This window comes from Loxodonta africana, chromosome 24 (assembly GCF_030014295.1).
Source record: "Loxodonta africana isolate mLoxAfr1 chromosome 24, mLoxAfr1.hap2, whole genome shotgun sequence".
Taxonomy (NCBI): Eukaryota; Metazoa; Chordata; class Mammalia; order Proboscidea; family Elephantidae; genus Loxodonta; species Loxodonta africana.
The window spans coordinates 7,896,731-9,050,163 of NC_087365.1; the positions used below are offsets into that span (position 1 = coordinate 7,896,731).

Here is a 1,153,433-nt window from a genome sequence, read left to right on the forward strand (position 1 = left end):
TGTAAAGTTTCACCTAAAGCACAATTAAAAAAAAAAAAAAGTCACTAAGAGATACAATGCAGAAATGTGGGCTGGATGGCAATACAGTTAATTATCTGGTCACCCAACCACAAAGTCTCTAGAATACATCTTTTCCTTTTAGGTTCCTTGGGCCCAAAACTTAACAGCTCTGGGTCTCTTCCTGCCTCAATCTATCCTGCAAAAACTGCTGACTTCATCTTTCTAACTTAGCCTCTGTCACACTCCCTGCCTCAACCAGATATAGCCTGACCTGACTTCCATTCTTCCCGTTCGAGAAAATACATTGGCTTTGGTATTCAGTAGAATTGGCAAGAGAAACATAGGGGTTATGAGACCAGGGAAATGACAAGATAGATAGCCAAAGATTTCTTAAACAGGACATTAAAAGCAAAAACAAGAATTTTAAAGCATAAACCATAAAAAGGGATAAACTGAACTTCATTAACATTAAGAACTTTTGTTCAACAAAACACATCATTAAACAAGTGAATGAACAAGTCACAGAACGGCAGAAGATAGCCTAAATACATATATTTTACATAGAACTTACATCCAGAAGATATAAAGAACCCCTGAAAACCAGCAAGAAAAAGATAAAAACAGATGTCAAATAGGAGCAAAAGATCTGGATGGGCACTTTACTAAAAAGACTACCTAAATGGCCAAAAAGGATATGAAAAGGCGTTCAGTAGTATTTCTTATCAGGAAAACCCAAATTAAAACCACAATGAGATAATCCCATGTACACACCCGACTGGATAAAATTAAAAAGACTGACCATATCAAGTTTTGAGAAAGATGAAGAACAATTGGAACCCTCATACACTGCTGATGGGAGTAAAAATTGGTCCAGCCACACTGGAAAACTGGAATATCTACTAATATCTATAAAAAAAAAATATCTATACCTGCCCTAAAACCAAAAAACCCAAACCTACTGCTGTCAAGTTGATTCCAACTCATAGCGACCCTACAAAACAGAGCAGAACTGCCCCATGGGGTTTCCAAGGAGAGGCTGGTGGATTCGAACTATTGACCTTTTGGTTAGCAGTGGAGCTCTTAACCACCGTGCCACCAGGGCTCCAAAACGAGTGCATACGTCTGCAAAAAGACCTATGTCCACAACCGCTTTTTTCATAATAGCCCAAACTAGAAGCAAACTAAATACTCATCAACAGGACAATGGATCAATAAATTTTTGTATATTCACACAATGGATAGATACTGATACATATAACAACATGGATGAATCTCAAAAACATTATGTTGTAACACTCATTGCAATCTCAGAGATGACAATGAATATGTAAAACATCTTATCCTAAGTAACAGTCCATAACAGCGTAGCTGAGGAGTCTTGAAAACACCTTACTTCCCACATGGTGATCAACTTGTATTCACGGAACAACAATTTCATTAACATTTAAAGCTATAGTTGAGTCAGTTGCCTTGTACCTAAAGGAAAGATGTATTCAGTATACTGAGAATAATCATAGAAGAGGTTAGTTAAAAAAAGGTAAGAATTTGGTACTGCCTCCACCTAATGGGGGGTAGCTTGCCCAGTACACCCTTGGAGGTATTTTCGTATAGTGGAAATGAATATCCCAGGCAATCAGACATCCATCTTATACCCCTTGCTCTGTCTTGATGCTCATAAGCAAAATCTGAATTATGTTTTGATGTCTTAAGTAGTTTTCCTACAAGACAAGGATATAATGAGTAGATGACAGGAGCTTTCTAGTCCAAAACACATATAGGTTTCTCATTGCAAATCAATGAATTGGCATTCTGGTTTGTACATCAGTTGTGTGAGTTTGGTTAGTAGAAGCCCATTTTCAGAAATGATCACCACCTGGATATACTAGTAAAAATCAACTTGATCATGCCACCCCCTGCAATTCTTCACTCCTCACTTTATCCACACCCTTTGCCATATGACTTTGTAGTTTCTCTCATCAGAGGCAGAGTTGGGCTTGATCGTGACCTGCTTTGAACAGTACAATAAGAGGTGTAAGCACAGTCTTTAGGAGTGCAGATGGAGTTGGGCTTGTTTTCACTAGTGTTTCTGCCACCACAATGAGAACACATCCTGGAGAACCCAGTGAGAATGACAGACATATGGTAAAGCAGACCTGACTCAACCCACATATTAGAGCCAAGCCCAGCTGAGCCCATCCTAGATCAGCTGAACCCTAGCCAACCTGCAGATATGAGAGTGAGAAAGAAAAGCTTTTGGATGTAATTCTCTGAGCGTTGGGGTACTTTGCTAAGCAACTGCAATCTGGTAGTAGTGTCGGAAGCCGTCTAACTTCAAGAGAAGAGAGAAAACCATCAGCACGAAGCTGATTCCTATGAGGTGGAGGTCAGATATACCTCCACTCTCTGACCTATTTACCAATTCTGACACCAGCCGTCCTACCCACAGCACTCTCTACTTCTCTGCTGGGTTTGACAATTAGTTGCAATGGCCACACAGAACTCACAGACCATACTCATCATTACGTGGTATATTAGGGAAGTAACAGGCTACAACTTGGGAGCAGGATCAACTTGTGACAGGAACAACTCAGGATACAGTTAGTCAGTAGGACAGCTTTCAATCCAGACAGCTCTTACCTCCTTCTTGGCTGTGCCTGCAGACTGGGACCTGCTCGGGCAAGAGTTACAGCTCTCTTGGTTCTGCTGTGAAGTACCCAAACCACCCCGACTCTGCCAGAAAGCCTCTTGCTCAAAGGCACTCGGTTCTCTGTGCTGTGGGTTGGCTAGCCCACTGCAGCCACCTTGTTCCATAGTCTGGGAAGCCCACCACTGCCATCTCTTGATGGTCTCCTGGTTTGCACCATCTCACACCATCTCATGCTGTCTCCAGTGTTACAGCTCTCTCTGTCTCCTGGTCTAAGAGGTTCTTAGCACAGGGACCCCAGGTCCGAAGGACATGCTCCACTCCAGGTTCTTCTTCTTGGTGGTAGTGAGGTCCCCCTCGACCTCTGTGAGATTAGCTCTTTTAAGCCTAGCAGGATGGCAAAACTGACCAATCCCCTTCATAGGCCACAGTCAACTTATTTGCATAGTAAACTGTCCAATCCTTGCAAGGGTTTTACACATCTTACTTGCATGGCAAACTGTCCCACCTTTGCAAGACTGTGGCTTAGCAAATCATCTTGGCAGAACTGCAAACCCAGGGCCAGAAAGGGCACACATAAAGAGAAACTCATTGCCCTGCATCAGCATTACTGAGACTATCACTAACTACTCCACACCCCCACCCCAGCCTAGTCTCACTGCAGCTGCCACAGTGTCTACACACCCCTGTAGTCACCTGCCCTGGAGCTCTTGGGAGTCCGGGTCCCTCTGGATCTCTGGCACCTGAGCTAGCCTCCCCTCTCCTCTATACCTGGCTCCAACCTTCACTTGTGTCTAGAACTCCTAAAACTGCACATCCTTCCTCCCCTCGGCCTGGTCCTCTTTGGTCCAGTGCCACTTCCACTGTGTGTGGGCCTCTTCCCCACCTTCATCTAACCTTTCCCAGGTTTTCTCTTTGCCCCTTCCTCCCTCCACTGTCCTCCCTGTCACCTCACACCTTGAGATCAGTGTCATATTGCAGTTCAGGCAAACGCCTTCTATCAGGCATTTCTATCCCCTGCCTGCACCCAGATAACGGCTTTTTTTTTTTAAGCACTTTTTTTTATGGTGGTGAAAATACACATAAAAAATATATGCTAATTCAACAATTTCTGCATGTATAATTCAGGGAAATTGATTACATTCAAGTCGTGCAACCATTCTCACTATCCTTTTCCAAATCATTCCACCACCATTAATATAAACTCTATGCCCCTTATGCAGAGGTTCCTCATGAGCACAATTAAGGGTTCTGTGATTCCCATTCTTCGCAGTGTTATCCATAGTTTGTTATGACCCACACAGTCGAATGCCTTTGCATAGTCAATGAAACACAGGTAAACATCCTTCTGGTATTCTCTGCTTTCAGCCAGGATCCATCTGACATCAGCAATGATATCCCTGGTTCCATGTCCTCTTCTGAAACCGGCCTGAATTTCTGGCAGTTCCCTGTCGATATACTGCTGCAGCCATTTTTAAATGATCTTCAACAAAATTTTGCTTGCGTGTGATATTACCGATATTGTTCGATAATTTCTGCATTCAGTTGGATCACCTTTCTTGGGAATAGGCATAAATGTGGATCTCTTCCAGGTGGTTGGCCAGGTACTTGTCTTCCAAATTTCTTGGCATAGATGAGTGAGCACTTCCAGCACTGCATCCTTTTGTTGAAACATCTCAATTGATACTCTGCCAATTCCAGGAGCCTTGTTTTTCGTCAATGCCTTCAGAGCAGCTTGGACTTCTTCCTTCAGTACCATCGGTTCCTGAACATATGCCACCTCTTGAAATGGCTGAACATCAACCAATTATTTTTGGTATGACGACTCTGTGTATTTCTTCCATTTTCTTTTGATGCTTCTTGCAGTGTTTAATATTTTCCCCATAGAACCCTTCAGTATTGCAACCCGAGGCCTGAATTTTTTCTTCAGTTCTTTCAGCTTGAGAAACACCGAGCACATTCTTCCCTTTTGGTTTTCTATCTCCAGGTCTTTGCATACGTCATTATAATATTTTGTCTTCTCGGGCTGCCCTTTGAAATCTTCTCTTCAGTTCTTTTATGTCATCATTTCTTCCTTCTGCTTTAGCTGCCCAAGATTCAGAAGAAAGTTTGAGAGTCTCCTCTGACAAATGAAAGCAGTTGTTCTGACCGAACAAGGGGATATTGAGTGGTTTAAAGTCAGGAAAGGTGTGCATCACGCTTGTATCCTTTCACCATACCTATTCAGACTGTATGCTGAGCAAATAGTCTGAGAAGCTGGACTGTATAAAGAAGAATGGGGCATCAGGATTGGAGGAAGACTCATTAACAACCTGGGTTATGCAGATGACACAACCTGGCTTGCTGTAAGTGAAGAGAACTTGAAGCACTTACTAATGAAGATCGAAGACCACAGCCTTCAGTATGGATTGCACCTCAACATAAAGAAAACAAAATGCTCACAACTGGACCAATAAGCAACATCATGATAAATGGAGAAAAGATTGAAGTTGTCAAGGATTTCATTTTACTTGGTTCCACAATCAACACCCATGGAAGCAGCAGTCAAGAAATCAAAAGACGCATTGCATTGGGCAAATCTGCTGCAAAGGACCTCTTTAAAGTGTTGAAGAGCAAAGACGTCACCTTGAAGACTAAGGTGTGCCTGACCCAAGCCATGGTATTTTCAATCACATCATATGCATGTGAAAGCTGGACAATGAATAAGGAACATGGAAGAACGGAAACCTTTGAATTGTGGTGTTGGCGAAGAATATTGAACATACCATGTACGGCCAAAAGAACGAACAAATCTCTCTTGGAAGAAGTACAACCAGAATGCTCCTTAGAAGCAAGGGCAGCAAGACTGTGTCTTACATACTTTAGACATGTCGTCAGGATGGATCAGTCCCTGGAGAAGGACATCATGCTTGGTAAAGTACAGAGTCAGCAGAAAAGCGGAAGACCTGCAACAAGATAGATTGACACAGTGGCTGCAACAATGGACTCAAGCATAACAACGACTGTGAAGATGGCACAGAACCGGGCAGTGTTTCATTCTGTGGAACACAGGGTCGCTGTGAGTTGGAACCAGCTCGACGGCACCTAATAATAAAAACATGCCCCATAATCAAAAACTCCCCACTTCCTCCTCCTGTCACCCCTCCTAGCCACCAATAATCTTTGATTTCTATATATTTGCCTGTTTCATATAAGTGAGATCATGTGGTATTTGTCCTTTTACAACTGACTGCTCAGCCTGATGTTTTCAAGCAGATAAACCAAAAACAAACAAAAAAAACCATTGCTGTTGAGTCAATTCTGACTCATAGCGGCCCTATAGGATAGAGTAGAACTGGCCCATAGGATTCCCATGCAGCAGCTGGCGGATTTGAACTGCTGACCTTTATGGTTAGCAGCCAAGCTCTTAACCACTGTGCCACCAGGGCACCTTCAAGCAGATAGTAGCTTTTTATAGAGCACTCAGAACTTGTTCCTACAACTGAGTAGACAACACCAGTGACAGTGTTGGGTGGAAAAGGCATAGGCGGAGGCTGAGCTGGAGCCACGGTTCCTCAAATCTCCTTTAATGGCTTGTGCTGTTCTGCGCAGCCCCTACCTGTTAACGTGACTGCTGCAAACATGAAAGTAAGATGACGCCAGTTGGCCGATTGTGAGAACTGTGGATGGCATTTCCCATGGGCTGATTTATAAAGTCTGCTTACATCCACTGTCTAGAATCCGCGCAGAGTCCACGGTGATGACGGGATACTCAGGAGAAACAGCCTCCACTGAGCCAGAGGCCAGCTGTGCCGGGCTGCTGCGCCTCACCTGCCAGCCCTCCTCACCGTGCCCCCTCAGGTGCCGTGAGAGTGAATGGATGCAAGAGGCCATCAAAAAATGGAGGGGGATCTCCCAATGGTAAGTCATCAGGATTGGTGCTGGATGAACCAAGCGTTTCCTGGGTGCGAGTTAAGCACTCCGCTACTAAGAGGTTGGCTGCTGGAGAGTCAAGTCTACCCAGAGGTGCCTTGGAAGAAAAGTCTGGGAATCTACTTCTGAAAAAATCAGCCATTAAAAACCCTACGGAGCTCAGTTCTACTCTGACACACAGGGTCACCGTGAGTCAGAACCGACCCTTGGGTTAATGGCCTCTGGTCTCCCCGAGGAGGCACGTTTCCGCGGGGCAGCCAGGCTGAAAGTTCATTAGGCACAAGGCCTGGAGCACAGCGTGGACCTTCTCTGAGGACTTCGAAATTTCTTTTAATGAAAACAGTCCCTTGTATAACACCAAAAAATAGAGGTAGGACGGGAAGAAACCTGCTTGCTCCCTGGGGACGCATCACAAGGGGCAAAGGGAAAATTCCTGTCCTTAAAACTGCGAGTTCTAGCCTCATCTGAAACTTCACATTTTCTGCATTTTGCTGTTCCAAGGCATTAAGAGACTTGTATTTTAATATAAAAACCACAAAACCCCAGCTTTTCTTTGTGCCGAGCCATTATCTGGCTCTTGGCAGACTTAAAATTCTTCCTTTTAAAACTATTTCCTTTCCGAGGTCAGCTGAAAGTCTGGTTCAAGCACCACATTGATAAAACTGAACACAGGACCCCTCTCAAAAGTCAGCAATTATGGGTCCCAGTAGAAAAAACACTCCGTGGTGCCAGGCTTCCGAGACGTCGTGCCTCAAATGTGACTTTGTGTCAGCGCAGCTGTAGCCACAGGCGAAAAGTTAAAAGACTTCTTTAAAAATGTTTCCCCTTCTGGCAGCACCCTCTCTGCAACGTGGGTGCAGACAGGCGGTCAGGCAGAGGGCAGGGGGCGCTCGCAGGGCGACCAGGTGGGCTGGCTCCCAGAACTACAATGGACAGGGTAGGACCTTCCCCTGAGCCACACATTGAATTCAGACATCTACCCCCCTGAACTGTGAGAAAATTAATTGTCTGTTCTCTAAAACCACCCACTTGTGGTATTTCTGTCACAGCAGTACTAGCAGGCTAAGCCATACCCTTAACATGAGACGAGGAGGCTCGCTGACTGACTCTGACAAGAGCAGACACACATCTCTGGCTGGTTTTAAGTCGACTCTTGAATGAAGTATAATATACACGTAGAAAAGCACACACATCATACATATATAAATTTTTTTAATATAGCTTGATGAATTCTCAAGAAGTTAATATAGCCACGTAACCAGCACCCAGGCCGAGGAACAAAACATTACCAGCCTCTCAGAAGCCCCGTCCCCTCCTTTCCACTGGCTTTTATCTTCTAAGCAAGTAGGAGTTAGTAAATGGCGGTCCATGGGCCAATCCAGCCCACCACCTGTTTTCGTAAATAAAGTCTTACTGGAACACAGCCACACTTGTTCATTTACGTAGTGCCTCTAGTGACCTTCACGCTACAATGGCAGAAGTAAGTGGTTGCAATGGATGTCTTACGGTTTGCGAAGTCCAACATATTTACTATCCGGACTTTGATGAAAAATGTTTGCCTGACCCCTGCTGCAGAGCAGCTGCCCAGTAGGGTATAATGTGAGCCACGAATGTAATTTTGAATTTCCTAGTAGTCACATTAAAAGAAAAAAAAAAAAAAACCAGAAAATTGATTTCGATAATATATTTTATTTAACCCAATATATCGAAAATATTATCATCTCAATATGTAATCAATATAAAACTTATTAACGAGATAGTTTATCTTTTGTTCACACTGTTTCCAAATCTGGTGTGGACTAACAGCACATCTCAGTTCACACTAGCCACCTGTCAAGTGCTCAAGAGTCCCGTGTTACCAGCGGCTACTGTGTTGAATGGTGAAGCTCTAGAACACCCCCTGGCTCTCCAAAGCTGGAGCTCCAGCACCTCTACCCCCTTGCTGATCCTACTGCCGGCCTGAGTGTCCTGGGTCTTGGGGGACTCCATTAGGCCAGCATGCTCTAGGGAGAGGGAATGTCAGCAGTGGGTGGGGGAGCACCATCAGGGCCAACAGAGACTTGGGTCTGGGACAACTCCCTAGGTTCCTTCCCTTCAACCACACATGCACTCATCCATGAGCTTCCCTGGTTCTTTAAAACGTGAATTAAAAATCTCACTCAGAAATCCTGCAGCCCCTAGTTGTAACCTATCCCAGGGACAAAGCAAGTGGAAGAGATGCCCAAACTGCCAGCTTAAGGGAAAGGACAGAATGAGCTGATGGGGAGCAGGGGAACCCTGCGGACTTCTGTTGGAGGAAAAATAATACTAGAAGCTGCAAACAAATGCTAAATGCTTTAGACAAAGGATGGAAAGAACAAGAGGGATGAATTGGTGAGCAGGTTCCAGGAAAGCCTCAGAATAATCCCTCGTTATTTATGGACTTATATATTTTTTAACAATCAATTGGGCCAACCTTGAACTGGCAGACTTTACCAGGCTGTGGAGCAGAATTCCAGACCTGGGAATGGGGCGAAGCGCAGGACATTAATGGGAGCTTCTTTCCAGTGTCATGTTCTGCCCCCCACTGGGAGATGGGCAGGAGCCCATCACTGCACCCGTGGACTGTACAATCCCCTAAACAGACGAAAAAGAAAAGGACACTCATGTCTGTCCCCATTTAGTTTGAATCAGCTTCTCACAGAAGAATTTATTGTACTGCCCCACCTCTTAGGAATATCTTCTGCAACTCAGCCACGCCCTTATTCTATTTAGCAACAGAAGAACGCTGACTGCACGCAAAACATTGATTTAATTTGGACTGCCTAAAGTTACAAAAACAAACAACAACAACAAAAACTGAGTAGTAATTTAAAAAATTAAGGGATGTCACTTACAAATCTCGATTTCTGGCATCTTTTGAAAAATGAAAACAACTGGAAACACAGATCCTGCATTCCCGCATGACAGCCATTGGCTGGATGGAGTGCCAGGTGCCCCACCCCCCCGACAGAGGACGCAGGCGCTCTCTAGCTGGCCACAGTCCCCACCATTCCCAGTCATGCACCCATTGACACGACTACCCATTTTTTTGAGCTTTTAACCCCTGCAGTAGATACATCCTTGGGACACCAAGATAACCTCTTTAAATTGTGACAGGTTAATGTTGAAAGTAAGACATATACATGAAAGTAAAACACTCACACGCAATGGGAAAAATTTTAGCAGAAGTAAAAACTAGTATTTACCAGATGTATATTCTGGTGGTTTCAATTTGACCCCCCAGTTTATATCTTGGTAGAAGAGTTGGTCCCAGATTCAGAGGCAAGCAATGTTCTTTTCATCCTTCAAATATCTGAGATGATAAAGTGTGTAGCACCGAACACTTGTGATTATAAATGGTTTTGAATCTTACCAGCCAAAGTGGAAAAACACTCCAGCAATGTGGCTTCTATAGTTATTTTCTCTTAAATTATTGTGGCATTGGATTCTGACATACTTGGGATTTAGACACTACTGACAACAGGTAATTAAGTTTATTCTTTCCACACCCCATTTAAGCCATTTGTGCTCTGAGGCTTGTTAATATGCCTAATAAATCATGTTGTATTAAAAGTTATTAATAGTTCATAAGCCACTACATGGCATGTTACAGAAAACTATAAAATGTATTCTTTATAAAATCAGCATCTTTTGGGGGGGACTTTTAAGGACTAAAAATTATTTTGTCAAAATAGTTTTCTACTAACAAGATCAGTTCTTCTTAGGAGAAACTCAAAGAAAGTAACTGTGTTCTTCCATGCTGCTTGCCATTTTATGTCTGAACATGATGGTGAGAGGTGGTGGTATAAACATAACCAACTAGATATGGCGGGCTGGGTTACACCTACCTGTCTTTAAATAGCTGTACCATCGGAAATGAGTCACCTCACTCTTCTGAGCCTCAGTTTCACTATATTTAACACAGAGTGGGTAGAATGGACTGGTGAATTCCAACATTTTTTAATACAGCAGAATTCTTTTGTTCAGGTGAAATCCAAGGTGGAAATTCTCTGGGTCAGAGGGGCTGATGGGTGGTCGTGCAGGGCCCTCACTTGGACCCTCTCCCTCCACTTACAGGCAGACCCATTGGGTCTCAAAGAACAGGCTGGGTGACGTGCTCAGGCCCTTTTCCAGGTTGCACAGTTTGTGAACCAAAGACCAAAATTGCCCAAAGTGGTTATGGAGAGCCTTCCAGAGCTAGACCAGTGTATCCCCACCTCCCCACAAAATTACCTACTGCTGTCAGGGACCTCAACAGCCCTGGATTATCCTTTATTTCACTGCCCTACACTCCTTTCTGCTTTTCTGAACCTTACCCACTCAAGTGCCTTCTCAAGCCCGCCTCCCCGAGAAGGCTTCTCCAAACACTCTGTGCCACCCTGACCTTACTTTTCTCTAGTCCCTTCTCAATCACAAAGCACTAACATGGCAGGGACCTTATTAGAAAATTGTCAAACATCCCAACAGGACCCCCGCCCAGAGGAGGCACAGAAGGTACCCTGGCTGAAGCCAGCTGAGCTCCATGTGGTTTTTAACTGGCCCTGCTTCTCCATATTGGTTACCATGCCTTTCACCATACATCAACTGAGGGGTCTCTCAAGGGGTTTGGTCTTTGCAAAGGTCACCTCTATCACACAATAAGCCCATTCGCAATGAGGAAACTGAGATCATCTTCAAAAATAAATATGCACACTTCCCAGTAGAGCAAGAGTAGGTTCTGCCTTTATGGTTTACATCATCATTTCAACACTGGCCTTTGTATTTCCCAAATTGGTAAAGCCTATGGTGTTGGTTTGTTACACCCAACCCTTGGGGAAGCTATAGATGGAATTCACCTTAACAGAACTGAAAGAACAAAAACTCACTCATTTCAAGGCAGCAATGCCAGAAAATCATCAAAATGTTTTTCTGATCAAGTCCTCGTGTGCTATGTATGAAGGTACATATGAACAAGTTCCTCCTACAAGGCAGCTACCTTGTTAGAGAATGAGAGGAGCCAAAGAAGAAAGAGGAGAGTGCTATAAAAGCCCCATGATGGAGATGAGAACTCTTATGTGACTTAGGTACACCAATGCTGATTACAGCACCAGTCACAATAACCAAAAGGTGGAAACAACCTAAATGTCCATCAACACGAACGGTTAAACAAAATGCGGCCTATACATGCAACGGAATATTACTCAGCCGTAAAGAGAAACGAAGTCTTGATGCATGCTACAACATGAATGAACCTTGAAAACATAGACATAGTGCGTGAAATAAGTCAGTCACAAAAGGAGAAATATCATATGACCTGACTTATATAAAATGGGCAAATGAATGGAACGACAACAACAAAACCAAACCCACTGCCATCAAGTCGATTTCGACTCATAGCTGCCCTACAGAACAGAGTAGAACTACTCCACAGGGTTTCCAAGGAGTGCCTTGGATTCAGACTGCCGACCTTTTGGCTAGCAGCCATTGTTCTTAACTACTATGTCATAATTTATTAGTGGTTATCTAGGTTAGAACGGAGGGGAGAAAGGAGAGTTTTTGCTCAGAGGGCACTGAGTTTCCGTTAATGGTGGTGGAATCATTTTGAACTGGATGGTGGTGATGTTCACACAACGTGATGAACATAACCATGTCACTGAAAAATACACATAAAAATGTTTCGGTTGGCAAATGCTTTGTTATATATGTATTTACAACAATAAAACAATTTTAAAAAGTTGACTCAGGTTTCAACTCTCAACAAAAAGTACCTTAATCCGTTTTAAAGTTTTTAAACCTGTAAGTTCTGGGAGGAAAAGCCACTCGTTGAGGGATTGCTTTGGGCAACTCCAAGTACAGAGAGGCCCGTGACAGACATCCATGGAGACGGACAGGTGAATGACTGTCTGGGGAATATGGAGTGACTGCTAACAGTTAGGAGGTTTATTTTGGGGTTGATGAAAATATTCTAGAATTAGGTAGTGGTGATAGCTGCAAAACTTTGTGAATATGCTGAAATCATCGAACTGCATATTTAACAAAAAGAATTGTACAGTATTGTGAACTATATTTCAATTTTTTTCTTAGTAGAAAAATGCAAAGGTCTAGTTAAAATTAAACCTACCATTAAACTGGATTGAATAAGTTAGTTAAGTAACCATTCTATTCACTCTATTCCTTCAGGGTATACTTCCGCACCTCTACTCCCCTGACACTGAACAAACGAGGCTCAGCTCACAGTACCTTACGCGGTGCACTGCAGTATGATCGGGCTCGTCTTAGACTGACTTATTGCAGGATCTGTTTAAAAAAAATACCTGAATGTAGGCAACAAAAGTCACTCCGTGTTTAAGAAGACAGAAATAGGCTCCTAATGAGAGAAGATGTGATTTTTAATTTTAAGCTAAAATCTCTGAATATGTTTTTGATTAAAAAAAAAAATGACCTGGTGACCAGTTTGTGGACTAATTTAGCCAGCGCAAAAAAGCGTTTTCTTTTTCTTGCTGACCACCTCCCCCCGCCCCAAAGTTTCAGATCTATTACAGAATTAAATAAACAAACGAGATGAAAACACAGGGTATATGTGTCCCTTCTCTGACAGGGAAGGTCATTTTCAGCACACTGTTAAAAAAAAAAAAGGAAGAAAAAGAAAAATAATCACAGAGAAAAACACTGATAGATTTAATCACCTAAAAATTAAATTATCTGTACATCGACAAACACAATTTTGTTTAGTAAACACAAAGCTCAAAATAAAAGCCTAGTTTAACATTTGCTGGGAACTTGACGAAAGATTATGCTTAACCTATAATTAGTTGAAATAGATCAAAAATAAAACTCTAATATCCTAATGGTGAAACCAGCAGAAATGATGAAAGAAAAAAAAAATTTTAACCACAAGATTAAAAAAAAAAACAAAAAAATGTAGTTAATTTGTGAATGTCGAAACTCCCTAGTAACAAGAATGGAAATTATGTTCACAATGAGAGACTGTTTCTCACTTGCGAAATCAGCCAAGACTAGGAAAGGGATACTACTCAAACCCGTTGACTTCTCAGAGCTTGTATCCACTCCCTCCCCCAAGGTATTTTAATTTTCTTTAAATAGATCTCCTTGTTTATTGGGTTAAATTAATTATCAATTATTTCTTCATTGCCACTATCACACCTATAGGCTTTGGAGTCAAAGTCTGTAATTTACTGTGTGTGTGTGTGCGTGTGTGTGCACGCGCGCGCGCGTGTGTGTGATTTCTGTGTATTGTGACTTAACGTCTCTGAGTCTGTGTCCTTATATGTAAAATGAGGATAATCCCAGTGCTCATTTCATAGCAGGGCTGTAAGGATTCATTGGAATCATATAAATAAAGCTTTCAGGGAAGTGTCTGCATATAAAATCAAACCAAACCCAGTGCTGTTGAGTCGATTCTGAATCATAGTGACCCCGTAGGACAGAGTAGAACTGCCCCATAGAGTTTCCAAGGAGCGCCTGGCGGATTTGAACTGCCGACCCTTGACCCTTTGGTTAGCAGCCGTAGCACTTAACCACTACGCCACCAGGGTTTCCTGTCTGCATATGGGATGCAATAAACTGTAGGGGCAAAATCGATGGGATAGCCATGGCGGTGCTCCTTTAACATGTTCCAATTCCTCTAGAGTGACTATCTCTTACTTGGAGAGGTATAAGATGCTAACACATTGTTTTTACACACCTTAAAATTTCACAGAAATCAACAAGCAATTTCCTGGAGAAAACGGTTAAGTTCAGCAAAATTACAAGCTGTTACCTATCAACACAAAAATCAATTGCATTACTTAGTTCAGTAACAGAATAGAAAACTCACCATTTTCCTACATCATGCTAGCTATGAAAATTAAATAGAGGAGGAAGTTATGTAATTCAGTAAACATAAGCATTCAGGAGTATCTAAACCTAATAGGAGAAATAAGGAAAGATTTAAATAAATGGAGCGAGATCATGTCCTCATAGGTCGTAGACTAAATATACTAAAGACGAAACAAACAAAAAAACCAAACCCATTGCCATTGAGTGGATTCTGACTTATAGTGACCGTATGCGACAGGGTAGAACTGGCCCCGCAGGGTTTCCGAGGCTGTAAATCTTTATGGGAGCAGACTGCCACATATTTCTCCCACGGAGCAGCTGGTGGGTTTGAACGCCCAACCTTTTGGCTAGCTTCCGAGCACTTGAACCACTGCACCACCAGGGCTCCTTCTAAAGATGAAGATACTTAATTTAATATAGAGCTTTAATGTCATTCCAATGAAAATATCCATGTAACTGTGAGGAATTAAGCTAATTAGTTCAGTTTTTCCAGAGAACAAGCTGGCAATATGTAATGAGAATCACAAATTTTTTCATAGTCTGATGACACCTACTTTTTAAGTTGCTGATTTGGGAGTTGAGGATAAATCCTCTAATTTTGTTTTGGTATGATGCTATAAAGAGGAAATAGGCACTTATAAATTCCCTCTAATTTTCATTAACTGGAACAGGAGTTTAAATGGAAGAAACAGGGAGGAAAAGGAACGTCCACTATGCTCAGTATTACAGCTGCTGCGGTGCTGAGTCTTCTTTTTTTTTTTTTAATTTTATTGTGGTGAAATATACTTAACAAAACATACATCTCAACAATCTTACATGTATGATTCAGTCACACTGTTTATGTTCTTCAAGTTGTGCAACCAACCATTCTTGCTATCCTTTTCCAAATCACTCCACTGCCATTAACAAAACTCAGTGCCCTCTAAGCAGACACTCCCCTTTACTCCCCGCTTCCCACCCCTCCTTGGAAACCGTATGGGGCAGTCCTACCCTGTCCTATAGGGTCGATATGAGTCGGAATCGACTCGACGGCAACGGTACCCACCCCTGGGAACCACTAATAATCCTTGGTTTCTATATATTTGCTTATTATTGAGATCATGTAGTATTTGTCCTTTTGTGACTGACATTTCTCTCAGTATTTTGTCAAGGTTCATCCATGTGGTGGCATGCATTAGGGCTTCGTTTCTCTTTATGCCTGAGTAGGATCCCATTATGTGTATATACCACATTTTGTTTATCCATTCGTCTACTGATGGACATTTAGGTTGTTTCCACCTTTTGGCTATTACGGAAAAGCAATGAACACTGGTATACATGTTTCTGTTTGTGTTCCTGCCTTCACTTCTCCTGGGTACAGAAGTAGGAATAAATTAATTTTTTAACCCACTTTGCCCAGAGGAGCCCAGGAAGGAGTGTGCAGAATAACAACTTGAACCCTGAGGTGTCAGAAGAAAAAGAAGGGGGTGCGGCCCAGCTCTGGAACGGTCTATCCTATACATGCTGTGGTGCAGCTCACTTAGGTCTCCCTCCACGTCTGAGGCCTTGGGGATGTGTCCTGTCACCCTCGACAGGCCAGGCAGCCCGATTACCACCCAGAGAATGCAGACAGCCACACCGCATCCCTAGCCCAGGGCCCACGGCTCAGAGGAGAGACCGGCAAAGACCATGGCTTTGTCACCAACTCTCATTCTTCACAAAGCAAGATGCATTCTCTTGCTTTTGCCAGAAGCCTTCCCCCCTGCAGTTCTTCTACAATTAAACCAGTTTACACGGAAGGAAGATTTTCTACTCCCCCTGGTTCACTAGATGGAGTACTTGAAAAACATTAAGTAATCCTGGCTTCCACCTAATTTTCCATTCAAAATTTGCTTTTATTCTCTGAGAAAGGTAATTGAGATGTATTTAAAGGAAAACATTTTTTTAGATAAACTGATTCTTTTTGCTTTCTTTTAACTAAATTTATCCTCCGTTATTTGCATTCAGATAACGATAATTTACTTCATAGGGTATATTTTTTAAAAGTTAAACTTTTAATTGCCCCGTACAAATGATGTGAAATTCCGTTTTCCCCCCTCTTTATAACTTAATGGACATTTATTTAGTTCCTTCATACCTGATCTTGTCTAAAGCAATATAATTGTGCTTATAGAAGATTAAAAAAAATATTCTGCCATCAAGGAAATTTTAATGAAGTTGAGGGAGAGAAAAATTTACATATTAGCTTCAAACAAGAGGGCAACATACACACACACACAAATATATACACACACATACATGTACAGACACGTATGCACATATATACATGTGTGTATACACCCACGGGAGCACATGTACACATATATTTTTCCCCACATGTGTAGACGCACACTCTCTACCACCCCACGTCCATATTACAGAGCATTTGGAATCAAGTCCTAAAGAGAATAGTGAGCATTATTGCATTTTCAAAATGGAAGATAACTTTCTTTTCCTGATTTTATATTTACAAAATCTTCAATATAATGACAACCAGAAGAGTCAGACACGCGTACCTCTGGCAACTCATAATTCAATGCCCTTCTCACCCATATTCTCATTTCACTCTTCAGCTTCTGTGGGGGTGGGGGAGACCGGGGCAGCCTGGCTGGGGGCAGACAAGGGCATAAGGCTGTCTGGCGGGTGGGTAAGCATGGGGTCACTGGAATCTTGCCTCTGCTGCTTATTGGCGGTGTGATTTGGCGTACCACCCACCCTCCAAGGAACCCTGGTGGCACAATGGTTACGTGCTCGGCTGCCAACCAAAAAGTTGGTGGTTCCAACCCACCCAGTGGCTCTGCAAGAGAAAGACTGGTGATTTGCTCCCGTAAAGATTACAGCCAAGAAATTCCTGTGGGGGCAGTTCTACCCTGTCACATGGGGGCACTGTGGGTCGGAATTGACTCGACAGCCCACGACAACATTCATCCTCCCGTACTCAGAGGAGTGCCTAGCACAAAGCAGGCGCTCGGAAGCATGGGCTGTGGTTCCTCGCTGCTGTTCTTGCTCCTAGGCAGCAACTACTTAGGCCAAAATGGGTCCCAGTGTCATCTTGCCAGTGAAACAAAAAGTCGCATTGAAAGATGTGAATTGGCTGACTTGTAACGTGCTGCTCATGCCAGTGGTCTCTGTGCTGCTCATTATAAATGGAAGTCTCTAGGAGTGGTTCCTGGGCTCGTCCTTTAATTAGGCTCTGACAATACTGGAGAGATTAGCAGGAGTCACTAACCGGGCTGTAACTAGTCCACACGAGGGGAAAATCCCCATGCCCTAGCTAAGGCTGCTCTGTGTCCATCTGACACGTATGTGTGGGTAGCCAGGGTCACACTGAGACTCACCGACTTAGACCAGGCTTAGTGTGCAGCAGGCTTATTCCGAAGCACCTTTGAGATCAACATCCGTGGATCGAGGGGAAGGGGGCAGGATTGGGCAGAGGGAGAAGTCAAGACGGAGTATAGGCTCAGCCAACTGCATGGGGAGTGCTGGGCTAGAACAACCATTCAGATGGTCCCAAGTCGGATCAAGATGGACAGATTTTTGTATCCCCACCTCCACCTCCCAACTATCAGTCAGTCACTGGATGTGGGTCTGCCTGATAAGGGCCGTGACCTTGGAACTAGGCAGATCTCTGCATCTGAGGTATCCCTGAGGGCCCAGCATAGAAGGCTGCCTCCCAGCAGTGGGCAACAGGTCCTTCCTTACAGGACAATGTTCCACGGTTAGGGTTTTCATTGGCTAGTTTTCAGAAGTAGTTTGTCAGGTCTGTCTTCTAGTCTGCTTAGTCTGGAAGCTCCACTGAGACCTGTCCACCATGGGTGATCCTGCTGGTATACAGCTGGCACAGCTTCCGGCATCACAGCAACACACAAGCCACCACAATATGACAAACCAACAAGTCCTTCCTTGAAGGGTGATTAGGGCAGTCATACATGCTTTATTCCAAAGCAACAGGAAATTCCAACCAAACCAAATGTAGGGTCCTGGAGAGTGAATTATAAACATTTGGTTGTCTGTTTTGCCCTGCCGGAAATAACATTACAAAGGATTGACATAATTGTTATATTAGGGTAAGCCTCTCACAGCACAGCAGGTGGTCTTCACCAGACTAAGCAAGAATGATGCATGAAAGAGGCCATGACGAATTCCAAGGTCATGCCATATAAGTGGAAAATGTTTTAAGGCTTGGTGTAAAAGTTAATGAATTGCTAACTTGGACTCAGAGGCCTTGTTAAAATAACATGTGAAGCACACTAAAGAAACCAGCAGCCTCACAACCCATATGCCCGGTCATTAGGATTGGTCTCAGCTGAGAAATAAATGGTTTTATAAAAATGATGTTTTAAAACACAAGTTTCATCATATCCTCCCTCCTCTAAAAAATAAATGCCTTCCCAGGGTCACATCTGCATGCCCCAAGTCTCTGAACACACTCCTCACACTTTGGTAGTGTCTTGCAGGATCATTCCAGTCTTCCCGACTTAGAATGCAAGAAAAAAACAAGAACACCATTTCCTCGTCTCCATGGAGCTGCGATGCAGTCACGTGGCTCAGGCTCTGCCAGTCAGGCACAGGGAGCCTGAGAAAATGCAGCTGTTTGGACACTATCACCACACAAAGAGCAGTGATGGGGGAAGTGACCAGTGGCGAGCCCAATAGAGCCCCTTGGAGTCAGTGAGACTGCCACGAATGAGACTTCGGTGGAGAGTGACGGAGCTGAGCGCGGAGGAAGACAAGCGTGCTACTATAAAGGCAGGACACCACAGCTCCAGGTCAAACGCAGACATGAGTGAGGATCCTGCCGCAGAGTCAGACACAATGACAGGAGTCAGAACTGACGGGGGAGCCAGTGGTTCACACGCATTCTCAATGTGGTTGATGCTCTTTTTTTTTCTTTCTTTCTTTTTAAGGTCAAATAAAATAGGTTTCATTAACAAAAAAATTTATTTCAGCAATATATACTTTAAAAGAAAATAAAAATATTTTTGATGGATATCAAACGTGAAGTTGGGGTAATGGATTTTAACCGCAGACTCATACCAGCCTCTGCATTAAGTTTATTTTCATTGCACAGAATAGAGAACACCCTGGTTCACATGGCTAAGCAGCTGCAGATTCTACTCCCTTTTAAATAATGGCTCTTCCATTCCCAGGGTACTCTGGTTGGCTGACACACTCTTGACCCAACTCGCGGACAGACTCAGCCCTCACAAGGCTGGCAAAGCAGTGGGAGGAACTGCTACTTTGGACCTACTTCCAGTGAACAAGGAGGGACTCACTGGAGAAGTGGTAGTGACGGGCACTATGCGAGAAAATTCTCAGGTCATCTTTATCTTCACAATAGCTGGGAATGGGAATCCTAGTAGGCTGAGAATTTTGTCGCTTATGAGCAGAGATTTTTTAAAATTTAAAGATGAACTGAAGTCTACAAAAAGGCTCCTCTTTCTCATCAAGTAGGATGGGAAGTTCTCAGAAATGAGGTTCTGACACCACGAACGCAAACAATAAGAAAGAGGGAAAAGCATCATAATAGGCTAATGTGTTTGCACAGAGAACTTGGCAATGAGCTCTCAGCTGGAAAGGATAAAAATATGGGAAAGAGTCTCCGAGGCATAGGTGAGTCCAAAACAACATGATAGATATATAAGAATAATGTCTAGAAGCCTAAAGCCCAGGAAAGAGGTGTCTTACAAAGAAAGCTAAATAAAACCATAAAAATAACTTCTTAAATGTGTTTTTGGAACTAGATAAGGCTGGCAGGCAGCAGAATACAAGAAAGGCAAGCCTACTAAACTCCTTATCCAATGGAGTCTTTAATACACGGAAGATGAACGAGTAAAGAAAAAAGCAAGATGGCAAGGCTGGGAAGAAGAGGCCAGCATTAACAACTGAATCCTAAATTGGATTGAATCCTAGTCCTCGAGGCAGTTTTAAGAGGCTATCTGAATAATCTATTGACATTTCCATTTTCCAAACTGGACTGATTACATACCAGTCTATGGTTAAAAATAAAAGGCATGTGAGATTATTTGTGTTGATCTTCAAACATTCATAGAGAATTGAAGAGGTGCTGGACAAAGTTTCTACATGTTAACCCGTTTTCAAAAAGAGGGAAGGCAGCAGTAGGCTCCTCCAGCTATGAAGCTATGGATTTAAGGGCCATTTTAGGTGAGATTCTGGTTTAGATTATTTGCAAGATAGTATGTCTTAGGCAACAAATGGTCATCCCCAGGGGTCACCTTGAGTTTCCAAAGACAAGCTATGTCATGTTAGTCCCACTTCTTATTTTACTGGTAGGGCTATTAGACTACAAAATTAAGAAAAAAATCTGTTATTAAGAAAAAAATCTGTTATCCATGGTTCTGAATTTAAAAAAAGGAACTGACAAATAATGACATCCTTTCGGCAAGAGGGAAAATCGTGTGTAAAAAGATGACAATACAAGAGTTAAATGTCTGTACACAAAGAGCCTGGGTTACGGATTTTTGTCAAACTGGAGCGCGCCCCAAGATTCCTCCCATGCCCTGTCCCATTCAGGATATTCATTAAAAAGTTAAACTCAGATAGGGATCACAAGCAGGTGAAGTGACAAATGGCATAAGGTAGAGAGAAATGGCAAATCTTGTATGTCTATGTTCCTTAAACATCAGTCATTCACATACTGCCTTCACTATTCTTGCCATGATGCACCACTGGGCTTAAGAATTTTCTTTAAAATGACTCACTTTTGTTGTTGTTGAGAATATACACAGCAAAACATACACCAATTCAACAGTTTCTACGTGTACAACTCAGTGACACTGACTACATTCTTTAAGTTGTGCAACCATTCTCACCCTCCTTTGCTGTATTCCTCCTCAACTGACATAAACTCACTGCCCCCCTTAGGTTCCTATCTATTCTTACAAGTTGCTTGTGTCAGTTTGATCCCATATAGATAGATCTTAAAAGGGCATAATGCTCAAGGCAGACATTTTTTACTAGTGAAGCTAAACTATTGTTTGGTTTTAAGATGACTTCAGAAGATATTGTTGGTTTAAGGTTTAAAGATTATCTCAGGGCAATAGCTTCAGGGGTTCATCCAGTATCCATGCCTCCAGAAAGTTTAGTGTCCGTGAGAATTTGAAACTTTGTTCTGCATTTTCCCCTTCTGATCAGGATTCTTCTACTGAATCTTTGATCAAAATGTTCAGTAATGGTAGCCAGGTACCATCCAGTTCTTCTGGTCTCATGGCAAAGGAGACAGTTGTTCACGGAGACAATTAGCCGCACATTCCATGTCCTCCTTCTATTCCTGACTCTCCTCCTTCCTCTGTTGCTCCAGGCAAATACAGACCAATTGTTGTGCCTTGGATGGCCGCTTGCAAGCTTTTAAGGCCCCGAGGAACTACACAAAGAATTAGGAGGTAGAGCAGAAGCACTAAATACCTTATTCTGCCAATTAACTGGGTTGTCCCATGAAACTATGACCCTAAACCTTCAAACCGAGGAACCAAATCCCAGGGAGGTATTTGGTTGTACACAAGCAGGCTTAGCAGCTATTTTTTTCTTTTTATCATTGTTGTAAATACATCTATCACACTTCCATCAATTCAACTTTTTACAGAGGTACAACTCATTGACAGCACTTGCAATAATGAGCTGTGCAATCCTACCCTTAATCAACGTGATTTTTCCAACGTTATAAACTGAAACTCAGTACTCCATAAGCGATAACCCTCCTTTCCCTCTGCCTCCCGCCCTTGGTAACCACCAATAAACTTTGGCCTCTGTACATTTGCCTTTCTTGCCTTTTTATATTAGTTAGGTCATACAATATTTATCTTTTTATCATTGTCTTATTTCACTCAGCATCATGTCTTCAAGCTCCACCCATATTGTATTAAGTATCAAGGCTTCCTTTCTCCTACTGGCTGAATAGTATTTCATTGTATGTATGTATGTATCACATTTTGTTTATCCATTCATCCACTGATGGGCATTTAGATTGCTGCCACCTTTCGGCTGTTGTGAATAGTGCTGCAATGAACATTGGTGTAGAGGTCTCTGTTCAAGTCTCTGCTTTCAAGTCTTCTGGGTATATGCCTAGGAGTGGAATTGCTGGGTCATATGTAGTTCTATTTTTAGTTTTTTGAAGAACCAACATGCTGTTTTCCAAAATGGCTGTACCAGTTTGCATTCCCATCAGCAATGTATAAGGGTTTCAATTTCCCCACATACTCACCAATATTTGTTATTTTCTGTTTCCCCCCCCCCCCTTATCTGAGTCATGTGGGGCATCTTATCTAGTGGGACTGAAATGGTATCCCATGTGGTTTTGGTTTTCATCTCTGATGGCTAATGACATTGAACATCTTTTCATGTGTTTGGTAGCCATTTGAATGTCCTCTTTAGCGAAATGTCTGTTTGAGTCCTTTGTCCATTTTATGATCAGGTTATTTGTCTTTTTGTTTTAAGTTGTTGAAGTTTTATACACATTTTAGTTATTAGATTCTTATCAGGTACATGGTTTTCAAAGACATTCTCCTGGTCTGTAGCTTGTCTTTTCACTTTTTTTTTTGTAAAGTCTTTTGATGAACAAAAGTTTTTAATTTTTATGAGGTCCCATTTATTTATTTTGTCTTTTGCCATTTCTGCTTTTGTTATTATATTAGATATATACAAAACCAACTGCCAACATTATTCTCAATGGAGAAAGGCTGAGACCCTTCCCCTTGAGGAGCCCTGGTTGCGTAGTAGTTAAGAGATTGGCTGCTAACCAAAAGCTGGGAGTTCAAATTCACCAGCCACTCCTTGGAAACCCTATGGGTTAGTTCTACTCTGTTTTACAGGGTCGCCATGAGTCAGAATTGACAGCAGCAGGTATGGTTTTATCAGTTTATCATTGTTGTGGGCTGCCTGCTGGGCGTTAACACTCCTCACTGGGAAGGTGCACCAGCCCAGTGAGGGGGACCCTGGTAGTCTGAAAACATCCCCTAAGAACTTGTGGCAGAGGATGCCCCAGCTTCAATCCTGGTTTTCAACCTGTCCAGTTCTCCGTTTCCCAAGATGTGCACTGAGGATAGGTGACACTTGGCCCACAACTCAGTCAACCATTCTTTTGTTCAGTAAACATGACTGGGTATCTCTAATATGCCAGGCAGGCAATGTTAGGTAAGAGGCATATCAGAATGAAGAGACATGGTCTCTGCCTTCCCCATCTACACACTTACCACAAGATCTCTGCTAAAATTCAAGTGCCCGGTGCAACCGAGACAGAAGGTGGAAAGAAAAATTCTTCTGGAGACCAGAAGAGCTTTCCAAAGAAGATGACCTCTGCATTCAGCCTGGAGGCTGAGCAGGCAGTGGAAGGGGTTCCAGGTGGAGAGAAAAGCATGAGAACTGACATACAGAAGTGAGAGGTGAGCAAGAGCTCTGGAGAAACCAGAAATCCAACATTGCCCACGACTGCTAGAGCTCAACGTGTCCTGTGGTAAGGGAACTGAAGGAGGACAGGGGAGAGGAGATCACAAAGGGTTCTATAGGTCATGCAAACATATTTGGATTTGATCTTGTGGGTGATGAGTAGGCACCACTGAAGTCTTCTGAGTAGGGGACTGACACTGTAGAGGACCGACCAAGAGGGGCAATGGAAGCAGAAAGACCTCTAAGGAGGCTACTGCAATAGCATGTGTGTGAGAGGACTGTTAAGGATGGGGCATGTATGTGAGACCTGTTTAGGGGGTACAGGATGTGAGTGCATGTGGGAGGTGGGAAAGGAAAAAGCATCTAATATTCAGGTTTCTTCCTTGAGAAACCGGGGTGGATGGTGGTGCAATTCACCAGAATAGAGAGAGTCTAGGAGGATGGCAGGTGTGGTTGAGGAAAACACAAAACAGTTCAACTTTGGGGCAGCTGAGTTTGAGGAGCCTGCTGAGTACCTGGGTGGTGCAAATGGTTAACACGCTCCCTGCTAACTGAAAGGTTGGAGGTTTGAGCTCACCAAGACATGCCTTGGAAGAAAGCCTGGCGAACTACTTCTGAAAATCAGCCATTGAAAACCCTGTGGAGCACAGTTCTACTCGGACACACATTGGGTTGCTCTAAGTTGGAATCAACTAGATGACAACTTGTTTTTTTTTTTTTGGTGGGTCACCCACGTGGAGATGGCCAAGAGATAGTTGTACATGTTTTTGGAGCTCAGGTGCCTAGTCAGAGGGTGGAGACACAGAAAGTAGGCAGAGTCACAAATGGATGAAATTCATGGTATAAAATTAGAGGGCTCAGGTAAACTAGTGGTTCTCAAAGTGCGGCCCCCAGACCACCATCACCTGCCGTGGTGGGCTGGAGTCTGCTCACATCGACTCCCAAGAGTCACTTGTTAATATCCAGGAATTCTGTGAGCTGGATGTTAAACCCTTGGTAGTCTGGTAAGAGTATTTATATTACATGGCAAATGCTACAATCAGGGTTGCTCTCCAACAGCCCCATTCCCTACACCCCACCGCCAGCTGGCTACCAGTATATCACTGAACTTTTTATAAATGCAAATTCTCCAGTGCTATCCAGGTCCACTGACTCTGCGGCCCTGCGTATGGGGCTCAGAAGGGGCCAGCCTGACATGGAACTCAGTGGAAGTGGGTGGGAAGCTGGGCCGCCCTCCTGGGGGACTCCAGGTCAAAGAGGACCCAGAAACACGCTCTTGAGATTGGCCAGCAACTCTCCAAATCTGTGATAGAATCAACATGCCCATTCACCTTGCCCATTCTTCCCATATTTCCTACATTTTTTTTGCCTGTTCTTCAAGGGAATTTAGGAAGAAAAGTGATGATTTAAGAAGTCTCTTGTGCATTTCTCTGCTTTTTGGTGTTAAAACAGAACTTGAGAATCTCACTAACAAAGAAAGGCTGAAATGGAATCGGTTAACTGGTGTCTGCTCATTTAGCGTTGACATGACCTCAGTTAGAAACAGGCTTTGTTTTCTGGTCACATCTACAAATAAATAATCACAACGCTGACCATCTAATCCTACTTGTCTGCTCTGCTCTGTCACAATCCCAATACACAGTTAAAACCAAAGAAATCATCAGTGAAAACCAGTGTTGATGTGAAAATGGCAATAAAGGGCCTGGAATACTGGGGACACATTTTAAGCTGTCTGTTTTGGCCTTTTGAATTAATGAGAACCATATAAGGCCACCATTTTAATATTTTTATATTATTAATTTGTAGTGTGTTACAGCAGAAAAAAGCACCAGACTAGAAATCCTGAGTTTTCATTTCTCTTATTTAGAAAAATCATTAAACCTCTGTGATTATTCATATAAAATGGAACATTTGGACCAGGTGTCATTTCTGGTCACAGCTCTGTTTTTGTTTTCAAAATGAAAATACTATAGTTATGATCACGTAATAAATATTCTTTGTAAATATTAAACCAACACAAAAGTATATGAATAAAAACTGAGAGGTCCTTCTAGCCCTTTCCCACCCAGAGATAAATTTCATTAACTGTGAAAGACATGCCCTTGGAGAACGTCTGCCTGTGAGTGGGCCTGTGTGCACTGCGCTGCTTCTCAGATACTCTTGTTAAGTCAGTTACCATACCAAAATATATTTTTCCTCTTTCTTTCTCTTCTCCTGTTATCTCTGATTTTGTGAATTTGTGCTTATAAAAATTCCCTTTCATTTTAGTGGGGTTTCAGTATCATTAAAGTAAATACATGTGTTCAGTATTTACAGGTTACAATTCAGGTTTAGGAACACCCAGGATACAGTTCTTCCATCAGGACAGCCTCTTCCCAGCTGTGTCCACAGGCACACGTCTCTCTGGCCCCTTGGCCTCTGCTCTGCTTGGGCAAGTGTTACAAAGCTATTTTAACTCTGCTGGTAGGTGCCTAGAGGCATCCCACTCCACCAGTAAGCCTCAGCCCAAAGGTACTCAACTCTAGCTCTACGGGTCGGCAATGCCAGCTTCACCAAGTACTCAGAGGCACCTCACTCCCCAGCAAGCCTCCTGCCTGAAGGCACTCAGCTTTCTCGCTCTGTGGGCTGGGAAGCCTACCACGTCATCCCCTGCCAGTCTCCTGGTTCTGCTGCCTCTGCTCCTGCCACTTCTCTGCTGTTGTTTCTTGCTGTCTTGCCATTATCAGTGTTATAGCTCTCTGTCTCCTCGGTCTAGGAAGGTCTTAGCACAGGGATCCCAGGTCCAAAGGATATGCTCCACTCCCAGCTCTTCTTCCATGGTGGTGGTAAGATTCTCCTTTTGTTCTAGAATTGGCTCCCTTTTAAGCCTAGTGGGATGGCAAAACTGACCAACCCCCTTGGTGGGCCACAACTACCTTATTTGCACAGTCCCACCCAATCACTCAGGTGGGAGTGACAAGACCATGGCAAGAAAGGCCACACAAAAGTGATCCATAGCTCCACAAATGTCCAAAGTACGTAAGACAAAGTCTTGCCAACCTGCCTTCTAAGGAGCATTCTGGCTGTATTTCTTCCAAAACAGAGTCATTCATTCTTCTGGCAGTCCACAGTATATTCAATATTCTTCAGCAACACCACAATTCAAAGGCATCCATTCTTCTTTAGTCTTTCTTACTCACTGTTCAGCTTTCACATGCATGTGAGGTGAATGAGAACACCATGGCTTGGGTTAGGCACACCAGCTACCAGTGAACACAGATTTTTCTAAATGATAAATCATAATATTTTAAGGTATTATTCTATGCAGCTTTGTTCTCTTTAATAATAAGTGATGATAATAAAGTCTGTTCCATAAATGGGAAATAGACAACAGACTATTAGATAAATACCAAAACAGGATTTTTGAATTAACCAAAATATGAAATAATTGAAAGACCAGCGAGAACAAACTTTATCTGAATTACACTGAAAGGAACTCCTCTTCCTCATGGTAACAGCCAAGAGTGACAAGATAAATAAAACTGAACATTCCAGTGAGAATGGAAACTGAAACAAGATAAGCTTTGTAAAAATCAGTGAGAATGGAAACTGAAACAAAATAGGCTTCAAAAAAATCAGTTTTATCAGAGTTCCCGTAGGACTGATTGTCCGGAGGGAGAGAGAGGGTGCCAGTCAGAGACCCAGTACATCTAATTGTGGAACACTGATCTATACAAACTAACCCTTAAGACCATCCACTTTCTTTCTTATTCCAAGTTCATCAAAAGCGCCTTTTGAGAAAACAGTGTATTTTCTTTGATGTACAAATTCCAAAACAAAAAGGAGTACTCCAGTTTCCACACCAGGCATTAGCTCCCATGGTAGCTCAATATACCGGCACTGAGGTTTACAGATGATCACACTATGAGTTGGAGGGAACAATCTCCCCTAAGGCTTGGGCATCCTCTAGTAGTTAACTGAGTTTCTACGCTTGTAAAGGCTTCTGGCCAATGTTCAGGCTACCTAGTTATTCATGACATTAGCAACAAGCGTGACTCGGACTTGTCATAAGTCACAAAATCCTGGTGATTTTAGCACTGGTAGGAACCTGAGCGATCACTGAGTACATGGATGGCAGATATCTGGTATGCTTTCTTCCTCCCTCCCGAGATTGCAAACATTAATAATCCATGGTGGCACTCTTTCTGCTGAGGTGCCTCAGAACCCTTCTCAGTAGAGCACTCCAGGCCTTCAAGTAGAGTTGCCCACTAACCTTATCGCATCAGTGAAGAGAGTGAGGCCTGGGAGACGAAACCACTTACCCAAGGTCTCACAGTTAGTTGGAGACAGAGCCGGGGTTAGAGCTCAGCTCTGCCTGTTCTCCAGTTAGAAGCACTCTCCTTGACAGTATGCCAACACCCACATTCTAATTCCAGGCAGGAAGGTTGCATGCTTTGTATTGCCCAGAGCTTCCGCGTAATTAACAGAACAGACAGATAATGTGTTTTCCATATTAAGAGTAGAATCATCCAGGCAAGAGCTCTGTTGTACCAACAGGATGGAGCTGGCAATCCTTTTTTATGCAAAGGTAAAGGAGTTGTACCTCCTGCACGTTCATCTAATATTTGGTGTTTGTGTGACCCAGTTCTACTTGCATGTCAACCATGTCCAACCCTTACCCAGTATGCAGTTTTCTGTTCACACTTCCACCTCTAATTTCCCATGGAAACAGACTCATAAGAAACCCGAGGCCTACAGTAAAAACAGTTTATTAATGTCACCTAGGACTCAGTCCACAATTTGGTCTTCTGACACCTTGTTTAGCCCCTGTAGCTGGTTGACAACTTGTCCTAGCTATTAAACTGCTCCGATTACTTAAAAGTACAGATGCTTTCAATTGGTCTCAACCCACCCGGATCAAAGGAGAATGAAGAACACCAACGACACAAGGTAATTACAAACCCAAGGGACAGAAAGGGCCACATAAACCAGAGGCTACATCAGCCTGAGACCAAAAGAGCTAGATGGTGCCCAGCTACAACCGATGACTGCCCTGACAGGGAACACAACAGAGAACCCCTGAGGGAGCAGGAGAGCAGTGGGATGCAGACCCCAAATTCTCACAAGACCAGACTTAATGGTCTGACTGAGACTGGAAGGACTCTGGTGGTCATGGCCCCCACACCTTCTGTTGGCCCGGGACAGGAACCATTCCCAAAGCCAACTCTTCAGACAGGGATTGGACTGGACAACAGGTTGGAGAGGGATGCTGGTGAGGAGTGAGCTTCTTGGATCAGGTGGATACTTGAGACTATGTTGGCATCTCCTGCCTGGAGGTAGATGAGAGGGTAGAGGGGGTTAGAAACTGGCGAAATGGACACAAAAAGAGGGAGTGGAGGGAGAGAATGGGCTGTCTCATTAGGGGGAGAGCAATTGGGAGTATGTAGCAAGATGTATATAATGTTTTTATGTGAGAGACTGACTTGATTCGTACACTTTCACTTAAAGCACAATAAAAATTATGAAAAAATTTAAAAAGTACAGAGGCTTTACTCTGACTGGGAACACCAAAGAGCTCTTCTGATGGCAGAGATAGTGGCCAAAGCACTCTTGGGCCACGTCATATCAAATGGAGGTAGAGTCGTGTCTACAACCTGGGGATAGGGTCAGCAAGTGGACCCTATAGAGAATAACTGAGTGAGAATAATTGATTGAGTATGATTAAGGTAAGACTTTAGGAACATCTTTAAACGTCTCAATTAGGGAGAAAAATCACTTCTCTTGATACTTTCTGAAATTAGACCTAAGTGGGTTGGAAAAAAATATTTTTGATATATATTAATCTGTTCCAAGGTTTTCAAAACTGTCCTGATATGTTCAGACTCATGCATCTAATGTTTTAGGGCACTATTCCCTGTGTCCACAAACATGATGCATGTGCAACGGGCAAGGGGCTCTGGCCAGCTCTTACATCTGCTCCTTGAGGGTAGAGGTGTGCCCCAGATGATTTATAACCAAATGAGACACTTGCCTGTACTTTATAATGTAGCGATGAATCCAAGGGCTGCTACTAACTCCAAACTAAGGCTTTATTATTTCCCCAAAGGAAGATGCTACAGTCATTTTCATCTTCCTTCTACAAACACAGGTTGGTGTGAGCAGATGTTGACTATGTGCTCAGTCCTGACCAATCAGCTTCCCGGAGGACCCTGTGGGGTAGCGTGCTTCTGAGGAAAGACAGGGCAATGAATCACAGCGCTCGGGAACAGGAAATACGACTGTGATTCACAGAAACCGCAAGAAAAGCTTTAGATTGGGGAAAACAACAACTAAAAATTAAAACCACCCTCACGCATCAGCAAATACCACACTGAGTGTATCTGTGTAACTTCCACTTTTTCAAAGTCCAAAGAAGAAAAACAAAGTAAGGTTTCGAAACAAAGCCTAAAAAAACTCATTGATGGCAAAATTGAACTAGTTCAGTGCATAATGTAATTACTTAAAAAAAATGAATTGTTTTTAAGGCAGTTGGCATTTGTGATAAGAACAAAGTAACCAATATATTATTTGTCACTCAGTTGCAAATGTTTTTATACACCTTCATGAATTTATTGATTCTTGTCAAACTCTTAAATTTTAACTTTACCTTTGCAGATAGAATTCTTGCCTAATTATAGGTCTTTTCTCAATTAGCATAATTTGATTTGTCAATAATGAATTAAGCAAAATAAGGGAGTGAAGTTGGACTCATTACAATCAAATCAATTAGAAAAAAAAACAAACAAGCTTCAAAGCTATTGGAATGAACCACTTGGGAAGCTGATGGAAGTAACGCGTAGAGCCATACAACTCGGCCTACGGCATGAGCTAATCCAGACCGTATGTGAGCACAAGTTTTCAGTTTCTTCTTCGGTGCTTAAATGAATAGATAAGAATTTGAACTGGTTAGTTAAAAAAAAACATGACCAGGTTTACAAAACACAAAACGGACAGAATTTGGTTTATGTCAGTGCCATAGATGGCCAGCTGGATTTTTAACATCAGTATAGCTACACCGAGGATTTCATTCTTCTTAGATCACCAATCGATGGCCATGGGATCAGCAGTCGAGAAATGAAACGACATATTGCAGTGGGCAAATCCGCAGCAAAAGACCTCTTTAAAATCTTGAAAAGTAAAGATATCACTTTGATGACTAAAGTACACCTGGCCCAAGCCATGGTTATTTTCAATCATCTCACATGCATGTGAATGCTAGACAATGAAAAAGAAAGACCAAAGAATTAACATGTATAAATCGTAGTACTGGTGAAGAATATTGAATATACCATGGACTGCCAGAAGAACAAACAAATCTGTCTCGGAGGAAGTACAGCCAGAATGCTCCTTAGAAGCGAGGATGGCAACTTCTTCAGGCTTACTTTGGACACGTCATCAGGAGGGGCCAACTGCTGGAGAAGGGCATCATGACTGATAAAGTAGAGGGTCAGCAAAAAAGAGGGAGACCCTTAATTAGACAGACTGGCACAATGGCTGCAACAATGGGCTCAAACCTAACAACGATTGTAAGGATCACGCAGGACTGGGCAGTGTTTCGTTCTGTTACACATAAGGTCACTATGAGTTAGCTCTGACTCAATGACACCTAACAACACAACAACACAGACCAGGGATTGAATGACTCTGAGAAGTGTAGGAATGGGAGGTTTTGGTTCAATGTCTTAGATGAGGGTGTTGTGCTATTACACCAGTTGTCGAGAACAGTTGTTACAACTGGCGGTAACGTCAGGCTATAAACATGTCATCTTCCTTCGGGGCCGTAATATAAATCAGTGAAAAGGCAGAGTCAGGCTTACAGAAGCACCAAGAGGGGGAAGAGGCAGGTGGGAGGAAGGAATAAGCGGGCAACATGGTCACCCATCCATGTACCACACATGTATACACATGTTCTGGGGCGTGGAGCCCCAGTGCAAATAGCCTGAGTCAGGCCTTAAAATAATATATTTTGGTCTGAGTTTTCCAGCTTGGGAGTCTCCTTGGGCAGAGCCAGCCGAATGACTATCAAATCCCCACTTTGTTTTATTGTGTGAACTTAAAAATACACATTTATACTATATTCAACAAAGCAAAAGAACATCAGAAAGAGCTTTCTGGCTTCAAAGGTTTTTGGTCTCTGTATCTCGCATCTAAATGCTACCATTTTCTGTCCTGACCTACTTAGCAAATTTTGCAATTCACCAACACTTGAAAAGATTTGACATCATTTAAAATTACCTATCAGGAAGGCATTTTATAAACATGTCTGGCCTTCTATAATTTATTTGTATTCCCAAACATCCTAAAATATGCCCAAACCACATCCAGATAACAAAGATTAGGTATTTTTCCAGTTGAACTTTTTAAAAAATATTTTATCGTGTTTTTGGTGAAAGTATACACAGGAAATTAGGTTCTCATTTAATAATTTCTGTACATATTATTCTAACCCTGGTGGCGTAATGGTTAAGTGCTACAGCTCTAACCAAAGGGTCGGCAGTTCGAATCCATCAGGCACTCCTTGGAAACTCTATGGGGCAGCTCTACTCTGGCCTATAGGGTTCCTTTGAGTCGGAATCGACTCGATGGCAGTGGGTTTGGTTTTTGGTATACATATTATTCAGTGAAATGGTTACATTCTTCATCATATATCAGCATTCTCACTATTTCCATTTGGTTGTTCTTTTTCCGTTAATCTAACTTCTCTGTCCCCTGCTGCGCCAGCCTTCTCATCTTTGGTCTAGGGTAAATGTTAACCATTTGGTTTCATCTAGATGATTCTTTTGAGGAGCACAGTACTCACGGATGATGTTATTTGTCATGGGCCATTCTGTCATTTGGCTGAAAAGGGACCTCTGGAAGTGGTTTGAGTTCCAAGTTTAAAGAGAATCTCAGGGTGATACCCTTAGGGGTTCATCTAATCTCTACCAGTCCGGTAAGTCTGGCCTTTTTTTTTAGGAGTTTCAGTTTTGTTCTACAATCTTTCCCCATTCGATCTGGGATCTTCTACTGGGTCCCTGGTCGGAACGGTCAGGGATGGTAGCCAGATGCCATCTAATTCTTCTGGTCTCAGGGTAGGTGATATCATTCTTTACATAGGCTATTGGTTGTGTAGAGAAGTTCCTTCTTTGAATCTCTGGTTTCCTTCATTCTCTTTAGCTCTGGACCAGTAGAGACTAACAGTTGTATTTTAGATGGCAGTTCGCAAGCTTTTAAGACCCCAGATGTTAGTCACCGAACTGGAATGTACAACATTGTCTTCATGGACTATATTATGCCAGTTGACTTAGTTGCCCCATGAGACTACGATTCTAAGCCTCAAACCCAGCAGACCCATCCCGTAAGGTGTTTGGTTGTTTAGGAAGTATTCATAACTATGTCTCTTATGTGCTTTATTTTATACTTGAAAATACATGCAGCACATATAAACATGCATATATATGTGCCCACAGTTATTTACATATGTCTTCCTGGACATATTTATATATCTATGTAACCAAACATGTATTTAGCTATTATTACTGTTGCAAAATTGTGTGTCCCCCAATGATTTTTTAAAAATTTTTTCAGATGATTATTCATTGACATTAGTTACATTCATTACAATTTGTCAGCATCCCCTCACTAAATGTGTCTATATCCTTCTATTTGTGCTCATTGGTCTTTACTGTGGTTGTGCTGTGCTCACTATTTCCACACTCGGAGCCACATTTCCCATCACCAAAAGTAACATGTCTCTATGTTCTAAAGTGTACTTATCCCTCCCACCTCTTCTTCCTGATAACCACCAATGAATACTGGTCTCTCTATATCTGTTCATGTCTTCTTATAAAAGAGGGATTGTATAATATTTGTCCTTATGTGCTTGACTTATTGCACTTAGCACTATGCGCTCCAGGTCCATCGATGTTATAACATGTTGCACAGAATCATCATTGTCCTTTATGATTGCCCAATATTCCATTACGTGTCTATCAGTTTGTTGTGCTGTGGGGGCTTGAACGTTGCTGTGATGCTGGAAGCTATGCCACCGGTATTCAGATACCAGCAGGGTCACCAATGGCAGACAGGTTTCAGCTGAGCTTCCAGACTAAGACAGATAGGAAGAAGGACCCGGCAGTCTACTTTTGAAAAGCATTAGCCAGTGAAAGCCTTATGAACAGCAGCAGAGCACTGTCTACTACAGTGACGGAAGATGAGGCCCCCCGCCCCCGGTTGGAAGGCACTCAAAATACAACTTGGGAAGACCTGCCTCCTAAAGTGGAGTTGACCTTAATGAGGCAGATGGAGGAAAGCTTTCGGGACCTTCATTTGCTGATGTGCCACCACTCAAACGTTCATTAATAATTGGAACCTGGAATGTACGAAGTATGAATCTAGGAAAATTTGAAACTGTCAAAAATGAAATGGAATGCATAAACATCAATATCCTAGGCATTAGTAAGCGCAAACGGATGGGTACTAGTATTTTGAATTGGAAAATCATATGGTCTACTATGTCCGGAATGACACCTTGAAGAGTAATGGCGTTGCATTCATTGTCAAAAAGAACATTTCAAGATCTATCCTGAAGTACAACGCTGTCAGTGATAAGATAATATCCATACACCTACAAGGAAAACCAGTTAATATGACTATTCTTCAAATTTACTCTACCACTAAGATGAAGAAATTGAAGATTTTTACCAGCTTCTGCAGTCTGAAATTGATCAAACATGCAATCAGGATGCACTGATAATTACCGGTGATTGGAATGTGAAAGTTGGAAACAAAGAAGGATCAGTAGGTAGAAAATATGGCCTTGGTGAGAGAAATGCCACAGACCGCATGATAGAATTCTGCAAGACCAACGACTTCTTCATTGCAAATACCTTTTTTCACCAACATAAACGGCATCTATACACATAGACCTCGCCAGATGGAATGCACGGGAATCAAATCGACTACATCTGTGGAAAGAAAAGATGGGAAAGGCCAGTATCATCAGTCAGAATAAGCCAGGGGCTGACTGCAGAACAGACCATCAATTACTCATATGCAAGTTCAAGTCAAAACTGAAGAAAATTGGAACAAGTTGATGAGAGCCAAAGTATGACCTTGAGTATATCCCACCTAAATTTAGAGACCATCTCAAGAATAGATTTGATGCATTGAACACTGATGACCAAAGACCAGATGAGTTGCAGAAAGACATCAAGGACATCATCCGTGAAGAAGGAACGAGGTCGTTGAAAAGACAAGAAAGAAAGAAAAGACCAAAATGGATGTCAGAAGAGACGCTGAAACTTGCTCTTGAACGTTGATTAGCTGAAGCAAAAGGAAGAAATGAAGAAGTGAAAGAACTGTACAGAACATTTCAAAGGGGGGCTCGAGAAGACAAAGTATTATAATAACAGGTGCAAAAATCTAGAGACAGAAAACCAAAAGGGAAGGACAGGCTCTGGATTTTTTTTTTTTTTTTTTAATAATTTTTACTGTGCTTTAAGTGAAAGTTTACAAATCAAGTCAGTCTGTTTTTATCATATATGGGTGTTGGACTTTGTCAAATGCCTTCCCTACATCAATTGATAAGATCATGTGGTTTTTGTCTTTTGTTTTATTTATATGGTGGATTACATTAATGCTTTTTCTAATATTAAACCAGCCTTGCATACCCGGTATAAATCCCACTTGGTCGTGGTGGATTATTTTTTTGATATGTTGTTGAATTCTATTGGCTAGAATTTCGCTGAGATTTTTGCATCTATGTTCATGAGGGATATAGGTCTGTAATTTTCTTTTTTTGTGGTGTCTTTACCTGGTTTTGGTATCAGGGAGATGGTGGCTTCATAGAATGAGTTAGGTAGTATTCCGTCATTTTCTATGCTTTGAAATACCTTTAGTAGTAGTGGTGTTAACTCTTCTCTGAAAGTTTGGTAGAGCTCTGCAGTGAAGCCATCCGGGCCAGGGCTTTTTTTTGTTGGAAGTTTTTTGATTACCGTTTCAATCTCTTTTCTTGTTATGGGTCTATTTAGTTGTTCTACTTCTGATTGCGTTAGTTTAGGTAGGTAGTGTTTTTCTAGGAATTCATCCATTTCTTCTGGGTTTGCAAATTTGTTAGAGTACAATTTTTCGTGATAATCTGATATGCTTCTTTTAATTTCAGTTGGGTCTGTTGTGATACGGCCCATCTCGTTTCTTATTCAGGTTGTTTCTTTCCTGTATTTCTTTATTCAGTCTGGCCAATGGTTTATCAATTTTGTTAATTTTTTCAAAGAACCAGCTTTTGGCTTTGTTAATTCTTTCAATTGTTTTTCTGTTCTCTATTTCATTTTTTAGTTCAGCTCTAATTTTTATTATTTGTTTTCTTCTGGTGCCTGATGCATTCTTTTGTTGCTCGCTTTCTATTTGTTCAAGTTGTAGGGATAGTTCTCTGATTTTGGCTCTTTCTTCTTTATGTATGTGTGCATTTATCGATCTAAATTGACCTCTGAGCACTGCTTTTGCTGTGTCCCACAGGTTTTGATAGGAAGTGTTTTCACTCTCGTTGCATTCTATGAATTTCTTTATTCCCTCCTTAATGTCTTCTATAACCCAGTCTTTTTTCAGCAGGGTATTGTTCAGTTTCCAAGTATTTGATTTCTTTTGATTTTTCTGTTACTGATTTCCACTTTTATGCCCTTGTGGTCTGAGAAGATGCTTTGTAATATTTCCATGTTTTGGATTCTGCAAAGGTTTGTTTTATGACCTAATATATGGTCTATTCTAGAGAATGCTCCATGTGCGCTAGAAAAAAAAGTACACTCTGTAGCTGTTGGGTGGGGTGTTCTGTATAAGTCTATGAGGTCAAGTTGGTTGACTGTAGCAATTAGGTCTTCCGTGTCTCTATTGAGCTTCTTACTGGATGTCCTGTCCTTCTCCGAAAGTGGTGTGTTGAAGTCTCCTACTATAATTGTGGAGGTGTCTATCTCACTTTTCAGTTCTGTTAAAGTTTGTTTTATGTATCTTGCAGCCCTGTCATTGGGTGCATAAATATTTAATATGGTTATATCTTCCTGGTCAATTGTCCCTTTAATCATTATGTAGTGTCCTTCTTTATCCTTTGTGGTGGATTTAACTTTAAAGTCTATTTTGTCAGAAACTACTATTGCTACTCCTGCTCTTTTTTGCTTGTTGTTTGCTTGATATATTTTTTTCCATCCTTTGAGTTTTAGTTTGTTTGTGTCTCTAAGTCTAAGGTGTGTCTCTTGCAGGCAGCATATAGACGGATCGTGTTTCTTTATCCAGTCTGAGACTCTGTCTCTTTATTGATGCATTTAGTCCATTTACATTCAGCGTAATTATAGATAAGTATGTGTTTAGTGCTGTCATTTTGATGCCTTTTTGTGTGTGTTGTTGACAATTTCATTTTTCCACTTACTTTTTTGTGCTGAGACATTTTTCTTTGTAAATTCTGTGTTCCTCATTTTCATAGTAGTTGAATTTATGTTTGCTGAGTCGGTATGTTTCTCTTGGTTTTTATTTTGAGTTATGGAATTGTTAGACCTCTTTGTGGTTACCTTAATATTTACCCCTATTTTTCTAAGTAAAAACCTAACTTGCATCGTCCTATATCGCCTTGCTTTCCTCTCTATAGGGCAGTTCTATGCCTCCTGTATTTAGTCCCTCTTTTTGATTATTGTGATCTTTTACATATTGACTTCAATGATTTCCCGTTTTGAGCAATTTTTTCTTTGTTTTTGTGATTTCCCTATTTGAGTTGATATCAGGATGTTCTGTTCTGTGACCTTGTGTTGTGCTGATATCTGATATTATTGATTTTTCTGACCAATTTCCTTTAGTATTTCTTGTAGCTTTGGTTTGGTTTTTGCAAGTTCTCTAAGCTTGTGTTTATCTGTAAATGTCTTAATTTCACCTTCATATTTGAGAGAGAGTTTTGCTGGATATATGATCCTTGGCTGGCAGTTTTTCTCCTTCAGTGCTCTATATATGTCATCCCATTGCCTTCTTGACTGCATGGTTTCTGCTGAGTAGTCTGAACTTATTGATTCTCCTTTGTAGGAGACCTTTCTTTTATCCCTGGCTGCTGTTAAAATTTTCTCTTTATCTTTGGTTTTGGCAAGTTTGATGATAATATGTCTTGGTGATTTTCTTTTTGGATCAATCTTATATGGGGTTCGATGAGCATCTTGGATAGATATCCTTTCGTCTTTCATGATGTCAGGGAAGTTTTCTGCCTACAGATCTTCAACTATTCTCTCTGTATTTTCTGTTATCCCTCCCTGTTCTGGAACTCCAATGACACGCAAGTTATTCTTCCTGATAGGGTCCCACATGATTCTTAGGGTTTCTTCATTTTTTTTTATTCTTTTATCTGATTTTTTTCCAGCTATATTGGTGTCAATTCCCTTATCCTCCAGGCCCCCCACTCTGCATTCCAATTGCTCGTTTGCTCCTCTGACTTCCTATTGAGTTGTCTAATTCTGTAATTTTACTGTTAATCTTTTGGATTTCTGAATGCTGTCTCTCTATGGATTCTTGTAGCTTATTAATTTTTCCACTATGTTCTTGAATAATCTTTTTGAGTTCTTCAACTGCTTTATCAGTGTGTTCCTTGGCTTTTTCTGCAGATTCCCTTATTTCATTTATGAGGTCATCTCTGATGTCTTGAAACATTCTGTAAATTAGTTTTTTATATTCTGCATCTGGCAATTCCAGGATTGTATCTTCATTTGGGAAAGATTTTGATTCTTTAATTTGGGGAGTTGTAGAAGCAATCATAGTCTGCTTCTTTATGTGGTTTGATATCGACTGCTGTCTCCGAGTCATCTATAAGATATCGTAGTGATTTATTTTATATTTGCTTACTGCGTCTTATCTTGTTTTGTTTTCTTTCAATATACATAGATGGGCTACTAGATTGTGCTGTCTTGATTGCTGTAGCCCTTAATCCACTTATGTCCTATTACCAGCTGGTTTGGGCTGTTACCAGATATATAAGCCTAAGAGTCCATTCACTATTCTTGAGTAGAATCTGATTTTGGGTTACCAAGTGTGTGGTGCAGACTGTCACCTATCCACCTAGAAGAGTAGTGGTGATAGTTGTGTGCACCAGATTCTAGTAGCAGCAGGAGGTCACACTCCGAGGGCGGGGGCAGGATGCTGACGGGCTTCCCCCAAGTGCCAGTGAGGTAGGTGTGTCTCTATTCCTAAAGCACTTTGGTGGGTGGGCTCTGCCGCTGTACCTTAGGCACCCAATGCATGTACCTCTACAGGTTGGTAGGTGTCACCATCCTCAGACCCCTAAGGCAGGAGGTTAGGTGGTCTGGGGGGAGCTTCAGCCCTGAGTTCCCCGTTGTGGGTCAGTGAGGGCTCTGTTCAATAAGCAGAGATATCAGACCTGGGAAACTTGTCTTTCCAGTAATCCGCTAAAACAATTACAGTCAGATCCCTATCAGAATTGCCTTTGCATTATAATAGCCACCTTGTTCCCTGCAGGGATGAAAGCCCAAGACTGTGAATCTCATATGCTTGGCTGTAGCTGGTTCTGTATTTTTAGCCCAATTTCGGGAAGTCAGGGAAGGATTTTTGGTCCCTTGGTTTTTTGTAGCTGCTTCTCTCAGGGCAGGAGAATGGGTTAGGAAAAGACCAAAAAAAAAAAAACCCTCAGAGCACTTCACTCTCTGGCTCAGGAAATTCCAATGTTAATGAAGTCACCTGGAAGGGGAGGGGAGGGTTCAGATAGATAGGAGAGAGTAGCACCCCGGAATATAGACAAAGTTACTTATCTTGCTTGGTGATGACTGATTTATCTGAGATTCCCGAGGGGTGTGTAGCCTGTGTGCGTTGGCTGGGTCAAGATTGCCCCCAAGGGTCAGGCCTGAGTCCTGTGCTTGTGCTGTCTCAGAAGCCGTGGTCAGTTCCTCCACTCCCAGTCCAAAGCCCAGTGCCAAGGTTTCCTGGCTGGGACACTGCACTCCAGGCTCCAAAATCAGTTGCTGCCTCCCGGTGACTTCTCCTCCTGTCAGCCGCATCACTGCACTGCCTGTGTGCACTGGCTGGACTTCCCCCGAGGTCACTTCTGGGGCCTAGGGCTGCATCCCGTGTTTGCGCCGTCTCACGATGCCGTGCTCAGCTCCCCTGCGCCCAGTCCAAAGCCCGGCACCAAGGTTTTCTGACTGGGACACTGGCTTCAGGCTCCGAAAACAGTCATTGCTTCCCTGTGGTTGCTCGTTCTCAGTCTCTGTCACTCAGGTCAACTCTTTAGATCTGTGTCTCATGGTCAGGGTTCGTAGATTGTCATGTACGTGATCGATTCACTTTGTTTTTCCAAGGTAGCTTCTACCTAGTCAGCCATCTTGGCCCCGCCTCCTGGATTTCTTAAGCTGAAAGAACTGAAGAAAAAGTCCAAGTCTTGAGTTGCAATTGTGAAGAGTTCTCTGGGGAAAATATTAAACGATGCAGGAAGCATCAAAAAAGATGGAAGGATTACAGAGCCATTATACTAAAAAGAATTGGTCAGTGTTCAACCATTTCAAGAGACAGCATAAGATCAGGAACTGATGGTACTGAAGGAAGAAGTCCAAACTTCACTGAGGGCACTGGCAAAAAGACAAAGGCTTCAGGAATTGATGGAACATCAACTGAGCTGTTTCAACAAATGGATGCAGCATTGTAAGTGCTCATTCATCTATGCCAAGATATTTGGAAGACAGCTACCTGGTCAACTGACTGTAAGAAATCCATATTTATGCCGCCTATTCCCAAGTATGGTGATCCAACCGAATGCAGAAATTATTGAGCAATATCATTAATATCACATGCAAGTAAAATTTTGCTGAAGATCATTCAAAAGTGGCTGTAGCAGTACACCAAAAGGGAACTGACAGAAATTCAGGCCAGACTGAGAAGAGGACGTGGAACCATGGATATCACTGCTGATGTCAGATGGATCCTGGCTGAAAGCAGAGAATACCAGAAGGATGTTTACCTGTGTTTTTGGCATTCGACTATGTGAATCATAACAAATTATGGACATCATTGAGAAGAATGGGAATTCCAGAACACTTAATTGTGCTCATGAGGAACCTGTACATTGAACAAGAAGCAGTCCTTTGAACAGTAAGGGGATACTGTGTGATTTAAAGTCAGGAAAGGTGAGCATCATGGATGTAGCCTTTTACCATACCTATTCAATCTGTATGCTGAGCAAATAATCGGAGCAGCTGGACTGTATGAAGAACAGGGCATCTGGATTGGAGGAAGACTCATTAACAACCTCCATTATGCTGATGATACAACCTTGCTTGTTGAAAGTAGAGGACTTGAAGCACTTACGGACAAAGATCAAAGACCTCGGCCTTCAGTATGGATTATATCTCAACATAAAGAAATAAAAAATCCTCAAAACTGGACCAACAGGCAACATCATGGTAAATGTAGAAAAGATTGAGGTTGCCAAGGATTTTATTTTACTTGGATCCACAATCAACACCCATGGAAGCAGAAGTCAAGAAATCAAAAGACACATTGTGCTGGGCAAATCTGTTGGGAAAGACCTCTATAAAGTGTTGAAAAGCAAAGAAGTCACCTTGAAGACTAAGGTGCACCTGACCCAAGCCGTGGTATTTTCAATCGCATCATATGCATATGAAAGCTGGACAATGAATAAGGAAGACAGAAGAAAAACTGACTCCTTTAAATTGTGGTGTTGGCCAAGAATACTGAATATACCATGGACTGCCAAAAGAATGAACAAATCTCTCTTGGAAGAAGCATAGCCAGAATGCTGGATGTAGAAACAAAGATGATGAGACTATTTCTCACATACCTCGGACATGTTATCAGGAGGGGTCGGTCCCAGGAGAAGGACACCATGCTTGGTAAAGCACAGGGTCAGTGAAGAAGAGGGAGATCCTCAATCAGATGGACTGACACAGTGGCTGCAACAACGGGCTCAAGCATAACAATGACTGTGAGCATGGCGCAGGACCGGGCAGTGTTTCATTCTGTAGTACATAGGGTCGCTATGAGTCGGAACTGACTCAAGGGCGCCTAACAACAACAGCAGTATTCCACTGTGTGTACGTGCCACAATTTGCACACCCATTCATCGGCTGATGGGCACTTCAGTTGTTTCCATTGTTTCGCTACTGTGAATAAAGCTGCAATGAACATAAGAGTGCATATACCTGGCTGTGTCAGCAGTTTCAGGTCTCTAGGGCATATTCCTAGGAATGAGATTGCTGGGTCTTAAGATAGCTCTATTTCTAGATTTTTGAGGAAGCATCAAACTGTTTTCCATAGTAATTGTACCATTTTACAGTCCCACCAGCAATGACTAAGGGTTCCAATCTCTCCACATTCTCAACAGCTTTTGTTGTTTTTTATTTTTTCAATCAGTGGTATTTTAGCCAGGGTGAGATGGTGTCTTGGTCATCCAGTGCTAAAACCCCAACCACTATAACAGAAATACTACAAGTGGACGGCGTTAACAAAGCTTATTCTCTCACAGTCCAGTAAGCTAGGAGTCTGAATTCAGGCACCAGCTTCAGGGGAAGGCTTTCTCTCTCTGTCGGCTCTGGAGGAAGGTCCTTGTCATCTGTCCTCCCCTTGGTCCAGAAGCATCTCAGCACAGGAACCTCAGGTCCAAAAGACGCACTCTGCTCCTGGTGCTGCTTTATTGGTGGTATAAATTTCCCACTCTCTGCTAGCTTCCCTTTCCTTTTATCTCCTGAGAGGTAAAAGGTGGTGCAGGCCACACCCCAGGGAAACTCCCTTTACACTGGACCAGGATGTGACCTGGTAAGGGTGTTACCATCTCACCCTAATACTTTTTAACCTAAAATTACAATTCCATCCTAACCCTCTCTAAGATAAAATTACAATCACAAAATAGAAGACAACCACACAATAGGGGGAATCATGGCCCAGCCAAATTGATACATACATTTTTTAGGGTACGGAATTCAGTGCGTGACAGATGGTATGTCACCGTAGTTTTGATTAGCATCTCTCTAATGGCTAATGATCATGAGCATCTTTTCATGTGTTTGTTGGCTGCTTGGACGTCTTCTTTGGTGAAGGTTCTGTTCATGTCTTTTGACCATTTTATAATTGGGTTGTTTGTCTTTTTGTTGTTGAGTTGTTGAAGTTTTCTATAAATTTTGGAGATTAGACCCTATCTGATGTCTTTTCTGAAATTTTTTTCCCAATCTGTAAGTTGTATTTTTACTCTTTTGATAATGCCTTGATGAGCAGAAGCTTATAATTTGTATGAGATCCCATTTATCTATTCTGTCTTCTATTTGTATGTTGTCCTATTTTTACAGAAGATTAAAAAAGATTAGGTCCCATAGTTTTCTCCCAGGAATTTTATGGTTTTAGGTTTGATGTTTAGGTCTTTGATCCATTTTTAGTTAGTTTTTGTGTATGGTGTGAGGTATGAGCCCTGCTACAATTTTCTCTGGGTGGATATCGAGTTTTGCCAGCAACATCTATTAAAGGGATTGTCTCTGCCCCCTGGATAGACTTTGATCCTTTGTCAAGGATCAGTGGTCCATAAATGTTTGGGTGTAGTTCTGAGTTCTCAATTCTATTCCACTGGTTTATGTGTCTATCGTTGAACCAGTACCAGGCTGTTTTGATTACAGTGGCCATATAGTATGTTTTGATATCAGGGAATGTGAGGCCTCCTGCTTTGTTCTTTTTCTTCAATGTTGCTTTGGCTATTCGGGGTTTCTTCCCTTTCCATATAAAGTTGGTCATTAGTTTTTCCATTTCAGTGAAAAATGTCAGTGGGATTTGTATTGGGATTGTATTGAATCTGTAGATCACTTCAGGTAGTACTGACATTTTCAATATATTAAGCCTTCCTATTTTTTTTTTTATCCATGAGCATGGGATGCCTTTCCATCTCTGTAGGCCTCTTTTAGTCTGTTGTAGCACTGCTTTATAAGCCTCATTGTATAAATTTTTTATGTCCCTGGTTAGGTTAATCCTTAGGAATTTTATTGATTTGGGGGCTATTGTAAATGGTGCTATTTTCTTGATTTCTTTTTTGGAGTAGTCTTTGTTCGTGAGAAGAACCCAAGTGATTTCTTTCTTTTTTTTTTTTAATTGTGTTTTAGGTGAAAGTTTACAGCACAAATTAGTTTCACATTCAAAAATTCAAAATCGGTTGCAATCTCCAAAATGTGTCAGCACTCTCCTCCTTTCCCTTTTCACCCTGGGTTCCCTGTGTCCATTCATCCCGTTTTCCTGTCCCTTTCTGCCTTCTCATCTTTGCTTTTGGGCCAATGTTGCCCATTTGGTCTCATATTCTAGATTGAACTAAGACACACATTCCTCACATGTGTTACTGTTCGTTTTACAGGTCTGTCTAATCTTTGGGTGAAAGGTGGACTTCAGTAAATTCAGTTTGGAGTTAGCAGAGTGTCTGGGGATCACAGTCTAGTGGGTTCCTCCAGTCTCTCAGACCAGTAAGTCTGGTCTTTTTTTGTGAATTTGGATTTTGTTCTACATTTTTCTCCTGCTCTGTTGGAACCCTCTATTGAAATCCCTGTCAGAGTGGTCGGTGGTGGTAGCTGGGCACCATCTAATTTTCCTGGGCTCAGGCTGGTGAAGGCTGTAGTCCATTATTCCTTTGGACTGATATTTTTCTTGTATCTTTGGTTTTCTTCATTCTCCTTTGCTCCCAGTCTAATGGAACCAATAGATATGTCTTAGATGGCTGCTCACAAGCTTTTAAGACCCCAGACACTACTCACCAAAGTTTAAATAGAACATTTTCTTTATGAACTATGTTATGCCAATTGACCTTGGTGTCCCCCAAGGCCCCAAATGATTTTTGTGTGTTGATCTTGTATCATGCAATGTTGCTAAATTCTTCTACTAGTTCCAGCAGTTTTCTTGTGGATCTTTAGGGTCTTCTACATGTAGGATCATGTCATCTGCAAATAGTGATAATTTTATTTCTTTTCCAATTTAGATGCCTTTTATTTGTCTTTCTTCTTATTGTTATCGCTAGGACTTCCAATACCATGTTGTCTTGCTCCCATGCTCAGAGGGAAGGTTCTCAGTCTTTCTCCATTGAGTATGATGTTGACTGTTGGTTTTTCATATATGCCCTTAATTATGTCCAGGAATTTCCCTTCTCTTTCTATTTTGCTGAGAGTTTTCATCAGAAAAGGTGTGGAATTTTATCAAATGCTTTTTCTGCGTCAATTCATATGATCACGTGGTTCTTTTCCTTTGTTTTATTCATGTGGTGGATTACATTGATTTTCTGATGTTGAACCACCCTTATAATCCTGCTATGAATCCCACTTGATCACAGTGTACATTTTTTTTTTTTTTTGCTATGTCTGTTGGCTAGAATTTTGTTGAAAATTTTTGCATCTATGTTCATAAGGGATATTGGTCTATAGTTTTCTTATTTTGTGATGTCTTTGCCTGGTTTCAGCATCAGGGTCATTCTGGCTTCATAGAAGGAGTTCAGCAGTGTTCTTTTCTCTTCTACATTTTTGAAGAGATTGAGTAGGATTGGTGTCAACTCTTCTCTGAATGTTTGGTAGAATTCCCCATTGCAGCCATCTGGTCCTGGGCTTTTTTTTTGTTGTTGTTAGTAGTTTTTGGATGATATCTTCCGTCTCTTCTTTTGTGATGGGTCTGTTTAAATTTTCTACCTCTGTGTGTGATAATCTGCATAGGTAGTGTGTTCCTAGGAATTTAACCATTTCCTCTAGATTTTCAAGTTTGTTGGAGTTTAATTTTTCATAGTAATCAGTTATGATGTCCTTTATCTCTGATAGATTGGTTGTAATATAACCAATTTCATTTCTTAATTTGCTTATTTGACGTTTCTGGTTTTTTTCTTTTGTCATTCTAGCTAGTGGTTTGTCTATTCTGTGGATCTCTTCAAAGAACCAACTTCTGGTTTTGTTAATTCTTTCAACTGTTTTTCTTTTTTCTAAATCATTTATTTCTGCCCTGATTTTTATTATTTTTTCTTTTCTGGTTGCCTTTGGCATCTTTTGCTCTTCCTTTTCTATTTGTTCAAGTTGTTTAAGTTAGTGATTTTGGATTTTTCTTTTTAATGTATGCATTTTTTACTATAAATTTCCCTCAGAATACTGCTTTTGCTGTGTCCCAAAGGTTTTGATATGTTGTATTTTCATTCCTGTTTGATTCTAGGAACTTCTTAATTTCACTTTTGATTTCTTGTAAGACTCAATAATTTTTTTAGTAGTGTATTATTTAGTTTCCATGTAATTTGTTTTTTCCTCTTATTTATCCTGTTGTTGATTTCTAGTTTCATAGTGTTATGGTCCAAGAAGATGCTTTGTATGATTTCAATCTTTTTAAGTTTGTTGAGACTTGTTTTGTGTCCTAGCATATGGTCTATTCTTCAAAATGATCCACGTGCACTGCAGAAGAATGTATATTGTTCTGATGCTGGGTGAAGTGTTCTGTCTATGTCCTTCAGGTCCAACTGACTTATGGTTTTATTTCTCAGTGTTTTTAGTGAGTCTCTTTTTAGATGTTCTACTTATAATTGAAAGTGGTATGTTTAAGTCCACTACTATTATTGTACAGTAGTTTATTTCTCCTTTCATATTAGTTAGAATTTGTTTCATGTATATATTGGTGCATTGCTGATAGGTGCATATTATGTCTTCTTGTTGAATTACCCTTTTATTATTATGTAATGTCCTTCTTTATCCCTTGTAATAGATTTTGATTTAAAGTCTGTTTTATCTGATATCACTATAGCCACCCCTGCTCTTTTTTGTTTACTGTTTGCATGGAATATTTTTTTTTCAGCCTGTTTATGTCCTTGTGTTTAAGGTGGGTTTCTAGTAGACAGCAAAGGATGGATCATGTTTTTTTATCCATTCTGCCAGTCTCTGCCTTTTGCATGAAGAGTTTAGACCATTTATATCTAAGGTTATTACTGAAAACAAACTGTCTACCTCACTCACTTGGTTCTTTGTTTTTTGAGTGTTTTGTATCTTGTTTGTTTATTATACCGATTATTCTGTTTTGCTTGTATTTGGGTGCTTTCTTGTAATAAGCCTTTTTGGTAACTTGCTTCTCTTCTCCAGAGTGTTTCTTTTTAGTGATTTCTTTAGTGGCTACCACGCATATTACATGAATTACAATTACTACAGTGTCTAGCGTAAGAATGATCCTACCTGCTAACATCAGGATGGGATTGGGTAACACCCCAAGCAGGGAACCCAGAAAGGGAGCTTATCTGAGGAAGCTCTAGCCGGTTTTTCTTAAGGTGGTGTAAATTTGCTGTGTGAGTTCATAGGCCGTGCAAGTGGGAGAGAGTGAACGAAGATCTTAACACTGTGTGAGAGTACTGTTGAACCTCAATGAGGCCCAAAACTAATGGACACTAGGACCAGGAAGAGTTGCAATGGCAACAGAGTGAGGGGTATGGTCCAGTCTGGCAGGCAAGCAGGAGGAGGCCCCTACTGGGGGACCATGGGTAGTGGGTTGCCAGTGGAGGAGCACTGGTGAGGGAAAGACTAAAAAATAATAAATACTCATTGTCAGCACAATAAAGTAGATCCCTCGTGTACACACTAGTGGAGACATCTGATGAAACACCACTCCCCCATACACGTGCATTAAATACCAGATAGCAAGCAAACAGATATCTTCAATTTTCCCATAATAAACAGAATAGAAAAATTAAAGAAAAGGTAACAAAATGGCTCAACCTCAACAAAAACTACTAAAAAACACAAAAGCATAAGAGAAGAAGGAACACTCTAAAGCAAAACATGAACAGGAAATCTCTCCTATGAAGACCAGAATATGCAAAGATCCAAAAAAGTAAAAAGAACTGGGTGGATATCTTCAGAAACCATACATCTCACAAGAATCTAATAACCAATATATAAAACTTTGATAACCTAACAACAGAAAGACAACCCCATTATAAAAGGACGAAGGACTTGAATAGACATTTCATCAAAGAGGACATTCAAGTGGCCACCAAACACATGAAAAAATACTCAGCATCATTAGCCATCAGAGAGATGAAAATCAAAACCACAATGATATACCATTTCATTCTTACTAGGATGTCTAAAAAAAGAAAAAAACCCAGAAAATAATAAATGTTGGCGAGAATGTGGGGAAATTGGAACCTTTATCAACTCCTGGTGGGAATGCAAAACGGTACGGCTTTTGTAGAAAACTGTGTGGCAGTTCCTCAAAAAAAACTAACAATAGAACTACCATATGATCCAGCAATTCCACGCCTATGTATCTCAAAGGCTTGAAAGCAGAGACTCAAAAAGAGACTTGTACACCAATGTTCATTGCAGCACTATTCACAATAGCCAACAGGTGGAAACAACCTAAATGCCCAACAGATGAATGAATAAACAAAATGTGGCACGTACATATAATGGAATACTACTCAGCCAGTAGGAGAAATAAAGTCTTGATACATGCCACAGTATGGATGGAGCTCAAAGATGTTATGCTGAGTAAAAAAAAAGCCAGTTACCCAAGGACAAATATTGTATGACCTTACTTTTATATAAAAAGACAAGAAAAACAAAATGTATAGAGACCCAAGTTTATAAGTGGTTATCAGGAGTGGGACAGAGCAGGGTGAAAGTAGGTTTACAGCGAGGAAAAATTGTATTGATTGAGGGTATGTTACACAGCTGATTACTGTAACTGCTGTCCATAAGTTGTAAAACTGTAAAAAGTTTAATTGGCAAAAGTTGTGTGACAGATATATTTAAAACAATGATAAAAAGAAAGAGTAGTTGCTGAGGCTGCTTATGTATGACCAAGCACCTCATGGGATTTATTCCCTGGTTTGGAGGTTTAGGATCATGGTTTCACAGGACACGACAGTTAATTGGCCTAATAACATGTTTAGTGCTTCTACCTCCTAGTTCATTGCATAGTGTCTGGGGTCTTAAAAGCCTGGGAATGGCCATCCAAGGCACAACAGTTGGTCTCTCTTCACCTGGAACAACAAAGGAAAAAGGAAGTCAGGAATAGGAGGGGCATGTGGAACGTGCAGCTAATTGTCTCCATGAACAACTGCCTCCTTTGCCATGAGACCAGAACTGGATGGTGCCTGCCTACCATTATGGAACGTTTTAATCAAGGATTCTATATAGGAATCCTGATCAAAAGGGGGAAATTTCAGAACGGAATTTAAAATTCTCATTGACCTAGACTTTCTGGGGTCATGGAAGGTGGATGAACCCCTGAAGCTACTGCCCTGAGATAATCTTTAAACTTTAAACCAAAAATACCCCCCCAAAGTCATATTAAAACCAAACAACAGTTTAGCTTAACTAGTGAAAAGATCCACCTTGAGCATTACGCTGTTTTAAGAACTATTCATATGGGACCAAATTGGCAACAGTAACTTGAAAGATTAGATAGGAACCTTCGGGGGCAGTGACTTTATGTTAATAAGGGAGGAACAACTCCGAAAAGGGGGGTGAGAATGTTCGCACAACTCAAAGAATGTAATCAATGTGGCTAAACCGTATATGTAAAAACTGTTGAACTGGTCTCTTTTGCTGTGTATATTCTCAAGAAAAAAATAAATAAATAAAATTTAGGAAAAAACACAAGTTTGTTATACAAAAATTAGAAAATAAGAATTTTTAAAATCTATAGCTCCATTTATTAATCCTCTAGAGTACATCCTTCCAGAATTATGCTCCCATCTGTCTCTAACTCCTTATTGTGTTTTATTTAATTTTATGTGTTTATCACAACCTGAAGGTCCCTCGGCTGTGCAGTTTGCAGTTGGCTACTAACTGAAAGGTTGGCAATTCAAATCCACCCAACAGCACTGCTGAAGAAAGGCCTGGCTATCTACTTCCTTAAAGTTTACAGCCATTGAAAACCCTATGGAGCACAGTTCTACTCTGAAATACATGGGGTTTCCATGTGTCAAAATCAACCAGACACAACCTGACATATGTGTTTATTTGCTTAATTATTTATTGTCTATCTCTCCCACTAGGATGTAATCCTCTTGGGGAAAAGCACTTTGCTACTTTTATTCGCTACGAAATCTCCTGAGCCTTGCACACTGCTTGGCACATATCAGGTATTGTCATGGATTGAACTGTGTTCCCCCAAAATATCTGTCAACTTGGCTAGGTCATGATTCCCAGTACCGTATGATTGTCTACCGTTTTATCATCTGATATGATCACTATGATGTAATAAGCTGGGTTACTGGCAGTGATATTGATGAGCTCTACAAGATTAGTGTCTTAAGCCAATCTCTTTTGAGATAAAAAGAAGTGAGCAGAGAGACATGGGGAGCCTCAGAGCAGTGCCAGTAGCAGAGCACATCCTTTGGACCTGAGGTTCCTGCACTGAGATGCTCCCAGACCAAGGGAAGACGGAGGACAAGGACCTTCCTCCAGAGGCAAGAGAGACAGCCTTCCCCTGGAGCTCGTGCCCTGAATTCAGACTTCTAGCCTACTGGACTGTGAGAGAATAAACTTCTTTTTGTTAAAGTGATCCACTTGCGGTATTTCTGTCATAGCAGCACTGGATGACCAAGACAGGTGTCCATCAAGGTTTATTGAACCAATGAAAGAACGGGTGAATAACTGACACTTACTAGATATTTGTGGAACTGAAAGTCAGTAAGTACAAGCCAACCTGGCCACAGTCAAAGAGATAGCAAGTGGATTGGAACATCTTTCTTTTTCATATCATTGGTTTTTTTTTTTTTTTTTTCTTTTTTCCTCTCCTCTGCTGTTGGCTAAGTAGTCCATTAATTTCTGTTTGAACTTGGTAAATTTAGCTACGGGTATATATTTGGTTCACTTTCACTATGTGAGAAATAATAGAAATAAGTAGTAGATTTAGTGGGAAGTGAAAAAGAGGCGAACCCCTATGAATGGGGCTGATTGTGCAAAAGGCCAGCGTGGAGTGGACTTACAGTGGAAAGTCTCCTGTGGTGCTGCATGGGTCTGCATTCAGGCTGTGAGAGGGGTGGTTGGATGGCTCTGCTCCATCCCTCTCTTCTTATAGTCTGGCCCTGCACTGTAAGGTGGATAGATGGCAAGGGCCCCTGGACCATGATGGATGGGAAAAGGCCAAGGAAACTGAGTGAGTTCTGCAGTACTGAAGAAAGGAAGATGACGATAATCCCTTTCATGTTTTTCTTTATCCAACATCTGGACTTTTTTTTTAATCACCAATTTCCCATTCAAAACAGGAAAAAGTAGTAAAGACAAAAAGTTTTTTAAAAAATTGATTTAATAAAGATCTAACGTATCAATTTTTGCCATACAATGACTATTTCTGGAAGATCTAAAACATGATCTCTCCTTTCCTGTTAATTATTCTATCTGAGTCTACAATCTAATGGGGGAGGAGAGGAAGGGGACAGGTAATGGGAGCCAGGATTTTTTTTAACTTTTTATTTGGAAATAATTTGAACTTAAAGAAAAAGTTGCAAGAATAGTCCAGAACCCTTACCGCTCAACAAGAAGACAAACAACTTAATACAAAAATGGGCAAAAAAAGAACAGGCACTTCATGAAAGAAGAGATACAAATGGCAAATAAGCACATAAAAGATGCTCAACATCTTTAGCCATGAGGGAGATGCAAATCAAAACAACAATAAGGTGCCAGTACCCACTTATCAAAATGATAAATAAAGACTGACAATACCAACTGTTGGTAAGGATGTGGAGAAACTGGACTCCTCATACATTGCTGGTGGGGATGTAAAATGGTACAGTCACTTTGGAAAACAGGTTGACAAATTCCTAGATAACTAAACATACATTTACCATACAGTCCAGAAATTCCACTCCTAGGTATCTACCAAGAGAAATAAAAATACGTGCCCACGTGAAAACTTGTACATCAATGATCGAATCGGCATCAGTCATAACAATATAACTAAAAACAATCCAAACGTCCATCAACTGTAGAATGTAACGTATCATTAATGTAATGTGACAACCTATATAATGGAATGCTAGTCAGCAATAAAAAGGAACAAACTACTGATACAAACTATAGGATGGATAAACCAAAAAAAAAAAAAAAAGTACACCGAGCAAAAGTAGCCAAAAGACTACACATTGTGTGATTCCATTTATATAAAATTTCTAGAAAACTGTATAAACTTACTAAAACACTGAAAATTGTACATTTAAGGATAGGTGAAATTTTAAGATATATAACTTTTACCCCAATTAATCTGTTTAAAAAAATTGGAGCATACTCTAAACATTGCTTGTAATGTGCTTTTTTTTATACCCAAAACTATAACTTGGAGATAGTTTCATGTCAGCACAATAGCTCTTCCTCTTTTTTTTTTTTTTTTCAGTGATTGCATAACATTCCATTGCAGGGCTGTTACAAAATTTAAATAAATTAAGTAGTCATGCAAAAAAAAAAAATGCTCTCCTTTCTTTATTCAGTTCAAAGACTTTGAGGTATTTAGCTTCTGTAGTGCTTAGTTTTTAAGGCTACAACACCCTACTTCCATTCCTCTGAAGATCCCAAGCACCCGATACTTTAATCCATCCAGAACACCCCAGCAGTGGATGCTGTTGGTGCCTCACCCATATCCCTGATGCACCAGCCATTCCCATACATGTCAAGGGGTTCCCTCTGCAAGTACCTGTGACTCACTTTCTGAAGACTGGTGACAGGAGCATACCTGGCTCACTCATGGACAGCCAGATGTGCCAGGGAATTATTGCCCTCTGGAATAGTTCCCACCCAATGACAGATGAGAGTTGGTGGATTAGTGTCCCAGCTCTCTCCCTTTCTGGGTGAAACAACCCCAAGATGAGGTCTAACACCATCCCACAGAGGCTCCCAGGACTGGGCCCCACTTTCCCGCAATGGTAACCTACATTTACACGCCACCAAGTAACATTTATTAATTAGCTCACACACCTTGCATCTTCTAGCCAATCCTTATACATACATGAAGATGGAAACAAGATATTTAGTCCACAGGCCATTTTAATGGAGTTAATAATGCATATGATTTCATTAATGGTTTAATGAGAAGGCTCTATCAGCTTAAATGAGGGGTGTCATTAAGACACAAGCATCGGGTTCTGTTTTCCTTCACTGTCTGCTTGGCCAACGCAGAGACACAGTATAAATAACTCAGCAGTGTTTGGAAAGGCATTTAAGCACTCAGGGCTTAGGTTTCTTCCATAGACCATCCACAGCCAAGAACACAACAGTCAAGCCACCCTTAGCATATGCTTTATGACTTATAACTTGCAAAAAGCATAAAACTGCAAGTCTTTTCCATGCTAACTTGGAAAAAGTCCTGTAAATTTATGGCTGTAAATTCCAACCAATATAAAAACTTTGCCTCTTCTTCCAGCTAAATTGTATTCATGCCAGAGGAGAGAGCGAATGTATCGGGAGAAGCAAATAAATGATATTTTTACAAAATTCCAAGCCTTCTCATGAAATGTAGGGAAATACACACATCAACATAACTGACAATTTATTCACTCTACTTGCTGCTCTTATTCCATTCTGATGAGCTTGAGCAACGAGTATGTACTGAGTCCAAGTGTGACCATTCAGGCAGCTGCTGAGGTGAAAAAGCATTTTCATTGCAGAAGGAACAAACTCAACAACTCCAAACACTTCATAAGTCTAAAATGAACAAAGCCATGGTACAAGATAAGGAACAAGCCCCACCTAAGGTCTAAGGTAACAAAAACATTTCTGGAACCTAAGGGTGTGCCGGTGTTAATAACCGTTTCATCTCCCGTTAATAACGAATTAGAGTATCGTGAAGAATTTTGGATTTTGCTCAAAGCGACAACTAAAACTGGCATTGGTAAACTTTTTATTTCATATTTTCCCAGTTTGGCAGAAGGCAGAGGAAGCATGGTAGACTGCCTTGTTGGCTTTAAGCCTAGACCAAGAGTAGAAATTCCTCCTGCAAAGGTGGAACTTCCCTGCCTCTTGACTTGGGCTCAGCCATATGACCTGCTTTGGGCAAGAGAGTAAGACTGAAGTGACAGTATGCCAGTTCCAAGTCTGGGCCTCAAGAAGCCTCTTGTGCTTCTGCTTGTCCTCCTGAACCTCTGCCACTGTCAGGAGGGCAGCTTCTCTCTGGTGGCCACTGCCCACATACCTTGACTTAGAATGTATTCAGGTGGAACAGACCTGAACCTAGACCTCACAAGAAGCCAAGCTTAGCTAGGCCTAAAGCCGCTGGAAGCGTCACCCAGCTGAACACAGCCTGAACTAGTCGACCCTCAGCTGCATGCATTAAAAAAAAATTTTATTTATTTATTTATTAATTAGCCCAGCCAAAATCAGCAGAGCTGTCCAGCTGAGCCCAACCTAGATCAGTCGAACTCCAGCCAACCCTCAGCGGCAGGAGCTAAATAAATGCTTATTATCAACTTCCCCCGCTGAGTTTGGGGTGGCTTGCTACACAGTAAGAGCCGGTGCAGAGAGCAAGGGGGAAGGTCAGGAAGCAAAGGGAAGGACTGTATTACAGGTTGTCCCTTTCTCCTCGTCTGGACACGTGGATGACAACATGCAGGATACAGCTATGAAGTTCATGATTGTTTTACACAGGTCCCCACACTTTCTCCCAAGAATACCTCAGCTTCCATGTCCCTTGGGAAAATTCCAAAGTGTGTCCTACAGATCTGTCACGGATCCCGCTGGAACTGGGCCAACTGCCCACCATGTAACTTGCTCATTGCTGCATCCTATATGGCCTCGTCCCTCTCTGCCCCATCCTCTCCCTCCCTCATTACACTGCAGGCACCTCCACCCATATAAATACCTGCACCCTAGTCCTTGACCCTAACTAGGACACAGCCTCGTTTTTACAAATAACAACTAACAACCATTGAGCACTTGAGTGGGCCAGACACACCACAACACATGAATGCCTTCACCTCTCAGTGCCTTAGCTTCCTCATCTGTAAAATGGGAGCAAAAATACCTGGCAGAGCTGTTGTGAGGACAAAGAATATGTAAAGGATTTGGCTCATAGCAAGCTTTCAAAAATGCTACTTATTTTCAAGAAAGGCTTGCTTATCCTTGTTATTATTCTACTTTTAAGCTACACCTGCTAGTGTTGGAAGGAACAGGGTAGGACTGAGAAGAATAAAGAGAATGAGAATAAATTCTACCTTCTTTTTTCACTAAGCTACTTTAAAATTCTCAGCCAGCTGATGGCAGCACTGGCCTTTAACTAAACACTCAGCAGGGCAAACTACAAGAAAAACAAAGCATTCTTCATCCACTGTATTTAGTTAGTGGAATCCCATTGCATCAAGGAGAGGAGCAACCTGAGAACCGGAGAATGAAAGAGAAGCACCTATGGGAGATGCCAGTCGGACTGTGCACCTCAGTGTTGTGGCTAAGGTGTGGGAGAAATTTCCAGAAACAGGTCTCAGCACAGACGTGAGTGGTGAAAACTTCAGTTGTGGCCAGGCGGCTAGGGCCTGCTCTAGACAGTGCCAGAGCAACCCTTGGGATAACACGATGGGGTAACGTGAAATTGTTGTTCGATGCCGCCAAAGTTGATTTCGACTCACAGCGACCCCACAGGACAGAGTAGAACTTCCCCATAGGGTTTCCCAGGCTGTAATCTTTATGGAAGCAGACTGCCAGGTCTTTCTATCTCAGAGTGATTGGATGGTTCAAACTGTCAACTTTTTGGTTAGCAGCAAAGCACTTAATCATTGTGCAACCCAGCCTTTGGAGGGCCTCGGGGGCTCAGCTAAGGGGGATCACCTAGCTGGTACTCAAAATTACCCGTTACCAATAGCCCAGACGAAGGTGAGAACAATTCCAAAGGTAACTGGCTCACTGTTGCCAATGAGTTCTCCACCAGTGATGTCATGCCACCAGCCCGCCCTTTCAGTCCCACACCCTCTAGCCCTCCCATCCACACTGCAGCAAGGGGGAAGGGAAAGGGGCTAAATGTTATCTTTGCAACTAACTGTGTAATCCTACGTGAGTTATGTAAGCCCTCAGTCTCCCCATCTGTGAAATGAAGATGATGTCAATCTCACTCTATAGGGCCTTCTGTGACCATTAAATGAGGGAATAAAAGCAGTGGCGGTGTTAAGACGCTGAGACTTGTAAACTGAAAAGCCTTCCTTAATTTCCACCTGGAAAAACACACAGGAAACAAACTTAGATCGTTTAACCTTTCCCCTTTCCCTTTTGGGGCTCCACCCCTACACGTCCAGCAAACAAAGCCCATCAGGCAAACCGTAATGGAAATCAAAACTTCGAAGGCAGGAAGATAAACAGAACTAGTGCTAACCCAGGTTTGTCAAATTTAGCAGAGGCCTCTCAACAGATTTAGTCAACAGAAGTGACTGCCTCACGCTAAACCTTTCATCTGGATGCTAACCCCTCATCGCCTGCCACCCTTTGTCATCAACAGAGGAGAAAGGAACAGTGAAGGAAAGGAAACTTTTTACTACCAATCACCAGCCCTGTGCTCTGCCCCCAGCTGGACCCAGGGCTCACGTCTACGGATTTAAGGGGATGGAGAAGGGGGGAATCTCCCATAGTTCTTCCTTTCTGGGTCCATCTCTTCTTACTATGTTCTTTTCTCAATCCTCTTGGATTTTGTCTTAATGTAACGCAAGTGGTTTCCTTTCCAACATCTCTATTGTTAATGTTTCATCCCCTTGGTAAAATATTTGTATTCTACTTGGTATTGAGAATTGTAAAGACGGCCATAATTCTCACTCTCCCCAGTATCTACACCCTTTACAATGTGGCTTTGTAGCTCCTCCTACCGAGAGCTGGAGTTTCTCTCCCCGCCTCTTGAATCTAGGCTGGCCTGTGTGCACTGCTTTGGCCAACTGAATGCAGCAGCGGGGACACTGCCTCACTTTCAAGCCTAAGCCTCAAGAAGCCTTTCACGGTCCCTCTCCTGGAATCCTCCTTCCATGGGAACAAGCTCAGGCTAAGCTGCCAGAGTAGGAAAGACATGCACAGCAGAGGTGAGCCATCCCAGCTAGAGGCCAGCCTAGGCCAGTCGGCTTCCAGCCAAGCTAAGTGTAGGGTCCAGTACTGGACATTCTAGATAATGCAAACATAATACTTGTTCACAGCTCTCAAGTAGCTGCAATCAGGTAGTGGACCAAAGACACCACACACACACACACACCCACACACAATTAAATACGAGGTCAAAAAGGCAGTACACGATTCCTCGGAGCAAAGGCCGACACAGACGCAGATGTCACGTACTTCTGCAAGCATACACAATCAGGGCTCCAAGGTTGCCCATCTGCTTCCTGCCCTTGAAAATACCTTCCACTTGGATCACAACCTAATTAAACGTCATAGCTGTGTCCCTGTTCCTGTTATTTATCTCATTCACTTGCATTTTATTAAGGTTATTTATAAAGTCAAACACAAAGAAGTTTCATCTAACAGGAAAGACACAGGAAGTGAAAAAGAAACCTTTATCCTTGAAAGACAAACCTTTACAATCAAGATACGGTTTGTCTTTCAAGGATAAAGGTTTCTTTTTCACTTCCTGTGTCTTTTACAATCAAGATAAGGACAGCTCATAGCTGCTCCACTCAGCATCAGCTGGGGCAGCCTGAAGGCTAGGGGCTGGAGCCCCCAAAAGACTCACTCACGTGCCTGGAGGCTGGTTCTTGTTCTCAGTGGGCTGTTGGGTGGCTGTTCACTGGAACACCTACACGTGGGCTTCCCCTGTGGCTTGGGCTTCCTCACAATACGGCTGCTGGGTCTTAAGGGTGAGCATCCCAAGAGAATGCAAGAGCCAGGAGGAAGTCACATTCTTTCTGTCAAAGGCTGTCTGCCACAGGGTCCCAACCAGACCCAGGGAAAGGTCAGCAGAATCCCAGCTTCATGGAGGAGTGGCAAGGTTCTGGAAAAGCAGCATTACTGCTGTGGCCATTTTGGGAAAATACAATCTGTTACTGTGACCTATACTGATATCCGTTTGATGCCAATTCCCTTTCAACATGGAGATCTATGATTCTATGAAATATAACATAAAGTGAAAAATGGGAAGGAGAAGAAAGGCAGTGGGAAAATGTATGACAAAAGGGAGAAAGAAGCAAGGTTTCTGTGATGGGAAGAGGCCCCACCAACAGAAGGCTACGTCCTCTCAGTAATGGGCCTTGTCTTCCCCAGGCGCCCCGTCTCTAGGATGAAGGCAGCGGCAGTGCCTCCCTCTGGTGGTGCTGTGAGAATTAAATGCACTAATACATGCAGAGTGCTTAGAACATTGCCTGGCACACAACTGCTGCTGTCCTTGGCTTGGCCCTGCAGCCACTGCATTATAAAACCCCTCAGGTACCTGGAAACAGGGGAAACTCTTCACTGACACTCCGCCAGAGAGAAGATACATCCACACCAACATGCTATAACTATGGCACACAGTGTCCCCGATCACATGAAAAACTTGGAGATGAGAGTCCTTGGCTGCCACACACTGGGCTTTATAATCTCGCTGTTACATACCCTTCACACCAGCGCCTCTTCTCTCCTGCTTCAGTCCAGTCCCAACGTCCCCAGCCTTCTAAAGTGTTTGCACATTTTCTTTTCTGGTAGAAGCTCAGAAGTGCGGATCTCACTTCACCATCTACAATATACAGAATCGACCACTTAGGGCTTTGTAGGCATTTGAAAAACGCTGCAGACCACCGCGCAGGAGAACCTGCTTCCCAGCCTGGTCATGGAGTGAGAAATTGATAGATGAGACCCCCGCAAGCAGCACTGCCTTCCTATTCTGACTCCCAGCCCCACCCTGGGCCCAGGTAACTGGACAGGAGGCTTTCTCCCCTAGAATGCTTTCTAAATTCCTGTGCCAATGTGCAGATTTTAAAAACTCCAAATGGTCTTTCACCAAAAAAAAAAAAAATAGGGCTAATCAGTAACAATCCCGTCTTCTCTATCAATTAAGTAACAGTTTGTTTTTCCCCTTCCCCCTGAGGCCACATCAGCCCTCCAACTATAAAGAGTCCTGCCATCTTCCAGTCCAGAACTTTGGACATGGGCCTAATCTGAATATGAAATTCTCAAATTACACCCACATTTCATTTTAACCATTTGTATCAATACCCTACCCTTTTCAAATTACCTAGACGAATGCAGTCCTCTTGCTTGCAAAGCAACAGGAAACAAACACAAAACACAAACAGTACATCAAAGTTCAAGTTCCCTTTGGGCATCGCAACTAACGGCTGTAGCCTGCATCCTCGGCTGACGTGAACACAGTTAAAATTTGGGATTATATCTTTCCAGATTGCTCCAACGCACCCAAATATCCAATCGCACACACAAACACGCGCCTGTATTTCTTTTCTACATAACTGCTAACTATGTGTCATCGGCGCCCTGCTTGTCCCATCCTCAGTGTATCGTATCAAACTCCCCACAGCAGTTAAGAAGACTATCTCATTCTTTTTACCTGTCCTGATATTCCTTAGTCTCCACTCCTCTGTCCAGCTCTGGTTCGATGCTGACGTCCTCTCCTGCCCCTCGTCCCCTCCTCTGCAGACGCCACCCCCTTCCTCGTACCTAGATTAGTGTTAGGGGTCTTCCCCAAAATGCCCTCCTTGCCCCTCCCCACTCACCTGAGAAGACTCAGTTCTCAGGACTGGAGGCAACATATTTGGGCTTGAATCCCAGCTGAATCTCTGGGGCGAATGACTTAACTCGGGTTCTTTTATGTGTAAACTGGGGATGATTACAGCACCTACCTCAAAGGGCTGTTCTAAAGATGGAGTGAAATAATCCACAACACACTTAGCCCAGTGCTGATTATTGAGTATGCTCGATAAATGTTAGCTGCCACCATCGTCAACATCAGTCGTCATCATCATCACCTTTTTGTTCGGTAATAATTTAAATCCCATTTTCTTTCCTAATCCAGATTTTCCTCTGAACTCCTACTTCACATGTATATTAAACAAACAACAAAAAACCCACTGCCGTCGAGTCGATTCCGACTCGCATATATAGGGCTACCGAAGTATAATCCCAATAAACTTTAAATTGCATTTACATCACCTCACAATATCTTCTGATCTTTGCCAATAGGTAAATAAGAAGCTGGCAGTTAATTTACCAGTCCACTGCATTCAGGGTGAGCCCCATAACCACACTGAGCCAAGGCAGCCCACTGAGTAAAGTTAAGTTATCCCTTTTAAGGGACAAAAATTCTAGTGCCCCTTCTTTACATTTTTTTATATTACAGTATTAAAAAACTATTAAATAAATTTTACATTATAATATTGAATAAATTATATTTAAATGTTATAACATTAATAAATAAAAAAATTTAAATACTAAATATTAATTAAATATTAAATGATTCTATTATAATATTGAATAATTAATAGTATAATATTAAAGTAACACAAATAAAATAACTAGGTATGTTATGCTCTCACTCTTAAGCAGTTACAAAACCAAGCACAATAATAAATTACATACAAACAAGAATGTAAGCCAACATCATTAGAAGTAACTAGAGTAATTTAGTGTGACAGATAATATTATTTTGCTGAAATTAAATCACTCCTTGCAACATGAATGTAGTGGAGTCGCATGTTCTGTGAGATAAAGGTCTAACATAAGAGAATAAATCAGAAATTACCCTTAAAGGTATTCAAGGTTTTATGATAAAATGGTATGTTTTCATTTAATTTTCTAATTGTTTGTTACTAGTATATAGAAGGAGCCCTGGTGGTCCAGTAGTTAAGACCTCGGCTGCTCACCAAACGGTCGGCAGTTCCAAACCACCAGCTGCTCCTCGGAAAGCCTGTGGGGCAGTCCTGTTCTGTGCTACAGGGTCACTATGAGTTGGAATCAACTCAACGGCAATGGTATATATATATATATATATATATATATATATATATATATATAAAACAACTTAATTTTTATATCTGGGCCTTGTTTCCAGATACCATGTGTCATGGATTGAATTGTGCCCCCCAAAAATATGTGCCAACTTGGTTACACCACGATTCTCAGTATTGTGTGGTTGTCCATTTTGTGATTGTAACTTTACGTTAAATAGAATTAAGGTGGGATTGTAACACCCTTACTAAGGTCACATCCTTGATCCAATGTTAAGGGGGTTTCCATGGGATGTGACCTGCACCACCTTTTATCCCTCAAGAGATAAAATGAAAGGGAAGCAAGCAGAAAGGGGGACCTCATACCACCAAGAAAGTAGCACTGGGAGCAGAGTGCATCCTTTGGACCCGGGGTTCCTGCCCAGAGAAACTCCTAGTTCAGGGGAAGACTGATGAGAAGCACCTTCCTCCAGAGCCGACAGAGAGAGAAAGCCTTCCCCTGGAGCTGATGCCCTGATTTGGGACTTGTAGTCTACTAGGACTGTGAGAAAATAAATTTCTGTTTGTTAAAGCCATCCACTTGTGGTATTTCTGTTACGTCAAGCCCAAGCCCGGTGCCATCGAGTTGATTCTTACTCATAGCGACGCTACAGGACAGAGTAGAACTGCCCCATAGGGTTTCCAAGGAGCTCCTGGTGGATTTGAACTGCCGACCTTTGGGTTAGCAGCTGTAGCTCTTCACCACTACACCCCCAGAGTTTCCATTATAGCAGCACTAAATAACTAAGACACCATGTAAAACCACTTACTACTTCAAATAGCTTGTGGATTCTGTTGGATTTTCTACATAGACAATCATGTCATCTCTGAGTAATAACAGTTTTAATTCTTGTTTTCCGATTTTAATCTTTTTTTCCCCCTTGCCCTGGTAGGATCACCAGTACAGCGTTGAATAAAAGTGGTGAAGGGGCATGCTTTGTTATGTTCCTTACCTCAGTGTGAAAGTATTCAGTATTTCACCATTAAATATGGTTTATACACACCCCTTACCAAATTAAGGTAATTTCCTTTTAATTCTATTTTGCTAAGAGCAAACTACGTATTTTTAATTTAAATGTTAAATTCTACAATAAAACATTGATACTTACTAGGACATTTTGGCAAAGGAGCTTAGCACTTTATGCTCTTGGCTGAGAAACTGTCTCCCCTCTCTGGGAAAAACTATCAGCTTGGGCAGGACAAGCAGGTCTGGAATTGTCCTGTCCACTGCATGCGGAAGTAACAGGGTAGCCACTGAAGACACAATTTAATTTAAACAAGCAATTTAATCTCAGGACTGCTTAACCAACTCCCTCTCACTAGATTTGGGTCTCTGGACCTGGGGCTTAAAATCATCAGAGCACACAGCTGGCACCAGCCTGAGCCCAGAAGAAATAGATGGTGCCCAGCTATTACCACCAATTGCTCTGACAGGGATCACAATAGAGGGTCCTGGACAGAGTGGGAAAGAACGTAGAACAAAACTCAAATTCAGAAAAAAAAAGATCAGACTTACTGGTCTGACAGAGGCTGGAGGAACCCCTGAGACTATGGCCCCCAGACACCCTGATAACTCAGAACTGACGCCACTCCTGAAGTCTACCTTTCAGCCAAAGACTAGACAGGCCTATAAAACAAAGACTAACACATGTGAGGAACATGCTTCTTAGTTCAATCAAGTATATGAGACCAAATGGGCAACATTTGCCCAAAAGCAGCCACGAGAAGGCAGGAAAGGACAGGAAACCTGGATGAACATACATGAGGAACCCGGGGAAGAAAGGGGGAGAGGGCTGACACACTGCAGGGATTGCAACCAATGTTACAAAATGATTTGTATATAAATTTTTAAATATGAAACTAATTTGTGTGGTAAACTTTCACCTAAAGCACAATAAAAATTTTTTTAAAATCATCAGGGCATATAATAGTGATAACAGTAGCTACCACTTACTGAGCACTCACTATATGCCTGATAATGTACTATGCCATTCACATATATTAGCTCATTCAATATTTGCAACAATTCTATGAAACAACAACTGGTAAGGAAAGAGAAGCACAGTGAGATTAATTTACTTGCCCGTGGTCATATAGCTAGTAAGGGGAGGAGCCAGGATTCAAACTCAGTCTGACTTCATAGCATTAGCCATTATACCATTAAGAACGAAGTCTTCATGTTACAGCCCTCTGTTTCAGGTCACTTCTTTTTCAAACGGCCTACAATGTTGATCACGTTTGCTCACTACGTAGTCAACCTGGGAAACTACCCAAGCTTAGGCTTCATTAGAAACCGGCTGTGTTCTTAGCTTTATCACATTTGAAGACAGAGTCAGTTCTCTTCAGCACCACGCCTTACCATTTACTTTTGCCAAAAGCAAAATAAAGGGTCCTCAATAAGTTAAACAGCATTATCATATGACACAGCAAATCTACTCCTAGTTATGTATCCAAGAGACTTGAAAGCAAGGACTCAAACAGATACCTGCATACCAATGTTCACAACAGCCAAAAAATGGAAACAACCCAAGCGTCCATCAACAGATGAATGGGTAGACCAAATGTGGTATATCCACACAATGTAATATTATTCACCCATAAAAAGGAATGAAGTACTCACATATGCTACAACATAGCTGAAACTTGAAAACACTATGCTAAGTAAAAGAAGTCAGACATAAAAGGCCACATATGTATGATTTCATTTATAGGAAATACCCAGAAGAGGCAAGTTCACAGACTCAAAAATCAGATTAGTAGTTGCCAGGGTCTGGGAGAAGGGGAGAAGAGGGAGTTACTACTTAGTGGGGAAGGGGGTCTCCTTTTGGGGTGATAAAAATTTTCTGGAACTGGATAGTGGTTGTGGTTGCACCACATTGTGAACAGACTAAATATCACTAAGAGTAAATTTTATGTTGTGTATATTTTAACACAATTCTTTTAAAAAAAGCAATAGATATTTTAAGCTTTGCAACTACAAAAGAGAAAATCACTTGAAAATAATTCAACTTTTTTTTTTTTCCTAGTGAAAAGGTTACTTTACAGGCTCAATATAAGGAGGAACACACATCTTCTCAAAAGAGACATGTTCTGGTGTACAACTTCCTCTTTAAAAAATTTCCAAAAAAAAATTACTACAAAAGATATCACATACAGTTATTACTCTTTCTCTAGAAACAGTTCTTATTCCTTATTCCCTTGTTGCATAACTAATGATTGCAAGATTGAGTGACTTAATACAACAATAATCATTTTAGAATCTTTTCAGTTTCTGCGAGTCTGGGATTCAGGAAGTACTTGGCTGGGTAGTTTTGGCTCGGGTCATTTCCAGACAGTAGCTGGAGCTAGAATAGTGGGGCTACGGATGGGGGATGGAGAGAGTGCACAGCTGGGACAGCTGAAAGTCTGGGTATCTCTCTTTTACTTCATGTAGTCTCAGGCTTCTTCATGTGGTCTCTCTGCATGGGCTAGTTTGGGCTTCCTTACAAGAGAAGCAGCCTCAGACCAGTCCAACTGCTTACATGGTAGCTCAGGGCTCCTGTAAAGGTACTCTAGAGAGTATGGGGGAGGTACACTACATCTTCTGACCTCAGTAGTCATGCAACACTATTTCTGCTGCATTATACCAGTTATAAGTGAAACAAAAATCCACAGAGATTCTAGGGGAGGGTACTAGACTTTAGCTCTTGATGAAGAGTGACAGGGTTTTAGAAGAACATGTAGGATGGGAGATATTGTTATGGCCATCTTTAGAAAAATACATCCTGTTGCACAGTCAAAAGTTGGCAATGAACTAACTTCAAATGTCACATTCATAAAGAAAAGATGCAAATAAAATAAGAAAGAGCTGACATTACAACTAACTTGACAGAAATAAAGAGAATTATGATAGAATATTATGAACAACTGTATGGCAATGAACTGGATAACCTAGATGAAATGCACAAATTCTTAGATGCACACAACCTACCCAAACTGACCAAGAGGAAATAGAAAGTCTCAACAGACCCATATTAAGTGAAGAGACTGAATCAGTGATCAAAAACTTCCCAACAACAAAAAAGTCCTGGACCAGATGGCTTGACTGCGGAATGCTACCATTTAGAGGAGAAGTGACACCAGTACTGTTTAAACTCTTCCAAAAGATAGAGAATGAAGGAATACTTCCTTATTCATTCTATGAATGAAATATAACCCTGATACCAAAACCAGATAAAGACACAACAAGATTAGAAAAGTACAGGCCAATATCCCTAATGAATTCAGACACAAAAATCCTCCAAAAAATGCTAGCAAACAAAATCCAACAGCACATTAAAAAGAGTCATACACCATTAACAAGAAGGGTTTATTCCAGGAATGCAGGGATGGTTCTTCATAAGAAAAATCAATCAATGTAATAAACCACATCAAAAGAAGAAAGGAAAAGGACCACATGATCATCTATGGATGCAGTAAAAGCACCTTTTCTTAAAGAAAACTCTAAAGAAGATTGGAATAGAAGAGAAATTCCTCAATATTACTCGGAGCATATATGAAAAACCAACAGGCATCATTATGCTTAATGAAGAAAGACTGAAAGCTTTCTCCCTTGAAATCGGGAGCAAGATAAGGGTGCCTGCTCTCACCACCTCTATTCAATATTGTATTAGAAGTCCTAGCCAGAGCAATAAGACAAGAAAAAGAAATAAAATGTACTCAGATTGTAAAAGGAGAAGTAAAATTATATCTATTCACAGATGATATGATAATATAGAGAAAAAAATCACAAAAAATCCTCAAGAAAACTTCTAGAGCTAACAGAGGAACTCAGAAAATTGCAGGGTGCAAGGTCAATAAACATAAGTCAGTTAGATTTCGATACACCACCAATGAGAAATCTAAAAGGGAAATTAGGGAAACAATTCCACTTATGATAACATCTAAGAGAATAAAATACCTAGGAATAAACTTAACTAGGAATGTAAAAGACTTATACAATGAAAATTACGAAACACTGCTGAAAAACGTATTAAAAAAGACTTAAATAAAGGGAAAGATGCTCCGTGCTCATGGATTGGAAGACTCAATACTGTTAAGGTGTAAATACTAGAAAAAGTGATATGTAGATTCAATGCAACCCGATAAAAATTCGAACAGCTTTCTTTACAACATGGAAAAACCAATTCTCAAATTTATATGGAATGGCAAGTGGCTTAAATAGCTAAAGCAATGTTGAAAGAGAACAACAAAGTAGGAGGACTCAGACTTCCTGATTTTAAAATATACTATACAACTATGGAGCCCTAGTGGCGCAATGGTTAAGTGTTCTGCTGCTAACCAAAAAATCAGCGGTTTGAATCTACCAGCTGCTCTTTGGAAACTCTATGGGGCAGTTTTACTCTGTCCTATAGAGTTGCTATGAGTTGGAATCAACTCGACAGCACTGGGTTTGGTTTTTGGTTTTTTATACAGCTACAGTTACACTTAAAAAAAAAAAAAATTTTTTTTTTTTTTTTTACAGTAATCAAAACAACCTGGTACTGGTATAGCAATAGACACATAGACCAATGAAATAGAATTAAGAGTTCAGAAACAAACGTACACATCTACAGTCTTCTGATTTTTTACAAGGGTGCTAAGTCCATTTGATGGGGAAAGGAGGGTCTTTTCAATAAACAGTGATGGGAAAAAATTAGATTTCCACATGTTGAAAAATGAAACAGGCTCCATGCATCACAGTGTATAAAAAAACAAATTCAAAATGGATTAAGAACCTAAATGTGCAAAACAAAACCATAAAATTCTTAGAAGAAAATACAGAGGCAATGCTGTTGGGCCTAGCTCTTAACAAGGGATTATCTAATATGATAACAAAAGCACAAACAGCAAAAGGCAAAATAAATCAATGGAACCTCATAAAAATTAAAAATTTTTGTTCATCAAAAGACTACCAAGAAAGTGAAAAGACAAGCTACCAATTGGAGAATATCTTTGGAAACCATATGTCCAATAAAAATCTAATAACCAAAATATGTATAAAACTTCAACAATTTAACAACAAAAAGACAAATAACCCAATCAAAAAAATGTACAAAGGACTTAATAGACATTTCACCAAAGAGGACATTCAAATGGCTACCAAACACATGAAAAGGTGCCCAACATCATTAGCCATCAGAGACATACAAATCAAAACCACAATGAGATACCAATTCACTCCCAGTAGGATGGCTAAGATTAAAAAAAAGAAGAAGAATAAATGTTGGTAAGGATGTGGGGAAATTGGAACCCTTATCCATTGCTGGTGGGAATGCAAAATGGTATAGCTGCTGTAGAAGACAGTGTGGCGGTTTCTCAAAAACGTAAAAATTGAACACCATACCAAAACCGAAACCCAAACCCACTGCCATCGAGTCGATTCCAACACACAGTGACCCTATAGGACAGAGCAGAGCTGCTCCATACGGTTTCCAAGAAGTGGATTCGAACTGCTGACCTTTTGTTTAGCAGCCAAGCTCTTAACCACTGCACCAACAGGGCTCCAGAACTACCATATGACCCTGCAATTCCACTCCTACATACATACCCAAAAGACCTGAAAACAGAGACTCAGAGACTTGAACACCAATGTTTATTGCAGCACTATTCACAATAGCCAAAAGGAGAAAAAAGGTAAATGTTCATCAAGAGGTGAACGAATAAACAAAATGTGGTACATACACACAACAGAACACTACTTAGAAAGTAGGAGAATGAAGTCTTGATACCTGCTACAGTGTGGATGGAGCTGGAAGACATTATGCTAACCGAAGTAAGTTAATCATAAAAGGACAAATTGACCTCACTTAACACAAAATGACAAAAAAGGCAAAGGTATAAATACCAAACTTTATTTGTGGTTAGCAGGAGTGGAAGGGAGGAAGGAATAGGTGGTTAACAGTGACTGAAAAACCACGTTGATTAAGGGTAGGGTCATACAGCCGATTACTGCAATTGCTGTCAATAAGCTGTACACCTGTAAAAAGTTGAATTGCCAAAAGTTGTGTGACAGATATCCTTGCTACAATGACAAAAAAAAAAAAAGTCATTGCTGAGGCTGCTTATGTACAACCAAAAACATAAAACTTCACACCAAGAAACCAAATTCTATGAGGTTTTCGATTGTACAGAAGCAGCCTCAGCAACTACTCTTTTTTTGTCATTTTGTTTAGGGGAATAGTTTCATGGAACATCCCAGTCAATTGGCCTAATAACGTGTTTAATGCTTGTGTTCTACCTCCTAGTTCGTTCCATAGTGCCTGGGGTTTTAAAAGCTTGCAAGCGTCCATCAAGGTACAACAATTGCTCTGTATTCATCTGGAGCAACAGAGAAAGACGGAAAGTTAGAAATAGTAGGAGGACATGGAATGTGTGGCTAACTGCCTCTGCCTCCAAATATAAAATAAACTAATACAATGACTTACAGATGGCTCAGAGACAACAGTCAATATCAAATCACATAAACAACCAGACCCTGATCACCTCAACAAGCTCTCAAAACAAAGAATCAAGGGATTTTCTGGATGAAGGTGCCTCCCTGGAATTACTGGATGCAGAACACAAAAGATTAATATACAGAACTCTTCAAGACATCAGGAAGGAGAACAGGCAATATGCAGACAATGCCAGGGAACACACAGATAAAGCAGTTGAAAAAATTCAAAAGGTTATTCAAGAACATAATGAAAAATTTAATAAGCTGCAAGAATCCATAGACAAGCATCAATCAGAAAGTCAGATGATTAACAATAAAATTACAGAAGTAGACAACTCAATAGAAAGTCAGAGGAGCAGAATTGAGGAAGTGGAAGGCAGAACTTGTGAGACTGAAGACAAAGCACTTGCCACCAATATACCTGAAGAAAAGTTAGATAAAAGAATTTAAAAAAATGAAGAAAACCTAAGAATCATGTGGGACTCTTTCAAGAGAAATAACCTACGAGTGACTGGAGTACCAGAACAGGAAGCGATAACAGAAAATACAGACAGAACTGTTGAAGATTTGTTGGTGGAAAACTTCCCTTATATTGTGAAAGATGAGAAGCTATCTATCCAAGATGCTCATTGAACTCCACGTAAGGTAGATCTTAAAAGAAAGTCACCAAGACATATTATAATCAAACTTGCAAAACCAAAAATAAAGAGAGAATTTTAAGAGCAGCTAAGGATAAACTAAAAGTGACCTACAAAGGAGAGTCAATAAAAATAAGCTCACACTATTTGACAGAAACCACGCACGCAAAAAGGCAGTGGGATGACTTATATAAAGCACTGAAGGAAAAAAAAATTGCCAGCCAAGAAGCATATATCCAGCAAAACTGTCATTCAAATGTGAAGGTGAAATTAGGACATTTCCAGATAAGCAGAAGTTTAGGGAATATGTAAAAACCAAACCAAAACTATAAGAAATACTAAAAGGCGTTCTCTGGCTAGAAATTCAATAATATCAGATATAAACCCAAGACTATAACACTGGATAGAGCAATCAGATGTCAACCCAGATAGAGAAATCCAAAAATAAATCAAGATTTAAAAAAAAAGGTCAAAATAGGGAAATGACAACTTCATTACGTAAAAGAAGATAACATTAAAACAATAAAGAGGGATGAAGTGTAGTCATAGATCTTCCATATCAAGAGGAAGACAAGGCAATATAAAGTAATAAAATTTAGGGTGAAACTTAGAAAAATAAGGGTAAATATTAAGGTAACCACAAAGGAGACTAACAATACTACGCATCAAAACAAAATACAAAAAAAAATACACACTCGGCAGAAACAAAATCAACTACAACAAATAAGAGGAAAAGAATATATACAGATAATCTACTCAGCACAAAAAATTAAGTGGGAAAAAGAAACTGTCAACAGCACACAAAAAAAGACATCAAAATGACAGCACTAAACTCACACCTATGCATAATTATGATGAATGGAAATGGACTAAATGCACAAATAAGGGACAGAGAGTGGCAGAATGGATAAAAAAAAAAGATCATCTATATGCTGCCTGCAAGAGACACACCTTAGACTTAGAGACACAAACAAACTAAAACTCAAAGGATGGAAAAAATATATCAAGCAAACAACACTCAAAAAAGAGCAGGAGTGGCAATATTAATTTCTGACACAATACACTTGAAAGTTAAAACCACCATAAATGATAAGGAAGGACACTATATAGTGATTAAGGGGATGATATTGGGGCAGTTCTACTCGGTCCTATAAGGTCGCCATGAGTCGGAATCAACTCAACGGCACTGGGTTTCTGGGTGGGTATACCAGGAGGATATAACCATATTAAATATTTATGCACCCAATGACAGGGATGCAAAATACATAAAGCAAACTCTAACAGCACTCAAAAGTGAGATAGACAGTGCCACAAAAAGTCTGACCATAAGGCCATAAAAGTAGAAATCAATAAAAGAAAAAGCAGGGAAAAGAAGTCAAACACTTGGAAACTGAACAATACCCTGCTCAAAAAAGGACTAGGTTATAGAAGAAATGAAGGATGGAATAAAGAAATTCATAGAATCCAATAAGAATGAAAACACTTCCTATCAGAACCTGTGGGACTCAGCAAAAGCAGTGCTCAGAGGTCAATTTATAGCAACAAATGCACACATACAAAAAGAAGAAAGGGCCAAAATCAAAGAATTATTCCTACAACTTGAATAAATAGAGAACAACAAAAGAAACCCTCAGGCAGCAGAAGAAAGCAATAATAAAAATTAGAGCAGAATTAAATGAAATAGAGAACAAAAAAATAACTGAAAGATTTAACAAAACCAAAAGCTAGTTCCATGAAAAAATTAACAAAATTCATAAACCACTGGACAAACTGACAAAAGAAAAATATGAGAAGAAGCAAATAATCTGAATAAGAGACGAGATGGGCAACATAACAACAGACACATTGGAAATTAAAACATTCATAATACATTACTACAAAAAATTGTACTCTAACAAATTTGAAAACCTAGAATAAATGGATGAATTCCTTGAAACACACGACCTACCTAAACTAACACAAATAGAGCTAGAACGAATAAATAAACTCATAACAAAAGAAGAGATTGAAAAGGTAATTAAAAAACTCCCCATGACAACAACAACAACAAAAAAAGCCCTGCCCCGGACCCTTTCACTGCATAGTTCTACCAAACGCTCAGAGAAGAGTTAACACCACTACTACTAAAGGTATTTCAGGGCATACAAAACGACGGAAAACTCCCAAACTCATTCTATGAAGCCAACATACCCCCGATACCAAAACCAGGTAAAGACACCACAAAAAAAAAAAAATTACAGACCTATATCCCTCATGAACTTAGATGTAAAAATCCTCAACAAAATTCCAGGAAATAGAATTTAACAACATAACAAAAAAATAATTCACCATGACCAAGTGGGATTTATACGAGGTATGCAAGGATGGTTCAACATGAGAAAACAATTAATGTAATCCATCATATAAATAAAAGACAAGAACCACATGATCTTATCAAACGATGCAGAAAAGGCACTTGACAAAGTTCAAAACTGATTCACAATAAAAACTCTCACCAAAATAGGAATAGAAGGAAAATTCCTCACCATAGCAAAGGGCATTTATACAAAGCTAAGAGCCAACATCATCCTAAATGGAGAGAGTCTAAAAGCATTCCCCTTGAAATCAGGAACCAGGTAAGGATGCACTTTATCAACACTCGTATTCAGCATTGTGCTGGACATCCTACCCAGAGCAATTAGACTAGATACAGAAATAAAGGACATCCAGATTGGTATGGAAGCAGTAAAAGTATCTCTATTTGCAGATGACATGATCTTATACACAGAAAACCCTCAAAAAAACTACTGAACCTAATAGGAGATTTCAGCAGAGTATCAGGATACAAGATAAACATACAAAAATCAGCTGGATTCCTCTACACCAACAAAAAGAACATTGAAGAGGAAATCACCAAATCAATACTATTTACAGTAGTCCCCAAGAAGATAAAATACTTAGGAATAAATTTTACCAGAGTTGTAAAAGATCTAAACAAAGAAAACTACATGACACTACAACAAGAGACCTACATAAGTGGAAAAACATACTTTGCTCATGGATAGGAAGACTTAACATTGTAAAAATGTCTATTCTACCAAAAGCCATCTATAGATACAATGCAATTCTGATCCAAATTCCAACAACATTTTTTAATGAGATGGAGAAACCAATCACCAACTTCATATGGAAGGGAAAGAGGTCCTGGATAAGTAAAGCACTACTGAAAAAGAACAAAGTGGGAGGCCTCACTCTACCTGATTTTAGAATCTATTATAATGCCACAGTAGTCAAAACAGCCTAGTACTGGTACAATAACAAATGCATAGACCAATGGAACAGAATTAAGAATCCAGACATAAATCCATGCACATATGAGTAGCTGATATTTGACAAAGGCCCAAAGTCAGTTAAACGGGGAAAAGACAGTCTCTTCAACAAATGGTGCTGGAATAACTGGGTATCCATCTGCAAAAAAAAGAAACCTCATACCATGCACAAAAACCAACACAAAATGGATCAAAGACCTAAAGATAAAATCTAAAACGATAAAGAACATGGAAGAAAATATAAGGACACTGGTAGGCGCCATAATACATGGCATGAACAGTATACAAAACATTACTAACAATGCAGAAGAGAAACTAGATAACTGGGAGCTCCTTAAATCAAACACCTATGCTCATACAAAGACTTCACCAAAAGAGTAAAAAGATTACCTACAGACTAGGAAAAAGTTTTTAGCTATGACATTTCTGATCAGCATCTGATCTCTAAAATCTACATGATACTGCAAAAACTCAACTACAAAAAGGCAAATAACTCAACTAAAAAATGGGCAAAAGATATGAACAGACACTTCACTAAAGAAGACATTCAGGTAGCTGACAGATACATGAGGAAATGTTCATAATCATTAGCCATTAGAGAAATGCAGATCAAAACTACAGTAAGATTCCCATCTCACTCCAACAAAGCTGGCATTAATCCAAAAAAAAACAAAATAATAAATGTTGGAGAGGCTGTGGAGAAATTGGGACACTTATACACTGCTGGTGGGAATGTAAAATGGTACAACCACTTTGGAAATCGATTTGGCACTTCCTTAACAACCTAGAAATAGAACTACCGTACCATCCAGCAATCCCATTCCTTGGAATATATCCTGGAGAAATAAGAGCCTTTACATGAAGATATATGCACACCCAAGTTCACTGCAGCACTGTTTACAATAGCAAAAAGATGGAAGCAACCAAGGTGCCCATCCAGGGATGAATGGAGGAATCTGGAAGACATTATGCTGAGGGAAATCAGTTATTTGTAAAAGGACAAATATTGTACAAGATGACTATTGTAAGAACTTGAAAAATGGTTTAAACAGAGAAGAAAATATTTTTTGATGGTTAAGAGAGCAGGGAGGAAGGGAAGGAGAGGGGTTTTCACTAATTAAAAAAAAAATTTAGATAGTAGATAAGAACTACTCTAGGTAAAGGGAAAGACAGCACACAACACAGGGGAGGTCAGCACAACTGAACTAAACCGAAAGCAAAGAAGTCTCCCAAATTAACTGAAGGCTTCGAAGGCCAGTGTAGCAGGGGCGGGAGTTTGGGGACCATGGCTTCAGGGGACATCTAAGTCAATTTGCATAATAAAATCTATTAAGAAAACATTCTGCATCCCACTTTGGAGAGTGGCATATTGGATCTTAAACACTAGCAAGCGGTCATCTAAGATGCATCAATTGGTCTCAACCCACCTGGAGCAAAGGAGAATGAAGAACACCAAAGACATAAGGTAATTATGAACCCAAGAGACAGAAAGGGTCACATAAACCAGACACTACATCAGCCTGTGACCAGAAGAACTATATGGTGCCGGTCTACAACCCATGATTGCTCTGACAGGGAAAACAACAGAGAACCCATGAGGCAGCAGGAAAGCAGTGGGATGCAGACCCAAATTCTCGTAAAAAGACCAGACTTAATGGTCTGACTGAGGCTAGAAGGACTCCAGAGGTCCCCAGACCTTCTGTTAGCCCAAGACAGGGATCATACCCAAAGCCAACTCTTCAGACAGGGATTGGACAGTTGTTGCTGTTCTTAGGCGCCGTCAAGTAGGCTCTGACTCATAGCCACCCCATGCACAACAGAACGAAACACTGCCCGGTCCTGAGTCATCCTTAAAATCGTTGTTATATTTGACCCCATTGTTGCAGCCACTGTGTCAATCCACCTCATTGAAGGTCTTCCTTTTTTACGCTGACCCTGTACTCTGCCAAGCATGATGTCCTTCTCCAGGCACTGATCCCTCCCGACAACATGTCCAAAGTATGCAAGACGCAGTCTCGCCATCCTTGCTTCTAAGGAGCATTCTGGTTGTACTTCTACCAAGGCAGATTTATTCATCCTTCTGGCAGTCAGTGGCATATTCAATATTCTTCGCCAAGACCACAATTCAAAGGCATCAATTCTTCTTCAGTCTTCCTTATTCATCATATGATGCAACTGAAAATACCATGGCTTGGGTCAGGCACACCTTGGTCTTCAAGGTGACATCCTTTGCAGCAGATTTACCCAACGCAATGCATCTTTTGATTTCTTGACTGCTGCTTCCAGGGCTGTTGATTGTGGATCCAAGTAAAATGAATTCCTTGACAATTTCAATCTTCTCTCCGTTTATCATGATGTTGCTCATTGGTCCAGTTGTGAGGATTTTTGTTTTCTTTACGTTGAGCTGCAATCCATACTGAAGGCTGTGGTCTTTGATCTTCATCAGTAAGTGCTTCAAGTCCTCTTCACCTTCAGCAAGCAAGGTTGTGTCATCTGCATAACACAGGTTGTTAATGAGTCCTCCTTCAATCCTGATGCCCCGTTCTTCTTCATATAGTCCAGCTTCCCGGATTATTTGCTCAGCATACAGATTGAATAGGTATGGTGAAAGAATACAACCCTGATGCACACCTTTCCTGACTTTAAACCAATCGGTATCCCCTTGTTCTGTCCGAACAACTGCCTCTTGATCTATGTAAAGGTTCCTCATGAGCACAATTAAGTGTTCTGGAATTCCCATTCTTCGCAATGTTATTCATAATTTGTTATAATCCACACAGTCGAATGCCTTTGCATAGTCAATAAAACACAGGTAAACATCCTTCTGGTATTCTCTGCTTTCAATCGGGATCCATCTGACATCAGCAATGATATCCCTGGTCCCATGTCCTCTTCTGAAACCAGCCTGAATTTCTGGCAGCTCCCTGTTGATATACTGCTGCACCTGTTTTTGAATGATCTTCAGCAAAATTTTGTTTGCATGTGATATTAATGATATTGTTCTGTAATTTCCACATTCGGTTGTATCACCTTTCTTGGGAATAGGCATAAATATGGATCTTTTCTAGTCAGTTGGCCAGAAAGCTGTCTTCCATATTTCTTGGCATAGACAAGCAAGCACCTCCAGCACTGCATCCATTTGTTGAAACATCTCAATTGATATTCCATCAATTCCTGGAGCCTTGTTTTTTGCCAATGCCTTCAGAGCAGCTTGGACTTCTTCCTTCAGTACCATCGGTTCTTCATCATATGCTACCTCTTGATGTGGTTGAACATCGACTAATTCTTTTTGGTATAATGACTCTGTGTATTCCTTCCATCTTCTTTTGATGCTTCCTGCGTCTTTTACTATTTTCCCCATAGAATCCTTCACTATTGCAACTCGAGGCTTGAATTTCTTCTTCAGTTCTTTCAGCTTGAGAAACACCAAGCGTGTTCCTGCCTTTTGGTTTTCCATTTCTAGATCTTTGCACATGTCATTATAATACTTGTCTTCTTGAGCTGCCCTTTGAAATCTTCTGTTCAGTTCTTTTACTTCATCAGTTCTTCCTTTTGCTTTAGCTGCTCGATGTTTGAGAGCAAGTTTCAGAGTCTCCTCTGACATCCATCTTGGTCTCTTCTTTCTTTCCTGTCTTTCCAATGATCTCTGGCCTTCTTCATGCACGATGTCCTTGATGTCATTCCACAACTCGTCCAGTCTTCAGTCACCAGTGTTCAATGCATCAAATCTATTCTTCAGATGGTCTCTAAATTCAGGTGGGATATAGTCAAGGTCGTATTTTGGCTCTTGTGGACTTGCTCTGATTTTCTTCACTTTTAGCTTGAACTTGCATATGAGCAATTGATGGTCTGTTCCAGTCATCCCCTGGCCTTGTTCTGACTGATGATATTGAGCTTTTCCATTGTCTCTTTCCACAGATGTAGTCAATTTGATTTCTGTGTGTTCCATCTGGCAAGGTCCATGTGTATAGTTGCAGTTAATGTTGGTGAAAGAAGGTATTTGCAACGAAGAAGTCGTTGGTCTTGCAAAATTCTATCATTTGATCTCCAGCTCCATTTCTATCACCAAGACCATATTTTCCAACTACTGATCCTTCTTCTTTGTTTCCAACTTTCACATTCCAATCGCCAGTAATTATCAATGCATGTTGACTGCATGTTCGATCAATTTCAGACTGCAGCAGCTGATAAAATTCTGTTTCTTCATCTTTGCCCCAGTGGTTGGAGAGTAAATTTGAATAACAGTCGTATTAACTGGTCTTCCTTGTAGGTGTATGGATATTATCCTATCACTGACAGCACTGTACTTCAGGATAGATCTTGAAATGTTATTTGATGATGAATGCAACACCATTCCTCTTCAAGATGTCATTCCCAGCATAGTAGACTATATGATTGACCAATTCAAAATGGCCAATACTAGTCCATTTCAGTTCACTAATGCCTAGGATATCTATGTTTATGTATTCCATTTCATTTTTGAGGATTTCTAATTTTCCTAGATTCGTACTTTGTACATTCCAGGTTCCAATTATTAATGGATGTTTGCAGCTGTTTCTTCTCATTTTGAGTCATGTCACATCAGCAAACGAAGGTCCCAAAAGCTTTACTCCACCCACATCATTAAGGTTGACTCTACTTTGAGGAGACAGCTCTTCCCCAGTCATCTTTTGAGTGCCTTCCAACCTGGGGGGCTCATCTTCCAGCACTATATCAGACAATGTTCCGCTGCTATTCATGAGGTTTTCACTGACTAATTCTTTTCAGAAGTAGACTGCCGGGTCCTTCTTCTTAGTCTGGAAGCTCAGCTGAAACCTGTCGTCAATGGATGACTCTGCTGGTATCTGAATACCGGTGGCATAGCTTCCAGCATCACGGCAACACGCAAGGCTCCACAGTATGACAAACTGACAGGCAGGTGGGGGTGGACTGGACTAAGGGATAGAAAATGATACTGGTGAAGAGTGAGCTCCTTGGATCACGTAGACATATGAGACTATTTGGGTAGCTCTTGTCTGGAGAAGAGATGAGAGGGCAGACTGGGGGAGAAGCTGGCCAAATAGAAACGAAAACAGAGAGTGGAGGAAAGGAGTATGCTGTCTCATTAGCGGGAGAGCAACTAGGAGTATATTGCAAGGTGTATAAAATTTTTTGTATGAGAGACCGGGTTTGTAAACTTTCACTTAATGCACAATAAAAAATTTTTTTAAATGGCATACTTTATTGTAGTCATCAATGCAATTTGGAAAGAGCTGAGTTTGATATATCTGAAATTTTGACATATTACCAAGGGTAACAAAACTCCTCGGAAAGTTTAATCTATTTAACAAGTACTACTTGATTCACCCTGGGAAAGTATTTGGCTACTTTCTACTGTCTCATTTAAAAAGAACTTGCAGAGCAAAAACTGTCACCAAAACTGGAGTTTCAAAATATTTCCCATTGGAAGAGTCGGTACAGTTGTTGTATGTATGGAATGCTTGTCTTGGCTGGGACTTAGGAAAGAAAGAACTGTGGGTAGGAAAAAGGCAACCTCACAAAAGGTTTGGTCAGTCTACTGTCCACTGGAACGCTGGTCCTATTGACAACATTGTTGTTGTTGGTTGCCATTGAGTCGGCTCCGACTCACAGAGACCTCATGTTGTTGTTGTTGTTAGGTGCCGCAGAGTCAGTTCCGACTCATAGCGACCCTATGGACAACACAATGAAACACTGCCCGGCCCTGCGCCACCCTTGCAATCATTGTTATGCTTGTCATGTATAACAGAATAAAACATTGCCCAGTTCTGTGCCATCTTCACAGTCAGATCACTGGTATGTTTGAGTCCACTGCTGTGGCTATTGGGTCAATCCATCTCATTAAGGGTTTCCCTTGTTTTCACTGACCCTCTTACTTTACCATATATGACGTCCTTTTCTAGCAACTGGCCTTTCCCAATGACATGTCCAAAGTAAGGGAGTCAAAGTCTTGCCATCTTCACTTTTAAGAAGCATTCTGGTTGTATGTCTTCTAAGGCTGCTTTGTTCATTCTTGGGCATTCCATGGGATATTCAATATTCTTCGCCAATACGACAACTCAAATGCATCAATTCTTCGGTCTTCCTTTTCCACTGTCCAGCTTTTGCACGCATATAAGGTAACTGCAAACACCACAGCTTGGCGTCTGAAGACTGAATTTCTTCTCCTGGAGTGCAGTCAGTTCTCATTTCACATTTTCCTGGGTTTTATCCACCTTATTTCTCCTTTTTTGTATGTTTGATTCAATGGTGTTGTTTTTTTAATATCTAAAAATGCTTATGTAAGGATATTTCATGTTGAACATTCTATTACCATTTTCTTCTGGGGTGTGTGCGTGTGTTTAGAAGGGGTGATAATATTTATCAGCCCAAATGTTTTGAACCTCAGTTTCTGTTTTCTTCTGATTGTAGCTTTGCCTGCATATTGTCTGACACTTTCTGTTCATGTTGTAGTGTGTTTTCTTCCTGGGCTAGCAGTAATAGTTGATGAACACAAGGAAAGGGCTTGGGTGGCTGACTAGGTTTCTTGAGTCAAGGGAGCCCTCTACTGTTGATAGAGTAAGCAGTGCTTCTTCTTGGAGGGGGTGTCTTCTGATTTGGGAATTCTGTACAGAACTCTTAATTTTATCCCTTATACCCTTCTTTCTTGTTACCAGGTCTCCAAGGGGCAAGTCCCCTCCTAGTTCCCCTCTTCTCTCCCAGAAGCGTCTCCTTTCCCGAGACTGTTGCTTCAAGTCCCACACACACTGAAGTATTCCCACTCGGGGTGGGACTTGTCTTCCCAGGGGCTGTTCTCTGGGCGGCATCACTCCAGACTTCTGTACTCCTGTCCTCTTTAACACATGTTCTCTGCCCTCTCAGCACAACGTTTCAGAGGGTCAGGTTCCAAATTCAGTGTTGCTAGATTTGGGTGTTTATGTCTCTATTTACAGGGAGTTTGAAGTTTATAGAATTCTATCTCCTAGTGATATTGAGATATTCTATCTCCTAGTGGTACTAAGGAAACCCTGGTGGCATTGTGGTTAAGAGCTACCACTGCTAACCAAAAGATCGTCAGTTTGAATCCACCAGGTGTGCTGTGGAAGCCCTGTGGGGTAGTTCTACTCTGTCCCATAGGGTCGCTCTGAGTTGGAATCAACTTGATGGCCATGGGTATGGGTAGTGATATTGAGGGCATGTGCTAAGTGGTTTTACTTGCTCTCTATGTTAATTTGAATGTCTGTTTATCTGCTTGCTTTGTGGAGTTATTTGCAGAGATCTGGATTTAGGCAACCACCATTAGTCTGCTGTAACTTAGGATCCTGTATGTTTACATAAGAACATCGTCCACTACTTTCACCTGAACTCAGTTACTCTCCACATTACAGGCACTGCTCAGTACAACAATGTATAAAAACCAAAAACCAAACCCACTGCCATCAAGTTGATTCCGACTCATAGTGACCCTATAGGACAGAGTAGAACTGCCCCATAGTTTCCAAGGATTGGCTGGAGGATTTGAACTGCCGACCTCTTGGTTAGCAGCTATAGCACTTAACCACTACACCAGCAGGGTTTCCACAACAATGTATATAACTTTTTAATCAAGGAACTTGTTCCACTAACTAACCTGCATTCTCTGTCTCTCTCTCACACACACACACACACACACACGACTATTAAAATCCTTTCTGACAACTAAAACATACCTGGAGCTAAAATTCTTAAACATCATCAGCCATCACCAAAACTGCCACCCTTCTGCCCCAACAGTATCAGCAAAGGGCAGGGTCCTTGGTAAAGTCTGCCATCTTGCACAAAATCACAGCTGAGAGATGTGATTGGAAAAGCCACGCTGATTTCCAGGTTGCCCTGGGATGACAAGCTCTGCCTAAACTCAGGTAATTTCCCAGAGGCCAGCAGCGCTCCCAACACCCTGGGTGCTGCCCTGCTCAGACAGGTGCTTCTCCCTCTTGTACCAACCTGTCTCCAACCCTATAGTAACCGCTGCTGGTGCCCATCCAAGCCCCTCTCCCCTGGACTTCCCTCTTGGGTACCAGTCCCCCTATTCCCAGACTGCCAGCACTTGCATCTCTGCCTAAGGGTCTCTGGCGATCAAAGCCGACTCTCCCCAGAAGTGCAGCAGCCTGAGGTGCTGGGAAGTAACCCCCAGAACCCCCACCCCCAGTGCATCACCAATGACTGAAGGGAGTGGGCGTATGAACACCCAGCAGAATTCAACCTGTCAGAGTCAGTGTCCACTGGCTCCCAGAGTTCCCAGCAGGGTTACACGCTAGTTATCCTCAGGGCTAAGCTGATTGATACCACACCCTGTATCGCTGCAACTTCTTCTGCCTCATTCCTCCCCCTCTTAGCGGCGTTTCCTGTGATCACTCCCAAATAATCTACTTGCCCTGGAATACATGCTCAGAGTCTACTTCTGAGGAACCCATATTCAGACAGTCCCCAGCTTGCGGTCTTCCTTCGGGGCTCCCAGAGTCACTTCCAGGTCAGAGGCAGGAAAACAGCTCCAAACCAGATTACCAATCCAAGCAGGGCAAGAACAAGAGGCAGCTTGGCATGCAGACGGGAGATCAGGAGGCCCAGGGACACTTAGAAGATCCTGGTGGGAGTGTGTGGGGTGGGAATGTGCGGGGCAGAGCCTGGACCTTTTCTCACCAAGCGATTTTTCTTGGTCTCTGGGGGCCACAGTAGGGGCCACAGTGCGGCCATGGCCACCATTCGGCCACTATTGAAAGCAGTGGTGGCAGTGTGGGCCCTCTGCATTCCATAAGGAAAGCCTGGGTCCAAGTAACTCTTCTATAGATAGCTGTGGAATGAATGAATAAGGAGGACTTCAGTTTGAGAAAACCACATGCTATATAGACTGAATTGTGCCCCCCAAAAATATGTGTTGTAAATCCTAACCCCTATAAACCTGTGGTTAAAACCTCATTTTGGAATGGGTTTTCTTTGTTAAGAGGCCATATTAGTGTGGGTGTATTTTAAGCCAATCACCTTTGAAACATAAAAAGAGCAGATGAGGAGAGAGAAGCAAACGGAGATGGGGAAGACAGATGCCATGCCACACGACCATCACCAAGGAGCCAGGTAAAACAGACGTGGACAGAGAGAAGGCCTTCACCTACACCTCATACCCTGAATTCCAACTTCTCCTAAACAGTGAGAAACTAAAGCTGTTTGTTAAAGCCACCCACTTGGATATTTCTGTTACAGCAGCACTAGATAACTAAGATACCACACCAATGCAAACCCTGTTAAAAATGGAAGGTTTTCCCAGTTATCACTCTAATATAATAGAAATATTTGTTTTTAGAATGTGGAAGAGGAACAAGACCACCAGGGTAAGCTCAAGCTGGATTTTGCAGAAATGCCCCACTGCCAACTTGGGGAACCCTAGAAAACTGAGCCCCGAGCACTAGCAGCCTCTCTGCCACGAGTTCCTGGGTGAGGAAGCAGCTGCCATATGTGGACAGATGGCCACTGTTCCCTCCCTTTGACAAAACACTACCAAGCACTCAGGTTCTCCTCCTGTGATGTATGCGGACTTGACATCCTGGCATCCACGTACACAGTGGGCCCCACTGAATACCTGGTGAGCAGCCATGACGCACATACATTTACACTCCCAGTATGGACTACCCCAGTGATGAAGTCGGATCATGTTTTAGAAGAGACCAGTCTGGCATGCAGATTGATGAGTGTGGCTCATGGCAAGTAAGGGCAAGGGAGGCACCGAGGACACGGGAGGAAAGGGTGAGCATTCACAGGCAGAACCAACACTTTCTTGAATTCTCAAAAACAGTCGTTAATTACATCAATGGTTATTTTTAAACTTTGCTATTTACACTAATCAACAATCATTTTTTTAATACACATTTGGTACCTGGCATTGGGTTAGGTGCTGGGCACACACCCAAGAACAGACCGGCTCCATCTGACCCTTCCCTCAAGGCGTTCATGGGAAACGCAGGACAATCTAGTGCCATCCATCCATTGAATATTTTACCAATAATAATTTTTTAATTCTTTACAGGTCACTTTGTCTGTGTCTTGGTTATCTAGTGCTGTTATAACAGAAATACCACAAGTGGATGGCTTTAGCAAAGATAAATTTATTCTCACAGTCTAGGAGGCTAGAAGTCCAAATTCAGGGTGCCAGTTCCAGGGGAAGGCTTTCTCTCTCTGGCAGCTCTGGGGGAAGGTCTTTGTCATCAGTCTTCCTCAGTGAAGGAGCTTTTTAGAGCAGGGACCCCACGTCCACAGGACGTGCTATTCTCCTGGCTCTTGTTTTTTGGTGGTGTGGGGTCCCCAGGTCTCTCCGATAGCTTCTCTCTTCTAGATCTCAAAAGAGACTGATTTAAAGCACAACCTAATCTTGCCTCATTAACTGCTACTAATCCCACCTCATTAACATCATAGAGGTAGGATTTACAACACATAGGAAAATCACACTGGATGACAAAATGTTGGACAATCACACAATACTGGGAATCATGGCCTAGCCAAATTGACACACATTTTGTGGACACACAATTCAATCCATGACGGTCTGATGTGCTCCTAAGGGTTCTGGCCATGTGCAGAGCCCAGATAAGGAAGGGTTAACCATTTAGACACTAAAACCTGAACAATTTAACAGGTTTTTGGAGGACTTTATTTAAAATGTATTTTAACGCGCCCTACCTTAGTAACCAGCCCATCTTGAGAAATGTAACCTCTCACTGATGACTAGACTTCGCAACCTTAGCTGTAAGCAGCATTATGGGTGTAAGTACAGGCTTTCTGGAGATTGACCACAGAAGAGTACCTGGAAATACCTTTCTTGGAAAAACAACAACAACAGTATATCATCGTACTTTGTAGTCATTTCCTCTCTCATAAAAACAAGGCAAAGGATATGCAGATGTGAAATTTCCAGGGTCATACAACACAGCTGCCTTCCTAAACAGATCCCCATAGCCAAGACATGAGGAGTTATCCCAACTCCTAGAAAGTCTTCTACTTCAAGATCATTATCAGTGTTTTCTCTCCTGGCAATAACATTTCTGCACCACATCCTTCCCTTTTTCAGTGCAAGGCAGCTTCCAGCCACAACAGCTCTCTCAGCGGCTCTGTGCCACGCGAGCAGATCCCACCTGGCCATGCAAGCAAGCTGGTCCTTCTCAGTCACGCATGCCCCCTCTCTGCCATGCACACTCCTTCAGGACAGACCTCCTCTTGGCCTCCTCTCAGCCCTCAGACCTGGCCCCCTCTTGGCCTTAGGGTTATAGCTCTCAGCACAGTCAGGGCATCTGCTGCTGCCAAAGGCAGGCCAGCTCGACCCACCACATTGCCGCTTGCTCTGTTCAGGCATCCACCTGCAGGGGCCCAGACTGCGCCTATTTCCCCTTTACAGGGTGCCTAGTGTCATTGGCACCTCCTGCCTGGGGGTCCCCAGCTCCACTCTGTGAGCCTAGTCACCCACCACCACCGTGGGCGGGTGTCAGGGTTTCCGAGGCCTGTACTGCTGCCGCCATTTCTCTGCCACTCGGTTCTACGGTGCTTGCCCCCATCTCTCTGCCACAGGGCTCCTTCTGGGCCTCCACTGTCTTCAGTGTTACGACCTTGACCCATATCACAGCCCTTTTAGGAAGTTCCCTCCCTCCTCCTTTCTCTCTTCTCTCTCCAAAAACCTTTGGTGGGGTTGGCTGCTTATATAAACAAATTCCTTGTCAATTTCAAGCCATGTTCCTCCCAGCAGGGCTACAAACCAACCAATTCCCTCAGTGGACTGCAAGTCACTCAAACCTATCGGGTAGATTTTCAAGCCACTATTTGAATAGCAAATTGACCAATCCCTTCAAGGTGTATAAAACAGACCAATCACAGGGCAGGCTGAGGCCCAAACAATCATTTTTAGCAGAATTGCACAACCAGGGCCAGAAAGGCCATATGTAAGAGAAACCCACTGCACTGCAGGTCACAACCATTGTCCAGTTGGGTCTCTCCTGATTTTCCCAAGACCTCACCACCCACCACTTTACCCTCTTAGCTTGGCAGGACCTGAGATCCAGTGGTAACCTCAGAGGTCACTGCAGAGCACTGGAAGAGAGCTGGCCAGATTAACGGGGTGCTTACACAGGGTTCACAGGTGTCCATGGGCAGAATCCAGGGAGTTCCACAAACATGGATGGGAAAACAGTTACATCTTGATTTTCAAAAGCCTCAATCTGAAACTTAGCATTTCCCACAGATCAGTCATGTTACTGGTATCTGTAAATACGTCGCCAAGAGAAGGCACAGGTATTTTCATATCACAGTACAATTGTTGCAGATATCTCCAAACATTGTTACACCCTCCACTACCTCAGAATCAAAGTAAGTATTACAGCCGCCAAAAATTGCTATTCAACGAATTAATAAACACATATATCTCACAAAAAGGATTTTTAAATATTTTAAATAACTATTTCAGTATCATTGGTTTCTTTATAATCCTATGTATTTGAAAACATTCTTCTAGGATGGGACCCATGGGCTTCACCAGATTGTCAAAGGCCCTGGAGTTGTAGGAAAGTCAGGAGGCCTTTGACACAATCCTCCTTCAGACTCGTCTGGTTTCTTTGGGCCTCAGTTTCTTTCTTGTACCCTGAGGGGCCCTCCAAGGTCCCAGAAGTTCTTCAACTCTCTGAATAGATTTCCTTCCTCCAAATGCCTCCAGCCTATGGCTCTATTGCTTGGTGTGGTTTTAGTTATGGCTGCTGGGGCTAGACAATTCCCAGATGGCCTCAGAGTGCTCCAAGTCCAGCATCTGCCCCAGGAGATGTGGTTTCAGACCTGTGTTTGGGATGCATCACAGAAAGACCACACTGGGCTTTCGATCAGCCAGTCCTGGTTTCCAGTCCCTGCTCTGACACCACTTCCTAGCTTTGTAACTTGAGACAAGTTTACTCATCTGTAAAATGGGGTTGATGGGACCTAGCTCACCAAACTATATGGGAATCCTAAATGAAGTAAAAGAAGCCCTGATGGCACAGTGGTTAAGCAACTGACTGCTAACCGAAAGGTTGGTGGTTCAAATCCACCAGCTGCTCCACGGGAGAAAAGACTTGGCAATCTACTCTTGTAAAGATTACAGCCTATGAAACCCTATGGGTCAGTTCTACTCTATCATATAGGGTTGCTATGAGTCGGAATTGACTCAACAGCACACAACAACACAAGAAATGGAGTAAAACAGATAAAAATCCCAGCACCAAGCCAAGAACATAGTTAACAGACCCAAAATATTAAAAATGCTAGTTACAAGAACTTGGGCACACAATTAGCAGCCCTAGTGGCGCAGTGGTTAAGTTCTTGGCTGCTAACTGAAAGGTCGAGCAGTTTGAACCCACCAGCCGCTCTGTGGGAAGAAGATGTGGCAGTCTGCTTCCGTAAAGATTTACAGCCTTGGAAACCCTATGGGGCAGCTCTACTCTGTCCTATAGGGTCACTATGAGTCAGAATCAAACGCAATGGGTTTGGTTTTTTGAGTTTGGCGGTATACATATAATTTAATTTTTCTAGGGCTCAGTTTCCCTTCTGTAAAATTAGGTGATAGGACTCAATCATTTTTAAAGTTGTTTGTTATTTAAAATCTTTGTCTATATAAACACTCATAAACTTTCATTCACTGTCCTCCTTGAACACTGAATACTATGCCTTTCACAGCACTGACAGGGGGTCATGCTCCTATAGACCATTTATAAACGCTCAGTGGTAACACCTTCTGCATTTCTAAAATTATTTCCTTTCCAAGCAAATCAGGTAGACCCCCGCACAAAGGCTTTCCCCCTCGCGAGTGAAATTATAGCTTCTGCAGCATTACTTTCCTTTCTAGAAATTTCATGAGGTTCAGAGGAAAAACACAAACCAGGAAGGCTGTGGACTAGACCACATGTTGACTGTAATCACAAGTCCTAAAACCAAAACCAAACCCAGTGCTGTCGAGTCGATTCCCACACATAGTGACCCTATAAGACAGAGTAGAACTGCCCCATGCAGTTTCCAAGGAGCGCCTGGCGGATTCGAACGGCTGACCCCTTGGCTAGCAGCCGTAGCACTTAACCACTACGCCACCAGGGTTTCCTCACAAGTCCCAATCCAAACCCCAGTGCCATCGACACAAGTCCCAAGCCTCCCAAAATTCAATGACAGTTTTGTTTGTGCCTAAAACAGTGAAATTTGGCTTTTAAAAAAAAGGGAAAATGAAAACCCAGGAATGACACAAAGCAAGCCTTTGCTCCACATGAGCATGTGCTTGTTAATTCATACTATCCCTGAATTCCTGTCGAATGAAAACTGCACCAGAGAAATGAAAGATCCCCTGTGAACAGGAAATCCCCAGTTTACTATAAAGGAGGCTTATTCTCCGCCAGGAACTAACACAAGGTGAGAGAAAACATTGGTGAATTGTTCTGTCCCAGTAAAGACTCTTTCTCGGTAGTTTACTTGCAGGTTTGGTTTTCAGTGGTCATCTCCTGAGACCACACAGGTAAGCGGAAGTCAGGGCTAATCAACAATCCACAAAAGCCGGTATAATCCCCTGAGGTAGGGTTTTATAGTAAGTGGAGTGTGAACTTTTAAATTCTAGGAGTGGAGGAAAAGGGGGTGAAGAATGCAGAACTAAGATTCCCAAACACCTTTCTCCTTTACAGGTGAGACTGGGGCTCTCCCAACCCCGGCTCCCCTCTGGATGGGACTCAGCCCCAGTCTTGAGGGGCTTGGGGCAGAGACCCGGGAGGGAAGGTGACAAGTAGCCACAGCAGAGGGGCTGCATGGGGTGATGAAGGGAAGGGGGTTCCTGGGCACAGAGGACCAGGCCACCAGCGGTAGGTGTAACCCCAGTCTTGGGGCACACCTCAGTCACAAGCTGATTCCCCATCTCCCAGGTCCCCCTAGCACAGCCCCAGGGCCTGGTCTGTCAGCCCCCTTCCCTTCCAGCTTCCCTGAGACTTCCAGGTCCTGGGCTCCACAGCCTCCCTGTGTTCTTAGTTCCTGAGTTCACAGCCCTGTTACAGGTTCTGCATTAAGGAACAAAACCAAAATGAGCAAAAAACCCAAAACACCACCAAAAACCCCATGCTGTCATTCATGATGGAGAAACCAGGATAAAAACATTCCCTCAGGAGCCTCCCATTCACGCCTCCACCTCCCTCCCTCTCCCCTCCCCCTATCTCCTTGGTTAACCAGAAGAAGGTTAATGGTAGACTTTGAGGCACACAAAAGTGTGAGGTCAGAGGATGGTGCGGAAAGTCTTCACAAAACTATAAAACATGATAAAAATATTTATCATCGTGATTTCTATTTCAGAGAGAAGCCATGAAACCAGATTTCCCGGGAGTTCACTACAGCGAAGTCTGCGCTGAGCTTGAGGCGTAAACAGCCTCAGGGGATGGGGCTCCTGAATACACTGAATCAGCCCACTGAGACTGAGCCCTATCTGGCCATGTGATACATTTGGCATGTAGGCCGCTGACTGCGGAACCCGAAACGGAACGACACATAGCTTGGCAGTTGGGAGTTAGCCTTTGCCATCAAATATACCTGGAGCCAAACCCTTTCCACCATTTATTCACTTGCTACGAGTGATTACTTATCCTAAGTGTGTTTTCCAAACGTAAATGGATAGGAGTACCCATGTTCAAGACTGGTAAAAGGCCCTGAGGGAATCTTTAAACCTTAAACTAAAACTAACCCCTGAAGTCATCTTCAAACTAAACTATAGGACAGAGTAGAACTGCCCCATACGGTTTTCAAGGAGTGGCTGGCTGGTGGATTCTAACTGCCAACCTCTGGTGAGCAGCTGAGCTCTTAACCACTGTGCCACCAGGGCTCCAACACTAAATGGTTTAGTTTAATTAGTGAAGAATGTTTGTCTTGATCATTTGCTCTTTTAAAGAATTATCTATAGTGATCAAATTGACAACAGCAACACGAAAAGTTAGATGAGAAGCTTAGGGGGCACTGAGCTTATGTTAATGGTGGTGAAATAGTTTGGAAAAGGGTGCTGCTCTAATAACAACACCGCGTGTCCAGTCCACGTTGCTATCTGGCTTCCTTTAGAGCAGAAATCAGGGTTTGCAACACTGAGCTCTTCACACTGCACCATCACTCCATCCTTTCAAGCAATCCTAGGATTCTCTCCCCTGCTTCCGTGAGCTGAAGCTCAGCTGCTTGGGGGTAGGAGGTGGGGCCAAGAGGAGGGGGAGAATTGATGGGTATCTGCCCTTGGTGGGTATCTGGCCGTGAACCTCAGGTTAGAAATGGAGAACCTGCAAGATCATGGAGGCGGTGCTGGTCAGGGGAAATTAAGGGCGTGGTGGTGAGTTTTATACAAAACTGAAGTATCCATTTTATTTTTAATATTAAAGTATATTTTGCCTATGAAACGATGATGATAGCAGAAGTCAGTCATTTTCCAACTGCTTATTTCATATTTTCTTCTGAAGGCTCAGGGACAGCTCAAAGTCAAGGAGCTCCAGGCTGAATTCACAGTCTTCCTCCCCACTGTGCTCAGCAAACTGTGTGCAAGCTAGGGATCCAGGAGCTGTTGCTGACTCCTCCCTCTTCCCCACCCACACAGCCCTCCAGTCCAACTCCACATCCTATAGATGCTGCGCTCTGAGCCAATCACAGTCAGCACCTTCTCCTCCTCATCCAAGCCGCCATCAACTCTCTATGGGATTCCTGCAATGGCCACCTACTAAGCTCCCAAATCTGATCTCCACGCTGCAGCCAAAGGGCCTTCCTGAAAGGCAAATCTGATCATAACCACCTCTGTTGAAATGCTTATGCAACTCCTCATTACTCAAGACCAAAGCCTTCATGTGGCTGACAAGGTGATGGATAGTCTGCCCAGCTCCCTCTCCCGGCTGACCCGGGCCACCGCCTCCTCATTCTCCCTGCTCCATTTGCTCCAGACCAGCACTGGCCAATGGAACTTTCTGCACCGATGGAAATGTTCTATATCTGTGCTGTCCAATACAGTAGCCAGTGGCCACATGTGGCTACTGAGCACCTGAAATGTTGTTACTGCAACTAAGGAACTGAGTTTTCAATTTTATTCAATTTAGATGAACTAGCCACATGTAGCTAGTGGCTACCACATTGGACAGTGCGGCTGTCTGGTCCTTTTGCAATTCCTCATGTTCACCTTCTTTACTCCTGCCTCCAAGCCTTGCACTCACCACTTCTTATTTCTGAAATGCCCTCCTCCCACCCACTTCACCTTTTCATTCTTCAGGACTTAAATGAAGCATCTTCCCTCATGGAAAGCTTCTGTGACCTCCTGGACAAGGTTGATTCCACTGTATGGTGTCTGGTCATACTATGGTGCCCTCCTTCCTAGCGCTTGTTGCATCTTCAACTCCATTCATACTTGTAAGATTATATGACACTGCCTTTCTCCCTGTTTGACATCAGAAGCTCCACAAGGCAAAGGTATCTGCTAAAGCCCCAGACCTAATGTAGTAGCTGACAGAAAGCTGGTCCTTGAGCAGGGTTTATGAAACCGGTGAGTGAACTTAGGTACAAGGACCACCTCCCTGATAATAACACTGGTCTTGAGCACAATGCCCTGAGCATAGTAGCACCATGCACTGCTTTCCATAAACACAAGGGAGACAGAACTTTCAGCCAATTTCTGACCTATGGCTGCTTCACAGAGATACACTGCTAGGCCTATAAACTCACACTCCACAATGTTGTTTCAGTAGTGACTGGGATAAGAATCACTGTATTACGAGAAACTTTGAAATTCCACTACCCGTCTCCCAAATACAGTCATTTGGCCTCCAGCATACTCTAAGCCAGCAGGAAGAAGAGGCTTAGGCTTGTCAAACACAGTTATCTCAAGATAACCTAACAGTCCTATCAAGAGTAGATAGTGAACAGGCAAATATACAGAGGCCAAAGTTTATTTGTGCTCACCAGGGATGGGAGGGCGTATGGGGAGTCATTGCGTAGGAAGCAGTGCATATCTGTTTACAGTGATAGAAAACTTGGCAATAGGTACTGGACACGGTTGCACAACATGATTAATGTTGTATCACTGAATTGTACATGTAGAATGTTGAATTGGCAAATGTATTATATATGTTTTTCACAAAAATTAAAAAATAAGAGTTGATCATGGAATTTACTCATAATCCACTGTGGTTTAATGGCCAGCACAGCCCCCAGATTGACGGCTGATAACCATCCATTTTGCTTGTCCATTTCTTTAAGCCTGGGTTCCCAATTCTGCTTTCACCCTCTCCTGAGAAGGTGCTGAGGGCCTCCTCGCCCTGGCAGAACAAGGCAGGACAGAGGGAACCCAGCAGGCATTTTGACCACTGAAAAACCCCTCACTCCTGAGTGCCTGACTCTGCTTGCTGATGCTGTCTATACACTGGCCCCATTTCCTGGCTACTTCATCAGTCTGTAATTCTGCGTCATAGTCACATTTCTACACGAAGGTATTCCGAAGACACATCATAAAGTAGTTAAGAAATTAGGTTCTGGTGTTGGACAGATCTAGTTTGGAATTGTGGCTCTTCTACTTCGAGCTTTGCAACCTTAGACAAGATACTTAACCTCTCTGTGCCTGATTCCACAATCTAGGGGGCAAAAAGAAGGAAAATAAAAGCACTTCATCTGTAATGAGGGCACGACACATGAAGCTTACTGCGATTCCAAAATGTGACCAGCATCTGTGAAGTCCTGAGCAGTATCTGGCACGTGGCAGGCACTCAATATGCGTTTGCTGCTGTGATTGTGAACTTGGAGTGCTTTGTCTGGTGAAGCTTAAGTCTCAGGCGACATCTAACAGGAGATTCACATGGCTCCTGGGCCAGCTTCATAGCGTGCAACCCGGGTTGTTGCATACGGCCCTACACTTAGAAGGGTCTCAGGCTTGATTTAATGCTCTGTTGTTGCCATCTTGAATTCCTGATTTTTGAATCAGGGGTCCCATACTTTGATTTTGCCCTGGGACCACAAATTCTGTGGCTCCTCCAGTCAGGTATTGGATTGAAAGCTCTTTCTCTCTATCCCTGCTGTAACCAGCATTTGCAGAAATCTCTCTTCAGGATATGCAAAGTGAATCCCAAAAGGGTCTGGACCCTTTCAGCATCTCACTCCCCAGCACTGTCCTTCAGCTCTTTCTATATGCTGTGTTTAAATTTTCAAATGTCTATCTTAATTGGGCACTACATGGCACTTGGTCTTATAAAAAATCTCTTTTGCAGAATTGTTTTCAGGGGTTGGAGAAAAGTATAAAGGAAAAGCAGTTTAGTGGTCATGTTCTTCCTGACACGGCCCCCACCCGCTGCCGCCCCACAGGAGGCACAGGGGCTCGGTGGTGTGACCGAGTATGAAAATGTTTGCTGCTCGAACTCTGGAAAGCTTTGTCAGAACATGGCATATTTTTATTTTCAGCCAAAAGGGATATCCCGGACTCTTCCACTGCCCTGATCAAGCCTTCCAGAATTTTCCTGCCTCAACTGTTTAATTCAACAAATATTCATTAAGCACCTACAAGGCACTGTCCTAGGTACTGAGGGTGCAAACCAAACCCATCACAACCAAGTCAATTCAGACTCATGGCCACCCTACAGGACGGGGTAGAACTGCCCCCACAGAGTTTCCAAGCAGTGGCTGGTGAATTTGAACTGCAGACCCTTAGGTTAGCAGCCCAGCTCTTAACCACTGCACTACTAGGGCTCCTCTGAGCGTGCAATGAGGGGAAAGACAGACAAAACTCTGCTCAGAATGTGTATCAGATGATATAAATGCTTGACAATAAGGCAGGGCATGGGGGTGGAGGGGCCATGTTACATAGGTGCTCAGGAAAACCCTCTCTGAAGTGGGGCATTTGAGTGAAGAACCTGGAGGATGTGGGGGCAAGTCACGTGGATATTGGGAGGGAGCACATTCCAGGCAAAAGGAAGAGCCAGTGCCAGGAACTGGCGGGGAGCAGGCTTACTGTGCCAGGGCCCGGCGGGGAGCAGACTTACTGTGCCAGGGCCTGGTGGGGAGCAGGCTTACTGTGCCAGGGCCTGGTGGGGAGCAGGCTTTCTGTGCCAAGCAACAGCAAGGAGGCCGGTGCAGCCAGAGCAGGGGAAACAGGCATCCAGACTGGTGGCAGGTGAGGAAGAGAGGTCAGCAGAGCCCGAATCATCAAGGGCAGTGTGCGCCGTGGGAAGGACTATGAATTTTACCCCAGGTGAGATGGAAATGGGAGAAGGATGTGAGCCAAGAAATGACACGTGACAGGTTTTTTAAATGATGGCTGTGAGCACAATTTGGAGAAAAACTGATGGAAGACAGGTACAAAGCAGGGAGCTCAGTTATGAGGCCAGGAGAGAGTCCAAGCGAGAGACTGACTGAGTTGGCGGCAGTGGGGATGGTCAGAAGTCGTCAGATTGGGTATACTTTGAAGGCAGAGCTGACAAAATCTGCTGATGGGCTGGATGCAAGGTACGGGGTTGGAGGGAGTTAAGGAGGATTCCAAGTCTGAGGCTCTGGAAGAACAGGGCTCCATTTACTGAGATGGGGAAACGGTGAGATGCTTGTACAGGGAAGGTAAGACGTTGTTTGGACACGGTTTGAGATTTCAGAGACCAGCAAGTGGCTCTATCGGGAAGACCGCTGGACATTGATAGAGTCTGCACTTCTGGAAACGTTCATCAGCTCCTAGGTGGTATTTAAGGTTTTCTGGCTAGCTGAGGTCACCATGGGGAGCATAAATCTGGAAGACAAGAGATCCCAGGACTGAGCTCCTAGGCACACCAATGTTTAGGGTCAAGGAAATGAGAAGGAGCTGGCAAAGGAGGCCAAAAAGGAAACTCCAATGAAGTAGGAAAATCAAGAGAAAGTGCTGTCCTGAAAGCCAAGTGCTTGTAAGACAGAGGGACAAGGACTGTCAGACGCTGCTGGTAAATCATGAGATAGGGGTCAGAAATAGACCCTTAGATTTGGTGACAAGGAGATCACCAATGACCTTAAGATCAGTCCAGGGCGCAAAATCTGGTTTGGAGTGGGTCTAGGAAAGGATGAAAGGAAAGGAATGGCGGACAGTACGTGCAGACACTCTTTTGAAGAGTTTTATTGCAAAGTGAAGCGGAGAAAAAGAGGTAGGAGCTGGTGGGGACTGCAGGGCCAGGGGAGGACTCTAAAGGTGGGAGATGTTACAATCTGACTGTCCCTGGGTGGAAATGACCCAGACAGAGGGGAAGAGAACTGTTGATTCAGGAGAGAGAGGAGACAATTGCTGGACTAAGTTCCTCAGTATACGGAAGAAGGTGGGACCCACTGCATAAGCAGAGGGATTGACCCTGGATAGGAGGACAAACGTTTATCCATTGCAACGGGAGAGGCAGCAAAGCATGCAGGGGCACGTGAATGCTGGTTGGTAGTTTTATGGTGGGAGGCATTAAGTTCTCCTGGTTAATTCTAGTTCCTCGGTGAAATAAGAAGGTCATCAGCTGAGAATGAAGAGGGTGGAAATATGTTGGAGGTTTGAGAAAGGAAGGAAAAAAAAAAAAAGACAGTTGCCATCAAGTCTATTCCGATTCATGGTGACTCATGTGTTTCAGAGTAGAACTGCACTCCACATGGTTGTCAATGTCCATGACCTTTTAGAAGTATTTTTCCAGGACATTCTTCTGAGGAGAAGGGAAGAAACAAAGTAAAGTAATTATCCAGGGCAAGCCCCATTAGTGGGTGGTGAAATCAATGAAGGGTGTCCACCCATGCATTTTAGGATAGGATCTGAGAGGATAGGGAAAAGGAGATGGAGTCACTGCTCAAAGTGATAGTAATGTTGTTGTTAGGTGCCGTCCAGTCAGTTCCGACTCATAGCAACCCCTTGTACCACAGAATGAAACACTGCCCCGTCCTCCGCCATCCTTATAACCAATGTTATGCTTGAGCCCACTGGTGCGGCCACTGTGTCAACCCATCTCATTGAGGGTCTTCCTTTTTTTCTGCTGACCCTGGTACTTTACTAAGCATGATGTCCTTCTCCAGGGACTGATCACTCCTGACAACATGTCCAAAGTATGTAAGACGCAGTCTCGCCATCCTTGCTTCTAAGGAGCATTCTGGTTGTATTTCTTCCAAGACAGATTTGTTCGTTCTTTTGGCAGTCCATGGTATATTCAATATTCTTCGCCAACACCACAATCCAAAGGCATCAATTCTTCTTCAGTCTTCCTTATTCACTGTCCAGCCTTCACATGCATATGATGCGATTGAAAATACCATGGCTTGGGTCAGGCGCACCTTAGTCTTCAAGGTGATATCTTTGCTCTTCAACACTTTAAAGAGGTCCTTTGTACCAGATTTGCCCAGTGCAATACATCTTTTGATTTCTTCACTGCTGCCTCCATGGCTGTTGATTGTGGATCCAAACAAAATGAAATCCTCGACAACTTCAATCTTGTCTCCTTTTATCATAATATGGCTTATTGGTCCAGTTGTGAGGGTTTTTGTTTTCTTTATGTTGAGGTGTAATCCATAGTGAAGGTTGTGGTCTTTGGTCTTCATTAGTAAGTTCTTCAAGTCCTCTTTACTTTCAGCAAGCAAGGTTCTGTCACCTGCATAACACAGGCTGTTAGCGAGTCTTCCTCCAATCCTGACGCCCTGTTCTTCTTCATACAGTGCAGCTTCCCAGATTATTTGCTCAGCATACAGACTGAATAGGTATGGTGAAAGGACATAACCCTGACACACACCTTTCCTGACTTTAAACCACTCAGTATCCCCTTGTTCTGTCTGAACAACTGCCTCTTGATCTGTGTACAGATTCCTCATGAGCACAATTAAGTGTTCTGGAATTCCCATTCTTTGCAATGTCATCCATAATTTGTTATGATTCACACAGTCGAACGCCTCTGCATAGTCCATAAAACACAGGTAAACATCCTTCTGGTATTCTCTGCTTTCAGCCGGGATCCATCTGACATCAGCAATGATATCCCTGGTTCCACATCCTCTTTTGAAGCCAGCCTGAATTTCTGGCAGTTCCCTGTCTATACACTGCTACAGCTGCTTTTCAATGATCTTCAGAAAAATTTTACTTGCGTGTGATATTAATGATACTGTTTGATCATTTCCGCGTTTGGCTGGATCACCTTTCTTGGGAATAGGCATAAATACGGATCTCTTCCAGTCAGTTGGGCCGGTTGCTGTCTTCCAAATATCTTGATATAGACGAGTGAGCACTTCCAGTGCTACAGCCGTTTGTTGAAATATCTCAGTTTATATTTTCCCAATTCCTGGAGCCTTGTTTTTCACCAGTGCCTTCAGTGCAGCTTGGACTTCCTCCTTCGGTACCATCGGTTCCCGATCATGTGCCACCTCTTGAAATGGCTGAATGTTGACTGATTCTTTTTGGTAAAATAACTCCGTGTAGTCCTTCCATCTTCTTCTGATGCTACCTGCGTTGTTTAATATTTTCCCCAAAGAATCCTTGAGTATTGGAACTGAAGGCTTCACCCTACTGGTATCTGAATACCAGTGGCACCGCTTCCAGCATCACAGCAACACGCAAGCCCCCATACTATGGCAAACTAACAGACATGTGGGGGATATATACATATACATATACATATATATAGCTCAGTAGCTGACCAAAAGGTTGGTGGTTCAAGTCCACCTAGAGGTGCCTCAGAAAGAGGGCATGGCAATCTACTCCCAGAATACCAGTCACTGGAAACCCTATGGAGCACAGTCCCACCCTGACACACACAAGCTGGAATTGGCTCAATATCAGGTGGTTATATCTATACATGTAGACAAGTAATTTTAAAAAAGTATGACAAAGACTGATCTGAAGGAGAGTGGATGGACTAGAAAGCCAAATAGGACCCCCTTGAGGCTGACAGCCATGGACACTTAATGTGGCTGTGGCTTTCCCAGTATGCCCATCTGTCTGGTAGAGGCGTGGCGTGATGGTTAATGTGCCAGCTTGGCCGGGCTATGATTCTCAGTGGTTTGGCAGACACTGTGTAATCACCTCCCATTTTGTCATCTGAGGTGAGCAGCCAATCAGTTGCAAGGGTAGCTTCCTTGGGGATGTGGCCGCCTCCAGTATATAAATGGATGTTCTGGCAAAGCTTGCTCTCTCTATATACGTATATACCCTGTACTCTTCTGGGCACCTGACCTCTGGTTCTTGGGGCATAAGCCTGAAGTCATGGATTCGCCAGCCCCCCAACCCTGGGACGTAAGCCTGCAGTCATGGATTCGCCAGCCCCGCAACCCTGGGACGTAAGCCTACAGTCATGGATTCACCAGCCCCCCAACCCTGGGACGTAAGCCTGCAGTCATGGATTCGCCAGCCCCCCAACCCTGGGACGTAAGCCTACAGTCATGGATTCACCAGCTCCCCAACCCTGGGACGTAAGCCTGCAGATCTTGGATTCCCCAGCCCCTGCAACGCTGTTAGCCATTTCCCTGAAGTAAATCTCTCTCTATATACTTGTATATACATTTCACAGGTTTTGCTCCTCTAGAGAATCGAGACTAAGACGCATGGACTACAAGCAGTGTGCTGAGCAGGGCTGGGTCTTAACCAGGGGGTAGCCTGAGAGAAACAGGCCAAGAGAATTAAGGTGGATGCCAAGGATCACTATAATCATGGCCATGGAATCTGAGCTGAGACAGAAGCACGTGAGGGACAGTGGCCAGGTGGCAGGGCCAGTGGACTGCAGGCCATGGTGGCGGCTGAGTCAAAGCAGTGCTACAAGGAAGAGCAAGATCTCTTATTTCCTTCTCAGGATTGAGGGCAAGGGGAATTGTGCTACCTTACCAATGTTCATTCTCAGAGATTTCCTGTTAAATGGTTTATAAAAATTTCTATGCTTTATCAGTCTGAGTGCTTTCTTTGTGTCTCTGTGCTGAGGTTTTCATACAGTGTATGCAGTTTTTTGGAATCAAATTGTATCAAATATTGGTCAATTTTCTCAGTTCTCCCTCAATTTTTTTTCCTCAAAGGCAGTTTTGTTCAATTGAATAGTGTGCAATCACTTAGTTGTACAGTCAACCTTCAACAACTATTGCTATATTTATCGATTTTTATCTCTGCTTCTAGAACGATATTTAGCTTATAAAGGCATCATAATCCTTGTGAAATATGACTCTTACTTCTTATACCAGGCTCTTTTTCTCTCTAGAATTAAATGCAACTTTCCCTAAAGCCTTCCGTACTTTGATTACACCTTCTCTCATGGAACGTATACATAATCCCCTAGAATGTTAAAGATAACCTAAGACCCAGAAGTTCAAATGTGTTTATGGGAAAAATGGTAGTTAAAATGTTACCTTCTCCTTTTGTGCTATTCAATTTCTTTTATCCTCATGGCTGATAACTTCCCCCCTTGTAATTATTGCTATGGTTTCTTGATTCTTAAACAAAATGAAAAATAGCTTAGAAAAAACTCAAAAAGGGATTGATTTCCCCACCTTAGTTCAGGAGTTCAGATGAGACCTTCTCATGAGACCTTGAACTATAATGTTTAAAATCTCATCTGATTCCCTATGGACCCACTATGTGATTCCAGCTTCTATGTCTCCATCATTACCCCAGCTGCTGCATTCACAGAGCAGCAGATGCCTGAATTCTCGCTTGAATTCTTCTATCACTGTAGGATCTACACATTGAATCACAACTCACTAATAACAATGTGCTTCGTCTCTAAGCCTCCCTGTGATTGGCTAGTGTGAAACGCAATTTACATATCCCACCATCTTATGCTTCCAATGGGCAGGGCAGTGCAACCCACCAGAGATGGGGCAGGGACAGTGCTGATGACCCTGGCACAGAAAGGGTGGAGGAGAAGGGAGGCATGTGAACTCCAACACTTACGTGCATGAATGGAGGAAGGACTGGACAAATGATGGGCCTGGACACTGAGGGTGTGCGTGGCTCTGTCCTGACACACGATTAGGAAATTCTCCTCCAGATGTTAACATTTTCCAGTTCTCAATGTCCCTTATCCTAAACCTCATCAGTTACTCTTCAAGGAACCTGAAGCCAACAATCATAGAAGGATATTTATATATTTATAGGCATCCTGTACTCGACTGTCAGTTTGTTGTACTGTGGTGGCTTGCATGTTGCTATGGTGCTGGAAGCTACGCTACCTGTATTTTAAATACCAGCAAGGTCACATATGGTGGACAGGTTTCAGCAGAGCTTCCAGACCGAGACAGACTAGGAAGAAAGGCCTGGCAATCTACCTCTGAAAATTAGCCAGTGAAAACCCTGTGGGTAACAACAGGACATTGACTGATGTAATGCTGGAAGATGAGCCCCGTGGAAGGCGCTGAAAATATGACTGGAGAAGAGCTGTCTCCTCAAAGTAGAGTCGATTTTCATGACACCGATGGAGTAATGCTTTCAGGACCTTCATTTCTCAAGATGAGAAGTGACAGCTGCAAACATCCATTCGTAACTGGAATGTGGATTGTACAAAGAAGTATGAATCAAGGAAAACTGGAATCATCAAAAATGAAATGGAACACATAAAAATCTGCAGCAGCAGGACAGGAAATAAATAAGCCTGTGAAGCATTAAAGGTGTCTTCCAGTGGGCAGGAGTGACCAGAATGGGCTAGTGAGGGTCAGTAAGACACTCCTGCTCATCACCCTGCCAGGAGCTCACAAGAACTGGAGGAAGGCACATTGTTTTAACTATCCGCTTGCCCACTTCCGCACAGTGGAGAACAAGCGTCCTCCACGTAGCAGGTGCTGTGATGCTCTGCCTTATCCCTGCTCCCCAGACCCCGCACCATTTTCCTGCACTATTTCACTCCCAAGCAGCACCCTTGTCTCTTTGTTTGCCTGCTTGCAGAGAGCTGAGTGTGCTTGGAGCAACACTTAACCAAAGTCCCCTGGCCTCAGCCTACAAACACTCAGCAGTTGGCATCTGATCTGGCTCCTCTGGTGGGCCCCGCACCGTGTCCCAAACTTCCCTGTGAAACTGAGCCCAATTCCTCTCTGGGGGTTTGCCTGATACCACATCCTTGCCCAGCTTCCTTCCCTCCCTGTCCCTTCTCCCCTCTCCTCTTCCATTTCCTAATAAATCATTTTTATATGAACCTTCATCTCAGGGTCTGCTTCTGGGGCGCCCAACCTGAGACAGAGACCTTCCACATCTCCTACAACAGACAAAAGAGCCTGAGATTCCCGTTAAATCAGAGACGAGGGCACATATACACCTAAAGACTTGAAAGCAGGGCCCCAGATCGTATGCATACACTAATGCTCACCACAGCGTTATTCACAATAGCCAGAGGTGGAAACAATCCAAGTGTCCACCAACAGATATGGATAAACAAAATGCAATCTAGCCACACAACAGAATGTAATTCAGCCATTCAGAGAAACGAAGTCCTGATACATCCTATGACACGGATGAACCTTGGAAACACTGTGCTGAGTGAAATGTCAGACACAAGGGTAAATGTTGTATGATCCCCCTTATATGAAATACCTAGAGCAGGCAAATGCGTAGAGACCAAACTTTACCAGCGGTTACCAGGGTCTGCAGGGAGAGAAGTATGGGGAATTATTGCTGAAGGAGGACTGAGTTTCTGTTTGGGGTGATGGGAAACTTCTGGGAAATGGACAGTAGTCACGGTGGTACAACGTGGTGAGTGTAATCAACGTCACTGAATTGCACACTTAAAAATGGCTAAGATGGCAATTGTATACCTATATATTTTACCACAATAGAACTTTTAAATACTGCACGATTCCTTGCAGGATCAGAGCATTGGTTCGTGGACTGGTCTGATAACGTTTCCTTGCCCAGACTCCCACCCCCTCACCACCCAACCTGACCCACCTGCCCCAGGTGCACAGTTCTCCCCTCCCTCCTGGGGCTGAAAGTCCTCCCTCCCAGCCCAGCCCGCACATTTCCTCCGTCCCAGTTTCTAAGCTGGAGCGCTTATGAGCTACGTGCCCTTACCCCAAGCGCACCACGCTCCACTTGCTTCTCATTCTTTGCACTCGTCCATCCTTCTGCCTGACCAAAACCGGCTGCCGTCGAATCAGTTCTGACTCATGGCGATCCCACGTGCTGCAGAGTAGAACTGCGCTCTATATGGTTTTCATAGCTGGGACCTTTCGGAAGTAGATCAACAGGCCCTTTTTTCTTCTGAGGTACCTCTGAGTGGGTTCGAACTACCAACCCTTCTGTTAGCAGCTGAGCTCTGAACTATTTGTACGACCCAGGGATTCCTCTTCTGCCTGACAGCCATTCAGTATTAGCTAACACCAGTTAACCCTTCCATCTTAGCTTAGACACCCTGCCGTTTGCAAATCTTTTTCTGACATCCCAGGCCACGGTGAAATGCCCCTTCTATACGCAACCACACTGATCTTCAACCGAGTGGGGTCTGGGGACCAGTCCTCAGCCTGCCCTTTGAAGTGGCTCCACCTCCAGTCTCAAGGAAATACCACTGATGAGAAGGGGATCACCTAGTGCGAACACTAAAAAGTAGGAGGTTATTTGTGCCGTTTTAGATCACACGCATAGCCTAAGGTCCCCCCTGTAAACTGTTTAGGGAAAGACATTAGCTAAAAATACTGAACGTAACTAGAGTACAGAACGTGCCAGGGAAGAACCGTCGGTAATAATGAGTACGCACCACCTGTCCGGCAGGCATGCCAGCGTACAGGGAGAACGGGTGTGGTGCCCAGTGGACAGATGGCCAGGACAGGCCGCCCAGTGTGGGGAAGGACTGGGCGCCACTGCCTCTGGCTGCCACGTCCAATATCGGACCTCACCCAATCCCGGGATACGGACCTTTGAGAAAGCCACCCAAAGGTGGAAAACCTTCGCTCCCCACCCTGACCTCACCTCCTCCTTTGCCTGGAAGAGTATGAAAACCTTTCTGACAGGTCTCACTGCTTCTTTTGGCAATGCCAAGCTAGCCAAGAGCCAGAGGCACCGTCCCACCTCCTTACCCCACCCCCCATCCCACCCTCCCCACGCAGATCCCTCCATTTGTTTAATAAAGGGAAGAGGGACAAAGGTCTTTTTAAAAAGGACAGAGGTCTCTGTCTTCGTTCTCACATTCGGATTCCTAAATCACCAAGGGGCAGAACGATTGCAAAGGAAAAGAATAAAAAATTTTAATTAAGGGTTTTCAAGTTCAAACACAATGCATGTGTATTTGGAAGTATCCCCTGCTGGGCCAGAAAGTCCTTGAGGGCAGGAATCATACCTTCTTTGCCAGGTACCCCCAACACAGTAAACATACGTGGTCTGAATAAACACACATAAATGTCTGCAAGCTTTAATTCAGCTTCTCAGTCTACTGGAAAAGGAGGATCAAAAACTATCTATCTGGTCTTCCAAAATTAGTGTTTGTTGTGTGCTGTCAAGCTGATTCCTACTCATAGAGAACTTACCTGGCAGGGTAAAACTGCCCCAAAGGGATTCCTAGGCTGTAATCTTTATAGGAGCAGATCACCAGGTCTTTTCTCCCGCAGAGCCTCTGGTGGGTTTCAACCACCAACCTTACAGCAGCTGAGCACTTAACCACTGTACCACCAGGGCTCCCTATATTAGTGTCTAAAACCCAAAAAACCAAACCTGTTGCCGTCGAGTCAATTTCGACTCATAGTGACCCTACAGGACAGAGTAGAACTTCCCCATAGAGTTTCCAAGGAGCGCCTGGTGGATTCAAACTGCTGACCTTCTGGTTAGCAGCCTGTAGTACTTAACCACTATGCCACCAGGGTTTCCATATTAGCAACTAGGCTAAAGTAATTCCAAATGAATTCCCCAGAGTAAAATAGTATGGGAAGAATTAATGGGTGGAACTGCCAAGACATTTTTTGGTGGGGAAAAAAAAAAGAGGAAAGGCAGAGAGTGGAGTAGGGACTTGGCCCTGCCAAATGGAGCTTGTACACAAAGCTGGAGGAAGGCAGATTTAGCCAACACACGATGCTGAGCCTGTGGGTAAACTCAGGGAAAATGAACGCCATTGCATTTTCATAACCCACATACCAAGGCTGACTACAAATGAATTTCCACAGTAATGTGTAAAGCTGAGCCACAGAAATGAGAATATAAATGTCTATCTGTTTGACTGAGGCTGTGGAAGGGCTTTCTATGCACAGAGGCAATGAATGAAATCGAAAGAAAAGTACCAACGTTTGTACTACACACTGCACTACACAATGTTTGTGCAATACATTAATAAGCTAAGGTTTCTGTCCAACACAAGTCGTGAGCGCTCAGGACCTGGGCCAGAAAGAGCTGGACAGTGCGGGTGAGTGCCTGTTAGACTCCATCCCAGGTGTCCTGGCACAGCGGGCGGGCGGAAGTCAGACAAAGCCCGATTGGCCCTCCAGAGAGCTGGTTTCTGGTTTCAGGCTGCTGCCAGGTGTGGGAGCTTGGATGACTTCCGGGGACTTAACTCAGTGGTTTACCTGCAATGTGACTCATACAGGTGGCCAGGCAGGAGAGACATGCGCCTCAATTCACATGTAAAAAGTATCCTTGTAATCACAGTTTAAATGCAATAGGGAGTTAGCTATGGCGGGGGGGGGGGGGGGGGGGGGCGGGGGCGGGGAATGTGATGACTTCTTCAAGAAAGGAAAAAAGTGCTTTACAAAAAAAACAAAGTTTATTTACCTAACTAATGTAATTAAACTAGCTAAATGCCCTCTCCTGACCTAGCAAATAAAATGGGATATGAAAACTATATCGTGTCTTTAACCCACTTACTCTGTTAACCTACTCAAGTAAAATAAAACTTCATTCAATACAAATCGTAATAAGACAAATGTTTCCACCAAGTCTGATTTAAAGAATGATTCAAGTTTTGAGAGTTTCAGGCTAGTGGGGAATTCCATGTTAACACGTCCACGACCATCACTTGACCAGATTTCACGCTCAGATAAAAAAAACCTCTATTAGTTTATTCCGTGACCTTATGCTTGGCCAGACGTCATGATCAGGCAAAAGTGACCTTCGTTAGTTTATTACGTGACTTCTGTACTTGGCCAGACATCACCCCCCAATAAAAATGAGACCAAAGCTCACAGCAGTTAAGTAGAACACCTCTTCAACTAGTTTCTTAACTTGGACACTATGAAACTTGGCAACATCATTTACGTGAAACTTACAGATGGTTTTAAAAAAACAAACAGCCCAGCTTTACAACCTTCCGTACATGAAACTGAGTCAGGGGTTCTCAGTCTCGGCTCATCGACTTTGGGCGGGGGCTGGTATTCACAGTTAGTGACAGCGGTTCTGGCAACCATAGATTCTTGCCCAGTATAAGACACTTCATGCAAGCTACGACTCCCGCAGCCTTACCAAAAAAACAGAAAAAAAGAAAGGGAAATCTGAGTTTATTTTCTTACAGTCCTCTACAAAATGTTTAGTCCTCTGTTTAGACTTTTCACCAAACCATTAAAAAAAAAAAAATTAAAAACCATTTCTACTTAAAAAAAAAAAGATGCCACCTAATCGTTCATTCATTCAATATCCAATAATGCTACTGTGTTGTTTTTCTATGGGCTGTGCTAACTTGAGCGGTTCTGTTCACGCTCTCAGCTGACACTCCACACTTCTCAGAAGAGATATTAAAATTATGTAACAACTGAGATAGCCAGAGCCCCAGCCAGTCAGAACAGACACTGCTCATAAACTACTGGTCTGTCCCAGCTTTTCAGGAGCGCGGGCTCTCCCGCCGCATCCGCCCTCTTTCTGACTCCACTGTCCCCGTCTCTGCCTGCTCCATGTTGGCTTCCAGGGCTCTGTCTTGGCCCCTGCCTGCTTGGCCTGTGGGCTTTCCCTGGGTAAGTCCATCAGCTCCCTGATTCCGCCCCCCTGTCTCGCAGTGACTCCCGCTGACTCCTCATGTTCACAGCAAATTTCCATCTAGGTAACATACGGGACTTTCAAACTCAACAGGTTAAAAGTCACACGGTATTTCCTCCCCACCCTGTTCCTTGGACACACCTGAGCGTGCACACACACGCACGCACGCACGCACACACACACACACTCACTCCTGAATGCCATGGCTTGGTTACTGATGCATCACCCATCCAGTCATCTTCTTCACCTCCCCTCTGCACCCCAACCACCCCAGCTGATAGGTCCATCTTCTCAAAATGCTTCAGCAAAGTGTCCTGCAGCCAAAGGAAGTGGGCAAACATTCCATACAATGACTTCATCCTAAAGAGTTCCAATGCACATTACCATAAAAAGCCTCTGAAAAGTCTTACAGTAAAGAACCTGCTTAACTTTAGCATTCCATCATTTATTTCACCCCTGTATTTCATAAGTAATTCTTCAGTAAACGTATACCCTAAAACACAGCTCGGTCAATTCTGCTCTAGACAAACGCTGCCTGGAGCATGCCTCTGAGCCAGCTGGGGGACAGGGCGTGCCGACTGCACCTGCAGCCCTGGGTCTGGCGCTGCTGGTTTGACTTCTGTAGGCCAGTGCTCTCACTTACAAAATGGACTACCAGTATTGTTTGAGAAACAATTGAGATACTACCTGTAAAAGCATTTTATAAACTGCTATAAAAATGCTGGTTATTATCTGCTTTTTTTAGAGGCATTACAGGTCTAAGGATGTATTTCTGCCTGTCTGGCTCCTCAAAATACATTTACAAAGGGATACTTCTGTTCATTCATTCGTTCCTAAGCGCTATGACTTGACCTCAGGAAGCTCACAGAAAGTGGGCAAGTGGGGCCGGTCCACAGGTACAAAATCATCTTGTACATCACTCAGATGGAAGGGATTCTGATAGTGCTGAGGAGGGCGTGCCTTACCAGGGACATGAGGAGGGAGACCAGGGAACCCTTCCCAGCTGGAGCCTTGAAGAATCTTGAAGAACCATCAGGAGGGTCGGATGTGCAAGGGGCCTCAGACACAATGCCGATACAATGCAAGGCGAGAGTATATAAAGAGTGGACCCAACTAAGGTGGGGACCCCCCCGCCCCAGTGTTGTGTGCCCTTACACACAGAAGAAATGACTCATTCATCTCTTCCAGGCAGAAGGGGATTTGGCCAAGCAAGGAGGGTGTTTCTAGAAAGTGTAACTCCTCTTTGGAGTGGGTAGGGGCCCTTAACTTTGGGGACGGGGGATAAGACTATCTCTAAACAAGTATACACCACAGCCTTAGAGGGAGTCACGCTCCCTCCAGTCTGCCCTAGTCAAGTGTGGGCAATTTTAGGTCTCTGCTTCCATAAGAGTCCCTGGGTGAAAACGGTTAATGCACTCAGCTGTTAACCAAAAGGTTGGAGGTTTGAGTCCACACACTGGCACCTTGGAAGAAAGACCTGGTGACCTACTTCCAAAATGTCAGCCATCGAAAACCCTGTGGAGCACAGTTCTCCTCTGACACACACGGGATGACCACGAGTCAGAATCAACTTGATGGCAGTGGGTTTTTAGGGGGCGTTGGTGACTCAGTGGTGGAATTCTCACCTCACATGTGACAGACCCAGGTCCGAGTCCTGGCCATGCACAGCCACCACCCGTCTGTCAGTGGATGCTTGCATGTCGCTACAATGCTAAACAGGTTTCAGCAGAGCTTTCAGACTAAAACAGACTAGGAAGAAAGATCTGGCAACCTACTTCTGAAAATCAGCCAACGAAAAGCCTACGGATCACAACCATCTGATCTGCAAGCAATCACCGGGATGGCGCAGGACCAGGCAGCATTTTGTTCCACTGTGCATGTGGCCACCATGAGCTGGGAGCCAACTCAAAGGCCGCTAATAACAACTACTTCCGTTCTGGTTTGCAGGATAATGTCTCCAGATAAAGGAGGTCCTGATGGGGTTGGGGAGCAGAGTCCTCAAGCCCCAAAGCTCCTGACAATGGGCCTTTTCCTAAGTCCCTGATGCAAAACCCACTGCGCACTGCCGTCGCTTCCGACTTATAGCGACCCTATAGGACAGAGCAGAACTGCCCCATAGAGCTTCCAAGGAGCGCCTGGCGGATTTGAACCGCCGACCTCTTGATTAGCAGCGCTGGCTCTTACCCACTAGGCCACCAGAGTTTCCCCCCGATGCGAGGCCCCTCCCAACCCATGATGATGATGCAGGATATGACGGTGCCAGGGCACCGGGAAGTGCAAGGGGTGCTCCGTGGGCCGGGGCCGCTGCCGTCCAGAGCCATGTAGGCACCTAGGCAAAAAGAGAACCCTGTGCCTCTGTATATACTTATAAAACAGCCTCCTATTTTGGAGCCAAGCAGAAAAAAATTGTAAGCACTCTACGGTCAAAAAGCATGACCATCTGTATACACAAAGCCGGCACTGCATGGTCTGTGTCCACGCCACTGTCAGCCCACATAAACCCAGATGGGGACAAGACATGCGGAGGGCCCACTGCACAATGACGCGGGGCACAACAAAAACCTGTCTTTATTTAGGTTCATCATGGGTTTTTTTAACATTAATTTTTATTTTTAAAAATACTGTATTAACATTATTTATCATAATTCTGAGTGCCGCCAAGTCTTTATTTTGGCTTCACTATTTACAAAGTCCTGCTGGTCGCAGTCTTTGTTACTGATTACAGGATGTTCCTAAGAAACCCTCAGTGCCTGCAAGAAAGTGCGGCTAAAGGGTGCGCGTTCCTGCGCAGCCTCGTCTGCAGAATTCGGAAAGCCCCAAGGACTTGAGAGCTTGGAGAGGAGATACGTCTCCTAAGCCCAGGGGCCGGTCGTGCCCTGCATTTCTTGGCAACAGATCTTAGACTTTAAAGGGTAACTTCGCATCCTGTTGACCCCAGGGCGCTGCGGGGCGCCCCCCAGCGGATGGGTGGGCGCCGCGCTGGGGGGAGCCGAGGCCAAGGGTGGAGGCCGAGTCCAGAGGGGGCGGGGCCGCAGAGTGAGACAGCGGCCCCGGCCCTTCCCGGCAGAGAACCCCGGCCCCTCCCCCGCCGGCTGCGCCCGTCATCAATCACTGCGACAGCCCACGCGCCCCCTGCCCGGACTTGCCGACCCTCCCGCGGGCCGGAGCCTGGGAGCCCGCGGGGCTGGAAGCGTCAGTCCTGCGCACAGCTGGGCGCACCTGACACCCTAGGTCTTCCCGCAGGTAGAGGCGGACAAAGTCCCTACCCAGCCGTCCGCCCCCTCCGCGCACACTCACAAACCCCAGCACTTGGAGCCACGGCGCCCGCACCCGCCGGCTGCCCCTCACCCTCCCCCCAGAGGTCAGCTACTCCCCCGCCACCACCCTGCCTCGCAGCGCTGGAAAGTCCCCCTGCCCTCCGCCCCTGCGCCCCACTCCCGGGCGCCCCCTTCCCCACCCGTGTCCCACGACCCCGAGGACACTCGCTCCGTCTCTCCCCAGGTCTCCCCCGAGGGGAGGAGAGCGAGAAGCGCACCACGCCAGCGCCCGGAGCCTGCGGCGCCGGGTGCGGGGCCGGGGGGGGTCTCGGCCGCCGCCGCCGCCCCTTACCTCGCGCGCGCCCTCCCTGCAGGTCTGGAGGCGGGGGTGACCGGTGGCCCCGCGGACAAGCGGGGGCTGGGCAGCCCGGCCCGGCGGGAGGAGGAGGAGGAAAGACGGAGAGAAGGAGGGGCGGAGGGGAGGGCCGAGCTTTGTGTCGGCCTCCTGCCCGCCCCCCGCTTAGCGCAGGCCAGTACCCCGCCCGGCTCGGGGAGGGTGGGACGGGGGCGACGGAGGGAGGTGGCGAGAAGGCGCCTGCGCGGCTGGGGTCTGGCCACCCCCGTCCCCTCCAGACGTCCAGCCCCCGCGCTTACCCGGTTACCAGGACCCCAGGCGGCAACGAGGACGAATTGGGACCCCAGGATTATCTAACGCGGAAGGAAACTTGGGGGCCCGGCCTACCCAGCCTCGGCGCCGCCGCCCCCTTCATCTCCGCTATCCGCAGAGCACCCGAGTTTGGTTCTTGGAGATTCCCCCCTTTCTCCTTTCTTTGCACTTACTGCGGAGCAAACCCAAACGCCGCACTCCAGGTCACCAGCCCCGCCGCCCAACTTCGGTGGCTGCACTCGGGAGGTCAGCGTTGGTGCGGGCGCTGCGCCCCGAGTGCACGTCGCGTCCCCGCCGCGGGTTGCTTTGCGTCGCTCTAGCTGCAGAGGGGCCGCCTGGGTTTGTTCCTGTGTGCGCTGAGCCGCCCAGCCTGCCCGGGCCCGGGGGAGGGAGGGCGGCAGGGAGGCGGAATGTGGTTTGGCTGCTGTGCCAGGAGACCTTTATAACCCCTATTAAAGGCGACACAGAAACCCAGGGAAGCAGGGCGCTGCGAGGCCGGTTCTCCACTAGGAACTGACTTCGGAGTCAGGCGGATCCCTGGTTGCTGGGTGAGAAAACGCCCCCGCGGAGGAGAGCATCTTCGGGGAATTAGTGCTGCCAGTGTTGGAGTTGCCCGAGTAGCCCCAGTCCCAAAGGGAGTCTCAAAGAGACACCTGTTTTGGACAGAAGTGGAAAATTAAGACAGAAGAAACGGACAAAGACCCGATTCTTGTGCTCTTCTGAGACTTCCGACCACTAGCAACAGAGGAGAGATGGATTTCATTGGTTTTGGTTCCTGTGAATCTCGCCCTCTAAATTCCCAAGATTAATTTATCATTTATAATTAGCTCAGCTCCCAGGGCACTTCTCTCTCTTCTAAGTTGTCCATTCAGTAAATAATTTAGCACATGCTCTGTGTCAGGCACTGTTCTAATGCTTGGAATACGTTGGGGAAAAAACAAAGGTCTCCCTGCCCTGATGGAGTGGGAGACAGACCTCAACCATGAACATCAATAAGTGGAAGAGATTGACGATATAGGACAAAAGAAAAAGAATAAAGAGGCCCAAGAGTGCTGGCCTGGGTGCAGGTTGCAGAATTAAACAGGTGGGTGGTGTCCATGAGAAGGTAGGATTTGAGCCAAGAATTAAAGGAGGCAAGGAAGGGAATGTCTGGGGGAAAGCACTGGGGCACAGGCTCTGACTGGCAGGGCCTAAGCTCTGACCCTGCATGAGCTGGGAGCTCCCGAGGGCTTGGAGCATGTTCCACCTTCTACTGCTGACAGATCAGCCTGATGCTGTAGCTAGAGCAGACTGCAATGGGCGAAGGTGGAAGCAGGGGACCAAGTAGGAGGAGACAGTGGGTCAGCAGTGCAGGTGGAGAGAGGTAGTTGGATTCTTCCTATTTTGGAGGTAGAGCTAACAAGAAGTACTAAGAGACTGGCCACAAGGGTAAAAGGAAGATGTGGGTCAAAATGCAGCCCTGACCCTTGTCCCTCCCCCTTTACTCTCTCCCTTAGCTCCACAGCTACTCGATTTTACAGAGAAGGTACCCAGGTAAATGCTGGAGATGCTTGGTCCCTGTTCCTGTCTTAATCATCTAGTGCTGCCATAACAGAAACACCGCAAGTGGACGGCTTTCACAAAGGGAAATGTATTTCTTACAGTCTAGTAGGCTAGAAGTCCAAATTCAGGGCATCAGCTCCAGAGGAAGGCTTTCTCTCTCTGTGGGCTCTGAAGGAAGGTCCTTGTCATCCATCTTCTATTGGACTGGGAGCATCTCAGCACAGGAACCTCGGGTCCAAAGGACGTGCTCTGCTCCCAGAGCTCCTTTCTTGGTGGTATGAGGTCCCCTGTCTCTCTGCTCACTTCTTTATTTTATGTCTCACGAGGTTGCCTGAAGACACAATCTAATCCTGTAGGTTAAGTCCTACCTCACTAACACAACTGCGGCCTATCCTCCGTCATTAACATCTCAGAGGCAGGATTTACAACATACAGGAAAATCACACAATACCAGGAATCATGACCCCACCCAACTGATACACACATTTTGCGGGGGACATAATTCAATCCATGACATTTCCTTTCTCCCCATTCTTTCCCCTTTCTTCTTTTCACTCAGCCTCCTTGAAAACATCCTTAATCTTGTAGACATTGCTCTATGGATGGCCCCACAGACTCAATCTGTTCTAAAATGTGGCATCCATTTGGCCCGCCCTCCCCAAGGAAACACCTTGCACTGTAGAAATGAATTTGGGGATTATTCATTTGGAAGCTATTTATGGGTATGATGTGCCAAAGGTCCCTGGGTGGTGCAAACTGTTTGCACTCATCTACTAACCTAAAGGTTCGCGGTTCACAATGGAACAGAATTGAGAATCCAGACATAAATCCACCCACATATGAGCAGCTGACATTTGACAAAGGCCCAAAGTCAGTTAAATGGAGAAAAGACACTCTTTAACAAATGGTGCTGGCATAACTCGATATCCATCTGAAAAAAAATAAAACAGACTCATACCTCACACCATGCACAAAAACAAGCTCAAAATGGAACAAAGACCTAAATATAAAATCTAAAATGATAAAGATCAGGGAAGAAAAAATAGGGACAACATCAGGAGCCCTAATACATGGCATAAACAGTATACAAAACATTACTAACAATGCAGAAGAGAAACCAGGTAACTGGGGGCTCCTAAAAATCAAACACCTATGCTCATCCAAAGACTTCACCAAAAGAGTAAAAAGACTACCTACAGACTAGGAAAAAGTTTTTAGCTATGACATTTCTGATCAACACCTGATCTCTCAAATCTACATGATACTGCAAAAACTCAACTACAAAAAGACAAATAACCCAATTAAAAAATGGGCAAAGGATATGAACAGGCACTTCACTAAAGAAGACATTCAGGTAGCTAACAGATACATGAGGAAATGCTCACGATCATTAGCCATTAGACAAATGCAAATCAAAACTACAATGAGATTCCATCTCACTCCAACAAGGCTGTCATTAATCCAAAAAACCATAAATGTTGGAGAGGCTGTGGAGAGACTAGAACACTTATACACTGCTGGTGAGAATGTAAAATGGTACAACCACTTTGGAAATCGATTTGGTGCTTCCTTAAAAAGCTAGAAATAGAATTACCATACGATCCAGCAATCCCACTCCTTGGAATATATCCTAGAGAAATAAGAACCTTTACATGAACAGATATATGCACAGCCACGTTCATTGCAGCACTGTTTACAATAGCAAAAAGATGGAAGCAACCAAGGTGCCCATCAACGGATGACTGGATAGATAAATTATGGTATATTCACACAATGGAGTATTACACATCAATAAAGAACAATGATGAATCCATGAAACATTTCATAACGTGGAGGAATCTGGAAAATATTATAAAACAAAACCCACTGCCATCGAGTCGATTCCAACTCATAGTGACCCTATAGGACAGAGTAGAACTGCCCCATAAAGTTTCCAAGGCATTATGCTGAGTGAAATTAGTCAGCTGCAAAAGGACAAATATTGTATAAGACCACTATTATAAGAACTCAAGAAATAGTTTAAACGGAGAAGAAAATATTCTTTGATGGTTACGAGAGGGGGAGGGAGGGAGGGAGAGGGGTTTTCACTAATTAGATAGTAGATAAGAATTATTTTAGGTGAAGGGAAAGACAACCACAATACAGGAGAGGTCAGCGCAACTGGACTAAACCAAAAGCAAAGAAGTTTCCTGAATAAACTGAATGCTTCGAAGGCCAGTGTAGCAGGGGCGGGGGTTTGGGGACCGTGATTTCAGGGAATGTCTAAGTCAATTGGCATAATAAAATCTATTAAGAAAACATTCTGCATCCCACTTTGGAGATTGGCTTCTGGGGTCTTAAACACTAGCAAGTGGCCGTCTAAGATGCATCAATTGGTCTCAACCTACCTGGAGCAAAGGAAAATGAAGAACACCAAAGATACAGGGTAATTATGAACCCAAGAGACAGAAAGGGCCACATAAACCAGAGACCACCTCAACCTGAGACCAGAAGAACTAGATGGTGCCCGTCTACAACCGATGACTGCCCTGACAGGGAACACAACAAAGAACCCCTGAGGGAGCAGGAGAGCAGTGGAATGCAGATCCCAAATTCTTGTAAAAAGACCAGATTTAAGGGTCTGACTGAGACTGGAATGACCCTGGAGGTCATGGTCCCCAGACCTTCTGTTAGCCCAAGGTAGGAACCATTCCTAAAGCTAACTCTTCATACAGGGATTGGACTGGACTATGGGACAGGCAACGATACTGGTGAAGAATAAGCTTCTTGGATGAAGCAGACACGTGAGACTATGTTGACATCTCCCATCTGAAGTGGAGATGAGAGGGTCGAGAGGGTCAGAAGCCGGCCGAATGGACATGAAAAGAGAGAGTGGAGGGAAGGAGTGTGCTGTCTCATTAAGGGGAGAGCAATTAGGAGTATATAGCAAGGTATTTATAAATTTTCGTATGACAGTCTGACTTGATTTGTAAATTTTCACTTAAAGCACAATAAAAATTAAAAAAAGGTTGGCGGTTCAAACTCACCCAGCAGCACCACAGAAGAAAGACCTGGCAATCTACTTCCATAAAGATTAGAGCCAAGAAAATCCTATGAAGGAGTTCTGCTCTGACACATGGAGTCAACATGAGTCAGAATTGGCTGAACAGCCACCAGCTTTTTTGGTTTTATGATGTGACAAGTGCAGTTGTTGGCATTGGGGCCACAGCAGGGAGCCAACCAGACAAAAAGCGCTGCTCTCATGGAGCTCACATACTGATGGGGAGAGAATGACACTAAACCAGATGAATCAGTAAAACGTTTGGTAGGGCTCATGGTAAGTGCCATGGAGTAAAACAACCTGGGAAGAGGAAGAGACAGTGCAGAAAACCAAAACCACGCCCGCTGACCTTCAGTGGATTCCGACTCATAGCCGCCCCGTGGGACAGAGTAAGCTGCCCCTAGAGTTTCCAGGGAGCAGCTGGTGGATTCAAACTGCCAACCTTTTGGTTAGCAGCCAAGCTCTTAACCACTGTGCCACCAGGGCTCCAGAAAGTGCAGAGGAAGTCGAATTTTAAAATAATAGCCGGAGAAAAATCCAGGGAAAACAACAGTAAAGTAAGTGACCTTAGACCTTTTTGACTGACCTCATTTTATGCCGGCTTGACCTCCCATCCCAGGATCCCTGGAGACTGGAGAGACCACGCCCTGCCAGCTGCAGAGAGCACAGGTTCTTCCAAGGCGCTTTTGCCAGTGGGGTACCAGCCGGCCAAGAAAGCGTCCTTTCTAATGAAGTTATTTCCCCTCTAAAGTAAAGCAAGCAGCGTTGGTTCTGGAAGCATTGCCCAGAGCTGGCCACGTTGCAGTTTGCGTTGCTTCTCAATTGAGCAGGATAACTAAAGGTGAGTGTCTGATGCACATGAAATGAACTGAAAAGAGCAGCTGGATACTGCAGGCTCTGAGCTAAAGAATGGCAATGATACTTACGGCAATTATTTCTTACTGGTCTGCTCTGGTTCTGTGTGACATGCTTGGTGCACATAACCTCGCTCAGCTCTCAGAACCACTCTGCAGCTGGGTAGAGGAATCAGGAGGAAGTTAACTAATTCCCTGGCGGGGGAGGACTACCTATTAATAAAAACAATAGATAAAACTATTTAAAAGAAAGATATAGTTAGGTATTGAAAATTATACCTTCTGCACATCATCAGAAAGCACAATCATATGAGATAAAAAATTGAGAAAATATTTGCAACAAAGATGACAATAAACCAAAACAAACAAACAAACAAAAAAAACAACAGACAAGTTGCTGTCAGCTCAACTCCAACTCAAAGTGACCCTGTAGGACAGAGTAGAGCTGCCTCCATAGGGTTTCCAAGGCCGTAAATCTTCACGGAAGCAGCCTGCCTAATCTTTCTCCCATAGAGCGGCTGGTCGTTTCAAACCACTGATGTTTTGGTTAGCAGCTGAGTGCTTAAGCACTGGGCCATCAGGGCTCCTCCAAAGATGACAATACATGGCAAATATTTAACCATATTAATAGTGAAATAATATAAAACATCATCTCTGAGAGTTAACATTTGTCATTTAGAGGCATGTGCGGAGGCTACTGGGGTGTGCCTGGGGCATAATCCACTGGTTACCTGCTGGGTCTGCAGAAAGACAGACATAGAGCCACTACTTATGCTGTTGGGGAGACCACAGTATCCTTGGGATACTTGACATCTCTGGAAACTTCTATGGAACTGAGTGTACCAAACCCTATCAAGACTGGGCATTGCTCTATACAGAATAACTCTGAGCTGGGAAAGGGCCTGCTTCAGGCAGGGGACCAGAACTTGGGGAAAAACCAACCCATATGGGTAGGAAATGCAGTTTCTCAAAAGGTGGGTCAAGACACACATCAGTAAGGTTAGAAGAAGGCCCTCTTGATTAAGAGGTGGTGGTCTTCATATCAGAGAAATTAGGAGTAGGAACTAGGAATGACCACAAGAGCATCCTATGGGAGTGATTTGCTTTTGGGGTACTTTCTCCATGCCTCATGGTGGATAGAATTTACAATTTCACCTCAGTAACGTTCTTCCTGTGAGGTTCCCAACCCTTGGGCCAAGTTTGGTAGGGCTGTGCTTTGCACAGTGTTGGCCCAGCAGATGTGCATCAAAGCCATTCTCTATGCCCCTCCTCACAAGAGGTTCAAACCACAACCTAGAGTGCAGTGAGCCACTGAGCTAAGGTCATTATCATGCCCCAACCCCACTGCAGCAGTCAAGTGCCTGGCTCAGCTGCAGGCAGGAGTCACCTCCCCTGCCCCCATCTCCTGCTCCGACACATGGGGCATTAGAGGGAAGAGGTGCTTAAGAAGAGGGGAATCTGAATGATGAAGTATAGATACATATTTTTTACCTGTATCTTTATTTCAAAATCTTAAGAAAAGAGTCAGTAATTATGTCTGGAGTGTGGGATTATTGAGACTTAAACTTTTCAAGTTTTATATATATATATACACATGCACATATAAATTGTTTGCTAAAAACATATTACATTGTTAATCAAAAAAGCATTAATTTTATTTATAGGGAGAATTCTATGCATAGAATTAGAAGCATAAGTATAAAAGCTAACATATATAAATATCCAATATTTTTATTTCTTCTTTGACCTTATTATTTAGATGTAAAAAAATAAGGGATAATGAATGTTGGCAAGGATGTGGGAAAATTGAAACCCTTATCCGTTCCTGGTAGGAATGCAGAATAATACAGCCACTGTGGAAAACAGCAAGTTGGTTCCTCAAAAAACTAAAAATAGAACTCCCATATGATCCAACAATTCTACTCCTAGGTGTACACAACAGACTTCAAAGAAGAGACTTAAAAAGAGACTTGTATCCAATGTTCATTTCAGCACTATTCACAATAGCCAAAAGGCGGGAACCACCTAAATGACCATCGACAGATAAATAAACAAAATGTGGCACATACAAACAATGGAATACCATGCAGCCAGTGGGAGAAATGAAGTCTCGATACATGCTACAGTATGGATGGAGGCTGAAGACATTATGCTGAGTGAAATAAGTTAATCACAAAAGGACAAATATTGTACAACCTCACTTATATAAAAAGTTAAGAACAGGCAAATGCATAGAGACCAAAGTTTATTAGTGGTTACCAGAGGTAGGCGGGAGAGGGAAGGGGGGGTCATTGCTTGTAGGGTACTGAGTTTCGATTTATGGCGATGGAAAAACTGTGTTAAGGGTAGGGTTGCACCACTGATTACTGTAAGTGCTATCAATAAGTTATATACCTGTAAAAAGTTAAATTGGCATAAGTTGTGTGATATATTTACAACAATGACAAAGAGTAGCTACTGGGGCTTCTTTGCACAACCAAACACCTCATTGGATTTGGTTCCTTGGTTTGAAGGTTTATTTTATGGTTTCATGGGACATCTTAGTTAATTGGCCTAATAATTTGTTTAGTGCTTCTGTTCTACCTCCTAGTTCATTGTGAAGTGCCTAGGGTCTTAAAAGCTTGCAAGCAGCCATCCAAGGTACAACATTTGGTTTCTGTTCACCTGGAGCAACAGAGGAAGAAGTAGAGTCAGAAACAGGAGAAGAAAAAAGAATGTGTGGCTAATTGCCTCCATGAACAACTGCCTCGTTTGCCACAAGACCAGAAGCACTGAAGGTGTCTGGCTACCATTACTGAACATTTTGATCAAAGATTCTATAGAAGAATCCTGATCAAAAGGGGGGAAATGCAAACAGAATTTAAAATTATAATGGAACCCAGCTTTTCTAGAGCCATGGAGGCTGGGAGAACCCCTGAAACTATTGCCCTGAGATGATCTTTAAATCTTAAACCAAAAATGTCCAATGAAGTTTTCTTAAAACCAAACAATAGTTTAGCTTAACTAGTAAAAAATGTCTGCCTTGAGCATTATGATCTTTTAAGAACTATCTATATGGGATCAAATTGACAGCAGCAATTGGAAAGATTAGATAGGAACCTTAGGAGGCAGTGAGTTTATGTTAATGGAGAAGGAACAACTCAGAGAAGGAAGGTGAGAATGGTTGCAAAACTCAAAAAATATAATCAATGTCGTTGAATTGTACATACAGAATCTGTTGAATTGCTGTGTATATTCTCAACAATAAAAAAAAAAAATTTGTAGAAACAAAATGTTTTTCTTTTTTTTTTTTTAAGATATTCTATTGGATTTGGCTTGCTAGTATTTCGTTGAGTATTTTGACATCAATATCCATAAGAAAAAAAAATTTTTTTTTTTTTTTATCCATAAGGGCTGTTGATCTGCAGTTTTACTTCCTTGCGGTGTCTATCTGTCTTTAGTATCCAGGTAATGCTGGTCTCATTAGATTAGTTAGGAAGTGTCCCCTCATCTTATATCTTTTGGAAGCGTTTGAGAAGGATTGGTATTAATTCTTCTTTAAACGTTTTTTCGAATTCACCAGTGAAGCTGTCTAGGTCTGGAATTTTCTTTGTCGAAAGGTTTTTTTTGGTTACTGATTCAATTTCTTCACTTGTTATGGGTCTTTATTTTTCTTCTGGGGTCCATTTAGGTGGTTTGTATGTGTTTTTGGAATTTGCCCATCTTATCTAGGTTATTTAATTTGTTGGCATACTATTGCTCGTAATAGTCTCTTAAAATCCTTTTTATTTCTGTACGGTTTATAGTAATGTCCCCACTTTCAGAGTTTTGTTGTGTCTTCCTTCTTTTCTTACACGTCAGTCTAGCTAAAGGCTTGTTGCTTTTGTTGATTCTCCATCGTTTTTCTCTTCTCCATTTCCTGTATCCTTGCTCTAATCTTTATGATTTTCTTCCCTCTGGTAGCTTAGGGGAAACCCTGGTGGTGTAGTGGTTAAGTGCTACGGCTGCTAACCAAAAGGTCAGTAGTTCAAATCCACCAGATGCTCCTTGGAAACTCCGTGGGGCAGTTCTACTCTGTCCTATAGGGTCACTATGAGTCAGAATTGACTTGACAGCAATGGGTTTGGTTTTTTTGGGGGTGGGGGTAGCTTAGCGCTTAGTTTGCTCTTCTTTTTCTAGGTCTTCGAGGTGACATTGGTTATTGATTTGAGATCTTTCTTCTCTTTTAATGGAGGCATTTACTGCTATAATTTTCCCTTTAAGTGTGCCCTTTTCTGCATCCAGTAAGTTTTGGTATGTTGTACTTTTGTTTTCATCTCTAAGTACTTTCTAATTTATCTAGAGATTTTTTTCACTTAATAGTATAATGTTTAATATCCACATATTTGTGAAATTTCCAATTTCCCTTCTGTTATTGATTTCTAGTTGCATTCCATTGTGGTTGCAGAAGATATTTTGTATTATTTCAATCTTTTAAAATTTACCGAGACTTGTTTTTTTGTTTTTTCAACCTAACATATAGTCTAGTCTATACTGGAGAATGATCAGTGTGCACTGAAGAAGAATATAGCTTGCGCTATTGTGGGGTAAAGTGTTCAATACATGCCTGTTAAGTCTAGTTGGTTTATAGTGTTGGTCAGATCCTTTATCTCCTTATTGTTTTTCTGCCTACGTGCTCTAGCCACTACTGAAAGTGGTATATTAAAATCTCCAGCATTTAGTGTAGAGCTGTTTATTTCTCCCTTCAATGCTGTCAATGTTTGCTTCATCTATTTGGGGCTCTCTTGTTAGATGCATATATAATTGTTATATCTTCTTAATGAATTGACCTTTTTATCATCATATGATGTCCTTCTTTGTTTTTTTATAACAGATTTTGACTTAAAGTCTATTTTGTTTAGCATTAAAAGAGCTACCCCAACTCTCTTTCATTACTATTTGCATGGAATAGTTTTTTCCTATTCTTTCACTTTCAACATTTTTATGTCTTTGGGCCTAAGCTATGTCTCTTTTAGACAGTATATAGTTGGATCTTTTTTTAATCCATTCTTCCATTTTGTGCCTTTTGATTGAAGTGTTTAATTCATTTATATTTACAGTAATTACCAATAAAAAAGGGATTACTTCTGCCATTTTGCTATTTGTTTTCTGTGTCTTATACCTATTTTGTCCATTTCCTCCAATACTGCCTTTTTTTTTTGTAGTGAACCATTTCCTTTCATGTGCATATTTTAGATATCATCTTTGCTGTTACCATGGGGATTACATTTACCATCCTAAATTTATAACAACCTAGTTTAAATTGATACCAACTTATCTTCAATAGCAACACACACACACACACAAACTCTGTGCCTATACTGTTCCTACCCCCCTTAATGTTTTTTTTTTTTTTTTTGATTTAGATTTACAGAACAAACAAGTTTCTCATTAAACAGTTAGTACACATATTATTTTATGACATTGGTTAACAACTCCATGACATGTCAACACTCTCCCTTCTTGAACTTGGGTTCCCTTTTACCAGCTTTCTTGTTCCCTCCTGCCTTCTAGTCCTTGCCCCTGGGCTGGTGTGTCACTTTAGTCTTGTTTTATTTTATGGGTCTGTCTAATCTTTGGCTAAAAGGGTGAACCTTGGGAGTGACTTCATTACTGAGCTAAAAGGCTGTCTGGGGGCCATACTCTTGGGGTTTCTCCAGTCTCTGGCAGACCAGTAAGCTTGATCTTTCTTTGTGAGTTAGAATTTTGTTCTACATTTTCCTCCAGCTCTGACTGGAACCCTCTCTTGTGATCCCTGTCAGAGCAGTCAGTGGTAGAACCTGGGCACCATGTAGTTGCACTGGACTCAGTCTGGTAGAGGCCGTGGCAGATGTGGTCTATTAGTCCTTTGGACTAATCTTTCCCTTGAATCTTTAGTTTTCTTCTTTCTCCCTTGCATTTGAAGGGGTGAGACCAGTGTTGTATCTTAGATGGCCACTCATAGGCTTTTAAGACCCCAGACGCTACTCATCAAAGTACAATGTAGAACATTTTCTTTATAAACTATGTTATGCCTTTTTTTTTTTTTTTTTAATCTTAGCCATTCTCATGGGAGTGAAATGGTATTTCATTGTGGTTTTGATTTGTGTCTCTCTGATGGCTAATGGTGTTGAGCATCTTTTCATGTGTTTTATGACCATTTGAATGTCCTCTTTGGGAACTGTCTATTCAAGTCCTTTGCCCAATTTATGATTGGGTTATTTGTCTTTTTGTTAAGTTTTTGAAGTTTTATATACACATTGTTTATTCCACTGGAATATTAAAATGATTATACACCTTGACCAACTGGGATTTTTTCCCAGGAATGCAAGGGTGGTTCAACATAAGAAAATCAATCAATGTAATATGCCATTAATAGAACAAAGAAAAAGAACCATATAATCATAATTTGACAAAACATCTTTTCATGATAAAAACTCAGCAGACTAAGAATATGAGGAAGATTCCTCAACATGGTAAAGGGAATTTATGTAAAACTCACACTAACGTCATAGTCAATGGAGAAAGACTGAGAGCTTTCCCTTTAAGATAAAAAACAAAACAGGGATGCCAACTTTCATCACTGCTGTTCAACATTGTGCTGGAAGTTCTATCATAGCAACTAGAGAAGAAAAAATAAAATAAAAGGCATTCCAACTGGAAAAGAAGTAACTATCTCTACTTGCAATGATATGACCCACTATATGTTTTTTGTGTACCATCCTTGATACTATATACAGAAAGTTACAAAGAATCCACAAGACAACTACTAGAGATTACATGTGAATTCAATAAAATTGCAGGGTATAAGATCAACACACAAAAATCAATTGTGTTTCTATATAACAGTAATGAACAAGCTGAAAAGGAAATCAAGAAATTCCATTTGGAATGTCATCTAAAGGAATAAATTACCTAGGAGTACATTTAACTAGGGAGAAGAAAGACTTATATACTGAAAATTATAAAATATTGCTGAATGAAATTAAAGAAAACTTAAATAAATGGAAAGACATTCTATGTTCATGAATTAGAAGACAATATTGTTAAGATGTCAGTACTACTTAAAGTAATCTATAGCTTTAACAAATTCCCTATCAAAATTCAGACAACCTTCTTTGTGGAAATGGAAATGCTGATTCACAAATTTATACGGAATTGCAAGGGGTCCCAAATAGCCAAAACAATCTTAAAAAAGAACAAAGTAGAATGACTCACACTTCCTGATTTCAAAATATACTATAAAGTAACCAAAATAGTTTGGTACTGATATAAGGATAGATACATAGATCAATGGAATAGTATTTAAAGTCCAGAAATAAACCCATACGTCTATGGCCAATTGATTTCTGATAAGAGTGCCAAATCCGTTCAACAGGGAAATAAAAGTTTAACAAAAGGTGCTGGGGCAACTCATTATCCATGCAAAAGAATCAAGTTGAACCTGTACCTCACACCACATGCAAAAACTAACTCAAAATGAACCAATGACCTAAATAAAACTGTTAGAACAAAATCTTCAGGTAGTTTCAAGACCTTGTTTTTGACAATGGATTCTTTGATATGACACCAATAGCACAAACAACAAAAGGAAAAAAATAAATTGGACTTAATCAAAATTAAAAAAAAAAAACTTTTGTCTATCAAAGGACTTTATCAATTCAGTGAAGCGATAACCTGCAGAATTGGAGAAAATATATCCAGAATTTATAAGGAACTTTTTTTTTTCCTATAGTTTAATAACAAAAAGACAAACAACCCAATTAAAACAAAAGGTTATAAAGAACTTGAATAAATATTTATTTGAATAAGATATACAAGTGGCTAATGCGCATATGAAAAGTTGCTCAACATCATTAGTCCTTTGTTGTGTTTTTAGTTGCTGTCAAGTCAGCTTTGACTCATGGAGACTTTATGTATAACATTACAAAACATTGCCAGGCCCTGCACCATCCTCACAATCATTGATATGTTTGAGCCCATTGTTGCAGCCACCATGTCAATTCATCTCACAGAGGGTTTCCCTTGTTTTTGCTGACCCTCTACTTTGCCAGAGGAGCCCTGGTGTCTCCATGGTTAAAAGCTCAGCTGTTAATCAAAAGGTCCCTGGGTAGACCAGCCACACTTTGGGAGAAAAGACCTGGCAATGCATTCCATGATGATTACAGCCTAAGAAGCCCTTTGGGGGCAGTTCTACTGTGTTCTGTAGGATCCCTATGAGTCGGAATTGACTTGACAGCACACAACATCTACTACTTTACCAAACATGATGTCCTTTTCTAGTAGCTCGTCTTTCCTCATAATGTGTCCAAAGTAAGCAAGATGAAGTCTCACCATCCTCTCTTCTAAGGAGTATTCTGGCTCGATTTCCTCCAAGACAGATTCTCCTGGCCATCCACAGTATACTCAATATTCTTTGCCAGCACCACACTTCGAAAATGTCAACTCTTCTTCCATTTTCCTTTTTCATTGTCCAGTTTTCACATACATATGAGGCAATTGCAAAGGCCATGGCTTGGGTCACGCACACTTTAGTTATGAAAGTAACATCTTGCTTTTTAATGCTTTAAAGTGGTCTTTTGCAGCAAATTTTTCCAATGAAATACATTTTTTGATTTTTTGACTACTGTTTCGATGGATGTTGATAGTTGATCCAAGTAGAAAGAAATCCTTGACAACTTCAATTTTTTTGTCATTTGTCATGATATAGTTTATTGGTCTAGTCGTGAGGAGCTTTGTTTTCTTTATGTTCAGGTGTAATCCATATTGAAGGCTATAGTCTTTGACCTTCATCGGTAAGTGCTTCAAGTCATCTTCACTTTCAGCAACCAAGGTTGTGTCATCTCCATATTACGGGTTGTTTATGAGTCTTCCTCCAATCCTGATCCCACATTCTTCTTCACATAGTACGGCTTTTTGGATTATTTGTTCAGCATACAGATTGAATAAGTAAGGTAAAAGGATACACCCCTGCCATACACCTTATCAGATTTTATATCATAAAGTATCCCCTTTTTCCGTTTGAACAACTGCCTCTTGACCAAGTTTTACATGAGCACAATTAAGTGTTCTGGAATTTCCACTCCTTATAATGTTGTTCATAATTTGTTATGATCCATACAGTTGAATGCCTATTCATAGTCACTAAAACACAGGTAAAAATCTTTCTGGAGTTCTCTGCATTGGCTAATATCCATCTGACATCAGCAATCATATCCCCCATTCCACATCCTCTTCTGAAACCAGCTTGAATTTCTAGCAGTTCCCTGTTGATCCTTGGCTGCAGACGGTTTTGAATTCTCTTCAGCAGAATTTTGCTGGCATGTGATGTTAATGACATTGTTCAGTAATCTCCACATTCTCCTTGACCATCTTTATTTGGAATGGGCAGGAATACGGACTGTTCCAGTTGGTTGGCCATGTAGCTGTTCTCCAAATTTCTTGGCATACATGAGTAAGTGCTTCCAGTGTTGCAACTCTTTGTTGAAGCATCTCAGTTGTTTTTCCATCAGTTCCTGGAGCCTGGTTTTTGCCAATGCGTTCAGTGCAGCTTAAATGCCTTCCTTCAGTCCCAGCTGTTCTTGATCACATGCTACCTCCTGAGATGGTGGAACATCTACCAATTCTTTTTGGTACGGTGCCTCTGTATATTCCTACAATCTTCTTTTGATGCTTCCTGAATCATTCAATTTTTTGTCCATAGACTCCTTCAATAGTGCAACTGAAAGCTTGGAATTTCTCTTCAGCTCTTTCATACTGAGAAATCCTGAGCGTGTTCTTTCCTCTTGGTTTTCTAACTCCAGGTCTTTGCACATTTCCTTGTAACACTTTACACTGTCTTCTTCAGCCACCCTTTGAAATATTCTGTTCAGCTCTTTTACTTCATGAATTCCTTTGTTCGCTTCAGTTACTCTGTGTGTAAGAGCAAGTTTGAGAATCTCTTCTGACACTCGTTTTGCTCTTTTCCTTCTTTACTGTCTTTTCAATGACCTCTTACTCATGTGTGATGCACTTAATGTCTTCCCACAACTCCTCTGGTCTTGGGTAATGCAAATCAAATCCACAAAGAGATACCACTTTACACACACTAGGATTGATAGTGTCAGAAAAATGAAAAATAACAAATACTTGCCAGGATGTGAAGGAATTGGGACCCTCAATCATTGTTGGAAATGTTGTACTGCTGTGTAAAACAGTTTGGTGGTTCCCCAAAAAGTTAAACATAGAATTACCATATTACCCAGGAATTCAACTCCTTGGTATAAACCCAAGAGACTTGAAAGCAGGGACTCAGACAGATACATGTACACCAATATTCATTGCAGCATTTCATCACAACAGCCAAAAGTTAGAAACAACCCAAGTGTCCATCAACAAATGAATGGATAAACAAAATTTGTCACATACATATAGGAATGGAATATTATTCAGTTCTAAAGAGAAATGAAGTTCTGATACATGCTACAACATGGATGAACCTTGAAAACATTATACTAAGTGAAGTCAGACAGTTGCAAAAGGACAAGTATTTTATGATCCCACTTATGTGAACCATCTGGAACAGGCAAATGCGTACAGACAGAAGTTCGTTAGCTGTTACCAGGGGCTGGGGAGGGAGGAGTGGGCAGTGAGCACCGGAAAGCTCCTGAGTTTCTATTTGGGGTGACAAAAAACTAACGGAAATAGATAGCGGTGACAGTTGCACAATGTGGTGAGTGTCATTAATCACACTGAAGGGCACACTTAAAAATGGCTAAAATGCCAACTTTTTCCTTATGCATATTTTGCCACAACAAATTTTTTTGTAAAAAGAAATAATCTTTCAATTTTAAATTTTAAAAATTCCGTATGTTTGAGTTTGTTGCTATTTGAATTCTGTTATTAATTTTCAGGCTTTTACATTGTGAACGAGGAATATAGCCTGTACAAATTCCACGTTTTGAAATTCACTGGGGCTTTCTTCTTGATCCAGTATATGCCCCATTTGAAAAAAATGCCATATTAATCAGAAAAGAAGGTGCATTAACCATCTACCATAATCTAGTTCTATACTTAGTATTTACCCACCGCTGTTGAGTGGATTCCGACTCATAACGACCCTATAGGACAGAGTAGAACTGCCCCTTAGGGTTCCCAAGGAGCGCCTGGTGGATTTGAACTGCCAACCTTTTGCTTAGCAGCAGTAGCTCTTAACCACTGTGCCGCCAGGGTTCCATACTTAGTGTATAGTACTTCAAAAACTGTTTATTATTGAACTTGGACATTAAACAAATTTTAATTCATTTTTAAAAATCATACTCCCTCAAATTATCTGTCATTTATTTTGATTGTTTTGTTGTCAGTCTCCCAGTTTGTATCCCACTTTGTCCCCACCCTCGTCACCTAGTAAAACACATTTAAGGCAGATGTGTTAAAATCTTCCATTACAACTGGAGTTCTGGCATTTTTCTTTGAATTTTCAACTCTGTATTTTTACATTTTCCTGCTGTTATGTGGTACATAAATATTCATGAGTAGTATAATTTCACTATGAATTGAATAGCTATCAATATAGTAAAACCTCCTTTACCCCCATTCAATGTGTTTCCCTTGATTTCTTCTTTGACTGAAATTTCTATCAGGACCCCTGCTTCTTTCATGTTTGTATTCACCTGATAATTTTTTGTCTGTTCCATGTTTTAAACCTTTCTGCATCATTTTGTTTTAGATGAGTCCTTTTGAAGCAATATAGACCATAACTGAATTTTATTTTTAAACCCAACTGAAGAATCTGATTTAATTTTTGTCATTTTGTCCCCTGCTTTCTGGGTTTCAAAAGGCCCTGCCATTTCCTAAGTTCTGTGTTTTTTTATTAAAACTTCTTTACTTTATCTCTCTGTATTATCCAGTTATTTGCAAAGTATACTTCTTGTCTTAACCATAGTGGTTCAGTCATCCCTTTATATTTCATATCTTTTAATTGTCTGCTTGGTAGTAGCCACTGTGCTAGGCACTGTGGGTAAAGGACTACATAAATGAAATCTTTCTCTCGAGGTGCTTACATCTAACAGAGGGACAGACATTAACAAATACACGTGGAGATTTACAGGGTAACGTGCGGCCATGAAAAAGTAAAAGAGTAATGTGACGGTGAGTGGCTGGAGGGCTGACTTTATTTGGGGGATCAGATGAGACCTCCCTAAGGCGGTTACTCATTGAACCTAAGGCTAATGGCAAGAAGGACCCAGCCAGGTAGGTATCTGGGGGAAAGTGTTCTAGTGTAGGCAGAAGGGACAGCTAGAGCCACGGCCCTAAGGTGGGAATGCCTGGGTGGCTTCAGGAAACAGAAAGAAGGCCACAGTAGCAGCAGCATAGGCACTTAGGGAGAGGTGGGGAGGAGTTCAGCAGGGCAGTGGCTCCATCTCATCTCCAGTTAGAAATTAACACAAAGTCAGCTGTGGGAGACTGGATCCTATGGAGGGGAGACAAAAAAGGTAACATTTTAGTCTCCAGGGGTCATGGAGGGTATAGAGGTAATGGATTACGTGTGGTGCTACCTACAGAAAAGTGGGCGAATCCAAGGTATGTTATGAAGGTCGAACCAGCTGGACATGTTCTTTTACATATCAGTCTTATATTACATATGGAACAGTTAAACTGAATTTAGCCATTGATAAATTTACTGAACTTGGAGGGTGTCTTAGTCATCTAGTACTGCCATAACAGAAATACCACAAGCGAATGGGTTTAACAAAGAGAAATTTGTTCTCTCACAAACAAGTAGGCTACAAAGCCCAAATTCAGGGTGTCATCTGCAGGGGAAGGCTTTCTGTCTCTGTCAGCTCTTGGAGGAAGATTCCTTGTCATCAATCTTCTCCAGTCAAGGAGTTCCTCAGGCACAGGAACCCCAGGTCCGAAGGGTGCCCTCTGCTCCTGGTGCTGCTTTCTTGGTGGTATGAGGTCCCCAACTCTCTGCTTGCTTCCCTTTCCTTCTATCTCTTGAGAGAAAAAAGGCAGTGCAGGCCCCACCCCTGGGAAACTCCCTTTACCTTGGATCAGGGAGGTGACCTGAGTATGGGTGGTGTTACAATACCACCTTAATCCTCTCAACATAAAATTGTAATCACAAAATGGAGGACAACCACTCATGGCCTAACCAAGTTGATACACACATTTTAGGGGGGACATAATTCAATCCATGACAGAGGTGACCTAAAATAGCAAATATTTGCTTCTATTAACTGAAAAAACATTGTCTCTTTTGAGAGTTTGAAAAATCAAAAGTTATACTGAACACTCTGGGTAGCATTTTTAAAAATGTGTGTGTGCATGTGTGTGGCGGGATATTGAAACTCCAACCGTTTTTGATGTGTGTTTCAGAGGCCTAGTCCCCGGAGCCTGCTGATGAAGCCCTTCTAGTGGGGAGGAGAGAAGTCACAATGGCGCTTAGGTTTTGACTTGAGCGCCTGGGTGCCTAGTGGTGCCATTTACAGAGACGGGGTAGAGCAGTTTTGAGGGGGTGGGCAATAGAGTTCTGGTTTTCTTTATTTGAAAACTACCTGTATTTCCAAAATTAAAAACATTCATGACTCTGCCCACGTATAATATGGACTTTATCTGCTCCCATTCCATGTTCCGCCCTCTCTTTTTTGTAGTCTTTGTTCATATACTCTGAAGTTCAGGGAAGATATTTGTATTATTAGATTATTATTTTTATGCTATATTACTTACCTTTTAAGAATTATTTTTATATTTGTATTCAGACTTCAATTCCATTCATAACAATTTAGATTTAATTCTACATTTAAACGTGTTTCAATATCTACTTGCCTATATATTATAATCTTGTCTTTGCCAATCTTTATTTTGATTAATCTTTTCATAGCTGAAATATAATTTAAATATTTTTTCAAGAAGGATGTAAGAGAGGTAAGTTTTCTCAGCATATGTGTTTCTGAGAAGGTCTTTCTTAGCCCTTCACAAACAAATGTGTGTGAATCTCAGTTGTTCATGGTAGATTACCTGCAAAGATGGCCCCTGACAGTTTCTTCCATCCCTGCATGTGCATACCACTCTTCCCCTCAATACACACAAAAAAAGCAAACCCATTGCCGTTGAGTCAATTCTGACTTGTAGCGACCTTGTAGGACAGACTAAAACTGCCCCATAATGTTTCCAAGGAGCGCCTGGTGAATTTGAACTGCTGACATTTTGGTTAGCAGCCATAGCTCTTAACCACTGTGCCACCAGGGTTTCCTTTCCATGAATAGGTGAGTCCATTTCTCCTCCCCTTGAATCTAACCTAGCCCTGTGATTTGTTTTGGGCAATAAAATGGCAAAAATCCTGGTGGCGTAGTGGTTAAGTTCTATGGCTCCTAACCAAAATGTCGGCAGTACGAATCCACCAAGTACTCTTTGGATACCCTATGTGGCAGTTATACTTTGTTCTGTAGGGTCACTATGAGTTGGAATCGACTTGGCGGCAATGCGTTTGGTTTGGTTTTTGGTATAATATGGCAAACGTGATGCTGTGTGACTTTTGGTTTAGGCCTTTAAAGGATTGGCAGCCTATTTTTCCCTTCATAGAATCCGCTGCCATATAAAGAATCTTGCATAAGCTACTAAATGATTAGGCACCGTGGGGAGAGAGAGGCCCAGAGAGCCTCCAGCCATTAAGCCACCCCAGGTGAGGCACCAGACATGTGAATATGCAAAGCCAGCTTGAATATTGTAGCCCTAGCAGAGCTTCCAGCTGAATGCAGCTGTATGAATGACCCCAGCTGACAGCCACATGGAGCCGAAGGACCACCAACTAAGTCTAGCCAACCCACATAGTGATGAAAAATAAGTAATTGTTGTTTTGAATCAGTATGTTTTGGGGTAGTCTGTTGCATAGCAATAGATTACTGATACCGTTTCTCTTAAAAACTCTAATATAGACATTGCTTCATTACTTTCTAACATTTTATCTTAGTGAGGAGAAGTCTAAGTTCAGCCTAATTGGTTTTTCCTTATTATTGGCACTGCTTTCAAATACTTTAAGAGTTTTTCTTAGTCTTTTTTTTTTTTTTTAATTTCTTATTGTACATTAGGTGAAAATTTACAGAGGAAATTAGTTTCTGATTAGATGGTTTGTCCGTAAAGAGTTCCGTAACACTGGTTTCATTCCCCACAGTGTTAGTACTCTCTCCACTTCTGTCCTAGTTTCCCTGTTTCCTCTCATCTTGATGTTCTATCCCTTCCTGTTTTCTCATTTCTGCCTTTGGGCAAATGTCACCCTTTTGATCTCAAATAATTGATTGTTCTAAGGAGCACATTTGTCTCAGTTGTAATTGTTTATTTTATGGGCCTATGTATGGTTTGGCGGAAAGGTGGTCTCTGGGAATGGCTTCGGTTCCAGTTTAGAAGGTTGTCTTAGGGCCATAGTCTTGGGGGTTCCTCCAGTCTCTGTCAGACCAGTAAATCTGGTCTTTTTTGTGCATTTGGTGTTTTGTTCTACAACTTTTCTTCTGCTCTGTTCAGGACCCTCTTCTGTGATCCCAGTCAGAGTGGTCAGTAGTGTAGCCGAGCACCATCTAGTTCTTCTGGTCTAGGAGTCATGTAGGCTGTGGTTCATGTGGTCCATTAGTTCATTGGACTAATTGCTTCCTTGAGTCTTTGGATTTCTTCACTCTCCTTTGCTCCATATGGTCAGAGACCAATAGATGTATCTTAGATGGCCACCTGCAAGTTTTTAAGACCCCAGAAACTACTCATCAAAGTAGGATGCAGAGCTTTATCTTTATGAACTATGTCGGGGCATTTAACATAGATGACCGCTGAGTCTGTGGTCCTTCACCTTCGAGCCTAGGAACTTCATCCTGTGAGGTGTTTTGTTATGTCTAAGAAGTTGCCCTGGCTATGGCACTTGTGTGCTCTATTGTCTATATTAATATACAAACAGCACCTACAGTTACGTAAGTAGAAATATCCACCACCAAATCTATATCTGCAGGTGGGTGTGTCCGCTTGCGCCCTCCCACACTTCTTGTTACACCTATCTGCCTATATATCCATTCGTAAATTAGTGTTTGTTAATACTGTTGTTTCAGGATTGTCTGTTGTTGTTGTTAGGTGCCATCAGCTTGGTTCTGACTCATAGTGAACCTATGTACAACAGAACAAAACACTACCTGGTCCTGTGCCATTCCCACAATTGTTATGTTTGAGCCCATTGTTGCAGCCACTGTGTCAATCCATCTCATTGAGGGTCTTCCCCTTTTTCACCGACCCTCTTCTTTACCAAGCTTGATGCCCTTCTCCAGGCACTGATCCCTCCTGATAACATGTCCCAAGTATACAAGACGAAGTCAGTCTCGCCATCCTTGCCTCAAAGGAGCATTTTGGTTTTACTTCCTCCTAGACAGATTTGTTCGTTCTTTTAGCAGTCCTAACCAAAAAAAGCCAAACTCATTGCTGTCGAGTCAATTCTGACTCATAGTGACCCTATAGGACAGAGTAGAACTGCCCCATGGGGTTTCCAAGAAGTGCCTGGTAGATTTGAACCGCCAAATTCTTGGTTAGGAGCGGTCACTCTTAAACATTATGCCAGCAGTTCATGGTATATTCAACATTCTTCGCCAACACCATAATTCAAAGGCATCAATTCTTCTTCGGTCTTCCTTATTCATTGTCCAGCTTTCACGTGCATATGAGGCGATTGAAAACACCATGGCTTGGGTCAGGTGTACCTTAGTTCTCAAAGTGACATCTTTGCTTTTAACATTTAAAGAGGCCTTTTGCAGCAGATTTGCCCAACGCAATGCTCAACAGCAGAGTTGGGACCATCTGGAGCCTAAAATAATTACTCTCTGGCCCTTTTAAAAAAATGTTTGCCGACTCCTACTCTGGGACAACTATAATTCTTAGATTGTATTACTCTTGTCTATATTAGCTGTCATGGCTTCCTCACCCACCACTTGCTCTTCAGCCCTGCTCCAATCTCTTCCCAACAGTAGATAGAAATGGCTTTTGTTGAAGTCTAACACTGCCTGGGATGTTGCCAAATCCATGGTCACTTGCCTCTCTTAGTTTTACTCCAAACCATTTATTTCTCCTGTCTTATTAAACCAATTTTCTCTTAGCTTCTGCACCCCTGTCGTGCTCTCTGGATCTGCTCCTACCTCTGGGCACCCCTTCTTTGTTCTCTTTCCATGGCTTCTCATGTACTATAAGGAGTTCCTGGGTGGTGCAAAGGGGTAAGGGCTCAACTATTATCTGAAAAGTTGGTGGTTCCAATCCCCTAGAGATGCCCCCAGAAGATAAGCCTGCCAATCTGCTTCCAAAAGGTCACAGCCTTGAAAACCTTATGGAGCAGTTCTACTCTGCAACTTGACAGCAATTGATAGCAACAACCTGTGCCACAGGACTCCAGCCAAGGCCCTCTCTTATCCCTTTTTTCCCTCTGATCTCTTCTTGTCTTTATACATATTCACTATCTCTGCATAATTCATTTGTTCCTCTGGCTTTAAACACCATGCCTGTACCAATGATCACAAATCTATAACCCCAGCCCTTACCTCTCATTGATCTCCAAACTTCTACCCTCGACTACCATCTTACATTTCTACACTTGGTGATACAGCAGCCACTTCAGTGTTATCCTTCCAGAGCTAGAACTCTTGATTTTCCCTCCCCAAACTTCCCTCTTTCAGTCTTCATTATCATCTCATTATTCTAATTTCCAGCTTTTCCTTTATTCCCAGCTACGAGCACATCAATAACTTCTGCTGCTCTGCCCACAAAATGCAGCCTGAATCTTTCTACTCTCTGCACCCCCATGGCTACCTCATAGTCCAAACCACCCATCACTTCATGTCCAAGCTCCTGCAGTAGCCCTCTGGCTGGAATCTTGCCTCCACTTCTGCCCCCCATTCTACACACAGCAGCCAGAATGATCTATTTAAAAGGGAAACCTGATCAAGTCGCTTTCTTTCTTAACCCTTTGGCTTCTCACTATTCTTAGAAGAAATCCCAAGTTTTTGCAATGGTCCATAAAATCCTCACACTTGGGTCTTGTGGCCCCTCTTTAACCTCATTTTCTGCTACTGTCCCCCGTCAGGCACTTCACTCCAGCCACACTGGCCTTCTTTTTGTCCCTTAACACATTGGACTTCAGGTCAGAGCCAGATTCAGAGCCTTTGCACTAGCCGCTTGTCTGCGTGGACCACCCTTCCCCTTGATCTTTGCATGTTTGTACAGCTGGTGTATATGCAGTTGGAAGACTGTACAAGCCTGAAGGTACTTTTATTATGTCCTCACAGTTCAATGTCAAGTTGGGCAGTCATAAAGTTATAAAGTTCCAGGTTGCAGTGGTATCATTAGGGTTGGTGCCACCTAGTGTGTTTACTCATGGTGTCGCCCCACCCCATGGCCCTCCTCCTATACCAGACCATGCAGAGTCCTTAGTAATGTGTTTGTACTTATGTTACTTCTCAATTGTAATTCCCCTGTCTCACTGGATGTAATGGCAATAGTAATAACATAAACTACTAGCAAAATTAGAATTAGACCTTTAAATTATCATACTCAAGCATAAATGTGTTTACATTTACATAGTTTCATATGGTTAAAGTGAAAATTCTGTAAGACAACAACAGTACAATCCAAAGTAAAAAGTGTTTAAGAACCACATCAAAATTATGTTCATTTTAACACTAAACTTTACCATTACATGAGGTACGTTAATGGATTAGGTTTGCATGATCAATAATGGCTCAAATAATGCAGAAGTTGTAGACAAATGCACATGGAAATATATTCCTAAATGAAACAATACCATACAAATAAACAGGAACAAATACACAAGCATTTTAGCACTTAGTGACCGTCCCGACTAAACCAGAACTTTCCTTTCCTGGCCTTCAAAGCTGCGAACTTGTGAATGACTTCATCGAAATCAATGCCTTTCTTCAGCTCATTCTTAAATGTGTCACTGCTTTTAAATCATAATTCAAACTTAAAGTCTGAAAATTTCACTAGAATCAGATATACATTTGCAAGACAGTGATGTTTTTAAAGAAAATTTTAAAAAGACTAAAAATATTTTAAACTGAATTTAGTAGTTAAGTTATATTCTAAACATATATCAAGAAACATCATTTCCCCCAATTCATGTTTTAAACTACAAATTTTTCTAGTTATCAAAAATTTTATAATTAGACCTCCAGAACCAGAGAAGAACGGTAAAAGCTTGGCAAAATCTAAGTACTTGTATATATTTTACTGCACCCTCCGACCCCAAGCTGGCTTGAGCAGCTGATTTCCCTGGGCCTGAGATAGGCCCTACTGAGTGCCTCCCAGCCTTGGAGAAGGAATAAATGCACAACTGGGGGAAAAAAATAATTTGTCAGCTCCGGCTAACTGGGGGAGCTCAGGACAGAAGCGGCTCCTGTCCAGGTATAAACGGTCCATGGACTTTGAAACGGTACATGGACTTTCCCCCTACATGGACCTGTGTGGGCCTATTCAGGAGAATAGTCCCTGGTTGGCAGGCTACAGTGGTTTCAGCTGTGCTGTGGAGAGGTGGGTGTTTGATGTTTGACATTGCTTTGCCTATTAAACAGGGTCCTCATCTACCCACATCAGAGGCTTAAGGACTGGTGGCTCCACTCAGGTCACCTAGCCACCTGCGATGGGGTCCAAGGATAACTGGTACCTCCCAGTCCCTACAAATAAAAACATTGGGTGCCCATGGTCCATCTGCAGAACCCACCCACCTGTATGCTTTAGGGAACAGGGACACGATTCCTCAGAGTCACTTGGGGGACAATTCTCAGCCCCCTGCCTTGTTCAGAGTGTGACCCACTGCTGCAACCAGATACCAGTACCTACACCAATCACCCTTGCCCCTCTAAGACTGAGGGACAGAGCCTGTACCACACACTTGATGATCACCTACTTGGACACCTGAGCTGAATTCATAGAAGAAATGTGAATGGACTCCTAGACGGATATACCTGATAACAGCTCTAGCCATCTGGGGACAGGCTGTCAGATTCCAAAGGTGAAAATAATCAAGTTAGCTCACTCAAGAAACCCATGTGGGCATATCAAAACAAAACAAAGAAGCTAGGATACGGTAAGCAAACATAAAATAAACTAATACAATAACTTATAGATGGCTCAGAGAAAACAGTCCATAAGAAGTCACATAAAGAAACAGACCACGATTGCCTCAACAAGCTCTCAAACAAAGGATCAAGGGATCTTCTAGATGAAAGTGCCTTCCTGGAATTACCGGAGGCAGAAAACAAAGGATTGATTTACAGAATCCTTCAAGACATCAGGAAGGAAATGAGGCAATATGCAGAACAAGCCAATGAACACACAGATAAAGCAGTCAAAGAAATTAAAAAGGTTATTCAGGAACATAATGAAAAATTCAATAGACCAGAAAAATCCATAGACAGACATCAATCAGAAATTCAGAAAATTAACCATAAAATTACAGAATTAGACAACTCAATAGAAAGTCAGAGCAGCAGAATTGAGCAAGTTGAAGGCAGAATTTGAGAACTTGAAGATCAAGCACTTGGCACCAACATATTTGAAGAAAACTCAGTTAAAAGAATTTTTTAAAAAAATGAAGAAACCTTAAGAATCATGTGGGACTCTATCAAGAGAAATAACCTACAATATTGAAGTACCAGAACAGGGAGGGATAACAGAAAATACAGAGAGAATTGTTGAAGATTTGATGGCAGAAAACTTCCCTAATATGGTGAAAGATGAGATGATATGTATCCAAGATGCTCATGGAACTCCACATAAGGTAGATTTTAAAAGAAAGTCACCAAGACATATTATAATCAAACTTGCCAAGACCAAAGATAAAGAGAGAATTTTAAGAGCAGGTAGGGATAAACGAAAAGTCAGTGAAAAGTCACCTACAAAGGAAAGCCCATAAGAATAAGCTTGGACTACTCCGCAGAAACCATGCAGGCAAGAAGGCAATGGGATGACTTATATAAAGCACTGATGGAAAAAAAATTACCAGCCAAGAATCATAGATCCAGCAAAACTGTCTCTCAAATATGAAGGTGAAATTAGGACATTTCCAGATAAACAGAAGTTTAGGGAATTTGTAAAATCCAAACCAAAACTACAAGAAATACTAAAAGGAGTTCTTTGGTTAAAAAAGCAATAATATAAGGCATCAACCCAAAACTAGAACACTGGCAGAGCAATCAGATGTCAACCCAGATAGGAAAATCACAAAAATAAATCAAGATTTAAAAAAAAAAAAAAAAAAAACGCTTGAAACAAGGAAACAGCGATGTTATTATGTAAAAGAAGACAACATTAAAACAATAAAGAGGGACTATGAAATGTAGTCATAGATCTTTCATATGGAGAGGAAGACAAGGTGACACAAAGAAATAAAATTTAGGTTTAAATTGAGAAAAATAGGGGTAAATATTACGGTAATCACAAAGGAGAGAAACTATGCTACACATCAAAATAAAATACAAGAAAAAAATGGAGACTCAGCAGAAAGAAAATCAACAACAATGAACATGAGGAAAGGACAATATATAAAGATAAACTACTCAGCACAAAAAATTAAGTGGGAAAAAGAAACCATCAACAACACACACAAAAAAAGACATCAAAATGATAGCACTAAATTCATACCTATCGATAATTACCCTGAATGTAAATGGTCTAAATGCACCAATAAAGAGACAGAGAGTGGCGGAATGGATTAGAAAACATGATCTATCTATACGCTGTGTACAAGAGACACACTTTAGACTTAGAGACACAAACAAACTAAAACTCAAAGGATGGAAAAAAACATATCGAGCAAACAACACTCAAAAAAGAGTAGGAATGGCAATATTAATTTCTAACAAAATAGACTTTAAAGTTAAATCCATCAAAAAGGATAAAGAAGGACACTATATAATGATTAAAGGGACAATATACCTGGAGGATATGACCATATTAAATATTTACGCACCCAATGACAGGGATGCAAGGTACATAAAACAAACTCTATCAGCACTGAAAAGTGAGATAGGCAGCTCCACAATAACAGTAGGAGACGTCAACACACTACTTTCAGTGAAGGACAGGATGTCCAGAAAGAAGCTCAATAAAGACACGGAAGATCTAAATGCCACAATCAACCAACTTGACCTCATAGACATATACAGGACACTTCACCCAACAGCAGCCAAGTATACTTTCTTTTCTAGTACACACGGAACGTTCTCTAGAATAGACCACATATTAGGTCATAAAGCAAGCCTTAGCAGAAACCAAAACACTGAAATATTGCAAAGCTTCTTCTCTGACCACAAGGCCATTAAAGTGGAAATCAACAAGAGAAAAAGCAGGGAATAGAATTCAAACACTTGGAAACTGAACAATACCCTGTTTAAAAAAGACTGGATTATATAAGACATTAAGGATGGGATAAAGAAATTCATAGAATCCAATTAGAATGAAAACATTTCCTATCAGAACTTTTGGGACACAGTGAAAGCAGTGCTCAGGGGTCAATTTACATCAATAAATGCACACATCCAAAGAGGAGAAAGGGCCAAAATTGAAGAATTATCCCTACAACTTGAACATTTAGAAAGAGAGTAACAAAAGAAACCCTTAGGCACCAGAAGAAAGCAAATAATAAAATTTAAAGCAGAATTAAATGAAATAGAAAACAGAAAAACAATTGAAAGAATTAACAAGACCAAAAGCTGGTTCTTTGAAAAAATCAACAAAATTGATAAACCACTGGCCAAACTGACAAAAGAAAAGCAGGAGAGGAAGCAAATAACCCAAATAAGAAATGAGATGGGCGATATTAACAACAGACGCAACTGAAATTGAAAGAATCATATCAGATTACTGTGAAAAACTACACTCAAACAAATTTGAAAACCTGGAAGAAATGGATGAATTCCTAGGAACACACTACCTACCTAAACTAACACAGAGGTAGAACACCTAAATAGACCCATAACAAGAGATTGAAACGGTAATCAAAAACCTCCCAACAAGAAAAAGCCCTGGCCTAGACGGCTTCACTGCAGAGCTCTACCAAACTTTCAGAGAAGAGTTAACACCACCACTACTAAAGGTATTTCAGAGCATAGAAAAGGACGGAATACTCCCAAACTCATTCTATGAATCCAGCGTATCCCTGATACCAAAACCAGGTAAATACACCACAAAAAAAGAAAAGTACAGACCTATATCCCTCATGAACTTAGATGCAAAAATCCTCAACAAAATTCTAGCCAATAGAATTCAAAATATATCAAAAAAATAATTCACCCTGACCAAGCTGGATTTATACCAGGTATGCAGAGATGGTTCAACATTAGAAAAACAATTAATGTAATCCATCATATAAATAAAAGAAAAGACAAGAATCACATGATCTTATCAATTGATGCAGAAAAGGCATTTGACAAAGTTCAACACATATTCATGATAAAAACTCTCAGCAAAATAGGAATAGAAAGAACATTCCTCAACATAATAAAGGGCATTTATACGAAGCCAATAGCCAACATCATCCTAAATGGAGAGAGTCTGAAAGCATTCCCCTTGAGATCGGGAACCAGACAAGGATGCCCTTTACCCCACTCTTATTCAACACTGTGCTGGAGGTCCTAGCTAAAGCAATCAGGCTAGATAAAGTAATAAAGGGCATCCAGATTGGTAAGGAAGAAGTAAAAGTATCTCTATTTGCAGATGACATGATCTTATACACAGAAAACCCTAAAGAGTCCTCAAGAAAACTATTGAAACTAAAAGAAGAGTTCAGCAGATTATCAGGATACAAGATAAACATACAAAAGTCAGTTGGATTCCTCTACACCAATAAAAAGAACATTGGAAAGGAAATCACCAAATCAATACCATTTACAGTAGCCCCCAAGAAGATAAAATACTTAAGAATAAATCTCACCAGAGATATAAAAGACTTATACAAAGAAAACTACAAAACACTTCTGCAAGAAACCAAAAAAGACCTACATAAGTGGAAGAACATACCTTGCTCATGGATAGGAAGGCTTAACATTGTAAAAATATCTATTCTACCAAAAGCGATCTATAGATTTAATGCAATTCTGATCCAAATTCCATCAACATTCTTTAATGAGCTGGAGAAACAAATCATCAACTTTATATGGAAGGGAAAGAGGCCCTGGATAAGTAAAGCATTACTAAAAAAAAGAACAAAGTGGGAGGCCTCACTCTACCTGATTTTAGAACCTATTGTACTGCTACAGTAGTCAAAACAGCCTGGTACTGGTACAATAACAGATACATAGACCAATGGAACCAAACTGAGAATCCAGACATAAATCCATCCGCATATGAGCAGTTGTTATTTGACAAAGGCCCAAAATCATTTGAACGGGGAAAAGACAGTCTTTTTCACAAAAAGTGCTGGCAGAACTGGATACCCACCTGCAAAAAAATGAAACAAAACCCATACCTCACACCATGTTCAAAATGGAACAAAGACCTAAATATAAAATCTAAAATGATAAAGATCGTGGAAGAAAAAATAGGGACAACATCAGGAGCCCTAATACATGGCATAAACAGTATATAAAACATTACTAACAATGCAGAAGAGAAACTAGATGACTGGGAGCTCCTAAAAATCAAACACCTATGCTCATCCAGAGACTTCGCCAAAAGAGTAAAAAGATTACCTACAGACTGGGAAAAAGTTTTTAGTTATGACATTTCCAACCAGCGTCTGATCTCTAAAATCTACACAGTAATGTAAAAACTCACCTACAAAAAGACAAATAACCCAATTAAAAAATGGGCAAAAGATATGAACAGACACTTCACTAAAGAAGACATTCAGGTAGCTGACAGATACATGGGGAAATGCTCACTATTATTAGCCATTAGAGAAATGCAAATCAAAACAACAATGAGATTCCATCTCACTCCAATGAGGTTGGCATTAATCCAAAAAACACAAAATAATAAATGTTCAAGAAGCTGTGGAGAGACTGGAACACTTATACACTGGTGGTGGGAATGTCAAATGGTATAAACACTTTGGAAATCAATTAGGCACTTCCTTAAAAAGCCAGATATAGAACGACCATACCATCCAGCAATCCCACTCCTTGGAATATATCCTAGAGAAATAAGAGCCTTTACATGAACAGATATAAGCATACCCATGTTCTTTGCAGCACTGTTTACAATAGCAAAAAGATGGAAGCAACCAAGGTGCCTATCAATGGAGGAATGGATAAATTATGGTATATTCACACAATGGAATACTATTCATCAATAAAGAACAGTGAGGAATCTGTGAAACATTTCATAACATGGAGGAATTTGGAAGGCATTTTGCTGAGTGAAATTAGCCAGTTGCAAAAGGACAAATATTGTATAAGACCACTATTATAAGAACTCAAGAAATAGTTTAAACGGAGAAGAAAATATTCTTTGATGGTTACAAGAGGGGGGAGGGAGGAAGGAAGGGAGAGGGGTATTCAATAATTAGATAGTAGATAAGAGCTACTTTAGGTGAAGGGAAAGACAACACACAATACAGGACAGGTCAGCACAACTGGACTAAACCAAAAGCAAAGAAGTTTCCTGAATAAACTGAATGCTTCAAAGGCCAGTATAGCAGGTTCAGGGGGTTCGGGACCATGGTTTCAGGGGACATCTAAGTCAATTGGCATAATAAAATCTATTAAGAAAATATTCTTTTTCCCACTTTGAAGAGTGCCGTCTTTGGTCTTAAATGGTAGCATGTGGCCATCTAAAGATGCATCAATTGGTCTCAACCCACTTGGAGCAAAGGATAATGAAGAACACCAAGGACACAAGGTAATTATGAACCTAAGAGACAGAAAGGGCCACATGAACCAGAGACTACATCAGCCTGAGACCAGAAGAACTAGATGGTGCCCAGCTACAACCGACGACTGCCCTGACAGGGAACACAACAGAGAACCCCTGAGGGAGCAGGAGAACAATGGGATGCAGACCCCGAATTCTTCTAAAAAGACCAGAGTTAATGGTCTGACTGAGACTAGAAGAACCCTGGAGGTGATGGTTCCCAGGCCTTCTGTTAACCTAAGACAGGAACCATTCCCAAAGCCAACTCTTCAGACAGGGATTGGACAGGACAATGGGATAGAAAAAGATGCTGGCGAAGAATGAGCTTCTTGGATCAAGTAGACACTTGAGACTGTATGTTGGCATCTTCTATTTGGAGGGGAGATGAGAGAGCAGAGGGGGTCAGAAGGTGGCAGAATGGACAACAGAAAAAAGAGTGGAGGGAAGGAGTGGCCTGCCTCATTAGGGGGAGAGCGATTAGCATATAGCAAGGTGTATATGGATTCTTGTATGATAGACTGACTTGTGCTTTAAGTGAAGTGTAAACTTTCACTTAAAGCACAATAAACATTTTTTAAAAGTTTTGTAATCAACAGTTGTTACTCATGTTAAGTTTATTATCAATTTTAATAATAGAATAATACATTATAAATATAGTTGTAAGTTGCTTAAATGTAACATTTCTTAGATTATATGAGTACTAACAACAAAATTGTTTTGTAAAATCTTTCTACATTGAATTACAACGTTATTAGTTACAACATTACCAGTAATGGAGTGGAAGGCTTTTAAAATTTTTTTTCCTTCTTTTCCTTTAATTACTACTTCATTCTCAAAACTTTTGATATAGGTTCACAAATACTAATTAGCTAAAACACTAGAAAATCTGACAAAATCAGCCGAGTATAAAAACAGTGGCAGCAAAGAAAACAGTAGTGCGAGCTTATAGCTGTGCAGGAAAAACCAGATGACTCGATGCCTGATTGTAATTGGGTAATAAATACAGCTCTGACCAGAGCAAGTTAGAAGTTTCAAAAAGTAACTTAGCACAAAATTTTAGCCTTGTAGGTACATTGACACCTGTATGCTGGGCTCATGAGAATTTTTTTTTGTTGTAATAACTAACTAACCCATCGCCATTGAGTTGATTCCAACTCACACTGACCCCATAGGACAGGGTAGAACTGCCCCACTGGGTTTCAGAGGCCGTAAATCTTTATGGAAGCGGACTGCCACATCTTTCTCCCACAAAGCAGCTGGTGGGTTTGAACCACTGACCTTTTGGTTAGCAGCCATGTGCTTAACCACTACACCACCAGGGCTCCTTTATATCTACTGGGATATTTTTATTAAAAGGTAATAAATTTCTGCTGAAATACTACACAAAACTTTTACAGACAGTCATTTTGGCGTCACTCCCTCTGCCAGCGTCCCCGGTGCAGTCCACAGCCCTGCACCCCCCTGGTGATGCCACTGCCCCGTTCAAAGTTACATGTATTCATCCTTCAAAGAAGTTATTCTGTTGTCTTCGTGAGCCTACTATTGCTGTTGAGAAGCCTGGATCAATTTAATTCTTGCTCCTTTCTGGGTGAACTGCTTTGGTAATCCGGAAACTTCTAAAATAATAGCTTTGCCTTCAATGTTTTCAAACTCCACTATAATGTGGTCAAAATAAATATATATTTTTTTTTTATCGTATCTAGTGAGGCACCTTATGTGCCCTTTTAATCTGTGGACTTTTGTCTTTTTTTTAATTCTAGGAAATTTGGCTTTGTTATTTCTTCGGATATTTTCTGCTCTGCTTCTGGATCTCCTCTTACCTGGGTCTGCGTTTTTGCTTCTGTGTTTCATGTCTTTTCACCTCTCTCCCATCTCTTGATTCTTCCCAGCTGCCTTCTTGAAGAGACCCGGGATCAGATCTTCCCTCTCACCCTTTCTTGGTCTGTATCCGCCTGCTCCTTTTTCCATCTGTGTTTTTGCAATGGTTGTTGTTAGTGGCCATTGAGTTGATTCAGAGCAGAACTGCTCCATAGGATTTTCAAGGCAGATTGCCAGGCCTGTCTTCAGAGGCCCCTCTGGGTACATTCGAACTGCTAGACTTTCAGTTGGTAATGGAGTGCTTAACCGTAGTTTTCTACGGTTAGTCTCTTTTTCATATCTAATGTTTCTGCTTATTTCTTTTTTTGTGTGAAATCTGACTTTTATTTCAAATGGCATTTCTTTCTCCACAGTCTTAATATTTTTATCATGCTTATTTAAGACATTTAGTCTATTTGTTCCAATAATTCTTCCTGTTACATTTGTTGTCTTTATTTTTGGCACTTGTACCCCTCACGCGTGTAACACTGTGAGCTCATGATATTCTGAGGGTACTGAGTATTCTGACTGTTATATGTTACAGGGAAGCGTGAAAGGTTAGCTCCAGTGTACGCTGGTCCTCATGAGTTTAAGGAGAGGTGTATAGTTTCCTATTGCTGCTCAATAAATTACCATAAATTTATTGTGTCTTCACAATAATTTAATGTGTCTTTGAACAGTGCACATTCATTATTTCACAGCTTCCTTGGGTCAGAAATGAGCACAGCTTAGCTGGGTCATCTGCTCAGGGTCTCGCCAGACTACCACCAAGGTGTTGGCTGGGGCTGTGGTTTATCTGAGATGCGGGGTCCTCTTCTAAGCTCATGTGGTCACTGGCAGAATTCATTCCCATGCAGCTGTATGACTGAGGCCTCAGCATCAAGAGGCCGCCCACAGTTTCCTGCCACAAGGCCCTTTCCATGGGCAGTTCACAGTATGGAAGCTTGCTTCTTCAGGGCCAGCAGGAGAGCTTCTCTCACTCTAATGCACTCTAGTGAGATGGAGATATTACGTATATCATAAATCAATATATTAACAATTAATAGTAATAATTGGTGTACATACTAATATCAATTAATATTATTAATCAATAACATCAACGTAATTATATGATAAATATTATGTATATAATTTTTTTTAATTATATATACATATGGAGCCCTGGTGGTGTTAGTGGTTAAGTGTTCGGCTGTTAACCAAAAGGTAAGCAGTTCGAATTTACCAGCTGCTGCTTGGAAACCCTATGGGGCAGTTCTACTCTGTCCTATAGGGTCACTATGAGTCAGAACCGACTCGGCAGCAAACGACAACATATATACTTATATTTTATACTTTTACATACATAGGAAACCCTAGTGGCATTTTTTTTTTTTTTTAGTGGCATAGTGGTTAAGTACTAAGGCTGCTAACCAAAAGATCAGCAGTTCGAATCCACCAGCCGCTCCTTGGAAACTCTATGGGACAGTTCTACTCTGTCCCATAGGGTCACTATAAGTCGGAATTGACTCAATATCAGTGGGTTTGGGTTTTTTTTGTACATACGTATATATCTCACAATGATGTATTCCACCACCTTCTTCATTTAACACTATCTAATCATTGGAGTGACACCGCATCATCTTTGACATGTTCTATTAGCAAGTCACAGGTCCCACCCACACTCAAGAGGAGGAGATTATAAGGGGTAACAACAGGGCAGAGATCATGGGTATAGAGAGGTCGGCCTCCACAATAAGGAGAGGATGGGCCCCAAGAGGAGTGCCTGGGCACTAGAGAACAATTTTGGTAACTCCCATTTACCGGCTCCACCAAACCACGCCCTGCTTGGTGCTTCATCTTTACGTTTTCTCTCTTAGAGAAGGTCGTTCACCCTAGTAGCCATGCCAGCCCTGGCTGGAGTCTGCAGGAAGGAAGTTCTAGGGCCTTTGGTCCCTGGGAGCCCTGTTTTTTGGTGCCCTGACATTCCCTCTCTAACAGCTGAGCTGTTGGGGCTGATTTTATGGGAAAGAAGCCAGTGACAACTGTTGCAAGGTAGCCAGGGAGAGAGACCAGGGCAGAAATTAGAAGATTTCTTTCTTTCCTTTTTTTTTTTAGGTCTTAGTGCTCTATCCACCCATCCCTCTACCCCCGGGAGGAAGAATTGATCTCCTAGTCCACTCCCTGGCTCTATAATGTTGTAAATGAAAAACTATCCCCCAAATATTATATACCTCCAGGGTCTTTCCTGTTGCTTCCACTGCTTCCTTTTTGTATGGGGTCCTACAACTCCAGCTGTGGGTCACTTCCCTGTTCTTCTCCCTGTATTAATGCTCTGTTCTTTTCTAGGGCAATGGGCCTCAACCTTGGCTGCCCATTACAATCACCTGGAGATGTCTACAGAGCCCTGATGCCCAGGCCATACCCAAGCCAATCAAATTAGAGTCTCTAGGGTGGGGCACAGGCATGAGCAGCTTTACAGCTTCCCAGATGATCCCAATATACAGCCAAAGCTCTAGAGGAGTCACTGTTCTAGAAGCTGTAGCCTTGAAATCAGTTCTCAACCTTGGCTACACACTAGAATCACCTAGAGAGCTGTAAAAAATACCAGTGCCTGGGCCCCACCCCTAAAGATCCTGTTTGCATTGGTCTGGGGTATAGCCTGGGCATCTCCCCAGGTGCAGCTGGTATGCAGCCAAGGTTGAGAACCACAGACTCTACATTCCTTCAGGAAGGTGCTCACAGGGAATGGGTCTCATTGCACTTCTCAGTAAGGGAACTTCTCCACTCCTGCCCCAGCCATCAAGTCGATTCGGACTCATAGCAACCCTATAGGACAGAGTAGATTCGAACTCCCGACCTTTTGGTTAGCAGCCAAGCTGTTAGTCACTGCACCATCAGGCCTCCAACGAAAAGGGCCTCAAAGGGGCAGAGGCCCTATTTTAAGTTTTATTTATAAAAGTGGTGGCCAGACCACCAGGATCTGTGCTACTTTTGTTCTGAAAGTTGAAATGATCAAGAATATTAATTCTAAGACAGATCAGATTCCTCACTTTTAGGAAAGATTTCCAAAGTAGTTGAAATTTCCCTTGGATACCACATTCTGCATGTGTTCTGCTGTTACAAGCAGTATGAAGAGAACGTTGTTCATGTCCTCCATCTGGTCGGTTGGCTTGTAATGCAGTCCCCGAATATCCCTTTGGTTTCAGCAATGAGATCACTGAGGCTAGGGTTGCCAGAGGAGACATCACAGAGAAGCTGAGCCATGAGCTGGGGCTGCAGGAAAGACGCAACTGGGCTGGAAGAGGAGGCTGAGGCTCACGCAGGGGAGGGGCAAGGCCAAGTGCATGAGGGTGGGAGTGTGCCTGGGTGCTGAATAACAGAGAACGTAATTCAATGAAAAAAGGAGAGGAGAAGAGAGGCTCCCATTGTCTCCGTCTGCTACACGTTTACTTTTACATGTGCACTCTACTCTATAAGCATAATTCAGTTTTCTAGACTTTGTGTATAGGATCGATGAACCAGGTTAACATCATTATGACTAGTGCTCACCATAGAAGACTCTTCTTCTCTGTGAGTTAAATGTCACTCTTCCTATGACATGTGAGGAGAATCTTTCTAGCCTCAAGTTCAAATGAACTCTTTTTTTTGCCTCCCTTCAATTCCTCAAAATCATGATCGTGCCATACGTCAGCTTGGTTCATATTTGAACCACCATTTTCTTAAAAACTCCCCCTGCCCCCGGTTTCTAATTGCCTTCCTTTTCTTCCCTCCCCCCGCCCTTTTTTTTTTTTAACAAAGAGAAGTTTATTCCTTCACAGTCCAATAGGCTAGAAATCTGAATTCAGGGCGCCAGCTCCAGGAGAAGTCTCTCTCTGTCAGCTCTGGAGGAAGAGTCCTTGTCATCAGTTGTCCCCCGGTCGAGGAGCTTCTCAGCCACATGGATCCCAGGTCCAAAGACGCGCTCTGCTCCCGGTGCTGCTTTTTTGGTAGTATGAGGTCCCCAACTCTCTGCTTGCTTCCCTTTCCTTTTTATCTCTTGAGAAATAAAAGGTGGTGCAGGCCACGCCCAAGGGAAACTCCCTTTACATTGATTGGATCAGGGATGTGACCTGGTGAGGGTATTACAATCCCAACCTAATCCTTTTAACTTAAAATTACAACCACAAAATGGAGGACAACCACAGAATACTGGGAATCATGGCCTAATCAAGTTGACACACAGATTTTTGGGGGGGGGAGGACATAATTCAATCCATGACATTCCACCCTTTGCCCCCCCAAAATCACATCCTCGCAACATGCAAAACATATTCATCCCATCGTATCATAGCAAATATTAACTCCAAGTCCAAAATCCAAAAATTCCTCTTCATCTGTGAAATCTAGAATACAGGTTATCTGCCTCCAAAAGTATAACGGCAGAACAGGCATAAGCTAGACTTTTCCACTACAAAAGGGAAAAACTGGAGGAAAAGAAGGGATACCAGGAACCAAGCAAGTCAGCAGAACACATTACATTAGCCCTCAAGGCTTCGAAAATAATTCCGTGTTCTCTGAGACAATTTATACAACGGCTCTGCCCTCCGGACTCTAGGTATTGGCCACACTCTCCAGATTCTGAGTGGAGGCCCCTCGGCCTGGCTTCAGCTCCGCCTTCCAGGTCCCCTGGGACAGCAACCTTGCTCCCTCAGCTTTAGGCGCACCATTCTCCTAGTCCACCTGAGTGGCGACTCCACCCTTAGAAACATCAGAGGCCGTGGCTCCAACCTTTGAAACCCCAGAGGTTGTTACCATACCTTTTGAGCCTGAGGCAGCTCAGCTTCTTGTGTTCATTGTCTCTTCAGCTTCTGCTTCCTGGTTTCTTGGCCTCTCAGCTCCTCAAGCCTCATTCCTCCACCTGCCCTGCTGGGGCAAGTGTTCCAAAGCTCTGTAGCTCCACCAATAAGTGCCCAGAGGCACCCTACTCCCCCAGGAAACCTCCTGCACACAGGCACTCAGCTCTCTTGCTCTGTAGGTCATCTCCAGTGCTGTCTGGCACTGGTCTCCTTGTTCTGCTGCTGTTGGTCCTCTGCCGCTGCCCCTGCTGCTCCTCTATCCATCACAGTTTCAAAACCGCTTCCACATTTTAGGTATCTGTTAGAGCAGCATCCCACTCTCTCGGTATCAAATTCTGTCTTAGTCATCTAGTGCTGCTATAACAGAAATACCACAAGTGGATGGCTTTAACGAGGAGAAGTTTATTCTCTCACAGCCCAATAGGCTAGAAGCCTGAATTCAGGGCACCGGCTCCGGGGGAAGCCTCTCTCTGTTGGCTCTGGAGGAAGATTCCTTGTCATCTGTCCTCCCCTGGTCAAGGAGCTTCTCAGGCACAGGGATCCCAGGTCCAAAGGATGCGCTCTTCTCTGAGTGCTGCTTTCTTGGTGGTATGAGGTCCCTGCCCCCCAGCCGCGGCCTTTTTTTAAATTGTTATTTATAGAGGACACTTACCATAACAGATCTCCAGGAATATATACTCTTCAGTCATACTAACTTTTACATTCCACTGAAGACCTGCTTCCAGGGACTTCTGTACTTCTAGATTGGTTATTTTCTAGACAACCGGGAACTATAATCCCAAAGCTTCTTTTCCCTCTATTCTGGGTCAGATTCACTCTTTTCTAGATCTCAATTTTTGTTTTCTCCTTCATTTACCTGCAAAAGGGCCCAAGAAGGCTAACTTGCAGAGTCTGTGTATGTCTGAAACATATTTAGCTTGTCCGCATGCTTGATCGATATCTTGGCTGAAGGTGACATTTTAGGCTCAAGATGCATTTCCCTCCTAATTTATTAGAAGGCATTTCTCCACTGTGCTTTACCATCTGGTGTTACTGAAAAGAGATTCAGTCAATGTGAATCTGGTTCTTCTTCCCCTTAGAATTCATCTGAATTTCTTTTCTTCTGAAAACTTCTCTTTATCCTCAAAATTGTAAAATTCACAGGAGTATGTCTGGGGCTGGAACTTTTCATTCATAGCTTCGTTGTATCCATCGGCATCCTGCTTTTGTCTTCATTAAATTTATTGTGCGCTCAGATTTCCTAACGAACATGTTATAGATCTCTTTGTTGTTAAGGATTTCATTGTTCTTGTGCTGTTCGGTCTCTATGAGTCAGAATTGACTCGACAGCAACGAGTTTGGTTTGGGGGTTTTTTGGTGCCCCTTTTAGGCATCCCTGGGTGGCACAGACAGCAAAAGCATTTGGCTGCTAACCAAAAGGTTGGTGTTCGAACCCACCCAGAGGCACCTCAGAAGTAAGGCCTTGTAATCTACTTCTGAAAGGTCATAGCTATTGAAAATCCTGTGGCTCTCCGTTCTACTGTGAAATAAATGCAGTCACCATGAGTCAGAGTTGACGCCGTAGCAACTGTTGTTGTTTTTCCTTTCTTTCTTTTTGTAGCTCTTTGCTTTGATTTTAGAGGGCTTGGGAAGGGGAGGGAGGTAAACGGATGTGGTCTGCCCTTTTGAATGCTACTTTTCCAGACACTTTGGACATGAAAGGAGAGGATGACCCTGAAAGACCAAGGGGCTTGGAGACCCTTGACTCACATCATGGTGAAACTCTGGCTGTCACAATGGCCTGAAGAAGTCATATCTGGGTGACTTTCCTGTGCTCAGGTCTTAAGCTAAATATGACATCACTTTTCTAGTTCAATATAAATAATTGGAAAATTTGTAATATCTTCTGAGTGATTTTCATAAGGCCCATGTTTATTCAAAGTATTAAATGAAGGATGGAAAAAAACAAAGGCAAATCACCGCGTGGACTCTAAGTCTCCAGCATTTCTGGAACGCCCATGATGCTGGCAGTGAATGTACCCCAGAATTCTTATATTCCAGAGCACTTTGTAGTTGGCAAGGGAGTTGCATCCTAAACTTAATGATAGTGTTACTTATCAGAGTATGAAATAATAAAAAATCGACGTATGGTAGCTGTGACCAGGCATTGTGTAAGGTGAAGCCCTCTGAAGCATGACCTTAAATGCCCCCTGCCTCTGGTAAGTCTTGATTAGGATCAGGCGGAATAATAGATCCCCTATAGAGGATGAGGGAATCTGTATCCCCTTTCCATGGTGGGGCCCAGCAAAGCGCGAAGACTCCTGGGTTTTCCTTCATTAAAGATGATGTGGGATCAGGTGAAGCATCTGTGAGGAGCATGGAGGCAGATGGGCCAACAACAGCTTTGTAGAATCACCTGGGTGGCAGCAGGGACCTGCATGGACCAATGAGGGAAGGCCAGAGAGAAACAGAGCATCTCAGCAGATGCCAGAGTAAATAAATAAAGATAACCATGGACCAGATACTCTCAGGATAGATCCCCAAGGCTTTGGATTGGGCAGTTATAGGAGAAACTGGCTGGAATTGACTAATACTCATTTCCTCCACAGGTCTCCTGTGCGGGGTTGTCTTTCAGAGTTATGTCTACTGTGCCCTTCTTTTGGTTCACATGATGATAGCTGAGGACATGACGCTCTAGAGCTACAAGATCTGTTGGGTGACTATTTGGGCCACTGTACACAGCCACATGCCTTGTATCACTGCTCACCTTCCAGATGTCCAAAGGCTAGGACTGTGATCATCCTATACATCTTGAGGATTTCTGCCACTGTCCCACCCTGGCCCAACCTCAGCCTCTGCACCTCCAAAGGAGCTCTGGATGCTTCTCCCTGTTGGAGAAAATGTTTCATAGGACGAACCCTCTCTCACCCTCCAGCTTGCCCTCTAGCTTGAGCCCTTAGTCCGCCTATGGAAGAACAAATGGAAGAAGTTGCAGAAGTCTTGGCCTCTCTTATCCATCCCATCTCCATCTCACAGCCCTGTGTCCAACCCTTGCCTCTAGCAGAATCACAGAGGAATCTGTTCTCATCCCGGGGGCTTGGTATGTGTATGTGTGTGTAGGTACCAGGGCAGCAGCTTTATGACCCTGGCATCTCCAGGTGCTACCTGGAATGGATCTCTCATGGAGACATTGTTTCAAAGGTAGCAAAATTGGAGTGTCCTCTTTGTACCTGTTTGTACCATGGCTCCAACCTGGAAAGAGGACACAGAAGAATATCGTGCTGGGAAATTTTCCCATGTCTACCCATAGCCACAACCCTTTCAAATACAGAAGTACAGGTGTATAAATACTTAAATTACTAGAGAAGAGAAAAATAAATATTCTCAGCTCTCTTAAACTTCTTATTTAATGCTCGCGAGCACCCAACCATGCCATGGTCAAGCAGGGTTTATGGGCTGGTGTGGTCATCTGATTCCCTTTCCTGACTCTGCTTGTACGCCCTCCAAGTTCCAGCCAGCTACTCAGAAAGAAAGCTTGGAACCTAAGCCAGCACTAAGTTTGGCGATGCGTGTAAACTCAAAACATTTTCTCCATAAAGACAGGCAGAGGACAAACTTTCTCAACAATGAAGCAGGAAGAGACAAGTTAGAAAATGACAACAGGATCTCAGCCTCTCCAATGGCTACTTCCAGGATTCAGACTCAGAAGTGAAAACCGTCGCCATTTTCTGGCCAGCATTCCAACGGGAGAATTCTAGGACAGTCAGCGGTCAGTTCTCAGACGTTGGTCTAACTAGATAGCTAGGTCAAATCACAGAGATTTGGGTGTTGATAAACTTGGTGTTGTTTCAGTGCAGTTGTCTGAATCGTTATCACAGTAAATGAAACGATAATTAGAATAGCCGAATGTAATAAATCTTGCTGTTATTCTTTGAATGACAGTGTCGTGAAATTTTCCTGTGTTTACCAATGGTTACATCTTTTACAAATACAGGAACACTAGTTTAAAACACTTAGATGACTAAAAAATGGAAACTCCTAAGTAAGAACATAAGAAGAAAGAGAGGGACAGGTGCAGGCAGTCCTCTATACTCCATGACAAAAGAAGACAGAAAAATAATATTCAGACGAGAATGAAAAATCAGTTTCTCTCTTTACGAAAGATAAACTTTGCTGGCTCCATCTTCTTTCAAGGTTAAAATTCTCATTAAGAGGAAAATAATATTTCAGAATGAACTTTCTACCTTTGTAATTCTTTAATTCCTTTCTGTCTTTTTAAACTGTCGAGTCCCAGAAGATAGGAATTAGCGAGTCTGACAGCTTGAGGGTTTTCCAATTTCACACTGTTACACACACATCTTAGGCTTAGAGTGAGAAGCATCACAGGACTTTTAATTAAATCGAAAGATGAAGCAGTGAACTTTTAATCCCACCCAGCAACACACTCCTGTTTCACTCTAACCTGTCTGCAGAGCATTCTCTTTTCAGTTGTTCCTGCTGTGCTTTCTTGAAGCTTCAAATGAAATGTGGGCACCAACCAAACCAAACCCATTGTCACTGAGTCGATTCCCACTCATGGCGACTCTATAGGACAGAGTAGAACTGTCCCTTAGAGTTTCCAAGGAGCTCCTGGTGGATTCGAACTGCTAACATTCTGCTAACCACTACGCCACCAGGGTTTCCGTGGGGGCACCAGGGAGTAGGAAAAAGGCAGGTACTCAGGTGGAAGAATCTAGGTACTTACTTGCATTAAGTTCCTTTAAATTGGTATCTCCATACCGTATTGAGGAGACTTCAAAAAGCAACATTTTAGGAAGGAGAAAGGCCATGTTTTTTCTGAAAATTCTAGAAAATTAGAGGAATTTCAGCCCTGTTTACTTGCAGCACATGTGAATGAACGTTCATGTATCATGAATGATTTCAATTGAAACCAAGAATAGTTTTACTTCATTGTCCACAATTTGGAAATAAGGCCAAGAGAGGGTTGGGGTTAAGGTTAGCTTGTCCTTTCGGTGTCATACTGGGACATTGTTCAACAGGCCCACCCAGGGATTATGGTATGATCTAGGAGAATGTAGCTCTGTTTAACTCACCATTATTGACTAAGAATCCAGTCTTCGTGGAGTTACACATTAACTTGCGGGATTTGTCTAAGAGGTGCAAACAATTTCTCTCAGGTAAAAAAGATTGCCATAGATTATGGTGTGATTGCCCTGGATATCATTAACCATTTTCATATCTAGCAATTTTCTTCTCACAGCCCCTATCAAACCAAATCAAACCCATTGACGTTGACTGACTCATAGCGACCCTATAGAACAGAGTAGAACTGCTCGATAGGGTTTCCAAGGAGCGGACGGTGGTTTTGAACTGCTGACCTTTTGGTTAGCAGCCATGCTCTTAACCACTGTGCCACATACCTATAAATACCTGGATCTTCAAAATGCTTTTTGAATTAGCTTTACTATCTTACTAATTCTCCTATTAATGAGATAATAAGTCTTAAACCCATATTTACTCTATTTTTGCATGAGAGTCATTTAAACAATTTTTGAACATTGTACTTGACACACTTGGGCTTTTTGCCTATGTGCTTGTTTGGGTGGTAGAATATAAGAGGTTGTTAATAAAAGCACCAATGGTGTGTTTTCTTGTGCCAGCCCTTGCCAGCCCTGGTAGAAAGCCATGAACCAAAACGCCTCACTGCTTTGCTGTGATACATGGGATAGGATAAAAAAGAATGCCAGGATAGAATGCATCATTTGTTTTCATCCTGTACTTTTTAGAAATGAAACTCTGTAATGATTGCTTAAAAACTTAGCTTCTGTATAAGAAGGGGAGTAGATGAGATGAACAGGTTAATACTCAGGCGTTTGGGTTAGATTTCTAGGGTACCTGTAACGGCCTCAGCAGGTGTGAAGGAGGCATTGAGAATCAAGTCCTAATTCTTCTGTTTTTCTTTTAAACTTGAATTCAAAATACCAGTTGCTGTTGAGTTGGCTCCAACTCATCGTGACCCCACGTGTGTCCAAGTAGAACTGTGTTCCATAGGGTTTTCAGTGGAAGATTTGTCACTGGACCTTTCTTGCGAGGAGCCTGTGGGTAGACTCACACCGCCAACCTTTAGGTTAGCAGCCAAGCATGTTAACTTACACCCCCCAGGGACTCTGTAACTTGGGTTAGGGTGCTAACGTGGAAGGGAGAGCTGGGGGTGCAGGTAGGGTAACAGGAATCCCTGGAAAAGGAAATCTCCACCCTAAGGAACGGTCAGGGGCTGTCTGTGCTGAACATCAGAACTCGGCGTGCAGAGAGCTGGGGTGAACCCCCCATCACACGCTGCAGAAGGACGGGACTCATTCTTGCGCACATGGCTGCTGTCTATTCGGTGGATGACTGTTGGTGCTCCCCTGGGCGAAGTGCCCCGTGGGCTGTCAGCTGCTGCTCCGCTTCCTGGCTGTGTTTGCTCTGGCGTCGCGCCTTGCCGCTGTCCAGCTGGGGCCCAATTATCATTTCAAAATTCACAGCGTAAACATCCTCCCAGTGGGACCTGTCCCCATACTTATTACAAAAAACTGCTGTTACATAAACCGCTCTCCTCCTTATTCTGTTCTTTGCCCCATTTTGCTAAATGCAACGCTTTTCTTGCCTTCAGTTTTATTATTTTTTTTACACACCCTCAAGGAGAAATCTCTCATAGGGAAAGCAAAGCAACGTCTTGTGGGGCTTTAGAAAGAAAGGCTTAGAACCAGTCCTTTCAAAACGGAAAGGAGACAGCCCTGTTAATTTAATCAGTACAACTCAGGGATTTCCAATATTAGCAAGACAGCTGCAGCTATCTGACATGGGGCCAAGTCTAAAGAAATGAGTGGGGTGACCTTGAAAATCAGGTGAGATACACCTGAGTTAAATCTTTGCCTTTTAACTGAATTCTCTAAAGCGACATAACTGCCCCCTCTGAACTGAAGGCTTATCAGAACTGAAATGTGGCTCTTTTGTGCCCTAACCATCACCTAGTTCACCCCCGACTTCCAGCGTGCTGCTCTCTGTAACTCGCGCCTGTCCCCATTCGGCAATTACTGTGGTATGTACCGATGTTGTTGCTGTTAGCTGTTAGCGTCAGTGGAGTTGGCTCTGACTCAGAGGTCCCATGCACAGTGAAAGGAAATGCTGCCTGGTCTTGTGACATCTCCATTAGTGGTTATGATCAGATTGTTGTGATGCATAGGGTTTTTATTAGCTTATTTTTTGGAAGTAGATTGCCAGGCCTTTCTTCCCAGATTGCCTTAGTCTGGAAGCTCTGCTGCGACCTGTTCTGAATCACAGCAACGTGCAAGCCTCCACTGACAGACGGGTGGTGATGAGTGTGAGTTGTGTTGGCTGGGCATCGAACCCCAGGTCTCCTGCATGGAAGGCGAGAGTTCTACCGCTGAGCCGCCACTGCCCCCCTGAGACCCTGATACCAGCGACAGTATAGAGTGACCTCCTGGCACAGGGCGTCTCTGTAAAGTGCCACGTGTCATCTGATGAGCAGAGCAGATGCCTTCTCAAACTTTAATGTTTATGCAAATCGCTGGGGGATCGTGTTAAAATGCGGGTTCTGAAGCAGTAGGTTTGGGACGGGCCTGAGATTCTGCATTTCTAACAAGCTCCCAGGTGATACTGATGCTGCTGACGCTGGTCCGCTGGTCCGGGCTGCACACTTAGCGAACTCTGCTCCGAGGCACACCAAGCACCCCGTGACGGGGCAAAGGCAGAATGGAAGAGATTAGGTGACCTTTCTTGGCCAGGTTAGCCCCTTCATACTCTCTACCTGCTCTGCCTCCCTGCAGCCAGTAATCACATGGGGATCTTTAAATGCAAATTTAAATTAACTGAAGTTAAACAAGATGGAAAAAATTGTTCCCTGGTTGTACTAGGCACATTTTTCCACCAATGTGCCCAACAGCCACATGCGGCTAGTGGCTTCCTTATTGGGCAGCACAGACATAGGCCATTTCCATCATCACAGAAAGTTCTACTAGTCAATGTTCTGTAGGAATTCCAAAAATCGTTTCTCATTCTCTTCAAATCTGCTGGTTCAAGGCCCACCGCACTTTGAGTAGCAAAGATCTCCAGGACACATAGCACGTCTTTTTGGATCTGCATGATAAAATACCCCAAAGTTTTCGGTAATACTTCTTTAAGCCGGTAATTCTGAACTGCGGATACATGTTGTAAACATCTGGGAAACCTTAAAAAAAATTCTGATGTGTGTTCTGTGGTGTGAAAGGTAACCTGATAACCCAGATCAAAATGGGTGTGTGTGGCAGGGTCTGGGCATCAGGGTTTTTAAATGCTCCCGGATGGCTGTAACCTGGGGCCAGGGTAAGCATCGTTATTTAGGCCGGAATTCACGGCCATTACCTGCCCTGACCTGGGCTTGTCGGATACATGCCTCCTGGGGACCCCTGCGGCCAAGGTAAGCATCATTATTTAGGCCGGAATTCACAGCCATTACCTGCCCTGACCTGGGCTTGTCAGATACGTGCCTCCCGGGCACCCCTGTGGCCAGCTGGAAGACGGCATGGCTTTGCCTACTCACACCTTTGTCAGTGTCTCCATTCTCAGCGCAAAGTCTCTGAGAAATGACTGCAGCTTTTAAAATCATTATTATTTTCTTTTTAAATTAGTTTCCCATTCAACAATTTATACACGAATTGTTTTGTGACTTTGGTTGCAATCCCCGCAGTATGTCAACATTCACCCCTTCCACATCCCAATTCCTCATTTCCATCCATTCATTTTTCCTGTCCCTTCCTGCCTTCTTGTCACTGCTTTTGGGTAGGTGTTAACCCTTTTGGTCTCGTATACATGATTTCACTAAGAAGGACGTTCCTTAAGTTGTTATTGTTTGTTTTATAGGCCTGTCTAGTCTTTGGCTGAAAGGTGGGCTTCAGGAGTGGCTTCAGGTCTGAGTAAAAGGATGTTGGGGGGCCATAGTATTGGGGGTTCCTCCAGTCTCTGTCAGACCAATTAGTCTGGTCTTTTTTATTTTGTGTGTGTGAATATGAATTTTGTTCTCCATTTTTCTCCCGCTCTGTCCGGGACCCTCTATCGTGGTCCCTGTCAGAGCGGTTCGTGGTGGCAGCCAGGCACCATCCAGTTGTGCTAGGCTTAGGCTGGTGGAGGGTGTGGTACTTGTGGTCCCCGAGTCCTTTGGACTAATACTTTCCTTGTGTCTTTGGTTTTCTTCAAAAACATACTACTCTTTTCAGTTCTAATAGGGACCGAGTAACTGCAGCAGGTAGGAGTACAGCCTCCTGAGTGAGACGCTACTGTGGAGTCCCATCTGAGAAGGGAGGCACTGCCGCCATGGAAGGCAGGCCAGCTCTCTTTTGACCTTTGTTTGCTTTAAGGTTCCCGAACTGAAACCTGAGTCACTTAGGGAAGGAGGGAAAGTAAAGCGTTTTTACGTGAACACTCGTCTTGACCAGTTACTGCTGAGTCAGTTCTGACTTGTGGCGACTGCGCGTGTGTCAGAGTTAAACTGTGCTCCGTGAGGTTTTCAGTGTCTGAGGCTTTGGACGTAGATGGCCAGGCCTTTCTTCGGGGGTGCCTCTGGTTGGACTCAAACTGCCAGCCTTCTTTTAGCCGCTGAATGCCTTATCTGTTTGTACCACCCGGGGAGTCCTAACATATTTCTTACACTCACTAATGTCCCTCTGAAGACACTTTCCGCCTATCTGTGGCCCCACTAACACCCCCTCACTGAGAAAGAAACAGCGCCTGGGTCAGTAGGCCAGTTACACAGTCACAGTTAAGCCGTTTTGTCTTTAGCTGGATTTGTCTCTCCAGCTAGGTCTACCAGGATGTGAGGAATACATTAGGGGTGCTCGTGAGATTAAAATTCCCTGTGTTGAGTGCATGAATTAAGAAATACGTTTTATAAATATTGAAAGGCCAAGTTTCCTGGTTTCTGTCTCATGCCTATGCAGCTGCATTCAGAAAGTGGGAGGTCGCGCGGAAAGGGCTGTTCACAAACAGTACTGGTTACAACACGGACAGCTCAGGCCTTTCGCTGGACTGGCATTTGTGCTGCAAAGATGGTGCAGTCCAGACGACCACGTAACAGTGAGAATCTGAGCCCAAAGTCACAGACCTCCTTGTCCCCAAAGCTCTGAACATTACTTTCTTTCCTGTTTTGTCCTCTTTTTGGCCAGCTGGCTGTCTGCTACCAGAGACTTTCTTTTTCAGATTGAAGTCCACTAGGAAACAGGGCCTGTTCTATACTGCAAACCACCTGGGGTTGAGTTGACTCTGAGTCGTGGTGACCCCACGTGTGACAGAGTCAAACGGTGTTCCATAAGGTTTTCAATGGTTGAGTTTTGGGAAGTGGATTGCCAGGCCTTTCTTCTGAGGCACCTCTGGGCAGACTTGAACCTCCAACCTTTCAGTTAGCAGCTGAGGGTGTTAACTGTTTGCACCACTCAGGGACTCCATTTAATATTGTACCTGTGTAGAATCCACTCAGTTTAAAGACAAAGTCTAGCAAACATCAAGGGACTCTTGATCACATAACACCCATGTGTGATCTCAGCAGAATATGGGTGACATCTCTCCCAGCTGCTCAGCCCTAGTTAGGGCGACCCTCACCAAGTGTGGGTGTCTGCTCTTGACCCTCACCAATGTTGGTATTTGCTCCTGCACCGTCACCAAGTGGGGGTCTCTTGCACTGGTGACCAGAAACAAAGCAAGTCACACAACAGACTTGCTTTGTGGTCTATGCCAAATAAAGGAACTGAGGTCTCCTTGGAAACCAGCAAACATGATATTTTACTAACATATTGTACACACTTAACCATTTACCACTCTGATTTTCTTTGGGGGCAGACTTACAATATTTAGTAACAGTTTTGAACTAAGCATTGTCATTTTTTCCAGGATGAGTCTGGGTAGAAAGTACGCTATGCGTGGACTGTTGGACATGAGCCGCTCTCCCCCAATCCTAACCGCCCCCCAACTACTATTAATTAAATACTTATGGCTTTGGGCATTTTTGCTTTGTTATGGTACCCATTTTGTCATTGTGCTACATCAAAAAATGAGTTTGAGGTGATCTGATGGCCATGAGACATTTAGAATACCCCAAAGAAATAAGTAAACTGTAACCAGTAATGGGTTTTAACCAGTAATGATTAACCTGTTTTCTCTGTTGTATTATAACTATTTGAAACACCCTTGTCCCCCAAATTCATTTACATGCACAAGAAAAGTCACATATGTGCAGTGTCCTTGAGTCTCAGAGTGTGTTTGAGTCCCTGTGGAGCTCATTAGCGATGGCTGGCTCTCTCGGCCATCAGGATCTAGGTTTGGCTCAGGGCGTCGCACTTTCCACCAGCTCTGCTGGGGCGTTCTGCTGCCTGTGGCCACCCACCCTGGGCCCCTCCAGCTCCTGCAATCCTTGCATTTGTGGAGTTCCCTGCCTCCCAGAACACAGGTCCTTCTGGTGGTTTCGATTTTCAGGGGCCCAGAACTCACCCCATGATCAGAAGATAAGAACAACGTATCCAGGCTGTTGCCAAGCAAAAAGCAGTTTCCCCACATCTCTTTTAAAATGAATGCGTGTGTTTAACCTCTGAAAACTAAAAATTCTTCGTGAGAATGATAAGGGGATGAGACTTAGCCAAAGAGATTTTTTCTTACAGAGGATCTCCAAAATTACATACATTGAAAAATTCCAGCGACAACAAAGATGGAATTCCAGCTACAGGTGAACTGAGACAACCAGAATGGCTTGTAAGCTATTTTATATTGAAACACAGGCCGGCTATCTTAGTCATCTAGTGCTGCTATAACAGAAATACCACAAGTGGATGGCTTCAACAAACAGCCGTTTCTCACAGTCTAGTAGGCTAGAAGTCCAAATTTAGGACGTCAGCTTCAGGGGAAGTCTTTCTCTGTTGGCGCTGGAGGAAGGTCCTTGTCATCAATCCCTGGTCTAGGAGCTTCTCAGCACAGAGACCCAGGTCCAAAGGACACGCTCTGCTCCTGGCACTACTTTCTTGGTGGTATGAGGCCCACCTGTCTCTCTGCTTGCTACTCTCTTAGATCTCAAAAGAGATTGATTTAAGACACAACTTAATCTTGCAGACTGAGTCCTGACTCATTAACATAACTGCCTCTAATCCTGCCTCATTAACATCATAGGAGTAGGTTTTACAACACATAGGAAAATCCCATCAGATGACAAAATGGTGGACAATCACACAATACTGGGGATTGTAGCCTAGCCAAACTGACATATATTTTGGAGGGAGACAATTCAATCCATGACATCAGCCTAAATGTTATCACAGCACAGTTCCTTTTTTTTTTTTTTTTTTTTTATTTCTGGAGGGAAAGCATCTTTTTCCGCAAACTGCATTACAGAGTGTCAGGGCTGAGGGAGCTCAGCTATGGTGTAGCCCAATGGGTTCACTTGGGAGACATCCCGGCATCTGGATGAGGTGTGGCTGGAACTCCTGCCCCTGAGCTCAGGGCCCTGGGTCCCCGGAATGATGGCTTTCAGAAAAGGATAATTCTGTGGCCACCACCTGTTCATTCAGAGTTGGAAAGTTGGGCTAGAAATGCTCCCACTTTTATTTCCTATATCCCAGAACCGGGGTAATCCATGAACCCCGTCCTCCTCTTTGGGGTCTCTGACGCTGTCTGTCAGCACTGCACCTCACCTGGCAGTGAGGACCCACTAAAAGCTCTCCTCTGGCCACCTGCAGGCCAGCAAAAGGGAGAAGTCAAGTCAGTCTCTGTAACACACAGAAAAACCAGGAATCAGCCGGACCGGTGCCAGGCATGAAGTGAGGTAGGGACAAAAACATGGCAGCACTTGAGACAGGGACTCACACTTTCCAGATGGCTGAATCACAGCAGAACTCCCTGAGGACACAGGAGTAAGTGGGAGGACACTCATTTCCTGACGAGGTGCAGGGGAAAGCTTTCCACTCATTTGGAAAGGCTGTCTTGTTCCAGAACTCATATTAGGGGCAGATTATTCAATAAACAAGGTAAACACAGGCTTACTTGTGCTTACTTACTAATCTGTAAGGAACAATTTCACATGGGTTTCCCTTTGAGGTGGCGTGGTGAAACCCATGTGAAATTGTTCACTACAGATAAGTAAGCACAAGTAAGCTTGTGCTTACCTTGCTTCTTGAATAATCTGCCCAGACTCACATACATAAATTGTGAAACCTCACGTGTAGCTAGCGCACCAAAGTTAAAGAACTACAGGACCATAATTCCTTTCTGAAACAAATACTAAAACAGAGTTTAAGATTTGGAATTGTGTTAGACTTCTCTGGAGAGTAGTGCAAATAATTCTATTGCCTCGCTCATCAAAGACACATTAGGTACCAATGCCTCTAATTAATTGATCTCCCTTGTTTGTGACAGATTTGCCTCATTTATAACAGATATATGAAGTTCTTGGCATGAGTAGTTATTTTTTTTCATGTTTTTCCTCCTAAAAAGCATCCCTGGTTAACATGTAGGTAGCCAATCAAATTCTGTCTTAAAGTGTAAAGCGGCTGCCTCTATTACCGGAAGAGAGCGGGTATTCAATTGTCTTCTGAAACAAGCGGGTCTCAGATTAGCAATGTTGTTGTTGGCTGCTGTCAAGTTGGCCCCCAACTCATGGCAACAACCTGTACAATGGGAATGGACCATTGTGATCCATGGGGCTTTCATTGATTGACTTTTTTTGGAAGTGGATTTCCAGGCCTTTCTTCCTAGTCTTAGTCTGGAAGTGCCACTGAAACCTGTTCAGCATCACAGTAATACTCCAGCCTCCACTGACAGACAGATGGCGGCTGCCCATGAAGTGCCTTGGCCGGGAACCAAACCTGGGTCTCCTGCACGAAGGATGAGAGTTCTACCACTGAACCACAGATCAACAATACTAATTGCTAATGTCATGGAGCACATTTCTTGCTTGGTAATGCCACCTGTAGGTGAGCCCTGCGTGGCGTCTTAGGTGATGCACTGTGCCTCCCTGCCACTGGCTGACACCCACCCTACACTGGCCAAGGTCAGACATGAGATGTATTTCTGGAGAGGAAGACTTGCCCACCCTTCTTTGCCCTCCCCAACCCTTGTCTATACATACCAATATCTAAACCCACTTTCTGACTTGGAGAAAAACTTTTAGTGGAGATGAAAATGCGGCTTTCAGCATGACCAATTTTGGCAACAGAGTTTGTCCCTGAAGGTTCTTGTGGATAGACCAAGACTCGTACCTGAGTGACGGTCTGATCGGAGACACAGCCAGGCCCCGTGTCTCACCTGTGACTCTCAACGATTTCCCACTTGGAATCTGATCCCTGGCCACAGCATGGGCGATGGAGGTTTCTAAGCTCCAGGCAGGGGTTGTTCGGCTGGGTGCAATTTGTGCTTGCTTCTAAGGCAAGACCAGGACAAGCGCACGTGCCGTTGTCTAAAGCACTGGGACCACCAAGGGCAACCCTGGGGCGAGCCTTTTTTTCCTGATCCATGATGTCTTTGTTAAATTGATTTTCATTAGATTTTTTAGATTAGATAGCTAGCTATGTGGTTTAATGTGGAAATACGACTTCATGTGCAAAAATTTCTCCCATATTCATTGTTACTTTCTCTTGTTGTCATTTAGGATTAATTTTTTTTTCACTTTGAATGAAGGTGGTGGTCACCTGCTCCCATTTCTGCTGAGCTAATATTCTACCCAGAACTTGGTTTTCCCATCTTTGTCTTAAGCCATTTACTTTGATCTGGTTTGGTCTTAATTTAAAGGTTGTTTTCAGCTGCCAACAGACAGACTGCAGGATGACAGAAAACGTACATGATCAAGAATTATCCATATTTATCTCCTTACCTTTAGCCATTCATAGATGTCAGTGGAATTAGGAAGAAGAAAGAATTTAAAAAGGAAAGACAGAGTAGATCTCTATAAGTGTGTGTTCGTAGACTGGTACCGATGGGGGCTGGCGTAGTTAAAATCTGGCGTTATGGGCAAAAGACATTATTTAGACCAGTGGCTCTCAAAGTGGGCCCAAGACCAGTAGCATCAGCATCTGGGAGTTGGTGAGAATGCAAATTCTTGGGCCTACACTCAGACGTACGAATCAGAAACTCAGGGATCGGGACGAGCAATCTGTATTTTAATAAGTCTCCAGGTGATCTGGATGCTTAAGTTTGAGAACCACTAGTTTAGATAATAAGATGAATAAATGCAGGCAAACAAATCATTTCATATATGAAGTTGGGCTGAATCTAATTTTTAAGCAACTGGAGGGGACAATTCCACCTGCTGTGACAGAAAATTTTTAGATATGTTTGTTGTTGTTTGGTGCTGTCAAGTCGATTCTGGCCCATAGCAACCCTATAGGACAGAGTAGAACTGCCCCATACGGTTTCCAAGGAGCGGCTGGTGGATTCGAACTGCCGACTTTTTGGTTAGCAGCCAAGCTCTTAACCACTGCACCACCAGGGCTCCTTAGCTATGCTAGAACTGGTATATTAGCGATATCCAGCAGACAAAATAAACTCGTCTAAAAAGAAAGCAGTAGGCATTTTGGTTCACACCCATTGCTGGCTAGAGCAAGGATAGCTGAACAGAGTAGGGGTTTAGTACCTAGCATTTGAAAAATGAATCGTCCCTCATCGATCCTGGGAGCGACATGAAACATGTGACTTACCATCTCAAAATTAAAGATATGAAACTTGGTACGTTTTTCCTGCAATAATGAAAAAATATTAGTTTTATGCTGAAAGCACCTTTGCCCACAAGTGTGTCTCTTCTTAACAATGAGCTGTAGGCTTCTTGCTCAACAGTACCCAAAAAACAACTAGGGATCCTGCGCGTCCTCATGGCGCACTTCATTCCAAGTTTTTGTGTGCAGTTTTCTGGAATCAGTTACTGGATCAATTGTCCCAACAAATCAGGTGTGACATCACCAAATTAATCTTTTGGTAAATAGGAAAAACCGGAAGTTATCTAAAAAAAAGAAACATCATTTATATGCATAGCTTTACGTAAATGAGTTGAAGTAGAACCTCCCTGCCACAAAATGGCATATATGCCAAAATTATAATCTTAAGTCTTTCCTCTCCCCCTACCTGTTGCAAAAAGAAAGACCAAAAACAAAATGAGTATTATCTACGGCTACTTACTATGTTTGAAGTCTCGACAGCTTGTCAAGAGTATTTGCTAAATTGTGGTTTAGTAAAAACGTCTTAATTTAATGGGACTACTGGGTATTTTTTACTGGGTATACCTCATTGAGAAAATAAGTGTCCTGTGTGCACTAGTAAGATTTAGGTGGAACTAAGCATAAACCCAATGGGAAGTCAGTCCTGGGGCAGGTAAGCCTCTCCCGGAGCCCATGGCTGCGGCTTATGGCTTTGCTGGAATCTTCATGGTACCTCACATCTCTGGACGAGGAGGAAATGAGCATGTGGCTTTTTATTTATCAGAGAAAAGTTTGCTGAGTCTGTCCCATTTCTCCAGTTGCATAACAACAGGCACTGGGTGTTTGGAAATGTTCCAAAGATCAATTGGATTGTTTTCGTTCACGGTTTGGTGTCAGACTGTGTGTGCGTGTATACTTAGCAGTCATTCCAGACTACATTAAATAAATGAGACTTATTAATTAGTATGAGACCACACAAAATCCAACATAGAAATGACCCATCTGATTAAAGATAGTTCACAATGGCTCAGAATAATGACTAGTTATCCTATGAATGGGATGTTGTTGTTGTTGTTAGGGGCTGTCGAGTCGGTTCCCACTCATGGTAACCCTACACAAAACAGAAGGAAATACTGCCCAGTCCTGCACCAACCTCACAATTGTTGCTATGCTTGAGCCCATCATTGTAGCCACAGAGTCAGTCTATCTCGTTGAGGGCCTTCCTCTTTTTCGTTGACCCTCTACTTTACCAATGGGATAGTTATCCTATTTTAAAAAGGCAAAAATAAATAAATCTTGGAAAAGGCAACATCACCCTCACGAACTCCACACTTCTACTTTTGCCTTACAATTTGCATATTTTCATGAACAATTAGTTAAAATTCTAAGGCTACTTTTGATCACACTTATTGCAGGTTAGATGTTATTCCTATTTTATATACCACAATTTCAAATGACCTGGATTTTACAATATTAATTACCTCTCTCTCTCTTTTTAAACATTTAGGCTGTTCTTAGAAGCCTGAGTGTTTAAAATGAATGCAAATTTGCTGTTTTGAGGTATGCAGGGCCTCAAATTGCTAGCATTCAAATTTATGATTGCAAAGTACAGGTATCTGAAGCAAAAGGCCTGGGAAAGCATAACAAACAACACTCACCCGTCTCTCCTCCACCCTAGGTCTTTCTGAATGTAAACATATACCAAACATGCACCTACAAAATGTACCTTAAAAGGCAGGGCTGGCACTTTCCTTTGGAATGGGACAGAAGCCATCTTTCCAGCGTGCCTGGACATGTTCCTTGGTGGCCTCAGGCACCCTGAGGCCTTGTCCTTTGATGGGCATGTTTACTGGCAGCCCCTTGGAAGCCCAGCCAAGCCGGGCACACATTCCCAGAAAAAGAGAATGTTCTCACGGTCCCTCCTTGTGGTGTCATCTATGGTGTGCCCCAGAGGACAAGCAAGCTCCCCAGAGCCCAGGACACCTCTTTCCTTCTAGAACACATGCAATGTTCAACTTGTGGATGAGACCGCAGCCTGGCAGAGGCCGGGAGGGGGAATGACACCACCTCGTCACAGAAGATAAGTGCGAGGGTTTCTCTAGTGATATTGTTAGGTGTGACATACTGAAGAAAGTTCTTCCCTCAACCATCCAAGCCCCTCCCAAATCCCAGCACTGAGAAGCACTGAAAATGGCAACATCAGCAATTTTGTACCACTGGCCAGCTGACTCATTTAGAACCATGCTCTCAACCAGCAATCCCAGACCCAGTCGTGGGTGGCTGCTCAGTTTACGCGTTCTGTTGCACGGTCTGGAGAGACAGGCTCAATTCTCATTTCAGAAAGGAAGCTCACAGCGCCTAGGCTGGCAGTCATTGTGCATGAAATACGGAAACCATCTTGCTCCAGAATGTTCTCCTTGAGAAATTTAGTATGGGACTACAGTTTCTAAACATTTCCCAGAAGGCATGTTCACCTATCAAACAAAAAAACCAAGATTCTCATCAAATATCATTGCTTAGGACTAAGAATAAAATAATTAAGACTAGTGTAACAAAATACTTAATATAAAAGTATCTTATGCTCCGTAGGCACCATTCGGCATGATGGAAATACCCTGCCCCCGACCAGGGTGTATTTGTAAAATGCACAAATGTGCAGGTAATGTATTCTAAGACTTTGAGTAGTACACACTCAAAGCAAAGCTAAGTCCCCGGTATTGTCCCAACCCCCAGGAATATATTTTTAAAATAGTTAAAAACAGTCGGAGCTGTGAATTAGCGGCTATTTTCCTCCTGATTCCTGTGGTCTAAATGAATTGTATTGAGTTTCAGGTGGAAACCCGATTGTTCGCTAACTTGGGTCTACTTTTAGGTCCAATAATTATTTCTCAAGAGTCACATAGGATAAGAACATGGTTTATTACAACTACATGTTACTGTCTCTTTCATGGAATCAGCTTTGGGGAAGTCTTAATTTTCATGATTGAAAACTAGCAAAAGAAGATAGGATGGAGGAGAACCTGAACATGGTTGAACATCGCCCTCCGTACTGGGATCCTCTTCCTGTCATGTACAGCTAAAAGAAAGGATTCCTAATACAATGTCCCGTGTATTCTACAGGACAACAGGCCCACAGTCCCTTGACCCCCACCATTTGCCAGCTGATACCTGCACTTTGCCAAGCACTTACAGCTTTCTAGGTGAGTCAACCCAGAAACTGTGAGAGTGCAAATGCCTGGCCACACAACAAGTGCACAATCATTTTACTTTCCCTGCCTAATCCTCAGCTCCCCGGGAGAGGAAGTACTGTGCTTGCTGGAGGAAGAATACAGAACAGAGAAGTTTATTTTACACTATCCATCCAAAGAAAACAATCGCCATAAACCAGTGCAAAATGTGCAACAGAGTCAGTAAGTGTGTCGTAACTCTGAAAGCCCAAACTGGTGATTTCCTCTCTGGTCCCTCCGTTGGGCGGGCGCCCCATGGACTAACGCTGGTCTCAGCTTGCACCGTAGACAGAAACGGTCAACCAATCTGTAGCAGGTTGTTTTTACAATTCATACCAGAATGTGTACAAGGGACGGGAGAAACCATACCGATGGAGAAATGGTCAGTGCTCAAAGTAAGTATGAGGGACAGCGCGGGCAAGAATCCACAGTTTCAATAAATACAGTGTAACAAGCATGGGTGTATCTCAATTCGGTGGAATTAGTCTGCATATTAACTCAGCATCATACAAAATCTAGCAGGGCTATTGAGCGGTGGTTGGCAAAAATGTTCACAATAACTTATGCCCTCGAGCAAGTCTGTGTTTAACACACCTGCGGCTTCAAAGGTATCAGTTTTCTGGTCTTCTTCCCTTGCCATCCCTCCAGGAGGGAAGGGGTGGAGCCAGGTCAGCTTGGCAGGGGTGTCCTGTAAGGAAGGACATTTGCCCAAGAGCCAGCCTTCGGGGTCCAGTGTATTCGATACGGAGCGGTGAACTGGGACTTTATCGACGATGTCTGTGCAAAGTGCGCTTTTCCCCTTTTCAAGAAACCAGTGTCTGTAACTCCTTCATGGAAAGCAGTGGTGGGCTCTGGGTCACCCCCTGTCACCCCAAATGCCAAGCAACAAGAGCATATCTCAGGGACTCAGAGTTGGGGAAGCTTCTACGTTGACTGCCTGGCACCCGATGGATGGATAGTTTAACCAGGCCACTCCGCCAAAGGCCTTGGGCAGGCTGGAACTATTGCTTGAAAAACTAGAAAGAACCTAGCAAGAAGTGGTGGTCATAATGGACATGTGGGAAGCTGTCTTCTTCCTTGGAAACCTCGTGCACCCCTACTAGGGGGCCCCTGGGAACTCCCACAGGGCTTCAGAGGCACCCTTGGGTATAAAATGTCATGCATGATCCTGGGGCCTTGCCCATCTGTTGCTTCAGTAAGCACTAAATCCAGGCATATTCTAGTGTACCTGAGATCAGTCCCAGGAGACACTGCAGGGCAACCTTTGGATCATTGACTAATCCAGAGCCCAGTGAAAGAAGATGTAAGAGAAGCTCTTGATCTCTGGAAGGAAGGAAAAAAAAGGGGGGGACCCCCAAAACAAAGCAACCCCCAAACCCAGTAACCTAAGGAATCACCTCAAAACAAAACAAAATCCCAAACACTCCCTTACAATCAACGCACCCTCTCATCTCTCTGTCTTCAACAGTCTCAGGTCATAAATTAGATTAGTCTTCCATCGAATAACTTAAAAACGGAGAAGGAATTGTAACAAGTTTTGCCTGGCTTGGGCCAGTTAGCAGCCAGTTTTTCTAGATTTCAGTCACTGTTCAAAAATGGAGATTGAAAAGTCATGTGGATGTTGGAAGTCTTCATACGGAGGAGTCAGGAGGGGCGGGCGAGAGGGCTGGTGGGACATAGGACCCGAGGAGGCGGAGGAGTGAGGGGTGAGGCAGGGGAGCCACTGCCCCCCAGGCAGGAATGGAGGCCTAAGAACAGCGGGGGAGAGACTGACTGACCCCAGCCCAGGCCACGTGCCTCGGTGTGGCCGGGTCTCATATTGCACAGAAAGAAGGAGCGGGCCTGGGCGGGCTGCCAGTGGATCAATGGTCCCCGCACATGGGCAAGTTCACAAAGGTGAACACGTTGAACTCTGTCATGATGGAGAAGCACAGGAACACGCCGTACAGGAAAAGACACCCACACCCGAGCTTCTTGTCCAACTGCCACTTGTTCAGGTGGACGCCAAACACCTGCAACGACAGAGCCTGGAGTTAGAGGTGGGCACCAGGAGGTGCAGCCCCAGCCAGAGGGCAGCCCAGGGGACACCAAACACCTGCAATGACAGAGCCCAGGGGAAGGGCTCCCCAGGGTGGACCTCAGGCAGGGCACCACTCTCTCTGAGGCCACAACATCGATCACCTGGACTGTAAATGGTCAGAACCAAGGAGAGTGGGAGTCGGTGTGACTGGCTGAGAGGAAATGACTCAAAAAACGAAAAGTGACGGGACTAATAAACATAGGACAGCAGCCACCATTCACCTGGACCCCAGTTCCATACCCTCAGTGCCTGGCATTGCCTGTTCTCCTCCACGCTCCCCAGGCCCACCACCTCTGGGAACATTCCATTCTCCCTCTGGCTCTCCCTGGGGGAAATGTTGCCCCACAACTCTCTCAGGTGTGGACACTTCTCTTCCACATTCCTGGAGGCAACAAAGCGTCCATTTTCCTTTTCATTGCTGCTTTCAAACCACTTTCTTCCTCTCCTCCCTACGACACTTGATTTGGAATCTAAAGTCTTCCAATTGTCACACTCCCTCCCTCCTGACTGCAGTCCACTCTCCAGGTCTAGGCAACCCCCACTCCCTGGAGATTTTGAGCATCTGCTCGTGGCCACGCTCTGCACCACTCTGTCACCCTTCTTAGTGATTTCAATATCCAACATCTTGTTCTCAAGTGCTGGTCCTCCTCCCGACCTCAGCCACTCATGCCCAAGGTCATGCCCCAGGCATGTCTGTCCAATACGGCATCTACTAGCTGCACATGGTGATTCAAATTTAAATTAATTAAAATAAGTTTAGTTAAAAAATTTCATTCCTCAGTTGCATTAGCACTTACACTAGCCACTTTACCCTACTGGATAGCACAGATACAGGCCATTTTCACCCTTCTAGGAACAGCCCTGCAGCCTAGATCTTGCCGTTGTTAATAACAGAATCATCTCTGGAATCTCACTGTTGAACATCTAACTTTCTGACTACCATCTCTGTCTTTCCAGGTCACTCTCTCTAGCACGCCAGCTCCAACAATCCTGTGAAACCCCTACGGCTGACAATTCACCGGTGACCACTGTCTCACAGTGCTTCACCCACCTGATATCCTGCTTAAATCCCACCAGCCATGGCTCTCTGGCATCCACCTCTTGCCTCGTCATCGTTGGTTGGTTGAGCAAGGTTGAACCCTTGGGTTCCAGCCAGCTTTTCCTCTACTCCGTGCCTGCGTCCATGAAGCTGAATGAGGCCAGAGGGAACACCCAGCCATGCTGACTAGTCTCACTCTAAATTCAGGACCTCAAACCTTAAGTGGCCATCAAGGCTCTCTGGCAACGACGCTGTATTTTCCTCATGCCCTCTCTCACTTTCCTAGATAACTATTTCACACCTCTTCTGTTTTTTCAAACCTCCAATATTCTCTTCTCGCCCTCACTCTCAGCTCACAACCTTTTCCTGTTTTCCTGAGCTCCCAGAACATCGACCCCCACCTTCTCTGCTAATGACGGCCCTAGTATGGCCAGTTCCTCCACTGTGAACTCGGTCCTGTCTCCCCTTACTGTTCCAGCACTTCTCCCGTCTCTTTAATCTATACCCCGACCCCACATATTGGATTATTACAATTGGCCTATAAGAATGCTATTATTTTTCTCATCTTAAACAACAACACTTTTTTCTTGACTTCCATTTCTCTCCTTCCTTTACAGCCACATAACTTGAAAGAGTTGTAAGTACCAGCTGTCTCCAATTTTACTCCTTCTATTTTTTATTCTCTGTTACCTTCTTCACTCAACTTCCTGGTCCCGACAGTCACAAAAACCAGCCTTATTAAGAGCACCAATGACTTTGCGTTTCTAAATCTAATAGCCATTACTCAGGGCTCATCTTACCCCTCAGCAGCATTTGACACAGCTGGTCACTTCCTCCACCTTGAAATTGTTTCTTCACTTGGCTTCCAGCCACCACACCCTCCTGGCTTTCATCCTACCTCTGTCGCTGCTCCTCCTCTGTTCTTTACCATCCTGACCTCTAAATGTTGGAGTGAACCAAGACTTTCATCTTGGGCCTCTTGTCTTTTGTCTATCACTCACCTTTGGCAATCTCATCCAGTTGCATGGCTTTATTTTTTTTTATAATCTGGTGTCTCCATCCTGGACCTTTCATCTGGACTCCCATGTTTCCGGTGGCTTTCTTGACCTCTCCCTTGGGTGTCAAGAGGCACTTCAAACTCAAGATGTTTGCGACTGCTTTTCCTCCCCAGGCCTACTTCTCTTCAGTCTTTCAACAACCCAGTTTCAACAGCCCAGGTAGTGCTTGGCCCATTTCGAATAGATTCCATGACTATAGCACAGTATAAGGAGAAGTGATGATCAAGCACAGTGGCTATGAGTGTGGACTCCAATATTAGACAGCTTGATTCTCCATTCACTCTTGGTGCTAACGTAGAGGAGTCACTTAACTTTTCTAGGCCTCAGTTGTTCATCTGTATAATGGGACTGATAATAGTGGCTACGTCATGGTGGTATGGTGAGATCCACATGGGAAAATACGTTCAAGGCAGTTACTATGATGCCTATCATTCAATGAGTGCTCACTAAATGCTGGCTATGACCACATTATACCAGACCTGAAGAGCATCCTAAACTATGAAAGAACAAATTACGCAGATTTTCGTTTCTGTGTATGGCAGTATTTGCTTTGAAAAACTTTTGTGACATTTGACCCATACCCTGATCTTATAAATTACTTCTCTTGCTTTCTGCCTGCCCTTCTGAATTCTTATTTTCTGGCATATGTGTGAATTCTTATTCTTTGGCATATGTATGTTAACAACATGCAGGTGTAATTCAATGAATATTTCATTGAAAAGTTAAGGAAAAAACATATTGCTTCTCAGTGCTTATTACAGTGAAAATACAACAGTATTCACGTGTTGTTATGAAATTTTTTTCCTCCAAATATGTCAGTTGAGTCAGGAATATTAAATTATATAAATGAATGCATTTGCCAAGATAGTGAAATTCCATAGAAATGCAGTGTGAATAACATAAATACATTTTTAGTCTCTGAGTATTGGTCAAATCCATATATCTGTGGATTTATTTATTTTTATTCAGCAACCTGGAACAGTCAGTTAATTGGAATCTACTCTTTTGTGACAAATCTTGCAGAAAAAGTGGAATTTCCCCTCTGCTTTTGATAAACAGTTTGTGCTTGACATGAGACAGGGCCATGATTCCCAGAGGAGGACTGGCTTCCTTTCAGAAAAGGAGAAGGGCTCCCTAGTGGGCTGGTTGGATCCACTTCTAGAAGAAACAGCCACAAGATGGGACATGTGGAGGCTGGTTCCTCCCACTTACCAGGAGGCCAAACCCATCTGGTGTCCAAACAAATGCTGTAGCCAAGAGCCCAAGGGGAAGCCAAACATGTGAACTCAGGAATGAGAGAGCTGCAAACCTACCGTGACAAAAACAGAGGCCAGGAGCAAGCCCACCGAGTAGATCAGTCCCCTGCTGTTCAGGCGAATCTGGAACAAAGGATTACGGAATGAGGCTTCACAAAAGTCATCTGCTTAATGCACGGCGCTCAGGCTACTCCTAGGAGCATTGATTCCAAATCCCTCCTCTAGGCTGGAAAAGCTGAGGGGAGCCTCAGCACCCACGTTCTGCAGCTTGTTATCAGGGACGAGTATTCTTTCTGAAACACCCAGGGCACGCCCTTGTCTTGGTCCACTCTCAGCCCAGTCCTTGCCCTTTGCCCTCAACTACAATGCCCCACCTGGGACTGTCCCACAGCCACTTTAATTCTCCATTGTGTGCTGCCTGGTTCTTGTCACTCAAAACACTTCCCTGTTGATTTGACCTCTGGGGAACTTTCCCTTTCTTGAACTCATACTACTTTTCGGGTAAATTTCATAACATTGATGATGGGAGCAGTATTTTGCATGGATTTTTAAATTTCTTTTGCCTGAACATGTCTGTGAGCTTCTCTCTAACTTGACAGGAAGAGGTGGCTGAGGTTGTTACAGGGAAAAAGCAAATCTAAAGAGTTAAAATTCTGTTTTGGGTATTTGTAAAAGGATTCTGTTTGTTTTTCACACTAATACAACCGGGCTAACAGCTATGCTTTAAAAATGAAGACAGAAAAGACTTTTAGAAATTGTATAGACCAGCTCCGTCCAGCAGAACTTTCTGTGACGATGTGAATGTTCTGTATCTGCTCTGTCCAATATGTTTGCCACTGGATACTTGTGGAAGCCCTGGTGGCACAGTGGTTAAGAGCTCAGCTGCTAATTAAAAGGTTGGCCGTTCAAATCCACCAACCGCACCTTGGAAATCCTATCTATCAAGTTGGGAATCAACTCAGCGGGTTTTTAGTTAGGCACATGTGGCTATTGAGCACTTGAAATAGGGCTAGTGCAACCAAGGGACAAAAATTTTCATCTTGTTTAACTTCAGTTAATTTAACTTTACATTTAAAGAGACATATGTGTGGCTATAGTGTTGGGTAGGGCAGGTAGAGAATATTAAGAGGCTGACTTGGCCAACAAAGATCATGGACTCTCTTTCACAGGGCAGAGAAGACACTGTTCTGTCTTTGACCTGGTCACAAGGTGCTGGAAATAGAAGGGTATGCCCTGAAACAGCAGTTCTCAAAGTATGGTACCTGGATCAGCATCACCTGGGAACTTGTGAGAAATGCAGAGTCCCAGGCCCTGCCCCGCCTCACACCTACCAAGTACTATCAATTCCAACTCCTAGCCGCCCTATAGGACACAGTGCAACTGCCCCACAGGGTTTCCAAGGCTGTAAGTCTTTATGGAAGCAGACTGCCACATCTTGCTCCCGAGAATCACCAACCTTTCAGTTAGCAGCCCAGCCCTTAATGACTGTGCCACCAGGACTCCTCTATGCCAGACCTACTGTATCAGAAATCTGGGAACGTGAGGCCCTCCAGCTGATCCTGATGCACAATAAAGCTGAAGAGTCGCTGACTTAGAGAAAGCACAAATCCTAAATCCATTCCTTCTGGACTGCAAGGCCTCTGGGGATGTAACGTTGGCATTATTTTTCACAAATTCTCTTGGAAACTGTTATGGGCATCCAGGCTTTGGGGACACAGCCCATGGCCACTGTACAGCATTCTGATGGTAGTGAACAGCTCACCTATGTTCATGGGAAGGAAAGCTGAGGTAGGTTGATTTGTGGAATCATTTTCATGAGAGAACTATGTTGGGCTCATGAATGAATAGGTGTGATTTGGGGTCCTTCTGACAAGGTGTGCTACCTCATGCCTCCGTTTCACCAGGGACGAGTCCTACACACTCTGAACATAAGGGGGTCTTCATAAGTGGTGTGTCAGTTCATCGTTCAGTATATCCTAAACAGCCAACCCAGGAGCACAACACATTTCACTAAGCAACGCTGTGTCACAGAGGAAATCAGCTGCAACACTTCTCTCTGCCGGCAGGCTCCCTGGGTGTCAGCCACATGCTGGGAAATGGCTCCCAACCACCAAATACCTTCTCAAGAATAAAGTGCTTGTAATAGCCTGTGGAGACGTGGTGTTTCAAATCATGTCTTGGTGACACCAAAGCAAGTGGCTGATCTGATTAATTCTGTGGGAAAAGTGGGGGATTGCCCTGTTCCAGGCCAGCTGCTAACATAGCTTCATGCAGACCTTTAGCCTGGCAGGGCCTGGGTTTTCCTCCTTGATTTGGCTGTGTTGGTGCAGAGAGGCCAGTACTGATGAATGCCTCGCAGATGCATGGTCATGAAAAGGATTCTCTCCCCAAAAACATTCTGTTCAAACCAGCTCTATGATGATCTCACAGGTACCCTGGCCAAGGCTGAGGGAGAGAGGTGGCTTCTCAGAAGAAGATGGCGGCCTGGAGCCCCGTGAGGAAGAGCCTGCCATGGCTGTCCTCAATCATGCGGTTCTTGGGACCAGCCTGGAACACAAACATGGGGCAATCTCTTTGCGCTCTTAGTTTTCAGCATGCATTGATTCTCCTAAGACTGGGGGCAGCACATCTCAGCCCTGTTCACCCTCTGAACTCTGGGGTCCAACCCTTGTCAGCAACAAGAATTGAGTCAAGTGTTTTCTTGCTGTTACGAAACTGAGAGCCAGAGAGCAAAGTTCTAAGCAGGAAACTTCTCTTTGACTAAGCCTTTTCCAAATTAATCATGTTAAACCCAAGCTTTTGAACCAGACTCTTCCTACACTCACATAAAGTCTAGAAGAACACTGCTGTTGACATTCTATGTCTGGCTCCAAAATAATGACAACTAATTCTTTTGGGGTTTCACGTCCTCACCTTCTTCTCTGCCATCTTCCTTTGGTGATGAACTGCTAAATGCAGCCAGGGGTGCGTCTTTGTTTTTTCATTGTTAATTTGAGGCCTGGGCCCTCTAAGTACCCATTTATTCCTTGCTGTCTGACCTCCACACTTCCACACGAGACAGTAGTCAGGGATTAGGGTTACTTCAGTTGCCTTTTGGTCCACCTCAAACACCTTCCAGCCATTGGGGTCTAGGAAGTTGTAGTTTGGGGAAGGGGCCGGCAAACTGCAGCCCATGGGCCAAATTTGGCCTGTCGCCTCTTTTATGGAAACCTAGTTTATGAGTTTACTTATTGTCTATGAATACTTTGTGCTAAAATGGCAGACTTGAGTAGTTTTGACAGGGAAGGTAGGCGGCCCACACAGCCGGAGATGTTTACCCTCTGGCCCTTTACAGAAAGTGTTTTCTGACCCTTGGCTTGGGGCATGGCTCCAGAACAAACCTCTGGATTTTGAATCTCCACTTGCCCACTCCCTTGCATATAATAATGGACAAGTCACTTAACTTCCCTAAACCTCAGCTTTGTGATGTATAAAATGGGAACAATACAGCTCCTACCTTATAGGGTGATTGTGAGGATAAACTAAATTAATTCACATTAAGAGCCTCGAACAGGTCCTGGCACATCATAAGTGCTCAGCAGTAAATGGGGGCCATTACTTCCAGTCTGGGGTTCCCCACCCATTCCCTGACACCCTTGCTTCTTCCTTATTAACTCATCACATAGTGGGTCCCTGATCATGCCTCACTAGACTGCAAGAGCAATGAGGGCAGGGACCACGCCTCTTCATATTCTGTCGGCACAGGGTGGGGCACAGACTGTGTGCTTGGTAAAAACCAAAAACCAAACCTGTTGCCATCAAGTCGATTCCGACTCACAGAGACCCTATAGGACAGAGCAGGACTGCCCCATAGAGTTTCCAAGGAGTGCCTGGTGGATTCGAACTGCCAACCTTTTGGTTAGCAGCCATAGCACTTAACCACTACGCCACCAGGGTTTCCAGTGTGCTTAGTAAGTAACTGGTGAATGAACAATGGATGTCCAGAAGGTGTAATCTGAATGTGGTTTAAAAAAATTCAGTGTTTCTGTGGGGCAGCATGGGTGGGTCAGAGAAAGGGTGGAAGCAGAGGGACTCTGGGTGCCACTTCCTGGATCATGTTTCAGTAGCAATGCAATCCCTGCCCCAAATTCCTTACCTTCGTTTTCATGAGCATGAATAGTCTTTTTTTTAACACACTTTTATTATGAAAGTTTTCAAGCATTCAGAAAAGTTGAATTATAGCATCTAATTTTTTAATGAACTTCCAAATAAGCTGCAGTTATCAGTACCCAAACCCACATAAACCCATTGCCATTCAGTCGACTCCTACTCATTTTGTTGTTGTTGTTAGGCTCCATCGAGTTGGTTCTGACTCATGGCGACCTTACGTACAACAGAATGAAACACTGCCCGGTCCGGCGCCATCCTCACAATCACTGCTATGCTTGAGCCCATCAAGGCATCCACTGGGTCAATCCATCTTGTTGAGGGTCTTCCTCTTTCACTGACCCTCTATTTTACCAAGCATGAGGTCCTTCTCCAGGGACTGGTCCCTCTGATAACGTGTCCAAGTTACGTGAGATGTAGTTTTGCCAACCTTGCTTCTAATGAGCATTCTGGCTATACTTCTTGCAAGACAGATTTCTTTGTTCTTCTGGTAGTTCATGGTATATTCCATATTCTTCTCCAACACCAAAATTCAAAGGCATCAGTTCTTTGCTCTTTCTTATTATTGTCCAGCTTTCACATGCATATGAGGCAATTGAAAACACTATGGCTTGGGTCAGGTGCACTTCAGTCCTTAAAGTGACAACTTTTCTTTTTAATACTTTAAAGAGGCCTTTTGCAACAGATTTGCCCAATGCAATACGTCATTTGATTTCCTGACTGCTTCTTCCATGGGAGTTGATTGCGAATCCAAGTAAAACGAAGTCCTTGAAACTTCAATATTTTCTCCATTTATCACGATGTTGCTTACCTGGTTCAGTCGTGAGAGTTTTTGTTTGTTGAGGTATAATCCATACTGAGGGCTGTAGTGTTTGATCTTCATCAGTAAGTGCTTCAAGTACTCTTCACTTTCAGCAAGGAAGGTTGTGTCATCTGCATATCATAGGTTGTTAATGAGTCTTCCTCCAATCCTGATGTCACTTTTTTCTTCATATAGTCCAGTTTCTTGAATTATTTGCTCAGCATAGAGATTGAATAAGTATGGTGAAAAGATACAACACTGAAGCTCACCTTTCCTGACTTCAAAACACGCAGTATCTTCTTGTCCTGTTCTAGTGACTGCCTCTTGGTCTATATACAGGTTCTGCATGAGCACAATGAAGTGTTCTGGTATTTCCATTCTTTGCAATGTTATCCATAATTTGTTATGATTCACACACTTGAATGCATAGTCAATAAAACACAGGTAAATATTTTTCTGGTATTCTCTGCTTTCAGCCAAGATCCATCTGATACCAGCAATGATATCTCTCATTCCCTGTCCTCTTCCGAATCTGGCTTGAATTTCTGGCAGTTCCCTGCCAATGTACTGCTGCAACCACTTTTGAATGATCTTCAGCATAATTTTACTTGTGAGTTATATTAATGATGTTGTTTGATAATTTCTGCATTCAGCTGGATCGCTTTCTCTGGGATGGGTACAAATATGGATCTCTTCCAGTTGGTTGACCAGGCACCTGTCCTCCAAATTTCTTGACATAGAGGAGTTAGCACCTCCAGCTCTGCATCCGTTTGCTGAAATATCTCAATTGGTATTCCGTCAGTTTCTGGAGCCTTGTTTTTTACCAACGCCTTCAGTGTACCTTGGACTGCTTTCTTCAGTCCCATCACTGGTCTGTCAGTTTGTTGCACTGTGGGGGCTGTGGGTTGCTGTGATACTGGAAGCTTTGCCACCAGTATTTCACACACCAGTAGGGTCACCCTTGTTGGACATGTTTCAATGGAGCTTCCAGGCTAAGACGGACTTGTAAGAAAAACCTGGCAGTCTACTTCTGAAAAAACTGACCAGTGAAAACCTTATGAATTACAGTGGAACATTTTCTGGTACTGTGCTGGAAAATAAGTCCTTCGGGTTTGAATGCACTCAAAATAAGTCTGGGAAAAAGCTGCCTCCTCAAAGTGGAGTCAACCTTAATGACATGGATGGAGTCAACCTTTCCGGACCTTTCTTTGCTGATATGGCATGACTCAAAATGAGAAAAAACAGCTGCAAACATCCATTAATATTTGGAACAAGGAATGTAGGAAGTGTGAATCTAGGAAAATTGAAAGTCATCAAAAATGAAATGGAATGCATAAAGATTGCTATCCTAGGCATAAGTGAGCTGAAATGGACTAGTGTTGGTCATTTTGAATTGAACAATCACATGGTCTTCTGTGATGAGAATGACAAACTGAAGAGGAATGGCATTGCATTCATTGTCAAAACAAATATTTCAAGATCTATCCTGGAGTACAATACTCTCCGTGACAGGATAATATCCATATGCCTACAAGGAAGATCAGTTAATATGACTATTATTCAAATATACACACTAAATACTAAGCCCAAAGATGAAGAAATTGGAGATTTTTACTGACTTCTACAGTCTGAAATTGATCAAACATGCAATCAAGATGCATTGATAATTAGTGGTGATTAGAATGCAAAAGTTGGAAACGAAGGAATAGTAGTTGGAAAATATGGCCTTGGTGACAGGAACGATGCCAGAGATCTCATGATAGAATTTTGTAAGACCAACAACTTCTTCACTGTAAATACTTTTTTTCACCAACACAAATGGCAACTACACACTTTGAACCCTGGTGGCATAGTGGTTAAGTGCTTGGCTGCTAACCAAAAGGTCGGCAGTTCAAATCTACCAGCACTCCTGGGAAACCCTATGGGACAGTTCTACTCTGTCCTATAGGGTCACTGTGAGTCTGAAGTGACTTGACAGCAACAAGTTTTTTGGAAACCCTGGTGGCATAGTGGTTAAGTGCTACAGCTGCTAACCAAAAGGTCAGCAGTTCGAATCCACCAGGTGCTCCTTGGAAACTCTGTAAGGCAGTTCTACTCTGTCCTATAGAGTCGCTATGAGTCAGAATCGACTACATGGCAACAGGTTTGGTCTTTTTTTTTTTACACACATGGACCTCATCGGATGGAATACACGGGAATCAAATTGACTATATATGTGGAAACAGATGATAGAGAAGCTCAATAGCATCAGTCAGAACAAGGCCAGGGGCTGACTGCAGAACAGATCATCAATTGCCCATATGTAAATTCAAGTTGAAGCTGAAGAAAATTAGACCAAGTTCATGATAGCCAAAATACGACCTTGAGTATATCTCACCTGAATCTAGAGACCATCTCAGGAACAGATTTGATGCATTGAACACTAATGACCAAAGACCCGATGAGTTGTGGAATGACATCAAGGACATCATACATGAAGAAAGCAAGAGGTCATTAAAAAGACAGGAAAGAAAGAAAAGACCAAAATGGATGTCAGAAGAGACTCTGAAACTTGCTCTTGAATGCAGAATAGCTAATGTGAATGGAAGAAATGACGAAGTAAATTAGCTGAGCAAAAGATTACAAAGAATGACTCGAGAAGACAAAGTATTGTAATGAAATGTGCCAAGACCTAGAGTTAGAAAACCAAAAGGGAAGAACATGCCCGGCATTTCTCAAGCTGAAAGGACCAAAGAAAAAATTCAAGCCTTGAGCTTCAGTGTTGAAGGATTCTATGGGGAAAATACTGAACATTGCAGGAAGCATCAAAAGAAGATGGAAGGAATACACTGAGTCACCGTACCAAAAAGAATTGGTCAACGTTCATCCATTTCAGGAGGTAGCATATGATCAAGAACCAACAGTACAGACGGGTAAGTCCAAAATTCACTGAAGGCATTGGTGAAAAACAAGTTCTGACTCAAAGAGACTCCGTAAGGGCAGGGTAGAACTGCCCCATATGGTTTCCAAGGTTATAAATCTTTGTGGAAGCAGACTGCCACATCTTTCTCCCGCAGAGCGGCCAGTGGGTTCAAACCTCTGACCTTTAGGTGAGCAGCTGAGCTCTTAACCATGCATCACCAGGGCTACTTGATACCAGTATATTTCACTTCTAAACATCTCAGCCTGTAACTCATTAGGTAGAGTTCAGTTGTAGTTCGGGAGTCTCTTATTTTTAGGTACAATTTTTATACAGGGAAATCCAGAAATCATTATTGTACCATTCGATGAGTTTTGAGGAATGCTTACACCAATGTACCTCAAACTCCAGGCACAATTTGAGCATTTCCACTGCCCTAGAAAGGTCTCTTGGGCCATCCCTGTCAGTCTCACTCAAAAAGAAAGGCAATCACTACTCTAAGTTTCTCTACCACGCTGGTTAGCCTGTCTGAGAACGTCATGTAAATGGCATCACACAGTATATGCTCTTTCATGTAAGGACTCTTCTGCTCTGCACAATGTTTTTAAGATTTGTTAGTGTTTTTCATCGCATCAATTGTTCATCTCTTTTTATAAATACACCATTGTTTAACTCTTCTCCCGTTGATGGACATCTGGCCTGCTTCCAGTTTTTGACTATTAGTGTGTATTGTTTTTATAATTCAAAAAAAAAAAAAAATGAGAAGAGCACTTCAAGGGCTCTTCCTCACCTATAGGGCAATGATTAATGAAGGTTTTCTTTACATTTACTGCTGCTCTACTGTGATCCAGCAACTCTGCTAAGGCCCTGTGTTCTCACCCTAATATCATCGCCTGTCTCCCTCCCGTCGCCTTTTAGCACCTATGTGAGGGAAGATGGTGCAGTTCGAATCCATCAGCTGCTTCTTGGAGACCCTGTGGGGCAGTTCTACTCTGTCCCGTAGGGTTGCTATGAGTCAGAATTGACTCAGTGGCAACAGGTTTGGGTTTACTTTTGGTGAGGTAAGATGGGTTTGGTGCCATCTGGCACTGGGAACCCTCTCCAGACTGAAGCCACTTGCCTCCCCACCTCTGGGACCTTCCAGTCGAGCCAGGTGGGGACATTCTCCCCTTGCCCCCCACTCCTCTGACAGAAGACCATTTGCCTCTCCAATCTCACTGGTCCAATCACTCCTGCTGACTTCGTCCTGCCTTTGCCTGTGTCACGATCTTGCCTCCCCAACTAGTCCAAATGCTGGGAGGGCAGATACCTGGGTCTTGAGGTTGCCTTCATTCCACACAGTGCCTAATTCTCCCCTGACTCATTTCCATACATTGTACATTTAGACAAGCACCTCCTCCTGATGTTGAGCGTGTGTGTGTATGCGAGTGTACATCGTGCATGTGAGTCTGTGTGCACGTGAGTGTGTGTTTGAGTGTGTACGCAGGGCAGGTGTAAGTGTACATTGTGCGTGTGTGTGTGTGTGTGTGTGTTTGAGTGTATGTGTGAGTGAGTGTGTGTGCTGCGAGGCAATGAGACTGAGTGGGAAGGGGCAAAAGTGGAGAGCTGGATAGGGAGACACTGTGGTGAGGATTGGCTTCGAGGTGATTTTTGTAAGTAACAAAGTAAGAGGGAACTAAAATTATTTTAATTGAGGCATAATTCACATAGAGTAAAATGCACAGATCTTTAAATGCACTCTTGGATGAGTTTTGACGAACGCATGTAACCATGAAACCCACACTTCAATGAGAATATAAAACATTTTCATCAACCCAGTAAGTTTCTTGGGGGCAGCAAATCTAATTCAACCCCCTCAAAGACCTAGTCTGAAAGACCTAGTTTTTTGAGACATTCCACACCAGAAAGCAGCACCAACCTCCATGTCTCTGGATTACCTTTGAGCTTCAACCCTGCAGAACCTTGAGCTAAACAATTCTTTCCCTCCTGCCACCTCACAGAGGCAAGGCACATTCCATGCAAACGCAGAAATCCCTGCAGCAATGCCAATCAGAGAGGTACAATTCAGATGGTCCCATTTTGACGTTTAACATTGTTTTTATTTCTTGCCTTCAAAAATATGCATTTTCATTCTCCAATCCTTCTTGGCGCTTGTTGCAGAGGAAGCAGGAAGCTGGCTGCTTTCAAAGTTGGCAGGAATTTGGCCTACAATGTGTGGATATTTTTAGCACAGATGTAAACATACATACCTGTTCATACATAATTTAACATGTGTATTGGTTCATAAAACTGTGCCTTGAATCCTATAGCGTTTGGGAACGCAAATCTTTCAGCTTCAAAGATTGGGACTTCTCCCATACTATAGCTTCCAATGGTCCCTTTCCAGAGCCTGAGGTCAGTCCCACCCAACCAGTGAATTCTTTTAGGGAAAATAAGAAGATGCTACATTTTTGCTAATTTATTTGTAACTTGGAATACATGCTGCAACTCGCTATGCATTTTCTTATGTGGGTCATTTTAACACTTGTTTGGTCAGGGTTCCAAATGGATGTGCCTAATGTTGGTTTTATGCTGTATAGTGTTACTGGGTGCAATCTCTTTCTGTGAACAATTAAATGAGATAAGAGAGCAAATAAGCCTACAGAAAAGAAGCAATTTAATGGCCGCTCACAACCTGAAGTACTTTCCTTTCCAAACACCAAACCAGTGGCATTGTTGACTCTGACTCATGGTGATGCCATACATGTCAGAGTAGAACTTTGCTCCATAGGGTTTTCAATGGCTGATTTTTCAGAAGTAGATTGCCAAGTCTTTCTTTCGAGGCATCTCTGGATGGCCTCAAATCTCCTTTAACCTTTCTGTTAGTAGCTGAATGAGTTAACCGTTTGTACCACCCAGAGACGCCTTTCCAAACACTGTGCTACATTTAATTCTCCTAGCACCTCTATGAGGTAAGGTGGGTTCAGTTCTCTCCATAAAGGTGGGACACCTGAGAGTCAGAGAGTTTGTTAAAGTACTTGGTCAAGGCCACGAGGCTGGTCAGAGGTCAGGCCTGCACTCAGAGTCAGGCTCGAGTTCTCTGGACTCTAAATTCCAGGACAGGGACAAAGCCTCCTGTTCACCTGCTGAAATCCTTCAGGGCTGGCACCTGGCTTTTCCCACCTACCCTTTCTGTAATGATTCTGGATGGATTGTAAGAATTGGATCCACCAACGTAGTAGATGCATCGGCAGCCCACCCTGTCCCTCGCACTTTACCATTCTGGCGTGCTCCAGCTAGTTCCTGCATCTGTGCCTGACAGCTTTTCTCTGAACCATGAAAGTACCAAGCAGTTAATAGCCCTAAAAACCACTCTCAACCAGTGACTCTCAGGAGTGGGTGTATAAACATCCCAGCTCTCTCTCTCTCTTTTAACAATATTTTATTGTGTTTTCAGTGAAGGTTTACACAGCATTTAGGGTCCCATTCAACAATTTCTACATGAGTTGTTCATTGGTTACATTCTTCACAATGTGTCAAAATTCTCATTATTTTCATTTCGGTTGTTCCATTTCTATTAATCTAGTTTCCCTGCCCCCTTACACTCTTATCTTTGTTTTAAAGTAATTGATGACTGTTTGGTCTCATGGTGATTTTTTTTAAGGTGCACAGTACTTACGGGTGATATTCATTATTTTTTGAGCCAACTTGTTATTTAGCTACAAGTGACCTCAGGAACAACCAGCTCTCTTGCCCTCAGATGGCATCACGCTTAGACATGTGCTGTATGCTGTTCTTAGAGTTCAAGGTGGCATTGAGAGCCTGTTGTATGCCAGGGTGGTAAGTGACTTGCTAATACCCTCTGTTGAATAGTTCTGATGGATGGCACGGAAGGTATAAGAGAAAGAATAACATCAAAGGTAATTTCTATTTCTTTGCTTGGACAACTAAGTGTGTCGTTGTGCCATTTATGGATATGGGGAAGACAGGATGGGGGATGGAGAATTTATTTAAGAGGAAATACCAAGAGTACCATTTAGGATAGAGTATGCTTGGTATGTCTGCAAGGCCTCCAAGTGGAGATGTCAAGTAAGCAGTGCAACAAATGGGTCTGAAGCCCAGAGGAGAGGTCTCAGTTGCAGATATAAACTTGGAGGGGGTTAAGAGCACCCTCTACTGGTGTCCCCTGCCCTTTCCTAGTAAGTAAGCTTCTTGCCCTTGAATCCCTGTCTCAGGATTGATTCACTTCTGGGAAACTAAACTGTGACAGTGAGATTGAATCAGCTTAGGCATGGATGTCCCAGGTAAATCCTTCCTTGGTGGAGCCTATAGGGACTGACCCTTCCTTCCCCCAAACAACACCTCATTTTTCTGACACAGCCCCTGAAATCCAAAGGTCAGGATTCATCTAAGGGGACTGGGCCGTGTTACTGTAGCTCTCAGGAGCTCTGTTAGAGCAACCTCAAGATGAACCATTCACTGAGATATCACCAAACAGTCCCCAAATTACCTGCCCAGGTCCTGTGGAGTAGAACGTAGACTGGCCTTGGTAGTGACGTGCTGGTAAGTGCTTAACAACAGGCATGTGCTGGTTTACATAGTCTAAGTATTCCCCGCCTTGGAAGATTTCAAAGTCCCAGTGTGACACTGAATGTGGAGTTGGAAGTTGTTGTTGCTGTTAGGTGCCGTTGAGTCAGTTCTGACTAATATTGAACAAAAGACTGCCCAGTCCTGCACCATCCTCACAATTGTTATGCTTCAGCCCGTTGTTGCAGCCACTGTGTCAGTCTACCTCATTAAGGGCCTTCCTCTTTTTCGCTGATGTCCTTCTCCAGGGACTGATCTCTTCTGATAACATGTCCAAACTATGTGAGATGTAGTCTTGCCATCCTTGCTTCTACATCCAGCCTTCTGGGTGTACTTCTTACAAGACAGATTTGTTTATTCTTTTGGCAGTCCATGGTATGGTCAATATTCTTTGCTAATACCATAATTCAAAGGCATCAATTCTTCTTTGGTCTTCCTTATTCACTGTCCAGCTTTCACACACACATGAAGTGATTGAAAACACTATGGCTTGGGTCAGGTGCACCTTAGTCTTCAAGGTGACATGTTTGCTTTTTAACATGTTAAAGAGGTCTTTGGCAGCAGATTTGCCTAATGCAATGCCTGTTTTGATTTCTTGACTGCTGCTTCCATGGGTGTTGACTGTGGATCCAAGGAAAATGACACCCTTCACAACTTCAATCTTTTCTCCATTTATCATGATGTTGCCTATTGGTCCAGTTGTGAGGATTTTTGTTTTCTTTATGTTGAGGTGTAATCCATACTGAAGGCTGTGCTCTTTAATCTTCATCAGTAAGTCCTTCAAGTCCTCTTCACTTTCAGCAAGCAAGGTCATATCATCTGCATGATGCAGGTTGTTAATGAGTCTTCCTTCAATCCTGATGCCCTTTTCTTCCTCATGTAGTTCAACTTCTCAGATTACTCGCTCAGTATACAGATTGAATAAGTGTGGTGAAAGGATACAACTTTGACACACACCTTTCCTGACTTTAAACCATGCAGTATCCACTTGTCCTGTCGGAACGACTGCCTTTTGATCTATGTACAGGTTCCTCATGAGCACAATTAAGTGTTCTGGAATTCCCATTCTTTGCAATGTTATCCATAATTTGTTATCATCCACACAGTCAAATGCCTTAGCACAGTCAATAAAACACAGTATCTCTGATATTCTCTGCTTTCAGCTAGGATCCATCTGACATCAGCAATGATATCCCTGGTTCCATGTCCTCTTCTGAATCCAGCTGGAATTTCTGGCAGTTCCCTGCTGATGTACTGCTGCAGCTGCTTTTGAATGATTTTACCTGCATGTGATATTAATGATATTGTTTGACGATTTCCACATTCAGTTGGATCACCTTTCTTTGGAATAGGCATAAATATGGATCTCTTATAGTCATTTGGCCAGGTAGCTGTTTTCCAAATTTCTTGGCATAGGTGAGTGAGCACTTCCAGCACTGCATCTGTTTGTTGAAACATCTCAACTGCTATTCCGTGAATTCCTGGATCCTTGTTTTTCTCCAATGCCTTCAGTGCAGCTTGGACCTCTTCCTTGAGAACCATTGGTTCCTGATCATATGCTGCCTCTTGAAATGGCTAAATGTCGACCAATTCTTTTTGGTATACTGATTCTGTGTATTCCTTCCATCTTCTTTTGATGCTTCCTGTGTCGTTTAATATTTTAACAGTTTAATAGTTGGAAGAGGTGCACACAATTGCCTCTTGAGAGCTGGTTCTAGCTGACTACAGCACCTGCCATCCCTGGGGGCTGGGGCAGGATTTTCAGGAAAAGGAAGACTGGTCCTGGCAGCTGGAGTAGTGTCCAGGTATTTGGGACCTGATTTTGGAATGGGTGCTAAAAATGGTGGGAAAGGAAGATGTAGGAGGCATCCCAAACTGATTGGTCCGTTGATTCATTCCACACAGGCCTCTGCTAGGTGCTGGAGAGGTCAAGCTGAGTAAGATATATTTCCTGCCCTCAGTTAGAGTTAGGGGAAGACATTCACATCAGAGATCATGGTCCCACGTGATTACAGAGACCCTAAATTTGGCTGGGGGTAGGCTTCTCAGAGGATGTGACAGCTTGGCTGAAAGAGCTGGCCTTTGAAGAAGGACTTTGGAAAAAGCCCTTTATACATTTGGCTGTTCTGTCCTTCTGGAAACATTCTCCTGCCTCCATGGATCCACTTTCTTCAGGTTCTCCCCCTTTCTGGTTGACTGCTCTTCAGTGTTCTTTGCTGATTTTTTTTTTTTTTTCTACTCAATATCAGGGTGTGATTCTGGGTTCTCTTCTTTTCTCTATTTATATGTACTTCCTTGATGAACTTTATGCTTTAAAAACCGTGTTTATGCTGTTAATCTCTCAAATTCATTTCCGTAACTGAGACCTCTCCTCTGAGCTTCAGACCCATTTGTTTCACTGCTTACTTGACATCTCCACCTGGATGCCCATGGATGTAGCAAACGTAACCTCTTCTAAGTGTAACTCTTGATATTTCCTCTTAAATATGATCCCCAACCCCCCATCCTGTCTTCCCCATCTCCATAAATAGCACCATAGTACACTTAGTTGTCTAAGTAAAGATAGAAGTTACCTTTGATCTTACTTTTTCCCTTATCCCCTCATGCCATCTATCAGCAGTTCTTATCAAGCTTCCCTAAACAGGATCTTCTTTTTTTCTCCCCCATATATACTCTCACCACCATAGCCCAAGTCATCAACAGTCACGAGGGCTTCTTAACTCACTCCTCTCTTAAACGCTTCCTTTCTTCTCATGCATTCCAAACAGCATCAAGTAGGATCTTAGAATTTAAATCAAATCATGCCAATACCTTGCTAAAATTCTCAGTGGCAGTTAGAATAAAACCCAAACTTTTCACAATGGCCAACAAAATCCTGGGTGACTAGGCCCTTGTCTCTCACAACTCACCTCCACATTAACAATTCTTCACTAGCTGTTATCAGCTCCTAGATTCTGCTGGTTGTTTTCTGCAGTCTCTTGCTCAGCCTCCTACTGCTCTCCAGCCTTACAGCCACTACTGAGGTAGAGTGAACTGTTGATCTCAGATCTTCCCTCCCCTGTAGTGGGGTTACATGTCCACATCCCCTGCACAGCCTCATCATGGGCAGAGGTATTTCCCTGTTTCTTGACTTCAGGCTTGGTCACGTGATATGCTTTGGCCAGTGGGATATTAGTGGACTTCACATGAACACAAGCTTGAAATGTATTTGCATAATTATGTGTGGCTTCTTGCACGCCTACCTTTCATCATGAGAAGAATGTGGGTCTGGAAGTCATGGGTTCAAGGAGAATTAGAGACACATGGAGCAGACCCATCTGAAGCTTGGACCCAAGCCTAGATCTGCCAACTCCCTGTCTACCTGCAGACGCATGAATGAGAAATATATATGCTAATTGATGTATGCTACCAAATTTTAGGGTGGTTTGTTAGTCAGCATTACAGCAGCAATAGCTAACTGATACAACTAGCCCAGTGCACCATACTTTTTCTTTTCTGGGTTACCCTCCAGCCTCACTCATCGTGTGCACCCCTCCCTGGTCCTCTTTGCATTCCTAGACACACCCCACCTCAGTGACTGCCTGGCAGTCCCCTTTCCCTAGAATACTCTCCGGCCTTCCATACATGACTCTTCACATGGCCAGCTCGTTCTGTCAGTCATGGCTCAGCACAGAACTTTACCTCCCTGTCTACCCAATCCAGAGGGACACCAGCCCCCACTCTCTGTCTCATCCCCCATCTCATTGTCTTCATAAAGCTTTCACTTTCCACAAACCAGTTTTGTATGGCTCCAGCCATTCTCCATGTAGTTGCCAGAATCCTCTTTCTAAAAGGCACGTATGATCACACCACTTCCCTCTTAGATACCCTTTATTTTTTCCATTATTGTGGTTTTTAATCTCCTTTACCACGTGGCCTCTCTTTGTCTCTGATTTCATTTCTTGCCACTTATCTCTCTACTTTTCAGCTCCCCACCTCTCACACTCTACCCTTCATCCATAGGTGCTGCCTTTGGCTCCCTCAGTGTATAAAGCTTTCTCGTATCTTGGCCTTTGTATGGGCTGTTCCTTCTGCTTAAAAAAAAAAAAAATACTCACGGCTCTCTACCCAATAATCTTGGGTCCCAGTAATTTCAGATTCTCAGAATAAGAATCATTTCCTCCCAAGCATTCTAGGCTCTCCAGCCTCCTGCCACACACAAGCCCTTAGCAGAGCATGTGCCACACTTCGTTTTGGAATTGCTTGATCAATTGCTCATCTCCTCCCATAGGCTGTGATTTCAGGAGCCCAGGACTGTGTCTGTCTTGCTTATTGCAGTATCCCCAACCACAGTTACCATTTGAGCACACAGCAAGCATTCAATTAATGCTTGATCAAAGAAAGAATAAACTAGGCAGAAGGTGTGGTTCACCTCTTTATATTTCTGTGGATTCTGGGGCCAGCACTCCTGAATGCTCTTGCATGAAAGACAAAAGGACTTTCTTTTTCCCTCTGTTGCTTTTTGGGTTTATTTCACATTTCTAAGTCCTAGCTTAGGAATCTGAGTTCTTCCCTGGCTTCCTGGAGCCTGCCTGGTAACATGCTTCGTTCTGCTGAAGTACACGGAACAGCTTGCTCATTGCCAGAATGAGAAGGAGTGCTCATTTTCCAAACTTTGACTTTTAGAAGTATTTCTTATTTCAGACACTTAATCAGTAAGCTGGCTTCTGAGCAAGCCACAAAGTGCTAAGAAATGTCAAAACCTGTAAAGCTGCATTCATTGCTTACTGCCAAGTGCCCGAACCTAACATCATGAACAAAACAGCTGTCTTGGTGGTAATTACCTGATAATTATGACTTGGAAATTCCACCACATCGAGATGGAAAAATCGCCTCAAAAATGTCAGCAGTCCATTGCTAGGTTGGGAGAGGCCATTAAGCTCACCCACGCAGCTCGGTTCTGATGTCAGATACACAGAAGATGTCATGGGGTTAACACCATGCTAGACGGAAGGGACTCCTGAGTTTTCTTTCAGAAATGAAGCCTTGCTCTTAGGAAAAGTGGGGGGTGTTGATGAGGGCAGACCAAAACACCTGTAGCAAACAAGCCCGTTGGTTTGTTTTTCCATGAACCTGGAAATATTTTTCCAAATAACTTCTCTGTATTGGCAGGAGGCTACAGGGTCAATGACCCCAGATGAGGCTGGCTTGGGGGGCTGGCACGTGAGGACACGTGCAGAAGGTGGACACATTCCCAGGAATCTGGACAAGAGGGTGATTCTCATGAAAGCTGCCCACTGGATCACAATCCAGAATGATTCCTCCAAAACCTTGGATGGAAACTCACTAGAGAAATACCACTAACCAAGGCCCAGGTCAGCTACTTTTTAGCTGCCAGAATGTTTGCGGGACTTTTAGAAAAATGGAATCTGGGAGTCAGGAGCTCTCTTCCCTTCCAGTTCATTCTTTGTATAAAGTTGAAGAGGCCACTTTAGATTTAACATGCAATTCTTGTCTTCTCTTCTGACAAGCATGCAAGCTTGGGGATGGATCCACCCCAACGATCAGCTCTCGTCCCCCAGTGGTCCCTGCAGTGCCTGCGCTGCAGCTGTCGGTGCCAGCTGCCCTTCACAATGGTGCTCTTTCCTTTCCCTTCAGTCTTTGGCAGTGCTCTGGGGAGAGAACACATCTGTGTGTCTTCTCTCTGCTCCTTTCTGGCTATGTGACTTAACCTCTCTGGGCCTTGGCTTTTGGATATGCAGGATGGGGATAAGAACAGCACCGCACTTAGAAAGAAACCTAAATACTCTGCCTTGCCTAGGTGCCCCCAGCTGGGGTCATGCGACCATGCAGTGGATGGCGGCCTTTCAGGGGCCAACCAGGGTATTTCTTCAGTTCCTCTCTTATGTGCGTCACTTAACACATAGTAAGACAAAGTGAGTACACAGATTTAGGACAAGAGCCATGAATGAGATAGAAACAAGGGCTGTCAGGAGAGATCCTGTTTGGTGTGTGCGTGCTGGGGGGCAGAGGAGTGGGGCTGGAAAGGTAAACTCAGTAAGGTGGCAGTTGAGAAAGCCCAGGAAGAAGCGATATCATTTTGAAATGAACAGGTGGGTGGAAGGTGAGCACATCTCAGGCAGAGGAGTCTGCAGGAGGAAAGATACCAGCAGGGGAAGTGCAGGGAGTACTTCGGGGGCAGTGAGTCCGAGGGGTCTAGTGTGGCTATAGTCCAACGTCCTGACAGTGAGGAGTCAAGGACGTAAGAGGTTAGCGCGCACGGTTGAGAGTCCTTTCCAGGACCAGCCTCTGTGGTGGGTACATTTCCTCTATAATCAGCTGAGGCCGAGTGGTCCTTCCACCACCTGTCCGTCAGTTTGCTGTACGGTGGTGGCTTCCATATTGTTATGATGCTGGAAGCTAGGCCGTAGGTATTTCAAATTCCAGCAGGGTCATCCATAGTGAACAGGTTCTACTGGAGCTTACAGACTAAGACAGACTAGAAAGAAAGTCCTGGAGATCTACTTCTGAAAGTCAGTCAATGAAAACCTTACGGCTCACAACAGAACGCTGTCCAATATGCAGGCATAGCTCAGAGATACTGCAGGTTTGGTTCCCGACCACCACAATAAAGCGAATATCACAATAAAGTGAGCGAGTCACATGAAGTTTCTGGTTTTCCAGTGCATGTAAATGTCATGTTTATAGTATACTGTATTCTATTAAGTATGCAATAGCATTGTCTGAAAAAACAATGCCCATATCTTAATTAAAAAATATTGTTAAAAAATGCTAACCATCATCTGAGCCTTCAGTGAGTCGTACTCTTTCTGCTGGTGGAGGGTCCTGCCTCGATGTTGATGGCTGCTGACTGATCAGGGTGGTGACTGCTGAAGGTTCGATTGGCTGTGGCAATTTCTTTAAATAAGACAACAATGAAGTTTGCCACATCAATTAGCTCTTCCTTTCCTGAAAGACTTCTCTGTAGCGTGTGATGCTGTTTGACAGCATTTTACTCACTGTAGAACTTATTTCAAAATTGGAGTCCATCCCCTCAAACCCTGCCACTGCTTTATCAACTACGCTTGTGTAATGTTCTAAATCCTTTATTGTTATTTCAACAATGTTCACAGCATCTTCAACAGCAGTAGATTCCATCTCAAGAAACCACTTTCTTTCTTCATCGATAAGAAGCAACTCCTCATCTGCAATCATGAGATTGCAGCAATTCAGTTATATCTTCAGGCTCCACTTCTCATTCTAGATCTCTTGCTATTTCCATCACACCTGCAGTTACTTTTTCCACTGAAGTCTGGAACCCATCAAAGTCATCCATAAGGATTGGAATCAACTTATTCCAAACTCCTGTTAATGGTGATATTTTAACCTCCTCCCATGAATCATGAATGAAGGTATCTAGAACGATGAATCCTTTCCAGAAGGTTTTCAATTTACTGTGCCCAGATGCCTCAGAGGAATCACTATCTATGGCAGTTATAGCCTTATGAAAATGTATTTCTTAAATAATAGACTTGAAAGCTGAAATTACTCCTTGATCCATGGGCTGTAGAATGGATATTGTGTCAGCAGGCATGAAAACAACATTCATCTCCTTGTACATCTCCATCAGAGCTCTTGGGCGACCAGGTGCATTGTCAATGAGGGGTAATTATTTTGAAAGGAATCTTTTTTTCTGAGCAGTAGGTCTCAACTGTTGTTGTTGTTAGGTGCTGTTGAGTTGGTTCCAGCTCATAGTGGCTCTATGTACAACAGAATGAAACACTGCCCAGTCCTGTGCCACCCTCATGATCATTGCTATGCTTAAGCCCATTGTTGCAGCCACTGTGTCAGTCCATCTTGTTGAGGGTCTTCCTCTTTTTTGCTGACCCTCTACTTTACCAAGCATGATGTCCTTCTCCAGGGACTGATCCCTCCTGATAACATGTCCAAAATATATGAGACATAGTCTCCCCAACCTTGCTTCTAAGGATTCTGGTTGTACTTCTTCCAAGACAGATTTGTTCATTCTTTTGGCAGTTCATGGTATAGTCAATATTCTTCTCCAACACCACAATTCAAAGCATCAATTCTTCAGTCTTCCTTATTCATCGTTCAGCTTTCACACGCATATGAGATGACTGAAAACACCATGGCTTGGGTAAGGTGCACCTTAGTATTTAAGGTGATACCTTTGCTTTTCAACACTTTAAAGAGGTCTTTTGCAGCGGATCTGCCCAGTGCAATGCATTGATAGATTTCTTGACTACTGCTTCCACGGCTGTTGATTGTGGATCTAAGTAAAATGAAATCCTTGGCAACTTCAATCTTTTCACCATTTATCACGATGTTGTTTATTGGTCCAGTTGTGAGGATTTTTGTTTTCTTTATGTTGAAATGTAATCCATATTGAAGGCTGTAGTTTTCGAACTTAATCAGTAAATGCTTCAAGTTCTTTCACTTTCAGCAACCAAGTTTGTGTTATCTGCATAACACAGGTTGTTAATGACTCTTCCTCCAATGCTGATGCCCCATTCTTCTTCATATAGTCCAGATTCTGGACTTTTTGCTCAGCATACAGATCGAATAGGTATGGTGAAAGATAAAACCCTGACGCACACCTTTTCTGACTTTAAACCACCCAGTATCTCCTTGTTCTGTTCTAACGACTGCCTCTTGATCTATGTACAGGTTCCTCAAGAGCACAATTAAGTGTTCTGGAATTCCCATTCTTCGCAATGTTATCCATGATTTGTTATGATTCACAGGGTCGAATACCTTTGCATAGTCAATAAAACACAGGTAAACATCCTTCTGGTATTCTCTGCTTTCAGCCAGGATCCATCTGACATCAGCAATGATATCCCTGGTTCCACATCCTCTTCTAAATCCTGATTGAATTTCTGGCAGTTCCCTGTTGATGTACTACTGCTTCCACTTTCGAATGATCTTCAGTGAAATTTTATTTGAGTGTAATTTTTTTTTTTTTGGTGATATTAATGAAAAAAAATGATATTGTTCGATAATTTCTGCATTAGGTTGGATCACCTTTCTTGGGAATAGGCATAAATATGGATCTCTTCCAGTCAGTTAGCCAGGTAGCTGTCTTCCAGATATCTTGAAATAGATGAGTGAGCACTTCTAGCAATGCAACCATTTGTTGAAACATCTCAATTGATACTCTGTCAATTCCTGGAGGCTTGTATTTCGTCAATGCCTTCAGTGTAGCTTGGACTTCTTCCTTCAATACCACCTGTGATGTTATTGTGTGTCAGCTTGGCTGGGTCATGATTCTCAGTGTTTATATGTGATCACTCCCATGATGGAATCTGCTGTGAGTAGTCAGTCAGTTGAAAGGGCGTTTCCTTGGGGGCGTGGCCTGCATCTGAATGTAGGCAGACCTGGCTTTTTGTTCACTCTGGATCCTGAGGCTGCCTCCTGTTCATTTGACCTCTGGTTCTTGGGAATTGAGCTATCAGATTATCTACAGATCTTGGGGCTCATCCATCTTCACAGCCTGAAAGAGGGAGCCCTTCTCTTTGACCTGCTGATTTTGGGTTCACCAGCCCCTGCAGCTACGTGAATCAAGAGAAGCCTCTATCCTGATCCATGATCTTGGGACGTTTCAGCCTCTACAACAGGTGAGCTGTTTCCTTGATATAAATCTCTCTCTCTATGTATTTATACCCTTTACTGGTTTTGCTTCTCTGGAGAACTCAGCCTAAGACACCGATTCCTGATCATATGCTACCTCCTGAAATTGACCAATTCTTTTTGGTATAGTGATTCTGTGTGTTTCTTCCATCTTCTTCTGATGCTTCCTGCATTGTTTAATGTTTTCCCCACAGAATCCTTCAATATTGCAACTTGAGGCTTGAATTTTTTCTTCAGTTCTTTCATCTTGAGAAATACAGACCATGTTCTTCCCTTTTGGTTTTCCATCTCCAGGTCTTTGCACATGCCACTATAATACTTTACTTTTTGTTCTCAAGCCACCCTTAGAAATCTTCTGTTTAGCTTTTACTTCATCATTTCTTCATTTCACTTTAGCTACTCAACATGCAAGTTTCAGAGTCCCTTCTGACATCCATTTTGGTCTTTTATTTTTTTCCTGTCTTTTTAATGACTTCTTGGTTTCTTCATGTATGATGTCCTTGATGTCATTCCACAACTCATCTGGTTTGTCCATTAGTGTTCAACGTGTCAAATCTTTCTTGAGATGGTCTCTAGATTCAGGTGGGAAATGCTCAAGGTCATACTTTGGCTCTAGTGGACTTGTTCTGATTTTCTTCAGTTTCAACTTGATCAGTTGATCGTCTGTTCTGCAGTTGGCCCCAACCTTGTTCTGACTGATGATATTGAGCTTTTCCATCGTCTCTTTCCACAGATGTAGTTGATTTGATTACTGTGTATCCCATCTGGTGAGGGTCACATGTATAGTCACCATTTATATTGGTGGAAAAAGGTACTTACAATGAAGAAGTTGTGGGTCTTGCAAAATCGTATCTTTCAATATCTGGCATAGTTTCTATCACCAAGGCCATGTTTTCCAACTACTGATTCTTCTTCTGTGCTTCCGACTTCAACATTTCAATCACCAGTAATTATCAATGCATTCTGATTTCACGTTTGATTAATTTCAGACTGCAGAAGTTGGTAAAAACTTCCCGCACATCTGTCAGTTCGTCATACCGTGGGGGCTTATGTGTTGCTGTGATGCTGGAAGCTATGCCACCAGTATTCAAATACCAGCAGGGTCACCCATGGCGGACAGGTTTCAGCTGAGCTTCTAGACTAAGACAGACTAGGAAGAAGGACCTGGCAGTTTATGTCTGAAAAGCATTAGCCAGTAAAAACCTTAAGAATAGCAGCAGAACATTGTCTGATACAGCGTCAGAAGATGAGCCCCTGAGTTTGGAAGGCACTCAATAGACGACTGGGGAAGAGTTGCCTCCTCAGAGTAGAGTCAACCTTAATGATGCGGATGGAGTCAAGCTTTCGGGATCTTCACTTGCTGATGTGGCATGACTTAAATGAGAAGAAACAGCTGCAAACATCCATTAATAACTGGTACAAAGTATAAATCTAGGAACATTGGAAATCATCAAAAATGAAATGGAATGCATTAACATCAATATCCTAGGCATTAGTGAGCTGAAATGGACTGGTATTGGCTATTCTGAATCGGACGAACGTGGTCTACTATGCCAGGAATGACAACTTGAAGAGGAATGTCATTGCATTCATGGTCAAAAAGAACATTTCAAGATCTATGCTGAAGTTCAACACTGTCAATGATAGTATAATATCCATATATCTACAAAGAATACCAGTTAATCTGACTATCATTCAAATTTATGCACCAACCACTAAGGCCAAAGAAAGTCTCAACAGTGGGCTTAAAGTATTAAGTAAGCCATGTTGTAAACAGATGTGCTGTCATCCAGGCTTTGTCGTTCCATTTATAGAGCACAGGCAGCATAGATTTAGCATAATTCCTAAGGGCTCTAGGATTTGCAGAACAGTAAATGTGCATTGGCTTCAACTTAAAGTCACCAGCTGCATTAGCTCCCAACGAGAGTCAGCCTGTGCTTTGAAGCTTTGAATCCAGGCGGACATTGACTTGTCCTCTCTAGCTATGGAAGTTCTCGATGGCATCTTCTTCCCATATGAGGCTGTCTTGTCCACACCGAATATCCGTTGTTCAGCGTAGCCTCCTTCACCGACTGTCTCAGCTGGATCTTCTGGAGAACTTACTGCACCTTCTACGTCAGCACTGGCTGCTCCACTTGCACTTTTATGTTATGGAGACGGCTTCTTTCCTTAAACCTCATGAACCAACCTCTGCTAGCTTCAAACTTTTCTTCAGCAGCTTCCTCACCTCTTTCAGCCTTCATAGAATTGAAGGGAATTAGGACCTTGCTCCGGATTAGGCTTTGGCTTAAGGGAATGTTACGGGTGGTTTGATCTTTTATCCAGACCACTAAAACTTTCTCCGTATCAGCACTAAGGCTGTTTTATCTTTCTTATCATTTGTGTGTTCACTGGAGTAGCACTTTTAATTTCCTTCAAGAACTTTTCCTTTGCACTCACAATTTGGCTAACTGTTTCACGCGAGAGGCCTAGCTCTTGGCCTGCCTCGGTTTTCGACATGCCTTCCTCACTAGGCTTAATCATGTCTAGCTTTGGATTTAAACTGAGAGGCTGTGTGACTCTTCCTTTCACTTGAACACTTAGGGGCCACTCTAGGGTTATTAATTGGCCTAACTTCAATATTGTCATGTCTCAAGGAATAGGGCGGCCCCAGGAGAGAGGGAGAGGGATGAGGGAACAGCCGGTTGGTGGAGCAGTCAGAACACACACAACATTTATCCATTAGGTTTGCCTTCTTGTATGGGTGCGGCTCCCAGCACCCTAAAACAATTCCAATAGTAACATCAAAGATCACTGATCACAGTGATAACAGATATCATAATAATGAAAAAGTTTGAAATATTGTGAGAATTACCAAAACGTGACACAGAGACACAAAGTGAGCACCCGCTGTTGGAAAAGTGGCCCTGATAGACTCACTCAATGCAGGGTTGCCACAGTCCTTCAATTTGTAAAAAACACAATATCCACGAAGAGCAATAAAGCGAAAGTGCAATAAAACGAGGTATGCCTGTAGTGCTGGAAGATGAGCCCCTGGGCTGGGAGGAGTTCAAAACGCACAGTGACGGCAACAATGGACTTGAGTATATCAATGATCGTGAAGATGGTGCAGGACTGGGGAGCAATTTGTTCTGTTGTATATGGGGTCGCCATGAGTCGGAGCTGACTCAGTGGCAGCTAACAACAACCAGTGGTCCTTATTCTTTGGTGTGAGGTCCAGCATTGAAACTCATGTTCCTGAATCTCATATAAAAGCCATCAAAAACATCATTTTCTGAATCCATATATAGATTTCGATGTCATCCTTTTCATTAATTGCCAAATGAACACCCACAGGATCTTGTTCCTGTCTACTCCCCCAACTTTGCCTCAAATCACGGCCCGCTCTCCTCACTCTGCTCCACTTACACTGGACTTCTTGTAGTTTCTTCAAGGTGCCAAGGGCATTTTTGCCTCAGGGCCTTTGCACTGGCTGTTCCTTTGGCTGGATTTTTTTCACTCCTCCTTGCCTCAATTTCCCTGTAGCTGGTTCCCTTTCATCATTCATATTTCAGTTCGAATTCAGCTGAGAGCAGTCTTTGCAGACCACCCACATCATTGCCTGACTTCAGAGACAACCGTGAGCCCTCCACTCCTTAGAACGCCGGCTGCTTCCTCCCATCTCTGTTTGTTCATCTTCACCTCGAGGGAAAATCCAGTGAACCAAAAGCATGCAGCCTTTCTGTATGGATTTTATTTCCAATACAAACAGCTGGGCTTACCTTCCCTAGCTGAAATGTCCGTTTGCTAAGCAACTCTGAAGACAAGCATCATCAGATAAAATGAGCCACAATGTTTTCTGCATAACACACAATTACTTACAACGGATTGTGCAGATGGAGTAAATTAACGCACAGTAAGAGATTTAGAGACATGCCCAGCTCTGGGTCGGATGGAAAAACTTGACACACTACACAGTTTTCTTCCCGATGCAGGAAGAAATCTCGAATTGCACTTTTGGACTGCGTCTAGGGGAGAAGTTTATATGTGTTGAGGGGGAACATTTTGGTGAGTCAGGAAATACCATCCACATCTACCCAGATGAGCAGTGTCACCAACCTACAAATTCACCTGAAGCCCTACTAAGCATGGCCTTGAGAAATGGCATGGGGCCAGCAGCACCTGTCTGGCTCTGTTGGGAGCTTTTATGGCACCATCCCCGGCAGAGAAGGCATCTTGTATTTTAGAAGCTGATAATTCTTTGTGCTCCTTCCATAACAAATAAAAGTGCTTTGCATGCAAAATAAATACACTAAAGTAGGGGCTGGCAATCGACGGCCCAAGAACCAAATCCCGCCCGCCTCATGTTTTTGTATAGCCCAAGAGCTAAGAAGGATTTTTAGACTTCTAAACGGTTGAAAAGAATCAGAAGAAGCAAAATATATCATGGCATGTGAAGACGATATGAAATTCAAATTTCAGTTTCTATAAATAAGCTATATTGGAGACAACCCTGTCTGTTCATTGACATTTTGTCTCTGGCTGCTTTCATGCAGTAATGGTAGAGCTGAAGAGCTGTGACAGACTCTATGGCCCACAAAGTCCAAAATGTGCGCTCTCTGGCCCTACACAGAAACAGTTTACTGACCTTGCACTACAGTCCTAAGTGTCCCCACAGCCTGGCTTTGGAAAGACTTTGATGAAGAGAATTTGTTTCCCCCTCAAATCGAACATTTTCATGCCTCCTTTGAGGCAAAGTCACAGTGGCCAAGGCCATTGAGAAAGAATTTGCGTAGCCTGGATTTAAGGAGAAGCGTGGAGAAAACCACTTACGTAGGATCCGTAATCCACTGCCAGTGTCTGCAGAGCCCAGGGGAGCCCTAGGCCAATCAGAATGTCGAATACGTTGCTCCCAATGGAGTTAGACACAGCCATGTCTCCCATGCCTGCAAGGAAAACAGGTCACTCGAGTGAGGGAGGTGGCCACAGGGGAGCACAGGGGCCACACGCTGGACACTTTCAGGCCTTGGGTCTGAGAGCCAGAGAGTCCTTTTGCCAGTTCCCATGCTTAGATCCCCCCCAGACCATCGCCATACAATGACTGCGATTACAAAATGCCAAAACCACGTTCTATCGAAATGTTGACCTTACATCAACTATGATCACTGATCCAATGTAAGTGATTCCAAAAACCACGAATGGTTCCAGAAGCTCTGAGGACTCCCTACAGAAAGAACAGAACCTCACCAGTTCTGTGAAGCAGCTCACTAGCTCACTTACAATCACCCTATCTCCTCTGCCCTGCACTCAGTTCCTCTTCTAAATCATGAAGGAATATTTTTAAAATAACGTCCTCAGTAGAAGTTCGTGTGGATTTCTTGAAGACACAAGGCTAAGTTTTATAGCTACACATTGTGTTTGTTTAAAACCCGACCCTCTAGCATATGTATCAGGCATATACATCCGAGGGGCTGCTGGGGAAGCGTGCCACATGGGGGGTCCACCTGGGCAGGTGAACTGTGAGCTTGGTTTTGAAGGAAGGAAGGGGCTGCCTCACACTAAAAGCTGACCTCTGGGTGCTGCAGCTGTGGAAGCTCATGTATGGGGTCTGTACTCCCTAAGCCCCAGTTCTATAAGAAGGGCGTACGTTGTCCCTATCTCAGAGCTGCTGTTAAAATGAAATGAGACAGTGCACCCGATATGTCTTCTTCAGCATGCAACACTCAGGAAGGGTTACCTACCGTTATATTTATTTCAGTTTCCAGTGATGGAGAGGCAGGAACACAACCTCCAGAAGGGGCTGTGGGCTGCTATCTAGAAAATGTCTCTGTCTTCCTCAAAGGTGCCTTGTTTCTGGCTCCTCTGTTCCCAGGAAGCCTCTGACCTACAAGGCTCTGAAGTCACCCTTCAGTCTTTCAAGCCAGAATCTGGTGCCCATGGATTGCCCCCAGGTAGGGAGGCCTTCCTTTCTCCCCGCACTGCACCCCCCCGCACCGCTCCGTGCACTCCTGGAGGCCCCACCTTGTCTGGCCACGATGAGGCTGGCCATGCAGTCAGGCACGCTGGTCCCAGCGGCCAGAAAGGTGATCCCCATGATGACATCAGGAATCCCCAGAGTGAAGCCGATGATGGTGACCTGGAAGGAGGAGAGGGGCGCTAAGCAGAGGTCCATCTCCAGCCCTTACTGCCTGATCAAGGCACAGGAAGGGTTACACTCTGGGCTGTCTCTCTGGGAGGCAATGTTTCTGCTCTCTGTATTAATACAGGGAATGTGGGACACTGGGATGCAGACCAAGGCTGCTGGCTCACGGAACAGTGCAGAACAGACCCCAAGATTTCCACCAAAAGATGGGCTGTTTTCACTTGTTCCTTTTAGGAGTGGTAGGGAAATAGAGTTCCCAGGAAGGCAACCTTGTGACAGACTATTTGAACTCAGGATGGTCCTGGGAGGCCCAGAGTGGATGGCTGCTGTGCTGTGCTTGGGATGGGAGCACCCTCGCTGGGGAGGTGTGATGGGGGCTTACTTTACACCACCCAGACTTCCCTGGTCAGAAAGGCCATCACCAGCTGACTGCTTTTCTCTCTCCCTTGAAGCCAGGTAGCAATGTCGTTGCCACTCTCCTTGTCAACGTTATTGTAATAGCTTATGTTCATTTAGTACGTGGGCGCGGTGCTGAGTGGTTTTCACTGAATTAATTTCCACAGCAACCCTATGGGGTAGATGCTATTATGATGCCATTTTTCAGATGAGGAAACTGAGGCTGGGGGAAGTATTCGCCCAAGTCACATGCTGCTAGTAAGTGGCAGAGGGGGATTCCAAAGGGGCAGTTGGGCTCATTTGCCTAGGTAGCCCCTCTTTTGAAACAGAAGGGGTTTTAGCCAGAGGGTAAGAACAAGATACTGAAACCTTTCTGCTGTTACAGAAATGAGCCCATTCGTGCCCCCAACTTCCACATGGGAAAGCTGAGAGGAAGGCCCTTGGTGAGACAGCGTGATCAAGGGGCCAGTGGCAAGAGAGGTAAGTGGAGATGCTGGCCTAAAAAGACAGTTTGCAAGAGCTGAAGCTATTAGGCATCACTTGATTGCCTCATTTTGTAGAAAATTGCAAGAAATGCAAACCACATGTTGTAAGTAGCACATTCTTCTCATGGGCCAGCTATGGAGAGAGATACCTATGTGGGAAACCCGGACTTCACTCCAAAGGCCATACTGGTCTCTCCCTCTCCAGAGGTTTGGGGAATGTTGGTTAAATCCCTTGAGATGCCTCACCTGCTCCCTTTCTGACCAGAGAACGCACCTTGGTGCTGAATCTAACTTAAGCATGGCCTCGGGGCTTTCTGGCTTCAGTCTCCAGGGAGGAAAGTGGGCTGGTGAAATATTTCTAAAATATTTCTCTTTCTTTGCTTGAGAAGCTGGCAGCCCTTGTCTCTCCTTTCTAACCTTCAATTCAGACCCCGCAGGACGTGGAAGGCAGTGGTGCTTCAGGTCTGTGCGAGCCATTAGGATTACGCTTGGGGGGATCTGGGGTTGGGGGAATTCATTATCCAGGTGGCTGGAATTAGGTCTCCTGCCTCTCTTTGTTTTCTCCCTTAAAAGCAAACCTGTTCCTGAGTTGATTCTGTGTGTGTACAACCACGTGCGTGTCAAAGTGGAACTGTGCTCCATAGGGTTTTCAATGCTGACTTTTCAGAAGTAGGTCACCACGTCTTTATTCTGAGGTGCCTCTAGGTGGACTCCAATCTCCAAACTTTTAATTAGCAGTTGAGCACGTTAACCATTTGCACCATCCAGGGTCTTTTTCTCCCTTACTTTTGGCCATTTCTCAGGACTTATCGGTCCCCCCACCAGATGAGAAGAAGGAAAGCAGAAGGAGGGTGAACCGCAGATTAGTAAACTAGTTGGCTTGTTAGTAAACTTCAGAAAAAACCACTGAGCCCTTGCAGTCAGGGACAGTGACACTGTTACCCAGACTTGGAACAGAAAGGGAATTCGATGCATATGTCAAATAAAAAAAAGTAATAATTGCAGAATGAGGGAGAGACCCTTAGCTGTGAGATACGGATTTTAAAGAACGTCGTCATTTTGTCTGCGACCCTGAAGGCAAGGGATAGTTATGAGTTAATAGAGTCAGGGTTACAAATTTGCTCTTGTCTCCAAATAATCTTTTCAAAACCCTTTCTTAACTCTTGAGTTTAATTCTCCAGAATTTATATTTCTGCTCAACACTCAAGCAAGATTAATTCAGATTTGCATAGCTTTCTCATGGCTTTTAATTTCTGCTCAACTCCAGTTCTACTGACTTGGGTTTGCTCTCCAGTAAAAAGAGTAATCAGAAACGGACAATGCATTCCGGACAGCTGGGTTTTCTAAAACTGCTTCACACCAGAGACTTTTTTTGAGCCACACGTTCACAACTGATGTCAATCGTGGGATCATTATTTTAGCCTCAGAAGGACCTTGGAGGGGTCACTGAGTCCAATGAACTCTTTCCGTGGTTGAGGAAAGTGAGACTGAGATCGAGCAGTGACTGTGATAGAGCAGACCCAGAAAAAAAAACCATCAGTCCCCAATTGCTCAAGTCTTTCCTCCGTGCTTTCTGCTTTACGACTCTGCTGTTCTGTCCGCTAAAGTGGGCAAAATACACGGGTAGACAGACAGACAGATAGGTAGGTAGATAGATAGATAGCTGATGCTGAGTCGGCTCTGACTCCTAGTGGCCTTATACACAACAGAACAAAATGCTGCGTGGTCCTCTGTCACCCTCACGACTGCCAGCATGTTCAATTCCATTGCTGCAGCTATTGTGCCAATCCATCTCACCAAGGGTCTCCCTTGGCCTCTTTAGCCCTCTACTTCACCGAATATGATGTCCTCCTCCAGTGATTGATCCCTCCGGATGACGTGTCCAAAGCTAGTGAGTCGAACAACGTTCTGTTGTGATCCACAGGCTTTTCATGACCTCATTTTCAGAAGGCCTTTCTTCCTAGTCTTAGTCTGGAAGCGCCAGTAAAACCCGTCCACCATGGGTGACCCTGTTGGTATTTGCAATACCAGTGGCATAGCTTCTAGCATCATGGCAACACGTAAACCTTCACAGTATGACAAACTGAGAGATGGGTGGGAGTAGGTGGAGTATACTTCCCCCACTCCACTGACGATGGACTTGGCCATTGGAGCGTGGGTGGGAGTGAGTGTGTCCGCTCCAAGCCGTGGTCCTAAGAGACACCCTGTGTCTCCACTTGTCCTCTTGCATGCCAGTAGTCAGCCATAAGAGCATTCCCCAATAGGCACTGGTCCAGGGAAAGTGAGCAAACCCATAGAGCAGACCTGAACCCAACCTGCTGCCTGAATCAGACTTGACCAGCTGTAGTCAAAGCAGAGCTGCTCAGCCAGCCCCACCTAAGAGTATTCAAACCATCAGCTGCAGACCTGTGAGCGTGGGAATGAATGCTGCGGTTCTCGACCACTGAGGTGAGGGGAGGTTTGTTAATGGCTGGAACCCCAAACCGCACTTCCCCCTTAGGAGTGGTTTTCTCTCCAGGGGTCTAGCAGGGCCAGGGTCCTCGACACACTCACCATCCACACCATCATGTAGGAGAAGGCTGCGATCCACAGCGTGGAGGAAGCGAACGTCACCATGAACCACTTCTCCCAGCGGGGCTTGTTGCAGTTGGGGACAGTGAAGTATAAGACAAAACTCAGGGGCCAGGTGAATGCCCATTTCACTGTTTCCAGTTTACCAGCTGGAAAAATAAAAAAAGGCAAAAAAATCAGCTTCGGGTCTCTGCTCTACCAGTCCTCAGCATAGCTTCCCCCCAGACACTCACATCCTAATTATTATACTGCTCTTTCCCTAAGGGACTCAAATGCCTTCCCACTGACAACAGAACAAGATGTAAAACAACACGTGGGATTAAAAAAATATATATCCATCGCCCACCTGCTAGCTATGCCTCCAGAATTAATAGATAATTCACTCTGAGCAAGGGGATGGCAATGGGTCAGATGGTGAAAGATGAGGAAAACAATCCTCAGGACACGGGCAGGGGTGCAGTGTGCGTGTGAATGTGCGTGTAGTATGTGTGTGCAGTGTATGTGCAGTGTTGCAGTGTCTGTGTGTGCTATGTGTGTACAGTGTGTGTACAGTGTGTGTGCACAGTGTGCAGTATGTGTGCAGTGTTACAGTGTGCAGTGTGTGTGTGCAGCATGTGCAGTGTGTGCTGCAGTGTGCAGTGTGTGTGCAGTGTCTGCACTGTGTGTGTGCAGTGTGCAGTATGTGTGTGTAGTGTGCAGTATGTGTGTGCAGTGTGCAGGGTGTGCAGTGTGCAGTATGTGTGTGTAATGTGCAGTGTGCAGTATGTGTGTGCGGTGCGTGTGTGCAGTGTGTGTGTGTACAATGTGTGTAGTGTGTGTGTGTGCAGTGTGGTCTGTATGTAAACCACCCATGTGCATCTGTTTTCCACGTGGATAAGTAAGCAAAATCTTTCCAGATTATGTGGGGTCAGTGGACATCAGCGGACACAGCGCCATCTAGTGGAACGGCTCAGCATTATATGTGTAAAAACCCCAAACCAAACCTTTTGCCCTGGAGTCAGTTCTGACTTAGGACAACCCCGTAAGGCAGTGTAGAACTACCCCATAGGGTACTCTCGGCTGTATTCTTTATGGAAGAAGATTGCCAGGCCTTTCTTCTGTAGCCCTGCTGGGTAGGTTCGAACTGCCAACCTTTAGATTAGCTCACTGAAATACTGAGAGATTATTTGAAGGCTCTCGTAGTTGTCAAAATGCTGGGCATGTGTCTCTGGAGCTGACATGGATTTGCATATTAAGGATCTCTGACTGCTTCACAGCTTGCTAACGCCCTGGTTCCACACAGAGGATGGCGGATCTGGCCTGTGACCCCGTCAGCTTCGCCTGTGCTGCCCGTGTCCTTTGCGTGTCAGAGACACCCACGAGCGCTTTTCTCCGTGAACGCCTTGGCCCGTGTCCTCAGATTCGGGACGCATACTAAGCCTCCTTTGGTCTTTCTTACCATTCTGCCTAATGCCGACTCGCAATGCCGACTCGCCTCTGGAAAGAGATACGCATACATATATCTACTTCCCACCTCCGCTGGAATACAGAACAGGCACCCCCAGCAAGTTCCCTATGTCCCCTTCCTATCAATCTCCCGTCCCTGTCAACACAGAGTAGTTTTTCCTGTTCTTGAATCTCAAATAAAGGAAGCAATATAGTATGTATTTTTATGTCTACCTTCTTTTATTCAATGTAATATTTCTTGAGATTCATTCACAGATTAGTATTTCCTTCCTTTCGATTGCGGCATAGTATTCCGTTGTATGAATATACCACAGTTTTAGGAGAGTATGACTAAAGTGGCCACGAACATTCTTGTACAGGTCTTTTCATGGGCATGTTTTCATTTCTCTTGGGGAAGAGAAATTCCACCCAGGAGTAGAATTGCTGAGGCATAGGGTGTGTGTCTATTTAACTTCATAAAGAACTGCCAAACAGTCTTCCAAAATGGTCATATGTACCATTTTATATTCCCATTAGAGTTAGGAAGAGTTTTTCAGTGATGCCATGTTGAACAATGATTAATAAAATGTTTAGTAACATTTATTCCCTGTGTTCATACCAATGCCCACTGTCCACTGCCGTCGAGTCGATTCATACCAATATCCAGTACTTATTTCATACATTTCTTACAGTAGCCTGTCCCCAAATAGTTTCCTAAGGCTGCATTAGAAAAGTTACATAAAATCATTTCTGCGCCCCCTGTTCTTCCCTGGACCACTAGTCTCTGGGGTGGGGGTGAGGACTACCCAAATTCCCTAAGATTCAGTTTCCTCATCTGTAAAATGTAGCTATGGGAGCACTGAGTTCAGAGTTTCCAGGAGAAATAAATGAGATTATACAAGGACAGGGAGTGAGACAAGGGAAGCCCGAAAGTCACTCCAGTAAAAAAAAAAAACCCGAGCCATTCCTGATTCTTCTTCCCTTTCTTTCATCCCCAACATCCGACTCTGGCTGCCTGCCAAGTGCATTCCCAATCTATTTGCATGTCACCACCCCCACAGCTTCCGCCTAGCCAGATGGCCTCATCTGTGACCTGGCCTAGGACCTGGCTTCCTCACTGACTCACAGCTTCCACTCCCGCCCCACCTCCACCCTTTCTCCATCACCAGCCAGAGGAATATTCTTGAAAAGCAAATCGGGCAATGCCACTTACCTGTTTTAAAACCTTCCACTGGCTTCCACTGCCCCTAGAATAAGACCAGCCCTGGTCAAGGGGCCCACAGGAGCCTGCCTGATTTGCCCCCACCCCTCCCACTCACGGCACTCCTGCAGCCCCAGCTTTCTTTCTGCTCTGTCATGTAGGCCACCTCACTGATCAAATGTCCCCTGACCCCTCAGGTCACCTCATCTAAACAAGACCCAACCCACCTCACTCACTTCTGTTTACTTCAGGGCAAGTTTTTCCTGTGTGAAATTATCAGGTTTATGTCTTTCCTCATTGATTTTTGGTCTTCCCCAAACTAGAAGAGAAACCCTCCGAGGACAGAAGACTCTAGTTTGTTCACTGTCATGGACTGAATTATGCGTCTGCCCCAAAATGTGTGTCTCAATTTGGCTGGGCCATGATTCCCAGTATTGTGTGGTTGTCCTTCATTTTGTGATTGTAATTTTAGGTTAAAGAGGATTAGGGTGGGATTGTAACACCCTTACTAAGGTCACATCCCTGATCCAATGTAAAGGGAGTTCCCTTGGGTTGTGGCCTGCACCACCTTCTATCTTACAAGAGATAAAAAGGAAGGGAGCAGAGAGTTGGGGGCCTCACACCACCAAGAAAGAAGCACCGGGAGCAGAGCACGTCCTTTGGACTGCGGTTCCTGCGAGGAGAAGCTCCTAGTCTAGGGGAAGATTGACGAGAAAGACCTTCCTCCAGAGGTGACAGAGAGAAAGTCTTCCCCTGGAGCTGACACCCTGAATTTGGACTTGTAGCCTACTAGACTGTGAGCAAATAAACGTCTCTTTGTTAAAGCCATCCACTTGTGGTATTTCTGTGACAGCAGCACTAGATGACTAAGACGGAATTTGGTACCGAGAATATGGTGCTGTTCTAACAGATAACTAAAATGTGGAAGCGGTTTTGAAACTGTGAATGGATGGAGGAGCAGCAGCAGCAGAGGACTGGCAGCAGCAGAACCATAAAATTAGTGGGAGACAGTGCTGGAGCCGACCCATGGAGCAAGAGAGCTGAATGCCTGTGTGTAGGAGACTTCCTGGTGGAGTGGGGTGCCTCCGGGCACTTATTGGTGAAGCTACAAAGCTTTGGAACACTTGCCCCAGCAGGACAGATGCGGATGTGAGGTCTGAGGAGCAGAGAGTCCAAGAAACCAGGAAGCAGAAGCTGAAGAGACAAGGAACACAAGAAGCTGAGCTGCCTTCGTCTCAAAAGGTGTGACCATGACCTCTGAGGTTTCAAATGGTGAAGCCACAGCCTCTGGTGTTTCTAAGGGTAGAGTCGCCACTCAGATGGACTGGGAGAATGGTGCGCCTAAAGCCAAGGGAGCAGAATGGCTGTCCCACTGGGCCTGGAAGGTGGAGCTGAAGCCCAGGGCTGAGGAGCCTCCACTCAGAATTCAGAGAGTGTGGCTAATATCTAGAGTCTGGAGGGTAGGGCTATTGTGTAAATTGTCTCAGAACAGAGGGTTATTTTCAAAGCCTTGAGGGCTAATGTAATGCGTTCTTCTGATTTGCTTGGTGCCTGTTATCCCTTCTTTTCCTCCAGTTTCTTCCGTTTGTAATGGAAATCTCTTGCTTGTGCCTGTTCTGCCATTGCACCTTTGCAGGAAGATACTTGTAGTCTAGATTTCATAGATGAAGAGGAATTTTTGGATTTTGGACTTGGAGTTATGACTTTTGCTATGATATGATGGGGTGAATATGTTTTGCATGTTGTTGCAAGGATGTGATTTTTGGGGGTCAAAGGGTGGAATGTCATGGATTGAATTACGTCCCCCCAAAAACGTGTGTATCAATTTGGCTGGGCCACGATTCCCAGTATTGTGTGGTTGTCCTCCATTTTGTGATTGTAATTTTATGTTAAAGAGGATTAGGGTGGGATCTAACACCCTTACTAAGGTCACATCCCTGATCCAAGATAAAGGAAATTTCCCTGGGGTGTGGCCTGTACCACCTTTTATCTTACAAGAGATAAAAGGGAAGGGAAGTGAGCAAGAGAGTTGGGGACCTCACACCACCAAGGAAGAAGCACTGGGAGCAGAGCGTGGCCTTTGAACCTGGGATTCCTGCAAGAAGCTCCTAGTCTAGGGGAAGACTGACGATAAAGACCTTCCTCCAGAGCTGACACAGAGAGAAAGTCTTCCCCTGGAGCTGACGCCCTGAATTTGGACTTCTAGACTACTAGACTGTGAGAAAATAAATTTCTCTTTGTTGAAGCCATTCACTTCTGGTACTTCTGTTATAGCAAAAGAGTGGAATAGCAGCACTTGATAATTAAGACATTTACCGTTGTATTTTTTTTCTTTTTTTACAGTTTTCTGCAGATGTATTTTTTTCTCATGCCTTATGAGTCAGGATCGACTTGAAGGCAATGGTTTTTTTTTTTTTAGCATTATTTGGTTAATTTTATTGTGCTTTAAAAAAATAATAATAATAATAATATTTTTTATTTTTTTTTTTTAGGTGAAAGTTTACAGTGCAAATTAGTTTCTCAATAAAAAATTGTTTTGTGACATTAGCTGCAATCCCTGCAATGTGTCAGCACTCTCCTCCTTTCCTTTATACCCTGGGTTCTCTGCATCCATTTGTCCGGGTTTCCTGTCCCTTCCTGCCTTCTCGTCTTTGCTTTTGGGCAGGTGTTGCCCATTTGCTCTTGTATACTTGACTGAACTAAGAATCATGTTCCTCAGGTGTGTTATTGTTTTTTTTATGTTGTTGTTAGGTGCCGTCGAGTGGGTTCCGACTCACAGCGACCCTATGCACAACAGAACGAAACACTGCCCGGTCCTGCGCCATCCTTACAATCGTTGTTATGCTTGAACTCATTGTTGTAGCCACTGCGTCAATCCACCTTGTTGAGGGTCTTCCTCTTTTCCGCTGACCCTGTACTCTGCCAAGCATGATGTCCTTCTCCAGGGACTCATCCCTCCTGACAACATGTCTAAAGAATGTAAGACGCAGTTTTGCCATCTTTGCCTCTAAGGAGCATTCTGGCCCCACTTCGTCCAAGACAGATTTGTTCGTTCTTTTGGCAGTCCATGGTATATTCAATATTCTTCACCAACACCACAATTCAAAAGTGTCAACTCTTCTTCGGTCTTCCTTATTCATTGTCCAGCTTTCACATGCATATGATGTGATTGAAAATACCGTGGCTTGGGTCCGGCGCACCTTAGCCTTCAAGGTGACATCTTTGCTCTTCAACACTTTGAAGAGGTTCTTTGCAGCAGATTTGCCCAATGCAGTGCGTCTTTTGATTTCTTGACTGCTGCTTCCATGGCTGTTGATTGTGGATCCAAGTAAAATGAAATGCTTGACAACTTCAGTCTTTTCTCCGTTTATCATGATGTTGCTTATTGGTCCAGTTGTGAGGATTTTTGTTTTCTTCATGTTGAGGTGTAATCCATGCTGCAGGCTGTGGTCTTTGATCTTCATTAGTAAGCGCTTCAAGTCCTCTTCACTTTCAGCAAGCAAGGTTGTGTCATCTGCATAACACATGTTGTTAATGAGTCTTCCTCCAATCCTGATGCCCCATTCTTCTTCATATAGTCCAGCTTGTCAGATTATTTGGTCAGCGTACGGATTGAATAGGTATGGTGAAGGAATACAACCCCAACGCATATCTTTTCTGACTTTAAACCAATCAGTATCCCCTTGTTCTGTCCGAACAACTGCCTCTTGATCTATGTAAAGGTTCCTCATGAGCACGATTAAGTGTTCTGGAATTCCCATTCTTCGCAGTGTTATCCATAGTTTGTTTTATAGGCCTGTCTAATTAATTTCTGGCTGAGAGGTAGACTTCGGGAATGGCTTCAGTTCTGAGTTAGCAGGGTGTCTGGGGGCCATAGTCTCAGAGGTTCCTCAAGTCAGACCATTAAGTCTGGTCTTTCTTTGTGAATTTAAATTTTATTCTACATTTTTCTCCTGCTCTGTCCAGAACACTCTATTGTGATCCCTGTCTAAGCTGCCTGTGGCGGTAGCCGGGCACCATCTAGTTCTGGGCTCAGGCTGGTGGAGGCTGTGGTTCATGTGGTCTACTATCCCTCTGGACTAATATTTTTCTTATGTGTTTGGTTTTTTTTTTTTTTTTTCATTCTCCTTTGCTCTGGATGTGATGGGACCAAGAGATGTATCTTAGATGGCTGCTCGAAAGCTTTTAAGACCCCAGACGCTACTCATCAAAATAGAATGTAGAACATTTTCTTTATGAACTATGGTATGCCAATTGACCTAGATGTCCCCCGAGACCATGGTCCCTAGCCTTCAGCGCCCGTAATTTGGTTCCTCAAGGTGTTTGGATGTGTCTAGGAAGCTCCTAGGAATTTGCTTTGGTCAAGTTGTGTGATTTTCCCTACGTTGTGTGTTGTCTTTCCCTTCACCAAAGTTAACACTTATCTACTATTTAGTGATTTCCCATCCTCACCCCTCCCCTCCCTTATAACCATCAAAGATTTTTTTTTCTTTGTGGAAACCTTATCATGAGTTTTCATAGTAGTGATCTCATACAATATTTGTCCTTTTGTGATTGACTTATTTCACTCAGCATAATGCCCTCCAGATTCACCCATGTTGTGAGATGTTTCACAGATTCACCATTGTTCTTTATTGTTGCATAGTATGCCATTGTGTGTATGTACCATAGTTTGTTTACCCATTCATTTGTTGATGGGCACTTAGGTTGTTTCTATCTTTTTGCTATTGTGAATAATGCTGCAACGAATATGGGTGTGCATATCTTTTCACGTGATGCTCTTAATTCCCAGGGATATATTCCTAAAAGTGGTACTGCTGCATCGTATGATATTTCTATTTCTAGTTTTTTAAGGAAGAGTCATACAATTTTCCATAGTGGTGGTGCCATTTTACATTCCCACCAGCAATGCATAAAAGTTCCAGTGTCTGCACAACTTCTCCCATGTTTGTTATTTTATGTTTTTTTTTTTTTTTTTATCAGTGACAGTAATGTTGGGGTGAGATGGTATCTTCTTGTAATTTTCATTTGCATTTCTCTATTAATTAATGATTGCTAGCATTTCCTCATGTGTCTGTTAGCTGCCTGAATGTCTTCTTCGGTGAAGTGTAAGTTCATATCCTTTGCCCATTGTTTAATTGGATTATTTGTCTTTTTGTCATTGAGGTGTTGAAGTATTTTATAGATTTTAGAGATCAGACTCTTGTTGAATATGTCATAGCCGAAAAAAATTTTTTTTTCCCAGTCTGTAGGTTCTCTTTTTATTCTTTTGGTCAAGTCTTTTGATGAGCTTAAGTGTTTAATTTTCAGGAACAACCAGTTATCTAGTTTATCTTCTGGTGTTCGTGCATTGCAGCCCTTAACCAATGCAGTGGTTAAGCATTTGACTGCTAACTGAAAGGTTGCAGTTTGAATCCACCATCAGCTGTTCCTTGGAAACCCTACGGGGCAGTTCTACTCTGTCCTATAGGGTCACTATGAGTTGGACTTGACAGCAATGGGTTGGTTTGTGCATTGTTAGTTATGATTCGTAGTGTATTTATGCCATGTGTTAGGACACCTAGCATTATCCCTATCTTTTCTTTTGTGATCTTTATTGTTTTAAGTTTTATATTTAGATCTTTGATCCACTTAGAGTTAGTTTTTGTGTGTGGTGTAAGGTATGGTTCCTGTTTCATGTTTTTACAGATGGACATCCAGTTTTGCCAGCACGATTTGTCTTTTCCCCATTTAATGGACTTTGGTCCTTTGTCAAAGATCAGCTGACCATAGGTGGATGAATCTATGTTCTCTATTCTGTTCCACTGCTCTGTGTGTCAGTCATTCTACCAGTACCAGGCTGTTTTGACTACCATGGGTGTATAACAGATTCTGTGATCAGGTAGTGTGAGGTCTTCTACCTTGTTCTTTTTCTTCAATAATGCTTTATCAGGGGTCTCTTTCCTTTCCATAAAAAGCTGATTAGTTTTTCCATCTTGCTAAAGAATGCTGTTGGTGTTTGGATCAGCTTTACATTATATCTATAGATCAATTTGGGTAGAGTTGACATTTTCACAATGTTAAGTCTTGCTATTCATGAACATATGTTTTTCCACTTATGTAGGTCTCTTTTGGTTTGTTGCAACAGTGTTTTATAGTTTTCTTTGTATAAGTCTTTTGCATCCCTGGTTGGATTATTGGTTCACTCTTTGATTTCTTCTAATTCCCAGTTGTTTTTAAGCAAGGTGTTATTCAGTTTCCATGTATTTGTTTTTTTTTTTTCCCCCTTGCTCTCCTGTTATGAATTTCTACTTTTATGTCATTGTGGCCAGAAAGAATACTTTGTATTGCTTCCATGTTTTGGATTTTCTTGAGAGTTGCTTTGTGCCCTAAAATGTGGTCTATTCTGGAGAATGTTCTATGTGCTTTGCAAAAGAATGTATATTTTTCTGTTGTTGGGTGGAGTGTTTTATATACGTCTGAGGTTGAGTTGGTTGATTATGGCCCTTAGATCTTCTGTACCTTTGCTGAGTTTCTTTCTAGTTGTTCTGTCCTTTATTGAGAGTGGTGTGTTGAAGTCTCCTACTATCACTGTGGAACTGTCTACTTCTCTTTTCAGTGCTGTCAGAGTTTGTTTTATGTATTTTGGAGCCCTGTTTTTGGGTGTGTAGGTATTTATTACAGTTATGTCTTCTTGGTGGATTGCTCCTTTAATCCTTATATGTCCTTCCTTCTCTTTTATGGTGGATTTTGTCTTATAGTCTATTTTATCTGACATTTATCTGCTGCTCTTTTTGGCTACTCGTTGCTTGACTTTTTTTTTCTATCTTTTGATTTTTAATATATTTATGTTTTTGTGCCTAAAATGTGACTCTTGTAGACAGCATATTGATGGTACATGCTTCTTTTATCCATTCTGTCCCTCTCTGTCTCTTTACGACTTTCATGATATTTGAAAAGTTTTCTGCCAGCAAATCTTCAACAATCCTCCCTGTGTTTTCCATTTTCTCTCCCTGTTCTGGAACTTTGATTACGTGCAAATTTTTGCTCTTGACTATGTCCCACATAATTGTTAGGTTTTCTCCATTCTTTTCTTTGGTTTTTCCTCAAAGTGGTGTCCACGGATTTGTTTTCAGTCTCACTGATTCTGTCATTCACTGTTTCTAATTTACTCCTAAAACATTGTATGGAGTTGTCAATTTCTGAAATTTGTTATCTTTTGGATTTCTAGTTGCTGTTTTTGTATGATTTCTAGTTGTTTATTTATTTTGATGTTGTGTTCTTGTATTATTTTCCTGAATTCTTCTATTGCTTCATCTGTGTTTTCCTTGATTTTGGCTGTTTTCATTGGTTTTGTCTGTGCTTTCCATGATTCTGTCTATTTTTCCTTGGTTTTGTCTGTGTTTTCTTTGATTTCTTTTCTAATTTCTTGGAGAGGCCTAAATATTAAAAAAAAATATTAGTCTTTTGAATTCCATATCAGGCAGTTCCAATGCCTTTTATTCTACTGGAAGGTTATCTGATTCTTTATTTTGGTCATTTGTTGAAGCTATTTTGTCCTCCTTTTTTATATGTTTTGATATTTTCTGTTGTCTCCAAGACACTAAGGTATCAACTTCTTTATTTATTGATTGCATGTTTGTTTGTTTCATCCTGTTCCATTGTTCTGTTTTGATATGTCAGGCTGACTGGCCAGGTGTGCTTTGCTGATTGCTCATCTATGGGCACATGATAGCTCTCACCATGTTATCTGGGTGGGCCGGGCAGCAGTGGTCAGGGAGAGCCCGCTTCACTGTACACTGGTTTGGTGAGGTGGCTGTGTGTGAACTGGGTAGGCACTGTCTGCCTCCTGATGTTGGTCCAATGATGTGACAGGATTCAAAGCCCCTTTCCAGATGGTGGGGGTGTCTGATGGGGAGTGGTATGGGCTTGTTTCCCATCATTCAATAGCTGGTCAAGTGGTGGAGGGGAGCTGCAGTGTGGGTCCTGTGCCATGGGTGGCCCTGAGTCCCGGTGGCACTCTAGCTGCGGTGATGTCACGGGGGCTGGTGGGAAGTGGGGAAGGTGGTGTATAGGGCTAGGTGGGAGGGAGAAAGAAAAGGAGGAAAGAGAAGAAAAAAATGGTGATGCAGCTGGTGCTGGTGAGTAGGGGTGGGGTGGAGCTGGGGAGGGGAGGTAGTGTACTGGGCCAGGTGGGATGGAGAGAGGAAAGAAAGAATAAAAAATGGCATGGCAGGAGCTGGTGGGTGGTGGTCTGGTGACTCTCTAGCTGTGTTGGTACTGGGAGGCCAGGGAGAAGGGTGGGAGGTGGCATATGGGGCTAGGTGGGAGGTAGAAAGAAAGAAAGAAAAAAAAATGGCAGTGTGGCTGGTGGCCAGCACAGCAGGGTCGGTGGGGAGGGAGGGGGTGTGGCATATGGATCTAGGTGGGAGGAAGAAAAAAAGGAAAAGAAAGAAAAACAAATGAAAAAAATGGTGTGGCTGAGTTGGTGGGTGGGGGTGGGGCAGACCCTGGGCAGCAGGGGGCCAGTGGCTTTCTAGCTGTGGTGGAGTGGTGGGGGCCAGCAGGAAGGGGGTTAGGTAGTGTACAGAACTAGATGGGAGGGAAAAGAAGTAAAAGAAGAAAAAGAAAAAAAAATGGCTGTGCCATGGGGGCGGGCAAGTGGGGGTGGGGTGGACCTGGGGACTTCTGGGGAGGGGAGGTGGTATATGCAGCTAGGTGTCAGGGAGAGTGAAAAAAAAAAAAAAGGAAAAAAATAGAAAAAAGAAAAGAAAAAATATGGCAGTGGGGTGGGAATTGACAGGAAAGGGGGGAGGTGGGAGGGAGAAAGGAAAGGAAGAAAGAAAGAAAAAACAGAAAAAAAGTCACACAGTAGGAGAGGCAGGGCGGGCCTGGTGGGTGGGTAGGGGACTTGTAGTATGGACCCTGGCAGTGGGGGCTGCCAGGATTGGGGGGGTTGCTTCTACTCAATAGAAGGGTGAGGGATGGGAAAGTGTTTCTCTAGTTACCAGGTGGTCTGTCTCCTGTTGAGAGCTCTGTGAAGTTGCCTTCCCATACTCCCTGTCTGGGGTCATTGCTGGCTGTGTTCCAAGATGGTGATGCTGTGCCATGTTACTTGGCAGGGTAGTATCTCCACTCCGTATCTATCCTTGTTCTGTGTTTTCCTTCAGTTTTTTCTTCCATTCAGTGTTTGATCTAGTTTTTTATCCCTTCATTTGATGCTTATGTTTCCAGGATTGACGATTGTATCTGTTTTGCTCAGTTTTTTGGGTCTTTGCTGCAGGGGGAAGGGATAGTACCTCTGTCTAGGGAGCCATGTTGGCTCTACCTCCTCACCATTCTATTTTGAATGCCTCAAATAGTGCAGGCCGTATAGTAGATGCTCATTAAATATTAATAATATTAACAGTAATAACGTTACTATGAAAAATATAATCAGATAGACTAAAGAAAATAATTTCTTTTTGTGAAGCTAAGGATATCCCACTTACAAGTACAGAATAAAGCAAAAAGAAACAATTATTATGAAATGGTAACAACAATCCTTCTTAAATTCTTTAAAAAAACGGAAGAGGAGGAAGCACTTCCTAACTTAGTCTATGAGGCCAGAATTACTCAGATACCAAAGCCAGACAAAGACACTACAAAAAAAAAGAAAGCTATTGATTAATATCCTTTTTAACACAGGTGTAAAAATCCTCAACAAAATACTAGCAAACTGAACCCCAAAGCATATTTAAATGATTATACACCTTAATCAAGTGGGGTTTATCCCAGGGATGCAAAGATGATTCAAGAGAAGAAAATCAATCAGCATAATCCCCCATGTTAATACAATGAACCACGTGATCACCTCAACTGATAGAGAAAAGACATTTGACAAAACCAACATCCCTCATGATAAAAAGACTCAGCACACTAGGAGTAGAAGGAAAAGTCCTCAACATGATTAAAAACATTTATGAGAAAGCCACAGCCCACATCGGACTCAACGGAGAAAGACTAAAACTTTCCCTCAAGACCAGGAACCACTGCTCGTCAACACTGTAACTTCTAGCCAGAGCAATTAGACAAGAAAAAGGAATAAAAGGCATCCAAACCAGAAAGGAAGAAGTAAAACTATCTCTATTCAAAAAAACAGTATCCTATATAAAGAAAGGAAACCCTGGTGGCATAGTGGTTAAGAGCTATCAATCAGTCAAAGGCAGCTGTTCAAATCCACCAGGTGCTCCTTGGAAACTCTATGGGACAGTTCTGCTCTGTCCTGTAGGGTCACTATGAGTCAGAATTCACTTGACTGCTACAGAAGTTTATACATATAGAAAATCCCAAAGAACCCACAGGAAAACTACTAGAGTTAACAAAGGAACTCAGCAAAGTTGCAAGGTACAAGATCAACTTGCAAAATTCTGTTGTGTTTCTATACACCAGCAAAGAACAATCCGAAAAGGAAATCAAGAAAACAATACGATTTACAATAACATCTAAAGGGTAAAATATCTAGGAATAAATTTAACCAGGGAAGGGAAAGCCTTGCACAATGAAAACTATAAAACATTATTGAAAGGAAAGGAAGAAGACCTGAACAAGTGGGAGACAGTCTGTGTTCATGGATTGGAAGAGTTAAGATGTCAATACTACCCAAAGCCATGTCTAAATTCAATGTAATCTCTATCAAAATTCCAACAGTGTTTTTTGAAGAAATGCAAGAGCCAGTCTTCCAATTCTATAGAATTGCAAGAGGTCCCAAATAGCCAAAAAATCGTGAAAAAGAAGAACAAAGTAAGAGGACTTACAGTTTCAGATTTCAAAATGTGCAATAAAAGTGCAGTCATCAAAACACTGGTATAAGGATAGACACATAGGCCAATGGAACAGAACTGAGAGTCCAGAAATAATCCCACACATCTATGACCAACTGATTTTCAACGATGGTGCCAAGGACATTTAACTGGTAGGAATAGTCTCTTCAACAAATGATGCTGGGACAAATAGTTATTCATATGCAAAAGAATGATGTTGGCCCCTCCTCACGCCATCTATGAAAATTTACTCAAAATGGCTCAATAACCTAAGAACTAAAACCATAAAACTTAGAAGAAAACATAGGGATAAAATTTTAAGACCTTGTTTTTGACAATGAATTATTAGATATGACACCAAAAGCATGAGCAACAAAAGACAAAATAGATTAATTGGATCTCATCAAAATTTAAAAAATTTGTCCATCCAAGGACTTTATCAACAAAATGAAGAGACAACCTACGGGTTGGCAGAAAATATTTAGGAATCATATATCTGGTAAGGGTTTAATATCCAGAATATATAAAGAACTCCTACAATTCAACAAAAACAACCCAATTAAAAAATAGGCAAAGGACTTAAATAGACATTTCTCCAGAGACAGACAAACAGCTAATAAACTGCATGAATAGGTGCTCAACACATTACTCATTAGGGAAATGCAAACCAAATCCACAATGAGAGGCTACTTCACACCTACTTAAAGACCAAAAACGACTAACCAAACCCACTGCCGCCAAGTCGATTCTGAGTCACAGCGACCCTACAGGACAGAGTGGAATTCCTTGAGCAACCAAGGGCTATAGTATGTGCTTTGCAAACTGTTTTTCAGGAGCAGGATAAGGCAGATAAGGATCCCATACATTAAAAAAAAAAAAAAAAATCAAACCAAACCCATTGGCGAAAAGTTGATTCTGACTCATGGCGAACCCATATGTTACAGAACAGAACTGCTTCCTAGGGTTTTCTTGGCTGTAATCTTTACAGAAGCAGGTCTCCAGGCCTTTCTTCCGCAGTGCTGCTGGGTGGGTTTGAACTGCCAACATTTCAGTTAGTAGTTAGTCCAGCACAAACCGTCTGTGCCACCCAGGTGCACACTGTAGTTAGTCTTAATTTCCATAAAGTTTTTCAATGGGTGATATATATAAAAAAAATATATGATATTTGTATATGTAGATATTACTGTACCTGTATTTATACTTGCATATATTTATAGGTTATATACATATAATAGGAAACCCTGGTGGCGTAGTGGTTAAGAGCTATGTCTGCGAACTAAAAGGTCAGCAATTCAAATCTACCAGGTGCTCCTTGGAAATCCTATGGGGCAGTTCTACTCTGTCTTATAGGTTTGTTATGAGTTGGAATCGACTTGACAGCAACAGTTTTTTTTAGTACATATAATATGCATAAACGGTTAACATGCTCAGCTGTTAATCAAAGGTTGTAGGTTCGAGTCCACCTAGAGGCCCCTCAGAAGAAAGGCCTGGCAACCAGCCATTGGAAACCCTGTGGAGCACAGTTCAACTCTGACAGACATGAATTGGAGTCGACTTAATGGTAACTGGTTATCATATACATATATGTATGTATGTATATATGAATAAAAAATATATATTTTTATTTATATATATATTATATATACATATATATGATTTTTTCATACGCTCCTTGGAAACCCTATAGGGCAGTTCTACTCTGTCCTATAGGGTTGCTATGAGTCGGAATGAACTCCACAGCAATGGGTTTGGTTTTTTTTTTTTTTTTTATATAATCATGTATGTGTTAATTATACTAAGGAAACACTGGTGGCATAATGGTTAAGTGCTACAGTTGCTAACCAACAGGTAAGCAGTTTGAATCCACAAGCCGCTCCTTGGAAGCTCTATGCGGTAGTTGTACCCTGTCCTATGGGGTGCTATGAGTTGGAATGGATTCAACAGCAACAGGCTTCGTTTGCTTTTTTTTAAAAATTATACTCACTATAGTCAAGTAGTCCTGGAGAGAAGAAAGCCCTGCAGACGGACGACGGAAGTGGAAAGCTCGTGCCCTTGGAGGATTACTACGAGGGAAAAATGCTCATCTTTTCAAGCCAAACCAACTTAACTCAGAGGACCCTAACACAAGGCTCCTAGGACTGAACCTTCCTAACTTCAGTGCTCTCTGCTGGCCTGAGTGGGACACTCTAGCCTGCCTACCCCTGAAATATGGTGTGCTTGCATTGAAATGGTTGTTCCTGAACAGGGAACATCAGGGGTGGAACTTACAAATAAGGTGCGTGGAACCCTAATAAAGGGATTGGTTCGTTTTGCCATCCTGCTAGGCTTGTGTGCTAGGCTTAAAGGAAGTCAATCCCAGAAGTGAAAATGGGACCTCACTACCATAAAGAAAGAAGAGCCAGGAGGTAGAACATGTCCTTTGGACCTGGGGTCTCTTTGCTGAGAACCTCCTAGACCCAGGAGACAGAGAGAGCTGTAACACCAGAGACGGTGTAAGGTGGTAAGAAGCAGTGGCAAAGAAATGGCAGCAGGAGAACCAGGAGACTGCCATAAGATGATGCAATGGCCTTCCCGGCCCATGGAGTAAGGCTACAGTGAGTGTGCTGACCCACGGAGCAAAAGAGAGCTGTCAGCCTTCAGACAGGAGGCTTCCTGATGGAGTGGGATGCCCCTGGGTGCTTGTCGATGGAGCTAAAGAGCTTTGTAACACTTGCCCACACAGGGCAGAGGCCAGGCCTGGGAGGGGCTGAGGGCAGAGGGCTGAGAGAGGAGGATTGTCCAGAGGGGGCTGAGAGGAGCCTGTCCTGAGTGGGCTGAGAGAAGCCTGTCCTGAGGGGACTGAGAGGAGGCCTGCCCTGAGGTGGCTGAGAGGAACCTGTCCTGAGGAGGCTGAGAGGAGCCTGTCCTGAGGGGGCCGAGAGGAGCCTGTCCTGAGGGGGCCGAGAGGAGCCTGTCCTGAGAGGGCTGAGAGGAATCTGTCCTGAGGGGGCTGAGAGGAGCTGAGAGAGCTGCCCCGCACTGAAGAAGGGAGACTTTGCCTATATGCCTCTTGATTCTGATCCTGAGCTGTAGCCTATTGATCCTGGTCCCAAGTTGTAACTAGATAAAAAAAAAAAAAAAGAACTTCCCTAAAAAACCTCATAACTGTGAGTACAGTCTCTGAGTTCTGTGTGGCCACTGCAATGAATCATGGAACTCAGCAGAGACAGAGAGTGCTGTGGGAGGGACAGCTGGTGTCAGAGTCGGTAAAAGGGCTGGAGAGGGGAGGTATGTCTGACCTCCACCACAGGAATCAGCGTTGGACTGACCTTGATTCTCATTATCCCTTTTGAAGTTAGACAAGTTCTGATGCTGCTGCTGGAACCTGACAATCCCAGATACTGTTCACGGAACTAGGAAGTTGAACATAAAATTTCTGAACTATATTGTGCCAATTGACTCAGTTGTCCCACAAGACTCTGGTTCTAATCCTTCAAACCCAGGAACCAGCCTTGGGCTGATGTCGCTGATTTTGATTCTTTTCCCCGCCTGGGAAGTTAGACGAAGAGGTCAGATGCCCCATGTTATTTTCACACTGTGTGACTCTAGTTCTCCAGTGCCCCCTACTCCAAGCGTGGCCCACGGACCAGCAGCATCAGTGTCACCTCCCGGGGGCTTGTTAGGAATGAGAATCTCGAGCCCTACCCCAGTCCCTCTGAATCGGGATGCCCAGGTGATCTGTGTGCACACTCACGTTTGAGAGGGCTGTGTAGAAGAACTTGGGATTCTACTTCCTGTCTGGAAGCTCGGGGCTCTGGGATGAAGCAGAGACCCTAAAGGGTGGAGAACACTATTTCTCCTCTTGTTTCTGTGCTTCAGGAAGGAGGCAGGGTGCCTGATGTGGCCCCCAACCCCCAGCTGCAGGATTAAACTGAGGGGTAGGACACCTGCAGCTGGGTCTTCTAATGTATCGAGGAGCCAATAAGATGTGACTGGAAGCCCTTGGGTCTCCATCACTGAGCAGCCTAATCACAGACACAGAGCAGTGGAGAGCAGACATTTTTAAGATACTTTGAAAATCATAGTTACGTCTGAGAGTTAGCTCATCTAGGAGAGAAAAAATGGGACGAGTGACCCAAAGGGAGTCTTTAGTCCACTAAGTAATAAGGTTCAGATATGAGAGCCAAACTATTTACCTCATCTCACACAGGCATCTTTAAATTGTCAACCTAAAGGGATGCCCTTGGAGATTCTGGGCTTCCGTGATGCTAAGACAGCATGTAGTGGCTTACAAAGTCTTCTATCAGCCTGTTTCTTTAATCAGTGAAAGACTGCAGCAAAATAAACATTTCTGGAACTTGGCTATGGCTGTCAACAGGGGCTCTACAAACAAGAGTTGTGGGAGGCAGAATTCTAACTCTTCTCCCCCCAAGATTCCATACTCCAATTCTTGGAACCTGTGCATATGATGAGCTATCACTCTCAGAAGTGTGTTATATGGCACAGCTGACCTTAGGACAGGGGGATTATCCAAGTAGGCCTGTTCTAACCACATGAGCCCTTAAAAGCAGAAGTCAGAGAAAGGTGGCAGAAGGGAAATCCAGGGAGAATAGAAACGTGGGAAGGAACTGACATGCCATTTCTGGTCTGATGGTGCAGGGGGTCAAGAGGCAAGGCATGAGGGGACCTCTAGGAGCAGTGAGCAGCCTCGGATGACAGCCAGCAAGGAAACAGGGATCTCAGTCCTACAACCGCAAGGAACTAAATTCTGCCAAGGACCTGAACAAACTTGGAAATGGATTTTTCCCAGAGCTTCCAGAAAGGAGGACAGCCCTGTTGATATCTTGAGTTCAGCCTTGTAGACCCTGGGCATCGAGCTATGGCATGCCAGACCCCTGACCTAAACAACCGCGAGCTGCTTGTCATAATTTGTTACATAGCATTAGAAAACTAATACAAGGTTTACAAAGGAAGAATGGTGTGTCTGGTCATTCAATACTCAAGAGGTTTTTGTTTTTGTTGATAGAGAAGAACATGGCCCAGAACTATATGTAAGGGTGACAAGGATGGATAAGGAGACAGTACACTTTTTCTATCAAGATAACTTATTCACAAGGAATGCTTTAACTCTGGCTGGGGGACTCGGGAGTTTGGTGTAAAGGAGTCTGTGTGGATATTTTCTCATTCGTTTTGGCAAGTACTTGACAGATGTTGAAGAGCTCTTAAGAGCCCTGCGGGGCAGACAAGCAGATCTGGTCTGGGTTTTACTTGCTGTCACCTGGACAGGCAGAGGGACTCTACAGAACAGAGAGACCTTGCATTCAAAAGAAGCCAGGCCCGGACCCTCCACACCTAAGTGCCACCACGGAACAGTCTTCCGTGCGGATTAAACAGTCCTTCCTCAGATAGTCCTCTTATAAATTCAGACATCCTGGAGAGGCTGTATATAGCTAGTTAAGCCTCACACACTTGATGGTGGATATGATTTGGACCAGTCTGTTCTTCCCTGAAATAGCCAGAAGCCTCTGCAGGGTCTAGCAAATAGGAGAATTCTCTGGATTTGGTCCACACATTCTGCTAAGGGGTGGGGTAGCTGACGAGGCTGCTGCGATGGCCAAATGCAGCAGTCAAGGGGGAAGGAAGCCATGTTGGTGGGTGCTGTCCTTAAAGTTTAACAGTCATCATCCCCTCCCCTTTCAAGGTACCAGGGAGACTTCACTTGGCCAGCCTCGTCCCTGGGTGGTGTAAATGGTTAACATGCTCAGCTGCTAACTGAAGGTTGGAAGTTTGAGTCTACCCACAGGAACCTCAGAGAAAGTCCTGGGGATCTACTTCCAAAAACTCAGTCATTGAAAACCCCTATGGAGCACAGCTCTACTCTGACACACACGGGGTCGCCATGTGTTGGACTCACAGCTCTACTCTGACACACACGGGGTCGCCATGTGTTGGACTCACAGCTCTACTCTGACACAGACGGGGTCGCCATGTGTTGGACTCAATTTAAGGGCAACGAGTTTTTAACTGGGATACCTTTTGCCCAAGTTCTTATCTCTTGTGGTGAACATTCTGGGGACAGCAGGTCATGGGAGAGAAGGGGCCTGAATGGGGTCAAGAGGCAGGAAGTGAGAAGGAGAATAAAGGCCAACTGGGACAGCTACAGGCTTCCCCCAGGACTGGTCTTGCTAGGATAGTTCCCAGGGCCAACTGAAATGGAATGGGTACATGGCGGTGAACCTCCTCACCCTTGAGCATCAAGCTGCCTTGCCGACAGAGGTTCCTCCTGAGCACCAAAAAATTCCACAGAACAGCTGAGAGAGGACCTTCTTCCATAAAAAGGCAACGCATTACACATTTAGTCAAAGATCCCAAATTTTGACCAAGGACCATATGCCACAACTTTGGTCATCTTTGGACCCTCTACAACAGAGTCCTGTCCATTGTAGAAACTCAATACAAATATCTTTATGCTCATATAGAGGTATTTCTTTGCACTGAATTACAAAAAATCATCAAAGTCAAGGGCACCCATGCAGTAGCTTCAAAAGAGCTCCCAACCTCAGCCCAGATGTAGGACCTCTTACAGGGGGGGTCGAACGGTGTGTATGGGCCTTCATCATCGTCCTCATCTTCCTCTTCCTCCTCGTCATTCTCATTGTTCTCATTGTCCTCGTTCTCATTCTCTGTCTCATGTCCAGCCTCGGCAATGATATCGTCCCTGTGGGTCCCGTTTACACTCCTGTCTGGGGCACTACTGGGCCCTGTCCCATTCTCCACAGTGTGCTTGATGGGGATTTTGATGGCCACCTCAGACTCTCCATTGGCATAAGTCCTGCTGTTTATTAGTCTTTGTCTCTGGAAAGAGAAAGGTATGCTCTTACCTGTGTCAAAGGGATTGCAAAGACTTTAAATCCAGAACCTGAGATCTTAGGATCTTTCCCAGGCAGTTGATAAGAAAATGATCCCATAAAACTATGGAGTCAAGTTTTAAAGGATTCCTCAAAGTAACAGCCAATTCAGACAACTTCCTTATGGAAGGAAGGATTAACGTTTTATAAACCATTGGACCTTCAAAACCCCTTTAGAGGAAAATGTCTGGGATGCACACTTGCTATTGGGGTTCTTGAGTCCCTGTACACTGTGGTGGTATCTTTCTTCTCTAGATTATAGGAATCCCTGGTATATATGTGAGAAAGCCAAGCAAACGTGTTTGGATTAATGTATCAATAAGGCTGCCACTCCAGAAAAAGGAATACACAGGAAAATTCAGGTCAGAGACTGTTACTTAAACCAAGGTAACTTGTACTTAGCAACTACTTATGGGCGAGTTTACACCAGGGAGTTTTATTCAAATTGAAGATGAAAAGAAAAAGGTACGTAAAAGAGGGACAGGGGAGCTTTTCTATACAACTGGAAGCCGGGCTGTATCTCTCAGAATGTGGAGGGAACATCAAGGACCAGGATACAAAGCTGGCCCAGTGAGCAAAGAGGTTGGGAAAATGGCCAAGCATATTATTGTGTGAAACTCTGAGTTAGGTGCTTCTACTTTCAAACCAGGAAACTATCTGCCCTTCCCAGAGCTCCACCTCCTCCCTCCTCCCCTGCCCCTCTCCAGTGACAAATGGGCTGTGCTTCCCCCAGGTACCTCATTGATCAACATGCGGCTGGCCATGGAGAGCCGGGTCTTGGGTGGAAAGTGGCTTGTGATCATGATTCGAAGTCCAGCCTCAGAGAAAGAGAGCTGGTGTGGGTATGCTGACAGCAGCTCATCCACCATGATCACTGACGCTTTGCGGTGGAAATTGGCTGGGAATGAAAGACATGAAATGAAATAAAACAACATGCATGCTGGGAGCAGCAAAGAGGCATTCACTCACTTTCCTTCATCTGTCCCTCTGTTTTTCTATCCCTCTGTCCCTTTCATCCTCCCATCTGGCAGTCCACTCCCCCTGCCCCCCATCCATCCGTCCGTCCGTCCGTCCGTCCGTCCGTCCATCCATCCGTCCACCCACCCATCCACCCATCCATCCACCCAGGGAGAGATGTAGTGAGCAAAATTTGAAGAAGAGTAAAAAATCTCCTCTACATTGGGTTCATTGATAGCCCTTTTGAAATAACTTGAAACAAGTTAAGCATCATTTACTGACATGGTAAGAGTAGATCACAACATAAGAGAATTCCTCACTGTCCTCAAAGGATTCTTTTCCCACCATTCAGATCTGGGGCACAGAAAAGACCCTCCCATCCCATTAACCTTTAGTAACCCCTTACACCCTTCAAATATCAGCAATATTCATACTGAGCTGCTAACTGCTACAGAATTGATTTTAGTGTCATGTGGAAGTGTACCGATTCTCCTAGGCCACCTATAGGTAGGGCTGACAAGGTGTGGGTGAGTGAGCCATCCACATTAGAGACTTGTGGTCCAGAAGACTTGGGTTAAACCCAGTTTATTGGGTGGCCTGAAAGAATGTCTCACCAAGGCCCAACCAAGCCCCCTCTCTAAGAATGAACAGTATTTGCACATTGTACCCGGGCAGCTGCTACAGCCTTTCCTAGTACTTCCTCCTGTTTTCTAAGCCATTAAACCTTGAAATAATCTCTGGAAACACTGAATGCTAATACGAGGAAGCTCCTTCTGGTTGCCTACGCATATTCCTTTTATGTTATAAACTACCCAGAAGGGAATAAACTAAATGAAATTCTCATGCGGAATGGCACTAAATAAGTCTTTTGTTAAACACGTACATAATCATTCAGGAAAATATGTCAAATATTTGATTTTCAATTTTTTTAATAATTACCCAGAAATTTCAAAGTGAAAAAAAAAAAATGAAAATAGCTACGTATTTTCTTCTTCTTATTTTTCCGATAAAGCAACCATGTAGAACCAAGAAGAAAAAAACCTACACATTTCGGGGGAAATAAAAACAAAAAAATTAAATGACAACTGGAACATGTTCCAGGCAAATTTAAATGATAATTTTCTATATCCCTCTAAGAAAGAATATTTTTATTGGAAAGCACTGTATAATCCTCTTTAATAAACCAACTGCTTTATAAGAATCTATTTACTGAGTAAAGAAGTGCTTTGGGGGAAAAAAAAGATAATTTTCTATCTCATTTTGCAGATAAGAAACTGAGGTAATGTAGTCTGAAAGTGAATTTGAATGTAATAATATTCTAACAATTATCGTTAGTTGAATATTATGCTAAAGTCTTTTATACACATTATCTCCTTTAATCATTACAATGATTCTATAAAGTAGGCAAAATCACCCCCATTTTGCAGAAAATAGGCTCAGAGAGGCTAAGTAACTTGCTTCATGGCCACACAGCCAAATGTGGCAAAACCAATACCTCAAAGCCCATGGCCTCCTCCCCTTTACCATCCTGTCCTCATTTCTCGTATCATCCCCAGCAAATGTGTTGCCCAAGAGCTTCCATGGGGCTTTCTGAGTTGGCTCATCACCATGTATAAGACTGCCCCATGATGTAGCCAAACAGAAGAGGGAGGACTGGAACCTTCCCTCTCCTAGTTCCCTCTCAGGGCAGGCAGCATCCTCTGAGGTCTGCTGCCATGCCCCGAGTGTGGCTCACATTCAGCACTTCCTTCTGGGACATAGGCATCTCCTTGGTTACCTTTCTTTAGTAGCACCACAGTTGCATCGCAATTGCTGCTGTCATCAATTTCAGCATTGTTGGCCAACCCGTTGACCATGTTCCCAGCACCTTTTGTCCTCCTTTCGAAGCACTGATGTATGGAAGCATTATACCTGAGCAAAGCAATCGGTGGAAAGAGTCCATCAGGGGTTGCTGTTTTTCATTTCCCAACTCCTGCAGGGTACACCCTGAAGCACTCTTAGCTGGATGGGACTCCATGGCTCAAGTTATATTATTGTTATTATTGTGTTAACCCATTTCCCTCACAATATACAATCTGTCCCATTTAACAGTTTAAGGATATATGGTCATTAGAAAATAAGAGAAAATCAACATCAACTGCTTTCTTCAGTGCACTCATGGCACTCTTCAACATCAGTGGCAGTGTCTTTGAGACTGAGGCCCCTTACTCAAAGTCTGAACATGGTAGGGCTTTGGTAAGACTCAGTTTGATGGCCCAGGTATACTTCATCTGGGCCTTGTCTCCAGGGCCTCTGCAGTCAGGGGCCTGGTGCACGTGAGAAGGAGAAGGTGTCCTTCCATGCCTCTACCCAGTGGCCATGCCTCATGGTCTACATGTTACAGGTTGTTTGGATGTCTGAGTCTCCATCTGTCTATGATTTCCTGAGGTCACAAGGAGGGAGCTTGTGGGTCTCCGTTACTGTTGTTCCATGATAGGAGGCCTGAAGGTCTCTAATCTTTATGGGAAAAAAAATCTGAACTATAACAGACAGAAAGATTGAGTGAAAACATACCCAGCAGATGCGTGTTGGAAGAAGCTTACACTAGAATAAGTTCCTAGTAAATAATAAATGCAATTTACAATATTTTGTAATGTAATTTAAAATAAAGTCCTATTATTATAAGAACAAGAAATTCTTAGAATGTTTTTGGCAGGGAAACTTCTTGTCCTTTTATCTTTGGTATCAGATTTCCAGAGTAATCCTAGAAATCCCAGAGTAATCACCTCGTATGCATGTGAAAGCTGGACAATGAAAAAGGAAGACCAAAGAAGAGCTGATGAATTTGAATTATGATGTTGGCAAAGAATATTAAATATACTATGGACTGCCAGGAGAATGCACAAATCTGTCTTGGAAAAAGTACAGCCAGAATGTTCCTTAGAAGCCAGGATGGTGAGGCTTTGTCTCATGTGTTTTGGACATGTTATCAGGAGGGACCAGTCCCTGGAAAAGGACATTATGCTTGGTAAAGTAGAGGACCAGTGAAAAAGAGGAAGAGCCTCAATGAGATGGATTGACACAGTGGCTGCAACAATGGGCTCAAGCATACCTACTATTGTGAGGATGGCACAGGATCAGGCAATGTTTTGTTCTGTTATACATAGGGTTGCTATGAGTTGGAGCTCACTTGATGGCACCTAACAAACAACAATCCTAGAAAATTCATGGGCAAAGACAGCCAGACAGAGTTCCATGAGACTATAGGCCACGACTGCTTTTCCCTCCATTCCAAATATCTAAAGGCCTCCATGGCTTCACTGGCCACAGGCAATGCATTGATAGTTCCCACCAGCATGACCTCCAGTCTACAACAGGAATGGTAGCCAGCAATGGCAGCTCTAATTGCTATCTGGTAATTGCAAACATCCTTAACCCTCCTCTTCCTCTTTTTCTGCTGAAGATACTGAAGCTCTGCGGTGTCCCTTCCAGCAACATCCTGTGTTTGGTTCTCCCGTCAGCTATGACAGCACCACGGGGGGTCTGCCTATGGGGACCCGACAACCATTGTGGCAGAGAAGGAGGGCCCTCTGTGGCAGGGCTTCTCTTCCACAAGCCTCTTACCCCGCTGCCTGGAGGCCTGCGATTCTTCCTGCATTGCATGAGGGGCAAGAGAAACTAGTCATAAGTGATGGGTGGTGGCTGTGACAGGGAAGTGGGCCGGCCAGTCCTGGGGGACTCTCATGATTCATGAGAGAAGGGGGTAGAGTTAGAACATCATGATTTTGCAATCCGAATGAAATAACAAATCCAGATATGGAGTATCAATGGCTGCAAACATCATAAAAAGAGAGACAAGCAGCCATCATGCACTGCCTGATGGCAGGACTCCACCACCTGGGACCTGGTATAACCTGAGACAGATCAATTACTGACATACAGGGGACAGAGTGCAGAGGAAGAGGTGCACTGCACCCTGGGGTGGGATCAACAATTCTAGACTGAGGAACAAACAACCCAGCCCAGCTTCTTCAAGGAGTCAACTGCAAGGCCAAAAGAAAAAAAAAAAAAAAAGAGAGAGATAGGTCTCTACAGATCAAAACACACTCAAAAGATGGAGCAACCAATTGCACTGCATAGAATTTATTTGGACCCTCATTTAAGGAAAAAAAAAAAAAAGGGGGAAGCAGGGCCAAGATGGCAGAGTAGTCAGATGCTTCCTGTTGTCCCTCTTACAACAAACATCTGAAAAAACCAAGTGAATCGATTGTATATGACAACCTAGGAGACCTGAACATCGAAGGCAAAGTTGAAGAATCAGGCTGAGTGGTAGACAGAGGGAGAGATGGTTGAGAAGCAGCGAGTGGCTGCCAGACCTAGCCTGGTGGGAACTGGCACCCTGCAGGCCAGATTGGCTGGCGCAAGTGGTGAGGCAAGCAGTGGAGCTTGGGACTCATTTTCTACATTGGGAGAGACCTGGGGGTGGAGAGTTTACGCAAGCCTCCTGAACCACTGACAAGTGGGGCTCAATCGGCAAAAGATAAGTACATGCATCTAACTTACCACTTAGATCAAAAAACACCCTTTTGGGAAGAACCTCACTCCCATTTATCTCCCCCCTCCCCGCTCTGCACCAGGTCCCGGGCTGGCTTCAGAGACTGCTGGGTCCCCTGGGCCAGACATAGGACCTGTCATGTGTTCTGAGCCATTCTCCCAGCCTTGGAGAGGGAACAATTTAACAAACAGGAAAAAATAACCTGCCAGCTCCCCAAGCCAGGAACTCAGGGAAGGCACAGCTCCACTGCCCTAGGCACAGGCATAAGGGGTCCACGGACTTTAAATGCTTTTCACCTTTGCATAGACCTGTGTGGGCCCATTTCAACAGTGTAGGCTCTCATTAGCACAGTACAACAGGTTATATACCTGAAGTCTAACTTCAACTGTATCAGCTATATGGTAGAGTGGCAGGTTCATGACATTTGATACTACTCTGCCTATTAAGCAGGGTCCTTACCTACACATATCAGGGGCCTGAGGACTGGTGGCTCCATCCACACCACCTGGCCACCTGAGACATGGCTCCAAGAATAAATGGTGCCTCCCAGTCCTTACAGGCAACAGCATTGGATGCCCACAGTCAAGCTGCAAAATCCACCCACCTATATGCTCTAGGGAACAGGGACACGCTTCCCTCACAGACACTCAGGGCAGCTGTCAGCCCCCTGCCTTTCTCAGCACATGACCCCCCCTACTGCAGCCAGACACTTGTGCCTACACCAATCACCCCTGCCCATCTAGAACTGTAGGTGGGAGCCTGCACTACACACTTGGTGACCAACTACCTGGACGCCCGAGTTGAATCCATACAAGAAAAGAAAATGGGCTCCTGGGCTCACATACCTAGTAACAGATCTAACCAACTGGTGCAGGATGTTACAGCTTTAAAGGTGCCGATAATCAAACTAGTTTGCATGAGCAGCTTATTTGAGCATATCAAAACTAAATAAAACAAGAAGCTAGGACACAGTAGAAAACCCTGGTGGCTCAGTGATTAAGGGCTACAACTGTTAACCAAAAGGTCGGCAGTTCAAATTCACCAGGCACTCCTTGGAAACTCTATGGGGCAGTTCTACTCTGTCTGATAGCGTCGCTATAAGTTGGAATCAACTTGACGGCAATAGGTCAATAGGTTAGGACATGGTAAGCAAACATAAAATAAATAAATAAATATAATAACTTATCAAATCACACAAAGAGGCAGACCATGATGGCTCCAGCAAGTTCCCAAAACAAAGGATCAAGGAATCTTCCGGAGGAAGACAACTTTCTGGAATTACTGGAGGTAGAATACAAAAGTTTAATACACAGAACTCTTCAAGAGGTCAGGAAAGAGGCCAGGCAAAACACAGAACAAGCCAAGGAACACAGAGACAAAGCAACAGAGAAACTTAGAAGATTAGAGAAGAGCATAACAACAAATTTAACAGGCTGCAGGAATCCACAGAGAGAGAGCAAACAGAAATCCAGAAGATTAACAATAAAATTTCAGATCTAGACAACTCAATAGAAAGTGACAGAAGCAGAATTGAGGCAATGGAAGTCAGAATTAGTGACAGTGAAGATAAAACACTTGACACCAACTTATTTGGGGAAAAATCAGACAAAAGAATTAAAAAAATGAAGAAATCCTAAAATTATGTGGGACTCTATGAAAAGGAATAACCTACAAGTAATTGGAGTACCAGAACAGGGAGGGATAACAGAAAATACAGAGAGAACTGTTGAAGACTTGTTGGCAGAAAACTTCCCTGATATGGTGAAAGATGAGAGGATACCTGTCCAAGATGCTCATCAAACCCCACACAAGGTAGGTCCCAAAAGAAAGTCACCAAGATGTATTATAATCAAACTTGCAAAACCAAAGATAAAGATTTTAAGAGTGGCAAGGAATAAATGAAAAGTCACCTACAAAGAAAGTCAATAAGACTAAGCTCAGACTACTACTCAGCAGAAACCATGCAGGCAAGAAAGCAATGGGATGATATATATAAGGCCTTGAAGGAAAAAACTGCCAGCCAAGAATTATATATACAGCAAAACTGTCTCTCAAATATGATGATGAAATTAGGGCATTTCTAGATAAACAGAAGTTTAGGGAATCTGTAAAAACCAAACCAAAATTACAATACTAAAGGGAGTCCTCTGGTTAGAAAATCAATAACATCAGAAAACAATCAAGACTAGAACACAGAACAGAGCAACCAGATATCAACCCAGACAGGGAAGTCACAAAAATAAATCAAAACTAAAACACTGAACTAGGGATACAGATACATCAATATGTAAAAGATGACAACATTAAAACCAAAAAAAGCAACTAAAAAATGTAGTCATAAATCCTTCACATGGAGAGCAAGTCGGGTGATATAAAAGAAATAAAAGATAGGTTTAAACTTAGAAAATAGGGGTGAATATTAAGGTAACCACAAAGGAAACTAACAATCCTACACATTAAAATAAAAAACAAGAAAAACATAAAGACTCAGCAAATACAAAATCAACGATAATGAAAAAGATGAAAAGAAAATACATAAAGAAAAATGACTCAGCGGAGAAAATTAAGTGGAACAAAGAAACTGTCAACAACACACACAAAAAAGACATCAAAAGGGCAGCACTAAACTCATAAAAACTATCAATAATTACACTGAATGTAAATGGACTAAGTGTGTCAATAATGAGACAGAGAGTGGCAGAATAGGTTAAAAAAAACACAGTCCGTCTATATGCTGCCTACAAGAGACACATCTTAGACTTAATGACACAAACACACGAAAACTCAAAGGATGCAAGAAAATATATCAAGCAAACAACAATCAAAAAAGAGCAAGAGTGGCAATATTAATCTCTAACAAAACATACTTTAAAGTAAAATCCACCACAAATGATAAGGAAGAACACTATATAATGATTAAAGGTCAATACATCAGGAGGACATAACCATAATAAATATTTATACACCCAATGACAGGGCTCCAAAATACATAAAACAAACTCTAACAACACTGAAAAGAGAGACAGCTCCACAATAATAGTAGGAGACTTCAACAAACCACTTTTGGTGAAGGACAGAACATCCAGAAAGAAGCTCAGTAAACACACAAAAGATCTAAATGCCACAATCAACTTACTTGACCTCATAGACATATACCAAACACTCCTCCCAACAGCAGCCAAGTATACTTTCTTTTCCAATGCACATGGAACAGTCTCCAGAATAGACCACACATTAGGCAATAAGCAAGCCTTAACAGAATCCAAAGCACTGGAATATTACAAAGCATCTTTTCTGACCATAAAACCATAAAAGTAGAAATCAATAACAGAAAAGGCAAGAAAAAAAAAATCAAACACATGGAAACTGAATAACATCTTGCTCAAAAATTACTGGGTTATAGAAGAAATTAAGGATGGAATAAAGAAATTCATAGAATCCAATGAGAATGAAAACGTATCCTACCAGAACCTTTGGGACACGGCAAAAGCAGTGCTCAGAGGTCAATTTATAGCAATAAATGCACACATTCAAAAAGAGGAAAGGACCAAAATCAAAACATTAACCATATGACTTGAACCAACAGAAAGAGAGCAGCAAAAGAAGCCCTCAGGCACCAGAAGAAAGCAGATAATAAAAATTAGAGCAGAATTAAATGAAATAGAGGATAGAAAAACAATTGAAAGAGTTAATAAGACCAAAAGCTGGTTCTTTAAAAAGATCAACAAAATTGATAAACCATTGGCCAACTGAAAAAAGGAAAACAAGACAGGAAGCAACCTGAATAAGAAATGAGATGGGCAATATCACAACAGGCCCAACTGAAATTAAAAGAATCATAACAGAATACTATGAAAAGTTGCACTCTCACAAATTTGAAAACCTAGAGGAAAAGGACAAATTTCTAGAAACACACTACCTACCTAAACTGACACAAACAGAGGACGAGCAACTAAATAAACCTATAACAAAAGAAGAGATTGATAAGGTAATTAAAAACCTCCCAACAACAACAACAACAACAAAGCCCTGGCCCTGATGGCTTCACTGGACAATTCTACCAAACTTTCAGAGAAGAGTTAACATGACCACATATTAGGTCATAAAACAAACCTTTGCAGAATCCAAATATTTTCACACAGTGGAATATTATGCAATGATAAAGAACAAAGATGAATCCGAGAAACATCTCACAACATGGATGAATCTGGAAGGCATTATGCTGTGTTAAATTAGTCAGTTATGAAAGGACAAATTTTGTATGAGACCACTAGCATAAGAACTCAAGAAAAGGTTTAAACACAGAAGAAAACATTCTTTGATGGTTACAAGGGTGGGGAGGGAGAGAGCAGGGTATTCACCAACTAGATAGTAGACAAAAATTATCTTAGGTGAAGGGAAGGACAACATACAATACAGGGGATGTCAGCACAACTGGACTAAACCAAAAGTTAAGAAGTTCCCTGAATACAACCAAACACTTCAAGAGATAAAGTAGCAGGGGTGGCGGTCTGGGGACCATGGTTTCAGGGGACATCTAGGTCAATTGGCATAACAAAGTTTATTAAGAAAATGTTCTGCATCCCACTTTGGTGAGTGGTGTCTGGGGTCTTAAAAGTTAGCAAGTGGCCATCTAAGATGCATCAATTGGTCCCAACCCACCTGGAGCAAAGGAGAATGAATAACACCAAAGACACAAGGAAAACATGAGCCCAAGGGACAGAAAGGGCCACATAAACCAGAGACTCTATCAGCCTAAGACCAGAGGAACTAGATGGTGCCCGGCTACCACCAATGATTGCCCTGACAGAGAGTCCCTGATGGAGCAGGAGAAAAGTGGGTTGCAGAACTCAAATTCTAGTAAAAAGACCAGACTTAATGGTCTGACTGAGACTGGAGGGACCCCAGAGGACATGGCCTCCAGACTCTCTGTTAGTCCAAAACTAAAATCATTCCTGAAGCCAGCTTTTCAGACAAAGATTGGACTGGACTGTAAGACATAAAATGATAGTGGTGAGGAGTGTGCTTCTTAGCGCAAGCAACCACATGAGACTATGTGGGCAGCCTCTGTCTGGAGGCGAGATGAGAAGGCAGAGGGGGACAGGAGCTGGCTTAACGGACACAAGAAATATGGGATGGAAAGGAGGAGTGTGCTGTCACATGATAGGGAGAGCAATTAGGTTCACATAACAATGTGTGTATAGTATTTTTGAATGAGAAACTAATTCGAACTGTAAACTTTTACTTAAACCCACCCCAGTGCCGTTGAGTCGATTCCGACTCATAGCGACCTTATAGGACAGAGCAGAACTGCCCCATAGGGTTTCCAAGATTAAAGCACAATAAAAAAACCCATAAAAATATTTATGACATTTATGAGATTAAAAGTTATAAAAAATGACATTTATGAGACAATTGAAAATTTGAATATTTGTTGGATATCTAATAGTATTAAGGAATTAGCATTAATTTTAGGTCTGATAATATTTTGGTCGTGTTAGAAATGAGTCCTGGTCTTTTAGAGACATATACTGAAGTTTTATGGATGAACTGATAGGGTGCCTAGGACTTCAGCATCATATGGGGGTAGGGAAATGGATGGCATGTGATTTTATAAATCAGATTTATGACTTGGCTAAGACAGTCCATGGGTTGATGGTTCTTGGGATGAAAATGGGTACGTGGGGTTTGTGACACTCTTCTGGCAACTTATGTATTCAAAATTCCCCATAATAAAAAGTTACCAAAAGGAAGCCATGAGAAATAAAAAAAAAAAAAGAGTAGATAAATTAACTAATAAATGAACGAACAAATGAACAAACAAACAAATAAATAAAGAAGATGGGTGACAGAAGCTGGCCTGGCCCTAGACAGGCTCCTTGGGTTTTTGTGAACAGGAGGTCCCGTCTCTCCCACTTTCAACCTCTCATCCTGTGGCTTCCCTTCTCCTTCTTGGTCCTCCCTCTCTGGTCTCTTCCAGACTTCTGTCCCTAGGTCCTGGGTGCCATGGCCAAGTGGTCTGTTGCTGGAAGTGCCCACTTTGTAGACTCAACGAGGAATGGCCTGCCCTACTGACACAGCTCTAGAGGAGAGGCAGAATCTCTGTCGTCTTGACTTGCAGCCCATTTTCCCCGTAGAAATGTTGTTTTTCGTGAGGCTCGGCTGTTAAAGTACAGCTATGTGCTATATACATGTGGGATACCTGGGTTTGAGTCCCGGCCAACGCACCTCACGTGCAGCCACCACCCATCTATTAGTGGAGGCTTGCATGGTGCTGTCACCCTGAACAGGTTTCAGTGTACCTTCCAGGCTAAGATGGACTAAGAAGAAAGGCCTGGCAACTACTTCAGAAAATCAGCCAATGAAAACAATGGTCCAGTCTGCAACTAAGCATGAGGACGGCCCGGGACCAGGCAGCATTTCATTCTGTTGTGCATGGAGTCACCAGGAGTAGGGCGGCCAATTCGATGGCAGCTAACAACAACAACATTTTATACATTTATTGGGGATTGATAACAGGAGAATAATACAGTAGAAAAGCACTTTTTCTAAACCAGGTGCTGGGATTACTGATAATGTAAATATGCTGTCATGTTCCATCCTCACAAAAACCCTTTGGGGTCGGACCTATTATGAATCCTGTTTTGTAGAAGAGGAAATTGAGGTTCCAAATGTCTGAATACCTTGGCCAAGGTCCCACGGCTAGTTAGGTGGCGAGTGGGATCTGCAGCCAGGGCAGAATGCAAAGCACTTGTTCTTCATTACCATTAACCGTGGACTAAACCCCAAAGAAGCACGCGGGATGTACAGAAACCATGTATGCCTCATGTACCCTTAAGATTTCTACCTGTCTGGCCAAACCAATCTTGTTTTTGACCTGCAGACAGAATGCTTAAAGTTATTTTGAAGCCATCTACCCAGGAGCCGGCTATTCTAATATATGCTGTTCTTAACTGTTGCTGCTGTTTTATATTTTTAATTGAGCGTTTTAAATTGGGTGCCTGCACCCTGAAGCTGTTTTATTGTAAAGCATGCAATGTTATAAATCAGATTTTGTAAAACCCAATGATCAAAGCCTCGGAGTGCAGAGGGGGAGGGCTCAAGAGCAGAGGTTTCAATTTAGAACTTAGGACCAGAATTTATGCAGAAAATTCCACGAGCACAGTAGCTTCCATTCCACATTTTGTTTGTATCCTGCTGGCCTAAACAGCTGAGACTTGGTAAGGCTGGGGCATCAGCAGAAACACGCCTCATTAGCTTCGACAATGGGTATGGTTTGGGACAGAGGAGAGGAATTGGGTATTGCGCTACCTTAATGCCTGCGTGCGTGCCTTGCCAATAACTCGGGGGTTTTTAGCAAGGCTTGGTACAGGGGTGTGATGGTCACAGAATCATACCAGCAAAATTTCTCAGCCCTCCTTTCCTTTAGACCGAATCTGTTTTTGGAGAAACCTCCTTATTCTATCAAGCCCTTGGTGAACTGTGAGGAAGTGAGAAGTCAGTAGGGAACACTCTTTCATTAAAATTCAAATTCAAGACCACGATCAATGTTGGGCATGTAGCAGGCACTCAGTGAATAATTTTGGGATGATTTACTGGTCCACCTTCTCAAAAGGGAAGGGAAGAGTCTTGGCTCTTTGGGAACACGAACTCAGAGCCTCAAAAAACTCATGGAAGCTTAAATAATCAAACCCAAAACACTGACGGAGTATGTGTGCATTGCTTGAGGCCTTGCCACTGTGGTACTGATTCACTGTATAGTTTCTGCTGTCAGAGACAGAGAGGACGGCTGTACTCATTAACAAGACTTTTCCTTTGAAGACTAGAAACTTTGGAAGGACTCTGGGCAAACTCTGGTTTTCTTGGGAACTCATGTATTGGAATTTTTAAATGGAAAGTGATTAGATTGTAAAAGCACCTGGTTTCGTCATCATTTACCTCACAGGTAGTACTCCATACCACAAGGCTATGTTTGGATAAGGTCCAACTCTGGAAATGTCCTCCTCCAGTAACAAGACCCATATACAGGGTGCACGCTTACCAGCAGTCAGCTCTTCTGGCTAATGTTGGGTGCCATATGGAGTAGGCTAGCAGCAGGTGGCTTATAGCTCACCCTGGATATCAGCCAAGCCAGCTCCTACCGTCACCATTCATGTCTCTCAGTTACAGGTGGCCAGAATTAATCAAGACAAACTTGATATGTCAATTCTAGACCACTACCTGATATGTCCAAACTGGCAATTTCTGATGCTTTCTACTTTCTTACTTCCTAGAGAAGGCAATCAGTCCAATGATCACATATGCTGGGGACAAGTATGGATTAATATGGAGGAAAAGGGACAGCTCTCATGGGGGCTGGCAGCCACACTACTGAATACCTGCATTATTTACCAACTCCTCATATCAATGATATTTAGTAAAAAGACGAACTGATAGGTTCACAGTACTAGTTCTTATATTTTACCCTAGAGTATGAGAGACATCACCAACATAGTCCTTAATACAAATGATTAGCTATCCAGACTCCAGGAGCAAAAAAATCATATGATGTGGTGGTTTTAAAGTATAACCACAAATTCTTTAAAACTCCTTACTTCAAAAGGTGAAGACCAATTCCCTTCCCCCTGAGTGTAGACCGGGCTTAGTGATTTGCTTCTAATAAACAGAACACGGTAGAAGTGATAGTGCCTGACTTCTGAGAGGAGATTATAGAAGGCATTGTGGGTTCTTTCTTGCTTTCTTTTTTGAATAACTTGCTCTGGAGGAAGCCAGCTGCCATGTTTGGAGGACACTCAAGCAGCCCTATGGAGAGGTCCACATGGTGAGGAACTGAGCCTGCTAGCCAATAGCCCGCACCATCTTGCCAGCCATGTGACTGTGCCATCTTGGAAGTGATCCTCCAGCTCTAGTCAAGAGGATGACTGCAGCCCTGGCCAACATCTTAACTGCATCTCATGAGAGACCCTGAGCTAGAACCATGCAGTTAAGCTACTCGTGGATTCTTGATTCTCAGAAACTGCGAGGTAATACATGTTTGTGGTTTTAAGCCATTAAATTTTGGGGGCAATTTGTCATACAATATGAATAACGGAAGTCTACAGATACCTGATCTGTGCCTTTAGTCACCTCTTAACTAGCTTTGTCCCCATCTTTCTTCACTCTATATAGAAGCATGTTACCTACTTTCTTTTTATGAACAGAGAGTGAAATCCAGCTAAAAGCTAGGTTGCCAGATCATGAAGAGGGGGCAAAGGTTCTAGAGATTTCTCAAGTGAAACATTTAAGCTTTGACTGCATCATCACATATGGGCTGGAAGGGTCATTGCTATGGGCACTACCCAAATTACAGTGATTCATAACAGGTTGCCAAGGGTGTCAAGTTTGCCTGTGATGACATGCGGTGAAAAACCCATCAGACCCTCCTCCCCCGACCCTTGCTCCTCTTTGCACATCATCACTAATGTTAAAGGTAGGAAACCATTTTGGGAAAAGAAAATATGAAAGTGTTTTACTTACTTCATGATGACAATGTAAATAAGATACATCAGGACAAGGACTAAAGACTCCCACCTGCATACAAACCAAGAACAGTTAGTTCAGAAAAGCCGCCATCGGCAGACAGGAAACACACCCACCTAGTCTGTAAAAACACCGTTGATGTGAACAGCAGTCAAATCTGCCAAGGGCGGCCAGGGCGAGGCAGACTCGCAGGCTGGTTATAGGTGCTTCCTGGTCTACAGACACTTTCTGTGCAGCATAACGTTTTCCATGGTGTTTCTCTTCGTTTCCCACCTGAAAGTAAAATGCCTCTTCCTCTCTATTATTCGCGCATCTAAGAGTTCCTTGACCACAGCAAGCCTGTCGTATGTATTGCTGGACGTAGATCTATGCTTATAAATTTGTCCACAGTTTAGTCGTTCACTGAAGTTATCTGGATATATTTACAAAGGGCAAACTAGAGGAACTGACGGGCACCTGAAAGATTGCTGGATACACAGGAGTTATATACACGGAGAAGGACAGAAGCAGAGCACCGGTCAGGGAAGGCAATGAAAGGAAGGAGGAGAACGAATAAGTGGGAAACAATTGAAGTAGAGGAAGCAAGAAATAACGGAACCCACTGGAATGTACCTTGAGCTTCTTATAATTTGAATACTTCTACAATTTTCTTCTTCTTTTTTTTTTTTAGTGTTTTCTATTTCCTTTCTACTGTCGTAAGTATATATATCACAAAAGACTTGCCATTTCAACATTTCTTACATACACATCTCAGTGACGCTCATTACCTTCATCGTGTTGTACAACCTTCACCACTGCAGTTTCCAAATTCCTATTTTAGTAGCTTACATGTAAAAGAAACAGGTAACTTGTTTTCTATGTTCCCTTTTGCTGTAGACTGAAATGAAGTGATTGAGGGAGTCATTTTTGTTTCAAGGAAAGGGTCCTGGAGAACGGCCCGATGAGGAAATTCCAAGTTATGCTTATCCTTCCTATTCTCTTTTCAGACTTCATGTCTAGAAACTTATCCTAGGGAAATATCTGGTCGGATATAAAAAAGAATACACATACAAGGTGTTTATAAAAGCAAAGAATTGGAAACAAACAAGATGGGTGTAAAATGGGGGTCTGGGTAAGTGAACGATGGGAAGTCTGTCCACACAATGAACTACCGCGCTCCCATTAAACACAGCCAAGCAGGTGTGTATCATCGGAAGTGTTCATGATGCACACCTGACAGAAGCAACCAGGGTGTCGAACCCCTCCAATGTCTGCTGTATTTCTTGGCTTCTCTCACAGCATATCTTCTCAAAGAGTTGGGTACATCCTACTTCTGTGCCTCCCATTTGCTTGGCAGGTTTCTCTAGTCTAATTTCCCCATCCATCAATCACCAAAACAACACACTTGCCAAGGTCATCAGTGACCTCCACCTACACAAACCCAGGGATGGTTCTCTGTCACCTGGCTCAATTTCTTGGCAGCATCTGAGAGTTGGCCACTTGCCCTACTTCATAAACACTTTCTTCTCTTGGCTTCCTAGAAGGCACACTTTCCTGGACCCCTAGCTTCTCTCTCGCCATCTCCTTTGGCCTCTTATACTTCCTCAGTTCAAGATTGACCCTCTTTTTTTTTTTTTTTTTAACCTACACTTTCTTCCTAGGTGGTCTCATCCAGGTCTACAGCTACAAATACCAAGTACATGATAATGACCCCCAATTTACACATCCACTCCACACCTCCCCCTGAGCTGTGGGTTCATATGCCCAACTGTCTCCTGGCATCTCCACCAGAAGTCTAAATGCAAGTCCAAAAGAATTCTTGATTCCCGCTGTCTGGCTGGGGGCTTTGCCATCTACCCTGCATCCAGACAAGTCCCAAATCCAGAAATCAATAAGGAACCCTTCTTGTCCCTCATCCCCACTTGTATTAGGACTCTACCTCCAAAATATTTTCTGATTCTGTCTGCTTCTGTCCTCCCTAGGGACTACTGCTACCTCCATCCTCTACCTGAGCCCCAGCCTCTGAACTGGTCCCTGCAGTGCTACCGGATCATGCCATTTCTCTGCTTAGAACTCTGCAATTGCTTTCCAACATATTTGAGAAAAAAATAACAGGCGCCCCTCTCCCCACAGAGGCTGGTCCTCTTCCCTCCTTCTCCACCTCATCTCCTGCCATCCTCCCACCCTACCTGGCTCCAACCACAGTGGCCTCTTTTTCTTTGCACACCCCAAGCTCTTTCCCTTTCCTGGGAGCTTCTGCATTTGCTGTTCCCTCTGCCAGAAATGCTCTTCGCCTCACTCTTGGCTGGGCCCTTTTATCCCACAGATATCAGCTTAAATGTCACCTCCTTCAAGAAGCCTTGCCTGTCTACCACTCCTCCACTTAGGATCACACGGCCCTGATCATGTCCTTTAAACAGTTTGTGATTATCCTGCATATTTATTGATCGGTACTTATTGTCTAACAGCATTTCCAACAGCCCCTTGACACCACTCCTTATACCTGCCACCTGCCCCAGCTATCCATTTTCTCATTTCAGGAGACTTAGAACTACTCCCTGATGCTGATTTTCCCCATACAGACACCCTTGGCCACCGGTCCCTCAGCTGCCCTCTCTCACCAGAGCACAGCAGCCCTTAGCCAGCCTCGAGCATCACCGTCTCTTCTCCACCAAGACCTCCCTCTCACTGGCCCTGAACTCTATTTCTGCTTCCTCCCCATCCGTGCCGGCTGTCGCTGCCTTCAAACTTCAATTTTCAGTTGCAAAAGGCCTCCGACAACCTGAGCGTGATTCTTATCAAAACCCACGTATGTGCTGCATAAACGTGGTGGGGAAAAGTGAGGTTTTATTTACAGCACCCATTTTGAAAGAGATACATTGATTTGGGAACATAGAGTATTTCCCAGTTTAAAAAACATGCTTCTTTTTCATATGATTTGAGGAACACATTTTATAGTCAGTTTTGTCAGAAATGATTGGTGATTTATGAATTAATTCTGCAGTCAGAGGTTATGAATGACTTCGAACTGTAAGCTGTTAGAGGAGAAAAAAATTCTGAACCATCATCTGAAGGGGTGTCACGTTATTGCTGAGACACATTCTCATAGCTGCAGTGAGAAGTGACCAGAAAATCAACAAACTTCAACAAACACTATGTTTAGGTTGATAAAGTTCAACACTTTGTAAACAGGTATACTCTTCCTAATTTTTTAGATTTTTTTTTTACCTTTTTCCTCAAAGTAAGCCCTTTCATTGCAATATTCAGATTAGGTTCTCTTCTGTCAAGCTCCAGAGATGCCTGTGAGATGGGGTGGCGGGGGCCTGGGGGGTCCCTGCTCTGGTTGAAATCTCAAACCGGCTTTGCTGGTGCCAGACTCAGCTCACCCTAGTCCTCCTCCAGAGGGACCATGCCGTCTCTCTGAGGCCTCCCTGCCACACCTGCTGTGCCCTCTGACTTTTTGCCTGATTGACTCAACGGCACTGGGTGATGGTTTTCTCATCAAACCTTGGCGAATGCTCCTCTGTGAAGCCTTCCCCCCACCACCCCCAGGCTGGCTGGGGTCCCCCTCCAATGTGTCCCAGGGTTGGCCCCACAATTACATGTCTACCAACTGCCTCCTCTCAAGCCTGCAGGCCATGCTTGGTTTTGACTTTGTCCCTAGTTTTTTTTTTGCAGTAGCAGGGCCTACATAAGGAGGTGCTTAGGGAATTGTTGCTGAATTGGACAGCATCCATGTCTAGACCTCTGAGGTCATCCATGCTGTGTCCCTTCTTTCCTGGAATTTCCCCCTAGAATTTGGGTGTCTTCTCTACCACTTCCACTTCCTGACCACACTCTCCCCTCCCTCCTCCCCTAGTTCTTCTCCAAGGACTCAGGCTTGTGGTGTATTTGGGATTTGTTTTTCCCTTCCCTTAAACTTCCATTCTGAACCTTCCAAACTGGTCCATGGTTCCTTTGCCCAGGAGTGTTCTTTACAGTATTGGAGGGCTGCTCTCTGTTCCTGCCTGGAGGACAAGACCCAATGTGTGGTCTTGTTCTCTAACACTGTCCAGGTAGACAGTTCCCAGATAGGGTCCCCAGGGTCTCTTTTCTCTTCCAAAGTCACAACTTGAGACTCAAGCAGACATAAAGACATTCTGAACCCCTTAGTCTCCTGAACAGCCTTCCAGACTCACTGAAGACACATCCAACGTCCTTCTGCAGCATCATGGGCCTCACTAGCTAGAGTCATGGATTCTGTATGCATCCCACAGTCGAAGCATGCATACAAATACTTGTGTGATGGTTAAGATTGTGTGTCAACTTGGCTGAGACATGATTTTCAGTGTTTATATGTGATCACTCCCATGATGGGATCTGTCGTGAGCAGCCAATCAGTTGAGAGGGAGTTTCCTTGGGGGTGTGGCCTGCATCCAAATATAAGGAGACGTTCAGGCTTTTTGCTTTCTCTGGATCCTGAGGCTGCCTCTGGTGTATCTGACCTCCTGTTCTTGGGACTTGAGCTATCAGCTTATCTGCCAATCTTGGGATCTGTAGATCCTCACAGCCTGTGAGTGGAGCCCTGCTCTCCGACCTGCCAGTCTTGGTTCGCCAGACCCCGCAGCTATGCGAATCATGAGAAGCCTTTCGGTCTTGCCTGCCAATCTTGGAATTCGTCGATATTCATAGCCTGAGAGTGGGAGCCCTGCTCTCCAACCTGCTGATCTTGGGTTCACTAGCCCCTGTAGCTACATGAATTGGGAGAAGCTATCCTAATCCATGGACTTTGGACGTTCCAGCCTCTATAATCGTGTGAGTTGTTTCTTTGATAGAAATCTCTCTCTCTCTATATTTATATGCTTTACTGGCTGTGCTTCTCTAGAGAACCCAGCCTAAGACAGGTTAGATCTTGGATGCCTTCTGATTTGAAATGACTTTTGGGGGAGGTACATAACTGAAAGATCCCAAGTAATATTCTGTTGCATCTTGCCTGTGAATAGAACCCACTATGTTGTGGCAGCAGGTGGAGACCCCTTGATCTCACTCCCTGGTCCAGAGGATGAATAATGATTGTTCTGAAGTTGTTATTCTATTCCCCCTGGTCACTTATTGGTCAAAGCAAACTCCATTGTGACCAATGAGACATAAAGTGAAGGATGCTGAATAAAATGACAGAGCTTCTTCCTTCTTCTTGCCTTCAATATATATTTCATGGCTGGAATTACAGCAGCTATCTTGGGACCATTAGAGAAACGCATAGCCATCCAGTGACCTACATCTGCTGTACTTGTTATGTGAGAAAAGTAAATCATTATTTGCTAACCCACTGTAGCTGGTTTTTCTATTACCTGCTGCTGAAAGCATTCCTGATTACCAGCCACCACTTGTCAGTTGGATGTGACTTATTTCAGAATGCTGAATCAGGGATGGTGAAGGAATCTAAAATGTGTACGATTGGGATGACTTGTCCGTGTGTATTTCTATTTAACAAAGCTAACTTCCTCCTAAACAGTACCCTACTTTCAAAATAAACACAATTGAAATTAGTTTCCCTTTGAAGATTTGGAGTGAATCAGTCACCTGCCTTGAAATCTCTAGGACACACTGGAAATGTTCTATGGCAAGGAACTGAATTCACTGCTTTAAAGTATTGTTGAAATATTACTGTTCTTTGATTGCGAATTGAAGAATCTGCTTTTAAAAGATAAATTCAGATAAACCTGCTCTTAGACAAACCCTCTCAACAAAATGAGTGCTCATGACTGGCTGGGTAAGAAGGCAGGCGATGTGAACGGTGAAAAATGTCTTAAACTTTACTATACTTGGCATCTGTCAAGCTAGGAGTTAAAAGCCCTGGAAGTTCTAAAGCAGTTACCAGCTTGTGCCACAAACATTCATTTCTCAGTCCCACTCATGCGAAAAATTCTCTCCATCAGCTGTCCACACAATGACAGTAATTACGTAGCAGCCCACACTCGGAACGATGCTATTCTGGTGCCTCGAAAGCCACCCACCCCCCAGTTGTTCCCATGAAGCAACCACCATGCTCAATTTATGACTCAGGCCAGACAGAACAAAACTTTCCAGGAATTTGCAACTCATGTATACCTGGGCCCCGGGCCCTTCCCCATAGCTCGCTGCAGAGGAGCGCTGGTGTGCAGGCCTGGGGCTCCCCTGTCTGTCACCACACAGAATCTGGAACCTTCAGAAGTCTCTGGGCTCGACCCCAGGACTGGGTCACCTAATGTTACAGGAGGTCTGGCCTTCTGAATGAAAGGGAGATAGACTGTCCCTTTCTTGCTCCATAACATCTAAAATATCCTACCAGATATCTAGAGGCTGTTGCTGTTGTCAGATGCTGTCTAGTCAATTCTGACTCATACTGACCCTACGTACAACAGAAAGAAACGCTGTCCGGTCCTGTGCCATCCACACAATCATTGCTATGTTTGAGCCATGGTTGTAGCTACTGTGTCAATCCATCTCATTGAGGGTCTTCCTCTTCTTCACTGACCTTCTACTTTACCAAGCATGATGTCCTTCTCCAGGGACTTGTCCCTCCTGATAACATGTCCAAAGTATGTGAGATGAAGTCTTACAATCCTTGCTTCCAAGGAGCATTCTGTCTGCACTTCTTCCAAGACAGATTTCTTTCTTCTGGTAGTCCATGGTACATTCAGTATTCTTTGCCAACGCCGTAATTCAAAGGCATCGATTCTTCTTCAGTCTTCCTTATTCGTTGTCTAGCTTTCCCACACATATGAGGCGATTGAAAATACCATGGCTTGGGTCAGGCACACCTTAGTTCTCAAGGTGACATCTTTGCTTTTTAACACTTTAAAGAGGTCTTTTGTAGCAGATTTGCCCAATGCAATACGTCATCTGATTTCTTGACTGCTGCTTCCTTGGGCATTAATTACGGATCCAAGTAAAATGAAATCCTTGACAACTTCAATATTTTCTCTGTTTAACATGATGTTGCTTACTGGTCCAGCTGTGAGGATTTTTGTTTTCTTTATGTTGAGGTGTAATCCATACTGAAGGCTGTAGTCTTTGATTTTCGTCAGTAAGTGCTTCAAGTCCGCTTCATTCTCAGTGTGCAAGGTTTCATCTGCATAACACAGGTTGTTAATGAGTCTTCCTCCAACTCTGATGCCTCATTCTTATTCATATAGTCCAACTTCTTGGATTATTTGCTTAGCATGCAGATTGAATAGGTATGGTGAACAGATTCAACCTTGATGCACACCTTGCCGGATTTTTAACAATGCAATATCCCCATGTTCTGTTCAAACAAGTACCTCTTGGTCTATGTACAGGCTCTTCAAGAGAATAGTTAAGTGTTCTGGAATTCCCACTCTTCACAACATTATCCATAATTCGTCATAATCCATACAGGCGAATGCTTTTGCACAGTCAGTAAAACACAGGTAAACACCTTTCCGTTATTCTCTGATTTCAGCCAAGATCCACGTGACATCAGCTATGATATTGCTCATTCTATGTCCTCTTTTGAATTCAATTTGAACTTCTGGCCTTCTGGCAGTTCCCTGTCAATGTACTGCTGCAACCATTTTTGAATTATATTCAGCAAAATTTTACTTGCGTGTGATATTAATGATTTTGTTCCATAATTTCCACACTCTGTTGACGGTCAGGACCAAAATAGGCTTATCACGAAGACTTTTAATCCAGCAATGCCAGGGAGTTGGTAGAAAAGAAAGCCCCCTCCAAGACGGACAGTAAACCACTCTTGGGTGTTCCTTCTGAGTGTTTCTCTGCACAAAAGCAGCAGAAAAATTTCTGAGATCAACTGTGATCATAACTTATTTACCTTTATAGCAGCATCATTAGCAAAGAGAATTAACATTTGGCCACACTTCAGCTCCACGATCTGCTCAGCAGGGCAGTATTGGGGCTAACCGTGCTATCAGTTTGAGCGAGAATGCTTCTGGGAGTTTCCTTGTGCTGCACTTAGTCCTCAGTGACATGAGGGGGTGTCACCACTCTGGTGGCCACATCCAGGACAATGCCACAAGGAGTCTCTCCCTCAACTCCAACCTGCATGTTCTGGGCATGTCAGTCGCTTTCAGCCTATGAGTCACTGTTACTCAAAAAATACTTCCTTTCTATTTTTATGAGTCAATATGGAGATTATGCATCTTAAAGCAAACTCTCCTACCTGCCTCCTCATCTTCCCTCTTGGACAGAAGAGAGAGATAGTTAGCAAACATTCTTCATACCCTGGAATAACACGTAACATTTATCTTCAATGCCCCCTGCCCCCAAAATTCTGAAAACAACAGAGGAGGCCCTGGGTGATACAAATGGTTACCACGTTTGGCTGCTAACTGAAAGGTTGGAGGTTTGAGTCCACACAACGGTGCCTCAGAAGAAAGGCCTGGTGATCTTCTTCTGAAAAACCAGTCATTGAAAATTTTGTGGAGCACAGTTCTACTCTGACGCACATGGGGCTGTCATGAGCCAGACTCGACTCCGTGGCAACCGGTGGTACTCGTCCTCAGGCCACTCCAACAAACAATGAGCACTCCTTGTCGCTAAAAGGGAAGCCTGTGGACTCTCTGCTTCTTCTAGCTCATTCTTAGCTTTTAACAACACCCTGCAGGTTGTCCACCACCAGTGCTGCACCAACCCCCGGGATGGTCTTTCATATTACTCTACTTCTACAGATCAGGTACTTGAAACAAAGTGATGAGGCTGCACCACGCAGTCCATTTCTCTTTCCATTTCTAACATGCTTCCTTGCTCAGAACCCATCTCAAAAATGGAGATTTGCACGGTTGGCCCAAATACAAATGTCTTCTCATTTATTTAGCTTGGGCAAAATTTTCTTAAAAAAAACAAAACAAAACAACAACAAAAAACGCTCATTTTTCAGAGCTCTAAGGTCTTTTTTAAGGCCAGGCAGAACTTTAATGGGCTAAGGGCTGCTCAAGTGCCTCTGGCTTCCTTAGATACACCTGGGATTTGGAATATGGAGGTGTGGTTTGGGGCACAATTTGAAACTATCTGTCCGATTTTAATAATGGCCTAGCAAACGGCTGGCTGTAGAAAGGCACAGCTCAGTCACGACGTCTAACTTGGATGAAAAGACACCTGGATATTAGGATCCCACAAGGAACGCCTGCCCCCGCCATCCTCACCCAAGAGAAGAGGTCTCTATGCCGAAAGCTAATTTCGTTTCCTTGTTGAGGTGGACAGAGGGTTCTCAAGAAGTTCTCGTTGTTCCAAACCTTCATGAATTTTCCCTTTCTCTCAACTCTGACTTGAGTCTTCAATATATTTGGCTTGGCAACATAACAAGGGGAAATTAGAGGGAAGGAGCAAAGAGGTACTTACCAGGAAACTTTTTCATCGTAAATGAACTGCAGAAAAAAAAAAAAAAAAAAGCATAGATTAGACACACATGTAGACACACACATGCACACACACACTCACACACTCACAAACACACAGCGTGGTTGAGGATGGCAAGTTGTCCATCCGAGTTGCTGGTATGGTGGTAGGCAGGGTTGGACTGGTCTGGAATAAAAGGCATCTGTGGTTTTTTGGGTGGGTAAGCTCCCCTCTGTACGTGTTTAGACTTCATTCAGTGTCAGTGGGAGGAGGCCTTGATACAGACTGGTAGGGCTATTGTGAAGGGAAGAAGCAACAGGTAATTCCATCCTTCGTCAATTTCCACCCAACAGTGGAGTGACGGGGAAGTGCCACCAGCCTGCCTTGTGAAGTACGATGTGTTGCAGAATCATAGATACCAGTGGGGATGTAGGAGCACTGTGGGACTTCCAAACACCAACACGTGTGTGCCACCTGTGAGATTCTTCCACAGCTCCGTGCACTTTGTGGCACCTTCACACTTCTAATACAAGCGATTGAACTTTGATGTGCTCAAAAGTTTTCCTTCAATTGACCTATTTTTGGCTTCCTCAATGTAATTTATTTTCAGAGCAAACTTTACATCACAACCAGAAGTAGAAAAGCAGCATAAATTGCCATGCATAGAAGGCGACTCTGGAGAACAAACGCAACATAAGCCAACAGTGTTTGAGAACTCTGGCTGCACACTGCTGGCTTCTCAAGCCCTGGGCCACAGACCTGGCCTCTTGTTCAGGAAGGAGATTAGTACCAGTCACAGCTGGCGAAAGACACACAAGCACCAAACTTAGGTCTTCTCCTCATCAATTAGGATGGAAAGAAAATACAGAGGGAATAACTAGCTCACAACAGGATTTCACTTATTTAACCCCTAATCCATACGCCAACTAAAATCACTTCTCGCTTTGGCGGGGGGGAGGGGGGAGTTATATAGCCAAACCCTTTGATACATACGAGTTAGTTCTAGACTCAGGCCCCAGCTCCCAACTGGTTGCTCTTTTCATGACACGACTTACCTGTCTAGATGGTGCGTTGCTCAAACCCAGTAGGAACACCTATATTTAATTCAGGCAGGAAGAGGAGGGCATGGTTCACAGCACTTTATTTCTACATTCATGAAACGTGGCTGCTTTGTGTATGCCCATCTCTATGAGTGGCTTCCCTTCAGAGGCATGGCTCCCTGGAGACTCTAAGGTGGACACTTGCAGGACAACCTGGGTGTAAAGCGTTGTTACAGTGTGTGGAGAGGTGGACTCTGCCAATGCCGCGACATCGCCTCAGTCCCCAGTGAGTAGTACGGCATCAGCTGTGTAGAGGTGGACAGAGAGCCTCAAAGAAGAGAAGGGTCTGGCTCACAAGGCACACCTAAGCAATGCACCCCAGTTATCATGAAGGTCCAAGGGAGAGGTTGACAGGGAAGAAGCCATGCTTCTTCATGACTTGCTTTTCTAACAAGCCATTGAAGGAGACCTTGTTGTTGTCATATTTTTTACTTTTGTCTTTGTTACCAGAGTCAACAAGTTGACACTTGGGTGAAAATGCTAAACCAGAAGAAGGGAAAGAGAATTAAAAATGAGTAAATAAAAGAAGCAATCACAGAGTCCAGGTTGGGTGATGTGGAATCCCCTCCCTGGAAGGAACTCCCAGCTCTTCGTGTATAATCACTAGCTTTTAAAAACTTGCTCAGAAGTCGTCAAACAGACCAAGTGATTGAAGATGGAAAACCTTTCCTAGTAATTGAAATTAATTCAATATTAGTCTTTGGTAGTGGGCTGGAACAATCAATTCGTAACCACTTGAGAGAACACAAGATAGCATAAAGAGTTTATTAGAGAGGCCAATTTAATTTTGTCTGATCAGAGCAGGCAGGCAATAATACACAACACTCAAGCAGCTTGTGTTGCTGTGGCTGGGTGCCGTTGTGTCGCTTCTGCCGCACAGGGTTTTCTTGGCTGTAATCTTTACAGAAGCAGATCACCAGGTCTTTCTCCGCGAGAGCTGCTGTGTGGGTTTGAACCTCCAACCTTTTGGTTGGTAGCTTACCCATTGCGCCACCAGGGTTCCTTAAGGCAGCTTTTAGGAAGCTTTTATTCGGTGTGGCCCTGTTGATGGTGGGGCATAGCCCCTGCAAAGGGGGACACTTGAAGTCCGTTTGCCCTGGGAGAAAGCACCCAGTTTGTGTGCTCGAGAAATCAGCTCTGGAGCCAATACAGTTTTAACTATTGATTTTTCCAGTGATCACATCAGTGGAAAAAAAAAAAAAAAATTGAGGATGGGCTTAAATGTACAAGGGACCCAAAACTGACTACAGAATTTACAGGGAACGCAAGAAACCAGAGGAAGGGTGGTCAGACCACGATGAGATTGGACAAGATGAACAATTAAGGCCAAAGCACCAGGAACCCAAACTCAAGAGGATGTGATGGCCAGGGAGGTGGGTCTGGGGATTAGGCTCAGGGAGGCGGCGGACCCGGATATAGAAACACAGATGATCGCACTACAAGGACTAACAACTTGTAGAGACCTGAAAACATGCAAACAACAAATGGAGTCTTCCCTTCTCTCTGCCTGGCAAGACGCTGCCCCTACCGCTGGCCCTCGAGAACACAGGACTTCATGGGAGGAGGCCTCCACATGGCCAGGAGGCCTCAGGTACCCGGTGGTGAATGAGCAGACAGTTTTTTTGTTTGTTTTTCAATTTTATGGTGGAGATATATCTACATATAGAGAGATATATATTTATATATATATAGACCTATCTATCTATATCACCACAATAAAATCTATGCATATATGTATATATAAAGTTTGCTATTTTAATCATTTTAAGTGTACAAGTTAGTGACATGGATTATGTTTACCATGTTATGCTACCATCACTATTACCTATTTCAAGATGTTTCTCATCACCCTTATCAGAAACTCAATTGCTCTTAACAGTTTGCTGTTGTTGTTGGTCAAGTCAAGCTCTGAATCACGGGACCTTACGTGTAACAGAAGGAAATGTGGTCCGGCCCCGTGCCATCTTCCTGACGGCTGGTATGTTTGAGTGCATTTGTTGTGGGAATTTTGTTAGTCCGTGTTATTGGACGAATCCCTCATGTTCACTGACTCTCTGCTTGACCAAACATGATGTCTTTGTCTAGGAATTGATATTTCCTGATGACATGCTCAAAGTAAGCAAGCTGAAGTCTTGCCACCCTCACTTCTAAGGCGTATTCTGGTTGTATTTCTTCTAAGACTGATTTGTATCCCCCCCTTCTCCTTGCCCACCTGCCCCTGGTAACCACCAATAAACTTTGGTCTCTAGGCACTTGCCTATTTTAGATATTTCATATAAGCAGGATCCCACAGTATTCGTCCGTCTGTGCCTGACTTATTCACTTGACAAACACAGTTTGTTTTTTATCCCTCTACTTCGACAGGATTGTGTAGAGAAAATCACAGGCTTCAGAAAAGAATAAGAAAACTGATGACAGAAACTAGAAATAAGGCCTTTAAAGGAAAATGTAAATGGAAACAGGCTTGTTTATCGTGAGAAGCTCGTGACTGGGAGGGCCATCAGCTGGCCCCGAGGATACGGTGGTGGGGCTGGAGGCGGTGGTGCAGCTCATTGTCACCTCTTAAACCGAAAGCCAAACCTGCTGCCGTCCAGTCAATTCTGACTCAGATCCACCTGACAGGAGAGAGTAGAGCTGCCCCATGGGGTTTCCAAGGAGCGGCTGGTGGATTGGAACCGCTGAGCTTTGGGTTAGCAGGTGAGCGCCCAACCAGCATACCACCAGGGCTGCTGTCACCCCTTAAAGGCCTGACTCTGAGGACAGTGGCACTGTCTGCATGGCAGGACCCTCCTGACAGCATGGGAACTGCTCTGTCTGAAAATCTGAGAATGACAAACGGAGCGTTGCTCTCCCTTGTCCTTGCGAGGATGGATTTGGTACTCCTTACAGATTTTACTGTGTGTAATTCTCTTAAGAGCTGCTCATCTCTCTGTATTTTAATGTTTTATCTGAGGGTAAAATAACAACTTCCCCACTCCTCATGGCAATATTACTATTATTATTCTCTTAAGAGCTGCTCATCTCTCTGTATTTTAATGTTTTATCTGAGGGTAAAATAACAACTTCCCCACTCCTCATGGCAATATTACTATTATTATTGTTAGGTGCCGTCAAGTCAGTTCTGACTCACAGAGACCCCGTAGGACAGAGTGGGACTGCCCCCAGAGGGTTTCCAAACAGCAGCTACTGGATTTCAACTGTCGACATTCTGGTTAGCAGCCAAGCTCTTAAACACTGTGGCACCAGGGCTCCCACAATATTACTAGTATAGAAGAAAACTTAAAATTACTTGGGCTTGTTTGTCTAAAACAGAAAACCTGGTGGCCTAGTGGTTAAGAGCTCGGCTGCTAACCCAAAAGGTCTGCAGTTTGAACCCTCCAGGGACTCCTTGGAAACCCTATGGGGCAGTTCCACTTTGTCCTATAGGGTTGCTATGAGTCAGAATCTAGTCAAAGGCAACAGTGTTTTTTGTTTTTGGTGTAGAACAAGAAACTGCACCCCGTTTCATACAGTCACCACTAGGTGGCGCTCACGTTCTAGCCCTGGCCCAAGGCTAACCCAACTGCCAAGGTGGTGAAGTTGGAGTGAGGTCAGTCCAATTCCTTTTTCGAAGCTCCATTAAATCTCCTGAAAGGAGGGGAAGCACCCCAGGACAGACAGCCTCTTGAAATAGCCTCAGCAAACCCACAGCTGTCCTGGGCCAGGTGATGTTCTGAGGCACGCTGCCTCTAGTGATCTGCACTTGTGGCCTTTGGAGCTGACCCAGCCCTTTTCCTGTTGGGGTTGGAGAACATGTGCTAGGTGAGCTGCTGTTCTGTCTATGCTCTGCTCCTGTGTGTGGGGCCAGTGCCGTGATTGCCCAGAGACCACACAGGTGTGCTAACCCATACCTGGGCCCCAGCTTTGCTAAGCACGGGCTGGTCAGGGGACCTGCTCTCTGGTCCAGTTGGAGCTCATCCAAAGCTACCCTTGGCTGCTCCCTAAGGTTCCCACATGCTCCACAGCTGAGCCAAATGTTAACAGACAGGAGTGAACTTGAAAAAAGCACTCTTTCCCTCCAGGCCTCAGAGAAACAGTTGGGTACCATGGAAACCAGTTTTTCAGTCCTGTGTCTAGAATCTTCCAAGCAAAACAGGCTTACATCAGGCAAGGCGAATTCCTGGACGTCAGAGCATCTCAGAGAACCCCCAAAGGAGTAACGGGCTCAAGATGTAGGGAAAAAGATAAGCCAGGGATTACCCCAGGGTGGAGGTGGGAGGAGAGGCTGGGCAGAGGCCCTCCCTGCTGAGCTGACAGGCTGGTGGCTGGTTCAACACTGACATGTCAGTCCCTGGGTCTGCTCACTGGGAATTATGATGGGGAAGCAGGGGCTGCCAAATTGCTAAATCTAAGAATTCACAGCCTGTATTATAATCACCGGCACCATTAGAGTTTAAATCAGTGAAACTAATAGGAGAAAACCACACCACCTCTTTCTTTCAAAGACTGAGACCTTAAAAATCTTCCCTCTCTTGCTACGTGCTAAATGGAAACAGCCCCGCTAGACCCTTGTCACTCAGTAGCTTGGGGTTCTCCTTGGAGATGTGTGCATGGAGTCCCAACCTTCTCATTTTGTGGCCAGGAGTGGCAGATGGCTTAGCTAAAGCCACGGTGATTTCATCTGAGGTGAAGAATCAGACAGAATGCACTAGAAAGCTGGCTGTTACGCCAGAAGATGGCCTCCAATCCAGGTAGGTGGCTGCAGGAGGGCAGGGATAAACAGGACCCAAAGGCAAGTCCTGAGCAGGGCTGGTCGTTTTATACAAATATATACGGGCGGGCTAGGAAAAAGGATGTGAGAATGAAGTTAGGATTTTGGACAATAATAGTTGTTAAGCCAAAGGGATTATGATTGCTAAGAAGTTCAAAAACAAAAACGAACAATTAAATCAGAATTTCCAAACAGTTCTTGTAAAAGAAGAGGGCTCTCCTATGTGCACTGAATTCCCCAGCACAGCTGACCCACTTCCCTGCTCGAGAGCAAACGCCATCTAGAGCCTTCACTCCCTAGTTTACACCAGCATCGTTCAGAGCAGGCCCTTCCTTCTGTCAGAGCAGGCATTCTGGGACAGGTGGCTTTGTGTGACTGTAGCTGGTTTGGTTGGTTGTCATTGTTAGTCACTTTCGACTCATAGCGACCCTATGTACATCAGAAGGAAACACTGCCCAGTCCTGTGCCATCCTCGTGATCTTTGCTTTGCTTGAGCCCACTGTTGCAGCCACTGTGTCAGTCCATTTCATGAGAGTCTTCCTCTTTTTCACTGACCCTCTATTCTACCGAGCGTTATGTCCTTCTCTAGGGATTGATCTCTCCTGATAACATGTCCAAAGTATGTGAGACAAAGTTTCACCTTCTTTGCTTCTAAGGAGCACTCTGGCTGTACTTCCTCCAAGGCAGATTTGTTGGTTCTTCTGGCAGTTCATGGTATATTCAATATTCCTCACCAACCCCACAATTCAAAGGCATCGATTCTTCGCCAGCCTTCCTTATTCACTGTCCAGCTTTCACGTGCATATGTGGTGACTGAAAACACCATGGTGTGGGTCAGGGGCACCTTGGTCTTTAAAACGATTTCAAGTGGTTTGGTTTAAGGAACTAAAAGTTCTCTCCGACATCCCCTGTGTTTTCATCGCATCTTCTAGCTCCCATAGTTACTCCCATTTTGCCAGCAGGAGAGCTGAAAGGTGATGGGCACAGTGACCATAAGACTTCAACGTCTCTAAACGGAGAGAGAAGAGGTTAACTTCCAGGTAGGAATGGGTTTGAGGGGGAAGCGGGGCAAGCAGAGGGGCAGGGCCAAGGAGGCTAGGTGAGAAACGAAGGGTCAGCATGATCTCTAAGAAAGGCGAGATACAGAGATTTCTGAACTGTTTAAGATTTATTTTTAATGAACAACTTCTAGGAGAGGGGTAGGTGAAGCTATTTCTCTCTGCCTAAAAAGGTGACTTTAAAATCAGTCACAGAGACAAGCATCATTAACAAGGGGATTGCATGGTGGGGATAAAGATAACTGTAAAGACTGAAGAGGCAAATTTTGTTGGGGGGACTTCTAGATTTTTAACTGGGGCAGTACAGCTATGCCATCTTAAATACTTGCCCTGGGAAGCCCGAGGTACTGTGGCTGTCTGGCCCTGGGCAAATCACTTGATATCTGTGGCCTTGGTTTTGCCGTGTGTGAAACGGGGTTCATCGGTGGCTAGCTTGCACAGTTGTGAGTATTAAGCTGGTAAATCTTTATGGACAGCTTCAACATAATAGTCAGTCCCATATTAGGGATCAAGTCTAGGTTTGTTAAAAATTATGGATGTCTGTGAGAAAGTGTGGTATATTTTCTATGAAAGGGCTTACTCTCTAGAACTGTGCTGTCTAGTATGGTACCTATTAGACACACGTAGCTACTGAAATTAAAATTAATTAGATTAAAAATTCAGTTCTTCAGTCTCACTAGCCACATTTCACATGCTCCATAGCCACATGTGGACAGTGCAGATGTAGAAGGCGTCCATCATGGCAGAAGCTGTGCCGGACAGCACTGCCTGGAGCATCGCCACGACAGCTGGGGCAGCAGGTTGGTCCCTCCCCATTCCCACTAAAGGGGATTGAAGGGAACACTTGGGGGCAAGTTTCCCACAAGAAGGAAAGGGAAGTGCTGCCTCGGACGAGCCTCACTGCTGTGCCAGTGCTCCGGTTGCCCCGCAGCAGGCCACCCGAGACTGGCAGATCAAGTAGACCCCTGGCGAATCTGGACTATGAGTTTGTCTCTCAGGCCCATTTCCTGCCGCCACCGGAGGAGGCTTGCCTGCTCTTGATGTTCACAATCCCCATTCTCAAGCAGAGATAAAGGGTAAAAATAAACTATTCCTTTTAGGGCAGCTGTTAGACTGACAATGTAATGAAGCATTTGCATTTATGCAAATTACATGATTATATAAATTACACTAACATTTCAATACGAGAAACTGTCAGCCTGCTGGAATCTGGAGACAGAGTAGGACTGGGAGGCAGGAGACGCCCATGGCCACAGCGCTTGTTGGGGGAACAGAGAGGCTGCAGGAGAGTCTACCATCATTTGTGGACTGTTGGCTGGCACACACAGGGACGCTCTCCAAAGAACCCAGGATGTCCCCAGGACCTAAGAGGTGAAAATTCTCTTGCAGAGAGTGGCTGGGCAAGCCTCATGGGCAGGGTGGAGTTTCTTCAAAGCCTGATGCTTCCTTTGATTCAGAGAACGTCACTAGGGTTAAAGGCGGTGCCTGATTGGGGTGGGGGGACAGAGTGCAGAGAGACAGGCACTCGGTGATTCTGAAATTATAGCCGCTTTAGACAATAACACGATCTTAATGTCTTCTGCCTGCTCCTTAAATTCCAAAGGCGAAGGGAGCTCCTTGTTCCTAAATTCACTGTTGGAAGCTCTAAGGTCTCAGAATGCATGTGCTAGCCTCATTCCTATTTCTTCACCTTTCTAGCCCTGTTTATGTCTCATCTGCACCAACTTACATCTCAGCTGTTTTACAATCCAGGTAGAAATGACACTGAACCCTGCCTGCCTTGGCAGCCACTGGTGCGTCACTGGAGAAGTCATCTCTCCTGCTCTCTGGGTCTCCAGCCCCAGAGTTCACCTGAATGGCCTTTTGATCCAGATGTGCACAGAAGCAGCATCTGGGCCCACTTAATCCTAACCTGCCCTCTGGGTGAACAAGCTCTTTATCATACATCTTAGGGAACTGGCTATTATCCCTTCTGAACATTCCAGAACCATAAAATGGGGAGAAGGTAAAAACCCCAAAGATAAAAAAAATAAATTGTTAGGGAAGGTTGGTAATTATTTCCTGGGTAGGAAGAAGAGCTTTTAAATAAAGGAATTTTAAGTGTGCCATTTCAGAGACCTGTAGAGAAGCTTAGTATCACACACAGAAGACAGGAAGAAAAATGGCTTTGTTACCCTGACATCAGGGTAAACACAGAAAGAGTTTGTTAGAGGAAACCTTGACAAACAGACGCAGAGTGTGTAAGCAGAAGCCCAGAAGTGGGGACATGGAAGAGATTTAGGGACACTGCAAAAATCTACTTTGCTAAGTGCTGCGCTTCTGGCTAACGCACTCGTGTCACTTATGGCTATTTTAAGCCCCATTTGAAGTGACACTGGGGATTTTGGCTATGATTTAATTGCTGTTGTTGTTAGGTGCTGTTGAGTCAGTTCTGTCTCATAGAGACCCTATGTACAACAGAACGAAACACTGCCCAGTCCTGCACCAGCCTCACAATTGTTGTTATGCTTGAGCCCACTGTTACAGCCACTGCGTCAATCCATCTCGTTGAGGGTCTTCCTCTTTTTTGCTGACCCTCTACTTTACCAAGCATAATGTCCTTCTCCAGGGACTGGATCCTTCTGATAACATGCCCAAAGTAGGTGGGATGAACTCTCGCCATTCTCGCTTCTAAGGAGCATTCTGGCTGTACTTCTTCCAAAATAGATTCCTTCGTTCTTCTGGTAGTCCGCAGGCACCAACTCTTCTTCGATCTCCCTTATTCATTGTCCGGCTTTCACATGCATATGATTCGATTTTGAAAATACCATGGGTTGGGTCAGGCACACCAGAGTCATCAAAGTCACATCTTTGCTTTTTCACACTTTAAAGAAATCTTTTGCAGCAGATTTGCCCAATGCAATGCATTGTTTGATTTCCTAACTGCTGCTTCCATGGTGTTGATTGTGGATCCAAGTAAAATGAAATCCTTGACAACTTCAAACTTTTCTCTGTTTATCATGATGTTGCTGATTGGTCCACTTGTGAGGATTTTTGTTTTCTTTATGTTGAGGTGTAATCCATACTGAAGGCCGTGGTCTGGTCTATGATCTTCATCAGTAAGTGCTTCAAGTCTCCTTCATTTTGTGCAAACAAGGTTGGGTTATCTGCAGATCATCGCAGGTTGTTAATGAGTCTTCCTCCATTCCTGATAGCACATTCTTCTTCATATAGTCCAGCTTCTAGGATTATTTGCTCAGCATACAGACTGAATAAGTATGATGAACAGATGTAATCCTGACACACACCTTTCCTGATTTTCGACCATGCAGTTTCCCTTGTTCTCTTTGAAGGACTGCCTTTTTCTTGGTCTATGCATAGGTTCCACATGAGCACAATTAAGTGTTCTGGAATTTCCACTCTTTGAAATGTTATACAATTTAATAAGAGTCAATAATTCACTTAGACTAAACATCAAAACTAAACCTATTGCTGTCGAGTTGATTTCGACTCATAGTGATCCTATAAAGGACAGAGTAGAACTGCCCCACAGGGTTTCCAAGGAATGGCTGGTGGATTTGAACTGTCGACCTTTTTGGTTAGCAGCCGAAATCTTAACCATTGCGCCACCAGGGCTCCTCTTAGACTAAGAGTAGTCAGAAATCCAGATAATTAAAGCTAGGCATCCAAAATTCCTGTACTTTGAAAATCTTGAAATTTACTCTAAAAACAATAAAAACATGCAACAGCTCACTGCCCTAAGGGAATGTTCTCTAACCATACTTAAAATTGTGTTTCTCAAAGTGTGGTGTGGTGCTACTGGCAACAGAATTATCTGGGATTGGGAAGATGCAATATCCTTCATCCTACCCAGGACCCCACCACTCATCTGTCATTTTATTGTACTGTGGCAGTGGGTGGAGGCCTGCACGTTGCTATAATGCAGGGACCTATGCTACTGGTATTTCAAATACCAGCAGGGTCACCCATGGTGGGAAGGTCTCAGTGGAGCGTCCAGACTAAGGTAGACCAGGAAGAAAGGCCTGGAGATCTACTTCAGAAAATTAGCCATTAAAAATCCTACGGATCACAACAGAATACTGTCTGACACATGAGGAAATGCTCATGATCACTAGCCATTAGAGAAATGCAAATCAAAAGCACAATGAGATACCATCTAACCCCAGCACTACTGGCACAAATAAAAAAAAAAAGAAAATGACAAATGTTGGAGAGACTGTGGGAAGACTGAAACTCTTATGCACTACTGGTGGGAATGCAAAATGATACAACCATTTTGGAAGATGATATGGCACTTACTTAGAAAGCTAGAAATAGAAATACCATATGATCCAGCAATCCCACTCCTAGGAATATATTCTAGAAAAATAACAGTTGTCACACGAATAGACAGATGCACACCCATGTTCACTGCAGCATTGTTCACAATAGCAAAAAGATGGAAACAACCTAGATTCCCATCAACAGATGAATGGATAAACAAACTATGGTTCATACACACAATGGAGTATTACACAACAATAAAGAACAAGGATGAATCTGAGAAGTATCTCACAACATGAATGAATCTGGAGGGCATCATGCTGAGTGAAATAAGTCAATTACAAAAGGACAAATATTGCATGAGACCTCTGCTATAAAAATTCATGAAAAGGTTTACACAAAAAACGAAACAATCTTTGATGGTTACGAGGGAGGGGAGAAGTGGGGATGGAAAAGCACTAAACAGACAATAGATAAGTGGTAACTTTGGTGAAGGTTAAGACAGTGCACAATCCTGGGGAAGCCAGCACAACTTGTACAAGGCAAGGTCATGGAAGCTCCACAGACACATCCAAACTCCCTGAGGGGTGGAATTGCTGGGCTGAGAGCTGTGGGGACCATGGCCTCCGGGAACATCTAACTCGACTGGCATAACATAGTTTATAAAAAAATGTTCTACGTTTTACTTTGGTGAGTGACGTCTGGGGTCTTAAAAGCCTGTGAATGGCCATCTAAGATCTTCCACTGGTCTCACCCCTATGGGAGCAAGGGAGAATGAAGAAAACTAAAGATACAAGGGAAAGATTAGTCCAAAGGACTAATGGACCACAACTACCATGGCCTCCACCAGACTGAGTCCAGTACAGCTAGACGGTACCCGGCTATCACCACTGACTGCGCTGACAGGGATCACAATAGAGGTTCCTGGACAGAGGCACACTCACAAAAAAAGACCAGACTTACTGGCCTGACTGGAGACTGGAGAAACCCCGAGAGTATGGCCCCCAGACACCCTTTTAGCTCAGTAATGAAGTCGCTCCTGAGGTTCAGCCTTCATTCAAAGATTAGACAGGCCCATAAAACAGAACGAGACTAAAGGGGCACACCAGGCCAGGGGCAAGCACTGGAAGACAGGAGGGGACAGGAAAGCTAGTAACAGTGAACCCAAGGTTGAGAAGGGGGAATGTTGACAGGTCGTGGGGTTTGTACCCAATGCCATAAAACAATATGTACTAACTGTTTAATGAGAAGCTAGTTTGTTCTGTAAACCTTCATCCAAAGTACAATTAAAAAAAAAAAAAAAAAGGGTCTTGCCCTGTATAGTGCTGGAAGATGAGCCTGCTAGGTTGGAAGGCACTCAAAATGCACAGTGGCCGAAACAATGGAGAGTGCATACCAATGATTGTGAAGATGGCACAGGCATTGTTTTACATGGTGTTGCCCTGGATTTGAGCCCACTTGACAGCAACTGACAACAATAACCCCAGGACCTCTGAATTACAATATTTGAATTCTGCATTTTACAGAAGATGCTGGGTATTTCCAATGCACATTGAAGTTGGAGAAACATCAGTCAGAATAAAAATAACCAAGATCTAACCTTCAGGGCTCAAACCTTGTCTTTCAGTGGAGAAATGCAATTTTTCTCAAAATCACAGAACTCTAGCCTTGACAACTGGCCTGCAAATATACAATCCAAATCTTCAGATAAGGGCAGTGATGCATTTCCTTTTCCGCTTTGTTGCCCTCTGACGGAAAGAAAGGGCTGCCCCAGCAGCTGGGGCATCCAGCTGGCGCGTGCTCTGTGATTTATACGCTGCACAAGAAGGGCTGCCAGGGTTTATGCCCAGAGACCAGGCTTGGGAGGATTTGGCAGCTTCAGCCTGAAGAAGCAAAACCTCTTAACTTTTTCACACATCATTATTAACAACCGCATTCGTTTTATCTTGGGCACGTCCAGATAAATCAACAGAAGACAAGTTTATTTCACACATGCTCCAGGAGGCGTCTAGGTTGAAAACTGGAACAGGAGCAAACGCCGGCCAATTAGCGTTTGGGCATGGAGATTGTTAGGTCTCTGCTTGACACAGTCTGCTCTGCCTCATCACCTTGTCTTTACAGAAGTGGTCATCTCTTTCTGGAGTTCAGCAAAGGAGACAGTTGCATGCATTTACATCATCCTCTAACCATGTATCTTGAAAACAGTAATTTTCAAAAATCACTCTAAAAAATCTCTAAAGGCGCAAGAGCTGAGTACGAAGTGACCAGTGTGGGCTTGCCCGTCGCAGGCCACGTACGCTGGCAAGAGTGGAGGTACCTGTCTGGTTCCTTGTTGAGAGTCTCATACCAAACATCACTTTATTGTCTTTGTATAGAGATTTATAATAAAATATTCTACAGGTAAGTGTTTTGTAAAACAGGTGAGTAGACCCTGTAGTGGATTGATTCCTGTTTTGTAGGTAAGAAAACTAAGACCCAGAGAGTTGATTTCCCCAGGATCACAGAGCTAGTGATCAGGGGACTAGAATTAGGAGTCAGATTCCCCAACTCCTATTTTGGGGTTCTTTCCGATTTGCTGCTCTCCTTCTTCTGGACGGCTCTGCTTGCCAAGCTAAGGAGCTTGGGTTTTCTTCCTACAGATGGCACGGAGTCACTGGTCAGTTAAACATGGGAATGGCGCTTGAGATGTTCTTTGTAGAGACATCACTTGGGCATCTCTGAGGATTGACTGGGGTGGCGAGGGCAGGGGGTAGGGGGCAGTGAGGCTACTACATTGCAACACCACCTAGGATGACCTGCAACACACAGCCCTGCATCAGCTCAGGCCAGAGCTGAGGAGATGAGAGATATGGAGTGGGCTACTGGGGAGACACAGTGGGGAGATTTTTCCCCATTGTTAATTCCCCTTTATTCACTTTAGAAGCATAAGCATGTTTCCTTCAGCATTTAATATTCCCTCAAATGAGTATACCATAATTAAATGGTTTCCTACGATACTTCTGGATATTGAAGTTGTGGTTTTTCTCCATGCTAACAAAATGCTCCAGCCATCACTTTATGCACGTAGCTCTCCTTAGCTGGATTATTTTTGGAATGATTACTGAGGTCAGATAAGAGTATTTATTCATTTGTTTCCCACTCTAACATCTGTATCAGTTCATGAGACTTCAGCAATGTATGCGTGAAACTAACTTGCTAACATGACCTGTTAACTGGACTTAACATGCTTGCTTATTTAATAGGCTTACATTATACTGGATTTGAATTTTCAGTTCTTTCGACTCCTTCGTGCACTACAGTATTTCTTCATATATTTGCCTAACAATTTCTGGTGACTTACATACAACTTCTTTCTTCATATTGCTTATCTGTGGTTGGCTTTTTAAAAAATAATTTATTTTACTTTTGTTGTTGTTGAGAATATGCACAGCAGAACATACACCAATGTAATAGTTTCTACATGTACAGTTCAGTGACATGGATTACATTCTTTGAGTTGTGCAACCATTCTCACCCTCCTTCTCTGAGTTGTTCCTCCTCCATTAACATAACCTCACTGCCCCCTAAGTTTCCTATCTAATTTTTTGAATTGCTGGTGTCAGCTCGATCTTATATAGACAGTTCTTAAAAGAGCACAATGCTAAAGGCAGACATTCTTTACTAGTTAAGGTAAACTATTGTTTGGTTTTAAGAAGACTTCAGGGAATATTTTTGGTTTAAGGTTTAAAGAATATCTCAAGGCAATAGTTTTAGGGGTTCACCCAGCCTCCATGGCTCCAGAAAGTCTAGATTCTATGAGAATTTTAAATTCCGTTCTACATTTCCCTCCTTTTGATAAAGATTCTTCTACAGCATCTTTGATCAAAATGTTTAATAATGATATCCGGACACCAACCAGTTCTTCTGGTCCAGTTGTTCCCAGAGGCAATTAGCCACATATCCATTTTCTCCTATTCCTGATGTTCCTTCTTCCTCTGTTGCTCCAGGTGAAGAGTGAACAACTGTTGTACCTTGGATGGCTGCTTGCAAGCTTTTAAGATCCTGGGCACTATGCAACGAACTACAAAGTAGAACAAATGCACCGAACACATTATCAGGCCAATTAACTGGGATGTCGCATGAAACTACGACCCTAAACCTCCAAACCAAAAAACCAAATCCCATGAGGTATTTGGTTGTACATAAAAAGCCTCAGCAGCTACACTTTTTTTGTCATTGTTTTAAGTATATCTATCACACAACTTTTGTCAATTCAACTTTTTATAGTTGAACAAGTTATTGGCAGCACTTACAATAATTGGCTGTGCAACCCTTCCCTTTGAAATAACGGGATTTTTCCATCACTGTAAACTGAAGCTCAGTACTCCATAAGCAATAGTTCACCCTTTGCCCCGTAACCACTAATAAATTTTGGTCTTTACACATTTGTCTCTTCTTGACTTTTTATATAACTGAGGTAATATAATATTTGCCCTTTTATGATTGACTTATTTCACTCAGCCTCATGTCTTCAAACCCCATCCATGCTGCAGCACGGATCAAGACTTCATTTCTCTTACTGGCTGAGTAGTATTCCATTGTGTGTAAATACTACAATTTGTTTATCCATTCATCCACTAATGGGCATTTAGATGGTTTCCATCTTTTGGCTATAGTGAATAGTGCTGCAGTGAACACTGGTGTACGAGTCTCTGCTTTCTTTTAGGTATAATACCTAGAAGTGGAATTGCTAGGTCATATGGTAGTTCCATTTTTAGTTTTTTGAGGAACCACTTCACTATTTTCCACAGCAGCTGTACCATTCTGCATTTCTATCAGCATTGGATAAGGGTTCCAATTTCCCCTTATCCTCGTCAACATTTGTTATTTTCTAATTTTGGTTTGTTTCTATCTTAGCCATCCTAGTGGGAGTGAAATGGTATCTCATTGTAGTTTTGATCTGCATCTCTCTGATGGCTAATGATGCCGAGCATCTTTTCATGTCTTTGGTGGCCATTTGAATATTCTCTTTGGTGAAATGTCTATTCAATTCCATTGCCCGTATTATGATTCAGTTATTTCTCTTTTTGCTGTTAAGTTGTTGAAGTTTTATATGTATTTTGGTTATTAGGTTCTTGTTGGATATATGGTTTCCAAAGACACTTTCCCACTCTGTAGCTTGTCTTTTCACTTTTTTGATGAACAAAAGATTTTAATTTTTATGAGGTCCTATTTATTTATTTTGTCTTTTGTTGTCTGTACTTTTTGTTATTACATTAGATAATCCATTATTAAAAAGCCAGGCCTGACTGAATTGCCCCTGCATTTTCTTCTAAGAATTTTATGGTTTTAGTTTTCCCATTTAGGTCCTTAATCCATCTGAATTTTTTTGTGTATGGTGTGAGGCATGCAGTGGGGAAATTTTTTTTTCCTTTTTTAATTGTACTTTAGATTAAGGTTTACAGAACAAACTAGTTTCTCATCAAACAGTTAGTACACACATTGTTGTATGACATTGGTTAACAACCCCACGACATTTCACACTCTCCCTGCTCAACCCTGGGCTCTGTATTACCAGGTTTCCTGTTCCCTCTTGCCTTCCAGTCCCTGCCCCAGGGCTGGCACGCCCCTTTAGTCTTGTTTTGTTCCATGGGCCTATTCAATCTTTGGCTGAAGGGTGAACCTCAGGAGTGACCTCATTACTGAGGTGAAGGGGTGCCAGGGGCCACACTCTCAGGCTTTCTCCAGTCTGTCAGGCCAGCAAGTCTGGTCTTTCTTTTTGAGTTAGAATTTTATTCTACATTTTCCTCCAGCTCTGTCTGTGACGCTCTGTTGTGATCCCTGTCAGAGCAGTCAGTGGTGGTAACTGGCACCATCTAGTTGTACTGGACTCAGTCTGGTAGAGGCCATGGTAGTTGTGGTCCATTAGTCAGTCCTTTGGACTAATCTTTCCCTTGTATCTTTAGTTTTCTTCATTCTCCCTTGCTCCTGAAGGGGTAAGACCATCTTAGATGGCTGCTCACAGGCTTTTAAGACCCCAGGTGCTACTCACCAAAGTAGAATGTAGAACATTTTCTTTATAAACTATGTTATGCCAATTGAGTTAGATGTTCCCTGAGACCATGGTCTCCACAGCCCTCAGCCCAGCAATTCAGTCCCTCAGGGAGTTTGGATGTATCTATGGAGCTACCATGACCCTGCCCTGTACAGGGTGTGCTGGCCTCCCCAGTATTGTGTACTGTCATACACTTCACCAAAGTTACCACTTATCTATTGTCTACTAAGTGTTTTTCCATTCCCACCCCGCCCCTCCCTTGTAACCATTAAAGATTGTTTCTTTTTGTTTATAAACCTTTTTGTAAGTTTTTACGATAGTGGTCTCATACAATATTTGTCCTTTTCTGGTTGACTTATTTCACTCAACATAAGGCTCTCCAGATTCTTCCGTGTTATAAAATGCTTCACAGATTCATCACTGGTCTTTATTATTGTGTAATGCTCCATTGTGTGTATGTACTACAGTTTGTTTATCCATTCTTCTGTCGATGGGGATCTATGCTGTTATCATCTTTTTGCTATTGTGAACAGTGCTGCAATGAACATGGGTGTGCATATTTCTATTCGTGTGATGACTCATTTCTTTAGGATATATTTCTAGGAGTGGGATTGCTGGATCATATGGTATTTCTATTTCGAGTTTTCTAAGGAAGCACCATATCATTTTCCAAAATGGTTGTATCATTTTGCATTCCCACCGGCAGTGCATAAGAGCTCCCATCTCCCAGTGGGGAGATTCTGATGAAGTGAAAATCCACGGTAATATTAAGCAATGTGGATATGGTGGGAGTTGCTAAAAAAAGGTCAATTTAATATCAATCCCAGGTCGGGTGCCTATGACAGAAATGGGTTGAAATACAGAAAGAATGTCCAGTTTTGGAAAAACATAGTACGTTCAGGTAAAGAGAGACATGTTGAGTTTGGGACATGAAGATGTCTAGTAGATACGACTGGGCTTCAGGGAGATGTCATTGCTGAGAATACAGATGTGGGGTTGTCAACACAAAGAATGGGCTCTGGGAGAAGGCGGATTGTCTGGGAGGGTGTACGGTGAGAGGAGGGGAGAAACAAGGCCCAAACCCTGGGACACTGACATTGAAGGGAGTTACAGAAAAGCCCATGACAGAAATGAGAAGAAATGGTCAGAAAGGCCCTGGACAAAGATGGGAGGAGTCCCCTGGAACCACATAACGCAAGTCAAAATTTTTGAGCACCAAACTATCAGGCTGCGGGCCTAGGTGATCAAGTAACTGGAAGAAAGAAAAACAGCCTCCATGTGTAGATATTCACTTATTGGTTCATTCATCATCCATGTTCTTAAACTCACTTCATGCAGATGAGCTGTACGTAACCCCAAGTAGTGAGAAAAATACTGTGTGGGCATTAAATAAAAAATGTTAATGATACATTGGTGTTTTTTAGGGAAAGGCCCTGCGGTCAGAGAATTTAGGTACCAAACACTTACCACGATAAGTGCAACCACAGACAGTGTGTAGTAAATTGAATCCCTCAGCAGGCACCAGGAGGAAAGAGCCACAACCTAAAGAAAAGGCAGAAAGAAATAGGGTATCAGACTATGAAAATGAGAAACCATGAGTCCTGCAGGCTCTGTCTGGTGGTAAACCAGGAATACGACTTGGCATTTCTGCTTTCCGTTCTTCAACCTGGAAACCCTGGTGGCATAGCAGTTAAGAGCTATGGCTCCTAACCAAAAGGTCGGCAGTTCGAATCCACCAGGCACTGCTTGGAAACTCTATGGGGCAGCTCTACTCTGCCCTATAGGGTCTCTATGAGTTGGTATTGACTTGATGGCAACGGGTTTAGTTTTGGGTTTTTGGTTCCTTGACCCAATCGATCTGCCAATCAATGTGTATTGATAGTCTGTAGGCAGATTAATCTGGATTTTCTGAGAAGCAAATGCCAAAATGGATTAAGCCTGTGACCATTTTATTAGGGGAAACACCCAGGAGAGATGACAGGAAGTCAGCTGGGGAAGCTGGGAGCATCGTGGCCCATGGTGCAAGTCTGAGTCCTGGGAAGGAGTGAGGGAGAGAGACTGGGTGGAAGCATCCTGGGCTGCTGTGCAGTTTAAGAAAGGTGCAGAAATGCTGAGGGGAGCCCTTGGTGAAAAGTCACCATCGGAGGAATCCTGTGTCTCCCAAGAACAGGCTACCTCCAAACCCCTAACGTTGGGGGTGAGAGGTGTACTTTCCCTGCACTTTGGTCAATAACTCTAATGCCTGCCGTGTGCACCCCACTCTTCTCCACGGACTGAGCCAGCAAAGCAGAGCATGGACAAGCCCTTCTGTAGTCCCCTGTGGCTTCTCTCATCTTCACTATATACCTGGCCTTGTTGGCACATGACCCCTGTTTAATAAGAATTTTTAAATGATTTATTTGTATACTGATTGGGAGAAACTGTTCTTCTTAGCAGTTGGAAATGCCCGTTTAAGGAGATGCGGCTCTGCTGAGTGGGGCCAAAGGCATTGCTGGAACCTAAGCCGTCCTCGGTGCTCTGCACCTAGACCCTGGCCGGAGGAGGAAGGCAGGGCAGCCAGGGCTGAGGCTCACACGGCGGAGGTCGGGGCCAGCGTGAGGAGCGGAGACGCCAGGTAAACACCCTTATTCTGGAGGAAGAGTCATTTCTCCCTGGTAAGTCCTGCAAAATATCTTTTTGAGGGATACATAGTATTTTTCCTTTTTTTACTATTTGGCTGAGTAGGTCCAGTTTTGGCAGACCCACACAAAGAAGGCTTAGGCTGGTCTACTCTGCTATGTCAGAAGGTGGCTCCTGGGCTGTCACCCACATCTTCCTTGCTCCTCCCTGGAAAAGTGTCAACTACCCTGTGGCCACAGGGCAGGTATCTGGCTGCCTTTGTCCTCAGCCTGGTGGGTGATAAAGGACCGTGCAAATGTCACCTCTTGGCCAGGTCCGTGACAGGCATATGCTGCACCAAACACAATATGAAAAGGGACTCCAAGGATAAGGACAGTCTTTCTAGCCTCCTCTCTCTATCTTGCTGTGACAGTCTAAAAAGAAAAGATCAGGCGAAGTCAAACCAGAGGAGGCCCCTGGATTCAAATAATGTGAAAGACAGGACTTAAATAGAACCATAAATGAATAATGAGGCCAGACGCTCTGCATTAACGCATTCTGCCCTTGTTATACAGACACAGGTATGTTCTGTTGCTAATTTTGATTTGCTAGGTTTTGTATTTGCAGATCTAAGTTACAGATGATGGGGTTTTCAAGAAAGGGAATGACACCACGAAAACCACTCCAACACAAATATAAAGTGTCCTATACCCTTTCATCAGTCTCTCCTGGTATTGCAATTCTTAGGGCCTGTTGTCGTCACTCACCATCTATGAAATAGATTAAACTGTTCATTTCCCAGCAGGTCCTAAAAGGTTGCGAATATTTATTCAATTTATTATAATTGTGCAAAGGAGCTTAAAATATGTGGCAAATATCAATTCTGAGTTTCTTTTAAAAAATCACTTGGGCTTTCAGTTAAAGATGGCAGACTGAACACATACAGTTACCTTTGTTGTTTCTTGTTACACTGCTAAGATAATAGCAGAGAGATGCTTTTTAAAATAAGACACAAGGCAAAGAGAATAGAAGATGCCGGGTATGGAACGCATTTGCAGAGGAAGATTTGGCCTTTTGCTCCTGTGGCCAGTGAATGAGGGCTGACCTCACTAAGAGGGATCACCTGGGAAGCTGGAGGCTCACTGGAGCTTCCGGGGCTGAAGAACAGTGAGCATGTCCCTGGGGATGCGCAAGCTCTGTGCTAAAGAACAACCCACCCCCTCCCTGTATTGTCTTAGGGTGGAGACATCAGCCTGAGAGCTAAGAGATTGGAAGGTTTATCCAAAGAGACTGGCACCAGACGTAGTAGAAACCCTGGCCTCTGTAGAAGGCAGAGCTGAGAGAAAACAGCAGCAGAGGCCAGGAGAAGCAGAGGCTGCCAACTTCTGAGCAGAGAAATGGCAGCAGAGTGGCCTGAAAGGAGTGGGTCAAGAATTGTAACACTCTTGGGACTGCAGAAGCAAGGCACCTGAGACCAGGAGTGGGCATGGGCAGCAGCAGAAACCCTGGCTGAAAGCTAGAGGTCCAGAGGTTGTGCTAGAGGGCCCATCTGAGACATAGTGGACCCGTCTGAGTCTCTAGGGGTGCCGTTCTAAGACAGGACTAGAGCCATTTTCTTAAAATCGTTGTCTCCTCAGGAGAGCCCCTCACCTAGCCCATTTCCTGAAGCTGTTTTTCTCCTCAGAACTTCTCTGAAAAGAAACATCCACCAGCTAGCCAGAACTGGCTAAAATGGGTCCTGCCCTCCATCTTGGCACTCGGATAACCTTTAGCTCATTAAATGCCTCATGCATGGTAAATTCTCTACCTCTGGGTGGAGAGCTAACATGCTAATGAGCAAAAATGGCTAACTTCCTCCTGCACAGGGAATCAAGCCCAGGCCCTAGAAAATGCTTACTCATTCTGGAATGCTCTGCACCTGTGTGCATGCTATTTTGTATTTTGTAACTGATCTTGCCTATATAAACCAGCCTCAATGAGCTGCCTGCGAGCAGTCTTGAAATGTACTTAGCCCCGACTGTCTCCTTGCTTGGCCAACCAATAAAGTTGCCTTTCATTCTCCCGAACTCCGTCTCTGTCTTTTTGGCCCTTGCCAGAGTCGCACTGAACAGAACCCGGAGCTCCTGGTAACAGTTCGAGGTGCTAGAGGGCCCATCTGAGGTGCTAGGGGCCTGTCTACTGATCCTGGGTACACCCTGTGTAGGGGTTGCCCTTAGAGCAGTTCTGCTTCAAGAGACACCAGCCCAAGACTGTCCTGAGGCTGCTGGTTGACAGATAAGCCAGAGGGAAGAGAGTCAGCCAAGAGATGTGCCAGCCCAGTGATGTGAGAGCAAACATTGATTCCTCACCATGAAACTGTCATTTAGGAGTGAACACCGATTCTTACATATTGCTTGCTGTCTCTCTATATTGTTTGCTGTGCACTATTCATGTGCTAACACTCAGGAAGCATCTTGGCTCTGATTGGATGGATGTGGCATTTATGAACACCTGTGAGTGCATCTCAGATGTGACGTGTGTGCACCACAGGAGAGATGACTGTAGCAACAAAAATTTGGAAGCTAGAAAGCAGAAGAACAATTGGTAATTCAGCTGGCCGTGGGGAAAGCTCTAGAAGCTTGAGTGAAGTTAGGCCTGAAAAGAGGATGAATGAAGAACTAAGAATTTAATTCCCAAATATCCTCCCTAACTTCAAACAGCCCAGTGACTGCCCATCCTTCACCTTAATAGAAAACAGGAGATGCAACATCTGAAGGAAACAGAGAAAACAGAGGGGAGGAAAGAATCTAATAAACAATTCAAGACAAAGCCCAGAGTTCAGGACATGCATTTATAGAGGGAAAGGGTCCTCTCAGTGTCTGGCACAAAAGACCAAAAAACGATGGATGCCAAGGTACATCAGAATTTTTAGAATGCTGGGGCAAAGGACAGATCCTGAAAACTACCAAGGTGGGGGTGGGGGCAGGTTTTATATAAATGATAAAAACCAGAATGACAACGTATTTTTCAACAAAAACTGGAAGCTAGAAGAAAATGGAGTAATGGCGTTCAAATGAGGGAGAAGAGGATTTAAACTGAGAATTCTATGCCTAACCAAATTATTAATTAAAAGTGTAAAAACAATAATTAAGAATGAGAAAATTATTCGTTAAAAGTGAGAAAAAAATTTTTTAGCTGTCTCAAAAGTTTACCTTTTCTCGAAAAGTGACTCAGAGGATGTGCTCCACCAAAAATAAGGGAGCAAACCATTTGCTACAAGAAATTATATGACAGTAAAGCACCACACCAGAGAGCCAGGAATCTGTGATAAGAGAAGTAAAGTTTGTCATACTGTGGTGGCTTGCATGTTGCTATGATTGCTGTTGTTGTTGTTAGGTGCTGTCGAGTTGGTTTTGACTCATAGCAACACTATGTATAACAGAATGAAACACTGCCCAGTCTTGTGCCATCCCCACAATTGCTGCTGTGTTTTGTTGCAGTCACCGTGTCAATCCTTCTTGTTGAGGGTCTTCCTCTTTTTCACTGACCCTCTACTTTACCAGGCATGATGTTCTTCTCCAGGGACCAGTTCTTCCTAGAATATATCCATACCTGGGCATCTGTAATCCTTATGGTGACTCCTTTCTGCTTTGATTGCTGACCTGAATACACCAGGGACTGATACTGGTAGCTAGGCTACCAGTATTTTAAATACCAGCAGGGTCACCTACAGTGGATAGGTTTCAGTGGAGTTTCCAGACTAAGACTAGGAAGAAGGGCCTGGCCATCTACTTCCAAAAATTAGCCAATGAAAACTCTACAGATCACAACAGAATATTGTCTGATATAGTGCTGGAAGATGAGCCCCTAGGTTGAAAAGCACTTAAAATACACAGTGTTCACAACAACGGACTCAATCATTAATAAATGATCATGAAGATGGCACAGGACCAGGCACCATTTCATTCTGTTGTACATGGGGTCGCCATGAGTTGGAGCCAACTCAGTGGCAATTAACAACAAAAACATTATCTAACCTAAACTTATGATAAAACTACTTGAGGAAGTTGGAGGGCTGGATAGTGGGGTGGGGTGAAGCTGAAAGAGACCTAAACTCTCTGCTTTCAAATGCCATTGATGACAATGGAGAATACTTGAAATTAAAAAATCAAGTAATTGCCTTCTAAGCATGTTATTTAGAAATATCAGGAACACCCAAAAGAATGCAAGTAGTTACCTCGAAAGACTGGGAATTTTGTGGGGTGGGAAGGGAAGGCTGCTGCTCTTCATAATAAGCCATTGAAAACTGGTTCCCTCTTTAAATTCTGGGCGTATAAAATTTTAATAAAAATAAAAACTAAAATTAAAAGTCAAACTACAACGAAGATTATCCACTTAGATTTACAGCTGCAGGATATACATCTTGCACTAGGCCTAAATGTCAAATTTGGGTAAAGAGTGATGTATTTTTCTTTCTTTATAACAAATAGAATCGTTTTTAATGCCGGACTGTTATCAAATTTCAGCCCCAGGTTCAAAGTCTCTACCACTACTTTCCACAGAAGTGATGAGCCAGAGCACACGTGGAAGGAGCTAAACCAGATAGTAATGCCTGTTCACACTTTAGATGGAATTAAAGGAAGGCATAAACTCCCAAACTGCTTACAGTTCTGCAGCACTGTTCATGAACGCTGTGATCATGAACTCATGCCTACCTCTACCTTGCCCTTCTGTGACCACCATTCAGCACAATAAACCAAAAAAAAAAAAAAAAAAAAATCATTTGCCACTGAGTTGATTCTGACTCATGTGTGTCAGAGTAGAACTGTGCTCCACAGGGTTGGAAGCAGGTGGCCAGGAACTTCTTCCAAGGTGTCTCTGTGAGAACTTGAACTTCCAACCCTTTGGTTAGCGGTAGAGTGTGTTAGTCATTTGTACTATTCAGGGACTCCATTCAACACAATAGCAAATATTTATCAGACACTTTTTGTAAATAAGGAAATTTAAAAGGGTAACCTCATTCAATCCTCAGAGAAACCTGTTACCCTCATTTGCTAGCAAATGAGGTTTGGTGAAAGCGAAGGACTTAACCAAAACTACACAGTAACAATGGGGTGCCAGGATTTGAAGTCAGGTAGCCCAGATCCCTATAAAGTGTGATACAGTGCCCCACTGGAGGCAAGGAGGAAGAACAGACATCCCGTATTTATCACTCCATCCCCATAAGGATCTCCTTCTCTTCATTACTTTAAGCCTCTAGGAGGGTGTATTAGAAGTGGTGGCCGAAGGGGAGAAACAGTAGAAGGGGGAGACACAAAAGGAGTGACCACAGCTCAGTTTCCAAAATAAACTGCTTTACAGAGATTCAGATATGCAACCAAAGCAGAAAAGAACCACCACAAAGACTACAGACACCCTAATGTATACATTCCAGGAAGAAGAGAATCAGCTAAAAAACTACTGTTCATTTAGCTAGTTTAGTTAAAAATTAAAAAAAAAATCAATGCAGCTCCTTGACAGGTGATATAACCACCATTTGATTGCATCTTTCACCTTCCACAAACATGAATACACTGATGCTACGGGGTCTAAGTGGTTCCCTCTGCTTCTCCATTAAAGTGTCTTTGATGTCCAGATGGAAACCAGTGACCAGATGGTGACTCAGGCCCTGAGCTGCATTTACTGGAGCAGAAGGTCATGTCAGCATCTCTACATCACAATGGGAGGCTCTTGGGCATCTGTTGGAGGAGGCGTTGGATGGCAGGTGCCACGCGACCCAGAGCAGGGAAAGGCTGACGAGAAGACAGCTCATCTTCTTCACACTTTTGCAAAATAACTGAAAGGAAGTCACGCTGGTGAAAAGACCAGACCGGGGGTCCTGGGAGAAAAGCAACGGCGAATAATCCTGCCCTGGACCTCATTAATCAATAATACAGATGGTACAGGTTACCAAAGGTCATACGCTTGCAAACTCCTTCATAAATTCAGGCAGGCTCTATTTTCCCCTACAGTCCTGGGAATCCCTCCCCGCTGGAATTTCAGCTTGACATTTCCGTTTCTGGAGTGTGTTTCACACATCCTCTGCTGATACGCAGCTGTACTTTCCTCCCTATAATTTCATTTAGTTTCAGAGCCGTATCATGCAAAAACAAAACAAATGAACAAAAAAAAATTCACACTTCTCAAACAGAAAAACAAATTCTCCTTTATTCAATGTTGAGTGATAATCTTTGGGAATTCTGGCTCCTTTTAATTCTTCTTGAGAAAACTATACATTTTATGTACATAAATATGTACTCCAAATTTATATATATTTCATTTATTTTCCGTGAAAGCTGTGATCCATGAAATTTTGTTGTACTTTCTTACTGCCACCTACCTAGAAGTTTGACATACTGTGGTGGCTTGTGCGTTGCTGTGATGCTGGAAGCTATGCAAAGGGTGTTTCAAATACCAGCAGAGTCATTCATGGTGGACAGGCTTCAGTGGAGCTTCCAGGCTAAGCCTTTTGATCTACTTCAGGAAATTAGCCAATGAAAACCTTACGATTCACAGAAAGACATTATCTGACTTATTTGCTTTGGATACATCACTAGGAGGGATCATTGTTAGAGACGGGTACCATGTCTGGTGAAGGAGAGGGTCAACGAGGACAAGGCAGACCCTTGGTGAGATGGATTGGCACAATAGCTGCAACAATGGCCTTGAACAAGCTGATGACTGTGAGGATGATGCAGGACGTGGATTGTTTCGCTCTGCTGTACATAAGGTCACCATGAGTCAGAGTCAACTTGATGGCAGCTATCTATCTATATAGGGATATATATGTTCTTGTACGCCATTGACTCAATTCCAACTCATAATGACCTTACAGGACATAGTAGAGCTGCCCCATGGGGTTTCCTAGGCTGTAATCTTTACAGGACAGAACACCGGATGTTTTCTCCTGCTGAGTGGCTGGTGAGTTCAAACCACTGACCTTTTGGTTAGCAACTGAGCACTTTACCAAGTGTGCAATCACATACATATTGTGTGTGTGTGTAAGTGTATATATACATATAGTATATACAGTGTAAGTATATGTATATATGTGACAATTATTCCTGATGAATATGGAATTTGGCATTGCAGACACATTTTAAAAGGCATAAGTACCCACCCTCAACTGGTGGGTACTTTGCCTTTTTTTTTTTTTTAATCTATCATAACAAACTGAACACCATAATAGTTACATGGCATAAAATATAAAACTGCTATCATTGCAGAAAAACGTTGTTATTTCACACAAATTTCATAGAGAAATCATAACAAGGAGTTTGGTTCCAAGCTTCTGAGCTGACATAATTGCTCCAGCCAATTCTCATCTTGGGACACATGCCATGGAATCTGGTGCAAAGATGAGGCTCTGGGTGTCACGAAGCAATGTGAAAAAGCCCAGGGGCCCCAAGGTTCAGAGCAGGTGACTGCCTGCTTGTGTTTCTCTTTCCACAGGGAAGGCTTGTACTCCCTGTCTGTTCATTATTCAAGTTAACTTCTTAAATATTTCTGTGGCATCCCCCTACCATGTGTCTGTCAGTTTGTCATACTGTGGTGGCTTGTGTGGTGCTGTGATACTACAAGCTTTGCCACTGGTATTTCAAATACCAGCAGGGTCACCCTTGACGGACAGGTTTCAGTGGAGCTTCCAGACTAAGATAGACTAAGAAGAAGAATCTGGCAGTCTATTTCTGAAAAAAAATTGGCCAGTGAAAACCTTAAGAATAGCAGCAGAACACTGTCTGATATGGTGTTGGAATATAAGTCCCTCAGGTTGGAAGTCATTCAAAATACAACTGGGGAAGAGTTGCCTCCTCAAAGTAGGGTCAATCTTAATAGCGTGGATAGAATCAAGCTTTCAGGACCTTCATCTGCTGATGTGGCACGACTCAAAATGAGAAGAAACAGCTGCCAACATCCATTAGTAATCAGGACGTGAAATGTACAAAGTATCAATCTAGGAAAATTAGAAGTTGTCAAAAATGAAACAAAACATGTAAAGATCAATATCCTGGGCATTAGTGAAATGGACCGGTATTGGCCATTTTGAGTCAGATAATCACATGGTCTACTATGCCAGGAATGACAAAATGAAGAGGAATGGTGTCACTGTCATCATAAAAAAGAACATTTCAAGATCTATCCTGAAGTACAACACTGTCAGTGAAAGGCTAATATCCATACACCTACAAGGAAGACCAGTTAATACGACTATTATTTAAATTTGCGAACCAATTGCTAAGGTCAAAGAAGAAGAAATTGAAGATTTTTACCAACTTCTGCAGTCTGAAATTGATCAAATATGCAATCAAGGTGCACTGATAATTACCGGTGATTGGAATGTGAAAGTTAGAATTGCTAGTTGAAAAATATGGCCTTGGTGATAGAAACAACGCTGGAAGATCATATGATAGAATTTTGCAAGACCAACAGCTTCATTGCAAATACCGTTTTTCAACAACATAAATGGTGACTATATTTTTAGGGTAAAGGGAAAGTTGACTCTTTTCATATTGCCTGCTTACCTCATGCTAAATGTTAACCATTGTTTTGGTTCTTTGGTCTGCTCAGAGTTTTTTTTTTTTCTTTGATTCTTATTTACTGAAATAATTTTCAACACGTGCATTACAATTTGGGGTGGGGAATATTTCTACAACATCAAAACTTTTGGCTTCTGTTGGAAAAACTTGATGTTTTGGCCACCTTGGGTATCTCACTTGCCACTGTGGAGCTAACCAGCTATGCCCTCATTAGACGGGGCTTTCATTCTTCAGCTGGCCACAGTACCCTTCACTCTTTATTGCTCTCCAACTCTAAAACCAGGAGTTATATGTCATACACTATTTTCTTTCTATTCTTGTTTTCCTTAGACATGACTACTTTGCTCATGTATTCTACATACCTGGTTCCTGGAGGAATATGCATCTGTGACCCCTGATCTAAAAGAATTATTGTAATTAGAATTGAGAAGGCTGAACACAACCAATGTATGTCATTTCTTAAAGGTCTGACCATCATGCTCAGGGATTTTTAAACTTTCTTGTGCTATGGATCCCTTGACACTTTGTGGACCTATCTGAGAGCATATTAAAAGGTATAAAATAAACAGAAAAACAATAGAGAGAATCAATAAAACCAAAAGTTGATTTTTTGAAAAGATCTATAAAATTGACAAACCTTTGGCTAGATGGCAAAATTAAAGAGAGAAGATGCAAATATCTAAAATTAGAAATGGAAGTGGGACATTTTGACTGATCCTACAGAAATGAAAAGGATTGTAAGTGAATACTATGAACAGTAGTGTGCCAACAAATTAGATAACTTGGAGGAAACAGACAAATTCCTTGAAACACATAAACTCCCTACCCTGACTCAAGAAAAAGCATGGTGCGTCACAATAGACCCATAACTAGTGAGGAGATTGACTCAGTAATTAAAACCTCCCAACAAAAAGTCCTGGACCAGATGGTTTCACTGGGGAATTCTATCAAACATTTATAGAAGAAGTGACTCCAATCCTATTCAAAAATTTCTGAAAATATAAAAGCAGAGGGAATGCTACCTAGCTCATTCTATGAGGTGAGCATTACCCTGATATCAAAGGCAGACAAAGACAACACAAGAAAACTACAGACCAATATTTCTTATGAAGATAGATGCAAAAATACTTAATAAAATACTAGTGAACTAAATCTAAAAACATACTAAAATGATCATACATCATGATTAAGAGGGATATATCCCAGGAATGCAAGGGTGTTTCAACATTAGGAATCAATCAATGAAAGGAGTTTGGGCAAGATGGTGAAGTGTGTGGTCGCTCCCATTAATCCCCAGAAACTAACCTACTGAACACTGAATAAAAAACAAACACAGACTGAGATCTCAGAACTCTAGATGGCAGCTGAGGTGTTGGAGAGTCAAGGTGAGTATAGAAATCAGGTAGAAGAGGAGCAAGGATGGCACAGAAGCTGCAAGAACCTACCCGCTAGCATCTGGAGCACGCACTCACTGCAGCCATTTTGGGACAAGGTTGGGCAACATCCCAAACAAAGAACACAGGATGTGAGCTGAACGGAGGAAGCTGTAGCCTGATTTTTAAGGCTTGGCAGATTGGCTGTGGGAGTTCACGAGCTGTGCACTTGGAATAGGGTGAAGGGAGACTGTGGCACTGTGCAGAATGCCGCTGAATCTTGCAGAGACTGGAGATGGATGGGCACAAGGACCAGGAGGAGCTGAAAAGGCACCAGGGTGAGAGGGCTACTACAGGTGGGAACACAGAGGGAAATGACCGACTCCCTGCCTGTGCATGAGTGCCCATGAGGGAAAGACATAGAGTGCTCCCCACCTTCACCATGAGAAAGCTTAACACCACAACTTAAATTAGCATCTGTGGTCAGCTAACATCCCCTGTGCATGCCTTCCGAACTCTAGGGACCAGGCACCCAGAACTCCTGAATCAGAGCTGAAAAACCTAAGGTTAAGAGTGTCCTTTAATGGTTCTTAGGTGAATATAGTGGAGGTAAATTAACCAATCATAATCAGAAAAATTTCCCACAAAAATAAAAAAGATTTTAAACTATATAAAAAAAAAAAATCGAAATCGCCCAAGTTCAATAAAAAATAGTAAAACACACAAAATCACAAGAAGGACCAATCAAAAGGAAAACCTGAATAAGAGGAAATTTCCCCTATGAAGGCCAGATTAAAGCAAAAAACAGAAAATTTTCAGGCAGTGGTGCTAAATATGTTTTAAAAAAGCCGAAAGCACACAGAAAAGTAATGGAGATCAGGAAAGAAATGAAGGAATAAATGCAAGACTCAGTAAGAAAACTGAAAACATAAAACAAACAAACAAAAGCCAAAGAGAACTACTGGAACTGAAGAATAAAGCAACTGAATTAGAGAAAGCAACAGAAACTCAACAATAGAGCTGAACAGACAAAAGTTAGAGTAAGTGAACTAGAAGACAAAATAACTGAACTTACCAAGTCTCAAAACAAAAAGAAAACAAATAACAATAAAACAAGAGAAAAGGAAAAAAAAAAAAAAGTGATCAAAGCCAAATGAAAATACAGGATTTAATTAAGAAATCTAACAGAATTTTTGGAATTCCAGAGCACCATGACAACAATAACGGCACAGAAAGAATTTTCCAGAGATACTTAGAATTTCCCAGACCTGAACACAGAACCAAGCCTGCAAATACAGGAAGCTACATGAGCCCCTCAATGTGTGTCTGTATTTGTGTTACTGTGGTGGCTTGTGTGGTGTGTGATACTGGAAGCTTTGCCACCAGTATTTCAAATACCAGCAGGGTCACCCTTGGTGGACAGGTTTCAGCAGAGCTTCCAGACAAAGACAGACTAGGAAGAAGGACCTAGAAATCTGCTTCTGAAAAGAATTGGTCAGTGAATACCTTATGAATAGTAGTAGAACATTGTCTGGTAACAGTGCTGGAAGATGAGTCCCTCAGGATGGAAGGCACTCAAAATACGACTGGGGATGAGATGTCTCCTCAAAGTAATGACGTGGATGGAGTCAAGCTTTTGGGTGCTTCATCTGCTTATGTGGCATGACTCAAAATGAGAAGATATAGCTGCAACCATCCATTAATAATTGGAATGTGGAATGTACAAAGTATGAATGTAGGAAAACTGGAAGTTGTCAAAAATGAAATGGAACACATAAAGATTGACATCCTAGGCATTAAACCCAGTGCTGCTGAGTTGATTCCGACTCATAGCGACCCTATAGGACAGAGTAGAGCTGCCCCATAGAGTTTCCAAGGGGTGCCTGGTAGATTCAAACTGCCAACCCTTTGGTTAGCGGCTATAGCACTTAACCACTACACCACCAGGGTTCCCAGGCATTAGTGAGCTGAAATGGACTGGTATTGGCCATTTTGAATCAGACACTCATATGGATTACCACACCAGGAATCACAAATTGAAGAAGAATGGTATTGCTTTCATTGTCAAAAAGAACATTTCAAGATCTATCCTGAAGTACAACACTATCATTGATAGGATAATACCCATACCCCTACAAGGAAGACCAGTTAATACGACTATTATTCAAAATTATGCACCAACTGCTACGGTCAAAGATGAAGAAGTTGGAGATTTTTACCAACTTCTGCAGTCTGAAATTGATCAAACATGCAATCAACGTGCATTGATAATTACTGGAGACTTGAATGTAAAAGTTGGAAACAAAGAACAAGGACTGCTAGTTGGAAAATAAGACCTTGGTGACAGAAGTGATGCTGGAAATCACATGACTGATAGAATTTTGCAAAACCAACAACTTCTTCATTGCAAATACCTTTTTTTCAACAATGTAAATAGCGACTATACAAGTGAACCTTGCCACACGGAACATACAGGAATCAAATCAACTACATCAATGGAAAGAGTAGGTGGAAACTCTCAATATCATCAGTCTGAACAAGGAATCAAATCAACTACATCAATGGAAAGAGTAGGTGGAAACTCTCAATATCATCAGTCTGAACAAGGCCAGGGGCCGACTATAAAATAGACCATCAATTGATCATATGCAAGTTCAAGGTGAAGTTGAAGAAAACTAGAACAAGTCCATGAAAGCCAAAGTATGACCTTGAGTATATCCCACTTGAATTTAGAGACCATCTCAAGAGTAGATTTGATGCATTGGACACTAATAATCAAGGATTAGATGAGTTGTGGAATGATATCATGGACATCATACATGAAGAAGCAAGAGGTCATTAAAAAGATAGGAAAGAAAGAAAAGACCAAAATGGATGTCAGAAGAGACTCTGAAAGATGCTCTTGAATGCAGAGTGGCTAAAATGAAAGGAAGAAATGAAGTAAAAGAGCTGAACAGAAGATATCAAAGGGTAGCTCAAGGAGACAAAGTAAATTATTACAACAAAATGTGCAAATACCTGGTGGTAGGAAACCAAAAAGGAAGGACACGCTCAGCATTTCTCAAGCTAAGAGAACTGAAGAAAAAATTCAAGCCTCAAGTTGCAATACTGAAGAATTCTACAGGAAAAATATTAAACGACGGAGGAAGCATCAAAAGAAGATGGAAAGAATGCACAGTGTCGCTGTACCAAAAAAAATTAGTTGACATTCAGTCCTTTCAGGAGATAGCATATGATCAGGAACCAGTGGTACTGAAAGAAGAAGTCCAAGCTGCACTGAAGGCAGTGGCAAAAAGCAGGGCTCCAGGTATTGATGGAATACCAATTGAGATGTTTCAATAAACGGATGCAGAGCTAGAAACACTCACTCTCTATGCCAAGAAACTCGGATGACAGCTAACTGGCCAACGGACTCGAAGAAGTTCATATTTGTACCCGTTCCAAACAAAGATGATCCAGCAGAATGCAGAAATTATTGAACAATATCATCAATATCACACACAAGTAAAATTTTGCTGAAGACCATTCAAAAGCAGTTGCAGCAGTACATCGACACAGAACCACCAGAAATTCAAGCTGGATTCTGAAGAGGATGGGGAACAAGGGATATCATTGCTGATGTCACATGCATCTCGGCTGAAAGCAGAGAATACCAGAAAGATGTCTACCTGTGTTTTATTGACTATGCAAATGTATTTGACTGTGTAGATCATAACAAAGTAGGGGTAAATTGCGAAGAATGGGAATTCCAGAGCACTTAATTGTGCTCATGCAGAACCTCTACATAGATAAGAGGCAGTCATTTGAACAGAGCAAGGGCATACTGCATGGCTTAAAATCAAGAAAGGTGTGTGTCGGGGTTTGCATCCTTTCACCATACTTATTCAATCTGTATGCAGAACAAATAATCCAAGAAGCTGGATATGTGAAGAATAATGTGGCTTTGGAAAGAGTTATTAACAACCTATGATATGCAGATGACACAACCTTCCTTGCTGGAAGCAAAGAAGACTTGAAGCACTTAATGATGAAGTTCAAAAACCTCAGCCTTCATTATTGATTACGCCTCAACATAAAGAAAACAAAAATCCTCCCAACTGGACCAATAAGCAAGAGCATGATAAACAGAAAAAAGATTGAAGTTGTCAAGGATTTCATTTTACTTGGATCCACAATTAATGCCCATGGAAGCAGCAGTCAGGAAACCAAACAATATATTGTATTGGACAAATTTGCTGCAAAAGACCTCTTTAAAGTGTTAAGATGCCACCTTGTGGACTAAGATTTGCCTGACACAAGCCGTAGTGTTTTCAATTTGCTCATATGCATCTGAAAGCTCAGCAATGAATAAGGAAAACAGAAAGAGAATTGATGCCTTTGAATTATGGTGTGGGAGAAGATTGAATATACCATGGACTGCCAGAAGAACGAACAAATCTGTCTTGGAAGAAGTATAGCCAGAATGCTCCTTAGAAGCAAGGATGGCGAAACTTCTCACGTACTTCGGACATGTTGCCTGGAAGGACCAGTCCCTGGAGAAGGACATCATGCTTGGTAAAGTAGAGGGTCAGTGAAAGAGAGGAAGATCTTCAATGAATGGATTGACACTCTGCAAGATGGGCAACAATTGTGAGGACGGCACAGGACTGGTCAGTGTTTCATTCTATTGTACCTAGGGTTGCTATGAATCGGAACCCACTCCATGGCACCTAACAGCAACAGGCCAGTTCCGCAAGTGCTATTCAAAGGATTTCTCCAAATGAAAGGGAAAGAACATTAAACAATTGCTCGATTCTATACATGGGGAAAATGAGAGAGAGGAAGAGAGAGAGATCTCCGAAAAACATAACAACAAGGGCAATTATAAGGACTAAGTACATGTTAATATGCGGGAATAAACTCAATAATATAATCCCACAAAAAATAAAACATTAAGTCTGTAAGAAATAAGTTCAAAGCAAACCTATTGGCTATAGGATGTACAAGGATGTTAATGGAGACTCACCAACAGAAATAGGGGAGAGAGGAGCATATCAGGAATAGATTAAATGTGTTAAGGTTGTATGTTATCTGTTGTTCATATGTTAAATGTTGTTGTGATTGTGTCATGTAATATGTGTGGTAACCAGTAGGAAATCACACAGAGAAAATACACAGAATAAAAGGAAGAAAGCGAAAAGGCTCATCACAAAAAGCAGCCAATTGCAAACAAAACCAGAAAATTGAGAATAAAAAAACAAAGAAGATACGCTCAAAAAACAAACAGCAAAATAAATGAGGTCGATATTTCATTCTCAGTAATAGCCTTCAATGTAAATGGTCTAAACGGTCCACACAAAAGACAGAGAGTGGTAGAACGGAAAAAAAGAAAAAAAAGATTCATCCTTTTGTTTTCTACAAGAAACTCACATTAGACATAAGGACACAAACAGATTGAAAAAAAAAAAAAAGATGAAAAAAAAATTCCATGTAACCAGTAAACAAAAAAGAGCAGGGGTGTTAATACCAGTATCAGATAAAATAAACTTTAAATCAAAATACATTACAAGAGTAAAGAAGGACATTTTTGTTGTTCGGTGCCACTGAGTCAGTTCTGACTCATAGTGACCCTATGTACAACAGAACGAAACTCTGCCAGGTCCTGCACCATCCTCACAATCATTGTTATGCTTAAGCCCCCTGTTGCAGCCACTGTGTCAATCCATCTCATTGAGGATCTTTTCTTTTTTGCTGACCCTCTACTTTACCAAGCATGATGTCCTTCTCCAAGAGCTGGTGCCTCCAGATAACATGTCCAAAGTACGTGAGAAGCATTGCCATTCTTACTTCTAAAGAGCATTCTGGCTACACTTCTTCCGAGACAGATTTGTTCGTTCTTCTGGCAGTCCGTGGTATATTCAATATTCTTCTCCCACACCATAATTCAAAGGCATCAATTCTCCTTTGGTCTTCCTTATTCATTGTTCAGCTTTTGCATGAATATGAAAAAAATGGCTTGGGTCGGGTGCACCTTAGTCCTCAAAGTGATATCTTTGCTTTTCAACACTTTAAAGAGGTCTTTTGCAGCAGATTTGGCCAACGCAATATGTCATTTGATTTCTTGACTCCTGCTTACACGGGTGTTGATTGTGGATCCAAGTAAAATGAAATCCTTGACAACTTTGATCTTTTCTCTCTTTGTAATGATGTTGCTTATTGGTCCAGTTGTGAGGATTTTATATTTTTTTTAAATGTTCGGGCACAATCTATAATGAAGGCTCTAGTCTTTGATCTTTATCAGTAAGTGCTTCAAGTCCTCTTCACTTTCAGTATGCAAGGTTGTGTCATCTCCACATCGAAGGTTGATAACGAGTCTTCTTCTAATCCTGATGCCCTGTTCTTCTTGAATTTCTGGCAGTTCCCTTTCAATGTACTGCTGCAACAGCTTTTGAATGATCTTTAGGAAAATTTTACTTGTGTATGACATTAATGATATTGTTTGACAATTTTCCCATTCTGTTAGATCACCTTTTATTCGAATGGGCACAAATATGGATTTCTTCCAGTTGGTTGGCCAGGTAACTGTCTTCCAAATTTCCTGACAAAGACTAGTGAGCACCTCCAGTGCGCAACCATTTGATGAAACATCTCAATCGGTATTCTGTCAATTCCTGGAGCCTTATTTTTCACCATTCCCTTCAGTGCAGCTTGAACTTCTTCCTTCAGTACCATCATATACTACCTGATCATATGCTGTCTCCTGAAATGGTTGAATGTCGACCAATTCTTTTTGGTACAGTGATGTTATGTATTCCTTCCATCTTCCTTTGATGTGTCCCGTGTCATTCAGTATTTTCCTCATAGAATCTTCCAATATTGAAACTTGAGGATTGAATTTTTTCTTCAGTTCTTTCAGCTTGAGAAATGCTAAGTGTGTTCTTTCCTTTTGGTTTTCTAGCTCCAGGTCTTCGCACATTTCATTATAATACTTTGTCTTCTCAAGCTGCCCTTTGAAATCTTATGTTCAGTTCTTTTACTTCATCATTTCTCCCTTTCATTTTAGCTACTGTATGTTCACGAGTCTCTTCTGACATCCATTTTTGTCTTTTCTTTCTTTCCTGTCTTTTTAATAACCTCTTGCTTTCTTCATGTATGATGTTCTTGATGTCATTCCACAACTCATCTGGTCTTTGGTCATTAGCGTTCAATGCATCAACTCTATTCTTCAGGATGGTCTCTAAATTTAGGTGGAATATACTCAAGGTCATATTTTGGCTTTTGTGGACTTGTTCTAATTTTCTTCAGCTTCAACTTGAACTTGCATATGAGCAATTGATGGTCTTTTCCACAGTTGGCCCCCACCTTATTCTGATTGATGTTATTGAGCTTCTCCATCATCTCTTTCCACAGATGTAGTCGATTTGATTGCTGTTTATTCCATCTGGTGAGGTCCAAATATATAGCCAGCATTTATGTTGTTGAGAAAAGGTATTTGCAATGAAGAAGTTGGTGGTCTTGCAAAATCCAATCATGTGATCTCCAGTGCCATTTCTATCAGCAAGGCCATATTTTCCAACAACTGATCCTTTTTCTTTGTTTCCAACTTCCATATTCCAACTAGCAGTAATTGTCAATGCACGTTGATTGCATGTTTAATCAATTTCAGACTGCGGGAGTTGGTAAAAACTTCAACTTCCTCATTTTTGGCATTAGTAGTTGCTGTGTAAATTTGAATAATAGTTGTATTAACTAGTCTTCTTTGTAGGTGTATGGATATTATCCTATCACTGACAGCACTGTACTTCCTGATAGATCTTGAAATGTTCTTTTTGATGATGAAAGCAACACCATTCCTCTTCAATTTTTCATTCCTGGCATAGCAGTACATATGATTGTCTGATTCAAAATGGCAAATACCAGTTCATTTCAGCTCACTAATGCCTAGGATATTGATCTTTATGTGGTCCATTTCATTTGTGACAATTTTTAATTTTCCTAGAGTCATACTTTGTACATTCCGTGTTTTGATTATTAATGGATGTTTACGGTTGTTTCTTCTCATTTTGATTCATGCCACATTAGCTGATGAAGGTCCCAAAATCTTGACTCTATCCATATCATTAAGGTCAAGTCTACTTTGAAAGGTCAACTCTACTTTGAGAAGGTAGCTCTTTCCCAGTTGTACTTTGAGTGCCTTCCAGCCTGAGGGCTCATCTTCGGCCACTATACCAAACAATGTTCTAATGTTATCCAAAAGTTTTCACTGGCCAATTTTTTCAGAAATTTACTGTCAGGTCCTTCTTCCTAGTCTGTGTTAGTCTGAAAGCTCCACTGAAATCTGTCCACCATGGGTGACCCTGCTGGTATTTGAAATACTGGTGACATAACTTTCAGCATCACAGTAACACATAAGGCACTCAGTATGACAAACTGACAGATGTATGGAGAAAGAAGGACATTACATAATAATAAAAGGCTCAATTCAGCAAGAAGCCATAAAAATTACAAAATATTTGCACCTAACAGCAAGGCTTCAAAATACATAAAAAAAAAATACTAATACGAAAGGAGAAACAGACAACTCCACAATAATATAAGACTTCAACATAACACTTTCATTTTTAGACAGAACATCTAAAAAGAACCCTAAGGGCACTGAGAATTCACATAAAACCATAAGCTGATTTGACCTAACAGGCACATATGGAACACTCCCCCCATCAACAGAACAACACATTTTTCTCTAGTGCACATGGATCATTTTCCAGGACAGACCACACTCTAGGACACAAAACAAGTCACAACACATTTTAAAAGACTGAAATCATACAAAGCATCTTTATGGACAATAATGGTATGCATTTAAGAAATCAACAAGAGGAAAAATAAGGAAAAAAATGAATATATGGAAAGTAAATAATACACTACTAAAAAACTATTGGGTCATAGAAGAAATAAAAAGTGAAATTAAGAAATTCTTAGAATCAAACGAAAATGAAAACAGAACATATCAAAACCTTTTGGACACAGCAAAAGCAGTACTCAGAGGGAAATTCATAGCAATAAATGCCTACATTAAAAAAGAAGAAAGATCCTAAGTCAATAATTTAAGGTCAACTTGAACAAATAGAAAAGGAAGAGCAAAAGAAGCCAAAAGCTACCAGAAAAATGGGAAAAATAAAGATCAGGGCAGAAATAAATGAAAGAGAAAATAGAAAACCAATGGAACAATCAAGAAAACCAGAAGTTGGTTCTTTGAAAAGACAAAACAGATAAACCACTGGCTAGGCTGAGGAAAGAAAAAAAAAAAAAAAAAAAGAAGAAGAAACACTTAACTAAATTAAGAAATGAAACGAGACATTACAACAGATCCAAGAGAGATAAAGAGGATCATAACAGATTACTATGAAAAATTGTACTCCAACAAAATTTGAAAAGCTAATGGAAACAGACGAATTCCCAGAAACACAATAACTATGAAAATTAACACAAACAGAAGTAGAAAATCTAAACAGACCCATTACAAAAGAAGAGATTGAAGATGTCATCAAAAAACTACCACCACCACCACCACCACCACCAAAAAGCCCAGAACTAGATGGCTACAATGGGGAATTCTACCAAACATTCAGAGAAGAGCTGACACCAATTCTACTCAATCTCTCCAAAAACATGGAAGAAGAAGGGACATTCTCTAACTCTTTCTATGAAACCAGCATAACTCTGATACCTAAAGCAGGCAAAGATATCACAAAAAAAGAACATTATAGGCCCATATCCTTTTTGAACCTAGATGCAAAAATTTTCAACAAAATTTTAGCCAACAGAATTCAGCAACATGTTAAAAAAAAAAAAACATACACCCTGATCAAGTGGGATTCATACCAGGATTACAAGGGTGGTTCAGAATTAGCAAACTGATCAATGTAATGCACCACATAAATAAAACAAAGGAAAAGAACTATATAATGGGACCGATTGATGCAGAAAAGGCATTTGATAAAATTCAAATAATTTTCCTGATAAAAACCTTCAGGAAATAGGAATAGAAGGAAAATTTCTCAACATAATTAAGGAAATATATGAAAAACCAACAGCCAACATTACACTCAATGGAGAAAGACTGAGAGCCCTCCCTTTGAGAACGGGAATGAGACAAGGATGCCCATTATCACCACTTTTATTCAATATTATACTGGAAGTCCTAGCTACAGCAATAAGGCGAGAAAGAGAAATAAAACATACAAATTGGAAAGGAAGAAGTAAAACTATATTTGCAGATGACTTGATCCTATACGTAGAAGGCACTAAAGAATCCTCAGGAAAACTCCTGGAACTAATAAAGAAATCAGCAACTTTGCAGGGTACCCACAAAGCCACTTGGGTACCTTCACACTAACAGAGCACTCTGAGAAAGAAATCAGCAACGTTGCAGGGTACCCACAAAGCCACTTGGGTACCTTCACACTAACAGAGCACCCTGAGAAAGAAATCAGCAACGTTGCAGGGTACCCACAAAGCCACTTGGGTACCTTCACACTAACAGAGCACTCTGAGAAAGAAATCAGCAACGTTGCAGGGTACCCACAAAGCCACTTGGGTACCTTCACACTAACAGAGCACCCTGAGAAAGAAATCAGCAACGTTGCAGGGTACACACAAAGCCACTTGGGTACCTTCACACTAACAGAGCACTCTGAGAAAGAAATCAGGAACACCACACCATTTACCAAAACCAAAACCAAGCCCAGTGCCGTCGAGTTGATCCCAACTCATAGCGACCCTATAGCCCTGAAAATCAATAAAATACCTAGGGATTAACCTAACCAGGGACATAAAAGACTTAGACAATGAAAATTATAAAACACTAGTACAAAACACTAAAAGACACCTACAAAAATGGAAAGACAGCCTGTGCTCATGGATCGGAAGACTTAATATAATGAAAATGTCAATTCTACTTAAAGCGATCTACAGGTACAGTGTAATCCTGATACACACTGCAACAACATTCTTTGCTGAAATGGAAAAACTAATAACCAGCTTCATGTGGAAAAGAAAGAAACCCCAAATAGCCAAAGCAATATTGAAAAAAAAAAAAAAAAGAAAGAAAGAACAAAGGAGGAGGCCTCACACTCACCGATGTGAAAACATACTATGCAGCCAGTGTAATCAAAACAGCCTGGTATTGGTTCAAGGATAGACACAAAGACCAATGGAATAGAACTGAGGACTCATAATTAAACCTAGCCGTCTATAGGTCAACTGATTTTTGACAAGGGGTCAAAGTCCATTCGATAGGGGCAATAACAGCCTCTTTAATAAATGGTGCTGTCAAAACTGGATATACAGTTGCATAAAAATGAAACAGCACTCATACCTTACACCATATACAAAAATAACTCAAAATGGATCAAAGACCTAAATGTTAAACCTAAAAGTATAAAATGCCTGGAAGAAAACAGAGAGAGAAAACTATAGGCCCTGATCTTTTGTAAAAACAAGATAACAAACATAACAACTAATGTATGAATAGAAGAAGACAAAACAGATAAATGGGACCACATAAAAATTAAAAACTTGGTTTCAAAATGTCATTAAAAGCCATTAACAAAAGAGTAAAAAGAAAACATACAGAATGGGAAAAAAAACTTTGGAAATGACATATCCAATAAGGGTCCAATCTCCAAAATTTATAGAAAACTTCAACAACTCAACAATAAAAAGACAAGCAACCCAATTATAAAATGGGCAAAGGACATGAATAGACCCTTTACCGGAGAAGACATCCAAGCAGGTACAATCACATGAAAATATGTTCACGATCATTAGCCACTAAACCAAAACCAAAACCAAAACAAACCCATTGCCATTGAGTCAATTCCAACTCATGGCAACCCTATAGGACAGAGTAGAACTGAAATAAAAACTACAATGAGATACCATCTCACCCTGGCTAAAATGGTGCTGATTGAAAAAAAAAAAAACAAAAAACAGGTAACAACAAATGTTAGTGAGGATATGTGGGTGATCAGAACCCTTTTCCACTGCTAGTGGAACTGTAAAACATTACAACCACTATGGAAAACGACACGGCATTTCCACAAAAAAACTAGAAATAGGACTACCCTATGATCCAGTAATCCCATTTCTAGGGATATACCCTAGAGACCTAAAAGTAATGACACGAACAGACACATGCATACCTATGTTCATTGCTGCTTTATTTACAATAACAAAAAATTGAAACAAGTGTCCGTCAGTGGATGAACAGGTAAGCAAAACATGGTACATATACATAATGCAATACTACACAACCATAAAGAGCAATGATGAGTCCACAAAACATATTATAACGTGGATGGACCTGGAGGGAATAATGCTAAGTGAAATAAGTCAAGCACATAAGGACAAATATTGTATGATCTCTCTTTTATAAGAAGACAAGAATACACATATCTAAAGTGACCAATGTTCATTGGTGGTTACCAGGGGAGGAGAAAAGGGAGGGGGAAGCACACTCTAGATTGTAGATACTCATTACCGTCAGTGTTGGGAAAAGTAGCACTGAATGTGGGTGTGGTGAGCACAGCATGACCAAAGTAAATGATACTTCTGAGAAGCACTCATGAGAAAAGGATGCCTGTACCAAAGAATTTGACGTATATAAGAGGGCAACAATTCCAACAAAGTACAAAAAATGAGTCTAGGATCACATATGGATGGGTGTAGGCATATACGAACATAGGCAGGTATAGGAGTATCTGTATGTACGTGTAAATACAGATACGTGTGGGCAGGTACACATATTCATTGAAGACACAACTATCGACACTCCTCAGACATCACCAAACACCTTCTGAGATCAGTTTTCTAGGTTTGAAAGCACAGGACTATAGTCTCATGGGACAACTCAGTCAATTGGCATAACGTAGTTCACAAAGTTCATCTTCTGCATCCTAGTGACTTGAATAGCGTCTGAGGTCTTAAAAGCTTGTGAGTGGTCACCTAAGAGACAACTATAGGTCCTCTACTCATCAGGCCCCAAAAAGCAAGAAGGTAACCGAAATCACAGAGAAGAAACAAATCTATAAGGCTGATAGCCTACGGGACCTCAACTATCCTGAGACCAGAAGAACTACATGGTGTCCAGCTACCACCACTCACCCATCTGGTTGGAGGCACAATAGATGATCCCAGTTAGAATCGGACAAAAATCCAGAACAAAACTCAAATTCTTAACAAAGGCCAGACTAACTGGACCACCTGATACTAGAGGACTCCCTAAGACTATTGCCCTGAAACACTCTTTAAATCTTGAACTAAACTATCCCGTGAGATTACCTTTTAGCAGAAAAGCAGAGTGACACACAAAATAAAGATATTATCCAATAGATTGGTGCTTTACTAAGAACAAAACAAAACAACAAAAACAAAAATCTGTATGAGTCCAAATGGTAAACATTTAATCCAAAGCAAAGATGAGGATAAGGAGGCAGGGAAACTAGAGTGCTGGAAATGGAACAACCAGAGCACAGATAAAGAGAATGTTGATATAACGCGGAAAATGGAACTAATGTCACTGATCACTTTGCGTGGAAATTGTCAAACAGGGACCTACCTTGCTGTGTAAACTTTCACCAAAATCACAATAAAATATTATTCAAAAACAACAATGATGCAAGGGTCAGGAAGGTTTAGAAGATTTAGCTGGGTAGAGATGAAAGGAACCAACCAGAAAAATTCAAATTTATATACATCAGGTTCCCATTTTTGTATTTTTAAATAATAGATAATGACATATGGCCTCTAAGTCAAAAAAACTCCAGCTAACAGCTATATACCATCTTCACTACTTACTATTTTTATTATGGCACCTTCTTTGAAGAAGACATTTGATTCTGAAAAGAAATGTCATGTCTATTTTTAGGAATTTTTTCCTACACAAAAGGTGATATAATAGAATTCGTAGAGGTACAGGTAGCGAAACAAGATTGTTCAATTCACAGATATAAGCTAAAAGTCCCTAAAATTTTCTTAAAATGTCTTATGCCGTCAGACCAAATTGAATCAGTTTATATATTGCTCTATATTGCTCATGCATAGACATAATTTATTTGTGATATAATGACTCAGATGTGGTGTTTGGCTAATAAATTCAACTTCCACACACACAAAAAATTCAATCAATCAGCGTAATACACCACACTAACAGAACTAAGGAAAAGAACCGCATGATCATCTCAATCAATGCAGAAAAGGCATTTGACAAAATTCAACACCCTTTCATGATAGAAACACCCAACAAGATAGAAATAGAAGGAAAATTCCCCACTATAATAAGGGCATTTATGAAAAACCCACAGCTAACATCATACTAAATGGAGAAAGAAGGAAAGCTTTTTTACATTAAGATCACGAACAAGACAGGGTTGCCCATCCTTACCACGGGTATTCACCATCACCCTAAAAGTCCTAGCCAGTGCAATTAGCCTGGGGCGGGGTGGGGAGGCGGGGGGCAGGTATCCAAATCAAGAAAGAGGAAGTAAAACTATCCCTTTTCAAAGATGTCCGAATCCCATACATAGAAAACCCCAAATAATTCACAAGAGCGCTATTCGAACTAACAAAGGAATCCAGCAAGGTGGCAGGGTAGAAAGTCAACACTCAAAAATCATTTGGGTTTCTATAAATTAGCAGTGAGAAGCGGAGAAAGAAATTATGAAAATGTTACCATTTACAAGGGCATCTAAAAGAATAAAGTACTAGGAATAAATTTAACCAGGCAGGAACACAAACAGAAACCTGTACATCGGTGTCCATTGCTGCAGTTTCCGTAATAGCCGGAAGGTGGAAATGACCTCAATGTCCATCAACAAATGAATGGGTAAACAAAATGTGGTGCATACACACAGCGGAACACTACTCGGCCATAAAGATCACGGAACGCCCCTCGGCCATAAAGATCACGGGACACTACTCGGCCATAAAGATCACGGGACACTGCTCGGCCATAAAGATCACGGAACACTACTCGGCCATAAAGATCACGGGACACTGCTCGGCCATAAAGATCACGGGACACTACTCGGCCATAAAGATCACGGAACACTACTCGGCCATAAAGATCACGGGACACTGCTCGGCCATAAAGATCACGGGACACTGCTCGGCCATAAAGATCACGCGACACTGCTCGGCCATAAAGATCACGGGACACTACTCGGCCATAAAGATCACGGGACACTGCTCGGCCATAAAGATCAGTGACGTTCTGATGCATGCCACAACATGGATGGACCCTGAAAACATTCTGAGCAAAATCAGTCAGTCACAAAAGGGCAAATACTGTATGATCTCAATAATAAGCTAATACATAGAAACCGAAGATTATTAGTGGTTACCAGAGTTGGAAGGAAGGAAGGGGGGAAAGGGGAGTGTCCGCTTAGGGAGCACTGAGTTTGTGTTAATAGTGGTGGAGTGACTTGGAAAAGGATAGTAAGAATGGCTGCACAACTTGCAGAATATAATCAACATTACTGAATTGTACATGTAGAAATTGTTGAGATGGCATATGTTTTAAGTATATTTTCATCACAGTAAAATTAAGAAAAATAAATAAAAAAGTTGTAAAATAACACAATTATAAAGAAACTGACTTACTGAAATTCAGTTATCAAAACATTGAAAAGTGGAGATATAGTAATATATGTGTTTCTTTACGAACAAGAATCAGTGAGTTTCCTTAACGTGAGAGGAGTCAGTCATTTCCAAGTAGTGATAAAATATCTTACATTTATATTGGGGACAAAACCATATTACTGCTAATTTTACTGTGGTTTGTTGTCTCATTCATGATGAAATGAAACGCCAAACCTAAGTGATGAGTAAAATTAGGGGTGTGATTTTTTTTTTTTTTCCTACGTAAGTTCACAGCTCTCTAATCTAAATCCTGGAAAATGGAAGCCCCGAGGTTGTGCCCCCTTTGAGTTATTGGATTCTGGTCATTATTTGCATGAAAATTTCGCCCACTAGAAAGGGGACAGTAGCTGATGTGGCTTTCTGCCCAGTCTGGCCATGCTGATAAGAATGTGGGTGGAAGAGGTGAAAACCAGTGGTCACAGCACTGTTTGGGGCTATCTGTAGATTTCAATTATGTGTGCTTTCTGTTTGTCCATTGTCACAGAGAAACTTGGCTACATTTAAACAGTTTTCTAGGAAGAGTTAAAGTGACTCACACACTGTCATTCTCCTGTCTCAAGCTGAAGGCACAGAAGGAAGTCTTCCTCCGAGGGCGAAGAGATGCCACCCTCTCCACAGCTGTGTGTCTCCTGCTGTTTGGCTCCCCAGCTGTGGACCCAGAGCCAGCAGCAGCAGCATCACCTGGGAGCTTGTCAGGAACGCGGAGCCGCAGCCGCCCACCAGACCTCCTGAATCAGACTCTGTGACTTGACAAGATCCCCACGTGGTTCCAGTGCACATCAAAGTTGGAGAAGCACTGGTTTGGACAACACAAAATTCCAGAGTCTGAGTCACACCTATCAACTGAAACAGGAAGGACAAGAGATTGGTAGAGTGGCCCATGGCAACAGCAAAAGGCTCCTGACCCCATGTCGTGGGGTCCAGATATAATGCAGTGGGCATGGACAGCCCTTTGGAGTATTTTGGCAGGACTCAATGGTGTGTGTTTGGGTTGCAACTGCAAATTAGAAGCACCCCTTACATGGGGTTTCTTATTTCACCTATTTCTAGCACCAACCCTGCTTAAGATGATGGAGAAATCACCCCTTTGTTCAATGTATATAACCATGCCAGAAAATCCCTGTCCACTTTCAACCTCTGAAAAGACAGTATAAAGAAATCCACACCAGAGAGGTACTGAGCTTATTAAGTCTATACCATCCAGGTTAGATACCAGGTATGTGCTAACCAGTTGCCATTGAGTTGATTCTGACTCGCAGCACACCCAAGTGTGTCAGAGTAGAACTGTGATCCACAGAATTTTCAATGGTTGATTTTTCAGAAGTGGATTGCCAGGCCTTTCTTCTGAGTTGCCTCCAGGGGGACTTGAACCTTCAACCTTATGGTTAGCAGCTGAGTGTATTAACTGTTTGCAGCACCCAGTGACACCCCAGGTATGCGAAGGGGCAAACATGCCCTCATTTTATCAATTAGAGAATCGAGAAAGGCAAACTTGGGGAGCCATTTCAGTGTCCTGACCTGGGACACACCAAGCATAATTTGGGGTCTCCAAAATGTTGTTGAGCTTCTCTGTGTGTAAAGTGCTGACAAAAAAGAAGTTAATATATATAATGTGAGTTCAGAAATCAGACAACCAAGACCGTGTATTCAAGCCTTTGGAAGTAAGACCCGGCCTAAGGCGTCTATATCACCACAACAGAGAAGCTGAATCTTTCACGCTGTCAGGTTCTAGTAATGGAATCCTGGGGGCAGATACTTTATTTACTTCTAGTCTCTCTGAAAATTAAAATGCTGAAAGCAAAGGGGGTGAAAAAACAGGGGAGCCAGCTATTTTTCAGTCCACAGGCTGGACAAATGTTTCTGTTTTATATATGGAAGGATCTAAGCTTCACCGACTCCATCAAGTTACAGAGAAGTGAAGAAAACGTTGCCGTGAGCTTTTAAAATTAAGATTTCTCCCTACTGTTTGACAAATATCAAGGGCTAGCCTGACTTATAATGGAGTATGTGTTCAAAGGACACAAGGGTGACTGTCGTCCCCAACCCAAGCCAGGCTGGAAGGAAGCACCTGTCCCCTCTCAGGTGTGCACGTAGGGTCACAGGGTCATGTTCTTTTCTTGGTGGTGTACAGTGGTATTTTTAGACTAAAAAATGCCGGTTGCTAAGTCTGAGTGTTTCCTCCAGCCCCAGTCGATCTGTCTGACATAATCTATTTTAAGCAAATTCTGTGACTCAGAGGAAGGGAGCAGGTGACGCTCGTGAGTCAGTCGTGCAGCCAGGGCAGATGGGACACAAGAACATTTCTTTAATGTGTGCGTGCAAGATATTTTTTCCCACATGAAAGAGGCTGAGAATTGAAGCCGTCACACGTCAGCACCATGCCTAGGCTTGATCTGTGGCAGACAACAGGGCAAGAGCTGAGAGACAGACCATGGCACTAAGGCAGCCAGTGAATCACCCAACTGACAAAACCCCTTCCCCAAAGAGCTGAATATTTTTAGCCAGACGCCTTGGGAGAGGTTAACTTATCTAAGTACTTCTGTTGATTTTTCACTTTGCACATGAAGGATGTAAAAACGGAGAGTAGTTAGTAACTTTGTTGTCACACGATCAGGAAGTGCACCAAACCGCAGTGTGGGAAGCGCAGTCAGAGGGATATGTACCCATAGGGTACACAGGAAGGTGAAAGAGGGGAGGATGGTCCCCATCCACTCCACCTGCAGCCTCCTTCCCATCTTTCCATCGCCCCACTTTTCAGAGTGCTTGGCCGGAGGTCCGGGGGCCTGAGCTCTCCACAGCTTCACCTTCACATGCTGTGTGATCAGGAGCAAGGCCTGTGCTCCTCCTCACTCAGCCTCTACCCGGACGGATACCGTTCACCCCAGGGTCCTGGCAGTCTGCAAAGACCCCTGCAGTGATGGATGAAACAACCCTACTGTTTACAGGTAGATAAAATGTTGGATAAAATGCCTGCACTAGCAATAAAGAGTATTTCTAAGTGATGGCTTTAAATGTAGAGTCCTATCTTACTCCCAGGCAGGGAAAGGCCTTCCTGGACTATTTGGGGCTGTCAGGGACCTGGCATCAGGCAGCTTCCCGGGAGGACACTGCCTGTAATAGAGCTTCTCCGTGTAAGAGCCAGCATTTAAAAATCAGGTATTACGTGCCAAATGCTGTGCCATTTGCCTTGGAATATTTTAATGTTTCCATTTTAAAAATGAGCAATGAGTTTATGAGGGTACATAACCTGCTTAAGGGTCACAGCTTGAAAGCGATAGAGCTACATACTGAGCCAGGTCTGGAAAACTGCCAAGGACACATGGTTAGCCCCTGGCTGCTGATTACCAAACTTACCTGATCATAAGATTGACCTGAGTCTGTCTGATAAATACAGATTCCTGGGCCCACCCAGACCTTCTGATCAGGATCTTTCAGGAGCCTGGTTCTCACTTTGGTGAATGTTAGAATCATGTGGAAGCGTTACGAAATGCTGATGACTGGGTTCCAACCCGCCCCGAGATTCTGCTTTCACAGAGCTGGGCTGAGCATTTGGAATTTAGATGCTCCCTAGGTGGTCCTAACAAGCAGCAGAGGTTGAGACCACTGCTCCCTCCTTCCATGACCTGTTAGGGCAAGTGATGTCTATGTAATCAGGAAAGAGGAACTACCCAGTCCCAAAGGAAGCCAAAGAAAATCCCATCTATGTGCATGAGATTTTGAAAAATAACTACAAATTTTATATACACTTCAAGATTATTTCAGAATCCATATACTTGTACTGCTGCTACCTCCCACTCAGCTTATGAAGTAGATCTGTTTTCATATCCTTTTTAGATTTATAAAAAAAAGTTTAATTTCAGAGTCATATCAGCATAAAAAACCAAACCTGTTGCCACCGACTTGATTCCGACTCATAGCGACCCTACAGGACACAGTAGAATTGCCCCATAGGGTTTCCAAGGAGCGGCTGGTAGATTTGAACTGCTGACCTTTTAGCAGTTAAGCTCTGAACAACTGCACCACCGTGGTGGCATCAGCATAAAAGAGGTGTGAAATTGTTGGGTGTAACTCCATAGCTGGGAAGGCCCAAAGGTTGGGGGCTAAAGGCTTGTTCACTCACATGACTGGTGGTTGATGTTGGCTGTCGACTGGGACTGAAGCTGCGGGCTAGTGACTGAACCCTACACGTGGCTGGACCCTACACATGGCCTCTCCATGTGGTCTGGGCTTCTTCCGGGTATGGCAGCCTCAAGGTCCCCTAATGGGGACTCAGGGCTCCAAAGATGAAACAAGTGTCCCAAGACAGTGAGGTGAAAGTTGTATGACATGGCATGGCCCGGCTTTGGATGTCACAGAACATCACTTTTACTTTAGTCATAACACTGATAAAATCTAATCCCTGGAACTTTTAAGTTGGACAATAGTATCGGCAAGATAATTTTAATCTGTTTCCCTTCAAATGAAATAACACTTAAAATAATAAAATGTTTAAATAAAATTTCCTAAGGATGTATTCTGTTGCATAAGTCAAGCATGTTTCCACAAATTATTTCCAATCTTGGGAGACAGAAGGATCATAAATTGAGTTTTCATAAATTTCTCCCTATTTCTAGCTGATTTAAATCAACAATCCACTGAAATTTATAGGTTTTGTATAAAATAAACTTTAAAAAGTATTTTTACTTCAAAAATAATATTGACAATTACGATTTAAAAAATTAAGCACAACAACTGAGTATAAAATAAATCTCCTGCCTCCTGCCCGCCAACTCACCAGAGGTAACGATTCTTACCACTTCTGCTTTGAGTTATCTTGGGTGTCACAAAACCAACTCCAAACAATCTGCTTTTACCTCTGTATCTTCTACTGACTTCTTGTAATTAAAGATGAGGAAATGACACACTCACACCTGCACTGTGGCAGAATGGTGACCACGGACCCAGGGCCAGAAGCCCTAGCTCAAATCCAAGCTGCAGCAGTTACTATTTGGGAAAGTTACTATGACCTTGGGAAAGCTATTATTTCATGCTTCTGTGCCTCAGTTGGAAGCCCTGGTGGTGTAGTGGTTAAGTGCTACGGCTGCTAACCAAAGGGTCCGCAGTTCGAATCTGCCAGGCACTCCTTGGAAACTCTATGGGGCAGTTCTACTCTGTCCTACAGGGTCGCTATGAGTCAGAATTGACTCGATGGCACTGGGTTTGGTGCCTCAGTTGGAAACCTGCTGGCCTAGCAGCTAAGAGCTCAGGCTGCTAACCAAAAGGTCAGCAGTTCGAATCTATCAGCTGCTTCTTGGAAACCCTATGGTCAGTTCTACTCTGTGCTAATATTGTCGCTATGAATCAGAATCAACTTGATAGCAATCGGTTTGGTTTGGTGTTTAGTGCCTCAGTTTACTCATCTACAAAAAGGAGATAACAATAGCCTCCCTCTGAAGGGTTACTAGGATCTCTGGTGGTGCAGTGGTTAAAGTTCTTGGCTGCTAACCGGAAGATCAGTACTATGAACCCATCAGCTGCTCTGTGGGGGAAAGATGTGGCAGTTTGCTTCCATAAAGATTTATAACCTTGCAAATCTCATGGGGCAGTTCTACTCTGTCCTACAGTGTCACTATGAGTCGAAACTAACTCAGTGGTGATGGGTCTGGTTCTTTCTTTCTCTCTTTCTTTGGTTTAAAGGGCTACTATGAGGATCCAATGAATTTATATATGTTTAGAGCCCTGTCTGGCACGTAATTATACAGTAAATGCGAGTTACTGTTGCTTCACTTCTCCCTTTCCCCTCCTCCTCCTTCTGATATATAAAAGTTAGTTCTCCTAGGCAATATGGTAATAAATGACTTTATTACCATATTAAAAATAATTCGATCATATTAAAAAATTAAATAGTAGTTAATGAAAAAAAAAACACTTGTCAGTTTGTCATATTGTGGTGGCTTGTATGTTGCTGTGATGTTGGAAGCTATGCCACCCATATTTCAAATACCAGCATGGTTACTCATGGTGGACAGGTTTTTGTGGAGCTTCCAGACTAAGATAGACTAGGGAAAAGTACCTGGGGATCTAATTCTGGAAAAAAAAGAAAATGAGCCCATGAAAACCTTATGGATAGCAGCGGAACACTATCTGACAGAGTGCTAAAAGATGAGCCCCTGAAGGCACTCAAAATATGACTGGGGAAGAGCTGTCTTCTCAAAGTAATGATGTGGATGGAGTAAAGCCTTTGGGACTGTTGTTTGCTGATATGGAATAACTTAAAATGAGAAGAAACAGCTGCAAACATCCATTAGTAATTGTAACATGGAATGTATGAAGTATGAATCAAGGAAAATTGGAAGTCATCAAAAACAAAATGGATCACTCGAAGATTGATATCCTAGGTATTAAAACACACACACACACACACACACACACACACACACACACACTCGTTCCTGTCGAGTCAATTCCTACTCATGACCACCCTACAGGACAGAGTAGAACTGTCTCATAGTGTTTCCAATCTTTACGGAAGCAGACTGCCACATCTTTCTCCTGTGGAGCAGCTGGTGAGTTCAAACCTCCAATTCTTCAGTTAACAACCGAGTTCTTAAATAATGTGTCACCGGGGCTCTTTATCCTACCCATTAGTGAGCTGAAAATGACTGGTGCTGGCCATTTTGAATCGGACAATCATATGGTCTACTGTGCCAGGATTGACAAACTGAAGAGGAACAGTGTCACATTCATTGTCAAGAAGAACATTTCAAGATCTATCCAGAAGAATAACAGTCAGTGATAGGATAATATCCATATGCCTACAAGGAAGACTAGTTAATATGACTATTATTCAAATTTATGCACCAGCCACTAATGCCAAAGATGAAGAAATCGAAGATTTTTACCAACTTCTGCAGTCTGAAATTGATCAAACATATAATCAAGATGCATTGATAATTACTGGTGATTGGAATGAGGAAGTTGGAAACAAAGAAGTACCAGTAGTTGGAAAATATGGCCTCTGGGGATAGAAATGATGATGGATATGATAGCATGATAGAATTTTACAAGACCAACAACTTATTCATTGGAAAAACCTTTTTTTGACAACATAGAAGACAACCATACACATGGACCTTGCTGGATGGAATACACAAAATCAAACTGACTATATCTGTGGAAAAAGATAATGGAGAAGCTCAATATCATCAGTCAGGACAAGACCAGGGGCTGACTGTGGAGAAGATCATTAATTGCTCATATGCAAGTTCAAGTTGAAGCTGAAGAACGTTAAAACAAGTTCCCAACAGCCAGCATATGACCTTGAGTATATCTCACCTGAATTTAGAGACCATCTCAAGAACAGATTTGATGCATTGATCACTAATGACCAAAGACCGGAAGAACTGTGGGGTGACATCAAGGACATCACACATGAAGAGAGCAAAAGATCATTAAAAAGACAGGAAGGGGAAAAAAAAAAAGGCCAAAATGGATGTCAGAAGAGACCCTGAAACTTGCTCTTGAATATGGAGTAGCTAATGTAAATGGATGAAATGATGCAGTAAAATATCTGAACAGAAGATTTCAAAGGGTGGCTCTAGAAGACAAAGTAAAGCATTATAATGAAATAATAAGACCTGAAAGAAATGAAGAAAAAATTCAAGTCTTGAGTTGCAATATTGAAGGATTCTATGGGCAAAATATTGAACGATGCAAGAAGCATTAAAAGAAGATGAAAGGAATACATGGAGTCTCTACGCCAAAAAGAATTGGTTGACATTCAATAATTTCAGGAGGTATCATATGATCAAGAACCAGGAGTACTGAAGGAAGAAGTCTGAGCTGCACTGAAGGCACTGGAGAAAAATAAGCCTTTAAGACTTGACAGAATAACAGTTGAGATGATTCAACAAAAAGTGCAAAACTAGAAGTACTCATTTGTCTATGCCAGGAAATTTGGAAGGCAGCAACCTGGCCAACCGACTGGAAGGGATTCATATTCGTGCATATTCCAAAGAAAGGTGATCCAATGGAATGTGGAAATTATTGAACAATATCATTAATATGACATGCAAGTAAAATAAGGCTGAAGGTAATTTAAAAGCAGTTGCAGCAGTACATCAACAAAGAATTGCCAGAAATTCGAGCCAGGTTCAGAAGACCTAGAAAGAGAGATATAACTGCTGATGTCAGATGGATCCTGGCTGAAAGCAGAGAATACCAGAAAGACATTTACCTGTGTTTTATTGACTATGCAAAGGCATTTGACTGTGGGTATCGTGGCAAATTATGGATAACACTGTGAAGAACGGTAATTTCAGAACAATTAATTGTGCTCGTGTGGAACCTGTATATAGACCAAGAGTCAGTCATTCAAACAGAACAAGGGTATAATGCATGGTTTAAAATCAGAAAAGGAGTGTGTCAGGGTTGTATCTTTTCATTATACTTATTCAATTTACATGGTAATCAAATACTCCGAGAAGCTGGACTATATGAAGAAGAACACAGTATCAGGATTAAAGAAAGACTCATTAACAACCTGCGATGTGTAGAGGACACAATCTTGCTTGCTGAAAGTGAAGAAGACTTGAAGCACTTACTGGTGAAGATCAAAGACTACAGCCTTCAGTATGGATTACACTTCGACATATAGAAAAGTCCTCACAACTTGACAAATAAGCAACATCATGATAAAGGGGGAAAAGACCAAAGTTTTCAAGGATTTTTACTTGGACCCACAATCAACACCCATGGAAGCAGCATTCGAGAAATCAAATGATGTATTGCATTGGGCGAGTCTGCTGCAAAAGACTTCATTAGAGTATTAAAAACCAAGATGTCACTTTCAGACTAAGGTGCACCTGACCCAAACCATGGTATTTTTAACCACGTTATATGCATGCAAAAGCTGGACAATGAATAAGCGAGACTGAAGGAGAATTGATGCCTTTGAATTATGGTGTTGGTGAAGAATATTGAATATACCATGGACTGCCAGAAGAGTGAGCAGATTTATCTTGGAAGAAGCGCAGCCAGAACGCTCCTGAGAAGCGAGGATGGCAAGACTTTGTCTCACGTACTTTGGACATGTTTTCAGGAGGGACTAGTCCTTGGAGAAGGGCATCATGCTTGGTAGACAGTCACTGAAAGAGGGGAAGGCCCTGAGTGAGACGGACTGACAGAGTGGCTGCAACAATGGGCTCAACCATACCACAATTGTGAGGATGGCGTAAGACCTGGCAACGTTTCGTTCTGCTATACATGCAGGGTCGTTATGAGTTGAAACTGACTAGACAGCACCTAACAACAACAAGGACAACGAAAAATAGTTGTTCCCTGTTTAACTCATTTCTGTCCGTGCTTCCCAGAAGTATACACTTCTAATTATTTTCATTTATTTTTTAATTTTAGTTCTTATTTCTATTATGCCAAATTAATGGATCATAATAGCTCTTCCTAGATTTACCCACTTCAGGTATCATCTATTGAATCCCATAATGAAGACTGAATATTTAGCTAATTTATATTACTCCCTACATCGTCTTTTCCTCCTAAAATTTGAGAGCTATATTAATATTATTATTAGGTCTAGGTTATCTTTTAAGGTTTCCTCTCTATTTCACATTCCATTAACTTTTGGGAGTATCTCTTGGTTCCATGATAATTAAAAAAAAAAAAAAAAGAAGGCAGAGATGTTCACGTCCCTGTCTCCCAGCCACCTCCTCACCCACTTCTACTTTTTAACTTCTTCTCTCAGGTATAACATTTTCAACATTTACATTTTGGTCTATCACCATCTTTCATTCATCTGTGTTTTTTCTAAAGATTGGCTCTAAATGTAGAAAAACAACAATTAGCAGTTTAATTATTATTACTAGTAAGCGAATACCATTCACTGCAGAGCCAAAGTGTGCTAGGACTGTCATTTTTTCTTAAGGGTCCAACATCATAACCCATTTGCCATTCAAAAGACAGTGCATTTATGTCAAGATGAAATAGAGTCTTGTCTTAAATACCAGTATTATTAAAAGGACTATTCCACACTTTAGTTTGTATTATATATTCTCAGTACCTGTCTTGGATCAATTTTCCTTGTGATTGAAAATGACATTTCTTTCCTTGTTGGGAGACTCAACATGTACCTTCTTCACTGTATTGCCAAAACGTGAAGACACACTTTTTTGAAAAATATGGCTTGCAATTAATTTCATTCTTCTTCTTGGAGGCTTTCTTTGAATTCCCTTTCTTTTCAAATTTGGACAATTTTCTTTTTAGGTCTGTTTGCTTACATGGATTTTTGTGACTTCTTTTCTACACTGGACTTCCATGTTAATTTTGCCATATATACATGTATATATTTTCAAGCTTTTACCTTCATTTTGTTAGAGAACATTCTCAGTAGTTTACTAGGTAAGGTTAAGTGAGAGATAAATTTCCAGCTTATGTTTGCTGGAAAATATAATTTGCTCTCATTTGATTGTGAGTCAAGCTAGTTATAGAATTCTAGATCCTTCATTATCCTTCACAAGACTCAAAATAGAGTTCGATTATTTCTAGTATTCAGTGTTGCTGATGAAAGTCTGATGTTTGTCTAATTCTATTCCTTTGTATAGGATCTATTTCTCTGAAATATTTAGGTTCTTTTTTAGCCTTTCAGTTTTGAAATTTCATGAAGATGTTTGTAGTTACAGACTTCTTTTTATTCCCTGTAATTGGCACTCTGCCAACTCATTCAATATGTATACTCACGTTTCCCTTCTATTTAGAGGAAATCTGCTGTTCTACATGTGTTTACTTCCTTTCTGCCAGTTTCTGTGCTCTCTTCCTCTGGAGCTTCCATTAGATTTCATATTTGAGCCCTTGGATTGATCCTGCATGTTTCTTAATTTTTCCATAAATTATTCTTTTTGTTTTGAATGCTGAATGCTACTATTCTTCCTTATGTCTCCCAATCTCTATTTTGCTCATTGCCATACCCATTATACTCTTTGAGTCCTTTTCATAATTTTTAATATTTTGAAAGTCACATTAAAAATTTTTAGAACATCTTTTTGTTTTAAACTAATTGCTCCATAACCCCTCCCCTCAACTTAAAAAAAAAAAAAAAAAACAGCTTGTCGTTGTTTTATGGCTTCAATATCCTGAAACTCTTTGAGGCTACTAATTAAATTCTTTTAAAAGTTAATTTCTATTACCTGAGTTATCTGTGATTATTTGATGGAATAGATATTCTTTTTGTTCATTTTGATCCTTCCTTTGGGAAGGATCCTCAAATGCACAGTAGTTTTTGGAAGCAAGTTGACCCATGCTTAATGTGTGAATTAATGACTAAGATGAATAATCTGGTAATTAGCATGAGTTTTCTCTACAGGTACACAGGCCTGTTGTTGTTAGGATCCATTGAGTCAGCTCTGACACGTAGCAACCCTATGCATAACAGAACGAAACACTGCCTGGTCCTGAGCCATCCTCACAATCGTTGCTATGCTTCAGCCCATTGTTACAGTCACTGTACCAATCCATCTCGTTGAGGGTCTTCCTCTCTTGCTGACCCTCTACTTTATCAGGCATGATTTCCTTTCCAGGAACTAGTCCCTCCTGACAACATGTTCAAAATGCATAACATGAAGTATTCTCATCCTTGCTTCTAAGGAGCAGTCTGGCTGTTCTTCTTCCAAGATCAGATTTGTTCATTCTGGCAGTCCACGGTATATTCAACATTCTTTGCCAACACAATAATTCAAAGGTATCAATTCTCTGGTCCTCCTTATTCATTGTCCAGCTTTTTCATGCATACAAGATGATTGAAAATACCATGGCTTGGGTCAGGCCCACCTTAGTCCTCAAAGTGACATCTTTGCTTTTTAACACTTTAAAGAAGAAGTCTTTTGCAGTAGATTTGCCCAATGCAATATGTTGTTTGATTTCCTCAAATTTCTCTGAATTGGAAGGCTGATTGCTGGTTCTGTGGTGCTACATAACATGTGTGGACAAGCAGGCTTCACTTTATGCTCTGTGGTCAGTTTTGTAAGCTCAGGATCTCCAAATGCCCAATTACAAAAGGGATGTAATACTTTAGTGTGCTTTGTTCGGACATTATGAAGATCCAGAGACACCTCAGAAATTTCTCTCTTCTTCTCAGTTACAAACTCTCATAGCTGAAGCCACAGACCTCCCTACACAGATTGTCACTTTAAAGACTAGTTTTCTATTTCTGCTTGGGAAAGCCACTGGTCAGTTGATATTGATGGGAAAAGAACTAATTCACTTCTCCCATGGTATGGTGGTTTTCAAACATGCTTATAAATTCTTTGACTCTCCTTTCATCAAGAGTTATGCATCTATGTCACCTCCTCTTGAACATGGGTGGGCTTGTGACTTTTTGACCAACAGGGTATGGCAGAAGTGGTGTTATATGAGTTTTGAGGCTAGGTCAGAAAAGGCCATGTTGTTGTTGTTAGGTGTCGTCAAGTTGGCTCCGACTCATAGTGACCCTATGCACAACAGAACAAAACACTGCCTGGTCCTGTGCCATCCTTACAATCGTTGTTATGCTTGAGCTCACTGTTGCAGCCACTGTGTCAATCTATCTTGTTGAGGGTCTTCCTCTTTTCTGCTGACCCTGTACTTTGCCAAGCATGATGTCCTTCTCCAGAGACTGATCCCTCCCGACAACATGTCCAAAGTATGTAAGACGCAGTCTCGCCATCCTTGCTTCTAAGGAGCATTCTGGTTATACTTCTTCTAAGAGATTTGTTCGTTCTTCTGGCTGTCCATGGTATAGTCCATATTCTTCCTCAACACCACAATTCAAAGGCATCAATTCTTCTTTGGTCTTCCTTATTCATTGTCCAGCTTTCACATGCATATGATGCCACTGAAAATACCATGGCTTGGGTTAGGCGCACCTTAGTCTTCAGGGTGACATCTTTGCTCTTCAACACTTTCAAGAGGTTCTTTGCAGCCAATTTACCCAATGCAATGCGTCTTTTGATTTCTTGACTGCTGCTTCCATGGCTGTTGATTGTGGATCCAAGTAAAATGAAATCTTTGACAACTTCAATTTTTTCTCCGTTTATCATGGTGTTGCTCATTGGTCCAACTGTGAGGATTTTTGTTTTCTTTATGTTGAGGTGCAATCCATACTGAAGGCTGTGGTCTTTGATCTTCATTGTTAAGTGCTTCAAGTCCTCTTCACTTTCAGCAAGCAAGGTTGTGTCATCTGCATAACGCAGGTTGTTAATGAGTCTTCCTCCAATCCTGACACCCCATTTTTCTTCATATAGTCCAGCTTCTTGGATTATTTGTTCAGCATACAGTTTGAATAGGTATGGTGAAAGAATACAACCCTGACACACACCTTTCCTGACTTTAAGCTGATCAGTATTCCCTTGTTCTGTCCGAACAATTGCCTCTTGATCTATATAAAGGTTCCTCATGAGCACAATTAAGTGTTCTGGAATTCCCATTCTTCACAACGTTATCCATAATTTTTTATGATCTGCACAGTCGAATGCCTTTGCATAGTCGATAGAACACAGGTAAACATCCTTCTGGTATTCTCTGCTTTCAGCCAGGATCCATCTGACATCAGCAATGATATCCCTGGTTCCACGTCCTCTTCTGAAACCAGCCTGAATTTCTGGCTGTTCCCTATGGATATACTGCTGCAGCCATTTTTGAATGATCTTCAGCAAAATTTTGCTCGCTTGTGATATTAATGATATTGTTCTATAATTTCCACATTTGGTTGGATCACCTGTCTTGGGAATAGGCATAAATATGGATGTCTTCCAGTCAGTTAGCCAGGAAGTTATCTTCCATATTTCTTGGTATAGATGAGTGAGCACCTCCAGTGCTGCATCTGTTTGTTGAAACATCTCCGTTGATATTCCATCAACTCCTGGAGCCTTGTTTTTCGCCAATGCCGTCAGAGCAGCTTGGACTTCTTCCTGATCATATGCTACCTCTTGAAATGGTTGAACATCGACTAATTCTTTTTGGTATAATGACTCTGTGTATTCCTTCCATCTTCTTTTGATGCTTCCTGCATCACTTAATATTCTCCCCATAGAAGTCTTCACTATTGCAACTCGAGGCTTGAATTTTTTCTTCAGTTCTTTCAGCTTGAGAAACACCAAGCGTGTTCTTCCCTTTTGGTTTTCCATTTCCAGCTCTTTGCACATGTCATTATAATACTTCACTTTGTCTTCTCGAGCCACCCTTTGAAATCTGTTCAGTTCTTTTACTTCATCAATTCTTCCTTTTGCTTTAGCTGCTCAACATTCGAGAGCAAATTTCAGAGTCTCCTCTGACATCCATCTTGGTCTTTTCTTTCTTTCCTGTCTTTTCAATGACCTCTTGCTTTCTTCATGTATAATGTCCTTGATGTCATTCCACAACTTGTACGGTCTTTGGTCACCAGTGTTCAATGTGTCAAATCTATTCTTCAGATGGTCTCTAAATTCAGGTGGGATATGCTCAAGGTCATATTTTGGCTCTCGTGAACTTGCTCTGATTTTCTTCAGTTTCGGCTTGAACTTGCATATGAGCAATTGATGGTCTGTTCCACAGTCAGCCCCTGGCCTTGTTCTGACTGATGATATTGAGCTTTTCCATCATTTCTTTCAAGACCTTCATTTGCTGATGTGGCATGACTCAAAATGAGAAGAAACAGCTGCAAACATCCATTAATAATTGGAACCTGGAATGTACGAAGTATGAATCTAGGAAAATTTAGAAATCGTCAAAAATGAAATGGAACACATAAACATCGAAATCCTAGGCATTAGTGAACTGAAATGGACTGGTATTGGCCATTTTGAATCGGACAATCATATCGTCTACTATGCTGGGAATGACAGCTTGAAGAGGAATGGTGTTGCATTCATCGTCAAAAAGAACATTTCAAGATCTATCCTGAAGTATAATGCTGTCAGTGATAGGATAATATCCATATGCCTACAAGGAAGACCAGTTAATATGACTATTATTCAAATTTATGCACCAACCACTAGGGCCAAAGATGAAGAAATAGAAGATTTTTATCAGCTGCTGCAGTCTGAAATTGATCAAATATGCAATCAAGATGCATTCATAATTACCGGTGATTTGAATGCGAAAGCTGGAGACAAAGAAGGATCAGTAGTTGGAAAATACGGCCTTTGTGATAGAAAAAATGCTGGAGATCAAATGATAGAATTTTGCAAGACTAACGACTTCTTCATTGCAAATACCTTCTTTCACCAACATAAATGGCAACTATACACATGGACCTCGCAGATGGAGCACACAGAAATCAAATTGACTACATCTGTGGAAAGAGATGATGGAAAAGGCCATGCGGTATGTCACACTTGCTGGAACACTCACTCTCCGAACCCTGAGCTCATGAAAGTAATCTGACTGCCCTGAGACTGCCATGCTCCGAGGAGGCCCAAGCCAAAAGTAGGTGTTTCAGATGACCGTTCCAGGTGAGCCCAGCTTTCAAGTCATCCAAGCTCAGTTGCCAAACACGTGAGTAAAGAATATTCCAGATGATTCCAGCCTCTAGTCATTCAAGTTACATCTAGCCATTCCAGTATTTCCAGTTGAGGCCCTAGACATTGTGGAACAGAGACGAGTCATCCCTGCTGCGCTCTCTCCAAATTCCTGAACCACAGAATTGTTGAGCAGAATAAAAGGGTTGTTTTACACCACTAAGTTTGGAGTGGCTAGTTACAAAGCAATAGATAATTGGGTACAAAGATAATCCTTTAATTAACTAATTACCCTGATAACTCTCTACCAATACTCACACACGATATCCTTTCTTGTTCTGTACTTGGAGCTCTGGGAGCTCCTCTAGGACCCGTATTCCTCGTCTCAACTTCAACCTTTTCCTGTGTGTGCTCTGAACTGAGCTTTCCCTGTTCCGGATCAATACAACCACCTTCGGTTCCTGTTCTCTATAGATTCATTAACACTTCTAGCCCACCATTGGTTTGCCTTCTTGGTCTCTGGGCAATGATGGATTCATTACCTCCATATCATGACTGTCATTTCAGCAACCCTGTGGGTGGAGAGGGAGGTAATGTGTCTCTTGACAACCAAGCATAGGGTAGTTCAAGCTAAGCGATAAACCCTCCACTCAGAAATGGGTATAACTCCTTAAAAATAAAAGACAAACAATCTAATTAAAACCCAGGCAAAGGACTTGAATAGCCATTGTCTGAAGAATATGTTCAAATGACAAATAAGCACCTGAAAAGATGTTCAATGTCATAAAGCATTAAGGAAACGCAATTAGAACCACAATGATATACTGCTTCACACCCGCTAGGGTGGCTATTATAAAAAAAACGGAAAATAACAACGGTTGGTGAGGGTGTGGAGAAGCTGGAACATTTGCACATTGCCGGTGGGAATGTAAAATGGTACAGCCACTGCAGAAAACTGGTTAGTGGTTTCTCAAAAAATTAAACACAAAAATATCACAGGATCCAGCAATTCCACTCCTAGGTATATACCCAAAAGAACTGAAAGCTCTTAATGGAAAAAACTGATACTTAAACAGTTGTTTGTATACCAATGTCCACTGAAGCATTACTCACAGTAGCCTAAAGGTAGAAATGACCCACATGCCTATCAACAGATGAATGGGTAAATAAAACATAGTACGTACATACCATGGAATATTATTCAGCCGTAAAGAGAAATGAAGTTCTGATACATGTTATGACATGGATAATCTGGAAAACATTATGCTCAGTGAATAAGTTAGGCATAAAAAAACAAATATTGCATGACTCCACTTATATGAAATATCTAGATTAGGCAAATGCATAGAGATAAAAGTTTATTAGCAGTTACCAGGAGTTGTGGGGAGGAGGGAATGAGTTATTGCTTAAGAGTTACTGAGTTTCCATATGGGCAGGTGAAACGCTTTTGGAAGTGGATAGTGATGGCGGTTGCACAACATTGTGAATATAATCAATGCCACTGAATGATACACTTAAAAAAAAATTAGACATGGTTAAAATGGCAAATCTTATGTTATATAAATTTTATGAAAAATAGTAAATTATACGTTACATGTTAATAAAATTTTAAAAAATGCTTAGTACAATGCATAGCACATTAAAAAATTGCTGCATTTTACAGCCATTAATGAATTAGAAATAGCCTGTGTCTATTTTTATGAAACAATACATGTGTAAATATTAAAAATGCATGCCATATGATTTTTTTTTCTAACCACACAAGCTGTGACAAGCTATCTGACTAATTTTCTTCCTATATTGTTAGATGGTGTTTTATTTATTGATTGGTTTTAAATAAACATGTTGAGGTATACTTTATAAGCAATAAAATGCATCCACTTACCTACGGACTGGAAAAAAGTTTTTAGCTATGACTTTTCCAATCAGCTCCTGGTCTCTCAAGTCTACATGATATTGCAAAAACTCAACTACAAAAAGGCAAATAACTCAACTAAAAAATGGGCAAAAGATATGAACAGACACTTCACTAAAGAAGACATTCGGGCAGCAAACAGATACATGAGGAAATGCTCACTATTATCAGCCATTAGACAAATGCAAATCAAAACTACAATGAGATTCCATCTCACTCCAACAAGGCTGGCATTAATCCAAAAAACACAATAATAAATGTTGGAGAAGTTGTAGAGAGACTGGAACACTTATACACTGCTGGTGGAAATGTAAAATGGTACAACCACTTTGGGAATCGATTTGGCGCTTCCTTAAAAAGCTAGAAATAGAGCTGCCACATGATCCAGCAATCCCACTCCTTGGAATATATCCTAGAGAGATAAGAGCCTTTACATGAACACATATATGCACACCCATGTTTATTGCAGCATTGTTTACAATAGCAAAAAGATGGAAGCAACCAATGTGCCCATGAACAGATGAATGGATAAATTATGGTATATTCAGACAATGGAATACTATGCATCAATGAAGAAGAATGATGAATCCATGAAACATTTCATAACATGGAGGAATCTGGAAGGCATTATGCTGAGTGAAATTAGTCAGTTGCAGAAGGACAAATATTGTATAAGATCACAATTATAAGAACCGAGAAACAGTTTAAACAGAGAAGAAAATATTCTTTGATAGTTACGAGACAGGGTAGGGAGGGGGAGTGGGAGAGGGTTATTCACTAATTGGATAGTAGATAAGAACTACTTTAGGTGAAGGGAAAGACAGCACACAATACAGGGGGAGGTCAGCACAACTGGACTAAACCAAAAGCAAAGAAGTTTCCCGAATAAACTGAATGCTTCCAAGGCCAGTGTAGCAGGGGTGGGGGTTTGGGGATCATGGTTTCAGGGGACATCTAAGTCAATTGGCATAATAAAATCTATTAAGATAACATTCTGCATCCCACTTTGGAGAGTGGTGTCTGGGGTCTTGAACACAAGCAAGTGGTCATCTAAGATGCATCAGTTGGTCTCAACCCGCCTGGAACAAAGGAGAATGAAGAACGCCAAAGACACAAGATAATTATGAGCCCAAGAGGCAGAAAGTCCACATAACCCGGAGACTACATCAGTCTGAGACCAGAAGAACTGGAGGTTGCCCAGCTACAACCGATGACTCCTCTGACAGGGAACACAACAGAGAACCCCTGAGAGAGCAGGAGAGCAGCAGGATGCAGACACCATATTCTTGTAAAAAGACCAGACTTAATGGTCTGACTGAGACTAGAAGGACCCCGGTGGTCATGGTGCCCAGACCTTCTGTTAGCCCAAGACAGGAACCATTCCCAAAGCCAACTTTTCAGACAGGGATTGGACTGGACAATAGGATAGAAAATGATACTGGTGAGGAGTGAGCTTCTTGGATCAAGTAGAAACATGAGACTATGTTGGTATCTCCTGTCTAGAGGGGAGATGGGAGGGTGGAAGGGGTCAGAAGCTGGCCGAATGGACTAGAAAATAGAGAGTGAAGGGAAGGACTGTACTGTCTCATTATGGGAAGAGCAATTAGGAATACATAGCAAGGTGTGTATAAATTTTTGTAAGAGAGACTGACTTGATTTTTAAACTTTTACTTAAAGCACAATAAAAATAAAAATAAAAAAAGAGAGTTTAGGCTTTATGGAAAACCTTGTTATATTTACATGTCAAAGAGAGGAGATGGTGACTGGGAAGAATGACTTGTGTGCAGCCGTACCACTCCTTGGACAGAACAACAGATGAATTGCATCTCAGTAGTAGGTACATCCGCGAATAGAAAGGATCCCCAAATGGGGGCTTCCATTTCATTAGACACTAATTGCCTATTACATTCAGACAGCTCACTGACATGGCCCAGCAGATCAGACAGCTCCTACCAGTTTGTACAGTCTTTAGGAGGGGTTCTCAGTTAGAAGTTGTGTGTAATGGATTGAATTGTGTCCCCCCCGAAATATGTGTGTCGACTTGGTTAGGCCATGATTCCCAGTATTGTGTGACTGTCCACCCTTTTGTCATCTGATATGATTTTCATACATGTTGTAAATCCCAACACTATGATGTTAATGAGAGGGATTAGCGGCAGTTATGTTGAGGAGATCTACAAGATTAGGTTTGTTTTAAGTCAATTTCTTTTGCGATATAAAAGAGAGAAGGGAGCAGAGAGAAATTTCTTTTGCGATATAAAAGAGAGAAGGGAGCAGAGAGATGGGGGACCTAATACCACCAAGAAAGCTATGCTGGAAGCACAGTTCGTCTTTTGGACCCGGGGTTCCTGCACTGAGAAGCTTCTAGTCCAGGGGAAGATTGATGACACGGACCGTCCTCCAGAGTTGACAGAGAAAGCCTTCCCCTGGAGCCGATGCCCTGAATTTGGGCCCTGAATTCTAGCCTTCTAGACTGTGAGAGAATAACTTCTGCTTGTTGAAGCTATCCATTTGTGGTATTTCTGTTATAGCAGCATTAGACGACTAAGACATTGGGGGATGCAAATTCTCATCCAAGATCTCCCCAAGTCTTCCTATGTGATCTTTTCATAGTATTTGCTTGCCTCAACTATATCATAAGGTAGGAACTATCGTTATCCCCATTTTTTTAGATGAGAAAACAGAGACATAGAGAATGCAGGCCCAAGTTCACAGAGCTAGTACACGGACTTCAACCCCGTTGGTATGATTCTGACCTATGCCACAGCTCATAGTCCTGGCTCTAACCTGATCCCTTTCAGCAGCAAGAGAGGAGGAATGATGTGAAGGCTCAGATGCCCACTGATTTGTAGAGTTCTCATGACCTCTCATGCCTCTTTAGATCCTTCCTCTTTCACTTCTCAGTGACACTCTCCCTCCCTTCCTGCTCTCCAATGACCTAAACCTAAACTCCACTGGCACACTCTGTGGGAGTCCCGAAAGTCCCATGGAAGGATTGCTGACAGGGGCCCTTGCTTGCCAGCACTGGTCTCTTCCTCTTCAGGCTCAGCAGAGAAAATGAGGAAAATGACTCCTATCCTAGGAGTTTATTCTAGATATTACATAACTTTTCTGGAGGACTTTCATGACCTAAACACAGCTCTTCTATTTAGGCATTTCGAAGTTTACTCACCTATCTGCAAGAAAAGGAGCCCTGGTGGTGCAACGTTTAAGTGTTTGGCTGCTAACCAAAATGTTGGTGGTTCTAACTTACCCTGCGGCTCCACGGGAGGAAGACCTGGTGGCAATCTGCTTCCGTAAAGATTACAGCCAAGAAAACCTTTTGGGGCAGTTCTACTCTGTCGCATGAGGTCACTGTGAGTTGAAAATTGACTCGATGGCACCCAACCACAACAACACATCCCAGGGGATGTTCACTTTCAAAGTGGGGAGGAATGATTGAATAGGAAATTGCTAGTAAATGAAACACCCAAGGACTTCTCAGTAGAATTGCAGGACTTAGGCAATAAAAAGAAACTTTCTTCCTTCACATCTGCACTGATCAGCCTGACTGTCAGTGCCTGGCAGTTGAAACGCTTGCGGGGCAGAACGGGGGTAATTTTCTGTCAGTGTTCAGGTTACTGTGTTGAAACAGTGCTGGCATCGAGGAATAAAGGTTTACAAGGAAGCGCTAAGTTTAATATCTCCTATGTTTCCCCAGGAAAACCTACTCAGAGCCCAGAGGAGGGGACCAAGCAACACTCGCTTACTCTTGAAGGAAGTTGCATTGTTACCCTAAAGATGAATTTGATTCTGTTCAATTCAACACTCATTTTTTTGGACACCTCTTATGTACAAAGTAAAAAAAAAAAAAAAAAAAAAACTTTTTGAGAAAAATATGGAAATTTCTGAACTTTATACCAGAAACATGAATTATCAAATTTATGTCACAATTTACATAAGGTCCCTTTAGGTTAACAACTGATCACAAACCTAAAGGTTGGCAGTTTGAACCCACCCAGCAGCTCCTGGAGAGAAAGACCTAGTAATCTGCTTCTGTAAAGATTACAGCCAAGAAAACCCTGTGGAGCAGTTCTACCCTGCCACACAGGGTCGCTAGGAGTTAGAATCAACTCAATGACTCCCAACAACAAGAAGTACCTAATATAAGCTGAAAAATAGTGTTTCACAAACACAAACAATATTAAAAGATAATAATGGTTACTAAAACAAATTGACAAACACTTTACAAAGCTATGGTCACATGGACTAAACTGATTGAAAAGTGAACAAACTATTCCCACAGGCAAATGTGAAGAAAAACAGAATTCAGCAAACATGGAGAAAGGGTCAATCCAAAAGAAATTTGAACCAGGTGAACAGATGAAAAATGTTTGAAGTGCGAGAGTGTTGCATTAAAATTCTTGGTGAGATGAAATAGAAAATGGGGACTCTATAGAAAAGATGTAAGTTTCTACTGGCATTCACTTGGGGCCAACTGTTCCTGAATAAATATACCCCTCTAGGGACAAATGACACAGTATATCTTTGTAATCACTTTGGCTCCGAGAAAGAATGAAACTATAGAAACTTGCAGGCTGGTATTATTGTTGCAGCTGTCATTGACAGCTGTTATTGGCAGCTGCAAATCCATCCCTTAGAAAGGAACTGACAGGTGGTACTTGCTGAGGATGGATCTCCACGGGGGTTGTCCTGGGAAATTAAGACCTTGAATTATTGCTGGTATGCTATTGGATTGATCATAACTGGTAGCCATCATAATATATTATATGATGTCAACATACTTTTATTACCATTTCATGCAATGATGTCCCACCACATACGGAGAAACTGAGAAAGAGACATGCCTTTTCTGAACTCCAGTTGCTCTTGTACTTCTCACTCCTTGGGGTGCCTTGATATGGTGAGGTCTGAATGGGGATCAAACCTTATATTTTCATTTCCAATAATAGATTATATAGCCTGGGTCCATCTGGCAGATTGCAAAAATGACCCAAGATTCTTTGACGCTCCTTGCATTAAGAGAGGGAATCTCCCTAACCCCCAACCACCTCTTGGATTTGGGCTGACCTGCTTTGAGCCATAGGATGCAGAAGACATGGTGGGGACCAGTTCTAAGTCTTGTGCTTTCACTTATGCTGGGAACCCTTCCACCACCATGTGGACAAGCCCGGGCTAGTCTGCTGGAGAATGTGAGGCACTGCTTCCCAAGCTGAGACACACAAACAAACCCAGCCAAGAACAGCCCACACCAGGAGGACCATTCCAATAAGCTGAGCTCCAATGGCTGATGCACAAAATTACGAGCTATATAAATCTGCTGGTGCTTTAAGCCACTAAATTCTGAGATAGTTTGTTACATGGCAGTAAATGATACTATACAGAACTCGCCAACTGAGTCAGAAGTCAACTAGTGTGAGCTGTGTGACTAACGCCCTGCTCATTTTCTCTTCCCAAGATCTGGATAAGTGCTCTAGTAAAACGCGTCAGACTAACTCTTCACTCAACTCTGGATTACTCTGTTCCATGCAACTTTACAATTCTTCCTATAAGGTGTTGGTTGCTGTCAGCTGCCATGGAGTCAACTCCGACTCCTGGCAACCTACGTACAACGGAACAAAACGTTGCCCGGTCCTGTATCATCCTCACAATTGCCACCATGTTTGAGTCCACTGTTATGGTATTTGTGCCAACCCATCTCACCAAGTGTCTCCCTTGCCCTCATTGGCCCTCTATTTCACCAAACATGATTTCATCCTCTGGCAACTGACCCCTTACGATGACGTATCCAAAGCAAGCAAGTTGGACGCTGTTTTGTTGTGGTCTGTAAGGTTTTCACTGGCTAATTTTTGGAAGTAGAACACCAGGCCTTTCTTCCTAGTCTGTTTTAGTCTGGAAGCTCCACTGAAACCTGTCCACCATGGGTAACCCTGCTGGTATTTGAAATGCCAGTGGCGTAGCTTCTAGCATCAGAGCAACATACCAGCCACCAGGGTATGACAAACTGACAGACAGGCGGTAGTCCTATAGGGTAGAATGTACTTTCCAGCCCCTTGACACTGGGCTTGGGGATAAGGCTTGCTTTGTACACTTGCTTTGAACTTGGAGTAGAAGTGGTGGTGTGCCAGCTCTGAGCCTAGAGCTAGAGGCCTAGATAGTTTCACTAGCCTTCTTTTGCTTCTGCCATAGCCATGAGAAGACCTTTCCCTGAGAAGCTGCTGCTGCCTCAACCTGCACCTCGGAATGAACAGACACATCAGAAATAAATGCTTAACGTTGTGTGGTTAGGGTTTTCGTTGGCTAATTTTTGGAAGCAGGTTGCCAGGCCTTTCTTCCTAGTCTTTTAGTCTGGAAGGTCTGCTGAAACCTGTCCACTGTGAGTGACCCTGCTGGTATGTGAAATCCTGATGGCATAGCTTCTAGCATCCCACATACACGTAAGCCACCACAGTATGACAAACTGATGAATAGGTCAGAAGATAGAAGAAGAATTGATGCACTTGAACTGTGGTGTTGGCAAACAATATTGAACAAACTGCGGACTACCGGAAGAAAGAACAAACCATTCTTAGAAGAAACACAACCAGAATGTTCCTGAGAAGTGAGGGTGGCCATACTTTGACTTGCTTGCTTTAGACACATTATTGGGAAAAACCCATCGCTAGAGAAGGACATCATGTTTGGTAAAGTAGATGGTCAGCGAAAACAAGGGAAACCCTCAGTGAGATGGACTGACACGCCAGCTGCAACAATGGACTCAAACATACCAATAATCATGAAGACGGCACAGGACTAGGCAATGCTTCGTTCTGTTATACGTAAGGTTGTCGTGAGTTGGTACCAACTCAGGAACAGCTCACAACAGCCACTGCTGGGTGCAGCTGAGATTTAGGGGTTGTTTGTCACACAGCAACAGTTGAGTCACACATCCAACTGTATTTTGACATAGCCAGCATAGCTGAACTGCCCAGACAATCAGGTGTTTCGGGCACTGTTCTGGGCCTTGGTTCCCGGATGCTGGGTCCATGGCTGCAAAAAAGTCCCTTGGGGGGCTTTGTAACAGTGACCTACAGAGGCCCAGGTGAGACCAAACCAAGAAGAGAGTCCAACCAAAGCATCAGAGACAAGGGAATGGCCAGAAAGGCCAACGCTGGTATAAGGCCTCACAGTAAGAGCTTAGAAGCGCCAAGGCAAAGTCAGCTCTTTAAGAAGAGTAGGAAATGAGATTTGGAGAGATGTTTTGAGGTCTTGGCTCTTCTGAGGGAGGTTTGTGGCCTGGCTCTCGGGAAGGAGTCATTAGGCAAGTTGAGAAAAAGAGACTTTTGTAGAGAAGAAAACACTCTCCTCAGCTCCCCCCTCCTTCCTGAGCCACAAGGATGTCACTGGCCACCAGGTACTTGTACCTGTCGGCATGGAGTTCAGTCCCGGGTGATACAGGTGTGGCCTCTCTTTTTAGGGATACAGATTTGCTCTTCTTCTCCAGGTGTGTTGCTCACAGTCTAGAAGGTGCCTTTTCTAGTTGCCACCTGGTATCAAGGCACACTGTGTGCTCAGGTTCAAGAACAGTGCTGTCCAACAGGACTTTGTGCCACAACAGAAATGTTCTGTAATCTGCACTGCCCAGTAGGGACGCCACCATACAGCACAGCACAGTTCTGGAGTGCAGTTTCCAGACTAAGCCCACTGTGTTACGAACCTTTAATAAATGTTACTAATTTAAAATCTAAGTCTGTTGACAGACCTGTTGTCATTGTTAGTTGCCTTCCAGTTGACCTCGACTCACAGCGACCCCGTATGTGTACAACAGAACTGCTCCATAGAGTTTTCAAAAGACGGGATCTTTCCAAAGCAGATAGCCAGAGATGTCTGCTGAGCAGCCTCTGGGTGGGTTTGAACTGCCGACCTTTTGACTAGCAGTTGAAAGGTCACCCCTTTGCGTCATCCAGCTTGCTGCCCCCTATTGCAGCTCCTGCTTCAGAGCTGAGTGTGCTGGGTGCTGATGGTCAACAGTCAAGGCTCTCAAGGTGAAGTTTCTAGTGCCAAGAAGCACTCACTTTGAGAAAGGTTTTATGGCCTGAGAGTTGTCACCATCAAAATAAAATGGACAAAACACTATGAAGCTGTGGGACCAGGCTTTCTAAGTCCCCAGGGCAAGTTATTCAAAGTACGGAGTGCCCAGCAGCTGCTGATCGAATGCCCTTCTCTTGCTCGATTAAAGGTCTGGATTCGAGTTACTGCCTTTGGTAGCTCTCCTTGTTTTTTTTTAAACAAACAAAACTTACTACTGAACTCACGTGAACTCATCTTCATGCTCGAGGGTTGGAAAATAATCTAGACTGATTGGAATAATAAGTTTTCTTTCAAATACTCTATTCCATGTGCAAATAAAGTTTAGCCAAAACCCTGGTACGTCGCTAACGGCCTTCCCAGGTGAATGACAATGAAAGTGTGTCCGATGAAGCTCTAGGAAACAGGTTTTTCACTTTCGTTTTTCTAATCAGAATCCAAGCCCATCCTTGAGGAGTGTGAATTGTGACTTCTGGTTTGATGACTGTCTTTGAGCACTGTCGCCAGCTCACCAAAGGGCACTCTGGATATCACCCAGTTCCCCTTTTTGTAGTCTTTTAAAACTATATTGACTCTCAGCTGTTGATACTGGAGCCATGTTCATTCCTATGCTGAGTCTCTGCTCACTTGGGTCGCCATCTCACCTCCTTTTTGCCACATCTTCTTGTCAGAACTCAGCTCCAGCCCCATCCTGCATCATGTCCTCTGTCCATTCTCATCCCATCTCCTCTGAAGGCTCACAGCACAGACATCCCGTGATCAGGTGATTCCACGCTTTTCTTCCTGTTTTCTCTGGGTCCCTGACTTCCCAAGTGCATAGGCGTGCCCTGAGGGAGGCTCCTCAGGACCCGTCCCTCCTCGCATCCTGCCTAGCGTGGGCACAAGGTTGGAGCTCAGTGAGTGTTCACAGTTGGGGCAGGAGTTGACACGAGTGACAGGGCTGTATTTACAGCCAGGATATTTGGCATTTCTGACTTTTAATACCTCCTGGTAATGACCTGTGTAGAGGAGTGTTTGTAAGGAGAGCACGTGGAGCAGGAGGTTTGAGGCAAGATGGAGAGAGCAGAAGACTGGAGACGCCCTACAGCCTGTTCTTTAATGTGTGGTCCAGGGTATGGCAGCCACAGAATCACCAGGACCTCATCATAAATGCAGAATCTCAGGTCCCAGCCCACACCTTCTGAATCAGAATCTGTATTTAGCCAGGCCCCCAGAGCTTTGTGGACACATTAAAAGTTGAAAAGCACTGGTCTAGAAGTAAACATAATACCCAAGGGACCTGACTGTACTAAGAAAGAATGCCTTACTGAACACGTTTAGGAATTAGACATTCTTCCTGAGGAGACCAGGACCAATGACTCTGACCTTAAAGAACTTCTAGATCTAGTTTTTTAAAACTTGGGTGAACAATATTAAGTGTTCTTAGTTGCAAAAACAAAAAACCCTTCCACTCTGGCCAATGTTAGTTCTAAGGACTAAGCAGGGCTGGTGAGGGGCAGATGGGGGCTCCATTCAAGGAGCTAAGAGATCTGGGGGAGAATAAACTCATTTGAAGCCACCAGCTTGACTATGTCAATTTCCATGGAAATCCACTAAAGTTCCCACATGAGTGCTGCCAAAGAGGAAGGTGCCCATGGGAAGATGCCCACCAAGAGGATCCTTACGGGTAGGAATTTGGTGGTTTTCTTTGGGGCTTTCTGAAATTATGTCATTTGCCTCCTTTTGCTACCCCCAAAGAATGAGGGTAAGAGTGTGGAAAAGAACTCTCTGTTGGCCTAGAAGAGAGCACAGAAAATCCTAAAGACACTTTTCAAGTCAAATTCACATCAGAAAGAAACTTTTCAGGTAAGAAACATGTTCTGAGCCAGTGATGTTTTCATTATGCGGGAAACTAAGGTAGGTTCCCTTGCGATATGTCTTCGGCTTTTCCAACATCTACTCTGGCAAACATAGGAGAGCTGGAAACCCCAACACTCTGTCTGCCTCTGTCTTTGCACGGCAGACTCGGAAGGAGGCCAGAGCTGCAGCTCCGTCCGGCATCCTTGCTATCCTTTCTGATCTCTCACTCTGGAGCAGAGCTGAAGTCCCAGTTCTCAGGTAAGGAACAAATGAATCACCATCCATCTGGTCTTCAAACTCAAGGCAGAAGATCCAATAATGTCCCAGCAGGCGGGCTCATCCATCTCTCCCATCAAAGCGCCGCGTATTACAATGACATCTGGCAACAGCTGATGTAGATTTTCCAGCTGCCTGCCCCCTGTGCGAACTGTTCCTCCTTGTAGATCTTTAACATCAAACCGCTGAGTGTCTACAATGTCATTTCTTATTCCTGCAGCCTCTTTCTCTCAGTAACGCCTACTATCTCACCGTATGTAAGGTCCTCGCATTGTGTAAGGCTGCAGAACGACCTGGTTTAGAAGAGCTTCAAGCATGAGATGCTCAAGTGCAATCATTAGTTCTTCAAGCTTCTCCCCAAAGAAGATTGACAGCAAACACACTCTTAAGACTCCCCAGCTTATCCTTTGTTTTATCCAAATGGGAGAAGAATCCTCATTTAATTTCATTTCTAACATACTGGATGCTCCACTAATGATAAAAAGATCTGCTTACCCAGTAAAGGTGAGATGCTGGGGGACCCTCAGGCTGCATGGTTTTGATGGGACGCCTAGTGCAGAATTAATAGTGTGGATCATGCAATGAGTTAGCTCAGGAAAAAAGTGGCTCAGTTCCTCAGAAAACGCAAAGATGGTCTTTTGGGGGCCTCGTGACCCTTTTGCTGGGTCCAGGGAATTTTTTTTTTTTTCTACCAAGTGTCCTAAAAGCATAGATGTCCCTAAGTGGTACAGATGATTAACTTGCTTAACTGCTAACTGAATGGTTGGAGGTTCGAGTTCACCCAGAAGAGACCTGGGAAGAGGGGCTTGTCTACCTACTTGTGAAAAAATCAGCTACTGAAAATTCTATGGAGCATAGTTCTACTCTGACACACATGGGGTCGCCATGAGTCAGTTGACTCAAAGGCAAAAAAAAAAAAACATAAGTATCCCCCCAATCTTTTCCTTCTTGATCAACCCTTGAAGATTTTCCCTAGATTTAATTTAATTTTCACCTATAACTTACCCCTTTCCCCACCAATCCATGGATTTGGTTCTCTAAGACCATCAACTGTCACGGGGCAATAAATAAAAGCTCCTTCTGGTGGTCTCCAACAACATAACACATCCAAAAGTTGTAGAGCTCATTATCATAGATCTGTGAGCCAATGGACCAAAGAGAAGGGTCATAGGAATTTCCTTGTTTAGAACCCCGGAGAAGTGCCTCACAAAGCCTGTCCCCAAGTGGTTGGATGTTATCTAAGCTGATGGTCCAGCTATGCCAGTTGCATAACAAATTACTCCAGAAAGTAGTCCATCAAACAACCCTTTTCATGCTCACATATCCTGTGGAACAATGGGGACAGCCTGTCTGCTCTCCTCGGCATCACTGGGGGTGGCTTGAGGGTCAGGGACAGGAGCCACCTGAAGATGGCTATCCACATGCCTGGCTTCTGGGCTAGAAAGAGTCAAATGGTTGGGGCAGGAACATCTGGGGCTGCTTGCGCACGACTTTCCATGTGGTCTCTCCAGCACAGTGGCTTCAGGGCAGCTGGACTTTTCATGGTAGCTCAGGCCTCCCAAGGTCCATGTCCCAAGAGAGAGAGCGAGCCCAGGGAAAGCCGTATCGGCTTTTAGGACCCAGCCTGGGAAGCCGTGCAGTGTCACCTTCATCTCATTTTGTTCGCTGGAGGGGAATTGCTGAGCCAGCCCTTCTTCAAGGAGACAGTGGTAGGACTCTACTCTTTGATCAGAGGAGGGTAAAAGAATGTGCTGGTGTGTCCAAATGCCCACAGGTGGGTAGGGGTGTGGGAGTGGGAGATGTGTGGGTGCTGGGAAGCAGCACTGGAGAGGGGGCTGCAAGCTCTGGCTTGCCCTGCCGTACTTTTACATTTTGATTTGCTGGCGTTTGAGCCATTTACCCCTCTCAGAAAGTGAAAGTAAAGGCCCACAAACCCCTTCTGAATCTGGAAGGAACTGGCATGCCCTGTCTCACAGTTCACTAAAATGAAGGAGTTTTGCCGTGAGAATCTGGGGTGACTGCCTCTGAAATAACAATCCAAGACATTGTTCTAACTCTTTCCTAACCCATGAGGTATTAGTTCATTGAATCCTCACAACAACGCCATGAGGCAGACACTGTTACAGTGCCTATTCTTCAGGTAAAGAAACAGAGTCACGAGAGGCTTAAAAAATACTTGCACCAGATCACTCAGGTAGTGAGGTGTGATGGAATCTGAACCCAGGCAGCCTGACACTCCTCTGTATTCTTAACTATTCCATTCCTGAGGATGGAAAATGGAAGAACACTCCCTGGGCGTTCTCATTAGTGACCTTCTTCCCCAATTCTCCTACCACCAGTAACAAAAGGAGCTCTGGTGGTATAGTGGTTAAACAGTAAATCAACTGCTAACCAAAAGGTCAGCAGTTCGAAACCACCAGCAGCTTTGCGAGAGAAAGATGTGGCAATCTGCTTCTGTAGAGATTTATAGCCTTGGAAGCCCTGTGGGGTCACTATGAGTCAGAATCAGCTTGATAGCAGTAGGTTTGGGTTTTTAGAAACAAATGTGTCTCAGCCAGGCTGGCACTCACTCCTGCCCTGCAAGTTTCCTAGTGGATGCTCAGTGGAAATTCTAGAAGGAGAAGCTAATTCAAAGGGAGGAAAAAGGAAACCTGAAACCAGATCATTTAAAATAGGATGAAGGGAGTTTGTAAGCCCCTGGGATCTGGTTGGGAAGCTAGAGATCAAAAGGAAAGGCCCACAGAGCTCTCTGGTCTGCTCATTACCACACTTTAGGTAACTGTAGCTCCTCGGGAATCCATGGCGGGGTGCCGTGCTCTTTATTAAACCCCTCTTCTTACAGCAGCTGCTGTGACACAGCTAAAAAGCGGATGGGGGCTGGGAGTGCTGGGAGATGTGGGTATGGGCATGGTTGGGGACAGCCCCTGGTCTCAAACCTCAGAAAAGGGGCCCCAAGCTGCCCTCCTGCTGCCGGTCTGGGGCCCAAACGGCATAGGTTTCACCACCGTTTGCCTCCAGACTTGCCTGAGGCAAATGTCACAGCTGGTATTCGCATGGCCTGTCTGAGGAGGAAAGACCTGGAAGCCAAGGCCAGCTCCACCAGAGACTTCACAGCCCTAATGCTTCACATCCTGGCTGCCATGTGGGGGAGGGCAGCAGCAGAAGGGCCCAGACACCTGTCTATGCTGCCATCTACCTGGGGGCTCCCTGCCCACATCTCCTTTGGGCCATACTCAGAGGTGCTCTAGGGATGTGTTGTCCTTTAGCTCCCAGGAGAGGTGTTGGTGGACACAGCACTTTGACAGGAAACCCAGTCTAGACTCACAGCTCACCAGAGTCCGGAGTTCAATGTCGTAGGTGCAAAGGACTTGCCCTGAGGAGCCTATGAAGCCAGTGCCATTTCTAATTTTGTCCCATAAGACTGTAAGCACCATGAAAGGCAAGGAGCATTTCTGTGTCACCTGGCCTGGAACCCCAGCATGGTGTCTGGCACGCCTTAAATTTCACTCAATATAAGGCCCACGAGGGTAGGGTTTCATCTGTTTGTTCACCACAAGTTAAAACAACAACAACAAAAACCTAGTTGCCATTAAGTTGATTTCAACTCACAGTGATCCCATGCGTGTCAGAGTGGAACTACGTTCCGTAAGGTTGTCAGTGGTTGATTTTTCGGAAGTAGATTACCAGGCCTCTCAAGATCCTCTGAGTAGACTCAAACCTCCTTCGGTTAGCAGCTGAGTGCCTCTACAGTTTGCGCTACGCAGGGCCTCCTCACCACGAGTTGTTGTTAGGTGCCGTCACGTTGGTTCAGACTCATAGCAACCCTATGTATAACAGAACGAAACACTGCCTCGTCCTGCACCATCCTCCCAGTTGTTGTTATGCTTGAGCCCAGTGTTGCAGCCACTGTGTCAATCCATCTCATTGAGGTTTCTTCCTCTTTTTCACCCACCCTGTACCTTACCAAGCATGAGGTCTTTCTCCAGGGAATGGTCCCTCCTGATAACATGTCCAAAGTGCATGGACAAAGTCTTGCCATCTTTGCTTCTAAGGAACATTTTGGCTGTACTTCTTCCAAGACAGATTTGTTTGTTTTTCTGGTAGCCCATGGTATTTTTTTTATGGTATACTCAGTGTTCTTTGCCAACACGTATTTCAAACGCATCAAGTTTTCTTTGGTTTTCCTTATTCATTGTCCAGCTCTCCCATATATATGAGGATATTGAAAATACCATGGCTTGGGTCAGGCATACCTTAGTTCTCAGAGTGACATCTTTGTTTTTTAACGCTTTAAAGAACTCTTTTGGAGTAGATTAGCCCAGTGCAATACATTGTCTGATTTCTTGACTGCTGCTTCCATGGGCATTGACTGTGGATCCAAGGAAAATGAAATGCTTGAAAATTTCAATATTTTCTCTGTTTATCATGATGTTGGTTATCTTGAAGGCTGTAGTCTTTGACTTTCATCAGTAAGTGATTCAAGTCCTCTTTGTTTTCCTTGGTTGTGTCATCTACATATTGTTAAGGTTAGAGCAGGTTGTTAATGAGTCTTCCTCCAATCCTGACGCCACATTATTTCTTCATATAGTCAAGCTTCTCGGACTATTTGCTCAGCATACAGACTGAATAATTACGGTGAAAGAATACGACCCTGACACACAACTTTCTTGATTTTAAACCACTCAGCACCCCTTTGTTCTGTTTGAATGGCTGCCTTTTGGTCTATGTACAGGCTCTGCATGAGCACAATGAAGTGTTCTGGAATTCCCATTCTTGGCAATGTTATCCATAATTTGTTATGATTCCAAAGTGTGATGGATCACTTTTTTGTGGTCTTTCTAGCCATGGTCTTATAACTCCCACACAAGTGATCGGGTAGGGCTGTGGAGATATGGTAATTGGGGCCCACCAAAGGGACTGGTCAGTTTTGCCATCCCGCTGGGCTTGAAATGAACCACCCAGAGGTAGGAAAGAGAGGACTCCACCATCAGCAAGAAAGAAGAGCCAGCACGTCCTTTGGACTCAGAGTCCCTGAGATGAGAAGCTCCTGGAACCAGGAGAGAGAAAGAGAGCTTGAAAAGCTGCAGCAGAGACCTGGCAGTAGAGACCTGGCAGCAGGAGACGTTGTAGTGGGCTTCCTGGCCCACGGAGAGAAAAAGCTGAGTGCCCTTGAATAGAGGTCTAGGGCCAAGGAGAAGCACACCTGTGAGCACGGCTGGGAAGAGGGTGTCCTGTTGGAAGAACTGTATCCTTGATTGTTGCCAAGCCTGAACTGAAACCTGTTACTTCCCTAACAAACCCCATAATCGTGAGTATGGTCTGTAAGTTCAGTGTGGCCACTGCAATGAATTATCAAACCCGGCAGAGAAGTAGAGAGTGCTGTGTGAGAGACGGTTGGTGTCAGAATTAGTAAAGGTGGCAGAGACTGGAGGCTTGTCTGGCCTCTGTCTCATAGAAGTCAGCCTTGTGCCGTTGATCTTGGTTCTCCTTCCTCCTTTTGAAGTTAGAGGAGGTCAGACCCTGTTCCCAAGTCATTTTTACAGATCTACAGAGTTGAATGCCTTTGGATAGACAATACAACACAGGTAAACATCTTTCTGGTATTCTCTGCTTTCAGTCAAGACCCATCTGACACCAGCAATGATATTCCTTGTTCCATGTCTTCTGAATCTGGCTTGAATTTCTGGCAGTTCCCTGTCAATGTACTGCTGCAACAATTTTTGAATTACTTTCAGAAAAATTTTACTCGTGTGTGATATTAATGATATTGTTCGATAATTTCTGCACTCCATTGGATCACCTTTCTTTGAAATGGGCATGAATATGGATTTCTTCCAGTTGGTTGGCCAGGTAGACGTCTTCCAAATTTCTTGGCACAGGCGAGTGAGTGCGTCCTGCGTTGCATCATTTGTTGAAATGTCTCAACTATTCCATCAATTCCTGGAGCCTTATTTTTTGCCAATGCCTTCAGTGCAGCTTGGACTTTTTCCTTCAATACCATCGGTTCTTGATTACATGCTACCTCCTGAAATGGTCGAACATCGATAGTTCTACTCTGTCCTATAGGGTCGCTATGAATCAGAATCAAGTCGATGGCAAGGGGTTTGGTTTTTTTGGTTTTAAGTTCATATGGAGCCCTAGTGGCACGGTAGTTAAGAGACAGGCCTCTAACCAAAAGGTCAGCAGTTTGATTCTACCAGCTGTTCCTTGGGAACCCTATGGGGCAGCTCTACTTTGTCCTACAGGGTTGCTAGGAGTCGGAATCAACTCGATGGCAATGGGTTTGGGTTTTTTTGGGACATTCATATATCATTTAATTTTATTTATTTATTTTCTCATTAAACAATTAACACACATATTATTCTCTGACATTGGTTGCCAACCCTGCAATATGTCAACACTCTCCCCTTTGGTTGCCCATTTCCATTCATCCAGCTTTCCTGTCCTCTCTTGCCTTCTCTTCCTTGCCCCTGGACTGGTGTGCGCATTTAATCTTGTACACATGGTTTAGCTACATGTATTATTGTCTGTTTTATAGGCATGTCTAATCTTTGGCTGAAGGGTGAACCTCAGGAGTGACTTTAGTACTGAGAAACCATATTCCTGGGGTTTCTCCAGTCTCCGTCAGACCAGTACGTTTGTTTGTTTGTTGAGTTTGAATTTTGTTCTACATTTCTCTCCAGCTCTATCTGGGATCCTCTACTGTGATCCCTGTCAGAGCAGTCAGTGGTGGTAGCCAGGTACCATCTAGTTGTGCTGGACTTGGTCTGGTGGAGGTTGTGGTAGTTGTGGTCCATTAGTCCTTCGAACTAATTTTTCCCTGTGTCTTTGGTTTTCTTTATTCTTCCTTGCTCCAGAAGGGGTGGGACCCTTTTGGATAAGTAGAGTATCTTATACATCTGCTCACAAGTTTTTAAGACTCCTGGGGGTGATTTTGATCACATAAACTTTTCATTCATAGTCCAAAAGCCTACTCTTTAGGTGGCCCCAGCAGCAGTAGACAGATCTAGGTCAGCTGTCTCAGGATGGACAAACAATGGCCTGAGAACTGGGAGGTCCACCACTATGTCACCAAGAACTCACCCCACCTTTTCCAACATATTGTCCCTGGACTGGATTTGAACATGAATCTGTCCAGAAGGGTCATAAGGCACATGTGGGAGACATGGGGATGTAACGTTCAAACCCCTTTCAAGGAAGGACTTGCTGCTCAGCTGCAGGGAGTGTGGTCAGCAGGCAGCCTCCAGCTGTCAGCCCCTCTGGGTCTGTCTCAGCTGCAGAGCCACCTTACTGAGGTCACGCCCAGCCTGGGGAGGACCATCCCACTAACTAAGCGAAGCACAGCCATTTTGGCCCAGGTGGGCTGTCTGTGTTCCAGATCTCTCTTCTGGGTTGGCTGAAGCTTTGTGAAGCCTGCATCACAGCCCATCTGTTTCTTCTCCATCCCCTGCCCTCCATAGGTGTTGATCTTTAAAACCACGTCTCACCCAACACTCTACCCGGTGTCTGCTTCCAGAGAACCGTATGTGATTAATTCATTCAGAATTTCTGGACTCTTACTTTGTATTTCCCTGACAGATTTTTTTTTTTTAAGACAAAAATGAAAGTATGACACGAAACCAAACCACCACAACAAAACCAACTATAACAGGAATTAAACCACTTGGTAGGAAAGATCCTCTATCCCACAGACATCTTTCTGAGGATGAAGCTAATGAACGCACAGTTTGTGAAATGAAAGCTTAAAAGATTATGGCTTTAACAAAAAGATTATGGCTTAGATGATGAACCAACCTGAGCACTTCACTAACAACACACACACACACACACAACAGCAAATTTCAATTTGTGTTGTTAAATGCTAACCCAGTGGATCATTTGATCTTCCTCAAACACTTTCCCTAATGCTTAGTGTTCTTAGCAGAGTGACCCAGGTCTAGTCCTAGGTCTGATGGTCACTGCTGTGTGGGCTTGGATGGCCCCTTTCCCCTCTGAGCACCAGTTCACTTGCCTAAGAAATGATGGGCTGGACCACGTGCTTTCTAAAGTCCTTGCCTGCTCTGGTTGTTCTTCTATGGCCATGACCTTCCCTAGCTTTCTTCCCTCTACATCCTCATTCCTCTGTATCCTCTTGCCCCTCTGGTATCCCTCCCACACACAAGGTCCACAGACATGCTTTCTATTTATATTTATGGACAGAGAAGTTAACATATTTCCTTGGGCTCTGAAAATTCACTTGTCAAAGTCAGATGAATAGCATTTGCGAAGCAGTAGTTCAGATTCAAATTTAGTGAGAGGCTTTAGGGCTTTATTGGAGCTTGAAATCCCCTACAATAAATTACTGTTTCTGCATTTCAGCACCAAATAATTTTTAAACACCCGGAGCTATGAAATAAAAAGTTATGGTCAATACCAACTGCTATTAGTTCTGCAGGCAGGCCCGAACCGCTGTCAGCCCCAGTCATCCCTGCTGTGAGAGAAGCTCATTTAGATTATGTAAGTCACCCTCTTCGAATCAACAGGCCCACAGCCAGCAGGAGCTGGAGATGACAAAGCCTGTGCACCCACTAGTACTGTGTCTACACAGAGCCCAGGTGGGCAGGTCAGCGCCCATCTCGGGCAGTGTGTTAGCACGGCTGGGCTGTGTTGTGGGCCCAGTTCACCTTAGGAAGGGAAAGAGCCACAGGCTTCTAGTTTGGCCAACTTTTCTTTGGTTGGCTGCCCACTGTGGCTAAAATTTAAGTCCAGCTGGGGATGTCATGTGACCTAACCTGAGGACATTTACATTCTTTAAGAAGGACCATTCCCAGGCTGGGAACTTGGGGCTGAGTGTCGGAACCAGCTTCAGAAAGCGGCACAACTGCTGAGAGCAAGGAGGATCAGAGAGGTGCTGCCTTCCTCTCTTCCTCCAAGAGGGCCTGACTGGTTTCATTCATGTCCCACCAAACCTCTTGCTGCTGCTTCCAGCCACTACTGAGTGGGAAACCAAAAAACCAAACCCATTGCCCTCAAGTTGATTCCGATTCATAGCAACCCTATAGGACAGAGTAGAACTGCCCCATAGGGTTTCCAAGGAGCACGTAGTGGATTCAAGCTGCCAGTCTTTGGTTATCAGCCATAGCTCTTAACCAATATGCCACCAGGGTTTCCTACTGAGTGGAGGAGCTGGAGAAAAAGCAGGTCTGATAGGTATGTTGTATGCCATCAAGTCGATTCTGACTCTTAGCAACCCTACATGACAGAGTAGAACTGCTCCATAGGGTTTCCTAGGCTATAATCTTTACGGGAGCAGATGGCCAAGTCTTTGCTCCCATGGAGCTGCTGGTGGGTTTGAACCACCAATGTTTTCATTAGCAGCCAGGCGCTTAACCATTGTGCCTACTGGGGCTCCTCATGTGTGTATACACACACACACATATATATATATACGTTAAGTTTTGCTTGTTTTATTTTGCTTTGGCAAGTTCAGCTAATTGACTCATCGAGAAAACTGAAGCTAAATAACCCAGTGATACGACTTGCTGGGAGAAGATGTTCGAAAATCACGCTGTTAAACAGATGTCAGAAAGCCTATGCTGTAAGGAATCTCTTTTCAAAAAAAAGGCAGCGCATGTTACGGCTCTGGATGAGCAAATCTGAGACAATTAGAGCAGCGGGCTTCTGGGATTGGATCTCCATCTCTTAATGGTGGTCAGTATAATTCACTAAGCATCATGAGGGTTAATTGATGTCAGCCTTCAGAAACTCATACACTGCTATTAAATTTTAGCACCAAGGCTACATTTTACTAAAAAAAGAAAATTCTTGTGGAGGAAGCTAAGCAGAAGTCCTAATCAGAAGCAGGCTATTTAGGCAGTGGATTTAAGTGATTTAAAAAATCACAAGAGAAAGAACTGGAAATAAACACAGTGTAAAAGTCTTTAAACGTCAGACAGTTGTGGCTGACCTGGGTGCATGTGGAGCTTCAATTGCATCTAATCACCCAAATGCATTATACAAATTTTGAAAATTACCTCTTTTCTGGGTCTTTGACCATTCCGCCCTGACTATGTTGGGAGTCCTGGAATTCAGGACCATTCGAGGGCTGAGATTAAATTAACATGGCCTGCGACTTTTCCTACTATTATTTGCTTGTCAAAAGTCAGATGCCGCTGGCAGCACTGCAGGGAGGTAAGAGCATGGACGTTTCTGTGAAACAGATGTCACTCTGATCCGTTGCTCTGCCATTTACTGGCAAATCCCTGATGTCTCCAAGCCAACTTCCTCATTTCTCAAATAGGGGTAACTTAGACTGCATTAGGTATCTCTTGCTGAGTAACAAATTGCCCCTAAACTTAACAACTTATAATAATAAACATTTATTATCCTACAGGGTTTCTGTGGGTCAGAAGCCTGGGGGCAGCCCAACTGAGTGGTTCTGGCCTGGCATCTTTTCTTAGGTTGCACTGAAGATGTTGGTTGCAGCTGCAGTCTGAAGGCTTGACTGGGGCTGGAGGATCTTCTTCTAGGGTGGCTCACTCACACGACAGGTAAGCTTGTGCTGACTCTTGGTAGGAGGCCTCAGCTTGTCACTGTGTAGACCTCTCCACAGGGCTTCTTGAGTGGCCTTACAACATGGTTGCCACTTTCCCCAGAGTGAACGATCCAAGGGAGAAAGGGAGGTGAAAGCTACCATGCCTTTTATGGTCAGCCTCAGAAGCCTCTCCCAGAAGATTCTGCTGGTTATGCAGGTCAGCCTTCTTCAGTGTGGGGCAGGATACATAAAGGCATGAATACCAGGGAGACAGGGTCAATGGGAGGCCATCTTGGAAGCTGGTTATCATGTCTGTCAAATATCCTCATTTTTCAAATTGGGACAACTTCACTTAGTTTCCAAGGTTGTTATGAGGAATAAATAAGGAAATAAATGTAATGCTCCTTGCACAATGCCTGGTTCTCCATAAAGCCTGTCCCCTTCTGCTAGGATTTACACCAATTCTCATCTGGGGAGAACCACAGAATTGGAGGTACACTCAATTTACCCACCATGGATAGTGTCTGAGGAGTAAGGGATGCTCAGGCTTAATAGAAATATGACAAATTGCAACTCAAAAGAAACACCTATGAGAGGCATACTTAGTTGTGGAAGATGAAGAAAGAAGTAGCCACTCTGCAGACAGTCCCAATTTCAAATATTCCAATTGTCCTTAATAAACCAATGGCAGTTTATCAGTGACACAAAGAAATGCAATATTTCAGCACCCAGGCTTGACTTCCCTATTTCACTTTTGTATCTGGGAATAGCATAAGCCTTGGTCAGACCAAGCCTTCCAATATGGGCATGGAATGGCGGGGAGAAAGGTTCCCAGGACGGGGAGCAAATATTAGAGCCTGGGACCAGCTAATCAAAATGATCCCCCAGAAGAGGGGGATGCTGAGATTTTAAAGCAAAGCAAAGCAGAGATTAGGAAGAAGACAACGGGGAGACGGTGGCTAAGGGAGCAGGGAGTGGGCTGCAGAGTCTTTGGAACCGGGCCAAATGCCCAGCAAAGGAGGCTCTTTGAAGTGAGGACACAGACCTAGAGAGAGAGGAGGATGTGCTGAGGGTAACGGTGGAATTCCTCAGAGCCTGCAATTTGAGCTCTTTTTTTGTTACTTGTTTAAAGTTTTATTGTGGTTAAACGTTAGAAAGTTTGCCAATTTCACCTTATTTAAGTGTATGATTCAGTGATGGTTAGGTTCACCGTATTGTGCTATCATCACCATTACCCGTTTCCAGAAGTTTTACATCACACCGAACAGAAACTCAGTACTCTTTCACCAATATCTCCCATCCCCTCCTTCTCCTGACTCCTGGCCACCACTGATAAACTTTAAAAGAAAATTATCTTATTTTTGTTGTTGTTGTTGAGAATATACACAGCAGAACATATACCAATTCAATAATTTCTACATGTACAATTCAGTGACAGTGGTCACGTTCTTCAAGTTGTGCGAACATTCTCACCCTCCTTTTCTAATTTGTTCCTCCCCCATTAACATAAACTCACTGCCCCCTAAGTTTCTTAATCTTTTCAGTTGCTGTTGTCAATTTTATCCCATGTAAACCGAAACCAAACCCACTGCCATCGAGTCGATTCCAACTCATAGAGACCTATAGGACAGAGTAGAACTGCCCCATAGGGTTTCCAAAGAGCACCTGGTGATTTGAACTGCTGACCTTTTGGTTAGCCTCCGTAGCTCTTACCCACTATGCCACCAGGGTTTCCTTATCTCATATAGGTAGATCTTAATAGAGCACAATACTCAAGGCAGACGTTCTTGACTAGTTAAGGTAAACATTGTTTGGTTTTAAGAAGATTTCAGGAGATACTTTTGGTTTAAGGTTTAAAGATTATTTCAGGGCAATAGTTTCAGAGGTTCACCCAGTCTCCATGGCTCCAGAAAATCACTAATAAACTTCTGTCTCTAGGCCTTTGCCTAATTTATATAGGTGGAGCCATGGAATATTCTTCCTTTTGTGTCTGACTTATTTCACTCAGCATGATGTTTTAAAGCCATATCCATATCACAGCAGTATCAGAATTTCATTTTTGTATGTACCCTATTTTGTTTACCCATTCATCTGTTGAGGGGTACTTGGACTGTTTTGACAGTTGTGAATAAACACTGCAACAAACATTGTTATGTAAGTATCCGATTGAGTCCTGGCTCTCAAGTCTCTTGGGCAATGCGGTAATTCTATGTTTAACTCTTTAAGGAACCACCAAACCGTTTCCTACAGTGGCCGCACCATTTACATTCCTACCAACAATGTACAAGGATGCCCATTCTGCCACAGTCTCACCAACACTTGTTAGTTTCTGTTTTTCTGATAATTACCATCCTAGTGGGGGTGAAGTGGAATCTCTTTGTGGTTTTGATTTGCATTTCCCTCATGACTAATGACGTGGAGAATCTTTTCATGTGCTATTTGCCATTTGTATATCTACTTTGGTGAAATGTCTACTTATGCTTTTTGTCCATTTTTCATTTGGGTTGTTTGTCTTTAGCTGTTGAGCTGTAGGAGCTCTTTACATATTCTGGATATTAAATTCCCTCATATATGTTTCCCAAATATTTTCTCCCCATCTGTATTTTATCTCTTCACATTGTTGATAAGTCCTTTGATACACAATTTCTTTTCATTTTCATTAAGTCCAATTTATCTATTTTTTCTCTTGTTGCTCACGTTTTTGGTGTCATCTCTAAGAATCCATTGACAAAAACAAGGCCTTCAGGCTTTACCCCTATGTTTTCTTCTAAGAGTTTTACGGTTTTAGTTCTTATATATAGATCATCGATCCATTTTGATTTTCTTATATGGTTTGAAATATGGGTCCAACTTTACTCTTTTTTATGTGGATAACCAGTAGTCCCAGCACCATTTATTGAAGAGACTATTCTTTCCCCCACTGGACGGACTTGTCACCCTTGTTGAACACTAAATGGCCATAGATATGGATTTCTGGGCACTTAATTTTTCCCATTGATCTATATGTCTATCCTTATACCAGTACCATACTGTTTGGATTACTACAGCTCTATGGTATGTTTGAAATCAAAAGTGTGGAGTCCCCTACATTTCTCTTCTTTTTCAAGATTTTTTGATTATTCAGGGCCCCTTGCCGTTCCATATAAATTTGAGGATTGACTTTTCCATTTCTGCAAAAAAGGAGGCTATTGGAATTTTGATAGAGATTATGGTGAATCTATAGATCACTTTGGGTAGTGATGACATCATGACAATATTTAATCTTTCAATATATGAACACATTGCATTTATTTAGGTCTTCTTTAACTTTCAGCAATGTTTTATAGCTTACCATGTGTGTCTTTTACTTCTCTGGTTGGTTAAATTTATTCCTACATAGTTTATTCTTTTAGAGGCTATTGTAAATGGCACTGTTTTGTTGATATCCTTTTCAGATTGTTCATTGCTGGTGTGTAGAAAAACAACTGATTTCTGAGTGTTGATCTTGTACCCTGTGAAAGTTTGCTGAAATTACTTGTTAGCTCTAATAGCTTTATTATGGATTCTTTGGGATTTTCTGTATATAGGATCATGTCATGTGCAAATAAGGACAGTTTTAGTTCTTTTTTTTAATTTGATGCCTTAATTTTTTTGTTTGTTTTTGCCTGATTGTCTCAGCTATAACTTATAGTACAACGTTGAATGTTCACCAACAGGACTACTGAAGACTCACAGTGGGATAATGCTGTAGATGTTCACCCATATGGCATTAGAACCATCTAACACCTCAAGAGAAAAAAAAAAAAAAGAGACTAGGTTAAAACCTGGATTTCCTGACTCTTTCCACTCCCTCTGACATCTCACCAACGACTATGCCCCCAAGTGCTGTAAGTTCCTAGAACGTTCCTGATTCCAACCAAACTCCTCATCAGGTCTTGAAGATGCCACTACCCAGCCCCTGCCTAGCTCCACAGTACTCCTGAGATCACTGCTCTCCAGCCACCCTCTGCTTCTTTCTGGCCCCCTAACTCACTGTCTCTCTGCCTTTGCACTAGCTATTCACTCTACCTGGAACATTCTAGATCTTCACATGGCTGGCTCCTTCTTACCATTCAGGTCTCAGCCCCAAGGTTCCTGCCTCAAAGGGGCCTTTGTTTCTCGCTCCATGTGTTGTGGTCTCTTTCCAGCCACCCACCCTGCTGGACACAGACAATACTCTGTATGACTACCTTCAGAGCACTTCCATTTGAGATCATCTTGACTTATCTGTTTGCTTGTTTATCATGTCTTCCTTCTACTGGAATATGAGCTGCAGTAGAGCAGGGGCCTGTCTAGTCTAGATCACTATCACGTCCCCAAACCCTAGTACCATCACTAACAAATTACTCACTGATTGAGTAAGTGACTGGACCACACTGGTGCTATCTGAGGATTGCAAAGATTCATACTGCCCTTCATGATATAATGGCCACTGGACCTGGTGGCACAGTGGTTAAGAGCTCAGCTGCTAACCAAAGGTTGGCAGTTTGAATCCACCAGCCGCTCCTTGGAAACCCTATGAAGCAGTTCTACGCTGTCCTATAGGGTCACTATGAGTCAGAATCGACTTGACAGCAACAGGTTTTGGTTTGGGATCTCCTTACACAGCCGTGCAGATCGGTGGGCCCAGTGCAGACCAAGGCGTAACCAAGATGACCGTGCAGCTGTTCTCTCCTGCATCAAACTCAGTGTGAGTGGCTCACAGGACAGCTGCAGGCAGTGCCCCAGGAATCCACGGCCTTCTTCTGCCTTCTGTGCACACTTAGTCCCAAAACTAACAAGGGTTTTTAGGAGTAAAAAGAGAACTGGAGGAAAAATATGTACCCACACTTGAAAGCTCCAGGAAACCTGTTCTTTCTTTCCACAGAAAAGGGACTTCCTGCCTTCAAATGAGTGCTAAGTGGTCTGACGATACCAGCCCCCTGGGAGAACAGGTGCTCAGGCTGTGAAGGATTTGTTCGCAAATACGAGGCCGTTCAGGGCCATTTGTGAAGTTTATTGATTCCATCTCTGAGGCCCCACAAACAACGTGAGAAATACCACCAATGACATGTTAGAATGGACTCTTCCCCATGTTGATCTTTTTCTCTGGAAAAGGAGATTAATCAGGGAACACCAAGCTGGTGAAGCAAAAACATCAATGTGTGATGTTCCCTCTGAGCTCCCTGGCCTAACAGGCACATCTGGCACTAGGCAGATACCTTGGAGTAGCCAGGAGTGTCCAGACCAAAACTCATGCAAAATTGAAGCCCAGGACTGGGGAACTTGGTTAAGGCATCCTAACTCTGGGCAGGAGTCCCTGGGTGGTACAAATGGTTAACAAGCTCAGCTGCTAATCAAAAGGCTGGTGGTATGAGTCCACCCAGAGGTGCCTTATAAGAAAGGTCTAGCAATCTACTTCCAAAAAATCAGCCAATGAAAACTCTATGGAGCACAGTTTTACTCTAATGCACACGGGGTCACCACTAGTTGGAACTGACTTGATGGCAACTGGTACTGGTAACTTTGGGCAACTCAGGCTCAGAGTCTTAATTATGTGCAAATAGCTTTTTGCTACTAGAATAGAACTTGGGGCTTTGTTATATAAACTTTGATTCCTTCACTGGTGCCATGTTGTGTGACTGCCTGACTTTAAACAAAGTGACAGTTCCAAAGAGGCTGAAACCCTGACTTTTACTACTGGGACCTAACTCCACATACGCCTAGAACTGCCAGGCTCCTCCTAAGAATTCCTTCACAGCTCAAACTGTGGTGTGGATGAGCCTGACCTTGGCTTGCTGGTGCTCTCAACGGCAGCAGCGAGGGGCCTGTTTTCAGAGCATGCTAGCTGGCCTTCACCTCAGGGCTCACCAGCTTGCTGACCCATGACCCAACATTTAGGGAGAGAACAGGGAACCCCTTATACCTTCAGCTATCTGCTTTGGACATGCCTTTGGGTGGTACAGGGCAGGAAACAGATTTCATGGATGCAGAGAGAAAACCCTTCGGATTTTGATGCTTGTGAGACAGGAATTTCCAAATCAAAACCATGCTTTGCCTAGGGACTGTTTTAGAAAAAGTAGTAGAGTGTGGTTAAAATATGAACTCTGGAGTTGGTCAGACGTGGGATCGTGTTGAGCAAATGAAAGTCCTATTTAGCAAGTATTTATGGACATTTTCTATGTGTCAGCAGTCTTCTAGGTGTTTCACATATAGGAACACGTCTGAACCTCAAAACAACCCTACTAGGTAGACATTATTATTCCCACTTAATAGATGAGGAAACGAGGGATGGCAAAGTAAGTAACTTCCAAAGTTCATACAGTCAAGATACGGGGAAGCCAGGATTTGAAATTGGGCAGCCAGCCTTCAGAACCACATCAAAAATTGAGCGCAGTGCTGTGTACATTCAATCCAATATGAATAACATTTCCTCCAGTCCCAGGCATTTAAATCCATTCTAAATGCCCTAACCAAGTAAATATAAATTTGTCAAGGGCCAGATTGGGATACATCTTGTATTAAACATTTGCTTCACTTAAAGTGTGCAAAGTACCATTTCATGAAAATCCATTTCATTTACGTAAGATGATAGACATGCAAAGTTCTTCTACTGTAAGAGAATTTAAGAAAAAATATTTTTAGAGTCAAATAGCACAAAACATTTTAGGTGGATATTCTTACCTTTTATGTGAAATTACAGAGCTGATTTTTTTTTTTTTTGGTAGCATTTAAAAAGGTTCTCAGAGACCCTCTTGAACCCCTTTCTTGAAGATTCATCTTAAGTATTCTCCTGGTACTTGGCTGCCTGGGCAGAATTTATATGAGTTTAGGGAGAGTTAGACCTCCAGGAAGGGTCTAGAGGCTGGAACTGGGGCAAGAAGAGTCTGACAGGGCTGGAAGATCAACCACTGTTTGGGGGAAAAGCAGCCTATTTTCTACCCTGAATTGGATGGCAATTTTGTACCAAGAATACTTAGGCCTCTCAGAAGAACACCTCTGAGCCTGCAATCTGGTCCCTGTGCTGTTATAGGTAGGCAGAGCAAAGCCAAGCCACCAAAGGACTCTGAAACAAATGTGTTTCCAAAGAAGAGAGCAAACATTTCCCCAGAGATGCCCTGGCGCCTTGATTCCCTGGGCCATATAAGAACATAAGTGCTCACTCCTTCCTCCTTGTCCTGAAGCACAGTGGACTCTCCCAGCAGACAGCATAAAGGCCTGGGCAGAATGGGCTGCACAGATTAACCAGGGCAGTCCCAGCTAGTGCCAGGCAGTGGAAAGACAAGCCTTCTGCAGTTGGTGCTGTAGAGTGTCACAGAATCATAGCATACTGGTATTACAAAGGACCTTAAAATTCATTTACTTCACACATTTAAATCCCTTCTAAATGCTCTAATCAAGGCACCTATAAACCTAGCTCGGGGTGGAGTCAATGGTGTCTAAAGGGAAACATTATCTTGTTTTTCACTCGTGACAACCACCTGGGTAGCCAGCTTCAGTACTTTCTATTAAAGGTTCTAAAACAAAAAGGTCCAAGGATATCCCGTATATGTATTCTTCTAGAGCAGATGGAAGAACTGTATCACGTTGCATGAGAGGCTCTTCCTTTCACTGAAACCTGTGTTCTTCTACAGCTTCCACCATGAGTGGCCCTTTGCCTACCCATGCCCAGCTGCCACGTATGTGCCCTGCAGAGATTAAGAGTACATGCTCTAGAGGAGGAGGGGACAAGATGATGAAGTAGTCAGATGCTTCCAGTGGCTCCTCTTACAACAAAGATCCCCCAAAACAAGAGAATTGATTATGTATTTGACAAGCTAGGAGCCTTGAACATCAAAGGCAAAGTTAAGAAATAAGACTGAGCGTCAGGGGGAGGGAGAGACAGTTCAGAAGCAGTGAGGAGTTGCCAGGCCTGACTTGGCGGGAACCGGTGCCCCTCAGCCCCGATCCCCTGGTGTGCCTGCAGCGGGGCTGGTGGTAGTGTGCAGGTCACAGTTTTCTCAGCCACAGACAGTGAGCGGCAAAGTCTACTCATGCATCGGGAATCAGTGAAGAACAGCACTCTCAGCAAAAGTTAAGTGCTCATGTATAATTTACTGCACGGACGTAAAAGCACCCCTGTCAAAAGAACTCTCTCCCATTTATCTGATTTCTCCTCCCTCTGCCCCAGGCCCCAAGCCAGCTTCAGTGACAGTCAATTTCCCTGGGCCTGAGATAGGTCCTGCTGTGCATCCTGAGCCATTCTCCCAGCCTTAGAGAAGAAACAAATTAACAAACGGGGAGAAAATAACCTGTCGGCTCCCCTAAGCTTGGAACTTAGGGCAGAAGTAGCTCCTGTCCAAGCACAAATGACCCAAGGACTTTGAATGCCTTTCACCCCTGCAAGGACCCACGTGGCCACATTTCAGTAGCTAGGCCTCTGTTGTTACAGTGCAAGGGTGTAGGTGCCTGAGGTCTGACTTAATTGTTTCAGCTGTGTGGTTGAAGAGGTGGGTTTTTGACATTTGACACCACTCTACCTATTAAGCAGGGTCCTCACCTACCCACATCAGGGGCCTGAGGACTGCTGGCTCCACCCACATCACCTAGCCACCCACAAAAGGGGTCCAAGGATAAGTGGTACCTCCCAGTCCTTACAGTTAAAAGCATTGCATGCCTATGGCAGAGCTGCAGAGCCACTCACCTGTGTGCTCTAGAGAAAAGGGATGCATCTTCCTCACAGACACTCGGGGGATGATTGTCGGCCCCCTGCCTTGCTCACAGTGTGATCCCCTGCTGCAACCAGAAACCTGTGCATACACCAATCATCACTGCTCCTCTAGGACCGTAGGTGAGGGCCTGTATCACACACTTGGTAACTGATTACCTGGACACCTGAGATGAATCCATACAAGAAAAGTGAATAGACTCCTAGGCTCATATAACTGGTAACAGCTCTAGCCATCTGAGGACAGGGCATTGGAGCTTCAAAGGCTCCAATAATGAAGTCAGCTTACTCCAGCAGCTTATTTGGGTATATTAAAACAAAACAAAGTAAGAAGCTAGGATACAGTAAAAGCAAACATAAAATAAATTAATACAATAACTTATAGATGGCTCAGAGACAACAGTCAACATGAAATCACATAAAGAAGCAGACCATGATCACTTCAACAAGCTCCCTCCCAAAAGAATCAAAGAATCTTCCAGATGAAGAGGTTTTCCTGGAATTAGCAGAGGTAGAATACAAAAGATTAATACACAGAACTCTTCAGGAGATCAGGCAAACTGCAGAACAAGCCAAGGAGCACACAGATAAAGCAGTTGAGGAAATTAAGACTGTTATTCAAAAGCATAATGAAAAATTCAATAGACTGCAAGAATCCCTAGAGAGACAGCAATCAGAAATTCAGAACATTAACAATAAAATTTCAGAATAGACAACCTGATAGAAAGTCAGAGGAGCAGATTTGAGGAAACAGAAGTCAGAATCAGTGAGACTGAAGATAAAACACTTGGCACCAATATATTCGAAGAAAAATCAGATAAAAGAATGGAAAAAAAATGAAGAAACACTAAGAATCATGTGGGACTTTAAATCAAGAGAAATAACCTATGACTGATTGGAGTATCAGAACAGGGAGCAATAACAGAAAATACAGACAGAATTGTTGAACATTTGTTGGCAGAAAACTTCCCTGCTATTATGAAAGATGAGAAGATATCTATCCAAGATTCTCATCAAACTCCACACAAGGGAGGTCCCAAAAGAAAGTCACCAAGACGTATTATAATCAAACTTGCCAAAACCAAAGATAAAGAGAAAATTTTAAGAGTGGCTAGGGATAAACGGAAAGTCACCTACAAAGGAGATTCAGTAAGAACGAGCTTCGGATACTCAGCAGAAACCATGCAGGCAAGAAGGCAATGGGATGACATACATAATAAGTCCCGAAGGAAGAAAACTGCCAGCCAAGGATCATATATCCAATAAAACTGTCTCTCAAATATGAAGGCAAAATTAGGGCATATTCAGATAAAGAGAAGTTCAGGGAGCTTGAAGAAACCAAACCAAAGCTACAAGAACTACTAAAGGGAGTCCTCTAGTTAGAAAATCAATGACATCAGATAACAACCTAAGACTAGAACATAGGACAAAGAAATCAGATATCAACCCAGGTAGGGAAATCACAAAACTAAATCAAGGTAAAAAATTACTCAAAACAGGGAAACACAGATGTCATTATGTAAGAGATGACAACATTAAATCAATAAAGAGGGACTAAAGATGTAGTAATAGATCTTTCATACAGAGAGGAAGTCCAGACTATATACAGAGATAAAAGTTTGGTTTAAACTTAGAAAAATAGGGTTAAGTAATAAGGCAACCACAAAGGAGATTAACAATCCTACACATGAAAATCAAATACAAGATAAACATAAAGACTCAGCAAAAACAAAATCAACAACAATAAAAACAGGAAAAGACAATATATAAAGAAAAACTACTCAGCACAAAAAATTAAGTGGAAAAAAGGAACTGCCAACAACACACAAAAAAGACATCAAAATGACATCACTAAACTCATAAAAAAAAAAATACCTATCCATAATTAAGCTGAATGTAATGGACTAAATGCACCAATAAAAAGACAGAGAGTAACAGAATGGATAAAAAAGCACCATCCATCTATATGCTGCCTACAAGAGACATGCCTTAGACTTAAAGACACAAACTAAAACTTTAAGGATGGAAAAAAATATATCAAGCAAACAAAATCAAAAAAGAGCAGGAGTGGCTATCCTAATTTCTGACAAAATAGACTTTAAAGTTAAATCCACCACAAAGGATAAGGAAGGACACTATATAATGATTAAAGGGACAATATACTAGGAGGATATTACCATATTAAATATTTATGTACCCAACAACAGAGCTTCAAGATACATAAAACACACTCTAACAGCACTGAAGAGTGAGATAGACAGCTCTACAACAATACTAGGAGACTTCCACATCCCTTTCAGTAAAGGATAGAACATCCAGAAAGAAGCTCAATAAAGACACGGAAGGTCTAACTGCCGCAATCAACCAACTTGACCTCACAGACATATACAGAACACTCCACCCAACAGCAAGCAAATATACTTTCCTTTCCAATGCTCATGGAACATTCTCTAGAATAGACCACATCTTAGATCATAAAGCAAGTCTTAACAGAATCCAAAACATTGAAATATTACAAAGCATCTTCTCTGTCCATAAAGTAGAAATCAATAACAGAAAAAGCAGGGAAAAGAAATCAAACATATGGAAACTAAACAACACCTTACTCAAAAAAGACTGGGGTGTAGAAGAAATAAAGATGGAATAAAGAAATTCATAGATTCCAATGAGAATGAAAACAAAAAAAACTTCCTATCAAAATCTTTGCGACACAGCTAGAGCAGTCCTCAGAGGTCAACTTATAGCAATAAATGCACACATCCAAAAAGAAGAAAGGACCAAAATCAAAGAACCACCGCCAACAACTTGAACGAATAGAAAGAGAGCAACAAAAGAAATCCTCAGGCACTAGAAGAAAACAAATAATAAAGATTAGAGTAGAATTAAATGAAATAGAGAAAAGAAAAACAATTGAAAGAGTTAACAAGACCAAAAGCTGGTTCTTTGAAAAGATTAAAAATTGACAAAGCCTTGGCCAGACTGACAAAAGAAAAACATAAGACAAAGCAAATAACCTGAACAAGAAATGAGATGGGCAATATCACAATAAAAGCAACTGAAATTAAAAGAATCATTAGATTACTATCAAAAATTGTACTCTAACAAACTTGAAAACCTAGAAAAAATGGACAAATTTCTAGAGATACACTACCTACCTAAACTAACACAAACAAAGGTAGAACAACTAAATAAACACTTAACAAAAGAAGAGATTGAAAAGATAATTAAAAAACTCCCAACAACAACAACAACAACAAAACCCTGGCCCTGACGGCTTTATAGGAGAATTTTACGAAACTTTCAGAGAAGAGTTAACACCACTACTACTACAGGTATTTCACAGCATAGAAAAGGATGGAATACTCCCAAACTCATTCTATGAAGCCAGCATTTCCTTGATACCAAAACCAGGTAAAGATACCACAAAAAAGAAAATTACAGACCTATATCCCTCACGAACTTAGATGCAAAAATCTTCAACAAAATTCTAGCCAATAGAATTCTGCAACATATTAAAAAAAAATTTTTTTTTCACATGACCAAGTGGGATTCACGCCAGGTATGCAGGGATGGTTCAACATTAGAAAAGCATCAATGTAATCCACCATATAAATAAAACAAAAGAGAAGAACCACATAATCTTATCAATTAATGCAGAGAAGGCATTTGACAAAGTCCAACACCCATTCATGATAAAAAGTCTCAGCAAAGTAGGAATGGAAGGAAAATTACTCAGCATAATAAAGGGCATATACAAAGCCAACAGCCAACATCATCTAAAATGGAGAAAGTCTGAAAGCATTCCCCTTGAGAAAGGGAACCAGACAAGGATGTCCTTTATTCAACATTGTGCTGGAGGTCCTAGCCAGAGCAATTAGGCCAGATAAAGAAATAAAGGGCATCCAGACTGGCAAAGAAGAAGTAAAAGTATCTCTATTTGCACACGACATGATCTTATACACAGGAAACACTAAGAAATCCTAAAGAAAACTACTGAAACTAATAGAAGAGTTCAGCAGAGTATCAGGATACAAGATAAACATACAAAAATCAGTTGGCTCCCTCTACACCAACAAGGAGAACGTCGGGGAGGAAATCAACAAATCAATACCATTTACAATTGCCCCCAAGAAGATAAAATACTTAGGAATAAATCTAACCAGAGATGTAAAAGACCTATACAAAGGAAACTACAAGACACTACTGCAAGAAACTAAAAGAGACCTACATAAGTGGAAAAACATACCTTGCTCATGGATAGGAAGACTCAACATTGTGAACATGTCAGTTCTACCCAAAGCAATCTATAGATACAATGCAATTCCAATCCAAATACCAATGACGTTTTTTAATGAGATGGAGAAAAAAATCACCAACTTCGTATGGAAGGGAAAGAGGATGCAAATAAGTAAAGAATTACTGAAGAAGAAGAATAAAGTGGGAGTCCTCATACTACCTGATTTTAGAACCTATTATACTGCCATGGTAGTCAAAACAGCCTGGTACTAGTACAACAACAGATATATAGACCAGTGGAACAGAATTGAGAATCCAGACATAAATCCAACCACATATGAGCAGCTGATATTGGACAAAGGCCCAAAGTCTGTTCAATGCGGAAAAGATAGTCTCTTTAATAAATGGCGCTGGCATAACTGGATATCCATCTGCAAAAAAATGAAACAAGACCCATACCTCACAACATGCACAAAAGCTAACTCAAAATGGATCAAAGATCTAAATAAATCTAAAACGATAAAGATTATGGAAGAAAAAATAGGGACAATGCAAGGAGCCCTAATATATATCATAAAGAGTATACGAAATATTACTAACAATGCACAAACACCAGAAGAGAAACTAGATAACTGGGAGCTCCTAAAAATCAAACACGTATGCTCATCCAAGGGCTTCACCAAAAGAGTAAAAAGATTACCTACAGACTGGGAAAAAGATTTTGGCTACGGTAATTCTGATCAGCGTCTGACCTCTAAAATCTACATGATACTGCAAAAACTCAAAAACAAAAAGACACGTAACCCAATTAAAAATGGGCAAAGAACATGAACAGGCACTTCACCAAAGAAGACATTCAGGCAGCTAACAGATACATGAGGAAATGCTCATGATCATTAGCCCTTAGAGAAATGCAAATCAAAACTACAATGAGATACCATCTCACTCCAACAAGGCTGGCATTAATCCAAAAAACACAAAAGGATGAATGTTGCAGAGGTTGTGGAGAGACTGGAACATTTATACACTGCTGGTGAAAATGTAAAACAGCAAGATGGCTGACTAGGTAGAAGCTACCTCGGATCCCTCTTGCAACAAAGACTCGGAAAAACAAGTGAATCGATCACGTACATGACAATCTACGAACCCTGACCGTCAAACACAGATCCAAAGAGTTGACCTGAGTGACAGAGGCTGAGAACGAACAACCACGGGGAAGCAGTGACTGTTTTCGGAGCCTGGAGCCAGCGTCCCAGTCAGGAAACCTCGGAGCCGAGCTTTAGACTGGGCACAGGGGAGCTGAGCACGGCATCCTGTGATGGCGCAAACATGGGGCGCAGCCCTAGCCCCCTGAACTGACCTCAGGGGAAGCCCAGCCAGTGCACACAGGCAGTGCAGCGATGCCGCTGACAGGAGGAGAAGTCACCGGGAGGCAGCGAATGGTTTTGGAGGCAGGAGTGTGGGGTCCCAGCCAAGGAACCTTGGTGCTGGGCTTTGGACTGGGAGCGAAGGAACTAACCGCGGCTTCTGAGACAGCGCAAGCATGGGATGGGGGCCTGACCCTTGGGGGCAATCTCTACCCAGCCAGCGCACACAGTTGATGTGCCCCCCTCGGGAATCTCAGATAAAACAGTCATCCCAAGCAAGATAAGTAACTTTGTCTATATTCCGGGGTGCTACTCTCTCCTAGTTATCTGAACCCTCCCCTCCCCTTCCCAGGTGGTTTCATTAACATTGGAATTTCCTGAGCCAGAGAGTGAATTGCACTGTGGTTTTTCTTTCTTTCTTTTTTTTTTTTTGGTCTTTTCCTAACCCATTCTCCTGGCCTGAGAGAAGCAGCTACAAAAAACCCAGGGACCAAAAATCCTTCCCTAATTGGACTAAAAACACAGAACCAGCTCCAGCCAAGCATATGTGATCCAGAGTCTTGGGCTTTCATCCCTACAGGGAACAAGGTGGCTATTATAATGCAAAGGCATTTCTGATAGGGATCTGACTGTAATTGTTTTAGCGGATTACTGGAAAGACGTTTCCCAGGTCTGATATCTCTGCATATTCAACAGAGCCCTCACTGACCCAAAACAGTTAACTCAGGGCTGAAGCTCCCCCCAGACCACCTAGCCTCCTGCCTTAGGGGTCTAAGGATGGTGACACCTACCAATCTGTAGAGGTACTTGCATTGGGGGCCTAAGGTACAGCTGCAGAGTGCACCCACCAAGGTGCTTTAGGAATAGAGACACACCTACCTCACTGACACTTGGGGGAACCCTGTCAGCATCCTGCCCCCCCTGGAGTGTGAACCCCTGCTGCTACTAGAATCTGGTGCACACAACTATCACCACTTCTTCTCTAGGTGGATAGGTGACAGTCTGCACCACACACTTGAGGACCCAAAATCAGATTCTACTCAAGAATAGTGAATGGACTCAGGCTTATATATCTGGTAACAGCCCAAACCAGCTGGTAATAGGACATAAGTGATTCAAGGGCTACAACAATCAAGACAGTGCAATCTAGTAGCCCATCTATGTATATTGAAAGAAAACAAAACAAGATAAGACTCAGTGAGCAAATATAGAATAAATCACTACAACATCTTAGTGATGGCTCGGAGACAGCAGTCGATATCAAACCACATAAAGAAGCAGACCATGATTGCTTCTATAACTCCCCAAAGTAAAGAATCAAAATCTTTCTCAAATGAAGATACAATCCTGGAATTGCCAGATACAGAATATAAAAAACTAATTTACAGAATGCTTCAAGACATCAGGGATGACCTCAGAAATGAAATAAGGCAATCTACAGAGAAAGCCAAGGAACACACTGATAAAGCAGTTGAAGAACTCAAAAAGATTATTCAAGAACATAGTGGAAAAATTAATAAGTTGCAAGAATCCATAGAGAGACAGCATTCTGAAATCCAAAAGATTAACAATAAAATTACAGAATTAGACAACGCAATAGAAAGTCAGAGGAGCAGACTCAAGCAATTAGAATGCAGAGTGGGAGATCTGGAGGACCAGGGAATTGACACCAATATAGCTGGAAAAAAAACAGATAAAAGAATTTAAAAAAATGAAGAAACCCTAAGAATCATGTGGGACTCTATCAAGAAGGATAACCTGCGTGTGATTGGAGTCCCAGAACAGGGAGGGATAACAGAAAATACAGAGAGAATAGTTGAAGATCTGTTGGCAGAAAACTTCCCTGACTCATCATGAAAGACAGAGGATATCTATCAAAGATGCTCATCGAACCCCATTTAAGATTGATCCAAAAAGAAAAACACCAAGACATATTATCATCAAACTTGCCAAAACCAAAGATAAACAGAAAATTTTAAAAGCAGCCAGGGATAAAAGAAAGGTCTCCTACAAAGGAGAATCAATAAGAATAAGTTCAGACTACTCAGCAGAAACCATGCAGTCAAGAAGGCAATGGAATGACATATATAGAGCACTGAAGGAGAAAAACTGCCAGCCAAGGATCATATATCCAGCAAAACTCTCTCTGAAATACGAAGGCGAAATTAAGACATTTACAGATAAACACAAGCTTAGAGAATTTGCAAAAACCAAACCAAAGCTACAAGAAATACTAAAGGAAATTGGTAAGAAAACCAATAATATCAGATACCAGCACAACACAAGGTCACAGAACAGATCACCTGATTTCAACTCAAATAGGAAAATCACAAAAACAAATAAGGATTAATTAAAAAAAAAAAAAACGGTCAAAACAGGGAATCATTGAAGTCAATATGTAAAAGATCACAATAATCAAAAAGAGGGACTAAGTACAGGTGGCATAGAACTGCCACATGGAGAGGGATACAAGGCGATATAGGACATTACAAGTTAGGTTTTTACTTAGAAAAATAGGCGTAAATATTAAGGTAACCACAAAGAGGTATAGCAACTCCATAACTCAAAATAAAAACCAAGAAAAACATAACGACTCAGCAAAAACAAAGTCAAATACTATGAAAATGAGGAACACACAATTTACAAAGGAAAACGTCTCAGCACAAAAAAAAAATAAGTGGAAAAATGAAATTGTCAACAACACACATAAAAAGGCATCAAAATGACAGCTCTAAACACATACTTATCTATAATTACGTTGAATGTAAATGGACTAAGTGCACCAATAAAGAGACAGAGAGTCTCAGAATGGATAAAGAAACACGATCCATCTATATGCTGCCTACAAGAGACACACCTTAGAGACAGAAACAAACTAAAACTCAAAGGATGGAAAAAAATATATCAAGCAAACAATAAGCAAAAAAGAAGAGGAGTAGCAATATTAATTTCTGACAAAATAGACTTTAGACTTAAATCCACCACAAAGGATAAAGAAGAACACTACATGATGATAAAAGGGACAATCGATCAGGAAGACATAACCATATTAAATATTTATGCACCCAATGACAGGGCTGCAAGATACATAAATCAAATTTTAACAGAACTGAAAAGTGAGATAGACACCTCCACAATTATAGTAGGAGACTGCAACACACCACTTTCGGAGAAGGACAGGACATCCAGTAAGAAGCTCAATAGAGACACGGAAGACCTAATTACAACAATCAACCAACTTGACCTCATTGACTTATACAGAACTCTCCACCCAACTGCTGCAAAGTATACTTTTTTTTCTAGCGCACAAGGAACATTCTCTAGAATAGACCACATATTAGGTCATAAAACAAACCTTTGCAGAATCCAAAACATCGAAATACTACAAAGCATCTTCTCAGACCACAAGGCCACGAAAGTGGAAATCAATAACAGAAAAATTAGGGAAAAGAAATAAATTCTTGGAAACTGAACAATACCCTGCTGAAAAAAGACTGGGTTATAGAAGACATTAAGGAGGCAATAAAGAAATTCATAGAATGCAATGAGGATGAAAACACTTCCTATCAAAACCTCTGGGACACAGCAAAAGCAGTGCTCAGAGGTCAATTTATATCAATAAATGCACACATAAAAAAAGAAGAAAGAGCCAAAATCAGAGAACTGTCCCTACAACTTGAACAAATAGAAAGTGAGCAACAAAAGAAGCCATCAGGTACCAGAAGAAAACAAATCATAAAAATTAGAGCTGAACTAAATGAATTAGAGAACAGAAAAACAATTGAAAGAATTAACAAAGCCAAAAGCTGGTTCTTTGAAAAAATTAACAAAATTGATAAACCATTGGCCAGACTGACTAAAGAAATATAGGAAAGGAAACAAATAACCCAAATAAGAAACGAGATGGGCCACATCACAACAGACCCAACTGAAATTAAAAGAATCATATCAGATTATTATGAAAAATTGTACTCTAACAAATTTGCAAACCTAGAAGAAATGGATGAATTCCTAGAAAAACACTACCTACCTAAACTAACACAATCAGAAGTAGAACAACTAAATAGACCCATAACAAAAAAAGAGATAGAAACGGTAATCAAGAAACTCCCAGTAAAAAAAAAGCCCTGGCCCGGACGGCTTCACTGCAGAGTTCTACCAAACTTTCAGAGAAGAGTTGACACCACTACTACTAAAGGTATTTCAAAGCATAGAAAATTATGGAATACTACCTAACTCATTCTATGAAGCCACCATTTCCCTGATACCAAAACCAGGTAAAGACACCACAAGAAAAGAAAATTACAGACCTATATCCCTCATGAACATAGATGCAAAAATCCTCAACAAAATTCTAGCCAATAGAATTCAACAACATATCAAAAAAATAATCCACCATGACCAAGTGGGATTTATACCAGGTATGCAAAAAAAAAAAAAACTTTTTTTTTCTTTTTTATGCAAGGCTGGTTTAATATTAGAAAAACCATTAAGGTAATCCACCATATAAATAAAACAAAAGACAAAAACCACATGATCTTATCAATTGATGAAGAAAAGGCATTTGACAAAGTCCAACATTCATTTATGATAAAAACTCTCAGCAAAATAGGAATTGAAGGAAAATTCCTCAACATAATAAAGGGCATACAAAGCTAACAGCCAACATCACTCTAAATGGAGAGAGCCTGAAAGCATTTCCCTTAAGAACGGGAACCAGACAAGGATGCCCATTATCACCGGTCTTATTCAACATTGTGCTAGAGGTCCTAGCCAGAGCAATTAGGCTAGACAAAGAAATAAAGGGCATCCGGATTGGCGAAGAGGAAGTAAAATTATCTCTACTTGTAGATGACATGATCTTATACACAGAAAACCCCAAGGAATCCTCCAGAAAACTACTGAAACTAATAGAAGAGTTTGGCAGAGTCTCAGGTTATAAGATAAACATAAAAAAATCACTTGGATTCCTCTACATCAACAAAAAGAACATCGAAGAGGAAATAACCAAATCAATATCATTCACAACAGCCCCCAAGAAGATAAAATAATTAGGAATAAATCTTAACAAAGATGTAAAAGACCTATACAAAGAAAACTACAAAGTACTACTACAAGAAACTGAAAAGGACCTACTTAAGTGGAAAAACATACCTTGCTCATGGATAGGAAGACTTAACATAGTAAAAATGTCTATTCTACCAAAAGCCATCTATACATACAATGCACTTCCGATCCAAATTCCAATGACATTTTTTAATGTGATGGAGAAACAAATTACCAACTTCATATGGAAGGGAAAGAAGCCACGGATAAGCAAAGCATTACTGAAAAAGAAGAAGAAAGTGGTAGGCCTCACTCTACCTGATTTCAGAACCTATTATACAGCCACAGTAGTCAAAACAGCCTGGTACTGGTCCAACAACAGGCACACAGATCAATGGAACAGAATTGAGAACCCAGATATAAATCCATCCACATATGAGCAGCTAATATTTGACAAAGGCCCAGTGTTAGTTAATTGGGGAAAAGATAGTCTTTTTAACAAATGGTGCTGGCATAACTGGATATCCATTCGCAAAAAAAATGAAACAGGACCCATACCTCACACCATGCACAAAAACTAACTCCAAGTGGATCAAAGACCTAAACATAAAGACTAAAATGATAAAGATCATGGAAGAAAAAATAGGGACAACGTTAGGAGCCCTAATACAAGGCATAAACAGAATACAAAACATTACCAAAAATGACGAAGAGAAACCAGATAATTGGGAGCTCCTAAAAATCAAACACCTATGCTCATCTAAGGACTTCACCAACAGACTAAAAAGACCACCTACAGACTGGGAAAGAATTTTCAGCTATGACATCTCTGACCAGCGTCTGATCTCTAAAATCTATATGATTCTGTTAAAACTCAACCACAAAAGGACAAACAACCCAATCAAGAAGTGGGCAGAGGATATGAACACGCACTTCACTAAAGAAGGTATTCAGGTGGCTAACAGATACATGAGAAAATGCTCTCGATCATTAGCCATTAGAGAAACGCAAATTAAAACTACGATGAGATTCCATCTCACACCAACAAGGCTGCCATTAATCCAAAAAACACAAAATAATAAATGTTGGAGAGGCTGCGGAGAGATTGGAACTCTTATACACTGCTGGTGGGAATGTAAAATGGTACAGCCACTTTGGAAATCGATCTGGCGTTTTCTTAAAAAGTTAGAAATAGAACTACCATACAACCCAGAAATCCCACACCTCGGAATATACCCTAGAGAAATAAGAGCCTTCACACGAACAGATATATGCATACCCATGTTTATTGCAGCTCTGTTTACAATAACAAAAAGCTGGAAGCAACCAAGGTGCCCATCAACAGATGAATGGTTAAATAAATTGTGGTACATTCACACAATGGAATACTACGCATCGATAAAGAACAGTGATGAATCTGCGAAACATTTCATAACATGGAGGAACCTGGAAGGCATTATGCTGAGCGAAATTATTCAGAAGCAAAAGGACAAATATTGTATAAGACCACTACTATAAGATCTTGAGAAATCGTATAAACTGAGAAGAACACATACTTTTGTGGTTACGAGGCGGGGAGGGAGGGAGGGTGGGAGAGGGTTATTTACTGATTAGCTAGTAGATAAGAACTACTTTAGGTGAAGGGAAGAACAATACTCAATACATGGAAGGTCAGCTCAACTGGACTGGACCAAAAGCAAAGAAGTTTCTGGGATAAACTGAATGCGGAGCAAGGGCGGGGGTTTGGGGACTATGGCTTAAGGGGACTTCTAAGTCAATTGGCAAAATAATTCTATTACGAAAACATTCTGCATCCCACTTTGAAATGTGGCGTCTGGGGTCTTAAATGCTAACAAGCGGCCATCTAAGATGCATCAATTGGTCTCAACCCACTTGGATCAAAGGAGAATGAAGAACACCGAGGTCACACGATAACTATGAGCCCAAGAGACAGAAAGGGCCACATGAACCAGAGACTTACATCATCCTGAGACCAGAAGAACTAGATGGTGCCCGGCCACAACCTATGACTGCCCTGACAGGGAGCACAACAGAGAATCCCTGAGGGAGCAGGAGATCAGTGGGATGCACACCCCAAAATCTCATAAAAAGACCAGACTTAATGGTCTGACTGAGACTAGAGGAATCCTGGCGGTCATGGTCCCCAAACCTTCTGTTGGCCCAGGACAGGAACCATTCCCGCAGACAACTCATCAGACATGGAAGGGACTGGACAATGGGTAGGAGAGAGATGATGATGAAGAGTGAGCTACTTGTATCAGGTGGACACTTGAGACTGTGTTGGCATCTCCTGTCTGGAGGGGAGATAGGAGGGTAGAGAGGGTTAGAAACTGGCAAAATGGTCATGAAAGGAGAGACTGGAAGGGCTGACTTGTTAGGGGGAGAGTAAGTGGGAGTATGGAGTAAGGTGTATATAAGCTCATATGTGACAGACTGACTTGTAAACGTTCACTTAAAGCTCAATAAAAATTATTAAAAAAAAAAAAGTAAAACGGTACAACCACTTTGGAAATCAATGTGGCGCTTCTTTAAAAATCTAGAAATAGAAGTACCATACGATGCGACAATCCCACTCCTTGGAAAATATATTCTAGAGTAATAAGAACCTTTACACGAACAGATATATGCCCCCAATGTTCAATGCAGCACAGTTTAAAACAGCAAAAAGATGGAGGCAACCAAGGTGTCCATCAACAGATGAATGGATAAATAAATTATGGTATATTTACATAACGGAATACTACACAACAATTAAGAACAGTCATGAATCTGTGAAACATCTCATAACATGGAGGAATCTGGAAGGTGTTATGCTGAGTGAAACCAGTCAGTTGCAAAAGGACGAGTACTGTATGAGACCACTACTATATGAACTCAAGAAAAAGTTTAAACACAGAAGAAAATATTCTTTGATGGTTACGAGGGTGGGGAGGGAGGGAGGGGTATTCACTAATTAGTTAGTAGACAAGAACTATTTTAGGTGAAGGGAAAGACAACACACAATACAGGAGAGGTTAACACCACTGGACTAAACCCAAAGCATGGAAGTTTCCTGAAATCCATCAAATGCTTTGAACCCCAGTATAGCAGGGGCGACGGTTTGGGGTCCATGGTTTCAGCAGACATCTAGGTCTATCAGCATAACAAAACGTATCAAGAAAATGTTCCGCATTCCACTTTGGTGAGTGGTGTTTTGGGCCTTAAACGCTAGCAATCCACCATCTAATATGCATCAATTGGTCTCAAGCCACCTGGAGCAAGGGAGAATGAAGAACACCAAAGACATAAGGTAAAGATTAGCCCAAGAGACAGAAAGGGCCACATAAACCAGAGACTACATCAGCCTGAAACCAGAGGAACTAGATGGTGCCTGTCTACCACAGATCATGGCCCTGACAGGGAAAACAAGAGAGAATCCCTGATGGAGCAGGAGAACAGTGGGATGCAGAGCTCAAATTCTCATAAAAAGACCAGACTTAATGTTCTGATGAGACTAGAGGGACCCTGGAGGTCATGGTCCCCAGACCCTTTGTTAGCCCAAGACTGGAACCCTTCCCAAAGCCAACTCTTCAGACAGGGATTGGACTGGATGATAAGACAGAAAATGATTCTGGTGAGGAGTGAGCTTCTTTGCTCAAGTAGACACATGAGACTATGTGGGCAACTCCTATCTGGAGCCGAGATGAGAAGGCAGAGGGGGATAGGAGCTGGTTCAATGCGCACGGGGAATAAAGGGTAGAGAGGAGGAGTGTGCTGTCTCTTTAGGGGGAGAGCAGCTAGGAGTACATAGCAAGGCATGTATAAGTTTTTGTATGACAAACTGACTTGATTTGTAAACTTAAAGCACAATTAAAAAAAAAAAAAGCACACTCTAGAACCAAGCTGCCTCATTCCAAATCCCAGCTCTGCTATTCCTGGGCGTGTGGTCTGGGCCAATTTCTCAATCCCCTACCCTGAGCTCTGTTTTCTCATCAGTAAAATGAGAAAGACAGAATCTTGACCATGGGGCTGATATAAAGATTAAATGAGTTAACACTATTCCATGTGTTAATGAATCCCAATAAAGATTAGCTAAGAATACTAAAATCATTCTTAAAGCAAGAACAGATAGTAACTGGGAGAAGGAAGCTGTATATTGCTAAAAAAAAAAAAAAAAAAGAAGAAGAAGAAAGCAAAGATGCTGTGGGGAGTCTGGGGCCCGAGTTTTCAGAAGCAGCATGCTGCAGTAATGACGGGCAGAGCAGGAGAGCGGAGAGACAAAAGCATTTATGTATAATGAGCAAAATCTTAAAACCATGAAGTCAGAGGCCTGATGTTGTCTACAGCTACACCAGCCTTGAGTCTCCCAGCTGCTGGCAACTGGATCAAGTGTCCTAATTCTAATTTGCCATACCTCAACTGTGGCCACAATTTCATCCAGGAAAAAAAATCACAAACAAGGAACAGTAAGGCCATTTTCCCTTCCCATCTCCCAGAGAGGGGCAACTCATGGATATCCACTACAGGGACAGGGAGAATGAAAGTTACTGTCCCTGGGTGGTGCAAATGGTTAAAAAGCTCAGCTCCTAATTGGGAGGTGGGAGGTTCGAATCCACCCAGAGGCACCCAGGAAGAAAGGCCTAGCGGTCTACTTCTGAAAAATCAGCCAGTAAAAACCCTATGGAACACAGTTCTACTCTGACACACACGAGTCAAAATCAACTACATGGCAGCTGGTTGACCCTGCCATGTTCAAGGAAAGCCACCCTTGGCTGGGTCAGATTTAATGAGGGACTCCAGGCTAACCTCTACCCATCTTACTTTGTCAGTGGAAGTCTGGCATTTGGCCCATAGGTTCTACCACTGTCTGCAAAGGTCTGCACATTATCTAGAAATGTTAACGGCACTCATTTCTTTCTCACTTGGAGATCCAGGCTCCGGTCCAGTCTTAAGGTTTCTATTTAAATGCAGGGATATATTTCCCCTGCAGGAAAGAGCAGCTGTATCAGGAGGCAGAAAGGCTGGCTTTACGTAAATAAAGAGAGATTGGCCTGGAATAAAAAGGACTGAAGTAGCAAAGTGTTTTGTTATAGTAAAAACAAAAAAAACAAAAAAAACACAAACTTTCCCTTGCGTCTCTCCCTGCTGTTCCATTTTAAAATTGGAAACCGAGACCCTAATTGCCTGATGGCTTTGCAAGCAGAGAAAAGGCTTGTCGGGAGCTCAGAGAATCTGGAGGAAAGAGATGCCATTGGTACAGTAGCCTGGTAGTGTCTGATAAAACATCCATGCTCTACCTGGACCTTAGGTAGAAAAGGGGTGAAAAGGTAAAGAAAAGGGTGACAGGAAACCCGATGGGTCAAGCCACAGTGATATTAAATGCTGTGGATTTCAGCCGTTTTCACCCTGCCTCACCCTGTGTGAATCATGACCCCTAGTGCTCTATGGAACTCCTAGGTTCTGACTGAAAATTCATAACGATGAGGCTGACATAGAGATGGGCAGGGCTGTCTTGGAGTTCAGGGTCAGGACATCTGAGGTCTAAGAAGAGCGAATCAGAACTGTCACCATAAGTGATACCCAGCAGTAGCAGTGGCTTAGTTAGAGAGCTGGGCTGCTCAGTGAGGCTGGGCTTGGCAGTGAATGACACAAGTTGCCAAGCAAAGTGGTCAGTGAATAAAGAATTGATGATCAAACTTCCAATTATAAAGTAAAATCTCACATTTTAGGTTATTTCTGCAACCCTACCAAGTTTCTAGATCACAGCAATGGCAGATGTCATACAGGTTAAATAATAAGTCAGCCGCTCTCTAAAAACAACTCTCTGAATTTCTCATGAGCCAATTTGTACTCATTTGTACAGTCGATAAATATTTATTGACTTGATAACACGGCTCACGACAAAAACGCAGAGTTTTCCATGATATTTCTCATTCCACCACCCCCATGTCCAACTGACCAGCAAGTCCTCTTAGTGCCACCTCCAAAAACGTTACACATATAACAACCACTTCTTATCTTTACTCCTGAAAACCCCAATCAAGACTCGTAATTTCTTGTCCAGCCTACTGTGCGCAATAGCTTTCCAACTGGTCTCCCTGCCACCGTCCTGCCCCCCAGAGCCCTTCCCCCAAAAGTATCAATCATATAACGTTACTCTACATTTAAAACTTTCCAGTGGCCCTCCACTGCACCCAAATCCTCACCACGTCCCTAAGGCCCGACACGACCCGGCCCCTGCCAGCCTCTCTCTCTGAGCTCTCTCTCGCACACACTCCCCCTTCTCCATCAGGCTCCAAACCAGCCTCTTTTGCTGATGCTCAAACATGCCAAGCTTGCTCTTGTCTGAATACCCACCACTCTTTCCACATGGAACTTTCTTCTCCCAGATCTCCATGTGGAGTCTCCTCCTCCTGATCTGAGCTTCTTTTTAGACACTTTCCCAGACCACCCTAGCTACAGCTGCTCCATCACCTTCTCCACTGCCATCTACTATCCCATTGCCAGTGTATTTCCTTCAAGAGCTTTTTTTTCTTTTACTATTATTTGATCATTTCTTGGCTTACTTGCTCTTTGCCTGTTTCCCCCACTGGTCTATGAACTCTGGGAGGCAGGAACCTTTCCTATACCTATACACATAGGCAATGAATGAAGCAAAAAACGAACGGGACGAAAAAGAATGAATCTGTTTCATGATTATGTCTTAAGTCCTGCCCAAGTATTTCCATTGTTTCAATCCATCTTGTCTTTCGTCTCCCTGGTAGCAAATTGTGACAGTCATCACTGCATCCCACTCACCACCTCCATCTCACACATTACTGAGCCTGTTACCTTTTACCATATAGTCATCCCCCACCCCACAACCCCATGTCAAGGTCAGTGTATCAATCCACCATTCACTTACTGAAGATCGATCTAGTGCTTACCGTGTACCAGGCACTGCTCTGGGTACTGAGGATACAGTAGGAACAAGACCAAGATGGCCACACTCTCATGATGCTTGCAGCAGAGTTTGGTGGTTCTCTCCTGGCCAAAAAGAGATTCCCTACACTCCTGTCACCTCCTGTCTATTAGGGTGTCATCCTGTGGTGGCTTGGGTGTTGTTATGATGCTGGAAGCTATGCCACCAGTATTCCAAATATCAGAAGCATCACCCATGATGGGCAGGTTTCAGCAGAGCTTCCAGGCTAAGGCAGACCAGGAAGAAAGGCCTTGTGACCTACTTCCAAAACTTATCTATGACAACCCTATGGATCACAAAAGAACACTGGCCAATACAGTGCTGGACGAGGAGCCTGCTAGGCTGGAAGGTACTCACAACACATAGTGGCTGCAGCAATGGACCAACGATGGTGAGGTGAGAGTAGAGCAGCACTGGGCAATGCTTTGTCGTCGTAAGCTGGGGTCCACGTGACAGTAACTGCAACAAGTGGAGGAGGAGTCTCCTCATGCCAAGGCTGGGGGAGCCCAGACCTGCTAGCACCTCTCACAGAGCTTGTGATGGGTATGTGGGCCCAAGACGGCAGAGTCCACTAGAAGAATCTGTGCACGCACTCAGCAGCGGGCACACATGGGTGCGTGCATTCCAGTGGGGGTGAGCTGTTTGCTGGCCTACCCTTCCCTTTTCACCCGATCATGCCCTCCTGTTTAGGGAGAGATGGAAAGGTGCTGAGCCATGAAGGAATGGGGGAACAGCCGCAATATGGAGGGCGTCTTACTGTAAAAGGACCCTGGTCTACGCTGACTCCTGCGAGCTGAGCTTGGGGGAGACTTAGCACGTCCACGCTGCTGTTGCTGTATCGCTGTGGTCCTGAAAGCCTCTCAGCTCACTGGTTCTGTGGCTGCCAAGTTACTTAACCTCTCTGAGCCTCAGATTCCTCTTTTGTATAAACAGAGTTATTGTGAGGATCAAATGAGTTCACGTGGGTAAAGCTGTAAGGACAGTGCCTGGCACAAAGAAAGAACTACATATGTGGTCCTTAAACAAAAAGAAATAAATAAAATGGACATCTGTCAGCCAGCCTGGCTTCTGTGCTCATTATGTTAACCCTTAAACTCCAGTCTCAGGTCCTTGAGGGGAGGTGGCCCATAGTTTAGATCTTTTTCTGTATTTCTACGAGTGGGTGGCTGGCTCTGGTTCAGGAAGCCTGGTGGTTCAGTGGTTAAAGAACTCGGCTGCTAACTGAAAGGTCAGCAGTTCGAACCCACCAGCCGCTTCACAGGAGAAAGATGTGGCAGTCTGCTTCTGTAAAGATTTACAGCCGTGGAAACCCTGTGGGGCAGTTCCACTCTGTCCTATAGGGTCACTATAAGTAGGAATTGACTTGACAGCAGTGGGTTTTTTTTTTTTTTTCTTTGGCTCTGGTCCACTTTGACAGGAGCCCACATTGTGAATTCCTACTCAGGGCCCCACATACCATGATGGGGGGCAGCATGGGAGACTCTGAGTTCCGGTGGGTATGATCATGGAGAGAAATGACATTTGTGTCCAAAAGATGGACTCTCCCCGGCCAGGGGTGATGCTCAGCTGTAATGGTTGTGAGGTTCTGGACTCCACGTAAATTGGAAGCCTTCTCTAACACCAACGATACCCTTTCCAAGGACATTGCCAGTGGCCTGAAACTCCACACACCTCGCTCGCTTTCAGGGAACGATGTGAGACTTAGTTACTGTGAAGGAATGGTCACCACCAGCCAGAGACTCCTAGTTTCCTCCTCCATTTCTGGAATGACCATCTCAGATTTCAGTTACTTCTAAACCCAGGTTTGCCAGACTAAAGGGAAGTGGCTTCTTCACTTTCTCCCACACAGTTGAAGGATGCTATTTCCTGTACCTCTGGCTGCAAGCCCAAATTTAAGCAACAAAATTAATAAAACATTCTTATGATCACTTTAAATCCTAATGGCCCTGCTCTCTATTGACTTGGAAATGAAAATAAAACACACAGAGGGTTCAGGGGATGGTGAGGGTAATAGTTAAGACATGGCCTGGGCCCCTGAATACAAAGAGGACAAAAACTCTAATTAAAACAGAGACAAGAGGTTTGAACAGACTCTCTGGTGAAGACGATGTATGGACCGCAAACAAGCACGCGAAAGATACTCAACATCATGAATCATCAGAGAGATGCAAGTTAAAACCACAGCGAGTACCATCAATACCCACTAGAATGCTAAAACTAAACAAACAAACGAGCTGGTAATGCCAGGTGCGGAGGGTGACGACGCTGAGTGACCGGGATCTCACATCTTGCTTGGGAATACGATACGGCTCAGCCATTCTGGAAGACTGCTTGGCAGTTTCTTGCAAACATACTTACCGTGGACCCAGCAGTGCCATGCCTAGGTATTTCCCCATAAGAAAGGAAAGCATATGTCCACCCAGAGCCGTGTCTCTGAATGTTTATGGAAACAGCACAAATGTCCTTCAACTGGTGAGTGGACAGACAAATCGTGGGACATGCGTGATATCAGATACTCCTTGGCAATAAGAAGGAACAAAACACTGATACACGCACTGACCTGAATTAATCTCAGAAACATTACGTCCAGTGAAAGAAGCCAGGGCAGAAGGTCTCGATTATATAGCACACTGGGTAAGGTCAAATTACAGGGACAGGGATCAGATCGATGGCTGCAAGGGGCTGGAAGTGGGGGAGTGGGTTGGCTACAAAGGGGTACAAGGGAATATCTTGGAGTGAGGAACTGTGCTGCATCTCAGCTCTGGTGGCAGTTGTACAGCTTCACACACTTGTGAAATTCATCAAGCTCCGTGCTTGTAAAGGATGAATTTGACCTCAAAAATCCTGACTTAAAAAAAAAAAAAGAAAGAAAAGAAACTGCTGGGGCTCAAATCGAGCTCAGCTACCAGCCATGTAGTCTTGAGGACGCTATTGAAGGTCTCCGTGCCTCAGGTTCTGCAAAGGTAAAATGGGATAATAACAGCACCTATGTCAAAAGCCTGTCATATTCAATGACCTACTATGTGCGACGTGCTAGAACGGTGTCTAGTGCAGAGTAAGTGCTTGTACACTGAGCTATTTTTGCCATCATTGTTACTATTACTATTATTAGTGGTAGGATCAAAGGATAGGTGAGAACACACTACTAGTAGTAGTATAGGTAAGTAGGGGAGCCCTGGTAGCGCAGTGATTAAAAGCTCAGCTGCTAACCAAAAGGTTGGCAGCTCGAATCCACCAGTCGCTCCTTGGAAACTCTATGGGGCAGTTCTACTCTGTCCTAGGAGGTCGCTATGAGTTGGACTTGGCTCAATGGCAATGGGTTTGTTTTGTTTTTGTTTTTTTGGTATAGGTAAGAAAGCTGAGACCCTGAGAGTGAAAGTGGCTTTTTTAAGTGCCTTACTTCTTGTCAAAAAGAATGGGTTTTTTTTGGAACCGACACCCACGTGGCAAGCGCAGAGATGCGCAGAACGGAGAAGCGGGAAACACAGCCCGTAGAAGAGAGGCAGACAGATCCGGTCTGAGCCTTTCTGCCAATGAGGTCCTCAGAGCAGTGCCTACCACAATCACCCCTCAGGGTACATGCTCCATTCTTCTCATCCTTTACCCAAGTCCTGTGTCTCCTCAGAGAAAGCACCGACCTCTGGGTTGCGCACTGTTCACAAAGGCTGTCTGCAGGCATCTGATTTGTTATGACTGTGGATGAGGCGAGTTGCATTTAGGACTTCCTGACTTGCACAGGTGTGGTGGACTGGTTGCTTCTGAAGGCAAGTGCGTCAGTAAAAGGCGGTATCATCCAAATGCGCCCATGCCTGGATACCCAGATGCAGAAACTTTGAGGGAAAATTTCTTTCCAGCAAGTTGAATGCGTGGCAGATGCAGATGGCACCCCGTCTATATCCCATGCGGTGGCTTCTTACTGCAAGCATTGGTGACTCTTGCCACTGTTGTGGCTCAACAGTTTGACTACTCCAGGAGCTGTCCCAATCAATTACTAATGGGAGCTGGAGGATAAATACCCCTTTTCCCCCTCCCAAGCGTGACCTCCCCTAGGCGTGTCCATCACAGTCTCCTCGAAGTGCCGGTAGGACTGTGCCTCAGCTTCCTATGATTGTAACCTGATCATTAAAACATCCTCTGTAGGCTTCTGTCCCTTGCCTGTCTCAACCCCACTCTCCTACCTGTGCCTCCTGGGGTCCCCTCTCAAGTAAGCTACTGGCACTTGAAGCTTTGTCTCAGTGTCTTCTTCTGAGGACCCAAACTTATAAACAAATTTCAGAGTTCAGGGCTTGGACCAAGTATATTATACTGTAGCCCAGTCTTAAAAAACACAGGCTTGAACATGTGCTTGAATACAAAATCTCTCATGTGCCACAGAAAGGCCCTTTTTGTCTTTTGGCTATCCCTTCTCTGTCACTACTCCTTCAGAGGTACTACTGGTATGAGCCAGACATTTACAGAGTGAGTATCTGTGTTCATGCTCTCTTCTGAGTTACAGGATACCACACAGGCTTTTTCCTGTAGTCATTTGTCTCTGCTTTGTACAATACGTAGGGGTCAGAAAGTATGCATCGGGGTGGAATTGATCACATTCCTTGGAGAAGAGAGGCATGGGTGGGTGGTCCTTGATTAACTAAGTCAATTGGTTAACTCCAGTTTCCACTATAATTGGCTCAGAGGTGATCAGTTGAAAAGAGTTGGCCCAATCAGACTTTTGTTTGATGATGCCAGGGTGGGGGGTAGGGAAGTAGGGTGGAGGAAGTTGGCAGAGAAACATTCTCTTTCCCGGTCAATGTGGTATGTGTACATGAGGCCTGAAACTGCTACAGCCATTTTATGCCATGAAGGAAAACAAGTATGAGGAAGGAAACTGCGGAAGTTTGAGTCAAGAGAATGAGAGAAAGTGGGCTGATCCCTGATCAAACCATGCCTGATGTCTATTTTCCTCTGGATTTTTCAGAGTCACTGGTAAATTCTCGTCATTAAGATGCCAGTTAGATGTTGTTTTTTTGTTACCTGAGACTGAAAGCCTCTTAACCAATCTAATCTTGAGTCTGAGAATGGATCAGACTCCAGGAGGTCATTTCGAGGAGGTAGAACAAGCTGGAATGGAACAAGGGCCGTGAGCCAAAGACAAGGCTAATGTAGAGACCTGGAGATGTCGGGGTGGGGGCTACAGAGGCAATCAAGACGGAGTAGTGCAGAGCTGGGCAAGTGACCTTGGTGGGATGCTGGGCTGGGAACTACTACAGTGTCTGTCAGGGAAAGACGAGATGTGGGGCCCTGGCAGGACCTGGCCGTGGGTGGAGGGACCAATGGGGAAAAGACAACTACTAGGGGACAGTAAGAGCTCAAGCAGAAGCCTAATGGGGCATCACAGGAGGCCATTTGTGCTGTCAGGGCCAACTACCCCAGGATGGCTGCCTCTTGCCCAGGGCCAAGCTTGGCCCAAGAATGTGAATGTGAGCCCAGCCTGCAGGTGGGCCTCAGGTAGGTACAGCAGGTTTCTGAATCAGTGCTCTGGGGTGAGGGCTGGGGCTCTGCAACCTAACAAGATCCCCCTGAGACAGGTGGCCTGCAGAAGACGCTGGGGAAATGCTACTCACCGGGTCAAACATGGAAGCATCCGGCTTCCTAGGCAAGGCCTTCTCCTGTACCTGCCTTCTCCTCCTTGCCTCTTTCATCTCCTTCCTCCGGGGGATGGCAGGACCCTGTCACTACTTTTAGGTCTGGCAACTAGTGGCCTGTGGTATTAAGCTTCCCTTCCCTCAGCCTCCAGCTTCCTGGGGAGTCTGGCTGCTTCCCCGAATTGGAATATGGTTGCGCGGTGGTGGGCTTCTTTTTTTTTTTTTCTGGGACAAGAAACCAGTCATGAAAGTGTACAGGGCAAACTGAGGAGGCTGTGGGCCTCTCACTGTGTCTGTTAGCTCGTATCTCCAACTGCGTGGGAGGGAGAAAGCCCAGCTGTGGGAGGTGCCGTCAGATGGTGACGGGAGCCCCTAGCTGAGCACTGGGGAGGGGAGAGGTTGAAGGACTCCATCCCTGACCTAGATCACCACCATTTAGCTGGCGTCCATTCTTCGCATTGTACCTGGCTCCTACACCCAGAACGTCCTACAGAACACAGAAGGGCTAATGTAATCCTGAGAACCCAATAGTAACAACTGGAGGTTTTAAATCATAGGTTCCCCAGTGGAGGGTGAATGGATTTAACAATCAGCAGATGTGGGCTTGAATCCAGGCTTAACCCCTTCATAGGAGCCTCCTAGGGGATCTGGTTCCTGTCTGTTAAAGAGGATAATGGCTTCTTAAAACTTAGTAGGTATATTTCTACGAATATTTATCGGGTGTCTAGTGTGGTACGTATCTACAGGAGATGCTTAATAAATGTGGCTACTATTTTTAACATTAAAGAAAACTCACTAAGCACAAGACACCCGGACCCAGGACTCTTACTCAGCCCCAGGGGCGTTGGGGATGAGGCCCAGCAGATGGGTTATTTTTAAACCCTTATTTTTGAGTTTGCAGCAAATGTTTGCCCGGCCCCACTCATATCTCCCCACCTTAACATTTCACGTCTGCACTCCTGACTTCTACCTGCCAGTCCCAACATCTCTTGGCCTGGGGATTTTTCTCTGGATCCCAAAGCCGCCCTGCCTGTGCCCAGCAAGTTGGAACGTCAAGGAATCAACGGCTTTCGGAAGCAGTCGTGAGCCAACGAGTAACAGGAGTTGGTGGGCAAGAACACCAGCTCTCCTGTCTGTCAGGTGGTATAACTTAGAGCCCTGCGTTCCACAGTCCCCCAGGGTTCCCGGAAGAAAGATGAGGCCCCAGTTTCCCACACTTGCTAACATACCCTTCATTGGCTCTCTTCTTCCTTGCCTCACTTCCTCACTGCTCTACTGGCATTTTTTGGGACCACCTTTCAAATGAACTACTTGCACTCAAATCGTTGCTTAGGGTCTCCTTCTGGGGAAACCCAAGCTAAGGCAGGCTTCAATTGTGATGTGCAGCCTCTGGGTGCTGCTTGGGCTTGTGTGAGAGAACCAGCGTGGGCAGAGTGCTATTTGAAGAAAGGCGAATCTCGCCAGGACTCGATGGAGCTTGCAAGGAACATCAGACACATTTCTAGGACGCCAGGAGGGCTGATGTTGGAGCTCTTTATTATAAACTGCAGCTATCCATCTGCCAGCCTGCAGCAGTCGGAATATGAAAGTCCTAATCTGGGATGCAGTTAAACTGTTTACTCTCTGTTTGTGGTTACGTATTTAAAGCATAACAGGCTCCAAATGGCAGATTTAAAATTCATAAGCGCATTGTTTTACAAATTTGGCACTAGTCCTTTGGATACAATATGTGAATTTATGCCGTCGCAAGACAATTGGATATTGCATAGAAAGTTTGAGGTTTTCCTTTTGTTATTATTTTTTATTTCTACATAAAGAAAATGTGCAGGACCACAGCCCTGTGAATATCTTTCAGGGATGCTGAGAACCACTCCATAAGCCACTTTCTAAGAAGCAATTTCCTTCTTGTCCCATAAAACTCCCCGAAGCACCTCAGGCGAACACAGAGCACTGGGCCTGTTTGCAAACTGCAAATGCAGCAGACATTTAATTACAGTGAATTCATCAAAACTCTAATTGAGACAGGAACTCAAACCTCACAGCTTAATTACTGTGATTTCAGATGGGTAGCAGACTCCGTCATGTGCAGCGCTTGATACCGGAACGCACGAGGGAGATGCCCGTGGCACTCATTACCAATTTTGCCAGCCCAACAAGAGTGTGGCGCAACCTAAACACAGTGCTAAGCGAGACCCAGGACTGGATTCCCATTGCCGCCCTCTGCTGTAATGTTTCACTGCACCAGCTCTGGACGCCTCGGAGGGCTCTTCTCCATGTTAGGTTGCGCAGCGTTTATGCCCTACTGATCTCTCTTTTCTTCCCACTGACCAGACAGTATGAAATTATCCATCTTCTGAGCGTCCTTCTATCAACATCTTCTCATTCTGATTTTCATTTCAAAGACCTTCTCTCTGACTTCCTTTTCCTTCTCTCTGGGCATGCCTTGAGTGTTAGATAAGTTCCACCAAGCTGCTGGCCAAATTATCACAGTGATCTAGGGTAGAATTTTGGAGGTGAGGACCTCAGAGATCAGTACTCTTCTGAAAGTTCCTAATGATGCCTAACTTTTACTGAACACTTACCATGCTGCTACTGCTGAACATGCTATGTTTCTTCCTCAAGGCAATGCTAGGAGCTAGGTACTTTTACACTCACTCAATAGATGAGGAAACCTAGAGTGGCTTAGAGGGGCTGAGTAACTTCTCCAAGGCCCCACAGCCAGAAAATGGCAGAGTCAGGATTCAAACCCAGGGCAGTTTGACTCCTGGGCCCATGTTCTTTCCCAAACCCCATTTTTCCTCTTCTGTAAAGACTTCAGGAATTCTACAAAGCCCTGCAAAAGAGGGGTGCCCTTGGAAAGGGAAGGGATGCCAGGAGGAAGGGCTGACACCCAAAGTCGTTGTATGGACTCTGGGCTCAGTCGTGGCTGTTACTTCTCTCCATGGCCACTTGGGGTTGGGAGACATGCCAAATAGGAGTGTTCCAAAGGAGCTAAGATGACCAATCACAACCTCAGTTGATGTTTAGGAGGCAATTTGCCTTTTATGCAGGTGTTCTAACCAAACTGGTGATTAACTGCATTGCTAATCAATTATGAAACACAAATGCACCCAAACCATTTCCTAAGTAATTAGTTGCTTGGCATTTACTAAACACTTCCTGGCTATTTGTTTAATTTCTTTACATTATTTCTTCCCCTGTGGGCTTGCTTTGGAATCAAGCTTCAGGTACAGATGAGTAATGGACTAATGACAGCACTAATAACGGCCAGGCTAATAACCGTACTGCTAATGGTGACAATGTTAATTAAGACAGTGCTGCCAGCAACAGACTCTCCTGCTACATTTGGTGATCCATCCCTGCAAGACGAGGAGAAGGTGTCCAACAGGAATCAGTGCCAGCCAAGTGCAAATGGCATCAAAGGCAAACACAGAGATGCATTTTTTTTTTTTTGTACCAACTACTTTTCTAGGAGTTTCTCAAAATCACAGTATGACGGGTCCACACAATCTAAGATTGAGATATAATTGACTAAAAGGATGAGAAAAAAGAAAATGTTCTATCTGCCCAATTGGGTAGAACCCAATCACCACTCATGGAAAAGGCTTTCCGGGAGGCACCTTCTCAGAAGTGCCCCATCCCTTGTGGGCTCCTGAGCCGGATTCCTGACGAGATAAAGATGTCACACGGAAGCAGCTAACCCAAGAGGCAACCTGGAGAAATCAATCTGCAGAAGGAGATGATGTCAGTAATAAATGCGGGCGTGGAGAACAGTAACAGTGCTCCCGAGTGTATCAGAGAAACTGCATTGGAGAAGTGGGCAGCACTGGGCATCCCTGGCCAGCTGACTGAAAGACAGAAGGTTCTGGAAAAGGGTATTATGAGATGGGCTCACCAGGACACCATGGCTCTTTTTATCCTTCAAACCAGCCGGCAGCCTCCAGCAGGACACGGCATCCTCTGTACTAAGGGAGTTGATTAGGACTACCAGCTTTCTAAGTGCGGAGTCCTTGAGTGTTGCAAGTGGTTAATGGCTCAACTGCTAACCAAAAGGTTAGAGGTTCGTGTCCACCCAGGAGCACCTCAGAAGAAAGGTCTGGTGACCTATTTCTGAAAAATCAGCCACGGAAAACCCTATGGAGCACAGTTCTTTTCTGATACACGAGGTCTCCATGAGTTGGAACTGACTTAACGATACTGGTTTTGGTTTTAAATACAGCGAGGTGGCCTCAGTGGGCTCCTAGAAGTCACTTTTTCTAGAAGATACTAAAGTCTTGGATGTTTAGGTAGAGAAAGGCAACAACCATTTTGTTTCTGAACAAGATGCCTATGGAAAACCTAGGAGATCAGAGCTGGGGGGACAGCTGCCAGCTCTCAGGTGCTGCTGCAGGCTACGAAGCCTGCAGCCACTGGCAGCCTCCACATTGCTCGGTGACTCCTGGGCTTCTTCTCATGACTTTCCAAAACAGGCACCAGCGCTCATGATGGACACAGGCCGTGACCTCCCCGCATGGTGCGGTAGTCTCTACGAGTGAAATTCAGGCACCTGAAGCCCTTCACAGCCCTAAGAAACAAGCTAAAGCAAACATGCAAATAAAATGCCAGATCACTGTAGGAAAAGAAAGACTGATTCCAAACTATGATCATTTCAAATGGGTTTCAGCAAAAAAAAAAAAAAAAATCTGTCTCTTCCTGCCTCTCTCTCTTTGTACTCTATTTTTATGGAGGCAAAAGCAGACATAAATTATCTCAGGTCATTTCAGTTGAAGTCAAAATGTGTCACAAGGGTTCTGAGCGGGACACCTTCAAACACATCACCTGCATTCTTCAGGCTGGTTATTTATTTAGGAGGACCTGGGTTCTCTAGACCCAGTCAACGTGGAGGCCAAAGAGCACTGGCGTGAGAGTTTTCCATTCAAGTTAGCAGCCTCCTGGGTTTGAGGTCCCAGCTCTGGCTGCCCTGCACCGCTGGGCACTGCTGCTGTGTTCCAGCAGAACCGTACACTGCCTCACCCTGGCCATCCCTCCCCAGCCACCACATCTGGCTGGCCCAAGTGAGCCACTAGCCTTACCTGCCCTGCAAAGAGTCCACAGACACCAATGATGCAGAGGATGTTGAACACGGCCGAGCCCACGATGGTCCCGACACCCACGTCACCCTTTGTGATGAAGACCCCTGAAACACAGACCCGCGTCAGCTGCTGCACCAGGGTAGGTGTGCCAGGCAGCGGAGGCATGGAAGGGGCACTAGCACTTGGTCTGGGACAAGTTCATGCAAAGGAGAAGTGCCACTTAACTAAAAATAATTGATATAATGGATAAGAAAATAATCGATATTAATGGAGCAGGAGGTTGATGCTTTGCTTGTTTGGGCTTCGGGGTTCTCAATCCCTGGTGGTGGCAGAGCTGCTGGATTCCCACTGGAAGGCCCTGTGTCCCCAGAGCCCCTTCCTTCAGAGGTGAGGGCTGAGATGCTCCCACGTCATCACCTACCTATGACAGATGTGAACAGCTCTGGGGCTGAGCTGCCAGCTGCCATGAACGTGGCCCCAGCCACATCTTCACTGAGGTGCAGGCGCTATAGGGAAGCAAAGAAAAACACAGATGAGTCAAGATTCCTGAGGCCCCGTGCCCTGAAAGGCAAAGACCAGGGCTTCAATGAGAGCGGTGGGATGGAGCCTGGGTCAGAGCTCAGGTTCTGCCTCCAGCCTCCTCCTCCCAGAGCTTGGCCAAGCCTCTGAACCACTGCCGGTCAAGCTCCTCTCACCACCTTCCTCAGGTGGGCAGGACTAGAGCAAGGACAGCATGTCCATAGCAGTTAACACTCCTGAGGAGGTCGGGGTCCCCACCCCAAACACCTCTGGGGCCATGCAGGTGACAGGACTGTGGGGAGTAGGCTGGTACAAGGCCACATAGCACATGTCCAAAGGCAGAAATGCTCAGATACTTTAATTTTTTGAGATGTGCCAATAATCCAGGTTTTTATGCAAAATGTCCTGAGTTTTGAAATACCGTGCTGATCTGCACGTTAAAGGAGGCCCGTGGTAACCACTCTGGAAGCCCTGGCTCTAGATGGCCACTCTGTGGAGGCTTTGGGAGCAGGTGGGTCATTCTCCTGAACCCACCTCGCCATCCTCAGTGCTGACTTGAAACTCCAGGGTTAGGAACAGTGGAAGAGGGTGTTGATGAGGCATCAGCCCTGCCAAGACACTCTACACTATCTGACTCTCCACGGTACCCTATTGCTAAACCGAAAGGTGATTTTCAGACAAGTATACATTAGAGGTTGGATAGCATGTTTGCATCTCGTCAGGATGAATAAAGTAAGCTGCTGTCAGTAAAGAGCCAGCCGCCCTCTGCCTTCCAGCCAGGAGAGGTTGGTTTCTGCTGCCTTCTTCCTTTCTAGCTGCTCCTTGGCTGCACTCCCTGGCTCAGCCTGGATGGGCAGCATGACCTCGGTGTGGCCCCTGGCGCCACCACCTGAGCTGTGTCTGCTGCAGCCTGGAGCCCTCGCTGAGGATTTGGACTTCCTCCTAGGTTCCTTTGCTGGCCACCGAGCAGCTAAACTGCACATGGGGTGCTGAGCAGGCCTGAAAGGTGCGGTGGTGCGGTGTACCCTGTGCAGACTCTCCCCAGGGCAGGAGCCTGTGAGGAAGGTAATGAAACAGAGCTCACAGCTCCAAGAGTGGTTGCAGGCACTGGCTGTGAGCCTTGCGTGGCTGACGCTCTCTCCAGCTTGGGGTCCTGGATGAGGTGGAGTCTAAACTTACACTGGGGTCATCTCCAGGTCCTCTCTCTTCTTCATCTCCATGTCCAATCACTTTGCTTCTTCCTCCAGGTCTCCTACACCCATTCCTCTCTCATCTGTAAATTGCTTCAGTCCTGGCAGCATCTCACTGGGGGTCTTAGAATCACTGGCTGGGGGATCTCCCTGCCTCTGGACTCTTCCTATATACCCTGACACAGCTGTCAAAGACCTTCCCTACCTCCCTCCTGAGTACTGAATAACTCCGAACGCCTGCCTAGCGCTCAGGGCTCCCCACATGGATTCAAGCCCCAGGCATCACCCTCCCTTGGTCCTATGGCTCAGACTCTTTTTTTGCCTCAAATACCCATCCTTGAAAGGCTCTGCCATAGAGATCCTCCAAGGGCTGCTCCAGTCCTCCTCTGCAACACCCTTCTCACTTCTCTCTTCCATTTTCTTTCCTCCCACCCACCATTTTTTTTCTGATTTCCCCTTTAAAGCATTTGAGACTGAGTGAGAGTTTTCCCCTTATGCTCTGATTTGTTGAAGGGCATGGCTTTCTCTCCCAACTCATCTTTCACTAAAGTTGAAAGCAACATCCTTCTGAGCTTGTCTCCTCCCCCTGCCCCAACTTCAGTTTAAGAACAACAATTCAGTACACAATATCACATCACTGAAAGGTGACGAGGGAAAGCAAAGGCAGGGAAACAGAAGCCAGAGTCGGAGAAGCTCCCTAGGCAACTGTGGGGCCACCCTCACCAGGATCCTCTTATCTTCTGAGACAGGGTAACTCCACATCCCTCAGAAGATGTAAACATACTGGGTCTCTAAATACATGTAAACTCTTTCCTCATTCTACCCAGCCTTCACAGGCATACCATTTCTGCGGTACTAGGATTGTTTAAGATGGAGGTATCCTGCATCTTCAGAGGAGACAGGCAGGGACCACGCTCCATTGCTAGACTGATCTTGCACATTCCTCTGGACTAACTGTGTGGGAGCTGGAAGAGCTCTGGAAGACGCCATCCAAGCTGAGGCCTCTCCTGTTTCCATCCCCCCGCTCTGGCTGTGGGTCCCACAGGTGAGCTAGTTCTAAGTAGGAGCATTGCCTGGCCCAAGTTTGTCTTTGCCAGTAGGGTAGAAGTGAGCATCAAGAGGCAGGGAGGCCAGGTGGATGAGTTCAAACCTGGGCTCCACCTTTAACTAGGTGTGTGACCTAGGCCAAGTTACTCAACTTCTCTGAACCCTGGTTTCCCGGTCTGTAAAGAAGGGATAATAATTGCCTCGTAGAGTTCTGGTGATGATTAAAGAGACATGTGGACATATTAACACTACATACATTGACCAACCAAGCTGTTTCTGGGACATCCCAGTTGCCACCGAGTCAGCTCCAGCTAATGGTAACCCATGTGTGTCAGAGTAGAGCTGCTCCACAGGGTATGCAATGGCTGATTTTTCTAAACTGCAAGGCTTTTCTTCTGAGGTGCCTCCGGGTGGACTCAAACTGCCAAACTTTCAGTTAGCAGTCCAGTGCGTTAACTGTTTACACCAACTAGGGTCTCTTTTGGCGTATCAGGGGCCCAATAAAACTTAACATTTTTTTTTCATTAAACATTTTCCTTCCTTTTCATTGTTCATTTCCTCTCCTTTTATCCTTAAAAACAAACAAAAAGCCTCACCCTTCCCCTCTTTTTATGCCCTTTCTAGGTCTCTGGTTGCCTCTTCCTATAAATGGGTGCGTAGGAGGCTTGCAGACTGTGTGGGCCCCTTGACCAAGCAGAGGACACTCTGACAACTGTATTTACATCTCTAGGACAGGGTCTTAACTATATTATTAGAAAAAAAGGAAAGTTGTGTGGGAGAGAGTAACTGTGCTTTGCATGAAGAAGAGGTCCCCGAACGGTTGTACTTCAGATATTATACATGACGCCAGTTACAGGTGCTTAACTGCTTCCTCCTCTTCTAGATAAGGCTGACCCTGCTCCCGAGTTAAATCAAGTTGATGGAAGGGACTCCGCCGTGCCCAGCGTCCACCTCGGACAGCGTCTCACCCGCCTCCTTCTCCTGCTTCCACACTCCCATTGCTCCTCTGTGGCTATTATGTAATGACCCATTTTTATTTTATTTTTTTCAAAGTACAAAAAACTAACAAGCTTCCAGGATATAGAAGAAACTGCTTAAGCTAGTGGTTCTCATGGTTCCTGGATCAGCAGCCTTGGTATCACTTGGGAACTTGTTAGAAATGAAATTCTTGCTTGTCCTAGCCCTCCCGGAGACTTTCCGAATCAGAAACTTGGGGGCGAGCAGGGGAGGGGTGGCAAAGTTTGAGAGGTACTGGCATAAAGAAACTTGAGTTCCAGATGGGAGGTGTGCCTGGGAGCAATCCCTTCTGAAAACCAGGATTCTGAATTAAGAATAACATAAAATAGAAAGCTTCCAGGTAAAGGAAACTACATTTCGAAGACAAAGAGATGAAAGAGGTGCAGAATGAAAGAGTTCTTGGTATGTTGAAGATTTTTGATGAAAGGGATTTAACTCAGGATTCAGCCTGGTGTTCACTGTGATGCCTTCTCACAGGGTCCCTTCCTGATCTCAATATCCAATTCTTTCATCTTTCACCTCTGGGGCCGTGGCTGTGCGCGTTTCTGTACAGACAGAGAGGAAGCGTGCTGAGGTGTGTGGCTGCAGGTGTCTGACTGTGAGGCCCCCACAAGCCACTGAGGAGGGCACGAGAGCAGAAGGAAACAGCGGAGAGGAGAATAGAGGAGATACAGGGAGAAAGGAAGAGTTTAAAAGAGGAAAACAAAATGGGGAAGAAGCCCACAAATAGTGCTTGTAGGTTATGTTCAATGGAGCAGGAGAAAGCTGGTCACTGGGGTTAAATTCTAACTATTCATCAGGACCACGGGATTCCAAGCAGGTTTACAGAGACTTGTACCGACGTTGTAGCCCATGACGCCCAAGCATGCTGATCCCTGGCATTCCCAGGATATGGTGCAGGCAAGGGCACTTGCAGAATCTCAGCTGAGGGGCCAGAGCCCACCTCGGGCCTCGGGGTCCTGAGAAGGAGTGGAACCCGGGGCTCGGGCACAGGGAGAGCAAGAGCACGTACCTCACAGATCTTTTCCAAGGAGGGCACGAAGAAGTCATCACACACGATGGCCAGTGCGTAGAACATGTACATGGCCTGAAAGAGAGGAGAGGAGAAGCGGTTGAAGTCACTCAGGGCAGAGTGGTGGGGGAGAGGGTCAGGTCTTCCCCACAAGCCAGAGAGCTTCAATACTGTCCTCCATCACCATGAATTCAAGAGCTTACTCATAGTGAGGACAAAGTCTGCGAGGCCCTCCATGTGTGACCTGACCCTGGCTGCCTCTCTGCCCTCATTGCCTACTACTCTGCCCCTTGTCCACCTCCTTGTCCCCCATATGCGCCACGTAGTCTCACCTGGGATTTTTAGAATCCCAAGTCCTTTGCACTTGTTCCCTCTACCTGGGAACAGTCTTCCCCCAGGTTCCACCTTGGTTCACTCCATCATGCCCTTCAAGTGGCTACTCAAACGTCCACCTAAGCCAAGGGCCTTGGACACCTCTCTCTCCCATTTTTCTCTGTCCTGCTTATCCTGCCTTATCTTTCTTTATCACGCATATAAACGCTACCGTGTTGCCACTGGGTTGGTTCTGACTTATGATAATCCCGTGCGCCACAGAGTAGCACTGCTCCGTAGGGTTTTCTTGGCTTTAATCTTTATGGAAGGAGTTACCCAGGCCCTTCCTCCATGGAGCCACTGAGTGGCTTCGAATTGCCAACCTTTAGGTTAGCAGCTAACTGCAAACCAATTGCACTACCCAGTGACCTTATATTCTATGTTCGTTTTATTTATTTGTTGTCTGTCTCCCTCATTAGAAGCCCATGAGGAAATTAACTATCCATCTCATTTTCTCCTGTATTTCCAGCACTTAGCACAAAATCTGGCTCATACAAAAAATAAATAAATAAATAAAAAACAAACCCTTCGCTGTCAAGTCAATTTTGACTCATAGCAACCCTATAGGACAGAGTAGAACTGCCCCATAGGGTTTCCAAGGCTGTGAATCTTTATGGAAACAGACTGTCACATCTTTCACCCACACAGTGGCTGGTGGGTCCCAATCGCCGACCTTCTGGGTAGAAACCAAGTCCTTAACCACTGCACCACCAGGGCTCCCTCCTGGTTCCTGGCAGGTGACTGCCTCCAGGTCTTTGATCAGCTATGCCCAAAAGGCATCCCTTGGAATTCTACCTTCTAACCAGAAATCACCTCTTTACCTTATCCCACCCATGTATCCATCCCCCAATCCTTCCTAACAAGACACCAGTTTTGTTGAAGTATCCACCATACCCCTCTGGAATGTGACTCGCCTTTCTCTCCAAACGTAGACACTAACTGGTGTAGACCAATCAGTGTGCAATATTGCTCTCGTGATGGTTTTGGTTCAGAGGTGGGCATATGACCTAGGCTAGCACAATCAAATGGAAGGAAAGGCCCCAGAGCCCTTGCCAGAGGGAGAGGTTTCTCACTATCTGGTGCTGGATGTGGGCAAGGAATCTGGGAACCCTAATATTGCTGCTGGCAGCCATATGGAGGGAAAACCTGACTTGAAATGAAATTGGCCTTGAGTCAGAAACTACCTGCACCCCTCATGACATCATTGATTCGGGATTTCATGAAATAACATGAACATTGTTTAAGACAGTTTCATTTGGAGTTTCCCTGTTACTTGCAGCCCAAAGCATCTCACAGATGTAGTGACTCATCTTTCTAGTTCCAGCACCCTCAGTAGTAGACTTCTTAGTTTTTGACATTCCAGCATCTTCTTCTTTTGGGAAATGCTCCATGGATGGGAGCCTTCAGTCATACTTCCTCACCTCTGGGACCACAGGAAGTACACACATGACCCAGGCTAGCTACCAGAATGTCCCATGCCCTGCCACACATTTGCAGGTGAACAAAGGTCTGCTAGGGGCCAAGCAGGTATTAACAGAGAAGCTGGGAGGGAGGCACTCTCTCGTTATGAGATAACCAGTGCTAAAGCAGCCCAAGGCTGGAGCTGCAGGAGGTCACTGCCATATAAACAAAGTGCGCCTGAGAATGCAGCTCACACAGCAAGAAGCCAAACCGAGACATGTGATGGGCAGAGAGAAGAGACTGACAGACACACTGGTGCCTAATGGTACCGTTTGAACACTGGCTCCAGCCTAGTCTAAAACAAAAATGGACTTTTCAGTTTCATAAGCCAATAATATGCTTTCGCACTTAAGCTCATTTGAGTTAATTTCTGTCACTTAAAATTATCCTTATGAAGCCTTCTTTAACAACCCAAGCCTGAAATGATCTCTCTGTCTTTGACTCTAGCACTAACTTAGCCACCCATCCCCTCTCTCCTTTTGTAAGGGCTTGTTTTCTTTTCACATGTATTTGTTTGGTCTCTTCAACCAGAATGGCAGATTCTAGAATACATCCTAACACTCGATTCTATGGAAATATCAGAAAAGTTCACAAAGATATATACACAGTGATATTCATTCCAAGCCTGCTGATTGCAACGTTGCTGATGCCAGATGGATCCTGGCTGAAAGAAGAGCATACCAGAAATATGTTGACCTGTGTTTTATTGACTATGCAAAGGCATTCAACTGTGTGGATCATAACAAGTATGGATAACATCATGAAGAATGGGAATTCCAGAACAGTTAATTGTGCTCATGAGGAACCTGTATGTAGATCGAGAGGCAGCTGTTCAAACAGAACAAGCAGATACTGCATGGTTGAAAGTCAGGAAAGGTGTGCATCAGGATTGTATCCTTTCACCATACTTACTCAATCTGTATGCTGAGCAAATAATCCCAGAAGCTGGACTATGTGAAGAAAAACGTAGCATCAGGATTGGAGGAAGACTCGTTAACAACCTGCATTATGCTGATGACACAACCTTCCTTGCTGACAGTGAAGAGGACTTGAAACATTTTGTGAAGATCAAAGATTAGCCTCCAGTATTGGTTACACCTCTACATAAAGAAAACGAAAATCCTCAGTACTGGATCAATAAGCAATATCATGACCAAGGGAGTAAATATTGAAGTTGTCAAGAATTTCATTTTACTTGGATCCACAACCAACACCCATGGAAGCAGCAGTCAAGAAATCAAAAGACTCATTGCATTGGGCAAATCTGCTGCAAAAGACCTTTTTCAAGTGTTAATAAGCAAAGATGTCACTCAAAGGACTAAGGTGCACCCGACCCAAGCCATGGTGTTTTCAATTGTTTCATATGCCTGTGAAAGCTGGACAACAAATAAGGAAGACTGAGGAAGAATTGATGCCTTTGCATTACGGTGTTGGTGAAGAATATTGAATATACCAAGAAATGTCAAAAGAATGAACAAATCTGTCTTGGAATAAGTACAGCCAGAATGTTCCTTAGAACTGAGGATGGCGAAACTTCATCTCACGTACTTTGGACATGTTAATCAGGAGGGATTAGTCTCTGGAGAGGGGCGTCACGCTTGGTAAAGTAGAGGGTCAGCAAAAAAGAGGAAGATCCTGGACGAGATGGATTGACCCAGTGGTGCAACAATGGGTTCAAGCATAACGATGACTATGAGGATGGCTCAGGACTGGACAGTGTTTTGTTCTGTTGTACACAGGGTGACTATGAATCGGAACCGACTTGATGGGACCCAACAACAACAATAACATATATCATGTGGGATGGCTTATATAAACTATGACCCATTATAAAATGAAATAATGTTAGAAAAGGCTATATAGAGCTATATTTAGTGACAAGGAATGTCATTCATGATACATTGCTAAATAAAAAATGTTATGAAATAGTATGTACAATCACTTTTTTATTAAATTGTGTATATATGTATATACATATATTACACACACATGTATATTTGCATATGTGAGTTTGTAATACCATAAAACAAGATAGGAGGTATATTTCTCCTTCAGTTGGTGTGACTCTATCTGTATTTTATAATTCCCATCTATATTTTGTAAGGATTCCTGGTGGCGCAGTGGTTAAGTGCTCAGCTGCTAACCGAAAGGTGGGCAGTTTGAACTCACCAGTCGCTCTAGAGAGAAAGATGTGACAGTTTGCGTCTGTACAGCCTTGTAAACCCTATTGGGCAGTTCTACTCTCTCCTATAGGGTCACTATGTGTCAGACTTGGCTTGCCAGCAATGGGTTTGGTTTTTGTTTTTTTTAATCTATATTTTCCTACGTTTTCACCCTGATTTTGTATTTCTTGCATGATTTTTGTAGGTGGTGGGAGATTTCAGAAGACTCCGCTTTACCCTTTTCTAATCTCTGTGGAGCCTGGGACGACTGGCAGGCAGAGAGAGCTCAAAAGGCGCTTTGTACTGATTCATCCATTCATAATCTGTACAGAATTATCTGCCAGTGGGTTTTTTGAAATGTCAATTTTTAAAAAACTAATGCTGCATGTGGATGAATCAGGAAATACATTCCCATATTGAAATAGACTCAAACTCTCTTTCTCCATACAGGTCAGTTAATTCAATTATATGCAGGCTTTATCATTATTTTGGAAAGGACACCCAAATTTAGTAATTGGAACCCAGGATTGCATATTTGTGAATTAACCAAGCTCCAAATAAGCTGTTCACAGCTGATATCTCAACACACTGAAACAGAGTCCATAAATCATCTCTCGGTACCAAAACAAAAACCAAACCCTTTGTCGTCAAGTCGATTCTGACTGATAGTGACACAGCAGAGCTACATAATAGGGTTTCCAAGGCTATAATCTTTATGGAAGCGGACCACCACATCTTTCTCCCTTGGACTGGCTGATGGGTTCGAACTGCCGACCTTCTGGTTAGCAGCTGAACTTTAAACCACTGCTCTACCAGGGCTCTATAAAGATTACAGCCTTGGAAACCATATGGGGCAGTTCTATCTGTCCCGTAAGATTGCTATGCGTCGGAGTCAGCTCAACGGCAACGGGTACTCTGTACAGAAGCAGACGGCCACATCTTTCTGCAGCGGAGCAGCTGGTGGGTTTGAACCGCTAACCTTTTTGTTGGCAGCCAAGCACTGTAACTACTGCACCAGCAGGACTCCTTCAGCTCTCAATATGTTCCAATGTTATGTACCGATCTTGTTTAGAGACAAGAAGCTCCATCAAACACGTAATACCAACACTTGGACTGGAACGTTAAATGAATAAATCTGTCAGGCTCTCAGCACTTTCCAGGGTGATGGTTACTGAAAGCCACATTAGTTCCCTTGTGTGAGGCGGTGTGGGGTGGGAACACCTCATCAATCAGGACACCTTATTGACAGAGCCCATCTGGACACCCGGGCAGGGCTGTAAGGTGGCCGCCTCCTTTCCCGATGCAGAGCACCTCCTGCCCTCTACGGCGGACCTGTACTTTTGGTTACACACAGCTCTGCTCTCCCTCTCCACCATGTTACCCACTGGAAAACCTGTCCCCAGGGGAAAAAAAATCAAACCAAACAAGCAAACAACCAAGGAACAACTCCATCATGCAAATTCAGACTTGAAGATGCAGAAAGCCTCCTAGAAATGCAATATTGATAGTACTACTGATAGAACTGGCACACGCATTTTGAAAAGTGACTCATTTTTAGATGAATTTGCACATTCCTATATTCCAATCAATTCTTCTAGCTTCCTTTTATCACAGTAACATCTTTGCTTTTGATGCATTCGAACTGTGGTGTTAGCAAAGAATACTGAATATACATGGACTTCCAAAATAAACAAACAACAACAACAACAAAAATCCTGAACAAATCCTTCTTAGAAGAAATACAACCAGAACGCTCCTTACAGACGAGGATGGTGAGACTTCAACTTGCTTACTTTGAACATGTCATCAGGAAAGACCAATCACTAGAAAAGGACATCATTCATGTTTGGTAAAAGTCAGGGTCAATGAAAATGAGGGCAACTCTCAATGAGATGGACTGACACGATAGCCACAACAATGGGCTCAAATATATTGACCATAAAGATGGCGCAGGAGTGGGCACCATTTTGTTGTTATACATAAGGTCGCCGTGAGTCAGAGCAGACTCGACAGCAAGCAATAACAGTATTTCCAAAGGATACAGTAATCTCATGGGTAATAATATTTGCCACTGTTTGCTGGGCCAGGAGTCCCAGGCATGTTCTAGGAACTTTACAAGGCGTACCTTACTTACTTCTTCCAACTCCTGTGGGAGCCACGAAGTTACTGGTCCCATTTCCCAGATGACTCAGAGATGTAAGTGACTTGCTTGAGGACACACAGCAGGGCTCTCTCCCATACCTTCCCAGGAAGCCCAGCTGCCACCTTGTATAGAGATCATTCAGAATCACCTATTTTCTAATTTCTAGCCCACCTACCAATAAGCTATTTTCTCCAACTGTACAGAGGGAGGGAGATTTTTTAGAATCCCAGCCATCTATTTTTCGGGGGACCAGCTGTCAGATTCACTGGTGTTCTTTATTAATACTATTATTTTTACAAGGTACACCACAAAATACAAGACAGGTTTGAACTCTCACAAGTGCTTGAGCTGGCCCAGCTCCCTGGGACAGCCAGAACGGGCTGTGATGCACCCTGGATCTGAGCTCCTTCGCCAGGTTATGGCAATCAGAACCAAGGAATGCCTGGAAAGTTCTGAAAATGATATATGGAGAGAAGAGAGAAGGGATTTATTTCAGCTTTAACTCAAGTCTCAGGGCCACAGGGGTATCTCTTCTTCTTTGTGACTGTGATAGTTAAGATTGTGTGTCAATTTAGCTAGGCCATGATTCTCAGTGTTTGGCAGTCATATAATGTTGCGATCACTTCCCTGTTGAGATTTGATATGTGATCACCCCCATGACCAGATCTGTTGTGAGTAGCCAATCAGTTGAAAGGGAGTTTCCTTGGGCATGTGGCCTGTATCCAAATATAAGCTGACAGTCTGGCAAGGCTTGGGAGCTTTTGCTCATTCTGGATCCTGCAGCTGGCTCATGTTCATCTGATCTCCAGTTCTTGAGACTTGAGCTAGCAGCTTACCTGGGGTCTTGCCTGCCAGTCTTGGGATTCATTGATCTTCACAGCCTGTGAACAAGAGCCCTGGTCTCCAACCTGCTGGTCTTGGGTTTGGCAGCCCTTACAGCTACAGGAATCAGGAGAAGCCTCTATCCTGATCTACAGACTTGGAATGTTCCAGTCTCTACAATCGTGTGAGCCATTTCCTTGATATAAATCTCTCTCTATATATATATTTATATGCTTTACTGGTTCTGGGTTCTCTAGGGAACCCAGCCTAAGACAGTGACCTTATCTGTGCCCTCAGTGTGGGGAATCTGTCATTCGGCGTTGACCATGTGTGGCCTGGACTGTAACCCACATTCTGGGCTCCCTTCTCTTTAAAGGTAGCAGCTGTGTCTCTTATGAGTTCACATCCACCCTGTCCCGGGGCAGTCTCACATGGAATGGAGGCTCCATTTGTATGCAATAAGTGGGTTTCAAAGAGGGTGGTGTTCATGGAGTAGCTGGCATCACCTTTGAAAGCATGGAGGGTAATGCCTAAGCAGCATTGAGTGGACACAAACAGCTACTGAAGACAGGCAGTCTGGAGTCTGAGAAGAAGCCCAGGGTAAGGTTAAGGATTTCAGATCAAGTCCTGGATTGGATACCTCCAGGCTGTATGACCTTGAGTGGCTTTTCTTACCTCTCTAAACCTTCAAGTTAGACATCATAGCATGCTGTCTATCTAGCTTACAAGGCTGTTGTAAAGAGTAAATAGAAAGGACAGATCCAACTCATCACCCTTTCTACTTGCCCTGAACTTGAGTGTGATATTTGGGATGGCAGCAGCCATCGTATGACCATGAGACAACAAGCACGAAGGTATAAACCAACGTGCTGAGGAGGCTAGAGCCCTGAGGACACTGTTCACCAGCTAAACTAACACCAGAAACCATCTTCTGCTGCACTTCTTCTTACTTGAGAAAATGAACCCCCTATTTGTGGGCAATGGGTGGGATTTGTTTCAGCCACTATTAATTAGTTTCTATACTTGCAGCATGTACCTCCCTAACTGGTATGGGGTATAGAGATTAATTCTTCTAGGCATGGGGCAGTGTAGTGAGGCCAGCAAAGCCTTCACAGAGGAAGTGGCTATTAAACTGGAATTCTGAAAAATGAATGCTATCACGTCAGGCAATTTCAAAGGTTGATGGGGATTAATGAAACTAGAGAACCTTGGCTACAGTGGTTGGACTGAAAAGTACCTGAGGTAACAGGAAATCACCATGGTCTCTGACTTAACGGAGGTGAACAGACTGTAGCGGAAATGTCAATACGCATTAGGGCTTCCGAGTTGTGAGAGCAAATGTATCTGAATGGCACGACATGAACCCTGCTGTTTTATGTGTATCTACAGTCAGCAGTTTTCACAGTTTGCTTTTACTACATCATCTGGATTCACGTCGCTCTGTCTTTAACTTCAACGAAGGTGGTGCTGGAGGCGCAGTTCCTAAGGAGATCTACAGTGCTCTGGCCATGCTGGAAATTGTTCTAAGTCTCCCAGGGAACATGGCTTAAATAATAATTTTAAGAAACTTCCTTGTTTTCTCTTCTGTATTTTTCATGGTTTAAAGTGATAGTATATGATTAGGCCTGTGAAAAAGTTCTTTCTTTTATAATCATTTTCCCACCGGACAGGTTTCAGATCTAACTCCCCGTGGTGCCTTGAAAGCGCTGACCACGCCTTCGTACTGGTACCACAACAGACATCATTCTTCAGGGAGCATTCACTGTTTTCAGTGATTAAAGAGATAAATGATTAGCCTCAGCCCAGACTAGGGTTCGAAACAAGAGAATCTGGGGGGCTGGGTTACAGGGAGGAGAAATATAGTGGATGCAATTGGTGCCCCTACCCCCGCCATGTTCTTCAGGCCTTACCAATTTAGAAAGCTCTGGCACACTTTCAAATGTCAGAATCTGCCTCAACTTTCTGCAAGACTTTTGATTTAATAACACAACCCAGTCAAGAAATGCTGGAGAAATAATGCTCTGGGAGCCATCAACCAATGAGTAATGGGAGTTGGTGTATCAATACCCCAGCTTCCTTGCTCCCTGGTGAGGGAACTCTATACTGTCTCTTAGGCTATCCGCAGTAGGATTAAGCTTCAAGTGCCCACAGTGTTATATGCTTTATTAGCAGCCTTCCCTTCCCCGTCCACTGTCTCACTCCTCTGCTGACAGTTTCCTTCACCTCCCAAGTAACCACTTGCAATCCACCTTGTCTCAGAGTCTGCTTCTGGGAGAACCCAAATTAAAACAAGAAGGAAGTGGATGAGGGAAGATTGTAGAGGAAATGAAATACAGTTTGAAACCAAGACAGGCCACTCTCCAAAACAACCATCTTTCTGAAGTCTAAGGGATTTTCCCTTGGTCCTACCCTCATGATCATTTTGCTAGGTGACATTCTGAAGGCTTTGGGAGCCATTGCCACCTAAAAGATTATGTTGGAGGGGCTCAAATTATATAGGGAATGAGTAGATGTTAAAGTACACTGTGCAATTAGCATAAATCCTATAATTATTTTAATTTAAAGGATCTTTGTGATGCCCAGATAGGCCATGCATGATGAGTGTTTCCAGAGGTCACTGCATTGGGGTCACTGTGACCAGCCTTGGAATGAGAGATATGCCTTTTCCAGAGAAATTTTTCAGCAGGGGAAACACCTTCCAGTTTTTCCTTTGTGCTTTCTTTCCCTTTCTATCCCTTTTTCCTTCCTCCAGATGCATCGTGCATGGTGTCCACTCCCTGCAAGACTGGCTCCTGGATCCTTGAGAAAGTCATTATTACTTTTGGCAATCTTCAGTTTCTCAAGAAAGTCGGGGTGATAATTCCTACTTCCCCTCAATATCCACTAAAAGGAGGGTATGGAGACAAGGTTGGTGTAGCTGGGCTGATGTCACGGTGGGCATACAACAAAAACGACTGATGTTCACAGGTTGTTCACTGCGTGCCAGGCACACACACACCCCACTCCCCCCACTGCTGCTGCGAGACGGGGTGCAAGGCTTCACCCAGCCTTACAGGTGGGAAACCGAGGCACAGGGAAGCTGAGTGACCTGGTTCAGGTCACACAGGCAGAAAGTGCAGAGCCAGGGTTTGAACCCAGGGGACTTGTCTCCTCACCACCACACCACACGCATTTCAGGAAAAGAACTGTCTGTGCTCTGTTTGAGGAACTTCTCTTCCACCAACCTCTAAAAGACCTCAAACTCCTCCGTGGAGACTCTCTTTAAGATGAGGGCTCTTAACCTGAGTCCGTGAACAAACCCCTACCCCAAGGGAGTCCTTAGAAATAATCCAGTTTGTTAACTAGGATGAGAGCAACTCACGTCTTTGTTCTCACTAACCTCTCACTGAAGTTCAGCATTTCCTTCCATTATGACTATAGGAAAAAAACCACAGAAGCATTGGCAAGGCTTGGGAATATATCCCCAGTGGAAATTGCAGGGATTTCATATCACATCACAGGTGCTGATAGTAGTGACCTCAAACTATCACTTATGCTCATTGCTGCTCCAAAAATAGTTATACACAGTACCAAGGAGCGGTCAGCACAACTGGACTAAACCAAATGCAAAGAAGTTTCCTGAATAAACTGAATGCTTTGAAGGCCAGAGAAACAGGGGCGGGGGCCTAGGGACCATGGTTTCAGGGGACATCTAGGTCAATAAGCATAACAAATGTATTAAGAAAACATTCTGCATCCCACTTTGGTGAGTGGCGCCTGGGGTCTTAAACACTAGCAAGCAGCCATCTAAGATGCGTCAATTGGTCTCAACCCACCTGGAGCAAAGGAGAATGAAGAACACCAAAGACACAAGGTAATTACAAGCCCAAGAGACAAGAAGGGTCACATAGATCATATATCTCCAGGGCTCCCATGCCCTCAGCCTCCAGCTAAACAAATGGGAGGAGCCACAGGAGATGGGGTGGTCTCCTAGGGTTCAGAGCAGTGCAGGGAAGAGTGACCAGCGGAAGTGGAGGTGCAAACATAGAAAAACTACTCAGCAATTCCATGGAGTGATGGAAATGAGAATAGGAGCAGGGATGGGAAAGGAGATCACAGGGGTAGGAGGACATGGGTAGGGGATACGATAGGTTCTTAAGACTAAGTTGACCATATACCCATCAAGACATCAACCCTTCATTACTTTCTTTCCCCCACTGAGGGTTTACGAAGTCTCACAATGAGAACACACACCAATCAGACACTGGCCACTCCAGAGAAAACAAGTTCCCAGGCACTTCCCACCCTCCAGGAGCCAAAGGACAGTTGTTTGAAGGTCACAGGGGTGATCCGCCAGAAACCCAGCACACAAAAGCTACTGGAGAGTCACACAAACCAGTAAAGTGGGTTCAGGGTGACTGGACGGAGTGTCAATGGTGTCTGCTAAACATGTGAACAGAGCATTTGATATTATAGGTAAACAGAGAGCTGTCCACTGAATTCCATGAGATCACAGAGGAGGAAAACCTCACCTAGGTTTTAGGGAGTGAGAGAACAGGTATGGTGAGATTATCTGAAGGAGGTGATGCTTGTATCTGAGGATATGAATAAGCATTCACCAAGCAAAGAAGTCGGGAAAGAACTGGTTAGACAAGAGAACAGCATGAGAGATTTGAGAGACACGGTGTCATAAATTAACACGATTTGTGCTGAAAACCACAAATTATACACCACTGCTGGAGTATAAATTGTGAGTGAGGAAGCAGAGGAAGATGAGGCTGGAGGGACAGGTGAATGTCAGTTTGGGGAAGGCCTCGTATGCTGCGCTGAGATATTTAGACACATTCATGTGGACTGTCTTGAACAGGAATCACGGTTGATCCTGCTAGATGAACCTAAGGATGATGGTGATGATGAAAACGCCAATAGTGGTGAGGGTGGTGGCTGTGACAGTGATGATGGCGATGATGGTGATTGCGATGTGACAATGATGGGGACAAGGATGGCGATGATGATGAGGGAGATGGTGGTGATGATGATGAACAGGAGGATGGTAATGTAATGAATAATGATGATAGTGGTGAAGATAATAGTGGACATTTACTGGGCTTCGAGCTGCTTCAAGGTTTAATTATTGTTATCCCCATTTTTTAGACAAGAAAACAGAGACACAGGGAATATAGGCCCAAGTTCACAGAGCCAGTATATGGAGTTCAACCCCACTGGTATGACTCTGACCCATGTCACAGTTCACAGTCCTGACTCTAACCCTAACTCTTTCAGCAGCAAGAAAGGAAGAATGGTTGAAGGCTCAGATGCCCATTGACTTGTAGAGTTCTCATGACCTCTCATACCTCTTTAGATTCTTCCTTCCCTTTCTTCCTCTCCCACTTCTTAATGACACTCTCCCTCCCTCCCCGCTCCCCATTGACCTAAACCTAAACCCCACTGGCATGCTCTGTGGGAGTCCCAAAAGTCCCCTGTAAAGACCACTGACAGGGCGCCTTGCGTGCCAGCACTGGTCTCTTCCTCTTCAGGCTCACCTGAGAAAATGAGGACAAAGACTCATATCCAGGGGTGTATTCTTGATATTACATAACTTAACTTTTCCGGAGGAATTTGATGACCTAACCACAGCTCTTCTATTTAGGCATTTTAAAGTTTACTCACCTATCTGCAAGAAAAGGAGCCCTGTTGGTGTAATGGTTAAGTGTTTGCCTGCTAATCAAAAGGTTGGTGAGGCAGTTGTCCATCATATAGGATCGCTATGAGTCCATCAACAGTAATCTTCAAGATGGTGGAACTCGTCACTTCAAGGTTGGTGAGAAACCTGCTTCTTGCCTACTAGTTTTTATTAGTAACCTGAGTTGAGCCTTTCTGAGGAAAACCATAATAGGGTAGGAATTTTCATGTTACAGTTAGACCTAAGCTTATTGCATAGTAGTATGCCTTTAAAGCACCAGGCTGGTTAAAGTTATCAAGACATTGGCATTCTTGTCTTTCTGTAATTTTCTTGTTATTCTCTCTCCAAACACAGTCTTGGGAGCTGGTGGGCACCACCACTCACAGATAACATCAAACAATGGAACTGCGAGCCAATCACAGACAAGCAACTGGGACTTCCAAAAACAGAACAGGCCTGCAATTTGTGCAGTCTGGGCAGGCTCATAAATTGGCGCCTCTTCACACCCATATTCTTTAAATATTTATTCAACATTTATTTAGTGGAGAAGGGAGGAGCAAACTAATCTGCTATAAATAAAAAAAATTATTATAGATAAAGCCTCTTACTAACTCATTTCTATTGGTGCAGGCACAGGCAATGTTCTGAAAAACATTCTGCAAAATTTCCCCATTTTTCTAGAGGGTCCTGGACAGAGGTGGAGAAAAATACAGGACAAAATTCTATCTCAAAAAGAAAGACCAGACTTGCTGGCATGACAGAGACTGGAGAAACCCTGAGAGTATGGCCCCCAGATACCTTTTTAGCTCAGTAATGAAGTCACTCCTGAGGTTTGCCCTTCAGCCAAAGACTGGACAGGCCCCTAAAACAAAGTGAGGCTAAAGGGCATACCGGCCAGGGGAAAGAACTGGAAGTCAGGAGGGGACAGGGAAGCTCGTAATAGGGAACACAAGGCCGAGGAGGGAGAGGGTTGATATGTTGTGGGGTTGTTAACCAATGTCATAAAACAATATGCGTACTAACTGTTTAATGAGAAACTAGTTTGTTCTGTAAACCTTCATCTAAAGTACAAAAAAAAAGAAAAAGTGAAAAAAAATTCTCCATTTTTCTGTAATTCTTACTGTCTTTTAAGTTTCTTCTGTGATTTTCTGAAGTAGGCAAATTTTTTGTGAATTATAAGTTTTAATATTTAGATAGTAAAACACATTTAACTTAGGTAAATAGTACGGTGGTATACAGTACTCAGTTTTAAAATTCAGCTCTCTGGGACTATGTGAGCTTTTACAAAATATTCCTAGTAGAGGTAGGCCACCAGGATAAAGAAGCAGGGGGATTCTTTCATTTCTACTTCAGGTGGGTGTTAGTGCCAGGCAGAGGGACTGACTTACTTGCTTTCAGTTCTGTAAGGGTTTGTGTCCTGTGGAACCTTGAGTTAAGTAGCACTGTTTTCCCAGGTTACAATAGTGTTTTAGTGCCCTTGGTGGATCAGCACCTGAGAAAGTGCTCAGATAGCCACCCGCAGTCCACTTTTTTTTTTTTAATTGTGCTTTAAGAGAAAGTTTACAATTCTAGTCAGTTTCTCATATGAAACCTTATACATGCATTGTTATGTGTGTTACTCTTCCTACAATGTGACAGCATACTCCTCTCTACCCTGCATTTCCCCTGTTCATTCAACCAGCTCCTGTCCTTCTCTGCCTTCGCATCTTGCCTCCAGGCAGGAGCTGCCCGTATGGTCTCATGTGTGTACTTAAGCTAAGAATCACATTCCTCACCAGTATCATTTTATGTCTTATAGTCCAGTCTAATCCTTGTCTGAAGAGTTGGCTTCGAGAATGGTATTAGTTTTGGGCCAACAGAGAGTCCAGGGGACATGACCTCGGGGTTCCCTCCAGTGTCAGTCAGACAATTAAGTCTAGTTTTTTAGCTAGAATTTGAGGACTGCATCCCACTTTTCTCCTGCTCCATCAGGCACTCTCTGTTGTGTTCCCTGTCAGGGCAGTCATTGGTGGGAGCTGGGTACCATCTAGTCCTTCTGCTCTCAGGTTGATGGAGTCTCTGGTTTATGCGGCCCTTTTTTTCTCTTGGGCTCATATATTCCTTGTGTCTTTGGTGTTCTTCATTCTCCTTTGCTCCAGGTGGGTTCAGACCAATTGATGCATCTTAGATGGCTGCTTGTGAGCGTTTAAGACCCCAGATGCCACTCACCAAAGTGGGATGCAGAACGTTTTCTTAACATACTTTGTCATGCCAATGATCTAGATTCCCCTGAAACCATGGTCCCCAGACCTCTGCCCCTGCTACTCTGGCCCTCAAAGTGTTTCGTTGTATTCAGGAAACTTCTTAGCTTTTGGATTAGCCTAGTTGTGCTGACCTTTCCTGTATTGTGTTGTCCTTCGCCTCACCTAAAATAATTCTTATCTACTATCTAGTTAGTGAATACGCCTTTCCCTCCGTCCCTCCCCACAAAGAATGTCTTCTTCTGTGATTAAACCTTTTCTTGAGTTCTTAAAATAGTGGTCTCATACAATATTTGTCCTTTTGCAACTAATTTCACTCAGCATAATGCCTTCCATATTCTTCCATGTTATGAGATGTTTCACAGATTCATCATTATTCTTTATCTTTGCATAGTATTCCATTGTGTGAATATACCATAATTTATCCATTCATCCGTTGATGGCACCTTGGTTGTTTCCATCTTTTTGCTATTGTAAACACTGCTGCAATGAACATTGGTGCTCATGTATCTATTTGTGTGAGGGTTCTTATTTCTCTAGGATATATTTCGGGGAGTGGGACTGCTAGATCGTATAGTAGTTCTATTTCTGGCTTTTTAAGGAAGTGCCAAATGGATTCCAAAGTGGTTGTACCATTTTACATTCCCACCAGCTGTGTGTAAGTGTTTCAGTCTCCCCACGACCTCTCCAACATTTATTATTTTGTGTTTTTTGGATTAATGCCAGCCTTGTTGGAGTGAGATGAAATTTCATTGTAGTTTTGATTTGCATTTCTCTAATGGCTAATGATCGTGAGCATTTCCTCATGTATCTGTTAGTTGCCTGTATGTCTTCTTTGGTGAAGTGCCTGTCCATATCCTTTGCCCATTTTTTAATTGGGTTATTTGCCTTTTTGTTGTTGAGGTTTTGCAGTATCTTGTAGAAAAAAAAAAAATTTTTTTTTTTGTAGATTTTAGAGATTAGATGCTGATTGGGTTTGTCATAGGTAAGTATTTTTTTCCCAGTGTGTAGGGTGTCTTTTTACTCTTTTGGTGAGATCTTTGGATGAGCGTTAAGTGTTTGATTTTTAGGAGCTCTCAATTATCCAGTTTCTCTTCTAGTGTTTGAGCATTGTTAGTAATGTTTTGCGTTGTTTATGGCACGTACTAGAGCTTCTAGCGCTGCCCCTATTTTTTCTTCCATGATATTTATTGTTTTAGATTTTATATTTAGGTCTTTGATCCTTTTTGAGTTACTTTTTATGCATGGTATGAGGTATGGGTCTTGTTCCATTTTTTTTACAGATGGATATCCAGTTATGCCAGCACCATTATTTAAAGACACTGTCTTTTCCCTATTTAACAGACTTTAGGCCTTTGTCAAATATCGGCTGCTCATAGGTGGATGAATTTATGTCTGGATTCTCAATTCTGTTCCATTGGTCTATGTATCTGTTGTTATACCAGTACCAGGCTGTTTTGACTACCATGGCAGTATAAGAGGTTCTGAAATCAGGTAGTGTGAGGCTCCCCACTTTGTTCTTCTTTTTTCAGTAAAGCTTTACTTATACGGGGCCTCTTCCCTTTCCCTATGAAGTTGGTGATTTGTTTCTCCATCTCATTAAAAAATACCACTGGAATCTGGATTGGGATTGCATTGTATCTACAGATGGCTTTTGGTAGAATAGACATTTTCACAATGTTGAGTCTTTCTATCCATGAGCAAGGTATGTTTTTCCACTTATGTAGGTCTCTTTTGGTTTCTTGCAGTAGTGTCTTGTAGTTTTCTTTGGAGAGGTCTTTTATGTCTCTGCTTCAATTTATTCCTGAGTATTTTGTCGTCTTGGGGGCTATTGTAAATGTATTGCTTTGGTGATTTCTTCTTCGACGTTCTCTTTGTTGGTGTAGAGGAACCCAACTGATTTTTGAATGTTTATCTTTTATCCTGATACTTTGCTGAAACCTTCCATTAGTTCCAATAGTTTTCTTGTGGATTCTTTGGGTTTTCTGTGTATAAGATCCTACCATCTGCAAAAAGAGATACTTTTACTTCTTCCTTACCAATTTGGATGCCCTTCATTTCTTTTTCTAGCCTAATTGCTCTGGCTAGGACCTCCAGCACAAAGTTGAATAATAGCGGTTATAAAGGGCATTCTTGTCTGGTTCCCGTTCTAAAGGGGAATGCTTTTAGACTCTCCATTTAGGATGATGCTGGCTGTTAGCTTTGTATAAATGCCCTTTATTATGTTGAGGAATTTTCCTTCTATTCTTATTTTGCTGAGAGTTTTTTATCATGAATGGGTGTTGGACTTTGTCAACGCCTTTTCTTCATTAATTGATAACATCATGTGGTTCTTGTCTTTTGTTTTGTTTATGTGGTGGATTACACTTATTGTTTTTCTGATGTTGAACCATCCATGCATGCCTGGTATGAATCCCACTTGCTCATGGTGAATAATTTTTTTAATATGTTGTTGAATTCTATTGGCTAGAATTTTGTTGAGGATTTTTGCATCTAAGATGATGAGGGATATTGGTCTGTAATTTTTTTTTTTGTGTGTGGTGTCTTTACCTGTTTTGGTATCAGGGTTATGCTGGCTTCATAGAATGAGTTTGGGATTACCCCATCCTTTTCTATGCTCTGAAATACCCTTAGCAGTAGTGGTGCTAACTCTTCCCTGAAAGTTTGGTAGAATTCTCCAGTGAAGCCATCAGAGCCATGTCTTTTGTTTTTGGTTGGAAGTTTTTAAATTTTCTTTCAATCTCTTCTTTTGTTATAGGTTTATTTAGTTGTTCTACCTTTTTGTGTTAGTTTAGATAAGTAGTGTGTTTCTAGAAATTTGTCCATTTCCTTAGGTTTTCAAATTTGTTAGAGTACAATTTTTCATTGTATTCTGTTATGATTCTTTTAATTTCAGTGGGGTCTGTTGTGATATCACCCATCTCATTTCCTATTTGGGTTATTTGCTTCCTCTCCTATTTTCCTTTTGCTAGTTTGGTCAATGGTTTATAGATTTTATCGATCTTTTCAAAGAACCAGCTTTTGGTCTTGTTAACTCATTCAATTGTTTTTCTATTCTCTATTTCATTTAATTCTGCTCTATTATTTGCTTTTTTTCTGGTGCCCAAGGGTTTCTTTTGCTGTTCTCTTTCTACTCATTCGAGTTTTAGGGTTAATTCTTTGATTTTGACCCTTTCTTCTTTTCGGACGTGTGCATTTATTGATATAAATCGACCTCTGAGCGCTGCTTTTTGCTGTGTCCCCAAGGTTCTGATAGGAAGTGTTTTCATTTTCATTGGATTCTATGAATTTCTTTATTCCATCTTAATTTCTTCTATAACCCAATAGTTTTTGAGCAAGGTGTTGTTCAGTTTCCATGTGTTTAATTTTTTTCCCTTGCTTTTTCTGTTATTGATTTCTATCTACTCTTACAGCTTTATGGTCAGAAAAGATGCTTTGTAATATTTCAGTGTTTCAGATTCTGTTAAGGCTTACTTTATGGCCTAGTATGTTGTCTTTTCTGGAGAATGTTCCATGTTGTGTTGGGAAAGAAAGTTTACTTGGCTCCTTTTGGGTGGAGTGTTCTGTATGCATCTATGGAGTCAAGTTGGTTGATTGTGGCATTTAGATCTTCCATTGTCTTTATCGAGCTTCTTTCTGGATGTTCCGTCCTTCACCAAAAGTGGTGTGTTGAAGCCTCCTACTATTATTGTGGAGCTGTCTATCTCACTTTTCAGTGCTGTTAGAGTTTATGTATTTTGGAGCCCTGTAGTTGGTTATGTAAATATTTATTATGGTTATGTTCTCCCGGTGTATCAACTCTTTAATCATGACATAGTATCCTTCCTTATCCTTTGTTGTGGATTTTACCTCAAAGACTATTTTGTCAGAGATTAATATTGCCACTCCTGCTCTTTTTTGATTGTTATTTGCTTGATATTTCTTTTTTCCATCCTTTGAGTTTTAGTTTGTTTGTGTCTTTAAGTCTAAGGTATGTCTCTTGTAGGCAGCATTTAGACGGACCATGTTTTTTTTTTAATCTATTCTGTCACTCTCCGTCTCTTTACTGGTGCATTTGGTCTATTTGATTCAGCATAATTATTGGTAGGTTTGAGTTAGTGCTGTCATTTTGATGTCTTTTTGCTGTTGGTTTGTTGACAGTTTCTTTGTTCCACTTAATTTTCTGTGCTGAGTTGTTTTTCTTTATGTATTTTCTTTACATATTTTTCATTGCTGTTGATTTTGTATTTGCTGAGTCTTTATGTTTTTCTTGTTTTTTATTTTGATGTGTAGGACTGTTAGTTTCCTTTGTGGTTACCTGAATATTTACCCCTATTTTTCTAAGTTTAAACCAATCTTTTATTTCTTTATATCACCTTGACTTCCTCTTTATATGAAAGATCCATAACTACATTTTTTAGTGCCTCTTTTTTGTTTTAATGTTGTCATCTTTTACATGATGACATCTCTGCTTCCCTGTTTCGAGCTTTTTAGCTTTAATTTTTGTGATTTTCCTATCTGGGTTGATATCTGGTTGCTTTGTCCTATGTTCCAGTTTTGAGTTGTTATCTGATGTTATTGACTTTCTAACCAGAGGACTCCTTTCAGTATTTCTTGTAATTTTGGTTTGGTTTTTGCAAGTCCTCTAAACTTCTGTTTGTCTGCAAATGTCCTAATTTCGCCTTCATATTTCAGAGGCAGTTTTGCTGGATATGTAATTCTTGGCTAGCAATATTTTTCCTTCAAGGCTTTATATATGTCATCCCGTTGCCTTCTTGCCTGCATGGTTTCTGCTGAATAGTCCAAGCTTAGTCTTATTGACTCTTCTTTGTAGATGACTTTTTTTTTTATCCCTAGCTGCTCTTAAAATTCTCTATCTTTGGTTTTGGCAAATTTGATTATAATATGTCTTGGTGACTTTCTTTTGGGAGCTACCTTGTGTGGGATTCGATGAGCATCTTGGATAGATATCGTCTCATCTTTCATGATATCAGGAAAGTTTTCTGCCAACAAATCTTCAACAGTTCTCTCTGGATTTTCTATTATCCCTCCTCTCCCTGCCCTGTTCTGGTACTCTGATCACTCATAGGTTATTCCTCTTGATAGAGTCCCACATAATTCTTAGGGTTTCTTCATTTTTTTAAATTCTTTTATCTGATTTTTTTCTCAAATATGTTGGTGCCAAGTACTTTATCTTCAATCTCACTAATTCTGACTTCCATTGCCTCAATTCTGCTCCTATGACTTTCTACTGAGTTGTCTAATTCTGAAATTTTATTGTTAATCTTTTGAATTTCTGTTTGGTATCTCTCTATGGATTCTTGCAGCCTATTAAATTTATCATTATGGCCTTGTCTAATCTGCTTAAGTTCCTCTAATGCTTTGTCTGTGCTTCCTTAGCTTGTTCTGTATTTCGCCTGATCTCCTTCCCGATCTCTTGAAGAGTTCTGTATATTAATCTTTTGTATTCTACCTCCAGTAATTCCAGGAAGTTCTCTTCATCTGGAAAATTCTTGATTCTTTGTTTTGGGAACTTGCTAAAGCCGTCATGGTCTGCTTCTTTATGTGATTTGATATCGACTGTTGTCTCTCAGCCATCAAGAAGTTATTGTATTTTTATTTCTTGTTTGCTTAGTGTGTGCTAGCTTCTTGTTTTGTTTTGCTATGATATGCCCAAATAGGCTGCTTGAGTGAGCCACTTTGATTATCGGTGACTTTGAAGCTCTAATGTCCTACTACCAGGTGGTTAGAGCTGTTACTAGGTATGTGAACCCAGGAGTCCATTCACTTTTCTTGTATGGATTCAGCTCAGGTGTCCAGACAGTCAGTCACCAAGTGTGTAGTGCAGGCTCTCACCTACAGTTCTAGATGAGGTGATTGGTGTAGACACAGGTATCTGGGTCCAGTAGGGGGTCACGCGCTGAGCAAGGCACAGGACTGACAACTGTCCCTGAGTGTCTGTGAGGAAAGTTTGTCCCTTTTCCCTATAGCACGTAGGTAGGTGGGTTTTGCATCCAGGCTATGGGCACCCAGTGCTGTTGGCTGTAAGGACTGGGGGGCACCACTTATTTTTGGACCCCTTTCACATGTGTCTAGATGTCAAGTGTGGAGCCACCAGTCCTCAGGCCTCTGATGTGGGTAGGTGAGGACTCTGCTTAATAGGCAGAGTAGTGTCAAATGTCATGAATTGACCTCTCTACCATGTAGCTGAAACAGTTGAAGTTAGACTTCAGTTAAATACCCTGTTATACTGTGCTAGTGAGGGCCTATGCTGCTGAAATAGGCCCACACAAGTCTATGCAGTAGTGAAAGGCATTCAAAGTCTGTGGACTTCTTATGCCTGTGTCTAGGCAAAGGAGCTGTTTCTGCCCTGAGTTCCCAGCTTAGAGGAGCCAGGAGATTATTTTTTCTCTGTTAATTTGTTCCCTCTCCAAGGCCAGGAGAATGGCTCAGGACAAGTGCAGGGTCCTTCTTCCAACCCAGGGAATGCAGATGGCTGGGACCCAGTGCAGAGCGGGAAGGGAGCAGGTAAGTGGGTGAAAGGTTTTTCCCGAAGGGGTATTTTTGGATATCAGTAGGTTAAATGCAGGTACTTATCGTTTGCCGATTGTGGGCCACTTCTTGCTTGTTCTGGAGGGTTGAGGAGACTCTCCGCAATTCCAGCTCCCCCGATGTGGAAAATGCATCCCGAACGCCTGTGCTTGACTCACTGTGCTCGTGGGAGTGGTAGAATCAGGCTGCAGGGTGCTGGTTCCTGCTGGGTCGGGTCTGGCAACGCCTTGGTGCTTCTGAACCATTTCTCCCTCTCCCTCTCCCTGCCACTCAGTCTGATTCCTCAACTTTGCCTTTGATGTTCAGGGCTCCTAGCTTGTCATATATAATCGATCTACTTGTTTTTTCAGGTTTTTGTTGTAAGAGGGACCACAGGAAGCATCTGACTACCCTTCCATCTTGCCCCCACCTCTCTGCAGTCCAGCTTTGAACACCCAACTGAAAGCCATGGCCACTTCCCCAGGTGGGGATCACTTTCTGCCACGTGTATCCCTACTCTGTATGGTTGCCATGACTGACCTTGTCTCATAGGAGCTGCCCCTGGAGTGAAGGGCATTTCCCATTGGTACTGATGGGCTGTACAGGTCATCCAGGATCCCTAGCTTGGTCCTGCCTGTGATCAGTGTAAAAGGCTCACCAGCTGGATGGCTGTGGTTAGGGGACCAGTCTGGGGCTGTGTGTGTAAATGCACAAAGGCTGTGAGAGACTCAAATCTGACCTTGGTTTTATTGCTTAAGATCTAGGACAGCTAACCAAGCATCATATTACAGTATTTCCAACTTTACAATTTAATGACAATCCATTAAAATAATTACCAGATGATAACTATGGACTTTTAACTAGGAGGTACAAACTTCTCCTGTCAGGCAATTAGCTTAGGGCATGTGGCCTCCTCCTCTGTGGCTGATGTAGGCTGGCTTGATGTTCTGGGGTATTCCAGGGTCTCATCATACCAGGAAATCAGTAAAAATGAATGCTGATCTCAAAGTCTGTCCTTCTTACAATCTGTCCATTTGGTGAGCCCTAGAAAGCAATCAGGGGCTCAAGGGAAAGATACTGTCAGACCTTTCTACTAAAAGTCCTCTCTGTTGTTGGGGAAACAACATGACACGGTCTTACTGTTAATGAGAAAGCTGGGCTATTGCTGCAGGCTGTAGATGCTGACTCCAAAGTTCGGAGCTGCAGCTTCAAGGCAGAGAGCTGAAATCAATCATGCTTTCAGTTACCTCCACCAGGGTTAAGAAAAAGCAAAAAGCAGAATTACAGAATAAGAACCTAGGAGATCATCTAAAGCCGTGGGGGAAAAGCTTACTAAACTTTAAGAGAAATAAATTCCCTTGAGGTTACTAAGGGACTGGAGAACAGTGGAATATTTGAGTTTTTGTAGTTTTCCTTTGAAACTTACAAAACAAGTATGGAAGATATTTGCCAGATGGTTACTCTTGCTCTTCCTCAATGTAAATAAGAGTGGAGGCAGTGATGACTCAGTGGCTATGAAGCAGGAATCAGATGGCCTGGGACTATGTCTCAGCTGTCTGTTCCTAGATGAGTATTTTAATTTCACTAAAGATTCAGTTTTCCTTGTCTATAAAATAAGACAAATAATAGTACTTACCTCATATGGTTGCTTTGATGAATAAATCAGATAATGTATGTAACATTCTGAACACAATGGCTTGAGTGTTGCAAGAATTCAGTAAATGTTAGCTAATATTATTGCTGCTAGGGTCATTATTATTTTAATCAACTTCTTAGAAAAGTGGGATGAACTAAATCAAAATGGACTTAGGACACTTTTCATACTCTCTACAAAAATACACAAAATAAGGTTAGTGGGCTTATGCCTCTTTCAACTTCATTTATGGGGCCATCTACATAGAAGCAGGCACACAGGAATGGTTTGTTGTAGAGCCTGGTTTCCTTTTCTTCTCTTGTCTTATAAGAGTTTTCACCCATCTAAAGAAACCCAAGCCTTCACATTTCACATTCCAACAAACACATGATTTAGGTTTCCCAGTGGTCTATGGGAATGGCCAACACAATGGTAAAATCCAACCCACCACTGGATCTGATGTTAAGTACAATTAAAAAGCAGATGGTGTCTAAATCTAGGCCCATCTATTCCATGTCTGTGGGAAGTTTCCTCAGTGGAGAAGACAGAGCGCCATAACCAACTTCATTTTGCCCCCCAAATGACTGGACTTTTGCATTAAAAAAAAAAACTTATTATTTTTCATGAATGTTTTTTTTTCTGATCTACATAGCCACAGAAATGGTAAGTCTGACTTCCAAACAAGGAAATGATCAGTGAGAATATTCATGAATATAGACTTGAGCTCAAGATTCTGCCAAAAGTGAGATAATTTGAAGATAAGAAAATACTTGAATACGATTGTCCATTGGTTTGTGAGACACCCATCACACACATACACCTACATATAGATCCAACTCTTAAGTGGCCTAAACAAGAAAATTATTTGATTGAATTCTATTTCTCATCTTTGTATTATCTGTCATTTCAAGAACTGACAAAAAGTAATTTTCTCTTCTTTGAAGAGAACAAAATATATTAATTAAGCACAAAGAGAAAGAACTCTACAGTTCCTGAAGGGAACACCAGAGTCACTAGAATTTGGTCAGAAGGAGACTTTTAATCCACTGATCAAATAATAGAAAGTATCGCCTCACAGTTACCACATTATACTACTCAAATGTTCCATTTTCAACAACAACAACCAAAATCATAAGGAACACAGAGAAGTAGGGAAGAATGTTTTATTTTCCAAGGAACCAAATAAAGCAACAGAAACCACCTCCCAAAAAGCCAAGACATGGACCTACTAGAAAAAAAATTTAAAACAACTGTCTTAAATATGCTCAAAGAGTTAAAAGAAAACATAGACAAAGAACAAAAGGAAATAAGGACAATAATCTATGAACAAGATGAGAATATCAATAAAGAGATAGAAATTATAAAAAGGGATCAAACTGAAATACTTAAGTTGAAAAGTACAATAACTGAAATTAAAAAAAAATCACTAAAGGAGCTCAACGGCAGATTTGAGCTGGTAGAAGAAAGAATCAACAAATTTGAAGATAGGACAATTGGAATGATCCAGTCTGAGGAAAGAAGGAAAAAAAGAATAAGGAAAAATTAACAAGTCCTAAGGAACCTGTGGGACATCATCAAGTGGGTCAATATATGCATTATGGGAGTCTCAGAAGGAAGAGAGAGAGAAAGGGGCAGAAAGAATATTTGAAGAAATAATGATAATTACCTTATTCAATACATATATAGAGCTATTACAATTCAATAACAAGAAGGCAATCCCCCCCCCAAAAAACAAGAAGACAGACAAGTCAATTAAAAATGGGCAAAATATTTTAGCAAACACTTCAAAGAACATAAATGAATGATCAAGAAGCTGTAGAGAAAGTCCTCAACATCACTGGATATTAACAAAATTTAAATAAAACACACACCGAGATACTTTATAAACTCATATGAATGGCTATAGAATGAAAATATCAAGTATTGGCAAGAATGTAGAGCAACTGGAATGCGCATATATTTCTGCTGGGAATGTAAAAATGTACATTCATGTTGGAAAATAGTTTCTGTTTCTGTTTCAACATACACTCCTAGCTATTTACCCAAAAGAAATAAAAGCATCTGTAGACACTAAGTATTGTACATTTCTGTTCATAGTAGCTTTATTCGTAATAATCCCACACTAGAAACAATCCTGATATCCACCAACTGTTGGTACACCTATACAATGGACTTCTACTCAGCAATAAAAAGGAATGAACTCCATCTAGATATACAACACACACACACAACAACATGAATGGATCTCAAAAGTATAATGCTAAATGACCAAGGTTAGTATTACCAGTAATAAAGCATATCAACATCACATACTCTTGATATGATATACGAAAAATAACACAACATCACTTCTGTAGCATTCCTGCTGAAGATGCATAACCTCAATCAAATCATGAGAAAACACATGGCAAACCCAAAATGGCCTCGACTCGTCAAAATTGAGAAGATCATGAGAAACAAGCAAACACTGAGAAACTGTCACGGAATGAAGACAACAAGGAGATGTAACAACCAAATGCAGGGTGGAATATGGGATTGTACCAGAAAGACTAAATTAGAGGAAAAACTGGTGACATTTTAGTAAGGTCTGTAAACTGATTAATAGTATTGTACCAATGTTAGTTTCCTGGTTTTGATATTTGTACTATGGTTATATAACATATTAACATTAGGGAAAGCCAGGTGAAGGATATATGAATATCTCTGTATTATTTCTGCAGCTTTTCTATAAGTCTAAATTATTTCAAAATAAAAAGCTTTTTTAAAATGGTTGCAATTTTTGGTATTCAAATATATATCAATAAACTAATTTTAAAAATAAGGTCCATACTATAACCCAGACAGCCTGGGTGTTTTTTAGAAGAGTCTGAGAGGAAGGAGTAATATACACAAGGAGGCTCCATCCTCATTTCCCTCCCCATTCTTTACCTTCCACCACCTATCTTTCAGTTTGTTGTACTGTGGTAGCTAGCATACTATTATGGAAGATATGCCACCAGTATTTCAAATACCAGTTGTGTCACCCATGGTGGACGGGTTTTACCAGAACACCTAGACTAAGACAGACTAGGAAGAAAGGTTTGGCAACCTACTTCTGAAAATTAGCCAAAGAGAACCCTATGGATCCACTACAGAACACTGTCCAGTACAGTGCTGGAAGATGAGCCCTCTAGGTTGCAAGGCTCTCAAAATACACAGTGGCTGCAACAATGGACTTGAGCGTACCAACAACCATGAATACAACACAGGACTGGGCAACATTTGGTTCTCTTGTATATGGGGTTGCCATGAATTGGAGCCAACTTGACAGCAATGAATAACAACATCTCCTACCATAGGTCATGCTTTAATCCAAACAACTTCCTTTTAGTCTTTTACACGAATGTACACACACACGCACACGCACACATTTATTTATTTTGTTTATGACTTCATTAAAAAGGGGGATATTATTGCTAAGAATCTTTTTTTTAATTTTTAATAGGATTATATTTAGAAACATTCAATTTAGATCTTTTTTTTTTTTTTTCCCAGAAACCCATTTTTAAGAAAAAATGGAAGTGGGTAAGTTATTTTGGAGATGGCTGCTGAATTTGAGGTGGTGATGCCCATAGAGGGACAGGGTGCTGTACTGGTAAACATTTAATAACTGACACTCTGAACAACTCAAAAAAAGATATGATTTGCAAAAAAAAAAAAAAATCTTATTTGTACCATTTGCTGGTTTCCATGGTGTAAATATGACTCCATGGCTGATTTCAGGTTACTAACATGATTATGCACCACCCCACCCCCCCGCCGCCGTGTCTGTCAGTTTGTCCTACTGTGGGGGCTTACATGTTGCTGTAATGCTAGAAGCTATGCCACTGATACTGAATTACCAGCCAGGTAACTCATGGTGGACAAGATTCAGCTCAGCTTCCAGACTAAGACAGACTAGGAAGAAGGACCTGGCGGTCTACTTCTGAAAAGAATTAGCCAGTGAAAACTTTATGAATAGCAACAGAACATTGTCTGATATAGTGCCGGAAGATGAGATCCTCAGGTTGGAAGGCACTCAAAAGATGACTGGGGAAGAGCTGCTCCCCCCAAGTAGAGTTGACCTTAACAAGGTGGATGGCGTCAAGCTTTTGGGACCTTCACTTGCTGATGTGGCATGACTCAACATGAGAAGAAACAGCTGCAAATATCCATTTATAATCGGAACATGGAATTATGAAGTATGAATCTAGGAAAATTGGAAGTCATAAAAAGTGAAATGGAATGCATAAACATTGATATCCTAGGCATTAGTGAGCTGAAATGGACTGGTACAGGCTATTGTGAATTGGATAATCATATAGTCTATTATGCCAGGGATGAGAACTTGAAGAGGAATGGCATTGCATTCATGGGCAAAAAGAAGATTTTAAAATCTATCCTGAAGTAGAACGCTGTTGGTGATAGGATAATATCCATACACCTACAAGGAAGACCACTTAATTATTCAGATTTATGCACCAACCACTAAGGACAATGATGAAGGAAGTGAAGATTTTTACCAACTTCTACAGTCTGAAATTGATCGAACATGCAATCAGAGTGCGTTGATAATTACTGGTGACTGCAATGCAAAAGGTGAAAACAAAGAAGAAGGATCAGTAGTTAGAAAATATGGCCGTGGTGATAGAAATGATGCTGAAGATCGCATGACAGAATTTTGCAAGACCAATGACTTCTTCATTGCAAATACCTTTTCAATCAACATAAACGGTGACTATACTGACTTTGCCAGATGGAATACACAGGAATCAAACTGACTATGTTTGTGGAAAGAGACAATAGAAAAGCTCAATATCATCCATCAGAACAAGGCCAGGGGCCAACGGTGGAACAGACCATCAACTGCTCATATCCAAGTTTGAGTTGAAACTGAAGAAAATCAGAACAAGTCCACAAGACCACCTGAAGAATAGATTTAACCCACTGAATACTAACAACTGAAGACTAGATGAAATGTGGAATGACATCAAGGATGTCATATATGGAGAAAGCAAGAGGTCATTAAAAAGACAGGAAAGAAAGAAAAGACCAAAGTGGATGTCAGAGGAACTCTGAAACTCGCTCTTGAAAGTCGAGTACCTAAAGTGAAAGAAAGAAATGATGAAGTAAAAGAGCTGAACAGAAGATTTCAAAGTGCAGCTCCAGAAGACAGAGGAAAGTATTATTACGACACGTGCAAAGACCTGGAGTTCAAAAACCAAAAGGGAAGAACACACTCAGTGTTTCTCAAGCTGAAAGAACTAAAGAAAAAACTGAAGCCTCGAGTTGCGATACTGAAGGATTCTACAGGTAAAATATTAAAAGACGCAGGAAGCATCAAAAGAACATGGAAGGAATACACAGAGTCACTATACCAAAAAGAATTGGTTGATGTTTAACCATTTCAGGAAGTACATGTGATTAGGAATCGATGGTACTGAAGGAAGAAGTCCAAGTTGCATTGAAGGCATTGGTGAAAAAAAAAGGCTCCAGGAATTGGCGGAATACCAACTGAGATGTTTCAACAAATGGATGCAGCCCTAGAACTGCTCACTTGTCTATGCCAAGGAATTTGGAAGATAGCTGCCTAGACAACCGACTGGATGAGATCCATACTTATGCCCAAGAAAGGTGATCCAACCCAATGTGGAAATTTATGGTACAGTATAAAATTTTTTTTTTATCATTAATATCACACACAAGTAAAATTTTTCTAAAGATCATTCAAAAGTGGCTGCAGCAGTGTATTGACAGGGAACTGCCAGGATTCAAGCCGGATTCAGAAGAGGACATGGAACCAGGGATATCATTGCTGATATCAGATGGATCCTGGCTGAAAGCAGGGTATACCAGAAGGATGTTTACCTGTGCTTTATTGACTAAACAAAGGCATTGGACTTTGTGGATCATAACAAATTATGGATAACATTGTGAAGAATGAGAATTTGAGAACACTTAGTTGTGCTCATGAGGAACCTGTACATAGATCAAGAGGCAGTTGTTTGAACAGAAAAAGGGGATACTGCGTGGTTTAAAGTCAGGAAAGGTGTGCATCAAGATTGTACCCTTTCACCATACCTATTCAATCTGTATGCTGAGCAAATAATCTGAGAAGCTGGACTATATGAAGAAGAATGGAGCATCAGGATTGGAGGAAGACTTATTAACAACCTGCATTATGCAGATGACACAACCTTGCTTGCTGAAAGTGAAGAGGACTTGAAGCACTTACTAATGAAGATCAGAGACCACAGCCTTCAGTATGGATTGCACCTCAACATAAAGAAAACAAAAATCCTCACAACTGGAAACAATAAGCAACGTCATGATAAATGGAGAAAATCTGAAGTTGTCCAGGATTTCATTTTACTTGAACCCACAATCAACACCCATGGAAGCAGCGGTCAAAAAATCAAATGATGTGGAATTGGGCAAATCTGCTTCAAAAGATTTCTTTGAAGTGTTGAAAAGCAAAGATGTCACCTTGAAGACTAAGGTGCTCTTGAGCCAAGCCATGGTGTTTTCTATCACCTCATATGCGTGCAAGAGCTGGATGATGAACAAGGAGAAACAAAGAAGAACGGACGCCTTCGCATTGCGGTGTTAGCAAAGAATGGTGAATATACCATCGACTGCCAGAAGAAGGAACAAATCTGTCTTAGAAGAAGTGTATCCAGGACGCTCCCTAGAAGCAAGGATGGGGAGACTATAACTCACAGACTTTGGACATGTTATCAGGAAGGACCAGCCCCTGGGGAAGAACATTATGCTTAGTAAGTTAGAAGGTCATCAAGAAAGAGGAAGACCCTCAACGAGATGCATTGACACAGTGGCTGCAACAATGGGCTCAAGCATAACAATGATTGTGAGGATGGCGCAGGACCGGGCAGTGTTTTGTTCTGTTGTATGTAGGGTCACTATCAGTTGGATGCGACTCGATGGCACCTGACAACAACAATAACAATGCGATGGTGAAGTTGGGAAGAAATAGGCACAATTGGCTTTGTGAGCCAGTCCGAGCCATCTCCACCACTGGGCGGACCTGAGTTACTATGGATGGGGGAGGGGCAGGGCTCAGTATAGTGGTCATTGGGAGAGGGGATCTCATGTGTTTAGAGGTGAAAATGGTCTCTTTATCTGACTGATAAAAGGCAACAAAGAATCAAGATGTTGCCATCACAGGACGGCAAAGACGACGACCTAGGAGAAAAGAACCCCAGTTCTCCCTCACATGTGTAAACTACAGATTTCTGAATCATTCAGGAACCCGAGCCCCGGTGAAAAGATGCTTTCACAGAGATGAGCCTGCAGCCTGCAGAGCCCCAAAGGGCAAGGGCTTCGGACTAACCTGGGTACCTGGGCATCGTGCTGGCAGTACGGGACAGAGGCCTAGGGGCAATCGACTGTGGGGAAAGGTCTACATCTTAGGCCACAAGAAATGAAGTAAAAACTTTTTAATGAGATTTAGGAAGTGTGGGGGACTATTCAACTCCCATAAGCCACCTGCAGACCTAATGACTACATGGGGGTTTCTAATTAGACCTCTTTTTCTATAATTTTGGATTTTAAGGTTGGTAAGAATGTAGCACATTCAATGCACTGTACTGGGCAAATATGCTGCAAAAGACCTCTCTTAAGTATTAGAAAGAAAGATGTCACTTTGAGGACTAAGGTGCACCTGACCCAAGCCATGGTGTTTTCAATTGCCTAATACGCATATGAAAGCTGGACAAGGAATAAGGAAGACTAAAGAGGAGTTGATGCCTTTGAATTATGGTGTTGGCAAAGAATATTGAATATACCATGGATGGCCAGAAGAAAGAACAAATCTGTCTCAGAAGAAGTACAGCCAGAATGCTCCTTAGAAGCAAGGATGGTGAGACTTTGTCTCACCTATGTAGGGCACGTTATCAGGAGGGACCAGTCCCTGGAGAAGGAGATCAGGCTTAGCAGATTGTCTTTGAAAAAGAGGAAGCCCCTCAATGAGATGGACTGACACAGTAGCTGGAACAGTGGGCTGTAGCATAAGGATTGCAAAGGATGGCGCAGGACGAGGCAGTGTTTCATTGTTACACATCAGGTCACTATGAGTCGGAACCAACTTGCCAGCACCTAACAACAACAAGAACGTAGATAGCCCTGTCTGGGCATTAAGAGAGAAAATTCAGAGGAAGAATAACATGAACCTAATCACTTGGGAGTCTTGAGAAAAGGTGTCCCAACCAGGTATCCCAGCCTTGTTGCAGAAGAGTGTTGCATCTGCGTTGCCCGAGCTGTCAAGCTGAAATTGTTTTCTTTTTTTTTAAACACTCCAGCCATTACAGCAACACTTTTTACATTCCAGCTAAAAACAGTGCCTCCTCCTCAATGGGACACAACTATTTAGGATTTGGAGAAGAAAACCCACATTTATTGAGTGGCTTAACTCAATGGTGAAATGACTCTGCTGACTCTGATCCTCTACTCACTTGGGTGATGTGGCAGGGAGAGGAGAGTGGAATAAGACAAGCTAATAATTACCACCATGACCACTTTCCCACTAGAATGCTCTGCCAGAGGAAGAGAGCTTTAATTTTGGACTTTCCTTATGCCAAAGTTGCAAATTTGATGTGGTTATTTGTGGCTGCCAGCACTTACTCGGCTTGAGTTGTTGAAACCCTCAGTGTATTTGCCATACAGAAACTAAAAACCAAATTTGTTGCTGTCAAGTGGACTCCAACTTACAGCGACCCTTTATAGGTTGAGTAGAACTGCCCGCTAGGCTTTCCAAGGAGCGGCTGGTGGATTTGAACTGCCAACCTTTTGGTTAGTAGCCGAGCTCTAACTACTGCGCCACCAGGGCTCGGGTCCTTTAAAATTCAGAGTTACTCACCATTCCCTCTAGTCATTTACAGGATAACTTTTGGGGCCTCTATTTTTCCAGGCATGAAAAAAGGGAACAGACTTGATGGGGTCCTCTCTTGTTCTGATGTTTTTCATTTTATAGATGAGAAACTGAAGCCCACTGTGGAGCGACCGCACTTGCCTGGAGGGCCAGAGCAAGTCAGCGGCGTCGCTAAGGCAGAAGTGGGTCTCCTGGTATCTGTCTAGACCACTGGTTTTGATAACACTGCCCGGAGTAATTTGTGGAGGCTCTCGGTGGTGCAAACAACTAACACACTCGGCTGCTAACCAAAAGGCTGGAGGTTTGAGTTCACTCAGAGGTGCCGTGGAAGAAAGGCCTGGTAACCTACATCTGAAAAATCTGCCAGTTCTACTCTGACACGCACACGTGGGGTCGCCATGAGTCAGAGTGGACTTGACAGCAATGGGTTTTTTTTTTTTTTTGGCGGGAGGTAAGTAATTTGCAATTATCTTAAAAAAATTTTTTTTTTTTCTGTCCTGGGCTAGCCACGTAACTATTTTTTCTTTCACAGTGCTGAGAACAATTAACAGAGGAAGAAAAACGGCCATTCTTAAACTATGCATCCAATAGGTTGAAATTGGATGGCGGGATTTCTCAGCCATCAGTGTTCCTTGGCTTCAATTTCTTTTATTTAAGACACGTCAGATCACCACCCGAGGCCTCGGAAACAATCTGCTTTGCTGCCACCTCTGAGCTTCACCAGGGTCACGAGATGTTCACTGTCCCTTGGTACCCCTTAGGCAGGTGGCTTATTTATCAACAGCAGGCACAGGGGTTTTTCTCCTCATAAGTCTCTGAGCTGAACAGGAGGTCTGGGTTTCACTGTCTTTTTCATGGCTGCGGTGTTCCATCTGGGGATATATTATGCTGTGGGTTGCTGAGGATATGGCTAACTCAAAAGCTGGCTTTCAAAAATTGCAAAGCATTAGAAATTCAAGCTTCTTTATCCAACTGGGACAAAGGTATCTTTGCTTAAACCAAGTGTGTCTGAGGATGGTTTTTAGCAAAACTCGACAGGGCTCCTTTAATTCCGCCCTGATAAACCTCATCACGACCCAAACTGGGAAGGACGGTTTGGTCATCGCAGGCACTGAGCAGGGTCCAGTCCTTTCTCACCCTCTGCTTAATTTCTCCACTGCATTTCTATTCCCCTTTTCATTTGTCCAGTCTGCTGCAATCCAGGTCATTCCAGAAAGTTGGAATTCACTGAAGTTATCTCAGCTCCCCCTCACTGCCTCTGGATCCCCAATGTGTTACTCTAGGTGAGGGAAGGTAAGGAAAGAAAGGAGCTACTATTTGTGGACCCTGCTACAGGTGAGGTATTGCCCTAGAGGCTTCCTCACGGTTTCCTATATAGGTTTAGTAACAGTGCCCACTAAACAGACCATTTTACAGATGAGAAAACTGAGGCTCATGGAGATTACATTGCTGCCCAAGGACGTACAGCCAGGAATTGAACTCTAAGTCCAGTGTGATCTTCACCACCACAACACTCTCTCCCCCCCACTTTCCTCTCCTCTTCTCCCCATTTTTTTTTTTTTTTTTTGTTACTGTGTTTTAAGTGAAAGTTTACAAATTAAGTTAGTCTCTCATACAAAAAGTTATACACGCCTTGCTAGGTACTCCTAGCTGCTCTCCTCTTAATGAGACAGCACACTCCTCCTCTCCACCCTGTATTTCCCAGTGTCTGTTCAACCAGCTCCTGTCCCCCTCTGCCTTCTCATCTCGCCACCGGACAGGAGCTGCCCACATAGTCTCAAGTGTCTACTTGAGCCAAGAAGCTCACTCATCTGTCTTATAGTTCAGTCCAATCCCTGTCTGAAGACTTGGCTTCAGGAATGGTTTCTGTCTTGGGCAAACAAAGGGTCAGGGGACCATGACCTCCAGGGTCCCTCTAGTCTCAGTCACACCATGAAGTCTGGTCTTTTTACGTCTTCTCCCCACATTTTGCTAGAAGCAGTTCTAGAGCAGTGCTGTCTGTCAAAGAGAAATATGATGCCAGCTACATATGCAGTTTTAACTTTTCTAGTAGCTACTTCAAAAAAGTAAAAAGAAACGGATGAAATTATTTTTAACAATACATTTTATTTGACTGACTATATTCACAACATTATCATCTCATCATATACTCAATATAAAAATATTAATATGATGGTGTACATTCTTCCTTTTCATCCTTCGTGTGTGCAACCTGGGGTGTCTTTCACATTTCCAGAGCACCTCAATTTGGACTTGTCACATTTACGAGCTCCAGAGCCACCTGTGGTTGGTGGCTGCCAAACTGCAGGGAAGGACCCTGTTCCCTACACCTGGGTTGTTTCTTCTCAAGGCATGTTCTTGTCGTTGGATCCATTCCTCTAACTTTGCATTCCACTCCTTAGATCCACCTTTTGTCTTTTCTGCATCACTGTTCTCTCTTCTCCCAAACTCTGCCCACTGCCTGGCCACTGTGTGCCTTTCTCTGCTGCCCCTGGATCGTGCACCCTGCCTGCAGAACCAAAAACCAGTCACCTCGGGTCAATTCTGACTCCTGGAGACCCCGTCTGTGTCAGAGTAGAGCTAAAACTACACTCCATAGGGTTTGCAGTGGCTGATTTTTCAGAAGTAAATTGCCAGGCCTTTCTTCTGAGGTGCCACTGGGCAGACTCCAACTTCCAACCTTTCAGTTAGCAGCTGAGGTGTTAACCATTTGCACCACCCAGGGACTCCTGCCTGCAGAAGTTCTCCACAACTTTACCCAAAGGGGCATAGGCTGGCTTGGATCTGTTTGCACCCAAATATTTTATATTTCCCAAAGTGTGAATTCCATACTGGAGACATTCTAAAGTGGCCCTGTATACTTTCATGGACTTCTGCCCTCAGTCTTGGATGTGGCCCTCAGGTTCACAGCAGCATTTAAAAGGCCCAGGGTCTTTACTCCCAGCCAGCTGATGTGGACAGCAACACTGTCATATAGATGGCTTTATTAGCCTTACATGGAGAGCCAGTTATCCTGTTGTCGAACGTCACCAAGTTCTTACAACATCAGACAGACTGTGAGGGACTGCAGGAGAAATGAGGATTGTTCCAGTCCACGCTCGGGCCTTGCAAAGTTTCCACAGCTACATTACACAGTAGCCACGCTGCCCATCCATGACTGAGACTTCTTAGTTCCTCTCAAGTTCTGAGTCAGGTGGACAGCTCTTACCAAGGAAGTCATCCTGCCTTCCGGGGACGCAGTGAGTCGCCTTCCAGTAACTGTAATCTACGTGCTATCTCTCATAACCTCTAAACGTTCTTTGTCAATACCGGCCAGCACCTACATCCATCTCTTTCTCTCTCACACACATGGACACACACACACGTACACACGTGCACATACATGTGCAGGAACAGATGCAGAGACAGGGACTGCCCAGTTTTCTGTAAACTGCATGCACTTTGTCAAAAATAACTCTTTAGACTTAAAAAAATAAAACAAAAGCAGGCCAATCTAGGGCCCTTCTGAGTTTGAACACCGCACTCCTCACTGTCACCCTGCCGCCCTACACATCCAGAATCCCTTCTGGAGTGCACCCATGGACCTTCGCAAGTGTGGTCCCCTCTTCTTTCCTGGGGTGGAGCAAGATGGCACAGGTGTATGTAGGACACATGTCAGTCAGGTCCCTGACAATGAGCTGTTGACCAAATCCTACCATTCTTGCTTGTGAAATTGAAGCTAGAGGTAGTCAGGGAGGGGGGCCTCCAGGTCAGTGGGAATTATGGCCAGAGGGAGAGGAGGAGCCCAGACAGAGCATCTAGGCGAGGGTAGGGGAGTAGAAAGAAGACAAGACAAATCCTTTGAAATATTTAACCTCAGCGTAAAAAGTGAACTGAGTCAGCCGCAAGCAGCTGCTGTTTCATAATGAACTTATATTCAGCCCTCTTGCTGGAGACGGAGAGCCAGCTTGTAAAAAGTGAAGGGTTGATTCCTGATGTCACACAAAATTATTGCCAGAGGTGTCATAACTCGGGAGGAAACAGGGAGCACTTTTAGTCCCCTAAGGCAAGGTGCGTCGTGCCAAAGAACCAGAAAGAGGCAGTGCGTTTCAACCCCGACCCCAAGTAGACCTGGGCTGATGTTTCCTGACCTAGTGGATCAAAAACCAAACCCAAACTCGCTGCTGTCTAGTTGATTATGACTCACAGAGCCCCTACAGGACACAGCAGAACTGCCCCATAGGGTTTCTGAGGCTGTAAACCTTTGTGGGAACAGATGGCCTTATCTTTCTTCCGTAGAGCGGCTGGTGGGTTTGAACCGCTGATCTTTTGGTTAGCAGCCCAGCATTTAACCACTGTACCACCTTGCTGTTAGCTGCCACTGAGTTCACCTCTGACTTATGGTGACCCCATGTACAACGGAACAAAATGCTGCCTAGTTCTGCGCTATCCTTATAAAGGTCGTCGGTTGCGTTATTGTGATCCATAGTTTTCACTGGCTGATTTTTGCAAGTAGATCGCCAGGCCTTTCTCCCAAGTCTATCCCAGCTTGGAAGGTCTGCTGAAATCTGTTCAGCATCATAGCAACACGCAAGCCTTCACGCACAGATAGGTGGTGGTTGTACACGAGGTGCATTGACTGGGAGTCGAACCCAGGTCTCCGGCATGGATGGCGAGAATTCTACCACTAAACTGCCCTCGAGTTTTAAACTAGGGTTTTAAAAATTTATTCTTGATCATGGCCTAGCCAAGTTGATACATATTTCGAGGGGACACAATTCAACCCATAACAGGTATGTTTTAAACCAATCACTTTTGAGATATAAATAAACAAAGCAGGTTAGGCACAAAAGCAAGGAAGCACAAATGGAGGAAGATTGATGCCATGTAGAGATTGCCAAGGAATCAAGGAAGAGAAGCTGAAACAGAAAAGGGTATTCATTCCCCCAGAGTGGCCTGAGAGAACTTCCTCTGGAGCAGGTGCCCTGAATTCAAACTTCTAGCCTCCTAAACTGTGAGAAAATAAATTTCTGTTTGTTAAAGCCACCCACTTGTGGTATTTCTGTTATAGCGGCACTGAGGAACTAAGATACAAGGAGAAACATTTTGGTTTAATATGACCCAGATGGAGTGAGAAGCCTTGAGAAGAAAGAGTTCCCAGTGGCCTAAACTGTCCAAGCAGTCACTTAGTCTTCAGAAAGGGCACTACAGAACCCAGCAGGTGGTCACTTCTAAGTCTGAGACCCTTACAAAGTAAGGGGGCTGTGAATACTTGCGATGTCCAACATGGCAGCTGTTAGTCATGTGTGACTAACACTCTGAGCACTTGAAATGTGACTAGTCCAATTGAGATTTACAAAATATACACCAGATTGGGGAGAACATAAAAAAAATCTCAAACTCTTTATATCAATTACATGGTAAAGTGATAATGTCTTAGATATATTGGGTTAAATAAAATATTAAAATTAATGTCACCTGTTTATTTTTACTTTTTTATTTTGACTATTGTAAATTTTACAATTTTCTATGGCTCCCATTATTATGTTTATACTGGACAGTGCTGAACTAGGTAAACACTAATGCTATCAATGGTGATCTTGAGTATTCTGGGAAGTGTCAATTTTAAGAGAAAAAAAGGTGTCGTAATGGATACAATGGAAGTGTGTAGAGAATGAATTTATTGGTATAGATCACACTGTACATAATTTGGATGTGAAATTGAAGTCAGGGAGGGGTTATACCTGGTCTTTGTTTTTTACCTCCTGCATAGCCTAAGTGTTCACCTCTTACTGCCATATTCAGTCAGCCAGGTACTCCCTCAGGAAATGCACACATATGAACATAGATTCTATTTTTTCTGAACGTCTAAGTACATGCCAGTGGTGAAGAGCAGCTATGCTCCAAAGATCTGGGCAGACTTTGCTGTTGCAATAAAGTCAAAGTCACCAGGATATGTCGGTGGTCCCTACAGCAGTTACGAGGTGAGGTGTTTGAGTGGCAAATGACAGGGATGTCTGACTTTCCACAGAGGCTTCTGGAAGAGCCAGGCTGGCTGAGGAGATTTGAGGATGTGGAAGGAGAGCCGTCCATTTCCACTTTCTCCTCTGTGGAAGGGAGAGACTTAGGAAGAAGCAGCTCACCTTCCTAATCCTGAGAACAGAACTGCCCCAACTTTTTTTTTTTTTTATTGTGGTTAAATATATCTACAATATAAAATTTCCCATTGTAAGCATTTTCGAACATACCACACAGTGTTGCCCAACCATCCCCACTGTTTCCAAATCTTCGTCATCTCCCCAAACAGAAACCCTGCACCCATAAAGCACTGACTCCCCGTCCCCTCCCCACCCTAAGTCCCATCCCCTCCCCACCCTAGCCTCTGGAAAAGACCAGAATATTTATGTCTCTGCAGATTTATCCTAAATATTTCATATAAATGAAGTCATACAGTGTTTCCCCTTTTGGGTCTGGCTTATTTCACTTAACATAATGTTTTCAAGGTTCATTCACATCATAGCATGTGTTAGAACTCCATTCCTTTCATTCACACAATATTCCGTCGTATAAATACACCACATTTTCTTTGACAGACATGCGGATTGTTTCCGTCATTTGGCTATTGTGCATAATGCTGCCATGAACACTGGTATATAACCAGGTGAGGGAGTACTCCCAGGAATGTACTGACAATGAGAGATTTGAAGAGAAAGAGGAAAAAAAAAAAAAAATTCCTTAAAATCCTTTAGGTATCAGGTAACTAGAAATAGTTTCCAGGCAAATAAAGGAGCAAGCAGCAAGGAAGTGAGAAGCTTCTAGCACAATCAGCAAAAGTCAACTTTCCCAAATTTTTGTTTTTTATGTTTTGTCTTTAGAGAGATTTTGATATACTTTGAGTCAAGAAAGGACCAGGCTGCTGAGATGAGGCTGCTTGGCCCTCTGGGAACAAAGGAAAGAAGAATGAGGGTGATGGGGCCACCTCTGAAATCGATTCCGGGGCTCGTTAGAGGACGTTGACAGTGTGTCCCCCTGGGTGGACCCTCAGCAGAAGGACAGCTGTCTAATGGCCTGCATTACTCCCCAGAGGGCAGCAGAGCAGGCACTGCATTAGAAGAACTGAGCCCTCCCAGAGTAAGGGTCTGCTGCCCCTCCAATACCGGGGAGCAGGTGGTCTCTAGATGAGGCTAGGAGAACACAGCACACTAAGAGAAACGAAAGAATCATGGCCTGTTACAGCAACCCACCCAGGATTTTTTTTTTTTTACACCCACCGATTTTAAAATATCACTTCTGCTTTAATTTCTGATAATTTCAATACACACGTAGACAGTCCTTTCAGTTCTTTGACTTCTTCCCCTCTGAGGTCTCGCCCTCCATCCTACCTCAGACACTCACTTCCATAGTCATGCTCTTATGGGTTGGATTTTGTCCCCCAAAAGATGTGTTGAAGTCCTAGCCCCTGGTACCTATGAGCATGACATTGTTTGGAAATAGGGCCTTTGAAGTCATGCTGGAGTAGGGTGGGTCCCAGCATGGGTAGTGTCCTTATAAAGAGAAGAGACACAGATACAGAGGAAAGATGGCCATGTGATTAGAGGTAGAGGTTTGGAGTGACACATCTACAAGACAAACAATTCCAAGGATCTCCGCTACTGCCAGGAACCAGGAGAAACGCATGGAATAGATGCTCAGAAGGAATCAACCCAGCCAACACCCTGATTTCAGACTCCTAGCCCCCAGAACTGTAAGACACTAAAGTCCTGGTCTTATAAGCTATCTGTGGTACTTCGTTAGAGGAGCCCTAGGAAACCAGTAGAGACAGCATAGGAAACCCTGTCATTATTAATACCTACAGTCTCTTCCCCAATCTGAAATTCATGCATTCAAGCTGATCACCACCTCCTGCCTCCCCAGTTTATTCCATCTAACATCCTGACTCCAGCGATCCTTTGTCCCTAAATAGAGCCTCAGCCTTGGAAACCATGAAGACCAAAAGCCAGGCTTGCCAAGCAAAAAGCCAGAAGGGGCTTGGCACGTTAACAGCACTGCGAAGGCACTGCAGGAGCTCTTGCATTGACTCCTCTGACTTCTTTTCCTTGAGAAAAACACCTATGAGTGGAAGCCACTCTTAGTTGGGTTTTCTCTTCCCTGTAGGCAAACATGACTCTACTGATGCACAGTCCTCCTAAGTTCTCCTCCTCTCTCCTCCCCACTCATTCGCATTTGCTTTTAGACCTCCTTACCAACTTGGATCTAATATACTCACCACGCTCGCCCTTAGCCTCATTTGCTATTGATTACTGCCTCTTTTAAAATTTTTCAACATGGTTCCTTAATTGGTCACAGCTTTTAGCACTTCCTCTCTCAACTAGACTTAGAGGTTACCTTTCTACAGAGGTAACGGGTACAAGGCCAGGGATTAAATATCCTTGTGCAAAGGCAAAAGAAAAATACATTGGTCAAACACTTAATTTCATTATGGACTATATGACATCATGTCTACATTTCTGCAATTGTTTAACTGAAGTTCGAAATAAAAGGTAGACATGTATTTTCCACTTTCCTAGTACACACGCACACACACAACACAAACCACATTCCTCTCTAATTGTGGTTTTGTTGTTACATGTGAGTCAAGAAGGTAGAATTCTTCTTGTCAATTTCCAGCTGTTCAGTTGACTCATCACATGAACTAAGGAAGGTCTTTCAAAACTACTGCTGGCCCTACCCTCTCACTGGGGTCTCTCTTTTCCTCACTTCTTTGTGAGACATGTCATGTCTTAACATGACACAACAAAACCTCGTTCAATGAAAACATATGTGTTATTCTGGGCTCTCAAATGACACATTAAGAATAAATGCTTTTCTTTTGCTCTTTTTGAAGAACCAAAAAGAAATACATAAAGTAGGAAAATTTAGTGGAAGTAAAAAAGAAAATTGCTATAATTCTTGGATTTCATCTAGGATAGCATGGCAAAAGTAACTTTCAGAAATTTGTCAAGTTCAGTAAGTGATGTCTTGGCAATTCCAAACTTATGTTCCTATTTTTCCCATTCTTTTTCCTGATAAGATTGGCTGACTTGATAAAGTGTGACTCAAATGACATAGATATGTTAGAGAAAATACCCAGAATGTCTATTTTCAAGTGAGCGTCACAATTCAAAGTAGTCACCTTGGGCAGCTATATAGTTATTCTCATGTTTTACATTTTTCAGAACCTGTTTGGAACTCAGATTTTGATGGCCTGCATCTTGTTGTTTGCAGTAATCTCGGTCATGGCAACTCATCAGTCAGGAGTGGATATGATTTTTCAAAAAAATCAAGGATCTTTTGAAATACAGTGAGTGATTAAGTTATGAATAAAATACATGTTGTTTTAAAAAGAAGTGCCTTTTAGTTAGAACTGAGATATAGGTTCTGCTATGTCAACTCTCAATGTGGAGGACAGTATTCCTCGTTTGGATGGTTTGGTTCTGAGTTGTGTCCTCAAAAATCAATTGTGGTAGAGGTACGTCTAGCTACCCACCAACCACTGATTCTCCATTAACTACAAGCTATAGGGTCACTATGAGTCGGAATCCATTCGACGGCAATGGATTTTGGGTTTAGAGCAGTGTCTGTGAGTAGCTACCCCTGCACCCCTTGCACCTGGGTGCCATCATGTGACTGAGTTCCAACATCAAATGTGAACAGGCAGATGGCGGCCTTCATATCGTGCTCCTCCATGTTCTACCCCTTCTGCTGGCTGGCTACTGACACTCAGGAAGATCTAAGGAGGTGCGTATTGAAGGCAACAATTGACTCTACAGAAAAGAACTACCTCTACTGCACTGATCCTGGCCTCCACTGACCTTGGCCACTACCTCAGGCTGCTTGTATGAGGAAGAAATAACTTCCCAAGGCTGTTATTTAGTGTTACTATATATATATGAAAATGAAGAGCAGCAACAAAGAACTTACAGTGGAGATCAAGACTTCCAATTTGTGAAAAGCATGTTCCTTGTAGGCAGAGGGGCCGTTCCAAATATTTAACATCAGGTAAAGGCTTGAGTTCCAGCCAATCAGAAGAGACACTGGCCCAACCAGAACTGATAAGTGCTGAATGCCAGCCATGTGTGTGAGCCAACACCTTTTTATACTAGGTCCGCGTTTCTCCATGTATCAGGCCTGAAGCGATCTATGGGGACTGAGGCTGTTGTGTGAATGTGTCAACTCAGAGGGGAGAGGAATGCAGTCAGGAGAAGAATTCTAATATAAGTAAAACTGGCTGGGCATTTTTGATGATCTGTAGGAAAAATTCCTTGATTGGACCATAATTCCCAATCCTAGGTTATTTTGCTTAACTATGCCATGATAGCTGCAAAGATGTCCTGATGTCTGGACGGTGCCCAAAGGAGACGTCTCTAATTACAGAGAGGACGCAGTTACAGCCAGTGCAGAGGGTTATTAGAAATCATGAATCTTTCTCTTGCCCTGGCTCTGGGGCCCTGACAGAAGAACTGCAGCTTCAGCATCTTTGTCTGGGCGGAAGACAGGGAGAAGGCTGCGTTCGGCCTGGTCACTCAGCTGCTGCTGTGAGGATGCCCACCTCTGCCCAGGAGGAAGGAGAAAGAGAAGTGGCAGCAGTGTGCCGGTGGGGCCACCTGCAGGACCTGGTGATTTCATTGCATTTCAATTTCATTCATTTTTTGAGCAGCTTTGTCGAAGTCTAGTTTACTGACCCTCGATTTCACTCATTGCAAATGTACAGTTCAATGATTTTTTAGCAAATGGATACAGTTATGCAACTATTACCGCAGTCCAGTTTCAGAAGACTCCCATTACCCCACGAAGTTTCCCTGGGCTCATTTGCAGTGCCTTTTCTAGGCATCTCATGAAACTGGAATCATAAACATACAGAATCCTGCACCCAGCTTCTTTCGCTCAGCGTAACGCTTCCTGGGCATCCATGGTATGTCATGCACTGAGTTAAGCCCTGAGAATGGAGTAATGAGTGAAGCTGACATGGTCCCTACCCTCATGGAATTTAGAGATTGGTTGAGAGAGAGACCACCACCTGTCAGTTTGTCGTACTGTGGTGGCTTGTGTGTTGCAAGAATGCTAGAAGCTATGCCACCGGTATTTCAAATACCAGCAGGGTCATCCGTGGTGGACAGGCTTCAGTGGAGCTTCCACACTAAGATGCACTAGGAAGAAAGGCCTGGCAATCTACTTTGGAAAGTTAGCCAGTGAAAACCCTATAAATCACAACAGAAGATTCTCTGACACAAGGCTGGAAAATGAGCTCCTGAGGTTGGATGGCTCTCAAAATACGCAATGGCTGCAATAGTGGACTAGAGCATACCGATGGCTATGAAGACGGTATAGGACTGGGCGAAGTGTCATTTTGTTGTACACGGTGTTGCAATGAGTCAGAGCTGACTCGACAACAACTAACAGCAACAAAGGAGAGAGATGCTAATTAAATAATCGCACGGTGATATCATCACATGGTAATAGCGACTATTAAGGAAGTGCACAGAGTGCTACCAGCTGACACAGTCGGGGGATGTGATCTGTTCTGCATGGCCAGAGGGACTCAGGGAAGAGGTGACACATGCTCATGACGGATGTGCACCAGCACAGACCCAAAGAGCAAGAGCAGCCATCTGAGGAATGGAAGGTCGGGGTCACTGGGTACATGTGGGCTGCAGTGGCTGGTGGCTGAGGAAGGACTCATGCAGTGCCTCGGGGGGGACTCTTGTTGAGCCACTTATGGGGGTGAGCTCTCAGGAAACGCCTGTGGAGGGGGGAAGGAGTGTAGGGTCGGGGAGATTACAAAGATGTGACTTCAGGTAGGTTATGCCTCGGCCTGACTACACGGACAGCCCTCAGTGCGGGGGTGCCAGAGCCGGCCCCCTGGAGGCAGAGCTGCAGCAGCGGACAAGGGTCTAGGCTAGAATTCGTGAAGTTGGGGTGGCGCAGATGCAAAGGGGTGGTGTAATGTGCATATGAGTCCCCTGGCATCTGGTGAAAATGTAGATTTCTGACTCAGTAGGTCCAGTAGCTCCCAGGTGACATCCGTGCTGGTGGCCCCTGGACCCAACTTTCAGTACCAGGACTTGGAGGCCCGTTGGGGTATTCAGGACAGCAGAGGGAGGTGTTAAGGACGATACCCGTTTCCAGGCTCTGCGATCCCAGGAAGGGCAGCTCCAATCCAGAGAAAGTAGACACTGCAGAGGGATCGGATTTGGGAAGTCAGGCCTGATCTTACTCCCTTGAGCAGATGGTTCGAGGGAGAATCAAAGACCTTATAACTCACTAGTCTGCCATCCCTGGAAGCGGAGGCAGTGGTTTTCAAACTAGGCTCCCCAGGGCTCAGTGTACCATGGGGCTCCTCAAAGGAGCAGTGGGGGTCAGGGTGGCTTGGGGGAGTGGATAAGAGGAGGGTGTGATGGCGGGGAGGGGTGGCCCAGGGGGAGCAGCCAACTCCTGCGAATCAGCTCTGGTTTATACATTGATGAGACATGATTTATAATTTACTGCTTTAAAAAAAGATGGGAGGGGGAATGAAAGGGTTTGGCTTCATGTGGTCTCATGGCAGTCACTGAAAAGCCTCTTCTCATCCCTAGTGATCCTGGCTTCTGCCCCAGCTCAGGGGTACGGGGAGATTTGGGTAAGGATTCATCACCTGCCAGAAAGGACTTCTCTCAGCCACTCAATGTGGAAGGTAGAGTGTGAGAAGGCTCGGCTCATCTGTTTCAGGGATTAAAAGGAATAACATTTACTTCCAAAGAAGCAAGGCTGTCCTATTAATCCATCAGTTGGCATCGGTAGGAATGAAAAGGAAATGTAAACAGTTCTTTGTGTACCCCAGGAGTCTGCCAAGGCCCAGGCCTGCACACTGCGGTGACATCTTGCCCAGGCACTGCAGAAACGCCACAAAGGATGCTCCCGAGATAGCAGGTGGCCTTGTGGATATAGTGAGCGTACGGGGAATGGGGGTGGCAAAGCAGAGGGCCCAGCCCTCCCCAAACCAGGTCTCAGGGGATCTACGGGCACTGCTTCCTTCCTTTGACCAGGGAAATGTGGCTGGTCTAGTTTTTGATCCTTCTTAACTCCACTTGGGAGCAGGAGTCAGAAAAAGAAGGCTTTTATCTCGCGTTAATTAAACACAGTCTTCATGAAGGGCAGCAGCCCATTGGAGATTTCCGCACACGCATGGAAGTGAGGCAGCTGACTCAAGGGGAAACCTCTCTCTACTGGCTCACTTCTGAAGAGAAGTCTCAGGAGTGAGCATCCAGATATGCCCAGTATCGATCCATCCATATTAAAAAATCTGCTGACGTCAAGTTGATTCTGACTCACAGTGACGGTACAGGGTAGAGTAGAACTGCCTCATATGGTTTCCAGGGAGTGGCTGGTGGATTTGAGCTGCTGACATTTAGGTTAGCAGCCTGAGCTTCATCCATACAGAATGCAAGAATTCTTTTCTTCCTGAGTTGCACTAGTCAGCACTGACAGTCTGAACCTCCTCACTAACTCGTATCTGCTCTTTCAGAGTTTACGGATTTTATGACATGATGTGTAGTCATCCCACCTAGACTGGAAACATCTCTGGTTAAGAGCCACATCTTATATTTCTGGTATATTTTTCCCACTTCATCCTCCACCGCTTTGAGCCTAGTATACTGCAAGTATGCAAAGCATAACAAACGAGACGCACAAACCCCATCTGGTCTCTCTTCCACTAAATGTTTTTTGCTTTTTAATTATGAATATGCCCATAAAGCCTTATTCTTTCTACATCTTTGGACCTGGTTGGCAGGGGGAGTGGGCATCCATGCCTCCTTCCAGGCATGCAGGAACTCCCCTGTCCTTTCCCTTTATTATTCCCACAGGGGAGCTGATTTAGGGCTAGTGAAAGGGCTAGTGGGAGGGCGGCCTCACTGCAGAGTGACTGGCACTTGCGCCTGCTCTCTTTCCTCTGCTCCACATGGCGGTCTGGTCCACTCTGCCCGCTGGGCCATCTCAGACTCAGTGGGGAGAGAGGAGGGAGACTCACTTAACCTTGGGCTTGAGCCCTTAAATACAGCTTTTATCACAGTTTTGCGCTGCTGGTTATCAGATGCATGCCTAGTGTCCAATTTGGCGATTGTCCTTTGGAAGAAGTGCTCCCAAAATAGGAGGGGTAGGTGCTATGATTGTCCCTGGCTGGACTACTAGTCAAAAGTCTGGCCATTCGAACCCATCCAGAGGCTCCTCAGATGTCTCAGGCCTGGCAATCTGCTTCCGGAAGGTCACAGCCTCGAAAACCCTATGGAGCAGTTCTACTCTACACACATGGGGTCAGAACTGACTCGACAGCAAGTGACAACAGCAAAGTTGTTATGATTACCGCTGGCTCACACGCCATCCGTTACTCCTGTGAATTTTAGTCTGGGGCAAGACGATATCAACAGGCCCCTTTCCCCTTCCACACCCACGCACATGTGTGAATTTTAGGCGTTCCTTTTAGTTTTTCTTCCTTTTGAGCTCCCTGTTGATTCCACTGCTACATCAGAACTGGGTGGCTCAAAGAACTGAGATAGAGGGCGAAGGATGTCTGTCTTCAAGGCTGTTCTGTTCCTCACCTCTCAACAGGCGTCAGGGCATCTTCTTAGCCTGCTGGGTTTGTGCGGGCCACATGCAAGCTGGGCACCTCCTGGGGGTCCTCAAGGAAGGATTTTTGCCATGATGCTACTCTCTTGGAATTGCTTTCGGAGCCTGTAGCTTATCCTTTGTAGTAACTTCAAACAACGTGGCAAACTTCGTCCTTAGAGGGTGGTTTTGATTTTGGGAAGTGGCCAAAAGTCCTTTGGAGTAAAATATGTGGACCAAGTGGGTGGTCAGGTTGGGTGATAATATTTTTGGTTTAAAATTAAGTCTGACTCCAGTAAGACATGCGTTTGACTATCTAGTGGGATTCATAAACACCAAAACATTTTACCTGACAAAGAAGAGTTCCCACAATATTTGGGATGTTAGCAAAATCATTGGAATTATGCGTGGTCTCCCAGGATACTGTTTTGAAGGAAGTACAACTCATTTCAGTGTGTATACTCTGGAACGTATGTTAAAACAAACCTGTTACTTATAGCCACACATAGCGCCAAAGGCAGGACTGGATTCCGAGGTTCAGGGTTTTGCTCTCCTCTCTAAATTAATAGCACATACGTCGCCTCTAGGTAACTGTGCCTGGGCACCTAGTTTACTTATCGATCCATCAACATTTACCACTCCACCCTGAAGCACTGGCTCTGGTCTGCTCCCACGAAGCATGGAGACCAGCTCTCCCCAGAGCACGAAGACGAAGAACCTTCTCTCATCACCTCCTCTGTGAAGACGTGCCCTGACCCCAGCAGGCAGCGTGAACAACTCTCTCCCTGGTGGTCCCTAACACTAGCCCTGGGCTGGGCACAAATTGAACTTCAATAAATCTTCACTAGATGAATGCCATGTGGTCCTGACCTGCCAGAGGCTTTAATTTACAGCCTAGCGACACTGGCTATTTCCACATTTTTTATGACACACTATTTCAAAGTGAAGCTCCTGTTCTCTTGCAAAAAGCCACCAGTATCTGGTTTTCTCTTTCCATTCAGCAGCTGCACCCCCAGGGGCAGCAACATCTATGTGAGAATTAGACACACATGGGATCACATCTCATAACTGTTACTCTCTAGATGTGTGACCCTGAAGAAGTAATTTCATATAATGGAGTGTCAGCCTTTTAACCTGCGTAATGGAGACAGCAAGATGCCCCTCCCTGACTTCTTTGAAGAACAAATGAGATGATGATAATCATAATAAAAAATCTCATTCATTGTGGACTTACTGTGTCTCAGTCATGGTCCTACCTGCCCTAAATATAGAGCTTAATTTAATCCTTTCTTTGAGGCTGTGGGGTAGGTGTTATTCTCCCATTTTACAGATGAGAAAACTGAGACTACAGGACTTTAATTACTTCACCTGGGTCTCTCTGCTAAGGAATGGGTTAGACTTTGAACTTCAGACTCACTCTAAAGACCTTCCCTGGAATGATGCCCAACTCATACCCGGCGGCAGGTGCTCTTCTGAAGGAGTCACCGTCCTGCCTCCCACGGACTTCCGGCCTCCGGGCCTCTGCAGTGCCTCCTGCTCCTCCCACTCCCTGTCTCCACACACTTGTACTCAGCTAACAGCCATGGGAATGCTGGCCCTGCAGCGTCTCTTGGTGCATGACTTCTCTCATTTCCCACATGCTGAACTGAAATTACAGTTCCCACGATGTTACCTGACGCCTACGCACCGGAATGTTTCCCTCACTCTCACTGTGGTATGCAGCCCTAATTCTGGGGTGGCTAGCATTGCAGTCAACATGGAAACAAAGACGGGACCAAACCCTGCTTTTACTGTGTCATCCAAACTCAGTGCTCATCCTGTGATCATTAAAAAACAACAAGCAAACAGCAGGAAGAATAACCTCTGCGACTTGAAACACGCACGAGATTCCACCTTGGCCCCGATGCAGGAAGCCCACCTTAGGTGTGTGTTTTCGGTAAGATGAGACTGGAAACAGGGGGCTTATTTTTTTAAAAGATGGACTAACTGTTGACTCTGATCCCAAATACAATGGTTGCTTATTTGCATATCTTACATACATAATAAATACACTCACACCGCCCCCCTCCACTGCCATCAGTCAGTCTGTCCTACGGCTTGCCTGTTGCATGTTGCTGTGATGCTAGAAGCCAGGCTATGGGCGTTTCAAATACCAGCAGGGTCACCATGGTGGACAGGGTTCTGCAGAGCTTCCAGACTGACGGACTCCCATCCTTGGGATGCTTGTCGGCTGAAGTCACAAGTGGCAAGCATATGCTTCCTCTCAAAAAAAAAGTTCTAAGGTTTTTTAAATCTCAGGTAAAATTTTCATATTTTAATGGGGCCATTCTGGGAATAACAACTGCGTACCATAATAATGACTTTAATAAGGAATGAAACTCTAAAGAGTTGTAAGACCCTTTCTAATTCTGAGACGCTGGAGGCCCATGATTTTCGGTGGATGGGGGCTGAGGGTATGGATGTCCTACTTCCCTTAATGACACCTCCAAATCCTTTACCTCAGCATTTGTCCAGTGTCCAATACCAGGACTAGTACAGTGTCAACATGTCATATTTTGTGAATGAATAAATACATGCTACCACTGTTGGTTTGGGAGGGGTGACGGGAAGGGTACTCTTAGAAGCAGGCCTCCTTGAAAGTTTCAACTTGCTTATAGAAAGGAGACATTGGTGGTTCAGTGGTGTAATTCTCGTCTTCCCGGGTTCGATCCCTGGTCAATACGCCTCACGCACAGCCACCACCCATCTGTCAGTAGAGGCTTGCGTGTTGCCATGATGCTGAACAGCTTTCAGGGGAGCTTCCAGACTAAGACAGATTAGCAAGCAAGGCCTGTCCATCTACTTCCAAAAGGCAGCCAACGAAAACCCTATGGATCACAACAGTCTGATATCATTGTGCATGGGCTGGTCATGAGTTGGAGGCCAACTCGACAGCAGGTAACAACAACAACGACACCACAGAAAGGAAGTCGGGAAAGAGGAAGACAAGACAGGGAAGCCAGACTGGAAGGATAGGCAGGTGTTGGGGGTGGGGAGGCCAGCACGGGCCCCATTTCCAGAGCACAGGAAGTATACAGGGACAGAGGAGCATCAGGGCAGCCACGGCATCTTCTAAAAAGTCTCCCTGGTGCCACCACTGTGGTCTGTTACTACTATGATTACATTTTTCATGCAAGCCGTTCTTTTCTGTCTGCAAAGTTACCAGTTAGCCTAGAAGGTACATTTTTTCTGGAAGGTTTACACAAAATACATTCACTACAAAGGGAGACTAGAGTGAAAAACTGTTTTCAAATCAAAAGAACATGTGATGTATGCAAATTTCCCAAGCAGCTGGCTTCGAAATCTTCCCCCTTTCCATCCAAGGACACTTCACAGGGTTATTCCATAGGAAGCAGAGGCCAAGAGAGGGTATTCCATTCTCAGTCATTTTAAAATTGCTTCTATATTTATACAGTCCCAATACGTTCAAAGTGAGATTGTTATTAAAATACATTTTCTTTCTATTAGCATTTTGTAATTGATCTTGGTTATTTTAACAATGAGTCAGGACTGCCTTATAAAGGGTGAATGAGCCCTGATGGCACAGCAGCTATAGTACTCAGCTGCTAACCGAAAGATCAGCGTTCGAACCCACCAGCCGCTCTGTGGAAGAAAGATGTGGCAGTCTGCGTCCGTAAAGATTACAGCCTTGGAAACTGTATGGGGCAGTTCTACTCTGTCCTATAGGGTCACTATGAGTCACAATGGGTTTGGTTTGGTATAAAGGGTGAGAAGATCAGAGGTATTTTTTTTTTTTCCTCTCAGCTTCCTTTTCTGTTTTGGAAAATAATTTTGGAAATAAAGTAAGTCCAGTGCAAAATCTCCATTAATGCAGTGCTAAACCCTGGTGGTGTAGTGGTTAAGTTCTATGGCTGTTAACCAAGAGGTCGGCAGTTCAAATCTGCCAGGCGCTCCTTGGAAACTCTAGGGGGCAGTTCTACTCTGTCCTATAGGGTCACTATGAGTCGGAATCGACTCGATGGCAGTGGGTTTTTTTTTTTTTTTTTGGTTTTTAAGCGGTATAAGCAGCATGCCAGAAAGTTCACCTCGCCCAGACTGCAGGCAGCATGGTCCACCCACAGTAACACACGGGGTGCTTATCCCTCATGTGGGCTCCTGTATACTGTGTGGAGTATACAATGTGGAATATCTGGTGTTGCCAGTCTCTGAGAACCTGGAGGCTTCACCTTTGTGCAAAGGAACAGCTTTTGAGTTTTCACAGCAGATCGAGGACTTAGTTTGTATGTACGATGGGGGCTCAGGCAGAGGCGATGGTGTGCACACTTCTGCTTGCTTCTGGTCTGCCCCGTGGTGTCAGAGCAGGGCACCTGCTGGCAGCAACGAGAACTAAGTCCTCTCGCTCCCTCTTCCTGGAAGAGGCGCCTATCTCCTAGAGACAAGTTCTGGAGTCTAGGAGACCCCAGATCCAACCTGGGTCTGTGCTGAGCATGTTTCCTGGGTGACCCTGGATGGGTCCTCTGTCCTCTCTGACCCTTAGTTTTGTCTTCTGTAAAATGGAGCGGACAATAACAGCAACCACATGGTGCTCACTGTGTCAGGCCGGGTTGTAGGTGCAGATGTCTATGAACCAGCAGATCTGGGCTGAAGGCAGGTGGCCTAGCTCCAGTCTTCACTAAGCACTATAGCACAACCATGTGGCTAACAGGCTTGTCATCTGTCTACGGCCCTGGGGCAGGGTGGGGGCTTGCTTGAACTGACAGAGGACATCAGGAGCAGAGGACCGAGGGGTCTCTCAACCCAAGTGTGTGAAGAGCACCTGTAGTCAGCCAAAATCCAGGGCCTGCATTCTCTGCTGCTGCGAGGTGGGGAGGGGAGAAGTGGACTGTACTCCAAGGTGGCTGGGGGAGCCATTGCACCGGTGGCTCAGGGATTCTGGGTTTATTTTTCCTTTTTAATTGAAATGGACATACAATAAGTGAACAGCTTGATACATTTCTACATACTGAATACACCTATGTTATACATAACCAGATCAATAAATAGCGGAACATGACCAGTTCCCCAGGAGCCCCCTGCAACCATTAAGCCCTAAGGCTAACTATAATCCCAGCTTCTATCATTATCCCTCATTAGTTCAGCCTGCATTTCTACTTTAAAATAAGTAGAATTATTCAATCCGTAGTCTTTTGTGTTTGGCTCATTACTATGTTTGTGAGAGTCAACCACACTGTTAGATGTCTTGTAGATCATTCATTATCATTGTAGTATCATGTTCCACTGTGTGAACATTTATCGCTTCCATGACTGATGGACACGTGGGTAGTTTCCAGTGTTTCGCTATGATGACCAGTGCTGCTATGGGCATTCTAGTACATTTAGTGAGAACAATGGGAATTCCAGAACACTTAATTGTGCTCATGAGGAACCTTTACATAGATCAAGAGGCAGTTGTTTGGACAGAACAAGGGGATACTGATTGGTTTAAAGTCAGGAAAGGTGTGCATCTGGGTTGTAGTCTTTCACCATACCTATTTAATCTGTATGCTGAGCAAATAATACCAGAAGCTGGACTATATGAAGAAGAATGGGGCATCAGGATTGGAGAAAGACTCATTAACAACCTGTGTTACGCAGATGACACAACCTCGCTTGCTGAAAGTGAAGAGGACTTGAAGCACTTAATAATGAAGATCAAAGACCACAGCCTTCAGTACGGATTGCACCTCAACATAAAGAAAACAAAAATCCTCACAACTGGACCAGTGAGGACCATCATGATAAACGGAGAAAAGGTTGAAGTTGTCAAGGATTTCATTTTACTTGGATCCACAATCAATAGCCTTGGAAGCAGCAGTCAAGAAATCAAAAGACACATTGCACTGGGTAAATTGGCTGCAAAGGACCTCTTTAAAGTGTTGAAGAGCAAAGATGTCACCTTGAACACTAAGGTGTGCCTGACCCAAGCCATGGTATTTTCAATCGCTTCATATGCATGTGAAAGCTGGACAATGAATAAGGAAGACCGAAGAAGAATTGACTCCTTTGAATTGTGGTGTTGGCAAAGAATGTTGAATATACCATGGACTACCAAAAGAACGAACAAATCTGTCTTGGAAGAAGTACAACCAGAGTGCTCCTTAGAGGCAAGGATGGCGAGATTGCGTCTTATATACTTTGGACATGTTGTCAGGAGGAATCAGTCCCTGGAGAAGGACATCATGCTTGGCATAGTACAGGGTCAGTGGAAAAGAGGACCCTCAACGAGGTGGATTGACACAGTGGCTGCAACAATGGGGTCAAGCATAACAACGATTGTAAGGATGGCTCAGGACCGGGCAGTGTTTCATTCTGTTGTGCATGGGGTCGCTATGAGTCATAACTGACTCGACGGCACCTAACAACAACGACATGTATGCATTTCTGTTGATACCTAGGGGTGGGATTGCTGGTCTTAGAACATGTGTATGTTCAGCTTCAATATTTACTGCTGAACAATTTCACAAAGTGGTTTTATCAATTTACATTCTCACCAGCAGTGTATGAGAGTTCTAATTGCTCCACCTCTTTGTTAACACTTAGTATTGTCAGTCTTTCATTTTAGCCACACTGCTGGGTATGTAGTGGTTTTAGTATATGCATTGTGGTTTTAATTTGTATTTTCCTGATGACTGATGGAGTTGAGCACTTTTTCATATGTTTACTGGCCACCTGAATTTTCTATGAAGTGCTTGTTGCAATCTTTTGTCCTTTTCTGCCTGTGGAGTGTTCTGTCATTAAAAAAAATTGATTTGTAACACATTTTTTACGTATTCTGGGTGTACTTCCTTTGTTGGATATATGTATTTAAAATAAAGTGCTGTGATTCAAAAAGACCACTATGTCTGGGACTGTGCCACTGAGTAAAAAGCTGTACAAGGGAAGTAAATGGATGCTCCTGGGAAGAAACATTGACAGGGAAGGATAAGCAATGAGGCAGAAACTAGATATTCAGCTTGGAACCAAGCCCCCAAGTCTGGATGAGGACACGAACGTGTCAGACAAGTAAGAGGGGAAGTGACATTTCTGGAAATTTCCATGGAGACATACACAGTTGGGGGGGTTGGGAATTTTAGTCCTGTGATTAATGGGATTCTTGCTTGCAAAACTGGCAGATAACATGAAAGACAAAATCTTTATTGGAAATGCCAGGCAAAAAGAGAAAGGCTATAAAAGGAATGAGAAAACAGAGTGAAGACACCCACCATCAGATGAAATATTAGAAACCCAGAAAAATTGTGTGTAACCTGCAGAAGTGAGACACCCCTAATTTAGCAGAAGAAGGGTAAACACTGTGCAAAGAGCAGCCAGAGCATGTAGCTTAGTCCCATTTCCTGAATGGCCCTACTTCCCAAGAGCTGTCTATGAGGACACCCCGGAGATGTGACTTTGGGGTGTGAGACAGAGAAGCGGCAGTGTCCTGCTTGCGCAGAAGTTCTGTCTTTATGAGCATGCCTCATCGTTATAGGGACCCTGCCAGAGCTAGAGTACATTAACTGAAGAGAGGCCCAGTCTCAAAATTTACAATTCAAATTACAATATTGGTAATTCTCGGTGTTGCACTGATAGAGGGAAACAGTAACATAGATAATCTTGAATGCATTAATTTTGGGTTCTCTGAACGTGTCTTGGTATTAGTACGCGAACACAGGTGGCTCTTTTAGGAAATTTAAAATTCATGAAATAAAACTGTGATCTCATCCAAAAAAAAAAAAAAAAAACCAAACCCGTTGCTGCCAAGTTGATTCTGACTTCCAGCAAATATCCAGTACAGTTCTAATTTGTACCAGCTTTCCATTCCACATAGAATCATGAGCTAAACAAATCATTGCTGGTTTAAGCTAGTAAGTTTTAAGGTCACTTGTTACACAACAAAAGCTAACTGATACAATACATCCCTTCAGAGCTCAGCTCCGTTTCTGAGATCAAGGAAGGAGCCCTGAATGTTGGTTAGAGTCAGCGTTGCTGTAATTTGTGAAAAAGAGAATTCTGTGGTCAGTCTGAAATCTCTGCTACTATGTATACCTCCTGTATTGAGGTTCATGGTCAATATTAAAAACACCAAAAACCAAACCTGTTGCCTTTGAGTTGGTTCCGACTTATAACAACACTATAGGACAGAGTGGAACTGCCCCATAACAGTTTCCAAGGAGTGGCTGGTGGATTTGAACCTCCTGGTTAGCAGCCAAGCTCTTAACCCCTGCTCTGCAATATTAGCATACTAAAATTTGTGAGAAACAACTTAAGAAACAAATAAAAGACAACACAGTACTCTTTGAACACCTGATTAAGGAATCCCTATATAGGGTGCTATGAGTCGGAATCAACTCGAGACCAAGGGGTTTTTAGTTTATTTTCCACATAGTACCTTCGCCTGTCTTTCAACACTTAGTGTCCTCAGGAGACCCTTTGGGAAATGCTGATGTGGGTCTGTAGGTGAGCCGTGGGTTCCAACCCCTGCGGAGCCCTGACTAGTATAAGGGGCCCTGAAGTCATTAGCATGGAAGGGGAAGGAGTGGCCAGGACACATTTTGAATGTCAAGGAGTCCTCCCCAGCCCCCACTCCTTGGTTTCAGAGTGTGAGGCTGCTTCACAGAACTGGATCTGATGAGGCCCCCAGGCTGGCTGCAGGTAGAGGTGGAAGGATTGTGATAAGACAAGGGATGGCTTCAGGGAGCAGGCCAGCTGCCTGGCAAGCACGGCCAAGAATCTGTATTTACAGAAACTGGCACTTCACAAATAACAAGCTGTGCTATTTATGGAGCTGTTTCTTGTCAATATATGTGGGGATTCTGTAATTATCAAGAGCGCCATTCAAAGCTTCCGGAATCTCAGACAAATGAGGGTTATTGAGCCCCTGCGCCCTGCAAACACCGCTGCCCTGGGCTCCTGGTCTGCCTCATGGCCTCGCTGTCCAGACGCAAGCGAAGGGCCAGGGCCGCGCCCAGCCTGAGCTGGAACCGGGCTTGGGCCCGATGGCCCCTCTCCTTGGAGTGTGGGACAGCCAGGCGAGGCACGCAAGAGGGTGGTTACTCTGCCACGGAGACACCCCAGCTGGTTTACCCGCCTTTGTTCACCCATTCTCCATTTTACAGCCAGGAATATCTTTTTAAAGCGTAACTGTGATTGTGCCAATTCCTGCATTAGTGAAGCCTTTCAATGGCTTTTCCATGCACTGAGGAGAAAGCCTAAACTCCTTAGACCTTGGAGCTGGGTCATCTGGCCTGCTAGATCCGGCTGTTTCCATCCTCAGCCCTGGCCATTCTCAGTCTGGAGCCAAACATTGCAGGCACAGTGGGCGCCCTGCCAATCCACAGATGCTCCTGCTCGTTCCCCTCTGACTTTGCCTATCTGTCTGGCTGCCAGAAATATCCTGCTCTGCCCTTTTCACCCAGATCAGCCTAGATATTACCTGCAGCAGATTATGGCCACAACAATGTCACCTTATCTCATGTGTTCTTCTGCAGGGTGTGGGCCTGTCATACCTCCAGCAAGAGGTGGGGTCTACTTCTCCACCTCCTGGGATCTGGGCGGCCCTGGCAGAAGTAAAATGCTGGACCAGCTACAAGTGTGGCCCTTAAGGAGCCTGGCATCTCTGCTTCCTGCCTTTCGGTGTCTGAGCTGCTGGGGGGACAGTCTAGCCCACTGTGTTGAGACAGCAGCTGTGTGGAGCAGAGCAGGGTACCAGGCACGCAGATGAAGATGCCAGCTTGGACATCCAGCCCAGTACAGCTTTCAGATGATTTCAGCCCAGGAGGTACTTGACTGCAGTGGTGTGAGGGACCTCAAGCAAGGACCACCCATCTAGGCCCAGTTAACTCACAGGACTGGCAGAGTTGATAATACATTGTTGTTTTAAGTCACCAATTATTGGAGTGCTTCATTATGTTGCCATAAATGACTGGAATGGAGCTTTCTCTGCCCCCAAGGCAGGATTGGGAGCAGTTCTGAAATTCAGCTAGTAGATGTTGTGGTTGATATCTACCTGTTCTGCTTGGTCAGTACCTTTGCTATCTCGAGCTATTAAATATTGTGAATAACACCCGGCCAGGGGCCTGTCGATGTATTCTCATAGCATCCTGTGCAGACCCCTGTGATACTAAGTGACATCCTATCTTCTCGCTGTGTCACCACTGGCACGTTACCCCCTCCTCTGACGCTGACTTGCTCATCTGAGAGCTGAGCATGACAGTCCCACTGACCAGGGTTGGGTGAGGTGCTTCTGGTACAAGCACTGCTCGAGGGTGGCACCCTCTCGTCATGCCATCTGTCTCTTTGTCTGCTTGGCACTGGACCATGATCTCTGAGAGTGTGCACACCCCTGACCAGCACCAGGAGGTACTCAGAAGAGCTGTCAAAGGGATGACAGGATAATGCATGTCTGGCCCCTTGTCAGTCTGCCCCCTCCCTACAGCGAGCCCAGGAACTGGGAGGCTCCATCACAGATATCTCAGAAATCCTCCACCATGACGGGGAGCAGTCCAAGGCTGGGTCCCCATGTTGCTGAGACCCCACAATGCGCAAGTGTACTTGGGCATCAGAGACTGGCGTGGTCTCTAGGATACAGTGGCTTGCTTCTTTCTGAGGAGGGGGAGGAGAGGGCAGACCCCAGGCACTTCGTGTCAGGACAGGGAGGGCCATGGAGTCTGCCTGCTAATGCCGGCCACCTCTGTGTTAGGCTCTGCCTGGTGAAGGGAGGCTGCTGACATTGCCCAAGAACAGGGCCACTGCCCTCCCCCAGGCTCATGCCCCCACCCACCCACTGGGCCTGTCTTTCTGGGTCCTCTGGCAGCTGACAGTCATGTTTGTTATTAGAGCCATCTCTAGAACAAAGGCTAGAAGTGTGGTCAAGCCACCACATCCACTAATCAAGCCCGGAGTTCCTTCTGGTGTCACTGGTCAAGTTAAGGTAACAAGAAAGTGCTTTCCTCCTGCTCTCTTGCACTCTGGAGCCAGCTGCCTGGGTTCAAACCCCCAGCTCTGCCACTCAGGAGCTGTGTGCCCTGGGCAAGTACGTTACTTAATTTCTCTATGCCTTAGTTTACTCATCTGTAAAATGGAGGATATGGTACTACGTACCTCACAGGAGGCAAGTCATTTAACCTCTCTGAGCCTTAATTATCCATCTGTAAAATGGGACTGAGAGCAGCCACATCGCATGACTATTAGATGGATGGTGAACTAATGCACACATCAGTACTTGGAAAGTTGCTTACACCTTTTGTTACTATGATGTTTCCCAGTCCTTGTTTTATGAGATATTAAATTTCTAGGTAAGGAAATGGAATGTGCAAAGACCTGGAGTTAGAAAATCAAAAGGGAAGAACATGCTCAGCATTTCTCAAGCTAAAAGGACTGAATTAAAAATTCAGTCCTCAAGTTGCAATGTTGAAGAATTCTATGGCAAAATATTAAATGATGCAGGAAGCATCAAAAGGAGATGGGAGGAATACACAGAGTCACTGTACCAAAAAGAACTGGTCGACGTTCAACCATTTCAGGAAGCAGCATATAATCAAGAACTGATGGTATTGAAGAAGTGCAAGCTGTACTGAAGACACTGGCAAAAAAGCAAGCCTCCAGGAATTGACAGGATACCAGTTGAGATGTGTCAACACACGGTACAATGCTGAAGTGTTCACTTGTCTATAATAAGAAATTTGAAAGACAGCTAGCTGGCCAGCTAACTGAAGAGATCATATTTGTGCCCATTCCAAGGAAGGGTGATCCAACAGAATGTGGAAATTATTGAACGATATCATTAATACCACATGTAAGTAAAATTTTGCTGAAGATCATTTAAAAATGTTTGCAGCAGTACAACGACAGGGAATTGCCAGAAATTCAAGCCGGATTCAGGAAGGACATGGAATCAGGGATATCACTGCTGATGTCACATGCATCCTGGCTGAAAGCAGAGAATACCAGAAAAATGTTTACCTGTGTTTTATTGACTATGCAAATGCATTTGACTGCGAGGATCATAACCAATTATGAGTAACATTGTGAAGAATGAGAACTCCAGAACACTTAATTGTGCTCATGTGGAACCTGTACATAGACCAAGAGGCAGCCATTCAAACAGAACAAGGGGATCCTGCGTGGTTTAAAATCAGGAAGGGTGTGTGTCAGGGTTGTATCTTTTCACCATACTTATTCAATCTGTCTATTAAGCAAATTAGCTGGGAAGCTGGACTATATGAAGAGCACAGCATCAGGATTGGAGGAAGACTCATTAACAACCTGCAATATGCTGAAGACACAACCTTGCTTGTGGAAAGTGAAGAGAACTTTAAGTACTTATTGATGAAGATCAAAGACTAAACCCTTCAGTATGGATTACACCTTAATGTAAAGAAGACAAAGATCCTCACAACGGGACCAATAAGCAACATCATGATAAATGGAGAAAAGGTTGAAGTTGTCAAGGATTTAATTTTACTTGAATCCACAGTCAATGACCATGGAAGCAGCAGTCAAGAAATCGAAAGATACATTGCATCTGGCAAGTCTGCTGTAAAAGACCTCTTTTAAGTGTTAAAAAGCAAAAATGTCACTTTAAGGACAAGGTGTGCCTGACTCAAGCCATGGTGTTTTCCATTGCCTCACACGCATGTGAAAGCTGGGCAATGAATAAGGAAGACCAAAGAAGAATTGACATCTTTGAATTATGGTGTTGGAAATCAATACTGATATACCATGTACTGCTAGAAGAATGAACAAATCTATCTTGGAAGAAGTACAGTCGGAAGGCTCCTTAGAAGCTAGGATGACAAGACTTCACCTCATGTACTTTGGACATGTTATCAGGAGGGACCAGTCCCTGGAAAAGGACATCATGCTTGGCAAAGTAAAGGCTCAGAGAAAAAGAGGAAGACCCTCAGCAAGATGGATTGACACAGTGGCTGCAACAATGGGCTCAAACATAACAAAGATTCTGAGGATGGTGCAGGACCAGGCAGTGTTAAGTTCTGCTGTATACAGGGTTGCTATGAGTCAGAACCAACTCACTGTCACCTATAACAACACAGAAGGCGAGCACCAAGTCTTACCTTCTCTTCCCTGTCTCCATTCTGCACCTCTTGTTTAGAAAGTCCTCAATAAATATTTCTTCATTTGATGAAACTTGAGGTATTTACACATACATTCGTCCAAACACAACATAAGCAATTTGTTTCCTTAAACAATTCATTTTTCCAATCCTCAGTTTACTCACTTATAAAATGAAGGAAGCGATTACAGACACTGGAAAGGATTAAACTAGTTAGTGTACAGAAGACATTGGCACTCTTCTGGACACATACCAAACCAAGCCAAACGTGTTGCCGTCGAGTTGATTCTGACTCATAGTGACTCTATAGCATAGAGGAGAACTGCCCCATAGAGTTTCCAAGGAGTGCCTGGTGGGTTCAAACTGCCGACCTTTCGGTTAGCAGCTGTGTCACTTAACCACTATGCAACCAAGGTTTCCTCCTGAGAGTACAGTAAGTCCCTATTAGTTCCTCTCCCTTCCACTCCCACCCCATGCTTTCTCTCAATGGCCTAGGAGCAAAACAATTTGACCTTGTATTTGTACAGTTTATATTTCCATGTGTCACTTTCTCTTCTCTCCCTCTTCCTTGTAAGCATCTAGTAGGTGAGAAGACATTCCTAACTACTTGGTTGACTTTTTTTGAACTTCTGGGAAACCCTCTGATCTACTCAGTATCAATAGCTGGGTCTGTTTGTGGCTAAAACATGAAATATGGGCATCAGTGAGCTGTTAGGCATTACTGAACACAGCACCAAAAACAACCAAATCAAATCCATTGCTATCAAGTTGATTTCAACTCATAGTGACCCTATAGGTCAAAGTAGAGCTGCCCCATAGGGTTTCCAAGGAGCAGCTGGTGGATTCAAACTGCCAGTGTTTTGGTTGGCAGCTGAGCTCTTAACTACCGTGGCACTATAGTTATAACAATTGTATACCAGTCAACATGCATCAGAAGGAGAGCTGAACAGAAAGATTAACAAATATTTACTGCTCCTTTGCTGTGAACAAGGCATCTTGCCCTTGTCTTTAATATGATTATTTTTTGGGTAGTGACCACTGTTTCCCTACAGGAATCCTAGACATTGTATGGACTGGTCATTTGGTCTGTCCACACTTGTCAGAGGACTTGATCTTACTCTCGGCCAAAAAGACATGCCTGTTCACTTGTGGTAAGAAGGTACAGAGCTCCGAGAATGCCTGGCTTTACCCAGTACCCAAGCTCCCAAAGTCCTCCCTGGGATTGCCAGCAGAGGAACGCCAAGCTGAGAAACTCCAGACTCCTCGGAAGGAGCTGTGGTCTGGGAACTTGGAGAATGGCATGGCTGTCCAGGGACAGATGTTCCAGGCCAGGCCACCCAGGAGTCATTTTATCTTATACTGTATAAACTGTGGCTCTTGGAGTTAGAAAGGATGTCGAGAAACTTGAAGTCCTTCTACAGATGAAGAAGCCAAGATGCAGAGGAAAAGTGACTCACCCGAAGTCACATAGCTGGCCAGTAGTACATTAATCTCCCACTATTTTTATGGAGCTGTCATGGAAGTCAACAAGCTGAAGATACTGACATCCTCACCCAGTCATTCTCTCCCTCCTTTGACAAATGGACTCGGTGCCATCACTCACATACCCCAAAGACAAACAGAGGGAGGCCTTCAGTATTCAACGGATTTGCAGACATTCAAAGCAGCATGCCTCTTCTGCTGAAGCCCAGCAAGGATGCACTGTTCCATATACTGTTATCAAAAGGACCCCAGGGGACACTGAAGTCCTGGCCCATGTCCTACAAGGAAGAATGCCTCTATTTCCTCACCATTTCATGCTGTATCCCCACATTGGCTCCATCACTAAATCAAGGATATATGCACCACTGTTCACTGCAGCACTATTTATAAAAGCCAGAAGGTGGAAAGAGCCTAAATTTTCACCAATAAATGAATGGATAAACAAAATATAGTATATCCACAGGATGAAATATTACTCAGCCATAAGCAGAAATGAAGTTCTGGTACATGCTATGACATGGATGAACCTTGAAAACATTACGTTTGAATGAAATAAGTCAATCGTGGAAGGACAAAGATTGTATGATCTCACTGATATATCTGTAATAGGTAAATGTACACAGACAAAAGCTGATTATACTAGTGGTTACCAGGGGTGGAAGGGAGGCAAAGAAGGTGGGGGGGGGGGTCACTGTTTAGGAAGCATTGACTTTTTGTTTATGGTGATGGAAAATTTGGCAACAGATGTTGGTGATGATCGCACATGTTCAATATAAATAGTGTTCACTCAGTTGTACTCGTAAAAAAATATTGAACTGACAAATGTTGGGTTCTATATATTTTCACAACAATAAAATAAGAGGAATAAAAAGAATATGTGAATACAATCACAGAAGGGCTTTTTATTTTGTTTCCAACTTTTTTTTTTTTTTTTAAATGAGGGCCAGCTAACTTTATAAGGCATGACATAGTAAACTACCTCTTTACTCATGCTGAGCTCTTTCTAGTTTGAACAGATTCCTCTCCAAGGCAACTGTCTGTTTACTATAGGAAGGGAGAAAACAGGCTTCAGTTTTTGCCATTTTTGGTATAGAAAAGTATGATTTCTTTGCCAGCGAAGAGGACAAAAGCTTTCAGGCGGCCAGCTATGTGTGTATTCACATGGAAGCAAGACTGGGATGTGTGTACCCAATTGCACACGACAGCAGTAGAGAGGGCCTACGTAGCATTAAACAGAGGTATTACCCAGACAACTAGGGTGGGATGGGCTCGGCATGTCTGAGGGACAGTTTGAAGGTCTGTAGGCTGAAGTGCCACGAGTGGGAAAGCGGCAGGAGATGAGCCTGGAAAGAGGCAGGGGCCAGACCACTCAGTCCTGATTCTGGTTGAGATTTTGAAGGATCACTCAGACTACTATGTGGAATATGGATGTGAGAGAAGATCCATTAGCAAGCTCTTTTGGTGGTCCAAGCAAGAGACATGGCAGCTTGGACAGGGCAGTGCCAATGGGGATAAAGCGAAGGGGATGAGATAAAGATTCCTGTTGAAGGCAGAATGGGCAGAACGTGCTGCTGGGTGCGTGGGAGGGAGAGAAACCAAGGATTATTTCTAAGATTCCAACCTGAGCAACTGAATGAACGGTGGTGACCCTTACTGACGGCAAAGCTACGGAATAAACAGGTTTGTAGGGGAGAATAAAAGGTTGCTGTCTTTCAAAAACTCATAGCTCTATTTCATACTACATTCTACTCCATGTACACCAAGCTCTCTCTTCAATGGCCAAAGAAGTGCTGTGTGAGTTGCCAAGGAAGCTATTAAACATATACATTGTTGTTGCTAGGTGCCATCCAGTCGATTCTGACTCATAGTGATCCTGTGTACAACAGAATGAAACATTACCAGGTCCTGTGCCATCCTTACAATTGTTCCTATGTTTGAGCCCATTGTGGCAGCCACCGTGTCAATCCATCTCATTGAAGGTCTTTCTCTTTTTTGCTGACTCTCTACTTTACCAAGCATGATGTCCTTCTCCAGGGACTGATCCCTCCTGATGACATGTCCAGATTACGTGAGATGAAGTATTTGTCCTTTCGTGATTGACTTATTTCACTCATCATAATGTCCCCCGTATTTATCCATGTTGTGAGATGTTTCACAGGCTCATCATTGTTCTTTATCGTTGTGTAGTATTCCACTGTGTGTATGTACCATAGTTTGTTTATCCATTCATCTGTTGTTGGGAACTTAGGTTGCTTCCATCTTTTGCTATTGTGAATAATGCTATAATGAACATGGGTGTGCATATGTCTATTTGTGTGAAGACTCTTATTTCTCTAGGATCTATTCCTAGGAGTGGGATTGCTGGATCATATGTATTTCTATTTCTAGCTTTCTGAGGAAGTGGCATATTGTTTTCCAAAATGTACCATTTTACACTCCCACCAGCAGTGCATAAGAGTTCCAAGCTCCCCACAGTCTCTTCCAACATTTGTTATTTTCTCAGCTTTTTTTTTTTGATTCGTGCCAGTAATTTTGAGGCGAGATGTATCTCATTGTAGTTTTGATTTGCATTTATCTAATGGCTAGTGATTGAGAGCATTTCCTCATGTGTCTGTAGCCGCCTAAATATCTTCTTTGGCGAAGTGTCTGTTGATGTCCTTTGCCCACTTATTAACCAGATTACTTGTCTTTTTGTCGTAGAGGTGTTGGATTTTCCTATAGATTCTAGAGATTAGAAGTTTATGGGGTTTTTCACAGCCAATTTTTTTTTTTCCCAGTGTGTAGATTCTCTTTTTACTCTTTTGGTGAAGTCTTTTGATAATCCTAAGTGTTTCATTTTTAGAAGATCTCAGTTATCTGGCTTTTCTTCTGGTGTCTGTGTATTGTTTGTTACAGTTTGCATCCTGTTAATGTTGTGTATTAGGGCAATTTAGGGTTGACTCTATTTTTCTTCTGTGATCTTTATAGCTTTGGGTTTTATATTTAGGTACATCCTTTAATTTCTTGACTGCTGCTTCAGTGGGCATTGATTGTGGATCCAAGTAAAATGAAATCTTTGACAACTTTAATATTTTCCCCATTTATCAGGATGTGGCTTATTGGTCCAGTCATGAGGATTTTTGTTTTCTTTATGTTAAGGTGTAATCCATACTGAAGGCTGTAGTCTTCGATCTTCATCAGTAAGCACTTCAAGTCCTCTTCACTTTCAGCAAGCAAGGTTGTGTCATCTGCATATCACAGGTTGCTAATGAGTTGTCCTGCAATCCTGATGCTACGATCTTCTTCATATAGTCCAGCTTCCTGGATTATTTGCTCAGCATACAGATTGAATAGGCATGGTGAAAGGACACAACCCTGACACACATACCTTTCCTGATTTTAAACCACACAGTATCCCCTTGTTTTATTCGAATGGCTGTCTCGTGGTCTATGTACAGGTTCCTCTGGAGCACAGTTAAATGTTCTGGAACTCCCATTCTTCGCAATATTATCTCTAATTTGTTAGGATCGACATAGTCGAATGCCTTTGCACAGTCAATAAAACACAGGTAAACATCCTTCTGGTATTCCCTGCTTTCAACCAAGATCCATCTGATGTCAGCAATGATGTCTCTCATTCCACATCCTCTTCTGAATCCAGCTTGAATTTCTGGCAGTTCCCTGTTGATATATTGCTGCAAGCATTTTTGAATTATCTTCAGCAAAATTTTATTTGCTCGTGATATTAATGATATTGTTCAGTAATTTCCGCATTCTGTTGGATAACCTTTCTTTGGAATGGAAACAAATACAGATGGACCTGTTCCAGTAGGTTGGCCAGGTAGCTGTCTTCCAGATTTCTTGGCATAGACCAGTGAGCACTTCAAGCATTGCATCCATTTGTTGAAACATCTCAATTGGCATTCTGTCAGTTCCTGGAGACTTGTCTTTTGCCAATGCCTTCAGTGTAGCTTGAACTTCTTCCTTCCATATGCTACCCTCTGAAATGGCTGAAATGAGTTGCCAAGGACACTATTAAAAAAATATATGTGTATATATATATAAAATATACACACACATACATATATATACACACAAATATGCATATACACATACGCATTTATTTACTCAGAAACACCCTATAAATTGTTGCTCCTAGTATGTTAAAAATAGTTGCTTACTGTATTTAAAAAATTGTTATAGTATAATTAATATACATATGTGTGTATACATGTTTGTGTTCAGATGTGCTGTGTGTGTATGTGAGTGTGGGGATGAAATTACCCTCCAGGACCTGCCCTCTATAGGAGAGGAAGATGGATCTTGCCCCAAGCTAGCTTTGCAAAACAAATGCAATGAAGTAAAATAAATGTGGGTTGGCACAACTACCACAGCCTCCACCAGACTGAGTCCAGCACAACTAGATGGTGCTTGGCTATCACCACCGAGCGCTCTGACAGGGATCACAATAGAGGATCCTGGAGAGAGCCAGAGAAAAATTTAGAAAAAAATTCTAACTCACGAAAAAAGAACAGACTTACTGGTCTGACAGAGACTGGAGAAACCCTGAGAGTATGGTCCCTGGACACCCTTTTAGCTCAGTAATGAAGTCACTCCTGAGGTTGACTCTTCAGTCAAAGATTAGACAGGTCCATTAAACAAAATGAGACTAAAGGGGCACACCAGCCCAGGGGCAAGGACTAGAAGGCAGGAGGGGACAGGAAAGTTGGTAATAGGGAACCTTAGGTCGAGAAGAAAGAGTATTGACATATTGTGGGGTTGGTAACCAATGTCACAAGACAATATATGCACTAGTTGTTTAATGAGACGCTAGCTTGTTCTATAAACCTTCATCTAAAGTACAGTAATAAAAAAGCAAAAAGAGAAAAAAAAAAAAAAAAAGAATTTGGGTTGGAACTAGGAGAGATGAGAGGGCCCAGCACAAGCCAAAACTGCTGGTCTTGTCTCAGCTTCAATGCTGAAAAGCATTGTCCTAACTGACAGAAATACACCTCTGCCTTAATCCCTGTGGTCTACAACACAGGGGAAAAGACCATTCTAATAAGTTCGAAAAGTGAAAAGAATAAATCCTCAGGTTTCTGCCTTTGTACATAACACAAGAACAAGCACAGTGCTAACGAAATAGCTGACAAGTTCGTGATTACCTTCGGAACCTACCCGTGGGCAAGGAGCCCTTCAATGTTCTGGGGACGTTACAAGAGGATCAATGAAGAGCATCCAAATCAGAGGCCTCAAAATGAGGGCCACTTTTGGGCCAAATTTGGATACTTGCTTTGAGCTCTCTAGATGAAGGAGTATGTCATCAAGAAATCTTTTTGTAACCAGCTCTTATGATTCCTGGGAGAAAGGGTGACCAGAACCTTGGGATTTAAGGCTCTCAAACAAAGAGAGGGCCATCGGTAGTAAGGACACCCACTCTGAGGGAAAAGAGCTGGGGGAAGTTGACTGTTTAAGGTTTGTCTTAAATGTCCTCTGAACAAGCAACTTGGGATCTGGCTCCAGCTACCTGGGATTAGGAAACGAAGGGGTTTTGAAGAGCTAGGACTCCTGAGTAGAACATGGAGTCTAGGGTACAGAGGTATTGCTTACTGTCTCATGGATGGACCCAGGCTGGGTGGGTTTAGGAAACCACAACCACCTTCCAAAGCCTCCTGTCTGCCCACCCTTCACTGATGACAAGTTTGGTTGCCCTCCATACAGTGAGTTTGTCGTTATGGTGAGATGCTGTCAGGCCAGTTCTGACTCATGGTGACCCTACGTACAACAGAATGGAACACTGTCTGGTCCTGCGCCACCCTCACAATCCTGTTATGCCCGAGCCTGTTGTTGCGGCCAATACGTCAATCCACCTCACTGAGGGTCTTCTTCCTCTTCTCCACTGACACTGTACTTTACCAAGCATGATGTCCTTCTCCAGGGACTAATTCTTCCTAATAACATGTCCAAAGGATGTGAGCTGTAATCTTGCCATCCTTGCTTCCAAGGAACATTCTGGTTGTACTTCTTCTAAGACAAATTTATTCGTTCTTTTGGCAGTCCATGGTATAGTCAATATTCTTTGCCAACACTACAATTCAAAGGCGTCAATTCTTTGGTCTTCTTTATTCATCGTCCAGCTTTCACATGCTTGGGAGGCAACTGAAGACACCACGGCTTGGTCAGGCGCACCTTAGTCTTCAAGGTGACATCTTTGTTTTTCAATACTTTAAAGAGATCTTTTGCAGCAAATTTGCCCAATGCAATGCGTCTTTTGATTTCTTGACTGCTGCTTCCATGGGTGTTGATTGTGGATCCAAGTAAAATGAAATCCTTGACAACTTCAACCTTTTCACCATTTATCATGATGTTGTTTGTTCATCCAGTTGTGAGGATTTTTGTTTTCTTTATGTTGAGCTGCAATCCATACTGAAGGCTGTGGTCTTTGATCTTCATCAGTAAGTGCTTCAAGTTCTCTTCATTTGCAGCAAGCAAGGTTGTGTCATCTGCATAACGCAGGTTGTTAATGAGTCTTCCTCCAATCCTGATGCCCCATTCTTCATACAGTCCAGCTTCTCTGATTATTTGCTCAGCACACAATAGCTATGGTGAAAGGATACAACCCTGACACACACCTTTCCTGACTTTAAACCATGCAGTATCCCCTTTTTCTGTTTGAGTGGCTGCCTCTTGATCTATGTACAGGCTCCACATGAGCACAATTAAGTGTTCTGGAATTCCTATTCTTTGCAATGTTATCCATAATTTGATATGATCCACACAGTCCAATGCCTTTGCATAGTCAAAACACAGGTAAACACCTTTCTAGTATTCTCTGCTTTCAGCCAGGATCCATCTGACATCAGCAATGATATCCCTGGCTGCACATCCTTTTCTGAATCTGGCTTGAATTTCTGGTAGTTCCCTGTTGATACACTGCTACAGCCGCTTTCGAATGACCTTCACCAAAATTTTACTTGCATGTGGTAATAATGATACTGTTCGATAATTTCTGCATTCAGTTGGATCACCTTTCTTGGGAATAGGAATAAACATGGATCTATCGCAGTTGGTTGCCCAGGTAGCTGTCTTCCAAATTTCTTGACATAGACAAGTGAGCACTTCCAGCACTGCATCCATTTGTTGAAACATTTCAGTTGGTATTCCATCTATTCCCGGAGCCTTGTTCATCACCAGTTCTTTCAGTGTAGCTTGGATTTCTTCCTTCAGTACCATCGGTTCCTGATTATATGCTACCTCCTAAAAAAAATGGTTGAGGAAAACCTGGTGATATAGTGGCTAAGTGCTAGGGCTACTAACCAAAAGGTCAGCAATTTGAATCCATGAAACGCTCCCTGGAAACTCTATAGGGTAGTTCTACTCTGTCTTACAGGGTCGTTATGAGTTGGAATTGACTGGACAGCAACGGGTTTTTTTTTTGTTGTTGTTAAAATGGTTGAACTTTGACCAAATCTTTTTGGTACAGTGACTGTGTATTCCTTCCACCTTCTTTTGATGCTTCCTACGTCATTTAATATCTTCTCCATAGAATGCTTCAATATTGTAACTTGAGGTTTGATTTTTTTCTTCAGTTCTTTCAGCTTGAGAAATGCTAAGACTGTTTTTCCCTTTTGGTTTTCTAACTCCAGGTCTTCGCACATGTCATTACAATATAATACTCAGTTTGGTTACTGACATAAACCTCAATAGATAGAGACTGTATTAATCTCCAGGGGCTGCCATACAAATCATCACAGACCTGGCAGCTTAAAACAACAGAAATCTATTCTCTCACAGTTCTGGAGATCATAAGTTCAAAAGCGAGGTTTCAGCAGGATTGGTTCCTTCTGGAGGTTCTAAGGTAGAACCTGTTCCATGCCTGTCTCCTAGCTCCTAGTGGCTGCCAGCACTCCTTGGCATTCCTTCGTTTGTAGCTATATCACTCTGATTGCTGCCTCTGTCTTCACATCGCCTTTTCCTCTGTGTCTTCTCCTATCTTCTAAGGACACTCATCATTGGATTTAGGGCCCACTCTAATCCAGGATCATCTCAAGAGCCTTAATTTAATTATATCTGCAAAGAGCCTTTTTCCAAATAAGGTCACATTCACAGGTTCTGGGTGAACATTTTTTTTTTGGTGGGGGGGATGGCACCATTCAACCTGATCTTTCAGGGAAATAATTTAAATTAATAGAATTGAGAACATTGTAACTGTCATTAACAATGATCTTCGTCTGTGCACAAGTGTTCAGAAAGGACTGTGAGTCACTGTCAAATTGTGAAAGAGACACATCTCTTTAGGGGAGGGTCCCTTCTGTCACTGGCTCTTTGCAATGCCCAAGCTATCTGGGCAGCATCGACATCTTGAAGAGACCAAACATGTAATTGGTATAGGTGGCCTGTGTGTTCGTGCTCCCATTAGCTCTCTCCTGCCTTGTAAACTGGGGTACCCTGAGTATTTAACTCAGTACATGGCTCTTAAAGTCTGTCCTAAAAAGTCCATCTCATTCTACTTAGGACTAATACAGCCTTAAGAAGATACTCTAAGTTACCAACTAAGTGAACAGATCCTATGCTCTGCAGCCAAGATATGAAGCACACTTCATTGATTTACTCATAGAATACACATTCACTGAGCAATTACACCACGCAAGGCACTGGGATTTGAATCCAGGCAGTCTGATTCAGTCTACTGTGCCATGTTGACCCTCTGCTGGAGGGGAGGTAGCTCGGCTTGGGGGAGGGAGGGAGTTCTGAGCAAAGCATGACCTGGACATTGCTCTTAGGAGGTTGATCTGGTGCTGGTAGAGCTTAATTTTGATTGGAAGGGAACAGGCTAAAGTCAGGACGATTATTCAGATGGTCTCTGTCTAGTTAGCAAAGACTGATCCAAGGCCAAATCAATGGAAATCATATAATAGCTAACATGTTCTCATGCCTATTATGTGCTGGGGGCAGTGGCAGTTCAGTGGTAATATTCTCGCTTTCCACACAGGAGACCTGGGTTCAATTCCTGGATAATACACCTTAAGCACAGCTACTGCCCATCTGTCGGTGGAGGCTTGCTATGACGCTGAACAGGTCTCAGCAGAGCTTCTATGCTAAGACTGACCAGGAAGAAAGGCCTAGTGATCTACTTGTGGGGAAAAATCTGACAACGAAAAGCCTATGGTTCACAAAGGGAGTGTTTCATTCCATTGTGCATGAGCCAGGGGCCACCTTGATGGCAGCTAACACAATGACATGATGTGCCAGATACCATACAAAGCATGTTACATACTTTATTTTATTTATCTCTCATAAGAATAGGTGATAAACAAGATAAAGGTATGAGGTAGATGATAGAAAATTGGGGATTTAGAGTAAATGTACAGATGGGGAAACTAAGGTTTGAGTAGTTAAAGGCCACACAGACCACAAGTGGCAGAACAGAGCTTGCACTCTTAAGCCAACCCCCAAGAAATGGTGGTAGAAGCAATAGAACTTGCCAAGTCAAAAGTGAGACATAGTACTCAAGGGAAAGCGCACACACACACACACACACACAAAACCCAAACCCGTTGCCAGGGGGTCAATTCAGACTCATAGAGGTACTATAGTACAGAGTAGAATTGCCCCATAGGGTTTCCAAGGAGCAGATGGTGGATTTGAACTGCTGATCTTTTGGTTAGCAGCTGTGTCCTTAACCACTGCGCCACCAGTGGAAGGAAATAAATGCTTTGGGACTTGATAAGACCTTTGGTCTTCACTGCTTTTGGGATGTGAAAGGAGAAGTTTGGCCTAATAGAAAGAAAAGCTGCCTGAGGGAGAGCTGCTGGGGAATGAAATAAGGCACCTGAGGGGGTATTGATGGATCTTCCCTGGGGGGACTGAATCGGTTGCTGTAGACTCACAAGTTCACTCAAGTAATGGAGAGACATCTTTTCCTGCTCCTTCTCTCTCCAAGTTCCTTCACAGAAATTTTGGGTATTTTCTGTTCTTAACTCTACCTCAGTGATCTGGAAAGCAACAGGAGAGTCTGCCAAAATAGCCTGCCTCAGGAAACTCCCAGTCAGAAGGACACTCGCGGCTCTGAACCATAACCACACACGCCAAGTCTGAGGAAGACGCGCTGGGAAAAGACCCAGAGGAAGTCTGCCAGCCAGGGCTTTCCAGAGCTCAAGGTGTGGGCACAGGTGCAAGCCTGTTCCTATTCAGGCAACCTTGCTGGGCAGGGTCCAGGTGCATGCTGTGGCAGGTACTGTCAGCGCCTGCCCATGTCCCTCTGTACCCACCTTTCCCGAGTACAGAAGCAATTCTTTGCTTCTCTCATCTTGGAGCTCAAAAGGCTCAGATGAATATGGGGCAACCTGGAAGTGTTGGGTGTTAATGGCCTCAAGCAGCCCTCAGCCAATACTGACAAGAGTCAGTGGATAAATACCTAGTTCCCTCATATACGATTGGGATAATCTGAGAGGCACGTTCTACACTGTCTCCCAGAGGTCCCAGTGGGATTGAGCTCCAATTGCCCACAGTGGTAACTGGCTTGATGGTATACCTTGGCTTGATAACACACCCTTTATTGGTTACCTGCCATTCCCAGCCTCACTTCCCCCAGGGAGCTTCTTAGAATCATCCCCCAAACGAAGGACTGGCACTGGAATTCTTGTCTCAAGGTCTGCTCCTGGGGAGGTCAGTCTAAGACATGTCATGGATTAAATTCTGTCCACCAAAAAATATGTGCATCAATTTGGCTAGACCATGATTCCCAGTATTGTATGACTGTCTACCATTTTGTCATCTGATGTGATTTCCCTGTGTGTTATAAATCTTATCTCTATGTTAATGAGATGATTAGAGGCAGTTATATTGATGAGGTCTACAAGATTAGATAGTATCTTCAGCCAATACCTTTTGAGATATAAAAGACAGAGTCAAGGAGATAGACGTGGGGACCTCATACCACCAAGAAAGGAGTGCCAGGAGTAGAGTATGTCCTTTGGACTGGCGGTCCCTGCGCTGAGAAGCTCCCAGACCAAGGGAAGATTGCTGACGAGGACTTTTCTCCAGAGCTGACTTCCTCTGGAGCTGATGTCCTAAATTTGGACTTGTAGCCTACTAGACTGTGAGAGAAAAATTTCTCTCTGCTAAAGCCATCCACTTGTGGTATTTCTGTTATAGGAGCACTAGATGACTAAGACAGACATGAGCCTTAGGTATTGGGGTTTTCCAGCGCAAATCTGCAAGGGAGAAATGACTCCTCAGCAGAGCATACCACACTGCATATCTGGATTCCTGGGGTGTGGATGCTTCTTTGCCTAAAGGTCGGTTTTTGGTTAAACTTGAAATTCCCATCTGGAGTCTCTATATTATAGCAAAAAACCCAAATCCACTGCTGTCGAGTCAATTCCGACTCATAGTGACCCTACAGGACAGAGTAGAACTGCCCCACAGTTTCCAAGGAGTGCCTGGTGGATTTGAACTGCCGACCTCTTGGTTAGCAGCTGTAGCTCTTAACCACTACGCCACCAGGGTTTCCATCTATATTATACACGGAGCAAAACAAAAAAAAAAGAGAGAAATAAAATTAAAGTTCACTCTAAACAGCATTTACTTTGCAGTCTCAGGCATGAGAAATGGCAGGTCTTGTACTGAGATTCTCCAGAGAACAGACTCGGCTCCAACACTGACACAAGAGTGGAAACTACAGAGCACCAACATTCACAGCACACGGAGCAGGGGTGGGAGGGCCAAGTAATACATTAGACAAACAAGATGGAGGCACCTGCCTCTGCAGGTTCATGAGTCTGGTCTCCGCAGATAAATGTTTGGTATCTAAGCAGTGTGTGCTCTCTCTATGGAAGGAGAGGGCTGCCACTATTTGTGGGCTCCTCCTAAGATTAAATTTAAAACTGGCTGCTCCAAAACTCATTCCCCAAACTCCTTTCTATCTTCCCTAAGTTCAGGACATGAACCAAAGGATAACAGATCAATTCCCAACAGACCTCGGTGTGTGGATATCTAAAGGGACTGGGGTCTCAGAATTCTGCAACTCCTGTAGTGCCATGGGTGTCAGAGAGGGACCTACTCTTCACAGTAAAAACAAAAAAAATTTTTTTTTTTTTTAAAAACGGTACGTGGTATTTATTTAGGCTGTGCCTCAGAAGCAGAATGGGAGGCAAGGATTCCAGTGCAAGTAGTTTATTAGGGAGAGGATCCCAGGAAGTACCAGCAGAGGGGAGGGAAATGAGACAGGGGAGGAAGGGTGGCTAACAAAGGTGCGTTATCAAGGGAATTGTTGGGATGGGCAACTAGAGCTTATTTCTACTGGGGAAACTCTGGGAGATGGTGTGGAAATGCATTTCAGTTATCCCATCCGAGGCACGAGGAAACAGAGGTATCGACCCACCAATTCCTCTCAGTCTGAGGACTACTTTCCTGGCACTTCTGGGTTATCCTGTGTTCTGGGAGCCAGAAAGAGTCCTGATACCCAGGGTCTGGCAGTGGAAATAGAGCAGGCACACACCAGTAGCAAGTGCTGAGGGGATACAATGGGACGTCATCACTCACACACACACCTGCCTTCACGGATTCCTCACAGCACATGATGGGCTGAGTGCTGTATTTATCTCCAGTGAGGAAACTGAGGGTCTGCAAAGCAAAGCACGTCGTCCATGCCTACAAAGCTCACAACTGGAAAGCCAGAACTGAAACTCAGGTAGGTTTCACTCAAAGTGCCGACTCTAAACCACTGTGCTTCATATCCAGTTGAGTGATCTTGTGGTAACAATTCACCAGCAAGCCTGGTGCAGCCCCTGGGCCTAAGGATTAGAACTGTGGGCCTTCTGAATTAAGTTCAGCAAGGAGGGGAGGGGGCAGCTCAAGATCTATGGAAACGTAATAATTTACCCTCCTTGTGCTCATCCTCTCTGGACACCAGTTTTAGCTCTATGTCAACACTGACAAAGTCAGGAAATGTTCAGCACTTTTGCAAGAGTAACCAGCAAATTCCACAAGCTGTTCTAATCATTTTTCTCTTCCAGGGTGAAATCCTTTAACTAAACACATCTGCCCAACTAAACACCTCGCCCTGTGAGGGAGCTGTTGCTGAGACCTTTCTGACTAGACCATATGTCATGGGTTGAATTATGTCCCCCCCAAAATATGTATCAATTTGGCTGGGCCATGATTCCCAGTATTGTGTGGTTCTCTTCCACTTTGTGATTGTAATTTTATGTTAAAGAGGATTAGGGTGGGATTGTAACACCTTTACTAAGGTCACATCCATGATCCAATATAAAGGGAGTTTTCCTGGGGTGTGGCCTGCATCACCCTTTATCTTACAAGAGATAAAAGGAAAAGGAAGCACGCAGAGAGTTGCGGACCTCATACCACTAAAAAAGCAGTGTTGGGAGCAGAGCATGTCCTTTGGACCCAGAGTCCCTGCGCGGACAAGCTCATAGTCCAGGGGAAGATTAATGAGAAGGCTGACAGAGAGAGAAAGCCTACCCCTGAAGCTGATGCCCTAAATTTGGACTTTTAGCCTACTTTATTGCGAGGAAATAAACTTCTCTTTGTTCAAGCCATCCACTTGTGGTATTTTTGTTACGGCAGCACTAGATGACTAAGACACTATAAAAAAAAAAAAAGAAACCATATAAAACCAAAAAAACCAAATCCGTCATAGTCAAGTCAACTTCAACTCAATCTTAACCTGACTGCATTTGCAAAGACTCTATTTACAAATAAGACCCAGTCACAGGTACAGAAGTTAAGACTTCAATATGTATTTTGGGGGGATACAATACAACCCGCAGCAATGGTGAATCAGAATTCATCTCTAGGCCTTCTGAAGTTATTGCTGGCCACATATGGTTACCTAAATTTTATTAATTAAAATGAAATTAAACAAAAACTCAGTTCCTTAGGTACAGTAGCCATATTTCAAGGGCTCAATAGCCACACGTGGCCAGTGGCTACCATACTGACAGATAGAATACTTCATCATTGCAGAAACCACTACTGGACAGCACTGGTCTCCTAACTTAAAGTTGAGTCTCAGGGCCTGAAAAGCAAAAGGATAGGCTGGAGAGACAAAAGTAACCCCAGGGACTGAGGTGGAGAGTGAGCTTTGATATGCAAAGTTGCCTCTCCCTGTGCTGGCGGAGAGGCAGGCTGAAGAAGAGGCAGTCTCCAAGGCCAGCTGAGATTCTGCCCCTTCTTTCCCCTCAGAACTGGCTATTTCATCAATTAATTTATTTTTTTGGCTCTTAACAAAAGCAACCTGAGCCCCAGGTAGCACAGCCGGGGAAACCATCCCTTCAGACACTGAAATTAAACCAAGATCGCTGGAAGCTCAAGCTGCAAGAAATGATGTCCATTTGGTGAGGTCTCTTCCAGAGAAGAGAGGAATGCCCCTCCCCAGGGCTCTTTGAGAACACATCTTCACTCTCCCTGGTGGGAAAGCGCACACAAAGGCTGTGGAGCCTTATTTCATGATGAACCAGACCCAAGCCTCCTCCTATAGGAGCTGCCCTGCCCTCCACCCTCCTGAAAAAAGCCACATGCTTCCAATCAAGGTGACCAGTCTGGGGTAAGGCCAGACTCAAGAGAAGCCCATCTGTAGGCTGGCTGATGGCCTGTGGCTCATTAGATGACTTCTGGGGTGTGAGTTAAGAAACTATGAGCAGTGCAGGTAAGCAGGCCAAGGAGAGAGAGGAAAGGAAGGAGGGAGAAAGACTGAGATCATCCAGGTGCTCTGATAGGCTGGGGATAGGGAAAAATTGAGGAAACACAGGAAAAATCGAGGGAATACAGAACAGACATATAAAAATAACCATAAACCAGAGGGAGGGTAATATTTTAGAGCACCTTCCTACCCTCGCATCCCAGTTATAATTTATCCCTTCTATTATCCCAAAAGCCTCCTCTAATGCTCTGCAGCTCTGGGGAGCAAGAAGGCTGTGACAGAAGCGAGAAACTGAGGTCAGTGAATTCTCAAGTTTAAAATGTGATCCAGGAATAAGAGAGAATTCGGATGCATGCTCACAGAGCAAGTTTCCCCAATTCCCAGACCAAATAAATGCTCCCTGGATTAGGGGAGGAGAAGAGAAATAAAGACAGGAGGTGAGGCAAGACCACCAACCTCCAATCAAGCACTGGACATCATCTCATGAGGACCCACAAGGTAACATCAGTGGTCCTCCTTGCCATTCCTGGAGGCCTTCCATTTGTGAAGCCCTGGCTTGACTCTCCAGGACAAGAATCCTGTCTGTACCTTGAGTGTCTGCTTTCCAAACAACTCCTTCCTTTGATACACGTAAGCCCCTAAAATGGGGCCCTGGACCTCCAGAGATGCAGCGAAGACAGAGATGTAACTAAGACGCCCAACAACTGGATGCAAAGGGCCTAGGCAAAACATCCCGGGATTTCCCGTCAGGCCTACAAAAAGCCTGTGGTTGACCATATGGCAGCTTCTCTAAGAGCTCTATGGAAGAAGAAGTTCCTTCTTTGTGAACAGGCTTGAGATCCAAGTTTCCTGTGGACTTCTCCGAGTTTATCTAGTTTTAGACCATGAATAGCCACATCAGAAACCTTCTCCTTGATATTGCTTTCAGGGACAGCTCCATTAACGAGACTGGACTAGTCAACAGACCCACTTAACGGAAATTTGCTTTAGTGACGGTTATAGACTCATTTTCAGATATGGGATATGATGCATCGTCTTACACACAAGCATATAGACATAGCTGCCTGACGGAAGAGAAGGATCATGTTAAAAATGTGAAAAGAAGACCCGAAGCTTAGATAGAATAATTCTGAGAGGTAACAAATTACATAGAGGGTATTTCTGCTCTGGAGTTTGGTTCATTAAGGACGGACAGCTGCCCACACCATTTTCAGAAAGAATTTTAAATGTTGATTATTTAAAGCTTCTTTTACTGGAAGGGTAAATAAGTAGCCCAATTTATAATCTCAAAGATTCAGCTACGTACGTCATGCAGGATAATTAGCAAAACTTCACAAGGTATTAATAAACCACAAACCAAGCGGTGTTCTAGAAAATTATTCACAGTCTTCTTCCTCTATTTGGGGCAGGTTTAATGAGTTTATAGAAATGCAAATTTCCTCATACACAGGAAATACTGCTTTTAGTGTCTCAATATTATAATAGATCGGAAATAAAGCCAGCTCTAAGATATGTGTGCCTTCTTGTCTCCTCTTTTTTTATTATTCATTATTGATGAATGTGGTGAGGATCGTGGATTTCCTCCCCAGTAGGAAACCCACAGATATGAACAGTTACACGAAATAGAAACCTTTTTTTCGGTGCGATCTTAGGTTTGACCGTTAGCTGCAACAAGTTGATTCAGCTAAGCGTTTTGGGTTTCTGTAATCCACAAAAACAAAGATCCAAGAAAAAATTAAAACTATGGTGGTTGGAAAATTTAATCACAATGTCTGTTTGAACTCCACAAAGCACACACAAAAGATACAGAAGCTTTGACATCTAAGATTTAAAAGATAGTGTCGAGGGTCCTCTGAAGCTCCTGTGTTGGGGACTGGGCCACTGTGTCCTCAGATCTTACCCTGCTGAGGTTGAAGCCTACGGGCCTTACGTGGAAAGCAAACTCATGTAGGTCAAACGGGAGGGGGCAGTTTGAATTTAGGTGCAGATGCTAGGTTTGATTGGGCTTTAGATCTTGACTGGAAAGGAATGGGCAGTTGACTCCATGAGAGGACTGCCCTCTCTCTGAGGCAGCCTGGGGTGACAGGACACAGCTACTGAAAACTTCTGGCCAGATGGCCACCCCTCCCCTGACAGGATGAGGTGGACCTAAACATGACTAGATTACGTTCAGTGCCCCACACCTACTTCCTGATGCCCCTCAGCAGCCTGGAGTATTCCTCGGGGAACCTGGGACCTTTTCTGTAGCCTACTTGGGCCTTTCACCTGACTGGAGGCAGACTACCTGGGTCACCTCTGGCAATGCCTGGCCCTAGTAAGTCCTAACCCTAGGCAAGAAGGGATGGCTTCGGGACGGAAAAAAAAGAATCTGCTTCCCACCACTTCCAACTAGCAGTTAAGTAACTGGTGGTATCTCCCAGGTGAAGGACCACCAGCCTGCCCCCATCATGCCCTCCTACTCTCCACCACCCATGTCTACGTTCTGCTCACTTCAGAGTTCCTGGACTCGAAAGTCTCTGCTTCTAAAGGTCATGGGTTTCTCACTCCTGCCTGCAATCACTCTTCTCCATTCTCCTGCAGAAAACGCCTGCCCACCCTTGAAGACCAGCTCAACCTCACCTCCCTGACACCTGCCGGGCCTTCACAGCATGTTGTATATACCGCAGCTGGCATTACCACATGGTAGGTGCTGGTCCGTACATGGAGCAGGAACTGTGGCTCCTGCCCAGTGTTAACTGGGTCTGAGGCATGTGTCAGGGCCACGCCCAGCGTTAGCTGCATCTGCAGCGTGTGCCAAGGCCATCCCCCGTGTTAGCTTCGTCAGTAGCGTGTGCCACGGCCATGCTCAGGGTTAGCTGTGCCTGCGGCATGTGCCAGGGCCATGCCCAGCATTAGCTGGTCTGCAGCGTGTACCAGGGCCATGCCCAGCATTAGCTGTGTCTGCAGCGTGTACCAGGGCCATGCCCAGCATTAGCTGTGTCTGCAGCGTGTACCAGGGCCATGCCCAGCGTTAACTGTGTCTGCAGAGTGTGGCAGGGCCAGCTGTGGCTCAGCATGCTTCCTAGATGGCCGAGGTCAGGAGCTCTGGATTTGGCTTCTTGTGGCTTTGACTCTGGATTCATCAGTTGCCTGTAGGTGGCTGAGATGCCAGTATTAGCCCTGCAGCATTGCTTGTTACACCCAACGATGTCCATTTAACAATTCCTGAGCATCCAGGGCAACATGGTTGGCCAAGGGGATAAGAAGGATCATTCATTCTTGCACTCAACAAGGAGGCTGCACCAGACACTGTACAAAGGTGGGCGGAATAAAGTGCCTTTCTCATGATGCTTACGTCCCAGTGGGGAGCTTACTCCAGAATACTGGAGGGCAGGACGACGTTAGATTTAGTCCCTGTCCTTGGGGACGGCGCCAGCAGGCCCACCCCTAATATATGCCTGGACTAGAGTACGAATGCTCTGCCCATGACCTGCCCTCCTCCCCACCACCCTGGCTCCAACCTTTCTCCCAACCATGCATGTGGATGCCCCAGGCAGACGCTTCAAGTTTGCTCCAGCTGGGCTCCTTCACGCCAAGAAGCAGATCAGGGCAGAAGCCTGCGTAGGCCACAGCAGCAGGCTGGGGCTTTCTGGACAGAGAATTCTGGGGCGCCATGTGCCTGGAGAGTGGTTTAGAGGGGTGGACGTGGGCTCAGGGTGGACAATGGCTTTGGCTCTGGCCTCCTTGCCCTGTGGACTCTAACGTGCAGGGCCCAGGGCAGGGTCTACCGATGGTATTAGACACCAATGACTGAAAAATGCTAAACTGCAAGCTTATGTCCACTTTCTTAAATAATGCTAAAGAGAAATTAGCCATCTTGCTTTCATCCCAGCCTGGGAACTCAACATCCAGACAGCAGAGGCCTGACTGAGTACCCTTGGCTCATGGAAATGGCCCTCTCCCACCCCTGGGCACTGAATCGCCAGATCCACGAGGCCCCTGACAGCCGTAGGTGTCAGCAACACCATTTTAGGGGAATGGAAGCTCACGATGTTTGGGTTGAGAGTGGAATTCTAATATGTCAGACATCAAGGCACTAGGGTGCTAATGAATGACGGGCAATTCTGGATCCGACACAGCGCCTGGGTCTCCTCAGCCCTGGACAGGGCAGCCTCTGTGGTGCTGAAGGTGGCAGCTGGCATCCTTATTAATGGCTCAGTGTACACACAGCCCTCTTGAAGGGGGAGTGGATGGGTGGGAGGGTGGGAAAGATTCCACTTTATCATTGGGTGATTTTAGACAATGTCTTGGTGAGAAAGGGCCTTCTCATGTCTTTTTTTTCCAGGAGGAGGGCCTTCAGAGATTGGGGTATGTGGGGAAGAACTGAAGAATTGATTCCTTTCACGGTGGAAGGGATTTGCCCTAAAGGCTCAGACAGGTTACCTATCTTGTCAGAGGCTACACACAGCTGGGAGAGCAGAAGCATGCTTCAAACCCATGCCTGGTCTGATCCAGAGCCTGGATCTACCCACCAACCTGCTCCAGGCCTGGCAGTCTTAAAACATTGCCGCACGGCTCTGACGTGCCCTGGATCAAGAGACAACGTCTTTATCCCCTCCCCTTCAGCCATGGTGGGCTTGTGACTGCAGTAGACTATGGTGGAAGTGACGCTGCATGACTTCTGAGCCTGGATCACAAAAGGCCATGTAGATTCAGCCCTGTTCACCTTACCCCTCCCTCTTGAAGCCCATCTGCCCTGTAGAAATCCATCTACCTGACGCTGCCATGCTGGGGAGGCCACATATAGGTGTTCCGGGTCACAGTCCCAGCTGAGTCTGTCCTACAGCCATCCCAGCTCAGGCACCAGACACAGGAGTGGAGAAGCCATCCCTGTAGCAGATCCCCAGCCCCAGCCAGCCGCACCACCTATCTGAGGCCAGCTTCCATGGAGCAGTGCTCCAGCCCTGCCCATTCTGTATTCTCCACCCCAGTGATCCACAAGCATAATAAAGAGGCTGTTGGGTTATGCCAGTAAACTGGGGAGTTCCCTTCCCAACAACAAATCACTGGAACGAAATTAAGAAAATCTGGGTGAGTTTGAGTGCCACAGAGCTGGGAAGCTTCAGGATGCGCCCAGTCCAGAATCTAGCCCAGATCTGTCACCCACACCTTTACACGTCTCTTCCAAAACTCTCCAGACAGGGACCAGGCAATCCAAAGACCTTAGACCAACTGGTTCCAGAGAGGAAGGTTCTAGGGCAGTGGTGGACATTAAGAGGCCAGGAGGGAAGGCAACAAGCTTTTGTTGATCATCTACTCTGTGCCAGACATGGTGCCAGTTGCCATTACATTTAACCCAGTAATTTAACAAGTATTTTGTCCTTACAAGTACCAGGAATGGGTCTGGGAATTAAGCCATGCACAAAACACATGGGGCTTACACGTGAGTAAGGGTGATGCGCACTAAGCAAATAAACACGCTGTGTCAGGTAGTGACCGGTAGTAGGGAGAAAACTAAAGCAGTGTAAGGGGAAGATGAGGTGGATCCGTGGTAGAATTCTCGCCTTCCATTTGGGAGGGCCAAGTTCAATTCCTGGCCAATGCACTTCATTTGCAGCCACCACACATTATCAGTGGAGGCTTACATGTGGCTATGATGCTGAACAGGCTTCAGTGGAGTTTCCAGGCCAAGACAGACTAGGAAGAAAGGCCTGGTGATGTATTTCTGCAAATCAGCCAATGAAGACCCTGTGGATTACAATGGTCTGATCTGTGACCAATCATGAGGATGTGTAGGACTGGGCAGCATTTTGCTCCACTGTGCACTGGGTCACCAGGAGTCCCAGGGCAACTGACAGCAACTAACGGCAACAACAATAAAAAGGGGAAGACGAGAATTTTTGAGAGGCTGGCCAGGGAAGCCCCCCCCAAGAGGGTGGTGTCTGAGCAGAGAGAGCAAAGCTGAATAGTGGAGAGCACGCTGGTGTGACTTCCAAGCCCGGGCTTTTGACGTGAACATCAGGGAAAGAATACACACAACTAACCTCTGACCTTTACAAAGTGGTACAGTCTGATTTCGTTATTCACAGTAACAACGTTCTACAAAGGCCCTGTTAACGCTGAATTAGCCAGTACCAAACCAGCATCCTTGTTCAATCTCTGCAGGGAATTTTTTGCCATTCTGCACATGTGAATGTCCGGGAATCATGAGTGTTTTTAGTGAAAAGGCGAGTTTGCGAATATGGAATTTGGGGATAACAAGGGGGCTCCCCCATCCCCTTACAGGGCTCAGGGGACCCCGCCAAGAGTGTGCACAGGAGCCATGGGGCAGGAGCAACCCTTAACTGCCCGCCCACCTCAGCCAGGCCCCCTCTGGGAGTGGTACTTACACAGAGCACATGGAGGACCACTGCCCCTTGTCTTCTGTCCTCGTTGCTGAAGATGTCCCTGGGGAACTCGTGCAGGGCTAAAGAGAGGAGAGAAAAGCAGTTCAGTTCAGATGGCGACGTTTCCAGTGCCCTAGGTCTGGGATCTCAGAGTCCTGGTTTTAACATGGGTTCCATGAACTTGGATGGGGGAAGACACACACCTTTATTTTCGTGAACCTCTGACTGGAGCTTCGTGTTTCCTTCAGAGAATAGAGGCCACTGGCCACAGAGGTGTTAGCAGAGCCTGGGGCTCTGCCCGGCAATGTGTCACACTTGCTGCGGGTCTCACTCATCACTTCTTCAGCATAATGGCCTCTTAACACATCAGTGAGGAAGCACACGCATCCCTACAGCACACATGTATTTTCTAATATTTTGACAACTTCCTTTCGATATGACCAGTTCCCTTTTGCAAGCCTACGCGTTTTCATTGTATGCATTGAAAATGGTTTTCTGAGAAGGGTTTTCTAGGCTCACTGGCTTACCAAGGGGTCCAGCCACAAACAGGTTTAAGGACTCCTTGCTCTGATTTGTCCTTTGTTTCCCCCTTTGCATTCCCACTGCGCCCGCCCTGGTTTGGGTCCTTGGGATTTCTACCTGTTACAACTCCCTCGCTGCTCTTCACTGAGCTCCCCTTTCCCACTGGACCCACGTTTGTGGCCACGCTCAACAGGACTGGCAGGGCTGCTCACACCCTGTCCCCGCCCCCAAAGCCTTCTACAAAAAGCCAGCGGCTGTAGGGCCGGCCCTGACTCACGGCAACGCCACGTGTGCAGAGGAGAACTGTGCTCTGCAGGGTTGTCAGGGGCTGGGTTCTCAGAACCAGATCACCAGGTCCTTCTTCCGAGGCATTTCTGGGTAGACTTGAAGCTCCAACCTTTCAGTTAGCATGTGAGTCCATTAACCACCTGCAGCCCCCAGGGACTCCGAGAGCCGTCAACGCCATGAGATAAAAGCCCGACGTCTGCAGACAGGCAGTCCCAAACTGGCCCTGGCTGATTTCCACCCCAGGCCTTCTTGCCCTCTCTGTTTTCTACTTAGCATATGTTCTCTCACTCAGACCATGACCTATTATATGTCAGGCCCCGCACTGTTGGAAATTTAGCAGCGAGTTTTATCACATGTGCTCCTATTCTCGCTGAATAGGATCATTTAACATCCGTGAACACACCCTGCATTTTCTTTCTTTTTATATCTTTGCTTGTTTGCTTATTTACTTATCTGCATAGGTTTCAACTGCATATGTTCCAACTCTGCCCCCTGGCTCTGCCTCTCATAAAATCCGACCAATCTTTATGGCTGGCTTCTAACATCACCACCTCCTTGATGAAGCCTCCCCTGGACCCTCCAGCAGGAATTCACTGGTCCCCTCTCTGGAGGAGGTTAAAGGTCAGACACAGCAGGAAGCTCCTCCCTCAGCCCCACCTCTAGTAGACATCATTAGTTGATGGCTGCAGCCCTTCCCTCAGAGCCTCGGGTGAAGCCTCCTAGCCTCTCCAGAGTCCTCAGGGAAACTGTTAGCAGGTGGTGAGGTTGACTTTCTGACCCTGCAGGAGGCGCTGTTACTGCTCTGCCCAGACCCCCTTGATGACTGGGTGCACCTGGCCCCTGCTGCTGTGGGTGGTGCCAGCTAGTGGCTCAGGGTGCATTCCTCTCCCAAGAACTGCCCTTGGCTGGTGTCTGCCACATCCCTCCAAGAGGGGTCCCTGGCCAATGCCTGACTGATCCAATCAAGTCCATTCTGACTCACGGTGACCCCATGTGTGCCAGGGTAGAACTGTGCTCCACAGAGTTTTCAATGGCTGATTTTCAGAAGTGGGTTGCCAGGCCTTTCTCTGGGTGGGTTTGAACTTCCAATGGTTTGGTCAGCACCCAAGTGCATTAGCCGTTTGTACCACCCAAGGACTCCAAAATGAAGTTACGATCTAGAAAACGTGAAACCACAGAAATCACTTCAACGGGATGAGGGCCCACAGAGGAAGCCCAATGTTCACCCATCAGGCTCTGGGCATTGCAGACATTCCAGCAATGTTATCGAGATGTCTCAATTCTAGTGTCTTCCCTTCATAGGCCAGATGCATCTGGCAGGAGGTGCTGTCATTCTGTCCCATGGAGATGGAGGCAGCACCCTCGTCTCCCTGATGAGAGATCCTCACTGCCCCTCCCTGAAACTTCACTGCTGGTGACAGTGTCCTTCTTCTTCCCCCTGCCCCACCCTCCTCTGCACACAGAATACCTTGTGTTCTCCAGAGATGCCCACTCAGCCTTACCCTGTGAACTTCTCTGACTCACTCCAAGTAAATGAGTTTTGGCCCAAATAACCACCGCATTCCTCCCCATTTCTCTTCTCCTCCAGAAATCCAGCGTGATCAGAAACACGAGTGATGTTTGCTTGCTCTCCTTCCAGACCTGCGGGTCTGCTCTCTTTCCAGACCTGCGGGTCACGGCCAGTTTTTGCAGGGGGCTGGGGGAGGGGGTGGAGGAGGAAGAGCCCACAACAAGGAGGAGGAACAGCACACGAGCAGCCCTGACTATGCCCTTGTGGACACTCAGAGCCCCAACTTGCCAGGACTGTGACTGCAAGGCCTGCGTTTACCTGGGCTGCCCAGACTTGCATTCCAATCTTTTGGTCTGAAAACCTAACAACCAGTATCCACCTTTTTGCAGCTTCTCCTCTGGTGGCCCCTTTATTTTGTATAATGCTCCCTGTCCTTGAGATGGGGGACAGGGAAGGGGCTGGTGATGGACTGTAAAGGGCTGAGATGAAGGTTCTGAAGGGGGAGAGAGAGCTGATGATAAACTTCTTCAAGGTTGACCATGGAGCATATTAAATGAGTCCTTGATGCTCACTGTCCCTCCTGATCCTCGCCTAAAACCATGACTCCCATTTTATAGATGAGGAAGCTGAGGGACAGGTCACATAAGACACTCAAGGACCCCAGCTAGAACACTACAGAGGCCACACACCCAGCCAGCCCAGGGCTACGGACATCGCACTGCTGCTACCCCACCTCCTGGCATCATTTGCCACCATAATCCGCCCTGTGACCTCTTCTTCTCTTTGAAAAGGGGCTCAGGATGCCATCCAGACTCTGCTTCTCTTCCACCGGGGGGAACCGCAGCTGCTTCTCTGTCTTTCTCCATGTAGCTGCAGGGTCTCTAGCACCGGCCAATCCCGGTGTTCACATGTTGCCACCCCTGTCGCCCCTTCCACACCCAGAGCTCCCAGACCACGCCGATTTTATCGATCACAGTAGCCTATCACTCACAGAAACTGAAGCTCTGATGCATCCTGGATGGCTGCCAACCAGAAGATTTACATCCGTGAACCTCTTAGGTGAGGTCCGAATCATCAGAGTAGAGGTGGAGACAGAGGTTTCCACAAAGATGTGGAGTCCAGCTATTTCTTTACTTCCTGCCTCGTGGGCTTCCTACATGAGAAGTAATGTGGCTTTAAGCACATGTGGGGGACCGCAGCATGGGAAGGGAGAGAAGGCCGGGCGGGAAGGGAGCGGACAGCCTGGGTCTGCGTCCATGGCGCGAGTCCCCATCCAGGGCGCAAAGCTGCATCACAGGGCGAGTCCACATCCATGGCAGGTCCACACTCGATGCCGCTGCAGCCTCCCCACCTCATTGCATTTCACCCAAGAGGTAACCCAGAGCCCGGAAGCTGCGCAGTTTGGCTACGGGCCATGTCAGTGAGTGATGAATTGGAATTTTGAATTCAAGTATTCTGATTTTAAATCTCCTTGTTATTACGAGTTGGGATCAACTCGACGGCATTCAACAAATAGCAACTGAATGAATAAAATAACAATGAATAAATGAATCCCGCTGGGCTTCATTTTTTAGCAGGGAAAGGGTCTAGTCAAAGATCTAATGTCCAGCCAACACTGTGGACCCAGGTGAGGCTCCTAGAGGAGGCTGTCCTGGGGGCTGTGGATGGGGGCGACCCAAAGAGCCCAGCATTGGCTCAGGAAAGGCAAGTGGTGGGCCACACAAGAGTCCAGGCCTCTCCAGAGTGAGCTGAGGAGGGTCCAGGGCTTGTTCAGGGTCCTCCCCCTTTTTGAAGCTGTGGCCCCGCTGCTCAGTGACCTTCCTCTCTTTCTCTTTGCAGTCTTGGCAGTGAGCCATCTTGGTCTGCCCTCCATGGGTGTGGTCCTTGATCCATCACCAGCTGCAAGCTCCTGGCCCTTGGTGCTGGAGCCAGGACCGGCCACTAGAAGATGTGTGGAATTCTCCAAGGGCCATGCCAGCCACCATTCCGGTGGTGGGGCATGCTAGAGCCTGCAAGTGGGGCAGCTGGTAGGTCAGATTCACTGGCTTAATCGAGTATGGCTGGTAAATGGCTCAGGTGAAGGCTGGGTGTGAGTAGGCAGGGGAAGGCCAGGAAGGACCAAGCAAATGCTTTCTAACCAGTTTGCTTCTAGAACAACAGCAACAGTTTTCATGTGGCTGTTAATAGTGACATGAACAGGATGTCCAGGTGAAATTTTCACCTGAGAAGCCGGAAGACACCCTCTCCCACTCTTTCGCCTTTCTTATTACGGCTCCTCTCGGAAAACGTGATGGCGGTAGGGAAACTAACAGTGAGCTCAAAGAACTCACGCACAACGTGCAAAGAACGCTATATACATACTTCTCCCTTCTAATATATTACCATCTTTTGGGGGAAAAATATTACAAGATTTCTTTTAACATTGACCTGGGGTCCTCGTGAGTCCGTGACCTGCGGCCCCTCTCGCCCTGCCCTTCCAGAGACGAGTCTCCCTTTATGTGTCCCAAATGCTTGTGTCTTAGGCTGGATCCCTCAAGACCAGGGATTTGAACATCAGCAGTGTATGCGGGAGGTGACCCCAGGGCACCAGAGGAGAGTGGGGATGTGAGACCCAGAAGGGAGGGAGGGAGGCCAGTACGACGGTCTGGACTTGCTGGGGCCTCTCTGGGAGACGGTGTAGAACTTGCCTCAGAGTCATCCACCAAGGAGGTCAGGAGCTGGGCTTTAACCACTAGTGCCCATCGGCCACTGCCTAGGGCTGCTCCCACAGCACCGACTCCTCAACACTTCTGCTCAGCCCAGCACTGGCCAGGCCAGAGAGGGCCCCCAGGCAGTCACAGGTGGATTCGCAAAACCACCCGCACCTCTGGGCATGCTGATGCCCAGTGTCCACTATAGCCTGTGGCCCCAACCCCGTAACCTTCCAAGGCTCCTGTGGGTGAGAACTGGAAAAGAGGACACACAGGGTGTCTCGGTGTGCAGGAATGGAACGGCCGTCACATATACAGGCATAACTTAGCATCAACGCACAGAGCTGTGTGTGTGTGGCGGGGAGGGGAGTGAGATGGCCGAAGGAAGCCCTATGCCAAGGCTTAGAAGTTAGAATAAACTGTGGCTGGAACATGGGGGTTTGGGGACATGCATCAGGAATTGGCATGTTGTTGCTATTAGCCGCTCTTATTCATGAAGACTTAGATACAACAGAACAAAACGTAGCCTGGTCCTGCATCATTCTCACAATCACCGGTGTGTCTGAGCCCATCGTTGCAGCTGTCGTGCCAGGCCATCTCACTGAGGGTCTCCCTTGCCCTCGCTGGCCCTCTACTAAAAACGATGTCCTCTTCCAGCAACTGATCCCTCCTGAGGCTGTGTCCAAAGCAAGTGAGACGGCGTTCTGTTGTGATCCAAACGTGTTTCATTGGCTGATTTTTCATAAGTAGATTGCCAGGCCTTTCTTCCTACCCTGCCTTAGTCTGGAAGTTCCATTGAAACCTGGCCACCCTGGGTGACTCTGCTGGTATTTGAAATACAGTTGGCATGGTTTCCAGCATGATGGCAATATGCAAGCCACCACAGTAAGACAAACTGACAGATGGGTGGTGGCTCCAGCAGGTTAGGGCCCAAACTGTAAGACTTCCACCAGAGATAGCGGTACTGTATCATGCTCTTACATGAAGTAGCCAGTTCTAACTCTACTAAAAGCCTCTGGAAAGCATTTGCAAAAGACATTGCCAGATGACCTCAGCAGCATAGAATGTGAAATGGGCAGAGCCCTATGGCCAGAGATTCCTTGGGACAGCAGCTTAGTCTGAGGGAGGCCCCTAGTGCTTAGCATCTGTCTCAATCATCCCTGACTTAGGCACTACGTACATAAACTGTCATGGATTGAATTGTGTCCCCCCAAAATACCTGTCAACTTAGCTGAGTCATGATTCTCAGTATTGTGTGATTGTCCACCATTTTATGTGATTTCCATATGTGTCGTAAATCCTATCACTAGGATGAAATGAGGTGGATTAGTGGCTGATGAACTCTATGAGATTAGGTGGTGTCTTAAGCCAATCTCTTTGAGACATAAAAGAGAGAAGCGAGCAGAGAGACAGGGGGACCTCACACCACCAAGAAAACAGTGCTGGGAGCAGAGCACGTCCTTTGGACCTGAGGGTCCTGCACTGAGATGCTCCCAGGCCAAGGAAAGGCTTACGACAAGGACCTTCCTTCAGAGCTAACAGAGAGAGCCTTCCCCCGGAGCTGATGGCCTGAATTTGGACTTGTAGCCAATCAGACTGTGAGAGAATAAACTTCTCTTTGTTAAAGCCATCCACTTATGGTATTTCTGTTATAGCAGCATGAGATGACTGAGACACAAGCCTACAATACACAAGTTATTTCATTAGGTGCTGCCTGGTCATGGTTCTGAAGCAGGCTGCTACGTTCCTGTTTAATCTCCCTAAAGAAGGGATCAGCTGGGGCCAAGGAACGTGTCCTCAGTAGGGAGTCTGGCCATGTGGTCAGTCCCAGTGCTCCTGCTGTGTGGCCTTTGGCAGTGTGTCACTTCATCTCTCTGTGTCTTAGTTTGCCTATCTGCCATTGTACGATGGTTTCTGAGGTTCCCTCCTCAGAGCTCTCTCTATGCACACAGTACTATGCAGTGCCTACAGAAGGTGCCTAATAAGTGCCAGTGGGATGAAGAAGTCTGAGAGCAGACCCTGGTTGCTGGTTAGAGATGGAGTGAGTCAGCTTTGCACAGTTGGCCCACTGGTTCGAGACAAGAGCTGCCGGTAGGGACGAGTTCCCCACAGCAGCAGCTGTGCTCACTTCCCGGACTCGCGGCTCATGGTCCGCCTGGCAGAAATGCAGTCCGGTGCCACACATGGGCATGCAGAAATGATATGTTCAGAAATAGCTGCAGCTCTCAAAGGAGGCCTGGGAGCCTCCACCTAGCTCCATCGTAGGCCAAAACACTTCTTTTTGGCCTCAGTTTCCTCATCCACGAAGCAAGAGCTCAGACAGGGTAGTGCCTCCAGTGCCTCCAGCACATCTGATGGCCAGTGCCGGTGCCGTCCCGGCTGTCGCCCCACTAGTGTGCCTCCTCATGCCCAGTCCAAAGGCACCGGGGTGTTTCTTCAGCAAGGCTTGGGCTGGGATGCTTACCCATCTTTGGGACCTTAACATTTCCTTGGACTGTCAGTTGGATTTTGCATAAGTGCCTTGGCTTGGGCACCAGCCAGGCCTGTGTTCAGATCCCACCTGCACCACTCACTGGCCATGGGCTTTGATTGGCATTTCCCTTCTAGACCTGGAGGCACTGAAGCCATCCTCGGAGGGCTGTTGTATAGAGTGTAGACAGCACATGTGAAATACATATCACAGTGACTCTGCGGCCACCTGTCACCATTCATCATCATAACGGTAGTAAGATGCTGGTCCAGCGTGGGGCAGAGGACACGTTCCTGGTCTTGGGTTGAAGTCCACGCACTGCCAGTTTCTGCCTGCCTTGTGTTGGCATGTTTCTCCAGGACAGTGTCTAGTCCTGGGAGCTGCATTAATGCCCGTGCCTCTCAGGTAAGAGCTTCCCTTGTTCCATCTGCTGCAGCCACACTGCTCACATGGAATGGCTCCATGTGCAGGAGGATGGAGCAGCCTCGGCCAGCTGAGGTTCCCTAAATACCTTCAAAATCCTCGAGGGCGCTTTCTGCTCCTCTCTGTCTTAATGCTGCCTTCTCCCAAATTTTCCTTTCAGAATATCTCAGCAGCCCAGGGGGACAGAAAAGCAAGCAGTGCTGTTCCCATAGAAACCACTGAGCACTTAGCCGGGTGGACTCCTCTTACCGAGGCAACGGCAATCAGCATCCCGTGTCTCTCACGGCTGCTTTCATGATGGTCGAGTTTGATGAGACTAAACGGAGGTTTGCAGGGATGGAGGGTGATTTCTGCTTTGTTTGAGGGAAAAAAAAAAAAAAAAAAGGTAGCAGAGACACTCCCAGTGTCTTTTGACATACTGATTCCATATTGATCAAATGGAGTAGCCCGAGATGAAGATCGACGAATCCTAAAATGCCTGTTCTCTTGGCACCTCTGAGCAAAAAAGCTACTGCGGCCACCAGAGCACCAGTCTCATCCCAGGGGCCTTTTCAAAACACTGAGTGCATGACAAGTGGCCAGCCTCTTGGGGATGGCTCCAAGGATCGGGGTCCTGACGCTGCTCAGGCCTCCTCCTCAGACACTTTCGCCTGTCTGCCTCTGGACTGAGCATTTTGAAACCTCTGTCTGCCAGGTAAGGTACTTTTACATGGCCCTCCATGCAACCTCCCCTGCTCTCCCCTGGTGGCCCTGCTGCACCTTGCCAGTACCCACCACCTTGCGGTCATCTGTTTGCCCCATGTCCCTTCCACTCTACCAGGCTATAAGCCCCGAGGACAGGAACCCTGCCACTCATGCCCCTGTCACCAGCACCCACCTCAGGCCTGGATACATGAAAGAGACTGATAAAGGTCAAGTGAGTACGATTGTGAGTGGATGCAGACAGCCTTTCTCTCGGGCGGTGGTTTCATATAAACACAGGGCAGAATTATCAGCTGAACAGTGATGTCTGCAGTGAAACCCCAATAACTGGATCCCCACTCTGGCAGCCATGAGGGCTGTCCACAAGTATCCCATTTTCTCTCACTCCAGAGAGCTGGGTGGGGCACATTCCACCCCCCTCAAGTTAGGTGGGGCCGTGTAGCTTGCTGTGGTCAATGCCGGGTGAACAAAACAGCTTGTGTCACATCTCCCGGCAGGCTTTAAAAGCCCGTGCCTATTTGCCACGTTGTATTTTCTTGCTTTAGTCTTCATGGAAACATACGTTAAATGGTCCTCCATCAGCCTGGGTCCCTGAGAAACTATGATGCTTAGAGTCCCTGACACACAGACAGACGACACACAAACACACACACACACTTTGAACATGAGTAAGAAATAACATTTTGTTGTGTTCAGCTTCTGAGATTTTGGGGGCGGTTTGTTACTGAGCATATACTGGCCCATCCTGAGTAATGCGCCTGCTAATATGGCCCTTGGCGCCCCATTAGCATTTTGTACATAAAGTCTTGCCTTGAAGCAAATTTTGGTTTATGTCTTTGTCTTCTTACCAGACTAGGAGAGGGAGATTACGACTGGGATGATATTTATTTTTCTTTATCTCTAGTGCCTAGTGAAGTGCCTGGTATGTAACAGGCACTTAGTGAGTGATTGCTGACCCAATTAAAACATCTGTCATAACCGAGGGTCCCTGGGAACATGATCTACAAAACAATCTGTGTGGAAGCGAATACAGTCACAAATTTATTTTCTAAGTATTTAGTCTCTGGGAATGTTATAGAGACATCTCTTTGTACTCCTGTCCCCCTCAGAGAGGTTAAGCAAGACACAAGATGCAAGAGAGGGTGTGTCTGCCAAGGGCAGGGTGCAGGGTGTCCAGGGAACCTCAGCCTGCTCTGAGGCCATCTTTCAAATTGGTGTCTGGTTCTCAGCGTTGTGTTTAGTACCACTGGAAAATTTATTAACAAATCAATGCAGTGCAAAAAATACGTACTTATTTAGCCCTTACCATGTGCTGGGTTCCATACTTGACCCTAGTTAGAGAAAGATCAAAGACGCACACGTAGTCCTTATCCTTGAGGAGTCTGTAGCTAAGTAAATGAGCAAAGGTTTTTTAGGCTAGGGACAAAGGGCCCTCAACTCTCTTAGAAATGATCCCAGTAATTGAAGTATCCTGAATTTAAGAACAGAACTAATCTTTATTGAATACTGTAAATATAAATGTATCACTTTTTCACTACCTCTACATGAAAGGAAGCATTACCCCCACTTTGCAGATAAATAAACTGAGGCAAGTAACTCACCCAAGTTTACACGGAAGCTAGTGGAGGAGCTGAGATTATAACAGGGGTCCTACTTTCTAGCATATTGATTCCATTATACTAGAAAGGGAAAATTAAAACTATGAGTCGGAATCGACTCGACGGCACTGGGTACCTGTTTTTTTTTTTTTTTTTTCTCAATCTTTAAGGGCATAATCCCCTTCCCTTCAAAAGCCAGAAACAAATTCCTAGATTCAAATAGATTGAAGTGTGCATGGAAACCAGATCACGAAAAGCATGTCTGTGAAGGACGATGCAGCCACAGGGCATATACTACCAAGAGCCTCGATGCAGAACACATCCAACTATCAATCAAAAAGATATTACCAGTACACTGGAATATTATTCAGCCCTAAAGAGAGATGAGGCTCTCATACCTGCTATGACACAGATGGACCGTGAAAACGTGATGCTGAGTGAAATATGTCAGACGCAAAAGGACAAACACTGTATGATCCCACTTACAGGAAACATCCCGAACAGGCAATGCATAGAGACCGACATTTATTAGGAGTTACTAGAGGTGGGTGGGAGGGGAGAAGTGGAGGCATATTGCTTACGGGAAAAAGAGTTTTTGTTGAAGGTAATAAAAAAATTTGGAAACAAACATGGTGAATGTAATTAATGTCACTGAATCTACATGCAAAAATGGTTCAAAGGGCAAATGTTTTGCTATATATATTTCGCCCCAATTATTTTTTTTAAGATACTACCTATCAAAAAATTTTGAGAAGGTTTAGATCAGCCAATGGTCTATGCAGTGACATTTGTTTACCATAGTCACCTAGGGTTTTATGAGAGGCTGACCACCTAAATTTGAAGCCCTCCGTCATGCTCATGAGTTCTGTGGCCTTGGGACAATTCCTTAGCCTCTTGGAGTTTTGATTTCTTAATACACGAAATGGGAGAACAAACCGATGGTTGTTATGAGGATTAAACGTGACGATGCCTTTGAAACATGCAGTACCTAGACTTGGGCAGGTATTTTCAAATGGTACCTCCTTCTGACTTTATTAAATAAAGGAGAGGGGGAAATATGGACAAGGGGTATTTTTGAAGATTCTGGTTCCCTCCTGCATCCCTGGATCTTCTCACTTTTGTGCTGAGTAACCACAGCACCTGTATCTCTCTGCTGTAGGGCCGCCTCCCAAGTGAAGAAAGGGTGCCCTGCCCAGACACTGCGGGCTACATGTGCTGGAGAATTAACACCTCCTTCTCCCCTCTACTCTGTCCTATAGGGCCGCTATGAGTCAGAATCGACTCGAGGGCACTGGGTTTGGTTTTTTGGGTTTCCCCCGGAGAAGCCCTCAACCAAAGTCTGACAGAAGGTGGATGTATTAATACCCCAGCTCCCTCATCACTGGCTGAGATCCCTTGGAGGTGAGCCCTATGCTGTTTTCTGGAGATCCTGGCCTGATGTGATGGTTAAGATTGTGTGTCGACTTGGCTGGGCCGTGATTCTCAGTGTTTATATGTGATCGCTCCCATGATAGAATCTGCTGTGAGTAGCCAATCAATTAAAAGAGAGTTTCCTTGGGGGTGCGGCCTGCATCCAAATATAAGCAGATGTTCTGGATTTTTGCTCACTCTGGATCCTGCGACTGTCTCCTGTTCATCCGACCTTCGGTTCTTGGGACTTGAGCTATCAGCTTATCTGCTGATTTTGGGATTCGTTGATCTTCACAGCCTGTGAGCAAGGGCCCTGTTCCACAACCTGCCAATTTTGGGTTCACCAGCCCCTGTGGCTACGTGAACCAAGAGAAGCTTCTATCCTGATCTTGGGACGTTCTAGCCTCTATAACTGCATGAGCCGTTTCCTTGATATAAATCTCTCTCTATACATATTTATATGCTTTACTGGTTTTGCTTCTCTAGAGAACCCAGCCTAAGACATTCAGTACCAACAGTGGTTCTAGAGAAACAAAATTGTAAGGATGAGTTTTCTAAATTAGTTCTCAAGTCTGATTAGTCTTAAAGATGTTGATGACTCTGCTTCCAGCAGTAAAGAGGTCACTGCTAATCCATGACGTGAGGTGGTGATACAATTATGCAAAATGTCACCACCAGTAAATCAGGTATTGGTGAAAGGCCAGGCTCAGGGTGAACACATGTGTAATATCTTTCTACAGCTTTGTCAGAATGAGACGTATAAGGAAGCTGGTTGGTTGGTCCTACTTTTACTAGACAAACTGGTGAAAGAAAGAGATGTGCTCAGGGTCAGAGTCAAAGCTCACGTGCCACATAAATGACCTCAGAGCTTCCACTTGTGCTTTGAAAGAAAGCCTAATTTCTTATAGGAACAAAGCTGAAATTGCCAAAAACCAAGCCCAGAGTCTTATTGTAAGAGCGGCTGAATTACAATGCCAGCTTAATCTCCAACCTCGAGAGGTGTCTGAAGTTAAAGTAATGGCACTGATTGGGAAGAAATGGGATCCTGAAACTTGGGATGGGGACCTCATACTGTCAAGAAAGCAGCGCTGGGAGCAGTGTGTGTCCTTCCTGCGCTGAGATGCTCCCAGTCCAAGGGAAGACTGATGACAAGGACCTTTCTCCAGAGCTGACAAAGAAAGCAAGCCTTCCCCTGGAGCTGGCACCCTAAATTCGAACTTCTAGCCTACTGGACTGTGAGAGAATAAATTTCTCTTTGTTAAAGCCATCTAGCAGCACTAGATGACTAAGACGTCTGATTAAGCTCTAGTTGCCCACAGTGATCACTGGCATTATAACACTCCTTTGATTGGCTGCCTTCCCTTCCCTGTCTCACTGTCCAACTCTCCCCCTGTGATCATCTCCCAAACAAACCCCTTGCACTTGAGTCTGCCTCAAGGTCTACTTCTGGAGAACCTATATTTAGACAAGGGGAGTTAGGGATTTTGCCCGTTTTTGTCCCTCCATTTCAGCAAAGATTAGGTTTTTTTTCCCCCCCAGCAGAGGACTCGTTCATACTCAGGTAAATTTTAGAGAATCCTACAATGTATTCTACAATGTAGATGGCAGCATGGGGCCATTTCATTCCCAAATGCGGTTGGGAAGCTGTTTTTGCCTCTTTTTCACAGTGTTGAAGTTGATCCAACATCTATGAGAAGCTTCTTGGTTTCCACTCTGGAGCTCTTTTTTGCATGTCTATATTGGCAGGAGATTTTAAACAACCATCCCACGCAAGCTTTCTCCTGGAAGGGAACAGGCATTCTTTGCAATGAAACAATCCCAATCGCTAGTTACATAGACTCATGGCCTGGCAGGGCACTGAAATGTAATTTAATGAACTAGAAACACATTTCTTTATCAATATAGTATAGTATCCACACCGCTCAAATCTCTGAGCCAGCAGCTACTGTAGAAAAGACAGTAATCTCATGAATAATGTACAGTTCTCAGGCCACAGTCATGGCTGCAGAGGGGAGGACAATTTGCAGGGCAAGAGTCCACAACTTGCATTTGTTGCTCATGTGGGATCACCAAGGCTGTGTCAGTAATGAATTCTCATTACAGGAAATGAAATATTTATGGTACATAGCCCTGTGGTGTTCAGATCTTTACGGCCTTCCTTAGACTACTTTCTTCCTCGAAGTGTCCTTTGGTGCCAGTGTCAGATGCAGAATGTGTGGATGGATAAACCCGGGCTGACCCAGGTGCTGCCTGTCTCATGTTCTCTTGTCTGCTTATTGATCCAGAGAAATTCAGACAGATGAGTGGATGTACACAGAAACCCACTCAACAGCTCCTTCAGAGAACTCACAACGGTTAGACGGAATGCACAGTCTTCCTCGGTATCGTTGGAAAACATGAAGTTGCATGATACACTTTCTTAGGAGAAATACACTTAAAATAGTTCTCTTTGAATGTAATAATCCCCTATAGGAATCTACATTGAAATTTTTACTCTGTGTATTTATTCAGTAGATGAAGAGTGTACGCTAAATGACTACAGGTTTCAGAAGCAGTAATTTTCTTTAATGTTAACTCATCAAATTCAAGTCTAGACCTTTAAAGGCTTATTGCTCTACCAATGGGGAGGTAGGATTCCATGAGACACAGAGTTCAAGTTTTCCCTCTGCTTCCCCTTTCAAAGCAAGCTCTTTCCTTTTCCCCAGGATGTCTTCCACCATTGCCAGTTTCAGGGACAGCAAGTAAGTCTCATTTCATATGTTCATCAATTGACTGGTAAGGACTGACTATCAAGCTGAGTCTTGATGGCGCTCAGATTGTCAGAGCATCGGGATTTATTAACAATGTCTGCCACAGTAATAATGGGTCTTTCTTATTTCCCTACACTGAGGTTTTGCTGACAAAGCTCTAAATTGAAAGACTAACTGGCAGTCCTTGCTCCTAGTAATCATGATTCCTGCAGTCATTTTCTTTGATTCACGCCCCTTTCAGAGTATAATTAATTTACAAGGAGAAATAAATAAAGATGTTACAGTGTAATCCACCAAAGATGCCAAATGAATTCAAGCATATGGATTAGACTATTGTCATAAAATATTAAGCTTGAAATCTAGTCTATAAAGTGAAATACATATTTAAGAAAACTCACAGCTAGTCTGTCCTATAGGGTCGCTATGAGTCGGAATCGACTCCATGGCACTGGGTTGCTGGGTGGGGTAGTTATACAAAGAGATATAAACAAACAGACAAACCAATGGCTAATTCCTTTGATAATATGTAAACTGTGCTCACTCCTCAATTTAGTAGTTGACAACCTTTGGCTCCCTTCTTGAGGGGAAAATGCAGATGTTAACTGTGGAAAGGAGTTGCCATTTTATGTTACCACATAATAGATATCCCTTGACTATTTACATATGAATTTGAGTCAAAGCCCTTAAGAATCTGCTCATTATACCTGAAACTCTTGTAAAGGTAGATTTGGGCTTAAGGATTTTTTATTAGATCACTAAGTTTGTGCCTCTGAAGTTTGGAATCCAAATGTCTTGGATCCATCACTTGGAAAAGATCTGTCACTGAATAGGAATGAAAATTAAGACAAGAGCCTGATTAATCCAAACAAAAAAGTAATTCTTATATCCATTTCCCCCATTTTCTTGGACCATCATCAACTTTAATGAAACAGGCAAAGTGTCTTTTGCTTCCACATGTGCTCTGGTTTCCAGCTAGGCTTTTAGGGTAGAGACCAAGAGTGGAAACCGATGACATGGAAGATAGCTTACAAAGGCCATTGTGCTGTATCGTAATTAACAGAAAAATACTGGTAATAGCTTGGAGCTGGCAAGATCAAAGCGAGGGGATTTTGAATCTACTTGATTGTGCTTAGTGATTTTTGATAGTATATTTGACTTTGTGCATAACATGTTGAAGAGACTCTGGATTCTGTCGTCTTCCCCCGAAGAGTGTTTTGTTCTAGCATTTAGTTGAATTACTGAAGCACCACCTTTTGTGGTGGTTTTAGGATTTGTTATGAAAAAAAAAAAAAAAAGACGTTTTTATTATGCCCTTTGTGCTGGGACTTGGCCTTTATGGGATTTTAAGAGAGAGCCCAAGTTATTTACCAAGCCCCTTTAACTTTGGTAACTTGAATTCCAAACTCTATCACCCCAGTGATGGGAAGCTGTTAAAATCTTGCCTCAGCTCTTCCAGCCTTTGAGCCGTTATTTCCCCTGGCTGCTTGGAGTCTCCCCAGCAAGCATAGTTCAGGTCCAGCAACAACTGGAGAACAATTTATATGCAGATTTTGGGGCTCTCCCTCTGTGACTCCTTCTTTTCCAGGATATCCCCACTCAATTTCTAGCTTCTCTAGGAATCCCAAACTCTAGCCTCTGATGCCTCATCCCAGTAAGACTGATCCTTTCTTCTTGAGCTCTATTCCCTGTGTACTGCATGTACTGGTGGCCTCATTAGGGGAAAAGACAATTGGCACAGCTCTCGTGGCTCTTCTTACAAGGTTCTGATCATTTATTTTTCCAGAACCTTCAAACAGCTGTTTTTCTTTTTGTCCAGTATTTACCCTTGTTTCCTACAAGAGGGTTAATCCATTACAAGCTACTTTACCATGACGTGAAGTCAGAAGTCCAGAATACCTTCTAGATCATAACGTTTACAGAAGAATATACTGTGAAATTCCAGAAGAACAAACATGTCAGTCTTAGAAGAATACAACTAGAATGCTCCTTACAAGCGAGTACGGTGAAACTTCAGCTTCCTTACTTTGGCTACATCATCAGGAAAGGTCAATTTCTAGGAAAGCACTTCATAGTCGGTAAAGCAGAAGGTCAGAGAAAACAAGGGAAACCCTCAATGAGGTGGGGTGACAGAACAGCCACAACGATGCGCTCAATGTATCAGCAATCACAAGGATGGCGCAGGGCCGGGTAACATTTTGGTCTGTTATATATAAGGTTGCCATGATTTGGAGCCAGCTTGATGGCAGCCAATAACAACAATAAATTTACATTAAGGGTTCCCGTTGGTCACGTTAAGTCCTTGCTGAAAGAAGTAATGGAGCCCAAAGTAACCGTAGGTCCCAGTGGTAAGTAACAACCTGGGAAGAGTGAGGGTTGCTGCAATGGACTGGCAGGAGAGAATGGAAGAGCTGGTAAGCGATCTAATTTCACACAAACTTAAAATGCGTAAACCAAGTGTTGGCTGGGAAGAGCATTCACTATGGTAGGATATTAAAGGGACTGTTACTGCAGTATCTCGAAGCCCTCAACTATAATATTTCAAAGTCAAGGCATTCCAAAGAAGCATCTGTGGCAATGCTGATATTTCGGACAGGTGAACACCTTCAGGCTTGGAGGTAAGAACGTGTATGAGGAGGCAAAATAATACTGGAAAACAGTTACAGCCAAGGGAATGAAGTCACGTTCTACCTTCTTTTGGAATTTCAACGTTCTTTTACATTTTTCCCCCAAGTGTCAGATTTTGATGTCCGACATGAAGTTGGCAAATTGAAATTCACAGCAATTGAAGGTAGGTGTTTAATAAGTGCTTTTCAAGTCCAGACAAATTTGTGAAGCTTTAGAAATAGAAAAGAAAAATTAGGCAGCCAACAAATCTTTTGACTAAATCTGGCTATTATATAACGCACATGGAAGTATTCAGGTTTAATTTTCTTAAGAGGAAGAAAAGGAAAAATCCTCTTAGTTCTTGAGTCAGTGGAGGCCAAAATAATATATACCATAACTCGCATTCAAAGAAAGTAAAGAGGAAAAGTGGATGAGGAGGGGGAGGAGGACGCGAAGCTTGCACTTTGTTCATGCGTCAGAACTCAATTACATTCCTGGTTACAAGTCGAGACCTCTAGATCCTCCTCAGAAATTATGATTGCGTGCCACTGTTGGCTATCTTGCATCTTTCTCTTTGCTTATATTCCATTGCAGGGCGGTTGGAGCACAAAGTTCAGTCACAGAATTCCTTAATCAACATAATTATTTCGAGACAAAAAATGGCGGGGCAACGGTAGCAACAGGACGTTACGCTGTGATAGACAGCACAGAGGCCAGAGGCAAATGTACATATTTATTGTCATAAACCAGAAAAAATCTCAGGGTCATTTGAGTAAACGGTTGATTGACGAAAGTAAGTACACCCTCACCACCCCTGCCATCCAATGTGCTTGGAGATGTCATGTTGCAGCCCCACATCTGGTATGCTGTGCTACTGGAGAAACTTTATATTTCCTGGGTGGTAAAATACAAAGTTTACGCTGAGGGTAGGCAGACTGGCTTAGCAGACTTGCAAAGACTGGAAAAGAAGTTCACATTATTAATTCCTTTGATCCTTTCTCATACATAACCTTGAATTTGGGGTAATCCCAAAGAGATTAAAAAAAAAAAAATCCCAAGGAGAAAATCTATTTAAAAAAAAAATATATATATATACATATATATATATATATATATATATATAAAATGACCCTTTTAAGGTCTGACAAACATTATTTTGGATAAAATTAATACACCCACTTTTCACCTACTGACTCTTCATTATCCAACATTTCACATTTACGACAATAACAAAATACCTACTATCCAACTATTTTGCACATTAAGAACATACGTCTGACAATAACGACGCTGAGGTGTGAGGCAAGAGTAATGCTGGCTTAATGGTTTAAGTTATGTGTCATCTTGGCTGGGCCATGACTCTCAGTGGTTTGGCAGTTATGTAATGATGTAGTCATCCTCCATTTTGTCATCTGATGTAGTCATCTGCTATTTTGTGATCTGACGTGGTCATCCTCCATTTTCACATATCATGGATTTTCACATAACGACCTGGTCTTTGGAACCTAACCATGTCAATAAGTGAGGAGTGGGTGTATTATTACTTATGAGAGATTAAAGTGTTTAAATGTTCTTGCATAGTCCCATAAATATGATCAGACTGTCAAACCTGTCTGCGTAAGATCTCTCATCTCCTAGGTAACACTAAGATGAGGAGATGGGCAAAGGGGCTGCCTTCTCATCTGCAGACAGAAGCATCGAACCCTATGGGAATCCTGGACTAGGAATCAAGGTCTGGTCTAAGAGCCTTGAAGAGTCCAGCTGTCAAGTTTCCACAGGTGGGAAAGCTGGCGAGAGCAGTTCTGTCTTTTGCTGAGTCCACCACATGGAGGCAAGGAAAGTGGCTTATTCTTAGTGATTTCAGGCAAATTACTCTTTCCAAGGATGTAGGTTCCTTTGAGAAACAGTCAGAGACCAAAGTAATTTCAATTGCTTTGTGATTTGTGTTACACCCTGTAAAGATAGCGGACTTTTTAGGAAAACAGATATGCACACAGATGTCTCCCAACAATTTAACTCAAGAATTCATGGTGTAGCTTGCCACGTCCTTCTGAATCTGCCTGTAGACGACAAGGAAGAATACAACACAGCCTTTGCCTCACGGACTTTACAGTCTAGTTAGGGAAGTCAGACGGAAACAAACACACACACACCAATTGGAGGATGGTAGAAAGGAGGATATAACCCCAAACATATAAAAGTGTGTGTGTGTGTGTGTGTATGTATGCATATACATGCATGAATGTATATACGCACACGTACACTCATGGATGTGTATTTATGTGTATACACACTTGTGTATATGTATGTAAATGTGTTTATATGTATGTATAGTCTACTTATCTACTGCTACATAATAACCACCTCAGAACTCAGTGGTTTAAAATAACAGCAACATTTTATCCTTCTTTCATTTCCGGGGGCTGACCAGGCCCAGGCAGGTGGTCCATACTCAGTCTCACATGATGGCAATCACATAATGGGTGGCGCTGGAGGCATGTGAAGGCTCACTCACCCACTGACGGGCTGGCACCTGGGCCGGGGAGACACAAACACCTGGGACTGAGCCAGCTGGGACTCCTTGGCATCTCTCATTCTCAGTGTGACTTCTCCACATGGTCTTTCCACGTGGTCTCTCCAGGCTGGTGACTTCTCACAGGCATGGCTCACAGCTATGAAGGCACATGTTTCAAGAGAGAGAGCCAGGAGGCAGCCGTGTGGCTTTTTATGACCTAGCCTGGGAAGTCACGCAAAGCATTTCCCCTGCATTCTGTTCATCAGGGTAGTTACAAAGGTCTTCCTGGCCTCAACAGGACAGAGCATAGGCTCTACCTCTTGATTTTTGATGGAAGAGGGACAAGATTCTAGAAGGGCATGTGGACCCAAATTTACTGCTGAGGCCTTTTTGGAAAATGGCATCTGCCACTCTTAATCTATTATCTGTAATGTTAACGATATCTATAACTGTCTATATCTATTAATATGGATCAGACAGTGAGTGGTATGTGAGGTCAAGAAAAGACACCAGTTTGAGCCAGCTCAGTGTGCAGAGAGTGTGTGGGTCCAGTACAGCACGAGTGGGGCCTTGGAGAAGGAGCGGGGTTTAAGTGTCTGTAGAGAAGGCATTCCAGGTGGGGAAGGAGAGACTAAGGTGCAGAGGTGGGAACAGCAGGGCCATTCCGTGTTCTAATAAGCTGGCTGCTTTCGAACGTTGTCTTCCTCGAACCAAGAGCCACGTTCCTCATGGAAATAATAATAGCTTATCAATGTGTTAAGATACCACTGTCTCCCTTACGGGCCCTTCCTGAATCCTCGTAGTGACCCTGAGAACTCTGGCTTTACAGAGGGGAAGCGGAGGGTCAGTTCACACAGCAAGGGTGGTCTTGAGGCCTGTACACCCAGAGCTCCTTCTTCTGCACCACAGTAGCCTCTTCAGAATCAGCACCGTTAGACATGGCTGAGTTCCCACGTCTCCCCCAGGCTCAGCTAGATAAAGCCTGTGCTTATGCAGACTCCAGCTTTGTTTTTCCTAAAAGAAAACACTTCACCCAGAGTCTGAAAGAATATGGAGAATCGCATTAAATTTTATGGTACATTAGAACCCGGAATGGGACCCAAGACTAAAATTGGCTGGTTTTCCTGATTAGACTGTTACTAAGCCTCAGGCTAGAGAAACAGAACTCTGGAATGCATGGAGTTCGGGGGTTTTCTGCGCTCCACTGCAGGCCTTGCGGAGAGTGCCCTTCTCCATCCAGCACTTCCTATTCAGAGAAAACTTTTCCTGGCCTCTTCTACTCCAAAAGGGATGGATTTGGAGTTCTTGCCTTATTTCAGAGCTGGGCATGTCTATTTGTGTCTCGACAGTTGTCATAGGCGAAGAATGAGCTAGGAGTTGACTCAGAATCTCCCATCGCCTGAGATGAGAAGATGTTGGGACCTTTTGCAGCAACTCTTTCTGTGCCCCAGGGAACCATTGTTATGACTGGCCCATTTGATTACCCTAAGTGCTGGTTCCCCACTCTCTGCTTGGTGTGTTAGCACCCCAGGGAGAGGTGAAAAGAGTTGGTGTAAGGGTTTCCAAAAGCTCTCAGCTTCTAAGAGAGCGAGGTTTAGACACTGGTGAAGAACCGGAGCCAGTGCAATTTTTTGCTCCTGTAAATTCCTCTGTAAGTCACTAGAACAAAAATGGAGCAGACGCCATCCATGCCACACCCGGTCCCCACAAACCGCTTCACCGTTTTGTTCACTCCAGCCCCAGGGTGTGTTCACATGCACCAGCCAGCACCAGGGCTCCCGGGGCTGGGATGACTGAGCTGGGGTTCCTCACTGTGGGACTTCCTTTAATACTGCACACTTCTTTGGGCTCCTACTCTTCCTGCCCCCACTTCCCCGCCCTCCACCAGTCTTTCCAGGAGCACTGTCCAAATCCCCTTCATATGAACGCTTGTGCCAGGGCCCGCGCCTCGGAACCAGCTAACCCAGGAGCCTCACAAACACTGCTTCTTCCACAAACGTCCCCTTGATCATCCTAAAGGCATCCTTTGCAAAACTGCTCCAGGGACTGGGATCCAAACCATAAGAGAGCAGGCCAGGGGCGGTCGTGGACAGCAACATGTTCTCCACACCCAGGTACGCACAGCATTCTGTCCTTTCTCTTTGATGACAGGGTCTCGAGTGACACACATCACTCGGCAACCACCAGTCCCAGTGTGTGCTGGCTTGGTGTTGCTCAGCGTGCAAGTGTGTCTTCTGTTTAGGTTCCTGTGAGCTATTGGTCCTCACAGCACTCTGGCTGGCTGGCTGGCATTTAAGATGGAACGATGCTAGACTGGACTTGTACTGAGAAACTGGCAGAAAAGGCGAGAGGGACAGGGTGAGGCAGGGAGTGGAGAAGCCACAGAAACAACTACCCATGTCCAGAGTTTCCATTCCCTGTGCCAGCCAAGGGGAGCCAGGAGTTCAGCGGCATGTCTACCTTGTCTGCGCTGAGAAGCGGCGTGAAAGTGTCTTCTCATGGTATTTTCCCTGGGCTGGCACACATTCCCGGCCTCTCTCTCTTCTCCCAGCGCATCATTTTTTAAACTCTTGTTCTTACCCGAAAGCTCAGACCAAACCACCCAACAGAACAGAAGCTGTGTCTCCATCCTGGTCTGTGGAGAGGAGGAACGGGCTCATGGGTGACAACAAAAAACCCAGCTTCAAATCAGTGCTGTTGAGGAAAGCGTGGATGTTAGCACTTCACGGGGTGAAAGAAAATGGCCACTTGGGCTTGGGAAAGGAAAAAGTGGTGATTTTCGGAGATCATTTTCAAACAACAGGAAGGCAAATGCTAGAGAAAAGGCAAGATGCAGGAGAGAACGGCCGGGGGAAGGCCAGCACAGACAAGTCTCGGAAATACCTTCAGCACACAAAGTATGGACCACACACATTTTGGCCAGCCTTGCCTTTCCTGGAAGAAACCATACTGTTATAAAATGAATGTGATCAGCTTTTTTTTATGCCTTTATCTTTAACAAGTATGGCTGAATAGCTGAGTGGCCATGTCCCTGGCTGGCGGCACTCTGTACAAGGCAAGGTGTTGACGTCGGATCAGCTACATTGGCTTATGTATCCCCTCCCAGCCCTCTATAAACCTGTCTGAAACCTGTGAGGAATAATGGCTTGGAAAGGAAAGTGAACTCTTACAGGCAGATGAGTGACACTTCCTTGCAAACGTGATAAGAACTTGTAATTTTACAACACCCAGTCCACTGTGAAGTACCAGCTGGACAACGCAATGACTATATGCCCCTGCAGGACACACTGTTGCTGCCCTGCCCGATCCCCTTAGCTGAGTTGGTGCACCCAGTCCCCTCCTCTGCCACTGTGGATGGTGCCTGCTAGTGGCTCAGGGTACATTCCTCTCCCAAGAACCACCCTTGGCTGGTGTCTGCCACCTCACTCAGACATGCCTGGAAGTTTAAGTCCTCTCTCCAAGAGGGGTCCCTGGCCAATGCCTGACTGACTCAGTCAAGTCCATTCCAACTCATGGTGACCTCATGTGTGTCAGAGTAGAACTGTGCTCCACAGGGTTTTCAATGGCTGAGTTTTTGAAAGAAGAACAGGACTTTTTTTTTGAGGCACCTTTGCTTGGACGAGAATTTCCAACCTTTTGTGTTAGGAGCGAGAACATTAACCCTTTGTGCCACCCAGGGACTCCGTCTAACTGACATAGGGGTCCCAGCCCCTGGGTCCACATGGGACAACCCTGTGATGCCATCCACGTTCCAGAGGTCCCTGTGGGATCAGGCAGAGGCTAGTGTGCCACCGAGCCCTCATCTCTGAGGGGTCCTCCTCCTGCCCCATGCTGTTCTCTCTCTCCCCTTCGCTGGAGAATTCTCCATCACTATATTAGTGAAAAGGTCTGCAGTTCAAATCAACCAGCTGCTCCTTGGAAACCCTACTCTGTCCTATAAAGTCGCTATGAGTCGGAACTGACTCGATGGCACCTAACAACATACTGCTTGCAGGAGACTCTCTCAGTCTCCAAAAGAATGGAGCATCTCTTTGAAGTGTAAAATGCAGGCCAGCTATAAGTGGTGAGGTTCTGGTGCACTTAGGAATGACCAAGGCAAGCTTTACCTCTTTTAATTCCTCCAAATTTCAGCAGCACAAGGCTGGACCAGAAGTTCTAGCTCTTTCTGCTCTAATTAAGCCACAGGCATGAGAAAAGCGTATGTCCAGGCTTTGTGCCCTGGAGACTGACTGACAGCTCGGGACCATATTCGGACTTGGCGCTAAGGGCCATCTGCTCTTCTTTTTCGCCAAACATCCCTGGGATAGTTAAAATGGCCTGGATTTCCTTCCCCATAATCTCCCTTTGAAGTTTGAGGAGGGATTCTGGGAGGCTTTATATTTTAACATGAAACTTATTTTCTAGATGATTCTGTCACTTGGAAGGTAATGAGTTTGGACAAAGCCAGGCTTCCGTTGTGAGATACCCCAAAGATTCGTGTTGGCAAAGCTCTGCGCAGCCACTCTGTACCTCTTGTAGACAGGCCCTGTGGCCGCAGAGGCGCTTCTCTGTTGGAGTATGCTAAACTCAACTTTTGATGGAGATTTTGCTCTCCTTAATTGCCAGGACTAAAACACATTAAAAAGTTCACCCTGGGGACTGCAGGTGGGCAACCCCAGGGTTTAAGCCTCAGTTAATAGAGTTGTCTTCTCTCACTCTTTTTTTGATATCACTGCATCATCTGTGTCTTCCCAGGTACACATAATGGATGAGGCTCCATCGTCTCCAGACCCTCCCTATCGAGATGTCAGTGATGGGACCTGAGATGGTGTGACCAGCTGGAGGAGATGGAGAGAGACTCATTGGGAAAGCCGACAAAGAATGGCTCACACCTGTAACTCTGCCCTAGCAAGCTCCTCTCCATGGGTCCCTACTCGGCTTGTGCTGATTCATGTCACCATGGAGATAAGACCTGAACCAACCATTTAATTCAGAGAGCTACCCACCAGCCCCACAAGTCACCTCAGGGTCCAAATATAATTCTATGCCTAGTGTCAGACATTGGCAATCAAAAATATAAAATATTATTGGAAAGATAAGAAAACCTGATTGGAAAGTATTTAACGAATGGGAAGTGCTCACGAAAACACTGCCGGGTGTGTGGTCTGTGGACTACAGGGGATATGTGAGATGATGTTGGGTCATAAAAGAACACACCTTTTTAGTATTAATAGTTATATAATGCTTATTTTTATGTCTATTGTAAGAATATCTGTTCATTAATGGAAGAGCTAAAATTACCTTTAAAATAAATACATATTTTGAAAGTGAGTTAATTTAAAGAAAATAATTGTCCAGGGTGGATGTGGACACGGCAAACATGTAAAGATGGTACGAGCGGCAACTGAAGTATGAGGATTTTGGCTGTGGGATTAAAGGGTCAAAGGTCCATAGCAAGCGGGATCCTACTATAGCATTAACTTCTGGATTCTTCTGCTCTCAGAAACACTGAGTGATCTCAAGACCTCCGGTGTGTTGAGCATGTGTGATGAGCTGGGCCCTGGAGCTGGTCAAACACACACTGTCTCAAACAGTGCTCCAAACACTCTGGCAGATAAGTGGAACTGTCACATTACACAGGTTAGGCGATCCCACTCGGAAACTTGCCCAAGGCCACAAAACAGCCAGATCTAAACCCAGTTTCATTTGACTCCAGAGCCCACACTTGCTTTTAACCACCTTAAGGTAAGCGTCCGGCCGAAAGGGTAAGGAAGGCTACGAATGCCTTTGTGAAGGCCAGAAACTCTATTTGAAATATTGTCAAGGTTACCTACCTATCTTACTTGACATTTCAAGTCTGATGCACAGTGACAACATCGGGGATCAGCTGGGACCCCTTTGTTTTCATGTGTACCCCCTTTCAGTGTGCTGTCTGCTTCAAAGAGCCAGCACCTGCACCCTTCCTTAGGAGGATGACCCTAAGGCAACCAGCAGTTACCCCTCCCCCTGTGTTGGGCCCCTTACCAAAGACTGATGGATGCAGAAGCTTGACCATCCAGCTTCCTTGCCTGGGGTTGGAACCTCCGAAGGCGTATTTTACACTAGAGCTCCATGTGGGGTCAGGGTGAAGCTGCCCTCTGAAGACTCTCACTGAGATGACGTCCCCCCCCGCCCCCCCACAACACTCCGTCACTAGCACTTCCTTTTAAGAGACTTGCACACAAACCCTCATCTCGGGGACTACTTCTGGAGAGCTCACCTAAGACAGTGTGGGTAGAGGAGTCAAAAGCATGAGCAGGAAGGGGGATGAGGGTGTTGAGAGGGTGCCCAGGGAATGATGGCTAGGCCACCCCACAGGACCTGGAGAGGACACAGCGAGGGTGACCAGAAGCTCAGTCCTTACCAGGCCACTTTCGGCCATCAAAGACAAGGGTGGTTAATTTTTGCCCCTGAGGTCGCTGTGCTAGAGGGGCATGGAAGGAGATGGTGATTCTTCTTCTCGAACAACTGCGGGCATTGCCGACTGTGAGCAGTGCTGGGGTATGAAGCCCGCTGAGGAAGCCACCCTTGAAGAGGTTAGTAACATAGACCGCATAACTAACAAGGAAGTGCAAAATCAATCCACAGGAAAAATCAAGGACCAGGAGCAATCAGAATGGGAAAAAACACACACTCAAAGGGCAGGTCCCTTCTCTGGGCAACTCCAACTGAGCTAAGAGATGCAGAGGCTTGGGGAAAGGCAACTTGAGGTTACTAAACGCAGGCTTCCAAAGGCAAAGACAGCACTAAGGACCCACCATCACTGAGGAATGGTAGGCCAGTTCACAAGCTTCAAATTGTTATTATACTGCTGAGCTATTAATCTATGCAAAAGGGGAAAAGTAAAAATCCATTTTATTAATATTCCATATTTTTTAATAGGAATAGCCTATTTTCTGCTAATTGAAAAGTGACATAGAGACAATCTGAGTTTAAAAAGTGCAGTACCACAGATCACCACAAGCAAGAAGAGCAGAGAAAGATTTTTTTTTTGTCCCAAAGCCAGTCATTCATATCTATGTAACATCTAAAACAGATATTTTTAAAACTTCTGAGGGTGGACCTGACTCCACACCAATAGGTTTGGTTTTGGTTTGGAGGGAAGGCAAAGAGGAAGGAGGGAGGAAGGCAGTCCCCAGTTGCCCCCTCACCGTGCCTCACAGAGCCCGTGTCATTCTGTGCAGAGAGCACATGGAATCCCCGTCCTTGGGGAAGGTAGACCTGCGGTGTGCAACAACCAAAGTGAGCAACAGTGCTTATTTAAAAAGAAACGCCTAGTGTTAAAACACTGGTGTGTCTGGTAAACTCTTCGCCATAACCTTCCAACCTTAATAACAGCTCTGAATTATATCAACCACTGAATTATAAGGATTATCTCCTGCCAGACTCCCAGGTCAGGGGTTTTTAATGGTTCAGATATGATTGTAGCTGAAGCTTTCTAAAAGGTAGCTAATCGTGCACATGATAACCTAGGGCTACCGGGGTATCTCCTTCCCCAGAAGGTCAGGTGATTCAATAACGAAGAAGGCCAGCAGGACTCTTGGGCTCTGACCTACTGCTCCCTTGAGCTGTGTGGAATGGAGTGGATGGGGTGGAGGGCAGAAGACAATTTTCAACTGCCAGTTTTCTCACGAGCCTGAGAAGAGTTTCTGTTTTGGTAATGTAAACCAGGAGCCACTTTTACAATCCCCAGAGGGCCATGTGCTGTGCACTAGACAGGTGCTACCCACAGGCTCAAGGTTGGTTTCCGTCACATTATGCGCAACATGGCAGGAGGGTAAGTCGCGTGGCCTGTGGAATCAAGAGAACAGCTTGGGTGAACTGGCTCCAGTTCATATGGCCACCCTGGAGCCAACAATGAACAAGAGGCACAGTCCCTGGGCTCTCTCAGTGTCTTTGGAAGTTTATGAACTTAGAGAAAAGTAAGCAATTCAGGATCTCATACTCAAACACACACACACACACACACACACACACACACAGACACACACACACACACAGACACACACACACACATGAACTTTCTCTATTCTCAAATATATTCTCTTCTTCCTCCTACCCAAAGTCTCCAAAATCTAGTGCTGGGTTCAGGCAGAAAATGGGGCAGCATTTCTCTTGGCTACTCAGGGAGATAAAAGGAACAGTATATCCAGAGATGCCACCTATCATATGCTAAGAGATAGGCTGTCAATTAAAAAGATCACAGCACTATAAAGTGCACTTGGCACTAAAATTTTTCTGAACATAATTTGATTTTTCTTCCATAATCAAAAGACAGTTCCGGACCTACAGATTCTCAGGGTCACTATGAAACTCAACAACAGTCACGACTTCATCGATAAGCACCTCGGTGCCTCAGAACAATGGTTTCTGGCTGAGAGAATCCTGAAAAACCCTATTTTTATTTTGCTTCCAAAGGCCCTTGAGCTTATTTGAAAAATAAACTGGGGGAAAGAAAAAAAACATAAAAGAGAGAAGCATGTAAATGTTTAAAATAGTTCCTACCAAATTGCAGGCATTTAATAAATGGAAATTATGAACTGACAGCAAAGGGTACGAGCCCCTGTTGAATATGTTACCATGGTGTTTACTTAATTTTCTTGAGTCACATGCTGACTTGTCCTGCAGTGGTAATTAAAATAAAATAAAAAGAAACAAAATATTTGCCATAAAAATCTGTAATCATAGCTCAGGATTCTGAAACATAAAAACCCACATCCACAGAGAAAACCAAAGCCTCAGGCTCACCGAAGGTGGGCAGGTTTCAGCGGAACTTCCAGACTGCAACAGACTAGGAAGAAAGCCTGGTGATCTACTGCAAAAAATTAACCTCCGAAAACCCTATGGATCACCCTTGTCTGATACAGCGTGGGACGATGAGGGCTCTAGGTTGGAAGGCACTCAAAATACACAGTGGACGCAACAACTGACCTGAGCAACCCAGACATCATGAAGATGGTGCAGGACCAGGCAGCATTTCACTCTGTTGTATGGGAGCCAACTCGACAGTAACTAATAGCAACAACAACATGGAGTCAGTGGGTCAGTCCTAATGAGAAGAGAGTACCTGTACTTAAATTACTGCCTACAAATGGGACTGGGAGTCTGGAGGTGCACCACCTCATCACGTGACCATATCCTTTTGTCTCAAGGAATTATAGAGAATTTGAATGTATGAGTTGTATAAGGCCATGTACCCTCCCCACAAATTCTAAGGATAGCTAAATGTTTCATTTGCCTGAGTGCAGAAAAAGAAAAACTAGAAAGTACCCAGGGTTCTGCTCTGACTGATCTTGGATGAGTACAGCTTAAGGAAACTACTTCTGTCCATTGGTAACTAGGTTGAAATGGAGTTTGACAAATTTCCCAATGGGGCTTATCCACAGGGACCTTTGAAATGAGAAGTCTAGGAGAAGAGGTATCCCTGGCCGTCCCTGGAAGGGAGAGCCGAAAGTCCTGGGCATTTTCTTCTCCAGGAGGATGTTATGCTGAGCTAGCGCTGGGCTGATACCCTTCCTTCTTCATGGAGGGAAAGCACTTCCTCAGATCTTTCTCTAGGCCTGAAGGAAGCCGGAGAACCCAACACACAGAGTTCTCTAAGGACATAGTTCCCTGTTGTTACTGTTTCCCAATGTAAAGAGCCACTCAGTAATCTTCGTCACTTCTCTGTCCAGTCCTTGAATTATTCAAGTGAGGAAGGAGGTGCTTTACCTCCCAGGCCAGCAGGGACAGAGCTGGGATTGGAGTTGCAGGTCAGTGCTCCAGGCACCCTGCCTCCAGCCCTGTGGCCTCTGCCTGGCCAGGACAAGGCATCTGAGCACTGAGACCCATGATTATAGAGGCAACTGTGGGACAGAAAACCCGCTACTTTCGAATCAATTCCAACTCATAAAGACCCTATAGGACAAAGTAGAACTGCCCATAGAGCTTCCAAGGAGCACCTGGTGGAATCGAACCGCTGACCTCTTAGTTAGCAGCCATAGCACTTAACCACTAAGCCACCAGGGTTTCCTGTGGGACAGACCAAACCAAAAAACCAAACCCACTGCCATTGAGCCAATTCCAACTTATAGTGGCCCTATAGGACAGAGTGGCACTGCCCCATAGAGTTTCCAAGGAGCACCTGGCAGATTTGAACTGCCAACCTCTTGGTTAGCAGCCATAGAACTTAACCACTGCGCCACCAGGGTTTCCTGTGGGACAGAAGCCAGAGTAAATACAGCAATCCTTTGACCCAAGGATGCTAAAATTTCCCTCTTGCTTATCATAAGAAAGCACTCTCAGTGATGAGTTACAATCCTCATCAGACTTTCAGAGAAGAACTACCTGAGGGCCTGTTTTGGTTGTGGAGATATAAACACACAGAGAAGGTTATTGGTTTATCTCACAATTTAGCCCACATTTGAAGAAGGAAATATCCCACATATACAGCTTTTTCAGGCAAAACCAAACAAAAATCTATAAGAAATTTGAAAATAAAATTGAAGCAACAGCTAACCACAATGAAACATCATTCTAAGGAGGCTTAGAACAGGGCTTCATGACCTCCGAAATACCCTGGGGATCAGCAAAAATTTCTACAATTCAGTAGGGAAAACCCCAATCAACACCCCTTACCCCTTTCTTTGTCTTGCTAACCACAAGCTTGTTCTGAGCAACATTTTTCAGGAAGTCACAGCAGGTAGTGGCTCCATCCACTGAACTAGCCGACTTACACCTTGAAGCATGCGTGGATTGAAGAGATTACATCCTTCAACCGATACCCAGACCCAATCGTCACCGGAAGGAACCATATTTCCCAGCCCATGATTTCACCTGATTCCATTTTAGAAGCAAGGGGTCCCACTACAGGCACATCCCATGGAAGATGATTTAATATCCAGACCCCCAAATATGGGCATGGGAAGGCTAAAAAAGTTCCGAGTACCAACCCAACCCCTGATGCCACTGGAAACAAAAGGCTCCTCAGCCCCCTTAGACGGTGAGCACCACGCTCCTTACGTGTGCAGACAATAAACTTGCCACTTTCTGTTTTCCTTGCAATTAGTGTCTGTCTTATTTCAATCAGCTAATAAGACAGGACAGGAACCCGAGTGGCATTTGGTTACAGGAGCTACGGCTTGCCCTATGAATTCACGGGGCAGTTGGTGTGGTGTACATTACTTTGTCTTCGTCTTTCAACCCACATTGACTGACTAAGTATAGGGGCTGTGCTTGACTCAAGATCAAATTTCTTGCTATCTTCTAATGCTGATGTTCAATTGTGCAACAAGTTGGGATTTGGTTCTCCAGGGCTTTGAGTCCACCATATATATATTAGTTTGGGAACCAGGGCTGAGTCGTGTGGCTCCTCTAAGCCTTGGTTTCCTCATCTACGAAACTCAGAGTCTGGAAATTGTAAAGGGCTATTGTTGTTGTTATCATTATTATTATTCAGAAGCATTTATTATGGTACAAGAAAAAACAACCTGATTTAGTCGAAGTGCAGTGAGGAAAAAAGGAATGACAAAAATGAAAACAATGAACAATGAAGGGCAAAGAGAGAATGGAGGTGGTGAAAAACGAGAGCCTTCTTTGGACTTCTGGGAGGAAGCCAGGAGGATTCCAATACACTGAAGCATCCTACCTCCAAGACCCTTGTTATCACTAGAGGACATTAAATTCAACTCAAGATTTGAATGGTCTCCATCAGGAGGGGACACTCTCTCCTGGACAGGACCCTCTCTTTCCTTGAAAATTCTGTTCCCAATGAGATGAAGGAACGCATCATTTAGGTTGGGAGGAGATCCTGCCCAGAGGGGAGACCTCTGTTTGAGAGACAGCCAGGGGTCTGGGTGAAGGTGCATTAAAGGCCTCCAGACTCTGGCTAAGTAGCATAATAGTTCCCCTCACTTTTAACCCTCTGAAGTATCTTCTTTGAATGCTTGACCTGGTTTTTCTCAAAAACCATTTCAGCAGGTAGAAAGCAAGACTCAGCCAAGAGGGCATTCTTGGTGGTATTAGGCAGGGGTCTGAGGGGCAGGGGCCCCGGTCCTGTCCGCTCCCCTCCCAGGTCAAGTTCTGGACAGGAGGGGCAGCTTGAGCTCCCCCTAATGGACTTTCCCCACCTGTCTTTTCAGGGCCTGACAATGACACAGACCCCTGGGGATCCATTTGTTAGGAGGCCACTTGTGCTCTGGGGAGGGTGGGTTTGTAGTGATGGGACCACTGGCCATCCTGGCTCTCCCCATTCTATGGGGCTTACTCCACCCGTCTGTCGAGAGCCGCGCCTCAGGGAGCCCAGAGTCCTCTCATGAACCCTGCTCCACTCTTGCCAAGGACCCATACTCCCAAATCATTTCTCTCTCCTTTTTATTTTTCACAATTGAAACTCATCTTCCTTCAGTATGAAAGCCATCAGAGACTTTTTAAGAAAAAGCGAATTAATTAAATTCAGAGTAAGTTATAAATGGCAGATAGAGACAGTATTCTTTAAAAATGATGATACTCAGTTACCACCAAACCAAAAACCCAGTGCCATCCAGTCGATTGCAACTCATAGCGACAGTTACCACATGTACCTCGAATTGTCCAGATTTCAGGTAGAGTGATTCTCGCAGTGTGGGGAAGATAACTGTAGTGGGGCGTTTTCTGGAAATGGGTGAAACCTGGTAGTTGGGTTCTTCCAGAGGGGTCCCTGAGAAGTTCTAAGTCCAGTATGGCTCTTGTTTCCATCATTATAGCCAACTCTTAAAAAAAAAAGTATGTTTGTTTGGATGAATGTATTATGTACACATGTGCTTATTTATAATAGGTTGTACATGCTTGTGCAAAAATAATCCTCAAAGACATAAGAAGGGATGAAGTCCCCAGTCACCTGATCCCCCTCCCAGAGACGACCACAGTGAGCAGTGTCTTGTGGACCCCAGACTCTGGCATGTATATTCTTACGCACTTACAAACTCTTAGGCATAAATGCACTCACTTTGTTTTCACACAAATGGGAACTAAAAATTAAACACAGTCTTCTGAATGCTGCTAGTTTTACATAACGATGTATCTTGACTCTTTGGGTTTCAACACATCAACCCAGCCCCTCTTCCACTGACTAGAAGGAAATGAGTGATTTAGCTGATGGTGCCTAGCAATGGCCGTACAGAGGGCTTCCTGGCATTTGCCGTGTAGACCGTGCTGCAGCGTCCTCACACACACTTCTTTGTGTATCTGGACCAGTATATACATAGGATAAATTCTTAGAAGTGAAATTCATGGGTCAAAGCAATATACACTTTTTTTTTCCACAGGAATAAAATAAAATACCATCCAAGAGGTTGGACAAATTTTTATACCCACCAGCAATATGTGAGAGAGCCTGATGCCACACCCTGTGCACACACTGAATTATCTAACTTTCTAACCTCTGCAGTATAATATAGGGAAAATAGTGTCCAGTGTAATTCAGTTGGCATTTTTTTAAATAATATTTTATTGCACTTTTGGTGAAAGTTCACACAGCAAATTAAGTTCCCATTTGACAATTTCTATCCAAATTGTTCAGTGACATTATTACATTTCTCACAATGTGTCAACATTCTCTTTATTGCATTCTGGTTCTGTTTCCGGCACTCTAGTTTCTCTGCCTCCTTATCTTCTCATCCTTGCTTTAGAGTAATTTTTGACCTTTTGGTCTCATACAGTTGTTTTGTTTTTTAGTTTGCATTTTTGCTTATAACTGATGAAACTAAGTATCTTTCAATATGTCTTAATGCGACTTTATTTCATTTGATGCTTAAATGCCAACCAGGACCTCTGTTCCTAGGAAGGCCCTCTCTTCAAACTGTAATTCCATCGCTGAATTCATCCTTAGCTTCCTGAGCTCACTATGGTGCTTTGGGACTTAGCCTCTCCCAATGTTACTCAGAAATAATGCACTGATCCTCAGAATCCAGCCCTAGAAGTGCAAAGCCAACCAGGCGCAGCAGTTAAGAGAAGCTCCAAAGCCCCTGACCCAGCAGTCACATCTGCTCAGTCCTCAGGGTCCAGGGTCAAGCCACACAGCTGTGTAGACTTGCCAGAGGCTTTTCTTCTATTCACAGCTATAGCAACTCTGGTGTCCACAGCAAAGGAGGCAGCTCCTCTGGGCATCATTTAAGCTCACACGAAAGAAAAACAGGTGGTACCAAACCAAAACCAAACCCAGTGCCGTCGAGTCGATTCCGACTCATAGCGACCCTACAGGACAGAGTAGAACCACCCCACAGAGTTTCCAAGGGGCGCCTGGCGGATTACGAACTGCCAACCCTTGGGTTAGCAGCTGTAGCACTTAACTACTATGCCACTAAGGTTTCCACCACCTACCCTAAAGACCTTGTAAATATCCCAAGGCCTAAATTAGGTTTGGTTAACTCACACACACAACTACTCCACAACCTCACAAGCCACCGAAATGTGATAGTCAGGTCTGTGTCCATTATCATAGACATGGCTAGCTGCCTCCGAATTTTTGTCCCTTTTTCCACTGCTTTGGAGACCCCAGCTCAGTCAAAACCCTGTTGAGGGACCCCCCAACAAAAAAAACAAACCTGTTGCTGTCAAGTTGATTTCAACTCATAGCGACCCTATAGACAGAGAGGAACTGCCCCATAGAGTTTCCAAGGAGCAGTTGGTGGATTTGAACTGCTGACCTTTTGGTTAGCAGCTACAGCTTTTAACCACTACACCACCAGGCTTTCCTACTGAGGACCTACAACTTGTTAAATGTCAGTTTCCTACTGAACAGGAGAATTATCGGAGACTGCGTGTGGCTGCCTTCTAGTGTCTGTGGTCATTGAAACAGCGTGATCGATAAAGCAAGAGTCCGTGGTCATTGGATGATATTTGGTCAATGCATCAGGGATCTATGGTCTCTGGGAAGGTTTGATCAATGCATTAGTCCTTGATTATTGGGACGGTTTGACCAGTGCATCAGGAGTCTGTGATCACTGGGATGGTCTGATCAGTGCATCAGAACTAATCATTGGCCCTGGTGCTGGGCCTCAGCTGTCATTAACTATAAGCCAACAAGCCAATCATCAGTAGGTAAGTTACTGCTACAACTTAGATGGCTTCAGGGCAGAGCTTCAAATGGTTCTTTCCAGTTTGAACCCCTGCTGAGAACTTGCATTTCCACCCCAGATATACTGAATCAGAATCTACATTTTAACAAAATCCTCAGATGAATCTTATGTATAATCAATTTTGAGAGCCCCTGGTCTACTAGTAAGGAGCCCTGGTGGCGGCAGTGCTGTGGTTAAAGGGATCAACTGCTAACTGAAAGGACAGCTGTTTGAAACCATCAGCTGCTCTGCAGGAGAAAGATGTTGCAGTCTGCTTCTGTAGAGATTTAAAGACTTGGAAACCCTATGAGGTTGCTATGAGTTGGAAATGACTTGACAGCAGTGGGTTTGGGGTTTTGGCTCTACTAGCCGCTGTCAGAATTGATGCCTAACCAGCAGCATTAGCATCTCCTGGGTACTTGCTAGAAATGCAAATTCTCACCAGGGGTTCGAGCTGGAATGAACCGGTAGGAAGCCCTACTTCAGGGGGACAGAGGTGAGTGGACATGCACGCTGTGAGGGAAATGCCACAGCAATGCCATTGCACACTCCTGTGACTCGGTACTCTTTCCGTTTGCTCTGCTGGTCTTCACGCTGAACCATTCATTGTGGCCTCAGAGCTTTGTGCTGGCCGAGCACGTGCTTGGAGGATCCCCAAACTCTTCCCAGGGGTTTTTCCTGTAACCTCCGAGGCCTACCAAGTCAGGAGCCAGAGGAAATGTCTCAACAGAGGGATTCTTGCTACCCCAAACATTTCGGCAAGGTATGTATTCTGTTCTCAAGAAGCAAGAATCCCCAAACAGGAAAGTCAAAGAGGCTATCCCAGGTTTGCTTCATTCATTCTTCATTCGGTAAGTCTCCTGACATTTGGGCTATGAGAACAGGTGCGCCTCTTCCAGGCCTGACATTCATTAGTGCAGACAGATTACAGTTCAGAGGTGGAGCGGAGCAATTGACGGCTTAATTTCACTAATAAATGTAAAGTTTTCACTGTAACAGGCACTGGCAGGTGCTCCCTGGTGCTCTAAGAGCCTGTGAAAGAAGGGCTGTGACTCCCCCAGCCCAGGTAGGGGTGAGGAGAGTCAAGTAGGGGAGAGTGGAGGAAACCGGTTCCAGGAAGAGAAAAAGAGCCTAGAGGAGCCAGAGAGGGAGGACAACATGGTGGGTTCATGCAACTGCAAAGGAGAGGGAGGTTGGAGTGGGGCAGGGCAGGGGGAGAGTGAGGGGGCGGAGTAGGAAGAATGTGAGAGGGCCGAGGTGGAGAGGGAAGGGAAAACCACACAAGACCACGTGGGTGAGGTTGAAAGCACGGGTCTTTACCCTTAGAGCAATGGGAAGCCATGTAGGCATTTTAAGGAAAGGGGTGCCTGATCAGGTTTGATGTACAGAAGGATCACACTAGCTGCTGGATGGAGCAACGCATCAGGAGTCCGTGGTCATTGAGACAAGGGGAAAGAGAGATGTGCGCAGGCCACAGCACAGTCCAGGTGAGATGAAAGGTGCTTGGGACCACTGTGGTCAGGTGTGACCAGACTCAGATCACAGGTTGTTCACCAGCAGCGGGTGTGTCAGCGAGGTAATAAGGTGGGAGGGATAGAGAGGGCCTATGGGGCTTCCCTTTTCCAGCTTCAGCAAAGATGGCTGGCTGGCAATGCATGGAGAATGGGAACCCAGGAAGAACACCAGGTCTCAGGAATGGGTCAAGAAGTCCGTTGGACACATGGAGTGTGAAGACCCCATGACTGTCCAGGAGAAGGTGTCAGACAGATCTAGAGCCCTGGAGTGTGGGTCAAGCACTTAGGGGGACAGGGATAAAGCAGGGGAGACCATAAAACCCACTGCAGAGAGGAGGGTTGTGATTCATGTGTAGGCAGCCACCACCGGATGCTCCCTGGGATACCTCTGGGTAGAATGAGATGCTGGTTTGGCTTTCCTAACTTCTCTGGGAGTCCCCAGAAGAGTGCTATGCCGCCCCTTGGACATCCTCTCAGCTCTCTCACCAATGCCTGGCCCCACTTCTCCCAAGTCAGACTCGTTTTGCCCTCCCCCACCTCAGAGCCAACTACTAAACTCTCGTCCTGTGTACTTTCTATGGACTGGTAAAAACAAAGCCAAACCAGTTGCCATGGAGTTGATTCTGACCTCTGGCAGCCCCATGTGTGTCAGATTAGAACTGTTCCAGGGGGTTTCAATGGCTCTAACCTTCTGGAAGCATATCATTAGGTCTTTGGGTGGATTCTAACAGTCAACCTTCCAGTTAACAGCTGAGCGCTTAACCATTCGTGCCACCCAGGGCTGGCAGGACCACCATTTTCCCAGGCGTCTAATCAGAACATCGGCACCATGGCGAACCTCCTGAGCTTGACTCAGGCCCAGGACTGTCTCACTCAGGTGCCTCCTCTCCGTCCTTGTCAGGTCTTCTTCTCTCTGTAGGATGGAACTTCAGGAAGGTCTAAAGCCAGCCTCCTGATTCCCATTCTGACTTCACCACTTGCTGGCAAGGCAACCTCAGGCAAGTTATGCCCAAGTTACTGCCTCATATATTTGGCATATATTGGCACAAATACACGTGAAGTGCTAAAACCAGCCTCTAGCACATAGTAATTGCTATATGAATATTATCTATCGATATTTTAGTATCTCTTTCAACATACTTGGTGTGCACTAAGGGCCAAGGTGTAGTGATATAGCACCTTCTACAGAGGGTACTGTCTAAAATATCTGCTTCTTCCTCCTGACTGGCAACTTCTTGCAGGCAGGGGCTGGATCTTATTCACATTTGATTCCCAAGATCCCTTTACATGACCTGAAAGGGCTCCACACGTGACTGCCCCATCAGCGGACACATCCGAGCATCTAGGGATCAGCATGGAAAATGTGCATTTGCCATATTCCTGCTGAGAACCCAGGGCCTTTTCAGAGGCTTTTCATTAAACAGGGCAGTCAATATGCATTTCATGAATTCTACTGGATTTCTTTTAACATGACTAAACTCAATTGTGTTGTTTCAAAGCATTCCAGAAGGCTAGGATGGCTATGTCTCCCAGGACCCAAATATTCATAAACGATAAACCCAGCTCTCAGATTAGGTCTGCTGACCACAGTGAATTCAGGTAATTAACCGTGCCTTGGGCACTTTCCTTTCTACATCAGCACACAGAATCTCTGCCCCAATTCAGTGTAAGGATAAGGAATATGGGGTACAGAAGGTTCTCGACCACTCTGGGAGCTAAATGGGCTAGTGTTTGGCAAAGGCACAGAACCAAGTCTAAAGCTGAGGATCCACCACCCATCAGCTAGTCAACCTGCCAGGCACATCCCCAGTTCGTTAATGCAATGGCGCACCTCAAACTGGGCACAGCTATTATTGTTTTTATAAAATGAAAATTCAGGCAACTGTGTGTCCAATGATGTAAACATAGCTCCAAAGGCAAGGGGGTTGCTAAGGTGTGTGTAAACTTGGATTTGGGAATCAAAAAGGCCAATGTGGAATAAAGTGCTGCTTTCTCTGAGGAATGGCAGCTGCATAGAACTATCAACTATTAGAGCCTTTCCTGTAGTCTTGGAAGAAGTAGAACCAGAGTGCTCCTTGGAAGCAAGGATGACAAGACTTCATCTAAAGTACTTTGGACACAGTATTATTAGGAGGGACCAGTCCCTGCAGAAGGACATCATGCTTGGTAAAGTGGAGGGTCAGCGAAAGAGGGGAAGACCCTCAATGAGATAGACTGACAAATGGCTGCAACAATGGGCTCAAGCATAACAACGATCATGAGGATGGCGCAGGACCGGGCAGTGTTTCGTTCTGTTGTACATAGGGTCGCTATGAGTTGGAAGCAACTCAACGGCACCTAACAACAACATCAACTTCTGTAGTCCAACCTTTACAAATGAGATAGCTGGGCCCAGAGATATGAAATGGCTTTTCTTTGCTCACTAATCTAATGGCCAGACACCCAAGCGCTCCACCCACCATCACCTCCTAGTAGTTACAGCTTTCTGCTGCACACAGGCACTACCTAATCACCCTGAACTGAACAAATGCCAGTCCAAAAGAGGTGGCAAAGGACACGTATGATAAGACCATTGGTGATGGCTAAAATGTCTGTACTTTTGTAGCCAGGCCTCAAGATGGGTGCTCAATGGGCATTTCTTGGTTTTTAAAACCACTGTATGAGGTATGTACCATGACTGCCCCTATTTTACAGAGGAAATAACTGAGTCTCATAGAGGTTGAGCAGCTTGCCCAAGCCCACTGGGCTAGCAGGCATTGAGGCCACAGCTCCTCAGAATTTTCTGTCACGATCTTCAAAGTCCAAGTATAGCCAGCAATGTCAATGTCCCACCCATGTGTTCTGAGCACTCATGGTCCTAATGCAGACCTTCCCCCAAGGGCTTCCACTTACCTACGAGGGAACAGACTACAAGAGGCAGGAGTCAATAACCCTAGGAGCAGCCCCTGCCAAGGACAGGTGGGGGTTGGAGGTAAAACCTTCAGGTTCCTCCCCCACATACCACATCCAAGAGCTTTCCAGTGGGACTGAACCCCAGTTGCCCACAAAAGCAACTTGCTCATTAGCACATTTTCATGGATTTCCTTCCTTCTCCTGTCTCACTTCCCCACTCACCTTCCACATATGCTTCCTGGGATCATCTCCCAAAGAAACCCCTTGCACTTGAATTTTTGCTCAGGGTCAGCTTCTTGGGGACCCTGATCTAAGATATTGAGGGAGAAGAGAGGGCAGTTCTCTCTGTGCACTCGTGAGGCCGAGAACATAAGAGGCATATGCAACACAGAAAAGACAGGGCAGGAAGGCCAGTCAAGACACATCTCCCCTAAACACAGGTGTGGAGCAATTACAAAATCAAGAAGCCCTGCCTGCAAAATGGATAAAGTGAAACATTCTGGCAACAAGTAATTAAACTTGTGGACCTGCCCACTGTCAAATGTTACTGAGGAAGGCACTGGAACAAATCAGACATTGGTAGGAAAGGAAGCCATATCTCAAGCTATGCTAGCAACGAGATATAAGATGACAGATGGAGGTAGCCAGGCAGCCCATCTGCTTTTGGCACAGGCCTGTCCGAAGACTGGGTGAATCTTGTGTAGGCCTGAACCAGGTCAGAAGGTCACCTCTGGACTAAAAATAGAGCCCTAAAGATGCATCAGTTGTTATGGAAAATCCATAAGGCCCTGAGTGCACTTCATTTCTCCCAAGGGGTGGGAGGAGAGCTGAGCCATTTATCAATCGCAGGGGGGCCTGGATGGTACCAGAGGTCACAAGGTCACCCCAGCTCTTCACTCTGATGGGCAATCTCTCCATTCACATCACTAAATGAAATCCCTAGAAATAATCAAGATGGCAGAATGGCAATAAACAAGAATGACTGAGGACTTGGTGCTAACACCATGGGTGGACTTCCTGAAGGCCTTCCAAGGGTGGTATTAATGTCCAGGGACTCTGGACATTCTATTTCTCTGAAGGGTTTTTCATCCCTTTTTTATATAGGTTGCTATGAGTCAGAATCAACTGGACAGCAGTGGGTTTGGTTTTTTTATACAGGCTGTCCCTCGTGAAAATGAAAGCCACATTCTTTCATTCACTTCAATACCCACAAACCCAGCATTAGTAATTTAATCCCTTTTTCTTGCATTCAGTCTGAATGGAAGCAGAGTTTCTACTCTATTCGTGTGTAAGATCCCGAAATGGGAGAAACTGTCAGAGAAGCAAGAACGTAACAAAGCCATGTGCCTTGATTCTGACGTCACTGACATCTGATGTTTAGGGCCTGTGGCATGAGATGACCCCTTGGCTGAAAACTGTCTCCCCATCCAAGAACTACAGTATTTGTAATTCTTAACCCTGTAAAATCCCTCCTTTTTGTGGACTTAGCTTACCTCCCACTAAAATCATGCTCTGCTTCCTGGTGGTGCCTCCACCTACCAAAACCTGCCTCTTTCTCCAGCATTCCTTATCCCTGTAAATGGCAGCAGCATCTACACAGGCTCTGGACAGAAGATCTCGAATGACTTGGCCTCCTTACCCTTGATCTAGGTATGTCCAGCCACTTTGCAAAGGAGGCCTGCATCCTGCCACCTCTCTTCCACCTGTCAGCTCTCTTCATCTCACCGCTGTTGGGCAAGGCCCTTGGGTTCCTTCTGCCCGTGCCATTACCTGCACATTTCTCCAATCTCTCCTGCTTACGTTTTTGCTCAGGCCACAGTCCTGTCCCAGCTCAACTGTCAACCAAGTGATGACTACATGCCACTCCCGGTCTCTACCTTATCCTACCCTCCCCAGTCCACTGTGGGCTCATCTGCAGGAAGGAAAGCAGACTTCTGCCTTTGCCATCACTTGTGCCTAACCCATCCCTCCTAAAAAGCCCACACAGTACCCAGATAAGTTCGGTGGCGATAACCTAAAAAAACCATCAAGCGGATTCTGACTCATGGCAACCGCACACGTGCAGAGTAGAACTGCTCCATAGGGTTTTTTTGGCTGTAATCTTTATGTAATCTTATGGGTCACTATGAGCCGGAACCGACTCGACGGCACCTAACAACAACAACAACAATCTTTATGAATGCAGATCACCAGGCCTGTCTTCCACATCACTGCTGGGTGAGTTTGAAGGGCCAACCTTTAGGTTAGTAGTTGAGTGCAAACCTCTTGCATCATCCAGGGAACTTCTTGGTAGTGACAGAAGCAGAGAAAAGGATTAACAAGCGTGCAACGCCAGTACCCCCTCTCCAGGGGCCGTTCCTGGGACTCTGCTTTGAGAGAGGACCCTTGTCTGGATTCCCAGAGCACTGGATGATTGCACCCCGCTTTCTTACTACTGCCTCCTTGTTAACCAAGGCTGTGTGCTCTCAACTGCCTTTCCCCTTTTTTGAAACAACCTTCTCCAAGCATTCACCCAGCTCTCTTCAATAATACGGTGCACGCTTTTTAGAGAGAAGAGTCTCCCCCTGCTTCCTTGCACAGGAGGGGAAAACAGTCCTTTGCTAAGCAGTGAGAACATCCGGACTTCCCTTATGCTGATCTTTAACAAAGTCCATGATTTGCATCCGAGGCAAGCCCAGCCTTTGTTTTAATCACCACCGTCTTGGATTTCTATCCATCGCTCATCAAAATGAGCTTCTGGGTGTACTTACATAATCAGCCTCAAGGCCACGGACCAGGAGGCTGGCACCGTGAAGGCTCCTGCTCTCCCATCTGGCAGCAGGTCATCGGGAGGCCAAGGAAGGGTTCATAGCCGTGAGCAGCAAGTCTAACTTGCGTTCTTCTCAAGTCGTTTGCCAAGTTTTTCCCACACACTTGCTAATCCCACCCTTCTGCCTCGGCTAAGGCTGTTTTCTTGGCATGTCAGCTTAGGGCTGTCTACTTTGTACCACTCATCTGTCTTCTCATTTTTTAACACTTTCTGAGCATTTATTTTTCTGCAAGGCACTAAAATAAGCCTTTTACATGAACTAACATTGATCCTCAAAACAAACCTACGCACTTGTTACTGTTATTCATGTTTGTAAGATGACGAAACTGAGGCTCACAGAGTACCATGTGAGTTTGTGCATTTTTTTTTTAGTTGTGGTGAAAACACACCTAACAAAATACACGCCATCTCAACAGGTTCCATGCATCCAATTCGGTGTCATCTGTTTCTGTGCTCGTGCTTTAATAAAATGTAAAGCATGCTGTATGACAGAGCAGGAGAAAAACGTTTCCTCACTACTTGTAATCAAAATATTTTAGGTCTTTAGGTAAGTCCAGAAAGAAATCGTTTAGATTTTTACATTAAATCAAAAGGATGATTAAAAAATAAGTTTCCATCTTCCACCCACAAATATCTATTTGTTAAAATATTTTATTATCTATTCAGATAGATGTTGTAGCTTTCTTTAAGTCCCACACTGTTAGTCAATCCTAATTACCTTATTATTATTTTCCTTATTGTTATTATTTGAATTAAAGACTGGGTATCACTCCTAACCAGTCACTGCCATTATCTGGGAAAGCTATTGATTGCTGCATATTTATCTGGGATCTTACCGTTTAAAACTTTCTTATTAATGTTAAGAGTTTGTCAATAGATTCTCTTGATCTTCTAGGCATATGATCATATTCTCTGCAAATAATAGCACTTATCTTTCTATTCCCAATAGCTATTCACCAGAGTCTTTAAAACATTTTTAAAAAATGATCACGGTGGTCATCCTTGTCACGTGTGTGATTTTTACGGGCATGTGCGTTTTCTGGTCACCAACGCTGTTGGTTGGTGGTGCCAAGAAAGGTCTTTGACATCAGGTGAATACCCTTCCCCTGGGTGATGTAAACAGCCAACGCATTTGGCTTCTAACTGAAAGTTTGGAAGTTGGAGTCCACCCTTAGGCTCCTTGGAAGATAGGCCTGATGACCTACTTCCCAAAAATTAGCCACTGAAAACACTATGAAGCACAGCTCCGCTCTGACACACATGGGGTCGCCATGACTTGGAGTCCACTCGATGGTCATTTGTTTGAGCGTCAAATACAGTGTCGTTTCTCTCTGGAGACCTATGTCCATGACGCATAACACTGGACGATAGTTCACTATGAAGCAGTCTTTCATTACTGGAATAAACTCCTACCTGCTCAAGAGAGACCATTCTTCTAAGGCACTGCCAACTTTAGCTGGTATTTGCTTTAGCACCTGTGAATTTTTAAGTTTCCTTCTCAGGGTGCTGTTCGATTTTAAAGTCTAGATCACGCTGTCTTTGCAAAATGAAGTTCTAAGCTGTTGGGAAATGAAGCTGGCTGCCACCCTCCCTGGAGACGTGCCACAGTGGTAGGTGGGAGGACTTGCTGTGGGACCAGGGCCTTCCTGATAACCCGAACCCACGCACTGCAGGCATTGTGACTGATAACCCAGACCCACACTGCCCGGGCATTGTGACTGATAACCCAGACCCACGCTGCCCGGGCATCGTGCCTGATAATCCGGACCCACGTGCACAGGCGTCGTGCTGCTCTGCCTTGGGCCAGCTTGGTTCCTCCGAGACACATCAGGAATTTCAGCGGCAGATGACACCAAATCCACCGAGATTTCAAAAGAAACACTGGACTCTGATTGCCACTGTGGCTGACACAGTGAAGCGAGCTCACAGCCTGCATTGAGTAAGACAAGTAGAAAATCTCCCCCGACAATTTAATCAAGTTGAATGATTTTCACTGTTCTGGAAAATAAACCAAACCATTTTTTCTATTAGTAAAAATGACAATTCAGCATCCAGACAGATGGCTGAATTAATAAACGTTCATTAGAAAAATCCATCTTTTAATTAGAAATCTCTGCAGAGCAACCACAGAATTCGGGCCCAATCTTATTGTGAAGGGCAATACAAGGTCATGAAGGACAGAGCTCTGCTCCCACTCAGTCCCACCTGCACCACCTGGATGAAGCATATCTCTCATATTAACACCTTCAGAGGAACTTCACAGACGCTCTGTGGACAGCTGTGACATTTTCCTTGGGAAGGTTTTACCTAAACTACACAGGATGTATGAAGCCCTGGTGGTGCAATGGTTAAGCACTCGGTTGCTAACCAAAAGGTCAGCAGTTCGAACCCACTAGCCTCTCTGCAAGAGAAAAGAGCTAGCAATCTGCTCTTGTAAAGATTCACAGCCTAGGAAAACCTGCTCACTCTCTTTCAGCCTCCTGTGCGTGACCTCAGAAATGGGAATAATAACAGTCCTTATGTATGTCATAGGTTGTCGTGAGGTTAAAGACAAGAAGCCATGCGGTGGACTTAGCACAGTTCCAGAATACGCTCAAGGAAGCTGGAGTCAACTCGGCGGCAGTCGGTTGTCGTTATTATTACTACTACTACCCTGGTGGAGCAACTGTTAAGTGCTTGGCTGCTAACCAAAGAAAGGTTGGTGGTTCAAATCCACCCAGCAGCTCCATGGGACAAAGACCTGGCAATCTGCTCCCCTAAAGATTACAGTCTAGAAAACCCTATGTGGCAGTTCTATTCTGTCGCACGGCTCATTATGAGTCAAAATGGACTCGATGGCTCCTGACAACACGAACACTAACAACACTGCAGAGCTCTAAGGAACAAGTGTTTAAAAATCCAGAAGTCTCACATGGATAGAAGGCTTCGCGCTTTGCCAAGAACTAGAAGCAAATACGTAACAAAAATCCTAACTCAGCAACTCTCAGGACCTTTGGTTTTGAAGGTGGTCAAGCTGAGTTTCCGGGGGTTGGTGAGGTGGAAAGAGGGCAGAAGTACTAGCTCAGGTGCCCCGCGTGGGCAGGCAAGCCTTAACCAGTGGCTCCAACTACCGTCTAGGGGCCATCATGCTCAGTGGCCCTGTGTTCTATGCAATGCAACTCTGGTTCCCTCCACCTCCTGGGGGGTCCTTACGAGCAGTTCCCACCACCGCTGACACCCAGGGCCTACACAGATGTGAGTGAGAGCGAAGCTGATGGGAAACCCTGCCGGGAGTTCTGTGCGGTCTCTGTGTTCGTGGGCACCAATGTGCGTGACGGAGAAGGCGGAGCTCTGTTCATACCCACCCCACCGTAACTGGCTCCGGTGTTTCAGGCAACGGGAGGGGGGCATTCAGCCACAACCCCTTCCCTCCAGCAGAAAATCCGCTGGCCCTTGGAAGGCCAGGTGTAGGAGGCCTTGGTTCCCCAGTTAACCAGGAGACACGGATCCTACCCCGACCTGCTGTAGACAGTATCGTCAGGGAGGGTTGTTTTCCACAAAAAACAGCTGCTGTTGAGTCAACTTTGACTCATGCAGGCCCCGTGTATGTCAGAGTACGACTGTGTTCCACAGGGTTCTTGGTGGCTGACCTGTGTGTGTCAGAGTACGACTGTGGAACACAGGGGTCTTGGTGGCTGACCCGTGTGTGTCAGAGTATGACTGTGTTCCACCGGGTTCTTGGTGGCTGACCCGTGGGTGTCAGAGTACGACTGTGTTCCACAGGGTTCTTGGGGGCTGACCCGTGGGTGTCAGAGTAGGACTGTGTTCCACAGGGGTCTTGGGGGCTGACCCGTGTACATCAGAGTACGACTGTGTTCCACTGGGTTCTTGGTAGCTGACCCGTGTGTGTCAGAGTACGACTGTGTTCCACAGGGTTCTTGGTGGCTGACCCGTGTGTGTCAGAGTACGACTGTGTTCCACAGGGTTCTGGGTGGCTGACCCGTGTACGTCAGAGTACGACTGTGTTCCACAGGGTTCTTGGTGGCTGACCCGTGGGTGTCAGAGTAGGACTGTGTTCCACAGGGGTCTTGGGGGCTGACCCGTGTACATCAGAGTACGACTGTGTTCCACTGGGTTCTTGGTAGCTGACCCGTGTGTGTCAGAGTACGGCTGTGTTCCACAGGGTTCTTGGTGGCTGACCCGTGTGTGTCAGAGTACGACTGTGTTCCACAGGGTTTTTGGTGGCTGACCTGTGTACGTCAGAGTACGACTGTGTTCCACAGGGTTCTTGGGGGCTGACCCGTGTACGTCAGTGGATGACTGTGTTCCACAGGGGTCTTGGTGGCTGACCCGTGTACGTCAGAGTATGACTGTGTTCCACAGGGTTCTTGGTGGCTGACCCGTGTGTGTCAGAGTACGACTGTGTTCCACAGGGTTCTTGGGGGCTGACCCGTGTACGTCAGAGTACGATTGTGTTCCATAGGGTTCTTGGGGGCTGACCCGTGTACGTCAGTGTGCGACTGTGTTCCACAGGGGTCTTGGTGGCTGACCCGTGTACGTCAGAGTATGACTGTGTTCCACAGGGTTCTTGGTGGCTGACCCGTGTACGTCAGAGTACGACTGTGTTCCACAGGGTTCTTGGTGGCTGACCCGTGTGTGTCAGAGTACGACTGTGTTCCACAGGGTTCTTGGTGGCTGACCCGTGTACGTCAGAGTACGACTGTGTTCCACAGGGTTCTTGGTGGCTGACCCGTGGGTGTCAGAGTACGACTGTGTTCCACAGGGTTCTTGGTGGCTGACCCGTGTGTGTCAGAGTACGACTGTGTTCCACAGGGGTTTTGGTGGCTGATTTTTCAGGAGCAGGTCACCAGGACTTTCTTTCGAGGTGCCTCTGGGTAGACATGAACTGCCAACCTTTCAGTTAACAGCCGAGCGCTTTAACCATTTGCACCACCCGGGGACTCCACAGTCCTGGTGAAATAAACACACGCAGCACTGAGAGACGCAAAGCACAAACAGGGAGAGCGGCCCCGTGGGTGGAGAAAGGAGGTGACAAATTGGGGTTCTGACTAGTTTTCTGTTTTGCTTGGTCTTCTTCCTCATGTACGTAGAGCTGAGGTGCTACCTTTGCCATCGTCATCATCAAAAATCTGCTGCATCTTTCCTAGCAAAGTCCATGTCCATCTGCCACCCCAGGGTGAGCTGGGCCTTTCTGATGTGAATGTGGCCATCGCACAGACTAAACTTACCAGCCAACCTTGCATTCAGCTTGAAAATGCCTCACTGAACCCAAAGAGCTGACTACCACACATTTATTATGGGCATGACCCAGGGCCCTGTGGCAGGTGACTTAGGCCATTACCTTTTTGTAAGAATTGTGATAAACATATATGCAACGAAACATTTGCCTTTTCAACCTTAGTTATGTTTATCATGCTGTTCAACCATTACCATTGGCCTTTACCTTTTAAGTATCGGAAATATTTAAGAATTGATTGAAAGCTCTCAACCACCACCACAGAAAAATCTTCTCAGGTGCACTCGTTCCAAAGCACTTGCACTGTCCCTAAACCTCCACCTGGTGGGTCTTCAAGGGAGTCACGGACCCCATGGTCAGAACCACTGCTTTATACAACAGTGGTTTTTTAAGAAGTAGTAAGTAAAATATTCGAGAAACTGAATAAACTGAAAGTCCTGAGAGAATGAGGTATTTAAAGGACTACATGTCAAATTCCTTTGTACAGCAGTGATCTCTCTGCCATGCAGAGACTTACATACTAGCTTTTTAAAAAAAAAATTTATATTTTCACATATTGCGCCATCTTAAAGGAACACTTTGAAATTTGGGTATGGCAAGATGAACTGGCTGCGTCCATTCACTTTTTTAAAATTTTTATTAAAAAAATAGCCACCGTTTATGGAAAGCTCTGTAGAGTTTCAAGACATCAAGGGAAGGAAATTTTGCTGCCTGTATTGCACGTTTTATTTCTTCATTCCCATTTTTCTTCCCACCGTGATGGACTGGAGCCGACTTGCACCAGCTCAGGAGAGCCAACTGTTAAACATTCAGGAAATGTGTAATCCAGCTGTTAAATCATGATTAGCTTGAGGCTGGCCATGGTGGAAGTATTTGCTCTTCAGAAACCGGCCAATGCTGTCAATCACGGCTCTCCTCCCCACCCCCCATAATGCCAGTTCCCCCACCCCAGCCAGGATTGTCATATGTATGCAGTCAACACCTACGAATGTTCACAGAGGGAGCACCTGGCTTTCCCAGCTTCCAGAGCAAAAAAGGAAGCACATTAGCAATGAATCCTAAGGAAGAAATTGGTGCCAAACTGTATCTTAATGGTGTACTAATTAAGGTTGAAATAGGAGACACTTCTCTGAAAATCTCAGGGCCACATCCAAGGGGCGACCGAAGCAGTGGTTTCGAGTGAAGACGGGACAGAGTCAAGGGCTGCCAAGTTGCCACCTGCAGCTTTAACACGAGGCCCACCCTCCTGCTGCTGCTTCTCATGATTGTCAAAGACATCTGGGCCCAGGAATGTTGTAGGAGGCACAGTGGACAGAGATTCCTGGTGTGCTCTCCCAGCCGAAGGCTTCACCCATGACACTCACTCTCCTGGGACCTGGCCCCTTCCCTACCTCTGTCTTCTCAAATCTTAGGCTCCTTCATGCCTTTCCTGGTTCCCCTTCTAGAAAAAATACATCCTACTTGAACCTTCATGGTGTTTTGCTGATATTGCTCCTGGGGCACTTGCTACATTTACATTACAGCCATTGTGCATTTTTTCCCACTTCTACTAGATCACACCTCCCTGAATGTCTGTTGGTGGTTCGGTGGTAGAATTCCTGCCTTCCATGGCAGACGTGGGTTCAATTCCCATCCAGTGCACCTCGTGTGCAGCCACCACCTGTCTGTCAGGGGAGGCGTGCACGTTGCTATGATGCTGTATAGGTTTCAGTGGAGCTTCCAAACCAAGACGGACTCGGAACAAAGACCCGGTGATCTACTTCTGCAAATCATGGCTGTGATTTTCAGTGGTCGATCTGCAACCAATCATGGGGATGGTGTAGGACCGGATGGTGTTTCATTCCACTGTGCATGGTGTCACCATGAGTTTCAATCCCCCCCTTTCTCAGAGAACAAAGGAAAAAAAAAAAAAAAACAGTTGCCGTCCAGTCGACTCCAATTCATGGTGATCTCATGTGTGTCAGGCAGAGCTGTGTTCCATAAGGTTTTCAATGGATAATTTTTAGGAAACAAATCTCTAGGCCTTTCTTCTGAGGCACCTCTGGGTGGACTCAAACCTCCAAATTTTAGGTTAGCAACTGAGCACATTAATCACTTGTACCACCCAGGGACTCACAGAGAAGGCAGGCCAGTGCACAAATCCCATACCCGGAAACACTGAAATAACAGCTTTTCTCAGGGACCCAAGAGGGCTCCTGTCTAAATAATCTGGGCATTGAACTGAACAACTCTTAGCCAGGTACAGTGGCCAGTTCTAAAGCAGGTAAGAAAGGAGCAATGCTCGAGTGAACCTCTGTGGGCAGGACTTGGCCTCTTCTTGGAATTCCCAGCTGGCAGACAAGATGGTGGTGCTGGACTGGCCAAGGACCTGAGAGGGAAAACTGGTGGTAGGAACTGGGGAATCCACCTTGCTGGGTGTCCTGCAAACATGGCTCCCCAGAGGGGGCCCTGACTGGCATGAGAGCACCTGTCAGGTTGCAGGCAGGAGGTACACGTGGACAGATACCGCCTTAGCACTGAGGTGGGTGTGTCCTTTGCATGGGAATACTTTCAGGCTTGAAGAGTTGAGGTCTGTAAGGTGACATGCTTGGAAGGGCCTCTGACGACATCCATTTGATTCTGCAATCTTCATAAATTATCAACATAAATAAATTGACACTTGCTAGCTTTTTTCTCAAGACTTAGTGGAGAAAGACTTCAGGCCAGGTACTGACAGGAACCACCACCTGTCTGTCAGTCTGTTGCACTTGGTGGCTTGCATGTTGCTGTGATGCTGGGAGCTATGCCACTGGTATTTCATATACCAACAGGGTCATTCATGGTGGACAGGTTTCGGTGGAGCTTCCAGACTAAGACAAACTAGGAAGAAAGGCCTAGTGATCTACTTCTGAAAGTTAGTCAATGAAAACCTGGCTTTGGACATGTCATCAGAACAGATCAACCACTGGAGGAGGACATCGTGTTTGGTGAAGCAAAGAGCTAATGAGGGCGAGGGAGACCCTTGGTGAGATGGATTGAAACAACAGCCACAATGATGGGCAATAGTGAAGATGATGCAGGACTGGGCAATGTTTCATTCTGTTGTACAAAAGGCTGCTGTGAGTCTGAGGTGACTCAGTGGCATCTACCTACCTACCTACCTATTTATATATAATCTATCTACCAAAAAAACGAAAACAAAAACCAAACCACTGCCGTCAAGTCGACTCTGACTCCTAGCGACCCTACAGGACAGAGTAGAACTGCCTCACATGGTTTCCAAGGAGCGCCTGGTGGATTCAAACTGCTGACCTTTTGGTTAGCAGATGTAGCTCTTAAGCATTGTGCCACCAGGGTTTCCCATCTATATATATAAAAAAAAAAAATCATGGAATGCTAGAGCATGAATGACTTAAGGGATCAGACTCACACAAGGAGATGCTGGCAGAGCTGGATGGGTCCTCAGGTTCCCTGGTGCCCCCCCCCCCGGTGAACCACCATGCAATGTCCGCTTTGGACGCAGCTGCATGGAGTATCCTTGCTCAGCCCGCAGACCATGCTGTGATTTCTCCAGGATTGCTCATCAGCCAGGGGCAGCTGGGAGTCCTCAATCTTCTGGATGTTGTGTTCCCCAAGAAGCTTCTATAGCACTAAGTAAAGCACTGGCTTCAAGCCCAAATGGTAAGAAAACTCGAGCATTCTAGAGAGTTTTAATTTCCATTAAAGCTCCCCACTGCTGCTGCCAAAGCACTTCTCATTCTTCAACTCCTAGCTCCCTTTAAGTTCCTGCCACTCACCTCCTGTACTGCCACTCTGAATCCCCATCACCTCCTGCCTGCCAGAGCATGCCCTGCATCCCTACTCTGTCACAATCATGGTGACATCAGCACCCATGGAGATGCCATCCAGAATGCTGACCTCTCCCGTTCCTGACCTCATTACTTCCAATGACCATGTTCTCTGTCCCCACTAAGCCTTAAAAACAAAAGCCTTGGCTCTTGTTATTATGAATAATGTTGCTGTACTCAATATTTGAGTTTAAACATTCTGCTTTCTGACTGCCACCTCCCCTCTGTCCAGGCTACCTGCTCCAGGCTCCCCATTGCTACAACTCCAGTGACGACCTTTTTCACCAGCCTTCGTGCCCTTCCTTTCTTCACTTCCTCCGTTGCCCGTTAGGTCCCACTGTCTATCCTGCTAATTCCTCTTTTTTCAAATACCTTCCCTTTCCTTGCCCCTGTCTTCCTGTGGGGCACTAAAGTGGCGAAGCTTCAGAGCATGGTTAAACCCAACCACCTGCCTACTCTGGGCCAAATGATCAGCCTGTACCGCTAGAGAAGATGACACAATGGTGCAGGTGATCTGGCTGTATTTCCTCAGTATGTTTTCTCCCTTCATATTTTCTTCTCTCTCCCCAAATTTCTCCTCCCCTTCAGTCAATCACATTGCCTTAGACTTTGGAAAAGTAGCAGCAATCAAGGTTTTTCTTCCCACCACCTGCCCTCCTGGCCTCGGCCATCTATGCCGCTGTTCTCTCCTCCCTGTTTTGAGGGTGGAAATGTCCCTGCTGCTTTAGAAGTTGGGCCAGGGAACGTATGTCTGGGGCCCATCCCCTCTTCACTTCTCAATGGCCCTGTTCCTACAATCCCTCCCTCTCACCCACCACAACATCAACTTCTCCCTCTTACTTTACCATTCCCATCAACAAACAAAACGCTATGGAATCTCCATCCAAAATATAGCCTCTTGAAAACATCGCTCCTGGTTCTGTATCCCATGTCTAGCTACTGTCCCGTTTCTGTGTTCTTTTATTTTTTTCAAAGAAAAACTTATAAAAATGTATACTCCACTTTCTTATCAGTTACTCTTTGATGTACTCAACCTATTTTCCACCCCCAAACTCCTAAAATGGCTTTCCTAAAGGCCTCTCTAGGCTCCATGGTGCCAAACATCCCAACGAACAATGAATACTTCTCTGATCTTTGTTCCCCAGTGAACAGCCCCCATCCCCACGTACACGCACACTTTCCTCTTTTGGTTTCTAAAAGATCACGCTCTTTTCCCCTTCCTCACTGGCGCTTCTACTTCAAACTGACTCTGCTGTTACCTCTTTCTTGTGGACTAAATTGTGTCCCCTCAAAACATATATTAGGATCCTAACTCTGCCACCTGTAGAAGTAATCTTAATTTGAAATTGGGTTTTCTTTGTTATGTTAATTAGGCCATGTCAGTGTGAGATGTGTCCTAAGCCTAATCACCTCTGAGTTATAAGGTGCAGCATAGTCACAGAGGTAAGGAAGCACAAACAGGGGTGACCATAGATGCCACATGGAGACCGCCAAGCAACCAAGAAACACCAGGGCTATAGATGCTGAACAAGACAAGGATCCTCCTCCAGAGCTGACAGAGAGACAGTCTTCCCCTAGAGCTGCCCTGGATTCAGGTTCGTGGCCTCTTAAATAGTGAGAAAGTAAATTTCTGTTCTCTGAAGCCACGCTCTTGTGGTATTTCTGTTACAGTAGCACGAGGAAAAGAAGACGCTCCTACTGGATTCTGAAAGGTGAAGGACCAGGGGGCTCGTCCTCTGACTGAGGTGTCTTTGCAGGTCAGCCAGAGCTTTAAGTAACTGTAGGCTTATGTCTCCAAAAGGGGTCTCTCCGGGCCTGACCTCCAGCCTCGTCTGCATTTAGAGGACACTCATACTTAGATAATTTAGATGACAGTACACTCGATATCCACCCCCAAACCTGCCCTTTCTTCCCACACCCTAGTCTCCCATCTCAGGACAGGTTACAACTCACAACTTGTTCAGCCACACACTCAGGAGTCTTTCCTGCTCTCCTGTCTAAATCTTCAGTAAGCCTTCTCTATTTTACTTCCAATATATATCGCAAAATTGCCCTCATCTCTCCACCTCTGTCGCCACTGCCATCTTACCTGGTCCACTGAGCTGGCCTCTTCATCACTGTCCTGGCTTCCACTCTTTCCCCCTACCATCCATTTTGCCGCCCAGCAGCTGCGTGATCTTTCAAAATGCAAATCAGATCACGCCATTTCTCTGCTTTAAAATATGTCAAGCCACCCTGCTCATTTCTTTCACAGCATTTATCACAGGCTGTAATTACCATGATTATTTGTTTTCTTGCCTATTGTCAGCCTCCTGCAACTAGAATATAAGCCCAGGGGTCAGGGACCCTGTCTTATTAACCACCGTGCCTAGCACAAAGCCTGACGTGCAGTGTACAATCAATACAATATCTGTTGAAAAATTAATAAGGACTTTTTTGGGGGAGGTCTTCCAGTCTAATCTCAGGTCCATGGCAGTTTCTCCTTGTCAGCAGGATCTCCATTCATTAGAAAGACAAGATGTGCTTTAAATAGGTACGGATCCTGGCAGGAGAAAGGGCACTAGGAAAAGTCTATCTCTGCCGAACCTTTTATCGCCCTCAGAAACTGAAAGCCCCTAAATATAGCCCAGCCATTAAAGATTCATGAGCTCCAGCTGCGCTTTATCAGAACCATGGAAATTGGAGACTTCCATCATGGTGGAAGTCTTGACATTTGTTACTAATCAGCAAATGCATATCTTTTATTACCTTGTAAGGGAGCGGTGCTCCAGAAGCGTAGAGGCTTCCCCTTAAGAGCAGGGATTATGTTTTGCTCTCCAATCGAACACAGAGCCCCTGCAAGCCTCTCACTGCATACTGGCTGAAAGGAGAGGAAACCACCCTGAATCCCCTCCTGGTTGCTGCTTCAGGAATTGTGGCTGCTCACTGTAGTCGTTTCTGGTCTGGGTTACCTAACTACCGTCCAGGAGAGGTCCACAGCCTCCTTTCCTGTGGCAACTCAACTTTTTGGCCAAAAGAGCCATTGTAGGGAGAAGGCGGAGAGGGAGTCAACCTGAAATAATGATGTCATTTAACGTTTTACGGAAATTCTCTTCAGATTTATCATTTGGGTTCCTATATTCAAGAAAAGTCAAACTTCTATACATGGTGGAAATATGTTCGTACTTTTTTTTAATGAAGATGTAGAATTTTTTGTATAGAGGCCAAAGTTTATTAGTGGTCACCAGGGGCGATCTGGGGGCGGAAGAGTGGAGTCATTGCTTAGGAAGCAGTACTTGGTAATGGTGACAGAAAATTTGGTAACCAGTATAGGTGACCGAAGGTCGCACAACGTGATTAACTTAATCAACGTCTCTGAATGCACATGTAAAAAATACCGAATTGGCAAGTGTTCTGTAAAATGTATTTTTATCACAATTAAAAAAAAAGATGCAGACTTTTACTTAAAGTTTATACTCAGTCTACCTCTAAAAGGACTTAGGACCGCTTACAAGGCAATCAAATTCAAAATAAGATAGCTAGGGGGAACAGGGAGAAGGATCATCTAAGCGGTGGTTCTCCACCTCCAGCCACGATCCAGGAGCCCAGCTAGCTCTAACGGGTGCCAGTGCCTAGCCTGCACCCATGGATTCTGACTTAACAGGTCTGGGGTGGAGCCTGGGCTTTGGCCCGCTTTTTTCAAAGTTCCCAGTGAGCCTAATGTGCTTCCAGCGGTTAGAGGCACTGGCCCGGAGGAAGCGGAGTTAGATTTGATGAAGTCCCTGCATGAACTGCTGAGTCCAAGTGGGCAGTGACTTTGCTGGTACATTTCCTGGCATCTGTAGCAAAGGGGAAACACACTGAGCTGTGCTAACCTCAGTTTCTGCAAGTTGGTCTGCAGAGATAAGGTTTTCTGTTTCCCTGGAAAACCTCAGACTCAAGCATGAACTTAGCACATGGTGACTACTCTATAGAATCAGTGATAGAAGGGGCACACCTTCAATGGTGGATTGGCAGGAAGTGTCTTAACGAAGTTTCATCGCTCATTTGCTGGATCACGGCAAACGCCATGTGCGTTCTAGCAAACCATGTTAGTAAGAAGATTAATAAGAAGCTTCTTGTGCTTCTGTGTTTTATGTTTTAATGGAAAAAGAAAAATATCTTCCAAGTCCCTTTAGGGAGAGTCTGTTCTAAGTGGAAAGTTTTTCTTAGAGGACTGGTCGGCGTGGGTGCCTCCACAGCGCTGATGACACTCTAGCCACCCAGGCATACCCACCTCCATCCTCCTGACTCTTTCCCATCAAGAAAACCTAGAAAAAAAGGGAGATCAGGAGAGCTAGTGCTCCAAGACATCTGCCCTTTCTAAGCAGTCTGCCTGCTCTAGGCCTAAGCTGTCCAACAGGATGACCACTGGCCACATGGGGCTATTTATATTTAAATTAGTTAAGTTTCAGTTCCTCAGTCTCATTAGCCACATTTAAGGTGCTGGACGACCACATGTGGCTACCCTACTGATCAGCACAGCAGTGCAGATACAGAGTATTTCCATCACTACGCAAATTTCTCTCAGACAGGCAGGTCCAGACCAGCAGTATCCCTGCCACAGGAGACTGGAGAGACATGGATTTGGAGCCTGGAGAAGTGAAATGAAGAGGTCAAATGCTTAATGTAATCCATAGGCTCCTGGGGAAAGGAGAAAGCACTCTGCATTGTGGACCTCAGTTCCTTACTCTGTACAATGGGCATACTCCCTCCATTTTCTCTTGGCTTCAATGTGTTTAAAGGCTTGCTACAATTCAGACTTTTAAGTTCCTAAGGCAAATGCACTGTGTATAGAATGTGCTATCATTGTCGTTAATTCTAACAATATCAAGTAACGACAAGCGGCCCCCTGAAGCCAGGCCCAGAAGGAACAATGACTGAGAGCCAATTGAGGGAGCGTAGAGTCCTTTGCTAGTACTCCCCACCAGGCGGAGCTCCCTGACTTTGTCTCTCTCTCTTCACCCCCTCGGTGACTCACTCGCACTTATAGAGAACTCACATTCACACACACCCACTGGCAGCGTGTGTGTGTGCATGCGCGCTCACACATGTACATGTGTAGTACATATGTGTGTGCAAGCATATGTGTTCATGTGTGTGGGTGTGTGTATATGTGTGCATGTATACACATTTGTGTATACATGTATACACATTTGTGTATACATGTATACACGTGTGTGTGCTCACGCATGTTTGAACTAGGGGCTGTGAGAGCCAGGCAGTTACCCGAGGAAGTCAGTCAGTTCCGGGCAAGTCACAGGGCCGTAGTGGGTGACGTGATGCTTGTCCCAGCTCAGGAAAAAGACACAGGCAAACCCACCTCTGCCAGCCGGGGCCAGGGTCAGACAGGGCCTGACACAAGTGTGATGGGGAACCTCTCACGGCAGCTTTTCACAGGTTCAACTGACCCATAAAAAGGTTGGTAGAAACCATTAAGTTCACAGCGGCCTTGGTGGTGGTGCTCACAATTTCACTGTCCGTGTCTCACAAGCGAGGAGTGAGCACTCAGTGCCGGAGGCACTCTGAGCAAACTGCCTCTGTCTCCGACAGTTTCAGTATGGACAGAGGAGGATCAGGGCCTCCTGGGCTGCTGTGCTGAGCTCCTTCCTTCCCACAGGCCACCCAGCCAGGAGGAGACCTTGCCTCCCTTCCCCAGCCCTTGTTCAGCCCTAATCCCACCTCCTGTGACCCCTGCAAGACCTATTGTCTGGGTGGTGCGGACAGTTAATGTACTCGGCTGCTGACTGAAAAAACGGCAGACTGAGTCTACCCAGAGGCTTCTTGGAAGGAAGACCTGGTCATCTTCCCCAGAAGATCCACCGTGGAAAAGCCTACGGGTTTTTTAGCAGAAGCTGTGCTGAAACCCGCCCACCATGGGTGACCCTGCTGGTATTTGAAATATCGGTGGCATAGCTTCAGCATCACAGCAACACAAAGGCCACCCAACTGTGACAAACTGGCAGACGGGGTGGGCAGTTATTGAAAGTCATGAAATATTGACATAGACAAACATAACGTATTGTGTTCTCTGACCCACATGGGGTTGCTATGAGTTAGAGTCGACTCAAAGGCACCTTTTTTTTAGGCTTTTCTAGGTGAACATACCGACTTTATCATGTCCTTGCTGCCCTAGACTGTCAGGAAGCCACTGGTATCTGCAGCATGGTAGATGACTTCCTGTTTGCACGCCCCAACTCTGCAGCAGGACGAGCAGTGCTTTAAACACAGACGTCTTACCTGTGTCCTGGCTGGGCCACCCAGTGCCCAGAGAAACTGAACAATTAGGCGGATTATCCAATAGGCAAGGTGAGCACGGTGCTCACCTCACTACCTTGCTTACTAGACCATCTGCAGTGAATAACTTCACAGTTCCTCACCATGTCAAAGATTCTGCTTCTGGGTATGGCTGGCATCTGTCTCTCTCCCAACCCCACAGCGCCTTCCTACAGAATTGAAGCCTCTTTTCAAATTTACAGTCCCTGACAGTGCAGATGAGCCAGTAAGGGTGGTAAGCATGGGCTTCCTTGTGCTCTCTTACCAGTCTGTGCTGAATCTGTTCCCAGCTGTTGCTTCAGGAATCTTAGCTGCTCATGTGCTCGCTGTTGTGTGGTTTACTTAACTCCATCCAGGGGAGAGATCATCATTGTTGGTATGGTTGACTCCATTGTTTTGACCACAGTGTATTTTGGGAACCCTGGTGGCCCAGTAGAAACCCTGGTGGCATAGTGGTTAAGTGCTATGGCTGCTAACCAAAGGTTGGCAGTTTGAATCCACCAGGTGCTCCTTGGAAACTCTATGGGCGCAGTTCTACTCTGTCCTATAGGGTCTCTATGAGTTGGAATTGACTCAACAGCACTAAGTTTGGTTTTTTGGTTTTTGGTGGCCCAGTGGTTAAGAGCTATGGCTGCTAATCAAAAGGCTGGCAGTTCAGATCTACCAGCCACTCCTTGGAAACCCTATGAGGCAGTTCTACCCTGTCCTATAGGGTTGCTATTAGTCGGAATCAACTTGATGGCAACGAGTTTCATTTCGGTTTTCCCTATCTAGAGGGCTCATCTTCTAGCACTATATTGGGCAATGTTCTGTTGTGATCTGTAAAGTTTTTGCTGGATGATTTTCAAAAGCTGATCACCAGGCCCTTCTTCCTAGTCTGTCTTAGTCCAGAAGCTCTGCTGAAACCTACCCACCACGGAGTTTGAAATACTGGTGGCATAGCTTCGGCATCATAAAAAAAAAAAATTAGCAACAAGAAAACCACCAAAGTATGACAAACTGAGAGACAAGTGGTAGGTACAGATAATAGAAGTCATCAACTACTTATCTTTATGTCAACATGGATAGATGTAACATGTTGCTAGCTAAACAAAGGACGTTACATATAGCTCTTGGGAAATAGGAAGGTGGCCATTGGGGAGGAAGGTCCCAATATTCTTCTCATGATTTATAATATCCGTGATGATAGGATAGGGGATTTATTCAATGATTCCTCAAATTAACAACAGAATTCTTCAAACAGAATCTGAACTCTGCTCACTGATTTTTAAAAATTTTCTTTCTTCAAGGCAATGGCAAGAGGTACTTGCTTGAAAGTTGACAAGAGGGAGGACTTTTCAGGGAGATGGACAGGGCTAAGAGACTTTGCCTGAAGAATTTCTCCAAATGCATTTTAGGGAATTCCTGGGGCTGCCTAGCGTGAGTCCAGATCCTGCAGCAGGAAACAGAAGCCCAAAGTAGTCAGGAGGTAAGTTCCCCTGTGGGTGGCTGGGGAGAGCAATCAGCAACCTCAAGCTGCACATTCAGGTGAGCTGGGTCACGCAGCAATCATGTACGGCTCCGGAATCTGGGGCTAATCCAGGCACCGTTTCTCCTCAATTACATCACATGCCCAGCACAGGTCAGCAGGAGGGCTGCAAGCACAAAAACCCCTTTCGGGGGCTTCATTTCTGCCCCAGTGTCCACAGCCACCAAGGCAGAAAGGGGACAGGATAAACCGCACAGCAGCTCTGAAGCTCCCACACAGAAGAGCCCACACTGCTCTGCTCACATTTGGGTGCCCAGAAGAAAGTCCCATGGCCATACCTCACTTCAAGGACACGGGATAGGTCACCCTACCACGTGCCCAGGAGAAGGGAGAAGGGGGATTCTTGGTGAACAGCACTAATTCCACCACAGGGCAGTGAACCACGGAAGTGGGGAGTGAGGTCCCCTGCAAAGACGCAGGCGATGAGAGGGTACCAGGATATCACTGGTGTCAACTAAACCACTGGTGACCGGAGCAAGAGGGAGCGGCCACACACAGGGGGTGTGAGGCACATGACCCAGAGGGCAGGGCAGGGCTGAAGCCAAAAGAGGGACAGCAAATCGTCCACGCTCTAAGAAACCAAAGGAGCCAGGTGAATGCTCTGTGAGGATAACAAATGTCCCTAGAGGCCCAGGTCTGCCACAGAGCCCACTGCCTGCAAAAGCAAGGAATCTCTTGGCTGCTGCTTCCACTGCCCCCAGAGACAAAAGAAGTGGCCACAACTTCCCTACCCACCAGTCTGGCTGGGAAGGCTCCTTACTCCCTGCACCCTGGCTTTCTCTCCTCTCCTACTCTCTGCAAAGCTGAGTGATAAGCGCCTCAAGGACTGCGGCTCCTAAGACACCCTGGCCACCTCTGAGCAGCTCAAAGTCATTTGCTCTTCTTCTCTTTTTCCTGTCACTTACGCTTCAGCTGATAGTGGCTTTCGTCAGTGACCCTGTTGGTGTCTGCAGTTGACCTTGGCATATTCAGATTAACACTGCTCTGGATTTCTGTAGGGTTACTCAGTGGCTGCAAACAGGACAGGACCAAAGAGTGTGAAGTCAGGAATGCCACAAGGCACAAGCACCAGGGATGCCCTAGAGCCTGGGAGTAGGCTCAGGGCTTCTGCTGGCTACTTTTGAGACTCAACTGTGAAAGAGCGCTCAGAAAATGGGAAGCAAAGGGTGGGTGCTGGCACTCTGCCACTGCCCCACGTTCCTGGGGAGGTGGGACAGACACAGACTTTACCACCCTGTATCTGGGGAAATGTGCAAAGGCCTGGAGATAGAAAAACAAAAGGGAAGAATACACTTGGTATTTCTCAAGCTGAAAGAACTGAAGAAAAAATTCAAGTCTTGAGTTGCAATTGTGAAGGATTCAATGGCAAAATGTTAAACAACAAATCAAGCATCAAAAGAACAGGGAAGGGATGGGAGGAGAGAGCCAAGATGGCAGAATAGACAAACGCTTCCGCCCAGCCCTCTTTACAACAAAGACTCGAAAAAACAAATGAAACAACTATATCTGTGACAAGCTGGGAGCCCTGAGCATCAAAGCCAAGCTCAGAAAACGAACTGAGGGGCAGGGGGAGGAAGAGACCGTTCAGAAGCGGAGAGGAGTTACCGGACTTGAATCGCGGGGAGCCCTCAGGCACCATTCCCAGAGCCCCGGCGACAGCAGCGGGCTGTTCCTAGCATTCGGCCGCAGTTTCCTCAGGAAGAAGCGGCCAGGCGCACAGCCCACTCACACCTCTGGGACCTGAGAAGAAGGGCGCTCTCGGCAAAAGCTAAGTACTTGCGTATATTTTACCACGCTCCCCCACCCCCAAGCCAGCTTCTGCAGCTGAATCCCTAGGCCTGAGATAGACCCTGGTAAGCACCTGGAGCCGTCCTACCAGCCTTGGGGAAGGAAAAAATTGCCAACTGGAGGGAAAAGATAATTTGCTAGCTCCATTAACCAGGAGAGTTCAGGAAAGAAGTGGCTCCTGTCCAGGCATAAACTGTCCGTGGACCTTGAGCACCTTGCCCTTATGCATGGACCTGTGTGGGCCTATTTCAGGAGAATAGGCCCTTGTTGGCAAACTCCAGCCATTTCAGCTGTGCGGCGGAGAGTTGGGTGTTTGACGTTTGACATTGCTTTGCCTATTAAACAAGGTCCTCGCCTACCCACATCAGGGACCTAAGGACTGGTACCTCCACTCAGGTCACCCAGCCACCCGCGGCAGGGGTCCAAAGATAACTGGTACCTCCCAGTCCTTACAACCAAAAATTTTGGGTGCCTATGGTCCCTCTGTAGAACCCACCCACCAGCATGCTCTAGGGAACAGAAATGTGTTTTCCTCAGAGACACCTGGGGGTCGGTTCACAGTCCCCTGCCTTGTTCAGAGCGTGACCCCCTGCTGCAATCAGATACCGGTATATGCCAATCACCCCTGCCCCTCCAAGACTGTAGGACAGAGCCTGTACCACACACTTGATATCAGCTACCTGGACGCCTAAGCTGAATTCATACAAGAAAACTGAATGGACTCTTAGACTGATATACCTGATAGCAGCTCTAGCCAGCTGGGGACAGGACACCAGAGCTCCAAAAGTGAAAATAATCAAGCTACCTCACTCAAGCAACCCATAGGGGTATACCAAAACAAAACAAAGCAAGCAGCTACGACACAGTAAACAAGCATATACTTACACAATAACTTATAGATGGCTTGGAGACAATAGTCAATATCAAGTCGCATAAAGACACTGACCATGATCGCCTCACCAGGCTCTCAAAACAAAGAATCCAGGGATCTTCTAGATGGAAGCGCATTCCTGGAATTACCAGATGCAGAATACAAAAGTATAATATACAAAACACTTCAAGACATCAGGAAGGAAATGAGGCAATACGCAGAGCAAGCCAAGGAACTCACAGATAAAGCAACTGAAGAAATCAGAAAGGTTATTCAGGAACATAAAGAAAAGTTTAATAAGCTGGAAAAATCCATAGACAGACAGCAATCAGAAATTCAGAAGATTAACAATAAAATTACAGAATTAGACAACTCAAAAGAAACAGGAGCAGAATTGAGCAAGTAGAAGCTAGAATTTCAGAACTCAAAGATAAATCACTTGGCACTAACATATTTGAAGAAAAATCAGATAAAAGAATTAAAAAAAAAATATGAAGAAACCTTCAGAATCATGTGAGACTCTATCAAGAGAAATAACCTACAAGTGATTGGAGTACCAGAACAGGGAGAGATAACAGAAAATACAGAGAAAATTGTTGAAGACTTCTTGGCAGAAAACTTCCCTGATACTGTGAAAGATGAGAAGATATCTATCCAAGATGCCCACTGAACTCCACATAAGGTAGATCTTAAAAGAAAGTCACCAAGACATTATAATCAAGCTTGCAAAAACCAAAGATAAAGAGAGAATTATAACAGCAGCGAGGGATAAACAAAAAGTCACATACAAAAGAGAGCCAATAAGAATATACTCGGACTACTCGGCAGAAACCATGCAGGCAAGAAGGCAATGGGATGACATATTTAAAAAACTGAAGGAAAAAAATTGCCTGACAAGAATTATATATCCATCAAAACTGTCTCTTAAATACGAAGGTGAAATTAAGACATTTCCAGATAAACACAAGTTGAGAGAATTTGTAAAAACCAAACCAAAACTACAAGAAATACTAAAGGGAATTCTTTGGTTAGAAAATCAATAATATCAAGTATCAACCCAAGACGAGAACACTGGGCAGAGCAACCAGAAGTCAACCCAGACAGGGAAATCCAAAAAAACAAAGCAAGATTAAAAGAAAAAAGGCTCAACACAGGGTAAAGGTGATGCTATTATATAAAATAAGACAACATTAAAATAATAAAGAGGGACTAAGAAATGTAATCATACACCTTCCATATGGAGAGGAAGATACAGCGATACAAAGAAATAAAAGTTAGTTTTAAATTTAGAAAAATAGGGGTAAATAATAAGGTAACCACAAAGGAGAAAAACTATCCTACTCATCAAAATAAAATACAAGGGAAAAATACAGACTCAGCAGAAGCAAAATCAAAAACAACAAATATGTGGAAAGGACAATATATAAAGAAAATCTACTCATCACATAAAATCAAGTGGGAAAAAGAAACTGTCAACACACAAAAAAAGATAGCACTAAATTCATACCTATCCTTAACTATCCTGAATGTAAATGGACTAAATGCACCAATAAAGAGACAGAGAGTAGCAGAATGGATTAAAAAACAAGATCCATCTACATGCTGCCTATAAGAGACACACCTTAGACTTAGAGACACAAACAAACTAAAACCCAAAGGATGGAAAAAATATATCAAGGTAACAACAATCAAAAAACAGCAGTAGTGGCAATATTAATTTCTGACAAAATAGACTTTAAAGTTACATCCATCATAAAGGATAAGGAAGGACACTATATAATGATTAAAGGGACAATACACCAAGAAGATATAACCATATGAAATATTTATGCACCCAACAACAGGGCTACAAGATACATAAAACAAACTCTATCAGCATTGAACAGTGAGATAGACGGCTCCACAATAATAGTAGGAGACTTCAATACACCACTTTCAGTGAAGGACAGGACATCCAGAAAGAAGCTCAATAAAGACAAGGAAGATCTAAATGCCACAATCAACCAACTTGACCTCGTAGACATATATAGTACACTCCACCCAACACCAACCAAGTATACTTTCTTTTCTAGTGGACATGGAACATACTCTAGATAGACCACATACTAGGTCATAAAGCAAGCCTTAGTAGAATCCAAAACATTGAAATATTACAAAGCATCTTCTCTGACCATAAGGCCATAAAAGTGGAAATCAATAACACAAAAAGCAGGGAAAAGAAATCAAACACTTGGAAACTGAACAATACCCTGCTCACAAAAGACTGGATTATAGAAGACATTAAGGATGGAATAAAGAAATTCAGAGAATCCGATGAGAATGAAAACACTTCCTATCAGAACCTTTGGGACACAGCAAAAGTGGTGCTCAGAGGCCAATTTATATCAATGAATGCACACATCCAAAAAGAAGAAAGGGCCAAAATCAAAGAATTATCCCTACAACTTGAACAAATAGAAAGAGAGCAACAAAACAAACCCAGAGGTATCAGAAGAAAACAAATAATAAAAATTAGAGCTGAACTAAATGAAATAGAAAACAGAAAAACAATTGAAAGAATTAACAAGACCAAAAACCGGTTTTTTGAAAAAATCAACAAAATCGATAAACCACTGGCCAAACTGACAAAAGAAAAACAGGAGAGGAAGCAAATAACCCAAATAAGAAATGAGATGGGCAATATTACAACAGACCCAACTGAAATTAAAAGAATCATATCAGATTACCATGAAAAACTATACTCAAACAAATTTGAAAACCTAGAAGAAATGGATGAATTCCTAGAAAAACACTACCTACATAAATTAACACAAACAGAGGTAGAACAACTAAATAGACCCATAACAAAAGAAGACATTGAAAAGGTAATCAAAAAACTCCCAACAAAAAAAAAAGCCCTGGTCCAGACGGCTTCACTGCAGAGCTCTACCAAACTTTCAGAGAAGAGTTAACACCACTACTACTAAAGGTATTTCAGAGCATAGAAAATGACAGAATACTACCAAACTCATTCTGTGAAGCCACCATATCCTTGATACCAAAACCAGGTAAAGACACCACAAGAAAAGAAAATGATAGACTTATATCCCTCATGAACTTAGATGCAAAAATCCTCAACAAAATTCTAGCCAATAGAATTCAACAACATATCAAAAAAATAATTCACCATGACCAAATGGGATTCATACCAGGTATGCAAGGATGGTTCAACATTAGAAAAACAATTAATGTAATCCACCACATAAATAAAACAAAAGACAAGAATCACATGATTTTATCAATTGATGCAGAAAAGGCATTTGACAAAGTTCAACACTCATTCATGATAAAAACTCTCAGCAAAATAGGAATAGAAGGAAAATTCGTCAACATAATAAAGGGCATTTATACAAAGCCAACAGCCAACATCACCCTAAATGGAGAGAGCCTGAAAACACTCCCATTGAGATTGGGAACCAGACAAGGATGCCCTTTATCACCACTCTTATTCAACATTGTGCTGGAAGTCCTAGCCAGAGCAATTAGGCTAGATAAAGAAATAAAGCGTTCACAGATTGGCAAGGAAGAAGTCAAAGTACCTCTATTTGCAGATGACATGATCTTATACACAGAAAACCCTAAGGAATCCTCCAGAAAACTACTGAAATTAATAGAAGAGTTCAGTAGAGTATCGGGATACAAGATAAACATACAAAAACCAGCTGGATTCCTCTACACCAACAAAAAGAATGTTGAAGAGGAAATAACCAAATCAATGTCATTTACAGTAGCCCCCAAGAAGATAAAATACTTAGGAATAAATCTCACCAGAAATGTAAAGACTTATACAAAGAAAACTACAGTACACTTCTGCAAGAAACCAAAAGAGACTTACATAAGTGGAAGAACATACCTTGCTCGTGGATAGGAAGACTTAACATTATAAAAATGTTTATTCTACCATAACATTATAAAAATGTCTATTCTACCAAAAGCGATCTATACATTTAATCCAATTCCGACCCAAATCCCAAGGACATTCTTTAATGAGATGGAGAAACAAATCACCAATTACACATGGAAGGGAAAGAGGCCCCGGATAAACAAGGCATTACTGAAAAAGAAGAACAAAGTGGGAGGCTTTACTTTACCTGATTATAGAACCTATTATACCACCACAATGGTCAAAACAGCCTGGTACTGGTACAATAACAGATATAAGGACCAATGGAACAGAGTTGAGAATCCAGACAGAAATCCATCCACATATGAGCAGTTGATATTTGACAAAGGCCCCAAAACAGTTAAATGGGGAAAAGACAGTCTTTTTAACAAACGGTACTGGTGTAACTGGATATCCATCTGCAAAAAAATGAAACAAGACCCATACCTCACTCATGCACAAAAACGAGCTCAAAATGGATCAAAGACCTAAATATAAAATCTAAGGATAAAGACCATGGAACAAAAACTAGGGACAAAGGATCCCTAATACATGGCAGAAACAGTATACAAAACAGTATTAAGAATGCAGAAGGAAAATTAGATAACTGGGAGCTCCTAAAAATCAAACACCTATGCTCATCCGAAGACTTCACCAAAAGAGTAAAAAGACTATCTACAGACTGGGAAAAAGTTTTTAGCTATGAAATTTCTGATCAGTGCTTGATCTCTAAAATCTACATGATACCGCAAAAACTCAACTGCAAAAACACAAATAACCCAATTAAAAAATGGGCAAAAGATATGAATAGACACTTCACTAAAGAAGACATTCAGGTAGCTAACAGATATATAAGGAAATGTTTACGATCATTACCCATTAGAGAAATGCAGATCAAAACTACAATGAGATTTCATCTCGCTCCAACGAGGCTGGCATTAATCCAAAAAACACAAAACAATAAATGTTGGCGAGGCTGTGGAGAGACTGCAACACTTATACACTGCTGGTGGGAATGCAAAATGGTACAACCACTTTGGAAATCGATTTGGTGCTTCCTTAAAAAGTTAGATATAGAACTACTATACGATCCAGTAATCCCACTCCTTGGAATATATCCTAGAGAAATAAGAGCCTTTACACGAACAGATATATGCACACCCATGTTTATTGCAGCACTGTTTACAATAGCAAAAAGATGGAAGCAACCAAGGTGCCCATCAACGGATGAATGGATAAATAAATTATGGAATATTCACACAATGGAATACTACGTATCGATAAAGAACAGTATGGAATCTGTGAAACATTTCATAACATGGAGGAACCTGGAAGGCATTATGCTGAGTGAAATTAGTTGCAAAAGGACAAATATTGCATAAGACCACTATTATAAGAACTTGAGAAATAGTTTAAACTGAGAAGAAAACATTCTTTTGTGGTTACTAGGGGGGGAGGGAGGGAGGGTGGGAGAGGGGTATTCACTAATTTGATAGTAGATAAGAACTACTTTAGGTGGCGGGAAAGACAGCACACAATACAGAGGAGGTCAGCACAACTGGACTAAACCAAAGGCAAAGAAGTTTCCTGAATAAACTGAATGCTTCAAAGGCCAGTGTAGCAGGGGCAGGGGTCTGGGGACCATGGTTTCAGGGGACATCTAAGTCAATTGGCATAATAAAATCTATTAAGAAAACATTCTGCATCCCACTTTGAAGAGTGGCGTCTGGGGTCTTAAACACTAGCAAGCAGCCATCTAAGATGCACCAATTGGTCTCAAGCCACCTGGATCAAAGGAGAATGAAGAACACCAAGGACACAAGGCGATTATGAACCCAAGAGACAGGGCCACGAGAACCAGAGACTACATCATCCTGAGACCAGAAGAACTAGCTGGTGCCCGGCTACAACTGATGACTGCCCTGACAGGGGACACAACAGAGAACCCCTGAGGGAGCAGGAGAACAGTGGGATGCAGACCCCAAATTCTTATAAAAAGACCAGATTTAATGGTCTGATTGAGACTAGAAGGACCCCAGTGGTCATGGCCCCCAGACCTTCTGTTGGGCCAGGACAGGAACCATTCCTGAAACTAACTCTTCAGACATGGATTGGACTGGACAATGGGTTGGAGAGGGATGCTGGTGAGGTGTGAGCTTCTTGGATCAGGTGGACACTTGAGACTATGTTGGCATCTCCTGCCTGGAGGGGAGATGAGAGGGTGGAGGGGGTTAGAAGCTGGCGAAATAGACACGAAAAGAGAAAGTGGAGGGAGAGAGGAGGCGGTCTCATTACGGGGGAGAGTAATTGGGAGTGTGTAGCAAGGTGTATATGGGTTTTTGTGTGACAGACTGACTTGATTTGTAAACTTTCACTCAAAGCACAGTAAAAATGAAAAAAAAAAAAGAAGAAGGTGGCAGGAATACACACAGCCACTGTACCAAAAAGAATTGGTCAGTGTTCAACCATTTCAGGAGGTAGCATACGATCAAGAAGCAATGGTATGGAAGGAAGAGGTCCAAGCTTCACTGAAGGTACTGGTGAAAAACAAGGCTCCAGGAGTTGACAGGATACAAACTGAGATGTTTCAACAAATGGATGCAGCGCTGGAAGTACTTACTCATCTGTGCCAAGAAATTTGAAAGACAGCTGCCTGGCTAATGAACTGGAAGAGATCCATATTTGTACCCATTCCAAAGAAAGGAGAAATTATTGAACAACATCATTAACATCACACACAAGCAAAATTTTGCTGAAGATCAGCCAAAAGTGGTTACAACAGTACATTGACAGGTAACTGCCAGAAATTCAAGCTGGATTCTGAAGAAGGCATGGAACAAGGGATATCATTGCTGATGTCAGATGGACCCTGGCTGAAAGCAGAGAATACCAGAAAGATGTTTAGCTGTGTTTTACTGACTATGCAAAGGCATTAGACTGTACGGACCATAACAAATTATGGGTAATACTGTGAAGAACGGGAATTCCCGAACACTTACTTGTGCTCATGAGGAACCTGTATGTAGACCAAGAGGCAGTCATTTGAATAGAACAAGGGGATGCTGTGTGGTTTAAAGTCAGGAAAGGTGTGTGTCAGGGTTGTATTCTTTTACCATACTTATTCAATCTGTCTTCTGAGCAAATAATCCGAGAAGCTGGACTATATGAAAAAGAATGGGGCACCAGGATTGGAGGAAAACTCATTAACAACATGCGTTAGCAGATAACACAACCTTGCTTGCTTAAAGTGAAGGGGACTTGAAGTACTTACTGATGAAGATCAAAGACCACAGACTTCAGTATGGATCACACCTCAATATGAAGAAACAAAAATCCTCAGAACTGGACCAGCAAGCAACATCATGATAAACAGAGAAAAGACCGAAGTTGTCAAGGGTATCACTTTGCTCAGATCCATAATCAACATCCATGGAAGCAGCTGTCAAGAAGTCAGAGGACATATTGCAGTGGGCAAATCTGCAGCAAGTGATCTCTTTAAAGTGTTAAAAAGCAAAGACGTCACTTTAAGGACTAAGGTGTGCCTGACCCAAGCCATGGTGTTTTCAATCATCTCATATGCATGCGAAAGCTGGACAGTGAACAAGGAAGACTGAAGAAGAACTGATGCCTTTGAACTATGGTGTTGGCAAAGAATGTTGAATACACCATGGACTGCCAGAAAAACGAACAAATCTGTCTTGGAAGAAGTACTGCCATAATGGTCATTAGATGCAAGGATGGCAAAACTTCGTCTCACATACTTTGAAGGTGTTATCAGGAGGGACCAGTCCCTGGAAAAGGACATCATGCTTGGTAAAATACAGGGTCAACAAAAAAGAGGAAGATCCTCAGTGAGATGGATTGACAAGGTGGATGCAACAATGGGCTGGCTCAAATACAGCAGTAATTGTGAGGATGGAGCAGGACCAGGCAGTGTTTCGTTCTGTTGCACGTAGAGTCTCTAGGAGTTGGAATTCACTCAACGGCACCTAACAGCATCTGGGGAGCATGGGGCTGGCGCCAGGGCTGTCACCTGCCTCTCTGTGTAGGTGGGCTTTCTCTAGCTACCAGGTCTTTCTCTGGCTGTATACACGGCAACCCAGAAATGCCAGGGAATTAACATCCTCCAGAGAGCTTCCCCCACTCAATGACCAATGGGAGTAGGTATACAAATACTCAGCTCCCTCAATCATCAGGTGGATAATGCTGAGGCATGTTGTATGTAGTCTCTGGGAGATCCCCAATGGGATTGAGCTCAAGAAGGCCACAGATGCAACGGGCTTGATAAAGCAAAATTTACTGGCTGCCTTCCCTTCTCTGTCTCCCTCTCCACTCCTAGAGTTACCTCCCAAGTAAACTTCTAGTAGTTAAATTCTCATCTCAGGACCTGCTTCTAGGTGAACCCAAACTTAGACGTAAAAGAAGTGGCTCAATTTTCATGGCCACAGTCCTTTAGTCTGCTTTTTCCCAGTGCTACATGATAAAGGGAATGGATATTTAAAATTTTTCAGAACTGCTTCCATACTTGGACCTGAGACAGTCCTATAAATCAATCACAAAGTCTAGTGCATAAAGCCCTACAGATGTGGGTTCTGATCCAGGCTAGGTCCTACAGTGAGCATCCTGTACTAAATCCAAACATTAATAACAGAACCATTATCCGTCCAGGAGAATGGCTCTTTGCTAGTCCATAATCACAGCTAACATGGTTTTCAACCATTCAGTGACACTCTAGGGTTGGGCCTGGTCTCACACTTGGCGGGGGGCGGGGGTGGGGGGCAGTCAGCAGAGCTTCAGAGGTCGGGGAAGAAAACCTTATTGAGTCACTTGCATTTAACTTGTTCTTCCTCTCTGGAGCTAAGGAAGCTTGGTGGCCCAGTGGTTAAAGGCTCAGCTGCTAACCAAAAGGTAAGTGGTTCGAACTCACCAGCTGTTCCAAAGGAGAAAGATGCAGCAGTCTGCTTCTGTAAAGAATTATAGCCTTGGAAACCCTATGGAGAAGTTCTACTCTGTCCTATAGGGTTGCTATGAGTAAGAACCAACATGACGGCAATGGTTTTGGTTGGTTTTCTAGACCTGGTTACTGCCTGAAAGACACTGAATAGGAATGCTCCAGGAAAGGCACTCACAAAGAAGAACTTCTGATTCTGTAAAGGACACCCCAGCCCATCAGCCATTCTCACGGAGCCTTGGATCTCCTGGGAAACCTTGCATGGGAATCTTTAGGACTTACAATGGGAAGTATTGAGGAAACCGAAAATAAAAACTCCTGCAGTGCAATGATGACCAGTCACAAGTTAATTAGTAGAGTGGGAAGCAGAAACCTTCCCTCCAGAAGTTTACTTTTTCTTCTTCTTTTAATTTTTCAGCAGGCAAGGGAAGGGCTGGTGAAGAGCTTCAGGTTTTCCAAGTCAGTAAGCTAAGCAACAACGCACTAATAAACATTTTCTCTCCACTGTGTGCATGATCGTAACGTGACTTCTTGTCCTTGGGGACATTCCTGACCTCTGGGAGAAGGGAGCCAGGCCACGACAGACACTGGGCAGTGAAGAGATGGGTGGAAGATAAGACATTTTTTCAGAGGATTGAACAGGGCACTTGGACACTGAATCTCAAATTTTAAGCTGTGAAATTATTGATCCATTTGAATAAAAAATTTCAAGTGCCAGGGATAAGTATTCTAGTCCACATCTTTTCCAAGCGGAAAAACCTGGCTAGTGAGGTGGAGGCAGAGCTGGGCCCCCGAGGCCCACTTTAGGCTGCCGTGCGTTCACCTACCGTCTGCCTCCCCAGCCCTTGTCTCATTAACTTAAGATGATGACAATGAAAAGCCTCAGTCATTCCAAAGCCTCTCTCATCTGGTTGTATGAAGTCCCAATGCACTACTCTGCATGGGCCTCCAGATGACAACCAACCCATGAGTTCACATGCAGATCAGGAGTTCACATGCAGATCAGGAGTTCACAGGCAGATCAGGAGCTCACAGGCAGATCAGGAGTTCACATGTAGATCATGAGTTCACAGGTAGGTCATGAGTTCACAGGTAGATCATGAGTTCACAGGTAGATCATGAATCCACACGCAGATCAGGAGTCCACAGGCAGATCAGGAGTCCACAGGCAGGTCAGGAGTTCACAGGTAGATCAGGAGTCCACATGAAGATCATGAGTTCACAGGCAGATCAGGAGTCCACAGGCAGATCATGAGTCCACAGGTAGATCATGAGTCCACAGGCAGATCAGGAGTCCACAGGCAGATCAGGAGTCCACAGGCAGATCAGGAGTCCACAGGCAGATCAGGAGTCCACAGGCAGATCAGGAGTCCACAGGCAGATCAGGAGTCCACAGGCAGATCAGGAGTCCACAGGCAGACCAGGAGCCCACAGGCAGATCAGGAGTCCACAGGCAGATCAGGAGTCCACAGGCAGATCAGGAGTCCACAGGGAGATCAGGAGTCCACAGGCAGACCAGGAGTCCACAGGCAGATCAGGAGTCCACAGGCAGATCAGGAGTTCACAGGCAGATCAGGTGTCCACAGGCAGATCACGAATTCACAGGGAGATCAGGAGTTCACAGGCAGATCATGAGTTCACATGCAGATGAATTCACATGCGGATGTGGCCAGAGAAAAAAAGGTTGCTTCTCCAGGGTTCACCTCAGCCACGAGACTCTGGTCTAAGTTGCTCACCATGTTTTGGGGCCCTCTCATCACCTCCTCCCATGTCTGGGCTGCGTAGAGAGCAGTAGTTCTCAAATGTGATGCCTATACCAGTAGCAGCAGCACCTGGGAACCTGTTAGAACTGCAAACTCTGGGTCCCACAGCGGTCTGACTGAATCAGAAATTCTGGGGGTGATACTCAGCCATTAGGGTTTAATAAGCCCTCCAGGGGTTCTGACGCTTGTCCAACTTTGGACCTGTAGACTTAGTGTTTAAGAGTAAGGGAAAGGCCTGGATTCAAATCCTTGATCAGTCATTGAATATTTGTTTAACCTTAGATACTTAACCTCTTGGGGCAAGTGGGGGAGAGTATTGGTACTTGCCTCTTGAGATAACTGCTGGGAATAAATGAGACAGTGTAGGAAGGTACTTAGCTAAAGAAAAAAAAAAAAGAGAGAGAGAGAGAAAATAAACCCATTGCCATCCAGTCTATTCCAACTCATAGCAATCCTATAGGACAGAGTAGAACTGCCCCACAAGGTTTCCAAGGAGCAGCTAACAGATTCATACTGCCCACCTTTTGGTTAGCAGCCGAGTTCTTAAAACACTACATCACCAGGGCTCCTAAGGTAGTTAGCTAAGTATCTGGCAAACAATAAATGCTCAATACATGTTGCTGTGATGCTGGAAGCTATGCCACCGGTCTTCAGGTACCAGCAGGGTCACCCATGGAAGGCAAGTTTCAGCTGAGCTTCCAGACTAAGACAGACTAGGAAGAAGGACCCGGCAGTCTACATCTGAAAAGCATTAGCCAGTGAGAACCTTATGAATAGCAGTAGAACATTGTCTGATATAGTGCCGGAAGATGAGCCCTCCAGGTTGGAAGGCACTCAAAAGATGACTGGGAAAGAACTGCCTCCTCAAAGTAGAGTTGACCTTAATGACGGGGATGGAGTAAAGATTTCGGGACCTTCATTCGCTGATGTGGGACAACTCAAAATGAGAAGAAACAGCTGCAAACATCCATTAATAATTGCAACCTGGAATGTAAGAAGCATGAATCTAGGAAAATTGGAAAACGTCAAAAAATGAAATGGAACTCATAAACATCGATATCCTAGGCATTAGTGAGGTGCAATGGACTGGTATTGGCCATTTCGAATTGGACAATCATATAGTCTACTATGCTGGGAATGACAACTTGAAGAGGAATGGCGTTGCATTCATCGTCAAAAAGAATGTTTCAAGATCTATCCTGAAGTACAATGCTGTCACTGATAGGATAATATCTACACGCCTACAAGGAAGACCAGTTAATACGACTATTATTCAAATTTACGCACCAACCACTAGGGCCAAAGGTGAAGAAATAGAAGATTTTTATCAGCTGCTGCAGTCTGAAATTGATTGAACATGCAATCAAGATGCATTGATAATTACTGTCAATTAGAATGCAAAAGTTGGAAACAAAGAGGAAGGATCAGTAGTTGGAAAATATGGCCTTGGTGATAGAAACAATGCCGGAGATCGAATGATAGAATTTTGCAAGACCAATGACTTCTTCATTGCAAATACCTTCTTTCACCAACATAAACAGCAACTATACACACGGACCTCACCAGTTGGAACACACAGAAATCAAATTGACTACATCTGTGGAAAGAGATGATGGAAAAGCTCAATATCATCAGTCAGAACAAGGCCAGGGGCCGACTGTGGAACAGACCATCAATTGCTCATATGCAAGTTCAAGGTGAAGCTGAAGAAAATCAGAGCAAGTCCACGAGAACCAAAATATGACCTCGAGTATATCCTACTTGAATTTAGAGACCATCTGAAGAACAGATTTGACACACTGAGCACTAGTGACCAAAGACTAGACAAGTTGTAGAATGACATCAAGGACATCGTCCATGAAGAAAGCAAGAGGTCACTGAAAAGACAGGAAAGAAAGAAAAGACCAAGATGGATGTCAGAGGAGACTCTGAAACTTGCTCTTGAGCGTCGAGCCGCTAAAGCAAAAGGAAGAATCGATGAAGTAGAAGAACTGACCAGAAGATTTCAAAGGGCTTCTCAGAAGACAAAGTATTGTAATGACATGTGCAAAGAGCTGGAGATGGAAAACCAAAAGGGAAGAACACGCTCGGCATCAATCAAGCTGAAAGAACTGAAGAAAAAAGTCAAGCCTCGAGTTGCAAAAGTGAAAGATTCTATGGGGAAAATATTAAATGACACAGGAAGCATCAAAACAAGACGGAAGGAATACGCAGAGTCATCATACCAAAAAGAATTAGTCAATGTTCAACCATTTCAAGAGGTGGCGTATGATCAGGAACTGATGGTACTGCAGGAAGAAGTCCAAGCTGCTCTGAAGGCATTGGTGAAAAATAAGGCTCCAGGAATTGATGGAATATCAATTGAGATGTTTCAACAAACAGATGTAGCACTGGGGGTGCTCACTCGTCTATGCCAAGAAATATGGAAGACAGCTTCCTGGACAACTGACTAGAAGAGATCCATATTTATGCCTATTCCCAAGAAAGGTGATCCAACCGAATGTGGAAATTATAGAACAATATCATTAATATCACAAGCGAGCAAAATTTTGCTGAATATCATTCAAAAATGGCTGCAGCAGTATATCCATAGGGAATAGCCAGAAATTCAGGCTGGTTTCAGAAGAGGACGTGGAACCAGGGATATCATTGCTGATGTCAGATGGATCCTGGCTGAAAGCAGAGAATACCAGAAGGATATTTACCTGTGTTTTATTGACTATGCAAAGGTATTCGACTATGTGGATCATAACAAACTATGCATATCATTGCGAAGAATGGGAATTCCAGAACACTTAATTGTACTCATGAGGAACCTTTACACAGATCAAGAGGCAGTTGTTTGGACAGAATAAGGGGATACTGATTGGTTTAAAGTCAGGAAAGGTGTGCGTCAGGGTTGTATTCTTTCACCATACCTATTCAATCTGTATGCTGAGCAAATAACACAGGAAGCTGGACTATATGAAGAAGAACGGGGCATCAGGATTGGAGGAAGACTCATTAACAACCTGTGTTATGCAGATGACACAACCTTGCTTGCTGAAAGTGAAAAGGACTTGAAGCACTTACTGATGAAGATCAAAGACCACAGCCTTCAGTATGGATTGCAGCTCAACATAAAGAAAACAAAAATCCTCACAACTGGACCAATGAGCATCATGATAAACGGAGAAAAGATTGAAGCTGTCAAGGATTTCATTTTACTTGGATCCACAATCAACAGCCATGGAAGCAGCAGTCAAGAAATCAAAAGACTCATTGCATTGGGTAAATCTGGTGCAAAGGACCTCTTCAAAGTGTTGAAGAGCAAATATGTCACCTTGAAGACTAAGATGTGCCTGACCCAAGCCATGGTATTTTCAATCGCATCATGTGCATGCGAAAGCTGGACAATGAATAAGGAAGACCAAAAAGGAACTGAAGCCTTTGAATTGTGGTGTTGGTGAAGAATATTGAATATACCATGGACTGCCAAAAACGAACAAATCTGTTTTGGAAGAAGTACAACCAGAATGCTACTTAAAGGCAAGGATGGCGAGATTGCATCTTACATACTTTGGACATGTTGTCAGGAGGGATCAGTCCCTGGAGAAGCACATCATGTTTGGCAGAGTACAGGGTCGGTCAGTGGAAAAGAGGAAGACCCTCAACAAGGTGGACTGACACAGTGGCTCCAACAATGAGTTCAAGCATAACAACGAGTGTAAGGAGGGCGCAGGGCCGGGCAGTGTTTCATTCTGTTGTGCATAGGGTCACTATGAGTCGGAACTGACTTGACGGCACCTAACAGCAACAACAACATATATATGTAGGGAAACCCTGGTAGTGTAGCGGCTAAGTGCTATGGCTGCTCACCAAAAAGTGAGCAGTTCGAATCCGCCGGGCGCTCCTTGGAAACCCTGTGGGGCAGTTCTACTCTGTCCTATAGGGTAGCTATGAGTCAGAATTGACTCAGTGGCAGTGGGTTCGGTTATACATATATGTATATATTTTTTTTATTTCCCTACTGTTATTCTGGTGGAGGAAATCAGGGCCAAATCTCTCTTTAAATTTACATCTTAAATCTCTTTAAAAATATATCTGAATGTACAGACCTGTCCGTAAAAGCAACCGAACTCAATAAACCATGTTAATCGCCCAATTCATGCCACCAAGACTGATCTAATGTACCAGCCTTGACGCTGCACCCAAGTCTTCTGAAATCTCAGAGCTCCAATGACCCTGGGCTTGCCCTGGCAGGAAGAAGTGAATTTCAAGCTGATTGGATCAGAGCACTATTATCTCAGCCACTCTAAGGGGCCAAGACAAGCATACTATCCAGGACTAAGTTCTAAAGTGCCTCACAGGTAACATTTCTTATCCACAGTAAGGTGAAATGGCTTGACGAAGCACATGCAATGAAAACTCGCCAATTTTTTCCACTGTCCTCACAGAATTAAACAAGATTTCAAATATGGATGGAGTAGCCATAGGATACACATTAGTAACAAAAAAGAAGCTGTTCAATTAGCTGTGAAAACAGCCTGAACTAATGCCAAATATAGGGCTAGAATTAGTTAAAAATAATTTTACGTAAGTGCCAATTCTGACTCATGGAGGCCCATGCGCGTGAGGGTAGAATTGTGCTCCCTGGGGTTTTGGTTTGTTTTCACTGTGGTAAGTATACAGCTAACAGAACATCTGCCATTTCTACCATCTTCACGTGCACAATTCAGCAACGTTTATTACAGTCATCATGCTATTTTATAGTGACCTCAAAGGCTGATTTTTTGAAGTAGATTGCCAGGTCTTTCTTCTGAGGAAGCCTCTGGGTGGACTTGAACCTCCAACCTTTCATTTAGCAGCTGAGTGCCTTATCTATTTGTATCACCCAGGGATTCCAATTTTTCCAAAGTCACCCCTAATGGCCTGGGTATAAAGCTTGCCCCTGACTTTATTCAAGTGAAACCAAGATAGAGAAAGGAAAACACACGCAGGCTTCAAGTCTGAACACACACTTTTTGCAGGGTGCAGGATGAACAAATCCAGAACCTCTCAAGCCAACTTCAGGATCTGCAATGCACTTTCTTTACCGCGCCCCCACCCCCCCCCCCACCCTGCCAATCCAGACATGCCAAAGTCGTGTATGAAAGAACCATTATGTAATGGCAGAGTGAGTACAGCCTGGGATTTCTGGAGGAAAAGGCTGGGGATCTCGGCCATCGCTGCCCCAGACGTTCTGGGATTTAGCGGCGCCTCATCCCACCACTTCACTGCCTCCAGGCCCCATTAGCCAGAGCTGCAGCTCTCGATCCCCCCCACTGGTTGAGGGAAATTTCTGGAGAAGCCACGCATTGTTCCTTCTTTGGGGACTGCTCAGCTGCACAGTACACTCCCTCGCCCCCCTTCAGATGGGACACACGGCAGCCAGAATCACACTCAATCAACCTTGGAGTGGGGGTCTTTGTCCAGTGATGAGGGATCTGGGGCCAGCAGGTTTGCCGAGCTTCACAGGGTCGCTGCCAGACCCAGTTTTAGGGTAAAACATTACAAAGCTTCCCCCTCCCCAGTTTTAATGCTTCTGAAATGTGTCCAGCTACTAACATTTCAGAGGTGAAAAGGCAGTGTGAACTTTTTCATTGGCATTCTTCTATCCAGTAGAGTAAATAAACTAAATTGTAAAAATACTTCATTTCTCTCACAGAATTCAATAAAATATTTTCATTTTGAGTGAAAAAAGTAGGCCATAAATAATTTTTATTTCTGTGTGAATTTATACCACACATAAAAAAAAAAAAAAATGCTGCTTGAAAATGACCTGGTCTAATTCCCTCATTTTAAAATTAAGATCCAGGGAGGTAAAGTCATTGGACCCAAGTCACACAGCAAATTAGGGGCAGAGCTGAAGAACACAGAAGTGTGCACTATTCCCCACTAGGACTCGAGGCTCTGGTCATAAAGTGGAGGGCTTCAGAGCTGATGGACCTGGGATATGCCATTAGGGTTTCCCTTTACAACCCACGCCCCATGCTGGTCAGCACTTTATCAGTCATTTTTTTTCTTGGGTTTGGATGTTTTTCTGGATGCCCTTTGCAGTATTTCTCTTTATAGCTCACAGAGGAGCCATATCTGGCACACACTTCCCCTTCTATTAATCCCAAGAGGAAGCTCAGGCTCCGATGTTAAGCTTCTAAGATTTAACAGGGAGGCTCTGGACAAAGTCGCAGTATCATCTTTTGTCTCTGCAAACAGAATGCGCCTGCCAGATTGAGTCTTGGGGAGTGTTTGGGGCGGTGACTGGCCAGGTCAAAGCCATCCCAAGGCTTGAAGCCATCCCCAACAGGCACTGCTTTGCCTCTGCCAGCCTGCCTCACTCAATGACCAGGGTTTGGGATTTATAGATTGGTAGAGGGTTTCTGAGTCACTACTACCTGCAGAGGGGCAGCCTGGGAGAGTCTGGTCACTGAAATGCTGTCCATTGCAAGATGACCCAGCAGGATCTGAAGTGCAGGATGGGTATCTGCTCCTAGAGGAAACGAATACAAAGCTTTTCTCTTGCCATACACCCTCCTCTGAAGGAAGCCTAACTGTAGACCCAAAGCAGCATCCTACGAAATCTCTTTTTCTAAAGTGTCTTTCCTTTAGGCTTAAGAAAAAGTTTTATGGATACAGATGGGAAAGACCAGCAGACCATAGGATTTGTGAAGGAGATTTCACTATCTGGCAGCACAGAGAACTTCCTGGTGAGATGTACCTACTTTACGTTTCCCAATACACTAAAAACTGATAGCTCATTCATCTTGGTAAAAATGTCCAACATACAGTGCAGTTCCTTGCACACAATAAGTGCCTAATGAATGTTACTTTAAGTAACTGGTTATATATTATGCGGACACTTCTAACTTTAGTCTCCCAACCACGTAGTTGTGATCATTCAGCCTGTCTTAATTTGAGTTCCCCTAGAAGCAGACCTAGAAGTTAAGTGTGTAAGTGCAAGTAGGTTATTTGGGAGGTCATCTCAGGAAGCACAGTAATGGAGTGGGAAGAGAGGCAGAGACAGAAAGGAAACAAAGGGTGCATTGATGAGCATGGGCAACCGGGGCTCAATCCCACTGGGGACCCTCTGAGAGACAATGTTTAACCCACCTATGAATTGTTCCATGAAGAGAAAACCAAGCTGGCATATTTATCTACTGACTCCTAACTCTCATTGACTGAAGACTGCTCCTGAGCGTTAATTCAAAAGCGTTTTCAGCTGGTCCTATGCTCAGGCCAAGCACACCGCCATGGCCAGAGGACACCCTGAGGATGAAAAAGGCAAGAAACCGCTACTATGTACGTTTATGAGAAGTATCTACAGGTGACCCTGGAGCGGGCTGAGGGGAAATGTGCCTGACACTGGTGGCATTTGCTACAGCCTCATACCCCATCTACCTATTAGGCTTATCCAACCCTAAGATCAGAAATGAACTTCAAAAACTTAGTGAACCACCTGATGACCCAACACTGTACCGGGCTTTATGGAAAATAAAAAGGGACTAGAGAATCTCAGAGTTCACTTTAACTTTCTGTAGCTGATGTTTGTGGCTGTTTGTCTCTTCTTTCTTTCTAACACAGTCCTGATTTTGCTGGGATAATCCATTTGCTTCCTCAGAGTCATGTGACTCAGTCACCATCCTATTTGCAAATGTTCATCTTAGGGATAGGCATGACATATGAGGGAGGAGTCTTGGGGGACAGTAAGAGATTGCCTTGCTGATAAAGAGGGATACAGAGCAGAAGACAAGGAGCAGAAGGAGGAGGGGTTAGTTCTGACAGTGATACTAACCTACACTCAATTTCCATTAATGCACATTTTCATCTATACAAAATCATATACAGAAGACAGAAGAAGGACTGATGCATTCTAAAGTTGGTACTAGTGAAAATATGGAATGTCCCGTGGACTGCCAGCAGAACGAATAAATCAGACTTAGAAGAAATGCAACCAGAATGTTCCTTACAAGCAAAGATGGTGAGATTTCAGCTCACTTACTTTGGACGTGCCATCAGGAAAGACCAATCTCTAGAAAAGGACGTTCTTTTTGATAAACTAGAGGGCCAAAGAAACGAGGGATACCCTCAATGAGACGGACTGACACGGTAGCCATGACAATGGCCTCAAACATACCAACGGGCAACATTTTGGTCTGTTATACATAAGGTTCCCTGAGTTGGAGCGAATACAACAGCAACTACTAACAACAACTATTTAACAACAGTAGAAGACACACGCACGGTCTAGAGAAAATGCAGTTCGGCCAGCGTTCGCCCATCCTGGACTCACGTAGTTGGTTTGGGGACTTATGTGTAGGACTTCGCATTTATCCCAATTAAATTTCATCTCACACATCTCCAGGATGTGGAAACAGCATGGAATCTTGGTTCCTATTACACATTTTAGTTACTTCTACAACCCTTGGGTCTCTTTCAAAGGTGATGATCATGCCTTTTATGTCTTCACTTAAATTCCTTATGGAACTTATGACCCAGTTTTTCTAATCCACTTACATTTCCAAAAATGTTGAACTTGTTGGGGGTCAAGTGCAGACATGTCGCTATAGACAACCCATCCCCCAGGCCACTAACAAGCACATTTTTAAAGTAGCTCTTCAACCACCTACTGACATACCAACTGTATCTACTAACATAACAAGTGTACCACTATCCATGTCCAGTTCTCTGTATCAGCTACAATGACATCGTAACAGATCCTGCAAACCTGCTCTATCCACCTCATCGTCCTGATTTACCAACCTGAAAACCCTATCACAAAACAGGAAATGAAAGACCAGTGCAAAAGACTCCCTCAATGAACTTGAAATCCACCATGGAACAAAGGTTCATTTGCTGGGAACAATACAGCATTTCTGTGTCTTCCCCTCTCTGGTCTGATGATGGTTCAGCTCCTTAGATGGTGAGGAGGAGAGCAAAGCCGGCTGGGCTCTCCCACATCTACGGGCCCATAAATATTCAATTATATCAAATCTGCCTCTAAATCACCGGCTTTGAGTACACTCCTTAACCTCTCAGCATCCCTGCCTCCTCAACTATGAAATCGTAATATCACTAAGCTTGCCAGATCGCTGCAAGGAATAATTCATTAAAATCTGGAGACAGCAGCTTGTAAAGTGGAAAAATGGCCCTGTCAGCAGTGTTGGCAATCTTTTGCCCAAATGCTTGCAGTAAATAAAGCCTTCGGGGATATTTTTAGTCTTCTGAAGCAGACAGGGCAGTCTGGGAACATCCTTAGCCCCCGAAAGCCCTCTGCCAGGCCTTTACTTTCCTATGACTCCATTTCATACCAGTGGGCAGGGCATGCAAATAGCCTGGGGGAAGGAGGCAGGTCAGATGGGCTGAGAGCACTCAGGGCACAAGGGTCCTCCCGAGGAAAGGTGAGGGGCAGTAGGGCCAGAGTGTTTGGGAAGGCAAGAGAAAGAGCCTGGGGGCGTCGATGCAACCTGAACACTTCCTGCCTTGCCTCCGGGCTCCTGCCCCGACCACTCCACCCCGCACCGACCACTCCACCCCACACCGCCACTCCTTTTGTCTCCTCCATACTTGGCACCTCTTCAAGACAAGAAGCTAAAGACCTCCAGGACTTTATCAGGCTCCCAAAGAACAGCATGTTCTGTGTACACCGGTACATTCTCCCTCTCCACAGGGCCAGATCACTGTGTGTGGTAACACAGGTCTACCCAAGACCCCTTGATGATGCCCTGTGCACGAGGAGGGGCATAAGGTTCCATCAAAGCCTCTCACAAGAGAATCAATTGCTTTATTCTAGTTACTTCCTAACCCTACCGAGAATCTCGGTCTTCCCCAGTTAAATGCCCCAGAGCATCCCATTGCTTTCCAGTGCTCTCCTTTCTCCTCTATCAACCCTTTTCCCCACTCCTCCCTTCCCTCCAAAAACACACATGTGCACTCATGCACGAACACACACACACATACTTGCACAGACGTATGCATGCACATGCGCGAACGCTGTACACATGGTCACACATGCACACACGCACACTCACACACACACCCCTCAGGTCCCCACATTAACCACCTGCTTTCCATTTTTTACACTTTGACCCTGGCGACTTCTGGCAAGAACAAACTCAATTAGGACAGAAATACTGCTGGGAGTCTGATTGCTAGATAACAGGCTTTGATGTGAACCTTTGATAAATAGTAACCCCCTTGGAAAATTCTAACCCTGTTCTTTAAAAAGTACATCCTCTTTTCCCCTTGGCTTCTCAAATACTGGTCTGTGGCTGAAACAGAACCACTGCACTTGTGGGAGAAGCCTCCAGTGTCTTATCTCTCACAAACCACGCTTCCCAGAAGTGGAGCTGGGCTGCTTTGGCAATGTGTCCTTGTGTTGTAATGAGATGTGGTCTGAGCGCCTGAAAACAGCCACACAGAAAAGCCTGCCTTGTAGCATGTGGACAGACAGGCATGTCAGGAACAGCAAATAAGGAGAGGGAGGGTGCTTTTGGTCAACATGTCCTTTTTCTGCTTTGTTGGGGCTGAAAGACCCTCCCAGTGCCGCAGGGGGTGGGGCGAGGCGGGACAGACACAAAGCATGATTTCAGTTTGATAGTCTGAGATCCAAGATGTCAGCTGCCTGACCAGGACCATCTGGCCCACTCCTGAGGCCAGTGTGCAGAGGAGAGAGAAGAGGGGAACAGCACCAGAAAGGGATGGGATCAATAAGAAACCACTGAAAGTTATTCACCAACAGCTGAAAATGTAACCTCCTGTTGACCCTGAGGATCTCCTGGTCTTATGCACACTTGCAGGCATCATTAAATATGTGTACCACAACATTAAATATGTCTACCACAGCCTTCCATTTGTTCCTGCAAAAGGACAGGGACTAGCTCAAGTGGCAGAACTCTCAAGTTTGTACAAGTGACCCTTCCACTATGCCACGCAGACAGTTGTCATCAGCAATGAAGTTTGTACAGGTGACCCTTCCACTACGCCACACAGACAGTTGTCAACAGCAATGAAGGCAAGAGAGAGCTTGCTCTCTGTTCATGATTGATGAATGGACCACTGGGACAACCGTTAAGGAGATGGCCTGCGAGGGGACTGGCACAGCTGAAGGAAGCTCCCCAGAGACATATACCATTGTGTAAGGTCAGGTTGGCCATGCCTAGTTGTACAGGATGTGACTGAACAAGAGCCTCTGGCTGAAAGGCACCTGAGTGCTGAAATTCTACCCCAAACCCTTCTTGCTAAACCAAGCTGCATCCTCCAGGAGAAAGGAGTTTTTAAAAATATCTTTCTTACTCTTTTATATTTATTTTTGGTTAATTTCACTGAAATATCCGTTCAATAAAAGTAATAAATTGTAAGTTCCAGGCTTCGTGAATTTTTACAAACTGGACAAGCCCATGTAATCAGCACCTAGGTCAATAAATAGCACACTAGTAGAAGCCCAGAAGTACCTCTCCAACGGGCACCTTTTAAAAAACTTAGGCAAAGGTGCCACCTGCTCACTAAGCCTGTGTCCATAAGGTTGTGATTAGCATACCCTGTGGCCATCGAGTCTATTCTGACCCATAGTGACCCTACAGGACAGAGTAGAACTGCTCCATAGAGTTTCCAAGGAGAGTCTGGTGGATTTGAACCACCGACCTTTTGGTTAGCAGCTGTAGCACTTAACTATTACGCCACCAGGGTTTCCTGTTCAGCATAGGGCCACCTTTTTCAAGTCTGCACAGAATTACTGGATGGGATAGTGGTGTCCGGAGAAATATGGCTGCTGTCCTTGAGAACTGGCCGTTTGGTGAGGGCAGCCAGGCAAGCACAAAGACGAACAATCGTACAACTCAGAACATGACAAGAGATGCTGTACAGAGGGGGGCTTCTTCTTGCCCACACTCTTCCTCTCTCCCTTCCCCTTCTCTGCCTTCTCCTCCCCACAGTAAATATCACATCAAGTCTCATTGCCAGGGCTGGGGTGATGAGACCAGAGTAAGAATCCCACTGGCGGTGGGGCAGGCAAGTGCCAGGACCCCAGCCCCATCCTACAGGGAGCCCTGTCTTGAGTTTGAACGTTGTAGGCTGGCCCTCGTCCGAACGGTAAGAGTCTAAGATACTCCTTGATGGAAGGAATAGCCATCATGTCATCTACAGCTTCATCACATAACTTCTTATGAGTCAGAGAAAAGGAGCATTCTGTGACCACATTAACTTGTAGAGACCCATCTCCTCTGAACTTCTGCTCTCACTTGGCACCTGTGATTGAAACTGTGTTGTTTCTTTTCAAAGTGGCCCAACCTCCTCACTCACCCCTCACTGTTCATGCCATGAAGACTGGAAAAAATGAGAGTGCTCAAGAAACACTGACTGAATGAATGCAAAGATTAGAAAAAGAGAAAAGTTCTTCATTTTCCTTTATTTTCTCCTTAACGTTCCTTTCCAAAAACTTTTAAGAGTAAAAAATATATCTGGAATGCTCTCTCCTATTGGCAGCACTTCAAGGGCCAGGGTTGGACCCTTAGACACAGAAGAGTGGTGGGAAGGTTGGGTTCATATCAGAGACTTTATGGTAGTGAGATATTCCTCCTCTTTCTCCAAAGATCCAAGAAGTATCCAAGGTTGGCAAACATGACTAGCCAGGAAGAGATTCTTATTTGTCTCTGCCTCCCAGGCACTTTCGAGCCAGTGGAATGTCAAAGCTCAGGAAGAAGATCAACAGTGTTAAGAAAATTGGACTCCAGGGTCAGAGTCTCGGGTGAAGGCATGCCAATCAGCTGAGTACCATGGCTGGGAAGACCTGAGCTCTTCCATCTTCCCTGCTGAGACCAAGACGTTTTTCTAGCCTCCCCACTGACTGCCCCAGCCTAGGATACTATCAGAGTGATCTGCCTGCAAAGGTGTCTCTTGGGCCCCTGGAGCCTGTGCACCTCGCAGGGGCAGGGAGGCCAACAAACTTCGCACCTACTACTTCAGATGCAGCTGTGGCAGCCACTTTCCATGTGCAGGGGCAGAGCCCATGTGAAGCACCAACAGCAACTCTCAGTCTTTCGGCCTCTGAGCTCTCTCCAAAGCCAAGCCAAGCTGCCCAGTCTCTGGAAGGGCAAGAGTGTTAGTCCTCAGTCTTTGGGGGCAGTAGATGGTGGGGAACTCTCCTTCCACCATTTCTTCAGAGAAACAACTCCAAGGGGCTGTCCACCAGTTCTGCAGGTGGTACCCAGCCCCAAGAAACCCCACCAGCCCCAAACAGTAACTCACTCAATAACACATCTTTGACTGGCATTGTCTCCCACCTTGCTCCTCTACTTCTGTTTCCTGGGATCACCTCCTTAATAAATTACTCAAGTCTCATCTCGGGCTCTGCTTCCAGGGGGCCCTGAACAAGTGGGCAGGGTTCATTGCCACGTACACAGCAGCCACTAAATGTTCCTTCCCAGCTGAACTCTGCCTGCCCAGGAAGTCTGGTTCGCACCCCCCCTTGTGAGTAGAAGAGGTGAACATGATCTCAGGCCATCTTCTCTCTAAAAAATAATATTAATTTATGGAGCATTTACTATGTGCAGGGCCATGTTCAGCAGTTTATCTCAACCTCCTACTGGTCAGCACGAGTGTCACCCATGCTTTACAGGTGAGATAACTAAGGCTTTAAGATGATAAGTTACTAAATGGTGAGGCCCAGATTTGACCCAAGGGTGGTCTGACTCCGAACTCACACCCCTAACCATGGCCATGTGGAGACTAGTCCAACTGACTGTTGGTCAACTTTGACAGGGGGTGCAGCACTGTGTCTGGTACTGAGCAGGAGGTAAGGGTTCGGAGAGCAGGTCCAGCCAACCTGGGCATGTAAGGGATTTGCAATGTAAATCCTGGATCCTGCATTTTTGGAAGAAGAGATACCTGGTGTTGTGGACCTCCTCCAGGACTCAGAGGACCAGCTGTGGGTGGAAAAGCCAAGCCCACTGGTTAGTGCTGGAAGGAAGGGGCTCATTATATGCATGGAATTATGGAATCCTGGGGTTGGACCCAGACCCAACCCAGTGCCCTCGAGTCGATTCCGACTCATAGTGACTCATAGCGACCCTATAGGTTCCTGGGGTTGGAAGGAACCTAAAAATTCACATGTCCCTATCTCCCAGGCCAATATTTATTAATTCACTCATTCATTCACCACAAGCCTCCATTAAGTACCCACTGTGCTAATCCCTGAAGATACAAAGATGGATGAAGCCTAGTGCAGGAATTAAGTTCACTAAAGCATCCTAAGTGCAACAAAAGGACATAAAGGAAAAAGTGGCCCTTCTACCAAGGGGCATACTGGAAGGAGTAGCTTCACAGAGAAATGGCTATCTCCCCTCAAGGGCTTGAATTCCCTCAGACACATCACCAGCAAATCATGCCCAAATACTTCCCATGATAGTGAATCTACCATCTTCCTGTCTCTGTATTAAGAAAACAAGAGTAAGAAAGAGAGAGAGAAGGAAAGAAACGGAAAAAGACTGAAAGAGAAGGAAAGAAAGAGCTTTCCTGTCTTATACTGGACAGACTCTGCCTTCTTCCAGCTCCACCTGTTCAGGTACTAGTTCTTCTGCTTGAGGCTCTGAAAAGCTTGTCCACTCAGTCTTCTCCTTCAAACAGATGGGGTGGTGTCATGGATTGAATTGTGTCTCCCAAAAATATCTGCCTACTTGGCTAGGTCATGATTCCCAGTATCGTATGATTGTCTACCATTTTGTCATCTCATGTGATTTCCCTGTGTGTTGTAAATCATATCACTATGCTTTAATGAGATGGATTGTTGTTGTTAGGTGCCATCGAATCAGTTCCAACTCACAGTGACCCTATGCACGACAGAACGGAACACTGAACCATCCTCACAATCGTTGTTATGCTTGAGCTCATTGTTGCAGCCACTGTGTCAGTCCACCCCATTGAGGGTCTTCCTCTTTTCCACTGACTCGGTACTCTGCCAAGCATGATGTCCTTCTCCAGGGACTGATCCCTCCTGACAACATGTCTAAAGTATGTAAGATACAGCTTTGCCATCCTTGCTTCTAAGGAGCATTCTGGTTGTACTTCTTCTAAGACAGATTTGTTCGTTCCTTTGGCGGTCCATGGTATATTTAATATTCTTCGCCAATACCACAATTCAAAGGTATCAATTCTTCTTCAGTCTTTCTTATTCATTATCCAGCTTTCACATGCATATGATGTGATTGAAAATACCATGGCTTCGGTCAGGCGCACCTTAGTCTTCAAGGTGACGTCTTTGCTCTTCAACACTTTAAAGAGGTCCTTTGCAGCAGATTTACCCAACGCAATGTGTCTTTTGATTTCCTGACTGCTGCTTCCACAGCTGTTGCTTGTGGATCCAAGTAAAATGAAATCCTTGACAACTTCAATCTTTTCTCCACTAATCATGATGTTGCTCACTGGTTTAGTTGTGAGGATTTTTGTTTTCTTTATGTTGAGGTGCAATCCATAAAGAGATGGATTAATGGCAGTTATATTGATGAGATCTATAAGATTAGTGTCTTAAGCCAACCTTTTTTGAGATATAAAAGAGAGAAGCAAGCAAACTGATAGGGGAACCTCATACCACCAAGAAAACAGTGCTGGGAGCAAAGCACATCCTTTAGACCTGAGGTTCCTGCACTGAGAAAATAAACTTCTCTTTGTTAAAGTCATCCACTCATGGTATTTCTGTTGTAGCAGCATTAGATAACTGAGACAGATGGTCATTCCAATAGCACCAGGTGCCCTGACCATCTTGGCCCAGACATGCCTTGGCATCACTCCAAGCTCACTGCCAAGCACCCCTGCCCGTTTGCCACAGTGCAGCACCAAGAACTGACCATGCATGTCCAAGAGAGGTCTGTCTATTACGGAGGGGAGCAGAATCCACACTGCCCTGGTTCTGAACACTGTTCTCCTAGAAACACATAAAATCCAAACGTAGATCTGAATTCCATTTTGCCCCATAGCAGCCATGTGACCTTGGGCAAATTTCTTAATCCCCTTGAGCCTCAGTTTCTTCATCTGTGACATGGGGATGGTAAGAATACTTCCCTCAGAGGCCTGCTATGAAGATTGGATGAGATCGTGTATGCAAATGCATGCGAATGATTAGCAGAGCGCCTGTCACATAGAAAGCACTTGGCATTTCTAACATTAGCTGCTCCCTCAGTACTTTAAATACAGACCCAAAGCAAGCTTGTAGCCATTTACGAATGTGACATCTTTAAGCCATGTCTTCTCCATACCGCGTTTCTGTAAGTAGGTATTTAACTCCACCAAATTTCACCTTTAAAGGTATTTCCTGCTACAGGCTGTCAGACCATTGTGTATCTCATTTTGCTCTTATACAGTTAAGGCAGAGTCTGCTAAGATTGTACTAAACCCACACCCTCCACCTCTGGGGCACATACCTCATTTAACATGTGTGGCCATGTGGCTGAGTGTTGGCCAATAAAGTGTGGGCAGAAATGATGCACCACTTCTCAGCCTGGCCCTTTCAAATTTCCTTCTGACCTGCATCCTTTTTATTTCCCCATCTGCCAGGTGGGAGGGAATGTCTGAGGTCCCAGCAGATGGGAAGTTTAAGACAGAAGATTCCTGGGTCCCTGAGTCACCACATGGAAGGGTGCCTGCTGAATACAGCATCTGACTTTGCAAGAGTGAGAAATAAATATTTATGGCGTAAGCCACTAGAATTTGGGGTCTTATTTGTTACAGCAGATAAAACCAAAAAAAAGGTGCCATGGCGTTGACTCCAACTCACAGCAACCCAACGTGTGCCGGAGTAGAACTGCACCCCGTAGGCTTTTCGCTGGCTGAGTTTTTGGAAGCAGGTCACCAGGCCTTTCTCCTGAGATGCCTCTGAGTGAACTCGAGACTCTCATCTTTCAGGAAGCAGCTGAGCACACGGACCATCTGTACCACCAAGGGACTCCTACCGCAGCTAAGGCTATTCAACAAGGTACTTTCTTCTCTTCATTCCAGCTTTCTGGGACACATAAGATGTCCTACAGGAGCCCTGCAGTGAGCTGCCAGGCTTGGCCGTGGGGAGGCTCACTTAATGACTCAAGGTGGCACAAGTTTGTGCTAAAAAGCAGGCCATGCAGACAGCAAGCACTGCGGGTGCAGGCCAGGGCTTTTGGCAAAGGTGCCATTGTGCTCGCTCATCTACCATGTGCAATTAACAAAGCTGAATCTCACCAAACACCACTCTAACTCCAGAGAGTTCCATGGACTTGTCCAAAGTCCCACAGCTGGTTTGGGACCAAGCTGAAGCTGGTCTGGGTCTCTTTGCTTTTAGTCCAGGAGTTTTCCCCCCGGCAGACATTCTGGTGGAAAGAATCAAGGTCACATAGAAAGCACTCTCCCTTTCTGGCATTTACTACTCAAAGGGCTCATCCAAGCCACCTGAATCCAAAGAATAAGTCCTTCCTTTCCAGTGCAATTTCCCTGACCACTTCTTCTAATACAACACCCAAAGACATGCTCCTGGGAAACAGGCTTCCACGAGTGACAAAACCTAAGACCTGCTCAAATGCAGACCATGGGTCAAGAATTAACACCTTTTTCCGTATTGCTAGGAAACGGAAACTCAGTCATTATATTAAACCTAACGAGAGACCTGGATTTCCAGACTTTTACATGCTTTTTTTCTCTGTAAATATTAGCTTTTCTATTGAAGCAGCTTTTTTTCAGTCTCTTGTGCTTTTCAATGTTTAATTAATGGGCTCCCAGCACTCATTATACGCTGCCCTCTAAGCTGGCTCAAAATCAGCTTGCTTTGCAATTGTGGCCTTTTCCTTCCTGAAAGTTTTAAAGAGATTGTGAGGCCACACTCTCTGAAGACCACCAGGCCCCAGGACAGGCAAGTCAGAGTTCTCTCCACCCCTGAGTGCTGGGCCCCTTGAGCCTCATTTTCCCTATCTGGACAATGGGGATAAAGGTAACAACAGCTTCCACATAGGGTTTTTGGAGGGATGGAGTGGGATCCTAGGAACTGGGAAGTGTTTAATAAGAGGGGGTGCACTTACTTTTTTTACATACGTACTAAATAAGTGGGAGCAGTGGTGGCTGAGTGGTAGAATTCTCGCCTTTGATGCAGGAAACCTGGGTTCGATTCCCAGCCAATGCACCTTAAGCTCTGTCACCACCCATTTGTCAGTGGAGGCTTGCGTGTTGCTATGACACTGAACAGGTTCCAGTGGAGCTTCTAGACTAACACAGATGAGGAAGAAAGGCCTGGTAATCTACTTCCAAACAATCAGCCACTAAAAACCCTATGGATCACAACAGTCCATTCCCTTTGTGCAAGGGATCTCTACAAGTCAGGGTCTGACTTGACAGCAGCTAACAACAACTCAATAAATTAAGCCCTAAGAAAGAAATGTTTTCTAAGAGATTTTAGCAGATGCTGTTGGTGGCCTGAAACATGGAGTCTGATTTGTTCACAGCAGCTCATCCTACCTTCACACCTGCCTGACTTCTGCTTGCACCTCTCTGCCTGGGGGCTCTTTCTGGCTGTCAAAGTCAAGTTTCCCCATCGGGAAATATTGGGAGCTTCACGCACCCAGGAGCAGCTCGCATGGCTGACGGAGCTGGTGGGTAAACACTAGCCTCCTTGCTCCTTGTGGGTTCTACACTGCCTCACAGAGCTCCCCAGAGGGACTAAGCTCCAGTCGCCCACAGTGACAGATCCTTGATCATGTGCCCCCGTTTCTCAGTATCCTTCCATTCCTCATCTCACTTTCCTACTCTCTGACCTTCAGAGCCCTGATAAACCACTCGCCCTTGAATCCTCCAATCCAGGTCTGCTTCTAGAAGACAGCATAGTTCAGGAATACACATCTGTAACCCAGTGGCGTCAGAAGCCATCTAACTTCAGGAGGAAAGGTCAGAATCACCGTCAGCCCAAAGCTGATCCCTATGAGGTGGAGGGCAGACATGCCTCCACTCTCCAACCTTTTTACCAATTCTGATACCAGCCGTCCTCCCCAAGGCACTCTCTACTTCTCTTCTGGGTATGATAATTCATTACAATGGCCACACAGAACTCACGACCATACTCATGATTCTGTGGTTTATTAGGGAAGTAACAGGCTACAACTCGGAAGTAACAGAAACAACTTGAAAGTAACAAAAACAACTCAGGAGACAGGATAGAGTTCATCAGTCAGGACAGCTTCCAACCAAGACAACTCTCAGCTCCTTCTCTGCCATGCCCATAGGCAGGCTGGGCTTTTCAGCTGTGCCCGCGGGCTGGGCCCTGCTCAAGCCTCTGCCACTGGCCCTGCTCAGGCCTGGCCTCTGCCACCTACACCAGCTTGAGCTTGGCCTCTGCCACTGGGCTGCACAGGGGCAAGTGCTACAGCTCTTTTGGCTCCGCCGTTAAGAGCCCACAGGCACCACACTCTGCCAGCAAGCCTCCTGCCCAAAGGCACTCAGCTCTCTTGCTCCTTGGATTGGCAAACCCACTGCAGCCACCTCATACCTTCAGCCAGAAAGCCCATCGCAGCCGTCTTGCACTGGTCTCCTGGCTCTTGCTGCTGCTGTCTCCTGCCACTGCCACCTCACACCACTGTCGTCTCATGCCGCTAGCTATCTCTTGCAGTCTCCAGTGTTACAGCCCTCTCTGTCTCTTGGGTCTAGGAATTTCTCAGCGCAGGGACCCCAGGTCCAAAGGATGTGCTCCACTCGTAGGTAATGAGTGGGATTGTCTCTTTTTATAAGCCTACAACTCCCATCAAGACCATGAACTGATCAATCCCCTTGGTAGGCCACAGTCACCTAATTTGCTTGGTAAACTGTTCAGTCCTGGCAAGGGTTTTATACATCTTATTGGCATAGTAAACTGTCCTATTCTTACAAGGGTTTTATGCCCCTTATTTGTACAGTAAACTGTCCAATCTCTTTGCAAGATTGTGGCCTAGTAAATCATCTTGGTAGAACTACAAACCCAGGACCAGAAAGACCGTATATGAAGTGAAACCAATGCACTGTAGACCACTCCTTGGCCCTTTTTGGCCATAGGTTCTTATACGTACTTAACATTTTGGAAGGTTATTTCCCTCTCCCAACATTTCACCAGTCCAAATCAGTCACTGGCAATTAGTCCTTCAGTAGGAGAAAAACTCCTTTCGGGGTGAAGTCACTCAGGCACCAGCCACTCGGGTTTGCTGTGTGTGTTCATCTGACCTGGCCGGGATCTCTAAAAGTCATCTAGGCTTCACCTTTCCAGGCCTCTGATCAAATTTATCTGAGAGAATATTATTCCCTCGCTCTGAGTCTCTAGAGGTATCAGCATAGCAAAACCTTTCGGTGACTTTAGATTCTGCCACTGTACTCCAGTCCAGTAGTGCCTCCCCCTTAGTCCACTCTTTCAGTTACAGCTTCTACAATTACAGTTTTACAATCATAATTGCCCCTGTTAACAACTGACACTCACAACTGAATCATATAATCGTATCAGCATCTTCCCCCACGCTTTCTTCCCCAGACCCATCAGGAAAAGAGGAATCTACTCAATGGGGATCCTTCCTTGTGCTCCTCATCTTGAGTGTAAGCACACTCATGAAAGTGTGTAGGCCAGTCACTCCATGCCTTTACCTTTCCTGTTTTAGACAGCCAGTGTTTAAATTGCCTGTTCTATCGAACTGGTACTTTGAGGAGAAAAGCATGTTTCTTGGTCTCAAGAACCTTCTGTTCCAGTTGGAATTTTGAGTAACTGCATCCATAAGTAAGGTCCAGTCCAGGGCAAACCATCAAATTGCAGCAATCTACGCTAACTCACAGTGTCAAACATCTCTTTCCCCATTCAGTACAGGTCTGGTAAGCTCATTCCTAACTCCTGTGAGTTAGGTCAACAGGTACCAGCCAAGGGTCAGGACTCCATACAACTCCCTGCACTTCAGACCAGCCAGCTTCTTCTCTTTCTCCCCCATACCTAGCCATCTGGAGTTGGGTCAACAAATGCCAGAGGAACATGTCCAAACTCCGCCTATCTCTTCATTGCTGCACCTCCCCCCTTTCCACTCATCTTGTAGACTCAGGCGGTCACCTCAACTGAAAAGACTAGGCTGTCTACTTGCTGCCTCTCCTTAACTTTAAGTCCTGTAAGGGGGTTCTTCTGATGGGCACTGACATTTCCTACCTTGATGCACCCAATTACAAATTGCTTGCCTGAGTTCAAAGAGTAAAACTCCTTTTTTTTCCAACTGCTCTCCCAGCAGTTCTGGGTCGGTATGAACGTCTTTCAAATACAAATATCCTGCTCCAAAGTTTTTCTGTGGGGCTCACATTTTCAACCCAAGCCCCCAGTACTCTATACACAGGGCTACTGTATTGAAATGAACAACCTGTGTTTCTTTTTGGGCAAATCTTCTAGCATATCCAATCAGTATTGCCTGAAGGTGGAGTTACATGCTCTCTGTTTTCTACAATATTCAATGTACATCTCTACCATAGCTTTAGGTCTGTTTTACAACACAACACCAGGTATGGGAAACATTCCTTTGGCCAGAGTACATTCAGATAAACACATAACCTTTTTAAACATTCTGGTTTCATCTTCTCTCCAACCGTTGACTATCTTTCCATCCGCGTGCTTACAGTCTTGGGTCTCTGGGTAGAACCAGAAGATCCTGGTCCCTTGCAATCATCTTGCTTAACGTGCTAGGCTTTCACACCAAGCCATTCCAGATGCAACTTTCTTATCCTCAATTTCCCTATCTGTTGCTCCAGCATAAAATTTCTTACTTTCCTTTTATAGCCATTAGAGATAACAACAACCAAATTAACCTTCCAAGAATCAAAAGTTTCACTTCCCATGCCCTTTCATCTTTTCTCTTCCAAAGTCCCATGCTTCCAGGAGTCAGGAGCCATTGCAATGAATCTCACTTCTGACACCAACTATAACCTACTGGCATCAGAAGCCATCTAACTATAGGAAGAAAGACAAAAATTACCATCAGCCCAAAGCTGAATCCTATGAAGTTAAGGTCAGATATACTTTCACTCTCCAACCTTTTTTACCAGTTCTAGCACCAGCCACCCTTCCCACAGTGCTCTACTTCTCTACTGGGTTTGAGAATTTGTTGCAATGGCCACACAGACCTCACAGATTATACTCATGATTATATAGTTTATTAGGGAAGTAACAGACTGCAACTCAGGATCAGGATCAACTTGGAATAACTCAAGAGACAGGATATCCTGACAGGACAGCTGCCAACCAAGACAGCTCTCAGCTCTTCCTTGGCTGTGCCCACAGGCAGGCTGGGCTACTTGACTGTGCCTATAGCAGGGCCCTGCTCAGGCCTCTGCTGCTGGCCCCCACTCAGGCCTGGGCTCTGCTGCTGACCCTCAGTCGGGCCTGGCCTCTGCCACTGGGCTCTGCTTGAGCAATTGCTATAGCTCTTTTGGCTCTGTTGTGAAGTGCCTGGAGGCACCCCACTTTGCCAGCAAGTCTCCTGCCTAAAGGCTCAGCTCTCTCACTCCATGGGTTGATGAGCCCATTGCAGTTACCTCACTCTCTGGGCTGGGAAGCCCTCCGTGGCCATCTCATGCCAGTCTCCTAGCCCTCACCACTGCTGTCTTGCGCCACTGCTGTTTCATGTCCAGTGTTAGAACTCTCTCTGTCTCCTGGGTCTAGGAAGTCCTCAGTGCAGGACACATTCCACTCCTGGCTCTTCTTCTTGATTGTAGTGAGGTCCCCCTCAACCTCTGTGGGATTGGCTCTCTTATAAGCCTACTCTTTCCACTAAGACCACAAACTGACCAATCCCCTTAGTAAGCAACGGACTCTGTCGGCATCAGCCGGAATTAGAAATAGCTCCTATTGTATGTGAAAGGGACAGCCATATGAAGAATCATTCTGTTGCTGGCTTGGTGAGGGCAGGAAGGCTTCTAGCTGCAATTTAAAAAATGGTCTGCCCGGGCAGTATCCCACAGTTTTGCTAAAACATTGCAGCAGGTACACGGTATGGAACTCCATGTTTGTACACACTCAGGATCCAGCGTGTCCCTGCTCAGACAGCAAATGGCTTTGTTTTCCACCCCTTCATCTGACACAACACTGTCAGCCCGTTTTACTGAGACAACATCTGTACCCAATGCTTCCCCAGTGCCCTCCTCCCAGCTCAGGCTCCCTCTCCACAGATACCTGGGGCAGCCTGGACAACATGCCTGCTTCCTCTTTCTGCCTCTCTGACACTGGTCCTACAACCTGGTCTTACCTTACTCTGGTCATTGAAATTCTAACATTCTTTCAAGAGTCACTCAACAAAGCCTTTCTTCCAGGAACGATTTCTGGAATTTTTCCAAGTAAGTAACTCTCCTCTAGTCACAGTAGTGTGAGAATGAAAATTGTGACCCCATCTTTCTCGTACCTCATAATTCAGAAGGCAGGTTAGGGGAGCAGAAGGCAGTTTTCCCCTCACTGGGAAGCACCCTGGGGGCTGGGTTATTGTTTTTCTCATGTCTCTATACCATATGGCTTTGAGGGCACTTACATAGTCAGATCCATAAGAACTGGACGGATACTCAGCCCTTCTCTCTCCCCACAGCAATCCAGCTCCTTCCTAGATTCTGAACAGGAGCCTTCCTATCTGTCCTCCATGCAGTACCTGACTTGTTAGCTGGGGCATCAGCAGATGCGATGGGTGGATGGATTGGGTTACGTGGGACTAGGATGATAAAAGTAAACTACAGGGCATGAGTTTGCTCTTAAATTTACATTTGATATCTCTGAGCTTTGAAATAAATTCACCCAGATAGGAGGAAAACATGAATTCTAGTTGGTGTCAGTTTTAAAGTCTGTGGATTCTCAGATCACTATCTCAGCACAGACAAATTGTCAAGGTTGAGTCTGATTCTTTCCCCCATATTTGAAAAAGTGAAATACAATATATCCATAAGAACATGTAGTTGTCTTTATGGAGGAGTAAAACTCCTACATCCAATGAGAAACCCAGCCACTAACACCTCCACCCACCCAAAACTGGCTAAATGCAAGACCAAGAGCGATCTTGGTTCCACAGCTGAATTAAACCTTTCTCTCCCTTCAGATCCACCATAGGAATTAGCTGTGTTCATGTGGCAGAGAAACCATGTCCTTGCCAAATCAAACACTCAGCTCAGTGAGGCGCTCAGTTTAATTGGTTCTTATTCATTCAGGGACCTCTAAACTTGTCCACTATACAGGCCAAGTTTATGTAGACATAATTTATGGATAAATGAAAAAGAATGCAAGAAATTTGAGTCCCTTAGAAGAGAAATTAATTTTTTTTTGTTGTTTATTTTTGGCAAATCCAGGCTGTTACTAATACTTATTTTTGTGGGGCCCTAAAGAACAGGAGTCTCTAGGAGCCCTACTGGTGCAATGGTTAAGTGCTTAGTTGCTAATCGAAAGGTTGGCAGTTCAAACCCACCCAGCAGCTCCTCAGGAGAAAGACTTGGTGATCTGCTCTCATAAAGATTACAGCCAAGAAAACCCTATGGGGCAGTTCCACTCTGTCACATTGGGTAACTACGAGTCAGAATCAACTCAATGGCAGCCAACAACAGCGACAACAACAAAGGAGTCTCATCATGTGCCAACAAAATGTACAGAATTATATAAGTCATTCATAGTGCTGCATAAATTCATCTCTAAGGTAGACGAATCGACCCAGACATACCTGTTTGGGTAGCCTTGCTACCAACCCAACATGTGGTCTTGTATGTGTGTGGTTTTGTTTTCTACAGAATCCCCGAGTGGTGCAAATGGTTAACATGCTTGGCTGCTAATTGAAAGGTTGGGGGTTTGAGTCCACAAAGAGGTACCTCAGAAGAAAGGCTTGGTAATCTATTTCTGAAAAATCAGCCACTGAAAAACCCATGGAGTACAGTTCTACTCTGACACACATAGGGCTTCCATGAGACAGAACCGACTCAGCAGCAATTGGCTTTTACTGGTTTGTTTCCTACAGAAGAGAAAAATTAATCAAAACCAAGCAAAAACACAAAGACAAAAATTTGGCACCATATTCCTACAAGATCTTGAGAACAAAAGAACATTGCTTATGATGAATGAGGTTCATTCTCGGACTTGGGGTGCTGCCCTGTGACATCGCATGCTCTCCTTAGTGCCAGATGAGGGTCGTCAACATACAGCAGTCCTAGAGGACACATTGGGCATCTGGCCCATCAGTGACGTGGTAGACGCTGCATGGAGATGGGTGCAGCAGTTGAAAGCAAACATCTGTACAGCGGGAGGGGTGCAATAAACCTTGTATGCAGTGAGGCCAGTTCACATGAAGAAAACCACAACGGAGCTGTACCTTCACCCAGCTACGCACTCACCTCTGGGCATGGTCACATATGCTCAGGCAGTCACAGGATGAATTCGGCATACCACTCTGGGGTACAGGGTATAGGGACCAAGGAGCAGCCACCTGCCTTTCCACAAACAGACTGCAGGTAAAGAGAGCCCCACTTGATGATCTCCAAAACCATCTCTCTGTATCACTCAAACAGTCACTGTACAAACCAGGCCTCCCTGAAATGAAGGCCTCCATTAAAAGTTCCATTTGTCTTCCTGACGTGGTGAAAGCCACTTTATTTGAGCTTGCTCAGACACCTTTCATATCCTCAGAGGCCAGCACTTTTCCTTTCACTGTTGAGTGCATGGTTCCCATGCACTGGGGACTTGCCAAACTCAACTGGCTTCCTTTTCTTAATTATCATTTCATGTTTTTGCACACACAGGGCCACTGGGTTCAACCTCAAAGAGCTGAGAGTGCTTGGGGCCCTCATGCCAGAGGTCTTTTAGGGAAACCACTGTGTTCTCCATTAGTTCACTTGGGAATTAGATTTGTGCACAGAACTTTGTTCAGGAAATACAGCAGGACCTTGTAATGCCTCATTAGCATGCCTTCACTGCCATGTGGTAACGTGGTAGTGGGAATTTTCTGGAAGCATGAGGTGAGAGGTAAGCATGACAAATATCATGTCCAAATAGCAGTGGAAAGAAGATGAAGGAGGTTGGACACAAAGGGAACAGAACACATGCGGTACGAAGCACAGTGGCTCACTTGGCATCTCTGCTCACCTGCTATAAGAACGTTTTCCCACGGACACATGAGCCGTAGAGCAGAGTGATACTATACTAACCCAGGTGCCCACTGGCATCACCCTACCCTGAATGTTTGGATAAGCTTGCCTAGAAAAATCACAAAGTGTGAAACCTACGGTTCTACCCATGACCTCATGGGATTTTTCAGGACATTATGTTTGCCAAATCACTTCTTGCTCACTCTTTGATTCCTGCTGATTCTCAGTCTCTCATGTCCTTCCTCTTCTGCACCTTTCCTCCTTTCTCTCCTCCCCATGTTGACAAGATATGAGCACAGCCCATCAGCTTTAGATCTGCCCCTAAAGCCCTCAGTCACACAGGCCAGTCATGACTGCTAGACACTGCCAGGTGTTGGAAAGGCACTGGACATATCCAGGGCAAGTCCACTGGGAAGACAGACAAGGAGCAAGTAAACAAACAATTCAATAAATGACTAAAGAATATTTGAAGGATATGACTTAGGTTCGCTTCACAGTGACCCTATATAACAGAGTAGAACTGGCCCCTGGGGTTTCCAAGGAGTGGCTGATGAATTCGAACTGCTGACCTTTTGGTTGGTTAGCAGAGTAGCTCTTAACCATTACACCACCAGGGTTACTGGGAGTCAGAATCAACTCAAAGGCAATGGGTTTGCTTTGGTTTTTGTTTTGGCTTAGATCAGCGGCTCAAGAAAGGCCTCTCTGGGACTGGGATCTGAAGGATGCAAAAGAGCAAGCTACGATTAGTGCAAAAATCTGAGCATCACAAAAAGAGGAGACATCGTGTGCAAAGGTCCTGTAGTGGGAAGGCTAGTTTGAGGAGCAGAAGGAAGGCCAGGAGAGCAAGGGTGTACCAGCTGACACCTCCTCTAGACTCCCAGATCCCACCGTGCCTACTCTCTCTGTCTCTCTCTAACCCCCTCCTCTTCCTTCTACAGCTCACCAACAACCCAACACCAAAACTTCCTACTCACATGGGCAGCTCACTGATTATGCTGTTTGCCTTACTCTGAGCTACCCTCTAAAGGCTATTTTTCTATATCTATGGCTTATATTTATTATCTGTCTTTTGGAACTTTCCCTCTTGCCTTTAGTGGATACACCTCACTCCCCCATCCCTTCCTGTAGCCCTGCCATCCAAATGGGGCAAGCTATCTTCTGATGTGAACTTACTTCCCTAGCCACTGTAATTGGCCAACACGTGACCTATGCTGGACCGAAAATAGTCTCTCATTTCCCTGGGCATTGGGACTGGCGCAGGAACAGGCACATGTACTGGCTTTCCCCAGTCAGAACCCTTCCTTGGGATTTCCTAACTGGAAGTGGGGGAGAAGGCCCATTCTCTCCGGTGGCCAAGCTATAAGGAGGTAAGCCTAGATGTAGTGGTGACCATGGACCAGTGACCTGGGGAAAATGGGAGGAGAGAACAAGGCCATCCAAGCTGTTTCTTCCAGTGGCTGTTGACCAGCCACTCAGCTCCTGGCAGCATCCAGACAGAAAGACAGAGACTGGAGGGAAGACACCCCCTGGAGGGGATTCCGTAAGTACTGGAAGGCTCTCAGTGCACAAGAGCACACTGGATCAGATGGCACACGTGGACCCTTGGACAGGTGGAGAGGCATTCTTTCTCATACCTGTGTGTGAAGGCCAGAGACATGAAACTACAGGGTCGTGCCGAAATTCTGTTCAGGTCATTTTGCGCGTCTTTATATAAGGAAATTAGAGGAGACTACTCCCAACCCTTGAAGGATCATGGGTCAAATAGAAAACCCATTTGATTGCTCAGTGAAAATTCATCTTTGCCGCTTCCTCTTGCCAAATGTGTGACTCGGACCAGGCACTGGACCTTTCAGGGGAGATTTTGGTTAGCAACCCAGAGTTTTAACCACTGAGCCACCAGGGCTCATAATGGCCCTGAAGCAGCTCCCAAAATGACTGTACTTAACTGTGAGTAAAACATCATTCTACAGAGGAGAAACTCAGGTTTGGAGAAGCTCAGATATTGCTCAAATTTGTCCATATGGTAAGTGGCTAAGCCAGGACTTGAACTAGGGCTTAACTGACTTAGAAACCTGCTATCTTTCCACTACTGACTGTCCCAAAATACAGATGGCACATCTTGTAACCATTCTGGCTAAAACCAAGGGAGTAACTTGGTCCGCTGATCAACAAGCACCTGTCAAAAGATGTGCAGGGAACCAGTGACAATACAAAGGGAAGATAGCACTTGGTTGTTACGTAGCTTTCAAAATTAGGCAACGGAATTATTGTCTGATGGCAACAAGAAGGGAAGGAGTCCCTTCCTTTCAGGTGTGTGGTCAGCATTTTCCTTTCCCTATATATACAACTCTAGTTAGGCCTTTTAAGAGTTCCATTTTTCTTCTAGGAAAAAATCAGAAAGTTCATTTCATGTCTATCAGACTGCAAAATCCCTTCACTCTGCAATTAGCCAAAAACAAATAAATCACTACTTAAAGGCAGCCCTGCAGCCCATTAAAGGCACGCAAAGAAAAAGGGAGCATGAGGACAACATGCTACACTGTCCCTATTATGCACAGCTAGCCTTTCCCTCTTTCTAAGCAAAAGGCAAGTTCTCCAAAGAAAGATCATTCAGCACCAATACCAACCGTAAAGGTCTGGGTTCCCCAAGGTTCTCCAGAAAACAAAACCAAATCCACTGCCAATGAGTCGATTCCGACTCACAGCACCCCTGCAGGACAGGGTGAAGCTGCTCCATAGGGTTTCCAAGGCCGTAAATCTTTATGGAAGCAGACTGCCACAATTTTCTCCCACGGAATGGCTGGTGGGTTCAAACCATTGACCTTTTGGTTAGCAGCTGAGCACTTTAAACCACTGTGCCACCAGGGCTCCTCCAGGTCTCCATACTACCCGGCAACTGGAATGCCGCTCCTGCAGTATAAATGTTCTTGGGCTGAAGTCATCTGAAAAATGTTTCTTAATTTGTTCCCAAGACGCACCCCAACTCTCATTTCTAAAGTCGTTCCCTGCCTCTCTCACATCTTGCTTAGCTGCCTGCTTCTCGCTGAGGAGCCTTCCAGAGCCTCAGGACAGGGTCACTAGAAGGGCTGGTGAGCACCAAGCTCATGGACTTCCACGAGAGAGCGCAGTTTTGAGAGAATGAAGGGAAAGCTTTCCTTATGTGGGGGTTTCTGTCCACACAAATGTAGCCCTACATCTTTAGTCGTCTTGCTTTATAAACCACTGGAATTCCTGCTTGGAGATGGGAGCCTCTCCTAAGTTTCTCCCACCAGACTCCACGGCCCACCTCCCACATGGTATCAGAACAATTTTGATGGCTTTATCTTTCCCTTGCTTTTCAAAGACGAACACCAACAGTTGTGATTGAAAAAAAGAATCTAAGGAATGCAGACGCAAATCCAACCCTCTACAGTTAGAAAACGTTACCTAAGTGTAGTCACTGCCTGATTCAAACAAAAAGTCTTGGTGCATTTTCCCTGAGGAACATTCATTAAAACCATGGCAAACATGATTTCTGAGGATCTGTATTTTGTATGTTCATCAGTTTGTGTGAGAGCTCTCTGTGATCTGACCCAGTTTCAGCTCTCTGAGTCTGAAAATAAAATACAAACGTTTCATGTAAAAGGACTCTGGTCATCTGTCACTAGCCTCCTAATAAAGTATGGGGCCATATTGCTCTACATATAACTGAAATGCCCCAGATGATACATCACAGAGAAAGCTCATATTTCATTAAATACTGAGTGGGGAGAACTTTCTAAAGAGAGAGCTACTTGCACTGCATAAAAATATCTCTATCTTAATTGCAACTCCCTAAAGAATGGAACTATACTCCTTCTAAAGTAATTTAAGATACAGTCAGTTACAACCACCACCACCCAAAGAAAGTTCATCAAAGCTTGAAACATTTGTGGGGATTTCTACATTTCACAATGTAGAGCATTAAATAAGTTTTTTAAGATGCTTTGTTGAACACTCACCAAATAATGCATCCGCTACTAAGAGCTGTTCCCTCATCAGCTGAGGCAGCACAGCTGGGCAGGGCTCCACCACGTAAGTATGGCACGCCCTTTACCCAGTCAGACGAGAGGTTTGCGTTCCTGACTGAAGATTTCCTTTTCTTTTTGTTGTTGCACTTTTTTTCCTTCTCACTTATGATGTCTTGGGGTTTGGGACCGGGAGTAGTGGCAGAATCAGACTTTGGCTTGGAATTCTCTACGGGGTCATCGACCCGTAGTTCAATTATTGCAGAATGTTAGAGGATAATTCTCACCTACTCCTCACTTATCAACTATCTCATTATAAGACATTCTGAGTTTAAGACGATAGTAAAAATTCTACTTTCTGACTGTTTTGTGCATTAATAACATACGTCTAGAAGAAACAAATGCCGAAGAGCAAGGCAAGAGTAACACTGGCTGTCATGGTTAAGGTTATGTGTCAATCTGACTTGGCCATGATTCTCAGTAGTTTGGCAATTAGGTAATGATGTAATTTGGCAGTTATGTATTGATGTAATCATCCTCCATTTTGTGATCTGATAGGGTCATCCTCCATTTTTGTATAATGTTGATTTTTTCATCTAACGACTGGTCTTTGGAACCTAACCGTGTCAGTAAGTCAGGAGATAGTGTAGACTAATTTTAAGATGGTCATAGAAAGAGAGCAACCAAATACTTTAAAAATATTCAGGCACTTTTCCTTTTTTTCTGTGATTGATTGATCTTTTTTTTTTGCGTGTGTGTGCATTAGATAGTTTACAGAGCAAATTAGTTTCTCATTAGACAAATTAGGACATATACTCTTTTGTGACATCGGTTGCCAACCCAGTGACATGTCGACACTCCCCTTCTCGACTTTGGGTTCCCTGTTTCCATTCATCTAGCTTTCCTGTCCCCTCCTGCCTTTTTATTCTTGCCCTTCGACTGGTGTGCCCACTTAGTGTCATTTTGTTTTATGGGCCTGTCTAACCTTTGGCTGAAGAGTGAACCTCAGGATCGACTTCAGTACTGAGTTAAAAGGGTGTCCGGGGGCCATACTCTCGGGGTTTCCTCCAGTCTCTGTCAGACCAGTAAGTCTGGTCTTTTTTTGTGAGTTAGAATTTTGTTCTACATTTTTCTCCAGCTCTCCCAGGGACCCTCTATTGTGATCCCTGTCAGAGCAGTTAGTGGTGGTAGCCACGCACCATCTAGTTGTGCTGGACTCAGTCTAATGAAGGTAGTTGTGGCCCATCAGTCATTTGGACTAATCTTTCCCTTGTATCTTTGGCTTTCTTCATTCTCCTTTGCCCAGACGGGGTGAGACCAGTGGCTTATCTTAGATGGCCATTCTTAAGCTTTTAAGATCCCAGACAATACTCACTGCAGTAGGATGCAGAACATTTTCTTTATAAACTATGTTATGCCAATTGAGCTAGATGTCCCCCAAGACTATGGTCCCCAGCCCTTGGCTCAGTAACTCAGTCCCTCAGGGAATTTGGTTGTGTCTATGAAGCTTCTATGACTTTGCCTTGGTCAAGTTGTGTTGACTTCCCCAGTATTGTATACTGTCTTACCCTTCACCAAAGTTATCACTTATCTATTGTCTAGTGTCTTTCCCTCCCCGCCTCTCCCCTCGATTGATTTTTAACATCTGAAATTCTCCATTGTTTACTGAACAATGTACTATGTAATATAAAGATCACATATCAACCTATTTGATTTTGTAAAGTAGGTGAAAGGTAACTACCTGCTCTGGGGTTTGGTTTGTGCTAAGCCTTGTGCTTATACAGACTTACGTGGTATTTCTACGGCCCCAATGCACAGCTTTGGAAGGACTAAAAAGTATCTCCCCTCTTACAGTCACTCAACTCACCTTAAACCAATAGGATTCAAACCTGATTTCTAAAGACCCTAAAACTAAATTATTCTCTGACCCTTTGCAACATTTAACACTTGCATTACCATCAGGAAATTCCTTCTTATTTCCAAGTTAAATACTCTGTGTCGCAGTTTATGCCCCTGCCATTTCTCAGTGTCTACATGTTGCCCAAATGGATGTGGAGAGAAAACTCCTTGCCTTCAGACAGAGAAAACATCTTGTTAGCAATGATTATCTGACTGAATTTATCTTTCCTTTTTTTCTAAGTCAACCAATTTCCTGAGTGTATTGTTGGTTTTCCATTTCAGATCATATGAAACTGTGTAGGATTACTGCTTCGGCCTCTGCGTCAAAGTTTCTGAAGGACTGCGGTTGAAGCACTCAGATTTACCTTTTCACTCAGCTGCAGTTCTGAGTGCAGCAGGAAGGGGGTGCTTTGCAGCTGTTCACCTGGCCCTGTGACTGAGGTGCCCCTGAGACTCCCTCACAGATCTTCAACCACCAGAAGCCAGGAGCAACGCTGACATCCATCCATGTGTAGGTGGGCGTTGCGGTACGCTTCCCATACGGCTCACAGCCAGTGACTGAGCACCGCAGGAACAGAAAGGCAGGCCCATCCCTGGGAGACAAGGGATTCCTCTGATGGCCAACTTTACCTCCATGGTTCCCTGACGGCCTTGACAAACCTTCCGTAATATGCCCAGCCCTCCCAGAGGATGCTTCCACACAACCTTCCTTCAGCTGAGGTCAAACTGCCTGGTGGTCTGCCGCCTCTCCCAGACTTACCCAGCTCCCTTCCCATCTTCTACCACACAGGCATTTCCCCAACAAAACCCCTGCATGTTTAATAAGGCCTCGGCCTCTGCTCACTGGGGTTTTGGACTAGCACGATGGCCTTGAGCACATCATATACCATCTCCTGGTCTATCACAGGAGGGGCTGGGCAACCTGAACAATCAAAGTCCTCACCAGATTGCTTGCCCACACCCTCACTTCCCACTGCCCAATGGCCATATCAAGATGCTTTATCTACCTGACCCCAAAGCTCCTTTACCCCCAGCAGAGGTACCTGACTGGACTGGTGTCCTGAGGTCTAGCAGATGGTGAGAGGACACTGCCAACAGGGGCCTTCCCATTGTATTAGGATCAATGACAACCTCAAAGGCCAAGATTTCAAAATGGGAAGGACTGAGCAAGGGGTGACTGTGTTTGTGTGTGCGCACGTGTGTGTGAGCATGTGTACATGCACAGATGTGTACATGTGTGTATGTGCATGAGTGTGTGCTTGTGTACAGGCGTGTGTGTGTATGCATGTGTACATATGTGAGTGTGTGTGTGCATGTTAGAGCATATATGAACAGTGTATGTGTGACTGTGTGATCAAAGACTGGGGCAGGGGCATCTCAAGGGAGAAGGGCTGCTAACATGGATCAGCTGATTTTTATGCACTACTTTTCCCATTAACTCTCTCCCTGAGGGCAACAGAAATCCTCCAGTACAGGGCTCTGTTTTTAACTTCCACACAAATAAATTCGGAAAATGGCCTCTCCCTCCCTTTTCTCACCGTTTGCTCCGCTCCATCCATGCCCATCTCTTCCTCCTTCCTTTCTTTCCTCCTTTCCTACCTCCTCTCCTCTATCTTTTTTATTCCTTCTCTCCCAACGTCCATCCTCCTTTACTTTCTTTCTTTGGAGACCAGAACCCTGGTTCTGGCTGGAGTCTGCACCTGCCCAAGCAGTGAGCCAAGGGTGAATCTTCTTTTGATTTTCCGTGATCTCTGCTTTAATCCTCCTTCCACTCATTGGTCTGAATTGAGAAAAGAGAACGATGGTGTCTTTGGACAAGTAAAACTCGTGCCAGCAGAGATCCAGGACCAGACCCCAAAGATGGGCTTTACCCCAGCAAGAGCTGAAGCTCAGCCAGAAGCAAAACAACAGGGTTGGGGGTGGGGAGAGAAAGAGACCACAGGAAGCACGTCCCTCCTACCCCACCCTCCATCATGCCTCCAACCCCACTGGCACCCTGCAGAACACCTTCTTACATCTAGTAGCAGCTAGCGGTGGGCAGCCTCCTCCCTTCATCCCATTTAATCACAGGCCGAGGCCCTCCCCTTTTCTCTAAACTGGGCAGAGAGGCTTCCCTGCTGAAGCTCTGGGTTAAAAAGGAGAGATTTATGGTGAGGAAATTCTCCTGCTTTAGGGTGACATAACTTTAAATCAGATGACGTGCTTGTAATCAGCAACACTGGGTCAGCTTGAAATAAAGATGGAGTGGTTGCCCTTGTGCTCTCCACGAGGGCAGATTTACAAGCCCCTGGATGAACTGTGCACACATTCTATTGGCCGGGGCATTATTTAGCAGATGGCAGGGCTTTGAAGACAGTCCTCAGAGAACCTCTTTGTCAAGTGAAAAGTGAAGGGGGCAGCAAATTAAAATGACTCAGTAAATTCAAGTCCAAACATGTGTCTCTCTGCTGGCATGGACCAGGCTCAAGAGAAGATTATTCCCTGAGATGGGGGAAATAAAATTATAGAGATGGAGTCTGCATCCCCTCTGCATTTCCTTACATTTCCCTACATGGCACTCCCTGTCTTTCCACCACACTGTTCACCATAAAAATAACGGACGTAGCAGTATCTGCTTGGCTAACAGGGAATGAAGAGTGTGATTCTTTTCCCCCCAAAATCATTATGTTGGACCACACAAAACTGTTATTCCTGTATGTTAATAGTGGTGACATATAAAACCAAAAACCAAACCCAGTGCCCCACAGAGTTCCCAAGGAGCGCCTGGCGGATTCAAACTGCTGACCCTTTGGTTAGCAGCTGTAGCACTTAACCACACCACCACCAGGGTTTCCAACCACCTTCATATGAGTTGTCCCTCAATTATTTCTTGGTGAGAACAGAGGCGAAGGTGAGAAGGGTGGGGGGTAGCTGAGTCGTTTGCTTTCCTCAATGCGGTTCACACCTCTTCCTACATTTAGTAACTCTCAGAGAAACAAAACTCTGGTGGCTAACAATTGTAGCCTACCAGGGGGGAAATTATTTCCAATGTTTACAAACAGTGTTGTATTTCCTTTTCAAATACTTATGGGTGGGAGCAGTAAAAGAAACACTGGATGCTTTAAGAAAGCATCTTGTGCTTGCTGTAATTGAGAAAAATTACTGTCTATTACATGTTTATAAAAACCCAAAGATGCTCATAAGGACATTGATGTCATAAGGATATTTGACATTCGTAGACTGTACTGCTCCTAAAAAGTCATCCTCATCCACTACCTGGGTAACGCAGGTAATGAACAGCTCCATTTTTAGAGCAGAGGCTGTAGAGATAAGGGAGTTCCAACTTGACCTTACGGCCAAGAAATGATGAAAGTTGGAGTAGACAAGAACTCAAACCATGGCCCATCTGTCAGTTTGCTGTACTATAGTGGCTTGTGTGTTGCTATGATGCTGGAAGCTATGCCACCAGTAGGCCAACATCAAATAACAGCAGGATCACTCATGGCAAACCTACTTCTGAAAATTAGCCAGTGAAAACCCCATGGATCACAATAGAATACTGTCCAATATAGTGCTAGATGATGAGCCCCCTAGGTTGGAAGACACTCAAAATGCACAGTGGCCGCAACAATGGACTCAGACTTACCAATGACCACAAAGATGGTGCAAGACTTGACAATGTTTCCTTCTTCTGTGAGTCAAAGGTTTCTATGAGTCAAAACCGACTTTGTGGCAACTAACGGTAACAACAAGAACTCAAAACCCCAGTCTGGGGTCTCTTATCTTCTGCCTTGCAGATATAGACTAAAGATTGTCCATGCCATCCCCACTCACTCAAAAGACAGCTCACACCAGCACTGCAAACTTACTTTGGTCGGTGGTAGTGCAGGTTTTATCGTACTGAGGAAAAGGAACATTGGTAGACAAGTGCAGTTGGAAGGTTCCACCATCCGGAAGTCATACCTCATCCAGAGCCTTGATGTTCTCAGCAGAGGATTTCTCAGCCCTTCCTAATGGTGCTCTAAATTCTAGTCAGACAGCTATTCTTAAGAAGTCTGAGAGTTTCACAATTCTTGTTTTATGCACAGTATTAATGCTATATAACCATGAAGATGCTCCAGGACTGGGCACCATTGTGTTCTGTTGTACATAAGATCGCCACGAGTTGGAGCCAACTCAAGGATAACTAACATCAACATTTAATACAATATAGAATGGATAGCACTGTCCAAGCTCACAGAACATTCAAGCCAGCAAAACAAGAAAGAGCGACTGGATTTTACTGGTGTGAAAAGAACTGTTTGAAGCAAACAAGAAGATAGCAGAAGTAACAGCTGGCAGACAACCTTCAAGGCAATGAACAATAACTGCAATCATTGGCCAGGCTGGACATTTGTAATAATGCTACCGAGTTATTAAGAAATGGTTAAGCAATGTGTAGTAGAAAGTGTACGAAGGCAAGAAAGTATTTTTAAAAGTTTGCTCTGAAATACAATAAAACCAAAGCGGGCTGTGTTCTATTGTTGTTGAAATGATGTTTGAAGGAGTATTTCAATTATTTCAGCAATTCAAATGAGTAGCACCGCAATGCAAAATTCCTGATGTGTTCCTGAAAATATGCTATTTTGTTGTATGTGTGCGGAGAGCAGAAGTTTTGATAAGCTTTTAAAAATGTAGATCTATCCACTGATAGAAAAGCTGTGCACGAATACACAGAGCCACACCATTCGCCTAAGAGAAAATACCTTCTAAAAATGAAGGAAGCCCCAAGGAACACATTAGTGGAACGATTCCCACTGCCTTCAAGTCCCTTCAGTCTCCAGCAAAGACTTTTTCCAAGACAGATCTTTATCCTTTCTGGGTCACCCCAGGACAGAGCTACGGGAAGGACACGAGGAAGGACGGGCCTTTAACAGACAGAAGCATCACAGGTATCATCTCACAACGTTCTCCAGCCAGAAGCTTGTTTCATAATGAGAGTCGTCTTGCTTCCTGCCAGGCACAAGGCTGCCTCGCCCGTCTCAGAGCAGAATTCTAAAGCACATGTGGTATCAGGGAAGTTGGGAAACAGAAAACATTCATTTTTTAACAGGAGTTAGTTACATTTTTACATAATATGCTCAATATATTTTTCTTAAACTTCCAGACACCTTTTCAGGTAAAGTACCTCTAAATTTAAAGCAGTTGGTCCAATAGTTAATCTGAGGGAAGTGAAGTAAGTGCCCATTTTCCCTGTGTGCCTAGAGTGTGGGGACACTGCAGTGTGCCTACTCAGCCTCATCCATGATCATGGTTTTACTGATATCCTCATGCCAGGGGCTCAAAAATCTGACGTGCCAGCCCTCCCCCACCCCATACTCCAGGCCCACTGGACATCTGCCTTTCAAATTACACATGACTGAACTCATTCACGCCCTCCCCCCGCACCACCACCCCCACACACAAACATCTTCCTCCCCTGTGTTTCCTGTCTCAGTCATGGATACCCCAATTGCCCCCTTACCTTCGCTCAAACACCCAAGAGTCCCTCTCAGTTCTTATTATTCCCTTGTTACCCACATTCAATCAAGGGCAAAACCTCTAAGCCAACCCTTCCGTTCCCTCCCAATCCTGCTGTCACAGTTCAGGGTTCACTGTCACGTGCAGCAGCCTCGGAACCTATCTGCCTACGTCCAAGCTTATTTCCTCTCAAATCCATTCTCCAAAGAGCCACCAGGGTGATGGCCTACTAAAATCTCAAATGGCACAGCCCATATGGAAGGGAACTTGGCAACATCTCACAAAATGAGCTACGCATTTGCTCTTTAATGAGTGACCCCATTTTCAGGAGTTTACACAGAAGATCCAGCTCCACAAATCCAAATAACTCACCATACCGTTATCTGTAATGGCAGAATATTGGAAACAACCTAAGTGCCCATCCCTAGGACACTGATTAGATAAACAGCTTTATATCATACTGACATTTGAATGTAAGTATATAATTCCAAAAAAGAAATATGAAGATGAAAAAACAAACCCTAAAGCTGTATATAAATGAAGGTACCTAACTATAAATTTATAACAGCACCACACACACATACATACACATAGAATAAATTCAAGTAATTCTGAACACAGTACTCTGATTACACACCTTTAGTGGGATATATTCTAAGGACAAAAATAACTACAAAGAAATCTTACATTTTACTTAGGGAGTTTGCTGTTGTTGGTGGAGTTACTGGTATAGTCATTCAGGAATGGCTTTGTATACATTGTAAGATAGAGCAAATAAGTAAATGTATTAATATATTTGGTAACCAGGCTCTCAATGTAGGGGTATGGAATAGGGGGAAATAGGAAAGAATCTTGTGATGAATTGGATTCGATGGTATAAACTTTAAAAATAAAAATTTCCTAGCATTCTCCACTCAAAGGGTCTAGAAGCAAGGGCCTTTTTACAGCAATGGCCACGTATAACACTGAGATTTTCATTTTTAATTTCCATTCCTTGCTTAAAAAACAAAAAACCATGGCTCCTTGAAAAAGTGGTTAATTCCAAGTGTGGGGCAGAGAAAGAAGTATGGCTGAAAGTCTGGAAGTGCTGAACATCTAATGGGAACTCATCGAGGACAACGAGCCAGTTTGAAGGGGCCAAATTTGAGATAATTTGAGCATCAACAAGAATAAAGGCATTAATGGGCTATAACATATTGAATAAAAAAGAATCCCATGAGTCCCTAAACCCATTGCCGTCCAGTCAATTCCGATTCATTGTGACCCTATAGGACAGAGCAGAACTGCCCTATAGGGTTTCTAAGGAACGGGTGGTGGATTCGAACTGCCAACCTTTTGTTTAGCAGCCTAGCTGTTAACCACTACACCACCAGGGCTCCCATGAGTCTCCGTCATTGTTGTTGTTAGGTGCTGTTGAGTTGGCTCTGACTCATAGTGAACCTATGTACCACACAACGGAACACTGTCTTACAATCGTTGTTACGCTTGAGACCATTGTTGCAGCCACTGTGTCAGTCCACCTTGTTGAGGGCTTCCTTTTTTCCGCTGACCCTGTACTCTGCCCAGCATGATGTCCTTCTCCAGGGACTGATTCCTCCTGACAACATATCCAAAGTATGTAAGATGCAGTCTCACCATCCTTGCCTCTGAGGAACATTCTGGCTGTACTTCTTCCAAAACAGATTTTTTCGTTCTTTTGGCAGTCCATGGTATATTCAATATTCTTCGCCAACACCACAATTCAAAGGCATCAATTCTTTTTTGGTCTTCCTTATTCATTGTCCAGCTTTCGCATGCACATGACGCAATTGAAAATACCATGGCTTGGGTCAGGCACACCTTAGTCTTCAAGGTGACATCTTTGCTTTTCAACACTTTAAAGAGGTCCTTTGCAGCAGATTTGCCAATGCAATGCGTCTTTTGATTTCTTGACTGGCGCTTCCATGAGTGTTGATTGTGGACCAAGTAAAATGAAATCCTTGACAACTTCAATCTTTTCTCCATTTATCATGATGTGGCTTATTGGTCCAGCTGTGAGGATTTTTGTTTTCTTTATGTTGAGGTGTAATCCATAATACTAAAGGCTGTGGTCTTTGATCTTCATTAGTAAGTGCTTCAAGTCCTCTTCACTTTCAGCAAGCAAGGTTGTGTCATCTGGATAAAGCAGGTTGTTCACGAGTCTTCTTCCAATCCTGATGCCCCGTTCTTCTTCACATAGTCCAGCTTCTTGGATTATTTGCTCAGCATACAGATTGAATGAATAGGTATGGTGAATGGATACACCCTGACACATACCTTTCCTGACTTTAAACCACACAGTATCCCCTTGTTCTGTCCAAACAACTGCCTCTTGATTTGTGTACAGGTTCCTCATAAGCACAATTGTTCTGGAATTCCCATTCTTTGCAGTGTTATCCATAATTTGTTATGATCCACACAGTCAAATGTCTTTGCATAGTCAATAAAACACAGGTAAACATCTTTCCAGTATTCTCTGCTTTCAGCCAAGATCATCTGTCATCAGCAATGATATCCCTGGTTCCACGTCCTCTTCTGAATCCAACCTGAATTTCTGGCAGTTCCCTGTCAATACACTGCTGCAGCAGCTTTTGAATGATATTCAGCAAAATTTTGCTCACATGTGACATTAATGATATTGTTCAATAATTTCCACACTCAGTTGTATCACCTTTCTTGGGAATAGTAATAAATTTGGACCTCTTTCAGTCGGTTGGCCAGGTAGCTGTCTCCCAAATTTCTTGGCATAGACGAGTGAGTACTTCCAGTGCTGCATCCATTTGTTGAAACATTTCAATTGATATTCTGTCTGTTCCTGGAGCCTTGTTTTTCCCCAGTGCCTTCAGGGCAGCTTGGACTTCTTCCTTCAGTACCATCGGTTCCTGATCATACGCTATCTCTTGAAATGGTTGAATGTCGACTAATTCTTTTTTGTTTAATGACTCTGTGTATTTCTTCCATCTTCTTTTGATGCTTCCTGCGTCATTTAATATTTTCCCCTTAGAATCCTTCACTACTGCAACTCGAGGCTTTAATTTTTTCTTCAGTTCCTTCAGCTTGAGAAATGCCGTGCATGTTCTTCCCTTTTGGTTCTATCTCCACCTCCTTGCACATGTCATTATAATACTTTGTCTTCTCGAGACGCCCTTTGAAATCTTCTGTTCAGTTCGTTTACTTTATCATTTCTTCCTTTTGCTTTAGCTGCTTGACATTCGGGAGCAGGTTTCAGAGTCTCCTCTGACAACCATCTTGGTCTTTTCTTTCTTTCCTGTCTTTTCAATGACCTCTTGCTTTCTTCATGGATGATGTCCTTGATGTCATTCCACAACTCGTCTGGTCTTTGGTCATTCATGTTCAACGCATCAAATCTATTCTTGAATAGTCTCTAAATTCAGGTGGGATATACTCAAGGTCATATTTTGGCTCTTGTGGACTTGATTTGATTTTCTTCAGTTTCAACTTGAACTTGCATATGAACAACTGATGATTTGTTCCATAGTCGGCCCCTGGCCTTGTTCTATCTGATGATACTGAGCTTTTCCATCATCTCTTTCCACAGATGTAGTCGATTTGATTCCTGTGTATTCCATCTGGTGAGGTCCATGTGTATAGCCGCTGTTTATGTTGGTGATAAAGAGTATTTGCAATGCAGAAGTTGTTGGTCTTGCAAAATTCTATCATTCGATCTCCAGCATGATTTATATCACCTAGGCCGTATTTTCCAACTACTGATCCTTCTTCTTTGTTTCCAACTTCCGCATCCCAATTACCAGCAATTACGGGAACAAATCAGAATCCCTGGTGGTGCAGTGGTTAAGAGTTTGGCTGTTAACCAAAAGGCCAGCAGTTCGAATCTACCAGCCACTCCTTGGAAACTCTATGGGGCAGTTCTACTCTGTCCTTGGTGACAGAAATGATGCTGGAGATCACATGAGTCTCTAGAGATGATTTTTTAAAACAGGGGTGTGCTGGGGAGTTTTCCCTTAGAGAAGAATGCCAACCTACAAATGGAAAAGGAAAGATGGAATTGTAAAATCACCCATAATTACAAAGGGTAAAATGCATCTTTACAATGGAGAGCTAGTGGAGACACAACCCCGTGAACATCCAGGTGTTGAAATGCTGTGACAAACTGGCATCATGTACCTCTTGATGTGACACAATGGGAAGACACAACCTCTCCTATGGGTGCTCTCACCAAAAATGTTTCACCTGATCTTACTGGGAATGAAAAATCACATAGATCCGGATCGAGCGACTTTTTCCAAGGTAGCTGGCCTGGACTCTTAACAAGGATCCATGTCAAGAAAAACAAAACAGCAACTCAAAAGATTAGACAGGAACCTTGGGGGCAGTGAGTTTACATTAACGGGGGAGGAATGACTCTGAAGAGGGTGAAACTCAAAGTTGCACAGCTTGAAGAAGGTAATCCATGTCACTGAATTGTACATATACAAACTATTGTTTTGCTGTGTATATTCTCAGTAATAACTACGAAATAAATAAAATTAAAAAAGAGCCCACAAAAACAAGTAAAACAACGGTAAACCTGATGAGAAAAAAAGAAAAACAAAACAACAACAGAAGGTGGGGAAACTGCTCTACTTTAACAGAGACTGAAAAACCACTGTGCCCAATGAAAAGTGTCTTCCTGGATCAGAATCTAGATTAAGAACAGAAAACCTATAAAGTTCATTTTGGGGATAACTGGGGAAATGTAACTATGGAACAAATCAGATAATATAAATGTTATCAATGTTAAATTCCTTGAGTATGTTAATGGCATTGTGGTTACGGGGGAGAATGTCCTTGTTCCTAGAGACCTAGGCTCAAGTATTTAGTCATGATATTCGTAACCTGCTTTCTAAAGGTTCAGCAAAAAAATACACAGAGAGAGAAGGCCAATGTGGCAGATGTTAACCACTTGGGGACCTATGTGTAGGGTATAAAGTTATTGTATTCTTTCAATTTTCTGTAAGTTTGTAAGTTTAAAACCTTGCAGAGATTCTTTCCTCACCTCTGTTAGCTGCAGAGTAAAGTCAAGGCTCTTTGACCCACCAATCTGTCTTGGGTGTAGGTCTCTGCTCAATCTCCTGTCTTCATCTGTGTCACTTGCTCCTTCCTGGCTCCTGAACTTTCCTGGCTCCAGTCACGGTGGCCTCTTTCCTGTTCCTTCAATACACCTTGTTTTCCACCCCACGCTACCGAGGCTCATGTGGTTCCCTCCACCAGGAACTAGTCCTTCCTTCCTTCTCATTCTGTAACTTCTTTTCCTTTAAGTTCATCTTGGAAAAGACTCCTTGCTGGGCAAATGCCTTTTCTGCCCATCTCTCCCCACCCTCCAGGCTCAGGTACTTACCTCCATTATATCATGCACTGTATTGCATTGAAACCAACAGTTGGTGCATCTGGCATCCCCATAAACAATAAGCTCCCCAGGTAGAAATGGCTTCAAATCATGATGGCACCATTCGGATCTGGCACCCCCAAACGCCTGTAGAACTGGCCAACTCTGGGGCTAGAAACAAGTCTAAGTATGCTGCTAAATTACAGGACTCCTGCTTCTCTGGTTGCTGCCTTTGCACAAACTCAGAGGCTAGACGCTGTGTTATTAGTAACAACAAATGGGGTTCTGGAAGACCAATACCCTTCAGTGCCCATACCAAAAGAGAAAAGGGCCCCCCGGGGGCAGAAAAAACAATTCTGTAAACCTTCCTGCTACTCAGGCCCTTGTAAAAACACCCCCGGGGGGTTCCTGCTTAGCTAATTCTTGGGAGGAAAAGCAGCAGGCAAACTTCTTAAATGGCCCAGCTACAGGTTCTGAAGTCCTAATTACCACGGCATTTCTTCCTGGCTGAGCAGGGCCCTTTATTACATTGCTCTCGCCTTGCTGTTGGCTGTCGGTTCTGTGGTCGAGGCTGAGCTGCCCCGGCAGGAAGAGCTGAAGGAAGGCAATCTCCCCCAAGTTGGCTCCTCAGATGTCTCCCTCGCGTGGCATCTGGCTGGCCAGCAGTGCGCAGAGGAACGAATGTCACCTAGTCTGACGAAGTGGCTTCACCGTGGCCCAGAACGCAGAGCTGCTCTGGGTGAGTCCAGCCGGGTGTGGGGCTCGAGGCTGCCCGTGTGTTTGCCCTGCGTGTGCTGGCTCCACACTTTCTATGAGTTTTCTTACAATACAACCAGTAAAGCCAGCTGCCGTCAAGTAGACCCCAACTCCTGGCGACCCCGTGTGCATCAGAGTAGAACTGTGCTGCATTGGAGGTAGATGACCAGGTCTTTCTTCCGAGGCACCTATGGGTGGATTCTAACCTCCAACCTTTCAAAGCACATTAACCGTTTGCATCACCCAGGGACTCTATCATGTAACACCCATACAGACATGTTACATGATTTTACAGATGTGAAAACTGAAGTTTGGGGAGTTAAAGAGCACTGCTGGATAACAGCAGACTTTTAAGGCCAGAAGATGACAGAGATGAGGGGCTAGAGAATAGGAAAGCCTCCCCAAGTCACTTACGTGTATGTATTTCTAGTATCTGATCACTAGCCTGCAGGCAAAATGGGATTTGTTCACTCTGCCCTCTGCAGACTTCCATTCTCCTCCCAACTTAGTAGGGGGGTGTTGTGTTGTAAAGAAGTGAGAAATTCCTGTGCGATTGCTAGGATAATACTTGGTTGCAGGAGGGACTGCCTGCTCGAGCCTTTAGAACTTTCACATAAGCTGGTCATTACAAACATCTGGGGGACTGTAAAGCTCTGCTGCCCAGCACTCACCGCAGACCAATTACTTCAGAGGCTCTGGGGATGGATGGGGCAGAAGCGATGGGGCAGAAGCGTCAGTTGTTGCAGAGTTCCCCAGACCATCTTAATGGACAGTCAAGCTGAGAACTACTGTAAGCATTTCCACCAAAGCCGCCAGGTGGGCAGCAAAATCACCCGTTTAAAAAATGGATGGAAAAGATGCTGAACTAACAGCTCAACAACAGAAAGGCTAACAACCCAACTAAACAATGGCGAAGGACTTGAATAGGCATGTCTCCAGAGAAGATTTACAAATGGCCAATAAGCACACGAAGGAAAAAACAAAAGCTGAACTTCATTACTAGTCAAGTGGGAAATGCAAATGAAAGCCATGATTAGTAAAATACCACTTTACACTCATTAGGATAGCTAGAATCTGGAGAGCAGAAAACAAGTGTTGGTAAGGATGTGGAGAAACTGGAACCCTCACGCGCTGCTGGTGGGAATGTAAAATGGCGCAGCCAGGGTGGAAAACAGTTCCGTGGTTCTCAAAAAGCTACACAGAACTACCGTATGACCTAGCAATTCCACTCTGAGGTATGTGCCCGAGAGCTTTGAAAGCAGAGACGCAAACAAATACACGTAAACGAATGTGCGTAACAGCCCTATTCCCACTAGCTAAAAGGTGGAAACAACCCAAGCTTCCATCAGAAGACAAACGGCTAAACAAAATGTGAAAATGTGGTATATCCACACCAAAACCAAAAACATCCAGTGCTGGTGAGTTGATTCCGACTCATGACAGCCCTACAGGACAGAGTAGAACTCCCCACAGGGCTTCTAAGGCTTTAAGTCTTTTGGGAGCAGACGGCCACATCTTTCTCCCGAGGAGAGGCTGCTGGGTCAAACCTCTGACTTTTGGTGAGCAGCCAAGTGTATCCACTGCGCCACCAGGGCTCCTCGTATCCATATAATGCATTATTATTCAGCCATAAAGAGAAATGATGTACTGATACGTGCTATGACATAGTTAAAGCCAGACACAGAAGATCACGTTGTAGGATCCCATCTATGTGAATATATTTAGAATAGAGAAATCCATTGAGACAGAAAGCAAACTGGTGGTTGCCAAATGCTGGGGGAGGGAGGAAGGAGAAGTAATTGCTTACTGGGTGCAGGGTTTCCTTTTGGGGTGATGTAAATCTTTGGGAACTAGACAGAAGGGGTGAGTGTACAACATAGCAAAATTACTAAATGCCACTGAATCACTCACTTGAAATTGGTTAGTTTTAGGTTATGTGCATTTCACTCTGATAACAATAATAATAATGACATAATAAAAACTATAATGCTGAGCTAGGGAGCAGCAATGGCCCATCAGAAGACAGGTCCTTGCCAGCACATTGAGCGGAAACGTGTCCCCGTTTTGCTCGCCTGGGGTGACTTGTGTCAAGATCACCTGCGCACATCCCTAGCACCTAAGTGCCTGCTCTTCTCGCAGGTCACCTGGGTCACCGCCCTCTGGACTTGGGCAAGTATGTCAGCAAGCCGTTTCTCCTAGGGTTCCAAATCTGCACCTTATAAAAGTTCCCTGAGACCGAGGTACTGCAGCGGTTATGGGCACATTCTTTGGGATCAGGAAGGTCTGGTCCTGTTCTCAGCTCTGCTGTATGTGGGAGGCCTTGGCTCAGCCTGGAGATCACCTGCAGACAGCCCCCCTGAGGGTGGACAGCTTCCCACGACTACCTGTGTGCACGTGGTCTCTGCTCTGAGTGCATACTCAGCTGGACTGGCCAGAAGTGCCAGACAGTTAGATTTCCAGAAGTGACCTTCTACCACTGAGAGCACCCCAACTTCCTGGCCCCTTGGTGGACAACTTCAAGACAAGTTCCTGACAGTCTCTCAGAGGTGCCTGTGGGATTGAGCCCCAGTTGACCATAGCAGTAAATTGCTCACTGGCACATCTTTATTGGCCTTCCTATCTTACTTCTCCGCTCTTTCACATGCTTCCTGGGACCACCTCCTAAACCCGAGCCCTTGTTCAGGGTTGGCTGTTGGAGGTGTGCATCCAAAGACATCACAAGACCTTAAGTTAACTTCTCTGAGCCTGTATTGCTTCATCTTTAAAGAGAAATGGTCATCGCATGCACACGTAAGACTGCAGGTGAAAGGAGACAAGGTAGACCAGTGGCTTCACATGCTGCTTGCCCACAGAAATGAGGCAAGGTCAGCTGCTGGACCACCCAAACCACGAGGCTGCATTCTCCCTTCCTGTCCCTTCACACTTCCTCTCCCGGTCAGCTCCGGAGTGGCTGTAGACCTGGCCCACCTGACACCGAACAGCTGAGAGACCTCCAACATTTCTGCTGGGCAGAGACTAAGGAACTTGTGCTTGAAGGCACTGGGTCACTCATTAAATATTAAATCAATTACCTGCAAAACCCTTCATGCCATATCCCCAATCCCTGACCTCAGTGTAACCTCTTCTGTTGAGATAGCCAGGAAAACAGAAACATGCTTTTTTACTGTCCCATTTGAGCCAACAGGAGAGAGAGCCTGTGGTACTAGGACTTCACAAGCAGTGGTATGTACTTCTATCAGGAGGCACGATATTGCCATCCTTCGTGGCATCAGCAACAACATATCATCACGGCCTAGGTTGTGTTTTATTAGGGTTTGCAATATAGTGGAGCTCTAATTTTTTCTTTCCTTTTTTGCTTATTAACTGAAATACTTCTATAAACAAAAACTTTCTCTAACCAACTATTTGGTTACCTGATGTACAGTTTTCCCAAGATGACAAAACAAGTGCTTGATTCTTTCTAGTTCTTTATCAGCTTTCAAAATATAATGAGTTGGTTCCCTGGCATCTTCTAAACGTGGCCAAGGAGTTCCTCTTTTTAAAATCATCACTACTAACTTCTGGACTGAAACACATTTGATGCACTACAGTCATTAATCTAAGAGATGATCAAATCATCACATCTCTGGCCAACGGGAGCCTCTCCAAATCGGGTCCTGAGTCCTACTGGCATGACCCAAACACACTGTGATGACTGCTTGGCCTTCTGGTTTGACACAATGTTCTATCTTGCACATCTCCTGCCACAAACCTAGAATCAACTACTTCCCCAACGAACTCTGGTTCTTGTAGTGGAGACTGGTATTTACAGAGTCTTTTTTTAATTCATTGTTATTTAATTCCACATTGACAACTCACGACTATATTTCTTGGACATTTTCTTGTGCTGTTTCTTTAATAAGTTTCTTTTCTATTTTCTCCACTTTTTCTATTTTGCTTTGTTTTGTTTCTGTAACTACTATTTATCTGGGTTTTAAATTTCATAGACCTATCCTCTAATTCCCGCCCTCCCCCCCCCCCCACTTTATTACATCCAGTTGTAGTTTTGTTTTACTTTGGGGAGATTTCCTCAACTTTATATCCCAACTTTTATTGGACTGTTTGTTTTTCCTATTTTACTGTTTTTATTTCTAGAAGCTCTTTTGTGTTCTCTGTTGGTTTTCTTTTTTTTTTTTTAATAGCATGATGGTCTTGTTTCATGGGTGCAATGACTTCTCCTGTACCCAAAACTATCACCTATGATTTTCTTGATATTTTCGTACGTGCCCAAGAGTCTCTGTTCCCTTCAAATTCCCTTTGTCCTCCTTGTTCACTTTGGTTTCTAACTCTCCTATTATCACCTCTTCAAATGTCACATGATCCTTTGTTTCTCACTCGTATTTGAATGAGATGCTAGCGTGGCTGATTGAAAGCTGTTTCCAAAGAGGAAGAGGCTGCCTTTGCCAGGGCTTCTCTGCAGACTGATAAGGCTGGGCTCTAGTAATTTCTTAGGAGAACTCTAATGTCAGCCCCTGTAGGCCTTTTCTTTTGAGCTAACCAGTCTCCCCAAATAAGACTCCCCCAGTTTCCTGCCTGGAGAATATTGGTCTGGCTTAAATACAGATAAATATGGATAAATGCATATATATAGTCTGCCACATTTAAACAAAAGTCTCTTCCAATCTATTTTCTAGATGGCTGCCAGAGAAATTCTTCATAAAATGCAACTCTGATCACATCACTCACTTCATTTTGGCCACTCTTGACTGTCTTCAGGAGAAAATCAATATTACTTTCAATATTAATTTTTATATTTGTGTAAAACAATTAACAATTATTATAATAGTTAATATTTAAAGTCCTTCATGAATCTGGCTTTTCCCTACTTCTGCAGCCTAATACACACAGAATTACTTGCAGTTTTCCAAACACATAACATTCTACCCTACCTTCAACCCCTGGGCTTGCTTCCCCCTTCAGTCTGTGTTGCCCTTCCCACCTCTCCTTGTTTGTCTAATTCTTACTCATCCTGAAAAAGTAAGCCTAGATACTGCCTGCTATAATATGTCTTCCAAGATTACTCCTGCTTGTTCTGTGTTAACATCCACCACTCTGTGCTCCCACAGCATCCCATGCTTGGCTTTGCTGCAGAACTCATCATGTTTTGTTGTATCTGTATGCCTCCCTCTTCAGGCTGGAAGCCCCCTGAAAGACTCTTTGTGTCTGTATCTCAAGCACCTAGCACGGAGCCCAGGAAGTAGAGGAAGCGCAACATTAATGAAATGACCAAGCAAGGCGAGCAGTGATGGTTCTTGTTTTGAAGCCTAAGTTTCCTATTCTCCTCTCCTTCTATTGCAGGCTCCCTTTAGTGAACTCTACAATTCCATCTTTCCCTTCAATCTCTCCTATACTATCAATTTGCTCTAACCAAGGAGGCATCTTAATACAAAGTAAAGAACTGGATTAGGAATCAGTAGCACAGGACATTCCTGTGCAAGTCCACTCTCCTGGCCTCAGTTTCCTCGCCTGTGAGGGAGGGGGCCCCTTATCAGTCAAAAGCCTTCATTACAAGTGAGAGAAGCCCCTCTGCCTGAATGAAGCAGGAGGACAGCTTGCTGAAGGAATGTCAGTGGCTCACCGCATGCCCGGAAGACTGAAAAACCAGAGACACAAACAGATATGGACACTTGAAGTCTCAGTGGCCAGAACCACAGTCAAAGCAGCCACAGAACCTGCCCAGGAAGGACACCACTGCCACCATCAATGCCATAGTGTGCAGTGTGGACATGGGCCCCTCGGTGTGACCTGTTGTCCCTTGCAACTGGGTGAGGTAGCCACCAGAGCGGGCCTCTCTCCGGGTCCCTGACCCTTGGTTCAGGTTCTATGTGCAGGCTGGTTTGTCTGTCTGACTGGCTAAGGTCATGTGCCCCACACCAGGGAGCTGGGAACAAAGTGACAACATTTTCAAAATGGACACACAAATCCTTTTCTAGAAATCACATCTTATATAACGCTTGAAAACTTTAATTTCGACAATCTGCATCGCCAAATTTTTGGTTGTGGGTATTTTTTTTGGAAGAACTTAGTGAATCCTTTTACCCCTGTGCCAGCACACACGGGTACTAAGGACAGCCGTGGTGGCCACCACAGAATGGAGATGCACTCAGCCTGTTAGAGGACGAGGCACTTTATGTGTTTCCTCTGGTTGCTGTAACAAATCACAAACTGGGCGGTTTAAAACCACAGGAATTTATTCTCTCACAGTTCTGGAGGCCATAAGCCCAGAATCAAGGTGTCGCAGGACTGTTCTCCCTCTGAAGGCCCGAGGGGAGACTCCTTCCTTGTCTATTCCACCTTCAGGTGGCTGCAGACATTCCTTGGCTCTTGGCCATCTCACTCCAACCTCAGCCTGTCTTCGCATCACCATTCTCCCTCTGTCTCTCTTACAAAGATAGACATGATGACATTTAGGTCCCATTCACACAATCTAGGATAGGCTCCTCTTCTCAAGATCCTTAAAACTTAATGACATCTTTTACCACATAAGGTAACAGTCACTCTTGCCATATAAGGTAATATTGACAGTTCTGGGAAGGTTGGAACAAGAATATATCTTTGGGCGGGGGTGGGGGGGTGTTATTTTCCAGCCTACCACAGGCACCATCAAGGGATGGTGATCTTTAGAGGGATGCTTAATGGACATTTTAGATTTCCTACAGCGACACTTGACTGAAGACCAGAACATTACTCAAGCCGCAGAGGGAGTGTTGCTGTATTTCCTTCCCGAGATATGACTTTGTCTGGATGTTGTTATCTGGAATTGGGGGTAAAGGGCTCACTGAACCTTCAGGATAATCCCTTCAGGTAGAGGTACCAGCCAAAATCAGGTGGTTAAGTACATGGGCTGTAGGGCCAGATTCCAAAGTTCAAATCTAGGCTCTGCAACTTACAAGTTGTGTGAACTTTAGCTAACAATTTCACTGTTTTGTGTGCCTCAATTTCCTCATTTGTGATGGAAGTCCATGCAATGCCCACCTCAGTGAGATGGGGAGAGAGGCGTGAGTCAATACATGTAAAGCACTAGGCCTGGACCTCAACACATTAGCTATCAATATTATTGTGTGTATTTACAAGTGAGGAAACTGAGGCCTAAATACCACTCCATGGTCACAGAGCTGCTAAGTGGGAGAGCCATGAATCTAAGCCTGGCCTATCTGACCCCACACACCTGTGTTAACTCACCATGCTGACCACTGTCCACATCCAGAGAGGAAGGTGCAAAAGTCTGTAAGACAATGAACTTTGGCAGCTTCTCCTCTTAATTTAAGACATGACTTGGAATCTGCAAAGGTAGCCTTTGGATTTCCCCTCCTGGAAATGGGATATGATGGGGAAATGACAGAGTAGACACCCCTAAATACATGCAGGTGTTTACTCCCCTCCCCGCCCCCCCCCCCCCGCCCCCGAGAAAGCAGAAATCCCTGGACAAGGTCCCAGAGTTCATTTGGAAAGGTTGTTTCAACCCAAGGTTTTCTATTTAAGTGGAACTTCTAGTATCTATCTAGATTTCCTTTAGGAAAGATGAGCGGTATGGCTGAAGCATTCATTCCCACCTCAACACCCGTGCAGAGACGCACAGGAGTGGACCCCAGGGCCCTCCTGATAACGTTTGCCTCACCGTGTAAACCAGAAGGTAACTCCTCACAGCACGTCGAAGAGGGCTGACAGCAGCCTGGCGAGGTGGCTTCTCTCACTCCGACTACAACATGGCTGCACAGTCAAGGCACAGGAGCTCACGCAATTCTGAAGTAACACTTCATGACGGGAAAGTCCGCGGCCCTGTGCTGAACAGTCATGGTCTAGCAGAGTGCGTGTGTGTGTGTGTGTGTGTGTATGTGCATGCGTGCACTTCCAACACCATCACAGTTCCTATGCCTCTTCACACGGACCCCTACTACACACACCCAAGTCCACATCAAACCCAAACATGTTCGGTGCTTTCTGCTAACTCTACAACTTCATAAATATATTTGTACATATTAATATATACGAACTTTATGAGTCGGAATCGACTCGACGGCAATGGGCAATAGATGTATTAATAATGCAATTGCTAAGTATTTTCAAAATGAAAAAGATTTGAAGTGGTTTCCAATGAAAGGTTTACATACTATAAGGCCATAAAAATAAATATTACATGTAAAAATGTAAGAGTGATCTAAAGAGTGGTGGAAAATAAACTAGAAAAGTCAAGACTATTATTTATTTTGGTTTAGTATTAAATTTAGTCCAGCTTTCTGGCAGCCGAGGCAGAGAGGGAAACAATGTCTTATGTAATTTACAGGTTAATTGCCCACAGAGTTGTACACGTGGTCAGATGACTCTAAACCATAGTGTTACTGATCTTGACCAACGGTATTTAACAGAGATGGCTGTTTTCTTTCCTATTTTTTAAAAGGAAGAGATACTCATTCTGGAAAATCTAGGGGAAATGTTTAAAATGAAAATAATAGTTTCCTGTAATCTCATTGCCCTGGATAACTGAAGTGAGGATTTGGAGTATTTTCTTCTAATCTCTTCCCATTTTTTAAAAAATATAGATGAAATCATTCTACAGTGATTTTTTTTTTTGCCATTTTTCTGTTAATGTTTTATCTCAAGAGTTTTTCTGTGCCATGAAAACTTCTTCACACACATTGTGTTTAATTGTTGGTGGTGTCAAGTCAGCCCGCGAATCATGGCAAACCCACACAAACACAATGCTGCCCGCTCCTGGCCATCCCCAGAATTGTTTGCAGATCCGACTGTTGGGATCCATAGGGTTTTCATTGGCTGATTTTCGGAAGCAGATGGCCAGGTCTTTCTTTCTAGTCCATCTTAGTCTGGAAGTGCCACTGAAATCTATTCAGCATCATAGCAACACGCAAGCCTCCACTGACAGGTAGTGGCTTCATACGTACAGCCCTACAATATTTCATGGAATGGATATACCCTATTTATTGAACCATTGTCATAACTTGGGGCACACTGCCAATTTTATGATTAGTATTTAAATGAACAACACATCTTTGTACACCAATTACGGCTTACATTTCTGAGGACCTCTTCAAGACACAAATTCTAGAAGCTGAAATTCTCGGTTAAAGGGCATCAGAATTTAAGGTTCTCGTGTTATGGACAGATTGTTTTCCAGAGAGTCCGTGTTTCTCCCGAGGAGCACATAACCTTCTACCTTACTGCACCTTCTTCTGGAGTCTTTGCTAATTTAAGAGGGGAAATGATAATCCCCTTGCTATTTCATTTGCATTGTGTTAAAAACCAGTGAGGCTTCACAGGGATTCGCCGTTTGCATTTCCTCTTTAGGGATTTGTTTGTCCTTTACCTATGTATCTATTCTGGTCTTAATGTTTTTCCTATCGATTTGTATGAATTCCTTACATATTAGAAATATTCATCTTTTTGTTCAGTTATATTTGCTTCAAACATTTCCTAGCGTTATGTCTGCCCTTTAATTTTGTGCATGAGATAGCTTTAGGGAGAGAAATTTTAAATCATTATGCAGTCAAACCTATCGATTGCTTCCATTATGATTTCTTCTAATGCATTTACATTAAGCAATTCCAGCAGAAAGCTTTACTAACATATTCCTCTTCCAGGGAACTACAGTGGGAATGTCATAGAGACTTTAGGTTTTCCTTCCATTAAATTATTTCAGAACCAATAAGGAAAAAAAAAAAACCATTGCTGTCGAGTCAATTCTGAGTCATGGCCACCCCGGGTTCTGCAGAGTTAAGAACTGCTCCATAGAGTTTTCAGAGCTGTGGCCTTTTGGAAGCATTAGAAGGACTGTCTTCTAAGGTGCCTCTGAGTGGGTTCGAACGGCCAAGTGCTTAACCGTTTGCGCCACCCAGGAACACCTTCAGAATAGGAAGGTGCAAATGCAAATGTAATCCTGCTAAGGTAGGGTTGGGGTAAAGCCAGAGATGACTGCTGGGTCTCAGAATTCTTGGAGAAACCAACACGAAGAACTAGAGGAGGCAGAAACTTGCAACTTGAGGGATCTTCCTGGAACAGGGCTCTTTTAAAGGACTGGGTGCACTGTGGGGCAGCTTAAAGGGCCCACCTACATCTTGCTGATCCTCTTCGAATATGAGTCGGGACATTTTTCAACTCTTCCACATTTTCTTCAACTCTTCTGCTCTTTTCTGTTGTCATAGGGACCAGGGATTCCAGTGCCTGGTACCATTTATTTTTTATACATACAAATATTCATTGCACTTCAGCTTTGCCCAAGACACTCCATAAGGCATCATACCCATGTAATTACCTATGTTCTCCTTTTTCAATTTTCTTCCTTTGTTTTCAGGAAGAGGTCTTGATTAATCAACATGCAACTAACTACAAGGAGCCCTGGTAGCACAGTGGTTAAACACATGGCTGCTAACAGAATGGTTGATGGTTTGAGCCTACCCAGCTGCTCGGCAGGAAGAAGACCTGGTGATCTGCTCCCATAAAGATTACAGCCTAGAATACCCTATGAGACAGTTCTGCTCTGTCACATGGGGTTGATATGAGTCGAAAATTAACTCAACAGCACCTAACTACAACAACGACAACTGTCTACAGATCCAAGCCAATTCCCTCAGCCCCACATTTCTGGGTTTGGCCTTTCTCTATGATTAAGTAGGTGTCCAAAAGGCAAAAGGGGTAAGCATTACTTTAGAAGGTAACAGACTGTGGAAGGGTCCCAGCGGGACATCATACCAGTTATCACTTGCCTTTGAGTTGATTCTAACTCATGGCAACCGCATGTGTGTCATAGTAGAACTGTGCTCCATAGAGATTCCAACGGCTGGTTTTGCAGAAGTAGATCACCTTTCTTTCCAGGTTGGACACCGCAGACCTCTCTAATTGAAGCATTCATACCATGATTGTGCATTCTGATAGTAATGATCAAGTTAGTATGCTCTTCCCCATTTAAACTGCTGTTTCCAATTCTGATTTTCTTGTAGTTTTTATCCTGAAAATATAACAATGTGTTCAAAGGAGATATGCTGAAGAGAAGGAAGCCCACAAAATAATATCAACTGGCAGGTGGCTGGAAGCTGAGGGGCTAGAAGCCAATCAGGTAACGATTTGCAAGCTGTCAGGCTGTTCCTGCACACATGGGGAAGCACAGGGGTCTGGGGCTCTCAGCCACGGCCAATTTTCTCCTTTCTTGCAGGATATTACGTCAAAGAGGCATCCAAAATAAGCACCGTGTACTGTACTGTGAGAGATCTTAAAGGAATTTCATCCAGACGTGCTGACCATCCTATCACCTTTGGGTGTTTTGCCTTCTTCTCCTTCTATTCATTTCCCTTTTCCATTTGACGTTTCACCCATTTGGGAAACTGAGTGGCCACAATCATCTTCATTCTGTTCCCACGCCTCTCCTACAGGAAGGTTTTCTACACAAACTTCCGGCTCAGACTTGCCACCCCAACCCAGCTCGTATTTCTTTGTCTGGGTCACTCCCTCGGCCTGAATAATTTCATTAGGGCTTAATTTCATTAAGCTTAAAGATGCATTGGATGAATTTGAACAAAAATAGCATAAGATAAATTCGCAGGCCAAATATACCATATTTGTAGAGTTACTAGGGTTTGAAATGTGCATTCGGTAATACTGTAGTTTAATACCTTTAAAAAGTTTTCCCAGGTTGTTTGGAAAGGGAGGCTATGACCTGTGAGGCTATATGACCCTATAACTCATAACTATAACTCACAGTTAACAATACAATGAAGAATAAGTGTGGGCAGTGGGAGACAGGCTATGGGCAAAGGTTTCCTTAGCTCACATTTTGCATTCTTTATGCCCTAACGGGCTGATATGAATATAAAGTAAGTACACCAAATGAAACAAAGCTCTAGTATTTTAGGGGTGTCAAGGGGCATTCAATCTCTCCACGCCCAAAGCTGGAGTATGCAGGATGCTGGAGACTCGAGACAATTTGACTGCCTCAGGTGGCTGCTGGAGTGGAACATTTGGTCTTTTCTCTTCTTAGCAGCATAACCCAAAAGTGTTCAAACTCACTGAAAAGAAGCCAGTGCTTTGAGGGGAAGAAAGGGAATTGCTCCCCACGTGATACCCCGATGCTCTGCGTTTGCTTCTACCTCAAGCTTGCTTGATCCACTCATGCATCCAAACAAGGCTGTTCCAACCGCCAGAGCGTGCAGCTGCCTGAATACTCCAACTCATTTCTTGCTGCTGGGTGCACTTAAAAATCCAGATCCTCGACTCGGGACAAAGCTATCATCCCTCTGCTCAGTGACTGCCAAGGCGAAATCCAAATACATCTTGACATTTCCCAAATATTGAAGTTCTTTTCCTGCCAGCTAACATGACACCATACGGTTCTGAAGACATGTGCCAGAGAACTAGAGCAGTGTCAGACTAGAGTTCCCTCTTAAAGAACCACTTTCTGTTGAAGAAGGAATTTGAAGAAAGATCATTTTGGGGCCCAGAGTAGGTAGGATTTATGTGGGGACACTGGAGCAGATTCACCACCTAGGAAGAGGGTAGGAAGAAGGGTGATGTGGGGGTGCCTTGACTCAAGAATGTGCACCGGGGGCAACGTCATTCATATCTGATGGCCCTGGGGCTAAACAGATTTTTTCCACAACACTCACCAAACAAGCCATTTTCACTCTGTCCAGGACAGCACCGCAACTGGACTGGAAGGGCAGGGATTCAGGAACCCAGTCAAGAGTGCACGGCCATTCTGTCCACCGAGTGAGGCACCAAGGGATGCTGAGAGGGACAACGGGGCTTCTCTCTAGACTCCATCTCAAAAGGCCAGAGATGTTTCCAGAAACATCGCCGAGTTCAGCCCCCTTTCACAATCATATGTGGGCCCACTGATTTATCGAGTTTACTGTAAACCCGGTTATGTTGTGAACATGGTGCCTCGCACAGGAAACGTGCAACAAATGTCTATGGAGAGAATTGAACACGTTTGCAGTGTCACCTCTTCAGGTAGTACCTTAAATTCATAAGTCACTGGGCTACTTTATCCATTTATTTTCAGTGTTCACTGAGCATCTCTTACGTGCCAGGCAATGTGCTTGCTGCTGGGGCTGTGAAGGAGAACAGAACTGGATGTTGGTCCTGCATCACAGAATCCACGGACCTAACGGAAACGCAGACTCCAATGCTGTCAGCGATGAAGCAGGATGCTTCCTCTGGTTCCTCCATGTTAGCATTTCCTGAGCCAATGCGTACTCACCTCTTTCAAAATCAAGTATTTTTCATCTTTGAAGTCTGTATTTAAGTGACCACAGAGGGGAAGGCTCACTCCATGTTAGGATTCCACTTGTCTACACATCTAGTGTGTGGCACTCTACCTAATTTTCAGGGGCATGAATCTAGCCCGTTTCACCAGCGTCTCAGCTCAGGTGAAACATCTTGTAATTTTAAACAAGATTATGGTTACTGAGCTAAAACCAAACAACAAGAACCCAGTGCCGTCGAGTCGAAACTGACTCATAGCGACCCTATAGGACAGAGTAGAACTGCCCCATAGAGTTTCCAAGGAGCGCCTGGCAGATTCGAACTGCCGACCCTTTGGTTAGCAGCTGCAGCACTTAACCAGTACGCCACCAGGGTTTCTGGTTACTGGACTGGACAATGCAAAATAAACACTGTAGAAGAACTGATGCATTCGAATTGCGGCGTTGATGAAGAATATGAATAGAATTCATGGACTGTCAGAAGAGGTAAACTAGAGTACTCCTTAGAAGCAAAGATGGCAAGACTTTGGCTTGCTTACTTTGCACGCATCATCAGGAAAGACCAACCATAGAAAAGGACATCACTCTTAGTAAACTAGAGGATCGCAAAAACACGGGAAACCCTCAATGACTTGGAGTGATAAAACAGTTGCAACGATAGGCTCAAACAGAGCCATGATCATTAAGACAAAACAGGACCGAGCAACATTTTGTTCTGTGCGCCCCTGCCGAACACCTTCAGTCCCTGGCTCACTGGAGCACTCCAACAGCACTCACAGATGGCCACAGGCATCTTACGGCCCAACAACAAGGTGGACATCAGACAAACGCGTGTGGTGGGTTAACCCAGGCAAGCTCCCAACCACTCTGCACCTCTGTTCTCTTACTGTTAAAAATGACCATCACATCCACCTCCTGGGGGCGCTACTAAACACCAAAAGAGAAGCCCCGCTGCCTGCTGTGCCACTTGCTTGAATTTTCTCTCTATCTGACCCGTCTGTCTTGGGATAACATAGCCCGAGTCTCACCTATTAACCCAGAACAGGGGACATCATCCCTGCTTCTTCTCTACGTGTTCTGAGGTGCAGAGCAACACTGTCACATCCTTTTCCCCTTTCTTTATCTTTCTCTTTTGGGGGACCACGACTGAACCCGGGCGGCTCAGTTCAAAGGACACTGTCTAATGCCTTATTGTCAAGATGTCAGTTTGTATTTTTCCCCTCTACGTACGACATCATCTCTTTGCTTTTTTGTGCATGTTTTTTCCAGGCATCTTAATAAGGTAGCAGATAAATTTCCATGGCTCCTTTTATGGCATTTGCTTTGTTACATGGTTCCTTTCAACACTTTTGTGACCAATGCCTCTATTCTTACCACAGTTCCTTATTATAACTGAATAACCGTGTGCTGAATTTCATCTTAATTCTGGCATTCAAAAAAACCCTTACATATTTTATTTTTTGGTTTACGGATGTAATGCACGTATCATTCAAAACCTGGAAGATGCAGAGAAGCATAAAGATGAAAATTAAAGTCAGCTACAAACCTATGACCCACTATCAATATTGTGGACCACTGTACTGCAGGTATTTTGTTTGTGTGTGTGTATGTGTGTACATTTTCTAATGTAACATGGCTTCTAGGTGAATCTCTTTTTTTTTTAACTTATCATATCATTAGCATTTTCCTCCTTCATTAAGAACTCTTCCCAACCATGATTGCAAATGGTAGCATAATATTTTATACTATGGATCTACCATCATTTTCCCAGTTTCAGACAGGTTGTTTCTCCTTTTTTGCTCTATTTGGGTGAGGAATTTTATCTCTCCCTACCCTTCTTCAAACAGACACTTCAATGTAATTGTGCTGCCATCCTCTGATGCAGTTGCTCACCCACCAATGAGCCCTGAACCTTTTCCAGTTTGTTGGTCAGAGATAGGCCCGGAACATCCTCTTTCATAAGGCACATGTCCTGTCCAAACACTGCATACCTTTGTCCTGTCCTGACGGGCACAGCCTGCCTCCAGGTCTCTCAGTGGCAACATCTGCTTTCATGTTGTGGCTTCCTTAATCCGCCTGAGCCTGGCCTGGCTACCTCTCCAACCCTAACTCCCACCGTTCTGCCTTTGACTAAAGGCCACACGCCAAGCCTTTGTACTTGCTGTTCCTCCTCCTGGTGTGCCCCTTATGAGCAGAGAGGCCTCCCTGCATCTCCAGTCCAAAGAACTGTGGGTCCCCTTTCCCCAGCAGTCACTCCCAATTCCATCACCCAGGGTCCTTGAGCTCTTTACCACTCATTCCCTGGAAACACCTGGTTCTTCGATTTGTTTCTTGTCTTCCCCCTCTAGAAAAATCCAGCTTCTCATGTTCATCACAATGTCCCCTTAGTCCAGAAAACTGAAGGCATACAGTAGGAGCTCAATAAATGTTTTCTGAATTGATTCATGGATGAAACCATGATGGTCAATCCAATTTCATTGGTGAAACATCTTATTTATTATTTGCCACAGTATATGCATGTAATTTATACCAAAAGGATTTCTTAAATCTTGAAAATATCTATAAGCCTTGATATAGTATTTTGCTTCTAAGAATCTCTCCTGATGATGCACAGAAATGGAGACATCAATTTTGGCACAAGGATGATCATCAGAGCAGTCTTATAATATAAAAAACTGAAAGCAATGCTTATATGGAAAAATGGGGAAATTGTTACACATATTAATCTCATATGAACAGTGAAATATTATGCAAACATTAAAAACCATTTTGATAAAGGATTTTTAACGACCTGAAAATGACAGGAAATGTACCAAGTGTTAATGGCATCTCTGAGTGATAAGATTATGCTGATTTCTTTCTTCATGCTTTCAGTGTTTTACAAATTTTCTTCAGTGAGTATGCATTTTTTTATAGGCAGAAGTTAAAAAAAAAAATTCTCCAACTCCTGAGTTTAAAGGTATTCTGTACTCAACATTTTTCTCCTACTTTCTGTTGTGACACTTGGCCTTCATTTCTGTTCTTAGAGATGCTTTGCAAATAGTAGGTATTTTTAAAAGTGTTACAGAAGGAATGTTCATAGAAGCAACAGGTTCTACGGGTTTACTCCTACTAAACCAACAGTTCCCTTGAAACTCTCAACAGTTCTTACCGTTGGTGTGCTCCAACCCCCACTCAAAGTGGAAAGGAGCATAAGGACTCATTCCCATTTCATTGATTCCTTTTGGTGTGGTTAGGTGGTTAGGGGGAGTCCCTGGGTGGCGCAAGTCATTAACGTGCTCAGTTGCTAACTGAAAGGTTAGAGGTTTCAGTCTATACAGAGGCACCTCAGGAGAAAGCTCTGCAGACCTACTTCCAAAAAGCCAGCAACTAAAAACCCTATGGAGTACAGCTACTCTCTGATGCTTCACGGGGTTGTCGTGATTCAGAGTCAACTCAATGGCAACCGGTTTCAGGTATTTAGGGTGCAGATACCATGCTAGAAACTCACCATTGCCAAAATGTCCTTGCTAAAATATAGAAGACTCAGTAGTCCACATGGTGGAAAAAAAAAAAAAAAAGGAAACCATTTAACATGGAACACAAGGGGAAAATTGCGACATCAAAATAACTGCTATCGTTGGTGGTGGTGGTAGTGGTTGGACGTTAGTCTTTTCCTTTTTTCTTTCCATGTCTGTGATTAATCAAGAGTAACCAGACTCCTAAAATAGGCACTTTTGTGATTCATTTATTCTCCTGGAAGTTTTTTTTTTTTTTCCTGTTGCATCTTTCCTGCAGTTCTCTTCTAAGTCAAGGAAACGTTGTTATTTTCCCTTTTTCTCTCCGACATGAAAGGCAGCTTCACTTTGCCAGGTGGCGTCCCTTGGCGTCTGAGCAGCTGGAGAGTGTGCCATCAGAATACAATTCGCCCCCATTGTGACTCCCAGGAGGGAGACAGAAATTGGGACACAGAGAAATGAATGATGACAAATACTTGCCCTGTGAACAGCACTTTCTATTATCCAAAAAAACTCCCACTACCATTATTTTGATTGATCATCACAGCAGACCCCAATCACTATTTCTTCACCTTAGACCTTCTTAAACAGCCTCTCAGCACTGCTGCTCAAATGCACTCCCAGAAGAGCAAACCCCCTCTGCCCATGAAGTCTACGATCAGAACTGGTTCTGGTCCTGGGGAGCCTCCATTATCTCTGAATCAACAAACCCAATGAGCTTTCTCCTTCCTACTAGTTCCAGAAACAGACCCTCCAGTAAGAGTCCATTGGTATTCTGGTGCCAACCTCACCAATAGGTAGATACTACCTGGTTTATCATATTGTCAGAGATCAACAGAAAAGAGCCCCAAGTGATAAGTGATGTTGGTCTGTGATGAATCATGGAAGGGAGGTTTGAGGTACCACATGTCCGCCACCTGCTGTCTCTGTCTGGATCCATCCTCCCACTTTGCCAAGGTTTGTATCTTCGCAACATCATATCAAATAAACGAGGTGGGAGTTTGCCTAATACACAATTGAAAAAGCAAATAAATAACCTACCCATGCACTGGGGTGCCAGGCCTTGGGGCAGAGCCTGATTCCAGTCAGGAGGATGAACTGACCTGACCATTGAAGACATGGAGAATGTTACCGATCCCTGCTGCATCCCCAAATGGAATGATTTCCCCTTCTGTGCCGTCCTTCATGCTTTTTGCCACACTCTTATACCTTATCCCTGCTTTTCTCACTGTATTCATCACTCTGCATTATATTGTCACATATGCCGTGATCCCCACTAGGCTATAAATCCCTTTAAGGTCAGAATCACATCCTGTTTGTTCAGAGTGGGCTCGCATAGAACAGGTTCTTAATAAACAGTTTTTAATTGAGTTGGACTGAATCTCTGGATGAAGACCTAGAAGTCAATTTTCTTAGTCTCTGCATGGACATTAAAGGAAAAGAGAGGCAGAAAAGCTGTAAAATTGAATTTCAAATTCCCCAGATTTCTAAATATAACCTTGCCGATCCTCTCTAACTTCACAACTGTCCTCACATGTAAGTAAAAAAGTAATTATGTGGAATTTCAAAGGAAATGGAATTTTCCAAATGGAGTATATTTTGCTACCAATATTCAAATACCCACAAAAACACACACATTCACACACACACTCACACACATCTGAGTCATATATATTTAAGAATATTAGATATTCTGCTAAAATACTAAGTAGTTTGGGTTAGGCCACCTCAATATGTTGAAGGCACTTAAGTCTCTCAGACTGAATTCTAAGAGTTGTCCCGAGCAATCAAATAAAGAAGGAAGGAAGGTAAAAATTTCAGCAAGTTCCACAGGGCAATTTGAAATCAGATTTTTGGGGGTTCCTTTTTGAAATGCCATTTAGTGACAGACTATTGATTAGTACAGCCCTTCATCACAGGAAATCATTCACCAAACAAACACATTTCCAAAGCCATGTGTTAAGACTGTTTCATGATCGTACTCAATGTCCCTTCTACAAAAAGAAAAAAAAAAAAACTTATTTAATACTGTGTGATGTGTACAGCCCCATTAGCCCAGGTGGCTGCAATTTTTAGTCATTTTCCTAAGTAAAACAAAATCTCTTCAAACACTGCTTCGGGGTTTAGGATTTCGTTTTAAATGATTTGGAAATGGTACTGATGCTAAATGTACTACTAGGGATTAGGCTATTTATTACAGGACGGTTTTCAATGAAAATGCAGAGAAAACACCAGTTGTGAATGAAGGCCTATGGAACTGAAATTATGCTTCCACATTTGTGACAAACCCAAGTAGCCACTTGGCCTTTTTAGTTTCAATTACGCTTCCATGCACATGGTCATGACACCGATAGCAATTTGGTTGTTTGCTTATGCTCGACCTCAAAATGAGTTGGAATCTGAGGCGCCTAGGATTGCCCTTTAATGGAAGGTCACCAAAATTTTGTTTTATCAAACATGAATCTATTTTCCTAACTAAGTTTCATGTTGTAGAAGGACAGGAAGAAGGGATTAAGACTGATACATCAGTAGTCCTGGTGGTTCCTGGTTTTCCTGAAATTCTGAAATGGGAGTCCTAAGACCTGGTTTCAGTCACGCCAACAACCAACCCTTTCTCAAGCATTCATGTACAAGAGAAGTCTAGGAGTGTGCTCCTTAGGAGATACGGTGACCAGGGATAATGGAGAAACATGCTTGGCCTTGGAACTAAGACCCCAAGAGGAATGCAGAGGTGAGTTCTGACTTCCAGAAAATGCCATGCCCAGCAAGAGCTCACCCTAAGAGCAGAGGAATATCTGGGACATTGACAAGTGGTCACCAGGGAAGGACTCTTCTGGATGTGCAACATAGTAATCTATCGCAGTTCTAAGTAGCTTTGAGAGAGAGCTGGAAAGAAACTGAGTGGGTTGTTAAGAACAAACCATTACAACCTTAATGAACCCTGATAGGTTTGAAAGAAACCACGAGTACGCAATCATCTTGCTTGGGAGAAGTCTTCTGGGGAAGAGCCTTTTTACCTGTCCAGCCGTGTCAATATTCTTACAAGGAGCAGCATGCATTGCCAAGATGGCTGGCTCAAACTTGGAACAGGCCATATCTGACTGGTCCAAAGGGGCATGGAACTTGACTCCGCATCCACACCTGCACCATGCTGTTACCCACTGAGGTCTGCATGGAACTAGAGGGAAACTCACACCCAAGTCATCAGTCAGGTTTGTATTAACAAATGCACAAGGAGGTAAACTGATGAAAAGGCAGGAAAAGAACGAATAAAACCAAGACAGCCTTTAGGCTACAGGTGACTTCTCCTCGTTTCCAGCTAACGCCTACCAAAGATCTACTAACTAAGCACCTTGAACTCAGTAGCTCTTATCGACCATTCAATTTTCTACTTTTGCCTATATGACCATGGCACATGGAGAAGGGAATTTTTATTTTCTCACATTGCTAAGTCGTAAGAACCTAAGGATTTCCATGCAAGGATGACCCTTGGCTTATCCAGCCCAATATTTCATTGTCTGAATATAAGTGCAAAGAAAATCTAGCTCCACAAGGGGCAGTGGCCTGTTTTGTTTACCGATACAGCCCCAGCTCCCAAAAGAGTACCTAGAACATATAGCAGGCACTGAAAATATTTGCTGAATAGAACTGAGTTCTGAAAAAGGTGCCAAGGAATACCTGGTGACAGACTCAGAATGTTTCCTTTGTAGTAGAACAGGAAGCACACGTGGCAGGGGTCCAGGTGATCACAGTGCAAGTGTCCCTTTGCCCTGATCAAGCTACGTTACCTTAATCAAGCCACACGTTCTCCTTAAGCCTCAGTTTCCTCATCTGTGGAATAAGAGAGTTTGTATCCACCAGTGTTTGCCAACTTAGTTATATGGAGCCCCAAAGCTTAGGTGGAGGTATTTCTGCAGCCACTGCGCGAAGGAAATCGGCACCTCAGCATTCACTGGTTTTATTATGAGGGTTCCCCATGTAGTCTGTTTGACTGAAGGATTCCACTGCCGAATAACAAAAGGTTGGGAAACCAAGTGGACTCTAAAAGACTCTGTTGCTGTTAGGTGCCATCGAGTCCGTTCCGACTTAAAGCAACCCTTTGCACAACAGGACAAAACACTGCCCAGTCCTGCGCCATCCTCACAATTGTTGCCATGTTTGAGCTCATTGTTGTAGCCACCGCATCAATCCATAACCAAATCATTGTCATCGAGTTCATTCTGACCCATGGTGGCCCCATGTGTTTCAGAGTAGAACTGTGCTCCACGAGGTTTTCAATTGCTGTGACCTTCCAAAAGTAGATCACAAGGCCTTTCTTCTGAGGCAGCTCTGAACCCCTTGCTGTCAAGTCAATTCCGACTCATAGTGACCCTATAGGACACAGCAGAACTGCCCCAAAGGGTTTTCAAGGAGCAGCTGGTGGATTTGAACTGCCCACCTTTGGGTTAGAGCCCGAGCTCTTAACTATTGTGCCACCAGGGCTCTGAGGCACCTCTGCGTGCGTGACAATACTTGTTATTGTTAGGTGCCGTTGAGTCTTAGAATTCCTTAAATCCAGCTACACTAGCATGCTCATGGCTCCTTAAATACTCCAAACTCCTTCCCTTTTCAGAGTCTCTATCTGGAATGCCCTCCCCTGTCCACCCCTGTGACATCTTTGCCAGACTAACTCCTACTTCAAGTCACTTCCTCAGGAAAGCTTCCCTGCTGTCCTCAGGTGAGTCTGAGCCCCTCATTTTCTGCTCTCACAAGTACTATCAATAAAAAGCACTGTGTCGTTTTTATTGATAGTACTTGCAATGGTTAATTTTACGTGTCAACTTGGCTAGCTAGGGTACCCGGCTGTCTGGTGAAGGTATTTTGTAGATGTGATTCATATTTACAATTAGTTAATCTTAAGTAAAACAGATTACCCTCCATAATGTGTGGGGGCCTCATCCAATCAGTTGAAGGCCTTAAGAGCAAAAACTGAAGTTTCCCAAGGAGAAGGATGTTGCCAGTCTGCCTCAAGACAGTAACATAGAAATCCTGCCAGAGTTTCTAGCCTGCGGCCTGTCCTATGGATTTTGGACTCCACAGCTCCAATAATTGCATGAGTTTGGCTCATACAACTGTTGGGGTTGGCGAGTATATATAAACATATATAAATACATACATATATACATGGAAACCCTGGTGGCGCAGTGGTTAAGCACTATGGCTGCTAACCAAAGGGTCGGCAGCTCAAATCTACCAGGCGCTCCTTGGAAACTCTCTGGGGCAGTTCTACTCTGTCCTGTAGGCTCACTATGAGTTGGAATCGACTTGACGGCACTGGGTTTGGTTTTGGTTTTATATACATATAAATGTTTATATTTATTTTTATATATATTCATATACATACATACATATTCATATATACACTCACATATCTCCTATTGGCTCTGTTTCTCTATAGAACCTTGACCAATACAGTATTTTTCATAATTATTAAATAACTTCATATAAATATTGGTAAAATGTTTGTTCCTCTTGCTACACCATCATTTCCATGACGATGAGGACAGAAACTGCAGACAGAGGCTTATCCCCTTGAGCTGAAGTCATGCTCATTATTCTATCTGTGCATTGAATGAATGAACAATTGACAAATTTAACAGGCATGAAGATGTTATATAAGAGCAGTATAAGATGGTTCATAACAGCTCATTACTGTGAGACTACAGATTACTATAAGAAGCTGAGCAAGCCTGTAGTTTCCAAGGTCATACTTCTCATAGAAAAGAAAAGAAATAACATTGGCCCTTTTCCAGCCCTCAGGCTCATTCTCTGTCCCTATGTGACATCTCAAAATGGCGGGCCAGCGGTCACTTGCTAACAGACCAAGTTACCCTGGGATGCACATTCTAGACCTGCATCCAATATGGAAGCCACTAGTCACATGTAGCTATTTAAATTGAAAGTAACTAAGATTAAATAAGATTAAAAATTCAGTTCCTCAGTCACACTAGTCACGTTTCAAGTGCTCAACAGCTTCACGTGGCCGGTAGCTATTGCTCTGGAAGGCACAGATACAGACCATTTCCAGTATTCCAGAAAGGATTTTTAGACAACTCTGATCTAGACCCTGCTAAGCTCAGCACCATTCGTATTTCTGGGTCCTCTTGGACCATATCATCATCTACTTCAGTTTTGCCTTCCTAACATCATACCTGGAACTTGTTGCAGCTGACTGTTCAATGCTGATCTCTTCTGAAAGGACCAAAGGGAGAAAGACTGTAAAAGCTTTCATCTATCAAAGAAACAAACTTCTCTGATTCTTCCCTTTTGCCCAACAGATATAAAGCGTACTGGTTGTTTTCTCGCCCTCACCAGCAACAGCTTCCTTTCAACATTGGCCTTAATATCTCCCTAGTATAGTGAGGTGGTTTCCCTGTCTTCTCTTTGAGGATCTGGCCCCATTTCCAATGTGCCCTAGAGTCTATGGTGAGTCCTTGATTGGCTTCTTATCGCTTGTGTCCTCCTGAGACCCTGGTTACTTTGTTCCTGAAGAAAATTTCAGGCTGTTGAATAATAGCACTTATATCCGTATTCATCTCTCACTTATATTCATATAACAGTTGGAAACAACAGCTGGAGAGAAAACCTAAGCAAATTTTCTTTCTTGAAATGGGCTCTCTTCATTTTTTGGCTTATTCCTACTAGGATGATCATGGACTTGATTATCTTGTGATCATTTTCTCCAAGGCTTCAGTCTAATCTTCGGATTAGCGCTTTGAGCGGTAATTCTTTCTTCCTCTCTCACATCACATTAAAAAGGGATTTCTTCCCTAGCTGATTCTGCCCTTCCTGATGCTTATAGAATTGTGCCAATGCAGTCCCCTACCTTAATTTAGGTTTCCCCAGAAGCAGACACTGAGGCATAGATTCAAGTGCAAGTAATGCTTTTGGGAGGTGATCCCAGGAAGCATCAGTAGGGGGGTAAGGAAGTGAGACAGGAAGTGAAGGCCAGTAAAGGGTATGTTACAAAAGCAGCTACCACTGTAGGTAAACTGAAGCTTTATCCAACTGGGGAATTCGGACAGGCAGTGTAAGGCATGTGTTTCTGAGTATCTCACTCGGGAGGCACACCAGCTTCCATCAGTCATCAGTTGAGGTTGGTTCCTAGACAAGGATGTTATTTTCCCAGCACTCCCAGGTTTCCTCTGGACAAGCAACACACGCTCCAGCAGCCCAAGAAAGCCTTCAGACAAAGAAGTGCAGGTGCTAGCTGTCAGAACTTGGGTGGGTGTGTGCTGAAGGGAGGTGAGGGGCTTTGGGAAGGATACTGACAGCAGCTACTTCACCCTCCGAAGAGATTCTTAATCTATCTCCCTTAAGAAATCCTTTGAGGCAAATCAGCAAACCTTTCTATGCCTCAGTGTTCTCACCAACCCAATGAATGGTCCAAAGTGGATGATCTCCAAGGTTCAAAGTACCTTTGTAGACTCTTCGAGGCTCTGAACTACCTTCCAATGGATTTCAGAGTGGGTGCCCTGTGTCATCCCCAATCCTGACAGCAGAACAGTAAACACATGTCTCTTTATTTAGAAGGGTTGCTATTAGTCATTTAGGTTATTAAGCTGCTCCAGGGCTGTTTGCTAGGTAGACAAGAGGTCATTGACTTTGGTGAGACTGTTCCCCTCTCCAAGAACACCCCGGGCTCTGGCAGGGCTGACATCATCACTGTCGGCACCTCCCCATCTCCATGGTCTGGTTCTTCAGCCGCTTTCTGACATCAGGAGTTGTCCTAACATTCTAGGTACTGTCTCCTAGTCCTTTTGACAATCTCAGGAGGAGCAATTGGAGACATCACCCTTTGCAGACTATTCTCCTTCCTAAAATTGGAAGGACACTTACCATGTGCCAACCTGTTCTAAGTGCTTTATACCAATCACATCATACGCTCCCACAACAGCTCTATGAAGCATGGTTGAAAACTGTGCCCTTTTTTTTAGTTGACAAAATTGAGGAACAGAGCTTTTAAAACTTACCCAAGATTAAGCTTCTGGCTGAGAAGCAACAGGGAAAGGATTTACCCTTCTACCTGAAACAACCAGAAATATGGACTAAATATATGAAACTACAGTTTTTGAGACAATGGACACCAAGCCAGAAGGGCAGTTATTCCTGAATGATAAGAGCCTAAGGATGTCCTAGTCATCGGCCTTCAGAGAGTTTCCTGGCCGTGGCACAGGAAGGACAAATAAAGGGAGCCTGGCAGACTCCCTGAATTGAGGAGGTAGAGCTGAGAAACTGAGGAGAATAAGGCATTTAGAGTTCTTAGGACAGGATACTGGAGACGAGAATGGTGCACAGAAAGAAAACTCAGGACAACGACAGACAGCCCCGTTTAGCATTTGGCCAAGTACTGATCCATGTGTGCGGGCAATTACCCGAGGTCAGGAAAAGAACCATTGAAAAGGATTAGAGGTAACAGTGCCTGGCCCTCCCACAGGGCTGGGAATAGTGCCGGCTCCCACCAGCCAGACTGGAAAACCTCAAGATTTATGGGGCAATGGGTCTTGCCTCAGTAATGAGAATAATTAACTCTAGACTAAAGACTGCTGTGATCTTGTCAGACACATCATAAAAGCAAGATCCAAAAGGATCTAACCGTTTCCAAGTAACTTAACTGCATCCAAGAACAAAACTCAAGAATAATTATAGGAATGCAAAAACATCTAGCACTTAATAAGGTAAAAAGCACAATGTCTGGATAGTCAATAAAAAATTACCACTCATGCAAAGAAGTAGGAAATGAGGTAAATGAATCAAAATCAAGAACTGACACAGATGTTAGAATTAGCAGTTCAGATGTTTATGACAGTTGTTATAACTGTATGCCACGTGCTAAAAAATTAAGTAGAGGCATAGAAAATATCAATAAGATTCAAATTGAACTTCTTGAGATGAAAGCTACAATGTCTGAGATGAAAATACACTGGATGGGATTAATGACAGATTAGACATTGCAGAAGAAAAGTTTAGTAAATTTGAAGATAAATCAATAGAAATTATCAGAAATAAGGAAAAATATACTTTAATACCTCTCTCAATAATTGATAAAACAAGTAGACAGAAAGTCAGTAAGAATACAGTAGACCTCAATAACCTTATCAACCAACTTGACCTAGCTGACAATTTTGGGACTCTCCACTCAACAACAGCAAAAAACACCGTTTTTTTCAAGTGCATATGGAACGTTTATTAAAATAAACCATATTCCGGGCCATAAAACTAGTCTCACTTAATTTAAAAAGGATTCAGGTCATATAAAGTATGTTTCCTGTCTACAATGAAATTTAATTAGAAATCAATCACATGTACTCACACACACACACGCAAATCTAGAAAATCCCTCAAACATTTGGAAACAAAATAAATCATTGTTAAACAACCCAGGTGTCAAAGAAGAACTCAAAAGGGAAATTAGAAATATTTTGAACGGAATAAAAATGAAAATACTCCACATGAAAATGTGAGAGATGCCACCAGTGCAGTCCTTGGGGGAAACACATAGCCCTACATGCCTATACTGAGAAGGAAGAAAGGTCTCAGATCAATGACCTCCGTTTCCACCTTAAGAAACTAGAAAAAGAAGAGCACACTGAACCCAAAAAGAAGTAGAAGAAAGGAAATAATAAAGATTAAGGTGGAAATCAGTGAAATAGAAAAACAATACAGAAAGTAAATAAAACCAAAAGCTAACTCTTTGATCAAAACAAACCAAACCTGCTGCCGTCAAGTCGATTCCGACTCATAGCGACCCTACAGGACAGAGTAGAACTGCCCCATAGAGTTTCCGAGGAGCGCCTGGTGGATTCGAACTGTCGAATCTTTGGTTAGCAGCCGTAGCACTTAACCACTACGCCAAAAGAGTTTCCAATTCTTTGATACAATCGACAAAATTGATAAACTTCTAGCCAAGAAAAAAGACACCATCACCGATATCAGGAATGAGAGAGGCGACACCAGGACACATACTATACATGTTAAAAGGATACCAGCGAACATTATGAACTTGATGCCAATACATTTGAAAAGATGAAGTAAACAAATTCCCTGACAAACACAAACTCCCAGGGCTCACTCAAGAAGTAATCTGAACAGTTCTCTATCTATTAAAGGATTTGAATGTACAGTTAAAGACCTTGCAACAAATAAAACTCCAGGCCTAGATGGTTTCACTGATAAATTCTACCAAACATTTAAGAAAGACATAATACCAGTCTTACACAAACTCTTCCAACTCTCAAGCCATTTATTTATGAGACCATCATTACTCTGGTACCAAAACCAGACATAGAAATTACAAGAAAACAGAACTACAGACCAAAATTACTCATGAGAGAGATCAGACAAGATCCGGCATGTTCAGGGTGGTATGGCGTGATAAGTGAAATAAGTCAATCACCAAAGGACAAATACTGTATAACAGCACTATTAGAAAAACTCAGGAAAATGATTCCACACAGAAAGTTACAATCTTTGATGGTTACAAGGCAGGGGAAGGGTAGGGAGGGAAAAATGCTAACTAGGCAATAGGTAATTGGTAACTTACATGAAGGATAAGAAAGTACACAATACTGGGGAAATCAGCACAATGCGACCGAGGCAAAGTCATGTAAGCTTCATAGATACATCCAAACTCCCTGAGAGACTGAGTTGCTCGGCTGAGGGCTGGGGACCATGGTCTCAGGGGACATCTAGCTCAACTGGCATAATTTAGCTTATAAAGAAAATATTCTACATTCTACTTTGGTGAGTAGCATCTGGGGTCTTAAAAGCTTGTGAGCGGCCATCTAAGATACTCTATTGGTCCTATCCCATCTGAAGAAAGGGAGAATGAAGAAAACCAAAGACACACAGGAAAGATTAGTTCAAAGGACTAATGGACCACAACTACCATAGCCTCCACCAGACTGAGTCCAGCACAACTAGATGGTGCTTGGTTACCACCACTGACTACCCTGACAGGGTTCACAATAAAGGGTCCCGGACAAAGCTGGAGAAAAACATAGAACAAAATCCTAACTCACAAAAAAATACCAGACTTACTGGTCTGACAGAGACTACAGAAACCCAGAAAGTACGGCCTCTGGACACTCTTATAGCTCAGTAATAAAGTCACTCCTGAGGTTCACCCATCAGCCAAAGATTAGACAGTCCCATAAAACAAGCAATAGTACACGTAGTTCAACCATGTATACGAAATTAAATGGGCACACCAGCCCAGGAGCAAGGACGAGAAGGCAGGAGGGGACAGAAAGCTGGATGAATAGAAATGGGGAACCTAAGTTTAAGAAGAGGAGAGCATTGACATTTTGCAGGGTTGGCAACCAATGGCACAAAACAGTGTATTAATTGTTTAATGAGAAACTAATTCGCTATGTAAGCCATCACCTAAAGCATAATAAAAAATAATGTTAAAAAAAAACAGTAAATTGTCACAGGAAACATAATGTAACATCATTTCTTGTGTTTGTATAGCTGGGGAAAAAAATTCTCATTAACATGAAAAAATTCTAAATAAAATTTCAGCAAATTCAACCCAACAATATATAAAAAGGTTAATACATCATGGCCAGGTGGGATTTTATCTTAGGGACGAAGGTTGGTTTAACATTCAAAAATATATTGATGTGATTCACTATATTAACAAATTAAAAAAGAAAAACAATGTGAGTTTCTTGACAGACGCAGAAAAAGTATTTGGCATAATCCAGCAACCATTTCTGATAAAAACTCTCAGAAATCTAGGAACAGAAGGGAACTTCCTCACTTGAAAAAGGTCATCTACAAAAAATCCCACAGATCATACCACACCAAATGTGAAAGATTGGTTGCTTTTCCCCTTAACCAGGAACAAGACAAGGGTTATCAGTTTTCTCCACTTTTGTTCAAAGGTAAGGTTCTAACCAGTGCATAAGGCAAGAAAATGAAGTAAAAGCCATTTGGATTGGAAAGGAAGAAGTAAAAACTATCTTTATTTCCAGACAACATGATCCTCTAGGTAGAAAATTCACTGCAATACACAAAAACCTACTAGAACTAATACGTGAATTTAACAAAGTTGCAAGGTACAAGATGAATATGCAAAAATCTACTGTATACTTATAAGCTACCAATAAACATTCAAAACTTGAAATTAAACTAAACACATGCGGAAATAAAAAGTTTTAAAAAAGCAATATCATCTACAATATCATAAAAAAATGAGATAAATCTGACAAAATATGTGGAAAACTTGTACTCTGGAAACTACAAAACATCATTGAGATAAATTAAAGATTCTGAATAAACGGAGTGACATACCTTGCTCACGTGATGGCAGGCTCAATGTTGGTAAGATGTCAGTTCTTTCCAAATTGATCTATGGATTCAACACAATTGCAATAAAAATCCTAGCAGGCTTTTTTGAAGAAGAAAAAAGCTATGGCACCTAAGAAGTTATATTAAAACATAAGCCAAAAGGAAATGGTTGCCAATGGGAAAAAAGAGAAGACTCCAATTCCTGAAATAAATAGAAAGTAAGTTTTGTTCTGTTACACTTAAGGTCACCATGAGTCAGAGCCGACTTGACAACAACTAATAACAGCAACAACAAAGACTTCAGAGAAAGAACCAAGAAAGAAGTATGAAATACTCATAATGCGGTAAGGTCAGGTACATTCTTCTGAAGCAGTCTTTTAAGAAAACAGTGTTGTCTCCTCTGTAGGTGAACCTCTTGCTTGCTCAGATTGAGGGGGAATGAGTCAGGTTTCTCACTTTCTGTTAGCATCTCACTTCCTAATGGAATCTCACTTCCTGTTGCCCTAGGTCTGCAGAGAGCAAAGTCTGCAATATAATACTCCTCCATCTTCAGGCTTTCACAAAACTGCATGAAGAAACAACAGCCTTTTCAATATCTCAAAGAAAGTTCCAAATAATGTTCTTTCTGGAAACTTCCAACTTACATAATAAATGCAAAGAGCCTCACTACTTTGAGTAAACTCAAACTTTAGACTCTTCACCTAGCTCCCCTTATCTGTTTAAGTACCACTTCTTCTTAAACAGGGCTTCAAACCAGTTTGAACCAGTGCAGTCACGGTCAATGAGGCAAAACTGGAACAGACTTGAATTTTTTCAGTTTGGGTGATCTGGAACTATACCCAAAATGGGAAATTTTATGGATCAAACCTCTGGAATGGGAGACTTGAAAGAGGCATAGTGAGCCCTTTCAGGAGCCTGATGCATGAAATCAGATTACTGGCAGAATTGCGGAGAGCTACCTGGATCCTCAATCAGTGCCCATGGAAGCAGGAGTCAAGACATCAAAGGATGCATTGCAGACATTCTTTAATGAGATGGAGAAACAAATCAGCAACTTCATATGGAAGGGAAAGAGGCCCCGGATAAATAAGGCATTATTGAAAAAGAAGAACAAAGTGGGAGGCCTTACTTTACCTGATTTTAGAACCTATTATACTGCCACAGTAGTCAAAACAGCCTGGTACTGGTACAACAACAGATACATAGACCAATGGAACGGAATTGAGAATCCAGACATAAATCTATCCACATATGAGCAGTTGATATTTGACAAAGGCCCCAAAACAGTTAAATGGGGAAAAAGACAGTCTTTTTAACAAATGGTGCTGGCATAACTGGATATCCATCTGCAAAAAAATGAAACAAGACCCATACCTCACTCCATGCACAAAAACGAGCTCAAAATGGATCAAAGACCTAAATATAAAATCTAAAACGATAAAGATCATGGAAGAAAAAATAGGGACAACATTAGGAGCCCTAATACATGGCATAAACAGTATACAAAACATAAGAATGCAGAAGAAAAACTAGATAACTGGGAGCTCCTAAAAATCAAACACCTATGCTCATCCAAAGACTTCACCAAAAGAGTAAAAAGACTACCTAGAGACTGGGAAGAAGTTTTTAGCTATGACATATCCGATCAGCGTCTGATCTCTAAAAATCTACACAATACTGCAAAAACAACTACGAAAAGACAAATAACCCTCTTAAAAAATGGGCAAAAGATATGAATAGACACTTCACTAAGGAAGACATTCAGGTAGCTAACAGATACATGAGGAAATGTTCACAATCATTAGCCATTACAGAAATGCAGATCAAAACTACAACGAGATTTCATCTCACTCCAACGAGGCTGGCATTAATCCAAAAAACACAAAATAATAAATGTTGGAGAGGCTGTGGAGAGATTGGAACACTTATACACTGCTGGTGGGAATGTCAAATGGTGCAACCACTTTGGAAATTGATTTGGTGCGTCCTTAAAAAGCTAGAAATAGAACTACCATACGATTCAGCAATCTCACTCTTCGGAATATAACCTAGAGAAATAAGAGCCTTTACAAGAACAGATATATGCACACCCATGTTTATTGCAGCACTGTTTACAATAGCAAAAACATGGAAGCAACCAAGGTGCCCATCAACGGATGAATGGATAAATAAATTATGGCATATTCACACAATGGAATACTACACATCGATAAAGAACAAAGAGGAATCTGTGAAACATTTCATAACATGGAGGAACCTGGAAGGCATTATGCTGAGTGATATCAGTCAGTTGCAAAAGGACAAATATTGTATGAGTCCACTATTATAAGAACTTGAGAAATAGTTTAAACTGAGAAGAAAACATTCTTTTTTGGTTACGAGAGGAGGGAGGGAGGGAGGAAGGGAGGGTGGAAGAGGGGTATCACTAATTAGATGGCAGATAAGAACTACTTTAGGTGAACGGAAAGACAACACATAATACAGGGGAGGTCAGCACAATTGGACTAAACCAAAAGCAAAGAAGTTTCCTGAAGAAACTGAATGCTTCGAAGACCAGTGTAGCAGGGGCAGGGGTTTGGGGTCCATGATTTCAGGGGACATCTAAGTCAACTGGCATAATAAAATCTATTAAGAAAACATTCTGCATCCCACTTTGAAGAGTGGTGTCTGGGGTCTTAAATGCTAGCAAGCAGCCATCTAAGATGCATCAATTGGTCTCAACCCACCTGGATCAAAGGAGAATGAAGAACACCAAGGACACAAGGTAATTACGAGCCCAAGAGACAGAAAGGGCCACATGAACCAGAGACTACATCAGGCTGAGACCAGAAGAACTAGGTGGTACCCAGCTACAACTGATGACTGCCCTGACAGGGAACACAACAGAGAACCCATGAGGGAGCAGGAGAGCAGTGGGATGCAGACCCCAAATTCTCATAAAAAGACCAGACTTAATGGTCTGACTGGGAGCGGAAGGACCCCAGTGGTCATGGCCCCCAGACCTACTGTTGCCCCAGGACAGGAATCATTCCCGAAGCCAACTCTTCAGACATGGATTGGACTGGACAATGGGTTGGAGAGGGATGCTAGTGAGGAGTGAGCTTCTTGGATCAGGTGGACACTTGAGATTATGTTGGCCATCTCCTGCCTGGAGGGGAAATGAGAGGGTAGAAGGGGTTAGAAGCTGGCGAAACAGACACGAAAAGAGAGAGTAGAGGGAGAGAGTGGGCTGTCTCATTAGGGGCAGAGTAACTGGGAGTATGTAGCAAGGTGCATATAAGTTTTTACATGAGAGACTGACTTGATTTGTAAACTTTCACTTAAAGCACAATAAAAATTATTAAAAAAAAACACATTGCATTGGGCAAATCGGCTGCAAAAGGCCTCTTTCAAGTATTAAAACGTAAAGACGTCACCTTAAAAACTAAAGTGCACCTGACTTAAGCCATGGTGTTTTCAGTAGCCTCATATGCATGCAAAAGCTGGACGATGAACAAGGAAGACTGAAGAAGAATTGATGCTTTTGAATCGTGTTGGCAAAGTACTGAATATACCATGGACTGCCGAAAGAACAAACAAATCTGTCTTAGAAGAAATACAACCAGAATGCTCTTTAGAAGGAAGGATGGTGAGAATACATCTCACACACATTGGACATGTTATCAGGAGGGACCAGTCCCTGAAGAAGGACATCATGCTTGGTAAAGTGGAGGATCAGTGAAAAAGAGAAAGACCCTTAAAGAGATGGATTAACACAGTGGCTGCAACAATGGGCTCAAGCATAACAATGGTTGTGAGGATGGCACGCAACTAGGCAGTGTATCCTCCTGTTGTACATAGGGTCGCTATGAGTTGGAACCAACTCCACCACACCTAACAACAACACACAATCAAATTGACGTGGTTGGCCGCCATCTTTGAGCGAGGCACTTCTGTTTCCGACTCTTCAAAATCCGATGGGCAAGGGGCTTGGTTGCTGTGCAACGCCTGTGCTGCCCTTATTTTCTGAGATGGAGGTTAGGTTTCTAGCAGGGCTTTAACCCATAATTTTTCATGTCCCAGTTATTATTCCGGTTTACCCAAATTTTAAAAACTCGTGTCTGTTCCGGCTTTGCTTCCTCGGCCATGACTGAACTGGGAAGAACTGGTTCAAAGCTCTGTTGTTGAAGCATAACCTTTCTCTCTATAGCCATTTACACTTTAAAAATGTTAATATTACCCAGGTAAAATGAAATAAGAGATAAGAAAAAAAAGGTCCTCCTTTTGAAGACAACCATTATTTGCTGTCTAATACGCTGTTTTTAGTATTTTGTTTTCCTTCAGATTTTGAAAACACTGGTAAACTCCTAGGCTTAGATCTTATTTTCTCTCCTGTTGCTGTATTTTCCAACTAGCCTGCTATCTTGATTTGAGGGCTAGGATTCAAAGTACGTCACCTCAAAAAATTATTTCATACCTCTGGCAAGGACCTGACTGGCTATGATAAAAAAAAAAAAAAACCTAACCTATTCACATTACAGCAGGAGAAAAACATATGGCTTCTGGAAGGGCCTTTGTTTATGACAAAGATGATATTTGATTTAAGAGTTCCAAATCTGTGTAGTAAAAGAGTGCTTCAAGGTATGGAATGAGGGAAGGTTTGAAGAGTGGATAAAATGTGCTTAAATGGAGACCGAAAGCACTGATTCTATTGGGTTGGGCTGAAATGAGCACATACGTACAGACACATAAAGTGCCTAGCCATCCTCACGTATCTGCTACTCCTAATAGTCAGTGATGTTCACGATCACGCTCTCATTTACCCTTCAGGCCAAGTTCTCGTTTAACGGCAGCACTACCTATACTAACGCAAGCCACATGTGTGTTCTGGAGCCAAATTCGATTCCGGTGACAGGGATAAAAATGCAAAAGAACATCCGAATGCGAGGCTGGCAAGTGGAGGTGATGCAGACTGCCTGTGTGCCCCTGACAAGTTTTTTTCTGGCACTAATTACCATGATTTGACATGACTGCAGATTTTCTTAGACACCATATGATCCTGGCAAACTTAAGTGTCAGTGAAAATTACACTCCATCAGCTTAACCTTCCTATGTGGCAGGAAAGAAACTTGATCTGTGCTGTGATGACAGTCTTAAAAAAGGGATGCTGCTACTGATCAGATTTCATTCTGACCATGGGATTAGGATAGTACACGGCTGTTCTTCATTTCTTTTAAATCATTGTGTGTTCTTGACATGCTCTGTTCATTCTGATGTCCACAGGTGGTAGGTAGCCAAAGTGTATTCTCCTTCCGGTCACCAGTCTGAATTAAGGAGTGCTGTAAGCGTAAAATTCACAGAGGATTTCAAAAACTTAGTGTATAAAAAGAATGTCATTACCTCATTACTATTTTATATTGATTGTATGGTGAAATGATGCCATTTCAACATGTAATAAAATGGTTTAAATAAAATATATTATTAAAAGTAATATCACCTGTTTTTCTTTTTTTAATTTAGAAAAGACTAAAAATTACATTATGTGTCTTGCATTCTATTTCTATGGACAGTGCTATTCGAGACAGTAAAGATGGATAAGCAGGAAATCTCCTTTTTAAAAATTTATTTATTTTTATCATGCTTCAGATTTAAGTTTACAGCACAAATTAGTTTCTCATTGAAAAATTTATATACAAATTGTGTTGTGACATTGGTTGCAATCCCCACAATGTGTCAGCACTCTCCTCCTTTCTACACCAGGTTCTCCGTGTCTATTCGTCCAGTTTTCCTGTCTCTTCCCGCCTTCTCATCTTTGCTTTTGGGCAGGTGATGTCCATTTGGTCTGCTATACTTGACTGAACTAAGAAGCATGTTCCTCGTGTGTTATAGTTTATTTTATAGGCCTGTCTAATCTTTGGAAACCCTGGTGGCGTAGTGGTTAAGTGCAACAGCTGCTAACCAAGAGGTCAGCAGTTCGAATCCACCAGGTGCTCCTTGGAAACTCAATGGGGGCAGTTCTACTCTGTCCTATAGGGTCGCTATGAGTCGAAATCGACTCGACAGCAGTGGGTTTGGGGTTTTTTTTTTTTTTTTTTGGTCTAATCTTTGGCTGAAAGGTGGACTTTGGGAGTAGCTTCAGTTCAGAGTTAGCAGGGTGTCCAGGGGCCATAGTCTTAGGGGTTCCTCCAGTCTCTGTCACACCAGTAAGTCTGGTCTTTTTTGTGAATTTGAATTTTGTTCTACATTTTTCTCCGGCTCTGTTTGGGACCCTCTATTGTGATCCCTGTCAGACCTGTTGGTGATGGTAGCTGAGCACTATCTAGTTCTTCTGGGTTCAGGCTAGTGGAGGCTGTGGTTCATGTGGTCCATTAGTCCTCTGTATTAATATTTTCCTTGTGCCTTTGGTTTTCCTCATTCTCCTTTGCTGCAAACTGAATAGGACCAATAGGTGTATCTTAGAAGGCTACTCGAAAGCTTAATTTTAAGACCCCAGACATGATCTTTCTCCTTTTGAGTGCAAGCTTTCTGCTTCCCTGTGAATTAAATATGGGATCATAGGCCATCACTGTCACCTTTTCTTGGGTAAAGGTTTTTCCACATGTCGCACTCACACCTGCCACTTGAAATGAAGATGCATGACATATCTGCACATTGAAGGCCAGTGGTTGAGGAACTTTTACTCTGGATCCTGCCCTGAGAGACACAGGTGATCAACAATCTCAAGGGCACACAGTATATTTTCTACAAGGTCATTACCGTGGGGCCAGGGCACAGCCTCCTTTTGGCCTCTGGGCCTCACTGTGAGCAAGCTTGCTTGGTCAACCCCTCCTTCGAGGAGCTTAAGCAGCCATAGTTCCACTCGCAGCAAAGCTGAAGGTACCCAGGGAGCCCGGAAGCTGCGTGGGAACATTTCTCATCACCTGGTAATCCCCCTGAAGACTTGCACACCAAGTGGTTCCCACAGTCTCATTCAGGGAAGGGTGATGGAATCAGCTAGAATCCAGGCACTTGGGGGAGTGTAAAGTAGTCCAGGCATTTGAGGATGCTATACCCATGGGTGTTAGGAGGCCTGAATACAAGGGGGTCTTCTCAGGGCCTGTGGGTGTAGCTGTTGCATGTCCTCAGGCATCACTGCTCAGCCTCAGCCTGGAGGGGATTTGTTAACACAATGGATCTAACTCTCCTTCTGACCTCTAGATACCTAAGTTCCAAGAATCTTTTCTGTTTTAAGTCAACAAACATTTATTGGGCCCCTACCGTGTGTCTGGAGTCCCTGAGTAGTGCAAATGGTAAGCCTTAGGCTACTAGCCAAAAGGTTGGCAGTTCAAATCCACCCAGAGGCACCTCAGAAGAAAGGCCTGGCGATTTACTTCTGAAAATCAGCCACAGACTCACCATGAGCCAGAATTGACTTAACAACAACTGGTTTGATTTTTGGTTTTTACTGCTTGTCTTGCGCTCACAGAGGCAACCGAGGAGACCCAAGCCCTGACCTCATGGCGCTTACATTCTTAGAGTGAAATGGGCAATAAAAAAGACTGTCCACCACCCGTGACAACCCTATCCAGGAGCACGAGGCACCTGCTACATGTCACCTGACACCTCCATGCAGCCAGGGACAGAGCCAAGTCCCCAGAGTGTCTCTTCACAGAGCCACAGACACATGCCTAAAGAGGCCAGAGAAGTCCTTCTTCTAAGCTAAAAAAGTCCTCTGCACTTTTCTGAAAAAAGCCTACAAAAGACATCCTGCTGGGTAGCCAGCACTCCTCCCCCCATAGATGGACTGGCTCTCTCTATCAGCAGCTTTAATCACGCAGTGATTTGCGCCAGTGGTGGTTCTCACACTTGAACATCCTCAGAATCCCCTAGAGACTGCTGGGCCCCACCCCAAATGCTCTGATCTGCAGGTCTGGGGTACCCGACAACGTGCATCTCTCACCAGTGCCCGATGATACAGATGTTGTGTTTGAGGATCCCACTTAGTGCACCATGGGCTGAGGCTTTGCATTTGCTCACTTGAAAACAACTTAGCTACTAGATCCTCCACCATGGATCTGAGAAGGTCCTTCTTCAGACCAAGCATGCCTGCTCCATTCCTTGTGAACATCTGGACTCCAGTCCAGGGATGGCATGACACATCCATCCCCAGTCAGTAAGTTCTGCAGTTGGTCATCGAGGAACTTCTGGCTGCTCACTGTGGCCTGGGCTTGGGCTGGGAGCTTTGGGGGACATAAATGGAGCATAAAACTCAGGCCTTGCCCAAGAGGTTCACAGTCTCAGGGGAAGGAGAAGAAGGACAACCATGAATCAGTTAAACACAGGACAAGACAACTCTCATTCAATGCTGGGTAGGCAGTGAAGACAAGAGCCTGTGGGCACACCTGGAGCACGTCATCTTGCCTCACCTGCTCTGAAGGCTGTCTGGTTTGGGTGTAAGTTCTTTCGGGCAAGCACAGTACAGCATGTACGTCTGGCAGGGGATGGGGGGAGACCATCAATTGTGCACGATGTTAACCACTGTTGCCATTGAGTCAATTCCAACTCCTGGTGACCCCGTATGTGTTAGAGTAGAACTGTGCTCCACAGGTTTCCAGTGGCTGATTTTTCAGAAGTAGATCGTCAGACCTTTCTTCCAAGGTGCTTCCGGGTGAACATGAACCTCCACCCTGTTGGCTCACAGCTGAGCACATTAACCATTTGCGCCACCCGATAGTCACAAAGTCACATAAAGACGAGGCTGCCTCTTGGAGATTTCCTGGCCGCCCTTGTATCCCCTCCTCTTTTAATGGAGTCTGTCCTCACCTGCTGGGGAGGCTGACCCTGCCAGGTTAGGACAAAGTCATCAGAAAGAAGGGTCTTGGTAAGCTTTGGGGCTTCTTGAGTTTGAGTGTGATCCTCGCCTTTATTTGGGGGATATTTCCCATCTTGGATGCATGGATAAAAAACGGAAAAATATGTGATATGTGATAAAGCAAGTACAGTGAATATCACTGGTAGAATCTAAGTGGTGGGTTTTTGCGGCATGCTCTCAGTATGGCTGAAAATTCTGATCATTAAATGTGGAGGGGAAAGAGGCCCGTGCTTGTGTAACAGTTGTGGAAGGATGTGGAGGCAGGAGCCTACCGAGCGTAACGACCACCCAGGGGCAATCTCTAAGTTGCGTCCCCCCATCCCATTTCAAGATAAATAGACATTGATAGCTGTGATGCGTCAACAGAATCGCTTTCTCCCTCTTGTCTGGCCGCCTCAATCAAATGCCTTTCATATTTGTGGCACCGGGGAATGTCATTCTGCACCTCATTTGGCGTCCCCTTGAACTTGTGGCCGGGGAAAGTGCCCCCTGCCCCCTCCCCACCCCCCGCTACACCTTGTGTGGAGGCAGGGAAGAACAGGAGCTGAGAGGAGAAAGATCAGAATTAAAACGTCTCATTGTTCATTAATTCAACTCTTTTCTTCATTCAACAAATCTCTATTGCGCACATCTGCTATGTTTCAGGCACTGTCTTACTAGAAATTCAGCAATGAACAAAACAAATCCCTAGCCTCATAGAGCCTGTAACAGAGAACACAGAAAAATTAACAAAAATACTGTGTAACAGGTAGCCATACAGTCTACAAGGAAACATAAGGAGCGTTAGAGGGCAAGTGTGATAAAGGGCTGTAGTTTTGGACAGATCGGTCAGCAAAGCCTCTGGTAACAATGCCGTGGTGACGCACTGAGCCCTGGGATACCTGGGAGGATGACAAATGTTTGATTTAGTGACAGTGTATCCAGCATGCATCTGGCATGGGGGGAAGTAAAGGTGGATTAGGATGCCATCCCAAGCTCAGTAGAGCCTTTAGGTCTGACCAGGAGGGCAGGAAAGTGAAGACAAAGCACTGTATAGTTGAGAGTGCTGAGTTCATAAGGTATTAACAAGTCATGCCTAGAGAAAACCAGTCTTAAAAGAAATACAACCAGAATGCTTCTTCCAAGCAAGGATGTTGAAACTTCAGCTTGCTGACTTTGGATAGGTTATTAAGAAAGCCAATCACTAGATAAGGAAATCATGTTTGGTAAGGTGGAAAACCTGTTGCCGTCGAGTCGATTCCAACTCATAGGACCCTATAGGACAGAGTAGAGTTGCTCCGTAGGGTTTCCAAGGAGCGGCTGGTGGATTTGAGCTGCCAACCTTCTGGTTAGCAGCTTTAGCTCTTAACCACTGTGACACCAGGGCTTCTGGTAAAGTAGACGGTCAACAAAAACGGGGAAAGCCCTCAGTGAGATGGACTGATACCACAGCCCCAACAATGGGCTCAACATACCAATGATCGTGAAGAAGGTGCAGGACCAGGCAGTGTTTCCTTCTGTTTACGTAAGGTCACCATGAGTCAGAGACAACTTGATGGCAACTAATGACAACAGCATCAAGCCTAGAAAAACCTGCAGTTCCAGGGTGCAGGCAGGTGGCAGGTAAGAAAGGTCAAAATGTAAACAGTTCTCAGGGGTTTCTAACCAAAGAGTCAGCAGGGGTAATGATGAGGTCATGCAGATATCCCAAATTTCATCTGAAATTTCACTCCTCTAGCCCAATGAATCAAGGAAAACAGGCAAAATGAGAAAGTGAAGCTCTGTGGATCTGATGTATAAACAAACATCGGTGCGTGGACAGAGACTGATGGTGTATTTGTTACATATCTGCTTATGTCCTTCACAGGACAAACGCTCACTCGAGTTTTGTCCAAAAGTACAGGGTTAAATAAAAAATCCAAGACCAGCAATGGAATAGCAGCTGCCTGAAGTGACAGCTATGGCAAATGGACTGCATGAGCTGAGCAGCACCCAGAGAAATATGTATATCATCGTGATTACCTCTCATTTATAGGCCAGCCTCCTGGGAGGGGGCTGAACAGGGCTGCCAGGGAGAATAAATCAATTCATTCCAATTAGACCTGGTAACTTTGCCACTTGCACTTAGAAAATCAGGCTGAAATCACTTTGAAAAGAGATCATCTCTCTTCTCTCTATTCAAACAGAAACCTCTGTCAGAAATGGACAGAAAATATGTTTTGGCAGCTGAGTCAGTGGAAATTGTAGAGTAGATACTCGGCAATTTTGCAGGCTCTGCCATAGAGACACTGGCAGCCAGACTCGAATTCATAGTTTGGAGCCCGTCACCTAGCCTGGTTGCAGGCAGCCAAACCATCTTCTGATGGAATCTTCTCTGAGCCATGATATGGACTGTCGGATCACAAATCACTTTCTGGCAGGAGAAGACAGGACAGGCATTAGGGGAGCACATGGTTTGCGATACACTCCAGAGGCTTCAGCGCTGTCTGGGAAGCCAGGGAGAGTGGAGCCAAGCAGAAAGCAGCCGTTACACCAAGGACGGGAGCAGCTCCTGAGTCAAGGGAGCCAAGCAGACTCATAGGCCATGTCCTCCCTCCACCAGCCCCGCCTAAGCCCCAAGCAAAGATGACGGCCCCTCTAGGTCCTCTTCTAAAAAGATGAGGAAGTGGCTTAATTTCATTCACAACAACTTTTATGGGTAAAAAAAATAAATTAAAACTGCCTTTATTTATCTTTTAAAACTACTTTTTATTTCCCCCACTGCAGCTGTTGTTAGCTTCTCTCAAGTTGGCCCCTGACTCATGGTAACCACATACACAATGGAACAAAATGCTGCCCGGTCAGTGCCACCCCCATGATCAGTTGTGGATCAAACCAGTGTGATCCACAGGGTTTTCACTGGCTGATTTTCAGAAGTACACTGCCAGGCCTTTCTTCCTAGTCCATCTTAGTCTGAAAGCTCCACCGAAACATGTTCAGCATCATAGGAACAGCCATGTCTTCACCAGACAAATGCGTGGTGGCTGCATACGAGGTGCACTGGGTGGAAATCACACGGCAGTCGAGAATTCTACATTGAAGCACCACTGTCCCCATTATTAAGCGTAGTGGCCATATAATACAGAGGTTAGAGGCACACAGCAGAGAGTACTCCCCAGGCTGCTTTAGTCTCATTGATCCTTCTCAAATCCAGAAAGCGTCCCCTGCCTCAGGGCCTTTGCACTTGCTGTTCGATTTTCCTGGAACATTAGTCTCCCAGTCATCTGCAGAGCTCTGTGGAATATGTGTCTAGAACAGGATAGGTCCAGCACTCATGATTCACTGACTTGTTTCTGAAATCCTCTTGGTTTTCAGAAGTTTTCCAGTTCTGAAAATTATGTCTCACCTGCTCAGAGCTATTGTAACTTGAGGTCATGAAGAAACAATCTAACACCAAACTACGGCCCTGCCTTCATTTTTTAAGTCCCCAGTTAGAAGGCCTTTTGGGGTCTGTAATTAGCTCCTTACATCCATATTTTTTGCAAGACAGTGGTGGTTCAGGGATAAATTCTCAACTTCCATGCAGGAGATGCGGGTTCAATTCCTGACCATTGCACCTCATGTGTAGTCACCACCCATCTGACTGTGGAGGCCTCCATGTTGCTATGATACTGAACAGGCTTCAGTGGAGCTTCCAGACTAAGACGGACAATGAAGGAAAACCCTATGGGTCACAACAGTCTGTAACCAATCATGGGGATGGCACAGGACTAGGCAGCATTTTGTTCAATTGTGCGTGGGGTTGCAACGCATCGGGGCTGACTTGAAGGCAGCTAACAACAACTCATGTTTTTTTTAGGAAAGCAGGGGTCTACCTCTCAAGACTTAGGTGATACTGATCGAATTTAGTTACTGTCATTAAAAAGCTATTAATTCCTCTTCCCCAAAACCTAACTCTTTAATTCTGGTAACCACAGAATGAGAAAAAAGACAGATGAAGCAAATAAATAAGGGCAAAATTAAGAAGACTAAGCTTTGAGCTCTGTGTGCCTCATTAGCAAGTCCTCCAGAGACTTCACGCCTGGTCACAAGCATTCATCTTAGAAGGAAGGTAAAGAAGATAAAAAGATTTAAGCCTTATTAGAGAAAAAAAACAATAATAAAGAAAATCTTCAACAAAATGGTTCATGTAGCCCAAATTCAAACCTAAATTTTTACAGTAGTCCGGTTGTTCTATTTATTCCTTCATACACTCAACAAACCTCGCCAACTACATTGACCAGGTTTAACCAGGTCACATTTACTTTTATCAAAATCAATTAACTTAGTTTTATTTTCAATGCCTGGATAATTTATAGCCAAAGGCTTAGGGTTTAAAACAGGAATCTTGCTTTGGCCAGTTACAGCTTCCAGGCCTTATTTATTTCTCCTCTAACGGTGATCTAGAAAACTTTTTTTTTAACTTTATCTAGGCCAAGCTATACTCCACTGTAAATCCATGGCACCGTGTGTACTCAGAGACCTCCAGGGGATGAAGAACAGCTTATCTAAATTGGTACCACAACTTAACAGCTGTACCTGACTCTAGAGAGTCCTTGCTCCCAGACAACATTCTCCATTCAAAACCTCCATCCACACAGATCTGAAGTGAGAAGTTCCAGAAAGAAATAATCCTCCATATCAAGGGTCAGCCAGCTTTTTCTGTATAGGGCTAGATGGTAAGTACTGGAGGCTACAGGCAGCAGGTCTCAGTAGCACCTGCTCAGCTTTGCCATTGTTAGCAGGAAAACAGCCAGACAACGTGAAGTGAATAGATGTGGCTGTGTTTCAATAAGGCTTTATTTATAAAAATGGGGTGCCGCGCATATTCGGCCTGAGGGCTGTAGTTTGCCAACCCCTGCTTTAGGCTCTTCTTCCTTCTTATGAAAGGCTTTTTTGAGCCACTCCATTAACAGGGAAAGGCTCGTGGTCAGAGTGGACCACAAACATGAAGAGATTTATCCGATTAACCTCTAAGATAAATTGATGGGGCTCAAAATCCACCTGGGGACCCAGCATCCGAAGGTTTTTCACATTTCTTTTATTGAGGACTAATTCACATGCAATAAAGTGCACAGATTTTAAGGGTAAATTCAATGTAATTTGAAAAATGTTTATTCCAGGTAGCCCTCGTTCAAGAAGGAAAGAGAACATTCCTATCACCCAGAAAGTTCCCTTGTGCAGCCACAGGCCTGACTTCCATCAATATCGCTCAATACAACCTGTTCTAGAACTTCACCAACATGGACTCATATGGAACAGACTGTGGGGCCTGGCCTCTCTCACTCGATATGCTGCGTTAGCAATCTGGCCGCACTGCTATAGCATGTGATCCATTCCTTTTTATCATCCCATTGCAGTCTACTTGATGAATATGCCACAATTTATTCCTTCTGCTTCCTGACACTCCCTCAGGCCTCTAAAACCAAATTCATTTCAAATCAGAAAGAGAAGGAATACCTCCAGAAGTGCCTGTTTATGAATTGAATTGGGTTCCCCAAAATTCACGTTGACGTCTTAGCCCCTGTACCTGTGAATGCGACCTTGTTTGAAATAGAGATTTTTAATTAAGTTAATGAAGTCATACTGGAGTAGGGTGGGTCGCAATCCCTTCTGAATGGTGTCTTATAAAAGGGGACGACAGACACGGAGACAGCCATACACGGGGGATGGGGCGGTGGGGGTAGAGAATGCCTCGTGAAGATACTTCTACAAACCAAGGAATGCCAAGAAATGCCTGGGGCTACTAGAAGCTGAAAGTGGCAAGAAGGGGTCCTCCTCTCGGACAGACAGAGAGAAGCATGGAGCAGTTTCTCTCTCAAAGCCCTCAGAAGGAAATGACAGAGCCAATACCCTGATTTCAACTTATAGCCCTCATAACCGTGAGACAATACATTTCTATGTTTTAAAGCTACCTACTTTGTGGTATTTTGTTTTGGCAGCCCACGGAGACTAAGACAGTGTCTAAACTGGAATGACCCTCTCAACCATCATCCCCACCAAACTCAAATTTCCATGGGGATCAAAACTAACTTCTTCCCCACCCCCTAACCCCAACCACCACACACACCAAATGTGGCTCATTGTAAAACTGCAAAAATTCACACACTCCAACAATAAATAATCCCTGCTTTACCAGAATCTCAAGTAGACGAACCTGGCAAACTCTCCCGCAACCATGACTGTGTCTCTCCCAAGCCTTTCAGGCAGCCCCATGATGGACAGGCAGTGGCATTTCCTCTGCTGACACCGGACTATGAAGCCGGACTGCATAATTAACACCCATGGTTATTTTTCAGTGCCTGCATCTGGCACTCTTAATTTAATTATCTTTCCATTTCTATAATCCACCGCACACTGGAGACCGGCCCACCTGGCCATCCTTGCCCTGAATCTCCACTTGCCTGCAGGACTTTTCATCCAGAAATAATTAGGAACACAGGGCCCTCTGTCTCGTGGCCAGCTCAGCCGTGAACACTACTGGACCAGGGGGGAGGTTTTATCTTAAATAAATGGAGTCAGCTCAGAGCAGCGTTAAAGGGACAGGGTTTATATCCAAGCATTTCTGCAGTGCTCTAAGCTACCAAAAAATGTTGCAATGGTCTTTCAGAAAGCCCGGAACGCTCTGAAGCTGGGAATATTTGTTCCCTTTGGCTTGCTCACGGCCGAGTACAATAATTGGAATCAGACTCCCAGCAAGGATAGAACTATAGCTGCCCACAATTATCCATGCAAAGGGCACGCGGACAGAGCAGAGTAGAAGGCAATCCAGGGATGATTCTAGTGCCTCCTTTTGTATGATTGTTTCAATTTACTCCGCTATCTATCCCTTCTATTATTATTATTATTCACCAGAACCACCAGCAAGTAGCAATCTTAAACACTGATAGTCTTCCATTTTTCCTTTCGCTTTTTGGTTTGGCACCCAGCACCTATAGCAGGGATCCCATATGGACAGAGGCAATAATAATAAACAAAATAATGAAGAAAATTACAGGAGCTAGAAGTTGGGACACATAAGGCATTCCATGAGGTATCTCTATTCTCCTTCTTTCCCTCATTCTCATATATTTTCTTCCAGGGCATGTGTGTATGCATACAGACAGACAGACACACATTCTTTTACTGAGTTAGAATGATCCAACCTTGATATTCGGTTTTAAGTAAGAAAGCCAGGCTGTCCTCAGCATCTTCTCTTTACTTTACTCTCTTTGAAGACTTGTAAGAGAGCCTTCTAAACAAGTATATAGATTTTGGAGATCTGGCCTCATTTGAAAAGTCCCTCTTCATTAACATGGCCAATTCTAGGTCACCTGTGCCACGTGCAGAAAAAATTTCTTGGGAAATTTTGACACATTTTTCTTTGCACCTCTGATTTTCAAGAGCATTCAAAGCAGTTGCAATGCCCCCCACCAACGCTCAGTGGCGCCCCCTCTTGCAGCAACCATATTGCCAGAGGCACAAGCCCTGTGTGGAAGGGCTGGGCACCCTGGCATCCTGGTTTGACAGATGGCTGCATTGCCAAGCCAAAGTGTAGAGGTGGCCGCAGCACAGGTCCGTCCTGTGATTTACAACATCAATCGTGGAGTTGGAGATGGTACTTCCCTCACATAAAGTGAGGCAGTGTGCAAAATAAAGTAGTAACTTCATGAGCTCTGGAGCCTATCTGTGCCCATCTGTCATCCCAGGCCAGAGCACTGCCAGTGGGGCTTTCTCCTGCATCTCTGCCTGCCCAGTCCGGACTTCAGGCAACTGCCTTTTATGGTTAAGAAGCACAGTGCCGATCCATGGGGGGCTGGGGGCGTGTACCAGGGAATGCCAACCAATTTTCTTTCTCCTCAGAAAGAAAGGAAGAAAGCCCCAATCTCACTTCCACACTTGACCACAGTACTAAGGCGGGCTGCTTTCCGCCTAGGAGCACAGCATGGCTTCTCTCTGAGGAGCGCCATGTGCCTCCCCACCAGGAAGGAAATGAGGGGAACACTGCTGCCCAGATGGGGAAAGCCAGGACTCGCTCGGTGCCTGAGAAGCTGGTCTTCGTGTAGGTTCTCCCAGAAGTAGGCTCAGAGACAAGGATTTGGTACAAGAATTAGTTTGTGAGATAAGGAGCACGGTAGGGGTAGGGAAGTGAGACATGGAAGGGAGAGCAGCCAGAAAAGCCCATGTTGTGAAGCACTTATTAGTGTGGGTAATTAGGGCTGAATTCCACTGGGGAAGGCTAGGGAAAACGGTAGGCCACAAGCCTCAGCGTTATCTTTCCAAGAGATGAGGGGGCTGGGGTATTTGTACACCCACTCCTACTTGTCATTGGTTAAGGGTAGCCACAATAAGGGTCACTTCCTCTGCACTTCTGGCCAACCACAAAGGCAGAAAGCACAAGTGGGGAGCCAGAGAAGGCCCTCAGGTGAAGGAATGCGGGTGCTGACCCACCCCGACATGGGTGGGTGAAGAACATGAGCAGGGCAGTGATGCCTCTGAATGCCACGTCCTGCTGCTAATCAGAGCTGTGACTCGAGACATATCCCTTAGCTTCTCTGACTCACACCTAAGCAACTCATCTGGAAAACAGTGCAACCATACTTACCCCATATGTTTGTGGCAAGAATTAAGTCAGATGATGCCCACGAAAGCACTGTGCAAATTATAAAGCACTGTAACATCGTTAAGGGGCGGCTGGAAGCCCATTATGTACCCCAGACTCCAGCAGACCTGGGAAGGTGTGCCAGTCTATCTCTCTGTGTCATGACTGAGCACCAAGGGGAAGGCTCGCTCAGTGTCAGCAATCTGTTCGTCTGCATATCTATCATGTGGGCACTGTGCCTCATTTTCAGGGGTATGGATTCAGCCTGCTTCACCAACATCCCAGCTCAGGGGATACATCTGTTAATTTTAAACAAATTTATGGCTACTTGCCTCATATGTATGTGAAAGCTGGACAAAGGAAAATGAAGACAGAAGAATTGATGCATTCAAACTCTAGTGTTGGTAAAGAATATTGAATATACCACGGATTGTCAAAAGAATGAACAGATCAGTCTTAGAAGAAATACAACCATAGTGCTCCTTAGAAGTGAGATGGTGAGACTTCACTTCACTTAAACTTTGGACACATCATTAGGAAAGACCAAGCACTAGAAAAGGACATTACGGTTGGTAAAGTAGAGAGTTGGCAAAAATGAGAGAAGCCCTCAACAAGACAGACTGACACAATAGCTGGAACAATGGACTCAGTCAAGAAGATGGCGTAGGACCAGGCAATATTTCCTTCTGTTATATGTAAGGTCACCACGAGTTGGAGTCGATTTGACAGCAACTAACAACAACAACAAATAATTACTCGTTCAAGACAAGAAAGGAAAGGAAAGGCAGCCCATCCTGCTTTCTCTCAGCCCGCCCCAGGGTGCATCTGAGTAATATCTTAGTGTCAGGTAAGCAGAGAAACTCGAGGGCTTTCCCATTTGGGGGCATGATTGGGGCTCCCTGCTTTGCCTTCTGAATTGAGACAAATCATCACTCTACACTTCCTTAGTCTGAGGCCTCTTCTTTATCCGAGTCTCAAGTGAAGGCATTTTGCCATCGAAGCACCCATGTCACCTTGCAAAGTGACGTCAGTGGCTGGGTGATAACTACGTGGATAATCCTTGTTTCAACCAAATGAAGGAACCTGAAAGAAGCCACGTCTAAGACTAACCTAATAGGGATCTAGGGGATGCAAATGGACACAAACTCCTTCCACCACCCCCAGCACAATCTCTAAGAATTCCACACTGCTGTGGGCTAAACTCATAGCTAATAGGGTCGCTATGAGTCGGAATCGACTTGACGGCACTGGGTTTGGTTTTGGTTTTTGGTGGGCTAAAAGCAGAGGCTTCTGAATCCAGAAGCCCCACACCCCAAGGAAATGTTATCTTAGCAGCAGCTAAAGCTCTTCCTCCACCCAATTTCTCCCTTCACCCATATGCCTTGGAAAAGTCTTCTTAGCCTAGGATCCATGGACTAAAAATCCACAGGGTGAGCTGGACTGAAATCCCTGAATGCCCTCAAATTCTGTGCAAAATCTAAACCAGAATTTACAGTTGCAAGAATCAGATCCTCAATGGGGTCAATGTCCCTCAAGAACTAAGGACCACCATTCAAGACACAAAGGACACAGGGAAAAGGCCTAGAGATGGTGACAATCTACACTTCTAAGAACCCAGGTGGAGTGTGGGCTATCCTGACCACCAAGAAACAGAGGAAAGGGGCAGCTGTTCTAAGAACTCATCCAGCTGTCCTTGGCCAAAAGAGCTAAGAGCATGTCCACCAGTGGCTTGGCTTCTGTTAAAAGTGGTTTAATGTGGACATGAAGTGCATTTGCAGTCATTTTTTAAATAATTTTATTTTTATTGTTGTTGAAAATATATAAGATAGAATGTACACCAATTCAACAATTTCTATACACACAACTCAGTGACCCTGATTGAATTCTTTTGTTGTGCAACCATTCTCACCCTCCTTTTCCAAGGTGTTCCTCCTCCATTAACACAAAATCAGTATCTCTAAATTTCCTATCTAATCTTTCCAGTTGCTGTCCTTATTTGATCCTATTACCATATTTTTACACAAATAAGCAAATAAGCATGCCTTCTACGTTTGTTTGCCAACCACACCCTCCCCGACAAGGTTTTTTTTTTTTTTTTTACAGCAACATATGAAAAAAATTGGCATGGTGGCACTTACAAAAATACCTCGAGGCAGGAGGGCACAGTTGGCAAACAAAAATCGAAGGCATGCATTATTACGTAGAAATACCGTAGACAGATCTTAAAGGAGCACAGTGCTCAAGGCAGACATTCCTTACTAGTTAAGCTAAGCTATTCTTTGGTTTTAAGAAGGCTTCAGGGAATATTTTTGGTTCAAGGTTTAAAGATTATCTCAGGGCAATAGTTCAGAGGTTCATTTAGCCTCACTGTCTCCAGAAAGCCTGGATTACATACAAAGTTGAAATTCTGTCTGCATTTTCCCCCTTTTGATCAGGATTCTTCTATAGATCTTTTCTCAAAATGTTCAGTCATTATTTTTAAGGTATATAGGGTTGCTATGAGTAGGAATCAGCTCGACGGCAACGGGTTTGGTTTTTTTTGAGGGGAGGGTCTTTAAAATTCAAGCAAATCTTACACTACTACTATAATATAGCCATGCTTGTTTTATAAGAGGCAGTTCCCCTCCCTCAAATACTCCAATATAATTTACACCCTGGAGGTAGGCAGTTTGAGAAGTTCTCTGGCATCAGTGGTGGGCTTCAGAGAGTCCCCAGTATGCTGCCAGCACTCGGGAAGATGAGAGGCAGGCCCAGTGGGACTCTAAGCAGCTACGTGACCTGGTCCAGGCTGGCAGCAGATCCAGCCAATGCTCCCTGCCTGGGCTTTTGGCTTTTGCCCTCATTCTCCCTGGTTCTCCTTTTGGGTTTGAGAAATCACATTGCCCTATGCTTTTGTTCCTTCAAGGAGGAAACAAGGTCCAAGGCCCAGGAACCTGGAGTGGTTTTCCCAAGTCATGTGGGGAGCTGGAGATGAAGGTCACGACCCAGCTCTTTCAGGATCCTGACCAGGGCTTTTCCTACTGGGGCCTGTCCTCTTTTTCTCTGAGAAGTGAGAGCCCTATGATTTTACTTTTAGTTCCATTCGTCTTTGGTTTTCTGAACTTTTGATGTCATAAACCAGTACGTGACACTATGTTCCTTCCAGACTGCCCATCCCGCATTCAACAGCCCAGCCAGGACAGAGCAGGGCCCACCCTGCTCAGGGCCTGCCTTTGCAGAGGGGTGACAGTGGTGCTGGCTGAGTTCCTTTGGGGTTTGCAGAGGGAGAAACTGGGTTATATAGGTTAGATCCCTTCTCAAGAACTAAACACAGGAGGAAACAAAAGCTAGACCTGAAAGCATCCATCTGAAAAGACAGAGTGGGTCAAAGGCAGGAGATCAGCCTGCAGGCCCCAACCAGAGCCAAATGCAGGGCCTCCCTTTAATGAAGGGATACAAAATCACAGGACTGAAGTTTTTTTTTTTTTTTTTTGGTAACTAAGTCAGGCATGTGCCTTCTCTATGTAACTCATTTCCCTTTGGTCCCATCCAGCCTCAGGCCACCACAGGAAATGGTGGATCACAAGAACTTTCCATAGACAGGTCCAAATATTCGCCTTGTGATGCCACCTGATTAAATCTGTACTCTGGCCACCACAAACAGAGAAAGCCGGGACCCAGTTGGTTGAGACTGCGTCCTCTGCTTGGCGCAGCTGAGCACACGGAGAGAGAGCCCTTGCCTTTGCTCATGTTTCCCAGCCGCCCCTAGGTAGCCTTCCCCCCCGCTCTAACTGTTGCTCTTAATGATTGCAGTAGCCAGTGAAGCTCAGGAAAAGGAATCCCAGTGTTCTCACTCCAGTAGCATTACACCCCTATAAGCAGCCAGGATATCTAAAGTTTGGTTTGTCTGTCTGGTGACCGGCTTGTCTCTTGCCTTCTTAGCCATTTCATAATAAACATCTGAATGACAACCAAGTTTGCCCTCAGACAGCGCTAATGACAGCAAGGTCAAAGCCTTTATTCACACATGAGTCTTTCTTATTTATTTTTTAAAGCTTGCTCTTCATTCTCAGAAAGAAACGCTTACCCTCAGGGGCCAACATGGCTGAGTCAGATGTGGCTCTGAGTAGGAAATCAGTGGGCTGTGGACACCCGGGCCCCTCTCATGTGCCTCAGGCATTTTCCGGCTTCTTGCAACAAGTCCTTCCATCTTTTCCTCATGTTCTCACCCCTGCCTTCCCTCTACTTCTCCCTCGTTTATTGAGGAAGACTCCAAGCAAATACAAGTACAGCAGATGATGGATTTGGGACACATGTTGTTAGGCGTTTTGCTCAACTTTGTATAGCTAGGGGGTTCCAGATGCGGCGTTAGAACTGGGTCTAGAATTCTGCTCCACAAAGGTGGGAAGATACACCATTAAAAAGCATGGACACATGAGCCAGCGACTACATCATCCTGAGACCAGAAGAACTAGATGGTGCCCAGCTACAACTGATGACTGCCCTGACAGGGAACACAACAGAGAACCCCTGAGGGAGCAGGAGAGCAGTGGGATGCAGACCCCAAATTCTCATAAAAAGACCAGACTTAATGGTCTGACTGAGACTGGAAGGACCCCAGTGGTCATGGCCCCCAGACCTTCTGTTGGGCCAGGACAGGAACCGTTCCGGAAACCAACTCTTCAGACATGGATTGGACTGGACAGTGGATTGGAGAGGGATGCTGGTGAGGTGTGAGCTTCTTGGATCAGGTGGACACTTGAGACTATGTTGGCATCTCCTGCCTGGAGGGGAGATGAGAGGGTGGAGGGGGTAAGAAGCTGTCAAAAAGGACACAAAAAGAGAGAGTGGAGGGAGGGAGCAGGCTGTCTCATTAGGGGGAGAGTAATTGGGAGTGTGTAGCAAGGTGTATATGGGTTTTTGTGTGAGAGACTGACTTGATTTGTAAACTTTCACTTAAAGCACAATAAAAATTATTAAAAAAAAAAAAAAGCATGGAGACTTAGCATTCTTGTCAAGAATCAGCTGACCATAGACGTGTGGGTTTATTTCTGGACTCTCAATTCTACTGCATTGGTCTATGTGAACATTGTTATACCAGTACCAGGCTGTTTTGATTGCTATAGCTGTATAATATGGTTTAAAATCAAGAAGTATGAATTCTCCTACTTTGTTCTTCTCTTTCAATGTTGCTTTAGGTATTTGGGGCCTCTTGCCATTTCATACAAAGTTGAGGATTGGTTTTTCTATTTCTGTAAAGAAGGCTCTTGGCATTTTGATTGGGATTGCATTGAATCTATAGATCATTTGGGGGAGTATTGCCATCTTAACAATATTAAGTCTCCCAATCCACAAACATGGAAGATCTTTCCATTTATTTAAGTCTCCTTTAATCTCTTTCAGCAGTGTTTTATAATTTTCATTGTATAAGTCCTTCACATCCCTGGTTGGATTTATTCTTAGGTATTTTATTCTCTTAGACGCTATTGTAAATGGAATTGTTTCCTTAATTTCCCTTTCAGATTTCTTATTGCTGGTGTGTAGAAACCTAACTGATTTTTGTTTGTTGATCTTACACTCTGTAACTTTACTAAATTCCTCTACTAGCTCTAGAAGGTTTCTTTGGACTCTTTCAGATTCCCTATATATAGGATTATATCATGCATGAATAGGAATAATTTTACCTCTTTTTTTCCAATCTAAACAAACAAAAAAAACCTATTGCCATCGAGTCGATTCTGACTCATAATGACCATATAAGACAGGATAGAACTGCTCCACAGGGTGTCCAAGGAGCAGCTGGTGGATTAAACTGCTGACCTTTTGGTTAGCAGTCAAGCTCTTAACCACTGCACCACCAGGGCTCTAATTTAGATAACCTTTTATTTCTTTTCTTGTCATATTGCTCTGGCTAGGACTTCTAATACAATATTGCAAAAAGTGATGAAAACAGGCACCCTTGTTTTGTTACTGATTTCAAGGGGAAAATTCTCAGTCTTTCTCCATTAAGTATAATGCTGGCTATTGGCTTTTCATATATGCCCTGAATCATACTGAGGAATTTCCCTTCTGTTTCAATCTTCTTTACGGTTTTCAACAAGAAAAAGTGTTGGATTTTATCAAATGGTTTTTCTGCATCCTAGAGATGATAATGTGGTTCTTTTCTTTTGTTCTATTGATGTCATGTATTACATTGATTGGTTTTCTAATACTGAACCAATCCTGCATTCCTGGGACAAATCCCACTTGGTCATGGTGTATGACTCTTAATATGCTGTTGGATTCTGTTCACTAGTATTTTGTTAAGGATTTATGCATCTATATTCATAAGAGATATTGGCCTATAGTTTTCTTCTCTTGTGGTATCTTTGTCTGGTTTTGGCATCAGGGTTATATATGCTTCATAGAATATATTAAAGAGCATTTCTTCCTTCTCTATTTTTTTTAATAGTTTAAACAGTATTGGTGTCACTTTTTCTCTAAATGTTTGGTATAATTCTCTAGTGAACCCATTTGGTTCAGAACTTTTTTTTTTTGATTGGGGAGTTTTTGATCGCTGAGTCCATCTCTTTACTTATTATGGGTCCATTCAATGGGGGAAGGAAGAATCTCTTCAATAAATGGTGTCAGGAAAATTGGATTTCCACATGCAGAAAAATGAAACAGGACCCATGCTTCATACTATACACAAAAACAAATTCAAAATGTATTAAGGACCTAAATGTACAAACTAGAATCATAAAAATCTTAGAAAACGCAGGGGCAACACTATCAGACCTAGCTTTCAACAACAGATTATCTAATGAAAAAAAAAAAAAAAAACAGCAAAAGACAAAATAAATAAATGGGACCTCCTAAAAATTAAAAACTTTCATTCATCAAAAGACTTTATTTACCAAAAAAGTGAAAAGACACACTACTTACTGAGAGAATATCTTTGGAAACCATGTATCTGATACAAATCTAAGAACCAAAATATATACAAAACTTCAACAACTTAACAAAAAAAAGACAAACCAATCATAAAATGGGCAAAGGACTTGAACAGACATTTCATCAAAGAGGACACTCAAATGGCCACCAGACACATGAAAAGATGCTCAGCGTCATCAGCCATCCCAAAAAAACAAACCAAACCCGCTGCAGTTGAGTCAACTCTGCCTCATAGTTACTCCATAGAATAGAGTAGAACTGCCCATAGGGTTTCCAAGGCAGTAAATCTTTATGGAAGCAGACTGCCATATCTTTCTCTGGGGGAGGTGATGGTGATATCAAATTGTCTACCTTGTGGTTAGCAGCCAAATGCTTTAACCACTGTACCACCAGGACCCCCACTAGCCATCAGAGAGATGCAAATCAAAACCACAATGAGAAACCATTTCACTCCCACTAGGATGGCTAAGACAAAAAAAAAAAAAAAAAGCATAAAATAACAAATGTTGGCAAGGATATGGGAAAATTGGAACACTTATCCATTGTTGGTAGGAATGCAAAATGCTACGGTCTCTGTGGAAAACAGTGTGGTGGTTCCTCAAAAACTAAAAATGGAACTACCATACAACCCAGCGATTCCACGCTTGACTTGAAAAGCAGAGACTCAAAAAGAGACTTGTATACCAATGTTCACCTAAATGCCCATCAACAGATAAATGGATAAACAAAATGTGGTACATACATACAGTGGAATACTACTCAGACAGTAGGAGAAATGAAGTCTTGATACATGCTATAGTATGAATGGAGCTTGAAGACATTATGCTGAGTGAAATAAGCCAATCACAAAAGGGCAAATATTATATGCCTGCACTTATATAAAAAGGCAAGAAAAAGCAAATGTATAGACACTGAAGTTTATTAGTAGTTACCAGGGGTGGGAGGGAGGAGGAAAAGGGGGGTTAACAATGATGGAAAAATCACATTGATTAAGTGTAGGGTTGCACAGCCATTTACTGTCATTGCTGTCAATAAGTTGTATACCTGTAAAAAGTTGAATTGGCAAAAGTTGCGTGATAGATATATTTATAACAATGACAAAAAAAAGAGTAGCTGCTAAGGCTGCTTATGTACAAACACCTCATGGGATTTGCTTCCTTGGTTTGAAGTGTTAGGGTCATGGTTTCATGGGACATCCCAGTTAATCGGCCTAATAACGTGTTTAGTGCTTCCGTTCTACCTCCTAGTTTGTTGTGTACTGCCTGGGGTCTTAAAATATTCGAGCAGCCATTCAAGGCACAACAATTGGTCTCTATCCACCTGAAGCAATAGAGGAAAAAGGAGAGTCAGGAATAGGAGGAGGATATGGAATGTGTGGCTAATTGCCTCCATGAACAATTGCCTCCTTTGCCCTGAGACCAGAAGAACTAGATGGTGCCTGGCTATCATTACTGAACATTTTGGTCAAAGATTCTAGAGAAGAATCCTGATCAACAGGGTAAAAATGCAGAACAGAATTTCAAATTCTCACGTAGTCTAGACTTTGTGGAGCCATGGGAGGTGGATGAACTCCTGAAATTATTGCCCTGAGATAATCTTCAAACCTTAAACCATAAACCAAAACTATCCCCTGAAGTCTTCTTAAAGCAAAACAATAGTTTAGCTTAACTAGTAAAAAAGGGTCGGCCTTGAGCATTATGCTCTTTTCAAACTATCTATAAGGGATCAGGTTTACAACAGCCACGCAAAAGATTACTGTGACTTATGAAAATAACACAGCCCTTCTATGTTTGCCAACTGCACCCTGTCCCTGTGAGGTATTTTCGTAAGTGCCACTATGCCATTTTTTTACATGTTGATGTAAAAAAAAAAAAATTAGCATAGCACACTTAGGAAAATACTTTGGGAGGGGGAAGGAAGGTGTGGTTGGCAAACACACGTAGAAGGTGTGCATTATTTGTGAAAAATGTGGTAGACAGGGAGCTTGGGGGGAGAAACAATTCAGAAAATGAGGCTGAGAATGGTTGCGTAACTTGAAGAAAGTAATGTCACTGAATTGTACATGTAGAAACTGTTGAATTGGTGTGTATTTTACCGTATATATTCTCAACAATAAGATAAATAAAATTTAGGAAAAAAAAAAAAGCAGCACTGGGAGCCGAAGACTTTCTTTCACATGTGTGAGATGTGGGTAATGTTGTCAGAGTACCTGCCCTCATCTGGGGCATGGTGGCCCTTTTTTCAGGAACTGTCTTGGAAGAAGTACAACCAGAATGTTCCTTAGGAGCAAGAATGGTGAGACTATGTCTCACATACTTCGGACATGTTATCAGGAGGGATCAGTCCCTGGAGAAGGACATCATGCTTGGTAAAGTGGTGGGTCAGCAAAAAAGAGGAAGACCCCCAATGAGATGGATTGACACAGTGGCTGCAATGATGGGCTCAAGCATAGCAACAATTGTGAGGATGACATAAGACTAGGGAATGTTTTGTTCTGTTGCACATATGGTCGCTATGAGCCAGAACTGACTCAGCAGCACCTAACAACAACAACAGCTGGAGAATCATGTCCCTCTCACCACCCCCTCGACCTTTCAGGGTCACTGCCCAGCCCCTAGTTCTTACAGTCCTACTCCATGACTGGGCTCACAGTCCAGTCCGTAACACTCATTTCCATCTCTAAGCTCACAGTCTGACCTACATGGTCTAGAACTTGAAGTCAGCACAGATGATAGTCTTCGTGCTCTCCCCATACATCCTCCATCTTTACCATTTCAGTGTCTACTTGTTTAATTTCCAACTGCCAACACAAGATCTCTTTGCCCAAATGTGTGGCAGGGGCCAGATGTGTCTGGGATATTAACACCTCCCACCTCTCCTCCCCCACTTCCCAGCAGCCTTCCAGAAAAAAAAACCAAACCCATTGCTGTCGAGTGAATACCGACTCATAGCTGCCCTACAGCATGGAGCAGAACTGCCCCATAGGGTTTCCAAAGAGCACCTGGTGGATTTGAACTGCCAAACTTTTGGTTAGTAACCATAGGACTTAACCACTACACTACCAGGGTTTCCTCTGTCAATAGCAAATGAAAGTTGGTAGATACACACTCCTCCTCCCATACCTGTGGGTGGGAAAATGCTGAGATGCGAGGTCTACACTATTTCCCAGGATCCCCAGTGGGACTAATCTCAGACCAGTCACCACAGGGGTAATTGGCTTCCTTCACGTCCCTTGAATACTTCCTGTCTTAGGCTGTGTTTTCTAGAGAAGCAAAATCAGTGAAGTGCATAAATATTAGCGAGAGAGAAATTTATAGCAAGGAAATGGCTCATGCCGTTGTAGAGGATGGAATGTCCCAAGTCCATGGGTCGGGCTGGAGGATTCTTCTGATTCACGTAGCTGCAGGGACTGGTGAACCCAAGATTGGCAAGTCGGACAGCAGAACTCTGGCTCACAGCCTGTGAAGACTGATGAATACCGAGACTGGCAGGCAAGACAGCAGGTAAGCTGTTAGCTCAAGTTCCAAGAACCAGAGATCAGACAAACAGAAGCTAGCTGCAGTATCCAGAGTGAAAAATAGCCTACAAGCCTTTTCTGAAAGTCTACCTATATTGGATGTAAGTCACACCCCCAAGAAACCTCCTTTTTGACTGACTGGCTATTCACAGCAGATCCCACCCCTTAGGTGATCACATTATATCAGGCCTCATCATGGGGTGATCAAATCATTACATGACCGCCAAACTATATCATAACTGCCAAACCACTGAGAATCATGGCCCAGCCAAGCTGACATACAACCTCAATGATCACACCTCCCAAATATACTATCAACCCACAAAGCCTTGCTCAGGCTCTTCTCGTGGGTAAACCAGGCAGTCTATAGACTGGAAGAGTCCTGAAAAAAAAAAGAGGGAGACCCCAGTTTGGTATCAAAGCCAAATTTCACAGCTCTGAGCCTCAGTTCCATTATCTGCAAACAAGGTCTGTATACTGTTGGTCTCGCTTAGCATGGGCCTCAGTTTCATTACCTGCAAACAAGGTCTATATGTTGTTGGTCTCACTTAGCATCAGACACAAGGGACCGTAAGCCACCACCATGACTGGGCAAGCTCCTGGCTACCGAGTGTGGGCTGAAGACAAGAGTCCTGTTCCTCTTCTTGAGCAACCAGAGTGACCATGAAGTGAGATCCCGCCACAGTAAAATCCTGGCCCTGCCTTGTATTTCTTGGTTCAGAGACCCAACAACATGTTCACAGCTCCTAATCTTCTTGCTGGGCTAGGCTGGCATGAAATTTTTACTCCATTTGATTTGCAGGTAGAGGAATTACAAGTCCTGAAGCTTCCCAGCACAATGAGGGCGATGAAAAAAACAACAAATAAATTCCCCAGCCTTTGCAAAACAAGGCAAGGAACTGGCTGGGGTCCCTTCAAAGGAAACTACATGAAATAGACTGTGTGGCTCCAAACTGTGGGGCTTGTCACTCTTCAGATGGCCTGTTAGGTGGCAGGTGGCATTTCTAAGGTAGAAAACGTTTCCATGCAGGATGCATGTGCTGGGAAGTTCTGGATTGGGGTCATGTTTTGCTCGCCACCAGGAAACACAATGCCTTTCCTGTCTGCCAGGTCTCCAGTCAGATGAGGTGTGTTATAAAGTCAAAGATGTCAACTAGCAATCCATTGATCAATAGTGTGTTCCATACGATGCTACCTAGATGCTATGGAGGAACCTTCATAAGGTGGTGAATTATTTCTAAAAAATGAGCATGCTCAGGTCAGAGGCTGACCCAGAATTTCAAAGTAGCCATCTGGAAAGATTTACACTTCACTGGCTTTACTAAACAATTCTGGGATGGTCTTCTTAAAGATGGGTTTAGTTTTCTTCTGAGCTAGTGTGTTTTCATTGAGACATAATTCATATATGGGAAAACACACAGATTTTCAGTGTACGGTTCAATAAATTTTGACAGATGTTTGCGTCCTGTAACCCACAACCCAAACAAGATACGGAACATTTGCGTCAACCCCAGAAAGTTCTTTTGTGCCCCTTTCCAGTCAATCCAGGTATCATGCGCTTTCACCCCTAAAAATTTCTGTATATTTCCTAGGGACAAGACAGTCTCTTAAATAACCACAGTAAAATTGGCAAAATATGAAAATAAACATTGATAACATTACTATTTTCTGATCTACAGAACTTCTTCATTTTGCTAGTTATCTCCCTAATGTCTTCTATAGCAAAAGAAAAAAATTCTGACCTAGGATTCAATGCAGTTAACGTCCTTTCTCCTTTCTCCTTAGTCTCCTCCAATCTGGAACAGCTCCCCAGTATTGCTTCGTCTTTCATGACCTTGACATGTTTCAAGAGTATGGGTCAATTATTTTGTGGAACGTCCCTCAAATTGGGTTTGTCTGATGTCTCCTCAGGATTAGACTCAGGTTATGCATTTTGGCAGGATTGTATTTTTTTTTATCCCAGAAGTGATCCATCAATGAGGTGGATTGACACAATAGCCTCAAAGAGAACTCATACCAATGATCATGAAGATGGCACAGGACTGGACGATGTTTCCTTCTGTTATACATAAGGTCGCCGCGGGTCAGATCTGACTCACCAGCAACCAACAACAACAATCCAGAAGTGAGGTGTGTCCTTCCCAGCGCATCCATCAGGAGGCGCCTGGTTGATTTGTCCCTTCCGTGGTGATGTCAATTGCAATCACTTGGTGGAATGGAGTCAGCCAGGTTTCCCCACCGTAGTTACGATTTTTTCATTTGTAACTAATGGCACTTGTGAGGATAGACTTTGAGGCCATGCAAATATCCTGCTTACCAAGTGCTTATTCACCAGTTGTAGCATTAGGTTCTTGCTTAAAAATGGTTATTATTATGATGGTTGCCAAATGGTGATTTTCTAATCCCATCATTCCTTCCACTCAAGTTTAACCTCCTCCCTGACTGATTGATTGAAGGGTGGACTCATAGATTCTTATTTTATTCTGTGTATTATGATCAGTTACTGTCACTCTACTTGTTTTGCTGCTCAAACTGTCCCATATTTGGTCAGTGAGAAGAGCACCCTCAAACTAGCTTCTGTGTCCTTTTGACATGTCAGGACTGGCAAATTCTCATGGGTGCTGAGCAACCATGGGCACCATTTTTGTTCTAGAGTAGATTTAGTTTTTGTGAAATGCTCTTCTTTGAATCAAGCATCATTTGGCTACTCCACTGGGTACTGAAACTCATGGTTGCCATGGATGCTAGCCCCAGGGAGAAGCAAAGCAGATGGCCAGAGCCTGCAAAGGGACTGGGAGTGGTGTCCACTGAACCTCCAGGAGGGATGGCCAATTCCCGGACCTCGGCTGGATGCAGGGAGCCATTGCCTGAGGAGCCTGCCAAGAGCAGACACAGAGGCACACACCAAGATCCCAAGCCAGAGCTAAGCTGGAGAGAGCTGTTGGTGGAGACACTAGGCCAAAGGGGATGTGCCAGAACGACCAGGACATGGAGCCAACATCAAGGGGAGTGGACAGAATTGATGGAGGGATGGGCAAGGCGGGTGCCAGGTTCCCAGGGTAGTCTTCAGACCTTAGCTTGCTGTGCTTAACTCTCTCTGCCCCATTTTTTCTCTGGCTGTGACTTGCCTGTCTTCACGTGCCAGCATTCACCATCATCACATACTGGACTGCCCTCAGTACACACACCAGCCAAGAGGGTTCTTAAGTGAAAAGGAACCCAACATCCCTGCAACATAACAAAGTCTTTGTTCCACTGACTCTCCTACCAATATGTTAGCTAAATACACATATGTTGTACACATATACACACACTCCTATCTTTTACTGAAAAATTAACACTTCAATAATTACCTTTTCCACCATTTGTTCCAAGTGTACATATTTTATCTTTCCAACTCTATGGTACCGTGTTCTTTGGTCATAAATGATGCTTCTTTAGAGTCTCCTAGCACTGAATACGGACCTTGTTACTTAGCAGGCGTGCAGTGATAGCTTGCTGGCCAAGTATTACTAGAGAACATTCCAAAATAGAACTGGTCTTCTCAGTCGAACACAGCCAAGGCACTAATGCCAAATGGCACTGGGCACATGACTACTGGTGCTCTTCCAGAACTTTGTTTGGAGCTTCCACATGCTTCCCCACCAGACCCTTTGCTGAGCATAGCCAACAAGAGAAAAGTCAACTGACTCTGATTCCTTTCTTCTTCTCCCATCCCCAAATAAACTGTGGCTTTGCCAATGGCAAAATAGAAGGCAGGAGGACCACAGCTAGTCTGAGAACCTAGGCATCTAACTAGGCAACTGTTTACTCCCCCCCTTCCTAGTCAAGGAAGGCCCTTGGGCAGTCACAGAAGTTTCTGAAATTTGTTCCTAGTGAGCAAAGCAGGGAAAACAGCAGGACTTTCTCCTTAGCCCTCTGCCTTCATCCCAAGACTATCTGTTAATAATTAAGGCTCTTTTCACCTCAGTGAGAATTTCAAGCCTCAATTATCTCCATTTCTTCATAGAACGGCTGTCTTTTCCTTTCTCAGCTTCCAGATTGAATAAATTGAGCAGGAACCCCATTTAGGGGACCATGCTGCTCCTTGACACCACTGTCTGGAGGAATTACAGGCAGCCGAGGAAGAGGGGACATTGCTCGGGCATCTCCACTTCCTTCCCTCTAGCCCTGTGCTGTCTAATACCTCAGCCACTAGCCACATGTGGCCATTTAAGTTGAAGAAAATTTTAAAATTAGTTCCTCAGTCATACTAGCCACATGTCAAGTTCTCAACAGGCATGTGTGGTAAATGGCTACTGTACTAAGTAATGCAGAGAACATTTCATCATCACAGGGAGACCTACTAGATAGCAAGACTAGCCAACTGGCCCATTGTTTCAAAGTAGAGAGAGCTTGGGGTGAAGTCACTCAAGGAACTTCATGGATGTTCTCACACTCATACCCTTTGATGGTGATGGAGTGCATGGTGTACACCTAAGGATGGGGGTGGGGTGGGGGTCAACTTAACCCTTCCATTGACCTTTTCTCTTCCAAATACCTTCCACTCTTCAGTGTTCAGTTAGCAAGTTGAAACCATCCCCTCAATATGGAGCCAAACTGTGGTGGCTTGAGCGTTGCTATGAGAAAGTTATGCCATGGTATTTCAAATACCCACAGGGCCACCCATGGTGGACAGGTTTCAATGCAGCTTCCAGACTAAGACAGACAATCTGCTTCTGAAAATTAGCCAATGAAAACCCATGGACCACAGAATATTACCTGATATAGTGCTGGAAGATGAGCCCCCCAGGTTGGAAGGCACTCAAAATGCACAGTGGCAACAACGGGCTTAAGCATAACAACGATTGTGAAAATGGCACAAGACCAGGCCACATTTTGTCCTGTTGTATGTAAGGTAACCACGAATTGGAGCCGACTTGACAGAAACTAACAACAACGCTTTTTTTCCTTAACTTTTAGTAAAGTAAATTTGGTTCTACCAAAGATCTCTCTAACCAGGATTCCCACTCAGGTTCTCATGAAGAGAGTGCTCTGGCTCAGGAAGGCCCCATCATGCAATGGAGAGTTTGATTCCTGTCATGGTTTGGGGGACAGTACCTGAAAAAACTCTTAGACAAGCTTTGGTCATTAGGAATGGATGACAGGCAATAGGTGAAAAAGACCGGAACCCACATATGTGCTCAAAAACCCATTAAATGAAGGAATTATGAGTAAAGAAAAATCCTTAGGAGCCTCCTTTCAGTATTAAAGTAATTCACTTTGGAGATAATTATCAGCTTACTTATGCCACCAGCATTCAGTATCTAAAGGTCATTCTCTAAAACAGCCGTAGTGACTTTCACTTCCAGAAGGCTGGGATAACTTTCAGGAAGAATTACACGAACATGAACTTGCTCAAAGTGTGAATATTTATGAGGGGCCATGATGAGTGTCTGGCCCTTAAAGAAGTTAACCTTCGTCATTGACAACTAGGACCCTTGACAACTGAAGGCGAAACGGGACCCCTCCCCCTGCACCCCAAAATGACCTTGCTTGTGTCAAATTGTGTCATGGCAGTTTGAAAAAGTAGGAGAAATTATGAGGCAAGTTAATCATGGGGCTGGGCAGGTAGAAGAGATGATTTCCTGTTTCAAGGAAGCCAGTGACAAACCTGGAAGGAGTTGTAAAGGGAGAGTTATTTTTTAAGACTTTCTAAGTTTGATTTGGCTTAAGTATAGTCCTCACCTGGAGGCAGGAAGAAAAACTAGATAACAATACCTGGACCTACATGTCAGGGAAAAGTCGGAAAGCAAAAAACGGGTCTTCCTTTTCACAGGGCAGAGTACTGAACTTAAAAAAAAAAAAAAAAAGGCAACACTTAACTACTGGATATGTCAATCATAGGGCCAAAGAGCAGGGCTGGGGTGGGGTGAATGGAATCTATATTCCACACACTGTCGCTGCTACTGATGTTCCTTGAAATGAACCAGTGACACCTTCTCACATCTATGTAAAGTGTGAGAAAAAAAAAAAAAAAAACATTAGAAAAACTTTACTGGTTTTATTGATTTATAACATGTAATTCAAGTACTAACTTTGTGCTTTCCTGTATAAACAACTGCCATAAAGTCGATTCCAACTCATGGCAACCCCACGTGCGTCAGAGAACAATTGTGCTGGAATGTGTGTCAGAGAACAATTGTGCTGGACAGGGATGATATTTTGGAAGTAGACCACCAGGCTTTCTTTCTAGGCACCTCTGGGTAGACTTGAACATCCAAGAGCTAAATGTGTTAATCATGTGCACCACCCAGAGACTTCAAAAGAAACCCCCTCATGCCCAATTCCAGGCAGGCTGCCACCCCAAATCTTCCTAAGTCCTCACCTGTACAGAAACCCACCAAAAACCTTGAATGTGAAAGAGACTGAAGAAACGCCCCACAATGGGATCCCCACCCTCACCTATTTCCTCCAACAGCTTTTATGGACCTTCAACATCTGTGGATCTCAAACTGGGAGTGCTAATCAGGCTCACCAGGAGGGTGTGTGGAAACTCAGATTCCTGGGCTGCCCTTCACCCCTTAGTTCCTGATTCAGTAGGCCTGGGGTGGGGCCTGAGAATTTGCATTTCTCCCAAGTTCCCAGGGGAAGCTGAGGCTGCTGGTCCGTGACCCACTCTTTGAGAAATGCTGCTTTACCGATTCTAGAGTTGGCTTGAAGAAAAGTCAAGCTGAAGAACCTAGAAGAGGCATATCCTGGCCCACCTCCTCTTAGCGGTTGTGGTGGAAGAGTAAGGCCTCCCAGGAGAGCACCAGCCGCAGGCCCTATGACAGAGACCCACGGAGGGTGTCATTTCCAGTGAATGATGTGCATACAGGCCCCAAGAACCCCTCTGTGGTCTACAAGGAGGGTGCCCGATGCAGCCTGGGGTGGAGTGGGAGCTGGACTTTTCTTGCTACTTCCTTCTCTGAATTTTTCCCACCGGCCTCTGGGCCCACTTCCCTGCGGAGGTTGACTCGGGCCCAGCGGACGACAGCGTTGGCCAGAGGAAACCGGGATCTCAGCGGGCTTCCAACCAGCCTGGGGTTCCAGAGGATGCTCCAAGCCAAGACACATGCCAGGCCAGGCAGTGTGATGTCAGCCCGGTGTGGCACTTGCCCTAGCTCTGTGCCCCATTAGGGTTTGGACACCAGCTGTTCAGGAGCCTGGTCCCTACTGGCTAGGGGTGGGGTCACCACTGCAGCCACAGTCCCACAGGAGACAGGAAACCCTTAGATGTCAAGCCCACCCACCCAACCGCATCTGCCTCCTCCCTGGACCCTCGGCCCCAACGGTCTGTAGAGACCAGCATCTCCACAATTGGGGCCAGTGGCCCTCTCATGTTGCAAACTGACCCTCGAGATGTTTTTATTCTCCAGGAACTATTTTTCCTGGCATACATGTGACATACAAAGAAAAAGTTCTTTGCTTTTTTAAAAGCTCCAACACAAAATAAATGATTGTGAAGGCTCCGAAGAGTCTGTTGGAGTTCTCTAGCACGCTCTGAAAACAAGGAGCCACATGAGGGTGTGTGCTCCTTGGCCATCGTTTTCTCCTAGGGCCGGTCTGACTGCACTTTGTCCCTTCCATGGTCTCCATCAGGCCAGAGCGTGCCCTGCATGTGCACCCCCAGCCAGAGACACGCGCTGGGAAGACATACCAGGTCTTCCTTGTTGCGCTGATAGAGCCCTCAGATAGTTGACGTTACTTCCAAATGGGCACTTTTCCTTTCTGTAGTTGCTCCAAATAAGGCTGACTCAATAGCAGTTGATTTTGTTTTTTGTTTTTCACTTCCATTTGTCAGACGAAAGCACTGAAGCTCAAACAGATCAAGAAATTTTCCTAAGGTCACACATCCAGTAAGTGACAGAACTCAACCCTCAGGTGAATCTACCTCAGAAGTCCTTTCCTTACACCACCGAAACAATACATGCAGAAATGCCCCGGAAATTCTGAGGCGTGAGCCAAAGGTAAGATGACATGATCATCTGCTAGCCAGAAATGCTCGTTATAATGACACTGCATGCATCCACACCGTCAGGGAACCAGAGAGTTGACTGAAGTGGGGTTTTCCAGGGATCTAAACTTATTCCTAATTGAGAATCAACTTCTTTTTTAACGAAGAGATTTTTAACGGAAAATTTCCGAAAGTAATTATTCTCTTTCTTGCTGTTAAATACACATGGATCAGAGCTTAAGGTTTCTAAAAATAGACCAGGACCATTAATGAGGATCAGGCATGAAAATGAGACTCACTGGGGATGTTCTGAGAGTCTACGAAATGGGCAGAGGAGCTCCAACTGGTTGGGCGTGTTGGTTCTCCCAGACTACATTTTTTCCCAAATATTTTATTACAAAATTTTTCAAATATGCAGAAAAGACAAAAGAATGTTCACCACCACCTAGATTCTATCATAATATTGGACTACACTTGCATTATCCCACATCTATATCCATATATCCATCTCTTTATCCATCCATCCATTTAGCTTTTAAAAATATACTTAAAAGTAAAATGTATTTTAAAGTGTTTTCAAAAGCAGCACACTTCTCCCAGAATACTTCGGCGTGCGTATCATATCAATATTTGTGTATTATGTTTTTTTCTGTTGAAATAAAACTTACATACAAGGAGATACAAATCTTAAGTGAATACTAACTGAGCTTTGAAAGACGAACACAGTTGTGTAACCCAAAGCCTTAGCAAGATGCAGACCATGACAACACTCCAGGAAGCTCCTTAGAGCCTTTCCCGGTCAATCTCCCTCTCACTCCCCTCCAGACTACTTTTTACTGGTCTTCCTTCTCCTCCCCCGCACTCAGCTGCCACTTTACAAGTATCAGAGGTTCTGTTTCTAAGCTGTGACCTCATTTTAATCACAGTTATCTGGGTGAGTTGGTGAGTGATTCCAGTGTCACACTCAGGAAAGGGCATGGGTGTTGTGGGAGTCTTCTTGCTGTGGCTGAGAGGCCCTTGCCCCCAACAAGGATGTGAGAGTGCCTGGCGTTGCAGCAGCCTGATTTCCATATACATGAGGCACTACTGGATTATGACAAAGCTTGACCAGCTGTCTCTCCACATGTAACATCGTGCTGACCTGTGAGAGAACAGAATTTCTACAAGGGTTAAAATTTCTGTGTGCTAGAGTTTCATTGGAGTTCTGAGGGATTGTTGGGAAGGAAGACCTTGGCTACTTAGGTCACTCCGCTTGTTGGAGTTCTGATGTAGAGACATTCGTACGTTGTGATGTTGATAATCTCATGTTGAGACATCAGGTCAGTGGCATGTTAAAATGCTGAGACATTGACAGGTTGAGATGTTTGAACCGTTCAGGTTCAGATGATGACATCCCCATGTTCAGACGCTGTGACATTTGCATGCTGAGATGCTGAGACATTTGCATGTTGAGATGTTGAGGCATTTGCATGTTTTGATGTTGAGACAGTCACAGATTCAGATGTTGAGATGTTTGCATGTTGATATGTAGAAACATTCACAGGATCCACTGTTGACACATTCACAGGTTGACATGTTGACATTCACAGGTTGAGATGCTGAGACCTTCTCATCCTATGTCTGATTTCAAACACCAGATGACCTCAGTCAGGCCTAACACGTAGATACCAGCTCCCTCCCAGCAACATCTGATCAAATTCCTCTTCCACCCCCTCTCCCCACAACAGACAGAAGTCTCTGTGGGCAGTTTCCCTCCACGCCTGTGGCTTCCTACATCTTTCTCCTAAAGGTCCTCCCTGGCCCCAGGAGAGTGCTTGGCCTGTATACAGGCAGGCCAGAAATGCTGGGGCATTAACACCCCATGGGTGACCCTCAACCTATGTGGCTGACAACTGGAGGATGAGTAGCGGAGCTGTCTCACCCCTCAGCAGTACACACTGAGGAGTTTCTGCACTGCCTCTCTGAGGGTCTTCACGGGAATTAAGCCCCAGGTGTCTTTAGAGGTAACGTGCTTGCTTATACACCCTTTCCTCCTTCCCTCCCCTGTCTCACTTCCCAATCTATTTACACCCAAAGTTTTAATTTCTAATTTGGGAAGAAACCAAGCTAAGACAACCCAAAGCACCAGTCCTGTCTTGAAACAGATCTTCAGAAAGAACCAAGATGTCCACCCCTGCTAATAGAGATGCCTTCCTCTTCCATAGCCTGTCAGCTCACTGTCCACCTCTGCAGGTGTGACTGAAGCACACTGAGGTGGGATCTGCTTCTCATGGAGGGGGACCCTGGAATGCAGGAGTCTGTGCAAGAGCCTCGTGTTCTATAACCACCCCTGTGGGCACATGCTCACCTCCCTTGGCTCTGCCCACCTCACACATGGGCACTGGGGAGGCTGCTTCTCCTCCTCTGCACCCACATGCCCATGTGAGTCAGTGGCAACACAGGTTGGTAGCTCTCTTCTGGGGGAGGTTCCCCAGGATCACTCCCTCAGAGGGGAGATAAGGTGGGGGAGTACACACCATCTGGCTTGTTCCTAGCCAATTTGTCCTGCAGGCCCTGGGTGGGCATGAATGAAGATGCTCACAGAGACAAAGGTATCTTAGAATGTGGGCATTTGAAAGAACAGAATTCATTTTTTTTTTTTTTAATTGTGAAAACAACGCATCAAGAGAGACACAAGTCTGTAACACTGGGCATCTTTGGATTCGTTAAGTGTAATCACTTAAATGAGCCAGAAGGGGTCTCAGATATCAGCTAGTCTGTAGTCTCATTTTACAGATCAAGAAAAATCCGAAGAGACTGATGACTTGGCCAGTGTTGCAAGAGAATCAGAAGGGGTCATTTCACTTCCCAGGGGCTCATTTTTTTTTTCAAAAATAAGACCAAGGTTTACATGGCTGTGGTCTGCCCCAGGCACACTGAGCCCAGAGCCCACGGCAGAGCCCAGGCACGGTGCACAGATGGAATGTGTGGCCAACAGTGGATTTCTGGCAGGATCTGCTCCCACCAGCCATGCCCTACAGCCGTAAACCACTTCTTCAACCTCTTACATCACCTGCCTCACCCTGAAACATTGGAGTTCATGACCCCTGGTCTGGATTAGTAACAGGTAAAAAACAAAATGAAACAGTCAGTACCAGAATCCTAGGCACTGTAAATAATAAACTACATGAAGATGACGATACAGTTGGAGCAGGAGGGAGACTAGCACTGGAGACAACCTGTTGTATTTTCCTCAAAAATAAAATATATCAACTTAATGGTAACTCATAGCTAGGCTGCAGGGCTAGCTGTGCATTTGTTGGACCTACAGTGTAGATGATGAAGAGTGGCAAATGATAGGTGATGGTTAAAAAGCAATATGCCAAAAGCAAAGATGAGAAGACAGGAAGGGACAGGAAAACTGGATGAACGGAAACAGGGAAGCCAAGGTGGAGAAAGGAACAGTGTTGATACATTGTGGGGTTGGCAACTGATGTCACAAAAAAATTTGTGTATTAATTGTTTAATGAGAAACTAATTTGCTCCGTAAACCTTCATCTAAAGCACAATAAAAAATCCCTTTAAATAACCCAGAAGCCAGTGCCGTCCAGTCAACTCCGACTCATAGCGACCCTATAGGACAGAGTAGAACTGCCACATAGAGTTTCCAAGGAGCACCTGATGGCTTTGAACTGCCGACCCTTGGTTAGCAGCCGTAGCACTTAACCACTATGCCACCAGGATTTCCCTTTAAATAAAAAAAAAAAAAAAAAATTTTTTTTTTTTTAATGACCATACAAAAAAAGAAAAAAGCACATGGGTAGATACACCTATGAAAGTTAAACATCAAAATAATTAGCATAGCCATTTGACAGAATTAAGGTTTGGAAAAGGTAGCATATACCAGCTCCCAAATCAACCCTCTTTGGTTGGATCACTGTAATATCTACATAGCTTTTCCCATTACCTAAAGAGGGAGGCAGCTCCATTCTAAGCTCTGGTGTCTCTCACTCAAAAAGGCAGGGGCCAGCAATGTTCCCAAATAGAATGAGATATTTAGGAAAAAATAGCAGAATGTGTATCTATGATCTCAGGGTAGTACAGGACTTCTTAAACAGGACATACCAAAAATCATTAATACATTTGACCATGCTAAAGTGTATTACTTCTGTGTATCAAAAACCACCATCAAAAGGAAAAAGACAAGCCATGAACAAAATACAACACCAACAAAGAACTCATATTCAGAATACATAAAGCCCTCTTACAGTAAATTAAAAAAAAAAAAGAAAAAACAGGCAAAGTTTATAAGTAATTCACAGAAGAGACCATTCAACTGCCCAGTAAATTTATGAACAGAAGCTGAACTTTACCAGTGTATTAGTTTCTGTGGCTGCTGTAACAAATTACCAGAAACTGAGTGCCTTAAAACAACAAAATTTTCTCTTACAGCTCTGAAGGCCAGAAGTTCAAAATCAAGGTGTCCACAGGGTCACACTCCCTCCAAAGACTCTGAGAATTCATCCCTTGCCTCTTGCACCTTTTAGTAGCTGCCAGCATTCCTTGGTTAATGGCCACACCTCTCCAATTTCTGCCTCCATCTTCACATCACCTTCTCCTCTGTTTATATCTAACACCCCTCTGCCTCTCTCTTATAAGGACACTTGTGATGGCATTGAGGGCCCATCTGGATAATCCATAAAAATCTCTTCATTTCAAGGTCTTTAACTTAACCACATCTGCAAAAACTTTACCATATAAGGTAATATTCACAGGTACCAGGGATGGGGACACTATTAAGCCCACTACAACCAGTAACCAGAAAAATACAAATTAAAATCACATTGAGATACCATTTCACATCATAAGGCAGCAGATATTAAAAAGTCAGACAACATCAAGTCAGAGCAATAGGAGATCACAATTTCTGATGGTACAACCACACTGGAGGGCAATTTGGAAGAATCTATTAAAATTAAAAACACATATACACTCTGCCCAGTCATTCCACTGCTAGAGAAACTCATCTGACCATGAGACACACACAAGGACGTTCGGTGTAGCACTATTATGTTGAAAACCTGAAAAAATTTCAAACATCCATCAACAGGAGAACAGCCAAATAAATCCTGATATAGTCATACAACGGGAGACTACGCAGCCTTGAAAAATCAGTCAACTAGAGTTTCCTAAGTTGACATGGATAAATCCACAATGTCGAGTGGGAAAGGCATGCTGTAGAAGGATACAGTGCCATAGCATGTATAAACCAAAACCAAACCCATGCTGTCCAGTCGATTCCGACTCATAGCGACCCTGTAGGACACAGTAGAACTGCCCCATAGGGTTTTCAAGGAGCACCTGGTGGATTTGAACTGCCCACCTTTTGGTTAGCAGCGGTAGCACTTAACCACTATGCCACTAGGGTTTCCATATCATTTACATCAGGTTTAAAAACATGCAGCTGGTAGTTGGTGCTGTTTATGGATACGTACATTTGCAACAAAAGCATAAAAATATGCATTGCGATGCGAAAACACCCAATTCCTGGCAGAGGCTGCCCCTGTGAGACAGGGAGCAGAATGCCATTGAGATGGTTGAGAAGTCCACAGGAGATTCCAAAATACATTTGCCATATTTAATTTCTTAGGTGGGCCATGGGTATATGGGCGTGCATTACATTATTCTCTACACATTTGTATGTCTGGGATATTTTCTCACAAGTTTTTCTAGATTTAGGAGGTGACATATCCTGCTGGTGGGGGGATGACAGTTGATTGTTCTTATCAGCAGAGGGGCCTCAGAGCTGGAAGGTTCAGTCTTAACCTGGAGAACAAACCCCCCAAAAAGTCTATGGATGGAATTTAGGGCACCTGTAAACTGGCATGGGAAAACTACATCTTTTTTTTTTTTTTACTAACTTGGTCAGCATTTCCTTCTATTATGAATGTAGGCAGCAAAGCACACAGTATTAGCAATATCTGACTTTATCACCAAAAGAAGAAATTGGGTATTTCACAGCCCATTACACTTGTGGCAGACATCTCAAAATAGCATTTATTCTCACCAACAATTCAAAATGACAGTAGTAATTAGACCCACCACTGGATCTTGTTATTTAATATGCTAACAAAAAGCACCTATATTACTCTATGACCAGGGTCTTTCTCCACGCTGCTGGTAAGTATGTTTTAATATAATTGAAATACTTGTTGTCACTCTATGTATTTTATCTTATATGTTTAAAAACAGTTCTCTTCACCAGTCTGCCAAGGGGGTTAATACCCCTGGAGAGAAGTGAGGCAGGGGGGTCCTGAGGGGGTTCGGTCAGTGGCTACCAGAGGTACCTGGGGGTCCCTGAGCTCCAGGCAGGAGAGGTCAGAGGTAAGAATCAGACCTTCATTTGAGGTGGCAAAAAAAAAAAAAAGGGGGGGGCAGTTCCTGCTCTGAGCAGATGTAGAACACAGAGCCCAGGAATTAAGACGAGCTGTTTTCAAGTTTGGCAGCCCTCTTATTCCAGTTCTTGCTGTCTTGTTTTATTGAATTTTAATCAGAGACAATGTCGTGAAGTATTCGGAACTCAGAATGAAATTAAAAATGAAAACTGAGCTAGAGGATAAAGTCTCAGAGGGCGCCTCCAAAGGGAACGGAATCCAAATTGAAGGCTGAGTCTGTAATTCTGTGATTAGAACCACATGCACTTCCTCCCTTAGGGCCGGAGGATGCCTGGGCGGAGGGGAGCTTTGGGGAGAGGCTGGTTTCCTGGCTCAGCCCTACCCGAGGTAGGGCAGAGAAGCCTTGGGAAGTCTGAATCGGGGTCACAAGGATGCCGAGAAGGAAAAGAGAACACAATTGCTTCTGCAAGATACAGCCTTCTCCTCAACATACAGCCTACAGAGACTGGGGTTGACCTTTTGGCCCTACAAGGAAGAGTTTGGAGAATTTCTGTACCTCCCTGCTGCTCATGCAAGAAGTGGGTTATCTAAGGAATGAGAATGGTGAAAACCTGACACTCAATGGTCCACATATAGAACAATTCCATCACTCCCAAAAGTATCCTTGTGCCCCTTTGTGGGAGGGCCTGCACATAGCCGTCAATGTGCTTTCTGTCCCTATAGATTAGTTTGAATTTTCTAGAATTAAATATAAATGGAATCAGATGATATGTATTCTTTTGTGTTTGGCTTCTTTAATCCAGAATGATGTTTTTCAGATTCGTCCATGTTGTTATATGTTGCAGCGGTTCATACCTTTAATTGCTGAATAGTTATGACATTGTATGAACCTACCCTTATTTATTTATCCATTCACCAGTTGATGGACATCTGGGTTTTTCCAGTTTGGGGCTATTATGAATAAAACTCAGATGAACATTCACGTACACGTCTTTTTGAGGACACGTATGTTTTCACTTCTCTTGGGTCAATACTTAAGTGTGGAATTGCTGGGTCTTATGGAAAGTGTACATTTAATTTATAAGAAAGTGCCAAACTGTTTTTCAAAGTGGCCATACCATTTTACATTTCCATCAACCATATCAACATAGAGTTCCAGCTATTCCACATCCTTGTCAACATTTGGAATTGTCAGTTTTTAAATTTTAGCCATTCTAGGCAGTGGGTCTTTTGGGAGCGAGTATACGGTAGTATCTCATTGTAGTTTTCATTTTCATTTCCCTGCTGACTAATGATGTTGAGTAACCTTTCATGAGCTTATTGGGGTACATACTTTTATTAATCTGGCTAATGTGATAAAGGACCCTGATAATGGGGGGCAGAGGGGTGACTGTTCTTGCCTCTTGCTTCCTCTTCAGCTTCCTTATGTTCAAGCAATTTTGATGATGCAAACTCTTTATGGCTAAGAACTATGTCTTAAGTCCTTGTATCTCTATCACAGTATCTGATATACACCCACAGGTACTCAAAAATAGTCTACTAAAAAAATAAGCAAATAAACTCCAATTACTTCTAGGATGTAATACAATGACATTCCTAGGGCCTATTAAAGAGTGTTGAGCTGTAGGTTTTTCTACACTACCTGTTCCAAGACTACTATTTTGTTTTAATTGCTATGATTAAACAGTCTCTCACTTCATATCAATTCTTCAGCTTCCCACTGTCTGTACAGGACCCATCGTTCAAACTGGTGATTTTAATCTAACGTGGGCTTGCCTGGGAAGCAGAAGCTTATTTTGACTGTTAAATTTGCAACTGTGTAAATAAAAACAAACACGCCTGAGTGAGGACCTTAAAAACTTTAAAAGATCATTTCTCCACCAAGGCCTGAGAACCCATATGTTGAAAAGGGGTCCCTGACCCAGTCAGCAATTTATCAGTGAAATTCAATGCAGAGCACAGAACTGGGGCCTTGGGGAGAGAAACCAAGAAAGAGATGGACCTGGATTCAAAACCCATCTCTTATTCTCAGATTTAGGAAGCTTCTTTATCCCACTGAGGCCAGATTCTTCATGTGACTATCAAGGGAAATAACACCGCCTTTGTGGGTTGTTTTAAGAATTAAACGAGATGATCACGTAAACACTTGCCAGCCAGCACCTACCCACAGCAGCCTCACAATAAGGGTTAGTTTCCTTTTTTAGAGAAAGGCACACGGTATTTGATGCTGCTGGTGCTGCCCAGGTCTCCTTTAATGACTGGGACAGCCATCCGCCAGATGCTATGAGTGTGGGGCTAAGGCTGGGATCCCCTCCACAGTGCTGTCCTTGGTTACAGGGCCCTGGAAGGCTGTACCGTCCTCACCATGGGGGTGTCCAATGACTGACTGATCTAAGTACAAAAGAGAAGACCCCTTCTCTCAAGCAGGGGCAATTATGCCTCATGATTTATGCTACAGAACACCTATGCACACACACCCACATCATCATGGATCAGGCCAAGGCTGGACTTAACCCAAAACAACATCCTTTTCTGGTCCCCTCCCCTGCTGTGTCTTGCTCCTCTCCCTGTTTTACAGGTTCCTCCTGAGAGCCCTCCCTCCATAAAACACATGTTCGAGAATCCCTGTCTCAGACTCTGCTTCTAGGAACCCAGCCTAAGACACCCAGGAACTTCTGGGCACAATGCATTTGTAACACAAAGAATAAATGCTTTTAAAACAACACTATGTGGTCACTGGAGTGTGAAGGAGTCACTGAAATGGCTTTCCATACATTCTGTACTTGTCTTATCCCAAAGCAGCTCTGGGTATTATTGGGTTCACCTGGGGAGACCAAGGGATCTGAGCAACCAGAGAAGTGAAATGTCCTGAAGTCTCAGAGTACACAGAAGAGAGCCCAACAAAACTCCAAGTCTCTAGTCTCAATATCCATGGTGTAAAAGACACTGACCTATACCCCACCCCAGGAAAGGAGCTCTTGGGGAAGGGTGGGAGGGACAAATGTCATCAGCCTTGTTGATGCACATATGAACAAACACTGAGGGAGCTCTCCAAGCTGATCCTCAAGCTGGGACATAAAGGCATATGAGGCAGAGAGGCAGGAAGGGAGGAGAAGCTGGGGGATGCACAGGGATCAGAAAGTCAGAGGGATGAGGGTCCTACTTCATCACACATCCAGTTCAAATAGAAAATGAGCAACTGAACCCCACAGGTTGGCCATGATAGCGTCTGATGGATCGTATGGAGACGAGATACAGAGGAAACAGCAAGAACAAACTGCAACTTCGGAAAAGCCGGCAGGGGAGGGAAAAGCCCTTCATGCTTGGATGTTTAAGAAAACCTGACCGTCTAAAGGGCTGAAGAGACCTACAGGAGGAATGGCAGAGTTGTGGGTGAAACACTGCAACACCAAGGCCAGGTGCTGGGATGGCGGGGATGAGGTGTGAATGTGGGGACAGTATCTCTTCTCTGACTCCCTCCTGAGAGACTCTAGGGAGCCAGCACTGGACGGGGCCCTTGAAGGCAGATTCCCAAATGTCAAAGCATCCAAGCAGGGCTGACATAAAGAGTGAAGGGGTACCGGAGGATGATTCATGGGGAAAGTGAGTGACCTTAATATGTATAGCTTGGCTAAGGGATTGTAACAGTGGGTATTAAAAGGGCATGAAATACCCAAAAAGGAGGGGCCAAAATCAAAAGGGAGAAAAAGATGCAAAAATATGAAGCAAAGAGAAACTGTCAACTGAGTTTCGAAGATTGTTTTTTGTTTTGTTGCCATTGCTGTTGTTAGTTTGGTCATATTTAATCCACGGGAGGAGAGAAAGGGCAGGGATTCCATCTGTATGCATTATTAAGGGTCTAAATAAAACTGCCATTTCATCCAGGACAGAGGCGAGTAGGAATCCCTACTTGTGGGTCTGCTTTTTCTTGGAGTTCTCTTGAGCTCACGCAAAAACTAAGCACAAAGCCACACCCAAGGCTGTCTCACAATCCAGAACTCATGGAGAGGTTTTTCTAGAACTCTTCTTTCTTCTTCAACCCCATCCTCCTAACAAAGAAAACATGAGCTGGCATATCAACTGTTTGCCTAAACTGGTCTCCCCAATCTAATAATTTCCATAAGGTCAAAACAGTTTCATCACCTATGCTAATATCAATCAATTGGTAATAGCTTTCTGGAGCACTGTGTTGAGAAGGGTGATGTGGTTGATTACTAATGTCTGGCAAAAGTAGTGGACAGGGAGATGGTAGCATGTGTGCCACATATTTATTCTTTTTGTTTGTTTGTTTAGAAACTCCTTCTAAAGAGTTCAAATGCTAAGAAATTAATTCCAATTATCTGTATATGTATTAAAAAAGAAAACACCTTAACATTTTCTAAATACAATAGCACAAATAATAGTGCTAAAGGAAGGGGCAAAGAGAAAAGGGAGGGGAAGAATGAAAAGAGAGGAGGGAAGAGCAAGAATTAAGTAAGAGCAAATTCGGGTGAAAATAAATATGTAAAAGCAATTTTGCAAAATACCTTTATCTCTTCCTCCAATTTCTATTTTAATGAAATGTTCTTTTTACTAACTGCGGAACAAAACAAAATTTAGCATTAAAAAAGTATTTACCATTTTTCGTGATAAACTCCCCTGCTAGGAATTCATTTCTTAAAAATAGCATAGCTGATAATTCTCAGTAATCCCCGGCTTAAAGCAGAGCTAGTGCAGCCCAGTACTTCTCTGCACTTCTTTTTCAAGAACTCCTGGAGTCCCCCAGCTGTGCTCACAATCTCAAGGCATGCTCTCATCCTGCTGACACACATCCTCGTTGGGCACACCGCTGACAAGGATCAGCCCTGTGACATGAACAAGGCAATCACTTCCAGCTAAGAGCCCAGGGATGTATGCCTCACAGATGGTAAACAGTGTAGACAAAGCACCAAGCAGAGCAAATCAAAGGATGGCAAAATCAAAGGCACCAGGATGTCAGAAATGGAAATTCCTTTGCAGCCACTCAGTATTAATTTGGGTTCTCCAGAAGCAGACCCTGAGACGACTTAAGGAGCTAGTTTATTGGGAGATGAAATGATGGCTGATAGTGGAGAAGTGAGACAGGGACAGAAAGGCACCCACAAGGGGTAAGTTATCAAGTCAGTTACTGTGGGAGCAACCAAAATTTATTCCTACTGGGAAAACATGTAAAGCATGTACCTCAGGGCCACCCTACCCAAGCAGTGAGGGAGGTGGAGCGTTTACAACCTGACTCTCATCAGTTATGGTTGAGGGCTGCTCCCAGGGATGTTCATTCCTTCTGAACTTCTGGCCAGCTTCATGGGGCAGGCAGAGTGGTCTTCCCAGGCTTTCCAGGACCTCCAAAAGCCCTCAGGCAAAGAGATTCAGATGTAGGCAGTGAGAAGCTTGGCCAACGCGTACTTAAATCACAAGGCCTGAGGAATACAGGCTGGGCATGGACAGGGTCTGGTACGCAATCCAATCCCCTTCATCTGTAGAAGGGACACGTGGCCAGTGTGGTGGAATGCCTGCTCTAGAGGCACAGAGACAGGGGCCAGTGTAGGGAGAGAGGGACCACACAAGGCAGAGATTCTGCGGGGCTCCCGTGTGGAGCAGCTGTAAATGTGCTAGCTTGGTCCTGCAGCAGTTTAGGCAAGAACTTTAAGAAGTGACTTTGGAGATTGTTTCCTGGAAAGGGGGTCTTAAAATTCACCAGATATGTATCGCTCAGCAAGGACAGGGCCAGCCTACATGAATGAAGGGGATGGAACACTTGTTCTTAAAGGAACAAATATTCCAGGAGGAAGTAAGGTGGGTTCTGCAAAGAGACCACTTTCACATGGCACAGGATGTGCCAGGCCTCTTGAGTGAGGGACATCTCAAGTATTTTAGTGTTTCTCTGAGGAGGAAATCATCTCTGGTTGGGTGATTGTGAAGGCCATCTTTGAGGAAGTGATACTTGAGAAGCTCATCACATAATGGAGATTTTGACAACGACAGATGAAATGGAGGGAGACCATTTAGAGTGGACACACTCACAAAACAGTAAGTAGCCTGGCGTGTCCCCTCCATGTGCTCCTGGGGCACGTGCCAGGAAATGGGAGGAGATAGGATGACATAGGTAGGCTGGGGTCCTGATGAAGGCTAGGGTACCACACAGGAGTAGCTCTGCCATCTGAGAAGCCAGAGCTATGGCATTATTCCAGGCTTGCTGAAGGACAATTCCATCAACCTATCAGCATGTCCTAAACCAAGGTGATGGTTACACAAACGGCCAGGAGGAGATGCATGCAGAGATGAAAAAGGTAGCTGGTGAGAGAGACAGTGTTCTATATCTGTGCTGCCCAACAGAACTCTCTGAGAAGACAGAAACATTCTATACCTGCACTATCCAATACAGTGATGTCCACCTCCTGTAACCTACTGACTGCTTCCCCAGATGTAGCTGAGACTGCATGTGTGAGAGTCCATCTGACACCCTAAAATCAGAGTGTTCAGAACCTTTCAATCATCTGTGAATTTCCCCTTGAAGAAAGCCAGTCATCCTCAGGAGGGCCATCTGAAACATGAAACACCTTATGCCAGCCCTTAAAGAATGCTCGGAGTACTGCCACATGAAACTGAAACCCCACCTTTGAAGTCCTTGGCTTTCAGCGGAGCCTGAACAAATGTCCTGGGGGACCAAGGTCAGTTACCACCCTGTTGTGACCTGCCAGAGGAGACATCTGCCATATATCAGAACGCCACAGAACTCTGAGCCAAAGATGGTGCAACACTGGACTAACTCAGAGAAGCCAGTGTCTACACAGTGCCACGAGAGGGTGGAGGCAGGGCGGGCGGTGGGAGGAATGGAGCCTCCTGTGCCACGTGTGGCTGAACCACTTTGCAAACATCATCTCCCTCGTCTTCCTAATAACCCCTCTGGGGTAGGTCTTACCAACCTCACTTTGCAGATGAGAGGCCTGATGCTTAATAGGTAAAAGTTGTCTAAACTCCCACTGCCTCTAAGTGACTGGGTAGGATGGTACTCCAACCCAGATTTAATTCCCCATACACCTCCCTAAACAGTGTTTTTTATTTCTATGATGTCACCCCTTCATCTTTCACACTGACATCATCTTTAAAAAATATTTTATTGTGTTTTTGGTGAAAAGTTTATACAGGAAATTCGATTCTCATTTAACAATTTCTATACATATTGTTCAGTGACATTGGTTACGTTCTTCACAATACATCACCATTCTTACTATTTCCATTTTGGTTGTTCTGTTTCTATTAATCTAGCTTTCCTGTACCCTGTTGCCTTCTCTTCTTTGGTCTAGGGTAAATGTTTACCTTTTGGTTTCATCTAGACAAATATTTTGAGAAGCACAGTACTCATGGGTGATATTATTTATTTTATAGCCCAATCTGACATTTGGCTGAAAGGTGACCTCTGGGAGTGGACTGAGTTCCAGGTTTAAAGAGTATATTAGGGCGATAGTCTCGAGGGTTCATCTAGTCTCTACTGGTCCAGTAAGTCTGGCCTTTTTTTAGGAATCTGAGTTTTGTTCTACCTTTGTGATGGTTAAGGTTGTGTGTCAACCGATGGGGCCATGATTCTCAGTGGTTTGACAGTCATATGATGTTGTGATCACTTTCATGGTAAGATTTGATATTATGCAACCACCTCTGATGAGATCTGCTGTGAGTAGCCAAACAGTTGAAAGGGAGTTTCCTTGGGCATGTGGTCTACATTGAATATAAGTGGAATTTCTGGCAAAGCTCATGAGCTTTTGCTCACTCTGGATCCTGCAGCTGTCTCCTGTTCCTCTGACCTCTGCTTCTGGGGACTTGAGCTTACCTGCAGTCCTCCCTGTCAATCTTGGGATTCTTCAATTTTCACAGCCTGTGAACAAGAGCCCTACTCTCTGACCTGCTGATCTTGGGTTCGCTAGCCCCTGTGGCTACATGAATTAGGAGAAGCCTCTATCCTGACCCATGCACTTAGGACATTCCAGCCTCTACAAACGCGTAAGTCATTTCCTTGATACAAATCTTTCTCTCTATATATATATATTTGTATGCTTTACTGGTTTTGCCTCTCTAGAGAACCCAACCTAAGACAACATTTTTCTCCCATTCTACCCACGACCATCTAATAAGCCTCTGGTCAGAACAGTCAGTGCACACTGGCATCATTTTCATTTGCGCCGTTAAGCCTGCCATGTTGTACAGAGCAATGGATGATCCACCCATACCCCTTGGCACTCATTGTCCCTTTTCTGAGGGCTTTCTCTGGCCACAAAGCATGCTCAGCCTATATGCAGGGGAGGCCAGGTGTGCTGGGAGTTACTTCTGCTCGTGGAAGCATCCAACCAATGGGGGACAGAAGTTAGTGGATAAGTGCTCCTTGGTGTCCTCGCCCCTTTGGAGGGACAGCTCTGCAGTATGCTCTCCGCAGGCTCCCAGGAGTCCCCTGTGGTTGGAATGCCTGTTACCAGAGAGATGACCTACTTATTATTACAACCTTTGCTGGCTGCCTTCCCTTGCCTGTCTCACTTCTTTCCACTTCTTCTCCAGTGCTTCTTGGGATCACTTCCCAAATAAACTACTTGAACTCCAATCCTACTCTCAGATTTGGTTTCTTGGAAAACCCAACCCAAGACCAAGTCATGTACAACTGGATTTACTCTATCTACACGTGTATAAATTAGGATTCAGAATGCTTGAAGTACTGGTCAGAGATGAAGCAGTAGTTCTCCTAGAGACCCAGCCAGGCTACCAAGCTTCAAAAATAATGAGGTAACAATACACTTTATTGTGGCCTTGACATGTTCCCTATTCTCCATCATTGGCCACTGCCCTGTTTACTCACTGGAGGAAGAGGTATTCACAGATCCTCATCTGCTCTCCCAGCCCAGAAACCAATGCTAGGAAGTAAAAGTCTATCATGACTCTCGAGGTTCAGAAGCCAGAGTTTATTATTCCCATGGCACTGTAAAATGGAGGCCAAAATTCTTCCAGATCAGGGCTGGCTGGCTGCAAGTGCCACAGGCAGTATGACCCAATGACCTTAGAAAGTATGGCGGAGCAGCCCTGTGTGCTCCGACATTTCCACCAAACCAACACCACCAGTGAAATCACATCCTAATCTCCTTTCCCTTTGTGGGCGGGAAATCTACCACTAAGTCTAAAGGGATGACGCCGCTGGACTGGTCCACGGTGCTTCTCAACACTCTCCAGCCTTTCCCTCAATCGGGCAAGTCCTGTAGCCAGCGGAATAGCTCTCCACGGGTGTTCCCCCTCCCAGAGCAATGCCCTCCACTCTCCCCTCTGGCTGTACAACTTACAATATTATCTGTGTTTTACAGATGAAGGCACCGTGTGGAGTAACCTGATTTGTCCAAGGTCACACAGAGTGGTAGGGCCAAATATTACGGATTGAACTGTGTCCCCCAAAAATGTGTGTCAACTTGGCTAGGCCATGATTACCAGTATTGTGTGCCTGTCCACCATTTTGTGTCTGATGTAACTATCCTAAGTATTGTAAACCCTAGCCTGTACGATGTTAATGAGGCAGGATTATAGGCAGTTATGTTAATAAAGTAGGACTCAAACTACAGGATTAGGTTGTATCTTGAGTCAACCTCTTTTGAGATGTAAAAGAGAATCCAGCAGACAGAAGAGGGACCTCATGCGACCAAGAAAGAAGCGCTGGGAACAGAGCGTGTCCTTTCGACCCAGGATCCATGTTCTGAGAAGCTCATAGTCTGGGGAGATGACAAGGACTTTCCCCCAGAATTGACAGAGAAAGACTTCCCCTCGAGCTGGCGCCCTGAATTCAGAATTCTAGCCTCTTAAACTGTGAGAACGAACTTCTGTTTGTTAAAGCCATCTACTTGTGGTATTTCTGTTATAGCAGAAACCCTGGTGGTGTAGTGGTAAGTGCTACGGCTGGTAACCAAAGGGTCAGCAGTTCGGATCCACCAGGAGCTCCTTCAAACTCTATGGGGCAGTTCTACTCTGTCCTATAGGGCCACTATGAGTCGGAATCGACTTGACGGCACTGGGTTTGGTTTTTGGTTTGATGCGGCAAGCATCCTGCTCGAAGCCCCTAAATTATACTGCCTTATAACTGACTAGCTGACCATCTGCCTACAGTCCAACCTGAACAAGCAGCCATTTCCGGAACAAGCCATGGGTTTTCACTCTTTCATACCTCCACAAATACTACTCCCATTCCTCAGAATGATCCTGCTGCCCTTTTAAACTCCTACACATCCCTCAAGACCCAACTCAAGTGTTATCTCTTCTGTGAAACCACATTCAACCAGCAGAATTAGCATTTCCTTGAAAAATACCAACAGATATAAAGACAAAAACAAAAATCTCTTCATTTTCCAATATCCCAATGTATGTTTGTTCTACAATTTAAATATGATCTTATACCATTCAAACATTTGATCTGACAAAGATTAACGAGGATAACTCAGCGGAAATCTACCATGATGGGCACCTAGGGACAGATTTTTAGAACACTGGCAGAGGGTAGGTCCCATGGCTTCATCCCAGTTCCCCACAGTGACTGGGAAAGATGTAAAGACTGATTTACTAATGGATCTGCTCTGGGGAATGGCCAATCACCTCCGTCACTGCCAATATTTTCTGTCTTTGATTTTAAGTTCTGGGAGAACAGAGAGCTAATTAGTTTAACCCATCGCACAAGGCTTTACCTTACTAAATTACTTACAGGTTGGCACGAACCTCAGGAACAGAAATTGGTACTGTTCTTGTAGGTACAAAACAAAGTTGGTACCCCATCTGGAGTTTCCATATTGTCCTAATGTAGACTGACATTCTGATAATAACAATAGCACACTAATAATAACTAATATTTTATAAAGCTTTTGACATTTATCATTTCATTTACTCTTCTTCACAAATACCTGTCTTAGTTATCTAGTGCTGCTAAAACAGAAATACCTCAAGTGGATGGCCTTAACAAAGAGAAATTTATTCTCTCAGAGTTGAGGAGGCTAGAAGTCCGAATTCAGGGTCCCAGCTCCAGGGGAAAGCTTTTTCTCTCTGTCAGCTCTGGGGGAAGGTCCTTGTCATCAATCTTCCCCAGACAAGCAGCTTCTTAGCGCAGGCACTCCAGGTCCAAAGGATGTGCTCTTCTCCTGGCTCTTATTTCTTGGTGGTCCTCCTGTTTCTCTACTCTCTTCTCTCTTTTATATCTCAAAACAGATTGGCTTAATACACAATCTAATCTCGTAGATCTCATCAATATAACTGCCACTAATCCATCTCATTAACATCACAGTGGCAGGATTTACAACACATAGGAAAATCACAGCAGATGACAAAATGGTGGACAAGCACACAACGCTGAGAATGATGGCATAGCCAAGTTGACAGACATTTTGTGGGGACACAATTCAATCTATGATATACCACAAAAGTAGGTCTTATTAGAAATGAGAAAACGAAAACCCAGAAAGCCTAGTGAATTTACCCAATGTGATGACAGTGGAGTGGAGACCCAGATTTCAGCTTCCAAGTCCAAATGCTGCACTCGTCTCCACCATGTCATGCTGCCTCTCTAAGGTCTCTTTCTCACAATGTGAACCACCCCAGGACAGGGGTCTCTAATGATGATTCAGTGGTAGGATTCTCACCTTCCATGTGGGAGACACGGCTTCATTTCCTGCCCAATACACCTCCATCTGTCAGTGGAGGCTTGCATGTTGCTATGATGCTAAACAGGTTTCAGTGGAGCTTCCTGACCAATACAGACTAGGAAGAAAGGCCTGGTGATTCACTTAAAAAATCTGCCGTATGGGTCATAATGGTCCAAACCTATAGTGCATGGGGTTTCCATGAGTCGGAGGCCAGCTCAACAACAGCTAACAACAATAATGTGAGAAGACATCATGCACTGGTCTATAGGATGAAGAATTAGGGGACTCCACAGGGTGGTGTGTTCACCCTTCCAGATGCCATGTCATCCATTCTACAAACATCCTGAATGGAAGCCTTGACTCCCTTTGCCCTAAATCATGTACGCCAAGTGCAGTGTGTGCTTGCCCTCCTTGGACACACTCCTCCAGATTCTGGCATAGGTTCTGGCCAAGAATAGCTTTGCTTGTTCCCACGATGGTGACTTCTGTAGGAAGGGGTCATTCCGGTACACAGACCTCTCAGAGATGTGGAGAACTAATTGCAGCTAGATGGGTCCAGGGTGAGAAACAGAGACACTGAGAAGAATACCACAGTTGACATCAGACTTTAATTCTAGATCCACCTTTGCCAGGGGTTAGATGTGTGGCCACAGCCCTCTCCAGGCTTTAGTTTCTTCATTTGCAGAACAAAGGACTCAGCCAAATGATATCAAAAGGCTTATATTCTGTGGGTCTATGGATTGGGAGGAGTCTTGGGAACGGGAGGAGTCCTGGGTGATGCAAACAGTCAATACACTCAGCTGCTAATTAAAAGGTTAGAGATCCAAGTCTACCCAGAGGCACCCTGGAAGGAAGGCCTGGCAATCCACTTTCAAAAAATCATTCATTGAAAACTCACAGAGCACAGTTGTACTTTGACACACACTTGATATACGCTGGTTTTTTGCAGACTGGGAATCTGCTTCCATTTGGCAGACTCTGTTGAATTCCAAAGCAGGGCTCCTGGATGGCTGGGAACAGCAGCCAGTTGCTCGGTGAAGAAGTGCTTACTCCATCTATAAGTCCTAGGTCCTTTAGAGAGTGACACTGCAATAGTTACTTTTAGAGTATCAAAGGGGACAGATGACCACGTTCCCTGGAGTGTTAGGACACAGGCTTTACAAGGAGACAACAGAGCTCTTTACTGTCTAGTATCCCTCTAGAATACCCTTCCCGGGGGCAAGGGATAGAATACGTCCAGTTTGCAAACCCATATGATCCCCAAATGTCCTTGTGTGCCTTTTGTGAAGTAGGGATTTCTGGACTACACTCCCAGAAATTCTGACTCAGTATGCCTGAGCGGAGCCCAGGAATATGTACTCGAGGAAAGATTCCCAGATTCGCACAATCAGCCAAGTGTGAGAACCTCTCAATAAGCTAACTTCTCAGAGCTGCTCTCAACCCTGAAATACGTTGTTGGTTTGCCTAGTGCAGCGGTTCTCAACCTGGGAGATGTGAAGAATCCCCAAGACCAGGCCACATCCCAGACCAAATGAATCAGTCTCTGCAGGTGGGACTGGACATCAGCACTTCCACAGCTCTCCAGGGAATTCTGACGTGCAGCAGGCATTAGTGCGCGGCCCTTACAGCTTACGGGGAAGCACAGGCCCTGCAAGTCACAAGTCCTGAACTTGAGCTCTGATTCCATCATTCACCTTGTGCAAATCACTTTACTCCATGGAGCCCAGTTTCCCTCTCCAAAAGGACTAATACCCACTCTGGGCAGTGGTGGTGAAGATTAAGTGTGTTCTGTACATAAATTACCCTGGGAAATTGTTTAACTCTCTCAATGAAACACATCATACTACATTTTATGTTGCCATTATTATTACTGTCACAAAGAGATAATTTAAATGACATGAAATCTTGACCTCGCCTTGTTATTTCTGGGTATTTATTTGAAATATAGGAATTTTTGTTGCCAAATGGTTTCTAGCCTCAAATTTGGGCACGTGGAAACGCCTGGTCCCCAAATCCGATCGCTGCCCATCCCCCAGCCCACTCTGCCTCCAGCACAGTCTGGGGAATGATGTGATCAGGGCAGCACCTGACACAGTGGAGTATCTCTACCCTTTATCGTGATGTCATCCCAAACCTAAAGACCTGAGACCTCCCCTGGGTCCTCCACGTGCCCTAAGTCTAGTGAGGAAGACTGGCTTCGTGAGGAAAGTGGGAGGAAACAAGGTCGAAGGTCTACCATCTCTTCATCACATGGCTTGCTTTAAAGATAGTCATAAGGAATCCCTTTGGGGATTATACAGAGTTCACTTTATTTCCTCTGGAGCTCTTCTGCACCCCATCCAATTTGCTGTCAGTGAAATATGATTTATCAAACACTCAATAAAGCGTTCCTAACTTAGAACTGCCTCCAAGTGACTTAGCTCTTGGTCAGATCTGATAAAAGGTCATTTCCAGCTCAGCTCTGCCCCTCCCCGTTGGCTCCTGGCCACAAATGCTCGGTGCCAGCAAACATGGCAGCCCTGGGTTAAGAATACAGATCTGCACAGCATGTAGACCAGGGTGGGATCTCGATAAAACACCACGTGGGCAGCCAAGTGAAAGGCAAACGCCAACGTTTATTTAACTGTTTCTGTTTCTTCTAATGCTGTCGTACTTTAGGTTCAGTTTTCCTAACCCGTTTCTTCATTTTTTTCTTATAAAACAGGAAATATCAGCATTTCTGGGCAGCTAATTAAGTGGAATGACATTTTATTCTCTTATCAGCTGTTACATAGACCCAGGGATAACTGATGAACGAATACTCACAGGAATTCTTCATCAGGTGTATTTATTTACACCCTCTCCTCTGCTGGGCTAACACCCACACAGATGCTGAACAGAAACAAAAAGATATCCAGGTACCTGGAGATAAAAAATGACTGCCCTTCACTAAAATGTGGCCCACATGATAAGAATGAGGACTGAAGGTAATTATCCGAGCTTTGACTACAGCCAGGCAAACTCCCCATGGGAATGCAACAGGGAGGGTATAATATGGGCCTCTGGAAGCATTCAAATTAATTACAAACAGAGTCAGGCTGGTGGAGAGCTCCATGTCCAAGAATGCCTTTCCACAATTCAGCAAGTTTATAGCTCTTTCAAAGCTTGGCAACTGTCCCTTTGCTGAGGAGCAGTTATCCCCTTCAAAATATGGAAAGTACCTGTGTGAATCAACAATGACATCTTCGTGGCAACTCGTAGATGTTTCCACTAAAAGTGGGCCTTCTAGACCCAGCCGAGGAGACCCCTCCAAAGAAGCTAAACAGGGCATGCATCTAAGATTTAATTATTACTGAGGGGGTCACTACAGTGGAGCTAGACCCATAAAAGCAATATTGATAATAAGAGCAATCACTGAACGTGTGCTTATTCCATACACCAAAGTAAGATGCATTCATGCATGTACCCTCTCCAGCCCTATAAGGTAAACACTGTTACAACTCCTATCTTATTGATGTAAACCATGAAGCCCACAAGGTCAGTATTTTGCCCAAGGTGCACGTGACACTGCCAAGGTTCAACATCCTATTGGACTCCAAAGCCCAGGCTCTTAAACTCCTCATCCTTCTCAACAGTTAGTTCAACTCAAAACAACTGGGGTAAAATCATACAGCCAATGAGACCAAATGGCCAGGTCAGCCAGGACTACATCACCCCAGAGGCCAAGACCACTCACTTGTCCAGCCACAATTGTGACTTCTCAACAGCCACAGTGGCAACATGCAGACACAGTCTCAGTGCCCTCCCCAAGTCTGAGAAGAGGGGAGCCTGAAGGCAGGGTCTTCACAAAAGAATGCAAGAGCCTCAATGCTTATAAAAATGTCAGAAAGAGAACTCCAATGTACAACCAGCCAACAGACCCAAGATTTGCTGACCCCGCTACATGAGAGACGAACTGCAGGAGGCAAGACCCAAATTAACATTCTGTCATGTCAAACACTCTGCTGGCCAAAGTCCACAGCAAGGATGTCAGGGCAGGGTGTGATGCTGGGTTTGTCATGGGGAACTGCCTAATAAAAAGCTTTAGGTTCATAGCTTCTTTCTCTTAAAGATAAAGACAATATATTCACCCTCTTCTTCATAAAACTACACACCTGTAGCTAAAATATTTGGATGTTATTGTTAGCTGTGACAGAGTTGGCCCCTGACTCATGGTGACCCCATGCACAACGGAACAAAACGCTGCCCTGTCCTGAGCGACCCCCATGATCGGTTATGGATTGGACGGTTATGATCCATACAGCTTTACTGGTTGATTTTCAGAAGTAGATCGGGCCTCTTTTCCTAGTCTGTCTTCGTCTGGAAGCTCCAGCGAAACCTGTTCAGCACCACAGCAACATTCAAGCCTTCACTGACAGCCAGGAATCAAACCCAGGTATCCTACAGAGGACGCAAGAATTCTACCACTGAATCACCAACATCCTGTACCTGAATTTAATAATCTGTATGGATAAAAGGCATGGTGTTGGCAATGTCCAGATTTACCACATTTTTACGCAGATAACATGAGCCTTCTGCGTTTGTTTGCTAGCTGCATTCTCCCCTGCGAGATATTTTTGTAAGTGCGCTATGCTTTTTTTTTTTTTTTAACAGCAACATGTGGAAGAGGACTGCCGTGGGGCGCTTGTGAAGGTGTCTCCTGGGGGGAGAGGAGGGCCAGCAAACAAACGTAGACGGTGTATATTATTTGTGTAAAAATACAGTTTTTTTTTTTTAATCATTTTGGAGAATTAACAAATGTCTGTGTATAACAGATGGATTGCAAAAATGTTCCCAGTTATTCACTCATCTGTGTACCCATGTCCCTTGCAATCTCATATTTTTGCTCCTCCCACTATTTGATGGAGCTCTCTCTTGAATCTGGGCTGTCCTTGGGACTTGATTTGGCCAATAGAATGTGGTGGGAGTGATGTTGAGCCATTTCCCAGCATAGATTTCAAGAGGCCTTGCCTACTTTCATTCCCTGCCACCACTCTGTGAGTGAGTCCCACCTAGCTGTTGGGTGACGAGACAAGTCCCAGTCAGCCTCCAGATATGCAAAACCATCCTAATCCAACCAACCCCCAGTTGACCCACTAGATGATCACAGACTCATGAATAAGTCCAGCTAAGATCAGCTGAGCCTGGCCCAGACCAGCATGATCACCCACTGACATGTGGACTCCTGAACCATAATAAATGTTTGTTTTAAGCAACTGAGTTTTAGAGCGGTTTGCTACGTGGCTATAGCTAACTGATACAACAAGGTTCCAAAAGTATGAATGAAGACTCTTTCCCCCAGACACTCACATGGCAGATATGAGCTTGCTCTGAGCAAACACTCATTCTCCTAGTCCAGGACTTTATTCAGTAAAACACTCTGCTTCAAGAGCTACCATTTACGGACCTTTGAATATGTGCTAGTCACTAGAACAAGCACTTTCAGTCCATTTTCTTATCCATTCCTCACAACAGCGTTCTCTCAATAGCCACACACAGGATTGTCATTTAATAACTTCATATTACAGATGAGGAAACAGACTCAGGCCAACTGAATGGAAGTCACACTCTAAGTGACAAATCCAAAATTTGAACCCCAGGCCATCTCACCCCAAGCTCAATGCTTAGGGACTGTGCTTAAAAAGTTCGGCCTCTGTAATTAATGAATCATGCTGTGCTAGGGTTAAAAAGTTTCCAACACATCAAGGTCATATATATTCTCAGATGGGAAGTTTCATGAGAAATTGCCTCACTGGCTTCGCCCAGGCCAGGAGAGGACAAGCACAGCTAATCTGACTTTGCTCTCGTACCAACAGAAGCACAAAAGTTTCTCCCCATGCAAAAGTTAGAAAAGGAGTCTAGGGTGGGGGTCAGGAAACTTTATTTTCAAAGGACCGGATAATAAATACTTTAGGCTGTGCAGGCCAGACTGTCTCTGTTGCAACTACTCGACTCTGCTTTGTAGAGCAAAAAACCCGTTGCCGTCAAGTCGATTCTGAATCATAGCAACCCTGTGTCATTGCACAGCAAAAGCACCCATAAACAACACATGAACTGTGGGCGTGGCTGTGCGCCAGTAAAATTTTATTTCCAAAAAAACAGGAGCAGTTCACTGAGCCCTGGCCTAAGGCACAGGGCCAGGGGAGGGAAAATAAACTGTAATGTGAATATTAAAATTCTCTTAAGCATAAATGGTATCTGAATCTTTCGCTCTTTTCTATCAGGTATGCAAGAAATGACAAATGCTTCTTGCTGCACATCGTAATCCTGATTGACTAGCAGCATCTTCCAGGACTGTTGTGTTAAAAAAGACCCAGAGGCTCTATGTTGGGTACACAAGAAAGAACACTGTGATTGATCAGCAATGTCTGCCTTGGTCAAGGGAAGGGACAAAGAAGGTATGAGGCATGTCAGGTGTCCCATACACCTGTCATTTCTGTTCTGTGTCATCGTTGCCCATTTTCAATGAATTAATCATTGACAGTTTGGTCTGCTTTTCAGAAACCAAAAAAAAAAAAAAAAAAAACCACTGCAGTTAAGTTGATTCCAACTCATAGCAACCCTATAGGACCCAGTAGAACTGCCCCTAGAGTGTCCAAGGAACACCTGGTGGATTCGAACTGCTGACCATTTGGTTAGCAGTCGTAGCACTTAACCACTATGCCACCGGGGTTTCCAGAAGCAGCTATGAATAATCTGAATGCCCTTAACCCAGTGATCTGATTGACATCATCATTCAATCATCCCCAAAATAAAGAGACAGTCAATACAATGAAGGTTGTAGTTGGTAGTTGCCATCAAGTTGATTCCAACTCATCGCAACCCCATGCGTGTAGAATAGAACTGTTCAGTGCCGTTTTTGAGAGGCCTGTCTTCCAAGATGTCTCTGGGTAGGTTTGAACCTCCAAGTTTTTGGTGAGTAATTGACCGCTTAACCATTTGCACCACTCAGGGAACCATTACCATGAAGGTAATAGGGGCTAAACAAAATTGCTTAACCCTACTGTTTTCAATTCTAGAACCCTCCTTGTAACAATCTCTGCTGGAACAGCCTTCACCTAGGCCAAATCCCCAATCGGTGCACCACCCACAGGCATGAGGTGCTTGTCAATGGAGGCTCCAGCATGTTCTTCTTCTCCATGTACAGAGCCAGGCTGCAGGGACACGGAATGTTCCTTCAGCAGTCATTGACAACTTTGTTGAACTACATTAATTCACAGTTTGCTTCAGCTAAGAGAAGCCTAAATCTCTTCAGTTAAAGTGCAAAAGACTGACGACTTAAGGGGATGTGAAATGTATCCTCAGGTACCACTCATTTTATTCTCAACATCCTCAACTTGTATGAGACTTTGAGGGATTGGTTTTCTAATATTCTACTTAGATATGCACTGTCCAATATGGTAGCCACTAGACACACGCGGTTACTTACATTTAAGTTAATTAAAATTAAATACAATTAAAAATTTAGTTCCTCGGTCACATTAGTCACTTTTCAAGGGGTTCATGGCTCTCTCACTAGATAGCCCAGGCAGGGAAAATTTTGTCTTCACAGAAAGTTTTATTTGAACATTGCCAGCACTGCAGAAAGTTCTCTCAGACAGGGCAGGTCTAGAGCATTGCCAAGCATCACAGGAAGTTTTATTTGAACATTGCCAGCACCGGAGAAAGTTCTCTCAGACAGGGCAGATCTAGAACATGTCCATCATCACAGGAAGTTTTATTTGAACATTGCCAGCAATGCATAAAGTTCTCTCAGACAGGGCAGATCTAGAACATTTCCGTCATCACAGGAAGTTTTATTTGAACATTGCCAGCAATGCAGAAAGTTCTCTCGGACAAGGTAGATCTAGAACCTTTCCAGCATCACAGAAAGCTCTGTTGGACAGCACTGACTGAGACTCAAGCCACAGATGCTGTGAGTGCTCCGTGCACACCCCCAGCACTTCGCTGCCACGCCAGCAAGGGCTGCTGTGGTTAACAAGCCTCACTTTCTGCCTCTAGGCTATGCTCCTGGCTGGGGGAGTAGGCTCAGCCCACAGGCAGGGTGGCTGGCAGTACCAGCAAATACCCCTGGAAATGCTGCTCAACAGTGACAGATGAGAATCGGTGGATAAACACTGCTTCCTGCAAACCGGCTGGATAACTCGGAGGCAGTCACTGCCCAGGCTCCCAGGGCTCCCCAGGGACAGTGATCCAGGGCTCACAGCGATAACCTGCTTTCTCAAGCTCCCCTTGCCGGCCTGATTCCTGGTTGGCCTCTGGGGGACCCAGTGAGACAGTGAAATGCATCAGTAATTCAGAAATGATAAGAGTCACATTTGTGTTGGCACTGAACTTTTTTCCATTTATTTTGTGCTCTTCATGAGCCAGATAATTTTTTTTGCAGTAATTATATGTAACATAAAATTTGCTAACTGACATTCATTACATTCACAATCTTGTACAACCATCATCACCATCCATTTTCAAATTTTTTTCATTACTCCAAACAGAAACTCAGTACCTATTAAGCATAACTTCCCATTCTCTGCTCCCTCCAACCCTGGTGTGATCAGTAATGTTGTGTGTCAACTTGGCTGGGCCATGATTCTTAGTGATTTGGCAGTTAGGATATAGTTTGGCAGTCGTATGATAACGTGATCACTTCCATGATGAGATTTGATATAATGTGATTACCTCCATGACGGGATCTGCTGTGAGTAGCCAATCAGTTGAAGGGGCGTTTCCTTGGGGGTGTGGCCTGGACCAAATATAAGTGGACTTCCTGGCAAGGCTCATGGGCTTTTGCTTGCTCTGGATCCTGTAGCTGGCTCTTGTTCATCTGACCTCTCATTCTTGGGACTTGTGCTAGCAGCTTACCTGCTGTCTGGCCTGCTGATTTTGGGTTCACCAGCCCCTGCAGCTACAAAAATCAGGAGAAGACGCTATCCTGACCCACGGACTTGGGAGGTTCCAGCCTCTAAAATCAAGTGAGCCATTTCCTTGAGATATATATATATATATATATATATATATATATATATATATATATATATATATATATATATATATATATATATACACACACTTTAATGGTTTTGTTTCTGTGGAGAACCCAGGCCTAAGACACCTGGTAACTACTAATCTACTTTCTGTCTCTATGAATTTGCCTGTTCTAGATATTTTACAGGAGTCCTTGGATGGTGCAAATGGATAAGGCGCTCAGCTGCTAACCAAAAGGCTGGAGGTTCAAGTCCACCCAGAGGTGCCTCAGAAGAAGGGCATGGAGATCTATTTCCCAAAAACTCAGCTATGGCACACACACCTGATGGCATAGACTTCTACTCTGATGTACATGGGGTCACCATGAGTCTGAATTAACTTGATGGCAACTGGTTACTGGTTAGATAGTTCGTGTAGGTAGAATCCTACTTGGCATTGGATCTTGATGTTTGCAAACCAATTTCAGTGGTGAAAAGATGGTCATTTATGGAGTTAGCGTATGAGATTTCACACACAAAATCTCTGTTGCCTTATTTTAGAGCACTCTTTTATTTTTTCTGTGTTGATATTCTTCAGCTTGATCCTTTGCTTAATCAGCAAACCTACCTTTGAATCATTGTTTTTGTTCTTAGGTGGTGTCACATCAATTTTTTACTCAAAGCAACCCTGTGTGACGGAGAAAAACTACCCCATAGGGTTTTCTCAGCTATAAAGGTCACAGCCTTGAGAACCCTGTGGAGTAGTTCTACTCTGCACCCATAGGGTCTCACAAGTCATAACTGACTCCACGACAACTAACAAAAGCAACAATTTTTACAGAAGCAGACCACCAGGTCTTTCTCCCGCAGAGCGTCTGGGCGGGTTCAAACCACCAACCTTTCCATTAGCAGCCGAGCGTTTAACCGTTACACCACCAGGGCTCCTTTGAATCATTTTAGTGGTTTCCAAAAATCAAACCACCCTTTAAAGACAACATTTGGCCCTGTCGAGAATACTGAAGTGAGTATTTCACTGGCTCTGAGAGCTCCCACAGCTCAGCCCCAAGGACCTTACAGCTAACAATGGTAGAACAAGCGACCGTCTTCCCTGGAGATGGTGGCTGCCCACTTGTATATGCTGTTTCCTGTGTGACTTCTTAAAATTGGATTTCTTCCATCAAACCTGTCTGCCTGTCTTTTTCTGTTGCTGTCTTTTTTTTTCTACCAGCTTTATGGAAATATAATTCACATACCATATAATTTACCCATCTAAAATGTCCATTCAGTGTTTTTTTAGTACATTCACAGAGTTGTCCGATCATTTCTTTTATTGTCTTTTTAATTCATAAATGGCAGCAGGCAGTGTGATCTTACAGGTTATTCCACCTTAACAACTTGTGGCTACATTAAAAAATCAAAGTCACGTTCAACAGATGATAATTTACCTGCCGCTGAGGATACACAAAAAGATGGGTGATAGTTGTTATAATGTAGCTTTCTCCCCTTCCATTTTTTTAAATTACCACATTCAAATGTTGATTCACCTAATTATGCCACAAAAAAAAAAAAAATTATCTAGACTGGACTCATCAGTAAGTTTACCCAACAAAATGCAAATTCACACACAAAACCAAATCTATTCTTCTAAAAAAATTCCATTCCTCTCTGGTCTCTGAGGCCACAAACCGCTCTCATGAAACAATCCTCTTCTCTTCCCAGACTGCCCTTTGCTATACACCAGCCCCCCACCCCGCAACCAGGAGACCTTACGCTGGTTAAGGCCATGTCAGCCACCACCAGCAACAGCTTCATAAAGTGCTGGAGGCCCAGAGACTCACTTCAGCACCCTGGTCACAGTGGAGGTGTGCTTTAGAGCAGATAAACAAAAAACCTGGAGGCACCATCAAAGGGCACCACTCCTCATAACCAACACAATGTCTCACTACAACTGTTCACATCACAGTAAATGCCCTTCTAAGGGCACTTATCCCCAGACACACATAGCCACTCACACTCTCTCACTCACTTCCACACTCCCACATATACACTCACACATGCTCACACAGTCACACACTCACATGACACACCCACACACACTCATATTCACGCACACATCACACACCAACACAATCACTCACTAATGCTCACACACATCACACACACATTAGTGCTCACACACACCCACACTCACTAGTGCTCTCACACACACATCACACATTCTAGTGCTCACACACTCACACATCGCACATCCACACTCACACTAGTGCTCACATTCACACACCACACATCCAGACTCACACTAGTGCTCACACACACACCTACACACACTAGTGCTCACACACTAGTGTTCACACTCACACACCACACCCACACACTCACACTAGTGCTTACTCACATCCACACACTCACTAGTTCTCACACATCACACGCCCACACACTCACACTCACAGGTGCTCACATACATCACACACCCACATACTTACCAGTGCTCACACACACCCACACACTTACATTCACTAGTGCTCACTCAGACATCACATACCCACACTCACACTCATGCTCACACACATCACACATCCACACACTAGTGCTCACACATCACACACACTCACTAGTGCTCACACACATCACACACCTACACACACTAGTGCTCACACATCACACCCACACTCACTAGTGCTCACACACATCACACACCTACACTCACTAGTGCTCACACATATCACACCCACACACTCACTCACTAGTGCTCACACATATCACACACCCACATACTTGCCAGTGCTCACACACACCCACACACCTACATTCACTAGTGCTCACTCAGACATCACATACCCACTCACACTCATGCTCACACACATCACACACCCACACACTCCCACATGCTCACACACTCAGACATCACACATTCACACTCATGGTCACTCACATTCACACACTTAAAACACATACACATGCTCACACACACGCTCACACACACATGATCCAAAGCTTAAAGGATTTTATAGGAACTGTGCATATATTAAAGACTCAATCACAGCTTTGGAGGACATTTCTCTGGTCCTCAAATGTCTTTCCCCCGCCAGCTTGCAGCAGCTGCCTCAAAAAAACACACCTCAATTAGCCACGAGAACCCCGTCACCAAGCCCCTACAGCCTGCTTAAGAAAAGCCTCTGTTCAGCCTCCACCGGGAGCAACAGCAAGAAGGGTGTGTAGAGTCCTCTCCCTGGGCTGTGCTGGCTCCCTAGACTTCAGAATTCCAAATTCTAGAAAAGGTGACAGAGGACAGGAGCAGAGCAGGGGATTCACTGACAAGCAAGAAAAGCCACAGCCTTTATCTCCATTAAAATACTCCACATACCACCACGGTGTTGGTGGAACCAAAGCCTCCATCACCCTCTCCTATTCTGGGGGCTCCAGGGATGCCCCAAAGGTCTCTCTGGAAGCTCACACTGACTTTCTCCCCATGGAGCTGGGGCATCTTCATTCATGTTCTGGGTTTCTATTTATTCTTCCCTAACACTCGGCCTGAAAGTACCTCAAGAGCAAAAAAAACTGTTGAAGAGAGAAGCATTTTTGTCATTCTTGGCATGTGTCAAAGTAATATTGTAAAAAGGAGCTGGTCAATTTTTAGAGTCACTGAGATGCACGGAATGACTGCACTGAAGATACATATTGGTAGAAAAGAAGCAAAAGAGATGGACGGTGTGTTGTGCAGCCACCCTGCTCTGCTGCAGGTGTGAACCGGAAAAGAGAGGCAGGAGCTGCCTTCACCCAGGGCTGAGGTAAAGCGACCCTCAGAGAGGCCGGGGCAGCGCTCACTGATTTGTTTCCCTGCTTAGTGCCCTCAGACAATCCATATGCCATGTGGTAACCAGAGTGGTCTCTGACAGCACGGATCCAACAACGTCACTTTCGTCCTTCCAACCTGACACTGATGCCCCATCCTACTTAGAGTATAATTCAAACTCCTTACCAAAGCTGACAAGGCCACAGACCATGAGGCCCTGCCCAAGGTCGGGACTCCTCGGTTCCTCAGGCACCCCATCTCAGTCCTGCCCCTGGGCCTTTGCCATGGCTGGCCCTCTCCACCTGCACTGCTCTTCCCCTGATCTTTATAGGACACACCCTTCCCGTCTATCAGGTTTCCATTCCAACAGCAGACAGGGGCCCCCTGGCCTCTGATCTACCCCCCCCCATCAACCCCCATCACTATCTTATTACCCTGTTTATCTTCTTCATAACACTCCTCACCACCTCATATTTTTTTGTTGTTTGTATTGTTTTTCCTTAATTCTGTCATCTCCCCCTAGAAAGTAAGTTTCATGAGAATGGGGGTTTTGTCTGTGGAGTACACTGCACAGAACACAGGACTGACATGGGACCCATGCTCAGACACTCCTGAAGGAATCAATCAGCCAGTAAACAAAGGGGGGATTATTACTTACATGAAAGCTGCAAGAAGAGTACATAAAACTACCATGAACACTGTACCCCGATTCACCTACTGCTAATATTTTGCCCCATTTGCTTTGTCATTCTGTAGATTTATCTTTACAGCTAAATAACCTATGTATAGCTATAGCTGTCTATATTTTTTTCCGAACTGTTCAAGAGTCAGCTGCATACACTATGGCCCTTCATCCTTAGAAACTTCATTATTATTATCTAACCATTGCATGATCATCAATTTCAGCAAGTGAAACATTGATACAATTCTTAGGTCTAATCCGTTCACACTCACATTTTGTCAACTGACCCAATGTTGTTGTTGTTAGGTGTCCTCTAGTCAGTTCCAAATCATAGCCACCCTGCGTACACCAGAAGAAAACACTGCCCGCTCCTGCGCCATCCTTACAATCACTGCTGTATGCTTGAGCCTCCTGTTGCAGCCACGGTGTCTACCCATCTCCTCAAGGGTCCTCCTCTTTTTCGCTCACCCTCTACTGGCACTGGTTTGCTACTTTACAAGCATCATGTCCTCCTTCAGGGACTGGTCCCTCCTGATAACATGTTCAAAGTGAGACAAAGTCTCGCCATTCTCGCTTCTAAGGAGCATTCTGGCTGTACTTCCTCCAAGACAGATTTGTTTGTTCTTCTGGAAGTCCATGGTATATTCAATATCCTTCACCAAGACTGTAATTCAAAGGCATCAATTCTTCAGTCTTCCTTATACACTGTCCAGCTTTCACACACATATGAGGTGATTAAAAATACCATGACTTGGGTCAGGTAAACCTTAGTCCTCAAAGTGACATTTTTGCTTTTTGAATGCTTTAAAAGGATCTTTTGCAGCAGATTTGCCTGATGCAATACGTTGTTTGATTTCTTGACTGCTGCTTCCATGTTGTTGATTGTGACACCAAAAATGAAATCCTTGACAACTTCAATCTTTTCTCCGTTTATTTATCATGATGTTGTTTGCAGGTCCAGTTGTGAGGATTTTTGTTTTCTGTATGTTAAAGTGTAATCCATATTGAAGGATGTAGTCTTTGGGCTTCATCAATAAGTGCTTTAAGTACTTTCCACTTTCAGTAAGGTTGTGTCATCTGATAACGCGTACAAGAGTATAGTGCCTCTGCGTATTCTTTCTGTTTTCTTTTGATGCTTCCTGCATTCTTCAATTTTTTGCCCATAGAATCCTTCAATGTTGCAACTCAAGGCTTGAATTTTTCTTTTCAGTTCTTTCAAGCTTGAGAAATGCCAAGCATGCTCTTCCCTTTTGATTTTCTAACTCCAGGTCCTTGCATATTCCATTACAACCCTTTACTTTGTCTTTTCAAGCCACCACTTGAAATCTTCTGTCAAGCTCTTTTACTTCATCATTTCTTCCTTTCGCTGTAGCTACTCTCTGTTCATGGGCAAGTTTCAGAGTCTCTTCTGACATCCATTTTGGTCCTTTTTTTCTTTTCTGTCTCTTTAATGACCTTCTGCTTTCTTCATGTATGATGTCCTTGATGTCATCCCACAACTGGTCTGGTCTTCGGCCATTAGTACTCAATGTGTCAAATCTATTCTTGAGATGGTCTCTAGATTCAGGTGGGATAGACTCAAGGTCATTCTTTGGTTCTTGTGGACTTGTTTTAATTTTCTTCACCTCCGATTTGAACTTGCATATGAGCAACTGATGGTCTGTTCTACAGTTGGCCCCTGGCCTTGTTCTGACTGATAATATTAAGCTTTTCCATGGTCTCTTTCCAGAAATGTAGTCAATTTGATTCCTGTGTATTCCACCCGGCAAGGTCCACATGCATAGCTGCCGTTTATGTTGTTGAAAAGAAGTATTTGCAATAATAAGTCATTGGTCTTGCCAAATTGTATCATGAGATCTCAGGTGTTGTTTCTATCACCAAGGCCGTATTCTCCCACTATTGATTCTTTTCCTTTGTTTCCAACGTAGGCTATCCAATCATCAGTAATACCAATGCACCTGGATTGCATGTTTGATCAATTTCAGACTACAGAAGTTGGTAAAAATCTTCAATTTCTTCATCTTTGGCATTAGAGGTTGGTGTGTAAATGTGAATAACAATCGTATTAACTGGCCTTCCTTGTAGATGTATGGATATTGTCCTATTACTGAGAGCACTGTATTTCAGGATATATCTTGAAATGTTCCTTTGACCCAATAATGTCCTTTATAGCATTTTTTTTCCTCCAGTACAGAATTTGGTCAAGATTTGACATTTACTTGTATTGCCTCTCTAGTCTCCTCCAACTGGGAATAGATCCTGAGCCTTTCTTTCTTTCATGACAGCAACATTTGGGAAGAACAGAATCCTGTGTTTAAATGGAATGTTCCTCGTGTGGAGTTTTTCTGGGGCTTCCTCATAGTGAGATTTCCTTTGTATATTCCTGGCCAGAAGGAAGTAAACTTGCCTTCTCCTTCTCAAAGCACCACACTGAGGGTCTGATGACCACCTGTCCTCAATCTGATCAAGGTAATTTCAAAGTATTGTTGGATTTCTCCACTGTGTAGTTACTAATATTTCTACTGCTATTAATAAGCAATCTGTGGGGAGACACTTTAAGACAATGTAAATATTCTGTTCCTCACCAAAAAGTTCCCCTAAATTTTGGATTTATTGATGATTTTTGCCAGATTCAATCCTCACTGTGATGGCTGCAAAGCGATGATTTTCCCAGCCCAGCACCCCCACACTCCCACGTCGACCAGCTCATACTCAGCATTCTGCTGTAAGCTTCTCCTCATTTGTTTCTTCATTCATCTATTATCAGATGGACTCATGAATTCCTATTTTTTTAAGGTTTATACTTCATTGTGTGCTATCGACTCTATTACTATGCTTAATTGCCCCAGTGTTCAAACTGTCCCAGATCTGGCCACTGGGAACCCCTTCAAGGTGACTCCTGTGTAAAAAAGGGCTACTTCTTAACTACATTCAAAAGATCCTCGTTGCTTGAAAAGTGCCTTTTCCCCTAAAATTTGATCTAAGGGGTAAGCAGGCATTCCCCAACTTCGAGGCTGTGGGAAGCTGCCCATCACCTTCAGGGCTGTGATGGTTAAGATTCTGTCAACTTGGCTGGGCCATGATTTCAGTGTTTATATGTGATCACCCCCATGATGGGATCTGCTGTGAGTAGCCATTCAGGTGAAAATAGTTTCCTTGGGCGTGTGGCCTGCATTCAGATATAAGTGGACATTCTGGCTTTTGCCTGCTCTGGGTCCTGCAGCTGCCTCCTGTTCGTCTGACTTCTGGTTCTTGGGACTTGAGCTAGTCAGCTTACCTACCGATCTTGGGATTCATCGATCTTCACACCCTGCTCTCTGAACTGCCGATCTTGGGTTCACCAGCCCCTGCAGCTACATGAATCAGGAGAAATCTTGCGGTCTTGCCTGCCAATCTTGGGATTCATTGATCTTCACAGCCCATGAACAAGAGCCCTACTCTCTGACCTGCTGATCTTGAGTTTGCCAGCCCCTGCAGCTACGTGAATCAGGAGAAGCCTCTATCCTGATCCAAGGACTTGAGATGTTCCAGTCTCTACAATCACATGAGCCATTTCCTTGATATAAATCTCTCTCTATGTACATATTTATTTGCTTTTTTATTTACATATTTATATGCTTTACTGGTTTTGCTTCTCTAGAGAACCCAGCCTAAGACAAGGGCAAAGAAAAGCCAGGCCCTTGAGAGGCTGATCAGTGCCCAGCCCTGCCCAAGTAAACCCTTGGCCAAGGGACCTAAGCACTTCTCTGTAAACAGCTGAGATAACTCCTCATTCAGGCAAAATTATGTTTCAGAAGACAAGCTTGTGATCTGATTAGCCCAGGAATAATGCTACAATGAGCATAGTGTAAAAGGGTCTGTGATGTGTGTTAAGGAATTCTTTTAAATTAAAATTGTGTTCAGAGCCTCTGTAGATTATGAAAATATTGATTTCAATCAGCTCAAGGGGTGTCCAGTAATATGACAGGCCCCCAAGCTGGAACAAGCAAAATTTCACATACATCAGACCACAGAAGGTTCCTACATGCTTTCACTTTGACCTTGACCAAACCCTGACCTTGAAATAGCACAGGGAAAAAGGATAGTACTCACTGTGTATTAAGTAGACAGGATAAACAAACAGCAAATTCAGGACCAACAAACATGTTTCAAACACCAACAAACTGGCCTCAGTCACTTAGCTATCAATGGGGAAGAATTATTTATGGGGTAGAAGATTCAGCAAGAGGAATCTTATCTGTTCCCCATAGAATGATTCCACAACACATCCCGCTGCCCTGTAAACAACCCATGCAATAATTGTTGTTGTCAGATGTCATCGAGTTGGTTCCAACTCATGGAGACCCTAGGTACAACAGAACGAAATGCTGTCCAGTCCTGTGCCATTCTCACAATCATTGATACGTTTTAGCCCACTGTTGCGGCCACTGTGTCAATCCAGTTCATTGAGGTTCTTCCTTTTTTTTTTTCTGACCCTCTACTTGACAAGTATGATGTCCTTCTCCATTGATTGGTCCCTCCTGACAACGTGTTCAAAGTAAGTGAGACGAAGTCTTACCATCCTTGCTTCTGAGGAGCAGTCTGGTTGTACTTATTCCAAGACAGATTTATTCATTTTTATGACAGTCCATGGTGTATTCAATATTCTTCACCAACACCATAACTCAAATGCATCAATTCTTCTTCAGCCTTCCTATTCATTGTCCAGCTTTTGTATACATGTGAGGTGACTGAAAATACCATGGCTTGGGTCAGGCTCACCTTAGTCCTCAAAGTGACATCTTTGCCTTTTAAAACTTTAAAGAGATCCTTTGCAGCAGATCTGCTCAATGCAAAACATCATCTGATTTCTTGACTGCTGCTTCCATGGCTGTTGATTGTGGATCCAAGTGAAATGAGATCCTTGACAACTTCAATCTTTTCTCCGTTGATCATGATGTTGCTCACTGGTCCAGTTGTGAGGATTTTTGTTTCCTTTATGTTGAGGTGTAATCCATACTGAAGGCTGTGGTCTCTGATCTTCAACAGTAAGTGCTTCAAGTCCTCTTCACTTTCGGCGAGCAAATTTTTGTCGTCTGCGTATTGCAAGTTGTTAATAAGCCTTCCTTCAATCCTGATGCTGCATTCTTCTTCATAAAGTCCAGCTTCGCGAATTATTTGCTCAGTATACAGACTGAAAATAAACAACCTTGATGCACACCTTTCCTGATTTGAAACCATGCAGTATCCCTTTGTTATATTCAAACAACTACCTCTTGGTTTATGTACAAGTTTAGCAGTAATAAACCAAAAATAAAACCCCCTGCCACTGAGTTGATTCCAACCCATAGTGACTGTAATAGTGCACATGAAACAGGACTGTCAGTCGGCTTATACACACACCCATTGCACAGATGAGCTAAAAACTGAATTCAAGGACATCTTTTTTTGTGTTTTCTATAGGAATGGTGATTGTTTGGATCTACTGATGGTGGGAGGCACACTTGTGGAATGAAGAGTAAAAAAATGCATTAAAATCAGTAAAAAAGAACAAAAGATTCTGTAAAATCAACAAATTCAGGTGAACAAAAACCATTCGTAATTATACAAACATATTGTTTTTTTCCTAACAAATAAAAAACTCTTATTTCCACTTTTCCTATGAGCTACTGTACTGTACTATCACTCTTTGATAGCAAATGTCTCAAAAAAGTTATCTATATTATTTATCTCTGCTTCTTTTCCTCCCATTCCCTTTTAACCCCATTCCAGTCAGGCATTTGCTCCCACCAGCACTGAAGCTGTTCTTGTCCATATCACTGATAGCCTTGGAGCTACGTGATGTTTGGTAGCATTCAGCTCAGTTGTTCACTCCCTCCTTTCCAGGCACCTAGCTTCCAAGACCACACTCCTGGTCCTCTGCCCATCTCAAAGGTCATTCCTCACAAGTCTCCCTTGCTCCCTGCAGGGCCCGGGCTCAGTCCTTGTCCTCCCTGTCACACTCGTGCCCTTGGTGATCTCAGCCATCTCGTGGCTATAAGTATATGCTTCCATATGCTTCAGGGTCCCCAGGTCCTATCTCCAATCATGACCTGTCGCAAGAGCTCAAGATTCACATCTTCAGCTACTGCCTCGTTATCTCTTTGCACTTGTTAGTGCGCACCTCGAAATTAACATTTCAAAACAGAACACCTCTTCTCCCTCCGCCGCAAGCCTGCTCCACCTGCCAGCTCAATCATCTCAAGGGATGGCGCCCCCACTCTCCTAACTCTGCAGGCCAACATTGTGGGCTAATTCTGTATTCTTCCATTTCTCCCTCACTCCTCACCTATTCCTGCAGGAAATCCTGTTGTTACTACCCTTACAGTGTATCTAGAAGCTAACCACTCCTCACACCCTCCCTTGTCACCATCCTAGTACGACCCATCACCATTAATAGTCTTTTCAGTCATCCAAATTCCATCCTATTATCAAGCCAACAATCTGGCTGAGCCTTTAAAAACATAAGCCTGATCAAATCACTCTTTGGGGCAAAAGATTCAGTGGCTCCCCATCTCAGAGTGAAAGCTAAAGACCTTCGTTAACTTTTTGACCTCTAAGGCCCTAAATGACTTGTTCTTCCATTCCGCCTCTGACCTCCTTTCTCACTGCTCTCTTCCTCCCTCATTCCACTCCAGCCACACTGATGTCCACACTGCCCCTGGAGCACACCGAGCATGCTTCCACCTCGGGGTCTTTGCACTTGCTCTTCCCTCTGCCTGGAATGCTCTTCCTCTGATATTTGAACAGCTCCCTCCCTCACCTCCTTCAGATCTTTGCTCAAATGTCATCTTTTCAAAGAGTTCTGCCTTGATTTAAAATAGCAATCCACCATACACTGCCCTCTACTCCTAATCCCTCTTGCCTTTTTTTTTTCCTCCCTTATCACTTATCACCTTCTGGCATACTTTATATATACTGATGTATGTTTATCCTTTGGAGTCCCTGGGTGGTGCAAGCAGTTACTGTGCTTGGCTGCTAACGAAGAGGTTGGAGTTTCAAGTCCACCTAGAGGCACCTTGGAAGAAAGGCCTAACACTCTACTTCCCGAAAAATCAGCCACTGAAAACCTTATGGAGCATAGTTCTCCTCTGACGCACATGGAGTCACTGGGAGTCAGAACCAACCCGACAGCATCTGCTTCTGGTTATGTGTATTGTTTGTGTTCGCTCCCCTCCCCCTACCTGATGAAAGCTCCCGAGTGTAGGGATTTGGGCATTTTTGTTCCTTACTATCTTCTCAGAACACATACTGGGTGGCCCAGAGTAGGTGCTCAATACATATTGGAATAAATGAGCATGTTTCTGCACAATGTTCTGGGAAAGTGGACAAAACAAGGAGGTAATACACTCTATGACCATTAAAGTTTGGCAGGCCAAGAACACAGTAGAGGGTTGACCTGAGGCTGGGGAGCAGACACCATCTCATGTTCAAATAAGTAACATCCTAACGATGTTCCAATGATCAAAACCAAATGTAAATTAAATAAATAGTCTGGGTAAGGCAGCAAAACCTGTCCTGAAGTGTTCTCTACTCGGGGTAAAGGTATAGAGGATTCTATTAGAGTCAGAGGAGAGGGTCTAAGTAATGCACAGTCTTCCACTGAGACTCCAAGACACCTTTGTCCACAGGGCACACCTGACAGTTCTGTTTGTTCTGGCAGAAGTCCATGCAGGGATTAAACCACGTGTTTGCACATCCATGCCATCTCAACCAGGTAGGGTCTGCCCATTGGCCTCTTTACCTGGAGAAAGTCTCGGATAGGAAATAAAGGAAGGTTTCCTCCTGGTGACTAGTGTGCCTTGGCATTTGGGGACTAAGCAACTATAACTGCTCAGCTGCTGTCCCCGGCCAGCCAGAGCAGGACCAGGCAGGGAGCTGACAATGGCCTTATCAAAAGCTGGAGGAGCTCAAGGTCTTCTTGTTAATCTACTGCTGCAGCCTCTCAAGAGGGAAGGACTTTAGAAATCCCTCCCCATTGTGTGAATCATAACAGAACAAAATGATCCAATACTCGGAAGTTAAATACTAATAAGATATTCTAAAAATAAAATGAAAGAAAGAAAGAAATGCCAATCAAAATAAATGCAGGGAAAGTAAACCTTCACGAAATGGTAGGCCACACCACTTCCCTGGCACTAAGTCCAGCTCTGATGAAACTCTAAACAGTAACCAGTTATTGGCAGGATTTACTTGTCCTGGCTTTCCAAAGAGTCAATTTCCATAAAACAAAAGAGGCTTTGTTCTGTATTAAAAAAAAGGGAAACTGATTGCTGAGTCTTCTTCCGTGCTCCTCTGGCTTCACTCTCCTGACACTGCTCCTGACCTCAGGAGGCTAACCCATACGGACTTGATCCATTTGGCCAACTGGAGGCAATGGCAGGAGGCGGGAGGTTAAAGGGTGGAGGAGAGAGGGCTGGGACTTACCTCCCTAGTTCCCTCTCAGCCCAGCCCAGTGTTCTTGGGGCCCCTTCCTCCTTTGATCCCTCCTCTGATCCACAGGGGCAGTAACGGCACCTCGTGAAGGCACTCTCTGAGTGCTTTACTATCTCCCCCTGGTTCCCTCATCCTGCCCACATCTTGGTAAACAGACCCCTTATTAAACCAACCTCCATTACTCCTTTTGATTATGCCATCTGTTGCATCCCAGATCCTGGCAGGAGGAAGAACTCATGTTCTAAAGGGACCCCACAATGGAGGGAAATACATCCCCAAGTCCCTAGAGCCATGCCCTCTCTCCCAAGGGCTGGTCAGGAAGGAGCAAGAGACCCACAGTCTCAGCTGCAGGCTGGGCTCAAGGACGCAGGCCAGGCTCCTTTTCTCTTTACTGCGTGACCACGCTTTGACCTAAAGACCACCAAAGGTATCTTAGGAACACAGGAGAGCAACGCACATGAGTAAGAATGAGAATGCGCCATCTCAAAAAAAAAAAAAAAAATCCCACCTCTGTTTGCTCCACAGGCTGTCATAACAGAAAAGCTGTGCTCCTCCAATGCCAACTGCCAGGGTGAAGATTGAACCTGGAGGACTGACTCACTGAACAGAAGTCCGAGAAAGCCCCAAGGACGCCATGTGTCACAATATTAATCCAAATATCAGATTGTTTTAAACTCTGGAAAAATAGGATAACTGACTCTTCCCCATCTCCAGCTGCATAACTGGTATTCAGTGGACACAACCTAAGGAAATCTCATTGCAGAATTAGCCACTGGATGTTCTCTGATTACACAGAAGGGTAAGGATGTCAACCCATCATGGTGTGGCATCAAGAAGAGGCCATGGACAGTGAGTGCAGTGAGGTCCAGGAGGCTCCGTGAACATCTGGGAATGCACAGGCCCTAGACAGCAGTACTGTCATCACATCTGGGTGCCAATCCAAGATAGGTATTTTCTGAAGAGCGGAGCTTTCCGTTCAGCAAATAGAGCACGATAAATATCAAAGGGATTTACATCTTAGACATCCTAATATGCTTGCAGCCCAAACTCACTGCAGATGGTATCAGTAGGCAAGACAAATATTAAAATTAAAATGGTTTCAAGTTGATCCGAGTAGAGTTTTAGCACCAATGAAAGCACCATTCTGCCTAATTTCCCCTGCTCCCATGGGAGAGAAAACACAGAACCAAACTAGTTGCCCTCAAGTCAACTCCAGCTCATGGCAACCCCATGTGTGTCGGAGTAGAACTGTGCTCTACAGAGTTTTCAATGGCTGATTTTTCAGAAAGAGATCACCAAGCCTTTCTTCCAAGGCACCTCTGGGTGGACTTGAACCTCCAACCTTGTGGTTAGCAGCCAAGCACATGAACCATTTGCACTACACAGGGACTCCCATGAGGGAAAAGAGGTATCAAAATTTGCCCTCCAGCATCCATTTGTAACTAATCACCCCCCACAGTGAACATCCAGGAGATTTCAAATTACTGAAATAAGAGGAAACATTTGACAACTTAGGATAATCATCTTTTACTCTGAAGTATTCCAAGCCCAGATAATTGCAGTAGCTGTATCTGTTCAATAATCATCACTAATATTTGCTGGACCCTTACCAAGTGCCAGGCACTGTGCTAAGATTTTCCTGGCATCATCTCCTTCACTGCTCTCTACAGCCTGCAAGGCAAGTATTCTTTTTTCTCCAACAAACTATAAACCTGTTGCCATTGAGTTGACTCCAACTCATAGCATCCTATAGGACAGGGTAGAACTGCCCAATAGGGTTTCCCAGGAGCAGCTGGTAGATTTGAACTGCTGACCTTTTGTTTAGCAGCTGAGCTCTTAACCACTGAGCCACCAGGGCTCCTGATAAGCTATAAACCAAAACCAAACTCATTGACATCAAGTTGTTTCCAACTCATAGGGACTCTATAGGACAGAACAGAACTGCCCTATAGGGTTTCCCAGGAGCAGCTGGTGGATTCAAACTGCCGACCTTCTGGTTAGCAGCCAAGCTCTTAACCACTGAGCCACCGGGGTTCCTGATAACCTATAGGTAAACCAATATTCTTAATTTAGTAGACGTTCTTGAAACGCAAATGATGATATTAACGATGATAATATCAATTAAATAGTTTGCAGAGCTACAAAAAAAAAAAAAAATCCTTAAAACAGAGCCAGAGAAAGGAGCAATTTTCCAGCGAAGGCTAATTCCTCTGCCATCTTGGCAAATGAGGGCCCAGTGATGCACTTCCCTTGTCGGTAAGTGTGGATTCCAGCACCTCTCTGACCTAGGTCTCCATAAAATGTGCGAATGCAGCAAATCCCCCTTAGGCCACAACCTCCCGTATGGGGTTCCTGGTGAGCCCACTGGGCATGGGGTTCACAGGGAGAAAGCTGACCAAGAGGGCATCCAAAGAGCAGGCTAGAGACGCTGCAGGTCTCAGGGTGTGCGGCTATCAGAATGCACAGGGGCAAGTCCATTGGTTGATGGAAGAAAACCTTAGAAACAAAGGAAATTATTAACTTTACCAGACACAACAACCCTAAATGAAACCTCTGGCTCCTAGAAGAAGTCTAGAACATTCCAAGACTGTGCCATCCAAAAGCTTATGTGCCACAGGTCTGCTGGCACTCTAACTGCCTCTTGACACATTTATTGTGAAACTTTGCTTCAGGTCATTTTACTAAGGAAGCTCTCTTCAATTCTTTAAAAGCTTGAAGAATAAAGATTATATTTCTCCTCAAAGGAAAATGCCTTTCACCCAAAATGAGTTCCTTTATGCCTGAGTGTGCTTGTGTCTCACTGTCTTTTTGTCAGTTCTAGCCGAGAAGGAGAATTAATCCCCACAAGCCCAGAGGACAGTTTCATCACAGTTCCTTCTGTTTGCCGAGTTCCATGAGCTCACAGACGCTGGGCCCGAGATCTGCCACTGAAATGGCGGCTCCTGTGTCTGCTGGGTGGACACACCAGGGAGCACCGGACTCCTAGGACCAGCATTCAGCAATCACAAGAGAAACTGTTTATACTCTGATTTAATTTTAAAGAGCAGGCAGGTAGGTGCAAGGTAGAGAGAAATCCAGATTTTTGAAAGCCTAATATACCCCACAGGAAAGAACAAAGTGACTGTGGAAAGTCTATAACGGGGACATTTCAGCTTGAATGAGTTCTCATGGTCAACACTGGGGCAATCTGAGCACCAAAGCTTCTGTGTGTCAAAAGACTTTACCAAAAAAGTAAAAAGACAAGCTACCAACTAGGACAATTTCTTCTGAAACCACATGTCCGATAAGAGCCAAATTATCAAGATACATACAGAACTTTGACAGCGTAACACAAAAAGACGGATAAGCCAATCATAAAATGGGCAACGCACTTGAACAGACATTTTACCAAGAGGACATTCAAATGCTCACCAAACATACGAAAAGATGCTCAATGTCATTACCATCAGAGAGAAGCAAGTCAAAACCACAGTGAGATGCCATTTCACTCCCACTAGGATAGATAGTTAAGATTAAAAAAAAGAAAAAAAATGTTGGCAAGGATGTGGGGAAACTGGAACCCTGATACATTGCTGGTGGGAATGCAAAATGGTACAGCTACTGTGGAAAACGCTGTGTAAGTTTCTAAAAAACTAAAAATAGAACCACCATACAACCCAGAAGTTTCACTCAAAACTGCCTCCTTGGCCATGAGACCAGAAGAACTGGATGGTGCCTGGCTACCATTACTGATTATTTTCATCAAAGAGTCTATAGAAGAATCCTGATTAAAAGGGGGAAAATTTAGAACAGAATTTCAAATTGCCATGGACTCCAAAAGATTTGAAAGCAGAGACTCAAACAGAGGCTTGGACACCAATGTTCATTGAAGCACTATTTACAATAGCCAAAAGGTAGAAACCACCTAAATGCTCATCAACAAATGAGTGGATAAACAAAATGTGGTACATACATACAATGAAATACTGCTCAGCCACGAGGAGAAATGAAGTCTTGGTATGTGCTACAATATGGATGGGGCTTGAAGATATTATGCTGAGTGAAATAAGTCAACAACAAAAGGACAAATATTGTATGACCTCTCATATAAAAAGACAAGAAAAGCAAATGTATAGATAACAAAGTTTATTAGGGGTTACCAGCGGTGGGAAGGAGGAGGAAAGGGAGGGTGAACAGTGATGGAAAAATTGCATTAAGGATAGGGGTGCACAGCCAATTATTGCAATTGCTGTAAGTTGTACACCCGTAAAAAGCTGAACTGACAAAAATTGTATGATAGATATATTTAGAACAGCAGCAACTACAACAACAAAAAAGAGTACCTGCTGAGCCTGCTTATGTATGACCAAAAACTTCGTGAGATTTAGTTCCTTGGTGTGGAGGGTTAGGGTCATGGTTTCACGGTATATCCAAGTTAATTGCCTAATAACGTGTTTAGTGCTTCTGTTCTACACCCTAGTTCATTACATAGTGCCTGGGGTCTTAAAAGCTTGCAAGCAGCCATCCAGGGCACCACAACGGGTGTCTAATAGCTGGAGCAACAGAGGAAGAAGGAGAGTCAGCAATAGGGGGAGGATATGGAATGTGTGGCTAACTGTCTCCATAAACAACTGCCTTCTCTGCTATCAGACCAGAAGAACTGGATGGTGCCTGGCTACCATTACTGGGCGTTTTGATCAAAGATTCCATAGAAGAATCCTGATCAAAAGAGAGAAGATGCAGAACAGAATTTAAAATTCAATTGGAATCCAGCCTTTCTGGAGCCATGGAGGCTGGATGAGCCCTTGAAACTATTGCCCTGAGATAATCTTTATACCTTAAACCAAAAATATTCCCTGAAGTCATCTTAAAACCAAACAACAGTTTAGCTTAACTAGTAAAAAAATATCTGCCTTGAGCATTATGCTCTCTTAAGAACTATCTAAAAAGAGCTATCTATATGGAATCAAATTGACAACTATCTATATGCAATCAAATTGAAAGATTAGATAGGAACCTTGCGGGGCAGTGAGTTTATATTAATGAGGGAGGAACAACTCGGGAAGGAGGGCGAGGATGGTTGCACAACTCAAAGAATGTAATCATTGTCACTGAATTGTACATGTAGAAACTGTTAAAATAGTATATGTTTTACTGTATATATTCTCAACAACAAGAAAATAAGTATTTTTTAAAAAAGAATGATGGTGGCAATGGATTGTGGGAAAAAAAGGCAGAAAAAAAAATTCCATAAATCCACAGTAATACCAAAGGGGGAAGGGGCTTTTTTATATGAGAGAAGCCCCAGCTAACGCAGAAGGGGTAAAATAGTAAAATCACCATTTTCAACCTCCGACATAATAATCAGGGTCTCTGGGTAAGTGATGCAAACAGTCAATGCACTCGGCTGCTAAATGAAAGGCTGGTGGCTGGAGTCCACTCAGAGGAACTTCAGAAGAAAGCCTTCGTGATCCACTTTTGAAAAACTCAACCACTAAAAAACAAAAAATTAGCTATGGAGCACAGTTCTACTCTGATACACACGGGCTCACCATGAGTTGGAGTCAACTCAAAGGCCGCTGTTTCGGTTTTTGATTCGATCCAGGCAAGGATGGTCAATGGATACCAAAGCCACAAGGTGAAAGGTCGCTGGGAAACAGGACGCAAAGCATGACTCTCAGGACACAGCGTAACCGAGTGACCAGAGCTAATAAGCGACATCGTGTGCCCCCTGATGTGACCCACGGGCAAGGACACCATGCCACTTAGGCAGAAATCTTCCCCAAAATGCTTAGCCTGTATCTAACTGAGGAACAACATCAGATAAATCCAGAGCACGGCGCTTGTCCAAAGTCAATGGCAGATGTGGGGAAAAAAAAAAAAAGGCAGGGGGCAGCTTTTAAGTAGATTGACAAGATGCAGCCAAGGGAAAAGCATGACCTTGATTAGATCCTAGATTTAAAAAATAAAATGATAAAAGTGTTTTGAGGCAACGGGAGGCAATGTGAATACAGGCACGTAGTAGATACTACTGATGTCATTTTTTAACCCAAAAAAAAAGGAACTTTTTACTTAACATACTGGGAGGGAGCGATACAAACTTTTAGAACATCTTTTATCTGCTGTCATTTGGCATATGCTTTTAGGCATTTTAAACACATTTAATGTAACAAAGCATCTTAGAGACCTAAGGAATAAGATAAAAAGCTACATCTCTGATCCGTTTTGATTTCTGGATGATCTGATAGCTTCTACATAGAAGTGGCTTCTAATTTTCCAAGACTGAAGTCACTGAGTATGTGCCTCTTCAGATTTCTGTCTCCTCACTTCACACAGTTTCCGTGTCTCCACCAATTCATTCTCCTCTGCTTTTTATTTCCTTAGGGCTGAGAGAAGCGCTTGGTGTGTGCTGGTACTTTGGTAAATACCTGTTTAATAAATTAGTAATAATTTTGCATATTTCCAACTCCCAGATCTTAATTTGATCAACATCTCATCTGTACTGTTTTAAAATGTTCCCAGGTGAATGTTACATTTCTGGAGTGGTATTTTGATTATGAACAAGAATGTTATGACCTGTTCTTTGGAGATTAGGCTGAGGCATTTAGAGACAAAAGGTCATGGTGTCTGTCTGCAACTTACTTTCAAACAGTTTCACCAAAAAACAAAACAAATATATATATATATGTGTATACACACACATATGTGTGTGTATGGACCCCTGGTGGTGAAGTTAGAAACTCCGGTAGCACAGTGGTTAAGAACTATGGCTGCTAACCAAAAGGTTGGCAGTTCAAATCCACCAGGTGCTCCTTGGAAATGCTATGGGGCAGTTCTACTCTGTCCTATAGGGTTGCTATGAGTCAGAATCAACTCGACGGTAATGGGTTTTGGTTCTGGTGGTGTAGTGGTTAAGGGCCCGGCTGCTAACCAAAAGGTCAGCAGTTCGAAGGGCTGCTATAACTCAATGTGTGTGTGTGTGTGTGTGTATCTCCACTGCTGTCAAGTATACTTGACAGCAATGAGTATATATAAATATGTGTGTATGTATACACCTGTGTATATAGATATACCCATTGCTATCAAGTCGATTCCAACTCATAGTGACCCCATAGGACAGAGTAGAATTGCCCCATAGGGTTTCTAAGGAGCAGCTGGTAGATTTGAACTGCTGACCTTTTGGTTAGCAGCCAGGCTCTTAACCACTGTGCCACCAGGACTCCGTATTTATGTATATATATAAATATATATAAAATATATGTGCAATGTAATAAAAGGTGTGCGTGTACATACATAGTGATCAAGCAAATGTGACAAACCCCCTGGAGAAGATGTTGACAGAGAAGCAGAAATGCACAGCATCAAGAAGGTCAGGGACTCGCAGCAGAATGACTATAGTGTGAGCCAAGTGAGTGACACCCTCTCTCCCAGAAAAATGAGCAGATGTCCAAACCTAAGAGCTCCAGGATGGGGACTCGGCAACAACCTCCTAAATGAGGAGAAAATCACCTTTTATGTTCCACTCAGCCATCCCCTCATGTTAATTTCATAACCCAACCTTTATAATGTTAGTCAATTACCGTATTTTGATTGAAATCAAAACCCACCTGTGAATCTCCTCACCAAACGACAACATCCCCCTGCCACAACCCACAGGAAGCACAGACCTGGACCAGCTGCCAGCTCAGGATGCGGGCATCAGCAGTCTCTCAGCCCAGCTGTTATTTACACACCTCTTTGGGTTTCTGGCTCCAGGCGCAGGCTCGACATGCCAACAGGCTGAAGCAAACATAATTACAGGTGATCAAGCTGGGTGGACCCGGCTCTTCAAATCCAGGCCTGAGGCTGCCCAGGAACAAGGAGGCTCCAGAAGACCCCCTAAAGAGTTGTAGGACGAAGCTCCGGTCATCTCCCAAAGCCAGGCAGAGTTGCTGTCCATTTGAGGATCACAGCACACAGTGCCTCAGGTGTGAGTAACACACACCCAGCCATCAAACGGGCTAGCATATTATGGATGCCAGCATGGATGTATCAGCTACTAAAATATAAAAATAGTCTGTGCTTGTTGGAAAAGAACTGCTCCCTCAGACCCCTCCAGCGCCCCTCCTTTGCTGCCCAGGACCGTCCCCCAGTACCCCCATCACCACCGCCGCAGGATCCACCAGTCACAGGAGCAGGGATCTTACTCCATCCAACGCCACAGCCAGTCCTGACTTACCAGTGCCTCCACTTAGCCATTGTTGAATGTTCTACATAACACTTTTGCCTCCTAGACTCCAGTTCTTCCAGGGCAAGGGGCCTACTTTACTCATTTCCTCATCCCAGCACCTCTAACAGGTATGCACTTACTACCAGTTGCCCTCAAGTGGACTTTGACTCGCAGCGACCCATGCATGTCAGGGTAGAACTGAGGGTTTCCACGGTTGATTTTTCAGAAGCAAATCGCCAGGCCTTTTTTCCGAGGTACCTCTAGGAGGACTTGAATCTCTAACTTCGGTCAGTAGCCCAGTGCATTACCTGTTCCCATTGCCCAGCGACTCCACGCACTTAGTAGGTATCTGGTAAGTGCATCTAAGTGCATCCACCAATGAACAAGGGGAGCTTGGGATGAGGCCAGTTCGCCTGTGAGTGAATGAGGGTAGGTGGAGGGCCTCACTGAGGGATAAAACTGCTCACACACACAATGGCATTTCAGTGTGGATCCTAGGAACAGCAACTGGCCTGAGGTGCCAGTTTACTCATAAAGCATCTCTACTGGAAAATGCTTGCTTGAGATAAATTTTTTAAAAAATAACAAATACACACACACATGTATTTATGGAGGGAAGAAGTAAGCCGGCTCTATCCTACTGACGGAAACCATAGTGGTATAGTGGTTAAAAGGTCAGCAGTTCAAGTCCACCAGGTGCTCCTTGGACTCTACGGGGCAGTTCTACTCTGTCCTACAGGGTTGCTATGAGTCAGAATGGACTCAACGGCAACAGGTTTGTTTGTTTGGTCCTACTGGTGTCTTCTACTACGTGCTAACAAACAGTGGGATCTATGTTTCTTTAGATTCATTTTGGTCTTCTATTTCCACTTCCCATCATCTGTTAGTTTGTCATTCTGTGGTGGCCTGCAAGCTGTTACAATCCTGGAAGCTATGCCACCAGTATTTCAAATACCAGTAGAGTCATCCACGGTAAACAGGTTTCAGAAGAGCTTCCAGACTAAGACAGACTAGAAACACAGGCCTGGTGATCTATTTCTGAAAATCAGCCAGTGAAAACCCTGTGGAACACAATAGAACATTATCTGACACAGTGCTGGAAAATGAGCCCCTTAGGTTGGAAGGCACTCAACACACACAGTGGCCTCAACAATGGACCAGTGGTGGCGAAGATGGCACAGGACCCGGCAACATTTCATTCTGTTGCATACGGGAGCCGAGACTGGACGGCAACGAACGAACAACAACAGAGGAATCTGGGCCTAATCCTTCAAAAAACCAAATGGCGAGTCCAGGACACGAAGAAGCCAAGAACACCTGTGCGGTGAACACATCAACAGACAGGAAGAAGCTGCGCTCCGGAACACAACACGGGACGTTATCATGTTCCCTAGGCCTGGGTCCTGTTCTACCTGCTCTCCGAGGTCTGGAAAATGCTGGAAACAGGAGGAAGAACGAATGTGGAAGTAAAGTGTCTCAAAAGGAGAAAAGAAACTGCCACCTGGACTGAGCCAGCCACTGGGTATGGAACTAGACACAGAGTATTTCTCTTCCTACTCGGCAGGTGGGTTTTCACCCTGTGCGTGGCCAGGGGTGGGGCTCCAGGAGCGTGACCACCCTGTCAGCCTGTCCCAGACCTGGAGGGCTTCCCATGTGTCCTTGTGGGTGTCTTTTCCCACAAAAGCCAAGTGTCTCAGGCCAGAGGTGAACTTCCCTCGCTATGCCTACCCTTTCTTCTGAGAGATGAGGGAGAGATGAAGGCTGGAGAGAGGGGCCTCTAGAAGAAAGGCACACACGGTGTCTCCGACTCTGATTCCACACCAGGTAGTAACAAGCAGATAAACCTCAGGAGACAGGCATGAGAACAGCTTTTCTGGAAAAGTCAGGACATCACACCAGAATGAGGAGGTAACGGGACCTCCGTGGGTGCAGGGGGAAGTGTTTGCCCCTGGCCTTCCTCTAGTTGTCCCTCACACTCCTCCTCACGGCTAATTACTTAGGAAGGCCTGGTGATCTACTTCCAGAAATCAGCCAGCGAAAACCCTAGAAATCACAACAGTTGGGCCCACAACTGATCATGGGGGTGGTGCAGGATCGAGCAACAATTTATTCTATTGTGAATGGGGTCTCCAGGAGTAGGGGACCAGCAACAACAACAACCATTGCCTCCCTGCAAAAAGGATTCAAGTAAACGTCTTGGTTTAAGATCCCACAGAAGGAGACATTGAGACAAGTATTCAGTGCAAGTAATTGATTTGAGAGGTGAAGACAGAAGACAGGATTGAGACAAGGGAAGGCAGCCAATAAACAGTACTTATCGAGCAGGCTACCACTGTGGGCAAGTAGGGCTTAACTCTACTGGAGAACTCTGGGAGCCAGTAGAGACAGACTGCTCAGAGCTATCCCACCCGAGGGGCAAGGAAGCTGAAGTATTTATACACCCGCTACCATCAGAGATTGGGGGAAGGCCACTCCCAGGAGCATTAACTGCCTGACATTTGCAGCCTTCCACGCAGGGAACAAAATGCTCTCTGGCCTCCAGAGAACAAGGAATGCTGGACCAGGCAGCTAAAATTTGGCCAGTGCTCACAGATGGGGTAAGAGCAAGGACTCAAGGGCAGGGCACGTGAAGACCCAGGACACAGCTATTACTGCTATAGTTAGGATGTTAACAAAGGCTTTACACTCCTTGGGACAAAGAAACCCTGTGAATACAGACATGGTCATTCACCCAGAAAAACAAACCTATTTTCCTGATGAGGAGGGGAGAACTGGCAGAGGATGGGAGAGACTCCCGGAGGTGTGCACACCTGTCTATGGCGATTCAAGGAAGAGTCCACAATGGAGCAGGTCTGAGGGGTGGCTGGGCCTCCGAGTTTGTTTACACTCCAGGGTCACAGGCCTTGACTGGCTGCAGGGCCCTGAATTGCCCTTCTCCCTTTTGCTCTTTTCTGTGAAGACTGCAAGACATCATGCAGAGCTGAGTGAAATGAAAGCACCACTCGGTAACTAAGACAAACTCTACAAGATGGTTCGGCTGCCCGTGAGTGAGGGCAAATGCCCCGCCATGCCGGCCACTCACATGAAAATCAGAGGCACCATGTTTAAATTTCGTTGAGAGTTGAGAACACTTAAAGAAGCCCCCTCCTCAGGACAGACTTGGGGATTGTTCTCAATTCTCCTCTGTGAGGTCCACCTCAGTCAGGCGTGCCCCCGTTGTGGACAACCTGGCCCTGGCCCCCAGCTTCCACCTCAGTGGGAATCAGAATGACATAGCTTCAGGCTGATTGACAACTCCTACTGGTGTAACTTAACCCCAGAAGTTTTGAACTACTAGACATTTTCGAGACTGGCTTTTGCTTAGACTGATTTATGAGCCATAATGGTTAAATGCTTGGCTGCTAACTGAAATGCTGGCAGTTTGAACCCACTAACCACTCCACAGGAGAAGGACCTGGCAATTTGCTTCTGTAGAGATTACAGCCCAGAAAACTCTATGGAGCAGTCATACTCTGTCTCTAGGTCACTAGAAGTCGAAATTGACTTGACAACCCCTAACAACAACATCTCAGATTAAACAGGGGAACCCCATCCTGTCGACCAGACAATCGCATTCGCTGGGACGAGGCACAGTCACGGATGTTTCACAGCCCGCCATCCCCAGGTGTCCACAGAGACAGCATCTGATGTTGGCTAACTCCCTCCCTCCGCTTTTTATGTCAAGTCCTGGGACCTGCTTACCTCCTCTGGTTGTTCCTCTCTCTTCAACTACACGTAAGCTTGTTGAGGTAGCAACTGCGGCCTCTTCTCTGCTAAAGCCATCCTTACAGTGGTGCTTTAAAATACCCCTGGGGGGTGCAACCGGTTAACATGCTGAGCAGCTAACCAAAGGGGTGAAGGTTCAAGTCCACCAGATGCACCTCGGAAGAAAGGCCTGGCAAGCTACTTCTGAAAAACCAGCCATAAAAAGCCTATGGAGCACAGTTCTACCCTGACACTCATGGGGTGACCATGAGTCAGAGTTGACTCAACGGCAACCAGTTTATAAGTGAACAAAGGAACTGTGGACTCTGATTACAGAATTAAAATTCTACAACACACCAGTGTGCTACCTACAACCAGAACCGCTAGCTCCACACAGATCATAAAAATCACTATGGTTTGTGTTCTTGCTATCACTCCCAGCATGGCGCACTACCTCAAGAACTCATTATGACTACAACCCACCAGGAGGGAAAAGCACTTTGTAGAGGAAGCATCCATAGCCCCAGAGGCTGAGGAGTTGTCCACAGCCATACAACCCACACTGGTTGGGGCCATGGCACCAGGGTTTTGCCAGAGATCAGGTCTCTTTCCAGAACATTCTGCTTCATTTCCATTTGGTGCTGGAAGGACCTTCTGCCTTGCACCTGAATGGGGGCCACTGACATCCCAGGCTTGATGGCCTGGTCCCCGAGTGCCACGCTTTAGAATCAGGATGTGCCGGGATGCTGCACACAGCCTCCTTCCCGTTTCTCACTTAAAACCAGCCTAACCTGGTGGAGAAAGGGGGTGGCAAGTTAGCTCAGCAGAGGAAGCCCGCATGTCATGTGTGAAAACCGACTGCTAGAAACAGGTGTGGGTGTGAGTGGGCCTGAGTGCAGCAAACTCAGAGGATCCTCCCTGTGAAAAAATAAAAATGTTCTCCCGGAGCTGGGACAGAATGTGGGTGACCCGAAAGCAGGTGACCTGATCACCAGCACCCTGGCCCTATGACCCCTAAGACGAAAGCAAAGGTATTCTTCTGCATTTTTTACATGTGGCCTTTGACCCAATGTGCGAGCATGCAGTTCATGTTTTTAGATGGCAGGCTGACACCGGTATTCTGTGTACTGCAGACACCAAGTGCAAATCACTAATTGGAAACATCAGGCCTCCTGCCTGCAGTCAGCAGTTCATTCCCAGACACACCAGCAGGCCAAGGCCTGGTACACACCAAGCCTTTGCTGTCTCCCTTTCTGGGAGGCGATGGGGATGGGCCTGGTGCTGGCATGGCCAGGGGACTAGGCTGCAGGCACAGCGGGGAACCACCCACAGCAGCCCCCTCAGCTCTGCAGATGAGGAACCTCACTGAGCAAGTGGCACTCTCTCTCCAGGGCAGACACCAGTAAAGTACAACTTCCCTTGTACTCCGGTCTTCCTCAGAAAATACTGGCCCACAGAGGGAAGCCCTCAGCAGACCCGTGACTTCTGCTGACCTGCAACAACGCAACAAGTGAGCCTGGGAGCAGAGAATTTCCAAGTCGAAAGCTTGTGCTGTCCATCAACAGGACTCCGATCTATAAACACGAGCTGGTTAAGTGAATGGGGCATTTAATCTGTGGATTACATCAGAGCGTGCTACAGATGCACCCTTCCTGAACCCAATACCGCAAATTCCACAGGTCAGCCAGCCTATTGTGCCTGCATTGCCCTCTCCCTTTGCCCACCCTTTAAAATTCACCACCTCTTGTGAGCGGCAGTGCAAGTCTCTCAAACACCAGAGGATTATACTTGTTCGTGTAGTATCACCCGGCTACAGGCTCACAAAGGCGCTCGAGAGAGACTCTCCCCAAGGCACAGTAATTCCTCAGACCTGTTCTGAAAACACACGCAGTCACGTGTCCACCTGGAATTAGCAGCCCAGATAGCATGGCCATGGTAGGTTTAATGTCTCAGATTCTTAGACAAATCTCGAAGTCTGGCCTGATGGGTCAGTTCAGATCTAGGAGCAGACAGGTTCAGGCCTCTGAGCTGAAACAGGCCACTTGCCCAGAGCAGGGCACGATTCCAGACTCACTCCGGTTCCGGGGCCAAGTCAAGGCCACTCAGGTGCAGAGGGCCAGGCAAACAGGGGGACGAGTCACCCCACGGTTCTTCCTCAGCAGGCTCTGGTTTAACCCCACTTCCAAGTGGAGAACCAACAGGAGAAGGAGGGGCAATAAAAAAGGCAAAGACCAAGGGAGGAGCAGTAAAAAAGCCAGACAACGTTCCTGCCTGCCCTCATTTTGTTGGTCCTGACATCACGCAAAAGGAGGCCACGTCTGCAAGCTCAGCGGCTCAGAAGGCCCTCGCTGGCCAGGCAGTGCCGGCTTGGTGGGTCACGGGGCAGTTGTTGCTGACTTCTAACACTCGTATTTCCTCAGCACAAAGTACAGCCAGCAGCCGAGCTCTGAAACTGTGTAAGTGCACAGCGTCTCCCAAGTTGCACTCAAGCACTGAAATAAAACTTTTCAAACTCCAACTCTTTCTCCATCATGCTTGTCAAGAGAAAGTCCAGACAAAGAGATGGGCAGAAAAGAAAACACTAAGGGCGGTACTCTAGCAAGCGGCAAAATGAAGTGTACGATGCATCCCATTTATATTTTTTAAATCTATATATGTGTACTTGTGAATGAATAAGAGGCTGGGAAAAATCCCCCTCTCCCTGTTCACAAAGGTTACCTGTGTGGGGCACAGACGGAGGGGCTGAGGTGTGAGTTGTGAAGGATTTTAACATTCTAGTCTCTGTAGTTTAGTAGTATCTCAATTTTCTAGGTTAAGTCTGTATTCTTTAAATGACTTATAAATTAAAAAAAAAATCAAAGATATAAATATAAAGGCTATATATATTTAGGCTACTCTAAACTCCCATAAGTGCTATGGCTGCTAACCAAAGGGTTGGCAGTTCGAATCCGCCAGGCTCTCCTTGGAAACTCTGTGGGACAGTTTTACTCTGTCCTATAGGGTCACTATGAGTCGAAATCGACTTGACGGTACTGGGGTTTTTAAACTCCTGTATCACTGGGAGCTTTGGACGGCTCTCCAGAACATTTTCTCCTACACGTTTGTCTGCCCCTTGGATAGCCTCGGACCTCTAGAACAACCACAGACCTTTCTAGAAGCAAAAGCAGAACACTTGGCTAAAGGGGAAAATGAAGTCCTGTGTCTTAACACTTTTAAATAACTCTTCCAATTCTAAGACCTAACTGAGGGACATCCATCGACGTTTAAAAATAAAGTTGTCATCTTATTAAATTAATCAAGCACCATTTTGGGTTCACGTGGCAATTTTCCATCCTGACAGTGACCAACCCCTGAAATTATTGTTCCTATGTCGGCTGACTTCCATTCAAAAGGTCCAGCTTTTGAAACGTGAATTAGAACAAGAGCAGGAAATGGGTACAAAATGCTCATTGTTCATGACAGATGAAAGGGAGAGAATGCACAAGGAGGAGAAAACCCTTGGGCTACAAACAGAACCCAGACGGCCGTGTGCTTACACGGGCCAAGGATTGCACTGGGCAAACTTCTGTTGTGTAATCCTTTCGAAAGGCGGCGCGTCCTAATGAGCACAGGAAGCAATTGCTGGGTAAAAGGAATCCGCTGCCGATAAGAAGGTGAAAGGAGGGAGCAGTGCGTCGGTGTTGCCAACACACAGCAGGCTGCAGTGATTTTACCGCCTCCACGTCCACCCAGGGTGACGTAATTTAATCATTCCTTTTCCTCTGGAGACACCTGTCAGCTCAAGCACACCACTCCTGGAAGCTTCCTTCACCACCAAGCCCACCATCTATCCTGACTGTGATGGTTAATTTCATGTGTCAGCTTGGCTGGCTACGGTGCTGGTGTTTGATCAAACACTACTCTAGCTGCTGTCTGAAGGAGTTAAGCAAACCAGTTCCTTCCGACTCGCAGTGACCCCACGTGTTTCAGAGCAGACCTGCGCTCCACACGGCTGTGACTTTTTGGAAGCAGATTGCCAGGCCTTGTTTCTGGGCACCTCTGGATGGGTACAATCCACCAATCTTTCAGTTAGTAGTAGTGCTCTTGACTCCCATGAAGTAGTCATATGTGATTAAATCAGTCGCCCTTAAGGAAAGCAGATGACCCTCTACAATAGGGGTGGGCCTCATCCAATCAGCTGGCAGCCTTAAGAGCGAAAACAGAAGTTTTCCTGAGGAACTGTTCTGCCTCCAGACGATAAACACACATGTTGTCAGCCCCACAACCGCATACGCCAATCCCTTAAAATAAAGCTAAATACATACACGTATATGTACACATGTCTGTCTATATATACACCCTAGGGGTTCTGTTTCTCTGGAGAACCCTAAGACACTGGCCCTCCTCTGGGCCCTGCTGGCCTGAAGCATACACACTTTTAGTAGAGTATTGATCACTCCAGATAGGAGAGGGGCTTCTTTCCCCTCTGCTCTCAGAGCGAGGGACCCTCAAGACCCTAAAGACCCTCAAGGACTGAAACTGGGTCCTTCTCATCCCCATATCCCCCCAACCCCATGAGGACTGTGCCTGGGCCAGTGCCAGCACAAAGGGACCATGGGTCTGTTGGGTGAATCCCAGTATAGAGTCACCACCTCATTCTGTACTTCCTGTGTGTGACCCGGGAGTGATTTGACCCCGCGGTGAGAAACACCAGTGGGTCCCATTAGCCAAGGTTGCCATCAATGGCATGTGTGTAGATTCTCCTCCAGCCATGGGCCTGGAACATATGGTTTAGGCTCATACTCAAACGCCCCACAGATCTGAACTCAAGTCTATAGGTGCGTGCGTGCAACCAAAACTCTACCCTCTGTGTCCAAATCCATGCTTTTCCATTAAATAGAGAGAGAGAGAAATTACAGAGAGAAAGAACAAGAAAATACTTCAGAGGCTTCTGGAAAGCAAGTCAGTATAATCTAGAATGAGTTCAAATGAGGCATTTCCCTAGAACATTGAAAGCCATCCAGCTATCCTCTGAGGCTATTTCTGCGTTTTCCCTGGAAAAGCTGAACGCAGCTAAGGAAACAGGTAGCGCGAGAAGAAGCAAGCATGTCCATAACACAGCATCCGGGTCGTGAAAATACAACTCCAGGGCAAGGTTACGGAATGAGCTGAATGCAGCATCACTGTGCTGTGTTTACACGCGGCTGCCCAGCCAGTGACAACACAGACAACTGTTGTCTCAGCGCAGGAACAACCTCCCAAGGAGAATGGTGGCAGAAGCGGTGTGGTCACTTCCCAGGGAACCACCCAGGCCTTCCATGGAACTAGAGCTAGAGAGGGGAGAGGCGCGCTCACTAACCCCTGCCCTGAAACCTTGTTTTTTTTCTCAAGCTCTTATGCGGAGCCATATTGTTTTATACACAACATTTAAGGAGGACGAGATAATTCACATTTACTGAGCCTACTCTTGCCCAGGCTTCTCCAGCTTTAATGTGCCAGAACATCCGGGAACTTGCTGAAATGCACTTTCAGGCTCAGTAAATCTGAGAGGGCCTGGGATTCTGCAGGGCCTACAAGCTCCCAGTGATGTGATGCCTCTGGTCCCCAGGCCACACTCTGAGTAGCAAGAGTTTAGAATATGGTGGAAAGATGTTAGCGGGGGCAATGTGAAAGCAAGGATCCTGCTGCTTAAGAAAAACTGAAAAGTCTGTAATTAGATGCTGAGACACCTACGTAAGGAGGCTGGAAGGTGGGACTTCCTGTGTTCCAGCTCCTCGTGTAGTGCACGTACCTACCACGTGCACCTCTGGTTAGACTCCTGCATGCAGCCCCCCATGTACACGGCAACCAGGTACACTGCCTAGGGCTGCCTTCTATGTGGAACTTGGCTACACTGAGGGCCTCGGGCCTGCTGGACTCTCCCTGTGCAGTGTCGAACGTGGTTAGGGTAAACACTGGTGGTAGAGAGACTGAGATGCCCTGGCTGTGATCTGGCCTGAGGACCCAGAATCATTCCCAGGAGTCTGTGGTACACAGAGGTACAGGCTGGAAACCCAGTTCTCTAGGGACCACATGGAGCCTTTGTCTTTACCTCCCCCCAGGTGATGATGCTTAGTCTGCCATACACGGCTGAGAAGTGAACAGTAAAGGGGTATTTCAAGTTAGCCCCCTACACAGTGAAGAATCCAGTAAACTCGAAGTTTTCCTTTTGTGGCCATTTCTTACCATGGTTAGAATCCTGTACTCTTCCAGAAGGATACAGGCCTTGACCACCTAGAGTTAGCATAGTGTTTCCTCCCTAAAAGGAGAAAAAGGAAGCTATTGGCCAGCACTTGTCAAACTAATGTGCAGAGGAATGTTCAGGGAGCTTGGTAATACGCAGATTCTGATTCAGCAGGTCTGGGTGTATGGCCCTGTATTTCTAACAAACTCCCAGGAGATGCTGAAGCTGCTCGTCCCCAGGCCACAGTTTTAAGTAGCAAGGGGCTAGAGAATGTGCCAGCTGCCCGACTAGGCCCTTAGTTAATTTATACTAGTAATGCCATCAGGTCAAGCACAGCACCTCCACCAGACAGATGAGGAGTTCTGCAGCAGACAGTGGGAGGACCTGGATTTCAAGTCTGGTCTGCCTGGCACCAAAGCTAAGTTCTTTCCATGGTATCTGCTACCAAGATGGAAATTTAGAAAACCAGAGGGTGTACAACGTCTAAAAGCAGTTCTAGGAGGAAGGAGAAGTGACAGTGGGCTCAGTGACAACAATAAGGAGCCCCATCTGCAGTATAACATGGTACAATAACATATGTCCCCGGCAAAAAGATGGTCTTTGTCATGAAAAAGTCAAACCCACAATCACTGTATTCTGTCTCAGAAGGCAAGAATATAGAAAATTTGCTTCTTAAAGATATCAATTAAAATGCTTATCATTTTTTAAGCAGTTTCCATTAGAAGGGATGTTTCATCTAGTTCACTCACCCACTTTCAGCAGACATTTGTCGCACTCCTAGACGTGCAAGGCACTGCACTCTCAGCACAAACCACTTGTGCAGAAACAATTTCTCGATGACATCCAACAGCGAGGTGCATAAGTCATAACACAGCCTCCTTAACGCAATAGAGCCCTGACTGAAACCCACGTTAGTATTCCTCCATGCCACATTCCAAAGGTCACAGCTGATCTCAGATGTTTTCATAAAAAAAAGCTCAGTCAAGGTTTGTGAAGTGTGCCCAGTATAAATTCTATCTTGAGAAGCCCTCAACCAAATACAGAAGAAACGGACACAGCTTGGATGGGATTTCGATCTTGAACACCTGCTTTTGGAAGATACCAGGATGTCAACTGTCCCCAGCTAGTCCCCAGCCTGGGGCTGCAGAAGTGGACTCATAAGTTTAATTTCTGGGCTGTCAAGACAAAATGCATAACAAAATAAAAGCCTTCCATGTGTTGCAATTTCAAAATGAAGCCACTCTCTAAGTAGGAGCTTTCTTTTTGCAAGGGCTATTTGAGCAATATTTACAGCTGTGGAGTTGAGGAAACCAAAGTCAAGGAGTTGGTAACACCAGAGTTGGCCAATACCTAAAAAGAGGCCTTTACCTTTAAAAGCATTTATTAGTCCATCTCAAAACCTCACACCATTGGAGTAAGAAATGCTTAATGTGATACAGCCTCAATTTAAACAATGGCCTGGTTGAAAAGAAAAAGGGCTCACATATTACTCAGCTACTGCTAACCCCACCAGGTTCCTAAAGCCCTCTGTCCACTCCGGTGCAGAAGACCTCTGTACCGTCATCAAGTATGGCGAATAAAGAAGGCATTTCACTTTCAAAACTTCCTATGTCTATTACATCAAGCACAAGAATCAAGCAAACATTGCTGTGTGAAACATAGCTATGTAAAGCAGCACCAGCTTGCCCTTCCCACCCCTCCAGGACATAAGGCTGGTTCAGAGGTTCCCCAAGGTATTGAAGATGCAACTCTAAAATGGTGACTGGTTGCCCAGAATGAGATGTTTCAGAAGACCATGACGTGGTTTTGAAAATAGTTGGAAGTCTATCTTGAATAAAAAGCACAATTTGCAACACAATTCACGTTCACCTGGATCACCATTTCCCAAAGTGTGATCTGCAGAATTTTGGATTCCTAGAATGTTAACAGACATCCTAGAAAAAGGTTTCTTGAAAAGGGTCTGTCACCCAATTAGTTTGGAAACCATGGGGTTAAGCCAATGCAAACAGGTCTCTTCCTGCATCCTTAGAGGCTATGGTGTGAAAGCGTTAGGTCTCTCAAAGAATACGGTGCCTATGTTTCAAAACCTAGTGGATCTTGGAAGCCCCTCCCCTAGATTTGTTTTTCCCCCTAAATTGAGCCAGAATGTGTTGCTACGCAGAACACATTTAAGCTATGCTGCACCTACTTTTCAGGCAAATGTTTTCATTTCTCTTGAGTTAGGTCAATGAATCTTAGCGCAGGAGGACTCTGACAGCTGAAGGTGATTCCCCATACATAAATCTGCCTGCCCCAATCCCCAACGATTCTCATTCCATCTTGTGGACTACACTGATGCAGGGGTCTCATCACCCTACACAGAGAGTCACTATGCTGTCCATTCATTCATTCACCAACTATCTGACCAGAACCTTCTCTGTGTCACAGCCTGTTCCAGGCACTGGGGAAAGAGCAGTGAACACCCTAGATGAAGACAATGCCTCACAGGTGGTTTCCACATGGTGACTATTCCTGGGTAAAGAGCTTTACGAACACAAAGGTTTTCTGTTCTATCTTTTCTCATCTGTGGAGACTCTTCATCTATATGAAAAGAGATTGTACGTTTCCTCCAACAATAAAATCATTCTGTTTTAGCACTAGGGGGGACCTTAAAGATCACCTAGTCTATTCCTTACATTTCATATACAAAGAAAGTGGGGTTCAGAGAGGGGTGACCATCGATTGAGCATTTATTGTGCACCTGATACCATAAATATTAAGCATTATTAAGATATTACCTCATTTACTTTCTGTCATAACCCAATGATGTCATTCTTTATCCCCATTTTGAGATGAGGGGAATGATGCTCCCAGCAAACAAGTTAGTAGAAAAGCCATGCCCCAAATCTGGTCCACAGAACCCCAGTTCAGTGCTGTTTCTACAACAAACTTTTAAACTCTTCCCCACAATTTGGCCCAGAGCCCCCAACCACCACTACCACTCCCTAACTAAAATCCTTACCAGAGCAGAGAACAGCCAGACCCCAAAGAAGCTTCTGAGACCTCAAGTTCTTGAAAGACCCAGATGTTACTCAAAGAAGAGGTCAGTGAAGGGTCACCGGAAGAACCTCCACTGGTACAAGTGCTGTGAGTGGTGCATGAAATGGTTGTTAACACCACAGGCCATCCTGCATCCTAGACGTAAACAGCCACCAAGGTTGAGAACAGGGGTCCAACCAAGAGCAGCACCTCCACCCAATTCAGGGACTGGCATCTACTCTTAGCAGGTTGTGTAGTTTTGGACAAATCCCCTACCCTCCCTGAGGTCTTGGGTGCCTCAATAGCAAACAATCTGGCTACCTAGTGCATGCTGAATGCTGAGAAGGTATGTTCAAAGAGTTAAGAAACTGGAAGGAGAGTCTACAAATGGCTCTTAGAATTGCATAGAAAGAACAACTATCTCCTACATTTCCTCATGAAAGGGGAGGTGCTAGGGACTTCCTAAGAGAAAGGGGAGTGCTAGGGCCGCTGAGTAACAGAACACCAAGGAAACTAACCCAAGGGAAAAATACCTCTCTGTACAGAAAAGAAAGGTGACACGCACGAGACACCAGTCTGCCTCACCCCACAGGGCCCTGCACACAGTTTGTTGTAAGGATGATGGGGTAACCTCCCCTAGCTTCACTCCTCAGAGATGTGCCACCTGATGGTGGTGTCGATTCTCTATGGCAAACTGCAGACACCCCGCACAGGTCTCATGTGAACAAATATTCCAAGCAGCCAAAAGAGGAAGAGTTAAATTTAGAAGCACAACTGTCACTCTGCATTCAAGAGGGAAAGAAAAAATAACCCATCAAATTTTAAAATTCAGACAGGGCCAAATATCCTGGGCCATGTTTCAGGGTGTGGGGTATCTTAAAAGCATGCCCCAGAAGAAGCCTGTTGTCACCACCACCCTCACCTCCATAACCTCGTCCTCTCCAAAAACACTTCTTCTCTGTGCTGGTGGGTGAGTTAACATTTTCTCATAAGCTCTCTCTCTCTCTCTCTTTGTGTGTGTGTGTTTCCCTGTAAAATATTACCCTTGGCTTTTAGTTGGGGAATTACCATATTCATGATTTTTTAATAAGAAAAAATGCACAGCTGTACATAGACACACTTGGGTTTCTTTGCCTGTCTGCTTGCTTCACCATGAGGGTCAACGGGACCATTCCTGACAGCCAAATGATGGAAAAAAGGCTTTTTAAAGAATTAAAGGAACTTCTGACTATCATATCACAGAGACTCTGTGGTGGCAGGAGGGCAGGCGTCAGTACCTCTAGTCCTCTGCACACTGCCCTTGAAGACAAACCCTCTTAGAAATCTGAACTCTGCACAACAGGTGAGTAAAACAACCCCAACTGCCACTGACTGAGCCTCCACTCCGTTCCAGGTATGACACTGCACTGTTCATGTACATCATTAATTAAATAATTATCCGAAAATAGCTAATAATTACTGCCCACTAATCATGCAAATGGAAACCCTGGTGGCAAAGCGGTAAGGTTGGCAGTCGAATGCACCAGCCTCTCCTTGGAAACCCTACGGGGCAGTTCTACTCTGTCCTATAGGGTTGCTATGAGTTGGAATCAATTCGATGGCAACGGGTTTTAGCTTTTTTCTGTCATGTAATAGGACATCGCTAAGTATACCATCCTGAGAACCACCTGCTGTGCGAGAAGGTGGGTCCAGGGTTTATGGGGTCAAAACATATACAATCGGGGGCCCTCTTCACAAAAAGCCCACCAAGTTATGAGTACAAAGTTAAATACAAGGTCTCGGAAGGGCCCATGCTGATGGGGAGACATGAGACGCAAGTGCCTGGGCAAACTGGCTCTGCAGCGGGGTAGGTATCATAATCACCTGCTTGAAAAGATGAAGAAACTGAGATTTGGAGAAGTTACACAAATGGCCCGGGACACTCCACAGAAAGTAACAGAGCCAAATTGTTTAAAGATCCATATGCCATCCCTTGAGAAGGGAAAAGGAGGACGTTCTTGTCTCAGAAACTGAACCATCTTTTGATAAAGTTGCAAAACTTGATTAATGCTACTCAGAGCCCTAACTTTTAAAGACAGGCTGAGAAAAGAAATGATTAGTCTTTTTTTTTTATGTTAACTTGTTTGAAAATCTACTCCACAGTGGTGCTATGTCTAGTTGAGATGAAAAAAGATGTGAACCCTCAAGACAGAGATGGCCCCACCCCATGGCACCTCACCTTTCCAACCCTCACCCCCAGTGTGGGGAAGCTTCGGTGCATCTGAGCTGTGAGATGAAGTCACTCATGTCCTCCCTCCTGCTTGTGTGCCACACAGGCCTGGCATCAAGGGAGTTATAATTCTCGTCTTGTCTGGCCTGTCCAGGAAGCCCTGAGTGAGTGGCCAGCAGCCACCAGGGAAGGGTGATTTGGTGACACTGCTGTTCACACCTAACAATGACAACAGAGATAGGGAATATAAAGACAAGACCCAGAGTCAACAATAACCCTTCTATCACACACAGGTCCCAGCCTGTCCTTGAAACGCATGGGGGTGAACTCCCTTTGCATAAAACATCTACGCCCTGATGGCGCAGGGGTTATGCATTTGGCTGCCAATCAGAAGGTCAGCAGTTCATATCCATCAGCATCAGCTGCTCCTTGGAAACCCTACGGGGCAGTTCTACTCTGTCCTATAGGGTTGCCATGAGTCAGAATCAACTTGACGACAAGGTTGTTTTTTTTTTTTAAATATTCCAAAAGTGGACCTGTTCCCTTCCTGGAGCTTTTAGAAGATAAAGCTGTCTGACATTTCCTCCAACTTTTCCTCTGCTTTCCTGGAGGGACAAAACAGTGGTGAGGTAGGAAAGATCACAGGCTGGAAAGGAATATGTGGGTTTATTCTCTGGTTCTACAGCACTAAAACTGTGCCACCTTCAATGGGTCATTTAACTTCTGGCTCTAAGTTTCCTCACTTTAAAACTTGGGGTGACAATGATATTAATTACCCACAACAGGGGGAAAACAGCCCACATATTTATTACTGGGGAATGGACAAATAAACGTCAATAGAGTCGTACAATGGAATACTACCAGTAGTTAAAATGAATAGATGCATATTTATAAATATGGACAGATCCCAAAAATATACTTGAGGAAAAAACACACTGCAGAATATTACATATAGTAATATACATGTATATAAATTTGAAAACACACAAAACAATATCATTTATTGCTTATGCATACATATAATGAGGTAAAAACATGAAAACATCAATCAGACACCCTAAAATAAGGATGACAGTTGCTTCTGAAGGTAGAAGACCTGAGGAGGCAAATAAAAAGGACGTCAACTTGGTCTGTAAATGTTTTAAAAGGATAAAGGTTGGAAGCAAATAAAAAATGTTAACATTTATTAACTTTGACAATAGAGACACTAGAGTTTGCTATAGTTTACATTTTTCTGCATTGTTACTTCTTTTAAACTAAAAAGTTAAAAACAAAAAAACAACAACCCAAGACCACGTCATGGAGAAGTTTCAAGAATTCATTCATTCATTCAATCATTCTTTCAACAAAGACTTAACATGTGTGTCATCAACAAATATTTGAGATGCAGCTACTGTGTTCCAGGTACTTTGTAGACCCTGGGGCTATAACTGTGAGCAAAACCACTCTGGCCCCTGCCCACACTGGGCTTATTCCATATGCGGCGCAGAGAACAGTGTGTGGAAATAATGCTTCCACTTGAGATCCTTTCACCAGGTTCGGCAAGGAGCAGGCGGAGGGGCAAGGCACCGGAAGGAGCACCAGCTTTGGCCTGGGCAGGTTTTAACTCCAGCTCTGCCCCACCTAGCTGGGTGCCCAGAGTGGGTGCTAAGCCTCTCATGGAATGCCTGACTCATGGGGTTGTTACAAGAATTAAAAGAGATCCTGTTGGCAGAGCACTTAGCCCAGCCCCTGGATCCCGCCCCTTTAGCTCCCCCTGGAGAGACTCTGTGGATTTAAGTGCTAACTTAGGAGCATTTGGGTTTGTGTCTGAAAAGAGAATTATAGCTAACCTCTAAGCTTGAACCGAATCAGGTCCAATTTCCTCACTGCTGTTCAAACCTGGTGAGCAGGAGACTGAGTTTTAAGCGTTGAGGAGTAGAGCAACGTTTGGCCCTTCCAGTAGGGTAAGTGGGATGGAAAGGGTGAGGGACCTCCCAACCACATCATATGAGGGAGAGCAGAAAAGCTGAGGAGACGGAAGCTTGAAAAAGGAAGAACTTAACAGCTGACCTCAAGTATCAGAAGGTCTGCCATGACAAAAGGAATGAGATTTACTTTAAAAAACACGCAGTGCCATCGAGTCGATTCTGACTCATACCAACCCTATAGGACAGAGTAGAACTGCCCCATAGAGTTTCCAAGGAGCGCCTGGCGGATTTGAACTGCCGATCCTTTGGTTAGCAGCTGTAGCACTTAACCACTATGCCACCAGAGATTTACTTTACAGGACTCAAAATGACTAAAAGAAAAATACCTTTGCCTCATTACAAGGAAGGCAATTTTAATAATCCCAGTGGTCCAAGGATGAAAAGTCCTCTAAAAGTAGTTGGGGAGTGAGTTCCCCATCACTGAGGTTATCCAAGGATACGATGGAGGGCCACTTCACAGCGATGCTACAAAGGGAATCCAGGCATTATAGGGCTGCTGGGCCAAATGGCTTTTTAGAGTCTCTTTGAACGTTGAGAGTTTCTGACTAACTTATGGCCTCCTGAGGAGAAAAGACAGTTGCGTGGGTGTGCTGCTCCTGCCCGACCACTGATGGCTTCCTAATCCCTAAATAGCACCTTCTGTTTTTGCAAAAGCTTCGCAGATTTTCAAATTTCTCTCATGTGCAATTCACCTTTCTCCCCAAGATCAGTGATGCAATGGCCGAGCCATTCCTGGGCTAGACAGGGAGAGGTACAGGGGAAGAAGTGAGAGAGAGGGCCCCTGCAGGGCACACAGGGACCTGCCCTCCACTGAACCAGGACACTGGAGCTGCCCTGCTCCGTACCCTCCAGGCTGCTGATTTCAAGACCTGAGGCCCCGTCATGGAGGTTACAACCAAAAAGCAGGCTAAGTGTACAGGTCACACCACCGGTGCCCAGGGCTGTGGGGACAGCGTAGACAGCTGTTCCTCAAAGCTGCTGCCAGCACTGCTACCACTGGGATCTGTCAGGAGGACCGCTACTCCAGCACACAGCGAGACACTGAACAGACCCTCACTCCTTGACCTGTTCAGGCTGAAACAGCTGGAAACCTCATGCCTGCCTCTAGGCTGCCAGCTCAGCTGGGTGGACGCGGCACCACTCCTTATGACATAGCCCTGGATGTCACACAACTACTGCTGCACTCCATTTGTTGGAAGAAAATCATGAAGGCCAGTTCTATTCAAGGCCAGGGGAATTAGAGCCCACTTAACACTGAGAGAAATAGCAAAGCCTGTGAGGGAATGTCTAAAACACCACGAGGTGAAGCCCTTCCTCTGAGGCTGGAAACTAAACTCCAAAGCCCTCGAAGGCTCCGGGGCTCCAAGTCCAGGATGGGCCTTACCTCCCATTGTGCCAGGCAGGCTTCAGGCTGATGAACTTCAACTAAATTGGCCTTCAGAAGTCCCATATTTGGTGGGCTCTTGAAATCTGGAAGCACGTGAGACCTAAATAGCAGGACTACAGGGTTTCCCACTTCAAACATACCAAGTCACAGTGAAAGATAATTCTGTGTAAAATATGAATTCCATCTCACACAAAGTAGAGTCCGTTGAAGGATTAAACAGTTACCTGAGACTATCAATACATTTGCGTTTGAGTCAGGAGCCAGAAAAGCCTGTGTACGTCCCTAAAATAACTAGCCTGCTGTAGACTAAGGCACAGGCCACACTTACAGGGACACCAGGCTTTTCCATTTTCTATCCAAGCTCATATTCAGTCTTCTCCCTGAATTAACGTGAGTTCCATGCCCCAGACTCCAAGTAATATTTCTGGAAATAACTGTTAGCTGATTGCAAGATAAAAAAAGATCTGCCCTGCTGAGGTTACCCTCTGAGCAAAGCCTGTTTCCTGCAGAAGGAATTCAGGCTGGATTTCCTTACTGTTCCCTTTTTTCGACTTTGGCACGATTTGGATTTCCCTGAAGACCCAGAGGTCCCATACATGGATGGAGACCACGAAAAACAAGTGAGAACGGAAAGGCTGAATCTTGGTTTACGAAGGCAACCCCATCCCCATCATGGACCATGGCCTTCCTGCCATGAAGAACATCTTTGGCTTTTCCAGCCTGGCCCCGCTGCTGGTGGCACAGCTGCTCTTCGAGCTGTCAGCACTTTTATAAACACACGTTACGATGCAGTGAAAATTAATGGGGTGAGTCCAATTGCCTCCACTGGGCAATACAAACACTCATACACACCAAGGAAGTGGAAAGTGCAGTGAGATGGGCTTCTCAGGTTAGGATGGGCTCTCCGATCTATTGGAACGATATTTACATGATTTAGCAGGGAACGCATGTGTTTAGCAAATGCTGTCACTGTGCCACTCACCTCCCTCAGCCTTACCTCTTAGGTGTGCACTGGCCTAACTTCCAGCCACCGGCACAGCATCTGTGCTCCTTAACCTGGAGGTGCTCTCTGGTCACGGGAGCTGCCAGAGGGGCAGGCTGGAAGGGCCAGGGCATTCCCACCCCCTGCAGCAGCTCTCAGTCAATGGCTGATGGAAGCTGGTGCATAAATACCGCAGCTCCCTAGCCCCTCAGTGGGATGACTCTAAGGAGTGTGTTCCACACCTTCTCCCAGAGTCTTCAGTAAAATTAAGCCCAGTCTCCCAAGATGGTAACTTGCTGATAACACATTGTGTATTGGCTACCTCATCTTCTCTGTCTCACTGCCCCTCTTCCCCGCTGGTGTCTCCTAGGGTCACCTATAGGCACCCAAATCCTTGTGCATCTCAAAGTACCAAATCAAAATCAACTTATGTGTCAGGAATTGGCAAATATAAAATGGGACACAAAGGAACAAATGAGGACCCATGCCGGCAAGGGGTTCTGCTGTAGGAGTCTGCTTGGAAAAATAAGATTTTACTCTTTCCAAAATCTCCCAACACACACAGTTCCTTCCCTCCTGCAGTGCAGGGACCTTGTTTCCATCTCCACCCGGGCATCTATTTTCCAGTGAAGGCCCATGAAGAGAGAAGGGCTTTCTCTCTCAGATGCTGTGTTTGTACCAAGGAGTCTGCCCAGCTCCAGCAAGGAATAAGGGCACATTAGCCTCCTGACCCTGGAAGCAGCTTTGGGGGCACAAGGCACATGGTGGCTCACTTAACAAATCAGACCGCGTTCTCCACTACTCAGCCACTCTCTTCCCACTTCTTGTTATAACTGAACGTGCATTGTTGCATCTGGAGGACCTGGCCCATTATCAGGTCTTAGGGACAAGGCACACCTCTCTCTTCCTTCCCTCTTTTCCTTCTACCACAAGGTTTCTGAGTCCAGTTCATGGTTTCACTTTGCACTGAAGCCAGAGGGAGCACTATAGATGACCAGTCCTTGTCTGTAAGCTACCTTCCCACTCAACCCATTTTCCAGTTATTACCACTGTCTCTTTGAAAATTGGCCTAACATAACATCTGAAAGTGATCAAAACCCATACATTTCTTGGAGAGAAATACCCCCAGACTAAATTTACCCAGGAAGTGTGTCACAGTGTATGTCTAATCTATATGTATTGATACACAGCTCACATGTATGTATGTGTACTACATATACATACAGTTAAGAATATATGCATACCCCAAAACATGAATGGATATTAAAAACAGTGTGATGACTGAAGAAGCCTAACACCAAAGAGCATATTCTGTACAATTTACATATGTAACATTCTAGAACAGGCATACGCTAATCTGTGGTGATAGGACCTCCTGGAATGGCAGTATGTTCTGGGATGTGGTAGAGGCTAGGTGCCCGGGTGTATGCATCTGTCAGAACTCACTGATGGTACGCTTAAGAACTGTGTCTTTCAGAGCTGGTTGAATGGACACGGGAAATACAGGGTGGAGAGGAGGAGTGTGCTGTCTCATTATAGGGAGGGCAAGTAGGGTCACATAACAGTGTGTCTATAAGTTTTTGTACGAGAAACTGACTTGAATTGTAAACTTTCACTTAAAGCGCAATAAAAAAAATTAAAAAAAAAAAGATCTGTGTTTTTCACTGTGTGTAAATGTAATCTAGAAAAAGTGGAAGAAAAAGAAGAATGGCAAACAAATATTGAACTCTAGTTGATGATCTGGGTGCTGAAGTATGTGAGAGAGAATGTACTGATTTCTGCGACTTACTTCAAAATCCACTAAAATAATGGAATTCACTGAGAGACGGATAAACATGTGATAAACCAGGGGCTGCGAAATATAAATTATAGAATCTAGGCGCTGTGTCTATGAGTGTTCACTGAAAAATTCTTTCAATATTTCTGTATGTTTGAAAATGTTCTTAACAAAATGTTGGAGGAAAAAAAATATCAAAATTCCACTTTTTTTGAGACCAGTGAGGAGGGAGAAACAGAATCTAAAACTTTAAGCATCACATAAAACATTAGTGGCACCTATAGGACAATAACTCCAGATTCCTACCTAACAGCAACTACAGACAGACACTGTCCCCGGGGTCTGCTAAGCAGAGCCTCCAGGCACCAAGCTTTTGGACTGGACACCACTGGAACATCCTCCTGTGAGCCACAGACACAAAATGCTTCATGCAAAGGGGCCAACATCCCACCTGAAACCAAGGTCAACGGATAAAACCACGTAGCAGAGCTGTAGGCTCAGCTGTGTTAGAACTTCCCTTTAAAAAAAAAAAAAAAAAACAGTATTAAATGATAACTCAATTTAATAAATAGGTCCAGCATTTGTGGTTAAAATGGGTCTGGCAGTGGGAAACTATGTTTCTGGAATATGGAAAAGCAGCTGCTTGCACCCGTGAACACGTGTCACCTCTTTTGGGGGTGATGTGATTTAAGGCATGTTCAACGGGCAGAATCGCATCCATCAGGTCCGATGCTGAAAGGGGGCAGAGCCAGAGCTCAGACCAAGCCCCACTTCCCTTCCATGTGCTCACTGCCCTTCAGTTCCTCTTCCTTCATTGGCTGATACACATTCTGTACACCCAAACGTGCACGTCTGTCCAAAGATCAAAATTCCCACCATCAGTAATTTTTCTATCCACGTGCCTAGGGCACACCAACAGCTTTCGGCATAAGTGAAATCCACATTAGCCAACAAGGCTTACGTTGGGAGGCTTAGGGTGATGCTGACAGGGTGTTCCTGGGGCTGGCCCTCATGTTTTGGAAATTAAGAATATTTTCACTTTCTGCTAGGTTTTTATACTATTAGTACACATCAGATTCTTTTGAATCTCTTCCTATACTAGAACTGCCCATGCCCTAGGGAGTAGAAAAAGGAACCAATGGCAGAATAATGGCCATAAGATCTTAAGTATACCTAGCTAAGCCCCACCTGTGAGGCCCCTTAGAGTCAGCGTGGGTGGAAGTGGGATGTGGTGGGTGTCTGTTCTCAGGTGGAGCACTTGCTGTGGGCTAAGTACATGCTTTACCACAATGACTCTTCACAGTGGGCCTTCCTTTTTGTTTCATTTATTATCCCACTTCATAGAGGAGGAAAACAGGGGCTCAAGAGGTTAAACAACTCGTCTGGGGCCCCACAGTCCCTGTGGGTCAAAGTCAGGATTCCTCCCCATGGCCATGGGACCCAGGTCTACGTACTGAACTCGTCTGCTCAGGGGCACTCTGCAATCACAGAACACTGGACACTCCTGGGTTCTCCGAAATCCCTTAGTGACAAGAGGCCAGGTGGGTGCCTTCAGTGCCCCTGGAGCCACAGAGATAAATGAGTCCAGCCTTCCTCTCTGGACCCTAGTCCTTTGCTCCATCCACAGTGACCCGTCCCAACAGTCTGCAGCCTGTTTTATTTCCCTTCTCCACATAGTGTCCCTACCCCAGCGACAGGGATGTGGGTGAGCCCTGCTGTCTTACAGCTGGTCCCAGGTTGGGAAGCCCAGCCGAGTTCGTGGCACAGAGGCCTTGGCAGGGATGGACAAGCCATTGTGCTGGGCTCAAATCCATTTTGTTTTAAGAGTCTGCTTCTAAAAAAGGCTGCTCATCTTTAATTCAGGATTGTATCATTCTATTATAGAAACTTCAGTCAAAGTAATGGGTTTAACACTATATTGAGAGCCTTGGAAATACTAATGTGATAACTGAGACACTTACTTATTTAACTTACTCTCCAAGCTGGAATGTGCACCCTATCGTAGGCCAGGTGGGGCCTATCCCAGGATACACACACTGGAGGAGTAGCCAAGGAACCTGACTGGGCAATGGAAAGCCCCAGCCATAGCCCCCAGAAGGGGAAAGCCATAGGCTTGGTTTCTGATGTCCAAGCAAGGGTCTCTCCAAAGCACACTCAGTGGGATGCCGCTCACCCCAAAAGGTTTCCTGGGCCTAGGTAGAAAAGTCTGAGGCCTGGAAAAGCCGTGGCAAGCCTCTGGGAGAAAGCCTCTAGGAGAAAATCTTCTGTCCTGAAGCTTCCCAGAGTCCACTTGAGGGCTGGGTGTGTCACTCAGGCTCCACAAAGTGATCCTGGAGAGACAGTGAGCTCAGAAGGCCCACCCTCAGTTTCACTTTCCCCTCCCCTGGGACCTCAGCTGCTAGGCTCCTGAAGAGGGAGGGGGTGAGCCAGGCAGAACTAAGGCCACCGGGACCCAGAGACAGATCAGATCCACAGACAGGACAAGGCAGGAACATTCCCACCAGATTTTAATGCATACAGATTTTTAAATACCCCTAGGGTGAACTCTTTTTTCTGTTTGTTTAGCTTTTTTTTTTTTTTTTTGTAATTAATTGTGCTTTAAGTGAAAGTTTACAGTTCAAGCCAGCTTCTCATACAAAAATTTATACACACACTGCTCTGAGACCCCAGTTACTCTTCCTACAATGTGACAGCACACTCCTCCCTTCCACCCCGGATTTCCCATGTCCAGTCGACCAGCTCCTGTCCCTTTTTTGCCTCCTCATCTTGCCTCCGGACAGGAGCTGCCTATTTAGTCTCATGTATCTAATTGAGCTAAGAAGCACTCTCTTCACGAGTATCATTTTATGTCTCATAAACCAAACCAAACCCGATGCACTCGATTCTGACTCATAGCAACCCTATAGGACAGTGTAGAATTGCCCCATAGGGTTTCCAAGGAGCACCTGGTGGATTCAAACTGCCGACCTTTTGGTTAGCACTCGTAGCCCTTAACCACTATGCCACCAGGGGTTCATTCATGTCCTATAGTCCAGTCTAATCTTTGTCTGAAGAGTTGGCTTTGGGAATTGTTTCAGTTCTGGGCTAACAGAGAGTCCGGAGGCCATGTCTTCTGTGGTCCCTCCAGTCTCAGTCAGACCATTAAGTCTGGTCTTTTTACTAGAATTTGAGTTTCACACCCCACTTTTCTCCTGCTTTGTCAGGGACTCTCGGTTGTGTTCCCTGTCAGGGTGGCCACTGGTGGTCGCTGGGCACTATGTAGTTCTTCTGGTCTCAGGCTGATAGAGTCTCTGGTTTACATGGCCCTTTCTGTCTCTTTGAGTTGGGATCCACTTGATGGCAATGGGTTTGTTTGTTTGTTTGTTTTTTCTGTCTCTTGGGCTAATATTTATCTTGGGTCTTTCGTATTCTTCATTCTCCTTTGCTCCAGATGGGCTGTATCTTAGACGAATGCTCGCTAGCTTTTAAGACCCCAGATGCCACTCACCAAAATGGGATAAAGAACATTTTCTTAATAAACTTTGTTATGCCAACTGACCTAGAGGTCCCCTGAAACCATGGTCCCCAGACCACCGCCCCCCCCCCGCCCACTATCTCTCAAAGTGTTTGATTGTATTCAGGAAACTTCTTAGCTTTTGATTTAGTTCAGTTGTGCTGACTTCTAGAGTGAACTCTTGTTGGCGTTTCTCAGGAAAGAGTTGTAGAAACAAGACCCACCTCGGCCCCCAAGATGAAGTGTAAAAACAAACGACTGTTAACAAAACTCCCAAGGACGCTGTGAATGAGGAGGTTGGTGTCCTTTTTAATCTGGTCGATGCCATCCCTTTGTCTGTGTGTGTGTGTGTTGAGGGGCAGGAGGAAAGGGCTCTCCATGGCTCCCAGGCCCCACTGGCCTCCCCTCTCTCAGTCCCAGCACCCACTTTACAGAGATGATGGTGAACAGAGGGGCAGCTCAGGCCACATTCTCAAGCAGCCATGGCTGCACACTAGCGCCACTTGTAAGCTTTAAAAGTCCTTGCCCAGCTGGCGGCCACAGAGCTACTGCTGGCCTGGGGTATAGCCTGGTACTAGGCATTTAAAACCTCCCTGGGTGACTGTGATGTGCAGCCAGGCCCACAAACCAATAGAGCTAAGCCAGTAGTCCTGACACTCAGTATGCGAGAACCCCAGGTGGGCATGTTGAAACCCAGAGCACTAGCCTTGAGAATCCTAGGTGGGCATGCTGAAACCCAGAGCACTAGCCTTGAGAATCCTAGGTGGGCATGCTGAAACCCAGAGTGCTGGCCACGAGAACCCCAGGTTCTGATTCTGGAGGTTGGAGTGGGGTCCAGAAATGTGCATTTCTAGTAAGTTCCCAGGGGCAGCTGCTGCTGGTCTGTGATCCACTTTGAGAACCACTGTTCTAAGGCCCCGAAGAGTGCTCAGGTAAGGGCAGAGGAGGGCCCTCCTGGCAACCCTGACCTGCAGATGTGACGTAGGCAAACTCCATGCCCAAACAAGGTGAGGGAGACAGCCCAGCCTCACAGTTAGAAGCTGGAAGAGAGGCGGGAAGTCTAGGCCCTGGTCCTAGTTCTACTGCCAACTGGAGGTGGACCTCAAGGAGGCTACTTCCTGCCTCTAGACCTCAGTGTGACTTCATCTGTGAAACCAAAGGATGGAACAAGATCGTCTCTGAGTGTGGGATTCAAGAAGAGCCCCAGTCACCCAGGGCGTCTGGGGCTTCTGAAATGACTAAGGAGTGGGGGCCAGGTGAGTGAGCCCTCAGAAGGCTGGGGACCCACTGGGTCTGTGTTGCTCCTCATCCAGGAAGAAAGAGGGCCCATCACTGTCGCAGGCCACTGCACTGGGGCTGGGTGCTCCTGGCCACCTCATCACAATGCATATGGACACTTTGGCACATTCCTGGCTGCTCTGGAAGGGCCTGTGTGGCAAGCCCTGGGGACACTGGCTGCGTGTGGGTGGAACATTCTCAACTGAGGCCAGCCCCATGTAGGCACTTTGCTCTCTGACCCAATGGGGAAGTGATCCCCAGGTCTGGACATCCAGATGCTCCAGAACAAGGGGGCTAGTCCAGACAAGTGGTTTTCAAGTATTTTTAGGAAGTGAACATTTACTTTTCAAATTAAATTTTAAACAAATCCCTATCACATGGACAGACAAGTGTTGGAGGTTCAGACTGTGTGTCTGTATGTGCGTTGGGTGTACCTGAATCACAGACCTCCAACCCAGGGGTGATATTAAAAATATTCAATATGTACTATCTTTAATAGGACAACAGGCACCATTGTGGGAGGGACAGGGAGAGCAGAGGGGAACTGGGGATGTCACTCCTGCCTCAATCTCCCCTCCAAGCTCCTTGAGGCAAAGGTCCCAAGGCCTAGAGCAGAGGGTGGCAACACTTCCGTAAAAGACCCAAGAATAACTATTTTAGGCTTTGCAGGCCCTATGGTCTGTGTTGCAACCACTCAGCTCTGCCTTCTAGCATGAAAGCAGCCACAGGAACATATAAACGAAAGCATGTGGCTGTGCTCCAATAAAACTTTATTTACAAAAGCTGGCAATGGGCCAGTTTTGGCATACAGCCATATTTTGCTGAGCCCTGGCTTAGAGAAACGGCGTTTGGAAGCCACTAGACTCAGTCATCCCTAAATTCCTTTCCATATTTATGCCTCTATTATGACCAAAGGAACTCTCTAACTCAACTTCCTTTGGCCTCAGTCTTACTTATCTTATCAACTGAGCTTCATATTACTAGTCATTCCTGTCCTCACAGTGTTTGTTCTGTGGGTCACATGGGTTCCATGAAAATGCTCTGAGTAGTCTAAAGTGCCTTCTAAATAATCAGGCAAGTCCTTGGAAGCTCTGCATCTAAGAGCAGAACTGTGTCCCCCACCCGTGTTTCAGGAAGATTCCAGGCGCCATTCACTGGATTGGGCTGCCTGGGATGCTTTTAAAGAAGGAGCAGCTGGTGAATTTGAACTGCTTACCTTTTGGTTAGCAGCTATAGCTCTTAACCACTGTACTACCAGGTCTCCAGAGGCATGTCAAAGCTGGAAGAAATGAATAGTGTCTGGCCCTTTCCTCCCAGAGCCTGAGACTTTAGACCTCTTTGTTACTGTGAAGGAGAAAACCCTCTACTCCCTATTTCATCCTGTTTGTCTGGAGTGGCCTCTTAGAGCAGAAAATCACATTAGTCAAAAGCCCCCTAGATAACACCTCTACCTGTCTTCTTCCCACAGCTCAACTTATAAGGATGCTGCGCTGCCACTCAAATACAATAACTCACCTACTCATTCTTAAAACAATCCTAATAACCCCGCGACGTTCTAATATGGCAGCAGGATGGTAAGACAGAAGACGGATGGATGGAAGGAAGGAAAGAACGGGAGAGGAGGGAAAGAAAGGGAAGGGAAAGAAGACGCCATCGAGTCAACTCTGACTCATGGTGACTTTATGTAACAACAGAACAAAACGTTGCCCCGTACTGTGTCAAGATCGTCATTGTAGCTATGATGCCAATCCATCTCATTTAGGGTTTCCGTCGCCCTTGCTGGCCCTCTACTTCACCAAACACGATATCCTCCTCCGGCGACTGATCCCTCCTAAGACATGTTCTACTGTGATCCACAAGGGTTTCACTGGCTGTTTTTCCAAAGCAGATCACCAGGCCTTTCTTCATAGTCTGTTTTAGGATGCTCCGCTGAAACCTGTCCACCATGGGTGGTCCTGCTGGTATCTGAAACACTGGTGACATAGTGTCCAGCTTCATAGCAATACACAAGCCACCAGAGTGTAACAGACTGACAGCAAGATAAAGTCCCTATAAAGGATTACCATCAGTCTGCCCACCATTGCATTTTTGGTAACAAATATAATGTGGCTAGTTTATTAAGCACCTACTTTATGGCTGAGGTCCCAGCTGTTTTACAAAGCTCACTTCACTTAATCATTACCACAACCATGTGAAGTGGGCATCTTAATCTGCATTTTACAGATGGTGGGAAAGAGGTTCAAGGAATTTAGGAAACTCACCTGGGATCACAGAGGTAGAAAGTGATGGAATTGGAATTTCAGACTTACTCCAGAACTCCAGCTCTTCCACACTGCTGCCAGTGACTTCATCTATACTCAAGCATTCGTTATTTTCCCAGGGTTCTTCTATTACAAAGAAAACAATCGATATGCAAATGGGCACAACTGGGAAAATTTCTATCTCACTTACGATTTCCCAAGGTAAAAAGAGAGTCACATCTCATCACTGTGACCAGGAAAGAAGCACAAAGATTAGGTCAAAAGCTAAAGCCAGGCTTGGAAGACATAAATTTGCGTTACAGTTTTTCTATAATGGGAGAATATTGTTTTTGTAATAAGCATGAAGGGAAGTTGGGAAATTGGTTCTTGCAAAAAGAAACAAGTTGGGAGAAAATAACGTGGCCTAGCTGTTCACAAACCTTCTTCCCAAGGCGTTCTGCCAACGTACATTTCCCAGCCTCTCTTGCAGTTAGATATTGTCATGTGACTGAGCTCTGGCTAATGAACCGTGAGCAAAGTGACTGTCTAACTCATAAAACCCTTCCATGCACAATCCTCCATACTCGTTCCCCTTGATACAAAGAAGCATGGTGACCTTGGAAGCCATATTTGAGGATGGAAATGCCTCGAGACAGGTTGATTAGTTTGTAGACCACTTCTGGCAGCAGGGCTACCCACAGACCAGCACTTCACATGAGAGAGAAACAAACCTCTATTAATACTAAATCCCCAAAACTGGAGTGGCTTATCTGTTACAGCAGCTACTGTTACACTATCTAACTCAGTAAAGAGTTCACACATTTTAAAGTCACATTTGTTTCTAATTTGCTCCACTTAAGACTGCTAATAGCTACTGTTCGAATGGATCATTAAAATCACAACTGCAGGGAGAAGTGAGTGATTTATGTGAGCTTAGTAAAATAACATACAGATTTTAAGTTTTTTTTTTTTTTAAACTTCTTTCCTGGGTTCAAACCCAGTGATAACCACACTCAGGTGGTTGAAATTTGTCATTCATAATATTCTGCATATATTAAGCTAAAATATATTATTAAAATTAATTTCACTTTATATTTTCCTAATGTGGCTACTAGAAAATTTTAAATTACATTTATACCTTACATCGAACCTACCAGCCGAAAGATGTGGCAGTCTACTTCTGTAAAGGTTTAAAAACCTTGGAAACCCCATGGGGCAGTTCTACTCTGCACTGACTATAGGGTCACTATGAGTTGAAATTAACTCAACAGCAGTGGGTTTTATACTTCACGTTATATTTCTACTGGACAGCCCAGCTGTAGATCATGTGATTGTCAGATTTTCTAATTATTCAGTACATGTATTCAGTAGTACGTGGGTGCAGGGTGACCCTGCCCTGCTCCTGACAAGCCCCGTGACCTTGATGGGTCACTTACGTCCTCTGGATCTTGGTTTCTTCACGTAAAGGTGAAAGAGATGGGCTTTTCATGCTCTCTGGGTTGGTCACGCCCAGCCGTGTGACTCTAAACCAGCTGACCCCTATTCTATGGTTTAAACCCCAAAGCAGTAGGATCTGGGCACTTATTTTTTTCACGGGCCTGGTCCCACTCACCCTGCTTGCCAGCCTAGGCCTGGCTTCAGTTCCTGTTTATGGGCACCCTCACTCCTGGAAGCTAACTTGAATTGCTTCCTCTCTCCACTGCAGTTCACATTTCACCCTTAGATCACCTTGTTTCCGGCCCTGCCCATAAACTCCTGGCACATCCTCTGAGGGTGAGGGCCCCGCCAGCCTGCCTTGGTCTTGCAACACAAGACAAGGGATTCCTCTGTCGTTCAAAGATACAGACACCAACGAGCCAGGCAGGGAGAGGGAGACAAGCCTTTGTCAAACAAAATTCCAAGGATCTCAAAGTGCAGCCCGTGTCAAAGGCCATTGTTTTAAATATTTTCCTTGCTCCTATGTTTATTTGAAAGAGACACTCTGAAGAGAAGCTCATTTCCTTAAAATGTCAAAGAACTGAAACCTAAAAGATGGTAGATGCTTTTGGAGACTGGCTGCAAAGTCTGTAAATAAACATGGAAAATAATTCATTTCTCTTAGCGTTGTCCACCACCCTCAATATTAAATTTAGCTAACTTAATTGCTGTGGATCAGATTTATTCAAAGCTAAATTTCTCTTAATGGGTCATCTGAGTAAACAGTTTCAAATGTTATTCGTCAAAAAGCAGTATGTTTTCAGACCTCAGATGAAATCGGCAATGTCAGGCTAAGAAAACAAACTGAAAAATTCGCAGAGGGCTGGAACGATTGCAGAAGAACTGGAGCCCCGAGGTCAGGCTTTTGCACGGGGTTCTGGAAGTAAAAATCACAAATTTCCACCAAAACTGTGTCTTTGAGGGGCAGCATATAAAATAGTTCCCCAAGTGTATAAAGCACACGTCTTTACAGTAGCAGCTGTCACACAAAGAGTGTGTCATCTCAACTGTTGCCATGTCAACAGCAAACACCACTGTCACTTTATAATGGAGTCCCCTGGCCCAAAAGCAGGTGCTGAGAGACAGAGAAAGAGAGAGAGAGAGAAGGGTCAAGGTATAACATGGAATTCTGCAAATACAAAGAATTATTAAGGAAAATAGGGGGGTGGGGTTTTAATACAGAAGTTTTTGTGAATCTCTATTCTTGAAACTTCTTGGAATTGCTGGGTTTGTGCAATGGAAGGGATGGGGGGGGATAAACTAGCTGAAGGTCTCATCTCACAGGTGAGGAAATGGACACGTGAGGAGCGTAGCAGCCCAGTGTCTCTAACGGGGTACACAAGCAGAACAGAGAAAACTCCATACCCACTTCCTCGATACCTTATTAGCATCTCAAGACAGGGGTTGTGAGAACGCGCTCTGAAGTCCTGTGACCTCCCACGTGGCACTGAGTGTATTTTCTGACAAGAGTCAAGTTAACTCCCACCTGTACCCTGACACCATTACTTACGCATCAGGGCATGCTGGCTCCTCAAAGCTCAAGTGCCTGCGTAAATAATCATCCCTCCCAAGCACCGAGGAAACCCCGATCCCGTTATCTGTGTAACTGCATTTCTGCTGCTGACATTCAGCAAAAGTAGGAAGGGAGTCAGTCCAGAAACCACATGGCTCTCTTCCTAACCTCTATATTTAAGACATTTGAGGGCAGACATCACCACATCCAACCAGGACAAAAAAATATCCATTGCATCTAGGGCAGCTTTTACATCTTAAGAGAAACTGGGCAGTGTTTTGTGAATGGGCCAGCCCTTGGTTTATTCCAGCTCCATCCTCTTACCCCACAGGTTAGGGGCAGAAAAGACAATATTATTAAACGTTAATTCTAATCAACAACTTATAAACGCTTTGGCTCTCAAATTTTTCTCTTAAAATATCTGTTTAGTTGGGCTGAGGAGTGCGCTTCCAGCAGCGCTGAGCACCGAGGCAACCGGGATCACGTGCGTCTGTGCCAACTTTTCCATCATGGTCTTGTTTGATATGGACCATTCATCAGGGGAGTCTGCACTCGTTACCACATGCGAGGTCTTCAAAGCGCATCTGTGTTAGAAGATGGTGCTTGAACCTTGCTGTCCAGCTGGCCGACTGCTCTGACTGAGGCCACTTGGGGATACCACCTGTTGGCAGAGCCACACGTGCCATATCTGCCCTCTCGGTGGGGAGGGGCTGGAGAAAACCATCTTAGGGATTTTGCACTGTGATCCACCTTTCTGAGCAGAGTGGGCACCCCCTGGCGGATGGTGGGAAAGTCATGATGAGCTCCTAGCGTAGCAGTCTGAGGGTCTATCATATACAGGCACTGAGCTGTGCACACTTCGTGAACTGTTAACACTTCTCACAACACCTCCGAGAGGCAAAGACTCAGAGAGGCTGACCCGAGCCTGAGCTCAGGCCCACAGTTCCTATGCAGATAAGCTGACGTTCAGTCCAGGTAATGGTGGCCCCAAGGCCTGGGCTACAGAATGCGCTGTGAAGACTTACACATCTCCTGCAGTCTTGAGACATTTCCAGTTCAGCTGGAAAGACAAGAGATATGCCCAGTGACAGCTGGAAGTTATAGACCAGCCTGCCCAAGAGAATTTTCCAAGATGATGGAAATGCTCTCTCATCTTTGCCGTCTAACACTGTAGCCACTAGCCGAATGTGGCAACTGGGTATGTGAAAGGTGGCTTAGTGCAATCCAGAATCTGAATGTTTTTAATTTAATTTGAATTCAAATCACCACTGAAGGTCCATATTGGACAGCACAGTTACAGTCTTTTTGACCATAAAACATTCAGAAAACAGAAGGACAACATGAAGATTTGTTAAGAATGCAGGCTGAGTCAGCCCTTGTTTGGAGTTGAACAGACAATTCCTGTTTCAGGTATGATCATCTTCCCTGTAGAATTCAGTTCAAAGACAAGGACTCAAAATATCTAGCCCAGGCCCTTGAATGTGTAAATGAGGAATGGAGAATGTCCCTCTGGTTCTATTCTTTTTGGACCTCCTCGACACAACATGGCGGAACTCGCTTTCTCTCCTCCCCATTTTCCTCCGGAAGCCTTTCTTCTCCCTTTCCCCATACCCTCACCACCAACACCAGCAGGCACTGAGTTTGTGCTCTTTTTATCAACCTGGACATTTTCTTTCTACCTACAAAGCTGAGTCATTTCCTCTCTTGCAATAGCCTTTAATGTGCTTTATTTTTCTACATCAGCCGCTCTGAGAAAGGTATTTGTTGATACAGTGAGCAATGCCACTTGCAGCAAAACTGCACCATCTCCCCCAAACACACCCCAACAACGGGGAACAAGCCACCCCCATCCCTGCCAGCCTTGCAAGCAGCTGAGCCCTACACCCTGGGGCTGCTCACCCGCAGAGCACAGGCCCCGTTCCCATCTGGCTCTGTTCTTCCCCATATGAAGCGGGTGCTTGCTCTGTGCTGCCGACCCCCCACCTTCTAACAACTCAGTCACCATCAGCCTATTTGTCGTTGAAAAGTATTTGGCTACAAGACCAGGCCGCCAAGCAGGCTTCTCAGCACAGAAATGGTCCACACTATCCTTGTCGCGCTTCCTGTCCAGTCCTCAAGAGTCCACATTTCTCAACACACATGGGCTCTGTCTCCTCAGGCTGGAGCACACAAACCCTCGAGACTTCCATTTCTGGCTCACGTAGCTGCTCGTGTGCTTCAATAACCTTCAAGAATGTTCCTTGTGAGTATTTATTAACAGCCGCCCCGTTGCCACTGAGTCGATTGCGACTCATAGCGGCCCTATAGGATAGAGTAGAACTGCCCCATAGGGTTTCCCAGGAGTGGCCGGTAGATCCGAACTGCCGACATTTTGGTTAGCAGCTGAGCTCTTAACCACTGGTCCCCAATAACCAGGGCCCCAATAACAGCCACAATAACCCTGAATTCTCCAGCTTAAGAAATATAAATTACATAGTTTTTCTGGGGCAGGGAGGGAGTGGATATCTACTTTTAATTCTTTCCAGCTTTTCTTGGGAGCTGATTGTTAAGCTTCTCAGTCTGGCTGGAGAGGGCATTTCTACCCACCTCCCCAAAAAGAGTACACACCCAGCTTCACAAAACACTCTGTGTACTCAAAGGCCCACAGTTTTTTTGGTTGCAGCGAAGGTTGTTCATGTTTTCCAGGTGACACTAAAAGTGAAGCGGGCCTCTGGACGCAGGCTCAACATGTCACCGAGCTCCTGGGCCCTCAACGCAAGCACATGTAAGGCCAGGTCCAGCCACCAGGCCAGGAAGGAAGCCCCAAAGAGCCTTAAAGTCTAGCGCAGAGGTCAGCAACTCCTCCACAGGCCAAATCCACCCACAGCCTGTTTTTGTGTGGCACATGAGCTAAGAATAATTTTTAATTCTTTATAAAGGATTTTTAAAAAATGTAAAAAAAAAAAAAACACTACAGACATTGCATGTGACCTGTAAAGTCTAAATATTTACCATTTGGCCCGTTACAGAAAGAGCCTCCCAAGCCCTGGTCTAAACTATCAGGAGCCTCATCAGTCCAGAGGAGTTCTTGCCGTTTCCCTGAGGCTTGGTGAGCTGGGCGTCCCCCTTGATCCTTTGAGTTTTGTTTTCTTTTTCAGTTCAGTAACAGTTATATGCTCCATATATTTTTCCGAGGAATGGCACAATAGATATCAAATGTAACAACTGACAAAATAAATACTCATTTCTTCCAAGAAGATCAACATTGTGGGTGAAGATCTGGTCCAATTCCTTGTGTCTTTACTGTGATAAAAACAAGGCTCCTTTGATCTCAGGGATCAAGGTGAGGAGGGCCACAGCCCATTCTCACCCATCCTACTCCTGATTCAGTTTCCCACTTGCCTCCACATCTGACATCAGTATGTGATCAGTAGTAAATCACTGACTTATCTTTTCCCCAGTCCCACCAAGAAAAGAATACAGGTAGACACCTTATGCAGCCCCTTGGGATCTCATCTTTGAGTTTCTTAGACACCTTCCCTAGATGTTCTCTAAGTACCTCTGGATTGCAGCTCAAAGGAAAAAAAAAAGAAAACCAAACCCATGGCACCGGCTCTTCCTCAGCCATAATTAGAGAAGAGAGCAGCCACTGCCCAGCAGGCAGCCACCACTCTTACCTGGCTCAGTGCAGTTCTTGCTGTTTCGGACTCCTCCATCTTCGGAAGTCAAAGTGTCATTCACCTGCATTAACTTCCTCCCTACCATCCACTTTCTGTCTTCCCCTATGAGGTCCATGAGGTCGAGCTCTGGGGAGAAAAAGACAGTAACCACACATTACTAACAACCGAGAGGATTTAGCCTTTACCAATGCTGGGCGTCCAGTGCCTCAACCAGCCATCGTTTGCTTAGCCCTGCCTACACTCCATTAGCCTTTCCACTGAAGTTCACCCCAGCCTGCCTCAAACTGCCTGAGGGCTTCCTCTGGCTTCTGGATCCTACTGTGCCTATCAGAGGCAGCTGTCAACAATGACTGATGCGAATTGGTATATAAACACCCTAGCTCATTCTCCCCGTAAGTGGCATGGCTTTGAAGTGGGTATTCTAAACTAGCTTTCAGAGTTTTTCCCAGTGGGATTAAGCTCCTGTTGTCCAAAGTGTTACTCATGTTCTTTCCCTGTTTCAACGCCCTGCTTCCAATAACATGCTGGTAAACATTTAACAACTAGCCATTGGCCAATTTCCATATTATAAATACTCCCATCATGGCCAATTTCAAGCTGCCACCACAACCTCACTGATCTTGGACTTGGGAAGAGATGCACACAGTTAGTTCTACTGAATCATAGTAAGCTGCCTCCTGTACACCACAGTCTACTCCCCTTCCAGCATTTCCTTAAACCACCTTCCAAATAAACCACCTTCCAAATAAACCACCTGCAACTGAATACTTGTTCAGGATATGCTACAGGGAAGTTACCAAATGTTAAGAAACCATTTCAACTTCCCCAGAGTCTATCAACCAAGTGGGTGCCACACAGCAGGTTTTCAATAAGCAAGAGATGAAGAAATGAAGTGGGAAAAAGCAGGCTACTGAATATGTCAGGGGTGAGCATGAGGGAAGACTCTACAACTGTGCTCAGGTCTCTGGCTGAGAGGACTGTTGGACAGAAGTGCCAGGAGAGAGAGCAGAGACTGCTGAGCACATTAAAGTGGAAGAAGTCATGGTTCTGTTGAGGACATGCTGAGTTCAAAGAGTCCGTGGAGCGCTAAAAGGGAGGTACACTGCCTATGTAAGGTGGGTGGAGATAGCTCAGGAAAGGAGAGACACACTTCAGAGGATGAGAAGCAAAGAGGGAAGGATATGAAGCATATGTATTTCTCAGAGGGACAGAAGAGGGGACTAAAGAGAAGGGACTGGAAGAAGACATCTTGGGGAACACAACATTCATCCAGAGAACAAGTACAGTAAAAGGATTCAACAAGGGAAAGAAAAATAACAAAGGAAAATGGCACCACAGAAAGTAAGCACAAAGAAAATTTCAAGAAAGAAAAAGTAACCTTGACCACTAAGGCAAAGGTAGAGAAACAGCAGTTACAGATGGACATCAGAGGGTCATTGGGAAGTAAGACAGCAAGCAAAGACAGTGTGGCTTGACACTAAAGAAAAGTGTGACATGAGACAATGGCTACCACTTGAGTGTCCAGAGTTGGTCAGATAATGTGTGTAAACAACTATTGGTCTCTACTTGTCATGAACAAAAGAGAATGAAGGAAACCAAGGACTCAAAGAAGAAACTAGTCCACAGACTAATAGCCCACATGAACCAAGGCCTCATCTAGCCTGAGACCAGAAGAACCAATAGTGCCAGGCTATCACTACCAACCATTCTAACCAGCAACCTAACAGAAGGTCCTAGATAGAAAGGGAGAAAAATGTAGAACAAAACTCAAATTCCTAAAAAAGCCCAGGCTCACTGGACCGATAAGAGATTAGAGGAACCCCCAAGACTATCACCATAAGATGCCCTTTGAACTTGGAACTGAAGCCACTCCCAATGGTCACTTTCCATCCAAATAATAGATTGGTTTATAAAATAAACAATATCACCCGTGAGTACTGTGCTCCCTTAAATAAACAATTATATAAGACCAAACAGTCAACATTCACCCTAAAAGATGAAAAGCTAAGAAAGGGAAGGGAAGCTAGATTAACGGAAATGGCAAACAGAACAGAAACAATGAGAATGTTGACCCATTCTGAAAAATGTAACTAATGCCACAAAACAATTTGTATAAAAATTGTTAAATGGAAACCTAATTTGCTGTGTAAACTTTCACCTAAAACACAATAAAATATTATAAAAAGAGGCGAAACCAATATGGCACCCTAGACAGACACACCATGCTGTCCCTCTGCAGCAAAGACCTGAAAAACTAAGTAAAACAGATAGAAATGTCAATCCCTGAAACCTGAGCATCAAATGAAGGGATAAAAAACTACACCAAACACCAAATAAAAGAAATAACTGAAGGAAAACAGAGAACAAGGAGACATACAAAGTAGAGGTCCCCTGCCAACTAGCACAGCACAGCATTGCCATCTTGAAGCACAGCCAACAACAACCCTGGACAGGGAGTACAGGAAGGCAACTTCACAGAGCTTCAAGAGGAGACAGAGCAGCTGGTAACTAGAGAAACAAGATTTCCGACCCCTCACCCTTCTGGTGAGTAGAAACAAGAACTCTCCCATCCTTGCAGCCACCACCACCCAGTTCTACAATATAAGCCCTCCGCAAAGGCTGCTCCGCCCCCTCTGGCGAGAGGGCTTTCTTTTCCTCTTTCTTCCTTTTCTTTCTCCTTCCCACATAGCCCAGTATGCCACCTCCTCCACTTGCCACCAGCCCCTATCACATCTCCATGGCCAGAGATCCACTAGCCTGCTGCTGCCCTGGGACCACACTGCCTCCACCCACTGGCTCCCATCATGAAATCATTTTTTAAATTTTTCTTTCCCCCTCCCACCCAGCCCCATAAATGACATCCCTTCCCTTTCCACTGACCTCCAGGTCCACCTCACCCCATTTGCCGACCTTGGCACACTGCCATTTTTTTCCCTCTTTTTTCTTTAATCACTTTTCTTCCTCCCTCCCACCTAGCCCTAGCTACCTCCCCTCTTCCTGCAAGCCCCACTGAGCTGCCCTGGACACACTGCCACCAGCACAAGGACCCTCCACTACACCAGATCTGCCACAACCCCACCCGCCAGTCTCCACTGCATTGCCATTTTTTTCTTTTCTACCTCCCACTTAGCCCTGTAAGCCACCTCTCCCACCCTCCTGCCAGTCCCCAGCTCTCCCCTCACCTACCTGTCAGCTACACTTTTGTTTTTTCTCTCTCTTTTCTTTCTCCCTCCCACCTATGGGGGAAAAGCAGGATGAAACAAACGAACATACAATCAATAAATAAAGAAAATAATACCTTAAAGTCTTTGAGACAGCAGAAAATATCAAAACATAAAAAAGCAGGACAAAATGGTTCTAGCAAGTGAGCAAAACAAAGAAATCAGATAGCCTTCAGTAGCAGAAAAGGCAATAGAACTACCTGATATGGAATTAAAAAACTAATACTTAGGGCTCTCCAAGACATTAGGCAAAAAAGCAAGGAAAACACAGACGAAACCAAGGAAAAAATAGACAAAATCATGGAAAACACAGACAAAATCAACAAAAACAGGCAAAATCAAGGAAAACACAAAGGAACAGAAGAATTCAGGAAAATAATACAAGAACAAAATGTCAAAATAAACAATTATAAATCACACAAAACAGCAATTAAAGATCCAAAAGATAAATAAAATTTCAGAAACTGACAACTCCATACAATGTTTTAGTAGCAAATTAGAAACAATCGAAGACAGAATCAGTGAGATTGAAGACAAATCCACGGACACCACTTTGAGGAAAAATCAGAGAAAAGAATGAAGAAAACCTAAGAATTATGTGCGACACAATCGAGAGCAAGAATTTGCATATGATCAGGGTTACAGAATGAGGGGAGAAAATGGAAAACACAGAGAATATTGTTGAAGATTGGCTGGCAGAAAATTTCCCAAGTATCATAAAAGAAGAAAAGCTGACCATCAAAGAAGCTCAATGAACCCCAAGTAGGATGGACCCCAAAAGAAGGTCACCAAGACATATAACAATAATCACATTTGCCAAAACCAAAGACAAAGGAGGAATCCTGAGAGTAGTTCGAGAAAAGCGAAAAGTCATTGACAAAGGGGAAACAATAAGACTAAGCTCTGATTACTCGGCAGAAACTATGCAGGCAAGATGGCAATGGATGACATATATAAAACCTTAAAAGAAAAAAACCACCAACCAACAACAATAAATCCTGCAAAACTACCTCTCAAATACAATGGCGAAATTAGGACATTTCCAGATAAATAGAAGTTAATGGAATTCATAAAAACCAAATCAAATTTAGAAGAAATACTAAAGGGAGACCTTTGCTTAGAGATTCAACAACATCATACAACAACCTGAATCTAGGACACAGACAGCATCAGCCAGATTCTAACTTAGGTAAAACCAAAAAAAAAAAAACCACTGCCATTGAGTCAATTCTGACTCACAGCGACCCTATAGGCCGCTATGAATTACTCCATAGGGTTTCCAAAGGGTGGCTGGTGGACTTGAACTGCCAATCGTTTGGTTACCAGCTGAGTTCTTAACCACTGTGCCACCAGGGCTCAACCTACATAAAGAATTTTAAAAAATAATTTTAAAAAGTAGCTAAAAGACTTAAAACAGGGAAACAAAGGCACCAATCTGTAAATGACAACAATGTCAAAACAATAAAAAGGGGAATAAACCATGTAGGTGTAGAACTTTCAAATGAAGAAGTCAAGGTGATATCCAGTCATTAAAAACTTTTCTAACTTAAAAAGATAAAGGTAAATTTCAAGGTAACCACATAGGCATTTATCAAACCTACTCATTAAAATGAAAAAAGAAGACAAGCATAAAGACTTGGTAAATACAAAATCTATAATAATGAAAAAAAAAATACACAAACAAAAGGAACTCAGCACAGGAAAGTAAAAGGAATAAAGAAAATATCAGCAGCACACACACACACACACACAAAAAAGCACAACAATATGACAGCAATAAACTCATATCTATTGATAATTGTGTAAATGGTTTAAATGCTCTGTTTAGAGAGTGGAAGAATGGATTAAAAAACATAACCAATCATTATGCTGTCTAAAAGAGATATGCCTTAGACACAAAGACATAAACATATTAAAAATCAAAGGATGGAAAAAATACATCAAACAAACAGTAACCACCTCACCTCAACTTCACTGGCGCTAATCAAAAAAATCAGAAAATAACATATGTTGAAGAGGCTGTGGGCAGACTGGAACTCTCATGCGCTGCTGGTGGGAATGTAAAATGGTACAACCACTATGGAAAACAATACGACGCCTCCCTAAAAACCTAGAAATACAAATACCACATAATCCAGCAATCCCAGTCCTAGGAATATATCCTAGAGAAGTAAGAGCCATCACACAAACAGATACAGGCACACCGATGTTCAGTGTGGTATTATTCACAACCTGAGTGTCCATCAGTGGATGAATAGATAAATTATGGCACATACACACAATGAAATACTACACAATAATAAAGAACAATGATGAATTCAAGAAACACCTCACAACATGGATAAACCTGAACGGCATTATGCTGAGTGAAACAAGTCAATCACCAAAGCACAAATATTATATGACACCACTATTATAAAAACTCAAGGCAAGATTTATATGCAGAAAAAAAAATCTTTAATTTTTACTAGGGAGGGGGAGGGTGGGGAGGGGACATCGCAAAGTAGATAGCAGACAAGTGTTAACTTTGGTGAAGGGAAAGACAACACACAATATAGGAGAAGTCAGCAGAACTTGACCAAGGCAAAGTCATAGAAGCTTCACAGACACATCTAAACACCTTCAGGGATCAAGTTACTGGGGCTGAGGGCTGGGGACCATAGTCTCAGGAGACCACGTCAACTGGCATAACATGGTTCATAAAGAAAATGTTCTACATCCTACTTTGAAGAATAGCGTCTGGGGTCTTAAAAGCTTATGAACAGCCACCTATTAGTCCCAGGCCATCCAGAGAAAAGAATGAAGAAAACCAAACACACAAGGAAAATATTAGTCCAAAGGACTAATGGACCACATGAATCACAGCCTCTACTAGCCCAAGCCCAAAGAACTAGATGGTGCCTGGCTGCCACCACCGATGGCTCTGACAGAGATCAAAATAGTGTCCTGGACAGAACAGGAGAAAAATGTAGAATAAAATTCAAATTCACACACACACAAAAAAAAACCAGACTTACTGGGCTGACAAAGACTGGAGAAAGCCCCCCACAATCTATGGTCCCTGGACACCCTGATAACTCCGAACTGAAGACACTCCCAAAGGCCACCTTTCAGCCAAAGATTAGATAGGTCTATAAAACGCTTACTGATGGAGATCGAAGACAACAACCTTTAGTATGGATTACATCTCAACATAAAGAAAACAAAAATCCTCACAACTGGAGCAATAAGCAACATCATGATAAACGGGGAAATGATTGAAGTTGTCAAGGATTTCATTTTACTTGGATCCACAATCAACAGCCATGGAAGCAGCAGTCAAGAAATCAAAAGATGCATTGCATTGGGCAAATCTGCTGCAAAAGACCTCTTTTAAAGTGTTGAGAAGCAAAGATGTCACTTTGAAGACTAAGGTGTGCCTGGCCCAAGCCACAGTGTTTTCAGTTGGCTCATATGCATGCAAAAGCTGAACAATGAATAAGGAAGATCGAAGAATTATTGATGCATTTGAATTACGGCGTTGGCGAGGAATATTGAACAGACCACTGACTGCCAAAAGAACAAACAAATCTATCTTGGGAGAAGTACAACCAGAATGCCCCTTAGAAGTAAAGACAGTGAGACTATGTCTCACATACTTTGGACATGTTATCAGGAGGGACCAGTCCCTGGAGAAGGACATCAGGCTTGGTAAAATAAAGGGTCAGTGAAAAAGAAGAGACCCTCAACAAGATGGATTGACACACTGGCTACAATAATGGGCTAAAGCATAGCAACAATTGTGAGGATGGTGCAGGACCAGGCAGTGTTTCCCTTGGTTGTACATAGGGTCGCTAAGAGTCGGAACCGACTCGATGGCACCTAACAACATAAAACAAACATAACACACATAAGGAGCATGCTTCTTAGTTCAATCAAGTACATGAGACCAAACGGACAACACCAGCCCCAAAGCAAAGATAAGAAGGCAGGAAGGGACAGGAAAACTGAATGAATGGACCTGGAGAACCCGGGGTGTAAAGGGAAAGTGGGAGAGTGCTGACATACTGTGAGGATTGCAACCAATGTCACAAAACAATTTGTGTATAAATGTTTTAGTGTGAAACTAATGTGCACTGCAAACTTTCATGTAAAGCACAATAAAATTTTTAATATATATATATATCTCAAAAAAAAAAAAAAACTGTTGCTGTGAGACAATTCAAACTCTTATGTGACTCTATAGGACAGAGCAGAACTGCCCCACAGGGTTTCCAAGGAGCAGCTGGTGGATTCGAACCGCCAACCTTTTGGCTAGCAGCCGAGCTCTTAACCACTGTGCCACCAGGGCCCCATATATGTATATATGTTGCGTATATATAAGGCAACAGGTTGCAGGTGATAGATAACAGGAGGAAAGACCCGGCCAGTCAATGAGGTTTCTGGAATGGTAATGAAGATCTCATCATACCTATTCCTCGATTTCTACGGTGATTCCCAGTTTCTCCAGTGATTTCACCTTCAATATTGAATTTGATCCTCAAGACACCACTTGGGAAAGGAAAGGCATTGTCTATTTTGTCCACTGTTGCCTTTGAACATCTAAACAGTGCCTTGCTCCAAGTAGGCACTTAGTAAGTATGTGTCAAAAGAAATATTCCCACCTTGTGGATAAAGGGAGATTCATGGAAGCTGCTGGAAATCACCCTGCTTGTGGGCACCTCAGCTAAGCCAACAGGAGACACAGACTATCAGCAGCTCATCCTTTGAGCTTTTCCTCAGTCAAACGGACCCCCTCCCTGATCTCAGATGCAAAATTATAAAGATATTCATTTGCAACTTATGCATATTGATCAGGACAGTCCCTAGGTTTTTTCCAAAAAAAAAAAAAAAAAAATGTAGAACATGTAGTCTAACTAGAAGAATTTTAGACTCCGAAATACAAAAACCTACATGGTAGCCACATATATTAGTCTAGCCAAAATTGTGAGGACAATACCAAAGATAAACCATGGTTAAAGCAAGGCATTGTATAATTTGGTTAACCAGAATGGTTAATTCAGTGGTCTTAAAATCCAACAATCAGCCCTAAAATGTGAATATGACACCACAGTATTATAAAGGATCTAAGAGGACAGAGGAGATTTGTCTTAGGCTGGGTTCCCCCTAGAAGCAGTCCCTAAAACAAGGATTCGAGCCTAAGTCGTTTATGTCAGAGGTGATCCCGGGAAGCAATAGTGGGTGGTGAGGAAAGGGAACAGGGAAGAGAAGGAAGGTAATGTAAGGTGTGTTTCAAGCCAGCTGCCATAAAGGTTAACTAGAGCTTGATCCATTTGGGGAGCTCTGGGGGCCTGTGTAGACAGCCATTTCTTTAAGGGGTGAGGGAGCCTGAGTATGTATGCCACTGGTTGAAGACCGTCCCTGGGAGGCATTAATTCCTCGGTGCTTCCAATCTGCCACATGGGTATTCAAAGTGGATGACAGTGGCCAGAAAAGGCCTTGGGCAATGAAACACAGTGCTGCAAGCTGGACTGTGCTAACAATGTGCACTGGAGAGGCAAGGAAACGTGAGCGGAGCACGGATGGCCTGTGCCAGCCCTCACGACATCCACAGACAGTGTCAACAGATTGGCCATCCTACTGCTCCCATAATCTGGGTCAAAGAAAAGTGCTTCATGATCCTCCAATCCCAACATTCAGGAAGACCCCAAAGGTTTGCAAAGAAACAAGAGTGTTCCTTCCAATAACTTTCAAAGTTCCTTCTCATGCCAAGTTTCCACGGTTCTGTATTTCTGAAAGAAAGCTGATACCAATTAAGAGAAGTAAAAATAAAGCCAGCTATTGTAGCAGAAAATTAGAAGAGTTTTTACATAATGATTCAATACCTTCACGAATTAGAGACTATTAAGGCAGCACCTCTGGATTCCAAAGCCTACAAACTTTTATCTCAACAAAAATATACTTGACCACTGACCACTGATAGAATATTCGGAGACCAGGGTCTGAAAAACTAACGATGAAAGCAATGTATTGCATCCATTTCCTTCCCAATAAGAACCAAGTGTGACAGTATTATACCCTGTTTATATGTCCTCATAAAATTCCTGATGAGTTAGGAAGAGACCATTGTTCTGGGGTCAATTTACCCTTGGAGAAAATTAGCGAGGGTGGAAGTGACTGGTCTACAATGAGAGTCAATCCATGGCCACACCAACTACTCTGTGACAGTATCACGGCTTCCTATTACGTGCAAGGAAACCCTGGTACCATAGTGGTTAAGTGCTACAGCTGCTAACCAAAATATTGGCAGTTCAAATCCACCAGGTGCTCCTTGGAAACTCTATGCGACAGTTCTACTCTGTCCTATAGGGTCACTAGGAGTCAGAATGGACTCGACGGCAACAGGTTATTATGTGCAAAGAACTTTCCATTTTTCACCATGTTTCACCCAGAACAGTACTATATGGAATCATTAGCTCCATTTTTCAAATAAGGAAACTGAAGCACCAAACAAAAAAACCCACTGCCTTCGAGATGATTCCAACTCACTGACCCCACTGGAAACCCTGGTGGTGTAGTGGTTGAGAGCTACGGCTGCTAACCAAAAGGTCGCAGTTTGAGTCCACCAGGTGCTGCTTGGAAACTCTATGGGGCAGTTCTAGTCTGTCTTATAAGGTGACTATGAGTCAGAACGGACTCAACGGCGGCCGGTTTTTTTTTTTTTTTTTTTGACCCCATAGGAGAGAGTAGAACTGCCCCATATGGCTTCCAAGGCTGTAATCCTTACAGAAGCTGACTGCCATATCTTGCTCTTGTGGAGCAGCTGGTGGGTTCAAACCTCTGACCTTTCAGTGTTTAACCTCGGTACCACCAGAGCTCCTTCAACTGAAGCAGCAAACCAAACCAAAACCAAACCCACTGCTGTCAAGTCAATTCTGACTCATAGCACAGAGAAGTTAAATAAACTAGTCTAAGGTCACACAGTGGCAAGTGGCAGAATGGGGATTTGAACCCAGATCTGGTGATGCCAAAGATCAAATTCTCAGTAAGTCCATGGGTAGAATAAAATCTATTCAGCTATACTAAGGTATTATAAGGCTGCACACAGTTTCACTGTACCTATTTCCAAGAAGGTGGTTTTCCCGGAAACTATTAGCATAGCAGTGAACTGTGAGCATCACCCCACAAAAGCATCACAAACAAAAGAATACTACCATGTCTAAAAACCCACTCTAGGCATGGCATCTGCTTCCCGTCAATTCCCTAACGACTAAGCTGGCCCCGCTGGCCCTGACCTGGAGCTTTTTACCTTGTATTCCGGAAGGAGGGGAAGAGGGATGGCTTGGAACTTGGGAAGGCGAAGCGGCTTTGGGAAGGGGCCTCACTCAGTGTTTCCATTGCTCCCCCCTGATTCCTTGGACTTCTCCATTATGGCAAAGAGACCGCTCCCCGAAGCTACACTTGAGCAATGTCAACAAAAACACTTGGCTCCTGTCCATTGCATTCTTGGCTCCTCATCTGCTAGGCCCTGAAAGTTGCATGCTGGCCTAATTAGTCAGGGGAGAGGTCTGGGGAAAGGGGGCAGCAGGCTCACATGTCACCTGTCAGCCCCAGAAGCAGTCTGTATGACTGCAGGCCCCAGGAGGTGGGACTGGAGTGGCACGGAGAGGGTGCACGGGGTACCTGCTGCAAAGGGAGGAAACAGGGTTCTCAATTGAGGCTCCAGCCGCCTGCACTGAGGAAGGAAGAAGCTGGCGGCTGGGTGCCAAGTTTCCATTACAGAGCTGTGTGCTCCCCTCTTGTGCTCTTACTCCTCTCCCCCTCCTTCCCTTTTCCTGTGACTGGGGCTTGAAGAGCCTAAGGACCTCTGACACCAAGAATGGATTTCCTTGGGTGCACTTCCTCCTGTTTGCACCCTTGCCCAGGGAGCTTGCAATCCTTGCCGAATATCAGTCCAGGCTCTGTGGACTGTCTGCTCTGTAATGATGGGTTAACTCCTTCAGTGCTGGGGAAGGCAGCATCGTCATAATTATCTTTTATGCATCTCAGTTACGTGCAAGCACCCTGCCTGCACCACCTCACTCCACCTTCTCAGCGGCCGGCAGTGCAGGCAGTATTGACCCCATTTGGCACCTATTGCTGATGGGGTTAAGTGGACTCAGCCCTGGTCATCTGACTCCAAAGCCCACTGAGAGCCCAGGAAAGTGGCCTTCTGGGATCGGATGAGCAGGATCTCTCCAAGAGGGCTCATTAACTTTCCCTGATAACATGAATCCTGTTTTCCTTCTGTAACTGGGATGGCAAGCTGCCATTCTGAAACATCCCAAGACCATGGCAACAGCTGCCTCTGGCAGATAAGGAAACCGAGTTTGGGGATGGCTGATGCCACACTGAAGAAGGAATATGCAGAATATTCACTTAATGGCACCAGAAACCGAGTCGGTGGCTCTGCAATTCTCGGCTGGACTCACACTCCTCTGAGCTATAAATACCTCGCATTGCAGTTTACACAGCTGACTCCACTCTGGGCTCTGGCCTACTTGGGTCAGAGGTCGGGTTTGCATAAGCTCTACAGCCACCTTCTGCAGGCCCCTGTGAGGGGGTGCCCCTTGGCCAACTCTCCAAGGAGCCCGGGAGTACACACAACTTCCAGCTCAGCCCCCCGAATCTCATGAGGGAAAGCCTGGTGAGTCTGGCCTCCGTGGGTGAAAGGGGTGCATGGGTACCCTGGCTTATAAATGCACACTTTTTTAGATGGACTTTCCGGCTGAAAGAAAAACTTCCCTCTTGGTCCTTGGGAAGGAGTACAAATCATGGTGAGGTTTGCAAAGCTCTCCAAACCTGCCAGGGGAGGAAAAGCTGGAGGCAAAAAGGCTCACGCGCATGCTGGTCCCCTCCACGGCCTCCAGGATCCCCAAAAGGCCAAGAGGGCCAGATCCAGAGGAGGCAGCCAAGCAGACAGCTCCTTGCTGCAGACAGGCAGTGGACTCCATTTCCAACCTGTGTTCTCTCTAGAAAATTCCACACCGTACCAAGAGTGACAGAAACTCTGAGTCTTGGTGGAATGGCAGACCGCCCCCCACAATGCATTCTAATCACCGTGGTTTCCACAGTACAGAGGTCTGGCATCTTCACTCCAGAGGAAACCCATGCTGAAAGCTGAGGTTTTTCAGGTCCTGAAGCGGGCCTCCCTTCCCCTCAGAGGCGAAGAGAGAAAGAGTCACCCCACCAACTCCGCAATGGATGTTGGGTGCTTCCACAGGGTTCCCGGTCCTCTGGGGTCTCCTGTCAAAGCGGTCGAGGACAAGCAGCACCCGTATCTCCCAGGGACTGGTGAGAAATGCAGGATCTCAGCCAGCCCAGCTCCAGAGTCAGAATCTGCATTCTAACCAGACCAGCAGGAGATCTCTGTGCTCACCAAAGTTTACTGTTCCACAACCCGGGGGCAGCCCTCCCATCGCCAGGCCTGGGAGAGGGGAGGAAACAAACCCCTGCCAGCCCCACCCCACCAGGGCAGCTCCAGGGTCAGAGGGAAACACTGTCCCCAGCTGTGCATGGGGGAGTCTGGCCCCATTACTAACCCCAAATCCAGGCAAATTCACCCACGGGGGTTGGGGGTAAGGGAATGCCCAGGTACCACCTACTTCCCACCAACAAGTCTCTCCCCTGCCACTTTCCTTTTCTCCCTGACAGCCAACCTCACCCACACACCCACTCTGTCAGAGCCAGGGCTGGGAATGGGCGGGCTGGCAGAGCCCCCGGCAAGGCGAGCCTGGGAACAAGGGACAGGCCAAAGCGCCAAGGCCAAAGACGTGAGTTAAGGGCCCGAACTGGCCGGAATACAGAATCTGGCATGGCTGTCGGGTCTGGGAAGACTCTGAAGCAAAGGCAGGGTGGCCCCAGGCTGGCCCCAACATAGAGACATAGCTCCTAGCTGCCTCGGGAGGGAAGCCCCTCCTCCAGGCAGCCTTCCCTGGCCCCCAGGAAGTCCCCCTCACTACAGGCCTCCAGAGTGCCAATACTTCTCCTTCAGGGCACAACCACAGATTGGAAGGAAACATGTCTGCAGGTACCAGATTGCTTGTCTCTCATCTCTGCCCCCATCACACCACCAGGCTGCGAGCTCCAGGAAGACCTGGCTGCCTCCTGTTTTCATCCCTGACTCTCAGTGGATGTTCAAGAGACTTAGAGTTTCATTACACCCACTGCCTAAGTGAGACTGGGGCATGATCGCTGAATTCCCAAGGGAAGAGGCGGAGCCACAGAAGACCCCCAGGTGAGTCTCCTCACCCATTATGCCAACCTGCACCCGGATTTGGTCTTCTGGGTTCCTGGACAAACTGCACCTTCGCTCCTCAAAGTAGGGTCCCTGGATGGAGGAGCACTGGCATCACCCAGGGGCTGGTTGGAAATGCAGAATATGCACCCCCCAATCCACTCACTTACACTTTAACAAGACCCTCAGGTGACCCATGTGCACATTAAAGTCTGAGAAGTGCTCCTATACCAGGACAAACTATTTCCTTCCCAACTCATTCACAGATGCTGCTGCACACCTTCAAAGTTCCAGACAGCGTCACCCCGTTTCTCAGTCTCTAAAGTCCAAAACGCCACACCCCCTCAATGTTCCCAGTGGCTACAAAGAGCTCTCATTGCAGAACCACATGCGATGGCGACTCAGCATCCACAAGGTCATTTTGGCCACTGGCCTCTCCAGTTTCCTTTCGAAATTGCTTCAAAAGTCTGCAGCAAACCCAATCCCAGCAGCCTGGTATCATAGCCTTCTCTTTCCACAACGGCCCCATCTTTCTTCATTGAACTATTAAAAGCAAATGGGTTTATTCTAACCACCTAAGAGGGTGAACTCAGGGAGTGTCCCCTCCTCACAACCAGTCTTCATCAGCACTAAGGCTTTACGGTTGTTCTCAGGTCCCCTTCCCTCTGCACAGAAAGACTCCTCCAACCTCTTTGCCTCTTGATGTCCTTTCCCAGGTTTCAAAATCTGTGGTAGCTCCTCAAGGATGCTTCTCACACGTGGCCCCATCTGGTAAAGCAGCCCTGCCCCCTCCTTCCTCTCTACTAGACTATCAGTCTCAATCAATCACTGTTTCCCTCTCTCTCTTCTCACACACACATACACACGCACACACACACAACGTCCAATACGGTGTTTCTTCTCAGTCTTTCATAGGAACGCACAGCCCCTGGGGATCTTGGTAATATGCAGATTCTGGTCCAGTCACCTGGGGAGGGTCCTGAGATTCTGCACAGACTCTCCCAGCAGTCGCGGTACTGCTGGTCCAAGATCCACTTTCAGTAGGAGGCGCTCCTAGCGGTTTTAAAGGAGGGCGTGCATGAATAAAAGGGTCTGAGGAGCTGCATGCAACTGCGCCCCCAACTGGGTTGTGTTTCAGAAAGGAAACTGCAAGTGTTCTAGAAATGCACTCTGGGATAGCTCCCAGCCGGCCCCTGAGGTGGGAACAGGAAGCCCCCACGGACTGGTGTCTTTGGAGCTAAATTTCAGGGACACAAGCGCAGAGGATGCTGCTCAGACAGTCCTGGGTCCTGTCTGGTAAGAGAAAGAGGATGGAGTGAGAGTTTATTTTCTTCATGCAGCTAATCTGTAGACCTGCAGTTAACCCTGCCCTGTGTAGGTCATAACAAATTATGGGTAACACTTAACTGTGCTCATGTGGAACCTGCACATGAACCAAGAGGCAGTCATTCTAACAGAACCAGGAGACACTGTACGTTTTAATATTGAAAAGATGTGCAGCAGGGCTCTATTCTTTTGCCTTAGTTATTCAGTCTACTGAAACCCTGGTGGCGCAGTGGTTAAGAGCTATGGCTGCTAAACAAAAGGTCAGCAGTTCAAATCCACCAGGCGCTCCTGGGAAACCCTATGGGGCAGTTCTAGTCTGTCCTACAGGGTCGCTATGAGTCAGAATGGACTCAACGGTGATGGTTTCGTTCTGTTTTTTTTTATTCAGTCTATATGCTGAACAAACTGGGGCAGATTATCCAACAGGCAAAGTAAGCACCGTGCTTTCCTTGCCTATTGGATAATCTGCCCGTGTGAAGAAATAATTCAAAAACCTAAGGCTATATAAAAAGAACTAGACATCAGGATTAGACATCATTCACAACCTGAGACATACAGATTCACTTTCAGTAGAAGGGGCTAGTACAGGTTTTTAAACAAATGCACATGTGATTGACAATGCCTCTCACAACTCCAAACTTGAAGCACTTACTGAAGAAAGTCAGGCTCCAGCCTTCAATACGGATTGCACACATGCAAAACAAAAATTCTTACAATTGGACCAACAAATGACATCATGATAAACAGGGAAGAAACTGAAGTTTTCAAGCATTTCATTCTTCTTGGATCAACACCCAATGCTCATGAAAGCAGCAGTCGAGAAATCCAACAAAGTACTCATTGGGCAAAAGACCTCTTTTTTTTTTTTAATTTTTATTGTGCTTTAAGTGAAACTTTACAAACCAAGTCAGTTTCTCACATAAAAACTTACATATACCCTGCTAAAAAAAAAAAAATACCTTGCTACATACGCCCAAATGCTCTCCTCCTAGTGAAACAGCCCGCTCCCTCCCTCCACTCTCTCTTTTCGTGTCCATTTCGCCAGCTTCTAACCCCCTCTACCCTCTCATCTCCCCTCCAAGGAGGAGACGCCAACACAGTCTCAAGTGTCCACCTGATCCAAGAAGCTCACACCTCACCAGCATCCCTCTCCAACCCATTGTCCAGTCCAATCCCTGTCTGAAGAGTTGGCTTTGAGAATGGTTCCTGTCCTGGGCCAACAAAAGGTCTGGGGGCCATGACCAGTGGGGTCCTTCTAGTCTCAGTCAGGCCATTAAGTCTGACCTTTTTACGAGAATGTGGGGTCTGCATCCCACTGCTCTCCTGCTCCCTCAGGGGTTCTGTGTTATGTTCCCTGTCAGGGCGGTTATCTGATGTAGCCAGGCACCTTCTAGCTCTTCTGGTCTCTGGCTGATGTAATCTTCAGTTTACCTGGCCCTTTCTGTCTCTTGGGCTCGTAATTACCTTGTGTCCTCGGTGTTCTTCATTCTCCTTTGGTCCAGGTGGGTTGAGACCAACTGATGCATCTTAGATGGCCGCTTACTAGCATTTAAGACCCAGACGCCACTCTCCAAAGTGAGATGCAGAATGTTTCCTTAGTAGATTTTCTTATGCCAAGTGATTTAGATGTTCCCTGAAACCAAGGTCTCCAAACCCCCACCCTGCTATGCTGGCCTTCCAAGCATTCAGTTTATTCAGGAAACTGCTTTGCTTTTGGTTTAGTCCAGTTGTGCTGACCTCGCCTGTATTGTGTGCTGTGTTCCCGTCACCTAAAGTAGTTCTTATCTACTAATTAGTGAATACTCCTCTCCCACCCTCCCTCCCTCCCTCGTAACCATCAAAGGATATTTTCTTCTCTGTTTAAACTATTTCTTGAGTTCTTATACTAGTGGTCTTATACAATGTTTGTCTTTTTGCAACTAATTTCACTGAGTATAATGCCTTCCAGATTCATCCACATTACGAAATCTTTCACAGATTCATCACTGTTCTTTATCAATGTGTAGTATTCTGTTGTGTGAATATACCATAATTTATCCATTCATCCGTTGATGGGTACCTTGGTTGCTTCCATCTTTTCGCTATTGTAAACAGTGCTGCAATGAACATGGCTGTGCATATATCTGTTTGTGTAAAGGCTCTTATTTCTCCAGGATATATTCCAAGGAGTGGGATTGCTGGGTCGTATGGTAGTTCTATTTGTAGCTTTTTGAGGAAGTGCAAAATCCATTTCCAAAGTGGCTATACCAATTTAAATTCCCACTAGCAGTGTATAAGTGTTCTAGTCTCTCCACAGCCTCTCTAACATTTATTGTTTTCTGTTTTTTGGATTAATGCCAGCCTTGTTGGAGTGAGGTGAAATCTCATTGTAGTTTTCATCTGCATTTCTCTAACGGCTAATAATCGCAAACATTTCCTCATGTATCTGTTAGCTATTTTCTTTACTGAAGTATCTGTTCATATCTTTTGCCCATTTTTTAATTGGGTTATTTGTGTTTTTGTAGATGAGTTTTTGCAGTATCATGTAGATTTCAGAGATCTGGCGCTGATCAGAAATGTCATAGCTAAAAACTTTTTCCCAGTCTGTAGGTAGTCTTTTTACCCTTTTGGTGAAGTCTTTGGGTGAGCATAGGTGTTTGATTTTTAGGAGCTCCCAGTTATCTAATTTTTCTTCTACATCCTTTATAATGTTTTGTATACTGTTTATGCCATGTATTAGGGCTCCTAACGTTATCCCTGTTTTTTCTTCCATGATCTTTATTGTTTTCGATTTTATATTTAGGTCTTTGATCCATTTTGAGCTCATTTTTGTGCATGGAGTGAGGTATGGGTCTTGTTTCATTTTTTTGCAGATGGATATCCAGTTATGCCAGCACCATTTGTTAAAAAGACTGTCTTTTCCCCATTTAAGTGTTCTGGGGGCCTCTGTCAAATATCAACTGCTCATATGTGGATAGATTTATGTCTGGATTCTCAATTCTGGTCCATTGGTCTATGTATCTGTTGTTGTACCAGTACCAGGCTATTCTGACTACTGTGGCAGTATAATAGGTTCTAAAATCAGGTAGGGCAAGGCCTCCCACTTTGTTCTTCTTTTTCGGTGATGCTTTACTTATCTGGGGCCTCTTTCCCTTCCACATCAAGTTGGTGATTTGTTTTTCCATCTCATTAAAGAATGTCACTGGAATGTGGATCAGAATTGCATTAAATGTATAGATCGCTTTTGGTAGAATAGACATTTTTATAATATCAAGTCTTCCTATCCATGAGCAAGGTATGTTTTTCTACTTACATAGGTCTCTTTTGGTTTCTTGCAGAAGTGTTTTGTAGTTTTCATCGTGAAAGTCTTTTAGATCTCTGGTAAGATTAATTCCTAAGTATTTTAACTTCTTGGGTGCTACTGTAAATGGTATTGATTTGGCGATTTCCTCTTCGATGTTCCTTTTGTTGGTGTAGAGGAATACAACTGATTTGTGTACGTTTACCTTGTATCCCGATACTCTGCTGAACTCTTCTATTAGTTCAAGCAGTTTTCTTGAGGATTCCTTACGGTATTCTGTATATAAGATCATGTCGTCTGCAAACAGAAATAATTTTACTTCTTCGTTGCCAATCTGGATGCCCTTTATTTCTTTATCTTGCCTAATTACTCTGGCTAGGACCTCCAACACAATGTTGAATAAAAGTGGTGATAAAGAGCATCCTTGTATGGTTCCTATCTCAATGGGAACGCTTTCAGGCTCTCTCCATTTAGTATGATGTTGGCTATTGGCTTTGTATAAATGCCCTTTATTATGTTGAGGAATTTTCCTTCTATTCCTATTTTGCTGAGCGTTTTTATCATGAATGGGTGTTGAACTTTGTCAAATGCCTTTTCTGCATCAATCGATAAAATCATGTGATTCTTGTCTTTTTTTTATTTATATGGTGGATTACATTAATTTTTTTTCTGATGTTGAACCATCTCTGCATACCTGGTATGAATCCCATTTGGTCACGGTGAATTATTTTTTTGATATGTTGAATTCTATTGGCTAGAATTTTGTTGAGGATTTTTGCATCTAAGTTAATGAGGGATATAAGTCTGTGATTTTCTTTTTTTGTGGTGTCTTTACCTGGTTTTGGTATCAGGGATATGGTGGCTTCATAGAATGAGTTTGGGAGTATTCCATCTTCTTTCTATGCTCTGAAATACCTTTAGTAGTAGTGGTGTTAACTCTTCTCTGAAAGTTTGGTAGAACTCTGCAGTGAAGGCCTCCGGGTCAGGGCTTTTTTTTGTCGGGAGTTTTGATTACCTTTTCAATCTCTTGTTTTTTTATGGGTCTTTTTAGTTGCTCTAACTCTGTGTTACTTTAGGTAGGTAGTGTGTTTCTAGAAATTCATCCATTTCTTCTAGGTTTTCAAATTTGTTTGAGTACAGTTTTTCATAGTAATCTGATATGATTCTTTTAATTTCAATTGGGTCTCTTTTAATATCGTCCATCTCCTTTCTCATTTGAGTTATTTGCTTCCTCTCCTGTTTTTCTTTTGTCAGTTTGGCCAAAGGTTTATCAGTTTTGTTGATTTTTTCAAAGAACCAGCTGTTGGTCTCATCGATTCTTTCAATTGTTTTTCTGTTTTCTATTTCATATAGTTCTGCTCTAATTTTTATTGTTTTCTTCTGGTGCTTGAGGGTTTCTTTTGTTGCTCTCTTTCTATTTGTTCAAGTTGTAGGGATAATTCTTTGATTTTGGCCCTTTCTTCTTTTCGGATGTGTGCAATTATTGATATAAATTGACCTCTGAGCACTGCTTTTGCTATGTCCCAAAGATTCTGATAGGAAGTGTTTTGATTCTCATTGGATTCTATGAATTTCTCTATTCCATCCTTAAAGTCTTCTATAATTCAGTCTTTTCTGAGCAGGGTATTGTTCAGCTTCCAAGTGTTTGATTTCTTTTCCCTGCTTTTTCTGTTATTGATTTCTACTTTTATGGCCTTATGGTCAGAGAAGATGCTTTGTAGTATATCAATGTTTTGGATTCTACTAAGGCTTGCTTTATGACCTAATATGTGGTCTATTCTAGAGAATGTTCCATAACATGTGCACTAGAAAAGAAAGTATACTTGGTTGCTTTGGGTGGAGTGTTCTGTATATGTCTACGAGGTTGAGTTGGTTTTTTGTGGCATTTAGATCTTCCTTGTCTTTATTGAACTTCTTTCTGGATGTCCTGTCCTTCACTGAAAGTGGTGTGTTGAAGTCTCCTACTATTATCGTGGAGCTGTCTATCTCACTTTTCAATGCTGATAGAGTTTGTTTTATGTATCTTGCAGCCCTGTCACTGGGTGCATAAATATTTAATATGGTTATATCTTCTTGGTATATTGTCACTTTAATCATTATATAGTGTCCTTCCTTATCCTTTGTGATGGATTTAACTTTAAAGACTATTTTGTCAGAAATTAATATTGCCACTCCTGCTCTTTTTTGATTGTTGTTACCTTGATATATTTTTTCCATCCTTTGAGTTTTAGTTTGTGTCTCTAAGTCTAAGGTGTGTCTCTTGTAGGCAACACATAGACGGATCTTGTTTTTAATCCATTCTGCCACTCTCTGTCTCTTTATTGGTGCATTTAGTCCATTTACATTCAGCATAATTATAGATAAGTATGAATTTAGTGCTATCATTTTGATGTCTTTTTTGTGTGTTGTTGACAGTTTCTTTTTCCCACTTAATTTTATGTCCTGAGTAGACTATCTTTATATATTGTCCTTTCCTCATATTCGCTGTTATTGATTTTGTTTCTGCTGAGTCTCTATTTTTTTCTTGTATTTTATTTTGATGTGTAGGATACTTTGCCTCCTTTGTGGTTACCTTACTATTTACCCCTATTTTGCTAAATTTAAACCTAACTTTTATTTCTTTGTATCGCCTTATCTTCCTCTCCATATGGAAGATCTATGACTACCTTTCTTATCCTTCTTTATGGTTTTGATGTTGTCTTCTTTTACATAGTAACTTCACTGTTACCCTGTTTTCAGCGTTTTTTTTTTTTAATCTTGCTTTGTTTTGTTCGATTTCCCTGTCTGGGTTGACTTCTGATTGCTCTGCCCAGTGTCCTAGTCTTGGGTTGATACCTGATATTATTGATTTTCTAACCAAAGAACTCCCTTTAGCATTCCTTGTAGTTCTGGTTTTGTTTTTATGAATTCCCTAAACTTCTGTTTATCTGGAAATGTCCTAATTTCACCTTCATATTTAAGAGACAGTTTTGCTGGATATATGATTCTTGGCTGGCAATTTTTTTCCTTTAGTTTTTTAAATAAGTCATCCCATTGCCTTCTTGCCTGCATGGTTTCTGCCGAGTGCTCCGAGCTTATTCTCATTGGCTCTCCTTTGTAGGTGACTTTTTGTTTATCCCTAGCTGCTCTGAAAATTCTCTCTTTATCTTTGGCTTTGGCAAGCTTGATTATAATATGTCTTGGTGACTTTCTTTTAACATCTACCTTATGTGGAGTTCTATGTGCATCTTGGATAGATATCTTTCACGATATCTGGGAAGTTTTCTGCCAACAAATCTTCAACAATTCTCTCTGTATTTTCTGTTATCCCTCCCTGTTTTGGTACTCCAATCACTCGTAGATTATTTCTCTTGATAGAATCCCACATGAATTTTAAGGTTTCTTCATTTTTTTTTTAATTCTTTTATCTGATTTTTCTTCAAATATATTAGCGCCAAGTGATTTATCTTCAAGTTCAGAAATTCTGCCTTCTACTTGCTCAGTTCTGCTCCTCTGACTTTCTATTGAGTTGTCTACTTCTGTAATTTTATTGGTAATCTTCTGAATTTGATTGTTGTCTGTCTATGGATTTTTCTAGCTTATTAAACTTTTCATTATGTTCCTGAATAACCTTTTTAATTTCTTGAATTGCTTTATCTTTGTCCTCCTTGGCTTGTTCTGCGGATTGCCTTATTTCCTTCCTGATGTCTTGCAGGGTTTTGTATATTAATCTTTTGTATTCTGCCTCTGGTAATTCCATGAATGCACTTTCCTCTAGAAGATCCCTTGATTCTTTGTTTTGAGAGCTTGTTGAGGCAATCATAATCTGTTTCTTTATGTGACTTGATATTGACTGTTGTCTCTGAGCCATCTATAATTTATTGTATTAGTTTATTTTATGTTTGCTTACTGTGTCGTAGCTTCTTGCTTTGTTTTGTTTTGATATGCCCAAATGGGTTGCTTGAGTGAGCTAAATTGATTATTTTCGCCTTTGGAGCTCTGACATCCTGTCCCCAGATGGCTAGAGCTGTTATCAAGTGTATCAGTCTAGGAGTCCATTCACTTTTCTTATATGAATTCAGCTCAGTTGTCCAGACAGCTGATCATCAAGTGTGTGGTACAGACTCTGTCCTACAGTCCTAGAGGGTCAGGGGTGATTGGTGTAGATACCAGTATCTGGTTGCAGCAGAGGGTCACACCCTGGACAAGGCAGGGGGATGAGAATCATTCCCCAAGTGTCTCTGAGGAAAGCATGTCCCTGATCCCTAGAGCATACATGTGGGTGGGTTCTGCAGACAGACCATGGACGCCCAATGCTTTTGACTTTATGGACTGGGAGGAGCCAGTTATCCTTGGACCCCTGTCACAGCTGGCTGGGTGACCTGAGTGGAGCTTCCAGTCCTTAGGCCCCTGATGTGGGTAGGTGAGGACACTGTTTAATAGGCAAAGCAATGTCAAACATCAACCACCCACCTCTTTGCTGCACAGCTGAAACAGTTGGGGGTCTGCCAACAAGGGCCTATTCTCCTGAAATAGGCCCACACAGGTCCATGCAGAGGGAGAGGTACTCAAAGTCCATGGACCGTTTATGCCTGGACAGGAGCCGCTTCTTTCCTGAGCTCCCCTGGTTAGTGGAGCTGGCAAATTGTCTTTTCCCCCCAATTGCAAATTTATTCCTTCTCCAAGGCCGGGAGGATGGCACTAGGCACTCAACAGGGCCTATCTCAGGCCCAGGGAATTCAGCCACAGAAGTCGGCTTGGGGGTGGGGGTGGGGCATGGTAAAATATATGCAGGTACTTAGCTTTCGCCGAGAACTCCATTCTTCTCTGGTTCTGGAGGTGTGAGTAGGCTGTGTGGCTGGCTGCTTCTCCCTGAGGAAACTGCGGCCGAATGCTAGTACCAGCCTGCCACCACCGCTCCGGGAATGGTGCCTGAGGGCTCCGTGTGATTCAGGTCCTGTATCTCCTCTCTGCTTCTGAACTGTCTCTTCCCCCCCACCACCCCTCGCCCCTCAGTTCATTTTCTAAGCTTGCCTTTGATTCTCAGGGCTCCTAGCTTGTCATAAACATACTCGTTTCACTTGTTTTTTCGGGTCTTTGTTGTAAAGAGGGCTCGCTGGAAGCATCTCTCTATTCCATCTTGGCTCTGCCTCAAAAGACCTCTTTGAAGTGTTAAAAAATGAAGATGTCGCTTTGAGGACTAAGTTGCAGCTTACCCTAGTGTTGATATTTTCAATTGCCTCATATGCATGGGAAAGCTGGACAATGAAAAAGGAAGACTGAAGAAGATTTGAAGCATTCAAACGGTGGTGTTGGTGAAGAATATTGAAGATACCATGGAATGGCAGAAGAACGAACAAATCTGTTTTGGAGAAACTACAGCCAGAGTGCTCCTTAGAAGCAAGGACGGTGAGATTTCATCTCACTTACTTCGAATACACATCATCAGGAGGAACCAATCACTGGAGAAAGACATCTTGTTTGGTAAATAAAGTAGAGGGTCAGCAAAAAAGAGGAAGACTCTCAATGAGATGGACTGACAGTGGCTACAACTACGGGCTCGAACATGGCAACCACTGTGAGGATAGTGTAGCACAGGGCAGTGTTTTGTTCCGTTGTGCATAAGGTCGCTGTGAGTGGGAGCTGACTTGTCAGTGCCTAACAACAGTTAACCCCGCCCAAGGCGGGTATCTCCTGGTTCTCACTGATTATTTAGCACTCAGAGCAAACACTAAAATTGTGTGCCCACTGTAGCTGATGATACAGAGGGAAATGAACCAAGTTTCACAGGTGCAGGCGCAGGGGGTAAAAAGTCAGCCCACAATGCCCAACCTGCCCCCTCATCCCATGTGCACAACTCAAGAGCAGGAAGCCAAAAGAACTCAAATGGCTCTGCAATGGGCCCTGCCACAAAAACAGCTTTCAAAGGGTGGTAGGGGTGGGAAGAGGGGGTAAATGTGGAGAGAAAATGGGGGTGGGGCACATACAATTTGACGGGTCTAATGCAGGTCCCTGACACTGACACTAACTTTCCAAATAGGTGTTGCTAGTTAAAATGCCACCTACCCCATCCCACCGGCTTTTCTTGGTCCATCTGCCCAGCATTAACCTGCCAAGGAACTGTGGAAATTAAATGGAGACACATTTGGTAGGTGGGTGGGGAGATGACTCAGTGGTTATCCAACCCCTTCTGAGTTCCTGAAATGCCTCTCGAGATAATTTTCCTCATTTTAAAAGGCAGAAAATCCCAAACATGATTATTATCAATCTAGACTTTGGTGTCCAAAAGAACTTTCTGCAATGATGAAAACGTCCTAGACCTGCACTGTCCAATACAGTAGCCACCAGCCACATGTGGTTCTTTAACGGTACTTGAAATGTGGCCAGTACAATTGGGAGACTGAATTCCTCATTTCATTTAATTTTAACTAATGTAAATTTAATTTGAATAGCCCCATGTGGCTATACTAAGTGTTGGCCTTATCTCATAAGTAGGATGCCTCTGTCCCAAGGGTCAAGACAGAACTCCAATTCTGTCAACACATTGCAGGAGTGAGGGGAGGAAAAGAAAAAGCAATGGCCTTTCGACAGCAGTAGTTATACATTCTAAGCGGATGAGGAAGAAGATGGGGTTTGGTTGATTATTGCTCTCTTTTGGCTTCCTTCTTGCTTGGGAAGGAGAAAGGCAGCTGATCTTGCTGGGAGAGGAGAATGGGAGGCGTCATTAATACCCAAAACCAGCCCAAGCCCGCTTAGACAAAGGAGCTAAACTGACCACGTTTTGTGGCATGGAAGCATCCCCTCAATCAGGATTTAAAGCAAAAACAACTCAAATGGTCCAAGAAATCATGTGATGTTCACATAGGCAGGTTGCTGGGCTTATGGTAATAAGGAATTGGCCATTTGGTGACTTGGGATTCCAGTCCTCTATCTGTCGCTAACTTTGGGCTCCTGGATAACTCGAATCACGGCTACTGCATCTGAAAATTGAAGGCATGAAGGAGCCGACCTCTGAAGTCCCTTGAGCTTGGATTCTAAGAGTCTTTTTTGTAATCTAGGGTACGGTCATCTGATCTAAGGTTCACAGGGTCCCTCGGGGCATCTGGTCCATCCTTCCGAGTTGCCTCCTCCAGGGGGATGGGCTACATGAGCTATAGAAAAGTGAGAAGAAAACATTACCACCTCCATATCTGTCTTGTGCCAATCTACAAATAAGGCAATATTTATTTAATATTTACAATATGAGTTGGCAGCAGAGCCCACACTGATGGCGCATGTAAGCATACTGCACAGTAACGTACCGAAGGGCACCTGTCACCCACAGCAGGAAGCATGCAGGATAGACATGGCCCGCTACCCACCCCACCTGCTTTCAGATATAAAATCAAGAGCAGACCCAGGTTTTGTGGAGCCTGAAGGTTTTATAATGTTGGGAGCCCTCTTTTTAAACAGAAAAATTTGCAGATACAGGATTAGGTACAAGAATTAAACATATACATAAGTATCCATAACATGTTATTGCAGAATTAATGACATATAACTTTTAAATAAACACACACTCAGAAGAACAGGTTGGAGACCACAGCTTCAGATTACACATTTCATTCCAGCTACGCAAACACGCATCCAGCCCAGGCTCTGCCGGTGTCTCCCCCCCGCCTGTATGTTCACACGCCTAATACATGTGACCCCTGCAAACCTGCCAAATGTGTTCCTTCAGGTCTCTTCTAAAACCCACTTTTCACTTCTAAGTGAGCAGGATTTGACCACATTACATCACTGGGGTTCCTTAAAGCCACTGCCATTCCCTTCACTTGTGCTTGGACGAACGATATGTGGCTGCCTCGCCTCCTAGGCTGCTTCGCCTCTGCCCATGATAGAACAGGGCAAGATCTGGACTTTCCTCAATTCACACCCGGAGTAAAAACATCGTCAGGGAGTGAGGCAGAGGGAAGAGAAATGCAAAGCGAATCTTTTTCAAGCAATCCTGATGGAACACCTTTCTTCAAAGGTCCCCTGCATCAGAACTCTCTAGAGGGTTAGAGAAGGAAGAGGGAGGAGAGAGAAGAGATGCCCTGAACAGTGAGAAAGGACGTTTCAACTACTCACAATGTGGTGAGACACTTGTCTTCAATTATTACACCACAGTTATTTGTGTATGGTTCTAATTTCCTCCATTGGATTGTAAACGTCCTGATGACTGCAATTCTTTCTTAATGACCTCAGTGCCCTGCACAGAGGAGGGGCTCAATTAATCTCCATTGATGAATTAAAAATTTAACTACACTGGGAGTATGCTGCCCCACCCCCACCCCTTCCGTCCACTCTCCCTTAATTTCAGTCACCTCAGGCTTTCATTTCGGGAGTTGACTCCACCCTCAGAGCCCACGTGGTCTAGGTGGATGCTCCACCCACCCACTCCCAGGACTGAGCGGTACTGAAGGCCTGGCCAATCAAACCCTGCAGCCTTCAGGCCAGACTCCTCGGATTGGTCCTGACAAATGTCTATAACCCGAGTCAAGCCAATCAGAGAAGATTTCAGATGATTAAACAGAGTCCCCAGGAGGGAGACTGCTCACTCTGTCCCACTGGGCTGAAAAGGGCAGAACAAGAGGCTGGCTGCTGAGTCCAGACATGTGACCACCATCAAAAGTGAGGAGACCCAAACCTGGAGGCAGCAAGCCCAGGCCCTGACAACGTCACATTCCTGCCCCAGAGTACCTGACGCCACACTACTCACGCACTTCTCAGTTACCTGGTGCACTTTTTATTTTTTAGGCTGAGTCAGATTGGGCTGGCTTCTCTCTAACAGGAACTGAGAGCCTCCTAGCTGATACATACTTCTACTTTTTTATCTCAGCACAAGTCAAGTCTGATGAAATCCCGAACTCAGTAAAGCTGTTCCCCAAGGCCTCGCCTTCAGCCACACTGTGCCCATGCCTGCACTGCTCAGCAGAAAGCTCTTTTCTGCATCAATGTCCCTCCTCCTCCTGCCATTGACACTGTCATTGCTAGCTGCTGTCAAGCTGGCCCCAAAACATGGTGACACCACGTACAACAGAACAAAACATTGCCTGGTCCTGCACGGTCCTCACAATTACTGGTATCCTCGCGTCCACTGTCATGGCCACTGCATATCTGAGTGCCTTCCCACCGAGGGGACGCATCTCCCAGCACCGCACCGGGGACACATCATCTCCCAGCACCGTACCGGGGACGCATCTCCCAGCACTGTACCAGACGCTGTTCCGTTGTGATCCCTAAGACTTTCACTGGCTAATATTTGGAAGTGCATCACCAGGCCTTTCTTCCTAATCTTAGTCTGGAAGCTCAGCTGAAACCTGTCCCCCATGGGTGACCCTGCTGGTATTTGAAATACCCTGTGGCACAGCTTCCAGCATCAAAGAAACACACAAGCCACCACAGTATGACAAACTGACAGACAGGTGGTGGGCCATGAACATCAAAAAAAAAAAAAAAACCTGTTGCCAACAAGTTGATGATGACTTATAACAACGCTACAGGACAGTGAAGAACTGCCCTATAGAATTTCCAAGGAGCAGATGGTGGATTTGAACTATCAACCTTTTGGTTAGCAGCCAAGCTCTCAACCACTGCGCCACCAGGGCTCAGAGTCTCCCCCATGGCTTCTTTGAGTAAAAGAAATAAAGCCATAAGCACACTAGGAAAATTGTGTGGAGATTTTAAGATAACAATAGGGCACGAGCGGTTCAATTACAGACTGCAAGAGGTGCCGGTTGGCCACTGGTGGTGAAGATATATAGCCTATGCTCAGCCCCCTAAAGGCCCTGCCAGTCTGACAACCAGGGGCTGGCCGCATCAAACAAAAACTTGGATGTCACTGTGACACTGCAGTAACAGTGCTTTCCATGAGCAGTGCAGGTTTTGCCATGTTGGGGGGTATTCTGGGTTGGGTTCCTGGAAAGCTGAGCCTGAAACAAAGCCTCAGGTGCAAGTACTTTATTCAGATGGGATCTCAGGATGAAGAGTGAGGAAGAAGGGAAACAAGACAGGGAAAGGGAAAATGATCTATGAGGGTGCATTACTGAGGTTGCCATCATGGTAACAAGGGCGCAATTCCACAGGACGCTTAGAGATGCATCTAGAATGTTTTCAGAAGCTGTTCCCCTGAAGTGCGAGGGCTATGCCTCCCCTGTCCTCTACTGAGGGCTGCCCTGGCAGCATGAACTCCTTCAAAAGCCAGGGCTGCGCTTCTGAGTGGGCCAAACCAGCTCCCACCTACTAGGGAAGACTCTAGGCCAGGAAGCAAAAGGAAACATGGCAGACACTTGAGGGGGCACAGTCACTGTACTGGGGCCTGAACCCACCCAGAACCTCCCACCCCCACAGCAGTGACTAGAGGCTGAGGAGATGTCAGCTACCAAAGGTGACGTTGGCTTCATCTGAGAAGCCACGTGGGAAAATGTAGTGGGTCCAGAGTCATGGAGACATCCATTTTCTAATAATGTCTCCTCTTCTCTCTCTCCTCTCACCAAGGAACTTGACAGCCAGAACTATAATATCCTCTTACTTCCTCACAATAAGAAAGACAAGACTGAGAAGAAGAATGAATGCGAGGAGTGATTTTCATTTAAGCGCAAAGCCACTTTGTTCTTCTCACTTTTTCCTACCCTTGACCCTTTTCTTATCCCTTGCAAATTGAAACCAGCAATAGAAGAAGGTTTAGTGGAAAGAAAGATAGGATCCATGTCCTCTGGGGTTTCAGTCACAGGTTAGAGATCCATACATAAGAAAGGGAAGACAGGGATAGAATGCACCCGGGGGCCAGGCACAGGACCAGCTGAAGCAAGGAGAACTTTCACGGCCACCACCTGCCCCCCTGAGCAACGGGTAGGTTTGTTTTTCACATTTCAGGTAGACAGTAGCACTTCCCTGGCTGTATCTCCAGTGAACCCTAACCAGTATTTTTTCTACTGATTAGCCCTTAACGTACATAATTCTACCAACAGTCTTTCTAAAGCAAACTAGGACCTCACTATAAAGCACATCAAAATTCCTCTAGTCTCTACATCAGTCTGAGGCCAGAAGAGCTAGATGGTGCCCGGGTACAACCGATGATTGCCCTGACAGGGAACACAACAGAGAACCCCTGAGGGAGCAGGAGAGCAGTGGGATGCAGACCCCAGGTTCTCGTAAAAAGACCAGACTTAATGGTCTGAGACTAGAAGGACCCCGGTGGTCATGCCCCCAAACCTTATGTTGGCCCAGGACAGGAACCATTCCTGAAGCCAACTCTTCAGACAGGGATTGGACTGGACAATGGGTTGGAGAGGGATGTTGGTGAGACGTGAGCTTCTTGGATCGGGTGGACACTAGAGACTATGTTGGCATCTCCTGCCTGGAGAGGAGATGAGAGGGTAGAAAGAGAAGCTGGTGAAATGGACATGAAAAGAAAGAGTGGAGGGAGGGAGCAGGCTGTCTCATTAGAGGGAGAGCAATTGGGAGTATGTTTTTTTTTAGTGAGGTGTATATAAATTTTTGTGTGAGAGACTGACTTGATTTGTAAACTTTCACTTAAAGCACAAGAAAAAAAATTTTTTTTTAAATTCCTCTAGTCTCTACCCTTCATCTAATTCTAAAATCACTTCCACATTTTTGGTATTTGTTAGAGAAGCACCCCACTCCTGGTACCAAATTTTGTCTTAGTTTCTTAGTACTGCTACAACAGAAATAACACACATGGGCGGTTTTAATGAACAGAAATTTATTTTCTCACAGTTTAGGAGGCTAGAAGTCTGGATTCAGGCTGACAGGAAGGCTTTCTCTCTGTTGGCTCTAAAGAAAGATCCTTGTGTCTTTTCAACTCCTGTTCCTCCTTTCCTTGGTGATCTTCATGTGATGTGGCATCTGTCTTCCCCCATCTGTGCTTCCTTGATTCGGTGCCTAATCTGTTTTTATATCTCAAAAGTAATTCATTTAAAACACAAGCTACATTGATATGGCCTCATTAACATAACAAAGAAAACCCTGTGCCCAAATGGGATTACATACACAGGTATAACAGAATTTATAATGCACATTTTGGGGAGAAATAATTCAATCCATAACACCTATGTAATCAGGCTTAGTTGATTTTCTAGAATCCTGACAATCTAATAACAGAATTCTAATAACTTCCCCCTTGAAAACATTCACTTAAAGTGATAATCAGTACTCACTATTGAGGATCTGCTACGTGCCCTGACATGGATTGAAATGTGTCCCCCCAAAATGTACGTCAACTTGGCTGGTATTGTTTCTAGTATTATTTGATTGCCCAACATTTTGTCATCTGATGTGGTTTTCCTATGTGTTGTAAATCCTACCTCTATGATGTTAATGAGACAGGATTACAGACAGTTGTGTTAATGAGGCAGGACTCAATCTACAAGATTGGATTGTGTCTTGAGCCAATCTCTTTTGAGATATAAAAGAAAGAAGGGAGCAGAGAGACATGGGGACCTCATACCACCGAAAAAGCAGTGCTGGGAGCAGAGTGCATCTTTTGGACCTGGGGCTCCTGCACTAAGAAGCTCCTAGACAAGAGGAAGATTGATGACAAGGCCCTTCCTCCAGAGCCAACAAAGAAAGAAAGCCTTGCCCTGTAGCTATCCCCCTACATTCAGACTTCTAGCCTCTGAGACTGTGAGAAAATAAATTTCTCCTTGTTAAAGCCATCCACTGGTGATATTTCTGTTACAGCAGCACTAGATGACTAAGACATGCTCCCAGCTGAGGGCTCCTCATCCCACCCTGCAGTTTGCTCCTTCCATGCCTGTCTGCTCCCTTCTCTCCAGACTAAATTCTCTCTCCTGAAGCCGCATTAGACCATTCCATCATGAATGCTGTGAGACGCCCAGTCAATATCAAGGCAAGACGCCCAGCAAGTCCTCTGACAGGCAGCCAGGAAGAAAAAAGACAAGTGAAAGTTTTCCACCACTTCTAAAGTGAAGGAAGCAGGAAAAAGGTGTGTGTGAGGAGGGAGGGAGAGGCACCAAAAGGACACACACACACACACACAGAAAAGTTGGTACTGGGTAATGGAGTAAGGGGTTCTGGGAAGGAAGGAATGTTTTGATCTCTTCTAGAATAGTGTATGAGTCACTCTAAGGCAGAGAGATGAGTGGGTGGTAAAAGGGAAAATAGGCCATAGATGCAGTGGGTTGGGGCTTAGTAAACATCTTCCTGGTAGACATAATGGACATTTGGGTCCTTTCTTCAAGATCTCTTCCACCCCTTCTCCATTGTGTAGCAGCATGAAGTTACAGAAAGGGAGAGGGCTGACTCCCTCAACTCCAAGAATAGGCCTCCATTATTTTAACATAATTGGTGATTGGTTCAAAGAATGCAGACCTAAGCCAATCAGCACATGGCATCTCCCTGGCCAAAGGGATTAGTTCAGGAGCAGTAAGTGGCTCCATTCAGGTCAGTGAGATGTGAGGGGAGGTTTATGGGTGGCTTCTGGGAAAGAAGACCTCTCATGTCTCATAGAGAGCTGCTGCTGTCATATTTCTCTGCGTTGTTGTTCTTAGGTGCCATCCAGTAGGTTCTGACTCATAGCGACCCTATGCACAACAGAACGAAACACTGCCCGCTCCTGAGCCATTCTTACAATTGTCGTTATGCTTGAGCTCATTGTTGCAGCCGCTGTGTCAATCCACCTCATCGAGGATCCTCCTCTTTTCTGCTGACCCTGTACTCTGCAAAGCATGATGTCCTTCTCCAGGGACCGATCCCTCCTGACAACATGTCCAAAGTATGTAAGACGCAGTCTCACCATCCTTGCCTCTAAGGAGCATTCTGGTTGTACTTCTTCCAAGACAGATTTGTTCGTTCTTTTGGCAGTCCACAATATATGCAATATTCTTCGCCAACACCACAATTCAAAGGCGTCAATTCTTCTTCAGTCTTCCTTATTCATTGTCCAGCTTTCACATGCATATGATGCGATTGAAAATACCATGGCTTGGGTCAGGCGCACCTTAGTCTTCAAGGTGACATTTTTGTTCTTCAACACTTTAAAGAGGTCCTTTGCAGCAGATTTACCCAATGCAATGAGTCTTTTGGTTTCTTGACTGCTGCTTCCATGGCTGTTGATTGTGAATCCAAGTAAAATGAAATCCTTGACAACTTCAGTCTTTTCTCCATTTATCATGATGTTGCTGACTGGTCCAGTTGTGAGGATTTTTGTTTTCTTTATGGTGAGTTGCAATCCATACTGACGGCTGTGGTCTTTGATCTTCATCAGTAAGTGCTTTAAGTCCTCTTCACTTTCAGCAAGCAAGATTGTGTCATCTGCATAACGCAGGTTGTTAATGAGTCTTCCTCCAATCCTGATGCCCCGTTCTTCTTCATATACTCCAGCTTCTTGGATTATTTGCTCAGCAGATTGAATAGGTATGGTGAAAAGAATACAACCCTGACACACACCTTTCCTGACTTTAAACCAATCAGTATCCCCTTGTTCTGTCTAAACAACTGCCTCTTGATCTATGTAAAGGTTCCTCATGAGCACAATTAAGTATTCTGGAATTTCCATTCTTCGCAATGTTACCCATAATTTTTTATGATCCACACAGTCCAATGCCTTTGCATAGTCAATAAAACACAGGTAAACATCCTTCTGGTATTCTCTGCTTTCAGCCAGGATCCATCAGACATCAGCAATGATATCCCTGGTTCCACGTCCTCTTCTGAAATCAGCCTGAATTTCTGGCGGTTCCCTGTTGATATATTGCTGCAGCCATTTTTTTTTATGATCTTCAGCAAAATTTTGCTTGCCTATGATATTAATGATATTGTTTTATAATTTCCACATTCGGTTGGATCACCTGTCTTGGGAATAGGCATAAATATGGATCTCTTCCAGTCAGTTGGCCAGGAAGCTGTCTTCCATATTTCTTGGCATAGATGAGTGAGCACCTCCAGCACTGCAACTGTTCGTTGAAACATCTCAATTGATATTCCATTAATTCTGAAGCCTTGTTTTTCACCAATGCCATCAGAGCAGCTTGGACTTCTTCCTTCAGTACCATCGGTTCCTGATCATATGCCACCTCTTGAAATGGTTGAACATCGACTAATCCTTTTTGGTATAATGACTCTGTGTATTCCTTCCACATCTTCTTTTGATGCTTTCTGCATCGTTTAATATTTTCCCCATAGAATCCTATTGCAACTCGAGGCTTGAATTTTTTCTTCAGTTCTTTCAGCTTGAGAAATGCTGAGTTCTTCCCTTTTGGTTTTCCATCTCCAACTCTTTGCACATGTCATTATAATACCTTACTTTGTCTTCTCGAGAGGCCCTTTGAAATCTTCTGTTCAGTTCTTTTACTTCATCAATTCTTCCTTTTGCTTTAGCTGCTCGATGTTTGAGAGCAAGTTTCAGAGTCTCCTCTGACATCCATCTTGGTCTTTTCTTTCTTTCCTGTCTTTCAGTGACCTCTTACTTTCTTCATGGATGATGTCCTTGATGTCATTCCGCAACTCGTCTGGTCTTTGGTCACTAGTGTTCAATGTGTCAAATCTATTCTTGAGATCGTCTCTAAAATCAGGTGGGATATTTTGGCTCTCATGGACTTGCTCTGATTTTCTTCAGTTTCAGCTTGAACTTGCAGATGAGCTATTGATGATCTGTTCCACAGTCGGCCCCTGGCCTTGTTCTGACTGATGATATTGAGCTTTTCCATCGTCTCTTTCCACAGATGTAGTCAATTTGATTTATGTATGTTCCATCTGGTGAGGTCCATGTGTACAGTTGCCGTTTATGTTGGTGAAAGAAGGTATTTGCAGTGAAGAAGTCATTGGTCTTGCAAAATTCTATCATTTGATCTCTGGCATTGTTTCTATCACCAAGGCCATATTTTCCAACTACTGATCCTTCTCCTTTGTTTCCAACTTTCACATTCCAATCACCAGTAATTATCAATGCATCTTGATTGCACATTAGATCAATTTCAGGCTGTAGCAGCTGAAAAAATCTTCTATTTCTTCACCTTTGGCCCTAGTGGTTGGTGTGTAAATTTGAATAATAGTCGTATTAACCAGTCTTCCTTGTAGGTGTATGGATATTATCCTATTACTGACAGTGTTGTACTTCAGGATAGATCTTGAAACATTCTTTTTGACCATGAATGTAATACCACTCCTCTTCAAGTTGTCATTCCCAGCATAGCTGACTATATGATTGTCCGATTCAAAATGGCCAATACCAGTCCATTTCAGCGCACTAATGCCTAGGATATCGATGTTTATGCATTCCATTCCATTTTTGATGATTTCCAATTTTCCTAGATTCATACTTTGTGCGTTCCAGGTTCCAACTATCAATGAATGTTTGCAGCTGTTTCTTCTCATTTTGAGTCATGCCACATCAGCAAACGAAGGTCCCAAAAGCTTTACTCTATCCATGTCATTAAGGTCGACTCTACTTTGAGGAGGCAGCTCTTCCCCAGTCATCTTTTGAGTGCCTTCCAACCTGGGGGGCTCATCTTCTGGCACTATATCAATGTTCCACTGCTATTCATATGGTTTTCACTGGCTAATGCTTTTCAGAAGTAGGCTGCCAGGCCCTTCTTCCTAGTCTGTCTTAGTCTGGAAGCTCAGCTGAAACCTGTCCTCCGTGGGTGACCCTGCTGGCATCACAGCAACATGCAAGCCCCCACAGTATGACACACTGACAGACACATCTGTCTGTATGAAGAGGCAACACCTGGAACTTCTGCAGCCACTTCACCACCATGAGGAAGCTGGCCTCGAGCTGAAGCTATATAAGCTGATATAAGGAAGAGAATGAAAGGAAAGACTGCAACCAGGCCCTTGATGACACCATTAGTCCACTTATCACACCCGCCTGAAACCCACCCTATCTGCCAGAGGCACGGCACAATAAACCTCCCAAATGGGTTATGCATTTTGAATTGTGTTCTATTTCGGGCAGTATGAAGTCTTATAACTGATGTAGTAACTAAACTATTTGTTAAGAAGATATTAAGTATTGCCATGAGAAACATGAGACCTTGATTCAAATTACTGTTCTGCAGCTTACTATGTCTGGGCCTTACTACTGCATGACCTTCTTCCTCGAAACTAGCCCTACACACATGAGGATTGTTCTATATAGTAGCTTACCTGTACACAAAGATAAGGGCAATGAAAGTTCATCACATTATGCGTTATCCTTCAGGTTAAACGGTGTTTGTTCTGTAGCGAGTGAGAGTAGCCGCCACCTTCTCTAGTCCCTTGTCTACGTCACACCAACCTGAAGGCTAGCTCTCAGTTCCCTCCTCTCCAAACAGCAGTCCAGGGGGGCAGAAAAGGATGTGGCATCCCCCAGAACAAGTCCCCATCTCTCCAAGAGGATTCCTTGCCTCAGAAAGGTTACTGAAAGCCATGATGTGTGATGTGCGTGGTGTCATCTGTCTTAGGAGGTTGCCCAAAGCATTTCTTGAATCCTATGAGGGCTGTGGGCTTCCGAAGTGCTGCAGAATATCTTTACTTACCATCTCCTGCTTCCAAGTCCCACCTGGTTTGGTCTGCGATTAGAAATGCATTGAATTTGTGACTCCAACGGATCCCATCCTCTCTGATGAGGGGCGTGAACTGCCGCTGTTACCAGATGGTAAACAGGAAGCTGCTGGGTAAAAGGAGCCCATCCATCCATGCCAGAGGAGGCCTGCAGCCAGGCAGAGCCCCAGCCTCCACGTCCTGTAGGGTGAACAACCACCTGCAGCAACGGTGGCACGTAAGCCTTCTCCAAACGGTCTCAGAGGAAGACAGCTGTCTGTAGCCTCAATCTTTTTGGGGATATAGTAAACCAGGAAATTCTCTTCTGCAAAGGCAATTAATTGTAAGAGCTCTTTCCACACATTCATCGGAGGATGCACAGGTTGCAAACAGAATTTTTACGTCTGACTCTTTTGCCTTTGGTTCAGACTTACTTATCTTTAGGGTAACTATTGCTCTTGCTACTACTATTATTTCTAAATAAAGTACGTGCATAACTTGGGTAATATAATAAATCCAGCCTCTCTGAGCATTCTGTGCTGGGTGCTACAAAAAGACATATGTATACTTGTCTTTGTAATATCTGCCATCCTGAGTGTGCCTCCTGCATGCCAGGTATCACAGTGGGTCCTCTGGATGCATCTCATCGCCGCCTTCATCCTTACAACAACCTTGTGAGGCAGGTGGGGTTATCCCCAATGCCCAGTGAGAAATCTGTGGCTCAGAGTCTAGCTGAGTGACTTGCCAAAGGTCCCAAGTTGTGTGGAGTCTCCACGTTGAAGCAGACCTCTCAGGCTGTGCAAAATGCAACCTCAGCCTTGTGCTTTTCCTGGCAGGCCTTTTAGCAGCCAAGCCTGGCCTGGCACCTCAACCTTCAAACTCTCACTACAGGGGTCTTCCCTTATTTGTGCTGCCTTCAAGTCAGGACACCTGATTTTACCTCAGCTTCACCAAGGATGTTTTTTTGCATGATCTTCCCCTTGGTGTCCCTGTCTGAGACATAGGAGGGATTGCTGTTGCTGGTTACCATCAAGTCAGCTCCAACCCATAGCAACCCCATGCACAACAGAATAAAGTGTTGTCTGGTCCTGCACCATCTTCATGATCACCGGTATGCTCAAATCCATTGTTATGGCTGCTGTGCAGTTTGAGGGCTTTCTAACCTAGGGGGCTCCTCTTCCAGCACTATATCAGGCAGTATTCTGTTGTGATCCATAGGGTTTTCACTGACTAATTTGCAGAAGTAGATTGTCAGGCTTTTCTTCCTAGTCTGTCTTAGTCTGAAGCTCCACTGAAACCTGCCCACCATGGGTGACCCGACTGGTGACTGAAATATTGGTGGCATAGCTTTCATCATCACAGAAACACCAAGCTACCACAGTGTGACAAACTGACAGACGGGTGGTGGTGGGGAGGATAGGGCTGGTCTTTCATAAGGAAAATAGAATAGGTACATCAAAAAGAGAGTTTACCACAGCCAAAAAGAAAAACCATCGCTTGTCTGTCAGTTTGTTGTACTGTGGTGGCTTGCGTGTTGCCGTGCTGCTGAAAGCTATGCCACCAGTATTTCGAATACAGCCATACTTCGTCTTATTGTGCTTTAGTTTATTGCACTTCTCAGATACTGCAGTTTTTACAAATTGAAGATTTGTCACAACTCTGCATTGAGCCAGTCAGTCTATCAGCGCCTTTTTTCCAACAGCATGTGCTCACTTCATGTCTCTGTGTCACATTTCAATAATTCTTGCAATACTTCAAATTTTTACATTATTATTATATCTGTTATGGTGGCCTGTGATCAGTAATGTTTGATGTTACTATTGTAATTGTTTTGGGGCTCCCACATAAGGTGGTAAACTTAATCAATAAATGCTGTGTGTGTTCTGACTTCTCCACAACCCACCACTTCTTCTCCCTATCACTCCGTCTCGAGCCTTCCTATTCCCTGAGACATGACAATACCGAAGTTAGGCCAATTAATAACCCTACAATGGCTGCTAAGTGTTCAAGTGCAAGGAAGAGTCACGTGTCTCTCACTTTAAATCAAATCTAGAAATGATTAAGCTTACTGAGGGAGGCATGTTCAAAACCTGAGATAGGTGGAAAGCTAGGCCTCTTGTGCTAAAAAGTCAGCCAAATTGTGAATGCAAAAGGAGAAGTTCTTAAAGGGAATTAAAAGTGCTACTCCAGTGAACACAGGAATGATAAGAAAGCAAAACAGCCTTATTGCTAATATGGAGAAAAGTTTCAGTGGTCTGGATAGAAGATCAAACCAGCCACAACATTCCCTGAATCCCAAACCTAATCTAGAGCAAGGCCCTAACTCTCTTCATTTCTATGAAGGCTGAGAGAGGTGAGGAAGCTGCAGGAGAAAAGTCTGAAGCTGGCAGAGGCTCGTTCATGAGGTTTAGGGAAAGAAGCCGTCTCCATAACACAAAAAGTGAAAGATGAAGCAGCATGTGTGCGGTAGAAGCTGCAGCAAGTTCCCCAGAAGATCGAGCTGAGATAACTGACGAAGGCGGCTACGCGGAACAACAGACATTCAGTGTAGATGAAATGGCCTTATACTGGAAGAAGCCTGCATCTAGGGCTTTCACAGCTAGAGAGATGTCAGTGCCGGGCTTCAAAGCTTCAAAGGCCAGATGACTCTCTTGTTAGGGGCTAATGCAGCTGGTGACTTTAAGTTGAAGCCCACACTCATTTACCATTCTGAAAATCCTAGGGACCTTAGGAATTAGGTTAAATCTACTCTGTCTATGCTTTATAAATGGGACAGCAAAGCCTGAATGATAGCACATCTGTTTAAAACATGGTTTACTGAATATTTTAAGCCCACTGTTGAGACCTACTCCTCAGAAAAAAAAGATTCCTTTCAAAATATTACGCCTCATTGACAATGTACCTGGTCACCCAAGAGCCCTGACGGAGATGTACAAAGAGATTAATGTATTTTCATACCTCCTAACACAACATTCATCCTGCAGCCCCTGGATCAAGGAGTAATTTTGACTTTCGAGCCTTATTTAAGAAATACATTTCATAAGGCTATAGCTGCTATAGATAGTAATTCCTCTGATGGATCTGGGCAAAGTAAATTAAAAACTTCTGGAAAGGATTCACCATTCTAGATGCCATTAAGAACTTTCACGAATCATGGGAAGAGGCCAAAATATCAACCTTAACAGGAGTTTGGGAGAAGTTGGTTCCAACCCTCGTGGATGACTTTGAGTGTTCAAGATTTCTGTGCAGGAAATAGCTGCAGATGTGGTGGAAATAGCAAGAGAACTAGAAGTGGAGCCTGAAGATGTGACTGAATTGCTGCAATCTCATGATAAAACTTGAACAGATGAGGAATTCCTTCTTATGGATGAGCAAACAAAGCGGTTGCTCGAGATGGAACCTACTCCTGGTGAAGATGCTGTGACCGTTGTTGAAATGACAACAAAGGATTTAGAATAGTACATAAACTTAGTTGATAAAGCAGTGGCAGGGTTTCAGAGGACTGACTCCAATTCTGAAAGACGTTCTACTGTAGGTAAAATGCTATCAAAGAGCATCACATGCTGCAGAGAAATCTTTCATGAAAGGAAGAGTCGATCAATCTGTCAAACTCCATTGTTATTTTAAGAAACTGCCACAGCCAGTCCAACCTTCAGTCAACCTGCTGATCAGTCAGCAGCCATCAACACAGAGACAAGACCCTCCATCAGCAAAAAGACTGACTCACTGAAGGCTCAGGTGATGGTTAGAATTTTTTTGACAATAAAGTATTTTAATTAAGGTATATACATTGTTTTTTTTAGACATAATACTATTGCACACTTAGCAGACTACAGTACAGGGTAAACATAACTTTTATATGCACTGGGAAATCAAAAAATTCATGTGACTCACTTTATTGTGGTGGCCTGGAAGCAAATCCACAATATATCCAAGGTATTTTTTTTTTTTTTTATGCCTGTACCAGCAGGGTCACCCATGTTGGACAAGCTTCAGTGGCGCTTCCAGGCTAAGACAGACTAGGAAGAAGGACCTGGTGATCTACATCTAAAAAAAAAAAAAAAAAATTGGCCAGTGAGAACCTTATGAACTGCAGCAGAACACTGTCTGAAACAGTACCAGAAGATGAGCTCCTCAGGTTGGAAGGCACTCAAAGTACAACTGGGGAAGAACTACCTCCTCAAAGTAGAGTCGACCTTGCTGATGTGGCATGACTCAAAATGAGAAGAAACAGTACAAACATAAATTAATAATCAAAAAATGGAATGTACGAAGTATGAATCTAGGAAAACTGGAAATCAAAATGAAATGGAATGTGTAAAGATTGCTTTCCTAGGCACTAGTGAGCTGAAATGGACTGGTATTGACCATTTTGAATCAGACAATCATATAGTCTACTATGCCAGGAATGACAAATTGAAGAGAAAGGGATCACATTCATCGTCAAAAAGAACATTTCAAGGTCTATCCTGAAGTACAACGCTGTCCGTCATAGGATAATATTAGTGTACGTCTACAAAGAAAATCAGCTAATAAGACTATTATTCAAACTTACACACCAACCGCTAACACCAGAGATGAGGAAATTGAAGATTTTTACCAACCTCTGCAGCCTGAAATTGATCAGACATGGAATCAAGTTGCATTGATAATTACTGGTGATTGGAATGCAAAAGTCAAAAACAAAGAGGAAGGATCGGTAGTTGGAAAAGGTGATAGAAACAACGCCAGAAATCACATGATAGAATTTTGCAAGACTAACGACTTATTCATTGCAAATACTTTTTTCAACATCATAAACGGAGTGTACACGTGGATCTCCCTGGATGGGATACACAGGAATCAAATCGACTACAACTGTGGAAAGATATGGAGGAGAAGCTCAGTATTATAAGGCAGAAGACAGCCAGGGTCGACTGTGAAACAGGCCATCAATTGCTCATATGGAAGTTCAAGTTGAAGCTGAAAAATCCTCACAATTGGGCCAATAAGCAACGTCACGATAAATGGAGAAAATATCGAAGTTCTCAGGGATTTCTGTTTACTTGGATCCATAATCAATGCCCATGGAAGGAGCAGTCAAGAAATCAAACAACGTATTTTCATTGGGCAAATCTGCTGCAAAGGACCTCTTTAAAGTGTTAAAAAGCAAAGATGTGACCTTGAAGACTAAGGTGTACCTGACCCAAGCCATGGTACTTTCAATTGCCTCATATGCATGCGAAGGCTGGACAATGAATAAGGAAGACCAAAGAAGAATTGATTTTTTGAACTATGGTGCTGGTGAAGAATATTGAATATACCATGGACTGCCAAAAGAATGAACAAATCTGTCTTTGAAGAAGTACAGCCAGAATGCTTCTTAGGATGGTAAGACTTTGTCTCACTTACGTTGGACGTTTTATCATGAGGGACTAATACCTGGAGAAAAGCATTATGCTTGGTAAAGCAGTGGGTCTTCGAAAAAGAGGAAGACCCTCAATGAGATGGATTAACACAGTGGCTGCAGCAACAGGCTCAAACACAGCCCAAAATTGTAAGGATGGCACAGGACCAGGCAGTGTTTCCTTTTGTTGTATACAGGGTTGCTATGAATTGGAACTTATTAGGTGGCACCTAACAAAGAAAAAAAAAAGTTGCAAATACAGCAAAATGTTAGTAGTAAAATCTAAGGGTGGGTATCTGGGTGTTCACTGTACAATTCTTTTCAATGATTCTACGTCTGAGCGTTTTCATGGTAAAATACTGGGGGAAAATAATGTTGCAGAAGCTCCAGTGATGCGTTAGTATTTATCGCACCCCCTTGTTGTATCTGAGAACAATGTAAAGGGATCGTTGCAACAGCAAGGACTGTGCCATGTTCAGTGCGCACACTCAACTCCCCAGACACGGACATCCTTGGCGGTGTTGTGCTGTAGGGTCACTCCCCCTAGCTGGCCCCAAACACACGGGACCCTGCATCTCTGAAATTCTCTGTGTCCAAGATTATACCTGCCCTGGTTTCAAATGCCTCTGGGTCTTGAACCATTACTGTGGCTAAGGGCACTGCAAACACCCATCTCTGAAATGAAAATTTCCCAGTTATGTCAGGTCAGCAGGTGTCCCCAACTCAGAACTGGCACCCCGTTACTGGCAAAGCTTTCACTCCCAAGATCTCCCCATGACGGAGGCAGAGCCGCCCAGCGCCTACCATCCTTGATGTCTTTTTAGCTGCACACGCGGTTCATTCCCTTTGCCAGAACCACAGCCACATTTATCTTCCCATTACAGAGGTCCAGGGGGTTTCCTCCTTGGTAGCCAAGCCACATCAGGAAAACCTCCCCTCCTGGCAGATCCATGAAATAACTTCGTTCAGAGCCAAATTATCCTCCAGCGTTCTATCTTCACTCTCTCCTCAGGATATCACTATTACTGAAATACTTGAGAACAGGTGCTGTGGAGTCAACTCCAATTCATGGCAACACCGTGTGTGTCAAAGCAGAACTGTGCTCCACAGAGTTTTCAATGGCTTATTCGTCAGAAGTAAACTACTGGCCTTTCTTCCAAGATACCTCTGGGTGGAGTCGAACCTCCAACCTTTTGCTTAGCAGCTGAGTGCATTAACTGCACCACCAGGGACTCCACTGGAAAACTCACCTGACTACATTTATGAAACAAGGCCTATCCTTGCGCTAATATTAAAATGGAAATCTCCTAGGGAAACAGTGCGTCTCTTTGGTGAATTACTGCCAGAACAAGAGAGGGCCTCAACTCGGTCCATTTCGTGTTCCAAAAGCTCCTGCAATTTCTGGAGAAACTGGCCTTTGCCTAGTTCTCTGTATTTTGTGCCTTATCACGCTGCTCAAGCTCCAGGCCTGCTTATTTTTCTCTGGAGATCTTGGAAAATCTTACATTTAGCAGAAAAGTTATAGGAAAATGTTCAGACTTATTATATATTCTTCCTCATTACTGTTGCTATTATCATTCCTCTGTGAATCTAATTACTATTTAAAAAGTCATCCAGGGTCTAAGGAAGTTTCTTTTGCCTGGTTCCCTGGAAACACGTTCAAAGTACTTTTACAAAAACCCCTCCCTTCCCGGTCCTTGCTCAACTTTGAACCTCGTGAGGAGAACTTGAGGAAAAGGAGCAGGCTGTCAGGAGACGAGAGATGGCCAAGCTGCAGGAGTGAGGGGTATACGGGGGTGGAAGGTGTACAAGGGTCCTGCCTCAAGAAACTTGCAACTGGGCCCCCCAAGACTGAACACATGCAGTAGTTGTTTAAATAAGGATAGGCAAAAATAGAGGTAAAATAGGAACATTTCAAACAGGGGCCTGCCTAAGTGTAGATGTGGAAGAAGGCAGAGGCTGACAGGGCTGTGAGAGCTGTACAACCTTAAGAAGGTGGGCTGAGGGAGCAAAGGCTTACCCTCTCAGTAGGAACACAGCCATTTGCAGACGCAGGTTTCTTTTTTCTTTTTTTTGGACACTGACACTTCCCAGCTCTGGTCTCTCCACAAAGAGATATATAACCTAGATTTCTGAATTTCCCTCCAGCACCTAGCAGAAGGCAGGAAAAAGAACTGGCATTCTGTAAAAGCCACCTATCTGTCAGTTTGTCATACTATGGTGGCTTGAGTGTTGCTGTGATGCTGGAAGCTATGCCACTGGTATTTCAAATACCAAAAGGGTCACCCACAGTGGGCAGATTTCAGATGAGCTTCCAGACTAAGACAAACTAGCAAGAAAGACCTGATGATCTACTTCTGAAAATTAGCCAGTGAAAGCCTTATGGATCACAGAATATTGTCTGAAATAGTGCTAGAACACGAGCCCCCAGATTGGTAGGCACTTAAATCCACAATGGCCGCAACAACTGACTTGAGCGTTATCAACGATCGTGAAGATGCTGCAAGACTGGGCAACGTTTCTTTCTGTTATACATAACGTCGCTATGAGTCAGCGGCGACTCAAGGGCAGCTAACAATAACAACAAATATTTCCTGGAGGACTAAACTACAAAAAATCCTCCCCAACATCCCCTCCAGCCCTCTTCAGACATGAAACTGGGGGCTAAGACTTATGTTTTGACATCGTGCCTCTTGAGGAATACAAAACAAACCCTTGGTCTCCAGCTAGACCATAGCGACCTGAGGAATTCAGTCCCCTGTGCTTGGCTGGGCTTCTAAGGAAGCACTTGTGCTAACCAGGGATTTACTGCTTGTTCCTCTCTGCCTGCCTCTCAGCAGCGATGGTCTCGGAGTCAGCCTCCAAGAGGAGGATCAATGGAGGAAACCATTTATTCAGCCTCAGGCTGTAAATTCTGCAAACAGGCCTGACCACGGTTATAGACTGTGTTAGAGGCTCTCAGGGAAGGAGGGAGCAGTGGCCCAGCTCTCAGCTCACCTTATATGACTCTCTACCGCCTTCCAGGATTTCTCCCTAAGAATGTATTTTTGCAAATGGATATTAAGAAAGACCCAAATGAACTTTTTTCAAGTTGCGTTCCAGCCACGATACTAGCTGAGTCACCAGAAGTCACAACCTGGGGATCGTTTCGTGGAAGGACATAATTTTAGAACCAGGAAGGTCCTGGGAGGGCATGTAGCCTTGTGCTGGCCAACGGAAATATAACCCGAGCCACCTTGGCAATTTCACATTTTGTGGAAGATGTATTTTAAAAAATGAAAAGAAGTAGGCTGAATTAATTTTAATAATATATTTTACTTTTTTTTAATTTTACTTAACTTAGTAGATTCAAAATATTACCATTTCAACATGTAATAAACATAAAAATTATTTAATAGCTTTATTGAGATAAAGTACGTACCATCAAATTTACCCATTTCAAGCATTCAATTAAATGTGTTTAGTATACAGTATTCAAAGCATTGTGCAACTATGTCTGTAACCTAATTTTAGAACATTTTCATCACCCCCCAAAATACCTCACACTCATTAGCCATCACTCTCCATCACCCCGGCCAGGGCACGGGTACAGCAGGAGAAAGCGGGGCATCCCAGCCAAAACTACCTTAAAGAAAGCCTCTCCCAGTGATCTGGACAAGGTGACTCCCCACAGCAGCCAACGTTAAACCGATGGCTGAACATGAATATGTCACTCAGCTTCCCCGTTAACCCATGACAGCAGGAATGGTACCTACTTCACAGGGTAGCCATGGAGATGAAATGCTGTCACACCTGTGTAGAGAAGACCTGCTTTATTAATGAGAGGCAGTGAACTTCCATCCCTTACAAATAATGTCGTCTCCTCGATCCCCACCCAGTGAATCAAAGGCATACTACTATGGGAAACAGCAGATGTGTCTTGTTGTCTGTCCATAGCGTAATAATGGGAACACGTTATATGGCAGTGATAACACACCAGATAGTCTTCTGAGTGGTTCACATACAGTATGTTTCATTCCCACATCCCTACATGTGGGAATTATTTTTTACTATTATTTTTATTTTCAACATTTAAAGATGAAAAAAAGTATAGCCAGAGAGGTCAAGTAACTTACGGAAGACCACAGAGCTGGTAGGCAGCACAGACAGTGCTTGAGCCCAGGCTGCCTGGCTCCAGAATCCAGGCTACCATTGTGCTGCTCCTGAGGTAAGCCTAGAACAGCCAGGTAGCCCCACCCCCTCCCTGTGACTTTCCTCCTCCTCAGGGGACCCTCCCAGGCCTCCCTGCCCATGCCTACAGGTGAGGAACTGTACCTCCTGGCCCTACAGAACACCTGTGGCCACCCCTGCCTAGATTTCCCATGTTAGAGCTGTGAGTCAGAAAGACAAAAAATGTTCTTCCTTTTGCTTATGAGTTATTATTACTTGTTATCACGCTTGTACAAGCCACAAGGGTCTGGATTTATTAAACTGGAAGGAAAGCCGCTGAGTTTGTTGCTGAAAAATGGCAGACTCCACAATGCTTGGATTCACTGCTTTCATCCTCAAAACCATGTTCCCCTTCCCTATTCACCCCTACCCACCACTGGCCGCCTGAGATGCTTTCTCAGGAATCCCAGCCCAGGACAGCAAGCAGCGAAACGAGGATGGGAAAGGCAGCTCCCCACTGGTGAAGCTGGGTTCCCCTGGCCTGCTTAAAAACAAACAGGAAGAACCTCTGGAGCACCTGTGATGGGGGTCACACAGGGGCAGCCAGGCCCTGGTGCAGAGTCAGGAGGAGTGGTACCAGGCCACCGGGCAGTGCCCCCTACAGGAGTATGCTGGGATGGACAGGCCAGAGGGCACACCTGGCCCGAGGTGGGTACAGACATGCTGAGTTTGGTTCATACAGTGTTGTAAGAGTTGCCCAATTTCATATAAAAAGCCAAATTTTCAGCTTCTGTTGAAAAACCAAAACACTTGGCAACATGGGCCTGAGTTCCTGCCACATGGGTACCAAGGGGTGCATGCACCCACTTTGGGTGGGGAAAGGGCCCCTGTGCTTGCCAGCCCCCCACCATTCTCTACTGCCTCACTCCAGGTGCTCCTCTGACACCTGCATTACCTGCCTGGCCTGCCTAGGCACTGAGTCACACCCCTCACATAGACATGGGTTGGGCACATGGACCTAGCTATGGAGGGGATGGTGAGGCCCCTGGCTTACCGAGCAGCACTTTCTCTCCTGTTAAGCCACATTCATGCCATGCTTGGAGCCACGGTCAGCATGTGGCCCTCCCTTTCTGTGACACTCCCCTCTCTGCGCTCTAGCCCCTTTTCTTCTTTGCCCTCCCTCTTCTCAGCAATGCTGTTGTTCACACTTAATTCTAGAATGTGAGAATGTATCTTCTTTTTCTCTCACATGAGAATGTTTCCCTTCTCCATCTACCCTACAAGTTCTCTGGGGACTGGCATTCATTCCCTAGCTCCTTTCCTGCCAGCGTGGGCTGGACCACAGTAGGTAGTCAGTGAGCGCCCTGTGGCCTGCGGAGAGAAGTCTGTTGAGGAGCCTGGGGGACAAGGGGCAGAGAGGCACGGCTCACACAGCTCCGGGCTGGCCAAACCTGCGCCAACAACTTGGAAGGACACAGGGTGTGTAAGACATGGTTCTACAAGTCGAGAAGCTGATGATTCAGAACTAACGACTGTGAAACAATGACAGAAGAAGTGAATGCCAGACTGCGTGGCATCAGGCTACAGGAAGTCTAAAACTTTCCGACTTTACTGCTCACAAGAATTCAGGACCCGAGGGTAGCAGTGGAGCTGTGCCAGGGTGATGCTTTGCAAGGGATTCGTTACTGTGTGCCATGCAAGCCTTCATCAGACCCTGGAATCTGAAACAAGTTCATGCCTTCCCTCGACTGAAAATGCCTTAAAAACGAATGACTCCCGCAACCAACAGTGGCGGATCATTTATACTCAGCACACTAGGTCACTGGTTGGAATTTCATGTACGTCACCTGTTCTGGGGCATCACGACCGACCCCATGGGATGTGAAGCTTTAGGTCTGTTCCCTCCCCATCGACTCCTCTAGGAAAGGGCAGAGCAAATGCCTGGATGCCTTCTGTAAATAAGCCCGTTGTGTCTGCTGCCCGAAAGTACATTAGGACCAGCCTCATTGCCCAATCTCATGGGAAGACAGTACATCCAGGAACTGCTCCAGATGTTTCCACACGGCCTTGCTTCACTCCAAGTGGCAAAGTACCTATTGCACAATTTTATCAGTTTAAATGCACACTCAGCTCCCACCACAAGGCTGTGAAGTCAAGTACCATCTCTTCTGTGTATCTCTTTAGAACGTAACAGAGAGCCATCAACACATGAATTCTAAACATATGTTGACCCTTCTCCCCACAGTAGAGGCTCTAAGAAGGATCCAAAGACATTTATAGAGGGGGCTGAATAAAAAATTATTGAATGAATGAGAGGAAAAGGGTAGTGTCCTCTCCATGTCCCTTAGGAGATCTGGATTTGTTCTCTGGTCAGTCCATGCCCTCCAATGAGGCAAAGCCATACCCAGTGGGTACTCCAGGACAATTCCAGGAGAATTGGGAAGACTTGGTCTGGATAATGTGCCCCCCACCCCATTTTAGGTTTTTTGTTTTCTGTTGTTTTGTTTTGAGGCTAAAAGAGGAGAGAGGTAGGAAGGGAAAAGAGAACAGCTATTGAATATCCACTTATTGGAAAAGATGAAACCAAACCATTCTGTCAGTTAGCTGATTCCAACAGATGAGGGCAACAATTAAAGTCAGCCATCTGGGTTAATTAGCACCTATCACTGCAAGTATATGGTTACCCTGTCACCACCACTGCTTTTCTTCTCACTCCAAGTTTTAGTTACAAAGATTCTGCTACAGCAACTGCTGAAACCCCCCAAAGCTAAGGATCTGTCCGGTGCAAAGGTCCCCTGAGTTCGACCTGTCTCCTATCTGCCTCTTTCACTCCTGAAACACTACTGGGCTCCATTTCAAAGCCAGTTATTTTGGCCCCAGCACCTCTTTAGTCTCCAATATATGGTTGTCTGGGGTAACATTTGCTCTGGCTGACATGGCCTGCTGTGTCAAGAGGAACAATGCTGGCCCAAGATGGTTGTAAAAGATAACAAGGAATTTATTAGGAGCTACACACAGCACTCCGTGTTTTCTTTGATGGAGTCAACCACCACCATAAATTTCAATCCCCACAACTGGGCTTCAACCACTAAGAATGTAGCCCAGCAACAGAGAAGGCCATTTGGGGTCTATACATCACATGGTATTAGGCATTCAGAATAAAAAGAATTGGGGTGACTTTCTAAAGTGAGGAGAATGGGATCAGATTACCGCCCTGCCTGCCATCCGGGAAAACCACTTGGCAGAAGCCAGCCAGAGTGGGCCCTGGGGAAGCCCGACCGACACCCTCTTGGCTCACCTGTGAGCAGCCCTGCAGCCCTGACATAGCTTCCTGCTGAGCTTTGCAACTCAGTGCCCCAAACTCTCAGGTTCTCTGCAGGTGGGCTTTCTCCAGCCCAGGGGAAGTTAACCAGCACAGGAGCAACTGTAGGGAAGGTTTAATTCTGGGGGAAGGAAGGGATATGATCTCAACCAGTGAGGGGCTGGATTGCCCTTCCTGTGGGATAATCCTGAGGTGTGTTCTACACTGTCCCTTAGATGTCCCAATAGGGTTGAGCTCCAGTTGCCCACTCCAATACTCTCATTAGGAATGTACCTTTTATTGGCTTTTTCCATTACTTCCTCTCACTTACCTCGTTCCGTCTCTTGGGATCACCTCCTTGCACCCAAGTCTTTGTTTTAGGGCCTGCTTTTGAAGACATCTGCTACACAGGATTTAAATTTCCAAGTTCTTGTTTTCCTTCCCTCTCTGTGGCTTATTCCACAGGGAATGCTTTAGCTCTCTCTTCCTATCCCTAATATAGAAATAGTGAAATAGTGGGCCCAGAGAGAATGCCAGAAGGAGGGAGGGGCCCCTCTGATCCAACAGCAGTGTGTGGCCAAACTGGCCTGAAAGCTGCCCACCAGCAGCTGAACCCCTGCTTCCCGAGTCCAGACATCCTAAAGTCTCTGAGCTTGCAATACTTCTCACTTAGGGGATGAGAGAGATCTTCCATCTGATCACCATGAAGCATCTCCACGGGCAGCAGCCTTGCATATGGCAGGGAATACATAGGATATCTATTAGTCATGTCTGTAATGGGACCAGTATGAGAGAGAATGATGGCTGGTATGCCAGGCATGTGCAACCATCTCTTTACAGAAAAATGTAAGGAACTCAGACAACAAAAAGATCAAAATTCAAGTCTACCACTTAGCAGATGTTAGATCTTCTGTCTAGACCTCAGATTCCTCAACTCTATAAATGTGGACAATGGTTCCTATCCCATAAGGCCACTGGGAAGTTTGTGTATGATGCTTCATGGACTCTCCTGCAACTTCTGGTTCAATGGACACTTCATCCCCCTCACCACAGGGAGCCAGAGAGATCTTTTATAAATATGCCCTGGATTTCTCAAGCAAACACATCATTTGCCAAGTACTACTTAATGTATTTAATGGCAAAGCATCTCATGGGATTAATTAAAAAAAAAAAAAAAAAGTTTTAAGATCATGAGCCTCTCCCTTCTAGCCACACCTCCGTTCTGGCTGAAGTAGTTCTTCAGTGAAATTTAACCCTCTAGGCAAAGACATTTGATTATAAACATACTATTACACACCTTTTAGAGCATAAACCAAACCAAACCCATTGCTGTCAAGTTGATTCCAATGCACAGGGACCCTACAGGACAGAGGAGATTGCCTCATAGGGTTTCCAAGGCTGTAAATCTTTACAGAAGCAGACTGCCACATCTTTCTCCCATGGAGCAGCTGATGGGTTCAAACCACTGACCTTTCCATGAGCAGCCACGTGCTTAACCACTGTACCACCAGGGCTCTTCTTTAGATCGTAGTATTCGTAATTCCCAAGTCAATTAAACACACTGAGAAAGAAAATGCTAAGAAATGTCCCTGGTTCTGATGAAACATGCTTTGAATAATTAACCAGCCACTATGCAAGTTCAGACTGTGTTCATTAGTTAATGGTTCTGTGAGAGCACGGGCTGTCCCATCTGGCACGCCAGGCTGCAGGCCGCATCCCCATCTCAGGAATCTGATGCTCCTGACAGTATCAAGCAAACAAGATACTGGAAACTTGTGCAAGCGAGAAGTAACTTTAAAACCTTGTGCAAATAGTATAAACAGTGGTTTGGAAAATATGCTGGAAAGTTAGCTGCCAAAAAACAAAAACGAGAGCATTTAAGGCACTTTCAGTTGCCAGCCAACATGCTAGAGCCTACCACTGTGCCCAGCACAGAACAGACCCTGAGCACATAGCTGTCGAATGACTTAATGGTTCCCCCACTCCCCCGCATACTTGGAATGTCCGGAAGCCAATATCCAAGGGCAACAAAAAGGAAAGATAGCCTTTCAGATCGATTAAGAACCAAGAGACAAAGATAGGAGGGGTTTGTGTGTCTCTCCTCCGAAGAACAGAAGTCTGGGTGGCACAAACGGTTAAGCGCTTGACTACTAACTGAAAGGTTAGCAGTTTGAACCCACCCAGAGGCACTTTGGAAGAAAGGTCTGGTGATTTGCTTTCAAAAGGTCACAGCCTTGAAAACCCTACAGAACAGTTCTACTCTGCACACATGGGGTCAACATGAGTTGGAATCAACTCGATAGCAATGCACAATTAATAACAACCTCTAAAGAACAACCTTCTGAGCATGCCAAGGACGGGCAGTCTTCAGTTGCACAGTCCTGATACACAGAAATTTCAGTTGCCATGGTTTGGTTAAATAACACTAGTGCCCCAATAATACAGTACAAATTTCAGTTACCATGGTATATTAACTATGAGTAAATGCTGAAAGTACAAACTTTGCAGCTAGCTCTTCAGTCCACATCTCACCACATAAACAACGTGTACCATGATCAGTGACCAACACATTGTTTTTTTCCAAAGTTTGTCATGACTGGTCACTGTACATCAGTTATTCAGTCACCAACACAGAGCAAAGGCATGTCACTATGTTGCCTCCTTGTCTCCCAGTGATAAACCCATATGTCATTTTACAAAAGTGGATCAAGAGAATGGACTGACCAACAAAAATGCAAGCACAGCAAAGAAGTGAGAAGTAGCAATTCTGGAAATGAAATTTGAATAGAATGTAAACGGAGTCATAGAAGAAACAGCTGACCATGGCGAACGTCTGATATGCAGCCAGAGGAATCCAGTAAGATAAATTTATTGACATTGATGAAGACAGTTGTTGTGACAAAAAAGGATGAAGATGTCCCAGTGGAAGCGATGCCAACCAAACACTTGACATGAAAGGAATTCACAACACAGAAAGCACAAAGGACTCAATGTTGGAAGCTGATCCAAACTTAGAAAGAGTATATAACAATTTGCCAAGACACAGAAGAGACGCTCATGCCATATCGCAGTTACAGGATGAGAAGAAGAAAGCAGGCACGATCGAACTACTTTAGGTAAGGTTTTTTACAAAGAAATGAAACACTTCAATTCTCAATATTTCTAATGTTTTAAATTGCCATACCAAATAATTTTTTTTTCATTTTAGTATACATTTACAATCAACAAGAAAACTTTTAATGATTTGACCAAAACAAAAAAATTTTTAAGTTCACAGAACAATCATGGTTTTTCCCATTGACTGTAAACAGAACTCCACAGGGCTTCAGTTTGCATAATCACTTCTAGGCCCTGCACCACCATGGCGTGATTAAAGAAAGATGAGCACCCAGAATCTTCTCCAAAAGTAGAGTTCCATGCGGAAGGCAAATCTGGCCTAGAGGCTGGTCCTGACTTCTGGCACCAATACACAGGATAGGCAAGATGCCAGCAATGTGATCAATTTCCTTCAAGCTTTTTTTTCTATTTCTGGGACTGTGCAGTACTCCAGAACAAAAGCAGACTAGCAAATAAGCAAAAGCCTTCAGTGTAGGTACAAGGCTTTACCATTTTTAAAGATTTGTTTGGGGGAATGGATTTCCCCGCTGGATGCTCACAACCACGTAAGATACATAACTTATCACTCCTACTTTACAAAGCAGAAACCTAAGAGAAAGTAAAGCACTAACCAAATTCAGACAACGAGGAATGAAAAGACCTGGAACAGTGCTGTGAGTTACAAATGCAAAGCCACATAGGCAATTTTAACTTTTCTAGTATTCACATTAAAAAGCAAAATAAAAATTGAGATTAATTTTAATAATATATTTTACTCAAACCAATGTATCAAAAATATTATTGTTGCCATATATAATCCACATAAAAATTATTAATGAGATATCCACATTCTTTTGAACTAAGTCTTTAAATCTGGTGGGTGTTTTACACATAAACTGCATATCTCAATTCCACATTCAAGTGCTCAACAGCTACATGGACGAATGGCTACCATATTGGACAAAATCAGGAAATGTCTTCTGCTTCCAGGAATGAAAATTTTACCTCAGCAAATATACCTTCACCTCCTAAGAGTGTTCTTAGAAAGTCATACCAGTTGCCACTGAATCGATTCCAACACCCGGTGATCCCATGTGTTGCAGAGTAGAGCTATGCTCCATAGGGTTTTCAGGGCTGGGACATTTCAGAAGCAGATGGTTGCAAGGTCTCTCTTCTAGGTGTCTTTGAGTGAGTTAGAACCACAAATCTTCCTGTTAGCAGCCAAGTGTTTAACCATACGCACCACCTAAGGACACCTTGACAAAGTCATGGATCACTAGGAAGAGCCGAAGGCATTTCAGAAATTGGATTTAGTTCTTTTTTCTTCTTTTAGTCAGAAAATTATTAACCTAAAACAACTGAGGAAGTAACTCTGGTGATAATGAGTAAGAGGTCAGGCATAAAGATGTACAAGTAATGGTCTCTGTACTCAAGTAGGAAGGTTTACCGATCAGGGAAGATTCTACAGAGCAAGGTAGCAACCAAGTGGGGTCATAGCCTTGCTTTCTAAGTGATATATATTTTTCTATTTATATATGACTGGTGTATAGATATGAAACTGATTTTTGTATATTGATCTTTGTCTTAGGCTTGGTTCTTTATAGAAGCAAAACCAGTTAAATGTGTATATACATATATAGAGAGAGAGAGAGATACTTATCCCAGGGAAATGGCTCATGTGGTTGTAGAGACTGGCAAGCCCAACTCCATGGTTCAAGTGTCAGGCTGGAGGCTTCTCCAAACTCATGTAGCTGCAGGGGCTGACAAACTCAGATTGTTAGCTCAGATGGCAGGCTGCTGTCTCATGAGCTGTGGAGGATGGCAAGTCCAAGATCAGAAGGTAAAACAGCAGGCTGCTCACTCACAGGATACAAAGGCCAACGAATCCAAAGATCAGTAGGCAATACAGCAGGCTATCACTCAAGTCGTAAGGACCAGAGGTCAGATGATGATGAGGCATTTGCAGGATCCAGAGTGACAAAAGCCAGTGAGCTTTACCAGAACCATCCATATACACTGGATGCAGGCCACATCCCTGAGAAAACTCCCCTAATAATTAATGGGCTGATCACATCATGGAGGATGACTACATCATTACTTAACTACCAAATTACATAACCGTCAAACTACATCATTATATAACTGCCAAACCACTGAGACTCACGGCCCAGACAAATTGATACATAACCTTAATCATCACGGTCCACCCCTTGTCAACTTGGCACCTGTACACATCTGCTTAAACCATACATAATCTCTAAATAAAGATAATTACAAAGTCATACTTGCACCTAACATGATAAACTAATATGCCTACAACCAAAGGCACACTATCTGCATTTACATATTAAATTTTATAACCGAAGGAAACAAAAATATTTGATGCACACATAAAAGGAAGAATATTCGTAACAATTACAGTCCTCATTTCTGGAACTGGTCACACAGTCGTAACTGGTATTTAAAACTACCTTCTTTCACCACCCATTCAGTAATCCCTTTGCTCTCAGCAAGCACCTCGTGGTTCTTTGCCTGGTGGGTGACCCAAATCGTCATAAGCAGTCATGTCGGAATTGGGTTGCTGTAGTTTTCCATTGACTTTAATCACAGAGCATGGTAGTATTAAGAGACGCCCTAAGGCGTCACCTGTATTCCAGACATTCTTTTTTTATCTTCATTATTCAATATCAATCTGATTTCCCCTTGGTAGTCAGGGTCAATCACAACAGCAAATATGGTAAGTCCCTTCTTTGCCTGCTGATCAAGAGGCATGAGGAGCCTAAAGTGACCAGGTGGCATTCTTCCAGTTCAATGCGTCTGTGCTGTGATTTACCAATGGAGGTCTGCCAAACACTCCAAATAGCCTCTCTATCTGCCGCTGACACTTCAAGCACCATTGGGTCAGCCGAATCACATGATCAAAGTGCCAAACAGCTTCCATGGCAGCCTGAGCCTGCTGCAGAACGTTCTCTTGTTCTAGGCCCGACTCAAAAGTAACCGCTTTTCCAGTCACTTGATAAAAAGGCCAGAGTAGAACACTTAAATGATAAATAATGTTGCCTCCAAAATCCAAAGAGACCCACCAAGTGTTGTGCCTCCTTTTTATTGTAGGAAGGGCCAGATATAACAACTTATCCTTCACTTTAGAAGGAATATCTCAACATGTCCCACACCACTGGACTCCTAGAAATTTTAACGAGGTGGAAGGAGCCTGAATTTTTGCCTGATTAATTTCCAACCCTCTAGCACACAAATGTCTTGCCAATAAGTTCAAAGTCATTGATACGTCTTCGTTACTCGGGACAATCAGCATAATATCATCAATGTAATGGACCAGCGTGACATCTTGTGGAAAGGAAAGGCAATCAGTGTCCCTGCAGACTAAACTTTGACACAAGGCTGAAGTGTTGATATACCTCTGAGGTAAGACAGTGAAGATATATTGTGGTTTTGCCAGCTGAAGGCAAACTGCTTCTGGTGATCCTTTCAAACCAGAATTGAGAAAAAGGCATCGGCCAGATCAACAGCTGTATATCAGGCACCACGAGGTATATTAATTTGCTGAAGCAATGAAACCGTACCTGGAACAGCACCTGCAATTGATGTCACCACCTGGTTAAGTTTACGATAATCCATTTCCATTCGTCAAGATTCATTCATTTTTTTTGCACAGGCAAGATAGGCAAGTCCTCAATGGTGGCAGTAATCTCTGCAATTCCTCCTGGAATGCTGTACTGCTTTTGGTTTGCTACTTTCCCAGGTCGGGCAGTCCTAATGGCTTTCCCTTGGCCTTTCCTACCACGGTAGCCCTTACCCAAATTGTAAGGGATGCAAAATGGGGTGCTGCCAGTTACTGAGTATATCTATTCCAATTATGCATTCTGGAATATGGAAAATCACTAAAGAATAATTGGGTAACCAATGGACCCACTGTGAGACAAACCTGAGCTAAGACTCTCTCTCTCAGTAACATCATCTCCATACACCCCCTCAACTCTGACTGGTGGGCAACAATGACATTTTGGATCTCCTGGAATTAATGTCAGTTCAGAGCCAGTATCCAGTAATGCCTGAAAAGTCTGATTATTTCCTTTTTCCCACTGAACAGTCATCAGGACTAGAGGAAAACTCATTAACAACCTGTGATATGCAGATGATACAACTTTGCTTGCTGAAAGCAAGGAGGACTTGAAGCACTTACTGATGAAGATCAAAGACCACAGTTTTCAGTATGGATTACACCTCAACATAAAGGAAAAAAAACCTCACAACAGGACCAGTAAGCAACATCATGATAAACAAAGGAAATACTGAAGTTGTCAAGGATCTTATTTTACTTGGATTCACAATCAACACCTACGGAAGCGGCAGCCAAGAAACCAAACAATGTATTGCATCGGGAAAATCTCCTGCAAAAAAGATCTCTTTAAAGTCTTAAAAGCGAAGATGTCTCTTTGAGGACTAATGTACACCTGACCCAAGCAATGGTATTTTCAATTGCCTCATATGCATGCAAAAGCTGAACCATGAATAAGGAGGACGTAAGAATTGATGCCTTTGAATTATGGTGCTAGTGAAGAATACCTAATATACCATGGACTGCGAGAAGAACGAACAAATCTGTCTTGGAAGAAGTACAGCCAGAACACCCCTTAGAAGCAAGAATAGTGAGACTTCATCTCGCATACTTTGGACATATTATCAGGAGGGATCAGTCTCTGGAGAAGGACATTATGCTCGGTGGAGGGTCAGAGAAAAACAGGAAGACCCTCCACAGACAGACTGACAAAATGGCTGCGACAACGTGCTTAAATACAGCGACAACCATGAGGAAGGCACAGGACTGGGCGGTATTTCGTTCTGTTATACACAGGGTCACCGTGACGGTTAAGGCTATGTGTCAGCTTGGCTGGGTCATGATTCTCAGTGTTTTGGCAGTTGTATAATGTTGTGATCACTTCCCTGCTGAGGTTTGATATGTGATCACCCCCACGATGCGATCTGCTGTGAGCAGCCAATGAGTAGAAGGGGCGTTTCCTTGAGCATGTGGCCTACATCAAGTGGGTGAACACTGAGGCAGGGTTCCAGGGCTTTTGCTCGTTCTGGATCCTGCAGCTGGCTCCTGTTCGTCTGACCTCTGGTTCTTGGGACTTGAGCTAGCACCTTACCTGTGGTCTTGCCTGCCAATCTTGGGATGGATTGATCTTCACAGTTTGTGAGCCACATCCCTGCTCTCTGACCTGTCAATCTTGGGTTCACTAGCCCCTTCAGCTACGTGAATCAGGAGAAGCCTCTTTACTGACCCACAGACTTGGGACCAAACAGCCTCTACAACTGTGAAAGCCATTTCCTTGATATAAATCTTTCTCTCTCTGTATAAAAATATATGTGTGTATATATATACTTTATTATTCCCAAGGTTTTCACTGGCTAATTCTTTTCAGAAGTAGACTGCTGGGTCCTTCTTCCTAGTCTGTCTTAGTCTGGAAGCTCAGCTGAAACCTGTCCACCATGGGTGACCCTGTTGACATCTGAATACCGGTGGCACAGCTTCCAGCATCACAGCAACACTCAAGCCCCCACAGTATGACAAACTGAAAGACACATGAAGGGTGCATAGATCAATGACCGGGTAGTGTTTCATTCTGTGATACATAGGGTCACTAAGAGTCAGAACAAACTTGACACCACCTAACTACAACAACAACATAACACTTTACTGGTTTTGCTTCTCCAGAGAACCCAGCCTAAGACAGTCGTTGTGAGTCGGAACCAATGCAACAGCACTGAACAACAACAACAATGAACATTCACTCTCGTAAAAGGCCAAAGATCCCTTTGGGGAAGGCTGGAAGAAAGACTAACAGTTTAAATTTTTGGCAGTATAGTGGGGTTCTTCCTCAAGTGGACCCAGCCTCCCCTTCATTCAAGTGGTTGTGGGTCTGTAAACTTGCTCAAATCTGGGATTTGATTGAGAGGTTGTGACACACTATTCTGGCAATTTGAGTTAGACTGCCATTCACTTGAACTAGAATTCTTCCATGTGTACAGGTAAAGGAAATATTTAGTATATTTCCCACCTATTTCACTCCTAGGGACAACGTGACTAAGTAGCCAATGCCTGCCGTAAGTTCACACGAGTCAGGCTATTCTGATTACTGCTTTAACTCTACTGTCCATTACGTTAACCACACCCATCTTGTCTTTGATTACCGAGTGCTACCACTTGGCCCCTATCACCACAGGGTCCAATCAGTCCATTGTAGTTACCTGTCTTAATTCAGTTAGGGCAGTTCACGCTGTCAAATTTGATTTACATAAAATAGCAATCACGGCAGTCTTCAAGGATGCTGGGGCTCCCTTTACAAATTTGTTCCTCGCTGTTGTGGCAAAAGGTGTGTCCTCTGGGCACTCCATGGGTGAGGTCTGTGGGTCTAACCTGATCAATCCACTCTAACGTGCCAGTTTCCCTAAGCCTTTGAATATCTTCTTCTACAGTATACCAAGGCAGGCCTGGTACTTCAACTTGATTTAGTATAGGCCACAGCATAATCTATGCTTAGTGAACCAACCAAATGAACTATTAGATCCTTTCCTAACCTCTCAAGTTAAAATACTGAAAGAAGGATCCGTGCTTAGTGGGACCACATCACTAAAGTCAGACTGACCCAACTTTATGTCCTTGCACTATTACTCCACACCCTTAATAGCCATTCCCACACATATTCCCCAGGCTTCTATCTGCATATATTAGAAAAATGAAACAGTTCTTTTGGACTGCAGCATACCTCCTTCTGGGTCACACTTTATACTTCACCTTTTGGGGCTCGCTGGAACTTAAGCCTAATTATAGACCTAGAAGCAAAAATGAGTGGTAGGGATGTGTTCTGAGGACATTCAGCAAGGTCTTGTAAGGTATCTGCCCTAGGCGATACCCCAGGCAATGACACAGACACTGCCCTAGGCAATGACTCAGACAAAGCCTCTTCACACACAGCTGGGTTGATGGGGGTGGAGCCGCTGCTGATTTTAGTGGGGAGGATGTCTTAGCAGACAAAGATGGCGTAATCTCTTCAGATGAGAGTGAGAGGGCTGGTTCTGTTGGCAGGAGTGAGTCAACAGAATTTAGGGCCTCAGTGTTCCCAGCTTCCTGATAATTTGCCCGTATGTCAGCATCCCAAGTTTCAGGATCCCAATCTTCCCAATCGATGCCCTCACTTTAATTTCAGACACTATTCAAGGTTGGGAACTCAGATGGCATTGTAATTTAGCCACTCTTATGATAAGACTCTTGGTTTGGTTTTCAGTAATAGCAGGTCTGCTGCCATAAGAAATAGGCTTTCTTTCAGGGCACAAGTGGCACCTTGAGTTCTTTTACGCAGTGCTTGAGCTGTGACTCTGAAGTCCTGAGCTTATCTCTTTCTTTCACCACTTTGTCTAGCAAAAGTAGGACCAACCAACCAGCTTCTTTATACTTCTCGTTCTGAAAAAACTGTAGAAAAGTGTCAAATATGCAGACACGCACAACCTTACCTCTCACCAATACCTGATCTATTGGGGGTAGTATTTTGCATGTTTCTGTTGCCACCTCATGTCATGGATTAGCAGTACCCCCTTTACTACTTGAAGCAGAATCATCAACTTATTTAAGACTAACTGGATTTGAGAGCCAATTTAGAAAACTCATTCTTACAATTCTGTTTCTCTAGGACCACTCTCAATACCAAATGTCTTGGGCTGGGTTTTAAAGAGAAGCAAAACCAGTGAAGGGTATATGTATACATAGGGAGAGAGGGAGCCCTGGTAGCACAATGATAAAGAGCTTGGCTGCTAATCAAAAGGTTGGCAGTTCGAATCCACCAGCCACTCCTTGGAAACTCTATGGGGGAACTTCTACTCTGTCCTGTGGGGTCGCTATGAGTCAGAATTGACTTAACGGCAACATGTTTATGTGTATATAAATATATACATTCATGGAGACCTGGTGGCGAAGTGGTTAAGAGCTCAGGCTGCTAATCAAAAAGATTACCAGCCACTCCTTGGAAACTCAATGGCACAGTTCTACTCTGTCCTATAGGGTCCCTATAAGTCATAACAGTCTTGACAGCACACAACAACAGCAACATATATATTTATACACGCAGAGAGAGAGAGGGAGAGGGAGAGGCAGGGAGAGAAAGAGAGAGGTTTATCTCAAGGAAATGGCTCACGAGGTTGTAGAGGATGGCAAGTCCCAAGTCCATGGGTCAGGCGTCAGGCTGGAAGCTTCTCTTGACTCATACAGCTGCAGATGCTGACAAAGCCAAGATCAGCAAGTCAGATGGGCAGGCTGCTGCCTCATAGGCTGGGGAGGCCAATGAATCCCAAGATGGGTAGGCAGTACAGCAGGCCACCAAATCAAGCCCCAAGAAACAGAAGTCAGATGATGATGAGACGGAGGATCCGGAATGACAAAAGCCAGCAAGCTTTACCAGAATGTCCATATACGTCGGATGCAGGTCACACCCCCAGGAAAACTCCCCTAATTACTGATTGGCTGATCACATCAGATCACATCATGGGGGATGTGTACATCATTACATAGCTGCCAAACTGCATGATTATATAACTGTCAAACTGCATCATTACAGAACTGACAAACCGCTGAGAATCATGGCCCAGCCAAGCTGACACAGAACCTTAACCATCACAATCTGATAATCTTGGTTTGTTAAGGCGGGGAGGGAAGTAGAGGGACGGAGGAGAAGAAGAAGCGGCAGCGGGGCGGGGGGAGGAGAGAGAGAGAGAATGAACACGTTTCTTGTCTGTTCATGAGCTAAATTACATTAATAAACTGAAAGAGATACATAAATAAATGTCTTTTAAACTACTGATTAAATTTTTAGTATTATACATCTCTTCACATTTTCAATTTCTTTCTTAATCATGTCAAATTTTATCTTTCCAGAAAGATGCCAATTTCACCTGAGTTTCCTAAAATACTGGCAAAGATTCACTCTTTCTAATCTCTGCTGCGGCTGAGATTAATATCATCCATTTGTGCTGATGAGTGGTTTGTCAAGGAGTCTGTGTATTTTATTGTTCCTTATAAAGAACCAAATTTTGGTTTTGGCAATTCTATTGATTATAGCTCTGTTTTCTATCTCATTGATTCTAGCCTTATCTTTATTATTCCCTTTCTTCTATTTTCTTTGGTAAATGAGCCCTGGTGGTGCAATGTTAAGTGCTCAGCTGCTAACCCAAAGGTTGGCAGTTCAAATCCACTCCGTGGCTCCACTGGAGAAATTGCTGGCAATCTGCTCCTATAAAGATTAGAGCCTAGAAAACCGCATGGGGCAGTTCGACTCTATCCCGTAGGGTGGCTGTGAGGCAAACTCAGCTAACAACCCCTAACCCTAACAGCACCTCAGAACATTTTCTTTGGGTTTATTTTATTCTTTTCTCTGACTTAACCTGAACAATTATTTTTAGTCTTCCATTATTCTAATACAAGGCAATACAACGTAACATAGTATTTGTACTGCAATATAACGGTGCTGAAGGAAAAAGTCCAAGCTACACTGAAGACATTGGTAAAAAGCAAGGCTCCAAAAACTGATGGGATACCAACTGAGATGTTTCAACAAACAGATGAAGCACTGAAGTGCTCACCTCTCTACGCCAAGAAATTTGAAAGATAGTTACCTGGCCAACTGACTGGAAGAGATCCATATTTGTGCCCATTCCAACCTAATGCTGAAATTATTGGACAATATCATTAATATCACATACAAGTAAAATTCTGCTGAAGATCACTGAACAGCAGTCGTAGCAGTACATTGAGAACTGCCAGAAGTCCAAGCCAGATTCAGAGGAAGATGTGGAACAAATGATATCATTGGTGATGTCAGATGGAACCTGGCTGAGAGCAGAGAATACTAGAAAGATGTTTACCTGTGTTTTATTGACTATGCAAAGGCATTCGACTTTGTGGATCATAACAAATTATGAATAACATTCCAAAGAATAAGAATTTCAGGACGCTTAATTGCATTTGTGAGGAACCTGTACACAGGCCAAGAGGCAATCATTCAAACAGAACAAGGGGATATTGCATGGTTTAAGTCGGGAAAAGGTATGCGTCAAGGTTGTACCCTTTCACCATACCTATTCAATCTGTATGCTGAACAAATAACCTGAGAAGATGGACTATATGAATAATGGGTCATCAGGATTGGAGGAAGACTCATTAACAACCTGTGTTACACAAATGACACAACCTTGCTTGCTGAAAATGAGTATTTGAAGCACTTGCTGATGAAGGTCAAAGACCACAGCCTTCAGTATGGACTAGAAAGCAACATATAAAAAACAAAAATCCTTACAACTGGACTGATAAGCAAAATCGTGATGAATGGAGAAAATATTGGAGGTGTCAAGGATCTCATTTTACTTGGATCCACAATCAATGCCCATGGAGGCAGCAGTCAAGAAATCAAACAATGTATCTCACTAGGCAAATCTGCTGCAAAAGACCTCTTTAAAGTCTTAAAAAAAAAAAAAAAAAAGATTTCACTTTGAAGACTAAAGTGTGCCTGACCCAAACCTCAGTGTTTCCAATCACCTCATATGCGTGTGAAAGCTGAACAATGAATAAGGAAGACTGAAGAAGAAATGATGCCTTTGAATTATGGTGCTGGCGAAGAATGCTGAATATACCATGGAATGCCAAAAGAATGAACAAATCTATATTGGAAGAAGCACAGCCAGAATGCTCCTTAGATGTAAGGATGGTGAGACTTCATCTCACATACTTTGGACACGTTATCAAGAGGGACCAGTCCCTGAGGAAGGGCATCATGCTTGGTAAAGTACACTGCCAGCAAAAAAGAGAAAGACCCTATCAAAAAAATAATTCACCATGACCAAGTGGGATTCATACCAGGTATGCAGGGATGGTTCAACATCAGAAAAACAACTAATGTAATCCATCACATAAATAAAACAAAAGACAAGAATCATATGATTTTATCAATTGATGCAGAAAAGGCATCTGAAAAAGTTCAACACTCATTCATGATAAAAACTCTCAGCAAAATAGGAATAGAAGGAAAATTCCTCAACATAATAAAGGGCATTTATACAAAGCCAATAGCCAACATCATCCTAAATGGAGAGAGCCTGAAAGCATTCCCCTTGAGACTGGGAACCAGACAAGGATGCCCTTTATCACCACTCTTATTCAACATTATGTTGGAGGTCCTAGCCAGAGCAATTACACAAGATAAAGAAATAAAGGGCATCCAGCTTGGCAAGGAAGAAGTAAAATTATCTCTATTTGCAGATGACATGATCTTATATACAGAAAACCCTAAGGAATCCTCAAGAAAACTATTGAAACTAATAGAAGAGCTCAGCAGAGTATCGGGATACAAGATAAACATACAAAAACCAGCTGGATTCCTCTACACCAACAAAAAGAACATCAAAGAGGAAATCACCAAATCAATACCATTTACAGTAGCCCCCAAGAAGATAAAATACTTAGGAATAAATCTTACCAGAGATCTAAAAGACTTATACAAAGAAAACTACAAAACACTTCTGCAAGAAACCAAAAGAGACCTACATAGGTGGAAAAACATACCTTGCTCATGGATAGGAAGACTTAACATTATAAAAATATCTATTCTACCAAAAGCGATCTATAGATTTAATGCAATTCCGATCCAAATTCCAACAACATTCTTTAATGAGATGGAGAAACAAACCACCAACTTGATATGGAAGGGAAAGAGGCCCCGGAAAAGTAAAGCATTACTGAAAAGAAGAACAAAGTGGGAGGCCTTACTTTACCTGATTTTAGAACCGATTGTATTGCCACAGTAGTCAGAATAGCCTGGTACTGGTACAACTGCAGATACATGGACCAATGGACCAGAATTGAGAATCCAGACACAAATCCATACACATATGAGCAGCTGATATTTGCCAAAGGACCCCAAAACCGTTAAATAGGGAAAAGAGAGTCTTTTTAACAAATGGTACTGGCATAACTGGATATCCACCTGCAAAAAAATGAAACAAGACCCATACCTCACTCCATGCACAAAAACAAGCTCAAAATGGATCAAAGACCTAAATATAAAATCAAAAATGATAAAGATCATGGAAGAAAAAATAGGGACAACGTTAGGAGCCCTAATACATGGCATAAACAGTATACAAAACATTACTAACAAGGCAGAAGGAAAAACTAGATAACTGGGAGCTCCTAAAAATCAAACACCTATGCTCATCCAAAGACTTCACCAAAAGAGTAAAAAGATTACCTACAGACTGGGATAAAGTTTTTAGCTATGACATTTCTGATCAGCGCCTGATCTCTACAATCTACACGATACTGCAAAAACTCAACTACAAAAAGACAAATAACCCTATTAAACAATGGGCAGAAGATATGAACAGATACTTCTGTAAAGAAGACATTCAGGTAGCTAACAGATATATGAGGAAATACTCATGATCATTAGCCATTAGAGAAATGCAAATCAAAACTACAATGAGATTCCACCTCACTCCAACAAGGCTGGCATTAATCCAAAAAACACAAAATAATAAATGTTGGAGAGGCTGCGGAGAGATTGGAACACTTATACACTGCTTGTGGGAATGTAAAATGGTACAACCACTTTAGAAATCAATTTAGCACTTCCTTAAAAACTAGAAATAGAACTACCATACCATCCAGCAATCCCAGTCCTTGGAATATTCCTAGAGAAATAAGAGCCTTTACACAAACAGATATATGCACACCCATGTTTATTGCAGCACTGTTTACAATAGCAAAAAGAAGCAACCAAGGTACCCATCAACGGATGAATGGATAAATAAGTTATGGTATATTCACACAATGGAATACTACGCATCGATAAAGAACAGTGATGAACCTGTAAAACATTTCATAACATGGAGGAACCTGGAAGGCATTATGCTGAGTGAAATTAGTCAGTTGCAAAAGGACAAATATTGTATAAGACCACTATTATAAGAACTCAAGAAACAGTTTAAACAGAGAAAAAATACTCTTTAATGGTTATGAGAGGGGGGAGGGAGGGAGGGTGGCAGAGGTGTTTTCACTAATCAGATAGTAGATAAGAACCACTTTAGGTGATGGGAAAGACAACACACAGTACAGGCGAGGTCAGCACAACTGGACTAAATCAAAAGCAAAGAAGTTTCCTGAATAAACCGAATGCTTCGAAGGCCAGTGTAGCAGGGGTGGGGGCTTGGGGTCCATGGTTTCAGGGGACATCTAAGTCAACTAGCATAATAAAATCTTTTAAGAAGACACTCTGCATCCTACCTTAGAGAGAGGCATCTGGGGTCTTAAACACTAGCAAGCGGCCATCTAAGATGCATCAATTGGTCTCAACCCATCTGGATCAAACAAGAATGAAGAACACCAAGGACACAAGGTAATTACAGGCCCAAGAGACAGAAAGGGCCACATAAACCAGACACTACATCAGCCTGAGACCAGAAGAGCTAGATTGTGCCCGGCTACACCTGATGACTGCCCTGACAGGGAACACAACAGAGAACTCCTGAGGGAGCAGGAGAGCAGTGGGATGCAGACCCCAAGTTCTCATAAAAGGACCAGACTTAATGGTCTGACTGAGACTAGAAGGACCCCAGTGGTCATGGCCCCCAGGCCTTTTGTTGGCCCAGGACAGGAACCATTCTCAAAGCCAACTCTTCAGACAGGGATTGGACTGGACAATGGGTTGGAGAGGGATGCTGGTGAGGCGTGAGCTTCTTGGATCAGGTGGACACTTGAGACAATGTTGGCATCTCCTCCCTGGAGGGGGGATTAGCAGTTTGAAGGGGTTAGAAGCTGGTGACATGGACATGAAAAGAGAGTGGAGGGAGGGAGCGGACTGTCTCAGGGGGAGAGCAATTGGGAGTATGTAGCAAGGCATATATAAGTTTTTGTGTGAGAGACTGATTTGATTTGTAAACTTTCACTTAAAGCACAATAAAAATTAAAAAAAAAAAAAAAAGAAAGAAAGATCCTCAACAAGATGGACTGACATAGTGGCTGCAACAATGGGCTCAGCCATAATGATTGTGAGGATGGGGCAGGACCAGGCAGTGTTTCATTCTGTTGCACACAGGGTGACTATGAGACAGAACCATCTCGACAGCACCTAACAACATAAGGCTTATAAATGCTTCTCTTTGGTCAAAAAAGTTAATCTGTATGATGCCAATTCTGTGACATTTTTTGAGAGATTTTTAATGGCCTAGCACTAGGTGAATTTTTAGGTATGTTCTATCTTGTGTGTGTGCTGAAAATGACGTGTACTCTATATTGTTGAGTGAGAAGTTTTGTATATGTATATCTATATGACATAAACAGATGCATACATATTATATATACATTTTTATATATAATATATATGTGTATATACACATCATAGCCAATCATTGCTCAAGTCATCTACATCATTAATGATGTTTTTTGATTACTTGATATGCTGTATTAAAATTTCTCTTTATGATTGTAAACATTTTTCAGTTTCTCCTTTGTTATCCCGTCACTATCTGCCAGGGCTTCGACCCCATTCTAGGTTCTAAGCAGTTCAGTCATGGCTGACAGAAACAAGGCAGGGCTTCGATCCAGTCCTAGAAGAGAACATGGAGAGCTACACACATTCAAAGCGGCACAGTCAGCCACCATCTTTCAGCGGGGCACCCCTGCCTGTTTCCTACTGGGGTCAAAATCTGAAGCACAAGAGATTTAGTTGTTATGCAATGCATATGTTGCCCTGGTTTCCATCCACCATGACTAAACCACTTGGAATCGATTCAAAGCCCTTCCTTGTTCCTGTGGGCTATACCTGAAGTGCTTAGAACCAGTTGAAAGCCCTGATGTTTGCTTTATGTTATTTTGAGACTATGTTGTTAGGTGCAAAAAGTTTAGACTTGTCCTCTACAACAAAAAGACAAACAATCCAATTAAAAAATGGGCAAAGGATATGAACAGACTATTCACCAAAGAAGACATTCAGGCAGCTAACAGACACATGAGGAAATGCTCATGATCACTAGACACTAGAGAAATGCAAATCAAAACTATAATCAGATACCATATCAACCCAACATTACTCAAAAGAATTAAAAAAATAAAGAAAAACCAGAAAATAATAAGTGTTGGAGAGGCTTCGAGATTGGAGGTCTTAAGCACTGTGGGTGGCAATGCAAGTCGGTACAACTATTTAAGAAAATATGGTACTTCCTTAAAAGGCTAGAAAGAGAAATAGCATATGATTTAGCAATCCCACCCCAAAGAATACATTTTAGAGAAATAAGAGGCGTCACACAAATAGATATATGCATACCCATGTTCACTGCACCATTATTTATAATAGTAAAAAGATAGGAACAACCTAAGTATCCATCCACAGATCAATGGATAAACAAACTATGGTACATACACACAATGGAATACTAGGCAATGACGAAGAACAATGATGAATCTGTGAAACACCTCACAACATGGATGAATCTGGAGGGCATTATGCTGAGTGAAATAAGTCAGTCACAAAAGGACAAATGTTGTATGAGACCACTACTATCAAAACTCATGAAAAGGTTTACTTACACACAGAAAGAAACAATCTGACGGTTCTAAGGGAGGGGACAGGTGGGGAGGGGAAATCACTAAACAGACAACAGATAAGTGGTAACTTTGGGGAAGGGTGAGACAGTACAATACTGGGGAAGTCACCACAATTTGACCAAGGCAAAGTCACAGAAGTTTCACAGACACATCCAAACCTCCTGAGGGACCGAATTACTGGGCTGAGGGCTGGGGACCACGGTTTCGAGAGATATCTAGCTCAACTGGCATAACATAGTTTATAAAGAAAATGATCTACATTCTACTTTGGTGAGTAGCATCTGGGATCTTAAAAGCTTTTGAGCGGCCACTGGTCCCACCCCATCTGGAGCAAAGGAGAATGAAGAAAACCAAAGACACAAGGGAAAGATTAGTCCAAAGGACTAATGGACCACAACTACCAAAGCCTCTGAGTCCAGCACAACTAGATGGTACCCAGTTACCACCACCCACTACTCTGACAGGGATCACAATAGAGGGCCCCAGACAGAGCTGGAGAAAAATGTAGAACAAAATTCTAACTCACAAAAAAAAGACCAGACTTACTGGTCTGACAGATACTGGAGAAACCCCAAGAGTATGGCCCCCAGACACCCTTTTAACTCAGCACTGAATTCACTCCTGAGGTTCACCCTTCAGCCAAAGATTAGACAGGCCCATAAAACAAACAATAATACACGTAGTTCAACTATGTATGGAAGACTAAATGGGCACCTGAGCCCAGGGGCAAGGACAATCCAATTAAAGGGGACAGGAGGGGACAGGAAAGCTGAATGCATGGAAATGGGAATCTGAAGTTGAGAAGGGGAGAGTGTTGACATGTCACTGGGTTGGCAACCAATGTCACAAAACAACATGTGTAGTAATTGTTTAATGAGAAAGTAATTTGCTCTGTAAATCTTCATCTAAAGCACAATTAAAAAAAAAAAGTTTGCACTTGTTAAAGCTTCCCAATGAACTGTACGCATTATTATTAAATGACTACTTTTTCCCAAATAATTTTGCCTTAAATCAACTTTATTGGATATTAATATAGCTACACCTGGTGTCTTTTGGTTAGCATTTGCCCACATCTTTTCCATCCTTTTAATTTCAACCATCTGAGCCTATGTAGGAGCCTTCGTGGCGCAGTGGCTAGGAGTTACAGCTGCTAACCAAAAGGTCGGCAGTTCTTATCTACCAGTCATTCCTTGGAAACCCTATTGGGCAATTCTATTCTGCACTACAGGGTCATTATGAGTCAAAATCAACTCAAAGGCAACGGGTTTTTCGTTTGGAGCCTTATGCCGTATGTGTCTTTTGTAAATAGCATATAGATGAAGCTTGTTTTTAAAATGCAATCTGAAAGTCTGTAATGAATTCAGTTCATTTACATTTTTATTATTATTCATATATGTGAATTTATTTCTATTTACTTTTTGTCATTCTTTTTCTGTTCTTCTATTTGCTCTTTTCTTCCCTCTTTGAATTAATTGGGTCCTGTATATCAATTTTTACCTCTATTGGTTTGGAAATTATATACCCTATTCTTATTATTTTAGTAATTCCTCATAAATTTTAACATGAAGATTTAGCTTAATAAACTTAAATTTTAATCACTGTATTCACTATCTACTCCAACAGACAAGGACTTAAAGCCTTTTAATTCTGATCACCTGCCCAAACAGATCATGCTTACATAGCCAAAATTGCTTTATGGAATCTAAAACATTTCAAACAAATTTTTTATACACATACACACATAATTCTCTGAGAATTACAGAGAAAATGTGGGGCCTTCTTTTTGGGATATCGGTTACTACCAGTGTTGGACTCATTATTATGTTAATTTCTTGACCATCAGTTTCCTGAGCCATGAAAGTAATGTAAAGAAGATCCCCAAACCCACATGGGGACAGGTCCACGGAAAGATGTTTTGAGGGAAGACCCTTCCACTAGAGCCCAGGTGGAAACAGACAAGCTTCCTGGCATGTTATTTTGTGGGAAGTGGATGTATTGTATGGTCCCCCTTTTCCTGCTTAAAGGGTACCTGTGTTATGTCAGAATCTTAGATCCAATTCCCCAACCCACTTACACCTCCAGCCTTGTCCTCTGTCCTTGTGTAGCCACTAAAAGGTACGTACATCCCTTATTTACCGAGATGGGCAAATGCCACTGGGAACATGAAGTGATCACTGCCAGTGTGTCCCTTGGTATTCGGCTTCCTCGTTATTTAGCACTCCAAGCATATCTCTTAGATAGATAAGACAGCTGCCATCCAGTCATTTCCAACTCATGGTAAACTTATGTACAACAGAAGGAAACACTGCCCAGTCCTGCGTCATCCTCATGATCACCAGCATGTCTGAGTCCATCCTAATGGCTACTGTGCCGACCCATCTCACTGAGGGTCCCCCTCACCCTCACTGGCCCTATGCTTCACCAAACATGATGTCCTCTAGTGACTGATCCCTCCTGATGACGTGTCCAAAGTAAGGGCATCGGACAATGTCTGTTGTGATCCATACGGTCTGCACTGACTAATTCTCTGAAGTAGATCAACGGGCCTTCCTTCCTAGTCTGTCTTAGTCTGGAAGCTCCACAAAAACCTGCCACCATGGGTGGCCCTGCTGGTATCTGAAACACTGTTGGCATAGCTTCCAGTATCGCAGCAACACACAAACCACCACAGTACAACAAACTGACAGACGGGTGGTGGCGGTATCTCCTACTTCCCTGTAAGTTCAGCTCGGCTGTGGTGTTACCCGCCATTTCCTGTTGTTTTTGAATCAGGAAGATTTTCAGGTTATCTGTTCTTCTGGATATCACACAGCAGTCACAGTGACCTTTTGAAGGGGCTTATCTAGTCATGTCATTCCCTTCCTGCTTAAAACCTTTCAGACGCCCCCTTGCTCATCACAACTCCGCATCGGCCTGCCCTGCCTTCTTCCATCCCAGCTCGCGCCATGTCACTCTGCCCTACGTGCACTTCATGCTAGCACACAGGTCTTCACTCTCTCTCATGCACCAGGCCTCTTCCCTCCTCATAGGCTGAGCATGAACTGGGGTCCTCTGCCTGGTAAGCTCGTCCGCCTTCACTTCGTCTTCATGTATGTAATGCCTATTCACTGTCCAGATGTCCTCCAATGATCCCTTTCTCAAGGAAGTCTCATCTGTCCCTCCAGACCAATTTAGAGTTCCTCATCATATGCTCTTTTAACACTTTTTCCTTCTTGCATGTCTCAGTTTACGATTGTACATTTAATAGTGTAAGTATCTAACTGATGTCTGACTCCCCAGTAATCTCTCACCAATGGAACTTTAACAGCTGGGCCAGTGCCTGGCTCGTGGTATCCATTCATGGGGCACTAAAGAAATACTGATTGAATTAAGATTAAATGCAGAAGTTTTGCAATGACTCAGTGGTGGAAGGATGAGGGCCTGGATTATGGTGTGTGAATGGAATGAAAAGGAAGGGCCAGACAGGAAAGAGATTGAGAAGAAAGATTTGGCAGTGTTTGGTAAATGGATGGGAGAATAAATTGAAAACGGAGTTCCATTTCATGGGAAGAAATGTAGTTATTTATACTTCATGTACACCGAGCATGCGGTGTTAAGAATATTCAGGTCGAAACGTCCAGTGGCGGTAGAAACGTTGGTGTGATACTCAGGAGGTGGTTAAAGGTCATGTCACCTAAGCCCAGGGGGGATCTGACTCCATGGATGAGTGTGGGATGGAGGGAGGAGCACAACCCCTGGGGAACATCCTAGGAGGAACAGGAAAGGGGTGAAGAGAGCAGGGAAAGTCCCAGTGAAGAAAAACAGGGCCGCAGACAAGGAATGCAGGGGTGGATTTCAAAAAGGAATGGTGTGTCAGCAACGCTGAAGCCTGCAGACAAGTAGAGAAGAGATAGCTCCGCAAGAAGCCAGAAGAGGCCACGCAAGTTCAATCCTAGCCTGGATTTCCTAGTTCTTCCATTTCTCAAACAGCTACACATCTTTCCAGGGTAAACCTCAGAAAGGCAGACCAAAATAGACTGTGAAAAATGTCGGCTTCAATTAAATTATTATTATTTTTTTAAAGGTTTTCAGAGGTTAAGAAATAACACACAAAGAAATTCCCAATTATTTTTTTCAGAAACTATGCCCTGGATTATTAGATGTTTGTGCTTGTGTCCTTTTCTCCTCCCCACCTCTTCACTCAACAACACCTGTGCTTTAGAACCTTCCTGTTGTTTGAGCCATTTTACTTCTGGTTCACAGATACACTATTCCAGTGTTATTCAGATACCCAGTATCTTATAAATCTTATAAACCACACTTTCCACTCATTAAAATGGGTCCTGGGAAACCACTAATTCTCTTTCAAAGTATGTCTTTACGTAGTTTACCCTGCTCCAATATCATAAAAACAAACAAAAATCACCTCCCCCCCCCAAAAGTTACTTCTGAGTAAGTTTAATGCTTAAAACATTGAACATTACCAAGCAGAGTGAAGGGAAAATCCACGTGCATCAATAAAAATGTATACATTATCTAGAGGACATCGTCCAGGTTCCCTGATTCAAGCCTTCCATTGCCCTTGAGTTGTTTCACAACTCTATAAATTGACAGCAACGCTAAATAATTACTTTTTTTTTATACGTGCAAATGCTGTCCCAGAGAGGTTTAATGGACTTCTCGAATCGACTCAACGGCACTGGGTTTTTTTGGGTCTCCTCCATGGTGGAAGAAATCAGATTTGATTCCATTTGCACATTCATTTCAATATTCCTAATCTATAAATGGAAACCCCGGTGGCGCAGTGGTTAAGAACTATGGCCACTAACCACAAGGTCAGCAGTTCAAATCTACCAGGCACTCCTTGGAAACCATATGGGGCAGTTCTACTCTGTCCTGTAGGATTGCTGTGAGTCAGAATCGACTCGATGGCATCAGGTTTGGTTTTTGGTTTGGATCTATACATGCTTCTGTTCTTTGGGTTCTCCAGTTTCCTCATTAACAATGTTAAATAAAATCCTTTACATGTGTTCCTTCTATATCTGTATGGCGTCATGATTTCACCATTTGTGAACATTATTCTTCAACATGGGAGTGAGGGAATCCTTGTCTCATGACTTCAAAGAGCCAGTCGACAACTGACATGTATTTTCAGAACGCCGCCATGTGCAGAAAATGTCAGCTGTAGCCCCACTGCTTGCGGTAGCTTTGGGAAAAGAACAAAGAATGGCCCCTTCCCACAGTCCAGACCTCATTGTTTAAACTCCAATCTATGCAGGCCATCTCAAACGCAACACAAGCAAAACTGGCCTCATCCCACTGAATGAATGAATAAATAAATGAATGAAGCCAAAACACCTAAAAAAACTGGAGTTTTTACTTACGTCCATCCGGGCCCCTACAGACTGGCTCCAGATTAAGCTATCGCCCTCCCCTTGGATTGGGTCTCCAGTGTGCCCATTTACACTACCACCCCTCGCCTCCCCTCTCCACCTTTTCCAGGAACTCCTCTGAGTTATTCTGCTCAAAACCTAAAGCTCACTATTGAGCCAAGGCTCTACAGTAGGCACCTGAGAGTGGCAAGGCACAGGGAGATATGCTTAAGCCAATCTCTTTTCCCAGAGCACCAGCCCAGCGACCTTGGAGAGAGAAGTGGGTCAGGCAGAGGGAGCCATTCAGACTTTGCTGACTGGTGGGATCAAGTTCACTTTTTATTCAGCATTTGCACAGCCTTCACATTCATTTCTCAGCACCCTTCACCAGAGAGACAAAAGGCAGCCACTTTGCAGTAAAACAGCCCCCATTGTCCAGGGATTCGGATTCACTATTCATCATGAGAGTTGAGGGGGCCAAAAGCTCCTGGGTTCAGAGCCACCAGTCTGGAAGGAGCATTCGAGCCAAGAAGAGATGAGCTGGGAACTCCACTACCGACCCACAGCCCCACTGACTGGGACACACTCAAGTGCTAATTATAAGTCATTCTTACCTACTCTGAAACCCAGCATGGGAAACCGCCCTGGGCACACTCAGTAAATCTACTGACAAGGACTTCCAACTCTTCAGGATTCAGACCTGGCATGCCTGCCCCCCACCCCCACCCCACCCCTAGTGAGGCTATGAGTGAGCTCCTGACCAACAGCAAGCCTCAAGAACGGACAATCCAAGAATCGAGTGCCTAAAGCAGCGCTGGGCTACCCTGAGGACAGGGTCTCAAGTCTGAGAGGATGGCTGGGATGGGGGGGGGAGGATGGGGGCAGATAGCACAGAGCTGTGGTTCTGGAGGTGCTGAGGGAGCTTCCCAGCCCTCCTGGCATCTGCACAAATGCGAAAAATTGAGGTATTTTACAATTCACAACTCTGTAAATTGATAGTGACGCTAAATAATTATCACGCAAATATTGTCCAGGAGAGGTTTAATGGACTTCCCTTCCCCATGGTAGACGAAACCAAAAAACTGAAGTTGTCAAGAATTTCATTCTACTTGGATCAACAATCCATGTCCACGGAAGCAGCAGTAGAGAAATCAAATGGTGTACTGCACTGTAAAAATCTCCTGCAAAATACCTCTTTAAATTTCTAAAAACCAAAGATGTCACTTTGATGCCAAAGTGCACCTGACCCAAGTCGTGGTCTTTCCAATCATCTCATACGCATGCGTGCGAGAGCTTGACGTGGAAAAAGAAAACAGAAGAACTGACACATTCGAATGTGGCAAAGAAAGCTGAATAGACCATGGTCTGCCAGAAGAATGAATAAATCCGACTTAGAAGAAACAACACTGGAATGCTCCTCAGAAGCGAAGACAGTGAGACTTCATATTGCTCACTTTGGACGTATCGTCAGGAAAGACTAATTGCTAGAAAAGGACACCACGTTCGGTAGAGGGTCAGCAGAAACAAAGAAAAGCCTTAATGAGATAGACTGGCACAAGAGCCTCAATAATGGGCTCGAACATATCAAAGATCGCAGACGGCACAGGACCAGGCACCTTTCGTTACGTTATACATAAAGTCATCATGAGTTGGAGCTGACTGGATGGCAGACAAGTAACAACAAAGAGCACACGGACTAATCGAGAATACATGGCTGAGTAGAAATGCCAATAACAACAACAACAAAATCTTCAGCAAGCCTAAAACAGGGGTACTTCTGCAAACACCTGGAGTTCCCAGACCTACCCTACCCTGAGATCTCATCTGCGAAGTGAAGCTCTGCCCACTCACGTGGTCTTCTTGGATCTGGTGGTTTTGCTGTCCCAGCAACTACTGCAAGGTCCCAGGATCGCCAGGCAGATGGGCCCATACAGTATGACCCGAACGAGCAGGTCCTGAGTGGCCCTGTTCAAGTGCAGGGCTGGGAAATGGGTGGCCTGCCACTGGCCAGGTCCTGTAGTGCTGTGGTGCTCATAGTGCCCATCCAGACCTCTTTACTAATGGTGCCCCATCACCCGCTGCTGTGAGCATTGGCAGTTAATGGCTCTACAGCTGTCTCTTCAGAGAGTTGCCCTCAGGCAATGCAGACCACCTGGGAGGTCATTGCCTGGGAGGTCAACCCCCCACATCAGGTGCCAGTGAGCAGCTTACACGGGTTGCAAAAGGCCAGCCCAAAACTGGGTCCACTCTGTGAAATGGCTGTGCTCCGGAGCTCCTGTGGGGTCAGCTAGGCTTCAGCAGAGACCACACCCCAACTTTGTGTTCCTCCAGCACTATACTTGTCCCCTCTCTCCCTGGGGGCCCTCCCTCTAAACTCCACAATCACCAGTTGCTGGGGAGTCAATTCCTAGTCAAGGCAACCCCGTGTGTCTCAGAGTACAGTTGTGCTCTACAAGGTTTTCAAAGGCTGATTTTTAGGAAGCAGACTGCCAGGCCTTTCTTCAAGGTGCCTCTGGGTGGACTCAAACCTCCAGCCTTTCAGTTAGCAGCCAAGTGCATTCACCCTTTGCACCACCCAGGTATTCTCCCTCCAAACTCACTTGCCCAGAACTCGGACTCTGTCAACCAAGACAATGGACAACCTTTAGGAGGCTTATGATTCCTTATGCATTCACTCCTTTGCTGGGAGATAGCACCTACCCAGGATGCCCTGGCTGCCCTAAGGTGTCTGCACACATGGAGTTCTGCCCACCCTGAAGGGAGTTTTCCTGTCCCTGCAGCTCCCAGCAACCTAGAGACGGGAAGCTGTTGGGAGCAGAAGTATGCTTGTGCAATGCAAACACACGTCTCAGAAGCCAGCCTAAAGGAGAGGCGCTCAGGACTCGGGGAGGGAAAGGCGGCAGTGAGGTCTGCATACCATTTCAGAAGCACAGTTTACTCCAAGCGAGGCTGTGACGTCTGCTTTCAGCTGAGCTTAGATAAACTCAGGCTGAGGTCAGTAACTGCAGTGTGATGGGAAGCCCTGGCTTGCAGTCATATGGGCCTTTGATGATTTTCAGGGGAAGATGAACTGGTTAATGCTTTATTAATGTGGTTTTCTTGGTCTACAGAATCTTCCAAGACACTGAATGGGTGGAAGAAAACAACAGAAGGGGCACTGGAAAGCACTGTTTCAACACCTTATTAAACTAGTCACCTCTATTAGGCCTGTAGGTGGGGCAGCCAGAGAAGACAGAGAAACTGGTGGAGACTCGGATGGCACCGAGTCGTGCTTCCCGGGTACGAGGGACTGCAGCACCCCAGACAATCCCAGGGGTGTGCCAGGGATCGGAGGGAGGTCAGCTTCCACAGCCAGGGCCTGGAGGCCATTCAGGAGAGCAGGCTGCATCTGCCAGGGGAGGGGACTGCTGTGTGACATAAAGCCCTGTCCGTGCTGGCTGGTGGAGGCTTGGTCAGCCCCATGCTTCGCTCTGTGTGCTCACCCCCAGGTAGGCAGGAACCTCTCCCCAGGACGTGCCCATGCCCCAGCTCCCGGTAACAACTGGCCTTCCTTGTCCAGTTGGGCCCCTGAGCTGCAGTGGCCCTCACAGGCCTTCATGTGAATGGTGTGGCCCCAGAGTCTCACACCCCCACCTGGAGAGACATCCTCGAGATCACCAAGTGAGAGGCTGGTGGTGGGATTCCCCGGCACAGGAGGCGGGGCTAGAAATGCAGCGTGCCATTTAGGAAGCACACCTGTTACTTTTACCTAAGGCTGTTCGGATGGCCTCTCCCCGTCTGTTCAGCGTGGCTTGGCATATCGAGAATGTCTTGCGGAGCATGAGCGAAAGGGGCTGTCGCTGAGGCCCAGCCTCGAGGGCATGGAAATAGACCCAGATACGGTAATTTTGGAAAGATTTGTTCTTTTTTCTTTGTTTTGTTAAATAGCTTTTCTTTGAAGAGTTCCACTTATTGTGATCACACTGTCTCCCATATTATTCACACTTTTCTGTGAGCTGTGATTCCCCTGGTCTGCGTTACTACCTCAGGAGCCGTTCTTCCCACACAGCACGGTGACTGTGTGTGTGCATGTGTGTACGTGTGCAGCACCATGTGTCTATGAATGTGTGTGCATGTGCGTGCATGTATTGGGCAGCACCGTGTATATTATGTGCGCATGTATGTGTGCAGCACCATGTATCTATGTATGTGTGTGCATGTGTATGCATGTATGTGTGCAGCACTGTGTATCTATGTACGTATTGTGTGCATGTGTGTACATGTATGTGTGCAGCATCACATGTCTATGTATGCATGTGCGCAGCACTTATCTCTGCATGTGTGTGCATGTGTGTATGTGTTTGTGTGTATGTGTGTGTACATGTATATGTGTGTAGTGTGCATGTGTGTACATGCATGTGTAGTACTATGTATGTACTGTATGTGCATAGATATACATGTGATTATTATGCGTGTATATGTGTGTATACATATGTGTACATGTGTGCATTTGTGTATGTGTATGGTACAGTGTATCGCTGTATGTGCATGCATGTGTATGTGCATGTGTGTAGTACTGTGTATGTACACATGTGTGTGCATGTGGGTGTGCATGTGTATGTGTGTATATGTGTGTGTACATGCATGTGTGTAGGACTGTGTATGTAGGCATGTGTGTGCATGTGGGTGTGCATGTGTCTGTGTATATGTGTGTACATGTGTGTGTAGTACCATGTATGTACATGTGTGCGTGTGTGCATGTGTCTGTGTGTGTGTACATGCATGTGTGTAGTGCTGTGTATGTACACATGTGTGTGCATGTGGATGTGCATGTGTCTGTGTGTATATGTGTGTGTACATGTATATGTGTGTAGTACTATGTACGCATGTGTGTGCATCTGCATGTGTCTATGTATATGTGTGTACATGCATGTGTGTAGTACTGTGTATGTGCACGTGTGTGCATGTGGGTGTGCATGTGCATGTGTCTGTGTTTAGTACTGTGTATGTATGCATGTGTGCATCTGCATGTGTATGTGTGTATGTGTGTACATGCATGTGTGTAGTACTGTGTATGTACACGTGTGTGCATGTGGGTGTGCATGTGTCTGTGTATGTCTGTATGTGTACATGTGGACGGTGTTTGTGTATACATGTATGCATGCGTATGTGTCCATGTGTGTGTTAGTGTGTTACATGTGTATGTTTATGTGTATGTGTATATGTGTGTACGCAGGGGGGTGTTTGTGTATATATGTATGTGTGTACACGAGTGCATTTGTGTCCATGAATGTGTGTATGTATATGTGTATGTGTGTGTGGTACATGCGGGATGGCAGTAAAACTCCTTTTTGGAGAGGTTCTGAGAGGAGAGGAAATAAGAAATTTATTTTTTCAAAAAAAGGAGGAAAGGAGGAAGTAGAGGAAGAGAAGAAAGAGAGGAGGGGAAGGGGGAGGAGGGAAGAACATCAATAGTAGTAATACTAGTAATTGTTGGTGTTGTTGCTTCAGCCTCTGGAGGGCAAGGGGTGTGACTTCAGTCTGTCTCTTTTCACCTTGCATGATGCAGGGACCCAAACTAAATGCAGGTGCAGGCCGGGACAGCCATGAGGAGGCGTCTTCTCAAGACCCGGAAAGTTTGGACTCTGTCTTCGCCATGGCTGGTTGGTGAGGCCTTTCAATCCAACAAGTGCAGCTATGAAGTTCAAACCCATTATCCACTTTGCTTGAAAACTCGTTACACTTTAAATCGTACGTCCACTTTGGGAAATGCTTATTAGAATTTATTAGAGCCAATCCCTAAGACCCATCAGTTCCACTCTGAGGTATATGCTTAACTGAAATGTGCATGTGTTCAAACAAGGGCATGTACAGCAGCACAAGGCATAATAGACAAACCTTGCAAACCACCCAAATGTCTATCAATTCTCCCAATAAAATACTATTCAACGGCGATAATAAATAATCGACAACTATGACGTGATGAATCTCATAAGCTTAATATTGAGCAAAAGAACACAGAGAAGATTCTCATTATTGCTGTAAGCTGCCGTTGAGTTGGTTCTGACTCATGGCGGTCTTATACACAACAGAACCAAGTATTTTCTGGTCCTGCACCATCTTCATGATATGCTTGCGTCCACTGCTGTGGCTACTGTGTCAGTCCATCCCATTGAAGGCGTCCTGCACTTTTGCTGACCCTCTACATTGGCAAACATGATGTCCTTATCTAGCAGTTGGTCTTTCCTGATGACCACGTCCAAAGTAAGCAAGACGAAGTTTCACCATCCTTGCTTCTATGGAACATTCCAGTTTTATTTCATCTAAGGCTGATTTGTTTGTTCTTCTGGCAGTCCATGGTATACTCAATATTCTTCACCAACACCACAATTCAAATGCATCAATTCTTCTGTCTTCTTTTTTCATTGTTCAGCTTTTGCATGCATATGAGGCAACTGGGAAGACCACGGCTTGGGTCAGGAACACCTTAGTCATCAAAGTGGCATCTTTGCTTTTTAAAATTTAAACTACAAAAAACAGACAAAGCTCATCTATGTTGTTAGAAGTTGGGATTGTGGTCACTCTTGGGGGTGCAGCGGGGATGGTAAATGGCAAGGACCACAAGGGGGGTTCCGAGGTGCTGGCCACGCTCTGTATCTTGATCTGGCTGCTGGTGTCTCATTTGTGAAAACTCACTGAGTTACATACATATGATCAAACTGCTGACATGCTCAGCTGCTAACCAAAAGGTCAGAGATTCAGGTCCACCCAGAGATGCCTACAGGTGACCTATTTCTGAAAAATCAGCCACTGAAAATCCTACGGAGCACAGTTCTCCTCTGATACACACGCAGTTGCCATGAGTCAGAGCCAACTCGACGGTAACTGGTAATACACTTATGACAGGTCCATTTTTCCGTATACAGATTAAACTTCAAAAGAGGTGTTAAAAAGTCACAAAATGAATTATATTCTCTCTGCACTGAAGCCATTCTTGTCACTTCCAATTTGGGCTGAAAAGAGAAAAGGCAGCAGGGAAATGTTACAGCGACTTGGGCTCTTGAAGGAAAATCCACTTAAAGCAAGATTCAGGACGAGAGGTGGATGCTGGGGAAGGAGAGTTCCAGTGTGGGGCCAGGTGGGCGGGGAGGGGAGGGATTTGGGGAGAAGACAGCAAAATCCCACAGAAGCACGTCTGCGCCCATCGCTCCACTTGGCTGGGCTTCCTCTCCCTGGGGCAGATCTCAAAGCATACATCAAAGCTCATGCCATTAACGCTGCATTCAAATTCCCATGCACCTGTACTGAGGTGACACAGAGCCAGAGGTCAGTGGTAGTGGGCAAGGAGACACGGGGGGCCTAACTCCAGCCTGGCCCTGCCAGTTTTTGGGTGCTTCAGAGACACTTGATCTGCACGAGGCTAGCATGTGACACGAACAGATGCTAAGCTGGGAGAAGACAGATTCACTTGACTCTAAGACCCCACGCCCAGCCCATTCAGAAGGTAATTCTCATGAGGTCCCTTCTCAGGATTACTCACCGACCAGGCGGCGGACCAGGTCCACTGCAGGCAGCCCAGGTGGGAGAGGAGCACACGGCAAAATGGGCCACTGGGCTAACCAAACCCAGCTCCTGGACCAGATGCTGGGCATGACACCTGTCACCAGGCCCTTACCCATGCCTGCCTTCCTACGACGACGGGCACCATGACTTCTAACTCACATCATCACCTCCCACTACAGAAAGAACGTTGCTTCAGGAGGGAAAGGAAAACTGAATGAGCGTGTGCTGCTCCTGAAAGCTGGTGGTTTAAAGAATGCTAACAAAAAGAGGGCGTGATGTGACGACTTCCCTAGATGCTGACAAAGACTGAGTTCATCGCACGTTCACTGCATTGCCGTAATTTCTCATTACCATTATTCCAGGCTAAGTGCTATATAATACAATTATTGTTACTCTTTAAAGTTCATTGAAGGTTTTGGAAGTATCTGGAGCCTGGGCAGTTCCTTAGCGAATACCTCAGAGATTTTGTAGGTTTGATTCCAGACCACCACAACATAGTGAATAGCACAGTAAAGTGAGCCACACAAATTTTTTGGTTCCCCAGTGCATACAAAAGTTACATTTACACTATACTGTAGTCTATTAACTGTGCAAACGTATTATGTCTACACCAAAGCGGATACCTTAATTTAAAAATAATTTATTGCTAAAAAATGCTAATCATCATCTGAGCCCTTAGCAAGTCATAGTCTTTTTGCTGGTGGAGGGTCTTGCCTCCATGTTGATGGCTGCTGACTGATCAGGGTGGGGCTGCTGATGGTTGGGCTGCCTGTGGCAATTTCTTAAAATAAGACAACCGTGAATTCTGCTGCATCGATTAACTTCCTTTCAGGAAAGATTTCTCTGTAGGCTTGTGGTGCTGCTTGATAGCATTTCAGCCACAGTAGAACTTCTTCCAAAATTGCAGTCCATCCCCTCAAACCCTGCCACTGCTTTATCGACTAAGTTTATGTAATATTCTAAATCCTTTGTTGTCATTTCAACAATGTTCACAGCATCTTCACCAGGAGTAGATTCCATCTCAAGAAACCACTTTCTTTGTTCATCCACAGGAAGCAACTCCTCGTCTGTTAAAGTTTTACCATGAGATTGTAGCAATTCAGTCACATCTTTAGGCTCTCCTTCTAATTCTAGTTCTCTTGCTATTTTCACCACATCTGCAGTCACTTCCTCCACTAAAGTCTTGAACCCCTCAAGGTCATCCATGAGAGTTGGAATCAACTTCTTTCAAACTCCTGTTAATGTTGATACTTTGACCTCTTCCCATGAATCACAGATGTTCTTAATGGCATCTAGATTGGTGAATCCTTTCCAGGTTTTCAATTTACTTTGCCCAGATCCACCAGAGGAATCACTATCTATGGCAGCTATAGCCTTATGAAATGTATTTCTTAAGTAATAAGGCTCGAGAGTCAAAATTACTCCTTGATCCATGGGCTGCAGAATGGATGTTGTGTTACAAGGCATGAAAATACATTAATCTCCTTGTACATCTCCATCAGAGCTATTAGGTGACCAGGTACATTGGAAATAAGCAGTAATATTTTGAAAGGAATCTTTTTTCTGAATAGTAGGTCTCGACAGTGGGCTTAGAATATTCAGTAAACCATGTTGTAAATAGATGTGCTGTCATCCAGGCTTTGTTGTTCCATTTATAGAGCACAGGCAGAATAGATTTAGCGTAATTCTTGAGGACCCTAGGATTTGCAGAATGGTAAATGAGCACTTCAACTTAAAGTCAGCAGCTGCATTAGCCCCTAACAAGAGAGTCAGCCTGTCCTTTGAAGCTTTGAAGTCAGGCATTGACTTCTCCTCTCTAGCTATGAAGGTCTGAGATGGCATCTCCTTCCAGTGTAAGCCTATTTTGTCTACAATGACAATCTGTTGTTTAGCGTAGCCTCTTTTATCAATTATCTCAGCTAGATCTTCTGGAGAACTTGTGCAGCTTCTACGTCAGCATTTGCTGCCTCACCTTGTACTTTTACGTTACGGAGATGGCTTCTTCCTTAAACCTCATGAACCAACCTCTCCTAGCTTCAGACATTTCCTCTGCAGCTTCCTCACCTCTCTCGGCCTTCATAAAATCAAAGAGAGTTAGAGCCTTGCTCTGGATCAGGCTTTGACTTAATGGAATATTGTGGCTGGTTTGATCTGCTGTCCAGACCACTAAAACTTTCTCCATAACAGCAATAAGGCTGTTTTGCTTTCTTATCATTCATGTGGTCACTGGAGTAGTACTTTTAATTTCCTTCAAGAACTTTTCCTTTGCATTCACAACTTGGCTAACTGTTTGGTGCAAAAGGCCTAGCTTTTGGCCTCTCTCAGCTTTTGACATGCCTTCCTCACTAAGCTTAATCATTTCTAGCTTTTGATTTCAAGTGAGAGACGTGCGACTCTTCCTTTCACTTGAACACTTAGAGACCACTGTAGAGTTATTAATCGGCCAAATTTCAATATTGTCGTGTCTCCAGGAATAGGAAGGGAGGCCTGAGGAGAGGAAAAGGGACAGAGAACGTTCGATCGGTGGAGCAGTCAGAACACACACGGCATTTATTGAGTAAGTTCACTGTCTTATATGGGTGTGGTTCATAGCGCCCAAAAACAATTACAATAGTAAGCAAAGATCACTGATCACAGATCACCGTAACAGGTATAATAATAATGAAAAATTTTAAATATTGTGAGAATTACCAAAACGTGACACAGAGACACGACGTGAGCACACCCTGTTGGAAAAATGGCGCCAATAGACATACTTGATGCAGAGTTGCCACAAATCTTCAATTTGTAAAGTGCAATAAAGTGAAGTGCAATAAAACAAGGTATGCCTGTAACATCCCGGGAAGGAAGAGGAAAACGACCAGCTCAAACTATTAAAAATAAACAAACAAAGAGGTTTCTAAGGAGTCACTGGTGGCAGAAACAGGTGCTCAGCTACGAACAGAAAGGCTGGCGGTTAAAGTCTGCCTAGAGGCACTTCGGAAGACAGGCTTGGTGATCTACTTCTGAAAGATCAGCCACTGAACACCTTACGGAGCACAAGTCCACCCTGACACACATGGGGTTGCAATCAGTCAGAATCAACTCGATGGCAACTGATTTGTTCTTTTTTTTTAAGTTTCTAACCTGCAGACCCTTAGCTATCAGCAGATCCACCATCCCCATGGAATACCCACCCTCCTTTTCCACACACGCAGCCCTGCCTACTTATGGTCCTCTGTCATACCTATTGGCCTTTAAATATACCCTTCATGTTCATTTAGGTTTGTTTTTCTTATCTAAAAATACCATGGGGTGGAGGATAGACGCATATAACAAAATATGGGCCAGTCTATCACTCCTTCAAGCAGAGATGGGGACCACGTGCTGCCCCAGGCACAAGCTGCTTGCCTCCTCCTGAGCTATTTTGTGGTCTTAGCCTCTCTAGCCAACACGCACGTCCACCCTCAGAGCCACAGCACTCTCCCATATCACGGTAGATAACTGGCCTCCTAAGCCCTGCCACGGGAAAGATAAAGGTGTCTTCTGTAGCACTCAGTTTACACCAGCCCCAGCAGAGCTCTGAGCCATTCACGCAGGTTTGGATCCTGGACACAGCAGCACACCCTGGCTCCTTGGTCAGCTTCTACAGGCCATGGGACTCCCGAAATAACTCGTGCTCTGTTCAAGGCGGTCAGGCCATGGAACAGAGTCAAAAAGGCCTGGGCTGGAGTTCCACGTCAAGTCCATTAGGCAATGCTTCCTCCACCCGCAAATGGAAATTCATCCATTCATTCGTTCATTTATTCAGCAGCTACTTACTAACTTCTCTTTGCAGAGCAAGATTCTATGTATGGAAAGCACAGGGAGACCTGACATCTGACATGAAAAGATCTCAATGGGAAAACATAAACAACTGACCCAGAAGGACAATGTGGTGAAATGAGTTCCTTTATGTGGCTTTTTGCCTTGGCTCTTTGGAAAGACAGCTTGAGAGATTTTTCCCATAAGCCCTGAGGAGTTACCTTTGCCCTAGTTTTCTACTTCAGAAGGTTTGTTACTTTTGTCCAGGTTGATTACATTTCCTGATAAGCAGTAAACAACTTGTACTTTAAGATTTTTGTCTAGTCCTGCACTGCAGCCTGCCCTTTGATCATTACACACCATGTAGGTATTGGTCAGTGTAAGATGCAAATGAAGTATCTGTAGCCTACCATGCAAATGAAGTGTCTGTGGCGTCCTGAGAGGGGACTGGTCAGTTTGTGGCCCCTGCTGGGAGAAGCCATGCCTTGAAATTGACAAGGAGTTGTGTATATATACAGCCAACTCCACAGAGGTTTTTTTCAGTCAGAAAGAACAGGAAAAAAAGCAGAAGGATGAGAGAAGAGAGAAGCAGCAGAGAGAGGGGGAAGACAAGGAACCTCCTAAAAGAGTTGTGACACGGGTCAAGGACTATAACACTGAAGACAGTGAGAGGCCCAGAAGGGCCCTGCGGTAGAGTCGGTGGTAACAGACGACAGGGCCAAGAGGAACTCGCCCTGAGGGGCCAAGAGGAGCCTGTCCTCAGGGGGCAGAGAGGAGCCCTGCATGGTTGAGAAAAGCTGAGAGAGCTGTCCTGCACTGAAGAAGGGAGACTTTGCCTACATGCTTCCAGATCCTGACCCTGAGTTGTAGCCTGTTGGTCCTGATTCCGAGTTGTAACCTGTTCCTTCCTTAATAAACCCCTTAATCATACATACGATCTGTGAGTTCTGTGTGGCCATTGCAATGGATTATCAAACCCAGAAGAGAAGTAGAGAGTGCTGTGGGAGGGACAGCTGGTGTCAGAATCGGTAAAAAGTTGGGAGGGCGGAGTTATGTCTGACCCCCACCTGATGGGAATCAGCCTTGGGCCGATCCTGGTCACTATCCCCTGAAGTTAGACACGCTCTGACACTACTGCTACTACTCAGCCATTTCTGCAGAGAGAAAGCTCACCCTGTCTACCCCAAGAAGAGCTGCATTTTCCCTCTCAATATTGCTAGGCCCTCAATAAAGCAGCCGCTGCTCCTCTAACCCAGAACGGTCTCTACCCTAGCATTTCAAATATGATCTTCTCAGTCTCTTTGACCACCACCCGTCTGTCAGTTTGTCATACTGTGGTGGCTTGTGTGTTGTTATCATGCTGGAAGTTATGCCACTGGTATTTCAAATACCAGCAGGGTCACCCATGGTGGACAGGTTTTAGTGGAGCTTCTAGACTAAACAGACTAGTAAGAAAGGCCTGGTGAGCTACTTCTGAAAACTAGCCAATGAAAACCGTATGGGTCACAACAGAACATGGTCTGACACAGTGCTGAAAGATTAGACCCCTATATTGGAAGGCACTCAATGTACACAGAGGCTGCAACAATGAACTTGAGCACACCAACGACTGACTGTGAAGATGGTGCGGGACCAGGCAACATTTCATTCTGTTGTACACGGGGCGGTCAAGAGTCAGAGCTGGCTCAATGGCAACTACCAACAACGGGTCTCCTTGAAGTATAGTCATTCATGCTTGAGAGTTTATTTATGTGCACAGGGCAAAACCATAGCACCTATTCGCTGTCTTAGCTTACAGCAGTGCTTCCCAAACTTTCCAGACTTTCACATGCAATCAGAGCGCTTGGCAAAAGAATCTTTCTGGGGCGCCATCTCCAAAGATTTTAACTCTTTACGTTGGGGTGCTAGGCCCAGTACTCTGCATTTCTAACAGACTCACAGGGGATGTCGGGATGCTGGTGGTGCTGATCCGAAGACCTTGCTGTGAAAAACACTGGCTTAGGCCACAAGCAAAAACATATGACACGCCAAAGAGACCCACCGTGCTCTGTAAAACCCAACAGAAAACCACATCTACAAGAGTAATTCTCAGAAGCAAAATTTTATTGGTCTGGCTATAAATTAGAAGAAAGCCATTTCCAGCATCTTTCAGAAGGCTGGCAATTAAAAATTCATGATAAACTTAGGGCTATTCAGTGTCACAAATGTAAAGACAATTTAGTTTAAACGCTCACATGTTACAGATGAGAACACTGACAGCAAGAGAGAGCATACAAAGGGTTAGTAACAGAAGTGGGACTAGAGCCCCTCTCCAGACTCCCTGTCCAATGCTCCTTCAGTTGTGGATATCCCTCGCCCTTGAGAGCCAAGTTTCCTAGCCACGAGCGTTTCCATGGCGGAAACTATCAGGATGCAGGAACGTCGTGAATTTTTACTGTCCTTCACAGTGGAACAACACAGATGAGTCCTGCACAATGGCAACATAAAAGGTGCCATGCCTGGTGTCTCCTACAATAAATCCTCATTCCCTGCTGACGTCTAGAGCGTGCAAGAACACAGCTCACCCAGGCAAGCTGATTTCTCTGCCTTCCTTTCTCCCTCCCTCCTTCCTACCCTACTTCCCAATGGACTAGAAAAACATGGGGAAACATACACCAAGGTGCAAGTGCCATCGAGGGACACGTAGGAACCTGAGAAGCCATCGGGACCATCCTATCCAAAGCAGTAAAGATGTGTCCATTTATGGTCTTCTTGGCTCAAGACTGAAAGATGATGTTCTTGCCATCTTAGGCTAAGCAACTCTCCAAAAGTTCCTCAGAGAGGACATCTTTCCCGTCACAGGCTTGGAGCGGTTGTTTGTGATTCAGTTAATACCAGGGCTTGTACAACCAGCGTCCTCCCCACCCCCAGCGTGAACTTCTCAATGTCCTTGCAAAATTGAGTCTACAGCTAAAATTTTGCTTTTCTTTTTCATTTAGTTGACAAAGGAGCAGTCGGTGTGTAGAAAAGCTACTGCAACTGTCGGGAGTAGGAGATAAAAAGAACAAAATGATATTTAAAAAGCAAAGATCGTCACGTGACATATTTTAAGGAGATGCCTTAAACCCGTGGCTGCTGATTCCTACTCATGATGGCCCTACAGGACAGAGCAGAACTGCCCTATAGAGTTTCCAAGGAGTGCCTGGTGGATTTGAACTGCCAACCTCTTGGTTAGCAGACCAAGCTCTTAACCACTGTGCAATCAGGGCTTCCGGAGATGCCTTAGTCTGATATAAATCACCCCCTTGATGTTTCCCACATTAGCAGTGCTTTTTCACCATTCCTGCCCCATCAACACCCTGCTCCTGCCTCCGCTTGTTGCAGAGGCTCTGGGGATCTCCAAAGAGGGACATTTCTAGGTAGCAGTGCAAGATAAGATTGAAGAAATGAGGTGGGGACAACCAACACTTTGCAGAGGACACTGAATAAGTTTAAACCAAAGTTAAAAAGCCATTCAAAAAATTCTAAGACTTGTAACCTAGTGGACAGAGATCTATACAGAAACACGAAAGCCAGGTAATAAGCCTTTTCAGCAGCCTTACCTGTTTGTAGAGTCCTATGATGTTACCACCCATAACCCACCCAGTGCCATCGAGTCGATTCCGACTCATAGCGACCCTATAGGACAGAGTAGAACTGCCCCATAGAGTTTCCAAGGAGCGCCTGGCAGATTCAAACTGCCAACCTTTTGGTTAGCAGCCATAGCACTTAACCACTACGCCACCAGGGTTTCCATGATGTTACTAGGAACATAGTAATAACTAGCAAGGTAAAGTGACTGGTAACAGACCCCTGCACAAAGGTGGTCGAATAAGAGTAATAAAATATTTTAAATAACCTACATGCCCAACAAGAAATAATTATAACCTATATATTCAACTGTGAACCAGCCTGGGAAATGGTAATTATAAAAAACCTAGTTACCTTTGTTTGAAATCTATTAAGTCTCGAAAACACAGAGCATCTACTTGTAAGTCAAAAATTCAACACACAACGTTGTACTGATGCTATCATGACCACCTCTCTTAGTTTATGAGAGGGCCATTCAGCATGCAGGAATACCTGCTAGCTGTGCAAGAAATATTTATGGATAGGATCAAACACTAGAAAGGAACAATGAAAATTAATAGTTTGATTTTGGAGGGTGGCATAATCTTAATTCAGTATCTCCTTTCCTTTCATTCCTGTTATTACTGATGTAGTTAATAATATTCTAATGAGAATGTAAATGAGGCTTCCACTGCAGCATCATCTGGGCAAAAAACCATCATTTGACAAATATTTCTTGAGCTTCTCATCTATACTGGGCACACGGCAGTGAATGCAAGGGACCAAGATCCTGCTCTCCGGGAGCTGACTGGGGGAGGTTAACAACAACAAAAATGAGTAAATAAATATATAAAGACCTGGTGAATGTAATATAAATGCCCGTGTGATGGAAGCACAGAGTCACTCACTCCCGGACTTCCTGTTCATGCTTTTCAGAGAGTTAGACCAGGGACAATATTTGATATGCTGGGTATATGTTTCCTGTTGCCGCTGTAACAAATCGCCTCAAAGTTCGTGGCTTAAAACAGCCCAGATTTATTATCTTACAGTTCTGGAGGCCAGAAGTCCAAAAACGGTCTCAGTGGGCTACATCCGATGTGTCAGGAGGGCCATGTTCCTTCAGGAGGCTCTAGGGGAGATTTCATTTCCTTGGTTCTTCCACCTTCAAGAAGCCACCTTGGTTCCTGGCCCCCTTTCTCTTCAAAGCCGGCAATCACATCACCCTGACCTCTGCTTCTGTGGTCACATCTCTTTCTCTGCCTCTGACTCTCCTGCCTCCCTCCTCTCCTCATAAAGACCCCTGTGATTACATTGGGCCCACCAGATAATCCAGGATAATCTCTTCATCTCAAAGTCAGCGGATTAGCAACCTTAATTCCATCTTCAACCTTAATTCCCCTTGCCGTGTAACACAGCACATTCACAGGGATTACAACATGGACATCTTTGGGGGAGGAGCGCTGGTCGGCCTACCACTCTGGGGTAACTTCTTGTCCAACTTCCTGGCAAGAAATGTTGAGTAACCTCTTTCCTCAGAGATGTTTAGCACAATGGAAAGAGTGTAAGAATTTTTCATCAGAAGATATAAATTCAAAATTGCCACTGTCTGCCTGTGAGACTTTGGGTAAGCCACTTTAACGCCAATGAAGATAATAATACCTAGTCCACCGGTCTGTGAAGATAATTACATGAGGACAAATATGTGAAGGAGCTGTGAACCTTGGAAAATGCAATCACAAGGTAGTTATTATGAGACAGAGTCAGCTGTTTCAGAATCCCACAGCATTTTCCATGAAATAAATTTCTTCTTTTTTGAAACAAACTACAAATTTCAAGCTAAAATCTGAATAGCCATTGCAGGATATCATGGTCATTAACTAAATGATTAACCCTTTCCCAGACTGTCACTGAAGGAAATATAAACCCGCTGCTATAGAGTCGATTCCAACTCATAGGGACCCTACAAGACAGAGCAGAACTGCCCCATAGAGTTTCCAAGGAGTGCCTGGCGGATTCGAAGTGCTGACCTTTTGGTTAGCAGCCGTAGCACTTAACCACTACGCCACCAGGGTTTCTGAAGGAAATATAGAAACACGTAAACAGACCCTGAGTGTGGATTAGCCACAGAAGCATGAGAGAGGACATGGCAGGTGGACCACTGGAGAGCACCACCAGTCCCCAGATGCAGAGCCCTCAAGAAGCCCTGGTGGCATGGTGGTTTAAGCGATCAACTGCTAACCGAAAGGTCAGCAGTTCGAAACCACCAGTGGCTCTGCTGGCCAAAGATGTGGCAGTCTGCTTCTGTAGAGATTTATGGCCTTGGAAACCCTGTGGCATCACTATTATTTGGAATCAACTCAAAGCAGTGGGTACGGCAGCGGGTATCTCGGACACATGAGGCTGTGCTGCTGAAAGGAACTGCTTTCAAGGCACTCCCACCCCGTGAATATCTGTCTGTATCCATCCATTGAGAGACCACAATTCCCGCAAATGCAGTTTAGTCACAGAAAAGGGTGGACGATGGCGGTATAATGCCTTCTGGAGATTAACAGAAAAGCAGAGAGACAGAAAGAACCACAGGAAAGATAGAAAATGAGGCAGTAGATGCTCTTGCACTGTCTTTAGAAGGAAGAACTAGGAAGAATTCCAGGCTGTTGAAAAGCACGATAAATAAAACCAGCTGCCACCGAGTGGATTCCGCTTCACGGCAACCTCACGCATCTCCAGGGAGAACTGTGCTCCACGCGGTTTTCGACGGCTGCTTTTTCTGAAGCAGATCGTCAGGACTTTCTTCCGAGGCGCCTCTGGGTAGACTTGAACTTCCAACCTTTCAGTTAGCCGTGAGCACTCTAACCATCTGCACCACCCAGGAACTCCGTAATGAAGAAAGCTCCATCTAAATATTCCTACTACCAAGCAGCAGGACCAGGAGATCACCTATCAGGCAAGCTGACTCACCCGAGAAAAATCAACATCAAAACACAGAGAATTTGGCCAATGACCAGGCATATCAACCAGGCCTTCCCCTTAAGGGATGCCAACAGCACCTGACACCAGGTAACAAGGCTGGTGATGAGAGTGCCCCGGCGGAGTCGGGGGATCCATTCACACCGGTGACTGGGGTCTTCTCTTTCAAAGGTGGATAACTTGAAAGAACTTTGAAAATCCTCTGCAACATAAAAAAAGAGCACTGTGATCCTGAGAAGAATGTATCATGAACTAGAAGTAAATTTTAGAAAGAGTATATTTTCAGTCTCCACAAATATGCAAGGAAACATGGAGTATATGAAAAAAATATCAAAAATTGGATAAAAAAACAAAAACCAAACCTGCTGCCATCGAGTTGATTCCGACTCATAGCGAATGTATAGGACAGAGTAGAACTGCCTCATAGGGCATCCAAGGAGTGGCTGGTGGATTTCAGCTGTGAACCTTTTGGTTAGCAGCCAAGCCAAACTCTTAATCACTGCACCACCAAGACTCCATGAAAACTGGATAGAAGGGCTAAAAGAACAATGGGAACTAGCTAATATGGACCTGAGTGAATTATGACATGACTGAAAAACCAGAAATGCAAGAACAAAATATAAATGGGAACAAAAGGCAATAAAGACCACACCCAACAGTGGTGAAAATCAGATCACTGAGGAGAAAAAAAATGAAACACCCCTGCAGAATAAAGAGTAAAAGACAAAAAGATGAAAACAACAAAAGAGAAACGATGGACATGGAAGACAGACAAATGGCTATCTAAACTACAAACAGGTCGTGTTCCAAGAGAAACAGCCAAACACACACACACACTCTCAAAACTCATATTCTCTAAATAAAATGAAAGAAAATTAGAAATTGCTATTTAAATATAGAAGAAAAAAAGCATCCTGGAAACTTAGAAATCAAAAATCATTCTCGTAAGTAATAAATTGCAGGAAAAATTAAAAACTAGAATTACAAGACTATTTGAAACGTACCAATAGTGAGTGCCTGATATTTTAAAATTATAGGGTGAGTCTAAAGCTGTGTTCAAAGGCATCATTAAGCAAGAATAAAAATAAATAAGTGAAGCACTGAATTCAAGATATCAGAAAATAAAACCAAGAATTAAGAGTTTTATGAAATATTAAAGCTGAAATCAATGAATTAGAAAATTGTGGGGTAAACAAAGTTGATTAAAAAAAACACAACAGGCATTTGCAAAAGAATTAATAAAAAGGGTACAAAATCACTATTTCAAAATAAATTAAAACAAGAAAATACAACGCATAATTTCATTAATTTTGTTCAATCTTAATGAAAGGGACACCTCTTTGAGAAAACATAAGGTGTCTACACAGGAAAGTATCAATGTGAGAAGTTTAAAATTTTATCCAAAATTACGTACAACGAAGACTACGAGACAGACAGTATTATAAGTGTTCTCTCCAATTTTCAAGTTACAGATAATTTCCATGCTTCATAAAATACTCCATGACATAGAAGAACATGGAAATCTTATCAATTCATTTTGCAAAGCTTGTATGAACCTGATACCAAAGCCTGGCAAAGAAGCTATGTGTCAATTTCTCTCATGAATACAAATGCAAAATTCCACAGAAGATGCTAATAAGTCAAGTCCAGTGTCATACTAAAAATAGAAAAAAATATCATAACTAAGGTTTACTTCAGTAGCAGCTTAAAATAGATGCCTATTTATATTATGTTATATTAAACACTTCAATAAATGTTAATAAGGCCTTTGACCAAGTTCAACTTCATGGCTGATTAAAAAGAAACAAAAAATCTCAGAAAACTCAAAATACATGTAAACTTTAATAGTACAATGAAAGTAACTAACTTGACCAATAACCAACAGTAATGAAAACTATACAGCTACAAGATGAATCTACAAATTCCCTATCTAACAGCAAATTACAGTGGCCTGGTGGTGCAACAGTTAAAGCGCTCAGCTGCTAACAGAAAGGTTGGCAGTTCAAACCCACCCAGCAGCTCTGTGATCCGCTCCTGTAAAGACTACAGTCTAGAAAACCCTATGAGGCACATGGGGTCGCTATGAGTCTTGACAGCACCCAGCAACCACAATAGGAAATTATTGAAAAATGTAATACTCTTGGTTCGCATAATAAATTTGTTTTCATTAGTGCTTATGTAATTTAAGTATTTAAAAAATAAAATATAAGAAATATTTTAATTGAAAGAATATACAAATAAAAAAATATAAGAAATATTTTAATTAAAAGAATGTACAAATAAAGGAATAGCAACAAAAATAATACCAGAATCGCTTTAACAATAAACGTAAGAAGAAGGTATGAAAATAAATCTTGACAGAAAATTAGAAGCCTAGATCAAATGGAGAAGCACACTATAAATGAGAAGAATCAACGCTGTAAAATGTCATTTTTCCATAAAGTATCTACAGATTTATCAAAAACCAAAGATATCTGGGAAAAAATTTTAACAATTATGAAGTTCATCTGAAAGGATAAACAAGTGATAATAGCATATGATTTTTTTTTTCCAAAAGAGAAGAACCCTGCCCTACCAGATAATTACCATGCTAATAAACTACAACAATTAATTAAGGAGTGAATACAGCAAAACGGATATCCCAAAAACTGTCTCTGCTGCATGAAACAAGTCAGCATGGAATAAAGGTGGTACCGCAAGTTTATGAGCAAAGGAAAGAAAATCTGATAACTGCTCATCAGTTCAGTAAAATCTGTATCGTATGTTAAGACAAATTTCAAATAGTTAATTTTTTTTTTAAAGTTAAACCATACGAATGGAAGAATGTATATAGGATTATGTAGAATGTATTGAGCCTAAATCTAAGAACAAAATAATGAAAAATGCAAGGGAAGAGTTTTCTTTACTGTTGGTTACCGGTCAAGTTAGTTACTTTTCATTATACTGTTAAAGTTTCCAAGCATTTGACTAGATAAATAATGAAAATCTTCTATATGCAAAAAAAACTAAGTAAAACTTTTGAAATAGGATAAAAAGACATATACAAAAAGCTCATATATATCAGTGAGAAAAGCACTATCTTCCATTAGGAAAAAACAGAAAAAGGACACACACAAAACATTCCTCACAAAGAAATACAAAAGGCTGATAAATATTCATAAAAATATTTGGCCTCACTGGTAAAGAAGAGAGCCCTGGTGGCGCAGTGGTTCAGTGCTCAGCTGCTAACCAAAAGGTCTGCAATTCGAATCCACAAACCACTCCTTGGAAACCTATGGGGCAGTTCTACTCTGTCCTCTAAGGTCACTTTGAGTCAGAAACGACTTGACGGCAACAGGTTTGGTTGCCTTGGTTTTGGCATAGAAGAAAGGCAAAATAAAGCAATGAGATGCCATCTTTCTTCAAACACATTGCATTGAAAATATGTAAAATAATTATAATATTCAATCCTTGCAAGAGAACACTGAAGTGACCACATCCCCAAGCACTGGTTAGGTTTCAAATTTGTACAGCAGTATGTGTTAGCCTTTATGGCAGGCATGCCCTTTGACCCTGAAATACCACTTCTAGGAATCCAAGCTAATGAAATTGTCAGAGATTGTCAAGGATTTCTGTACAAGGGCATTCTCCATAGTAACAACATGGAAAAACCTAAATATCCCAAAATGGAGGCCTGATGAAATGAATTATGATATAATCAAAGGATACAGCAAAATAGTTAAGAACATGGAATCTGGAATTAAACAGTCCACGTTCAAATTCTATGTTGCCACTTAGAACCAGTATGACCTTGAGTAAGTTACTTAAACTCTGTGTCTTATTTTTCTTTGTACACAAAATGGAGATAATAGTAACACCTACTCCATAGGGATGTTGTGAGGGCTAAAGGAGTCAATACAGGTTAAAAAAAAAACTTAGAACAGAGCCTCAAATTTGGCAAGTGCTCAATAAATGTTACTTCCTGTAACACTAAGAAAATATATTATTAATATTATTATTACTATGCAAACATTAAAAACTATTTCCTAAGTTTAATGCCACGGAGAAGTGTTCCTAATATTATAACAAATTCAAAAGCAGGACACACTCCATACAACTTCTTCCAGAAAAGAGTAGGATACTTCCTAACTCATTTCATGAGGCCAGCATAACCCTGATAGCTAAACCAGACAAAGACAGGACAAGAAAAGAAAACTACAGACCAATATTCCTCACGAACATAGGCAGAAAAATCCTCAACAAAATAAAAGCAAATCAAATTTAGCAATAACTAAAATAACACACCATGAGCAAGTGGGGCTTTTATCCCGGGAATTCAGGGCTGGTTCAATGCTCAAAAATCAATCCATGTAATCCATCATATTATTAACAGTATAAAGAAGAAAAACCATGAGATTGTACCAATTGATGCAGAAGAAGCATTTGACAAATTTCAACATCCATCCCTGATACACACTCTCAGCAAACTAGGAATAAAAGGAAACTTCCTCAACTAAATCTACAAAAAACTTGAAGTAAACATCATACTGAATGCTTTCCCCCTAAGATAGGCAACAAGGCAAAGCTGTTCACTCCAATTCAACAACTGGAAGTCCTAAGCAGTGCAATAACGCAAGAAAAAGAAATAAAAACCCTGGAGATTAAAGTTCACAGAGGTTCTATTCATAAAATGACCAAAACTGGAAAGAACCCAAATGATCTTCAATACATGAATGAATAAATTATGGCACCCCCATATAATAGAATGCTACTCAGCTATAAAAAGTAATGAACTACTGACACATGCAACAACTTGGATGAATTTCAAAGGCCATTAACTGAAAGAAGCCAAACTCGAAAGACTGCATACTCTTGGATTCTATTTAAAAGGCATTCTCAAAAAAACAGAACTATAGTGATAAAATAGAGATACACAAACCTACACAGGTGACAAAATTGTATGGAACTTAATACACACACACAAATGAATACAAGTAAAACTGGGGAAATCACACACACACACACACACACAGACAAATAGGTACAAGTAAAACTGGGAAAATCCAAATAAGATTAGTGGTCTCTACTAAGGTCACTACCTAGGTCACTACCTTGGTGATGGTATTATGCCATAATTTTACAAAAATGTTACCTCTGGAGGAACCTGGGAGAGATGTACAAGGTATCTCTCTGTATTATCTCTTACAATTGCATGTGAATCTACCATTATCTCCATAAAGTTTTCCATTAAAAAAAAAAAATACAAACTAAAGACTAAGCCTTCTCCTACCCATGACTATTAGCCCTCCCAGGAGGCAGCAACTCTTACCAGTTTCATGTGTACAAGAGCTAAGAGAGAAAGAAAGAAGGAAGGGAAGGGGGTCAGGAGCAAAGAAGGGAGAAAGAGATGGAGGCATGACAGAAGGAGGGAGGAGTGCTTAACAAACTTGGGATGGACATGCTAACCAAACTAAACCCACTGCCGCTGAGTCAGTTCCAACTCACGGCAACCCTAGAGGACAGAGTAGAACTGCCCCCACAGGGTTCCCAAGGCTGTAAGTCTTCATGGAAGCAGACTGCCGCATCTTTCTCCCACGGAGCAGCTGGTGGATTCGAACTGCTGATCTTTGAGCTAGCAGCTGAGTGCTTAACCACTGTGCCACCAGGGCTCCTTATCCACTTTAATGGTGAAAATGTTAAGTTCACTGTTTCATCTATTAACATACCCAAGTAAATTATTTTCTGCTAGTTACTGTCATGAAGACTGACTATCTCCTTAGTCTAGGAAGCATTTCCACTGGGCAAATCTCCCCACTCCTGATGAACCTTTCTTTGCACTTATCCTGACCTCAAACCCTCAGCTTCCCCCTATTCTCATTCCCAACAGCCCCATGCTGGCTTCAGAGTTGCCTCTCTGTCCTACCTGAACTCTGTGGACACACAGTTGATTCCCTCACTCCTTGCCTACCCATACAATCGGTGTACCCCAACTAGGTCCACTCTATCTACTTCTTCACATCATTCCCTGTCCATTATTTCTGGAAAAAGGATAAAAAAAAAGTATTGCTCCCATTCCACAGTAATACTATCCAGAATAATGTTATCTCCTCTGCTGACCAGCAACCCTTTTATTCATTTTTTATTAATTTCCAATCATATTCAAATCCCACCCACCTTCCTCCAGCCCCAAGACCTGTGGCATCTGCCTCTCTCTGCAGGTTAACAGGGCTTTATTTCATTGAGTCCAATCATCTGGTATCCCCTACTATTCCAGGGCCTGCACACGGCTGATACTTAGTTAATGCTCAATAAATGAAAAGATGAACTTTACGTTTTCACCACTGAAGTGGAAGTAAAAAAAAAAAAAAAATTTTAGGATAAATACCTTCTGTAAGTCCATCTTAACAGAAGAAAACTAAATAAGCACTTTTTAAGTTAACTCATGAAATAAAATCATTATAGAATATTTTCATCCAAACAGATTTGAGGATAAATTAGCCTCTCTAAAAGTATGATAGGAAGGGCTACAGAATGGCTTACAGAAAAGAAAAAGAAAAAAAAAACCCCAATGACAGAGCTCCAAAATATGTAAAACGAACTCTAACAGAATTGAAAGAGAAATAGTTCTACAATAGACTTCAACACAGCACTTTTGATGATGAACACAGCAACCAGAAAGAAACTCAACAAAGACACAATCTAAATAACACAATCAACCAACTCAACCTCACAGACAGAATACACCACACAAAAGCAGCACAGAACACATTCTACTGCAACACACACGGATCATTCTCCAGAATAGACCACATTTTAGGCCACAAAGCAAACCTCAATAAACTAAAAAACATGAAAATAAACAAAGCATCTTCTCCGATCAGAACACTATAAAACTAGAAATCAATAACAGAAAGAACCAGAAAAAAAATTAAATACATGGAAACTGAATAACAACTACTGGGTAATGGAGGAAGTTAAAAATGAAATTAAAAAGTTCCTAGAATCAAATGAGAACGAAAACACAATGTACCAAAACCTTTGGGACACAGCAAAAGCAGCGCTCAGAGGAGTATTTATAGCAATAAATGCATACATCAGTAGCTTAAACCTACAACTGAAACCAATAGAAAAGGAACAACAAAAGAATTTCACAGTCGCCAGAATAAAGGAAATAATAAAGATCAGAGCAGAAATAAATAAAATGGAAAACAGAAAAACAACAGAAAGAATCAACAAGACCAGAAGTTGGTTCGTTGAGAGGATCAGTAAAACTGACAAGCCACTGGCCAAAAGAACAAGTGAAAAAAATGAGAAAATACAAATAACCAAAATAAGAAATGAGACAAGAGACATTACAACAGAACCAACTGAGATAAAAAGGATCATAACAGAATAATATGAAAAATTATACTCTTAAGGAATTTGAACAAATGTCTAGAAATACACTACCTACCTAAACTAACACCCAACCCAAAAACCCACTGCCGCCGAGTCGATTCCGACTCATAGCGACCCTAACGCAGAGGCAGAAAACTGAAGCAGACTCATAACAAAAGAAGAAACTGAAGATGTCCTAAAAAATCTCCACCCCCTCCAAAAAAAAAAAAATAAAACCCAGTCCAGGTGGCTTCACTGGAAAGTTCTACCAAACATTCAGAGAAAGAGTTGACACCAATTCTACACAAACTATTTCAGAACATAGAAAGGAAAGGAATACTCCCGAATTCACTCTATGAAGCCAGCATAACCCTGATACTAAAGCCAGACAAAGATACCACACAAAAAAAAAGAAAATTACAGACCAATAGCCCTCATGAATATAGACACTAGACACAAAAAAATCCTCAACAAAATTCTAGCCAACAGAATTCAGTAGCATAACAAAAAAAAATAATATACCATGAGCAGGTGGGATTCATACCAGGGATGCAAGTGTGGTTTAACATTAGAAATTCAATCAACTTAATTCACCATATAAATAAAAGAAAGGAAAAGAATCACATGATCATCTCAATAGATGCAGAAAAGGCATTCGATAAAAGCTAACGCCCTTTCCTGATAAAAACTCTCAGCAAAATAGGAATAGAAGTGAAACTCCTCAGTATAGTTAAGGGCATATATACAAAACCAAAACCCAACCTGATTCTCAACGGAGACAAAGCATTCCCTTTGAGAACAGGAACCTGACAAGGATGTCCATTATCACCACTCTTATTCAATATCATACTGGAAGTTCTAGCCAGAGCAATAAGGCAAGAAAGGAAAATAAAAGGCATCCAAATTGCTACAGAAGAAGTAAAACTATCCCTATTCACAGATGACATGATCTTATACATAGAAAACCCCAGAGATTCCACAAGAAAGTTAATGGAACTAATAGAAGAGTTCAGAAAAGTGACAGGTACAAAATCAACATACAAAAATGAGCTGGATTTCTCTACACTAACAAGAAAAACTCCAGAAAGAAAATTAAGAAAACAGTACCATTTACAGTACTCCCCAAAAGGATAAAATACCTAGGAATAAATCTAACCAGGAACATAAAAGACTTACACAAGGAAAACTACAAACAGTACTGCAAGAAACTGAAAGGGACCCACACAAATGAAAAAACATACCATGCACATAGATAAGAAAACTTAACGTTGTGAAAATGTCAATATTACCCAAAGCAATCTGCAGATACAATGCAATCCCAATTCAAATCCCAACAAAATTCTTTAACGAAATGGAAAAATGAATTTCTAACTTTATATGGCAAGAGGCCCTAAATAGCTAAAGCATTATTGAAGAAGAACAAAGAAGAACACTTCCCAATCTAAGAACACATGATCTCAGAACAGCCACAGTAGTCAAAACAGCCTGGTATTGGTATAACAACAGACACATAGACCAATGGAACAGAAATGAGAACCCAGAAGTAAATCCATCCAGCTATGGGCAATTGATCTCTCACAAAGTGTCAAAGTCCATTCAACGGGGCAGAGACAGTCACTCTAACAAATGATGCTGGCAAAAATGGATATGCACATGCAGAAAAATTAAACAAGATCCATACCTCACACTACACACAAAAACTAGCTCAGAATGGATCAAAACCTAAAGATGAAACCTAAAGCTATAAAGTTTGGGAAAGACAACGTATGGACAAGGTTAAGGGTCCTATTTTATAGCATAAATGCACTACCAAACATAACCAAAAATGCACAAATAATAGAAGATAAACTAGATAACCGGGACCTCCTAAAAATTAATCACTTATGCTCATAAAAAGGCTTTACCAAAAGAGTTAAAAGAGAACCTACAGATGGGGAAAAAAAATTGGCACTGACATATCTGACAAGGGTGTAATCTCTAAAATATACAGAAAACTTCAACACCTCCACAACAAAAAAGACAAACAACCCAATAAAAAAAAGAAATGGGCAAAGGACATGAGCAGACATTTTACCAAAGAAGACATCCAGGTAGCTAACAAAAATATGAAGAGATCATTGGCCATTAGAGAGGTGCAAATCAAAACTATAGGAAGATACCATCTCACCCTTGCAAAAATGACACTGGTCATAAAAACAGAAAACAACTGTTGGCAAGGCTGTGGGAAGATTGGAACTCTTACATACTGCTGGTGGCATTGTAAAATAGAAAACGGTTTGGCATTTCCTCAAAAATCTAGAAATAGAAATACCACATGATCCATCAATTCCACTCCTAGGTATATATCCTAGAGAACTAAGAGCAGTGACACGAAGAGACATACTCTCACCCGTGTTCGCAGCAGCATTATCCACTATAGCAAAAAGATGGAAACAGCCCAAGTGTCCATTAATGGATGAACGGATAAACAACAATATGATACATATATACAATGGAATAGTACACAACCATAAAAAATAACAATGAGTCCGTAAAACAACTTACATCACGGATGAATCTGGAGGTCATTATGCTAAGTGAAATAAGTCAATTACAAAAGGAAAAAATATTTTATGAGACCATTTTTATAAAAAGTTAAGAATAGGTATACATAAAGCAACATTCTTCGATGGTTACCAGGGATGGGAGGGGGAGGGAGAATGACTTTCTAGATAGTTGTTGTTGTTGGTAGGTGCCACTGAGTCAGTTCCGACCCATCGTGACCCCATGCACAACAGGATGAAACACTCCCCAGTCCTGTGCCATCCTCACAATCATTGTTATGCTTGAGCCCATTGTTGCAGCCACTGTGTCAATCCAATTCATTGAGGGTCTTCCTCTTTTTTTTGTTGACCCTCCACTTTACCAAGCATGATGTCCTTCTCCAGGGACTGGTCCCTCCTGATAACATGTCCAAAGTATGTGAGATGAAGTCTCACCATCCTTGCTTCTAAGAAGCATTCTGGTTGTAGTTCTTCCAAGACAGATCTGTTCGTTCTTCTGGCAGTCCATGGTATATTCAATATTCTTCACCAACACTGCAATTCAAAGGCATCAGTTCTTCTTTGGTCTTCCTTATTCATTGCCCAGCTTTCACATACATACGAGGTAATTGAAAACACCATGGCTTGGGTCAGGTGCACCTTTGTCCTCAAGGTGACAGCTTTGCTTTGCAACACTTTAAAGAGGCCCTTTGCATCCGATTTGCCCAGTGCAATGTGTCTGTTGATTTCTTGACTGCTGCTTCCATGGGTGTTGATTGTGGATCCAAGTAAAATGAAATCCTTGACAACCTCAATTTTTTCTCCATTTATCATGATGTTGCTCATTGGTCCAGTCGTGAGGATTTTTGTTTTCTTTATGTTGAGGTATAATCCATACTGAAGGCTGTGGTCTTTGATCTTCATCAGTAAGCACTTCACGTCCTCTTCCCTTTCAGCAAGAAAGGTTCTGTCATCTGCGTAACACAGGTTGTTAACGAGTCTTCCTCCAATCCTGATGCCCTGTTCCTCTTCATACAGTCCAGCTTCTCAGAGTATAAAAAATGCATCTAGATAGTAGACACATGTTAATTCTGGTGAAGGGAAAGGCAATACACAAAATGGAGGAAGGCAGCACAACGTGACCAAGGTAAATGAAGACACCGAGAGGTACACAAGAATAAAAAACAAACACAGTAAATGTTAAAATGTATACAATTCTGCAACAACAGTAATAACAACCAAAAATTTCTGAGTGATTACGTAAGTAGATATATATGCTATACAGGTCCGGGAGGGCATATGGGAGTATGCGCATGCATATATAGGCATAGCTGTGGGCAGTTGCATATATATATATATATATACGTGTACGTGCTGCACATATATCCATACATATAATAGAGCATATGGGGAGCACAGTTACGAAAACTTCTTAGACATACAAATGCTTTGTGGGACTGACTTACTGGGCTTGAAGGCAAAGAACCATAGTCTTGAGAGCCATCTAGGTCAACTGGCATAACATAGTTCATAAAAGACAACATTCTACATTTTAGTTTGGGGAGTAGTGGTCTCTGTGTCTTAAAAGCTTGCGAGGCAGGGGGGCGGAGCCAAGATGGCAGACTAGGCAGACGCTACCTCGGATCCCTCTTACAACAAAGACACGGAAAAACAAGTGAATCGATCACATACATAACAATCTACGAACCCTGAACAACAAACACAGATTTAGAGACGGAGAACAAACTAATACGGGGAAGCAGCGATTGTTTTCAGAGCCTGGAGCCAGCGTACCAGTCAGGTACGGCACAAGAACAGAGAGCTGCTCCACCCCCCTGAACTAACCCCGGGAGGGGGACCAGCCGGTTCCGCGGGCGGCGTGGGACGCAGCCGGTAAGAGAAGTCCCCTGGAGGCAGTGACTGGTCTTGGAACGGGGAGAGCAGCATCCCAGCCGGGGAACCGTCCCGCCGGGATTTGCACTGGACGCAGGTACGGCATAAACACGGAGAGCTGCTCCACCCCCCTGAACTAACCCCGGGAAGGGGCCCAGCCAGGTCACGCGGGCGGCGTGGGACGCAGCCGGTAGGAGAAGTCCCCAGGAGGCAGCGACTGGTATTGGAGCGGGGAGAACAGCATCCCAGCCGGGACACTCGGTCACGGCACAAGCACGGGGAGCTGCTCCACCCATCTGAACTAACCCCAGGAGGGGGCCCAACTGGTCCACGGAGGCGGCACGGCCACGCGGCTGGAGGGACGAGAAGTCCCCAGGAGGCAGCGACTGTTTTGGAGTCGAGAGTGCACCGTCCCAGTAGGGGAGCCTTGACGCTGGGCGTGGGGCTGGAAGCGGAGGATCTGACCGTGACTCCAGTGGGCCAGACCCCCCGGGGGCAATGTCCACACAGCCAGCACACATAGGCCACGCGCCCCGCGGGAATCTCAGATATAATAGTCATTCCAAGCAAGACAAGCAACTCTGGCTATATTCTGAGGTGCTACTCTCCTATCCCTCTGTTCCCTCCCCCACCCTCCCCAGGCGGCTTCATTAACATCCGAATAGCCTGAGCCAGAGGGAGAACTCTGATAGGGATCTGACTGCATTTTTTTTTAGCGGATTTTCTGGAAAAACTAGTTTCCCAGTGATGGCTCGGAGACAACAATCCATATCAAACCACTTAAAGAAGCAGACCATGACAGCTTCTCCAACCCCCCAAACAAAAGAATCAAAATCTTTCCCTAATGAAGATACAATCCTGGAATTATCAGATACAGAATATAAAAAACTAATTTACAGAATGCTTCAAGACATCACAAACGAAATAAGACAAACTGCAGAAAAAGCAAAGGAAAACACCGATAAAACTGTTGAAGAACTCAAAAAGATTATTCAAGAACATAGTGGAAAAATTAATAAGTTGCAAGAATTCATAGAGAGACAGCATGTAGAAATCCAAAAGATTAACAATAAAATTACAGAATTAGACAACGCAATAGGAAGTCAGAGGAGCAGACTCGAGCAATTAGAACGCAGACTGGGAAATCTGGAGGACCAGGGAATCGACACCAACATAGCTGAAAAAAAAATCAGATAAAAGAATTAAAAAAAATGAAGAAACCCTAAGAATCATGTGGGACTCTATCAAGAAGGATAACCTGCGGGTGATTGGAGTCCCAGAACAGGGAGGAGGGACAGAAAACACAGAGAAAATAGTTGAAGAACTCCTGACAGAAAACTTCCCTGACATCATGAAAGACGAAAGGATATCTATCCAAGATGCTCATCGAACCCCATTTAAGATTGATCCAAAAAGAAAAACACCAAGACATATTATCATCAAACTCACCAAAACCAAAGATAAAGAGAAAATTTTAAAAGCAGCCAGGGAGAAAAGAAAGGTTTCCTTCAAGGGAGAATCAATAAGAATAAGTTCAGACTACTCAGCAGAAACCATGCAGGCAAGAAGGGAATGGGACGACATATACAGAACACTGAAGGAGAAAAACTGCCAGCCAAGGATCATATATCCAGCAAAACTCTCTCTGAAATATGAAGGCGAAATTAAGATATTTACAGACAAACACAAGTTTAGAGAATTTGCAAAAACCAAACCAAAGCTACAAGAAATACTAAAGGATATTGTTTGGTCAGAGAACCAATAATATCAGATATCAGCACAACACAAGGTCACAAAACAGAACGTCCTGATATCAACTCAAATAGGGAAATCACAAAAACAAACAAATTAAGATTAATTAAAAAAAAAAATACACACAACAGGGAATCATGGAAGTCAATAGGTAAAAGATCACAATAATCAAAAAGAGGGACTAAATACAGGAGGCATTGAACTGCCATATGGAGAGTGATACAAGGCGATACAGAACAATACAAGTTAGGTTTTTACTTAGAAAAATAGGGGTAAATAATAAGGTAACCACAAAAAGATATAACAACTCTATAACTCAAGATAAAAGCCAAGAAAAACGTAACGACTCAACTAACATAAAGTCAAACACTATGAAAATGAGGATCTCACAATTTACTAAGAAAAACGTCTCAGCACAAAAAAGTATGTGGAAAAATGAAAAATGAAATTGTCAACAACACACATAAAAAGGCATCAAAATGACAGCACTAAAAACTTATTTATCTATAATTACGCTGAATGTAAATGGACTAAATGCATCAATAAAGAGACAGAGAGTCACAGACTGGATAAAGAAACACGATCCATCTATATGCTGCCTACAAGAGACACACCTTAGACTTAGAGACACAAACAAACTAAATCAAGCAAACAATAAGCAAAAAAGAAGAGGAGTAGCAATATTAATTTCTGACAAAATAGACTTTAGACTTAAATCCACCACAAAGGATAAAGAAGGACACTATATAATGATAAAAGGGACAATTGATCAGGAAGACATAATCATATTAAATATTTATGCACCCAATGACAGGGCTGCAAGATACATAAATCAAATTTTAACAGAATTGAAAAGTGAGATAGATATCTCCACAATTATAGTAGGAGACTTCAACACACCACTTTTGGAGAAGGACAGGACATCCAGTAAGAAGCTCAATAGAGACACGGAAGACCTAATTACAACAATCAACCAAGTTGACCTCATTGACTTATACAGAACTCTCCACCCAACTGCTGCAAAGTATACTTTTTTTTCCTAGCGCACATGGAATATTCTCTAGAATAGACCACATATTAGGTCATAAAACAAACCTTTGCAGAGTCCAAAACATCGAAATATTACAAAGCATATTCTCAGACCACAAGGCAATAAAACTAGAGATCAATAACAGAAAAACTAGGGAAAAGAAATCAAATACTTGGAAAATGAACAATACCCTCCTGAAAAAAGACTGGGTTATAGAAGACATCAAGGAGGGAATAAGGAAATTCATAGAAAGCAACAAGAATGAAAATACTTCCTATCAAAACCTCTGGGACACAGCAAAAGCAGTGCTCAGAGGCCAATTTATATTGATAAATGCACACGTACAAAAAGAAGAAAGAGCCAAAGTCAGAGAACTGTCCCGACAACTTGAACAAATAGAAAGTGAGCAACAAAAGAACCCATCAGGCACCAGAAGAAAACAAATAATAAAAATTACAGCTGAACTAAATGAATTAGAGAACAGAAAAACAATTGAAAGAATTAACAAAGCCAAAAGCTGGTTCTTTGAAAAAATTAACAAAATTGATAAACCATTGGCCAGACTGAATAAAGAAATACAGGAAAGGAAACAAATAACCCGAATAAGAAACGAGAAGGACCACATCACAACAGAACCAAATGAAATTAAAAGAATCATTTTAGATTATTATGGAAAATTGTACTCTAACAAATTTGAAAACCTAGAAAAAATGGATGAATTCCTGGAAAAACACTACCTACCTAAACTAACACATTCAGAAGTAGAACAACTAAATAGACCCATAACAAAAAAAGAGATTGAAACGGTAATCAAACAACTCCCAACAAAAAAAAGCCCTGGCCCAGACGGCTTCACTGCAGAGTTCTACCAAACTTTCAGAGAAGACTTAACACCACTACTTCTGAAGGTATTCCAAAGCATAGAAAATGATGGAATACTACCCAACTCATTCTATGAAGACACCATCTCCCTGTTACCAAAACCAGGTAAAGACATTACAAAAAAAGAAAATGATAGACCTATATCCCTCATGAACATAGATGCAAAGATCCTCAACAAAATGCTAGCCAATAGAATCCAACAACACATCCAAAAAATAATTCACCATGATCAACTGGGATTTATACCAGGTATGCAAGGCTGGTTTAATATCAGAAAAACCATTAATGTAATCCATCACATAAATAAAACAAAAGATAAAAACCACATGATCTTATCAATTGATGCAGAAAAGGCATTTGACAAAGTCCAACACCCTTTTATGATAAAAACTCTTACCAAAATAGGAATTGAAGGAAAATTCCTCAACATAATAAAGGGCATCTATGCAAAGCCAACAGCCAATATCACTCTAAATGGAGAGAACCTGAAAGCATTTCCCTTGAGAACGGGAACCAGACAAGGATGCCCTTTATCACCGCTCTTATTCAACATCGTACTTGAAGTCCTAGCCAGGGCAATTAGGCTAGACAAAGAAATAAAGGGTATCCACATTGGCAAGGAGGAAGTAAAGTTATCACTATTTGCAGATGACATGATCTTATACACAGAAAACCCTAAGGAATCCTCCAGAAAACTACTGAAACTAATAGAAGAGTTTGGCAGAGTCTCAGGTTATAAAATAAACATACAAAAATCACTTGGATTCCTCTACATCAACAAAAAGAACACTGAAGAGGAAATAACCAAATCAATACCATTCACAGTAGCCCCCAAGAAGATAAGATACTTAGGAATAAATCTTACCAAGAATGTAAAAGACCTATACAAAGAAAACTACAAAGCTCTACTACAAGAAATTCAAAAGGACATACTTAAGTGGAAAAACATACCTTGCTCATGGATAGGAAGACTTAACATAGTAAAAATGTCTATTCTACCAAAAGCCATCTATACATTTAACGCACTTCCGATCCAAATTCCAATGTCATATTTTAAGGGGATAGAGAAACAAATCACCAATTTCATATGGAAAGGAAAGAAGCCCCGGATAAGCAAAGCATTACTGAAAAAGAAGAAGAAAGTGGGAGGCCTCACTCTACCTGATTTCAGAACCTATTATACAGCCACAGTAGTCAAAACAGCCTGGTACTGGTACAACAACAGGCACATAGACCAATGGAACAGAATTGAGAACCCAGACATAGATCCATCCACGTATGAGCAGCTGATATTTGACAAAGGACCAGTGTCAATTAATTGGGGAAAAGATAGCCTTTTTAACAAATGGTGCTGGCATAACTGGATATCCATTTGCAAAAAAATGAAACAGGACCCATACCTCACACCATGCACAAAAACTAACTCCAAGTGGATCAAAGACCTAAACATAAAGACTAAAACGATAAAGATCATGGAAGAAAAAATTGGGACAACCCTAGGAGCCCTAATACAAGGCATAAACAGAATACAAAACATTACCAAAAATGATGAAGAGAAACCCGATAACTGGGAGCTCCTAAAAATCAAACACCTATGCTCATCTAAAGACTTCACCAAAAGAGTAAAAAGACCACCTACAGACTGGGAAAGAATTTTCAGCTATGACATCTCCAACCAGCGCCTGATCTCTAAAATCTACATGATTCTGTCAAAGCTCAACCACAAAAAGACAAACAACCCAATCAAAAAGTGGGCAAAGGATATGAACACACATTTCACTAAAGAAGATATTCAGGCAGCCAACAGATACATGAGAAAATGCTCTCGATCATTAGCCATTAGAGAAATGCAAATTAAAACTACGATGAGATTCCATCTCACACCAGCAAGGCTGGCATTAATCCAAAAAACACAAAATAATAAATGTTGGAGAGGCTGCGGAGAGATTGGAACTCTTATACACTGCTGGTGGGAATGTAAAATGGTACAACCACTTTGGAAATCTATCTGGCGTTATCTTAAACAGTTAGAAATAGAACTACCATACAACCCAGAAATCCCACTCCTGGGAATATACCCTAGAGATACAAGAGCCTTCATACAAACAGATATATGCACACCCATGTTTATTGCAGCTCTGTTTACAATAGCAAAAAGCTGGAAGCAACCAAGGTGTCCATCAACGGATGAATGGGTAAATAAATTGTGGTATATTCACACAATGGAATACTATGCATCGATAAAGAACAGTGACGAATCTGTGAAACATTTCATAACATGGAGGAACCTCGAAGGCATTATGCTGAGCGAAATTAGTCAGAGGCAAAAGGACAAATATTGTATAAGACCACTATTATAAGATCTTGAGAAATAGTAAACCTGAGAAGAACACATGCTTTTGTGGTTACGAGGGGGGGAGGGAGGGAGGGTGGGAGAGGGTTTTTTATTGATTAATCAGTAGATAAGAACTGCTTTAGGTGAAGGGAAAGACAACACTCAATACATGGAAGGTCAGCTCAATTGAACTGGACCAAAAGCAAAGAAGTTTCCGGGATAAAATGAATGCTTCAAAGGTCAGCAGAGCAAGGGCGGGGGTCTGGGGAACATGGTTTGCAGGGACTTCTAAGTCAATTGGCAAAATAATTCTATCATGAAATCATTCTGCATCCCACTTTGAAATGTGGCGTCTGGGGTCTTAAATGCTAACAAGCGGCCATCTAAGATGCATCAATTGGTCTCAACCCACCTGGAGCAAAGGAAAATGAAGAACACCAAGGCCACACGACAACTAAGAGCCCAAGAGACAGAAAGGGCCACATGAACCAGAGACCTACATCATCCTGAGACCAGAAGAACTAGTTGGTGCCTGGCCACAATCGATGACTGCCCTGACAGGGAGCACAACAGAGAACCCCTGAAGGAGCAGGAGATCAGTGGGATGCAGACCCCAAATTCTCATAAAAAGACCAAACTTAACGGTCTGACTGAGACTAGAGGAATCCCGGCGGCCATTGTCCCCAGACCTTCTGTTGGCACAGGACAGGAACCATTCCCGAAGTCAACTCATCAGACATGAAAGGGACTGGTCAGCGGGTGGGAGAGAGACGCTGATGAAGAGTGAGCTAATTATATCAGGTGGACACTTGAGATTGTGTTGGCAACTCTTGTCTGGAGGGGGGATGGGAGGATAGAGAGGGAAGCTGGCAAAATTGTCACGGAAGGAGAGACTGAAAGGGCTGACTCAAGAGGGGGAGAGCAAGTGGGAGTAGGGAGTGAGATGTATGTAAACTTATATGTGACAGACTGATTGGATTTGTAAACGTTCACTTGAAGCTTAATAAAAGTTAATAAAAAAAAAAAAAAAGCTTGCGAGTGACCATCTAAGATACAACTACTGGTCTCTTCCCATCTGGAGCAAAGGACAGTGAAAGAAATCAAAGATTCAAAGAAGCAATTAGTCCACAGGACTAATGGCCCACAGAAACTACAGCCTCCTCAGGCTGAGACTAGAAGAACTAGATGGTGCTCGGCTACCACTACCAACTGCTCTGACCAGGGACACAAAAGAAGATCCTGGTTAGGATGAAGAGAAAAATGTAGAACGAAACTCAAATTCATAAAAAAGACCAGACTTATTGGACTGATAAAAACTGGAGGAACTCCTGCGACAATCACCATAAGACACCCTTTTAACCTGGAATCAAAGCCACACCAGAAAGTCACTTTTCAGCCAAATAATAGATTGGCCTACAAAATAAAGGAAAACACCTGAAAGGACTGTGCTTCTTAGAACAATCAACTGTAGAAGACCACACGGGCAACACTTGCCCAAAAGTAAAGACGAGACGGCAAGGAGGGGCAGGGAAACTGGAGGGATGGACACAGGGAAGGCAGGGTGGAAACTGGGAGAGTGCTGACACACTGCGGGGATAGCAACCAATGTTACGGAATAATTTGTGTACGAATTACTGAATGGGAAACTACCTTGCTGTGTAAACTTTTCACCTAAAACACAATAATACACTGGAAAACAAACAAACCTGTGCAAAGGGTTTGCATGGCTATGACCTTTCAGAAGTAGATCACCAGGCCTTTCTTCCAAGGTGCCTCTGGGTGGATTTGAACTGCCAACCTTTCAGTTAGCAACTGAGTGCTTTACCATTTGCACCACCTAGGGAATCCAAAGAATGGCCAAGTAGAGAGATAGTACAACCATCCTTTCAACTGTGGTTCTTAATGTTTTCACTGTTATTACTTTCAAATGAGGTACATGCTTTTCCAGAATCGAAGGCAATCCAACGGGGTGGGCAGAAAAACCTCTGTCATGGCAGATGGGCCAGGCCTGAAACACCACAAGGAAGCCCAGAGGGTCACTGCATATGGTGAACCACAGAGCAGCAACCAATACCCAACATCACAAAAAGGATAGGTGTAGGAACAATTTTTTGCCTCATTTCTTTGGAGTGTAAAGAAAAGAATGAAAGTCAGGATGTGTCTACACTGACAGGATTCAGGGCAGGGGGGTGGGGGGAGAGGCTGGTGAACCTGTCAAAGTAATTGTCATCATTTCTGTACAACAAGTTCAACAGGAAGCTCCTGAGTAGAGGAGGCAGCCAACACTGGGTAAAGGCGGGTGCAGTGCGTTCTGGGCTGAAGGACAGAAGGAAAATTTTACTTCATACATATTCCACACATTTACTGTCCAGCTGCAGCCCAGGCCTCTCAGAGGTGACCGCCTGCAATCTCTTTCTGTGTCTACCATGAATCTACGGACTGGCCTCCTCAGAGATGCAGTTCTGCCATCCTCTCCTTCCTCCCTTAAATCTATCCCCGCCCAACCTGAAACCGGCTCACCAAACACCATCAACTCAATCAGGTGTGAGGATAAGCTAGTCTTCATTTTCCTCCAATCACCAACTGACTTCCCATCATGTTCAAAACCCACACCTGGCGAATCTCACGCTGCCACCCCTTAGTGACATCTTAGGAGGATTCCATGAGTTTATACTGAAAATGCAGTCCGGGGGAGGGGACAGGCCATCCTCAGAGAGCCCTGGGCAGGGCACCTAGGAAATGCTGCTGGGCTTTCAAAAGTCTGGTGGGACTTCTGGTTAAATATGGAAAATTAACCACACAAATTTATCATTGTTCCCTGTCTACTCGCCCCATCCAAAACAAGCTTACAGAGAATATTTAAAAGCATAAACCAACAAAGAAACGGAGAAAGGAAGAAGAGACAATAAAACATGTGGGAGGCTAGAAAGCAACAGGACCAGTGACCACTGAGAGCAGACCCAGGAACTCAGCACCCTCAGCACCAAAGAAGATAAGCCTAGAACCACATTCATTTCCTGGAGAAGTCCCCCCAAGGCCCCAGAATTGTCCACATCACTACCTCTTGGAGTGAGGGGCAGAGAGGGGCCTGAAAACAACTGGTTTCTTTGACACTCAGCTTAAGACTCAGTCTCAGATTCCCTCTCAAATTCTACACAGTTCAGAAGTCTCTTCCCACCTCCACCCCAAGAAGCTTGGAGGATCAGGCACAGCGGGTGGGGGCACCCATACTAAAAGCAGGCATATTCCATGAAAGCTTACACACTGGATACCAAGCCTGCTCCAAGCCCACCCCAGCCTTCTTCTCCCCCTTGGGCTCCCACAGGTAACCAGGTCTTCACCTTCCAGACAGGAGACCAGGCAATATTTCCCTGGAAAATCTGACCAGCACTCCCCACCCCAAGAAAAACCTACAGATACAGACATGAAGCACTCCCCAGTGAAATGGTCCAGCCAGATCACCTGACAGACGCTCACAAACGGTAAGACCCTTCTCCACACAATTTCCAATCATCCCCTTAATGGCGCCACTCAAAAATGAGCAGACACCAAAGACCACATCTTATTTGAAGAAAGCATAATATGAAAGAGGAAACGAGACAAACAGACAATTCCAACCTGGAGAAAAAGAGTCCTTACAGGGGAAATAATGCTTCAAAGGACTCCTGTTAATACACGTAGGGAGAGAAGAGAGGACAGCGCAACGATGAGGCAGAAGAGGCTGCTACAAATATAACTTTTGGAGAAAAAAGGAGCTCTCGGAAATTAAAAATTGATAGCAAAAATTAAAAGCTCAGTACAAGAGTTGGAAGATACAGCTGAGAAAATCTTCCAGAAATGAGAGAAAATAGGAAAGAAGAGATACGAAAATTAGATCAGTCCAGGAAGCCAAATATCTAATTAACAGATTTAAAAAGAAAAAAAGGGAAACAGCTTGTTGTTGAGTCAACTCTGACTTATGGTGACCCCATGTGTGTTAAAGTACAGCTGTGCTCCACAGAGTTTTCAATGGCTGGTTTTTCAGAAGCAGGTTGCCAGGCCCTTCTTCCACAGCACCCCTGGGTGGACTTGAACCTCCAACCTTTTGGTTAGCAGCCAAATACACTAACTGTTTATACCACCCAGAGACTCCAAATAATAGATAGTCCAGGAAACTCAGGATGAAGAAAATCATAAAAAAAAAAAAACAAGAGAACTTCCCAGACCTGAAGCACAGGAGTATCCAGGTTAAAAGGACCTGGGTGCCCAGGAAAATGGGTGAATACAGAACCACGTCAGTCACATCAACATGAAATTTTAGAACCTTAGGAGCAAAGCAACGGTCATATAAGCTCTCAGAGAAAAAAAGCAAGCTTTATACAAAAAAAAAAAAAGAAAAACCCCTAGGATGGTATCAGACTTCTCAGAGGCAACACTAGAAGCTTAAAGATGACAGCGCAATGCCTTCAAAATTCAGAAGGAAAATGTTTTCCAACCTAAGTTCTTAGCCCAGCTTAACTCCTCTAAGTGCGGAGGTAAACTGAATATGCTTTCAAACACACACATCTCCAGCAATGACTTTCCATGCTCCCTGTTTTAGGAAGGCTCTGGAATACGTGCTCCCCACAATGTACACCACGAATGAAAGAATAAACCAAGACAGACACAAGAGCGGTTTCCAGGAAACAGCGCTTCCACACAGAGAGGGCTGAGGAGGTGTCCGGGATGCAGCTGAGGGAGTTCCCAAGGCGGATGGCAGTGGGCCAGCAGACTGAGCAAGCCACCTGGGTGAACTGGAACAGGTCAGAGGGATGCGGTAAAAACTTCTTCAGGAGAGCCTGAGAGAATGGCTAGTATCACTGCACATACTTAGAAGAGAGTAGGACAACGGTAAGAGTGTGGGCTTAAATTAGTGGTAAAGATCTAGAAAACTAAGCAAGCAAAACAAGTATGAATTCATTTTCAGGATAGGAAAATTTAATCACACTGTATTTCACAGCTTGGCTATGAATAGCATTTACGCAGCTGAAACAGGTAAACCGAAAACAAAAAACGGTTGCCATAGAGTCAATTTTGATTCAAGGCAACCCCCTGTGTTACAAAGAAGAACTATTCCACAGGGTTTTTTTTTTTTTTTTTTGGGCTGCAATCTTTACAGCAGTAGATCTCCAGGCCTTTCTTCTGTGGCCCCTGGGTGGGTTATAAGCACCAACCTTAGGTTCGCAGTCGGGAGCAATCCATCTGTGCCATCCAGGGACCTTGAAGGTAAACGCTGACTATTAATCTAACCCAGTGGTGCTCAGCTTGGCTGCATGTTGGAATCTGCATTGCTTTAAAAAAACCCCAATGCCCAGGCCACACCTCAGAGTGTTACATAAGACCCTCTGGGAGTGGAATGCAGGCAGAAGTAATGCTTAAAGATTTCCCCAGGTGATTACAATGCGCGGGCAAGACAGAAAACTGTGGATCTAACCAAAGACACGGTTTTTTACCCTTATGTAATCTACTCACAAATCTTTCTTTATCTGCAGCCCCAACTGCTTCTAACCTCGACTTTCAACTGTCAGCGATATTCCACCTAGAGGTCCACCAGCTCTCAAAGTCAAAATGTCCAAAAATGAAATTTTTCATATTCCTTCTTTAAAATGGTCTTATTGACTTCCTGATGTCAATTTGTAGCGCCCTTTGTTCCTTCTCAAGACACCTGCTTGTTACTTTCTGCCCTCCACAGGTTCAAATTCAGTGGCAGCCTGGCTCCACAGAGTGAAAATGACTGTGTGTGTGTGAGTATGTGTGTGACAGAGAGAGAGAAAAAAGGACTTTTGAGAAGATCAAAAACATGCAAAAGCACAAAAGGAGAAACGAAGAGAAAAATTCAAAGCTGCAAATGTGAAATTCTCCCAAATCGAATTACAAGTGATTTGTTCACCCTCTCCTAGAGATGGTTATTGACAAGCAAGACATAATTGCTAGATTTCATTATCTAAATTAGCAATTTCAATAGTTGGGACAACTCCAGAAATGACAGAAGCATTTTCCTGTTCCCTCAATCTCCTACCCAATCTCTAAGCTCTAAACTCAAAGGGTGGGACCAGCCCCCTCCACTGCCTGGTCATGGGTGCATATGAAGCGAGAGTCTATCCAGGTCTCAAATCTACATATTGCTATTCTAATCCCACGCTCCCTTTCTACACCACCAGTATCATGAGAAGGCCAAGGCTTCACCTGGGGTCTGTGTCTAAAGCCCGATCCCCAGCTACAGCCCCTAACGGTCTCTGGGGCACCAACTTACGTCTGTACCTGAAGTAAGTGAGAAAAGCTGTTTTCCCGGCCCCCTCACCAACCTTTCGTATTATCACATTTTCAATTTTTGCCAATCAGATAAATGAAAAATGTTATTACATTATTTTTTAATTTGGATTTCCCTGGCTATCATTAAGGCTGAGAATTTTTACTTGTGCCTATTGGCCATTCACAATTGTTATTTTGTAATCTGCCTGCCTGTATCTTCTGCCCATTTTTCTATTAGTTTGCCTTTTCATTCTGAGTTCTTTACCAGTCTAGTTCTTTCCATTTTTTAGGTTCAAGTGACTCCTGGCCACCCAGGCCTTTCACATGCCAAACTGTATTTCTCACAACCTCCCCTCCTCCAAAGAAAAAAAAAGTTGCCGGTAAGTTGATTGCAACTCAAAGCAACCCCAAAGCGACCCTATAGGACAGAGCAGAACCGCCCCATAGGGTTTCCTCAAACCCCACCGCTGTCCAGTCAAGTCTGACTCATAGTGACCCTCGGTTAACAGCCGAGCTCTTAACCTCTGTGCCACCGGGCCTCCATATTTCTCCGAACTCCTGAAAAATTAGCCGTTCAGGGCCTTTTACCCACTGAGGTGTAAGCACCGTGAGGGTAGTATCTGTCTGAGACACAGCTGTCACCCCAGCAACTAGCAAAGAGCCTGCCACCTGTTCTACATTACAAATGAATGAAGGCCCCTGGATCTTATACCAGTCAGGATCCAGGCAAGAACTCACTCATGGGATTCCTTGAGAGGTTCGTAAACCGACTCTTCAATGAGGTATGGGCAGGGTTAACGGGTAGCAAATCCCCAAGACTAGCACTGTGAGGGGCCTCACCACCCCAGGTCAGGAAAGGAGGGATGAGGGAAGAACAGCAGTTGGGCTCAACACGACCTCCCTGCAGCCTTAGGAGAGAGCCTGGAAGATGTCCTCCAAGCCTGATAATTGGAGTTCAATGATTAAAACGACCTGGACAGACCCGTCGCCCCCATTCAAAGAAAACCTCCCCCACTTGAATCCTCAGCACTTCAAATTCTAAAACCCTACAGGACAACACCTAAGTGAAACCACTGCACACTACAGACAAAGATCATTGCAAAACAGGCTCCACGGGACCAAAGGCAGGAACAGCCAGAAAACGACTCGCATCCCCTTCCTGGCAGCACCACCCAGTTGTTTCAGGGATGTCTTCTGAACTCCCCGTACCTCAGTCTCCCCATTGTACTGTCATTCCCCCCTTCCTGGCAGCACCACCCACTCGTTTCAGGGATGTCTTCTGAACTCCCCGTACCTCAGTCTCCCCATTATGTCAGTCTCGTACTGTCATTCCCCCGAAACACTCTCTCACTCAAGGAAAAGAAATCTCCTTGAAGACACACAGAGTTGCCAAAATCCTGTTCTATCAGCCAAGTTCCACCAGGCCACAGAATGCTCAGCGAATAGCTGGTTTTGCAATTCTTTTGGCTTGGCCAATCCTCCAGGGTAAAAAAAATCTTCCCACAAGGATTCAAGGTTTGCGAGTGAAGGAAATCTTTGAGAGAAAAATCTGGGTTGATGAGCAGCTAAGAAAAGCCAAGAGGAAAGAGACACATCTATATATGTTTAAGCAGAAAATAGAAAAGGTTGAAAAGCGATGTGTTTCTAAAATACCGCTTCTATGAAAACAACCTTCTGTTACTCCTCTACTCCCCGGCTGCCTGAAAAAGGCAGTGTGATTCCCCAGCTTTTACGCATGGCCTCACCGGCCGAGGCTGGGAAATGCAGAGGAAAGTAGGCGCCGACACAGGTAGCCGTGAGTTCAAATTCTGTCGCCTAACTCAGTGACGCCAAGCAAGTCACTTCACCTTTCTGCAGCTCAGTGTTGCCCCATGAAAAGTGAGTTGGGGACACAATTATAAATCATAAAAATAAAGGGTGTACTAGCTAAAAAAATGCAGGCACTGTTCCATCAATACAGACTTCCGAAGTAGATCTCCAGCCCTTTCTTCCAAAGCACCTCTGGATGGACTCGAACCTCCAATCTTTGAGTCAACAGCCACACACGTTAACCACCTGCACCACCCAAGGACTCCATGTGGCAGTCAGCGAGCTCCTAATACACTGTAACTTGCCTTCCATGCAGGAGACCCAGGTTCGATTTCCGGCCAACGCTCCTCACGTGCAGCCACCACCTGTCTGTCAGTGGAGGCTTGCACGCTGCTATAATTCTGAACAAGTTTCAGCAGACCTCCCAGACTAAGACCGACCAGGAAGAGAGGCCCGATGATCTACTTCTGGAAATCAGACAAAGAAAGCCCTATGGAGTACAAAGGTCCAATCCTCAACCGGTCACGGGAATGTCACAGGATCAGGCATGGGGATGGTACAGGACCAGCAGCATTCGGTTCTGTTGTGCATGGGGCTGCCATGAATTGGGGGCCAACTCAATGGCAGCAAAAGACAAGTTTTTATCACAGGCGCTATAATTCAGAATTTATTTTCAAATATCTTTTAACACCAACTATGGGCTGAGGGAAACCCTGGTGATGTAGTGGTTAAGAGCTACGGCTGCTAGCCAAAAGGTCAACAGTTCAAATCCACCAGGTACCCCTTAGAAAACCCATGAGGCAGTTCTACTCTGTCCTATAGGGTCGCTATGAGTCGGAATTGACTTGACAGCAATAGGTTTGGTTTTTGGTTATGGGCTGAGTGACTGTGGAACATTAACAGGGTTCCTGACCTCCTGGAGCCCACAATCAGGTGAAGGAGATGTTACTCAAATCGCTATCAAATGAATACACAATGACCAGCTATGACAGAGCTATGAAGTGTGTTCAGTGAGTAAAATGGGGACTTCACCCTGTCAGAAGTGAAGGATGGGGACTAAGGAGTTGCAGTGGGGAAAGGGCAGCCTGGCAGAGGGCCCAGCAAGAGCTCCAGGGCAGAAGCAGAGCTGCCCTTTTGAGGAATAGCATAAGGGCCAGGGTGGCTGGCGCAGGAAGAGGGTGGGAAGTGGAGCAGGAGACAGGGCTGGAGAGTCCTTCAAGGCTGGCCTGTGCGTCACATAGAGGAGCAGGGCTGTGATTCTGGAGGAATGGGAAGCCTCAAAGGTAAAGATGAAATCTCAGTTGCCGTTGAGTCATGGCGACCCCATGTGTGTCAGAGTAGAACAGCACTCCATAGGGTTTTCGATGGCTGTCTTCTCAGAGTTACAGTGCCAGGCCTTTCTTCCAAGGTGCCTCTGGGTGGAATTGAAAACCTTCACCCTTTCAGTTACAAGTGAGCATGTTAACCATCTGTGCCACCCAGAGACTCCAAAACACATATATGAATAAATATATGCATAAATATACATGAATATATAATTTACACATAAACATTAAATACAAATATGTATAAGAATAAGTAAATATTTTATTTATTTATTCCCCGTTTGCCACCTTGGAAAATGTCTACAATCATTCCTAGGTTATGATCTCTAGATTTTCCAAAGATGGTCACCCCACAATTTCTCATCCCACATGCACTTCTCACAGTGTGACCCTGAAACCCCTTCATTGAGTGGCAGGACTGTGCATTCTCTCCTTGAACCTGGGCTGATGTTTGTCACTGTCTCAACCAACAGAAAAGAGCAAAGGCGGCACCATGTGACTTCTGAGGCCAGGACATAAAAACGCCACACATTTCCACCCTGTCCTCATGGAACACTCGGTCTTGGAACCCAGCTGCCACACTCAGGAAGCTCAAGCTAAGCTACATGGAGAGTCCATGTGGAAAGGCCACGTGGGGAGGCCACATGTAGGTGCTCTGGCTGCCAGTCCACCTGAGGTCCCAGCCAATGTGAGCGAAGATGTATCCATATGATTCCAGCTCCCAGCTGCATGTCACTCAGACTCTGAATCTTCCCAGCTGAGGCCCAGGCCCCAGAGAGAGGAAAGCTGCTAGCCCTGCTGTGCCTTGTCCTAATTCCTGACCCACTGCATCCATGAGCATAAATCAATAAAGCAGTTGTTTTACACCACTACATTTTAGTATACAATTAATACACACAGCAATAGTAACTGGGACAGAAGTATCCCAAAGTTTAAGAGATATATATATGTATGTATATACATATATATGCATATGGTGGTATAGTGGTTAAGAGCTTGGCTGCTAACCAAAAGGTTGGCAGTTCAAATGCACCAGCCACTCCTTGGAAACCCCATGAGGCAGTTATACTTTGTCCTATAAGGTTTCTATGAGTCAGAATCAACTCAATGGCAATGGGTTTGGTTTTTCGTTTTTTATGTATATAAACCAAAAACTAAACCCACTGCTGTCGAGTCAATTCCGACTCATAGCGACCCTATTGGACAGAGTAGAACTGCCCCATAGAGTTTCCAAGGAGCGCCTGGTGGATTTGAACCACCGACCTTTTGGTTAGCAGCCGTAGCACTTAACCACTACGCCACCATGACACATGTATGTATATGTATTTAAAAAAAAAAAAAAAAGGTTGCTATCAAGTTGACTGCAACTCACAGTGACCCCATGTGTGTCAGAGTAGGACTATGTTTCACAGGGTTTTCAATGGCTGATATTTTTGGAAGTAGAGAGTCAGGCCTTTTTTCCAAGGCACCACAGGTACACTCAAATCTCCAACCTTTTGCTGTTTGCACCACCCAGGGACTCCTGTATCACCCACTGACCCATTGCCGTCAAGTCAATTCCAACTCATAGCAATCCTACAGGACAGACCACAAGTGCCCCCATAGAGCTTCCAAGGCTATAATCTTTATGGGGAAGGAGCCCTCGTGGTAGAGTGGTTCAAACCCACCAGCCTTTCCATGGGAAAAAGATGTGGGAGTCTGCTTCCACAGATTACAGCCTTAGAAACCCTCTGGGGCAGTTCTGCTCATCCTACAGGGTAACTACGAGTTGAAATTGACTCAGTGAAAATAGGTTTGGTTTTTGGTTTAATCTCTATGGAGGCCGACTGCTGCACATCTTTCTCCTGAGGAGGGCCTGGTGGGTTCGAACCACTGACCTTTCAGTTTGCAGCTGAGCACTTAAACCACTGCTCCACCAGGGCTCCTGACTCCCATTTATAGGTATAAGTATACGTACATGTGAGCTCGCGAGGAGTGCATTTTTCCCCTTATTCACCGTTTACCTCCCTGAAAACCTCCTAAAGGGAACGTCTGTAATTACTCCTGAGTTAGCACCCCAGGGCTTCCCCACATCACTTCTGGAAAAAGCTGACCAAGTTCTTTACTTCAAAGAAATATTAAACACTTTTAAACCACTCAAAATATACAAAAGTAATCCATTCTCACTGTAAATATAAAGCCCTTATTAAAATATCTGACGCCATATTCAATCGGTTTTGAAAACAGAGATCAAAAATGAGACTTCACTGGCAACAACTACATAAACAGGGCACCAAGGGTCCTTCTTTCTGTCCGGACTACCGAAAGCCCAAACATCTGCAGGAGTGTTTGCCAATTAAACAGGCAACACATATAAAGTACTTACTACAGTGCCTGGCACTTAAGAGTCCACCAAATTCTAGTTACTGTTATTGCTTTTGTTATTATTAGAATGGACTTCTTTTTTTTTTAATTCCAGCACTAATACATTCTGACCTAAATTAAATAATCCTCTTGTCCCATTGCGGCAGAAAATAATCTCTACTGACTTTGGTTAAACGTCAAGAAAGAAATCTCAGATCCCATTTGACCAGAAATTATATAACATCACTGCCCCATATCTGTAATTTTGGTTTGATAAAATAACTGTCCTTTAAAAAAAAAAAAAGTTTCCCCCCAAAAAAATGTGTTTTCAAAAACAAGCTTCTAAGAAGTTACATTTAACAATCACTGCATGGCTTCCAAGGTGAATAAATAAAAAGGCTGCCTTTTTTCATTATGAAGGTACCCCTATGTGATTATATAAATATTACAATGCTGGGCCAAAATGATGGCATGGATCCCAGGGAACAGAAGTGGGAGCAAAGAGCCAGGTTTCCTTGGTTTGGGTTTTTCCTCTACTCCCCAACTGCTGTGTGACCTTAACCAAATCACTCAGCTTCTCTGAGTCAGTACCTTTAAAACAAGGCTAACTTTCAAACTTTGTATCCGTATTGAAAGAACCATTAAACAGAGTGATCCACAAGTTTCCAAGGTAAATGTCACCATTTAAATGCTTAAGTATGCTGAATGGCAATTCCCCAATCAAAATAATAAGTTTGCAGACCCACATGCTTTAATTAATATGTTAAAATTATCTTGAAAAGTCTGTGTCTTGCTGCAAACTATTACCATTCAGCACATACGGAGATCATCTACACCTAATGAAGAAAAGGTGATCAGAGACAGAATTGCAACTAGCATCGCATTTGGGGGAAATAAACAGAGGCTGGACTGCATCCTCCTTAACACTGTTGGCTTTTAACTGTTCGGTCTTTGGTTGCTGGGATTAAAGTCTTCTTAAATCCTACATGTATGGTAATGAGGGAAAAGAGGGCGGTGAATGTGAATATATGAATGGTGGAAAGGAGAAAGGTAAGAGATGGGGAAAGGGCTGTGCTCTGGAATTACACCTGAGTCCCTGCTCCTGAATATAAATGTCCCTGCTGGGGAAACCATTCTACAATTACAGGGGGGTCACCAGGTATCAAGTTTGCACAGTGCCTGTCCCCACCACTAGCCCGACATCCCAGCTTGCCCAGAAGCCTGGTAGCCCCCTGCAGATGACTGACTTAACTGTCCTGGTCACATTCTCCATCCAAAGAAAAGGTCTTCAGATCCTGGAAAGTGCTGGGAACTCTATGACTCTGAGAGACCCAACACGCAGGAAAAATGGCCGGCATATAACTGACATGGAATGGCTCTTTCCAAAGGTGGCATGAACTTGAAACCAGCTTGTCACTCATAACATTTGGGAAGATTAAAAGGAGTCAATGAAAACCCTCTTGGTGAGAAACAGTCAACAGACTGACGAGTGACAGGTCTGCATCTGCCCCTTGGAGAGCTTCCTGTCTTCTCTCACCCCGGCACAGTCCCGTGAGTGATACATCTCCAAGACCAGATAATCCGGGATTCTGGAGCAACAGAGAGAGCAGTGGAGTCGACCAAGACAGACTCTCTCATATTACCATATATGATGAAGTCTACCCAGAGGTCTGCTCAGACCTGAACAAGGACGGCCATCTGGCTGAACCACGAAGCACAAGACTAGCCAATCTGCAGGAGATTCCTTTCCTAATTGATGACACCTTTAAAAATATTTTACCATCACTATCAAAATGTCTTTATTCTGCACTTCATAACACCTTGTATTAGAACTACGCCTGATCTTAACACCACAGCACATTATTTGTAACTGCTTTTTCTCACAACCATTTATATGACTGTTTTCCCATGAACTGTGCCACTTTTAATGGCCAGATTATAAAACAGTTTTATAACAGTTATTCTTCCAAGACCTTCCTCAGTTTTTAAACAGCTGTACCCCAGGGTCCAAACCATTTTCAGCAGACAATGGTTCCGGACACATTTTCCACAAGGTCTATTTCAGCTCAAGAAAGGCCAAGGGCAAAGACAAAAGTTGTGGGTTAATGGGCAACCGACTGAAAGGGCAACTTGCTGGGGAATGGCTAGAGTTGGGTCGTGCAGCCCAAGTCACTTCCTTCCAGAGCTACAAGTCCACAAAAAGGAGCTGCGGGATAGGAATCCAGGTCTTCCCAGTGAGTTTAAGGGAACTAGAGCACTCCTGAACCCTGGCTGGATGCCCAACACTCTTTTTCTATCTGTACTTCCCAGCACCTGTTCTAGAAAGGCAGGTATGGGTATTTCTACCTGGTTCATCCTACCTGTTTTACAGGAAAAACATACGGAGAACTATGTGTCAACCAGCCAACCAGCCCCCTTCATCCCTTCAATAAGCCAAAGAGTAGCCAGGTGGTACACCCGTACAGGTACCGAATCTCACAGGGACAACTTTACTACTGGCCTTTGTGGGACTCATTTAGGTAAGAACCCCCCACTGGGACCACCAGTCCCTCCGGATGGCTGTTAAGAGGACAGAGACACGAGGCACAGGTAAAGAGGCTTGAGGGCAGCTGGGCGCCCAAGGGTGCTGTACACTTCCATGCTCCGCAGTCCTTGCCTTCAGGTGACCCCCCTCTGAGCTCCTCCGAGGTGAAGGGGGGGGTCCTCGTGTCCAGCAGCCCCGCCGCGGGCCCAGCGTGCTCAACCAGCGGCCCCAGCCGAGAGGCACTGCCAGGCCGCCCGCAGCAGCCACGCGCCCAGCTCGGGAGCCCCCGAGAGGCCTGAGCCGCAGCGCCCACTCGGGGCGGGCGGCGAGCACTCACCCTTCTGCTCTCGCAGGCTCGACAGCGACCAGAGCAGCAGCGCCACCGAGGCCAGGAAGCAGAGCTGGCTCAGCAGCAGATCCCTCCGGCGGCGGCGGCGGCGGCGGCGGCGCGCATGGTCCTCGTCGCCGGGCGGCTGCATCCTCCGGCGGCCGGGCGGCGGCCCCGGCGGGGGCACGGGCGAGCGGCACCAGCTCCGGTCGCGGGCGGCCGCGGCGGGGACGGCGGCCGCGGGAGGCAGCCCTGCGCGCAGCAGCCGCGCGTCCTCGCTGCGCTCCCACCCGTCCTCCTCCTCTTCCTCCTGAGCGCTGCTGCCAGTCTCTCCGTCGTCGTCCCCGTCGTCGCTATCACTCAGTCCCTCCTCCCCCTCCTCCTCCTCCTCGCCGCTTGCCCGCGCTGCCGCCTCCCGGCGCTCGGGGTCCCTCTCCTCCTCGCGCGCCATGGCTCCCACGCTCCGCGCCCGCGCTCGGCCTCGGGCGACGGCGCGGCGGGGGTGGCGGGGGCGGCCAGGAGGCGGGGGCGGCAGCGGCGGAGGAGGAGGAGCGGGGAAGGACCGACGGGAGGTGGGTCCGCCGCTGGCCAAGTCCGCCGGCTGGCCAGGCCACCCAGGGCTGGCTCGGCCTCGCGGGCTGCAAGAGCGCGTCGCGGGCCGCCGCCTACTCCATGGTCCACGCGCGGGGAGCCGGACCGAGCCTGGGATGAGTCGGGGCTGGAGCGCGCGGAGAGCCCCCAAGCGAGCTGAAGCGAGGGCGAGCGCACCCCTTCCCGCAGCCTGCAGGGATGGCAGCTGCTGGGCCCGGGGAGCGTGGACGGGGGCGCCGCTGTGGGGCGCGGCGGAGGGAAGAGGGCAGGCAGGAGCAGTGCCTCGGACGCAGCCGGCGCTGGCCGGTCGCTGCTGGGCGAGGGGAGCTTGAAGAGGAAACGAGGAGGTGGGGAGCCCTGTGCACAATCCTTCCTTCCTGGGGCGGGGATGAAGGGGTCAGCCAGGGTCCCCCCTCTCAGGACACACACGTGCAGCCAACAGGTGAGGGTCTCTTCAGCCCCCTCTAACTTCCCAGAGAGTGTGCGCCGTGGGTGCACTTGGCTGCCCAAGCCTAGCCACCGGCCTCGCCTCCTCCCATGGGCCTCCTGGATTCTCCCCCGCAACCCCTCTCGTGGGGAAACCCCTGCGTGCTAGACCTGGACAGGCTTCCCTAGAGGCTGCACTGCTTGCTGGGGTGTCCTGGCTCCCCCATCTGGCTCAGGCCCACACTTCACTCCCTGATCCTACTAGACCAAGCCTAATGCTATGGCTGAGAGAAGGGGGACAGCTGGCGGTGTCCCTGGGAGAGGCAGATGGAAGGACCATGGCCAACTTTGGGAAGGGCCTGCTGGCTTCCTGCAGGGAGCATCACCTTGCTCCCCCATTCCCCTGCCTCCAGCTCCTTTTTTGCCCCCCCCCCCAAATGTGTCTCCGCTGTCCTAGAGCCTGGCGGGCCCACAGCCCTCTAGAAGGTACTCTTTTGGAAAGGACATGGAGTGATCCCTGCCTCAGCAGCCCGTTCTTCTCAGACTTCCCTGCCTCCCTGGTACCTCCCTAGGGCTTCTGGCAGGGGACAAGTAGTGCCCCAGAAGGCCTTTGTGGTGGGGCTTTAAACAAAGGGGCTTGTTCCAAAGAGGATCCCCTGGGAAGGGGGTGCCTGTCTGGGTGGCTGTCTCGCGTGGAATCCAGCTGCAGAAGGTCTGGCTGTGGGGAGAAAGGAGGGGTAACCTCTGTACAGGTTTCCCCACTCTTAGGCTTGGGAGAAACCAAAGTCCATATACACCCCCACCTGTGGGTGACCTCCTACCACAGCCTTTGAAATTACCTGTAGCAGCATTTGAGGACAACAGGGTCACAGCAAAGGACAAAGCAGGGAATTATAGGTGGCTTCTTTCCCACCAGAGGGGTGGGCGGCTTTCATACCATTCATTTATTTACCCCTGTTCTCACCTTGGCATCTTGCCAGACACAGCACCTTCTCTACCCTGTAGTGTCCTTTTGCTTTGGTTACCAAGTACTGAAGAGGGTTTGGAAATATGCAAGTACCTCAGGCTGGTGGGCGTTACCTCCATCCAGTGTTCAGAAGCACAGAAAGGAGCAAGTAGGAGCTGAGAAACTGTCCTTCATTCAACTAACTGGAAAAGACAGTCAAAATGCTTTTTCTAGAATAACTAGGAAAAATAAAAGGCGGGAGAAGGGACCTGGAACTAGGGAATGGACGCTAGCTGGCAGGGGGAAATGTCGTATGCGCGAGAAATTGTACAATCTGGTGGTGGAGGATGTTAGGAAGGCAGCCAGGAGAGGGCGGGGGAAAAAAAACAGGAATTGGCAGTTCCCTGAAAAATATCTCAGCACCTTCAGAAAGAGAGAGAGAGAGGGCACATACGCAAGCTAGCTAGCTCCTGGGGCACACGGAAATTCTTCTTTTAGTTTATATTCATCTTGACAGGAAAAAGGATGTTGAAGTAAACAAGAAAGACCCCTGAGCAACCAACCACTACCCAGGGAAGACTAGTGGGGGCTCTGATCAACAACCTGATAGCACCTCAGACCTGCTGGGTTCCTCACGTGGAGCAGGCTTGGTGGGTCCTTTTGGGAACCTGCCTTCATCAGGGACGTTCCTCTTCTTCCTTCCCCCAGGTACCAAGCTTGGGGCTAGGGCAGCTCTCAGGTCATCCCTCAGCACCAAGAACAAGAAGGGAGATGGGCCCCAGGGGGCTCCTTTTCCAAGGAAGACAATTATTTTTCCTACCTGCCCCCTCCCAGTCTTCGGAAGCTCCCCCAGGAAACTGAATTTAGAAGGAGCCAGAGCTGAAATGATGAGTGTGCTTTTTATCCTTGGCCATCAGGAATCTTCTGAACCCTGAGGTGGCTTTTGCCTTTTACTTCTTAATCTGTTTGCATTTGAATTTGACCTCACGTTTTGTGCAAGCAGTCTTGGGAGAAAATTCCAGGGCACTCTTCAGTCTGAGTATCTGCCTGCTTGACAACAAGCACCAACCCAAGATGTGCAGGGGTCTTCACAGGGGCATGACAGCGTTACAAGAGCACTCCCTCGCCTTGGCTGGGTGCTGGGGGTCACCGTCCATGCCCCCATTGTACCAACTATGAACATTCCAGTTTCAGTTCTGCTTAGAGACTTTGGGCCTGACCTGGGCAATAGAAGTGGCTTCTCTTGCTCCTATGACAAAGAAAGAAAAACCTCTCATGGCCACATTTGCCAACTGTCAGCCTGGCCAGCTCTTACTCAGCCCTGTGGGCAGAGCCTGGTCAGTGCCCAGCCACCACCTATCTCCTGTGCCTTCCTGCCCTAGTTCCAGGTCTCCAGGCTGTCCTTGGCCACAGCGCCCAGACCTAAAAGAGCAGTTTCCGCCACAAACCAAGACTGTGTCTCTATAACACCCAACTGTGCCAGTCCTACCAGACAAGAGAAAGTTAGATGGGAGGGAGGGAGAAAACCAGAGAAGCCACTCACTCCTCAGGCTGCCCGAGAACACAGACAGACGTGGCCCAGGAAAAGAGAAGAAAGACCACTAGTTGTTCCTATAAAACCTTGTAAACCAGGAAGGTCAAGTGTTGCCCAATGGGGGAATAAAAGAGAAAGGAACCCTTTCGTGGACTATCACTCAGACCATTCTCAGATGTATAATTCCCACCTGGTGCCTGCGGTCATTACATCACTCGACTGTGTCATTGATGTTGTGAGCTGCCATGGAGTCACCCCAGCTCGTGGCGATCCCATGCACAATGGAACGGCCCTGCATCATCCCCATGATTGGTTGTGGATCAGACCGTTCTGATCTATAGGGTTTTCATTGGCGATTTTCAGAAGTAGATAGCCAGGCCTTTCTTCCTAGTCTGTCTTAGCCTGGAAGCTTTGCTGAAACGTGTTCCACATCACAGCAACACGCAAGCCCCCACTGACAGGTGGTGGCTGCACATGAGGTGCCTTGGCCAGGAGTCGAACCCAGGTCTCCCACACGGAAGGAGACCCTTCTGCCACCGATATTGATTGTATTGGTTGGCCTCCACAGGCGCATTCACCCAGATTCCAAGCAAAACTGCGCTTTCACTGAGAACCGCCTGGCAGCTCACTCCTCTCCATCCTTGTCAGCTCCTACTCACATGCAGGTGAAACTGCTCCTTTAGACTCTTCCCAAGCTGGCAGTATTTCAAAGGAAGACAAAGTCATCACTCATATGTGTGTGAACCTTCCCGTTACCAGGTGTCTTAGTCATCTAGTGCTGCCGTAACAGAAATACCACAAGTGGATGGCTTTAACAAAGAGAAATTTATTTCCTCACAGGAAAGTAGGCTAAAGTCCAAATTCAGCTCCAGGGGAAGGCTTTCTCTCTCTGTCGGCTCTGGAAGAAGGTCCTTGTCCTCAATCTTCACTGGTTGAGGAGCTTCTCAGGTGCAGGGACCCTGTGTCCAAAGGAGGCGATCTGCTCCTGGCGCTACTTTCTTGGTGGTATGAGGTCCCCCAACTCTCTGCTTGCTTCCCTTTCCTTTTACCTCTTGAGAGAGAAAAGGTGGTGGGGGCCACACCCCAGGGAAGCTCCCTTTACCTTGGATCAGGGAGGAGACCTGGGTAAGGATGGTGTTACAGTCCCACCCTAATCCTCTCAACATAAAGTTACAATCACAAAATGGAGGACAACCACACAATACTGGGAAGCGTGGCCTAACCAAGTTGATACACACATTTTTGGAGGACATATTTCAATCCATGACACCGGGCCTTTTAGAGCATCACGTATGCAGGCGGGGCTCACGCCATTTTATATGTTCAGTCCATGGCTGGAGTCAAAAGAAACTGCCTTCAACTTGTAATTTTCTTCTTGCCAAACTGTGTGCATTTTTTTGGTAATTTTGGCTCCATAGATAGGACCGTAGACTTGTTTTTTCATAATGAACCTTTGCCATATCCACAGTTCCCCGTCTTTTTTTTTTTTTTTGAAACTTGCTTTGTTTCAATCGTATATCCTGGGTCTCTTTCCAAATTTTTTTTTTTAATTTTACTTATTTTTTTTGTTGACAATATACACAGCAAAACATATACCAATTCTACAGTTTCTACATGACATTGATTACATTGAGTTCTGCAACCATTCTCACCCTCTTTGTCTGAGTTTTTCCCCCTGCATCAACATAAACTCACTGCCCCCTAAGTTTCCTATCTACCCCTTTGAGTTGCTGTTTTTAATTTGATCCATCTTTTTAAATTGAATTTATTGAGATGTAATACGTTGCTGTTGTTGTTGTTGGTTGCCATCGAGTCAGCTCCGTTATAGAGACCCCGTGTACAACAGAAGGAAACATTGCTTGGTCCTGCACCATCTCCGTGGTCCGTTGGTAAGCTCGAGTCCATTGTAGCAGCCACTGTGTGTTTTCAGTGCCTTGCAGTCTAGGGGGCTCATTTTCCAGCACTATATCAGGCTATGTTCTGTTGTGACCCAGTGGCTAGTTTTCAGAAGTGGATCATCAGGCCTTTTTTCCCAGTCTGTCTTAGTCTGGAAGGCCGGCTGAAATCTCTCCACTGTGGGTGACCTTGCTGGTATGTGAAATACTGGTGGTGTGGCTTCCAGCATCATAGCAACACGCAAGCCACTGCAATATGACGTGCTGAAAGATGGGTGGGTGTTTTTATTAGTTCTGTATTTTTCTTTTTTTTGAGGTGGGGAGGTATAATATACAGACAGTAAAATGCACACAGCTTGAACATGTAGCTTGATGACCCCTGCGTAAGTTCTAGCTCAAGGTATAGAACATTTCCAGCTCCGCCCCGAGGCTCCCTTGTGCTAACCTCCAGGCAATGATCCCCAGAGAAAACCATTCTTCCCCCCTCTGTCACCATAGGTCATTTCTGCCTGTCCCTGAAACTCAGGTCCAGGGAAGCTGCTTGTGCTCAGCTCTGTTTCTGTGGAACCCATCCACTCTGTGGTTGTTGTCGTTAGGTGCCACCGAGTCGGTTCCGACTCATAGCGACCCTATGCACAACAGAACGAAACACTGCCTTGTCCTGAGCCATCCTTACAATCATTATGCTTGAGCTCATTGTTGCGGCTACTGCGTCAATCCACCTCGTTGAGCGTCTTCCTCTTTTCCACCGATCCTGCCAAGTGGAATGCCCTTATCCAGGGACTGATCCCTCCTGACAACATGTCCAAAGTATGTAAGACGCAGTCTCGTCATCCCTGCCTCTAAGGAGCATTCTGGTTGTACTTCTTCTGAGACAGATTTGTTCATTCTTTTGACAGTCCATGGTATATTCAATTTCTTCGCCAACACTACAATTCAAAGGCGTCAACTCTTCTTCAGTCTTGCTTATTCATTGTCCAGCTTTCCCATGCACACGATGCAATTGAAAATACCATGGCTTGGGTCAGGCGCACCTTAGTCTTCAAGGTGACATTTTTGTTCTTCAACACTTTGAAGAGGTCCTTTGCAGCAGATTTACCCAGTGCAATGTGTCTTTTGATTTCTTGACTGCTGCTTCCATGGCTGTTGATTGTGGATCCAAGTAAAATGAAAACCTTGACAACTTCAGTCTTTTCTCTGTTTATCGTGATGTTGCTCATTGGTCCAGTTGTGAGGATTTTTGTTTTCTTTATGTTGAGGTGTAATCCATACTGAAGGCTGTAGTCTTTGATCTTCATTAGTAAGTGCTTCAAGTCCTCTTCACTTTCAGCAAGCAAGGTTGTGTCATCTGTGGTAGACAGCTGTAACTCATGCCCTTCATGCTGCAAGGGTGTAGACTGCTTTCGACCGAGGCTTCAGTTTCCTCCCAAGTTTAGCCTAAGCCAAGGACAACCAAACTACAGCACAGGCTGTAGAGACAGATGACCTCCCTGACTGGCTAGTTTCACAAACAACTTTAGTCAGAATTGAAACCATTGTGGACTGCTTCTCTCCCAAATACACTCCATAAGAAGAGGCAGAGATGGCCCAATGGCAACTGCAGGACCATAGATCACCCGACCTGCTTTAGGGGGCTGAGCTTTTAAAGCCAAGGAGATAAGAATCCCTAAGACTGTGCATAAAATTTTGAGGCAGCTATTAATTGAAAGGAAGCCCTGGTGGCATAGTGGTTAACTGCTACGGCTGCTACCCAAAAGGTCGGCAGTTTGAATCCACCAGGCGCTCTTTGGAAGCTCTATGAGGCAGTTCTACTCTGTCCTATAGGATCACTATGAGTTGGAATCGACTCAACAGCAGTGCGTTTATTAATTGAAAAAGTCAGCACAACCCTTTTCCTGTGCACTTTCCGGACCCCTCTCTTCTACATGAAAGAAAATAGAATCAGTCTCACCAGGGAAGAGTCAGACCCAGTCCCAGGCAGGGACATGGGCCATCCTTTCAATCCAATGCTGGCAGACATGCACGGGGAGTGTGTCAGAAATGTAGATTCCCAACCCGGTCCTGAAGAAAGGGGACTCAGGAGGCCTGCGGTGAGCGCTGGAAATCTATACCATCAACAAGCTCCCGGAGGTACTTATGTGTTAAGGTTTGATACCTGCTGCTCTAGAGAAGGAGTCCCGGGCGGTGTGACAGTTAACACAGCCGAGACGTTGAAGGCTCGAGTCCAACCAGAGGTGCGTCGGAAGAAAGACCTGGGAATCCACTTAGGAAAAATCAGCCACCGAAAATCCTATAGAGCCCAGTTCTTCTCTAACACACGTGGGGTCGCCGAGAGTCAGAGGTGAGCCCGCAGCAGATAGCTTGCTTTGGCTTTGGTTCTAGAGAAGGGGCACTTGGAGATGTATTTTTGGCTGCTCTTGAAGCCCAAATCTGAAAAGGAAAAATACTAGATGCTTTGTATCAATGTTTGTAATTGACTTGTTTTGAATGTTTGGAAGAGAATAAGCGAACACACACTACAGCTATGTCTGTAGCTCCTCTTTACACAAGCACTATTGTTTTGGTTTTCTTTTTTAGTAACTCCTATAAAAAATAATTCAGAGCAATAGAAATAATAGCAGGATTACAAATTTAAATCTTCAGATGACAAAAGCATTCACAATTTCAGCAATTCTCTTGTTCTATCAGGATTATTCAGAAAAAATATCACATAAACCCTGTTAATTTTATTGTGTCTATGTGAACTTGGGCAGACAGGATGTCGAATGTGGTGGAGAGGCCTGGAGAAGAGCCCTGGGGATCTGTTTTGGTTAACACAGAAATATTAGGCTTAGAGACCTCATTTTTTTTAAATCAAGAAAGTTGTTGTTGTTGTTGGGTGCCGTCAAGTCGATTCTGACTCGTAGTGACCCTGTGTACCACAGAATGACGCCCTGCCCGGTCCTGCGCCACCCTCACCATCGTCGTTGTGACCGAGCCCGTTGTTGCAGCCACGCGTCAATCCACCTCGTTAAGTGTCTCCCTTTTGTTCTCTGACCCTCTACCAAGCATGATGTCCTTCTCCAGGGGCTGATCCCTCCTGACAACATGTCCAAAGTATGTGAGACACAGTCTTGCCGTACGTGCTTCCAAGGAGCATTCTGGCTGCACTTCTTCCAAGACAGTAGACCTATAAAATGTTTTCAATTTTTTTTAATTTCAAACCTTAATCCGAATCAGTGATACATTTGTCGGTAAAAAAAAAAAAAAGTCGCAATATGAACTGTCTAATCCCATTTTTGTAATGCTAAGTAAAATCATTTGTGTATGTATCAGTCTGTGTGTGTGTGTGTATCTCTATTTAGGTGATTAGCAATACATCCAGATGGGTGGGATTGCAGGGTTTGCAGGTGGGGATCAGTGAATGAAGAGGGACTTTTACTTTTTATTTTATACTCTTATATTTTTAGAATTATTTTTCTACCATCAGCATGTCCTATTTTTTTAATTAAAAAAAAAAGGGAAAATTAAAAGAATCTGTTCATGTGTAAGTAGTTAAGACAAGTTGACTTAAATTAAAGGAATTGCCATGGTTTGACTTTGGCAGGACTGAGCAAAAGGCTAGGTCAGGCTGGGCCTTCCTTCCAATGTGAACGAATTTCCCCAGAGTTCCCTGGTGCTCTGTGTCCCCACGGCTTGCTTCTGAGGAGCCCTAAGAGGACAGGGCAGGCAGCAGCCCACCCAGGTGGTCGGCTTTCCCTGGCTAGAGCAGGAGGCTGGATTTCTGAGCCTAATTTGGTCACAGAGCTAAGGTGTAGTCCATTTCTTCCCCGTGCCTCAGTTTCCTCACTGATACTGGGAAAGTCCACAAACCTCAGAGGAATGTTTGCAGAAACAAGGCATTTTGAAAACACAAAACACGCAAAAGAGAGAGATTCCAAAGTCAGTCTACTCCACCCACCTTAGACAACTCTGTGTTACCCCAGTGAGGAACATCACAGTGCACCCCTCTTTCTGGACACCCTGAATCAGACGGCACCATCTGTAGAATCCACTTTCCAAGTGTAACAATCTCACAGTTGTGAACATGGGACCTGAAAGTCCTGAGGTCAGGTTCCAAAGCAGGGGAATGGCCTCCCTATCCTACAGGGCTGCATCCGTTTCCCTGTGCCCTTTCAGCCACCAGGTGACTGGCGGCCCCCTTCTGGAGGTTGACTGGCCCAGCCTCTCCTTGTTTCCTCAGCCCAGGAAGAGGCTTCAACCTTGAAAAGCTGTGGTGGTGAGCCCCCTGGTGGCGGAGATAAACATCCTCCCGGGCGTTTCAGTCCACTCCACCTGCCCTTCGTTCAGTGGTAGAATTCCTGCCATCCAGGAGGGAGACCTAGGTTCCATTCCCAGCTGAAACACTTTATGTGCAGCCACCACCCATCTGTCAGCGGACACTGATGCTGAACAGGCTTCAGTGGAGCTTCCAGACTAAGACAGACTAGGAAGAAAAGCCTGGTGTTCTACTATAAATCAGCCAATAAAAACCCTGTGGATCACAATGGTCTAACCCTGTTGTGCATGGGGTTGCCATGAGCCAGGGGCTGTCTTGAACGCAGCCAGCAACAACAACCACCTGCCCTTGGCTGTTTCCCCTTAATTTCACATGAATCCAGCCTCCTTTGCCAACATCTGCCATAGAGAGAACTGGTGCCTCACCTGCAGGGCTTCTTGTCTCCAGAGTTTGTTTCCCTGGAGAGGTTTTCTTAAAATTTTATTATCAGCTACACTGCCTTTAAGTACTTGAATATTTCACTTTTTTAAATTAAATCATTTTTCTCAGGGTTTAATTCAGGACTCATCCATAGCATGTCCTTTACAGGCGTTTAGGTCCTCGTTCCTCAAAATGTGGTCCCTGGACCAGCAGTGTGGGCCTTCCCTGGTTACCTGTGAAGAATGAAGAATCTGCCCCAAACCTGCTGAGTCCTAATGTGCATTTTAGCAAGATCCCCAGGGGATTCCTAAGCACACTAAAGATTGAGAAGCATGGATTTAGTTGACACTTCCTCTTAGACAAGATGACTAAGTTTATGGCAACCTACAAATTTATAACACTTGAGGCTAATATATCATTTATTTTTCAACATCCAATGTTTTATTTGCCTTTAAATATCTGTTAAATATGGGAAACCAACAAAACCAGATTTCCAATTTTTAAGCACATTAAGTAATCTACAAGTAATATAGTCGAAGTCTCCAAGGAATAAGAATTTCAACTACAGCATCAAAAAGTTAGCTGTGAATAGCAAGGCTCTCCCTTCCAGCTAACATTCAGAATAAAAATGTCTAAGTTAAACCCTGTTTATATTGTAAACTATGTTTTTTTTTTTTTTTTTTACAATGCATTAAATACAAAACTGGGTATAAATTAAACTTTTAACAAGTAGCATGAGAATTTGAAAATACAAACCTGCATAGGTATAATTCTAATTTTTTTCCTCAAAATTGTTCCCATTCATATCCTGCGTTAAAGTAAAACAAATTCTTAATAAAAATATTTTGTCTAAAAACCTCCATATTTTTAATAGGATGACAAAACTTTTCAAAGGAATGAAAAATCAGTCCTTTGAGGAGATGTTAAAACTTGAGTCCAGCTACCCGTACCTCACGCCACATACAAAAAATAACTCAAAATGGAGCAATAACCTAAATATAAGTACTAAAACCATAAAACTCCTAGAAGAAAACATAAAGGTAAAGCTTCAGGACCTTGTTTTTGGCAATAGGTTATTAGATATGACACCAACACAACAAGTAACAAAAGAAATAATAGATAAATTGGACTTCAAAAATAAAAACTTTTGTGCATCAGAGAAATCATCGAGAAAGTGAAAAGACAATCTACAGAATGGGAGAAAATATTTGGGAACCGTATAACTGATAAGGCTTTAATGTCCAAGATATATAAAGAACTCCTACAACTCAACAACAAAAAGGCAAAGAACTCAATTAAAACATGGACTAAGGACTTGAATAGACACTTCTCCAAAGAAGATATACACATGGCCAAAAAGCACCTGAAAAGATGCTCAATATCATTAGCCATTAGAGAAATCCAAATCAAAACCACAATGAGATACCACTCACACCCATTAGAATGGTTATTATGAGAAAAATGAAAAATAAAAAGTGTTTGCAAAGATACAGAGAAACTGGAAACCTTGCCCATTGCTGGTGGAAATGTAAAATGGTGCAGCCACAGTTTGGCCATTCCTCAAAAAGTTAAGCATACAATTACCTTATGACCCAGCATCCACATCTAGATATATACTCAAAAGACTAGAAAGTAGGGAGCACGTGGATAAACCTTGAACACATTACAGTAAATTTCTTAGTCATCTAGTGCTGCTGTAACAGAAATGACACAAGTGGATGGCTTTAACAAAGAGAAATTTATTTTCTCACAGTAAAGTAGGCTAAAAGTCCAAATTCAAGGCATCAGCTCCAGGGGAAGTCTTTCTTTCTCTATCAGATCTGGAAGAAGGTCCTTGTCCTCAATCTTCCCCTGGTAGAGAAGCTTCTCAGGCGCAGGGACCCCAGGCCCAAAGGACATGCTTCGCTCTCAGTGCTGCTTTCTTGGTGGTATGAAGTCTCCAACTCTCTGCTTGCTTCCCTTTCCTTTTATCTCTTGAGAGGCAAAAGGTGATGCAGGCCAACTCCCTTTACCTTTGATCAGGGAGGTGACCTGAGTAAGGGTGATGTTACAATCCCACCCTAATCCTCTCAACATAAACTTACAATCACAAAATGGAGGACAACCACACAATTCCAGGAATCATGGCCTAACCAAGTTGATAAACACATTTTTGGGTGACATAATTCAATCCGTCCATGACAGCAAATGAAATAAGTCATACTTATAAATATTGCATGACCCCAATTACATGAAATATTTGGAGTAGGCAAATGCCTTGAGAAAAAAGTATATTAGTGCTTATCAAGGACTAAGGTGGGGGAATGAAGAGTTATTACAAAAAAAAAACATTTGCAGGGTTGCCACATTATATTGAGATTTCCGGTTTTTAAAAATAAGACACACACAGGAAATAAGCAGCTAATAGAAACTGTTCTTGATGAAGCCCAGACATTGGGCATAGTAGACAAAGACTTCAAATCCGCTAATTTAAATAACTCCAAAGTACAAAAGCTTTACTTTGTCTTCTTGAGCTCCCTCTGAAATCTTCTGTTCAGCTATTTTACTTCATCATTCCTTCTCTCCATTTTGGCTACTCTGCACTTAAGATCAAGTTCCAGAATCTTTTCTGACATCCATCTTTGCCCTTTCCTTATTTTCTGTATTTTTAATGATCATTCTTTTTCTTTATGTATAGTGTCCTTAGGAAACCCTGGTGGCATAGTGGTTAGGTGCTATGGCTGCTAACCAAAGGGTCGGCAGTTCGAATCCACCAGGTGCTCCTTGGAAACTCGATGGGGCAGTTCTACTCTGTCCTATAGGGTCGCTGTGAGTCAGAATCGACTCAACGGCACTGGGTTTTTTTTTTTTTTTTGGATGATGTCCTTAATGTCTTACCACAATTCTTTAAGTTTTGGTCATTAGTGTTCAGTGTGTGCATCAAATCTATCCTTGAGATGGTCTCTAAATTCAGACAGCGTGAATTCAAAGTTGCACTTTGGCCCTCATGGACTTCCTTTGATTTTCTTCAGCTTCAACTTGAACTTTCACATGAGCAACTGATGGACCATTCCACACTAAGCCCATGGATTTGTCTTGACTGATGATATTGAGTGTCTCAATTGTCTCTTTTCACAGATGTAGTTTATCTGATTCCCATGTAGTTCATCCAGTAAGGTATATGTGTATAGTTGTCAATTATTTTGATGAATAAGTTGTTAGTCTTGCAGAATTCTATCATGCAATCTCCAGCATCATCTTTATCACCGAGGCCATATTTTTCAAAGGATCTTTCTTCTTTGTTTCCAATCACCAGTAATTTTCAATATATCTAATTTATTCAAGATTCCTTACTTATTGAATATTCATTAGGTAATAAATATTTTTTATTTATCAAGTATTCAATGCACCTTACTTAATCAGTATGCTGAACAAATAATCCAAGAAACCAGGCTATATGAAGAAGAATATGGCATTGAGATTGGAGTAAGACTCATTAACAACTTGCAATATGTGCATGACTCAACTTTGCTTGTTCAAAATGAAGATGATTTGAAGTGCTTATTGAAGAAGGTCAAACACTACAGCCTTCATTATGAACTGCACCTGAACATGAATAAAACAAAAATTCTCACAACTGAACTGATAAACATCAGGATAAATGGAGAAGAAACTGAAGTTGTCAATTATTTCATTCTATTTGGATCAACAATCAACATCCATGGAAGCAGCAATCAAGAAGTTAAATGATGTATTGCAGCAGGCAAATCTGCTACAAAAGACCTCTAAACTTTCTAAAAGCAAAAATGTCACTTTGGTGACTGAGGTATGCCTGACACAAGCCATGGTCTTTTCAATCAACTCATATACGTGAAAATTTTGGATAATAATAAAGATAGAATAATTGAGGCATTTGAATTGTGGCATTGGCAAAGAATATTGAATATATCTTGAACTGCCAGAAAAACAAACAAATCATTTTTAGTAGAAATACAACCAGAATGTTTCTAAGAAGCAAGGGTGGCAAGACTTTGACTTGCTTACTTTGGACATGTCATCAGGAAAGAACAATTGCTAGAAAAGGACATTATGTTTGGTAAAGTAGAGGGTCAACAAAAATGAGGGAAACTTTCAATGAGATGGGTTAAAAACACATCTGCCACAATGGACTCCAACATACCAACGATAATTAAAATGGCACGGGACCTGGCAACATTTTGTTCTGTTATACATAAGTTTGCTCTGAGTTGGAGCTTATACAATGGAAATTAACAACAACAACAAAATAGTACCATAAGAAAACACATTTAAAGAAAAAAAGAAAACATAAAAGCATCTCACCAAATAAAAAAAAATAGAGAGTCTCAATTAGGAGATAGAAACTTATATTTTTTTAAAAAGAATTAAATAGAAATCTTGGAGTTGAGAATTACAAAAACCGTAGTCAAAAATTCACTGCTGTTGTGCTCGCTTTGGCAGCACATATACTAAAATTGGAATGATACAGAGAAGATTAGCATGGCCCCTGAGCAAGGATGACACGCTAATTCGTGAAGCGTTCCATATTTAAAAAGAAAAAAAAAATTCACTGCTGTTGTTGTTAGGTGCTATCACGTCAGTTCCAACTCATAGTGACCCTATAGAATAGAGTAGAACTGCCCCTTAGAGTTTCCAAGGAGAGGCTGGTGGATTCAAAATACCAACCTTTTGGTTAGCAGCTGAGCTCTTAACCACTACACCATCAGGTCTCCAAAAAGTTCACTAGAGGGGCTCAATAGTATATTTCAGCAGTCAGAAGAAATAATCAGCAAATATGAAGATAGATCAATTGAGATTATCCAGTCCGAAGAATAGAAAGAAAAGAATGAAGAAAAAATGAACAGAGCCTCTGAGTTCTGTAAGACACCATCAAGTACACACACACACACACACACACATATATAATGGGAGTCTTAGACGGGATGGCAAGGTAGAAAGGGTTAGAGGAGTATGTTAAAAACTAATAGTTAAAAACTTCCCAAAGTTAATCAAAATGTTAATCTGTACATTCAAGAAGCTCAACAACCTACAAGTACCATAAACTCAAAGAGACTCATTCCAAGAAACATCATAATCATACTGTTGAAAGACAAAGAGAGAACCTTGAAAGCGCAAGAGACAAGCAAGGGATATACAGGGGATCCAAAATAAGATTAATAGCTGACTTCTTATCAGAAACTATGGAAGCCAAAATACAGTGGGATGACATACTCAAATCTCTGAAAGAAAAAGACCCTCAACCAAGAATTCTATACCCATCAAAACAATCCTCCAAAAATAAAAAAGAAATTAAGTCATTCTCAGATAAACAAACACAAAAAGAACTTTTTCTAGAAGACCTCATCTATAAGGAATAGTAAAGGGAGTCATTCAGGTTGAAATGAAAGGACTCTAGAGAGTAACTCAAATCCACATGAAGCAATAAAAAGCACTGGTAAAGGTAACTACATAAAAACCTGTTACGTCAAGTCAATTCAGACCCGTAGCAGCCCTATAGGACTGAGTAGAACTGCCCCATAGGGTTTCCAAGGACTGCCAGGTGGATTCGAGCTGCAGACCTTTTGGTTAGCAGCCAAACTCTTAACCACCACGCCACCAGGTTTTCTAGGTAATTGCATAGGTAAATATAAAAGACAGTATAAATGTATTACTTGTTTTTAACTCTATTTTTCTCTCATTTGATTTAAAAGATAACTGCATAAAACTAAAATTTTACATCTGTGTTAATAGATATGCAATGTATAAACACAGTTTATAAAATGATAGCAGCACAAAGAAGATGAATGGAATGGAGTTACAGAAGAGGAGCATTTTTGTATAAAGTTGAAGTTAAATTGGTATTAATCTGAACTACATTGTTATAAATTAAGATATGAACTGTAATCCCCAGGGCAGCCATGAAGAAAATAACTCAAAAACAGTAAAAGAAACAATATGGGAATTAAAATGTTACTGTAGAAAATTCCTACATAACCCCAAAGAAGGGTATCATGGATGAATGGAGTGACAAATAAGACAGAAAACAAATAACAAAATGGCAGGCCTATATCCTACATTATCAATAATTACATTAAATTGAAACAGTTTAAACACGCCAATAAAAAGGCAGAGATTGGCAAAATGGGTAAAAAATAATCCAATATGCTGTCTATAATAGACACAATTTAGATTCAAATACACAAATAGGTAAACAAACAAGAGAAGGGAAAAAGATATGCCATGCAAACAGGAACCAAAAGGCAGCTGAGTACACTAGAATACACAAAATAGACTTTAAAACAAAAATTGGTACTAGAGACAAAATTATATGTTATGTATAATTATAGAAATATCAATTTATTAAGAAGATATGATTATAAATACGTATACACATTTTTTTTATACACATACCAACAGAGTCCCAAAATACATGAAACAAAAATGACATAATTGAAGAGAGAAATAGACAAATCAACAACAGCAGTTGGAGACTTCAATAACCCATTTTGATTAATGGTTTGAACACCTAGACCAAGTATCATCAAGGAAATAAAAGGCTTGAACAACACTGTAGTTATAGGATGGTGCAGGACTGGACAGTGCTTCGTTCTGTTGTACACAGGGTCGCTATGAGTTGAAATGACTTGATGGCACCTAACAACAGCGTAGCTATACCTAACACACATCTACAGAACATTCTACCCAACAGCAGCGGAAAACATATTCTTCACAAGTACACACAGGATGTTCTCCAGGATAGGCCATATGCTAGGACATAAAACTAGTTTCAATAAATTTAAAAGGCTTGAAATCTTGCAAAGCGTGTTCTTTAACCACAATGAAAAGAAATTAGAAACCAAACACGTGGTAATTAAATCCAAGCCAAACCCGTTGCCGTTGATTCAGACTCGGAGCGACCCTATAGGACAGAGTAGAACTGCCCCATAAGGTTTCCAAGAAGTGACTGGCGGATTCGAACTGCTGACCTTTTGGTTAGCTCAGCATACCCCTAAATAACCAACAGGTCAAAGTAGAAATCACAGCTAAAAAGGAACATGACCTAAGGAAAAAAAAAAAAAGTGTTAAAATGCAAGATGGAGTGGTAAGCAAAGAAAATGGAAATACATGGATAAATCTAAACAAACTTGACCGTACAAGAGATAACTGTAATGACTAACTTGTAGAGTTAAAAGAAATCAAGTAAGAAATTAAATATTTTTATAATGTAGCATATCAATCTTCAGGGGAAAATTGAGGTTAAAACATTCTAGGATCATTGTACTGTCTGAAAAGAGCATAAACACCCTGATTAACAGTGGCCATTGTTTGGATAAAAATGCAGGTTAAAATTGCTAGTGTAATCGATAAAGAATAAAAACTGAGTATATAAGTTCCAACCCAGCAGAAGGAAAAAAAGAATGATGGGGAGAGTCTCAATCAACCAAAAAGGGGGCCAAAGAGAAAGAGAGGCAAGAAACAAGAAAAAAGTGAGACAAATGGCTAAAAATGAGATGACAGAAATGAATCACAGTGATTACAGTCTTGAATTTCTGGCAGTTCCTTGTTGATGCACTGTTGCAGCCACTTTTGAATGATCTTCAGCAAAATTTTACTTGTGTGTGATAGAAATGATATTGTTCAATAATTTCCACATTCTGTTGGATCACCTTTCTTTGGAACAGGCATAAATATGGACCTCTTCCAGTCAGTAGGCCAGTTAGCTGTCTTCCAAATTTCTTGGCATAGATGAGCGAGTGGTTCCGGTGCTGCATCCATTTGTTGAAACATCTCAGTTGGCATTCCGTCAACTCCAGGAGCCTTGTTTTTCCGCCAAAGCCTTCAGTGCAGCTTGGACTGCTTCCTTCAGTACTGTTGGTTCCTGATCATACGTTACCTGCTGACATGGTTGAACGTTGACCAATTCTTTTTGGTATAGTGACTCTGTATTCCTTCCATCTTCTTTTGATGATTCCTAAATCATATATTTTCCCCATAGAATCCTTCAATATTGCAACTCAAGGTTTGGATTTTTTCTTCAGTTCTTTCAGCTTGAGAAATGCCAAGCTTGTTCTTCCCTTTTGATTTTCTAACTCCAGGTCTTTGCACATTTCATTATAATACTTCACTTTGTTTTCTTGAACGCCGCCCCCTCCCCCCGCCCCTTGAAATCTTCTGTTCAGCTCTGTTACTTCATCATTTTTCCATTTTTTACTCCACATTCAAGAGCAAGTTCCAGAGTCTCTTCTGATATCCATTTGGTCTTTTCTTTCTTTCCTGTCTTTTAAATGACCTCTTGCTTTCTTCATATCTGATGTCCTTCATATCATTCCACAGCTTCTCTGATATTCGATCATTAGTGTTCAACACATTAAATCTATTCTTGAGATGTCTCTAAATTCAGGTGGGATATACTCAAGGTCATACTTTGGCTCTTACGGACTTTTTCTAATTTTCTTCAGCTTCGACTTGAATGTTCGTATGAGCAATTAATGATCTGTTCCACAGTAGTCCCCTGGCCTTGTTCTGACTGATGATACCGAGTTTTTCCGTTGTCTCTTTCCACAGATGTAGTTGACTTGATTCCTGTGTGTTCCATCCGGTGCGGTCTATGTGTAAAGTTGCCATTTATGTTGTTGAAAAAAGGTATTTGCAATGGAGAAGTCGTTGGTTTGCAAAATTCTATCCTGCGATCTCCAGCATCATTTCGATCAGCAAAGCCGTATTTTCGAACTACCAATCTTTCTTCTTTGTTTCCAACTTTCACATTCCAATCATCAGTAATTATCAATGCATTCTGATTGCATGTTTGATCAATTTGAGACTGCAGAAGTTGGTAAAAGTCTTCAGTTTCTTCATCTTTAGCCTTAGTGGTTGATGGGTAAATTTGAATAATAGTCATATTAACTGGTCTTTCTTGTAAGCATATGGATATTATCCCATCACTGACAGCCTTGTACTTCAGCATAGATCTTGAAATGTTCTTTTTGATGATGAATGCAACACCATTCCTTTTCGGTTTGTCGTTCCCAGCATAGTAGACTATATAATTCTCTGATTCAAAATGGCCGATACAGTTCACTTCAGCTCACTGAGCTTAGGATATCAATGTTTATGCATTCCATTTCATTTTTTTTAAAGGATTTTATTTTATTATTATTGTACTTTAGTTAAAGGTTTACAGAACCAACTAGCTTCTCATTAAATAAATAGTACGTGTATTGTTTTGTGACATTGGTTATCAACCCCAAGACATTATTTTGACTTTTTTTTTGCTTTTTTTAAATAATTTTTATTGTGCTTTAAGTGAAAGTTTATAAATCAAGTCAGTCTGTCACATATAAGCTTATATACACCTTACTACGTACTCCCATTTACTCTCCCCCTAATGAGTCAGCCTGCTCCCTCCTTCCAGTCTCTCCTTTCGTGACTGTTTTGACAGTATCTAACCCTCTCTACCCTCCCATCTCCCCTCCAGACAGGAGATGCCAACACAGTCTCAAGTGTCCACCTGATACAAGTAGCTCACTCTTCATCAGCATCTCTCTCCAACCCATTGTCCAGTCCCTTCCATGTCTGATGAGTAGTCTTCGAGAATGGTTCCTGTCCTGGGCCAACAGAAGGTTTGGGGACCATGACCGCCGGGATTCTTCTAGTCTCGGTCAGACCATTAAGTCTGGTCTTTTTATGAGAATTTGGGGTCTGCATCCCACTGTTCTCCTGCTCCCTCAGGAGTTCTCTGTTGTGCTCCCTGTCAGGGCAGTCATCGGTTGTGGCCAGGCACCATCTGGTTCTTCTGGTCTCAGGATGATGTAAGTCTCTGGTTCATGTGGCCCTTTCTGTCTCGGGCTCTTAGTTATCGTGTGACCTTGGTATTCTTCATTCTCCTTTGATCCAGGTGGTTTGAGACCAATTGATGCATCTTAGATGGCCACTTGTTAGCATTTAAGACCCCAGACGCCACAGTTCAAAGTGGGATGCAGAATGTTTTCATAATAGAGTTTATTATGCCAATTGACTTAGAAGTCCCCTTAAGCCATGGTCCCCAAACCACTGCCCTTACTCTGCTGACCCTCGAAGCATTCAGTTTATCCTGGAAACTTCTTTGCTTTTGGTCCAGTCCAGTTGAGCTGACCTTCTCTGTATTGAGTATTGTCCTTCCCTTCACCTAAAGTAGTTCTTATCTACTAACTAATCAGTAAATAACTCTCTCCCACCCTCCCTTCCTCCCCTCCTCGTAACCACAAAAGAATGTGTTCTTCTCAGTTTATACTATTTCTCAAGAACTTATAATAGCGGTCTTATACAGTATTTGTCCTTTTGCATCTGACTAATTTCACTCAGCATAATGCCTTCCAGGTTCCTCCATGTCATGAAATGTTTCACAGATTCGTCACTGTTCTTTATCGATGCATAGTATTCCATTGTGTGAATGTACCATAATTTATTTAACCACTCATCAGATGATGGACACCTTGGTTGCTTCCAGCTTTTTGCTATTGTAAACAGTGCAAAAAAAAAAATTTTTTTTTTCTTTTACAAACAGTGCTGCAATAAACATGGGTGTGCATATATCTGTTTGTGTAAAGGCTCTTATTTCTCTAGGGTATATTCCGAGGAGTGGGATTTCTGGGTTGTATGGTAGTTCTATTTCTAACTTTTGAAGAAAATGCCAGATAGATTTCCAAAGTGGTTGTACCATTTTACATTCCCACCAACAGTGTATAAGAGTTCCAATCTCTCCGCAGCCCCTCCAACATTTATTATTTTGTGTTTTTTGGATTAATGCCAGCCTTGTTGGAGTGAGATGGAATCTCATCATTGTTTTATATTGCATTTCTCTAATGGCTAATGATCGAGAGCATTTTCTCATGTATCTGTTAGCTGCCTGAATATCTTCTTTAGTGAAGTGCGTGTTCATATCCTTTGCCCACTTTTTGATTGGGTTGTTTGCCTTTTTGTGGTTGAGTTTTAACAGAATCATATAGATTTTAGAGATCAGGCGCTGGTCAGAGATGTCATAGCTGAAAATTCTTTCCCAATCTGTAGGTGGTCTTTTTACTCTTTTGGTGAAGTCTTTAGATGAGCATAGGTGTTTGATTTTTAGGAGCTCCCAGTTATCGGGTTTCTCTTCATCATTTTTGGTAATGTTTTGTATTCTGTTTATGCCTTGTATTAGGGCTCCTAGGGTTGTCCCAATTTTTTCTTCCATGATCTTTATCGTTTTAGTCTTTATGTTTAGGCCTTTGATCCACTTGGAGTTAGTTTTTGTGCATGGTGTGAGGTATGGGTCCTGTTTCATTTTTTTGCAAATGGATATCCAGTTATGCCAGCACCATTTGTTAAAAATTAACTGACACTGGGCCTTTGTCAAATATCAGCTGCTCATATGTGGATGGATTTATATCTGGGTTCTCAATTCTGTTCCATTGGTCTTTGTGTCTGTTGTTGCACCAATACCAGGCTATTTTGACTACTGTGGCTATATAATATGTTCTAAAATCAGGTAGAGTGAGGCCCCCCACCTTCTTCTTCTTTTTCAGTTATGCTTTACTTATCCGGGGCTTCTTTCCCTTCCATATGAAGTTGGTGATTTGTTTCTCCATCACTTTAAAAAATGTCATTGGAATTTGGATCGGAAGTGCATTGTATGTATAGATGGCTTTTGGTAGAATACACATTTTTACTATGTTAAGTCTTCCTATCCATGAGCAAGGTATGTCTTTCCACTTATGTAGGTCCCTTTTAGTTTCTTGCACCAGTACTTTGTAGTTTTCTTTGTATAGGTCTTTTACATCTTTGGTAAGATTTATTCCTAAGTATTTCATCTTCTTGGGGGCTACTGTGAATGGTGTTGATTTGGTGATTTCCTCTTTGATGTTCTTTTTGTTGATGTAAAGGAATTCAAGTGATTTTTGTATGTTTATCTTGTAACCTGAGACTCTGCCGAACTCGTCTATTAGTTTCACTAGTTTTCTGGAGGATTCCTTAGGGTTTTCTGTGTATAAGATCATGTCATCTGCAAATAGAGATAATTTTACTTCTTCCTTGCCAATCCGGATGCGCTTTATTTCTTTGTCTAGCCTAATTGCTCTGGCTAGGACCTCTAGCACAATGTTGAATAAGACCGGTGATAAAGGGCATCCTTGTCTGGATCCCGTTCTCAAGGGAAATGCTTTCGGGTTCTCTCCATTTAGAATGATGTTGGCTGTTGGCTTTGTGTAGATGCCCTTTATTATGTTGAGGAATTTTCCTTCAATTCCTATTTTGCTGAGATTTTTTATCCAGAATGGGTGTTGGACTTTGTCAAATGCTTTTTCTGCATCAATTGATAAGATCATGTGGTTTTTGTCTTTTGTTTTATTTATGTGGTGGATTACATTAATGGTTTTTCTAATATTAAACCAACCTTGCATACCTGGTAGAAATCCCACTTGGTCATGGTGGATTATTTTTTTGATATGTTGTTGAATTCTAATGGCTAGAATTTTGTTGAGGATTTTTGCATCTATGTTCATGAGGGATATAGGTCTGTAATTTTCTTTTCTTGTGGTGTCTTTACCTGGTTTTGGTATCAGGGAGATGGTGGCTTCATAGAATGAGTTAGGTAGTATTCCATCATTTTCTATGCTTTGAAATATCTTTAGTAGTAGTGGTGTTAACTCTTCTCTGAAAGTTTCGTAGAACTCTGCAGTAAAGCCGTCTGGGCCAGGGCTTTTTTTTTTTGTTGGGAGTTTTTTGATTACCTTTTCCATCTCTTTTTTTTTATGGGTCTATTTAGTTGTTCTACTTCTGATTGTGTTAGTTTAGGTAGGTAGTGTTTTTCTAGAATTCATCATTTCTTCTAGGTTTTCAAATTTGTTAGAGTACAATTTTTCGTAATAATCCGATATGATTCTTTTAATTTCAGTTGGGTCTGTTGTGGTACGGCCCATCTTGTCTCTTATTCGGGTTATTTGTTTCCTTTCCTGTATTTCTTTAGTCAGTCTGGCCAATGGTTTATCAATTTTGTTAATTTTTTTGAAGAACCAACTTTTGGCTTTGTTAATTCTTTCAGTTGTTTTTCTGTTCTCTATTTCATTTATTTCAGCTCTAATTTTTACTATTTGTTTTCTTCTGGTGCCTGATGGATTCTTTTGTTGCTTGCTTTCTATTTCTTCAAGTTGTAGGGACAGATCTCCGATTTTGCCTCTTTCTTCTTTTTGTATGTGTGCATTTATCGATATAAATTGACCTCTGAGCACTGCTTTTGCTGTGTCCCAGAGGTTTTGATAGGAAGTGTTTTCATCCTCGTTGCATTCTATGAATTTCTTTATTGCCTCCTTAATGTCTTCTATAACCCAGTCTGTTTTGAGCAGGGTATTGTTCAGTTTCCAAGTATTTGATTTCTTTTCCCTAGTTTTTCTGTTATTGATTTCCACTTTTATGGCCTTGTGGTCTGAGAAGATGCTTTGTAATATTTTGATGTTTTGGATTCTGCAAAGGTTTGTTTTATGACCTAATATGTGATCTATTCTAGAGAATGTTCCATGTGCCCTAGAAAAAAAAAGTATACTTTGCAGCAGTTGGGTGGAGTGTTCTGTATAAGTCTATGAGGTCAAGTTGGTTGATTGTAGCAATTAGGTCTTCTGTGTCTCTATTGAGCTTCTTACTGGAAGTCCTAACCTTCTCCGAAAGTGGTGTGTTGAAGTCTCCTACTATAGTTGTGGAGGTGTCTATCTCACTTTTCAGTTCTGTTAAAGTTTGTTTTATGTATTTTTCAGCCCTGTCATTGGGTGCATAAATATTTAATATGGTTATGTCTTCCTGGTCAATTGTCCCTTTTATCATTATGTAGTGTCCTTCTTTATCCTTTGTGGTGGATTTAACTTTGAAGTCTATTTTGTCAGAAATTAATATTGCTACTCCTGCTCTTTTTTGATTGTTGTTTGCTTGATATATTTTTTTCCATCCTTTGAGTTTTAGTTTGTTTGTATCTCTAAGTCTAAGGTGTGTCCCTTGTAGGCAGCATATAGACAGATCGTGTTTTTTTTAATCCATTCTGCCACTCTCTGTCTCTTTATTGGTGCATTTAGTCCATTTACCTTCAGCATAATTATAGATAAGTATGTGTTTTTTTTTTTTTTTTAGTGCTGTCATTTTGATGCCTTTTTCTGTGTGTTGTTGACAATTTCATTTTTCCACTTACTTTTTTGTGCTGAGACATTTTTCTTTGTAAATTGTGTGTTTCTCATAGTAGTCGAATTCATGTTTGCTGAGTCGGTATGTTTTTCTTGGTTTTTATTTTGAGTTATGGAATTGTTATACCTCTTTGTGGTTACCTTAATATTTACCCCTATTTTTTCTAAGTAAAAACCTAACTTGTATTGTCCTATATCGCCTTGTTTTCCTCTCCATATGGTAGTTCTATGCCTCCTGTATTTAGTCTCTCTTTTTGATTATTGTGATCTTTTACGTAATGACTTCAATGATTCCCTGTTTTGAGCATTTTTTTCTTTTTAAAATTAATCTTAATTTGTTTTTGTGATTTCCTTATTTGAGTTGATATCAGGATGTTCTGTTCTGTTACCTTGTGTTGTGTTGTTATCTGATGTTATTGATTTTCTGACCAAACAACTTCCTTTAGTATTTCTTGTAGCTTTGGTTTGGTTTTTGCAAATTCTCTAAGCTTCTGTTTATCTGTAAATGTTTTAATTTCGCCTTTATATTTGAGAGAGAGTTTTGCTGGATAAATGATCCTTGGCTGGCAGTTTTTCTCCTTCAGTGCTCTATATATGTCATCCCATTGCCTTCTTGACTGCATGGTTTCTGCTGAGTAGTCTGAACTTATTCTTATTGATTATCCTTTGTAGGAGACCTTTCTTTTATCCCTGGCTGCTTTTAAAATTTTCTCTTTATCTTTGGTTTTGGCAAGTTTGATGATAATATGTCTTGGTGATTTTCTTTTTGGGTCAATCTTATATGGGGTTCGATGAGCATCTTGGGTAGATATCCTTTTGTCTTTCATGATGTCAGGGAAGTTTTCTGCCAACAGATCTTCAACTATTCTCTCTGTATTTTCTGTTATCCCTCCTTGTTCTGGAACTCCAATGACACGCAAGTCATTCTTCTTGATAGAGTCCCACATGATTCTTAGGGTTTGTTCATTTTTTTTTTAATTCTTTTATCTGAATTTTCAACTATATTAGTGTCTATTGCCTTATCCTCCAACTCCCCCACTCTGCATTCCAATTCCTCGATTCTGCTCCTCTGACTTCCTATTGAGTTGTCTAATTCAGTAATTTTACTGTTAATCTTTTGGATTTCTGAATGCTGTCTCTCTATGGATTCTTGTAGCTTATTAATTTTTCCACTATGTTCTTGAATAATCGTTTTGATTTTTTCAACTGCTTTATCAGTGTGTTCCTTGGCTTTTTCTGTCGATTGCCTTATTTCATTTTTGAGGTCATCCCTGATGTCTTGAAGCATTCTGTAAATTAGTTTTTTATATTCTGCATCTGGCAATTCCAGGATTGTATCTTCATTTGGGACAGATTTTGATTCTTTAATTTGGGGAGTTGTAGAAGCAATCATGGTCTGCTTCTTTATGTGGTTTGATATCGACTGCTGTCTCTGAGCCATCTATAAGATATTGTAATGATTTGTTTTATATTTGCTCACTGAGTCTTATCTTGTTTTGTTTTCTTTCAATATACATAGATGGGCTACTAGATTGCGCTGTCTTGATTGTTGTAGCCTTTGAATCACTTATGTCCTCTTACCAGCTGGTTTGGGCTGTTACCAGAAATATAAGCCTAAGAGTCCATTCACTATTCTTGAGTAGAATCTGATTTTGGGTCACCAAGTGTGTGGGGTAGACTGTCACCTATTCACTTAGAGGAGTAGTGGTGATAATTGTGTGCCCCAGATTCTAGTAGCAGCAGGGGGTCACACTCCGGGGGGGGGGGCAGGATGCTGACAGGCTTCCCCCAAGTGCCAGTGAGGTAGGTGTGTCTCTATTCGTAAAGCACCTTGGTGGGTGGGTTCTGCACCTGTACCTTAGGCCCCAAATGCAAGTACCTCTACAGATTGGTAGTTGTCACCCTTCTTAGACCCCTAAGGCAGGAGGCTAGGTGGTCTGGGGGGAGCTTCAGCCCTCAGTTCCCTGTTGTGGGTCAGTGAGGGCTCTGTTTAAAAAGTAGAGATATCAGACCAGGGAAACTTGTCTTTCCAGTAATCCCTAAAACAATTACAGTCAGATCCCTATCAGAATTGCCTTTGCATTATAATAGCCACCTTGTTACCTGTAGGGATGAAAGCCCAAGACTGTGGATCTCATATGCTTGGGTGGAGCTGGTTCTGTATTTTTAGTCCAATTTTGGGGAGTCAGGGAAGGATTTTTGGTCCCTGGGCTTTTTGTAGCTGCTTCTCTCAGGCCAGGAGAATGGGTTAGGAAAAGACAAAACAAACAAACAAAAAAAACATAGAGCACTTCACTCTCTGGCCCAGGAAATTCCAGTGTTAATGAAGCTGCCTGGGAAGGGGAGGGGAGGGATCAGATAGAAGAGAGTAGTTGGTGAGGACTGTTTTATCTGAGATTCCCAAGGGTTGGGTAGCCTGTGTGCTGTTGGCTGGGTCGAGATTGCCCCCGGGGGTCAGGCCCAAGTCCTATGCATGTGCTGTCTTAGAAGCAGTGGTCAGTTCCTCCGCTCCCAGTCCAAAGCCCAGTGCCACAGTTCCCCGGCGAGGATGCTGCACTCCCGGCTCTAAAACCAGTCACTGCCTCCCAGTGACTTCTCCTCCTGTCAGCCGCATCGCTGCGCTGCCTGCATGCACTGGCTGGGCTTCCCCCGAGGTCACTTCAGGGGGCTAGGGCTGCAACCCTTGTTTGCGCCATCTCAGGATGCTGTGCTCAGCTCCCCTGCACCCAGTCCAAAGCCCGACGCCAAGGTTTTCTGACTGAGACGCTGGCTCCAGGCTCCGAAAACAGTCGCTGCTTCCCCATGGTTGCTCGTTTGTTCTCTCATTAGCTGTGTCAGTGTGCAGCCTGCTTGCACTGGCTGAGTCTCTACGGAGGTTACCCCAGGGGGCTAGGGGTTAGGGCTGTGTCCTGTGCCTGCCCCACCACAGCAAGCCGCTATCAGCCCTGCCACTCGGCACCAGGGAACCGTGAGGGCTCAAGGCTGTGGAGTAGGTCGCGGGTTCCAGAAGTGGTTGCTGGCTCAGGGAGCAGCTTTTCGCTCACCTGTCACTTAGGTCAACTCTTTAGATCTGTGTTTGATGGTCAGTGTTAGTAGATTGCCATGTATGTGATCGATTCACTTGTTTTTCTGAGTCTTTGTTGCAAGAGAGATCTGAGGTATCGTCTACCTAGTCAGCCATCTTGGCTCCACCTCCTCCATTTCATTTTTGATGATTTCCAATTTTCCTAAATTCGTACTTCATACATTCCATGTTCTGATTATTAATAGGTGTTTGCAGCTGTTTCTTCTCATTTTGAGTCTTTTCATATCAGCAGATGAAGGTTCCAAAAGCTTGACTCCATCCACATCATTAAGGTTAACTCTACTTTGAGAAGGCAACTCTTCCCCAATTGTCTTTCGAGTGCCTTTCAACCTGAGGGGTTCATCTTCCAGCACTGTATCAGACAATGTTCCACCACTATTCATAAGGTTTTCACTGGCTAACTTTTTTCATAAGTATAAAAAAAAAAAAAAAAATTTTTTTTTTTTTTTTTATACTGCCAGGTCCTTCTTCCTAGTCTGTCTTAGTCTGGAAGCTCAACTGAAACCTGTCCACCATGGGTGACCCTGTTGGTATTTTAATACGACTGGCATAGCTTCCAGCATCACAGCAACATGCAAGTCTCCACAGTGCGACAAACTTGACACATGGGGGCCTGTAAATATTACAGCCTAGAAAACTCTATGTAAAGATTACAGCCTAGAAAACCCTGTGGGATAGTTCTTCTCTGTCACATAGTAGAAAGCTGACTGGACAGCACCTAACAACAACAGCAAGGTGGATTTGTTTCTGGAACACAATGTTATTCCAACATTTGAAAATCTATTAACAAAATCACTGATATTAGTCCAATTCCATATGCTGTTAGTTGCCACTGAGTCGATTTCTACTCATGGTGACCCTCATGTGTGCAGAATAGAACTGCTCCGTAGGATTTTCAAGGCTCTGACCTTTTGGAAGCAGATCTCCAGGGCTGTCTCCCAAAGCATATCTGAGTGGGTTCGAACCACCTACCTTTAAGATCAGTAGTCCAGTGCTTAACTGTTTTTTGCCGCCCAGGGACTCCCTATAGAGTCCAACACAGTTGTTTGCTGAAATCAGACTGTGGACTGGTGGGATGTGACCTTGGCCACCAAAAGCATCTCCTACAGAACAAAAATCATTTCTACAGAACATGGAAGGAGGAAATCATAAAGGAAAAGATGGCTTGATTCAGCTTTTAAATGAAAAGGCAGGCCATAAACTGGGAAAAGATATTTGTCTCACATATTTTAGGTAAATATTTTGAATAAAAAATACATATAAATGACTCTTATAAATCAATAAAAAACAAATAACATTATAGGAAAAGTAATAGACGTGAATAGACCTTTGCAGAGGAGTGAGAACGAATGGCTAACACACAGGCAAAAACATCCTCAAGTATGTTTGTAATCAGAGAAAAACAAATGGAAAACAAATTAAAAGGTCTGACAATACCAGATATAAGTGAGGATATGGAGCAATGAGAATGCTCATGTGTAATTATAGAATATAACTTGGTTAAAAGTATTTTAGAAAATACTGTGGCTTTAAGCAGAAAAGTTGAATATCTTATGATCCAGCAATTTTACTGTAACACATTTGTCCTAGGAAAACAATAATGTGTACCAGGTAAAAGCTACAGTGTTTTTTTTTTTTTTTCTTCTTCAAAGCATCATTGTTTGTGGTAGCAAAAAATCTAGAAATAACCTTATTGTCTATTAACAGTAGAATAAGTAAACTTGGCATATTTTACAATGCAGCAAGAAAAAATATACATCAATATGGGTAAATTTCAAAAAGATAATGCTGGGTGGAAAAATAAAGCAACTTTTACTAGAATGTCTAAAACGTAATTCCATTTATATAAGTTCAAAAAAAGGCATACTGTTTAGAAACACCCACATATAAGATACAGCTAAAAAAAAAATGCAAGGAAACAATAGATACTTATGGCAGGAGGTGAGGGGATGCATTTGGGGAAGGGCACATAGAAAACCCCAAAATTTCAAGGCATTATTCTTTTGTGTGTGTGATGTATTTCAGTTTTTTCAAAGGTCACTTACAGAACTCCAGCGTACAGTATATGCACAACCATCTGGAGAGATATTGCAATTCTCTTGGTCCAAAATTTAACTTCTATTCAAGTGCCCAGCATTGAATAAATCATCTGTGTTGGAAGACATAACAAGAGCAGATACTAAAACATACAGATGAGAATTCTCATACTGTTGATATAACCATATGAGGAAAAGAGAAAGGGAAGAGAGTAGTTTCCAAACCTAGTGTAGGTGGAGGCTGCCTTGGAAGATAATCCAAAATTTGTTCACAACTTTGGGTTAGGTTATCTTCAGATCATTTTTTTAAATAATTTTCTGATAATTTTTTTTAACTTTTAACCTGAGAAATCTAATTGTAACCAAACACTTACGGAGAGTTAGAGATACGGAGAGGGAAAGACTGGGGAAAGCACTGTCCTTCTCTTGCCATCTACGTTTCTCAGCCATTATTATTTCAAATATTTCTTCTGGTCCTTTTTTCTCTTCTCCTTCTGGTATTCCCATTATGTGTACGTTACACCTTTTGTAATTGCCCCACAGTTCTTGGGTATCCTCTTAATTTTTTTTCTAGACTTTTGCCTTTTGGTCTTCAGTTTGAGAAGGTTTTATTGACCTGTTTTCAAACTCACTGACACTTTCCTTGGCACGTCCAGTGTACTGAAAAACTGTCAAAAAAAGGCATTGTTTATTTCTATTACAATGCTTTTGATTTCTAGCATTTCCTTTTCATTCTTTCTCAGAGTTTCCATCCCTCTGCTTACATTACTCGTATATGTTATTTCTTACTGTGTACTTTTTCCACCAGAGTACTTAACATATTAGCCATAGTTATTTTAAATTCCTGATCTGATAATTTCAAAATCTCTGCCATATCTAGGTCTGGTTCTGACACTTGCTCTGTCTCATCATGCCTTTTAGCATGTCTTGCAATTTTTTGTTAAAAACTAACAGGATACATCCAGTCAAAGGAATTGAGGTTCCACAACCCAAGTGTCAATCAACAGATGAATGGATAAACAAAATGTGGTATATACATACAATGGAATATTATCCAGCCATGAAGAGAAATTAAGTTATGATACATGCTATGACATGGATGAACCTTGAAAACATTATGCTGAGTGAAATAAATCAGACACAAAAGGAAAAATGTTGTATGATCCTACTTATATGAAATATCTCAATTAGGCAAATACATAGAAGCAAAATTTTACTTATGGTTACCAGGGAATGGGAAGAGAGAGAATGGGAGTTATTGTGGAAGGACTACTGGAGTTTCTGTTTGGGGTGATGTGAAACTTTTGGAAATGGATAGTGGTGATGGTAGTGCAATATGGTGAATTAATGTCACTTAAAAATGGCAAACATTTTGTTATGTGTATTTTACCACAGTAACATTTTTGAAAAGTGCGAAACAAAACAAAAGTTTAAAAAGGAACTGAGGTTCTTTCAGTTGTAATCTCCTATAAAGCCCTGTTGATGTGGATGTGGTGGTAAGGTAGGGGGAGAGGAGAAGCATTCTATAATCCTGTGATTAGATCTCAGTCTTTTAGTTAGCATGTGCTTCTAGGTTACTTTCACAAATGCTTCTCCGTTTTTATTTTCACTCCTTCGGTGAAATAGTAAGGCTAGAGAAGGCTGGGGTTGGATAATTCCCTTCCTCCACTTCAGTTTTAAGAAAAGAGTTGCCATTAAGTTGACACCAACTCATGGTGATCCCACATGTGTCAAAGCAGAACTGTGTGCCACAGGTTTTCAAGGACTGATTTTTCAGAAGTAGATCACCAGGCCTTTCTTCCATGTTCCTCTAGATGGACTCAAAACTACAAACTTTCAGTTAGCAGCCAAGTGTATTATTCATTTGCAACAGTAGGGACTCCACACTTCACTTAAAACAAACCAAACCAAACCTGTTGCTGACAAGTCGATTCTGACTTATAGTGACCCTAATAAAACCCACATTAGCTAGGCCCTGGTAAAGTAGTTTCCCTTGTGGGCAGGTCTTTTTTAAATGAATAGAACATTGTTTTAGAATGGTTAATTTCCCCCTCCCCCTGCAAGAAGGAGGAGGGCATTTTTCTCCAAGTTTCACATTGAGAATGTGGTGGGGTTCTTGGTGTTAAAACTCATGAAAATGCAGGGGCCTCCCTAAGGCGGACCTCCAGGAATTTTTATCTTTAAAGTACTCCACTCTCAGTCTTCAGCCATAAAGAGAAATTGCTTTTTCAGTATCCCTACCCAGGGCTGAATTCAATAGTGGCAGTTTCTGTTCCCAATAAGTAGCGATTCTCTGTATCAAGCTGTCTGTCTCCCCCATTTTCAGGGGCTCGGGGAAAGAAGTGGTTTTCCCTGTGACCTCAATTCTTTGACAGATCTAAGAAAAGTAATTGTTTTCGGTGTTTCAGCTTTTTTCTTGTTGTGAGGATGGGAGTGATGACTTCCAAGCTCTTTACATGTCAGACTGGAAAAACAGAAGTCTCCGGTTAGGTTTCTCAGCTTCCTTACCAACTGGATTCTGGGCCATTTTTGGCCAATGGGAAGCACTGGCAGAAACTAATAAGCAGAGAGGGAGAAGCTAGGGCAGGGTCTACCTCAGTTGGCATATTCCAGCAGTGTATGTTTCCTCCATGGTCTCAGATTCCAAAAGGCAGCCCCCTCTATAATTTTTTTTATCCTCTGGATGGCTGGGAGGGAGGTAAGTTTATCTGCTGAGAATGTAGGTGGGATTTGAGAAAAATAGAAAACTTTGAGAATTCTGATGAACAAGAGATAGGGAGTCAACAAGAGAAAATAAATGATTTCTGAGCAGTGGTTAGGACCAAACCAAAGATGGATGAAATGTATATGGATTTGACGCAATTAACACACACTCAAAAAAAAAATGTGACTTGAAATAAGATGTGAGTTTGATTCCCAGTTCACCACTAGTGTGTGACCTTAGGGCTTAACCATGTTGAGACTCAGTTTCTTCATCTGGAAAATGGAGGCAATGAACAGAATAATACCAACCTACAGGGCTGCTGTTAGTATTGTTGGTGGGAATATGTGTAAAGGACTCAATAGAATGCTCAACAATTTTCAAGGGCTGATAAATCTTACTTCACTTTTTGCTTCTCTTATCCTTCAGCAATGCTTACCAACCTGGTTGGTGAAGATAGAACTTTAGAGCCGAGCAGTTGATGACAAGGACTGCTCCCACCTCAGAGAGATAAGAAAATGCCAGACACAGACCTATGGTTCAGATGGATGCTAACGGAGGTCCATCTCAGGCCTGGTAGACAGAAAATGAAAAACATAGTCATGCATTAGTTATGTATCGATGAGTAACACCTCACCCCAAAACTTGTTGGCTTAAAAAATAACAGTTATTTAATATGTCTCATGGTTTCTCTGAGTCAGGAAATCAATCAGGGTATAGAAGGGATGGATTTTCTCTGCTCCATGATGCCTGGGGTTTCAGCTGGAAGACTCCAAGGCTGGGGGCTGGAAACATCTGAAGAATCACTCACCTATATGACTTGTGGATGAATTATCTGACAGGAACCTTAGCTGATGCTGTGAGCTGGAATAACGAAATGTGACCTCTTCATGTGGCCTGGGTTTCCTCACCACATGGTGGCTAGATTCCAGTGACAAGTGAGGAGAGAAAAAGAGAAGGAAAGACAGAAGCTATTACTGGGTTAGAACAAACAAAATGCACCTAAAAGGGTATGGGGGAGGGTCCTAGACATCACCGAAACATTGGCCATCCATCCAAAATCTGAACAATACGGGGGCTTGTTAACAAGAAGGACAAATGACTGTGAGATAAGCAAACAGTGTCTTCGATACACCAAGAGCATTCAGCACTATCCACTTTTATACCTTACCCTTCAAGTATGTCCTCAGGTGAAGCTTTCTGCTCCAGCTTTATCAAATTCATCCAGGTTTCTGGACCAAACATTGGCTTATTTCATTCCCCTGGCCTCAGCACCCACTCCACCTTGCCTATCCATATCCCCTCGGACTTTTAAATCTCTCTTTCATGGCTCCTGACTACTTCAGTTCCTACAGCACTAATTATTTGTACATCTCTTTAGAAATCAGCCTTTAGAGCTATCTTTTCTTTTACTATGAAGCTTTTAAAGCTACACCTGTTGGTCTTATCTCTTATTTGGATTAAAAAAAAAATTCCATTGCCATCGAGTTGATTCCAACTCATAGCGACCCTACAGGACAGAGTAGAACTGCCCCACAGAGTTTCCAAGGAGTGCCTGGCAGATTTGAACTCCCGACCCTTTGGTTAGCAGCCGTAGCACCTAACCACTACTCCACCAGGGCTTCCCTTATTTGGATTAGACACTCCATAATGGCAGAGACCACATCTTATGAATAATAATGTACACATAGTCCCCGACTTACAAAGTATTGACGGACTGCACTTAATGACCATCAGTGTATCTGGAACATTGCATCTTCCCGAAAGAAAGTTACAGGAAAATGCATGCAGAGGACATGGAAAAAATTGCTGAGTTATAGGAACACACTCCAAGCATTTGATCAGGATAATATAATGGAAGATATCAGTGGAAAAATTGTCCATATGGCAAGAATGCTGAATTTAGAACTTGGCATCACCAATGTGGAACAGCTCATAGATCATGAATAAGGGGAATTAATAAATCAGGACACAATGCATTTTGAAGGGGAGAGAAATGCTAAAGAAGAAAGAAATAAAGAGGGAGAGGAAGGAGAGAAGTTGTCAAAAAAATTTTTACAGTGAAAAGATGAGCTGGAGTTTTTTTCCAAACTAAATCAGGGGCTTCAGTTTCTAGCAAACCTGGACCCAAACACTGATCACTTTGCTCAAGTCGATAGGCAGATACAGGAAAATAGTGAGATGTTACCGCAAAATGTATGAAGAAAAAGATAAAAGGACCATAGAGACGACTCTTGCTAATTTTCTGACTAGAAATGCCATCCACATTCCCAAGGATAATCCAGATGGTCCAGAATCTTCCACAAATGGAGTTATTACCACAACTGACAAACCGCCGATATAGTCCACCTTTTCTTCATTGTTGGAGTAAATTTTTATGATTTATGTATTTTTTATGTATGTATTAAAATGTCTGTAAGTTTATATGTAACGGTTCCAATCCCCAAAGACAAATAAAGATCAGATTTACAAAGATACTTATAATAAAAGGCAACATTAATGAAACTAAAAAAAAATGAGGTATTCAACAAGTCAGAACCAACTTACCATGAAGTCTTCGGAACAGAAGCCATTCATGAGTCCAGGACTACCCGTATAACAGTTTTGAGTGGTTCTTATGGACCAGATACCATACTTATAAGAACTTTATACACAGTATGTTTGGAACTAATAATAATCCCAGCTAACAATAAACATTTTGTATGTCCCAAAGTTTCTCAGACTTATTTCACTTAATGTTTCCAAAAAAAAAAAAAAAAGCAAAAACACAACCTGGGTGATAAGGATTACTATTATAGATGTGGAACTAAGGTCCAGGGAGGTGTTATAATGTGCCAAAGTCCCACAGCTACTTAATGGTGGTGTGGGGGTCCAAACCCAAACCTGCCTGACTTCAGAGCCCATGCACCTAACCACCAGACCATGCTGCCTCCAGGTACATTTTTTTTCTATCCTCCATATTAGGATCTCTTGTATGACAAGCATCCAAAAACTGTCTTGATTAAGTGGCTCTTTTTAGAACAAAATACTTCCAGCTGTCCTATAATTTTGAATAGCTCTGATTAGTATTAGCATACCTCTGAGGTCTGTGTTAAACCCAAGAAGTTCACTGCCATCAGTTAATAGCATCTGAATGTGTAATATGCTTCATGAAATGAGCTGCAACTGGGAATAAAAGAAGGAGATTCGACTCCTGTCTTCAAAGAGACCATGATCTCAGTGAACAGTTAAAACACCCAAAGGGAGCAATAGATTCTGCTTTCATAGAGCTACTCAGGAACATAGGCAAACGAGAGTAAATAAGGCATGTACAGTGTGAGGCAGTGGAAGAAAACATTATCTTCGCAAAAGCAGTCTTAGGTTTGAAAATCGTTTCTGTCACAGTTACTTGTAAAACTTAGAGAACATTTCTTAACTTCTCTGAGCCTTGGTTTTCTATCCGATGGATGGAATTAGGGTCTGCCTCATAAAATCCAAATGAGATGAGCCATATGAAGGACCCAGGTCAGTGGCAACTGAATAAATATATGTCTTCTTGATTCTATGTGACTGACGCTTTAACTTCAGGAATTACACCTTGTAGTGGGAAGTATGTGACCTTCATTTAGATGAACAAATCTTGGTTGGGATCCATATTGTCCTCTGATCCTAAGAAAGTTATGTAACCTGTTTGAACATCAATGTCCTTCCTTTCTTCACTTGACAAATGCTTATTGAGCATCTACTACATTCCAGGCACAGGAGTAGGTAATGAGCTAGGCCAGGAGAGACAGGACAGACACACTCTCACCCTCAAGGGACTTAGAGTCCATGTCTCCAATAGTTATTTCTATGGATTGAATTGTGTCCCCAAGAAAGATATGTTGAAATTGTAACACTTGGTATCTGTGAATGTGATCTTGTTTGGAAATAGGGTCTTTGAAGATCTTATCAGTTAAGTTATGAGATCATACTGGAGTAGTGTGGGTCTTAATCCAATCTAAGTGGAAAACCAAACCTGTTGCTGTTGAGTCAATTCTGCACAGTGACCCTATAAGACAGAATAGAACTGTCCCATAGGGCTTCCAAGGAGAAGCTAGTGGATTTGAACTGCTCCTAAGCAGTGTGGCACCAGGAGTTCTTATAATAGAAGAGACATGGAGGCATACAGAGGAAGAACAGGCATATGAAGTTGCATCTACAAGAGAAGGAACGTCTGGGGCTACCAGGAGCTGGGAGATAGGAAAAGATCTTCCCCTAGAAATTTTGGAGGGAGCATGGCCTGGCCAACACATTGATTTGGACTTCCAGCCTCCAGAACTGAGACAATAAATTTCTGTTCTTATTCACCACCCAGTTAGTGGTATTTTGTTACGGCAGCCCTAGAAAACCGGTGGAGGTAAAACTATAGCCTCTTTGAAGGTGGAGAAGGATGAGAGGCACTACTTGAATCACGATGCGTAGAACATACGAGCTCAGTTCGTGGAAGATATTGCATTACAAGCCCAGTCCATAAAAAGTGAATGAATGCCAAACAAAGAAGTCAGAGTCTTGTACTGATTTTCTATTGCTGCTGTAACAAATTGCCATAAACTTAGTGGCTTAAACAACATAAATTTATCATCTTATTGTTCTACCATTATACCCAACATGGGTCTCACTGCATTAAAATCGAGGGGTCAGCAGGGCTGTGTTCCTTTCTGGAGACTGTAGGTGAAAATCCATTTTCTTGTCTTTTCCAGCCTCTAAAGGCTGCCTGTTTTCCTTTGCTCATGGCCCCCTTTCTCCAGCTTCAAAGCCAACAATGTCAATCTCTCTGACCACAGTTGGGAAGGAGCCTCTGTTTTTAAGTGCTCATGTGGTTAAAGTAGGTCCTTCCGGAAAATCTAGGATAGCCTGTGCATGTCAAGGCCCTAAATCTTAATCATATCTGCAAAGTCCATTTTTCATTGATGTGGGCGTCTTTGGGGGGGGCCACTCTTTTGCCTACCACAGGGTCCAGTAGAGTTGTTTTGGAGGTGGGAATGTACTCACTGATGAAACTTGCCCAGAAAGAGAAGTGATGAATGTGTAAGCCATGCTTTATATCTCCAATTCACTTGATGACAGGTTTTCCACTCCCACAGTAAATACACTCAGCCAGGTGGATGGAGGAGATGGAGGTGGTCTGGCCAGGCATTGCTTCTCTAGGCCTGGTTATGTAGTTTGTGGTTCCAAACTACCCAAAGTTAGCAACTCTGGTTTCCTATTTTCCTCTCTATAGCATGTACTACTTGACTATGTTCACTAGCAAATGATCACGATGCCATGATTTTCAAAATTCCAGCTCCTCCCCCTTTTCTTTTACCTCATTAACAAAAAGCATTACTTCTGTGATGGTGTCCTAATGCCAGCAGAAGCTAAGACTTTCTAAACACACGTAACCTAGATGGTCTTCAGCTCTCCAGCTTTCTCTAGTGACATTGTCCTTTAACATCCAACAAAATGATTCAAATTCTAAATCATTTACAGTGGGAATTCCAAGGATTCTCAGGGGGTTAGCTTCCTGCAGTCACCAGCTTTCAGTGTTCTCCTTGGCCTGAATTCTCTCCCACCTTCTTTGTCAATTCACCTGCCAAAGAAAATTTCAAAAGTTCTGTTTTTTTATTATTCAGAATTCTTATTTTTAAAACATTTTTGGTTTGGGCTATTATGAAGGGGACCTCATCTTACAAAATCAAACACATCTATTATGATTATCTGATTAAATTACAGAGTAGTTTTCCCCTGAAAGGAATTCTGCCTTTTCCCTAAGCTAAGTGGTTCAAACTGCATCCAGCCTTGAGAATAACACTTTTCTTCTCCTCATAGACCTAAAAACGCCATTTAAAGGTCTTAGTCACTGACTCAGAGAAAGTAGCAGGTGATTTCACTCTAAGGAGGAAATCACTGCAATGGCCCTTTTAGTTGAACTTTTATAAATCAAGTGCTCACCAATGTGGTGTTTGTTTGCTTGTTTGTTTGTTTGTTTGGGGGGGGGGGATGGTCACTGTTAGCCTGAGTGCGATGTTGAGATTGAAGGGTTAAGTGTTCTTTTCAAGGAATGTAAAGTTGACGTGAGTTGTAGCAGGGTTATGGCTGTAGATTTGTTGCTTAATTGGGAAAAAGGTAGATGCCCCCGGGATGGAGTCACACTTCCCCACGTATTTGCTTTTACTTGTGGAGTTAAGTGTAGTATTCTGTGAGCAGCCTAGGAGGAATCGATGTGGATAAGAAGGCCTGTTTTTGCCTCATAGTGGAGGCAGAACTGAAAATTAAAGGCACAAAAACCACATGATCCCAAAATGGTAGGGAACTTTCTCTTCATCCCAGTGTAAGGCTGTCTTCCATGGCAAATAACCCATCCAATGTGGGTCTCTTCTCAGTGAAAATTAACTGAGCTGAGCTTGGGAGAACCCAACATATTCCGGGCAACCCAGGCCCATCCCCTGGTATTACAAAGCCTGGATCACCCAGTGTGTATAGATGCTGGTCTGCTGTTCCAATATGATTGTCTTGTTAGGGGCAGACGGCAAATTCACATTCTTGCTGGTAGAGATAGTGTTTTATTTATCTATCACATTCTAAACAACTAAGAGGCCCATATTGGATGCAGTATGTGGCCTGGGAAGACAGTCTTACACTGGGATGAAGAGAAAGCTCCCTACCTTTCTGGGATCGTGTGGTTTTTGTGCCTGAATGCTGGGCATACTAAAGGGCATTCCCACTTGGGGAAGTGAGCTGGCCCATTAAGGTGGGCAGTAGACAGGGAGAAAGACAGGGTAACACCCATAGGGTACTCCCTAACAATGGACCTATACTGGGTCCAGAGGGCTCTAAGCATAGGCACACCTGGTACTGTAATTTTAAGTTATTTTGCATCATTCATTCCTCCATTATCCCCAAATTTTCATTTTATCAGTCAAATTCCAGTCAGGAGATAGGAGGAACACTGGTTATCTTAACACAGATAATATAAAGAATTGTTAACTAGGAATTTGAGAAAAAGTGAAAAGACAAAAAGAGAACACTAAGGTGTCATGGAGGTAGCAATGGCAGGAGACAGTGACCATCCCTAGGAATGGAGGGACAAAGGAAAGAGGTTGGAATTATTAAAACATAGATGCTTAGAGGAGGGCCCCAAGGAAATAAAATTCATACACCGAGGGGGTGCATCTGGCGGCTGGTATAGGTGTCTCTGAGATTGGAGGAGAAGCCCCATGGGGCTGGGACCCAGATTACTGAGATGAAGGTTCTGGCTGGTGAGTACTGGAGTCTCTAAGCTCAGAGGATGTTCCTGTGGGGCTAGATGAAGATCTCTGAGGAGGAGGTGTGGCCAGAGGGTGCTGGTGTCTCTGAAAGGGGCATAAGGCTGGTTCTGTGAGTGATGAAAAACTGAAAACTAGATTCCGTTGCTGCTCCAAGAACAAATTCTTGCTGCTAGTGTGAAAAGCAAGGCTGGAGTGACGCTGAGAGGAACAAGAATCAAATAGAAAGGAACAAGTCCTTTCTCCCTCCAGCCTAGAAGTCTTCCTCTCATGCCCCTATTGGTGAAGCCCAACAAAGAGTAGATAAGAATGAAAAAACATGGTTTGTTGAGTCCCACAAAACAGAGTACAGAAAGACAAGTTGGGAGCTGAGAGGTAATAGCTTTGTAACTGGCACAGTCAATCCCTTGAGCTATTTGGGATCTATATACATTCTCCTACACATATTGGAAGTTCCATAAATCAACTAAACAACTCTGTGTTTCCATCTCAGAAGATAAAACTACTCTTCATACAACTTGAATGTTCTAACCCTCTCCCTGAAATGAGGAGACCAAAGTCTCAAGAGTCAAGGTGGGACCAAGATGGTGGAATAGTCAGACACTTCCTGTCCCCCCTCTTACAATAAAGACCTGAAAAAACAAGTGAATTGAATATATTTAACAATCTAGGAACTCTAATCACCAAAGACAAAGCTGAAGAATTGGGTTGAGTGGCAGGTAGAAGGAGAGAAAATTCAAAAGCAGTGGGAATAGGGAACTACAGATTGTGGGAATGCTAGCGCCCTGCTAGCTGAGTCTGCACAGCGCACATGGGCTGAAGCAAGCAGCAACATACCAAGCCGAGACCCACCACATCTGGTGCAGCCAAGCAGCAGTGAATTTGTATGCACCTCCAAAATCAAACAGGAGTGACACCAGACCTGTGAAAGCTAAATGCCAGCTCCCAATCTACCACATGCGCTGGCAAAATAACCACTCCTCCGCCAGAGTTTCATAGCAGAGAAGCACTTCCTTTCCCTTCCATTCCCCACCCCACTCTGACACTAGTCTCACAGCATTTAACAACACTACTTCCCCTAGGCTGGGAACTCAGGGCAAGTCTGGAGGCCCTGCCCTTTGCCCAGCCCCTGGCATACAGGGTCCACAGACTTTCAGTGCCCTTCACCTCTGCCCAGTCCCTTGTGGGTTGATTCAACATTGCATGCCCTCATTAGCATAAAACAGCAAGGTATACACCTGAAGCCCATTTTAACCTGCAGCAGCCAAGGGAATCCGCAGATTTGTGAAATTTGACACCACCCCATCCCCTAAGAAGGGGCCTCACCCCCCTACCCACATTGGGAGCCTGAGGGCTGGCAGTACCACCCACTCTATATAGCCAACCTCCAGCCAACAGCACCAGGCATCCAAGGACAGGCTGTACTACCCCCCACTATGTGCTCTAAGGGACAGGCACCTGGGTGTGGCTGTCAGCCTTCTGTCTTGCCCCACACATCGCCCCCCACAGCAACCAGAGCTCTGTGCCTGCTCCGAACACCCTCATGCAACCCTGCCCACCTAGAACTATAGGTGAGAGTCTGCACCACACACTTGGTGACCAACAACTCAGACAACTGTGCCCTGAATAATTACACCCCCCACAAGAACAGTGAACAGACTCCTGGGCTCACACACATAATAGCCACTCTGACCACCTGGAGACAGGATGTGAGGGCTTCAACAACACCAACAACCAAACTAGCTCAAATGTTCAGCCTACAAAACAAAGATACAGAATGTATTAAACAAAAATACCATAAATAAATACAATAATTATTGATGCCTTGGAGAGAATGGTCAATATCAAATCATTTAAAGAAGCAGGACAAGATGGCTCCAGCAAGCAACCAAAACAAAGAATGAGAAAACCTTCCAGAGGAAGATAAGACAATAGAACTACCTGATTAAGAATTCAAAAGGCTAATATACAGAGCTCTACAAAAGATCAGGAAGGCAATCAGGCAAAACTCAGACCAAGCTACGAACACACAGACAAAACAAGAGAAGAATTCAGGAAAACAATACAAGAACAAAATGACAGAATAAACAGGCCCCTAGAAACCATTCAGAAAAAGCACCTAGAAATCCAAAAGGTGATCAATAAAATCTAAGAATTAGACACTCAGTAAAAGGTCACGGCATAGGAGCAGGATTGAGACAATGGAAGTCAGAATTAGTGAGATTGAAGATAAATCCCTTGACACCAATTTGTTTGAGGAAAAAGAATGAAAAAAAAATGAAGAAAGCCTAAGAATCATGCAGGATACTATGAAGTGGAAAAAGCCTACAAATGATTGGAGTACCAGAATGGGGGGAAGGGAGCAGATAACAGAAAATGCAGAGAGAATTGTTGAAGATTTACTGGCAGAAAACTTCCCTAGTATTATGAAAGACAAGAAGATACCTATCCAAGAAGCTCAACAAACCGCATACAGAGTAGACTGTAAGACAAAGTCACCAAGACATATCATAATCAAATTTGCCAAAACCAAACACAAAGAAAGAATCCTGAGAGTGACTAGGGATAAACGAAAAATCACCTGTAAAGGAGAACTAATAAGACAAAGCTCTGACTACTCAGCAGGAATCATGCAGGCAAGACGGCAATTGGATGACATACATAAAGCCTTGAGGGAAAAAAAAAAAAAGTTGCCAGCCAAGAATTACATACCCAGCAAAATTGTCTCTCAAATACTATGGTGAAATTAGGTCATTCCAAGGTAAAGTAAGGGGATTTGTAAAACCAGGCCAAAATTACAAGAAATATTAACAGGGTTCTCCAGTTAGAGAACTAACAACATCAGACACAATCCAAGACTAGGACACGGGACAGATCAACCAGTTATCAACCCACATAGGGAATTCACAGAAACAAATCAAAGCTAAAAGACTGAAAATAGGGAACCAGAGAGACATCAATATATAAATGATGACAACATCAAAACAAAAAAGAGGGAATAAACAGTCTAGTTACAGAACTTCCATATGGAGAGGAAGTTAAGGCAATATCAAGAAATAAAAGACTGTTTAAACTTAGAAAAATATAGGTAAATTTCAAGGTAATCACAAAGGAAGCTAACAAACCTACCCATCAAAATAAAAAAAGAAGTAAAATGTGAAGACTCAGCAAACACAAAATCAACAATAATGAAAGAGATGAAAAGAAAATACATAAAGAACTCAGCACAGAAACTTAAGCAGAATAAAGAAACTGACAACACACATACACACACAAATCAAAATGATGGTAGTACTCATACCTATCGATAATTACACTAAATGTAAATGGCCTAAAGGCACCAGTAAAGAGACACTGAGTAGCAGAATGGATCTGTCTATATGCTGTCTACAAGAGACACACCTTAGACACAAAGACATAAACAAACTAAAACTCAAAAGATGGAAAAATATATCAAGCTAACAACAACCAAAAATGAGCAGGAGTGGTAATATTAACCTCTGATAAAAGAGACTTTAAAGCAAAATCCACCAAAAAGTATAAAGAAAGACAATATATAATGATCAAAGAGTTACTACACCAGGAGGACATAACCATAATAAATATATAGGCACCCAATGACAGGGCTCCAAAACACATAAAACAAATTCTAACAGCATTGAAAAAAGAAATAGACAGCTCCACAATAATAATAGGAGACTTCAACACACCAGATTTGGTGAAGGACAGAACATCTAGAAAGAAACTCAATAAAGATATGGAAGATCTAAATGCCACAATCAACCAACTTGACCTCATAGACATATACAGAACACTCCACTCAACAACAGCAAAGCATGTGTTCTTTTCCAAAGCACATGGAACATTCTCCAGAATAAACCACATTCTAGGCCACAAAGCAAGCCTTAACAGAATCCCAAATTTTAAAATAATACAAAGCATCTTCTCTGATCATAATGTCATAAAAGTAGAAATTAATAACAGAAAAAACAAGGAAAAAAATCAAATACAAGGGAACTGAAAACATCTTGCTTTAAAACCAGTGAGTTATAGAAGAAATAAAGGATGGAATAAAGAAATACATGGAATCAAAAGAGAATGAAAACGTATCTTACCAAAACCTTTGAGACAGCAGCAAAAGCAGTGCTTAGAGGTCAATTTATAGCAATAAATGCACACATCCGAAAAGAAGAAAGGGCCAAAATCAAAACATTAACCCTACAACTCAAACAAATAGAAACAGAGCAGCAAAAGAAGCCCTCAGGCACCAGAATAAAGAAAATAATAAATATAAGAGCAGAACGGTAGACAAGTGTCAACTTCGGTGAAGGGAAGGACAACACACAATATAGCGGAAGTCAGCATAGCTGAAACCAAGCAAAAGCACAGAAGTGTCCTAGACACAGCCAAACACTTTGAGGGACCAAGTAGCTGGGGGTGGGGTCTAGGGCCACAGTCTCAGGGGACATCCAAGTTAATTGGCATAACTTAGTTTACAAAGAAAACGTTCTATATCCCACGTCGGTGAGTAGTGTCTGGGATCTTAAAAGTCTGAAAGCAGCCACTTAAGATAAATCTATTGGTCCTATCCCACCTGGAGCAAAGAAGAATGAAGAAAACCAAAGATACAAGGAAAATGCTAGCCCAAAGGATTAAAGGGCCACACGGACCACAGACTTCACCAGCCTGAGACCAGAAGAACTAGATGATGCCTGACTACCACCAATGACCACCCTGAGAGGGATCACAACAGAGAGTCCCAGACAAATTCACATAAAAAGAGCAGACTTAGTGGTCTTAGACTGGTGGATACCCCGGAACTATGGCCCCTGGACACTCTGCTAACTCTGAACTGAAACCATTCCTGAAACCCACTTTTCAGACAAAGATTAGACACGCCTATAAGACAAAAAAATGACACATGTGAGGAACATGCTTCTTAGTTCAATCAAATATAAAAGACCAAATGGGCAGTTCCTGTCCAAAAGCAGGATGAGAAGGCAGGAAGAACGGGAACCGGATGAATGGACACAGGGAAACCAGGGTGGAAAGGGGGAATGTTCTGTCACATCGTGAGGACTGCAACCAATGTCATAAAACAATATGTGTATAAATTTTTGAATGAGAAGTTAACTTGAGCTATAAACTTTCACCTAAAACACAATTTAAAAAAACTCTGAAGAGCCATTGTGTTCATCTCTAAGTGGTTTGAAACTGGGGCCTTGACAGCCCACAGAGCTCAAGGTAGCCTGGATGGGGAAGCAGAGAGGTGGTATTCACCAAGTGGCCTCTTTAATCTTGAGAACCTTTTATACAGAATTTCTTCTTGGTGATTCTCTTCTTGCTTTTTATTGCATTCAGGGATCAGCAGGGGAGCACACTAATTTAATACCTGCAAAAAAGTCTCACAGCCCATGTCTCCCAGTGAATGAAAATGTTGGCCTGAAATTTCAAAGGCTGTAAACTGACTTCTTTCTTGGCTGGACTTTTAATAGTACCTGGTCCTTTCTCAAGGTAGTCTGGATTTCTTATGACCCCCAAACCTCTTAGAGCTTCAAAATAGCTCATAAAAGGACAAATGTGAAAAGAAATTGTTCCCTAACAGCAAATAGTTTTAAAAAATATTTCTACATTTTACATCTTAAAAATTCTAAACTAAGGCTGAAAACTGGAAGCCTGAATGCCGCCCATGGTCACTTTTGTTTGATGAGGATAGTTTCTTGTTTTACTTTTTGTTACACGAATATAAACATAATTGGACCGGGCATGTGGTCTACCACAGTCACCACATACACCTAATGTCTCACTATAGCCAATATACACTATTTGTCTAATACCAGCATGCAGACTTTTCAGCTTACAATAGTTAAACTAATATTGAAGGTCCATTTCTTAAAAAGAAGGCTGACCACAGACTCATTACATTAGAAGTCAACTGGTCCATTCTCTTGCCTCCAAGCAGAGATCTGTCACCCTTGGCATAGCTCAGGTACAAGAGGGCCCTGTACCGGAAAGGCCTCATATCAGAATCCAAGGGATAGTTTTAAAGAAGAGCCTCTCAGTAGGTACACCCCTTAGACCAGTCAAGAGAAGACATGAGGCTTGTTTCTTGGTGTGAGTTTTGTACTCTTCCAAAGAAAACATCATGTGAGGTCACAAACTGGCATGCTACACACTCAGATGGGCAAAGAAAGTGTGGCTCCCTTATTAACAATAACAGATTTAATCTCTTCCTGCTCCCACCCCACTGAATACATGGGAAACAACCTTGACAATAACAATAATTCTGTCTCTTTGGGCTTAAGCAATTTTCCCTTATTTTGTAATATTCTCTTTGAGACAAATGCTTCAGTCTTCCAAATTCTACATGTACTCCCTAAGACGGCACCTGGGAATATGGGCATGCTTGTTTTGTCCTTGGGAAAGTTGTTCTCTGGAGTGCCCCTGTCTGTGGGGTTGGCAGTGTCTCTGGTGACACCCCTGCTGAAGTCTGCAACTGCAGAATCAGTGGTAGTCCATGCTTACCTGCCCCATCTCAGCTCTCGGTGGTGCTACACATCCCCCTGAGGTTTGCCTCTGCAACCAAACAGTGCCATGTATTCACTAAACATTTAATTTACCTTCAAGGCACACAAGACAACTGCATTTCCCAGCTTCCCTTGCATCTCAGTCTTGCCACGTGACTATTATGGCCAATGGGATGTGGACAGAAGTAACATATGTCTCTCTGGGGTTGGCCTTGAGCTACTGGGTCACTTTACTCCCATTCATGGTGACCCTATAGTGAGCTCATGGCCAGGATTAGTCTTTCAATATCCCTACACAAAATGTGGAATTTCTGCATAACTTCCAAGCCACAGAAAAGACAGAGAGTCTGAGGGCTGAACTCAAGCTCTCCTTCCTTCTGTAAATTTTTTTGTCTGAATTTTTGCCGTGTTGGTCCAGGAGCCTCTTTGAAGATGCCTCCTTCCACATTTCTGAAGGGAAATGGGCAAATGGCCCTCTGCTTTCAGTTTTGCCTTCAACCTATCCATGAATCGGATATGTAGAGCAGAGGTCGGAACATCGCTCATGTCTCACCACTAGCTTTCCAACTTAACAAAGTTAAAACAAGGTTACAAGTTCACATTCAAAGAAAATGTAGTTTCCATGTGACTCCACCACTCCACCCTGCCAGGTGCCTGGGATAAATTAAATTTAGTCCAGTCCAAACAACTCAACTTAAACCACCACATTGAAAATTCTCTTGAGTTTATCAGCACGTTTTGGATGAGTGCATAATCTTCTAATTCTCTGTTCCTTCCAAGATGTTTGAGGATGGAGATTTTGCTGACAAGAAGAGGGGACCTCAGATCCATGCGCACAGCTCTGGTACTGCTATGGGACTCCCATTCAGACCCCAGCCTGGGTGACCTTCCTTGTAGCTCTTTCTGCAAATCGCTTTGTCCCAACACAGCAATCCCTCTGGCAAGCTTCCCCAGGTGTACAGCTGATTCCCCACCCTTGGAGGCCCATGGAGTGCCTGGATCCTTACCACGCCACGTGGGAACCAACGGATCTCAGGAGTGCTAACTCAAATTCTCCTCTCTCTCTTTGCCCTCTTAGAGCACCTGAAACTCCAAGTAGGAAGCCCGTCCAGTGTCCTTCTTCTTCTAAGCTTCCCCTTGACTGACGCCTGGGGGAGGGTCAGGATGTACTTGTCACCATTTTCCTGTCACCAACCTTTCTCCTTCCCACAATTCCCTGGGAAGCCTTTCATTTCTACTTTCTGTCAATGAGAACAGCCCTTACCTCAAATCCTCCTTCCAGAGGCAAATCTCTGCCTTACTCCCTTCACCTGGCAACATGGCCGCTATGTAACATATAAAAGAAAGAAATAAAAATCTTACTGGTATTTTACTGTCAAACATGATTCTGTCAGAAGCATATAGATAACAATGAAGCTTGCACCAAAGACCCATTATTTTACCATGAATTGTTTATCCCCCTCAGTATTATTTTGATAATTACAACATGTCTGAACGTCACTCCCTCATACACACACAGGCACATATGTGCACACAGGCACACACACTTACCCCAACATATTCACCCCACAAACATGCACTGATACAGGATAGATATAACTATGGAGCTAATTCTGGTGACCCTGGCATCCCCGATTGCTAGGGCTGCCTTAACCTGATCCTGCCCTCCCTGGGGGTCTCTTGCCCTGGCTGCCCTCGGAGAAATTGGCACAAAGCCCAGGGGTGTTACCAGTGTGACGGCTAATCCCATGTCGGGGGAGCAGTAACCAGTAGAGCCTACAGAGTATTCAAATGTCGATGTTTCCCAGATATTCCTGAAGCCCAGAGCTTCTAATGGTTCTCAAGGGCAGAGCTCTGTGAACGCAATTACATCAGCCTGATGCTGAACTGTACCCTCTTTTTTGTTTTGGTTTGTTAATTTGGTTACATAGAAGAGGACTGCCACCTTTCAGTAATTCTGGGTTTCCTTCTTCCTCTGTTTATCCATGCTCCATTTTCCCAGACTACAATTTTTAAAAATGTATTTCGTTTACAAGACTAAAGTGGGATAAAGCATTCCCCCTCCCTTTCTCTCCCTGACCACTGTACCTGCCGTAGTGCTCTCGCCGCAGTCATTTGCCCTGCCTGCCTAGAGAAGCACCTCCACACTGCTTGCAGTTCCATGGCTCAACTATTTCCATTTTCCCACACATGCCACTTATGTCCTGAGCCTTCCTGCCTTTTATTTTAATTATACATGACAAAGCTCTAAGTCAAAGACTTTGACCTACAATCCCCTTCTCTTTCTTAATTATAGGCGTTTACAGAGCTTATTGGAGCCCTGGTGGCACAGCAGTTAAATGCCAGGGCTGTTAACCAAAAAGTCAGCAGTTCGAATCCACCAGCTGTTCCTTGGAAACCCTATGGGGGAGTTCTACTCTGTCCTATAGGGTCTTGGGGTAGAAAGAGTAGGACTTTGGAATGAGGCAGACCTGAATTTAAGTGCTGACTTTGCTATTTATGGAAACACTGGTGGCATAGTGGTTAAGTGCTACAGCTGCTAACCAAAGGGTTGCCACTTTGAATCCACCAGGTGCTCCTTGGAAACTCTATGGGGCAGTTCTACTCTGTCCTATAGGGTCGCTATGAGTCAGAATCGACTCAACGGCACTGGGTTTGGTTTGGTTGGTTCACTATTTACCAGCTGTGTATCCTTGAGAATGTTGCTTAACCCTCTGGTGGTCTTAGGTTTCTCAGCTGTAAAACAGAACTTTTTATGTAAGGGGGAGAGAATCTTGCTGAAGGTGGGACTATAGAACCCAGGTGGTTAAGAGAGGGCCTCCTGTGGCTAGTGTGGAAGTATATACAACACAAGCCAGTTGCAGGAGGAGTTCAATGCTCCTTAGCCTAGTGATCCTGGGGATATTGTTTTGCAAGGTCAGGGTCAAGGTCACTTTAGAAGAAATAACTTTTCTCTGTATGAGATTAGCCTTTGGGTCTCTAAAAAACCAGTTGCCACTGAGAAGACTCTGATTCATGGTGATCCCCATGCATGTCAGAGTAGAACTCTGCTCCACAGGGTTTTCAATAGCTGATTTTTCCAAAGTAGATCACCAGGCCTTTTTTCTAAGGTGCCTCTGGGTGGACTGGAACCTCCAATCTTTCGGGTAGCAGCCCAGTGCACTAACCATTTGTACCACCCAGAGCTGTCTTGTTGTATCTAGAGGGAAACAGTGCCCATCGTGGTGAAAAGTGCTTGCTTCCCAGGTAACTAATGAAGAAATCAGGTGGGTTATGAACAGGAGTCCGAGGCACCACCTCCCCATTCCTTGCACCTGTGCTCACATTTTCCCCTTTAGAGTGGGCAATGACTACACAAAGATGAGGCCACACCTGCACCCAGGTAAAGCTAAGGAGCTTGAGTTTTCAAGTCACAGGAGAGGCTGAGGAACCCAATGTTCTCCTCTTACGGGAGGAGCTGTGTGCAGGAAGAGGAGGGGACACAAGGACTACACGGTTTGACAGAGGGGGCAGCCATGTGGACCACCCCCATTTGAAGACTTCAGTCTACAAGGCCCTGTGTGGGATGAGGGAGGAACTAAGTCCACTTGGTCCTTCTACATTGGCCTGTGTTATATAGTCTTTTTACCCTTCAGTTAAGAAAGTCGCTCAGCATTATCCACTACACGATTCTCTGAGGAAGACAGGCAAAGGGAGACATGCTGGGGAAAGAAATATCATCTTGTGCAAAGACAGAGGTCTGTGGGCCATTGCTCCATTGCTCTTAAGGGCCATCTTGGCAGCAGTGCAGGGACCCATGGACCCACAAAGATAGAAGGTATCTCCCATGACCTAAGAGAGTAAAACTGAATTCATCATCATCCCCAATAAATTGGTAAGGAGAAGCTTGTTGGGCAGAAACACAAGGTCCCTACCATTCCTGAGTTATAGAAATTAAACTATGGGGCTGGGAAGGAAAGGTGAGCTCTGTTTGACCACTGACCCAGCTCAGGGTTAGTTTGAGCTGGTTCATTTCTCCATCCTTAATGAACTAACAGATTTAAGCAATGACCATCAATGGCTGTCAATATCACAAAAACAGAGACACTAGTTAACAAAGATCCCCCAGCGGAAGTGTATACCACCACATATGAAGTAGTGTTGCCGGAAGACATTGAACACAAATCTAACTGAGCCTCTGGACCCAGCTGCCAATTTGCAAAAAATACTGGAGACAGAGAAACATGTTAAATAACACCACAGGGATGCAGTCATGAGATCCAGAATGTGGCAAACTCTACAGGATAAACAACTGGTTTTCTTCTTCAACAAATAAATTGCAAGGAAAAAGTATGAAGGGGAAACTTATAGATTAAGAGGCTTTAAATACATATCAAACATGTAAAGCTTGTTTGGATCCCTATTGAAACAAAATAAAACCTGTTAAAAATCATGAAATAAATGCAAATTTGAACTCTGGCTGGATATTATAAAATATTAATGCCACAGATACAACTGAGACATTTCTAAGAGAAATGAAATTACATGATGCCTGGAATTGGCTTCACAATAATAGGCCTGGGGGTTACGTGGCTGGAGGTGTGGAAGAAGCAGAATTATCCATGGCTTGAAGATCACTATAAGTTCAACATTTGCTATAATAAGGAGATAAAATCTTTCAGCTAGTCTGTTTAGGCAAACCTCCCCCAGGTTCAGGTGGTAGAGATTTACTTTCCCATCACCTCCACCTCATTAAAACTCCTGGGTCCTACCTTCCTTCTCTTGGGCTTACAGATGGAGAGGGATTCACGTGGCCTAAATCAGAGGGGCGCCAAGCAAAGCCTCAGGCACAAGCAGGTATTAGTGCTGGCAGGCAACAGGCACCCAGTGATTGGTGACCAACCAGTGACCAGCTGGAGGTTGTTGCCGTTGTGTCGGGGGACAGCCCGAGCAAGGAAAGGCCCTTGATGTGCATCTTGGCAGATAATCTGAAGAACTGACACATAGCCCTTTCCAGATTCATACGTTCAGGGAAACTTACTGACACAGGCAAGCAGCTGCTTTCTGGTGGCTGCCGGCTGGAGTATTTTCCACAACCACTTAGCAAGGGACCCAAGCTTACATACCATTCCAGCTGAGACCAAGGCTCATCATTTTTCTCCCACGTCCTTGGGCAGTCAGTGTTCCCAGGGACTTCATGTCTAGGCCCAGATGTTTTCCTTCTTGTTGCTAAGGCATTTTTCAGCCTTGGCCGCTGGCCCAGTCATACCACTCCTGGCCTTGTACCTTAGCCCGAGTCCATCCCGAATTCATCCCCAGCACGCTTTGGGGAAGAGCAAAGCTGATTCCATTAGGGAGGGGATGCATATAGCTGAATAGAATTACCCTACCCCTTGTCAGACATCAAAGGACAGCTAATGAAAGCCATGGTCCGATCTGGGATGGTACTTGCTGAATGGAGTCAGGGAAGCTGTGGTCACTGAGGTAGCAGCACTTGGCTCTCAGGTGCTTGAACAATATTCCCTGAGGTGGCTGTGGTGGACATTGGGGTGGTTTACTCTGACCAGCATCTGTGCTCTTTGCTGTGTTTAGGAATCTGCATTGTGTGTGCCTTTGTAGGATACAGTGCTTGTCTACCACCAGATACATTGAAAAGGCATGCTACTCACTCTCTCTGCTAAGTGGAGTGTAAGCATAACTTCAGAAAAGCCAGTTCTAGGAACCAGAGCTGGTGACTCAAGGGAGCAGGGATTGTTTAGAAACCATTCTGGCAACGGTGGAGATGTTCAATGTTATTCCAGTGCCAGTGACAATCCATGAGAAAGCTCAACATCTGGGGTCCAGGGTGGCAGTGGTGGTGTCAGGTCCAACATCCAGGATATAAGGTGCCAGCTCCAGAATCCAAACTCCAGAAGTGGCGGTGATATTGATATAAGCTCCAGCACCAAAGCTCCAGGTGGTCATGGTGGTACCTGCTCCAGCATTCAGGGTTCAGGGTGGATATAAGATGCAACCTGGCAGTGGTGCTGCCGGCTTAAATATCCAGAGTTTGATATTGGCTGCGGTGGTGACATCGGCTCCAATACCCAGGGTCCATAAGGATGACAGTGGTGGTGACATCAGCTCCTGCATCCAGTCTCCAGGGATAACAGTGGGACTTTTATCATCTCCTGTGTCCAGGGTGGCAACAGTGGTGATGTCAGCTCCAGCATTCAAGGTCTAGGGTGGCCATGGTTGTGGTGCCAGCTCCAGTATTCAGGATCCACTCACCCCATCATCTCATTCTAATCTGGCTGCTCCTTTGACATGACCTTGGCTAAGGTTCCAGCCCCCTAATTTCCTTTAGCTTCTTCCCATTTTCTGATTATAGTTCTATAACCTTCCTCATAATTTTATCAGCTACCTGAAACTCAGTCAATAAATTGCTCTGCTGCTTAATTTAATCAAATTTAGTGTCTGTCTGTAACCAAGAATCTAGATCATTTACACTGGGTTTTGCCAGTATAAATTATCTCATTCCTAGCCATGTGGCCCAATCGAGTCCAGTCTTCTCCCTCTGGGATCCACTGACCCCCATGCTCTTCTCTGCCTCCCTCCCTCCAACTCTTCTCACCACTCTTACACAAGTGAATCTTTTGTAGCCTGGACAAAGAAGTCCTGTTTTCCCTAGGCAGCAAATATTTCAGTGTGTTTCCTTGTAAGGGCATGAGCTTTTGAAATTAAAGCAAGAAAACTCCTTTTTTCTGCTTTAGAACTGTCAACAAACACCAAGTACAAAATGGAGTAGATGTTCGAATGAGGTAGAGTAGAGGGGAAGAAAAATAATCCAGAAGAAAATAATTGGTATACAAAAAGACTTGTGGGTGAATGCTCAAAGCAGCTTTGTTAATAATAGTCCAAAACTTGAAATAATCCAAGTGTCCATTAACAAAAGAATAAATAAACAAATTGTGGTCAGTTCATACAATGGAATACTATACAATATGAGAATTACAGGGTTATTACTACACAGAACAGAATGGATGTATTTTACAAATACAACATTGAAGGAAAGAAGACAAAAACAGAAGAGTACATTCTGTGTGATTCCATTTATACGAAGTTCTAAAACACAGAAAATTTAGTTGTGTCAACATAAATCAGAAAGTAGTTGTCTGTGGTCTTGGAGGGGTGGCAATTGATTGGAAGGGGTGCAGAGAAGCTTTTCATAGTGGTGAAATATTTATTATCTTGACAGGGGTGTAGTTACACAGGACATATACATGTGTCAAAACTCAAGACCTCTACATTGTGTTGAATATAAATTATGTCTCAAATTCTTAAATCACAAGGGGGAAGATGGCAGACCTCCAAACGTGGCTTCTTATTGCATCAACTTCCTGTCAATTTGCCCACTTATTGTTAGTTTGATTAAAAAATGAAACACATATACCAGCAGCAATCTAACAAGGCATTTAAGAAAAGAACTCCATTTGCAATAGTATTCAAAGGAATAAAATATCTAGCAACAAACTTAAACAAGGAGGCGAAAGGCTTGCACACTGAAAACTAGAAAGTATTTCAGAAAGAAATGAAAGACCTAAATAAGTGGAAACGCATCATGTGTTTATGGATTGAACAACTATATCATTAAAATGACGATACTATCCAACACAACCTACTGACTAAATGAAATCTCCACAAAAATTCTAGCAGCCTTTTTTTCAAAAACAAATCCAATCTTCAAATTATATGAAATTGCAAGAGGCTCTGAAGAGTCAAAGCAATCTTTAAAAAAGAACAAAATTGGAGAACTCACACTTCCCATTTTCAAAACTTACTACAAAACTACAGTAATCAAAAGAGTATGGTACTGCATAAGATCAGACATACAGAGCTTTGAAATAGAATTGAGAGTCTAGAAATAAACCTATATATCTCTGACCAATTTATTTTCAACAAATGTGCCAAGACCATCCAATGGGGAAAGAATAATTTCTCCAACAAATGGTGCTAGGACAACTGGGTTTCCACATGAAAAAAAAATGAAGATAGACCCCTACCAAACATCACATACAAAATTTAACTCAAAATGGATTACCAACTCATGTATATGAACTAAAATTATAAAGCTCTTAGAATAAAACAAGGGGCTAAATCTTCATGATCTTAGATTCAGCAATGGATTCTGTCTTAGGCTGGGTTCTCTAGAGAAGAAAAACCAGTAAAGCGTATACATATATAGAGAGAGACAGAGATTTATATCAAGAAAATGGCTCACGTGGTTGTAGGGGCTGCAACGTCCCAAGTCCGTGGGTTAGAAAAGAGGCTTCTCCTGATTCACGTAGCCTCAGGAGCTGGCGAACCGAAGATTGGCAGGCCAGAGAGCACGGCTGTTGCTCACAGGCTGTGAAGATCGATGATTCCCAAGATTGGCAGGCAAGACAAGAGGTAAGCTGCTAAGCTCAAGTCCCAAGAGCCAGAGGTCAGACAAACAGGAGCTAACTGCTGAATCCAGAAAGAGCAAATGCCACCCCCCGCCCCCCGCCCAAGCCTTGCCTGAATGTCTGCCCACATTTGATGCAGGCCACATGCCCAGGAAATTCCCCTTCAACTAATTGGCTACACCCATCATGGGGTGATCATGTATCAGATCTCAACAGGGAAACGATTACAATATTATATAAAACAACTGCTAAAACCATGAGAATCATGGCCCAGCCAAGTTGACACACAATCTTAACCATCACAGATTCTTAGATATGACACCAAAAACATGTGCAACAAAGAAAAAGTAGATAAATTGGACTTCATCAAAAACAACAACAAAAAATTGTGCATGAAAGACGTTATCAAGAAAGTGAAAAGAACCTACAGAGTAGAAGAAAATATTTGAAGATCATACATTTGATAAAGGGCCTAGTATTCTACAACTCAACAACAAAAAGACAACCCAATCAAAAAATGTACAAATGACTTGAATAGACATTTCTCCAAAGAAATACAAATGTCTGACAAGCACATGAAAAGGTTTTCAACATCATTTCAACATTGCATCACTAGGGAAATGTAAAACAAACCTTCAGTGAGGTACCACATCACCCCCACTAGCATGTCTATTTTATATATATATAAAGTGGGGGAGGATAACAAGTGTTGGTGAGGATGTGCCGAAGTTGGAACCCTCTCCATGACAGGTAGGAATATAAACCTGTACAGCATCTGTGGAAAACATTTTAATGGTTCCTCAAAAAGTTAAACATAGAATTATTATAAAAAAAAAACAACTCAGTGCCGTCGAGTCAATTCCGATTCCTAGTGACCCTAGAGGACAGAGTAGAACTGCCCTGACGGATTAGAACTGAATTACCATATGACCCAAAAATTCTACCCTTTTTTTAGGTACATAGCCAAAATAATTGAAAACGAGTACTCAAATAGTTGTTGTTAGGCGCCATCTAGTTGACTCCGGCTCATAGTGGCCCTAAAATGTACAACAAAAAGAAATGCTGCCGGGTCCTGTGCCATCCTCACAAATGTTGCTATGTCTGAGCCCATTGTTGCAGCCGCTGTGTCAATCCATCTCGTTGAGGGTCTTCCTCTTTTTTTGCTGACCCTCTTCTTTACCAAGCATAATGTCCTTCTCCAGGGACTGGTCCTTCCTGATAACATGTTAAATAGTTACATGTACATAAATGTTCACAGCAACATGATTCACAACAGTCAAAAGGTGGAAACGACCTAAATGTCCATTTATGGATGAATGGATTAACAAACTATGGTATATGTGCACAGTGGAAAATAATTCAGCCACATAAAGGAATGGGGAGCTGTTACATGCTGCAATGTTGATAAACCTCCTAAACATGCTAAGTGAAAGAAGTCAGACACAAAAGGTTACATGTTGTATGATTCCATTTATATGAAATATCCAGAATAGATAAATCCAAAAAGACAGAACACAGACTGGTGGTTTCCCGGGACTAAAGGGGGGAAGGATGACAAGAAACAGCTTAAAAATAAGGGGTTTTACTTTGGAGTAATAGAAATATTTTGGAACTAAAAAGAGGTGATGGTTACAGAACATTGTGAATGTACTTAAAACCACCGAATTGATCACTTTAAAATGGTTAATTTTATGTCAGGTGAATTTCACTCAATAAATTATTTAAAATACATATACACACATTTCCCAGGGTCACCAGTTCTTCATGTAGAGGCAAAGCAGATTCTGGTGGCCTAGGGGCTGTCTTCCAACAGAGACCCGGCGCCAGCTGCTAGAGGTGGGAGCACACTGGGTGTGCCTAGGAATGAGGACAAGATTCCAGGGTTTATGAAGGGAGGACCGACAGTAGCATCTGCCACAGTTAATGTCTTAAATAATGTCTGCTACAGTGAACACCTGTAGTCCCTTTGTGAGTGCTATAAAGGGCCTGGCATGTGGGGGACGCTCCACAGAAGATGGGCAGCCTAGTTGTATCTCAGAGGCAGGCTTTCAGGGCCTCATGGGAAACCCATAATGAGCAACAACAATGAGAGAAAATGGGAGAGACAGAGAGAGCAAGAGCGAGAATGGGAGAGAGCATAAAACTAAACAGGAAGTCCCCAGACCGGAAAGACCAACGACCACAAATGCATGCCAATGTTGAGTACACACTCCAAAGCCAGATGTCTCTACAAAGCAGAAAAAAAAAGCCTTATTGCCTCTGTGAATGAATACACACACACGTACACACACCGAAGCACACACACAGCTTCATTTATGTGGCAGCCTAGTTTCAACCAGTTCAACCTTCCCTAGGAACCATCTTACAGAAAGCTAATCCAGAGATCGAACCTTTCCTGGTGCTTCACTGTGCTCACAGCATGGTGGGAATCCAGGCGGGAGGATTCTTAGGGTTATTGTCATTATTTTTTTAAAAGCAGACAAGTTCTATTTTCAGAAGGAAATGGAAGGAAACTGGTTGAGTACCATTAAATATTTCTAGTCACGAGGGTTTTCCCATGCACCTCCATGTAGGCTGTTTTCTGGTGTTTGGCCAAATGAGAGCTTTTAGCCAATCTGGGGTTGTCTGACTGTAGTGAACTAGGAGAAACAGCAACGTGCGTTGGAGAAAGGGAGTGGATCCCCTCATTGGCAAAACTTTAAAAATAGGACTTTTTGATCCCTCTGAAGAAGTTCCAGTGTGATCAGGAAGGAGGAAGACTCACTGGATAATCTTCCAATTTTTCTTATTGTTTAAATCAGTGCCCTCTGAAACTTGTTGTTGCTGTTAGCTTCCATTGACCGTGACTCTTGGTGACCTTCTGTACAACAGAGTGAAACACTGCCTGGTGCTGCAGTCATCCTCAAGGTCTCCAGAATGTTCAAGTTCTTTGCTGGAGCTCCTGTGCCAATCCATCTCACCAAGGGTCTCCTTCATCTTAGCTGGCCTTCGGCTTCACCAAACATGATATCCTCCTGTAACAGTTGATCTCTCCTAATGATGTGTCCAAAGCAAGCGAGAAGGACAATCTTCTGTTATGATCCATAAAGCTTTCAATGGCTAATTTTCATAAGTAGATTATCAGGCCTTTCTTCCTAGTCAATCTTAGTCTGAAGGTTTCATTGAAACCTGTCCACCATGGGTGACCCTGCTGGTATTTGAGATTCTTGTGGCACAGCTCCCAGCACCATAGCAACAGGTAAGCCACCATAGTACAACAAACAGGCGGGTGGTGGCCTATGAGGGTATCATTTTATAAAGTTCTACAGATAAGCTTAAGGCTTGCTTCTTTGTGAAGGTGTTTTCATGCTTTAAGCACACATATTGTTAAGAATTTCATGTTTTTGCATGCCCTGCTCAAACCCTCTTCTGTGGGAATCTTTGCCCCAGACCCTAGTGCGGGGCAGTAGACCACCTAACACCCACTGCTGAGTGAACTTATTTACACTCACAGGGAAGGGGCACTTTCCATAGGGCAGGAAACACCTGGGTGCCAGGCCAACTCGTGAGGATGTGGATTGCATTTCTGGCAGAGAATGGATTCAACGTGCAACCAAACCAGGTCCATGCCCACCGTGGTGCCCCCAGCCACCTCATTCACCCTCATCTCATGTGGAAGGGTGGAAAAAGGCAGCGTCCTAGTTGGGGAAGGTAGCTGACGCATAGCTAGATGGGGGGAAGGGAGAAAATAAGACATGCTGATAAAATATACAGGCTGCTTCTGCCCACTTGAGTTGTATCAGCAAGGAGAATACTGTTCTCAGATCTAGTTTTCTACCTTCTATTCGGGTTCATTAAACCAGGGATGGGGGGTGTACCACGCTTGCAGGAGCAGAGGACCAAAGGTCTTAAATAGTGCAAGAACAAAGTGTATTCCTTTAGCTCTCTTAAACACACGTCTTTGTCTGCAGCTGAAAAGCTGGTACAAATAGTCTGAGAGAGCAGAATTGTTAAATAAAAGCAGCTCTTGTTGGCATTCCCACTGGAAGCCTCTGCATGGGCATGGCAAATGGTGGAGGCTGCTGTGCACTGGGCCAGCTGGTGCCCAGTGGAGGCGGTGCCTGCAAAGGTACCAGGAGGCTGGTTGTCTGGCCTGGTTGTATCATCTCCCTTTCTCTCTTCCTGGGCCAGAGCGGGTCCACCTCTCCAATAAGATCAGTCCTCCATGTTGCCAGCTTCTCCCTCCGTTTTAAAAGAGTGGAGCTGGCTACAGTTTAAAAAGATAATAAATAAAAAGCAGGTTCAGAAAGAATTTATTTTTTTCATAATCTGAAAGATAAAACTTAAAATTTAAGGCGAGAGAAGTAAAAGGAAAGGAAGCAATGGAAACATAAGATGGTAACACTGGGAAAAGCAGGTGAGGGGTATATTGAACCATCTGCTATCACTACCCCTTTTCTGTAAATTATTATTATTATTTATAATATTATTCCAAAATAAAAAGATCATCCAAAAAAAATACACAAATAAAAGGGAAACAGATAATCACTTTGTGGTAATTAAGAGGATAGGTTTGGAGTCAGACATACCTAGGTTTAGGCCCCTCTACCATAGGTCTCTGGGTAGTGCAAATGGTTTGCTCTCAACCAGGCTACTAACTGGTTCAAATCCACCCAGAAATACCATTGAAATCGGCAATTAAACCAAAAAGCCCAATCTGTTGCAGTCGAGTGGCTTTAGACTATAGCAACCCTATAGGACAGAGTGGAACTGCCTCACAGGGTTTCCAAGGCTGTAATTGGTAGAGTGTCAGCGAAAAAGAGGAAGACCTTCAAAGAGATGGATTGTCACAGTTGCTGCAACAATGGGCTCAAACATAGCAACAATTGTGAGGATGGTGCTGGCCTGGGCAGTGTTTCATTCTGTTGTACATAGGGTAGCTATGAGCTGGAACCAACTCGAGGGCACCTAACACACACACACATACACAATCTTTATGAAAGCAGATTGCCACATCTTTCTCCCTTGGAGTGGCTGATGAGTTTGAACCGATGACCTTTTGGTTAGCAGCTAAGCACTTAACCACTGTGCCACCAGGGCCCCTTTCTGTTAAAGACTGCAGCCATTGCAAACCCTATGGAGCACAACTCTCCTCTGCACACATGGGATTGCCATGAGTCAGAATCTCACTGGCCACATGAGTTTTCCTTTTTTTTTTTTAAACACTACCTATTACCAGTGGTTAAAGCACTTGGCTGCTAACCAAAATGTCATCAGTTCGAACCCACCAGCCACTCTTCAAAAGAAAGATGTGCCAGTCTGCTTCCAAAAAAATTTACAGGTTTGGAAACCCAATGGGGAATTTCTACTCTGTCCTACAGGGTCACTACGAGTTGCAATCAACTATACTAAGAGGCAGTGGGTTTGGTTTTTTTTTTTTGTTTCTGAGGCCACACATGAGGCACTAATCCACAAGCCTGGGGAATCCTACACAACCTGCCTCTGACCTCACATGCCCAAGGTCTCATGTGGGTCGGGCTGAAACAAGTCTACGGAGCAAAGGAGAAATGAAGAAGACCAAAGACACAAGGTAAAGATGAGCCCAAGAGACAGAAAGGTCCAGATAAACCAGAGACTACATCAGCCTGAGACCAGAAGAACTAGATGGTGCCCGGCTGCCACTGATGACTGCCCTGACAGGGAACACAACAGAGAACCCCTGATGGAGCAAGCGAACAGTGGGATGCAGACCTCAAATTCTCGTAAAAAGACCAGACTTAATGGTCTGACTGAGACTAGAGGGACCCCAGAGGTCATGGTCCCCGGACCCTGTTAGGCCATGACTGGAACCACTCCCGAAGCCAGCTCTTCAGACAGGGATTGGACTGGACTATAAGACAGAAAATGACACTGGTGAGGAGTGAGCTTCTTGGCTCAAGTAGACGCATTAGACTATGTGGGCAGCTCCTGTCTGGAGGCAAGATGAGAAGGCAGAGGGGGACAGGAGCTGGTTGAATGGACATGAGGAACACAGGGTGGAGAGGAGGAGTGTGCTGTCTTATTCAGGGGAGGGCAGCTAGGAGTATAGCAAGGTGTGTATAAGTTTTTGTATGAGAGACTGACTTGATTTTTAAACTTTCACTTAAAGCACAATAAATAAATTAAAAAAAAAAAAAGTCCAGGGTGGGAGTGCCATCCCTTACCTCCTTGAGAACTATGGAATGAAGAGGAAATATACAATGGACAAGGAATTTGGTAACTACAAATGTTTATTTTAAAAGAATCACATATGTTGATCAATCTATACTTTCTAATTATATGCAAAGTGAAGGCTGAGTTAAGTAATGTCTGACGTAGTATAAATCCCTGAAATACAAAATATGTGTCTCCGTTTGCAAATACAACTATAATCAGGCTGTGCTTAATGAAAGATTGGCTTTTCTTTCCCTTTGAAAAAACCGTTTTGATGCCCTGGGTTGTTTACTAGGGCCAAGAGCTAAAATGCCTCTCTGCTACTTTTCTTTTAATCTGAATTCTCTTTCCCCTAATTCACATAGACTGCTCAGTCAGGGGGAAGATTTATCGCAAAATGTAAAATATCCATGCAATAAATTGTCGGATTAGGTAATGTAATGTATATAGACTAATTTAATGCACAGGCCAAAACAGCAGTTTGTTCTTCTCGTATGACAGTAAGTCCAAAGTTGTCAATTCAGAGATGGTCTAACTACTCTATACTATCTTCAGGAACAAAGAGGCTCTCTGTTTTCCTTATGATACACCTTTTTCCTTATGGTTACAAAAACGCTGCCTTATCTTGTACCATCTTCACAATCTTTATTTTGCTTGAGCCCATTGTTGCAGCCACTGTGTCAATCCATCTCACTGAGGGTCTTGCTCTTTTTCGCTGGCCCTGAACCCTATCAAGCATGATGTCCTTCTCCAGCAACTGGTCCCTCCTGATAACACGTCCAAACTATGTGAGATGAAGTCTCGTCATCCTTGCTTTTAATGAGGATTCTGGCTGTACTTCCTCCAAGACAGATCTGTTTGCTTTTCTGGCAGTCCATGGTATATTGGCAGTCCAGGGTATATTTAATATTCTTCACCAACACAATAATTCAAAGGCATCAATTCTTCTTCAGTCTTGCTTATTCATTGTCCCACTTTTGCCTGCATATGAGGTAACTGAAAACACCGGGGCTTGAGTCAGGCGCACCTTAACCCTTAAAGTGACGTCTTTGCTTTTCAACACTTTAAAGAGGTCTTGTACAGTAGATTTGCCCAATGCAATGCATCTTTTGATTTCTTGACTGCTACTTCTATGGGTGTTGATTGTGGATCCAAGTGAAATGAATTCCTTTACAAGTTCAGTCTTTTCTGTTTATCATGATGTTGCCTATTGGTCCAGTTGTGAGGAATTTTGTTTTATGTTGAGGTGTAATCCATACTGAAGGTTGTAGTCTTTGATTTTTATCAGAAAGTGCTTAAAGTCCCCCTCACATTCAGCAAGCAAGGTTGTGTTGTCTGTATATCACAGGTTGCTAATGAGTCTACCTCCAATCCTGAAGCTGAGTTCTTCTTCATATAGTTCAGCTTCTTGGATTGTTTGCTCAGCATACAAATTGAATGGTGAAAGGGTACAACCCTGATGCATGCCTTTCCTGACTAAACCACACAGTATCCCCTTGTTCTGTTCAAACAACTGCCTCTTGGTCTATATACAGGTTCTGCATGTGCACAATTAAGTGTTTGGGAATTCTCGTTCTTCACAATATCAGCAAAATTGTTATGACCCACACAGTCGAATGCCTTTGCATAGTCAATAAAACTCAGGTAAACAGCTTTCTGGTATTCTGTGCTTTCAGCCAAGATCCATCTGACATCAGCAATGTTATCCTTTGTTCCATGGCCTCTTCTGAATCTGGCTTGAATTTCTGGCAGTTTTGGGTACAGTGACCCTGTGTATTCCTTCCATTTTCTTTTGATGCTTCCTGCATGGTTTAATATTTTCCCAGTAGAATCCTTCAATATTGAATCTCGAGGCTTGAATTTTTTCTTCAATTCTTTCAGCTTAAGAAATGCCTAGTGTATTCTTCCCTTGTGGTTTTCTATCTCCAAGTCTTTGCACGTTTTGTTATAATACTTTATTTTGTCTTCTCAAACCACCCTTTGAAATCTTCTGTTCAGCTCTTTTACTTCATCATTTCTTCCATTGGCTTTAGCTACTCTATGTTTAAGAGCAACTTTCAGAGTCTCTTTTGACATCCATTTTGGTCTTTTTTTCCCTTTCCTGTCTTTTTAATGACCTCTTGCTTTCTTCATGTATGATGTTCTTGATGTCATTCCACAACTCCTCTGGTCTTCAGTCATTACTGCTCAATGTGTCTAATCTGTTATTGAGATGGTCTCTAAATTGAGGCGGGATATACTTGAGGTCATAGTTTGGCTCTTGTGGACTTGTTCTAATTTTCTTCAACTTCAACTTGCATATGAACAATTGATGGCCTGTTCCACAGTTGGCCCCTGGCCTTGTCCAAACTAATGATATTGAGCCTTTCCATCATCTCTTTCTACAGATATAGTCGTTTTGATTCCTGCGTATTCCATCTGGTGAGGTCCATGTGTACAGTCACTGTTTATTGTTGTTGAACAAAGGTATTTGCAATGAAGAAGACATTGGTCTTTCAAAATTCTATCACGTCATCTCCAGGGTTGCTTCTGTCACCAAGGCCATATTTTCCAACTACCAATCTTTCTTCTTTGTTTCCAGCTTTCACATTCCAATCGCCAGTAATTATCAATGCATCTTGATTGGATGTTTGATCAATTTTAGACTGCAGACTTCAATTTCTTGAAATTTACACACCAAACCTCTGGCCTTAGTGTTTGGTGCGTAAATTTGAATAATAGTCATATTAACTGGTCTTCCTTGTAAGCTTATGGGTATTATCCTATCAACAACAGCCTTGTACTTCAGGAGAGATCTTGAAATGTTCTTTTTGACGATGAATGCAACGCCATTCCTCTTCAAGTTGTCATTCCCGGCGTAGTAGACCCTATGATTGTCTGATTCAAAATGGTCAATATCGGTCCATTTCAGCTCACTAATGCCTATGCCTAGGATATCAATCTTTATGTGTTCCATTGCATTTTTGATGATTTCCAATTTTCCTAGATTCAAACTTCGTACATTCCACTTTCTGATTATTCATGGATATTTGCAGCTGTTTTTTTTTTTTTTTTCTCATTTTGAGTCATGCCACATCAGCAAATGAAGGTCCCAAAAGCTTGATTTCATCCACTTCAATAAGGTCAACTCTACTTTGAGGAAGCAGCTCTTCTCCTGTCATCTTTTCAGTGCCTTCCAACCTGAGGGGCTCATCTTCTGGCACTATATTGGACAAAGTTCTGCTGCTATTTATTAGGTTTTCACGGGCTGATTATTTTTAGAAGCAGACCACCAGGTTCTTCTTCCTAGCCTGTCTTAGTCTGGAACCTCAGCCAAAACCTGTCCACCATGGGTGACCCCACTGGTATTTGAATACCTGTGGCATAGCTTACAATGTCACAGCAACACTCAAGCCACTGCAGTATGACAAAGTGACAGAGGCATGGGGGAACTGACAGATACTAACATTAATTTAAAATTAACTGCATTATTGCCACTGTTCTACATACTTTTTCCACTTTATCTCAATTAATCCATACAAGAAATAAAAAGGCAATGCAAATTAATCCAATTTTACAAAGGCACCAAGTCTGAGAAAGGTTATTTTCATGGTTTAATGATCTTCATGCTCTCAGCCCACTTCGTACATACACTACCAAGTCCACACTGAGGCCCTGATCTGAAAATTAGCAGGAATCACTGAATTATAAAATCTATCACATACCAGCCAACCAGTATCGGCTGCCAATCAATTCTCATGCGCATGCTACTTAATGGAAGGTATTGGGGGAGCTTAACACCAGTTTCACCTTGTACTAGCTAAGTGATTTAGGGCCTCAGTCTCCCCAACCATAAAATGAAAATTTTTGATCCTTGCTCTAAAGCCTATGTTTCTTATAGAGCTCCTAAAGTCTAGAATTATGTTGCTACCTGCTTCCAACAAAAAGTCAATACTTATTTTCCTGGTATACTAACACTGCCTGCAAACAGCAGTCACAGGTCTCCAGGAGGTTAGCAACTCTATTTTTAGAAGGACAATCCTCAGCTGAAGTGTCAAAAAGAAAGGACAAATTAAACAACACCCAGTGCCAAAGGACAAATTATCAACAAGTAATTCAGCCTGCAGTATTTAAAACACATCATAAACTGAACAGTGAGGACTTGTCAGACTGCCTTATATGCAGAAGAGCTTAAACATATCATACAAAAATTAAAAGACCTCACCAAGCTTGTAAATAAACATCTCAAAGTTCTGATACCGTGTTTTCAGGGTACATTCTTCAATTTTGTTGGCCGTGGTGGGTTAATGTTGAAACCTGGATTTTGTAACATGTGTTTTGAATATTCTGAGAGACACCAGTGGAGTTCGTCTTTCTAAATAAACCTGCAGACATTTGGTAGGGGACCAGGTACTGCCAAGCCCGGGCACGTGATTTCCCTTGTGGGCCTTCACACACCTTAACTGTTCCTGATCCCTCCTTGCCACAGCCCCAAGTCCACCAGGATGGACGTGGGCATGAGAGCTGGCTGGTGGCGCCTATCAAGAAAAGCAAAATGCCATTGCACTGGGTGCTGTAGTTTCCCAGCCCATGTTCCCTCGGCACACATCATTCCTGTGTGCATCAACCCAACTCCTTCCAGCTGCAAGTACTGGCAAATCGTGGCCCCAGACAAGGACCTTCTTGGGCAAGTCCCCTGCCAGAGACTTAACACGGTCTGGGAGCAGCCTTAAACTGAGAGCAAACCCAGCCCCCTCACTCCTCAGGGAGGTTACTCTGCAGCATGCTTCTTGCATTCTTAGAGGCCCAGAGCTCCAATTCCCCCCAGGAGTGTGCTCAACAACACACCATCTTTGGCTTTCTTCACTCCCTGTCTCATTTCCCTACTGGGATCGCCTTGTTGCTGAGCCCTAAAAGATGGGTTCTGTCCGGCGTGCTCAGACCTGCCAATAATCTGCACAGTGGCCTTTGAGAAAGAGAAAGTGACTTTATTGCAATGCGAAGAGCAAGAAGCTGGAGGAAGTTCCTCAGATCCAGCTTCCCAAGCTATGGCGATGCAGTGCTTATATGTGATTTGGGCAGCAAGATGGCGGCCGCACAGGCCTGCTGGGGACGGAAAATTCTAGAAGGAATATGTAGGAAAGATGTTGCAGGAATTATGGTGGCCAGGAAACAGGAGGTGATGTGGTTCTTGTCAGACCTCTTGCTTTGGAATAGAGTCTGAGTGATGACTTTTCTTCTGATTCATTCCACCTGTTGCTGCATCCTCTGTTGAGGTCAACTAATGGTCACACCCGGCCTTTCTGGGCATGTGGGGTGGTTCAAATCTGGCTTGGGCTAATTTAAGGCAGTCTTTTCTGACTAGTGGAAATTTACTGGTATTTGTAGGGTCAGGTTACAACCTCTCAAGTAAACTCCTGCCTCCTGGGGAGCCCAACTTAAACCATCCAATGTAAAGCAATAAGAGATCATCTTTTTACATGCACACACCCTCTAGAATACACATGCGTGTATTCATATACAATCTTTGCACACAGGATTTAAGGAAGCCCAAAATTATTTATTGAGCCTCTTATACATGCTTGGTATAATGAGATGTGGAAAAAACAAAAATTAGTTAATCCTTAAGCAAATTGCACCCTCACATTACATTTTAGTTTCCTTTTAGTAACTTTTTTTCTTATTAGAAAAGTAATACATGCTTATTGCAGAAAATTTAGAAATTATAGCTCAACAAATAGGATAAAATTAACGTCATCAATGATCTTACCTACCAGGCTGAACTACTTCTGACATTTTGGTGAGCATCTGTTATGGATTGAATTGTGTCCTCCCAAAATTTGTGTGGGAATCCTAGCCCCCACACTTGTAGCTGTAATCCCATTTAGGAATAAGGTTTTCTCTGTTATGTTGATGAGACCAAGACGGCGTAAAATGTGTCTTAAGACAACCACTTTTGAGACATAAGAAGAGCAGATTAGGTGCAGAAGCAAGGGAGCACAAATGGAAAAAGATTGATGCCACATGGAGATCACTAAGGAACTGAAGAAGAGAAGTTGAAAGAGACAAGAATTATTTCCCAGAGCAGGAAGGGAGGGCTTTTCCCTACAGCCAGTGTCCTCATTTTGGACTTCTAGCCCCTTAAACTTGAGAAAATAATTTCTGTTTGTTAAAGCCAACCGACTTGTGATATTTCTGTTACAGCAGCACTGAGAAACTAAGACAGCATCTTTCCAAATATGTGTGTGCACGCAGGTGTGTGTCCATACTCACAAATAGAATCGCAATGTACATACTGTGCAGAATTTCACGTTTTCCTTTTAACAATGCCTTGAATATCTTGCCCCATAAATATCCTGCTAACACTGCATTTTCATGAATTTAATGCATTTTAATAGCTGACTAGTGTTCCACTGTACAGCTCTGCCGTAACTTATTTAATCCAATTGCCCATAGTTGGACTCAGGCTGACATTTCATATTTAAAGTGCCATCACGTGCACCAGTTCTTTCGATCCTCCTAAGAACACTGTGAGAAGGTGGGCAAAATAGCGACTGTTTGACAGATGGGCCAACAGGGATTCACCTAATAAAGGAGATGAGATTAAGATATATGAAGCATTACTGGGACCACTAAGCATAATCTGTAGGGAAATGAATGTAAGTACTATTAAAGATACTGATGTCTCACTGTCCTGGATGAAGCATGAGTCTGCCCTTCACGCTATCCAGCTGAATTGCATCAGGCTGTGCCGACCTAATCTTTGGGTCAGAGTTGATTGAGCTAGGATGGACACCTGACCCAAGGGGACTCCATCCATTGACTGGCCTGAGACCCGTGGTTCATGTGCCCTGGTTCAAAAGGATGAGCTGAGTCAGCCAAAGTCTTTCTGTCTTAGGAATTGGAACAGACAGGGAGATTTCTCTTAAATTGTGGGCTTCAACGGCATAAACAGTTGAGGACAGGACAGCCATTTGGGGACCACTCGTACACCAAAGATGTGAGAAAGTAGAGCTTACAAGCAGACTGGGAAAGAAATACTGAAGAAAAATAATAAAGAGAAGCAAAGTAGTAGTGAAAGTGAGAAAGTGAGAGAGGTTTGAATATGCAGCAGAGGCCAGCCCCATTCTCAGAACTGACCAGTTCACACCTGTCCTAAAGATGAGTCGTTTGGCCATTTCTAGACCTCTTTGTATTGCTTGAAAAACTTTCTTAAGCACCACTTTTGTTTTTTCTTACCTGGAGCTCATTTGGATGATAGTCTATTGGTAAATGTAAGGTTCCTTCCTAGGACTAGGGTACAGAAATGTACCCAAAAAACCAAACCAAACCCATTGCCGTTGAGTCGATTCCTACTCATAGCAACCCTATAGAACAGAGTAGGACTCCCCATAGACTTTCCAAGGAGTACCTGGTGGATTTGAACTGCCGACTTTTTGGTTAGCAGCCATAGCACTTAACCACTACGCTGCCAGGGTTTCCACGGAAGTGTACAGATGGGGGGACTTCAGTATGTGCTGAAATAATCAGAGGTATGGAAGTGAGGACTTAGAAGATGTGCAGGATTTGGATAATCGTGGTGAGCAGGGATGCTGGAATAAGCTTGGCATGTCTGAGGGAAAGTTCTTGTGAATTCCTATCCCAGGTCCCTTTTTAACTCACGGCGGACTCCATGCATTGACAGGTGAAGAGGAAGAAACTCAGTGAAGCCTCACTGAAGTCCCTCAATTAAGAGCCTTTCATTTCATCACAGAATCCCTAAACAGTAGTCATTGAATGTGAAAAAATTAAAAGGTCAAGGAAGAGTATGCCATCCCCCAGCACCACCACCACCTCTCTTGGACCAATATCTAAAGTATGGAGTGCACTAAGTCTGAGGTTACAAGTACTTAGGAAGTGAGGTGGTGAGAGAAAGGAATAGGGATGACACATTATGTATGAATCCCAAGTGGACGACTGGAACTGTACTGTGCTATAGTTTACCTCTCCCTTATTAACTCAGTTTCCTCACCTATATAAAAGAGACAGTGTTACTTCCCTTCAACCACTCTCAGGTCAACCAGAATTCTCCTGAATAACGCACCAACAGTACTAATTAAATGTCAGCCCTCTTAAAACCTCATCTGGGTGCAGAGAAGACACTTTCCAGAATTGCCAAGGAAGAGCAGTCAAAGGAGATCAAAGGGGGCAGCCCAACTTTGTCCTTGAGAGCATTGGAAAGTCAAGGACTCAAAAATTTCTGAATGGGAAGAGTGTCACAATGGAAAACTTCCAGTATCCAGCAAAGAAGTTTAATAACACTATGAAAGTACACTGGTAGGAAAAAGGATGACCTTAAATCCCTTCAGTGCGGGTATTATTAAGTATCTAGAAATATGAGGTATTGCCCCAGGAAAATTGATGGCCATGCACCTTCATCTACTGCCAATCAATTGATAAAAAATTATTCTTGATTTCTGAACTCTCCTTTACCACTATAAAAAAAATAAGCACAGGTGAATCGTTCCCCTCTCAGGTTAGAGGGTGGAACAGGACTAATGCCCCATTTCTCCTTGTCAGTCTTTGAGTGCTGGGCTAGGCCCTGGTGCAACTCCAAAGAAGTGAATTTAAGTTGGTAGGGGGAAGCCTATTTTCCATCCTGGGGCTTCCCTGAGGGAACTTCTGCCCGCCACTCATGGGGGGCAATGTTGGCATGAACATATTTGGCCTGCCTCTTCTTCCACTCTCTTATTCCTTTCTACCATTAGGGAAGCTGATGCTGTATTTTACTACCTTTATTGGGCCCAAACTCCTTACTATGGACTTGTTGGTTACCATGGAGTTGGCTCTGACTCATGGTGGACTCCGTGCATAATCGGACAAAATGTTGCCCAGTCCTGCATCATCTTTACAATCGTGGATGTGTTTGAGTCCATTGTGGTGGTCATTGTGTAGTGCCTTCCAACCTAGGAGACTTATCTTCCTGCACTATATCAGAAAATATTCTGTTGTGAGCCATAAGATTTTCACTGGCTAATTTTCAGAAGTGGATGGCCAGCCCTTTCTTCCTAGTTTGTCTTAATCTGGAAACTCCACTGAAACCTGTCCACTATGGATGACCCTCCTGATATCTGAAATACCAGTGGCATAGCTTCCAACATCCTAGCAACACACAAACCACCACAGTACAACAAACTGACAGACAGCTGGTGGGGGTACTGTGGAGTTCCTTTTTTTTTTTTTCCTTTCCATTGCTGTTGAGTCAAGTTGATTCCAACTCATAGCAACCCTATAGGACAGAGTAGTACTGGTCCACAGGGTAGAGGGTCAGCGAAAAAGAGGTAGACCTTCAATGAGATGAATTGACACAGTGGCTGCAACAATGGGCTGAAGCATAACAACAATTATGAGGATGGCGCAGGGCCAGACAGTGTTTCCTTCTATTGTACATAGGGTCACTATGAGCCAGAACTGACTCACTGCCACCTAATAACAATAATCCTGATGGAAGAAGAAGGCCACATCTTTCTCCTGTGGAGCAGTTGGTGAGTTCGAACTGCTGACTTTTTGGTTATCAGCCAAGTTCTTAACCACTGCACCATCAGGGCTCCATAGGGTTTCCAAGGAGCAGCTGGTGGATTTGAACTGCTGATCTTTAGGTTAGGAGCCGAGCTCTTAACCACTTTATCACCAAGGCTCCTTCCATGGACTACAAGGCTCCAAGTAGTCTAGCCCTCATGGCTGTCTCTCCGCCCTTATCGCCTTCGTTTCCTCTGTCATGTCTACGTGGCCATCCTGCTCCTAGGACATGTGAAGCTGGTTTCTGCCTCTGGGACTGTGCACCTGTTTCTCCAAGATCTTCACAAGATCTTGGCCAGTCCTTCTAATACAGTCAGTTCTGCTAGAATGCAATATGTGTTTCTAAAAACCACGTGCTACGCAAACTCACATAATAAAAACCCTGGGGGAAGGCGGGGCCAAGATGGCGGACTAGGTAGACGCTACCTTGGATCCCTTTTGCAACGAAGACTCAGAAAAACAAGTGAATCGATCACAGACATAACAATCTACAAACCCTGAACAACAAACACAGATTTAGAGACGGAGAACGAACAAATACGGGGAGGCAGGGACTGTTTTTGGAGCCTGGAGCCAGCGTCCCAGTCAGGTAACCTTGGCGCCCAGCTTAGGTCTGGGCCCAGGGGAGCTGATGGCACAAACAATGGACGCAGCCCTACCCCCTGAACTCACCCCGGGAGGGGGCCCAGCCAGTCAGCGCGGGCGGCGTGGTGACGCAGCTGGTGGGACGAGAAGTCCCCGGGAGGCAGCGACTGATTCTGGAGTCAGGAGTGCAGCGTCCCAGCAGGGGAACCTTGACGCTGGGCGTTGGATTGGCAGCGGAGGATCTGACCGCGGCTTCAGTGGGCCAGACCCTCGGGGGCAATCTCCACACAGCCAGCACACATAGGCGACACGCCCCTCGGGAGTCTCAGATAAAATAGTCATTCCAAGCAAGAAAAGCAACTTTGGCTATATTCCGAGGTGCTACTCTCCTATTTCTCTGAACCCTCCCCCACCCTTCCCAGGCGGCTTCATTAATATTGGAATTTCCTCAGCCAGAGGGAGAACAGCTCCGGCTCTGCGGCGGCTTTGCTTCCCCCCACCCTTTTTTTTTTGGTCTTTTCCTAACCCATTCTTCCGGCCTGAGAGAAGGAACCACAAAAAACTGAGGGACCAAAAATCCATCCCTAATTGGACTTAAAACACAGAACCAGCTACAGCCAAGCATATATGATCCAAATCTCGGACTTCCATCCTTACAGGGAACAAGGTGGCAGTTATAATCCAAAGGCAGTTCTGATAGGGATCTGACTGCATTTTTTTTAGCGGATTTTCTGGAAAAACAAGTTTCCCAGGTCTGATACCTCTGCTTATTCAACAGAGCCCTAACTGACCCACAACAGGGAACTGAGGGCTGAAGCTCCCCCCAGACCACCTAGCCTCTTGCCTTAGGGGTCTAAGGAGGGTGACATCTACCAATCAGTAGAGGTACTTGCATCGGGGGCCTAAGGTACAGCTGCAGTGCCCTCCCACCAAGGTGCTATAGGAATAGAGACACACCTACATCACTGACACTTGGGGAACCCTGTCAGCATCCTGCCCCCCCGGAGGGTGAACCCCAGCTGCTAATAGAATCTGGTGCACACAACTATCACCACTACTTCTCGAGGTGGATAGGTGTTAGGGTGCAGCACACACTTGATGACCCAAAATCAGATTCTACTCAAGAATAGTGAACAGACTCAGGCATATATATCTGGAAACAGCCCAAACCAGCTGGTAATAGGTCATAAGTAAGTCAAGGGCTACAACAAACAAGACAGCACAATCTAGTACCCCATCCAAGTATATTGAAAGAAAACAAAACAAGATAAGACTCAGCGAGCAATTATAGAATAAACCACTACTATATCTTGTGATGGCTCGGAGACAGCAGTCGATATCAAACCACATAAAGAACCAGACCATGACAGCTTCTACAACACCCCAAACAAAAGAATCAAAATCTTTCCCACATGAAGATAAAATCCTGGAATTATCAGATACAGAATACAAAAAACTAATTTACAGAATGCTTCAAGACATCAGAAACAAAATAAGACAAACTGCAGAAAAAGCCAGGGAACACACTGATAAAACAGTTGAAGAACTCAAAAAGATTATTCAAGAACATAGTGGAAAAATTAATAAGTTGCAAGAATCCATAGAGAGACAGCATGTAGAAATCCAAGAGATTAACAATAAAATTACAGAATTAGACAATGCAGTAGGAAGTCAGAGGAGCAGACTCGAGCAATTAGAATGCAGACTGGGAAATCTGCAGGATCAGGGAATTAACACCAACATAGCTGAAAAAAATCAGATAAAAGAATTTAAAAAAAATGAAGAAACCGTAAGAATCATGTGGGACTCTATCAAGAAGGATAACTTGTGTGTGATTGGAGTCCCAGAACAGGGAGGGAGGACAGAAAACACAGAGAAAATAGTTGAAGATCTGCTGACAGAATACTTCCCTGACATCATGAAAGACGAAAGGATATCTATCCAAGATGCTCATCGAACCCCATTTAAGATGGATCCAAAAAGAAAAACACCAAGACATATTATCATCAAACTTGCCAAAACCAAAGATAAAGAGATAATTTTAAAAGCAGCCAGGGAGAAAAGAAAGGTTTCCTTCAAGGGATAATCAATAAGAATAAGTTCAGACTACTCAGCAGAAACCATGCAGGCAAGAAGGCAGTGGGATGACATATACAGAGCACTGAAGAAGAAAAACTGCCAGCCAAGGATCATATATCCAGCAAAACTCTCTCTCAAATATGAAGGCAAAATTAAGATATTTACAGATAAACACAAGTTTAGAGAACTTCCAAAAACCAAACCAAAGCTACAAGAAATACGAAAGGATATTGTTTGGTCAGAAAACCAATAATATGAGACACCAGCACAACACAAGGTCACAAAACAGAACATCCTGATATCAACTCAAATAGGGAAATCACAAAAACAAATTAAGATTAATTAAAAAAAAATGCTCATAACAGGGAATCATTGAAGTCAATATGTAAAAGATCACAATAATCAGAAAGAGGGACTAAATACAGGTGGCATAGAACTGCCATATGGACAGTGATACAAGGCGATATAGAACAATACAAGTTAGGTTTTTACTTAGAAAAATAGGGGTAAATATCAAGGTAACCACAAAGAGGTATAACAACTCCATAACTCAAGATAAAAGCCAAGAAAAACGTAACGACTCAACTAACATAAAGTCAAACACTATGAAAATGAGCATCTCACAATTTACTAAGAAAAAAGTCTCAGCACAAAAAAGTAAGTGGAAAAATGAAATGGTCAACAACACACATAAAAAGGCATCAAAATGACAACACTAAACACTTATTTATCTATAATTACGCTGAATGTAAATGGAATAAATGCACCAATAAAGAGACAGAGAGTCTCAGACTGGATAAAGAAACACGATCCGTCTATATGCTGCCTACAAGAGACACACCTTAGACTCAGAGACACAAACAAACTAAAATTCAAAGGATGGAAAAAAATATATCAAGCAAACAATAAGCAAAAAAGAAGAGGAGTAGCAATATTAATTTCTGACAAAATAGACTTTAGACTTAAATCCACCACAAAGGATAAAGAAGGACACTACATAATGATAAAAGGGACAATTGATCAGGAAGACATAACCATTTTAAATATTTATGCACCCAATGACAGGGCTGCAAGATACATAAATCAAATTTTAACAGAACTGAAAAGTGAGATAGACGCCTCCACATTTATAGTAGGAGACTTCAACACACCACTTTCGGAGAAGGATAGGACTTCCAGTAAGAAGCTCAATAGAGACACGGAAGACCTAATTGCTACAATCAACCAACTTGACCTCATTGACTTATACAGAACTCTCCACCCAACTGCTGCAAAGTATACTTTTTTTTCTAGTGCACATGGAACATTCTCTAGAATAGACCACATATTAGGTCACAAAACAAACCTTTGCAGAATCCAAAACATCGAAATATTACAAAGCATCTTCTCAGACCACAAGGCAATAAAACTAGAAATCAATAACAGAAAAACTAGGGAAAAGAAATCAAATACTTGGAACTGAACAATACCCTCCTGAAAAAAGACTGGGTTATAGAAGACATCAAGGAGGGAATAAGGAAATTCATAGAATGCAACAAGAATGAAAATACTTCCTATCAAAACCTCTGGGACACAGCAAAAGCAGTGCTCAGAGTCCAATTTATATCGATAAATGCACACATACAAAAAGAAGAAAGAGCCAAAATCAGAGAACTGTCCTACAACTTGAACAAATAGAAAGCGAGCAACAAAAGAATCCATCAGGCACCAGAAGAAAACAAATAATAAAAATTAGAGCTGAACTAAATGAATTAGAGAACAGAAAAACAATTGAAAGAATTAACAAAGCTAAAAGCTGGTTCTTTGAAGAAATTAACAAAATTGATAAACCATTGGCTAGACTCACTAAAGAAATACAGGAAAGGAAACAAATAACCCAAATAAGAAACGAGATGGGCCACATCACAACAGAACCAACTGAAATTAAAAGAATCATATCAGATTATTACGAAAAATTGTACTCTAACAAATTTGAAAACCTAGAAGAAATGGATGAATTCCTGGAAAAACACTACCTACCTAAACTAACACAATCAGAAGTAGAACAACTAAATAGACCCATAACAAAAAAAGAGATTGAAATGGTAATCAAAAAACTCCCAACAAAAAAAAGCCCTGGCCCGGACGGCTTCACTGCAGAGTTCTACCAGTCAGAGAAGAGTTAACACCACTACTACTAAAGGTACTTCAAAGCATAGAAAATGACGGAATACTACCCAACTCATTCTATGAAGCCACCATCTCCCTGATACCAAAACCAGGTAAAGACACCACAAGAAAAGAAAATTACAGACCTATATCCCTCATGAACATAGATGCAAAAATCCTCAACAAAATTCTAGCCAATAGAATTCAACAACATATCAAAAAAATAATTCACCACGATCAAGTGGGATTTATACCAGGTATGCAAGGCTGGTTTAATATCAGAAAAACCATTAATGTAATCCACCACATAAATAAAACAAAAGACAAAAACCACATGATCTTATCAACTGATGCAGAAAAGGCATTTGACAAAGTCCAACACCCATTCATGATAAAAACTCTCAGCAAAATAGGAATTGAAGGAAAATTCCTCAACATAATAAAGGGCATCTATGCAAAGCCAACAGCCAATATCACTCTAAATGGAGAGAACCTGAAAGCATTTCCCTTGAGAACGGGAACCAGACAAGGATGACCTTTATCACTGCTCTTATTCAACATTGTGCTAGAAGTCCTAGCCAGGGCAATTAGGCTAGACAAAGAAATAAAGGGCATCCGGATTGGCAAGGAGGAAGTAAAATTATCTCTATTTGCAGATGACATGATCTTATACACAGAAAACCCTGAGGAATCCTCCAGAAAACTACTGAAACTAACAGAAGAGTTTGGCAGAGTCTCAGGTTATAAGATAAACATACAAAAATCACTTGGATTCCTCTACATCAACAAAAAGAACATCAAAGAGGAAATAACCAAATCAATACCATTCACAGTAGCCCCCAAGAAGATAAAATACTTAGGAATAAATCTTACCAAGGATGTAAAAGACCTATACAAAGAAAACTACAAAGCTCTACTACAAGAAATTAAAAAGGACATACTTAAGTGGAAAAACATACCTTGCTCATGGATAGGAAGACTTAACATAGTAAAAATGTGTATTCTACCAAAAGCCATCTATACATACAATGCACTTCCGATCCAAATTCCAATGTCATTTTTTAAGGTGATAGAGAAACAAATCACCAGCTTCATATGGAAGGGAAAGAAGCCCTGGATAAGCAAAGCATTACTGAAAAAGAAGAAGAAAGTGGTAGGCCTCACTCTACCTGATTTCAGAACCTATTATACAGCCACAGTAGTCAAAACAGCCTGGTATTGGTACAACAGCAGGCACATAGACCAGTGGAACAGAATTGAGAACCCAGATATAAATCCATCCACATATGAGCAGCTGATATTTGACAAAGGACCAGTGTCAGTTAACTGGGGAAAAGATAGTCTTTTTAACAAATGGTGCTGGCATAACTGGATATCCATTTGCAAAAAAATGAAACAGGACCCATACCTCACACCAAGCACAAAAACTAACTCCAAGTGGATCAAAGACCTAAACATAAAGACTAAAACGATAAAGATCATGGAAGAAAAAATAGGGACAACCTTAGGAGCCCTAATACAAGGCAGAAACAGAATACAAAACATTACCAAAAATGACGAAGAGAAACCAGATAACTGGGAGCTCCTAAAAATCAAACACCTATGCTCATCTAAAGACTTCACCAAAAGAATAAAAAGACCACCTACAGACTGGGAAAGAATTTTCAGCTATGACATCTCCGACCAGCGCCTAATCTCTAAAATCTACATGATCCTGTCAAACTCAACCACAAAAAGACAAACAACCCAATCAAGAAGTGGGCAAAGGATATGAACACACACTTCACTAAAGAAGATATTCAGGCAGCTAACAGATACATGAGAAAATGCTCTCGATCATTAGCCATTAGAGAAATGCAAATTAAAACTACCGTGAGATTCTGTCTCACTCCAACAAGGCTGGCATTAATCCAAAAAACACAAAATAATAAATGTTGGAGAGGCTGCAGAGAGATTGGAACTGTTAAACACTGCTGGTGGGAATGTAAAATGGTACAACCACTTTGGAAATCTATCTGGCGTTTTCTTAAAAAGATAGAAATAGAACTACCATACAACGCAGAAATCCCATTTCTCAGAATATACCCTAGAGAAATAAGAGCTTTTACACGAACAGATATATGCACACCCATGTTTATTGCAGCTCTGTTTACAATAGCAAAAAGCTGGAAGCAACCAAGGTGTCCATCAACGGATGAATGGTTAAATAAATTGTGGTATATTCACACAATGGAATACTACGCATCGATAAAGAACAGTGACGAATCTGTGAAACATTTCATAACATGGAGGAACTTGGAAGGCATTAGGCTGAGCGAAATTAGTCAGAGGCAAAAGGACAAATATTGTATAAGACCACTATTATAAGATCTTGAGAAATAGTATAAACTGAGAAGAACACATACTTTTGTGGTTACGAGGCGGGGAGGGAGGGAGAGAGTTTTTTACTGATGAATTAGTAGATAAGAACTGCTTTAGGCGAAGGGAAGGACAACACTCAATACATGGAAGGTCAGCTAATTGGACTGGACCAAAAGCAAAGAAGTTTCCGCGATAAAATGAATGCTTCAAAGGTCAGCAGAGCAAGGGTGGGGGTTTGGGGACCATGGTTTAAGGGGACTTCTAAGTCAATTGGCAAAATAATTCTATTATGAAAACTTTCTGCATCCCACTTTGAAATGTGGCGTCTGGGGTCTTAAATGCTAACAAGCGGCCATCTAAGATGCATCAATTGGTCTCAACCCACCTGGAGCAAAGGAGAATGAAGAACACCAAGGTCACACGACAACTAAGAGCCCAAGAGACAGAAAGGGTCACATGAACCAGAGACCTACATCATCCTGAGACCAGAAAAACTAGTTGGTGCCCGGCCACAATCGATGACTGCCCTGACAGGAGGCACAACAGAGAACCCCTGAGGGAGCAGGAGATCAGTGGGATGCAGACCCCAAATTCTCATAAAAAAACCATACTTAATGGTCTGACTGAGACTAGAGGAATCCCGGCGGTCATGGTCCCCAAACCTTCTGTTGGCACAGGACAGGAACCATCCCCGAAGACAACTCATTAGACGTGAAAGGGACTGGACAGTGGGTAGGAGAGAGATGCTGATGAAGAGTGAGCTACTTGTATCAGGCGGACACTTGAGACTGTGTTGGCATCTCCTGTCTGGAGGGGGGATGGGAGGATAGAGAGAGTTGGAAGCTGGCAAAAATGTCACGAAAGGAGAGACTGGAAGGGCTGCCTCATTAGGGGGAGAGCAAGTGGGTGTACGGAGTAAGATGTATATAAACTTATATGTGACAGTCTGACTTGATTCGTAAACGTTCACTTGAAGCTCAATAAAAGTTAATAAAAAAAAAAAAAAACCCGGGGCTTATGGGAAGAACGGGGCTGGAGCACAGCATTCCAATCTTTGTCAGTGACACATTTCAGAAAAGGTAGGAGCCTAATAAAAATGGTAGCACAGTCCTGCAAATACAAACACACAGCTTTCCACACATGAATAGCACAATAAATGTGGCACTTCACCTTGAGAAGACCTAACTTGTAGAAGTGGTTGTCAAAAGGGCTGCAGCTTGTGAGTTACTGTGAGTGGTGGAAGTGGGGTTATCTGAAATCGGACAAGAGATGTGACAGCAGATATGGAAGGGCGTGGCTCATAACACACCAGGGTTGATGGTGGATGTTTGAGGTGTGTCTGTGTGCTCTACGCTGCTCAGCAGAGCTAGGTGCACTTCTTGTTTACCGAGCATTTCTGGCAGCAGAAAACGTGCATAAGCAAACATGAAATTTGCATAAGGCTCAAATCTCTTCCTCATATAGCGGTATCACCAGAACAAACTCTCACTTTCAAAACTAGTGTGACAGCAGAACTGACTATGATTTGGATTTAGGCTCTTCGGACAGCCTTCACTCACCAGTGAATCGGAGGCAGCCTCCTTGACCATCATGGGGTGCCAACACCACCCTCATTTACTTCGTCCCTGTCAAATGGATTGAATTATGTCCCCCAAAATGTGTGTCAACTTGGCTATGCCATGATTCCCAGTATTGTGTGGTCTTCCTCCATTTTGTGATCTGATAGTTTTCCTATGTGTTGTAAATCCTAACCTCTATAAGGTTAATGAGGCAGAATTAGAGGCAGTTATGTTAGCGAGACAGGACTCAATCTACAGGATTAGGTTGTATTTTGAGTCAATCTCTTTTGAGATGTAAAAGAGAAAAGCCAGCAGAGAGGAGCAGAACCTCCTACCACCAAGAAAGGGGAACCCAGAGCAGAGCATGTCTATTGGACCCGGGGTCCTTGTGCTAATAAACTACTAGATTCAGGGTCAGATTGATGACAAGGACCTTCCGCCAGAGCCGACAGAGAAAAATCCTTCCCCTGGAGCTGGCACCCTGAATTCAAACTTCTAGCCTCCTAGACTGTGAGAGAATAAATCCCTGTTTGTTAAAGCTATCCACTTGTGGTATTTCTATTACAGCAGCACTAGATGACTAAGATACCTCTCAAGACATAAAATATTTACCTGTTTGTTTTTCAGGGACATTTTCCCCTCATTAGCCTCTAAGCTCCACGAGGAAAGGGACATTGTCTACCTTGTTTACTCAGCATTCAGCCTAGTGCCTGGCACAGGATACGAGCTCAATACATAGTTCTGAAATGATTTTGGCTCCTGGGTTTGTCATCCCATATTGGAGCTCTGGGGGAGAAGGTATATGATTAGCAGTGCCACCGCCAACTCCATTCCAGCCCTTCAACAAAGCTCAATGAGGAAACTTGAATTTTTTTCTACCCTTGGACTTTCCCAGTTACTATTGCTGCAGAACAAATTACCCCCCAAATTAGAGGATTAAGCCAATCATTTTATGATGCTCTCAGGCTCATGGGTCAAGAATTTGAAAAGCACAATGGGAAGAGCTTGTTTTGCCCTGCGATGTCTGGGGCCTCAGCTAGGAAGACTTGAAGGCTGGGAGTGACTCAACAGCTGGCGGCTGGAATCAGCTAAAGGCTCACATGCCTGGAGCCTGGGCTGAGGTAGCTCTGAAATTAGGACCGCCAACCTGAGTGCTTTCTAGTGACCTCTGCACATGGCTGGCCTTCCTCACAGCATGGCGGTTGCAAGGTGGTTGACTTATCACGTGGCAATCCAGGTCTCCAAGCACTGGTGTTCCAGTGCCGAAAAAAGAAGGCCGTATCACCTTTTATGACCTAGCCTCAGAATCTATACAGAGTCATTTCTACCAAACTCTATCATTCAGAACTGTCAGAGACTGTGATAGGAGACTTTCTAAAATGATCTCCCAAAGACGTCCCACCCTAATTCCTGGAACCCGTGAGTATGATATCACTCTCTATGTTATGTTGCATGGCACAGTTGATCTTAAAGGGAAATTGTCTGGGTGGGTCTGATATAATCACATGAGCCCTTAAAAGCAGAAGGCTTTCTCTGGCAGAAGTGGGAGGGACAGTCAACACACTGTTACTGGCTTGAAGATAGGGTAGGTCACATGAAAAGGAATGCAGGTGGCTTTTAGGAGCTGAGAGAGGACCCTATCTGATAGCCAGCAAGGAAACGTGAACCTCAGTCCTACAACTGCAAAGAACTAAATTCTGGCACAACCTGAATGAGCGTGGAAGCAGATTTCTCCCGAGTTTCCAGACGAGGACTCACTCTGGCTAACATCTTGATTTTAGCTTTGTGATCCCTGAGCAGAGAGGTCAGCCAGGCTGTGCTGGGCATCTGACAAAACTAGAACCCAACAAATGGGTCTTATTTTAAGTTGTTACATGTGTGGTAACTTGTTACATAGCAATAGGAAAATAATCCACAAGCCCAACGTGATTCATGGGGAGGAGAGCTGGGCTCCTCTCTCAGCCAGAGGAGTGGCAATGAACTTCGTCCTGCTTTCAGAAAACCACCACAAGATTATTTTTGGGAATCTCTGCCCCTCCTTTTAATCTGTCTATTCAACAAAAGCAGTCTAGGGAATCAAGAAAGCCAGGTCTGTACTCAGCTCTGTATCATCAAACCCAGACACTGGCTGTTCTTTCCCCATTCAGCCCATGTCCAACGCAGCTGAGAGCCGCCACACCTGCTTCGCACCTGGTCCCAAGCCTGGGAGACCCACTGCCACCTGGCAGGACTTTCCATGGCTATTTATATAAAACCAGACACGGCGACACAGAGATCCATCCAACCTCGTACTTACTAGCTGTAGAATATATTCCTTAACAAATAGTCCCAGAGATGCTAAAGTTATAATTCTCTCCAAAGCAGTAAAAGTGTCAAGGCCACAGCAGAGCTTCAGGGAACTTTTGGATAGTGGACACAGAAGGAATAAAAGATAAAATAATAACTTAGTAGGAGAATATATGCTAACATATAAAGATAACTTTATTATGTGAAGCTATAATACTAGTAAGAAGCTAATGCCAAAAAATTCAGAATTTCAAGAACATTCTTTCCACTGCCTAACACAGGAAGACATACTATGTGCTACTGAGACAGCACTATCCAGTGGCTCTTTCCTATATTCGTCCTGTTCAATGTGGTAGCCACTAGCCACAGGAGGCTATCACAGTAATCACTTGAAAAGTGGCTAGTGCTCCTGCGGAAATGAATTTTGAATTTTATTCAATTCTAAGTAACCACACGTGGCTAGTGGCCATTGTATAGGAGAGCACGTATCTAGACTTTTTTAATGTGATGTTTTATTTAGGAAACTCATCTCTAGACTTGGCAAGGACAAGGTAAGGTAAGTTCCTACATCAACAAAAAGCTAAACGGACCTATTTGCAGTGCTAGGGTGAACAACATCCCTTGGGAGCCATTTCGATCATGTATTAGTGGTAAATTCTCCCAACCACATTCTTACTAGGGGCTAAAGGAGCAGCAGTCTAGAAATTCTTTAAAACAACTGCTACCACAAGCTGATGTTTCTCTGAGGGAAGTCAATTTTTAACCAACAATATAAAATTTTACACTGTAGAAGCTTATTTGGGAGACATTGACTTGGACCAGAGAAACAGTAGGAGAGGTGAACTTGAGTGGTAAATAGCGTCCCAGGACCCATTGTTGGATTTTCCTTGTGTATGGTGACTCCTTCCTCTCTCCACTCCAACGGACTTGTGAATTCTTAATGCATTAGAAGTAGCTCGTAAAGCAATGATCTCTCAAGCAAAAAAGAAAGGATGAAGGATTATTATCCTTGGTCTTGAGATTGGAGGAACCTTCTTACCAGGTTTAAAACCATACCAAACCAAACCCATTGTCATCGAGTTGATTCCAACTCATAGCGAACCTAAAGGACAGCGTAGAACTGCCCCATAGGGTTTCCAAGGAGTGCCTAGTGGATTTAAAGTCCTGACTTTCTGGTTAGCAGCCGTAGCTCTTAACCACTCTGCCACCAGGGATGACTGGACCAATTACTGTCGTTGTTCTTAGCTGCTGTCGAGTTGTCCCCACCACTCCCAATTCATGGCAACCCCATGTACAGTGGAATGAAATGCAGCTTGGTCCTGTACCATCCACATAATAGGTTGTGGACTGGACTATTGTGATCCATAGGGTTTTCATTGGCTGGCTTTTGGAAGTAGATTGACAGGTCTTTCTTCCTAGTCTGACTGGAAGCTTCACTAAAACCTGTTCGGCATCATAGCAACAGGCAAGCCTTCACTAACAGTGAGCCACCAACAGTGGTTAGCTCAAGCAAATTCTAGTCTTCTGTGGCACATGCACCTATGACCACATAAGATATAGTTGAGGATTGCCATGATTCACATGACTTCCCGGTATGGGAAGAATATTCACATAGAATCAAGTACCAAGAAGTCTTTATTAACAGTTTTCATACCACCATCCCTGAAGCCTTAAAATGGTGGGCCATAACAGTGTTTGCACAAATTTGACCTAACACACACACAAATAAATTTGGCGGTCAAGAAATAACCCCTGAGAGTTGCTATTCTGAGACCACAAAAGAGATTTCTATGGGAGCATGAGCCGCGTGAGCAGCTGGCAAAGCTTTATTTTTTTCTCAACAAGAGAGTTAAGGTGGAGGAGATACCTGGCAGTAGACCTTAAGCTAAGCCGCCAGGGAACTCCAGTTAGATCCAGGCATTCAGCTGCCAAAACAAAATAAGAGGACTTGCAGAGAAAATACCAGCTAATTGGTAGATTTGTCTCAATTTTATGGTTTTCTCTTAGAAATATTTCTTAAACCTATGATATATGCTAAGCTTATTAAAAGTGAATCTAGCATAGTATAGTATTAAATTTAGTGCCAAAGCCATCTTCGTACTAATATTTCAATAAGTCATAGTGAGTCACGGAGTGTAGTACAGCTTCCTGGTGCTGCGCCCCTTGATAAGGCTGAGAACTACTGAGTTGGCACAGTGTTTAAGAGATGTCAGCTTAAGGATCTGTAAGCAGTGCTCCATCCCAGAAATGGCCCTGTTCCCCCTGGAGAGCACCTCACTTTTCTATCCCTTCCCTAGCATAAGGGTCCTGATGTAGCCTCACCTCTTGGGGAGATTTTGGTCCTAAATTGACAATAATGGTTTAAATAAGGGAGATGTAACTGGGAAAAGCACTTTCCAGAAGTCAGAGACCAGGATCGCAGCTCAAGCTCTGCCTGTAACCAGCTGAAAAACCTCGGACAAGTCATCTAACTAACTGTGTCTCATCATTATCACTATTGCTATTTTTAAAATGAAACCTTCTGCCATGGAAAATAACAGTGGATAGAGGTCATATGATCTGGAAAGGAAAGATGCTCACCGCATATACAGGTTTTTATGTATTGTTAATGGTTAATGGGTTTAACAAAAATGTTTTGATGATTTTGCTTCCATTAAAGCCAGAAAAGTAAAATTATAATAAATTCTGGTTTTGGTGTAAATAAAATATTCAAACTTAAAATAACAGTGTGAGTTTTAATACACTTATATTTAAAATTTTACATATTTTTCGTGTACTTTAATGTTCTAGAAAAAAAAACACATGAAAGTACATAAAAATATGTATATTGGGGTGGACATTTTTCCTTTTATCTCAGGTGCCATAATAGCTCAATATGATACTGCTAGAAACTAAATAAAAAGTTTGTTGTTGAGTCGATTCCGACTCATAGCAACCCTATAGGACAGAGTAGACCTATCCCATAGGGTTTCCAAGGCTGAAATCTTTACAGAAGCAGGCTGCCACATCTTTTTCCCTCAGAGAAACTAGCAGGTTTGAATTGCTGACCCTTTGATTACAGCGGAGTGCTTAACCACTGCACCACCAGGGTGTCTATATTTCCAGAGCCTATCTTTATTTAAAATTTTGATATTTGTTCACCATGGGTTTTTTTAAATTAATTTTTATTTCTAAAAATACTGTATTACATAATACTTATCTTAGGCACAGAGTTATTTGGTGGCTTCTTAAATTTTGTGCCCAAGGTAAAAATCTCACTTGCCTTACTCTTGTCTCAACCCTGCTGGAAAGAATGAGGACGAGGCTAAATTGAAAGATGTCATAACTGAGAATTTTCCAGAACTGATGAAGAAAACCAAGGAAGATAAATGAATTCCAAGTAGAATTAGTAACAAGAAAGTTAGATATGTTGATGAAGCTATAGAACCATCAAAGACATAGAGAAGAAAATTAAACCATTCAGGAAGAAAAGACAGATAACCTTTAAAATTATTAGACTGATATTTAACTTAGCAATTTCAATGATATAAGCAAGCAGACAGTGAAATAACATTTTCAATATGCTGAGAAAAAATCACTGTTGACCTAGAATTGTGTGCATACTAAAACTCAACTGCAAGAATAAGGTCAAGATAAACACATTTTCAGACAAACAAAACTGAGTTTACCACAAATAAACATTCACTGAAGGAAATTCTAAAGGATATTCTTTAGGCAGAAGATTCCAGAAGGGAGATCTTGAGAAGAAAAAGGAATAGTGGACAAATGTGGTAAAAATGTAGGTAAGTCAAAACAAACACTTTTGCATAAAATAATATATTTTTTACAATTTCCAGCTGAGGTGAAAGTATGGGGTAAAAAACAAGACTGAATTAAAATTCTGGAAATCAAGTGATTATAAGTAAGAGTAGGATGAAATTAAAGCGTTAAAGTGAGAAGGAGTATTACTCAGAAAGAGGTAAAGGCATTGATTAATTTCAGATATTTTTCAGTTCGGTAAGCATGTTGACATTTTTACTGTGTGCACTAAAACAATACAAACCGAGAGCAAGACTTTCAGACTAACAGAACTGGCTGCCGTGGAGTAGATTCTGACTCACGGAGGCCCCGTGTGTTACAGAGTAGAATTGTTCCATAGGGTTTTCTTGGCTGTAATTTTTATGGCAGTGGATTGCCAGGGCTTTCTTCCACAGCACCACTGGGTAGGTTGAACAGCCAACATTTTGGGTAGTAGTTGAGCACAAATCATGCGAGCCACTTAGGGGCTTTAAACCAATTGAAAGGGTTAAAAAGAGGGGGAGGGACCCAGAAGAACACAAGAAAAGAGAACAAAGGAAACAGAAAAACTGGACAAGCAGAAACCATAAAATTAGGTAGCATACGGTATAATCACACAACAGACTACCACAGAGCAGTTCAAAAAGAGTGAACTCTAGTACTCAAATCAACATGGGAGAATCTCAAAAACATGAATGTTGAGGGGGAAAGTAAGTTCCAGAAGATTACGTAAAGTATAAACCAAATTTTGAAGTTCAAAACATGCAAAACTAAACAACATATTGATTAAGGATTCATTCATATGTAATGAAACTGCAGAGAAAAGCAAGAGAATTATAAACACAAAATTCAAGATGGTGGCTAACTTTGGGTGGGGGGAGGGGCGCCTGAGGACTTCACACGAATTGGCCATGTTCTGATTCTGAAGCTGGGGTCCATGTATTTGTCGTTCTTCCTATTATAAAAATTATTTTGCATTTACTTAATATTTAATTAAAAAAGAAATGGAGATTGAGCAGCAGGTGCCCCAAGCCCCTCCTTTAACTAGGTTCAGAGCCCTTGCTTGCCTTTCCCCAGGACACCCACGTAATGAGTCACCACCCCGAGCAGAACTCAGGCACCCCAATTATGTGATTATATCATGGTACTCCCTGAAACCTCTAAATATTCATGATATGTTTCTGTAAGGGTAGGAGGCCAATTAAAATAAAAAATGTTTAAATCAAAAAGTATTTTTAATACCTAAAGCTCTATTACTTCTGCGTTAAAATAGACGGGATTCCCTATTCAGGTTTTTCAACACCCCAGAGTTGTAAAATTCTTCAAAGAAACGCTGACTGAATAATTTCACTCCTGAAAACAACAAGGGGCCTTGCGTGATGCTGAGAAAGCAAGCAGGAGGCTGAAACAGAAGCCCGGCCTGTGTCATGCGGCAGGGAAACGGTCACCGTGCTGCGCTGACTGAGGGAAGAGGGAGAACTCTGGGCCCCACACAGCCTCATGGAGGTGGAGTCAGTGGGCAGGCGGCAGCTTCAGTTCTCAGGGAGCGTGGTTGGCACGCATTTTCACTAACCCCCCAAAATGCGACAACTTCAGCCCAGAGCAGCCAGCTCTGCAGGAGGTCCAGTCTTTTCCCAGGGTTCCCCTCTCCGGAATATTTGGGAATTCTCAGAGGTGTTGACACACCTCTGAACGGCCCCCATCATCCAGGTCACCTGATAGCAGTGCAGAAGCTCGGTTTGGAAGCACCTCAGCTCTCACCATTCCCATGCACCCCTGTGTGACAGTAGGAGACTGTCTGAGGCCTCTCTTGGCCCCTAGAGATGCTCGGTGTGAGTAGGAGCAAGCTGGCAAAAAAACAAACCACTTGCTGCCCACTCGATTCTGCTTTAAGTGAAAGTTTACAAATCAAATCAGTCTCTCACACAAATACTTACATACACCTTGCTACATACTCCCAATTGCTCTTCCCCTAATGAGACAGCCCAATCCCTCCCTCCACTCTCTCTTTTCATGTCCGTTTTGCCAGCTTCTAAACCCCTCCACCCTCTCATCCCCTCTCCAGGGAGGAGATGCCAACATAGTCCCAAGTGTCCACCTGATCCAAGAAGCTCACTCCTCACGAGCATCCCCCTCCAACCCACCATCCAGTCCAATCCCTGTCCAAAGAGTTGGTCCTGGGAATGGTTCCTGTCCTGGGCCAACATAAGGCCTGGGGGCCATGGCCACTGGGGTCCTTCTAGTCTCAGTCGGACCATTAAGTCTGGTCTTTTTATGAGAATTTGGGGTCTGCATCCCACTGCTCTCCTACTCCCTCAGGGGTTCTGTGTTGTGTTCCCTGCCAGGGCAGTCATCAGTTGTAGCCAGGCACCATTTAGTCCTTCTGGTCTCAGGCTGATGTAGTCTCTGGTTCATGTGGCCCTTTTTGCCTCTTGGACTCGTAATTATCTTGTGTCCTTGGTGTTCTTCATTCTCCTTTGATCCAGGTGGGTTGAGACCAACTGATGCATCTTAGATGGCCACTTGCTAGCATTTAAGACCGCAGACGTCACTCTCCAAAGTGGGATGCAGAATGTTTTCTTAATACATTTTATTATGCCAATTGACTTAGACACTCCCTGAAACCATAGTCCCCAAACCCCCACCCCTGCTACACTGGCCTTCAAAGCATTCAGTTTATTCAGGAAACTTCTTTGCTTTTGGTTTAGTCCAGTTGTGTTCATCTTGCCTGTATTGTGTGTTGTCTTTCCACTCACCTAAAGTAGTTTTTATCTACTATCTAATTAGTGAATACCCCTTTCCCACCCTCCCTCCCTCCCCGCTGTCATAACCATCAAAGAATATTTTCTTCTCTGTTTAAACTATTTCTTGAGTTCTTATAATAGTGTTCTTATGCTATATTTGTCCTTTTGCAACTGACTAATTTCACTCAGCATAATGCTTTCCAGATTCCTCCATGTTATGAAATGTTTCACAGATTCCTCACTGTTCTTTATCAATGCGTAGTATTCCATTGTGTGAATATACCATAATTTATTTATCCATTCATCTGTTGATGGGCACCTTGGTTGCTTCCATCTTTTTGTTATTTTAAACGGTGCTGCAATGAACATGGCTGTGCATATACCTGTTCATGTAAAGGCTCTTATTTCTCTAGGATATATTCCAAGGACTGGGATTGCTGGATGGTATGGTAGTTCTATTTCTAGATTTTTAAGGAAGCGCCAAATCGATTTCCAAAGTGGTTGTACCATTTTACATTCCCACCAGCCGTGTAGAAGTGTTCCAATCTCTCCACAGCCTCTCCAATATTTATTATTTTGTGTTTTTTGGATTAATGCCAGCCTTATTGAAGTGAGATGAAATCTCTTTGTAATTTTTATTTGCATTTCTCTAATTGCTAATGATCGTGAGCATTTCCTCATGTATCTGTTTGTTACCTGAATATCTTCTTTAGTGAAGTGCCTGTTCATATCCTTTGCCCATTTTTTAATAGGGTTATTTGTGTTTTTGTAGTTGAGTTTTTGCAGAATCATGGAGATTTTAGAGATCAGGTGCTGATCGGAAATGTCATAGCTAAAAACTTTTTCCCAGTCTGTAGGTAGTCTTTTTACTCTTTCGGTGAAGTCTTTGGATGAGCATAGGTGTTTGATTTTTAGGAGCTCCCAGTTATCTAGTTTTTCTTCTACATTCTTTATAATGTTTTGTATACTGTTTATGCCATGTATTAGGGCTCCTAATGTTGTCCCTGTTTTTTCTTCCACGATCTTTATCATTTTAGATTTTATATTTAGGTCTTTGATCCATTTTGAGCTCATTTTTGTGCATGGAGGTATGGGTCTTTTTTTTTTTTTTTTTTTGCTGATGGATTTCCAGTTACGCCAACACTATTTGTTAAAAAAAAAAAAAAAAAGACTGTCTTTTCCCCATATAAGTTTTCTGGGGACCTCTGTCAAATATCAACTGCTCATATGTGGATGGATTTATATCTGGATTCTTAATTCTGTTACATTGGTCTATGTATCTGTTGTTGTACCAGTACCAGGCTGTTTTGACTATTGTGGTGGTATAATAGGTTCTACAATTAGGTAGAGCAAGGCCTCCCAGTTTGTACTTCTTTTTCACTAATGCTTTACTTATCCGGGGCCTCTTTCCCTTCCACATCAAGTTGGTGATTTATTTCTCCATCTCATGAAAAAATGTCGCTGGAATTTGGATTGGAATTGCATTAAATGTATAGATCGCTTTTGGTAGAATAGGCATTTTTATAATGTTAAGTCTTCCTATCCATGAGCAAGGTATGTTTTTCCACCTATGTAGGTCTCTTTTGGTTTCTTGCAGAAGTGTATTGTAGATTTCTTTGTATAAGTCTTTTACAGCTCTGGTAAGATTTATTGCTAAGTATTTTATTTTCTTGGGGGCTACTGTAAATGGTACTGATTTGGTGATTTCCTCTTGGATGTTCTTTTTCTTGGTGGAGAGGAATCCAACTGATTTTTGTATGTTTATCTTGTATCCCAATACTCTGCTGAACTCTTCTATTAGTTTCAGTAGTTTTCTTGAGGATTCCTTAGGGTTTTCTGCGTATAAGATCATGTTATTTGCAAATAGAGGTACTTTTACTTCTTCTTTGCCAATCTGGATGCCCTTTATTTCTTTATCTAGCCTAATTGCTCTGGCTAGGACCTCCAGCACAATGTTGAATAAGAGTGGTGATAAAGGGCATCCTTGTCTGGCTCCCAATCTCAAGGCAATGCTTTCAGGCTCCCTCCATTTAGGATGATGTTGGCTATTGGCTTTGTATAAATGCCCTTTATTATGTTGAGGAATTTTCCTTCTATTCCTGTTTTGATGAGAGTTTTTATCATGAATGAGTGTTGAACTTTGTCAAATGCCTTTTCTTCATCAATTGATAAAATCACGTGGTTCTTGTCTTTTGTTTTATCTATATGATGGGTTACATTAATTGTTTTTCTAATGTTGAACCATCCCTGAATATCTGCTATGAATCCCACTTGGTCATGGTGAATTATTTTTTTGATATGTTGTTGAATTCTATTGGCTAGAATTTTGTTGAGAATTTTTGCATCTAAGTTCAAGAGGGATATAGGTCTATAATTTTCTTTTTTTGTGGTGTCTTTACCTGGTTTTGGTATCAGGGATATAGTGGCTTCATAGAATGAGTTCGGGAGTCTTCCATTCTTTTCTATGCTCTGAAATACCTTTAGTAGTATCGGTATTACCGCTTCTCTGAAAGTTTGGTAGAACTCTGCAGTGAAGCTGTCTGGACCAGGACTTTTTTTTGTTGGGAATTTTTTGATTACCTTTTCAATCTCTTCTTTTGTTATGGGTCTATTCAGTTGTTCTACCTCTGTTTGTGTTAGTTTAGGTAGGTAGTGTGTTTCTAGGAATTCATCCATCTCTTCTAGGTTTTCAAACTTGTTAGAGTACAATTTTTTGTATTATTCTGGTATGACTCTTTTAATTTCATTTGGGTTTGTTGTAATATCGCCTATTTCATTTCTTATTCAGGTTATTTGCTTCCTCTCCTGTTTTTCTTTTGTCAGTTTGGCCAATGGTTTATCAATTTTGTTGATTTTTTCAGAGAACCAGCTTTTGGTCTTGTTAATTCTTTCAATTGTTTTTCTCTTTTCTATTTCATTTAGTTCTTCTCTAATTTTTATTATTTGTTTTCTTCTGGTGCCTGAGGATTTCTTTTGTTGCTCTCTATTTGTTCAAGTTGTAGGGAAAATTCTTTGATTTTGGCCCTTTCTTCTTTTGTATGTGTGCATATATTGACATAAATTGACCCCTGAGCACTGCTTTCACTGTGTCCCAAAGGTTCTGATAGGAAGTGTTTTCATTCTCATTGGATTCTCTGAATTTCTTTATTGCATCCTCAATGTCTTCTATAATCCAGTCTGTTGTAAACAGGGGATAATTCAGTTTCCGAGTGTTTGATTTCTTCTCCCTGCTTTTTCTGTTATTGATTTCCACTTTTATGGCCTTATGGTCAGAGAAGATGCTTTGTAATATTTCAATGTTTTGGATTCTGCTCAGGCTTGCTTTATGACCTAATATGTGGTCTATTCTGGAGAATGTTCCATGTGCGCTAGAAAAGAAAGCATACATGGTTGCTTTTGGGTGGAGTGTGTTGTATATGTCTATGAGGTCAAGTTGGCTTATTGTGGCATTTAGACCTTCTCTGTCTTTATTGAGCTTCATTCTGGATGTCCTGTCCTTCACCGAAACTGGCGCGTTGGAGTCTCCTACTATTATTGTGGAGCTGTCTATCTCATTTTTCAATGTTGATGGAATATGTTTTAGGTATCTTGCAGCCCTGTCATTGGGTGCATAAATATTTAATATGGTTATACCTTCTTGGTAGATTGTCCCTTTAATCATTATATAATGTCCTTCCCTATCCTTTATGATGGCTTTAACTTTAAAATGTGTTTTGTCAGAAATTAATATTGCCACTCCTCTTTTTTGATTGTTGTTTGCTTGATATATTTTTTTCCATCCTTTGAGTTTTAGTTTGTTTGTGTCTCTAAGTCTAAGGTGTGTCTCTTGTAAGCAGCATATAGACGGATCATGTTTTTTAATCCATTCTGCCACTCTCTGTTTCTTTATTGGTGCATTTATTCCCTTTATACTCAGCGTAATTATGGATAGGTATGAATTTAGTGCTATCATTTTGATGTCTTTTTTTTGTGTATTGTTGACAGTTTTTTTCCCACTTAATTCCATGTGCTGAGTAGATTATCTTTATATATTGTCTTTTCCTCATAGTTGCTGTTGTTGATTTTGTTTCTGTTGAGACTCTTTTTTTTTTTTGTATTTTATTTTGATGAGTAGGATAGTTTGTCTCCTTTGTGGTTACCTTATTACTTACCCCTATTTTTCTAAATTTAAACCTAACTTTTATTTTTTTGTATCACCTTATCTTCCTCTCCATATGGAAGATGTATGACTACATTTCTTAGTCCCTCTTTATCTTTTTATTGTCTTCTTTTACATAATAGCATCACTGTTTCCCTGTTTTGAGTTTTATTATTATTACTATATTGATTTATTTTTGTGATTTCCCTGTCTGGGTTGACTTCTGGTTGCTCTGCCCAGTGTTCTAGTCTTGGGTTGATACCTGATATTATTGATTTTCTAACCAAAGAATTCCCTTTAGTATTTCTTGTAGTTTTGGTTTGGTTTTCACGAATTCCCTAAACTTCTGTTTATCTGGAAATGTCCTAATTTAACCTTCACATTTGAGAGACAGTTTTGCTGGATACATGATTCTTGGCTGGCAATTTTTTTCCTTCAATATTTTATATAAGTCATCCCATTGCCTTCTTGCCTGCATGGTTTCTGCTGAATAAAAAAACCAAAAAAAAAAAACCAATTGCATCGAGTTGATTCCGACTCATAGCAACCCTCTAGGACAGAGTAGAACTAAGTCCAAGCTTATTCTCATTGGCTCTCCTTTGTAGGTGCCTTTTTGTTTATCCCTAACTGCTCTGAAAATTTTCTCTTTATCTTTGGTTTTGGCAACTTTGATAATATGTCTTAGTGACTTTCTTTAAACATTTACCTCATGTGGAGTTTGATGAGCATTGTGGATAGATGTCTTCTCATCTTTCACGATATCAGGGAAGTTTTCTGCCAACAAATCTTCAACAATTCTCGCTGTATTTTCTGTTATCCCTCCCTGTTCTGGTACTTCAATCTCTCATAGGTTATTTCTCTTGATAGAGTCCCACATGATTCTTAAGTTTTCTTCATTTTTTTTAATTCTTTTATCTGAGTTTTCTTCAAATATATTAGTGCCAAGTGCTTTATCTTCAAGTTCAGAAATTCTGCCTTCCACTTGCTCAATTCTGCTCATCAGACTTTCTACTGAGTTGTCTACTTCTGCAATTTTATTGGTAATCTTCTGAATTTCTGATTGCTGTCTGTCTATGGATTTTTCCAGCTTATTAATTTTTTCATTATGTTCCTGAATAACTTTTTTAATTTCTTTGACTGCTTTATCTGTGTGTTCCTTAGCTTCTTCTGCATATGGCCTGATTTCCTTCCTGGTGTCTTGAAGTGTTCTGTATATTAATCTTTTGTATTCTGCCTCTGATAGTTCCAGGAAGGAATTTTCATCTAGAAGATCCCTGGATTTTTTGTTTTGAGAGCTTGTCGAGGCAATCATGGTCTGTTTCTTTATGTGACTTGATATTGACTGTGGTCTCCAAGCCATCTATAATTTATTGTATTAGTTTATTTTATGTTTCTTACTGTGTCGTAGCTTCTTGCTTTTTTTTTTTTTAAATGCCCAAATGGGTTGCTTGAGTGAGCTAGTTTGATTATTTTCACCTTTGGAGCTCTGGTGTCCTGTCCCCAGATGGCTAGAGCTGTTATCAGGTACATCAGTCTAGGAGTCCGTTCACTTTTCTTGTATGAATTCAGCTCAGGTGTCCAGATAGATGATCATCAAGTGTGTGGTAAAGGCTTTGTCCTACAGTCTTGGAGGGTCAGAGATGATTGGTGCAGGTTCTGGTATCTGGTTGCAGCAGGGGGTCACATTCTGAACAAGGCAGTGGCTGAGAATCATCCCCCAAGTGTCTCTGAGAAAAGTGTGTCCCTGTTCCTTAGAGCATACAGGCGGGTGGGCTCTGCAGACAGACCATGGGCACCCAGTGTTTTTGGTTGTAAGGACTGGGAGGCAGCAGTTATCCCTGGGCCCCTTTCACAGGTGACTGGGTGACATGAGTGGAGCTACCAGTCCTTAGGCCCCTGACATAGGGAGGTGAGGACACTGTTTAATAGGCAAAGCAATGTCAAATATCAAACACCCACCTCTCCGCTGCACAGCTGAAACCGTTGGAGTCTGCCAAAAAGGGCCTAACCGACCAAAACCCAGTGCCGTCAAGTCCTGAAATAGGCCCACACAGATCCATGCAGAGGGGAAAGGTACTCAAAGTCCACGGACTGTTTATGCCTGGACAGGAGCTGCTTCTGCCCTGAGCTCCCCCAGTTAGTGGAGCTGGGAAATTCTTTTCCCCCAACTGCAAATTTATTCCTTCTCCAAGGCCAGGAGGATGGCTCTACATGCTCAACAGGGCCTATCTCAGGCCCAGGGAAGTCAGCCCCTGAAGCCAGCTTGGGAGCAGGGCAGGCGGGAGTGGTGCAGTAAAATATATGCAAGTACTTAGCTTTTGCCGAGAATGCCATTCTTCTCTGGTTCTGGAGGTGTGAGTAGGGTGTATGGCTGGCTGCTTCTCCCTGAGAGAACTGAGGCTGAGTGCTAGTACCAGCCTCCAGCCTGCCGCCACTGCTCCCGGGAATGGTGCCTGAGGTCTCCCCATGATTCAGGTCTGCTAACTCCTCTCCGCTTCTGAACTGTCTCTTCCTCCCCCTGCCCCTCAGTTCATTTTCTAAGCTTGCCTTTGATGTTCAGGGATCCTAGCTTGTCATAAATATACTCGTTTCACTTGTTTTTTGGGGTCTTTGTTGTAAAGAGGGCTTGCCAGAAGCATCTGTCTATTCTGCCATCTTGGCTCTGCCTCAAACCACCAACCTTTTGGTTAGTAGCCCAGCATTTAACCATTTGCACCATCCAGGGACTCCTCTGGAGAATTAACACTCCCCAAAACAGTGACTATACCAAATGCTTTAGCTCATGGATTATCTCATTTAAACCTCATAATAACCCTGTGAAGGAGCACTTGTTCAGTGCTCAGCTGCTAACCAAAAGTAGGCAGTTCAAACCCCCAGCCGCTTCACAGAAGAAAGATGTGGCAGTCTGCTTCCATAAGGATTTCAGGCTCAAAAACCCTATAGGGAAGTTCTTCTATGTCCTGTAGGGTGCCATGAGCCAGAATCCACTTGATGGCAATGGGTTTGTGTTTCGGTTTTTGGTTTTGGTGGAGTTTAAATAACCCCATGAGGCAGGCACTGGTCTTACTCCCAATTCACAGATGGCAAATCTGAAATGTGGAAAAGTTAAGTAAATTGCTTCAAGTTACCCAGCCCTAAGGGGTGATGTTAGAACTGCAACCCCTTTGATTCTGACTCTTAGCACCCCTATAGGACAGAGTAGAACTGTCCCATAGAGTTTCCAAGGAGCACCTGGTACATGTGAACCTCTGACCTTTTGGTTAGCCACTATGCCACCAGGGTTTCCGTTAAACAGTAAAGCATCATGCAAATAACAACAGTTTATATTACTGTTTCTTAAGAACCGTTACATAGCATGAAAGTTAAAATGCAAGCTTTAGAGTAAGACAGACATGGATCGCTATGAGACTTTGAGAGATCTTGGGAAACACCTTTACCTCTGAACTTTGATTTTCATCTGAAGTAGCCCCTGACCCTTATCCAGTGAGATGATGTTTATGTAAAGGCATGTGGCCCGGTGGACATACTTTTAGCCCCAAATAAAAGGCAGTTTTAGTGGTAGTAGAAGGAGTGCTGGTGGTGTAGTGGTTAAAGCACTCAGCTGCTAACGGAAAGGTTCGAACCCATCAGCCACTCCACAGACAAAAGACCTGGCAATCTGCTCTCATAAAGATTACAGCCTAGGAAACCCTATGGGGCAGTTCTGCTCTATCCTATAGGGTCACTATGAGCTGGAATGGACTTGATGGCACACCACAACAACAGTCATAGTAGGAGCAGTTGCAGTAGACCTATGCAGGGGCAGATTACTCAATAATCAAGGTAAGCACTGGCTTACTTACACTTACATCCTAATCTGTAATTATTCACTACAGATTATGAAGTAAGCACAAGTAAACCCACGCTTACATTGTTTACTGGGTCATCTGCCTCTGTCAGCAATTGTAAATTTGAAAAGAGGCTTTGATTCTGTAGGAAGGTGCTGTGGGGTGGGGAGAGAGATGCCAGCCATAGCTAGAAGCAGAATCTTTGATGTGGTGAAAAAATGTAAAATTGTTCACTACAGATGATGTGGTAAGCAAAGTAAGCACTGTGCTTACCTTGCCTATTGGATAATTAGCCCCCGGATTTAGGACCACAGACTCTGCATGTCTCTGTGGTTTTGCAGACAAATCTGATGACTGCCATTGAGATCCACTATATCAGCATAATTTCTAGCAGCCAGGGGCCCAGAGCAACACTCCAGGAAAATGACAAAGGCCAGCTCTCTCCCTCCCATGCTCAGAGGCTGCAGCTCCAGAACTCTGTGCTCTAATCCAAGTGGTCACATCCATTCCTGAACATTCTACCCTGCCATCCAGGCTGGTGATTCACGCAATGACTTCATCATCTACATCCTTTATAATGTGATTGGAGGCATCCAATCTCATCTCAATAAATGCTTTTAAATAACTACCACAAAGAAATAATCATTCTGTTCAGCTTTTCCAGGACCCTGAATCCAGAAGACAGTAGGCTCAGCTCCATCTACCGGCTGCAGGCTGACACTGGCATCTGTGTGTATATAGACAACACATCTTGCATACATATATATGCATTTGATGTTGGTACGTGGCACTCCATCTCTCACTTCAAATGATGCTGTGTCCTAGAACTGCTGTGAGTAAATCAAGTCTGACTCTTTCATGGTCCAGGGAATTAGTCTACTAATAGACAGTCTGATCTACCATCCTTTTCAATGTCCAAGGAGGCATCCAATCTCATTCCTTTCCTGTTGTTGTTGTTGTTAGCTGCCATTGAGTTGGCCCCTGACTCATGGCAACCCCACGCACAATAGAACAAAATGCTGCCTTGTCCTGCACCATCGCTATGATTGTTTGCAGATCAGACCATTGTGATTCATAGGTTTTCATTGGTTGTTGACGTCATTGCTGTGTGCCATAGAGTTGATTCCGACTCATAGTGACCCTGGGTTACAAAGTAGAAGTTTCCCATTGGGTTTCCTAGGCTGTAATCTTTACAGGAGCAGACCACCAGGTTTTTTCTGCCTTGGAACTTCTGGGTGGGATCAAACCACTAACCTTTCAGTTACATATCTCTGTATTGTAGACCACCCTACTGATGTAGAAAAGGTCTGCAACAGTTTTCTGTGCAGAACGTTGCAGAGGCAGGTAAAGACCTATCCTGCTGATCATTACTCAGCTGCATACTGGAAGACTTTCTCTGAGTAGCTCCCTCCTCTGGTCTTCTGCTCTGACACTAGAGTCACTTTGGCTGCCCCAAACTTCCAGCTTTAGCTCCTCAACTTGGGGAGTGCACCAGGCTGTCTGCTCCCCTAGCATCCCATGTTGCTGCCTTGACACATTCTTCAGAGTTTGCTCAGATGATCATGGAACTCACCTGTCTCAGTCGTCTAGTGCAGTTATAACAGAAATACCACAAGTGGATAGGTTTAACAAAGAGAAATCTATTCTATCACAGTCTAGAGACCTAGAAGTCCAAATTCAGGGTGCCAGCTCCAGGGGAAGGCTTTCTCTCTCTGTCGGCTCTGGGGGAAGGTCCTTGTCATCATGGTCTAGGAACTTCTCAGCACAGTGACCCCAGGTCCAAACAGTGCACTATGACTCGGTGTTTTTTTCTTGGTGGTATGTGGTCTCCGTGTCTCCCTGTTCACTTCCTTCTTTTATATCTCTAAAGAGATTGGTTTAGGACACAACCTAATCTTGTAGATTGAGTGAATCCTGCCTCCTTAACATAATGACCTCTAATCCCACCTCATTAACATCAAAGAGGCGGGATTTACAATGCACAGGAAAAGTATATCAGATGACAGAATGATAGACAATCACACAATACTGGCAATCATGGCCTAGCCAAGTTGACACATATTTTTTGGGAACACAATTCAATCCATGACATCACCTCTTTGTCTTGTCTCTCAGGGATTACTATCCTTCAATTCCTGCTGTGCAATAAAAACCACTTCTCATATATTCTGTCCATTTGTTCAGTTGGTTCTGGTGGCTGGGTAAACCTGGTCTCTGGTACACCAGCTTGGCTGAAAGTGGAAGTTGCTTTCACTGATTTTCGTCTAACTCTTGGATACGAGTCAGGCCGTGGCCGCAAGGAACAAATGCATGCAACTTCATTTTGAATGTTGGTTGATATTTTTGTTTACGTTAACAAATAAAATGGAAGTGATACAAACACATCTGGAGGTTGGAATGTCACGTGCTCATCAGTGATGTGAATGACTTCTTTGCTGAATTAGATAATAGATGATTTTTCAAATATTAGAAAAAACACTTAAAATTTTTATGCTATTCAAAATGTAACAGTTACAAACTTGACACATCGTAAATTTTAATATGCTGTATTAACATTTTGTCTGTCACTTTAAATCAAGCCAATCAACAGAACAATAAATCAAGCTCTGTTCTGCAGTATTTGCTGATTTTCAAGGTGTAGTAGACATTCCCACTCTGGCTAATTCCAAGCTGGCAATGTGACACCACTGAACGTGGAGCTGGGAAGAGATGAGCAGTCGTCCACCACTAGGGAGTATTTCCACTACACAGACACAGTAGACACAAACAACCCCAAGGTCACAGATAATAGTAAAATAATTAGTAAGTGATGAGTTTTGAATACTTACTCCCTTTATTTTTAATATACTGTATTTAATTGTAAGTTTATATAATTTAATTTTTAATAATGGCTGTCAAAACTCCTGACAATTTGCCAAACAGCTCCTGCGAGTCAGTACGAGCTGGGCTTGAGCATCAGTGGACGTGGCCTGAGAGTGGGACCGTGGGTCACACACAGGTAGACAAGGACGCGCACAGTCTTAGAGAAGGTGAATGTTGTCCTGCATCTTGCAGGATAAAGAGTCATTTGCTAAATGGAGAAAGTGGATAAGGGCAAGGGATAGAGGGAGCAGTACACTTGAAAGCAGGCAGGACATAGTGACCCTCATTTTAAACTCCCCTTCTGAGTGGGGGTCTATGTGTCTTCATGACTTCAAACAAGAGGTCTGGAGTCAAAATGCCTGCGTTGGAATCTCAGTCTCACCACCTAATTAGTGTGGCCGAGGAAAGCCATTTAACTATTTATGCCTCAGTTTCTCCAGTAGAACTTGCCTCATGGAGATGTGGTGAGGATTACCTGTGTCAACTCGTGTTAAGTCCTGAGAAAAGTGCCTGGCGTGTAAACAGCCCAGTACCAGAGAAAGTCCTTCCTGTCAGCCCTCTAGATTTATTCTGATCGATCCAGTGCTGACTTTAAATCCTCAGAATGTCCACCTAGGACACAAATGTCATCTCCTCCCCTCCGAGGAACAGCCGAGGATTAACGTGTTTTTACCACTTCAAGAGCAGAACGATACGTGCAGCCGTGTGGGGGAGCCAGCTCCCACAGGCACCTCTCCCCAAGTCTGTGTTCAGAACCATCGTCAAGTTGGAAGCTGGGAAGTGGCCGTGGTGGGAGTGTATGTACCACAGAAACTGACGAATGCTGCAAATCCGGGCTTTTTTCTAGAGAACTGGTTGTTGAACAGCGCAGCCCTGCTCCTTCTGGTACTCTTCCTGACCTAAGCAGTTTAATTTGTTTAATGGAAGGGATACATCATACTTCACTTTGAGAAAATCAATCTCTCTTTAACAAAGCATTAAAGGAAATAATGTAGCCTGTCCAATCTCATTACCAGAACATACTCCTACCAAAGGAATGAGCAAAATTAGCCTGACGCAAAAAAAAAAAAAAAAAAATGTCCCAGGATGATTTGGGGAACAAGCACACAAACTCAAGATAACCTCAGACTGAACATGTTGCCATAAATATCGGCATCTCTGGAGCACTGCAATTTGCGGAATGCAACTTGGAATGATGCAGAGCCTTGCTGCCAGGGAGCTCATGACAACAGCACCTCATAAAGGTCCCAACTCCAGCTTTCCAGTGCCCTTCCATAGACAGGGGGCTCCTGCCACACACCTATTTCAGGAAAGCAAGAGAGGAGAGAACTGGGGTAAGATCACCAAGGTGAGCTGAGGAGCTACTCCAATCAAAAGTAGAAGCCACTTTTCAATAAGTCTCTGTATGTTAAGCGAGAGCAGATTTGTAGAAGGCCGACCTAAGAGCAGTGAAAGAGTACGGTAGGCTACATTACTTGTTCCAGTTCTTCACCGTTCTCTCTACCCTTGTCCTTTGCTCTATGACTTTTCAGTTTCTCCCACTAACCAAAACCCATTGCCACTGAGTCGATTCTGACTCATAACAAGCCTATAAGACTGGGTAGAACTGCCCCACAGGGTTTCCAAGGAGTGGCTGGATTTGACCTGCTGACCTTTTCGTTAGCAGCTGAGCTCTTAACCACTGCACCACAGATTATTTTCCTATTCCCGTAACTTTGGGCTTGCTCCTGTGACTTGCTTTAGCCATATAATGAATGAAAGTGATGGCTTGCCAGTTCTGAGCCTATGCCTTAAGGAGGAAAAAAAAAAAACAGCTGCCATCAGGTAGATTCCGACTTACGGTGACCCCACGTGTTTTAGCGTAGAACTACACCCCATAGACAGTGATCTTTCAGGTGATCACCAGGCCTTTCCTCCAAGATGACTATAGGTGGATTTGAACTGCCAAACTTTTCATTAGTAGCCTAGAGCTTAGCCGTTTGCACCAGCCAGGAACTCCTTAACAGGCCCCCCATATTTCCCCTTGCCTCGTTGCAGCTCTGATTACACAGCATTGTTACAATGATAGCTAAGTGAGACACACAGTAAGAAGAAAGTTATTTTCCCTTAGTACAAGAAGCAATTTCTTAAAAGTTGAAGACTTTATACCATGAAGCCTTTGAAGGTTCAGACTGTCTTATTCATTTTGCAACGTCCAAGGTATACTCCAGTGCCTGCTATATAGTTGGTCCTCAATAAATGTTTCTGTATGTATGTGTTAGGGAGGCCGTTTTCATGAAAACTATCTTATAGAAAATGCCTCATTAGGTGGAGAGCTTCCTGCCATTGGACATATAGAGGCATAATTGTATTTCATTTCTAAAACACAATAAAAAGTATTTTTGTTAAATAATTAAACAGGACTTATTCACATGGAAGTGACAAAAAAAGGCAACTCAAACTGGCTTGATTTGCTGGCTCACCAATTTAAAAAGTCCTGGGGTAGGTCATGTACCACATTGTCCAGGCTCAGCCCTCTCCTCTCAGCTCTGGATAGCTTTGCGTTGCCTCCATTCTTTGCAAAGAATATTGTCTCTTGTGGAGACATTATGGCTGCTAATCACACCCGGTTACCAGCCAATGCCCTCATGTTTCCCCCTGGATTTCGTTTATGTTGTCATTGTTGTTGAGAAAATACACAGTAAAACATACACCAATTCAATAGTTCCTACATGTACCATTTAGTGACTTTGATTTCATTCTTTGAGTTGTACAACCATTCTCACCCTCTTTTCTGAGTTGTTCCTCCTTCATTAACATAAACTGTCTGCCCCCTAAGGCTCCTACCTTATTTTTTGAGTTGCTGTTGTCAGTTTGATCCTAAATAGAGAGTTCTTAAAAGAGCATAATGCCCAAGGCAGACATATTTTACTAGTTAAGCTAAACTGTTGTTTGGTTTTAAGATGACTTCAGGGGATATTTTTGGTTTAAGGCTTAAAGGTTATCTCAGGGCAATAGTTTCAGGGGTTTACTCACCCTCCATTGCTCCAGAAAGTCTGGATTCCATGAGAATTTGAAATTCTATTCTGTATTTTCCCCATTTTGGTCAGGACTCTTCTATGGAATCTTTGCTCAAATGTTCATTGATGGTAGCCAGGTACCATCATCCAGTTCTGGTCTCATGTTAAAGGGAGCAATTGTTCATGGAGACAATTAGCCACACATCCCATATCCTTCTCCTGTTCCTGAATCTCCTTCCTCTGTTGCTCCAGGTGAATAGAGACCAATGGTTGTGCCTTGGATGGCCTCTTGCAAGCTTTTAAGACCCCAGGTCCTACACAACAAACTAGGAAGTAGAACCAAACACATTATTAAGTCAATTAACTGGGAAATCCCATGAAATTATGACCCTAAACTACCAAAACAAGGAATCAAATCCCATGGGATGTTTGGTTGTACATAAGCAGCCTCAGCGGCTATCCTTTTTTTTTTTTTTTGGTTATTGTTGTAAATATATCACACAATTTTGCCAATTCAACTTTTTACAGGTGTACGGATGTACAACTCATTTAGAGCAATTACAGTAGTTGGCTGTGCAACCCCACCCTTAATCAATGCAATTTTTCCACCACTGTTAACCTCCCCCCACCCTTTGCTCCCTCCCTCCCACTCCTGGTAACCACTAATAAACTTCTGTCTCTGTGTATTTTCCGTTTCTTGTCTTTCTATATAAGTGAGGTCATACAGTATTTGTCCTTTGTGATTGGCTTATTTCAATCAGCATAATGTCTTCAAGCTTCATCTGTAACTCTCACATGTATCAAGACTTCATTTCTAAAGCCAGCACTTCCTGTGCAAGGCAAGGTCATGATAGCTCCATAGACACATCCAAACTCCCTGAGGGACCGAATTGCTGGGCTGAGGATTGTAGGGGCCATGGTCTCAGGGAATATCTAGCTCAACTGGCATAACATAGTTTATAAAGAATATATTCTACATTCTACTTTGGTGAGTAGCGTCTGAAGTCTTAAAAGCCTGTGAGCAGCCATTTAGGATACTCCACTGGTCTCACCCCTTCTGGAGCAAGGAAGACTGAAGAAAGCTAAAGATACAAGGAAAAGATTAGTCCAAAGAACTAATGGACCACATCTACCACAGCCTCCACCGGACTGAGTCCAGTACAATGAGATGGTACCCAGTTACCACCACTGACTGCTGTGACAGGAATCACAATAGAGGGTCCCAGACAGAGCCAGAGAAAAATGTAGAAAAAAATTCTAACTCAAAAAGAAAGACCAGGCTCGCTGGCCTGACAGAGGCTGGAGAAACTAAGAGTATGGCCCCTGGACACTCTTTCAGTTCATTAGTGAGGTCACTCCTGAAGTTCAACCTTCAGCCAAAGATTGAACAGGCGCATGGAACAAAACAAGACTAAACGGGCGCACCAGCCCTGGGGCAGGGATTGGAAGGCAGGAGGGAACAGGAAAGCTGATAATAGGGAACCCAGGGCTGAGAAGGGAGAGCGTTGACGTGTCATGGGGTTGTTAACCAACGTGATAGAACCATGTGTGTACTAACTGTTTGATGAGAAACTAGTTTGTTCTGTAAACCTTCATCTAAAGTACAATAAAATAAAAAAGGCAGAAAGAAAAAAAAGACTTTATCTCTCCTACAGGCTGAGTAGTGTTCCATTGTATGTATACACCACACACTGTTTATCCATTTGTCTGTTGATGGACATTTGGCTATTGTGAATGGTGCTGCAGTGAACACTGGTGTGAAAGTCTCTGTTTGAGTCTCTGCTTTCAAGTCTTTTGGGTATATACCTAGGAATGGAATTACTGGGTCATACGGTAGTTCTATTTTTAGTTTTTTGAGGAACCACCATGCTGTTTTTCACAACAGCTGTACAATTTTGCATTCCCACCAGCAATGGATAAGGGTTCCAATTTCCCCACATTCTTACCAACACTTGTTATTTTCTGGTTTTCGTTTTGTTTTACCCATCCTAGTGGGAGTGAAATGGTATGCTATCACATTGTGGTTTTGATTTGCATCTCTCTGATGTCTAATGACATTGAGCATCTTTTCATGTGTCTAGTGGCCACTGGCGTAGTGGTTAAGTGCTACAGCTGTTAACCAACAGGTTGGCAGTTCAAATCCACCAGGCACTTCTTGGAAACTATGGGGCAGTTCTACTCTGTCCTATAGGGTTGCTATGAGTCAGAATCAACTTGATGACAGTGGGTTTTGGTTTAGTGGCCATTTGGATGTCCTCTTTGGTGAAATGTCTATTCAAGTTCTTTGCCCATTTTAAGATTAGTTTATTTGTCTTTTTATTGTTAAGTTGTTGAAGTTTTATATATATTTTGGTTATTAGATTATTTTCAGATATATGGTTTCCAAAGATGTCCTCCTGGTCAGTAGCTTGTCTTTTCACTCTTTTGTAGTCTTCTGATGAACAAACATTTTTCATTCTTACGAGGTCCCATTTATTTATTTTAGTCTTTTGCAATTTGTGCTTTTCTTATTATATTAGACAATCCATTGATAAAAGGTGGGCCTGACAGCATTGCCCCTGCATTTCTTCTAAGAAATTCTTCTAAGAATTTTATATTTTTAGATTACACATTTAGGCCCTTAATCCACTTGAAATTTGTTTTTGTGTGTGGTGTCAGCCATGGGTCCTGTTTCATTTTTCTGCATGTGGAAATCCAATTTTCCCAACATTATTTATTGAAGAGATTTTTCTCTCCCCATTGAATGGACTTAGCACCTTTGTCAAAAACTAGTGGATCATAGATGTGTAAGTTTATTTCCGGACTTTCAATTTTATCCCATTGGTCTATATGTCTATTATTATACCAGTACCAGGCTGTTTTGATTACTGTAGCTGTGTAGTATGTTTTAAAACCAGGAAGTGTGAGTCATTCTACTTTGTTCTTTTCTTTCAACATTGCTTTAGCTACTTGAGGCCTCTTGTCACTCCATATTAAGTTGAGCATTGGTTTTTCTATTTCTATAAAGAAGACTGTTAGAATATTGATCAGAATTGTGTTGAATCTGTAGATCGCTTTGGGTAGTATTGACATCTTAATAATATTAAGTCTTCCAATCCATGAACATGGAATATCTTTCCATTTATTTAAGTCTTTTTTAATCTCTTTCAGGAGTGGTTTATAGTTTTCATTGTATTAGCCCTTCACCTCACTGGTCAGATTTATTCCTAGCTATTTTATTCTCTCAGATGCTATCATAAATGGAATTGTTTCAGATTTGTCTTTGGCAGTATATAGAAACCCAACTGATTTTTATTAATTGACCTCTTACGTTGCAACTTTGCTAAATTCCTCTGTTAGCTCCAGAAGGTTTTTTGGGGACTCTTTGGGGTTTTCTATATATAGGATCATATCATCCATGAATAGAAGTAATTTGACTTCTTCTTTTCCAATCTGGATGCCTTTTATTTATTTATTTATTTTGTCTTAGAGTGGTCAGAGGAGGTAGGGTGGCTCTGAGAAGCACGTTGCACTTGATAATCCCTTCCCCAAGGAGAGGCATCATCAGAGGAGTCCAGCCATTGAGAAAGTGCAAATGAGTTGGTGTAGGAATTTGCAGCAAAGAATGTTCAATGGGAGATGAAAAGAAGTAGCGCAGGTTGTTTTTGTTTCTCATCTGGAGAAATAAGAAATCAGGCACTGAGTTGATGAAGATAAACATAACCCAAAGTTGCTAGATGGTCTCAGACCCTCCAGGAAGGAAGGAGGTGGAGAAAATGTTTCCTTCCAGACTCTTCTGGATTCTTGAGTCCAGGTGTCCAGGTGCTGCTGAAACAGACATATCTTGACCCTGTTCAATGACACTGAAGATTAACTCGAAGTGTGAAACATCAGGATTGGCACGGGTAGGTGACTGGAAGAGGGTATGAGGGGCTTTTGGGGTGCATCCCTGAAGATATATATATATATATATATATACATATATATTTGTTGTTGTTAGGTGCCATCGAGTCAGTTCCAACTCATAGTGACCCTGTGTAAAACAGAACGAAAGACTGCCCATTCTTGTGCCATCCTCACAATCATGGGTGTATATATATATATATACACACACACACGCACACATACATATACGTATATATACACACTTATATATGAAATACGTCAACAAAATGTTTTTAAAAAACAGTGACAACTTATTTCCAGACATCTCTGATTTTCTAGAATATTCAGAGGACCCGTAATTAAGTTAAAAAAGTATCTGAGAAACTTGATTAAATATATAAAATCCATATATTTAATATCTAGGAGAGAGCTTTGAAACACTATTTTTGGAAGAACCTCTAATTCTGTTATATATGACCACTTACCTTTTCAAATCTCTGATCCCAACTGACCATGACAACAACAAAGCAGCTAGTGTCATCTGCTCTCTGGTGACGAAAGGGCCAAGACTCAGAAAGGTGGTGTCATTTGCTAAGGAAAAGCTGGGGCTTCTGAAGCACAAATGAAGCCTCCACGTCCAACAGTTCAAACGGTCTTTGGCTTGTGGGAGAGACAAAGATCACCCTAAAAACTGTAGAGAGCAAACCCTGCAGGCTGCCTATTGGCAGAAGATAGGCAGGTAGACTAGAGAGCAGGTTCAAGAGAACGGGCTGTAGCTGTTCCACATAGCCCTCCCCAGTCAGCTGGGCCTTGTGTGAACCATGAAAGCTCTTGGCAGGTCCTAACCTACTACGACCCTCCTATACATTGTCCCCGATCACTCTGTGTTGTGCTAAGTCAGTGGGTTTCAAACAGGGGTGATTTTTCCTCCCTTCACAGGAGACATTTGGAAATGTCTGGAGACATTTTTGGTTCTTACACAGGGGGTACTACTGGCATCAACTGAGTAGAGGCCAGTGATGCTGCTAAACATCCTACAATGCAATGGACAGCCCCTACAACACAGATTTATCTGAGCCCAGATGTCATTAGTACTGCTGTTAAGAAACCCTGAGCTAAGCAGAGCAGGAGACACCAAGTTGGCCTACTTGCCTCAGACCATGAAGATAGAAAGAAGGTCCAGGCCTCATGTGCAGGGAATCAAGTGGAAGCCAAACTCAGGTTGCTAAATGATCTCTCTGGCAGACTGGAGAGTGTTCTTCATTAGGGGAATATTTTGGGGAGCACAAAATCATTTATAGCTCTATCACCACTCCCCACTCCCTCTATAAGAGGCATTTAGGCTTCTAGCCTGTGTTCAGTCTCTGTAATGGAACCAGAGCAAAACCTGGATATGTTCCAAACATCTCTGAGTAAACAATCTCATCACACAGTCACACATGATGCTTATCGTCAGAGGGGTCATTGTTCCCCATTAGTGGGGGCTCGTCAGGCTTACCACATTGGGCACCTGCAAGGGACTTCGCTGACGTTGCACTTCAGTGATACAGGAGACTTGGGGTCTTGAACACCTCAAGTCTCAGGTCACCATCTGCAAATTTGCCTCAAAACCTGGGCCTCCAAGATCATGCCATGCAACTCTAACTTAAATTTAAGCACAAATTCAAAGATTTGGGAGAAATGTTATGTATCTTCAGCATAAAAAAAAAAAAGGCGGTAGAATTGGCACTGATTTTAGAGTCAGGTAGACTGCCGCATACTACCTGGGTAACCAACCTGTTAGAACCTCAGTCTATTTTCTGTCAGGTGGGCAAAATAAGAACCACTGTTCAGGTTTTAGGTGAGAACTCAATGATATAAGTTATCAGACACGACTCCAGCGTGGCAAAGGGATTTCAGGAGTGAGGACCTTAGAGAGAAATAACTGAGTTAAAACACAAGCGCTGCCACTTCCTGCCTGATCTCAGCCTCTAGGCCTTGGTTTCCTTGTCCGTAGATCTTACCTACCTTCCTAGCTCATTAAATGAGATAATCCAAGCAAAGTGCTCAGCAACCTGCCTGGCCTAGGCTAAAGGCATATCCCCCATGAGAAAGTGGAAATGTTTTTTGGAAGTGACTTGTGATAGGACTCGATGTTAGCTCTTCTGACGACGCCCACATTTCCTGATGCCCTCCCCTCTGCTGGTACCTCCCTTAGCAGCTGGCCTGGTCAACCTGCCAGTGGGTCACCCAAGGGGTTCAGGCTAAACTCACGGCAAGATTGTGCCTACCCTGCACTCCCTCTCTAGCAAGTTCTGAGAATTGTCTGTGCCTGATTCTCCTTGGGAAATAAGGACGTTTCTTGCAGTTAGGAGAAGACAGAGGGTTCTAGAGTGTCAGGAACTGGAATTTTTCTTAATTAGATTCTAAATCACTTTTAAGCTGGGAGACTCTGCCCTGGAATGCCAGGCTTTTGGGGAAGCTACTACTTATGCATTCTATGAGCACTTTTTCAATAGTCAGTCAATCAACCTCTAATGATCATTTACCTGAGCTAAGAAGAATGCTGGGACACAAAGATAAGGTGGGTTCCCTCCCCCAGTGAGTCTGAAGGTCAGCTCAGAGCTGGCAGAATGCCTTCCAATTATCCTTGTTCAGCTAGCCTCTAAGAGCTCTGAACACACAGCCCTCACAACAAAAGGCAATGAGCGCAGGCTGGGTGAAGACCTGCAGTGTGCCCACCTCTGTGAACTCATCGTTTCAGAGAGCTCAAAGAGAGTGGAAAGGACACTCAACAAGAGGTCTAAGGCCCAGGTCCAGGCCCACCTGTCCTGTAGCCACCTGTGCAAATTCTCATAGCCTTGATCTCCTTCTCTGCAAATGGAAGACCATACCTTCCTTAATCACCTCCAGGATACTGGGAGGGTAAAAGGAGACGGCGGGAGAGTAACAGCTTTTTAAACTATAACATCCTAAGCCAAATGTCCAAAAGCCCATCGTCATCAAGTTGATTCCAACCACAGTGACCCTATAGGAAAGAGTAGAACTGCCCCGTAGAGTTTCTAAGGCAGCTATCTTTACGGAGCAGACTGCCACATCTTTCTCTTGCAGAGTGGCTGAACTGCCAACCTTTCATTTAGCAGCCAAGCACTTAACCACTGTACCACCAGGCTGCTTTTATGCCAAATGTAGAACTATTTTAAAATAGTAACTTTTAAAAAATCAGGGAGTTCAAAGCTCCAAGTAAAGATGAAGCAATTGGCCAAAACAAAACAAAAACCCAAACCCATTTCAGTCAAGTCAGCTCCAACTCATAATTGCCCAAAGCTTATTATTATAAAAATAGCCAAGGCTCCAAGGTGCCCCGACACCCAGACTTCCTTCTTGGCTATTTGCAAATTAGCACAGATGGAAGTTTCAAGGACTAATTTGGTGGTACTTGAGGTTTGTTGAAGTTGGTAAGGTCATGGCCGCTCCCTGGGGCCAGTGGAGAAGGATGTTTCCCGTGTGGCAAGATTGGAAGGCCACCAGGAAACTCCCATCCTGACTTAAGTATCTCTTCTCATCTCCTCACCCCACTACCTGCGAGCCTCAGATTTCATTTTAGTAGTTTATTTTTTAACTCAGTTGGTGACACAGTGTATGTGGAGAATTTGTCAGTTTTTAGCACTAGTCACCATTCCTACTGCATTAGGGGAATTCATTTACAGTCCTTGCTTCCCCAGTAAAGTTTAGAATTCCACTTTTCCAGCATCTTTTGCAGTTAAGGTTACAGTTATCTAACTGGACTCCAACAATTGGATTCATGTCCTGAAAATCTGAATTGGAAGCCAGCAATGGAGAGAATCAGACACTGCTTGCCACTCATGCTTGGGAGGTGAGGGCAGATAAATCCTATTTTCAGAAGAACCAGCAGCAGAGGTCTGGGGATTGAGTTCAGGGCCTGGCATTGGCAAGACCCCCTTCAAGGGGGTGTCTCCTTGGAAGTTCTGTGATGGTACTTGGGCATCCTTCTTCTGGCGATATCCCCAAGCCTGACCTTCTGGGAGCTGCCCACATCTGGGAGCTGCCTTCAGTTTCTTTCCTGCATAAACTGGCTGGAGAGAGTTTCTAATTTACTTATAGTCAAGGAGCATGAGAGGCATCAACCTCCTTGTGGAGGTCTCCTGTCTTTCCTCTTAGACAAGAGAGATGGGAAAGAATTGGAGCCTTTGCAGGAAAGTGAACTGATATAAAAAGGAAATTGCAGAAGCAAGAGAGATTGGGAGGTGACAGGGAGCAAAGCAGAAGCTGGCATTTGTGCTTTTATCTATGTGTGGGACCAAAGGAGGCCTGTGCTGGTCAACAGTCATATTTCTCTCATGTCCATTTCTGTCCTTATCCTGCTCTGTCTGCATTGTGGGGCATGGTCGATCAGGTAGATTTGGGAAACAACAGCCCTAGTGAAAGATTGGAGAGGGAAGGAGGAGAGAACACAGGGTATTTCTACTCTCTCTTTCTTTCTGTGCCTCCATGCATATCTGGCTGTGGCTACATTCCCTCCACAGCTCCACTATCCATGGGGCAACCTCAGCTCTGACCCCTAGCTCCTCCTCTTTCCTGTAGCCTGTGGGTGCTGCCACCTTCCTGCTGTCCTTAATCTCCAGGTTGGCTCCAGCCTTTCGTTGGGTCTCTTGGTTTCTATCACTTGTATCACTAATTCCCTGTATTAACTCCTCATTCTTTGAAAAATCTAGAATGGTTTCCAGTTTGGGGATGTCTTAGTTATCCAGTGGTGCTATAACATAAATGCCACACGTAGATGGCTTTAACAAACAGAAGTTTATTCTCTCACAGTTTAGGAGGCTAGAAGTCCGAATTCAGGGTTCCAGCTCTAAGGGAAGGCTTTCTCTCTCTATCGGTTCTGTTGGAAAGTCCTTGTCTCTTTTCAACATTTGTGGGCCTGGCATTCCACAGAGATCTCCATGTGTCTTGGTGCCAATCTCCTCTGAGTCAAGGAGGTTCTCGGTGCAGAGACTCCCCAGGTCCAAAGGACATGCTTTACTTCCAGCTCTTCTTTCTTGTTGGTAGTGATGTCCCTCCCCTCTCTGCTCCCCTCTCTCCCCGTTTATCTCTTGTAAGATAAAAGGCATAACTCAAGCAAGAGTACAGCTTGAGGAAGGGTATGACTTAAGTATAGTATGGGTGTGACTTGAGACACACCCCCTTGTGTGACTCAAGATACACCCCACGCTGATCTTACCTCATTAACATATGTTCTTGTTGTTAGGTGCTGTCAAGTTGGTTTCACCTCATAGCAACACTACGTACCACAGAACAAAACATTCCCTGGCCCTGTGTTGCTATGTTTGGGCCCATTGTCGCAGCCACTGTGTCAGTCCATCTTGTTGAGGGTCTTCTTTTTTGCTGACCCTCTACTTACTAAGCATGATGTCCCTCTCCAGGGACTGGTCCCTCCTTATAACATGTCCAAAGTACGTGTGACAAAATCTCACCACCCTCACTTCCAGGGATCACACTGGCTATACTTCTTCCAAGATATATTAACATACAGAGGTTAGGATTTACAACATATCACAAAATGGAGGATAATTACATCAGATCACAAAATAGAGAACAACCACACAATACTGGGAATCATGGGCTAGCCAAGTTGACACATTATTTGGGGACACAATTCAATACATAACAGGGGCAACTCCTGACATAAAAATTCAGACAATTCATCAATTATGGTTTCATTTCAAGATGGCTCTGGTTTCTTAAATGACATTATTATTGCTACTATAAATGATAATAACATTAAATTTATTATATCCCAACTACTTCCAAAAATAATGCATGCAGGTTTACATACAAAAAGGTAGCAATAATAAAACTGCAAACCATGAAAAGAAGAATCATAAAACAAGACTATGCACGGGAATATACACTGGGAAATTCTCTGAGCCACTGCACACAAGCTGTTCCTATCTGGCCTTGGCAGTAGCAACTCAACTTGGATTTTGATGCGGTGGAGCTGGGCTGACTGAGGAGGACTCCCAGGGAGGAATCACAATCTACCTAGCAACATCCTCTGAGACACACTGTTTTTCACTTGTGCTTCCAATTTAAAAATGTGTTCGTGTGTGTGTGTGTATGTAGAGAGAGTCAGAGCCCCTGGGCAGTACAAACAGTTAAAGTGCTCAGCTGCTAACCAAAAGGTTGGAGGTTTGAGTCCACCCAAAAACACCTTAGATGAAAGGCCTGGTAATCTACTTCTCAAAAATCAGCCATTGAGAGCCCTATGGAGCACAATTTTACTCTGAAATAGGGTCACCATGAGTCAGCGTTGACTTGACAGCAGCTGGTATACATCTATATCTACATCTATATCTGTACCTCTACCCTCCCCCCAAAAAACAAAAACAGAAACAAAAATCTATTGCCATAGAGCTGATACTGACTGATAGCAAACCTGTAGGACAGAGTAGAACTACCCCCATAGAGTTTCCAAGGAGCAGCTGGCGGATTTGAACTGCCAACCGTTTGGTTGGCAGCTGAGCTCTTAACCGCTATGCCTTCAGGGCTCCATCTATATATGTATCTACGTCTATACCTACACCTACATCTACTTCTACATCTACATCTACGTCTACGTCTACGTCTATGTCTACATCTACATCTACTTCTACAACTACATCTATATCTACATCTACTTCTACATCTATATCTACATCTACATCTACTTCTACATTTATTTCTACATCTATATCTACTTCTACATTTATTTCTACATCTATAGCTACTTCTACATCTACATCTATTTCTACATCTGCATCCACACCTACACCTAGCTACAATAAGATGAAGGCATAGCATCTCTGATCTGTATCAACTTTCTAGGTTTAATGATGAGTTCTTGGGGTAATTAAACCAAAAAAAACTTGTTTCTGCCAAGGTGATTCCGACTCATAGCAGACCCAGTGTCTCTGCGGAAGATAAATAGAACAATCAGCTATTTTTGAAGGGCTCCTTCTCTAAACATACAGCCAGTCACCCACTTGTAAGCAGAACCAGTTAAGAATCAAATCATGGTGCAGGGCTGGTGACTGGGGAGAGATACTTCAAGTTAGGTATATACAGGGGTGAAGTGGTATCTTTCTGTCTTGGTGAACTGAAAGCTTGCAATTGTCAAGGATTTCAAGGTGGGTGCTTCCACCCACTTACCGTTGACATAGAATGGAGGGGCAGGGAGTGCAGGAGTAAATTGTCTTCACCATATTTGTCCAATAGGGATGAATTTAATAAATTATGGTTCCTCCTATTTTGAAATATTATATAGCATGTCAATCATATACTTAAAGAGTATTTCAGAGCATGGAAAAATGCTCATGATATGTAATATATAACCTCTGTAAAATATATACATATAGGTACACATGGGTTTCCATGAATCAGAATCAACTCAACAGCAACCAACAACAACATACGAATTTTTTTCAAAATGTTAACAGGGACAATAAGACTATTTCTGGGTCCTACAATTATGATTGTAAGGATGGCGCAGGACTGGGCAGTGTTTCGTTCTGTTGTGCATAGGGCCGCTACGAGTCGGAACCAACTCGACGGCACCTAACAACAACAACAATTACATGACCACCGCCTCTCTGTCAGAGTATCATACCATGGTGACATGCATATTGCTATGATGCTGGAAGCTACGCCACTGGCATTTCAGATACCAGTATGGTCACCCATAGTTAACAGGTTTCAGCAGAGCTTCCAAACTAAGACGTACTAAGAAGAAAGACCTGGTGACATACTTCTACTTCCAAAAATTAGCCGATGAAATCCTGTGGGTCGTGATAGAATATTGCCTGATACGGTGCCAGAAGATAAGCCCCTTACGTTGGAAGGCAATCAGAATACACGGTGGTTGCAACAGTTCAGTCAGGCACATGTGAAGATGGCACAGGAGCAGGCGACATTTCATTCTGTTATACATGGGGTCGCCATGAGTCGGAGCTGATATACAGCAACTACCAACAACAATAGAATTACCTGGGGATTTTTTTTTTTATATTCTTCTCCGTACTCGTTAAGCTGGTTCAGGTAGTTCAGACCATGGCCGTGTTGGTCAGTGGTGGGGGCTTATGTAAAGATGCACAAGGAGGGAAAGAGGGCAGGAATAATCTCAGCTTCCCCGCGGCCAGGCCTCTGAAGACTGGAAGGCAGTGCAGGAACAAGGCCATTCAGGGTAAAACAAGCTCAAAGAATGTAAAGTTTGACCTGTTGCCCATTGACCATTAGCTCACACGTCTAATGCTTCACCATTTTGATGAGACAACCATTCTTTATCAGTGCTTCTGCTTTTCCTGGGGTAACCAACTAATTGTGTGTCTCCAGTTTGAACTGGCCAAAGGAGATCTGATGGGCTGGCCAGATAACATGTGGGACCAGTGCTGTCAGACCAGCCACCCTATTGCCTAGCTGCTTTGAGTCAGATCCTTGCTCCAATCAGTAGTGGCCAGAGCAGTTAAGAATGGTGTGGCGGAGGCATCTGACATCCTCTAACTTCACAAGGGGGAAGGAGAATCAAGATCAGCAGCCCAAGACTGATTCAAATGAGGCAGAAGTCAGACATGCCTCTTCTCTCTGTTATCTTTACCAATTCTGACACCAACCACAGAACTCTACTTCTCTGCTGGGTTTGATAATTCACTGCAAAGGCCACACAGAATCCACAGATCATACTCAGAATTATGGAGTCTATTAGGGAAGTAACAGGTTACAATTCAGGTTCAGGGACCCTCGGGATAAGACACTTTGGTCAAAACAGCCTTTTCTCAGCTGTGCCAAAGGCAGGTCTCCCTCTGGCCCTTGGCCCCTTGGCCTCTCAGGCCTCTTGGGCCAGCCTTGGGCTCTGCCTTGCTTGGGTAAGTGTTACAAAGCTCTTTTAGCTCTGCCAATAAGTGCCCGGAGGCACCCCACTCCACCAGTAAACCTTGAGCCGAAGGTGCTCAGCTTTCTCTCTCCACGGGTCAGTGAGCTTAGCTCTGTCACCAAGTGCCAAGAGGTACCTTATTCCACCAGGAAGCCTCCAGTCCAGATGCGTTCAGCTCTGTCACTTCATGGGTCAGCACACCCACTGTAACCACCTTGCTCTGTGGGCCAGGAAATCTACCACATCATCTCCTGCTGGTCTCCTGATTCTGCCGTCTCTGCTGCCACCATTTCTCTGTCACTTCTTCTCGTTGTCTCTCACTAGCTATGGTCACTGCTCTCTCTGCCTCCTGCATCTAGGAGGTTCTCAGTGCAGGAATCCCAGGTCCAAAGGTCATGCTCCACTCCTAGCTCGTCTTCTTGGTAGTAGTCAGGTTCCCCCTCTGCTCTCGAATTGGCTCTCTTTTAAGCCTAGCAGGATGGCAAAACTGACTAATCTGCTCATTAGGGTTCCGTATACCTTATTTGCATGGTCCCACCCCCACAGGGTTCTATGCACCTTATTTGTATAGTCAGGAAGATTTCTTTTTTTTTACCCCCACAAGAATGCCATGTACCTTATTTGCATTATTAGCAAGGTGTCCAATCACCCTGGTGGGCCACAACCATCTAATTTATATAGTCCCACCAAGCCATTTGGTGGGAGTTATAAGACCCTACATCCTCCCCCTCAACTCTTGTTTCTGTTCAACGACATTATTCACCACACACAGGTGGGCGTTCATTGAACCATATAAAATCGATTCATTGCACCACAGCTAGAATCTCATTAGTCCATGAATTCACGTGAAAGTAATTTATTAGGAAGTATTCCCGCAGAATCTGGGAGGGGAATGGGAAGGGGAGACCTGGATGCCATTGTGCAGTATCAAGCAAAGTCCCATGGAGGGACTTTGGCTCAATCCCACAGGGGAGATCAGGTCATGCATCAGAGTTGTCCAAACTGGGGTGGGTGGGGGCAAGGAAAAGAGCTAGAGTATCTCTACTTCCACACCATCAGTCATTGGTCAAGAACTGCCCCTGGAGGAATTAGATTCCCGGATACTTCTGGGTCTCAGGTCTGACAGCCTGAGAGCCATATGCAAAAAGAGAGGTGCAGGTGCCAGCTGTGGGGAGTGAAAGGCCAGTAGGGTGCCAGAGGGTGGGGTCAAGCACGGATGGCATCTACTACCATGGTCCAGCCCAGCCAAATGAACTTGGGCCCATCAGAGAGGCCACAGTGGGGCCTCCTGCAGAATTAGCCTTCATTCTTCACCAAAAGCCCTGGATGCTCCTGAACTTGCCTCACTGTGTTGAAGCTGTTCTATCCTGATCCTTAATAGAGGGGCACTCAGGACACCACTGGTGATTCAGAGGAGGAAATTGCTCAAGGATGTCCCCTCACTGATGGGATGGACAGGACAGGACAGACCCTCACGATCCAGTCCAGGGCCCTGGAGTCTCGAGTACATACCAAGCAACACCCTATTATTCTGCTCCTGAGGATGTTCAAGTGCCACACTTCCTTCCTCCTCCCTACATCCTCCCCCTCAACTCTTGTTTCTGTTGAACGACATTATTCACCACACACAGGTGGGCGTTCATTGAACCTTTTCTTCCACTTTCTGTTCTGAGCACAGATAATTATGCGTGTCAAGTTAACATGTGGAGGTAAATATTGTAATTTGGCTTCAGGGATATTTCATATAATGTGGTTTTTGTTTTCCTCTGCATCACTAGCTAAACAGAGAGCATTGTATCTCCTCCAAGAGGGGCTTGGAATGTTCTGGAAACACATAAATAAGGTTTTTAATTAAAAAAATAATTTCTGAGCCACGCTGGTAGCATCCCTCCTCTTTTGAATAGCTGCATTATTTGTGGCTTCTGGCGGTAGGCAAAGGCAGCCTGTGAGTCATACACCAGCAAGACATATGCTCCAAGACCATCACACAACGATGCGCGGCCTCACGATCCAACATGGACACTATTCACAGATTAAACGGGGAGCTTTCTCCAGAGGCTCCTAAATCAGCAGAGCAACTGGTTATTGTCAATTAGCTTTTATGCTTGAAAAACGCTAGATTATCATTTACCTGAGAATTCTCGCCTTCCTCCAGGAGGGGAGCAGGCAAGTCACAGCCCACCGACTTCTCCCTCTGCTAGAGGACCACATTCAGACCCTGAAAGTTAATGGAGTTGCCTCACATATCACGGCAAATGCCCCTGAAAGGCACATTTAGAATCCCGGGCTGGCCCTGTGCGTCATGAACCTCAAGCAGCAGGCCGTTCTGCTTTCCTGTGGGCTCCAGGAGTGATTATCTCTACTAAGTAGGTCGAGGTTGGACACCACAAGAATGGGTCCTAATTCTCTCTGGCTTTGGAATGTGACATGTGATTCTTTCCCTATTAAACAACAGTAACCCGAATAAAATCATAGACCTATGAATAACACAAAAGGTGGCTCCTGTTCCTTACATACCTACCAAGGCATTGGGGCAAGGGTACCTGAGTGGCCTGGGACCACGGGAGAATTTTATGATAAATAAATATTCATTCACTAGAACGTGTACTGAACACCCAGAGACTGTGCACACACGTGGGCAATCCACCCACCAAAACCAGTTGCTGTCCAGTCGATACTGACACGTGATGGTCCCGTGTGTGTCAGGACAGAACTGTGCTTCATAGGGTTTTCAATGGCTGATTTTTCAGAAGTGGATTACCAGGCCTTTCTCCTGAAGTGTCTCTGGGTAGGCTTGAACCTCCAACCTTTCAGTTAGTAGCTGAGCATGTTACCATTTGTACCACCCAGGGACTCTGACCCACCCACAGGTAACTGGAAATGGGAAACAAGAAGCGTACCCCTTCTTCTCAACACAAAATATTGGCTTTTGAAGGGATAGCAGTGAGGCAAGATACAGTCAGAGATCTGGGTTCAAATTGTGCCTTTACCGCTGTCCAGGTTCTGCGCCATGGACAGATGACTTCTTGTTCAATTCTCAGTCCTGCTGTTGGGAATGAAGCCAAAGACGCCTTTCCTTGGGCATAGGCTCCATAAAAAGGGAAGAATGTTTGTGTTTAAGTAATACTATGATTTAAAAATAAAAATTAGTCAGGGCACCTGGGAGGAGAAATTAACACATTGTTTTAAAGTTTAATTAAATATATTTTATTTAGTACCTGCCAGGTACAATGTAGTGTAGGGAATACAAAATTTAATAAATCTTGATTTCAGGGTTTTGTGATCTGCGAGGGAAAGAAGTTTGCAAGTAAGCAGAGAAAATGCAGCCTGTGGGAAAGGGCCGACACAGCACAGGAAGTTACAGGGCCCGGGGCAAGCACACCCAGCCTGGGAGTGGCAAGGAGCTCATGCGTTCACACGGAGGCAATAGGCGAGCAAGGGCACGCCATAGAAGGAACAGGCTCTTCCAGGGAATTTTCTCTGTGCCCTGCACCATTATAAGGGCCTTATTACCTCTATTAACTCCTGTACTCCTCACAATGCTATGAGGAGCGTGCAGCTGTTATTACCACTTGACTGAGGAGTAAAGTCAGGTAGAGAGGTAAATCAAATGCCCTCATGTCCTGCCTGGAGATCACCTTCCTTGGGATGACTTCTCAGCTCTGTTTCGTCTCTTCACTTCTCTTCCTGCCATGACACTTCACATCCTACACTGGAACTCAGCTCAACAAGTACCCATCAGATTCCAGTGTGCAGAAGACTGGACAGCAGGACATCATGAACGACGAGGGCTGGGCTCTACCTCTAAGGAGCTTATTATCCAGCAACAGAGATGAATTTGAGTATATGCCAGCGCTCATTCTCAGTGGATAACACGTGTACCGTGATGAGGGAAGGACAGTTGGATTTTAAGGACAAAAGCACAAAACAGCAATCAATGTATCTTATTTTCTGATCAGGAAAGTAAAACTCATTGCAGAAAATCTGGAAAATACAGAGAAGTATAAAGAAGAAAATTAAATTATCCATAATCTCATCATCCAGAGAAAAACATTATTATACTTTGATGCATTTCATTCCAGCCTCCTCATCTGCCTACAAAAAAAGTTTTTTTTAGAAAAATTAAGCATTTATATAATTTATATCAACATATCATGAGCATTTCCTATGTCGCTAAAAATTGGAATATAATTCCAAAAGGCCACATAACATGCTCACCCATGGACATGCCAGAGTGCACCCAACTGTTTCACTGTTGGTGGATATTTACATTTTGCCAGGTTTTGTTATTTAAAAACAAATGCTACAATATTTATCATTGCATATTATTTATTATTGCATATTATTTATCTCAAGTCTTGTGCTGAATTTGCTTTCTATGAAAATTGTTAAGCATTTGTAAGGAATTACAAATTTCTAATTTAGCTTTGTTGCTTTAGGAGAGGCCAGTTTGCTGGACAGTGGCCTCAAGTCCAGTCTTGCAGCTACCACCTGTGCTCAGGAGAAGCTGCCTCCTCGTTCCCTGCAGCATCTTTCTGGTCTCTCTGGCGCTCTACTGGATTCAGGGCCATCCCCATACAAACTTTTCAGCACCATCTTTCCATATAATAGGAAAGTGGCCACCAGTAGCTCCGTTGTATTCCATCTATCAATAATCTAAGTGTAATATAAGTCTCCCCTTGCCAACAGTCCCAACAAGAGCCCTAGAAATGAGCTTAATCAGTCTGCTTCTATTGGATCATGTGTCTATTCCTCAACCAGTTATGAAAGCCAAAGAGGTGAAACATGCAAGTTGGCCAGGCCTGTGTCTTGACTTCTTTCTTCACTTCTTGGTTTTGTCCTGCACACCATTTGCAAATAGACAGTCCTAACTCAAGGGTTTCTAGCTATGCTACTTGTATCGTTATTGGGTGCCATCAAGTTGATTATGACTCATACTGACCCCACATACAACAGAACAAAAAATTTCCTGGTCCTACGTTACCCTCAGAATCGTTGTTATGTCTGAGCCCATTGTTGCAGCCACTGTGTCAATCCATCTCATTGAGTGTCTTCCTCTTTTTCACTGACCCTTTACTTTACCAAGCATGATGTCCTTCTCTAGGGACTGATAGCTCCTGATAACTTACCCTAAGTACGTGAGATGAAGTCTTGCCATCCTTGCTTCCAAGAAGCATTCTGGCTGCACTTCTTCCAAGACAGATTTGTTTGTTCTTCTGGCAGTTCATGGTATATCCAATGTTCTTCACCAACACCCTAGTTCAAAGGTATCAATTCTTCTTTGGTCTCCCTTACTCATTGCCCAGCTTTCGCATGCATATAAGACAACTGAAAATACCATAGCTTGGGTCAGGTGCACCTTAGTCTACAGAACTGTAGGCTGTGGTCTTTGCTCTTCATCAGTAAGTGCTTCAAGCCCTCTTCCCTTTCAGCATGCAAGATTGTGTTGTCTGCATATTGCAGGTTGTTAATGAGTCTTTCTCCAATCCTGATGCCACATTCTTCATACAGTCCGGCTTCTTGAATTAATTGTTCAGCATACAGATTGAATAGGTATGGTGAAAGGATACAACCCTGACGCACACCTTTCCTAACTTTAAACTACGCACTATCCCTTTGTTCTGTTCTAAGGACATCTTTTTCTATGTACAGGTTCTGCGTGAACACAATCCAACTGAACAAAGTTCATAATTCACGTGTATTAAGGAGTAGTAACGTGAGTCAGGCTAGAGCAAATCCAACTACCAGTCTTTGGGATAACGCTGTCAGCATCTCAAATTCAATGTGCCAAAAACCAGATCTACCTTCTTCACCAAAGCATGTGCTTCCTTCTGTGTCCCTATCTGCTTGTAAGGCATTACCAAGTGTGGCAGGTCCTGTGGCTTAACTTACTCTGATTCCACTTACATTTCCCCTTTCCCTTGCTCGCCTGTACAATGCAACCTATGAAAGCTAAAAACTTAATCTTCTAGAGGGTTGGTAATATGACCAGTTCTAGACAACGAGCTATAAGTAGGTGATGGCTCATGGTGCTACAGCCATCTTATGATCATAAGGACCACAGTCACACATTAATGAGGGACAAGCATAAATACAGAAGGCCATTGGGTCAGTGGTGATGTCACAATCTGCTGAACCAGTCCTGGGCCACCCACCTCTAGACTTCCTGTTACATGAGGTGAATGAATCCCTACTTTTTAAAGTCACTGTTACTTGTAGCCAAATGTAATTTGTAATGAATACACACTATCTTCCCAGTCAACTAGAAAACCTGGGTTTCTTCATCAATCCACACAGTGTTACTCCTTACCAGTGATCAATCACCAAGCTCTATTGATTTTACTTTTTTTCCTGAATAACATTTGGCTGAAAAATCAGAATGAACAGGAGCCAGAGTTTAGGCTGAATATACACCACCATTCATTGCTGTCGAGTCAATTCTGACTCATAGCGACCATATAGGACAGAGTAGAGCCGCCCCATGGGGTTTCCTAGTCTGTAATCTTTACTGAAGCAGGCTGCTACACCTTTATCCCGCAGAGTACATGGGGGGTTCAAACCACCGACCTTTTGGTCAGCAGTCAAGCACTTAATCACTGTGCCACCGGGGCTCTGTAGGCTGAATATAAGTCATCAAAACTGTATAGACATGTCAGCTATGCATGGTGATGTTCTGTAATAGGCCAAAAATGTCCTTAGTGAGAGGTTAGAAAACAACGAAGTCAAATCTTAGAAGGGTAATTAGTTACATTAGGATTGCTAGATAATTACTAAGGTTCCTTCCACCTTTGAAATGCTAAAGTAATTCAGATCAAATCACAAAGCACAAGGCATGACTTCTGGCCATGCAAAACAGAACAAAATGTTGTTATTTATAACCTACATGACATTATAAAGAGAATGGATTCTATTAGGGGAGGCTCTTTGTCTGCCCAGGACATGGAAATATTCTGTTATGCTTTTGTAAGAGCAGAGGCTGAGGCAGCTGAATGGCCTGGCTTAATAGAGAGGAAGAATTTGGAGTTCAAGAGCAATCCAGAAAGATACAATTAAGGTCAGAGAGAGAGGCGCAGGGAGGAGAGAGGAGCTGGTGAAGGAGCAGGATAAGGTAGGGCTATAGAGGAAGCCTAGGTGACTGAGTAGCTGGAAAGAATTTTGGAGAAAAGGGATTACATCATGAAGGATTAAATTGTTAGTTATGTGATTCGTTAGGTGATCTCTCTCCAGCTCTTTAGTAATATCTTACACATAATATTCTGTGTAAGGATAATTTACAAACTGAAGTAGGGATTGAGTTTCTCAACTGGACAAACACATGGAAGAAAAATAGTGACCCAAGACCAAAGAACTGAGCACTCTCTACAGTTCAAAGACGTCTTGGGATGGTATTGAAACTTTAACAAGCCATGAGTTTCAGGATGCAAAGCAATTTTACATCAGTTACAAAGGCTAGGAGGCACCAGCTAACATAGGATTATCTGTAATAAAGAGATTACTGTTTTCTTGAATACTGGCACACTCTCCCCAGAAAAGACATTTTACATGATCAGATAATCCATGTTGCAGACCAGTAAATGTTTTTATTTCTTCAGATACTGTCTATCTTTCTAGCTGAAACAAAGAGGTGGAAGACAATGAGATGGAAAATATGGGAGAAACAGTTAGAGACTTGTAGGAAAAATCTAAGAAATATAACATTGGTCTCATACGAGTTCCAGAAGGAAGGATCAGAGGAAACAGAAAGGAAGAAATAACCACAGACATATGAATAGAACATTTGTCTGCACTGAGAAAGGGAAGCACCTTCAGAATGAAAAACTACCAAGCATGATAACTTAAAATATATACCTACAGTGGTAAAATTTCTAAGCTGAAAGGATAAAGAGAAAAATCCTACAAGTTTTCAAGGGAAAAAAAATCCATTAAAAAATGAGAATCAAGGAGTTATAAATATATTATGGAAGACACAAATCTCCAAATCTATGAAGAAAAGGATTGATAGACTTGACTATATAGAGAGTAAAAATTTCTGCAGTACGCCACTTATTTAAATTGAAATAAAACAATACTATATTTATTTGTGTTACAATTATGTGATTAAATAAAATGTGTCTACAATGATATGCCATTTTGAATTGGACAACCATATAGTCTACTACGTTGGGAATGACAATTCCTCCAGGGGCAGTTCTTGACCAATGACTGATGGTGTGGAAGTAGAGATACTCTAGCTCTTTTCCTTGCCCCCACCCACCCCAGTTTGGACAACTCTGATGCATGACCTGATCTCCCCTGTGGGATTGAGCCAAAGTCCCTCCATGGGACTTTGCTTGATACTGCACAATGGCATCCAGGTCTCCCCTTCCCATTCCCCTCCCAGATTCTGCGGGAATACTTCCTAATAAATTACTTTCACGTGAAATCATGGACTAATGAGATTCTAGTTGTGGTGCAATGAATCGATTTTATATGGCCTTTCTCACCATGGTCTTATAACTCCCACCAAATGGCTTGGTGGGACTATGTAAATTAGATGGTTGTGGCCCACCAGGGTGATTGGACACCTTGCTAATAATGCAAATAAGGTACATGGCATTCTTGTGGGGGTAGGACTATACAAATAAGGTGCATAGAACCCTGTGGGGGTGGGGCCATGCAAATAAGGTATATGGAACCCTAATGAGCAGATTAGTCAGCTTTGCCATCCCGCTAGGCTTAAAAGAGAGCCAATTTGAGAGCAGAGGGGGAACCTGACTACCACCAAGAAGACGAGCTAGGAGTAGAGCACGCCCTTTGGACCTGGGATTCCTGCACTGAGAACCTCCTAGATGAATCTGTACACATCTCCTTAAACCTTACACAATTTCTAAACAAAGACAATTACAAAGTCATACTTGCAGCTAACATGATACAACTAACACATATACAACAAAAACACACTAGCCCCATTTACATCTTATATGTTATAAGTGAAAAAAACAAATATTTGATGCACATAATCAAGGAAGGAATACTCATAACAATTATAGCTCTTGTATCTGCAACTGGTCACATGGTCATAACCGGTATTTAGAACTACCTTCTTCCACCACTCATTCAGTATTCCCTTTGCTCTCAGCAAGCACCTCAGCTGGAATTGAAGAATGCTGGAAAAAAAAAAAAATTTTTTTTTTTTTTTTTTTTTTTTTACCTGGCCACTTTGTGCTCTTCATGACTCTGGGCCAACAGGCAAAGAAGGGAGTTACTGTTTTGGCTTGTGTGATGGATCCTAATTACTAAGAATTGATATTACATAATGGAGATAAAGAAGAACATGCTTGGATTAAAGGAGATCCCTTAGGACATCTCTTAGTACTACTATGCCCTGTGATTAAAGTTAATGAAAATATACAGCAGCCCAATTCCAACATGAGTATTAATGGCCCAGACCCTTTAGGAAGAAAGATTTGGGTCACCACACCAGAATCCTTAAAGACTGCTCTGATCGTTATTTTATGTAAGTTAGATTTGACAGTGGGAACTGCCCTACCTGGATAAAGACACCTAACTACAATGGGGTTTTTTGGACCCTGTGGTGATAGCAGACAAGTTGCAGCACTCGAAGTCCCCGTGAACTAAATTATGACATAGGTCTAGAGAGTTGTTACACTTCTGAGGCAGGACAGTATAGGTATAGAGCTAGCCTTGCCAGCTGAAGACAAACTGCTTCTGGTGTTCCTTTGAAACTAGGATTGAGAAAAAGGTATTTGCCAGTTCAGTAGCTGCATATCAGGTACCAGGAGATGTATTAATTTGCTCAAGTAATGAAACCATACCTGGAACAGCAGCTGCAATTAAGTCACCACCTGGTTAAGTTTAAAATAATCCACTGTTATTCTCCAAAATCCATCTGTTTTTGCACAGGCCAAATAGATGAGATGAATGGGGGTGTGGTGAAAGTCACCACTCCTGCATGCTTCAAGTCCTTGATGGTGGTAGTAATCTCTGCAATCCCTCTAGGAATGCGGTAGTGCTTTTGGCTTACTATTTTCCTAGGTAAAGGCAGTTCTAATGGCTTCCACATGGCTTTTCCTACCATAATAGCCCTTACTCTGTTTGTCAGGGATCCAGTGTGGGGGTTCTGCCAGTTGTTGAGTATATCTATTCCAATTATGCATTCTGGAACTGGGACAATCACTACCGGATGGGTTCAGGACACACTGGACCCAGTGTGAGGTGAATCTGAGCCAAGACTCTATTAATAACCTGACCTCCATATGGCCCCACTCTGACTGGTGGGCTACAGTGACCTTTTGGGTCTCCTGGAATTAGTGTCAGCTCAGAGGCAGTATCCAGTAATCCCTGAAAAGTCTCATTATTTCCTTTTCCCAAATGAACAGTCGCTCTCGTAAAAGGTTGTAGGTCCCTTTGGGGAAGGCTGGGAAAAAAAATTAATAGTATACATTTTTTGGCAGTGTAGTGGGGTCCTTCCTCAAGGGGACCCAGCCTTCCTTTCATTCAGGGGGTTTTGGGTCTGTAAACTGGCTCATGTCTGGGAATTGATTGAGGGGCCATGACCCTATTCTGGTGATTTGAATTAGGCTATTGTTCACTTGACCTAGAATGCTTCTGCTTGTACAGATCAAGTAAGTATTTAGTAGATTTGTGATCTATTTCACTCCTAGGGACAGCATGACTAAATATCCAGTGTCATAAGTCCATACAAGTCATAGTAACCACGCCCACCTCCTCTTTGTCAATTGAGTGCCACAGCTTGGCCCCTATCAACACAGGGTCCAATCAGCCCCATTGTAGTTAGGTGTCTTTATCCAGTTAGGGCAGTTCCCACTGTCAAACCTGACTTACATAAAATAATCACAGCAGTCTTCAAGGATTCTGGAGCTCTCTTCACAAATTTGTTCCTCGCCATTGTGGTAAAAGTGTGTCCTCTGGGCACTCCATGTGTGGGTCTGTGGGTCTAACCTGATAAATCCACTCTAGTATGCCAATTTTCCTAAGCCTTCGGATATCTTCTTCTACAGTATACCAAGGCAGGTCTGGTACTTCCACTTGATTTAGTATAGGTCACGGGGTAATTCATGCTTCATCAAGCCAACCAATAAACTATTGGCTCCTTTCTTAACCTCTGGAGCTTAAACATTGAATGAAGACTCTGTGCTTAGTTGGCCCATATCAATAAACTCAGACCGATCCAACTTTATGTTCCTCCCACCATTATTCCACACCCTTAATAACCATTATCACACATACTCCCCAGGTTTCTGTCTGTACACATAGAAAAGCCAAGCAGTTCTTTCTGAGTGTAGCACACCTCCTCCTGTGTCACACTTTGTACTTCATCTTTTGGAGCTTGCTAGGACTTAAGTCTAGTCATAGGTCTAGAAACAAAAATAGGTGGTGGAGTTGTGTTCTAAGAACATTAAGCAATGTCTTGTAAGGCTTCTGCCCAGGCAATGAGTCAGATGCCTTCCCATGTGATGACTCAGACAAAGGCTCTTCAGACACAGCTGGTTAATCTCATCCGATGCGGGTGGAGGAGCTAATGGTTTTAATGGGGAGGGTTGCTTAGCAGACAAAGATGAAGTAATCTCTTCAGATGGGAGTGAGAAGGTTCACTGTTGGCAGGAGTGAGTCAATTGAATTTAGGGGCTTGGTGTCTCCAGTTTCCTGATTAACTGCCCATATTTCCCTATCCCAAGTTTCAGGATCCAGTTTCTTCCCAATCATTGCCCTTACTTTAACTGCAGACACCTTTTGAATTTGGGAATTCATTGGCATTATAACTTAGCCACTCTTACAATAAAATGCTTGGTTTTGTTTTTGGCAATATCGGCTCTGATATTAGAAATAAGACATTCTTTCAAGGCTTAATTGGCAACTTTGAGGTCATTTATGTGGCACTTAAACTGTGACTCTGAAGACCTGAGCTCATCCATTTCTTTAACCACTTTGTCTACCAAAAATAGAACAAATCAACCATGTTCCTTATTCTTCTCATTCTGACAAATTTGTAGAAAAGTATCAAATATGCGATCACCCAGAGCCTCATCTCTCACCGATACTTGATCTACTGGTGGTGATATTTTGCATATTTCTATTGCCACCTCACACCTTGGATTAGCAGTGCCCTCTTTATTACTGGAAGCAGAGACATCAATATCTTTAAAACTTATCGGATTTGAGAATCAATTTAGAAAACTCATCCTTAACAATTTTGTTTCTTTAGAACCACTCCCATCAGTACAAAATGGCTGGGATCTCTAGAGCAAAACCAGTGAAGTATATATATATATTTATATATACATATATCATATATATGTATGTACATATATATATATTATATATCATATATATGTGTGTGTATATATATAGAGAGAGAGAGAGAGAGAGAGAGATTTATCTCAAGGAAATTCCTCATGCAGTTGTAGAGGTTGGCAAGTCCAGTCCATGGGTCAAGCTGAAGGATGAAGGCTTCTCCTGACTCACGTAGCTGTGGGGGCTGATGAACCCAAGATAGGCTTGTCAGACAGAGGCTGCTGGCTCAAGGCTGTGGAAGCAGATGAATCCAAGATCGGCAGGCAATACAACAGGTCGCAGGGTCAAGTCCCAAGAACCTGAGGTCAGATGATGATGAGGCAAATGCAGGATCCAGAGTGAGTAAAAGCCAGTGAGCATCATCAGAACGTCCATATATATTGGATGGAGGCCATATCCCCAAGGAAACTCCCCTTACAACTGATTGGCTGATCACATCAGATCTTATCATGGAGGTGATTTCATTACATCACAAAATGGAAGATAATTGCATCATTACATAACTGCCAAATTATATCATTACATAACTCCCAAACTATACATTATGTAACTGTCAAACTACATCATTACCTAACTGTCAAACTACAACATTACATAACTGCCAAACCACTGATAATCATGGCCCAGCCAAGCTGACACACAATCTTAACTATCATATCAAGTTAAATAGGTTATTTTATTGTGGGACTTCACAGGGTCTTAGTATGCTAATGTGTATGGTAGCTTTCAAGAGCAGAATGCCTTACACAGTATTTCCCAAGCTAACTCATTCCCTAAACTCTTTTTTCACAGAGCATCTCGAAGGACTAGCAGTCTGTTAAAACACACTTTGAGAGACACTTCGGTGTTTGAACATGTCAGGAGAGATGAGTTGCTGTAAAATGGATGCCCTTACATCTTGGGCCATCTCTGCCCTGAAAAGCCAACCCTGCTTCTTGATATCATAGAGAAGAGTGCATATAGCTGTCTTTTCTGAGAAAACCTGTTTTCACTTCAGAATTCTTCATTTCAGAACCGTTATGTCCACTGTGTTTTCTATGACATTACCTAACTCTGACCTCTGTCTTCTGTCTCTGACCTCTGTGATTTGAGCATTTCTGACAGGCCACAGCAACTCCCTAGAGTAAGACAGAGATTCAGGATGCTTGCAGCAGTGAGAAATGGTGGAGAGTATGGAGAAAATATGAGGCAGTTGTGGTTCAGTGGTAAAGTTCTTGCCTTCGCTTTAGGAGGTCAGGGTTTGATCCTTGGCCAATGTACCTCACGCGTGGCTACCACCAACCTGTTAGTAGAGGTTGCCTGTTGCTATGATGCTGAAGAGGTTTCAGTAGAGCTTCCAGACTAAGATGGACTAGGAACAAAGGCCTGGCCATCTACTTCATAACATCAGCCAATGAAAACCCCACATGGAGATGGCATAGCACTGGCCAGTGTGTCTTTCCATTGTGCATGAGGTCACCATGAGTTAGGGCTGGCAGCTAACAGTAACAATGAAGAGAAGGAAGAATCAGGAGATGGGATGAAGATAATAACTGGGCAGTGGTCCACACAATAGGGAGACCTGGAGTAGGAGTGCTCAGGAAAAAGGCATAGGACAGGGGAGCAGAAGATAGACATTATACATGAGTCCATTTCAGGTAAGGTCCTGTTGTTAACAAAGCTTGAAATCTCAATGGTTTGGCATAACAAAGTTTTGTTCACACAAATCATTGGTTCTCCTCAGGTAATAGCACCTCTATGTGATGACTCAGGATTCAAGATCTCCAATCTTTGTGGTGATAATATCTCTAAACATGTTCCTTGGCAGTCCCTGAAGTAAGAGAAAACAGGTTAAGTAAATTGGTCCCTAGCTGGATCTACCAAGTGGTCTAACTTCTTGGCCCCATACTCTTGGCCAATCTATATTCCACTTCTCCCAGGATGTAGACAATGCCTAGTGCTTAGTAAATGTTCAATAAAGACTTGTTAACTGAACAGTTAATGTTTGAGATAAGCAGTTTTCAATATTTATTGCCTTGGCCATTTTCCTAAAACATTTAGAATATAATTCCAAAATAATATGCCAAGTCATTCATAGCAGGCAATTCCATGGGGAGTTGAATGACCTCACATAAATAAACCACAGGATCTTTAACTTTTTCACTAACTTTTTGGAGCTCAAACTGACAAGCCTTAGAAAAGAGCTCCATTTCCTCTTGACTCCACTCCCAGAGGATCCCTACATCTTACATGTGCTCCAGAAATCTCTGCCAGTCCCTGGTAGCAACCTTGGTCCCACTCTACAGCAAATGGAAACAACTTCAAAAATACATGAGAGAAAAAAAAGACTCAAGATTTTTCTATTCACTTTCAAGCAACTGTGCTTCTTCTTCTTCTTGTTAGGTGCCACCGAGTCAGTTCCAACACAGAGCCACCCTATGTACAATAGGTGCAACACTGCCCGGTGCTGCATCGTCCTCACAATTGTTGCTATGTTTGAGCTCGTTGTTGCAGCCACTGTATCAATTCATCTCTTTGAGGGTCTTCCTTGCTTAAAAAAAAAAAAATTTTTTTTGCTTAGAGGTTATTAAATGTAAAAGGACAAGAAAATTCAGAATGAGAGGGATATGACTATTTCTGTAATACCCAAAGCCATTTAATTAGCTCTTCAGCCACAATTTCCCAAAGATTGAGAAACTGGTACAATCTGAAGCTCTGGCTCATATATCGAGTACATTTCCTCCATCATCATCATTATCTAGGCAAAAGCCAGTCATTTCATAATAACTCTAGAATAATGAGGAAGGGGGAAAAGAAAACTACCCATGCTTATTCCATTGTCTTGGAAGCTCCATGGTAGCATTCTGATGGTGGTAAAGGATGTTCATTGTTATAAAAGAGACAGTTTACAGCTTAAAGGCACTACAGTAATTGACAGAGGTCTCACACAGTCACATTTAGCACCACTGAGTGATCTTCCAATTTGCAGAATGGCTTGGGAAGAAAGAAAACACAAAGCCCTACCGCAAGCACACTACTCAGAAATAATCACAAGGAGCAATATTCCCGTATCTGTCTTCCTTTAGATCTTGGGTGGTTTTCAGAGTACTCTCTCAGACTCCCCAGCAATCTCTGCAGAGATGGCACCAACAAAACCTGTTGCTATCAAGTCTGAGCCAATTCTGACTCACAGTGATCCTGCAAGCCTTGAGTTGCAATAGTGAAGGATTCCATGGGGAAAATATTAAACGACACAGGAAGCCTCAAAAGAAGATGGAAGGAAAACACAGAGTCATTATATCAAAAAGAATTAGTCAATGTTCAACCATTTCAAGAAGTAGCATATGATCAGGAACCGATGGTACTGAAGGAAGAAGCCCAAGCTGCTCTGAAGGCATTGGCAAAAAACAAGGCTCCAGGAATTGATGGAATATCAATTGAGGTGTTTCAACAAACAGATGCAGTGCTGGAAGTGCTCACTTGCCTATGCCAAGAAATATGGAAGACAGCTTCCTGGACAACTGACTGGAAGAGATCCATATTTATGCCTATTCCCAAGAAAGGGATCCAACTGAATGTGGAAATTATAGAACAATATCATTAATATCACACGCAAGCAAAATTTAGCTGAAGATCATTCAAAACTGGGGCAGCAGAATACCGACAGGGAACTGCCAGAAATTCAGGCCGGTTCCAGAAGAGGATGTGGAACCAGGGATATCATTGCTGATGTCAGATGGATCCTGGCTGAAAGCAGAGAATACCAGAAGGATGTTTACCTGTGTTTTATTGACTATGCAAAGGCATTCGGCTGTGTGGATCATAACAAATTATGGATAATGTTGCGAAGAAAGGGAATTCCAGAACATTTAATTGTGCTCATGAGGAACCTTTACACAGATCAAGAGGCAGTTGCTCAGACAGAACAAGGGGATACTGATTGGTCTAAAGTCAGGAAAGGTGTGTGTCAGGGTTATATCCTTTCACCATACCTATTCAATCTGTATGCTCAGCAAATAATCCGAGAAGCTGGACTATATGAAGAAGAATGGGGAATCAGGATTGGAGGAAGACTCATTAACAACCTGTGTTATGCAGATGACACAACCTTGCTTGCTGAAAGTGAAGAGGACTTGAAGCACTTACTAATGAAGATCAAAGACCATAGCCTTCAGTACGGATTGCACCTCAACAAAAAGAAAACAAGAATCCTCACAACTGGACCAATGAGCAACATCATGATAAATGGAGAAAAGATTGAAGTTGTCAAGGATTTCATCTTACTTGGATCCACAATCAACAGCCATGGAAGCAGCAGTCAAGAAATCAAAAGATGCATTGCATTGGGTAAATCTGCTGCAAAGGACCTCTTCAAAGTGTTGAAGAGCGAAGATGTCACTAAGGTGCTCCTGACCCAAGCCTTGGTATTTTCAATCACATCGTATGCATGTGAAAGCTGGACAAAGAATAAGGAAGACTGAAGAAGAATTGATGCCTTTGAATTGTGGTGTTGGCGAAGAATATTGAATATACCATGGACTGCCAGAAGAACAAATAAATCTGTCTTGGAAGAAGTATAACCAGACTGCTCCTTGGAAGCAAGGATGGCAAGACTACGTCTCACATATTTTGAACATGTTATCAGGAGTGATCAGTCCCTGGAGAAGGACATCATCCTTGGTAAAGTACAGGGTCAGCAAAAAAGAGGAAGACCCTGAAAGTGACAGATTGACACAGTGGCTGCAACTGATGGGCTTAAGCATAACAATGATTATGAGGATGGCGCAGGACCAGGTAGTGTTTCGTTCTGTTGTACATAGGGTTGCTATGAGTCGGAACCGACTCAACGGCACCTAACAACAGCAACAAGATAACTAAGACAGAATTTGGTACTGGGAGAGTAAGGTGCTGCTCTAACAGATACCTAAAATGTGGAAGCGGTTTTGGAATTGGTTAATGGGTAGAGGGCTGGAAGAGTTTTAAGGTGCCTAATAGTAAAAGCAAAGAGGCCTGGTGGTGCAATAATTAAAGTGCTTGGCTGCTAACCGAAAGGTCAACAGTTTGAACCCACCTGCCCCTTCAGGGGAGGAAGATGTGGCAGTATGATCCCGTAAGGATTTACAGTCTTGGAAACCCTATGGGACAGTTCTACTCTGCCCTATATGGTCGCTATGAGTCAGAATAGACTTGAGGGCAGTGGGTTTGGGTTTTTTTGTTTTAATGGTAAAAGCCTAGATTGCTTTGAAGAGAATGTTGGTAGAATTACAGACATCAAAGGCAATTCTGGTGAGGGCTCAGAAGGAATGAGAAGAGGTACAAAGTCTCTATCATATTAGAGAATACATATGGCACCAGCAACAGAATGTTGCTAGAAATATGAACGTTAAATGTGCTTCTGGTGAGGCTTTAAAGAAAATGATGAATGTGTACTTAGACAACAGAGGATGAGTGGTGCTTTTTATGCAGTGGCAGATAAATTGTCTGAAGATGTTCAAACGTTTGGTGGAAGGTAGAACTTATAAGTGATGAACTTGAATACCTGGCTGATGAGATTTCTAAGCAAGATCTTAAAGGGGTCGTGTGGTTTCTCCTTACTGCTTATAGTGAAATGTGAGAGGAAAGAAATGGATTTCAAAATGAACTGTGCAAAATTAAAACAGAACTTAAATATTTGGAAAATTCTGTTGTACAAACTAAGGACATGTGTCCTAGACTGTTCACCAAGGATATAGCTACACAATGTTTTGTTAAAGAGATTAAGCCTGTGAGTGATGAATATAAACAACTACCACAGCAGAAAACTCATCAGTTTAGACTGAAGGAGACAGAGAAAGAATGAAAGGAAAGAACACTGTCTGCCTCTTGGAATTCTGCAGGCACGAAACAGCCAAAGAAGCTAGATCTGTTGCCCTCCAAAGAAAGAATAGGACCATTCCTGGAGCAGATCAGACATCCACAGAACCGTTGGAAGGAACATAGGAAGCAGGACCTTCTCAGTTTCAAATGGTGGAGCCACCATCTCCTGGATCTCAAAAGGTGGGGCCACGGCCTCCTAGGTTTCAAAGAGTTGGATCTTTGCCAACTGGGTTCCAGAGTTTGGGGCTACCACTAAGTTGTGCTGGGGGATGGGGCTGCCAGCCAAAGCTGAGGGGGCAGAGCTATCATGCCCAATGGGCAAAAGAATGGGTCTTGCTGGGCCTGAGGTGGTAGGGTTGTCACTCAGATGGGCTAGGAGAATGGGGCCACCCAAAGCTGAGTGAGTAGAGTTGCCCTCCCAGTGGACCTGGAAGGCATAGCTGAAGCCCAAGGCCAAGGGCCCTCCACCTAGAATCCAGAAAGCATGGAAAACACTCAGGGTGGTGGTCTCAGAAAACAGAGGTTTATTTTTGAGGCTTGAGAGCTAATGTAAATTGTTCTGCTGGGTTTTGGACTTGCTTGGTGCCTGTTTTCCCTTCTTTCCCTTCAGTTTCTTCCATTGGTAATGGAAATGTATACCTTGTCCCTCTTCCACCATTGTATTTTGGAAGCAGATAACCTGTATACTAGATTTCATAGGTTCTTAGACGAAGACAAATTTTCCCCCACAATGGAATATGCCTGTCTCACTCATATGTGATTTAGATGATTCGGAAGTGAATTGTCTGACTCTGCTGGTGACATTCCACCCCGGCAAGTGACACCACCTCTGGAGCCCAGTGTTGCTAATGATTTCTACTGACACACACTCTAGGTAGAAGCCCAGATGCCCCCAGGATAGGGTTTATAGCTTAAAAATGGGTGACTTTGCCAATGATTTATCTGATATACTACAGTCAAATCACCCCAGGGACCAACAGGAGCTGGTGATGACTATCCCATGCTCACCAAGGCCAAGTAAGGCTAGCAAAGGATGGAAGAGACAAACAGAGAATAAGGTGTACTTTTGATTTCTTTCCCCTATAAGCTTGTCAAGAAATAGTTGCTCCTAGTGGCGAAATGATGGCAGATCAGCAAACTGGGATAAACAAGCAACCCAGGCTATAAGCCCTTGGTGTCTTGGCTGGGTCCAGAGTCTACAGAGCAAGAAAACCTTAGCAATCATTCTCGTCAACAAGACTCTATGACGATGATGAAGACTCATGTCTACGTCTTGGCAGCTGCTCCCAGAAGTGGGAACGGTAAGAACAGCAGCCAGCGTAAAACATTTCCATTTTCCGTGTGTGTATACATTCTATATCCTTCTCAAGATAAAACACACCCTCTCCTTGAGGGGCCCTCTGACAGCTTTCTGAGTGTCAATGGTATGCAATGCCTGTATTCTATGTCCATTTCAAGTTGAAAGAAGAGCAGAAATGAGATTATATTTTTAAAATCTGGGAGAGACAGACTGGATGAGATTCAGAGTGAAAGCAAATTCCAAAGAATGTGTATGTGCGCCTGAGTGTCTACGTGTCAGTAATTCTCCATAGAGTTTAGGGTAGGACAGGGCACAAGTCCTGGGGGCTTGCTTCAATGCTGAGCACGCCCGTGCGTGCACAATTTCTCATTTGCTATCACAGATTCTCTACCAGTCAGGTTATGCTGTGAAGCTTCTAAGGGATCTGCAGCTCAGCAATGGCTCCGTTGGGTCCATCAGGGCTGGGCTTCAGGTTGAAGGTTGAGTTGGTTCTGCTCTATGTGACTTCTATTCTGTAATCCAGGATGAAGGAGCTACAGCTACGTTCTGGATTCGGCAGGTGCTGCTACAATTGTTCTTCATAACCAGCAGAACAGTCTACCACAGGCTTCAGGGTTCCACGTCCATCCTTTTGCTATTATATAAGCTGGGCTTTGTAATCACTGCTCTCCACAATTTTTCACCTCAATGAAAAAGTTTCACTGGCATGAGAACTCAAAAGTGACAAGGAACAGTGATATTTTTTGCTCCTAAGCCAATGATCCACAAAATGGTATGTCCACTCCCCAGGGGATGTGGCAGGTACCACTTTGGGATGTGGAAAGAAAATTCTTAAATATTTAAACCCATTTTGTATTATTTTTATCAGAAACATACAGAATACATTAAGCCTCCTAAAAGTTAATATATAGAATGACACAGGGTCCCCAAAGGATCCATACACTGGTTGTGTCCCCTGGGATCCTAAAGAAAGTTTGGGAATTCTATAATTCACAGGGATTGACAATGATTTTCCTTTATCTTAAATGATTGTATTTAAATAAATATGCCTGCTATTGTTAATGATGAACCTAACCCTAAATTATATTTGTCTTAAGATTTTTGAGGAGTCCCTGGGTAGCACAGTTAAGTTTTCAGCTACTAACTGAAAGGTTGGTGGTTCAAATTCACATAGAGGTGCCGCGGAAAAAAGGCCTGGTGATTTACTTTCAAAATATCATAGCCATTGAAAACCCTGTGAAGCACAGTTTTACTCTGAAACACATGAGATAACCATAAGTCAGAATCAACTCTGTGGCAATTGTTTTCTTGAGTGTTTTTGTGTGTGTGTGCATGCGTTTGGTTGAAGTTTTCGCAGTCCTTTTCAACTGGTGTTCCAGAAAGTTAAGTCCTAGTAACTGAATGTAATGAACTGACTTCTCCCACACATCCAGGGGAGTCACTGGGTGGTACAAAGAGTTAATGTGTTCTGCTGCTAACTGAGAGACTGGAAATTCAAGTCCACCCAGAGGCACCTTGGAAGAAAAGCCTGGCAATCTACTTCTGAAAAAAAATCAGCCATTGAAAACACTGTGGAGTGCAGTTCTACTCTAACACAAATGGGGTCACCCTGAGTCAGACTCAACTCCACAGCCAGTGGTACTGATACTGGAATGCATCTAGAATGGCACTAGCTATGTACTTCCCCCGGGGAAAGTGAGAAAAAATGACTCAAATCATTTTCCGTAGGGCTTAATTCAGTTGAAAGTGACTGGATGAAGCCATCCAGTTAGCAAGACAATTTTTTTTAAAGTATCGAAAACAAGAAGACAAATATTGACTTTTTTTCAATGATGTTTAAAGTCTTTTGATCTAGTACTTCAGAACATTTCAAGGTTTTTTTTTTATTATTTATTAGTGGTAGACAAAAAGCCACTTAGTTTTGGAACAGCACTTTCCTTCCTCCGACAATAAAAATAATTAAAATAACGTGCAGAAATCATGTGGCAACAAACTAAAATCCATCGCTTTGTCAGAAACACCACTAGAACACTCCCTGAAAACACCACTAAAGAAACAGGCATTTGAACAAGCTTACACTGCAGGAGGTTGTAAACAAGCAGATCGAGTTCAGATGTTTCTAGCAAGTTTCAGCTTATGGGATTTGTCAATAATAAAATCCACACAGAAGCACTTACAGTGAGTCACTATACAAAGATGTACAATGAAAGATATAATCTCAACAACTGATTTATTAAATACAAGGTTTTATGAGATTTAAAAAAAGTTCTGGAGGAAGGCTGTCAAAATCACATGAAATGCGTTAATTGCATCATTCACAGGCAAATTCTTGCACCAAAGAATCATGCCAAGAACTACAGGATGTCAATGATGTTGGCAAATTAATAAAATTAAGACCTTGAAGACCTCGTAGGAATTTTACAATACTTCATGATAGATGGGGACTGACCTTGAAACTTCCATGCCCTCTAAAGATTCATCTGTTCTCTCACAGCAAACTACTTAAAAGGTGCCTCAGAGGTAAAGACAAGTGTTTCAAATTTGCTGACCCCTGTGATGACAAGTGGCTGTCACCGCTGCGCCATCTAACAATTTCTTTAAAGAAGTGCCTCACCTGTCCATTAAAGGTAAAGATGACATTTACACCAAGAGTAGGAGGAAACTGCTTTTTGAAAGAAACGTGTGCTATGAAGACAGCATTTTCAAGAGATATTTGGAAATATTCCAGTGTTGTGATTCATTTTCCCTGTAAATCAGTCTGCTACTTATAAAAGCTCAGCTACCTCCATACTTTAAAAGCTTAGAAACAACATTTCCTAACCTGTTAAACACTGTTTCAAATAAAGAGCATCAGTGATTTCAAAACAATTTGTTCAAAACACACAAGCAAAACACCTTCTGATTGATTTGCAAGAACAAATGGTGGTCATCAGGGAAGGATAAAATTTGCTAGAAAATTGTCAACAAAAACCTTTGCAAAGCTGGTGGACAGATTGAAAGATGTGCCTTGTACGTTAGTAGGTATAGTCAACCCTTTGTTTATTCTGCTTCTTTCAGTTAACTATGAAATTTCTTCTATTCTACTAGTGTTGACCTAGAAAAATGGCAATTTCATATGGCTCGACCTAATAGGTATCTTTGTGTGGGATCTAGTAACTAGATTCTCATGGCCGCCCTGAGAAAAAGACTTGTGCCCCACAACTCACTCATCTCCACAGATTAAATTTGGAATTTGGAGTAGTAACTGAAACTCCAAGGAGCTAAGAACTCTGTGCCTTCTTTCTTAGGTGAACCTGGGAACATGGTAGCTGTATAGACTGCCCCCACACCTCCTGGGGCCTGAGAGCAGAAGAGATGGTTGAGAAGGGGGTGTCTAATATGGTGGGTCCAAGGCAACCTTAGAGACCCTGTCCTGAATTGAATTGTATCCCCCCAAAATATCTGTCAACTTGGTTAGGTCATGATTCCCAGTATTGCATGATTGCTTACCATTTTGTCATCTGATGTGATTTCCCTATGTGTTGTAAATCCTATCACTGTGATGTAATGAGATGGATTAGTGGCAGTTATATTGATAAGATCTACAAGATTAGATAGTGTCTTAAGCCAATCTCATGGGATCGTGTCTTAAGTCAATCTCAGAGAGATGTGAGCAGAAAGACATGGGGACCTCATACCACCAAGAAAGCAGTGCCGGGAGCAAAGCGCATCCTTTGGACCTGAAGGTCCTGCACTGAGATGCTCCCAGACCAAGGGAAGACTGATGACTAGGACCTTCCTCCAGAGCTGTCAGAGAGAGAAAGCCTTCCCCTGGAGCTGGTGCCCTGAATTCGGACTTCTAGCCTACTGGACTGTGAGAGAATAAACTTCTCTTTGTTAAAGCCATCCACTTGTGGTATTTCTGTTAGAGCAGTGCTAGATGACTAAGACAGACCCCTTGCAGAACAATAACAAAAATGTTTCTGTGTGACAGAGACAGAGAGATGACACCCAGTGGTCAAAGGGGAGAGAAGGTACCCTGCAATTGGGTTAAAGGATACAGCAATGGAATTGGAGGTCTGGGAGGCAGCGGCCTGAATGGATCAATGGTGAGGACCACATGGGTTGAGGTAAAGAAAACCCAGTGCGTTGAGGTCACATGGTGGAAAAATGAAAACAAATGAGAAGGAAATATGCTCTCCCTCATTCCCCTCTCTGGGACACTTTGGTCTTCTGCAACTTTCCAGAACTTAGACGCAACTCTGAAGTAAAAAGAAGAGAAACCCTGAAATGACAGAAATAAAGTTTCTATCACCCAGCTAAACGCAAAAGAGAAAATTAAATTAAAAACAAGTAGGGAAAATTACATTTCTTGCTAACCTGAGGATGTAGCTTAAAATTGCAACATTTCAATGGGCTTTGGCTATCAGGGTAGGTGGAGGTATGTGGGCTATCTTCCATCTTGAACAAGACTTCATTGGGAGCACAGATTTAGAGGAGAATGGGGTTTCTGCCAAATGTGGTAAGAGCCTTTACAAGATACCCTGGGCTTCGGATCTAAAGGAAAAGAAATGTGATTCTGAAGCAGATGTGTGTGGATGGATCCCTGTTTGTTCAGGTACAGCAGCTTTAGAGCTAGTGCCTCAGAGATATTATTTCTTTTATTTTACCCCCCCCACACTCCTGCCTTCAAAATCTTGAAAATTAATACAGCATTTGATTAGAAGAGGCAGTTATTTGAGAGCTAAAAAATCAGAAGAAGTGGGGCCTCCATATATCTCCCCATCTTCCTGGCAGTGCTTCGACAGGGAAGAGACGAGCACAAAAGCAGCTGTAATCAGAAGTATTGATTCTGGTGCTGAAAACATTTTTCATCAGCCTCTGAAATTATATTGTCAAGCAAGGAAAGCAAATAGAACAAGCTTTCCTGTTGATTGCAGCTATAAAAATGGATGAGGTGTTATGGATCATGGATTTTCAGGGAACTCACCTCTGTCTTCTCAAAATATCTTCCTCTAGGTACCCATCTTTTGGGTTTGAAAACTCATTGGCATGTCCATTTACTTTGTGAACTCCACAGCAGAGCACACATGCTCTAGGGCAAGGATTTTGCACTGATTCCCAGGACACTCCCTGATTTTGGGGGGCTTTCTGGAAGGATTCTGGAAAAAGAAAAAATTTCCTGGTGAACTCATGAATGTGCTGGATAGTAGTAACCAACTTATCTTTGCCAAGTTACAGATTACTCAACACTTAGAGAAAACTGAGTTATGAGATGGGGACACAATGATAAATATAATTAAACTCTTGCTTATTGAGCTTATAGTCTAGCAAGAAATACTAACACATAAACAAGCCATTGCAACACCAGATATGGAGGGCTGGGATAGCAGTAACCATGTTAGAAAGGCACCCAGGGGATATGGAAGCCTTCCTGGAGAAAGTGGCATCTAATCCAAATCATAAAGGTTAAATGAGAATTTCTTGGCAGAGCAAATAGAATGGACAAAGACCTACAGGGCTAAGAGGCTTTGGGGGATCTGCAAATACGTTCAGTACAGTGAGGGCGGTACATGAGATTTATTTCCCAGAGGGTTTGTTGATGTACAATTTACATACAGTAAAATGTATCTTTCTTAGTGTACAAGTCTATGAGTTTTGGCAGACGCACATAATGGTATAACCGCCACCACAATCAACATATAGAACAGTTCCAATGGCCCCCAATTTTCTCCAGCGAGCCTTTGTGGTCAGTCCCTTCCCTGGTTCTCAGGCCCTGGCAACCACTGATCTGCTTTCTGTCCCTGTCATGTGTCCTTTCCAAAGTGTTATATTAATGGACTCACAGAGCATGTGCCCTGTGAGTCTGGCTTCTTTCACTTAGCACAATGCATTTGAGATTCATCCACGTTGTTCTGTGTATGTACACAAGATTTTCGATGCACCATTTTGAGGCTATGGACATTTTGACATTTACACCAATTATATGACCCTAAAAACAAAAATTGTGATAAAATTTTAATTACCAAGAGGAATCTCAGAGGGGATTCTGGAAAGATGGCTGCTCACTTCTATGGCCGTTCACCTCCCCTTCTCTATTCTCCCCCTGGAATATCACAACTAACAAGGCACAACCAAGAATCACCTTTAAAGAGAAAGCCTGGTGACTTTTCCGCATCGGTTCTTAGACGGCCCGCCCAGTCCATGAGCCATTGTGGACCTGAAGGGGTGCTGCATATTGAACTGTCCTGACACCAGTTCCGGTGAATGGGAAAGGGCTATCACCTGCCCCCAAAGACACCTAGAGACTGAGAATTTCCTCCCACACCCCTGCATAGTAAACACAGTTTGCTAGGTTTTTCCCCACCACCTCATAAGAACAAAAGCTGCTGTCCCTTCCACCATGACAAATTCTAAGGGAATATACACCCATGACTAGGTAAATAAAGTTAGCACCATTTAAGGCAGTGACTTACTGTTGGCTGATACATTGGAATCAACTGAGGAGCTTTGAAAGATACTGGAATCCGAGTTCCACCCCAGAGATTCCGTTAATTGGTTTGCATTGTGGTCTGGGAGTTGGGATTTTAAAAATTTCCCTAGGGTGATTCTCATGTGTGGCCAGGGTCAAGGAGCACTGAATTAACAAAATTCAGCTAACCCAAGGGAGAAGACTAAGTTTAACAAGGAGAGCTGATGACTACTATTAAAATAGAGATAATGAGAGAAACAGATGAACCTAAAAAGGTAATGAGAACTCCCAAGGTCATTCAAATTAATACAGAACAGAAGACTTTCTAGAACTAGAATACTCATTTCTAAAATTGCAGGTTTAATAGGTGAACTCAGAAGAGACTATTCTCTGCAGAAAGCCAAATTACTATTTTGGAAGTTCAAGTGTAAGAAGTAGTTTATGAAATATGTGGCATTCATAAGGAAGTAAGGAAAGAGACTTAAAGATCCAGGAGATCTGAAATCTAAACAAACGAAGAAGTAAAAAAATAAGGAAATTATGAAAGAAAATTTCTCTGGGCAAAAAAGTTTTGAGTCTTCAACCAAAAAAGAGTGACAGAGCCCTGAGTAAAATTAATGCTAATTTAAATAATAATAATCTAGACCCTCAGTAGCATTTTCTGGTAAAATTCCTGAATTCTAATTATGGAAAAGAAAACCTTACAAGCAATACAGAAAGAAAGGACAGATTACTTATAATTGAAAAAGGATAGGCTAGCATCAGGGTCCTTGTCTGAAATACTGGAAGTAAAAGACTGGAAAAATGTTTAAAGATCACTGAGGACAGCATGCCAAGAATCCTACACCCAGCCACAATATCAATGCGGAGACTCAGAAAGTCTATATATATATATATATATTTTTTTTAAATAGATAATTCCTATATTAAACTATTCCAGATGTAAAAAGATTTAAAACTTCTTGAATCCATTCAATAAAACTAGCTTAATTTTACTAGAAAACCTTATATAGGATATATATAGGAAAAAAATTACCACCACTACTCTAGGCCCATTTTATTTATTAATATAAATGCAAATTCTAAATGAACACTGGCAAATTGAATTCAACAGTTCATTAAAAGGACAATAGACTATGACCAGGAAGGATTTATTCCAGGAATGTAAAGATGGTTTGATTCCCAGATGAGTATATATTTTTTGATGGATAAGTTCATATCTTATAGAATTTGGTCAAGTTAAATAAAAATCCCAACAGAATTTTTTGTAGTTATAGATAAGCTGATTCTAAAATACAAATGGAAAGGGAAAAGAACTAGAATAGCCAAAAATAGTTTTGAAATAAGAAAATGCAGTTAGAAGAAATCACTCTAGCTAATTTTAAGACTTACTATCATAGTGGTTAAGAGCACGGCTGCTAACGAAAAGGTCAGCAGTTCAAATTCACCAGCCGCTCTTTGGAAATCCTATGGGGCAGTTCTACTCTGTCCTGTAGGGTCGCTATGGGTCAGAATCGACTCGACAACAACTGGTTGTTTGTTCGTTTGTTCGGTAAAAAGATACGGCAGTCAAGAGAGTAGAAAAGAACGAGAGTCAAAAAATGTGACCCACCAAATAACAACCAAGTATTTTTGAGAAAGGTGCAAGAGCAATTCAGTGGAGAAGAGACAGTCTTTCCAATAAATAGTGTTGGAATAATTGGATACCCATATGTACAAAAAAAAAAAAAAAACCCTGGCCTAAACCTCATACCAAATTAATTCAAGATGGATCATCATTCTAAATATAAAACTATAAAATTCTTAAAAGAAACTATAGACAAACATTAGTAGTTAAGAACTCGGCTGCTAACCAAAAGGTCGGCAGTTTGAATCCACTGGCACTCCTTGGAAACCCTATGGGGCAGTTCTACTCTGTCCTACGAGGTCGCTATGAGTCAGAATCGACTCAGTGGCAATGGGAGTATTAGCAATAAAGAGACAAAATTAATTTCACTTGAAAATTATATGCTTGCATACCTAGAAAACACACACACACAAAAACCTTGCAAAAACAACCCAATAAAAATAATAAGAGGACTTGGTAATTTGGCAATATAAAAGACAATTATATGTTATTCGTGGAGGATTTTTTTTAACCTCTTGAGTGAAGTACAGGGTGGAGTACAAACACGAACCATTTTTATTTTTTGTAATTATGATCTTCAACAATATTCTGTTAAATCTTCCTTTCGTATCCCTTTTCTTTTGCGTAGCTTCCATAGCATTCTAGTCTCTTTCAGAAACAAAAAGTCCAATCCTGTCTAGTTAAGTTTTGAAATTACACAGCAGTAGATAACTGATCCATCATCATATTATAAACATTTTTGTATGCTGCTACATAATGTTTAAAATATTCATTTTTAAATTCCTATGTCCCATAACATAATATTTATGTACTATAATGTAAAGAAATGTTTCTTAGTTTGGATATATTCATGTTATTTCCAATGCCTTGCCTTTTAAAGATTAAAAAAAAAAAAAATCGCTCTCAAGTTGATTCTGACTCATGGCGACCCTATAGGGCAGAGTAGAACCACTCCACAGAGTTTCCCAGGAAGGAATGGTGGAATTGAACTGCAAACTTCTGGTTAGCAACCTGAACTCTTAACCACTGCACCACCAGGGCTCCTATTAAAGATACCTCTTTGATAAGTACCTTTTGAATTTAGAGTTATTTCCTTGGGATACATCCCAAGTATGTATGAATGGTTTAATATTTCTTGGGTTTTTTTTCTAAATTCCTTTCTAAGAGAGCTGTACCAATTTGTACTCCTGTTAATTTAACAAATATTGGAATATTTCTCTCCTACCATTCTGACTGGGCAGATTATTACAACTGTATCTTATCATCATCTTTGTCTTGCTCCTATTATCTATGAACCTGCTGCCATTGAGTCAATTCTGACTCATAGCAACTCTATAGGACAGAGTAGAACTGCCCCATAGGGTTTCCAAGGAGCACCTGGTGGATCAGAATTGCTGACCTTTTGGTTAGCAGCTGTAGCTCTTAATCAAGGCACCGCCAGGGCTCCATTATTTATGAAAAGATGGAGAGATGGTAACGCCCAGTGGTCAACAAGTCCTCTGTCTTAGTTACTAGGGCTTCCATAAGAAAAAATACCATGAGTGGGTGGCTTTAAAGAACAGGAATTTATTTTATCACAATTCTGGAGACTTAAAGCCCAAATCAGGATCTTGACTGTGTTGATTCCTTCTGTGGTTCTCTCTCCAAGTTCTTGGTGTCTGCCAGCAATCCTTGGTATTCCTTTGCTTGTAGATGGTTCCTCACATGGCATCTGTCTTCCTTCTCTGTGTGTGTCCATGTCTATTCTGCTCATTTTATAAGACACCAGTCAGAAGTGATCAGGGCCCATCCTACTGCAGCCCAGACCTCTGCCCTAACCCCCAGTTTCTCTCTTTCATCACCCCCTGGAATTCCCATACTATCTGAGGCACATTCCCCTAGAGGCAGGACCAAAGCAGGTTCAGACTCTTCCACACCATGACTAGCATGGTGTATTTGCCACACAAAGGAGCCACATTAAACCTTAGGTCTTAGTTATCTAGTGCTGCTATAGCAAAAATATCACAAGTGAATGGCTTTAACAAAGAAAAGTTCATTTTCTCACAGTTAAGTAGGTTAAAGTCCAAATTCAGGGTGTCAGCTCCAGGGAAGACTTTCTCTTTCTGTCAGCCTTCTCATCAATTTTCCCCCAGACTAGGAGCTTCTCTGCACAGGGACCCCGGGCCCCAAGGACACACTCTACTCCTGGCACTGCTTCTTAGAGGTCCCCTGTCTCTCTGCTCCCTTCTTTCTTTTATGTCTCAAGAGATCGCCTCAAGATACAATCCAATCTTATAGACTGAGTCCTGCCTCACTAATACAACTGCCACCCATCCTCCCTCACTAACATCATAAAGGCAGGATAAAAAACATATAGAAAAATCACAGGATACCAGGAATCATGGCGCAGCCAAATTGACACACACATTTTTGGGGGAAGATAATTCAATCCAAGACACCTTACTAATAAACAAGGAACAAGCTGGGGACCTGGGACCATCATAGACTATCAATCTCTTGAACATTGAGAAGGGTGGTATTACCTCCCTATACCTTGTGTCTCTTGTAAGAGGCAAGCTTTCCTTCACCATTTCTGTTGGAAATGAGAATGAAACCCTCATTTATGAAATGCCTGAGGGTCTTACGTGGGGCACTAACTCTGAGACTCAATTCTGTGGTCAAGAAAATTTCTTCTGCCCCTTGAGATCACAACCTTCCCTGGAAGACAACATGGGGATTCAGAGTCGTTGAGATGATGCAGTCCTGTCCTCCCACCAGCCAAAAGTGCTGCTGATGAAGAGTTAGGGCCCCAGGTGCCACAGAACCAGCATCAAAGCTGCCCGTGGACAGCTTGGAGCTCAGAGTCTTCAAGCTCTTTGCTAGGAGCTTTGCATACATTCTCTCACTTCATCGTCACAACCAACCATGAAGCACAACAACAGGGGCCACCATTCTCATTGTACTCCAAAAAACCAAAAACCAAACCTGTTGCCATCGAGTCAATTCCAATTCTTAGCAACCCTATAGGACAGAGTAGAACTGCCCCCCGGGGTTTCCAAGGAGTGGATGGTAGATATGAACTGCCTACCTTTTGGTTAGCAGAAGTAATTCTTAACCGCTGCGCCACCAGGGCTCCTCATTGTACTCCAGGACAAACTAATTGCACAGAAGACATTGTGAATGGAACTGTGCCACAGGGCACCACTGTGCAAACAGACTGTCAAGTTAGGAGCTAGGGACACCCCCATTTCACACAGGAGGGAACCAAGTTCATTTGAGTAGCTTGCCCCAGTCATATATATGGTGGTGTTCAGGGAGTTGAACCCAGACTGACAGCTGCTAAACAAAAGGTAGGCACTTCAAATCCACCAGTTGCTCCTTGGAAACCCTACGGGGCAGGTCTACTCTGTCCTATGGGGTTGCTATGAGTCAGAATCAACTCAATGGCATTGGGTTTTCTTTGACCTTAAAACCAAAGCTCTCAAAACAAAAAAACAAAGCTCTTAAATTGGCCTAAACTTTCCAAACCTCTCCCAAATCATGAGACAAAGCAAGGCCTCCAGAAGAACTTTCTCAGGGCACTGCAAGGGGTAAGCTACTGATCTAGGGAAGAGGCGACCATGAAAGTAGACCCAGAGCCAAGCGGGCAGATGGAGAAGCTGGAGGAAGCAGGGGCTGTCTCTAGTGCTCAGGCCCTAGATCTCACCCACAGGCTGTGATGCATTATCCTACAGTGGCCAAACCCAGCCCAGAAACACAGCCAGCTTACTCCTCTGTAAAAGCTAAGTTGCGTTTGAAAACTCAATATTTTAACATTGACATGCTATGTTTGATGGCAAGCCGATCACCTGCTGGAAGTTTTCCAAGGGCTTAAAAAAGAAGCTGAGTGACGAGGGGAATTAGCCAATGAGTTGCTCTAGAGCTGTTTAATCGCCTTTATTATGCAACATGTAATAGTGATAGGGTTTTCAGGACTTTGTATGGTGGAGTAACTGAACCACTATTACTGGAAATAGCACTGGATACGTCCTTTCAGGGTAATCCTCCCTTAGAGCCCTCTACGTTTAATATTTTTCTCTTCCTGGACTCATTCTTCCCCTTATTATTAACCCCATCCCTTACATTTGCAGATGTGTTAACATTCATAAATTGCCCCTCCATCTGTGATCTCTCGCTTTGGCCGCTGCTTGTCCTTTGAGCAGAGTGTGCAGAAGCCCTGGGGAGTGGGAATGCCAAGCGGGGAGAAGTGTCAGGAAGCCTAAAGAGATCAAGAGGTAGCAGGTACACCCTGATTTGTTAAGGAAGTCCCTGGAGGGTGCAAGCGGTTAATGCACTCAACTGCTAACCAAAACGTTGGAGGTTCGAGTCCACCCAGAGGTGCCTTAGAAGAAAGGCCTGGCCATCTACTTCCAAAAAAATTGGCCATTGAAAACGTTTTGGAACACAATTCAAGTTGCAACTGACTTGAAGGCAACTGATACCAAACCAAAACCAAACCCACGGCGGTCGAGTCGATTCTGACTCATAACTGACAAAAGATAAAAATGGAATCAGTTGCGACTCATAGTGACTCTACAGGACAGGGTATAACTGTCCCATAGGGTTTCCAAGACTGTAATCGTCAATGATGTGGACTGCCACACCTTTCTTCATGGAGTGGCTAGTGGGTTTGAACTGCTAACCTTTCTTTAACCACTATGCCACCAGGGCCCCTTAATCAAAAGGTAGCAGGCAGTGGCTTCACTGGGAGGTCGGGAGGTGTGGAATGTACCCCTGACACTGTCAAAGCAGATGATACGAAAATGACCCCCAGGCCACAGGGGGAGGGGCTGCCAAGGCAGCAGCATCATTAGGGTTGGTATCATCAGTGACCTGGTGCAGTAACTGGCAGTCAGGGTACTGGAAGGCAGAGAAGAGGGTCTTGCCTTGGCCCATGGGAGAGGGGAGGACCTGCAGGGAACCACAGGGGCAGGCAGGGGCCAGGATGGGTGGGGCCACTGAGCCAGGCACTAGGCCCTATGGGTGGGCGGGGTCAGGCAGGCAGCTGTACCCATGGTGGGCGGTTCACTGGCTGCCAGGACCAGGGTAGGGGAATGTTGACACCATGAGTTATAGCACTGGGTGACACCAACCCACAACAATACATGTACTATTAGTATTTCTATTTTACAGTGGAGAGAAATGAGTCACAGAGAGATTGTATAATTTTCCCAAATTCACACAGCTAGTAAATGGTGAGTGGGGTTTGGACCTGGGTCTTTCACACCTTGCTTTTAGCCCCCATGCTGGCATCACTGCCTCGTCCTGACACAGCCACCCAGCCAACCCCATGCTCACACTGCCCGGATCAGGCTTTGCTAACTTCACAAGTGTGACTGATGTAGCAGGTGCTAGGTGCCTGTGCAGACCCCTACCTCAGGCCAAGGCACTCCTGCCTGCCGGGAGAGTTGGCTAACAGCTCTCACCTGAGTCCCTCTTGCGCCAGGTCATGCGCCACCCGAGGGGAACCCCCATCAGGTCGCTGTGGGAATATACGAGTCCAGCCACAGCTTCCATCCAGGGCAGCCCCAGAGTTTCCAATGGGGTCCTTGCCTTCTTCTTCTGCTCAGCCTCACCCCCACAGCTATTGCTCCTGGGAGCATATTGCCAGCTTAGAGTCAGTCTCCCAGGTAAGAAAACTGTCATGCCAAGCTGATGGTCCCTTTCCGTGGGTGGCTAGAATGCAGGCAAGCTCCCCGGTGTCTAAGCAGAGCAGAGAACTCATGGCAAGGGCTGCTTTCACCCTGAATCTGGGCAAGGGGGCAGGACCTTCTGCTGGGAGCCTGATAAAAGGACTTGTCCCTTGCACAGCTCAGGAGAGGTGCCCTGCCCTGGGTCTCTCGGGATGTGTTTTGCGAATTCCACTCCGGAAGCCTTTAGGTAGCAGGCAGGGAGACTCCAGTCACTCTCCCCCACCCCACAGTGTATATCTCTCCAACCTTGAATCTGGCATAAACCCCTGAGGGTACAGTCTGTGAGGAAGGAATGAGGAGGGGGTGTCAAGAGGCTGCCCCTCAAATGCAGCGCCACAGGACTGAAGAGTGATGTTTCAGATCTGGGGCTGTCCCAGACAGGCTGTGTGAAATTTGGCAATGGCTCACCCTCCCTGGTAGCCACCACTTCACATGTAAAATGAAGGGGTGTGAAGGTTACCTATGCTCAGAGAGACCTGTGGAGGTTTAGCTGCCATTGGAAATAAAAAGCTCCCCAACCCCCTCAGACAGTGAGCACGTGGTCTTTCAGCTGCTAGGCCCCATGTTGCTCCTTGTCTGCACAAGCAATAAATTTCCATTTTCTGTTTCCCTTGCAACTGGTGGCATGGCGTCCATCTTATTTTGATGGACTAATATGACAGGACAAGAACCCTCATTTGGTTACAGATTTTGGTGACTCTGGTGGGACCTGCAAACTCCAAAACCTGGACAGTGGGTATCCAGACCCCCACAACCCCTTAAGGTGCACCAGGACCCCATCTGGTCGGTAAGGAGTTTCAGGTGGCCACTGTGGTCCCCGCCTTGGGAGGAGGTCCACCGGGTCCCCACCTCAGCTCAGAAACAGAAACTGGAAACTGGAAACTGGATGGGAAGGCCTCTGAATTAAGGTAAGCGCACAGGACCAGGTTGTTCCACTGGTCATCCGAGGGGGCAAAGAAGAGGGAGGCAACAGCGCAGTCCTAAAACCCGACCCCAAGGGTTGTAAAATGAGGGAAGTGGGGGTCATGGCCCCCAGGACCCATCCTCAGCCTAGCTGGGGTCCCTCACCCCATCTGAAACCAAGGGTATCAGGTCACCCCGCCATCAGCAATGATCTTTGTCCATCTGTGATCACCCAAGCTTAATCAATAGTTGATAGAGGGTCTTTATCTCTGCTCTCCGACAGTAGAAGATGGGTAATTTAGTTTATGGTCATTGATTTTGGTTAAGTCCTGGTTTTGGTTTAGAGGATGTTCTTTTTGCATTGGTATTGTTTGTCTGTCTCTTTGGTGGGTGCTTCCCTAAGTTAGGGGGGCATCCTTCTGTCTGAACACATTTAAAACTGGTGTTCTTTGTCTTCGTGTGAGTGTGTAGGTGTAAGAACAGGGATAATCCTAAAAACATTCCAAAGCATTCACCCTTAAGGTGTACTTCAGAGAATTGGGATAAATTCAGTTGTGATTGTAGGAGAAAGACAAAGTTCCCCCCTGCTGCCGCCAGGGTTAGTGATGAACAGCCCTTACAACTCTAGCAGTATGCAGGCCTTGCCTCCTGGATCTGTGTGTTGGGGGGGTGGGTGGTGGTGGGTGGAGAATTAACTAGGGAAGATAGTTCAAATATCCTGGGAATTTTCCCTTGACATAGCCCCATATGGGGAGGGGGACATCCATCAAGGGACAAACGTGGCCCTGGGTGCTACAAAGCCAGAACAGAGCCAATAGGCAGGGCTAGCCCAAGCCAGTATCCTCCCCACAAAACAACTCCAATGGCGAATAGGGGCCAGGTTCCCTTTAGTATAGCAGACCTGATTAACTGGAAGAATAACACCTCAGGATGTCAAGAGAAACCAAAGAAATTGCATGAACTGTTTACTGCCATCTTTAACTCTTTTGATCCCACCTGGCCAGGTTGTCAAGCTCTCTTAAGCACCTTCCTTCCACCCAAAAGAGAGGAAGATGGTCCTAGACAAGGCCAGAGGCGACATGATGCTTGACAGACCAGAGATGCTGTTGATGACATCCTCCCCCTTCAAGACCCCACTGGGACCACAATCGCACAGTGGAATATGGTAGGCTAACCTGATATCAGGACGGTCTTTTAGTGAGCCTTAGATGTGGAGTGCCTAAGCTCTTAGATTGGAACAAAGTATATGAAGTTAACCAACGTAAAGATGAGGACCCTGCAGCCTTCCTCGAAAGAGTTATAGAGCCTTTAGACAATACACTGATCAAGATCTAGAGGACCCAACAAATGCTCACATGGTCAACAGTATTTTTATAAGACAGTGTGCCCCAGATACTGGGAACAAACTTCACAAAATAGAGGGAGGAGTAACTATGAGAAATGAACACCTAGTCAAGTTGGCATTCAAGGTCTATAGCAACAGAGAAGACAAAGCCAAGAAGTGCCAGGTTGCCCTACTGGCAACAGCAGCAACAGTACAGAAATGGTATAGGCCCCCTAAGAGGAAAAGACCTGCGGACCCTAGCAAGGCCTGGCCCTGACTGCCAATGGGAGAGAACCAGTGTGCATATTGTGAGGAAGAGAGCCACTGGCAAAGAGAGTGTCCCAAGAGAGAGTGAGTACCAAGTAACTCAACACCAGACCTCTCTAGTCGGTAATCCCAGCGCACTGGTCCAATCTGTTGCTGCTCCAGATCCAGCCACCCCTCTTCCCACTCTGACCCTGAGAGGCTCCATCCACTGTGACTGTGTCCAGATGGTGGGCGTGGTCCATGCCACCTGTCCAGACCCACAAAATTAACCTCTAGCAGACGCCAATTTAGAGATCTTCAGAGGTGGGAGTAGCTTCATCGAGGGTGGCCAAAGGAGAGCAGGCTACACAGTTGTCAGCCACACCAAGGTCGTTGAGGCAAACGCTCTTCCAAATGGAACCTCAGCCCAAAAAGCCAAGCTGGTTGCAGTGATCCAGGCCTTGTGGCCGGCCAAGTCCAAGCGAGTAACCATTTATATAGATCCGAAGTACGTGTTGTCAGTTTTACATGTTTATGGGAATTTGTGGAAGCAGAGAGCTTTTAAATTGGGTCAGTAAAGAAATCAAACACAGCCAACAGATTTTACAACTCCTTGAGGTGGTGTCACTCCCCACCTCTCTGGCTGTGGTACACTGTAAAGGACATCAACAGGTAGATACAGTAGTGGCCCAAGGCTGCCAAAGGGACAACTTAGAGGCCAAGTGGGCAGCGAAAACTGTGACCTCTGTAGTAGTGACTGATTCTAGCTTGCCACAAGCTACAGAAGACCTTTATAGTTGCAAAAATAGGGGCCAGACAGGGAAGAAACAACTGATGAGGAGTAAAAGTGTAGAGAGCAAGAAGAATGAAGAGAAAACAGAAAGGGAGAAAAGGAAAAGGCAGAGAAGAAAAGAAAGAAAAGTAGAATAGCTAGAAAAAGAAAGAAAAAAAGAAAAAATAAGGAAGTAAAAGAAAGGTGAGAAGGAAGTAGAAAGATAGGAAAAAAGGGAGGGATGGCTCCAGACTGGACTGTCCTGGGTTTCCCAGAAAAATCTAAATGTAAATATACTGATTTATTCTGCTACTGGATCAGGTTTTAAGAGTCTGTGAGCAGCTGACTCTTCACTACTTGTCATTCTGTATGGTCCCTCTCAGTATTGAAGGCCACTTTACACACACACAAAAAAGAGGCAACAAGATCTTCTTGGCAGCATAAGAGGACACTAAGCACCAGGAATATGTTCCAGAAGGAGATTTCAGGAAAAAGATAAATTGGACTATTGAAGCCCACCAGGCCAAACCTTGCAAAAAGACGTAATTAACATGGGCTAAGACCTTTCCCTTGGCTCTGTTCAGGACTAGGGTTGCACCTCAAACCAAACTTAAGGTAAGCCTTTTTAAGCTTATGTATGGGCGTCCACTCCTCCATAACTTGAGGGAGGGCTTGATTACTCTGGGTCCTGAAAATACCTTAGAGACTAGAGACATGCACAAAGCTAGCTCGCTATTAAACAATATTTATATTCTGTGGCAAAGGTGCCTGACTCTCTTTACAGGTACAAGACGTGACAGACTCTTCCACAACCTGAAGTCTCTCCCTCCGTGTCAAGACCTGGAGCACTAGAGACCCGGCAGGAGAACAAACCCCTGGCACTGCAATCAAGGTCGCCAAAAAGGGAGTGTGGATCCACCACTCTCGCATCTAGCTGGCTCCTACTCATGATACCAACCAATGAGTCCTGCAGAACAGTAAGAATTGGCAGGACAGTAATAATTAAGGATTTAAAGTGATAGACAATTGTGCCAGTTGACTGTCATCCCCTGGAAATTGTGCAGGTTGTTATTCACGACTCTGTTCAAGTTTACCACCTATATGTGGCCTTATATCCTGCTTGCTTATTTCCTATGCCTCTCTGGAGGAAAAACAGGGCCCCCAGAATCACAGGATAATTATCTCATAAACACCTCAAATGCTCTCCATTAAAAGATCACCGAGTCTCCTTCACCTCCCCCCGCCCCCCGCCACCAGAACTAAAGACAATGTAGAGGCAGTCCCAGTCGCCAATTATACCCAGGTGCCCCCACCTACTAAAAACACCACTAGATTCCCCATGTGATGGGTCTCCCCCGGGGCCATCTTTCATTAATTACAGTAGAGACTTTGTCCAACAGACCCAGGGTCTCACTGACTCCACTGCTAAAATCCCAGACAACTGGAATGAGACAACTTATCTCCAGACTAATCCAACGAACCAAGTCTGTTGCACAGGGACACCTACTGAGAGAAGATATCCAGGGATTTCCCAAGAACATTTTATTTGCTCCTTGACTACTGCTTGCCCAACCACATGGGGCCTATACCCCTACACTCATTTACCTCTGAAACACATTTATGATGCCACAAAAATAAATAAAATACCAAAACCCTGTGTGCTGACCTGGGCTTTGTGGTCCCCTGACCCTGAATTTGTGAAGCAGCACTTGGCTCCAGCAAGCTGGCGCCACCCTCAGCGGCTGTGCCATCACCGATTCCTCGTGCTCTCCCAGTAAACGTATCTGAGCGTGTGGGTCTGGCTTGTGCCCAGATGACCCCAGCCAGGTTTGTTGTTGTCCTGGCTGTGGATGGACAGCTCCTTACATCAGCCCTGTCACAACCACCCATCAATGTTCTCTAAGATTTTTGTTCCTCATGTACTGGGCCTCCAGCCAAGCTTCAGGTTATAGACTAAAGAGGACGATGGGTTTAGTCTTAACTGGGGCGGGTACAGTAATAGGGCTCCTGGCCCCTTGGGGAGGGTTCGAGCCTCTCCATAGTAAATGGCTACACACAAGTTCAACCAAGGCCCAACTTCACAGGATATCTAAGGTATAGTAAAGGCAGCAATCCTGAACTTAACATGGTATCTTCCCCTTCTAAGATCCTTGGCTATGGTCATCCTGTTGCCTGTATTCGGGCCTTGTTTGTTTAACCTTTTAGTAAAGTTTGTGTCTTCCAGGCTTCAGAAGTTCTACCTGCAGATGATGCTGTCATGGGAATGTCACTCCATCTCCCTCAAGCAGGTTCCAGTTAGAGCCCAGTTCTATGCCAGCACCCCTAGCCAGCAAGAAGAAGCTACAGAAGATAAGACCTTTAGCCCTAAACCCCTTTTAAGATTAAAAGAAACCAGTTAGAGGTGGGATTGAAGCCTCCATCGAGACTTCCCTCCAGCTCTGCCCACCCCCCCCCCTGCCAGCAGCTTGCCAAGCCATGGCTTCTAACTGCGGTTTGGCCCAACCACACTGTGGCCCTCCCTAACCGCAGTTGGAATTTGGTGCCAGAATCCCACGTATGCGCGAACCAGGATTTTGGAACATGCGCAGGACCTGAAGAGCTGTGTCCTCAATCTGTCCTTGGACCTCAACATCACCCACATGGGAGGGCTAGGGGCAGAGAGTTCTGGGCACCAAACTCAACTCCCAGATGCCAATGGAAATAAAAAGCTTCCCATCCCCCTCAGACAGGGAGCACGTGGTCTTTCAGCTACTAAGCCCCATGTTACTCCTTGTTTGTGCGAGAGGTATCCATTTTCTGTTTCCCTTGCAACTGGTAGTATGGTGTCCATCTTATTTCAATGGGCTAATAAGACGGATCAAGAACCCTCATTTGGTTACACCTCCTCTCACGCACCAGCAGCCATGATAACAAAGAGGCTTAGTGCTGTCTCAACCTTCTAAGAAAGTGGTCCTCAAACTTACGGTGCATCAGAACCGCCTGGAAGGTGAGCTAGAGCACAGATTGCTGGGCTCCTCCCAGAGCTTGTGATGCAGTGGGCCTGGGGTAGGCTGAAAATTTGCATTTCTAACAAATACCCTGGTGATGCTGATGCTGCTGACCTGGGGACCACACTGTGAGAACTTCTGCTCAAGGCTTCAAACTGGTTCATTCAGGTTGGAGTCCCTGCTGAGAATTTTCATTTCTAACCAGTTCCCAAACCCCACTGCCCACTGCTGTCAAGTAGAATAAGACTCACAGCTACCCCATAGGGTTTCTGAGGCTGTAACTCTCTATGGAAGGAGACTGCCATGTCTTTCTCCCATGGAGCCACTAGTGGTTTTGAACCACTGACCTTTTGGTTAGCTGTAATCACTTTAACCGCTGTGTCACCAGGGCTGGATGCTAATGTTGCTGGTTAGGGACCAATTTTGAGAACCACTAGTAGAGCAGTAGTTCTCAAAATTTATTATATGTAAGAATCACCTGGGAGTCTTGATACACTGTAGATTCTGATTCAGCATATGCAAACTCTCAGCAGGGGTTTGAACCAGAAGGAACTGGTTCAAAGCCGTGCATCTAGGTAATGACTCGCAACCTTGGCTGGATGCTCGAATCACCTGGGAAGCTTAAAAAATGCCAGTATCCAAGCCACACCCCAGATTAATTAAATCAGAATCTACCGGGTGGAAATCAGGCATTAGTACTTTTTAAAGCTCCTTAAGCACCAGAAGGCTCTAGAGCAAAGCCTGATGGCCACAGGCTGACCAAAGTGGCCCGCACGTGTGATCCTGACTCTGAAAAGGTGGCCCCCGCATGGACTAGCAGCAGGGAGCTTGTTAGAAATGCAGACCCCCAGGCCTATCCCAGGGCTGGCAAGTCAAACCTGCCCTTGAATACCATCTCCAGGGGAATCACGTGCCTGTTAGAGGCAGAGAAGCACTGATCTAGCAGGTAGGTGAGATGTGGCCTGGACTTGAGTAGGGGTTGAACCAAAACCTGCTCAAATCCAAAGTTGTCCCGAAGGGCCGTAGCATAAGTGCCCCAAATCCAGGAAGCTTCTGGAAAACTGAAGTGCCCCTGTTTAAACATAGACACTTCAGAACTCAGAAAGAAATCCCCCAAGACTTTGCCAAGACTGGGATTCCATCAGGCCCTCTCCCCATTCTGATGACCTGGCTGAATTCTCAAACCAGAGACCGTCGTGTCAGCCTCATGGGGATGGATTTATAAGCTAGTCCTAACCAGAGCCTAGCCCGGTGACCCTGAACTAAGCATACACATTAGAAGCCTCAGGAGAGTTTTAGAAGCTCTGGAGTGCCCAGACCACACCCCAGTCCAATCTCATCAGAACCTCTGGGGGTGGGACCCAGGCCTCAGAATTTTACAGCTCCCTAGGTAATTCCAAACAAAAACCATGCGCCAGGAACAGGGGTGGATTATCCAGTAAGTACGGTAAGCACGGGCTTACTTGTGCTTACTTCCTAATCTGTAATGAACAATTCCACATGTTATTCATGTGGTGAAACCCATGTGAAACTGTTCACTATAGATTAGGAAGTAAACACAAGTAAGCCTGTGCTTACCTTGCTTACTGGGTAATCTGTCCTTGTCACAAAGTGTAAATTTGAGAAGAGGCTTTGATTCTGTTGGAAGGGGCTGTGGATGGAATTGAGAGAGAGACAGATGCCAGTAATACCTAGAAACAGAATCTCTGATGTGAAGAAAAATTTGAAATTGTTCACTACAGATAATCTGGTAAGCAAGGTAACTCCATGCTTACCTTGTGTCTTAGTCATCTAGTGCTGCTATAACAGAAATACCACAAGTGGATGGATTTAACAATAAGTTTATTCTCTCACAGTTCAGTAGGCTAGAAGTCCAAATTCAGGGTACCAGCTCCAGAGGAAGGCTTTCTCTCTCTGTCGGCTCTGGAGAAAGGTCCTTGTCATCAATCTTCCCTTGGTTTGGGAGCTTCTCTGCACAGGAACCCTGGGTCGAAAGGACACACCCTACTCCCCGTGCTGCTTTCATGGTGGTATAAGGTCCCCGTGTCTCTCTGCTGGCTTCTCTCTTTTATATCTCAAGAGAGATTGGCTCAAGACACAACCCAGTCTTGTAGATCTCATCAGTATAACTGCCATTAATGCATCTCATTACGTCATAGTGATAGGATTTACAACATGTAGAGAAATCACATCAGATGACGAAATGGTAAGCAATCATATAATACTGCAAATCATGACCTAGCCATGTTGACAGATATTTCGGGGGGACACAATTCAATCCATGACACCTGGCTTATTGGATAATCTGCCCTGCCCAGGAAAAACCCGACAGCAGCCTACAAGTCTTCCGCTGACCTCTCTCGCACAGCCTGCAGCACTTACTGCCTGCTTCTCCTTCACCTCTGCACCTGTACAACATTAACCTGGACACTAGTTTCTACTGACTGAAAGATACGGTGAGCCTCCTCAGAGAGAAGGAACTCTATTCTGCACACAAGGCAAACTTGGTTATCTTTGCTGAGTTTGCGGAACTGCAAGCGGCTACAGCCCTCTGCTTGTTTCGGTTTTGCCTGTCTGATTTCTCAGCAAAACACCGATCAATTCAAGCAGCTGCTGCCAGAGCCTGGCTGTGACATAAACAGCCACACCAGAGGACCAAGGCCAGAGCAAACTCCCTTACACCATCTCGTACTTCAGTGGTGCCATGCACACCAGCAGCCTGGCTGTCAGCGCAAGAACCCACTTTTAAGTTGCCTCTTGCATTGCTTTCGAAGCCAGTAAGAACAAAGATTGGAAAGGAATTGTTCAATTTAGTGCAGTATCCTACTGCAAATCTCCTCGGAACTTGTCAGCAATCTTGTGCAGTGAGCTAGGTGGGTGTTGTGATTCCCATCTGTAGTGGCTGAATGGTGGCCCCATCCTAATCCCTGGAACCTGAGAATATTACCTTGTATGATGTGATTAATCTAAGGATATTGGGAAACCAAAAAAAAAAAAAAAAAAAACCTTTTGCCAACTCATAGTGATTCTGACTCATAGCGACCCTATAGGACAGAGTAGAACTGTCCCACAGGGTTTCCAAGGGAGTGCTGGTGAATTCAAACTGCCGACCTTTTGGTTGGCAGCCATATCACTTAACTACTGCTCCACCTATATTGATAAAAAAAAAAATAGGAGGAGCTTATTCTTAATTATCTGGGTGGCCCTTAAATGCAACCACATGTGTCTTTATGAGAGCGAGGCAGAGGAGGCTTGAGACAGACACACATGGAAGAGAAAGCAATGTAAGGACTGAGGCAGGGACTGGAGTGATGTGGCTGCAAGACAAGAAATGCCTTGATGCAGCCACCAGAAGCTGGAAGAGGCAAGGAATGGGTGCTGCCCTCAGCCCTCAGAGGGAGTGCAGTCCTGCCAACACCTTGATTTGGACCCAGTGACACTGATTTCAGATGTCTGGCCTCCAGAGCTGTGAGAGAATACATTTCCTTTTTTTTTCCTTTTTAAGCCCATGATTTTGTGGTACTTCGTCACAGCAGCCACAGGAAACTAAAACACCATTTTACAAAACATGAAGATGAGGCTCAGACATTGTCTTTCCTAGGATCACAGACCTCATGGCAAAATTAAGTTTAGGCTTCCTTTCCCCGGTTTTGAGTTTGCTGCGGTCCGGAGGAATTCAGCAGAAGGATGACTTGCTGATTGTGTGGAACCAGTCTGAGGGTGGAGGACGTGCTGATTGTGTGGAAGCAGTCTGAAGATGGAGGACGTGCTCATTGTGTGGGAGCAGTCTGAGGGTGGAGGACGTGCTGATTGTGTGGGAGCAGTTTGAGGGTGGAGGACGTGCTGATTGTGTGGGAGCAGTCTGAGGTGGAGGCAGGAGAACACCCACTCAAGCTTGGAGGCACCTCCCTCAGGAATGAAAATCACCTGCCTCCAGAGAGCACATGTGGTGTGATCACAGGGCAAAAAGGATAGTGGGATAAAATATATATATATATATATATATATATATATATATATATATATATATATATATAGTGCAATGGTGTATTATTCAGCACTGAAAAGATAAGAGCTATCATGCTACATGAAGACATGGAGAACCTTAAATGGACAGTACTAAGTGAGTGAAGCCATTCTGAAAAGGCTGCATACAGTATGATTCCAACTATAAGACATTCTGGAAAAGGCAAACCTATAGAGACAGTAAAAAGATGAGTGGTTGCCAGGGGGAGGGAAAGCAGGTGAAGCACAAGGCATTTTTAAGGAGTGACGCTCTTCTGTGTGACACTATAATGGTGGACACATGACAGTATGCATTCGTCAAAACCCATAGGACTGTACAACACAAAGTGTGAACTCTAAACTATGAACCCTAGTTAATAATAATGCATCAGTATTAGTATATCAGTTATAATGCAAGATGTTAATAATAGAAACAGTGTGCCAGGGAAGAGGTAGTATAAGGGAACTCTCTGTACTTCCTGTGCGATTTTTAAAAAACCTAAAGCTTCTCGAAGAAACTGAATCTATTTTTTTTTGGATACATATATATATATATATGGTATTGTGTATGCATTGTCTGGGCTGAGTCTCCCAAATCTCTTGTCTGTAAATCTGTCACTCATTCCACAAGGGTTCACAGCAAGCCAATTGTTGGCAAGGTCACCGAGGACTCAGGAGGGGTAAATAAGACATGGTCCCTCTTCTGGTGGAGCGTTAATCCCAGGGAGGAAGACAGGCAATAAACATGCTCAGAGATGTGTGCATGATTTCAGAGACAAATGCTATAAAGAACATAAAGCCAGAGATGTAATAGAGAGGTCTGGCAGGGGAAGGGGAGGGCCCAGCAAAGGAAGGCAAAGGATGTTCATATAAGTCACAAGACTCCTTTACAGAAGAGGACACCTGAGCTCAGACTGGATGGTGAAAAGAACACAGGTGTAGAACGATGAGCACAGAACATCCCAGGCAGAGGGAATAGCAATGTGGAGCCCTGAGGAGGGATGAGCTTGGAGAAGTAGAGAGCAGGCAGGATACCCTTGGTGACTGGGGTCTGCGGAGTAGGGAAGAGTGGGGGGGAGAGGCTGAGGGAGAGTAGGGGAGGGGAGAGGAGGGAAGCCAGGGCCAAGGTAAGGAGTTGTCTGTTGTTCTAAGGGTACCCTGTTAAAGCAAGGTGGTGTTGTGATCTTCCAGATGGAAGTGCCCTGCAATGTGTAATTCAATTCCCCACTGTCTTAGCTCATGCTGCTATAACACAAATACCACAAGTGGGTGGCTTCCAAGAACAGAAATTTATTGTCTCATAGTTCTGGGGGCTAGAAGTCTGAATCAGGGCCTCAGCCATGTGGATTCCTTCCTTATCATCCCATCACCTGGGTGTTTGGTTCCTTGGCGATCCTCACATGGTGTCTGTCTTCCCCTGAGTGTATGTGCCTCTGGTCTAATTTGTTCTTTTAGTAATTCAGAAGTGATTAGGTTTAGGATCCACTCTATACTCCTATTGCCTCATTAACACAACGAAGAAAATCCTATTTCCAAACAAAGCTACATCCATGGGAATAAAGGTTAGGATTCCAACGCATGTTCTGGGGGGACACAATTCATCCATAGCACCCATATTACACAGACCGGAAGAGAAAAACGAACAAGAGAGACTACTTGCTTTTAGGTGCTGCCGCCTTCAAAACATATGTTCAGAGCCACAGAACAACAGATTTTAATAGAGAAAAGAGGGTGAAGGGGTAAATGGGTCCGGAGTGGAGGAAAGGAAGGTTACCTCCCAGGGCACCTGAGTTCGCCATGGAGCTGCCCAAGTGCTGCAGGTTCCAAGGCAGCAGCTCCTCCTGGCACTGCTGTGGGCTCAGCCGGGCATGCCCACGGCCAAAGCTGGCTGCCACACGTACTGTTTCCACAGAGGAAGCCAAGGGAAGAATGCAGGATCAGGGGTCCATCCTGCAGTCACCTTTTAGCCACTCCCACAAGTCTGTTCATGTCATCTCCAGATTTAACAAATTATTGCCACTTGCTGTTTAGTGAGAACGGGAAACCTGCTAGCTCACGTGTGTTCTCTGCAAACCCCTCCCTCCCTCGCTTCAGCAAGCCATCAGCAGTACAGAGTCCCCAAATGCAGATGACTGCTGACACAATCACTCCATCAGCTTGGAACCCCAGAGGAAAAGAAGGTCTCACCTGGCACAATCTCCCTACAACCTTTCACAAAAATCTCTGCACCACTGGGAAGGGTGTGATACCCCCACTTAAAGCTTGGAAGGGACTCGTGTCCACAATGCCACTTAATGACCTCTGAGCAAGCAGGTCATTCTAAGACAGATGGTTGGAGTGCCCTTACATGTGAGAAATACCCCAAAGCTGCTTCTGTTTGTCTGAGTGGCAGTAACGTTCATGGATGTCAGATTTCTGTCTGCCCAAATTACTAAGCAGAGCTAATCACTTCTGTTTGGTAGTCCGTTACTTTTAAATTTTACAGACCCACCCACCCACACACACACACACACACACACACATGCACACACAAAAAAAAAACCATCGTCAGTCAATCCCAACTCATAGCAGCCCTACAGGACAGAGTAGAACTGCCCCACAGGATTCCCGAGGCTGTAAATCTTTACTCTCCCACAGAGAAGCTGGTGGGTTTGAACTGCTAACCTTTCAGTTAACAGCCAAGAACTTAAGCCACTGTGCCACCAGGGCTCCTTATAGACCCACCAGGCCCTGTTAAAAGGCTATTACAGAGTTTGGAGGGGTTGGGTCGGGGGGAAGGTTTGAGGAGGAACTAATGAAGAGGAGAGTCTGAAGAGAATTCCCCACTCCTGGTGAAAGAAATGTCCAGGGGTAGGAATGGAAGGAGAATTTCATCCCAATACTTCTATCTGGCCCTAAAATCAGTTTTATCATATTCCTTCCACTTCTTCACTTGCCCAACTGCATAATGGATACAGTAATTATAACGAAGCCTTAGGAGAGAGAATACCAATCTAAACACTGGGCTAGGAGCTAACGAAGATACAAAAGATGTAGAATTCTGGGCTCTTGCCCTCAAGGAGCTTGAAAGAAGCAGAAAAGAGTCTACAAAGATGTTTCAGAGAAAATAGCACAATGGTTCTCAGACTTAAACGTGCATCAGACACCCTGGATGGCCCATTAAAGCATAGAGGGCTGAGTCCCACCCAGAGTTTCTGATTCAGTGGGTGTCTTAGCTTCCTAACCCTGCAGTAACACAAAAACTAAAAGTGCGTGGCTTTAAAGAACAGAAATTTATTTTCTCATATTTCTAGAGCCTAGAAGTCCAAATCAGGGCTTTGGCTCTAGGGGAGCTTGTACCCATAGTCATTTCCTGGTTCCTTGGCAATTCTCACATGCGACTATCTTTCCCAGTGAGTGCATTTGTGTCTCTGTGTCTATGCTGCTATTTATATAACTTGCTCATGTGCAAGTTCAAAATGAAGCTGAAGAAAATCAAAGCAAGTCCAAGAGGGCTAAAGTACAACTTGGAATACATCCTGCCTGAATTTAGAGACCAACACAAGAGTAGATTAGATGCCCTGAAAGCTAATTACCAAAGACCAGAAAAGTTGTCATGAAGAAAGTAAAAGGTTATTAAAAAGACAAGAAAGAAAGACCAAAATGGATGTCAAGAGAGACTCTGAAACTTGCTCTTGAATGTACAATAGTTGAAGTGAATGGAAGAAATGATGAAGTAAAAGAGCTGAAGAGAAGATTTCAAAGGGCAGTTCAAGAAGACAAGTTATAGTATTATAATGAAATATGCAAAGACCTGGAGTTAGAAAACCAAAACGGAAGAACATGCTCAGCATTTCTGAAGCTGAAAGAACTGAAGAGAAAATTCAAGCCTTGAGTTGCAATATTGAAGGATTGTGTGGGCAAAAAAATAAATAATGCAGAACACATCAAAAGAAGATGAAAGGAATAAACAGTCATTGTACCAAAAAAATTGGTCAGATTCAACCACTTCCGGACATAACATATGATCAAGAACCACTGGTACTAAAGGAAGAAGTATAGGCCACACTGAAAGCATTGACACACACACACACACAAAGGCTCCAGGAATTGATGGAATACCAGTTGCAATGCAAACAGATCAAACACTGGAAGCACTTGTTTGGCCATGTCAAGAAATTTGAAAGACAACTATCTGCCCAACTGACTGGAAGAGACCCATATTCATGCCCATTCCAAAGGAAGACAATGAAATAGAATGTGGAAATTATCATTAATACGCCATGCTGGCAAAACTTTGCTGAAGATAATTAAAACAGTGCTGTAACACTACATCGACAGGGAACTACCTGAAGTTCAAGCCAGATTCAGAAAAGGACATGGAATGAGGGATGTTATTGTTGATGTCGGATGGATCTTGGCTGAAAGCAGAGAATACCAGAAAGATGTTTACCTGTGTTTTATTGATTATGTGAAGGCATTTGACTGTGTGGGTCAAAACAAATTATGGATAACACTACAGTGAATGGAAATTCCAGAACACTTAATTGTGCTCACATGGAGTATGTATGTGGATCAAGAAACAGTTGTAATTGGAAAAAGTGTGCTTCAGGGTTGTTTTCTTTCACCTTACTTATTCAATCTATATGCCGAGCAAAAAGTTCAAAAAGCTAGACTATATGAAGAACATGGAATCAGGATTGGAGGAAGACACAATAACAACTGAAATATGCAGACGACACAACCTTACTTGCCAAAAGTAAAGATGATTCGAATCACCTACTGGTGAAGATAAAGCACTACAGCCTTCAGTATGGATTACACCTCATCAGAATGAAAATTAAAATCCTACTATTGGATCAATAAGCAACATTATGATAAATGGCAAAGAAGTTGTCAAGGATTTTGTTTTTCTTGATTGACAATGCCCATGGAAACAGCAGTCAGGGAATCAAATTACATATTGTATTAGTAAAGTCTGCTGCAAAAGACTTTTAAAATGTTAAAAGGCAAAGATGTCACTCTGATGACTAAGGTACGCCTGACTCAAGTCACGGTACTTTCAATCACCTCATATACATGTGAAAGTGGACAATGAAAAAAGAAGTCTGAGGAAGAATTGACACATATGAATTGTGGTGTTGCTGAAGAATATTGAATATACCATGAACTGCTAGAAGAACAAATAAATCTGTCTGGGAGGAAGTACATCAGAATGCTCCTAGAAGCAAGGATGGCAAAACATCATCTGGCTTACTTTGGATGTGTCATCAGGAGGGACCAATTGCTGAAGAAAGACATCATACTTGGTAAAATAGAGGGTCAGCGAAAAAGAGAGAGATACTCAATGAGATGGATTGGCAGTGGCTGCAAAAATGGACTCAAACATATCAATGATCATGAGTATGGCACAGAACCAGGCAATATTTCGTTCTGTTATACATAAAGTCAGTAAGAGCTGGAGTCAACTAGATAGCACATAACAGTAACAATAACAACAACATATAACTCAGAAGTGTTTGGTTTTATGATCAAACCTACACTGGTATGATCTTAACTGATTGAATGACTGATTATATTACATTGGATTGCATTATGGGAGATGATTGCATAGTTGTTGTTGTTAGGTGCCATCGAGTCAGTTCTGACTCATAGCGACGCTATGCACAACAGAATGAAACACTGCCCAGTCCTGCACCATCCTTACAATTGTCGTTATGCTTGAGCTCATTGTTGTAGCCACTGTGTCAATCTACCTCGTTGAGGGTATTCCCCTTTTCCACTGACCCTGTACTCTGCCAAGCATGATGTCCTTCCCCGGGGACTGATTCCTCCTGACAACATGTCCAAAGTATGTAAGACACAGTCTCGCCAGCCTTGCTTCTAAGGAGCATTCTGGTTGTACTTCCTCCAAGACAGATTTGTTCATTCTTTTGCCAGTCCATGGTATATTCAATATTCTTCACCAACACTACAGTTCAAAGGCATCAATTCTTCTTTGGTCTTTCTTATTCATTGTCCAGCTTTCACATGCACATGATGCGATTGAAAATACCATGGCTTGGGTCAGGCGCACCTTAGTCTTCAAGGTGACATCTTTGCTCTTCAACACTTTGAAGAGGTCCTTTGCAGCAGATTTACCCAATGCAATGCATCTTTTGATTTCCTGACTGCTGCTTCCACGGCTGTTGATTGTGGATCCAAGTAAAATGAAATCCTTGACAACTTCAATCTTTTCTCCGTTTATCATGATGTTCCTCATTGGTCCAGTTGTGAGGATTTTTGTTTTCTTTATGTTGAGATGCGATCCACACTGAAGGCTGTGGTCTTTGATCTTCATTAGTAAGTGCTTCAAGTCCTCTTCACTTTCAGCAAGCAAGGTTGTGTCATTTACACAACACAGGTTGTTAACGAGTCTTCCTCCAATTCTGATACCCCTTTCTTCTTCATATAGTCCAGCTTCTTGGATTATTTGCTGAGCATACAGATTGAATAGGTATGGTGAAAGAATACAACCCTGACGCACATCTTTCCTGACATTAAACCGTTCAGTATCCCCTTTGTTCTGTCCGAATAACTGCCTCTTGATCTATGTAAAGGTTCCTCACAAGCACAATTAAGTGTTCTGGAATTCCCATCCTTTGCAATGTTATCCATAATTTGTTATGATCCACACAGTCGAATGCCTTTGCACAGTCAATAAAACACAGTAAACATCCTTCTGGTATTCTCTGCTTTCAGCCAGGATCCATCTGTCATCAGCAATGATATCCCTCGTTCCATGTCCTCTTCTGAAATTGGCCTGAATTTCTGGCAGTTCCCTGTCGATATACTGCTACAGCCGTTTTTGAACGATCTTCAGCAAAATTTTGCTTACGTGTGATATCAATGATACCGTTCTATAATTTCCACATTGAGTTGGATCACCTTTCTTGGGAATAGGCCTAAGTATGGATCTCTTCCAGTCAGTTGGCCAGGAAGTTATCTTCCATATTTCTTGGCATAGACGAGTGAGCACCTCCAGCACTGCATCTGTTTGTTGAAACATCTCAATTGATATTCCATTAATTCCTGGAGCCTTGTTTTTCACCAATGCCTTCAGAGCAGCTTGGACTTCTTCCCTCAGTACCATCGGTTCCTGATCACATGCTACTTCTTGAAATGGCTGAACATCGACTAATTCTTTTTGGTATAATGACTCTGTGTATTCCTTCCATCTTGTTTTGATGCTTCCTGAATCATTTAATATTTTCCCCATAGAATCCTTCACTATTGCAACTCGAGGCTTGAATTTTTTCTTCAGTTCTTTCAGCTTGAGAAACGCCGAGCGTGTTCTTCCCTTTTGGTTTTCCATCTCCAGCTCTTTGCACATGTTATTATAATACTTTACTTTGTCTTCTCAAGGTGCCCTTTGAAATCTGTTCAGTTCTTTTACTTCATCAATTCTTCCTTTTTCTTTAGCTGCTCAATGTTCGAGAGCAAGTTTCAGAGTCTCCTCTGACGTCCATCTTGGTCTTTTCTTTCTTTCCTCTCTTTTCAATGACCTCTTGCTTTCTTCATGTATGATGTCCTTGATGTCATTCCACAACTCGTCTGGTCTTTGGTCACTAGTGTTCAATGCATCAAATCTGTTCTTCAGATGGTCTCTAAATTCAAGTGGGATATACTCAAGGTCGTATTTTGGCTCTCATGGACTTGCTCTGATTTTCTCCAGTTTCAGCTGGAGCTTGCATATGAGCAATTGATGATATGTTCCACAGTCAGCCCCTGGCCTTGTTCTGACTGATGATATCAAGCTTTTCCATTGTCTGTTTCTAGAGATGTAGTCAATTTGATTTCTGTGTGTTCCATCTGGCGAGGTCCATGTGTAGAGTCTCCGTTTATGTTGGTGAAAGAAGGTATTTGCAGTTAAGAAGTTGTGGGTCTTGCAAAATCCTATCATTTGATCTCCACCATTGTTTCTGTCACCAAGGCCATATTTTCCAACTACTGATCCTTCTTCTTTGTTTCCAACTTTCACATTAAAATCACCAGTAATTATCAATGCATCTTGATTGCATGTTCAATGAATTTCAGACTGCAGCAGCTGATAAAAATCTTCTATTTCTTCATCTTTGCCCCTAGTGGTTGGTGCATATATTTCAATAATAGTTGTATTAACTGGTCTTCCTTGTAGGTGTATGGATATTATCCTATCACTGACAGCATTGTACTTCAGGATACATCTTGAAACATTCTTTTTGACGATGAATGCAACACCATTCCTCTTCAAGTTGTCATTCTCAGTAGATTACATGATTGTCCAATTCAAAAAAGCCACTACCAGTCCATTTCAGCTCACTAATGCCTAGGATATTGATGTTTATGTGTTCCATTTCATTTTTGACAATTTCCAATTTTCCTAGATTCATACTTCATACATTTCAGGTTCCGATTATTAATGGATGTTTGCAGCTGTTTCTTCTTATTTTGAGTCGTGCCACATCAGCAAATGAAGGTCCTGAAAGCTTTACTCCATCCATGTCATTAAGGTCGACTCTACTTCGAGGAGGCAGCTCTTCTCCAGACATCTTTTGAGTGCCTTCCAACCTGGGGGGCTCATCTTCCAGTACTATATCAGACAGTGTTCCGCTGCTATTCATAAGGTTTTCACTGGCTAATGCTTTTCAGAAGTAGACTGCCAAATCCTTCTTTCTAGTCTGTCTTAGTCTGGAAGCTTAGCTGAAACCTGTCCTCCATGGGTGATCCTGCTGGTATCTGAATACTGGTGGCATAGCTTCCAGCATCACACCAGCCCCCACAGTATGAGAAACTGACACACACGTGGGGGATTATTCCATTATATTAGATTAAATTACATCCATAGGTGTGGGGTAAGGATTCTAACACATATTTTGGTGGGACACAGTTCAATTCATAACATTGAGTCTGGGCAGAGACCCAAGAATGTACGTTTCTAACAAGCTCCCTGGTCTTGCTGATGCTGCTGGTCCCCAGGCCACACTTTGAGAACCACTGTTCTTGGAAGCTCAGAGAGGGAGTTAGCTGGAAGGAACATAAGACGGAACACCAAGTCCTCCCTCACTGCTCTGATTGAGTGCAGCACCAGTGGCATACGGATGATGTAAGGTCCCTGAGGTTGCTCGCTTGCTGTTTCCATGCACACCACACAATGCCTAGCACAGGGCAGCTGCTGCTTCTCTGTAATCAGAGGTCAGCTTTGTTTTGTTTGTTCTGTTTTGTCTTATAGATAATATTTTATTAAGTTTTTCTGAAAGTTTACACAGCAAGTTAGGTTCCCATTTGATAGTTTTCACAAAAATCGTTCAGTGACGTCAGTTACATTTATCACGATGTGTCAACATTCTCTTTAATTGTGTTCAGTTTGTTCCCTTTCCAGTACTCTAGTCCCTCTGCTCACTTCTCATCTTTACTTTGCAGCAATTGTTGCCTTTTGGTCTCATACTGACGATTTTTAAGTATGGCACTAATCTTGTAGATAATACCCTTTATTTTGTGTGCCACTCTGCTATTTTGCTAAAAGGTGATCTCAGGGGATAGGCTCGGTTCTAGGTTTGAGGGGTATCTCAGAGAAATACTCTCAGGGAGTCCTCTGTTCTCCACTGTTCCACTTTGTGTGTTGTTAGCTGCCGTGGAGTCGCTTCCAACTAGTAGAGACCTTACGTACAATAGAACAAAACGCTGCCTGATCCTGTGCCAATCTCAATACATTGTTAAGCTTGAACCCGTTGTTGCAGCCACTGAGTCAATCCATCTTGATGAGGGCCTTCCTCTTTTTCACTGACCCTCGACTTTACCATCCTTGCTTCTGAGGAGCATTCTGGCTGTACTTCTTCTAAGACAAGATTTGTTCGTTCTATTGGCAGTCCGCGGTGTACTCAGTATTTTTCACCAACACCAGAATTCAAAGGCCTCAGTTCTTCTTTGGTATTTGTTATTCATTGCCCAGCTTTCACATGTGTATCAGGCGGTTGAAAACACCATGGCTTGGGTCAGACACACCTTAGTCTTTAAAGTGACGTCCTTCTTTTTAATATTTTAGAGTCTTTTGCAGCAGATTTGCCCAATGTAATGTGTCATTTGATGTCTTGACTGCTGCTTACATAGGTGTTGATTCTAGATCCAAGTAAAATGAAATCCTCGACAACTTCAATCTTTGTGTATGTGTGTGTAAACCTTTTCATGAGTTTTTATGTTAGTGGTTTCATACAATATTTGTCCTTTTGTGATTGACTTATTTCACTCAGCATAATGCCCTCCAGATTTGTCCATGTTGTGAGATACTTCACAGATTCATCATTGTTCTTTACCATTTTATAGTATTCCATTGTGTGTGTGTACCATAGTTTGTTTACCCATTCATCTGTTGATGGGCACTTAGGTTGTTTCTATCTTTTTGCTATTGTGAACAATGCTGCAGTGAACATGGGTGTGCATATGTCTATTCCTGTGATGGTTCCTATTTCTCCAGGATGTATCTCTAGGAGTGGGATTGCTGGATCATATGGTATTTCTATTTCTACCTTTTTAAGGAAGCACCATATCATTTTCCAGAACATTTGTATCATTTGGCATTCCCAACAGCAGTGCATAAGAGTTCCAATCTCCAGCAGCCTCTCCAACACTTGTTGTTTTCTGTTTTTTTGATTTGTGCCAGTAATGTCAGGGTGAGATGGTATCTCATTGTGGTTTTGATTGCATTTCTCTAAGGGCTAGTGATTGCAAGCATTTCCTCATGTGCCTGTTAGCTGCTTGAATGTCTTCTTGGTGAAGTGTCTGTTCATTTCCTTTGCCCATTTTTTAGTTGGATTATTTGTCTTTTTGTTGTAGAGGTGTTGGATTTTCCTATAGGTTTTAGAGATTAGACCTTTGTCGGATTTGTCATAGCCAAAAATATTTTCCCAGTCTATAGATTCTGATTTTACTCTTTTGGTGAAGTCTTTTGATGAGCATAGTGTTTAATTTTTAGAAGATCCTAGTTATCTAGCTTGTCTTCTGGTGTTTGTGTATTGCTAGTTATCATTTGTATCCTGTTAATGATGTGTATGACAGACTCTAGAGTTGATCCTTTTTTTTTCTTCTATGATCTTTAGAGTTTTTGGTTGTATACTTAGGTCTTTGATTCATTTTGAATTAGTTTTTGTGTGTGGCGTGAGGTATGGTTTCATTTTTTTGCAGATGGACATTCAGTTTTGCCAGTACTCTGTGTTAAAAAGACTGCTTTTTCCCCATTTGATAGATTTTGGGCCCTTGTCGAAGATCAGGTGACTATAGGTGGGTGGATTTACACCTGGGTTGTCAATTCTCAGTGTGTCTTGTCATTGTACCAGTACCAGGCTGTCTTGACTACTGTAGCTGTATAGTAGGTTCTGAGGTCAGGTAGTCTGAGTCCTCCTACTTTATCCTTCTTCAATAGTGCTTTCCTTATCTGAGGCCTCTTCTCTTTCATATAAAGTTAAGGATTCGTTTTTCTATTTCTTTAAAGAATACTGTTGTTATTTGGATCAGGCTTGCATTGTATTTGTAAATTGCTTTGGGTAGAATTGACATTTTCACAATGTTGAGTCTACCTATCCATGAGCTCTAGCAGGTTTTTCCATTTATGTAAGTCTCTTTTAGTTTCTGGGAGTAGTGTTTTTGTAGTTTTCTTTGTATAGATCTTTTACATCCCTGATTAGATTTATTCATAAGTATTTTATTTTTTAGGGGCTATTGTAAATGATATTGTGTTCCTGATTTCCTTTTCATCATTCTCTTTATTGCTGTATAGGAATCCAACTGATTTTTATATGTTTATCTTGTATACTGCCACTCTGCTGAATCTTACTATTAGTTCCAGTAGTTTTCTCATGGAGTCTTTTGGGTTTTCTATGTATAGTATCATATCATCTGCAGATAGGAACAATTTAACTTCCTCATGACCAATTTGGATGACTTTCATTTGTTTTTCTTGACTTATTGCTCTAAGACTTCCAATACAATATTAAACAGGAGCGGTGATAAAGGGCATCCTTGCAAAATTCTATCATGCAATCTCTGGCATCATTTCTATCACCAAGGCCATATTTTTCAACTACTGATCCTTCTTCTTTGTTTTCAACTTTTGCATTCCAATCACCAGTAATTATCAGCGCATCCTGATTGCATGTTCGATCAATTTCAGACTGCAAAAGTTGGTAAAAATCTTCAATTTTTTCATCTTTGGCCTTATTGGTTGGTACATAAATTTGAATAATTGTCATCATTAACTGGTTTTCCTTGTAGGTGTATAGATATTTTCCTATCACTGACAGCCATCCTGGTGATTTGCATCTCTCTGATGGATACCTTTTATTTCTCTTTCTTGTGTTACTGCTCTGGCTACGACTTCTGGTAAAATGTTGAATAAGAGTGATAACAATGGGCACCCTCATTTTGTTCTTGTTCCCAAAGGGAAGGCTCTCAGCCTTTCTCTGTTGAGTATAAGGTATAATGTTGTCTGCTGATTTTGCATATATGCCCTTAATTATGTTGGGAAATTTCCCTTCTATTCGTATTTTGCTAAGAGTTTTTATCAGAAAAGGTGCTGAATTTTATCAAATGCCTTTTCTGCATCAGTTGATATGATCATGTGGTTCTTTTCCTTTTATTTATATCATGGATTATATTGATTGATTTTCTAATGTTGAACCACCCTTATAGTCCTGGTATGAATCCCGCTTGATCATGGTGTATGATTTTTTGGATATGTTGCTAAAGTCTGTTGGCTAGAATTAAGTTGAAAAATTTTACATCTATGTTCATAATGGATATTGGACTGTAATTTTCTTTTTTTTTATGCTGTCTTTGCTTGGTTTAGGTATCAGGGTATGCTGGCTTCATAGAGTTCAGTAGTGTTCCTTCCTCTTTTATTTTATTTAAGAGATTAAGTAGGATTGGTGTCAACTCTTCTCTGAGTGTTTGGTAGAATTCTCCAATATAGCTATCTGGTCCCGGGCTTTGTTATTGTTTTTGTTGGCAGTTTTGATAACATCTTCAATCTCTTCTTTTGTAATGGGTCTGCTTGTGTTAGTTTGAGTAGGTAGTGTGTTTCTACGATTTTGTCCATTTCGTCTAGATTTTCAAATTTGTTGGAATACAATTATTTTTATAGTAATCAGTTTTGATCTTCTTTATCTCTGCTGGATAAGTTGTAATGTTACCAATTTCATTTCTTAATTTGGTTATTTGCCTCTTCTTTTTTTTTCTTGTCAATCTAGCCAGTGGTTTGTCTATTTTTTTTTTTATTCTTTCAAAGAACCAACTTCTGATTTTGTTGATTCTATTATTTTCTATTTTTTATTTAGTTTATTTCTGCCTTGATCTTTATTATTTCCTTTTCTCTGGTAGCTTTGGGCTTCTTTTGGTCTTCCTTCTCTATTTGTTCAAGTTGTCAGTTTAAGTTAATGATTTTGGATCTTTCTTCTTTTAATGTAGGCATTTATTGCTATAAATTCCCCTCTAAGTACTGCTTTTGCTGTGTCTCAAAGGTTTTGATATGTTGTGTTTTCATTTTTGTTTGATTCTAGGAATTTTTAATTTTGCTTTTGATTTCTTCTATGACCTAATAGTTTTTTAGTGGTTTATTATTTAGTTTCCATATATTTATTTATGTATTTCCTCTTTTTTCCCATTGTTGATTTCTAGCTTCATATCGTTATGGCCAGAGAAGATTCTTTGTACGATTTCAATCTTTTTAGATTTGTTGAGGCTTGTTTTGTGTCCTAGTATACAGTCTATTCTGGAAAATGATCCATGTGCACTAGAGAAGAATGTGTATTGTTCTGATGCTGGGTGGAGTTTTCTATATTGTCCATTAGGTCCAACTGGCTTATGGTTTTACGTTCTCAATGTCCTTAGTGGTCTCCTTTTTAGATGTTCTCGCTAGAATTGAAAGTGGTGTGTTGAAGTTCCCTGCTATTATTGTGGAGTTGTCTATTTTTCCTTTCATATTAGTCAGTATTTGTTTCATGTGATGTGGTGCATTGCTGTTAGGTGCATATATGTTTATAATTGATACGTCTTCTTGCTGGATTTACCCTTTTATTATGACGAAATGTCCTTCTTTATCTCTTGTAATAGATTTTGATTTAAAGTCGATTTTATCTGATATCAGTATGGCTACCCTGCTCTTTTTTGTTTACTGGTTGCATGGGATATTTTTCTCTATCCTTTTATTTTCAGTATGTTTGTGTACTTATACCTAAAGTGTGTTTGTTATAGACAGCAAAAAGATTGTTCATTTTTTTTAATCCATTATGCCACTGTCTTGGTTATCTAGCGTTGCTATAACAAACATCACAAGTGGATAGCTTCAACAAACTGAAGTTTATTCTCTCACAGTCTAGGAGACCAGAAGTCCAAATTCAGGGCATCAGCTCCAGGGGAAGGCTTTCTCTGTTGGCTCTGGAGGAAGGTCCTTGTCATCAATCTTCCCCTAGACTAGGAGCTTCTCCACACAGTAATGCCAAGTCCAAAGGACACACTCTGTTTCTGGTGCTACTTTTTTGGTGGTATGAAGTCCCCAACTCTCTGCTTGCTTCCCTTTCCTTATATCTCTTGTAAGATAAAAGGTGATTCAGGCCACACCCCAGGGAAACTGCCTTTACATTGGATCAGGGATGAGCCCTGAGTAAGGGTGTTACATCCTACCCTCATCCTCTTTAGCATAATTTAATGTTGCCTCAGTAACCACAGGCAGAGATTAGAATTTACAACACATAGGCAAATTACATCAATCACAAAATGGAGGACAGCCACACAATACTGGGAATCATGGCCTGATGAAGCTGACATATTTTTTAGGGGGACACAATTCAATCCACCACAGCCACTCTCTGCCTTTTGCTTGGGGGGTTTAGACCATTTACATTTATGGTTATTACTGAAAATGAAATGCCTACCTCACTCATTTTGCTATTTGTTTTTTGCGTGTTTTGTATGCTCTTTGTTTTTTTATTCTGATTTTTCTGTTTTTGTATTTGGCTGCTTTCTTGTGATGAGCCTTTTTGCTAACTTCCTTCTTTTCCTCTGAATGTTTCTTCTTGGTAATTTCTTAGTGGTTACCACATATTTACATTACACAACTTACAATTGCAAGAACGTTTAACATATGAACAACAATTAACACACAACTTTAACATAATAAACCTACTCCTGATATGCCCCTCAATCCCCCATTTCTGTTGGCGTATCTCCATTAATATTAACATACAAACTATATTTCATAAGTTTGTATGTATTAAAGAGTTGATATTGCATTATTTGCAGGATTTAATTATTCAATTTATTCCCTGAAAATATTATATACTTTGTCCTTATAACTGCCTGTGTTGTTGCATTTTTTTGGAGCTGTCTCTTATTTTTTTTTAATTTTTTTCCCCATGTATAGAGATACAATTATTTAATGCTCTTGCTTTTCATTTTGGAGTATCCCCTTGAGTAATACTTGCAGAGCTAGTTTGGTAGTGGCAAATTCTCAGAGCTTCTGTTTGTTTGGGAGTGTCTGATTTCCCCCTCATTTTTGAATGACAGCTTTGCCGGGTAAAGAATTCTTGGTTGGTAATTGTATTCTTTCAGTATTTTATATATATCACTTCATTGTCTTCTGTCTTCTAGAGTTTCTGGGCAGAAATTCACATTGATTCTTATGAAAGCCCCTTGGTATGTTATATTGTGTTTTTCTCTTGCTACTTTCAGAATTCTCTCTTTCTTTGGTTTTCACGAATTTTGCTAAGATACGGCACGGAGTTGATCTTTTCATGTCTCTTCTAATTGGGGTATTTGCAGGCTTGGTTCTTTGTTCTGATCTGGAAATTCTCTATATCTCTTGGAAAATAGTTTCTATGCCTTTATTGTTGTCTTGGCGCTCTGGGGTTCCAATAATTCTAATGTTAAATTTCTTAATTGAATCTCATATTTCCTTTTGGATTTTTTCACTTTTCTTTGTTCTTTTCTCATTTCTCATGATACTATAGGTTCAGTTATTTTATCTTCTAGTTCATTTATTCTATCTTCTATCTGTTCAACTCTATTGTTGAGTTTTTCTCTTGCTTTCTCTAATTTATTTGTTTTATTTTTCAGTTCCAGTAGTTTTTTTTTATATTTTCAACTTCCTTGTTCAGACTCTCATTGCGTTCCTCCATTTGTTTCCTGATCTCCACTAGTTTGTTTTCTGTGTTCTTTTTGCTTTTTAAAAATATATTTAGCACCATAGTCTGAAAATTATCAATTCTTTGCATTAGACTGGCCTCCAAAGGAGAAATTTCCTCTTCTTCATGTTTTGCTTTTGACTAGTCCTTCTTCTCTTTGATTTTGCATGCTTTACTATTTATTGGAAATTTGTCCATTTTGTTAACTTTGGATTTTTATTTTAAATTTTTTATTCTGGTTTTTGTAGGAAATTTTTCTGATTAGATGCCCTAGTGGCACAGCAGCCAAGCACCCAGCCGCCAACCAAAGGCCAGGGCCCACACTCACCAGCTGTTATGTGGGAGAAAGATGCAGCGGCCTACCTCTACAAAGACTCACAGTCCTGGTAACTCCATGGGGCAGCTCCACTCAGCCCCACAGGGTTGCTATGGGTCAGAATCAACCCAGCAGCAGTGGACCGCGTATCTTATCCTGAGAACCACTAAAGGGTACTCTTATCCTTAGGTTTTTTCAGTGCTGATTCAGGAGTTCTGGATGCCTGATCTCTGGAATTCAATACACATGCATGGGGGGGTTATCTAGTCACAGATATTAACATAAATGGGGAGGGGCTAGACTTTTCTGTAGTAAAGGTGGGTGACTCTCTATGTCTTTCCCTCATGGGCACCCCTGCAAGGGTTCCCCCACAGTGTCCTGCTGCAGACCAGTGTCCCACTCTAGGCCATTTCCCTGTCTGTTGCCCCGTCAGTCTGAAGTATTACTCTCACCCTGCTATTCTTGCTCTTCCTCCCAGTCCTAGTGCCTGTCTTGGGCCTTAGTGAGATTCAACAACACTCCCACAGCACTGCAGTCTCCATTTGACCCCCCCCCACACACACACAACTGTGCGACCCTTGAAGTCCTATGGCCAATTTGTACCACCTTAAAAAAATCTGGCTACAGCTTCCTTAGGTTAGCTCCTTTTCTGTGTTCCCTGTTTGGGGTGTTACCCAGCCCCATCTCAAAGTGGGTATGATGGGTGAGCACTCTCAACATTAGCAAGTAGGTTCTCTCAGCTTCTGTGCCATTTCTTCTCCTCCTTTCCCCCACTTTTGAACTCACCACAACTCTCCAACACCTTAGTTGCCCTCTGGAGTTCTGAGATCTCAGTCTGTGCTTGTTTTTATTTGTTGTTCAGTGGGTTAGTTGCTGGGGAGTAAATGGGAGTGTTCACTCACTTTGCCATCTTGCTCCACCCATCAGCTTTGTTTTATTTCCAGTCTTCTATGTTCAAGTTTTGTAAATTACAAAATCACAAGGGTGTCTGTGGCAGCAATGTTAAATTGTTATAAAAGTTTTTTAATTCTTATCTTGTCATGAACGGGTCACCACTTATGAACAGGCACTAGTATACAGACCAGTCTGGGAGGGGCACTACCTAATGACCTACACATCCCCACAAGATCATCCTGCACCCCTGAGTACAGCACAGCACCTGGCATGAGGCAAGCACCAGGGACGTGCCAGGTGGACATGCCAGTGAACATGTTGGTGAACATGCAGATGGACGTGAAGAAGAACACACAGCTGGAAATGCCAAGGGATATCATCAGTGATCCTGCTGGTAGACATGTTGGTGGACATGCAGGTGGACATGCTGGGTGAATATGTTGTTGGAAATGCCATTGGACATGTGGGTTGACATATGGGTGGACATACATGCAGGTGGACATGGTGATGAACATCCTGTCTGGGACTGCTCTCTGAAAGAGGTTGTTGATATCATTGGAGAAGGACAAAGGAAATTTGCAGTATTGCATCCATCCTCCAAGTTGTGCCCTGAAGAAAGATCAGGCCTGGCCAGGAATTGGTGGTCCAAAGGCCCCTGTGACTCTACAACACCTGGCTAGGAGTCAGGACAATCATCTCCCAAACCTCTCCTACCACTCTCTTCTGTGATACCTGGGGCACTTACCGCCTCTCTCACTTTAGAGAATGGCTCTACCTGAGGCCTAGCCATCTATGACAGACAGGTGAGCAACAGGCTCTGAAGAACAATAGAAACCAGAATTGCCACGGTGGCCTTCCCAGGACAAGCACCTTGCAGAGTTCCTGGAAGCCATTTCCCCCTAGCTGCCCATTGCTTCAAGAGGCTGGACTGAGTTTGGAAACTGGAATCATGAGAATAGCAGTGAGCAGAGAGAAACAGGAGGCCAAGCTAGCTGAGACCAACAGGGTCCAGATGCTCCCCTGTGTAGGAGGGGAATCTTGTCTATTTTGCTTTGATTTTTACAGAACATGTTTCTAAATAATGCATCTCTACTTCCCGCCTGTAATTGGTCTGGACGGCATTGTGATTTTCACTTTGGCCTTTCCTTGGCATTTAGCACTTCTCCAGCATTCACCAAATTCCCCACAGGTGCCAGGCATACAGGGGTCACACATGTGAACCCAAAACAGACCCTATTCTTGAGGCACCTAGGGTCTTATGGGTTGTGGAAATTCACTATGGCTGCATAAGAAATCACACCAAGCTTAGTGGCTTAAAAGCAGCAACCATGTGGCTTAAAAACAATTCGTGATTCTGTGGGTCAGGAAAGCAGTCGGGGCTCAGTGAGGACAGCTGCATATGGTATCAGCTGAGATAACTGGACTGGGGCTAGAGGACCTAGAGGGTATTACTCATGGTCAAGCCACTCAGCAGGAATGGCTGGGCCTCTCTTTTCTTCTGGCATTTGGTAGGCTCACACATGTCTGGACCTTGGTTCTCTTCCACATGGCCTCTCTCTCCCCAAGCGTTTCATCCTTCAGGGCTCTCTCTCCAGCAGGACACATAGATGTCTTTACATGGTGGCTGGATTCCAAAGAGCTTTAAAATGACTGAGGCCAGTATCCCCTTTCCAGTGGGTCTGATGTCATGGGTCTGCAGAGCTGCCTGGGCATCTGAGGTGTTATAATATCTCTAGGTGCTTCTCTAAGAAGCAGCAGGGCGGAGAACCACCACTCAAACCCCTTGTTACTCAAAGTGTGGCTCAAGGACCATCAGCAGACACACCATTTGGAAGTCTATTAGAAATGCAGAATCTCAGGCCCCTCAGCAGAGAGAGTACAATTGGTGTAAGTAAAACAATAACTGTCATTAAGTGATGGCAATTTCAGCCAGAATTGGCAAAGGTTGGAGGTATGGCTTGTGCTTTGTATATCCCTTTCTCCTTCCCCCAGGTGTTCTGGAGGGGAGATAAGTAAGATGATGGATCAACTCTGTTTATCCCATGGGAAAGTTTCTCCCAGTACAAAGGGTTGTCATCAGGAGAAATAAAAAAGAAAATAAATATCCATGTTCATTAGAACAGCAAAGATTTGACAAAGGATTCTTAGAAGTGACACCAAAAGCATGAATGAGCAACAAAAGAAAAAACAGTTAAACTGAACTTCATCAAAATTAAAAACTATCGTGCTTCAAAGAACATCATCAAGAAAATGAAAATGCCGCACAGATCAAAAAACACCTCTTTGGGAAAAAACTCTCTCCCATTTGCCTGCCCCCTCCCCACTCTGCACTGGGTCCTAGGTGGGCTTCAGAGATTGCCTCATCCCCTGGGCCAGGACTAGGAACCATCATGTGCCCTAAGCCATTATGCCAGCTTTGGAGAGGGAACAAGTCAACAAACAGGAAAAAATAATCTGCCAGCTCCCCTAAGCCAGGAACTCAGGGCAGGCAAAGCTCCTTTGCCTAGGCACAGGCATAAGGGGTCCACAGACTTTGAAAGCTTTTTGCCCCCACATAGAACTGTGTGTGTCCCTTTCAACAGCATAGGCCCTCATTAGCACAGTACATCAGGGTACATACCTGAAGCCTAACTTCAACTGTATCAGCTATATGGTGGAGCAGCAGGTTTGTTACATTTGACACTGCTCTGCCTATTAAGCAGGGTCCTCACCAACCCACAGCAGGGGCCTGAGGACTGGTGGCTTCACCCACACCGCCTAGCCACCCGTGACAAGGGTCTAAGTATAAGCGGTGCTTCCAAGTCCTTACAGCCAACAACATTGGGTGCCCATAGTCTGGCTGCAAAACTCACCCACCAACAGACTCTAGAAAACAGGGACATGCTTTCCTCCCACTCAGGGGCAGCCATCAGCCCCCTGCCTTGCTCAGTGTGTGATCCCCTACTGTAGCCGGATACCTGTGCCAACACCAATCACTCCTGCCCATCTAAGACTGTAGGTGAGAGCCTGCACCACACACTTGGTGACAAACAACCTGGACACCTGAGCTGAATCCATACAAGAAAAGTAAATAGACATCTGGGCTCACATACGTAGTAACAGATCTAACCACCTGGTGACAGGACGTTAGAGCTTCAAAGGAACCATTTATCAAACTAGTTCACATGAGCAGCCTATTTGAAACAGGAAGCTAGGACACAGTAAGCAAACATAAAATAAATATAATAACTCACTGGTGGCTCAGAGACAATGGTCAATATCTAATAACATAAAGAGGCAGACCATGATGGCTTCAGCAAGCTCCCAAAACAAAGAATCAATAAATCTTCTGGAGGAAGAGAACTTCTTAGAATTACTGGAGGTAGAATAAAAAAAAAAAATTTTTTTTTTTTTTGGGTAGAATACAAAAGATTAACATACAGAACTCTTCAAGAGATTGGGAAGGAGATCAGGCAAAATGCAGAACAAGCCAGGAGCACAAAGACAAAGTGACAGAGGAACTTAAGAAGATTACAGAAGAGCATAATGACAAATTTAACAGGCTGCAAGAATCCATAGACAGCACACAGAAATCCAAAGATTAACAATAAAATTTCAGAATAAGACAACACAATAGAAACTCATAGGAGCAGAATTGAGGAAGTGGGACTCAGGATCAGTGAAATTGAAGATAGAGCACTTGACACCAACTTATTTGAGGAAAAATCAGATAAAAGAACTTTAAAAATTGAAGAAACCCTAAGAATTACATGGGACTTTATCAAGAGGAATAACCTATGAGTGACTGGAGTACCAAAATGGAGTGGGGTGGGGGGAATACAGAGATAATTCTTGAAGATTTGTTGGGAGAAAACTTCCCTGATATTGTGAAAGATCAGAAGATATCTATCCAAGAAGCTTATTGAACCCAACACAAGGTAGATGCTAAAAGAAAGTCACCAAGATATATCATAATCAAACTCGACAAAACCAAAGATAAGGAGAGATTTTAAGAACAGCTGTTGATAGGTGCCGCCGAGTCAATTCCGACTCATAGCAGCCCTGTGCACAATAGAACGAAGAACGGCTAGGGATACACAAAGTCATCTGCAAAGGAAAGTCAATAAGACTAAGCTCAGACTACTCAGCATAAACCATGCAGGCAAGAAGGCAATGGGATGACATATATAAAGCCTTAAAGGAAAACAATTGCCAGCCAAGAATTATATATCCAGCAAAGCTGTCTCTCAAATATGATGGTGAAATTAGGGCATTTCCAGATAAACAGGAGTTTAGGGAATTTGCAAAAACCAAACCAAAAGTACAAGAATTACTAAAGGGAGTCCTCCAGTTAGAATATCAGTAACGTAAGATAACAACCCAAGACTAGAACACAGAACATCTAACCAGGTTTCAACCCAGATACAGAAGTCATAAAAATAAATCAAAGCTAAAACACTAAAAATACGGATACAGAGACATCAATATATAGAGGATGACAACATTAAAACAAAAAAGAGGGACTGAAAAATGTAGTCCTAGATTCTTCATATGGAGAGGAAGTAAAGGCAATAAAAATAAAACATTGGTTCAAACTTAGAAAAAAAGGGGGTAAATATTAAGGTAACCATAAAGGAAACTAACAATCCTACTCATCAAAATAAAAAACAAGAAAAGCATAAAGACTCAGCAAATAAAAAATCAACAATGAAAAATATGAAAAGAAAATAAAAACAACTCAGCACAGAAAATTAAGTGGAATGAAGAAACTGTCAACACCACATACACAAAAAAAGACATCGAAATGACAGCACTAAACTCATATATATCAATAATTACCCTGCACGTAAATGGACTAAGTACACCAATAAAGAGACAGAGAGCAGCAGAATGGATTAAAAATCATGGTCCGTCTATATGCTGCCTACAGGAAACACACCTTAGACTTAAAAACAAACTAAAACTCAAAGGATGGAAAAAGAATTAAGCAAACAACAATCAAAAAAGAGCAGGAGTGGTAACATTAATTTCTGAAAAAACAGACTTTAAAGTAAAATCCACCTCAAAGGATAGGAGGGACACTATATAATGATTAAAGGGTCAATACACCAGGAAGACATAACCATAAAAATATTTACACACCCAATGACAGGGCTCCAAAATACATAAAACAAACTCTGCAGCTTTGAAAAGAGAGACAGACAGCTCCACAATAATAGTAGGAGACTTCAATATACCACTTTTGGTGAAGGGCAGAACATCCAGAAAGAAGCTTAATAAAGACACGGAAGATCTAAATGCCTCAATCAACCAACTTGACCTCATAAACATACATAAACATTCCACCCAACAGCAGCCAAGTATACTTTCTTTTTCAATGCACATGGAACATTCTCCAGAATAGACCACATATTAGGCCATAAAGCAAGCATTAAACAGAATCCAAAGCATCGAAATATTACAAAGCATCTTTTCTGAGCATAAAACCATAAAAGTAGAAGACAATAACAGAAAAAGCAAGGAAAAAAATATCAAACATAAGGAAACTGAACAACAACTTGCTCAAAAACTAGAAGAAATTAAGGACAGAATAAAGAAATTTACAGAATCAAGTGAGAATGAAAACACATCCTACCAGAACCTTTGGAACACAGCAAAAGCAGTGCTCAGAGGTCAATTTATAGCAATAAAGGCATACATCCAAAGAGAAGGGCAAAAATCAAAACATTAACCCTACAACTCAAACAAATAGAAAGAGAGCAGCAAAAAAAAAGCCCTTAGGCACCCGAAGAAAGCAAATAATAAAAATTAGAGCAGATGTAAATGAAACAGAACAACAATTGAAAGAGTTAACAAGACTAAAAGCTGGTTCTTTGAAAAGATCAACAAAATCAATAAAGTATTGGTCAAACTGACAAAACAAAAACAGGAGGGGGAAAAAATAATCTAAATAAGAAATGAGATGGGCTATAACACAACAGACCCAACTGAAATGAAAAGAATCATAAAAGAATACTACGGAAAATTGTATTCTAACAAATTTGAAAACTTAGAGGAAATGGACAAATTTCTAGAAACACGTTACCTACCTAAACCAACACGAACAGACGTAGAACGACTAAATAAACCCATAACAAAAGAAGAGATTGAAAAGGTAATTAAAAAAAATGCCAAAACAACAAAAAAATCTCTGACCTTGACGGCTTCACTGGAGAATTCTATCGAACTTTCAGAGAAGAGTTAACACCACTACTACTAAAGGTATTTCACAGCATAGAAAAGGATGGGATGCTCCCAAACTCATTCTTTCAAGCTAGCATGTCCCTGATACCAAAATCAGGCAAAGACATCACAAAAAAAGAAAACTACAGACTTATATCCCTCATGAACTTAGATGCAAAAATCCTCAACAAAATTCTAGCCAACAGAATTCAAAAACATATCAAAAAAATTATTCACCATGACCAAGTGGGATTCATACCAAGTATCCAGGGATGGTCCAACATTAGAAAAACAATCAATGTAATCAGTCACATAAAACAAAAGACAAGAAACACATGGTCTTATCAATTGATGCAGAGAAGGCATTTGACAAAGTCCAGCACCAATTCATGATAAAAAAAAACTCTCAGCAAAATAGGAACAGAAGGAAAATTCCTCAACATAATAAAAGGCATTTACACAAAGCCAAGAACCAACATCATCCTAAAAGGAAAGGTTATGAAAGCATTCCCTTTGAGAACAGGAAACAGTCAAGGATGCACTTTATCACCACTCTTATTCAACATTGTGCTGCAGGTCCTAGCCAGAGCAATTAGGCTAGATAAAGAAATAAAGGGCATCCAAAATGGTAAGAAAGAAGTAAAATACCTCTATTTGCAGATGATATGATCTTATACACAGAAAACCCCAAAGAATCTACAAGAAAACTACTGGAACTAATAAAGAGTTCAGTAGAGTATCAGGATACAAGATAAACATACAAAAATCAGTTGGATTCCTCTATACCAACAAAAAGAACTTCAAAAGGAAATCACCAAATCAATACCATTTACAACAGCCCCCCAAAAGATAAAAAAGATAAAAATAGTTAGGAATAAATCTAACCAGAGACATAAAAGACCTACACAAAGAAAACTACAAAACACTAATGTAAGAAACCAAAAGAGACCTACATAAGTGAAAAAACATACCTTGCTCATGGATAGGAAGACTGAACATTGTAAAAATGTCTATTGTACCAAAAGCAATGTAGAGATACAATGCAATTCCGATCCAAATTCCAATGACATTTTTTAATGCGATGGAGAAAGAAATCACCAACTTCATATGGAAGGGAAAGAGGCCCCAGATAAATAAAGCATTACTGAAAAAGAAGAACAAAGCGGGAGGCCTCACACCACCTGATTTTAGAACTTATTATACTGCCACGGTAGTCAAAACAGCCTGGTACCGGCACAACAGATACGCAGACCAATGGAACAGAATTGAGAATCCAGACATAAATCCATCCACATATGAGCAGCTGATATTTGACAAAGGCCCAAAGTCAGTTAAATGAGGAAAAGACAGTCTCTTTAACAAATGGTGCTGGCGTAACTGGATATCCATCTGCAAAAAAAATGAAACAAGACCCATACCTCACTCCGTGCACAAAAATGAACTAAAAATGGATCAAAGGCCTAAATACAAAATCTAAAATGGTAAAGATCATGGAAGAAAAAATAGGTTCAATGCTAGGAGCCCTAATATATGGCATAAACAGTATACAAAACATTACTAACAACGCACAAACACCAGAAGGGAAACCAGATAACTGGGAACTGCTAAAAATCAAACACTTACGCTCATCCAAAGACTTCATTAAAAGAGTAAAAAGAAAAACCTACAGACTGGGAAAAAATTTTTGGTTATGACAAATCCCATCAGCGTCTAATCTCTAAAATCTACAAGATACCGCAAAAAACAACAAAAAGACAAATAACCCAATTAAAAAATGGGCAAAGGACATGATCAGGCACTTCACCAAAGAAGACATTCAGGCAGCTAACAGATACCTGAGGAAATGCTCACAATCATTAGCCATTAGAGAAATGCAAATCAAAACTACAGTGAGATACCATCTCATCCTAACAAGACTGGCATTAATCCAAAAAACACAAAATAATAAATGTTGGAGATGCTATGGAGAGACTGGAGCACTTACACACTGCGGGTGGGAATGTAAAATGGTACAACCACTTTGGAAATCAATTTGGCACTTCCTTAAAAAGCTAGAAATAGAAGTACCATATGATCCAGCAGTCGCACTCCTTGGAATATATCCTAGAGAAATAAGAACTGTCACACGAATAGATATATGCACACTCATGTTCATCGCAGCACTGTTCACAATAGCAAAAAGGTGCCCATAAGTATATGAATGTATAAACAAATTATGGTATATTCACACAACGGAATAGTACGCAATGATAAAGAACAATAACGTATCTGTGAAACATCTCATAACGGATGAATCTGGAAGGCATTGTGCTGAGTGCAATTAGTCAGTCACAAAAGGACAAATATTGTATGAGACTACTATTATAAGAACTCAAGAAAAGGTTTAAACACAGAAGAAAACATCCTTTGATGGTTACGAAGGTGGGGAGAGAGGGAGAAGTGTATTCACTAACTAGATAGTAGACAAGAATTATTTTAGGTGAAGGGAAGGACAACACACAATACAGGGGAATTCAGCACAACTGGACTAAACCAAAAGGTAAGAGGTTTCCTGAATAGAACCAAACACTTTGAGGGATAGAGTAGCAGGGGTGGGGATCTGGGGATCATTGTTTCAGGGGACATCTACATCAACTGGCATAACAAAGTTTATTGAGAAAATGTTCTGCATCCCACTTTGGCTGATTGGCATCTTAAAAGCTAACAAGTACCCACCTAAGATTCATCAATTGGTCCCAACCCACCTGGAGCAAAGGGGAATGAAGAATACCAAAGACACAAGGAAAATATGGGCCCAAGAGACAGAAAGAACCACATAAACTACAGACTCCATCAGCCTGAGACCAGAAGAACTAGATGGTGCCTAGCTATCATCAATGACTGCCATGACAGGGAACACAACAGAGAGTCCCAGATGCAGCAGGAGGAAAGTGGGGTGCAGAACTCAAATTCTAGTAAAAAGATCAGACTTAATGGTCTGGCTGACACTGAAAGGAACCCAGAAGACATAGCCCTAGACTTTCTGTTAGCCCCAAACTAAAACCATTCACGTAGCCAACTTTTCAAAGTTTAGATTGGACTATAAGACATAAAATCATACTTGTGAAGAGTGTGCTTCTTAGCTCAAGTCAATACATGAGACTAAATGGACAGCTCCTGTCGGGAAGAGAGATGAGAAGACAAAGTCTCGTTGAATGGACATGAGAAATACAGGGTGGAAAGGAGGGGTGTGCTGTCACACTTCAGGAGAGCAACTAGGGTCCCATAACAGTGTGTGTATAAATTTTTACATGAGAAACTAACTTGAACTGTAAACTTTCACTTAAAGCACAATAAAAAAAAAAGAAAGTGAAAATGCAAACCACAGAATGGGGGAAAATATTTGCAAAGCATGTATTTGATGAGGGACCTCTATCCAGAAAGTAGAAAGAACTCTCTCAACTCAATAATAAAAAAAGACAAATACAAAACCCATCGCAATCGAGTTGATTCCACCTCATAGCGACCCTATAGGACAGAGTTGAACCGCCCCTATAGGGTTTCCAAAGCTGTAATCTTTATGGATTACAAAGGATCGGCAGTTCAAATTCACTAGCCACTCCTTGGAAACCCTATGGGGCAGTTCTACTCTGTCCTATAGGGTTGCTATGAGTTGGAATCGACTCAACAGCAATGGAGTCTGTTTGGAATCTTTATGGAAGTCGACTGCCACATCTTTCTTCGTGGAGCAGCTGGTGGATTCAAACCTCTGATCTTTTGGTTAGGCGCTAAGTGCTTAACCACTGCACCAACAGGCCTCCTTAAAAAAGACAAATAACCCAGTTAAAAAAATTGGCAAATGATCTGAACAGGTATTTCTCCCAGGAAGATATACGAATGGCCAATAAGCACATGAAATGATGCTCAACCTCATTAGTCATCAGAAAAATACAAATCAAAACCACAGTGAAATAATACTCCACACCTGCTAGAATGGCTATTATCAAAAAGTCAGATAAGTGTTGGCAAGGATGTGGAGAAATCAGAACCTTCGTACACTGCTGGTATGTGTGTATATACACAATTCCAGAGTTCCTCAAATGATTAAACTCATAGTCGCCATTGTCGTTAGTTAATTTCAACTTGTGGTGACCCCATGTGTGCGGAAGAGAACTGCTCTACAGGGTTTTCCAGGCTGCGACCTTTTGGAAACAGACTGCCAAGCCTGTCTTCTAAGGTCCCTCTGGGTGGGTTCAAAGCACCATCCTTTCAGCTAGTAGTCAAGTGCTTAACGATTTGTGCCATCCAGGGACTCCTAAAGTTACCATATGACTCAGCAATTCCACTCCTAGAAATGAAAACATATCCCACAAGAAATGAAAACATAGCCACACAAAATGTGTACACCAATATTTTATTGCATCATTGTTCCCATTAGCCAAAAGATGGAGCAGCTCAAATGTCCATCAGCAAATGAATGAATAAACAAAATGTGTTATAGCTGTACAATGGAATATTATTTGGCCATAAAAAAGGAAGGAAGTACTGATACATCTTACAACATGGATGAGCTTTGAAAACACTATGCTAAATGAAAGAAGCCAGTCTTTAAAGACCATATACTGTATGATTCCATTCATATGAAATTCCAGAATACAGAAACCTATAGAGACAGAAAGTAGATTCAGTGGGGTATGGGGTTTCTTTCTGAGGTGATAAAAATGTTCCAAAATTATAGTAATGATGGTTGCACTTATCTGTGAATATAATAAAAACCACTGAATTGTACACTTTAAATGGGTAAATAGTATGACATGTGGGTTATATTTCAATAAAGCTGCTCAAAACATTTTCAAATACAATGAAATGAAAGATACTTAGCTTCACACACAGCACCTGACACTTAGTAGGTGCTCCAAGCACAGCGTCTGTAAAGTGGGAGAGGAAGACACGCATAGACCAGGGGCTGACTCATCTGTGAGAGGGTGCTTCTGGGGAGTGCTTCACTGGGTGGCTTTCCTTCCTCCTCTTCCTCAATGGTCTATGCCCAATCCATCAGCCTTGGGGTGTCCATCTGTCTGACTGTCAGCACCTGCCAGGCCCCTTCTCCCCACCTCACTTCCCCCATCTAGTTCCAAGTCTTTTACAAATACCCAAAACCTCTGGAATAAACTTCTGGAGAGGTGCTGTCGAGTGGGATCTTGCCACATGCAGTCTCCCCAGCTACTTCTGGACCCTTTTCGGAAATATCTTTGTCTCCAAACATGAACTTCTAAGCCAACAACAAATCATTCTGGATAAATGCTAGTTAGTTTGATTCCTGGGGAAGCAAGGCCCAGTGTTCATTTGTGGAAAATAAATGCCACATTGTTTTGATGCTCACGTGGCTGTGTGTGGGGCGGGGGGAGGCCAGAGCCCCAGGAGCCAATTTCAGAACCTTCTACATCGTCAAAGCTCAGCACTGTCGAGGTGGTCCTGAATTTGCCCTTGGAATGCCACTGGGATTTGGTTGAACTTCTCTTACTTCCAGGGTGAGCAGCACCAGAATCACAAAGCGAACTCCCAACACCCCTGACAGCAGAGGCAGGGAGGTGGATTTGATTGGATAAGGATGTGATCAGATACAGATTTGGTCAGATACAGATACGGTAAAATACAGATACAGTCAAGGGAAAGGCAATTGGCATGCCCCTGCCCTGCAGCTGACTGGAGGGACCAGAAAAGTGGGCGGACACAAGTTGTATGATTCCATTTATATGAAAAGTCCAGAAAAGGCAAACCCACAGAGACAGAAAGCAGATTAGTGATTGCCAAGGGCTCAGGAGGGGGGAATGCAAGTGACAGCTTAATGGGAACGGGTTTCATTTTGGGGGATGAAATGTTCTGGAATTAGACAGTGGAGATGGTTGCACGATGCTGTGAGTGTACTAAAAGCCTGATAAAAATGATATGTCTCGTGTTATTTTACCTCAACTAAAAACATTAAAAAGTGCACTGAAAGGTGGCGTGAGTATTGCTGAGGGGTCCAGGGACACAGCCTCATAAACGCAGCCTCTCCTTCCTGCAGGGGACAACTTGTCTCTCATGTGGATATAGCCTTCCAGGAACTTTAACTGTGGGAGGCGGGCATAAAGTAGAGCCTGGGAAGTCCTGAGCGGTCCCCAGTCTCTTCCAGCTTCTTGTCTGGATCTGCCTCCATGGGTACTGACACAGACACAATGAGGTCCCAGTACTTGTCCAAGGCTGGGACGTGAGCACCTGGCCTGGACCTGAGCCCAGAGCCCTCCCCAGGCCCTCACAGTTCAGTGGCACAATAAGCACACAGGCATCTGCCCCAAGGCCTTGAGGCTGGCTGCTGAGTAGCCTGACTTCACACCACTCATCACAGCAACATGACTGATGTTCCTGTATTGCCCTCCTTAGTCTTGGAATTTCATCAGCCTAGGAGTCTTTTGTTCTTCCCTGCTGGACCTGGACACCAGGCTGCCTCTCCTACTTGAGACAGATGAGCCCTGAGGGCACCCTCTCCCCACAGTTCCTGCTGGCCCGTGGTGGGAGATAAGCCTGAACTTCCTTCCCTCCTACTGGTCTGATGGAGGAGGCCCAGGAAGGGACTGAGGGGGTCGCTGTAAGCATTCTAGCACTCCACGGAACACAATTTAGATTCAACTGCATGAATATGCTCCAATTAACCTGTTGGTGATGCCAGCATAATGGAAACTCTTTGTGACAGTTTTAAACATGTCTGAGAATGCTTTGACATTCCTTCCATTGAGAGGTGGAGTCTATGTCCAGGTGGGCTGTGACTCACTTATAACCAAGAATAAGTGGCGGAAGTGACACTGACTGACTTCCAAGGTTAGGTCAGAAAAATGTGGCTTCCATCTTATTTGCAGGGACTGTTGCCTTTTGGGAAAACCCTGGTGGCGTAGTGGTTAAGTGCTACGTATGCTAACTAAAAGGTCAGCAGTTCGAATCCACCAGGCGCTCCTTGGAAACTGCGGGGCAGTTCTACTCTGTCCTATAGAGTCACTATGAGTCAGAATCGACTCAATGGCACTGAGTTTGGTTTTTTTTTGTTGTTTCTTTTTGGAGTTCTGAGTCATCATGAAAGAAGCCCAACTACCCCAAGGCCACCATCTCGTAAGGAAGCCCAGGCTATATGGAGAGGCCGGACATGTAAGTGAAGACCCTTCAGATGATTCCAGCCTCCACCATAGAGCCTCCCTCAGTCTTGGATTCTTCTTCCAGCTGAGGCCTCAACTATCATGGAACAGAGACAGACCAACCTCACTGTACCCTGTTTGAACTCCTGACCCCACAAATCTGTGAGCGTGAGGAGATTGTTATTTCAGACTACTAAGTTTTGTAATGCAGCAATAGTGCCCGAAACACCCTCTGTGTGCTAAATGTTTACTGCATACGTACAATGTGTTGGCCCTGTTCTGAGCACTGGAGATGCAAAGATGAGGAAAAAAAAAAAACAAGCCCTGCCTTTAAAAGACAGAGTTCTGTGAGGGAGCAGGGGTGTCCCACACAAGGTGGAGTGGGTCAGTGGTGCTGTGTGTGGAACATCCAGTGTGGAATCCTGAAGTGGCTAGTTCCAGGGGCGGGGTGTCCAGGGAGGCTTCCTGGAGGAGGCTTCAAGAAGTATGAAAGGTAGTCAGTGCAGAGTTTTCTCCAAAGATAGTCAGAAATTGCACAGCGCATTCAAGAAGTTATTGGGGTATGAGCTATAGTGGCTGCACCAGGAGCCCCTGCTATTCTCTGTAATATCTACCTCCCCCAGAAGCCTTCACTCAGTTCCTTAAATGTGCCAAACTCTTGCCATCTTGGTAGCCTTCTCAAATGTTCTTCCTTGTGCCTAGAACACTGTTCCTCCACTCTCTCCTGACTCAGTCTTCCTTCCCTCCAGGTCTGGCTAGGTTATCTTTGGAGAAAACTTTGCACTAACCAGCTTTCATACTTCTTGAAGCCTCCTCTGGGAAGCCCCCCTAGACACCCCACCCCTGGAACTAGCCACTTCAGGATTCCACACTGGATGTTGCACACACAGCACCACTGACCCACCCCACTTGGTGTGGGACATCCCTGCTCCCTCACGGGACTCTGTCTTTCAAAGACAGGGCTCAGTTTTTTGTTTTGTTTTTTTCATCTTTACATACCCCAGGGGTATGTCCACCTTCCATCATTTTCCCTCATAGTACATCATAACCTACAAAGGTGTGTTTATTTCTTAGTCTATTTACTAACAATCTCCCCTACTAGACTGTAAAGTCCATGAGGTCAAGAACCAGGACTGAGGGCTCACCCCTGTGTCTCAGAGCCTAAAGCCATGCTGGGCCCACAGTGTACACTCAGTAAACAGTTGCTGAAATGATGAATCTGTGAATGAACAATGAGTCTGCCCTTGGACCTCAGCTCTGCTCTAATCCCTCATACTATGGTTCACTTCTGGTTCCTAACCTAACTTTTCCCCCAATCATTAATTTTCTGAATCCTACAGTAAATCTTGCTGCAACCTTCCTCAAGTCCTACCTGCTAACCCAGCTATAACATACTCCACCAGGTCCCTGGGTAAGCTTGAGTTCCGTTGTCCACCTGGTATCACCAGACTCTGCTAAGGCTCTCCATCCAGGACTCCACTGTCACCAATTAGCAATGTCACTTTCAGGCCAGTCCCTGTACAGGTCTGAGTCACAGGGAAGAAGACAGAGATGGAGAGATTTCCCAGAGCTGAAAAAAAGGAGAAATGTATGACAGCTACAGAGAACATCTCCAGTTGCCAGAATCCTGACCCTTCACCCTGAAGTTAAACAGTATGCACCAAAATACTTATATTTAGAAGAGGAAATATTTCAACAGATTTGACTAAGTCTTATGTCATTTCACCAAAGTGACTCCAGAAATGACAAAATAAAAGAGTGTCCAGGAAGGTTGGCTTCTCTCTGGAGATATTGGGAAGCTTGACATTTGAGAGGGGAGGAGAGGAGAGAGAGAAGGAGATATGACTGCAGATATTGGGCTCTGTCTGCAGTTGGTGGCTTCAAAGACATTGTCCCCTGAGTTGTGTCATCTCCTTAACAAACAAAGAGACAGCGAGTCATATCTAAATATAGCCAGAAGGATATTACACAGAATTATTCAACAGGAATGCAGAAGGTTGCTACTCATCACCATTCTGCCTGGCATGATTTCACAATCAAATAAAGAGCTTTTTCACTTCTAAGTGTCCTGTATTGAATACCAGTTCCAGCAGCACCAAGAGAGAAGCGATGAGCTCGCCCCTCACTCCATTTCCCACAGAAGTCTGACATTTGCTTTCTCTCCATAGGTCTTTCTGGAAAAAAAATAAAGCAACTGTGGAAGATAACTCATTTCTAGGGAGAATAATCATTGATTTGGTTGAGAACCAAGGAAAGGCCACGGTTATGGTTCTTTACTTGCCCCATTGTATGATGAATTTCTTCCCTGTTGTGGAATTAGTTTCCGATCCACAAAAGTACATCACACAGGTCTGGGTTTAAACTCTGGCTCTGCCACTCACTAGCTGTGTGACTTTGAACAAGTGACTACTTCTTTGTACTTCAATTTCTCATCTGTAAAATGGGGGAAATAATAGCATGTTTCTCAAATGGTAGTGAGAGGGTTAAATAAAATAATTCATTCAGCATTCAACAATTATTGAGTACTTACTATGTGCCCAGTAATAAGTATTCAATAAAAGTACTCAATAATTGCCCCACCATGCACCTGTTGGTTTGTCATACTGTGGTGGCTTATGTGTTGCTGTGATGCTGAAAACTACACTACCCATATGTCACATACCAGCAAGGTCACCCATGGTGGGCAGATTTCAGCAGAGCTTCTAGACTAAGACAGACTAGGAAAAAGGATCTGGCAGTCTAATTCTGAAGAAATTGGCCAATGAAAACTTTATGAATAGCAGAGGAATATTGTCTGGTATACTGCTGGAAGACAAGCCCCTCAGATTGGAAGGCACTCAAAATACGACTAGGGAAGAGATGTGTCCTCAAAGTAGAGTCGACCTTAATGACATGAATGTAGTAAAGCCTTAGGGACCTTCATTTGCTGATGTGCCATGACTCAAAATGAGAAGGAACAGCTACAAATATATATTAATAATCAGTACATGCAATGTATGAAGTATAACTCTAAGAAAATTGAAAGTTATCAAAAATCAAATGAACCTCATAAAGATCGATAACCTAGGCATTATCGAGCTGAAATGGACTGGTATTGGCCATTTTGAATCAGACGTTCATACAGTCCACTATACCAGGAATGGCAAATTGACAAGGAATGGTGTCATAGTCATCATCGAAAAGAATATTTCAAAATCTCTCCTGAAATACAATGCTGTCAGCGATAGGATAATATCCATACACCTAGGAGGAGCAGTTAATATGACTATTATTCAAATTTATGCACCAACCACTGTCAAGGATGAGGAAACTGAAGATTTTTACCCACTTCTGCAGTCTGAAATTAATCAAATATACAATCAAGATGCATTGATAATTACCAGTGATTACACTGTGAAAGTTGGAAACAAAGAAGAAGGATGGTAGTTGGAAAATATGGCCTTGGTGATAGAAATGATGGCAGAAATCACATGATAGAATTTTGCAAGACCAATGACTTCTTCATTGCAAATACCTTTTTTCAACAACAAAAACAGTGACTATATACGTGGACCTCACCAGATAGAAAATACAGGAATCAAATCAACTATATCTGTGGAAGGAGGATGGAAAATCTCAATATCATCAGTCAGAACAAGGCCAAGGGCCAACTGCAGAACAAACCATCAAATAGAATGTGTCAGAAATGATGTTCTGGGGATTCCATGACAAAGTCATAAGAAAACTTGAAGCTTCCATCTGAATCTCTCAGAACTTTTTCTTGAGCAGTCCTGAGCCACAATGCAAGAAGCCTGACTTCCGTGAGGTTGCCATATTGTAGAGGCCATGTGTAAGAATTCTGGTTGCCAGTCCAGCTGAGTCCGGACTTCCAGCCATCCCCACCAAAGCATCAGACCTGTGAGGGGAGCTATCTTGTACCCTCCAGACCAGTCTATCCACTGAATACCACCAAATGACCTGAATCAATGCTGTGTGGTACAAAAGAATTGCCCAGATGAGCCTGGCCTGAATTTCTGATATACAAAATCCTGAGATATAATAAAATGATTTCTGTTTTAAGCTATGGCTTTGGGGATCATTTGTAATCCAATAGATAAGAGTAACAGGGTAAGAGGTTTAGGTATAATGCATGTAAGACACCTAGCCCAACTGCCATAAAATGGCATCACATATAATGATCACCACTAGTATTTTTTCATGAGCCTTCCCTAGTTTCGGCAGGAATCATTTCAAAGTCTAGGCTTCTGTTAGGCACCACTCAAATGGCATTTAGGCATTCGTGCACGAGGAATGGGTTCTGTTTCTCCTGTTGTTAGATGATGTCCCAAGGAACAAGCAGGTGTAGAGAGACTCAGACTCCATAACTCACGAGAAGTCAGGATGGGGAAGGGCTCCAGATGCTATTATGGGCAGGCAGTCATCTGCACTTGAACTTCACCCTCCAAACCCACACTTCCTCACACCCCAAAATTTTGTAGACTGCACTTTGAAGAGCAGAGGAGTTTTCTTGGTAATTATATCATACCACTCTTAGAAAACAGTTATAACTGTGTCTCATTAATCCACACAAAACTCTTGTGACAGCACTGTGAGGAAACCACAATCACTTGTATCAGAAAGCCCTCTCTCCAAGCTTTGCTCAGTCCCAAGTATTAAGAAAACTGTCAGCCTCTTGGTAGAGAATGGCTACAGCTTACATAGCTGCAAAGTTTGGGATTTTCATTAAGGAAAATGAAATTATATTGCTGTACTGCTTAATTAAGCATGTATGCCAAAGGAAGCAGAATCTTAGTAAATGATTCATATGGTTAAAAAGAGAGAAAGCACTTGAAGCCAACATGGCACTATAGATAGAAGCACCATGCCATCTCTCCACAGCAAAGACCTGAAAAACTAAGTAAATCAGCGACAAACATCAACCCTCGAACCCTAAGCTTCAAATGAAGAGATAAAGAACTCAGCCAAGCACCAAACGGAATAAGAAACTGACAGAGAACAGAGGGCAAAGACAGATACATGCGGAGGTCCCCATCAGCTAATGCAGCACGGATTCACCATCTTGGACTCCTGTTGGAGATCAGCAGACAGGGAGTGCAGGAAAGCAGCTTTATGGAGCTCCTATCAGGAGACAGAGCATCTGATAACCAGTGATATACGCTTTCCCACCCCCATTCTTCTCCCTGCTGCTGCTTGGCCTCCACTGCTACCTAGCTGGCTTCAGTCGCTCGGCTGGCCAGGAAGAGTAGGGTCCATGCCCCTTGGGTTCACCCTGCCCACATCAGAGATTGGCAGACAAGGAGTATGGGAAAGCAGCTTCACGGAGCTTCCAGCAGGAGACAGGGTACCCAGTAAACAGCGATATATGCTTTCCCACCCTTCCATCTTTCTACCCCCTGCTCTACCTCTGCTGCTTCCCACTGGCAGCAGTCTCTTGGCCAGGAGGCAGGAGCTCTGCCCCTGTGATGCTTAGATTCACCCCGCCCACACTGGCTGGCTCCATCAGTGCCAGTCATCTGTTGCTAGTGTTGCTTTTTTCCTCTTCTTTTGGTTTCCTCCCTGCCTCTCACCACCCCCCACCCCCCCCCCCGAACACCTGGCTCCATGTGCCAGCTTTGCTTCTTCTTGCAAGGCTGTGAAGCGCTGTTCGACTGAGAAACTGCCTCCCTGGACTGTGCCACCAAGCTGGTGGGATCCCCAGGGCCTTTTTTGTTTGTTTGTATTTTGGTTTTGCTTTCTTTTGTTTGTATTTTGGTTTTGCTTTGTTTTGTTTGTTTGTTCTCTTTTTCTTTTCAAGGCTTAGGAGTCCCTTCTAGTTGGGCTGTACTGCCCGGCTTGGGAGCCACCTCCCCACTTTCCACAGGTGCACCAGTGGGATCCCTGGGGGATTTGCTTTTCTTTTTTTTTTTTAATTTTTATTTATTTTAGTATTATTTTTCTTTTTTTCCTTTTTGTTTTTCTCCATTTCTCAGTTTCTTGTCTCTCCACTCCAATAGTGAGTTCCCTTTGCACTCTTTTTTTGTTTTGTTTGTTTTTGGCTCATGTTTCTCTCTCCCCTCTTTCTTCTTTCCTATACCCATCTTAGCTCCACACATCACAACCTCCCCTCTCCTTCCTGTCTACCTGCACTGTGCACTGAACTTCACACCCTAAACGGCACAGGCACTGCCTACTGGAACCTGACCTGCGCTGATTCTGAACCCACACTGTTGGCTCTAGTACACAAACAATCCATTCCAGCCCCTCCCCTTCAGCTGGACCTCCCCTGCTACACTATAGCTGAGCAACTGGTCCTGCCCATTGGACAAAGAGGTGAAAAGTATTGTGCCCACAGATGAGCAAACAACAAAGAATGCACAGCCTGCCTGCTCACACATGACCAAATAAAACAAAAAATGAGGATGAAACAAAGAGATCTACAATCAATAAACTAAGAAAATAACTACTGAACACCCCCAAGACAGCAGACGGTATCAAAACATATTTAAAAAAAAAAAAAAAGGACAGGATGGTTCCAGTAGGCATCCAAAATAAAACACCAGATTACTTTCCAATAGAAGAAAATGCATTAGAGCTACCTGATAGAGAATTCAAATCTTTAATATTCAGAGCTATCTACGAGTAGAAGCAAAAAGCAGACAGATGTGAGGAAAAAAATAGACAAATTCATTGAAAAGGCAGACAAATTCATGGAAAATACAGACAAAACAATGGAAGAATTCAGGAAAATAATACAGGGACAAAATATCAAAATAAAATCACAACTAGAAATCATATAAAAACAACAATTAGAAGTCCAAAGGATAACAACAAGATTTCAGAAATGGACAGTGCCATAGACGGGCTGAGGAGCAGGCTTGAAACAATGGAAGACAGGATCAGCAAAATTGAAGACAAACACTTGGATACAACTCTGTTTGAGGAAAAATCAGAAAAAATAACAAAGATAAATGAAGAAACCCTGAGAATGATGTGGGATACAATCAAAAGCAAAAATTTGCAAGTGATTGGAGTTCCAGAACAGGGGAAGAAAACAGCAAACACAGAGAGGATCACTGAGGAAATGCTGACAGAAAACTTCCCTAATATCATGAAAGATGAAAAGCTGACTATCCAAGAAGTACAATGAACCCCATATAGGACAGACCCCAAAAGAAAATCACCAAGATGTATCATAATAACACTCACTAAAACCAAAATCAAAGAAAGAATCCTGGGAGAAGCTCAAGAAAAAATGAAAAGTCACAGAGGAAAAACAATAAGACTAAGCTCTGATTATTCGATAGAAACCATGCAAGCAGGAATGCAATGGGATGACATATATAAAATGCCTTGAAAGAAAAAGATTGCCAACCAAGAATAATATATCCTGCAAAACTCTCATTCAAATATGATGGTGAAATTAGGACATTTCCATATAAACAGGAATTGAAGGAATATATAAAAACCAAAACAAACTTAGAAGAATTATTAAAGGGAGTCCTTTGATTTGAGAACAAATGTCAGACTACAGCCGGAATCTAGGATGCAAGATTGTACCAGCCAGATACCAATCTAAGAAATGAACTCTTAAAGATTATCTAAAATCAAAACACTTGCAATAGGGAACCAGAGAGGTTAATCAGTAAATGACATCAACATCAGAACAATAAAAGAGGGAATAAATGGTGTGGGTATACAACTTTCTAATGGAGAGGAAGGCAAGGCAATACCAAGTAATAACACACTGGTTCTAACCTAGGAAGATAAGGGTAAATTTCAAGGTAACCACAAAGAAAGTTAACAAACATATTCACCAAAATAAAGAAGAAAAACATAAAGTCTCAGTAAAAACAAGAGAAATCCACGCACAAAAATAGAAATTCAGCATAAGAGAGTAAAAGAAACAAAGAAAATGTGAACACCTTAAACAAAAAGTACTGTCAAATGACAGGAATAAACTCACACCTATCAATAATCACACTGAATATAAATGGCCTAAATGCACCCATAAGGAGACACAGAGTGACAGGATGGATAAAAAAATAGGATCCATCAGTATGCTGTCTACAAAAGACACACCTTAGAAACAAAGATGTTAATTTATTAAAAATCAAAGGATGGAATAAGATATATCAAGCAAACAGCTACCGAAAAAGAGCAGAAGTAGCAATACTAATCTCAGATAAAATAGACTTTAAAACAAAATTTACCATAAAAGATGAAGAAGTGCACTATATAATGATTAAAGGGATGATCCATCATGAAGACACAACCATAATGAACACGTATGCACCCAATGACAGGGCTCCAAAATACATAAAACAAACTCTAACAGCACTGAAAAGAGAAATTGACAGTTCCACAATAATAGTAGGAGACTTCAACACACCACACTTCCTAAAGGACAGAACATCTAGAAAGAAACTCAGCAAAGATGCAGAAGGCTAAAGGGCACAATCAACCAATTTGACCTCATAGACATATATAGAACACTCCACTCAACAGCAGCAAAGCACACATTCATTCCCAATGCATATAGAGTGTTCTCCAGAATAGACCACATCTTAGGCCACAGAGCAACCCTCAACAAAAGCTAAAACACTTAGATAACACAAAGTATCTTCTCTGACCAAAATGCCATCAAGGCAAAAATTAACAACAGGAAGAGCAAGGAAAAAAATCAACTACATGGAAACTGAATAACTGCTTAAAAACCACTGGGTAATAAAAGAAATCAAAGATGAAATTAAAAAATTCCTAGAATCAAACAAGAATGAAAACACATCATACAAAAGACCTTTTGGACACAGCAAAGGCAGTCCTCACAGGTCAATTTGTAACAACTGATGCACACATCAAAAAAGAAGAAAGTGACTAAATCAAAGCATTAGCTACACAACTTGAACAAATAGAAAGAGAACAGCGAAAAAAAGCCCACAGCCACCAGAAGAAGAGAAATAATAAAGATCAGAGCAGAAATGAAAGAAGTAGAAAATAGAAAAACAACAGAAAGAATCAACAAAACCAAAAGTTGGTTTTTTGAATGGATCAACAAACCACTAGCCAAACTGACAAAAGAAAAACAAGAGAGGATGCAAATAAACCAAATAAGAAATGAAATGGGGGACATTACAAGAGATCCAACTGAAAAAAAAAAAAGATCACAACAAATTATTATGAAAAACTATACTCCAACAAATTTGAAAACCTAGAGTAAATGGACACTTTTCTAGAAACACACTAACCAACCCAAACTAACCCAAACTGATGTTGAAAATCTGAGCAGGCCCATTAAAAAAAAAAAAAAACTTCCAACAAAAAAAACCCTGGCCCAGATGGCTTCACTGAAGAAATCCACCAAATATTCAGAGAAGAACTTATACCAGTACTACTCAAACTATTTTGGAACACAGAAAAGGAAGGGTTTCTTCCAAATTTATTCTATGAAGACAGCATAACCCTAATACCAAAACCAAGCACAGACAACATACAAAAAAAGAAAATTACAGACCAATATCTCTTTTGAATACAGGTGCAAAAATTCTCAACAAAATTCTAGCCAACAGAATTCAGCATCGTATCTAAATAAATAAATAAATAATACACCACAACTAAGCAGGATACATACCAAGTATGCAAGGATGGCTCAACATTAGAAAATCAGTCAACGTAATCCACCACATAAATAAAAGGTAAGAAGAGAATCACATAATCATCTTAATCAATGCAGAAAAGGCATTCGACAGACTCCAATGCCCATTCTTGATTAAAAAAAAAAAAACTCTCAATAAAATAGGCATAGAAGAGAAATTTTTCAACATAATAAAGGGTATCTATACAAAACCAACAGCCAACATCATTCTTAATGGAGAGGCTGAAAACATTCCCTTGAGAACAGGAACAAGACAAGGATGCCCTTTATAACCACTCCTATTTAACATTGTGCTGGAAGTTCTAGTTAAGGCAATAAGGCAAGAAAAAGAAATAAAGGGGATCCAAATTGATAATGAAGAAGTTAAACTGTCCCTATTTGCAGATGATATGATGCTATACATGTTGTTGTTGTTAGTTGCCGTGGAGTCGGTTCCGACTCATAGCGACCCTATGCACAACAGAACGAAACACTGCCTGGTCCTGCACCATCCTTACAATCGTTGTTATGCTTGAGCTCATTGTTGCAGCCACTGTGTCAATCCACCTTGTTGAGGATCTGCCTCTTTTCCACTGACCCTGTACTCTGCCAAGCATGATGTCCTTCTCCAGGGACTCATCCCTCCTGACAACATGTCCAAAGTATGTAAGACGCAGTCTCGCCATCCTTGCCTCTTCTGGCTGCACCTCTTCCAAGATAGCTTTGTTCGTTCTTTTGGCAGTCCATGGTATACTCAATATTCTTCACCAACACCATAATTCAAAGGCATCAACTCTTCTTCAGTCTTCCTTATTCATTGTCCAGCTTTCACATGCATATGATGTGATTGAAAATACCATGGCTTGGGTCAGGCACACCTTAGTCTTCAGGGTGACATCTTTGCTCTTCAACACTTTGAAGAGGTCATGATAGTATACATAGAAAACCCAAAAGACTCCACAAGAAAACTACTGGAATAGAAAGATTCAGCAGAGTAGCAAAATACAAGATAAACATACAAAAATCATTTGGATTCCTATACACCAATAAAGAGAACAATGAAAAGGAAATCAGGAAAACAATACCATTTATAATAGCCCCTAAAAAAATAAAATACTTAGGAATAAAATCTAACCAGGGATGTAAAAGACATATACAAAGAAAACTACAAAACACTACTGCAAGAAACCAAAAGAGATCTACATAAATCGAAAAACATACCATGCTCATGGATAGATGGACTCAGCATTGTGAAAATGACAATTCTACCTAAAACAATGTACAAATACAATGTAATCCTGATCCAAATACCAACAACATTCTTTAGATAGACAGAAAAACTAATCATTAACTTTATATGGAAGGGGAAGAAGCTCCAGACAAGGACTGTTGAAGAAGAAGAATAAAGTAGAAGGATTCGCGTTACCTGACCTCAGAACATACTATATGCTATGGTAGTCAAAACAGCCCTGTACTGATACAGCAACATATACATTGACCAATGGAACAGAATTGAGAACCCAGAAATAAATCCCTCCACATATGGTCACCTGATCTTCAACAAGGGCCCAAAGTCCATCAAATGGGGAAAAGACATTCTTATTAACAAATGGTGCTGGCAAAACTGAATGTCCATCTGTGAAAAAATGAAACAGGGCCCATATCTCACATCATACACAGAAACTAATTTAAAATGGATTAAAGACCTAAATATAAAGCCAAAAACTATGAAGTTCACAGAGGAAAAAATAGGATGAATGCTGGAGGGCCTAATACATGGCATTACCAGGATACAAATCATAACCAATAACACACAAACTCCAGAAGAGAAGCTAGATAACTGGGATCTTCTAAAAATTAAACACTTACGCTCATCAAAAGACTTCACTGAAAGAGTAAAAAGAGAATCTACAGACTGGGGAAAAAATTTTGACTATCACAAATCAGACTAAGATCTCATCTATAAAATCTACAGGAAAATCTAACACCTCTACCACAAAAAGACAAATAATCCAATTAAAAAATGGGCAAAGGAAATGAACAGACACCTCACCATAGAAGACATTCAAGTGGCCAACTGACACATAAGGAAATGCTCACAATCTCTAGCCATCAGAGCAATGCAAATCAAAACCACAATGAGATATCACCTCACCCAGGCATTACTGGCTGAATCAGTAAAACAGAAAATAACAAATGTTGGAGAGGCTGTGGGGTGATCGGAACTCTTACGTACTGCTGGTGGGAAAGCAAAATGACACAACCATTTTGGACAATGATATGGTGCTCCTTAGAAAGCTAGAAATAGAAATACCACATGATCCAGCAATCCCACTCCTAGGAATATATCTAGAGAAATAAGAGTCATCACACAAATACAATACAAATACATCACACACACCCATGTTCATTGCAGCATTGTTCACAATAGCAAAAAGATGGAAACAACCTAGATGCCCATCAACGGATGAATGGATAAACAAACTATGGTACATACACACAATGGAGTATTACACAACAATAAAGAACAACGATAAGTCTATGAAGCATCTCATAACATGGATGAATCTGGAGGGCATTATGCTGAGTGAAGTAAGTCAATCACAAAAGGACAAAAATTGTATGAGACCACTACTGTAAAACTCATGAAAAGGTTTACACACAAAAAGAAACAGGTTTCGATGGTTATGAGGGAGGAGAGGGATGGGGATGGAAAAACACTAAATACACAATAGATAAGTGGTAACTTTGGCACTGGGGAAGTCAGCACAACTTGTACAAGGCAAGGTCACGGAAGCTCCAAACACACATCCAAACTCCCTGAGGGACGGAATTGCTGGGTTGAGGGCTGTGGGGACCATGGTCTCGGGGAACATCTAGCTCAACAGGCATAACATAGTTTTTCAAGAAAATGTTCTGCATTCTACTTTGGTGAGTAGCGCCTGGGGTTTTAAAAGCCTGTAAGCAGCCATCTAAGATACTCCACTGGTCTCATCCCTTTGGGAGCAAGGAAGAATGAAGAAAACTAAACATACAAGGGAAAGATGAGTCCAAAGGACTAATGGACCACATCTACCACGGCCTCCACCACACTGAGTCTAGCACAACTAGATGGTGCCCGGCTACCACCACTGACTGCTCTGACGGGGATCACAGTAGATGGTCCCAGACAGAGCCAGAGAAAAATGGAGAATAAAATTCTTACTCACAAAAAAAGACCAGACTTGCTAACCTGACAGAGACTGGAGAAACCCCAAGAGTATGCCCCTTGTACTCCTTTTTAGCTCAGTAATGAAGTCACTCCCAAGGTTCACCCTTCAGCCAATGATTAGACAGGCCCATAAAACAAAACAAGATTAGTGGGGCACACCAGCCCAGGGGCAAAGATTGGAGGACAGAAAGGGATAGGAAAGCTGGGTCAAGAAGGAGAACGTTGACATGTCGTGGGGTTGTTAACAATGTCATAAAACAATATGTGTACTAACTGTTTAATGAGAAACTAGTTTGTTCTATAAACCTTTGACTAAAGTTCAATTAAAAAAAAAGAGAGAGAGAAAGCACCTGTCCGTAAAAGGCAGATGACCTCAGGCAGGCATCCTAATCAGAAATTAAGGGTCATAGGGTGGCACGTAAATAAGGAAAAGGGTGCTATTTAAAATATCAAGTGCTGGGCAGAGAAAAAAGCAAACTAAGCAGAGAAATCACAGGATATCCAGTTAATTGAAGATTAGTGAAATGTTTGACAATATCTTTCTAGTAAAGGGGTCTTTTTTCCAGTGCCATGTGAAGTAGTAGTCCCTATGCCTATAACCCTATGCCTATCAGGGACCCTACCTATGCCTATGCTTATGCTTATGCCTATGAAGAGTCCCTGGGTGGTACAAATGGTTAAGCGCTTGACTACTAGTTGAAAGGTTGGGGATTTGAGCCCACCCAGAGATGCCTTGGAAGACAGGCCTAGTGATCTGCTTCTGAAAGGTCGCTGCCTATGGAGCAGTTCTATTGTGCACACAAGGGGTCATCATGAGTTGAAACTGACTGGACAGCAACTAACAACCACTATGCCTATGAGGGCCAAATAACTCCAGTACCATACCACCATCTTATGGCAGCTATTCTAATTGCAGGCACAGTATCTTAGAGAAATTGATCTGCTTCTGGGGACACATACTTTGTGTATTTAACCTACTCGAGAGGTTGCAATCATCAACGGAGGGACAGTCTGATAAATACATATTGTTGAACACCTATGATGTGTCCAGCGATATGCTGTAAAAAACTATGGGAAAATGCAGTTCCTACCCTCAAGGAGCTTAGATAAAGAAGCAAATACCTAAGAGAGAGAAAGAGAAAAAAAGTAAATATTACATGTCATTGGAGTTTACAGAAAAGAAATATTGATAACAAGCAACAAGATCCCTAGTTTGTCATGATTAAAAAAAAAAAAAACCAAACCTGTTGCCATCAAGTAGATTCCTACTCATAGCGACCCTATAGGACAGAGAAGAACTGCCCCATAGAGTTTCCAAGTAGCACCTGGTGGATTTGAACTGCTGGCCTTTTGGTTAGCAGGCATAGTCCCTAAACACTACACCACCAGGGTTGTCATGATAGGAAAGAGAAGAAAAAAAGACTTAGCCTATGGAGGCCTAAGTAGTTCTTGATCTCTGGTCTCCTCTGCTAGACTTTGATGACCATAAGAGGTTAAGTATTCAGCTAAGATTTCCTGAGCTTGGATCCTGATTTAGGCCCGGAAGAGCTGAATATCTATGCCCTTTGTTCTCTGACAAGTCACACTGCTTTATTATACTTAATGTCTTCCCAGTTTCTAAAAATACCTGTCTTTGAGAGATATGCATGTAAATTGATGCTTTGCCAACATGAGTCAGTTGTTCTTCATGGAGCTCTTTCATATGGTGAGGACACTTCCGTGCTCAAAGAGAGCATGAGTTATAAGTGGAACTGAAACGCTTAAGAAGAACATCTGGGCTCTGAGTGGTTCATGTCATTGGCAGCTTCTATAGCAGCAAGGCTCAAACATTAAGGTACATATCAAACTCTGGAGGGATTTATTTGGTAATTCCTGACCCCAGTCAGAAAATTTGAATCAGCAGGTTGGAATATGTTATGGGCTAAATTGTGTCCCTTAAAAAGAAATGTGGAAGCCCTGACCCCTCTACCTGTAAATATGACCCTGTTTGGAAATAGGTTTTTTGTTATGTTAATGAGGTCATACCAGAGTAGGATGGGTCATAAACCTAATCCCTTGTGAGTGATGTCTTCTAAAAGAGCAGAATAGACACAAAGACACACACAGTGGGAAGACAGGCACCATGTGAGGACCCATCTATAAGCAAAGGAATGTCAAGAATTGCCAGCAGACATCAGAAACTAGGAGAGAGGCTCACAAAAGGAATCAATATGGCTGAGACCCAGATTTGGACTTTCAGGTTCCATAACAATGAGAAAATAAATTTCTGCTCTTTAAAACTACCCATTTGCGGTATTTTTTGTTACAGCAGCACTAGCTAACTAAGACGATGTGGCAGCCGGGAATCATTTACCAGGTAATTCAGATGCAATGGGCTATGGAACACCCTATTAGAAGTTCTGTTCTGGATGCTTTAGATGCAGCATATGGCCATCCCTTTGGCCTCTGCCTGTTTGTACACCATATGTATCATCTCACAAGGAATGATGAAATGGCCACTTTATAGATGGCTTTAGTTACATATTACTTTGTGTCAGTCAGGATCCCTGTGGGAAAACAAAAACCATCCCAGGCATTTCAAACAGAAGGAATTCATTACAGGAGATTGGTTACTCAGCTGCACAGCTGAACAGCTGAGAAGCATACAAAGATTAGTGACAGCTGGTGGCTACTCCACTGATAGGGCTGGGTCACCTACAAACGCTGAAACCATGGCTGGACTGTGGGATCTGGGTCCACAGAAGACAGAGCTGTCCAGCAGGAGTAGAAACACAGAGCAAATGCTACCCTGGGCAGACATGGGAAAACATATGTTATTCTAGCCCCCACTGAGGTGCTAGGGTAGAAGCCTGGGTGAGCATCAAAATCACTCGTGGTGCCATACAGAAATCTGGCCCCCTAACTCAGAAATTCTGATACTATAAGCCAGAGATGGGGCCTGGGTGGGGGCATTTTTTAAGTAACTGCGTAACGTGCAGCCAGGGTTGAGAACTGGTGTACTATACCATATCCCCAAAAGAGCAGAAATGTGTTTGCCATTACACCCTCAGGAATACCAGTTTCTGGCCCAAAGGAGATGTGTAGAGATAGTCAGTATATGTGTCAAGAGAATGAATGAATGAACAGCAATGACCCAGAGTCCTTGGTGAATCAGATAGACCAGATGGATAGCACCCCAGGGCAGAGGGAACACGTAGAGAGTTGGTAGATAGAAATAAGTAGTGCTAAGAAGATGAATGTGGATACCAAGGCTAATTCCAAACGTCATTTAGCCTGAAATGAATCAAATGACAAGAAAGGAGCAGATTCTCAAAGGAGGTACAAATAACTGACTGCAGGTCAGCTGTAGGTCCACTTTGTCCACATAGAGTTACCATCTCCTGGGTTCAAAAAGGGGCCCTGGTGACACAGTGGTTAAGAGCTCAGGCTGCTAACGAAGAGATCAGCAGTTCAAATCCACCAGCTCCTTCTTGGAAAGGCTATGGGGCAGTTCTACACTGTCATACAGGGTCACTATGAGTCAGCAGCGGCTCGATAGTAAAGGGTTTGGCTTCTTCTGTTGGGGGGGAGGGGCAGGGGGAGTTAAAAACGGCACCAGCAGTGACTGATGACTTTGGTTTTACACAATCCCAGTTTTCCTAACAAGCCTGGTGCCCATGTCTCTCCTTTCATCTTACCTCCAGCATCTAGGTATTATATGTGGCAGGCAAGAACCAAAGCACTTTTCACTATGATCCAGCCAATCGGTGGAACCATCAGAGCTGGCATCCACCCCCTGAGTTTAAAGAAATAGCAGATACCTCTGTCCCACCTAGAACAAGAAGCCAGCACCTGCTCTGCCAGCAGCTTCATGTAGAATCTTGAATAAGCCATGAGGGCCTCTGTCTCCCACTCCTCCATTCCTTATGCTCCCTTCCCTTTTTCCATTTCCCTCTCCCTTTCATTCTCTCTACATCCCTCTTTCCTCTGGTCACAGCCCTCTCCTTTCTCTTGTGTCCTGGACCTTACCTCAACTTGGAGCAAAGTCTTCCTCAGCCTGTGTTTCCGTTTTCTCCAGGATGAAATAGGAGTAAGTGCAGACATGTCCTTGAACATCTCATCAGGGAAGAAGGATGATACATGGCTTTATAGAAGAAAGGAAAACGGGTTACCTTGATTGCTCCCCTGAGAAATTTTAGAACTTGGAACATTTCAAGCTGACATGAAAGAGCTGCAGGCAAGGTCATTGGCAGCTATTTCAGTCCAGTCTGGGCTTTAACCAGCTCCCTGTCCCCATTGCAGGAAGCTCCTGTCAGAGAGCTCTGGCCTTTTCTCTGCCTTACAAACATGAAGGCTTCTGTGTCTCCCAAGCCCAGGGGATGAAGGGTGACTGCAGCCAGTCATCCCACAGCCTTCAAAATGCCAGAACTGGCCACAGTGGTTCCTACAATGGAATGATCTACTAATGAGACAAACACGCTCTAATGTGGTGATGATTCCCAAGCCTGGTTGCACATCAAAAAATCTAAGGAGCATGTAAAAACACCTGGAGGTGAGGACCCTCCCAGACATACTGAATTAGGCTCTCCAGGCGTAGGGTCCTTGCAGTCTTTGAAGCAGGGCTTTGAAACAGTTTGTTCTGGTTTGAACCCCAACTAAGAATCTGCATGTCCATATACTGAATCAGAATCTACATTTTACAAGATCCCCAGATGATTCTTATGTATAATAAATTTAGAAAACCACTGTTCTAAGAGTGGTTTTCAGAATTGGTCCCTAACCGGCAGCATTAGCATTGCCTGGAGACTTGTTAGAAATGCAAATCGGAACAAAGTTCTAAGCTCTGCTTTGAAGTCTCCAGGCAAACTGAAAACTGGAAACCCAAACATTCCATTTCAACTCCTCTGCCAGTAACAGGTAGCAAAAAGCTTCCTGACGCCCCTGCACCATCAGTGGAGAGGGTACAATGCCCAGGGATGCTATAGAGTTGTGATTGCTATGATAGGCAAGGCAATGAGTAAACAGGCAGCAATTAAAAACTTTATGAACTTCCCTACCCAATGTCACATTTTATTTATGCTTATATATGGTGTGGAAACCCTTGTGGCATAGTGCTTAAGAGCTACTGCTGCTAACTAAAAGGTCAGCAGTTCTAATGCACCAGGTGCTCCTTGGAAACCCTACGGGGCAGTTCTACTCTGTCCTATAGGGTCGCTATGAGTTGAAATCGACTCCACGGCAATGGGTTTGGGTTTTTCTGGTTTTTATATGTGGTGCAGATTTTTTAATCCTCTATCAAGTTCCTCTCTGCTTGCCCCACTTTGTAGTTCATTAGTTATCATGGGAAAAATGAGACTTAAATGGGATGGACAGAGTTTAATTGACTGCTGCAGAAAGTCATTGTGTATAATGTTTGGATATAATATATAATACCTTATATATATGTGTGTGTGTATATATGTATGTGTGTATATATATACACATATATACATATATACATATATACATATATACATATATATATATATATATATAACCAGTTCCATAGAGCTTTCAATGGCTGTGATCTTTCAGATCTTTTGAAAGATCACTAGACGTTTCATCTGAGGTGCCTCTGGGTGAATCTGAACCACCAACCTTTCGGTTGGTATGTTTATGGTGTTGTTGTTAGGTGCCACTCATAGCGACCCTATGCACAACAGAACGAAACACTGCCCAGTTCTATGCCCATCCTCACAATCGTTGTTATGTTTAAGCCCATTGTTACAGCCACTCTGTCAATCCATCTCATCCAGAGTCGTCTTCTTTTTCGCTGACCCTCTACTTTACCAAGCATAATATCCTTCTCCAGAGACTGCATATACATATCCAGGACTTTTGGGAAGCTCTGATAATTTATAGAATTTTCCAAAGGAAACAGTACATACATTGAAGTTAAAACACTAGGAATATGGGACCAGCCCAGCACACTACCTGGGTCACACATCATAACTTGGCTTATAAGAAGAGAATATTGAAGGGACCAGCAGGCCAGAATGGAAAGAACGCTGGCATGGCAGGAGGGAGCAGTGGGTTTCTGCCCTGGGCATGTCCCTAAGTCTGCACATAACTGTCTGGGTGACCCAAGGCACATCTCTGCAAGACAATACTCAATGAGAGAATGAAACAAAGTGGTTTCCAAAGCCTCTTTCTGTGTACACGTCCTAAGGTTCTATCCATACTTAATCAATGGTCTCAACTGTTTGTTTTGAGGACTACCATCTTGTGGCAAGTGTGGATTCATTCATTCATCCATTTATTTATTAATCCAACAGCGATTAAGCATATACTTTGAGCCAAGCTCCAACACTGGGTGAAATCTGCGGAAAGCTGAGGTGTCGGGATTTCTGTTGAGCAATAGTTTTGGAATAAAGAGGTCTCACATCAGTGTGGAAACATGGTCTTACTTATCCCTGGTCACCTCTCTCATCTCTTAGCTGGAAACACAAAAGCATACCTGACCCGAAAGGATAGTTCCACAACTCCATCAATAAAGAGTATTGGGCCCCAGCTGTTAAATACCTTATACCCACTTCAGCAGACCCATTGAGGTGGTAGAACGTGCCTTCCTAAACCTAACAAATTCCTCACTCAACCCCCAACTCAAATATCATTGGTTAAGAAACAATCAGCTTGTCCTGCGTGGTTATCCAAAAGTTCAAGATTAAAGAGACTAACTCAGTCTAGAAATTTCTCTGTTTCTTTGGTCCCTACTGTATCTTCTCTTGAAGACCAAAAATGAAAAAGGAAGGCAAAATAATGCTCCAGATTTAAGGGTTATTTTCTGGCGATAAAAGTCCTTTTGATCTCCAAGCCTTGGCTTGCATTACTCATTACATGTGCTAACATCCCATTGGCCAAAGCAAGTTACACGGAGGAGCCAAGTGTTGAGGAATAGGGCAGAATGCATTGCCCACGTGGGAGAAATAAAGAATTGAGGCCATCAATGCAAGCAGTTTGCCACAGGTGGATCTCACATTCTCAACACCCTTTCCATCTTCATTGACAAAGGCAACATTGATAGAAATTTTCTTTTTTCTTGAATCTCCACAGCCCCTGGTAACCACTAATCTTCTTTTGCCTTGGTGGATTTGCCTAGCTATTTAATGTAAGTGTCTGATTTATTTTTTGTGTCTGATTTATTTCACTGAGCATAATGTTTTCAGGTTCATCCGTGTGGTGGCATGTATCAGAACTTCTTTTTTTTATGACTGAATAATATTCCATTGTATGTATGTACCACATTTTGTTTATCCATTCATTTGTTGATGGACACTTGGATTGTTTCTCCTTTTTGCCTATTGTGAATAATGCTGCAATGAACATCAGTATACATGTGTCTGCTTTCAATTCTTTTGGGTATGTACCTAGGAGTGGAATGACTGAGTCATATGACAATTCTAGGAAATGCTGGTGGTGTTTTTTTATAGCAATTCTAGGAAATGCTGGTGGCATAGTGGTTGAGTACTACAGCTGCTAACTAAGAGGTCAGCAGTTCAAATCCACCAGACGCTCCTTGGAAACTCTATGGTGCGGTTCTACTCTGTCCTATAGGGTTGCTATGAGTTGGAATTGACTCGACGGCAGTGGGTTTGGTTTTTTAGTATAGTAATTCTAAGTTTAACTTTCTTAGGAACCACCAAATTGTTTTCCACAGCAGCTACACCATTCTACATTCCCACCAGCAATGTACCAGTGTTTCAATTTCTCTACACCCTCATCCACACTTGTCATTTTCTTTCTTTTTACTATGCTTTAGGTGAATGTTTACAGAGCAAATTCGTTTCTCATTCAACAATTAATACAAAAATTGTTTTGTGACATTAGGTTGCCAACCCAGCAATGTGTGCACGCTCCTCCCTTCTTCACCCCAGTTTACCTGTTTCCATTCGTCTAGCTTTCCTGTCCCATTCTGCATTCTTGTGTTTGGTTTTGGGCTGGTGTGCCTATTTACTGTCCTACACATGATTGTACTACAAAGCATGTTCCTCACCTGGGTTATTGTTTCTCCTATGTTGTTGTTGTTACGTGCCATCAAGTCATTTCCAACTCATAGCAACCCTATGCACAACCGAATGAAACACTGCCTGGTTCTATGCTATCCTCACAGTACTTGTTATGCTTGAGCCCATTGTTGCAGCCACTGTGTCAATCCATCTCACTGACAGTCTCCTCTTTTACACTAATTGTCTACTTTACCAAGCAAGATGTACTTCTCCAGGGACTCGTCCCACCTGATAACATGTCTGAAGTGCATGAAACAAAATCTCTCCATCCTTGCTTCCAAAGAGCACTCTGGCTATACTTCTTCCAGACAGATTTCTTCATTCTTCTGGAAGTCCATGATACATTCAATATACTTTGGCAACACTTTAATTCAAAGGCATCGATTCTTCTTCAGTCTTCCTTGTTCATGCTCCAGCTTTCTCATGGATATAAAGCAATTGAAAACACCATGGCTTGAGCCAGGCAGACCTTAGTCCTCAAAGAAACATCTTTGTTTTCCAACACTTTAAAGGGGTCTTTTGCAGCAGATTTGCCCAGTGCAATGCATCTTTTGATTTCTTCACTGCTGATTCCATGGGCTGTGATTGCAGATCCAAGTAAAATGAAATCCTTGACAACTTCAATCTTTCCTCTGTTTATCATGATGTCTTTTATTGGTCCAGTTACGAGGATTTTTGTTTTCTTTATGTTGAGGTGCAATCCATAATGAAGGCTGTGGTCTTGATCTTCATCAGAAAATGCTTCAAGTCCTCTTCAGTTTCAGCAAGCAAGGTTGTGTCACCTGCATATCACAGGTTGTTAATGAGTCTTCCTCCAATCCTGATGCCATGTTCTTCTTCATATAGTCCACCTTGGATTATTTGCTCAGCATTGCAGATCGAATAAATACGGTGAAAGGATACAACTCTGATGCACACCTTTGCTGACTTTAACCCATGCAGTGTTCCCTTGTTCTGTTCGAATGACTGCCTCTTTGTCTCTGTACAGGTTTCGCACAAGCACAGTTAAGTGGTCTGGAACTCTCGTTCTTCACAATGTTACCCACAATTTGTTATGATCCACACAGTTGAATGCCTTTGCATAGACAATAAGACACAGGTAAACATTTTTCTGGTATTCTCTGCTTTCAACCAAGATCCATTTGACCTCAGCAATGACATCCCTCATCCCATGTCCTCTTCTGAATCTGCTTGAATTCCTGGCAGTTCCCTGTCTACGCTCTGCTGCAACCATGTTTGAATGATCTTCCGCAAAACTTTACTTGTGTGTGATATTAATGATATTGTTCAATAATTTCCGCTTTCTGCTGGATCATCTTTCTTTGGAATGGGCGCTAATATGGATCTCTTCCAGTCAGTTGGCCAGGCAGCTATCCTCCAAATTTCTTGACATGGATGTGTGAGCACCTCTAGCACTGCACTCATTCGTTGAAACATCTCAGCTGGTATTCTGTCAATTCCTGAAGACTTGTTTTTCACCAATGCCTTCAGTGCAGCTTAGACTTCTTCCTTCAGTACCATAGATTCTTGATCATATGCTACCTGCTGAAATGTTTGAACATTGACCAGTTCTTTTTGGTACAGTAACTCTACTCTGTGTATTCTTTCCATCTTCTTTTGATCTTTCCTGCTTCGTTCAATATTTTCCCTGTAGAATCCTTCAATATTGGAACTTGAATTTTTTCTTCAGTTCTTTCAGCTTGAGACATGCTGAATGTGTTCTCCCCTTTTGATTTTCTAACTCTAGGTCTTTGCACTTTTCGTTATAATACTTTGTCTTCCTGAGTCACCCTTTGAAATCTTCTGTTGAGCTCTTTTACTTCAACATTTCCTCCTTTTGCTTTAGCTACTCTATGTTCAAGAGCAAGTTTCAGAGTCTCTTCTGACATCCATTCTGGTCTATTCTTTCTTTCTTGGCTTTTTAATGACCTCTTATTTCTTCATGTATGATGTCCATAAAGTCATCCTGCAACCCGTCTGGTCTTCAGTCATTAGTGGTCAACGTGTCAAATCTATTCTTGAGATGGTCTCTAAATTCAGGTTGGGTATACTCAAGGTCGTATTTTGGCTCTCGTGGACTTGCTATTACTTTCTTCAGATTCAGCTTGAACTTGCATATGAGCCTTGTTCTGACTGAGGATATTGAGCTTCTCCATGTCTCTTTCTACACATGTAGTCAATTTGATTCCTGTGTATTCCAACTGGGGAGGCCCATGTGTATAGATAATCACTGTTTATGTTGTTGAGAAAAGGTATTTGCAACGAATAAGTCATTTGGTCTTGCAAAATTCTATCGTGTGATTTCTGGCATTGTTTCTATCACCAAGGCCATATTTTCCAACCACTTATCTTTCCCCATTTCCAATTTTCACATTCAAATCACCAGTAATTATTAACGCACCTTCACTGCATGTTTGATTAATTTCAGACTGCAGAAATTGGTAAAAGTTTCTTCATCTTTGGCCTTAGTAGTTGGTGAGTAAATTTGAATAATAGTTGTATTAGCTATTAATATTATTAACTATTAGTAGACAGCCTTATAGACTGTCTACTTTTTGGCTGAAGGGTGAACCTTGGGAGTGACTTCAGTACTGAGTTAAAAAGGTGTCCAGGGGCCATACTCTCAGGGTTTTTTCAGTCTCTCTCAGACCAGCAAGTCTGGTCTTTTTTTTTTTTCTGCATTTGAATTTAGTTCTACTTTTTTCTCCCACTCTGTCCAGGACCTTCAATCGTGATCCCTGTCAGAGCAGCCAGTGGTAGTAGCCAGGCACCATCTAGTTGTTCTGGGCTCAGTCTGGTGGAGGTTGTAGTAGTAGTGGTCAATTAGTACTTTGGATTAGTCTTTCCTTTTTGTCTTTGATTTTCTTCATTCTCCTTTGCTCTAGCTGTGATGAGACCAATACATGTATCTTAGATGGTCGCTCGCAGGTTTTTAAGACACTACTCACCACAGTTGGATGTAGAACATTTTCTTTATAAACTTTGTTATGACAATTGAGCTAGATGTCTCCTGAGACCAGGGTCCCCAGCCCTCAGCCCAGTAACTCTGTCCCTTAGGGAGTTTGGATGTGTCTGTGAGGCTTCTATGACTTTGCCTTGGTCAAGTTGTGCTTACTTTCCCAGTATTGTATACTGTCTTACCCTTCGCCAAGGTTACCATTTATCTACTACCTAGTTAGTGTTTTTTCCTCCCCACCCCTCCCTCATAACCATCAAAAATTGTTTCTCCCTGTGTGTAAACCTTTTCATGAATTTTTATAATAGTGGTCTCACACAGTATTTGTCCTTTTATGATTTACGATTGACTTACTTTACTCCGGATTTATCCATGTTGTGAGATGTGTCTCGAATACATCATTGTTCTTTATCATTGCATAATATTTCATTGTGTGTGTATCATAGTTTGTTTATCCATTCAGCTGTTGATGGGTACTTAGGTTGTTTCCATCTTCTTGCTGTTGTGGATAATGCTGCAATGAACATGGGTGTGCACATGTGTATTTGTATGACAGCTGTTATTTCTCTAGGATATATTCCTGGAAGTGGGATTGCTGGATCATATGGTATTTCTATTACTAGCTTTTAGAAGAGGTGCCATATCATTTTCCATAGTGGCTGTACCATTTTACATTCCCACCAGCAGTGCATAAGAGTTCCAATCTCCCTTCAGCCTCTCCAACATTTGTTTTTGTTTTTGTTTTGATTAGTGCCGGTAATATCGAGTTGAGACGGTATCTCATTGAAGTTTTGATTTGCATTTCTCTATTTTATGGCTAGCGATCACAAGCATTTCCTAATGTGTCTGTTAGCCACCTGAACGTCTTCTTTGGTGAAGTGTCTGTTCATATTCTTTGCCCATTTTTTAATTAGATTATTTGTCTTTTTGTTGTAGAGGTGTTGGATTTTCCTAAAGATTATAGAGATTTGACCTTTGTCTGATTTGTAATAGCAAAAAAATTTTTTCCCAGTCTGTAGGTTCTCTTTTTACTCTTCTGGTGAAGTCTTTTGATGAGCATAAGTGTTTAATTTTTAGACGCTCCCAGTTATCTTGCTTATCTTCTGGTGTTTGCATATTGTTAGTTATGGTTTATAAGCAATTTATACCATATGCTATGGCCAGTAGTGTTGACCCAATTTTTTCTTTCATGATCTTTGTAGTTTTTGGTTTTATATTTAGGTCTTTGATCCATTTTGAATTAATTTTTGTGTATACTGTGAGGTATGGGTCTTATTTCATTTTTTTAACAGATGGACATCCTGTTTTGCCAGCACTATTTGTTAAAAAGACTGTTTTCCCCATTTAATGGGCTTTGGGCCTTTGTCAAAGATCAGGTGGCCATAGGTAGATGTATTTACATCTGGGTTATCGATTCTGTTTTATTCGTCAATGTGTCTGTCATTGTACTAGTACCAGCCTATTTTGACTACCTTAGCTGTATAGTAGGTTCTGAGGTTAGGTAGTGAGAGGCCTCCTATTTTGTTTTTCTTCTTCAACAATGTTGTATTTATCCCAGGCCTTTTTCCTTTCCATATAAAGTTAATGATTAATTTTTTCCATCTCGTTAAAGAATACTGTTGGTATTTGGATTGGAATTGCATTCTATTTGTAGATTGTTTGGGGTAGAATTTGACATTGCTTTGACATTTTCACAATGTTAAGTGTTCTTATCCATGAGCATGGCATGTTTTTCCATTTATGAATCTCTTTTGGTTTCCTGCAGTAGTGTGTTGTCATTTTCTTTGTATAGGTCTTTTACAACTGGGATCTGAGCCAGACCATCTTGGGGCCATGAAGCTCGGCATGGTGCGTCCTGAGCCAGCAGGGACGGGTTTGGGGTCTGGGCCAGTCCCCTTCAGGGCCACAGAGTGTGGTGTGGTGTGGTGGGTGGCCAAGTCGGTGGGGAGCAGTCTGGGATCTGGGCTGGCAGGGCAGAGGAGAGAGGAAGGAGGGGGTGGCAAAGGCAGGGGCAGAAGGGGCTAGATGAAGGAAGGCAATAGGGTGGGTTGATACTGTGGTTCCTGGCAGTTGGGGCTGCTGGAGTGGGGTAGTTCTTGCTGCTGTTCACCAGAAGGGTGGGTGTTGTAGGAGGGTGTTCCTGTGGTTACCAGGTGAGAGAGTCTAGGCTCCTCCCTGAGTTGCAGCCAGCAAACGTGCTTTTACTTAGCCCTAGATGTGCCCGCGCCACATGTCTATCTCCTACTGAGAATTACATGGAGGTACCTTTCTGTGTGCAGGGTTATTGGCTTTGTTCCAAGATGGTCATGCTGAATCATACTATCTGACCAGGAACCTCTACTTCATATCTCTGCTCCTTCACCATTTTCTATCAGTTTCTTCTTCTCAGTGGCTTCCAATCTAATACTTTATCCCTTCATTTAAGGTTCAGAGTTCCAGAATTGACATCCGTATCTGTTTTACTGATTTTTTGGGTCTTTGTTGCAGTGGGCTAGCTTAGTACCTCTCACTACTTCGACATCTTGGCTCCACCCTCCTCTCCCCCCACCCCCGAACACTTAATTGTGCTCATGAAGAACCTGTACATAGACCAAGAGTAGTCATCTGAACAGAACAAGGAGATACTGCATGGTTTAAACTCAGGAAAGGTGTGAGTCAGGGTTGTATCCTCTCACCGTATTTATCCAATTTTTATATGTTGAGCAAATAATTCAAGAAGCTGGACTATATGAAGAAGAATGGAGCATCTGGATTAGAGAAAGACTCATTAACTACCCATGATATGCACGTATGACTTTGCTTGCTCAAAGTGAAGAGGACTTGAAGCACTTACTGATGAAGATCAAAGCCCACAGCCTTCAGTATGGTTTACTTCTTGACAAAACGAAAACAAAAACCCTCACAACTGGACCAATAAGCCACATCATGATAAATGGAGAAAACACTCGAGTTTAAGAATTTCATTTACTTAGATCCACAATCAACGCCCTTGGAAGCAGCAGTCAGCAAATCAAAAGACACATTGGGCAAATCTGCTGCAAAAGACCTCTTTAAAGTGTTAAAAAGCCAAGATGTCACTTTAAGGACTAAGGTGCACCTGACCCAAGACTTGGTATTTTCAATCATCTCATATGCATGTGAAAGCTGGACAATGAATAAGGAAGACCAAAGAAGATTTGATGCCTTTGAATTATGGTGTTGGCAAAGAATATTGAATATATCACGGACTGCCAGAAGAACAAACAAATCTATCTTGGAAGAAGTCCAGCCAGAATGTCCTTTAGAAGCAAGAATGGCAAGACTTCGTCTCACGTACTTTGGACATATTATCAAGAGGTACCAGTCCCTGGAGAAGGACATCATGCTTGGTAAAGTAGAAAAAACTAGTAAAAAAAAATTTTTTTTTTGAGGATCAGCGAAAAAGACGAAGACCTTCAAACAGGCAATTGACACAGTGGCTGCTATTGGGCTCAAGCATAACAACTATTGTGAGGATGGTACAGGACCGGGATACCTAACAACAATGGCTAATTATATTCTGCATCTTTTCATGTGCTTATTGGCTATTTGCATATCTTCTTTGGAGAAGTGTTTACTCAAGTCCTTTACTCATTTTTTAAATTTAGCTGTGAAGGTGAGACTTTTATAGTATTTTTGTTTGTTTTTAGAGAATGACTTCCATTTGTGAATGTTTAAAAATAAGTCTATATTCTAAGGAAGATGAAAAGCAATTTTTGGGGGGTGAATATGTACATGAAAACTCAACAGGGTCCAGTTTTTTTTTAAATCTATATAATTTTGAAAGCTGGTAATTTATTTTTCTATTTTCTTTAAGGTAAGTCCAGAATTTCCTTCGGTCTAAATGAGGAACCAGTATTCAAATTTGCATCCTTACAAAGTCATATATTTATAAAATTTCTAAGACTGTCATCCCGCCAGTGCAAATTGGCTAATTTCAAAGCAACCTTCTTTTTAACCTCTGAAGGAAGAACAAAGTTCAAATTTTTCTAAGGAAGAGAAGAAATTAGTTAAATCACAAAGCCTGGGTTCTTTCTCCTGTGTCACCTGGTTAAAATTAATTACTCCAATGACAGGGCTAGTTGTGATTTTATGACACTCACATGCTTAGCTGGCAGCTTGCCCTCCCAGCACCAAATGTTTTGAGTGTTTTGTAGACAAAACATTTGAATCCTTGACCACATTTTTCCATTTTTCATCTGGAAAAGAACGAACACAGTCTGAGGTTTGCCTCTTAGAGTTACTAAGAAGATTCCTTTAAAAAGGCATCAATTCAAACCAGCACAAATGCAATAACTGTCCTTACAATTAGCTACCTAAAAGGAGTCCATCCACGTTAGACAGTCCAGAGCATTACAAAGTGATACAATTGTTGAAGAAATAGGAGTGGAATAGAGAATGTATTATGTGCCTACTATGTGCTGGGCACTTTTCAACTCATAGCAACCCTATAGAACAGGGTAGAACTGTCCCAAAGTGTTTCCAAAAAGCAGTTGGTGGATTTGAACTGCCAAATTTTTTGGTTAGCAGCTTTAGTTCTTAAATACTGCACCCCCGAGGCTCCTACATAACACCTTAAGATGCAGATATTATTGTTATTGTTGGTTGCTGTGACTCCATTCTGATTCATGGCAACCTTATCTATAGCAGAACCAAATGTTGCCCAGTCCTGCATGATTGCTGCTATGTTTGAGTCCATTGTTTCAGACTGTGTCAATCCATCTCACTGAGGGCCTCCCTCACCTTCACTGACCCTCCATTTTACCATCCACAATGTTCCTTTTCTACAATTGGTCTTTCCTGATGACTTGTGCAAAGTAAATAAGCTGAAGTCTCACCATCCTCACGCCTAAGTAACATTCTTGTTATATTACTTGTAAGACTGATTTATTCGTTCATCTGACAGCCCACATTATATTCAATATCATTGACCTCCCACTTTATACTTAAGAAAAATGAAGTTCTACGGTTAAATGACTAACTCCAAGTCACACAGCTGGTCAAGAATTAGACTTTTTGTCATGCTCTTAGGAAGACCGCAAACATGGTATCTGCAATACAGATGCCATCTTTCAGGCATCTATTTACACACACACACACACAAATCAAGTCTGAAGTGTTGTGAAAAGGAAACCACTCTCTGTCCACACGTGGGTGTGCGCACCTGCACAGGCATGCATGTCCAACTCTCATCCTGGCTTTGCTCTGCAGTCTATGTAACAGCCTTCTAGATAAGTCAGTGATGCCAGCCAGTTTCCCCCCAGAACAGTAAAGGTTTGAGTGCTGAAGAAAAAAAACCAAAAACCTCCCTTCCTCCCATACACCAACCTCTATCCCTTAGGCCAGGGTACAGCTGCTGTGTAGACTTTGAGGTCTTGTTCACAGCACAGATCCCAAGAGCAAATCTCTTGCTTTCAAAGGAAAAACCAATCAACTTGAGCTAATTCATTTTTCCATTGCCACTGGCATTGCTGGGAAAATATGGAAAGAGGATCAAAGTGATGGGGTTTGAAAGGATAGAAAAAAATGTCTGTACCCTGCTAGGGGCTCTCACTGTTTGCTTCAGCCCAGGAGTTGACCAAAAAAAAAAAAAAAAACAGTACATAAATCTAGATCAAATAAAGTGCAAGACCTATACCTTGAATCAGCCAAAGTAAAACACTTGGCCTCATCAGTTTAGTTTCATTTTCAACATGAGCAATGTTCCTATTACTTTCAGCTGAATGTAACAAACCTAGGATCCTGTCATTTTCTCACAGGAAACTCTTGTTACGTTAGGGAGAGAATTTTCAGGAGTTGGCTTCCCTTTTATAGACAGTGTCTGGCTGACCTCCATGAAGTTTCTTAAAGGTAGCTGGCCTCTGCCTACCTAGATGTCAGAGAGGCAGTGAGGAAAATGGTGCTCACTTTCATCAGGGATGTTAAAAGTGACCCCCCCACCAAAAAAAAAAAAAAAAAAAACACCATTAAGCCGATTCTGACTCATAGCGACCCTATAGGACAGAGTAGAACTGCCCCATACTGTTTCCAAGGAGCGCCTGGTGGATTCAAATTGCCGACCTTTTGGTTAGCAGCCGTAGCTCTTAACCACTGTGCCACCACTGTTTCTTAAAAGTGCTCAGACAATCTATATATCCATGAGACAGAGGCAGCTTGTGTTTTCTCTCTGCTGATTTGTCAAAAGAGCGGCTATGCTCAAGGTGGGTTTTGCCCAATCACTAGAACTGATGCTGCACACACTCTCTCCTTTGGTCAAACAGACCACTAACAACTGTGAGATGGCAGAAATGTCACTCCCTAATCTCTCCAAACTTGTTTCCTGAACTGTAAAATGGAAATAACATCCCTAACTCATAGCAACATAGTGAGGATTTATAGAATATGGCCCTTGAATGATAATCATTTATTTTTTTTCTTTCATGAATGAGACAAGGGGTAACATTGAGAAGTGATGGACTTGATTACAGTAACAGCCACCATTTTTTAGGGAACAACTCTGTGTCAGGTGCTGTGCTAGATGCTTCCCGTACATCTTATCCTTCACTCTTCACAACATAGAATTTTAAAGGAAAGTCCAAAAGGTTGCTTGATTCATTATTTGAAGAAGGTAGAATTTACTTAGTTTGGGTCCATTCCAAGAGAAACTTACTAACAGAGACCATTAGAGTGGATGTTGTGGTGAGTACTGGAACCCAATCCTTCAGAGGGTATTACCCATTCCGGGGGCAGGAGACTTATTCCGGAGCCAGTTACTTTCAAGTAAACAATTCACTTTCTTAAATTTGGAAAGAATTACTGACTCCCAGATGGCAATATGGTTGGACAGAGACCAAATTCCTCAGGGTATTTAGCATTGGGCATCTTCCCTGTACTCAATATTATGTAGAAAATTTTAGTTTAAATCCATCCAATCCACCTATCTATCCAACCATTCATTCAAATATATTTATTGAGCTCCTACTATGTGTCAAGTTCTATGCTTTGTCTAGAAATACAAGAAAGAAAGAGTCAGAGAGGCCAGCTGCCTCCTGGAGCTTATATTCTGGTAGACTTATCCTCAGGATATAGTTATAGAACAAGGGAAAATAGTTTAGAACCAATGGATTGGGAGCTATATTCCCAGTAGGAGAATAGGTAATCTTTTTGTAAGGCAGTCCAGCAAAGGTGTCTTAGTCATCTAGTGCTACTATAACAGAAATACCATAAGTGGATGGCTTTAACAAAGAGGAATTTATTTCTTCACAGTAAATTAGGTTAAAAGTCCAAATTCAGGATGTCAGCTCCAGGGGAAGGCTTTCTCTGTCGACCTTCTCCTCAGTCTTCCCCTGGATTAGGCGCTTCTCCGCACAGAGACCCCCAGGTCCAAAGGATGCACTCTGCTCCCAGTACTGCTTTCTTGGTGGTATGAGTTCCCCCGCCTCTCTGCTCACTTCTTTTATATCTCAAGAGATTGCCTCAAGATACAATCCAATCTTGCAGATTGAGTCTTGCCTCACTAACACAACTGCTGCCCATCCTCCCTCATTAACATCACAGAGGCAGGAATTACAACACATAGGAAAATCACACAATACCAGGAATCATGGCCCAGCCAAATTAATACACACATTTTCGGGGTGGGGGGGAGGGGCATAATTCAATCCATGACAGATCGGTCATAAAAACCATCACATTTCACATTCCTTTTGACCCAGTAAGTCTACTTCAAAAATTTTATCCTAAGGAAATCATCATGTACGTAAATCATGTTTGTGAATGAGGATTTACTTATAATGTTATTTGTTGCAATATCGCTTAAAATAATTAAAAAATTGGAAATAATCCAAATGATCAATGAGGGATGAGTTACAAAAATTATGGTGCATTTGCACACTGGAATATTATGTTGCCATTAAAGTTTATGCTCTACACATATTGTTAACTGACAAGGGTGGGTCATAAAACAACAGAATAAGATTTTACTTTGACTTTTTAATAACATGGGATTATATTTAAAAAAAAAAATTCATTGCCGTCAAGTTGATTCCTATTCATAGCAACTCTGTAGGACACAGTAGAACTCCAAGGAGCAGCTGGTGGATTCGAACTGCCGGTCTTTCGGCTAGCAGTCGAGCTCTTAACCACTGTGCCACCAGGGCTCCATGGGATTATATTTACGTGTGGGTCAAAACTAGGATTCTAATCCAGGTAGTCTGTCTATACATCTCCTGCAGTCAAGGGTCTGTGGGTATTAGGTTTTGGGGGAAAAAAATTGTCTTCTAGGTCATCTTCATCTTTAAAGCTACTTTCAATCATCAGAATTGAATTGAAGAGTAATGTATGTCTTTACTAAATTTTCCTGGTGGGGTAAGTGTGTGTTGGGGGGGGGCAGAGGGTGTATTATGCAGCATAGCTCCTAACAAATATTTCTTTTGAAAAATATCTTTTCCCATCCTTTCCTTGCCTCAAAATTCTACTTCACACTCAAGCTGCTTGGATACCTTCCCTTTTTTCTTTTTCATCTTTCTCATCCCGCCAAAACCCCCAGCCTTTGCAGCCCTTCTTTCTCACTCCCATTCTCCTCATCATTATCCTTTCTTCTCTCTTCCCTCCTCTCCCCTCCCCTCTTCTCCTTCTTTCTCTGGCTTTCTCTTCTTCTCTTCCAAACTTCTCTCCATCCCTTATCTGTTCCTCTTTACTCTATCTCCATGCCCTTTCTTACACAGATCAGCTCGGCCTCTCTCAGCTTGCCCAACTTTCTTCTCCACCAGTCTCCCCAACCAGCATAAAAAGTTTCCTTCTCAAAAAAAAGGAAGGGAGAAATGTGAGCACGTATGGTTTAATATTTCAACAGCTTTCATGTGTGTATTATTAATATTGGTTATATCTGAGTGTTAACATTTAGGGTAATTTTATTTCATTTGACTATTGAATTTATTTTAGGCTTTCAAAAGTAAACATGTATTTTTCTAAATAAGATAAAGTTTTAAAAATGATAAAATATACTGGACACTATAGCTTGTAGCCTGGTGGTACAGTAGTTAAGAGTTTGGCTGGTAACTGAGAGGTCAGAGGTTCAAACTCACCAGCTGCTCTGTAGGAGAAAGATGTGGTAGTCTGCTTCCGTAAAGATTACTGCCTTGGAAATCCTATGAGGCAGTTTTACTCTCTCCTATAGGATCACTGTACGTAAGAATCAACTCAATGGCAATGGGTTGGGTTTGGGTTATAGCATTTAGCCAACACCTGTCAGTTTGTTACTATGATGCTGGAAGCTATGCCACCGGTATTTCAAATACCAGCAGGGTCACTCAGGATGGACAGGTTTCGGTGAAGCTTCCAGACTAAGACAGACTAGGAAGAAAAGCCTGGTGATCTACTCCTGAAAATTAGCCAAGAGGCTTGTGAATCACTACAGAACATTGACTCACTTGCTTTGGACACTTCCTCATGAGGGAGCAAGCACTATAGGAAGACATCATATATGGTGAAGCAGGGGGCCAGTGAGGGTGAGGGAGACCCTCGGTGAGATGGATTGACACAGTAATTGCAATGATGAACTCAAACATGCTGGAAATCATGAGAATGGCACTGTACAGGCAACGTTTCATTCTGTTGTACATAAGGTCACCTTGTGTCAAAGTCAACTCAACAGCAGCTATGTATCGATAGCATTTATAAGTCTGATGATTTTTGCTGAAGGAATTACAAAGTCCCCTGTGAGCACTGTTAAAGCTGCATGCCATGAAAGAGTGAGTGGCCTTCCCGATAGGTCCAGGACTGCCACAAGGGCTCAGGATGTCTCTAGAAGTGTCACATCTTCTTAGTGAAATATCAAAGCCCCATGGCTTCTTTCCAGCTAACAATTACCATCTCCTCCGTAGACTCACCCATCAGCCTCAGATATGACAGGCTTCTCAATGCAGCAGACATGCTCTGACAGAGTGGTCTCTGTTATAACAGTATGGTGTGTGTTGAGCAACCTGCTTTAGAATGCCTTAGGGACTTGGTAAAATTGTCAGTCTTACATACTCAGCTTTTGTCTTCCACTTCTTAGCCACATGGAGTTATACATCTACATACATACAACTCTCAACATAATTTACCAATATGGCTATGATGTTACCACCTCCCCCTAAATATCCCTGACTGTGAGCAGAATGTGGAAAAGCTGACATTGATACCAGAGTCTTACCAGATCCAAGTCTGTACCTGGTAATGCAGGTACTCCCAAGGTCTCCTCCCACGATTCTGGGATGTGCCCAGAATGTTGTTCTCTGTATGTAAAGGAGCCAGTCTCCCAGTGCTCTGCTCCAGCCCCTTGCCACAGTTCCTGGCCATCACCTCCACTGCCAGTGCCCTCCATGGACCTACCCATGGCTGTGCCACCTCCAAATGCTTCTGAAACCTCAGTTCCCAAGGTGCCAGAGCAGAACAGGATTTCAGGCTCCCCAGTCCTTGGCTGTGCCTCACCACCTGGACCATAACCCATTGCTGTTTGTGCTCAGCACCTCACAAAGTGCCTCACAGAACAAGGCATTTTGCCTTCTAACTCTGGTTATCCCACTGGAGATTCCAACCACTCCTGGAGACTGGACAGGGAACCAACCCCCTACCATGCCATCCATCCTCTCCTCTCTCCTTCTCTTCTACTGCCAAAAACCTTTCTCTTCTTCCAACAACAACCACAAGGCATGTGTTAATTCATCAAGCACTTGGGTCAGGGTGGCCCAGCTTCTCTGAAAGAAGAATGTGGGCCCAGCTCTACTCCAGCCAAGATCCCCTGTTAGGCCATCTTTGACCAATGCCTCCCTTGGTCTGCATGGGTACTTTCACTGCAGACTACAAGCTCATGGCTGAGAAGAACACCACAACAAAAGACTCAAAAACAAAGGTCTGTGTGGCACATTATATTTGCCGAAGGCAGCCAAATACAGGTGGGCCTTTATAACTGCCTTCAAGGGGATGGAGCAGAAGGAAATCTGTGTGATTTCCTAGGCTTGTTGTTCTTGTTAGGTGCCATCAAGTCTGTTCCGACTCATAGCAACCCTAGGCACAACAGAAGGAAACACTGCCCGGTCCTGAGCCACCCTTACAATCGTGGTTATGCTCAGTCCTGAGCCATCCTTACAATCGTTGTTATGCTTGAGCTCATTGTTGCAGCCACTGTGTCAATCCACCTCGTTGAGGGTCTTCCTCTTTTCCGCTCACCCTGTACACTGCCAAGCCTGATGTCCTTCTCCAGGGACTGATCCCTCCTGACAACATGTCCAAAGTATTTAAGATGCAGTCTCGCCATCCTTGCTCCTAAGGAGCATTCTCATTGTACTTCTTCTAAGATGGATTTATTCTTTCTTTCGGCAGTCCATGATATATTCAATATTCTTCACTAACACCACAGTTCAAAGGCATCAATTCTTCTTCAGTCTTCCTTATTCATTGTCCAGCTTTCATATGCATATGATGCGATTGAAAATCCCATCGCTTGGGTCAGGCACACCTTAGTCTTCAAGGTGACATCTTTGCTCTTCAGCACTTTAAAGAGGTCCTTTGCAGCAGATTTACCCAATGCAATGCATCTTTTGATTTCTTGACTGCTGCTTCCATGGCTGTTGATTGTGGATCCAAGAAAAATGAAATCCTTGACAACTTCAATCTTTTCTCCGTTTATCATGATGTTACTTATTGGTCCAGTTGTGAGGATTTTTGTTTTCTTTATGTTGAGCTGCAATCCATACTGAAGGCTGTAGTCTTTCATCTTCATTAGTATGTGCTCCTAGTCCTCTTCATTTTCAGCAAGCAAGGTTGTGTCATCTGCATAACACAGGTTGTTAATGAGTCTTCCTCCAATCCTGATGCCCCTTGTTCTTCATATAGTCTACCTTCTCGTATTATTTGCTCAGCATACAGATTAAATAGGTATGGTAAAAGAATACAACCCTGATGCACAGCTTTCCTGACCCTAAACCAATCAGTATCCCCTTGTTCTATCTGAACAACTGCCTCTTGATCTCTGTAAAGGTCCCTCACGAGTACAATTAAGTGTTCTGGAATTCCCATTCTTCACAATGTTATCCATAATTTGTTCTGATCCACACAGTTGAATGCCTTTGCATAGACAATAAAACACAGGTAAACATCCTTCTGGTATTCTCTGCTTTCAGCCAGAATCCATCTGACATCAGCGATGACATCCCTGGTTCCACGTCCTCTTCTGAAACCAGCCTGAATTTCTGGCAGTTCCCTGTCAATATACTGCTACAGCCGTTTTTGAATGATTTTCAGCAGAATTTTGCTTGCCTGTGATATTAATGATATTTTTCTATAATTTCCACATTTGGTTGGATCACCTTTCTTGGGAATAGGCATAAATATGGATCTCTTCCAGTCAGTTGCCCAGGAAGCTCTCTTCCATATTTCTTAGCACAGACGAGTGAGCACCTCCAGCGATGTATCTGTTTGCTGAAACATCTCAATTGATATTCCATCATTTCCTGGAGCCTTGTTTTTCGCCAATGCCTTCAGAGTAGCTTGGACTTCTTCCTTCAGTACCATCAGTTCCTGATCATATGCTACCTCTTGAAATGGTTGAACATCGACTAATTCTTTTTGGTATAACGACTCTGTGTATTCCTTCCATCTTCTTTTGATGCTTCCTGCATCATTTAATTTTTCCCCATAGAATCCTTCACTATTGCAACTCAAGGCTTGAATTTTTTCTTCAGTTCTTTCAGCTTGAGAAACGCCGAGCGTGCTCTTCCCTTTTGGTTTTCCATCTCCAGCTCTTTGCACATGTTATTATAATAATTTGTCTTCTCGAGACGTCCTTTGAAATCTGTTCAGTTCTTTTACTTCATCAATTCTTCCTTTTGCTTTAGCTGCTCGATGTTCGAGAGCAAGTTTCAGAATCTCCTCTGACGTCCATCTTGGTCTTTGCTTTCTTTCCTGTCTTTTCAATGATCTCTTGCTTTCTTCATGTATGGTATCCTTGATGTCATTCCACAACTCGTCTGATCTTTGGTCACTAGTGTTCAATGCGTCCAATCTATTCTTCAGATGGTCTCTAAATTCAAGTGGGATATACTCAAGGTGATATTTTGGCTCTCGTGGACTTGCTCTGATTTTCTTCAGTTTCAGCTTGAACTTGCATAGGAGCAATTGATGGTCTGTTCCACAGTCACCCCCTGGCTTTGTTCTGACTGATGATATTGAGCTTTTCCATCGTCTCTTTCCACAGACGTAGTCAGTTTGGTTTCTGTATGTTCCACCTGGTGAGGTCCATGTGTATTAGTCACCGTTTATGTTGGTAAAAGAAGGTATTTGCAATGAAGAAGTATTGGTCTTGCAAAATTCTATCATTCGATCTCCGCATTGTTTCTCTCACCAAGGCCATATTTTCCAACTACTAATGCTTCTTTGTTTCCAACTTTCACATTCCAATCACCAGTGATTATCAATGCATCTTGACTGCATGTTCGATCAATTTCAGGCTGCAGCAGCTGATAGAAATCTTCTATTTCTTCATCTTTGGCCCTAGTGGTTGGTGCATAAATTTGAATAATAGTCGTATTAACTGGTCTTCCTTGTAGACGTATGGATATTATCCTATCACTGACAGCGTTGTACTTCAGGATAGATCTTGAAATGTTCTTTTTGATGATGAATGCAATACCATTCCTCTTCAAGTTGTCATTCCCAGCATAGTAGATTATATGATTGTCCGGTTCATAATGGCCACTACCAGTCCATTTCAGCTCACTAAGGCCTAGCATATCGATGTTTATGTGTTCCATTTCATTTTTGACAATTTCCAATTTTCCTAGATTCATACTTCGTACATTCCAGGTTCCGATTATTAATGGATGTTTGCAGCTGTTTCTTCTCATTTTGAGTCATGCCTCATCAGCAAATGAAGGTCCCGAAAGCTTTACTCCATCCACGTCATTAAGGTTGACTCTACTTTGAGGAGGCAGCTCTTCCCCAGTCATCTTTTGAGTGCCTTCCAACCTGGGGGACTCATCTTCCAGCACTATAACAGACAGTGTTCCGCTGCTATTCATAAGGTTTCCACTGGCTAATGCTTTTCAGACGTAGACTGCCGGGTCCTTGTTCCTCGTCTGTCTTAGTCTGGAAGCTCAGCTGAAACCTGTCCTCCATGGGTGACCCTGCTGGTATCTGAATACTGGTGGCATAGCTTCCAGCATTACAGCAACACGCAAGTTCCTAGACTAAGTCATAAAAAGCAACATAGTTTCCACCAGGTGCTGTCTCACTTGGTACATGTGGGCTTGGAGCCCTGGGCCACGATGTAAGAAGACTGGTGACCCTGAAGTCATCATGCTGAAGAGAGCACATGGAGAGACCACATGGAGGAGAGGAAGATGCCAGAGGAGCCCCTGCTCTTCCTGCCTCTGCTGTACAAAGCTGTACAAGTCTTCCCAGCATCAAGCACTAGACAGGTGATGAGTGATGATTCCAGCCCCCAGCCTCTGGGGTGACCCAGCTAACAACACGTGGAGCAGAGATGAGCTGCCCCAGCCAAGACCTGCCTGAACTGCAGATTCACAAGCAAAAAATGTCATCATTGTTTTAAGCCACTAAATTTTAAGGCAGCTCGTTCCACAGCCATTGTTACCAGAACAATATACAAAATCTGGGCTCTGGAATCTCAAGGTCCTGAGAACTGAGGTAAACTTTCTGAGGTTAACTGAGGTTAAATCATTAAATCCAGCAAGGATGGCTCATTAGCATGTAAGAGCAGAAAAAGAGAGAGACAGACAGACAGACTGCAGGGACCACACCAGAACTTTCCTCTTGGCCCCATGAGGCAACTGTTTTCACATTGTTGAGCCGTAAAACCATTTGCCCATATGGAAGCCATGAGCATTGGCCTTTCTGGGAAAATGGGGCTTTGTATCTTCAGCTTCAGGTCACAGGTGCCAACAGAGACTTGCCATCTGGACAGCCTCCCCGAATGGCTCTTAAACCAGCGCAGGCCTGAAGCCATTATCATAATTTGGTTTCTTCTTCAAGAAGAACCTGAGTTGAGGATTTTTTTGTAGGTCTCCCTAGTATTCACCCTTGTTCCCTTAACTTTGCCTTTCTCAAAGTCCTATAGACCCCTGCGATGAGGATTTGAGAGCAAGTAATTTATTTTTAACGTAACCCCAGAAAATACTGTTAGGGAAGTAGGAAGGGAGAAAGAGAAGGAAGCAAATAACATGTGTTATCAAGTCAGATAACACTACGGTCATTTGGTGCTCAATCTTTCTGGGGATCTCTGGTAGACTATGTAGAACAAGTCTCAAAATTGTCCCATCCAAGAGATAAGGAAGCTGGAGAAATTTCCGAATCCCACCTGGCCTATCCAGTGCCTTAAGCATACCAGGTAGAATGCCAGATGTTTCCAAGAGGAAGACATCAACACATATGGGAAAGGTGAGTACTGAGGGGATATGGGGCAGGACATCAATAATGTCTGCCATAGCCATTGTGAGACTGGACAAAGACACCAAGATATCTAACATAGCGGAGATGGTGGAAGCCATCACCTGACCACTTCAAGTTGGTTAGCTAAGCAAGAACTGGGCAGGCAGCACAAAGGTCTTGAGGCAGAAACTTGGGAAGCAGGTTGGGAGATGAGGTCAGAGAGGGGGTGGCCAGAGCATGCGGAGTTTCCAGGCCACTGGCAAGACTTTGGAGCCCTGGTGGTGCAGTGGTTAAGAGCTCGGCTGCTAACCAAAAGGTTGGCAGTTTGAATCCACCAGCTACTCCTTGGAAACCCTATAAAAAAACACCCAGTGCCCACCCAGTGCCGTCGAGTCAATTCCGACTCTATAGGGCAGTTCTAATCTGTCTTATATAGAGTTGCTATGAGTCAGAATTGACTCAACAGCAACGGGTTTGGGTTTGGTTTTGGTTTGGCAGGATTTTGAATTTTACTCTGGGTAAAATGAGAACTCCTGGCCTGGTTTTGAGCAGAACAAAGTAATCTGACTTGTGTTTTTAAGAGAATCGCACCAGTTGTGTGTTAGAGATGGACAACTAGGTAGGAGACCACTGCAGTAATGCAAGCAAGAGGGGACCAAGATGGTGGCCATGGAGGCCATAAGAAATGGGAAGATTCTGTATATTTTGACCATCAAGCCACTAGAATTTGCTGATGAATTGCCATGTATGGTGTGAACCAAAGAGAGGTATCAAGGGTACCTCCAAGATGCTTTGCTGAGCTCGTGGAATGAGATTTACCATGGACTGAGATAGGAAAGACTGGAAGAACAGGTGTGGGTAGGGAGGGTGAGAAGCTTGTTCTTGGATGTGTAAACTTAAAATGCCTATTAAACACCCAAATGGAGATGTCAGGTAGGCAGCAGAATGTATAAAATGTAGTTCAGGGCTGAGGTCTAGATTGAACATATAAATTTGGGGGTTGAATTCACCAGTGATCCTACTGGAAACCCCATAGGTTGCCTTTCATGGTCTTCAGACAACCTACTAAAACTTCTTTAGTAGGGGAAACGTTTCCAACTCCGTCTGCTCAGTTCCAAATTCTCAGGACATAGGGCTGAGCTTTTCCTCATATCGCTGGTTCTCCTCACCCTGCCCTTATTGGTCTCTTCTCCATCTTTGTCTCTTAGTAGCTGCCCTCAGAATGGTTTGCTGCCCAAAGAAGCACCTGTAAAAGCCCCCTGCTCCTGTGGAGAATCATTTCCCCTAGCTTAACATCCCACTGGCCTCAGGCACTGGCCTTCCAGTATTAAAGGCAAGGACACCCAGGAGGCAAGTTAAGCAAACCTCGTCCTTGTGCAATATGGGCTCAGTCCAAAGATTGGGTTACATTCTGGAATGATCTGGCAGGAGTCGATCAGCCTCACTTCCTGCCAGGGCCCTGGGGAGGAGACAGGGAACTCACTGTCCCATAAATGAAGCTCAGAGCTTCTCCTGTGAGCGAGCATCATCGGGAGCAAAGCCCTGCTAGAGGTTCAGCCCTGGAGGTGACACCCCAGCCTCATCTGGCCAGACTACAGGAGACTCTGCAGGTGACCTCCTGGCTGGAAAAGCAGCATGCCTTTTTCCCATGGGACTTCTTCTGTACAAGTTTTGAGGGAAATGACCTGTATCTGCAACTTCTCTAATACTTGGAACTGCTGAGTTTTCATGTTTTATGTGAGAGGCTCCCATCCAAGAAGTTCAAATTTCCGAACAAGAACATTGTGCATCTGTCTCCAACGTCTGGCTGTTGGAAATGCTCTGTATCTCTAGCCTGTAAAGCGTGATCTAACACAGTTGAGCTGCTCCCTGCTGCCAGGGAGATGGAAAACAAGCTGTCAGGCAATGGTGCCTAAGCAATAAAAGCCAAATGTGTGGTGAAGAACTGTCCCCAACTCCAGGCACAAGCTTGGACACCTCATGCTGAACCTTGTTTCTTCTCTGACTGATGGAATAGCTGAGTCCTGACACTCTGCTTTCCTGGTCGCCACTATTGTAAACTGACTTGTCCAAGTTCTACCTGGGGCCTCTGGTATAATTTTTAATCCAGGCCTCCTAGGAGTTTGTGCTTGCCTTATAAAATTTAAAAATTGTCTCCTCTTTTTCTACCTTTCTAAATGTAGTTTAGGATCCATATCTAGTGTTGACTTCAGGGGTACTCAAGCTATAATTTGATTTGGTTAAAAAAAGGGGGGGAGGGGCCAAAATGGCAGAGTAGTCAACACTTCCTGTGGTCCCTCTTACAACAAAGACTAAAAAACAAAAAGTAAATGAATTATACATGAGACTCTAGAAGCACTGAACATCAAAGGAAAAGTTGAGGAATCAGACTGAGTGGCAGGGGGAGGGAGAGATGGTTCAGAAGCAGCAGTGACCCCACAAGAACCATCACCCTGCAGGCTGGGATTAGCTGGCACCAGCAGTGAGGCAAGCATGGCATTCAGGATGCTTTTTCCATATTTGGAGAGACGGAGTGGCAGAGAGTCTACTCACGCCTACAGAATCAGAGAAAAGCAGCACCCAATTGGCAAAAGGTAAGTACGTGTGTCTAACGTACAGCGCAGATCAAAAAACAGCCCTTTGGGAAAAATCTCCCTCCCACTTAATTGCCCCCTTCCTGTTCTGCACTGGGTCCTGGGCTGGCTTCAGAGATTGCTGCATCCCCTGGGCTGGATGTAGGATCCATCACATGCCCTAAGCCATTCTTCCAGCCTTAGAGAGTGAACAAATTAACAAACAGAAAAAATAATCTGCTGATACCCCTAAGCTAAGAACTCAGGGCAGAAATAGCTCCTTTGCCTAGGCACAGGCATAAGGGGTCCAAGGAATTTGAATGCCTTTCACACCTGCACAGACCTGTGTGAGCCCATTTCAACAGTGTAGCCCCTCATTAGCACAGTACAACAGGGTATATACCTGAAGTCTAACTTCAACTGTTTCAGCTATATGGTAGAGAAGTAGGTTTGGGACATTTGATACCTCTCTTCCTATTAACCAGGGTCCTCACCTACCCACATCAAGGACTAGTGACTGCACGCATGCCACCTAGTCACCTGCGATGAGGGTCCAAGAATAAGTGATGCCTCCAAGTCCTTACAGCCAACAGCACTGGATGCCCATAATCTGGCTACAAAACCAACCTACCAACATGATCTATAGAACAGGGACATGCTTTCCTCCCAGATACTCAGGGGTGGCTGTCAGCCCCCTGCCTTGTTCAGCACATGACCTCCTACTACAACCAGATACTTGTGTCTACACCAATCCCCCCTGCCGTCTAGGACCTGGTGACCTGCTACAAAAAGACAAATAACCCAATTAAAACATGGGCAAAGGATATGAACAGACACTTCAACAAAGACGACATCCAGGTGCTACTAGATACATGAGGAAATGCTCACGATCATTCGCCATAAGAGAAATGCAAATCAAAACTACAATAAGATACCATCTCACCCCAACAACACTAGCATTAATCAAAAAAACACAAAATAATAAATGTTGGAGAGGTTGTGGAGAGACTGGAACACTTACACACTGCTGGTGGGAATGTAAAATGGTACAACCACTTCGGAAATCGATTTGGTGCTTCATTAAAAAGCTAGAAATAGAACTACCATACAATCTAGCAACCCCACCCCTTAGAATAAATCCTAGAGAAATAAGAGCCCTCACACAAATAGATATATGCACGCCCATGTTCACTGCAGGATGTTTACAATAGCAAAAACATAGACACAACCTAGGTGCACATCAATGATTGAATGGATAAACAAATTATAGTGTATTCACACAATGGAATACTACACAACAATGAACAACAATGAATCCATGAAACATAATGTGGATGAATCTGGAAGGCATTATGCTGACTGAAATTAGCCACAAAAGGACAAGTTTTGTATGAGACCACTACTATAAGAACTCAAGAAAAGGTTTGAACACAGAAGAAAACATTCTTTGATGGTTATAAGGGTGGGGAGGGAGGGAGAGGGTATTCACTAACTAGATAGTAGACAAGAATCAGGTGAAGGGAAGGACAACACACAATACAGGGGAAGTCAGCACAACTGGACTAAACCAAAAGCTAAGAAACTTACTGAACACAACAAAACACTTCGAGGGACAAAGTAGCAGGGGTGGGGGTCTGGGGACCATGGTTTCAGGGGACATCTAAGTCAGCTGGCATAACAAAGTTTATTAAGAAAATGATCTGCATCCTACTTTGGTGAGTGGTGTCTGGGGTCTTAAAAGCTAGCGGGCAGCCATCTAAGATGCATCAATTGGTCCCAACCCACCTGGAGCAAAGGAGAATGAAGAACACCAAAGACACAAGGAAAATGCTCCATCAGCCTGAGACCTGAAGAACTAGATGGTGCCCAGCTACCACCAACGACCACCCTGACAGGGAAAACAACAGAGAGTCCCTGATGGAGCAGGAGAAAAGTAGAGTGCAGAACTCAAATTCTAGAAAAAAGACCAGACTTAATGGTCTGACTGAGGCTGGATGGACCCCAGAAGACATGACCCCTGGACTCTGTTAGCCCAAAACTAAAACCATTCCCGAAGCCAACGCTTCAGACAAAGATTAGGCTGGACTTGAAGACATAAAATGATACTTGTGAGGACTTCTTGGTTCAAGTAGATACATGAGACTAACTGGGCAGCTCCTGTATGGAGGCAAGATGAGAAGGCAGAGGGGGACAAGAGCTGGTTGAATGGACACGGGAAATACCGGGTAGAGAGGAAGAATGTGCTGTAACATCGTGGGAAGAGCAATTAGGGTCACATAACAATGTGTGTATAAGTTTTGGTATGGGAAACTGACTTCAATTTTAAACTTTCACTGAAAGCACAATAAAAAGGACAAATATTGTATGGTCTGACTTACATGAAATAGGAGTAGAGACCAAAGTTTATTAGTGGTTGCCAGTGGCTGGGGAAAGGAAGAAATGGGGGCCTAAAACTAAAACCTGTTTGCACATCACAATTTAAGATGATGGGGAACAGGATAGTGTGATAGGAATTCAATGGACTGAGAGGCAGAAGAGGGGTCTCAAATTGGTGCTGGAGCCTTAGGCAGCTTTCTTACATTTCTGCAGCTCTATTTCCTCACCTGTAAAGTCTGGGGTGGCAAATTCAAATGCCTCAAGGGGCAGCCACAGTGAAGGTTTTGTGATGTGCAGAGCTGCCTGCTCCACGCTTCCACACGAGCACCTCTCCCCTCTCTAGTCCTTGAGCACAGACACGACTCTTGACCTAGTCCTAATGTTCTAGGTTCTAAATGCTGGGTGCGAGTATTCAGTCAAGTCTCCAAGTACCTTCTCACATTGAAGCCCTTGTGCCCTCCCTCCTCCACCTCCACATGAGGCCTGTCCCTGAGGGACCTGGAGATTCTATCCATCTCCGAGAGTGCCGAGGGAAAAGTCTTGCAATAAAAATGGATTTGGGGGAAGGTGGGCATACCTGGGAGGAGCTGTACTCCATCAATGTGAAGTCTATCTGCAGGGCAGGCAGAGAGCTGTGAGGGGGGCTAGAGATCAGGTGGGCTGCCACCCCTAAGGACAGACACTGGGCAGCAGAGAAGAATTATAAGATGAAAAATGATAGTGAGGGAGCTTCACTTAATTAAGAAATAGTCACTGAGCGCCCACTGTGTGCCAGGCCCTGAGAACCAGAAGTAGAAAAAACAGATGTGAGTCCACGGCCAAAGTTCTCCTGGGAGACAGAGAGGCAGTAAACCAGTAAACAGACAATACGTGACATTTCAGATGGTGATGAAAGGTAAGAAGGGAAAATAAAGTGGGGCCAGTGGAGGGGATGGAAAAGGAAAGATCTCGCAGAGAAGGTGAATCTGAGCCAAAGACCAGAATGAAGGGTCTCTGAGTCCCAGCTGTCTTGTGCTAGCATTGATGGTTGGGGCAGCTGTAATGAAAAAAAGTTGCCTTTGTGGAAGGAGCCACCCCTTGTCTTTCTTGCAGTTTGGGAAATAATAATAACAAAACTGAGTCTAGAACAAACAGTACCTACACAACTTCATGCAGCTCATTTGCAAGTGGTCTGGCCTGGTTACTCAGAAAAGAAAGCTACTTTGTTTTGTTTTGTTTTTTAACTTTTATTGAGCTTCAAGTGAATGTTTACAAATCAAGTCAGACTGTCACATGTAAGTTTATATACACCTTACTCCATACTCCTACTTGCTCTCCCCCTAATGAGTCAGCCCTTCCAGTCTCTCCTTTCGTGACAATTTTGTCAGCTTCCAACTCTCTCTATCCTCCCATCCCCCCTCCAGACAGGAGATGCCAACACAGTCTCAAGTGTCTGCCTGATACAAGTAGCTCACTCTTCATCAGCATCTCTCTCCTACCCACTGTCCAGTCCCTTCCATGTTTGATGAGTTGTCTTCGGGAACGGTTCCTGTCCTGGGCCAACAGAAAGTTTGGGGACCATGACAGCCAGGATTCCTCTAGTCTCAGTCAGACCATTAAGTATGGTCTTTTTGTGAGAATTTGAGGTCTGCATCCCACTGATCTCCTGCTCCCTCAGGGGTTCTCTGTTGTGCTCCCGGTCAGGGCAGTCATTGGTTGTGGCCGGGCACCAGCTAGTTCTTCTGGTCTCAGGATGATGTAAGTCTCTGGTTCATGTGGCCCCTTCTGTCTCTTGGGCTCTTAGTTATCATGTGACCTTGGTGTTCTTCATTCTCCTTTGATCCAGGTGGGTTGAGACCAATTGATGCATCTTAGATGGCCACTTGTTAGCATTTAAGACCCCAGACGCCACATTTCAAAGTGGGATACAGAATGTTTTCATAATAGAATTATTTTGCCAATTGACTTAGAAGTCCCCTTAAACCATGGTCCCCAAACCCCCGCCCTTGCTCCGCTGCCCTTTGAAGCATTCAGTTTATCCTGGAAACTTCTTTGCTTTTGGTCCAGTCCAGTTGAGCTGACCTTCCATGTATTGAGTATTGTCCTTCCCTTCACCTAAAGCAGTTCTTATCTACTAACTAATCAGTAAAAAACCCTCTCCCACCCTCCCTCCCTCCCCACCTCATAACCAAAAAAATATGTGTTCTTCTCAGTTTATACTATTTCTCAAGATCTTATAATAGTGGTCATATACAATATTTGTCCTTTTGCCTCTGACTAATTTCGCTCAGCATAATGCCTTCCAGGTTCCTCCATGTTATGAAATGTTTCACAGATTCGTCACTGTTCTTTATCGATGCGTAGTATTCCATTGTGTGAATATACCACAATTTATTTAACCATTCATCCGTTGATGGACACCTTGGTTGCTTCCAGCTTTTTGCTATTGTAAACAGAGCTGCAATAAACATGGGTGTGCATATATCTGTTTGTGTGAAGGCTCTTATTTCTCTAGGGTATATTCCGAGGAGTGGGATTTCTGGGTTGTATGGTAGTTCTATTTCTAACTTTTTAAGATAACACCAGATAGATTTCCAAAGTGGTTGTACCATTTTACATTCCCACCAGCAGTGTATAAGAGTTCCAATCTCTCCGCAGCCTCTCCAACATTTATTATTTTGTGTTTTTTGGATTAATGCCAGCCTTGTTGGAGTGAGATGGAATCTCATCGCGGTTTTAATTTGCATTTCTCTAATGGCTAATGATCGAGAGCATTTTCTCATGTATCTGTTAGCTGCCTGAATATCTTCTTTAGTGAAGTGTGTGTTCATACCCTTTGCCCACTTCTTGATTGGGTTGTTTGTCTTTTTGTGGCTGAGTTTTGACAGAATCATGTAGATTTTAGAGATTAGGCGCTGGTCGGAGATGTCATAGCTGAAAATTCTTTCCCAGTCTGTAGGTGGTCTTTTTACTCTTTTGGTGAAGTCTTTAGATGAGCATAGGTGTTTGATTTTTAGGAGCTCCCAGTTATCTGGTAAGAAAGCTACTTTGAATTCCTTTCTAGATCACAGACTGTCCAGTTGGCTCAGACTGACCACTTCCTGTTGCCCCACCCCTGCCACTTTGCACATTTGTCTGACTCCTGAGGACATTTGAGTTCATAATTTATGGTGATTTTACAGTGAGAAGAGAGAATCCCCGTCAATCATTTTCCAGTGGTCCCAAATGGGCTTTCTGTGGGGCAGCTGTGTGAAAATCACCTAGGGAACCTGTCAAACCTAGAGATTCCTGGGACCATCCCCCAGAGGCCGATGCAGCAAATATGGAGAAGATAATTGCAGTAATGGCCCCCATTTTTCCTGCCTCTTTGAGCCAATGCCTTTGGGTGCCCCCTCCCACACTAACTCTGGGTCTGGCCTTGTGACTTGCTTTGAACAATGAGACATCAGCAAAGGTGACACAAGTAGAGACATGAAAAGCACTTATGCTTTGGGGCCTGCCCTTTTATTGTTCTTGGATCCTGTAGGTGCATTAAAAGGAGCCTGAGCTGGCCTGCTGGAAGGAGAGACACATATGGCCCAGTTGCATCAGCCACCCCAGCCAATAGCCTGCCAATCAGCAGTCATGTGAGGGAGGCCATCCTAGGTAAGGAAATACCTTAGTCAACCTGCCAGCTGGCCACAGGTGCATTAATGAACCTTGTCAAGATCATATTAGCAGACCCAGAGCAAAAGAACCCTCACCCCACCCGTAGAACTCTGAGCAAAACAAATGGCTGTTGTTTCAAGTCAACAAGTTTTAAAGCAGTTTGTTATGCAGCAAAAGCTACCCGATGAAAGACTCAAGAATCTGGTGGCATATCTGGTGGCAGGGTCAGGTCCAGGAACACATGGTGTATTATCCTTCATCACCATCACCTCCTAATGCCTCTTCCTCCAAATGTTGTGTGGGCACAGCTGTGACCTTGCTGAGGGAGTAAGGTGGAGTGAAGGAAGGCTCACTCTGCTCCTGGCATTGCTTTCTTGGTGGTATGAAGCCCCCGTGTCTCTTTGCTTGCTTCTCTCTTTCAAATCTCCAAAGAGATTGGCTTAAGACAAAACCTAATCTCATAGATTGAGTCCTGCCTCATTAACATAAGTGCCACTAATCCCATCTCATTACATCATAGAGACAGATTTACAACACATAGAAAAATCACATCAGATGACAAAACGGTAGACAATCTCACAATACTGGAAATAATGGACTAGCCAAGTTGACACACATTTTGGGGGGATACAATTCAATCCATGACACCCCAGCTCCCTCACTTGGGTGGAAAAACTCTGTGGTGCATGTACTATACCAGCTGCCAGAGGTCCCCAACAAGACTGAGCTCCAGTTGTCCACAGTGATAATGTTCTTGGTAATACACCTGATAGGCTGCCTTACCTTCCCTGGCTCCTCTCCCCACTCTCCTACCAGTATTTCATTCACCTCTCAAATAAACCACTTCACCTTGAATCCCCAAGCCCTGCATAAATCTTGCTATGAATTGAACTCACCTGGTCTCCAGCACCTTCTATTCTTCACTTGCCTGAATCATTGGAGTTTCCATATTAGAACCATTCCTGAGTTTCCTAAATCCTCTGGACTATTGCCTCGGAGGCTAGGCCACCTCAGGATGATCCTCTAGAAACAGCTTAGAATCCTACACATCCAGCATTCAGTTTTTAGCCCAGCACCTCCAAACCCCTGCCTGTCCTTCCCATCTTGCAGCCAATACCAAAAAAGTGAGTCCAGGGCACCTAGATGGTTCACAGCTCACAGCCCGTATCTGGAACTCCAGCCACCAGGAACTTTATCCTAAGACTCCTTCCTCACATTCTCAGCTCCTAGCTCCTCCCTCTCCTACTATATCTTCATTGTGTCATTTGATTTGACAGCTACTCTTGCTTTTCTGACCATGGCGCTCTAGGTGTCTTCTCTTTGATGCTACAGACCTTCGGTCATTTGGGGCCATTTGCGCTCCTTTCAGCCTGGTCCCACATACTCTGCTGGGTTGTGAGAACAGCAATGAAGATACTACTTCTGGTCTAGGGGAGGATTCAGGTAACTTCATGAGCAATTACAACCCAGTGTGACAAGTTCTAAGATGGGGTGAGTACAGAGTGCCACAGGAGCATCAAGAGAGTGACATCAAACCCATGACTCAAATTAGCCAGGAGCAGAATGGGCATATGCAAAGGCCAAAAGGGGAGGGGACTCTGCAATGAACCCTGAGTTACCATAGGAAAAAAAAAAAAATTTTTTTTTTTCCATAGAGATGGTAGTAAATACAGGAGCCTGACAATATTTAATGACATGTTCTCCTCTCAGCTGAAACTAAAATTTAAATCTTAAAACGTATGCATGGCTAATTCACTGGTGAGCTTTGTTTTCTCATGGAATCCTACCTCTGAGTTACTTTCTGTGAGTCTCTCTATCTCTGCAGGAGATAAACACCATTATCCACAGATCTATTTAAAGGACATTAGCCAAGGTGCAAACAGTTTAATTTAGCCCTCTATGTGTGGGTGACAGCAAATCTGAGCTCTGAGGAATTGCAGAATTTCTCTGCTGCGTCACTTGCAAAAAAAAAAGGAAAGGCAGTATCAAAACCAGAAGTCAGCAAACCTGCACCTAATTATCAGCTCTGCCAGCAACCTGCCAGAGGCCCCACGCCATCATCACTGTAAAGATTATGGCATGTGTAGAAACCTCAGGGAAAGAAGACAAGAGGCCTCACCTGCTCAGTCCACTTGTAACAATTCCAGCTGATCGCTTCATGGGGTTTCCTCACCCAACCAAGGCATAAACCCCATCCCCAAAGTGTGGGTTTGGAAGAAACTCAGGTGGGTCCACTTTATCGGGACAGGGAGGCTTGAAGAACTTCAGTAAATGCATCTCTCTTTTTATCACCATTTCCTCTCTGTTTTCCATCAAACCTACGGGGCTGGGTCTGGAATGGGGAGCTTGTTTCCTGGAGGGAAATGCCAAGTGGGGAGCTCATGATCTGAAAAGGTGGATAGCAAGAGGCAATGAGGACAGTAGAAGTAGATGGTAGTCTTGGGGTACCCCATATTTGGTGAGATTGATAGAATCTGAGTGGCTTCTGAGATCTGGAAGACTATTTTCTGGGCAAGTTTGACATTTGTGAAAATGGAGAGCTTGATTGTGTGTGTGTGCACACGTACACACGTGCATTCCCACTTTGCCCCTACCTGCCACTAACCTATCTCCCAAAATAGTTAGCCTCACACAAGTGGGGAACTTTACATGATCCCCCAAGGCAGCCATCTCCCAAAGGGCACTTTAGAAGTCACAGCTACTAGAGTAAGATGATTAGAGAGGAACCTTGCCCACAAATGGTAAAGAATAGAGTGAATGTCAATTGTTACGGTGAATCTGAATGCTATTCTGTTCAAAGAATGGGAAATGGCCATGCCACTTTCTGCCTGGGATCAGGGATTGATGAAAAACTGCTTTAACTTGAGCCTTTTAAAAAAAAAATTGTCACCTGTTTCCATTAATTCTACTACTGCCTCTAGGTGTCTCCGGGAACAAAATGGGATATTCCCCCCCATATCAGTCTTGCCTATATCCCATACTGACCCTATCTTTAGAATGATGAAATCAAACCCTTCGGCACTCCCTGATACCCATGTTTTCCAAAATTCTGACCACTTTTGTGGCTCTCACCTTTCACTGCTCCTCCAAATTTCTCACAACATTTTGTATTCTAAGCCATTGGGGAGACCCTACCCACCACACACTTCATATTCCTTGTGAGAAGAGCATCACAGAGACGTGGAAGATGGTGCCATTGTGTTTCTGTAACTGCAACACAGGAAGACTAGAAACATCACTGGTGTGTGTCGCTCACCCAGAAAATGAACACAGTACCAGTTGAGGAAATGAGTAGCAAGAAACGCCTTGGGGCATGAAAATGGAGACACTCTTGAGCCCGTCTGCTCCTGAGAACCAACGACAACAGCTGTCTTGTAGAAAATTCATGGCCTATGACACCATTTCCTTTGGCACAACCAAAAGTGTGCATGTGCCAACTAATTTTTTGCAATGCCAAAAACACCCTGTGTGTTGTGTATGTGTATGTCAGCATATATGTTAATTTCTTTATTAGTAAATTCAGCTGGTACTGAGACTAGAACTGGTACTGGAACTGGAAAAATATCTAGAGCAGGGGTCAGCAAATCCAGCCTGTGGTGTGATGAATTGTTTAGTATGGGCTTTCTTGCCATGGTCTTGTACCTCCCACCCAGGTGATTGGGCTGGGCTGTGCAAATAATTGTGGCTCAATAAGGGGATTGGTCAGTTTTGCCTTAAAAGAGAGCCAATTCCAGAACAGAGGGAAGAGACCACGACCACCAAGGAAGGTGAGACCAGCAGGAGATTGTGCAATAGGCTGCGTGGCCCACAGAGCAAGAAAGCTGAGTGCCTTTGGGCAGAGACTGAGGGCCAGGGAGAAGCCTACACCTGACCCACAAATTTGGGACTTGCCAGCCTCCACAATCATGTGAGCCATTTCCTTTAAATGGTTCATAAGTTCTGTGAGACATTGCAGCAAATTAGGGAACCCAAAAATGGGAAGGAAAGTACTGAGGGGAGAGAGAGTAGTTGATGTTAGAGATGATGGAGTGGTGCAGTAGCTTGGAAGATTTGGACATTTGGGACACCTTTAATCTTCACCTCATAAGAACCAGCTTTGTCCTGATCCTTATTAAAGAAGTTATTCATTTAGTTGGTGTCAGAATTGGGATCCTTTGCAATGGCTCCAGACTCATGAAAGCATGGAACTTTGTAAGAGAAAGAACAAAGGGCCTTGGGAAGTAAAACTTTTGATTGTTGGATGGTCTCTTTGGTTGTTGTTACCTGTAATGTCTGAAAAGCTGCACCTGGAGTGGCCTGTGGCAAAAGCCAGGCCAGATAAGCAGGATGATCAATAGGGGGTCAGGGTCTTCTGGTTCCGCCCAACCAGAGGGCCAAGGCCATATGCATATGAATGGAGAGATAGTTAAGGTGTAGAGAAGACTAAATTGGAATGTTTTAAGAGGGTTATGTGTTTAGGATTACACATTTATCTGAATGTATTATGGATACTAAATGTTTCTCCTACCTAACGTAAAGCAGACCTAAATGTATGCTAGAGATAAATATTGGGTATTGCAGATTATAGAGAGCATGTAACTCTGTCTTCAGCTAATACTTGATTGCATATGCTAAAAGGGGAACTAGGATTTGCCAGAGGGAAACAAAGGCTGCTTGAATACAGTAGCCATGTGTATTGAGTGGGGGCCTTAGGTAGAAAACCTGAGCTCCATCCAGATTTGCATTTGAAAAGGCATGTAGAATCACCCAGAACTGCTGAGAGAACTGGATATTTGCATTTGAAGGAGGAACTTAAGAAAAAAAAGTGACTGTTTTGCTTTTTGAATCTCAAGCAAGCAGTTTGCTGTTGGATGCATGGAGGCAGGAAAAGTCTGTCCATCAGCAGGAGCCCCCTTCCATGACTGGAAGTTAAAAGGAACTGGCAAGTAGACAGCTTGGTCTGCTCACTTGTGACCACCTGGGTTCACTCAGTGAGTAGAAGTAGGCGAAGTTCAGGAATGAAGAGACAAGCTGAGTTTGGACATGTTCCATTGGCACCTGTTAATCCAGCCCACAGGGGCTAGGAGTGAGAGTGTATGAAGTGGCTTTCTGACGTGCTAGGAGGTGTATGTGAACTCTCGAGCCTGATGCTGCTAACTATTGTGACCTAGCTTGGCTGACTAGGGATGAGCTGACCAGAACCTGACCAAATGAAGAGAAAGATGTTTGACGCTGTGAGCTGGTGTAGATCACTGCAATTTGATGGCTTGCTCTGGACTGAACTTTGCTTATGGATGAAGATGCTCAAAGTTCCAACTGGAACAGAAGATTCTTCAAGACCAGGGAATATGCTCATATCCTCAGTACTGGTTTGATAGGGATGGGCAATTTAAACATTGGTTATCTGAAACGGGAGGACATAAAGGCATGAAGCAGCTGGCCTACATGCTTTCATGACTGTGCTTACATTAAATGAGGCAGACAAGGGAGAATCCCCACTAAATAGACTCCTCTTTCCTGATGGGTATGGGGAAGATACAGTGGGGGAAGATGCTGATAGGATTATATGATTCAGCTGTAAGCACTGATTGTTAAAAGGGCTGATTGTGATTGTAAAAAATAACTGTAGAAACTTTAACTTTGAAACAGTGGACTGGGGAGGCACTGCTGGACTCAAGTATAGTGGCTGAATCTAAAGTCCCTTAAAAGTTTTGCTATGCTGATACCTCATGAGGACCAGAGCAAAGGAATAATCTTCTCTCAGTTAATTTTATTAGAGCCCAGAAAGAGTGAAGCTGTGATGACTTTTGGAGAACCTGATCAGGTCAGATGAACACCTGTGGCAGACCTGAATGACTGGTACCTGAGTAACCTTGCCCTATGGACCTTTGCCCTATTGAAAGACTAATTGTTAATGATTGTTTTGGACTGGTAAAATGATTGAGAGGGAGAACTTATCTTCCAAACACGAAAGAACCATGGCTAGAAAAGTCAGGGTGTGGCATGCAGTGTGATTGATTATTTTGTGTGTGGTCTTTCTAGCCATGTTTTTTTCTTTTAACTCCCACCCAGGTGATTGGGCAGGATAGGGTAATTGCGGCCCACCAAAGGAATTGGTCAGTTTTGCCTTAAAAGAGAGCCAACTCCAGAACAGAGAGGAGGATCCTACCACCACCAAGAAAGAACAGCCAGGAGTGGAGAGTGCATACTTTGGACCCAGGATCCCAATACTGAGAAGCTCCTGGAACCAGGAGACACAGAGAGAGTAAGCTGTATCCCTAAAGACAGCGAGAAGCAGTGGCAGGAGAGACTTGGCAGCAGAGACCTGGCAGCAGGAGACAACACAGTGGGCTTCCTGGCCCAGAAAAAGTTTTGGAGAGAGGCCTAGGGCCAGGGAAAGGTAGACTTGTGAGCATAGCTGGGAAGAGGCTGTCCTGATGGAAGAACTCTATCCTGATTGTTCCTGAGCCTGAATTGTAACCGTTACTTCCCTAATAAACCCCATAATCATGAGTATGGTGAGTTTTGTGTGGCCACTGCAATGAATTAACCCAGCAGAGAGGTAGTACTGTGCGAGGGACAGCTGGTGTCAATTAGTAAAGATGGCAGAGACGGGAGGCTTGTCTGAACTCCACCTCGTGGGAGTCAGCCTTGTGCTGTTGATCTTGGTTCTCCTTCCCCCTTGTGGGGGCTGGAGGAGGTCAGATACTGCCCCCAGGCCATTTTTATACAACCGGTCTGTTTTTTTCACAACCTGAGAGCTAAGAATGGCTTTTACATTTTTAGATGGTTACATCTGAAATGGTACCTACATAATATTCTCAAATTTGCCTCTTAGTCAGCAAAGCCTGAAGTATCTACTTTCTCCTAGACTTCAAGCAAATATTTGGTAGCTCCTGTTCTTTTTTTTTTTGTTGTTCTACAGCAATGACTCTCAGTGGGGCCAAGTAGTAGAAGAGGGAGGTATGAATATCAGGATTTTGGGTGGCAGGTAGGATGCATTTGTGTTGCTGAAAATGCATATTCTAGCCCCATGACCTAGCAATTCCAAAAGGTGGTGTGACCTGGAGAAATCCCAATGTATGTATGAGGAAGTTCATGGCCGCATTGCTCCTATTAAAAAAAAAAAAAAAAAGGAAATTTAAAACTCAGTTGTAGCATATTAGTATGATAGAAATTTACACAATAAGAAAAATTATCTAGATACATATCAATGAGTAGATCTCAAAAATACAATGTTGAGCGAGGTAAATTATAAAAATAATCTATATACTCTGAAACTGATTACATAAATTTACAAATAAAAATTCAAAATACTGTGTATTATTCTTAGATATGTGTATGAAGAGATATTAAAAATGAACTGAAAGAATATACACCAAATTTTCATTTTCATACTATTGCCTCTAGGGAGAAGGGAGGGAAGAAGAGAAGGAAGAAAAAAAGAGGTTAGAAATGAGAGAGCGATGAAATGGTGGTACCCGTTGCAGTCGAGTTGATTCCAACTCGTAGTGACCCTATTGGACAGAGTAGAACCGCTCCACTGGGTTCCTAAGGAACAGATTGTGGATTCAAACTGTGAACCTTTTGGGTAGCAGCCAAACGCTTAACCACTGCACCACCAGGTTTTCTGAAATGGTGGTAGTCAAAGAGAATTTCAAACGTGTTAATATTTTATTCTTACACACACACACTCAAGTAAAAAAAGATAAAGTCTAAACACATTCTGAATAGCTGGAAGCTAGGTACCTGTTTTATTATTCTTGTTTCCAGACTAACAAAGCATATTCTAAAATTATCATTGTTTTGATTTGCTCTTTCCCTCTAAAATTAATTCATTTTGAAATTCTAAAGAAAGAACAGTGTGAGATTCGTAGTTTAATCAAAAGGAGCGTGGATATTTTAAAATTTGAGAAACACTGATCTAAAGAAGTGGCTTCCAATGTTTAAATCAACTTTAAATTATGTTTACATATAATACATTCACCCATTTTAATATACAGTTCAATTAGTTTCACCCATGTTTAACAACCACCACAATCAACACACAGAACATCTGTATCAACCTAAAGAGCTCCTTCACCTCTTTGTAGCCCATCCTTGGCCCCCAAACAACCACTTATCTGAATCCCCAGTGGATTTCAGTTCTTATTTTGTTTGCTTGTTTGTTTTCATGAAACTCTCCCTCCAAGCAGAAACTTGAGGGGAATTCCAAGAAATAAGATATGTGAATGTATACCCTAGGGTTCCACCAGAAGTGACACCAACAGACACATGCCCATCTATGTTCATCACAGCACTATTCACAATAGCAAAAAGATGGAAAAAATCTAAATACCCATCAACAGATGAATGTTGTAGGTGCCATCAAGTCGGTTCCAACTCATAGTGACCCTATGCACAACAGAACGAAACACTGCCCCGTCCTGACCCATCCTTACAATCGTTGTTATGCTTGAGCTTATTGTTGCAACCACTGTGTCAATCCACCTCGTTGAGGGTCTTCCTTTTTTCTGCTGAACCTGTACTCTGCCAAGCATGATGTCCTCAGGGACTGATCCCTCCTGACAACATGTCCAAAGTATGTAAGATGCAGTCTCGCCATCCTTGCTTCTAAGGAGCATTCTGGTTTTACTTCTTCTAAGACAGATTTGTTTGTTCTTTTGGCAGTCCATGGTATGTTCAATATTCTTCGCCTACACCACAACTCAAAGGCGTCAATTCTTCTTCAGTCTTCCTTATTCATTGTCCAGCTTTCACATGCATATGATGTGATTGAAGATACCATCGCTTGGGTCAGGCGCACCTTAGTCTTCAAGGTGACATCTTTGCTCTTCAACACTTTAAAGAGGTCCTTTGCAGCAGATTTGCCCAATGTAATGCATCTTTTGATTTCTTGGCTGCTACTTCCGTGGCTGTTGATTGTGGATCCCAGTAAAATGAAATCCTTGACAACTTCAATCTTTTCTCCGCTTATTATGACGTTGCTCATTGGTCCAGTTGTGAGGATTTTTGTTTTCTTTATGTTGAGGTGAAACCCATACTGAAGGCTGTAGTCTTTGATCTTCATTAGTAAGTGCTTGCTGAAAGTGAAGAGGACTTGAAGCACTTACTTAAACAGATAAATGGATAAGTAAAATATGGTAGATACATATAGTGAAATACTACTCAGTGATAAAGAAAAATGAGTTCCCAAAACATCTGGGAACATGAATGAGCCTGGAGGACATTATGTTCAGTGAAATAAGTCAGTCACACACACAAAAAATTTTTTTGTTCTCACTTTCATAAAATGACATAAACAAGTAAATATACAAAAACTAATGTTCATTACTGGTTACCAGGGATGGGGGGGTGGGGGCAAGAGGGGGATTCACTGTCAACACTCACTTTATTATTATTTATTTAGTGATGTAAAAATGAACACCAAATGAGGGTGAACTGTACACAGCTTGATGAAGGCAAATGATGTCACTAAAAAGTACACAAGAAAAAAAGTATTGGTAATTGCTATAGCATAAATAATTTAGAAACAACTAAAAAATATATGTGCAGGTATATAGGTATGTATATATGTGTGTATAGACAGATGTATACATATGTATATGTATCTGTCTATGTGACTGTATGCACATATATTTATATATATATAAAATAAAGCACATAAGGGCCACAGTTAAGGTACTTCTTTGATGTAATCAAACACCTCACAGGATTGAATTTCTGGGTTTGAAGGATTAGGACCATGCTCTCATGGGACATCTCAGTCAATTGGCATGATACTGTTCATAAAGTTCATGTTTTACATCCTAGTTTGAAGAGCAGTGCTTGGGGTTGCAAAACCTCGTGAGGAGCCACCTGAGATGCAACTATAGGTCTCTACTTATGGGGAGCAAAAGAGAAAGAAGGAAGCCAAAGACTCAAATGAGAAATCAGTCTACACGAACCATGGCCTCATCTTCCCTGAGACCAGAAGAACTAGATGGTTCCCAGCTACTACTACTGACCATTCTAATCAGGGCCACAATAGATGGACCCTGATGGAATGAGAGAAAAATGTGAAACAGAACCTCAAATTCCTAAAAAACAAACAAAAACAGACCTACTAGACTAGTTGAGACTAGAAGACTTCCCACAACTACTACCCTGAGATATTCTTCAAACCTTGAACCCCTGAGATCACCTTGTAATTAAATAACAAATGGCCTCCAAAAAAAAAAAAAAAAGAATATTACCCATAAGTACTGTGCTTCTTTAAAAAAAAATCCCTAGATGAGGCCAAACAGTCCATAATTACTTTAAAACAAAGATAAGAATGTAAGGGGGCAGGGAAACTAGATTAAGGAAAAAGAACAGCCAGAATGGAAACAATGAAAATGTTCATGTATTGTGAAGAATGCAGACAATGTCACTGAACAACTTGTGTAGAAATTGTTGAATGGGATACTAAACTGCTGTGTAAACCTTTGCTGAAAACACAACAAAATATTATTTTTTAAAAATAATAAAATATGTGAAATTTGAGCTTCCCTTAATAAAATAGTAGTGGACAAGGCTAGGAACCTGGCTGAATATCATGGAAGCTTTGCAGTGATTTCATCCTTTCCAAATCTGAGCACCACTTTTAACACAGAAAATTTCTTATAACTTCACATGGTAGCATTTGCCCTCTTGTTACCTCCTAAATAAGAAAATGCATATGTGCGTATACATTCCAGAACCCCAGAAATCACTGGCCTACCACGGACTGGGGGCTACCCATTCTAAGAATATTTACTCTAACTCAGTAATTTTACAGACAAGAAAACAGGGATGCAGGGTTGAGGATACTTGATTAAATTTACACAGCTAGAGAATATTAATCAAACCCAAGCTATAGCGTGCATTTGACCTGGTCCGCACTCTCATGAAGTTGGAAGTACTGGCAACAGACCTGGATCTCTTATTACTCTACCACAGTGCCCACAGATGGCACAAGAGATATGCCCCCATCCCTTCCCAGGCAAGTGTTTCTGGGCCAGGGCCAGGGAGTGGTATCCCAGAATGCTGGGTGCAGAGCTGGAATGGGGCCTCACTTTCCCAAAGACTATGGTACTTTAAAATTAAGTAATAAATTGAGAAGGTAGGTTCTCTGAAAAGCCCAAAATTAAAAATAAAACAAAAACAAACAAAAATGACCGAAGAGGGGGACTGGTCCAAAAGGACAAATCAGAGTGCAAAGCCAAGAGTACACAGCCTGGCCCAGTTTTCTGAACTTAACAGACATTCAAATAATAGTTGTTCCACCTCCACTTAGGATATAAAAAACCATAAGAGAACACGCTCTGCATTTAGCAATGAGAAAATGCCAGAAAACCTACAAAACCATAACTTTTTTTAGTCCATCAGAGAGTTGAGATCACAAGGCAAACAAATGAACTAAATTCCAAAGGTGACAAGCCCCTCAGAAGGAAGACAGGACACACAAACTATTTCACCTTTGTCAGAACACAAGAAGAAGAAGTATCCACCATAAAAGTGTGTAAGAAGAAATCAGCTAAAAATTTAATGAATTCTAAAATGTCAAGTGTGGGCCAGTAAGTCAATTCAGAATTACTGGAAGCCCCAGGCGGAAGGAGAGTTTACAGTCACTTGTAAGTTCTTTTCCATGGCCTTCGCCAGGTGCACATGAAATAAATTGGTACAAAAGAGTGGACTATAGAGTCCCCTGAGATAGCTCAGGTGCTGAACTGCTGCCACTGGAGGACAAGCACAAAACCCTACCCATCACCAAGCCCTTCCTTCAATGAATCAACAACCTCAAACTCCTGGAGCAGAGGAAGGAAATGCTCTTGAACCCAGAATCCTACACCAATACAAAGCAGAGGTTTGCCACTGCTGAGGGAGTAAAAAAAAAAAGGGAGTAGGGGTGTAAAAAAGTTTCTCTCAACCAAGACCCAACATAGATGCAAAACAGAATTTAGCTTCTTTGGGGAAGGGGATCAGTAATATTGATACAAGTCCGTCCCTGAGACCAAGGTGCACAGGCCCTGCCTAAGTCTGAGGCTAGGCCAGGAAATCTAAGAACCCATCCCCAGTCCCCATCTTGAGCCTAGCACCAAATAACAAGCAACAGCAGTATATTGCTGAGGAAGAGTTAAGAATTTGGAGAAACTGACTATACAGGGACTGCTGACAGCTGAAGGCTGGAACCAAAGCACTGAAACGACTCTTTCAGCACTCCAAAGCCCGCACCAGGCACAATGTTACAACATTCCACTGACAGAGGAATTTGAAGCCAGTGGTGCACTGAAGGAAATGATAGCAACAGGAAAATGCAAATCCAGCTCAAGTCCTGACTAGATTGATTCAACCCCCATATTAATGACCTGACAGAAGAGGCATGCACATTTCTGGGTGTACATACTATTTACCTCAGTCTCTACTATTTTCTACCTCCAGTGTCTGGCATTCAATCAAAATTTTTGAACCACAAAAAGCAAGAAATAACAACCCCATTTTAGCAAGATAAAACAACCAAAAAACCAGACTTAGAGATGACTCGGATGATGGAAATATTAGACATGGACTTTAAAATAATAAGTTTTTAAAAGTTTAATTTGAAAAGTGAACAACATGTATGAAAGTTTCAGCAGAAAGTAAAAAAAAAGAATCAAATGAAAATGCTAAAAATGATAAATACAATTTCAAAGATGAATTCCTTCTATGACATTATCATCAGCCTGGATACAAATGAGCAAGGAATCAATGAATTTGAAGACAAGTTCATAGAAATTACTCATTCTAAAACACAAAGAGGAAAGAAAGAGTAAAAAAATAGAACAGAATATTCAAAAGCTGTGGGACAATATCAAATAGTCTAATATACACGTGATTGATTCAAAGAGAAGAGCGAGAAATGGGCAGAAGAAATATTTGAAGCCGTAATGGCCAAGAATTTTCTAAAATTAATGAAAGACCACAAACTACAGATTCAAGATGCTCAGCGATCTTCAATTAGGATAAATACGGCACATGCGCACATTATTCAAACTGATTAAATCTAAAGAGAAAAACTTAAAGGTAGGCAGAACGGGACATTACATAGAGAAACAAAGATAAGAATTCCAGCAAGCTTTTCATAAAAAACTAAGGACAAGGGTAGAGTGATGCCTTCAATGTACTAAAGGAAACTAATTTTCAAACCAAATAAAGACAAAATTAAGACTTTTTCAGACACAAAATTTGAGAAAAATCATTACCAGCAGACATGCACTACAAAGAAATGATAAAAGATGTTCTTCAAGAAGGAGTATGTTACAAGATGGAAATTTGGATGTACTTAAGGAAATGAAGAGAGTAAAAATGAGGCTAAATAAGAGAAAATGTTTATTTTTAATTACTTTAAAAAATCACTGGCCAGATTGGAAAAGAAGAAGTAAAATTATCTCTATTTGCCTTGACAAGATCCTATATATGGAAAATCTCAAGGAATGCACAAGAAAACTTCCAGAGCTAATAGAAGAATTTAGAGAAGTTGCAGGGTATGAGGTCAACAAACAAAAATCAGTTGGGTTTTATACACCAGCAGTGAGAAATATGAAAGGGAAATTAGGGAAACAGTTCCATTTATAATAGCATCTAAGAGAATAAAATACATAGGAATAAATTCAGCTAGGGATATGAAAGAGTTATACAATGAAAATTATAAAACAGTAGAGATTAAAGAAGATTTAAATAAATAGAAAGATGTTCTGTGTTCAAGGGATTAGGAGGCTTAATATTGTTAAGATGTCAATACTGCCCAAAGCAATCAAAGATTCAATGCAATCCCAATCAAAATTCCAACAGCCTTCTTCACAGAAATGAAAAATCAATCCTCAACTTTCTACAAAAAGGCAAGAGGCCACAAATAGTTAAAGAAATATTGAAACAGAATAACAAAGTAGGAGAACTCACACTTCCAGATTTTGAAACATACTCTAGGGGTACAGTAAACAAAACAGCCTAGCACTGGTATAGCAACAGACACATAGATCAGTGGAATAGAATTAAAAGTCCATAAATAAACCCACACATCTATAGTCAACTGATTTTTAACAAGGGTCCATTCAATGGGGAAAGAAGAGTCTCTTCGATAAATGGTGTTGGAAAAATTGGATTTCCCCAAGCAGAAAAATTAAACAGGGTACATGCCTCACATGATGCACACAAATTCAAAATACATAATGACCTAAATGTGAAAACCAAAACTATAAAAATCTTAGAAGAAAATGCAAGGGGCAAGGCTGTCAGTCTAGCTTTCAACAATGGATTATCTAATACAACAACAAAGCACAACGGCAAAAAAAAAATAAATGGGACCTCATGAAAACTAAACACTTTTGTTCATCTAAAGACTTAAAAAAAAAAAAAAGTGAAAAACAAGCTACCAACTGGGAGAATATCTTCAGAAATCATATATCTAATAAGAATCTAATAGCCAAAATGCATATAAAACTTTGACAACAAAAAGACAAATAATCCAATCATAAAATGGGCGAAGGACTTGAATAGACATTTCACCGAAGAGGATATTCAAATGGCTACCAAACACAGGAAAAGATGCTCAATGTCATTAGCCATCAGAAAGATGCAAATCAAAATCACAATGAGATACCATTTCACTCCCAAGGATATGGGGAAATTGTTGGTGGACATACAAAATGGTATAGCCATTGTGAAAAACAGTGTGGTAGTTTCTCAAAAAACTAAAAATAGAACTACCATATGATCCAGCAATTCCACTCATAGGTATATACCCTAAAGACTTGAAAGCAATGACTCAGATACTTGTATACCAATGCTCATTGTGGCACTATTCACAATCACCAAAAGGTGGAAACAACTTAAATGCCCTTCAACAGATGAATGGATAAACAAAATGTAGTACATACACACAATAGAATACTACTCAGCCAGTAAAAGAAATCTTCATAAGTGCTGTAATATCAATAGAATTTGAAGATATTATGGTGAATAAATAAATCAACCACAAAATGACAAATATTGTATGACCTCATTTATATAAAAAGATAAGAACAGGCAAATGCATGGAGTCTAAAGTTCTACTGGTTACCAGGGGCGGGGGGAGGCATACGGGTGGGGGGTGGGGGTGTGTTATTAGCTTATGGAGTACTGAGTTTTGATTTACAGTGATGAAAAAAATTACATTGATTGGGGCTAGGGTTGTACAGTTCATAAATGTAAGAGCTGTCAATAAGTTGTACACCTGCCAAAAGTTGAATTGGCAAAAGTTGTGTGACAGACGTATTTACAACAATGACAAAAAAAAAACAATAGCTGCTGAGCTGCTTATATACAACCAAAAACCTCATGGGATTTGGTTCCTTGGTTTGAAGGTTGAGGGTCATGGTTTTATGGGACATCCTAGTTAACTGGCTTAATAACGTGTTTAGTGCTTCTGATCTACCTCCTAGTTTGTTGCATAGTGCCTGGGGTCTTGAAAGCTTGCAAGCGGCCATCCAAGGTATGACAATTGGTCTCTATCTGCCTGAAGAAACAGAGTTAGAAAGGGAGTCAGGAATAAAAACCAAACCAAACCCACTGCTGTAGAGTTGATTACGACTCATGGCGACCCTATATAGGAGCAGAAAATAGAATGTGTGGCTAACTGCCTTCATAAACAATTGCCCCCTTTGCCACGAGACCAGAAGAATTGGATGGTGCCTGGCTATCATTACTGAACATTTTGATCAAAGAGTCTATAGAAGAATCCTGATCAAAAGAAGGAAAATGCAGAGCAGAAATTCAAAGTCTCATGGAATCCAGCCCTTCTGGAGCAATGGAGAGTAGATGAAGGCCTGAAACTATTGCCCAGAGATAATCTTTAAACCTTAAACCAAAAATATCCCCTGAAGTCATCTTAAAACTGAACCATAGGGACAAGGAGCCAAGATGGCAGAATAGAAAGACACTTCCAACGAGCCCTCTTTACAACTAAGGCCCGAAAAAACAAGTGAAACGAGTATATTTGTGACAAGCTGGGAGCCCTGAGCATCAAAGGCAAGCTTAGACAACAACTGAGGGGCAGGGGAAGAGGCCATTCAGAAGTGGAGAGGAGTTACCAGACCTGAATTGTAGGGAACCCTCAGGCACCATTCCCCCAGCGGCGGCGGCAGTGAGGCGGCAGGCTGGTTCTAGCGTTCGGCCGCAGTTTCCTCAGGGAGAAGCAACCAGCCACACAGCCCACTCACACCTCCGGAACCTGAGGAGAAGGGCGCTCTAGGCAAAAGCTAAGTACTTGTGTATATTTTACCGCGGCCCCCCACCCCACCCCCAAGCCAGCTTCAGCAGCTGAATCCCCGGGCCTGAGATAGACCCTGGTGAGCACCTGGAGCTGTCCTACCAGCCTTGGGAAGGAAAAAATTTGCAACTGGGGGGGAAAGATAATTTGCTAGTTCCATTAACTGGGGGAGCTCAGGACAGAAGCAGCTCCTGTCCAGGCATAAACTGTCCGTGGACCTTGAGCACCTTTCCCTTCTGCACGGACCTGTGTGGGCCTATTTCGGGAGAATAGGCCCTTGTTGGCAAACTCCAACCATTTGAGCAGTGCGGTGGAGAGGTGGGTGCCTGACATTTGACATTGCTTTGCCTATTAAACAAGGTCCTCACCTACCCACAACAGGGACCTAAGGACTGGTGGCTCCACTTGGGTCGCCAAGCCACCCGTGACAGGGGTCCAGGGATAACTGGTACCTCCTAGTCCTTACAACAAATCTTTGTGTACACATGGTCCCTCTGCAGAGCCCACCCACCAGCACGCTTTAGGTAACTGAGACGCATTTTCCTCAGAGACATTTGGGGGTCGGTTCTCAGCCCTCTGCCTTGTTCAGAGCTTGACCCCCTGCTACAATCAGATATGGGTATATATGCCAATCACCCTTGCCCCTCTAAGACTGTAGGACAGAGCCTGTACCACACACTTGATATCAGCTACCTGGAAACCTGAGCTGAATTCATACAAGAAAACTGAATGGACTCCTAGACTGTTATACCTGATAACAGCTCTAGCCATCTGAGGACAGGACACCAGAGCTCCAAAGGTGAAAATAATCAAGCTAGTTCACTCAAACAACCCATAGGGGTATACCAAAACAAAACAAAGCAAGCAGCTACGACACAGTAAGCAAGTATAAACTAATACAATAACTTATAGATGGCTCGGAGACAACAGTCGATATCAAGTCACATAAAGAAACAGACCATGATCACCTCAACAGGCTCTCAAAACAAAGAATACAGGCATCTTTTAGATGAAAGTGCACTCCTGAAATTACCAGATGCAGAATACAAAAGTTTAATATACAAAACCCTTCAAGACATCAGGAAGGAAATGAAGCAATACGCAGAACAAAGCAAGGAACATACAGATAAAGCAACTGAAGAAATCAAAAAGATTATTCAGGAACATAATGAAAAGTTTAATACGCTGGAAAAATCCATAGACAGACAGCAATCAGAAATTCAGCAGATTAACAATAAAATTACAGAATTAGATAACTCAGTAGAAAGTCAGAGGAGCAGAATTGAGCAAGTAGAAGCTAGAATTTCTGAACTCAAAGATAAATCACTTGGCACTAATATATTTGAAGAAAAATCAGATAAAAGAATTAAAAACAATGAAGAAACCTTAAGAATCATGTGGGACTCTATCAAGAGAAATAACCTATGAGTGGTTGGAGTACCAGAACAGGGAAGGATAACAGAAAACACAGAGAAAATTGTTGAGAATTTGTGGGCAGAAAACCTCCCTGTTATTGTGAAAGATGAGAAGATATCTATCCAAGATGCTCATCGAACGCCACATAAGGTAGATCTTAAAAGAAAGTCACCAAGACATATTATAATCAAGCTTGCCAAAACCAAAGATAAAGAGACAATTATAAGAGCAGCGAGGGATAAAAGAAAAGTCACCTACAAAGCATAGCCGATAAGAATAATCTCAGACTACTCGGCAGAAACCATTCAGGCAAGAAGGCAATGGGATGATATATTTAAAAAAATGAAGGGAAAAAATTGCCTGCCAAGAATCATATATCCATCAAAACTGTCCCTTAAATATGAAGGAGAAATTAAAACATTTCCAGATAAACACGAGTTGAGGGAATTCGTAAAAACCAAACCAAAACTACAAGAAATACTAAAGGGAATTCTTTGGTTAGAAAATCAATAGTATCAGGTATCAACCCAAGACTAGAATACTGGGCAGAGCAGCCAGAAGTCAACCCAGACAGGGAAATCCAAAAATAAATAAATAAAGCAAGATTAAAAAAAAAAAAAAGCCCAACACAGAGTAATGCCGATGTTATTTTATAAAAGAACACAACATTAAAATAATAAAGAGGGACTAAGAAATGTAATCAAACACCTTCCATATGGAGAGGAAGATACAGCGATACAAAGAAATAAAAGTTAGTTGTAAATTTAGAAAAACAGGGGTAAATAATAAGGTAACCACAAAGGAGACAAACTATCCTATCCATCAAAATAAAATACAAGGGAAAAATACAGACTCAGCAGAAACAAAATCGACAACAACAAATATGAGGAAAGGACAATATACAAAGAAAATCTACTCAGCACATAAAATCGAGTGGGAAAAAGAAGCTGCCAACACACAAAAAAAGACATCAAAATGATAGCACTAAATTCACACCTATCCATAATTACCCTGAAAGTAAATGAACTAAATGCACCAATAAAGAGACAGAGAGTGGCAGAATGGATTAAAAAACAAGATCCGCCAATGTGCTGCCTACAAGAGACATACCTTAGACTTAGAGGCACAAACAAACTAAAACTCAAAGGATGGAAAAAAGATATATCAAGCAAACAACAATCAAAAAAGAGCAGGAGTGGCAATATTAATTTCTGACAAAATAGTCTTTAAAGTTAAATCCATCAGAAAGGATAAGGAAGGACACTATATAATGATTAAAGAGACAATACACCAAGAAGATATAACCATATTAAATATTTATGCACCCAATGACAGGGCTGAAAGATACACAGAACATACTCAATGAACACTGAAAAGTGAGATAGCTTTACAATAACAGTAGGAGACTTCAACACACCACTTTCGGTGAAGGACAGGACATCCAGAAAGAAGCTCAATAAAGACCGGGAAGATCTAAATGCCACAACCGACCAACTTGACCTCGTAGACATATACAGAACACTCCACCCAACAGAAACCAGCTATACTTTCTTTTCTAGCACACATGGAACATTCTCTAGAATAGACCACATATTAGCTCATAAAGCAAGCCTTAGCAGAATCCAAAACACTGAAATATTACAAAGCATCTCTCTGACCATAAAGTTGTAAAAGTGGAAATCAATAACAGGAGAAGCAGAGAAAAGAAATCAAACACTTGGAAACTGAACAATACCCTGCTCAAAAAAGACTGGGTTATAGAAGACATTAAGAATGGAATAAAGAAATTCATACAATCCAATGAGAATGAAAATACTTCCTATCAGATTCTTTCCAAAACAGTGAAAGCAGCCCTCAGAGGTCAATTCATATCAATAAATGCACACATCCAAAAAGAAGAAAGGGCCAAAATCAAAGAACTATCCCTACAACTTGAACAAATAGAAAGAGAGCAACAAAAGAAACCCATAAGCACCAGAAGAAAACAAATAATAAAAATTAGACCTGAACTAAATGAAACAGAAAAACAATTGAAAGAATTAACAAGACCCAAAGCTGGTTCTTTGAAAAACTCAACAAAATTGATAAACCATTGGCCAAACTGACAAAAGAAAAACAGAAGAGGAAGCAAATAACCCAAATAAGAAATGAGATGGACAATACTACAACAGGCCCAACTGAAATTAAAAGAATCATATCAGATTACTATGAGAAACTATACTCAAACAAATTTGAAAACCTAGAAGAAAAGGGTGAATTCCTAGAAACACACTACCTACCTAAACTAACACAAACAGAGGTAGAACAACTAAATAGACCCATAACAAAAGAAGAGATTGAAAAGGTAATCAAAAATCTCCCAACAAAAAAAAGCCCTGGTCTGGATGGCTTCACTGCAGAGTTCTACCAAACTTTCAGAGAAGAGTTAACACCACTACTACTAAAGGTATTTCAGAGCATAGAAAAGGATGGAATACTCCCAAACGCATTCTATGAAGCCACCATATCCCTGATACCAAAACCAGGTAAAGACACCACAAGAAAAGAAAATTATAGACCTATATCCCTCATGAACTTAGATGCAAAAATCCTCAACAAAATTCTAGCCAATAAAATTCAACAACATATCAAAAAAGTAATTCACCATGACCAAGTGGGATTCATACCAGGTATGCAGGGATGGTTCAACATTAGAAAAACAATTAATTTTTACCACATAAATAAAACAAAAGACAAGAATCACATGATTTTATCAATTGATGCGGAAAAGACATTTGACAAAGTTCAACACTCATTCATGATAAAAAGAACTCTCAGCAAAATAGGAATAGAAGGAAAATTTCTCAACATAATAATGGGATTTATACAAAGCCAACAGCCAACATCACCCTAAATGGAGAGAGCCTGAAAACATTCCCACTGAGATCGGGAACCAGACAAGGATGCCCTTTATCACCACTCTTATTCAACATTGTGCTGAAGTCCTAGCCAGAGCAATTAGGCTAGATAAAGAAATAAAGGGTATCCAGATTGGCAAGAAAAAAGTAAAAGTATCTCTATTTGCAGATGACATGCTTTTATACACGGAAAACCCTAGGGAATCCTCCAGGAAACTACTGAAACTCATAGAAGAGTTCAGCAGAGTATCGGGATACAACATAAACATACAAAAATCAGTTGGATGCCTCTACACCAACAAAAAGAACATCGAAGAGGAAATCACCAAATCAATGCCATTTACAGTAGCCCCCAAGAAGATAAAATACTTAGGAACAAATCTTACCAGAGATGTAGAAGACTTATATAAAGGAAACTACAGTACACTTCTGCAAGAAACCAAAACAGACCTACATAAGTGGAATAACATACCTTGCTCATGGATAGGAAGACTTAACATTATAAAAATGTCTATTCTACCAAAAGCGATCTATACATTTAATGCAATTCCGATCCAAATCCCAACGACATTCTTTAATGAGATGGAGAAGCAAATCACCAATTTCATATGGAAGGGAAAGAGGCCCCGGATAAATAAGGCATTACTGAAAAAGAAGAACAAAGTGGGAGGCCTTACTTTACCTGATTTTAGAACCTATTACACCACCACAGTAGTCATAACAGCCTGGCATTGGTACAACAACAGATACATGGACCAATGGAACAGAATTGAGAATCCAGACATAAATCCATTCACATATGAGCAGTTGATATTTGACAAAGGCCCCAAATCAGTTAAATGGGGAAAAGACAGTCTTTTTAACAAATGGTACTGGCAGAATTGGATATCCACCTGCAAAAAAATGAAACAAGACCCATACCTCTCTCCATGCACAAAAACCAACTCAAAACGGATCAAAGACCTAAATATAAAATCTAAAACGATAAAGATCATGGAAGAAAAAATAGGGATAACGTTAGGCGCCCCAATACATGGCATAAACAGTATAGAAAACATCGTAAAGAACGTAGAAGAAAAACTAGATAACTGGGAGCTCCTAAAAATCAAACACTTATGCTCATCCAAAGACTTCACCAAAAGAGTAAAAAGACTACCTACAGACTAGGAAAAAGTTTTTAGCTATGACATTTCTGATCAGCACCTAATCTCTAAAATCTACATCATACTGCAAAAACTCACCTGCAAAAAGACAAATAACCCTATTAAAAAATGGGCAAAAGATATGAATAGACACTTCACTAAAGAAAACATTCAGGTAGCTAACAGATACATGAGGAAATGTTCACGATCATTAGCCATTAGAGAAATGCAGATCAAAACTACAATGAGATTCCATCTCACTCCAACAAGGCTGGCATAAATCCAAAAACACAAAATAATAAATGTTGGAGAGGCTGCGGAGAGATTGGAACACTTCTACACTGCTGGTGGGAATGTCAAGTGGTACAACCACTTTGGAAATCGATTTGGCGCTTCCTTAAAAAGTTAGAAATAGAACTACCATAAAAAAAAAAAAATACCATACGATCCAGCAATCCCACTCCTTGGAATATATCCTAGAGGAATAAGAGCCTTACATGAATGGATATATGCACACCCATGTTTATTGCAGCTCTGTTTACAACAGCAAAAACATGGAAGCAACCAAGGTGCCCATCAACGGATGAATGGATAAATAAATTATGGTATATTCACACAATGGAATACTACACATCGATAAAGAACAGCGAGGAATCTGTGAAACATTTCATAACATGGAGGAACCCGGAAGGCATTATGCTGAGTGAAATTAGTCAGTTGCAAAAGGACGAATATTGTATAAGACCACTATTATAAGAACTTGAGAAATAGTTTAAACTGAGAAGAAAACATTCTTTTGTGGTTACGAGAGGGGGGAGGGAGGGAGAATGGGAGAGGGGTATTCACTAATTAGATAGTAGATAAGAACTACTTTAGGTGAAGGGAAAGACAGCACACAGTACAGGGGAGGTCAGCACAATTGGACTAAACCAAAAGCAAAGAAGTTTCCTGAATAAACTGAATCCTTCGAAGGCCAGCGTAACATGGGCAGGGGTCTGGGGACCATGTTTCAGGGGACATCTAAGTCAAATGGCATAATAAAATCTATTAAGAAAACATTCTGCATTCCACTTTGAAGAGTGGCGTCTGGGGTCTTAAACGCTAGCAAGCAGCCATCTAAGATGCACCAATTGGTCTCAACCCACCTGGATCGAAGGAGAAATGAAGAACACCAAGGACACAAGGTGATTACGAGCCCAAGAGACAGAAAGGGCCACATGAACCAGTGACTACATCATCCTGAGACCAGAAGACCGTTGTTGCCTGGCTGCAACGGATAACTGCCCTGACAGGGAACACAACAGAGAACCCCTGAGGGAGCAGGAGAGCAGTGGGATCCAGACCCCAAATTCTCATAAGACTAGACTTAATGGTCTGACTGAGACTGGAAGGACCCCAGTGGTCATGGCCCCCAGACCTTCTGTTGCCCCCAGGACAGCAACCATTCCCAAAGCCAACTCTTCAGACATGGATTGGACTGGACAATGGGTTGGAGAGGGATGCTGGTGAGGAGTGAGCTTCTTGGATCAGGTGGACACTTGAGACTATGTTGGCATCTCCTGCCTGGAGGGGAGATGAGAGGGTGGAGGGGGTTAGAAGCTGGCGAAAAGGACACGAAAAGAGAGTGGAGGGAGAGAGCGGGCTGTCTCATTAGGGGGAGAGTAATTGGGAGTGTGTAGCAAGGTGTATATGGGTTTTTGTGTGAGAGACTGACTTGATTTGTAAACTTTCACTTACAGCACAATAAAAATTATTTTAAAAAAAAGAAAAAAAACTGAACCATAGTTTAGCTTAACTAGTAAAGAATGTCTGCCTTGAGAATTTTGCTCTTTTTAAGATCTATCTATACAGAATCAAATTGACACCAGCACCCGAAAGATTAGACAGAAAACTTAGTGGGCAGTGAGTTTATATTAATGAGGGAGGAATAACTCAGAAGAGGAGGGTGAGAATGACTGCACAACTTGAAGTATGTGATCAATGTCACTGAGTTGTACATGTAGAAACTGCTGAATTGGTCTATGTTCTGCTGTGTATATTTTCAACAACAACGAAAATAAAATATTAAAAAAAGGTGATTAGCAATGTAAAGCAAAAATAGTAACAATGTGTTTTGGGATTTTTAAAATATGTGTTAGTAAAATGTATGACAGTAACACAAAGGACAAAAGGAAGACATGGAAGTGCGTTGTCTTAAGGCTCTTACACTCTTTAAAGTGGTATACAGTATTATTTGAAGGTAGACTGTGATAAAATAAAGATGTATATTGTAAACACTACAGCAACCACTACTTTAAAAAAATGTGTTAAACGTAAGCCAATTCATCTCCTGTCTGGAGGGGAGATGAGAGGGCAGAGGGGGCCGGAAGCTACCTGAACATACATGAGGAGAGCGAGGGAAGAACTGTGCTATCTCATTAGAGGGAGAGCAATTAGGAGTAAATAGCAAGGTGTATGTAAATTTTTATATGAGAGACTGGCCTGATTTGTAAACTTTCACTTAAAGCACAATAAAAATTAATTTAAAAAAACAGTAAGCCAATAGTGGGGATAAAGTAGAAGCATAAAAAATACCCAAGTCCATGAGAAGGCAAGAAAAGGGAAAACAGAAAACAAATGAGATGAATAGAAAGTAACTAGCAAGATCACAAATTTAAATCAACCATATACATAATTGCATTAATTTTTAGGTTCTAATTCCCCAAATGAAATATCCAGTCCATTGCTGTTGAGTTGATTCCGACTCATAGAGATGCTCCAGTACAGAGTAAAACTGCCCCATAGGATTTCCAAGGAGCGGCTGGCTGGTGGATTCCGAACTGCTGGCCTCTTGGGTAGCAGCTGAGCTCTAACCACTGCAGCACCAGGGCTCCACAATTGAAAATATAGAAACTGTCAAATTGGCATGTTTTCAACAAGAAATCCATTTTAAACATAAAGACATAGATAGGTTTAAAATAAAAGGATTGGAAAAGAGACACCATACAAACACTAAAAGAAAGCTAGACTGTTATATTAACATCAGCCAAAAACCTGACCCGTTATTGTTGAGTCAATTCCTACTCATAGCAACCCTATAAGACAGTAGAACTGCCCCACAGGGTTTCTAAGGAGCAGCTGTTAGATTCGAACTGCCAACCTTTTGGTTAGTAACTAAGCTCTTAACCCCTGCACCACCAGGGCTTTAGGCTTCAAAATAAGGAATATTGCCAGGGATAAAGAGGACCATTACATAATGATAAAAGGGTCAATTCACCAAGAAGACAAAATGATCCTTCATGTATATTTGCCTAACAGCATAATTTCAAAATACATAAAACAAAAATTCATAAAATGGAAAATGGAATAGACAAATTCACAATTTGAAGACTTTAAACATTTGCTCTTAGTAATTGATAAAACAGACAGAAAAACAGTTACAGATACAGAAGACATATTCGACACTATGAACCAACTTAACTTGATTTACTTTTGTACACCCTTCTACCCAACAACAGCAGAATACACCTTATTTTCAAGTGCACATGAAACATTCATCAAATAAATACCACATTCTGAGCCATAAAACAAATCGCAACAAATTTAAAAGAACTGAATTCATGCAAAATATGTATGCTGACCAATAGAATTAAACTAGAAACCAATAACAAAAAGAAATCTGGAAAATCACCCAATATTTGGAAACTAAACAAATAACAGTTGTGGAAATAAAGGAAGAAAAAGAGAGAAAGGGGATGAGAAAGACAGGGAGGTAGGAGGGGAGAAAGGAAGGGAGGGAAAGAAAAGAGAAAGAAAGAGCATGAGAGAGCAAAAGACAGAGTGGGGAGGAGAAAGAAGGGAGAGAGGAAAGGGTAGGCATGACCTGAAATATTTCTTACCCTGAATAATGTGCTGTGGTTGCTTTTTATAGAACATTTTTTGTCTCAAAAGACAAAATACCTTAAGTTGGTGAAGGTAGAATCAGAGGCAGACAATACTGGTAGGTCTCCTGTCTAGTAACAATTTTATCCTGAGCATCCCAGAGTTAGTCAAGCCTAGCACCTAACCCATTGCTCAGATAGTAAGTTATGAGTCCATTATTCCTTAAGGTTCAATCCATCCTCACAAGTTGTCCCTGCTTAAAAGTGAAAGATGCCCTACATCATATCTGTTCAGTCCACCTCTGATATTAGCCAGCTAAACAGGTTCTTGTGAGCTCAGACTCATCTCAAGTACATGCCAGTCATCCTTCCACTTTCCTCCCCCAGGACCTTCTACAACATGACCAGAGCCTGCAAGGCCAGGACGGCAGGGAAGTTAACACCCCAGGGGCAGCCCACATCCAAGGGGAGTAGGGCTGGGATGGTGTGGGACATGGAGGGTGGAGGATAAATGCTCTAGCCTTTCATCCTTCAGGAGGAAAACTCTGGGGCATTCTCTATGCTTCACAGAGGTCATAGCAAAATCGAGCCCTTTTGCAAAACTTTCTCTTTGATTCTTCTTCTCTGTCTCAGTCTGCCTGCTCTTCCCCTCTGCTTCCTGGGATTATCTCCCAGTAAATCTACCTGCACCCAGGCCCCCTAGTCTTAGGCCCTAGTTTTCAGGGGAACTCAAACTAAGACAGATAACCATTATTGAAGGTTCAGGACCTCAGACTCGTCTGGCTTTGTCAGGCCAGAAAGAGCCACTCCTGTTGACCCTGAGCCCACCCCTTCCTCATGCCCAGCCAGGAAACAGCCACACATGCCAGGAAGAACCTACCAACTTGGCCCTTCTTAAGAGATGAACCAACCACGAATTCCAGGGAGAGGGAAGTGGTAGGGCAAGGACTGCCCTCACAGGGACCAGCTATTGCTTTTGCATCATTTTTTCCACTGACATTAACACACAGAAGAGCCAAGAACATTTGGTTGGATGGCCAACTGTCCTCCAGTTATCTAATTCCCAGGCTTCCATCAGACACACACAAATATACACACAGTGCCATATCTAAAAAGGGAAATTGACTCGTGACAAATTTATGAAGGAGTTTGGACCTAGATTGTCCTCTGCTAATCTTTCTATGCTTCTATAAGGAGAGAGTCAGGGCCATGTGCCACAGCACCCAATGACCCTGATGACTAACAGCAGGTGAGGGGAATGACAAGCCAAGCCTTGGGACAGTTTCCTAAGCAGTACGGCCAGCCAAGGACTCTTCTCCTCCCTGTCCACTCTGACCTCTGTAGTGAGTCACCTCTCTTCCTTCCAGCCTGACCACCAATCTATCAAAGGAGAAAAGACAGCCCTCTCCCTTTTAAGAGCAAAATATCTTCTTTAAACACTGGATTTGGAGACATTCAGAGCCTCCTGGAGGAATTCCCAAGGTGAGACTGTTTGGAGCTCTTCAATTCACTCCACCCAGCTGGAAAATTTATTGACAGCCTCCTGCATGCACATAAGGCACCAAGTGGAACACAAAAATGAGAAAGGCCCAGTCCCTACTCTCAACTAGATTTCAGTCCAGTAGGGAAATAACCAACAGCACAGGAAGATGATGTTCTTGGGTTTTTTAAAAAAGGGCTTTCTGTTAGCATCCCCTTTTTTATTGTCATAAAACTCTATATAACACAACATTAGCAAATTCAACATTTTTCAGGAGTACGGTTTAATGATACCAATTACATTAACCATGTTGTGTTAGCATCTCCTTTTAAAGTTCATGATATACCTAGAGGATAGACCTACAATGTGCTACTCCAGCGGTTGTGTCTGTGGCCCCAATTTCCATGTAAAAAACTGAGTCAACAAGATACTAAGGGACATATAGACCAGTGAGAAATATAACTAAGGTCCAAAGGGCATTTCTCTGTGGGGAGAGAGGGAATCACCTACAGCATGGCCATCCTGTCTTGTACTGCCTCAGTCTAAAGAGTACTTCCTTCTCGAGTCCCGGCCAATCCGACATCTGTGTCTCATGCTAAAGGACCCTGGCTGAGCTGGGAATGCCCACGGAACAACCCAATCAACTTGCATTTGTTTACTAAGGTTGTGGGGCCGGACTTAATCCCAGTTGTGGAATTACCCTTAAAAGCCATGGAATTCAGCCATAAAGAGAAATGAAGTCCTGATACATGTTATGACATGGATGAACCTTGAAGACATTATGCTGAGTGAAATATATCAGACACAAAAGAACAAATATTGTATGATTACACTTAAAATGTCTAGAATACACAAATGCATAGAGACAGAAGTAGATTAGTGGTTACCAGGGGCTGTGGGGAGACAGAAATGGAGTTATTGCTGGATGGGTACTGAGCTTCTGTTTGGAGCGATGAAAAAATTTTAGAAATAGTGGTGATAGTTATGCAACACTGTTAATGTAATTAATGTCACTGAATTATATACTTAGAAATGGTTAAAATGGAAAACTTTGTTATAAATATTTTACCACAATAAAAGAAAAACCATGACATTCCTTTTAAAGATATCTTACACTAACCCTCAGAAAGATGCTTTGATTAAAGCTGGAATGAGATCTGGATTCTCCCCTTCTCAGCCTAGAAGATAGCCCCAACATACCCCCAAAATATTTAGATATGCTCATCTAGGCATCTGGTCTTACAAGATTTTCCAATTCTGAGATCCTTATCTTGGAACATTTCTGTGCTGAGGGGAATTTAAGGTTACTGCAAACTCTTCAACATTCCTCTCACCGAGAGGTGTGGTTAGTACCCCCTCCCCTTAAATCTGGGCTAGCCTTTGTGACTCACCTGTCCAAAAGAATGTGGCAAAATGAAGATCTGAGAATTCTGAGGCTTGGTCATGAGAAGACTTGCAACTTCTGCCTGGGCACTTGGAACACTCTCTCTTGGGATTCTTCTCTCAGAACCCAGCCACTAGATTGTGAGAGACCAGGCCACATGGAGAGACCACAGGCAGGTGTTCCAGAGCAGCCCCAGCTGTGCCCAGCTGACAGCCAGCATCACAGCCAGCTGTGTGAAAAGGCATCTTAGATGTCCAGGCAGTCAGGCCTCCAGATAACTGTAGTCCCAACCACCATCTGACTGAAATTGCATAGGAGACCCTGAACAAAATCTGCCCAAATAAACCCAGTCAACCCACAAAAGCAAGAGAAAAAAGATAATAAATCATTGTTTTAAGCCACTAAATGTAGTGTCACTTTTACCCAGCAAGGAGATAACAAGAAGACATGTGCAGGGGAAGATGCTGAGAACCAAGACCCTGTCTACAGAGGAGGTGGGGACAAGATGGCAGAATAGTCAGATGCTTCCTGTAAAACAAAAAAAGAAGGAAATCAATTATATATGGCAATCTGGAAGCCCTGATCATCAAAGACAAAGCTGAAGAGTCAGACTGAGCAGCAGAAGGTAGGAGAAATAATTCAAAAGCAACGGAGAGGTGCTGGTTGTGAGGTCACCGGCACCCTGCTGGCTGGGTCAGCGTGGCATGCATGGGCTGAGGCGAGCAGCAGCATTTGGGAACGAGTCTCACCAAGTCAGGTATGGCTGGGTGGCAGCAAGTCTGCACACACCTCCTGTACTAGGTAGGTACGGCACTGGACCTGTGAAAGTTAAGTGCAAGCCTCTAACCTACCATGGGGGGCAAAATGACCCCTCCCCCTCCCAGAGTTTCACAGTGGATAAATGCTTTCTTCCCCTCACACCCCCAACACCGCTCCACTCCAAAACCAGTCCCACGGTTTTAAAAAAATCACGCCCCTAAGCCGGGAACAGGGCTCTCCGCTCCCACATCAGTCTCACAGCCACTTTGCCAGCCACTGGCATAAGGGGTTCATGGACTTGCAGCACCCTTCACCCCTGCCCAGACCTGTGTGGGCCGATTTAATACCACACACCCACATCAGCGTAAAACAGCAGGGCATACACCTGAAGCCCATTTTCAACTGCAGTAGCCAAGAGGGAGTGGCAGATTTGTGACATGTGACAGTGCCCTGCTGCCTAAGCAGGGGTCTCACACACCCACACCAGGAGCCTGAGGTCTGGTGGTACCATCCACTCCAATTAGCCACCCACAACAGGATCTGTGAATAAGTGGTGCCTCCCAGTTCCTTCAGCCAACAGCACCGGGTGCCCAAGGATGTGCAGCAATACCTCCCCCACTACACACTCTACAGGATAGGTGCACACCATCCACTCAGGCACCTGGGGGCAGCCGTCATCCCCCTGCCTTGCTCCACACATAGCCCCTACTGTACCCAGATACTTGTGACTATTCTGAACACCCCTATACAGTCCTGCCTGTCTAGGACTATAAGTAAGAGTCTGCACCACAAACTTGGTGACTGACAATCTGGACACCCGTGCCACAGCCCCACAAGAAAAGTGAACAGACTCCTGGCTCACACACCTAGTAGCTGCTCTGACCACCTGGAGACAGGACATGAGGGTTTCAAAGACACCAACAACCAAAGTAGCTCACATGCACAGCTTCCTTGGGCATATCAAAACAAAACAAAAAGTTAGGACACAGTAAACAAACATACAATAAATAAATATAATGACTTACTGATGTCTCAGAGACAACAGTCAATACAAAATCACATAAAGAAGCAGGTCAAGATGGCAACAGCGAGCAACCAAAATAAAGAACTGGGAAACCTTCCAGAGAAAGATAAGGTAATGGAACTGCCTGAGAAAGAATTCAAGAGACTAATATACAGAGCTTTCCAAGAGATCAGGGAGGAGATCAGGCAAAACTCAGACCAAGCCAAGGAACACACAGACAAAGCAATAGAAGAATTCAGGAAAACAACACAAGAACAAAAAGACAAAATAACAGGCTGATAGAAACCACACACAGACAACAATAAAATTTCAGAATTAAGCCTTAGACAACACAATAGAAAGTCACAGGAGCAGAACTGAGACAATGGAAGTCAGACTTAGTGAAACTGATGATAAATTCCTTGACATCAATTTATTTGAGAAAAATCAGAAAAAAAGAATCCAAAAAAATGAAGAAAGCCTAAGAATTATGTGGGACACTATCAAGTGGAAAAACCAACATGTGGTCAGTGTACCAGGATGGGGGGATAATAAAAAACACGGAGAAAATTGTTGAAGATTTACTGGCAGAAAACATCCCTGATATCATGAATGACGAGAAGCTATCTATGCAAGCAGCTCAATGAACCCCGTACAGGGTAGACTCCAAAAGAAATTCACCAAGACATATCATAATCAAACTTGCCAAAACCAAAGACAAATATAGAATCTTGAGAGCAGTTAGGGATAAATGAAAAGTCACCTACAAAGGGGAACAAATAAGACTAAGCTCTGACTACTCAGCAGAAACCATGCAGGGAGGAAGGCAATGGGATAATATATATAAAGCCTTGAAAGGAAAAATTTGCCAGCCAAGAATTATATCTTCAACAAAACTGTCTTCAAATATGATAGTTAAATTAGATCATATCTAGATAAACAGAATTTGTAAGGACCAAACACAAATTACAAATATATTAAAGGGAGCCCTCCGGTTAGAGAACCAACAATATCAGACAACAATCCAAGACTAGAACACAGGACAGAGCAACCGGTTACCAACCCGGATGGAGAATTCACAAAAACAAATCAAAACTAAAAGACTGAAAATAGGGAATCAGAGACATCAATATGTAAACAATGACAACACCAAAACAAAAAAAGAGGGAATAAACTGTAGTCATAGAACTTCCATATGAAGAGGAAGTTAAGGTGATATCAAGAAATAAAAGATTGGTTTAAACTTAGAAACATAAAGGCAAATTTCAAGGTAACCACAAAGGAAGCTAAGAAACCTACACATCAAAATAAAAAATGAGAAAAACATGAAGGATCAGCAAACACAAAGTCAACAATAAGGGAAAAGATGAAAAAAAATACATAAAGAAAAATGACTCAGCACAGAAAATGAAGTGCAACAAGGAAATTGTCAACACAGTAAAAGAAAAGAAAAACATCAAAATGAAAGCAGTAAACTCATATTTATCAATAATTACACTGAATGTAAATGGCCTAAATACACCAATAAAGAGACAGAGAGTGGGAGAATGGGGGGAAAAAAAGATCCATCTGATGCTGCTTACAAGAGGCACACTTTAGGTATAGAGACACAAACAAACTAAAACTCAAAGGATGGAAAAAATATATCAAGCAAACAACAACCAAAATAGATCAGGAGTGGCAATATTAATACCAAAAAAAAAACAGACTTTAAAGCAAAATCCACCTCAAAGAATAAGGAGGGACACCAAATAATGCTTCAAGGGTCAGTACACCAGGAGGACATAATAAATACATACACACCCAACGACAAGGCTCCAAAATACACAAAATAAATTGTAACACCACTGAAATCAGAATAATAGTAGAAGACTTCAACACACCACTTTCGGTGAAAGACAGAACACCTAGAAAGAAACTCAGTAAAGATACGGAGGATCTAAATGCCCCAATCAACTTCACCTCATAACATATACAGAACACTCCACTCAACAGCAGCAAAGTATACATTCTTTTCCAATGCACATGGAACATTCTCCAGAATAGGCCACATCTTAGGCCACAAAGTAAGCCTTAACAGAATCCAAAACATCGAAATATTACAAAGCATAAAGCTACAAAAGCAGAAATCAATAACAGAAACAGCAAGGAAAAAAAATCGAATACATGGAAACTGAATAACGCTTTGCTCAAAAATGGGTTACAGAAGAAATTAAGGATGGAATAAAGAAATTCATAGAATCAAATGAGAATGAAAGCACATCCTACCTTTGGGGCACAGCAAAAGCAGTGCTCAGAGGTCAATTTACAGCAATAAATGCACACATCCAAAAAGAAGAAAGGGCCAAAATCAAAACATTAACCCCACAACTCAAAAAAACAGAAAGAGCAGCAAAAGAAACTCTCAGGCATCAGAAGAAAGAAAATAATAAAGATTAGAGCAGAAATAAGTGAAATAGAGATAGAAAAACAATTGAAAGAGTCAACAAGACCAAAAGTTGGTTCTTTGCAAAGATTAATGAAATCAACAAACCACTGGCCAAGCTGAAAAAAGAAAAACAGGAGAGGAAGCAAATAATCTAAACAAGAAATGAGATAGGCAATATCACAACAGACTTGACTGAAATAAAAAGGATTATAACAGAATACTATGAAAAACTGTACTCCAACAGATTTAAAAACCTAGAGGAAATGGACGAATTTCTAGAAACACACTGCCTACCTAAACTAACACAAACAGAGGTAGAAAAATTAAACAAACCCATAACAAAAGAAGAAATTGAACAAGTAATTAAAAAAAAAAAAACTCCAAACAAACAAACAAAAAAAGCCCTGGCCCGGACATCTTCAATGGAGAATTCTACCAAACATTCAGAGAAGAGTTAACACCAGTACGACTAAAGATATTTCAGAGGCTAGAAAAGGAAGGAATACTCTCATTCTATGAAGCCAGCATAACCTTCATACCAAAAACAGGTAAAGACACCATAAAAAAAGAAAATTACAGACCAATATCCCTCAGGAAGACCAATATCCTTGGAGAAGGACATCATGCTTGGCAAAGTACAAGGTCAGCGGAAAAGAGGAAGACCCTCAACGAGGTAGACTGACACAGTGGCTACAACAATGAGCTCAACCATAACAACAATTGTAAGGATGGCACAGGACCAGGCAGTGTTTTGTTCTGTTTTGCATAGGATCGCTATGAGTCGGAACTGACTCAGCGGCACCTAACAACAACAACAACAAATCTATCATGAACACAGGCACAAACATTCTCAATAAAAGCCTAGCCAACAGAATTCAACAGCATATCAAAAAAAATAATTCATCACGACCAAGTGGGATTCATACCAGGTATACAGGGATGGCTCAACATTAGAAAATCAATGTATCCATCACATAAATGAAACAAAAGATAGGAACTACATGATCTTATCGATTGATACAGAAAAGGCACTTGACAAAGTTCAACACCCATTCATGATAAAAACTCTCAGCAAAATAGGAATAGAACGAAAATTCCTCAACATAATAAAGGGCATTTATAAAAAGCCAACAGCCAACATCTCTAAACAGAGACAGACTGAAAGCATTCCCCTCGAGAATGAGAACCAGACAAGGATGCCCTTTATCACCACTCTTATTCAACATTGTACTGGAGCAATAAGGCAAGAAAAAGAAATAAAGGGTCTCCAAATTGGTAAGAAAGAAGTAGAAGTATCCAAATTCACAAATGATATGATTTATACACAGAAAACCCAAAAGAATCCACAAGAAAACTACTGGAACTAATAGCAGATTTCAGCAAGGTATCAGAATACAAGATAAACATACAAAAGTCATTTGGATTTCTCTACACCAAAAAAGAGAACTTCGAACAGGAAATCACTAAATCATCACCATTTACAATAGCCCCCAAGAAGATAAGGTACTTAGGAATAAATCTAACCAGAGACATAAAAGACCTATACAAAGGAAACTATAAAAAGCTACTGCAAGAAACCAAAAGAGACCCACATAAGTGAAAAACATACCATGCTCATGGATAGGAAGACTCAACATTGTGAAAATGTCAATTCTACCCAAAGCAATCTGCAGGTACAATGCAATCCGGATGCAAATTCTAACAGCATTTTTTAACAAGATGGAGAAAAAAATTGCCAATTTTATATGGAAAGGGAAGAGGCCCTGGATAAGTGAAGAGTTACTGAAGAAGAAGAACAATGTGGGAGGCCTCACACTACCTGATTTTAGAACCTATTATACCGCCACAGTAGTCAAAACAGCCTAGTGCTAGTACAACTACAGACACATAGACCAATGGAACAGAATTGAGAACCCAAGTGTAAATCCATCCACCTATGAGCAGCTGATATTGACAAAGGCCCAAAATCTGTTAAACTGGGAAAAGACAGTCTCTTTAACAAATGGTGCTGGCACAACTAGATATCCATCTGTAAAAAAATGAAACAGGAACCATATCTCACATCATACACAAAAACTAACTCAAAATGGACCAAAGACCTAAATATAAAATCTAAAACAATAAAGATCATGAAAGAAAAAACAGGGGCAATGCTAGCAGCCCTAATACATGGCATGAACAGAATTCGAAACATAACTAACAATGCACAAACACCAGAAGAGAAATTAGATAACTGGGGGCTCCTAAAAATCAAACACTTATGCTCATGAAAAGACTTTACCATAAGAGTAAAAAGAGAACCTACAGACTGGAAAAAAATTTTTGGCTATGACATATCCAATAAGGGTCTAATCCCTAAAATCTACAAGATACTGCAACACCTCAACAACAAAAAGACAAATAATCCAATTAAAAAATGGGCGAAGGATACGAATAGACACTTAACCAAAGAAGACATTCAAGAGGCTAACAGATACCATGAGGAAATGCTCACGATCATTAGCCATTAAACCCTTCACCATTGAGTCAATTCCGGCTCATAGAGAAATGCAAATCAAAACTATGCTGAGATACTGTCTCACCTCAACAATTCTGGCACTAATGAAAAAAAAAAACCCAAAATAACAAATGTTGGAGAGGGTGTGGAAAGATTGGAACTCTTACGTACTGCTGGTGGGAATGAAAAAATGGTACAGTCACTTTGGAAAACAATATGGTACTTCCTTAAAAAACTAGAAATAGAAATACCATACAATCCAGCAATCCCACTCCTAGAAATACGCCTAAGAGAAATAGGAGCTGTCACACGAATAGACATATGCATACCCATGTTCACTGCAGCACTATTCACAATGGCAAAAAGATGGAAACAACCTAAATGCCCATCAACAGATGAATGGATAAACCAAGTATGGTACATACACACAACAGAAAACTATGCAATGATAAAGAACAATCGTGAATCCATGAAACATCTCACAACATGAATGAATCTGGAGGGCATTAAGCTAAGTGAAATAAGTCAGCCACTAAAAGATAAATATTACTTGAGACCACTATTTTAAGAACTCAAGAAAAGGTTTAAAAACAGAAAAAAAAAAAGCATTATTTGATGGTTAAGAGCATGGGGAGGAAGGGAAGAGGAAGTTACTAACTAGATAACAGAGAAGGATCAACTTAAGTGAAGGGAAAGACAACACACAATACAGGGGAAGTCAGCACAACTGGACCAAAGCAAAAACAAATAAGTTTCCTGGACACATCCAAATACTATGAGGGACAGAGTAGCTGGGGGTGAGGCCTCGGGACCATACTTTTGGGAAACACCTAAGTCAACTGGCGTAACATAGTTTATTAAGAAAATGTTCTATATCCCACTTTGGTGAGTGGCATCTGGGATCTTAAAAGTTTTCGAGCAGTCATCTAAGATACATCAATTAGTTCCTCCATTCTAGTCCAAGCAAAGGAGAATGAAAACCAAAGATACAAGGCAAATACTAGCCCAAAGGACTAAAGGGCCAAATGAACCAGAAATTCCATTTTTGAGACCAGGAGAACTAGATGGTGCCCGGCTACCGCTAATGACTGCCCTGACAGAGAACACAACAGAGAGTCTCAGACAGAGAAGGAGAAAGATGTAGAACAGAACTCAAATTCACATAAAAAGACCAGACTTAACGATCTGATGGTGACTGGAGGAACCCCTGAACCGCACTGTTAACCCAGAACTGAAACCATTCCTGAAGCCCGCTCTTCAAACAAAGATTAGTCAGGACTATAAAACAAAAATAATATATGTAAGGAATGTGCTTCTTAGTTCAATCAGATATAGGAGACCAAATGGGCAGCTCCTGTCCAAAAGCAGAATGAGAAAGCAGGAAGGGACAGGAAGTAGTTGAAGGACACAGGGAACCCAGAGTGGAAAGAGGGAGAGTGCTGTCCCATTGTGGGGGATTGCAACTAATGTCACAAAACAATATGTGTATAAATTTTTTTTAATGAGAAATTAACATGAGTTGTAAACTTTCACCTAAAGCACACACACACACACACAAAAACCTATCTACAGCAAGGAGCTAGTCCCTAAACCCAGGTATCCCTTCCTCCATGGCCCTCCACATTTCCTGGGGGCCTGCAGAATTCTGGAGAGACACCTTGCTTCTGAACTCCTACAGAATGAAGCATTTGGACATGAGTCAGGGGGGACTGAGGAGATTCTCCAATCCAAGAACCTCGTTATACAAAGAACCCAAAGCTCAGAGAGATGAGGAGGATCAGTTAGCAGCAGGGCCAGGGCTGCAAGATGACTTTCTTGACTCCAGCTACAGCATTATGCTGCTGCTCCATCTGTCCCGGACCAGAGCAGGCAGAGGCTTTCAAACAGACTCTGCCAAGCATAATTCCCTTCCTGGCAGAGTTACTGGGAGGATCACAGGAAAGCTGCTTGCAAACAACCTCTAAAATTAATCCTTTCTCCCCAACAAGCTCATCCTGTTGTCTAGAAGGGTAGACTGCCAAATGATGTCCCTTCAAATTTATTCATTACATCTGCTTTAAGCATCTCCTATGTGCCAGGACCACCACTCGTCTGCCTGTTTATCATACTGTGGTAGCTTTTGTGTTACTGTGATGCTAGAAACTGTGCCACCAGTCTGTCAAATACCAGCACGGTCAACCATGGTGGACAGGTTTCAGTAGAGCTTCCGAACTAAGACAGAATAGGAAAAAAGGACTGGTGACCTGCTCCCAAAAATGAGCCACTGAAAACCTTATGGATCACAACAGAATACTGTCCAACTTGCTTGCTTCGGACACGTTATCAGGGGTGATCAATTACTAGTGAAGTAGAGGGCCAGTGAAGCAGAGCAAGGCCCTTGATAAGATGGATTGGCACAACAGCTGCAACAACGGATTCAAACATGCTGACAATTATGAGGATGATGCAGGATTAAGCAACATTTCATTTTGTTGTACATAAGGTTGCCATGACTCAGTACCAACTTGACAGCCGCCATCTATCTATCTGTCTGTCTGTCTATCTATCTATCTGCCAGAAACGACTTAGGCATAGACATAAGGGACAGAGCAACTCACAGCGACCCTGTAGGACAGAGTAGAACTTTCCCAAAGGGCTTCCAAGGAGCAGCTGGTGGACTCAAACTGCCAATCTTTTGGTTAGCAGCTGAGCTCTTAACCACTGCACCACCAGAGCTCTATAAAGGACACAAATGCCAATAAAATAAAGTTACTTCCCTGAGGCTGTCAGCTTAGCCCAGGTCACAAACATAGTCTGCTACAATGCCATGAAATGAGTCCTCTAACATTATTACGCAGAACATGCCATGGAAACATCAAGAGGCTTCTGTCTAAAAGAGCAAGACAAGGCTTCCAAGGAGGGTTGGCATTTTAGCTGACTTTGAAGAATAAGTAGGAATTGGCAAAGCAGGTATGAGCTGAGAGTCCAGGCAAAGGGAAAAGAGAAGATAAAGGATTAGAGGGGTCAAAGTCCAAAGCATTCTTCAGATCTTCAAGAATTCTATACGGCAAATGAGTCAGGGTCCTGGTGGAGTGGAAAGGAGTGAGGGGCTGAGGTTAGGCAAGGTTTGGAATTTCATCCTGCAGGATAAATTGAATATTGTATACAAGTAACAGGATAGCATCTATGTTCCACAAAGATTACTTGGGCAGTGGGGAAAGTATAGTAAACCTGTGTATTAGTAAGCTTTTCTGAGTAACAAATACCTCGAAATCTCTGCGGCATACGTTAATAGAATTTGTCTCACTCCTGCACCTGCATTTTGGCTGGAAAGGCTGATCCAGGCTGAGATTGGCTAGGCTTGGAACCAGACTGTGGGTGGAGCCCCGGTCTTCTGCATGTGTCTCATTCTCCTTGGACCATCACCTATCCAGGGCATGATCTTTTTATGGTGATGGGAGAAGTGAAAGAGGGAAAGCTTAACTGTGCAAGCACATTTCAGGCCTCTGCTCACATTACACTTGTGAACACCCCATTGGCCAAGGCAAGTCACATGACCAAGTTTCAAGTCAAGGGCCATACACCACCAAGCCACGGCAAAATGATCCTATTACAGAGGAGTGAAGGATTGGGACCAATAATGCAATCAACCACAACCCAGGAGAGGAAGAAAGGAGACCCATAGACAGACCTTTGCAAAAGTCCAGACAGAAGGTGATGGGTATCCAAACAGAGCCAGTGGCAGGAGGAAATAAAATAGGACAGAGAATTTGCAGGAATAGGAGAGACAGCAGGCAGAGACACCACTGTGGCTCCTGGCTAAGCAACCATGTGGTAAGTGATCAGGTGACTGAATCAGAAACCCATGCAGAATTCAGGTTTAGGATGGGGTTAGTAAGGAGTTCCAGATGGAACATGTTTGGCCACTGGGGTCAGGCAAAGAAGCTCAGGAGTCAGCTGAAGAGTAAATTGGGGGCTCAATGGAGAAAGATGGCTAGATCTGCCATGAACAATATGGTAATTCCTACATACATGTGACTATTTAAACTAATTAAAATTCAACAAAATTTAAAATTCAGTTCCCTAGTTTCATGAGCCACCTTTCCAGAGCTCAATAGCCACACATGGCCAGTGGCTGCCATGTTGGACAACACAGATAAAAGACATTTCTATCATCACAGAAAGTTCTATTGGATGCTGCTAAATAGTAACTGAAGCCATGATTATTTAAGATGGAAGAACAAGAGACAAGGTGACCAATAGGAGGAGTGGTGCAATTTGAGTCAGAAGATAACGCATTGGGTTTGGGTAGTAATGATGTATACAGCAGATTGTTAGGACTTTGTTTGGGGAACCAAGCTACTCTACCTTGCCAGGGACCACCTGAGTGGAGACGTTAAAGACCAGCATCTGCTCTTGGCTCCTCCTCCAAAGGCTCAGTGAAATAGAGATATATTTACTAAAAACTGCTAAATTCACACCCAGCACCAAACTTAGCTAACAATTGAGCTAAGCCTGGTACTGCACAATCATCCATTTAACATTGAGAAGTGGCTGGTATGTACTGGGAGCTTATGGTACATAGAAAAATACAGCAGGGATTCTGCCTTCAAAAATCTTACAATTTGATTAAGAAATCAAAGAGATATACAAGCAAATATGAGCACTGCCAGGGTTAGGTAACTACAAGATTGCTGGTTGCCTCATCCCCCTCTACTCTGTGTTATTGGATAAATCCTCAAAATTCCCCAAGCCACATTATTCTCACCTAAGTAAAACAAGAATCTTGGTCCCCATCTTTTAGGGAAAATACAGCATAGTGGTCAGCAAATGAACTCGGAAGACACAAGCTGAGATTCAAATCCTGACCTCACCAATTATTAGCTCCATGGTCTTTGGCAACTTGCTTAAGTGCTGACACTCAGTTTCCCCATCTGTAAAATGAGGGTTTCTATGGGGTGTAGATGAGATGATGCACATAAGAACCACTGGGTCTGTTGAAAATACTCAGTAAATATTTCCATCACTGTTAAGTTCCACCCTTTTTGCTTGTCATAGAGTGTCATGTGGGGGAAACGTGGGCTATGTAACTGAGGAGAGCCCTTTTTGAAGTCAAAAGTACACAAGGCCTTTCTGCATTGACATGAGGGGGTACAAATCGGGATAAGTGTAGTCCCAGTCCATGCGAACACACCCACCACCAATGCCAGAGGTGAATTAACATCTTAGGTGAGAGTAACGAAGACTAGGAACAGCCATCTGAATTCTATGTCCATCTGTCCCTGAAGCAAGCCAAAGGGAACCGACTGAAGATTTCATTCTTCCTGGGAAGCCACTGGCTCTCTCTCCCTACGTAGCCTGCCCCCTCTCAGACCCAGCCCATCTACACTGATCTAAGCCTCTCCTTTCTGTCTCTCTCCATCCATGATCCATCCACCCTGGAGCTGGTGTCAGGTTCATGATTCACATCTGAGGAGCAGCTAGGAGCAGCCCAGCCTCCTAGGCTCTGGTACCTGGACAGCTACCTAGAATTTACTCCACTTGAACTGAGAAAGTTTAAGATGTACCAGTTCTGAGCCTGTATGTGAGAACCATAATTAGCCCCCACATCTGTCATTTGAGGGTACATTTTCCTGCCTTACTCATGCCGTCATCTAGGCCACAAGCAACATCTGTGGAAATATCCTACTTCTGGGGGTACTCCAAAGGCTGGCCCAGATCTAGAGAGAACCCCATGTCCACTAGAGCTGGACCACCTGCAGAAGGCTGGCATTTCCAGAAATGGCATTTCCTGGAAAACCAAGACCCTGAAAGCTCCCCTCATGATGCCCTAAATATTTAAATCTTATCACCCCAACCTTCACTCCTATGTCTTCCCATCTGAAAATTTGAAAAGATCTGTATAGACATATAGATTGACACTTTCTACTCCCACACTCACTTTAAGGATTTGAGGTCCTCAACAAGTGTAGCTGATGCAAAACAGCCAAGTGGTTTACACTCTTGCTACTCCAAGTGTGGTCACTGGGGCAACAACATTGGCATCACCTGGAGCAGGTTAGAAATGCAGCATCTCAGGCCCCACTCAGGCCTTCTGAATCATAATCTGTATTTTAGGAAGGTTCTCAAGTGATTCATATGCATATTAGAGTTGGTTTAAGTATAGGCAGTGGCACCAGACTGACTGGGTTCAAAGCCTAGCTCTGCTCTTCGCTAGTTGTGTAGATCTGGACAAGTTATGGACCTCTCTATGCTTTAGTCGCTTCATCTGTAAGTTGAAAATAATGATAAAATCTATTAATATCAGATACATCTTGGTTGAAAGCAGAGAACACCAGAAAGATGTTTACATGTGTTTTATTGACTATGCAAAAGCATTAGGCTATGTGTATCATAACAAATTACGGATAACATTGCAAATAATGCGAATTCAAGAACACTTAATTGTGCTCATGAGGAAACTGTACATAGACCAAGAGGCCATTGTCAAACAGAACAAGGGTATATTGCCTGGTTTAAAATCAGGAAATGTGTGCATCAGGGTTATAGCCTTTCACTGTACTTATTCAGTCAATCCAAGAAGCTGGACTATATGAAGAAGAATGGAGCATCAGGATTGGAGACTCATTAACAACCTGTGTTATGCAGATGACAAAACCTTGCTTGCTGAAAGTAAAGAGGACTTGAAGAACTTACTGATGAAGATCAAAGACTACAGCCTTCAGTATGGATTACACCTCAACATAAAGGAAACAAAAATCCTCACAACTGGACCAACAAGCAACATCATGATAAATGGAGAAAGACTGAAGTTGCCAAGGATTTCATTTTACTTCAATCCACAATCAATACTCATGGAAGCAGCAGTCAACAAATCAAACGATGTTTTGCATTGGGCAAATCTGCTGCAAAAAACCTCTTTAAAGTGTTAAAATGCAAAGATGTCACCTTGAGGACTAAGGTGTGCCTGACCCAAGCCATGGTATTTTCAATTGCCTCATATGAATGTGAAAGCTGATCAATGAATAAGAAAGACCAAAGAGAACTGATGCATCTGAATTACAGTGTTGGCAAAGAATACTGACTATACCAGGGACTGCCAGAAGAATGAATAAATCTGTCCTGGAAGAAGTATAGCCAGAATGCTCCTTAGAAGCAAGGATGGCAAAACTTTCTCTCATGTACTTTGGACATGTTATCAGGAGGGACCAGTCCCTGGAGAAGGACATCATGCTTGGTAAAGTAAAGGGTCAGCGAAAAAGAGGAAGACCCTCAGACAGATAGACTGACACAGTGGTTGCAACAATGGGCTTACATAGCAACGATTGTGAGGATGGCGCACGACTGGGCAGTGTTTCATTCTGTTGCACCTGGGGTTGCTAAGAGTTGGAAACAACTCGATGCCACCTAACAACAACAACAACCTACTGCATAGATTTACAGGTAGTCCCTGACTTACGATGGGGTTCCATTCCGATGACTCTATTGTAAGTCGATTTTCATTTTCATTATTACTGCCTTTTATTATCAGTGTCTTCAAAAATTATAACATTGAATATCTGCAAGTGAACACCTGAGAATGATAACATCAGCAAAGTATGCACTGCAACACTGTATGTAGTATATATTACTAACGATTAAGATATTAAAAAAGACATTGTATTAGGAGTCCTAATACATGGCGTTAACAGTATACAAAACATTACTAAGAATGCGGAAGAAAAACTAGAAAACTGGGAGCTCCTAAAAATCAAACACCTATGCTCATCCAAAGACTTCACCAAAAGAGTAAAAAGACTACCTACAGACTGGGAAAAAGTTTTTAGCTATGACATTTCCAATCAGCGCCTGATCTCTAAAATCTATATGATACTGCAAAAACTCAACTACAAAAAGACAAATAACCCAATTAAAAATGGGCAAAAGATATGAATAGACACTTCACTAAAGAAGACATTCAGGTAGCTAACAGGTACATGAGGAAATGCTCATGATCATTAGCCATTAGAGAAATGCGGATCAAAACTACAATGAGATTTCATCTCACTCCAACAAGGCTGGCATTAATCCAAAAAACACAAAATAATAAATGTTGGAGAGGCTGTGGAGAGACTGGAACACTTATACACTGCTGGTGGGAATGTAAAATGGTACAACCACTTTGGAAATCGATTTGGCATTTCCTTAAAAAGCTAGAAATAGAATTACCATACGATCCAGCAATCCCACTCCTCGGGACATATCCTAGAGTAATAAGAGCCTTTACACGAATGGATATATGCACACCCATGTTTATTGCAGCACTGTTTACAACAGCAAAAAGATGGAAGCAACCAAGGTGCCCACTGACGGATGAATGGATAAATAAATTATGATATATTCACACAATGGAATAGTGTACATCCATAAAGAACAGTCAGGAATCTGTGAAACATTTTATAACATGGAGGAACCTGGAAGGCATTATGCTGAGTGAAGTTAGTCAGTTGCAAAAGGACAAATATTGTATAAGACCATTATTATAAGAACTCGAGGAATAGTTTAAACTGAGAAGAAAACATTCTTTTGTGGTTACGAGAGGGGGGAGGGAGGGTGGGTGGGAGAGAGGTATTTACTAATTAGATAGTAGATAAGAACTACTTTAGGTGAAGGGAAAGACAACACACAATATAGGGGAGGTCAGCACAACTGGACTAAACCAAAAGCAAAGAAGTTTCCTGAATAAGCTGAATGCTTCAAAGGCCAGTGCAGCAGGGGCAGGTGTCTGGGGACCATGGTTTCAGGGGACATCTAAGTCAATTGGCATAATAAATCCGTTAAGAAAACATTCTGCGTCACCCTTTGAAGAGTGGCATCTGGGGTCTTAAACACTAGCAAGCAGCCATCTAAGATCCATCAATTGGTGTCAACCCTCTTGGATCAAAGGAGAATGAAGAACACCAAGGACACAAGGTAATTACGAGCCCAAGAGACAGAAAGGGCCACATGAACCCGAGATCGCATCAGCCTGAGACCAGAAGAACTAGATGGTGCCCAGCTACAACCGATGACTGACAGAGAACGCAACAGAGAACCCCTGAGGGAGCAGGAGAGCAGTGGGATGCAGACCCCAAATTCTCATAAAAAGACCAGACTGAATGGTCTGACTAAGACTAGAAGGACCCCAGTGGTCATGGCCCCCGGACCTTCTGCTGGCCCAGGACAGGAAGCGTTCCTGAAGCCAACTCTTCAGACATGGATTGGACTGGACAATGGGTTGGAGAGGGATGCTGGTGAGGAGTGAGCTTCCTGGATCAGGTGGATACTTGAGACTATGTTGGCATCTCCTGCCTGGAGGGGAGATGAGAGGGTAGAGGGGGTTAGAAGCTGGCATAATGGACACGAAAAGAGAGAGTAGAGGGACAGAGCGGGCTGTCTCATTAGGGGGATAGCAATCAGGAGTATGTAGCAAGGTGTATATAAGTTTTTGCGTGAGAGACTGACTTGATTTGTAAACTTTCACTTAAAGCACAATAAAAATTATTTTAAAAAGATTATAAAAAAAGACATTGTAAGTGCAGCTTGTTATAATGCAAATGCATCTTGAGTCGAATATGTCATAAGTCAGGGACTACCTGTATTATGAGGATTCAATTAGTTAATACACGCAAACCAATTAGCAAAGAATCCATCAAACCACTTTAGCTCTTGGTAAATTTTAGTGGCTGTTGTTGCTGTTATAATTATTTTTATTGACCTTCCCAAACTTTTGAAGTAATATGAGAGGACCTTAACTCTTCCTCTGCAGGTGGCTTCCCTTCCTTGGGCTGGAGAGCTGAAGGAGCTGGGCTGTACCAATTCCTTGGTTCTTTTTCATAATTGTTCTTCCCTCAATATATCTCTTTCCACTCACATTTTACTAAAAGCAGCAAGAAGAAACCAGGTTACAGCTTTGACACTTTGCTTGGAAATCTCCTCAGCTAAATATCCAAGCTCATTGTTTACAAATTCTGCTTTCCACACAATTATAAGACACAATTCAGCCAAGTTTCTGCCATTATATGACAAGAACCTCCTTTCCTTCAGGTTTTAATAACATGTTCATCATTTCATTCTGAGTCCTCACCAGAAGTGCCTTTAATGCTCTTGTTTCTACCAACAGTCTGCTTACCATAATATCCAAATTCTCTTCTAACATAAGAAGAGAATGTATATATTATGTATATATATGTGTGTGTATACATATGTATGCGTATATGCACCTATGTGACTGTATACACAGAGGGCACAGTTACAGACACTTCCTAGACATAATCAAATGCTTTCTGGTATTGAATTTCTGGGTCTGAAGGATGAGGACCATAGTCTCGTGGGACATCTCAGTCAACTGGCATAATATAGTTCATAAAGTTATGCTCTACATCCTAGTTTGGTGAGTGGTGCCTGAGGTCTTAGAAGCTTGCAAGTAGCCATTTAAGATGCAACCATTGGCCTCTGTTCATCTAGAGCAATAGAGAGAGAAGGAAACCAAAGACTCAAAGAAGAAAATAGCTGACAGGACAAAGAGTCTACACAAACTACGCCCTCATCTACCCTGAGACTAAAACTAGATGGTGCTTAGCTATCACTGTTGACAATTCTAATCAGGCCCACAATAGATGGACCCTGATAGAATGGGAGAAAATATAAACCAGGACATCAAATTCCATTAAAAAAAAATAGACCTACTGGATTGGTTGAGACTGGAGGACTCCTCAAGACTATTGCCCTGGGATACTCTTCAAACCTTGAATCCAAAATAATACCTGAGGTCAGCTTGTAGCTAAATTACAAATTGGCTAAAAAAAAAAAAAAAAAAAATGAATATCACCTTAAGTACTGTGCTACTTTAAAAAAATCACCTAGAGGCAGGGCCAAGACGGCTAACTAGTCAAAAGCTTCCACTGAACCCTCTTGTATACAACAAAGACTCAAAAAAAAAACAAGTGAATCAATTATATATATGACAATCTACAAGCCCTGAGCATCAAATGGAGAATTAAGGAATCGATCTGAATGACAGGGGAGTGAGAGACGGTGCAGAAGCAGCGATGAGTTGCCGTGCCTGCGCAGCACCTCAGCTCTGATTCCTTGGTGCTGTTCTTTGGCGTGAATGCAACGGGACTGATGGTAGTTTCCTGAGACAAGGCAGCTTCAGCAAAGGAAGGCAAGCAAAGTGGCACACCCCTGACCCTGTGGCATGTCTACAGCAGGGCTGGCTGCAGCATTTGGGAAGTAGCTGCTTCAGTGAAAGAAGGCAAACAAAGTGCCTGCACTCCAAGCCCCTGGTGTGACGGCCATGGGACCAGAGGTTTGTTAAGAACAAAGCAGCTTCAGTGAAAGAAGACAAGCGCCACGCTCAGGAAGCAGCCATAACCTCCTGGGGCAATCTCGGTGGGGACCCAGCCAGAGCACACAGGCTACACACACCTCAGGAATCTGAGTTAAAACAGTGCTCTCAAAACAAGATAAGTGATTTTGTCTAATTTACTGTGTGCACCTAATAGCTCCTTCTGAAAGTACTCTCTTCTATCTATCTGATCCTTCCCCACTCTGCCCCAGCTGGCTTTGTTAACAGTTGATTTCCCTTGGACTGAGGCAGAACCTGCAGTGCCCTCTCTGAGCCATTCTCCTGGCCTGGGACAAGGGGAAAAATTAACAAACGGGGGAAAAATACTTTCCCAACTCCCCTAATCTGGAAGCTCAGAGCAGAAGCAGCTCCACTCCAGGCATAAGCGATTCACAAACTTTGACTATCACCCCTACATGGATCCAGGTGGCTATTATAATGCAAGGGCAAATCTGCTAGAGGTCTGACTGTAATTGTTTCAGCTGTGCAGTGGAGAAGCAGGTTTTGGAGGTCTGATACCACTCTGCCTATTAAAGAGAGTCCTCACCTACCCACAGCAGGGACCTGAGGGCTCGAGGCTCCATCCACACCAGCTAGCCACCTGCAAAAGGGGCCTGAGAATAGTGGTGCCTACCAGTCTTCACAGGTATAAGCATTGGGTGCCTAAGGTACAGTTGCAAAGCTGACCCACCATAGCACTGTAGAGAGCAGAGACACTCCTTCCTCACTGACACTTGGGGGAAGGCTGTCAGCACCCTGCCCTCCTCAGAGTGTGACCCCCTGCAGCTACCAGAAACCAGTGCATACAACCATCACCAGTAACCCTCTCAGATAGTAGGTGAGAGCCTACACCACACACTAGGTGACCGACTATCAGGACACCTAAGCTGAATCTATACAAGAAGAGTGAATGGACTCATGGGCTTATATACCTGGTAACAGCTCTAGCCATCTGGTAACAGGACATTAGTGCTTCAAATGCTCCAATAATCAAGTTAGCTCACTCTAGTAGCCTATTTGTGTATATTGAAACAAAACAAAGCAAGAAGCTAGGACCCAGTCAGCAAGCATAAAATAAATTATTACAATAACTTACAGATGGCTCAAAGACAGCAGTCGATATCAAATCACATGAAGAAACAGACCATGATTGCTTCAACAAACTCCCGAAACAGAGAATCAAGGACTCTCCCAGATGAAGATGTATTCCCGGAATTGCCAGATGTAGAATACAAAAGAATAATACACGTAATGCTTCAAGACATCAGGAATGACATCAGGCACTATACAGAAAAAGCCAAGGAACACACAGAAAAAGAGATGAAGAAATTAAAAAGATTATTCAAGAACATAATGAAAAATTTAATAAGCTGCAAGAATCCATACAGAGACAGCATTCAGAAATTCAAAAGATTAACAATAAAATTACAAAATTAGACAACTCAATAGGAAGTCAGAGGAGTAGAATTGAGGAATTGGAATGCAGAATTGTGGAAATGGAGGATAAGGCACTTGGCACCAATATATTTGAAGAAAAATGAGATAAAACAATTTTTTAAAAAATGAAGAAACCCTAAGAATCATGTCAGACTCTATGAAGAAGAATAACTTGCAAGTGATTGGAATGCCAGAACAGGGAGGGTTAACAGAATATACAGAGAGAATTGCTGAAGATTTGTTTGCAAAAAACTTCCCTGACATGGTGAAAGATGAAAGGATATCTATCCAAAATGCTCATTGAACCCAGTACAAGGTAGATCCCAAAAGAAAGTCACCAAGACATATTATCATCAAACTTGCCAAAACCAAAGATAAAGAGAAAATTTTAAGAGCAGCCAGGGATAAGCGAAAAGTCACCTACAAAGGAGAATCAATAAGTTCGGACTACTTGGCAGAAACCATGCAGGCAAGAAGGCAATGGGATGACATATATAAAGCAATGAAGGATTAAAATTACCATCCAAGAATCATATATCCAGCAAAACTGTCTCTCAAATATGAAGGTGAAATTAAGACATTTACAAATAAACACAAGCTTAGGGAATTTGCAAAAACCAAACCAAAACAACAAGAAATACTAACAGGAATTTTCTGGTTAGAAAACCAATAATATCAAATATAAGCACAAAACTAGAACACAGAACAGAGAATCCAGATATCAATTCACATAGGAAACCCACAAATAAAATAAGATTAAAAAAAAACACTTAAAACAGGGAATCAGTGATGTCATTATGTAAAACATGACAATAAATATAGAGGGACTAAATAAAATAAGCACAGATCTTCCATATGGAGAGGCAATCAAGGAGCTATAGGGAGATACAAGTTAGGTTTAGAAAAACAGGGGTAAATATTAAGGTAACCACAAAGAAGAATAACAATTGCACACTTCGAAATAAAAACCAAGATAAACATAAAGACTCAGGAAAACGAATTCACCTACAGTGAAAAAGAACACACAATTTACAAAGAAAAACTTCTCAGAAAAAAAAGTAAGTGGAAAAATGAACTGTCAACAACACACAAAAAAAGGCATCAAAATGACAGCACTAAACTCATACCTATCTAAAATCAGGATGAATGTAAATGGACTAAATGCACTGATAAAGAGAGAAAGAGCTGCAGAATGGATTAAAAAAAAAAAAGCATGATCCAGCTATATGCTGCCTACAAGAGACATACATTAGACTTAGCGACATAAACTAAAACTCAAAGGATGGAAAAATATATATCAAGCAAAGAACAATTAAAAAAGAACAGGAGTGGCAATATTAATTTCTGACAAAATAGATTTTAAAGTTAAATCCACCACAAAGGATAAGGAAAGACACTATACAATGATTAAAGGGACAATATACCAGAAGCATATAACCATATTAAATATTTATGTATCCAATGACAGGGATTAAAGATACATAAAACAAACTCTAACAGCATAGAAAAGTAAGATAGACAGCTCCACAGTAATAGTAGGAGACTTCAACACGCTGCTTTCAGTGAAGGACAGAATACGCAGAAAGAAGCTCAGTAAAACACACGGAAGATCTAAATGCCACAATCAACCATCCTGACCTCATAGACATATACAGAACACTCCACCCAACAGCAGACAAGTATATTTTCTTTTCCAGCGCATATGGAACATTCTCTAGAATAGACCACATATTAGGTCTTAAAGCAAGGCTTAAGATTCGAAATACTACAAAGCATCTTTTCTGACCATAAGGCCATAAAAATAGAAATCACTAACAGAAAAAGCAGAGAAAAGAAATCAAATACTTGAAAGCTGAACAATATCCTGCTCAAAAAAGACTGGGTTATAGAAGACTTTAAGGATGGAATAAAGAAATTCATACAATCCAATGAGAATGAAAATACTTCCTATCAGATTCTTTCCAACGCAGCAAAAGCGGCCCTCAGAGGTCAATTTATATCAATAAATGCACACATCCAAAAAGAATAAAGGGCCAAAATCAAAGAACTATCCCTACAACTTGAACAAATAGAAAGAGAGCAACAAAAGAAACCCTCAGGCACAGAAGAAAGCAAATAATAAAAATTAAAGCAGAATTAAATGAATTAGAGAACAGAAAAACAATTGAAAGCATCAACAAGACCAAAAGCTGGTTCTTTGAAAAAATTAACAAAATTGATAAACCATTGGACAGACTGACAAAAAAAAAAAAAAAAAGGATCGGAAGCAAATAACCCAAATAAAAAATGAGATGGGCGATATCACAACAGACCCAACTGAAATTAAAAGAATCATATCAGATTACCACAAAAAATTGTATTCTAAAAATTTGAAAACCTAGAAGAAATGGATGAATTCCTAGAAACACACTACCTACCCAAACTAACACAAACAGAGGTAGAACAGCTAAATAAACCATAACAAAAAAAGAGATTGAAAAGGCAATTAAAAAACACCCAACAACAAAAAAAAAGCCCTGGCCCAGATGACTTCGCTGCAGAGTTCTACCAAACTTTCAGAGACGAGTTAACACCACTACTACTAAAGGTATTTCAGAGCATAGAAAAGGATGGAATACTCCCAAACTCATTCTATGAAGCCAGCATATCCCTAATATCAAAACCAGGTAAAGACACCACAACAAAAGAAAATTATAGACCTATATCTATATCCCTCATGAACTTAGAAGCAAAAAACCTCAATAAAATTCTAGCCAATAGAATTCAACAACATAACAAAAAAATAATTCACCATGACCAAGTGGGATTCATACCACATATGCAGGGATGGTTCAACATTAGAAAAACAATTAATGTAATCCATCATATAAATAAAACAAAAGACGAGAACTGCATGATTTTATCAATTGATGTAGAAAAGGCATTTGACAAAGTTCAACACTCATTCATGATAAAAACTCTCATCAAAATAGGAATAGAAGGAAAATTCCTCTACATAATAAAGGGCATTTATACAAAACCAACAGACAACATCATCCTAAATGGAGAGATTCTGAAACCATTCCGCTTGAGAACAGGAACCAGACAAGGATGCCCTTTATCACCACTCTTATTCAACATCGTGCTGGAAGTTCTAGCCAGAGCAATTAGGCTAGACAAAGAAATAAAGGGCATCCAGATTGGTAAGGAAGAAGTAAAACTACCTCTATTTTCAGATGGCATGATCTTATACACAGAAAAACCTAAAGAATCCTCAAGGAAGCTACTGAAACTAATAGAAGAGTTCAGCAGAGCATCAGGACACAAGATAAACATGCAAAAATGAGTTGGATTCCTCTACACCAACAAAAAGAACATCGAAGAGGAAATCTCCAAATCAATACCATTTACAGTAGCCCCCAAGAAGATAAAATACTTAGGAATAAATCTAACCAGAGATGTAAAAGGCCTATAGAAAGAAAACTACAAGACACTACTGCAAGAAACCAAACGAGACCTACATAAGTGGAAAAACATATCTTGCTCATGGATAGGAAGACTCAACATTGTAAAAAAAATGTCTATTCTACCAAAAGCCATCTATAGATACGATGTAATTTGGATCCAAATTCCAACGACATTTTTAAATGAGATGAAGAAACAAATCACCAACTTCATATGGAAGATAAAGAGGCCCCAGATAAGTAATGCATTATTGAAAAAGAAGAACAAAGTGGGAGGCCTCACGCTACCTAATTTTAGAACCTATTATACCACCACAGTAGTCAAAACAGCCTGGTGCTGGTACAACAACAGATACATAGACCAATGGAATAGAATTGAGAATCCAGACATAAATCCTTCCGCATATGAGCAGCTGATATTTGACAAAGGCCCAAATTCAGTTAAATGGGGAAAAGACAGTCTTTTTAACAAATGGTGCTGGCATAACTGGATATCCATCTGCAAAAAAATGAAATAAGACCCATACCTGACACCATGCACAAAAATGTACTCAAAATGGATCAAAGACCTAAATATAAAATCTAAAACAATAAAAATCATGGAAGAAAGAATAGAGGCAACATTAAGAGCCCTAATACATGGCATAAACGGTACACAGAAGATTACTAAAAATGCAGAAAAGAAACCAGATAACTGGGAGCTCCTAAAAATCAAACACCTATGCTCATCCAAATATTTCACCAAAAGAGTAAAAAGACTACCTACAGACTGGTGAAAAGTTTTTAGCTATGACATTTCTGATCCGCACCTGATCTCTAAAATCTACATGATACTGCACTCAATTACAAAAAGATAAATAACCCAATCAAGAAATGGGCAAAAGATATGAACAGACACTTCACTAAAGAAGACATTCAGGTAGCTAACAGACACATGAGGAAATGCTCATGATCATTAGCCATTAGAGAAATGCAAATCAAAACTAAAATGAGATTCCATCTCACTCCAACAAGGCTAACATTAATCCAAAAAACACAAAATAATAAATACTGGAGAGGTTGTGGAGAAAATGGATCACTTATACACTGCTGGCGGGAATGTAAAATGGTACAGCCGCTTTGGAAATGATTTGGTGCTTCCTTAAAATGCTAGAAATAGAACTACCACACAATCCAGCAATCCCACTCCTTGGAATATATCCTAGAGAAGTAAGAGCCTTTACACAAACAGATATATGCACACCCATGTTCACTGCAGCACTGTTTACAATAGGAAAAACATGGAAGCAACCAAGGTGCCCATCAACGGATGAATGGATAAATAAATTATGGTATATCCACACAATGGAATATTATGCATCAATAAAGAACAATGATGAATCCGTGAAACATTTCATAACATGGAGGAATCTGGAAGACATTATGCTAAGTGAAATTAGTCAGTTTCAAAAGGATAAATATTGTTTGAGACCACTATTATAAGAACTGGAGAAATAGTTTAAACAGAGAAGAAACTATTCTTTGATGGTTACGGGGGGGGGCAGGGAGAGAGAGAGGGAGAGGGGTTTTCACTAATTAGACAGTAGATAAGTTTTATTTTAGGTGAAGGGAAAGACAATACACAACATAGGTGAGGTCAACACAACTGGACTAAACCAAAAGCAGTTTCCTGAATAAGCTGAATGCTTCAAAGGCTAGCATAGCAGGGGCAGGGGTTTGGGGACCATGGTTTCAGGGGACATCTAAGTCTATTGGCATAATAAAATCTTCTAAGGAAACATTCTGCATCCCACTTTGAAGAGTTGCGTCTGGGGTCTTAAACACTTTTTTTTTAGCGGCCATCTAACATGCATCAGTTGGTCTCAACCCACCTGGAGGAAGAATGAAGAACGCCAAAGACACAAGGTAATTATGAGCCCAAGAGACAGAAAGGACCACATAAACCAGAGACACCATCAGCCTGAGACCAGAAGAACTAGATGGTGCCCAGCCACAACCGATGACTGCCCTGACAGGGAACACAAAAGAGAACCCCTGGGGGAGCAGGAAAGCAGTGGGATGCAGACCCCAAGTTCTCATAAAAAGACCAGACTTAATGGTCAGACTGAGACTAGAAGGACCCCGGAGGTCATGGTCCCCAGACCGTCTGTTAGCCCAAGACAGGAACCATCCCCAAAGCCAACTCTTCAAACAGAGATTGGACTGGACTATGGGATGGAAAATGATACTGGTGAAGAACGAGCTTATTGGATCAATTAGACACATGAGACTATGTTGGCAACTCCTGTCTGTAGGGGAGATGAGAGGGCAGAGGGGGCCAGAAGCTGGCCAAATGGACAGGAGGAAAGAGAGTGGAGGAAGGAGTGTGCTGTCTCATTAGGGGGACAGCAGTTAGGAGTGTATAGCAAGGTATACATAAATTTTTGTATGAGAGACTGACTTGATTTCTAAACTTTAACTTGAAGCACAATAAAAATTAATTAAAAAAAAATCACCTATATAAGACCAAACGGTCACCAATTACTTTTTTAAAAAAGATGAGAATGTTTAAGGGTGCAGGGAAACTAGGTTAATGGAAACAGAGCAACCATAACAGAAGTATCGAGAATGTTCATTCATTGTGAAGAATGTAAACAATGTTACTGAACAACTTGTGTAGAAATTGAGTGGAAACCAGAACTGCTATGTAAACCTTTACCAAAAACACAATAAAACATTATTAAAAAGAAAAAATAGATTCGGCACACCTTCTGGAGTCTTCAGAATATAATCTATTTCTCTGGCTTGCTCAGCTTTTAGAGGTTGCCCGAATTTCTTGGATCATGGCACCTTCATCATATCATCCCAACCTCTTGCTTCTGTTATCACATCTCCAACTACTAACTCTGGTCTTCCTGCTTCCCTTTTATACTAACTCTTGTGATTGCATTCGACCCACCCACATAATCCAGGATAATTTGCCTATATCTCAAAATCCTTAATTATGTTTTCAAAGTCATTTTCATCATGTAAGGTAACATATTCACAGGTTCTGGGTGTTAGGACTTGGACATCTTTGAGGGGCCGTTATCCAGCCCACCATAACATTGTAATGGTGAATATATGATATTACACACGTGCATGTGCCCAAACTCATAGAACTTTACAGCACTGAGTGATTCATAATGTATGTAAAAATTTTTTAATCATTTTAATATGTTGGGGGATCCTAGGATGGAATGCAGAATGTGATAAAAACAATCTAGCTGTATAACAAATGTATGATACAGCCTCCCTGAAGGGAGTGAAGGAAAAAGGTGTTAACCTAAATAACTTTGGAAATGAAAGAGGAACCAGGGTTCCTGGGAAATATGACTGACTGTAGGACTAGGGCAGGAAATATAGAAGATAAGCCTAGAACGTGTTGTAATGATCCAAAGTAAGGGAGTGCTTTATGTCAAAGGGACAGAGGAGCCAACTGAAAGAGCTCCCAGTGGCCACAGCTGGAACGATGTGAGGAACAAAAGAAATAGTATTGGCCTTTAACTGAAGGCAAAAAATAAATATTCATGAATTCATACTGATACAAATGAATGGTTGTATAAATTTTAAAAACAGGGAGAAGAGACAAAACTCCACGCAAAAGAACTTCAAACAATTTATGTAGATACTCTTCTTTCACAGGGGTGAAACTTAACTTCTCACTCCTTGAGTAAGAACTAATTTTCTTCCAGAGGTACAGGGGAAATAAAAGAATAACTTTACATGGAGAAATCTGACAAATAACTAGCTCAGCTAGGTGATCAAGGTCACCATCATTAATAATAGGTCATTTTGATAGTATGTACCCTGGCACAGTAGTGAAGTGCTCAGCTTCTAACCAAAAGGTCGGCAGTTTGAACCTGCCAGCTGCTCTGTGGGGGAAAGATGTGGCAGTCTGCTTCCGTAAGGGTTATAGCCTTGGAAACCTTATGGGGCAGTTCTATTCTGTCCTGTACCGTCACTATGAGTCAGAATTGACTAAATGGCCATGGGTTTGGTTTTTTTTTTTACTGTTGATATATGATAAGAACAGCACTTTACGTTCATGGTTGTCCTCCAAAGAACACATAACCCCAGTCTAATATGAGAAAAACATCAGACAAATCCCAATAGAGGGGCATTCTGACCAGTTCTCAAAACTGGTAAGGCCATCAAAAACACAGAAAGTCTAAGAAACTCTAATAGTCAAGAGGAGCTTAAGGAGACAAGACAATTAAATGTAACATATCCTGGAGCAAAAAAAGGACATCAGTAAAAACTTAGAAGGTCTGAATGAGGTATAGACTTCAGTCAATAATAACATACTGATATTGGTTTATTAATTGCAACAAATGTACCATACTAAAGTAAGATATTAATAATAGAGGAAACTAGATTTGGGGTATATAGGAACTCTGTAGTATCTTTACAATTTTTCTGTAAGTCTAAAACTGTTATAAAATAAGAAACGCATTTTTAAAAATAACAGAGAAGGATGGGAGAAAAATGTAGAACAAAATACAAATTCCTAAAAAAGGCCAGACCTACTGGACTGATAGAGACTAGAGGAAACCCTGAGACTATCAACCCCTAAAAGACTCTTTGAACTTGGAACTGAAGCTATTTCTAGAGGTCAGCTTTCAGCCAAATAATAAATTCACTGATAAAAGAAACAATATCACCCATGATGTGCTTCCTTAAACAATCAACTATATGAGAACAAAGAGTCAACATTTACCCATAAACAAAGATGAGAAGGCAAGGAGGGGAAGGGAAGTTAGATCAATGGAAAGAGAACAAAGAAAATGGAAATAATGAGAATGCTAACACATTGTGAATCCTGTAACCAACATCACAGAAAAATTTGTATAAAAGTTGTTAAATGGGAACCTAATTTACTGTGTAAACTTTCACCTAAAACAAAAGAAATTATTTTTGAAAATACTAATAGATAGCAGTTAAAGTGCTTAACTTGGGGAAATTACCACAATAATCCTGGGACTTGAGGAAGACAGTGCTGTTATTATATTGGAAGTGGAAATGGCTGGAGTCCATGAAATCATTCAGGAGGCCACTCTGGTCAGCTAGGTTTAACACAGTGATGTCCTAGACCCAAATCCAGGACAAATGTCAAGAAGTTATGAATCCTTGGCACTTACCAAACCAACCCGTTAGTAAAACCACAACATTATTCCCAGTGCCACCAAGCATCATTATAAAGTTCATGGGACCACACACACCTCCCTTTGGATACCAGCCTCCTTGGTTAGCTGTATTAAAATAGGTGTAAGAGTCAAGCTAAAAACAAATATCATGATGAACAGTCAAAAGACAAGCTCTAATAGTTCAAAGGTCTGTGATTTCATGAACTTCGAAACTTGGTCTCAACAGATGCTCCCCAAAGAAGATCATGAGTTGAATAGCTAAAAGCTTGGGACAGATAACCAGAGATTTCACCCAACTTTAAAACCCTCTTTACTGTGATTCTAACTTATACCATTATTCTTAAATAATATTCTTTATCCCTCTTATAAAACATGCTTGAGTCTGCTTCTGAAAGAAACTAAAAGAACCCAGCAAAGCAAGTTTTGGTCAAATTCAGCTGGGTTTAGTGTTTAGCTCCCCAGCAGAAATCCAGGTCAGTCAATTATGATGCAGTTTGTGGAAAGCCTGCTCTTTGAACGTCAGCATTAGCCAACACAGGAAGATAGAAAAGAAATGAGAGGCATGATGGTGGTGCATTCCATTTACAGAACGGAACAGTCAAACACTTGGCTAAGACAGGGTATTTTGAAGTAAACATATGAAATTGAGCAGTTTTCTGGTTTCTGTCAACTGAAGATTAGGAGCAGAAGTTAAATGCAGGGAATTTTTCCTTCCATAAATGAAATGTGATGCTCAGAAAGTTCTTTGTAAAGCATTCTCTGAATGACTGATTTATGGACAGTGTCTCTGCACCTAGGAAACAGAGAAATCTTCTCTGTTAACATATTAATTAAGCATAAAGCGCTGTTAATCTCCAGCTCAAAAAATTCACAAGACAACCCCAAATTCCCATATAACAGAAAAGAAATCAGAATGAAATGAATGGCTTATGCTGAAGGAGGGAGGGAGGAAGGGATGGTAGATGGTTTGAGGGTTTTATTTGGTTTGGTTGGTTGTTTTGTTATTTGGTCTTGGTTTTGTACTATTTATTTTTTTAGTATCCCTCTTGTCTCTCTAACCAGATTGTAAACTCTTTGAAGGGCAATCACCTGGATCTTACGTGTCATAATCACAGACCAAGCACAGGGTCTTCCTCAACAAGAGGTGCTTCATAAACATATGTCAGTAATGGCAGAGAAGACTCATTCCAACATTTTCCAAGACACAAAGACTGCCAACAGCCTCCACTGCAGAACAGGTGAGGTGCCTTTCTCTTTTGTCTATATGAAAAAGAAGGAACAAAGAAAAGTCTTCAGAGCATGAATTTCTCTTCAAGTAAGAGCCAACAGCCCAAGGCAGCTCTGTTCCTTCCTCCCTTCTGGGAAAAGTACACCCTGACCTGGCCCATATGGTTTCATCCAATTCAAGCCACATCTGCTTTGTCTGTAGCTCACAGAGCCAATTACTACAGAAGTGCAGAGGAAGGGAGCTGCTGAAGCCCTTCCAGTTTGATGTGACACAGACAATGACAATCTCTGACCTTTTCCTTCTAAAAACATAAAATAAAAATTACCTGCATCTGCGTAGAAATAGATAGAAAATAACTATATATTTCCCCCAAAGGATAGTAACAAACATCAGGCAAAACAGACAATTTCCTGGTTTATCTCTCTTCTGTTTTGCTGCACAAGGCAGCCTTGAACCTTCCCATCTACATGTCTGGTGTTTGGCCTGACAGGAGAAACTTGTCTATGTGCTGCCTGCAATTTTACTGTTAGATGATTAACTCCTGCCAAAGATAAGGACATTCATCATAGTGCACTAGAAACAGCCCTTCTGTTTGCCAAAATCTAGGGACTGGAACAAAGGCAACACTTATTTTTTAACGTAAATGACTGTATCAAATGCTTCACATCACACATTCTGCAGCAATGCAGTTATTACAAATCATAGCAGGATAGTGGGATTCCATGAAATAACCTCCTCCAGGAGCCAGGTTCTTCTGAGAGAACAAACCAGTGTTTGTTCTAGCAACGTGTTACAGCTGTGACTGTCTCAAGTCTCCCCATCTGCGTTTACCCATTCACTGCCACTAATAGCGTCCCCACTCACGGCTGAGAGGTGGAAGAGGGTGGCATGGCCTCAGTGATGGGAACTGGTGACACAGGTCTAACTGGGATTATTTTACACACTGGAGGTTCCTGGTCTACTCCAAATTTATTTCTTCCTTTGGCTTTTTGCTTGAATGATACATGAAGAACCTTGTTTTTATCTTTCTAATGACTCTTCTTGATTCTTCAGGCCTCCTAGTCACTAAGGATGGCTTACATGAACCAGGACCAATAACAAATTTTTTGTGTTGATAAATAATACACAAATAATTGGTGGGTCATATATACCGTGCGCTACACAGATACATACAAAAATATAGACACAATTTCTTGAGACTTTTGCTTCCAGTAACAGCAAGCTAGAAAACTTAGACCAAATCTCCCATATAAAAACCATTTTCTTAAAAGCACCAGTTTTCCAACAAGATAATGAGAAATCATTAGACCAAAGGCTAGGAGACGGCAAGAACTCAGAGGGGTAAGGCCAATCTTCAAAGCTGCATTTGCCCTTAAAACAGTCACCCTAAATGCATATGCTTGTTTGGAAGAAATTACTGGAAAAATGAGTGACAGTTTTTATGGCCTCAAGGGTCAAAGGAACAAAGTCAAAGCTTGAGTGGAGAGCCTGATAAACCTCCTCCCACTTTAAGCTAGAACCCTAAAAGGGCAACTCCCGTAGGAGTAAATTAAAAATAAACCAGCAAGGTCCTTGTTATGGATTGAATTATGTCCCCTGAAAATGTGTGTTGTAACTCGTAACCTCTATGCCTGTGGTTGGAAACCCTGGTGGCACAGTGGTTAAGAGCTACAGCTGCTAACCAAAAGGTCAGCCATTCAAATCTACCAGGTGTTCCTTGGAAACTGTGTGGGGCAGTTCTACTCTGTCCTATAGGGTAGCTCGGAATCAACTTAAAGGCAATGGGTTTGGTTTCTGTTTCGTTTTTATGCCTGTGGTTATAATCCCATTTGGGAATGGGTTGTCTTTGTTATACTAATGAGGCAGGATTAGTGTAGGGTGTGTCTTAAATCAATATCTTTTGCCATGTAAAGATGAAGATCACATGAAGATCACCCAGGAGCAGAAGCTCGGAAGAAACAAGGACCTTCCTCCAGAGCCAACAGGGAGAGAAAGACTTCCCCTACAGCTGGAGCCCTGAATTCGGAGGTCTAGCCTCTTAAACAGTGAAAATAAAAATCCTGTTTGTTAAAGCCATCCACTTAAGGTATTTCTGTTATAGCTGCACTAGATAACTAAGAGAGTCCTGAACTTGAATTAAGGTGGTCTTGAAATGGTAGATTCCCTAAGTACCTGGATGTCTAGGAGAACCAGTCCTCTCTGCAGTAAGATACCATCTTAGGCCTTAAAGTAGCCTACAAATTATATTTTCAAGAAATGACCAGCACACAGTTGAAAATAACTAGGCACACAAGAAAACAAGACCTCATAAGCAAGAACTTGCGTTTAAAAAACAAAGAAAAAAAGACAATAGAACACACTTTCAAAGACCACAAATATTGGAAATGTCAGACATAGATTTATTCAACAAATACATTCACATGTTCAAGTAAATTAGACAAGCATGAAATTTCTAGCATGAAAGTGAAAACTATTTTCTTAAGTAATAGATTTAAAATATATAGCTTCTTTACTTTTTCTTATATAACCTCTTTCATAAACCCCACCAGCAAACTATTTGAAAAGGAGGTTAATATGAGTGAGCCATCTTGGACATTCCAGTCTGACAGAGACCCCGGACAACAAAACCCCAGCACTCCAGCTGACAACATTCAGTCAACCCACAGAAAAATAAGTCATGAGATTAAATAAATTGTTGTTTTAAGCCACCAAGCCCTAGGTTGGTTTGTTACACAGCAGCTAGATAACAATAAAATATGTAATGCACTTTAGAAAGAATGTTATTCAAACTATCATGTAGAAAATCCCCTTAGGTAGAAGTCTTCATATTCCATAAGGCCACTGAGGCATTCCTGTATTTGTCATTTTTCCAGAAAGAATACTGTAAAGGGTGACCCCTGCTTCCTTGCTCTATATTCTTATGGTGCAATTAGTAGGTGTTAATGATGTAAAGAAAACTCTGGTGGCATAGGGGTTAAGAGCTATGGCTGCTAATCAAAGGCTTGGCTGTTCGAACCCACCAGGTGCTCCTTGGAAACCGTCTGGAGCAGTTCTACTCAGTCCTATGAGTCAGAATCAACTCAACAGCAATGGGTTTGGCTTTTTTGTTGTTGTTTGTTTAATGATGTAAAACATGGTACAGAGAGTCTAGTTCTCCAAAGAGAAAATGAGGGAATGAAAGAATTCACACAATAGTCAGATTTGTTTAGTTTGAAGTCACTGTGTCACTGCATTATAGTATGAAGTAGTAACTGATAATTAACTGATAGTAATTAATAATTCACAATGATGAAAATGATAAACATGGGCCATCAAGGAAAGTTTAAACCATGTAGACACTCTGCTTAAGAGTATCCCCTGATTTAGAAAGCTTTCCCTCCAAAACATTCAAAGTTTTTCAAGACATAAAATTTGCCTTGACATTTAAAGCCATATAAACTACATCTACATGGGAGGCCACATTCTAGAGGATACTGGCTAAATGATATGTTATATGTTTTCATTTTTTTTTAATCAGTGAATAAAATTCAAATGATGAACAATTTACAAGATATGCACCATAGTAATGTTACCAATTGCCAATCTGACACAAAGGGTCCTTGTCTTTTCCGGAGTAAGAATACACACGAAAGACAAACTTTATCTTCAGCAAGCTTTATTTTGCTTGAGTTAAGCAAAAGGAGTCAGTGGGGATCTAAGCCTCTCCAAAAGACTGACTCAAAAATGGAAGCAAGGCTAGGGCTTGTATGGGTTCGGTGGAGACAACAGACTAATAAGTATTTAGTGGGCTTCTTTCAAGGGGTGGGTACTTCTCGGAATGGTGGTGCATGTTAATTAGGTTGCATGCACATCTGGAATCTAAGATGGAACCCACTGATATTCAAGATGGAGTCCTCTAGGCAGCCCTTGGCATCACTTATTATGGGATATAGCGCAAGAGCGCTTGATCTTCGGCACTACATCACTATCTTCAGAGGGCTAAGGAAGGTCAAACAGCAGTCACACTCTGCTCCTCTGTGCATGCTGAGCCTACAAAGGAGGAGGGGACTAGAAAGACACTACGAAGGAGATAGTAATTCACGGGCTGCCCCAATCCTATCTCATGTTGACAGGGTGGATTCCTGTTTACCAAATTTCTAAATGATAATCTTTTAAAAGCTCTTTTGTTCAGCCACCAGCACAGTTAAACCTATCTGTCCCAGTAACAACCCCAGCATCAGACTGAAAATCCCTGAGTCTCCCTGTGACACCTCTGTTCCATATTGTCTTAGGCTGGGTTCTCTACAGAAGGAAAACCAATAAAGTGTATAAATATATACATACAGAGAGAGATTTATATCAAGGAAACAGCTCATGTGATTACAGAGGCTGGAATGTCCCAAGTCCGTGGATCAGCATAGGGCTTCTCCTGATTCATGAAGATGCAGGAGCTGGTGAACCCAACATTGGCAGGTAAGCCACTAGCTCAAGGCCCAAGAACCAAAGGTTAGACGAACAAGAGGCAGCTGCAGGATTCAGAACAAGCCAAAAGCTCTGCCAACTTGAGCAGGAAGGAAGTAGCCCTTGGAGGGCAGAGAGATGAAGGCTGAGAGGTGGTGGTGAGCTGCCACGGGCTCTGCCTCCACCAGTGCCACTCAGCAGATTCCATCATGGGGGTGATCACATATCAGATTTCAACAGGGAAGTGATCACAACATTATACAACTGCCAAAGCACTGAGAACCATGGCCCAGCCAAGTTGACACAGAATCTTAACGATCACACATACACATCAGAGGATATTTATTAACCACAAATTAAGCAACCTACAGGCCGGAGTCCTTTGGAATTTACCCTCCCAGCCCACTCCAGGCAAAATGCATACACCCAAACTGGGAAGGCTGCATGCGAGAGGTGAAGTTTCCCAGACCCATGTGGGGGATTGCACTCAACATAAGCAAGGTCGAAATGCTACAGATGGACATTATTTGCTCCCACCTGCACACAGCTCTAGAGGCTATTGGGATAATCTTTATCCTTAACTCATGTTGGCTGTTATCTACCTGAAGTCATGGGGTTGGAGTCAGATGATTATACTTCATTTTCATGAGGTGCCTCCTGAATAATTCTTCCTCAGCCACCCATCCAATCAAGAGGCCACCACTTTCCCAGCCACAGTACAAAGATTCAGTAAAGCAGGTAGAAACTAACAGATCAACGACTGTGAGTAACACATTAACAGGCATAAATATAAAAGAACTAGCCCTCTTTGCTTAAAGAAGGTAGAGCTAATTGTCCTTTTTGTCCTTATAATGAATGTTTCACAATCCCTCAACAAGCTCAATCTGCTTTTTCTCCATGATACCTCCCAATCTGGCAGTTCCCATTCTAAGCCATGTTATCTGGTCCCTGGGACTCTTACAACAGTCTCCAAATGATTCCCTGCTTCCACTCTTGCTTCCTGCAGCCCATTCCCCATGCAGCAGCACTGATCTTTTTTAAGCCGAAAGTAAACCAGTCGCTCCCCTGCTTTAAATCTCCCAAAGTCTTCCCTTCACTTGGAGTGAAATGCTACACTTTTGCCATAACTTAAAAAGCCCTACCTACTTCCAGCCAACATGGCTCCATAGACAGAAGCACCACTCTATCCCTTCAAAGACCCAAAAAACTAAGTAAAACACAGACAAACATCATTCCTGGAACCGGAATTGCCAAGAGAGAGAGAACTCAGCTAAGTACTGAATGGAATGAGAAACTGACAAAGGACAGAGAGGGAGGAGAAATATGTGTGGAGGACCCCATCAGTTAATGCAACACAGACCCACCATCTTGGACTCCTGTCGGGGACAGGCAGACATGAAGCATGCGAAAGTAGCTTCATGGAACTCCCACCAGAAGACAGAGCAACTGGTTACCGGTGACACACACTTTCCCACCCCCCATTCTCTCCCCACTGCTCTACTTCCGAGCTTCCTGGCTGGCTGTGGTGGCTCAGCTGGCTGGGAAGTGCAGTGTCCATGCTGCTTGGATTCACCCCATCCACATTGGAGATCAGCAGACAGTGAGTACAGGAAAGCAGCTTCACGAAGTTTCCAGCAGGAGACAGCACCTGGTAACAAGTGATATATGCTTTCCTAGTCCCGCCTCCTCTTCCACCCGCCCCCTTCCTGGCCTCCTCTGCTTCCCTCCAGCCACTGTCTCTTGGCAAGTGCTTTGGCCTCAGGCTGCTTAGATTCGCCCTGCCCACACTGGATGGGCTCCTGAGCTGGTACTGTTTCTTTTCCTCTCTTTTAATTTCTTCTGTGCGCCTCCTTTCTCTGGAACACCAGGCTCCATATGTCATCTTTCTTGAAAGGCTGTGAAGCCACTTTCCACTGGGGAACCACTTCCCTGGCCTGTGACACCATGCTGGTGGGATTCCTGGGGCTTTTCCCCCCCCTTTTTTTTTGCTTTGTTCTGTTTTGTTTGTTTTCTTTTTCTTTTGGAAGCTTGGAAGCCCCTTCTAGCTGGGCTGCACTGCATGGCTTAGGAGCCACTCTCCCTTCTGTGCAGCCGCGTAGGTGGGATCCCTGGGGGCATTTCTTTTTCTTTTCTCTCTCTTTTTCCCTTTCTGTCTGTCTTCATTTCTCAGTTCTTGTCTCTCTACACTTCTTTTCCTGTCTCCTGAATACTTGGTGCTGTGTGACATCTATACTCCCTCTAGCCAGGATATACTACACAGCCTGGGAGCCACTTGCCCGGTCTTGGCAGCCCCACCATTGGGACTGCGGGACTCCTGGGGGCTTTTTTCTTTTCCAGATTTTTATCTAGTTTTTTTTTCTTCTTTTTCCCTTTTTCTGTTTTTCCTTTTTGCTTTTCTCCATTTCTTGGTTTCTCATCTCTCCACTCCAATGGCAAGCTCCCTTAGCATTCTTTTTTTCTTTCTTTGCTTGTTTATTTTTGGCTCCTGTTTTTCTCTTCTCTCTCTCCTCTTTCCCATACCCCTATTAGCTCCATACATCACAACCTCCCCCCTCTTTCCTGCCTACCTGTACCATGCACTAAACATCACACCTCCGAGGAGCACAGGCATGGCCTACTGGAACTTGCCCAGCACTGATTCTTGGCCTGCCCTACCAGCCCTAGTACGTACCATAAACAACCCATTCCAGCCCCTCCCCTTCAGCTGGACCTACCCTGCAGCACCATAGCTGAATGACTAGCCCTACCCATTGGACAAGGAGGTGAAAAGTATCATGACTACAGACAAGCAAACAGCAAAGAACGCACAGCCCACCTGCTCAAACATAACCAAATAAAACAAAAAAGCAGGACAAAACAAATCTACAATCAAAAAACAAAGAAAATAGCTGAATGTCCTGAAGACAGCAGACAATATCAAAACATATTTAAAAAAATAGGACAGGATGGGTCCAGTAGGTGTCCAAAATAAAACACTAGATAACTTTCCAGTAGAAGAAAAGGCACTAGCACTACCTGACATGGAATTCAAATCTCTAATATTCAGAGCAATCCAAGAATTGAAGCAAAAAGCAGACAAAAATGAGAAAAAAATAGACAAATTTTTGGAAAAGGCAGACAAATTCATGGAAAATATACACAGAAAAATGTAGGAATTCAGGAAAGTAATACAGGAACAAAATGCCAAAATAAATTCACAACTAGAAATCATACAAAAACAGCAATAAGAAATCCAAAAGATAAACAACAAGATTTCAGAAATGGACAGTGCCATAGAAGGGCTGGGGAGCAGGTCTGAAACGATGGAAGACAGAATCGGCGAAATTGAAAACAAACACTTGGATACAACTCTGAGGGGAAATCAGAAAAAAGAATGAGGAAAAATGAAGAAACCCTGAGAATTATGTGGGATACAATCAAAAGCAAAAATTTGCAAGTGATTGGAGCTCCAGAACAGGAAGAGAAAACAGAAAACACAGAGAGGATCATTGAAGAATTACTGACAGAAAACTTCCCTGATATCACGAATGATGAAAAGCTGACCATCCAAGAAGCTCAACGAACCCCATATAGGTTAGACCCCAAAGGAAAAACACCAAGGCATATCATAATCACACGTGCTAAAATCAAACACAAAGAAAAAATCCTGTGAGCAGCTCAAGAAAAACAAAAAGTCACATACAGAAGAGAAATAATAAGACTAAACTCTGATAATTCGGCAGAAAGCATGCAGGCAAAAGGCAATGGGATGACATATAAAACCTTGAAAGAAAAAAATTGCCAACCAAGAATAATATATCCTGCAAAACTTTCATTCAAATATGATGGTGAAATTAGGATATTTCCAGATAAACAGAAATTAAGGGAATATGTAAAAACCAAACCAAACTTACCAGAATTATTAAAGGGAGTCCTTCAGTCTAAGAATAAACAACATCAGACCACAGCCTGAATCTAGGACACAAAATTGTACCAGCCAGATACCAACATAGGAAATGAACTCTCAAGGACTATCCAAAACCAAAACAATTGCAACAGGTTAATCTGTAAATGACAACGTCAGAAAAATAGAAGAGGGAATAAACAGTATAGATATAGAACTTTCTAATGGAGAGGAAGGCAAGGTGATAGCAAGTAATAATAGGAACCTTTTTTTTTTTTTATTACCTAGGGAGACAAGGGTAAATTTCGAGGTAACCACAAAGAAAGTTAACAAACCTACTCATCAAAATAAAGAAGAAAAACATAAAGTCTCAATAAAAACAGAAACAAAAGAAATGAAAAAGAAATCCACAAACAAAAGGAACTCAGCACAGGAGAGTAAGGGGAACAAAGAAAACATTAGCAGCACAAAAAAAGCACTATAAAATGACAGCAATACACTCAACCATAAAGAACAGCAATGGATCTGTGAACCCTCTCATAACGTGGATACATCTGGAGGACATTATGCTGAGTGAAATAAGTCAATCACAAAAGGATAAATATTGCATGAGACCACCACTGTAAAAACTCATGAAAAGGTTTACATACAAAAAGAAACTATTCGATGGTTACGAGGGAGGGGAGGGATGGGGATGGAAAAACACTTAATAGACAAAAGATAAGCAGTAGCTTTGGTGAAAGGTAAGAGTACACAGTACTGGGAAACCCAGCACAACCTGTACAAGGCAAGGCCATGGTAGCTCCATAGAGTCATCCAAACTCCCTGAGGGACTGAATTGCTGGGCCAGGGGTTGTGGGGACCTTGGTCTCAGGGAACATCTATCTCAACTGGCATAACAGAGTTTATGAACAAAGTGTGCTAGATTCTACTTTGGTGAGTAGCATCTGGGGTCTTAAAAGCCTGTGAGCAGCCATGTAGGATATTCCACTGGTCTCACCCCTTCGGAAGCAAGGGAGAATGAAGAAAACTAAAGACACAAGGGAAATATTAGTCCAAAGGACTAATGGACCACAACTACCACATTCTCCCTCAGACTGAGACCAGTACAAATAGATGGTGCCTGGCTACCACCACTGATTGTTCTGACAGGTATCACAATACAGGGTCCCAGACACAGCTGGAGAAAAATGTAGAACAAAATTCTAACTCAAAAAGAAAGACCAGACTTGCTGGCCTGACAGAGACTGGAGAAACCCTGAGAATATGGCCCCTGGATACCTTTTCAGCTCATTAATGAGTACACTCCTGAGGTTCACCCTTCAGCCAAAGATTGAACAGGCCCGTGGAACAAAACAAGACTAAAAGGGTGCACCAGCCCTAGGGCAGGGACTGGAAGGCAGGAGGGAACAGGAAAGCTGGTAATAGGGAACCCAGGGTTGAGAAGGAAGAGTGTTGACATGTTAACAACTGTCATACAACAATGAGTGTACCGTTTAATGAGAACCTAGCTTGTTCTGTAAACCTTCATCTAAAGTTCAATGAAAAAAAAAAATATGTATTATATATACATATAAAGCCCTACTTGATCTGGTCCCTGCCCACCTTTTGACACATCTCCTATCATATTCACTTTGCTCACACTGTTCCAGCCACATTGGCCTCCTTGCCAGGCAGACCTTAAGCACATCAAATCTGTTCAAATCTCAAATCTTCATAATGTTGTCCCCTCTGCCTGGATGCTCTTCACCTAGATACGTAGCTAGATTCCTTTCACCATTGGGTTCTTGGCCTAAACACTACCTCCTCAGAGAGGCCTTCGCTGACCAATAAAATGGTGTGGATTCACTTTACTGAAGAAAAAAAAAAAGCAATTTGGTCTTTTAGTCCTGGTTACAAAGCCCCGCCCAGTAGTTGACCTTACCAGGATTGGCTGGTGGTCCCTGCCTAGTCTGACCTTTACCAGGATTGGCTACAGAGGTATAGCCCTGTAGTTGACCTTTACACAGATTGGCTGAGCCTCCCCCACCCCCAGTGGTTGACCTTTACAAGATTGCCTGCCCTTCCCCTCAACCCAGTAGTTGACCTACATGTGGATTGGCTGGGGAGCCCATGCCTGGTGAATGATAAAAACTCTAGAACAGGGAGGCTCAGATTGGGCTTCCTGATCTACCAGAGCCAGGAGAGAAGTGCACCCTTTGAACACCAGAGACCTCTACTATGACCTTCCCAGACTGGATAAACCTATGAAGGCAACGGAGGGTTGGTACCAGAAGAATGAGCAGACCTAGGCAAACAGAACACAGTGGCAGAGTGTAAACGCTGAACCCTGGCCAAGATCTGAGAGCAGCAACCAATAGCTGACTCGCCAAGTGACATCATTGAGTTTTCTGTGTGAAAGTCTCCTGATAAATGAGAATGAACACTGGTTTTCAAGAAGGGTAAGCAGGTCCCCTCTGAGACATAAGCAGGTCTCCTTTTAAACATTGAGGCCCCATGCTAGGATCCCTCCCAAACTTTCCCTTTGCATATCTTCATTTCTGCTTATATTCTTTGTTTATATCCTTCCCTGGCTATTAAAGTTGCTATTGCAGTTATGTTGTTTCCATGAGTTCTCTGTGACCATTTCAATGAATTATCAAACCCAATAGAGAAAGAATGCCATGAGGAGAATGGCTGGTGTGAGAAATGGTGGAGAAGCTAGGGAGTGGGGATATATTTTACCTCTGCCTCATAGGAACCAGCTTGGTACTGATCATTATGGTCAGGGTTGTTTGTTCAGGTGGGTCCAAGAAAATTCACTATTATGCCACCCTAACCAAAAAATACCTCTTCCCTGCTCATCACATCTGTACTACATAATTTTCTTATGTTTCCTTTATAGCAATATACTGTTCCAGAAATTTTCTTGCTTAGTTAGGTATTTACTTGGTTTTTTATTTCTTCCTCTTAGAATTCAAACTCCTTAACATAAGGCTTCTTGCCTATCTTGTTTAGTACTGCATCACCAGCACCCAGAATGTTTGGCACATCATAGGTGTTTAATTAACACTTAGTGAAGGAATAACTTTATTTTTCAGATCCCAGAAAACATGGCCATTTGAGCAGTTGCATTGGGTATTTTGTTTCAAGGGAATAAACTGAGCCATAATTTCAGCAAGGTTCATTTAGATGTCTATTAATATTTTAAAAAACTGGGCTAAATCTCCAAAGAAAAAAAACTAAACCTGCTGCTGTCCAGTCGATTCCAACTCATAGCAATTCTATAGGACACAGTACTGCTCCATAGGATTTCCAGTGCTGTGGATTTGAACCTCTGATCTTTAGGTTAGCAGCCACATGCTTAACCACTGTGCCACCAGTGCTCCTTGGGCCAAGTCTAGAAGAGAAAAATCAAAGATCCAAAGCCAAAACCTTTTCTGATTCCTTTGTGTTTTCTCTTATACGCACTGTTCCCTTTCCTCCCAAGATCTGAATTTGCTTAAATGTTCAAGTATAGCATTTGGGTGGCAAAATCAAGAGCATTTAGCAGCAGGTTAGGTACAGTTACGTGCATTTCTCGTCTTAGCATCTGCTTAAGCAGTGGTTCTCAAAATTTAGCATCACCAGAATTATCTGGAGGGTTTGAAAAACACGGATTGCTGGGTTCAGTGGAGCGATTCATACCAGCTCACAAGAGCCAACTGTTAAATTTTCAGGAATTTTACCAGCCAGTTGTTAAACACAACCAACATTAAAAATTCAATCATATAAATTAATAGTTGTCTTAGGCTGGGTTCTCTAGAGAAGCAAAACCAGTGAAGCACATATGTATTTATAGAGAGAGAAATTTATCTCAAGGGAATGGCTCACACAGTTGTAGAATCTGCCAAGTCCCAAGTCCACGGGCCAGGCATCAGGCTGGAGGCCTCTCCTGACTCACATAGCTGCAGGAGCTGGTCAGATGGCAGGCTGATGGCTCACAGGCTGTGGAGGCTGATAAATTCCAAGATCAGCAGGTAAACTGGAAGCTCAAGTCCCAAGAACTGGAGGTCAGAAGATGATGAGCCAGATGCAGGATCCAGAGTGACAGCCTTGTTGGAACATCCATTTATATACTGGAGGCAGGCCACATCCCCCAAGGAAACTTCCTTTCAACTGATCGGCTGCTCATAGTAGATCTCATCATGGAGTTGATGACATCATTACATACCTGCCAAATTACATTATTACATAACTGCCAAACCACTGAGAATCATGGCCCAGCCAAGCTGACACACAACCTTAAGCACCACAATAGTTAAGTAAATTATGTTAAAAACAAATTATATTAAAAATACTAATTATCTTACATTTTACTATTGTCTCTGCTTTTGAGGCTATTTATGTGTATGGCACATGTGTGGTATAAATAGCATATAATGGTGAGCTGCTGCACATCTTCTTTCTAACTCCACATCAGTGATGTCATGTTAGTGGCTTGAAACTGGCCACAATAGGAGTATTTACACCACAGAAATTGGCAAATGCTACAAATCTGGGCATGATTTATTATTTTATTGTCTAAACTTAAGAACATGATGGAGAAAATTTTAATAACACAGATTAAACTTCAAATGTGTGTTGGCCATAGCCATTACATTGTGAATAGCAAAAAGAATTGAGAGAATGGTCTTCTAGTGTTTAAAAATGATTATCTGATTCAGGAAAGAAGTTGCTCATGTCATTGACAAACAAGCGACATTCTAACATCTTCATTTGTTTCACTTTCACTCCTTGATTTAAATAAAAATATCAAACATTTGTGTTGGAACTACACTTATTCATCAACTGCAACCACAGGTTGCCTCTAATACAAGTAGCAAAGTTCAATGGAAGTACTCTGTGAGAATCAATTGGCTATGCAGAATTTACAATAAAGAGTATTGAATTGAATGCTTCATTAATATTTGTAAGTTGTGTACTATATAATATACAACCATTTATAATAAATTTGTGTACACAAATACATGCTTTTTTTTAGCTTCACTTGTTAAATATATGCATTCTACTGGCTGGTCCGCACCCCCAGAGTGCCCAATTCAGTTGGATTAATACAAGGTCTGAGAATCTGCATTGCTAAAAAGCTCCCCAGAGATGCTAGTGTTGCTGGGCTGTAGGCCACTCTTAGACAAACTCTGACTTAAAGGAAAGGAGGCTTTCATTATGGGTCTTCCTATGGATTACCTCACCACACTCAGTCACCAGATAAGTTATCAGATAATAGTAACTTCTGTTGAAATAAACATTACAGTTTAATTCAAGAAGCCAACACTTGCTCAACAGGTAATAAATTTTGAGGCACAACAGAAAGGCACTAACTCTGTCTACCTGGCATCCAGCTTACCATTGTGACAGGAAAGGAACTCAAAGGCTCAATCAATAGATTGTCCCCCACTAGCCTGTCCTGTCACCCAAAATTCTCATCATTAGAATCAACCCAGAAAGACCTTGCTAAAGTAAAACATTATCCTATACAAAACCATCTGCTTTATTCCCAGACTAAAGCCCAGCCAGGCGTCCCTCCTTCCCTGAACAAATAAACCTGTTCCATGAAGAAATGGGTTTTTCTTCAGTTAACTTTTACCCTTTTTATGGACCTCAGGTCACAGAAGTACGTCAGTCATAGCACTTGCGGTTAAAGAACAGGGCTCTAGAGACACACAGTGTGAGTCAGAATCCCAGCTAGCTTTGTGAACTTGAGCAGGTCACTTATCTCTGCACCTCATTATCCTTGTGGAAATGGAAATAGTCATAGCACCTACCTTATAAGGTTGTTCTGAGAATTCAATGAGCTGATGATGTTCTAAAAGTGCTTAGAACAATATGTGGCATATGAGTAAGTGTTAACTGGATCAATGACTCATTTTATAATTGGTCTGACATTCTAAATTTATGCCATTATGATTGGTATTATTTTAATAATACAAGAGACAAATGTCAACACACCATGAACCCAAGACCAAAAACACTGGCAGTAATTTACACCTACGCTTCTCCCCCATCCTGGCCCCTACTGCCCCACAGTTGATGTGACCACAGTCTCGAACCTTATATTTAACATCGCTTTCTTATTTTACACAGAGCTTCAACACATATGTACTTCTGAAAATACTTGTTTCATTTTAAAACCAGTTGCTGTCAAAAAAAAAAAAAAAAAAAACTGCAACCATCGAGTTGATTCAGACTCACAGTGACCTTATAGGACAGAGCAGACCTGCCCCATAGAGTTTCCCAGGAGTGGCTGGTGAATTCAAACTGCCTACCTTTTTGTTAGCAGCCGAGCTCTTGACCACTGAGCCAAGCTGATTCCAATTCATGGCCACCTTGTAAAATTTGTGTGTGTGTGTGTGTGTGTGTGTATGTCAGAGTAGAATTGTGCTCCATAGATTACCAATGGCTGATTTTTCAGAAGTAGATTGCCAGGCCTTTCTTTTGAGGCACCTCTGGGTGGACTCACACCTCCAACCTTTCAGTTAGCAGCCAAATGTGTTAACCATCTGTACCACACAGGAAGTCCTGTTTCATTTTAGCTGTGTTTAATTTTATTAAAAGTGTTGTCATGGTATATGCAATTTTCTGAGACTTTTTGAAACTCAATATTATTTTGTTGTGCGTAGCTGCAGTTTAAATTAGTAGTTTAGTACTAATTTAGTAAAAGGACATGTTTGATTCCATAGAGTGGGCTCCATCACTACAAACCAATGCTCTAAAAATTTCTAAGTTTTAGAAAGTGCCCAAAATGGGAAGACCCTACTGGAAATTACAGTCGAGATTCTGGTGCTCCCAACCCATCCCCCTTATAGAAAAGAGCTCCAGCGAGAAATATAACTGTCACAATGAGACAGACTCATTATACCCCCACTTCACTGTCTTTTATGACTTACTCTTCCACTTAGATCCCCAAACGATACCTGCTCCAGGGCCATGATCCATGTAGTAGTTGCTGGACAAAACTAGCTTAAACCCCAAACCACAGCAGACCTCATCTTCTCATCCTTATCCAGGTCCCCTGTTCCCTGATCCTGGCACTGACATCTGAGACCAAGGTACAAGGGTAGGATCAATGCTAGTGCTGGGGGAGAGGACGTGACAGGGCAAGTGGGAGTGTGTTCAGGGAGGGTAGGGGCCCCACATCCCTGAGAAGAACTGGATGTGGCAGGAAGGTTGAGTAATGTAGACAAACTTGGTATCTATCACCGTCTTGCCTCACAAGGATCCTGGAAAAAAAGGCAGTGATCAAATTAATTCTGACAACACCCCAAAATGTATCTTCATAGCACCTCTAGAATCTACAACTGCCTAAAACTGATGCCTTTTTTTCAAGCCAAGATGACTTGAGAAATTCATGTAGCAGAAGCTTTGGACCTCAATAAAGATCTTCAGTAGAGAAATCAAACAATCCCTAGGACCCCTTGGGGCTGGAAAACTTTCCCTAGATCCTGGATGCCTCCTCAGAAGCTTTTTGATCTGCCCCTGAAAGGTGATAATCTCAAAGGAAACAGACCACTTGAGGAACGCAGTAATTCACTATTTTCAGCCTTGAGGACAAGTAGGTGATCATCCTTGTTATTAAACTGGGTTTTTGAAGTGTTGATAGTTAATATTTTTAGTGTTCTCTGAGCCTTCCATCAGTAGGTATATCTCCAGAGGGAAGAGTTAGCATCACTGGTATCAGAGAACAGGGTCTCTTAACTGTCAGAATGATCAATGAACGTGGGCAGGGGCAGAGGAGGGCAAGAGAGAAAGGTTGGATCTGGAGCCCAAGTAAAGGGAGGACGACAGAGTCTTCCAGTGGGAGCCTCCTCCCAGAACTATACCATCACCTCTTTGCTGACCATCTCCACTGGATCACACCCAAATGCAGCATCCGCAAGGGAGGAGGCAGGAGACCTTGGCCAATGACCACATGACCCTGGTCTGCTCAGAGGAGCACTAAGGTCACTTTCCTCATTGGTAAAATGAGTAGGTTGGGCAGGATGGTTTACAATATCCCTATCAGATCTTTCTATAATTTTGTGTTCAAAGTCAAATTCATCACACGCACATTCCAGATTTCCTTCCCTATTTCTAGTTACACAGTAAAACCTACAAAATCTGGAAACTCTGTAAGGCGGAAACCTGTCAGAGAAGGAAAATTCAAATATTTTCCACTAATAGAGAGCAATAGAAAAGTGGTAAGCTGCACCACGTCAAAAGCAGAAAACTTGCAAGACCTAGAAAAGTAACGCAGTCCCATAGAGTTCTGACTGTCACAGGTTTCACTGTGGTATCAACGTTCATCCAGCTACCTGGGCTCTGAAGCTCTCTGTGGCTCTCACCACCTCTCTATGAGCGTGAGCATCTGTGGCACTCATGGCTTATAATAATCTTAATAACTGTTATTATTAAACAACTTTTATAGTAATAGCATATATAGTGTAGCTATAATAGCAGTAAATACAATTATACAGTACTTTATATATAATTTTATAATAATTTTATAATACATATTATAATATACATAATGTATACTATAGTATATCATATACACCAAAAACTCAACTGCCGTCGAGTTGATTCCGACTCATAGCGACCCTATCGGACAGAGCAGAGCTGCCCCGTAGGGTTTCCAATGTGGTAAATCTTCACAGAAGCAGACTGCCACGTCCTTCTCCTGCGGAGCAGCTGGGAGTTTGAGTAATCGACCTTTCAGTGCAGCCGAGAGCTTAACCACTGCACCACCGGGCTCCTGTATATTGTACATAGTATTTAAAATAGTATGTTGTAATAGTATTTGTTACAAAAAACCCATTGCTGTCGAATCGATTCTGACTCATAGCAACCCTATAGGACAGAGTAGAACTGCCTCCTAGAGTTTCCAGGGAGCACGTGGTGGATTTGAAATGCCAGCCTTTTGGATGGCAGCCATAGCACTTAACCACTACACCAGCAAGGTTTCCAATAGTATATACGCTAAATTTTTTTTTTTTAATTAGGTGCTGTCAAGTCAGTACTGACTCATAGCAACCCAAAGTATAACAGAACAAAACGTTGTCTGCACCTGCGCCATCCTCACCATCACTGCTATGTTTGGCTCCATTGTTGCAGCTACTGTGTCAATGCATCTCGAGAGTCTCCCTTTTTTTCACCGATCCTCTATTTTACCAAATAGTAGTGTATAGTAGATGCTACGTATACACACTCTACTACATATTCTCCATCACCTGTCTATCAGTTTGTCACATTGAGGTGGCTTGCATGTTGCTATGATGCTGGAAGCTATGTCATCAATATTTCAAATACCAACAGGGTCACACATGGTGGACAGGTTTCAGTGGAGTTTCCAGGCTAAGACATACCAGAAGAAAGGCCTGGCAATTTACTTCCAAAAATTAATCACAACTGAACATTGTTTGACGTGATGTTGGAAGATGAACCCCCTAAGTTTGGAAAGCACTCAAAAATAAACAATGGCTGCAACAATGGACTCAAGTATACCAACGATGGTGAAGATGGTACAAGACTCGGTAACACTGTGTGCTGTCATACTTGGGGTCACCATGAGTCAGAGCCAGCTTGATGACAACTAGCAACTATATATTCTATATACTGTGTGTATACCCTATATGTGCCATATTTAATAGTAATATAATTTTGACATAGCACTTACTATGTATTATGCCATAACTTAATGTTTATTAACTTACTTTATCCTCACTACAATTCTTTGAAGTACATACTATTTTTATCACCATTTTGTGAAAGAAGCACAAAGAAGTTAAGTCATTTCCCCAATGTCACACAGCTGATCAGTGGAACAGCTAGGACTTTAACCCAGATAGTATGATTCTAGAATCGGTGGGCCCCTGCCTCAATGAATCCCTACCTTCTTGAGACCCCTTTTCTCTAGTCCCTCATCCATCACCTGTGTTCAGACCCCTTCCACCACTGATCTGCCCTGTTTCTTTCCAGACCATCCTCCCACCATTGCCAGCCTGCGCATCCTGGCTCTGAGCCCATTACTCCCCTGCATTTTAATCCACCTCCTCCCCTAGTTTCACTGCTTCTCTCCACACCTCCACCTAGGCCCCACCCAGGGGGGACCACTGGTGGTCGCCCTCCTCATTGCCCCCTTGGTGGGCTGCTCTTTCTCTACTCACACTACTACTGCTGGTGTCTCCAGGGCTCTCCCTCCAACCCACTCCCCATTCGATACTCTCCCCAGGACCCTCCCCCGTGCCCTGGCTTTCAGCAATAAGTTAACAACTTCTAAGCCCCTGACCCCAGCCAGGCCTCTGCATGCCCGCCTGCTGCACTCTGCCCCTGTGCGCTGCCCAGCACCTTGGTCAATGTGTCCAGATCCAAACCTATATCTCCCTGTACACGTGGGCCTGATCCTGTTTTCCTGTCTCTACTGGAGACCTCACTGCTCACTTGATCCCCAGACTAGAGACCTGAGAATCATCCTTGATCCTTCCCTCTAGCTCGCCTGCCACATCCAAGCCCTAACAGTTTTGTCTGCCAGATATCCTCTCTTTTTCTGTCCCATGTTTGTCCTCTTACTGCTCTCCCCTTGCCAAATGCATTCCCCACACGTTCCTGGATGGGTATTTTGACAGTGCAAGTTTGACCGAGTCACGTTCTTGTTGAAACCCCTCTGATGGTTCCTCTCTGCCCATAAGACTTTCTGTATAAGCTTGTTTCTTTGGCCCTGTCTCCTAACACTCTTCTTTGTATTTCACCTCAGATAATACCTCCCTGACCACTCCCATCTTCCTACCATCACTTGGACTGGAAGAGCCTCTCAGCCCCCTCAGCCCCTCATTCTGTAGTTACTGTCATACATCCACCTCCACTCAGCTGTCAGCTCCTCTAGGTAGCCTTCTTGGATCTCCCCACCCCACCTCTGTCTTCAAGATTCCCCTGTGCAGCCCTCACCACACCGTACCTAGTGACTGGTTTACATGAAAGGGACCAGAGAGCGTCAACCCACAGTGCATATCTGTGAGTTTCCTTCAACTGAACTGTTGCCCTCTAGGTTCCCTAAAGGCCCTTCCAGGTCAAAAGCCAACGGTTCTGGAACTCTAAGGTAACTTAATATCTCCTTGTATCTTCTCTTTGTTCATCTTCT

At 43.3% G+C, this 1,153,433-nt stretch overlaps 1 protein-coding gene and 1 non-coding gene across 2 annotated transcripts; one reads left to right on the forward strand and one right to left on the reverse strand.

The window, feature by feature from the left end:
* Positions 1–164,135: 164,135 nt before the first annotated feature.
* Positions 164,136–840,271, reverse strand: SLC24A3 (solute carrier family 24 member 3). The gene is made up of 17 exons (XM_064275733.1): positions 840,130–840,271; positions 717,335–717,463; positions 453,810–453,886; positions 371,721–371,795; positions 367,357–367,441; positions 366,936–367,039; positions 265,115–265,189; positions 246,446–246,471; positions 237,122–237,175; positions 224,849–224,982; positions 222,852–223,012; positions 221,791–222,061; positions 201,803–201,969; positions 198,248–198,362; positions 197,060–197,172; positions 170,262–170,327; positions 164,136–166,783 (listed from the first exon to the last, which is right to left on the reverse strand). Exons 1-17 carry the CDS (start codon positions 840,269–840,271, stop codon positions 166,634–166,636), a joined length of 1,944 nt encoding a protein of 647 aa, XP_064131803.1. The 3' UTR covers positions 164,136–166,633.
* Positions 840,272–854,632: 14,361 nt separating this feature from the next.
* LOC111751145 (U6 spliceosomal RNA) lies at positions 854,633–854,739 on the forward strand. Its single transcript, XR_002786232.1, has one exon. It is a non-coding gene; the product is annotated as a U6 spliceosomal RNA (small nuclear RNA).
* Positions 854,740–1,153,433: the final 298,694 nt, after the last annotated feature.

What these genes read in the sequence shown, in the direction of transcription:
- SLC24A3 (XM_064275733.1), bottom strand. Translation starts at nt 840,271, where the DNA reads ATGCAGCCGCCCGGCGACGAGGACCATGCGCGCCGCCGCCGCCGCCGC. An exon ending in CCTTGGAAAAGATCTGTGAG is followed by an intron (nt 367,442 to 371,720) that starts GTACGTGCTCTT and finishes GCTTCCCTATAG; the next exon opens with CGCCTGCACCTCAGTGAAGA. An exon ending in CACACCGTTCGACCCCCCCT is followed by an intron (nt 201,970 to 221,790) that starts GTAAGAGGTCCT and finishes TTATTTTTCCAG; the next exon opens with CTGGTAAACTGGAAACAGTG.